The following is a 1,145,034-nucleotide window of genomic DNA, read 5'->3' on the forward strand; positions in this document are numbered from 1 at the left end:
ACGTGTGCCTGCGCCTGTGCGTGCAGGAGCACACGTGTGTGCCAGGAAAGGGAGGAGCTGGCAAAGAGCAGGAACCTGCCTCCACGGTGCCACCGTCACCTCCCAAAATCTTTCAACTTTCCCAGCTGGAGCCAAGATTCATCCTCTAGACCTTGAGAATGAAGGCCAGTTCCTTCTTCTTGCTACACGGTGGGGTGGTTAGAACTCTCCTCATTAACAGTGTTATATACATATAAATATATATATATCTATATCTTTATATATATTTTTCCCCAGCACTGTAGACATGAGCTGAACTTCTCTTTAATGAAACGAGAAAACGGCCGTTTTATTTTTTGCCATTGGTTTGTTTTTGGAACTAGCTCTGTGAAGGAAAATTTTAAAAGCGCAAGTGTGTGTGTAAAAGAACCGATCAAAAAAACAAAACAACCCTACAAATGAATGAACAAAACCCAGTGATGGAAAATAAAAAAGAAGCTTTTTATTTTTTCTTTTCTCAATGTATTTAACTTCTGTTATCTCGTTTCTGTTTCTTTACATGTATGAATGCTCTGCTCTTCTGTGATCTTAAAAAAATACAAAAAAATACAAAAATTAAATAAACGTGAAAAGGAGGTAATGTTTCTTCATTTCCCCTCCCTTCTTTGCACGCCTTGGCTTGTCTCCTCTCTGATCATGTCTAGTGATGACTTCCCAACCCACGCAGGGGACACGGGCCAGGCTGCTCCTTCCCTCGCCTTCCTTGGTGGGGCACGGTGGTGCAGGGCTGCAAGCAGGGCAGGGGCAAGTGGCTTGGGGCTGAGGGTGCCGGGCCACCCCTAGCACCCCTGGGGTGCAGTGCCTGAGGCTGAAGGGAGCAGGATGGCTGTAAATAGACGTGAATTGGGGCTGTCATGAGAAGAGGAGGGGCGTGGAGGCTGTCTGCAGCTGAGTGGTGTGGGAGAAACTGCAGTGCCCAGCCATGAAGCCAGTGCTTGCCTTCAGCTCTTGCAAAAAAAAAAGCTTTTTTTTTTTTAAATTAAATAGCATAATTGTGTTTGTGTGCAGTTATGGGGTGGTATCAGGGTTGCAGTCCCAGGAAGAGAAGAGCAAAGAAGCAGGTGGAAGGGATGGGCTGAGGCTGAGCGCACAGGCGAGCACAGGAGGGGAGCACCAAAAGGCAGAGGCACGATGGTGGAGATTGAGGAGGAGGCCAGTGGGGAGGGAGGCAGGAAATGCTGGCTGACAAAACAGAGCAGGACACAGCAGTGGAGAGGCCAGGTTTTATGTCGAGGAGGGAGACGGGAGACCAGGGAATGGAGAGGGCCTGGGGCTGGGAGTGAGGGCAGCCAGGACAAGTGGGAGAGGGGCAGGAGTCTTGTACCATGGGCACAAGCAGGCATGAAAATAACAGGTTAGAAGAAAGGCAGCAGCAGGGAGGGGGGCAGCAGAGTAGCCAGGGCAAATTTACAAGAAAACACAACCAAAGGGGCAAAGGGAGTCTGGTGAAAGGAGAAACCAACACCTGGGATATCTCAGCATGGCAAGTATGAGGGATGGAGAGCCCAGGACATCTACGGCCAAATCACTCCAATGGCAGGATCCATCCAGCAGGTAAGTGTCACCTGGATGTCACAGCCCTGTGACACCTTCCTTGTCCTGGTGGGAGAGCCCATATTTCCTGGTGTGCTTGGGGACACAACTGAATTAGGTGCTGCACAAGGACTGCAGCCCAGGGGGAACGGAGCAGCATGTGCCTGCTCCTGGGAAAAAGCAACCCCAATGCCGGAGCAGCAGCTCGAGGCTGCACATGGCCCGGCTCAGCTCACACCGTGGGAGAGCCTGGCTGCAGCTCTGAGAGCAAGGCGGTCTCATCCGCGCACACTGCTGGAGAGTGAAAAGCCAGGGCTTATTATTTCTGTCTGCTCTGCCCAGCATCTGTGTGGTGCCTCCACTGCCTCTATTTCAACTTCCACCTTCTCCTCTACTGCCTATTTACACATCACAGACCTACATACAAACCAGGTATATTCTATGAAAAGGTTTTATCTAATGTTGTTTCTGGAACATAATACATAGGACAATGAAAACCTGGTTTTCAGTAGAGTACAGACTTGTTTCTTAAATTGCACGAAATTAAATAAAACCTGCTGTGAGAAGCTCAGCACAAACAGCGTGCTAAGCAGAGATGCGTCAGTAAGCACTAGGTGTGCTGTGAATATGAACGTGGCTAGCGCTTACCGCACTTTTGCCATTCGAGACCAAGAAGCAGCAACGGATTATCAGCCCTCCTCCATCGCTGTCATTCTCTTCCATGGTGCTGGGAGAGCTGGGGGGTTGTGGGGCAGGGGGGCCACAGGCAGAACTGGCAGGGGGAGCCCCGGGCTGGGGTGTCAGTGTGCTGTACAGATGTGAAGGTCGGTACTGAGCTTTACTGGCCCATCGCTGGGGTGGAAACAAGCCACGCTTCTGGTGCCACACACGGATGTCACCAGTGCTACCAGTGCCCCACCTCAATGTCAGCTCTGAACACACCTGGAAAAGCTTCTCCGTGCCTTTTCACCTCCACCATCTTAAAGCTGAGACTAAAAAGAAGACAAGGAAAACCCTGACAAGCACGACCTCTCTTTTCATTAACATTTTAAATGGTTATTTTTAATGGTACATTTAACTAACACTAACTTATCCATGGGAAGAGAATTTGGCTGTTAACACTGGCATCTGCTTAACAAACTGAAGCTTTGCATTTGGTGAGGCGTGAGCATAACACCAATAGTATTACTTGCTAACAGCAGACTCATTAGCATTAATTGCTGCATTTACTGCCACAAAGAGCTTTCTGTGTCTGTAACAGCAGTTATTAGATGTACCCCATCCTCACTGGAAAAGGTACACAGGAAATTATTAGCAGTGATGGATACCTACCGGTAAATGAGGATCTAAATTCTTGGCACTTAGCATAACTCAAAACTTTCAGAAGAGTAAGAAAATTGATGAGATGTTCTGGGGACTGTGTTCTTCATCTTTCCTAACTGGAGAACTATGTTCAAAAACGGCTAAATTGCAATTAAAAATGAGTTTAAGGGTTATGGTGCTCAAAGGCCACAGGAAAATGTGTGTCCATAAAAATATCTTGCAATTCAGCCAAGAATGGCTTTTGCTATCCAAAGCAGGCATTGACAGAACAGGCAAAGAGCTGGGTTTAGAGAGATAACTTGTGATGGATAAAACACCCGATCAGATTTGCCACAACTGTGCACTGGTTGGCACTATTAAGATTGACAAAATTTGTCACTTGTGCCCATCAGCAGCTGGAATCCCAAGGCAACGTATTTGTCTTAGAGACACCATACTTTGATGCTTGGGATGTGAAATAGGGATTGGTTGGGGGTTTTTTTCACAAGACTTCTCAAAATGTGACACTTTGGGCTGGGCTATAAATCAGGATGCAAATGTCACAACTTATCACAAAATCCAGACCCAAGCATCCCAGAAGCATGGAGACATCTCTGAGTGGCTGTGACATGGGATACCTATGAGAGCTGGAAACTGCAGTGACCTGCTTCCAGAGCGATACCTGTGCGTAACACCTGGTCTGTCATATGGGTTACCAACTGTCCACACATGGCAGGTGTGGTGTCTGCAAAACTTGGGAACATGCTGGAGAGTATGAGCCTTACAGAATGCTTTCTGATGATTAATAATTTCATAGTATATGGTTTGTAGAATATTTACTATTTCCTCTTCAAAAGTGCTGCCTTTCCAGCCTAGCTTAAAAATGGTGCAATGACTAGGAAGCTAGAGGAATGAACGTTTGAACCATTTTTCACAGAGAGGAAGGTGCTAATTGAAATACAGAACAGAGTGGCCATACATTCCAATAACCTTGGTGATAAATCTGATTTTAGGTCTTTTAAAATATTACAACTAAAATGCAAAACACTGAGCAGGAATAATGCTACTCTGCCAGGTAAGAGCTGCTCCAAAATTGTTACAGGGCTGAAGGGCAGCAAGACAGACTTTAGGCTTGCTTTGGAAATCACACCTCTGAATTGGTCTGCTGTTGCCCCTTCCTTGGGTGCTGATTTTTTTCATCCTGCTCTGTGCCTGGGACTTGAGGGTTGCAGTCCCCTGACGCCTGTGGTGAGAGGCTGCAGTACTAGCAGTGGGAGAGTTTGTGGAAGTCATTGGTAGAAGTGGACGGTCCTACCTTCTTCTGCCAGCTCAACACACGGATCTGGGTTTTCCAACTCTTGGAGCCCAGCCTCCAGGACTGTTCCTTTAGCTTGAAACTCATTTTACAACATTGTTGTCCCAGGTGGAGAAAACACTCCAGGGCCTGATCCCCTCAAGGATGCTTGCCAAGAGGGTCAGAGGGGATGCGCACGGCACTTGACAGGAGTGCAGGAATCCAGCAGAGCTTCAGTCCCCCACAGTGCACCTGGTTTCCAGTCCTGGCCCTGCATTCAGCCCTACGTGATCACATGTAGCTCTAACAGTCATGCAGGCTTGTTTCCTGTAGATACCTGAACTGAGTCGGGTTTTATTTTTGCCTGTTGTTCTGTCAGGTTCCCCTCCCAGCACTGAAGCCATGCACTTTGTCTAGCATCAAAATTTTCATGGGTTGTTCTGGTTTTGGCTGGAGTGGAGTTAATTTTCTTCCTAGTAGCTGGTATAGTGCTGTGTTTTGGATTTAGTGTTAGAATAATGTTGATAACACGCTGATGTTTTAGTTGATGCTAAGCAGTGTTTACAATTAAGTCAAGGACTTTCCGGCTTCCCAGCCCCTGCCAGTGAGGAGGCATGAGCCTTCTGCAGGAGGTGCACAAGAAGCTGGGAGGGGGCACATGGCCAGGACAGCTGACCCAAACTGGCCAAAGGGATATTCCATACCATATGACGTCATCCTCAGTATATAAACTGGGGGTGGGGGGGGAGCTGGCCAGGGAGGGCCGCGGCTTGGGAAGTAGCTGGACATTGGTCAGCAGGTGGTGAGCAATTGTGCGTACATCATGTATTTTGTATATTCTGATATTATTATTATTACTACTATTATTATTACTATCCTCTTCCTATTCTGTCCTATTAAACTGTTTTTATCTCAACCCATGATTTTTACGTCTTTTCAATTCTCTCCCCCATCCCACTGAGAGGAGAGGAGCAAGCAAACAGCTGTGTAGTTGTTTTAGCTGCCTGCTGGGTTAAACCACAGCAACAGGGAATAATGGTCTAATCCCCACTGCAGGCAAGAGCACCTGTGAGCTGATGGTAAACTTGGGAAAAGGCTATGCATCCTCTTTGCAATGTGTTTTGGTAAGCCTGCTCAAATAAAGGCTGCTGTGCCTGCCTGTGGGTCCATCACCCATTTGTAGAGTGGCCTGAGAATGTCTCCAGCCATGGAGAACCTCTCCCAGGTCATCTCACTGGCTGCTGACTTTACTGGTTTGCTTAGGAGAGCCAAGACCAGCACCAGTGCTTGTGTGTTGGTTGTCGTCTTGTGAAGGAAGGGGTGTGCTCACCACACCTTTCCATGAATGTTATTTCACCTGGCCTGAGGTCTTCCTTCCACCACAGAGCCTGGTACACCTTCAGCACGGCCTCCTGCCACTGATCAAAGCTCTTCTCCATGACACAGAAACTAAGATGTCCAGAGGTTCATTGCTGAAGGCAGCTGCTAGCGATAGCCCCAGCTGTACCTCAGGTACCCCAACACGGCGTGCGGCCTCGCTCACTGCGGCTGAGGCAGAGCAGGGAGCAGTGCTGCTGTTTCCATCCACAGCACACGGTGGGGATGGACACGGTGCCGTGCTCTTGAAGCAAGTTTCTCTTGCTGGTAGTGGTGCATTGCTCTTCTGCAAGGTTTTTCCGGGGCAGTGGTTGGCACAGTAGAGCTGCTGACAGGCATTAGGGCAAGCCTCCCACACTGCAGGATGGGGTTCCAGCTGACACGGCCCTCGTACCCATCAGCATAAGCCGTACTGCGTGCTCTGTTAGTGGGACAGAAATGTCATCGTATGCCTGAGCCCAGTCGGGCCTTTTACTACCAAGTGTTCTGGCAGCAAGGGGCCTTGGGCTGCTGTCTCCTTGAGGATGATGTAGGGGGGCATCTCTCTAGGCAGCTGCACCTTTTGGTGTGCCTGGGGACCCGAGGGCTGCGGAGAAGACATGGGGATTTGTGCTGCTGGCTGCAGAGAAGGGTTTACTTCCAGGGGGCACAACTGAGCACTGCTTTCTAAGGATCTGGCAGCTGAGAGGCAGCTCCTGGCTCCAAGCAAACCTTGAATCAGCATGAGGGCAAGGACCACAAGCTGAGAGGACATGTGCAATGCTATCCAAAGCCTTCCTGCTCTGCTCTTGTTACCCCCATTAGCTAATTTAAATGGAAATAAGGAAAGAGACCAAATATCTCTGGGAAGGGGCTGTAACACTTGCAAATAAACTTTTGCAGCTACTCTAAAGCACCTCCCTGGCCCCCTGCCCCAGGCATCTACCCCAGGCAGCCATGTGTCCTCAGGCAGTGGAGGGATGTGGCATCCCGAGGCAGCCGGATCAGACTAACAGGAGCCCATTGCAACCGAGTCATAGCAGAGGTAACAAATTAAGCAGCACTAAGGGGAGTGACTGAAGAAAGGGAAAAAAAAGACAATGGAGGCATTTTGTGCCTCTAATGATGGCTGCGATGCAGCAAATGAGGGAAAATTAGCACCAGACAGACAAATGGAAACTCATTTCAAGAGGAACTGAATGAGACAAAATTGCAATGAGAAGCTCAGGAGAGTAACTTGGTAGCAATGAAACTTTATCCCCCAAGGAATCTAGTGCTCCTGCACACTCCCTTGCTCGCAGTCTGTACCCTCGGAGCTCTCCCTCCCTGCCCTTTAGTGATTCCCCTTGCTCTTATATAAATATTAGAGCTGAGAAAACATTTATTCAGAGCAGGAGGGTGAATTTACTTTGATGCTATCCTCCCTCTCACCTTTTTGAATTTGTATCTGCAACAAACAGTTTCTGTCTGCAGCAAAGGTGAACAGGAATAGGAAGTCATCACTACTCCGGTGCCCAAAAGCTGATGCTGTGCTCAGCTTCACGTGACAGTCTGAGAAACTGGGATGGCCTGATCACGGTTAGGGTCAGGGAGGCTTTGGCTCTGGGCACAAGGACAGCGGCTGTGTAAGATGGTTTTTGCTTGTATACCAGAGGGAATAGTCCCCTTCCCGGTTGGGCAATTTCACTTAATGAATTGCTGAACTCTGTCCCTGTCCATCTCCGAAACACTGTCAATGCCATTGCATTCTCTTGCTTTGTCTCTGCGACATGTGGTTGTTTTTTAGCCTTGTACCCTCTTGCCCTAAGAGACGTAAGCTTGTCAAGGGTGGGAAGAGGCACGTATCACGGGGAGGGAGCCTGTGCACCGCTCTGTGCATCCTTCTGCACCTGGTGCCCACGCCAGGGTCACCCGTGACAGAGGAACAAGGCTGGACAGCCAGGCCTGGGTCTGTGTGTTTAGCCAGCCAAAGTGATGCAGTAATTTAGGGAGCGGGAATCCTACAGCATGGGACTCTGCTGGGACTCTTGCTGTGGTAGCAGTTTCTGTCCAATGCCTACAAACAGTAGGGATTCATACCAGAGGTAGACTAATACCTGCCTAAAGTCTTTATTGACACCCCCTGAGCTAATTGTGCCAGACCTGGCTCATTGCACTGGCTTTAGCCTCGCGTCAAAAGGATGGCACCAGCTTGGTGTGAGGGGTTACTCGGTAGCGATCAGGCATGAGTGGATTTTGGTTTTTTCTGTGTATGCTCATTACGAATGCCTGTGGATAACCCCAAGAGAAACAGCACAATGGCACTGTTTGTGTTCACCCAGAGGCTCTGCCACCTGACAAGATTACTGCAATTACTGTGCAATTTTGGTTCTAGGCACAGACACCTCCTTTAAGGGTCAGATACCCACGTGGTGAAAATCAGCATTGATATACTGACACCAATGAGTCTGCTGTGCTGGCTAGTGAGCTCCTCTCCTACATCCAAGTTGCTATACATGGAACCTATCAAGCAGGAGGGATTCACCCATGTCATATAGTGATGGGACTCTGTGCTTGGCAGGTCCACAGAGGCAAAGGACAGGTATAATGTGTGGCATCTGCTCTGGAGTCTTGAAGTATCGCTGTGCCATAATGGCAATCTTGCCTTAGAAAGTCAATTCACTGGACAGCCTGTTCAGCTGAGCAGCGCTTTGCACAGGAGAGGCAGCCCTTGAGAAGGGCTGTCTGGGCTGTGATTGCTCTGTGCACACCCTCTGCCTGCAACGCTGGGATCACTGGTCCCTCTGATGCCGGTTGCACATCTACATCCCTCCAGTGCCAGCAAATGACCGTGGGCAAACGCGTCAGAGGCACGGGCAGCGGGACCTTGCCCAGCGGGGCAGAACGGCAGAGGCTGAGTCTCACCCAGGGGCTGGAGCATGCTGCAGGTACCAGCCTGCTCTAATGATTTCCTTGTAATGAGCAAATTAGCTAAAATGGAAGCCAGTCTCCAGACACTTTATGAACAGATAAAAGAAGTGTGGCTACATATGGAAGTGTTTGATGAGTGCTCAGCTCCCTTGTTTTATACTCTTTTTCTCTTGCTTCTCCATTATTCAAATCTCCTTTCCAGCTTTATTGGTGTTAGGTTGTTAATTTCCTTGCAGGGTGAGTGTTTGTCTCTTCCATTTCTGTTTCTAGTGCATGATTTTGTTGAGCAAGCACGAGCCATTTGGCCCACATTGATTATTTATGAAGGTGGGAACCTTTTATCTCAGCTGCTTAGTAACTTAACAGTGGCGTAGAAAGAGGCTGTCTTGAAGTAGTTGCACGTCTTGCAGGAGCTGAGAGACAAGAAAGGCGGTTGAGGTGCTGCAGTATCTGATAGGAAGGGAGTAGAGAAAGGAGACAAATCAGGCTGAACTCACTGTAAAGGGTGATTTATCTGTTATGCCACCAGAAAGCAGGGGTAAAATGATACCCTTGGGATTTGATAGCGCTTTGCATTCACCTTGCAGAAGTGCTAAGAAAATATCAGTAAAGAGTGAGGCCCATTATTATAATTTCCAGCAAGAAGGGACGAAATTTTCAGGAATGAGTGCCATGAGAACATTGCACCTCTGGCTGTGATGGGCTGGAAGCTCATCCCTCACCGTGCGCAGGCAGATGCTCCGCAGTTGCCAGGGTGCCGGCTGTACAGCCTGACTCTGCGAGTGCAGGCAGAGCCGAAGAGAACAAAGGGTTTGGAGTTCAAGCCAGGCTTAGTGGGAGAGGCGTTGCAATCCTCCGGTGAGACTGCATACCGTGATTTCTGCAAAACCAGGCAAGTCACGCACTTGTAATGGGTCACTGGGACCTAGTCAGGTGGAAACAGAAAATTAGTTTCTCTCCCCAGCCCCCGCCCTTTCCCAGCCCAGCCTTTTGTATTTTCTCTCTTTTTGTTGCCTATCTGCTCATATTGCCCTCTACTAGTCCAGAAGATGGGAAAAGAAACACAACTGACCAAGTGTTCACAAAGAGATTTTCAAAGGGACACCCATATGAAATAACACACTGTTGAGAGGACACATTCTCAGGATCCAACACACAAATACAAGGCTGGCAGCCTGGAAAGGTGTTGTCCCTTTCCTATACACGCAAGTATGCAGGAAGGCAAACTCATTGCATGTTGAAAACTGCTCTAGAGCAAAGCAAATAGATCAACACTAAAGGACAGGAGCTGAACGGTTTTATGAATGGAGATGCTATTAGGGTATACTGCAAACAGGATAATGGAATATCAGCTCAAATTTCACTTTGCTGTTACTACTAAATTGGAATCCTACACAGAGTTTAATATAGTTCTAAAAATTTCTTGTCGCTTCTGCTCTTCCCTTCATCCAGCAACAGCTGAACCTGTCAGATTCCAATCTGTCCTGCGGCTTATGAAAAAAATGTTTTATGGAAAAAATATTTTGTGGGAACATAAATTTAAATGCTTCTCCAGTATCAGTGCCTTTCTGACAGAAAATGTTACAGGAGTTGCCTTTGAGGTGACCAGCCTGAATACAGTAAGGTTAATGTGAGGAAAGGAGGAGGGTAGTCTGCCCACTTCTTTATCTGCATGTTGTTAGGATGTGCCATGACATCCTCTGGCGAGATGCAAACGGGACAAGGGCAGGGTGTATCTGGGAGGCATCCCCAGTCAGCCAAGGAAGTACACACATGCACCAGGAGTCTTGAGCCTGGTTTAGCAAGCGACAGATCCCAAGAATCTCCGTCATCATTGAAAAGTATGGCTTTCTCCACCACAAGCAGGGCAGCAGGGATAGCTGCCGAGGGAGGCAGATGTCTCACTGATGGGGATGCAGCACATCTACTCCAGCGTGAGCTATGAGAGCCAGCTGAGAGAGGAGAAGGTGCAACTCTCAGGGTCCCCTTCAACTGAGTCAATACCCAAGTGCATGCACCATGAACGGCTTCTGCTTTTCAACCAGCCGCTGAGCTGAGACTTTCTGTGAGGCTTGCTGAACAAAAGGCAAATCTAATTTTCCCCTCCAGCAGTCTCAACAGCAGCAGAAAGCATGGCTGATCTGTTCTGAGCAGCACAGGGATGCTTTGCTGTGGCTACCATGCAGGCTGCCCCATCTCTAAACCGTGTGGTGCTACCGGGGTCCTGCTGCCCCGACTTCCCTCTTCCCCGGCACAGCGCAAGGGGTGCACCACCAGTCACTGCTTTTTGCCTTCCTTGTGCCAAGGCCTCCTAAAACCCTCATTCTCTTTCGCTATGACACCAGCTACCACGTCACCACATGGCAAAGGCTGCCCAGTTCAGGTGGCCGTCGCTGTCCTGCCGGTTGAATGGCAGTGGCATTTAACCCTGGATACTAACAAAAGTGTAAGGGGGTGGCTGACTGTGCTTGTTTGCAAGCAGAGGCCAGTGCCCACGTGCAGCGCCAAGGCTCTGTGCACGGCTCGGCTGGTGCGGAATGGTTACTGATGAGCAGCCGAGTAAGCTTAAAAGGTGTTTCTAGTTTAAAATTTGATCTTATGAGCTTAACGAAGATGAACTAAAAGAAAGCCTTAGCGTACATGTGCAGGCTTTTCCGTGAGTACAGCAGGCTTATTCAGAGCTGCAAGGACGGGAAGCACTATTTGGGGAAAGACAGAGGTAGGCAGCGCACTGTGCGGGTACGTGCTCTCCTGAGGCATTTCACTTAGCAGAGCGTTCACCTACAGAGACAGTCCCGAGAAGCCTTTTCCCTGCTGGGTGTTTTGCTTACGGAGACATTCCCCAGAGATCATCCCTGGAGACGCTTTTACCCTTAGAAGACAGCTGTCTTCATGGCATGTATTTTTAACAAGGCTTAAATGTATGTTTTATTCCCATCCTCTTCCTTGCAGAATAAATACTCTGGAGCAGAGCAGTTATTGATCTGATCTGCACAAAACCCTGAGAGATGAGCTCAGTTGTGTGCTCTGCCACAGCCTCTCCCCACGCCCCTGGGCAAGCAGCAGAGCCCTGCTGCACGACTGGGAGGTAGGTATCGCGAAATGTCTTGAGGGTCTAAGACTTCACAACCCTGTGTTGTAATAATCATCCTTCGCATGGCGCTCCAGGGGTTGCAAGGATAACGTTGTTAGAGTACTGACAGCTCCCGGGTACAGCGTGATAGAAATACTGTGATGCTAAGGCTGACAGATTTCTGAGGTCTGGAGGCATCACCAGCGATGTGAGACAGTCCTTTTAGTCTTGGCATTGCTAACACCAAATTTGAATGGTTAGAGCTGGCCAGCCATTTGGGCACCCAGACGCTGCTGGAGCATCTTATTTACTTGTGATGGCAGCCAAGTGCCTGTGTGAGCAATGGCCTGTTCATACGAAGAGTCTTGAATAGCTAATAAAATTGGGATGTGGAAGATTTGGCAAAATGATTTCTGGCCATTTTAGAATTTTCCTCTATGAACAGAGAGGAAAAGTCACACCTCCTGTGTATAAACGTGCCTGGGTGGAGAAGTGAACCTGTGTTTGTGAGCTTCTCCCTTGCTTCAGATCAAAATGCTGGTTTGATCATCTCTCTGTTTCAGGGCACATCTGACACCAGGACTTGCATTTTAAATGCAGGGAGACTTCTTGCCATGTGATGGCAAGCACAGTAGAGCCAGAAAGGAGTTCCCTTGTTCTGGGCTCTGTGGTCACCAAGCTCCATAAGAAAGTAATAGAGAAGTGTGACCTTAATGGACTTAAATGCTTCCAGTCTGTGTAATATTGTGATAGGATCATCATGTGGGTTTTGCTAGTGCAATGCCACAGGGAGGGAAATGAAGACAGCTACAGATGTGTGAAGAGTCCAAACCTTGTCAGGCTAACAGAGGCAGATGGTAACTACAGATCGATGAGGGGGAGCCTGAATCTTTCTTCCACCCATGCTTAGTACCTCTCTGAAATCACCTGAGAAGTTATACAAGGGATTGGTTGCTGTGGGGCTGATAGGAAGTGCACTCATTGAAAGTGAAGGCATGATGACCATGATCTTTGCAGATGTCCACAGCCTCAGTCCAGAAGATCCTTCAGAAAAGTTCTGATGAGCTCGTGCTCTTTCTTACAGGAGATGCACTTTGCTACTTCAGAGACCGCTTTCTTTTCTTACCTCAGCAGTGTGTTTTCTGACTGCCTCAGCTAAACCAAGCAATTCTTGGGTTCTTTTGCAAGTGCCTATCTGTTGAGCACCTGTATGTGTCAGGGTGCAACCTGTGGAAAGCAAAACTTCATAGTTTCATAATTCTTGGTACTTAGATTCTTGGTTTGTGCCTTTTCTACAGAGAGAGTTAATTGTCAGGCTATGGACCTGGGATGTTTAAACTTCTGATCTGGCTTGTTTAAAACTGGGATCATTCATATCTCTGTCCTGCATGGAGAGAGTGCTGCAAAAAGGTATAGATAGCCAAGTCTCACCCTGAGATGCTCTCCGCGTCTGCTCGTGCACTGCTGCTGCTTTACAAACTTCTCTCTCCCTGCCTGGAAATAAATAAATAACCAGACAACCCAACAGCTCAGATGTAACGGCTGGAGTTCTTGATCATGAGCGAAGTTTGGCAGCGGAGGAAAAACATGCAGACTCATTCATAGAGATGCTGTGTGGAGCTGCCGTGGAAGAGCCTGTGGGTGTATGATGAATGCTTAGTAATTAAGCTGATTCTGGGCACGTTGATTATCATTTCAGGGAGACGTGGAACATCCTGCAAATACTTACATAAACATCTGACTCCCGGGGCGCACGCGCGCGTGCGTGTGTGTATGGGAGGAAAGGGGAAACAGCCTGGCAAGTGTTTTGAGAGTAAGAATAAATAGGTGCTGTTGCATCTGTGATTTTGTTCTGGTTTTTAATCCAGCAGGGAGGAACCACAGGAATTTGTACATTTATAATCCTGCTTTCTCTCTCTGTCAGCCAGAGTGAACAACTCATTAACATGAAGATTTTGTTCTTTTGATTCATCCAAGTACTAATGTAGAGAGCAGCCAAGTGGACTTGGGAGCCCCTTGCTGAGCCTCTCTTGTACTTTTTGCTGTGAAAGCACTGGTGCAGGAACAACCTGTTTTCTTAGGACACTATCCAGGTCCTACTGTAGTCCATGGAGTCCCTGATAAAAACTTGCTTAGTACCTTAAGCTGCAAGATTTAAGAGTGTGGCTGCTGTAAAAGAGGATTGAATCTGGAGCAGAGAGTTGCACCTCTCCCCACTCCCAAAATTTCAGAGATATTTGGTTCTGGGACTTTGATGGGGACGTATCAGTTGGACTATTAGAGCCGTGGTTTAGTACCCAACAGGTTTGGCCCTGATCTTTTGGGACATTTCTTACAGCAGAGTGCAATGGCACTATTTATTACACCCTTTCTCCGTACTTTCCAGCAGGCTCCTTGCTGTGACAGGTACTGCAGACAGGGCATCCAAAATCCGACACGTTTCTGCACTGTCTCACTGAAGCTCTGGACTTTCCCTGTATCCTAGCACAGTATTACTGCTGAGGCAAGGAGGAAACTAATTGCCTCCAGGAAATTTTTGTCAGCCTATGCGATTCTTACAGAGCTCCTGGCCTTGCAGATTATGAAGTCGGGCAGGGGGACAGACATGGGGTGCATGCATGTAACAGGAGTGGGGGGCAGCAACTCCAGATAGTGCTCTCTGCTTACTTGGCTTCCTTCCTTTCCCACTGTCTTAATCACCTCCCTGTGCATGCTGCCCAGGGCTCCTTTCAAGCCGTTTTGTGTGCCTGGTGAGAGGGACAGGGAGCAGCCCAGGAATGGATCACCTCCCAGCATTCTCTGGTCCAAGCCACAGGTCCCTTTATCTGCCTCCTGGCTCCGTGGCAGTTTACTTTCCACCCAGTCCCTCTTTGATGCTCTTTAATGGAGGAGGAGGTGAGCATGAAATGGACTGCTAAAACCTATGAATATTTCAGAGGAAAAAGTCAAGGGACTCCATTAAATCCTCTTCAGTCTCTGCAAATGGAGCTGGGGGGGCGGGTGCGCTGGTTAATGAGAAACTCCAGCGGCATTCAGGCAATGTCAGGAATGCACCTAGCAGCTTCCAGGCCTGTGTGACTGCATGATGCTTTCCAAAGCCTCCCTTTTGCACCGTCTCCATAAAGCCACCAAGCACTGCTGCCATCCTCTCCTTCCCCGGGCAAGCCCAAACAACTCTGCCATCAGCTGTGTCTTCTGCTGCCGCAGCCTGCCCCTACGTACCCACCCAATATTCACCACCCAGCTTACCCCAGTTGTCCCCAGAGACACCTCTTCCCACTATCGCACTCAGCATGCCAGACTCCCCCTGAGCTGCCCAGCAGCCCTTTGGCTGGCTCCTAACCCAATGTCCTCCCATAGCAGCCCATCACCTACGGTACGCTGTTTACCAGCAGCCCTCCCAGCTCACCTGCCATTTTCCCCCAGCCCCTTACCAAGACCCTGTCCTCATCACAGCCTCCTTGAGACGGCTTTTACCACCACCCCCAACCCCCGTCAGCAAACAGCTAGAGCCATGGCAGCTTTCAGAGCAACAGCCAGACAGAGCCTGACAGCCCCATATGTTTCAGCAGAGACAGTTCCTCCCTCTAATGGGCCCAGAGGAGCACAGCTTTCAAAGGATTCGGCGTGGAAGTGACAGGCTGGAAAGCCTTATTAATGGGCTCTCCGCCGGTGAGGGTCTGGGAGGCAGAGAGTGCCAACAGCCCGGCGGTGCGGCTGTCCCACCGCGGCGAGGCGGAACCAGCCCTCCCCAGACACCAGCATCCCGCTGCAGCCTGCGCACCGGTGCTCCATGGCAGTGAGCAAGCCTTCCTCACCTTCCCCTTGGACATGAAACAGGGCAGCGATGCCCCCGGGGTCTTTGGCTTTTTCCTAGGGACCAGTCAGCATGCGAGGTCTTCTAAGTGTATGCACCCTGCAGTGCACTCTGCTCTTCCAGCCCCAAGTCCCAAAGGTGCCCCACAGGGCACCGGGCACCGAGCTTGGCTTTCATGAGCGGAGAGGAGCCTGGGGCAACAACCCATGGCCGTAGGTTTCCTCCCCTTTTCTGGGTGCCAGCATTCAACCAGGAGTTGTCTTTTGGTCATTAAGTGGCTTCTAGAGAAGGTGACCTGTCATCACTCACAGGGCTGCTCCTCATGGATTTCTTCTCCATGGCTTCCAGGACCATTGGTCCTCCACATGCAAAGCCATCAGTGTCTCCCTCGTTAGACACCAGCACCCCGTTAGGCCACCATTAAATCTGGCAGTTTCTTAGCTTTGGCTGTATTGTTCGTAAATCACTCAGGTCTGCCTCAAAATGAAAGTGACCCAAGAAGGAAAGCCTCAGACCCAGGGCAAACACAAGGAAGAAGACTCTGCCCCACAGCACCCACAGTGAAATCGCCCCTGCACTTAAACATGAGCTGCTGACAAGAGTTGAATGAGGCTCATCAAAACTTAAACCACAGACTGACTGTGTAGATAAATGGCCAAGTATGGGCACACCCAGTGTAGAGGGGGAAAATTGAACCTTCTCCATTAGACCTCTTCTCCAGTGAGAGAAACTGTTTTCCCCTCTCTGGGTTAGGGTCCTGAGGATGGCCACAAAACCCTTCAGAAGACAACTGTCTCAAGACAAAAAAAAAACCAAAACCAAACATACTCATGGGCTCAGTAGAGACCTCCCCAGCAGTTTTCAGTTCACCCCAATTAACCCATCCTTGTTATCCAGCCAGTGATGACCTGTACCACCCTTCCTCTCTCCCACCGCAGATAATGAGTCTTAGCTCTCTCTTGGCTTAGCATCCACCCATTGCTCCTGAAGTGCTAATTACATTTTAGTTGTAACTTTCATAATCAACTACCATAATTAAATTAAGCACGAAACAGTGCCTTTCTAACCGTACCCAGCTTGTAGTTTAGATTGTAGGCTAGTGCATTTACAGAGACTGACGTACCCCAAGCCTGCCTGTTTCTGCAGCTACGGCAGTCCGTCTCATACAAGCTACCACCTCTCTGCAAACCCTGCCTCTCAGCTACAGAGTCAGCAGTGCTCCTCTGAGAGAAATGGCCTTTAACTTCCTGGCCTCTCTTATTGTTCACGTTCACCGTTCCATGCCAAGCTAAATGAAAATTATTTCCTCTTTAATAAACAAAACTGGCCCTACGTGGAGAAAAAATGATTTCATTTTGGATAAACAAAAGTGATCTTAGGTACAGAAGTGCGTAATTTCCTTTGTCTGTCTTTTTCTGCTCATCTTCAGAGTGCAGCAGCCCCTGTCAGTCTGGATGCCAGCCCCACATACAATGGTAAAACAGGGCAAAGCGTAACAGATTTGGAGACTGTAAATGTCTATTACAGGGTGCTTCATGCTGCCTGCTGGGTAAAGGACAGCAGACTTAGAAATTTGAGCAATAGTATGAGAAAGACTGGTCTTTTGCCGGTGAGCTCAGTGGAGCAATGAAGGTGGCAAGTCTGCCGTGAAGCTGCTGGTATTGTCAAAACCCAGGAAATTACTGACTGAAGTGTGCTGCAAGGCAGTGCCGTGGAGGCTACGAAGGGATGGAATGCTCTTGGCCACATGAGTTTCCAGGCAATGAGGACTCTTGGGAATCTGATGCTGGGCATACAAAGGCTTTCCCCAGTTAAATGAGGGTCATACATCACCATCACCATTTTCTCTCATGAGGTAGTAGCCAGCAGAAACTTAGAGGGCTGCGAGCAGGGAGAGGGGCAATGTTTACAAAGAGTAAGACATGGTGTTAGGGAATACTGTGCTCCTGGGAGCATGAGCTGTCTTTTGCCAGGGCTGGGTCCCTGATACACCTTCTGAAGCTTTCCCTGAGGAGAGGAGGTCTCCTCCTGCCCAGTGTGGGCTAAGTGAGGGGACTACCATAGGAATTGGAAACATATCCACTCACTCACGTGTCAGAGAAGCAAGGGAAAGTGCGTGCAAGCAGCAATCTGGAGGCAGTTCACCTGGGCAGGGAGGCAATGGACGGGCGAACACCCAAGGTGAGTCACCGGTCATTTTGTATGATTCAGGCAAAAAGTTTATTTCCAGCTCACAGCGGCAAGAGCACGACACTGGAAATCACGCACAACAAGCTTTGTGTGCCTGGTTAGAAAGTCTCTGGCAGAGATTTATGTTAGGCTGAGTGTTTGAGCTGACACATGTGCCATGGGACAGCTATTTGTCCTCCTGCCCCCCCCTCTGCTATGTGGAAGATAAAAGAGTGCAAGGCAGCCTTGCTACCCCAAGACAACCATTTACTCAGAGGGAGGTCCTTGGCTGTCCCTTTACAGGTGTTTTGCCCCACTGAAGCAAAGCCAATCTGCCAGGGTTGAGCCCTGCAATCTAGCGATGTGGCTAATTGAAACCACTTGATTTTGAATGCTAAATATTTGTTTGCACACAAGCTGGAGTCCACGCCTTTTTTGGAGAAGCCACGGGGCAACTGATGATTACATGCAAGAATACAGACATTTAATTGTGTCATTTTCATTTATAAATTGGCACTTTGTCCAAAACCCATGTGAGGTGCTGAGGTCTGCTGTATTTCCCAGGCAGCTCCTTGGAGCCTCATCAGGAATTTTCCTGGGCCCTTGTGAAGCCAGCTGCTGTATTTCAGAGATGAGTTGCAAGTGATTTCTAAATAGTGGTTGCAAAGCTTCCTGGGATGAATAGATGTGATAAAAATGCTTGATTTCAGCTCTGCTCTTGAGCTGCTGACAGATACAGCACAGCATTAAGTCAGCAGCCTAGCACAGCTTGGGCAGCAATTGCTGCTGTGCTCATATTTCATTGCACTTGGCACAAAGTTAATACTGAGGCAAAGAACTTAGTGGGACTTCTTAGGTGCTGAAATATATATTCCTATCTCAAAAACTGCCAGAGTTTCCCAGTGAACTACGGAAGCTTTAAATCCAATGAGGAATTTGATACCTTTAGATACACTTGCACGAGGTTGCCTACTTGTCTAAAAAAATTTATTCCATTTTGTACTCACTTTTCCTTAAATACCCTGAGTGCTTTCCTGAATGGTGACCCACATCACCAATCTACACCCAAGCAGATTCCCTTACTTGGAACATTCGAAGCCCATCATTTTGCCATGGACATTTTGCAGATCCGTGGTGCCGAAGCACAGCTTCCCCCGTCTCAGCCTGGTTTCAGGCAGTGTCTAGACAGCCACACGCTAGCCCTTCCTGGGTCGAGAGCGTCTGTGGCGATGTCTGTTTCTTATTGTACAAATACCTAATCTTTTGCATGGGGAGACCGCATCTTGCATCAGGCCTCTATCTTCTACCTCAATAGATATTTAACAACAGTAAAAACATACTAGGGCTTTTACTTCACCCTTTCATTTTAACATAGCTTTTTACCCAGAAAGAATAAGTAGGAAGTATTTCTTTCCAGAGCAACAGGGCTTGACTGAGAAGGTCAAGGGAGAATGGAAGAAATTTTTCATAAAAGCATTGAAATCCTACACAAGGGAGAAACTTCTATTCCAGGAGTAAATAATTGCACACAACTACACATATCTATAAGTGAGAGACTTTATTTGAACCAATTTTTCAAATACAGACATCTGTATTATTCTCACTTCTCGGGAATGTTTTCTGCTCATTTTTGAAGCTTGCAACCTTAGGACAATATTCAGGACATATGTGTACATTAGATCTCTGCAGATGGACACATTCATAATGCACAAGTACAATGAGTGAGAGACTCTTTCCAGATCCTCACACAAGAGCATCGGAAATGGGCCGCTCTAATCGTCAAGTTCTGCTCTTATTAGCTTCCAGACACGTCACAGTTCTTGATACTCTCTAGGCTGTAGCCTCCTTCTTCAGGCCCCAATTTACTACTGTGTTACTTCAGCTGTATGCCAGTGTAACTCCTCAAAATAGGGCTTAGGTGATGCATAGGGATGTGTTTCGTTCATTGGGAGCAGGCATGAGCAGAAAAACCAAGCTATTGGATGAACGGTTCACCTAGGATTTTCTTTTGCAAGAGTAGTCTAGGTCTCAGGCTGGGATTTGGGGTTTTTTTGTTGGGTGGTTTTTTTTTTGGAAGTGACCAGTGGTTCTGGATGTGTAATACATGAATCCTGATGTTCAGAGTATACAGGGGACCTGTGGATTGGGCCCCAGCAAGGTGTCTCTCAGGTTGGGCACTCCAGACGTGAACCACTGGGGTCACTAGCCTGTTCTGCAAATCTCGGCCTTCACCTCTTCTTCCAAGTATTGCTCAACAGAGGAATGTAGTAATAAAGCATTGTAGACAAGAATGCAGGCTCACACATGACCTGAGATCAACACCCTGAAAAATGGATAGAGGGTAGTGCTTTCAGGACCACCTAAATGACTCATGATCTTAAATTCTGTTTTGGAAAATGACTGAAGAATTTTAGGCCTGAGCCCCCAAATTCACTGCAGAGAGGAGTTGGGACATCCTTCAGCATCTGGGCCTTAGGAGCTTACATCTCTTTGCAAGGCAGTGAGATGCATGCTCTCAAGTGCCCACGTCACTTAGGTTATTCTGAAAACTGTACCCTATATACATGTGGGTAGATAAGGGGCAGACTTTCACAGGCACAAGTGGCAGTTAGACATGTAACTCCCATTGATTTTTGTTTCCCCCTCGGGGACCTGGAAAATCCCCCCCCGAGGAGTTGAATCCTCCTCTCGCATTATTTTCACACCAGATTAACACCACTGGTTCCAGTGGAGCGACTCCTGAGTTACCCCGGTGTGAGCGAGAGGAGAACCAGTCCTGAGGTGCTCTAAATATCCAGTGAAAGTGCTAATGTGGCAATGGGGAAAAGCAGGGAATCTGAGCACAGGCCTGGAAGAGGACACCCACCACCCCCCCCCACGTCGCTGAGCTGCAGGTGACCACCCAACGGACTTCTTAGCCAAGAGGGGCCACAAAAACATTCATTCAGATCCTTCCCTCCACCTCCACAAACCACAGCCGCTCTCTCTCCTTCCTAAGACACCTATCACAAACACCAGACCTTCAGCACAAAAAGCCTCACGTGCTAGTTTGCCATTCAGAGAGTGCAGGAAAAAAGAAATATCTCCTGTGGGGAGTTTGGTATGAACTCCCTCTTTCTTTTCTTCTTCTTTCCTTTCTTTCTAAACCCCTCTCCTCCGGTCATGGCCATTTCTTTCATTTAGAGTGACACGTTCCCCAACTGATGGTGTTTATGATGTCACCATAGGTGAATTCCTTCTAGCTAAGGCCTCTCACGGGGCTGCATTAGGGTTTGAGGTTGGAAAACATCATGTCTAAAGGGATCTCAGCAGGATGCCCTTCCTCTCCCTTTGGAATGTGGCTCACGGTGAAGCTGCTTGGCTGATGCAACTATTGCAAGGGTTGTGGGGTTTTATACGGCGTCAATGCAGACAGTCTGTGGCTGCCACAAGTGTTGCAAAGCAGACCAAATTCATGCGAATGATCTACTGCATTGACGGTGGGGGTTAGGTTGGGATCTTTTATACTTTTCCAAGGCTTAGTCTAGATGAGGTGAAATGTAAAGAGCTGGCCTACAGCTGGTACAAGCATTCAGTATAGATGTGGATCACCAGCATATCTTACTACAGAGCATGGAAAAAGCCCCTCTTGGACTCTGAATTTCCACAGCACTGTACATGAGGTCAGGCACCATATTCCCAGTGTGAGTCCTTCTGACATGCCCTTCCCTCTCCATACCTAAAGTAACAACGTCCAGGCAAAGCTATATCCTCTTCAGGGAGAGAGGATTAGATATATATACTCCCTGGGGAATTCATGTTGGTGGTTGCATCAGGAGTAGTGGAAAAGCTCCAACTACTCTGCTGGGTACTCTTTGCTCCACTCTTTACTTCTGGGACCTCCTGCCTCTTGTGCTGCTCTCAGCTCATTTGATATCCTGCTAGAAAAATCGTTCCTCAAATACCCCTGTTCTCCTTCCAGTTTCTGTCCCATGCTACATCCTTTATACTGTTTCCTTTCAGCCTTTTAAAATTTGGCTGAAGAGGCAACTCAAGGAAATCCAAATGCTTTTCTCTGCTCTCTTCCTGTACCCTGAAGACAGCCCAGCTTCCTATACAAATCTTGTGTATTACACATTAAACCACTGCCTGGTGAAGGCAGGGTTTGTCTGTGTGCTCTCTCTCACGCTGTCTTCGCCCTGACTCTCTGGCAGGATCAGGACACGATACAATAAGAAAGATAGGGGGGTGCTTGGTTACAGCTAGTAATTTTAAACTGGAACCAAGGGAGAGGAATTAGTATTTAAATTATTTAGGTTTGCAGTTGGTAACCACATACCCCATTCTCTTTGGGGGGGAAAAAAACCAAAACGCAAAACCCAACCCTTTGTTCTCTAAGCAACATGGCAAAGTATGCTCTTACAAATGTCAAAACACACATGATGCCCCAACCATCAGCCAAGGGGGAGGCAACATGCGAAATGCAAAGATAAAACATCCCCGGGGAGAGAAAATGTTTCTGTTTTTTGAGGAGGGAGGAAGGCCTATGTCCAGGAAGACATGAGAGGCAGTTTTCTTTTTCCTTATAAAGTTAAAAATTGTATAAAGTGGAGGCAAGGTGAAAAGTTTGGGGTCTGAAGTCAGAAGAGCAGGGACACCACTTTGCAGAAACAAGCAAGACAGTCCTTAAGAAAGCTCTTTTAAATGGTCATGACAGGAGATGAGGCTAAACAAAAACCGTGCTCTCTCCTTCCTGCCTCCTCCCAAACACCCCTCCCACAAATCCTGAGAGCTGAACCTCAGTTCTCTTGTCTTGGTGCTAGAGACACGGGGCATCTGCAACGTCCAAGTTGGAATGGGCCCCTCATGTGCTACGAACAGCAAACATACTCTACACCTCTCCTCTCTATGCCTCGGCCCCCCGTGTCCATCAGAGCGCTCTCCCTCCCCAAACACCATCCAGCCCCCTGCCACTTCCACGGCAAAAACGGGCAGGGTAGTGAGACCTGACATACAGTCCAAGCAATGCCTGACATCCGCGCTACATTTGCTGAATTGAGGTCAGGCTGGAAGGTGTCTCAGGGTTTACCACCCATCATGACATGGGAATATTAGCATATATATCGTTTATGAAGTATGACACAATACCTATCTGTCAGTCAGCCCATCTTTCTACCTATTTAGTCTGTCTAATCTACTTTAGCTAGCTACGTTTCACTATCTCTATCAATCATCTATTGCTCCATATTATCTAATTTCTTCCTGTCTCTCTCTCATCTTTTTCACTCTAATCTTTCTTACTCTAGCTATAGTCCCCTTTCTCTCCCTATCATCCATCTATCCACTCGAAAATCTTTCCCCCCCTTATCTCTCTAATCCCTGTTTTTAAAAATCTCTGTCCAATCTCTCTCCCACTCTCTCTTTCCCTCTCTTTTTTTTTTTTTTTTTTAAAATCCTCCCACTCTCTCTCTCTTATTTCTACACAATGCCAGGAAGCACGTGGAAATGAATCCTGACACGTTTTGATGGCACTTCCAGTGAGTGGTCTATGTTCAAACCGATCATCTCTGAGGAGACACTGTTCAACTTTTCTCCCTATTTCCAACAAAGAGATGGAGGAGAACAAAGGAGTAGGGCAGGGAGGGCCAGCCAGCCCTCTGAAGGCTGCAGGGCTGCCACTCCAAGCATCAGCCACCAAGGGATGTTGGGACTGTCAGCACACCCATCTTTTTGGTGTTACTGCTGTGAGGTCAATTTAATCGTGGCCCTGCAGCATCCTGCAGCGTACGCTGGCTGTCATTGCCAATGCATCCAGGAAACCATGCACAAGCTGGTGGGAAAGCACACGATAACAATCAGGGCAGTGAAAGAGCAATAACTGGGCTTTTACAAAAGCCCAGTTATTACTGAGTACATTTTAATTGTTCACTCTCACAGATCATAAACAGAGCAGCAGACCCCGACGGCTGTTCAACCTCAGGGCCAGGTGTCTGTCAGCCCTGCACCGGGACAGGCCGGGTCTAGCGGGCGCGCGGTTGGTGCACACCAGGGAACACCCCGCGCCCTGAGGAACGCAGTAGTGGATATTGCCGAGGTGGGGCTCTGCCCGCAGCGCCAAGCCTCCGCCACGCTTTTAGCTGGATGTGGGGGAAAGGCCATAAACAACAGCTAAAAGCTTTGGCCCTTGCTAGAGCTGGGCGAACCAACCTGGGTTTCGCCAGGGAGCAGGAATGAGGTATTTCTCAAAGTGCTCTCGACTGGCTCTTACACTACCAGGCCTTGTCCTGCCCATGTGCTTATTTACTCAATGCAAAGGCCCAATTTATTTTGCCAAACAGAACATTTTTGGAGGACCACGCCATGTTACTCAACAACTTCTCCAACCCCATCCCGGTGGGGCGAGCATCACCCTGCTGCCGGGGCGAGCTCAGGCCCCGGGGCCCTGTCCCCTCACGGCCCTCGGTGTGGTCCTTGGCAGGCATTGGACCTTCAGCATGGACCAAAGCTGGTCCTTCTGCTGGGACCCACAGGGTTGCCCGGGATCATCCCTCCAAGGTCACCATGCTTCTCCAAATCAGGGCCTAGAGGTCTCCTAGAGGGCCACTTATTTTGTTCTTTCCTAAAACTGACTTTGCTATTTTCATTATTTATGTTAGCAGGTGCTAATGCCTCACTCAAAATCCAAGCCTGCTTCCCTTAAAAATCCCCTCAGCATTGCCAGGGAGTGTGGTCGGTCACTGACCGGTGGTCAAGGAGCACAGCGGGGCCACGCAAGAAGTGGCCCATGAAAGACCGCAGGCCAGCAGGATGTACGGCAGCATAGAAATGCGACACGGTGGTATTAATGATCATTATTCTCATTTATTATAATTATTGTTCAGTTTGAAAAAGGAGCCTGGAGCCAAGCATTATGCTAATTGGCACATTGTTTTTTGTTCTTTTAGTTCTGAAAACAAACTGGGGTTTAATATGAATTTTCATTTGTTTGTTGTGTTTGGTCTTTTCTTTTTTTTCTTTCGTTCATTCCATCACATTGAAAAAGGAAGAAAAGGATTTTTTTTTTTTTTTCCTCTTTAGTTTTAACTCACTCGGTAAGTCTGGACTCCTCAGATGAACGTAACATTGCACACACACACACTTGGAGAAGAGAGAGGAGAGAGAGAGAGAGAGAGAGAGCGCGCTCGCGGTGGGCAGACAGACACACGCACGCGCCAGGTCAAAGAACTCTGATACAGTGCAAGAATTTTCCCAAAATGATTGGATCATCATTACCAAAAAACTCGCCATAACAACACCAAGAAACAAAGAAATGTTTAAGCCACACTGTTTGACTGGGATTTTTCCTGCTTTTTTTTTTTTTTCTTTAAATGTTTGCCACACAGAGAGAAAAAGGGTTTAAGTGGGAATGGGAGAGGGACGGACAGGCTCACAGATGTGAGCAGGAAGGGGGGAGATCGAGATTGGGGTGGGAAGGAAGGATAGAGGATAGGGGGAGGGAGGGAGGGGCAATGGGGAGTCATTTCTTAATGTTCAGGCATTTTCTTGGTCCGCCTTGCTCTCTTCTTCTTTCACCTCTTCCTGCTGGGCACTTTCAGTAGGTTTGGTTTCTTCTACAGCATCTAGTGGGGAAAGAGATGGTCCAGGGTTAGTCAGCCATGATCTAGAGCATTCTGCACGTGCACACAGCCATCACGTAGCGGACTGCATGGCTTCAGACTTCTCTCTCCCCAGAGTGACCCAGCTCTCAAAGTCCCTGGCACTTCTGCAGCATAGAAAGAACGTGCTGGGGTTCGGCCCAGCAGGCAAGTGTGTAGCTCTCGTGAAACACCTCCAGATCAATCAGAAAGCATATGCAACTGGAAGGCGCCCTCTAGCTTGCTCCTGATGTGGCAGGCAACTGACATTCATTTCATCAGGCACACTCATTGGCTTACCAGCTGTATCAGACACCTGCATTACCCTTTTACTGAACACACTGACTGTGTGAACCACTGTTGAATTGTTGCCCCCTAATTACCAATGTGGATCCTCCCAGTCAAGACTTAGAGATCATGAAGAGAAAACTCCACATGCAGTTGAAGCCTGCAAGACCTAGAAAGAAAAGTTTAATAACCTGTAACTCAGACTTCTCTTAATGCTGAACAGAGATCTAGAGAAATGTCTCTAAGACTTCACGAACGGGAGCCTTCATCTGGGAGGTCGTCACATCTCTCCAGTTTTCTGGGCTCTCCTTTTGAAGGCAGAGCTGCCCTGCGGGAAGCAATGACTGTAACTAGAGGCTGGGTCTGCCTGTCAATCAGACACCTTGTCCTTGGCATGCCGTTCACATGAGAAGTTAAAATGAACACTAGGAGCAATCCCACAACAATGAACTAGACAGATCAGAACCAAGAGGAGGGCAGAGGCAGCTGGGAGGGACAAGGTAAATGAAAGGAGTGGCCCTCAAGCTGGAGTGATCTTGCTGTTGGGTTCATTCAGCCCAAGACACCAGGCCCCTCTTACTGCAGCAGGATGGATTTAATTGTCTCTGAGTTCCTGCTGACCAGCTGTCATCGTTTTTAGATCAGGGTACACTAACATGTTCCTGGACCTCTTTCAGAAGCTCCGCTAAGGTCTATGCACCGCGTGGATTGCTTTTTACAGGTGAAGGTGACAGTTCACCCAGGGCTGCAGGGCTGTAAAGTAGTATAATGCACAAGGGTCTTAGTGCACTGTAGTGGATGGTTCGCTCCATCCCCATCTCTCCCCGTTCCTCACTGACTCCCCCTCCCACACATACACACAGACAATGGAGAGGCCAAGCAAGCAGCATCACTCCAGATTTAGGATAAAGAACAGGGAAAAGAAACAAGTGCTGAAGGGCTGGGTGGTGTGTGACAGGTCACAAGATTGGTATGTCACATACCTCAGCGCTGACACTTGACATACCTCCAAAGCATCACAGTATCTCTGGTGGTTATTCGGAGAGCACTGGGGGCGTCCCTGGACAGTTCCTGGCTTCTCTGATGTGCTATCAGATTATGTTATACCAGCAAATAAAATGGGCCAGGGACTGCTCTCTGGCCCTGAGGCCAGCTGGCACCACACAGGTCATGTCCATATGGCTACACTCTCTTACTCTCCAGAACATGGTGGCTGTGTCTGGGAGCTGTCTGGGGCAAAGCTAGCTGGCCTATTCAAAAATCACACTGTGGCCCACGCTGTCAGCTTAACGATACTGAAGTTCACATGCCAATGTTTAGTTTGTGAGGGTAGCATCCTCACACCCATGTTTAGCATTAGTGAGAATGCTAATTGGGATGTGAAACTTTCCTTACTGACACCGTTTATGCATTTTGGCCTGGTCCACTTGATGCCATCAGATGGCAGACTTGTATTTGCTTCCAGCACTGGCAGTAGGTGCTGCATTCCTGCTTCCCTCTCCCCCTCAGCTCTTTAGCTTTTAAATATGTTCCTAGGCACCACTTCCATATGGATCACCCTTAAGATGTGTGTAACTTCCTATCCTGAATCATCTTTATTAAAGGCTCTCCTTCTGGACCTTCAAATACTTTTTGTCTTAGTAAACTCTGACTGTTGATTTTCCAAAAGGAAAAAGTCTGTGGGAACATCCCCACGGCCCAGTACCACAGCCTGAGCCTCTGCACCTGCAAACCCCCATCAGCAAAAGCATCTGTGGACTTTCTTTCCCTTGGTGCTGAACAGCTAAACAGAGTGCTACTCAAGGATTCTTTCTATATATGATACAGCTACAACCGTTAACCAAAGACAAAATAGGCTACTGATTAAAATAGGATGTAAGTATCACTGGAACGCAAACCAGGCCAACTTGCCATAGTTTTGTTAATTTTCCTGAATGACTTGATCACACTCCACCGGGGAGGGAGGGGTGTCCTTTTAATCCTGCTCTTCTCCAAGGCATTCATAACAGGAGATACGTTGAATTATGGCGCTGAGTGTAGAACTCCAGTGCACAACCATCTACCCCTAAATTTGAGCCAAAAGACTATCATTAAGCAGCAGCAAAACATGCTTTGCTGTAAGGCTCTGATAGATCCTAGTAAGAGAGAATTTCTGGTTTTTTCTGCCTGTAAGTGCAAGATGAATGAAAGAGTAACAAAGGATACGCAATGCAGCTTCAGGAACAAAAGCCCCAGAGACTATATTTCATTATGTTTAAAACTTCTGTGTTCCTACTGAAGATTTTAGCACAGATTTTAGCCAGGAGACCCCACAGCCTCCTCAGGGCAGCACAACAGAAGGGTCCATAATGCAGCAAGCACAGGGATAGACACTGGGAGGTCCCACATACCTGCTGTGATAGTGAGTGCCTTGGCCAAGACATAGAAAACGCTAAGTCACACAGATGTCCCTGTTACATCAGCAGCTGAAAGTGAGGTCCAGCTTCTACAGTGGTAGGCACTTCACAATTGTCCTAGCAAGACGGGCAGGAAATCTGGTTGCACTCAAAGTGGGGGAGCTGGCAACCTCAGTGACATGGGGTAGGTCACAATGTTTCCCACGCCATTCTTGCTCTTATGATAAGCAGGCAGGTTGAAACACAATTTTCTGCAATGTTTTGTTCCCTGTTGGCTCACCACAGTGGCAAATCTAATTTCCAGGGAGTGCCTGTGGTGCCCAGAGATCCCTGGCTGGCAGAGGAATTGCGCAGGGGTGCCTCGCTGCTCTTCTCTGGGGAGCTGTTAGTGGTAGGCAGATGACTCTGCTGAAGCAGCCCAGAGGCTGCATTGATTTCTGCCATGGCTGAAATAGCCTGGACTGACTCTGAGGTCATGGAGCAGCAGAAAGGATTTAAAGTCACTTCACCGCATATTCAAGTCAACAGAGAGGAATCATACAAACCAAATGCCGGACACAGGGCAAACTAGTGCAAATTTTCATGACTGTGGATGTCCCAAGTATAAAGAAGAGGTCAACCTTTCTGAATGAGAATTGTCACAGAAAATTCAGCCAGCCACTCTCCCTCTTTTTTCTTGCGTGGTGTTGAAGTAATAAGGGTAAATACCCTACGCACTGCTGCACCCTGCTAAGCTATATCTTATTTCCTAGCAGCTTTAGCAGCATTTCATTGATCTTTGGGATGAGGGAAAAGAAGCAACCTGGTGTTATTATACAGTAATGAAGTTCAGCAAGAGGTAACATCACAAAGGATAAACAATTCAGCATATAAAATAAAGTTCAAGCTGTGGCACTGCTAAATCACAGCAGTGAAAAGAAGAGGATTCTGTCTGTGCAATGGGAGCAGCACAGCACAACCCTACTGACATCAGGGCCAGTTAACAGCAGTTTCTCATTCATGAGGAGAGGTGAGACAGTTTATCTGACTCACCTTTCACCAGTTTGTTTGATGCAGGCTATTTCTGCAGTATGTTCTCCCGGGTTTTCTCCAACCTAGTTTTCAACGTCCCAGCAAAGGAGTGCAAGGTATCCCTGCGGAGACTACTAGGTAGCTATCCTGGGAATTTCATCAGAGACGATATTTCTTACATTGTTTTTTACTCAATACTAGGCTTGATTTCCAACTTCCTTGAACCCTGGGCTGTCACACCTGTTGGTTTGTAGTGGACAGATACAGTTATATAGACAGAACTATACAGTCTTGGCATTTTACATTCGCTTTGCACTTTGTTGGACTAGGTGCAAAAGGTGACTAAAAAGCAGGTGAGAATTCAGGGCATTTAGACAAAATGTTCTGTCCCCTGCTTGAGGAACAAAAGCACATCATCCTGGGTGGCCAAATTTTCACCTGTCTAAAGCTGCATCCCTTCTGAATGTACCAGCACTGTGAGATCTGCTGCTGCAAGAACAGAGTTCCCTGTGCGCACTTGCAAGCGAGAGAATAAGCAGGAGGTAGTGAGTTATTTCTTAAGATGGACCTGGACTGGGGCAGCACCAAGGTGCATGTGAAGTGATTACAAAATGGGAAAGTAGAAGTGGGAGAGGATGGACATCTCACCTAACTCCAGGCATCTACAGAGATATCTCCAGCTGATCTTCTCACCCTCTGCTCCCTTTTTAATTAGTGGAAATAAACATGACATTTCTAGGACTCTATTAACATGACCTATTTAGACACCTACTTTAGGACTTTCAGCCTAGGAACACCTACATCTTTATCAAGCCAAGGTGGAGACATCCACATTTGTTCTAGAGCATTACAGCCACAGAGCAAAAAGAAGGGCCCAAACTAACAAAATGAGAACACAATGTGTTCATGCATGGAGGAAACAGAACAGGAGGGCAGGCTGAGCTGTGATATGAAGCAAAAGAAGCTTGAGGAGGCACCAAAAATAAAGTCTTTCCTGAAGGATAAAGTAAGAATGGCTAGGTCAAAAAAAAACCAACAACAAAACAAGACCAAGAACAAAAACCACCTAGTTTGTGCTTGCAATCATCACCCTCACAGTTGTTCTAATGCACATCAGTCATCACTTGCACTGTTCCTAGTTATTCCAGCACCGTGGTCCCCCCCAGACACAGCTTTGAAATTTTAGTTTGTTTTGCAGCTTTGCCTTTTGTTTCAGTCTTTCAAAACCTATGCTGCAGTCCAAATCATCCTATAGCATGGGATAATTTTGCCGCAGAGACAAGCATCTGTGAGCTGAGCTACCGCCAATCTCACTTCAATCTAGCACCCTGGACGGGGCAGCAAAGTTGAGAAATCTTTTGGGCAGCCTCAGACAAACCTTAAGCTGTGACTGCAGAATTGCCTAAGCGATAAAGCTGCGCGGTGGGAGAGGCTGAAGTACATCTGCTTCCCAGCTGAAGGGCCTGTGGCAGAGACATGCTTCATACCTACAGCTCCAACTGGTACCTCTAGGGAACTGCCTTGCCCATGGAAGAGAAACAATATGGAAGTAAACTACAGATTCTTGCTGAAATAGGGTCTTAGAGAGCTCCTGCCCCTCAGCATTCCATTTATTTCCTGGAAAGGGCGAGAGTCATGTCTGTGAGACCTGCTGGGGAGCAAACGCCTCGAACATATGCAGCTCTGGTTGCTGTAAAGCTGAAGCAGGCACGCAGGCAGCAGTTTTGCTGGATGGTGGTACTTCCAGCTGCCTTTGCCTACACTGTGCTCTAATGGCTGAGTGTGCAGGCTCCTCTCCAAGTCTCTCCACTGCCCTACATTAGTGAAATTAGGTTGAGTGGATTTCCGGGTAAAACACTGTCTCTTGGGACCTACCCAGCTCCCGTCCGACTTGCCAAGATTAATTAAATCAGAGCAGATATCAGCTTATGACCATAGTAGCAGCAACCTCTCTGCTGATCATTTCTTTTGTGGCTGGTGGCTAGGGTTTTGTTTTCCTTTTTGTCTCTGTTCCACTGCAGATCTTTAAATTACCACAGCCGATGCCAAGAGAAGAGGAATTGCACAAACACTCTGGGATTCTACTACAGATGCAGGGATTTTGCTTTTGCTGCTTTCCCACTGTTTGTATAATTATTGCTGATACTGATTGTGCAGCTAGAACTCTCCCATGCCTTCATGCTAAAGTATTGCCCAGATCTACTCAGTCGCTGCTCTTTCTCTAGCATTTGTCATGCTTACTCCTTTCTCCCTCTGTCCTCTGCCAACTACAGCTTGGTCAGAGATGGAACTGAAAACCTGTGCCTCTGGTCTCCTCTTTGCTCCCAAATATTAATCTGGGTTTTCCTGTCCTGTTATAAGCAGACCTCGTCTGCCCCAGAGATGACTCTGTTTAGGAGAGTAAGAAGCACTGGAAGGCTCCATTTAAAATCCCTGACTTGTGTCTCTCTTAGTTTTAATGACATTTGGATCCAGATTTGGATCCAGGCTTCACAGCTTGATTCATCTGTCCCGATCCATCTGTCCTTCTAGCCAGCCAGAAGCCTATTCCAGGCAAACGAAGGAAGGTCTTGGACCGCTGAAACAAAATGCACTTCAGGTTCAGAGCTGTTGCTTATACAGTTCTCTTGCTGATCCAAGTTAGCCCATTGCAGTCAGCCCTATGATGCGTCATATGCAGTGCTAAAATCCTACGTCCTCCCCACTCGCTGCTTCTGAAAACTGGCAGACTTATGCTGGCCCAGCAGAACACTGAGAAATGAAGGAATTGGGTATTTCAGGTGAGTGGTTGTGTCTGGTCCAGGGGACTGACTTGCATGATTTCTCCCAAACCCCTGGTGAATCCCCCACCCGCTACAGACAGACCCAGGGTACCACCTGGTTCCTGTGAGCCCTGGGGGTCCTGGTGGGCACATGGCACCTGGGAGATCTGCATACCCTTGGCAAACCCTGCAACAAGGTGGTAGGGCGGGATGTCCCCACTGCAATCAGCAGACAGGAGGTCTGGAAGTTGTCCAGTAACTACCGGAAAGAAGCAGGCAAAGAAGCCTGTTAAGGTTAAAACAAAAAGGTGAATACGGCCACAATACATGGTAGTTTGGGGCTCCTATTCCTGGACTGCCTCATCTTTGTTTCAGCGCCATGTATGCCAACCTCAGTTGCTCTAGCAGAGCGAAAAAAAACAATTTCTGCCAGTCCCATGGCTGATGACTTTGGTCCAAGCTTGGATGGCTGCCTCTTTTTCTGATCCTGCTAAATCCTCAGAGGACAGGCAGCCCCAGTTCTGTCACCCCAGCTGCCTTTGCGCTTTGTCAGGCTGGAAAGCCAGTGGCTTAGGGACTTCCTCTCCCTCTCCTCCCACCCTGCGCCTTCTTCCCCCAGCACCACCATGCAAATCCCACCCTGCATCGGCATCTGTGTGTGCAGTAGAAGGAAAGGGAGGGAGTGGTGGGAGATGCTCAGGGTATGCAGTGTTGGGGAGGGGGTGCCGAGGGGAATCAGGCTCACGGCTCCATTGCAAAGCATCTTTCACAGTGTCTAGACACCAGCTGCCGGGTTGCCATGGAAACTCCCCAACTTTGGCTGACGGGAGGGAGCAGTGAGGTCTCCAGAGAAATGGGAGTGGTGGAGGAAGAGGGTGGAGAGAGAAAAAGGAGGATGTTCCTTGTGAATGTGAGGTGTTAACCCTGTTACTGTTACATTTGCAAATATTTTTGCTTCCTGGAGAATGGGAAAGAAGCATCTCTCCTTTCTTCCACTGCTGTTTCCTTCCCATACTACAGGATACAGCCAGGCCTGAAGGCTGAGACAAATGACATGCCTACTGCTGGCTAGTTGTTTATTCCTGCCTATTACCAGCACTTTTGGCCCAAACTTCCTATGTACAGTACCTATAACTGGGAAATTGCAATCCAGCTAGGGTTGGAAGAAGCCTATCAGAGTGGTTAGGTTTTCAGACAGTGAGATCTCCTTTAATAATGCCTCTCTCTTAGCCATTGTCATTGCTACAAGTGGATGCAGCTCCAGGGAGGACAGGGTGCTCCCACCTGACAGCAGCGTGATCTGTCACGGTGCTTCTGTGGGGATGCTTTGTTGCACCAGAAAGTGATGGGCAAGTGGGAGGCTGTGTAGTACAGTGGCTGAAGGGGAGGTAAAAACGCCCTTGTGGGGTGAGGTTGCCTTGGAGGCAGATGTTTTGCACTGGTATTGAATGGCCTCCTGCCAAATAGCGTCAAAGGTTCTGACCTCAACAGACTCCTACCAAGGCTCCACGGTCTTTACAGCCAGGGAGCCTGAAGTGGAGAAATGGAAGTGCCTTGCGGAGGGTCTCCCCAGCCATCAGATTGGGTCAGAGCTGATCTGATTCCCAATCAGTTGCTCAGCTGCCCTGCTGGAGAAGAAAGGCTGCCTTCAGGAGAAGTTCCAAGATACCAGCTTCTCCTTCTCCCCAAAAAGGGTAACTCAGTCAAAGATGCCTCTGCAGACACTCAGACCGCAGTTCTTCATTATCCACTGCTTGACTTTCCAGCAAGGTAGTGTACTGATCTTTTTACATACAATATCTGGATTGTACCAGATATATAAGATAAAACAGAATATAATATCCAGATCATACATTTATCATGAACTCAGACCTTCGTGAACATGAAGAGCTGTCTCCATTGTGACCTTCCCAAATTGCTACAGATGGCCAGCAATATAAGTATTTATTTGGTCTTCGTCACCACAACAATGGCCTAACTCGCAATCATGGAGGTATTTTATCCTTGTGGCATTCCAGTGAAGAAAGCAAAGGCTTTTATCTGCATTTTAGAGTGAGCAAAGTATGAAGAACTGGGCTGTGGTCACACAAAAGCCTGTGGTGTACCCAAGAGGCTGAGTTGCCTTGGCTCTTCACTCCAGCATCTCAATCAGTTCCTCTGCACACAGCAGCACTTCCATAGGTGTGATGCCTTAGTTCTGTGATTTCTGAAATTCCACAAAGTCCTAATTTCAAGTGAACACTGGAGGTGCAGCAATCTCAGCAATACCCTCCCCCCTGACAACCATCACAGGAAGGCATTCATTATTTCACCTGACGAAAACCTAAGAAGAAATAACCCACAAGTTGTTCTTTACTTTTCTCCTCCTCTGCCCCTGTTGGCTTCATGTAGGTCCTGCAGACCAGAAAGGCTACCCTTTTTAATTCCTTAAATACCTTGTGATTTGAACAGCTTGAATATAGAGGTTTTTACTTGCTTCCAGCTGTGGAATGTAACAGTTGGCAGCTGGTCTTGGCACATGCATTGCAAAACAGGATGTCCCCCTCTCATGCAACAGTATTCTTTTGTATCACCCATCTTTTCCCCCTTGCTGGGCTAAGTTCTGGAGCATGGTTTAGAAACAGAGGGTATGTGAGGGGAAAGAAGAACAAGGTCTTGATAGGACATACCCATTTATTCTTTAGCCTCTCTAGGGTGATTGCCCTGTGAGATCATAAGGGAGAAATCAGAGGAGAGATAAGAAGAAATGGAAATACCCTGAGTAGATCATGGCCAAATGAGCAAAATTCAGCCTTCCTGAAGTGACTGATGGTGATTCCTGTACAGCCAGGACATTTCTAGCAAAGTAATTAATTCAGGGAGTGAAGCTTACAGCACTTTGGGGATGGAGGTTTGGGTTTGGAGAGGTCTGGCAGATGCACAGAGAATAGCACAGCAAGTGACAGAAGTTTGATAGACAGATCAGCTCCTCAGAGTTCTGCCCATCTTACAGCTCTGCTGATCAGCCTGGCAATTGTGGTAGGATCAGCAGGGTGATAAAAATGAACCCAAAACCACGGCAGAATGCTGGCATTCACACACTGCTGATCCTGAAATAAAGAGGGATAAGGAGAGGAACAAAATGTGCAGAGTGCTAGACCTTTGGGTTCTCCATCTACAGCTCCCATCTCATCACACAGGACCAGCTGCAAGGCTGCTCTCCTCCCCTGCCCTGGCACAATTGGCCAGGGAAAATAGGGCAGAGGAGGAAATTTTCCATAATTGCAGCAAAAAGGTCTAGAAATTCCTTCAGTGCATCCAGAATTAATGCACTGCTCCTCCCCTCGTACTCCTCCCCCTTCAGCTGTCAGTGGCAGGAAAACAAATTGCTGCAGCCCTTACTACAAACCATGCTCCCGCCTCCCTTCCCCCAGCCCAAAAGACATGTGCCATTCATAAGCTGCCTGACTGCTGGTCTCCATTATTAAAGCCTAGAAGGCTGATAAATTGGGGATTCATGGAGCCTGCAAGCCTCCAACAACCAGATTGCCATGGAAACCAGAGGCAGCCTCCATCTCCAGCAGAAATGATATTGATCTAGCTGAAGGCAGGGAATTACAATCAAGGAGAGGATATAAAATGTCTCTTTCTCTTCCCTTTGCCATCCTCCCATTTTGTGTTTAAATGAAGGAGAAATTTCATTTACAGATCATGAGTTTGTTTCTGTCCATCATCACCTCCAAGGCTCTGCAAATTGGATGCTAAAATGAATTAAGGGCCTGTTGTCAGGCCTTCCACAGCCATCTTGTTGATAACTGTCCCCAGCAGTTGCAACATCAACAACACTAGCTCTTTGCATCAAAAATATTACTAATATTTCCCATATGCACAGCTGCTGGGCACACCTGTGGGATCCCAATGTGTTTTGTGGAGAATGGGCACTGAAACACAGCCGCAGCTCTCTAGGCGGCAGTTCAGGATTAATGTTGGACCCAGTGAAGCTCCTGGGAGCATTTGCTTTTCATTTCAACAGCAGGAGGTCATCACATATCTTATGACAGCCTGGACATAGGAAGAGGCTTTATGAACTATGAGCACTTGTGGGAAAATCCCCACTTTGAGACAACACGGAGTGGCACTGCTGGTGCAGAACAACCCTCCACTGTGCCCCAAATCCTCTGTCTGGAACTGCTTAATCACAGCCCTCCGGGGATGGAAATATCAGGATTCACAGCATCCATCCTGCAAAACTGGGTGGGCAGCTGGACACTTTCCCCAGCTCATACTGCAAAGGCCAGATCCTCTTCAGTCTGTCACCTCATCCCTTGGGTGCCGGTGAAAAAGCCTAAGGGCTGGGAGGAGAAAAGCCACAGCTTGCCTTAAAGTGGGAGGTTGGCGACTGCACAGTTGCCTCTTCCACCCCAAGAAATCTCTGTGACCAGCGGTGTGGTGATGCTTGCCCTGTAAGTGCTGAGCCCTAGGGGAAAGGAGGGTGTAGGGCAGCCCTGTGCCTGGTGCTGGCTGTTTTCAGAGAGCTGAGCTGCACAGCAGGAAGGAAGAAAGGAGGGAGCTGCCTGGAAAACCTTTCATGAGTGCTCTCATTGCCAGAGGCAGTCTTGCCTGTGAAGATGGCGGCAGCTAGCAGCCAGCAGCTAGTAATTCTGATTTTAATTCAAATCTGGGACTTTTTTTCTGGGGGTTTTTGTGTTGTTTTTTGTTTGGTTTTTGTTTGTTTGTTTGTTTGTTTAAAAAAACAAACCCACCCATCCTTCTCCCAGTTCAGGAGGGACTTTCCAGCCTCTAAACTTTCTGAGCGCTGGGCCAAGTGAACCAGTGTGGCTGTTCCACAGTAGCATCTCAGTTTAATTGGCTTTTCACAGTAACAGTTCAATCAGATGGGTAATGAGTTTGGCCTTGACATGAGGGCACCCAGCAGGGCAGCGGCAAATGCTGGGAAGACCTCACAGGGGCACAGCGAGGCAGCCCCAAGCCCTGTGCACAGCTAGCCATGCCATGGCAGCACAAGGCCAGGTTGCATCACCTAACACCCTGGAGCTGCAGGTATGTCCAGGTTGTCAATGGCAAAGTCGAAGTTCCTCAGTACTGTCCACTGTGGTGGAAAAAAGTACCCTTATGGGGTGCTAAGACAGCCCTTTGCTGAGCTAGCCTACAATGACAAGGCTTCTCTCCCTCATCAAAGGACATTTCAGCACTGCAGTGGCTGTCCCCTTCCTAACACTGCCAGCCCAAGGTGGCCCTGCCTCGGCTGTGGGGCCAAGCAGTAGCCGCTCCTCCACTATTTCATGCATAGCCAAGGCCTGCTGCAAAGCCCAGCTCTGCACAGGTCCACAGAGACTGAGTTGCCACAGCTCCCACTTGCAGAGTTTCTAAGTTTTTGGCTAAGGTGGAGCAGCCCATACTTTTGGCTTGGGCACCATCATTTTGATAACGGTTGTCACAGAAGAGGTCCTTATCTGAGGCGTGAACCCACCAGGCCTGAGCTGCTCTGAAATTGCTCTGAAATTTCACTGAGGCATAGGAAGTGGCACCCCACCATTTCATGCTCATGTTGTCTCCCCTGGTCCTCCAGCTGATTTTATTTGCGCTAAAGGTCCTTGGCTCGGGTCTTGCCTGCTGGTAGCAGAGCAATGTCATGAGATATCCACGTGAATGAACATGTCTCTCCTACTCTTCGTCTCCTGCTGGAGCTGTTCCACTTCCATAAATCATTAAATATTCATTGGGCCACAGTAAAACATTGACTCTCTAGACCGGTGGTGAGGGCACTCATCTGGAATGGGGTGACCAAACTCCACATCCCGGCTCCAGCACATAAATAATTTATACAAAGTGGAACAGCTTTAACAAGAGGGATCAGGGGAAACTTTGTCCAATAGCTCACTGGATTGCAGCTTCCTAGGGTAAGGCATGGGCCCGTCTTGTCTTCTGTCCCATTCAGGAAGTACCTGACCCTCATGTGCTAGCTACTCTAAAAGCCAGCAAAGGTTTCTCTTAGTACTTTAATCTACAAATCCCATAATTCCTGGTACTGTACATTATGTTTGGTTTTGACAAATTAAAGGGTTCTTTAATGAAAAAAAGAGTATCACAGAAAAATTCCAGCCCAGCAGGACTCAGAAGCCCTGCATGGAGGTGGTCAGAACTGCAACTAAACTTGACTCCTCTGTTTGGTAGAAACACATGTATGTGTTTTGCTAGAAACAAGGACAAGAAGTAGTTGCATGCTACGTCAGTTAGGAATGGCTGGAATTTTCTCCTTGTTCCCCGATGTAAAAATCAGTGACTCCATCCATCTTTCTCACAGTCATTTGGCTTCAGCCATGAAGAAGGTTTCTAGCTTGAGGCACAAAGAAACATTTTCTTTCTCATTTTGTGTCTCTTTATTGAGTGCAGTGAACAGTGCTGGGTTAGTATCTCTTGAGACCGAAGCCTGCTGTTCACCCAGTGGTGCTGCTCAGCAGCAGTTCTGTGCATTTCTTCCCCCTGCCTTCCTGCTGGGCCTCATGTGTGTTTGGGTGAGGTTTTATCATGGACATGGTCAAGTTCATCCCCTGTGCCTGGCACCATGTTTGGCCACACTGATAAGTCTCCCAACAAAGGCTTGGCAGTAGTGCTGGGACAGGTTTGTGCAAAGAGTACCTTCATCCCCAAAGACAAGCTTAAAGGCGTGTACCAAAACTGTTTACACTGCTGAAGGATCTCTCAAACACCCACCAGTCCCGCTGACTTGCAAACCTGCAGCACCCTGAATGTCCATGCCAAACACTAGGAACTGTACTGTAGGATGGGTGCAGGACTGGGCAGGTGTGGTACAGGGTTAGGAGATCTAGGTGACAGTCATGCCTGCTCACTGGCAATAAAGAAGTTACTTCCTTTCACTGTGCTTTCACCATCTGGAGCCCTGGTGTGCCAGTTGAATAACAGACTGTGAATGCAAAGGGTCAGACAGAATTGGTGCTTGTATAAATTGCAGCAGCCCTACTGAAGATAACCTCAGAGCAGCCGTCTGATCAGACCCTGTGAACGCGGGGGATATCCATCCCTTCTGACCACAAGGGAAAGCAGAAGACCAATATTACGATATTGCACTGAGCCCCTCCCAAGGGAAGAAACATACAAACCATTTGTGAGCAGATCTAAGATTAAGACCACAGACTCCTTCAATTTGCACATCTTTCCCCGCGTGCAGCGGGGCATGCTCCAGCCCAGGGCTTGGTCTCCTGTGGCATATCCCTTGTTTCAGCACTGATGACTGAAGATTACTCTGAATTGCTTATGACATGGATGTTGAAATGATGGGTGAAATCCTACCCTTACATAAGTTAGTGAGGCTTAGATTTCAGCCCTGTAGCTGCAGCTACAGCTGGTGAGCGTTGCCTCCAAACGGGCTGTAAAAGGTGGGAGGAAGGATGGAGGAAGAAGGAGAGTTTGGAAGAGAAATTTTGGAATAGGTAACACAGGGTGTCTAAACTGGAATACATACTCTTTCATTTCTAAGCCCACACCCAGTGAGGGAATGGAGTCCTATACTCATCTAAAAACTAGGCAGTTATGGACTTAGTCCACATGAGCTCGCGTCCACACCTCCCTCCCAGAGGCTTGTGTGATTTCCAAATCAATGGGTGCCCAAAGCCTTTAAGAACAGCAAAGGGGTTTTTTAAAAGTACTTTCCACCACTCCAACTTTAAATTACTTTTACTTTATTCCATCTTTCATCTCTTCAAATGGTTATTCAGTAAGGTCTTTGAAACATTTTTCACAGCTGCTAAGACAGTTCTGCCAAAGTCAGCACCACTGGGGAATGCTCCTGCAGACTGGTCACAGCTCTCGCTCCTGCCCTCCCATCCCTTTCCCTATACGTGCAATGCATTGTCAGCTATGGTTCTGCAGCACTGCACCACTTCAGCATTGGGATTTGGATGCTCTTCTAAATGTCAGAAAGATTTTCTTGTTCATTAAGCCCTGTAGGTTACAGGTAATGTCCAGTTATCATTACTAGCATTCCCAATTACCGTGTCTTGCTGAAGAAAGATGGAGAGGTTGAATAGTGTCTTCCACCTTCTGCTTTCTTTCACAATGAAAAGAGGACTCACTTGCTATTGCTTCAAGGTACAGCTGGAAAGTGTGTGGTCCTTTGAGCACTGGATAGTTGGGACCTTATGACCTTTATCTAAGACTTATTTACATGAAGCCTTGTCTCACTTTTCCTGTCATTAAGAGAAGAGCATTTTCCTTTACATCTCTGGGCCCTGTCCAGGTTTCCATCATTCTTTTCTTGACTACTCTGCAGCCCTGCGAAGGGCAGGTGTCCAACATGGGGTCCTGGCTGCCAGAACCTCAGCTGAGATTTTCAGCTCTGTTCCAGTGTCCCATGCTGACAGCGATGTAGCTAAGGACACAGAAAGAAAAAAAGAAACATTTCCACAGATCACATTCACATTTGGAGTTGATAAAGCCAAGGCTCTTTATATGGTACAGGCCATTAGAGCTAAAGGATATGCAAAGGGAGCCTTTAGCAGGGAATACAGAACCAGGAAGAAAGTCACAGTTCTAGTAACCTGCCAAACCAGACCAGACTCCTCTGCAGAGAACAGCTAAGCACACAATAGCAGCACTCTCCATCATTCAGTTCTCCCACACACATTGTCATGAAGTGTCTCCTCTATTTTCTGCCTGAAAGGCATTCAGCATTAACAGAGAGGAAAGCTAGGGAATGAGGAAGCTCTCCTTTAAGTCAAGCTTGCAGCATGAATGTAGTCTTGAGAAATGTATTGCAGCTAAAGACCTGTTCAAATTGAGCTTGTGCAAGTTGGTCTTTCACAGGTCTATTGGAGGTCCAGAACTGGAGGTGGAACCTATCCCACAGAGCTGATGCCAGTGGCTTGACTTGTAAGCCTCCTGTCACTGCCTACGTTTTCTTTGGTTCTCTTGGCCGCTGCCCACTCTCACAATTATCTGGGTGAATAAAATATTTGTGCAGTGCCTTTACAAAGAGGAGAACTCCCAACTCCACAATGGACCTGGATGTCATTGCAGTCAACAGTGCTCATTGGGCAACTGTCTTCAAAAAGCAAAGATGTTGGTGTGCATAAGGACTACGATGAGGAGCAAAACAAGAAATGTTGCCTTTCTGGAAATACATGTATACAAGTACAGCCTTTTCTGGACTAATGTGTACAGTGTTTGTCACCCCATCTCATAAAGGACATTTGCAGATTTAAAGGGAGTGCAGAGAAAAGCAACAAAGGTGCTAAAAAGCATGGGAATAATTTCATATAAAAAGTGATTGAAAGCATTGTTTGTGGTTTCTTCCGGAAAGAGGTGAACAACAAGATCCTATGCTCTCTGTGCAATGCACATGCTGTATTATGCTATATATAATAAGCAATGGCATAAAGGAGGGCTATGAGAAGCTTTTGGTTTTTCTGTCACATAGCACAAGCACAGAAAGATATTTAAGGCAATGGTGACAATTCATTGGTGAACTTTCTGGCCATCGTACAGTTGGTTGGAGTTGGGGAAGCTGTTGACACTTAGTCAATCAGATATTGCGCTTTTATATATATGCCATATAAAGCCACAGTTATAATTGGTATCAAAAGAGATAACATATCACATTTTAACTGTGAAACCAAATCCTAGGCATCAGAGGACAGGGATGAGTCCTAGCTGTACAGAAGCAGTTAATCCCAAATCTGCCAATGGCAATATTTGGTGCTAGCCACTGCTACAGAAGTACAGTAAATGGATGTTAGGTCTGACCTGGCTTAGCAATTCCTATGTTCCTCTACAGTTATTTGCATGGACCATTAGGAGCACAACTTCACCTTGCCAGAGTCCAAGGAGCTGCTGCAGAGATTGGAAGTGATAACTGAACTGCCGCTGATAATCCAGTATTAATGCACTTACTATACAGTACTCAAGGAATGTCTAACTAATGTGATCATGCTGACCTGGTGAACTTTCCCAATCCCTTTCCTCCACATGTGGCAGTCATCTGTGCCACTGAGTCAGTAATGCTACCTTTAAAGTGCTGCTCCTTGGAGCTGTAAATCCCAGCTGATACTCTGCAAGCTTAAACCCATATGAAAAGTTCAGCCTACTTGATCCTAGTGTAAAGGCACTGGTGTGGTGCAGAGTACTGCTGGCAGCTACAGCAAACAGCTGCCACTTAGATTTCATCCTCCTTCTGTCTATTCTGTCCACTGGTCTGCTATTGGAACCCTTCTCAGAAGAAAATGTGGTTATCATTTATGGCAGAAAGCCTTCCTCCCATGTGAGGATTTCAGAGCATTTTCTAAAGTTGGTCTGAGTGCACTTGTAGTGGACCACTATGGAAAACATTCTAACAAGGAGACAGTGATTTTGAGCAAAATCTAGGTGGAGTTTAACCATCCGCCTTGTCTGTAGAGAGCCATGTGTTAGCGTGAGCAACCTCTATACAACATGAGCCCATACCGTGACATCAGTATGCACTGTCTTAAATAATACCACCTGTATGTACTGCTTGTAAGAGCCCCTTCCTATGGTGACTTGTAAGAGTGTAATTCTCTCAGCAAACCTTCGTATGTCATGTAGAAAGTTCAGTATTGCAAGGGTTCAAGACTGATAGCTTTGTTCAGTTGGAAGAATACTATAAAGGTGTGAAGAAGTGTGAGGCTGGCCAACTTTCCCATGAACAGGAACTCTGTGCAGCATGTCACGATCAACGAGGAGGGGCTCGGCCAATACTGCAACAGCTGTGGTTCCCAACATCAGAAAGGATGAAAGATTGCTGTCACCTTTCCAATAATCTCCATCCTTCACAAAATAAACCAGTTAACCAGCCTTGAGTGTTCATGCCTTTCTTATTGAGGTCCCAAAAGAACTGGTATCTCCTTGGTACAAAACAGTGGTTAACCTGCTCTCCCTTTCCAGAGTCAGCTCACACCTTGTCATCAGTAAATATGCTTAGTGCCACCTAAGATTTCATTAAAAGAGATCAGGTCCTGCTTCACCACTAGCTCACTAGCTGAGTTCCCACCTATATGGGGCAAGCTGCATCTCATTAGAAAATAGCAGACCTGAGGCACACATGGGATCAGAGACAATATTTCACTGCAACACAGGAGGAAATCCTGCACCTGTAGCAGGTAATATGTAGGTTTCCTGTTCTATGGAAAATTGTGACATTCCACTTTCCTCATCCTGCCCCTCACATAGCTATTTGCACCAAGGCAAAGCAGGCTGTGAAATACATATGCAATGCTTATACCTATGTAGACACAAGCAAAGAATAAAAATTTCAGAGCAATGGAGGACTAAGCACATACTTTGACACCTTTCAGCATGTTGCAGGTAACCAAAATTGCATTTATATTCTTACTTTGTTGCTGGAGTAGTACTATAGACAAGAAAATGCTGGCATGCTTGCTTAGAGTTGTTCCCTCTGGGGCGGTCATGGGAAGACTACTGCATTTGTATCACTTTCCTCAGCTGCAGGTGTAACAGCAGAGATAAGCTCCCATGAAACAGGAATGGCAGTGAGGGTGTTCTGCCTCATGCCAGCTACCCATGGGCCAAGACTAAAATTCCAGTTATACAACTGCTATCCCCTTGCGTAGTGCAGGCTGTACCTTCTAGCTGGTACATGACAATAGACAGTCCCTTTTTCCAAATCTTTACATAGCCAGTGCTCCCTAGGTGCAGCAAGTATTGTCCTTGCATCAATATGCTGACTGAACTGACAACAAAGAACTGATTCAACTCTAAACCATGAAAAAGGATCTGCAGGGACTTGCTCCCTCTGAGGAAGCGAAGATGGTGCCTCCCAGTGCTCCTTGCTTGCAGGATACAGGGCCCTGGGGGAACTGCTGGCCCGCTTACATATGAGGCAATTGTCATCTGGCTGATTTTTCATTTCAGCTGTGAAACTGCTCCATTGTAAAGCTATTTCATCAAGCTAGAGAAAGCATTCTTCATTTCCCAACAAAAGAAGATCCATTTGTTTCCTTAGGCACAATTTACTCTTTCACATTTCTGGGCTTTGTTGTATTCTTACCTGACAATCTGAGAGTGCTTTTGATGTGAGAGCTAGCCAGATTTGGAGGTGAGACTTGAAAACCTGGGAAAGTACAAAGAGAATCTAACGTTGTGTGACATTCACCTCCTCTCCTCCTCCTAAGGCACACAGTACCCCATCTTCTTCTATAGTCTGCTGTGCTGGGTGCTGGTCTTGCTTCAAAGCTGCACTAATGTAGACTCTTTCTAGTGACTTTGATGGAGACTCTCTGGATTTAAGCCAATGCAACCTAGATTAGAATAAGTCTCACTTCCTCATCTGTATGTAATGTATAAATTTCCTCCTACCACTTTTGAATTTTGTCCTGTTGAATAGGTTGGCATCTAAGGCAGCCTCTCTAAACACAATGCCAACACCAAAGAGGCAAAAACTGGATCATAACAAGAAAGCCTATAAACGTAGGTCTTGGCAAGGATGCTCAGATAAGAGAACACCTTCTTGGCTTGTAAGTCACCCCCAAAAGGAGTAAAGACAACTAAGAGATTGTCCTTCTTACACCAACCCCCCATTGCCACTGCACAAAGCCCACCGTCTCCTTTCATGGTTTACCCAGGGTGGAATCCATCTACTTTTTCCATATGCTTTCTCATACATTGAGGATTGCTTAGAAACTGCCCTACTGTACAACTGGGAACGTGTGGGGTACCAGATCAACTAATACTGGATACTGGACAGCTGTTTGAAGTCATTTCCTGAGCCACTACCAATAGACAGAGTATGTGGAACTGAATAACAAGAAGAGCTGAGGGCTGTCAGGGGAATTAGCGACTAGTATGAATAATCACCCTGCCTCTCCCCCACTTCAGAAACACTAAATATTAAGCAATAAATATTGTGCATTTCTCTTTATCTGGTTAGTAATTCCTTTCTCCTCTTCCTGTCTTTTTTGTCCTGCCCTTAGATGAAGGTGTCCTTGCCTTTTGCTTGTGTTTGCACCAGGGAAGATATCCACAGATAACACGATACAGCCGTTGTAGTAAAATTCAAGGCAGATGAACACCACCACACAAAAGTAGCACGGTCGGCACGCCTCACGGTAGTAGCAGCCAAGCACGCCATGGCAACCAGCCAACCGATGACACTGGCTAGGAGCCAATTCGATTTATTTTTGGCAGCCTGACACGGCATACTACAGTGCCAGTCTTCGATCACGGAAACGATAAGAGATGACCTTTGAAAGCCAAGGGGATGACTTCTGGGAGAAGAGGACTGATGAAGCTGAAAGAGGATCTGTCCCCAGGCTGGAGGAGTACTGGAGTGGCAGATGTTTGGTGGCCCTCCCTCTTTCATGAATGACCAAACCATCGCAGCCGTGCCAGCAACCACCAGTGCTGTGTTTGCTGGGGGATGACTGGGAGAAAGGTCAAGACATGGCAAATGTCTTTAAGTCTATGGAAAGAGCAAGTACCAAGAGAGAAACAGAGAGGTTTAAAGAGATGAGAGGGGGTCATAGGATGAAGATAGGAAAAAGAAAACATTGGCTTTCTGTCAGGAAATATTTCCTATCTGTGGGAACTTTTATACTGTGATGATACTCTTTTGTGGAATATTCTTTAAGCTTCTTACTATTCTGGACATTGTGTATGGAGCGTATTGCAGAACACAACCCAGCATACTCAGAGAGATGGACAAGAAGGCCTATTTAATCTTTTTTTTGCATTTCTTTCTTGGATGGCTCTGGGGGCACTTACCCAGCTGTTCGAGTTTGTGACTGGAAGGCGGACATAATACTGGAATAGGAATTTAGAAAAAAAATCTATATTCATTAACATTTTAAAGAGACTGTCAGTTTGACTGTGGCCACACACCTTCCATGTTTGCTTTCTGCAAATATTGGAAAGCTTGAGTATTACTGCATGCATATTGAATAAGTATAAATAAATGCACACACTGGCCTTGGACACTCAATCAATCACTGAAAACTCATTTTTAAATATAAATTGATTGTAGATTTTCCAACTTACTCTGTTGGGTAGATATTTACATAAGTTACAGTATCATGTGCAAATGCATATTAAATAATGCATTTAAATGGCCACTTCAAATGATGTTAAAGTCAGCAGGAACAAGGGGAAAATATCTCCAAATAATTTAAAATACTGCATAGAAATAAACCATTCTTTGATGACTGGTGACTCAAAACAGGTAAAATTAAGTAAATTAAATAGCCTGCTACTATGAATTCCCTACTTCTATCCATTACAGCAGATTAATCTGAAGAAAAATGGAATGTTAATTCAAGGCAGAATCATTATCCTGTTTAGGAATAAGGCACCCCAAGTCTTAGAGTTAATTAGCACTCATTATCCTGTGTACAGAGGACCCCAAAACACTGATTCACTCTGTCCTATTTTTGCCATTATACCTTTGCCCAAGTATAAAACCAACGCAAGTACAGCATGCAACATACCAAATTAGATTTTGGAAATCACATGGCATTTATTTTGCCAGTCAACTCATCACACAAAGTAAGAACAAAGGGCTAGAGACCTGGTCAACAAAAAGCCAACTTGGACAATGCAATTTCAAGGCTTATCTCTAGGAATGTTTAAATGAAAGGAGGTAAAGCCAGCAACCCTTTGTTGTTGTGTACATTCAGTTTATACTCATGCTCTTGAAGGCCGCTCCCCTTGTCCATATCTTAAATCATAAATGTTCTGCATGAGCATGCCTCCCAGTGCTTATCTGTCCTTTTGGATATCTGTTCTTTCCTATCTATACACTGTGTTGAGCAGGAACAGAGTTGTCTGAAGCCCTGAGTTAGCTATGAAGCTTGGAAGTCTAATTAGAGGGTGGGAATTGTCATGTGTGGAACAGAAGTAGTGGACCAAATGAAATGATGGAGAAACATAAGTAAGTTCAAGATCGGATGCTGAGGCTCTGTAACATTTACATCAGGCTGTTTATAAATATCAAGGTGATATGCCACATTTTTGCCCCAACAAGCTAATGAATGCAAAATGCCCTGTACAACTGAATGTCTCATGAATGTGGAGGCCAGTTATGCTTGGCACTGTCTCTTGATTGAGTTTCATGTCATGCCTTTCTCTGATGTTGCCTTTTTTTTATTTATGTTCTCTTTCTTTGATAACGTAAGGAAGGTAAAGATTAAGAGCAAAAGTATCGTCAGGTCTTTGATGCATTTTCTACCCAGCTCAGGATCACAGTTCAAAACCGGCTCTTCTTTATGGCTTGGAAACACTACACCTCTGTCAAAAATCCTACTTTTGCCTCTCAAAACTTTTCACCTCTTCCCAGGGGAACTAGTTAAGCAGAGTTGCACTCAGTCAAGAGCAAAGAATTGAAAACACCTCCCGGAGCGACTGTTTGCATTCAACCCTCTCTTCTGTCCTCACTCACTGAGCTGTCAGGGCCTTTAATCTTCCCTTTCCCTACCTGATCCTCTTACCATGTGGGTCTGACCCAGCTGACACATCTAAAAGCTTCATGCAAGTATGGCTGTCATGGGCTACCCCAAATACAGAAGCTGGAAGTATTGATGTGAATGAAACTGTAAGCAATGCTGATAACAAGATGTTCCTGACTAGGATGTGGTTGTACCAAGAATCTCATCAATTTACAAGCAGATGGAAAAAAGACCCTTTATGGCTCCTTCTTGACCATCTCACCAGCAAGGCTAAATGACCTCCTGCAGTATGAGAGTGCTTTTGCCTTGTGAGATTTTCAGCTCAACTTGGCAGCCTCCAGTAAGCTGGTATCAGCTCAGGCTGTTTATTTACCCCACTGGAGCTGCCTGTGCCAGTGTGACTGGGAATGTTCATCTCCCCCATTAGCATATGCAGAGCTTGGGGAGCTCTCCCAGGCTCCATCAAGCCTCCTAGCTGGCTGACACTCCCACCACCAGGGAAAAAAGGGCTGGATGGCACGAGGAACAGGAGCCTCAAGAGGAGGTGCAGTATTTCCAAAAGCTGCTGGGAAGCAGGGAAGAGGGTGTTAAGCAAGAACATGCAACTGCCCCCACCCCTAAAACCCAACAAGGGCATTCCCTTCTTAACTCTCAGTCTGAGCCTGCACCCCGTTGCTGGCCAACCTCAGATGCATCCCCAAGAGACAAAGGGAGTCATCCATTTCTGGAGAGGCCCATTCGCTAGCAAGTCATTCACTCACCTGTCTTCTCTTCGGTTTGGCTGCTCTCCACTGTCTCCATTTGGGGTTGCGCTGTTGCCTTGGCAGTAGCATCCTCTGCGGCAGGGGTGGTGGTGGCAGTGGTGTCAGCAGCAGGCACGTCGGCTTGTTTAGGCTCCTCTTTGTCTTGGGCTTCGTCAGCCTTCAAGGACGGCGAGTTATCAGTGGAAGCTTTAGTGGCACTTTCCGTTTCAGCGGCAGCAGCAGCAGCAGCAGCGGACTTTTCCTCCGAGGAGGCGGCAGGAGTGGCAGCCTGTGGGGCTGGCTGCTCTGAGCCTGTGTCAGCGGCTCCATCGCCTTTTTTCTCCTCCGCTGGCGCGCTGCTGTCCTTGCTGCCCTCCTCCAGCTGGGCACTGTCAGCGGCGGCCGCTTCTGTGGCAGTGGGAGCCTCGCTCTCCTTGTTCTCGGCCGCTCCGCCAGCAGGGCCTTCCTCCTTCTTGTCAGCAGCATCAGCCTCAGATGCCGGGGCATCTCCCTTCTTCTCCCCCTTGAGCTTTTTTCTTGTTATGTGTCCACGGAAGCTGGCCTGGATTTTGGTGGCTGCCTTATGAGCTTTATCTTCTGGTTTGATGCCATCTTGCTCAATCTTTTGGTCCCCGTCCTCATTTTTTTCAACCTTTGAAAAAGAACAAGGGAGGAGGGCAGAGGAGAAAACAGGGAGATAAGTTAAGATTTCTCCAGGTGCAGGCCAGGCTCTGGTTTGATTGGGAATGTCCCACCTTCCCCTCCTGCTAACCAGTGACAGGTTTCAAAGCAGCCTTTCCATTTGGTACAGGTTTGAAGCCAGGTGGCTCTAATTTCATCCTAGGGCTGGACAGACACGGGGGCGGGGGCGGGGGTTGTAAAAGGAATTTAAAGCACCTCATCATCTCCTTCAGCAATGCTGAGAGCACCTTGGCTGTGTGGAAAGGCTTGCACTAGCTGGGTTGTCTCTATTCCCATGATTTATTTTCCCATCCATTTTGAAATGCACCAATTTTTTTCCCCTACTCATTTTCAAAACACTCTCCTGAGGGAGATTTTCACAGTCCTTCCAAATTCACCTTTGCCTTCAAGTCTTTGTTTCTTTTTAATGACACCTTGTTTCACAGGTGTGTGACTCTAATGACACCAAGTGTTTTGTCCTTTATAGCTTTTTGGCTCAGGATTGCCAACAGGGAATAGTATTGCTGCCCGCCCCACCACAGATGCATGCTGTCAGACATACATGGATATTCACAGGATATACTCCTCACAAATGCCCTGACTGCAAGCACTCCAAGTGCTTTGCCTCTGCTCCCCACTCATGGTTTTAATGAAGGAATGGTAGGCAGATAGATATCAGTCCTTCCAATTTCAGCAGATTATTATTTCTCTGGCTACTGAGGGGGGAATTCAGGCTTGCAACAAAGAACATGCATTCCCCATGTTTTTTAGACATAAGCCATGCATTAGAGTCTTAAATGGGACCAAAACAGAGCCCATGCCTCATGCTGGCCTGCTGCAGACAGATAATACTCAGTTGGTAAACCCCCACTGAATCTACAGGACATGCTTCACCCCAATAATTCAGCAGCCCTTGGGCAAGTAACAGCTCAGCTGTGTATTGATGAAAGGACACTCTTCTATTAATATTCCCATTGGGAAGCCATTCAAAGGAGCTACTCGGAAGCAGAGCCGCTGGCCTCTTTGCTGTCTGCACCTGGTTTCCCACACTGGCTCAGGTCACAAAAGAAACAAAACGAGCTGGCTGAGAAAGATAGCAAGCGTTTATTCCTGGGTGGGAGGAGGAGACCACTCCTTAGGCCATCACAACTGAGAGGTGCCATCTGGGGAAAGGCCCAGGACCAGAAGAGCAGAGAGAGAGGACAGCCTAAAAATACATTCAGAAAGAGTGCAGCAGGAATAAGGGAGAAGAAGCCACTGCAGCATGCACACGTGGCACTGGAAACACCATGCCTGTGAAGAGGGGGAGACAGGACTGGCCACGCTGGCAGCGATCACTGGGAAACTGACTGGAAGTGATCATTTCCACAGGGTGAGACAGCGTCAAGCGCACACGTGTGAGTAAAGCCGTGCCAGTGAACCAAGCGCTTGGCCACTGGCATGCCAGAGGTGATACCCACTATCTCCTGCTGGGTCCCCAGTGAGCGCTGGATCCCCCACCCTAGCACTGGTGCCCACTTGGGATTGTTCCCCAGGTAAACAGGGGTAAGCTTGAGGCAGTATGGTGAGCTTGAGGGGGTATGGTGGCCAAGGAAGGAGCAGCCCCAAATCATCAAGGAAAAGAGCCACTCCACACAGCTGTGCAAGGGCAAGGATGGGTCTATATACAGCAGCAAGTCTGGGAGTGAGGCTAGGCCTCAGGATGCTTATGTAGAGGGTGAGTGAAAAAGCATGTGAATGAATATGCAACTGATATTAATACACAGAATTCAGCACAAGGAGTTTTCATGCTCCTGACCATGCCCAGGGACAAGATGGTTGTTGTACCTATCACAGGGGTGCAGCTGAGCAGTTACATCTACACTTCCCCAAGTGCATAAGTGACATGGTACACAAAGTGGGCTTTCATGTTCGTCTCAGCTTGTCAGAAAGCAGGTGATGGTTATGTGTAAAGACAATGCAGACGTTAGCATGCTGTAACCATCCATGCATGTCTTTTGCTTGCATAGCTAACTCTGCATTGTGTTACACAGCATCTGGGGTAACCTTTTCAGCCTATTTCAGCGCAAGGGGATGGAAACAAATCCAAAGTACCTTTAAACCAGCATGTTCACAGAACAGCTGTGATCGAGCCAGGGTAGTGCAGAGCTCTGCACAGGCTCATCCATCCTGCTCCTTGGGCAAGTTTTGCAGCTTGCAGTAAGTCCTGTGTTGCTGTGGCAACATCACTACTAATACCTGGACTAGCTGGTTTAAGGAGAGCTTGAGTATGCCCACATTACAGTGTAGCCACAGCAACATGGAGATAGACCAGGTACTCCTTTGTAGCACTGTGTAACACTCAGATGCCCTAGCTTTGACTCTCTCCCTCTAAGGACTGTGGCCAATTTCAAACAGCAGCAGGACTAGGAGACTGGAAAAACAATTTAGCCATAACTACAAGATCTTGAAGGTCCTGTCCCATATGCCTGATTCCTGCAAAACCACTCATGAATGTGAAAAAATTGTTAATCCCTGGACAAAAACGAAAACTATTGACTGAAGGGAGATCTCTCTTGCCACTGACCTTGCTGCTTTCACCTCCCACGTACCTCCCGCGCCAACCAGGACAGCTATTATGAAGTGTGGGCTGCTGCACACATGCCTCCCCGACTCCAGAGCAGTTACCCTGTTACCTCAGCTGTGCAGCCCTGCAAAGGCTTATCTCCTTCCCACTGCTAGCAGGAGGCCAGGGCGCAGCGTGCCGCGGGGTTGGCTCTCCTGCTGTTCTGACAGGTGAACCCATGGAGAGCTGTGACTGCCAGCCAGCCCTTTACCTTGCAGCGCATGGGAGAGCACTCATCTCCCCAGGGAGGTCAGACTGAAACCTCTCACCTGCACCTACTGCATTACAGAGCTAAATGCTTCCTCTGCTATTCCGATGACATCATTGTCTTCTTAGCCAAGTTGGGATGACATCATTTTGAGTCCTTGCCAGATCACAAGGTTTGCAACTGCAAGATATATTTCCAACAGGGTGCTTTTAGCATAATTTCAGATATAAAAGATAAGAAACATGAGGCTGGGGCAGAGGTGGAATTTAAGGTCATGGATGAAAGAAATGTACTAATAGTTTGTCTGTGCCAACTGTAGCCCTCAGGAATCCCATTTCTACACCGTCCTTCCCTACTGAAGCATCCCAGGCATTTGAAATTACTTATTTTCAGGCTACTGGCCTACAGCTACTTCTGGGGTAGGACATGGTATCCATATAGTATGTGTGTCATTTTGTATAACAATGGGTTGGGTGAGAAACAGATTGTTCAGAGGGAAACTTCTGTTCACACAAAAAAAGACAAGGGCTGTTCATCTGTGGATTACGCACACAGCAGATAAACCTTAATTAAGGAGGCTGCTTAAAAATAACCTGTATACAGTGAAGCTCCTGGAAAGCAATTTATCTTCCTTGGAAAGCTGAAGGGGTGAGTCAGCCCTGCCAGGATGTATTGAAAAACATCTCAGTGGAAAACAAGAAATCTGTCTGTCTTATCTATCTGCCGTGTGTGTATGACATCTTGTTTGTAGTATTGTGGCTGGAATAAAGTGACTATTATTACTAGTGTTTGCACAGAATCTAGAGCTCCCAGCCAGGAATCAGGTCTGGTAAGGATAGGTTTCATATATTAGTATTCCATCACACACTCCCTTCATTTACACGTTAATGTGTAATGTAACCTCATAATAGTACTTAATATTGACTTATTCATGACATTGTAAGTGTGCATGCAATGTACTGTCATTTTACACAGAGGAAATGTCCTCTGTTTCATTTACTGTGAAACAAATCATAGATCGTTCAAATGGCAGAAGGACTTGAAATCACTGAGGCTGGTGGACACATAGTTATAGGGATATATAAAAGGACATACATAGTCAAATGTGTCCATTTTCTTAGTTGGACCATCCCCATGTACCCGCTGAGGCCTGTGTGCAAAGCTTTGCCTTTATGAAACACACTGTTAAGCTTTTATGTCTCTATCTACACAGCCCACAGCATCTTTCCAATCCTAGAGGGATGATCCTCTCACCATCTCCATCTGCTTGTCTGCCACACCTCCAGGTTTCTAGGACATCCCTTCCCAGGCAGACTGTTCCTGTAAGTAAGACTTTCCTTGCTGTCACATAGCTGAGAGAGTAGGAGATAAGAAATTAATGTTTAAGACACAGGTAGGGCAGAGGTTAGTTCTTAGGGACCAGGAATGTGGAAATTGCATGGAGCCATGACCCCGAGGTTTCTAATCTCTGGCCACCTTTCCACCTTCCACCTCCAAACCCACAGCTTACAGAGGAGTCAAAATATGGCAAAGAATAAAGAGTTACTATAACCTCCAGGCCCTTCTAAATGTCCCACATGCTGGTATGTCAGGAAAGGAGAAATGGAGAAACTTGATGTTTTCCAGATGTTCCATGTGTTTGCAGCCACACATAGGCAAAGAGCAAGAAAGGAAGGGACTGAGTGCTTTGGTCCTTGCTTGTCATTTGTCCACTTGTCTCTCGTGGTGTACCTCATTGCCTGGCCTTGGAAAAATAATCACATAGTTTTGTATTTTGGATGCTGGGATGGAGAGATCAAGAGCGAGCTTACTGTTCCATTAAAAGGTCTTTCAATATTACACGGTCCCCTCTGTCCCTCTCTATAGCTCTCCCTTTCCTTGTGTTTGTCCACCAAAATATAGCGTGTGTCAACCTCCTTAATATTCATCCTAGGATCAGGCTGTCATACACTCAGTCATCACCCTGGTATACCGCTCCTTTCTGTCCTTAGATAGGAGCTCCTCTTTAAGATGACACCAAACTCCAGAGCCTTTCGATTCACATTGCCATCTCATGGTATTCTGAAATCTGTGTGACACGAGTCCAGACTTAGGACTTACACAGCTTTCACCAGAGAAGGCATCAATACTGGCCAGAGCCTGGACATCCATAGGACCAGTGACAGTTATCAATAATTTGCTTCACAACCCAAGGGAAATATAATACCCTATTATTAAGAAAAAAAAAAGAAAAAAAGACAACCCATGCTCTCCAGGCAAAGATATAGGGACCCCAAGTCGTTCCTTTCTCATGACACCTGTGCTAAGGTATTTGTGGAAATCTTTTCTTCATTTAACTAGGTGAAGTAGTGCTGAATCAACTAATTGCCTGTGGTAGTTGTGGACTTAAGGTGCATCTCAGCCCATGCTCTAATCTTGACTAGAGCACAATGTATGTTCCTACTGATATTATTCAAGGTTACTTGGGCCCAGACTCACAAAGAAATTTAGGCACCTGACGCCCATTGATTTCACAGGATTGAGTCACCTCCATGCTTTTGTGGGCCTGGCTCTACATGACCTGATTTGTCTCAGAGACGGCATTTAAGGAGCAGAATGCATTAAAAAAAAAGACCAGCTGTCTCCCCAGAAGGAGTGAAGCATGGACACATGAGAGAGAGAAAAGGCTTTCACGCCTTGTGAAGTGAGGAAGCAATTTAGCACAGAGAACAGCTTTTTTTAACCCAGTTAAATGGTGTGAAGACACCTGGCTAGAGGATGACACCTCTCAGCGCAACCTGTCTGCAAGGCAAGGAAACAAACAGAGTTCCTTTTTTTCCCAGGATGACTATAGTGATGGTGGATAAAACACCCTTGAGAGAGAAAAGGTTAATTCATCTCTCTGAAGGCTTACGCAGGACGGTTCCCCAGGGTATAACTAGCAGGGTTTCAGCTCTCCAGTTTCAAATTCTCTAACAATGGAGCTTCCATCCTTTCCTCTACAAGATCTTCTCACACGTAGGAAATTTCCCCTCTATTTTATGATGCCTGAAATAGAATAAGCTAATGATGGTCAGGCAGATGGATGTATGTTATGCACTTGTGTACAGTGACTGAGAGGTAGAAAATAATCTAAGCTAGACCTATTTAGATATTTTCAGTGTGCCTTCTCAATAAATCCATTATACTCTCCTCACCTGTTTTGTGACTCTCCCTTCTTTTTGTCATCCTGTTTCTGTTAAGCTAGTGGTCAACCATGGTGTCATCTACCACCTTGAAGCTCCTATAGCTCCAGTGGTTAAATACAGAAAGGCATTCAGTACTGCCTATGCTGCCTTTGCAGGCTAAATGAAAGACAGAAGAGCCTTGCCCCTGAAGCTGATGCAAAGTGGCTGATGTCCAGGACTCATGCTTTCTGGAGCAGAGTGGCTCGTGGATGTCATTGGGGAAAAGCACTTGCCTTGGGTCTAGTCTGGGCTCTGTGGAGCACTTCAGTGGTTGTAGGGCACAAGGTGCATTCACTGATCTTTCAATTCCAAGCACCCAAAGTCTCAGAGGCAGGACTGGGTTGCAGCTTGCCAAAGCAGTGCTTTTATAGTTAATGTCAAGGGCACGTATATATCCTGGGGTATGACCTAAGTGTGTGAGGGCACTTGATGACACAAGGTCTGTGTGGACTGTGTTGAAGGACTTGGGTGTTTGGCATGATCAACATCTATGCTCTTGCTTCAGGTTGGATCCTGGCACATACTGTGCTGTCAGTTGTGCCTAGTCTCCTTTTTAGAGGGAAATACTTGTGCTGCTCCAGAAGGAGGCAGCCAGCAGGTGTTCAGATCAAGGGACCAAAGCCTGGAAATGAAGCAGGAAGGTATCCAAGCTGACAGTGTAAATCCACTCCCAAAATAGACCATGCTGAAGAAATTCAGCAAAAGGACCAGGTGAAAAATTTCCCTTAAACTATGCTCTAATTAGAAAAGTCCATTCAAAGAATATGTGATTTCTGCTGCAGATGTGCATAGACAGAAATGCAAGCTTGGATGTCACCGGACTAGCAAAATTTTATCCAGGCTCAAACGATGTGGTTTGTGTGGTCCTGTTCGGGGCAGTTCAGGCCAGGATGGTTGCTGCTAAGGGAATTATTTTAAAGTAACACCTTCAGACTCTGAATCCCATGGTCTGCTGACCGTGAGCAGGTAATAAACCCTGAATTATTGATCTCTCTCCCTCCCCACCTTTTCCCTCTCACTTTTTTTTTCTTGCTTGCTTAATTTTAGACTCCACAAAAATTTTCAGGGAATTGTTATTAACCTCTGGTGGCTCAGAGTGCCTGCCCCCACGAGGACTGGACACATTTGCTTCTGCTCCAGCTGCAGACAATGGCCAGAGGCTAATTTACAGTTCAGACTTGCTTCCCTGAGATCTGGTGCAGGCAGCTGCTGAGCCTCCCCAGAGTCCAGGGTCATGCAAGGTCTCCAGAGCCATTTCCACAAGAAGCAGCAGCTTGTGTCCTGCAACTCCTACCCCATTCCTTCCATGGGAACACAGGGCTGCACCCAGTTCTGGTGATGGGAAGTATCCCTACTTCTCCCCAACCTGAGTAAACTGCAGGCAGGGATACTACAAGCCCTTCCACTGCTGGTTTCTGAGGTTACCTTGACCTTTCCTGGTTGCACTTAGAAATTATGAGGAATTTCATGCTGGGACCATCAGTCCCATGGGCAACTAGACTTGAGGCCCTGTCACTAGCTCAACACCTGCTTCTGCTCATTGCTGGTTTGCCCAGGGTTTTTGCAGCCAGAAGAATAACAATGAAAGGCTCAACTCCCAAGTCCATCCAGTCTCTGAACTTTCTTTTTAACCTGCCTGTTAACCTTGAATCTCCTCTGGTACCTCCTTTCGGCAGTGACTGCCAACACCACGAAATCTCTCAACCTAGTGTTAAGAGAGAGCTAAGTAGTTCCCTCCCTGCTTGAAGGTAAGCTCAGGGCTGTATTTGTTCTATTATTATTATTATTATTATTATTATTACTATTTTACTTTATGTCACTGGAAATGGGAGCAATTATCTTCTGAGAAAGCATTTGCAAGTTTATTAAAGCCAAACAAACATCCCCAGCAATTAGGGAAAGCAAGGCACAGACTAATTCCCAGTGGCTTGGGAAGCTGTTTAGAGGGTGGGCTCTGTTTCCCCCCACCCCGCAGAGCCCCAGACTTTGCCACTTGCAGGGGTGGGCAGGGAAGGGGAGGTGTTGGGCTGAAACTCAGGCTGGGTAGAAGGGGCACTGAGAGGACGAGGGAAAATGTGGGTCCCCTCCAGAACGAAACGGGTGACCTGGTTACCCAGGATATGGAGAAGGCTGAGGTACTCAACTACTTCTTTGCCTCAGTCTTCACTGGCAAATCCTTGAGCTACACTGCCCAGGTCACAGAAGGCAGGGACTGGGAGAATGCAGAACTGCCCACTGTAGGAGATCAGGTTCGAGAATATCTAAGGAACCTGAAGGTGCACAAGTCCATGGGACCTGATGAGTTGCATCCACGGGTCTTGAGGGAACTGGTGGATGAAGTGGCCAGGCCACTCACCATCATATTTGAGAAGTCCTGGCAGTCTGGTGAAGTTCCCGCCGACTGGAAGAGGGGGAACATAACCCCCATTTTTAAGAAGGGAAAAAAGTCAGACCCAGGGAAATACAGGCCGGTCAGTCTCACCTCCGTGCCTGGCAAGATTATGGAGCAGACCCTCCTGGAGACTATGCTCAGGCACATGGAAAATAAGGAGGTGATTGGTGACAGCCAACATGGCTTCACTAAGGGCAAATCATGCCTGACAAACTTGGTGACCTTCTATGATGGGGTTACAGCGTCAGTGGATAAGGGAAAGGCAACTGACATCATCTCTCTGGACTTGTGCAAGGCATTTGACACTGTCCCGCATGACATCCTTGTCTCTAAATTGCAGAGACATGGATTCGATGGATAGACCACTCGGTGGATAAGGAATTGGCTGGATGGTTGCACTCAAAGAGTTGCAGTCAACGGCTCAATGTCCAAGTGGAGAACTGTGACAAGTGGTGTTCCTCAGGGGTCGGTACTGGAACCGGCACTGTTCAACATCTTTGTCAGCGACATGGACAGTAGGATCGAGTGCACCCTCAGCAAGTTTGCCGACGACACCAAGCAGTGTGGTGTGGTCAACACGCTGGAGGGAAGGGATGCCATCCAGAGGGACCTTGACAGGCTGGAGAGGTGGGCCCGTGTGAACTGCATGAAGTTCAACAAGGCCAAGTGCAAGGTCCTGCACATGGGTCAGCGCAATCCCAAGCACAGCTACAGGCTGGGCGAGGAATGGGTTGAAAGCAGCCCCGAGGAGAAGGACTTGGGAGTATTGATTGATGGGAAGCTCAACATGAGCCGGCAGTGTGCACTTGCAGCCCAGAAAGCCAACCGTGTCCTGGGCTGCATCAAAAGAGGTGTGACCAGCAGGTCGAGGGAGGGGATCCTGCCCCTCTACTCCGCTCTGGTGAGACCCCACCTGGAGTACTGCGTCAAGCTCTGGGGGCCCCAGTACAGGAGAGACATGGAGCTGTTGGAGAGAGTCCAGAGGAGGCCACGAAGCTAATCAGAGGGCTGGAGCACCTCTCCTATGAGGACAGGCTGAGAGAGTTGGGGTTGTTCAGCCTGGAGAAGAGAAGGCTCCAGGGAGATCTCATTGCGGCTTACCAGTTTCTGAAGGGGCCTACAGGAAAGACGGTGAGGGACTGTTTATCAGGGAGTGTAGTGACAGGACAAGGGGGAATGGGTTTAAGCTGAAGGAGGGTCGATTTAGATTAGATGTTAGAAAGAAATTCTTTACTGTGAGGGTGGTGAGGCACTGGAACAGGTTGCCCAGAGAGGTTGTGGAGGCCCCATCCCTGGAAGTGTTTAAGGCCAGGTTGGATGGGGTTTTGGGCAACGTGGTCTAGTGGAGGGTGTCCCTGCCCATGGCAGGGGGGTTGGAACTAGATGATCTTTGAGGTCTCTTCCAACCCAAACCATTCTATGATTCTATGATGATTCTATGACCTGGTCTGGTAAGGCGGAAGGCTACGAAAGGGAGAAGACCAAGCTCAAGGCAGAGAAGGAAAGGAATGAGAGTAGAGGAGAGGAAAGAACAGAGGAACAAAATGGAGAGGAGAAAAGTAAAGGCGGGGAGAGAGGTAAAACCTGTCTAAAGCCAAGGCACTGAATGGAAGACAGGCAAATAATAAGAGGCACAATGACAGAGATAGGACACAGAGGAAGGGAGAGTGCAAGGGAGAGAGAAAAAAAATCACTGATCCACATCTGTAGGGCGTGACAGTGGGAAATATCAAGAAAAAACAGACAGCTAAATAGCCGAGCAGAGTCTCCTGGAATAGACCTGCATGACTGACTATGCCAGAGCTGAAAGAGGTGCTGGCAGTGCTCTCTCTGGCCCATGCCACCTCTCTGCACAACCCTGGCTGTCATTTCCATGAGCACTGGGCTAGCAGTGGTCCTGGGGACCCTGAGTCAGCCTCTTGGCAGTGCCGTGCTGAGGAGCTGGCCCTGTCAGTAAGCAGGCTGATTTGGATGCGGGTGAGTTAATGTGTGACAGCTCCGGGCTGAGTCTTTCCTGCTCCTTCCCTGGACAGTGGAGGAGGGAAGCAAGATGGAGCAGCTTCTCCAAGGCAGCAGGAAGATAAGAGAGAGGAAATGCAGGTGGGGAATGGAAGGTTGTTCAATCCTTCGCTTGTAGCTCTGTGTCACCCTGCTTGCAAAATGTAAAGGGTGATGCTTACTCTGCCCTTGAAGCCTGAAGTTTTGCTGTGGTGCTGCAGGGGAGGCAAGGTGCTTTCATGAATATCCTATTCAATTTTCACAGACTGTCCCATCAGCCATGCTTATGTCAGCTAAAGCTTCAATGAGGAAAATGCTTGGCTGTGCACCAGGCTTCTCTGTCTTCCCACACTGCTCTACAATGAACTTCTGCTCCACAGAGCATCTGGACAGTGATTTTTATACAGGACCTTTCACCCCCCCACTGCTTCACACCTAGCACCTGCACAAAGAAGAAAAGGCCTCCCTCCTCCTGAACTGCAGCTACTGCTGGGGTGAAACCCCGTAGCTGCTACCTCTGCCCACAGCCACACACAGCAGTTGAACTTCAGGGGGGTCAGGAGTCTGTATCCCACCTGAAATGACAGGATGACCTGAAGAAGGTAGCAACAAGGATTCTTGATCAGGATCTGGCAAGGACAGTAAAGTGAGTACTGCCTTTCTTGCTGTTCATTATCCTCCTGGTCAGACCTTTGTCTTTTGTTTTTCTAATCTCCTGCAAGAGAGTCTAACCCACAGCACCTCCTTTAGCCAACAGCTTTCCCATTCCCCAGGGAGCAGAGTACAATCTTTCAAATCACTAGAGCTGTCCCCAGCAAACCCCAGGTAACCAGATCTGCGGGCCTACGTAATTTGATAAACCGGCTCTAAAACAGCTCTGCCTAAGATACCCTCTCTCATAACCTCTTCAGCTTTTGTTCCAGATAGACCAATCCCACATCCCTCCTGCAGACCTGAACTCTGTGTGTACCAGATCTTGTATCCCCAAAGAGCAGAAATCCATAGCAAGAGCTTCTATCTATTGGTATAGACTCCATCTCCTCACTGGGGCAGCTGGCTTTTTCTCAGCTTCTGGTTCTGATGGGTTCAACGAGTCTCAGCGGCATGGCATCTCCTTACCAGCTGGGACTGGCTTTGCTGGCTCTGCTTCTTGTTCCATGGGATTGCCTGACCCTGCATTTTTGAATAGTATTTGTAGTGTTGCAAGAGCCTCAAATGTCTGGTGTTGTAGCAGGGTAAAGTACTGTGTAATATTTAAGCTGTGCTCTTATGTATTCCCTTCTATCAGTGAAGGATGAGAACATCCTGAAAGGAGGCGTAAGTGTCTGTCAGAACCTGAAAAGGTCTCCAGAGGGGACCTGTATGACACAGCTTCTTTCACCCAAGAACCTGGGCTTGACTGCCTGAGACCATGCCCAGTTTGTGCAACTTCAGTGCTTTCCCAGGTCCATAAAACTGATGAATCGGGCCTGTGATTGCAGCTGTCACTCCTGAGTGGCACAGCACCGAAGGCATGGTGTTGTGCCATACCCCCCTCCCATCTTTCAGGTAGGGTTGTCACCAGAGCACAGACATGGCTTTGATTGGAAAGATCCTTTGGGGCCACAGGCAGCTGAATGCGAGACCCAGTAGCCTCAGGGCTTAATCACTTATTCTAGACACTGGCACTGAGCTATGGGAAATGCACATGTGGCTTCAAGCCATTTTGTTTCCCACTTTGCTCCTCTACTGTATACAGCCCTACTGTAAAAGGGGGAGGGGGGAGGCAAGTCTGCAGCGCATGCTGCGATAGACCCTTTGTGGACACCGTTAAGTTAGTCCTATAAAGACCTCCAGCCAAAAGGAACATGTTGAATAGATGTGCCAGGGAAAAAAGCCACAAGTGTTTGGATTTGCCACTTATAAGGGCTAGAATATCACAGCCACATTTAAGTTAGTCACCCAGAGCTTCTCCTAAGCTTCCTGCTGTAGGAGAGCTGTTCTTTCTTTCCATTTTTTCACTCCCTGGGCTTCCCATCTTTAAGTTATTATTTAAAAAGGGCTTCAATAAGATTCAAACATCTTGGTCCTAAAGTCTTCTGGCTTTTTTCCACTCTTCAGTCAGGAAGCATGGCAGTAGCCTCAAAGCACTGTGCATTGTAATGTGTTTTCACCAGGCACACAGTTTAGATCACTCTGTATCTGGTGCATCTGTAGCACAACTATACTGTAGACCCAGGCACCACCAGAGCCCTCCCTGTGGAGGGCTTTACTCAGCGGCCCCCATGGCAGAGAAGTCAAAGGAAAAGGGACCCCTGGCGAGGACGAGGGGATGGCTGGGCAGGTAGGGTGCACAAAGCTCCTTCCACTTCTTTCTGCTCTGCTGCAGATGTGATACAGAAAGAAGAGTTTTCATCCTCAGAAGGACTTGTGAGTTTCTGGGATAGGAGCCTTCTTCCCTCAGGATCCCGTGCAACGACAGGCAGAATGCACTGGGAAGTATGCACAGACGATGTGGCACCAGAAAATGCGCCGTGTTTGCTCTTCTGTTGGTAAGGGCCAGCTCACGCTGCACAGCTTTGTCACACACTGAAGAGCAAATAATTAGAAATCTACAGGGTCCTCTATGCCCTCCCTGTGCACTGCAGTGGGGCTGATTTTCTTCATCTTTAACCCACCCTGCAAGAGCAGTGCTTTTTACCAGACTTTGCACATTTCACCAAAAGATGATTCTCTGGGTTTCTCTGGCAGTTTATTCCTTTGGTGAACTAAAGAGTTCCTCCCAGAGTTTCAGCCAGCCCCCTGTGTCTTGTCCATGTTAAGAATAGTTTATTTCTGCCTTCTTAGTAATGCTCCTTTGTATATCGATAGCTCTCACCTGTCAAACCATCCTTCTTTGCCAGATCACTCTTCCTAGCCCTATTAAGCCCTCCTCAGAGATCTTACTTTGGTTACTGAATTTACATTTGTTCCACTGAGAAATGACTAAAATGTCTTCCCAGCATTAATGAATAATGAAACACTATACTCACAAAAATAATAATTAGCAATATAGCTAAAAATAAATCAATGTGTGGATCAGACTCCCAAAGGCAGTAGGAAAAGCTGCAGCCATGAACATAGATGGTGCTGAAAATAGCTAAGCACTTGGGGAAAAGAAAAAGGAAAAAAAAAAAAAAAGCTTAGGGGAACTTATGAATGGCCAAGTGTCCCATAGATAGATAGCAATCCCCGCAGATTGTTAAACACAGTCCTGAGTCTGACTGCTCCATTTCCTGTCAGCCTCTCCAAAATGCTATTCAGCATACTTAGGAGTTTTCTGAGGATGTCAAGAAGTTGGGTAGCTGGAGCAGGCTAGAACAAGTAAGATGGAGTGGAAGGGTGTCAAACACTTTTCAGAGGTTCTCCAAGAGTTTCCATCTGGGCTCCTATTGTCCTAATGGTGAGCTTCCAGATGAAGGAAGATGTGCCCACTGTGAGAAGAGCCAAATGCATGAGGATCTATGATGATAACAACCATTATTATTTCTATGTCCTTGGGATATGTCTCCCTTGTGGTGCCAGGAAAGGAAGCAATGAAAGAAGCAACAGGAGTCAAGACGATGTGAGTGTGCTGAACACAAGAAAGGGCACAGGCAGCACACTGGTTTACAGAGGAAAAACAATTCAGATACTGTAGGAACCAGATTGCTTTCTCCTAGCACCATCTAAAATACAGAACCATTTATTGGTAGAAAGACGTAATTCCTGCTTTTTCAGGAAGTCACAGGACAAGGCTGGTTCTTGCTCATCCAGTTTATTGACCCATTAACAACAGCAATACTAAGTCCTTCATAAGACACAGCACTGGAGTTAAGCAAATTGTAGGTCTGCTCAAATGAAGCAAAGATTATGGTACGCAAATGTCTATGTTATGTGGTCAGGTTATGTCATTAGTTGTACTCTACTTTTCAGATGAACTGGTCCCTCAGCCATGAAAATAGACAGAAATCATGCAAATTCCATTATAGTGAATGATTATCTATCTAAAATTTTAGCCCAGCTGTGTGGCTTTTTTTCCCCTTTTTTCCTAGTACCTCGCTCTTTTTCCTCCTTCCCAGTCAGAGAGAGGAAATCATATTTTATAACTATCACAAACTGCACGTCACAAACACTCACACATATATATAAACATAGTGGAGTAAGTGAGTAATTTGCAAGAAATCCACTGCCTGAAGTCAGTTTGCATAACCAATTCACTAAATCCTGCTGAAATTAAATCAGAAATGAAGCCTAGATATAGAATAGTTTCAAGCAGACTAAATTCAACAGCAGTCATTTGATCCCTTCCAGAAAGAATGAGTTACAAATGCACAGACACTTTCTGTACTCTTTCAAATCAATCACTAACTCCAGGTTTTGCGATCTTCCTAATGCTTAGTAGTATCTGAGAGTACTCAGTGTAGAACTGGACCACCTATTAGGACTTTCAGGTAACTAGCATTTTGATCTCAGGGCAAAGCAGAGGGAAAAAGTTTCCACCTGTATTTTGCTTTGGTTGCAGAAGGAATTATATTGAAGCCTGTAGAAAATGTAACACATCCCCCCAAGATGCCTGCTTTCCAGATTGTACTCTCACAGCACTTTACAAACATTCATGAATTATGAAATTTTAGTATAAATTCCTATGCTTTAGTTCTAGTGGGTCAACATAAACTTGATTGAAAGAAGAATTAAAGGGCCAGGTTTTAAGGAACGAATGGTGGGATCTTGACAAATGCCTACTTGCCTTAATCCTATTGAACCCAGCGCGAATTAGGCACTAAGGCTCTTTGAAAATCCTGCTAGGCTCCTGCCTATATAAATCTTATTTGCTAGGACAGTTCTGTAAATTACCTGATACCATCCTGCCCCTGTTTGGAAATAGGCTTGTAAATATCTGCTGAAAGATTGCAAAGTAAAACAAAGAAGCTTAAAGAAGACTTAAAGCGTTAGTAGGAAATCTGGATATTTGAAGCTTAGGAAACTCAAGGGTATAAAAGGATTACACTAAAATCTTGGTCCTATTTTTTGCAGTTAGAAGTTGGAAAGTTAAAATGCAGAAGGCAGAGGCACGGCAAAGGAGAACAGGATCTCAGCATTAGGGCAGCAAACAGACGGCTGCCCCACAGCACTGCCGTACCATTGCTGCTGAATTCCTCTGTCACCCTGGCCCATACTTTTCATGGGGTGATTCCTAGTGGCATGTTCTGTATCTCTGAGTAGCTGGCTTCACACATCTGGAGTCTGATTTGGAGCAGAGCTGAGCACTCAGAGCTGCAGCTGACAGTAATGGGAGGTGTTTTCAGATAATGTGCAATTGAAAATAAGAACTACTAATAGAAGTCAGGTCCTCTGTTTCTCAAATTCAGCACGGAAAATTAGGGAGCCCTGCTGATCAAACTCTCTCTTTGTGCCTCAGATGTCCATTTGCAAAAATGGAGTAAAAATACTCAGTTATCCCACATGGGTGTTGCAAAGATTTACTAAGTAATATTAGGGATATGCTCAGAATCACAAGACAGCGCAGGAGAAAATTAGTATTTCTGATTTCAGAGCAGAGTTTGAGTAGTATTTATTGAGCAAAGCTGTGAGGTCACACGCTGACTTATTATGAGAGAACAAAAAATTGAATAACTGCTCATTAAGTGAGCATTGTCCATTCTGTGACCCGAGTGCAGTAGGAATCCCTGGAAAGAAAAATAAGATGTATTCCTGTTATTAGAAGTGTACTGAAACACATTCACAGGAGGAGACCATGCTGAGGCAACTGCATTTCCAATATTGGCTAATTTTTTAATACTTGAATTAGCAGCTTTAATAACTTTCTTCTAACATAGTTTCTCTGTGGTCTTTTTCACACATACACTAGCTCGTGTTGCAGCTGAAGCCTAAATCTGTTTCCACTCCTAGTAATGCACGATTATCCAACTTTTATCCTGATGTTACTTTCTAAAATGCAATTAACTAAATCATGGGAGCTCAAACCTCTTGGCCTCATGAGCACCTTAAAAAAAACCCACAACCTTCCAGTCTCCAAGAGATGTCAACCCCCTACTCAGTACCTTAGGTGAGGTGAGGGAGTTTTCAACAAGTAGCTCCCAGGCAGAAAACAGCAGTGGCTCCCTGGGGGTCCCAGCACCCAGTGTGAGATGGGGTGAGGCTGGGTGCCCAATTGAGTCCCAGAACTAGTAGGGAGCTGTTGGCCTCAGAAGCTCCTGAGAGCTTCCTCCCACATGGAGATACTGATAAAGAACTAGTCCTAACATCAGCAGTGTGCTGTCAGTAATATGATGTATCTCCATTGCGGGAGTCGTACTTCAATCGCTCAGTATCTGCCTGTGGCTTAAAAGCCACAGGTTGGCCATCCTTGAATTAGGTGAGGCAAGATAATCAGTTTTTCTTAGCAAAAAATATATTAATAGAAAGTAAGTCTTATCTGGCAATTTAATGAGTGCACAATTACTGCATCAGGGAAAAGGCCCCTAAAGATTTAATCATTTAATATGTACAAAAAGCTACTGAACAGAGAATTACTTTGTTCAAAGGATCAGTTATATCCTTGCCTAGTTTTCAGCAACTTGATGGCTACCCTGCAACATCAGAGCTGGAATAGCAGGGGTGCTGCAGGGCAGAAGCACAGGGCGTTGATAAAAGTGGAGCAAAGGAATGACAGAAATCCAGTTCAGCATTTTCCTCTGCTCTGTATAGCTGAGCGCTATTTCACTGCCACTGGCAGCAAACTGACCTCCTGTTTACACCACAGTACTTGAAATTTGTGTTTTTTAACAACTGTGCCCATCTCCAATTCCAATTAGCTTCTCCGGGCATTTCTGTGCTGCTCAGAGTTTTCACAAATTTCCAAACGGCTGAATCGCTCTGTATGGTACCCTCTCAGAGGTACTCAGCACACTCTGTTGTCTGCTGCGCCTGACAGCAGGAAAAGCTTAGAGGCAAGTACCCAAGAGAGAAGTTGAAAAATTACAGGTTGGAGATATCAGCATCGATGATACCATACTGTGTGAAGCTGAGATGCAACAAATCATACGTGAAAGATGGAGCTGAATGGGGCTGGACATTGGAGGCAGAACAACAAGAAGCATATTGTGCTCTCTGCAGGGACAGGTCAGAGCCACAGAAGAGAAAGAGAAGAAAGCAAGCCCTACCACTGGGGCCACTTACTGCACTTTGTGAGATGGGAAGCCTGACCTCAGCTTGGTAAGGCCCTTTTGGTTCTGGAGTGAGTGCTTACAAATTGCAGTATTTTCTGCTGTGGTCAGCAATTCTCCTTCTGTGGGGAGAAGAAGCCAGTGGAGCCATAAGATTGTGTATGCTTCCAACAATATTATCTCCTGACCTAGTCCAGTGCCTTTTCTGCCTCTGCCTTCATTTCTGTGCTGGAGCAGTGTATGCTTCTGTGACAACGCCAAAAGCAGGGGTTGCCCCAGGGGTAGGCTGAAACCCCATCTGATTTGGGAGCAGTAGGGACTACAAAATCGCCACCACCTCACAAATGCTAACACGAGACCTACATTTCCACCACCTTCTTGGCAAACATGCATGAGGTTTGGCCCAGAGACACAACCACAAGTTCACTTTGCAACAAGGTCTCTGTCTTCCCTACACTGACAGCCTCTCCACTGCCATTCTTAACTGGGAGGGGGGCAGTGTCCTTCCTCCAGACCTTCTCTTTTGGCCACCTACACTGCCTCTATGAAGTGTCTCTCCGGATCACTCCGCCTCAGCCATCCACTCTGCATCAGTCCTGACAGCCAGAGGTTTAACTCCAGAGGAGCAAGAGGAGGGTCTCTTAAGCTGCCATGAAGGGCAATCTCAGGAGAAGGTCCTCAAAATAGGAGACAGGGTATCCTCATAAGGCATAGGCTTCAAGTCATAGCCAGTGATTAGATTTGACAGGTTTACAGCGTCATGCCATGCTGGTATGCCTCAGGACAACAGACACAGGTGCAACTCTTCTTCCATGCTTACAGAGTGCCAATGAATTGCTTTTTTCCAAGACTTCTGAATTTCGGTGCTGGGATTTCTGCATTTCCATTTCAATCTCTCCTAAGAAAAACTCTCCCTTGAGCATGTTAGGCTGCTTTGTGCCCCCTGGGAGAAGTAAACTTTCTTGGGAGATAATTCATAGACACAAGAAGAAAATGTCACGGACACCAGTGAAAAGTGTAGTACTAGTTGCAGTGATAGCACATTTGGCCCATTTTTGCCCAATTATTTTGCAACCCATCATTCACAGGCACAAGTACAAAGTAGAGTGATTCATATATTACATAAAAAGCCTGTCTTACAGGCATCTTTCTGGGCACATGGTAAAGGCTGAAGCAGAAAATGTGAAATGGAGACTACCTCTGAAATTTCGCTTTGACTCCCTTATGCATATGCCTTATAATCGTCTTTATGATACCATTTTTTTCTTGCAAGTCTCCCTCACCCCAGCTACTACAAAGGATAGACAGAGCTCACTGAGTGGGTAGTGATTCAGTATTTTCCTGTTATCCAAATTTCAGGCATGGCAAAGTGCCTTATTTGCCACATATCATTCAAACCCATCACTGAATGTAAAATACTAATTTCTTCATGGTCTTTTTCTATGGTGCTATTTCACCATAATATCTCAGTGCTTCACGAGCCTTAATGGATGTTCTCCCAGGGAGGTAGGTGGGGATGCTATCTCTATTTTACAGAAAGTGAAATCAGACACAAAAAGGCTAAGGTCAAAATGGCCAGAGCACCCACTGATTTTGGGTTCCTAATTTCCAATGCCTTGGATTAGCATTTCCCCAGCTCTGTGCATGTTGAGAGCAGAACTCCATACAATACCGGCTCCGCACTTCTGCAAGTCAGACCCCAGGTGTCTCAGACTGAGAAACTGGAAAATGAGAACACACCAATTAGTGGCCACCCATGGAAAACCTCATTTATATGGCTTTTCCATATCACATAGGAACTTGTGGCAAGAGACAGGAAAAAGCCTAATTCTTCAGGGCACTATTCAATTGCCAAAACATGAGACCATTCTTCTGCTTTTGAACAGCCCCCTGCCCAATTCAATACATAACCTTCATCACTGGCAGTAAATGAAACAGGAGACCTATAGAAAACACCTTCGTTTATGGCAAAACTCATTCAGTCCCTAAGTATATTCAATTCTGTGCACTGAATGAGACAGGGATCCTATTGACCACATCATTATGCCTATACGTGAGAGAAGACAAATTAAAGATGGATAGGCAACCCTTTTAATTAATTCTCTATATTCTAAGTGTTTGACTTTGAAAACTCAATGTATGCTTAACAAAAGGGTTTAATCTCTTATTTTAAAAACGCAAACTAAAAAGGAAGAAAATAGGAAATTTCATCATTTGAAAACATAATGGCATTCTCTTTCCTTATATTATAAAGGCGCAACTGTTGCTTATTAAATGGTTGCAAAACACTTTACAGTTTCAAAGCTTTACTCCTCTAATCTCAACAGATACAGTCAAATAACAAATTAAAAAAACGCAGCATCCATTTGAAGAAAACCCCTACCGAGAAAATTCTTATCCAAACAGGGAAAGCTCAGCAAAATTTGATGTAGTTGAAAAGACTGTCTTAGACTATTACAATTTATCTCATCCCCCAAAAGTTGGGTAATCCTGACTATAGGCAGGGTGTCTTGTTCCCCCTCTTGTGTTGTGCAAAGGCTTTGGAATAACTGAAGAAAGGATATCTTCCTGAGGGTTTTATGGACTCAGCACGTGATAATGGAAGATACAACAGGTCAGCTTTAGTTCTTCTATATTCTCATGCAGCAGTAGCTCTTCTGCTGCATGAGAATATATCCAGTGAAGGTGAATATTATATCTCAGCATGTTTTATTCAGTATTCCCAGCAACCGCTGGGACACATCATAATGGGAGCAGAGGGGATTAAGCACTGAAGGTGAGTGCTAGTGGGGGTACAGCACTCCAGTTGGGAATTTCTGAGTGACTGCCATATAAATGCTTTGAGACAATTCATGTCAGGCAGGTAGAAGAAGCCACCAACTGATAAATCCCTTGTAATGATTCTCCCCTGAGGACGATGAAAAGGGAACCAGAAGATGTCCGTGTTCAGAAGACGGATGTTGGAGCTAAGTCTAGGAAGAAGGTGAGATACCTTGCAGAAACCAAAGTCTTAAGTCCACTAGAAAATATGGGGAGAACTAGGCACCTCAGTCTCACAATCTACCAAATATACCTTTTGAATCCGCCTACAGCGAATGCTGAAGACAGAGCGACATCTAAACTGTCTGGGTTTAGGCATCTTTGGTTATCAGGGAGGCACCTTCTGTTTTGGATTCCAAGCCCTGAACCCCTGCCCAGAAAGAGACAACAACTCTAGTCATCTCTGACAGCATGCAGTAGATCAGTATTTATCTAGTGTCTCAATGGAGAGACTAGCTTCCCTAAATTATGGGAGATGTTGGTTCAACTCTCTACTGTACCTGAAAAGATCTCAAGTCTTCCCTTCCTCCTACAGAAGACTGTTTAGAGTCAGATGCTCCTAGCTGTTCCTGCTTAAGCTCTTAGGCTTTTTTCATGGAAGAATTAAATAAGCATGAGGCCAGAGACAGAGAGAGCACAGAAGTAAATATAGATTTATAGCCTACTGGTTAAGCACTCTTCTGCAAGAGGACAGATTGGGTCCAGTTCCTGCTTCATTGAATATTTGATACTAATCATACAAAATAGTGTTGAGAGAGCACAAGAGACCATTTAGTCCATCTTCTGGACCAGAGGTACCTCCTACAGCCCTTCACTATGGAGTTGCCATAGTTTTCTCAGACAATCTATTCCAGTGCATCACAATCCTTTTGGACTCTTCCTAAAGTCTAGTCTGAATCACTCTGACAGCCCATTAAAGACCATTACTCCTTGTTTTATCCACCCTGGTCAGGAAGAACAGCTTATTCCCATTTTCTTGCACTTGCCAGACTAGCATCCTGACCCCTCTCAGCCTTACTCCTTTTAGCTTAAACAACCCTAATTATTTCAGTCTTTCCTCACAGATTGTATTTCCCTTGACCTCCAGCAATTCTCACCATCCCAGTCTGCCCTCTCTCTCACTGGACCACACTTTCTTAGAGTGCAGTACAAGACTAAGGCATGACATTTCAGCGAGACTTAATGTGCCTATCAGAGCTGAAGGCTTACTAGATGTATCTTACAGCCTATACTCCAATTTGCACAATCTGGTAAAATGATGCTTTTCCTTTTTGACTATAGAATGATGTTCTAGACTAACATTGAACTTGTGGTCCTCTAGAGACCCTGTCTCCCCTCCTGAAGGACAGCTAGCTGGCCTGTGGCTCCCATGGACAGCTGCCTGCAATTTATTAATCATTCCCATGGAGAGCACTTTACCTGTTCAGATTAGGTCTTTGGTTTGACAAGTTTGTCTTGAATTCCAGTAATTTCCACCAGCCGATACCTGGTTCATGCCATCTGCAAATTTCAAAAACCACTTCCTCTAGACAGTCATCCAGATTGTAATTAAAATATAACATACAATGTATTTAATGAAAACATGAAGCACTAACAGGCCACAGCTCAAGTTGTGGCAACATGCTCATCAGAGTCTTCTGTTTTGACAGGAAATCCATGAGAATTGCTCATTGAGTAGGATTATCTACACCAGTTCTGCATCCCTGCTGTAATGTTTTCCTTTGGACCATATTTCTTTGCTTCACTTATGATAAAAGCCTGTGAGATGATGTCAAAATCCTTACAGATGACAAGGTATGACAACTACTTCCCCTGTATCCACAAGGCTTGTTATAGAAGAAAGCTAAATTAGTTTGACATGATCTATTCTTGACAGATCTGTGCTGGCTCCTAATCATCTCCTTCATTTTATTATTTCCACCATTTTTTTCCCCAGGAATGAAGTTAAACTGAGTAGTCTGTAATTTCTTATCTTCTCCTTGTTCTTTTTCAGCCTCCTGACACCTCATCCGGCCCTCATGAGTCTTCAAAGCATTCAAAGCTCACGGTTCAGAGATTGGTTCTGTCAGCTTTGTAAATAAGCTAGGATGATTTGAAACAACAATCTTACAATAGTACATCCTGACTTCTGCCCTTTTCCTAGATCCCAACCCTCCTCCTTTGTGGCTGCTATTAATTGTTTTAGCCATCAACTTGCAGTTGACCGTGCTACTAGAGACATAAAAAATTGACAATGTATGATGTAAGGTGTTAAGCAAAGCTCTTCCCTCAGCTCCATGAGTATCATAAACACTAAGGTAGAGAGTCAGGACGACATTCTTTCACTGTCTTGCTCTGGCTCAATATTTTATTTGTCTGTGCAAAATAGATCAACTTCTCCAGGAAACACTAGTCTCAGTATATTCTATAGCGTAATAGCACATTATTCTGGGAGATGGGGGTACAGATCTACTCAGGCAGAGATAGTATATTCACCACATCTCTAAGTAATTTAATCCAAGTGTTTCTGGATAAAAGGAAGGTAGTGCATACTCTTCCTCTTGGATGCATTCTGGGTGGACACTTGACCTGTGTGCTCTGACAAACTTACCCATTTTGGCTGTGCAGGGAAAGCAACTGGAAGAATACTTGGTTTGTAGATCCCAGGGTTGCTTAGCTGTTAAGTAGGTATTGAGCTGATTATTGCTTATAAAACTAAGGATCATCTAGGCATGCCAGTAAGCAGCCTTTAAATGTTTAGGGGACTTTACAGGTGTAAGTGTAATTATCTTAGGACTTCAGGCAGCTCCACAGTTAGAAAGGAAAAAGCTCTAAAATTCTACAGCCTATGACAGACACTTCTAAGAAGGTAGTTCAACTTACAACAATGCCTTATTTCTCAGTTCAGAACAATGGTAAAATATCGTGATACATTTCAGACTCCTCTTGTCAGCCACACCCTAATTAAAAAGTAATGAAATTCTACAAGATAAGGCATTGTCTTACGGTATCTCTTCCTGAATTGTGGAATCATATGACTCAAAAGAAGAAAATAAAGAACATAGGGAAGAATTAACTGAACTTTAAAGAAAGATTTGCTAAAAGTTCCTATAAGCCATTAGGGCTCATTTTGCACTAATTTGTCAATTATTTTGTCTTCCACAGAGTCTTATACACCGGCATCAGAATGGAGGGTTCTTTTTACTGCATATCTAGTTTTACCGTATAAGAGGGAGATTCAGGTATTGATTCACATATTAACTTTGCTAACTATCCTCTGGAAGTTATCCAACTTCTATTTACTTCATGGAGGTTTCAGTTAGCTTCAGTTCTTCAGTTATTTTGGGGGGAGATCTTTTTTCCTTGCTCTATTTGTCCTTTCCTTAGGATTTAATCTCTTCTAGCTGGCATTCTGACTGGAATTTAGGATACAAGGGAAAGGGCTTTTGCCAGCTCCTACGCTTTATGTCGGACTGGTTGCATCCTTATCATGCTTTTGACTGCAATTTTGGCAGTCAACGTTAAACACCAATTTTCTGTTGCAAGTGTCTGTCCTTGAAATTCTGGGTCTTCCACTGGAAATGCGAACAGTAGGAAGAGTTAAAACCACTGTTTTTCATCTTTGATCAGGGAAAGTCTCCATTCTGACAGATCCCAACTCAGCCTGTGCAATCCAGGTCTTTGCAAGCTGCCAGCCTGACTACTCCAATATAACAAGCTAAGAATTAAAATCTCGACTCTAAGGTGCCCCCAGTTCTGAGGAACACAAGTGCCATTTCCGTGCAGGTCTCCAATCTACAATAAAGTGTCCCTGCTGAGGATAAACTTTTGGTCCAGCTTCTAAAAGCCCCTTTGCCTCAGTTCCCCATCGTTCCAGTTCCCCATTTTCCCACTACCACCTCCCAGCTGCACCACGCTTCTCAGGCACAGTCGAGCAGGTGATCCCCCCCTCGCATTTTCTTAGTAGGTGATTTCCAGCAGTGGACTTCACTCTTACGTGAAACAAAATGGCTACAAATTGTCAGCAAATCAGTAAGTGATACTTGTTTCTTCATGTCTAGCCTTCCAAACCTAGATGATTTTTTGTTAAATTATTTATAAAGCCACCACTGAATAACTTACTCCTAAAGCTGTGGGCAGACAGAAGAAGGAATGATACAAGGAGAACAATGGTCAGTTCAAAACCATTGTGGTTTACATCCTGCTGGTTTCAATTTGAACTAATATAAATGACTCGCATCTTCTGCAAAAGAGCAAAGCATGGTACCATGCTGCCCCAACCTGCGTACTCTTGAGTACTTAACACTGCAGATTTATAAGGTCATTGCATACTATTAATAAAATAAATGGACTAGACTCCATTCAATAGTCTGATGAACTGGATGCCAATTGATAATAGTCTTAACAATTATAAGAGCAATTGAAACTGTAAATTATTCTGGACATCACCAATCATCCCAATTCATAAAAAAACTGAAGTTCCTGAGACAACAGCTTCACTCCTAAGCAATTATGAGTGGAATAAAAGTAGCTTCAGAGCTAGTTTCAGATCCAAACACGCTCCCCTGCACCCCCAAATTTTAGGGGCATTCAAACCAAGTGAGTAGGATTCTTTTAGAGCCTATTAGCTTTACTAATTACCAGCCCTTACAGAAAGGTGTCTTGTAGAGAGAGAATGTTTAAATATTGTGAGATGTTCCAGCTTTCTATAAATAGACGTATACTGTGATTATAGCTGGAATTAATTCAAGAAACTTCAGAAGATGAGTAATGAATGGGACTGACATTTATTGGTTATAATTTAAAAGAATATAAGTACATCCTGGCTTCTCTTTCAAAGCATCAAAGCCAACCAACCCTGGTGGGAGGAAGGCAGGCTCAGGACATCCTCTTTTGGGCCAAGGCGGCAGCTGGAGCTCAGCCTGACACCCAACAGTGGCTTTAGTAGCCAAGGGACAAGCCCAGAAGAAGTATGAACCCTCAAGAAAGCAGGAATGGTGATACTGGTTTGTACTGCATGCTTTGCCCCTATGGCAGCCGTACCCCTCCCCAGCCACCTGCTGGGGGTGGGCAACCTTTTAGCTCTGCTAACAGCAATGCGATAGGTGAAGGTGCACCACTTTGCTGTCTCTGTCTACAGGTGCTCATTTGCAGTAGCTGCGACAGCTGCCCAAGTGGGGGAGAACTGGGGAAGCTGCAAAAGCAGCTGGAAGCACAAAGGAGGAACCCATGTCGTCTTCCCCCTAACCAGCTTCCCTACTGATACCAGTGCCAGGAAGGGTGAAGGGAAGAAGACCCTGGTGGTAGTGGCTGATGGTGCCAGCAGGAGTCCCCAAGAAGCACAGCCTAATGGAGGGCTGGTACCCAGCTGGAGGAGAGAAGCAGCAGCAGGAGGACTGCATGGTCAAGGGAGCAGGAGGAAGGCGAGGAGCAGAACAGATGGGGAAAGGAGACAAAATGAATAACAGGTGGAGACAGCAGGATCAGTGTAACTCCAAAAGCACAAATTCCTTTTGTTATATTAAAAACAAATAACTATTTTCATTACACTGTTCCTCCACCCCATACACATATTGTAGGTTGCTACACTGGTGAATAGCAGGGAGAAAACTAAGTTGTAGCCCTATTCTCAGGCTCTGGCCTATAGTAATAAAGCCTGGGTCTGGGAAGAAAATCAATGGTTTGTGTTAAAGGAACTCAAGTGGCTAATAAACATCCCAGCACTGCAGGAGTGACTGAGGATGGATAAAGCAATGCTTTGTCTGTCTAAAGCACCTCTCACCTGAGGGCATCTGAATCCTTTTTTTTTTTTTTTCCCCCCCACACTAATTATTTAGTTTCCAAATTAAGGAAGCATCTTGCAGTGATGGCCATGACAGGCAGAGAAACTGTGCTTAGATCAAGTCAGAAAGCAGGTTAATAGCACTGCTAGGAAGAGAAACCAGCTCTCCTGAAAACAGTTCCTATATACTAACTACTGGCCTGTGGTGCTTGCAACCATGAAAAGCCATGGAGTTTTACACACACACTCAGCAGGTGATACAGAGAGCCCTAAGGAAATATAAACACCTTCTCCACATGAGGCCATCAGAGCTCTGAGGTTACATGTCACCTCCCGGCCTGCTCAGGAGGATCTTGGAATTATAGATGAAATGAATGTGGATGGATTCTAGACTTTGACTTTGGACTTCCCACAGCAAGGTATTCTGTTATTTCGCCCAGCAAGGCATGCCCACCTTCCACTGGGCCTTTCTGAATGACTGACCTCCTCTTACCAGCCCAGCATTCCCCTGTGTAGAACTACTGGAATATGGTTGTGGCCTTACAGCTGGACACCAGACCTTCAAAACTCAGATGCAGCCAGGTATGAACTGCTGCCAAATCTATCCCTGAGACTCGTCAGACTCACAGCAGACAAGGGAGTTGCATAGTGACTTCCAAAGGGCATCAACACAGAGAGCTGCCATCAAAAGGTTTCCCATCCTCAGATGTCTTTAGCCTGGAACTGTCATCAGAGCTACCATTCATTCTCAATCCAAATAAAGCCCTCCCTTTGGGAGGAAGCCCAAAGCAACAGAAGAGATGCAAGTTATTTATGTGCAGGAAGAGGGGACAACAGGAGAGTTGTACAGAGGGAAGGATGCATGAGCCAGCAACGCATGGACTGAGCAAACAGTAGTCAGTAATGCACCACCAGCCTACTGGGACCATGCACAGGTCTCAGGTTATATGTACTTGGTGCTTTTGCTTCATACTATCTCGGCCAAAAGCAGTGGCAATCCTCAGGCTGTGCCTGCTGGTTTACCTGTTAACACATCGATTCCTCAGCATATACATGCCTGCTTGGTACAGACTAGGCAGAGCCCACTGACGCCCCATGTCCTCTGCACATGGAGCAGATGAGAGTCATTGAGGAGAGCACATGCCTCACACAGCATGAGGCCAGCAAACCCAAGCAGGTATACACCTCCGTGATTTACATCATGCAAGACTATCAGCCTACTTTCACCTTGCAATTGGCAACGGGCCCGGTTCACCTTTCCACTTGCACAAGAAGGCCTTGCAACTTGGCAGCTGCCAGCAGTGGGGAATTAATTCCTGTTCTCTGGGAAATGGGGAGCGGGAAATGTGATGTCTGTGCAGGGTGGCTACTAGATCCTGGGATGGCATCACAGAATCCATGACAGCTGGCCTGAAATGAGACTGGACTTGAGGTGAAACCTCTTTGCACTTTCTCAAAGCCACATGACTGGAGGAGGGGTCCCTCTCACCCTTCATCCCCAAGCGATGCCTGCCCTCTCAGCAAGGCGTGGGCAGAGTCTGGAGCTACAGCCCATTTTCTTATCCTGAGGCAGGAGCAGCTCTGAGATCATTCAGACACACTCAGCATTGGGCCAGGACAAGCCCTCAGACAATACATGCCGGTTCCTCGGGCTGCACACGTGTACCCAGCCTGGCACAGGCAGATACAAGGTTTAATGCAGCCCTCTCAGCAGGGATGTCTCTACGTACTGGTGGGTACTGCCTGACTGTTTTTTTGCTGGGACTCTCATTCAGGAGCAAGTGGCAATAGGCAATTTGGATCAACAGACTGGTTTCTTTCCTGCTAAGCATTACCACTGTCCTTCTCCCCCTGGAAACTCTGCCTGCAATTAGTTCGCTAGGAGGGGGCTGTCTGTGCCATTAAGAACAGTTACATTACGTGATCTAGGAGAAATCAATGTCTCTAATAGTCAGCAAAGGCAGCGGAGGAGGACAGGGTGATGGGAGGGGTGTTTCTCTGGAGACACCCTTCTCAGGAGAAATCCCAGGGGTATCACCCCAGGAAGAGAAATAGTGAAGACCTGGAGTAATTAAACTTCCATGCAGCAATTGTTTACTGGAAGAAGCACAGAAACCTCTCGGTGTCTCTCAGAAAGGCAGAGGCAGTGGCTAGACTCTCCCCAGGTGCAGATGAAGTGCCTCTGCCCTGAAGTCAATGCTCTGTGGTGATTTACACCATGCTGGCAAGTGGAGGGAGGAGGGGAGTGGATGGACACCTTTCCTTTAAAATACCCCTTTTCCTCTCTCCACGTTGGCGTTTAAAGGTAAGAGGCTGCCTTGCAATTTTGAAGCAACTGGATTGTGCGGCATAATTAAGTTATTCTAGATGAGGTCCGAGACATTTTAATATCCTGAGGCAAGAAAACCTTAACTCTGCGTGCATCTTCCTCTCTCTCTTTTTCTCCATTTCCTCCTTCCTGCACACCTCTGCAGTTCCTGGAATGACAAGACACCTCACCGACCGGCTGTAATTGCTAGAACAGTTCCCTAATGCTTTCTCCTTCTCCAATTGCATTAAACTGCATCTTTAGAGGTACAGCCCTGTTTATTCATGCTGCTCGTGTGGAAGGGGAAAGAAATGCAGACTGCCTCTTCCCCCCTCCCTCCTTTGATTTGATGGGTGTGGCAGGTTTAAACCTTTGCAGCCGCTGGCTCCCCAGCACTGGGGTGAGGAGGAGAGGACAGAATGGGAGGGAAGCCATCGGATATGGCTGGTGATGAATGAGACTCATCTCACCCACAAGTGGGAAACCTGCTCGCGGGTTATTGTTTAATCACTCATGCAATCCAATACCGAGCACATACCCCCATAACGTCCATCTGTTCTAGTATGCGGCGCATGCAACACTTGCATTTCTAGCCACCTATCTAACTATCCAGCTCTGCATATTACTGACTGCATCTCTTGCTGGCAGTAAAGGTTAAGTTGAATTTTGCAGAAATTGCTTGACCCAGCCTTTTGGTTATGCCACCTTTTAGCTGAATATTTTGTGGGCACAGATTCAGAGCTGCAATCAACTGTAGGCAGAAATGACACCACCAAGCTATCTACATCTCTCATGGGCGGGCACAGTCAGTCAGATACTTCGCTCTTCACATTGGCATCGCACCCACGAGAAAGAATAATCTGCAAGGTACAACTGTGTGAACATATTTGTCTTTGAGGGGTGGGAGGACAGACACATACAGGCACACCTAGACACGAATGTGAAGAGATTTCTTCCACGCCCAAGCCTGTAATTTCAACATTTTGCTCTTTAGCTGCCAGAAAGGCGGGACACCAGGGGCATCCCCTGAAGAATAATTTGAGGAGAGCTGTCTTTATTTTGGGAAGGAAACTCCTGCCTGTGCTGAAGAACCCATTCCACCTTTTTCTCACTGTGAAAGATCTGGGTGGGGATAGAGGGAGAGCACAAGCTGAAAACCAAGGTTTTTTTTCTTCTACAAATTAAAGCTTCCTCTGGTGCACCACCAGCTTTGCTGAGCAAACTGCTATATTACCAGTGTGGCAACTGTGGTGTGTATTCAGGTATAGGAGCAGGGCTTGGGCTCTGAGCCCAGGAAAATCCACCAAATATGCACAGGCAGGCACATTCAGGTTGTATGGCTGCATAAGGATCGCAAAGCATGTGTGAATGAGTGCGTGTGTGCTTGTGCATATATGTGTAGTACTGATGCGAGCGACCGGAGAGTGGAGATGTGTGCTGCACATGCACGCGCAAAGGGGTGTGTACCATGCGGTGGATTAATGTACAGAGTGGGAAGAGACGACTATGTGCAATCAAGATACCTGCATGCCATGTATTTCTAAATATGTCAGAATACAAAATGACAGGAGTAAATCCATAGAGTTGTAAAGAACAGATACATCGCAATATTATTCAGGAGCTTTAATGCCCAGCCTGTGGTGGTATGGGTAAAATTATCCCCCTCCCCCAATAGCTCTCTTCTGACTCCAAAGAATCCCAGAGCTACCTACTTAATTTTAAAATTTGCTGTGCACCTCCGCCCACCACTCTGTCACTCTGCCTCCCTGTCTGCCTTCCTTCTCCTCCTCTGCTCTTTTCATCCCGTATTTGCCAGCTGAACGTGCTCTGCTGTCTGGCTGCAACGTGTTCCCCCCGCAGCCATCACCACCTCCCTCCAGATTTTAGTGAACGTATCATTAATTGAAAGCGTTTGAAAAACCTGCATGGGGAAAAACACAGGATGACGCAGGGTCTCTTTCTATCCTGTTCACCTGCCTCTCCCCATTATTCTACAAAATTGCTCCTTCGTTTGATAACACACGTCTCCATTCAGAAACACACCTTAACCTGGATTTTCTTTCAACACTGTGCTGTTCTACAGTAACGGGAGTTACTCACATCAGTGTGTTAGGCTATTGCTCCGTAATACTGCAGTGCTACACTGCAAGAGATATATAAATGTACACATATATAAAGAAAGTAACCAGTATGGTGCTGTACCTAAGACTGAGTTGAATTTTGTGCTCAGAACAAGGACCAAAGCTCTTTGTCGCTACCTACAAATCCATAATTTGGGGAAGTTTCCAAAATGCCTTACAAAGATATCTGGGGCCAGTTCCTGCCTCAAAGTTCCAACGGCATAAATCCAGCATCCTCCCAAGGAAGTCCAAGAGGTTCAGCCAAAATAGGCTCCCTTAATCAGGAGCAGGCTTGGGCTTTCACGTGAAATAAAAGGGGGGGGGGGGGGGGGAGAGTGACTAAAGTAGGTTTTGTTTCAATTTCGTTATCATTTTGTACATAAAAAATTTGGCACTGCAAACTAGCCACCACCCAAACCTTCTTATCATCCCATTTCCCTGACAGAAAAAGCCAGGTGGTACCAGTAAGGAGAATGAACTGGTTTCCAACAGGTTCACACTGTGAGCTTCTCTTATCCCACCCGAGTTCGGAGCTAACAGAGGCGTGGTCCTCTGTCTCTTTACCAGCTGGTGCACAGTTGTCTAACTGGTTGTACTATGAAGGGTATTGCAAAGAGGGTGACTCTCCCCCTTCTCTGGCTAATGCTTTTGTTATTAATTAATTGCATTTTTCACCATAGCATAGGTTGGGGAAAAAAAAAAGCTTCAGGTTAATTCTTGCTCAGATTGTTGTAACACAAAAAAATGAATGCACCTGTCCTCCGAGTCGCCTCACAGCACATGCACATAAAACATCTCCCATTCATTGGAGCCAGGAGCAATAGAGAGCATTCTGACCAGGGATCAAGGCTCACTGGGCATCCTTTCTTTTTTGGCATAAGATGAAGAATTGCTGCCTTTATCTCCAAGGTAGAGCCAGATCTCATCACGTTTCTGCCAGCCGCACCGCCCCCCCCCTCCCCATCCACACCCTCAGAACCACAGACAGAAAATCCTAGGCATACATCTGCCCACTAATAAAAAATAAGAAGAATAGAGGGGAGCTTCTGGTAGCTCCCCAAATGTGGACGTAGGCCACCTCCCTTCCCCACATCACCAGCCCCAGAAAGGCAAAACAGTCATGTTGAAGGGTGTGAAAAGATCCTTCAGTCACAAGATGCTAAAGAATTGCAAAAGAGACGTCTGCTGAAAGCAGCTGAAATTTCCTCCCCCCTACCCCAGCCCCTGCCCCAGCCCCTCACACACTCAGGCAGACACACACCCCACGGACAGCCAGCAGCCTGGGAGATTTCTTAATGCAAAGAAATACAAAAATCTTCAGCTCTACCTGTTTTGTTCTTCTCATACAGCACAGCATGATCGTATTGTCCCCTTCCTTCCTTCTTCTTCCTTCCTTCTCCTCTCTCCTTTTCCTCTTCTCTCTCTTATCTCTCCCCCCCACCCTCTCCACTCCCTCCCTCCCTCCCTCTCTCTCTCTCCCTCTCGCTCTCTCACACACACACACGCGCGCACACACACACGCGCGCGCACACACGCACACACACAGACACACACACGCAGACACACGCACACACCAGGGCAGTTAGCAGCAACTGTAAGGTCCACAGCTATTGCTCATCACACATGCACACGCTGCCTCTCCCTGCCTCCCTCCCTACCCTTCCCAGAATTGTTCACCAGCTCTCCCTGACTCGTCACCTCCCCACCCCACCCCCACCCCGGCAGCCCCCCCCCCCCCCCCAAATCCCTTTGCCAGCCTCATGAATAATTAAAATCTCCAATCTGGACCCAATTACCCAACGAGTTTCCCACTGTACAGAGGCGACAGGGGAGAGGGGACACTGCAGACTGCGGAGGGGGTGGGAGGGGTGGGGTGTGTCTGGGAGGCACCGGGCAAGGAGGGGGCCCGGGCGGGTGGGGAGCCCCCAGCCCCGCTCCCACCCCTGCGGCCAAAGCCCCCAGCACCCGGCCACGGTCAGGAGTGGGATTTATGCGTGAAGAAAGCGTGGGGTGGGGTGGGCACGGAGGGGAGAAGAGGGAGCGGGGGTATTGCAGGCGGTATATGCCGTGCACAGGTGACGTACTGTAGGTGGGAGCTGCGAGCTAAATGGGAATCGGAAAATATGTTAAAATGGCTGTTAAAAGTCCCCCTCCCCCTCAGCAGCACACTCGCAAACATATATGTATGTGCTGCCTTCTTCATATGTGCAGGCATAAACCCTGCCTGGTGACGTCCTGCAGCACTGAACGGGACAACTTTCTCCCCTGTTCCCTCAGCCCATCCTATAGACCTTCCATAGGCACAGAAAATGGCACTCCTGAAACAGATTTTTTTTTTTTTCCCAAATAGCTTCAAAACCTACAGAAATCATCCCTCTCCCTTCTGTATAGATCTCAATTAATTTCAGCGCCTAAGTAATTTCTACGTTTATTTGTCTCTGCCTGCAAATTGCTGTAAACTATGATGAGGAAGATGTGCATGTTCACACACACGGCCACCCCCGTGCACGTGTGGGAACAAAAAATCTATGGGTTTGCATGCACAGAAGATCATGGCGATGCGTGAGCCTGAGTGAACATTAATGCGCGCACACAACCTCAAGCACATGTCTTGAAAGTTACAACACCGTGTTTTCTCAGAATGTATTTGAGCAGGATAGCTATATCTGTCGTTGTGAAAAAAATATTCCAGACAACAGTTAAACCAAAGTGTGACAATGTTGAGCATGTTAAAAATATAAAAAAGACTGGTTGATTTTTAGGATTTCATCTACCAAAATTCAAATTTAGCTTATTTTATTTGCAGTGTCTGGAAGGCAGAGTCAGATGCAGTTCTCTTTTTTAGCACTAATGTCACTACATCAACTTCTCTGCCACACCATGGAGTTACTTCTAATTTATTTTTAATGGAAAACTGCCCGCAAAAGAGAAAAAAAAGTCTTTGGCTATTATTAAGGCCTTTGTTCTTTAAATATATCTAAATACATTATTAACACAAATATTCACTCACACATGCATGCTTATACAAATAAACGCATACATATATAGATACGGTTTCTGGAATATCCCTCAGCGCAGACTCCTACATAATCATATTCAGTTGCTATGACATCATTGCAGTTCCCAGTACCTCATATTTTTTTAAGGCAAGTAAACAGCATTTCAAAGAGAAGCTAGCTAGCAACCTACATCTGTATGTAATTTAAGGGAAGTGCCTTTTAGGGTCAAGCAGGTATCAGTGTTAGTCTTGGTTTTACAGTCTAAAAAAGGGAAATTATGATATGATAATGACATTCAGAGAAGATACTAAACTGGGAAGAGTTGCAAACACCAGCTGACACAGAAGTAGACCAAAGGATTAAATAACGAAAATCAGATTCAGCTTCAGAAAATGCACACAGAGAAAAAGAAGGCAAACTATGCAATCATAAAAGAAGACAGGTAAGAAGTGGAGCAGCAGAAAGCAACGGGCATCAGGTTTGAGGAAGGGGTGTCTGTGACATGCACCACTGCTGGCAACACCATGCCAAGGCACTGAGGAGCAGTGCAATGCCATTTCGGAATACGCCCATGGGACTTAGGAGCCTCTGCCCTGGCCCCAGGGATTGCTGGGGGCTCATCTCCATGATGAAGATAGTGTGTCATGAGCTTGTGGGCACTTGCTAACCCACACGACTGCTCCCCATGTCCTTGGGAGATGGGACTCCTCCGGTCAAGCATGCACGTCCCCATCTGAGAGTGTCACCCTGGAGTCTCTCTGGTGACAATGAAGAGAAATGGGAACTTCGAGGGTGTGATTCAGATCATCCTAAAGCAGGAGCCTAAACTAGGTCAGACAAATCACGCTTCAGAAGTGTTTGAGAAGCTTGTTTTCTTCCCACTGCCAAGGCCTTTTTAGGGAACCTCCCTGCTGTGGGGAGCCCTGCCGAGGAAAGCCTTCCCAGCCCCCATCTTTCCCAGACACCCACCTGGAGGGGGAGCAGGCTGGCAGCAGAAGGGCTGCATTGGTGCAGCCAGTGTCAAGCCACCTTCCTGTGCACACCTGGGGCAGTTGCTCACCGCCCTAAGTCAGAGCCAAAGGCAGAGTCACCTCTCTTCATGCCCACCCCCATGGACACTCTACGCTCTAGCTTATTGCAAACCACTTTTGCCACACAGACAAAAACCTCTTAACAGGTTCCCCATGAGTGTAGAGTTAGTGTTGAGTGGCCATTCCACTGCAAGTCACATCTGAGTTTCCTCTGAATTAATCTTCTTATGTAGAAGAGCCATAAGCTGAGACCCAAATTTTCAGGGCATGTCAGTTCCTAACACCCTTTCTTTCAAATCAGGACCCTTTAAGTATATTTAAAAGTTGGACTTTAAATTCTTTAGCCAATTATATGGTTCTGAACATCATATCCCAGCATCTCTAGCCCTGTCATTTTGGCTATGTCATCACTTCAACCTGTAAGGTAAATTATGTGGTAACACAGAAGGGAAAAAGGACAAGTCCACAGCAATGAATAGGCCGAAGGGAATGAGAGGGAATTAAAGGCACAAACTTCAGCCAGGGTATTACTGAACACCAGAAGCAAAACTCAGGGGAAAAAGAGGAGGTGAATCTCCATTTCTTGATGTCACCAAGTCAAGATGGGATGCTTTCATCCAAATGACACTTCTGTCTCTCCACCGCACTGCCATCTCTGGCTCATTCAGCACTCCTTCAGAGTTTCTGCATAACGCTGCATCGTTCAGTGTAGACATGCTCTGAGAGGCCCCTTTGACCTTGGCTTTTGAATCTACACAAATAAAAGGAAGAGCAGCTCCAAAGAATAACATGAATGGGGGCTGGGGAAGGGGGCTGGAAGGAGGGGGTGAACAATGACCATAGATTTTAAAAGCTTCATCTGTGAGACTTGACTAAATGACAGCTAAGGAGGTGGAGAAGTGTGATACTTTCAAAAGTCATAAGCCTCAGGAAGGGAAAGGAATCATTTGGAGTGATACGTAACCTACTGTTTGGTGTATGCTGCATGTTCCTTCACTGTGAAGGAGGGTGTGGTTCATACAAAGCAGTTATTAAGATGACTCCTTTAATTCAAAACCATGTCTTTGATTTAAAAGGGTCCACATAATTTCAAAGTAACGAGACGTATTGGTGGTTGTTCCAACACAGGGTGGGTGGACTGAGAGACGCAAAGCGGTGTTTTTTCCCTGTTCAGTTCTGCTGCAAGGTTTAGCAGTACCTGCAGTTACCCCACCATCTCAAGGTCCATACTGGTTCAAGGAAAAAGCATCTTCAGTTTAGCTGCTAATTTAGGTTCAATAGTAACAGCTTAGATTCAGTTTTGGTTTGAAGAACCACCTAGTTTCAGCTTGCTTCCGGGACTGTAATCAGGCTGATTCCCTGGCCAGACAAAGTTAAATAAAAACAAGAAGAAGGAAGATGGTTTGCCTATAAGAGCTGTCCCAGTGGTAAGCATGCTAAACTGAAGAGGCGTCTCTTCAAGAGAAGTACTGTGAAAGTCCCGTTACTAGGGATATTTAAAGCTTCAGTAAAAACAGCACTGAAGTGAGCGACTTGCTTTCATTGGGAGATAGACTGGGTTTTCTCTTTATTCATATGTTCCACATATAGTGGTAGCCTCGCCTTTTGTTAGCCAACTCTCATGCTGAAGGGAAAAAAGCCAATTTTATAAAGATTTTTTAGGATTCTCATTTGAATAGGCATTCCTGAAAATCCCACTGTTGGCCCACTTGCATTTTTAGTCTCTTCAGTAGATTTGCAGCTCTGATCTCATTTGGCCTCTCTTTCAGTCATCCATGGCTTAACGACACAAAACAGTGCAGTGCAACACGACGACCAAACTCCTTTTCTAAATGATTTAGACATAGTCCTGAATCTCTTCCAGGAGTAGCCATTTTTCAGTATAAGATCACTTATGTCAATTTACCTTGGATTTCAGTTAATCCTGAATTATTCATAATAGAAAAGGAGAGCCTAGTTTATTTTGACCTAAGATTGTCCATATGCCACAGGCTGAAATAAGTGGCTTTAAAGCCGTGATTTTCAAAAGCCACAATGCCACTTACTCTTGTAGAAAAGGCTTCAGAAAATGCCAGTCCGGGAATGCTGTAATTCATTCAGTGCATTTAATGACTGCTCGGTTGCTCAGCCTCCACAACATTGAACACACATGACATTAGCACCTGTTGCCATCGTGCTAGTCAAAGAGATATGCAGAGGGGCTCTGCATGTATTGCCTGTGATTTCCATTTTTCTTCCCATGCCTGCACAGCTGGGCTCACAGCACTGAAGACACCTGACTTTACAATAGGAAACATAACAAGAAATGGCCTCAATAATTTCCTTGTTTTCAGCATTCTTAGAAAAAATGTGTTTTCTGTAAATTGTGTGGTGTATACAAACTGGAATATCTGGGTGAGAGCAAGGGTAGAAAGATTTTTAACATGCACAAAGAATGGTCTGTACAACCCCCAGGTCAATGATAATTATTATTGAGCTTCCGAATCATCAAAAATGCAAACACAACACTTAAATCCCAGCACAGCTTAGTGCTGAAGACCGTAACTCTTCAATAAAATGAAATCTCATCTGCTTGTCTGTCAAAAAGAAAAATGTCATCACAGAAAGCAGTCAGCCTATCAGCTATTATTCTCAGTGTAGTTATAGTCTGCCATGGGGGAATGTGACACTTTACAAACCAAACCAAGGAGGTTTGTAAAGTATGACAGGATGACCCAGGAAGTCCCTTCCTGCTTCTCCAGGGACCCTTCAATATGTGCTGTTGGGTATACACAGCAGTCCCTTCTGCTGTAGCACACAATCAGCAAAGCAAGCTTTGAACAAGAATCACTGGTAACCAGGAGCTCAGCAGGGGTCAATTTACCTTGCTTCTCAGGCTGGCTCCATCATTCACTCTGAGTTCTTACACCTTACGGTACCACATTTGGGACGTCTACGCTGCTCCATGCTGCAGGTGCGATGGGACTGGGACAGAGACAAATGCTAAGGTGTGAGTCCATCTCAGTGCTGTTTCACTCTCCTCATTGCTTCTTCAGTGACATACTGTCATTCCCCTAACACTGCAGTGCTGAATGTGGGAGCTGCCCAGTGATACCAGTACGATGACATGACAGTATTATGGTGTGAGTCACAATTTCCTGAGCCTGCTTTGGACCACCTGGCCCTGCTCCACACCTGCCCCCAAAGCCCCTCATTCAAGCCAGAGTAGGGATGATGATCTGGCTGCTCCAGCACTGGGAAGGTGGGTGGGAAGGGGCAGGTTCATCCTCCTTCCTTCCTGTCCCCTCAGCTGATCGGAGTCTCCCTTCTCTCCAGCAAAACAGCTGAGTTGAGCAGAACCAGTCTGCATGTGGAAAGGTGCATGCGATATCCTGAACCCAGGAAATGGATGAGAGGAAAGAAAAGCTGAAGAAGACCTTCCTATGCCCTTACTTGGCACTGCAGTGTCAGCTATGGGGTGAAGTTTCCAGGGATGAAGAGCACCCAACAGATCAGATCTGCCCTAGACCTCAGCTCTTCAGGAAAGGGCATTAAGAATTTCTAACTATGGCTGTGCTTCACTCACAGGCATATGGTGGTCAGGCCGCGCATTGATCAGGATCACAGCAGCAGACTCCACAAAACACAGAGACAGTTAAAGGATGCAGGAGGAGTATTTGTATTGGAGAAGTGTGAGGTGGTGGAGTGAGCTGATGGGACCCTTTCACTTATCCAGTGAATGCGGGAGTTAGAACAGCAAAGATCTACCAGGAATTAAATGCGCAGGAAAACTGTAAACATCCACCTGCCTTAAGGCTCCAAAAAGCGTCTCTCCTTGCCTTGGCTTCATTTAGATTAGCCACAAGATACACATTGACAGGAAAGCCCATATCCCTCAGTCTGTCAGGCATGGCATATGGAGAGGGCTGTTCCCTTGCAGTGGGATCCTCAAGACAAAACTCACTGCATCCAATTAAGGTGGAAGAGCTTCCCAATCCAAAATGCAGAGCACAGGGCTTGGGCAGACAACAGGTCTGTAGTTCAGTCTTACAGTTCCCTTTAAGTAGAATCCTGGAGAAGTGGGAGATGGACCCATAGCAATTTTGATGCAATCCAGTATCAAGCATATATATGAATTGCAGGCAGGGACTGAAACATTCTTACAAGCTAAGAAGTTCTCTATTTGGTCCATAAAATCATCAATACTGGAGAACGGAAATTCATAGTTAAGACTCCCATAGCTCTGATTATCATCACCTCACTCCAGCAGCAACAGAGCTGTGCTTTGGTGGGTTGTGTGCATTAGAAAAGAGTTCTCATACATTGGCAGAGCCACACCATGCCCAGCCTTCATAATAGTGCCCTGGTACAGCAATTATTATTTCTTTTCCAAGACCCCACTGTTAGCCAAAGGAATTCACCCCGGAGGGCAGGAAACACAGATGGAATTTTATTAAGAGTCCAGGACTGTACAGGCGGGAATCCAAACCTGCTGCCCCGTGCACGGCAATTGTAGAGTAGTGAAAGGCCCTGTTTTAGCTCAGCTCCACAGGATAGAGAGCTGTGTTTCTGGAGCCTGTTTTTCTGGAGGTTTAGAAGCTGCTCCAAGCATAACGGTGAATGTTCTTACTGTGTAAATCTAGGGGATTATCTCCTTCCCCAAGTGATTCCAGTGGCAAGGAGAAAGAGAAGCTTTCTGGAGAGGGGCAGCCTAATCTCTCCAGGCTGTTACACAGCCCCCCTCACTCCCAACAGAACTATATTATACAACACAAGTGGCGTATACCGTGCATGCCTGGCACCGCGACATGCTAGAGCAGCCAGTCCTGTCTCATGCCTGCTGCACGCCCTTCTTTGCCCTACAACCTGCACGCACAATTCACCCGTCTTGTCCCATCCTCCTGGTGTAGTTGCCAACCACAGCTGCCAGTCCCCTCTATCCAGTAGATGAGGCGCAACATGACACAAGCAGAGGCCAGAGAGAGTTTCGTGGCCTGAAGAAGGCAGTGGGAAGCAGCACGGGAGGTGACAAGGACCCGCAGCCAAGCGCACAGGGAGCTTTATGCCTGCTCAGGTACTGGCACGGGAGATGGAGTGCTCAGCGCAGGTGGAAAGGTCTCCTTCAGCTCGAGGGAGAAAGTAGGAAAAAGGCATTTGTTTACTGCCTACGTCAGAGAAGACAAGTATGCTGATCTTGGTGGTCTTCTCATATATGTTCATCTCCATGGGGTCAAGTTAAAATTTATTTTGATATTGTATCTATAAAATGTGAAGGGTAATTCTTCCTTGTTACCCTAATCTATTCAGCCAGAGAGGAGGAAAAAGAAGTTCATTCTCTGTTTGTTGTGAAAGCTAAGCTGAAGTATGAACAATGTTCCATAGTAAATGATGGAGAGTTTGACAATCTTATCTGTATTGTATGATCATATATTGAAAGGTTCTATTGTTAAGAATAGATACAACAGAATACAATTTCAGCTGCTTCAGGAACTGTAATTCTGAGCTTCCTCATTTTAGAGTTCTTTTGAAGTCAGGCATCTGTGTTTTCTCAGCATAGCTTTTTGCATGCTATTTCCTTGGGTACTTTCTAAAATGAAAATAAGTCTTTGTAATGTTAGAACAGCAAACTATATATGTCCAGCTTTCTCAAAGTTAGTCATAGTACAAAGATAAGACGGGCTTGGCCCTTCTTTTCAATAACAGTCCTGAGTTCTGCCTAAAACTTTAAACGTCATTAATTTCCTTCTTAAGGATAAAAGTTAAAAAAATTAAAAAGATCTGAGAAAAAAAACCACTGAGTCCTCGGGCCACACCAAGCAGAAAGAGGTAAGAACCCTACAGTGTCAGGTAACCTCCATATTACACACGATACATGCCAGACTGCTTAGCTGATAGCCACGAATGTTGAATAGAGAGCAGCGCAGTCATTTTCATTCTTGCATTAAGCTCAATAGTTACCAAGTCATGGCTTGAGGCACTGTGATGCCCTCAAGGTCTTCCAGCATTTCCTGCAACCACTGGGAATTAATAGGCTAAAACTGAGCCCAACAGGGAGAGGAAAGTTACTGAAACACATTGCTCATTTAGTATTGTTGCTTGGAAGCCAGTTAAGGTTATTAATTCTTAGATCTTTGGTGAATACTGCCTCCTTCGTATGTTTAGTCATCCAAGAAGTCAAAATGGTCTCCCAAGGGATATTGAGCTACTGTGTTTGACTTAATTTTGATCATACTGTGCCCACTGAAAATAGGACTTTGCTGCATCTGCCTTTTTACCATCTCGTCAAACTCCTGCAGTCTCTTATTAGGCCTTGTTCACATGCAGTCCAACCTCACTGGCCCAAAATTTGTCTCATTATTTCCCAGGACATCTATGAGTCCTTTCTGTGTAAGTACACTGGTCTCACATCCCAGGAAAATTAGAGGATGGTTTCGTACTTTGAAAAATTAAGTCATGCTCAGCATTAGAGTAGAGCTCTATTCCTCTGCACACAAAAAATTTAGGAAGCATATGTTTTACCTTCATTGATCTTAAAATTGATCTTAAATCCTATCTTTCCTGTCACTTCCTCCAACTTTCTATTGTACAAGCCTTTTTGTCTGTCTTGTAGCACTTAGATATCAAAGTTGTTTGTGCTAGGCATGTTATTTCACCTAATCCTGAGAATTTCACAACAGTTTTTACAAAGACATTATCAAAAGGCATAACAGATGCTAAATCTTTCTGCCCTCTCCTGCAATGTTATTAAGTGGAACAGAAATTCTACTCTGTAGTCACACTCAGCTTTTTGAACCACAAAAGCAAAATTGCCCTAGCTTAATAACTTTACTGAGAATTTAAAATTATTTCATTACATCCAGTGCAATCTTGCCTTTTTGTAAAATCTATCCAAGCATTCTAATAATAATCTCATATCTTTGTTTTGTTTTGTTTTGTTTTACTGGTAAATTATTGGATCTGCTGTGAATTCTGGCTTTCTAAGATCCTTATTTCTTCTTCCTAGAGCTTAAATCTGTAGAAGGATCAAAGATAGGATTCCTCAGACTGCCAAAAAGATGCCTTGATAAACATTAGTTTACAAATCTTTTTCACATTTGGATGCAGAACCGCTTCACTATGAGAGTGGTGAGGCACTGGAACAGGTTGCCCAGGGAGGCTGTGGATGCCCCATCCCTGGAAGTGTTCAAGGCCAGGTTGGCTGGGGCTTTGGGCAACCTGGTCTAGTGGAGGGTGTCCCTGCCCATGGCAGGGGGGTTGGAACTAGATGGTCTTTGAGGTCCCTTCCAACCCTAACCATTCTATGATTCTACTATGATTCCTCTCAGTTTTTCAGATTTCTTTGCAACATCCTATGGAACCCAATCCACTTATACTATGCTTGACTTTGAGCACATTTCTTCCTCTCCTCCTTCACCCAGTCAGGGACCTAACAGGATTTGCTGCTTTGTTCTGGGCCCAATGTTCCGTTGCTCTTAAGTAAAGCTTAAAGTAAAGCAACACCACCTCCTGAAACAAATAGACATTTTCATAGGCTTTAGGAAACTATTATTTAACAGGGAGATGTATAAAGCTGAGCAACAAAGAACTCTTTCTCAATGCGTATACTTTTATGCGCTGGCAATGGTATTATCTATTTTCCTAAAGCTCAGCCTAGGGTTCATATTATTTAAAAGCTATATACATTTGCTACAGTGTTTAGAAAACACTCGCTCCTTCCTTTTGTAATTTCAAATATTTCCATATCTGTTTTTCACTGCAGTGTGATACTTACTGCTCCTAACATGTTTTGGGACCTTGATAAATTTACTTCAGTTTCCCAATTACCACATTCCTAAAAAAGAATAAAAATCCTCACCCGTCTTTAAGTCCCTTTGAAATACATCCTAGTTCATGTTTATTATTAGTCACTGCTGAACATATCCATGGATAAGGTAATTAACATCACTATATGTGATGACACTTTTTGAAATGTCTCAAATCTGATCCTTTTGAAGTCACATGAGGCAAAACTATCTCTTATTCTGAAATGCCTTGGCACACAGTATCCCCTAATCCACCCCATGTTCTCAAAATTTCCTCTCTACTATACTTTCTGTAAACTCTCCCTGACACAGCCGTCTCCTTGAACCTACATGATCCCCTCATTTGACTCCTGTATCCCCTAATAACTTTTTCTGACCTAGTTATAAAGGAAGAATCAGAACTTCCCATGGCTCTTTCAGAGCTAAATATCTGTTTATTAGACACTCCCTATCTCAGAAAATATCAGAGTGGCAATCTGTTAGAGGTTGGAAGAGTGGCTGGGGGAAGCACCTTTGCTCTTTCTATTATTGCTGCTCTCTGTCCCTGGTTTTGGCTCCTGAATAAAGAGTGTGGACTAGATGATCTACCCAAGGGTGGCCATTCTCAGGCTACCACACAGTCTGACGAATGCCTGAGTTACCCTGCCTGTCCTTCACTAATTTGAATCCTTCTCTGTCCTCTACCCAGAGACGATATTCATGAAACTTCTGGAAATCGAACTATCTTTGTAGCTTCTGTCTCTTTGTCAAACATGGGTGGGATGAGATAGTGAGTTGAAGTCTCCTCATGACAGGGACAGACCGACGTTCTGAGCCAGTGAAACCACCAACATACTGGGTAGGTTTCTTTGCTAATATAGTGCACTTTTCATATAACTTGCTCCACAAGTAGGTTTCCAAATCAATGAATACAGCGTTTCAGACCCGTCAGAAGCTACTCCTATGGCAGCTGGCTGCAAACATATTTCTTCTGCAATTTCTGGACTTCCCAGCTGCTGTCGGGCAGCAATATTTAACCAAATGCTGTGGTGCAGAGCTCATTTAGCCGATGACGTGTGTGATGCCTGTGGTGCCAAAGAACTGCTTTGAGCTGCAGCAGTGTTAGGGCTAAGAACACTCTCCTAGGCTTTCCTACTCAGCAGGAAGCGGTCGCACAGCCATGCAAGTAAATTACAGGCTTATCATTCTTCATTCAAGCATCAGCACAGTCATTCAGCAGAATCCCCATGTCCCTACAGCAAGACCATAGAAAAGTAGTGGCTTGAACTGTACTGTGTATTTGTGCTTTACCTTATTTATTGCCCCTGCTCAATAACTTTGCTGCATGGTTATTCAACAGGTGCCCTTTGAATAAGGAGCACGTGGCACAGAGATGACTGGAAGACAAGGCAGTAGAAAAGAGCAGCCCAGGAAGTAGTTGTGCAAGGCTTATTATAAAGGGCAGCTAACTGATTCATCAGTGCTCTCCCCTGCAAACCATGCCATATAAATGCTATTTTGAAATTAGCCTTGTGGAATAAGAAGGATTAGTTGGCAACGGTGTGTATGCTTGAAGTGTGAATATGTAATGTCTTCTCTCCCTAAAGGAAGATAGGGTTGGGTTTTTTTCCCTCCAACTGCATGGTGCATGGTTTCGACTCAATTTATGTTGTGTGCCCCAAGGCCATTTTTGCAGCCAATTCTAATTTAAGAGAATTAGCAGGATTTTCATTCTCTAGCATTGGACTGGTATTCTGGCTCTGACTCTCACCCAACGGTGAAGGAAGAAGGCAAAAGGAATAACGTTGTAACCCAGCATAATAAGATACTGCAATAGGAAGAGATAGGATCCAGGATTGCCTCCTTTTGTAGGTCTTGCAAGGAAAAACAGCAAATCTGCCAGGCTACAGATTGCTGTGTTAGCATGCAGTGAGGTTGAAAGAGCATATGGCAGAAATGGCTGCCTGGCTGCAGTGCACCTATTGCCAGCCCTGTCATTCAGGGCTGTGGAGAAGAGATAAAGGTTTATTTTAGTGCCCTGACAGCTGACAGGAACTTGTCATATTGCAGAAGCTGCTGAATCTCAGTCAGGGGAAGGAGGGGAAAGGAAGAGAAATCAAAAGCAATCACATACTCGGTGCATGCTTGTCTAATCTCCTGGGGGCAAGAGATAGGGTGAGGTCTCTCATGTATTCTGTGCATACAGTACCTAGCACAAAGGGGTGCTAACAAATGCAAGAAGTAGACAGCAGAAGAAGGTGCCAGAAGAATGTGGACTGAACTTTATTTCATGTTGTACCCACTTTTCAAATGACATGGGGAAAGCTATTGCTGTTGGGTATGAGGAGAGCTGCTCTGGAATTTCCCTGTGACTACCCAAAATGGAGGAGAATCTGAGGTGGCAGGATCTTCCTTGCAGCAATCCTGATAAATGTAGGGTTCAGTCCCACAGCTCCAGAGACAGGAGATGGGGAAGAAGGGGAGGAAGAAGAGGGTTTTTTTCTTTAGGGAAAATTTTGACTCTTCCTGCAAAATCAGTAACAATTCTTGGGCTGGAGACAAAAACACTACAATGTTTTAATTAAAATTTTCTGCTGAGGTCAGATACTTTCTGTTAGTGCATATAGGGGGGAAAAAAATCCCATAGAATAGTTTTGCCTAAGTTTTTGAGCTGATCTTCCTCTCTGTTTAGTTTTAGTCACAATTTTAGACACATTTCCTCTACTGAGCCTTCCAACAGCTTCCCCTACCTTTACTGTTGATTCCAGGTAATTCATTGCATAATAGGTTTTAAGCCGGGGGCACTGCTGTGTCACTTCCACTCCCAGTAAACATGCAGGCTTTTTCCCCATCAAAGTTAGTAGAAGTGTCTCTTGAACAGTGTTCTGCATCTTATCAAATCACACTTGTGGGCTGCTAGTTCCTTGAGGCAGGAGACCTCCTTTAGACAACATTAGATACAACACTGAGTATACTGCTGGAGCTAGACAGATGTGTCAGCTTCTTTCATCTGTTAAATACAAGTGCAAATAAAAAGAAAAATCTGACCTGGATTTCAGTGGCAGTTGGGAATAAACTCTGGATTCAGATCGAACAAGCAAGGCATTTGAGTCAGATTTATGTGCCTGCCTTGGAACATAATGTCCCTAAAAACAGAACCTGGATTCACTCCTTCTCATTGACATAATGTGTCAATGACACATCTTCTTAATGTGCCTCTGATGCCTGATTGTTCCTCATGTTTCCTCTGGCTTCACACAATAAAACACCTTTTGAACAAGCACCTTGCCATCTTGGAAGCTGAATGAACTCAGTCTGTGCCTGAATTGCTGAAGAAGTGTAGGAAAGAAGGCAAAAGAAATCTGCCAGCATGGCTGGAAGAGAAGCTTATCTTGCCTTGGCTGGGTTCACTTTGGTTTCCCTCTCCAGCTTCTTTCCGTCAATCGCCGTACTAATGTATCCCCAAGGGTGCTGATCCCAGAACAATATGCTGCAAAGATGATTACAGTCTAAAAAAGAAAAGAAAACCCCGTCACCATGGATGTTATGGGTTTCAGCTTTTCACATTTAATCCTTTAATTGGTCTTTCTGGCAACAAGAATTCATCTTGGCTTTGTTGCTGCATGGATGAGCCCTATTGCAAATCCCATTGGGATGAAGTTACAGTTATTTGGCAGTAAGAAGATCCTTAGCAACCTCTCAAAAGCCTACCCAGAAGGTTCCTTGTTGACATCACAGGTTCTGTGTGATGTCATAAAGCCTCCTAGAAAGAAAAAAAAGCAGTAGGACCTCTGGATATTTGATGAGACTGTGGCTAGCCCTTACTCTGCTATTGTACGTATCAAGAGCTACGTCAAAGTTTGGGTCTTGGCTTGCAGCCAGCACAATAATTAATGCAAAATACAGAATAACAGGGCTGAAAAGGCTGTATGCACAACAAAATCAAATATTGTAACGATACTGAGTGTGCAGGACAAGAGGGAGAGAGAGCATTATACTGAGGTGTTTGGGGAGGTCAGATGGCTTCCCAACTTACTATTGCTTTGTGAACAGTTCTATGGGCTACCTGTGTGCTCCTGGGCAGACCTAAACAAGGGTTAAGCAATCTGAGCAACAGACTCTTTGGAGGAGACAGTTTTGTCTTATGGGAGTACACAATTAAGTTGCCTTGGAACATCCCCGCTAAACATCCCAATAAAATTTAATCTCCCATGCCCCAGGCCAAGAGCAATAGCAGCTTCTTTGCGTTCCAAATGAGCAGCCCTTGAGGTATGAAAGAGAGAAATTACTTCATTTAGAATAAAATGAAACATAGGAGCTCTGATTCACAGTCCTATTCATTAATGACTGGTAACTCTTTCTTCTCTAAGAGAAGGGGAAAGACTTAAGTCATTGCAATGGGTGCCTCTCCAAGATAGGAGTGTACTTTCTTCGAAGTTAAGAAGTTCCTTAATACAAACCTGAAGATTTGGCCCTAAAAGCCCTCCTCAAGTCAGTCAGATTGTGCTGATGTAACTAATGAGGCGTCTGGATCTTACGACTCATCGTCATGCTGTATGTGCAATGAAAAGAGAGAAGATTAACACCTATGAAGCTAAAAATAAAAGCGTCACCTCCGAGGTTGGGCCTATTGTGCTTATTGCAAGGGGTGGGGCAGGATTGGTAGAGCTGTGCGTCCATCGTGGATGTCACCATGGCACACCCACGCCAACATCTCCACGGAGACACAGCACATTTCTAGCTCCTGCATCACCAACTTGTTGCCAAGGAAACAAGAGGATGCAAAAAAAAAGAAGAAAAAAATCTCAATGACATTCAATTTTGAGACAGTCAAGAAACCCCTGAAAGGGATTTTAAAAGTGCCTGAGAAGGAAATGGAAATTTGGCTTCTAATTACAGATTCTCAACCAACTCCTTTTTATTCCCCGGTTATTCTGTCTGCTCACGTCACTGTCTTCCTGCCATTCTCTGTCTACAGAGGTACGAATGCCAGACATCAGTGAAAAGAGAATCAGAAAGAGCTTTCCTGGAGTGAAGGAGAGGAGGGAGGGCGGGAGAGTGGGGGAAAAGGTTACTCGATACAAGCAACAGTGGAGATTCCATAACTCAGAGAAAGGTGGTGGACAGAAGTTGCAGAAAGGGAAACGTGTGGAAGAAAGGCAGAGTGGGAGTGAAGGTTTCTGTGAGAAAGGGATATGTGCAGTTGGCAGGTGTGGGTGTACACATGCATATCTACACCCAAATGCATGTGTATTTTTATATATGCAGCTGAGAAGGCACATGTGTATACAAAGGTATATCTAAATCTACATTGGATAGTCAAAAACCTGAGTTGTGTACCACCCAAAAAGTCATTAAGTTGACTTAGAAATCAAGCAATTAAACAAGAAAAAGTTTGTCTTTTCATTTTGTTTCTTTTGATCCATTATAGCACTACATTTATAAGCTTTCTCCACAATCAGAAAAGCTACAAATTTGCATCCCTTTTTAAATGACAGCCAGCATTTTCATGCAACCACCTGACTCTAGGAGCTGTGGCTTTGCAGAAAAGTAGCAAATATAAGGAGAATCACAAGAATGTGCTGAGACTTCACAAGCCCAGCAATGCACATAAACGTGAGAGCACACAAGAGAACCAGCAGATGCACCTGCTACAAAGTGCGTGAGTGAGTACAAAGAGGAGGATTTGTTGGGTGTTTCTGTGCAGAAAGATATGGCCACCAAGACAAGCTGTACAGGCGTTGTCAAAGCATAGCAGAGCCAGATTCCACCAGCACTAAAACCAGCATGGTCCAGAATTAGACAAACTAGATATTTTGGGGAATGAGCACAGAGAAGATGAACTGAGTAAATGTCTGCATATCATCTTACTTGAGCATGGGAGACAGGGAAAGTTTTATCATACGATAGCACGAAGTGGCGCAGATGTTTAATGGCTATCCTGCACAGCTAGCGGTGTGGCTTGCATTTGGGTTAGCACTGAAAGAGATGAAAGAGCTGTCTTCACTTTCTTCTCTTCAGTATTCACAGAGTCTCACCCCTCTTCACGCCTTGAACCTGTCGTCAAGCTTGCAGCCAGAGGTGAGATGGCTGAAGGCCAAAAAGGCAAACTTATAGACAGGAGGTAACTGTTGCTGAATTGCAATGAGGGCCTTATAGAATGACACTGAGGGATCCTGATTAATACCAAAGGAGTTCATCCAGGCTGAATACCCACATTATTAATGATTTATGGTTGTTCATAGTAAAAGGCTGCCAGCAGTAAGGTTTGGACTCCATCCCAGGTAGAGAAGAACCAGTGCTGGGCCAAACATGAGTGTCCCTTTGTGCCCTCTACCACCTTCTCCCTGCCCCTTGCACAGGCCTCTGCAGGACTGAGAAGTCTCTACCCACTTTGAGGCAGATTTTCTTGCCCTTGCTAGAAGCAGGTGTGAAGGAGGATGCCAAGTGCTTCTCTCTAAACCAGTGTGGTGACAGTCCTGGCAGTCCAACAGCTTTTCCTAAGGTTGCCATGACATGGAAATGATGGGCATATGAATCACAGTTGTGGAGAACACCAGCCTACGTGCAGATGCTGTGTTCAGATTAGCAGAAGCAAGTCCTGACCATCCAGTTCTCCACTGCTTACTGCATGAGGTAATTTGGAATATCCGGTCACCTCAGGGACTGTAAGCAGGAGAGGACGGGGAGACCACCTCTCACACATACGCAGCAATATGAAACCACAGGAACACCAAGTAGCCTAAATCACCTAAATGATGAAGCCAAGGTCAGACTAAAACATTTTAAGCAGTTGTCAGTGGTCCACTTCAATTTTGTTCCTGAGTAAGGTGACAATAGCTAGAGTGACTAAACTGAAGGCCATGGAAAGTGGCCTCTGCTTTGTGTGTCCCAGTGCTAGGCTGCCTTGCAGACTCAGCCCTTGTCCACGGAAGCAGAACGCAGTGTGGGCACATCTGCAGGGGCCATCTCAGCCCAGTAGAGCTGTAAAGACAGGGGATGCCTGGTGCTGAGACCTAAATATGGGTAAGCCATAGGGAAGCAGAGGCATTGCTGTCAAGACGCAGGGGAGGTCTGAGTCAGGGAGAAGACAGTAGAAGTCTTTTTTCACTCTTCAGCAGATAAAACAGAGTATCTTCATTCTCCATCATACGGCTCAGTCATACTTTTTCTCTAGCATATCCAAAACGTTACCTTTTCTCAACACAGATAAAAACACCATTCAGGTGACTACTTTCTGAATAAAAAAGGAGTGCTTTTAGCAGGCAGTTTAGATTCACAAATTACTCATGAAAAAGGATATAATGTATTCTTTTTAAAAATGCATGTTTATATCACAACTTCCAGCTTCTGAATCACCAGTACACGTTCATATTTCCTGAAGGGAAAGATGGTTTTTTGGTAACACCGTTTTGAATGAATTTATCATGAAACACCCAACAAGTGTCACTAAAATTTGCTGTGGGCAAAGTACAAGTTCTGATAATTTTTTATTTTTCTGTTTGCTCCAAGTGCTGTTCATCAATGAAATGAACACTTATTCCAGTTGACTCTTTTTTTCAGGGGGAAATTTTATACATAATATTTCCCTAGATATAGTTTTGCCTCTTCAACAAATATTTTAATAGCAATTTTTAAAAGCCTAAGTGCTTTGAGTGAAAAAGTATAAAAAGCTCTAGGAAATTCCAGAATTTTGGAAAAATGTTTCTAAAACATTGATAATGCTTTCTTTTGTACATAAAATTGAAACAGAGTTTACAAATTATCTAAAATACATACAGGCACATGCATAAATATAAACATACATGCTGTGTTATACTTACTTTTTCATTTTGTGAAACAGACAGACATTGTGACTTTTTCTTTCTCCGAGGACACACAGTATGACCTTCTTCTCTTTAACATACACAGGGTAGGCTCTCTCGTTCATATGCATACATACTATAACACACTGCCTCCCTAAAATGCATATACACCATAATCTCACCCTCTAAACACAAACAAATCGTCTCTTTTGCATAAGCACAGCTACACACACACCTGCACAATGAAATCTTTCTAACACAGAGGCCCTGAAAACACAATTTTATCTCTCTCTAATACATACTGTCATTCCTTCTTCTAACACAATGTAATCTCTCTCTCGCTCACTTTCTTTCAGACACACAAACAGACACATACAGTGTAATCTTATCTCTCTCAGATTCAACTACAGTATCTACATTATTTTCAAACTTGCATAAACACTTTCTGCCTGACATTTTCATTTGTAGACTCCATCACTCACAACTACACAAATGCAGAGATGTGAGGATGTAAAGGGAAGTCCTCGATCACGCAAATGCCTGTGTGCGCAGGTAAAGAGGCCTTTTCTGGCAAGACTTTGTTTTACAAGGGAGAAGGCATTATAAGCAATGTTTTCACTTTAGATGCAGTATTAGTTACACAGTGCTTCTTGTTAGGATATTACACCACCAACAAATAGTAAGAGACTTAAACAGCTGGATAAAAAACGTCTTCTAGATCATGAAACCAGATTATTTCTGTATTGCTACCATTGTCAAACACTTCATTGATACGTTCCATGACACGTGCTGCAAGCAAATTACAATATGCAGTTACACTGATATTTCTTGTGACATATAATATGCTGTAGGCCCTGAGATTTCAAAAGAAAAAAAGAAAGATGTATAGAGGTGGTTCCACCTCCACTTAAGCTATTATTTCTACAACAAAAGTCTACACTTAAATCACTTATATTAGCAGGATTGTTCTAATGGGAATATTAGATGAATCTGCCTCTGCGAGCTTTTTTACACAATGGAGAGCAGTAACAGTAATAATTAGAGGATGCAACACAGAGCATTTCTCTTCTACATCATTGATTTGGAGCCAGGGTATTTAGCTGGCAGTTTTGGGGCGACCTCTGCAAAAGTGAGTTTCATATCCGCACTCTGACTTCCAGCCTCCAAATTACCTTGTAACAGAAACAAATAGTAAAATAAAAATGCAGTGAAGGACCTGGAGTTGATCAGTGATGTTACAGAGTAGCTAAAGGGGAATTTTTTGCAGGGCCACCTCAGGCTACAAGGATTTTTACTACCTCCATAGAGCAGGCTTTAAAGAAAAACTGCACAGGAAAAAGTTATTTTTAAAAAATCTCAGTAAACCAGCTTCAAAGGTATTGTCTTAGCTCTAAATAAGCAGCCTTTCACTAACAGGCAGTAATTTGTACAATCCCTGGGAAAAGGCTACCTTTAGGTCATAAGGGGGATTTTGCCTATGAATCTGGGCCAAAGCATCAATATGGCTTTAAGAGCACCTCCTTGGAGACACGGGAAAGGGAAAACCCTTGTGGAGCTCAAACTCACAAAAAAAATTTAATCCACTGAAGGACTGGAAAAGCAAAAGCTGCTGTCCTACTACCAGAAGGGACTAAAGGAGAAGTTTTCCTTTTACGGCCTATGATACTGTTCTGATTAACGCTACCTTGCTTTGAGAACACTGTATGGTTACCTGTATCAGCGCAGGGCCACACAGGTCCCAGCTGAAAGACTGCTGAGCCAGGACCAGCTGGGATCGCAGGCAACTGGGGCCAGGGGATGAAGGCAAAGATAGGACACACCGCATCCCATCTTAGGAGTGCGAAAGCCTGGAGCTTGAAGAACTGCTGTCAGAGGGTATGAGGGTGGAAGTGTGGTACCCCTGGCTATGACACCTGTAGATAGCACAGGTGAATTGTCAGCAGCACTGAAGGTCATGGGAAACTCCAATGCCCAGCAGTATTCTGGCCCTTGTTAGGCTACAATCCCATTGGAAATCTGAAGCAGTGGTTTCCTGACACTGCCAGCACAGCCTTCAGCTACCGGAAAAATACCTAAAGCCAAGCACATTACAAAACTAGACTACTTCTAACCACTTCTGACAAGACAAAAATTGACTCTAATCTACTGCAGGAAGCACATATCACCACAGACCTTGCAAAATCCATACGGTGAGTGTTAATGTCAGCCTCTTTCTATCCACAGAATTGATAGAGCGGGAGCAGATGCACTGCAAACTTCCCACACACACCACATACCCTCATGTGCCTCTTCCCCTCTTGCCCCCTGGAACAGATGCCAAGTGTCCACAATCCCATCTGTAAGGCCATTCACAGCACTTGCACGCTGTGTTGCATTAGAGCATAAGAGAGCGTTTCACAAGCAGGACCCTCTCACTCTACCTCTGAGGTAGGAAAGCATCACTAAGCCCCTTTCTACAGTGAGAAACCCAGTGCAGTTGTGTGTAGCAACCGCAAGCCTAACATAGCACATGGGCTTCCTGACCCCTTTCCTGAGGTTCTCCTGCTGATAGCCACCTGGTCATCTGCTGCATGGAAAATAGTCTCCAGAAAACAGACTGGGAGACTAGTTCGGCTGCCCTCAGCAGCTCCAGACTTTCTTCCTTCTCCTTGACAGCAAATACCCTGACATTAAGGATGCTGGTCATTTTGAATACTGTTTAGATGTCATTCCCATTTGAGAAAATCTGGTAGGCCTCACGCTGCCCTGCCCCATGAGGGCCGCTGATCTTAAGACCCTACTTGCTAGTTGTGGGACAGATTTATATCTTAGAATCACCTTTGGCACACTTCAGCAAGTCTCCAAGGACCTGTAGGGAAATGTCACCTGTGGGTTAGTCAGCTCATTTGGAAAATTGTCTGCTCAGCATCTGCTTGTTATGGTGTCTTGGCCACTGGTTTGTCACTAGGAACAAACCCGAGTTTTTTGTGCCCTGCTGAACAAATGGTTTTCCACAGGTTGCTTGGTCAGCTGGTGCTGCTGTCACTGCCATCTCCATCTCAGTTGCCTCCTGACCTTGCTGTTGTTCCTGCAAGCCTTAGCAGAGGCCCTGCTGTCAAACTTTCTAGGTAGAGCTCAGTGTGGACTCCTGCAGCTCTTCCATTTTTATCTCTAATGAGATTGACCCACAGAGGCCACTCCATTGAGGATTCAGGAGAAAGCCACTAATCAAGCTGACAGAGCCATGTGACAAAGCTTCTTTCTCTCTCTCTTCCACACTTTCCCTCGTCTTTTCTTACTGTCTAATCAACCTAGTTATCTATCTTTCTGTCACAATAGTAGTTAAGTAGCTCTTCAATATTTCAGAAATAGAAACAACCAACATCCTCCTTTCTTCTTTTCCTTCCCAGGCTGTAGGAGGAATTGTTCAATTAGTTTTTTAGGTGGCATGATTTGTTTTCTTGTTTATAGGCATACATGTGAGTGGGTGTTTTATAGATGTATGTGAAGAGCTCAGTGACGGAGGATTAGGCTGAAGAGCCAAGCTGTGTATTTATTACTGAGAGCAGAGAGATGCATGACCTTCCACAGCTGATGCGATATGGACCTCCGCAGCATAGCACAGCCCCTGTCAGCACTCTGTCTCCTCCTTTTAGCTCAGCTCCACCAGCAAATCTTGGCAATTGCCATGGAAGGAAGAGATTTAGTGGGAGAAGGAAGAAGAAAGAGCAGTAATTATTGTGGAGTTGGCTACTTTAAGATTGTCTGTCCTGGATAAACAAGATAGCCTCCACTACTGTCTGAACTTCCAAACACGAGGCAAATGTTTTAGAGAGGGTCAGTATCTTTTATTAGGCCAACTGCAATGGATGGAGAGGAAAAGATGCACACAAGCTTCTCTTTTGGCTGGAAACACTGTGCAGGTCTTTGCAGAAAAGTTGGCATTTTCAGTGCTCTGAGATATGACAGACGCAATTTCCTGGACAGTTTACTTTTCAAAAATATCATTTTTACAAAACTTCTCTAAAAAACATTTGTACCATAAAGTACAAATACCCTAAAATATTTTGCTCTCATCAATGACAGATATTCCACTGGCTTCTAACTGCCACATTTACTGGAACAGCTTTCATCCTTTTAACAGCTCTTCCTTTCTCCATGTACCATATGTTGTGTGCGGATCCTGTAAACAGAGAGAGCCGGAGGCAATAGTGAGGGTCTCCTGCCATTTTTGAAGCTAACTACTACTCAAGGGATAAAATAGTATCAAACATGATGTCAGGAGTTTTGCAGTGAAAGGACACGGCAGAAGAATGTATTTAAGTTGAGAGAAGATATTTCCAGCATTGGATTCACTGGAAGAGTGTTACCTCTATCCAGATTGCACGGCCATTTGGGGACTTCACATAGTGCTGGGATGACTGTTTTCAGATTTTAGAGTAAAGGAAAAAAAGGGGGGGAAAAAGTATCTTTGTTCATTCCAAGGCAGTCTCTAAGTTTGTCTAACTGAATACCAGTCTTTCAGCATTGATTTCCAACAGATTTGTCTGTTACATTGCTAGTAGTAGAGTAGTAGAGTAGTCATTGCTCTAAAGCCCTTCCTCAAACGTATGTGTACGTGGAAGCTGGGACAGAGGGGAGAGGTGAAGGTGAGGTGCTGGCTACTGGAAGAACCTGGCAGTCCTGCAATGCTCATTTTGCAAGAATCTGGAAAAAAAAACCCAAAACCAACAAACCAGGAGAATTGCTGACCCGTCCGGATTCACGTTCTAGGTGCCTATGAGACTAAAAGATTTCCTCTTCAAAAGCTAATTTAAGGAGCCCTGAACTTCAGAAAGCAGAAGGGAAGAAAATGGGCACTTCAGCTGCAGCACAGCTGCAATGAACCATCTTGAAAAGTCATTATAGTGTTTCAGCACTGGGATGTGAGTGGCAAGTCATTGCACCTCCATGTGAGAGTGGCTTAAAAATCATGCCATTCAGAAAAACCAAAGCATATAATATGGGTTCTTTTTATTTCCTCTCTGGGTTTTTAGTCTTCAGATTTCATCTGGTCTAATTTTTTAGTATTGTCTGCAACTGTGAGGGCTAAAAGCACATATTTGCAAAAATGAAATCTTTTATTATCATGTATTTTTAGGAGTCCAGTGTCTGGGGATTTTAAGAAACACCTGAAATATCACTCAATGCACAGTGGTGACACTGCCGTTCCCAGCAGAGGTCTGCTATGGTCTTTGTGTTAATGCATCAGGACACTTTCCCTTCCATATGCCATGACCTTTCCTTAAAGCTATGGATTTCTGGAACTGCTGAGCTACTGCTCTGCGATGTGTATGCAACATTAGATCGGAAAACATGTAAAAATTTCCTCCTACAAGGTAGACCAGAAGCGATAGAAAAGCAGCAGAAGTTGCACCCAGCATTTATTTAAAATATAAGCATTTATGCCAGAACTGGAAGGAATACATCCCAAATTACACATCCCAAATTACACCACAGGGTCTCTACTAGCCCTTTCCAAGGAGAGTAACACTCCCTTGGGGAGAAGGCTCCCTCTCTCACTTTCTTTTTCTCCCCATTTTGCTTCACCAAGAGAAAAGGCTGCATCTTTCACCAAGCAGAGTCAAGCCTGCAAATCCCTTGGCAGACAGATTTCTCTGTTTGCTGGCCCTTATGTGACCAATTCACATAGTACAAACAAATGATGATGCAGATGCTAAAGATGGCAAGATATTACAGTGTAAACAAAGGCTCTTATGGGATGCTGACAGCTCCACCACTTAGATCACTGTACACTGAAAGCAAGAGTGAGATCAAAATGTCTCTGTCCCCGCCCCACTTGGACTCCCAGGTAAGATGGTTCACATGTATGTGAGATCTGTATGGCACATCAAAGCCTTTCCTCTGAGTGCCCAGCACTGGCACAGAAACCAAAAAACTGGGAGAACTTAAGGCTCTGCAGTCCTGACAGCATCACCAATATTCACATGGAAATTTGAGCATCACTACCTGCAGTAAAAGCAAACAACATTAGACCATGAGGCAGTGGGTCTCTTGAAGAGCTCTGACCAGCTCCCTGCACATTCTCCAGGGCAGGCAGAAAATCAGATGATAAACAGCACAGTGGAGCAGTGCATGCATCCCCCACTCCTCTTCCCCAGGCGGCAAGGAAAGGAGGGTGAGTGCTAGGAAGAAGGCAGGCTGGCTCCCCGATGTGAGAGCCCTGCTCATAAAACTCAATTAAGTGGATTACATATGAGCTCATTCCCAGCGGTGGGTCACATTCCATTAGAGGCAGGCTTGATGCCAGGCGGACTCAGCGCTGCTCGGATGGCAGCACAGTCCGCCCCACCTCTTACCATCTCTGCCTCTGATCTCACCACACCTTGCAGGATTTCCTGCCCCATGCCTGCCACTGCATGGCAGGCTCATTGCTCATCCCTGCTTACTCTCCCGGTGAGATAATCAGGGCCAGCATTAGGTCATGGAGAGAGACAGGGATGGCCAAGCTCTCTGAAATGCTGTGGTCTTGGGCAGCAATGTGGGAAAGGAAAAACACAGGGAGAAAGAGTCAAGGGGAGCAAGGGGAAGATGAGCAGAAAGGAAGGTTCTGTGGAAAACAATGGCAGAGTTCAGGCTGAGGCAGGGAAGGACAGAAACAGCCAGCCCCATAAACTGGATCAGTGGTATTTTACGTGAAAGTGAGAGCAATCAGAGCTCTCAGCTCGCTAATCCCAAAGGCTTTTTCACAGTATAGGTATAAGATTACAGCATCGTCTGCTGTACGAATGTATATATACCACCTGCAGACACTGCACTCCAGCACTCATAAATGTGTGTGTGTTTGTATATGGCGAACAAAGAGTGTGTCTGAGGTAGATTTGTGTGTAGGAATGACTGTGTTTGGAAGAGAAAGTGGGGAGGGAGAAGAGGAGGTGAATGAACCTGTGAAGGGTGAGCGTGTGTGGGCGTGAGGGCAAGAGAAAGCTGGATGAATGAGTGTGTGGGTGTGTAATATATGAGCTAGAGTAAGTCAAACGTTAGAAGCACCTGCAGGCATTTTGTCAGATTTGAGACCTATTTTGACTTGCTTTGTGCATCTCACTTTGCTTTTCACTGTTTGCAAACGTTCCTGGCAGCTCAGGGTAATTCGTACAAATAGCAACCAACCGAGATCGAGCCAAATATGTTGTGAAATAGGTTGAGGAAGAAGCAGTTTTTTGTGCAGATCCGAACAGCAGGGGCTTTGTACCATCTGGAACTTGTGTACCAAGTCCCAGGCAAAGACCTACAAAGGAGATCAATCTAGTTACCTCCCCACCATTTGCCATCCCAAGTGAGGAACGAATACTTCAGACCAGTTGCAGAGTGAGACATGCTGTCTGGACAACAATCCTCATAGGGCACGGGACCCACACAGCGCAGGCATCTGCTGTCCTGGCACAGGAGACCTCAGTATCCACAACCTCAGAGAGCTTTTTGCTTTATCTCAGAAGGACTGAGAGGAAGACAGCAGCCTTATGCTTCATTCCCTTGTGCATGACAAGTGAACTCAGTTTGGCAGTGTGAGGCAGCAGGTTTCCTATTTGTTTTACCACCAGTTTACCAGGCAATTTTGCACAACTCCACTTGAGTTCTCCACATCTCTGTTTCCTAAGATACAAAAAACTAGCAGTAATGACACAGACATGAGATCTCTTGGTGAAAAGCAGTATGTAAGACTCAGCTGATATTCTCCTGCACTAGCTGTGGGTGATTTCCAAATCTTCTTTGCATTCATTGGCAGCAGTATCCAACCCTTAAGCTCCGAAGAAGTCCAAGCCTGAATTGCAGGAACTCCAGCTCTAGGCTCTCCAATCATGCTGGTCCCTTCAGCAGATCATGACCCAGGTTCCGTCTGTCTGTCTCAGGATCTCCAGCATAATAGATAGACCCCAATCTAGGTGGCAAGGGATCTCACAGTCCCTTTGGCATATCCCAGATTGTGCTTGCTACGCTGCCCTTGGCAATGTCACCTGGCTGCATGTTGAGTGTATTAGACTCCAGAATAGCTGGGATGCAGAAGTACTGTGGCCACACCCTTTCTCTCCCCACCATGGAGCCAGAAATACAGTAGCCAAAAAATCTGTTCCCTTGTCTTTTATTCTGCTTTTCCCTTCCTTTCTGACTGGCTTTTCTTTACCAGCATCACTCTTTCTGCTACCCTGACCCAAAGGTTTGCTCCAGCAAGTGCTGCGTGCACTGTGCTGAGCTGCCTCCCCCTGTCTTACTGTTGGTTCCTGTAATGGCTGACAGTACAGTGCTCTATCCTCTTGTCTGTATGCATGAATTAGCTAGCCCTTTCATTTCACCTTCAACAGAAACAGAGTGACCTGTCTATGCAAATAGCCCCCTCTCCCTTTAACTAGAGGGAAGACAATATATTGCCTCTCTGGGGAACTTGAGAGAAAGAGAAAAAACAGAGATGCTATCAGGGTGCCAAAGCACTATGTATAAACAGCCTTCTTCACCCTAATAGTATATCAGATGCTGCCCCAAGAGCTGTTATTCAACCACGGCCAGAAATGGTGTGGTTCTATCCAGTGAGTTTTTCTCCCACCCCCTCTCCTCCCCCCCACCCCGGCACTCTTCGCTTCACGAGTGTATTTCATTCAATGAAATGTTTTAAGGCACTGCCTGCAAGGAGGATCTTTTGTGAAATACCATGGCTCTGCCTTCTAAACCTTCCAGCTGAATGAGAATGGCTGCTGCAGTTGCCACGGCACAGGCTACACAAAAATGATGCTTATGTTTAATTACACTGAGTGGTTGAGGTCACTGCCTTACTTTGCTCTGGGATACGTTCTTCTGAAAAGCAGCCAGGTAATTCTGCCGCTGCTGCCATTCCTGCAGTGTCCTAGGAAGGGAGGAGGGGTGACAGGGAGGGGCGCCTTCTGCCAGGTTTAGCTATGGTGAACATATCTGAGCTGGGGGGTCTCAAAGGATGTGGCCACACCGAGCAGAAATCCCCCAATGCAGTGCCAGAGGTGGCTGGTGGACTTGCAGGAGTGTAGGTAAAATTCAGTTTTGATGTGGGAATTTCAGCTGGGCTATGCCTGTGCAAGAAGAGGAGAGAAAGAAAAAAGATTGGGAAAGAAGGCAGAAAGGAACTGGAACGGGGATCCCTTCAAGACTCCAGGAGGAAGAGAACAGAGGCAACAAGGATGCCAGTACGCTCAGCCATAACTGTTGTTTTACACAACTCAGCCTTTCTCTGAGCGATATTGCCAGCCTAGCTTTGGCAGAGCTGACAGCAGGGTTGGAGGTATTTCAGTACCCCTTGTAGCTACTTCCTACTTTGCCTGGAGTTGGTCTTGGGTAGTTCTGCCCCAAATAACTCTGGAGCTGGAAACAATATAGCCACACGTGCTTCCAGACCCAATGAATTCTGCTCAGAAATGGGGGAGATTAACCTCAATGTTATGCTATGCTAATATGGCTAATTTCCTTCCAGGGCTCATGTCTCTGCATGGATAAGCATCTGGTGCATGTTCAAGTACTCCCAGTACAGCACTGCCTTGCCCATCTGAACACACTTTGGGTAGCTCATTGATGAGTGTTCTTTTCATGTCCCTTATAGGCATTGTCCTTTGCGGTGCAAGCAGTTCTTGGTCTCAAAGCCCTTCTCATCTTCAACAAAATCCTCTCGAAATGCTTCAGGGATCTCCCATTACTTCCATCAGTCCAGTTTCATTCATAGTGACCCTAAGGAGACCTGGATAAGGGAGAATCCACTGAGTTTCTTTCTTTTGTTTTTCTTCCCCTTGTTTCAGAGCCTTTGAGTCCCCAGGTATGAGAACTAGTGAAGGATGAGTCTCTTAGGCCATGTTTAGAGCTACCCTCTTCTTAGCTAGACATGCAGTAATAGAGGAATTTGCCAGTGGATCAGGGAGGTTTGTTGTCACCTTTCTTGGAAGCCACCCATGATTAGGGTTTTTACAGTTTTTTTCCAGGGTTCTGGGGTGAATACTTAAGACATCCTGAAGAGGACCAAAGTTTGTGCAGAGCAGTAGTAACTTTTAACAGATTAAGGTATGCTGCTGGTAAAAAACAAACCAAACCAAAAAACCCACCAAAACAGCAGGAAAGCTGTTGGTACACCTGATGATGGAGAGATGCCCCTCCTGCCCTGCTGCACTCCCTGCTGTTGCCTTTGGTTTTGCAAGACTCTTTTTAGAAGACACTGCCTGCAACGGACACCACTGTGCACTCGTGGTGCCCTTCCTGTATATGTATAGCCATCGGGTGGGCACCAGGCTGATTCCAATCAATTCACTTCACGGGCATACATACAATTCCAACACAGATTGTGATCCCTGGCTTCAAAAGGTAAAGACAGCTGCATTTAACCCACTGGTCTCATGCCGCAGATCCCCGGGACTGGTGCTTTCCACTCCCAGGAAGATGCAGCATTGCTCGGTCACCATGGTGACAAGCACTTTTCTATACGATAACCACCATACTGAACTCTGCAACTCACTCCTGTGTGAAGACCAAGTCTGTGTATTTACACACGCAGTTTGTTTTGCCTGTGCAGCCCAGCTGTGGCTTTGCCGACTACCCCAACCTCCGCTCTTCACCAAGCACCTTCCCGCACCCTGTAACCCAGCACTGGAGCGTTTCTGAGATGACCACAGGCACCATCGGGGCTCCCACCAGAGGATGCGGCTGCGCTGACCTGCTAAATATTTTACGGGGAGAACGGCCAGTGCCTTTCCAGAGCCTGCTGCAAGATTGCTCCTCGGAGAATGCAGCCGCAGAGCTGTATTGAGCAGTCACCGGGCTAGACCTCCATAAAAGCGAGCGCCGCAATACCCTGCCACAGCGGCACCCCCACGCACTCTTCACCCTCCTCTTCCTCCCCTGCACACCCTGTCACTGTCCTGCATTGTGGGCGTGGACCAACTTCTCTGCCCCCCCTCAGCTGTGCCAGTCCGAGGGAGGCTGGGCGAGGGCTGCGGGCCAGGGCAGCCGCAGCAGCGGGGTGAGCCCCAGGCTCACCTCAGGGCAGGCGCCTCGCCTCGGGGCGGCAACCGCGCCACCCAAGGGGAGCAGAGGACCCGGAGCCACCCCAGCGAGCCCGGGCTCCCTCCCGCCGCCCCCCTGGGTCTGCGGGGAGGTCTCTTCCTCCCGAGCGAAGGGTTAATGCTACCGCCCCTGCGCCGCCTTCCCCTCCCGCTCCCTGCCGCCATCTCTCCCCGCCCCCACTCCCCCCTCGCGTCCCTGCAGACATCTCCCCTCCGCCTGGGCCTCCCCCTCCCACCGCCGGGATCACCATGGAAACCAGCCCCGAGCAGCTGCTGGCTGCGCCCCGGCCGCCGCGGCGTCGCCGGGGAAGGCGGTGGCAGGCAGCTACGCCCGCAACGGCGGCGCGACCTGCCCTCGGGAGGCCATTTTCTTCCCCGCCCGGGGATCCTGCGTGGCTGCGGGCGCCTGGTGGCCCGGTCTCCCCTCGGGAAAGAGAGGGCAGGCCTTCGCGTTCCGCCGCTGTAGTGGGGAGTGGTGGCTAGGGCAAGCTGGGCGCTTGGGCCCACCCTTACCTGCTGCTAAACGGGCCCAGCCCCCCTGTTCCTGCTCAGAAGCAAGCAGTGGAGTCGCCTTGGCAGGGCTGGGAGGGAGGGCTGCTCACCTTTCTGCATTTTCCACCCTTGTGCAGTTGTCCCGATGCAAGTGCCAAAAATAGAGGTTTAGGTGGGTGAGTGCACCTGAGGCAGGCTGTACGTCTGCTGCCCCTCAGGTGGGATGGGGAGCTGAGCTCAAGGCTTCCTTCTCTCTCTTCTCCTCCAAAAGTGAGACTTTCAGATGAAAAAGCTCGCCAGAAACATCACACGTTGCCACCAGTAGCCCCTCCAGCAAACACATGGCAGTAATCACCAACCCCTGTGGCTTCCTTACAGAGGTTTATGTTCTGGTGAGGGCTTCCCTTCCCCTGGGGAGATAAACCAGGATTTTCCTCAGGTGTGGCAACTGTCCTCCATCCACAGGAAGAAAAAACCCTGTCAGTCATTTTTTTTCTGCCATCGTGTAGATGGTACCAACCTGTACCATCAGGTTGACCTAACCTGAGATACAGACCAACACATGGCAGTTGCTTTCACTTGGGATTGTCACACACCCTCTTTGTAGCCAAAGTTGGCACTAGCCCACCCAAGCCCCTTTAGACCCCGGCGCACAGTTTCCCTGTGTGCTCGCACAGGCGAATTTGTTCACAGCTCCCTGGGGAGGAGTTGTGCTGTGCAGCACAAGTGGGAAATGGCTCCAGAAGCCCTCACAAAATGCACAGGTGACAGCAGATCCTGTGGGAACAGGTCAGGCTTTGCTTTCATCTGTGTGCCACCCTGGAGAATTAGCCTGGTGGTGGAAACATATGCCAAAGGATGTCCTGAAAGTAGGTTGAGACAAAATAGGAAACTCAGCTTTGCTGTCTTACTATCCATAGTGAATCATGGCTTTTTTACCACCCTTATCTCACATGCACCTTCCTGGCTAGCGAAACACCATCTCCAGTTTCAACTCTGAGAGACTCATTACACCTATCCTGCCTGTAAGGTCAAAGTAGGGCCCCAATTTTGGCCTTGACCGTAATTCTAATTTGTTGTAGCCTCTAACCTGTATTCTGTCCTCATCTTAAACTCTCCCAGATCTTACCCTGTTCTCATGTCCCTGATTATATGGCTGCTAAATCTTTGTGCCCAATTTCTCTGTGATATTTCACTGTGTCCCTAACCGGTAATTATACATCAGAGATCAAAAGGAGCATTTTTTTATACCCATAAGCTGCTTCTGAGACTAAGATTTTGCCTGTGTATATGAGGCTACCCTATTGTCTCTGCTCTTCTAAAGCAAACTGATGCCTGTTGGCCTCCAGCTTTCCCTCTAACAATGTCTGCCTCTCACCCATCTCCTCCATAAACTGAACGATTTGCAGCACAGGATCTCCTTCCTTGATATCATCCTCCCAAACCCTCATGCTGAGGGGTCACTCCCCAATATGATACCGCACAGACACTGCAGCTGCTGTTTGGCTTCACCCAGGGACTGTCTCTCCCCTGCTGCTGTTAGTTAATTATAAGATCTGATGTGGTCTAATAGGCATGGCTGTTAGATGCAAACCCCCTCAGCTGCAAAACGCTAGGTATGGTTGCTGCCAGTTCTCTATTTTCTGCTCCTCTCATATTTTCTTATTACACTGAGTAAATAAGACCCTTCCTTCTTCCTTACTAGAACAACCTATTTACCATTCAAATATATATGTAGTGAAGGCAATAGAAATGCAAAGTAATGGAGTACTGAGGCAGTAATTTAAATACACACAGAGCCTAGGCTATTCAATCCTTGTAATGTGACATTGGGCCAGTTCACTAGCTCCGTGATCCAGAGAAAAGGTATAGATCAGAGGGAGGTGAGTGCTAAGACTTACACTGGACTTCTCAAGTCTGCTGGGCATAAAGATTGCTACTGAGGTATAGATAACTATTATTTGATTTTGTCTAATCACATGACTGCACCTTTTTCTTTAGAACGAGCCCTTAGACAAGACATCTGTGCTTTTACGACTCTTGCAGCTGACCACAGTCATGAAATTGCTATGGCCAGAAGCAGCTCCAATTGGTGCAGCAGGCATCTAGAAGCCACCAAGCTGTGTAGCAGCTAGCTGTGTAACTAACTGCTTCAAGACATTAGACCTCAGTTTTCACTATCGCCAGAACCTACCATCAAACTTCATTACTCAGCTGATCAACGAGTAGAAGAAAGAAATACAACATGAAAAGAAAAATGAGGAATTAGATCGCTGGGGGGTGTGTGCGATAAATTAAGATTTCGTTTGCAGCTTAGAAACCATCATGATGAGGACGGTACAGGCAGAGAAAAATTCAACTGATGTTAGATCTAGAATAAGAAAGTGTAAATGAAAGAAGGTCTGTTCTCCATTTCAGCGTGCAGTTTTTGCAAGTGTGTATGCTAGGCCATCTCAGTTCCTGATAGACCTGATATGTAACATACACCATTTCTAAACTTGTACTTCCCAGGGCCTTCAGCTGGCTCTCTATTAATTGCAAATGCAGAGAAAACAGGGCTCAAAGGGATACCAATAGCTCTTGTTGTCTGCCTTCCCCACCACGAGCCAGGATCAGATTCCAAGAAATGGTCATACTGATAACTGGTGTTGTTTCCATCACTACAAATTTAGTGAAATAGTGGGATATTAATCAAGAAATCTGCCAGTCTGGGTAATGGGACAAAAACTTAAGAGATGTTTTGTACATGTAATGATGTACCTTCCTCAGGGACTTGGAGCCTTGCATGTTTCCAGGCTTAGTTTGCCTTCAACTTAATGTGGGGAAGGGAACTTAAAGGGAAGGTTTTAGCTCTCTGGATCCCCTTGAAAGAGCTTAGCTGTGTTAGCCCTGTCACTTATGAGTTAGGAGTCCTTCCTTTGTACCTGAAGATTAAATTTACCATAAAACAAAACCCTGTTTTTGCTTTGTACAGGCTACATCTGAAGAAGTAAGGTCCGGAAAAGCAATACCTGAATTAAGCTACCTACAATAATGTTTACCTGGCCCACAGGTATCCTTCATGGAGGAAAGTATGAAGGCTTCTTCCATTGCTATGCTTGGTGGGGTAAGCAGGGAGAACAGGACTGAGGTCTTCCAGAAGCATGAAGATGACTTTTTGGCATAGTTCAGAATCAGCAGGAAAAAAAGTTAGCTTAAACCATCTTTAATTAAAGCTGTGCTGAATCTTCTCTCTTTTCCAGCAAGAACAGTCTCAGCCATAAACAGCTTTACACTGCAAACATAACACAGAGAGCCCAGGAACAGAATATACTACAGAGACCAAGTCTCACTTTCAGTGGTGATTCACAGGGGCAAATGAGGACAAAATTAATATATGTAGGGGAGAAAAACTGACATTGCTGTGGAAACCATTTCACTTCATGACATTTTAAGTCTAAACTGTAAATTCCTGACAATGAATCAATGTAGTTTTGTGTTATTCTACTATTGCAGCCAGCCCAGAGTGGGCCATGATGACGAATACCTTCCAGGCTATCTCCATGCAGCAGAAGCCCCTACTGTTTCAGCCAAAATGCCCGTAGTGACAGTATATGCTTTATGTGGTTCAGCTAGGACTGGGAAACTTGATCTCATAAACTTCGTCAGCATGAGTTATGTTTTTATTATATTAAATCGTGCCCTGGCGTTTGCCCATACACCACATCACAGCCTGAGCAAAAACATAGTACAAGCCCCTCTGCCAGAGCATTCAGGCATGGGGGCAAAATTGTGGTTGTTGTGAGGCCTCCCATTTCTGAGCCTGTCCAATTTGGTCATGATTGACATCTCAGCTGTCATCTTTCATCTGTGTAAGTTCCCCCTCCCCCGCCTCGTTCTTCAGCTTTCAGAAGGTAGGTGCTTGGTCCCGTGTTTGTTCAGAGGAAGCACCATGACCTACACATCTGCCCCTGACCTTTAGCCTGATCAATAAAACTACAAATTGGTCTTTTCTTATCCTCGGCACTTTAGTCATAAAATCCCTATTGAGATGGAATGAAACACTGAACTTTATGTCTAGGCGTCATGAACATATTTCGAGGCGGGGGAGAGAGACTGGCAGTATTTCAGCCATCAAATATACAACCCTCTCTCGCTCACTCTCTGTGCAGCAATCCTGTGTGTTAGATTTGAAACCTGTAGAACATCCTTATTGGTTCTATATTCACATATTTTCCCAAATATTCCAGAACAGAGAAAACCTCGAGTGTCCCTTAACAATGCTTTTTCCCCTCTACACATCCTTCCCCCCTTTGGTGACTCTCCCTTTCTTACGTTGCTGTGTAGAGATGACTGGCTCCGGGTCCCTGAAAGCCAGTGGCCAGGTCCAGCTGCCTCCTGAATCAGAGGAAAAGCCACTGACCAAAACTCCTAGAAAAAGAATCTTTTACCTTTGCGCACCAGCAGCTGTGCATATGAGGTGCGGGAAGGATGCAAATATACTCACGACTGTGCTTCTGTTAAGAAGGAGTTGTTTTAATACTCAGTCTCGCCTAAGACAGGAGAAGATGCAGAAATTGCCCCATGCCCAATGAGTACAAGAGCTGGTTTTCATCCAACTTTGCTGAAGGAGCTTGAGACAATCTTTTGTGTGGCACAGACGGTGCCTTTAGGGAAGAAACAGCTCACATATTGTCATATTCTTTCTGTAACCTTACCCATAAGCCAGAGACAAGCCTTTCACCTGCTACATCCAGCTTTTGCTAGCAGCAGGCAATGCAGCAGACATTAAGCGCAGGTAGTGCTGCCCTTGTGCTGCTTCAGTGATTTGCGGGCAGTGGATGTGTTAGGGAGGCACTTGAGGGAGAGAAGAAGAAGAAGCCCATTCCCACAAGGAAAGAGGAGGACCCGAGACACAAGGAGTGAGGTGTAAGGAACAGCCCTTCCTATTGTAGGATGGTGGCACTCCAAGAGGCAGAGGGCAGAGGGAGAAGCAATAGGAACAACTCCACTGCATGGAGCAGTGTGTTCAGGAGGAAGAGGGGAAGAGGCGTTATTCTCTCAGAGAGGAACAGAGAGGTTTTGGGGAGAGGGCAAACAAAAACCAGTAAGAGTTTAGCACTGAATGGATGTGCTGCTGTTCCTAGTATTTCTGCTACCAGATGTTTTGTCACGGTCGCTGCAGAGCCCTGCCTGTAGTCGGGCAGCATGAGCAGACATGGGAGGGCACAACCTCCTCTCATTAAGCCTTGCAGCAGTGTCGGCAGACCTCAGCTTGTATTTGCACTTGTGCAATAAACAGTACTGAATCTCTGTGACTCAGGTCTGAAAAAGCATGTAAAGGGCTTTTATATATATCTCAATAGCCTTTATCAGAAAATCTGAAGGGCCTTAACATGGCTATAAACATGTTTAATGTGTTACTTTACACCCATCACAGAGCGATGCAGAGGGAGGAAGGAGGCTGTATCGCACAGTTTCGTGCACAGCTTGGAAGATCTATTCCATCCTCTTTACAGTGAAAAAGCCGGTGGAGCCACATGACTTCATGCTGGCAAGATAGTTGTGTATTTAGCATGCTCAGCTGCTAGTAAGGTTGGAAACCATACTTTTTACTCAGCTGCAGTGCCATGGAATGGCCCTGAATAACCTCCTGTGTCACTTCAGGGCTTTTAGCTGGTGAAGTGAAATGTGACTGTGAATCAGAGGAAGGAAGAAAATCATAGCAAACTCTCTTCAAATTCCTTTTTGATAGTCAAGCCACTCCTTATACCATCGTGTCCATCCATCCATTAGAAACAGAAAACCAGATCTAGTCAATAAGGTAGAAGACCAGGAGTCTTTTAGTTCTTGAAAGCTCATGAGGAGTGGTATGAAAGTAACACCATCTCCTATGTGTCTCTCTGATGCTGCTGTGTGCTACATAACACTGCTGAGTCTGCAGACATGATTTCCTACACCTCAGCTTGGAGGAGAGGCCAGAAATACTGTGTTGGAATCACAGCACAGCACATGTTCAAGGCAGGCAGGTGGCAGGTTCAAAGTGGAGCAAAGAAACAGCTCCTTTATATAATGCATGGTTAAGATCCGGAATACCTTTTCTTGGGATTTTATGGATGCTGGTAGTTCATATGAGTTTCAAAAGTAATCAGATACAGTCCTGGAAGAAAAAAACATCAGAAGCTACCTGATGCAGCTCCACTGCTGTATTATACAGGAAAATCTTAAGCCAAAACTTGCTGGAGGCTGGCAGAGTATACAGGGCAAGGGTTGCTATATGCTGGCCCTGCTCCATACTCTTATCAGAGCACCACTGTTGGCCACTGTCAGAGGCAGGACTCTAGACTACGCAGAATGGTTTCATCTGCTATAGCTGTTTTTATATATTCTTACATAACACAGGCTGAGACTAGAGTCTTCTGGATTTACACGCTTGGTAGGGAAATCCCACCTTTGGGCAACAGGCTTTTTCTAAAGAGACTTTTAGTGACATCAGCTTTTAGAGACACTGGATCTGTATATCTCATTGCAGAGATGCCACTTCCACCTTCGCCCATTTACCCTTTATTTCACTTGCTATATGATCTTCATGTCGTAACAGAGATCAGTTTATTATAACGTGCACTGCAGTACCCTGTAAGAAGAGAGAGGAGTCGTTCCTCAGAAGAACTATATGCCCAAAAAAGAAGATAAATAGAAGAAAAGACACAGCAGAACAGAGAAGGAACACAAGCTGGGGAGAAATTCATGTCTCATAACTCCCAAATGAAGCCCCACAAACCTGACATGCCATGCCACCTAGTCCGGTCCCAGGCTCATTTTAAGTCTGACCTCTGAACGCTATTTTTTGCTATTTGCTGTAGTGCTTCCTGATTTCATGGCTGAGTGCCCTTTCCTCTAGTGAAAAGTGCCACTCTCTGTTAATGGACAACAGCTCAGCTTTTGGTAGTGGTCATAGCTCTGTATCACTGTGTCCATCTTCTTCCCTTTTGTGATGCCATTAGAGACCAAAGGAGCTAACTAGGTAGAAGATAATACATCATTAGGGACCAGCGCTAGCTGCACTACACATTTCAAACACACCAGTGTCCACCCATGAGTTTCAACTGTAGTCCATACCCTGCGAAAGGATTCCAGCACTGATACGCCTGAGACAAACCCTATTGGAAGCAGTGGTGCAACTAGGCCATGAGTTTAGTAGAATCAGGCTTCCATACCCCAAGTTCCCAATATGTTGGCTGGTGTCATATTTGAGCATGTAACTTGAAGTACTCCGTATGACATAAAATACGCTGCATACCAACAGATTTGTGTTGGAATTGATCTAGTCATTCTGAGTTCTTTATTCATATGGTTGAGCTGTGCAAGGAATAAACATTTCTGGTACCAAATTTAGAAAGAGTATATTTTATTGTGGCAGTACTTGGGACTGATGGTGGTTTACAAAATGCAGAAACTGTGTGTGTGTCTGTTAATCTCTGATAGGCTTATCGCTCTACTAAACTGCTTCCATAAATCGTACGCCTAATGCTGCTTTCAGTTACACCAACGCACACCCAGTAACTCCTGTAGGATTTTAAGATATATAAATTACAGTAGAATTTGATCCCTTGTAGTGTCAGTATTTTTTAACGCTCATCATTTCAATAGATGTAACACATAAACCCTCCAGATTGGTACTTACTTGACTACATTCAATCTTTCTGGAATGCAACTGATGATACCCACTGAGTATAGCCAGGAGGGGCAGATTCCATAGACCCATTATGTGGGGTGATTTATGTGGCATTCATTGGGGTGGCATTCATTTTTACAGTATATTGCTGGTCAACTTATAATGTATGTTACACTCAGACCTCTGGATAAAATATCAAGTTCACAGAGGAAAAATAAGAACAGAATTTACCTTTCATTCATTTTTTGTTGTCTCTGCTGTTCTTACAGACTCGAATGTCAAAATGCATTTGTTGTATCCTAATCTACATTAAACTGTCCTGCAGGAACATTCATTATTCTTTTATTGTCAGCAAAACACATTGAAACAGGGGTATTAAACATCTGGCCAACATACGTTTATGTGGCCCAAATGGCATATTCAAGTTCGAAGTGTATAAGAATTCCTCTGAAAACAAAAGAAGTCTTGCCTCTGATCTGGGAGAGAACCTATCAAATAGGAGCTGATATAACTAGAGCAGTGGTCTGTGCCTGAGACGATGGATAGCTTCAAGCAGTGCCTGAGAAGTGCAAACTCCTGTACTCTACCATTAATCTCATTTTACGTCTAATGAGGGCACTTAGTCAGAATTAACTAGTTTGCTGCTAAGCCCCAGTGATTGACAAAGAGACAAGCTTAGGACCGGAGATAAGGCATAAACTGAGTATCACCAAAAAGAAGGAAATGCGTAAAGAGTGGAAGAAGCAGAGACGTACAGAAGAGCAAGGACCAGAAAAAAACAGAGGTTTTGAAAGGACACAAAAGACAAAAATGTGTGGCTGTAGGAAATGGGCATGTTTTCACCCCAGTAGAGAGGCCTTTCAGTTGGGGGTGGGGGCAGGACTGAAGAAGGAGATGCTATTTGCAGCTCACGGAGGTGTGAGAGCAGGCACAGCTCAGCTCCTGTGAGGCTGCCTGAGAGGTAAATTCCCGGGGGGGCGTCAGGTCACAGCCCTGGCAGCTCAAGAGTTTTCAGCTTCAGAGAATTTTCCTGCCACCAGCAGCACGTTTGGGGTAAGAAAAGTGAGTTCTGCAACAGTGCAAAAGGGCAAGGAATGTGGTTCCAAAGGCTGAAAAGAGGGGGAGCAGGAGAAGGATCAGTGGTGCTTTGGGTGGCATCAGTGTGATGGAAAGGGTAGTAGATTTCAGGAGGAGTGTGGGCAAGAGAAGATGGTGGTGGGATTTTCAGATTTATAAAAGACCACAGATAGGCGATGGGGTCTGTCACTTTTTCTCGCGACTTCTCCCCCCCGCCCAATGCCCTTTTTTTCCTTCCATACTCCCTGGACTACACAGGCTCCATTTCCAACTTGCCCCCTTCCCTAAACCCCACAATCCCTTCTCTCTACCTGAGCAGCCTTCTGCCCACACGTACTTCCTCCATCTCTCATCAGTCCTCATCCCATCCAGCTGTGCACAACAGCTCCTCTGGGCAGCAGAGACTGCTGTCATAGAGATGGAGGCACGGGGCAGAGCTAGCAAGATGGAAATGGTAGCGGAAGGAGAAGGGGATAGAAGTGCAAATGATGATTGTTGTTGATGTAGAGGACAGCAAAGGTAGGGTACAGATTGGGCTAGGGGAGTCAAGGCAGCTAGTTATCCTTTATGAGGCTTCACCCTATTACTACTCTACCTTACAGCATTTTGAAATCACTGTAGCATGTCAAGTTATGTGGGAATTGGCAGCGGAAGGTCTACTCCTACAGAAAACATGCATCCATGGGGCACGTGTGAGTGCGGGATCCCCTTAGAAGACACATACCCTGTAGCAGCTGGGCAGGGCTGCAGCCCCTCTCCTGTTGCGGGACCCCCGACCCTGGACACAGCTGGCTGGCAGACACGCAAGGTGCCAGAGAGGGACACTGCTAGGAGTGCTGAACCGGCAAGGTAGGAGATGCAGACGTGGTGGTAGGTGGCAGGAGGTGGGGTGAAACAGTGGGTAACTGATGTCTCTCATGCTTAAGGTACACCAGCTGGCTGGGCTGCCAAGCCCCTGTCTGTACAGGGATGAGCAAAGCACAGACAAAACAGCATTCTGGAAAGAGATAAGACTGAGAATGAGGTCAGATTCCCAACACATCCAGACATATAATTTCCACCGTGCAAGACAGTTCCGTACCTTTATTCAACATGATAGTTAAGAAGCTTGGAAATAAACAGGAGGAAAAAACCTGTGATCAAGGCACTATCACAGAATTCAAACATCAGCGGCTGCCCGATAAAAAACATTAGCCACTTGTTTTGTTGGATAACGGAGAAAACCGTGCCTGTTTTCTTCTTCTGTTTTAAACTGGAATAACTCTACTGTGGGGTCTTGTCAGATGCTTTGATCACTTGGCATTACAGGTTTATGTAAGTATGTGCCCACTTCACAAATTTAGCTAGTGTACTACTCTATTCTAGAGTAACTAAATTATTGCAGTGTGATGACTTGGGGTCCAATTTTCAAAAACTCTACCAAATGGCTTAAAAACTTGCTTCATATTTTCCAGGGTAACTTCAGCACTTACAACAGGAGATGTTTGTGGGTGGTGTGGGAATGGCTGCTATATAAAGTAACACAGGTTTGGTTTCTTTGGGGCAAATTAAAAGGGGAATATAATAACAAAAACAATAATAATAGTAACAACGACATCAGTAATAATGATAGGCTAGCATTCTTTTAGCTAAACTCTGGTAACTCGACTGCAGTGGTGCTGCTGCCCTCAGCTGCCCATCCTCCCCTCTGCCAAAGCGTCGCAGTCACAGAAGCAGAGTGGGTGGAAGGAGACGCGTGCCTGGGTCCTTGACTGTCCCTGCATGCAGCCCATGATGGCTCCGGCTAGCACGTGCAGCAGTTGAGCTGTGAGCACATGATTCCCAGATTTGCTCCAGAGATAACGGCCTGCAGCAGCAAGGTGGGCTGGACAGCAAGGGGGTCAGGACAGCATTCGACTCATAAAAATCAGAACTCTTATTTTTAAGCAGAGGAATGGGGACCCTTGTGCCATATCTGAATACCTATGTCCCTCCCATAGGATTGTCACTCTGATGGTGTCTGAGGGGCTTTTCTGTTGGGCAAAGCCCAGCATTTGGTCAGGGGAAATAAGCGTTTCCAATGAAGCGGAATGAGTAGCCTTTTGTTAACCAACAAGAAGAACAGGGGAAGCATAAAAGTTAGGTGCAGCCCCCCCCCCGCCCCGTCTCAGGTCATAACCAGAGATCGGTGCAGAAATTGTGCTGGAGCTGCGCTGTGTCCTGCTCAGCCCTGGGGTCAGCCATCGTCCGTGAGCCGAGGCCGAGCCCTGCCCACCGCTGTGCCTGCAAAATGTCCACGGCTCTTCCTCTCAGCTGAAAACAGCTGTTGCTAGGGAACTGCTTAAAGTCAAAAAGACAGCAAAGGATGAGAGGAGAGCAGCAGCTGAAGGATGGCAGGCCAGAGGCTGCCGGGTGGGAAGGAGAAGGGGGAAGGGAGGCAAGAGGGTCAGGAGAAAGGAAGGACCGAAGAGTGTGGCATGGGAATTGTTTCCCATCTTGCCACAGAGCAACAATTCCCTGTCCCTTTCAGGACGTCGTTTTCTTAAAATTGCTAAACGGCTTCCCTTGATATTTTTTTTTTTTTTTAACGTGGTTGAGGGGGGAGGTAGGATCTCACCCCTTTTAGTGTGCTGTCACATTATACTTTGTGCTTAATTACCACCCCTCCCTCCATCCCTCTCCTCTTGTAATAAAAAATACAACTTCCTTCACTCTTACGGACTGCTACTCTTTTCTGAAATGTGGATGCACATCATTTTATGAATTCAAATGAAACTCAAACAACAGACTTTTGGTCTTTTTGCTCAAAATTTTCCTTCTTCCTGGAGTTAATAGGGTGCTGACAGGTGATCTCCCTCTGGGAAACATCAGGGTTATACAGTTACTCACCATACAGTGCTACCTAAGCTCCGGTCATGATCTGCTTTGTTCACCTAAGGGCCTTTTTCAAAGCCAGCTGAACCTGGCAGCAGGTTGTCCTCACATGAAACTAACTTTGGATTAGGCCAAATCAATACAAAACACTATTAGCCCATAGATCATATGTAAGAAATGTGGCTTACGTTTACATCTGGTGGCATTTGCCTGCCCACCAAAGTGACTAGACACCTTTAGAGTTACTACAGTTCTTTGCATGGGTCCAAACTATGGTTCAAACTCTTACGTTAGGTTCTCTCAAAAGATTCTTCAATGTCTCTGCCACCAAACTGTCTATTGTGTGGGTTGGAGTGTGGTAAGTGATGGCGTTTGAATTAGAGTGAATTCTAATTGTGGGCAGTACTAATGCTGTCTGAATAGTGAACAAATGCATCTAAATAAAGAATAAGATTATATAGTCCATTGCTGAACAGAAATAGAAGGAAACAAAATATTCTTTGCAATTTAAAAAAATAATAACATCATGAGGATGAAAGGGTTGGTAACAAGATATATATATATAAAGTCATTAAAGAAAATAAAATAAGCTATGTGTGAAGTTTCCAAACTCAACTGTGGTTGCAATACCTTCCAAAGAAAGCCATGGCATATAATAAAAAGCTCTGTTTTATTGGTTTCAAATACTACAATGTATAATTGATTTATGGCAGGGACGGGTGGTGGGATAGGTAGTATTTCACTTCCAAGCATCTGGTCCAAAATCAGCCTTGGTTAGCAGTGATTGAATGTTATGAGTGTTTGATGGGTCTCTGGCGGAACCTATGAAATGCGTCGGAGGTTTCAGTGCACTTCCTAGTGGACAGGTGCCCATACCACTAAAACCACAGCTCTTTTGGAGCTAGTTGCACTCGCTCTCATTGGCAATCTCAGTGGAGAGGCTCACGGCTGAATGGAACGTGGAGCAATCTCCATACTGATATTTCTTCCTGCAGAGAAGCTCCACCAGTCCTGTGCTGAGGCACAGTAAGGAAGGTACAGGGCTCAGGGGCCTGCTGTTCCTATCTATTCTGAGGCCAGAGCAAGAAAGTATCTTTCAGCTTTTGGACCAAGGGGGATAAAGGAAGATTACTGAGCTTACAAAAGCCCATTTTTCCAGGAGAGAAACCAGGGAGTATTTAAGCCCTACATTAGTGCTTGGTCTCTTGTTCCCAAATTGTCAGGCTTTGGGAAGGGAAATTCTGTTTGTTGTGATCTTCAGCAATCTCCTCTGCAGGACCAAAGGAGTTGTTATCTTGACTGGGCTCTTCTGTAATGCTTGCAGTTCTCTGTGGCCAGGGATATGGTCATCAAGAGGCATGAGTCACCCTAAGGATGCAAAGAATAAAATGGCTGGGTAGGAACCATGTCATTTTCTGGACTTGGAAAGCTCACTCCATCCTCCCTACTCAGTGACAGGCAAGAGGACTAACCTCTGGAAATAAAGGCTCTTTGGCACATCAGGCTTGGTCTTTAGAGGCTATTCACAGAGCTCCATAGCTCATGTTTCTTACTGACATTTACGTTTTACATACTGCTTTCATCACATTGCCCTGCTCCTATCGCTTCTTGGCAGGCTAATAAATCCACCTGGGTTTTGATGGCTGTCTGTCAAGCTGCTTCCCCCAGCCATCTCCAGGCCGTGTTCATTTCCTTCAGTGAGCATGCACATCTTCTGCTTTGCTCCTATATTCATTTGCGCTTGGCCTTGCAGTATCTGCCAGGCAGTTCAACATCTGAATTTGTTGTTCTCCTAGACAGACTGTATGAGGTGGCCTTTTCATTAACCTCTTTGCTTCTGTAGGAGAAATGCACTGTCAAAAAGCCTTGCAAAGACAGAGGGTGAGGCATGGTCGGCAAGATTGGGAAGGAAGAATCACGCAGCAACTACTGTGTAAGAAGCTCAGGAATTCCCTTATTGCCGTGGAAATCCTTGGTAACTCATGCAGCAGATGCCAGACTAAAACCAAAAGACCCTACCCTTCTGATGCTCAATAGGATCTTTTAGTAAGAGAAGCATTTGTACAGAAAGCTAAGCTGCATGCCAGACCTGTGACTACAGACCGGCTTTCTTGGCGCATTCTCCAGCCTCTTCCTGCAACCCAAAGCAGCAAAATATGGCTTTGAATCACCCCTCTGAAGGACCCCTCCTGTTTCATTAATGATATAGGCCACATGGACAGGTGAGCTTCCTGACCTAGGCAGCATTCATCTCATCCTGAGAGGTGTCTCTAACAGATGGAAGCAACATCATTTGTAGCCACTTCTGTCTCCCCACTGGTTATAGAGAGAGCCTGAATCCATGCTTATTTACCCAGTTTTTAGATGGCTAAATCCAGCTGAAACAAGCCCCATGCTTAACAGTCTGAAGATGGCAACAGGGCGATTTAACTGGTGGAAGTGTAAGTCAGCTGAAGTTACAGTCGCCCCTCTACTCCGCTCTGTGTCCAGCTCTGGGGGCCCCAGTACAGGAGAGACATGGAGCTGTTGGAGCGAGTCCAGAGGAGGGCCACGAAGCTAATCAGAGGGCTGGAGCACCTCTCCTATGAGGACAGGCTGAGAGAGTTGGGGTTGTTCAGCCTGGAGAAGAGAAGGCTCCAGGGAGATCTAATTGCGGCTTACCAGTTTCTGAAGGGGCCTACAGGAAAGCTGGAGAGGGACTGTTTATCAGGGAGTGTAGTGACAGGACAAGGGGTAATGGGTTTAAGCTGAAGGAGGGTCCATTGAGATTAGATGCTAGAAGGAAATTCTTCCCTGTGAGGGTGGTGAGGCACTGGAACAGGTTGCCCAGAGAGGTTGTGGAGGCCCCATCCCTGGAAGTGTTGGATGAGGCTTTTGGCAACGTGGCCTAGAGGAGGGTGTCCCTGCCCCCAGCAGGGGGGTTGGAACTAGGTGGTCTTTAAGGTCCTCTCCAACCCAAACCATTCTATGATTCTATGATTGTTGCAGCTTCAGTATTTCCTGAAGGTAATGAATATATCTCAATATTATCCAGCAGGTCAAATTTGTCAAATAAGATGAAAGACAAATTAAACCAGAGCATGACTTTTTGTGTCCAGAAATGGTTCCCTGGGACCACAGAGTTTGAGTAAGCTTTGAACTGGAAATGAATTGAGTTGATATTAATTGACTAATTGCCTTTGGCCTGAGCAGATAGAAAAGTGCAGCTGTAGTTACTGTCGATAGGAGGCAACAGCATGGTCAGTGGGGTATAAAGCAGTAGATGACGAAAGGTTTAATAGTAGGCTGAACAACAAAAGGGTGACAGTTTGATGTGGCTGAGGGGAGAGCTGATGCATTGACAACAGCATAGACATAGCCAGAGCAAAGGGGACTGGAGAAGGAAGGGAACAGGCCTTGGAGAATGGCAGTCCTGACAAGGCAATATTTTGCAACAGGGAGGATCAGCGAGGCAGAGCCTCAGCATCGAAGTCAAAACAATTGAGTATGATTCACTGAGAGTAAAGTTGTCTTAGTTGCCTTTCATGTGCAGGGTGGATATCATATGAAGAACTAGATATATGAAGAAGTTGTAAGAAGGGCCTTAGAAATTCCAAACAGAAATGCCCCTTCTTGACACATGGGGAAGAGAAACTCTGTGTGTCTGCAGAGTCTTCTTCACACTACACCAGTTTTTTCTGTGTCTTTTGAAGAATTCCCCTTTCCCCACATCCAGATGTTTGCAGCTGTCATTTACTTTTCATGTTCTGTTGAGCCTTTCTTCCATTATCTGTTCCCCCTCACCTACCCCATCCAACATGGTCCCTTCTAGCAAGCAGTTTCACGTCATCTAAACTGCAGTTTCCCTCCTCTGATGAGGTTAAGGCAGCTTAACATAAGCGGCATCCGAAGCAGCAGTTTTAATTCCCTTATTTCCTTGGAGCAAGTTAGACTCCAGCTCTGTGGGCTCCTGTTTTTGGCAGTCTTCATGTTCTAGTATCAGTTGAAGCTCTTGGGGAGGAAAACCCTGGAATTACAGTCTGTGGGAATTTCAAACATCAGTATATTTATTTCAATCATAATTGTGAAAGGCATTTTTGTTTGGTTGGGTTTTTTAATACAGAATAAGTACAGGAAAATGCAGTTATGATGCAGTGGTGTCAAAAGCTGCGGTGGTGCTGTGGCTTGCCACATTAGCAAATGTTGCAGTGTAATAGGAATGGCGCTCTAAAGCAAAACAGCTGGTACTGAGGATCTGATGTCCGTATTTACGTGTTTTGGGAGATTTAAGTTGGTCTGGATGAAGTCTGACACCACGGGCTGAATGCCTGTTAGCAGGTATATTTCTGAAACATGCTTTCCCATTTAAATAGGAAAGTAAAATAAATAGGGACAACCATGAGATTTACTTCAGAAGTGCACCTTTGTGCCAATATAAAATGGTAATTTAGACATGATACATGGCCCTAAGTGTGCCTCCCCTTTTATGAAATAGAAGAAATTATGTTCATTTGCTCCAAGAAAAAGGGTGTTATTAGCCACAGTCCATTTATCTGCTCAAGTGCAATGCAGAAGCAATTGAGGATGGATACTGCACAAACATTAACACTTGGAAAGCATATAGGAATGCCCTAAAAAGAAACAGACCCTATGTTAACTATACTCTCTGTGCTTTAATGATCCACCCACGACCAAAATGTTGCCTCCCTCTTTTTTAATCCTTCTTTGGCCTTGTGCCATGTTGACTTGAAAAAAAGTAGCTTTTCCTTTGCATTACGTGTGGTTGAGAGTGCCTGGCTAAATGCTGAGAACCCTCAATGCCTGCTGACTCTGGTGAAAACTGATGGCACTGAACACTCTCTAAAAGAGCATGCAGTCTCCTGCCTGTTAGCAAAAGATGTGGAGGGCAAATGGCTGTGTGGGTGTGAGCACGTCTACAGGGAAAAGACGAAGCAGCTGTGTTTGAGAAAAAAAGAATGACCAAGGAAAAGAGTTGTGTGTATGTGATGGGGGAGACTAATACAGTTAAAATTGAAGTGATAAATCATACCTGAGATCCCTCTTGAGACCTATAAATAGGAAACTGAAAAGCATTTCCTTCTATTTATTTTATAAGTGCTATAAACTTTATCAGCTTTTAGTATTGGAGACTCGTGCAATATTTATGGGCTGTTTACTTTAGAAGTTATTCAGAGGTGAGCGTCAGGAGGCTAATGAAAAAGAAAATTGGGATGGGTAAAGGCAAGAGGGCTTTTCCTAAGGCCCCATAGTAACAAATGCATCACATCTGAGTTGCCTGGCCTTCTTCCCAATGTCCTTTGCTCCAGGGATGCCTGTATTTCTCTAGCAGGTACTTACCCTGAGCTCCACAGGGGATCACAAAGAGCATCTCTTATTGGTAAAAATGAAGACAAACTTGTTCAGGAATTACTATGAAGAGACTCACAGAGTGAAGAAGGACAATAGGACTTGCAAAGAGGAGGTGCCTTGGAGGGTGTTTCAAGGTTTGGACAGATGAAGGTAGGTAAATGTCCTCTAAATGGACCAGAATCCAAGATCAGACTCAAGTAGTTGCAATACAGAGGAAGGCTACTGCGGGAATGTGCTCTTACACTGGATAAGCCGATGGCAGTGGTTTTGGGCTGATGAGTAGGTCTGAACAAAGCAACAATGTCCTCACAGAACTTCACACCAAGCACAATCCAAATGTCTGATTTGTTTCTTAATGCCTGGAAACATTATTTCAACTTTCCACACTTAGGCAGTTTCATAGATGGCTTATCTATGCTCTTTTCTTTCAAATGGAGACAACAGCTGTTTTCAAAGGTTTTTTTCCAGAGAAAGATAAAATCTCTTCTAATTTATAGCTGGGTGAAAGAGCTTTCCAGAACCTGCTGCTACGTAGAATCCTTCTCTTGGAAAAAGTTGCAGATTGTTCACATAAGGAAATGTGAACGTACAGAGACTGCTGGGCTCAGTTATATGAAGGAATTCCCCCCAAAAAGCTGTGAATACAAGCCAAAATTAAACAATTCTAGAGAGCACATCTTAGGGGTAGGATGGGAGGCCCAGTCCTTGCTGGGCAAGGCACAGACACCAAAGATGGCATCAGCAAAGCACAGGGACTCAGTGCTGCCCAGCTCTTCTGTGCACAGCCATGGGGTGAAAAAATGGACTAAGAAGAGAACATGACATGAGGCAGCTCACACATCTCAAAGTCAGGGAGACTGCGGTGTCAATAGCTCAGCCTCTTCACCAAATCAAAGAGGAGACCAAGAGGTGTCTAATTTACTATTTGTAAATACCTTAAGAGAAGTGCCCAGTGCTTAAGGGGTCTTTAGAATGGCAGAGAAAAACAGGCCACCAACTCATAATGGGAAGCTAGACCAGACAAATTCAAACAAGAAAGGAGACCTGTTTTTTTAACAAATATAAGAACAAAGTACAAAAATATGCTGGCTTTGGCATGCTTTTAAAATCCTCAAATCAAGATCAGATGCCTTACTGGATGATACATTATTTTAACTACACACAAGTTATTGAACTCATTACTGAAACAGCTGGATAAATGTCTCTGGCATGTGTCAGATTAGATGATAGTGTATTAGTCCCTTCTGTCCCTAAAACTGTAAGTTTGTGAGCGAAGAAATTACTTACTCCTGTAGATGTAAAACACTGTCTTTATTTTTTAACTATAAATACCTTATTAAAAAAACTAACCCAAACCCAAACAACCCTTCTATGAAGTGATGTTGTAGGGAGTATGTTTTGTTGCCTAAGGCTTGCCTGTATATCCTGGGTAAAATTCTGGCCAATGGAAATTATACCTGGAGCTTCAGTAAGGATGAGGTTTAAAATATTGCCTCTGCCAGCAAGTGTCCATTACCTTCTGAGAAACTTCCAACTATTCTTCAAAGATATTCAGCAGTGCACTGCCTGCTGGTTACCTCATGGCACATGGACTAGCGGTAAGTTTTGTTCAAGTCCTTCAAAGAGCCCTGGAACAAACATTCAAGGATAGTGTTACAGTAACCTGGTTTAAGTGTACTATCTTAGAAGTTTCTGCTGATGTTGACCCTGCAGAAAACTCTGACTACATTACTTTTAGACCACCATTTTTAGGATTAATTTTGATTTACTTGTGTGGGATTTATCAAAAGAGCTGGAAGAAAAAAATCTTTAGAGTAAATAAACCGCAATACATGTCTCCTAGGATTTTATGTCTAGACCAGAAAGTTAGTTATGGAATAACAAAAGAGAGAAAGAAGAGGAAAAGAAGGTGGTGTCAAAAGGTATAGAGCCAGTGTTATACCTAGAAAAGGCTGAAAGAAAAATAATGATGACCCATGGTTCAGCTATTATAAGACAAAGGTTCAGACAGGGGAAAAGGCCTGAGTTACTGGAAAGAAAATGATTAAATGATTCTGGTCTTTACTGGCCTAAGGAAGATATAAGTGAATATGTTACTGTTGAAGCCAGATTCAGGATAGAGATGAGGAACAGTCCTTTCTGGCAGACAGTTTTAGCCACAACATAAATACTGATCTGCCAGAAGATTAAATCAATAAAAGGCTATGTTTTTGTAAGTGTAGTATATGCATGTTATTAACTGAAACAAGATGAAGCAACTCTCTTGCATATCATGCTTTTAAATTCATAGGAAACTTCTCACCTTCGGTGCAAGGAGTAATATGAAGGAGTAAAGATTTTTTTTTTTACTTCAGATCCCATGTGAAGTAGGGAGACCTGCGCACCTCCAGACTTAGGAGTTGTTCTTCCTGTTTGCTTTCATACTCAGAAATAAACCATCAGAAGAGAACATACAGGAGTTGTACTTATCCAGATGTAAACACAACACCAGAGAAGCCCAGCTGGCAACCTGAAGACCAGAACAAGCTTTCCTTCCAGCCCACCACATCTCCTCTGAGGAGGTGGGAAGCAGCTGCCTGGGCAGCGCGCTTGGACTAAGAATCAAACACCTTCCCCCATGGCTGTGAAAAAATTGACGGTTAGAGCTGCACACGCAGCAGGGGATGGTACTGGCATCAAGCCTTCTCCTTTGCTCATAGACTCCTACCAGCAACCTGGGAGTTCCTCTGAGAGACCATGAAAAATTTCTGTGATCTCACCCTCCCAGCTGTGGAAGTAGGCGCCCAGTTATGCTGAGGGGTTTAACAATTTTGAAGAAATCCTGGAAGAAAAAGTCAAAAATCTTCCCCTCTCCCCCCCTCAAAAAAACCTAAAACCCAAAACAAAACAAAAAGGAAAATGAAAGACATCAAAGACAACTGAGTGAAGACTAATTATTTACCTCTTCAATGACAGGTGGTATGGGTTGATTTTATCTTGAAATAAACCATGAGCGCATGTCTGACCAAGACACATTACAAATGAATGCGTAGCTGTTTGTCAATACATGCAGAGCAGCTACATACTTTCAGTGTAAAATAACTATTTGGAATAAAGCAAGTAGCTCCATAAACATCACTATTTTCGAAGCACAGTTTGCTACCCATCTGAATCCTGTAACTGAATCGAAACTGAGAAGCTTTTCCTGCATCTGGGATACCCTCAAGGGCTCTCTTTAGTGTAGAGTTTCTGATGGCTAATAAGGGTTGAGCTCACATTTCTGTTCTTCCCTTGTTGAGACATTGAGATGGTCTTTCTCATCTGCCTCGTCAGCATACAAAGCTTGTGTTTGAGACCTGCACTCCTGCACACAAAAACAGCCAATGGGATCAAGAGCTATCTGGAAGAAAAAGCAGGCGAAAGACAGTGGTAGAGAGAGTAAAAGTAAGTCACTAGAGAGCAGGGAGTGTTTGGATCCTTTACAACTGCAAAGGATGTAAGGGAACAAAATGGCCACTGCCCATAAAAACAAGGTCCTCAAGTGTCCCTAGAAGAGTGCAGGTGCAGTTCACAGAAAACAACACCGTATAGAGGTCCACTTTGCTGCTGTCTCAAGGTAATCTTTGCCAGCTCAAAGGGCAAGAAAATCCATCCAGAAAAGGTTTGTCCATTTAAAAAGAAGATGACAATGACTTTCAAGTGCTAGAATGGGACTGGCTTTGATGGGAGAAGTGGCAGTGTGGACGTGACGATGGCTTTCTCACCAGGTGACAAGACCATAAATGTCAAAGGGCATTTCATTAGAGGGAAAGAAGGAATGTACAGACTAATAAAAGGCATGATGCTGACAGCAGCTTCTCCTCAGCAAACATTTCCGGCCCACTCCTCTGTCATACAAGTAAAATTTATTGCCACTACACAATGCATTAACCCTTAATGTATTGGCTAGGGCCCAGGGGATAGCCATTTCTATGCAAGTTATGTCCAACGATAGAAAGACAAGATTTGGCTGCAGGGAGAAGGCTAGTCATATCCTGCCCATTCTGCCAGAGATCCCTCTTTGCCTGCGCACCCAGCACGATCCAGTTTCTCCTGTCCACACCTATGGTTGTTTCCTGCAAGCCTAGAACCAGTTCTGTCCCGAGAAATTGTGGTCCTAAACCTCACCATCAGTCTCTCATATGACAACTCCCCCACTCCCCAGCCCTATTTTCCACCTCAGCCTGATGCTGGCTCAGGGTGGCCCTCGAGCAATTTCTCGGGCACTGTACTGCAAATGAAGATGCCGAGTGAGGTAATGGGTACATAGCCCACAGCAGACCTCATAGCCTAAAGACAACCATGCTTTAAGCACACAATGATCCACAGACTTGGGAACTCTTGATATTTGGAACAAGAAAATCTTTGCCCACCAGCTTTTCTTTGCATTAATTGCAACCACTCCTGTTTTTTTCTCTATGCCCTTCCAGAAGATCTCCAGGTGCAGGGTATCCTTGGATGTAATAGGGATACCTCCTTTAGAAAACCTATTCCAGTTTGTGTTCTTTGCTCCTTGTATCCATCTTCCCCCTCCTCTCCAGGGGCTTCATGTCTCCCCCTCTCCCGCTGCTCTGGGAAAATGCTAAAGCTAGCTCCTAATTAAAGCGGTTGCAATTCCCCACTGGAGCAGTGGCGCCAGGGCCTGAAACCATCCTGTGTCTGTGTCCCCTCGAGACAACCCGGCCATGCTCAGACACCTTGCTGCTCACTCCTCCTGTCACAGACTTTCCCATATTGGCTCCAGCAGGTTTCTTCTGTGTTTTCTCATCTGTGCTAATCTGTCTCCAGTGCCGCAGGCAGGGGATGGGGAGGTCACTCGGCAAATGAAGTGAAGACCTGCCTGCCCTGAAAAAAAAGGAAAGGGAAAGAGCCATGGGGGAAGCGCAAAGGACTGAAGCAAAGATACAGCTCTGCCCTGTGCTGTGTTCACAGCGACAGCATTTCCATTTGACTTGCTATTGTCCTTTGCTGAGACCCAACGTACTGCACAATGCCTGCCACCCAGTTGACACCGAGCATGTAATCCTCTTACTGCCCAGATTAGTGCCTTGCAGGCGCCATGTCCACGCTCATGCTGTCAGCACGCACACAACGTATGGCCCACCCCACAAAGCAGCACTAATGAAAAGCTGGCCCATACCTCTCCCCGTGCACACTCTGCCCACCGTGTGCACACCGGTGGCCCCCCACCAGTGCAGCGCAGAAGTGTGAGGGCATCTGTTGTGCAGCACTGAAACACTGCCGCTGAACTGCCACATCACTTGTCGTGCATAAGCACCGCACCAAACAGGGCCTGTGTTGTGTAACTGCACACACCCCTACTGCGGCCACTGCCCACCGTGCAGGTGGCATGAGTAATAATACTCCAGCTAGAAATATCCGCCTCAAGTGTCTCCTGGAAGAAGGGGGCTCATATTCATCTGGAGAGGACTCTGTAGCTGCCTCATATACCAGCATCGCCTTTATTAGGTCCAGCCCAGGCAATGCGCCAGAGTTTAATCATAGTGGGCCCCTCTTCGCCTGGCATGTGATGCGTATATATACCCAGCATATCTGTTTTTAGCCTTCTACATAAACCTTCATCAGACATTATTAAATAAGCACAGAGTTGGTCAAAATCATGCTCATGCACAAATGCGAGTATGAAACATATATTCCTCCCATCGGTCACATACATACAAATGTACACATGGATCCAAGTGGGAGAAAAGTGCAGAGACGAACAAAAGTTCTCTGAAGGTAGCAAGGGCATGCCTCACAACCATTCAAATGACTTTAGTGTAGTTCAGAAAATCCAGCGGTAGGAGTACTCTCTCCGTAGTAATGTTTTCCAAAGAATATGAGTGACTGAAGAACCTAAGTCTCATTTGTAAAAATAAGGCAGACCTTACATGGCTGAACCTCCTGCAGAGCAAGCTGAAAACCCTTTCTTGGTGTAAATGAAGTTCAATTTTGCCACGTCATGGAGAAGCAACAAGGATGGGCGCTCACCACCTGGGGATGGCAAGCAGAGGGCAGAGCTGGAGCTGGGAGAGTTGCCATCCTCAGGGGTGCTCAATGATGCCAGGGCAGTGGGAGGAGGACGGGCAGCAATTACCGCTCCCAGGGAGACAATGCATGCCCGGGCATAGCCACTGGCTCGCGCACCTTGGCCCACAGGCTTGGCAATAGCAGGCAGCTCAGTCTCCATGGCTCTGACACAGAAAAGTAGGCAGAGGAACGGTGACTGTTTTGCTGCCACCAGCAGTCTGCTGCCCTAGGCAACTGCCTGCTTTAGCTGTGCTTAAAGCTGGCACTAATCACACTGGCCTTGAATAAAGCTTAGGCTCGGGGGACTTGGCTGCTTTGGAAATTGTTAGCCTGTATTTTTCTTTCAGCTGTGACAGACAAGGAGACAGTGGGGCAAGGGAGCGAGGAAAACCAATATAGCTGAAGTTGCCCAAAAGTTTTGCTTCAATATACAATAAATTGCTATGGGAAGGTAGAGATACCTGCTTAGAGATTCAGCCTAGCAACATCAGAAATTTGCTGTCAGGTGTTTTAATAGAAAATCTCAATGAAAAGAGAAAAATGGAAAAATAATTTAATCACAATTTTAAATTAAACAAGTTGAGTTTTCCGTATCGATTATTGCAAAGCAAACTATTTTATCCCAGAACCAAAATGGTCTAGTTGACAATAAAATAAAAATTTTGAGTTTGAAGTGCCATTATGGTGTCTTATGGGAATGACAGTATGAAATGTCTCGTGCTCCTATTTCACGTTGCCTCCCGGGGTCTTCAGGTAGACTGCCTGTCCCACGAGACGCACTGGTGTCAATCAGAGAGATTCCATCACCATTGCAGCAGCTGTGTGCTGCAGCCATCAGGAGCAATGATGTCTGGCAGGGGTGCTTGGCTCTGAAGGGAAATGAGACAGCCTCCTGCTTCCTCACAAAATGGAAAAGACAGGTGCAGAGATACATTGATAGCAGCAGGCATGTGAAGATCCTTCCACTTAAGATCTTTCAAGCTGGATGCTTACACACTGTTCCACTGAGGAGTGAGTTTGCATCCAAATACTGACCCCACTAAACTGGGACCATCAACAAGTCTGTGAAAATAGCATAGTGCTAACCAAAAGCCTAAACAATAGCTTATGGTTGAAGTCATTAAAGATAAATCAACGTGACTATCAACAAACGTTACAAGCCAGAGGTATTTAAGGAACAATTAGTTGTTGTTTCACCCAATAAAGAATCATCGGAACTGACGGGGTTTGATAGAAGTAGTTCTTTCACACGGTATTTAAATAAATCTGTATCTTCTTGTTATAAGAACTTGTTCAGGTCAGGAGTAGAAAAAGATTCAGAAAGGGAATAGACAGTTTCACCACTGGTGACAATGCAACATCATGGTCTGTCTGTGACTTCTGAATTTCTTTATCTGCTAATGGTGGGGAGTTGGGAAGGTGTGCTTAGAAAAGATTGCTCACCACTTGCTCTCTTCCTTGTACTTTTCCCTGAGTATTTACAACTGGCCATGCTGAAAACATAAAAATGAACAAGGCAGTCTTACTACCCGTGACAAGGTGTGAGTTTTTAGGTTATGTCCTACCACACAGCAGGACACCAGCACTCAACCGCATGTGTCCAGTGTCTTACACGGGAGTGAAAATGTCATCCAGCATCAGCTCAGCCAAATGCATCCAACTGCTGGAAAGAAATGCAGTGATATTCCAAATAATTCGTCTCAACTCTCATCAAGGAATAACTATAATCTCTCCCAAAATCAAAACATAATCTGCTCAACAGGGAGCTAATAAAAGAAAGCAAATTCTGAGGGGAAGAATGACAGGGAAATTTTTAGGCTCATAAATTATTAATATAAAAAAGATGTTGTTGTTCATAAATAGCCCAAGCTGCTAATACATAGTTTGGAGTTACTTTCTGGACAATAACCAAAGCAGCCTGTCTAGGAAAGGATTGTAAAACTCATACTTTTATTAAAGTCATGAGTAAGAAAGACTTATGCCAAAGACTGCAGCAGTCTTGTTAACGTCTTCTGTGTGAAGCTGTGCAGAAAAGAAATATCTACTTAAATATTGAATAAGTAGTCAAACTAGAACCAGATTTCTTCTCAAAAAATAGTTTTCTTCCTATGCAGAGAATCACTCATCTCAGCAACCTACAATCAGAAAAGAAGATGGATTACATCAGACATGCCAAAATATCTCCAAATAAGCAATTCCTACTGTTACTGCTCCTCAGAAAAACACACAGATGATTTGTTGCTGGCTGCCCATTATTGGAGCAACTTTGATTTGCAGATGTCCAAAGCAGAGACATGTCTAATGAAAACAGACTGACATTCCCAACCCGATGCTTCTGTCTCAAGTTTCCGTTTAGTCTCATACAAAAACCTACAAGCAGCAAGAGGATTACATTTCCAATCCCTATATCAAAGCATATGGGACCAAATAATCCCAAAACTCCTTTTCCCACATTCCCACGCTGAGAGTCATGACGAGCCTATAAAGAGAGGACAGAGGAGCTGCTACTACTCAAGGACTAGGTCTACCCTGCTCTGCTTATGAAAGAACAGCCCTCACCACTAAATTCACCACTGGTTTTTCCAACAATATTGACCAAGTCAGTCAGTGCTGCAGCATCTTTTGAATTTAAAGCCCTAACAAGCTGCAGAGTCAACTTATATTTCATAGCTAAGCAAAGGCACTCAGAAACCATGGTGCTATGCTCACAGACTGTAGTGGGCAGCAATGCCCCAGATGCCTTTGGAGCTTGCTGGGATCTGATTTGGCCCTAGACAGCCCATCTTAATCTATCATTATGGAAATCACCACATTCCTGGGCACAAGGCCACCTTTTCCTGGGACAGTCTGGGGTTTTTTTCCACCTCAACTAAAAGTGATTATTCCCACAACAAAAACAGTAATACTCTAAGTAGCAACATATAGACTGCAAACAGATACCTCTCTCCTGTATTTCAAAGAAGCCTTCTGAGATTTATTGGCCATTGTCAAGACAAAAAAAGAGTAGGCTTGCTGAGACGTTGATGCCTTGTAGGACTATTGACCTTACTATTTCTCACCAGATCTGAGACAAGAGGGATATTAAAGATGATAACTTCTAATAGTACGTAGAGGGAAATGTACAACAGGATAAGGAATGCCCTGTACAGTAATATGCTCCATAGCCATTTTGTCGGCAAGGCTGAGTTTGTCAACATAACAACTGCCTTGCTCACACAGAGATGTGCCATATGTTTTTTACAACCAATTATCTTCTCCACAGCTAGAGCATGTTCACCTGCTAAGACAAAACCTGCAACTCCTGGTCCCCATCAAAGTCTTTGAATTTGCAGCACTCTGACAATTTTGTCCCTCAGGGCCAGACATCTTTGCCCAAGGGACTGGCAAAACCCCAAACAGCACCTATGAAACCCACCAAATCAAACACACCTGAAAGGACGGAAGGGGAGAAAGAGCTACCATCTCTTCAGAAAGAAACACTAACAAGAAAAGCAAAGCAAGGCAGCGCATTCCCTTCTTGCAGCTTCTGGCCAAAACATGCCATGAGTGCCATGATAAGGGAGCAGCCACTCACATGGAGGAGTGGGCTCAGGGTCAAACTGCATTACCTGGAGCTCCCACACCATCAGGACATGCCAATCCCACTGAGCTACTGGTCAGCTGGAGACAAAAGCAGTCTCTCCCAAGAAATAGCCAGAAGGCTCCATTAGATTCTCTGTTTTGGAAACAAACCTAGTTTTAAAGACTCCAAATCTGCTGCAAAATTGAACTATTGCTTTCAAGACAACCACAATTAGGGCTGCAGGCATGGCACAGAAGTACCCAACATTGAAAGTATTCTGCCTTAGAGAGAGAAAAACCTTCCAAACATAAAAAATGCCCACAAACCAACCAACTCCTAACTTTGAAGCAGGATTGCAAGTTCATGTGCTATCACCACTGAAAGAAAGAAACATAGACACATGTATCCACACCAAGCTTGAGACGCAGAGTGAGGAAGTAAGCCCTTTTCTCTGTATTCTTCACACCTAGTCCCTGAGAGTCAGTAACAAGCACCCCTGGGACAGCAGTGACGGTGAAAGGTCATGGTCTCAAGTAACACTATAACCACAGTGCACTGAAGGGGGCATTGGTGGCTCGTATAAGATGAATGTAGGGTGCTGAGCAGACCACACAAGGGCTGACGTGCCACCCAGCACACCACAGAGGAGAGCTTTGTCTGAGCTACCCACTGTAATGACATGTTGCAATTGATTGCAAGTCTTGCATGGCTTAAAAAGGCTAAGAGGTTTGTCACTGCAGTCAACAGGAGTGGGAGCAGCTCCAGGGAGACACAGCAGTGAAATCCTGTTGTCACAGGGTCACCACGGAGGGATGTCAAGCATAAACTTTGTGAGTGTGGTTGCCATCTTCTGAACTGCTCTTCTGCAGGTGCTCAGAGGAAAGCGGTTTGCTCCAAAGGGTAAGCAAGGCTGGAGCTAAAAAAAGATAGATCCAATTGCTAATACAAACCAAGCTGAAAGGCCAAGGGTTTCTTTTTGATTTGTATTCTCTCCACTGATCTGTGACCCATTCTGACCTCTCCTTCTGACCCCTCACCTCTGGCAGTCAGGTGGAGAATTAGTCACTCTAAGTAAGGACACAGACCCTGGGGCTGTGGTCCGTGCTGGTTTCCTTAGGATCAGGGCACTGTAATTCCCTGCAGCATGTGCTGCAGGTCGTGGTGCTCCTCTCCTTGGTCATCCATCTTCCATGGTTCCTCAGCAGAAAGGCAATTTGCTGAAGGGTGCTCATGTCAGAAGTATTCTTGTCATACGGTAGGTAGGTTGTCCTAAATTGGCTGCCTGCTATTGCCTCATTTTTCCTAATGGGCAGCAGAGATGTCAAGTCAAGCCTTTCAAGTTTGCTTCTCCAGTAACACTGCTGAAAGGATGGGACACTGTCCATGAGTCACTTTCGCTCAGGGTGTGCAGAGCTCCAGAAATTTTGTTCTGTCGTATGACTGAGTCTTGGCCGGACCAAACACAGCTGGGACCGTATGACTGACTTCTTACTAAACGAGAAGTTAATCTCATCATAGGGCTCAATCAACAAATGCTGACTGCATTTCCTCAGGGTCTGCCCTGATCCCATGGGAGGGACAACAGGGACACAGAATTTAAATGGATGGCTTGCTCCCACTGTGGCCTCCCCAGATTTGCAATTCAATCCAATAAAAGATGGAGCAGGCTGCTGAGCTGCCTTTGAAAGGGTCAGGGGGTTCAGAAGCAGCAGGAGGGAAATGGAGGCAGGGCGCAAGCAGGAGAAGAGCCAACATTATTCTTCTTCATTCCAGAGTGAACACTCTGCTCCTGGGGCAGGAGAAAGAGCACCTCTCTGAGTGAATTACCAGCAGGATCAGAAGAATAAGCAAGCACTGGATGGCTGACACCCATACCATTTAGCACACATACACGGGACTCAAAACAGGGGGAGCAGTAGCTTACAATCAGAAAACCTTTGCCTGGGGTACTGAAAAGAACTTTTCTTCACTTATGTCCACATCTCTGTTCTACTACCTTCAAAGCACCCACAGCTTTCCATGTTACAGCCAGCATGTTGTACCAAATCATGAAAGAGACTTGAGTTTTTGTATGAGTTGCATAGACCTGCAGAGACTGCAGAGAGAAATACATACTGAAGTGTGCTAGAAGATGACTGTGACTTACCCCTTTGCCTCTAATTCCTCGAGAGGATGAGGTATTGCTGTAGGCAGCACTGCCTAATTGCTGAGTGGCTAGCATGAATTGCACCACTATGATGACGAGAACAATCTAGTCAGACAGAAGAGTACCTGAAAAACTTGTGGAGAAAACACCCTGATTTAACCACCAAAATGTACAAAATTATTTGTAAGCAAGCTGTCTTCATTAAAGTTTCAATTTGTCTTTCTTGCTGAAGTTCGGATAATGCTAGTCACAAGAAGTCACAGTTACCTAATACAGTGTGTTACATTAGCTTGCAGTACAGTCCTGCCCCATATCCGTGATGACAGAGCCAAAGCTGCAGGTTGTCAGCACCAAGCCTGTGTTAAACTACATGCTGAGGACTTTTAAAATTATATGCTTTTGTTCAACTACATATCTCTGGATCAGGCAGGGGGGTTGCTGGATGTGGCTCCACGTCTGCTGTTGGGAATGACATCAGGCAAGACGATACAGATGGATCTTTCCAGCCTTCAGACTTCAATCTTCCACAGGCCCATTTCTTTCTCACTTTTTTTTTTTTTTTTTTTTTTTTTTTTTTTTTTCCAGGCAGGACTTGCTAATGCCCAGTAGCTTTATGCTGTGAGCCTTCAGCCAGCATTGCATTCATCTCTTTCCCATGAATCTTTCTCAGGGCAAACTGATTATAACATGAAGCAGACCTATCAATGTTATTGCATCCCGGCTCCCATCTTCCAGTAGCAGCCCATTCCAGGAGAATACGTAGGATTTAAAGGGGGAGCTTCGCCCCGAACTTCAGCATAGGAGAGGGAGCTGCAGAATGCAATAACAAAGCTTCTGTGGTAAATACTTTGTGTTAGAGCTGGTATAAACACAAAACATTTTCAGAAAAAGAGAAAAGGAAACATAAGACTTGTCCTTCTCCAGCTGCTTGTGTTTATAATTCCCCCAAAAGGGAGCAGACTTGTCCCCAAACACATACCTGGTTTACCCACTCCCACTGGCAAGAATGGTGTACATTTTCTGCCTTTATCTGCAGAGCTTAGCAAGGCAATTTCTTGACTTCTTCACCACTCCATAGTGTGAGCCTAGAAGCTTCATATAGCAGACTGCAAACAGCGTTGCTTAGACTTTCACTGAGCTGACAAGTCCTGCGTAAACTAGTCATTCCATGGAGCTAGACCTCTCCTAGCCCTACCATACTTCTACTTAAAGGCCAAGCAGGCAAGACATTATTTCTCTTCTCCTATGCACTGATTTACCCATTTCTAGTGTATTTCATGGCAGTCTCTACCCAAATATTTAGTGGATAGGATTCATCTCTATTGCAAAACCAGTCAAGAAAGTCAACCATCTTTGCCAAAGATCAAGGCCAAAGCCTGGGCCTCCTCCATTCTTCTCTATTCATCAGGATTTAACTCTCATCTTTTCAGAGCATTCTGGCTCAGGCAGCTTCAGCAAAGTGCAAATTCCAGCTGCTCTGATCTCATGGATTCAAAACTCAACTATTTCCATTTTTGTGGCTACATGCTTCCTGTACTTTGAACTTGCTTTGAACTTTGGGTTTGAACAAACTTAGGAGCTTCCAGTCATAATCAGTGAGATTTCATCTAGGTGAAAAAAAAGGGAAAAAAAAAAAAGAAAGAAAAAAGATGTTCTCTATGGATCAGACATAAAATCAGCCTTGGGTTCAGTCAGAAAGGTCAGACGAACTTCCTAATGAGCCCTACCTGAGTTTTAAGCTTATACTGACAGCTGAAACAAGTCAAATTTCACTCCATTTCAGGTTTCATTTCACATTTTTCATGCACTTCTAGACCTCACCGTTTTCAACATATGCAATTTGGTTGTTACTCCTGATTTAAGGAGTAGATATAAATTGTATCAGAAGAGAAGGTGGCCAGGTTGTTAAATCTCTCCTCCGTTACTGAACTTTGACAAGGCCATTTTTTTCCATAGTGTGCTGACGTTATTTCAGTTGGATGTAAAGTAGAAGTCACAGATGTCCATACAATAAACCTGTCTCAGCTGGGCCTTGATCCTGAAGGCTGCCCCGAATGGAGGGCCCGTGGCTTGATGGAGATCGCTGTAGATGCCCACAGTTGCTGGGCTTGGCCACGGGGTGAGACCTCTGGCCTCACTGTCTTCTGCACCATGCAGCAGAACACAATGCTTTTTGGGCAGCAGCACATCCATCCCCTGAGAACCTGCACAGCTACAGAGCTCTGTCTCAATGCGTGATAACAAGAGTCTGACCTTATTTTCGTGTGCCCACCCAAATGGAAAACAGCCCAAGGGCTTGCACTCATGAGGTGAGAGGGCCATGGCTGTCTGATGCCAGCAGCATCCCAACCATCCACCCTTCCTGGGTGCTGCTGTTCTTCCTGGACCACAAAAAGCAGGAAAAGGCCCAAAGCTCATTTCCCTTGCTGTTTCTGCCTCACCTTATGTCACTTTCTAGTACAAGGGCAGGGTGTGAGGGCTCAGAGCCCATTACAGCCCATCTGACAGGTTCAAAGAGAGTATTTCTTCTCCTTTCTTTCTGAAGACTGTTGCACGGGATCATGTGAGCTGCATCTATTTAATTTAAACCCAACTGACACGCAGTGAAAAGAAACTGCTTCTCTGATTTGCTTCAAGCTGAGGGATGAAGAGGGCATCAGCACGACACAACAAAATAAGATGCCAAGGCTTAGCCCAATGCAGCTTCAGTCCTCCTGTCCAGACGGCATTTGCAAACCAAGCTGCCTTCTGCTTTGTCCCAGCAGATTGCTGTGGGTGCACGAGGAGAGGCGATGTAATCTCTGCCCACAGAGACGCTCACAGCTCGCCTGGATGGGGTCCTGAGCAACCTGGTCTGACCAGCCCTGCTTTGAGCAGGAGGTGGGACTAGAGACCTCCAGAGGTCCTTTCCCACCTCCTTTATTCTCCAACTCTGCCATCTTTCAAGTTGTTTCACCGACACATTTCCAGGCAAGAAAAGAAGTGGAATGCAAAGTGCTCATTATAAACATATAAATAGATTAAAAATAGATATATTCTCCCATATAACAAACTCTAATCCTTATTAGAGAAGAGAAATGTGAACTCTGTTTTAGCTGAAGCTGTTGCATCTCCTTTCCGCATATACAAATTAGGTAAAAATATTCAACAGTCTTTCATGTCTACCTTTTTTTCTTTCTAATAATTTTTAGCCAGCTCAAAACAACTCAGGTAGATATACCATGGTTCTAAAGTTCAGCTCCAACTCAGATATTATTAGGATCATCTACCACCTAAGAGTTGTGATACAGAAAAGGTGAAGGAATTGGAAAGAAGAAAATTCCAATTAAAAATAGGAAGTGTAGAGTACAAAGAGAGATTGTGAAATGATGACGAGCGAGTACAGGAAAGACAAGCAGAGACTGTCAAATAAGCAGCAGGAATGCACAGAGATGGAGATTTTAATAAAAAAATACATAATAACTAAAGCTAGTCAGAAACTATTATTTTTTTTTCTCTGGAAACATTTTTAGAAAATATGAATTGCTAGGGTTTGGTTTTTTTTTTCCCTAAAGACTCACTGTAAAAAAAAAAAAAAAAGAGCTTTCATCAAACACAAAAACCATTTCAGTACAAATAGGAAAAATACCTTTTTGAGATTTTTTTCTATTTCTTTTCTTTTCTTTTAAGAAAGTACAAAGGAAAAGATTAATTATATAATTATATTTACATCTCCCACTGAATCTTCAACTGAAAAAAGTTTCAGACACCTTATGGAGTAATATGCAAGGCAATGGCAGCCTGGGGCAGCTTGGCTGTTGTCAAACCATTATCTTTCCAGCACTGCTATTTCACATTTGATTGTAGGAATTTTACACATGCTTAATATTCCTTGAGGGAAAAAAAAAAAAAAACAACCCACACCACAAGCAGATTATTAAGGGGAAATAACTTCATATCTAAAAAGGTAATTGAAGAGATCTACAAAGCTACAAATATGAGATTAACCTCCTTCCTTCCGTGCTTTTCCCCCACCCCAACTAATTCTCAGCTTTCACTTGTGTTTTCTGCAGCCATTAATGAAATCTTTCTTCCTACGGTACTGCCAAATGAGCCTTTCTATACACAGCAGCAAGGACAAATAATCCATCACCTGGCCTCTCTGCAACTCATAAAATACTCAGCACCAGACAGTCTTAGAATATAAAACGCTGACTTTTTAATTTTTCCTAACTTAAGGCTGTAGATATAGATAAAGATATAAAGATGGAAAAAATTCCTGTGGAATATTTGCTAAAGAGCTATTCTGTGAGAGGGAAAATCTTGGGAAACCCCAGGTCCCAAAACACTGGTTTATCCAAAGCCCCAACTTGTAATGGTTACCGCTCCAGCAAACTGGTGTTATCTGGAGTAGGAGGGGATAGATGAAATCAGGATCTAGCTTCAGCCGGAGTTTCCTGCCTGCACTCCCTATTTTCTGCTCTTCTAGCATTGGCTTGCTTTAAGATTGCGCCATTAAGACACAGCAGCCTAAGGGAATGCCCGGAGCGAATATACAGATTCTTCATAGTTTTGCAGGATCATACACCAAAGATGTGCTTCCCATCTTTGCCTATAGGACCCTTTATGAAAATGGTTGCCAGGATTATGCCTGTGTTTTTTTCTGTGGGTTTGTTCTTCTCGTGCAGAGGAAGTCAGCTGGAGAAGACGGCGTCATGCGGTTCTCAAAATATTTGTGTTTCCAGAAGGGAGTGTGGCAGGGACTGCAAGCAACGACTCCGGGGACGAGGAGGGAGAAGAGTGGATTTGTTCGTACGCTTTGTTTCCACACACCTCAGCCTTACTCTCTTCAGCTGAAGTAGCATCGCTGTGCCATGCACACACAGGGTCTGCATAGCCAAAACTGTCCTATCGTGCAATCACACCCTCCCTTATCCAGTCATTTGGTACCCTGAGCCGGTGCATCTCATTTCCAGCAGGCCTGCGTTGAGAACTATTGTTGCTGTTTGACAGATGAATGTGAAAAAGACAAAACATTGTAGTAGTTCTGATCTGAGCCAAAATTCAAATGCTTAGGGGACTTTCCTTGCCAAATCAATGAACAAACAAACAAACGAACTCTATTTTTTTCCTTATTTTGGCTCAAAAAACCCATCTAATTCAATTCAAAAGGAAATGTTCCCTTTCCATTTTCAGTAAGTTTAACAGAAACAAACGATGGGAATAAAAGACTAGAGGCAGACATTGCTTTATTCAGCAGTGCAGTGTTAAAACACACAAAGCACAGAGGGGCAGCTTTCTCCATCTGACAGGCTGCGAAATATTCAGGTTTCCCTATTTTAGATCTACCTCCTCTGCCATAGGAGGTTCCTATGTAAGTTAAGGTCAATCTTCACATTGCCCGGCTTCATACCACACATGCAACGCATGCAGCCAACCTCTTTATAAACCCCCTACAAAAAGGATTTCAATATGTTATAGGAAGTGGAACAGCTCCAGCAGAAGGGAATAAAAGAGGTTTACCCCAGAAAATCTGGGGCAGAAATATAATTTCAAGCCGATGAGGCAGAGGCAGGGATAGAGTCAGTGTCTGCATTAGTGTGAGTGAATGCCTGGGCAGACGACTGGGTTAACGTGGGCCCTTCCTCGTCATCCTCCAGTTGAGGAATTCAGCTCCCTTCTCCTTTAAAAAAAACCCACAAACCAAACCAAAACCAAAACCAACCTCCTTTTTGGCTATTCAGCAGATTTAGTTGTAATTATTGCATGGCCATGACTGACTTCATGATTATCAAGAAATAGTTTATTTACCAAAAACATTTGGTTTAGCCTCATTCTGCATTACATGCTAAGCTCTTTGAATCAGCAGTGATGGCACTTTTGAGATCCAGTACAGTCACTGCACAGCGCTACACTAAAACCCTGAAGTTCATCAGGGCCTCTTGAAACTGCACTGACACACTGAACAGTGGAAAAGTTTTTAAAAAATAAAAGAAAAAACCTCAAACCAGATCACCCGGTTCCTAACAATGAGTCTATACCTGAGTTCTTCTCCATCTGTTTCTCCCAAGATTTTTCATTATGTCTAAAAGAGTTATTAGTCCAAATGATACTGACATTTGATAAATGTGGGTTAACTCATGTTCTAAAACTCCAGTTAAAATCTCAGCCTTAGGGAAAAGGAACAGAAAAGAAAAAAAAAAAATCACCTTGGGAGCCTTCAACAATATTAAGACTGGCATCCTGAGGCACTGAACATGGCTGGGGACCGAGCAGTGGGAGGAGCAGCATCTCAACCACAGCTCACCAGCACCAAGAGGCAAAAATTCAGAAAAAGTAAAGTAAACACTGCTCAGTGTAGGAAGACTGCTGGGAACTGCTTTGTGGGACCTCCAAGCCAGTCACCACAGACCGTGTTGAATCTAAACTTTCTGCATTTACCCTTCCTGTGCCAGGAAATAAGTTGGATGGGAGCCGTCTGGTAGTGCCAGCTATATCAAAGGCAACTTGGCAGCACCAGCAGCGCATTCCCCCCGCCTGGCACAGATCTTCCTCTGCCCCTGCACACCTAGAGCAGGTGGATGCTGTTTGCCCGTTCTTTGCATTAGGCTTCAAAAAGCAATGAAATCCATTTCAGTTTTGCTTATAACTGTTTCATTTCCACATTGTCACTGTTCCCTGGGAAGCTGGCTCTCCTCATGGCACTTTGTTCTTTAATGACTTTTTTCTGGATCTTAAAAATAGTAATAATTACAGAAAAGGGTCTGCTAGGCTATTGTGAATAAATGGAGCCCCTTTAAAAAGAACCATTGGCAAAAATGAAATAAAGGTATCATCTGCCATGTTGTCCACACCCCATGCTTTCCAAATGGGTTGCATCCGATCTGCAGTATGAACTTTCTATATAAGAGAGTTTAATGTGACCAAATCTGGGCATGTTACATTATGTAATTCTCAAGATCTGGTTTCTGCACTCTGCAGCTTTAGAGCTTCAGGAGTATGACAGGAAAGATGCACATGATGAACTGCGATGTAAACTTGAACATTCTTTTTTTTTTTTTTGGTTTTCCCATACAAGTTAAATTGAAAGTCATTAAGCATGGGTTTTGCATACACAGATATACAGCAAGATGCTAAACTGTATTGTAAGTGCGTACGCAACTGCTGTATGGGGAGTAATTGAATCGATGAAGCCTGTTTGCAGTGCCCAGCCAGCATATGCAAGGACACTGGCTGAATGTTGAGAATGAAAGGTGAATGACTGGGAATGCCAGTTCTGTGACCCACGCAGGTGGAGCAGCACGAGCTTCAAGCTGCGCAAGAATCAGTGCTTCCCAAATCTAATTTCAAGCAGAGAATTCCTTAGAAAGGAAAAGAGAATTTCATTTCGCAGGACTCAACTAGTCCCTGAGCTCCTTACTGATACTGGCAAGCAGGCTGAAATATTGCCAGTAGATTTTTAGCTTGGTTTCTAAGGAAACAAGGCCTTTGTAAGCGCACAGGAGCGTGTATGTCCATGTGTGTGTGCACGTTAGCCTCTCGGATGCCCTTCACCTCCAATAGCTTTTGAGCTTACTGGCAGATTTCAAACCAACTTTGCTGAAGGTATTGAAGGTACAGTAGTCTTACAAGTGTCGTGACGAGGCAATCACATAAAGGCTGCGCTGTTCATTCTGCCACTGACAGAAAGGCTAACAAACCCACTCTTTCCAGACTTTAAGGAATCCAGGATACTGGATGCTGTCCTTCATTGTTTCCACAGATCACGGATCTGGTTGTTTTACCTTGTTGAAGCATTGCCAAACCACCACTGGAATAAGCCCCATCAAAGGCTCCTTCTAACAGCCGCTCAACAACGACCAAAACTGATTCTGGCAAAGGGATTATAGGCATAAACTTGACAGAGCCCTGCATTGCCTAGCGTTCCGTGTCCTGCGAGGAGCGGGGGGGCTGAGCGTGCACTTGAATCTCAGCTGAGTGGGCTTCGGGCTGTTGGACTCCTTCACCTGGAAGCATGTGGCTTATTTGACCAAAGCCCCCAAAATTCCCTGACTTGGTTGCTTCTATTGTTGCTTTTCATCTCCATGCTGACTCTGCTCTCTAAATGTACCCAGAGTGTCTCTAGGAGGGAGGGAATCGAGGGCGCCAATGAAGCGGAGATGTGCTTAATGCAGACACCATTAATAAATCACTGATAGTTAAGATATAGATTGGGTGATGGGTGGCAGATGGGAAGGAGGAATGTCAAATTGCTTTTCTCATATAGATTATTGGATTAACAAGGAAGCAGCGGGCATGTGGCAAACCGGTGTAACAAATTACTATCATAAAAAAAAAAATGGAGCTCATAGCAGGCTGGTAATAATGCCATGTCGGCCATTAGCTCTCTGGAGAGGTACTTAGAGCGCAACATCCGTCTTCTGGAAAAGAGACGGCCATTGGAACACCAGAGTGAAGGAGGCCCCCATTTACTTCTTCTCCCCCCTCCTCCTGCCTCTGACTCCAGAGCTCATGCTGTTGAAGCAGGGTGGCCAACAGCAGCTGTAATGAATAATCGCCATAGCTTTTAATAAGCGCTGCTAATTATTCCCCCCCTGCCTCTGACCAGGTTTCTGCGCTCCCCTGCACCAGCACAGACAATATTGGCGTGAGATCAGTAGGCAAAAAACAAGCTGCCGGACTGACTCTGCTCTCGGGTCCCAATCCTGCTCTATCTGAAGTCACTGACTAAAATCCCGTTTGCCTTAAATGGAAAAAGATCAAGTCTACATTTTCCTGCTGTTCCAGCTGCCAAGCGCACGTGCTTACCTACATTGCAAGAGTTACGTACTACCGTTGTGCTGCAAATAATGCCCACTGATATGCACCGAGCGCATCAAAATAAACCTCGAGCTGGCTTTAGTCCCTTCCATCAGAGTCCGCACTGCCTCCTACCAGGAGCTAGGCATGCCTGCATGCAGGGAGTCAACAAGCAGTAGAACAGCAGACTACAGGTGTTATGCGGATAATGTGTATCTTCTAAAATGATTAAGTAATGGAGCAGCTGTGAAAATCCTATGCAGAGAAAAGAAAGTATGAACAGCATAGCAAGCATAGTGTAGCATAGCCCAGTCCATCTATTTTGGTCACTAGTTTGTTATTTATGGGTTCAGTCACTTGGTCCCACAAATACCCAATTCAGCTTAGGCTTGGTAAAATCATGTTTTTCTTCTATCCCCCAAGCATGTTTCCATGTTCTGTTTTTGGACACCCTGCCTTGACACCCCTCTCCCTTTAACCCCCCTGTCCCCAGCTGCTCCAGCCCAGCCAGCAGAGCTCCTGAGCCCCCGGCTGCTCACGCAGGCTCCCTCCAAAGAGTGCAGTCAGCATGTGTGAAGAAAAACCAGAAATCGATGTCCAAAGTTTGAGTATTTATCTTAGCCTTAAAACACTCTAGAGCTATAAAGCTGGCACAGTAACACCAGGAAGCCTTCCTCTCACTTGAGCGCCTTTCTCGTGCGAGCAGGGACTGTTGCTGCAGCAAAAGCCAGCCACTGACCCACGCTGAGTGCTTGCCGCCGGTGAGGCTCGAAGGCTTTTCTGAGAGAAGGCAGCTGCCTGGAGCACAGGCAGCAAGGTGTGCCTGGGCTGCTGCAAGGCGGAGCCCACCTTGTGCCTAAAATCATAGGTGAGCACGTCGTCGAACATGGTCTTTTAGCATGTACGTGCTACAAAGCCTAGTGAAGGTTGCCCGGGTAATATTGAACTCGGAGGCGCTTCTCTCTGAACCCTTTGCTCCCTTCTGATTCGCGCACGTGACAAACCAAGGTTTTAGAAGAGCAAGGGACAGATCCCCTCCTGCGGCATCCTTCTGATGCCTCAGCCCCCAGGCCCAGCTCCTGCATTAGCCCCTCTTCACCCCCATCCATGGGTCTCCATCTCTGCCTCCTTCCTGCTGATCTCATCGCGGCCTCCCCTTCCCTCCTCTCCCCTGCCCAGCTCCCAGCTCCCCACGAGGTCCCTGACCCTTGGTCTCCACCCCATTTGCTCCACTCCCCCTTTGAGCCAGGCGCTTTGCCCAGCCAGTTGTGCTCTCTAAAAGCCTTGTAATTTTGTTTAGCTGCTGACCCTTCAGCTGCAGGCTGATTTTGGCCAGAAGCCTTGGAGAGTAAGACATAGAAGGGCCAGAGAAAGAAACACCAGGAAGTATGAAGAGGGTGGTTTTCTAGTTTCAGTGGTCAGCCTCCACATCAGAAAAACCACTGGTGCTGTTGGTCCTCAAAGGTCATTTTCCTGAAGAGGCTGATGACAAACCGAGTTGTGGAGACTGGGACGTCACAGGCAGACTGGCAGGGGCACCAAGCGCCTTGCTGGTACCACCCAAATCCCATACCAGATCTGTGATCAATCAGCTTCTGCTCCCAGGGTTGTTATCTGGCACTTCCTGCATGCCAAAATTAAGACCCCCATTAAAGATGAAGTGTGTGTGTTCCTCTGTGTGCGCATTTGTGCGTGCACTAACGTCTCAGGACTGGTGGGACCGGGCGAGGCCTGTCATTACAGCCACGCCACAACCTACCACAGGCGCCAAGGGCTACAGCTCTCCATGGAAACTCTAATCCCTGTGAAATGGGATCTTAGTTTGTGTTTGTTTTTGTTTTTTAAGAAACCCCCAAAAAATAGCTGAGAGATCGCAAAGCTAGATAGACAGCTTTAAGAAGGCAAGAACGCCAACATCTTATTGCACAGACTGCGCCTAGCTCTACGCCCCAAATGTCAAGCTGGTTTTTAGGGTTTGTTTCTGGAGACGCGAGTTATGTTTTCCACCCACCTCTGTGTCAACACACACCTCGTCTGTTGTCTCTCCTTTGTCAGTTAAAAAAACCAAAAAAAAAACCCCCAAAAACCAAACAGATAAAAATGGAGGGCAATTTCATCACCTACACATCTTTTCCTATATAATTTATCCTGGACAGATGAATAGAAATGATGGAAGTGGTTTAAATGTACAGTGGAGAAACTGTTTGTCCATCATATGCTTAAGGGAAAAAATAGCACCACCACCCACTGATTATGCAGACAGTATTATAACTTTACATATACTACCGGGTGGAATGGATTCAGGAATGACAGTATCATGATATACCAATTGAATATTCATCTACTGGCTAATCTGTAGCTCGGATCATTACTCACTAGGCTTACAAAGCACAGCTCTGGCCTAGCTTTCTGACTGTGCTGTAACAGCAAAGTTAGAGAGTGCTAAATCTAACCAATTTCCACGCAGCATTTCAATGGCTTTATTGTGGTATTGGAGCCACAACTTTAGGGAGGACTGGAATAACAAACCCTTGATTTCCATTTTCCTGTCCAGTGCATCTGGGTAGAGCACACAGTCTGTCACATCCAGTCTGTTCAAGCAGCTGCACATCTGCAAAGCTTTTAGTTCCCTGTCCTAGGGGACAGACTTGCCCCCAGTGTGATGTTACATGCTGTTACCCAGTGCAGCAATGACATCACAGGGCTAGGCGCTCTCATCAACAAACATCACACCGTGGCACAAGCTGATCAAGTGCTGAAGAGCTAAACTAGACCTGATTTAAAGGGGAAAAAAAAAAAGAAACAAAACCCTACCAGACCCCGAATACACCCCAATTCTGTGCTCATAGGAAACATGGATATTTCAGCAGATGATTTCACCTCCTAACGTGCAAAGAGAGCACAGCACACAGTGTGCAAATGATAGGGGGAGAGAAAGGAACAAGAAGACAACAGGCATTTGTGTTTGCTATGAGATACTGCTCCTGTGCAGGGGGACATGTAGAACAAAGCTGATTAAATGAAAGTTTGGGGGTGGAGTGAGGTGGAGTTGACCCAGCCTTTTCTGCTTTTTTTTGAGAGAAAATGAAGTCTTTTGCTGCTGAAAATCCTCCCTCTGGTAAATTCCCATTTTCTGACTCAGGAAGGTTTTTATCAGAACTGTATGAGTATATTTACTCTAAGGTCACTTTGTCAGTGAGGAAATGCCCCTGTTTTGATGCCCTAAACCTTAAGACAAAGGTTGACTCTGTAGCATGTGGACTCCTGAGTTACAGACCAGTGCAACATGGCCCATTTATGACACAGAGCATCAGATATTACATAGGAAACAGCAAGGGCCACTACAAACATTTGATTTATGAGATTAAATAAAATGTGTCTTCAAGCCACTGAGGAGCATATAAAAATATAAAATCATGCCAAGTGTATAAGAAGTCTGTCTTTTAAAACACTGGTAGGGTTCAAATAAAGACTTCAACAGCAGTATCCAGAAAAAAAGAATCCCAAATTCTCTAAGCATCCTTTGAAATCTGTTTGTCCATCAGTGGACCATGGGCTGTCCGTGTCCTCTCAGGCCACTGGGGCAGGTGGCTGCAGACCACACGGTCTTTTCTAAATCTTCTCCATATCTATTAAAAGTGCCGGGTGCACCTGCAGGATTTAAAGCATATAGGTCTTTGTGCAGAAAGCTAATCTCTTGAATTTTATCCGTTAATTAACTAGATGCCAACTGGAGGGTACAGGTGTTTGGCAGTTTCATGAGACACACACCACAGAGTCAGCAGCTGCCGTTATATTACCTGAAACTGCCAAACATTCCTCACTTGTAGCCCAGCACAGAGGACTGTACTGGGGGTGACTCAAATGCTGTGACTGTCTGTGCTGTGACAAGATTTTGGGAAGCCTTAGCTGTGCAGGAGGCCGAAGTCTCAGACTGATGAGCACCAGCACATCTAACCATTGGGTTCAGGACGTCGCGGCCCCGGCTGTGTTTCTGCCTGAGGTCTGACACGACAGCAGGGATGCCCCGCGGCACTTGTGCCAGCGTCTGCTCCTGTGGTGCTGGTTAGTGCAGGGAAAAGCAGTCAGGAAAGCAGCCTGACTGGCAGTGTGTGGCAGCAGCAGAGGTCACCGTCCCCGGCTGCCCCTCTTCCAAAGTCCAGGGGTGCATCACATGGGTTATGGTATCCTGGGGGGAAGGAGGAGGATCATTCATCCTCCACGGACTAACGCAATGGTCTGCAAAATGACATATCATTCCCACACCTCATCCCCTGCCCTGCCAGGGCCATACGTTGAAAGCAGGTTTTGGCAGTCCATGAAAATGGGATGGATCTAAATGCCACAGCCCTAGTAGCTTCATGTCCAGAAACTGAGCAGCTAGGAGTGGCTCCGGGTAAAAAAAATATTCAAGTTTTAACAGAAGCAGCCTCTCTTCTCTGACTGCCCCTCTCCCTTTCCCACATCTGTCTCACCTGCCTTGGTTTTGTCTGTAGTGGGTGTTCTGGTCTGCAGGCAGGAGGTAGCTGCTGGGGACTGCAAACTAGATACAGTTCTGGACCCGTTTCCACTGCTATTTCCCAGGCCACCACTTCTCTCCTAGACACAACTTTAGGAGGAATGATCTTAAACTTGGTATAGCAGAGATTATTGGAGATGCCTATTGCCCTGCCATGAGCATAGGACAGCTGTGACCGCAGCTGAGGGGAGGCAGTGGTGAGACCCCGAGAGGATACTCATTGACCATCTAGGCTTGGTCTTTCAAGGGAGGCTTAAGAAAATAATGCATCCATAAAGCTCCTCTGAAAACCCATACCTCCTGCCAGGGATGAGATCTAGCACGCACCCACCGAGTTTGTCTGCAGGAGGCTACAGAATGCCTGATGGAGGCACCACGCTGACAGAGCAGCAGGGTTCCCTGGTGAGGCCACTGGAGTTGTGAACAGACAGCAAGGTCTCCTTCCCCCACAGCCTCCCAGCTGATTAGCATGCTCAAGAAAGGTTTTGCATGTGCAAGATATCTGTAAGGCCTGCTGCCAGCTTTTTGCCAAAGCACTGATTTTTTGTGATGTGGGTTATTGCTTTCTTCTAGTAATTATTGATAATGCTCTTGGATGAATTACAGACATTTAAAAATGAATTAGATTGTATGTGTGTCTGTCTCTCCCATTCCCCTTCTGTTTCTCCACCACAGGATCTATGGCTTTGAAATGTTGATACATATTCATTACAGCTTCTACAACTTGAAAGGCATAGCTAAAGGGAGAGCTCTGATCAACAAGAATGTGAAAGCAGCAGTGAAAGCAGGATATGTGGCTGCAAGCAGAGAGTAAGCAGCATTTGAGCAGTTAGCGCAGGGAATGAGGCATCAGGAGATCTGAGTCCTGGTCCTAGTTCTGCTACTATCTCTGATGGCTGTGAACAAGACTGTGCCTCAGCTCCCCCAGCCACAGGATAGAAGCAGCAATGCTTCCCAGTGCTCTGAAGCATTATGCTATGTAAATGCAATCTCAAACTGGTGGCAAATGACTCCAACTATCACCTTTCCTGTCATTTCCAGTTGTCAAAGCGATGAATCCAAGGAGAAGTTCTTTGGAGGGGAAAAAAAAAAAAAAGCACCCCAAAAGTCCTGAGCAGGTACCAAAACCACAGGACCACAGGTGAAAGCATCCTCTGCTCTTAGTATTCAGAGCAGAACCTCAGTGGCATGTGGTGCACATGTACTTTTGCACAGTCATGCAGGCACATGCACACAATTGCACACATGTTCTGTGCTTACACGGAGACAAGTTTTGTTCCGTCTTGTTTTGAAGAGTTCTCAACCCAAAAGTTAAAACAATGTGGAAAGAAACTTTGGAGGGATCTTCCATACCTGTTACTGTAGGCTGGGATGTGGTGAGAGAATGCAGCTGAAAGATGAGCTTGTGTTTCTTAGGGCCATTGCAACAGTGCAGGTGTGCAGAGAGAAGCAAACTGCCATCGACACTCTCATCTGGCTCTTCTCTCCTTTTCCACTGCAGCTCCTTGTGTGCATGTCTTTGACATGAAGTTGTGTCTAGCACCAGAAGGCATTTGGCTAGTGGCCTCCATTTATGGCAAGACAGAAAATCACATTGGGTAGGAATTCAATCATCAATCTGGAAAAATCCTTTCTAACCGAAGTTTAATTAGAACTACTGAGAAATTTTGGGTTTTGGCAAGCTGGCATTTGTTTGATAAAGTCAGTGCAGCTGAAAAATTCCGAGGCAGGCCTGGCTGTGACATCTGAGCAGTTCTGCCTCTCCCTGGCACGGCTTCAGAATGCAAAACTGTTGCATTTGGGACATCTTCAAACTCTTGTGTGAAAGCACATTCACCTGTTAAAACTCTGCCTAGACCACTAATTTAGCGCCTTTCCAGTTGAAACACCACCTGCAATTTTTCTCTTTCTTCCTGAGAAACTCTTTATGCCTGTGTTAAATATGAGGCTGGTGAAAAGTTTCAAATTAACAGCAACAAGCCTCAACACAGAGCAGGTTGAATACTATCAATGCTTGAGTAAGCTTTTTTTCTTACAGCTCCTGATGTTAATACGTCTCAGATGTTATCCCCAGAGATGAGAGAGTAGCTTGCAGCTTCTTCACTTTCTAGCCTCTCTGCCAGGCTCGCCTGTGAAAGAGGGAGAGTGTTTCCAGCAGTGTTGGTATTTCTGACGTTCACTGATGGAGCAGGAACTGGACTGGGACTAAGTTCATTTCCTATCGGCTGACAGCCAGTCAGCACATGATAGAAATTTGCAGTCCCTGCTGGTGTGGGCTGGATTCATATTGGCAAACTCCACATGAAAAGGCTGTCTAACCCATTACTAAACTGTTGATGCCAAGACATTTCCCCATCTCCTGTGAGGATTCATTTTGTAGTCTTTACGATGAATAGCCCTTGATATAAAATAGTTGGGGATAAAAAGGTACAAAAAATAAAAAAGCCTATACGGGAAGAAAGCATAGCTCTTTGTTTCTTGATGCACAAAGATCCATCTCTGAACTCTGGAAATATGCAGGCTGGATAATGGATGCCATTAGATTTACAAAGGAGACCTTCTTTTGTCACCTACACAAAGGTCACCTCTGGAACATAGGCTCTAACCATCACGTGCAAAGAGGGATGCAAAGCAGGTTTCCAGGAACCCTGACCAGCTGCAGTCCCCAGGGGTGCTCTGTGAAGATGAGTAGAGTTGGAACTTGTTTTAGTTGAAGGAGGACCCCCTCCTTCCCCTAGTCCACCCAGAAGGGAGGTCATGTAAGAAATGATTCTCAGACAAGCAAACGGTCTTACACAGGAGCGCCTGGGCTGAGCACTTTGTCAATCCATGGTAAAGCACAGGGTATGAAATAATACTCTGACTCACCTTATCAGAAGTACCCAGCAACCCTGAGGGAGGACAAAATGGGAAACAGTAAACCCATCACACAGCAGAAATCATGTGTCAACCCCCAGGTCTGTTTTCTTCTGGGTTTCTCCTGGGTTTTTTCCTCTGCCCTTGCCCTGCAGCTCCCTCTTCCCAGGGTAGAGGTTGCAAGATCCGCTTGCTAATGTGAATCAGGCAGAAGGCACAGGCCAGACACTTGGCAGCATAACCCAGCTTAGTACCGCGGGGCCAATGGCTCTGTCCCAGTTTTACACAGGAAGAGAGTGTGGCCCAAGTGTGGCATTAGGTGTGCTAAATTTGTTGCTTAATTTACACGTACTCGACACTGCAGTGAGCACTGAAGAGCTGCTCCTGAAGCTGTTCAAGAGGCAGCAGCTAGAGCGAAGGAACAGTGGTTTGGAGAGTCAACCCTGCTGCCTAACTGATGGGATGCCTCAGGGCAACACCACCTGGGCTTCCCCCACGCGAGGCACAGAACATGTACTCAGGCATCCTTTCCTGAAAGGGACTAACCATGCCCAAGTGTTATTACAGGCACTCCTTACTGAGGTCATGCCTGTGGCAGCTGACGCTCCTTCATAAAACATCGCAAGTAAATCAGTGGCTTTGACTTACAGTGGCAAGATAATTCTGTTTGATGACAGACTGCTTTAATGTGACTTTTATCAGCACCTTTCTCCCAAGATAAGGAGACTGTCAGAAAGATACCAACAGTGGTTTAAGGGGAGCTGGATGCTGCTGTTCTAAATTAATAGCAGGACAGTCTCTGTTCACATCTCCTGGTGTGAGGTGCCGGGGAAGGCTTAGCCACTAGGACTGTAGTACTCATGACGCCAGTGTATGTGCTCCTTATTATCAACCATACCACCTCCACCAAGTTCTTTTCTGAGGGCAGATTAGACTCCAAATGGGCTGCATATTCCCTTCCAATAACAGACTACCTGATCTCACACTGCCCGTGTCTGTTGTCATCTCCCAGGCCCAGAACACTCGGGAAAACAAACCACAACCTGGAGCATGGAGAGTAGAAGGGAATGTAATGCTGGAAGTTGTTTCAACCAGCTAGCCATGAAAGGACTGCAGTTTGAGAATAGCTGCATCTCTAAAAAAGACAAGAAGAGATTCCTTTGGATCCACACAGGAGATCACAGCTGAGTGCCATGCCAAGCACTGGAGCTGCAGTGGACCATCACTGTAGACCATGAGTTTCCAGGTCCTAACAGACCAGTGTGGTATAGACCAAGGCAGATACAGACTTCCACGGAGGGCAGTGCAGGGTACCAAAAAACTTAATACGGACTTAAAGCCACAATGTGGCTCCTTGCTGATATCAAGAGAAGTGGCAACATTAAGGATGGAGGAGTAAACTCCAGGCCATTAGGAACAGGGCTAGCAAATACAGGCTAGTGATTAAAGGAGCTAGTTGTTATGGGTGCTGTGATAATGTATTGCCGTGGGCAAAGAGAGGTGGCATGGGAAGCAGTGAAATAAATCTATCTGAAAGGAGTTCATTGCCCATGCTAGAGTGCATGCGTATGCCAGCACCTGGATCTGTGCTGCTGGCTGCCTTCCCAAACCAGTGCACAACAAGGTAAGAGGGAAATGACAAATCTATTTCCCTGAGATTCTGGCAAGGGGAGACAAAATGGGTGCCTATTTTTCCTCAGAGGGGAGAGTTCAGCATGTTTTTTTCTACCCATTCAATAAGCCACAGAACTAGAAAAGATAGCAGTCTTCTCCCCTGGACAGTATTGCTTCCTCCTCACACTGCCAATGCCTGTCTCCGGCAGGATGGTTTAAGAGACTCATAAACCTGAGCTGAGGGACAAAATCCTCCACTGCTTCTTCTTGATAGCACCTCGTTTCAGCTGTGCAAGAGGAGGACAGGAGGTATCTGAGCTTGAGCTGCCTTTGGCCAAAGAAGCTGAGTGGTGTCTCTCACTTTGTGGGTGCCCAGGTACACGGACGCGGTCACCACCCCTGGCCTCAGGCAACAACAAGTTTGTCCCCGCAGGCAAGGGCTGTACTCCCAAAGTGCTGAAAGATGACTCCAGAGCCTTCTGCAGGTCCCTCCTGCTGTTCCACCTCCAGCACAGGGAAAACTGCTTCGCGGGCCAGGAAGCACTCTGTAGGGATAGCTCTGGTCGCAGGCACTCTCCATCACTGATGTCCATGGTCGCTGTGATCGCAGCTTCCTGAGGGAAATGGGTCTTCCTGGCTGTGTCAGACTTCAGTGTGATGCATGAGGGAGCCTTTAAGCTATGCCCACAGCTCTCCTTCATAATCCAACATAGGTCTCCTTCCTTTTCTTCTCTGGGGAGGATCAGAAAGCTAAGCTGTTATCTCTGTCTTTAATTCATCCCTATATGTTCTTAATTCATCCATATATGTAACAGCTGTTTCTCTGAATTGCTAATACAAGATCAGGTCTCATTATACTGAAAAGAAAGCGTAGGGGTTCATTCCTGTTGTCACTTTTAAAATCAAACACAATGAATTCCTATATTGACTAGTTTTGGGTGAGAAAGAGGAAGAGGAGCATGACTGTCTGTCTGTCTGTCTATCTATCTATCTATCTATCTATCTATCTATGTCTCTAGAGAGTGTGCACATGCGTGTGTGCATAGATTGCCTCTGAAAAATAAAATCCTTCTGTATGCTAATTTTTTCTCTTTGAGTTTCCAAGACAACAGTGGTTTCACTCAGTGCTGTCCCCATATAACTCCCTGGTCCTCTCTCTTCAGAGACAGCTTCGTGGCTTGTAAGGGCACCATTTTTTTCTCCATTTCTGTAGCTTTTCCATAGGCTTCTAATCACCCACACTGAACAGTCCTACCTCAGGTATGTGCGAATACCAGCACACAGAGAAGTTAGCCCAGAACAAGCTATGTTGTGACCCCAAGGAGAGCACCAGCAACTCTGGCGTAATGGCCTCGTGTGTACATTCTTTCTCCATGTTGCATGTGGAGTCACTTATCTAATCTACTTTGTCAAATAAACTACCTCACTTGGCTGTGGGGTAAAATTATGTCTATGGGCAGGTACTGTGCTGTCACGCTGTAAAGATCACACCTTAACCTGGGATACCTTTTATCTGGGATAACTTGTTCTGCATCTGTATCCAAAGGCATTCAGAGGCATGAGGTCTCCCTCATTAAATTTGTACTCTGGGAGGCATCTCAATAACAGATAGTAGCGGTTGTGCCCACAACACATAATAGGATTTAGCAGCATTTTTCCTAGACTGGCACCATTGCTTAATAGATGCCATTTTTGCATAGGCAGGTACCAGCAGACATGTCAATTTATTTTGCCACTGTCACTGCTTATCCTCTGCAGTTTGGAGTACCTGGAAATAGAGCTATGCAAGGGAAGTTTGCAAAAACCATACAGCAGTGCCTATTTCCTTCCCCACTTTCCACTGGGTACAGGTCCTGCTAGTGTCTTAAGCGCTCACCTGATGTGAAACACAAACCCAAGGGCTTGTCCTGCTACCCCTTTCCTGGGAAGGTTGTTCTCCTGGGATCTCACCTGTGGGAACACTTTCTAATTTTCAAACTATACCCTTCGCAATTGTTCCCTTCATTTCCACTGGAAGCATCAGTCCAGCTCTTTTTTTCTTTTGCTGAAAACTCAGATGACTTACCAGTTGCACCACTGTCTCCTTTTCTGTCCCACAGCAAACATTGCCATAAAAAGTCTTGATCGGTAGGGTGCAGGAAACTGCAGCAGGATATTCCAGGAAATCAAGGACAAAACAAGATTTCTAAATACTGATAAGAGGTAGTGGCTCAGATTATGATTTGAAGGAGGCTTCTTCTTGACCTTTGCTAGTAGCTTTCATTCCTTATCAGTCCAGAAGATCAAACTCGCTCTTTACCTGATGGGACATGAGTGCTGGTGGGATATAAGGAAGTGCTAATGAAAGCAGCCTGGTTCCTGGGATGTTACAAGAAAGCACAAGAACGTAATTGAAAAGCTGTGTATTCTGCAAAGAAGCTGTGAATCATATGTTCCTGCTTATCTTTTTTCCAGGCTTTACCTTCCTGCTCTTTAAAAGAAAAAGCAGCAGAAAAACAGACCCCAGGTCCAGGCCTGGTTTAGAGCAGCTTAGATTTGGGGCATTCAGAAGCCTATCTAAGTTTGATAGGCGCATGTGCAGCTCTAAGAAATCCCCTTGGAAATGGAGTCTTTCCTCCAGAAATTTGGAGAAAATGCTCATACTTAGTGTTGAGGAAAAGTGAACAAAAATAGAGATGTTCCAAAACATTGTCTAAATGTTATGTATAGCTGTAGAGGTGGAAGAGTGATATGCAGCGTTGCTATATGTTGCCTTGCCCATAGAGCTGCTGTGGCCTGTACAGCAAAGTGTGTCTCAGTGCCCCCATCCATGAAATGTACATGACAAGTCACAGGAAACCTGGAAGATTTCATTCCTATTTGAAAACCCATTGAGATCTTCTGCAGAAATTGTTACAAATGGACAAAATAATTTTTTATCTTACTGTTTCAGAGGGGTAGAAATACTGAGAAGATGAAGAGAATGGATCTATTGATACGTCCGGATTTCAATCTGATCTTGAACTTGGTACACATACCTTTGATTTTTAAAGTAATTGATTTGTGAATTTGAGAACTATTTTGGGAACCTGTGTTGTCTTTAGGGTTCAGGGAGAACAAGGTTTTGGACCACAATACATACAGGCACACACAGATGCCCTTTGCAGTCAGCCATCTCAATTATGTCACAGAGAATTTTATGCATCCTTACCAAAAAACCCCTAAAGGTAGCTAGTATCACACCACAAACATGGGAACTATATTTGGTAATCAGATGTCCTTAGCCATATTGTGACATTGGCCACTACAGAAAATCACTCCGGAAACCAGAAAATCACTCTGGAAACCTCCATCACCCTGAGAGATCCTTGATCTTCTAGCACAATAAGAAGGTTATTACAGCTATCCACTGTTCCTACAGAACAGCAAACAATCAGATCAGCTAAGAAGCACGCGCATACTCTTTCAGATCCCAGAAGTGCTGTATGCAAGACTAACAGCAAAATGGCTTTGTCTACAGGAGCATGCCTCACGATCACACATCACAAATCTGTGCACTAACCTAACTTTGACTATATGTATTTATAAAGTACAGGAGATCAAATACAAAGAAAAAGATAAACGATAGCAAATAGAAACATGTCCTGGTTTCGGCTGGGATCGAGTTAATTTTCCAGCTGGTGTAGTGCTGTGTTTTGGATTAGGATGAGAATAATGTTGATAACACACTGATGTTTTTAGTTGTTGCCACGCAGTCAAGGACTTTTCAGCTTCTCATACTGCCCTGCCAACGAGGGGGTGGGGGTTGCACAAGAAGCTGGGAGGGGACAGAGCCAGGACAGCTGACCCAAACTGGCCAAAGGGATATTCCATACCATATGACGTCATGCTCAGTGTATAGATGGGGGAGTTGGCCAGGAGACAGTTTGGGTCGGGAACTAGCTGAGCATTGGCTCCAGGTGGTGAGCAATCGTGCTGTGCATCACTTGTTTTGTATATTATTATTATTATCCTCATCCTCATCCTCCTCCCTTTCTGTCCTATTAAACTGTCTTTATCTCAACCCACAAGTTTTACCTTTTTTATCTTTTTGATTCGCTCTTCCATCCCACTGGGGAGGGGGGGGGGAGAGTGAGCAAATGGCTGTGTGGTTGTTTTAGCTGCCTGCCAGGTTAAACCACAACAAAACAAAATAAATAATGAAAATTCTATGAGTAATAGAGAAAGAAAAGCCTCAATCTGCAGCATTATTGCATAGTATGGACCCAACTGATGCAAAACTGCTTTGTGGGAGCAGTTTAGCTCACCTCCTTTGCCAGCCTTGACTTGAAGAGGGATAGCTGAGGAGATCAGGAAGGGGACAGCTTGATTCTGATGAACAGCATGGCAACAGCTATTTACCTCAGATAACAAACCTGTATATGAAAACCCCCTTCCCAAAGAGGGCGAAGCCCAATCTGAAGAGACTCCTCCTGTGAAGACAAGTCCTGCCCATTTTCTACAGCCGCATAACTTTATGTGGAGCATCAGGATTTACAGAGCATTCGCTTTATGTGTTAACAAAGAGTCAGTTTTCAAGTGTCAGGCTCAAATTTTAAGAGCGCTGGAGATTTTTATATAGCGCTTTAAGGCACTTTTCAGAATTCAAGAGCAGATTAAACTGCCCTATAGATATGAACAATGATATATTTTGGCTGGATTTTGTCTGATCACACTTCAGAAGAGGGTCAGGCACAACCCAAGTCTTCTGTCAGTTCTGTTCACACCTGACTGTCACTAGCAAGTGCAAAGGTCTTTCACGACACTATCAGCCGAGGGAGGAAACAATGCACAGTGTAAAATGGCTCACAGCGAGTCACTTGCAGCTACCTGTACAACTGGCAGCCTCAAGAAGGAAGCATGTGCTTGTTGTGTGATCCTGAATTTACTACTATGGATTAGCATCTTTTTTCCCTACTCTTGCAGTAGCTTACTATGGGATTTACGATGTCATGCGAGCACCCCTTTTATAAACTGCTTCCTTGTAATAGCTGAAACAATGAAAATCACCAAAGACAAGCTGAGTTCTGGCTCAGATTTTTAATGCATTTTGCATGTGTGAGTTTATATTGGGAGTAGACTTTTACAGTCCCTGTTTAGAAATCGCAGTTGAAGCTTTCACCTAGTGTCAACTTTTATGCTAAGCATCAGATCGTGCCAGCATTTCTGATGTAATAATTACAGATCAAGTTGACATAAGAACTTAAGGTCAGCTATTCTGGGTTACATCAAAGATCTATCTAGCCAGGAGCCTTTGTCCAGCAGTGACTGGAATAAACTACTTGGAGATTGCTTGTTCTTAAGAGACCAAATATCAAACACATATCTGGAACACCCAGAAAACCTTGACAATACCCTCCAGCAGACTGCAGCTGGGATTTCCTGAGCCATTGATGACATCTTTATAACCCTCGGTAGGTTCCCCTTCCCTAAACTAGTCCAGACCTCTCTGAAGCCCATGTAAGCAAGCATATAACATCTACAACATCTGCAGCATAGATCTCCACACGTGAACCACATGTTCAACCATGTCCTTTTAATGGCTCTGTTTCAGCTGCTAGTTTAATTCAGTGCCCCCGGCTTCTCCCACCAGCGAGCAACCATTCTCCATGCCATTAGTGAGAAAACAGAAAGGGCCCTGGCTCACCCCTGGGCACAGCTCTCCCAGTAGGCACAGAAGGCCCCTAAACCGCCCACACTCATCCCAAAAACAGGAGCTCACTTGAGCTTTGAATCAAATCCAGGCCCAAGAGGTGTGGACATTATGAAAGGGTAGAGTCAGGATATCTGGGTCCTCATTGCTGGTCTAGCTCATTGCAATTCTTGACCATCCTTGTGGATTGACACTTGCTTCTTTAACCCCCTTTGGCACCCTACCTAACTCCTGCAGGGACCCAGGGTCCTGGGGCCCAAGCACATGCCCATTACCATGAGGGATCCATGTGCCAGCCACTCTCTGTGGAGTGCTTGAGGTTACAAATGAAAAGCACCTTCGACTCCATTGTATGCCTCAAAGTCAAAGGCCCAAAAGATATTTGCCTTTGTCCTGCGTCTCCTTTCAGCTCCAGCAGGCTCTTCGTTTGCGCTAAGGGATGTTCACTCAGAGCCAAGGAGGGAGGATGTACCAGGGAGCCATGTCACTGGGCTGGAAAACGTAGGGCAAGCAGGACACATCCCACAGCAGTACATAACGAGAAGGGTGGTGCAAATGCTTCGGTCAGCTCCCAGGCTGAGTAAGCTGAGCTGAGGCTGAGCAGTGAGCATCTCTCTCCATCTCCATTCACAGATCAGCCCAACAGATCCAGTACCGTTCTGGAATAATCTTAAGCCTAATTTCAAGTGCGGTGCAGGAAGGAGTTAGATCAGATGTGCTGAACAAGCGATACAAACCTTAGCCTGTGGAGCTCAGCTTATTCTCCCTTGTATCACTTCTGCCTCGCTAACCTAAGGTTAAAATAAAGTCAGCATAAGGTAATTATTTGTTGGAAAAGGGAAAAAAACCAACATTCTCTGGGTGTTGTCTGTCAGCTTCTCTCACACTCACACAAACAGCAGGAGCATCCACATGCACTCACAGACACACACACGCACAGAGCACCTACTTAACAGGAGGGAGCACTGTGGAAAGGTCAGCAAGCTGTACTCATTTTCTGCCCTCAGGACCATAGAAAATACAGTTGGTTGAGTCCATCCCCTGCCCTGGAGCAGGATCAGTGCTGGTATAAACTTTCCCTAATAGACAATCATCCTACCTGCTCTGAAAAACCTCTGGTGCTGGCAATTCCTGCAGTCTCCCTAGGCAATCTATTCCTGACCTCATGTCAGGAATTTCTTTAGCCTAAAAACTTGTCTTAGTGCTTAGCCTAAGTCTCCTTTACTGCAATTTAAGCTCAATATTCCTTTTCATACCCTCAGTGGAAAAGGTGACTATTTTATTCCCTTTCTCTTGGTAGCAATTTCCTGTATGTTTGAAGACTTACATTTTCCTACTGCTTCCCTCTAGACCCAGTCTTTTCTTCTTTAGCCCAAACAAGCACAAATCTTTCAGCCTTCCCTCACAGGTTGTGTTTTCTAGACCTCAGATCATTTTTATTCCTCTTCTCTGCTGTCCCCACCAAAGAACCCACATCTTTCTTTGCATTCGGCATGCAATGCTGGCTGCAGTGCTTCAGCAAGGCTCTACCACCACAGGGCAGACCACAGCCTCCTGTGCTACTTACTTACCTCTTTTTTTATAGCCTGATACGATATCTGATGTCTGCTCTTTTTTTTGTGGCAGTGTGGCATTTACAGAATATGCATAAATAGCTTCAAGTCTTACTAGACGGTACAAATATTTCATACTTCAAGAGGAAGTGGTGACAAAGTACGGAGACCAAGTAGGACAAAAGGCAGAGCTTGCGGGCTTATGTCTTGATCTAGGGAAATAATTATTTCCTTGTACAATTTTCTGGCCCAACTAGAACACTGTATTGTAGTTTGAACACTGCATTGTATTTTGGACGCTGAAAGCCAGGGAGAGATTGACAGCATTAAAGAGAAATTCATCGAAGGACAACAAAAATGATTAAGAAGTAAGAGAGAGAAAAATTTTTTTAAAAAAAGACATTCTCTATAATTTAATCAAGTGATAATTTCAGGAGAAGATTATAGGCTTAAACAATTCTCAAAGATGGAAACACAAACAATGCAATGGTTTAGAGTATTAAAGGACAGCAAGCAGATGGTCATAAGCAAACACGTTGACATGAAATTAATGAAAATACCATTTCAGCGTAACCTGGGAGAGAATGGGATTTATTAGACAGTGGAATAATGTCCACAAAAAAGTGACGGAAGCCCCACTGCTTGCAGCGCTTGAAGCCAGACTGGACACAAGAAATAGTCAGTGGACGTCAAGGGAAAGGTCACTGGAGCAATTAGGGCTGGAACATTTTCTCTAGGGCCTACCATTCCTATTTTCAAAGAAGAAAAATGTATAGATTATGTATATATCAACAGAAAGACCCCTCTACTATGTCTTCAGCCCAACTGATGGAAGGTTCATATGAGAGATTTTGAGGGCATCTTGATAGGCAAGGAGACTAATCTGTAGCCTAATGAGATGAGCAAGAATCCCTCTTCTGACTTTGGTGGAATTAGGGAAAACCTGAAGAAAATTACCTCAGGACTCCTAAGGCAGATGGCAGCTTTTGTGTTATGTCTAAACTTGTCACAGACAAGAAGAATTTGCTACTGATACATCAAGAGCTGAGTAAAGCACATGTGACAGCAGTGAGGCAGGTGAATTTTTTTTCTCTGTTTTTGCTGAATCATTCATTTCCTGTGAACCGCACTTTCCGGGATGCCAAAAGGATCAGCGAATTCAAGCTGAATTTGTCAAATAATTTCACATGAAATGAGACTAAGGCAGGGAAAGAGACTGCGTCAGTAGACAGACGAGTGATCTCTCTACTTCCAGTTTTTATTTGCAAGTTCATCTCATAAACAGGACAGGAAGGAAAGCCTGGATGCACCAAAGTGTCACGGCAGGAGCAGCCAGCCACCCTCCTTCCCCGGCACTGACAGCATCCTCTTGGCACAGACGTAGCATCAGCGCAGGAGGAGTGTGAACCCACGCTGTTTCCACTCCCAAAGAGAAGGGCTTAGTCGCTGGATCGAGATACTCTGAAGCAGGCTACTGCCGGCCTTTCTGGCTGCGGCTGTTCCACTTTGCACTGACACGCAGTGAAGAAGAAAAATAAACATTTTTGTCACTTGGCCCTCACATGACAAAGTCATCGGCAGCAATGAGAACATTACGTGTTCTTGCTTTCCCACAGTTTGCTCTTGCCCTTACGTCGTCACGTTGTGAACCAGAGCAGGGAATAGTGCCTTGGCTTAAAAATAGTCTGGCGAAATACAAGCTGTGCTTTTACAGCCCTGTAGATTCTTTGATGTGCTTCATAACGGAGCTGCCCAAAGACCTATGCTGTCACAAGCAGTAAAAAAGATGCCAGAAGATAAAGGTAAGGCTCTACCAAAGATGGGGGGAAGAGGTATTGCTATCTCACCGCTCAGGAAAAGATGTTTAACCATGGGGATGATAAGGAAAAGTCAGAGTAACCCAGAAAAGGTGATGACAGAAAACCATACAGTCTAGCAGCTAGGTCTGGAAGGAAAAGACCTCGTCCCCTTACACCACAAGCCCTGATGGTGCAGGATGATGCTGGAGGAGGGTGCTGTACATCACAAGGAATTAGGTATCAAACACTTTATACTCCTCCTACAGCCAGTTAAATGGTCCAGCTTTCCTCCAGCTTTTGCAGCCTACCACCAAAATCCAGTGTGACCCACCAGTCCAAGTAATTTCCTTGTCATAAGACTGACAAGGAAAATTTAGATTTCCTGAGGAAAACCCCAATCCCCACTACTTCATGCTGTATTTATATATATATGCAGGCTCACATGCATACCATTCATCTCCTGACCTGCAGTTAAGACTGAATTACACATCACAGGGTGTCAACCCTTCAGAGACAGGCCAAGCCAACACTGCATTAAACCAGAGCGCAGAGCACCCTGAGCCTGACCTGTCAAGAGATATCACACTCATCTTCCCAGAGAAAGGCAGGACTTCATAACTCACATCAGGTGGTGACTCTCAGGTCCTGGACATTTATGCCCTGAGCGAGTGAGCTAGTTTAGTTTTTGTCACAGGTGTTTTATTTTTTTGGCAAGAACTGCTGGAGTAAAATGCTGTTAGCACATCAGCAGGCTTGTCACTCCCTGCGTGTCACATCAATCAGAGAGTCTCCGTGGACCCAGGCTGCCTTGCCGTGTGTCTCGGCATGGGAGCAGAGAGTCCTTTCCCCTCGCATCGCTCGTCCCCATCGTGAATGAGCAGCTGGGTTGTTCTTCTACACGCTGCAGGAAGGCAGGGGACAGGAGCCACTGAGCCCCGCCATGCGGAGGGGAAGCCCGAGACGTTGCGGAACAAGGGGGTCAGTGGAGCCACATCCTTCGTTATGCCTGGATTTGTAATCAAGGCTGAATCCAGACAGTATAGTTAATCCATGCTCCCCGAATCTCAGCTGGAAGAAAATGGATTAGCTTTACTGACTTCACTGAAGCCGAAGCAATTTCCCCTGGCTGAGGATCTGATTCTTATCCTGGCCATCGGTTGCCGCATGTGTTTCAGCATACAGCACAAAAGCGTGATTTTTTCGAGCTGGTCAGGGGTCGAACATGGCTCTTTGGCTGCAGGGAAGCAGCAGAGCAGAATCCAGGCAGTACAATTTCAATGTGCTGTGAGAAACACAGTGCCGGGGGGGAATGAAAACCCCATGTTACCTCATGTGTCAAACACCCCCCGTCTCCCACCCCAACACCAGCAGCTGAGGCACCTTTCCTACCAGCACAGCTGGCGGCTCCCTCGGTGAGGGCGAGTCGGCACAGATCCTGGCCGCGGCGGAGAGATGATAAACGGTACTGCAGGGCACACTGCAGGGAACATGGGAGGTTGTAAATTAAGGTCTTCCTAATTAGAAAGCAGTCAGAAGCACACAAGCACGCACAGGTTCCTGGTCTGGGGTAAGCTGGTCTCCTACAGGTTAAGGTTGATGTGAAAAGGCAAACCGTCATGCAGGAGATGGCAAAGGGCACAGTGATGGATGAAGCAGCAGGTGTGTGTACGGCACTGCCAGCTGCAGCCAGCCATGAGTAAGGGCCAAGGAAGAGGCCAGAGTCAGAAAATAACGGGCATATAATGGCAAAGGCTCTTGAAACTACAGGGGCAATTCTGAACTGTAACCAAAGATGATTAGGAAGTGAGAGAAGCTGTCAGAATATGAGTAAAGTGTTAGCACGCTGTGCCTAGGAAGTCCACGTAGCTGTGACTGTAAAACAGAAACGTGCGATCGTCAGGACGGGAAATGTACACTGAAAGATCTCAGTGGGGTAAACCCCTGTAGCAAAGGACAAAGATGTGGAATTACGGAGATCCTACGGTTCCTAGCTGGAGGTGCAGTGCTAAACCAAACCAAACACCTTGGGGTAAGGGGGGCACACATCTTTGTGGGATTTAAAAAAAAAAAAAAAAAGGCAATTTCAGCTGTAAGGGCAAAGATTTTTTCTGGGATGTGCAGATACTAGAAGTTCTGGTGCAGAAAGAAGAGTGTCCTCTCCAAATAGCCCTTCTTGGGTATCCTGTGGCAAGGTATCCTGTGAGGGTATGATGCTGCGCCCTCTCCATGACACAGCTGGATCCAGCCTTCGTGCGGACACAGGCACAAAGAGGAGAGAGTAAAGGAAAATCTCTCAGGGAAAACAGGGGGGGATTCTGTGACATAAAACTGGCTTAGATAAAGTATTCAAAAGTGCTTGATAGGAAAAGACCAAATAGGACCTAATAATATTCCCTTAATGAGGCAATTTAACTGCCTGTAATTCCGTGTCCTGTGCATTGTGCTCTCCCAGCATAGGAGTTCAAAGGGTTGTCACAACAGGCCCTCAAAGGAAGGTTTTTTATAATGAGTGATATTTCTTAGGGACTCAGTATGGGGCATATATGCTGAGGAGAACAGGAAAAAGGAAAACGTAGGGTACACTGAAAAATTGGTCATCAAGCTAGTTAGCCACTGAGCCATATTGCTGCTTACTGTAAAGCAGCACTAAAATCAGTGGCGCTTTCCCATAGATCGTGGTCAGTTCTGGTTTAAGAGCGGCTGCGATTCAAATTTAGTTTGACATTTTTAGCAAAGGGACTTTGGAGGGTTTCATCTGCCCAGCTCCCCCGTGAGCAACTGTTTCCTCACCGCAAGAGGAAAATAAGGCTTTTCCAGCACAACTTGATGGGAAGGCCTGGATTCAATTAAATGGCAGAGAAAATGTTCGCTCTCGCTCTCTCTCGCTCTCCCTCCTCTTTCCTTAAGACAGTGACTGTCCTTATGCATGAAGGTCACCCACAGAATGTGAGTCAGGGGAAAGGTACGGAGCAGGGGAGGCTCACACTGCGGCAGCTGCCACATCAGTAAGCTCCGGAAACGCAAACATCAATTGTGCAGAGAACGGTAACTGTTTTAAATAGGTTAAAAAATAAAGCCTGGTTATTTAATTTAGCGTACATGCTAGGTGAGTCAATATCTATCACTCTCTCCCCATCCTTCTTCCCCACCCCTCAGGTCTCTAAGGGCAGAGGTTTAAGTCCCAGCTGAGGAAACAGGGCATGCTTCATTTAGTAGCACCGCAGCAGGGCTGCTGGGGATGTCATGCTTCTGATGAGACATTAAATCAAGGTAAACACTAATCTCATGGGCATCCCTGCTTAAGAAGCACAGGAAGAAAAAAATAACAAAACCTTCATGGCTCCTGTGCTTTGACCTCTCACTACAGGGTGACTCCTCAAAGTGAGGAAGCCCAAATGTATGTGGAACGGGAGATACCAAGTTTTCTGACTGCCTGCTTGTGCTTTTTTTCCACTTGCTCTAGGGGAGATTTATTGTGAATCAAGGGGTTCTGTTACACAAAATCTTCATCAACAAGAGCAAGCGGATATCGTCCCAAGACCCTATTTCGCATCCAAGCCACAACACCATCCTCTCTTCTTTAGACCCCTCACTCCATTCCTCCTTGCCCCGCAACCCCCCATCTTGCCTTCCGCTGCCCCAGCACACATGTGCCCCCTCACCCCCCATGTCCCGACCATCACAGACCATTTTTCCTAGCTGATGATTTCGAACCCTACTAGAAGGTCTGCAGCTCAGGTCAGGCTGAACCTGCGCAGCCATACAACAACTTATAGCCTTTATGGGTAAGAAACAAGGAAGACAGCTGCAGTATTTCAGCCTATTCCCTCTTTCCCAGTCAGCTCCCAAACCCACTCCCTGCACAGGCATGATTTTCTCTTTGAAATAATCTTGATGCACCTGGTAATTGCTAGAATTCCTGAGTGTAATAGTTCGACAATAATTATCTCTTTTTTTTCATGCTTTACACTAATTCTTGTTTAATAAAATTGCTGCTCTGTGCGAGAGATGGAGCTGTCCCAAAAACAAACAAGGAAGGAAAGTATTTATTGCCATCAAGGTCCTTACAGAGGCTTCCTTATTTTGTTTTGGTGTGAGCAAAGAGAGCAGAGGGTAGCAGGTTAGACCCTGTCTGGATAAATAAACAATAAATTAATTGGGTTGACCTCTCCAGTTCCCCTTGCTTTCTGTAAAAAACCCCCAATAATTCAGCCCTAATTTTATGTTTTATTACAGGTCTCAGGCAAGAAATCACATCCAGCAAGTAATAACTGATCATGCCAAAATGGATATGAAAATGTTACAATGTTTAGTCCTAGGTTTCATTTAGTCTTAGATCCAAGGGACTCCTCCAATAGCCTTTGCTGTCCCTGGTATGCTCCTCCTCTCACTTTGATGCCAGTGGGTGTCATAGTCAAAATATCCCACACAGACCACGATCATTTAGGAACCAGCACAGGTCACACAGGGAAGGAACAAGCTGTGATTTCACGGCAGGGTGAAGAACTCAAATCCAGACGCGGTTTGTTGCTTGGGGATGGTTGCGAGATGAAGGCAAGGGGTCCACCTTTGTGGACCACGCAGGGTCCCATCTCTGTAGCAGGTACTCGTGCAGTGACAGGGCACAGGTACCACTCTGCCCATCGTACGTGACAAAGGCCCACACGTGACGGCACGGGTCCAGTGCAGCCACAGCCGTAGCCTGTCGCAAGCACCGCCCCAATGATGGGCAGAGAGACGTTTCCTCTAAGGAGGCAGGCAGAAGGGCCAGGGGAAGGAAGAGAAAAAGATATAATTTTAATATTTTGGGTTATAATTCTTGATGGGTGAAAGAGATTTCGGAGACTCTTGATACCATCGCTTTATGAAAAACAAACAGTTCCCCTCATTCTGCCTCCGTCATGTGGAATTAACAGACGGAGCTAAAGCCAAAGCTACTGATTTCATTAGGCTTACACTAGGGATGCGTTTGTCTCTGCTTACCAAGGAAGTCAGTGTACATGTTTAAAAGTTTCCTTTGACTGAGCCTCTTCAATTACCTTCCCACCTCCCCACCTCGCTAAACTCCTCGGATAGGTGGTATTAAGCTCTGAAGAGCCTTAGACTCACTCCTGGAGTCCCTCCATCTGCTGTCATCACCTTTCAGCCTCACAAACTGCTCATCCAGAAACCCTGCACCGGCTCTTTCCAGAGTCCCGAGCTTCCCCTCCATGAAATCGTACTGCTACTGCAGGTTCATTCCCTTCCTGAAAGCCTCTCTCTCCTGGAGTCCTCACAGCTCATACCTTAACTCTGCCCTTTTTTTCCCTTTTAACTTAATTTGCAGGGGACCTTCATGTGAACACACGACCTCCCTTCAGGGACTCTGAAAGATCTTTCTCCATCCTGGACCTCTCCACAGTCTTCATTCTCATGTCTTTGTGCCCCAACACTTCTTTAAGGTTGGCTTATATTCATCAGGCTCCATGCCAAAATCTTCTCCACTACTTGTGTTATTTACCCTTGCTAATAAGTCTTCACATCATCTGAGACAAACACACAGGAGTCACCCTGGACCCTCTCCCATTGCAGAATGTGGCTGATTTCTGTAGCACCATCCTTTATTCTTTACATCTGCCACTTTTACATCCTTCCCAGCCCCACCAAGATGTTACAAGCAGTAAAATTATCTCCCACCTTGATGGTGACTTTGTTATTTTTTCCATCTTTCCAGTCATCCCAGTTTGTCTGAAGGTCTGCTCCAGGACATCCCACTGTGCCCTACCAGTGCAAGACAGTGGCTGGAAGAACCAGGATGTCAGGCAGGAGAGAGGCTGGTGTGATTCTCTGCCAAGCTGGAAAAACCATAGAGAAAGTTTATGAAACCCCTGGGAAGGCTGGGCAGCTTTAAGCATCTCTCCGGTGACTCCTCCTGCCTGGCTGAGCGGTTAGACATTTGACTTGGGAAGAGCACTGACCAGTTCCCTTGGGGACCATGCCTGGGTCTCTCAGGACACGGGGTTTGGCTAAGATGTAGGTCCAAGGGTACCCACGTGGAGAATTCACGTGCCCCCTCATTCCCACCCGTCTCTGCCTGAGAAGGATGTCATGAAATGATTTTGGCTGGATTCTTTAGTGCTGCGGAAGTCTTTGCTGCTGGGTTTGCAACAGCAAACTTAACGTACACCCTAAGCTTTTCCGCCTCATAGGGACACAAGTGCCTTTCAGGCATTACGTGTATCGGTGGCTGTCTTTCTACGAGCCAAAGATGACAGGAGAGCGGACTGAATGTGAGAGCGTATTCACGCAGATCTGCATGACGTGAACCTGTTCTCCCTGTGCCTGTGCACGCGCGCTCTTGCACACAAAAGCGCCCGCGCCCGCCGGGAAGCGTGCCCTCTCTCATTTTACACCAGGCACACCCACGCTCTGCTTTGCATCTCCTCTCCTGGCAGCTCCTCTCCCATTCACATTCGTAGCCATGCCCACGGACACACTCTCTGCACACAGATCCGCTCTTTTTCGCACGGGCACACCCACTCCCTCACATGCGCTCTCCCTTTGTCTCTCCTTTCACAGCCACAGACACTCTTCATCTTAAAACTACCCCCACACACACACCACCACCACAGCTGGATCTGGCCTTGGGCTCCTGAGATGAAAGGAGCTTGTTCCTACCTACGAAGAAATGTTACTGCTCCTTTTGAAAAAATGGGGGGTTTTTTTAATTTTCTGATGAGCCACTGAAAGGCAGAGGCAGGGATCACCTTACGGTGCAATGTGCCCGTGGTGAGAGCACTTTTACCCTGCAGAGTAACGCGTCCTTTGGTGAAGGATCAGGACCGTCGTTCATTAGGAGAATAATAAAATGGCCCAAAAGCTTCGTCACTGCACTGCAGCAAGGAGTGAGCAAAATGGGGCTTCGGAGCCCTTTTCCGCTACGAGAGAAAAATCGTGCCGGCACTGCCTCCCAAGGGCTGCGGATGCGGTTGCCATAGCAATGCTACATCTGAGTCAGAACTATTAAAGATCACCATGGCAACAAGTGTCTCACTTGCCATTTCCAGAGAGCTGACAGGGTTTGGACTGGAACCATCACACCTCGGGAAAGGGGCAGGGTGGGAACCATCGCCTGCTGGGCCCCGGATGCGGGTAACTGCCCGAGCCCTCCAGGACAAACTCTGGGGGCACTTCGGGGTACCCCCTCCCAGACCTCGTGCCCCCCGCCCCAGCACCCGCCAGGTTCGATGGAGCCACAGCGCTGGTGCAACAGCCTCTGCACTCCGATGCCAACACGCCGGGTGTCACACCCCACGCCAGTCCCCTGGATGAGGCTGAGCCAGGGTTCAGGGTGGTTGCGGTGAGCTGACTCTCACTGTAAAGCCTCTCAAATAAGCAGATTTTTTAACCCATAAACTCCAGACAAAGGAGGAGACAAAGCTCCCTGCTGTCTGCCAGCTCTCACCCTCCCCTTCCGCGCAGGAGCCTTCATGCTCCTGTGAATATTGAGCGGAGACAGAAGCCCGGAGGGATTTGCATTTCACACTCGCCAGCAAATGAGCAACAGGAAGATCACGCCGAGACCCCGGCACGGTGCTATTACCAATATGTGCACTAGACATACACTCACTGCAGAGTTTGAAATTGCTCCTTTCTCTCTCTTTCTCTGCGGAGAGGGACCAGGCGCTGTCTTTGTGGTCATGATGTCAGCACCATCTGAAGGCAGGTGCCCTGGGTCCTGCACTTAGAAGGACCGCCGAGACCACGCGTAGCAGGTTGACGGCACGGCAGACCGACCTCCTCCGTGCGTGCCACGCCATGCAGTCAGACACATGTGTACGTGCAGGGAATGGCTCTGCATTTTGCACGGTGAGGTGGGTGTCACTGATGCACAGACTGGCGGTTCAGGCTCGTGCAGGCAGCATACAGACGTACTCTGGAAATGCACACAGAGCTTTTAGCGCTACCATATTTCCCTGTGGGAAGTTAGGTGTGGGGAGCACAGACTCTGGCCTGCAGGGGAGGAAAGAAAGCATCCCCGAGATGTTCACATTGCAGTTCTCTTCCCTACCACATCCAAAGTGACTCTCACCACTTTCCTGCTGTAGGGACCATCTGAGATGCTGGCAACACAAGTCTGACAGAAAACATGTGGGAACCTCAAGTTTCTTAGCCCATGCAAGGCATTAAGCACCTCTAGGCACTGGGACTTTGCCTCACCTGCCTTTCTTTCTCAGCACTCACTTTCTGTCCTATTCTCCACACAAACTACCCACATGACAGCTTTACACCAGGGAGTGCTTGTTGGAAAGTGTGCTGATACTGGAATAGATCACTTACAGAGCAGAGGAGGCATAGGACAGGGGCTGCACGGGGTATCCTGCCAGCTCATTAGGTAGGAGTGCCTGTGCGTTCCCGCAGCCCTCCAGCCCTTGCTCAGGACAGGCGCCTATTGGCAAAGCCTGCTGGAGAACAACCGGCATCCTTCAGCCACTGCCACCTCCCTGGAAAGGAGAAACCATCTGATCTGGATGTGTCAGAAGGAGATGTGTTCGTGGGTCCTTTTGACAACTGGGACCGCGCCAGGTCATCTCTCACCCCGTCCTGAGCCAGGGGGACAAGCACAGCCCAGGATGTGCCGCCTAGCGGGAGGGATGCTGCTTTTTACAGGACCAGGTTCTGTGATCCTGGCACCTCTGGTGTAGGTTTTTTTCCCCATGACTCACATAAATCTGGCAGATTCAATGATCTTTCTCTTCTGTTACCAGAAAAGAGCAGCGATACTGTTCCCCCTTCCTCCTCCTCGCACCATCCTACCTCCCTGGGTTTTGGTGCACCACCCTGCCAGTGGCTATAGCATACCGTTGACCCCTAAGAGACCCGGACAAACCTGCTCCACTGGAAAGGTTCTTTTTTTTTTTTTTTTGGGGGGGGGATGGGGGGTGAAAACATTAGGTTTCAGGAAACATGAGGCAGAGTGAGGTGCTTGTTGCTCCCTGTTTGTCACTACTGAACCTGCCTTTACCTTTAAGCTCTTTCAAGCTGAGTTGTAACGCGGCTCCCTGCTGGCAGCCCTCTTGCCTGGAGCTATTGCAATTTGAGTGAGCTAGTCTTTTGAGATATTTTTATACTGCGGTAACTAAATTAACCGGGCAGTGACAAAGCCATAGCCGCTGTGGATCAGAGCGCTGGTTGGAAAGACCAGTAGCAAACACTCATCTGCAAGCAGGAAGATTCCCCTTCCACTTGGGACTTTGAAAATGGATGAGCAAGGAGCAGTTGCACTCGCAGCTGGTACCTAAAACGGATATGAAGCAGGTCTTTAAGGTCCTTGAAAGACGGCAGCCTGCTTTCCTCAAGACAAGCTTTAGGAAGAAGCAAGGTGGGGGTAGCAGCAGCCAGGGCACCAGGGGATTTCTATCTTCCACACCATTTCTCCCCCTGCTTCCTCAGTGCCATGGGCCAAGCCAAGCTGGGTGGAAATTGCCAACTGCTTTTGTCTGAAATAATGGGATATTTCGTATAAAAAAATTTGCCAAGGTAAAGCTAGCCCTGCTCTCCTGTCTCCAAAAAGAAAATGAGCGCCTGGCTTTTTGTATTTTTTGATTTTCCATGAACTTTTTTGTGTGACAATGATGTTTCTCTTATGAAAAAGGAAGAAGTAGAAAAGACTCCTGATGAAAAGATAATGTCCTCTTCTTGCCCCCAGCAGCAGTGCCATCCTGCTGCCAGAAAGTGAGCAGGGAACTGTGCCATCCCTTTTATTTCTGTAGTCATGCTGGCGGGGCTTGCCTTAGGCTTGGTATAGGAGTTTGCAGTCCTTCCCTGTCCTGCTTCTTCACATTAATTCATTCATTTTCTCATTAATAGATGGTATACACGCCACTGGCAGTAGAGCTGGTGCTTTCCAGATATGTGCAGATACCTGGTTTTAGTTCTGATTTAAACTGGCCCACGCCAAACTCTCTGCCTCAAAAAGCCAAGAAAAAAAAGCCTTATGATGAGATTTTTCTAAGTAAATAGGTAAGCAGATTTTAAAAATGGATCTGAGGCTTCTGAGTCACTTTGGAAAAAAGTGTTTCTTCACAAACCACCTTTCCTTCAGCAGGGCAGAGGTGGGAAACACTTTCTAGATAAGGAAGATTTTTTTCCCCGTTAAACAGTTAGGTGTGTTATCAGTAGTTCTCAGAGTGAACGCACCTATTAAGTTGATTCAAGGCCATTCACAGGCCACTCTTTCTCTGAGATTTCATTTCAGGTAATCTTTCTGCTGACAGCGCTGTGTCCAGCAGTAGCTCAAGAGGCTGTTCACATCATTCTTTAAAGATCAGCGCATACATGCGGCTGTAACACACCTATAAAACACTGTCTTCTTTCTTTTTAATAGAAGGAAGAAAAGGCCAAGCTCTACTCAAAGTCTCAAATCACTTCCTGACAGGTTTAAGGCCAAGCAGCGGGATTCACCCTCTTCCACTTTTCAGAGAGAAAGGGGAAATCGGGGCCAAGCAGCAGCTGGCTGTGGACCGTCTCCTGCTCCCCCGCTGCAGGCAGCTGCGGCCGCGCGCCCAGCCCAAAGCGCGTGACGGGGCAGTGAAGCTTTGTGCAGACGTGTGTAATACTGGTACAAATATGTGGCAAATTACCCTCCACTAATGACAGAATGAGGCTATTCTCACTTATGAGTCACCTGCGTGGTTTTTTTTTTTCATATATATTCCTCATGTGTTTATTTTCTTGTATTAGAGGAATAAGAGCATACCTGCTGGCCAGAAAGCTAAAAGTGCCTCAAAATAGCACCAAGATGGATCTGGCTTGCTCAGAGCCTGCTGCTCCTTCACTTGATCCCAGACCCTTTTGACAAGCTGGAAAACACTGGGTTGTGGCTAGGAGTAAAAAAAGACTTTGTCGCACACCAGGATAGGTATCTGGATCCAGACCGCCAGGGCATGGTGGGCTAGGGGCAGTGGGAACGGCACTTTATCTTTCCTGCTTTCGGCTGTTTCTTCCCATAAATGTTTGCCTCGCTCATCTCCTGACAAGAAACTGAAATACCACAGGGACCAGCTGGCATTCTCCCACTCCTCCACGGACACAGCCACCAGACAAGCGATTTCACGTGCCCACGCAGGGACTGACAGAGGCCGCACAGGGGGCTCCGTGCCACGGCTCGGCCATCTCCTCATCTCTGAAACTCATCTCACCTTCGACCCCTGCTCAGTCCCAGGACAACTTTACAGGGACACAGAACAACTGCGCGAGCCCAAGCTGGCCATGTAGACCTGACCCAGGTCTGTCCTCTTCTCTCTTCAGTCCCTGCTCAGCCCCATGGAAAACTCCTTCGACCGAGGGATGCGCCTGTCCCGTGTTCGGACTCCTGAGAGGCCTGTCGGCAGCTCCAGCGTTCCCATGTACAGGGATTCCCGCGCGCCAGTTTAGCTAACTGGGCCCTGGGACAGCGATGAATCATGACCCTTGTGTATCAGGTTTTTTTCTATGTGGGAAGAGAAAGAGAGCGGCAAGGAAAATGCCCTGACTGGTGGATATTTTTTGCTGCTGTGGCTGAGTCCGTGTTAAGTATTGACTAAGGCAAGCAAGCTGGAGGATTTTAAAAGGATTTTCCATTCAAATCGGTACACAAAAGCTTTATTACCAGTCCCAGTGCTGGAAAATCACGTCAGGCCCCATCAAAATCATGACAGTGGCTTAAATCATGAGTTTAAAAATAGATGTGTTAGCTTATTATTTGCTTTATGGTTTCTGAATCATTAGGTTAAACTGGCATCAAGTTCTTAGTGTTCCTCCATGCCAAAAGCTCTAAAAACTCACTCTAAAAATATTAATAAAACCCCTGAGATCCTCGACTAGTCACATTCCTCTAGAATATGAATCTTGATGAAAAAAACGCAACACACGCTGTCAGAAGATCCCTGCTAAAACCATGAGAACTGCCAACTTCTTTCTTCTCCTCAAGCGTTTCAAATATATGTTTTATCTGCTCATTTCTGCCAGCAACAAATACAAATCAGTGAATAAGCAGCACAAAGACCAGGTTTGCTTTTAGGAGAAAGTAACACTTCCAGTTATTTAGGCGTTGGCAGGGAGCCCAGAGACGCTGCCGATAACCCTGCTATCAGCAAACTTCCAAGCTGCCATATTGCCTGCACGCTGCTTAGGATCCCTCTTTTTAATAGACCCAGTAGATCGTGACCCAGAGGTCCCTGAACCGATACTGGATGAGCTGTCTCCAGCAGCAGCACAGCCCCTCATCGCTACATCCCTCACATTTTAGGGACCCGCACCGATGTGCCTGCGGGGCGGCGGCATTTTGCCCGGGGGACCCACCGGTGTCCCGGCACCAGCTTGGGGATTGCTCGCCCTTGGCCGTATCACGCTGCGCAAACACTCGGTGTTGCAGGGTGGAGGCTGCGCTATGTCGTATTCAAAGGATGATTAACGAGAATAATGTTGCTTTTGGGCAAGGGCCGGCCAGCCACAGCAACCGCAGGGATTTGTCAAGCGCCATCGGCAGCCTGTGCAGGATCTGCTGCTCCCAGATCCCTACCGAAGGGCAGCGATCCCTGTTGAGAGGCGAAGCAGCAAACTGCCTGGGGGTGGGAAGAGGCGAGGACCCAGGACGGCAGCCGGCTGCCTGCATCTGGTCAGAAGAGCAGGAGACCCAGTGCCTTCACTGACAAAGCCATGCCCAGGGATGCTGCCCAGCACCCTCCTTTGCGGCACTCCTAGCCAGAGCCGATACAGCAGCGCAGCACCCTCTAGCACCGTTTTAAGGCATCAGGTCAGTATTTAATCAGACCGAGGGGCACTTGTTTCTACTCTCCATCATTCCTTATGTCCTTGAGCCACTCATGCATGATTTTCTTACTCGCAGTCAGCCCTGGAAACCATCCTTTCCTGCAAGACTCAACAGAAGTCACATCCAGATACACCATAGCAGCAGGGAGGGGAGGGGGAAGAAAGGAGGCTGTGGATGAGAACAGAAGGGAGACACAGAGACACACGGATGGTGGACACCAAGCAGTGACACTGTTTCCTCCTTGTGCAGGTGAGTCTGCCTGCAGCATTTCTGGCTGTAAAGCCCAGAGGGTTGAATAAGACTCAGGCAAGCCTAAAGTGACCAGCTATGTCAGCAAAGCAAAAACCTGGTGCTGGCAGTGGCAGATACCTCAAAACAAAAGAGGGAAAGCAGACCTCAGCTTGCTGCCAGACATGCTCCAGTGCAGACATGGAGGTCTGTCTCTCATGTGGCCATGGACACACCTGCAGACATTGTAAACCCTGGATCCACGTGCCGACTGGCTGCTCTCTTGCATCTGGCCCGCTCCTGAGGGACTGGAGCCCTCCAGCATAAATTGGGATTTCAGCCCTTACTTCCCACCGGTCTGTAGTCAGGCCACCCTGTCCTTTGGCCACCTTGCCTCCTCGCAGGCTGGTTGAGTCCTGCACGGAGTCCCCTGGGCAGCAGCCTCCCTGCCACCACCCTTCTTGGCAGGGAATCTCTGAGGAAGGGTGGCCTGGGTTTGCTGTAGCAGTGGTGCAGTCCCCAGCAGATGTCAGGCTCACTCCTCAGTCTTGAGGGGAAATTTCAGGGCTGAGACTGAACAACCAAGGCTCATGGTTAACTCACACTCACCCAACTTTTCCGCAAAGTGTGGAAATATTAGTGCATCCAGATGTGCTAGGCACTCGGTGCTCCTTCGTACCACCCAACACTGGTGCTCAGGTGCTCATCTATTTTTAAGCTAGCCCTCTTAGCTATTTAAATTGGGAGACAGTCAGAGAGCAGGCTACCTTTCAAACGGAGGTCCCCTGATCCGGGCTAAACCATGAACCCTCTGCTGGCTACCTGGGACTTGCATAGGCAGAGATCAGAGACCTGCCACCGGGCTTGGTACACGCTGGTAGACCTGGCTGGTGCGGAGACTTCAACGGGTGCAGACAGCTGGTGCAGCTGAGGGAAGGACCCCGGGGAGCTTAGAGATACGAGAAGGGCTGAGACAAGCTGCTAGGGGATGCGAGCACTGGAAAATAAGAAATGCTGAGAGAGCCAGCTGGGGGAGGCTAATAAAGCCTGCCTGTCAGGGGAACTATCTGACAGGCAGACAGCCAGAGGAGGGGAAAAAACAGCTCACTCGAGTCCATGGACCCATAACTGGGTTATGGAGCTATGTAATCCACTTAAGCCCTAAAACTGTCCTGCCTCCCTCCCCCAACCTCTACTCTCCTCTCCTGTACCTCTAATATTCAGAAATGTTTCCTCGAAGCTTCGCAGGAAGTCTTGACAGCGGTTCAATTTGATTAGCCCTAGCTGCAGAGTTTTCCCAGAGGATCTCAGGAAACAGAGAGATACATACCCCCCAGAAACCTGCAGGGTATTGATGAGTTCATACAGTGTCTGCAGCACAGGAGAGACCTGCTCTGTAAGAGGGGCACGCACGCCAGCAGAGAGACAGGGGTGGGGTTTTTTTAACCTGCATTAGGAATTATATGTGGACGCTTAATGCAGTTTATTCAAAAACAGCTGTCTTTTCCATTATGTGTCATTTACCCTGAGAGAGACTGGAGAAGCGCAAGATGCAAAAGGCCTCTTAGATCATCTAGCCCATCACCCCACAAATGAAGAATTAATCCCATTAAGGGCCACCGTTGGCTTCGGTGGCTTCAAGATTTGGTCCTAATTGCACAAACACAAAGCCAGACTGCAGTCTGATGGAGGAGCTTTCTTTTTTATAGGGTATATAATTTCTTTAATTAAAGGGGCTTATCTGCATGCTAATAATTAGAAAAATATTGTCCACCTCTGTTCTCATTTCATTCTTACATCCTGGTGCGCTGGAAGCAGGAGGTGAGAATGTGCAAACATGCAAAGGTACTACGAGATCAACAATGCACAGGCATATCAAAAAGACAGGTCCTTGCCCATAAGGGGATTATAATCTAATTTATTGTGTGGATTGCAGCAGCACATTACAAGAAAAAAAAAATTAAAAAGTTCATTTTATAGGAAGGATCAGGAATGTAGCAGCAAACCCTGATCAAAAAGGGAGGGGTCCACACTGATTTTCACATGCTTTGGATCAGTAAGTCACAATAGCTGAACACATTGTTGGCTGTGTACACATTTTGTTTGCTCTCTAATTATTAATTTAGAAAGGACATTCAGTCAGGGAGGGGACTGGATGATTAATGTCCCTGAGAGCTGCCTGGAAAAAATGAACGAGAAGGGATTTATGGAACGAGAGGGGCAGAGTCCAGAAGGTTGTCTCCTGCAGACAGGCTACAGTGGGAGAAGGTAAGAGGGCAGTAGGAGGAAGAGGACAAGGCTGAATGCACTGACAGTGTCAAGGACACAACTGGTGATGGACCACAGGGTGGGAAAATGTGCAAAGCAGCCACTTAAGAGGAGGGCAAGAAGATCAATATGGAAGGAAAATGTAAAACCCAAAGAAAGAATGTATAGCTGGGAAATCAAGCTATCACCGCTGTTTCTTCCTCCTTCTGCATATTGCAGGTGACAACTAAGGGCTCAAAATCTTTGCCTATAAAATAATAGCAAGAAGAGCAACAAATTGCCAGATTAACCTTGCATTTGAAAATTTTCAGTCAGCTTTGGACTGACTGAATTTGCAATTTTTGGTTGATAAACGCTTTGGTCATCTCCCCCAGTAAAAATGTGTCCTGCCGTTGATCAATGCTAATGCCTTTCAATAAAGGCTAATTAAGTAATGCTGTAAGATTGGACAGAGCATAAGCCAAGTCCCAAGCATGCCCTAAAGCCAATCTGAGGGGAAGAGAGAAAGGGATCTTACCCTTATGAAGCTACGGGGGATTATTTCACCTACTGCAATCTGTAATAAGACTATCAATCAGCCAGGAGGGATGTTTATCCCTGTCTCCCAACATATCATACAGGGGCATGCATTCCCCAGACACGAGCAAATAATGAATTGTTCTTTGAACCAAGAGGAAGATGAGGCCCATCTAGTCACCACCTCAATCAAAATGGAAAGCACCAAGTCAGAAATATAACCCAAGGCAAGACAGGAGAGCAAAACAGATTAAATATATGTGTAAATGTTTGTACACATGTGTTGGGTTTGCGTGGCAAGGTTTTGGTAGCGGGGGGGCTACAGGGGTGGCTTCTGTGAGAAGCTGCTAGAAGCTCCCCCTGTGTCTGACAGAGCCAATGCCAGCCGGCTCTAAGACGGGCCCACCGCTGGCCAAGGCCAAGCCAGTCAGCGCCTCTGTGATAACATATTTAAGAAGAAGAAAAACACTTAGGGAGAGAGCTTTTGCAGCCGGAGAGAGGAGTGAGAAGATGTAAGAAACTCTGCAGACACCAAGGTCAGTGCAGATGGAGGGGGAGGAGGAGCTCCAGGCGCCGGAGCAGAGATCCCCCTGCAGCCCGTGGTGAAGACCAGGGTGAGGCAGGTTGTCCCCCTGCAGCCCATGGAGGAAGGATGAGGGGGTGTAGAGATTCCACCTGCAGCCCGTGGAGGACCCCACGCCGGAGCAGGTGGAGGCACCTGAAGGAGGCTGCGGCCCGTGGGAAGCCCATGCTGGAGCAAGTTCCAGGCCAGACCGGTGGACCCGTGAAGAGGGGAGCCCACGCCAGGGCAGGTTTGCTGGCAGGACTTGTGACCCCGTGGGGGACCCCACGCTGGAGCAGTTTGCTCCTGAAGGTCTGCACCCTGTGGGAGGGACTCCATGCTGGAGCAGGGGAACGATGAGAGGAGTCCTCCCCCTGAGGATGAAGAAGCAGAAACAACATGCGATGAACCGACCGTAACCCCCACTCCCCGTCCCCCTGTGCTGCTGAGCGGGGGGGAAGGTTGAAGCCGGGAGTGAAGTTGAGCCCGGGAAGATGGGAGGGGTGGGGGGAAGTGTTTTAAGAGTTGATTTTATTTTCTCATTCCTCTACTCTGTTTTGCCTAGTAATAAACTAGATGAATTCCCTCTCTAAGTTTGGTCTGTTTTGCTCGTGACGATAATTAGTGAGTGATCTCTCCCTGTCCTTATCTCGACCTATAAGCATTTCGTTATGCCTTTTCTCCCCTGTTTGGTGAATGAGGGGAGTGAGAGAGCGGCTCTGGTGGGCACCTGGCCCCCAGCCAGGCTCAACCCACCACAACACAATAAAAGGCGGGATTGGAACAAAAGAATAAACCTAAAGGATAATCTAAGAGATTTCTCAGAGTTGCTAATGGGACAGATATGTAAATTGTTACTGGCATCTTAACTTCTGCTGAACATCAGCATAATGAGTAAAGCTAGGAGTGGGAGTCAAGACCCCAAAAATCAGAGCTGTGTCTGCTGCCTCACACTACTTAAACTACTGAGAGATTAAAGGAGATCCTTGTCTTTCCTTAAAACAACAACAACAACAACAACAAAGTATCTGTCCTTCATGGTTGTACATAGAAACTTGGAAACCCGAAGCAATTGCACCCTAAAGGCAAGTGAAACGAACTCAAATCTTCTCATTTCAAAATACATGATTGGCTTAAACTCTCAGGACTGATCTCTGTGGGGACAGTCTCCTGTTTTGTGATTGCTTAGGACTGAGAGATGCTTAGAGGAGGGGAAAGGCAGGCTTCTTTCTGCACGCCACCTAGACCAGGTTAGAAGGAGAAAAGGAGAAGATAAGATGGAGGTGACAGACATAAGAAAGAGACATTTGCCATGTTAAACAAGGGTGACTCTCTGGTATTTGCAACATCCTTAATCTTTGTTCTGGCTCTTTTCTGTATTTTCTTGTCCCTTCTACACAGCATTCTACAACTCCTAATTGAGATCATACCCCCCAAAAGATCTGTAATAGCTTGTACCTATATGTGTGTGTGACATTGCACTTCGTATCACTCTTCAGAAGTTTCTATACACATTATATTCAATACCACACGAATTCTACAGCAACATTTGGAAAAATAATACCTTGACTTTGCTGACGGTGAAATCTTTGAAACTTTCATTCACAGAGCACCATATGAAGAAGCAAAGGATGATATTTTTTAAGCAAAAATGTCTTGGAATGGATTAAAAGTGATGCAGCTATTGAGCTTTCTATTGTAAACCCTCCTACTTCAGACTGCAGAGAACAGGTCCGTTAGTGGTGTATTCCATATTACACCAGGAAAACGTGCTTGAGACTCAGACTGAGTTATATTACTGCTGAGTTCATTTTTGTTACTGATGTGTACCTTTGAACCTTCATGTATAAAAGGCCAAATCAGTAGTTCTAATCCTGAAGTGTCAAGCCAGTATTTAAATCATCTTTACTCAAACGTTAACAAATCTTGTTTATTCCCATAACCTTATGAACTGTGGTAGAACTGGTGTGGCACATACATAGGTGTCAACGGAGGTGGGCACTTAGTAGGAATGCAGCTCTTGGTCCACACAAGCTTAACGTGGAGTCATTGCAATAATGGAAGAGATAGACATGACAGTCTAAGGAAATCAGCAAGACAAGCTGTTGGGAGAAGTAATATCTTTTGTGAGACCAGTTGATACGGTTAGAAAAAACGATAAAGCTTTCAGGCACACTAGCTCTTCTTCTTGTCCTCCCTGCTCTCCCCTCCCTGGTATATCAGCCAGTCTAATAAAAGTTATTGCAACTCCTTACAAACCTTGCTTCACTTACAGAGAGACGAACTTGTGATCAGGTGAGAAAATGGGGCAAGCAGGACTGGCCATGCGTGCAAACTGCATCCTGAATTATTGAAAGGCATCCATGTGGCTGCCACCCGAGCAAACAGAGGCGAACAGTAAGAGAGGAAGTCAGAGGAGCAGGGTCTGCGGCCATACGCCTTTCACCCCAAGCACCTATCATTTGTATCCGTGTTTATTAATGGCTGAGGAAAACAAAATGGATGATCAGTCAGATTTGGCCTGTGCTTCCACCCATGTCTCTGGGTTAGACCTCAGGATGATGTAAACTGATGGAGACCCACTGAACTCACATGTGTCTGCTGGCTTATGCCAATAAAGGATCCAACTTGTTTACTTATCAGCTGTTTATGTCTTACATGATGAATTGTTCCTGTACTGACAGTTAATAAAAGATGTATTTATGTAAATGAGAGAGAGAGAGTGAGCATGTTCTCCAATGTTATGCCAGACTGGAGTTCATTTAGAAAGGATTGTTTTCTCCACAAAAAATATCATTTGAAAGACAGACAGACAGATGTCATGTTTGTTTTGAAATACTGGGGCTTCAATTAAACAAAAAAATCACAAAGGCTTTTTTTTTTTTTTTTACAACAAATGCAAACTTGTTATAAAAACAAGTTTTTATGCTGGAAAGCATTCAGCCTGGAGAAGGTCTTGGATTCCCAAAGGCTTTTCTGTTGTGGGTTTTTTCCCTCCAAATGTGTCAGTTCATCTAATAGAAGAGATTTTCCAGCCTAAAAACCTTGCCTTACATACACCTTGGAACCTTCACACCACTTCTACAACAGCTTATATCAGCTATTCGCTAATGATGGTTTATTAGCAGCAAGTGGGGTGTAATATTCACCATCTTCAGATACATGAGAATTACATATGTATGTTGCAAATTCCTGAGAACATGCAAGACCAGCTTGTGTTCCTCCCCAAAAGGGAAACTATGAATCAGTCACAATATTCAGCTGCAACATAACAATAGCTATTGTCCTTTCATTTTCTTGTGACAACTGGAACACAGACGCTGAACAGCAGGACAATGGAGTTGTGTCAACATGCAGGAGGATTTCGGAGTGCTTACAGATAGGAGTCATCCCGGTCTGTTACTGAGCACTAAACCTTTGGCATTACGAGACTTTCTCAGTGGTTTGATTCTCTTTATTTTTGTCTTAATTACTTCACCTCATCACTTCAGATGGTGTGAAAGGAATGCATTCAATGCTTGCAGGAAAAAAAAAAAGGGGCGGGGGATCTCTCAGGGCCAGGGAGAATGGCCAAATTTCCACAGGCATTCTCATTTGACTTACTAATTCTTACTCCCTGCCATACATACACACAAACTCACACTTAAATATAAAATCTTCTACTAGCATTATGGATGAGAAAAATGTTGTCAAGATACAGCAGAAGAAAAAGCTTTGGGCTTTGTTATAGGTATATACAATAGCACAAGCATCTGCCCTGACTAATGCTTTCCAATGTGTTTAGAGTTTGACTACTTCTATATATTCATTAATACTCTCTGCTACTGGTTACCCTGTAGTGCCCCCTTCTTCCCTCTTAGGCACTTTTCCATTATTGTCTTTGACAGAACGTCTTGTGTCTCTCCTCATCATCAAAAGAAATATTCATCTCCCTTCCCTGGCCTTTTGGGACCTGAATGAGAAAGTGCCACCCTATGTCTTTTCCCCGTTACTACTCTCGGTGCACTGTCATCATCTCTAAATGCAGTTGAAGATCACTGATTCTGTGTTTGGTAACAATCTGGCAGAATCTGGCACACTACACAGGGGTGAGGTCATTTGGTAGAGCAGGGACTCTGTGGGGATCTGTGGCTGTCTTGTTTGTTATTAATCTGTTCCTCCCAGGAACTCTTCTGCTGTTGTAGCTTTTAATCTAACAAATACTTTGAGTACCATTCCTTTTCTGGAGAGATTATTCGCTCCATTGTCCTAAATACTGGTGCTACCGCCTCAGAATGGTTCGTAGGGCTGGCGAGCGGGACTGTGCTTTCATTTGGAAGCTATGTTTCATTGCCTGTTAGAGAGAGCACATCTACCTCTCTGTGGGCTTAACGGTGATGAGGAACGTTTGCAACACGAGTCGTTTTGCACCGGAGTGTCCTTTCCCCTGTGTTGATAACACATAGATTCTCCCTCCCACCCATTCACCTCGTATACTGCTCATCTGTCTTACCCAGCTAACAAACTCGGAGCACCTCCTGCCCTGATCATGACCTTCTATATTTAAGTCATTACAGCGAGGCACTTGGAACACACTGGGGATATGGTGAAAGCTGATCGTACAAGAAATACAGCAATCGTTCTGCAGCCAACTCTGTCTAGATCCCCATCCCACTTCTATTTGAGTCCCTGCCACAGGAGGTATTGAACTGGACTAATGCACAGCAGAAAGTAAATGCGTATTGAAGAACTGCTCAAGTTTTGTCTAGCCACATATTAAATGATCTTGAATTTGGGGCAGAGATGGGTAAGGGAAGAAAACAAAGCAGCAAATGATCTGTCCGACAGGGCTTTGGAATCAAGCCGTAACAGTCAAATCTCCATGCTTATGTATGCGTGTTGTGGAGGGAGAGGGGGATGCACAAAGGGAGGGGAAGCCAGGCAAGGGGAATATATCTGTATGAGATAATCTGTTTCTTGCTTTCCTCCTCCCCTCCCCATCTCCTTTTTTCTGCCTGTCTCTCCTGGGAGATGACTCACACCTGCTCTGCCCTGATACTACCATTTCCCATCAGAAGCACACAGTCACTCTGATGTCACCCAAGCTGTTCTGTGTTAGAACCCTGCATTGCTTACATCTGCTCTTCGGTGTGCAGGATTCAAATGCTGTGCTGGAGAGCGTGCCCATAACTAAGCACAGACTCATGAAATCCATCCACCTGCCTGTGACACAGTGGTGCCTTGATAGCATCATGGGCTTCTGAGTGCTTCAGCCTACTGGGAACACCATTTGAGAGCAGGTCATTGAATCTTCTCTTTGTCGGAGAGACCATCTTTATGAGAACCCCAGGCAAAACATCAGGTCCTCAGATAGGTAGACTAATGACTTTTCAATTGTAAAGGTCTGAGTCACTTCATCTGTATCTGACCTTATTCCACCTACACCTCCCGCCTTAGCTAAAACATACTTTCTCACCTGCGCATAAACAATCACAGGGGTATTCTCTAATGTTTTCCATGTAGGATCCCAAAGTACTTTTAAAACACTAATGGACGAAGAGTCAGCACCCCATCACCATGTGGGTAGCCATTATTTTAATTTACATTTTAGGAAACTAAAGGCATAGAGATAATCAGCATCTTCCCCAAGGCTATATAAAAAGATAGAGACAGAAAATTGGAAAAGAATGGGGCAACATGACTTCCAGCACTGTATTTGAGAGCCAACACCACTCTTCAATTCAGTCAAAAGGGTATGCAGGCGTTTTACATCCATTAATTCTGCAAAGTTTCACATCTCCGAATTTCTCTGTGGGTTTCAGGTTCAAGTGAGCCTTATACTTTAGGGACATTCAATGATAATAACTGAATTTGAGCACCTTATTGGCCTAAAGTAAGGCTACGGACTGAACAAAAGCTCAGAAAATCTCGGAGATTTCTGGGTCCTGATGCCCGCTGAAATATCACACAGGACACGCTGCATGTTACTCTGAATGTCACTAAGTAGGTATTGTTCACCCTTACTATCCTGTCATTTGTCATCTTTGACGGGTACACCTAAAATACCCATCACTGCAGTATCCAGAGCTCCTTATAGATATTATCAAAGACAGGAAAGATGGTTTGACTGTGAGCTGTCAGAAGCAAGCTCTCTATGTGCATAGATACTGTACTTATCCAGCGCACACCTCTACAGCAGACAGCTAGAATTATCTGAAGAATATGACAAATGAAGGCGTGACAGCTTTCCCTAACTAGGAAGATGTTTTCCTTCACATATGATCCCCGTACCATGCTCTGACAGTTGCAAGCTTAAAGTTGATCTCCAGCAGAAGCTGGATCTAAGATGTGAGCCTTTCGTGGTGGCAGCTAAAGCCCCTGGAAGAAGCTTCCTGGGAACGTGAGTGCCCTCTTCAGCCACAGCTGTCACTCCAGCTCTTAGTGGTGAGCAAGCTAGGTGCCCATCACAGCACGTATGACCTAATTTTTGAAAGTGCCGTGAACCTTTACTGACATGAACCCAGACTTGCAAACAATCAGGAGAAAAAGGAATTTCCTTTCTCCTTAACACGAGAGAGGCAGTCATCCTTTTACAATTAAAATAATGACGAGCATATGTCTGACTGCTTGCATAAGGCAGTAAAATTACATCCACAGTTATATTTCATTCTCATTTTCTTTGGGAAATGGGATACTGAAATAGTGCGTTGGCCTTTTCCAGTGATAATTTCCCTGTTCTATTATAGGAGGGATAGAACAACAAAAAGAGATCAGCACGGGTTTCCAAGAGGGCTTTTACATTTATACAGAGAGAAGGAGGCATACTCTTCTTTCTAGAGATTTTTACCTCTGCTTGGTTCAGCCATTCATTGTTCCAGATGTCACGGGAAGTCCTGATAAAAGGCCTACTTTATATATACTCCAGAGCTTTTCTGCAATTCACCAGTCCCTCACTGAACCCCTGGATTTATGCTCTGCCTCCCTGTTTGCCTCTCCTGGATATCTGTCTTCTTCCTATCACTTCATTCAAGCTATCATGTACCTATTTCCACAGCTTTCTGCCCCCTGCAATGTTGCTTTGATTCATCTGTTTCTGCTTCAGTTTCCACTCTGGCATCAGTCAGCTGAGGCATTTGGGAACTACAAAATCTGCCCAGTTCCTCCAGTTTGATCCTGATCACACTCACCGGTCAGTCTTACAGCCCCGTTCACCCAGCTGCCTCAAAACACTGTGGAGAAGCGGTCAGGCACCACCTCTCGGTGAGTAGTAGGGAATATGGCAGCAAGGAAAATGACACTTTATAGTCCTGGTTTCCAACCCTCTTCCAGACACTTCAGCTCTGGATCAGGTTTTATCACACTCCTGGGCTCTACAGGCTGTATCTCAGTGAAGAGAAAGGCAAAGCCATAAAGAACCGTTTCAGTTCAGTTTATGGCTTCAGTTCCATCCCAACACTACTCGCCCAGTGTTGGGATAGAAAGGCACTGGCCAAATCTATACTTAGCTGACCCTGTGAAACTCTGAGGGGCTCTCAAAAGCCCTCCCACACAGCCTGGGACCTCTTGTTCACACTTTGCTGATAAGCAGCACGGGCTTGAGCTGCCCTTGTGTCTGCCCTTGCAGTCCATGATAAACGGGGACCTGCTGGGGAGCATCCAATCTTTCTCTAACGCCGGTCACTTGATGTCACCTAAGGCCCCTGGGATAGATGGAGGCTACCAGTGCAAGTCTGGATGACTGCAGCTGACTCACTGTGTGCTGGCATGTTCTTCAAGGCACAGGGCACCACCTGCATGTCCCCCCACCCTAACACTGACCCTCCTGCCACCAGCCAAGTACAGACAGTCCAAGGCACCTTTCTGGTAAGCAGTGTGGAGGTACTCAGCACACAACCACAGAGCTCGAATGCACGGCTAGACACTGCTTCTTGGCTGTGTCCCATAGGGCTCTGGTGCCTCTGTTTTGCTTAAGTCTAGAGAGAACCATTTTGCTTTCCTGTAGGACTGAAGGTCCACTGTGCAGCAGCAAGACATTGCTGCTCAATCTGACGTTGCCAGATTTAACTACCCACCTGCTACACACACACACACTGACACACACACACTCCATTTAAACTTCTAATAAAATGTGATCGATTAACATTTAAACGCCAACACAAAACCCTCTATTGACCTGCACTTACACTGATCAATGTTTCCAAGAAACCTAAAGCTCCAGCTCACTGAAGATGGAGCCTGGCTTCTGACAAGTGATTTCTGATGCTGTACCATGTCTACTTTGGATCAACACCTTTGGATAGCATCCCTGTGGCTCAGGTGGATAGCGGGACTGCACCTGCTCCTTCTTCGAGGAACCAGGAATGAAAGAGCTTGTTCGGAGAGCATAGAGAGAAAAGTTGAATGCTCCTAGATTTGTCAGGGATGACATATTTCAGGACGGCTGAAAAAGAAGAGTTCTAATGGTGGTAGGAAAAAAATCTAAGTAAGTAAGTGGCAAGTTTAGTGCCTTCTACTGAGTAATTATCTTGCTTTGGTGGTATGGGGCTAACATAGGAAGGGGAGCTCTGATGCCTAGTTCATGGGATGTGTTGGCGTTGTCTGAAGACCCAATGCTTTCTGGCCACTGCTGCCAGGAGGCTTCCCCTATCAAATCCACAAATTTTTGGTATCTTCTTTTGTACCTGTTAACCTTTCTAAATCACCACTTTATCTCCCTTTGTAGGTTGCTACTCATGTCAGCTAGCAGCTGCACTCAAGGGATCCTTCCAGAAGGATTCATGTGACAAAAGTAAGTGAACAAACACATTGCATCAAATGTGTACACATGGCTCTTATCTTTCAAAATGGATTCATTAGTATGTTTCTTCCAGAAGTTCAAGTCCAGAGACTGGCAGCCTGAAGTGATTGAAAATGTTAGGACTTCCTAGGAGATGAACCAAGCAGAAAATGTAGACTATCTGCAGGCTATTGTATAAACCCACAGCTTATAGAGGCAGCTCTGGCCTCCTCATCTCAGGAGGGGACACAGCAGAGCTGGGCGAGGTTCAGAGAAAGATGAGGATGTATGGAAAAGCTTATCTACAAGGGATGACTATGTCATCTAGGATTCTTCAGCCTAGAAATGAGATATCTGATAGGACTGTAAAGTAGCAAGTGCCATAAAAATATTGGACACACACTGGCTGTTACCTGTCTTTTCTTAAGAACCTCGAGCACCAAATGTAGCTAGTAGGTTAAAAACAAAGGAGGTAGTTTCTCTCCCAACACACAGTTGAACTGGGGAACTCCTTGCCACAAGGCGTGCTATGAGCTTAGGTACATTCAGAGGGCAGTTGGACAAGCTGATGGATAAAAAAATTCAGATGCACAGGAATGAGTCCTCGTTCAGGATGTCACTGAGTTGGAAACAGAGATGGCAGTATACTTGGAGGAAGCATTATATATACTTTCTGTATTCTGACACACTTCTCTAGGCATCTGCTTTTGGCCAACAACAGAGACTGTTTACTGGGGCAGTTAAAACATTGCTGTAACCCAGTGCTGTTGCTCTTATATTCTTATGTCGTATATGGGCCTACTAAATGGAGACCAGCAGCTGCCACTCTCCCCCCACCACCTTTCACTGCATCAGGCAACATGTGAGAAAGAACCTGGCAGAGCTAAGAGCACAATTTTCAGAAGAGCAGTTCAAAGAGAAGGCAGTTAGGAGCACACCTCACATTTGCTTTCACAGAAACAAGAATGGAGGGGAATGGCTACATGATACAATGCAAGGTAGCATGGGGAAACCAAAGGTATGGTTTAAGATATGGCACGTATATAGGAAGAAACAAAACTGAGCAGGGCAGAGCAATCCTTTGCAGAGATCTCATTCCACCTCCATAAGCCTTTTTTTTTTTTTTTTTAATAAAAAAAAAAAAAAAAGCTTGTTTTTGCTGAGAGGAAGAGGATAAGCATCCATATCACAGAAAAGCACATGCTTTTAGTTGGAGCAACTTTAGTTACAGCTCCATGGGAGAAACCAAGACCTGGAAACATATGGAAAGAAATCGACAGCTCGATAGAAGAATCCCTGCAGTTAGGAAAGTCAGCCTGTGATAAAACCCTTGGGTGTCCCAAGTTTTGCTACTTCCAAGAGGCTGAAAGGAGACTGGATCAATAGCGCTTGCATCATATTTGCATTGTATTAATTTCATGCGTCTGTCTTCCTCTGGTGGCCTGTCTGCGCCAAATATAGGAATCCCACACACACTTTTGATACCTTAGTTGTCTGTAGGATGAGAGAAGAATTAATGCTACCTGTAACTCAGTGCAGGCAGGGCATGCTGGCATTGCTACTGGCACTGAATTTTCTGCTACCTGGCTGGTGTGTTTTCCACACATGCACTCAAGGTTAAACTGACCTCTGGATTCAGGAACAGCGGGTGTCTTCCATTGGTCAGACTGCTTAGATCCACTTGGTGTGGGGGGATTTGGTTTTCCCCCCTAAGTTTTCTTCTAGTGTTTTTGTTTTGGTTTATTGGTTGTTTGGTTTATCGAAAACAAATATCCTACTATATCAGTGACCTAGCATATTAATGGTGGTGACCTGTCTTCCCGTCATCTTCCATGGAACATTTTAGTAAGCTTTTGGTCTTACAATGGGTTGTAAGTTTGTAGTGAGGGTATAGGAATTTATATTATTGTTGTGAGCAGAGAAGATGTTCTGTAAAACCTCCTGAACTAGACCTCTAAGGCATGGTGGTCCTTTCCTAGGTGTGTTGGTGGGAGCACAGACATCCTTCTCACATCCAGAGACAGCCTCTTTGTGTCACTGTGGAGGCACAGTGATGGCATACGATGGAGAAGCTTGCTGTATGCTGCAGTAGCTATGTTTTCAGGACTCGTGGAATTATGCTGGCAGGGGAAAGATTAGGTTTTTGTGGGTGTCCCAAGCTTGCCCTTCAGAACAGGACAGAAAGGTTTTGGTTTGCATCCAGACTGACCACAGATTTCACACTCATTTCCTTTAGTGTGCTTGTTGTCCAATGTGGAAACTACCAGGCACCCACACTCCTCCATCTCTTCCAAAGGTCTCAGCATAACTCAGAACTCTCTTGCATTTACTTGCAAAATTGAGAATGGATAAATTAATCTGTGAAGCTAAGTGCTATCAAAGGCAAAGGTCTTTCCTTCCAGCTTTTGCCTCACAAACCCCTCACATCCTCAGTGTCTACAGAAGTCCTGCCTGCGTGTTGGAGGTCGGCCCTGACTTGACACAACTAGAACTGGAGACATCCTGACCTAAATGTGGCTGGAGTGGGCAGACTCTGTAGTGCGTGCCCAGGCTACGAGCATCACAGCTCTCACCATCTGCTGTCAGCAGTGAAGGCCACCCGGCACCCTTCCTCTCTTGTTTATGAGCAGCGCGTCAGTATAAAATGCTCTGCGTTCCCACATCCTCTCATTTGTGACTCAAGTCTTTTATGTTGACTAACGCGATTATAACCAGAAATGGAGAAAAGAGAGATCTTCTTAAAACTGTAAGGCCCAAGACCTCTCCCTTGTTCGCTGAGGAGACAAGGCAATGTACGCTAACTTTGTAATTTCTTCTAAACAGCCACAAATGCCATTCCCGGGACTGTGCTTGGCATCTACCTCACGCTCCTTTACAGCCACTAGACTTCCCTCCTTTTCCTTTGATTTTTCCATTATCTCCTGTGTATTCTGCCTTTTCTGGCCACTCCTTCAATTGAAGGCCGTGGCTTTGCTTCCCGAGGTTCAAAGAGGCTCCCATCTTTCATCAATAACAATTTCCCTTTTTCTCCCCTCCAGAAAAAAGTGCCTGTCTGGCAGACAAAGGAAAGCACCTCTCACATAAAAGTGGAGCAGAACTAATGTATTTACTGTATTTGCCTATTTTATTATTCCTTGGAGATGTATTAGTTTAACAGGTTTATTTATGGTACGTGAAAAGTTAAATATTCCTTTGTCCTTGGGATTTACGTAAACTGATGCAGTGTGAGGTTCTGGGGTTTTTAATGAGGTATTTGTCAAAATACTCTCCCCGGTAGATTTTTTTTTTTAAATACCTTTGAGACCGTAAAGGATCATTTTACTACAATACTCTGCTTCTGCGAGTGGTTTGTAATATCCTGTGGACGTATTCCCTCCAGACGCCTGACTTCCCTTGTGAAGCAATGACAGACAAGAGGAGCAGAGCCTGGAGGAGCCCGTGTGGACCCTCCCCTGAGCCAGGACGGAGCGGGGCAGCGGGAGCTTCGTGCATCCCGCCTGGCTCCCTGGGGATGGATCAGGGATGCTGCAGAGCCCACCCAACGCTCACGGGCCCCCATGCCTGGAGTTAAGACACACAACAGGGTTCACCCAAGCTGTTAGTGCAAAACCCTCCAAACCGAGGCGTCTCCTCCCCTGGCTCTCTTCCTTAGCAGAGCGGGGAGAAGCAGCTTAACGTCAAAAAAAGATCTGGAAGAAGATGGAGGTGCGTGGTGTCGCTCTGTGGAAAAAGCGTCCAGCGCGTGATGTCCTGGGCTCTCAGCATCCCTTGCCACTCACAAAGACATCCCAAAAGCCTGGGTACCACTCGGCCGTAGCCAGCAGCAGGTCCCAAGGGGAGGGTTAGCTGCCGCTGGGACGTTGCCGGGGATGGAGAAGCAAGAAGGAAGCTTGCTCCGGGTATTGCGGGTAGAGGGAGCACGCTCTGTCCTGAGACTCCAGTCAGAAGGGAGGGGAAAACTGGAGGAAAATGGGAGCAGGTTATGTAAGTGGTGCCGATCCCTCTATTTAAGGACACAGATGGAGATGGAGGGAAGGAGACAATTATGTAACAGCATTATTTACAGGTCTGACAAAATCCTTCACAACTTCTGCATGTCCTTTATTGTGCAAAGTAAGCCAGACCGGGAGTGAAAATTACAGCTAGTTAGGGATACCTTCATTAATTCATTTTTACTTCAGTATCTCTTTTGCAAATTAGAAATCACTGAAAGTTTCCTTTAAAAAAAAAAAAAAAAAAAAAAAAGCTGCACCAGAAAAGAAACTAATCCCTAATTATCAACTAAGTGGAGTGAATCAATATTTACCTCAAAACATGCTAACAATATATATAAACACATCCTCACTCTTTCTCAGCCTGTGTGGGTGTTGATCTCCAGCTATGGCTCACTAGGCACAACCTGGGTAGTACTTAACTCCTGTTGATCCCAGGAAGAGATAATGCAGGCTCAGCTTGCACCACAAGTCAGTCCTGAAGCAGAGCAAATCCCTGTGCGTTGGTGACTGGCGCAGAAGCATTAGGTACAGGTGAATTCCAGTATGAAGTGCAAGACCTAAAGACACACAAGACCTAAAGATCACATGAGCATGAAACATGTTCCTTTTCAGGTTTTTTTTCACACTGGCGTGCAGCAAAATAACCGTACAGGATGTTGACAGTGTCAGGGGCTGCGCTGAGGTCCTCTTTTTCAGCATGGTTTCTTTGTCATGTATCTATGGGTTCTTTTCTAGCAAACTGATCAAGAGCCCACTGAAGATGGTCAGTCTTTCCGTTGACTTTAATGGGCTTTCAGTCAAGACCCACAAGGTCAATTCTATAAAGTTTTAACTAATTTTGAGTACCCTCAATTCTCATTAAAATGCTAGTAGTCAGCATCTCCAGAGGTGCCTTATAGATTGGGGCTCTAGAGCCACTATGACATGCAATGAGTAATTTATTTGTGTTTTTCAGGTGACTTTTCCAAGGTCATCTGAATCATATGTGATTGGAAGGACAAGAGAGGCCATGTCTATGGACACAAATGCCTCCTTATCCTCACATTGGCAAGAGAGGCAGGATCGATCAGCAATGTCATACACAGTGATAGACAATCAAAAAAAAAAAAAAATTGGGCGCAATATTATAGAGTCAGGTTTCTATTTGCTGTAGAGCTGTTACAGCTCCTAAAATATTAATTTAATTTTTAATAGGTTATCTGTTAAGCTAAAAAAAAAAAAAGAGTGCATTTTTCTGAAACTAAATAAACACTCTTCTTGCTGAATGGAAGCTTTAAATTTCAGAGTACATAGCTAGCTTTAAAAGCTGAAGTGTACCCATTCATTATTTATAACCACTTATAAATTTTAAGTAATCTGCTAAGAGTTATTACCTAACACATGCTTTTCAGTGTCCAAAACATACTTGCTGCATGTACACAGTTACTGAGATTTTCAGTGAGGCAAAGGAATGAATCTGCCTTGTTGGTGGGCTGAGGTCTTCCAAGCATCAAGGCTCCTGCTGGCCATCTCTCTAACGGAGGTACGGTGTTTCTTACAGCACTCGCACCCCTCCCATCTGCAGGGGATGCAATCTGAAAGCAAGACAGATATGAGCTATTATAGGTCCCTGCTATGGTCAAGAGAGATGAATAAAGCATCTTTTGTGAGTAATTCACTCCATCCTAGGAGAAATGAGGTGAATTAGGCTGGTGGGCTCTCCCATCTCTTTATGTTGATTGTAGGGGAATCCTAGACAGCTCATTCATTTTACCCTCAGCTTTTTAGGAAAGATTTGCCTATTTATAGTCCAGTCTAAGTAATATTCTTGGCAAAGACAAATGCAAAAAGACTACAGTACACAGGGCTTCGAAAAATCTACGCGGTAGGGATGGGTTACTAGGATGGCATTTATCCACAGACACGGAAGCTCCCAGGCCTCCCTGCTCCGCCCTGGTCAACGTGCAGGCTGCACTGAGCGAGATGAAGGGCTGCAGCCCTGGACTTGGGCTTTTGCACATTCTTCCAGTCTTTTTCACATTTTTAAATGCTTTCTGTCAGTACTCATCCAATCCCGTGGACTGACATTTGGTCTCCAAGGGAGCGCAAATGCGAAGTCACTCGGACTCCCAGGGAGCCACGCTGCTTTCCTCGGCCGAAGGCCAGCGTTGACGTTCCCAGCTATGCCTCCTTTGCTCAAGGGGGAAGGCGGGAGCCATATCTTGTGCTAGGTGCAGTAAACAGATAGCTTAGGGAATTCAAAACAGATGTGGTGGGAAAAAGAAGTTATGATCACGCACATCTTCACATCTTCCCAGCGGCATTTCTGCACGTTGCCTGAAAGACTGAGAGACTTGACTGCGAGAGAGCAGAGTTGTGACCGTAGGAACAACCGTACTGGATTTGACAAAAGGTTTGGCTGTCAGGCATTTAGCGTGCAAGAAGGCAAAAGCAGTGCCTAGGAGTTAGCTACTTCCATCCATTATCCTCTTCGGTTGCCCATTTAATTCTCAGAAATATAAACAATGTTATCTCCAAAACTAAGTTTAAGAAATGAAGATAATCTCTCTCTCTCTCACTTGCGTGCTCCCTGCCATTTCTTTTTGCCTCGGTGAAAAATGTGAAAGCAAGCTTGAACTGCTGAGGAGAGAAGCAGCTGCACTGATGTCAGAGCTTCTCCGAGGACATTTCCCAACAGGCCTGGAAAAGGATTACACTGTAGCTGGTAGCAGTAGGGGATGTTGATTTTCAAATCCCTTTTATTCAGCATTTGTGTCAGCGTTTTCATGCGTGTTACCTCTGGGCTGAGCCAAACACAAATCTGTTCTTACCGGTCTCCTCATTAGCATGCATGAAGCAAACATTAGCAGAGTGGGCATCCACACTGAATGATAGCAATCCATTTATCCAGCTTTGGGAGGCAAACAGGAGGCAGGCAGCAGTGGAGTCTGACATACGGACCCGGTAAGGCTGCTGCCGAAAGCCTGTGCACGGTGCGGAGTGTCAGGCTGCTGCCTACGAGGTGAGGTGTGTGACTGCCAGCGTGTCAGGAGCAGGTATACGTACTGCAGTTTCAGCCCTGGAAACTGGGGACATCTGCTATCTGTTGGTGAGACAAACCATGCCAGGTTTGTCATCTGCTTCTACATCCAAAGCCAGAGAGGAAGTGACATGGTCTTTTCATTTTTCACTCACCGTCTCAAACCAGCCCCACAGGAAGAAGGTCCCAGATTTTTTCTTTTACCACTCTGATGGCAGCTGACTTCTGTTATTAAAATGTGTTGATGTCCTAGCTCCTCAAAAGCAGGAGGTATCCCCAGCAAAGCAGGGACTATGGAAGAACGTAAGTTTCTCTGCTGTACAAAATCCACTATGCTGAACAAACGTTGCTTCGTAATGTATCTTTACTGTGAAAGCTTAGGCATGTGTGAACGCAAGCTCTGCGTTAGGAGTCATGCTAAAGAACCAATGTTTTGTACGTGCATGTAACTGTGGTAGCTGGACTTTCTCTTTTCATGCAGCAAAGCTACTGCAAGCAAGGCATTGTACCAGACTCGGCAGCAGATTCCATATCGCTAATGACACTGGAAGACTGAGAAACTGGTGTCTATCAACAACATCCCTTGTGTTAAATTAATGACATGTGCCAGAAGCAATGCAGGATGATTGTTGTCTTAGTCCCATCTGGGTCCTGTGCTGGGGAAGCCGAAAATGATGGTGCTTTTCGGAGAGAAACATTTAGCTCTCCAGCCAACCTTTTTTTTAAAAAAAAAAACATGCCACAGCATCAAGCCCTGATTACTTTCTAATTCTTCTCCAGTCCTTCGGGTAATGCTCTGGTGACAAAGCAAAGTATACTGCCAAAAACATTGTCTTAACATGGAAAGGGCAGTGTTCTCGTCCACACCTGACTTGACCATATGGAAGTGGAAAGACCCTATCTCTACTCTTTAGCGAGTTAAGATTTTATATCGGGGTAAATGCTTGAGATCCAGCATCTCAATCCACAGATCTCCCTTGGCTTGTCTGGAAGACCAATGCAAAGCCTTCTACCTAAATCCCAATGACTTCATAACTCCAGGAAGCTTGAAAAGAGATGATAGGACAGGATGCTAGGGCATCCCTACAGATCTCTTCAATGAACTCCATTAAGCTGAGGGGCAGGACAAGCTATCAAACAGCTGGCAGCTTCTTCGCTCAACCGCCTGCGATGAACACTGAGCCCCTTGAGGTGTGATGACTGTCACTTTAAGTTTCATGCTCCTGATGCCAGTGTTTGAGATTTTCTCCAGAGTAGTGCCACCCCCATGTGCCCAATAGTAAATAAGTACCTCATAATTCAGACTGCATTTTTAAAAGCAACCAGGTGTAACGCTAGACACATCTCTCCCTTGGTGTTGCTGGCTGCAGAAACTGGCTCATCTTAACTTCATTGGCCCACTGAGCCGACAGATTCATATGTAACTTTTTTTAATTAGCTTTTTTATTAGTGGGGATGCAGCACAATCTTCCCACGACTTTTTTTTCAGCCACATCAGAGGAGTTTAGCTCCCCTCTGTCCACAAGTTGAGCACACAGCCCTACCCTTCAATACCTGAACAGATTCTCCATTACCTTACACTCAGAAAGATGAATCCTTCCAGCTCAGCTATTCCGTATTTTGTGGGGACAAGCTTGCCCTGTCACTCCCAAATGACATCTCTGGACAAACACAGGCCCTCAGGCCATATATGCAAGTTGGCCAGTGCCCCATCAGCTATTCCCAGAGAAGGACATTCTCTGTGCATAAAAACTTCCAAAAACACCTCTGTGTGGCTAATCCTCTTGTCCCACCACGTGTCCTCTTCCTGTCCTGTCGTTAAACATGAGTTAAACGCAGTTTGGGGTTCGTCCTCTTTAACATTCCCACCTCAGAGTCCCTGCGGTGAGAAGCAGTAAAAATTCCTACCCTAATGCTTAAGCCTGGCCCACCCTTGTTTCCATCCATCAGTCACTCTGGAGCAGGTGAGGCGGCCATTCCCGGGGAAGGGCGAACAAGAACTATCTTGCCCTGATGAAAGCCAAAACAGAAAAGAGGGGTACTGGATTTCCCCTAACTTCTGATTTTGCTTTTTCTAAATCGTGTGCAATGTTCCCGCTCTCCCCAGAGATTCAACAGAAGGCCAGGGAAGAAGGCGACCCTGGTGTGCAGGCAGTGGGATGGTCCCACTCGTCTCCCCTCAAAGTCTGTGGGTGGCACTGGGGGAAAACTCTGGGCACCGTGTGTTTTCCCCCTCCTGTTACCCTCTGGCTGAAAAAGCAAAACAGCACAACACCAACCTGCTGGGATGTGGTTTATGCCAGTTTTAGGATTTTTTTCCTGAATGACAGTAAAAGGGCCTCACAGTGTATTTCATGCCCTCCTGTGATATTGTAGTTACGGGATTTCTTACTCTGGGAAATTGCCTAACATCCAAAGCAAAGTTGCTTTACAGCAGAGTTGGGCGGGTCTGGATTTCAGCAGTTAGATGTAACTGCTGGTAGGAAACTTCAAACTCTCTTTCCTTTATTAAAAAATAAGCGACTCAGATGTACATCACATACCACAATCCTTATCATGCTTTTCTGGCTTCCTAACACTGAAGCATCATCAAACTGTTGAAACTGCCACCTTCCAGTAGCGTAATTGGTCAACAAGATCAGCTTGTATTTCTCTCACTTATGAATTATTCTCCTCCTTGCACAATAAATGCATTCACTCTTTAGGACTCATTTACGCTGAGACTTCAAGACCAATTTGTTTTAAAGAACTGAGCTAGATGCTGAGAGTGTTCAGAATCTCTGTGAGAAGATGCATTCAGACCCTGCACCAGACGCCCTTCAGAAAAGGCAACACAGCAATGCCGTAGCGCAGTAATTGGGTTTAGTTGCTCCGAAAGCAGGCTGCTGACAAAAACGGGCACCCTTAGCCATTTTTCCCCTGCTCCATCCCTTGTTCTGTAACAAGTGTTCACGGGGCACAAGGAAGCTGGATCATGGGGCTGACCCAGTTGAAAATCAACCCAACCGAACACAAAAGCTGAGTGCAGGGATGCTCGCGCTGGCGAAGGGCAGGGGAACGCGCTGCCAGGGTGGAGTGGAGGGAGGGCTTCCAGCCTCCGCTTCGGTCAGCTTTACCAATTAGGAAACCACAGCCTGATGGGAAACCACCCAAAGGAACTAATGGGAAATGCTGTGGGAAACCACCCAAAGGAACTAATAGGAAATGCTGTGATTAAAGGCCTTTTACTGGGCTTTAGCACCAAAGCTGAAGGAGGAGAAAAAAAAGGGGGGGGAGGGAACTTTTATTAAATGCTTAAATGCACCTCTCAGAGTGGCCTCTGCTCCCTTTCCTGGCTGAGAGAGGAATATAGCTCCCTTACACCTTAGTGAATATCCTAATTAACAGGTACATTTGCCTATCAGAGCAACAGCACCACCTTCTTCAGCTGTGCTGTGCTGTGTTAGCTCTGCGTGGTTTAGACACACCACCCACCACGTCAGAACCCACCAAGGGGGCAGCTCTTCCCCTTAATTATCTGCAATCCCAGTCAAGGGCCAAGGTTTAAAAGAGGCATTGAGCAGCTCAACATGTTTGAGTTTCTATACTGAGCAGGAGAGGTTTGGTGCTCTACTGGTAGCCTAAGCAACTAAGGTATGTGGAAGGTTAGCAAGAAACTTCTGTGGTATTATTTTTTATATATACTATTGTACATTACTGCCTCGAGTAGTAAGTTTGGGTATAGAAAGTCCACTTTGTGAATACTGCTTGCTCTGCTAAGATTTTTTTTTGAATTCTGAGATTTTAAAACTGGAGATGTTTGGCTACTCTCTGTAATATCTAGCAAGTGGAGATTCATCTCCTGCTTATAATGCTGGTCATGGCACACATGTAAGCATAGGGTTTTTTCAGCTGGGGAAAAAAATCAGTTCTTGATTAAATAAGAAACATATCTAGCTTGGTTGGCATTGGATTGCTGGGTTTCCTTTCCTAGCTGACTATATCTTCTGTTTCCTGTGTCCTAGTGAAATATCAATCTGCTTGCAATGGAATGTATGAGTCTTTCTTCAGTGAAAAATTATTAGCCTTCTGTTAATAAAAACAGAAACAAAAATACCTCTTCTAATATTAATGTTTGTAATCTACCTTTAAAAATACATCCATGCCCTCCCACATACACCTCCTCCAGGTTCTAAATTAATTGCTGGTGCTAACAGTGCCATCTCTTGCATGAAACCTAAAATGGAGTTTCTGACCATTTATAGTCATTGTGATTCCTGTAGCACTCTTATAAAGCACTTCAAAATCTGATGTCTAGCTATGCTTTCCCTTCCACTTCAACCGGATATGAAGTTATATGTCAGCTTTTATCTGAGGTCTTATAGTCTTAAGCATGGTTAATTAAGTATGTTCTGCTTTGGAAGTATCTGTGCTGTAAGTTGAGCAACATGGCTTCCTGTAGAACTTCATGCAGAATTTTAGGGAGTGGGAAGATGGCACTGCATAAACAACAATTATTTACTACAAATATCTTTTGAAGAATAGAAAGGGCATTGCTGCTTTCAACTGATGAACCTGCATAAAAACAGAGATCTTATTTTTATGTAAACTTGTGTAATTATAATGAAAGGAGAGTTGAAGTGAAAACAGTATGTACAGAAATGTTACTGAATAGGAGACTACATTGGGCCGATGTGTTAGGTGATGGGAGCACTGACTGAGAGAATAGCCTTCTCAAGTGCTAAGTGTGCTTAAGCAATAAGCCATCGATGTCCTTTTTGTCTGCAAGTATTAGATAATAACACAAGATGTCAATATTGGAATTGGCAGTAGAAACCAATGCCCAAGTCTGTGCTTTAGTCACCAGACCATGTGGCTCGCTGCTGTGCAGAGCGAGATCCTCTAAGAATGTGGGTATGTCCTGGTTTTGGCTGGGGCAGAGTTCACTTTCTTCCTAGCAGTGGGTACAGCGCTGTGTTTTGGATTTAGGATGAGAATTAGATGTTGATAACATATTGATGTTTTTGTTGTTGCTGGGCAATATTTACAGCAAGTCAAGGACTTCTCAGCTTCTCATATTACCCTGCCAGTGAGGAGGCTGGGGGTGCACAAGAAGCTGGGAGCGGACACAGCCAGGACAGCTGCCCCAAACTGGCCAAAGGGATATTCCATACCATATGACGTCATGCTCCATATACAACTGGGGGGAAGCTGGCCAGGGGTTTAGACTGCAGCTTGGGAACTAGCTGGGCATCAGTGGTCTGCAGGTAGTGAGCAATTGTGCTGTGCATCATTTGGTCTGTATATTCTATTATCATTATTATCTTCATTTTCTGTCATATTAAACTTTCTTTATCTCAACCCACAAGTTCTACCTTTTTTTTTTTCCCCCAATTCTCTCCTCTACCCCACTGAGGGAGGGGGAGGGGAGCAAGCAAATGGCTGTATGGTTGTTTTAGCTGCTGGATGGGTTAAAGCACTACAGGGTGCTGCAGTGCTAAGCTGTCATGGCCTGTAGAGCCCAGGCACTTGGCTGAGGTTCTCTGTGCAGTGACCGAGGGGAGATAAATGGCACAGAAAAAGATCCACAGAAACCAGCTCATTAAACAGGGGCACAGCCCAGGGTCAGCAGGCAACTGCCAAAACCTAAGCAATTGGGAACCTCTGGGGTGAGCAAGTCCTCACCCCTGCCTGCACAGTCATTACACATAGTGAGGCCCATCTGCTTAATGAGGATTCACTGGCCCAACAATGGGATTTGAGCGTGTGGGGATGACAGCAGGGATACCATGTTGTGGAGGCCCTTCCTTGGGCAGCTTGTTGCTGCCTCTATACTGAGCATGCAGCTTCTGCAGGTGTGTTGGCTTAAGGGCTGGGCTGGTTTATCTCAAGAAACAAAAAGACATCATGGGAGGGAGATACTTTAAAAGCAATGCAAACAATTCCCCCATGGCCCCACAGAAGACAGTCCCTCTATTGTTACGGAGGGACACATAAGTTGTGACAGAGGGCAGGACCCATCTTACATGCGCATTGCTGTCGGATCCTCTGCTGATCACAGGTGTGTGCTGCTGTGCCTGTTGATGGAGTAAGCAAGTAATCATTCTTCTCCTTTAATGCATCTGAAGGGGATTATCTCTAGAAGAATTAGCCCTGTGGTTACACTAGTCATGTATGACATGGGGGAATCCAGGCTTGAAGGCTATGTATGAAGAAGAAAACCTACTGCTTCAGCTCTGGGCAGGGTGAGGCAGGAGCTCAGCGCAGAGGTGCTCCCATCAGGCACACAGAGAAGCAAAGCTAAGGCTGGAAATCTGGGATGTGCAGGTTCAAGCGTCACCTATATAGGGACGCAGTTCTGTGGTGCTCTCATTCTTCAGCCCCTCTGTGGGATGGGCTTGTCTCTGGAGTTCATTTTGCCTACAGCTTTGTACAAGCAGCACTGTGAATATCCCAGTTTTGGGAAACTGGGCTAAAGGCACCTATGCACTTCTAGAGGGAAGTGATCTACATTCTCAGTGTTTGGGGGGTGGGAGTGTGATGGGAAAGGAGATTAGGGGTATCGAATTGCATTTTTAGACCTATACACTGCTGCCTAATTGCCACTATAGGTGCTCCAGCCTATTATTGGATCTGCCTAGTCCCAAGTCTCTGTATTTCAATCCTTCTGGCAAGTGTTTTACTGCTGTTCTGTGTTCTGCCAAAAGCTTATCGGATATTGTTGTGCCTTCCTGTGGCTTGAATGAACCAGGTCCCTTTAGCGCTTTTAAGAAATACAGGAAAACCACTGATCCCATTTGCTTTCAGCACACCGAACATCGTTGCTTCCCACTGAAATAAGTCTGAGCTGCAAATCTTCTTTGCATTTCTCTCAATGCTTCACAGGAGACAAGCTATCAGATGACCTCTGCCCTGACCATTGCCACAATCAGTACAAAAGTTAATTATTGGGTGTGGTGTGCCTCAGACATTTTTCTGCTAAAATTGGTCAGGATCAGGGCTTTAGGGAAAGACAGCTAGCTGAGCGTGGGGTCTTTCCTTCCCCAGGAACAGGGGGTACATAGAGCATCCTCTGAGACTCCAGCAGGTACAGGCTGCAGAAGCAGTGCTGTTCTGTTCATACTTGGTTTCTCATAAGATGAGCCTCTGAGTGCTTGAAACCAGCATCCAATGTCACAGTGATGCTGACAGCCAAGTCTGTTGTGTTAAATAAAAGTGGAAGCATAGCACGTGCTCCCATCCTAGTACTTGCTTACTGTTGGGAGTGCGAGTGTCTGGTTGTGGTGGAGATGTGAGAGTATGAGCTAGCAGATGGAGTACACACCAGTGCTTGGCCTTTGGGTATGCGGTCTAGTGGCTAGGACATTTCTGTTCATAATATTATATTTTCACTGCTCTTTGGACCCCTCTAGCTGTCTAGATTTTACTACCATGGGAATGGTGGTATAAGTTCTGCTAATCTTAAATTTATCAGCTAGACAGTGTCCCAAATAGTCTGATAAATGCCAATTTTGTTGGCTCTCACCTGTGTATTTTCAGGGTCTAAGTCCTTCCCTGTGGCTTATGGAAGGATTGGACTGAGTCAGAGAGATAACTTGGTGAACTGTGCGGGTTTTTGAGTATATCAGTGCACAGTGGCTCAGCTTGACTTTTCTTTGAAATTGTTCAAAAATGGTGAAAACACTTGCAGACTTAAATATAGCAGTACTTATAAATTGAAGGATATGAACCTCTAACAATGCTCAAATTTCTTCTGTCTGCCAAAATAATTAATCGTATGTAGCTCAAAAGGATCTCAAAGCATTATATAAAGGAGGTATTCCTATTTTTAAATAAAGCTGGCAGAAGGGCAGAGATGAAGTGGTGTGTGTCGGGTCAGCAAGACCTTCTTTTCTTGCACAGTGATGTAATGTTCTAAGCACTCGATCCAACCCACCCTCATCTACTGCTGTAGTTAAACTCATCTTCAGTGAGAAACTTGCATTTTTAAAGGTTTGCAACAGTATAAATAATGTGCTGTATTAGGGCTGTAAATCAAGTGCCGTTTGCTTGAAATTATTTCAAGTGAAAGCTTCTGCTTTTTTCCAGCATAATCTAAAAGAGCTTTATTGATGTCCTGTCTACCATCTGTTTTACATATGAACCTTGTGACTCCTAGTCTTTCAAGCTCGTTAATTAGGCCAATAAGAAACATACCACAGGAGCTCTGAAATGAAATGCTGGTGGCACATCTCTGCCAGTACAGGCTTGTTCTCTTTCCCCAAGTCTACAAGGGAGTGCAAGTTCCCTGGATGGGGAACCCTTCAGTGATCAGCCCCTTTCGTTGCTTTGGGGAGTGGTGCAGCAGTAGCTATGTGCATTTCCTCTTGCCTTCTCACCGTTGCAGGAGGAACCTGGGCAGGAAAAGGCTTTTGTGTATTTTCTCCCTTGCTGTGGCACAGGCTGGATTTTTTTTCCAGCTACACCACATCTCCATTGAGCTCATGAGGAGCTCAGGGCCTGAAGGCTGCCAGATACACAGACACTATGAGCACCAGCATGGGCTTCCATGGGCATCCACCTCAGTGGATTATGCAGATAGCTGTTTGGAAGAGACGCAGCTCTAGGAAACAGAGGCCCTCATTTGGTATGCAAGCCACTGCTAACTGCTGGAGTCTTCTATTTCCATTTATTGGCTGCTCTTTCTGAAGTCCAGTTTTGGTACTGCTTACGCATGGATATAAAACAGTAGCAAAAATGTAGAGCACCTGCCCACTTGTACTTCTCTTCTACCTCCCCTCCACCATGTTGTAGTGTAAAGCTATATACTCTGAAATAGGGATGCAGGTGCCTTTCCCACTGTGCCACCACCTGGGGAGGGATGCTGGTTACCAGGAGACTGCCACGCCTTCTTGCTGGGATAATGGCATGCATGGGCAGTGGGGCATGGCACACCAAAAAATGGCTTGGATTTTATTTATAGGTGTGTGATAAATTTTCCCCAGCAACTCCAAGGTGTAAATCAGTTGATACCTCTATAAACAGACACACAAAGTCTTAAAATGAATGTCTGTTCTAAAATGCCATCTGATAAAGCATGCCTTTTCCTAGAAAGAGATGTGTGGCCAAGCAGCTCCCTCCTCCTCTGCCTTCCCAGCTGAGGGAGAATGCTGCCCTCTCTTGGCTATGGAGCCAAGCAAGGTTGGCCACCAGAAACTACCCCACGGGGGCTAGTATTTCTGGCCACCAAAAGGACACTGTAGCATCCAGCCAAAGGGGATGGCGATTTGCAGGATGCCTGAGGTGTAGAATCAGGATGTAGTGATTGAGTGTTGTGGTCCTGAGTGTTGTGGTCTAGGTGGGTCATCCAGTGTGTTGTGTGGGGCTGCTGGCAGGGTATGGTACCCAACAAACCTTGGTGTGTTTGGATCCAAAGTTATCAGTGTAGATGCATTTAAACGGGAAATGCTATAATTTAGGTTGTTGGTTGGGGTTTTTTGTGTGTTTTTTGTTGTGGGTTTGGTTTTTTTTTTTTGGGGGGGGGGGAGGAGTCTCTATATCCTCCACTTATACAGAAATGCCTGGGCTGAAATCTGAGCCCACAGCCAGGGTAAAGGCTATACCAGCTCAGTTTTCTTCCTACAGGTGGGTGCTGGGGCTGGGACTTGGCTCAGGTTTACTGGAAATACTTGTGTTGGCTTTATAGACTGACTGTATAGCGTGAGGGCTGGGGTTATTTCCTATGTCTTCCTCCAGTGTCTGCAAGAATGGGCTGAGTGCAGGCACTACACCGAAGAGCAGATGTTGCTTGGCCATGTGTGCAAGTGCTGTGTAGGGGCTTCTCAGGGATTTATTACCAGGGAAGCAGTTCTACCTTCTGCTTTTCAGCAGAGTCTGTGGTGACAGGACTTCTGTCATTCAGCTATTTGGGATCTGTTTAACGCTACCATCAGTTTTCCCTCCTAAATGATTGCCTTCTGCAACTTTCCTGCCTTACGAGAAGTCAATCAAGACAGTTCGAGCACTGCTTTGCTCTTTCTGTCTCTTCTTCCTCTGAGCTGCTCTCAACCCTCATCACCCCTTCAACATCAGATGAGGAGTGCAGTTCCCTTTAGAGTTGCTTCCTCTCCTAAAAGCACAGTTGCTAAATGAGTTGAAGCCTTACTTTGGGGACAAAAGGGGGCAGACCTGCACAGTTGAGAGAGCTGCCTAATGTTAAATTTCTCACTAGATTTGAGCAATGCTAATGAATCTATCAGGAACTCCCTGTGAATGGATAGAGCAAGCTCAAATATGAGACAAGGCTATCAAAATTACTTCCCCCTCTTTCCCAACTTGTAGTTTGATAAAGTTTTGCCGCAGTAAAGTGTGCTGATTCTGAGCATTCCCAGCATCTCAGAGTAAAAATGTCCTTGGCTTCATAATGGAAAGCCATATCTGTTACTTTAAAGCTCCAAATTCATATTAATACATCAAGGAAGCACCTTCTTTTCCAAAGAATCCCAAAGAGCGATACAGACAACAGGTGAAAGCTTGTACTGGGGAAATTGCTGTAAAACTTCCTGTTAAGCTCAGTATGAATGAGCTGTAGGCCCTGTGCTGCAGAAACACAGCTAATCTTTGGATTTGGGACTAGCTCTGAGGGCTTAACAGCAAGAAGCAATAGTGGGCAACTGAACGTGAGGAAGGCTTTCCCAGAGGTCACGGTAGAAAGGACTCAAGGAAGCAGGATGCAGTTTCACCCCTCAAAGACACAAAGGTTGGAAACCCAAAATTTGGAAGAATACCCTGGGAACAACAATGTCAATGCTTGTTAGGGCCTTGCTTTCTGACTGTGGTGATCATGGTGGAGCAGTGGCTCAGCAAAGATTCAAAAGGAACACTGCCATCTAGTGCATTTCCAACAGAGCATTTTCATACTACTTTGAAAATAATGTGATCTGGGGTTGTGTGTGCAAAGGCTGAAGGCACAGCCAGATGGGAGAAGGCATTGCATTCTTATGTTGTGTAAAGAAACAGTGTTTTAACTTGCAGGTGATGCCTAAGTAGGGGGAGGAATGATCAAACCCCTTCTAACACTCCCAGTATGCATAGGAAATCCTGTTAGCTGGAATTGGTGTTTGATCTCCAAAATGGGTTTCCGCAAGCTCTCTGGATGCAAGCTTGTCTTACACATTGCCTTAGCGATGTCTGATTCCTTACCAGCAGTGGATAACCTGTCAGGATGGGGGCACACTCACCTATCTTGTCACACCCGGACTGTTCCGTGCCTGCAGACACTCTCTGCGTGCCAGCAAGACTGATGGTTGTAAGGAAAACTCTTGTCTTGGAAACTGAGATGGATTACACACTAGTTTTTTTAAAGACATGACCTGATGGGCTCTATTCAAGCCAATAACAGAGCAGAAAGTGTCCGCACCCCTCTCCCTGTTCAGGACTAACTTTCTTTTGTCCTAGCACAGAGCTTCCCACATGCTGAGGCGCAGGGTGGGAAATGCCTGCATGTGGCACCATATAGCAGCTGTCTGCCCAGCGGCAGCAGACAGAGCTCTGCACTGTGTAGCTGCTGGGGGTCAGTGATGGGGAATGATGCTTAGGGCTGGCAGAATAAATGGTCCTCAACCAGGAGTCACTCAAGTCCATTTTCAGACCTATTAGAAATCTTCCCCCATTTTATCAGTGCAAGTCAAAATGATCTGTACAGACATAATGGTTAATTCTACTGGTGCTAGGGGTTTTTGTCATGTGCCCTGCTCATCTGACTGTGAACAGTTCCTTCTTTCAGGGAAGGATAACCTAACAGTTTTCGGCTCTGCAGCCCCTTCCATGTAGGAAGAAGGGATACCTCCCTCTCCATCCTGCCTGTGAAGTAGATGAAAGTTCTTCCAAAGTGGATTGTGACCCTTGGGGGTTGTAGGAGGATTCAGAGGGAATTGCAAAGTGTTTGTTAGCCTCAGAATGGTTAATTAGTTTTAATTGTTGGCAGCAACCCAGAAATTACAGCTGGTTCTCATGTCTGTGCCCCGGAGCAGCAAAGCTGTTGCCTGCAGTTAAAGGTAGCGGTTGTTCCTGCCTAATGCATATGTCTTCAGCCAGTGGTTACACAGGCATGGAAAAGGGGGGTGACCAGTTTAGTGGGCTGACAGAAAGACATAAGGTCAAAACAGCTGCATTTGTGGAGGGGCAAGGGGAGAACCTAAAAAGACATGGGTCACATCATAGATTGCTTAGCTCACTGTTCCTCTTGGTTAGTGAAGTATTGCTGCAGAGCTGGTTTCCTCCATTGGTGAGCTCTCCCAAACTGGCCATTAGATTGTCTTTCTGACTTGGTCTTCTGATATAACTACTGCTGTCTGACATCAGTGTGAACTTTCAGATTTTTTTATGTTAAGAAATGCACCCAACTCATTCTGCGCCGTGCAGAATCAACAACATGTGAGCAGGTTGTGCAGACTGCTTGCGTCCTTACAAGGCTGACAGCTCTGCTCCTACAGTCACAGCAGAAGTATGTGCTTACTTAGCAACAAGCATCTGATGAATTAATCTGATCCCTCCACTAGATGGGATGGCAGCACCATAATTTCTAAGCACTTATGGTTAAAATGTGAAGTTCCAGCACAGCCTGCTCAATATGACTGGTTCCCATGCCAGATACTACTAGCCAGGGGCTATGAAAGGCAAAAGGGCTTAGTTCCAGTTCCTCTTCATCAGAAAGGGCACAAAAAAGGAAATGATTCAGTGCCCCAGAGACATGATATATACATGATTGGGGCTGACATCATCCAGCAATCAGGCAACATGGTGCCCCTGCAACCCTGTAGGTCATATCCTAATGTGAACAGAAACAAGAGAGCAAGCAGAGGCTGAGAGCTGTCACTTCTGCATTATCACTAAATGCAGCAAGTGCTGTTAGCTGTCCAGAGAAAGGCAAGACAAGCTTATTTTTGGAAGCAGTAAGAAAGTTAACATTTTTATAGATCTCTAACCTTAATACTCAGTACAATCTTACTCCATTATTGCTAGTACAGTAATGTCCACTATGCCTCTAACTGCACTTCTCATTCATTATCCTAGAGTTATGATGGCAGATAGCATGAGTAATAACTCTGCTCCCCTTGCTCTATGCTTTTAATTTTGTGGACAGAAGTTAAGAATATTGCTATTACTACTTTCTCTCTGAAGAAAAAGACACAAAGAATAAATAAGCTGCCCAAGTGTATAGCACAAACCAGCAGTACATGCATGTCCAGATTCCCAGCCTCTTGAACAATATTCTGCATTACCAGGGCCCTTCATCACCATGAACTTTACAGGAAGCTAGACACAGTCCCTTTAGAAGACCTTTTGGATTTTTATCTTGACAGTGCACATACTAGACATTGATTGTGTTGACTCTAATCTTAAAGGTACACTTTTACTGAAATTAAATGTGAAAATAAATACAACCTTGAGCACACTAGGTCATGTATGATACTTTTACATTGAGGTTTGTTTAATCTTTTTTACTTTCAGTTTTCAGAATGCCAAACATCTTTGTCCTGACACCACTCAGACAGGGTTCATGTACTGTCAATCCAAACTGGACAGTTGAGTAGAAGGCAAGAGGAGCTTATGGGATCTGGGAAGGTGTGAGGAATAAGTAAGGATTCTAGTATGAGCATGAGTTGATTAGCAGTGAAATGATTATATGCTTTGTAACTTAATGCCTAGCATTATGTTCCAGAGTTAATGTCCCCTGGAGAAGAATGGAACACTTGTAATTCCCCCCAAGCTAAAGCCTCAGAGGCCACAGAAGCAGTCAGGCAGTACTGCATCAGGTATGTTCAGCTAATGCTTTCACTGCTTCCTTAGTAACCCACAGGACTTGCATTCTGAAGCACAGTTTCATGGCAAAAGATGAATGCTATTCCCAGGGAGTACCCTGGGCCCCTCATGTCATATTTACTTTGAGCTAAGGGCCTCTCTCAACTCAAAGCTGCACCAGAATGAAGTTTCGTTTGTGCTTAATGGTGCACACTGCAACCACTCTAACTGTTGCCCTTTTGAACAACAGTAGCACCTGGGTATAAATATCTTGAGAGCGATGTCACATATCAGATACAGTGGGCAAGGCAAAATAGCCTTAAAGCAGCATTTTCTCATGTCATTACTTTATGCTATACTTGCTGTTGTCTCCCCACTGTCCTTCTCAGAATGTTCACAGGTCACCTTTGTGTGCTGCTATCCTAGTTATTGCTTCTTGTGATGCGTGTGTATTATTCATGCTTTTAGCAATTGTGGCTTTCATGTTTTGCTAGTGTTCGCACACTTCTAAGGGAACAGCTCTTTACTCCTGTTATAGGCTTCCCCTGGATCAGGCAATATCCGCTTTGCCCATGGTGGTGGACCAGTTAAGACAGATGCTGGCCACCTTGCCTGTTGGTATTATTTGTCGGGTAGTGATGTGCAGAAGCTGTATTCCACAATGAGGTTCTCATTTAACAGACAGTAACACACAGATAGTTCCCACCCACAGAGAGCTCACTGCCTAGGGATATGGAAAAATATATCAAGTGGAGGTCAAAGAATAGTAAAGGGCAATAATGCAACACTGGCCACCCTGCTTTCCATGGGCCCCTTGCCTCAGGGGTAACAGTCAACCTTGCCTGCATAGGACCAGCTGTCTCTTACTTAATACATACATACACACACACATGCACATACACGCAGGCTGTGCATAAATTAAACAGTCTTTAGAGTGCTAACAAATAGCAAATGCTAAATTCAAGCCAGATGTGACCTACTCCCTAGACACCAGCAAGCAGCTTCAGGCTGGAGTTCCATGCCGTTGGAGGTGACTTGGAAAGCAGGCCTGATGGGAAGACTCCAACGCTTAAAATCCAGTGGGGCTCTCTAAGGTCTCACCTTTCCTTGAGCTTAACAGGATTCCTGGACTTGGGCTACCATCCAACAGGGAGAGTGGCTGTTCTAATGTGCTTGAACCTTGCTTAAACACTGTACTTCTTGTAAGAAAGCAGGTGAGGGGAGTTTTATGCCCATGATGTGGGTGAGGATATGTTCTACTTAGATGTCTGGGAAACGAAGGTATGCAAACCTATAGAGCCTGACAGTCTAGAGGATCCTATTCCTATGCATCCATCCTATTCTGGGTAGGCATCTTTTGGGACCTCTGTAGAATCAAACTTTTTCTGCTGATGTTGAAACTGAGTCTCGTATTCAGTGTAGCACACAACCGAGTCAATGAAGGGCTGAGCAGCAGGAACTCCTGCATGGCTTGCAGGATACAGAAGAAAGCCTGCTGCAAAGTGTCCTGCTCCATGGCTACGAAATCAGTGGCGTTGGTGCTCAGAGTGAATGCCTGTGGGAAAAGAGCCGTCAGAATGGATTTGTGCATTAGGAAATCTTATATGAACAAATTCAAAGTTGCTCTTGAAATGATATTTCTTTAATTTCAAAAGATTGTTCCTTCTGAATTTTCCTTTTTGATTAACTAGGAATTGCATCAGCATCCCTATTATTATTACTAAATAAAACTCTGTTTGAGTTTCAGTCCATAAAGTTTGATCAAATGCATTTTACTATTGCTGTCTAAACATTTCATCTGGTTAATGTCTAACTTCAAGTATTTTTAATATTTGTACTTACTAAATTATTCGGAGAGAAGCTACTGATCATAGGCCAAATGCTGATGTCATTTACACCAACAATTAGCCCAACATTGCTCAACTCTTGTCAGGTGCTGCCAGGGTTTGAAGCTGTGGTGTCCTCCCTCATTTGTCCCAACAGATGGCAGCCTCTTGACTTCTTTTTTCCCTCTCGGATTTTAGGTAAAAGGCAGCAGGGAAAACACCCTTATTGTATTACTGCCTTGAACAAGGAAGATTTTTGTCCTTCTTGATTTAACATTTGCTTGTCAGATTAATGAGGGGGGGGAAGAAACCAATCCCCAAAGGCCAGAGAAAGAGAGGAGTGGATTTCATATTAATACATGAAATAACAGGGATGAGTTCACAGTCAATATGTCATGAAATAGTTGTCAGAAAGTCTGAGTCAAATGTAATGCAAAATGTTCACCCAAAAAGGAAGCAAGCCCAGCCGAACTCCTCCGCTATGGCATGTTTTGGGGCACAGCTGCCTCTTGCATACACTTTTTAGAGACTCAAAAAAGCTCTGTGACTGGCTAAAAATAAGCCTTGGCACCTTTCATGCAGACTTTGTGAAGCCCTGTTACAGATAGGAATTAAGGCTCCGCAGCCCTGCCAGGTAAGAACTAAAAGGCTTTTATAGATGGGGGGGAAAGTGAAGCACCAAAGGTGGTCTACACACAATTTAGTACTAAGTATAAGTATTTTGGTGAGAGCTGAGATCTCTTTAGCTTTTTGTAATAGCTGTACACTCCCCGCTGTGCCAGCAGTTGTAATGGTACAAAGGTACGTTATAGTGGTAAGATTATTCTCTTTGCCCAACATGAACGTATTATTCTGATAAAAGTACTTAAATACCAATATAGTTGTATTAATACTGGAGAGTTTGTACAGCTTTACTGAACTGGTACAGTTAGAGCAGTACAACCTTGGCATATAGATAAGGACTAAATATCTTATCCAAATATATGGAGCAAGTAAATGATCTGGGAATAGTACACAGCAGTCTTCCTTCCCAAACTGCTTTTCAGATTGCCCAAAACTATTCTGTTCATATTTCTTCTCACTAAAGGGTAACACAAAGCATCATTGTTTGTCAAAATGTCATGGTTTAAAAAGAGATGCCACCCTCTTGGTTTTATAAAACCAAGTTAAACAAAACATTCAAAAGTATTTGTCTCCTCTCTGTCTTCCTTCCAGTCCTACCTGGCATTTTTATGTGTGCTTCTAGAGGAGTGAGTTTTAGTAGTGCTTCAGTTGGGTCTGACAAAATACATATAGCTGTATGGAATTACTTGTGATAGTTTGGGGTTTTCTACGTATATTTACCAATGTTCATCCCAAGTGGATAGTTTAAAAAAACCCAACTTTACAGAAAGACCAGCATATCCAACTGTCGGGTAGAAGTATGACAGTGGCTTAACAGTGTACACTTAGCTACTTGTTATATGTAAAGTATTAAAAATGGCTCTGTCCCTGAGGGATTTCATGGAGCCTTGGATCTCAGGTTTTCTCTCCATGTAAATGTGGGACTCACCTCTCTGAGCTCTGCAATAGGGACAGTTTCCTAACGAGGAATGTGGTCCCTGAAGGGTCTAATGCAGGAGGAGACACTTAGCAGAGCTATGTGTGCAATATCATCCAACAGTATAATGAGATGTGCAGTAATACCAAATGAAAAGGCAGTGGGCCTTTATAGGGAAAGCAGCAGGGCAGGCCTGCAGCTGCACCTCATGTGAAGATTGTTTTAGTTGTGGTGTTCTCTGTTCAAGTTGCTTTATTTCTACAGCTCTGCATCCCTATTTGAGCCACCACATACCTCACAGTTGTAGCAGTTCAGATAACGCATGTTCCTATTATCCTCTTCAGATCAGTCTTTGCCAGTTGTCTTCCCCACACATTACACCAAAATGTCTTCCTTGCTCGCCATGGCAGAGCTTTATAGGCAACATGGGTGAGCCATGGAGTTGGTCCCTCCAAGGAGAATGACGGAGCAAGCCCGCAGAGCACTAGTGATGTAAGGATCAGTACAGGCAGCTAGGGTAGGCACAGACTGATCTTCAACTGAGCTAGACTGAGAAAATTCAAGACGGTCATCAAGCCCAAATTAAATATTTCTGAAGTTCAGAATATTTTTTCTCTTAAAACTTCCCTTCTTGTGAAAAACTCTAATTCAGTATTTTGGGACAAAAATTAATTTTGAATTATCTGGATTTCCCTTGGGAGGGAAATTCTGCTTTTCAATGAGCTGGAAGTGATGTATCTTAAAATTCCCAGGCAACAATCTTATATTGGTATTTTTAATTCTGAGGACCATTCCCATGAGCTTCTAGTATTTTTAAAGTAGGTCAAATTTTGAACATAAAAAACCTTAAGAGTTATGCCCCTTTCATCTTTTCTTAGGAGCAATAAGCCTTTTTGGTATTATTGCTGGCTTAAATATTAAACAGGAAGCAAATTACATTTCCAGTCATTAAAGTACAATAGAACAGCTCTATTGTGTGAATCAGTGCAATATTAGGTCAGATTGTCACAAAATGCTCAAAAATGAAGTCATATTGAAAGAATGCAATAAATTAGACTTTTTTATGCTTTTACTATGAGCTCTGCCTGAAGAAGGATTACTTCTTCATTCCTGCCAATTAAGGTAGGAAATTCAGGCCCAAAAACTTGAATTCAGTAAGCAACTATATGGAATTCGATATTCACATGCATAAAGTTACTACAAAAATGCAACGTATTTCAATGTTGCCGTTTACAAGATTCCAAGCTTACCAGTCCTTCTAGTTGCGTGACCAGACACCTTATTTTTAAGATCTGTTTTTGAAGTGACTCCACAAATACAGGCATTTGCTTGCAACTCTATTGGCTTGAAAGGAATTGTACTCCATAAGGTTTTAGCTCAAGCAGCACAGAAATGTGGAGCTACAAAGTGGAGCTCCACTCCACTAGTCAAACCCCTGCTCATAAAGATGTAATGCTAGAACAGACCTGAAAGATCTTGCAGGGACAAGTGTAGACAACACTTGACAGTATCTGACACCCTGCCTCCAAGCACTGGTGTCCTGACTATATTTGCAATCTCCGGTTTGATGTTAAGCCTGACAACAAAACTAAGCAGAAGCTGGAAACTGCTGCCGCTTAGAGAGGTGATATGCTACCATTGAGCTGACTGATGGTACTGTGTCTTCAGAAAAAGCAAGAGCTGTTGCTGAAAAAACTGGTGAGTTTTGGGTTGTTTCTCACAGATGGTTTGCTCCCAGTGTTGCAGTTCCCAGCCTGTCCCAGCAAGGCAGTCTGCCACTCAAGACCTTCCTGCTTTGCTGCCTTGGACAACTGTCCAGAGGGTGGTTGGGCCCAATCTGTTGTAATTTGAAAAGCATTCAGTACTGGGGATCCTATGGCCTCCAAGGACTCTATTAGCGTGCTGAACCTACAAAAGGTTTTCCCGATGCCTGAACTAAAACGCTGCTGTTAGCTTTTGTCTTGACCCGGTGGACTCGGAGAACAATTTATTTATCTTCCTCCACAGTAATTCTACTTAATGCAAGAACTTTTTACTGTTCCCTTTTTTCTTCCCTTTTCTAGAATAAACAAATCTAGTTCCCTTGCCCTCTTTTTGGAGGCCATGTTTTCTAAGACTCTTACCATTGCCACTTCAAACCTTTTAGTCTCTGATCTTCAGAACCTCTTCTAAATGCAGGGTCCAAAACCACAGTATACCAGCTGAGGCCTCCTTAGCACTGGGTACAGAAGAACTGTTTCTTCCTGAGCTTACTTTAAGTATGACTCTCCTGTTTGTACACCCTAGAATGAGATTTGCCCTCTTCACCTTTGCTTTGTATTTCACTTGTGATCTAGCCTGATCCTCCTCTGTAGTCTTTCAGCCTCCTTAGTTATTCCTCTTTGAGGAGGAAATTCCTTAACTCTTTCTATAGTTGATTTCTATACCATGCTTAACAATTTTATTAAATACCAGATTGTTGGTTGGATCGCTTTCTCAATTTAACGCAATTGGTTCATGTTCTCATCACGCTGTCTGAGAGGTTTGTAACATTTTTGAGCATGATTTCTAACCATAAATTTTAAAAGTGTGCTCTCTATCCCACATCTATTAATGATGAGATTAAATAGAAGCAGACCCACATCATCACTAGAAATACTTTTCCCTGTTGTGCCAGCAAATCACCAATAAGTTGCTGGACATCTCTGGTACAGCTGTCATTCTCACCAGAAACACAGCCTCACGTTCCGAGGTGGACAACAAAATGCTATTCAAGCAGAGGAATCTCTTCCCTTGCATCTCTTTAAAATCCCCTGTCCTTCTGCAGTATGCCTTTTAATCATTCGTTGTCATCTATTCCTTGCCACCTCTACCTGTTGTTACCTAGAGTTCCTAGCTGGGACATTTCTGCTCTCTAATGGTCACATAATTTCTCATTCAGTAAAATAACTCAGCTAGAGGAGCCTTCAGTTCATTCTTGATACTTAGTTACAGACTGTGAAAGATTTATGTATATGAAGTGTGCTCAGTTTTACTGTCATGCGCCATTGTTTTGACAGCCCAGATGAAGTTCCAGGTATGACATTATCAAACAGAATATGCCCTAGAGAAATTATTTTTCTGAGTGTTTTACTTCACACTCTGTCTCAGCTTAAAAATGCAGAACAGGCCACAAGAAAATGAAAAGAAAATTAAAGCTTTGATTCGGTGGAGAACCTCAGCATACACTTACGTTTAAGCAGCTCTGCAGTCAGATTACGCCAGTGCTTAAAATCCAAGTGCTTTGCTACAATGCTGAGCTGAGTCTGATGGGGGTCCTTACCTTCTTTTACTACCAGTTGTAATTTGCTTAGTAATTAGTCCCATCACATTAAAAAACAAAACCAAAAATTTTTGCAAAACAAAAAAGGGCTATGTAGACTTAAAAAAAAAAAAGGCTATGTTCTAATTTGGGGTAACTCACATGACTGGAATACAAATATAAAAGGTAATCCCTTATTCAGGGAGGATAATAAGGAACAGAAGAGAGATGGCCTTGTTTATTATACACTATTTCTGAAATCAAAGGTGCTAAAGGAGGGAGAGCTGCTAGAAGCCCCTGCGAATGATGAAAGGAGGAAAGAAGCTAGGCGCTCTCCCAGTAAGGGTCTGCTACAAAACCCAACTCAACAAGACAGAGGAGTTTTCTGTAGGCAGCTAGCAGAATTGCCCAAGCTGATGGCAATGGGAGACTGATGACAATGTGTGGTTGAAGCCCAGAAAGCCAACCATATCCAGGGCCACATCAAAAGAAGTGTGACCAGCAGGTCGAGGGAGGTGATCCTGCCCCTCTACTCTGCTCTGGTGAGACCCCACCTGGAGTACTGCGTCCAGCTCTGGGGGCCCCAGTACAAGAGAGACATGGAACTGTTGGAGGAGGGCCACAAAGATGATCAGAGGGCTGGAGCACCTCTCCTGTGAAGACAGGGTAGGAGAGTTGGGGTTGTTCAGCCTGGAGAAGGCTCCAGGGAGTACCTGAAAGTACTACAAGAAAGCTGGAGAGGGACTGTTTACAAGGGCATGTAGTGATAGGACAAGAGGTAATGGCCTTAAGCTGAAGGAGGGTAGATTTAGACTAGATATTAGGAAAAAATTCTTTACTATGAGGGTGGTGAGACACTGGAACAGGTTGCCCAGAGATGCTGTGGATGCCCCCTTGCTGGAAGTGTTCAAGGCCAGGTTAGATGGGGCTTTGGGCAACCTGGTCTAGTGGAGGGTGTCCCTGCCCATGGCAGGTGGGTTGGAACTAGATGGTCTTTAAGGTCCCTTCTAACCCAAACCATTCTATGGTTCTATGACTCAGTTGTACAGGAAGGGCCCCAACAAGGGGCATTTCCTGGAAAATGCTGGTGACAAACTGACATGGAAGAACCAACTGGAATGGGAGCTCTTCCTCATGTGGCTCCAACAGACAGATATAAACTACTTGTGATATGAATGTGAGAGAAAATATTTGGCTAGGATCATAACTTTAGATTGGTGATCCATGCAAAGGGAAGGACAGAGAATGGCAAACATAACTGACTGCTCGAATGAGGAAACTGGAGAATTATTATGTTGGATCACATAGGAGTAGTCCGTCAGAGAAAAAGGAGGTAGGAAGCTCAGGGTTTTTGAAAGGAACGGCAACCACCAAATCTAAGCTAACTTACTGTGCAGGAAAAAAAAGTAAGTATAGTAAGAGACAAATTTGTCTAAAGCATCAGTTTTATTTGACCTGAAACAAAAAGGAATCAAGCAGAAAGAGGAAGATAGGTCAGATAAATAGAGTTCTGAAAGAAGAGTGCAAGCATGCAGGATTATAAACACTGACAAAAGAAAAAAGCAGAAAAGGTGGTAAGGATTATAAAAACTTTGTAAATATATTCATGGTAAGGACACTAAGGAAGGTCTTGGCTTTCATTTTGATGAGGAGGGATGGAGACTGATACAGCCAACTGCCCTCAGGTCCCTTCCCGAGAACAAACGAAGCCTTGTGACAAAGGTGTCTCAAAAAGAGAATCCTCACGGTCAGCTCGCTTTGGACCTGGTTGCAAACCCAACACGTACAAATGATTCCTTTAACTGTGAAAATAACCTTCTTCTGAGGGGGGTCTGTGCCCCCACCCTAAAGACAGAGGTTCGCTAGAGCCCAGCACTGAGGCGAGGAGTCCCTAGTCCAGGGCAAAGACCAGGATGCTCTTGGGAAAATGACTTCACCCCGCTTCCCGGGCTGAAAAGCCGAGACCCGCCGCCTCAGAATGGCTACGTAACGAGGGCTGCTGGTGTTACGAAGCCAGGGCAAGCCCACAAAATCCGCGGCGGCCGCTGGAAAGCTTCCTTCGGGCGCACGAGGCCGAGGAAACGCCACAGAAAGCGTGGTACGAGTGGGATGAGCTCACCTCCCCCGGCCCCTGCGTGCCGCTCGCCTCGTTGTGAGGAAGGAAACGATTATGTGTCCCTTCCTCCCACACCCGGGCCGGGGTTGGGGCCGGGCCGGCCGGCCGGCGCCGCCGCTGCGTGAGGCGAGCGAGCAGCGCCCTGGCTGCCCTCCCTGCCCCCGGCCGGCCGTTCCCAGCCACCCCGCCGGGGCACCGCCACCCCCCGCGGCCGTTGGCCCGGCCCCGCGTCCGGGCAAGGATCCGCCACTTGCACCGGGCGGGGGCGGAGGGGACCGCTCGATTGGCCGGCGGCAAGCCAAGCGCGGCCTGTCTGCTGCGCTCCCGTTGGCCCGGGCGTTTGATAGCTCCGCCCCGCTCCGTCTTTTCCATTGGTCGCCTGGGCCCACCAGGCCCCGCCTTGCCCCCGCCCCTCCGGGGTCATTTAAGTTTATGGAGAAAATAAATAAATAAAGTGGGAAATAGAAATGCGTAGAAGGCGGGGGGGGGAGGAGGGCGCGCAACCTAACCTGCTGCTTGGGGGCGGAGGCGCTCGCGGCGGCCAATCGATACCTACCTGCCGGAGAGAGTGACACCTCTGTAGAACCAGTCAGAGCTCTAGACGGGCGAAGGCGGCCGTTATCGTTCTAAATGCAGGCCAATGACAGGCGTCATCCGTTTGACCAATACTCGCGCCTTCCAATAGGAGGGGCGCGTAGCGGGCCGGGGAGCGCGGCTTCACCAATAGAAAATTAGCAATGAGTCGCGAAGAAGGGGGCGGGCCTAGGCAGCGGCGGGGGGGGCGAGGCTCGCCCGGGAGTGGCGGCGCTGTGAGCCAATGGCGGCAAGGCGGCGGGGCGGGGGGGCCGGGGGCCAATGAGGGGGCCGGCGAGGCGGCGGCGGCTGCTTGTGAAAGTGTCGAGCTGCTGCGCGAAGGGAAGGGAGAAGATGAGAGAGGTACCGCGTTTCCGGGGTCAGCGGGGGGTTAGGGGCGGGGCCGCCGGGGGGCACCGCCTACCAGAGGGTGGGCCAGCGGGTCCGTACCGTGAGGCGGGCGGGCTGGCGGCGGGGGGGTGCGCGAGGCGGCTTTGTCGGGGCGCCAGGGCGCCCGGGGGCACGGGACCGGGCGCAGCGGTTTGCCCGGCGCGCGCGCGAGTCGTTGGGTCACAACTGTTGTCCTGAGGTGCTGGGCGCGCGCCAGGGGGCTGCCGCGCCTCGCTCCTCACGCGTCCTGCCGGGGTCCGGAGGGAGAGCCCGTACCCGCCGCCTCCCCGCACGCACACCTCCCGCCGCTCCGCGGAGCTTTTTCCTGTCCCGAAAAAGTTTCCGAGCTGGCCGGGCCACTCCGCAGCGCCGCTCCCTTGAGGGTGCGTGCGGCCGGAGGAAGAGTTGGCACCAACTTCCCCCCCCTCCCCCGCTCCTCCTTCTCTCTCCCCCCCGCGGAAGGGCCGCTGGCCGGGGCGCTGGGAAAAGTTGCCAGCGCCCTTTTGTGAACGGCGCGACGGCAAGGCGAGGGCCGCGTCTGCCGGGACAGGGGGCAGCTCGGTGGCAGCCCCCGAGAGGGAGGCGGGGGGGTTGGGGGATGCGCAAGGTGCTTGGCGCGGCCGCGGCGCTGGCTGCTGCGGGGCGGCGGGTACCGCGTCGTCCGTCGGCGGCGGGATGAGGGGGCGGGCGGGCGGTTGGGTGGCGGGGGAGAGCCGGGCTTGGGAGGAGTTGATCGCCGACACCGATGAGCTCAGCTGCTTTTTTATGCCGTCCTTTCGGGCTCATGGAGAAAATATGCACGTTGATCCTCGCAGAGGTTGGCAGCGCGTTTCTACCTGAGCGAGCCATCGGGATACTTTATATCACGGATCCAACAGTGGCTTTAAAAGCAATCAGTCGCTTGTCCTTCCAGTGCCAGACATCTGTTTATGCCAAGATGGCAGGGTCTCATACCCAGGTTTCTTTAGCCGTGTCAATAGGGAGTGTTCTCAAATTTATAAATCGGAGTACAGAGGTAAAGTGATTTTGCTGGTCGTTGCAGCAAGAGAACTAGAAAACGGGCTGCCTCACTGGCAGTCATGTTATCCAGACTTGGCTTCCTTTTGTAGCCGAGTAAGTATTTTTCAGGTTAAATGCTCTCTTGTCAGTTTTGTAGTTCTCTTTGCTGAACGGCAGACGAGAAATTGTAAGAAAGTAAGAGTCATGGTCTAGTAAAATGAATTAATATACAAAGCCTGAAGCTAGCTAGGTTCTTGGATCAAAGTAATTATTTAGGAGGAAAAAGTATCTCCATAAAATCTGTGATTATTTACAATTGTATAACAGTCCTGAAATCTGAACATCTTTTTGGGTCTTTCTGAATGCCTGGAATGCACTCTCATATAGAAATGATGTCTTTGAAATTATGGGGCTCATGTTATAGAAATGCAGTATCATATAGCATTGTGAATCTTAGGGTGCTTTGCAAGAAAGAGTAACTCAAGACAAAAATAAATCTATGGTAGGAATGTAGTGTCATCCTTCTCTTACATGAATAAATCCTCAGAGGCAAAAACTCTTCTAGGAGCTAGGCTGTCTTCAGTAGATGCTATGAGTACACAATATTAGAGCTGACTGGGAGGATTCTTCCCACCCCAGTGGAAAATGTGGTATTTGTGAAGTTGCAGTTTTCTGCAGGACAGTTCCAGTTTTACTGGAAAAAAAAGTTAGATTTTTCTGACCAGAAAATTAAAGTGATGGTTCATGGCTACCTGCCTTGAAGACTGCTGTCAATTCCACTTTCTGCTTATGGGGAGCAAGCACAGTTAACAAAACCTTCCCCTGAGAGACCTCCACTTTTTACCTTGGGGTTTTTTTTTCCCCCCCTTTAAAGGAACTGCTTGGATTTTTTTATTCCACAAAGGATGAGAGAGCTTTATTTCTTACCCTGAAACACAACTGAACATTTTTTCATAGGACGAAAATTCCAGTATTTGGCCAGCCCAAATCAAAACTTCTGGAAACTTGGGGCCAGATCTTTGGCTTGTACAAACTGGCTAGTTCCATTGTGTTTAGTCCACAGAGGATTTGGCCCTAGTTAATTAATGGTTCACCCGAGGTCATGCAGTGAGTTGATTTTTAAAGCTGGGGACCAAATCCAGAGCTGCTATTATTCAATCCTGTCATATATCTTGAAGTTTACTGCACAACATTGTATTTTTCTTAGACAAACTGGATTAATAAGAGCCAGAATCCATGAGGCTCTGATTGCAACTTTTCTTAAAAATCATGTTCTGAAAAATCTATTCAATTGTGATCTTACTGGAAAAGAGAGTAAATATGTTGTAATTAGCGCATAGGTGACACTGACTACTGAGGGAGAGAGAGGCCTGAAAAACTGCTTTTGTTATTTAAACCTTTCTTTCAAAGTACAAAAGCATTTGATTGGCACTTCACTGATTTAATAGTCCATTTGTAATGCAGGAAGAACATTACAGAAGATTTTAGCATTATTTTAAATCTCATCATTTAATCTGTAGGTGTTTAAAAAAAATCCTCATTTCTAGCAGAAGAAAACTTTCTGATAGCATGTAGAATCTGTGACTAGGTGGTTGAAGATATGGATGCCTTGCGTCTTCCAAAGTGAAATAATTTATAAGTCTTAAAACATAGCTTGTTTGTTGTGTTAGCACACAAAAAAGAAAATCCTTCTGGCCAAGGATTTCATGGTTGCTGTTACTACGTTGTAATGTTAGGAATGGAATCCTAAGCCCCCTGCTTTAAAATCAGGGTTGCTAGCATTCAGACTAAAGAGGGGAGCAGTTGAGATCCTGTGCAGCAGCGATGCCAGATGTACACAATACCAGCTAGCTCATTCAATAGTCTGAATTTACAGAGGTTGTCTTTCACCTGTACTTGCAAAAAGATGCTTTGTGAAGGTTGAATTTTCTTCTGGTTTACGCATGGGGAAGATACAAAGGCAACAAATCCAAACAGACCGGTGCGCACGCAGGCGCGCACCCCCCCCCCCCCCGTGTTTCTGATTTTGAGGGGAAAAGAAGATTTCATAAAGTTCATGAAGGCTTGTCTTTGCCTTCCAAATGTTTGGGGAGCTACTTCATTGCTAAACTATTATATGCTAGAAAGACCCTGAATTAAACAGCACTGAAATGACTTCCCAATGTCAAAGAGCAGTCAGTAACAGAGTTTGAACAGACCTTCTGCCTCCCCAGCCACAGCTGCACCTATTGGCTTCATTGTCCCATTGCTCCTACGCACATGCATGCCTGGCATTGTTTTGGAAATACAGCAGAAACTTGATAATTCAAACTGATGACTCGGAGAGCCACTTGTGGAATTAATTTATTGGGTAAATTAGTGACTAGATATGCAGGCAGATTAAAACAAAAAGATGCTATGTCATAGTGTATGATTTGTTCTCTTACCTCAAACTGTGGTTTAATTGTCACTGCACTAACTGAGCGTCCTGGAAAATATTTTGTTCAATATTTTAAAAGTAAAGTCTTAAAAGATCTCAGCATGGTTCTATCCTTGTTATTTAAATCTGTGAGGGGAATTGGGTTTTCAGCTCTTCAATGAGGAGTTATAATTTGGGATTAGAAATTAATCCGTAGCACCTATTTTATGGCACAGGATTTATAGCATGCCTCAGAGGTTAAACCACAGCCCTGGTATACTGATCTGTGCTGTAGGCTTATTTGATTTCAGCAGGACTGCCTGCCTAAGACAAATAGGATTTGATCCTTGCTGGGTAACCTTGGTCAAATTCCAGGTGGCCCTCAAGTCTTACTATTTCCATCTTGGTATTAGAAAATAAATGTGTTCTTTTTGTTTATTTTTCACAGGGCCTCAGTATTATTCAGTGTAGTTTGTCATGTGAGGCTGTAAATCCCTTCAAGCGAGGTGGGATTTTAGATTTGCAAACTGTTCCCAAATGATTGCATGTGTATCATGAAGGAAAAGGCTGTCTTGTAGCCAAGTATGGACAGAACTTACAAAATTTAGCTCATTAAGATTCCACAGTGACTGCAGATATTAATGTAGAAGATGATATGGGGGAAAAGAATTATTTTTAATTTGTTCCAAGTACCAAATTAACATTAAGTAAGCAGAATTCATCTGTAATTGCATACATAGTAGCCCAAGAAATCCTACCAGCAGTTTAAGCTCTCTGAAGAGGCCAGCTACTGCAGAAAGTGTGCACAAATCATTACGGTATTGAAAAGCAAAACAAAAACAATATAGCATCTCAAATTGGCAGCTTTTAGTAAACTTTGTTTACCCTTCCATAGTCATGCTGACCCTTGATCTTGTGTATCAGAGCCACACAAACAAAACAAAATTCAGTTCTTCAGTTTTCATGAGCAGTATACACTGAGATGAATCGCTGGGCATTTCTGAAGCAAAAGAAAATAGTTGCTACTGACAAGTTTTCACAACCAAAGGTGATTTTGGAAGGTCTGTATTGCTTTGTGAAGTCCCATACTTTGTGGCCTGAGCAGGGTGGGCAGAACAAAAAAAGATTTCAGGATGTAGATTATTTTGCACTTACCAATACCAGTGGATATCAGATTCTACTGGTTTTCCCAGGTATTCATGAAAGGTGCCTTCAGGAGCACCGAGATACAACACTTTGTAATCAGATTTTCTCATAATACCAGCAAAATTCTGAGTCTGATTCTTTTGCTATTTATTCAAAGAAATAATTATTCCTTCATCTTATTTTTTTCATCAGATATGGGGGGTCCAACCCAGTTATTGCTTCTTATATTTTCATGAAAGCATACTGATGACTGAGTACTTGTTTACTGGTTTTGGTTCCGGGCTTAAGACTTGGGACTCATGAAGCTCTGTGCTCTGCCATGAATAGCATATTTGTCTTTAGGGAAAATTGCTCAGTCTTTGTTTCCTATCTGTATAATGGGAATAATATCATGTGCTGTCATCACAAATATTTCCAAAGGTATGTACACGGAGAATTCCGAAATGCTGCTGTTATGGTTATGTATAATATCCCAAGTAATAATTTCAAATGGTAGGTGCCAGTTACTCCATTGGCTATTTGGTTTGACAATAAATGCCAATGTCAGTAGCTTTATAAACTTTGGTGTAGTTATTCTGGGTTTTCATCAGAAAACAGAACGTGGCTTAGACATGAATTTCCTCTCAAATAACTGAAGTGACATCAGTGGAATTATACAGGAATGATTTTGGCATTGATACTACTGAAAGACACAGTGCTGTGTGAGTCCTTTGGCCTCATACAAAGTGAGCTGTATTAGTACAGCAGTTCAAAGCTTCTTTGGAATTGTGGTATCTTCTTTACTGTTAAGTTTTCAAGTACCACGGCTAGCAAGTAGTGTTTCTGGAAGAACTTACAGGATTCAAAAATGTGTATGTCTCACACCCAATACTAATTATACACACAAATGACTTAGTTCCCCATATGACCTTTAGCACATCCATTTGACTAAAGCTTAAGAGCTTAGAACTTTTAAAGCATTTTTGTGACAAACTATGGTCAGAAATCTAGGCTGCTCTTCTTATATGTAACACTTTATATTTCCTGACACTGTAAACAGAAAATCTTTGTGTGGTGTTTACTCACATCACTTTATGGAATATGAAGAAAGCAGAAAATACCCACTATTTCAAAAACTGGTGATAACTTTTAACTGATTACATTTTTGCATGCATCTTTTGAGACCCTGAGGCTTTCTTTCCACCACCACCACTACTAGTTCTGTACATTTCCCTCTCGCGCTGATGCTAGTTGTAAGTTGCAGTCGTTAAGCAGAATACCTCAAGTTAGATGCTGAACACCCTCAAAACTTGTGTAGAAGTTACAGCTTTTCAGTATAGTGAAACGGGCAAAGTTCTTTGAAACAGATTGGGAGTGCCTGAAGTTTGGTGTTTGGGCCAATAGAAAAGTTGCCGTTCATCAGTATTTTTATGCGTAACAGAATAACATTAGGGATTGAAATAGCAGGTGCTGCTATTCTTCTCTAGAAGCAGCAATATCTGTTTTGTGAAGCAATTTCCTGTTTCATAGCTGTAAAGTAAATAAAATCTTTGTGCTATTTAGTTGGAATTTAAAGGTTGGGTCCAGTTTCTCTCCAAAACATTCGTAGGCCTTCTCCCCCATTGTAGCGTATGAATAACACCCACTGAACTCAATGCGAGGGTTTTTTTTTTATCATGTGGCTGAAAAGAAGAGTCCCTATTTATAGCATTCAGACATTGGCAGGTGCAAGACTGGTGAGAAACTTTAGTCTCACACATACAAACTAGTTGTTTAGGAGAGTCTTCTACGTGGTGGTAACTGCTCTTAGCTGGGCTGCTAGAATCAACAGTGTTGCTCAGTGGCTGTCTTCTTGTTGAGATCAATCAGTTTGTATTTCCAGGAGGGCGTGTAACGAAGAAGGGCCTGATGGTGCTGATTGCAATAATATACTTAGCTATGGCAGCTTTAGCTATTATTTATAGAAGTGCTAATTATATCAATAGAAATAGCAATATTAATACTGTTAAGTGTCAGAATCCACGCTTGACAGCATGAACTAAACGCAGCTACTGTGAAACAAAGCAGCCAGCCTGTCTCCCTTGTCAAACCACCAATATGCATTACAGGAAGAGTACACACCCACCTTAATTGCTTGGGGTCTCACCATTTTTGCTCATCTTGTTATATCACTATCATTTCGAGCTGAAAACGCAGAGACCGGCTGTTCCCATGAAATGTAGACTGTATCCAAAGTCAGTCTGGAAAATTCAAACTGTGACTAAAAGTGTAACAGTGGATTCCAGTTTAAAGCTGTCATCCTACAACGCTGGAAACTGAAAAGTGTCTTGAAGTTCAGAATCCAACCCAAACTTTTTTTTTTTACTCTGTATTCTACCACTTCTTGTTTACAAAATAGTTGGTGAAAACTCACATAGATTTCAATACTCAGAGTTACGTGCAGACTACGTTATAACCAGCCTTAATTGGCATCTTTTAAAGGGCAGAAATCATATTACCAAAAAATAAACAAAACTAAAAGAAAACAAGAGCATATTGAGACTCATTTTCTGGCTGCTTTTTTAACATTTAAAATGTGCTTGATTTCCTGTCACAGCTCTTGTTACTTCTGCCTACCTCTTGTGACAGTGTTTTAGACTGACTTCCCACAGGAGCTTCCAAATCAAGCAGGTTAATGTCTTCATTAAAACTGAATAACAGTTTACTTTGGGAAAAAACATATTAAATATTTCAGGATATTGAACACCAAACTACTATTAAGCTTTAACTAATGCATTTACTTGCTGACACTTGCTCTCCGATGGGACATGTAGCTCAAGTTAATGTCACTGGAAGTGGTGTTTAAGACTTCATGAGAAAGTGTTTCCAACCCCTTCTAGATGATTTTACTCTATTTCTATCACTCTGTACTTGAGAAAAAGTTTTAAATAAGTTATTTCAGCAACTTGCCATCCTTATTTTGGAAATGTACTGGGTATAAATGTCTCCTTTAGAGTTTTAAATAATCCTTTCTATGTCCTAGATATATGTGGTACACTGTGTAAAGAAAGTGACAGTCTGTTGGCCTCCGGACATATAAAGAATGTCCTTAGCATACTTTGCCTTTGGGAGGAAAATACAAGGGTTGTCTCAAACAGAAAAGGTTGGGGTTTTGTCACCCATGGTTGTGAACCTACCTTAAGTTGTGATTGATTTAGTGGATCAGTAGAATGGAAATGGAGACAGGTGGCCAGTAGGACAAGGTTTCTCCATTGGAAAATGGTGGTTGTCAGCCGGGGCTGCTGTTCCTACAGAACTCTGTGCTTGTGTCTTTCTCACTCTCTGTACAATCCCTTTGCAATGATGCCATGTGGGACACAGGGGCGTCCCATCAGTAATAGGAATGGTTTTTGTTTGGGTTTCTTTTGTTTGTGTTGCACTGCAAATTCTGTTGGTGTAATTTGCTTTATCAGCTTTTTTGTTTTTGTTGGGATTTTTTTTTTACCTCTTCATTTGGCAGTCCTATGGTTTACTTATCTATTATCAGAGCCATGTCAGACTGTGATGCGTCATTCTTTCTGGATCCAACTGCAGCAGCATCCCAGTACATGATGCAATCAAACAACATTCCTCCACTGGCAGATTTAGACCAATCCCTTTGAAGTTTGTTAGTTTATCCAAAATCAAAGCCAGTTTCAGTTCTATCCTGTAATAATACTGATATTTTTTTATAACCTTTCCCATTGTTAGTGTATAATAATCCTGGACCTCCTCTGACATCTCTAAACTCTGTGAACAGGTGATCAGTGAGTAAATCTCCCTGAGGAGTTACAAACTTTCTTGAATTATTTACATCTGCTGTAGGAATTCTGTCTTGTGTTGCATACTGGGCTGATTGCATAGATAATACAAACTGGATGATGCAGAAAGAAACAGAAGATATGCCTAGCACATAAAGATATGCGTTAGTCTTATGAATATATTATATCAAAAATAATTCCTACTGTAATGCTCCTGGCTTTAGCTGAGTTAACTTGAGGAAAAAATTTTGCCCACAGAACTTAGGATCTTGGTTATAGCTATAAAGAGATCGTTGAGAAAGATGAATGGCTTAGAGAATAATTTATGCAATAGGACAAAAGTAAAAAGCCTAGTTTAACTACTAGTGGGTATCTGAAAGACGTCATCACTTTGTGGTGGTGTTATGGAATATAATGAGCCTTATCCTCATTTGGCAAACTTGCTAATTCCTGGTAGGGTAGTAGGTAATTAATGAGTGCATGTGGAATATGAATTGGTTTTTATCTTCACTTCTGGTCACACCACATTTAAGTTCATTTGAGTAGAAAAAATAATTGCCAGTTTTATTTGAATAATTCTGTGGGGCACTCCACTTTTTGAATAAACAAATACAGATCAATATTTCCTTGAATTTACTTCTCATGCACATTTATTCACTATATTGTCATTCTAGCCCTTTAAGTAATTCCACATGTCATGTTTTTGAGAATTCTACATTTATGGTTTGAAAATAAAAAATGTCTTCCCTTGTCCTGACTTGCAAGATAAGTAAGACAGAACTATTTTAGTTACAAGGTTGGCCTAAAGTGAAGTTACCAGAAATCAGAGGTTGAGATGAAGAGGGTTAGTAATCCCCCTTTTCAATGAATGGGTCATCTTCCTGGTGCCATGTGGGAGACATTTACCCCATCCTGCTGTCCTGCACCTGTTCTGTGGATGCCATTCTCTTAGGCTAGTAATCTGGCACTTTCTACCAATGCAGTACTGCTCCTGCAAAGCATGATAACCTGAACTTTGGGAAAATGGTTTAAATTAATACTCTCCAGATTCCCAATTAGTATTAATGTTATTTGCATATATGTATTCTAACAGAGACTAGGAGTCCCAGATGAGATCAGTGCCCCATCCACTGGTGGTGGGGTATTTTACATACTGTAAAACAGAGGCACTGTCTCAGGAAGCTTATAGTTAAATAGGCAAGTCAGGCAAAAGGTGAGGGAACAAAATACTAGAATTACCACTATAGGGGTTGCAGACCAAGACACAGAAAGATTTAGTGACTTGATCGGGATAATCCAGGGCAAGGAAAGAGAGGTTTTCAGAGGCAACTAACTCCCACTAAAGCAAGCATGGGAGTGATGTGCCAACCTGCCATTTGTGCCTTTGAAAATTTCCCCAGGGAGTCTATTGTAGAGCCAAGCATTGAACTCTGATCTTCAGTCCTCCACCAGACAACCGTTCCTTTCTGCTTTAAGTGTTTTTAATTGAAAAATACCATCTGAACAGTGTCTGTAAAGAATTACTTTTCCTCAGAACCTCCAAAAGAAAAGCAAAATGATGTGCTGCAGCAATAAATTAACCAATGATCAAAATAAAAACCACAGTCTTGTTATGAAAACCAGAACTGGTGGGTAAATACTGTGAGTTTGACTCCACTGAAAAAAAATCTACTCTGGTAAATGTTAATACTTTTAGAACTAAAGATTTTTGGTTTAATTATTAAACTATTCAAATCTCTTCTAAACAGACTTTACATGCAAAAACTACAAATTGCTTAAAAAAATGAGCAGACGTTCACCCCTTGCTTTTCTGCAGGCACTATTTATACCTGTGTCGGTGCTTGTTTCAGAGAAGAGAATAAAACTGAAGCCCACATGACCCTATCTTACTCTCCCCAAATAGCAGTAACACTTTTCCTTTTTTTATAGAGTTGTAAGTGTATTAACTCACACGTTCTCATCGCTTCGTGAGGAGGTAGACTCTCTTCCCATTTTGCAGTTTGGGAAACAATGGCAGAACTCAAGGTTATACAAGTCCAGAGAAATTGTTAGAGTGAGATTACGCTGCTGGAGTGACCCATGTTCAGGCCACTCCAACATGTCCCCTAATAATATTTTACAAGCCTGAGCCATCTGTGTGTGATGAGATCAGAAGTAAGGAAGTCTGTAGTTGCCAAGAGAATTTTAGCTTGCAGAATTGTACAACTACAAAGAAATCCTACGGCATCAACAAAGGATGCTCAGAGAAATACTCACACTGAGCTCTTTTGGACTATTTTAATTGGAGACCGTTTGTTCTTGTAAAATTTTAAGGGTTCATTCTTCCTTTTCCACACCTAATTGTTACTGACAGTATTGTAAGCTTCACATACATTAGTAGTAGTCTCCAAAATGGCTAATCCCATATTTTGCAAAAGCAAGATACTCTTTCTGCTGCACCTCTCTCTGCACTTGTAGGGGTCACCAGCCTTTTTGACTTGGCTGCATCCCAATGGCTTACCTTCCTTCCCCTCACAAACATGCACATGCTCAGAAGTACCCCAAACAAGAACACACACACACACACCCCCGCAAGAATTCTCTGTCCACTGCTGACCCATGGAGTTCTTGCTATGTGTGGACCTCAGAGGTAGGATGGGCTCATTACTTACATCTTCCTGCTTTTATTTGTTTTAAGAAGTACTTCACAAAAGCAAATAAATACAAAGGATAGGCTTTTCAAAAGCTCTCAGCATCAGTCTAGCTCTTCTCCCTTTGAAGACAACTGGGACTTGACTTGACTGGAGATGGAATTAAGCCAACACTGAGCATTTTCAGCACTTCCAGTCATAGCTTCTCCCCTGAGAATTTATAATCTTACAAAAAGGATTAATTGATTAACACTGAAGTTGACCAATGGATATTAATCTTTAGCTCTCAAGAACAGCTCTGATTTTGGAACAGAAAAGTCTATTGAGTTTTTGTTTTGGTTACTATGGGTTAAGTTCTATTAGGGTTTCTCCCACTTTGTTTTATTAGAAAATGGTATTTATTTGACTGCGGTATGCTACCTAAAATTGTTATAATTTTGTTTCTTTATTTCCATAAACATTGCTATGTTTATTTTGGAAGGGTGGTTACTTAAGAAAAAAACAAAAAGTAAGCTTAAAAATATATTGGCTATCTCCCATATCTAATATTCTCTTGTAATCAGTGTATATAATTTTCCTATAGCGCCAATTTTTTAAAAAAAAGGAGAGAGAAGAGAGACATTAGAATCTATTTTCAGGATGGCATATCAGACCACACGCACTTATGGGGTAGAGTAGATTTGTTATTTTGGGCAGTACTGTGGAACTTATGAGAAGCTTTCTTTTTTTATACAAAGTTAGTTCAGAGTAGATTAAAGTTTATTTCAAACTCAGCATATTTGACCTCAAGCATCATAAGAGTCATGTAGAATTGGCTCGTGCTATTAAATTCCTACAGCGAACTCCATAATAATGATTAATTTCTTTCATAAACTCTCTTCATAATTAATACAGGTTTCATTGTGGGCACTGCTATTCTCATATTGATTATCTCTACAATTTAGATTGGACTCGTAAAATGATGTCTTTGTTTACTCTGATGACCAGACATTTATTTTATTTGGATAACTCTCATCATTTGCGAACTGAACTGGGGATATTGCTACCATAGAAATTACAAATATTTCAGAGCTGTTTCATGCAAGAGCAGGGATAATTTTTTGGCACCTGAGATTAATAATACTTTGGTGTTCTCTGATGCCTCTCATCTGAGAATCTGAGTTCTTTATGAACATCAATTAATTAAGCTTTAAAACACCCTCCTGAAATAGGAAAGCATTAGTAGCCTCTTGCACTGGTGGATAAACTCAGATTTAGAGATGTTGACTGACTTAGTCAAAGTCACTTGCCAAGGTATCATAAATATAGCCCAAATTTGTTGATTATCAATCTTCTCCTTCAGTTGTGAGGAGTTTCTTCTGGCATGATAATTTTTGATGTGGCATAGTTCCTTTTGGCAAAATACGCTTTTTAAAAAGTTATAATGGCCGGGGGTACTTTAGCTGCTTGAACAAGTATGAACCTTTCTTGTTGCTTGTTTCTTCTCAAAAATAATTTATTTCCAGGATTCTTTCATAAGCTGCAGTTAAATCAGTAAACTTTTAAGACTCTAATAATCTCTTTTGGAAAAAAAAGGAATTTTGACAGACTTTAGGAGAAGCAGCTTTAGTGAGAAAAGCAGAAAATAATGAATGATGAGACAGATTTGAGCGTATTGAAGGAAGAGAGCCACAGACCAGATTTTGTAACATGCTGTATGCTATATACAATGTTATTCAACAGGTGAACATTCCTCTCGGTCCGTCCTGTGTATTAACAATATAAATCCACCTTATTAAGATATTAAATAAAAAACAAATAACCTTCTCATATAGCTCGAGTCCTGAGAGATCTCGAGGATGGAGGCAGTATATTTTATTTAGTTCCCTTGCCCAGACTCTGAAGGGTCCTGAGTCCTGTGGGAGCTGCTGAGCTCTCCTTGTTTTGTTAACTTCAGAGGGTGCCGGGGGAAGTTGCAGTGACTGACAGAAGGCAATCTTTAGAAAGCCTTGGAGACAAACAGGAATTCCAGTTTTTGAGCTGAATCCAGCCATCCTGCTGTTGCCAAACCTACGAGCAGGGAGGGGGAGATGTGGATGTAACAGGCAGCACGTATATCCGTATTAATACTTGCAGTACAACATCCCCCATGCCTGAGGACAGTAAGTGCAACTGAGGACATAGTGGAGTTTACAAGAGTACCTCACATGTTGAGATGCTTTATAGTCCCCCCTGTGAATAGCCTAGCGAAAACCATATGTGAAATATAAATATACTGGGACTTAAAAATGGATCTGTATTCCAGCCTTTTAAGTTAATTTTGTAACATGCTGCATCTGAGGGCTTAATGTGTGTTGTATCCGATGCTAGCTGAATAGTGCAGGGCTTAATAAATGCAGTATGTACTGGAGACACTAGAGGGTCTGATGGCAGATGCAAAAGGAGAACAAGAAGATGGTGGAAATATCACATTTTAGTGAAAGAACAAATCCAGTTTGAACCAACTGGCTGCTTGCTTCTTTCGGTCTGAAGGCAACAATGAACTCCTGTTGTCATGCTGAGTCAGTTGGCAGTGACTCACTTTATCAGTCTCAAAATTGTCCGGCATTTCATCAGAACTGGATTACACAATGGGTTTTTCCTTTTCCCCCTTTTTTTTTTCCCAATACACTTGTAATATTAATAGGCACGTAAATCATCTGACGTTAACATGTTTCCTCATTAACTTTTACTTTTTTAATTATAAGATTAGTAATCATACAACTTCCCAAAGAGGGAAATACAGTAATCCCAAATCTGACTTGAGATTCTAAAGCACAAACTTTCTTAGTTATGCACTTCTCTCAGTTAAAAATAAGTTAAAGCCTTTTGTTACTTTCCACAGGATATTGGCATAGCTAACATATGCTCACAATTGTTCAGCTGAGGTATGTGTTCTCTATTGGGTGTGGAGAGAAAATTTGTATGTGGAAACAGCAGCCAGCATATCAGGGTTGAATTTTTCTCCCCAGCATGACTTTTTTGGTTATTCCTGCAAAAGCCTCTCAGACAAAACACTCAAATGTAGTATTTTATTCACTGAAACAGTGCATGTATATGATGCAATTTATTTTACAAGCATATATATTCCTTAAACACAAAAAGACCCATTATCTAAAATGTGAAGCGTGTGATTCTATAATGAAAACATAAGAATATCCTCATGGTCTCCATAGTCTGTGAAAAAAAGTTAGGTCTATGAGGATTTACATCTAACTCTGCATATCAGTGCACTTCACCAGATTCTTTGATTTTAGCACCTATGCTGTTACACAGTTCCAATCAAAACAATATGAATAAACTAAAAATGTGTAAAAAGTGATGCTGAGTTGGCTGGACAGCAATGCATCTGTTCTAAAATCCAGCATTTCTAAGTTCAGCTGCCTTGTCTGCCCTAATTTAACATCTGTATTTTCCACCTGCATGATTAAATTAATTGTGTTCAATCAAATCCGTTTTGTAATTACAGATTTAGGGCAAAAATATGTATCTTCAGTTTTTAATCTTAGAAGATTTGAGATATCTGGAATATGTTCTGTGCCTGTCCCAACTTCGAGATCCTATCCTGGGTTTAATCCCATCCGTCTGTGTTTGATATCAGTCCTGGTGGCTATGAAATGGAAAACTTCCAAGCGTCTTTGAATAATTTTTTAATTTTGTTCTTCAGTGGTTCTAGTTCTTTGTTGTTAATTAGATCAAACCACATTTCCACTGAGGCTGTAACGGTAGTGTCATCAGCCTGTAATCTGTCAAGTCCCTCTGAAACCTCCCTCGACTGCTTTTGTAAATTTAGTACCCCTCTGTAAAGTTCCTTGCAGAGTAAAATGTGTGCTATTTTTTGATCAAAGTCCTTCTTGTTCTCAGTGCAAATTTCAAGACACATGTTGATGGAAACGTAGAGGCACGTGTTCCTCAGAGCAACACTATGTGTCTCTGGGAACCAGGGACATTAGTCTTCCTCTTTCACTTGAGTTAGCCAGGCTGCTGGTGATAGTGGAGTCATTTTTGTCTTTAGGCTCTGCAGTACAGTTTTGGGAAAGTTTGCTTGCTACTTTTTCACTCAGTGTGGTTGAAATACAGCACTAAGCAGTCATATATCAGAAGTAGAAGAAATTGTTTTAAGCATTCTTGTTTCAATTTTGGTTTTGTTGTCTAACCAAATAGTAAACACATCTCTCTCATGTTTTTCTCTTTGTTCTTGGATGGTATCTTTGGTAACACTGCACCAATATTTGTGGTTTTCATTTTGGTACAGAATTAACAGCAGCATGCAAGGACACACATTTCATTGTATGTATGCTTGTGGCCATTAGGAGGTCATTTGTCATGTTCAGCTAGCCAACCTGCACTAATGTCACTGTTCAATGCTGTTACTTTTTCTTTTTCCCCATTTCTTTACTTGGAGATTCTTGTAGTGGACAGCTGAATTTACAAGTCTCTAACAGAAATGTTTCAATCATTGCTATCAATTGCTCCTTTTGTGTTCCATTGAAGACAATATCATTAAGATAAAATAAGGTTGCATCTGTCTCGTTAAGCAGAGCTTTTTTTATCGCATAATCAACTAGTAAGCTTATTTCTGGGTCTTCAAGACACAAAGGTGTCTAATGTTGAAGAGTATCTAGGAGGTTTGGAACACAGATTTAAATTGTCATTGCAGCTACTTTTAATAATGATAATGATAGCACTAAAAACATCTCACTTTCAGGATCATCAAACTCATCAGGGTTCTGCTTCAGTAGTTTCACTTAAAAGAACATCTCATCTTGAAGGGTCTGCAGAAATGAATTGCCTGCACTTTTTGAGATGGATGTGAGTTCATCGTAACTTCTTGAACAATTTTTGACAATGCCTGCACTATACTGTTACCTCACCTGAGTGAGATAGCTAGCTTTTGTTAGACCCTTGTTATAGAATACTCAGACTACTTAATGGCAGTTTTTAGATCCTATAAAATATTGTAAGCTCATGTTCAAAACTCGTTTCATTTATTACTTTCTTTTTAGTGTCTGATGGCAAATGATTCCATCAACTAGCAGCATCTCTCTTACCAGGCCCTGAAAGCATTGCTTATTCCTCATGTAAGTAGGTAGGCAAAAGTGTATGTTTTTTGCTGTCTTTTACAAGGGATAGAATTCATTATACTCATGTTGCTTCCCTATTAAGTTTTAGAATGTTTAAATTTTTCATTTTCAGATCGAAATTAGAGCCTAATTTTTCAAGCATCACATGTTCCCATTCTTTGTTATTTTCATGTAAACATTTCTAAGTGGCAGATCCTGAATAGTCAGCACTAACAGAAAAATGCCACTGGATTGTTTCTGCATCTGACATTGTAAATATAGGTATCGTGACTCATGGACTCTTGGCCAAACTCGATATAAGCAACAGCAGCAAAATGTAATAATAGCTCCCCTGGGACCATTGTGAGGGGCTGAGGAGAGTCCTACTGTAACTTGTGTTACAGTAGATGCAGGCCTGATGTCTTAGATCAAATGTATTTCTGCTTTTCAAGCCACCTATAGATTTATCTGTTGGGGCTCTATCGCATCAATCACATCCGGGTGAGTTTTGGTTTGGTGTTTGAAGGGGAGGGCATGAGGAGCACCTCTCTAAAAGCCAGCGTTCCTCAGATGCTTTCAGTTGCTGAAAAGAGAGAAATATGGTAACTTACCAGTACCATACAATTTGTGCTGCTTTTGTTCATATTCGTCATTGGCATATTTAGTGGTCTCTACAGCTTAACACTTTTTTTTTCCTGCCCTTTTTTTTCTTTTTTTTTTTCCCCAAATTCTCTCATGGCTGCAAAGTAGTATGTGTCTATGTGCCACTTTCTGTGTGGTCTTAGATGTAGTTCTGTTAAGTGAAAATCTAGCTACCGGTTTCACAAGTAACACTTCATTTAAATTGTTTATTAACATTTTCTCAAAGATGGGGGTATGCACACTGCTTTAAGAGTGAGAAGGACTTAACCAGGTACTGTGGGAAGTCCCAAGAAGCTTTCTGTGGGTTGAGAGCCTGGCCACAGCAGGAGAATGTGTGGGATGGTAACTGTGTAGGATGGTTTGCTCTTCATCCACTGAGTACTTCCTTGTCCCTACAGGGATGGTCTTAGGTCCAGACCTCCACTCAGAAATTTCCAGGGCTTGATCTAGTCTTGAGTGCTCTTGAGACAACCGAGCACTGAAAGGCTAAGTTAGCAGGAGGGAGTTGGAGTATGAAGGTACACGAAGAGGAATGGGGTTAAGGCTGCAAAGCAACCATGTTTTTTTACTGTAGGTTTTTTTTATTACATGCCAGAATCAACAACTCTTCCCAGACATATGCAGGTGTCTGTGATAAGTTTAAAGACTTCAGCTATAGGAAATTCTTTTTAGCCCAAGCAGTATTGGCTAGGAATATTTTTGGAGCTGAAAGGACTTCAGTTCAAACTTAAATCCATGAATTTGGGGGTGCTTATGGCTACTAAAACACTGGAGTGCTTCCTGTCCATTTAATTGTGACAATGGAGTGATTCAACTTTCAATGCTTTATTTGCAACTTTGTGGTCTGTCTTTGCCATAATTTTTAACATGCTTCCTAGTCTTTAATCTACTTTTCTAGCTGTTAGAAAACAAATTGGAAATACCTTCTTTTACTCTTGTAGGGAGATTTTTTTAATATTCCTTGAGGGGAATGAGATAACTTCATGCACTTTTCCCTTTTTTTTATTCCCTGTTTTGCCTGTCTGTTCCTTGATGGTTTTCATTCTTTGATCAATTCCATCAATTTTAATTGGAATTTTTTTTCCTGTCTTCTCTTGTGATAAAAAGATATTTTCATGTAATCTGTTTCTTTGGGCCCAATGGTAAAAGGGCTGTCTTTGGGAATTTGGACATCTATTTTCCATTAAAATGAATGGAATATAGTGTTAGTATCTTGCAGGGATTTGAACACCTTTGAGCTATTGTGAAGCAAATATTCTTGTTCCTCTGAAAGGGAGCTCTTGCTGTAGATAGGGATGGATAATCTTAAGCTTTGAGACTCGTGGATAGTGCTGAGAGCCTGTAAGTCAACTTTTTGGTTTCATTTGTCTTGTACATAACTTTTCTTTTCTCAGAGGAGTAGCCTGTAAAGTAATCCCAAAGAACTTCCAACATCATTAAGTACCTAACACTAAAAACTCATAGAAATTGTTATATTGTGGTTTCTCCAGAAAATTATATAATTTATGTGCTTCATATTTTGAGATGGAGATCTGACTGAGCTGACTTTTAGCAGTATGGTAAACTGGTACTTTTTTTTCCCTGGTAATTGGCTTCTTGTGCTCCAAAATTACAGCTTTAATTTAGGAGGTACAAAGCTTGTAGCCTGCTTGACTGTGAGGTTCTAATTAAATATTGCACTAGATGTGGCTGACACTTGGTTATTTGCAGTCAGCCTCCTAATATAAGAAGTCTCGGATGTTTGAAGCAGTGTTGACTCTGAAGACTACTGACAGTCTTTTAAATGTTAAAACTATTTACTGTTTTACTGTTGGGTTTTTGTTGTTGTTGTTGTTCAAGAAATAAGGCCGGAAAAGAAAAGAGATAATCCTGTTATGGAGACCTTGAGCATTGTTGTCACATTTTGATACCTCGAGCCCAGAGTAGTGTTTAGATTCAAACAGCGGTTTGGGAGAGTAATGCCCCATAAATTCTCTTTCATTATAACCCTGTGACTACCTTTCTCATACCTGTTTTTAAACTGTGAATGATTATCAGCACTAGATGCATGCATGAGCTCGATGTGGTACCTGAACAGCCAGTCCCAGCTCTCCTGACTGGGAATAGATGTGTTGTACCAGGTAGCCATTAACAGGGCACTCCCAATTACCGCCCATAAGCCCATATCTGATAATCCCCAGTGAACTTTTATAGCATGTTATAGCTTTACTATATTAATCCCTAGGAATTCTAGATTGAAACTCAGTTTTACTTATTCAGTTGGATGGATACATGATGTATAGCTTGATATTTATGTGGGATTTCTATCAGACATGATTTTAGTCTCTTGCTTGCTGCCTGGCCCACAAATGGTCTACTGAAGCTAGTTGAGACTTTCATTTAGCTGTAGTGATAGTACCTTTGTTTCTGAAATAGTAGCTTTAAGGTATACTGGCATTTATGATTCTAACATCTGTGATGTTATCACAGTGTGGTAAAAACAAATGTCGATTCATTCCAAGACCACAACAGAGAGTACTTAAAGTCATATTTGTATCCTGATTCTTACTGATATTTTGTTGGCTTCAGGACAGCTCAACAAATGGAACAGAGGGACAGCAAAGTACCAGTTAATATAAAGTTATCTTTATTCTAACTTCTGTTTATTTAGTTGTTTTTTGGTTTCACAATGTAACCTGTGATTTTGAAACAAAACAAATTAGATGTTAGTTAGAACTGATTAGTGCAATATTAGCACGGATTCTTTATTTACTAAAAAATCAGGAAATTAAAGTTCCCCTGACAAACTTAATTATGCCTAATTGCACAGATATTACAAAGGGAATCTCTCATTACATAATCATAGACCATCTTGGTAGCAATACCAAATATTAGAGTCCTAGCTAATAACTGCAAATAAAGTTATAGAAAAGGAGTCCTTTGACCATAAAATAATATCTAACTTGGGCTCATTACAAAACCTGACTGAAGAGTTGCATTCAAGTTGGTACACTTCGTTTCCATTGTATCATTTGAAAATATTATGTCACCTTGTTCTGTATGTTCTAGTTCTGAAATGAAAGACCCTTTTGTTCAAATACAGGCAAAATAAGAGAGTTTTTTGTCTATAGGATACCCAAGCTCATTTCTGTCAGGCTTACACCACCACTAACCTCATCAGATCTTCCAATTTTTGATAGGTCTGATTGAAAGAAAGGCTCTTATCTCTGTTCTTGTGTAAAATGAGACCTAAGGCTTAATTTTCCGTTAATACAACTTTTTGCTTTTAATTTCTTTGGCTTTAAGTAATAAAGTCTTTCATCTTTTCCTTACAAAATGAATTTCAATTAATATTTCAGGAAAAGAAATGCACCTCTAAATGTGTACTTTAAAACAGCTGAGCAAACCGTATTCAGATTATCCAAAAATATTCTCCTTTAGGCTAAAACTAAAGGACTAATTGGAACCAGTCTTGCCTAGTTTTTCTAAGAGAACTTGCCTTATATAAAGTAAAAAAAAAAATATTCAGACCAGGACATTCCTTTATTACATCTAGTTCATCTAGTTTTTTATTCTTCAAAAATATCTTTGACTAAGAGTTTCAAAGATGATGAATCCTGCCCACCTACATACAAAAGTAACCCCCCTGAGGTGGTCCTCAGATAATCAAGGTTTGTGAAAGTGAAACTTCTATACTTAATTTTGATAGTGCTAGCAAAATGGTGCACCCTTACTAGTGTTGCCTGTGCATTTGATACAGAGGTCAGCAGTTAAGTTTTTCCTTGGAGTGAGCTTCTCAGACTAACAAGGATAAACCTTTGTTTGATGTTTTACTAATTTCCATTTCTTTACTCCATGGTCTCTGTAATATTTAGTTTGCCCCAAAACAGAGTCAGGCACTTGTATATACTCACAGGTCAGAGATCAGTTGGCCTAAACACCCCAAGTCCCTGTGCCTGACATTTTCTGTTAGCTGGCTGTGGGATTTTAGGGGTGTATATCCAGAAACACTAAGTGTGGGGACTTAGCAGGAATTTTGGCCATCTGAATCTGGGTCCTAGGGTGAAATCTTGTGCTGAGCTGTTTCAAAGTGTGATACAAGCCACACAGCCCTGAGACAAAGTCCAGTCTCTTCAGTAACGTACATCTCCAGTCTGCCTGCTAAGTACATTGGTTTCCCCTTGCCTAGAATACATGGAGAAAAATCTTATATAGGAGCTTTCACACAGTGCCTATATTTGAGGAAAAGAATCCTACATCAGCCGAAGGGATTTTGTGGTGAAGTATTACATGAATAATGGCACTTAGTGTTGCTCCTTTCAAATATTACAACATTATTATATGTGCTGTGATTTTTTTTTTTGTCACATAGCCTTAGCTTTAAAAAATAAATAATTTTCTGGTTTTTATAATTGTATAGAAAAGCTTAAAAAGTACTTGGGAGCATAAGAGACATTTTTAAAAAAATAATTCTCTGGCTTTTAAGACAATTGCATAACTTTTAGAGCCTACTCAAGATTTTTTGGATGTTTGAAGTTTCAATATGGTTTGTCCCTTTTCTGTACAGTTCCCCCCCCCACTTCATGTGTAGTCAATCAAATGTTGAAGTATGGAATTTCTGTCTTTGTACACCTGATACACATAAATCACATTTTTGTTTCTATTTTTCCAGAAGTGGCTATTCATTTGGGGGTCAGTACTCTCAGATGTGATATTCTAAACTAGAAGATAATTACCTCTTGAAAGAGTAGCATCTTTGAAATTGCTGACATAAACATTTTCCAGGTAGAATTGATTCATGCTCATAAGGTTGTGAAAATACTCAGTTGCACCCAGAGGGTCAAATAACAGCTTCCAAAATATTGCTAGTGACGCCTCTCGCTTTTTTCCCATCTAGAGCAGATCTTCATTTATGATAAGCTTAGTGCATCTCAACTGATATGGCAATCACTAGAGGTGCAGAAGTTTGTTTTGGTTTGTTGGTTGGTTTTGGGTTTTTTTCCTTCTCTACTATTTAAAGAGGGTAAAAGTGATGGCCACCTAGAGCTTCAGCATTGTCACTGTGGCTCATGCCATAACCGTCTGCAATTATTATGACAGTCATCAAATCCTCCTGCGTGCTCCCTAACTTTCTGGGACAAAAATAGAAATCTTTGATAGTCATCCTGGTTATCTGGTAGAAGAATGTACATCCTGACTCGTTCGTTACTGTAGCTCCTTTCAGATGTAAAACTACTTTTTACAATTTGTTGCTCAGTTTGGGATGGATTCAGTATGGATTTCCATAAGTAAATCATCAAGTTTCTAGTCCTTAAATGTTGACTGAACTGCAACATGACTCTTTATAATCAAATTATAGGTAACCTTTGGGAACCATATAGTTATATAATAGAGGGTGCACCATATGATGCAGTAGGCTGTGTAACAAGATCCGATTCTATTGTAACTCCACAGCTTGGATGAGGGCCTTGCACGTTAGCTCAACAGCTAAATTGGTCACAAATGGCCTGCCGATGCAAATAAAGGTAATATCCCAGCACTCTGTAAGTGGAGAGGATGAACACATACATAGCTGAGGCCGCGTATGTAACTGCAGGTTGTTAGGTGTTAAATAATTACAACACAATCTACACATTGAAGACAGAAAGCTAACACCTGAACATCCCAACTGTGTGCATGTACGTGTAATGGGGAGATGGGGATAAAGCATGTGGGAGCCTGAGGACTTTTTGTGTGGTTTGGGTTGTTTGAATTGGAAAATGGTATGTTGGTATGATACTGGTCTTCCGGAGTTTGTTTTATGAGGGGTCTTAGTCCCTGTAGGTGGATTGATACACACCAGTGTTGATGGGTATAAAAGCAAGGGACTGGCTTTGTTGGGACAAAATTTCTTATGTTGCCTCGATCTCACTGTCACAATTTACTGATGTGGCAGCAATATTTACCCAACACAGTACTAGAGTAATGCAGTACTCTCTTATCTGACATGGGATTATTATGCAGTAGAAACACCATTTTGCAGCTTTGTGCAAAGTGGCCTAAGGGCTTTAAGGGAACGGTCATTGTGCAAAGTGTTCCTTTACCGAAGTACTGGTAGTGTCATCATAAAACAAAGTGGGCATTTATGGTACTTGGTATGTATTATTTGCAGACAGATTTTCACAAATCCATTGAAACTGTTCGAGATGTATCAGCTTTGCATCTGATCTATTATTCAGGACATTCTGGGATTAAAAAAACCAAAACCAAACAACATTAGAAAAACCAGTTCTGGTTCAGCAAGTGCACCCCAGTCTTGCCAATCAATTGGGCTGTCTGAGAGCCTGATCCATAGAGACAGCATAGCCTGAACTTCTGGTCAGGAAAGCCTGACATCCCAATCTCACTTCTATTCTAAACACAGTGATTAACTCTTTCTGTTCAGTTTTTACTATCTGTAAAATGGGAATGACAGTAGCATTCTGCCAAAGGAAGTTGTGAGATTTGATTTGTTAATGTGTATGTGCAATTGAACTACGGAATGATGGATCAAAGTTGCTAAATTAAAGGAAAGTATTACTTGTTTGGAGGTCTGGCAGTAAGTAATGACTGCTGAGATGGGAGAACAATTGAGATTCTTTGCATATTGAAAGACACCAGAAGTGCACTGTATTTGTCTCCTTCTGTCCTCAGCATCTTCACCAGTAAACCTGCAGGGATAAAGAGCTTTTGTGTGGTTCTTCTACGTTTTTGTTGACCCCTGCTGATGTAAATCAAACATACTGCCCTCCTGTTCTCTTCAGGTTTAGAAAACCTATTTTTAATCACTTCATACAGGTATCTAATTTGAATCAGCCTGCCACACTGCAGGACTCTTGTGCTTTTTTAATTGGCATCTTTCTCATTACGTTTGAACAAAGTTGCAGAGACACTGCAGGACACCAGTAGAGACATCTGAATCGCCAATCCTTTTGGGCTGGCAACATGATGGTGTGATACCAGGGGAGTCTAGGAGATCTGTGTATGTGGTGAAGGGGAATAAGTGGAATCAATCACGTTCAGATGTGTTGCTGTGAGTGTTTCTAGGTCCTGTCTATACCATCTGAAAGAGAATTGCAACAGAAACTTGCCTGGGAATTTTAACACCAGTATAGTGTTAAACCAGCCTGGTTTCTAAGAACAATTCCTGGGATTCTAGTAAAGCAGAACTCCCTGAAGGCATTGGTGGAACTGTCATAGTGCAGGTATGTGAAGTACATCAAAACCAATGTGCTAACCCACCACAAGGATGGGCAGGATACCCAACCAGTTAATGGAGTCAGCCCCATGTACATTTCCTTAGAATTTGAAAATCAGCCCTTAGATAACTGCTGAGAGGCCAATTTTTTTTTTTTTTTTTTCCAAAGGAAGTACCTCTTAGCCTCAGGCATCGTTATATGATGCTGTGACTCCTTTTCCAGTTGTGGTTGCATACAAGATATACCTAAGCTCAGCATGTTGGTGCACCTGGCAACATAAAAAGAGAGACCAGAGCAGTATAGAATATGTTATTTGGCACCGAAGCGCGCGCCTTCCCTCTCAGTCTGTCATCTAGAATCTTGTCATTTGCAACAAAGACTTTCACAGTTCTGGTGGACAGTTTGATTATTTTTTTTTCCTCTCTCCCCTGTGCTACTGAAGATCAGGGTGTTCTTAGGACTCTGCAGCTCCCTGGGAGAACTGTAGATGGGGCCTCTGCTGTGCCAAGCACCAGATTTTTCCATCTGCCTTAAGGCGCTAGTCATTTTTTCATTCTTTTGCTAGAAGGGTCGGGGCTCCTTTGCCTCCCTAATGACAGTTGCTAGATGCCTTCACCATCACATGGCAGGTGTGTCCAGTGCTGTGACAGAGCTGAAAGCCGTCAGCAGTTACACATCCTCTTTCCTGTTCTGCAAATGAACCCAGTACATAGGCATCAACCTGCTCCCGTAATGGAGAGGAGGAATTGCAGGCCCACAGGAACATGGTGTGACAGTGAGCAGGCTCTCATTGGGCATTCTGAATGAAGCAAACGGGCAAACATTTTTGTATTAGCAAAACATTATTAAATCAGGATTCTCCATTCAATTGCACCACTCAGGACTTTTTACACTCTTTTCGTATGGTTTAGGTAGACTGAATGATTTATAAGACAACAGAGAATGAGGCCATTGATAGTTTGGGTCCATTTAGAAAGACTCACAGGCAAGGAACCAGTTGTACAGATCACATCTTGTGGGGTTTATCAGTCAGGTTGGATTTTATAAAGATTATGGCTAATTGGATGCATTTCTGATTGAGGGTCAAAACTAGCTTAAGTTGGAATCTGCTTTCAAACAATCTCAAGGTTTGAAAATGTGTGGTTTTAGTTCTACAGTTCTGCATGTACCCAAACCACATTGCAACTTTGGGTTTGGGTTCCAGTTTAGGTCTGGTCTAAGTGTTGCCATAACTGGATGGAATTAGGCTCAGTTCTAGCGTTCTTACTGAGATTCAGGCTTCCTGAAAATATGAGGAAATTTGACCTGCAATCCATGTTCAGATACATACATGACATTTTTAAAAAGTTACAGAAAATAAGGATCTAGATACCTTCCAACTTACAGTTTTTGGATCTGGATCAAAGGCAAATCTGAACATAGTTTGAACTTAAGTGTTTCTGACTTAGTACTTGGATTTCAACCTGAATATCTGTTAAATTTGAAGGGTTCAAATCTGTATTTTATCCAAACTTCATACATTTCGGATCTCTCTCTTACACATATTTCTATGTATAAGATAGATAGGATTGAGGAATGAATGTCAGTTTCGGGTCAAATATTTCAGCGTACTAAGAACTTCTTACATCTGATATTCTCATTTTGGTGTAGATTGATTTTTTTTAATTTTTTATTTAATTTTAAATTCAGAGACTATTCATATCATTTGAACTGAAGTATATAAAATCTTATGATTTCCATCAGCCGGCTTTGATACAGGTCCCCTGGATAAAGTATTTATATTTTTCCCATAACATTCTCCATCATAAAACTCTGAGAGATGCCAGGCTGAGATAGGAAGATGAAGCACTTCATATATTTATGGTACCATCTGTTCGTGGAACTACAGTGAGTCCATATTACAGATGGAAAAACTGAGGCAGTGAGTAGTCAATTGGTACATACACAGACAGATCGAGTTACCACAGTTAGAAGTAAAGTCTCCAAATGCTCCTTCTGCTTTCCTGACCTTACATACCCTTCAGGTGATATGGTCATAAAGTCCAGAGAAGCAAATATATAACAGGGCTAAATTTTTGCAATATATATTTGGACTAACTTGTAGAGCTGCCTCTACATATGCCAGGTGTGTATGTAGCTAAATATTACAGAAGGAGTTGAACTAAGTCACCTAATAAAGCTTTTTACTCCTTATATTTTACCCTAAGGTAAGAAAGACTGTGTTTTGATGAAAACACTGATGAAAATTAACCTTTTTGAAAAAAAATTACTTAATCCTTCTGTATTTACTGTACATCTGGATGAAAACAGAATGTTTATAAGCAAAATACAAAAATGTGTAGCAGCTACCAGTGAACAAAACTAATCAAATTCACCAGTCACCAGGCTGGTTAATATTATAAAGACTCTGTGAATCATGAATATCCAGCCAGCCTGAGGGTACAAATCCATGAATCTAGGGAGTTTACCTGTCTCTTTTAGTCAGCAGGCTATCCTTTTTTGATCACTACAATTTAGGCACATATTGCCTAATAATAAATGCGATAATAAAAATGTATTTTGGGAAGTGGGATGTTGTAATAGAGCTTTAGATCAAAAGTGAGATTCATTTTACTTAATTTTAGCCAACTAGAAGCTAGCTGCCTAGCCTAATCTAGTTGTGTAGGCTCCCCTCTCAGTGGAGAGAGCAAGCCAAGGATGGGATGAATCGCTTTTGGGAGGTGCCTGTCTCCCCACTGACAATAGAGGGAGCCTACACAACTGGCTTAGATAGGACACTTGTAGGTGGGTGTGAGTTACTCCAAGCAAATTCTGTGTTAAGCGTAAGGAGATTTGGGTTCTCATCTGTTTTTCCATTGATTTACAGCATAACCTTGGGAGTATCACTTAACACCCCACCCGCACCCCCTGCTTTGCCCTGGACGCAGCTTCTCCATCTAAAAAATACCCTGTGGATAAAGTTCGTGGAGAACCTTTGTCCAAAGATGAAATACCAGTGCAAAATCTTGTTTTCCTGTTCTTGCTACTTTCACGCTCCTGCAGTTGTCATTAAAATCAACAGAATTTTTGTGACAGCATAAGTTTACATGTGATGAGAGGCAGGGCTGAATGAAAATTATTTTAGAAACAGCAGATATGACAGAACATTGTAAAAATAAAAATCTAGTAGCTAGTTATGTGTATTGATTTTCCCGTGTTTACTTTAGCCCCCCCCCCCCCGCCTCCCCCAGCAAAAAAATATAGGGAGTGGGGAGAACATTCTTCAAATTAGACCTATATTTTAAATAACCTTGGCCTGTTTGCAACTGGGAATTTTTTTTTTTTTTTTTTTTTTACTTGAGAGATTTATTTCTGTCCTTGTAACACCATGTACTATATGCATTGCACCTGTTCAGACATAAGCACAGCACATTATTATAGCTGTAGGGGTAGAAGCTTCCCAATATATATTTTTGAAGGGAGGGAATGCTGAGGAGAATAGCCCTCTCTTTTCAATTGTTTACTGAGCAGTCTCTTACGAAGACTTCTTCCTCATCGAGATCAATTTTCCCCGCTCCCCTATTGTCTGGGGAAACCTATCTTCAGGAGCGTCTTTCTTGAAAGATCTCATGACTTTAAAATCATCAGTGGGCTTTGTGTAGTCTGCCTGTCAAAAGAGATATGTTTACACCTTCCCCGCATGTGTTAAAGCTATAAGGTTACGGAGCAGAATGGCTGATACGTTTCGGCGCTTCACGCTAATATGCACAGAAAATGTATTTATGATAATTCTATGGATTGTCTGAAACAATGCATTCCAACATCCTGTAACATAAATAAGAAAGGTGGAGCCAGCCGGCGCTAAACAGTTTATTTGCCAGCGATCCTGCTCAGCCCCGTATACCTTTTTCTACGCTGCCTCAGCCTGGCAGTATTGAACCTGTTGCTGCATTAGCCGAGTTGTATTTTGCTAGATAGGGGAAGGAGGGTTGTCTGCTGTCTGGTAGGAGGGCTTTGTCTGTGTGCGCCTTTCTCTCTCCCTCTCTCTCTCCCTGTCTCTCGCACTCTCGCTCGCTCTCGCTCGCTCTCTCTCGCTCGCTCTCCCTTTCCCGTCTCTGTGGTTTGTAAGGTAGGTTGCAGTGTGTGTATATACACAACATCAAGAGCAGGAAAATGGACTCATTAGGGAGGCAGGCAGTCATTACCACTCACACTGTACTTCCAGGGAGACAGCGACTATGAGGAGACAAACTGAGGACTGGGGAACAAGGTAGGCCAGTCAACTTTTATAAAAAATAAAAGAATAAAGCCTCTGCTCTCCTTAAACCACCAGCACTTCTTTATTCTCCTCCTCCCTCCCCCCCCCCCCGATTTTTAATTTGGAGATGTAAGTTTGCCAGACCTATTTGCTAGCTTAAAATTCGGAACATCTATAGAAGGCCTTACCCTCTACAAATGTTTTTCCCCCTTCTACTTATTTAAGGGTGTGCCCCCTTATGATTCACTTTAATTACTTTTTTTTTTAATCACGAAGGAAACAAATACGTTTGTTTTCCAACACTAGTTCCAAGTAAATCAATATCTTTCACTCTTTTAAAACAGCCCTCTCCGTATGTTTGTGGGTCTCTCTGCTTTTTCTTTTCTGTTTATGCAGTTCCATCTGTCCGTCCATATATCATGTTCTCCTTATTTACTGCTAAATGGGGTTTTATTAGTATTTGCCAATGACTTTTAACTGTAATGCCGGTGACCAGGGTTAACGGTGACTCTCGTTCTTTGTTTTCTATATATATGCACACTGTAAGTTTAAAGTCCGTGCTTGACATACAGTAAATAAAAGCGAAAAAAAAAAAGAGAAAGCAGGTTCTATTCCTCCTGACAGGATTTCTATTCAGAGATTTTGCTGTTTGTCTGTTTTGATCTGGGGGGCGGAGGGGGTTAATTTTTGTTATTGTACATACACTTTTTCCTCCTGGATATTTTTAATGTCTATTTTTCATTATTAGTATTTTTCCAGTTTCCTTTACTAGGAAGAAAGGAGACGTATATTCCAACTTTTATGTTGCTGATCTAATGTAACGTTATGGAGGCATCACTGGGTTAATAAGAATTCAAACTTTCTAAGAGGGAGTTTGTATCCTTGGCTGCCCCCCACCCTCCCACTTTATGCATGGTTATGCTTGTGTTTCCGTGTGTACTGCCGGGGAAGGGAGGGGGGAAGGGAATAGATATTTTTTACAGTGGTGGCAAATTATGAAATCTATCGAGCCATTTTGTCCAGAAATAGTAACTATTTATTTACCATTTTTCATTCCACAAATATGCTGCTTATTTGTAATTTCAAACATTGAAGCTTTTCTCTGTATTAATCTTTTTTTCCTTTTTTTTTTCCTTTTTTTTTTTTCCTTTTTTTTCCCTTCTTTTTTTCTGGGGAGGGATTTGTGATGCATTTCATAGCCCATTTAGCATTGTCGAGTTTTTGGAGCCCAGATTTATCATGGGTTCTAAAGACTGCTTAAATTGATCCATTTAAAATGGTCTTTTTATCTGAGCTTGTCATTTTTCTGTTGGAGGGTAAAACTGCTACTCTGCTGGTAACAAAAAAAAAAAAAGAAAAAGAAAATAAAAGAGATAGTGGAAGTGAGTTACATAAAATGTTCTGGAGAATCCTAAGTAATTATATAAAATGGACGCTGATCAGTGGAGATGTCTCAACAATAACAATCACCTTTTTTAATAGAAAATTATTTATTTAATAGCAAGAGGCGGACTTCTTAAAAACATGCATTAGGCCTTCCTCTTAGCACAAAGAAGTCCATAATGCAATATTCCCAACCCACCTGGGACTGCCTAGGAGATTCTCCAAAACCTTCAAATCCTTTGAAATGTTTCTTAAAAATCCATTATTTTACAGCCAAAGAGATCTTTTGCTGCCAACAGGTTTTTTTGCTGTTGTTTGGGGCTTTTTTTTAGCTGTCCTTTAACTTACGACTCCCCAGTTTCAACAGAAGTGCCTCCTCGCTGAACAAACTAAGTTAATTGAAATCCATAGCAGCAGATCTATTCACTGGCACTACAACTACAGAAACTACTTGCTCCATTTTATTAGCAGCTTTATTTCCAGAACCTGAGCGAAACTTTTCAAGGTTTTATGTATCAGCGTGCCAAGAATCAGTGGCTTCTGTTAGCTGGGGAATGACATTCACTGCTTCCTTCCCCCCCCCCTTTTATTCAACTTCTAAATTAATATTTTGTTGATAGATTTTAAATGCGTTTGTTGCTTCAAACGACCTGTTGACTGTAACAAGGTATTTCCTCCCATCTTAAAGTTTGAATCTCAAGCTTTGAAACTCAGATTCGGGCGTAGAGGAGATGCTGAAGTTATGCCAAAAATGTAGGGGTCCTAAAGGTGGAGTAGCTGATGCCTTTGGGTGGTGGTCAGCCTGGAGCAACGGAGCTGGAGCGTTCGCAGACATCCCCCTCGTGGGGTGGGTGGGTATTCAGGCACCTGTCATTTTCCCCTGAACCACTGCAGGTGTACGTTCCTCAACAGCCCAGGTTTTTTTGTAGGAAGGTACATGGACCTGTCCTCAGGATTCTTACGCGTACGTTTAGCAGAAGCTCAGCCTTATCTTAACATTTTTGAAAAACTTTATAAATGACTACAGGATACCTCTTGATTTTATGAAAACCCCAGGCAAGAAGAATTCGAGCAGAGAAGGAGAATTGGAGTAGGAGAAACCTTTTTCATTACCCAGTAAGATCTCTTTTTTTTAATCTTAAAAACTTTTTCACTAGGAGGATTTAATTTTCTTTGAACCCCAAGTATATTCTGGGAAAAATAAAAAAATCTTAGCCCTTCTGATAGCACAAAGCCGGTTTGCAGTCTGGATAATACAGCAGAGGGTAAAGTATGCCTAAGTAAACTTAAATCCGGCATATGATGCTGTAGCTGGAACTCGGGGAGCGTCAAGCCTTTTGGCCAGGGGGCTAGGACCAAGTTTGGCGGGGCGGTGTGGGGTGCTCTGGGTTCCCATGCTTGCAGCCTGGGCAGCTGTGCGGAGCAGAACTCACGGTGTTGATTGGGTCACTGTGCGCTTTATTTTAGCGTTGGAGCAGACAGTTATCTAACACACCCACACGAGGAAGTGCTCTGGAGCAGTTATTTCATGCTTTGCCATGCCCTGTAGCTAGAGTAATTTTGGGCTGAATGGCATGTGTATATGGCTCTTTCACTCCTGTGAGACGAAAAGCAACGCTGTTGGGTTTTTTGTGTGTGTGTTTTTTGTGCTGTTTGTTTTTTTTTTTTTTTTCAACGGGACCAAAAACGGGATGTAAGACAATCAAATCCAAATACCAAACAAATACCAAGTCAAATTAATTTTAGTAGTAGAGGATTTTGCTTTTTTCTTAAAGGAGGAAAAAATATCAATCTTGTTTATTTTGATAAAGACAGTTGTAGCAATTTCCTGAGTTGGATATACCATTATTATAAATATTACTCACAGTTTTCCTATTTTCACATTTTCTTTATAGGCCCAGCTTATTCATAAGGGAAAACAGCTGCAGAAAATTAAAAAAATGTAATACTATTTATATAAAACTTTGATGTAAATAGGCAACAGTGTCCCCTGCTAGAGAATTCTGTGGGATGGCTTACAAATCCCATACAAGGGAGATTACAGTCTTAGATAAATTATTATTTAAATCATTTCAGGAAAACCCTGTTCATTTTTGCAGACCATATGAGGTTTTAAGCAGAATGATTTGAATAGGAGTTCTGTTTAGAAATTGATGGCATACTGTGGCCTTATAGATTTCAGTTGGTTTCACTCCTGTCTCTTTTTATAGGACTTTTTTACACTGTGATCTGTATGGTGAAGAGCTTCTACTGAAAGAAATACATTAATGTTAATAGAAAATTAAATGCTGAAATTTAACTTCAAGTTACTTAATTATTTTTTAAGCAAAACTTTTAGAAAATCCTTTATAAATACTGTTTTGTTTGTTTGTTTTTTTTTAAAAAAATGGAACAATGCACCAGAAATAGTTGGTTTTAAAGAATAACTTGTTCCCTCTGTAGGGTCTTCAGTTCAAACTGTGCTGCAGATGGAAAATCATGGCAAATTCAAGTGAAATGAACTTCACTGATTTTGTTAGCTTGTCCCAAGAAAATTCAGAAAGTAAACTATCAGCTGTGAAAAAGAAATTGGATTTTTAATTATCTGTGCCAATAATCCAGGTTTCTCTTGGTAAAGAGTAGTGTTTAACCATGTCCCAAATCTTACGATACTTTTGTAATATCTCTACAGCTTTAACTTGAGCAGATTTTCACAGATTTATCAAACTTGCAGTGAGGAGTGAATAAACGCAGAGGCTTTTTTCCAGGGTGGTTTTTGCTTTGACAATGTTACCCATATTCCTGGTTATTATTTATCTTAAAAGTTAATATTTAGTTCTAACGGCACTGATCCGGTTGTCCTCTAATAGGAAACTGGCATTTCAGAATGATTACTGCCTATGTCTTTCACGTTTTTGTACATTTTTGTACTTAATCGCGTACTGTGACGGCATTTTGACCGCCTGGTGCTGGCGGTAGTTCTGTTTGCAGACAGGTCTTGTAAAACGGTCACCGGAGGCATGGGGACGTGCACCACCTCCTCCTTCCATAGCCACTGGGGCAGCCAGAACTGCGGTGCCGCGGGGCAGGTTGTTACACGTCCCAGAGATTTGCAAGAAGAAAAAAAGTTCAGCTTTTATCACGTACAGTGAAGACTGTATATCTTGAAGTAGTTAAAAATATAGCAATGGGAAATCGGGCTAATGGGCTAAAGCTGTCTTTAAAAGAAATAAATAAATTGTTCCTCTGACAGCTGGCGTTTGATGAAATGAGTGCAGAGGGTCCCAGCCTGTTTGTTTCCGATGGGGCAGTTGTTCACCTTGCAGAAAAGCGAGCTGCTGACTAAGATGGCACTAGGTGGCACTATGGGAAGAAAGGTCATGGACTATGCGAGCGCAAAGGCTGAAATCCTTTCATGCCAAGAAGTGGTCTCTTCCCATCAGCAACAGCCTGTCCTGCCAGCCTCGTGGAGGGCGGATTTGTAGCCTGTGCTGTACTTGTTGTTTTCAGGTACTGCTCCTCAACGTCTTTCATGAAGGATAGGTATTCTAACAGAAACCAATCCTACGCCATTCAAACACTGGCAGTGTCTTTAGGAGTTTATTCTTCAATGCCTTGTGTCGTATGCCTTTCCTTGTGCTTTTCTAAAGTGGGTGGACGCAGACCCCGTGATAAGATTTTTATGTCCAGTTTGCACAAGTGTAAATGACAGTACCAATGGTGAACCAAAACCCATATGGTCTTCCTGAATGTTTGCACTAGTGTCAAATTGGTGGTTATACAAGTCTGTATTAAAAACAGTTGGTAACTGCAGTGAAGAGGAAGGAAAACCTGAACGGGCATTGCTTCCAACCCTCTGCAGAGCACCTATGGGAAATCCTTTACAGGACAGAAGTGGTGCCATTCTGCAAGTTAAACCTGTAGGTGACCTCTTAATGTTACGCTTCCATAGTAAATTTATCTTGGGATTGTGGTAGAGCTAAAAATGCAGGCAAGTATAGTGTGCCCTTTGATTTCGAGGTAAATACAGCATGGAAATTACTCTACTGGTGGTGTGGGTTTTTTTTTCCAACTAAAAGACAAGATTTCTAATATCTTGCTTCTAAAATCATCAATAGCTGGAAGTGCGATCAGCCCCTTGAGGATACAAAAGTAGGACTGGGAAGGTTGCCTTATGGACTTAAGAGTTGTCCTTTCAGCCGACTGAAAGTTAATTATTGATTTCTCTTTCCTCCCTAGAGATCCCTATGCCTTTCTTTCTGGCTAGAAAGTTAGTGGTCACAGTGCAGGAATTTGAGAGCAATCGTCGTGTGGCAACACAAGATTTCATGGGCAGGATGTCAGGAACGGGTAAGATGGAGGTTGATATGGGGAGGAATGAAAGACAACTAGGTAAAAGCCTATGTCCACTATCGTTTTATGTGGGGTGGACGTGGAGCCTGTTATTCTCCATGGCTTTGGCTCCTGAACTCCTAGCAATTTGATAGCTAAGTGAGTCACAGACATCAGTGACAGAGAGGAATGCTGAGAATAAAAACAAAACAGCAACAAAAAACCCAACCAAAAAATCTCATTGTTTAGGCACAAACACAAGAAAACCATGTTTAATTGCTAATGTGCTCCCTCTGCTGGTTCTCTAAAACTAACAAATGCTATTCCCAGGAGACCGGGCCACACCCTCGGGGACACTGCCTTGCAAAAATTGTGTTTAAATGAATGGCTTTGAGCTCTCTTGCAATGAGCGGTATTAACAGCAAAAGAAGTCTTCTGACGAAGTATGTTAAAGCCTTATATACTGAGCATGACTGCTGAGAAAGGTCATGAAATGTCCAATCCTGTAATTCAGCCTTTTTTGCTTTGTTTCCAGTCTGACTTATATTTGCTAGGCCTCTCTTTTTCTATCGTTTCCCAAAGTTTGTATTTTCTATTTTGCTGCTGCTTCTAGGATTTTTCCCATCTGAAGGAGTTTTAAAAAATGTTCTCATCGGTGCTTTTAGTTTCAATTTTAGCGCATGTAGTATCTGAAGAAGCCCTACTGTAGCTTAGGCTTTGGCAGCTTCCAATTCTTTCTGTCACTGTCAGTTAAATCTGCTTGTCAGCTTTATACTGTTGTGCCCACTTCATCCTGTCCTTTGGCTTGAATACCGGCTGTTTTTTCAGGATACTCTTGAACATCCTTCCTTGTTGTGATGAATCTGTATTTCTTTTCCAAACATAGACTGAATTGTTTAATATGCTCCCTACACAGCACATTTCCCCAGTAGATAAGTTTTTAAAATCCAGCATTTTGTACTTTCATGCTATGAAAAATGTCTAAGTCCTGGCTAAGACTGAGTATTGGAGAAAAAACTGAAGAAAGCTTTATTAATTCCCGTAGAATATTTGGAATGTGTGGAACATTTCTGACATGGTAATTATATAATGAAAAATTGTCCTGTATTTCCCGTATTTTCCACCTACATGGACTGTCATGATAAAGAGCCTCGTCTTGCAGCCGTTGACACATCAGTGGGAATCAGCTGTGCCGAGCTGTTGTAGGACTGGGCTCAAGTTTTCCATGTAGAGTAGTGAAAAGTTTCCTTTCTGCAAGTCTCATGCTTCCTATCTAGGTGACTGCTTATTAAATCTTTATCCAGTAGGGACAATAAACCAAACAGCCTGGTGGGTAGCTAATTGGCTGGAGTGACTCAAGCCACGTATAAATCTCATTTGTACTCAGTACATTGACTCTCTCTGGCCTCGTCTCTCACTCTAGTATTCGTTCATTTTGAGACGGCTTGAATATAATGCAAAGAAAATAATCCCTGTTTATTTCTCAAAGTGTCTCAAAGGATGTTTGTGGGATGATTCTCCATTATTTCCCTTTCATAGGCCCTGCAGTTTAGGAATCCATCCTCCTGAAACATAGCGCGCGGAACTGGCCCCCTGTGTGGGCAGTCACGGCAGAGCCATCAGAAAACCAGTGTAGCGCTGAAACCGCATCGCCCTCCTGTCACCGGGTCCCTGGATGTGAGGAATCGTAGCAGGGGTTGGTATCTCTAGGCTAGCTTGCTCTCCTGCTGTACCTACTTTGGGGATAAACAGAGAATTCAGCGCCTGGGGCTACCAATCTGGCACCTTTTGCTAGTGCTAAACTAATACAAGTGATTAGAAGCGACACGAGTTCCCGGCGAAGGCCCAGCCTGTCCTGGCTCATGGGCGGACTGTTTGAAGTCCAAGCCGTGTTTTGTAATTTCCAGCATTTCACAAAAATACGGCTATTTTTCTCCTCTCCAAGTCATGGCCAAGTTTTTAAAGCTTCAAAACTTGCTCCAATTGGATAGAAAAAGTGTGTTTTTAAGATAGTGACATTTCCCAAATGAGCTGGTTCCTTCTGCGCTATACCAACTTCAAATCGTTTATCCACTAAGTCAGTCAGGCTCAGCCTGAAACATTTCACTGCTGTGAAAGCAGCTGCTCCTGAATGAAGTTAAAAGCCAGTTGTGCTTTTGCAGTACATTTGGCTATGTTGTACTTTGTGCCGGACAAGAGAAAGCTCAGTATTTTTCCCTGGTGCTGGGCATTTCTGGATTCTGGAATTAACTTTCTGTTAATCTCTTGAGTCCCTTTTTACAGGGGACTGGATCCCATTCAAAGCCTTTCTTAATACTTTTTTTAGAGAACTTTTTTTTTTTTTGTTAATCTGTGTACAGACATCTTAAATATTTTTGTCAGCAGAAAGCTGTGGTGCACTGTCAGAAGTTGTCATCTGATTGCAGTGCAGTCACTACTGTGATGTATGCAAGTGCGTAGGTACCCGTGAGGATAACCCATTGATTAGGGAAGCAGGATTCGTAGTTTGTTTCTAGTTTTCTGTGTAACTTTCAACAAGTCACTTCATTTCTCAATGTCTCAGTTACTCATTTTCAAGATGGGGATAATGATGTTTATCAGTTTATCTGATGTTTATCAGTTGGGAGAGTGTTTGTTATAGTTATATTAGCTAATTTTATTGTTGTTGTTAGAATCTTTCCCTCTGAAATTTGTGCCTCGTTATCACCCTAAAAGTGCATTGCACCTCTTTCTTTACTCTAATGGGTTTGCTTTAGCCTACCAATGAAGTTTTTGAATACTTGTGGTCTTTTTCTGGTATGTCAGAATATAACTGACACCTGAGGTCTTGGTTTTGGGGTTTTTTTTGGTGGGTTGTGGGGGTTTTTGGTTTTTTTGGGGTTTTTTTTTTTTGTTTTTTTTGAGGAAGTTTTTATCTCAGGGAGATTAAGAGCTAGGATTTAGCTAGGTAGTTTAGATGGCAGTAACTGTTTGGCCCTGATCATGCAGGCTGTATTATGTTGGATCTCAGGTGAATTTTGCATATGTTTTGAGCCACATACTTTCACTGCTTTCAGCCCTAGGCTGTCTTGACCGAACTGCTATTAATAACTGAGCTAGCTCAGTTAAAGATGTCTCTATGATGGGGTGAGAGCTCTCTTGTCTAGATCACATCCCTATCCAGCCCTGTGAGAATTTAATCTGCCACCAAAATTAACTTAATTTTCATTCCACATCTTTTTCAGGTGAAAAAGTGCAAAACAAAAAGGAAGTGAGCTAAAAAGAACTTTTCTGGTTTCCTGGTTAAGACTGGTTGTGCAGGAACACAGTTTAGTTGACTGTAAGCTGTTTTAGAGAGTTATTAAAATCTGCTTGAGTAATGTTACTATGGAACATTGGCTTCAATGTGGTAGAAGGATACAAATGGAGCATTTAGGAGGGAGATTTGGGAAGAATGTGAGCAGCTAGAAGAAATAAAAGCTGAGACGCAGGCAGGGGGCAGAGCTGTTCAAAGAAAATGAGGACAAAAAGTCTGAACTTCATGCAAAAAGAGGGGCTAACTTGGTCCCGCTGACAGGAGAGGGAGAAAATTTTAGCAGCAGGATTCTGTATGAGTAGGACCAGAGTGGGGTGGGACGAGGCCACAGCCCTTTCCTTTTCCCTCATGAGCAGTGAGCTGGAATAATCATCATACAATAATCATCTTCAGAGGACTGTGCTCTTGGGATAAGAAGTTCCACGTGAAATTTCTGAATGTCTGTGTCTCTGCTAAAATGTTTATGGGTCATATTTTGCCCAAGTTACATTTGTATAAAAGTGGACCAATTCCATGAAATTTAAAAGAATCAACATTGAACCAAGAGCTGAATTTAGCTTTGTATTTCTAGCCTACTGGCTGCAGCTGGAATACATCTGAAGCTGTAAAGATGATGCATGGTACTCCAGAAGTGATTTGTGACCAGGAGACAGTTTTCTTTAGGACAGTGCTGCTGAATTTGACCTCATTTTTGCTGTGTTAGATACTGTCTCCCTTGTGGCAGCATACATCGATGTATTAATAAGATTCTTACCAGATCTCTCCTTGAAAGTTGATGAAAAGGCTTGCTTTTAGGAGGTGCTGGTGATTATTCTTGTAATGCCCAGGCAAAGCCTGCAAAGAATTTAACATCCAAAAAGGTACCTTTTTTGTTGTTGTTGCTCATCTGCAAAGGTTTAATCCTGAGACCTTGTATCGTTTTTTTCGTTTTGTTTTGCTTTGCTTTGTTCTCATTACCCCCAAAAAAAGAGCCGGTGCTGTCTAAGAGCCAGTGCCAGTTCTAAGTCTCTCCTAGGCTTTTTTATCTAAAGGAGTGACACACATACTTCACAACAGAGAGCAGTTATCAGCTGAGTTCAGCCAGAGAAGGGAATGCTCACAAAAGGTTCCAGGACAGTTTAGCCAGAGATAGCTGCTGATATGAATAAATAGCACTTTGAATTTCTGAAGAAACTTGTTCAAATACCTTACAGCACTTAATGAAAGTAGTTAATTTAGTTTTGCTTAACTCCAGTAGCTGAATCAACATTATTATTTCCATTTTTCAATCAGGAGCAATCGAGGCACAGAGAGAAAGAGGAAATGGTGCCTTTCTTTCTTCCTTCCTCAGTGTATTGTACATGCGGATGTACATGGGACTTGGAAAAGTACAGACTGTATGCCATGGATAAAGGAAGCTGAGATGATTCTTGGCCATATTAAAGACCATTAGACTTTTTTTACACCATTGTGGTGTTGTAAAACATATGCAACTTCTTTGCCATTAAAGTCTTATCCCATTCTGAAAGTAGAAATAAAAAGACCCTATAGTAAGGGAAAATTGAGGCCAAACACATTTAACATACCCACATGTCAACAAAGTCTTATTTTTAATAGCCGAGTTTTTAAAAAAATAAGATTCTTTTTGATATTTTGTTTGCTTATTTGTAATTACTCTTAACTCAGTTAATATAACTTCTAAGACTTGTAAGCAACAAATTTATTTTTTTTCCCCAATTGACGTTCCCACAACTGGATATGTCCCAATGAGCTCCAGTGTTAGCTTTGTCCAAGAAGTAGATGTTCGAAAACTGGACCAGTCTGTCACCTCTTTTTGTACAACTATAATCAGAGGGAAGGATTATACCTGGCTGAAATAAATAGTGGTGTTGCTTGCTCCACAAAATAGGCATCAAAGGAAGACTGAAGCTCCCTATCACAAATAAAGACAAAAGTACCTTCAAATAGTTACATTGTTCTAGACTTCTTGTATGTATAATTGCATGTATGTGCAACTACTGTTAACTTCTATGGGATCTGCAATATGTAAAGGAGAAAATAGCCCCTAAGGGTTCTTTGGACACAAGCATTTAAAGAGGATTGTTACTTGTCTGTTTAAGCTGTCAGTGGAGACAAAGCACATGCAAGTAATAATGGGAGCCTGCAAGTACTGGATTTGGGCAGAGCGCAGATATGTTGCTGCTGAGGCATCTGTCAGAGAATGAACAGTAGGAGAAACTGAATTGTTTGTACATTCAACCTGAAAACTGTACAATGAATACCTACATTTAACTTTTTGTTACTTGAGAATGAGATTCAGATCTCAGTTCTTGAAAACTTGCAAACAAGTTTTGCGTTTGTACTGCTTTCTAATATCTTTTCACTTCGCGAGAGCCAGTTTTAATGTCTGTTGATGCTTAGAAGACCAGATTGGAAGGATAGCAACAGAAAGTTTTATTAGCCAGCACAATTAATACTTTCTTCTTTGAGAGCCAAATTCATCTAGCGTAGTATGTTTACAAAAGAAAAGGCTGGAATGCACAATAAGGTTTTCCCTTTATCAGAGACATATGGACTCACCATCGCTGGATATATTTGTGAGACTCTATAACAAAGAACACTCCTCAGGCATGTCTCACATTTCAAGATTGAAGGGCAAACTGGATGAATGTCCCTTCTAGGAAATGGATGAAGCAGCTTTTTCATATGCAATCTCCAATTCCGGTAATCCCCAAGAAGCTTGTAAAAGCCAGGATGGAGTCAGTAAAACCCCGTCTTATTAACCTCCAAAAGGATACAAAGGAGTTTGGATCGCAAGGCTGGTGTGGATGCCAAGTGCACCTCTTAAGTACTCTCATACTGTGTCAGCCTGCTGTAACTTTTGGTAGATACAATGCAATAAGGTTCATGAAATAGATGAATACAGTAGATGAAGAGACCAGGTTTACTGGGAGAATTCCTACCTGAAAAAGGCAAGTCAAGTTTGTACAAGAAAGCCAGTAAATGTCTTTTCCCCCCTCTACCCCTTCTCACTAGAGATTTTTCCCCTGTTCCTCTTTCACAGATACATAATGACCTGTTCCATAGATTGGTCTCCATCTCTGCTGATAAGCATTGGTCCTGTGAGAGATTATCAAGTCAATTGTATTTGACTCCTCTTACTTTGCTAAACTCGGGCATAGGGAAGTTCTACAGAGGTTCTCTATTACATAGTTGCCTCTATATGCTATTGTGGTAATAAAAACTGGCAACTTTTTTTCCTCTCATTAAGCATCTCCACTGTTATGCTTTTACTTAAATGAGCTTCTGGGTTTATTTTTTAATTTACTGAGGTACAACTTTGTTATCTATAATTAGGACACATGGAGTCTTCAGAACTCCAAAGGAATGCTTTATATTCTTAACCGTTTTATGGAACTCACATCTTTGTGGCCTTTCCTTTGGTTTTGATGGGGATCACCAATGTATTTAAGGGGAAATTCTTCTTGGCCTTCCTGTTTTCCTAAGTTTCAAATGTGCCTAGAGATCAGTGAGGTGGAAGCACAGTGGAGAGTTTGGAATCTGGAAGAATGACTCGTCAGGGATTTCTCCGAGCTTTCTGGGAGGCCTGGGTAAATGAGCTGAATTTCTGGGTGAACTGCTGTTAACCAGAATTGGTGAGGCTCCTTGCCTTGTCAGAGAGAATCTTGCTTCCTTTCAGAGCACAGAAGAAAGGCCAGGCAGGAAGTAATTCTGCATGATTCAAGAGAGACTTGAAAGGTCTATACTCTATTTTTTAGGAAATACGCAGGCAAGAGCCTACTTTGTCATATGCATAAAACTGTAAAGCTTCAAATTTTTATTGCTCAGTGCTTATTTTATAAAGCTATTACTTTTCTGTATCTTTATTCTCAACACCTGTATATTTAGCCTTAACAAAAGCGTAGTGAACTGAGCAGGTGGAACGGTGTTCAATTTGCTTGCTTTATTTTTTGCCTGAGCAGGTCACGTACCCACTCCTTGTGGCAGAAGGGGCCATACACCATGGTTCCTTCTCTGCAGTGTGACCAGATCTGTTGTGTGTGCACAGTAAAACCGAGCTGGGCAGAACTCAGTCAAGGTGCACCAAGCTTACCTCTTGTGTGTGATACAACTGTAATAATGTCCGTGCCCAGGAGCTCCAAAGCTTCCTGTAATCACTGGATTTACTGTGAATGTGCCATAACTAGTTTGGATGTTTGAAGTATGTCCGACATGTCCCAAAATTGCTTGACTGCATTCATGGTAGTTCTCTCAGCAGCTGTGCTGAGCTTGCGTAGGAGTAGGTTCTTCTGGATAAGCATCATCAGGAGAAGGTCATGAGTGAGATAAACAAAAGTCAAGCATCGTAAGTACTGTCTTCAAACACTGAATTTTATTCTTTTGTAATTCAGGTATTGTTTATAATGGCCTTAGATAGGGCATGTGCAAGAAGAGAATATGTGAGAAATGTAAATAAGAGGATTTTTTGGGTCTGTTGCAGACCTTCTTACTGATCCAGGTTCTTCAGCTTCACCTCTCTGCTATTCTGTTCCCTAGCAGTAAAATGAAATAATGAGAGTAACTTCTGCATGCCTTGAAGCTTAATGACTGTTTTGTGAAGTGCTCAGAAATCTTTAGGTGAAAAAAGCTGGGGATAAAATAGTGATTATTGCCATGTTTACCTTCTCTTGATCTGAGAGGAGCAAGCAGAAAATGCAAACACTTGTGTTACCATGAGAAATGAAGATGTGATCATTTAAAAAATTTTCCCAATACAGTTGCCTTTCATGCCACCTGGAAATTTCTCCAGAAAACTGTATTCTGAAGCTTTAATCCCTTCCTTCCTTATAGTGTTTTGCCTGATCACATCATCAGTAGAAAAATACAGAAGCGAAACAAAGGGTAGTAGTTCTAAAAGGCAAATTTTGACGCTTCTAAACCTTGTATCCTGCTGATGTCAGTAGAAGATTTAATTCCAGTCGAGGGTTGCAGTTAGTTGCAGAGGATGAGCAGAGGTGGGTATTTGGGTAGAGAGGAAAGCAACCAGCAAGTGTCCACCTGGGTTCTGCAAAGGACTGAAAGACTTCCAGTTGGGAGGCTAACCCCCAGCGATGGAGAAGCGTGGCTTTGACATGATGAGGGATGCTGATGTGTTGCTTATATCTTAAACCCTGGCAGAGAGAAGTGTTCAGGAGGATGGGATTTAGAAGTAGAATAGAGGTGAATCTAAATTAGGTAGAAACAAAGGGTGAAGAAAAAGAGGAAGGTGCAGTTCGACAGCAGTAACTGTCTAGATGCCTGTGTTTGTTCTGGAGTTTGTGGAGCTGAGTCTCACCAGCAGCAGTGCTGTGTGTAGTGTGCTCAGTGTAAATAGAAACCATAAATAGTTTTGTAGAGAGTCAAGATTTTATGTTGCTTGTGAAGTCGGACGTATTGTGACTCTTGGCTCTGCCATTTCTTTCCTTTCCCTTATTGGTGGGATAAAGTTGATATTGCTTAGCCCAAATTCACATATATGAATACGCTTTCATCTCTTTCTCTGTTGCTTTGTTTATCTGTCTCCGTCTATCTCTCTGTGCGCCTGCTGCTTGTCTGCCTGCCAGTTTTTTCTTTGTCTCTATCACTTCATCATTGAACCCATCTGTGTAGAAAATGGGATATTTGGCTGTCTTGTATTTTTTTTTTTTTTATTATTTGTGTCATTTTGTTCCCTCAGACTTACGAGGATAAAACTCGCACTCCTGGGGGTGCCAGGCATTTCAGATCTTGCATTTAGGAGGAGCCGTGATGCTTTTTGCGTCTGTTTGTCTGTCCATCTGTCTGCTGGTCTATAATAAGCTGTGCAGCGAGACAGCAGCTTACTATCTGTGTGTGTGAAATTAGCTAATTGGTGTTAGCAGCAATATTTTCACATGTTTTATAAGCAAAGTGCAGCAAGGTATATAAATGTAGATATGATCCAGAGACACACACACATACACACACACGCGCGCGCACGCAAGCCTGTCGCTGCTCATGCATAGACGCTCAGAAGTAATTAATGTTAATAAGATTTTAATGTGCTTGTGAGATCATAATGAGGAGAAATGAATGCTCTGATTAGAAAAAGGTAACTGTGTGTGTGTTTTGGCTTAGAACAAGATTTCCCCTCTTTTTTATAAATCACAATTTCAGAACTTGTTTGTGATTGCATCAATCGGTTTTTATTTTCAAATTAGAGGTCTGTTTAGCCATTTGAATGATTAGCCAAATAAATGGGTAAAACCCTGATCATAAGGAATGGTGCAGATTATTATTTTTTTTCCTCTTAGAAAGCAATGCTACTACATGACAGGGCTGGGCAGCCTCATCCTTCTAGCATTACGTTTTTTTTTGATGCTGCTTTTAAAGCCTCATCAGAAATTGCTCTCGGAGACAGTACTCATTTTTTTACAAATAGAGATGTTTATCTATAGGTGTCTGCAATGCATAATCAACCACTGAAACTATCGTGCCAAGGCACATTCCTGTTCATCAGTAATGAAGACTCCTCAGAGTCCAGATGATCACATGATACCTTGATAATATTTTGAAATAATTAGTTTAAGAAAGCAGAACTGTATACATGTATTTTTTTTTCTTTTAATCAGTCGGTTTCCAAATAAGAGAGATGGGAAAGTGTTTGCAGGGAATATTTTACAAGCTAAGATGTTTTTTCATCCTGGATGCTGTGTAGTCACCAGACCCCAGGCTGGTTAAAATCCAGCTGGACACTAGGGGTCCTTCTCTCCAGCATATCAGTGAAAATATTGTCCAGAGGGCTTTACTTTCATTTGCGTATTTATTATTGTTATTATTTTGAGTAATAAAATATATCAAAATATTAAAAAGTTCTTGCTTGATAGTGCTATGCAAATCACTTTGGGATTGGGATAATTTTTTTTTTATTGACACTGAGAGGTTAAATATTCTGTTTTAAAAACATCTAGAATTAAAAATGCAAGTTTAAAAAGTCCATGCTCCAGTGCATCCCATGTTGCATACTATCCACTTATTTATTTTGGTGGCACCTGGCTTGAATAGTGTTTTAAAGTGTTAGATCTACATATGGATTCATGGAATATGGTTCATTCCCAGAAAGTGCTGAGGTACCACAACAGCGGTTGCAATGAGAAGTGATAGAACATGGTGATAAGATTGCAATTTCCAAACCGTGCTGAGTAAAAACCAGTGTCAGTAGATAACAGCTTTGACGTGATTCGAAGTCTCTGAAGATGATGATGTGACACTTCGTTTATAATGAATGAATTTATTTTGGGGAAAGGAAACATCAGGCATTATGTATATTTGTATATTCCTCTAAACACCCCTTTCAGCCAGCTGCTATACAGTACGGCCTCTAACTCTGTCATTCAGATAGCTCAATCAATGAACTTAATACAGGAATTTTAATTTTCTGAGATACCTAGGGATATCATCTGCATGTGTGTGTGCTTAAGTGTGTTTGTGTGAGTGCATCATTGAAACCTGAACATCCATGCAGTAAGGCCAAAACAAAGTATTGTCCAACTGCTGCCAGTATCCAGGTCAGTTTTAATGACCCTGGATGGAACAAGGACACCTTTGCTGCTCCTAAGTGCTGATAGTTTGAGAAGTGCTTTTGACCTTGATAAAATGGTAGTCTGAGCTCTCACTGTAAGGAAGCAACTAATTTGCTTTAAAAATCATTGATCCTTTCTATAGATAATTTTATTAGAATCTTTTGAGAAATACCAATGCCAGTTTAAGGATTAGTATTGAATTGAATTAGTATTGAATTCATGGAATGTGATTCATTTCCAGAAAGTGCTGAGGTACCACAACAGTGGTTGTGATGAGAAATGGTAAAGCATGGTGATATGATTGCCATTTCCAAATCATCATGAACAAAACCAGTGTCAGTAGATACAGTTTTGACATGATTTGAAGTCTCTAAAGAAGATGATGTGGCAGTTCAAATCCCACTTTGGGGTTAGTATCCTCTTGCATTTTTTTTTCATTGTCTGTTTTTGCATGTTTCCTGTATGTTAACATGCCAGTTTCCAAGACTGGAAGAGTGAGAGTAGGAGCAAAGTAATGGTAAACTCCAAAACCACTGAATTTCCACCTTGGAGGAGGAAGCAGCTAAGCAATGCGAGGACTTGCTCTTTAGTTTCTCGGTGTTCTAGATAGAAAACATTGAAGAAAACACTTAGTTTGATGTTCACAACATCAGAGATGAAGTAGCAAAGCTCCCTTCAGCTATAGACTGAAAACTCCTTGAGGCTTGGGGAACTCAGGAAGAGCTGAGGCAAATTGGCTAAATGCATGAAGTCAGTATGCAAAAATGAGTTGTGCTGAATCCTTGGGGGACTGCTTTAATTCAGCAGTAAATTAGTCTTAGACCAATGTAGCTTAACTGAATAAGGAGCTACAGGGAGCTTTGCTGTTGAATTAGAGCATCTACTCACAGCTTCAAGAGAATTAAATGTGTCCATATTGGTGTCAGACCTTTAGTTGATTTGCCTTAACTTTCTCAACGTCTCCATGCAGACTTGGCTTAAGAGATAGATAAACTGTCCCAAGCAATTCATTCTGTGCTGGGGATCCAGAACAAAACCAATTTCTATAGCTTCTTTGCTCTGAGCAACATACCATAACACCAACTATTGCACTGTTCTTGACAGAGTACTGGTTGCCCTGCCTCTCCTTGGACACCATTGTTTTCCTGTGCAGTTGTTGGAGGGGTCCACAGATACTCAAGATGGCTTTCTGTTACAGACAGTTTGTACGTACATAAGGTCCAATATTTAGGAATAAAACACACCAGAGGTAGAGATACCATGCATTGGCAGGGACTTCTAGAATTATTACAAGAAAAGCAAGTGTATTCATGAGTTCTGTTTCTGCTTGGCAACTAGCTGCTTTACTTACATTTGGCTACACTGGTGTAGGATTAGTTCAAAGATGACAAATAGGATTTTGGGGTGGTCATTTTTGGTTGTGATGGCAGAACAGAATATGGTGGGAGCGTAGTAATGACAAGCTACCTTGGGAGAAACTAATTTTCTCTTAAGCCTATGCACAGTGTGAGAGTAGGAGCTCGTAACTGTATGTTGAGATTGTGCCCTGAAGAATGTTTTACAGTATGTTTGCCAGCCTTACTCATATTACACTTGTTTAATTTGACTTTGTTCCTAAGTACACGTATAAGGTTAAAATGCTATTAATTCATAAAGTTCATAATTGACAGACTGATTGTGAGTTAGTTGATAAAATCTCTGTGCTAAACAATACTGGATTTGCACAGTGAAAATTCTCTGCATAAGTATGGATTTTAAAAATATCTGTAGGTTCTAGCTCTGTCAGGCCAGCAGAGAAAGTAAGTGATCAACTTGAAAGCTTCATTGGAGATGGTCCCCTGCTAGTCTCAAAGAGGGGATGTTTGTTCAAGTATGCTAACTGATCTCAGGGGTTTTTGTATGACCTGGAGACAGAAAACATACATCCTAAAACTATGAAAACTTAAGCTTTAAAATAACTGATTACCTCCTCTTACTTGCCCAATTCCATATTTATGTTTCTGAATAAGTAGCTACTTTTTCCAAAGTCCTTAATGCCCAGAAACACTTGCTGAAGCTGCTGGATGCAGAGAACTTCTAGTAGCATACGGATTAGAAGAGCAGTTTTAGATACTATTTTTGAAAATGTTGGCCAGAAGGCTCTTGGGTCTAAATGAGCTTAGAAATTCCAGGTAACTGGTGTGACATTTCTGGCAAAAATGTTATTTTAAAAAGTTGTATAATTGCAGTGTATGGTATTTACGTAAAAGTAAAAAATACGGATATGTAGGAAGACAGGAACTGTTGAAGAAATCAAGTAAGTTCACATAGTTCAGTCATCTCTGCTTCTGAAAGTGTCAAAAACTTGGAAGTAGGTAAGGAAAGCCTTGTCATGAACAAGTATGGAAAAACCTAGCCATGAAGGAAGTTCCTACCTTACTCTGTCATGGGATAATTGGCCAAGTATCTAAACAATGTAGGTGTAGGTTTTCTACTCAGTTACAGTTCTGTTTGATGTAGTAATGGATATTCACACTAGCCATGTGAAAGTTTGTTTTGTTTTGTTTTGTTTTGTTTTTAAATAAGCTCTTGGACCGTATTACTTTGCAGCAGATGTCATGCAGTCTACAGGTTGATTGACACATGAAAGGAAATGGCTCAATTTTTCTGAAGTTTTGTGTGTGGATATTGGGAAAAATGTTTGGATATTTGAGGCTTCAAGTAATGTAAAAGCACACAACACTGAGCAAGTAGACAGAGTTGGAAACATGAATCACTATGGCATGAATTTATTTCCTGGTATCTCAAGTTTTGTTATCTGGTGGACATGTGTATCCTGTCATTAGCAGAATTCCAGTGGCTTCAGGGTTAGCTGCAGTCATCATGGAAGTATACAAACTAGTTTATGTATGTGCTAACTCCTACACTTAGGCCTGTGTTTACAAGTAGTACATTTGGAAAGAGTCTGAATGTATAAGAAGTGTTTGAATAATGAGTTTGGGTAATGGTTCATTATTTTCAGAAAATGTTAAAGCTTACTCTTGTTCTCATTCCCCAAACAGTTCTGCCACTGGCATTAATAGGAGTAGGCCTTTTTACCTATGCCTGCTTTAGTGATTCAAGAAAAATTGCAAACTTCTGTGTTTCCTGAAGCAAGGTATTATGGCAATTACCTATTGCCTCAATTTACCTATCTTTAGATAGGATCGATATTTTCTACCTGTCAAACAGGTAGAAGTTAATTGATGGGAAGAGCGTTCTCATTCTTTTATGTGAAGACCTTTCAGATCTGCTAAGCACTGTGTGTTATCTTTGGGATCGGCTCATTCGTTTGGTCTCTGCATTACACTTTTCAGCCATGCTGTTTGCCATTCGCACGTCGGCAAATGCAGCATGGCAGCATCTCCTCTGTGCTCTGCTGAGCATCTCTCTTCCAGATGCATCAGACCACCCTCCTGGCCAGCTGCGTCTTTTGCATGTGGTCCTGGGAATCAGATAGAGATCATGGTGCGTAGCAGTATCTGCAGGGCTTTATGCCTCCAAGTGAGGTCCTGAGCTCAAGGAGATCGGCCAGCAGGCATTTTACCTGGAGGTACAGCCCAGGTAACATGAACTGCTGTGTGAAGTCTTATGCATTGGGCCAGCTGAGGTATCTGTCTTCTAGGGAGTCAAAAAGCTATGACATCTGATTTGGGAAATAATTCCTCTGCAGTCCTTTTTTTGCTATGCTTGCTACAGACCGGAGTAATCCATTGAGGTACTTGAGCCACTTGAATAACTCCAAGCTCCCAGTCCTGCCTATGTGGAGATTCCTATCTGACTACATGATAAACATCCTTCCTCAGACAATTGTTCCGATCATCTGAACGACGCTTAAGGCAAAAGGCAAGTCATGTGGCAGGTGGGGCAGGTGGTAACTTGTTTCTGTCAGCGCTGGTAACCCAGCCTGCTCCCTTCCCAGCAGCTGCTGCCGAAGAACCGCGTGCTGGGGAGGAGGCCCAAGGCAGCATGGGGCAGGGATCACGGGGAAGGTGAGCGGGCAGTAGGATGGAGGGGTGAGAGGATGGAGCTGGACCCTGGTTTTGTGGAGGTGAGGAAAGCAGGGAGGGAGTGAAGCGGGGACCGGTGCCAAGGGCGTGGATGGTGAATTGTGTAAATAGGTGGTTTAAGTAGAATCTGTGTTAGAAGTATGGGAAGGTCAGGATCTGTTTTGGAAGGAAAGAAGAAACAGCGCAGACATGCCTCCACCAGTGCACGTCTGGGGTTCATCACAGAACTGGGAGATGTCATTGCCGATGTGCTGGTACCATAAGAAACTTCTTTGCTTTTGGAAAAGCTTGTAAACATTAAAAATAAATATAGTTGAGGCCCACTCCTCGTTAGATTTTCTTCTCTCTTAATACAGTAGTCCAGTCTTAATAAATGTGTTTTTAACAAAATCATGCTTAAATACTGTGCCCTGGGTATGACTGATTTCCAGCACTCTACCTTTGCTGCTTCTTTCAAGTTGTTGCTTACCATTTATTCCTTTTTCTTTCCCTGATAGTGAGCAGATGACAAAAAATTGTTAAATTTGCTGCTGCCACTGTGCTGTGACTTGTTGCTGCTATCAGACCAGTTGAAAGGCCTAGCAGGTACTGGCTTCCATTTTAAAGACTCTCTGTTAGTCTCTGGTCTTGACGGATTTACTTGTAAGCATCTAATGCATACTGAAACCTAAAGGATTGACAGTCCTGGTGCAATCAGGCTATCTTGAAGGATTGTAAGAGACACTCTCACTTACTTCTGGCCTAGATTACTTGTATAAACACATATCTTGCACAAAGACGGTCCCTTTCTGGGCTGAAATTTTATATTCCTAAAATATATGATCCTTTTGCAGTGCTTCATAACTGTCTTTTTTTCTTTTGTGGGATTTTCCTTTGATGCTTGTCAGTGATTTTAACCATCCTAGAACCTTCAAAAAAGAAAAAGGCCTAAGGAACTTGGGTAGTCGTCTCCCCTGTCCAAAAGGGGATAAACTGTATTTTTTGTTATTCCTGACAAGTAATTGTCAGGAACAACAACTGTTAAGTTGTGAGTCCCACTTCAAGCGATCCATTCTAGCACCTCATTAATCTTGCCATTAAAAATATTTTTCCCTTTGCCTAACCTAAATCTTTATTGCCTCAGTTCACTTCCATTACTACTTTGGCAATTAATCCCATTCCCTTTGCAATAGCCTTTTACGTACTGGAAATCTGGATAATGCAGTAATTTTTGGCAGTTTTTCCACACTTTTTATGTTATCTGCATTTATGATCATTCATGCTTTTTTCTGGATATTCTTCAGCTGCATCGCATCTTCTTGGAAAGCACCGCCCATAATTTGACAGTTTACATCTTGAAACTTCCACAAATTGCATAGAGCTGAAAGATTACTTTCAGTGTCCTTGGGACTGCATGTCTGTTTTTACAAACCCCAGAATGATGATTGACTCCTTGCTTCACCAAGGTATTGCTACCTTATATCAAGCTTATAATTCCTGATAACCCTAGGTCCTTTTCTGAAAAACCACTACCTGCTCAGTTATCCCCATCTTATATTTGTGTGGTTAATTATTTCTGCCTAGGTATATTACTTTGCCCATGTTCCTGTTGAATCTTATCCAGTGCCTCTAGACAATTTCTTTTATTCGCCAAGGTAATTTTGAATTTTATTCAGTCATTCAGTGCCCTCCAAGGTTCATGTTGTCTGCAAGTTCAATAAACAGGTTTTCTATTCCATTATTATTAATGAAAAAGTCAAACAGAACAAAACTCAGGGCAGAAACCCAGTTGATGTAGTCTTGTAGTTTGATAATTACTGTGTGGATTCCCTTACTCCAATAGTTTTGCATCTGTGTGATTCCATGACTATGCTTGTTTTGTTCCTAGCTTGCTTATAAGAATATTATGTAAGATTGTCAAAGGCCAAAATAAAGTAAGGGTACATGACATTTGCTTTCTTATACTGTTGTAGAAGGGAATTAGGTTGTTTTGGCATGATGTAAATCAGTGTTGATTGCTACTCATCTTTTATATTTAAAAGATGCTTATAAGCTAGTTTGATTCATTGTTCAAGAGTTTTTCTGGGAACAAAGTCTAAATTGCTCTAGAATTCCCTTATTCTTCTTTCTTTTTTCTTTTTTCTGTCTTTTCATGGTAGGTACTAGATTTATTCTTCGCATCTTTTCTTCTCTTCTACAAAGTCTCAAAGCCTGTTTCAGACAGCTCTTTAAGGGTACCAGGATGAAATGACTTGAAAAATATCTAACTTAGCTAAGTACTCTCTAATCGGTTTGCTCCTTCTGGAGTAAGACCATACCGCTCCCTCTTCATGAGTAGTAAGTGAATTATCCATGTCTCTCCACTTGAAGTTTTGAATGAAAGGTGGTACAAAAAAAGGTGTTAAGCACTTCAGCCTACTCGCATCATGTCAGTTGATCTTCCTCTCCATTGTTTAACAGATCCACATTTGCCCTCATATACCTTAACATACTAATAGAATGATTTCTTGTTACTCTTGATATACCTTGTTAACGTTGTGCTTTGACCATTAAGATTTTGTCCCTACATGTTTGTGCAATTTTTATACTTATTCTCCAGTATTCTGATATCCTTCTGCTTTCTTCAGGCTTTTTTTCCTATCTTGGTAGCAGTGAAGAGGTTGGAATTAGATTACCTTTAAGGTCCCTTCCAACCCAAACCATTCTATGCTTCTATGATTCTTTCTTCCTTATTGGGATTGTGCTAATGATATTATTATAATTTCTTGGAAGAATGGTTATGCCTCTGTAACTTCTTTTCTCATGTAGACTCTCCCAGGGCTTTTTACCTTCTAATTCTCCAAGATCATTGACATCTACGTTCTAGAAGTCCATTGATTTTATTTTGCTATTCTCCCTCTTTCTTTTCCAAAGAATTGTGAACTGTCTGTCTTGCACTCTCACCCACTCAGTCTGTTCATCTATACAGGCTAGAGCCCAGTCTAGAAGAAATGTCCCTTTGGTCTTTACTTTCTGAATTTAAAACAAAAAAAAATCTCAGGTGCATTCCATGAAGATGCTGGAAATCTGTGACCTGCTGTATTCTTTTCTCAACAGAATATGTGTAGTTAATCCCCATCTTCACCAACTCTTTCCTGCAAACTCCTTGGTTTACTTCACTAAATGTGGGGTTTTTCCCATTATGGTGGAGCTGGTTTCTTCTTTAGTCCCTACCTGTAGTTGTTCAGTAGGTTTGACACTTGATACATTCTGGACCTCAGAGCATGCTTGTATAGTCTGTTTTGTAAGGCAACACTCCTTTTTTCCTCTTCCATATCCTTCTTACGGGGTTATATATAGCCTTTTATATTTCTATTGCAGTCATGTGAGTTAGCCTATCAGATTTGTCCTGCTAATTAAGTCACAATCTGATGATGTGTTCAGATTTCCAGTTTATTTTTCTATTCACCAAACTTCTTGTGTTATTCTTATCCAATAGACATTTTATCCTCCTTTTTTTCTTTCCCCCTTCTAGCAACCTATTTTCTGTCTTGCTCACCTCCTGTTTGGAGGTCCGGACGAAGTGACTGTTGTTTATACTTAGCTGCCCATTTTTGTCCTTGTTAAAAGACCTTCCAGTAGGTTAGCAAGTTGGTGCTCGGACATCTTCCTCATTTTGTATGAGGAGAATGTCCTCTTGTCCTTAATAGCATTTCCCATGGTCAAAGAAGTAAAATCTCCTTAGTCATGCCATCTGTATCCATGTGCGATGCAGTTATCTCTAGCATTTTTGGAACTGGAATGTCCAAGCGACTATCCTGGCCTCATTTAAAGGCCACTTAATTCCACTGTAATCTGAATTTACTGACTTAAAATTTGGTTTATAGTATCAACACACTGTATTTCTTTTCCTATACTTCTGGTTTCCATTTCTTTTTTCAGTTCCCCCCCCCCTTTCTTTTCTTCATTTTTACAATTATTTCTTCCTCTTAGCTTGCAAGTTCCTTGTGGCCAGGATTTGTGTTCTCTCATGTCACCTATATCTTAACAGACTTGCTGTTCTTCTCTCAGTTCTCCTCATGCATAGTTTTCTTTTCTTGGTAGCATTTTTGGAAGTTTCGCAGATCAGTGCCATTGCAACCATATGGTTCCCCATAATTGTCCTCTAAAATTAAAGTTTTTGACCGATTTCTGTCACAGCTTTGTGTAAGTCTTCTCTATTGACTAACTTTGTTCATGCTTATTTGCCGTTTCAGCCTATTGCGAACCAGATGAAGGTTGAATGCTCTTCCCTGAACCTTAGTTAATAGCCATTTCAGAGCATTGGAACCGTACATCTTAAGGCAATGACAGATTTCTGTCATACTGAACCTGTCATGTTGCCACCAATGTTTGCAGACTTGTTGGGAAGGAAATCCTCCACTCAAGCAGATATTCAGTTTTGGTTTACTACTTCAAAAGATGGGAGGACATCTGAATATGAACCTGTAGGTTTTTCCTTTTATTTGTTTTCTTTTTGGTTTTAATACCAAATTGGAAAATCCTAGAGAAGATAGTATTTAAAGTGCCTACACAATCTAATTGCTTACATTAATTCCTTTAGAGACCAGCATTTAAAAACAATGTTTGGATTCAGGTTACTTGCCTGCATTTTCCTTTAGGATGACTAAAGTTAAGGCAGCTATTTAGTCCCTTCTGTTACCAGTGGAGAGGAGGAGAAATACCTCTAGAGAGCTATTCATCCTAAATATATTACAGTTTTAGGATGGGATTAATGGCACTCTGGAGATGATTATGGTGGCTTCGGTTAGATACCTAACTTCTAGGAGGATAATAGTTAGATTATATGCATCTTAGTCCCATGCTTGGTCAGATTTATCTGAAGAATATTTCTACTGTCCAAATATACAACACAGAAAGCTACTGTGCTTTGTCTTATTTTGTAGAGATTTTGTATGTCAGAATTTTCCAGAGTTTAGAAGAGTTCTATTTATTTAAAAAAAAATAATTTCCTTTTTTAAATCTTGTTTTGACTCCTTACCTTTTTGATTTAACGGCTTCCTTAATTTGGTTTGTGGTGAAGAAACTGTTTGGATTCTTTGTTTTGGTGTGGCCTGTTTTTGATGGGTCCTGTCTTTTGAGGCTTCCCTTCAGCCATTTGCTCTCCAGCATTGCAGGTAAATATTGTTCCATGTTACCTTCCTCACAGGTGCCATGAAGATTAATTAAACACAGTTTTGAGTATATTAAACTCTTAAGTTGTTATTTTTAGGTGAATGTTTGTTCTTGTATTTCAGAGCATTTCATGATGCAGCCACTAAAAATAAGTGATCCTGGACAACAGATTAGACATATTTGTTGTTTTTTGGGGAAGAGCTTATGTCATTTTGGTGTTGCACAAGTTTCCCTCTTTATCTCTGTACAGCCGTAAGGTGTCCATGACACTATTATTCTGGCCACTCTGTTGCCAAAAAGTTGTCAAGAAATTAATGGAGAATTCAGAGAAGAGCAACAGAAGTTAAGAGGCTGAAGAGATTGAAATATGAGCAAAGATTACAAGATTTTAATATGTACAGTTTGGACTAAATGATGACTAAGACATATGATAACAATCTACAAGTATTTGAAGGGTGTAAAATATTAAGACAAAAAAAGAATTATTTTAAGATGTTCAAAGGGGTAAAACTCAGCAAGGAAAAATTTCAGTGTGAATCACAAAAACTTCCTGTGAATTGCATGTGCTGGAGTCATGAAGTGGATTCTGCAAGGCAGTGGTAAAAAGCCTAGAGTTTCACATAGCCCAGAGATCACACACATGCACGCACACAAAAGCACACCGGTCTCATGCCATCCATTTCTGAGCAGCTGCCTAGACGAAGGGGTGCTTCAGCAGAGGCCGTTGGGCTCTGTGCAGCCCAGCTGGACAGCCAGGCTGGCCTGCCTTTCAAATCAGGCTTTCCTGAGGGCTCCTGCAGAATGAGCTGCAGCATGGGGGGTTTGTTCTGGTGGCAGCAAACGGCCTTCAGCTGCTGTTTTTATGGAGAAGCCCTTTTCCATCATATGGCTGTACGTGCACCCATCCATTTGATAAGCGTAGGCAGAATCAAGCTGTCACCAGCAGAATATAGGCAGAAGACTCAAGGAAATGTAATGAAGAATTTTACAATATCCTGGCAAAGCATTGATATGACGTTAGGTGTTTTCTTTTTCCTCTAACCCTCTTCTTTCATCTCTGTAAGTTGGTGCAATCACATTAAAAACTGTTTTTCAGTAGACTTTCCCCCACAACTTAAGAGTCTTCAACACCTATTTGTTCATTCTGATAAAGGCTGCAGATTTACACTGTAGGTTTAGTTTAGTTAGGAGGTCTTTTATCATTCTAGTGAATTGTAGTGGTCTAATTTAAGTCTAAAAATATTTAACTTTCATGACCACTGTTTAATCGGGATAGTGTTTTACCTTATTAGGGACGTCTTTACTGTTTACAGCTGATTTTGCACTCGTAATACATACAGACAGAAGGAGTGCGGACTACAGTTCTTGCTTCCTCCTCTGCCCTCTGTTCCTCATTTTTATTTTCCAGTGTGCAAAACCATCATGCGTGCCAGCTTGGGAAGCTGGCATCCCTCCTGTTAAGACCAAACTTGGTCTCTGTTGCAGTATAAATAGTGCTTGCTTCCAACTTCAGAGCAGTATCCAGTGTTGCATGTATGCTGTAGCTCACTGGAAAGCAGTAGCTGTATTAAAAGGTTTTCCATGTATAGAAGGTTTTTGTATTTGTGGCTTTGAATTCACTGGACAACTCTGAGCACACATCTGGGGATAGGCCTTTAAGCATGTGTGATATTAGGTTGCTGGAATATTTCAGTTCTGGAGTGGCTCAGTTTAAGAAGGTCCTACTTCACTGGTACGTACAGGAGAAAGCAAACCAAATGCCATTCTTTATAGTACTCCAAATACAAAGCTGGGAGCACGCCCAACTTTGGTAATCCTACATTATCTGTAAACCGCTGGAAGCGGAGGGGGAAATTGCACCAGGTGAGCCAGATATGTTTTGAAATGTGATTTAGTTTGCTAGGCTGGGGCTTTTGATTTGATAAAAGTACTTTGTTCTGGCTGGGCAAAGCAAGAGACCATTTGGTCAGACAGAGGCCGCAGAGGAAGACTGTCAGGGGAAGGCTGAAGAGCTGCGCCATTTTTGATTATAGAAGAGATGACTTCAGCAAAGCCACTGAAGTCTTTGCTGACAGCACATGAAGTTTCACCATGACCTAATTAGTCTTTGTGCTCTTGAAAAGTGTCCTCTGAAAGTCAAATGATAGAAACCAGCCACAAGTCTTCCTTAGACTCACTAGAACTGTTGTCTTCCCAACTGAAAATGCTGGGCTGTCTGTCCCAGTCATACTGGGGAAGAGCCTTTCCCATCCTTGCCTCTCTGGCACATGTGGCCAGCTACAAGCTAAATCCTGAAGAATAAGAATTCTTTTATCCCTCTGTCTGTTGTGTTTCATTTTCTGAGTGTGGATGATCCGCTTCTGCACCATCAACCGTTGTTTAGCTTCAGTCTGGACGCACCAGAGCAAGTGTCGCGGAGAGAGATGCTGGGTTTTAGGGTTGTGCTGTGTTGCTACAGATCATGTCACCTCAGTGGGTAAACAGTCCAAAAATAAAACCAGCAAATGATACAAAAAGGAATCCAGTTATATTTTTATATCTCATTAAGTTTCGCTCCTCCTTCTGGTTTTACTGGCAGAGATATCAGGGGAGAAGAGGTGAAAAGACTTGCAATGGCTGGCTGGGTGGATGCTTTTTTTTGGGGGTGGTGTGGGGTTTTTTTTTTTTGCTATGGGAATTAAGCGGAAAGGAGTTTAGGATCTCCCACACCTGTCTCATTTGAGGAAATCATTATTTTATCATGCATAGAAAACAGCTACTGATTTAAGATTTGTTACTAGTATCCTGTCCAGGGTTCTTTATTTAGGTACTCAGCTCAAAGAGCTGCTGTCCCAAGCTGTCATTTAACAGAGAGGATTGCTTAATATTGCTGTGAGCCAAAAGTATAGGTGGGTGGACTGTCTTTTAAACCCTGAACTTTCCCTGTGTGGTAGTGACAGATGAGTAGAGGTGGAAAAAAGGCAAGATTCTGCCAAGCCAGGCTTTGGGGTCAACACTGGTCTGTCACCAGAGCTCTGCATGACCTTGATTTATGATTGCAGAATACTGGCTACAAGAGCCTGTCCTCTTCAATCCTCATGGTTCAATGTGAGATTAATAACTAATCAATACTGTTATCTTCTGTTATTTTGAGGGGTCCTTGACTGCCCATCTGTCCTTTCCAGGGGATAGCTAAGATGTGGCTGGGTGGTTGTGTTGGAACTTGGCCTGCATTCTCCATCCAAACACTTAGTGCAGCCCAAGTCAGGAAAAGCAGTGGGAAAGAATACTGCACACCTTTGGTTTTAGTACACCTAAGTCCACTGAGCAATTCCTTATCATGGGATTTTTTGTTGTTGGGTTTTGTTTTTTTTTTTTTCCTAGCTTTGTGCTGGGGTCCTCCAGTACGCTCAGCACCTATGTGGTTAATGGTTTTTCTGGAAGCAAATTATGGCTGCCAGGATTGCTAAGGCCCTATCCTGGATATGTTTCCACATCATGTTGGAGTTTATGCTCAGATTATGATCCAGTCAGCTTTTCTGGCTTTTAAGTTGGAATGGAGAACCTTTCTTTTAGGTTCATCTGTAGTGAATGTTTTATCCCTGTCAGATTTTGATCTTGAAAAAAGTTGTTTTTCAGACAGTAGCTATGGGTTTGATAGAATGGGAGTTATTATGACTCTTTTTATAGCCATAATCCTGTGCTGTAAGAATTCTATTTGTCTCATGTCCCCTACTTAGGATTTCTATGTAGTTATTTATACCATACTTCCTGGATCTGGGATGCATGTGGTAAGGGGCATGACTCCCCAGTGTGGATCTGAAGACATGATGATGCATGGAAAACTTCAGTTAGTATTTAATGAACTTCTTCATATATTCAATATGAAGACATTGCTGAGGATATGAGCCTTGGCAAGTAAAAGTATCAACTTTTTTTTTTTCCCTACATACTTAAAGCACTGAACTTAAGTACACTTGAACTCAGTAGCTAGAGAAAAACATGCAATTTTCCTAAAGGAATTTCTGTAAGCTGATATTGTAAGATACAGCTTGTCTCTTTGGCCTTGCAAAGGCCAAAGAATGAGGTATTCCCAGTGAAAGAGTTAAAAAAAAAAATCTTCATTACAGAAATCCTTTAGTATGTACAAGTTGTGACTATTCTTTCTCTGAAAACACCAGTGTTTCTGTCACTTCACTAAAGGTCTCTTTGTACAGTAGACAAAGACACATAAGGAAAACAAAACACATTGCATCTGGGAATTAAAAAAAGAGTATTTTCTTTGTTCCAAGTAACCTATACTGTTAATTCTAAAAATGAAATAGAATATTTTTCTAAAAACTTAGTATGCAGCTCATGCATTTCCATGGAATGTCCTTAACTATTCACTGACTCACTCCCTATTCATTTATAGCTAATATATGGCACTTTTATTGTGGTTTCTAAAGTATGGAGGTTATGTGAGTCAGATGCAATTTAGAATAGAGATTATCTTTAAATAATCAAAAACATACTTTGCCAAAAATACTAAAAAAAAGGAAAGAAAGCGTTCAGTGTTCTCAAAATATGAAGAGCTTTCTAAAAAGACTTTTTTTCTTCAATAAATAAGGGGGAAGAAATGTTATGTAAACCTAAGTGTTTAGCAGACATCCGTTTACTTCCTTCAAGGAGACAAGGGGTTTAAAGATTTTCAGAGCTCATGAGAAAGGCACATCCTTGAGTACTTTCACCAAGGACATGATGGAAGCATTTTTCCTTGAAAATTTTCAGCAAGAAGACTTAAGGTTAGAGGTGGCATGAATGATAACTTTCTTGAAGATTTTAATCAAGGACATTTTGGAGAATGTGGGCGTTTGGATCTCTCCTTCAAAAAGGGGAAAAAAAATCAAGCAAATACCGCCCTGCCTACCCTTTCTTTTTTTTTTTTTTTTTTTTTAATTCTTCCTTCTACTTCTTAAGCTGATTCTGCTTCTCATAAAGTTTTTCATTAATGATACAGTGTTAGTAAGGGCAATTGTTAGGTTTTTTGCTGTGACTTTGAAGTTCCTTTGTTGTGACAGCTGCTAGGCTGGCATTTCCTGGACATCAGTGGGATATGATGATAGCTTGCCTGCTTCCCTTCTTTCTGATGGATTTTCTCAGAAAGGATAGCAAACTGGCAGACTCAGATTCCTGTATTAAAAAAGCAAGAGGTGGATCATAGTGGGCTAGAGTTGAGAGAAATACAGAGATCCAAAGAATTACCAACTTTTTTGTAACATAGTCAGCAATGTCATCTACAGACAGAATCAAAAAGATCTCAAAGTTAGGAACATGTATTCATCCTTCTGCTTATCTCCAACCCCCCCCCCCCGCCCCGGCCCCCCTTACTTCCTGTTTTAAGAGTTTGGTGCAGCAACAAATGGTGCTGGCCTGTCAACCTGATACCAACTGAAGTAGAGGTCACATTATAATAACGGCATATTTTTGCTATCAAAAGATAACATACTGTTGGCTTAAAAAATCCCAAATAGCCTTGCATGGAAACGTTTTCAACAATATATTAAGCCTCATATTTTTCAATTACAACAGGGCTTTTTTTCCTCTGCTGATCTTTTTTTAATAACCAAAGGAACAAATATGTCTTGGTTTTGAGCTTTAATCTGGTGCTTTGTGTACTCTGATGACCTCCTAATCACACTCTCCATGACATGTCAATCTACTGCTATGGAAAGTGGGTGATTTGGGCTGTCATGAAAGTGTTGATATGTTCATATATCCTGTGCACTTAGGACAGAGGAGTTCAAAGAAATGCATTAACCAAAGGAATGAAATGTTATAGGAACCCATAATTCAGCTATTGAGTGTCCCTTTCCCAGTTCATGAGTGGTTCTTTATCTGTGTTGTGACTTTAAATGTGAGCACCAGGTGTGAAGATTTCTGTTTATTTTTGTTTAAGCAAAAACAAACACAAAAAATTTCAGAGCTGATGCAGATGATGAAATGTAAAGATGTGAGATGGGTTTAGTAAATAGTCAGAGTGCATATGTCTAAACAAGGAAGGAGATTGTAGAATGTGGTTTTAGTTTATAATGCTCTCCTTTCATTACTATATAACCATCTGCCTCTCTGGCATGTTCCTTAAAATCTGGTGATTTTACACTTCAGTCTGTAACCTTCACTGTTACACTGGTGTTTCCTCTGCTGAGCTAGTGGAATCATCTGTAAATGCTGTCAACATCCACAGTTTTATTTTTCATAAAAACTAAAAGATAGGACTGACCTTTATTATCAAATGTAGACCAATCTAGTATGCAATTCGAGAGGCATGATGTGAATGTGAGTCTGGGGGCAAGGATCTACTCCTCTTGGCACTGATAGGACTTCCTCTGTGGTCTTAGATGTGTTACCCAACTGTTCTGCCTGGAATTTCCCATCTGTAATGTGTAGATACTTGTCTCCTTGGTGAAGATTATGACAGTTAGTTAATGTTTGCAAAGTTCTGTGAAAATACAAAGTGTTGTAAAAAAAATAATAAAAATATATATCTCTATAAAATTATGTGTCACCCTTAAATTGAAGGCTGTCTAAGCGAACACTTTCACCTTCATAATCCAGCACCTTTTATGCTATTGTTCAGTGAGTCGGGCATAGATTTATGATATTGTGGAATTGTCCTTGTTTGAGGAAGGCATGGTCCAGCATCTTAAATACACTTTTCTGGTTTTCCCTGAGAAACAGCATCATCATTTAAAACTTTTTACCAAATCTTTCTTCTGAAAGTTTTTTCTAAGGTTTTTCTTTGGCTGCTCAGTTTCAGCAAATGATTAAGAGTTTTAGATTTCTGGGTCTGCATCTCAATCCACCCTTGACTTGCTAGAAATCCTGGAGCAAGTTAATTTGGCTGCCATACACTGAATCTTGACAGATCCCTTTGGATCTGCCCAGTGCTCTTGTCCACGGATACAGACTTGAGCAGAACTGCTGTTTTGCTTTTCTCATCTGTAAATTGGTTACAAGGATGAAAACAGATTCATGATCTGATATGTACTTGTAAAAGATGAAAAGGTACAATGTTTTAATTGTTGGCATGCCTCAGTGAATATATGGTGGTGGTTTTAAGAGTGGTGAACGTTTCTTTTTGATGCATGGTCTTGGATAAAGGATCAAAATACCAGGAAGGCCAAACGCAGGTTAGTGGTTGTCTTGGTTTGGTGGGGTTTTTTGTTGTAAATTTTAATTTTTCTTCTTTTTTTTTTTATTATGGATGCTTTTTGAAGAAAAGGAACTTGAAGCTCCTTGCCTAGGCTGTTCTTGAGTTGTGGTGTAGATGCTTTGAGGGTATAAACCACAGAGGAAGTTGGGATAAAATAGCTACTTAAAAAGAGATTAAGGGATTTACTTCAGTGCCTCTATGGGCTGTGATTTAAAGGGAGAAGAGCCTAATTTTTCATATTGCAGCTACTTTTATTAGCTACAGGTTTTAACTTCTTGGAAAGATTCTCACATCTTTCTATCAGCCAATTTTGGGAGTTAATCCAGACCAGTCAACAGAACTGTACGTTGCACTTGATTTCTTGGTAATTTTAAAAGCTTTTCAGTGTCTAATCTGTCCAGTGTAACTCCCTAGTCTTTTGCCACAGATGGTATTGATCAGCAAGAATGACAGATAACTATACTTAAACTCCATTTTCCAGAGATTAAAAAAAAAATAAAAATTGGGGTGTGGAGGGAAGAAGGCATTACATAAATCAGAATTGAATACAGAATGATGACTCCAGGTCAAAAGACTCTTGAAACCTCTCCTTGTGGTTAGTTAATACCTTTTTTCTTGTGGAGTTATATTTGGGACAACAGCTGAACTTTTTCTTCCAACTTACTTTGCCAGCAATGATCAGTGGGGACACAGCTTTGTCAATCTTTGAGTTTGCTGGCACCCTCAGAATTTTACAACCACAGTACTCAATAGACTATTTTTGTAGAAGTTCTTGGTGATCTTTACTGGAAACTGGTTTCTATGTGACAGATAAATTAAGGATGGCATGACATTGGGCGGTTGAGACGGAAAGCTCAGTATTGTTATCACTTTTAGTAATTTTTTCAGTAGTCCCAGAAGAACAAACTTATATGCCAGGTAGTATATGGTTGCATTTGAAAGGGTTTTCTCAGTTGGTTCTTAGTCACTTATATTTGCCTATCCTATATGAAAAGCACCTTGAACCTCCTTAAATTTTCTCTCAGAAAAGCTTGGCTCTAGAATTGTTCTCCATTGGTACACATTTATTTCATCTTTTTCAAATGTCAGCTCAGTATTTCAATAATAGATCTAATTGTTCCTGAAGTACTTAGAATCCATTTTCAGTAGTGGATCATCCAGTTAGGAGATAATGCCCTCTGCATTGTTTTGAGGCTTAATTTGTCTTAGGATCAGAAATACGCAAAGTCACTTTTGAAAATGAGTTGTGGATGCCAAAGTAACTTTAGTTAAAGTTTGGAAATTGTATATACTGTGGCTGATTTGTTTTTCTAAATGGAAGAGGACCAGGAGGTCAGTTTGAGCACCTGACTCCTGATCATCTATGCAGTTCATATGTTAGCTCTCTCTGTTGCTCCACTTTTTGTACTTTCTCAAGTAATTCTGTTCAAGACAAGTCTGCTGTAGAGACATTTAGCTCTGAGCAGTGTGGATGTAAGCTAGTCTCTACCACATAGTCTTAGGAGTTTAGATTGCTCTCTGGTTTAGAACTATTTTATGTTGCTGTAGACACATTGTGTGACCAGGAGACAATTGCCTGAGGCAAAAGAGGGAGACAGTCCCAGTGTCTTCAGTAGTTTCAGTTAAGAATAGGGTAGACTGGGTTGATGACACTAAAGATCCTCTTGAAATGAAAGAGTAGTTCTTTTCTCTGCCACATGTGAATTGAGAATTTGCTCTGTTGCACACTGTTTGTAGGTGTGTTCTTTCATCAGGAAGGCAGAACAGCAGCAAATCTCCTTGACTTGAAAGATGCCTGTGACCACATTCGCTTTGATGTTATTGAGGCACTCTGCTACCATTTGGGGATTCTCAGATGAAGTTAAATGAAGACTTGAGGACTTCTCTGATTGCTATAAAGGGCATACTGTGCTAGTGAGTTTGTGGGCAGATGGAAGCTTTCCACTTCCCTCTGTGAACTCTCTGCTTCCAACATTAGTCAGGACAAAGTAGATGGCCAGATAATCAGATGTTTGCTGTCAGCCTGCCTCCATTGTGTGTGATGATTTATGTTTGTTGAGAATCTGCCTGGTAAGGCTGAATCAAAATGTGAGGTTTCTATGCTGGCCCATACACATCTCTTCTGTTTATAAGCATTTGGGCAACTCTTTGTCTTGCCTGTGAAAGGGAAAAGAGAGTTTGGCTGATCCTGTGAACATAGTTGCTTTCTTTTCTCCTCAACCTATTTGTATTTCTTAGACTAGGTTGAACATTCTTTAGTGGGTTTCTGTGGAAGGCATTCAGTGGTAAAAATGTTTTCTTTCTTGGGAAATGTTTAATAAACATGAATAAAAATTCAACACAGTCCAACCCCCAGTGGTTTCTCTGATGTAACTTTTTCTTATTTCTTAAATTTCATTGTAGTTGCTTTTAACCAAAACCAGCCAGTTTTAAGTCTACATTAAGCCCACATTAAGGTCTAACTTCGTATTTTTGGTCTACAGTTTGGAAATGGGACTGTCTGGTGCCCAGAGAAATATATAATTTATTTTTTTTTTTCTGTGTAAATTAAACCCAACTTGATGGATTAGGTGGGGGTTTTTTTAAGGTATTATATATGGGATAGTAGTGGTGTTGGAAAACAAGTGAAAAGGACAAAAGCTTTGAATTCAGGCTGGTAGACTGTATTCCAGAGATCTTAAAGTACTATTTGAAACTTCTGGAAGGTTTAAGTTGACTATTAGGGCTCAAAAATGCAAGTAAGAAAATAAATTTAAAAATATTTCAGGTTAAATCTTTTCAATCTGGTTTTCTCCATGCTGCCTTCCAGCATCCTGTGTTTTCTCTTTGCATTCCATTCCCCAAAAGCCTTTTCTACTTTCAGAAACTCTTTAAATGCTTATTTTATGACTAGCATAATATTCAAAGTTCTCACAACTTTTGGGGCATTGAAACTAATGGTATGCCCTTCACTGCAGTTTCCTAAAAGTCTGGGAGAGAGGCACAGATGAGAAAAATAGCTTCTGTGCATGTATCTTGTAGCTTTTGTTCAATATGCCATAAGTTTCATCCAAAACCACCCTTGGCTTTCAGCACGGAAAGCCCTACCAGTTAGACTTAAAAAATAATTGTTCAGTCTTCAGTAACAGGGTATGATACCCCTCTTACCCTCATATTTACCAACAGAACTTTAACATGGTTAGTTGTGCAATGCTGATGGAGAGGCAGAGCTATTACTTTCATTTCTTAGGTGAGGAACTAGAGCATGGTGAGATTGCCACTTGCCGAAAGTGACAGCATATGTGTAGAGCCTCTGGGTGAACCTGATGCTCCACAGTCTATGGCTGGTGCCCTGGAGTATTGATCATTCTTCTTTTATGACAGACTATTAGTACATACAACATGTGCCAAGCTATTGTGGAGAGATCTATCACAGCCACTTAGAAAATCTTTTATACTGTTCTCTCACTCCTAGGGAAGAAAGAACAACATCTTAAGTCTTGTCTGCACTGAAGTGAAGTTTCTGTGTTTATACATTAAAACACAACCTGTTTGTATAGTGGAACTTCAGAAAAGATCTAATCTCTATAAAGATTCGAACTTCACAGGTCTATTTGGTACCTTTACAGAATCCCTTTCAACTATACACATTCTTGAGTAAAAATACACCATGAACTTACTGTAAAAGGGAACAGACCCAGATTGGGAACAGTAATTTCCTGCCCAGGTGACACCTGGAGGGCAATTTAGGGATGTGGTCAGGTACTGTTCTTGGAAGCACCTTTTGGCTGTGAAAGAAGAGAGGAAATGGGAAACTGAAACTTAGCTTCTTATTGTCTTTTATGAAACAAAAATACTGGAAATCAGAAAGACATCACCAACTGTGAGTGCAAAAGTCATGGCATGATGCAGATTACTGGAGGCCCCTAGTGTCCTCATACTCATTACCCAGGTGCCCACCAAGGTGTGAGACAAAATGGGAATGTAAAGCGTAAGCTCTCAATTTTCTACACCTTCCCTTTGCATCCCCAGGCTTTCATTTCCAAGATGCCGAAAAGGAATTGAGACTTTCACTGTATCATTTGAAGCTAAATCAGAGGACTTGATCTCTGATTTGCTCAACTATATCCCTCTGAAATGAGTACATGTGGGAGAAATTGGATCTGGTGGAAACCTACCTGCACAGCGTTGTCAGTCAGCGAAGGGTTGGCCTTGTCCCAGCTGTCACTGCAGAAGTGAGAACTTCTGAATTACCTTCAATATCATTGGGCCCAATGTAAACCTCTTTGATACTTCTGAGATGCCTAAAAGTTCTTGTGATGATTCATTACAGCAGCTGGTCCCCCCACCTCTCCTGTCATGTCCTCTCTGCTTAAATCTCAATGTGTTTACAGAGGTGCCAGAGAAAGCTGGGCCAAGCTGGGAGGCTCCTGGGCCACCTGAAGGTCTGTTTGGACCTCTCTCCTCCCTTTAGAGATCCTTTCTGTTTTAAAAATAAATATACTTGCCTTAAAATTTACTCAACTTCACAGTGAAGCTTTGTAGCCAGAAAAAGGACTTGCAAACAAGTGTGTGCAAATACACTTGCAGAGAAAGTGATTGCCTCAGAGAAACTGGTATTTAATCATTATATATGGTAATGTTGACATTAGTGGAGATTGCATTTGGTTTCAGTGTTTTTAAGGGGGTTTACCAGATCTTATTAATGATTTCCTGGGCTTTATAGCATTCCTTAAAAAAACCCCTGCTCAAAATGACAGAAAATTTGAGAATCCATTTAGAATGGTCAGTTGCCTTATGGTCGAGTCACTTTACCTGAGATGGGCAACAACCATGTTCAAGTCCTCTTTTTGAATAAGACAGCAAGGTCTTGTCCCTGAGCCTCACATGTCTCAGATGAAGACTTTTTTATCTTTTGTATTCTTTTCATGAAAGACTCAAGAAAACGTGGTTCTCTTCTGATCCAGAATGGGAAAAAATGATACTGTAAAGTCTCTTGGAACAGGGGGAGAATTCTGCTCTGGTCTAGAAGATGCTGAAGCAATGCCTTCAGTAATAAAGCAAAAAATGTTTTGTAAAATGATTGTATTTTAAAACAAGAAAGAGAATCCCAGCTTCTACTATACTGCTCATGAGGAGGATAGTCACAGTTCTTTAAAAAGCAAAATTGTAGTAATTAAGGACTTTTGTTTCCTCCAATACCAAGTTAGTAGGACGTGCTAAACGAGAGAGAAAATAACTAAGCCCTCAAGCTTACGGAAGTTTCTTGAGGGAAATCTCTGTAGAGAACTGCAGTGATTTCAGCTGAGTTGTGTGTGAGCACAAGGTGTGAGGAGACAGACCTGCTCACAGGATCAGGATCTGACTTCATGGGCAAGCAGTGAATCTTTTTATTGCACAAGCTGTGAAGTCAACGTGCACTGAAAATTGGATAATGGTTTCTCCCACTAATATCTTTCAATTCTGTTACTTTTAACTATACTAAGTACAAAAAACTGCAGACAAATGCAATTTTCTTTTTCAAGTGGACAACATTTCTTTATAAGAGGTTTTCATTGATGTTAATAACCTACTTCTTAAGTATCATTCTGCTTGCTAGCATTCCTTGGTCTGAGAAGGTGGCAGTGCAGTTCTCCGATAGGGAATTTTACCCACAAGTTTGGTTTCAATAGCTTACGACCACTGTCCGTCCTTCCTTCCCTGAAGTATGTGATAGGATTGTGCTTTTTGTTTGTTTGCAGTGGTGGTCTAAGAAGAAGGTCTGTCAAGTGAGATCCTGAGTGAGGTGGACAGGGAGGAAAGTATTACTGAATAATGATGAGACATTTACATACTTCAGACTCTTCTGACTCTTATTCCTTTTCTTTTCATAATGCCCATTTTGTAGTGTCTGCAAGCAAAGGCAGTTATGCTTCTTCAGTGACATTTATTTGATCCAAGTTAAGCAGGGATTTTAAGAATTTTCCTTGAAACCACTATCTGCACCAGAAGAACATGAATTTGGAAAGAGGAATAAAATAATACAAAAATATACCTTGATCTTAGCAAAGTAGTATATAACCCATCTCGGTGTTGTTTGTTGGTATGTTGTTTTCTTAAGGTGTGCTTATAATCCATTAAAAATTACAATTATGAAGTTATTAGAATTGCACAGTGTTGTATTTAGAATTTAGAGAGTGGAGAAGTCAAGACTTAACATTTTATTGCCAAGGGGAGACTGGCAGCTTAAAGTCATCACTTTTCTCTCTTACTGTTGTTAGCTGTGTGTAGTGCTTTTATAGCTGAATGCTGAAGAAAAAAATCTGTATGTTTTGTACATTTGGTAGACCTTCGGTAGAGGCAGTTTGCCTCCCTGTTATATGTGTTTTACATTGTACATAGATGTCTCACACAGCAATAGAGAAAGGAAAAAGCAATAAGAAAAGTGGCAAAATATAGATTGTGGAGGGAAAAAATAAAGACATGGTTGTAAAACTCTGAACATTCATAGAGCATCTCAGGAGAAACAGTAAAACCCAGATCTTTGCCTAACTAATTTTATAAAAAAGGACTAAATTTCACCTGGGTGGTACATCAAGTGGCTGGTATGGTGGATGTTGGAGGGGAGGATGCACGATATGTTGTAATGGTGGAGGAGACCATATTAGACCTCATATTTTCTGCATGTGCTAGTATTTTTTGTCATAGCTATTGAGTTTGTCCTGGCTGGCCCACGCTTTTTAAAAAATGATGTCTGTGTCTCTGAGTTTTCTCCCTTGGAAACAAAGTGGCGTTTTTTTATGAAAGTATATTGATCTCGTACCCAGCATTTTTTAGATTCAGAAAAAGGAAACCTTGAATTAAATATAAAATACATGTAAGTAGTCTACTGGTAAACTTTCAGAGCTGTGTTTTATCCTGTAACATGATTCAAAGGCTTTTGGGCCACTTTTTGAGGAGCTGTTACTCAGTTATACCTGGTTATTTATGTACTTTCTGCCATACACTTCAGTATCTCAACAGTCCACCAGGTATCCGTGGCAGGGGCAGAAAGCCCTGCAACGTCCACCTGTGTGGGCATGGAGCATCTTGTCAGGAAACCAGGACAGGGGGGTGACAGAAAAGAAAGGCTGGTGCGTGGTCGCTTCGGTTTGGAATTGAGACGCTGTGCCGAGCGTTTTGTTAGGAATTGTAATGAAGACCTGGGACCTGTGCCCCTTGTTCTAGCTCATATCTCTGTAGCCTGAGACATCCTGGCCTCCCCTTTCTAACACTAGCTTTTGAGAGTGAGCCAGCGGGAAGAAGAGCATTCAGCGATGAGCTCCTGAAGTGGCATCCAGCCTCCGAGAATAAGGTACTCGCCACCTTTGCGACGCATCTTCTAGTACATCATCTAACATTAAGAGAAGAACGCTAGTCATTGGTCCCATTCTGTCAAAGTCAATAACAGAATAGCTTTTGTCTTTGTTATAACCCAGGGCCCAGCCCTGAGCACGGCATCAAAGGGTCCTTTCTGGCGCTCAGTTCCCTTGCCCTGAGTGCCAGTGGGGGGAGATCCCGTCCGTACCTTGCCTCTGCAGTGCAGTCCTCCTGACAGCTTTCATCACTTATCTTCCACCTCATTCTGCTCACCTCAACACTACCCCAAAAGCAAAAACTTAATTTTGTTAGTATTATTGAGTTGGGTAGTTTTGATTATGTAGAATTTTTTTTTTTGTCTGAAGGCTTGTTATTCATTCTGGGTGGAGGTGTTTGGCTTCAGTCACGTTTATCTGTCCACGTTTCAAGGATTTCCATGGTATTGACATTTCCATTACAGGAATTTGAAGAATGTTCAATTATATACCGGCCATGAAACATATTTACTACTTTTTTTTTCTTTTCTTTTTTTTCTTTTTTATGTCTGCCAAATGTTCCCTGCCAAACTTTAAACTGGGCTGCTATGACTCTAAGATTTTTTTTATTATATGTTTTTTACATATCTGCTATATTGTAATATATACACATAGTGTACATGCAAATAAAAGCTCATACCGTAGCATTAGAAGACAGCACCAGATTTTATCCGGAGGATTATTGCAGGCCTGTTTCTAATTTATATGATGTTTTTGTTAATGGCAGTACCTCTTTAAAATGCCCAATAAAATAGTGTAGTATTAATTTAAATAGAAATTTCAGTCATTTTAGATATCCCTCCATTATAACAGGTCAGGCTTTTAACAGATGTCTCAATAACTTTGCTATTAGCAGGAATATTTTGTGAATTAAACTCAGGCCTCTTTGTCTCTGTCACTCATTGAAATGACCTACATATTTGGCAGATGGAGAGGACTTGCTTGTGCATTAGTGCTGATGGGGTAGGGTTTTTTCAGTTGTGTATTTCTGGACAAGAGAGAGATTTAACATAAGTTAGCATCGTTTATTTTTTATTAATACCATACTTCAGTTGCCCTTTACAGAAAAATCACGTTAGGCACATCTTGCCTTTTAAGCATAGAAAACATCTAGGACATTTCTCCTGGGCACCAGACTTCTGTCTTAATGTAAACCTCTCAGTGAAGCAGTGGACAACTTTTTTTTGCACGTGTATGGACTAATGGAGCTGGAGCAGAAGGTGCAATAACTCAGTTCTAGATGAAGTCTTCTCCAGAGGCTTGAGCGCTTCCAAGTGCTAGGGTGTTGATTTTTGTGCTTAAGTATTTTCTTTCCTCTTCCTGGCACAGCGAGAATTTTTCAGCATTATACTAAGGGTTTCACTTAAAACTGCTCGCTGACGTGTTGTTATGCCAGCACGTGTCTCTGTATTCTTTGAAGGATCAAAAAGGACCTCTCGAGTTGAAGATTTCGTTGACTCTCATGATGACAGCAGAGCCTGAAAACTGCTGTGAAGAGGCAAACTGTAGAGAGAGATTTAGTTGTAGATGTGGTCTGTTTATCTACTGCAAAATCACTCTCTGACGTCCTGTGCACTAGTGCAGGTAGAAATGATTGCTTATTATTTTAGTTGTAAGTTTGATTGGAATGTAACTAATCACACAAGCAAGTAGAAAAGCTCCACACATAAATGTGCTGCCCAGGCAAACAATAGATCCCACAGTCCTTAATCAAGACATAAAAAACACGGTGGGATTGAGTGATGTTACTTAAGGGATACATTTGACCCGCTATCCTTGTTTCTTTGTATATACTAAAGGCCTAAGTCAAGGAGAGATACTAAGGTTCTTCAATTTCCATTGACATCAGAGTGAGCTGCAAGTTCTTGACATTTTTTCAGATGAGACTGTTTGAAGATATCAGCAAAATTGGTAGTTACAGCCACTACAATGGTATTTTATTGCTGAAGATTCTCCTTGTTTGCAAGGAAATTTAACTTTTCCAACCCAGTGAAAACTGCCTACGGGTCAGTCGGCAGCCAGGACTGCTTTCCCCATCATCTCTTAAACCGTAAGGATGTTCCAGGGATTGAAAGGGCCAATCAGGAAAGGCCTTATGGTAAGATAAGCTTGTCCTTTCCAGAATTCCCTACTGTTCCCCTGGCCTACACTCGCTAGGACTCTGAGTGGGGGTACAGGTGAGGTGGTTATGTGATGATGATGATAATAATATATATATAATAATAATTATATATATAAAAAATTTCAAGTCTTAACTAAACTAGTTGCTTAGTACAATACAAATAAATGCATACAAGGGACTTGGTTTCCCTTTTTGGAGTTTTCAGTCTTTTTTTGCACTTAATTCAAGTAGAATCTGAAGTCTTTCTGGAGTGATGGCCTAGTTCATTTAAACTCTTAAGACTTAGTGTTTTAAAGAGCTTCCAGGGATAGAGGAACTGCCATCATTCCACTTGGCCTGCTCTGTTATGTGGTTTACAACCTGTGTGCTATCAGAGGAAAGTGACTGAAAAGAAAGCATACAGCTTTTCAAAGGAAAACAACAGTTGTTGAGGTAAAAGCATTAAATCATTGGGTTTGTCATCATCTTGATGGGTATCTGTGTTGTCTCTTAAATGGGAAAGGAGGTTTTTGATTTATTAGAGGTTTTCCTGTAACAGGGACTGGAAACATGGTCCTGTAGAATACCGCCGGACGTTTATTATTTATGTGTCTAAGTCAAAAATAGTAGTGATGCCCTTTTAGCATTATCTTTTAACTCTTTTTCTTGCAGAAAGAATGACTGTAAGGAGTGAGAAAGACACTTAAGCAGAGACAACAGGGGAAAGGATGTGGTACATCCTGCGCCCATTAACACTGTCAATTAGCACCATTTATCTTGAAATTTGTCCAGCTCGAAACACAAAGTATGTACGTCAGGGTTTGGGCCAGACAGAAACATAGAAAATGATGGTGTTTGTGGAGACACTAGCCAGCATGGGGGAGAGAGCAAAGGCGCGCTGTAATTCTAAAAAGAGCCACATTTTTTGTGTGTGAAAATTTGATTATAAGATGATTCTTTCAACATAAACACAATTCTCTAAGGACTTATTAATGCTTCAGTAGCATAGTGGAAAGACTCTAGTGCAGTCCGCTTTAATAGCTTTCTGGCTTGAACCCCAATACATAATGTTCTAGTAATAGTTTATGGGTGACTGCAATAAATTGGTAGCAAGTGTTTTCCATTTTTTGGCTCTTCTTATCAGATCTGCTGGTGGAACATTTTGTTCTGAGAATATTGCAAAGGCAATTGATCTGCTTTGGATATGTGCTCAAGGGTTTTGTGTCTTTTAAAATATATGTATATATGAGGTTTTTTACTGTGTTCTGAGATGTACAGTGTAATGCTGGGGGCCAGTAAAATGTTACGGGGGATCTGAGCAGTTGGTTAGACCCAGCAGGACTCCACCTACCCTAACTAATGCTCTGTGAGTACTGCCAAAAAGGCAGAGCTTTCCTCCCTCCTGCCACTTCCCTTCCCAATACTTTCATTGTTCTAGTCTTTTCATGCAGCAGTGGAAAATTTGTTCCTGTCCATGCAGGAATAAAGATCTTTCACGCAGGTTCATTTTAGACCCAAATGGCTTTTTGAAACAGAAAGAAGCACGAATATTTTGCACTTAGTGGTGAGGGAAAGAGCCACTTTTGATTAGAGATGGGCCTGATATGGTCACCTTTGATTTCTATTGGATTTGGAGCTGAACTTCACTGTAATTACAGAGTGAGATTCCATGGCCTCTATTATGCAGGAGCTGTCCTTCTTGGTCTCCAAATCAATTAATTCACAGCTCCAGATCGTCTCTATAGCCAGCCTAATTGAAACAGCCTGCTTTCATCTCCACTCCCACAACTAGAAGAAGAGTTTGGTAGCAGAACCCAGATCGGAAATGTCTAGCTGCTTTCTGTGTGTAAGAAGCCAAACAAAACCCACCAGCCTGATTGCCTCTGGATTTTAATTCTCTGGATATGATAGAGTCAAAGGCACAGAGTATTGGAGAGTAAGCAAACATATCCATTATCCAGTGGGCTGTGCCACTGAACATCCTGTGCTGGTTCCTGGCTCCATTTTGTTTCTTTAAACAGCTAGCATGCTGGCTTTTTGTACAATCATCCAACGTAGCTTGTAGATTAGATTCAAAATGAAAATGGGCGCATTTCTCCAAGATAACATTAAACACCTGTAAAATTAAAGGACAGCTGAGTACCTCCTTCATTCCTTTAATCTTGTGCATGTACTGAAACATTTGTTTTATATAAAGGTTATATTACAAAAATACTGGACTTGGGGCAAAAATCAAATCTTAAAGAATGTAAACTAAACTCTGGAAATCTCTAAAGCACAGAGGATAGATACTTGAGAGGTATTTGAAGTAACAGAATGTGGACTTTGCCCAGTTAATGTTAAAAGTATCCCAAATGACAGCAGGGGAGTCAGTTTGGTTGTCGTACAAAGCTGCAGAGAGAGCTGGAGATGAACAGAAAGTACGGCAAATCTGGCCCTGAGACAATAAATGGGAGTGCTAAGTGGATGAGAGTGAGAATTGACGAAGGAAGTTAGAAACAGAGAAGTGCAAAATAAGGGCTGTCATACCAGAACCACTTCTAATGGCATTTACACTGTCATAAGCCTAATAAATGTGGATATTTCTTCTCTGATGCATACTAGCTATGTTATAAAAGCACGTTATGGACTCATAGAAGGAGAAGAGCATCTGAATAAAAGTATGCAAGTTGGATTCTGACCACAGAGATTCTGCGACTGCTCTGTTTCCACTGCCTGTTGTGAACAGGGAATTTTTTTTCTTGTTTACTTATTTAACAAAGTTATTAAGATAATACTATCACCTACTTGGGAGCGCTGCCATAAACAGTTTGATTTTCTTATTTTATGAGAGGAAAAAAACCCAACCCATGTTCAGATACAGTTCTGGGAATCTCTGGCATGTTGCATTCATATAGGAGCTGCAGTTTTCCATCTTTCATCCTACGTAACAGTTTTCAAGTGCTGGTGCTAATGATGCACTAGGCTGGCTGTTTCTCTCCACAAACAGAAATCTGTCCCATTTCCTGCTAAGGGTTCTGGGCAGGGTTGTCCAATAGTAATTTCCTGTAGTAAACCTTACAATAATTAGTTATCATTCCAGAGCACTGAACTTCCAGTGTCTTTTATTACTGCTTTGCAGAAATCATACAAGAAGCAACTGCAGTCAGATGCAGCTATTGTTATTAATTTCAGTTGTGCTAAAGCAAACACACAATGTGAAAAATGCAGAAACTAGATGGTCCTGTATTTGTAACCATTTATATTATTAACATGCCCTTAAAATATATGTGCAAGAACAAGCAGGCAACTCAAGACCAAAGAGGGTACTCCAACAAGAATAGTTAAAACCCCATTTCAAAAAAACCAACCCCACTGCTTTCTTGTACTTCTCTTACTTATAAAGTAGTTTGTTTATTTTTATTAAAAAGCAGGTTTATAAGTATGTGTTTAAGAAACTATTCGCATAACAATCAGCAAGGTCTAGTGTAATAGATAATATTAAAAGGAGCATAGTATTTAAATTAGCAAAATTCAGAAACGTGGTGATGTTGAGAATGCACAGTAAAAAGACCTGCAAGAAGACTCGGTGAGAGTTGGTTGAATTATCTGCCCTGGCTTATAGAGGGCAATTTTTATTTTTTTTTTATTTATTTTATTTTTTGCATAGAGAGGTGAGAAGCAGAGAATTTGAGGGAGAATATTCTGTTTAAAATTAGTGAAAGTGGGAAGAGAAGTTCTTGAAGTGTGTTCCTTTTACATTTACTGTATTTCTTCACTGTATAAAACGGTCTACTTACAGTGCCATGATGTGTTTGGAATAAACAGCAGAGTGCTATATTTCACGGTAAGGTCTGTCTATAGAAAGTGCTGGCTCTCAGTTCAGCTGTTTACATTTTTTTGAAAAAGCTCCCATCTGTTACATCAAACTTGTTAATATAGGTCTACAGGATACAATAACATTAATGCTTTAAGTATCCAAATGAAATGTCAGAGTCCAGTTGCAGATACCGAATTCAAATGTGGCGGTGTCCTGAATCCACCTCTTCTACTAACAGGCCATTTAATAATCCGTGTAAGTATCTACGGATGTCTAAGTATTTGAAGCTCTGTGGGGGGCCAGATGTACAAATGCAGTTATAACATCAAATCCTCACAAAAGCTTTTCCACCACACTAGCATGACCACATAAAATTTGGCCTCATTTTTTTTGGCTCTGCAGCCACAGCACCGTCAAGACCTATTTAGAGTGAAAATAGGCTTGGTAAGGGAAGTCTCTCTGCTTCGTACTGTTCCCAGTGAAGTTAAAGGCAAAGTATTCACGTAAACAGCAATATACCTTACTTCCATGTATATTTTGCCCCTAGTTTGAAAAAAAAAAAAAAAACAACCAACTGACTTTATGGTTTGTTTTGTTTCTTTTTTGTTATGGTTTGCTTTGTTTCAATTTAAAACATAACTGAGTCCTTGATATTTTTATTTCTTGTATGAGCTACTACAATTTATTATTATAGTGGCCATCTGAGTAGAATGAAGATGTATGCCCCTGTTTTGATCCTTGTAATGATGGAGGGTGAAATGTAAGTTTGTTATATTACCTTTCTTGTTTCTACTCTTTTGTATCCATGGTTTTTTAATTTACAATGCATTGTGAATGAAAACCCTTATCTTCTGTTATGTTTTTTTCCTGCCACTCAAATTTTGCATCAACACAAAAGGTTTGTTCTTCAGTTCGTGTTCAGTATTTGGTCACGTTCATTATGAGGTGTATCTAGAATACACAGATCACGTATTATACATAAAATATCATTTCTCACTGCATTTTCCTTGATATCTTATTATTAAGGGCTATTTTTTAGTGGATAGAAACCCAGTCTATGCATAAAAATGCATTCAAATGAGCTTTGCACATCTAATCATACCTATTTTTATTCCCAAATGCTCAGTGATCAACAGTAATTTCAAGTACAATGGTTATAAATCATATTACTCGTAAACACAATGAAACTGGCTAAATAGGACCATGCAGAGGGTTAATAGTCCAATAATAATAAAAATAATCCTCTTCAATTCAGTAATAACTTTGGCCACCTGCCTTCATCCAACCCCCAACACCACCCTCAGTACTCCTTAAAAAATATTCACATTAGAGACAATCTTGTGTAACAGATTAACGTAACATATCTGGAACATTACTCAGATTTTTGGGCAATGGCAATCTGAACATGTTCGTAAGTTAAGCTTTTTTCTCGACAGCATCCTGCTGTTAACTCTTGACTTTTTTTAATTGGCAGGGCTCTACATAACTGGAAAGCGCTGCCTGTGGTATCACAGGGAGGGTTACGTAAGTGTATGCATTAGAGGGACTTTGCTGAACACAAATACGCAATGTTTTAAGGGGCTTACACAGATAAGCTCAATATTGTAAGAACTGAAAAATTTTACACTCACTTTCAGATTTGAATGACCATAATACCCATTTAATAATTATTTTAGTCATGATAGTGGATCACACAAATATGGATGCACAGGTGGATGTGCAAGAGAGATGTTAAAAATGCAGGACTTTTTTCTTTACAAGATGAGAAGATGTAATGTCACTGGGTCAGAAACAGTAACGTAATCATCTAAGCCCAAGACTGGAAATTAGGAAGCCTTTTATTTTCTTCTGTACTTCATCTCATCCTGACTTGTTTTTCTGATAGGTTTTTCTCGCTTGTAAAGTAGGAATCGTGCCAGTGAGAGCTGTGATGGCAAGTGTTTGGGGCACCAGTTATTATTGTTGAAGTATGATACAGTCTTCAATTTATCGTCCCTTTTTTTTTTGGGTGACCAGAGCTAGAAACAAAATAACTCTCTGCTATAAATGGGATTTAAAATATAAGTCCCATTTTTTGTAACAGATTTCATCTTGTCCTTTGGTAAAATAATTGGCCTCTGTAAAGAATCAGTAAGTAAACAGCCAAGCAATTCTTGCTAGTATGTATCGTAATTCCTGTTTTAAAAATTACCAAATAAAGATTGCCTTTTAAATAGAGCTATTTGGGTATATCAGGGGCATGTTGTACTAAACAAAAAGAGGGAAAAAAAATCCCTCTGTCATTTGAAAGAGATCATTTAGCCTCTGAACATATTTGCTCCGCACTAAATAATAGATGTTATTCTCAGATAAATAGAACATGGACTATATCCTTCTATTGGAAACTGTTTTGTTTTGTCTGAATACTTCACCCACTCCATCCACCAGCCCCCAAAACAACAAACACATTTGGCTAGTACGTATTGCAAGTAAATTTTAGGAGTGTCATATAAATTATTAATTTAATACAGTTAATATTTAAATAACTTTTTAATCATTAACAAAAGTGGAAAGTTCAGAGTTAAGATATTCTTTTTCCTCCCCATAAAAATAAACATTAACAAATCAGTCCAATTCCTATGCATAATGTTGGTTGGTCTGGTTTGGAAAGTTAACTTAATGGTGGATACGAAGATACTACTCTGGCAAAGTATTAAGATTACTTTCATGCCCTTAAAAAAATTATCCAAAAGCATTATTGACAGGTTAGTACCTGCAGTAGGAATTAGTGTTAGTATTATTAGCGTATAGATATACTCATCACTGAGGTGCTTTTCCAGTTGTTTTCTCATCCTCTTATCTGGAGAAAGGGTCGAGGCTACTGTGGGTTTTTTTAATAGATCTTCTTTGTTGGGCATAGCTCTTTTTGGCATGGGCAGGTCAAATAAATAAATTGTGCATCTATGGAAGAAGGTGGCAAGATCTGCAATGAGAATTTATTCCTAGGAAAGGCCATTCCACTGCTATTGCCTGGGAAGATCCTTCTGCTCTTTGATAAATGAGCTGGTAGGCTGCTCGCTGCTGACGTGCTTCCTGGTGGCAAGATCTGCCGCCAGGGTCCTGCTCTTTAGCGTCCCTCTCCCTTCTCTCCCCTCAGCCATGAAGCAGTGAGAGCTGGTCTTTAGCAACTGCATTAAGTATTGATTCTTCTCTGCTGATAACAGATAACCATTTATAACAGCAATACAAATACTGGTTGGGGAACTGTTAGCATATTACTTTCATTTTACACAGAGCGACTTGCTAAAACATTAAGAAGCACGAGCGCAGTAGCGGTGTTTCTAGCTGTTGCCTGTTGGCATGCTGGGCTTGTGATAAGCATGCACAATTCAGGCTCGTTCGCTACACAGCAGTGCTTCATTTTAAAGCAAGACTTTAGTGCTTTTACATGTACCTAATGGGTGCTTTTTGCCAGTAACTAAAGAAAGAGGAGAAGCTTGAGTTTGCGAAATCTGATTCTTGAGGTACTGCAGCTTTTTCATTCCCTTTAGGACTTGGAAAGTGATTGAGTGAGAGTGCTGGTAGTTTTTCATGGGACTCCATTGGTACCCTGTGATTTCTTTAGAGAACTCCTTCCCAGGTTTTATTGGGCAAAAACACTTAACTTGCTTAACATTACTTAACTTTCTATGCATAGAATGGAAACCGTTAGTCAAAGTCATTCTTTTGTGGGACGGACAAGACAACCTATATTTCATTCCCCTTGTCTGTTTTAGTGTTGGCATCACTTTAATTTTGTGTTAAGCAGTTTTCATTTTGGAAGAACTATTTGAAATACCACTTCATAGTTACTTCAGAGCTTCAAGATCCTATCATGTGGGATAGTGCCAGATTTTTCTGATGTGTGCAAATATGTATAGAGAGGTCAAACATTTTTGGACCCCCAGATCTGATCTCGGGGTTGACAGAGAAAACAATGTGTGTGTGTGTGTATATATATAAACTTCTGGTTTTTAAAAGTTATTTCAGTCACAGGCAGATTCATTTTCACTGGAATTCAGAGGTATTTCCTTTTTTGAATAGTAGGACTTGTGATCAAAGTCTGATAGCAGACTTTTATCACCTTTCTTGGAAAAAAAATCTCATTTTGATGTGAGTTTTATGTATAACCATTATTTATATTATGACAGCACCTTGAGTATTCCTGCTGGGTTTCCACTCTGAGCTAAAAGGAGCACAAATCTCAGCTAGACCTAGCAACTTACAGCCAGTCGTTTGGCTTGCCAGTAGCCCAGGAAGTGATGGTCAACTGTTAGACTACCCGGACACTAGGAAGAAATGAGTTGTGTTTATCCCATTTGCCAGTACACTAATAGGTCTAGCAGTGTGCACCTAACTTTCCGCCTGTGTGTGCTGACTCGTCAGCACATGCAGACCTTGGCCAATTGCCGTTTTGCCTCTTAGAAAAGATACTAAGGGACCACTGCAGAGAGATCTACTTTGTGATAGGATAGGGATATATAGCTTACTCATCTGAACTTGAGGCATTTAGGCTAGGTGGAAGGAATAGGCAGAAGAAAGGGAGAGCCTTCTCTAGTGATTGTCTTAGCCTGGCATCTGAGAAGAGAAGGAATCACCCTCTCAAGATGCTCACCTCATTCCAGTGGTGAAAGGAGCAGCTGAGGCAACAGTGTCTTTTAGATGGCCAAAGTTAGGTGAGATGACATTACCCTTAATGCCTCTATGTTTTTATTTTACTACTTGCAAAGTGAGGATAATCTAGTTCTATTTGGTTTTGCTTGACAGTGTTTTGAAATTCTTGATGCTAGTTACGCAAATGCAAAGTAGCATGATGTTTGGAATTGCTAAGTTAATGGGGCAGATGTAATACTGGGACTTTTGGAGTGGGCTTTATATTAATTAATAGAGAGGAAGGAAGGCTTTGTTGTTAAAGCAGTGGAGTGTAACCTGAGATAAAAGTTCAGCGCTGTACTCTATTGCAGATTTCCTGAGTAACTCCAATCTGTGTGTCCCAACTCATCTGAAAAAGTGGTTCCTGCTCTTTCACTCTTTGGCTGGCATGTCTGAAAAGTTTTTTCTAGTGACGACCGTCTCCCAGTCTGTGTCATGGCAGTACCTAATATGTTGATCTCTCTGCAATCTCTAAATTCTACTGCAATATAAATAATTTGTTACCTGAAAACATAGTTTTGTATTATACAATATATTTCAGAAACTTTGTTTAGTCTCATTTAACATAAGAAAGCAAAAACCTGGATAATTCATTGACCTGTATTAAATGGAAGAAAAGTGGAGGTAATTTGGGGGAAGTTTGAAAAAAAATATAGATAAGGTTATATACGTCAAATTAGAGTAATATCAAGTGGATCACATTTTTTTTGAGGGGTATCACCTCAAGAAATGGATTTTACTATGCAAAGTATTTGCACTAAAGCGTTCTTAATTTAAAAACTCTACTGTGTAATAAGCAGTGAGTTAAATTCATCCTTGAATCTAATTGATTTTGGTAAGACTACAGCAAAGGTTAGTTTGATCCACATCCCTTCACTTTTGCTGGTGAATTTTCAGCTGAAAATGTAGAGTCCCTTTTGGATTGTTTCCTTCAGATCTTAATCTGTACAAACTTTGTATTTTTTCAATAAAATATGAGGCATTCTTGAAATGGAGATATCTGCTAGCTTGCAGTATAGCTCCCAACATGGTTTTAATCCAAATACTATGTATTGATGTCTCTCAGCTAAGGTTTTTACTAAATGTTGATTAGGGACATGTCCTCATGTCCCTAATGCAGGATGAATGTTAGAACTAAAAATGTCCTACTGATCTGAATATCTTGGTCTTCATATTGATTAATATAATAGTTATTTTTGTAATAATATTAATTTTTAATTAGACCCATTCTTGTTACTTGGTTTCTATGTACTGATTTTTACATTTTAATCATTATAAAAAATAAATACAGTATCTGTAATGAATGATAGAAATTATAGAAAAAAATAAGGAGAAAAGTCATATCAGGATTGGAGCTGTATTGTGGGTGTCATATTTAGTACTGTTTCAAGTGTGTACTTTTCTTCTAGTTCCCCTTATATTTAGACTAGAGGAACCTATTGCAGCATGAAGGAACTGTTTCATGTCCAGAAGTCATTGCAAAGTGGCAAATACTGAATTTTTAATGTTCCCCACTGAATATAACTGGGGAAAGATACATTTTCTAAGAGGTTTTGTAGATTGTTTTGTTTTATGGGTTTTTACCTAGAGGAAATGTGAACTGAATTTCTCTATTGTGAGGCATTTTAGGGTATGCCATGTAAGCGTTGTACATGTATTGAAATAATTTTGAAAAATTCAGTAAAGTACAAGAATAAAAAAGAATGTGAAATAGGCTCAATTTTGTTTTATTTTTGTTTTTAAAAATAAAAGTGTTTTTGAATGTCACTTGACAAACATCAGCTGAAGATACTGAGAAGAGCTTTGGAACAGATATTTTGTCAGGGATTATAATAAACAGTAAGGGTCCTTTGTAATGATACTGAAAATACTTCACCAGCAGAAAAAAACCTGCTTTTGCCGTGATCATATACTTTTTTTGCAGAAAAGAAGTTTGGTATTTACTAAAATCTTGTCACCTGCCTTAGCTACCTCATTATGTAAGGATTTATAGATATATTGACAAATTACACAGCCGAAGGAATATAAAAAGCTAAAACATTGATTACAAACAAGTTTTCTTGCCTTTTGATGGACTTTTCCTTCTTAACTGGAGTATTGTGAGCTTCAGAGGCAACTGGAGACAACTTGTCCCGGGAGGTTATCATCCTTCCTTCACGCTGATATATTCACCTGTCGGATGATCCCAGAAGAACGTGTTTCTGATAAATGTGAATGATTCACTTGTTAGAGATCAAGAGCTAGAGTTAGGGTTAAGGTATAATAAGCCTTTTTTGCCCCCCAGGAAAAGTTACTATACCTATTTGTTTCAAGGGTGTGTGGTAAAAAGAGCCACCTGTATCTAAAGTGGCTGAAATAATTTGGAAGTTAAGAAGGATCTGGCTGAAGCAAATAAGCTAAATTCCTTTTTCTTCCCCTTCCAGGGTAGTAAGACTTGCACTAGGACTGCTTATGGGTCTTTTCATGTAGTCTTAATTCAGGTGAGACTGAAGGATTCTCCCTTATCTGGCCTTTACAAATGCCTTCTGGTAGCTTTGATTCAGTTTATGAATAGGAGGAGCATGAAAACCAGTATACTTTTCCTCATAACTAAGGGCTAAAGTTAAAATCTCCTTTCCAGTGGTAATTTCTGAACATCAGCACAACCAAAATGGCTATAGCTGTGGCTATATAATTGGAATCCCTGCTCAGAGCTGCTCTCCAGCTCTTCCAGGAAAACTTGGGTCTGATTTGGCTGAGTGATCCTCCTTTGGTACCACCTGCTGCTCATATGCACTGGGCATCCTTCCCTGGTGGCTTCCAGCTAGCATTGTGTAAGTACACACTAGAAAGGCTGCATAATTCATGAGGACATAGCTAACTTCCCTGCCTTGTGAAAAATGTCCTGAAAGCACTCCTAAACTCAAAGAAAGATCCTACTTTGTCTTTTGGGTCTGGTAAAATACAAAAGGGTTTGGGGGGATTTGCTGTATGCTTTGTTGCAGTTGTCTGCGCTGTGAGACTTCAGCAATTAAGGAAGTCGCCTTTTACTTCAGCTGGACCTCTGCTGAGGCTTCCAGAGGAGGATTTGGAATCAAAAGTTAAAGAAGGGATGGGCACTGCGCATATATCCCTAATTCTGTGTCTTTGGTCTTCCAAGGTGTTTATAAGCTAGCCTTTAACTCCATCATCAGATACATTTTAGTGTTTTCTCTACATATCTTCTGTTTATCCTTATTTTCTGCAGCGTTAGGCATACTTAGAAATACATATATTACTTATACACTGTTCTCTGTGTGTCAAACAGAATTTGTAAGTCATTTATGTGAGCAGTACACAGTAAACCATTTTCACACAGTGTACTAAATATTAAATATACAGCATAACGTGCTAATAAAATGTTGCTAACATAAGTAGGCCACCTAAATTAGAGGCTAAGCCAGCTCTGTGATTAACTGTCTCACCTCCTGAATTGCACCTTTGGAAGGCTTCGGTAGGCAAAAAAGTATTGTACATAAATATTGACAAAATTGCTAAGATGTAAAACCAGGAAAAAACCTCAAATTATGTTGGACCATTATAGCAGTTAAGAGTAGATTAATAAATATGTTATTAGATGTCCCATTTGTACATGCTTGTAGCAATGATGAGGGAATAAGTAGTATGTGAATACCTTGTTAAATATTATCATAACGATCTTGTGAAGACTTCCGCTTGCATGCAAAACTTTAGAATAGATTTTTAGTGGCATGTCTCATATGCGCAACTTCAGCATATATGCATATGTCTTTATTAATCCAGGGCTTCAAAAGCAATATTATAGAATCATTTCCAAAGAAAAGCTAGTTAAAAATTGTCTGAGTTCCACAACCATGTTTCTTCAGTGATGATGATGATGTTGATGTAACTTTTTTTTCTGGATGGTAATGAATGCATGATGGCCTGAGGTTACTGAGGAGGAGATGGCATTGCTTTACACTACTGAATGGTGGAGTCTTCAAAGGGTACGTGCTGACTTCAGCAGGTATAGAAATGTCGCTGTTGTGTCCAGCAAGGAACTTGGAACTTCCCTCATCTTATTGCCGGGCAAGGCTGTGTCAGATCAGCACTGGGTTAGGCAGAACTATGTGTCAGAAGGAGGGAGAACATAAAGGCGGACTCAGCTGGAGGTCAGGCCCTCCTCGATCATTAGGGACCAGTGGTGTTGACGTTTTTTGTTAATATTTGTGGCAGAGACAAGGTCTACTTCAGCAGGGTAGCTTTATTCAATAAAGAAAATGGGATTGTACCTGGGAGTATTTTATACTTCATTGTAGAATTTCTGTCTGGAGCCTTCACCAGGTTTTCCCTCTGAATCTAGTGTCTTCCTAGCAGATGTACAGAAACAGGAGAGGGTACATATACCCCACAGGAATCTTGTTTTCGCTCCGTTGCAAGTCAGAAACAGCCAGCTCATTCAGTAGCGGACACGTGAATACATGATCTTTATACTAAAACTTTTATTTCTGTATTTAAAATTCCACCAGGGTTCAGTGAGAGGGAGGTATTTTGGGGTTAATAAGAAATGTGTATTCTTCAAAATAACCCCACCTCCAAAAGAAAAAAGTCCACAGCCTTATAATATATCTGTTTCGTGTCCTAAAATAAAGCATGTATTTCATGCTCTAAAAGTCTGAGGTTTGTAGCTGAAAAAGATTAAGTAAATAATTCAGAATTTGTTGTGTTTACCTGTTAATAATTAAGCAGGTTAGTCTGTGTACTTTTTATAGACATTGAGCTTTATTTATTTATTTATATTTACTCGTCTCATGTTCTGATTTTTAAATTTGAGGAAGTTTCTGCCAAGGAAGAGATTCATGAGAGAAAAGGCATCAAGGAGTTAAGCGTTGCACAGGAAGCAAAATCTGTAGGGACGCATAGTCTCTGGAGAGAACGGAGAATTGTCATCTCATGCTTCCCTTCTCCCCCAGACTAGTCTCTAGTGCTTTGAGGGAATTAAATTTTAAAGGTGATAATGTTTTTATTCGGACAAAAGCAGCACCTTTGATTCCTACTTTGTGATGCCAGTGACCAGGGATAGAGGAGTCTGTCTTTGTTAGGAGGTGACATTTGATTCATCTCAATCAAAGGGAAGTTTCAACCTTATTCTGTTTCAGAAATAGAACAGAAATTTGAAGGAAAAAAATCAGGTAACAGACACATCGTGTATCTGTTTTCTTGTGTGAATGAGTTACAGTCTGGTGAATGGTTGTAAGGTGACGGCTGTAAAGTCTGAAATCCTCTTTGTCAGTTGAGGAGGTATTGAGAGGCCACAGCAGCGTGAGCTGCTCTCCCAGACATGCTTATACCCGTCCATTGCGAGATGGCATCTTGCGGCAGGTGATGGTTTAGTCCAAGTGGATCAGTCAGGGCATCTTTGCTTTTGGTGGTAATGAACAGGCCAATAGTTTCCCAGGTTCCCCTTGAATATCAGTATCTATCACTTGAGAAAAGAACGTGATGAGCAGCAAAATAATTCTGTGTTTTCCATCCAGTAATTTTCAGTTGCTGTTTACATAGTCTAGACCTGAGCATAGATTGAAACAGAGAATGAGAAGAGATTTCGGTTCAGGTTTGTTTTTTCCCCTCCCTTGCCAGGCAGCGATCCACCCCACTGCTAAGCACATTCCCTCCCTGCCTTAAGCAAAGTCATTGCCTAATTTTTTTGAACATTTGAACTGTTCCTTTGGTCTTGGCAGAGTAAGATATCATTTGATATTTTCACTCACCTTTTCCAAAGGGGAAAGAAAGCACAGGGTAGTGAGAAAAGTCAGTTGAAATGATTGGCATTAAAAGACAAAAGCTGCTGAAATGTGAGAGTGATCTTTGGACTGTATATTAAAAATCAAAGATTTAAAAAGACTGTTTATGTGAGAATTAATAGCCTGATTTTGTTGACAGTTGAAGTCTTCATCTGTTACCATGGCATGTTTTAATTCCCTGTCTGCATTGGTATTTCCTTCTGAAGAAATACACAGGCTAGTTGCTAGTACCTCTAATATTAAAAGTGCCATTTGCTTCTTATGTTCCAGCTGATGATTTCTGTTTAAGCAAAGTTATGGTGCATAAAGTTAAGAGGAGGTTAACCTGGTAGATAGTGTTCTCCATCGTGTGACTGTTGCATTCAGAAGTCATTTTGTCCTGGGCCTAGACAGTTATTCCAGGTCTTCCATGGAGATAAATATGGGCAGATAGTCCTTCTGAAATAGAATTTAGAAATGCACAGGGAACTTAAATTGTTTTCTGAAAGACTTTTTCATGTGTTAAGAATGGTACTGTAACACTGTTGTTTCTTTAAAATTTTTCTGTACATGTACAAAGCTTCCTTTCCTGCAAAAAACCCAATTCATATCCAGTGCATTATCTTATACTTGCAGGCCAGGTCAGTGGTCTGCTTTGGGCAGTTGTCTTCACAAATTCTCCATAATCTGTCTTTATCATGGAATTTAATGCTAGTCATTTGATTTATTCTTTTTTTTTTTTTCCCCACCAGACAGACAAGCTTGTCTTTTGAAACAAGATAAAGAGATCTCAACTGTAGTTCTCAGTGGACAGAAGTCCATATCACCAAAACCATTACTGCAGTCAATAGTAATTGGTCTGTTGTTAAGTCCAATGAGGGAGGTTGAACCAGCCACAAAACCTGACAACATGGTCCCTCAGTTCAAGGCTGAGGGGTAGTGGTGAGCCTGTGTGAGGCAGCCTGCTCTGTTGCTAGAAGTACTGTCCTGGAAATGAGAGGATTTCAGTTTTTAAGCCTGCCAGATTAGACTTTTCCAGAAGCATTAAGTTCACATGCAAGTCTTTTTATTTTAAGATAAGAGCATTGCTGTGATGCATTGTCCATTTTGCTAAGGACATACTTTACCCCATGTTTGTGCCAGGTTGACCGAATCTCAAAAGAGACCAAGAGATTTACTGGTAGTCTCATAGCGAATCATTGTCTGAAACCCTTTTGGCTCCTATATTCTTAGCATTAATCAACAGTGATTCCTTTCATCCACTTGCTACCAGAGTTTAGTTTGCATGTGTGATGACTGTGTTTGGAAGGAATTGGAGTGATGCTAATATAATTTATCTTATTCTTTGCATTTTATTCTTTGAATATAGAGTCTTAAAAAGAGAAGATACAGTTATCATTCTATAATATTTTCTTCCCCCTCTGCAAAAGCTCTGTAACCTTGAGAGAAAATGTAAATAAAATTGACACGTTCTTTACATATTCTTAAATGGAATGTATTTATCTCGAATTCACTTAATCTGATGATAGTTCACTGAATAGGATTTTTTTCATTAGTAGCAAATGTCGAAAGACCATGCACCTTTTAAGGCATTAACATAAGGAAATGAACAAGTATGTCTAGTTCTTTCTTGTTTGCATTTGAACAGCAGTACATTATGCTGTTGTTACTGTACAAGCAACTGGCATAGCAGAAGAGGCATTTTTAACTTAGAACTGTTTAAGTTTTCCATTTCTGTATTTCTTATTTTTGTGGTAGATCTTGTTCTGGTTAGATATTTTAAAAAGCAGAATTAATATGTGTACCTAATTTACTTCATCCTTGAAAGAAAATTTTTCTAGGAAATTACCATGATCTACCTCAAGTCTCTCTGAGCCTTGTGATATATTTTGTGACTTTGAGGTCAGTAAGCCCATTGTCAGCCTATGCAGTAAAGTACTCGCTTTTGCTTAGTGCATGGGATTTAACTTTCAAGTGGACCAAAAGCATTTTCCTGAGCTACATGCATAGTTTTTCACTTCATAGATGTCATATTGGTGCATCAGACTTTCAGGGTATTACTTGACACTATATCATAGGAATTACCAATAAGCTCTTGATCCAAGTGAAACAACTAAATGTAAACATGGAGGTTGGAGTTAAAAAGAAAATGTATTTTGGATATGGTACCGTGTAGTAGCTGTCTTGGTCCAACAAACGATGATCTGAAGTAAAAGACTTGGTTAAATCACATAGAAAAATATTTTTAAAAAACTATGTGGCAGAAATGTTGCCACTAATTAAACTCAGGCATTCACATGTTTGGAAAGGATCGATTAACGATTGTGAAAATAAAGTAATCATAACGATTAAACAGACTTTCATGTAGCACTTTCTGGCAAGAATCACAACAGACGTAACGATAGCTGTGTATATCATGAATAGTTGTACAAAATTTTTCAAATGCCAGTAGAGCAGAGAAGGGAAACTGAGACTTTTGACTTGGATTTAATCCTTTGCAGAGCTTGAGGAGATAATGTCTAAGTACCACCACGGGTCTGACTGATCTGTGGGTTTAAAATAGAAAATATTTTCTTTCACCTTGTGATCACTTTTTTTCCCATGCTTTTTCATGCTTTTTGTCTCTTCCAGGTTCCCCACCACCACCCTCACTCAGCAGAGCCATCTCTGGCTGCAGCACGTAGTGGTGTGCCAGCAAGTACAGAGTGGTTCAGTTGTTAGATCAGTTAGACGTTAGGCAAACAGCACAGTTTCATACCTAATAGTATCGCTTAAATCATATCCTCGTGCAATACATCTAACAGCATTTAAAGGTCAAAACCCTATCCTTATTACTCAATATTTTAGGCCTTCTGTTTTGCTTTATTCATTGTCTGTGCAGAACTGGCAGACTATTGCAGACCATGGTTGTGTAATGCTGGGAAGTGCTAACAGCTGCCATCCGGTGTGTCTATTCAGGCAACTGCAGACCTCATGAAAGTGGAAGCCGCCATCGAACAGAGGACGCTGTGTATGCTCAGGACTGACCCACATAGGCTGAGGGGATTGCTATAGGGAAGCTTCCACAAATGCTGAACCTGAGGCATTGTTGGATTGTGATGATCAGAGGTAGAAAGCACATGGAAAACAAGAGGAAGGCTGCAGATGTGAAAAGAAATTGCGAGCGTGTCTCTGAGACGGCAACAGAAACATCCCTGTAGTAGCCAGGAACTGGTGGGAAGTCAGGCTTGGAAACGCTGAGCCAGAAAGCCTACATCTTTATTTGACAAAGCAACACTTTGTGTCCTTTTTTAATAAATCAGCAAGGGTGTTCCACAGAGCAGTTATTTTCTCTTAACAGATTACTTTTAACAGGTAACAGATCACAGGTCCCTTAATAGATGAAAAATTAATCTGAGCTTTGAGGAGGCAGGACTGTAGCAAATAAGTGCGATTGAATCGGTTCTGCAGCATGATAAAGGGGTCAAAATCTCAGTGATTAAAATGTCTTTGTAGCTAGCTTTGAAAACTCCTCACCAGCAAAAGACTAAAGAATACCAGTAGGCTTAGTTAGCCCAGTCCTGCCATATTTGAGCTGGTATTAGCTTTGGACACAGGTTCTTAGGTGCAAGGGCATTCAATTCTTGAGGGAAATGAAGGGACCTACTGGTCCTGCAAGGAAGCAAGAAGCCTGGCTGGAGTGGATTTGGGCACTGTAATCTAAGAGAACCTCTTATAATGGGAATTGGAAATTATGCCAATCAGGTCCCTAAACCATATTTTGAATTAGTGGAAGGAGAGCACCCAAGTCTTATTTTCACGCTTCAAAATACTTACATTTTCTTCAGCCATTTGGCAGCCAGTTCTGAATATTTTGGTAATTAGTGGTATATGGTACTAAGTCTGCTTTTAGTTCTTCTTTCAACATGCAGCCTATAGAGGGGTTTTCTGAACATTTTAGTCATTAAAGCCATTTATGGTTGAAAGATGTGAAGACTATACACAATTTTTCATTCAAAAAAAATAAAAGAACCTCTTCAAACTCTTGACCTGTTAGAGTACTTACCTGCAACTTTTTCCACAAATGCATTTGAATGGCAAACGTGACAAAACTTTGGTTGTGACACCCATTTATTTTTATCTCTAACAGGAATGAAGCCACGCTTAATGGCAAAACTGAGATTTTTTTTTTTTTTCCAAGCATGGAGTCTTAGAAATCGCTCCCTATTAATCTGGTGTTCAGTTGTGTAACTTTTCTCTCTGAAGGATGTGTATAACGTGACATTTCAGATACTAGTACTTTTAGCTTATATATTCGGCACCTGTGTACTAAATGTGAATGTGTAGGACTTTGTTTTGTCTCCCTTCAGATAGCTATATGTTTATATATATACAGCATTCCACCCACTTCCCCCTCTGAACACCTAGCTATTTGACTGTTATGAAAACTCAAGGTGGTGTGCGCGCAAATCCCTAAACATAAGTATTTCTTTTTTTTACAGCAGCATAAGAAAGAAGTGTTGAGAGCTGCTCTTAACCCTTTTGGAGTCCGAAGACAAAAGGTAAAACCAAACGCTAGTTTTTGAGTTTCTGAAGGTGTTGATATCTTAATTGTTTGGAAATGCTATTTCCCTATCACATTTGAACTGAGATTTCCCACAGGAGAAAAGCAGGGATACGGTAAGAAGGCTCAAAACATTATTAGACCTCTTTAAGAGCACCAGCATATCTGGGCATAAATTATACAGGTAAGTTACAACTGGTAAACTGCAATTATCTATTTTACTTAATATGAAAACACTGGCGTTAAGAGTCAGTGGGACTTTCAGTGGGGTTTAATATTGCTAAGGATTTAATGATTTTTGTCTCACTATAACTTGATCGTTTTTATGATATATAAAGTTTTTTTCAAATTACAGTAAGACAAATCCTGTAGCTCTTTTCTGAGGCAAGAGACCCTCAATGGGAGTTTTGCCTGAGTGAGAACTGAATGAGGTCTAAATAATTAGCAATTAAAATATTCAGTTATTGTGCTACTGTATATAACAAAGCACTGGAGGTATTAAAAATTGCTAATCTCCTCCTTATTAAAATGTTAACTGCTAAACATAATACAGTTTTGCATTTTCTATCATTCATTTTTGCAGTTCATTAGTAGAGGTGAAATGTTTGTGACAAATAGTCATTTGAACTTTAAGGGATTGACTCTCTTTTCCTGGCATTTTAGTTAATATTTCTGACTGAGTTAATTTACAAGTGAAGTGTTTGCGGAAGCCGTGGATTTTAGTCAAAAACTAGATAATGTACAGAGAGTAAATTTTGATACAGCATTCATGAGTATTTGCAGATGAAACCGGATGGTAAGCTACTCATCAGAAGACAGAGCTAGGCAATTTAGGTATCCAGTTTGTATACGTTTTGGTCAGCAGCTACTCGTAACGAACTCCAGTAGTAGGTTAAGGATTGTCCATAGAGTTTACTGGGGAAATAATTTTCAGCAAGATACTAGCATGTGAACAGTTCAGCAACAGGTGAAGAAGCAAAGCTGGTGAAATTGTTCAGTTGCGCACTCAGCTCTGTTAATTAGCACGTGAGCTGTTTATTACTATGCTTGTCAATACAAGGGCCAGACTGTGCTCTCATCCTACTTCACCGCACAAAAGAATAAGGAGGAGTAAGATGCATCTCCTGTCTCCTTTGTCACATAGCAGCAGGATGTGTGGAGAGGGAGAATGGTATTTGATAAGTGAGAAAGGAGTGGTAAGTGAAGGTGATAACTGGTAAGAGGAAGAAGGCGAATTGCCGGAAGGGTTTGGTGGCAGGTGAGTTTCCCAAGGGAAGGCGACTCCCTCAATAATGTTTCTCCCATAGACACTCCCTAAAGTAGATTTTATTACTTATTAGGCCTAAAGTTTTTTTTCCTAATCTTTCTGCAGAGCCATTCTAGGCCTAGGCATTTAATTGTGCCATATAACGTTGTTGGCAATTCAGGCCATGACTCCACAAGGATTTACACATGTATTTCACTTACAGCATTATGAGTAATCCTGTTGAAGTAGATGAGATTAATTGCAGGACATAAAGTTAAGCATGTATATTAGTCTTTGTAGTAAAAGAGGTGTAGTGTGTAGTTTCATTTATTTATTTTCAGGTTGGGAAAATATTTTTAAACATACAGAAATACATGGGATTTTCCACCAATTTTGTGGCAATTAAAGAGGAGGTAGATGGTAACAAAATGAGCTTTTCTGCTTGTTCCCAAAATCCACACTTTTGTCAAGTTCTCAGCTGTAAAGTGAGAAAGAGAATAGGCTGCTATCATTTTCCTTTTTACATGCACAACCTCCAACTAGAATGAGATGATCATATAATTTATTATAGAGGAGTGAACAGGACAGAAATCAAACAGGAAGGCATGTGTGCTTGTGTGGACTCTTGTTTATAATTTCATCAGATTGGTGCACACCTCAGACATTTTATTTAGTGATAAGATATGCAAATTGCTCTGGAGCCAGCAGCAATACTTTCACCTGAATGTCAAAACTGACAGAGATTTTTAAATCAAACCTCAACAACAACTTGTATTTTAAAGCAACTGTTCCTAAGATATAACCACCAACTACAGATGAGTAAGTGCAGAATTGTCTTCCTACTTTCCTTCATAGTATTTTCCTTCCTTTCTCGTTTACCTCCGTGGAAGAACAGGGTTGCAGGCTTACCTGTAAGTACTGGGTGTAACTATGGGCAACAGTGCAGAGGAGCTATAAATTTATATGGAAGTATGCACAACACACAGGAATGCAAATTGAAAGTGGGGAGACTTATGAAATGAGATTTACCATTCTGGTTTTCCAGACGCCTACATCACACCTTCCATGTCTGTGAAGGAATGGGTAGCACAAACTCTTCATTTCAACTGGTTTCTCTCTCTTTGGTTTTAGTGTTATTGCATTTGTGTCCTTAAATCAGAATGTGGTAGTAGAAGCCTGTAGATACAGCAGGAGGTTTGGATGATAGTTTTTTCTTGAGATTGAGAACTGAAATTCCTCAAGGCTGTGGATTTGTAGCTGCTGGGGTTTTGGTTTTTAGTGTACATATAGTCCTGGGAGAAAGGGTGTCACTGAAAATACAGGTTGGGATTTAAATGTTATATGTGTTTATTTTTTGCAATCTTGTTCAAGTCAGTCCCCGCTGCCTATGAAGTGATAATCCTGTGTATTTTCCCCAGATTCGGTTCTTCCTCCTCTTTCTGTGAATGTGTGCACATAACTATGTCCAAACTCTTCCATCTGAAGTTTTCCTAGGGCTTTTTTGGCTTGTTTTTTCCTGTTGTTTTTAGTGTGTGTACCTATTAACCAGAAAGATATCTGGGCATTTAACAAAGGGTAACAACTTAACTATTCCTGTATCTGTGCATGAGTATATATGTGTGTGTGTGTGTGTGAGAGAGAGAGTTGTGATCAGAGAGGTAATGAAAGATTGCTATTTGGTTTTGATTACATGCCTAGTTGTGTATGTTGTTCTGGCACTCTGCGTTCTCTTGTATCACTTGGTCATTGTGTCCTAATAAATCCTCATGGATGACAGATTAAAATTTCTGGTCAGTTGCTTTAGTTGGTATGAGCCTCTTCCAGGTTGGAATTTGCTTTCCCCATTTAAATAAGAGCAACATTTGTGTTTTCCTACAAAATAAGAAAAAAACATTTATATATGTTCATGATTAGAAAGATATGACCTGTCCATACAATGCAAGTCCCATAATATATGCTCATGGACCTGGGTCCCATAGCTTTCAGGGTTCCCAGAAGTACTCTCTGTGGAAAAGGACTTCCAAAATACTCAAGGCTTACTACTTGTGCAGATTTAGGCCACTGCAGAACATTTTGTTTACAACAACTAATTCTAGGATCTGCTTTGCTGTTGTGGATACTTAACTCTTACCCACTCAAATGGAGGCACTTCAAAATAATTAAAATAAATGAATAATCCACACAGAGCAATGCCTTTCAGAGGGAAAGTGAGTTTATTGAAAGAAAGAATTTGCTTTTTTTTGCTAAATAGTTTCTTTCAAGGTCTTCTTAAATAAGCAGCAAATGCTTTTGTTGGAAAATAAAAAATAAAACTGAATCTTTGATTGTCATTTCTGGCATGGTTGATGAAGTTAAATCATTGAAAGCTAGAAAAAAATCAGATGGTATTTGTTTTTTCAAGGTGAAGTCCAGGCCATAGTGTATTGCCTCTCCACAAAATGCTGACTGCGATAGCACTGAGAGAAATACAGTGGGTGTTGCAGTATGTTCACCTTTAACGCACTATTTAAAAGAATTTGAAAGATTTGAAGGAATTTTGAAAGAATTTCTGGAGCTTGCTGAGAACTGCAGGGTAAAAGCACCCAAGAAGGGGGAACAGCCACAATAACTTTGATTTTTCCCTGATTGGCTATAGGGATACTCATGGTTTAGTCTTTCACCTAAATGGATGCTCTTCAACCACCTGCTCCAGTACTAACACCATGGCTGCAGCTATTAGCATCGAGACTTGCCGGTTGCCATTAGAGTTGTTTGCTTGCTGCTGTATAGGGAATAATTGCCTATAGCTGATACCAGTAACATTGTTAATCTTACCAAAACCTATGCATACATATTTGATAAATGGTGATATTGGAATCTGTCATATTCTTTCAACTTCAAGCTTAACAGAAAATCTCTCCTTCTGCACGTGTCTTCCTTACGTGCAGACTCCAAGAGGGGAAATGCAGCTTCTTTCTTATGCTGACATTTGCTGATTTTTCTGTGCTGAGTTTGATTCCAGGCATCCAGCAGCATTCCAGAGGGAGAGGCGACCAGCATCACAGCCTGCGTTGCTGCTGCTCTACTTGTCATGAATAATAGCCCACCGGGCTAGTTAATCATTACACTAACTTTTTCCTGTTCCTTCATAGCTGATTGCTGCCCAGGGGACATGGGTTACCACAGTCTGACTGCCAACACAAAGTTCAGTATTGCGTGTGCCTGTTTATGTTTACCTGCACGCATATGCGTTGAGTTGTTCAGCAGGTATTCTAGTACAACTAATAATGCATGCTTGTTTTTCTATATAAAAGGTAAAAGTGGGAGAGGTAATGTTTTACCCTCTCTCCTTTACCATTTTTGAAAATGAATATGAAAGCATTGGCTTCTTTAATCAATACACTGGCACAACAGCTTTCCTCATTCAGTGCTTCGAGTGGAGTTTCAGGATGCTAAACTTCTGTTTCTTAGAGCACATGTTTGAACGTGGCCAGTGATTTAATTTGCCAGGGCCGTGATCTGACACCTCCTCTGTGAAAAAGACAGCGTCTCTGTCCACTGGGAGTGAAAAAGTATGAGCAAGGAATAGATGTCAGTGAAGTCTTTTGAGATTCAGAAGGTATTTAACCACCGTGGTTCTGATTTTCTTCTTCGTCTTAAGTGCAGATCATCTTTTAATATGTGGAGGATGTGGCACAGGTGGCACTTGGCATTTTTGCCACATGGAACAAAACTTGGTATTAAATTCTTTCTTCTGTGCCAGTGAGTCAGCTTACCTTCATTGGAAAGAATAAATAGCAATTTTGCTGTCCAGATGTCAATATTCAGGTGGCCAGACAGATTAAATTACTCATCTTTAATATCTCTGGTGTTTGTTTTGGGAAGGTTAATTTTCTTCAATGGATAGCTCAGGGCAATGAATTTTTTTTGTTCCACCTCCTGGTCAGATTTCTTTTCTGTTGACTTTTTTAGAGCCAATAGGCACTTGGCTTCCATGGTTTTCCATAGAAGTAGAACATGGGTTGACAAAGGACTAATTGTTAAAGGGAGGGTTAAATCCTCCATCTGGTGGTACAAGATTTTAACTTCAAAACATTATTGTCCCCCACAAAGTTCAATAGCTATATCTGTCACTGAGTCGTACTTAAATCTTTTCCCCCTTCTCTCTCTCTCTCTCTCCCTCTCCTTCGTTCTTTCCATCCCTTTATTTCTCTCCTTCTTCCTCTCTCCCTGTCCCCTCTTTCTATAGATGGACATCTGTTTTTGTATTAGAGCTGAATCAGACATTTGTATGGCGACATTGTGGTGATGCCGCTGAACACTTTCCATATACCTTGTTCATTTTGTAAACCTTCCAGTCAAAACCAACCTTAAGTTATGCAATAGTATGATTAGCAGAGTAGCGTTACTGCATAACACAACGTTATCAGCAATGTGGGTCATTAAAAGACCAACCCCCTCTTCCTCCTGTACCAGAGGAAAAAAAGGAAAAAAAAGACAACAAAATGAGAGACAGCAAGAAGTCAGCAGCAGTGTGAGCTGGACCATTTGTATGGCAGCAGCACATTTTAGTGCCAGGTAGATGAGGTAGACCATTCTGACTCTGAAAAACAGCTTGGAGGCCATTTTAGCCTTTCCCTTTGGTTGTTTTGAATCAAACCTGTATCATTCTTACTGATATTAATAGGACTTCGGGGATTATGCAAGTCTCTTTGCCTTCACAAGGCATATCTTGAGGATGGCAGAGAGAATTCACAAAAGTAGGAAGAGGCTCTTCTGAGAGGCGAGCAGCTGAAAACTTGTATTTTTTCTGGCAAGAAATCAATATTGAAGAAAACAATAAAGAAGCAAGTAACATTGCTACTCAGTCACTCATACAGCATTTTAATTACATAAGGAATTTTCCTTTAATTTTTTAATAATCTGAATTATGGTCATTTGTAGAACTTTGATTAGAAACTTCTTTCTTCCCGTGATATCTTTACAATAATGTTTATAGGCACATTTAAATGTTCTTTATGAGATGAGATTACCCCAAGATCTCAGTATCCGTGTCTAAGAGTTTTCTCGTAAATTATGTTCTAACAGTTTGATTGGTATGTGACTAAAACACAATGTTCCAGTCCCACCTGCTTGGCTGGGCTATAAACGTGAAATGAGCCATTTCAATATAAGCTTTAAGCCTTCTTGAGATTCTGAAGGCCACCAGACTGTATGTCTCTCAGGTAATTTCCTCTACCAAGACTGGAGACTCTCATGATTACTTCAGAGGTCATCAAGGGAGAGTGTCTTTCTCTTTGCTGAGATGCCGCAGAGATGCAATTAGTTTAGGGATGACTGAACTTCCCTAGGTCTTGGAAAAACCCTGATTTTTACTGAATTAAACTCTGGACACTTGAGAAATAGCTTTTCTTTGGTTATTTTGCAATTAGTTTTAAAAATCTTTATCCTCCCAAGGTTCTTAGTTATAACCGGTGAATCTGAGCAGAGAGATGTGTGGAGGCAACACTGTAATGGGAAGAACCTAGTTTTTATTCAGAGTGGTCCAAGGAAGCAAGCTCACCTTCCTCCCAGGCTCTTGAGAAAAGTGTGGGGTTTTTTTTCCAACCAGGTGTCTGGGGAGGAGAGCTGCAAAGATTTTCATAGTATAGCCCAAATCCATCTTTCTCTCCATGGAGATCCACGTCCTGTGGCTTAGAGATCTGCCTGTGGATTTTTGAGGAGACAGTTACACATGTATGTACACTGAACATCAGCGGCCTGCAGGTAATCCTGTTGTCTAACTCTAGGGCTGTGCTTTAGTAAAATAGATTAGTGTTCAATTACCTAAGCTTTGTTCATGGCACCAACTGAAAGGCAGCAGCAGTTGAGAAATAACTTGAACGTGTCCTCTCCTGGTGTTGGCCAGTTGTATTAAGTGCTGTTTTCATTCCCCAGTTAGGTTTTCCATAATGTGTCCCTGAAATCATGAGTTGTTTAAATTTTCCAGATCCTCAGAGTCATTCTGTAGTATTTTAAGTTATTAAATTAAGCTAGCTGCTGGATTTTGTATTCAAGAAGTCAAGTGACCCCTCCTACTTCTGCTCCCTTCTTGGATACAAAACCTCACCAATTTTCTGAAGAATATGTGTGCATGTAAATAATTTTCATCTCATAACGGAGTCCATGTTTATCTGAATATTGATGTCTTAAATGGCAAAGGAAAGAATATACTGTCACTTTGAAAGCAGATATCTTTTCTCTCTTGTTGTGCAGCTATTAGTTTTACATAGTGGTTAAACTTGTATTTATGTGTTTAGATCCATTTTTGGGAACACAGTGCTGAGAGGGAAAGACATCAGTTACAAAATCTCACTTCTCTTTTAGAAGCCTTTTCCCTAACATCCAGCAATATGGGTGTTAGGGTTAGTTCGGCACATGTAGGAATAATACATAGAAGCTTTAACAAAGAGACTTGAGTTTAGAGTTTGAAACCTGTACAGTCAGAGCATGTCGATCTGGATATAGCTTCCAGAATTACAGAGTTTAGCCTTTAAATAAAACCTTACTTTAGTAACTGCTACTTTGACAATCAAATAATTGGGTGTTTTTATAAAACAAAAAGCATGATTTAGCTGAAGGTTTTCCCCCTTTTTTGAACAATTTTCTAACCAGAGGTTTTTTCTTGAAGTCTTGCCAATAGCAAAAATGAGGGAACATGTGGACTCATGCTGAGTGCTCACTAGGGCAAAAAAGAAAGTGAAAAAACTAAAACCCCTGAGCTATGTCTGAGCAAGCGTCACATTTCTCTGATATGAACGAAATGCAGTACTCACTTCTTACTGCTTTGGAAAAATGAAATGAACTTAACCTCTCCATTTACAGAACAATTTCTCTGTGTGTTCCACTTCCATTTCTTCGTGGAAATCAAACAGCTTTCTTTTTTGGCACTTCTCCTGCAAACTTAGTCCCTCGTGCACACACGCAGACCCCCCTAAATACATGCATCCTAGGGAATCAAAGATTTAGGAAGGTACATTTTTCATAGGTAGTTATAAATATGTATAAAAAATTTCCTGTCGCATGAATTTCCTAAGGGGATAATACATGAAATCACAAAGGAAAATGTTATGGCAAAAAGTAATGAAATAGACTCAAATCTAGATCTTCCTTTTAGGAGAATGCAGACTGAAGTAACAACATTGCACAGAGGCTAAAAAGCAGTTGAAGTAGAACTAGTTTTGGATCTGGGGTTTTGCTTTTGACTTTTTACTAATATAGAGTTATGAGACAACTTGGTGTCATCTTCAGTTGCCTCAAGAATCTTTTTAGTTGTGGAAGATACCTACTTATGAAATATGAGTAAGACAAGAAGTCTTCATTTTTTTGTTTAACTTCAGGGTATTAATTGTTAACACAGCTTTCGATGAACTAAAAGAACATAGTAACTCCTACAGGAAACATTCTTGGGGATGATCCTTGCAAACTGGGAACAACTGCTTTATTTTATTTTTAATATTTTTTAAGAGGAGGGGCTTGGGGAATGTCTGTTATTTTTTTTTTTTTCCTCTTTTCTCTAATGCACTGCATACATGAAACTACCAGACACTAAAACTTTCTCCTTACACAAAGCTGTCATTGTTTTAAGGCCATTCTGCTCCCTCTGAACCTGTGTTGAAACAGGTGCCTCACTTGCTTGGCTCTCCTGGAGCAGTTTTACGGATTAAAGCACCACACGTACCCTGCACAGTGGCACCATTAACAGTGCGGAATGAGGCTGGGAGAAAAACTCATATAGGAGCTACACACCTAGGTGCAGTTAGTAAACAGAGACAGTTACCCTCATTAAGCATAATTAAACCTAATATTGACTGTAAACTGTTACTTACCTGAAACTTCTCTGCAGACATTGTGGGAAAGGGATTAACTTAGCAGATAGGTACACTAATTACTACTGTCTTCACATTAAAGTTACCATCAGGAAGGCCTATATTCATAAATAAAACATAGTAGAGGATGAGAGACTGAGAAATATGTAAATTCATTTGCAGAAAAAAAGACCAAATTAAAAAAAGAAAGTTGAGTGATGCTACTGGAAGCAAAATGGCACTCTAGCTAATTACCATGAAAAGTATGATAAATCATGGACGTGTATCCTTGACTTCTGACTGATAGAGCCTGCAGAGTGCAATCTCTCATGCGTAGCTGCCTCTGACTGATTTAAACTCATACCACTATCGGGTTTGATGGGAAAGCACAAAAGTGTGTTATTTTATTTCCTTGGGTATTGTTGCTACCTCTTTCTCCTAGAAATGACTTGCAATTATTGTAAAAATACAGTCTGATTTCTTGTCAGCAGAAGAATTGTTGTTTGATGCAATTGACAAACAAAGGCTCCAAAGATGGTCTAGTTATGGTTTAATAGCTGTATTTTCAAATGCAATTGATCTGGTATATTGAGACAATTATAGAAATATAATAAAATGTCAAGGGAGGGGTTGCTTTGCCTTGGTACTTTTATTCTCGTGGAAGATATCTTGTGTCCCACAGACAAGATCAAAAGTCAGAAACAGTTTTATTTATCAATTTCTATTTGTTTTCTGTAGAATTTTAAGTGAGTCACATTGCTGCTGTGTGCTTCAGCTTTTTGATCTGTTTCCTCACAAATTTTCTAGTTTTCTGCACTTTACAATCCCTGCAAGGGACTGCACACACTTAGTTAGGATTATTCAGATGAGAGAGGCTTGCAGGATGAGGCCATACTATGTGTTACCATGTCAGTGCTGTTACTGCTTAATCCTGTAAACACTTTACATTTGAATACTTAATAATGATAGGATTGCTGTTTGTGGAGCATTTTCTGTTTTCCTTGTATATCTGTCCAGAATACTTTTTGGTTGAGTCATACCAGAATAAAAGTCTCTTCTGCTGAGCTGGCTCACACCAGAATAATGGGAGGACAGACTTATCCTGAGCTTCCTGAGCAAAGCATTGCTTAAGCCCCGGGAAGAGGAGAAGCTTCAGTAGGCTTGTATTTAACACCCAAGGTGGAAATTTACGATCACAGTGGTGTTCTTATTACGTGGATATTTTAACACAAAATTATTATTGGTTTCTACTGAGTATTATCCCTTAACTTTTTATGAACTTCCATCACTGGGCACACCAGAGAAGAAATCCAACATTTGTAATGCTCATAGTGTAGCATTTTGCTGAAAGGAGGAGTGGGAAAAGTGAAGTTGCTAGTTGAACATCTGCAGATACTACCTAGTAAGTACCTTTTTTTCTTTGTTTGTTTCATTTCTCTTTTTGGTTTCTCTTTTCTTCTAGAGAGATTGACCCCTGTAATATCGATGTGATGTACAGGTAGGAATGTGTAGTTTCCAGGTACAGGTATTATGCTTCAAGAAACAATGCTAAGTAATTAACAGTATTTTCCTGCTCTGGTAACCCTTATTCTTTCTCTGCAGCTTTTTGTGTACCCAGCTGCAGTGTTTATAGATGTTATCTTCATATCCTCTTCGCAGTTTCCCTGAGTTTTGACAGCATAGGATTTGAAGAAATATATCAGAATTGTTTCAGAGCTGCAAATTACTTTCAAGATTTACATGGCCAAATTCAACAGTGACATCCACATCATAACAGCTAGTTAGCAAAGCAAAGAGATGTCCTCTGAGCAACAGTCCAAAATTATTACTAGCTAGCAAAATTACAGGTTAAAGGAAGAATAATTTACTGGAGTAAATACAAACTTAGAGGCTAGGTTGTTCTAGCATAAAGAATATCTGCATCCCTTCTCTTGTTTAGGACCACAGAACTGCAGCAAGGAGCTTTCACCTGGGATTCACTTTTGAGGAGCCATTTGTTCTGTCTGCTTCTTCAGAGAGATTTAGAACAACTTTGTTACGGGCTTGTTGCTTTTTTCCTGGTTGCCTTCCACATCTTTTCAAAGGGAGGAAAGAAATGTCAATGGAGAGGAAACTGAGAAACAGACTCGAGACATGGAAGTTATGAGGCTGCATAGCCTGTATATTTCTGTTTATTATCAAGGTGCCTGGCCAGATTTCCCCAGACCTATCAGCTGGATGTCATGGGGAGTGTTAGTCACATTGCATCTGTAACAGTGGACAGTCTAAATCCCGGGCAAGCATTTCAGCATTTGGCCTATTAGTAACAGCTGCATGCTTTTTCTAATTATAAATTGAAATTGGGTATATCGGCTCCCTAGGGAAACATTGAAAAGAAGTATTTTTGATAATAAATATTAGGAAAGCTCCATTACATAAGAAATGGGAATATAAATGCCAGCCATGCTTTTGGGGAGGAAAGGGATTATTCTACTTTGTATGTTAGCATCCTAAGACTAAACTGGATTAATGCCCATCTTCAGCCCATCCAGCTGCTGTCCACTGGACACTTTATGTCCACTGGACACCATAATAATTGATCTCTTTGATCTCTTGTCAAACTCATTCCCTCCATTTCTTCTAAGAGCGCATTTGAGATTCAGCAAAACAATTGTCTAAGTAATACTTGAATCCTAGTCATCTCTGCAAAGCATGGACCAAATCCTGTGAATCCATGCTGAGGCAAAATTTCCACTGAAGTCAAAATTAGAAGCTTTGTCAATTGCAGGATTTCTGTCAGGCAGAAATTCCTGACTTACTTTCTTCCCCTGTGGTAAGGATGACTAAACACATTTATGGATTGTTATAAACTTTGGACGCAGTAAATCCGTTCTTAAATAAAAAAGGAAGGCAGATATTTTTATGAGTGTTTTTTTCTGAAGGGAGTATTTCATTTAAGCAATAATATTTCTTAAATAATAGTTAAATGAAGTATTTGAAGATTAAAATTTTCATTTTCATCAATATCGGAACAGCTGGATCCTAAGACTGACTTAAGACAAAATGACTGAATGTGGACATATTTCTGCCAAGGATAATATATAAAATTGGAGGCCAAGCTTTTAAAGATGGATGGTACTCTTCATGTGAATTTAAGACATATTCTTAATCAACTGGTTTAATTTTATTTGAGCTAGGCAGAATGTGTCTGTTTAAAACTCTCTTACATTTTCTGCCAGATATGTAATAGGTTTCAAACCTTTTTGCAGCGTGGATCTTATCTGTCACATTCAGATGCACTCAGCTCTGAGAGGAAGTCCATAATTTCTTTTCTTCATCCAAAGTTTTTCCTAGTGGAATGCTCTCTAGAATGACCGTAGTGGAGCTTCCATAATTTTCCTCCATTTGTAGTATTGGAACCTAAGAGCAAATGTGCAAGGCTGTGAAGACATTTCGTCCCAGTGCGATTTTTTGAAAAGAATCTGAGGACACTTCACCGGCACCCTGGCATCTTCCTGGTATATAAACAGACAGCGTTAAGGACATTTGGCTTTAACGTGACTCCTTACTTCTTGGTTGCAAATTTTGCTCATCAGTGGGTCAATTCAGCAGTCTTCTGATATAAATTCCTTGCTGAGCTGTGGCCTGAGAGAGAGAGGCAGGCTGTTGCTGCTTTTTCCATTAGTAGCAAGGGGAAAAAATGGTTCCTCCTCATCAGCAAACTTGTTTGCTGATGAGAGCTAGAGGGGGGGTCAAGCGATGAATACAGGTGGAGGAAGAGTGTGGGAGAAAGTTGGAGGCTGCCATTTTGGTATGGATGAAGAGAGGCACTTACAGAGAAACTCACCCAAAACAGGACGGCTTTTCCTGGTTAATATTAGTAGATTCGGTTACTTGTCTTTTGGCATGTTAAATACTACTGTGTATTGAGCAGAGAAACTTGCAGTCAATCCCATAAAAGCTTTATCAGATCAATGTGTCCATTGCTTCTCCTGTTTCCTATTCATCCCCTTACATTTTCCTGTTTACTCTTATCCTTCCCCTGTATGTCATCTTCTGCAATGTTTCCTTTTCTCTCTGTTTTCATTCTTTCTTTGTTTCCTGTTTCTCAGTAGCTCTGCTCTTTTGTGGCTAAAGCCCTGAATTTCGTGGTCTGTCCTTATGCAAGCAAAACCCTGTTGAAGTCACTCAAGCCAGGGTTTATCTTCCCATGTTTTGGCCTTTGCTTGTTATCAGGTAGTTACATTATAGCCATAGCAAACTTATCTGCATTTTGGGACATATGCTTCATCCAACATAAGGCCATTTATTTTACATTTACTTGTAGAATGAGTCTGCTTACTTCCAGTCCCCCATTTGGAAGCTTGTTAGGAGTGTGCATGCTGCTATAACATGCAAATTCTAATGAGTAGGTGGAGAATAAGTATGTTTTTTCTGATAGGTTAGTACTTTTATTTTTCCCATTTAAAGACAAAGATGGGAATCTGCTTGTTTAATGTTCAGTAAGATCTTAGTGTTGAGTGTCCAGGGGGTATGAAGTGCTTAAAATAAAATAACTTAGGAGCTGAGGAGGTAATTATATATGAGAGGAAATACTGGGAAGGGCAGGGAATGCAAACGAAAGCAGGCCAGGATGGATTCAGTGCCATAGAATAACTCCCCATTTACCCCTCCCTCAAACACACAGACAATAACCCTCAATAACCTACCTGACTTAATGAACATTTTGTTTCATCTAAAATGTTGATGCAAGTGATCGTTACTTGGGTACATTGGATGAGTGTCTGAGCCCACCCTTGTTCCTTGGAGTCCCATCCTACACTTTTTTGTGTTGGGTAGAAAGTAGGAAATGTTATTTCATTGGAGAGGAAAGGTTTTACTTGGATGTTAAGATTTTTCTATTAAGGTTATTTCCTTCTGCAGTGAAATGGAACTTAGGGGCTTTTTACACAAAGAGTATAAACTATGAGTGTCAGGTCATTGTGAGAAAGAGTCCAAACCAATGAGCAGTTGTCCATAATGAATCCTATGCTCCATTTCTCCCTTTGCTGAACCAAAAAATGACCACCTTCTCTATCAGAAAATCAGAAATTGGAGAATGTCTTTGTCTGAGTAAAGGTTCTCAGCGTGGTGTCAGAAATCCAAAGACCCTATTCCAACTGGCTATTGAAATACAGCTAGTTAGCTGTACAGGGCAGGGTGGCCTATCAGGAAAAACATCCTTCACAACAACAAAACCCAGGCAGAAAGCAGAAACATGAATACAGAAAGACTAAGATAACGTTCAGAGTTCTGTGACCACTGTCTCTCTGGACCTTGGAAAGATAACTGCCTTCCATTTTCTGATTCCTGTGCATCCTGCAGTGGACAATGATGCTACATGGTTATGACTGTAAAGCTCTTCCTAACAGTTAAGAATAAAAGCACGGATATATTTTGACTTGCAGCTATAACCTGCAGGATTTTTCAGTTTGCCTCTCTGATGTTCTGTTAGTCTGCAGCAGAATACTTACAGATGAAGGTGTACCCTTAGCTGGCAGAGGGACTTGGGCTTCCCAGTTAAACAAATTTTTGTCTGCCCCAGTTTGCCTGTTCTTCTGCATGTCAGATCCATTGCATTTTTGATGCAATAGCTTGTGGTGCTTTAAGGACGTAGCATAGCTACTACATGCCTTTGAGTTAACAAATTTTAAGTATTTAAATCACATAGGAAAATGAGATCCCTGTGTTTGGAATGAGTAGTAGCTTTACAGCCATCAAACTGAGCTTGGAATGCCAATTGACCCTTCCACTTTGTATGTTGACTGGTGACTATAAATGAGGAGTCTTTCCACCCCTGCCATGAGGTTATGAGACATGGCTATGTAGTAATTAATGCCACTGTATCATTTTTTAACTGCTACAGAAATATAATATCAGATGCTCAGATGGCATCAATTGGCTTAGCTCCACTGAAGGCAACAAAATGCGATGCCAACTTATACCAGCTGAGGATCTGGCCCACAGTTAAAAGGAAAAAAGGGACAGGCTGCCAATATGGCAGGGAACATATTGAGATTTATGGTAGTGACTTAATCAGTTAAAAAGTTCTGCTCAAAGTGGTTGTCTCTCTGCACATTCACATTAGTCACTTGAGCTGGAGACATTTGAAGCTCTTAACACGACCTGGCGCGGGCACATTCCTGCTCTTGCACTCTCTTCTACATTCTGAGGGCATCCCACCTCACTCCCCTTCTAGTTGTCAATCTCTCCTCACAGGTCTACCACAGATTCAGGGCCATACTGGGCTTTTTTAACATAGTTTTAATTTGGATGAACCTTATTTTTTTTTCCCCTTTTACTTGTATTTCTGCTGTTGCTTTCTTAATCATACCTAAAAATGGGGGGGTTGTGGAAATTTCACACATCGCTGTTGTAACTCTTATCTAGCTGTCCTATTTGCATTCAAGTATTATATTAATCTTGATAAGAATAAGAAAATTCAGTTTGCTGCCTTTGTATTCAAATATGTACATAATTTTTTACTTGGACATAAGGTCACAGTAGCTAATTTAGGGCTTGTAAATTTTTATCTGTTATAAATACAATTGAATAACTCGATGGATAGAAATTCTCTTCTCTGTATTACAAAGTTAGTGAATGAAGTACTTACTAAAGAGGAGATGGCTGTAGAATCTCCCCAACTTTTTTCTCCTTCAGTAATATAACTATTGTAGCATTTGGTTTGTAGTGAGTGCTGTCTACAAACTTGCAAGCCATCCCCAGTTCTGATATCTTGGTTTGATGTTAATAACGTCCAGAGAAAATAATCTTTTGGGCCTGGAAGTTTCCACACTTGGTCCCATCTGTAATGTTGATTATTTGAGAAACTCTGTGGTCCATTCTTTTAATATGAAGTTGAGGAAACAGCTCTCTTCTGCACTAAAATACCTGCCTTGAAAAACATAACTAACTGATTGATGATTTGGAATTTGACCTACAATATGTATGTCCAGCCACTTTTGGATTACAACCTGCAAGTAGATATTTAAGCAGGATAAACTTTCCAAAGTAGAATTATTTGAATATCTAAAGCCTGCAAAATATATTGAGTTTTAAACATGTAATGAATTTGCTCTTCTGTGCTCTAAAAGTACAGAAAAATAAACTAATCATTAAAACATCTCCACATGCAAAGCTCAGCTGCAGTTTTTAAGAAGTTTCAAAGGATGCTTTGAATGACACTCAGTCTCTTACCATGATATATTTTCCTGCACTTCAAAGTAAGAGTGAGTCTTCTGTGGCATCTGTATCATGTAGGTGCTGAAAAGAATGTCGGGGAGGCAGGACACAATGTTCATCTCTTTCTCTTTTAGTTTCCTAATTATTGTATGTTTCAAAGAATGCAGTGCTACCTCAGCTGGAGGACCGTTGCATGTCTTTGCAAAAAATACACGACCCATTCCGTCTCTAACTGAGGTCCATGAAAGATTCATGTTTAAACCAACAGTTGCAAGTTTAAACTTAAAGCATGTAGTATCTTCAAATCTGGTATGCTAGAGGTATGATAATTGTAGTTGATTCACTTAAACAGTACATATAAACACTTGAGAATATTGTAAAGTACTTATAAGAAAGGTATGCCTTGTATTAAAATATTGCAACAAACATTTAAAGCAATACTTACTCCTATATTCTCAATGGGTTTTTTTAGAAATTCCAGTGCACTTTACAAGTTTCCAAATGATAATACATTTGTTAAAGAACCTTAGAGTGGATTTACAAAGTATCGTTATCCCCATTTGATAGATGGAGAAGCTGAAACATAGAACAGTTAAGTAACTTTCTCAAGGTTATAGGGTAATTCACTGCTAAGGTAGGGATCAATTATTTCTTGGCATTGAACATTTCATGCACTATTCCACTGCTGCTCTCTGTTAAAGAATGCTACAGTGCCTTTATGATACAGTTTAAAGAAGAAACCCAACTACTGGTCTCATGTTTACATGTCTCTTGAAAAAACCCTTCTTTAGCTGAACATCTTCATTTGCTATCCTGATCTTTTATCAAAATTAAGTTTTTATACACTCATACCATGCCATAGAGAGGAAGACTGAATACCATCTTTGACTTCTCTGGGATTACAGTCAAAAACAGAGGGCAGAATCTGGCTAAGAAATATTGAGTTGAAATTCTTATAAATATACTTCAACCCTCCAAATACTGTTTCCTGTATATTGGACCAGAACAGAAGGTTAGTAGGAGATGGATGTCCCTAGTTATAAATAATTGTGACAACAACTAGCAGTACAGTGCACTTGAAAGAACAGTTACGTCTTGCTGCAAAATGCATCCTAACTACAAAAATGACAGCCTGCATGGTGCTGTGGATGGAGGGCAGCTTGTAGTGCTATTCAGAATAATAATATTTGCTTAGAATATCCCAGGGTTTTGTAAATAGCTCCTCGAAAGTAACCTGATGTTTCTTATTCTGTTATTATTTAGGAGTGTGATAAGACATAGTTTATAAGAAATCTGAAGTCAGGTTATAGCACTTCTGGGGCAGGATGTATAATTGATCTTCTTTTAAAATTACAATAGCTTTTACCTTACAGCAGGGTGTTGATGGTACACTATGTGGTCTGGCTGGCACCAATGATGACTATGGTTAATCCAGTTTCTTATTTTACAGAAGCCACTGCAGAAAAGGATACATTATTCTTTCAGGCTCCTCTAAGCTTTGCTGAGGTGCACACGCTTGATGGAATTTGAAGGAAAGTTTCAATTTACAGAGAGGATAACTTCATCCTAAGATTGTTGCCAAAATAGTGGGTCCTAGCCTGTTCCACAATGTCTAGGGCCCTTAAAGAGATTCTTTTGAATCACTGTTGTCATTAAACTCCATCGCACGTGGTGTACTTTCTGTTCTTGGGCAACGTAAGAAATGTCTTTGCCTGCCTCTTAGTCGCTGGCAACTGTGGAGACAAATCTGAGCTGTGTTTACCTTAGAGTCCTTCCTAAGTGTTCCCACCGTTCTTGTGCCGATGTTAGCCTTAAGGGTGACGTTCTGCAGAGAGAGGAAAGACACAGTCTCTCCTACCAATGGAGGCCGTATTATTACTTCTGGTGACAAGTAGCGTTATGTGTGTATATTGCTGGGGTTACTTATCACCTTTGGTCCTTTTAGCTGAACAGATCTATGTGGTGAGCAATGAAATGAATAGGCAGTGTCTTTTGAGATTTTAATTGTCTTTTAGATGGGATAAGTTTCTGTTGTCACCATCTCTTTACTGGAGGGTCATGTTTATCTGCCAAGTAACGGGATGCATTGGGTATTGCCAGTGTGATTCCTGTACTGTGTTGTCAATAGGCACTTCATACTTCCATGTGTGTAGAACTGGAGGTGCATTAAGGGGAATCAAAAGCTTGTCCCTGTCTGTCAGCTGCAGATGCCGTATCATCTCAGGCACAGAGAGGAAAGGATGTACCCTGTACTTAACATAGAGAAACTTGTGTTACTGTCTCCAAATCTTGGAACCAACTGCACGAATAAAACTGTGAAGCGGGAGCCAGTAAAATGGCTTCTTGGAGCTTCATCACTGTGTCTGCTTTCTGAAGTCTATGCAGAAAATAAAGGTAAGAAGCTTTACTGCTGTTGACATGTTTTGCTGAAAGAATTGGTCTATCAACTCAAGAAGAAAGTATCTTAAAAAAAGCTGGAAAATGAGCCTGTGTTGAACATTTCTATAGAATTTGTGGCCTTTTACTCTCCAGCCTCTTGCCTTTACTAGAATTGTCCATTGTTTATCTGATGGAAAGTAAACTCAAGTCCTAGTTCATGAACTGGTCTTCTAGTCGAGCACCTCATACTCTTACTGTTGAGGCACAGCTCTGAGAGTAGATAAACCAATACTTGACCATGTTGGCCTTTTTCAGCTGGGGGATTTTTAGCAGCAAAAAGGGATTATTTGGATTATTTAATGCCTTTTCTACTTCAGCTCTGACAACATGCAAGATACTGTAATTATTTGCTGGAGAAGCTCTGGTGTTTTGGGATGCTGCATCCTTCACTACTAGGAGATTCTGGGTCAAAAGATCTAATGGGTAACAGTGTAAGCTAAGATAGCGCATGGAAGTTTGTTAGAGCTGATGTTTCTGCCTTGTAGTTGTACAGGTGTCACTGGACCACCAAATGACAAAAGCATTCTGATGACTAATTCCAATTCAGATTTAGATGAGAATATCAAACCATTTTATGCTGGGTAAGATACCTCTAGACTTTACAGTAGTCAACTAGTGCCTAAGCCATGGCAATACTATCCACAATAACTACACGCCACCACCAGCTATCTCGAGGATTTGTTTAGGAAGAGAGAAGTTGCTTTTCCCAGGGAAATTTAGATTAGATGCAAAATTGGATTTTTCATAAGGCCTTGTTTTTACCTAGCTACGAATGTTTCCTTAGCACAAGTGAAAACTTTACACATTTTAGCTCAAACTGTACTCTACTAAGCCTCCCACATTTATACCCATCTTCTTGGCAGTCATCCCAAAATATGTTTGGGTTGAGGCATTACACATTACATTTGGTGAAGCTTTAGCATTCCCTGTTGCTCACATCAATCCTTATTTCTGTTTGCTCTTGTAATTTACAGTTAATGAAAATTCTAAGTTTACCTTTGTTTTTGTTGGCATCTGTACAAGAGAACCCTTTAGCCTTTTCAGCCTTCCATCCAAATGGAAAGCTGAATCCAGAAAGGAAGGTAAAACCTATCTGAGCAGTTTCATTTCAGACAGAAGCCCTTAGCATGCATGTCAGCAATGTAACATTTCTGAACGAATAGCAGAAAAGCCTTCCTCAAGGTTTGACCTATGCCTGCTCTTGCGAGTAGGCTGGTAAGTAGCAGGTAGACACCAGACTAGTAGTTGATCATAACGTCAGAGCACCAGATCTAAATAGCCATCTGGTTAATGGCCTTAACCAGCTCCTGCTCCCTTCCAATTCAGGCAAGATTCTGCCTGAAATTAACAGGAATTTGCCTGATTACCAACATGGGAATGTAGCTAATAACAAACTCATACTGATGACCTTAACACAGTGTAGGCAATATTGACAAAACAAACCATTCTGGAGTTAGTGCAGTCTTTTCTAACGAGCCTGTTAAAAATTGTCTCACAGATTTTCAGTTCAGGAAATAACTTCTTCTGTCTACCTACGGTATCACCTATGCACTGGGCTGTGTACGTACAAGATTAAAATGTTAAGCAATGGGCTATAAACAGATGGTACATGCATAATTTCTGGACATACACAAAATTAAATAATTGTGTGATTTATGTTATGCTTGCAAAGACACTTATTTGACAGATGTATTTGAGCATTAAAAATTCCTGTACAGCTACAGAATTATTTTAAAAGTAAGCTTTAAAATGCACCCTTTTCATTTATTTTTGGTGCTCATTACACGTTCTGAATCATTGCGTGTTCTGAAACATTACTTCTTACATTAACAAAATATTTTGCAGGTGAGAAATACTGACAAATTTAGAAAAGTGTGTAACCCAGAATTATAATACAGTTGCACATTTCTGAAAAGAGCAGGTCTTCACGAAGGCAAGCCTGACCAAGCCTTCCTGCATTTGCTTATAGTGCTACGTACAAGCTGTTTTTCTCATGTCATAAAAGTGTCGCTTTATCAGTAGGAACTCTGATCGCATTTTAAAACTTCATTTGCTGCTTTCTGGTTCCTCTTACATTTCCATTGCAGGGGCTGTGCAGTCTGACGTGCTGGAGGACAAGGCCTGGGAGAAAAGCACTGTTTGCACCTGTTTAAAATCTCCAGTGCTTTGTGTGGTTCCTGGGCAACAGGCAGGAATCGTGAAAAGCTAGGCTGCACTTGCTCAATTGTTGCTGGCAGCTGTGACTTTGAGAGAGCACATAGCAGCTCGTTAGCAGGTTGCTTGTGTTATGTGACATGCACTGAGCATGGCAAACTCTGAGCTGAGCTCTCTGCCTCTGCTGCCTGCAATTGAGGCTGGGTTGCCTGGGGTTGCAGACTTGGCCGAGGAAAGCATTATAGAGATGTAAGGTGAGTTCCTCATTGGCAAAAGGGGCAGGGAGGTGAGGCAAGTAGGTGAGAATCAGTGTTTTCTGGTTAGAAGAGGGGAACAGCAGCACAGGTTAGGTTGTCTGTGCCAATGGGTGCTGTTTTCCTCTAGCAATTGTGTTCTTTCCGAGTATATTTGCAATGGTGCAACATACAAATGCATGGGATAACACGGGTTTGAGTGTGAATGTGTGTGTATGTGCGCATGCACACATCATATGTGCATTGCAGTGCAGAAATACAAGATGACTTCATGGGATAATTTGAAATTTTATTATGAGCTTTGATTTCTGGGTCTTGTTTACTTTGAGGGATCAGAATCAAATCAATCTTTGCAACCTTGATCTTGGCCTATTTAGGCAGCATCCAAGCAGCAGATGCAGTCACGCTGCAAGTCTGACTGGCAAATTCAGACCATTTCACCTCATATCTACTCAGTTTGTGCCTCTGGGCTCAGAATAAGCATCTCTTTGCTCTTGTAAAAGGGAGTTAGTGTGTTATAAATCTATTTAAACAAACCGCAAAGCAACAGCATTGTTATGATCTGTTGAATTCTTCATCATGAGCCAGGAACAGATCTGCCATTGTCTTGAGATCTCTTTACAATCTACGCTGGTGTAGCCCAGGAGGAGTGATCTATAGACCAGTCTCTTCCTTATATTTGTATCAGAGATCTCTTTTCTGCAGCTCCAGAAAATCTTCTTTAGACACACGGTACAGATATTGACAGTAGAAGTCGTTAACCCAAGATGAAGAAAAAGCAGAAGGAAATCTGCCTACTGAGCAAATTAGATGATACACTTATAAAAGAAGAGTTCATCAAGGGCTGTTTAGCACAAACATCTGAATATAACCACTTGCTCAGAAAATCCCTATCCAGTGGTTTGCCAGCAACTGCAAAGATTTAATGGAGGTGACAAGACTTGTGATGTGCCCTGCTCGCAGATTCAGTAAGTAACTGCCCTGGCTAGCATCAGGGACATGCTCTTGAACCTGTCTGTATGGTCTGCAATGGGACGTGATGTAGACATGGTAGACTTTCAGTTGAACCATGCTCCATATACGTGCTATGGTGCTTACCTGTTGTTGTTGACTTCTTTAGCTAATAAGAGAAAGTGCTAGGTGTCAGGTACTGAGGATAAATGTGATAAAATGAATAGAAACCCGAGTATGACATAATTGTGTGTATTCAGCATGAGTCCCTTGATTTGTTTTGTGGTCTAGAGCAGAGCTTTTTGTTTCCTCATCTAGAAAATGGGGATAATTGGTGTTTGTATCTTATATTGCTATATAAAAGCAGTATATTGTAAACTTTGTTTTCATGGTCGTCCTGTGTTTATCTGTTGTCGCTTACTTTTCTGTCTTAAGCTTGCATTATACTCTATCACACCGTGGAGGGCATTCTGAATTCATCGTCTGACATTAATTTGGCTATCAAATAATAGAAAGGAATAAACTGAGATAGGTATGTAGGTCTGCGTGCTTTTTTACTGTCTTTTGTCATGCAGGCTGGAAAGTGAATCACACAACTTGCAAGTAATCATCACTTTAGTTAGGACTCTCAGTTTTTATTTGAGAACAATATACATAGGGTATTATTCTTTAGGAAGGTACTTGTGATCACTTTGGCCTTGTTTAGCACTGTTCTTGATACCATCTCCTCACTTCAGTGAGAGAATTTCAGGTTTCCTTGTCCTCAGAAGGTACAGGGAACACACAAATTTGGCAAATTCCTCTTAATCCTGCTCCAGTGTTTTTAAAATTCACAAAAATGAGATCTGTAGGACTTACTCTGTTAGTTTAGAACATGTTGTTAGCTGGTAGTAACAACTGTGCTGCACAGCAGACACAAGCCACAGGCTGGATGTTTACGAAACACATGAAAATAGGTGTTGCATTTTCTTTGGTATTGATTCATTTTATGTAGAGTGTATAACACCAAAAACACCCACTCACAAAGTGCAATACAAAAATGGCATTCAAATGTTAAGGGTATGACTTAAAACTCTTGCAACCAAGGACAATAAAGTTGAGAGACTCATTCTGTTTATAAATCGTACCGTTGTCTCAGGTATTCTAGCTCATGTAGTGGAAAGGACAGACCCCACTAAGAGGATTACGTGAGTTGCTACATGTAGGTACACTAAGACAGCTGAATACAGTAGCATCAAATTTTAGTGGAGATATGTTTGACAAGAGTCTCTCTTTAATTTCTAACTTGGGACCCCCATGGTTTAATTCATTCTGTAAATTACTTTCACGTCTTTAACATCTCCAGGTGCTGACAGTCTGCAAAATAAAATGTCTCCTATCTCAGAATGGCACACTTGCTTTGTTACTGTAGAGTATAGCTGCATTCATATGCCGAGCCAGATCTTTCACCATTTCCCCATGAATAGAATTGCAGAAGGAAGATGTGCTTCTGTGGGAGCCTTGTTATGCAAGAACAGCATGGATTATTCAGAAATACCAGCCAGTCTCCTTTCCCATAGGCTCCCTGGTCAGAATTCAGGGCCACCAGATACCCTTTGAGCAAGTCAGTGTGACAATAGACAACTCTGAAGTGGCTGCATTATCAGCTGAGGAACCTGAAGAATTTTAGTGACTTTAACTTGGGTCACATTCAAACACCATTTTGGAGGGAGGAAAGGAAAGAAAAATAAATCTGTCTCTAGGGACATGAGCATGGGCAGAGCCTGTCCTTTCACCCTGTAGCGTCCCATCTTGTCTTTTTTTTTTTTTTTTTTTTACATTCCACTAGACAGTGGCATGTAAAGACACTTCAGAGGCTACTGTTCCTTCTACTCTATAGTTCCACCATTGCAGCAGGTAGTGTGTGACACCTGTTGTCATACTTGCATCCTTAAGATTAGTCAGAGCCTAGTAAAAGTCCACCTTAGCACTTGGATACAACGCTAGCCATCTCTTTGACTTTTACCTTTTGGAATGGTTTGTTATAATGCATGTCAAATGGAGGAAGAGGAAAAGCAGAGAGGTCAAAGAAAAAGGTATGTAAAACTGTCTAATAAAGCTACCTTGATAGATGATATAAAAGTAAAAAATCAACTAGAAGCTGAACTTTCCTTCTGAACTGCACAGTCCTCCCTTCCCAGGCCTCCCAAGCACCCACTCTGTTTCACCACTGAACTTCCTTGTCAGCGTGCCATAGCACATGCAGCACTAGATAGCATCATTACTTCACTCTTCATTGTGTATAAGGTATAGGTTGTCTATTCTGCCCAGTTGTTTGGTGGGTCATGCCTTCGAAAGTCCATCAAACATGCCTAACTGCACTACCAGTGCTTTAAAAGAGAGCACAGTCCAAAGACACATCTGGACACTGAAATTTCTGTTAAAGAATGAGACAATGATAATGTCTGGGCTAAATTTACTGGCGTTTGCTGTGTTATTGTTCTGTTATTGATCTGCACAGAAGCTTCACAGTGAGAAGTTCTGCTGAGAAACCGGACCCTTAGAAGCAGATTCGCATGGGGTAATTTTCTTCTTCAATAATTGGGGATTACCTTGCCTGGTCTGCTTGTGGCTTCAGCTTGCTTTTTTAATCCAAATTAATTTTGGTGTCAACTAAATTGACAATTATCCCAGAGAGGGTTAGGCTAATTGTCCTAATTAATACAAGTGGGGCTAGTCAGAGCTTGAGACCAGTCAGGTCATATGGGCAAAAAGCCCTCCAACAGTTGAGAACTAGTACCATGATAGAGAAGGTGGTAGTATTGGAGATTGCGATGCTCTTGTGGTAGGTTTTCTTTCTTTAATTTCTGCTTGGATTGTTGTGTAATGTATGTTTGATGTAGGGTTTTTCATGTATTAGAGGTGGTGGTGTTACATTAAAGAAAAATCATTTTGTGGTTACTCCAGCCTTGTAGCTTTTGTTGATCCTGAAATAGTCAGTAGTGTGTTTCTTACTGTGCCAGGATGTACTGGATTCACCTAGCAGTTGGAGATGTATGGACTAGCCACCAAGTGAAGAAGTACTTACAAGGGAGAGTGCACAATCATGTTGTGTTTCTGCTGTGCTGTAGCTCTGAAATGAAAGCTATGAAAATACTAACAAAGTGTGTGAAGGAAAATCTTTTTTGAATGGGAATTTTTCATGGAAATGGTTAAAGCAAGCTTGGAAATCTTTGAAGGTGTAGTTTTTGTGTAAGGGATGGCAGAATGTTATGCTCTTCTAACAAGCATCTATCATTTCATCACTATTTACTTTGCTCCTTGATCATGCTTCTCCATTTCTCAGCTACCTTTATGTCGGTAGCTGTCACTGAAGACTTCCACTTGCTCCCTTGCATCTGACAAAGATTCTAAACAGGACAGATTCTGGTAGTTGACTTTGAGAGTAGATTTTAGCCCAATTTACATAGATAAGATTTGGCATGCTATTCTATCCCAAGTGTTGTTTCAGTGAAAAACATGCAGGTCTCTGTGCCTCCTACCATTTTGTTTGCCAGCAACCTGGCAAGCAAAACTCTTTTCGACTCCTGACCTGGCTGATGGCTATTTGATGGCATAGAAAAAGAGGAAATAAATAGCAGTTACAGTAGTCCAAAAAACATTAATTGGGTAAGGATTTAGACTAACATCCTGCAGTTCACTATCACCTTCAAGAAACCCATTGAACTGTACTTCTAACCATCATACCTTTTCTATACCTGTGGGGTAAAGGCTACAATCTTCATTTTTGTCTGTAGGGAAAAGGACTTTTCTGAGCCAGGCAATAAGACTGTTTAAAAGATATGGGAATAGGTCAGGCAGTGCCTGCAATGGTTCTGTAGCCACAAGACAATATATCTTTCCCTTCATAGCGATCTGGCTGCAATACTGTTGTGTGTAAACCATGCTGATGCTAAAAGCAGTATGAATTGTATACATCTTGCACATCAGTTTCACTGTCTTAAAAAATGAAGAGGTTTTTTTCTTTTTCCCCTTCCTTTGAAGTTTTAAAGCAGAATTTGCTGGTGACCCACTTTTGCTAACAGTTCTCTTAACTAACCCCTGTACTCGCTTATACTTTTTTTTTCCCTCTTCCACCCACTGTCTGTCTAGCCTGGTTTAAAATTTTTATATATGTACTTTTAAAAAATTGATTAGTTGGAGAGCTGCCCGTTCTTCTGCGCTGTATAATAAGGATTTAAAAACTGCACACTGAATTCTGTATAGTGTAATTAAAACTGACCCAGATTTGGACCTGAGAACACCAGGACTTAGCCAAACTTGCCATGAGCTGAGTTCTGATGGCAGATGGGAGCTAATGAGGACACACTACACTCCAGAATTTCCCAGCTGCTTGGCCCCTTTTTGTACAAACAAGGTTTGGAGTGAAGTCCCAATCCCAAGAGCATGTTCAAGCAAATGTACTGCACCCAGTGTTTTGGGAAACAAGGCAGTGCTGTCAGGCTGCTTCAGGAAATTTTTGAGGCGTTATTTCCAAAGGGCTTCTACTGTGTATCCCGGTGTCATGCATATGCTGTCTCCCAGCTTCCATCTTATCCGAGGCTGAATGTGGTCACATGTTTCAGGCTCTGTCTGAATATCCTCCCCCAATTTCAGTTGGGGGATTTCCACCTTAATTTAATGGAGTGTTAAAATCCCAAAGTACTGGATCTCCTTTCGACCTGTGATTCCCTTCAGTGGATTCCATATCCTGGGACTATTCAGGCAGATGTAATTGAATCAGTTTGAAGCAGCTGTAGCTGGCATGTGGTCTCTCAGATTGCTAGCACCTGCTTCGTTGGATTTTTTTTTTGTTTGTAACTCACTAGAGTGAAAATAGTGCCAAAACCAGCATTGGTCTTGGAGCTGATAAAGTGCTCCAGATCGTATATCCCTTTCCCCTTCTAGCCTAAGCCACCTCATTACTGGTGCCTGCGATAACGTTGTTGGTAGTGAGCAGAAACAGGTTTATGCTTCTCCTCCAACTGCCTCCCTCCCCTTCAAGCCAGTGCACTGCCAATACCGACTCTCTTCTTCATAAGCAGCAAGACTTAATCGTGCTCAGGTGTGCGGAGCGTCTGTGCCCTCCTTAGAAAATTGGGCAGCCCGTGGTTTGCTGTATCTGATGCATGCACCAAATTTATCTACTGCTCTAACAGTCCAGCTGCTGGCACGGCAAAGTTACTGTTTGCGTCTAACAAATGACCAAGCAATCCTGGGATGTTCCGTTCAGTACTTCTGATCCTTTCCTCTGGTGTCATGTACCTAGGCTTTGGTTACTGTATTGCTCCTGCAGTCAACATTTTAGTAGGGTAAGATTTCAGGAGGGACTGCGAGTTACTTGGTTGCCTGCCTGTATTGTGTGATTTATCGTAATCAAAGTTCAAATTAAACACAACAGTGCACTTGGCCAAATACAGTAACAACACACAGTGGTGTGGTTTTTTCAGTGTGATGTTACAAGATGGCATATTGAAACTCCTTTTTTTTTTTTTTAAATATATCCCTCTGCTGACTTCTCCTTACTCTGTGGATAAAGTTTGTGCCCTCCCTTTTTTCTCCCTCCCTGCCTGAGGCAAAGGCTGTATCTAGATTTTTAATTCCAGCTGTTTTCATCTTCAGTGTTTGCCCCACACCTCACCATTGCTCTCTTCTTTTGCTACTTTACTTTCTGTTTCATGGACAACAGTTTTCAAGTTTGCCTTGAAATATGCCACTCCACTGTAGGATCCTGATAGGGAGGAAGAGTGTATTTCCTGACACCAGAGTAATTATGATATCTTTTTTCCTTTGAATTTTCGGGTAGGCTTCTGTATTTAAGAAATTCTTGTATTAGCATATTCCAGTGTCTATCTTCCTTTTTTTTCTCTTTCCCCTCATTTGTTGGGTGTTACCACATGTTCCTAGGGCCGAGAGGGCCTTGTCCTTAGCTGATGTACAGGGACTTTAAAGCTTTTGCAGGAAGCAAATAAAACTGCTGTTGTAGGCAATTAAAAGTCAGTTCCACAAAATGTTCCAGGCAATTCTGAAGCTGTTTCTTTCTCTCCTTTTAACCTATATCTCTTATTTATATTGCATATAAAAAGATTATGTGATTGGCCTGTAGATATTTATGATGTAAGCAAAGTCTTTCCTTCTGTGGAATATTCCATCACTTCGCGAGCCAACGTGCCAGTCTGCAGCTCTCTGCGTTTTGTGGAGCTCAGGCATTTGAAGGGTGTTGTTGAAGGCAACTTCTCTAGGGTCCAAAATACACCTTGGATTCAGTGGAAGTGAAATACCAGTTGAAATGTATAGAATGAATTGTTTCTGCTTTTTCAAAGAGCTCAGTGTAGAGCAGATGCTTCCCTTTATTTGTTTTTGCGGTATGGAAGACTACTATTTTTACCTTTAAGTCGCATTAAGTGTGCTCAGATACAAGTAATACAAGGTAGTTTATCAGGATGTCTGTAAAAGTGATGCAGCTAAACATTTTTGTAGATGTCTAATGGGAAGTACAAAGGAAGATGAAATTTGGAATTCCAATCAAGCCAGAATTGTTTTTATTAATCCAGTAAGGTGATGTCACCACTTAATTTTTCTCTTGTCCTGTTGTGATTTGTAGTGTTTTGTTTGTTTGTGGGCTTGTTCTGTTTTCTTTCCATCCATGCTCCTGCTTTCCTACTCCTTTCTGGTTGGTGTCTCAAAATGTCTACCAATAAAAACATCCATTCGTAGTGATAGTGTTTGCAGCTCTTTGTAATCTGGAAGTGCTGCAGCTACAGATACCATCTACTGAATAAAATGTTAGCTACCAATTTTAAGAGGGGAAGTTAGCAAGGCTTAAATTAAGAAATGGCTGAGGATTGTGGCTCTCAAGTTTTAGGGATATTGTTGTAAAGGGTTTTTGCTATAAGCGGCAACGCTTGTTCTCAAATAATGGAGAATAAATATGGAATATTTATGTTTTCCAGAAGTTTTGAGTGCCCTGCATTCTTCTTGAGATCAGTAGGAATATGGAAGGGAAACTGTTCTTGAGACCACAGTGAATATAGCACCCATGGATATCTAAATAAAGAGCAATAGCAAATCAGAAAGTGTTGTTTGTATGCAAAAATACTTGTTATTGGGGGGGGGGGGGGAGAGCAAGCAAAGAGTAAGTATGCAAGTGTCTATCTTAGGATTTCTTGGTGCCATTTGTAGCCAGTCAGAACAAGAAAGCATCTGCCACTCTTACGGTTGTCTTGAAAATAAATATAGTTTTAGGTCAGCAGCAACTGCTAGCTGACATCTTTTATTCCTAGAATGCTTTTTTCTTGTGCTAAAGTTTACTTTAGAAACGTAGGCGCTAAATAATTGTGGATTCTACACTAAGTACAAGAGGTAGTAGAAAACCAATAAGATTTATGTTCTTAAGAAGTCTATGTGGCATAAGTGGAGAGAAAAATATATAGATATTCTTTTCAGTCTGATAACATCCTGGCTATCTGAGCTGTGAATTAAGTAGTGTTTATAGTGCTGAACCATCCTTTTTATACATTTAATTTTAAGGCATCAGTTTAGAGACTCTGTACATCTTTTACGTGGATGTAGTTAACTGATCAATTTTATGTGAAGTACGTTAGCTTTTTGTGCACATCAAGTAGAGCACTTTCCAAACTAAGATATATTAGTGACTAGCACAGGAGGGTGACAGAAAGGACAACAAAGGAAGTTAATAAATTGATAATGAAGTGGGATTATAGAGGATTGAGCATGGATATTAGAACCATTTCAGACATACTTTTTAATCACTATCACTCTGCTCTTATGCTGTCTAGTGGCTTTCTAGTGGCACCACCCTGAAATGTATTGTTGGGTATTTGGAAAAAGACCACTTGACTTGTCGCTTATTGGCAAGCATGTCCATGTCCTTGACAGAGGCCAAAAGGTTAAATGCTAGAGATGTGATTCTTCTGTTTGCCATGCAGTTGGTCTCTCTAGAAGAGCCTTTAAATAAGTTGACAAAAGTATTTGGAAAACTTGCAGTACTTTGTCTGATCTAGGAGCAAAACGTGTATTTACTGGGCTTTTTATTCCATCACTGAATTCCTAAACATACAAAATCAAGAAATCAGTGACCAATTTAACACTAAAGTGAATATAAAGGATACCATATTGTGCTTATAACTAACAAATAAAACTCTGTAAGGGAACCAAACTACTACAAAGTACAGAGGAGGAGATGCTAAGAAACAAAGGTAATCGACTCGTAATCCCAGAGCATTTTCAAGAAGAAATCCCAGCCCAGTTCTTTCCATTAGGTCAGCTAGGCAATTTCGTGAAAGGAGTGTAACTTGTCTCATGTGGTGCGCATAACTCCCAGCCACTTCCTGAAGCCTCAGTTTTCTCTTTTCCCAAACTTCCATGCTCGACAACTGGACAGAAGGCTACGCTGAATTAAATTTTATTGTTCTGGTGTTCTCCATCCATTTGCAATGCACATAATCAGGAATTCAGCTATGTCCCAAGAAACCTGTTTAACCTAATGAGAGCAAATGGCAATGGGTGTTCCTTACTCAGGACAGCAGTGCCAGCGTTTCTGCTTAACTGGGACTTATTTGGCTGGTTCCAGTGCTTCAAGTGGTTTTTAAACAGGTGTTTAATGGGTGTGGAATTCTGAACTCTGCCCTTTTGATACAGCAGTTGCCAAATAAAGATTAACAGAAATAAAAAGATCTAATGCAGAATAAATAATTTTTGTCTTTGTATATTTATTCAGCATAATTTTTACTTTAACTTTTAAGTCGCGGGCGGGTGGGGAGGTGTTTCTTCTCGTAATTGAGAAAGTCCATTAAATAGAACAACAGGATGTCTATCAGGGTGTCCTAATTAAAATTACCCTGTAATTTGAACAAAACACTCATTTGTATGTAGCTAAGGTTGACCTAAAACCCATCTAAATCAGGAAAAATTATTATACAGATTTTTTTCTGCTGAAAATGAAACTTAGCATTCTGCCAACAAACAGCATGATTCTGTTATTATACAGTATTTCAAGAGTAAGGACTTTCTCTTCAGTGTTAAAAAAATAATGTTTTGAAAAAATGTAAAATAGACTTCTACCTCCACCCTTTGATAGTATTCATTCACGGTCGCATCTCTGTGGTATTTTGAAAGCAGAGACAATTTTGTTCTGTGCGTACTGTAAGCCCATCTGAAGCCTTTGGTCGTGGCTTGTGTACTGGTGAACTAATAAGCAACTGAGATAGCAGCTGCTTAGCAGGACTGATTGGCTCGGGCTTGACTTTGCTATCTGCAACTACACAGTTTCTGACTGGCTTGGAGTGCAAGTCGGGTAATTTTGTTATCTCGGGGAGTGTGGGCCTGCATACATAATCTAGGCTGTATACACAACTGGATAGATTTTACTTTTGTGTGTAAAAATGACCTGCTCGTGCTCTAGCTGTTATGCTTTAAAATGCTGCTGAGGCAAATTGTATTTAATGTAATTTATCAAATCAAAGTGAATGTTTGAAAGAATTTACTAGCTTCAGAAATATTGTCTGTATTTAAAAGGGAATTCTCAGCATCTTTAACTTGACAGGGCTGCACAAGCTGCAACTTGTAGATGTTGCTTCCCAGACACAAGGTGGTGGAATTTTATTTGTTTCTGCCCGCTTTCTGGGCAGGTTGAGAAGGGAGAGGATTTTCAAAAGCACTCGAAGCTGGCCTGAATATGCTGCTGGTGGATTCAACTTGAACTACTTCACCGTGATGTGAGCAGATAGAGAATCACACCCTTGTTCCTTTGGATAATCCCACCCATAATGGCTAATATAAAATGTAAATCAGACAGCTATGTACAAAAAGTGACACTTCATAAATGCCAAAATTTAATTAGGTGCCAGAGGAGTTGTGTTGGGTTTGCGTGGCAGGGTTTTGGTAGTGGGGGGGCTACAGGGGTGGCTTCTGTGAGAAGCTGCTAGAAGCTCCCCCTGTGTCTGACAGAGCCAATGCCAGCCGGCTCCAAGATGGGCCCACCGCTGGCCAAGGCCAAGCCAATCAGCGCCTCTGTGATAACATATTTAAGAAGAAGAAAAACACTTAGAGGGAGAGCTTTTGCAGCCAGAGAGAGGAGTGAGAAGATGTAAGAAACTCTGCAGACACCAAGGTCAGTGCAGATGGAGGGGGAGGAGGAGCTCCAGGCGCCGGAGCAGAGATCCCCCTGCAGCCCGTGGTGAAGGCCATGGTGAAGCAGGCTGTCCCCCTGCAGCCCATGGAGGAAGGATGAGGGGGTGTAGCGATTCCACCTGCAGCCCGTGGAGGACCCCACGCCGGAGCAGGTGGAGGCACCTGAAGGAGGCTGCGGCCCGTGGGAAGCCCAGGCTGGAGCAAGTTCCTGGCAGGACCGGTGGACCCGTGAAGAGAGGAGCCCACGCCAGGGCAGGTTTGCTGGCAGGACTTGTGACCCCATGGGGGACCCACGCTGGAGCAGTTTGCTCCTGAAGGTCTGCACCCCGTGAGAGGGACTCCATGTTGGAGCAGGGGAACGATGAGAGGAGTCCTCCCCCTGAGGATGAAGAAGCAGCAGAAACACCGTGTGATGAACCGACCGTAACCCCCATTCCCCGTCCCCCTGTGCTACTGAGCGGGGGGGAAGGTTGAAGCCGGGAGTGAAGTTGAGCCCGGGAAGATGGGAGGGGTGGGGGGAAGTGTTTTAAGAGTTGATTTTATTTTCTCATTCCTCTACTCTGTTTTGCCTAGTAATAAATTAGATGAATTCCCTCTCTAAGTTTGGTCTGTTTTGCTCGTGACGATAATTAGTGAGTGATCTCTCCCTGTCCTTATCTCGACCTACAAGCATTTCGTTATGCCTTTTCTCCCCTGTTTAGTGAATGAGGGGAGTGAGAGAGTGGCTCTGGTGGGCACCTGGCCTCTAGCCAGGCTCAACCCACCACAGGAGTGACTTTCCGCTGAATTATTATTCTGCTTACACCAACTTTTACATCTTACAATATCTTTATCAATGATCTGGACAAGGGGATCAAGTACACCCTTGGTAAGTTCTCAGCTGACACCAAGTTGTATGGGAGTGTTGATCTGCCTGAGAGTAGGAAGGCTCTACAGAGGGGCCTGGGCAGGCTGGATTGATGGGCTGAGGCCAGCTGTATGAGGTTCAACAAGGCCAAGTGCTGGATCCTGCAGTTGGGTCACAGCAGCCCCATGCAGTGCTACAGACCAACAGCATCCTGGCTTGTATCAGAAAGAGTGTGGCCAGCAGGGCCACAGCAGGGAAGTGGTTGTCCCCCTGTACTCGGCTCTGGTGAGGCCCCACCTTGAATACTGTGTTCGGTTTTGGGCCCCTCAGTACAAGAAGGACATTGTTGCTTTTCTTTGGACACGCTCCAGCACCTCAAAGCTGGTGAAGGGTCTAGAGCACAAGTCCTGTGAGGAGCGGCTGAGGGAACTGGGGTTGTTTAGCCTGGAGAAAAGGAGGCTGAGGGGAGACCTTATTGCTCTCTACAACTACCTGAAAGGAGGCTATAGCCAGGTGGGTGTTGGTCTCTTCTCCCAAGTAACGAGCGACAGGACAGGATGAAATGGCTTCAAGTTGTGCCACAAGAGGTTTAGATTGGGTGTTAGGAAAAAATTCTTCACCAAAAAGGTAGTCAATCATTGGAACAGGCTGCCCAGGGAAGTGGTTGAGTCGCCAAAGTAGAGGTATTTAAAAGATGCGTAGATATGGTGCTTAGGGACATGGTTTAGTGGTGGACTTGGCAGTGCTAGGTTAACAGTTGGACTTCATGACCTTAAAGGTCTTTTCCAGACTAAATGATTCTATGATTCTAACTTCATATCTCAGGTTCAATGGAGTATATAACAGCAAAAAAAAAAAAAAAAAGGGAAAAGTCTAATGAACAATTTGCTTAACCTACTTTTAGCTCCAAGAATTGTTTGAACGAAGATAACACTTGAGACTGGTGTTGTGGTAATACACTTTTAAACAAATCAAGAACACTTAAATAGAAAGTATTCAAATATTGGCATAATTTAAAATTCTTAGATTCTCCTTATTGTTTTAAAGACCATCAAAACTGATGTAGGCACCTGTTGTAATTTGGAAGGAATAAAATTAATCACACGTGTGATATGAGCCAATGATACTGTCCTAATTAGCTTATTAATAATAGGTATTTGTCACAGTATTTTATATGTATATACATATGTTAGTGCATAGATGCGTATGTATGCATGCTTTCCAATGGACCCTTATTTTATGGAGAAGAGTATTCGGTGATGCTACAGCAAGAATATATGCATGAGTGGGTTGTACTGTTTTCAGGAAGCTCTATCTTAAAGGTGGTTGAAGGAAAACAGGAATCTTCTGTTGGGGAAACCAGAGGAGCTGTTATATAGGGGTCACATAGATTTGTGTGACAACCTGCGCAGCTGCCCATGATTGATAGAATAACTGTAGCCATCATTAGAGTGTATGTAAAACTGGAATGAAGACAATTATCTGATTGAATGTCATTGCTTCAGATTCATGTATGCTAGTATGTAATGCTATATATGAAGACATTATTTTTTTTATTGTTGAAGGGAAAAAGCCAGCAGTTGTTACATCTGATCTGGTATTCTGGCCTTGAGGCCTGGTTGTTAACTCAGATATAAAAGTTCTGCCTGTAGTACTGAAAAGGTAGATATTGGTTGTTGAGCTGATGAAAGTGGATGAAATCAGGTGTCCACACCAATTCTTTCAGTTTTCTCAGTTACTGTAATTTCCAAAGATGACGAATTATCTGTGAATGCTAATTGGCTAGTGAAGCTATTTCTTAGTGATTCCTTCTCCTGAAGAAATTCTAGATAATGGTGTTGGGTGATTCCTTACTGCCATAGGATCTCTTTCACATAGGGTTTAAAATGTTCCAATTTTTCTTATCCCTAGACAAGGCAAGCTAAAGGAAGAGATTTGGACTGCAGTGTCTTCCATATTCAGCTGAAATCCAGATACACATCCCACAACCTCCTGCGCAACTGTTTGGGCAGGGTGACTTTAGAAATGCTGATGGTTAAAAAGCTGAGTTTCCAGTCAGGATGGAATTAATGCTTGTACTCCAGAGAAGTAGAAAAAGGAATGCTTAGTACTGTAACTGCAGAGATGTAAAAGAAAATTCCTGCTGTTCATTTCCAAATATATTTTCTGAAGTCCTTGAAAGATTTTCCAGGAGCTTCTGGATGTCCTGGTAACAGTGGTTCTTAATCATGTGCTTTATCGTTTGCCTTTGGCAAGAAAGCTCAATTCTTTCCTTTTGAATGTGGGACCTTGCCTTATTGCCTCAGGGAAACATTACTTTAATGCATGTCACTTGAGGCTAATTCAGCCTGCCACTTGGAAATTGCCCCTGGTGCAGATTGTAGCAGTGCACCATTATCTCAAGCTATTTTTCATCAGAAGCAGACTGCATCTCTTCAGTATGATCTGCATAGCCCGCTAGTTTATTTTAGGTTAGCATGTGAGGCGGTGGCTTTTTTACCCATCAAGCTATAATTGGTTTGGTTTCCAGCAATGTGATAGGAGCCTTTCTTCCATGTCATATACCAAAGCAACCCTAGACATTTCAAGATGTAAGTCCAAAGCAGCTTAAACTGATCGGCATTGAGGCTGCTCTGTTGCTGTTCCTCCACTTAAGCACTTCTGCTGCCTCCTTAGCTCTAACCCCTGAGTTTTGTGCCTGGATATTGAGCTGTGACTGGAGGTTGATTTGGCTGAAAACATTGTAAAATAAATTTTCGTTCAGTTGATAGCTCCCCGAACCAGACAGTTATCCAGTCCTGGCTTAAGCATTGGCTCAGGGATGCGTGGCCAGGAGAGAAAAGAGGTGAGGGAAGGGTGGGATTGTGGCAGCTCCCATTAAAATTGGCTTAAATTGTAGTGCAGCCACACTTTTAAGGTTCTGGAAATAACAACCCAGTGGTTTCAGCGAGATGGAGCTATGAGCATAGGATATGATAGTTAAAGGAACTTTGGCTTTGGAATTTACTTTCTCTGCTGTTTGTTAAAACCTGTGTTTTGGTATGCATCAGAAACTCTGAAGATCACACACCTCAACCTTTCCATCCTTGAAAAGGGAACATGATATGAAGACTTGATTAATTTCTTTTATGAGGTTTGGTTGCTATATGTCATTAGAAGCAAATCAGGCGGGGGGGAAAAAAAACCCAAACCATTTTTGTAAGCAGTAGGGAATTTTCCCCTTTGAAAAAGAGCTAAAACTTCATTAACATTTCAGCCAGCTTTAGATTAAAATTTGTGTCTGAAAATAATCTATAATGTATTTTGAGCGCAAATGAGGCATATCAGGGCAGTATCAGCACAATTTTCTTCCATATACAGCTTGCGATGTGGCTCCTCCATCTTCTGTCCCAGTGCCACACCTGCTGGTGTGAGAATGCCCATCAAATTAACCCTTGGCCTGCTGCTGATCATACGAAGCCAGCATACCGCGTATCATGTGGCTGGCTGGGGCAAACTGAACGGAGCAGATGACTGCTGGATCCTAAGTACTACACCTGCTTTATACACAAGCTAACTTGGCCTAATGATTTTTTACCATGTATAGTCTTGTTCCATTAGGTTGCAATAGGTCTGCTTACGGGAGACATGGTTTCACTTTTTATGTTTCTGTAGGACAGGCCCTTATAACACGCCGCCGGAGTGTGTGGGGTTTTTTCCCCGTCCCTGTGCCGCTGAATGTTGGTACTGTACTTTTTCAAAAATAGGCATTACTTGGTCTGCCCCACTGAGCGCAAGTCATTGAGTATGATGCTGGGAAGGGGCGAGTTTGGAGGTGAAGCTAGAAGGTCTGCTATGCAGGCAGTAACAAACAGCAGGCTGTTCTGTTTTGCTGGGTTTCACACGTTTGAGGAGACATGGAGAGGTGCAGCGTGCAGCCTGAAATCGTGTGTGTGGTTTTTTTTTTCCCTGCAAGATATTTATGTCAAGTCCACATGGATTAGATTTGCGGGCATCCTCTGCAATTGGTACTCCCACTGCAAAGCCTTAGGAGAAAAACCCTTTGCTGATGTATCATGCTTTCAGTAGGGCCTATATTGGAGTTCCTGCCAACTGTTTCTAAAGGTTTTTGCTTCATGTGAGATCTTAAAGATCCTTTTCTCCTCTTCTTTTAGGGAACTAGAGGGCTTGACGCATCCTTTACATCCTGCATTTACTCTGACCACAGTCCCTCCCTGTTCTCACAAGCGGAGCTCAGCCCTGCTTCCCTTCCTGTTGATTCCCAGTCAGCTACATGGTAAGTTTTCATTATCTCTAGACTTGTTGCCACAAGGTAAAATTCTGGCAGACTCTCTCTAAAATCCATTAGCACTGGGCATTGAGGGCAGAGTACTTCATGCCCATCAAAGATCGTTCAGTTGTATTCCAGGCTGACTGCAAGGAAAGGAAGATAGTATTGAATTAGCATTGGAGCTGAACTTCAGTGTAGATTGTTATAGGAATAAAATATGAAGTAAAATATGTGACAGAATTAAATCCATCAGTTCTAATAAAGGAAACAGAAGAAAGCAAAGAAATCTTGGACCCTTAAATCCCATTAACCAGGCCAGAGAGAGAATGTGTTAAAAGGGAGCTGCACTGTATCTTTTTTCATTGTTTGATGAAATAATCTTTTTCACCCTTTAAGTGGTGTGTTTAAAAATCCTGGTATTTCTGAAACAAAGAGAATACACAGCCACCGAGCTAGCTGGTTTTTATACCTTCCTTTTCTGAGTATTGTCCTTCAGTACAATACAGAGCCATTTCTTTGTTCTCACAAGCTAGCAGTTAAATTGTATGTAAATGTATGCAAATTAGATGCTGTCTAATAAAGAGAGTCATTAGATGGAAGAAATATTTAGTTTAGGGGGAAAAAAAAGAAAAGAAAGCAGGTGTATTTTGCAATAGAAAAATATAAGATTGCAAAAACCCCTCAAACTTTGGGTGAGGGCTTTTTATAAAGCCATTAAAATATTTTCTAAAAGACTTGCCCTACTCTTGGTCCTTTTTTCTGCGCATTTTTTACGTGTATGTGTGTACACTTCTGTGATCTTAAAACTCACACTGGCTGTGCTGTATATACATACTCGAACAGACATGTAAATATTGTATTCATAAATATTTGATTTCTTTAAATCATATAGCTATGAATTTACACACATGTACCTCAATTAGGCTGTATTTTTTGCTTACTGAGTATATACAGGTGGGATCCATGTGGTAAATTTTATTTTCATGGATTGATTTATTCATCATGTGCTCTGACTGGGTACCTTCTGCTCACTAAATCATCTTCCTCCATTTTATCAACTCTCTCCTCAACAATTTTAAAGCTTTTTTTTTTTTTCTTCTCATTTTATTTATTCACTAAATCTCAGTGCCAGATACATTTCCATTCTTTCACTTGCATTTTTACCAAGTAATCCCTTTTGAGGTATGGACCTGATTCAAGCCTAAAACAGCAGTGACCTTTCTGAACACTATGAAGTCAGAGCTTTACTGTCAGGTGTCAGAGCGCTAAGATGCTAGGAATGTGAAGCTTTGTGTCATCCAAAGCTGGAGATTCCACACCTGTGGATGGAGCACTCAGCATCCATCTAGGCTCTGAAAGATTTAAAATTGATGAACCTTGTGTTCTTGCCACTTCTAAGGAGATAAAGTTTAAGACTTTAATCTCTCTACTTTAGAATCTGTAGTCCCGCTCTTTCAGCTCTTCTGTTTGGGTGGATTAGCATACATAGATGGCATGGCTCAATTATTTTGGAGTTATTGTTGTATTTTGTTTCTGACGGTCAGTTATCGTGGTTCAGGCAGGTGAGCCAATAGCTGTACATCGACTGGCATATTTTTTCTGTTGCAGTTTTGCAAGTCTGGAAGTCTAAAGACATATATGTATATGTGTATAAAATATATGTATATAAAAATAATGTTGCTTAAATATTTACATATAAAGCTAAGGGATTGGCTTCTTTCCCAGAATTACTGGAACTACCTTCCCCAGGAACATTTGGACTTGAAAAATCTCTACAACAACACTTTTCTTCTGAAACTAAACAACTTGTGAAATGAGTGACTAGCTCTGCACCCTTTGCTTTTCATATGGGTTGTTTACCTTGAGGTGATGGAGAGGCCTCTGTGCATGAGTAATATGTTTCCAGTTAATGATGATAAGATTCTCTTTTGTCGCTCTTTCCCCCCACAGTTTCTTATTGGATTACCTTATGGGAGAGCATTTATGAGAGAAACTCTAGCACAGTGGGAATATTTTTGTCATTGTTCTAGGGCAGGTATAATAGATGATGTAAGGTGAAGATTACTCTGTGGGGAATGCAAGGAAAATCTGGACTATAACATAAGGATGCTACAGAGTGCTGAGGTTAATAAAGTGAGGAGAAACACAGGGTATAATGGTGACTAGGAGGCCACATTAGTAAACAGAAAATTTTGGTGGTTTACCCATTCACTTGGGGCACTGCTCTTCTAGGCTGTCTGGCATTGAATGTCCGGGGAGAACTGAGTCACTAGTGACGCAAACATTTAACATTGATGTTTTCACGCAGTTTGTAATCTAGCTAGGTGTAGCTACACAGGTTCTTCAGTTTTGGGAGGTGGTTGTTAATCCTGATTGGGAGATTTAGACTGGAGGTGGGACAGGCTAGCAGTCAAAGAAAGTACCTTCTGACTCTCCCATTCTTGAGCAGGATGCAAAACATGCATACAGACAAGAATGATGCTCAAGTGAGGGAAGAGTGATGCAGGCTTGGGGGCAGAAATGTGATTAATTCCATGTTCCTCTCCAGACTTCCTGTGGTCTGGAGTAATTTGTTCAGGGCAGGAGAGAATTCAGTGCCTATGTACTTTTAAGGATATGCATCTTACTACCTTGCCCATCTTGACAATAACGGTAACAGCTTTTGTACCCTGGAAGTACATTGCAAGGATATATGCATTAAAGAGTGTGAGGCTTCTGTATCCTGTGATAATGAATCCAAAAGCAGCACTGTAGACAGATGTGGGAATCAGACCAGTGGTTCATCTGGTCAGGCATTGTCCTGTTAAATGTCTTCAGCTGCAGCAGAGGGAGGCACAACAAATCCAGAGCTGTAATAGTGGAACAACCAATATTTTCACTAGGGAACCTGAAAGTAAATGAGAATTTTTAACTTGTATTTCTCAGGAGCTTGTGCATCTTTTAAAAAGTTTTAAGAAATAAAATATGCTGCACTAAACTAATCCTAAAGCTAACGAACAGGCATTGGGACTAGCAGCTTTTGCTATTACCTACTGCTTATTATTGTTATTATTATTATTTCTTTTTAATTATGCAAAGTGCTAATCAGTTTGATTATGCACAGTGCTAATCAGGTTAATTATGCAAAGTGCTAATCAGTTGTTCTCTAAGCACACGAGGAGAGCAGAGGTGCTGGCAGTGAATGGTGGTTCTAGATGGGGGTAGTCACGGCAGTCATTCCTTATTAAAAGAAGAGTAGGTGAGATGACAGGGGTTTTTGCTTCCATTAAAAAGTAAATAAAAAAAGAAGAAAGCCATGAGGGTGATAGTTCTGGTGGGGTAATGCCTTCTTTCACAGCAAGGCAGACTTTTTTTCCAAACCAGCTCATGCTGTTGGATAATTTCTGTAGGAGTTTGAGTGCACTGATTTGGACAAATATATTGCAGGGGAGTCTTGTAATGGGTGGGGTACAAGTTGCCCCCACTTGGTAAGTGAGGATGCATAACTAGAAGATCACAAATTAAGGTAGTTTGTTCAATCTCATGTACAGTCACCTTTTAGGCACTGGTAAGTAGGATACTGATAATGTAACCTGAATGGCAGTTGATCGTATATTTGTATGGTTGAAGGTACTGCATGAGCATACAAAATGTGTTTCGTTCAGTGTAATGCCTTTACAAGCTGTAAGAATGTAGGGTGCCTTATCAGTGGAAGGTACGTTAGGCTGCGTTTCCTCTTCCTCTTTAGTGCTAAATTATAAACTAGAATTTTGTATTCCTGTGAAATAGGATCTGTTTTCAGTAAGCTATGTTCTTCTGAAAATTACTGAAGATTGAGTGTGTCTCTCGTAGTGTGCTTAGTGTCTACTATCTAACCAGTATTCCTTATTTGATTATGTTTCAGTGTTGGTGTGGGATACATAAGCATTTATTTTTTTTTCCCGTTAGTAATGGAGGTGACATTCCCAGAGCAGAGAGCTACTTGCTCGTAAAAGTCTTGGGTAGAGAATCTTAAGAGATTTTTTGAAGTCATTAAAACAAAAGACTGCTCCTGTATAAGGCCATCAGTGCTAGAAGGTTACTGCACCAATAACGCAAGAGAAATTTTCCTTGGAAAGTTAATCGTTGAAGGTGGTTACTTATGTGCAGTTGTGACAAACTTTCAAGTATATTTAAGGTAGAAAGTAAAGCAAAGCATGTGTAATTTGTGTAATGTGGCTTAAATAGTGTTGCCTTCTTGCTACAAGATGCTGACCCTCAAAACAAGTTTACTACTAGATGTGTAGTCACAAATACTCATCTGTTCTCATAAATTCATTCTGGTATTAGAAACCTAGATGTACCAGTGGTCTGGCATCAAGTCTGATGCCTTAGAACTGGAGGGAGGGGAGCATGTGATGCAAATTCTTCAAGTGAGAGGGAGATACACCAGGGCGCTGAGACTTCAGGTGCTTTCTCGTCCGATCAGAATCCTCTGAAGTTAATGCGCAGCTTCCCATGACTGGTGGTGAATCAGGTCACCACTGCCTCTAGATGCTGCTCCAGAAGAACTCTGTGTGTTTGCCTCAGATCTGAATTTGACTTGGAAGTAGTCCATTCCACAAGCAGATTATTTCCATAGATTTACTACTTTGCTTTCATTTATTCTCAGTGGCTCCAGTGCCTGTTTGCTCTTTCAGTGCGCTCCACTCTTCCGTCATCAGCTCTTTGATGACACACAGTAGGAGAATGCGTATGATCTACCAAAACAGGGGGAAAACCCTAACTTTTTCATGTGATCCCTTGGCATCATTCAACCTTGCAGGAAGCAGATACTTGCTTAGATTGCTGTACTGACAGAAAAGCAGCAGTCACACTTCTTCTGGATTATTTCTCTATCTTTTGGAGACTGGGCATATTATATCAGAAGGGAATTAGTTTTAGAGTTACTGTGATGCTTTAGGTATATTCTTTGCTGTCGTTGAAATCTTTTCAAACTGGAGTTTCATCCCTTGGAAAGAAAACTCCAAAGTCTTTGTGTTAGTATGAGTATTTCCCCTAGTCCCCTGTCCCCTGCCAGTGTAAAAGCTATTGGGTAGACCTTTGAAGGGCCAATAGCATAAACCACACAGCACAGTATTTGCACGTTACAAATGTAAATCTACCTGAAGCATAAGCATAACCTCTGTTGAATTTCACCATCTCAGATGGCTGGCCTTCTGATCAATCAGGGAGCTAGGAAGTCAGAAAACTCACATTTTGCTCCTGTTTCTTCTGCTTTCCTTGTAGCCCCGCTAAACTCCGTTATCTTGCTCTGCTTAATTTTTTTGACAGTTAAGTATGGATAATGATACAGACCTCACACGGCGGGGAGGAGAGGAAGGGGTGTAAGGCCAATGTATCGTTTGCAAAGTGCTTTGATACCTCTGGATTAAAGGGGTTATAGAAGTGCAATGTATTACAGGGAGTGATCTGTGATATTAAGGAGCATCAACAAATCTTATGATCTTGTGTAAATTGGCACAAGATAGCACTAAAATAGCTTGTGTATTCCTAAAAAGTGAAATAAGTGGATGGAGAAAACTCAGTTGCCTTGGCTGTAGGTTAATGGGTTAGCAACAGATGAAGAAACCCCAATAAAGAAAACTGCCTCCTGCACTCTAAGCAACAGGTCTTAAGTGAACTGAAAATTTATTTGCTTATATGGAAGAAAGTCATTGCTGTAAAGCTCCTTTTGCATCATCTTGAGGACCTGGTCTTCAGAGGTGCACGCTAACTGCTACTCAGCTCCGCAGAAGCTGAGCCTGCTCATTGGCATTCACAGAACTGGGAGCTGGTGGGGAATTAATAACAAAAAGATTTTAAACGTTCAGCCTGACCTTTTAAAGTTACTGACCTGCATTCAGGTTACAAATACGCAGCAATTTTCTCTTGAGCTGCAAAGACTCTAAATGTTAAATCAGTAACTCGATCAGACTAGCAGCCCTTCTCCCCTCTGTTTGCTTGTGCCCAGCTGCCATGACTGGAGTAAAGGAACAAGAAAACTATCTAAACACATCCATATCTTACTGTGACACAAGTACTTGGAAGAAGCCCCACTGACATAAACTAACACAAAGTGACACTTTGTTTAAAAAGTTGTTTTGAATGTCTTCTCCCATTGATCTTCTGCAAGGGAGATAAATAAACACTGTGTGTGGTGCAGCCAGACTGAGTATTTTTGCTCCTACGAGTGTTTATACATTCTCTGGTGGTTGTTTGTATTGCTGTTTGTTGACTGTAAATTCCAGACCTGTATGTTTGTAATGTATACATTTACAGGAGCAGTGCAGTTTTGGGAGTATGGTCAGGGTAGTGCTTTTTATGAACACAACCAGATGAATAGTGGGTGGGGTTTGGTTTTTTTTTCCCTCCTTCCAAAGTAGTGAATTAGTCTTTGTGCTCCCAGTGAAAGAGAGGGCTGCGGTGGTGGCAGGAGCTTTAGTTAAGCAGGACCTTCTGTGCTCAGATGAATGCAGGTAGGTGCGTGAGGAAATCCACGTAGGACTTGTCTGGTAGGAATCAAGTTTAGCTTTTTATCTAATTAAGAAACAGGTCTGTTGGGCTCTCAGTTTGTTTGGTGATGATGAGGATGATGCATGTTTTCTCTCGGGAGGAAGTGACTGAAGCTGTTACAGATGACAAAATTCCTGGTGGCAGAGACCCCTCCTTGCCCCTCTGTTCCTGTTTCACAGTTGTCGCCCTTATCTTTGAACAAAATCCTCATGTTTTCACTTACTGTTGTTACTAGCATCTTGATCCCTGGGACAGTGGGAGTATGTAGAAGATTTTGGGAACTGATGCAGGTGCTTCTTTGTCCACCAAACTGAATGGGTGTAGCTTCCTGAACATAATACGATTTGTAGGAAGAGTTCAGTTTAATCAGTCATCATTTCTCCTATTAGGTGAAATTTTCCTTGAACCTGTGCTTCTGTCATGTTTGTGCAAGTTAAAATTACATGTTTCTGATGTTCTGAATTGTTTAAAGTCTGCCTGGTGTTTTCCTTTTTGCTCTGTCTCGTGCACATTAGCTACATTTATTAGATGCAGGTTTCACTGTCTTGCAGTTACCACTACAACAACCTCTCTCATTTGCTTATAAGTTTTACTGAGTTTTAACCATTTGTAGTTAGTTTTATTTAAACACAATTTTTGAGGAGAGCTGCTTCTGCTGTGGGTGTGCTGTTTACAAATCTGATGCTAGAGGAAAATATTTGGTTTTGCCCATGCTAAAATATTCTGATAGCATCTTCTAAGAATTCTTTTGCCTTCATGGTTTGGAATGATGCTTTGAAAAAAATCAACTGAATGATCTTTGTGGCAGGGAGGTCTTTTTTTTTTCTTTTCTTGACACTTGTGTATCTCACCACCCTGACAATAGCTGTTCCATGAAAATAAGGAGAACCTGCTACTGTTATCAGCTGCTTATTTAACTCAAAAGGCAGAGGTCTGTCTTGTGGGCCTGAAGGGTCCCATACTGTTGATGACCACAAAGCACTGATATCTTGGTGTATAGCAGATTCTTCTTTTCACTTGGCTATTTGAAAATCCGGGGAATTAAATACACTAAAAAAGATGAAAGAATATGTCGCTTATCTAAAGTCAAATCTGTGAATACTAGAATTAAAGTTGACAGAGCAGCCTTAATTCAACTTCCCTGTGCTTCTCCAGTATTTAATTATGTGATCACATGCTGTTTTCTGTGGGAACCAGTCTTCTAGTACACCTAATGGACCTGGTCTGAGCTTGAATAGAGGTTCCTTAGTAAGAGGCTGGGTTTTTTTAAGATCAATTGCCTCACTTACTGCAAACACTGGAAAATATTTAATATATGAGGCAGGAGATAGCGGGGGAAAAAGAAAGGGTGCTCTTATTCTCAAGATTACGGTGAGAGCATGCACGTGCTTAAAGCAAAAGAATGTGCTTGAATTGAGTTGCTTGTAAAATCAGACATCTTTAGGTGGGTTACAAAGAATGCTAGTATTTCTGCTTTCTCTTACCAGTTCACTTACTCCTTTTAACCCTTCACTATTTCTACCTTTTAAAACATTCTGTTCATTTTCCTTTAAAGAAAAAAAGTAAAGTCAATACCAGTAATGACAGCCTACCCTGGTCTTGCCTTCTTTTTCATCACTTTGCTGGTATACAAAAGACTTTTTTTTTTTTTTCTCCACCCAATAAAAAGCAATTTCCAGGATTTTGACTTTCAGTTCGTAGGAAGTGTACTATGTTCCGCATTATTCACTGACAAAAGTGCACACAACTCTTCCTGACACTTTGACAGTTTGGTTGGAGATGCTGCTCTAAGTAGAATGTGTCTGTCTGTAGCCAGGTCCATTTTCTTAAGCGCTGGGAATTCAGCTGTTTTCTCGTGAATTCTTCTTTTCATATTTTATTACTACGAAGAGAACACAAAGAGTGCTTGTTTCTTTCTTTCTTTCTCTCTCTGTCTCTTTTTTTTTTCCCTCCAGTTGACACAATCAGTATTATTTGAAGGAAAAAATTACACACAGAATGGGAAATAGGGTGGGAAAATGTAATAGGATCTGCAAATCTTTTCTGTCTTGTCTGAGTAAATGAGAGCTGATGAGAGATGCAGCACAATGAGGGCTAGGGAATGCTAGCTGAACTGGTATATAAAGATTGTTTCATTTTGCTTCATTTCATTTTACTGTATTGAATTTGAAAGGAAAAATTGCAGCGGACATGAAAGTTTACTGTGGAAACACCTAGGGTTGCTGTACCCTTGGCGTGAACCTAGGCAAACCTGAAAGTGGTGTATGAATTGTGTAGATGTGCTTCTGAAGCTACTTTTTGAAGAATGCCCCTTCAGAAAGAGTGTCCCTGCCTCTAGGGTTATTCTGCTGCTTCTGGTTTTAATTGCTCTTACTGTCCACTTAAGTTACCAGTCTGGGAAAGGTGCTGTTGTGGGGGATTTTTCTGGGGTTTTTTTGGTGGTGTTAGTGTTCAGTGGGTTTATGTTTTTTAGTTTTTTGTTTAATTTTGAGTTGAAACCATACTGATTCAGGCATATGTTTTGCAGGATTATGTGGCAACATCATTTTTGTATGCAGACTTTCAAGAAGATTGGAAACAGATTATTTCTTCCCCACCCCAAAGATTCATCTCTCCTTTTCAAATGAGCATAATGCAGGCTAGGACAGAACTTAGGGGAACTTGGTCCTACTACAGCAATGCACTCATCAGTAGACAATTTTATGTTGTGTGTTACAAACTGTAGTGCTTTTATCCAACTGGAGTGGCTGCACATCACTTGCTGAAAGGAGGAACTGTAGTTAAAATCAGGTGTCAGTTTAATCTGAAAAGATGTTTTTTGCGAATTACTATGCTACCTTAGTCATGGATAATTCCCCAAAAATGGGGCAGATAGGATTGTCTTGGTTTTTTTCCTAAGTCAAAAACAGTCATGGAGGTCTGAAATAATGCAGCATGAACAGCAAATGTTGTTGCATAAAATCTCTGACAATGTAGTTTATAAGATTTGAGGCTCCTGTAGGAGCCACTGCTGTTGGGATATATCTTTGATGATAAAACATATAAAGATTAAACTTTTTTTCTAATCTAAATAAGAGAATTGTAATGTTCAGAAGTAAGATCCAACATCCTGACTTCAGACCAGCTGGTGTGATCCCAAGGCAGGTTTGTGTCATGGGAGTTAAGACTCTTCCCTTGGAAAAGTTTTTTTAACTTCTGGATTTTTGTGAGAGAGATTTTTGTAAGCGTTTACCTGATAAGCAGTTTGCTTTGCACACTCATTCCCTTATCAAAGTCCCCAAGGCTGAAGATACCAGGGTAGGGTTGGTGGGCATGGGAAGAGAAATGAAGGGGGATGGTTTTGCTTTTCTCCAAGCAAAAGAGTGGTTTAATGGTACTGTGTAATAGAGCTCTTCTGCCGTTCTGAGGACAAGGGAAAGATTGGGTAATTTTTTTATTCCCCCTCCCTGCCATTACTAGAGAACACCTCTCCCTTTCAACGGAGACCTGGCAAGTTCAAGGGTAATCATAGGGAAAGCAGCGTTTCTGGATGTCACTCATTCCAAGGGGCATTTCTTGAGCTTGGTATCGAAAATCGCTAAGTGCCATGGATTCACGTTCCTCCTTTAAGCGCAATCCTTTTTTTTTTTTTTTTTTTTTTTTTCTTTCTCCTGGCTGTGGTTTTGGAGGTGGAAGGATTTCTCACTTCTCCCGCACCCCCTTCCCCTCCCATTAAAGTCCATAGGCTCAGACAGGTAAATCTCAGATAAGAGAGGAAAAGTGAAGAAAACAAAAGTTCTTCCCCCTCTAGCAGTGGGTAGTGCATGGAAGAGGGTGGCAATGTTCCTGGTATGATGAGTAGATGTAATGGCTACACAGCACTAAGAACAGATCTGAGAATTGAAAAGGTGGTTGAAATCCAGAATGGGTTGGGGTAGGGAAGAATGCTGTATGGCAACCAATCTTTTCTGCAAATTATTTTAGTCTAAGTCTTTATGCTGTGTAGTCTGAACAGCTATCCTATCTTATATACAATAGTAATTCAAGGAATATTCTTTTTAGCAGAATAAACAAATTTTTGCTGCTTGACATGTGAAATGCTTGTAGTAGTAAATTCCACAGACAGCTTCTGCCCCCCCCAATATTGTTTTGTCTGATTATACAACCTTGAAAGTTTAAAATTGACTGGTTTACTGTAAGAAGCATTAAGTAAATGCGATCTCTCTATTTTTAATAACAGTAGCTCAAATTTCATGTGAGATCACACTAGTCTTCCAGTGTAATTAAGTTTATGGTTTTCTTATGCACTTCAAATGCCTGTGATGTGCAGTTAATAGTATTTTTCAGACAAGTATTAGGACACCTCGGCAGCGATGCCAATGTGGGCTGGTGTCTATCAGCAGTGCAGACACCACAAAGTAATGGAAATTGCAAGACACTGCTATAATTTGTCTAAAAATGTGCATGACAGCAAAGCTTTTTTACCTGAGTTTAGAAAGTGGTAAGGCTCTGAATTAGCGAAGCTTCATAAATGAAACCAGATTTTCAAGTTTGGTTCTAAGTCCAGTGTGTATTGAGTGTGAAGTATGGCTGAATATTGGAGATCTGCATCTTGGATTTTGTATCATTACTGTACCTTGGGTCTAGTTTCTGCTACATATATTTTAACTGTAAGCTGATATAAGGCTGCATAGGGAGTGTTAGAGAAAAGCTTTGGATGAACTTTTCATCTGTGTCCATATATATACATACACACACGATTATTTTTTGGTTGGTTTGTTTAAAGGAATCATGATTTTTTTTCTATACAAGATCATTCTTTTTTTATTTCTAAGGAAAGAAAATTATACTAAAGATGCCTAAGAATTCCAATCAAGTGTTGAAATGACCGGAAATTACTGAAACAAAATATTTCATTTAATTTAAACTGGTGAAGGCTTTTTTTTTGTTTATTTTAAAATGCTTTTATTTCAAATGTTTTGAAGATGAAGGCCAAAACTTTGAGTTCAGGAGGAGGAAGAATGTCTCTGGCTCAGCTCCATCCGACACACTTGTTGAACACTGTAAGTTACAATTGTACTTAGCTAGGTTTTGATGTAGAGCTGGATCTGCCCTTTGCAGTGTGTGTCGCAGCTTGTAAATCAGAACAAGAGCTGATCATTCCAGTATCTTGGAATGTCTGGGCCAAAGTCTGCAACATCAAGATTTTTGGGAGTCTTGAGGTTCAGCGTGGTTGTGTATACAAGTGTTGGAATTGAGCCTCTAATCCCTTTATGAAACAATACCCTCTGATATGATAGGATTACTAGAAGTATCAGCAGTAATGGTGAAGTTCTCACATGTCAAAAAACCTCTCGTCTATAAAGCTGAAGTACAGCTTGTTTTATGTAAGTATTTAGGGACACAGTAAAGAGTAGTATGTAATATGTGAGGCAGCTTCTCAGTGACCTTCTTTTAAGTTCATGAGCTAACTTCTGTGCAATGCTCTAGCTGTGTTGTGGGGAAAGCAGGTCTGGAAAATCTCTGGCAGGTAGCCATAAACTAGCCCTTCCCTTCCTTTCTTAAAACAGCACATGCAAATGCTAACTAACTGTTTATTTTGTTCATGCAAATTTTTGCCCATGCAAATTTAGGCTGCAGGTTTCCTTTGTTACACATAAAGAGGTTGGAATGTCCTTTTGAGTGGGAAATAATAACAAGGGTAATTTAGTAGCACCATCTTTATTCTGTTTTCTCCTTAATGAAATGACCATCACACAGGCTTCAGCGAGACCGCTGCATCAGTGAGGACTACAAGACTTGGCCCCACAGGTATTAACTCACATCGGTCCTACGGGGAGCTTTCTTTGCTGGCTTATCCGCCTTTTAGGGGGACCGACGGGGGCGGGAAGTGGAGCAGTTGGGACAGGCCAAGGGAGAACCTGCCGTGGCATCAACTGTCCATCGTCGGCTGGGAACTGCTAGTTGACATTTGAGAGAACATGCTTTATATGAGAAAGCGATGAGTGAATGGAAATTAAAACAAAAGGGTTGAAAATAGAGTTGTAATCAATCTAGCCCAGTATCTCAATAAACTAGGGACATTTTTTCATAGTGCATTTGGGGCAGATATCGCAGCAAGTGCCACAATAGTGGGGTCTTCCCCCCACTCCCTCCTCCCCTTCCATTAAATCTACATTTGGAAGGTGGATGGTGCTGACTCATAAATTAAATTGGAGTAATACATACAGTGTATATATATTTCTGTCACTTTGTCTCAAATTAAACACGAACCTTCTCCCCTGACAAGATGATAGAAAAGTTAATTGCTCGCCCTGGCTTTAAATTGGAATTTGAATTTGCAAAATGCTAAAGGTTTATGAGATCTAAATCATGAGGAGCTTAAATTACATTCCTGTGATAAAATATTAATAAATCAATTAAAACATAAGCCGAGTATAATATTACTTTTTTGTAGGAACCTTGAACACAATAATTCATTAGAGTGTGCAGTAACAATTATTGTATCTTTTTTAATTTTCTTTTTTATTAGGTTTTTTTTTTTTAAAACCAGGGAAAAGGCAACATCAGATGGGAACACACCACACAATGGTGGAATATTATCCTGGTACCAAATCTAGTCATCTCCTAGTAACGATGCACATACATACAAAAGCATGTGAGCACCCCTAACTGCACACATCGCATCATGGCTCCAGTATAACAGGATGCATTCCCTGAAAGCCAGGGCCTGTTTCCCCCCTTTCCACCATGGGAAAGAAAGGCAGTAGCACAGGAGGAAGGGAGGAAATCTTAACCGCTACTGTTTTTTGTCTTTTCCAGCCTCTTCCTATGCCATTTTATTCTTTTCTTATTCTCCTTCCATTCTCTTTTCCCTTTCTGAGTACAAGATTGGTATGATTTCAGTGTCAAAAGCATCAAAATTCACAGACCTTTCTGTAAAGTTGGCCTGAGTTTTGCATTGGGGAAACCTAGGCTAGCATTGGATTTTGTTACTAGATTTTCAGTTATGTTGTGAACAACTCACAGCTCTAATCTTTACATAACCCATTTCTGTGTACTATATAAAGACCACTTCAGGCACAGTATGAAACTTAGTTATTATTTTAGGAAGGAGGTGTTATGCTAGCTCAGCATGGATTTTTATATGCAAACATTAATACACAAGGAATGCAATTATTACATATACCTGCACACCTCTAATGCCTGTGAAGGTGTGGATTCCTTTGTCAAGTGCTTTTTACCTTCTGCGAAATGACTGGACTGCATGTCTGATACAGCTATGCTTGGTAAAGGGTCTAATTGCTATTATTACATTATTTGTGTTGAATTCCTGAAATGTTATGTAGTACAAATTACACGTTGGTGCCAAACTGGCAGCTCTGGGGACTGAAGTCTGCTGTATGTATCCATAGCGTAGGTACCGCGGCTGAGTATGCTCTGCTCACCCTCCACTGCACCCCGGAGTTGTGCACGGCCATCGCTTCTGCTAGCATTGAAGGATCTACTACGTACTCTTATTTTTGCTAGTTGCAGGCGAGGCCGCTGATTGTTGTGCTCTCCTGTCCTCCCACGGGTCATCTGTGTTACAGCCAAGGGATTTTTTTGACTCAACTAGGGAATTTAAATAGAAGCCTGGGTCAGGTCCCCCTCTTAGAGGATGAGTGGCCAGTAGAGGAGAGGACTGTGTGCGGTAGGCGGCAGGGAAGGGGTGCGCAGCTGCTGCTCCCCCCCTCTGCCTGCTAGCAGCCTGCAGCCATCTCGCTCGCAGCGGTACAGGGCAGCTGCCGTTGGCCAGCTGAAAGCAGTTAGGGCCAGAGTCAGCTGGGGAAAACAGTGAGAGGAGATCCAGGAGCAGGTGGTGGTTTGTGCTTCTAACCACCTGTCTGAGTAATGCTTTCCTTCGCTGCCCAGAAGCTATGGCAGGCTCCAGTTTTCCCTGGGTATGGCATCCCTCGTGATGCTCAGGGCCCTCCCAGTGGTGATACCATAAACAGGGGATTCAGGGATCTTGCTTTACTGCTCTCCTGGCTGCCCTAACTTGGGAGTGACTTCAACTTACAATTAAACTTTAGTTTCCACAGGCTTTTCCATTTGCTGTCCCTCTGCTGATGAGACCAGTCAGGGTCTGTTGTAGTGATGCAGAATATAATGAAACTTTGTGTTTCTCAGCACATATACTATGTCAGTACTGCTAAGCTCTTCATCAATATTAAAGAATCAGTTGTTAGTTTTTACATGCATTGCTTTTCATTATCCTCTTTTTAAGAAGGAGGATGTGGGAAAAGTCACTTCCCTCCAGCTCTGAGTCATGTAGCAAGCCAGTGGCAGAGATTAAAGTAGACTACATGTCTTCCAACAGCCCACCCTTGCACTGAACCTCACCAGAATTGGAGAAATGCCAAAGATGATGACTCCTAATCATTGGGAAGTAGGTGGTGATCATTGAGCTTGTTTTATGCAGACTAAGAAGCAGCTATCAGATGTGATTAGCTTCTTGTGGCTACCAAAATGAGCTAGCATTTAACCAACAAACTAAAACTCAAAGCTTCACATCACCAGGATGGTCTGATCTTCCTTTATTATGATTTTTATAGCAATAGATTATTGAGGGTTGACCCAGTGTGGTTTATTCATGGCACTTGATAATTACATTTACTCAATAGATTCCGTGCTCCACAAATTCTGTTTTAGAGTGTGACTGAATCTTTGTGAGCATTCCTGTAAATATATTTTAAAAATTGGATTAGTTGAAGTTTGTGTGTGTAAGGAGGTATTCCAGACGGTTTTTTTGTGTACAGGGATGACTTCCAGCAGAAGCTAAGAAAACTTTTAATGCCAAGTTCTTTCAGTGATATCTTTCCGTGAATCATAGGGGTTACATTGGGGATGTGCTTTCTGTATGGCGCACTGTCCTTACAGGGGAAGGAGGACTACTATATGCACAAGAGCATTGCTGCCGCCTGCCCCCACCCTCCCCAGAACTGGGAATTTATTTTAGCCCTGGGTGACATCAGGTGCTTGAGGTGGTGAATTGAGGCTGGTGTATTGGCTCATAAAAATGGAGAGGAGGACATGGACTGGCTGGTGCAGGTGGTACCCTACAGCTTTCAGGATCGTCCTGTCCAAAACCTTCCTTCTCTGTCCTGCACGGGGATCGCCATCCCATCTTTAGCCCTGCCCCAGGGAGGCAGCCTGCGGACGGATGGACAGACAGAAGCTGTGGGAAGGATTTCCATGCCTGTTGGGACCACTGAGGTTCTCGCCGACGATGGTAAACATGATTTGGCTCCTGTGCTCTCGTAATCAGGCTTACTCGCGCTGAAACAGAGATTGTCTATTGCAGTGCCAGGCCCCTAGCCATACCAACTGTTAAATAATAAACAGGCCCTGGTTGTTGGCAGCGGCTCCCCGGCCCCCCCGCCAACACGGAGTACCCATTTTCTGGGTTTACCTGCCCGCCTGTGCTCTAAAGCACAGACCAACGCCCGTGTTCGGTGGAGGTGGAAGCAGCACAGAGACATCAGTCTCTGTCTAATCTGCTTAGTTTATTATTCTCCAAGGACCTGGGGTGATATAGCAAACATGCAGTGCTTTGGCAGCACTAACAATGGCTGTGCTGTCGTTCTAGATAATATTACAGACTTTTGCCTAATGCATGGGATTTTTTTTTTGTCTGTTCATCTGCCCATTCTTTAAGGCCTTCTTTTCCTTTTTTCCCTTCCCCCCCCCCCTTTTTTTTTTTTTTGGAGGGATGGGGTAGCTGCTGGAAGGTACTAGTTCCTCCTTAATCAGCTCTGTTTTTTTTTCCTGCGAATTAAAAAATAAAGTAGCATGTTTAACTGGCTTGTTCTCCTGGTGGCAGAATGGTATTTATTGATTTATTGCATTAAGAAGTATTACCAAGCCTTTTTCCTGTAGATTATGGTTAGAATGGGCATTGGAATGAAGAGCAATTTTATTTTTTTTAAATTTTTTTTTTGTGTGAATGAAGGGACTCCCATTATGGAAGTCACTCCACCAGTGGGGAAAAAATACTGCAGCAAATAAGCCCCCGTTCTTATCTCCATTTTGGCCACTTCTGTAGTTTTCACTTGATTTCCTTATTGGTGTGTACACTGTAAACATGTGGAAAACAGTATGTCCTGTTTTATGCAGAAGTGAAGTTCAAGAGCTTGGAGATAAGGTAGGAAAAATATTGTGATATTGTGAAGAAGAACAGATTATACTGCAGAGTTAAAATGTAACTGCGTGAATAGACTGGAGTGTACATACGAATTTCCCTTTCGTTCTCTAAAACCTTGAGTGGAACACGAGCCAGAATTTTCACTTGGTGGGATAATGATTTTTATTTTTTTTAAAACCCATATATGAAATGAATTTTAAACAAAATTGTTTTTTCCATTCCATACAAATAAAAAGTCCTGTATTTGGGGTCAACTAAACTTTGCACAGTATAGACCGTTTTTGTTCATCTGTGAGGGAATTTCCTGAGCTGTAGGTTAACCGTGGCATGGATGCTAAGAACAATCTTAATGTTTTCAACAATATTGCACTATAAAAAGTGCGGTGTTTTCCAATGTTCTAGGGGGAATTCTATCATAAAATTGCCTATCGACTCTACTTGAGACTCCACCCTTTATCATAATTATGGCAAATGCAAATATAAGGAAGCAAATGAAATTAGTAATCAGACCTGGGAACACTGCCCTGTCACGAGCTTTTCATTTCCTCTATGCAGCTTTGCCGTTACAGGTCTGAGAACACTTTAAAGCCCTCGCGTAATTAGTGTGTAGTGTTAAAGCTATAAAACACAAAATGGTGAGGTCTGAGGCTGACCAGTACTGTGTTTCCTCTTAAAATAGATGCTGTGATATATGTATATCTATTTTCAATAAGTGAGTCAAGTTAAATACTCCAGAATAAGGTGGGAAAATTTGAGTTTGTCTCAATCCTCGGGCCAGATCTCATCATATGGGATTTTCAAAGCATCTAGATGATGTTAGGAGACTAGCACTCTTTGCTTCCCATGGCATTTGTTTTCCTAGCATACTTGAGCACTTCTGAAAATTCTTGTGTGTTTTTTTAATCATCCCTGAAGGCTTTGGCCTGAACAAGCATCTGGCATTTGACGCAATCTGTGTTGAGACTGCAGCAATGACTTCCTCCCCTGTTTGTCGTTTGCTTGAGTAGATCTCTATGGATGGTCTTTCAATTTATTATCAATGGGAACCAGTTGGAGTTCAGTGCTTCTGAAGGTCTTCAAAATATGGGAGAAGTATCAGACAACGAACTTTTTGGTTAATGTGTTCTTTCTGAAAGGTGTAGAATTTACATAGTTGAATACGTCTTTTTTTTTTAAATTTCGTAAGAATGTTGAAGCGATGCCAACAGATAATTTTCAGGAGGCTAGAACAGGGCAGCTACAGGTATGCAGGGAGAGGCAGTGCACTCAGGAGATTAATGAAGTGCCTTTGCAGCTGCTATTGTAGAAGCTGGAAACCTTGTTTCATTAAGCAGAAAAATAAACTACAGAAACAGAAGACTCCCTCTCCTTCTTTCTAAAAGTGTTTCCTTTCTTAAAATGCACATTTTTAATCCAGTGGGAAGAGTCTTTTCTTACTGCTGACATACTCCTTAAATCATATTGTTTTCAGGCAGTAGGTAGAGTGTGTAGATGAGTGACATTTGCTTGTAACTGTAACTAAAACATAGTTTTAGTGACATCAAAAAAATTATTGCATTTATAAGCTGCACCATTTACAGCAGGTAGAAGGAAAATTCAAAGCTCGAGTTAGCAATGGAAAGCATCTCTTCTCTCCTTCAGTGCCTGCAGCTATGCCATCTTGGGGTGTGATTTATTTAGCTAAGAGTTGTCTGGTCAGGACTTGGTCGAGAGAATCATCAGGAAGAACTGGAGGGAGCTGTGGGAGTGACTCAGTAGGTGGTGCTGTTCCCTTGAAGCCAGCTCTGATGCTGTGCCCAGCAGGATATTTAGGGGGGTATTTTACTTCTACAGCTCTAGCTTTCAGGTAGGACTTGATTTTTTTTATGGCAACAAATAGCTAGATTTTCTTGTCATGCTTTTTGTCAGCTGTAGCAGTATTCTTAGGTACATATTTGAACTTTTGGGAACATGGGAGTGGGAAATATAGTAGAGGATAAAACATAATGGTTTCAGAGTCATCTTATATCTACTTGAACCCAAAGCTTGAAGCAAATTTTGGAACGTGTGAATTCCAGGAGCCGTAACTAGGGAAGAAAAACCAACCCTGTGGCAAAAAACGGGCAGATTTTTCCTTGCTGTGTGGATACCACTCCCCCAGGTAGCACCAGACTTGGCTTCCAGCACAAGGTGAAGTTGAATCCAGAAGCAGACCCAGAGAGGACTGCAAACATTCCAGCACTGGGAGTTGCTTGAATGTGAGCTCTCCGCTGAGCTAAGCTCTGGTGCAATACAGTCACTTAACTAACAAACAAAGCAACAAATTTTTTCAGAGGATGTGAGCAGAGTCTTTCCAAGCTGTCTCCAGACTTCAGAATTCTTCTCAGAAATCTTCAAAAGCAGTGAAACCTGTTGCGCTGTGCTGAGCATACGTGCATCTTTTGTGGGAGGACTGCTTGTTACAGCCACTCGGAAGAATGTTCTATTTAATTCTGCAGGTTACATAAAATGCAACATCAAGCATTTCCTTTTGTATGGTTTGAGGTCAGAAAGAACTATTAGATCATCTAGTTTAACCTGTGTGTCACCAGCTATTAGATTTGTCCAGTCATCCCTGTTTTGAACCCAGATATGCACAGCTACTCCCAATCCTGTAACCATCAGGCAGTTAAATTTCCTCCCTTCCATTGACAGATTTTTTTTTTTCCAATGGTTCATTCCCTTCCTGTTTAAAAATGTGGGATTTGTTTCTGGTTTGATTTGACTTTTTCTTTCTTGGCTTCATGTTCCAGACTTTGGTTCTTGTTATGCCTTTCTTCACCCAGTTGAAGATCCCTTAGAAAACAACACAATAAAAATAAAAACGCCTTCCCGAGACTACCCGCTACCTCCTGCTTATGCCTCCAGGGATTGCGTTAGCCATCTTCGCAACATTGCATTGGGTGTTCATGTTCAGTTGTTTATTTGTTCAGAATCCTTTTCAGAATTGTTGTTTTCCGGGGTGTAGCACACCCCACATGCCCCTGTGCCCAATCCTGTAGATAAGGCATATGTTCCTTTTTCTTAAAGGTATGTCATATTGAAAAGTTTTATTTGAAAGAACAGAAGCTTGGGCAAATGCCTGATTCTCCCCATCTGTTGATACCTTGTTCTCCTGATCTTTCATCAGTCTTTGTGTCACCCTTTAGTTCTTATTGATAAATTCAGTCTTAGCATATATGGGTGCAACTTTACCGATGTCGGTAGATTTGTACATTTTCCTCACTTAGTGTTTTTAATGAGAATGTATTACTAACAAAAATAATAATACAGAATTAAACAAAAAATCAAGGATAAGGGTACAGCAACATGAGCAAGAGTAATATTTAGAGAGTTGGTCTGTAACTTCTCTGTGTGGCTGTGGATGGAATGCACTGTGAAGTCGCAGTGACTATAGGCAGAGCAGACAATGAGGAAGGTCTCTAACTGGAATTTTAATCCATCAAAACGCTTGTGGGACTTATTACAAAAGTTAATGTTGGATGTGAATTCTTTTATCTTACGTAAAGCGTATGTATATGCTCTGTGGGCATCGGCACAGTACTCCCACAATCTTCTGTTTGTACTAAAGCTCAAAGTAAAGCTTGTTTTTCCTCAGCTGGTCTCTTCTTCATTTTCTAAAGTTCACAGTAGGAATCTAGAGGGGAAATCCTCAAAGTACGGCAGAGTTGTAGGTGCTGATGAGATGGCTGTGAAGCAGCTGTGCTGCAGTGGAGGCAGGAGGTTGATGACTTCTGTAACGTCTTGGTGTTCCTTTCAGATAGCTGGAGACATGATTTTTCTTTCCTATCAGGTCTTGCGATGTTTTGCGTTTTAAACACCCTATTTTGTCTAGTAAGCCTGAAATATTTTCCATTTGCATTAGTCTCCAAATGAAAATTGCCAAAGGTCTCTGCAAGCAAGAATCATGGACTACTACCCCATTTGACTCTGTCTAGTACATAGAAGTTTGCAAGATGTGGATGACAGTTGTGTGTATAGAAATATTTTAATCGTGTATAAAATGTGTGGGTTTTATTTTGTCTCTAGGGCATGGAGACTTGGCCAAAACTGAGCTGGCACGGATGGCGAAAAAAAGAAAAAAAGAATTAGAGTACACAAGAATGACCTACTTAAAAAAATTAAATTGGAAAAAACAGTAATGGCTTGTAGCTATGGGATAATGGAATTTGGGACACTGGTGACTACACTTCATCCTAATCTTGCTTTTAATTGACAACAGACGTGTTTGTGCTTTATTACGGAAGGACTTTGTGATCAACATACCTTTGCTGCATGAAATACTCATCCTTTTTATGATACTGTTCAGAGCAAATACTCCAGGATTCCAATGTGTAGGTCCAGGATTTTCATTGGAATCCATCTGCACTGTATTCTGAGGGAAATTCACTCTCATAATTGAAAAACAAACAAAAAACCTCTACCTAGTCTCTTTCTCCATCAAAAATCCCCACTTCCTTTTGAAATGCTTAAACTTCTTCCTGGTCAAAGGATGACACAGGGAGGGCTAGTGTTTGCGATGAACGATGTGTGGCAGGCTAATACTATCCCTGTTCAAAATATTTGGGATAGGAACTCTTTCTTTCTACACAGTGCATAGGATTGTTGTTTCTGATTCAGGTCTCTGGGCATTACTGTGATACAAATGTTTTAATTACCATAAGGTATGGGTTGGAGAAGTTGAAACAGAATTTAAGTGATTTCAGTGTTGTAATGCCAGATAGAATTCATGAGTCTGAAACCCACTCTCTTAGCACAAGACTGTTACTTAGTAGCCATGTTTTGAAACTTAATGAAAGCATTCTGTTTTCAAGAGAAGATTCCTTTACAAGGAAGTTATTAGTGATAAACCATTTGAAATAGCATTTTTTTAAATTCCTGTAGGTTTTTTCACCCACAAATTTATTATCATCTTCTCATTCTTCTTGATGAAAATAGCATTTTATGTCTTAGCAGTTTATCTATATATTCAGTCCATAAGCCCTTCCACCTTAAAAGTTCATCGTAGATTTGGTGAGACACCATGTGCCTTGGGGAGCCTGAACAATTTATTAAAATCCCCACCCTTCATCCCCTTCCAAATACGACAGTCAGAATTCAAAGTGAGAATAATTACAGCTGTGCAGTTACAGCAGTTCTGAAAGACAGGGTAATATGAAGACTCCAGAGGAAATGTTAACAATTCTAATAGTTTTTCATAAAAGACAGAGAGACACTGTCAAACTAGAGGTTTAAACAAAGAATAGGTTAAAATAAAAAAAAGAAAGAGAGACTTAAAGGCCATCAAGGGCCAGTTGCACCATAGTACTGAGGATAAGCAACTAAAAACTTGTTGTCTAAAATATTGATATCTTGCTAGCCAAAAAAAAAAGACACATCTATTATCTGCCCCACTAGATAAGTCACAGGGGGACACAGAGGAATGAAATAAATCTCTTTCAGTACCCCTCTCTGAAATACTAAATTAAGGTTAGTGGATACATTTGACAAAGAAGAAGTGTTTCATCCGTGCTGCACATAGTGAACTATTAGTGCGTCTGCTGCATTTATACAAATTGAATGGCATACTATTGTCCGTTATCTTTTTCTTTTCCTTTTTTTATCCTTGTTTTGAATAATTCATGGGAAAAATGATCACTTCATAATGCCACAAACTCACAGCAGGCAAAACTAATTTTACATGATATGAAAACAGATTTTATTTATTTAAGAGTAATATTTAAAGAAAACAACAACTTTTTTGACACCAGCTGCTGGGAAATAAATAGAATATTTTATGACAGAAAAAAAAATCCAAATGTGTTAAAAGCTGTTCCTGAGAGATGGATTAAAAAATAAAGTATAGACGTTGGGCAGATAAATTTAAACTTGGTGGTCACTGATGTAATTCTATTCCTTAGGGGGAGTGAAGGATAGTTTTCTGGAGAAAAGGGAACTTCAGAGGAGTGGTAAGTTGTGCATGAGAAGTTCTCCGAGTAGCTGGTCTCTGTGTGCCAGTGACTGGGGACAACTTGGGTGACAGCTCCGTGAGACCTCTTACATCCTCTAGACCAGATGGTTTTTTTTCCCCTCAAGTGTCTGTTGCCTGAGAAGCAAGCTTCCTTTTTTGTCTAGTTTTTCCATATCTGACCTTGTCTCTTTGGTGGGAGGAAACACTGAAGAGCTAGGATGCAATATTAAGCTGTAGCTTTTTTTTTCTCTTTTTTTTTTCTTTAGGTGGCTTGAGTGCTGCAAGAGGCATTCTGGAGGGCAGGGGGGAATATAAAAATAAAGTAAGTCCGTTAATAGTGCTGTGTGCCGCTTTTCCTTTGCATTCTGCAGAAAGAGGACTGAGAGCCGCCCTGCAGCGTGGGGGTAACGGAGGCAGGCATCGCTCGGTGTGCCAGCTTCTCCCCTCGGTGCGATCTGGCAGCTGGCGTGGGGCTGGGCCGGGTGCCGCAGGCTGTCCTGGGCTTCGTCCTGGCTGCCCGAGAGCCCAAGGGAGAGTGGGTCGGTGCTGGGTTCCGGCAGCACGGGGCGGGGAGGAGGAGATGGAGAGCGGGAGGAAAGCTGCGCAGTATTTTAGTGCAAGAGCAGTCGGATCAAATGCCATCGGTAATACAAATGTTGTGTATTGCATTTTCATGTGAAATTGTTTAACTTAAAAACTCTTGGTGACAGAGGGAATGTAAATCTGAGGCTGAGAGCCTGAGTCACCAGCAGAAGTTTATTATTATCCCTGATAACAGCTGAATTCCAGCCTTTCTGCGTGCTATAAAATGGGGCGGTTTTGTCTATTATTGGCGCCGTGTGCACCGCTATAGTTAAGGGTTTGTCAGCAGTTCAACTGTAAGCCCCTATTTTCACGGCTTTATAACTCGACTGTTAAAAATTCACTCCAGGCTGAAACTTGGCACACAAGATGAAATCTCTGCAAGTTATGCTGAAACTTAGGCTGTCCTCAGGCCGCTTCCTGACAGTGTTAAAAGACACGAGGTGTGTGTATGGCTCCTTTCAAAAGACAAGAGAGAGCAAGGACCAGGGCCCAGCATTTTGTGCCTTTCATTAAAAATGACACTGCGGTTGGATTCTGGCTTGTTCAGAGCACTCCGATGCCTCTCGGTATTCTTGCACATGTCTTAAATTTGGAAAGACTTTTATTTAAATTTTACATAACTTATCTATACCCTTCCTTGTTAGTTTTACATGGAGAAAAACCCATCAAGCCCCTCGTATGTGTTTATTTAAATGAGAATCATATGCCCTGTTGTTTTGATATGCTTTAAGGTTTAAACACCATTTAACATTTCCATTTAAGTAGCTGCCATTAATTAGTTAATGTTTGTATAGAATTTGGGCAATATAATATGCTCTGTGTGAAGTATACTGTTATTTAATACTTCCAGTAATATTTTCCAAGAGATGGATTTTGAGGCCATAATGCAGTTGGAACTGCTGGGTAGTTATAATGATGCAACCTTTGCTCTGACCCAATGTCATCTGGTACAAGACATGCTATAATAATGTGAAAAGAGCATGGTTTGGTGTATTTGTACTCTCTAGTTCATCAAGGTATGAGGATCAACGCTTTTTTTGAAGGCGCATTCATTTTTCAAACCAGTTGGATGCTTTTATGGGGTTGTCATCTGAAAGTAATGCCATCAGGTTACTTTTGATTTTGTGGCTGGTCGTGGTGATCAGGGAGTACCTTTGGTGCTGCAGACTGGCAAGAATCCTTTAAAGGAAGTGAATAGTGGTAACTCTTCATGTGATTATACAGATTTATAAGTAGATAGGTCCAGCTGTGAAATCTGAAGTTGACCTGGAAAAATGAACTTTTCTGTACATCAGAATCAAAACCACGGGAAAAAAATTGCAAGAAAGAAGGTCTCTTTGTGGTGCATCAAGAGGCAAAGGGTAAAAAAAAAAAAATCAGTAGGTTAAAAATCAGCCTATGACATATATGGAAAGATGGTGCTTGTCTTGTTGTCATTAATAAATATAAAATATGTATTTGAAAACAATGTGTCCATACTCTTCACATATAACTTTGTTTAGATTGTTTTCTGCACTTGACCCATTAAGGATCTAATTCTTGGCTTATATCCGTTGATTAAAGAACACCGCTAGAAATCAAATTGGCCCAGTGAAACAAATTATCTTCTCTTCTGCAGTCATAAATCAGAAATAACCCTGGATTTTTGTACAGGTGTCAGTGTTCTGGATTTACACTAGCATATATCTAAAAATCAAAATTTGGCCAGCTATCTAAAATTTGGGAGTTTCAGTTTGTGTTGTGGGGTAGCAGTTGTTGGCATAGACCTCTTTTTGCTGAGGTCATCTAGTGTGTCCGCCAACATCCATGCCTGCAAAAAATTTCATTATTTTAATACCTGCCACTCTTGATGGATGACTTTCATACCTAACCTTGATTATCTCTGGAGAAAATAAATACAGTCATCTGGGATTTGCTACCAAATATTTAAAAATCCTATTGCACTGGAAATAGTAACTCCATGTAAACAGTTGTAACTAGCAATGAGGCTGAGTGCATCTTCTAGAACTAACTTTTTGCTAAACTTTATTCAAATTCAGGCACTGTTGGCAGAGCAGGTGAAAGGGCTTGAGGTCAAGGGAGTGCATAACTGATAGAGTTCTGTGTGATCAGTCTTTGAGGTCTCAGTTTAAAAAGCATCATTAACTCAGTGTTACCTTTCAGGGCCTTTCTAAAATCTTTCATTTTAGACGAGAGGCCTGCGTGCAGAATTTAAGAGGCTTATTCTCTTACACAGAAATAATGCTGCTAAGCTGCTAGAAATCTCAGCAGCTTAATATAAATGTTCAAATAAAAAAGTTAGTATTTTAACTGTATAACCTTCAAATATAATTAATAATGAAATCCTAAGCAGGAGCCTAGGGGAAGGCATTTGAATTCTTTCTATTTGTGGAATAGGTGCAGGTCTCTAGTGTGCAGTTGAAAATAGGGACTAAATATGAGCTGATGATTTGGAAATCGCTAATGTGTGCTGCTGAATACAGTCATAGTTGGGATATAAAGTAGAACACAGGAGAAAATGAAAGCAGAGGGACCTGGGCCACCAACTTCATGCTCAGATAAAATTCCAAACTTGCATACTAGGTGGAGGTATTCGGATGCAGAGTTTTTTCATTTGGCCTGAGGATTAAATTATGTTATCCTGCCAGTGCAGGAGGTAGTATCTTATTTTTCTTCTTCATTTCCTTACCAGTGCCACCCAAATTATTATTCTGGAGCATAATTACAGGAAACAAAAATAACAGTAAGCCACCTGTATGATGATTTCTGGCACAGCAAGGTGCTTTCCAGAAACACTACCTCCCAGAGAAAGAAGATGTTGTCAAGAGTTAATCCGAAGGTTTCATATTCTAACTCAGAAAAGGCAGAAAGAAACTGTCCAGGTAATCAAGGGCCTTCTCAAGAACGTCACATGTTCTCTAATGTTGCTCTTTCTGCCCTGAGTCTTTTCAGAGCCTGTGCACCACTTCCACGCTTGAAGGATGCATGGGAGGGCCACTAGTTTGCTCTTTGATGTAGTGCTTAAGCTCTCATAGCAGTATTAGCTGTCAACAGGAACTATGTGATTGTGTGCCAGAATTTTGGCCACAATAATGACATAAGCAGAGAGGAAAACTGCCTGCAGGTACTTCAAACGTAAGGGATGTCCACGCAGTACTCTTCCAGAGTGTAAATGGAAAAGGCAGAAGCCCTGAAAATGATTATTTCTTTTTATTTTCCAGCTCTTTAAGCAGCTTGCAGCACATGCTGTAGGTTAGATTAAGGTATAAATGAGGGTCAAGTTGGCGGTTACTACATTAAAATCCTTGGAATCACATGATTGGGAAGGGGAAAAAAAGAAAGATGGAAGTGGAAAATTAAGTGCGGTGTAGACAGTAGTCAGCATTTACACATCACTGTCACACTGTGTGACCTGAGGTATTGCAGTTATTTCCTATGTAGGTATCAGTTGCCATTTCACTGACAGCGTCTGGAAAAGTGATGGTATTGGCTAATGGAGCAGTCATACTACTTGTCAGAGAAGAAAAAATTATTTTTAGACTTGTCTTTTATAACAACACCCTGAAGTAGTTGATGATGCCTAAAAGGGACAACATAGAAGTCAAACTGTTACTTCACATAGCCTGTTTTTTCAAACAGGAAGAAGCAAAAATTTCATAAAATGTGGGAAGGACACTGCAGATTCGCTCTCAATCTGCTCTTCTAGACCCCCACTCCCAGCATGGCAGCTGCCAAGGCTGCATTTCAATCCTGGGGCCACCTCCTGTGTTGCAGGCCATGTGGTGTTGTAACCTTTCTGCTCTCTTATAGAGGTTGCATCATCCGTCCTCCACCTCTCAGCAGCAATAACTTTTCGCTGCAGGAGACGTAGCCTAGGGTTTTGTGACCACCTGTGGTGGTTGTAGGAGAATCTCTCTTCTATGCTGCTGCCTTCTTGGGAAAGACGATGAGCTGATGGAAATATTCACTTGTCCATATCCAGACCCTTGCTAACCAATCCATTAATGCTTTCAGATTATGCCAAATCTTTCTCCCACCTCAAGCAATTGAAGGATACTAATGAACGTCTAGCAACTTCAGATTGCTTATGCAGTCTTGAAGTCTTTTATGTAACCTTGCATAACCATATGTGATGGTCGTGTCTAAATGTGCTTTGCGCCGTTAACACAGTTAATTGTTTTCTGAAGTCAGAAACCGAAATAAAGTAGAAATCAACTTTTCCCCTTACTCTGAATTCAGAAGAATGTTCTGGACACATTAAGACATTCACAGATAAAGATACCAGATATCCAGAATATTAGTAGATTCTTCTGTTAACATATTTCAGAGTTTTGTTTGAGATCATCTTTTTCTTTAGCAATGTTTGTTAAACCTAATATCTCTGTAGGGCATACAAATTGTTCATCTTAGCCAAATTTGGATATTAAGTGCTTAATAGATCTGGAACGCCAGTCTAGTCGTCAGGCTTCTTTAACTGTCAGTTAAAGGCAGAAGACTTTTTTTTTTTTTTTTTGTCAAAATGGTGCATCTTGGTGATATGTAGTCTTTCTCTCACCTCAAGAAGTTAAAGAGAACATTTCTTGTCCTAGGGTTCATTTTTATCAGGACTACTGAAGGTAGTAAAGGAGAAGAATGTACTTGCAGTAATTTTCAATAAACAACTAATTCAGTGAGCAACGGAATTCATGAATCTAGATTTTCTGTGGATTAGTGTTATGATTGATTGACTTGCTGCCTAAGAAGGTGTGATCTCTCGCTGAAGTATTTTCTGGTTTTCGAGATGTTTATAAATGTAATTCTGTGTTGTTTAAGGTATGAACTTACACTGCTGGTCTGGTCTAGGGGGAATTAATAGTGTCTCTACCCTTGCCTTTTTAATGAAGCTTGTAGGAATCAGGGGTTTTTTTATTCAGGGTTATACGCCTCTAGCAAATTTGGTTGAAATTGGTAAATTAAAAGAGTATTAGGGAGGGGATGTGTCCAGACAACACAATTTTAGCCTTAAGGAGACCAGGAGAAAAAGGTGGTATCTGGAGATAGGATATCCTTAGTTATTCCAGGTTTAATGAATGATTTGCTCTATGACCTTTGGCAAACCACTTGTCTCTTTATGTAGTAAGAAAATATCGATTGATTGAATTGATCTCCACGTGGGATGAGGGCCATTTTCAGAATCGTGATTGAGGATCTCAGGGTTCTTTATTGCCAAATACCGAGAAGGTAGAAGGTAATGGTAAACAGACTGTCAGTATTTTCTTAAGATATGCTGACATATGTCTTGATAATGATTCATACTGAAAAGTTTGAGCAGGTTCTGCTGATTGAATAATGCAGGTGAAAATGTTCCTTGGAATTGAGGACAGTTTGGGTATGAACTGTGCAGCCTGAAGAAAGGAGACCTAAGAGCATTTCTGGGTTTGAGAAGCTTACCTGGATGTAGCTTATCATTAATAAAAAGATCTCCCAGAAATTAGGAGAGCTTTGTTTAACTCTTCATGTACTATCTATGATTTATTGCTAATTGAAATTTGCCATAAGAGAAACAGACTACATAAATTTACTTGCTTGGGTTGATTTTGGTCACACACTGGCAAATGGGTGAAAAGTCAAGCATACTCATGTCAGTGACCGATTGCAGAGTACTTATGTTTTGGGTTCAAGGCAAGCAAATACAAATTATATCCAGCCTAGCATACTTCTGCTTTAGGTGTGCAACAGCCACTGCTTTGGCTATGCCATGAGTTTTCCAAAAGAAGGAACTTTCTGCTTGGGTCAAGCTCTTTCACAGAGTTTGTTTGATTTCTCTATGCTAGTATGGAAATCTTCTATGATGCTCCTTAGGTTGGCAGGATAGTGAGAATAACAGGTACAGCTCTGCGTAGAAGATGATTTATTGTTCCTGGCCTTTAATTGGCTGTTGTGTGACCTCCAAGAGCCCAAAATGGTTCTGATTAACAGAGTTTGTTATCCCTGTGGTCCTTGAACTTTGATTACTTTGTGTGCACAGAGTTTGAGCTGTCTGTCAGGCATGAGGCTATTTGATGTCATAAATTTCACATTTCTTGATTGTGTAACGAAATGGTTGTTTTCAGAATTTGTTATAGCACTTCATAAAAGGGAGAGGCTGTTTTGTGTTGGGTTTTGTTTTTTGGATTTTGTTTTTTGTTCTGTGGTATGGAAAGTTGAGATGAAGCTATTTCCTCTACAGGGGTCTGTGACGCTACCAAATTTTCCATAGTTACTACTGTCACATATGGTTTTCTGTACTCTCTGATCTCTCTTTTCTTCTATTCTGTGGGGAGTCTTTAGTGAGTATCAGTCAGCAGGCATAATGCAAGAAATCTCAGGGGCCATCAGTCAGAACTTATATTTGACCATGCAAAATTTATATTTAATGCATTTTTTTTGACTCAGGACCTTGCTTTATTTTTACCAACAGTTATTAACAGAGGGCTAACTTGTCCCAGTTGTCAAAAGATGATGAAAAACTGTGTGTGACAAAGACCATGTTAGGATGCCTGTACAAATGAGGTGTGAAGTTTTGAGCTACGTAGCATGTATCTATAGTGGAGAAAAACAGAAGGCTGCTTCTGGGCATCTCTGTAGACAGGGCTGGGCATGGTAGTGATGCAACAGATGAGTTCCATCACTATGTGGTTCCTGTGGCATTGTTTACACACTGTCAGTGTAGCATGACACCTTTCTTAAATACAAATTGAAGTACTGACTATGAAGAGGTGGTTAAAAACTGCAGATGTTCTAGTTTGGAAGGGACGATCCTAGACCTTGTCTGGTGTCCATGCATATTTTGTTTAGGCCAAGCAGAAAGGACTGCTGTTTTAGTTCTCAATGTACAACCTAGTTGGCATGGCATGGTACGACATTATGAAGAACCATGCTACTTTGTTGCAAGGAGGGATCTGCAATGATGATTCACGTCATTTTATTGCTTTCCTTCACCCTTGACTCTAACCACACAGTTCTGGCTTTTAATTTTCCACTAATGGCATTGATGTTCTAAGTTGAGTGATGCTGACAGCATTACCTGTAGGAGTTTCCCTGGCAGTAGCACTTGTTTAATTCCTCTTGGATAGATACAAGCTCAGTTTTGGATCTTTGCACTTTAATCTCCTTTTGAGAGAGTTCAGTATGATTGGAAAAGAAAGAACAGATTATTGTTCTCCTCAAAATTGTTGTCCAGTCCGGCTTATCTGTCTCTTTCCTTCAAGTACTGATAATGACAGAAATTATTTTTCTTTCTAGAGAACTTCTTGAAATCCTTAGATGAGGTTATTCACAGTTTCGATTCTATATTGAAAGTTCTCTTGGTTCTTTTAGCAAGATAATGTATTTTCCAAGTATTGCTTAAGAACTTGCATTAAGAAACTTAACAAACAGTATTTTGAACACCTGGAAGAAAAAAAATAATTTTCTTGCTTAATGCCTCCAACTTTAGATATAATCATCCAATGTTCTGCACCTGCCAGCCCAGAAGTTGTCCACCATACCTTTCAAGAGAATAGCATTGTACCATTCAAAGTGCAAAGGGAAGGTACAACAGAAAAGAAAAAATAAAGAAGCCTTAAAAAAAAAGAAAAGTTTTTAGTAAAGGAAACTATGACAGCATTGTACTCACAAGCTGAAGTGTGTGAATTTTAAGTTGTCTTTTATAAGCCATATCTGATAAAATGAAAACATGAAATTTGCATAAAACGTGACAAAATTGGGGATTGGTACAATCATGTCCCTCAGAGATGCATACAAGGTTATGAAAAGAAAAGAACACCTGCATTTCTTTTGTATATGTGTATATCTATGCGTGTATAAACAAAAACCTTTCAAAGCAAAAGTGCAGAAGTTTCTTTTCACTCTCCTTCCTCCCCCATCCCTACTGTTCTTAGTCCTCTCAGCCTCTTTTTTGCAGAAAACTAAGAGGCACAGATTTCAATTTTTAGGGTTGCAAACTATCTTTAAAGATCCCTTCCTCTTTAATATTTCTGGCTTTCAAACAATTGCCGTTTTACCTAAAAGGGCAACGTGTTTACAGATTGTATGTGAAATCACTTTTGAGAGTAATGTGTTTCCTGAACATCTCTATTTTTAGCACAGTGATAGCTCAAAGGTAAGAACCCTTCCTAATTGGAATTGTAATTGTGGGAACTTAAAGATAGTGTTCTTAATTTTTTCCTGATATGGCCACATCTTAATGTGGGAGGCATCTTAGGAAATCTGAGACAATTCTCCTCTTATTCTTAGCTGTGAGGCTTCCCTCCCCTCCAGGTTGGAATTGTGTAGTTTTCTATTTGAGAACTAATTGTGGTTGCTTCCACTGTAAAGTTAAATGTTGAATGTATTTTTAGCTGTCCAGAGCAATTTGACTAATGAGTTTTCTGAAGCCATCAGGAAGAACCTCACCAGTGGTAGGTGGACCATCACGCTGCTTTCAGGGAAGTGGTGGTAGCGCGTGACTCTTCAGAAGTCCTACAAATAAACACGGGCCTGGAACGTTTCATAAGCAATTTAAGAACAAAAAGGGAATTCAGATTTGATAGGCTAATATGTCTAAGTGGCCTTGGTACCATCTCACTTAACACAGTGGGATTTTCTTCAGCCTGCAGAGGTAGGAAATAGTTCTGTACGCATTTACTGTGTAGGACTTCTTCCTTTTGGACTTAATGTGGCTTAAAACAAAGAAAAACAATTTTTCTGCTGTAATTCACTAGTGGAAGAAGCATTTTTAAATACATTAGAGAGATCTTTATTTGTGTCTCTGAACATCAGGGCCCTGCTGTACTGGTTATTTTTTATTAATGCAGACTTCCAGTCAATGAGGACAGAAGGGAGATTGCCGACTACATAAAATTTTGGGCTGGTGTGAGTTATTGCTCAGGAGATGGAAAGTTCCTCTTCTGCCCAAATAGGAAGTTCACTCACAGTTAGGAAATACAAAGCCATTAATGTCACAGGGCATTGTTAAAGAGTAAAAACTCAAGCTAAAAGAGAGAAATGCATGAGGGGAGAGTCTTGTGTCAGATGGTTACAGCAGAGGATGTGGTGGCTAGACTACAGAGTTCTGCTCCAGCATCTCCAGATCTGCTGGGGGAATAATGTAGCTGTAGTTGGCATCACTGTATCTCTTCATGGAAAAGAAAGTGTGTTTCTAAATAATTTTGACACTCAAGGAGGAAAGGCTGAATATTCTTGGGAATTTCTGCCCAGTTACTGTATGAACTGATTATAGGGACACTTTACTACATGTAATCGAAAGCAAACCTCCATTCAAATTATATTAAATAATATGGTATTTTATGTAATAGTCTCTGTTAGTGCCCACACAGGTGCATAATAAAAATTTATAGGTGTATGTAACTCCCAGAGTCTTGTACTACTTCTTGTAAACTATTGACCTAAAGTTTGGCTTCTTATCATATTTCTTTTTTCTGCTTGCATACATTAGAGTAAACAGGCAACAGTCTGAGGAAAGGTAGCCATAGAGTGGAATAGCAGTTGGTGTTTTGTTTCCTGGCAGGCTTAATGTACTTTGCAAGTACCTTTACTGTGGAAGATTGCAGGTTCAAATTTTGTTCCTTATGCATTGCTTAGTATTGGGGGGGGGGAAGACTGTGATGGTGCTGACCTGCATTATCTTGAGAAGAGTTCCTCAACGTATGAAAAGAAACTAAGCAGCTCCTCTGTGATATGCAAAGGAAGTGGGTCTAGTATTTGTAGAGAACATACTTCAAGAGTGCTGAGCTCTTCATGGGGGAGGTGCAGAGGAGGGAAGGAGAAGGCTTTTAGATCTTCCCTGCAAATTACAGGTGGGTTCATCTTTGGTAAATGTAGATGCATCTCCATTGTGATGACAAAACGTCTTGAAGAAGTTTAGTTGTATAATATGTAAATGATTTTTTTTTTTTAATTTGTGACTATTATTTTTACTGTCTTAGCAATTGGACCTGAAATATTTTTTCTGGGCTTTGTGGCAACACAAAGGCATTAGATCAAGAACATTCCAAGATTCAGATTGGCTGGTATTTGCTTATATCACCATGACTGAATGTTACCAGTTTTAAAATGCTTTTTTGTTGTTCAGGAAATTTTGAAACAGCTTTGATTTCAAACATGAAACTTGGCAAGTGACTGGTCCATAATGTGTTCTAATCACTTCTGGTATTTTGGAAAAGACTTGAAAAAGATTGAAGTTGTTATTTTATTAGAAATCTAGTTACCAATTGCATATCTGAACTTTTTTTCTTTACCATTAGCATATGGTCTTGTAGTCCTTTCCTCAGTATTAGTGTTAACATGATGGAACTTAATTTTGTATTTTGCTATACGCAGTTTTTTGTTAGAATTTTTTTTTTACTGAAAAAAAATTATCTACTAGTTTCAATTCTGTTGTTTGGTTGACCACCAGGGGGGTGCATTTGATCTCATCTGTTTTGTTTAAACATAGATTATGGAATAGGTTGAATACCCAACCTTACTTTTCTAATAATAAAATTTTATTGCCTTTTTAGGGGTGTTTTGTTTTTTGTAGTGCAAATGGAGCCAGAGTGAATTTTAATCTTGGTACTTAGAACAATTCAGTCATTGCAGAAGCCCTACTAGCCTGAGCTCATACCTAGCGTGTACTCTTCATCTTACGTATTTGAAGTGGAAATAAATATTGCATAGATTTAAGTGTGTACACACTATAGCTCAAGGTCCCTGGAATAACTACAAACATAATTTGTATTGGACAAGGCCGACAGGATGCTGAGGTCTCTGAATCCAGTCCTGCAACATATTTAGATATACTTTGCCTCCAGCAAAAGTAGCCATTCTTTTTAAAAATCCATTTTAAACTTATCTAGTAATTATGCTGTTGCTTTATTAGCTAGATTTTGCAGGATGTGGCTGGCAGTATAAAAACCTTTTTGTTATTTTTACTAATATTGAAAATAAATGGAAGATTTTTTCTCCTTTTTTTCCAAATATTGTTTCCTGTTCTGACACAGTGATCAGTTTGTCATTGCTGATATATTCTCCTTTTCTGTATTGCTTCCGGGGAAAAAAAAATACACTAGAGCTTTGCCAAGTCATAATGCAGGAACTGAACTTCCCTGAACTTTTGTATAGTTCCAGCTTCGTCTGAATTTCACTTCTTGTAGGATGATGTCTAATTAAACAAGAATTATATATATGGACTTTACTGGGAACTATTTGAGAGCTTACGTTGGTGTTACATTAAAAGTTTAAGCAGCAGATTTACAATACAGTCCAAAGGTCTCAAAGTCCTCTGGTATTAAATTTCCAAAGATTTCTGAGATGAATGAAATCGGGGGGGTTGGTAGCATTGTCCCTGTAATATTGAATCTCAATAGCCTGTACAATGAGATATTGTTCAGTATCCTCCTTGGGCCTTGAGCTTAATATGGTAGTTACATAAACTGAAATAATGTGAAACTTCTGGGCATGGTTTGTGCATGACATTGTGCAAGATGAAGCTGGTTTTGGACTTCAGGTTAATGGCCTACTGGCAAAAGAATAAATAATGTGCCTAAGTAAAAGCGTGCATTGATTTATGCTTCTGCACATGGTGGGATAAACTCAGTCTATGCATCATCAATCTGGAAGAGTCCTGATACCACCTGAGGTGCACCTGCTTATATGAAGTCCAAACTTAGCCTGTAGTCCTAACTTTACTTTCTATTAACTGTACTTTCTATTAAAAGGTAGCAAGTCCCTTCTTACATGTCAAAATCCCAAGTTCCTCCCAAGGTCCTTGGTAGGTCTGTAGAGGTAAGTTCCAAAGGAAGCGGCAGAAGGCCCTTTTAAAAACTACGTGGACAAAGCAGGCAGCTGCTTAGCATAGCAAAGTGGTGCACCTCCTGTCCACCTAATGTGCTTCACGGCCCCAGAAGCCATAGTCGCTGTTGCTGCTCTGGAAAGCTGCAGGGAGTATTGCCATCCCTCGTTCTTTCCACTCCCCTGGTATCAACTAGAACTATGAATTCGGGCTTCTGTGCTGATACCGCTTCCCTCCTTGTTTTTTTTCCTCCTGTGAGAGGAGTGTCACACCTTCATCCTAATTCCTTCCGTCTCTGCAGCAAAGGAAGCTCCGTGTGTGAACGAGGGAAGGCAAATTCTCACGGTGCAGGCAGGAAGGGAAGGAGGTGCTTGTCAGGGAGACAGAGTTGCTGCTGCGTGAGGGTAAAGGGAGTATTGTACATCCTGGGAGAAGATGCCCCGAAAACATAGGTGATGGATCTCAAAAAGGAGCTAAATTGCTAGGTACAATCTCCTGTAGTCAGATTGCGAGGCAATGCACCATTAACGAGAAGGCAAGAGTAAGAGTTGTGACCGCTTTCCAGAGTTTCTTACAGTGGAAGACCTGCAGCCTTTACTCAGTTGTTCAGTTTGCTTTTGCTGTCTGAAGAACGAGGACAATAAAAGCTAGTTTGTCCTTATTCCTAGAGCAGCACAAGTAAGCTGGGGCTGTGATGCTGGAGGGGGTGTTCTCCTTTCAAGGAAGGGGAAAGTCCCTGTGTTACAGAAAGGGGCAGGATGTAGTGAACTTCATTTTTTGCTGATATTGCTGAGTTTATCCTGAAAATATTCAACTGCCATGTTTAATTGCTCAACACTTAGTGGTATTTAGTATTCAAAATAAAGATTTATCACTTTGATCTTCTCTGCCATATGTCCTGTGAAATGTATGTGCATTGCCATGCAGTTTTTCATTTCACCTCAGTATATTGCCTTTCATCCAAGATCTTGCCCTTTCATAGATAAGGGTCGGATTGAACTTCTTTAGGGCAGGTCTGTGAAGGAAGGGCAGAAGGGGAGAGGGAGTAGCCATTGAACAGCCAGTATTATGTGCGCACAGTGTCTCCGCGGGGACAACTAAATGTCATCTCCTGTACCAGAAACTGGCAACGAAAAGCCTTTAGCTGTGCAGGGGGATGGAAATTCAGGACTGCAGCTGAAAGAGGACCCTGTTTCCCAAGAATTTAAGGACGCTATATATGATTACTTTAAACTTTAAAATTTTAATCATTAGAACTAACATCCTTACTTTAAGAAAAAAAGCCAGTTGATCTTCATGACCACAGTGGCTGCAATAATGATTTTATTTTGCTTTGCAAGGGAGCAAGTTTCACAACTACACAATACCGTTGCAGATTAACATGATGAAGTCATATGTTCACACAGTGAAAACCTTGTATTTCTGAATTAAAAACTTAACACTGTATCAGTATTCAATAATATTTTTCACCTTTTAAGATATATTAAATACCACATTGTTCTGGCTCATGCACATCTCCACTATTTGGATCTCAGAATTTTGATTCATTTTGCATTTGATATGTTTCTTATTTCTGAATCATCAGTTTTGGACACTGTCAACATTTACATTCTTCTTCTCATCCTTAATGAATCTGTTTAATGATAATAATCCTAGCACCTATTGCTCAGCATCGGAGTAGATTCTTCTTTCTGTTCTTTTCTAATACCATTGATTAATAACTCATTGCTTCCTATCTGTCAGACAGTTTTTATCCACCTTATTGTATTATTATCCAGACCATAATTCTCTAGTCTCTCTATGAGCTTCCTGTGTGGTACTATGTCAAAGGCCTTGCTAAAATCCAAACAAATTATATCTATCTATCTGCCACGTTGCCTTTATCCGCCCAGTTTGTCACCGCACTGAAATACCCATCACAATGAAACATTTATTGATGTAAGTTTCTGTGTTAAACCAGAATAAATGTGAAGGTTCTGCTGTGATTATATGATAGAGCCTGCTTCTTAACAGGTATTATCATTTTATGCACTGAAGATAATTTGAGCCATGGGAGATGATACGATTCAACAGGAGCGGTGAGGCTGTGAAGATCAAAGGATTATGAACCTTGAAAAGAAGTGGGAGAAGCTCGTGTGTACAATGACTTGTAAAGGACATAAGCAAAGTCCTCAAGCTGTATTCCAAGAGATGCTCAGAGAATATCAGCTTCAGAGCTGCTTCACAAAAAAAACTGTATCTTTAGAGAAAGAATTGTTTGGGCAAGGCCTCGTGAAAGCTGCATGCTGTCACTGTTCCTGTTCCTTGGGAACATAAACAGGATCTAGGGACAGCTTGTGCAAGAAAACAGTTGGAATAGGGAATATCATGGTTTTCAGCAGCCAACTTGATTACCATCATCGCCCCCACGTAGGAGGAAAGCTTCAAGAGGTATTTAGAAGGATGCTGGGTCCCACCTGGCTATAGCAGAACTACCAGTTCAACTGCACTTTAGGAGTCCAGGTCAGGTCTGAAGTGCAGTTATAAAGAGACTAACTCTTCAGCGGGTTGAGAAGTTCAGCTTCTAATGTGCTTTCACAGCTGGGCTTCTCGCATTCTTGTTGCTTACTCTGTTAGCAGTAGGAATAGATGAGCAGGGTGGACTGTGCTATTAAGGGATCCAACATGTTTAACAGGTATGAGGGCCCTCGTGGTGAAATTGCATCCAGTACCTGTTTTGGACTGACCTTTAGGGTGGATATTACATTGCAGCTTTTACTCAGTTGAATGTGTCTAACTTTCTGAAATCCGCATTTCAAGGAGTGTTAGTCTTTGCCCAAAGGCAGTATTTTTCATACTTGAACGAAAATAGTTCAAACACTATTGGGAGGTTATGGGGGGGTGTGAAAAGTAGCCAAAAATACACCTTTTTCCTGATTAAAATGCTTTTCTAGCTGAAATAGCCATGGTTTGGAAACTAAAATTTGTAATGGATACAGTCTTTGCTTGGAAAGTAAACTCAAAAGATGAATGCCATAAGGAAGACAAAATCTCTGTGGGCACCCAGCTTTGCTGTGAACTAATAACAGATGGAGATTTACCATTTTGACAAAGAAACCTTTAGTCTCCTGTTGTCCATTACTGCAGTGGCAGGAGCCCTGAATCCCAGCACAATGCTGTAGGTTGTTCTCTGCTCCTGTTCTTCCCCAGGGAAGCGGTCACAGCACCGAGCTTGACTGAGTTCAAGAAGCATCTGGATAACGCTCTCAGTCATATGCTCTGATTCGGCTGGTCCCGTGTGGAGCCAGGAGTTGGACTCGATGATCCTGATGGGTCCCTTCCAACTCAGGACATCCTGTGATTCTATGAAATCAAACCCTGGGTTGAGCCACAGTCCTAGGGTTAGGAAGAAGTCCCGTTCAGTGCTGTTCTACCATACAAATGATTGTGAGATCAAAGGTAGAACAGGAAATGACCAAAACTCCTGTATACTTTTGAAAGTGTACAAAAGACTCCCATTCAGGAAAACATTCCTTTTTGGGAGGATTCTTTAAGCACAGGCATTACTTTTTTCTTTTTTTTTCTTTTTTATTCTATCCCCTCAAGAGAATGGTGCACAAAATAAACCTGTTTATGGAGAACTAGGACCCACTAAAATGCATTCACCTTAAAAAAGCAGTAGTAGTGTTATGCTATATCTATGTTAATAAGATTTGTTCTTTTGCATTACTAATGAGCCTAGACAGAGCATTGTGTTGACGTGCCTATGCTGGTTCCAATTTCAAAGTTTGCTTATTTTTTGCTAGATGAGGAGCCTGCACAGCATTGACCTCCCTCTCCGATTTCTGTGACACAGTTAGTCCATGGCCCTGCTTATGTTTTCAAGCCTAAAATGCCAGAAAGTAATCTGGGCCATATCCTAAGTCATTATTTGGATTTTGAAGTTGGAATGAGGTTTCTTGGCCAGCTCCTGAGCTTATTTGAAAACTCTCTTGAAAGTAATGAGCTTGATTTTTTTTTTTTGTTGGTGGGTTGTTTGGGGTTTTTGGGGTTGTTTTTTTCCCCTTTCCCTGGTTGTTGAAGAGGGCTTTCTTAATACCATCAATGAGTTTTTTCCCAAGTAAGGGCATCAGTATTTTACTTTCTGTTAATAATTATTGGTGGCAGTGGCTTGATCATTGATTTGCAGTTCCAGAAGTGAGAGCAATGATATGAAGAAGCACTTTGAAAGAGATCAATTGACCAATGTTTTATATTCTGTGTAGAAAATTCAAAAGATACCAATAACTGTTGTGCTATATTCTCTCCTAACCTTCCCTCTCCCTATAACTAATGAGCTGTATATGATTCTCATTAACCTACTCCAGCTGACTTCAGATATTCAAGGAAAATCAAACCCTTATGGATATGGAACTTCCTTATTATTAAGAGGTTGCAGAAGCCTGACATCTTCTGAAATGTCTTCTGATAACAAATGATACTTTTTTTTTTTTCTCTTTAATTTTTAGATGGAATGAATGTGATTCTTATGAAAGTGGGGGACTGGACCACAAACATGAGTCAGGCACAGTGGAGTCAGGTGCCATGCAAGTTGTGGAATATTGCTAATGAACTTTGGTCATTGTACAGTCAGTAGTTTTGCTCTCACAGTTTTCAGGCTCTGCATAAAGTTTATGGCAAGCAAGAATGATGAGAAAGCAAAGTGAAACATATTTACCTTATGATATTTGTTTTTAAAGCCTTTGCGGAGAGCTAACGCTCTACTAACGTACCTCTTTCCTGACCTGCCATGCTCCTCATTCTTGCAATTCCAGCTCTTGGGCCTCTCTCAAGCAGACGTTCACCGGCTGTTCTTGAGCCACGTCCCTTGCTTCCCACAGGGGGATTAGGGAATCTGAACTCCTTTCAGACAACGCTCTCCTGCCCCGCGCTGTGAAGCATGCTCACCCCTGCACAGGAACACGGGCCTCCTGCTTGAGAAGCTGCCTCCATTTCTACCTCTTGCTTGTACATACCTGTTGAAATCATTTCATCTCCGGGTCACTGGTTTCTGAGTTTGTAAAACGAATGAGCTTATTAAAGTGGCAATGATCAGTATTCTGTGTTTCATGAGGTTTTGCTCTGGGTTTAACTCCAACCCGTAACTAAAATACCTCTCTAAGATGCTCTGGCTGTGCGTGTTGTATGTCAGGTGTTCTGTTAGCTATGGTTATTTAACTGAAGTTTTTCGAGATGGTGGTGAGCATGGCGAGCTGTTTCCGAGGCTCTGTTTCTTCTAATGGGCAGCTTGTAGCACGTGCTGGTTACGGCTGCCCTGAGCAGAGGGGCCGCTTTATCTGCAGGTGCTATGCCCCACTGCTTAACTCGCAGAGTAAGGCTAGATGTTGCACTTCCTCCTTTTCCTTCCCAATCGGAAGAATGTGCACAAAGTAAGAAGGACTTCAGGTTAGAACTAGTAGGAAAATACACTGCAGAGCAGTTGTCAGGATGGTGCCCAGCATGGGAAGGGGGTGCTTGTACCTCTCTGCTTTGATAGGAGAGGGCTAAATGCTTCCTTGCTCTCTACAAGAAAACGGGGGTTTTGGACAAAATTCACTGTGATGAAGTCCATGCACCGATTTATTCCTATTTAGGTCATCAGAATAGGGCTTCAGTGGTGCAGTCTGTATGCTGGCGCTCTATACAGGGATACATTTCACCCTCAGTGAATGCTCTTTGTTTTCTCAGTTGAGGTCAGTTTTTCATTGCATTCATTAAAAGAAATAGCTTTGGATTGCAAATACCACTGCCCCTCTCCTTCCCTGCCAACAAGCCGGCATTACGGTCCTGAAGATGCTAGAAAAGGGGTAAATTTGGAAGGGGAAGGAAGGGAAAGAAATGGAAGTTCAGAGGCTGAAGCTATTATCACTTATCTGACAGTTGTGCTGTTGCCTACTTCTAATGGACTTAAGACTTTTTGCCTGGATTTCTCCGCCATTCCTTTATCTTACTAGATGCCAAACCAGGAGAGAGAAGGATAGTTATTTGATGTAAAGATTGTCTAAAGGATGAGGAACGTGTTTCTGAAATGATTCCTTCAGGAAAAATTTCATCCAAGCCTATAAAGGTTATCCCGTGGCAGCATCGTCCAGCCTCTGTCTGGGGGCTCTTGTTCCTTCATCTGAATGCTCAAGAATTGGTTCTGCGTAAGATTTGATAATTCTTGCTGTGCTGTCCCCTTCTGTGCTCTCTGCTTTGCCTCCTGCTTTTTAATACATCTGATCTTGACAGAGCGGAAAAGTTAAACCTAAAAATAAGTTCCTGAGCTCGTTCCCGTTTGTGGTATACATGTATGTATGAACATGTTTGTGTGACAATATATCATCTGATACAGTGCATTTCTTTTTAAATGTCTGTGGGGACGGATTGGGAAGGCTCATATAACACTGAAGTCTGAAGAACTGGGCTTTTACTCGCAGGAGAACAAAGACAAAATTTCACTTAGGAATTGCCCCCAGCCTGTGGGACATTCAAAATGACTATTAGATTCACATCCAGGATTTATTTGCAGATCTCTGTCAGTGTGCTGCTGGTGAAGAGAATAGCTTTGACTTTGAGTGGGGTAAATTAGGCAAGTTCTGCTGTCACCTTTTAAAAATAAAATTTAATCAAGTTTTGATTTGTTCCTTTAGTGAGTCATTGGTACATTATATGTGTCTGTATATATTGCTGTATGGTTTGTTATTATGAGGCCGAATCCTGACAACTTATTGCAAAATTGTTTTAATTTATTATTAATATTTTTTGTTTTTCTCATTTCTCCTGGTTTTGGAGCCTTTATAATTAGATATAATTAAAACCACAGGTTTTAAACTCCAGTCTAACATTTAAACTCGTATTTATGGTGCAACCCCTGGAGTTTTATTGTCATTCCAACTGCATTTTGAAAAAAAAAATTTGTTTTTTGCATCTGTTCAAATGCTATGTCTACAGCTACCACTTCTTAATCATCTGGTTTGCACAGTAAAACGACATTTATTTTGCACGATAAGAAACCTTGCGGTTTTATAGCGTAGCTATTTCGTGTCCCTTAACAAAAGGGTACAAGGGACCTTTTGCCTTGTACACTTTAAAAACAGCTTTCCTCTTTTTGAACTTGTCTGGCTGTCTCTGCTCCTCTATGCAACAGTCTGAAAGTGCTACATGCTGTAGAACTAATTTAAAAAAAAAATGTTGTTGGCTGGCATTATGTAAAACCATATTTTCCCTTTTGGTGCGTATGTTCTGGTCCTAGCAATGTCCTTGTTTTGCTGAAATTAACATTTTTCCCCACACAGTCATTGGTATGTGATGGTGTTTTTCTGTCTTCTTTAATTGTGATGCCTTTTTTTTTTTTTTTTTAATTAGTATAAGGTTGATTGTTAAAATTAAGTGGCAGAAGGCTTCTTTCCAAGTTATTCAGAGATCTTTTGCTGAAGAAATATATTTTGCTACTCTCAATTGCCTTTTTCCCCTTCTTCTTTCATTGCAAACTACTCTGGGAAGAGCTTCTTTTAACAAAAAAAAAAAAAAAAGGCTACGCTTGACTGATAATGCATTGCTTTGGATGGTGAAACATTATGAAAGTTTAATTTTTAATTAAATCTGAAATACCAATTATAACTGAAAGAGATTTTAACCTGTTTCTTTTCAGACTGCCTGAAGTTACATTGTAGATGCTGAAATCACTGCACCTTAAAAACAAAAAGATTAAGCTGCACTGCATTCCTGTAAGTAAAAGCTTTTCCGGTACCTTTTGTCCGTATTTTTTCTCTCTATGCATCCAAAGTGTTAGCACAGTAGCTGGTCTTGGATAAAGGTCAGAGTCCCCTTGAATGGGATTTAGAAGTTCAAAAGGATGTTTTATTTAAAAATGAAAACTGAACTTACATCTTGCAGATCTTTAATTTCAGACCCCTGAATAGATCATTCTTTTCTGCTTTGTTTTGAATATTATTAGGAATAGTGTGCATCTCTGTGTCTGTTGACTTAGAGTTCCTGTCACTTTGTCAGTGAGGATTTCTGCACTTGGGTGCAGAGATAACAGAAAGTAGCAGAAGATTCCTTATAGCATAAAATATAGTTTATTCTCTTTTCATAATGTCATAACAGATTTTTCTCCTTCATACAAGAAAAAAACGGATGACTTTCTGATGACATCACAGGGGTCTTCAGCTGCTTTAGGGTGTAGACGAAGGCAGAAATGCCTAATTCATCTGTGCTGTGACACAATAAAACAGTCAAAATAATGTCTTGCGTCTCTCGGAAAGAAAGGAGTGTCTTTCTAGAGCATAGTTATTCCATAAATGCAAGTCAGATTGTACATCAGTCTGATCTAGCCTTATTTAGAATCTCTTTATTAAATGTATTTGAGACAATAATTAAGATTTGGAACTTCAGTGGCTGAACAACAGGCACGCAAAAGAGGATTGGAAAATATAGTAGACACAGATACTTTGAATTTAATGAAATAGTACATGAATAAAAATCCAGGAGCTTGTAGATAGTAGGGAAAAATTGATTTTAGTTGGACAGTACAAAGCTGTGGAATATTATAAAGCAAAGTCAGTATGTTTCCTTGTTTAAGATCAAAATGTGCAGCCTTTAATGAAATCCAGAGCCTTCTTCCAAAGTGGTACTTTCGTACTTCAGAGTTAAAATATTTTAACTATTACATGGGATTTTTCCTTCCTTTCTCCCTCCCCCCCCCCTTTTTTTTTTTTTAAATTGTATTTTAGTGATTTATTTTAAACTAGCTGAAGGGTACAGTACACTGTGGGCAGCTAATGCATGCCCCTTCCAGCGTGGAGCGCCAAGCATGACTCAGGCAGGCAGATTGTGCCATTCTGGCTCTACTCCATTGTGTTTTTACATTACTGGCAAGGGCCATGCCATTGTGTTGTTTAAATATTTTGTATTAACTGCAGGCTGTGGCCAGTGAATGGTATTTAACGTTTTCTGCTCATCGTTCCTGAATATGAGCAGCTTCCCTGGCCACCAGAGGTTAACCTTGCAATTACACTGGTGAGGCCAGTTGAAAACACTCGTGGATTTGCTGGGTCCAGCAGCAATTTAAAGGGAGGTGTTGAGGGAGAAAGTGGGGGAACGCTTCCGAATCTGTGAGTACAGAATTTCAAAGTTGTCTTGCAATTTTGTGTGAACAACCAGAAGAATTTTTGTTGGAAAGTAGAAGTAATTCTCTTTCCAAAATGCAGCAGCAGAGTGAGGAGTAAATTAAGGCAATTTCTTTGAAACCTTAGGATCCAGATGGTCATACATGGACAGCCCTAAGGCACAATACCAGGTAGCAATATGCGGCCCTGATGATTGGTGCTGGCTGGAATGGACTTTTTTACTTATATGAGACTCTAGGCTTTGGAGGGGAAATAAATACACAAGTGTAAAATGTGTGTTTAGGAAATATTTTTATTTTTTTTTATCAAGGGTGGCAAGCCTATCAAGGCGGAGATGTTGAGCGGCTTGCTCAAGGTCAGAGTAAATCAGTAGTCAAACTGGGAACGGAGTGTGGGATCACGACTCCCAGGTCCATTCTATTCTGCCCATTCCTTGAAGTAAAGGTCCAAGATTCTAACCTTTGAGTTTCTTGTGTCATTTGCTTTATCAAAAAAAAAAAAAAAAATACCCCACCTGTAAACTTCTAGCTGCTCCTAAGTTCTGTAGACTTGGCATGCACGTACAGCTTGTCTCTGGAATACAGAAGCACAAGGTGAGGGAACTTCTATGTGTGCACATGAATGCCGGAGGATGTGATTCTTGCTATAACTTGTGTCCGTGTAACTAGTAACTTGGCACAATAAAAGTGGGGACACCTTCTTTATAGAGGAAAGTGTGCTTTAAGGATTTCCTTTGTTTCCTATGTATGTTCAATGTAATCAGCTATCTCTAATTGTAAGATCTTTATTAAAGCAAACTTCCCAGTATGACTTCCCAGTATTAACCCGAAAACAGCAAGAAGAAAAGGGAAGCCATGCTCCGGTAGTTTTCTGGGATTTTTTTTTTTAACTCTATTTCTTTAACGGAAGGGTGGAAAACTTGCTTTAGGGTAGGGATGTCCCTAAAGCAACTGATTAATGTAAGATGGGCTAAATTATCGGCTGATAGGAAAATATGCTTGACTTGATACATGGCATTAGAAGAAAAGACAGATTGACAACATGTGAGCATCTGGCAGGCAGTTGCATAAACCCCAGCCTTCTAAATGTAGTGCAGGCATGCTCTTAATGGGGAAGGTCATGGCTGGATTCTTTCCGTGTTGGGTGCTCTGGCCATGTTTTGCTAGGTACTAAAGTTACGTGGATTGATAGGCAAGTAGATTCATTGAGGTCCATGAGACTACTCAAATACTTAATTTAAGGATGTGGTTAAGTACTTTGCTGTTTGCAACTAACTCCAAATAGGCTTAAGTCTAGTATGAGGAGCTACCTCTGCTCGCATTCAGCATCTATTTGATTCTAGGAGGAGACAGTGACAGCGCGTTGCATGTGAAAGAAAAAGATTCTGTACACACAACCTGAAAACCTGCACAAGAAGTGCACTGGATGTGCTTTCAAAGCAATGGTTTTAGTTATGTTGCCATCGGCTAAGGCCAATAAGGAGTATATGACACATTATTTTTGTTAAAAAGAGAGATTTGTCAAGATTTCAGCCTTAGGCAGCTTTGTGAACTGATTACTGACCAAAAGATCCAGTGCTCTAATCTTGACAGTTGCTGGCTCATTGAGTGGCATTGCACAAGTCATTTAACCTCACTGTGCAGATCACTTTTTCAATCTGGTTCAAACTGATGCAGCTCTGTGAACATGATTGAGTTTGTGTTTGCAAAGCTCTTAGAGGAGAAATAGTAACCATTGTTATTATTAATAAGTATATTGTGTAGACAAATCACGAGGGATGGAGATACAGCCACTCATGGGGGTGATCTTTCACAACTCACTTGTGCCTTTGTTTAATTCCATCACTCAAAGGTATCAAGGCCAACTCCAATTTACAGAAGTATTTCTCATGTCACTCTCCCCACTGTTGAGTATTTTATTGTTCATGTTCTCTCTCCGTCTGTTTCTCTGCTACTTTCCTCCATGCTGAATTAACCTTGCATACCAAACTTTATTCACCTTTTTTTGTATTATACAGCAGAGACATTTGTGTAGCCTCCAAATTACGGAGAGCAAATTCATTTTGTCTAGTGATTGTTTGCTGATGATGTATGAAACAGACAGAAGACAGTTTGAATTTTCATAAGTTCAATTGAGCTTGCACGCATAAGGAAAGGAACAGGCAGAACCCAAGCCAATGTGACACAGTAAGCTGGCATCCCAGAGTGCATGCTGCATGTGTAGCGTCAGGATGTCAGGGCTGAGAAGGGCTTCGTCCATCACAGAGGTGCTTTTAAACGAAGGAAGAGTTTTGAAGCAACAAACAAGCTACCCTACCGTGTTCTTTCCAGCGCAAAAATCCTTGCGGTTCTGGATGGATAGGGGATCTGTCCTTCCCTCCTGTAACGTGCTGTTTTAACTGGAATTTCATGTCTAAGATGGGCTTTGAGCCCTGCAAATTCCCAGTTCCTATTCCTCTGATAAAATGTAAACCCTCACTATTTTTTAAGCCTTTTTTTTTGATGCAGAGGTACTGGCTTGTAGAAGCTATACTGGAGAAGACGTGTACAAACGTGAGATGAGTATGGAAGCGTGCTTCCTTTGAACAAAGATCAATGTCTTGGGACTGACTGTCACTGAGGAATTGAGTTAGCGCTAACAAAGAGAATTAATTTTGCCTTTTCCCCTTCCTATACCAAGGCATTAATCCAGAAACTCATGGGGATAAATTCTGCCCTGATTTCCACCTGTGGAACCCCAGTGGAAATGTGGAGAGGTCATGAATGTTTGTCAAGGCAGAAATTGTCCTAGTGTTAAAATTGTTGAGAAAGCAGAAACTGGTTGATTGTTATCTGGCCCAGGGGCAAGAGGATATGTAGGAGCCCTACATGGCATTATGTGCTTCTGAAAGTGTTGCTTTTCTTATATGTTAAGGAGAATGTGAAAAAAATATTCTTGTGAGTGAAAAGTTATAATCAGGAGCAGAGTGATTAATTGTTCTTCATATCCACTGGGAGAAAGACCTAAAGAAATCAGTTCAACGAGCAGTGAAAATTACCAAGTTACATATTAAGAACCATGTTCTGACTGTATCAGATGTAAAGCGCCGGGACACACAATCTGTAGGCAGTGTGGAAGCAGGGGAGGTTCCTTTTTTAAGGAATGGGTTGGAAAACCATCTCTCGGGGCATGCTAGAACTCACCATAAGGCAGAAGACCAGCCTGGATGGGTTCTTTTGCTCCCTGGCGTTTCTCTGATTCAGCGTACCGTTTGGGAATGTTGGTATGTGGCTAATACATTCCTGATTAATAAAGCTTAATGTTCCCGAAAGATCCCCAGGGTTCTTATTTTTCCATCCTCTCATAACTGAAACCATACTGTCTCTTCAAAGATTTCATTGGGCTGCCAGCATTTTGCTTTGACCCTTCTTTTTTTAGAGGAGGACAAGGGAGGGAGTCATATAGACACCAAAGGACAGATTTTTCAGTGGCTCAGAGTCTGCATGGTTTCTTTCCAGTCAGTGCACAAATGCTGATTTGTTTCAGTTACCCGTTTTTAAAATTTGGATGAATGGAGACACTCCAAGTATTGCGTGATACAAAGGCCTCTGACACGCATCATGGAGACAGTTGAAAGGTGCAAATAGGGTTGATGATCAGAGCAAATATGTAATGGGGCTGGAGTAAAGCCTGCTACAAAAAGGTAAATGTCTCAAGAGATTGGGAGCTTTGTGATTGTCTGTTTTCTGAATTTTCATGTAAACATCCTTGAAAGATATTTTCACTTATTTGAAACTACAAATCTCAAAATGCAGTTCACCAGCCTGAAATTTTTGTTAGTGCTCAGGTTGGTTTTAATCAGTCCCGTTCACAACTTAGCAAGGAAAAAAAAAAAAAAAGAAAAAAAGAGTTGGGAATGATTGTTGATTAAGTCCCTTGTGCTTTTTTTTCTTTTCTTGCAAATGTTTAAGGTCTGGGGTTTTGGGGAGGTGGAGGAGTTGTGTGGGGCTTTGTTTGTTGTTATAGGTCTGTATGTTAAGGACATCAGTTGTAGCGTACAAATGGGTAGAATCCTGACTATTACAGGCAGCAGCTCTTATTTTTGCAGAATAGTGGCCACAGTAGATGAAGGTAGGAAAATGGCTCTCCAGTGTGCGGTTGCTTTAGTATATATGGGAGTATGGGTTGTGATTCACTCGTATTAAAAAGGCACGGGAATATTAGCATTGATTCCCTGAGTAGCACTACTTCAGTAAGTTGTAAAACACTTCAGCATTTCAGCACCCAAAGATGTTATGATGGAAGTGAAAAATCTTTCACTCCATTTATGAAAGCATTTGCTGGTCTACTTCAAGATAAAAGAAAGACTAAGAATTATTGAGCAAGGAAAAGTTATCTTAGACCAGAGATGTCATCAGATAAGCTACAAAAGGAAAAACGGCAACACAGACCTGGCCTTTTCCAAGCCTTGGTGCTCTTATTTTGTCCTGTCCAAAATGAAATTCTTCAGCTAAACCAGTGTATTATGGGAGGGACTCCACAGAAAGGCATTGTGGTTATTCTATATTTACATCAATGTCCCTGAGGACACTCTCACTGAATCATTTCAAATTCCAGAGTCTGGTGTAGGGCAGTCTGATGAATGTAAGTTACCCAAACTTGCCAGTCTGTTTTCTTCATTAGTGTAAGTGGTCTAGCTCTGAATTTTACTATAGAGGATCTGGTGGTTCTTATTGCCCTCTTTCCCATCATTGCCCCAGCATCTAGATAATAGATTAGAAGAGATTTTAATCTCAGTTGTGTCAAAATCAGTCTGTTGTTTTCTACAGTTTCCACTGGCACGAGAAAGATCAGAATATTTGTTTTATTTATTTATTTTTTAAAAATAAATCATCTTCAGAGCTCCACTACTGACATGTCCATGGCTTTGGTGCCAGTACACGCTCTGCAAGGCTTTCAGAAGTCTGACAGGGTGTGCTGTCCTTCAAATATGTATTTTTAACAGTACTGTATTTCCTCATGACAAAGTAATTCTTCCAGCATCTTTTATTCTACGAGTGCATCATCATCCTATAGCATTTTGGTTTAAAAGGACCTAGTTCTTGCTCCTTGCTTTCTTCTCTTATACCTCTCTCCTTTAGGAGCCTGCAGGAGCTGGCAGCAAGATAGCCGAATTGGAGATAGGGAGCACTTGGCATATTGGTCTGTGCTGTTAAAGGCCATTGGAAAAGTATTTGGCTTTGGAAGATGTTTTGGTGTCAGTAATAACTGAAGGCACCTCTGAGTCAGAACCTGAATTACCACATTTTTTGAACCCATTGCTTTCCCTTGCAGATTTCTTTTTTTTTCAGTTGTCCTCATAATGTTTTCATAGAATTTTCATTTTAGTTCACGTAATTTTGTCATGGAAATTTTAGAAAATGGAAGAGCATTATCTCATCTCTTTCAAGACTGGCAATAAGTAATCAAGAATCCTTAGCAGCAGAGCCTTTTCATGGAATTAGGTACGTAATTCCCAGCAGCAATGATAGCAGTTGTGTGCCAGATCACTGCATGTCCTCTCTGAATATGAACCGGTTAAGGTCATGGTCCTGCAGTCCCAGTTCATTTAGGTTGGGTACAGTGGCGTAGTTCCTGTGTATATAGTTTGCAAGATCAGACCATCAGTGGGAAAATCTGCCGAACATCAGAGACTGAGCCAGAGGCAGATGAATTCTCATCTCTTCCCAGTTTCTTTTTTCATTCATTAGGGTTTCGAATGAGGAGGGTAATCTGTTTTGTCATGTCTCTTGCCCTGTTTTAATACACAGCTAACCTTCTTATGTCTGAGCGGCTGTCACTTCTCCAGAACAAGTGATACTGGATTCCTGAAGCAAACTACTATAAAATGATCACCCTTTGGGGCAGGCTTAGTGTGTAAATGACAGCTTTTGCCTGGATGCAGTTAACAACTAGAGGGAAATTCCAGCGTTCGGGGCATCGCAGAAGCTTGAGGAATGCAGAGAGAGGGTGTTGAGGGACCAGTGACCAAGAGGGTATAGAATTACATTACTGTGTCAAACTGATGGGAAATCTAGCACTATTAGCAGTGAAAAATCCCTGAGTCAACAGGCAGTGTTGCTATAGGTACTGATGCTCATGGATGGCACCTGAATGTTAGAGATTTGATTCCTCATAATTGTTTCAATCCTGCAGGAAGGAAAGGATTATGCTTTTTATTTCTGCCAGGGCTTTGGTGCTATTGAATTTGTTCTGGTGCCTCTTGGCCATGTGAAAATCATCTCCCAAATGATACTATTTGCTGTTTGTTCCTGTGTCACAATTTGACATATTACTATTTCTCAGCTTCTTTGTGTGTGTGTGTGTGTGTGGTTTAGAAAATACTCTTCTTTACAGGTACATCTGCCCTTATTCTGATCACACTTGCCATTCAAGAAGACATTTGTTTGCCACAACAAACTGCCGTTCTCTTTACCAGTCTTTGTTATGCTGTGGTCTTCTCACACCTATGTGCTGACACACGTGGCTCTAGAACTGCACTGAAGAAAACATTCAGATATTAGCACAATCATAGATATCTAGCAAATATTTAGTTTCCTTAGGTTACTGGTCGTGGTTACCTCATTTACCTGCCCTGTCCAGGGAACTGTCCTTCGACAAGAGTTCAGGAGAATTCTTAATGCAGGAAGGTAATCACAACTAGTATGTATGATTATCTATAACAAATATAACATCTTTTACATTAATGTGTATGCTTTTGGAGTGGTACTGAACCAAAACTTTGCATTCAGGTAGTCCCTGAACTTCTGGAGTTCTCAAAACTTCATTCTTTTCTCCTCTGCGAAGTCTTAGACTGTTGCAGAGATATAGAAATTGATGATGAAAGGCCACTTCGCTACCAGGTCCAAATCTATTTTAGGGGCTTTAAAGCTAGATGCAGTAACATTTAGGTGCTTGACTCCGAGTGGAATTCAAACCTCAGAATTAGAGTCTTTATGCAGTACTTGGGATGTATTAAGGGCAAAGGGAAGAATCCTGTTGGGTGGAGTGCAACCTAGAGGCAGCCAAAGAGAAGCTCTACAGGCTAAAGGCCTGGTGATTCTTCCACGGACAAGAGTTTTTTACCAGTAAGAAACACAGAAAGAGTCTTTTCCTTACTGCAGCCATTAGTCTCCCAGACAATGCAAATGTGCCAGGTAAATTTTACTTTTTATGAAATTATCAGCTGTTAAAATACGTTTTCTGTGCCCCTATAGGATTTGCATTTCAGCATCATGAGATAGGCATAGATTTCCCGTGCCTTATGATGGTGGAAAACATTTCTGATGTCCCTGCATTGTCAAACTGTCAGGGGCACAGCTTTCTATGTGATTATCTTTATTATGATTTAATTACATTTAAAAGCATTTAATTTCTAAAAATCTCTCATACGGTCTCTGTCATAATGTTTAGAATGTATCTATACCATACAGCAGTTATTCTTTAAGCCTCCTTATACCTAGAAAACCTTGTAAAAGAAATATACCATACAGCAAAATAGATGTTCCTTATTTAATGCTGAACTAATTCTTAAAGCCTCATTGTGATTAATCATGGTTGTGCTGGTGGAAGTCTAGAAAGGGTAATAGACTTTTTGTCCTGCTTTTTCTCTGTTGAGATGGTAGGAAGGCCAATTATCCATATTGTGAAATACTGAATCTCACTTCTGCTGCTGCCAGTAGTTCATCCCACTGTCCAAACGGGATAGGACTTTGCCTGTAACTCTCCCTAGTGCTTCCTAGAGCTGGCAACTCAGGGCTACTGAACTCAGTGAAATTCAGGGCTGCAGGTAAGCAGTGTGACAAAGCAAGTTTTCTTTGTAGCGCCCGGAGAGGTTGTGCAAATGTAATATCACCTGCAATCCCTGCCAGAACTCTACATACCATTTCTGTACTGAGTGCAGCCATTTTCTGATCACTTCTTTTACAGATAAAGAGTGAAAACCTGGCCCAAATAAAGTCAGTGGGATTCTTTCGCATTCCTTTCAGTGGAGCCAGAATGTGTTGCAAATATGTGTGCTTGAGCTGCCCCTTTGCATAGGCTGGGTTACGGTACGCCTGATGCATTTACGCGTGTACATCTGTCCCCACCTCTCCAGCAGTGCTGCCCCTAGTGAGGGGCAGACACAGACTGCTCCGTCTGCTCCCCATCAGCCTTGAGGTACAGGAGGAGACGCAGGACTTTCCTTAGCTGATGTAGCGGAAAAGAATTTACAGGGAGAAAATAAATACATCATGTTTTCTTTAGAGAGTTTTTTTTTTTTTAAAACAACTAGATTTACTCTGTTTTAATACCAAAGTGACATAAAAGCCTATGCATGGGTTTGCCTAGTAGTGGTTGAATTAATGTTTATTTTGTTTTTAATCTCCTAATTTTAGGTGGTTTGGGGTTCTTTTGTGAAAGTTTATAAGACTATATTGGTTAGAAATCATTTCCCTCTTCCATTTTATCTAGCCCAGTTTTAATACTAGCTTACAAAACAGTTCTTTCTTCTGTGAAGCTGATGAGGAACTGGCAAATTTTATATGTGGTTCAGACAAATTGGTCCTCTGCTGGGCTGGGGTTGGGCGCTTGCTTGCGCTGAAACCAGGTGTAAAATTCCCAGTGTGTCTCAGTTTGGTTTTTCTACTCCTTTGCAGCACTCATCTGCAAATGGAAACTCCTGCACTGATCTTTTTCAGTATTGAGAGCTTTCAAACCAAGTCTGTATTTGGCCTCTATTTGCTTAAATTTTTAAAAAAATAACAGAGCTTGTTCTGCACACTTGAAATTCCAGTCTTCTCACTTAGAGCTAGCTCAAATATTCTGTGTATTTGCAAGTCTAGCACTAATTCATGTGGCTAAATTGACAGTAATGGATGAAAATTAAAGATGGATGGTACTGTTGCCCTTTAAGTAGGGCTTCCATTTACTTCAGTGGGATTTTCACCAGTTTCAATGCTTGGAGCATCAGGTTTTGTGTCTTTCACCATTTTGCTAATATAGCACTATGGTTAAAATTCTTCCCCAGTTCGTTCGTAATGTCCCCATCATTAGGACCTTTAGGTTATAGTAAGATTTTGATGGTGTGGAGGGTAAGAAATGGTAAGAAGAAAAGCAAAAAATCCTAATGCGAATCTTACCTAACACAAATGGCAGGAATTGATGTCGCATATAAAGGCATCCTCGATGTCTGCTGTGCTTACTCTGGCTGCTCAGTTTACTAGTCCAAACTAAAATGTGCTTTCCTCTGCCCAGTAGATGTAGGCCAGTAGAGATGAAAACAAATTGTGTCCCTTTGCTGCCCTGCTCTCCCCAGTTCATAACTACAATCCCAATTATCTTGTCAAAGAGAAGTTTTTATGGGAGAGAGGTAACATATCACCACAATAACTTCTGAACATAGCTCATGCCTCAGGACTTGATGTAGCACAGAAAGTCTTATTTTACCTCTAGGCCCTGTACAAATAGAAATGCCTTGAACAGTGAGCCAGCAAATTGTGAAATTAAATAGGGGCAAATGTACATTTATTTTATGTATCATCCCATTAATCAGACATAAAATTTTTCTTTGGAAATGACTGCTTCCACAAAAGCAAAATTATGGCGATTAAGAATGTAAGGAGGAAAAAACCAATACTCATTTTGTGTGGTTTTGGGGTTTTTTGCTTAATTTTGTGATACGTAAGTAGTAATGCATGTCTTACTGCACGTCAATCTGTTTGTTAGACTGCAAGAGGCCCTTAGGTTTAGGAAAGGTGAAGGTTCAGTAAGTACTAAGCTAATGCTTAGTGACTTTTTGCATTGCACAAAACTGCTAGTTTTTCTAGTCACATGCAATCATGGAAATATAGAAATACAAAAGAATGGAGGGGCTTACTTGGAAATTCTAACACACACAACTTTCCAAACAAATTTCTTTTTGGCTTTTTAATTATGCAGGAAGGTTCAATATCACTTCTTCTTGAATTCTGACTTTGAAAAGAAATGAGAAGTCAAAACTTCTGCCTTTACTTGTAGCTCTAGAATGCCACAAAAGGCCTGGTAGCTCACTAGCAAAAGTAATGGGTTGCCCTAAGTTTAAACCCCTTGAGGCACAAGAAGAAAGATCTGGGATCTCTTGCTTTTTGAAATTTTATAGGGATGAATTGTGTGCTCTTTGCAATGCTACCAGCTGCATCTCTCTCTTGAACTTCCTCTCTAATTTTCCACCATCATTCTTGTGTCTAGGTACATCTAATTTTTTGTCTTCTCTTGGGTCTCGAATAGAAGAATGAAGGTGACAACCTCCCTTTTTGCTGACGAAGGCTACTGTAATAGATAGTTGAGTATTTCTTGTGGGTGCCAGGAGGAGTGACTATTTTGTGGACAGATATTGTAGTAGACAGAAGTATTGATTGGTTTCATTGTAATAAACATTGCCAGATGTTATCTCAGTGTGTACTGTTTGCATTAGTAAATAAATAAATCCTCCAGAGCACAATTATTCCCTATCATGTGTCTTCAAAAGTTTACTATTGTCTCCTTTTATGTGCCAAAAGTGAACTTCCTTTGCTTTCTGTGCAGCTTTGATAAACTAACTGGGACATCTGAAGCTCATTGTAAAATGTAAATCGTGCTCGAGGTTCAGATACCATATCAAGGCCAAATCTGGCATGTGTGTGTGATGGCTTCTTCACTTTGGCTAATCTTTCTTCATCTGAGACTTTCTCCTGTAGGAAATACCTGAACAGGTTTTTTTTTCATCGCAGTGTTACTATCCACAGTAACCATCTGCGTTCTCTGACTCTTGGTAAAGACACTTAGCCTGTGGGTCACTCGGTACACAAAATGATGATCAGATTCCAGCGTACATGTAGTTACTGAAGAAGATGTTTAAATGCCAGTGCTTGTAACCCTAACATGTCAGTTATCACGTAAGTTAAGCCAGCTCTGAGTAAAGATCTAAACTTCCACAGAGACCAAGAATCATAAGAGTCCAGATTCACTGATCAAGCTGTAAAAATCGCATCGCATCAATGTGAAAAGCCCATCAGTGCGGGCCTGTCTGCAGCTCCTGCATCTGAGCTTGGCTAGTGCTACCTTTTTCCTCACAATAGGCAAGGCAGACTGAAGCATACTTAGGTTTTCAGTTCTCTCTGATCCCTGGTGTTATCAGCTCTCTCAAAAACACAGTGAGTTCTCAAGTGATTTTTTTGGAAGTGTAGTCAGTGTCCATAAAAATTCACGTTAAATGAGAGCTGAAATTGTCTACTGGGCATTCTAAAAATGATTTGTTTTTATTTTCAGAGAAGCCATACCTGTTTCACTGAAGTAGTGGTTCCTTGCTCTGCTGGACTAAACTATCTTGTAATTTATGATTTTGAGTCATGTGCTGAACACTGGCTTCCGCAGAGCTACAGGTTCCCTTGGCAAGTTGGCTCATTCTGGACCCTCCCTAAAACACATTTAATTTCGAAGGTTTAGAAAGGCGCAACGTGTATTTGAAGTCTCTGCCAGTGGGACTCCTAAATTAAATCATCATTCTCTGTGTTGGATCCTAAGTTTAAATTCATATAAAAGATGTGGTTTTTTCCAAATTCTTAATAGCTTACTGGCTATTGTTTGTCTGCTTCTTCCAGTTTATCAGCTGAGTTTGACTACTTATTCTATCTACTTAGCTACATTTAGAATTTTTTATACACTTCACTGGAACTGGCTGTGATAGAAGCATTTATGTGTGTATGTATTTACAGGTATCCTTTACAACTTGCAAGGCTACCCCTTCGTAAAATTTTTATGTTGGACAAAGACCATCAAAACCCATACTTGTTCATTTTTCATTTATTAGTGGCTTCTCTTTTCTTCTTGTTGGCAAAAAGGGAAAAGAAGAAGAAATTAATGAAGACCAAAGGAAGGGGAAAATGTCTGACCTTCCCGCCAACTTTTTCTTGTTGTATACATGTATGCTTTCAGTTGATGTCTCTGAAAGCTTTGAAGAGAACTACTTGCTTCCAAAAATCCCTGTGTAAAATTAGGAATACTTGGCTATTTAAAATGCAGCTCTATTTCTCATCTCACTACCCTTTGAATACTCAAGTGCACGCCCAAGCAACTGCCAATGAAGGGACAATTTCAAGTTGCATGCAAACGCAGCTCATCAGCTGTGCATTTTTTCCTGTTCCTAAGGAATAAAGATCACAAGTGTGAAAAGAAACATAACAGGGAGGCACCAGAGTGCAGATCTGAAGGTGGAATTTGCATTGGCTGCACTTCAGCACAGATGGTGGAAAAACTTAAGTCTGCTCTCGGGGCCTGAGACCTTTACCCCCCTCAGGTTAGCAAATATATCTAAGGGAGGAAGCTGGAGTAGCTAATTCCCAAGTGATTTTAATGATTCATGCTCCCTAAAAGGAGCCATTATGGGAAATATGCCTGAGCATCACTATTTTGTTGGATGCTATAGGATGTTTGTTTAGTCAAAAAGCTTTGCTAATAGCTTTGTTAATCAGTCGTGTTCCAAATAAAATAAAAAGTGCAACATAGCCCTCCTCAGGTTAGGTCGTCTGCAAAATTAAATGCCTCATTTGTTCCTCTTATCTAGGCAGGAAAAGTGGACCAAAGAATGACCAAAGCCTGCAGTTGCTCTGTGGCCCTTTTGACTTTAAGGGGCAAGGAGTGCACAGGCTTGCTGCTTCTTCCCCAGGAGTTATGATGGAAAACATTTGCTTTATTCTCCTCTCCTCCTGCCCTCCCTGTCTCTCAACTCTGAAGTGATACAGTGACACACTGTAAGACACCTTCTGGCTTTGGGGAAGGTTTGGACTGCAGAGGTCTTGGAGGAACAGTTCACATTTTGGGTAAACGTCACAGCACCTAGCTGGTGTGACTACAGGTGGATTGGTTTGTTTTCTGTTTGGTAGATAGATATATCCGTGTTTCCCTGTGCTCCACACTTGTGTGACCCAACCCTGTTTTTTAACAATCAGTTCCCAGGATAAGGTGGGAAGTCTGTCTCCAGGACCAGTTTGGTTTTTGGCATCTCCTCTGTTACTCTGTGCAGTGATGCCAGTTAATGCTTATTGAGGCAGTGGATTTGTGATTCTGGTTCTTGGCCTGAAGTGGATTGAGATTCATAAAAAATAATCTCAAATCACAAAGCCACCATGGGAGGCTTATAGCTTCTGTGACTATCTCACTTGGGCTAGATTTGAATCAGCAATCAGGAGGTGAATGGTTTTGTTCTTATCCCACTGCCAATTTCCTAAGCTAACATAATCTGAGTGTGTGTGTTACAAAACTTTATTTTCCAAGTGAATGCATCCATCCTTTAAAAACAGGTTAAAAAATAAGAGACAAAATGTAAAGGAAATTTAACATCCAAAAAATACAGAACAGTGCTCAGGACTTTAAAATATATGTAAACATCAGTTCCTGCCAAGTTAGTCATTACTAAGAGTTAACAACACGGGGGATTGATTGAGAGAATGATTGTTGCTGTAGAATGATGATTTAATAAGAGAAAATCTGATAGATTTGACATGCTACATAAAATGTGCAGAACGGTTATTCTTTGGCAAATTGCAACTTTCGTTTGTACCCCTTACAGCCGTGTTTGTTCTGTGCCTTGCCGCATTCCCCCTTTCTCCCCGTTATTCTCTTTCATTGCTAGAAATCATTAGTATTCACCATTGTTACACATGTCACCCAGAAAAACATATTCCCCCCCCCCCAATTTTCTTTCCCCTCCTTGCCTTCTCTCTCACACCTTCGCCCGGTCTGTTCTCCGGTGCTCACCTACCACCTGTGGTGTTCAGTAAAGGACTGCAAAGCATCCTGCCCCCTCTGTCTTGAAAGGATGGCTACCGAGAGCTCAGTTTTATTTGCTCTTTGCTAGCGCTTTCTCCATATGCACCCACTCCTCAGTGTTCTGGCTGATTATTATTTGTCTGTTACTTAGTCCTAACAACATGCTTGGTGCTTTATAAGCCAGAAAATGAAGGCTGTCTCAGCTCGAGGAAGTTGTTGTACAGGACAAACAGATGAAACAGCCCTTCTATTGTTCCCATCTTTACTGAGGAGCCCTACTCTGTTCTTCCATTTTTCAGCAATAATTTGAGAGGTGGAGTTTTGTTTTGGGGTTTTTTTTCCCCTAAACCTGAAATGCCCAGTGCCTCTGTGAAGATCCTATTGCAAGTGTTGTCAGCGTGTTTGGTTTTCTATAAAGCCTAGTGGTTCATGCAGGCTGTGCCCATGTAATAGTAATCACCTTGACCTAAGCTGCTGCCAGGCCCTTTTACTGCACATAGGGTATGCTGGTGTCAGAGGCTAGGCTACAAATGGTCTTCTGCTTGCCACAGAAGAATGTAGGGTAGCCTTGGTGCGTGTACTCTATGAATAATAATAATAATAAAAAACAATCTGAGAGTCTGATTATAACAAATAAATTCCATAACACCCTCTGCACTATATCTGTTGTTGTGCCAAAGAGCATAACATAAAATGACTGAGAACAGCAACAATTCAAAACAACAGCACACAATAGTGTAATTGGACCCTAAGCACATAAAAATAATGCTTTAAAAGAAAGAGAGGGAAAAAAAAGCGCAAAAATGGGACCATGGACTGGCATCAGGGACAGTGTCATGAAGCTGCAGTAAGATGCATGAGCCTAGTGGAAAGAAAAAGAGAAGGGGGTGGGGGGGTGAGTTACTTATGAATCAGTACAACTGTGCTTTGTTCTGCATGAGTGTTTTAATAGAGCAAGTGTAATATAAGGATCAGGTGGGCTCGTGGGAATGGAACAAAAGGTTTTGTAAAATTAAAGCAAAATAATTATAGCTCTAGGTGTAGAGTGAGCACACTCCAGCAGTTGATAGCAGGAACCTGCTCAGAATGGAGAAGGGAGGAGGGAGGAAGATACAGTGGGAAAGGTTTTTTTGGTTTGTTTGTTTAATATATACATATGCATGCACATGCACATATGTACATGTGCATATATAACAAACAGGTTTGCAATATGTACGTTAACAAAGACTTGAAATCAGTGACAGTTGTATGCAACTTCAGAAGTGACTAATATACCCACACACAAAAATGCATTAAAATGAAAATTTAAGGAATAGTCTCAAATGAATTAATTAACAACAAAAGAAATCACGGCAGAACGTTGTCTTTCTGATGGAATAAAGGACTAAAGTCTGAAACAGAGACCATCCTATGACATGGGATTGGAAGATGTTCTTGCTGTAAAAGCCCAATGAGGAATATATACAGAGTGCCCAGTACACTAATAAACCAAACTCAAAGTTCCCAAAGTGAATCTGATCATCTGAGGGTCACAAGAAAGCTGTCAGCAATGTATTGTGTTACAGAATCTCCTGCATTTGGGCAAAGCGTTCTGCTGTGCTCTCTTGCAGAAAAAGCTGTTTCCTGCCTGAATTTAAGAGTAGTTTTGCTAGCAAGATGAGAGCTTGGTTGATCACAAGGTGGCCTCCCTGTATCTAGTTGTGTGCCTTTTCTTTCCTTTACTGTCTGCATATATATGTACCAAACTGCACAAGGATGCTGTGTAAAAGTGAAAAATTAAACAAAAACCCCAAAATGGACTCCTGCCCCAACACACGTTTTCTCTCTAAGTTGCTGATCGTTCTCAAAGATGTAACTAAAGAGGAGATGCCCAGGATCCAGGAATGGAGAAAGACGGTACTCGGGTGTGCATCTTTCTCTTTCTAGGTACGTTGTGTTAGGTTCAAAATATTCAGAATCTGCTCCTATGTTGGGCAGTGACTTCCAAACAAATACGTTATTTTTTATTTGTAGATATATTGAAAGAGAAAGAGCTAGTGAATTTTGACGCTAGCCCCATTAACTCCCCACGGCACCTGTGGGTTAGGATGGGTTTCCTTCCACTTATGCGCTGCCATACGGGATGTTATAAGGAATACGAGCAACTACCTGTGATAAAATGGACCTAAAGCGAGAAACTGGTTTTGTTACAGGACTGAAATGACTTCCCTTCTGTGGTGGACGGTTTCTGATGGGCAGGACGATTGCCACCTCATGGCGGTGCACGATGCAGGCAGTCTGTGGAAAGGAGGTTCAGCGGAGCCCACAAACTGTAGTCGCAGGCACAGCTACTACAGATGGCTGGTGTGCGAGATAAGGCCTGGGCGAGGGAGGGGGGCGATTAGCCTGCCTCCCACCACATTTCCCCTTATTCTGTAGTCAGATTTCCCTTATTCAGAGTTTGTTCGGGGTAATTGTTCACAGACAATATATTTTTGTGCTCGCGGTGCAATCAGAGGCTGTTCTCACTTGAAGCAGAGCACATCTCTTAGGTAGTGCTTTCTGCCAGAATGTGGAGGCTGAGATCAGAGTGAAGCTTTATGAGCTCCATTTGGTGCTTTTTACTTCCGTCTTGTTTCTCTCTCTGCAGGGGATGTGAAACTAGATTTGTCCTGTTTCCACAGCAGGGTTTTGGTTTATTTTGTTTTTCCAAAGCATTTCATGCGGTGGCGCAAATCCAGAGGAGAGTGTGTTGCAGAGATGGATTTGAATGTCAGATAGAAAGAGATGTGTTTAATAAACTCTTTGTTGTAAATTATAGAGACTAGAGAGCAGGAGGCCCCTGTTTAATACAAACATTCTGTGGTTAAATTATCACTTTAAGTATTTACCCCTTTACATAAAGAGCAACGAGACAAGGTAGCTTTGCCAAAAGGGCTGCTTATGGGGCCTGAGGCTCAAGACTGAAATTCTTCAGTTCTGAGTACTCCTTTCAAACTTCTTCCACCTTCTGTCTTTTGTATCTCTGAAACTTAAATTGCTGGTCATATCATTCACCTGAAATTGAGTTCCTGTATACTCTTTTTGTTCCTATAAGAGGTTCTGTGGTGATTTGGAAGGTCCGGTGGTGGTTGAAATAATCCCAAATCCCACCACCTCCCTGGTGGGTTCAGTATTGCATCCCACTCATATACCTGCCTTTCTCTTTTGCCTTAGAGTTAGCTGCCTAATAGAACCAAGTGAAAGTATAGGACTAGTTAAAAACAAAAAACCCCACAAAAACCAACAACAACCAAACACAAAACCCGAACCCCCTAAAACCAAACAAAAAAACAATTTTATAGGCTTTTTTTTGGGGGGGAGGGAAAAGACACTTTAGTAATATGGTGAAGTACTTGAATGTGATAGCCCAACATGCAAACACTTGCACATGTAGCTCCCCTTATGTATGCTACTACTGCTTATCTCCTGTGCTCACCAGCTTTTGAAAACTCCTTTCTGTCTGTATCATAGCATGAGCTACGTATCTGTCTTGATCTCATTTTGAAGTGATTTGTCAACATGAGCCTATTATGAATTTAAAGGTCAGTAACGGGCCAGGCTTTTCACAGGGTAAGCACTGCATACTGGAAAGGGAGAGGTCAAGAGTAGCTAGTTACATCCCAAGTCGTCAGATGTGCCTCGTGAGCAGTGCGTTTTGCTGTTTAGGAACAGAGACACTGTAAAGCTTCAGAGTCGAGCTCTCATTCACAGCAAGACACAATATGCCAGTATCTGTCACATTCCAAGTCCTTGCAACACTATTGAAGTCAGAGAATTCAAGTCCCAGATTCTTGGCTTCTTTTGAGATCGACTCATTTTCTTCCTTGCCATTCGAGTAAATCCGGCATACATACGTGCACATGCATACTCGTATAGACATACTGACATTTTTCCAAAGCGTGAAATTCAAAAAAAGGAACAAAAGCATGTGTGTTTTTTCACATGTCCTTTCATTTTCTGACAAAAAGGAACTTAATAAGTAGTTTATATCCCAGCTTTATTTTCTTCCATTCACTCTTTGCTGGGAGCCAAGTCTAAAGGATTAAGACTAAAACCAGCACTGTATTGTATCTCTATATTCATTTATTTATATATATGTATTATATACAGTATTTATATAATAAAACCTGTTCTAAATTGTACAAAAAAAAAAAATATTATGTCAACTTCTGCTCAAAAAGAACCGATGCAACACTACTCTCATTTCTCTGCTTTCCCTCCATCTATTTTGGAATTTGATGAGCAATAATAGACAGGCATCCGTACAGACTGCTGTCCCTCCCTTTGCTCTTTTGTCTGATTCTCCTACTCCTAGTCTGTAGGAGACTGAATCTAGTCTGTCTAGAGAATTTGCACCCTGATTTTCTCATAAGGCAGATGAAGTTTTTTAGATAACAGTAGGGACAATTTCTGGTCTCATTGAAGTCATTGGCAGTTCTCCAGATAATTTGTTATGAGATTTGGCCTTGAGAAAAAGGATCAGTCACACTCATCTCCTTTTTATTCTGAAACTAGAATGACCCATATCACTACCCAGTGATGGCTGCCTAGGATACTAAGAGTGAATTTTTGGAAAATGATCAAAAGTTCAAATATATGCAAGAATGCATGAAACCCACTGTCTGAGAGACCAGAGAGAATGCAGTTGGCCACAGCACAATACATGATTAAATAGAACCAAATAAAACTGGAAGCTTGTTATGAAAGATCATCTATGTCCATTTTATTATTTTTCTATAAAATATCATGTTAGGATGAGGTCTGGAACAGTTCTCTCAAACCTAAACTTATGCATATGTCTTTCTGCATTCTCTAAAATCTTCTGATTGCAGAGTACTATAAATGGTGCAAAACAAAGTCTCTTTTCCAAGTTCCCTACAGTGAACAACTCAGGAGCATTTAGTTTTAGTTTGTATTAGAACTTCATGTCCTGAGAGAACAGATTCTGCCCCTTTGATCTCTAGATATAAAAATCACTGTTTCCCAGTGGCTACAGAAGATCACTGGGCCCCCAGAGAAGAGCCGGGCGGATGAGGGATGAGGACCTCGCAGCTCCAGTCCATTCCCACCGTTGCTGCTGACTTCTTGTCTCATTGGAAAAAAACTGTTAGTGATCACCAGTAATCCCTATTGCTGCAATGAAGTTAAGAGTACTTATCTGACTTAACAACATGCATTAAATAAGGAAAAAAATAACGTTGAAGAAATAGTTGTAACCTTTGCGTAACTTCTTTCCTGTTCTTACGCGTGCAGGTGGTCCGCAAAGTAAATTCACAGCTGTGTGATTTTATATGTCTTTCTCCCATGCAGTGCCTCTTCCTGTGGGAAAGGAGTTGATCAAAACCAATACTCAAACCCAAGTGTTTTCCCTGTCTTTTGGAGGGAAGGAAAGGTAGCAGGTCAAAGACAATATAAAGTTTCATTACAAAACAGTTGTGTATGCAGCTGAAAGCATTTCACTAACATGTTGCTATCTGGAATTTTTCCTTTCAACATTTCTTGTAGGAGGTGAATTTTCCAGTTGGTTTGACTTTGCTGTCAAAAAAGTCAAGCTGATTTTTTTTTTTCTTTCCTCTGATTAAGTGAATAAAATTGTTAACAGTAATTAAGCCAAGGAGAGTTTTAAATCTGGGGGGGGGTTGTTTGTTGGTTTTTTGTAGTTTTTTTTTCTTAATTCCTAACCTGGTAAACAAACTAATTGTATCCATCTTTACAGAGATATTTTAAAACCACTGTGCTGAAAGTATAGTGTAAAAACACCAGTTCTCACTTCAGAGACAAAAACACTTTGATGACCTTCAAATCTCGTGTGTTAAACTCACAAGTAAAAATCATGTTTTTCATTATTCTTGTTACCTCAAGGTTACTTCAGGGCTAAGGTTTCCTGTGAAGATCAAACAAGACTTTTTTTTTTTTTTCTGTTTTGCACATCCTCACTTATGCCCAGAAAATACTAAACCGCAAACTTTGTGGCCTTGAAGCTGGAGGGAGGATTGCTTGGTGGTTTCAAGGCTCTGATCAGCAGACCAAGAGAGATCTGGCTTTGCTTCTCCTCTCTGGCTTGGTAACCTTGGAAAAGTCAATAATATATTTGTGCCTGTGTACCCCAGCTGTAAAAGGAAGGGGATGCTATTTCCCTGCTGCACAGCTCCTTTGAAGATAAACCTGCTCTCTGAAATTGATAGTGAGCTCCGGAAAACGCGTGCCTGGTTCGGGTTCCCAGCCTGCTCCCGGAGCCGGGCGGTTTTTTCCTAGCACACGGTCCTGGAGATCCACCAGGAAATCTTGCACGCTTCAAGGCAGTCGCAGTGGGCCTCTCTGCTCCTTCCCAAGCACACCTTGTCAGCAGCTGCTTCAGGAAACCTCCTCGTCTCCCTCCTTGACAAGCAGGTTGACATAGAGGAGATTTCTGCCTGCTCCTCTGACCCTTGCAGGACGCAGTGAGTGAACTTGCCCAGCCTGGCTCAGTACTTTGGAGGTTTTGATCCCCTTTACAGAGTGAAAGTGGTTGGTTTAGAGCTGCAACGTAGTGATTCTTCTGTGATTTATTATCTGCAAATGCTAGTGTTGCTGATACACTTCTTTTTCAAACGTTTTGTTGAAGCCTTATTCGCATAGGCTGATCATATGTGCCCCAGATACAAACAGGAAGACAAAGTTTCCAGTTCCATCTGCTGCGGTCTAGAACAATTTTTATCCACCATTCACTGGGGGAAAGCAGTTCTGATTTAAATAGCACATAAGCTGGCTATTATTAGTCTGATAGGATAAAGTATTACATTTTTTTCCTGGTGGGTTTTTAAATCTGAGCTGGAAGTAAGTGCGCTGCGTGAACTGTAAGTCGAGGTATATAAAACAAACAAACAAAAAAACCCAAACTTGAGAAATATCAGAGGCTGGAACTGTACGTCAGTGATGTGTGCTTAGCACCTGAACTGTTTATTAAATTTCTTCTGAATGATTCTTCCACCAAAATACCTGGCCAGCTCTTCTCCAGCAACTTTTCAGCAGAGGTAGGCAGGAAACCCCATCGAAAAACAGCCAAGCAAATGCAACCCCCCCACACCCTTGTAGCCACCACTATTTGGAAATGAACAATTAACAAATGCAACCTCTTCACTGATGCCTCAAGTTCCTTTGTCACTTAGTAACAGCCTGTGCAAACTGCGCCTCCACGCCTGACCTAAGTTATATCGTATTTGTCATGTTGTGGAATAATCTATTGTTGAATGTGTACAGAAAATAAATTATAATATTTATTTAGTGAAAAAATCATTTTGGTGTAGAGAGCAAAATAAAAATTAAGTTCACGTGCCACGCTCAGACTGAGAGATGTCACTATGTACCTCCGTATCTTCCTAACACTGCTAATGGGAAGCAGCAATAGTGTTTATCGTCCTCCAAGAGCCCTATCTGCAGAAGTGCTCAGCTGCAGTGGACCTTGGTCCCTGCCCGGAGACAGCTTTCCGATGGAGAGCTTTCCATAGCAGGCTATTTCTTACTAACCACCTAGCCTGTCTTCCTTAAGGCATCGCTGCCTTGGGTCAGGCTTGGGGCACGGTCACACCACGCTGTTCTGTGTTAGCTGTCGTGATTTTAGTAGCTCAGGTTTGTATCAGTGTTACTGACCAGAAGCTGGTCTGTTGATGGCAGTAGGGATAAAGCCATAACATTGAGCAGCTGAATTTTACCTGTTCTGGACCAGTTGAATCCTTTATGTTACCTGGTTAGTGTACTTAAACGTGGGCTTAATTTTCTGGATTTTTTTCTTTTCCTCCAAATTAACATTTTCTTTAAGCTTATTGTTTGGAGTTCTACTTTCTTCATTTGTAAGTAGCTAAAGATGCTCAGCTGTAGCTAGCGTGTAGTGGCAGTAGATGTTACATAGATAATGCCCTGAGAGTTGATTCAGTGGGGTGATGGGATGGATGTGTTAGTACTGGGAGCCTTTGTGACACAGAAGAAAAGCACTGAGTTGTTGTGAGAGAAATTCTTCTCGCTAGAAAAACCACCGCAGAATGTCTGTCCAGCTTGGGAAAATACAAATACCTTTGAAAGTGAAAGCAAACAGGAGCTACAAGCAGTGAGAAAACAACAACCAAAAAACCCGACCCCAAACGTAGGTTAAAAAGTTAGCGACCACGTACCCGTTTTCCTGTCTATTGGATTTGGAAGGGCTTCTCACCGAAACACGCACATTAAGACACAGGGCCCCGTTCAGCCCTGCTGTGAAACATCACGCCGCGTGAGCGCTCGCTCCCCGGGCCGCGCAGAGAGGAGGGACTGCTGCGCTTGCCTGTCGTCCCTCGGGGGACGAACGTGAAGGAAGGAAGCGGATCACAGCGCATGAAGTCTGAGAAGTGACAGCGTTTTGCACTGAAGGCAGCTGCATGAGGTTACCTGAGGACAGTGTCTGGCTCTACTAGCTGATTGCTTAGAGCATTTTAAAAAAATCCAGTTAATGGGGGCACCTCCTAAGCAAACCAGATATCCCTTTTACCATGCAGTCCCTGTTGAGAAGAGTATAATTTTACATTAATTACACTGGATAAGTAAGAATTTGTTACGTTCTGACTTTATCCAGTAAATTCCCATTTAACCCAGTTGTCCCTATTAAGTGTGTCAGCTTTTCTTTCAAAAGCTCTGCTGTGCAAAGACAAATTAGTATATTAATGTGAAAATACGTAATTTAAGACAACAAAAATTAGGAAGACTTTATCTGTTTTTTCAGAAAGAATTATTTATTGCAGAATATTACAACAACCTCTGCTTGCTTACAGTCATTTATAAAAATTAAATTTGTTTTGTTCATACTGTTTTATTTTTCCCTGCTAAGCCTTAACAGCAGAATTAGACCTGTCACTTTCATTTTCTTTAATGTACTTTAATTTTGTTTAAAGTTGATTTAAAGTTTCATTTTCAGATGCTCATCTAAATATTGAAAATTTGACCTGAAAGTACCTCCTAAGACTGATCTACTCTCCTCTGCCCTCTTCTTAAATTATATATAACGTGTACTAGACAATAGTCAGATTTAATTCTGAATTGCTTTGTTTATGTCAGTTGAAGTCAACGTCTAAGGGAAAACAATTAGTTTATCTTACATACAACTAGTATGTAACTCTGTTCAACCAAAGCTGGCTGTATTTCCAAAGACTTTCCCTCAGAAATGGTCATTGGAGAGCAGGTCCACCGCTGTCTTCTTGAAACCAATGAAAACTGTGGGGTTTACATCAAAGGATACAGGATGGGCCCTAACGGGCCACTTGGAAATTCTCCTGTTTTGAAGACATTGGTATAGCTAGGTGTATTAGCCATCAGGTGTATTTTTTTTTTTCGGTTTTTTTGTGCCCTGTTCTTAGAACTCGCACAGGAAAATCAGCTCTAGGAAGAAGGGAGCAATGAACTCAAAATGGGGGTTTCACCTTTTGCATCCTGTTTGTTGTTTCCCTGTCCTATTTCACTTTTGAAGAGTGCTGTCTTGCGTGGAGGAGACGGTCGGTACCCTTACGAAGTTCACAGATCTCCTTCTGTTATGGTGCTGTTTGACAGGTGGGTTTTGGGAGGAAAGTTAAATAATTTCTAACTTGAACTAACAGTAAATTTGGGCTTATGGTAAGATATATGGGTACAAGAATCCCAAAGATATCTGGGTTGTTTAAGCACGTTTTTTACTTGTCTGCTTTTTAGCAGCTGATCTAAAAGGTATACATTCTGCTGTTAAGGCTTAGCAGGGAAAAATAAAACAGTATGAACAAAACAAACGCATTTTATTAGGGATGTTTGATGCCTCTGATGCTGCTTGTGCTCAGAACAAGGTCTTTTAGAATGCAGGTTTGTATGTGAGGAATTACTCTTACGTGTTATCACCACGTGGTTTGAATTTGTGGAAGTTCCATGGTTTTCTGCACTATCACTGTACCATATGAAATGCAGACAGTACTTCTAAATGCAGGAAAGTGGCCGTGATGTGATGCTAATATTCAATTTTGGGTCCACAAGCCAGACCCAAACTGGCTTTGACAGATGATCCATTTCTGTCCTAAAATGGATTAAAATGGATTCTTTATTGTACCATTCAGTCCCAGGTGGGTAGTTTTTTTTTTTTTTCTTCTGCTCTCTATAAGGGTGTTCCTGTTTTGTATTTCAGAACCTAGATTTTCATTTAGCAATTAATGTGGGTGATTCAAGTCACTCCTTCTGTATTTTATTAATTTTTGCCAAATATAGTATTTCTCTGCCTACTGTTGATTGAGCAGAATGGAACTTGCCTACACAAAATTTCTTAGGAAATACAATTTGCACATCCAGATTTCAAACTACACCCACTCTCCCCATTATTGCAAGGTGTTAATCTAGTTGTATGATGCTGCCTGCACAGATGCATACATACATACCCTCTTTTAGAATAGGTTATGTGCCTAAATCCTTACGAGTTTTTCTAGGTCTGTGTGCTCACTGAGTGTTTAGCCCTTGTGGTTACTACAACAGAGTTTTTGTGAAGGTTTTTCCACGTTTTTAGAAGGTGCTTTCAGTAAGTAGTTTAATCCTAAGTAACAACTGAGTTCTTTTGCAGCAAGAGCAGCTACTAGTTTTAAAAGTAATTTTAAATTTACACATAGCCATTTTAACAGTACTTTTGATTTGAGCAGTTCTTTTCCAGAAATCTACCCTGGAGAAAATGTTTTTAATCAGGTTAAAATGGAGGCAAGATAGCAAAAATGTTTGCTGTGGCTTGACTGCAGCAGTGCTAATGAGCTCTGCTCTAATACATGAAGGAACATATGGCCCCCATCTGAATACAAACTGGACACAAAGCAGTAATTCAGCCGAGATGTCCTGAATATTGTAAACTGGGTGAATGTGGTTGAAGGTGTTTATAAACGGTGGCTGAATCCCACACACTGACTCACTGCCTTCTAATGTCCGGGGCTCAAGGTGCTATTTATAAGAGTATAGAAAATGACCAGTAGAGGGAATTCTTAATTAATGCTAACAAAATAGCGAACTGAAGTGTTATGTTATGAAGAAAAGACTTCTTGTGCTCATGACGCAGCAAGAGACGGATTATGGAGAGGGCGAGTTAGGAGAAGAAAAATCACAGGACAAGCAAATTGAGTATTTACTGGCAAATAATTGCTCTCTTAAGCTGTGGCTCTCTTCCTAAATTCTTGGCATTCCTGAGCACTAGAACCATTTTCAAAAAATGCATCATTACAGAGTAGATGTAAAAAAAACTCTCAAAGGCTGATGGTACAGACTTGCGCAGGTAAGAATGTGTGTATTACTGCATATATTTCTTCTGAAGCTTTAGATTGTCCGTCGTTTACAGGGCTGCTACTTTTTCTGTTTCTGAGAGAAATGATGTTTTGGTTTCACAGCTATGCTTTGTCTAAAAGTTAGGGAAATGGACATAGTCTTCTAGGCTGTAATGTATGCTTTTCTGTCAGTGCAGAGGTATCCATGTACAAGAAAACAAACCAAGCTTGTGGGAGAAAGTATACAGCCCAGTTTTATTTAGTTTAAATGGGTTCCAGCTTTTATAGAGGTGCCTCTAGTTAAAAAGCTGCACATCAGCTTAATGTGGGGCAGGAACGTATTGCCCCTATGTGCCTGTGTTGCTAGGCAGTCCAGTTTCACTGGAGGAACGCTTGTGAGATGCTGCAGGGAAGGAACTTCTTCTAAGCAACTCTTAGCAGCTTTTCTAAGCAGCTCTGCCTGTATCCCTAGGGCTTCCCTAGGGGTGGCTCCCCAGGGAAATGAGATGTCTGGGAACCCACTCTGTTTGCTCCTGTATACGGTTTGCGTACCCGTCTCCTGTTCCTTCTCCTTTTTGAATTTGGTCACTTTCAGCCAAATTTCATGGGTGAAAGTCTCCAAGATACCTAAGCTTCCATGTGTTTTTTGGAAGTAGACAGTTGTTTAAAGGGAAGAAGCTTAGGGGGAGGCTGCCTCACAATTATACTCAAAATTACACGTCAGAGACCAAACGTGGACAGCAATCCAGAAGAAGGGAGGCTCTTTTGGATCTCCCTGAGCTGGCTCAAATTCATGGAGAATTTTATTTTTGTTTATTCCATGTGCGAACTTCATTTTCTAATAGTAAAAAAGTCTGTTAGGGCATGGAGATGTATAGGTGGTTAAGAATACTCTGCCTTAAAGTATGACTCTTATTCACATCTCAATCATCAAATAACAAAACAGTAACATTACCATTTTCTATCAAACCTATAAAACGTTCTTAATTTCTGCTCCCCATTTCATCATGTTCATTAAAAGGAATGGCCAAAATAATCTCACTTTTCACAAGTAATTGAAAATAGAGCAAACCTCTGAAAAGCAAAAATGTTCTTTTGATTTTATAGGGATTTGCTTTTGGTTGTACAGACCCTGTCAAGTGGAGTATCCAAGCTGAATATCGATTGATGGGCAGTTACGCATTGCAGACACCCCTCTAGAAAGCCACACAGTAAGCATCACAGAACTCAGTATCAAGGTCCTTCAGAAAAAATGCTAAGTTCCTGGTAAAGAGTTACGGTGATTTAACCTTTCCCATAGGGGTAGTTTCTCCTTAATAGGTATCAAATTGAAGTTGGCTTGTGTCTTTAAACATGGGCAGTTTTCAGTCCTCATACTTTATTGTACCATAATTGTGGATATTCTGTTTATTCAGTACTATGCTAATTATTTCTATAATTGTAATATATTTATCATTATTATAATGGTTTTTATTATTGTTATTATTATTATGGCAATAATTAGTCCTTTTTAAACTCATAAAATCTTGGCCCTTCTGATGTCTTGGGTACAGAGTACTGCAAGTTAATTATACAGTATGTGGATGAAAAATAATAATCCTTTTATTGGTTTTAATGTTCTGCCTTTTAGTTTTAATGACTGTCCCCTCTTTTCTTGGGAGGTCAGATTTATTTTCTCTGTGCAGTTACATTTATATCACTTCCACTATGTTCAGTCTTTTTTTGTTTTCTCTGTCAGTTTGAAGCTTTCTAAACTTTTCGCATATGGAAAGCTCTTGAGGGCTTTAATGAGTCTTTCTACTCTCTGAACCCTTTTTGTTTCTTTTCTGTCCTGTTTGAGACAGGGTGATCAGGGTTGACTGCAAAATCCGAAGTGATGGCATAACACCAACTTATGTAACGGCATTATCGTATTCTCGAACATATTTCCTTTGGACCCCCCCCCGTCCGTGTGAGGCTGTGAGCCACCCCACCAAATCCCTCGGTTTGCTTTTCCTGAGTTGGGTGCTGTGAACTTACCGTGCATTGAGAGATGGAAGCAGTGCAAATTATTTCTTTATTTCTGGTAATGGGAAAGCCTAATTACAGAATCCTATGGAAATTTTTTTTAAAGTCAAGAGAGAGATCTGTGGAGAAGGATCCCTGTACCTTGTGTGCAGCAGACTGGAAGGGTTCCATGAGATGGGGATGGCTGACATGGAAAGGAAGTACAGCTTGTTCTGTGGCTTCTAGACCATCTGCAAGTGACTTGCAAGAGATGAGAGGGTGCCAAACAAAAGCACAATTGTGATATAATGGAAGTATGAATCAGTCATTGGTCTACTCTTACTGGAAAAAACAGGCAAAGCCCTGGACTGTTCCTCGGGTGGCACTACGATACTTCATTCTTTTGAAAGATGTGTGTTTCAGGCACTAATTCAAGACCAGAAGTCACATTAAAATGTCTGGAACAAGCTTTTTTTCAGTTTAGATTGTCAAATTTTATCTTTTTATTTCTGCAGACATATAGAGGCATGTTATAGCAATATGTAATATGAAGTCCCTGGGTCCAAGTAGAGCATATCGAGTTGACTTTTGCTGGAAGCAAGTGAGTTTATTCCCATTCCTTTCCTATTGCTTCACCGCCCTTCTGCCTTCTTTTGCCTCCTCATCTTGCCCTTCCCTGCCTTCCGCCAGGAGTTTTCTTCCTTAGTAAAAATTCTGCCTGGACTGGTATATTTTACTACAGTGTAAATGATCACTTTCAGCATTAAGGTGATAAAACATACTTCATGCCTTCTCAGTTGCCCAAGAGATAACAAATAGATTTTGCAAAGCAGATGGTTGACTAGAGAGCCCTGAGGTATTGCAGAGCTAACAGGTGCAGCTCCCTATTCAGATTCTGCAATACAAAGAAATCCTGTTTCTCAGACAAACCAAAAAAAAAAAGAAGAAAAAAAAAAGAAACAGTGAAAAGGTGGACTGTAAGAGTCCAAATATATATATTTTTTAAAAATATTGTATTTATGGTACGTAAAGCAGGGTCAGCGTTTGTACACTGCAAGCAGCCATCCATTGCTAAGAACAAGGCAAGCTTCATGGCTAAAGCAGAGGGTGGGAAGGTAGAGACCTGCACTGAATTCTGTTATGGCCACTGAGTAGCTGAGTAATTTGCAAAACTTGTTTTATGTCTATTTCCCACACAAAAGCAGGACAGTAGCGAAGGAATGACTAGTGTATCCTACAGATCATTGTGAACCCTGTATGGGAAAAGCTAAGGAAGGAAAAGTGTGTTCCTGTTGAAACACTAGATACTGAGGTATCCCAAAACGTGTTTCTGAAATGTGCAGAGTAAATTGTTGAATACCTCAGGCAAAACAACATGTATACATGTAGGTCATTAGCAAAGAAAGAAAAATCATACCATTACCTGTCTCTAGTCGCGTCTGTCCTATCTTACAGGTTTAATATGGGGTAGTCAAAGTATGTAGCCAGCCTTCCGGTGGTTAAGGAGCTATGTCTGCATTTTTTCAGTTCTTCATGATTTGATAGAGCTTGGCTTCTGTGAGCTATTGATAACTTCAGATGCAATTTATTCAGGGTTTTGTTCACACTACCATAAATCCCAATTCAGAATGAAAATGGTTGAAGAGTATAAATGCTTCATTATTAATAAAGTCATTAAGCCCTAATTTTGTGGTCTTAAGCTTGAGCCGTCCAACTGAAATCCCTGGCACGTGCTTACTGAATCAGGGCCACAGCGCGGGGCTGGGAGCACTTCATTATCATAGGTGCTCTTAAGCACATTTGGTCTTCGCATATCAGAGAGCTATGAAGTGGTGTAAGCTTTCTCTAGAGATCAGAAGATTTATCTTTGCAGAAGCAAGTAATTTATACAAGGCAACAAAACTATTTTCTTGCATTGCTGGAGGAAAAAAAACAGAGACCCTAAATTGTAGCCTTCTAGTTTGAGTACTGGAGAACAGGCCCTTCTATTTCAGGGCAAAATAAAGGTAAAGGAAACCAAGAGGATAGCTAATCAGAATTTTAGCTAGTAGTGAGAAATTAGGAAAGGGCAAATGATGAACATGGCTCTTACTGCCCTAGCATTAAAGTCTTTAAATTCTACATTGCAAGGAAAGTGTTTCAGTGTGTTTATTCCTATTAGGAAACAAATTGATAATAACCATAATCACATTTTAAAATCGATGAGTACAGGAATAAGATGGTAATAGAGATCAATAATGTTACGCAAAAGTTTTTCTAGGAGCGATGGAATCTGGTACATCATAGTCTCTCAGATTTTCCATAAAAACATTTTTCCATTAGTCATCAGGTTGGAAAAAAGTTTATAAAAATTGGAAAACAAGTCATAAGAGCTATAAAACATTTTGAAAAGTTAAAATGAAAAAGATTAATAGAATGGAAAACTTCTTGAGCAGTTGGGAGAAAAGAAAGCAACGGGGAAATTTTTTTCTGCTTTTGTTGAAAAGATTGAGTCTTGATGGAGAGTTAAGCAGGAAGAATACTGTAGCCAACTGTGAATACATGATATCGTTAGAGGAAAGATTGCTCTCCTGTCCCTATTTTCAGGCAAATTGACTTAGTGGTCCACAAAATTATCAACTGACCTGAAGGAGATCTCCCTATAGCTGTGAGTAGTAATGAGGCTTTAGCATTTCTTTGCCCATTGCTACTAGAACATGATGCCTCTCACTAGAAGGCTCACCATTTCATTATGAAGCTGCTACTGCTTTCCTACATATTTAAAGCATCACTTAGGTTACTACACGATCTCTTCATGGTGAAGCAGTAGAAAATTTAAACCAACAGAAGTTCCACGGAGCTGCATTAACCTTGGATGTGAAAGGTGGTTAGTGATGGACGTTTCAGTATGCCAGGGTGGGGGCTTTGAAGAGGAGCAAAAGAATGGATACATTTAGTATTGTACTCAGAATATTGTATAAATGATACAAGAAACACAGAGAAATGCCACAAACACATCCTCATAGGGAGATGTCAGTAACAGAATGAGAGCTGCCGTCCAGCAGCCTTGTGTGATGACATCTGAAATGTAAATAGACATAAGGCAGTGGTAGTGTCCTTTTATGAAGACATTTATTCTTTCCATGATGATTTTCCCCCTCACACCAGTTCACATACTCTCTTGTGACACGGAATTGATGCAACTTCATGAAATTCCAAGAGTGGAAATCAGGCAAAATGGATGTTTCTACAAAAGCAAAATTACCCAGTCCTCTTAGAAGTAGAGGACATGGTGGTGTGAGTCAGTCCTCCAAAAATGATGCTTGAAGCGAGATGGGTAAAAGGTACTTGGGAACAGAAGCTCTAAGTGCTGCGAGGAGGAGGGGGTACTGCGTGGCAGAGTTACCTGGGATTTTTGTGCTGGCAGGAGGACAGGTTTGAGGGAAGGAAGACTTTTTATGATCAAGCAGTATAGCTCAAAGCCACACTGGTTTTATGTGTGTGAGTGATAGACAGTGGTGAAACGGAGTACAGCAGAATCCTTAGCCAAGCGATTGTGATTGGGCAAATTATAGGGGGGATTTATGCTCTCTGCAGTTATAGCTCAGATGATTTGGCTATGCCTTTTCTTTTTTTCACCCTTTTCCCAATTTATTTTGTATTATGTATCATACCTATAATTGTGTTCTCTGTTGTTTCTCTCCTGACATGTTTAATCCCACAACACAGTCTAGTCTTGATGTTTTCCTTCTCTTTCAAAGAGTCCCAAGAGAGAGAAGCAAGGAGGGTAGATGTATTTTACTTTGGAAAATGAGTTGATGCCAGTTGCAAAGGAAATAAAATATATCACAGGGGTCTGCTGTGGGGCAGGGAGTGAAAATATTGCTCGTTTGTGACAAAAGATTGCCTTGAAGACTGCTTCAGCTTGATCAGTCTGAAACCCATGTCTCACTGTTTCCATTACAAAGGCTTTTATGTTCCTGTTTCTTTTGGAAAAGGACTTGATCTATTTTGAAATAAATCCAAGGCTCCCCAAATGTACTGTTTGCTTTCAGGCCCAGCACGTGAGAGCTGTGCGTTGGGGTCACATTACAGAGGGGTTAGGAGAACATACATTGTTTAGATCATGAGCCAGGATAGCCAAGGAGTCCGTGTGTGACCAGCCCCACTGCGGCAGAGGAGCCCACAGTGTTAGGCTGATACAGCGTGTGTTACTTCTGCAAGGACTTTGAATGTGGGGACATGGGGGCAGTGCAGTCGTACTGCAGTCCTGGGCCACGGCTCTTCCCCAGCCCTAGGCAATGGGTGCAGTGTGCTTAGCGCACCAGGGGACAAGCTGTCAAGCCGTGCCTGGCACAAGGGACCACAGGATGGGGGAGGAGCTAAAGCACTCCCCCGGGCAGATGATGCCGTGCTGCGGTGGGTGACTGCAGGGCTGGAATCGGATGAGGGAATCTCAGCCTGAACAAGTGAAACCCAGCAGATCTTTATTTTGCATGGGGCTGATCTGCTTTGCATGTAGGAGGCAGGACTTCAGGGCCTGTATTATGCATGAAGGCAGAATCGTATTCATATGATGCCTTCTTGCTTTCAGGTCTGTAGCTCGGTGCTAATCATTCCTTCAGAGGATCTCAGTTTGGATATGTTCGTTGGGGTTGATCGTTACGGAGCCTTAGTACATTAATTCAAGTTCTCGGTGAAGAGTGGCTCAGTATCCTGCCCAAACTCCCCGTGGCTTCCTATCCTGAAGACATAGTTTTCCGATGTGTTTTTTCTTTCCCTGCTCCTGAAATATCCCTAATCTCTTCTGAGCATCAATCTCCATTTTTCAGCAGAGAACTTCTTCAGTCCATGCCTGTGGAGCTCATTCCTAAGCTATCATTTTGATATTACTAGTTTAACCTAGTGTTAAAATACTCCTATAGTCCTGATACGTAGAAAGAAAGAAAACAAATGCACCCTCTGGAAAGGGACAATACAGTCTTTAAATTAGTGGTGGCCATCCCTGGTGGTATCCCTGGTGATACGTTTTGAAGTTCAAGGCCTTTTATTCTTTTTTGTTTTTCTGTCTTTAGCATGCTTCTCTATTTGCATCAACTGCTGATGCTTTTACCTTAGATATTTTTTGTTTAGAATCTTAAAGGGCTTTTTTGAAATTTCTATTCCTCCAATTCAGCTTTTAAAATAAATTCTAAAAAAATAAAAATAGAAAAGAAGAAAGCAACTCTCACGTAAGATTAGCTTAAGTGAGCTGCTGCCACCTGGTAATTTCTTTATACTGTAATTGGGCCTTGTATTTCACATGGGCAAACCATTGTGGACTGCTTGACTCGGAATAACGGTCCACGAATCCAGAAAAATATGAGTAAAGGTGCCAGGGGTGTTCACACTGGTAAGTTACTGATATGAGAAAATGCCTCATTTCTAGGAGACCACTCTCCTCCTCTCCCATTAGCTTTAAACCATCTGGTTTTAAGCAAGCTTGGCAGAAGGTTAGGGGCTGCAAGGAGACTGAATTCCTACAGGGTTTTTGAAAACCAGAAATGAGACGGGGCAAAAATTACTCCTGTCCTGCGAGGGAGCCTGCAGCATGCACTCCAGAGACGCACACGAGGGTTGTCCTGCCCAGCTGGGCTAGTCAGCTCTCCCAGGCTGGTCTGGTGCTCAGCACCCGCGCTTCTTGCTCCTGAGCACGTCTGGGTGCCCGGCCACTCGGTGTGGAGGAGGGAGCTGGAGGTGCTGTGAGCCTTGGCCAGAAGGAAGAGCAAAAGAGCACGGGAGGAAGAAGTGGTAGAGTGGTAGAAGGCAATCGCATCTGGGAAGGCTGGGGATATCATGGCTGGGATGTCATAGAGCGGGAGAACCCAAATCCAAAGGAAGCCGAGCCTCACCAGTGCTGTCACTTGTGAAATGACTTGCTTAATTCAGATACCCTCTTGTCTGTCACCACATCCAGAGGTATTTTAACAAAGAAGCATCGGTTTGAGATGAAAGACTGGAACTGAAAGGAAAAAGACACAAGTTCTGGTCTTTAGATAATACATGTGAACTGGACAAACTGATTGTAACGTCTGACTTGAATTCTTTATCTCTGAGATAAGAATAAAAATCCATGTGTGCTTCAGAGGGGAGCGGAGATACTCCATCCATTTGGAAATTATTTTTCTCCTTTAGGAGACAGATGCTTTACCTTTTCCATGAGAAGTTGTAAATGTTTCAGAAACAATTAATGAAGCTTCTTGACATCCTCTTGGGTGAGGAAATATGATTGCTGTGGGAAAACTGAGGCAAAAATCTGTCATGTGAATATTTTATTTTAATAGTTAATGAACAGGGAAAAAGAAAGTATTACTGTAAAACACATGAGCAAGATTGTGGAAAACTTTGGCAGAGAAAGGTACTGAGATGAATTCCATCTTGATTGGTACTTCTTGAAGGTCAAAGTGTCTACCTAGTGTATAAGGCAGGATTAAATTTGACCCATGGTGTAAATATAATCAGAAGAATTGCCTCTTAGTATACTTAATTTCAAAATGCACATACTGCATAAGGCAGGCCTGTAGAGTAGAAGTAAATACTTTGGAAAGTGACTGCATAAAAAGATAAACTTCCTTTGATTTCACATCAGCAATAGTACCATTACTTTTTACATGAAAACCTCATTTTATTTTTTTTTTGGTAAACAATACCTAATCCCCAGATAGCACGCCTCTTCAGGCAATGGCAAAAGAACTTGATCAAAATACACCACACCATCTCAGGGTGTTGGTGTTCTGTACAATTAGCATTTCGTATTTAAGGATTTGGAAATGGAGACACAGAGAAATGAAGTAGGCCACACAGCAAATAAAGTGGCAATTGAGAAGGAAAACACAGATGCCCTGACCTTTTCCTCACTGTTTAAATCAGAAGATCCATAGTCCTTGGAAGCACGCACATGTCCTTACAGTTCAAGCTGATTTTTGTTCTTGCAGGCTGTGTGTTACCTCAGATGATCCCATTGTTGTGACCCTCTCATCCCAAGACCCAAGTCATCAAATCAGTAATCCCAGGTAATGTCACTTTTCCACTAGGGCAAGCCTCCCTTTTTTAAAAATCTCTAGTAGATTTTAAACTGTACACGTAACCACATAATATTTTGAACTGTATTTACATTATGTTACTGGCAGATTGTAATTATATGGATATGTATGTACCAGTATGCATTGAATAGGTAACTGTAATATCTGTGGCAATCACTTTCCCCCATTAGACTTCTGTACCTTTATATCAGTTCAATATGTAACTACATCTGTTAGTCAAAAATATTATACAAGAAGAAAAAAAGAGAAGCTTCAGCTGGTAGGAAATGAAAAATTTGTGTTGAGAAAAGACAGGACCACCTGTAAGCATCAGATATATAGTGACACTAAATGATTATTTTAGATTTCTGGACGTGTCTTTAGGGGAAGCTTCTCAAAAGTCAGCAAAGATTTTATTCTATGTCCACAGAAGTCAATGTGGGGTTTACCATACACTTGAGATGTAGACCATACTGCATATCGTGAAAATCTCACCCCTAAATAAAACCAGGTTTATATATATATAAAAAAAAACCCGACCAAAAAACCAACAAAACCAAAACCACCACCAACTGAATAACTCATATCCATCTTTGCTTTTGTGTTCCTGAATCAGATAAGGGAAGACAATGAACAGAAATGGGCATTATTTCATATCCAGGGAGAGTTGGTGCTTTCCAGCACACTAGCCTTATTTCAAAATTGCTTAGTTTTTTAATTGTCTTGCAGCCCAGCTTACCTGTGCATCCAGAGGGCTTTCTTCTGGCCTTTTTAAATTCATAGTTATTGAGTATACTAGACAAGAACCTTTTTCTCTTTCTACTTGCTTCTCCCATTCCAAACTGGTAACAGAAATACAAATAAAAAGCTAATCCTGTGAGGTTCTTCTGGGAGATGAAGGTAGGTGAGGAGAGCACTCTCTAGCCTTTTGAGATCAGAAATCCCAGTCTAATTCCCCAGCAGTGTCACAAGTTTTGGACTGTTCGGTTCCTCTCCCTGGGCAAGGGCAATGTTCTCCAATTCTGAAGTTATTTAGATGCCACATATGCCTGATCCCTAATTATGCGGTGGGGTTAGTTATGATACCGAAAAGCTATCCTGCTTTTACTGTATTTCTGTTGTTCAAAATATGTTAAATGGCTGGAGTTTCCTCTGGCACTCAAAATCTCAATGGTCCCTTATTTTGTAGACGAGACGAAATTCACTTATTAGTGGTGTTCATGATAGAAGTATGTGAACTGTCCACTTCTGTTATGGCCATATTGGAGCCTGGACTCTATAATAACTGTATCAAAAGCAGGCTTAAGATGGAGGCTATCTGGCTACCAACTGGTCTTTACTCGTAAGAAATAGACATTTGCATTCTTTGTATCCCTGAATTGTAACTCGGGAGGGACAATCCTCATTCTGAATGCCATACTTATTCTCAGCATGATGTGTGTGGTGAAGAAGGCATTGAAAGAAAGCATTAAGGCTAGGATAACATAAAAGAAAATACTTCCATTTTTATTCTCCCTTCCATGGTGGATTAATTAAAACATAACGAAACTTGAAAATAAAAGCAAATGTGTGTATGTAGACTATGACAGTTTATTCTAAAAATCAAAGTAAATTCTTCCTCAAACCACAGTTCTAATGACGTAATGCTCTAATGACGTAATCTTCTACCTTGCTTTCTTTGACGTACCTTCTCAAATTCCCTGGCCATCTCATAGTTGCTTTGAGATTTTTGATGTGCTGTGTCACTTGGTTGGGCTTTCAGAGCTACAACAGGTAACTATGCTGGACCTAATATCTGCTAATATTACGTTGTGCTTGGCGCAGGATGTGAAGGGATATTACTTTATTGCACCAACCTTCTCTCCAGGCTTTGGAATAAAAAGTTCAGACAGGGTCCCCACTGAGCGCTCAACATGGATAATGGCAATGACTGTAGGAAAATGGGAAGTAGGAGCTTTTCAGGCAGAAAGAGTCTAAGTAGAGAACCTCAGTCTATGCCTTCCTTTGAATTGGCAGTTGCATGGCACAGGATTCTTGTTATCAAAAAAAAGTGTCTAATAATTTTAATTTTTTTTCATAGCTTCGTGCTTTATAAATAATTTTACAATGACTACACTCTGTATGACAACATTCTGTCCAGCACGTAAACATTGCTGCTGAATACAGACCTAAGCTCCACCAAACCATTCCCACAGTCCAGGCAGGGCTGCCTCCTGCCACGGGACACACCAAGACAGTCACAACATTGAATTTTGTTCAGCTGGAACTATGAGATGCTTTTATTATTTGAAAAAAATAAATCCAGTGAGTAACTAAATGAGTTCTCAAGTAGCAGTCAAGGTAAACTATGTACGTGTAAAAGGGATGTAAGAGTGAAATCCCAAGGATGTGATGTGGAAGCCAATTGTAATCAACAGCTTGCTTTTCATGTGTTCAATGAGGAAACAATTAAATGTTTTCCCAGCTTTATGAGGCAAGGTGCCTCATCATGCATTTTTCCCATGCATTATGAGGCAAGGTGGGCTGCTGGTTGAAGCTGGTGGTGTGCTGCTGACTTCCTCTCTAGTCTCGGGCAAGTTAGTGATTCTGTTTGGGTTTTGTTAGCTGAAAAGAATGCTACGGGCTTCTGCCATAAACGGCTCGTGACAATTGTTGATATATTAGGGGACCAAGCACATTGATCTGAGTAATGCATTTGTCTGAATAAGTGTATCAGTCTTTGGTACATTGTTATTAACACCTTTATGCACTCCTTTTCTTTCTCAAAGACAATGTACATGCATACAAATAAATCTATAGTTTCAACTTTTATTTCAGTGCATGAGCTTGAGGACACAGAAGAGACATCCAGTTGTACAAATCTACTAAATAGGTCCTCCATTATTTGTGGCAAAATTAGTTTTTTGGTCCTTACTGATTAGAACAAGACACATAGTTATTACCGAGGATATCAGCTGTAGGAAAGAAATGCTCTCTCAGCTTTATACCACATATCCCATTCTTTTGTCAGCTTACATTATAAATAAATAACAAAGCAATTTGACACATGCCCATTGATTAAAAATAAAAGTTGTCAGAGTGAGAGGAGAAAGACAAAAATATGAATTATTAATAACAATATTAAGCAATGCAAAAAAGATGCTTAACATGCAGGAAAGTCCCTGAAAAGTCACTTAGTGAAGGGGAGAGAAAGGACAGCCATGAAGACCTTCCCTCCACTACTACTTTGTGGCCTTTTCTTCGCTACTTGGGCCCTTAAAGGTCGAGGTGACCATCTGAAAGAGAAGGGTGATTCTGTTAATTTATGTTTACCTTATTTATCTTGTTTACCTCATCTCTCGTATTGCGCCACCTGCAAACATGGAGACATCATGTAGGGAATGGAGTCAATTTAAAGCAATCACATTACGTCATGATTGGGATTGGCCATTTTATATTTTTGAGCCATCTTCCTGGCAGTGGGGTTTGAATGATCAATTGACAATGCTGACACATCACTTGGAGAAATTAAGCTGATTTATACTCTTTCTGAATTTCGTATACCACAGGTACCTGTGATTTAGGATGCAGATATTAAGGCATGCAAAAATGCTAGTAGTAGTGTTCTGTGTACTTTGTGATGCTCCAGTTGATAAAACCTAAACAGTACCCTAGTAGCTGGCATAATTATGCATTTCTTTTCCCACCTTCTGTCGCTTATTTTGGTTGCAACTATTTAAATGCTTTCATTTATCAGACCAATTTGAATGGCTGTTGGGTATATTGACCACCCTAGCAATACTTAATTTTCCATCTGTGAAGATCGGATTTCTTTTTTCACTGAAGAGGAAAGGAGGAAAAAGAATACTTGCAAAGAGCAAGAGAGGCAACTGCACAGCTTCCCCAAAAGCGATAGAAACCCCCTCAGTGACTGTCTTGCTTGCTGAGGAATGCTCTTGCTCTAAAGCAGGTACAGTGTGTGCTATCGCAACAGAAGAGCTAATCAGAAAGTTTTCCTGGTAGGGTAGCACCAAAGGTCTGATTGTAGTTAAAATGATGGCGTCTTTAGTGGAGCATCCTATATTAGACTTCCTCATGGCCAGCCTGAACATTCTATTAATTGTAGCTGGAAAGATGGCATCATCTTAAAAAAAAAAAAAAAAAAAGACTGCAGGAGCAATAAGGCTCCTACCCTGTGCTTATGATGTTAAGGTTTTGAATTAACAAACTGTTAATGAATTCACAACATGATCTCCCAATTATTGTGCTTTAATTCTGGAAAGCTCCTTTTTATGCATCTTTGGTTCAAGTAAGGGCTAAGCACTTGTAGCTTTTGTGGATTTCAAGTGCCAGAAATGCTCAGAGCTTCTGAAAACAGGGGTCAAAGGATCTTCTCGCCAGTGTTTAGTTGCATATGGTGCAGGTACCTCCATCCTCATTTGGACTCCCTTTGCGGTCAGTTGGAGAATATTAGGCACTTAGCGGTGTGATTCAGCCTGTCACAAGGAGAGGCATCTGAAATAGACCCTCATGTAAGGGCTCATGTCTGTTCATAGACTACAAAGGAGGTCTGGATGAAGACACTTAGAGTTGTCTGAGGTTCTTCTATGTACGGTGCCTCAAGCTGAAAAACTGAAATTAGAGAGTTATCCTAGAAATGTTAGTCTTTGCTCTTCTGTTTCTGTGTGTAAAATGGAAGCACTCTGCTGTTTTGCAGGTTATGAGTAGATGGACTTCTCTTACTTGGTGAATAATTATAATGATGAGACTTCTTACTAGCTCCTAAATGCTTTGCATTTACATTTTATGAGCTCTTTTTAGTTTCATATGTACTATGAGTAAACATTAGCACTGAGTGGATATGTCTTGTTAGTCTCAGCATAGGTACCTTATGCTATTGCTAAATTTGGCCGTATATGAAATTATTGGTCTCTCTTAAATATTAATTGATGTAGCCTGACTCCCCTTAGTACTTCTAATCTGCTACATCTGATCCTTAGGGGTTTGGTGAACATTAATTTGTGCATTAACAGACTGAATTTAAGATAGTTTCATTGGTTTGAAAAAGTTACACAAACCAATAGTTGCTTGACAGAGCCCAAGCACAGACCGAGTGAAATGGAATGGCTTCTGGGGCAGGACTGAGATGATGGGAGAGGGAGACAGCTGCCCTTTCTCACACATACCCAGAACTGAACTATAAGCTAAAGTCAGATAAAGACATGTAAAAAGATCCTAGCGTATGCCACTTTCTTTTGGGACTTGAAGGCAATCATTTAATAAATAGTTTTAGTCTACTGGCATCATATGTAACCTTATTCTAAAATCTGGTACAAATGTCTGCAAGGGAATCTTAGACATTTGAAGAATTTTGTCCTTTGAAAGAGAGATTCTTAAGAAAGTGCGTAGGCTTTAAAATTCATCACGGAGGGTTAAGCCAACCTTTGATAAGGAATTTTAAAAATCTGGGAGAAAGCACTTTAATAATACCGTTATAGTACTTTTCATCAGTCTTACTGCACCCATGTGCAGTATTTCAGCTCTGTAAACTGAAGCATATTTATGTTAAATGATTTGCCCAATATCTTATCATGGGTAAGTGGCAGGCTAGAAATGGAACCCAGGAGTCCTAATTTGATTTCTTGTTGAATTCAGAGACAGTATACTGCCTCTGAAAGAAAAACACTCAAGAATTCAACAGTAGCACTCTGCATGAAGAGTCTCCCATTTCAATAAATGTGTGGTTATAATATGTCTGTGCTCCACTGACCGAGGTCCCTGAGGTTGCTTTCAATCCAAACCCATGTCTCCTTTGTGGGTGCACATTGCACTACCAAATCTTTCAGTGCTCTAAACCAAAAGTCTTGTTCTTAATGGACATACTGGGGAAAATACAGCCATCGAAAAGTACCGCTGCTGCCAGTGAAAAAAGCAAGTATGGGTGAAATAAAAAGAAACTGTAGAGTCATAAGAATATAGGCTGCAGTTCGAATGCTTCTACCAGTGTTGGGCTTCTTTTATTAGAGAGTGAAGATGAGACAGCAAATGATACTATTTATCTTAAAACCCCTGTCTAATTGTATTTATCATCTCTATGAGATCGTGTATAAATATGGATAAGTCTCTACATTTTTAAATTCATATTTTGAAATTTGACAATGCACTGGGTAAGCTTTACAGGGAGGTATTTCTGGTTTTTGAGAGAAGTCTCTTCATGTCAGCTTGTCTTCCCAGTAGCTTTCGCAGTGTGTGAAGAAGGAAGGTGAGAACAAGAGCCAATAATACCGTCCTGCAGCATCTGGGCAAACATTTGAAATCAGTGGGTTAAGTGTGTTAACTGGTATAAGAGACTACTATAGACTCTGGATCTAGTCTGGAAAATCCAGTCTCATAATCTTGAAAAGAAAATGCAAGAGTCAGGGGAAGTGCAGTCCAACATGATTTGTTCAGTCAGGACTTTGTGAATTCCTGTCAGAACGGAGATCAGTGTATTTATAGAACGTAAGAGTGATGTTCTTTCTTAGAATTCCAAATTTTCCCTCAGTCGAAGGAAATTTTGTGTGTTACAGCCAGTTTAATTTGCAGAGATAGAGGATGAATTTCCTCAGCCAGGACATGGAGGACATAAAGTGGAGTTTTGTGAGCAGAGTTTTTCATTAATATCTTCTTTTGTGTTTGCCCAGAAAGAGAAAGAATTTGATTTTCTTATGTTTGTGCTGAGGATGAGAAGGTCTGAAAGCAACGAGTAGATGTAAAGGTACACATGCACTGTCTGTACAGTAAGAGCTCAAACACAGGTATTTGTTACTGTGTGAGATGCTGTAGGATACACCTCCTGGCCTTCAGCTGCTTCTCCCAAAAGACAGGTATCTCAGAAGTGGTAAGTCGTACCTGCTAGCCACATCCACATGTGCTTAAGCCCTAGGGCTTTTCTGATGGCACTTCAAAGCTATGTTTAGGCAAATGCCTTGAGACCTAAAAACCAAACTTTACATACTTGTAACAACATCTAGAGTATGATTTATTGACGTTAATCCTACCATACAGTACTTTAGGAGAAAACCTTTTGTAGCAGTTATTAGAGGTAATTTCTGACTTCGTTAAAATGTTGTATCATATAAAGAAGGGAGGTCAGACCTAGACCAGTTATTTCATTAATGCTGATTTGATTACATCAGCGATCTTCTGGCAATTTGGATGAGCCCATAGGTCAAGATTTTTACCTATAAATGCTCATTCTAACAGTAGCACATTCTGGGGGTGTGATGGGCTGTTAAGAGTAATTAGCGTACAGTTTAAGTGTTCATATACTTGACGCAATATAAAAGCCCCCCTCAGCACATGTGCTGAGTGGTGTGAATACGACTTGAGTTCCCGGGTTGCCATGTATTCATGCCTACTAATCGTAGAAAAAATTAACTAAAAGTTGAATTGTTGTATTTCACTTCTGTATTAATTGCAATGCATATCAAACAAAAGTGAAAAAACCAGAATTTATTTCCATGTTACTGAAATCTGTGCAGGATAAGAAAAGGAAGTATTGAATATCTGCTGTTTGTTAAATTCTGGAGTGCAAAGAAAAAATGTGTATCATCTGAAGTTCTCAAGGTGTATACCATGTATTTTAAACAGTTGGATGATACAGTGTGTAGCATGCATTGATCTTGTGCTATTTTACAGGTATCATTAATGACACTTCTTTCAAGCTGGTAACATAAGGTTATATATCATGTCAGGTATCAACTAATCGGACATGATCAGTCTGGTCCACCGAGTCCTTTTTTTTGAAGACATAATCCTTATTAGAAGCAACACTGTGAAGTCTGAACCTTTTTCTTCCATTTCATGCACTGATTTTCTTCTGCAGCTATTTTCTAGCATGAAAATAAGAATAATGTCTTTTACAAACTCTCTTCTCAGCCCTTACTCCAGCAAAGTTCCCATTGACTTCAGTAAGTATTTTACCTAAGTAGAAACCAAATCAAAAGTTAGCGAAGTATTTCAGAATTTTGTGCTCTATTTAGAGGGACTCGAAAGGATAGATTTCTTTGGTGGTGAAATCTGAGGAGCTTTTGAATATTGCCAGTCCTATTTAAACCTTTTCCAGAAAGCAATCTATGGGTAGTTTGAGCAGAAATGTGTATTTTGTTGATGATCACCACTGAAGGATTTAGTTTCATAAAACTTCACCTACAATCAAACTTGGAGAATAGAAAGTATCAAGATTGGTTTGTTTGTTTTATTCTCCATTTTGTTAATCTTCCACATTGGAAAGTCTCATTTGCTGCCTATAAGCATGGCACCAGAGAGAGAGACTGTAAACCTGCCTAATGATCGTGCGGTGGAATAAGATACTGTTACCCTGGCAAACTCGGTGTTAATTTAGGAAATTGTAAGTTGTGCTTTTTCTTTTGTTCATTTTTCATATTTCTGTTTTTCATATGCTCTACCTTGGTAAAGGAAACGTTTATGATCTCTGCATACTCTGACAAATTTCTTTGGATTGTGCTCAGTACTTGGTGAATTTGGGGAAGCCACTGTCATTCAGTTTTATTACTTGATGTTTTGTCTTCTGGTTAAGATTTGGGATAGGAGATAAGAAGAGTGAGGATCACATCTCTTATCGTCCAGGGTCATTGAGTGGACTCCAGCCAACTATTTCCAGTGGTGGTGGTAGCATTGATTAATTCATGATCACAAAGTGCTTTGGGCTCCTGGGATAAAAAGCAGGATAGAAGTGCAAGTATTATTAATGGAATGAATGCTTGACATACTTAGTATACAATGTTAAATATCATTTGAGGACAGGTACGTTACAAGAGTGTGAGCGACTCAACTGAAAGTAATTATGGTTATGTCTTTAATTGAGAAAAACAGATTCTTAAGCAGTACATCACAGTTTCAGCCCTCGTGATAACTTCCTGGTTAGGTTTATGGCTTGATTTAGTTCATCTGACTAACATATGGCCTAGGAACTGGATGCTGACAGCATCTTCTGAGTTTGGGGAACATAGGCAGTCACTTTTGGTATTGATGGCTGGGAATTTCTTTCTCTCTTAGCCGGACTTACCCAAGCTTTCAGCTGTGATTTAATTGCAAAAAGCAACATCATGCTGCGAGGCATCTATCTTCCACCTTTCCAGGAATTAGGGGAAGAAATTTGTAGCTCTTTAGGAACTCTGTAAACCATAACATTCATTCTGGTTGTATTTACACTGGGACAGATCTTGCCTCAGTTTATCTTCATGTCAAATTTGCCACTGTATCCCTGAAGCCAGGATTTGGCATTTTAGGGTTCGTTCTATGTAGTAGGAAGCACTTGTTGACTGACTGCTTTGTGAAATCATGGATGTGTTACGATATCCAGCTTTTCTCCAGAGCGACTCACAACTACAAGGCTCTTTTTGTGGAATTTCAGTGTTGACGCATGATGTGAAAACCAGAGGGATGTGCACACCTAGATTAATGTTTTACTTTGCTGGCAGTGGTTGCAGTTTTACTGAAAGTGTCATAATATCTGATGTTTTTCTTAAAGATTCTACTCTTGAAGTAAACAGATAATGTCAAGATCTTTGTTTTTTGTTTGTAAAATAAGTTTCTAGTCCTTGTGATTGGAGGGAAGACACTGAATTTATGATCAAAGCATAATACAAAGACTCAGAAATGAGGAAAAATACAAATATAAAGGCTGGTACTTACTAGATTGGTTAATAATATTTTAAAAACATGTTTGAAATTTCAGAGGAAAAATAGGGAAAATGGGGAAAGGCAGGAGGGAAACAGCATGAGATCAGGACCAGCAGTAGTTCATTTGCATTTTATTTTCAGTTTGGTCTGAGGAATAGTTTAGTGGTCTGAATACTAGCTTTGAAATCCCTATGCCGGTTGAACCTGTATCTACAGTATCAGCAGCAGGAGTAGGAATAAAATTCTCACCTTCACACCTCTACAAAGAACTAGTATAGCAGTGAGATTTTATTACCTATTTTGCTAGTCATTTAAACAAAGATTACTGAAACCGTTCTTTCTGGTATTTCTTATCTGTGTCTTTATTAACTGACCAAGAAATGCACTATTCATCATTGATCTGTATGACGTTTCTGTGCCTCTGCCTGTTTGCTTGGCTAGATTTCCTCTTCTCTCCCCATTTGTAAGTGTTTGGGCAGTGAAAGTACTTAGTAAAACAAATTTCCAAGGAATTTTGTGATATTCTGCTGGTTTAACTCCTTAAATTAAGACCATATGTGTTAGTAAAAGGTATGTGCCCATTCAGACACTGGTCATTAGAATTGCTATGGGAATTACTAGGTGGAATTGCAAGTTCTTTATTTTATGGGAATCAGACTGCAGGTTACTGAGGGTCTTCTATGGCTCTGAGAGCTGTGAAACAGCTTTCAAGACTTAAAATGAATGGTTATGAATAATTTGGGGTTTTTCTCTGTAAATTCCATTACAAAAATAACAATAAAACTGCAATTAAATAGTTTGTTTGCCTAGGGAATTGTTTAGTTTGTTGTTTGGATCGTAGTACTACCCAGTCCCAAACAGAATTAAGGTCTGTTTCTAGTAAATGTTTGAGTAGAAATTAAGAGATTGCCCCTGCTTTAGATCTTCATAATCTACATCAGCCTTTCATACAAATGAGAGGAGACATTGCTATAGGCAAAATGTCAGATGACATTTTGGGGATTATCCTGTTGTAGAGATGGGCCAAGCTATTCTAAATCACATCTGAATCGTGCAGAATGCAGTAGGCACAGGACTACAGGACTGTTGTGGATGAAACAAAACAGTGTAAATTGTGTCTTTTTTTTTTTTTTTTAGGCTAAAAATTTTAAATAAACTCTGTTGAAAACTGACTTCCAGAAAGAATACTTTTCAGCTGAGAGTTTTCCACAAAAATTCTTAACGTTTTCAGTAAAAGCACTTGTCTTGCAAAAACCCTATTTACCTTCAAATAAAATTTTTATTGATGTTTACACAAATACATCTCTTTTTTTATCAGCCTTTGTTGTGGAAAAGTTGGAACCTAGTAATAGTGGCCCGTGGCTCACTGGTTTTTGTGACTGACATGGCTTGAAAACCTGTTTAAAGGAACCTTAAAATAGATATGACTTCCTAAGGGAAATGCCAAGCCACGCTCCACAGACTTTTGGAAGCTGTTGGGATTCTTACTGGGGTATTCCCCCTAGGGTCTAACCAGAAACGGCATTGTCTGCAACAGATTTTAGGTAGAGAGTATCTCCAGAATTTGAAGTCAGATCCTAACTCTGTTTTGCTGATGGGAGGGAGAAGTGGCATTTTTCTTCCTCTTGCCTTGATTTTTCTGTTTCCTAAACATAATGACTAGTTGCAGAAGAAAGTAAAAAGACATATCCATTGCATTTGCCTCCCTTGCATCCACTTGTAGATAATCTCCTCTAGTGACTAAATCAGGGCAGGTGCCAGGAGTGCTGCTTCCCCAGCCAGCAGCATAAGGAAACTGTCTGGCTGTACAGAGCAAGTTTTCCCAGCTCTTTGTTTATTAAAGTTTTGAGGAGAGGCAGGAGCATTGAAAGCTTTCTGGAAACTTAACAAAAAAAAAAAAAAAGGCATCAGCTGGCATTTTGTGTTAGGGATTTTATACAAGGCTGACACAAAACCAAAATCTTAAGATTCTATTTTCATCCAGTAAATCTTAGGAGCTCCTTGAAAGCTTAAAACTTGATTTGCTAGACCACTTTAGAGCAGCTATAAGGCTATTGTCTTTTAAATTTGTATTGTTCTGTTTCCAAAGATCAGGTGGATTTTTTTGGAACCTGAAGAATAAAGGTAAAGCTACAGAGAAAATTGGGAGTCTGTCCTATAGATACAATGCAGTTTAGGATGGGGGCAGAGTTCTATGTTAACAGGTCTTAAACAGAAATCTTCGTATTGCCATAGAAAGACAAAGGACACTGCAATATTTAAATCAATCTGAGTTTCCTCCAGCTAAAAATAAAATAAAGGAAATGGTGCAACTTGGCAAATACATTTTGACCTCATGCTATTTTTGCAAGTCAGACAGATGTGCAGCCACCGATAAGCTGGTACCCAGGACGAGCTATCAAATCAGAAATCTGGGGACTCACTCTTCAAATCCCAGCACTAATCGCAATGATAAAGAGCTACCTTTCGATTAATCCTGCCCTGGACTTTAGACGAAAGATACTGCAGTTTAATTACTGAGTGAAATCCACTTTGTCTGATCTGCCAGTCTGCACTGTAATGTCATAATATAATCAGCTTCACCCCTGTCTGAAGCTCTAGGGCTGTGAAGTCCAAGGACTTGTTTGATTGGAAGAAATAAAACGATGTTCAAACAACCACCGGCCACAGTGCTGTAATTACCAAAATCTTGTTTGCATCTGTCTGTCATTTTCACCACTGTTGTTTTTTATGACACGAAGAGGCAAGGAGAGATCATGGTGGAGAAGACCAGCAACCTGAGAGGTGACAAATAAGATGTGGGAGGAAATAGAAAAAGGTAGAAAATCATCACTGTAAAATATTCAGGCTAATTAAACTGGGTCTCTTTCTTACATATTTCCCATCGGCTTCAGTGACACATGCCGGTTCAAGCAAAGCCAGCCATCGGTACTGTCATCTCATAATTAAAACCTGTAACTGATCTGGGAGTGTCTCCACCAGAGGTTCCAGTGCGGGGATAGAGACGTGGGAGTGTGAGAAATCATATTTCTACCCATGTGAGAGGGGCAGCGGGGCTGCCACCGTGTGAGATGTTCCTCCCACCCCCCTTAGGAGGTGTTAGCCACGATTTGGAGGGAGTATTTCTTCAGACAAAGGAAGAGGCCACGGCTTACTGATAACGTGTTATTTAACGTGTCTTGCACCGGTGTATGGCTCAGGTCCTGCAGCTGTGTGGGAACTCATTGCAGTGAGTCCTGCTGAAAACAAAGGGAGGATTTAGGATGCTCCTGATCTCTCAGTGTCAGGCCTTCTTTCTCCCCGACCTCCTTTATTAAAAGTGCAACCAGGGAGCATCGGCAGCAATTTCTTTTCAATGTACCATGGAGAGGTTTTTTTCTGGAGAAATTTGTTACCTTTTCCAGGCTTGTTTCACAGAGCTCACTGTATACCAGTGACTTCCTGTCACCTCTGACCTTGGCTGAACTGGATCATTAACAAGAGGTGAGAAGATCCAAAGTTTCTAATACTTGCTTTGTTTGGGTATTTTTCTGGCTGTGCCAGGGAGGCTGTAGTAGTGGTATGGAAGGAAGAATAGCTGACAGCCCTCAAAAATGGTTTGCTCTCAAGTTATTGCTAGACATAGATGCTAATGACCAGAAAAGGAAACACAGATTTTTATCTACCTGCAGCTTTTAGGGAGAGCACTCCAGCCTCTGCTGGTTAGCTGAAGTGTGGTTGAATTTCCTGGCATCTTTTGAATGCTTAGGCTTTCTTCCCCCAACCACCCTCAAAATCCTGATTTCTGTCATCTTACTTTCTCATCATTCTATGTTCTATGCTTTTCCCTTTGCATCCTTTATGTCTTTTGACTGTTGCCAGTCAGATCTTCCTTTTTCTTCTTCTCACGTGATGTGTTCTGTACAACCCGTATCATCTGATTCTCACTTTTGATCCTTCTCTATTCCACCCTTCTAGCGTGAGATCTTGTACCGTCACTCTTCTCCCAGCTCCACTCCCCTAAAAGCACTTGCAATCTCCATCTCTATCTGTCTGTTTTTTATAGAAATGAGCTGGTAGACGATCATAGTGAATCACAGCCACAGTTTGATGATGATCCGCTGTGCTGCTTCCTCCTCAAAGGATGGGCTTGTTCAGCACGTGTGACTAAAGAGGCCAAGCACAGGGTGAGATGAATACTCTCTAGGTATCCTGGAGTTATAGCCTCTGGGTAGATGGCTGTGCAAAGACCAGTTCTCCTCTGCGTTGCAAAATCAGAACAATGTCTTGGGGCAGAGACTGGGGATGAGGAAGAATATCAGACAGCAGTTGTGAGCAGTGTGCATCTGTGCCTTAAACTTGCGATACATTTACTTTCTTCCTCTTCCTTTTGTACCCTGTAGCTGACAGCGGTGCCTAGCATTGCCTGTCAGTAGGGATGGCATGCAGGGTGTTTTGCAATGGAAATCTGGCTTTAAACCTAACTGGGTTTGTCACTAGTGTTTTAACTTCTGAATGGTATTTAAACATTACAGTCTGCAGACTCAGTTCCAGCAGGATCTATCCAGAGGAGGCTGTCTAGAGAATCTCCTCTGAACCGGCTTTGACCAGCAGCAATGGCCCTAACGCTTTATTTGTACAGTACTTTTGCCCTCAGTCTAATCCTTTGCCTTAGAAACAGAAATGTCAGAAGGAAGATGTGCACAGCTTCTTTTAAATCCCAAGAGAGTATTTTTCAGCCTGAAGGAGTCCATCTAGTTACATGGCCTTGCTAATACCAGTCCGCTGCACTGATGATCTTGCTTCCCAGGGGAAAAATATCAGGGGAACCTGAACAATAGTTGTATGGCCAGTTACTACAGAAATGATTTCTTTTCCAAATGTGAGGATAATGGAGGGCATAGGGTAGTGTATAATAGCACTTGAAAAGAAAGGAAGAAATTAGTGTATATTGATTGGAATACATTGTGTTCCTTTGCAACAGGAAAAGGATACATGCAGGTGGAGTACAGGTTTAGTGTGAGAAAACCTTGTTACAATGTCCAGTGACATGAAGTTCCTACCTTTCTAAAGACCTCAGTTCATATTCTGGTGTTCAGTATGCTTACAAACATCAAGACAGGACATTCTTAATGTAAAGTCTGTCACGTACTTTGATGTGTGAAGTTTTGTGTCCACGATGCTATGCTGCAGCCCAGTTACAACTTTGAGGCTTTCTGCATAGACGTGGCATAGGATCTGGGGGTAGATTAAGACTACTGCCGCATTATTGGGACTGCCGTATGAACTTGTCAGGCGACCTGACTCAAAGTGTTCGTGACTGTATGCATTGTTTACCTGCTCTGGAGAAATGAGTTTCTCCTCTCTCTCTCTGAGTGATATTTGTAGGTCCCCATTGTCTTAGAATAGATGCCATGACATCTAAGAAACCATGCTGCTACTAGCTCTAGTACTGTCTGAGCTAATGATTTTTTGCTGTGCAAAATCAAAGCAGCAATGATGTGTAGTTAGAAGAAGTAGCACAGATAGGAGGAGAAAGAGGAAAGGCAAGCAGAGGAGTGATTTGAGGATAGGAGAGGAAAAGTGGTGGGCTCAAATCCCATCCTTCATAGCCCATGATGTTGTCTGTGCTGGTCCTTCAGTATTTATTCCTTAGCCCCCGTGCTGCTTGCTCACTCATAGTCTTGTACCCATGCTCAAATAAGCCCTACAGTTTAGACTGAACTCCACATGCACATGGCATGCATAAGGTCATGTTTACAAATACATTGGTTTCGCTTCCCAAATTAAAGTCCAGTTGCTGAGACATCTTTTACTAATTCAGGGGTAGTTTTTTCCTGGATTAATGAAAGCAGAATTTAACTTAGGAGGGTGACAAACTCAGAAGGAAAAAAAAAAAAGCAGCAATAAAATTAAATAATACAAAGTGTCATCAACATATTCCTAGGCCCCACAAGGCATAAACAAAATCTATCAGAAGTAGGGTGATACTTGTATACATCGAGAGCAGTTCTGCTCAGATGCACGAATCAAATCCAACTCATGGAGAATCAGGAGCAAGAGCTGAATCTCAAGTCTGTTCCTCAGATGTGCAAGTTCCTGGGAAGTAACACCTCTTCTAATTGAAAATTGCATTATGGTGCTGTTAATTTTAGAGTTGGTCAGATCACCATTGACAAGATGTCATTTCATCATAATATTCCCTTTACTCTTTATAACACAAAGACTTTGATGAAGAGAACTTTCTGGTCACTTCTGGTGACAGATTGAAAACTTCAGGTTTTTCGGTCTGAAGGCATTTGGCCAGCATATTATTTTCTTGAATGTTCAAAACCTGTTATTTCTGTCCCAGTGAAGGAAGCAAAATCCTCATCCACTGGCCAGCTCTAATTAAAATTACCCCCTCCCTAGCAACAACCCTGATGGTGGTTCGCTTACGTTTTTGTCTGATCACGTCACTTGGTGCACCAGGGCGAGGTGCTGTGCTGAGAATCCCGAGGAAGGAGAAGAGGAGCCAAGTCCTCTGCTCCACATAGAGAAGGTAGAGCATGCCCCGCAACCGCATGGGCTGACTCATCCATTCACTAACGAGCGCCCTGCTGATGTGCCGTGGCCATCAGCCAGGTCACCTTGGCATTCACTAGAAGGCAGGGCTACGTTTGTATTGCTTGTGGCCACGCATACCCCACTGTTTAAATAGAGGTTAAATTGAAGCCCCCAAGATTCTGCAAGAGCCAAGCGCCAGAAGAGAGTTAATGTTTTTGGTCTCTGGTCCTCCTGATGCTGCTAAGAATGTTCTGAGGGCAGAAGGCAACTGCTAATTGTGATGTAACTTGAATGATTTCATCGCCTTAATCCTCTCACCCGAATGGGTCATTCATCAACTCTTTCTGGTCACTGTTGACCTGGGATGCCAGCAATCTGGCAATCTTGAATAGTGACTTAGCCAACCTGGAGTTGATTTATCCACTCTGGTCCGTTTCTCTAGACGCTTTTCTTACCCAGTTATATGTAGAATATTCTCATGCTTGGAATTGTGTGGAGACTTCTGATTTTGTTGTGGTTTGTAATTGTTTTTTTCACACAGTTAAACTATATCATGTCAAGGGTGAGGAGAAACCTCATTTTAACATCTTGTTGCCTATCCCCTAAGCTACACATTTTTCCCTAAGCCTGCTGCTCTCATAAATCATGAAATATCCTTTTTGGACGAGTTATCAGTTGTAGAATCTTTCTCCCCTTTAGCATAAAGAGTAGTTGAGAAACGGGGTGGAGAGGGGCAGCTTACTTGACTGTCAGAGCCTCTATTGAATTCATCCACAGGTCTGAAGAGATCAAAATTGTTTGAATTGACCCTTTCTGTTGCTGCTGTGAAGAGAAATCCCTTAAGCTTTTTGCTTTCTTGTCATGTATGGTCTCCCTTTGTCAGTTCAGGTCCAAGGTCCCTGTTTTCATTTTTCTTAGGGATAGCAGGAGCTCTAGCAATATCTGTCGTTATAAAGCCTGCAGTGAGAGAGCAAAGAGACTGAGCAGGAGGGTGTGGGGAGAAGGGTAAAATATACTAGGGGAGTATCTGGCCCTTGAGTACCTTACACTGTCTCCAAGAACCGCAGCCTTATCAAGAATCACAGTTGTGGCTTCTGTGGCAAAGGATGACAACAAAAGCAACTTTGCCCACCGCAATTATTATTCAGATTTGAGGCCTGGGTTTTAAAACAAATGCATTTGGAGCAGAGATGTGGAAAGGAGGAGAAACACAAGTGTTGCTTATTGGGGGCCCTGCAGACAGAAAATTATTGTGTTTCTAACGCTATTGATTTTTTGCAGCAGCTGATATTTCAATCTGGGTGCAGCATGTCTGAGAGTCTACGCACACTGTCAAGAAGAAATATGATAGTGTCTTAAAAGATTAATAATATCGCTGGTCCTCAGGAGGCCTGTCTTAATTCACTGGCCTGTTCCTTGGCATGTACTGTAATTTATCTAGTCTGATTTGAATAGCAAATGGCAATCGGCTGCCATTAGGGAAATAGGCATCAGTCTTATTGATCCAGGATGGGCTGGATTTTATTTAAGGAGAGCTGCAAAATGTTATTAACTTCCGGATGAGAGGCTGGAGGTGAAGAATTTTTTGCAGTGTTCCAAGGGGGGTGAATTGCACTGAATCTTAAAAGTCCTGAAATAGATAGTAAGAGGGGGGACCTGGGGAGAGAGTGGGGGTCAACTGCACTTTGTTTCCAAAGACACCAGTTATTTCCAGTTATTTCTTTCCTGGTCTCTCTGTATGACTGTGTCAATGATGTACTCAGTTGTCTTTGGGTGAAGGCAAGGGTGCTTTACATTTGAGGAGAAGAAAATGTGGTGGTTGATCTTCCTATTGATTCAGATAAAGCTGGAGTTGACTCTTCACTGTGATGCATGAATTGTTAGTTTTCCAGTCCACCTCACCATGCTTAGCAGGAGCTATACAATTTAATCTCCAGGCGTCATGGGGAATATGTAGTCCTCTGCTTTATGTGCGTTTGGAATGGCCACCAGCGCTTCCTAAGGGGAGCAGCTGATGTGGCTAGAAGGGAGGTAATACTGCATTGCTTGTAAAGGTCCTGTCCTGGTTCCCTGTTCATACCAGTTCTCATCAGAAGTCACTGTGAAGAATAAAAGCAGTCTTCGGATAATTTTTAGGTGCTGCAAATCCTGCTTTTTTCAATGAACAATCTTGTTAAATATCATGCTGAACTATGGATGTGAGGAAGACTGGTGCAGTTCCAGTCTCTACTAACAGAGAAAAGAAATCTTCTGGCAGTATTTGGAGTCGGAAAACTAATGCCTGCTTAATAAAACTAAACATAAAGAAGTAGAATTACACTGAATACCTTGGGAAATTCCCAGTCTCATGACATACCACTGTGGAATAACCTCCCCAGGGAAGAGGTGAGAGCCCAGTTTCTTGGCACTCTTTAAAGTTAGACTAGTTAGAACATCAGAAAAAAATAGTGTAAGGAATACCCCAGCTCAGGTGGGAGGATGGAGTAAATGATTAAATACCATAGGTCTTTCCAGCTCTAATCACTGTAATTCTTTGATACATCAGACTCTCCCAGCAGGAATCACTAGAAAGAAAGATCCAGGAGTGCTGTCTATTAAAAAGCTTATAGAGACTTCCGTTCCAGCAGGAGATACTGTAAGGAACAGCGGAGGAGTTTTGTACGTAGGGGAGTTCAAAGCTACCCTCCAGTCCCACTCTGGCTGGGAAGCCTGCTCTTCAGGGAGCAGCACAGGAACGGCAGCTCTGGGGAATTCACAGGCTGTCCTGCGCCAGGCTCTCGGCCGGAGGCACTGGGAAGACCGGGCAGGAATTGCTCTTTCAGGAGGTGGGAAGCACGTAGTACAAAAAGGGATGGGGAAGGGAGGGTGCTTGCAGCCAGTCAGTGTTGGCTTTTTACCTTTGAGAAGCTTCTTTAGGCTTACAAGAGGATCTCACCTACCTCTTTTTCCAACTGCATTCACAATAAGGAGAAAAAGGTGTGGGAGCGTTACAGAGAAGTAGCTTCTTGTTTCTTGCATTCCTTTTCTTTTGCACCTAAAATGTGGGGATAGAGAATAAAGCGCTACAGGAAGTGGCCATGCACAAAAGCAATAAAATAAATTGAAACTGACTTTGGGGTTTTTTTGAGCAGCGGTAATTGCTATACATTGTGATGTTTGCATAAGAAATTAGTTAATGTGTAGGAGAATGACATGTGATACATTTTATTTGCCTGATGACTGTAGTCTCTGAGTGAATGACTTATTAAGGTTAATAAAAAAAAATTTGCTTGTGACTTGTAATAATCCAATTGCTAGAATTTAACGTCCCCTTATGCATAGTTGCCTAAAGGGGAGAAACTAAATTACACATACGTTCTAATGACCGACTGGCTATGCTTTTATTTATTTCTTAATAGCGGTTTGAGAACAAACAATGTGTTCTAAATTGTTGGTCTGTCTGTCTTTCTGCCTGCCTGGGCAGGAACGTTATGGCTTTCTTAATTCTCCTGTGTGATTTATCATCCCCAATTCATTGTTTTGCATAACTCTGCTCAAAATGAAGAAATGTCATTATTTTGCAGTGAAAAAGTTGTCATTTGCATAATGCCTGCCATTAATTATTGTGAGACTAATGCAGTTGTTGATATTTTTAGGGCACAGTGGTACATCCTGCACCTTGTATAATGTCATTCTGAAAACATGGGTAGTTAATAGGTGCCACAACACTGCACAAATGCAAGAAAGCAGGAGAAGAAGAAGAGGAAGGGCACATAATGGAACAAGCTGTGATCTTTATTTAGATTTTTCTTTTCCTGAAATACATGGTGAGAGACGACTATAAACAGAAGCAAAAGATAGGAAGCTGCGACACCCAAGAGAATGGGGGAATGAAGAAACAGAAACGTTCCCTTCTGCATATGCTAGTCAAGATGGACTTGACTAAAACTCTCTCATGCTGATGATCCCTGGAATTTGAGAAAACTCATGGCAGTAGTTAGTGACAGTTAGCCCATAGCTGGCACTTTTCTGCCTTGGAGAAGTAACTTGTTATTTCTTTTAGTGGCGTATTTATTTTTACAGTGGGGTTATTTTATGATTCTTTTTCAAATATATAAAGGGAAAATCCGTGCATATACATAAGGAATATTATTGTATAATGTCCTTTGCGTCTGTGAGAGAACATAAACAAACAGATCTGACCCCTATTAAGAATTTAATAACTGTAGTTACTAAAGAATAGTTCTTGATCTCATCTTTGCATCTGAAGTTGACCGCTGTTTGAAAGGGTCACTGGATTCAAGCTAGCAGTGATTGTGGAAAAATATCCTTGCCCAGCTAGGCTTGCACATTGCCAGAGAAAACATATTTTTCATTACATTTTTCATCCTAAAGGTAGTGAATTTGGCCTGCAGATATTGGAAGCAGGGAGAGACAAGTGCAGTCTACTATAATTCTATACATTCTATAAATTCTATACATTCTATAAATTCTATAAATTAAGAACGTGGGACAGGGCTTTTTCGGCTGCCTTTTCCAAGAACTTCAATCACTCCCTGAGTAATTAAGAGCTGCTGTTCTTGGAATAACATGTGCACATCTATAAACCATAATAGTTGAGTGAAACAAATATTTGGGTCTCAGGCTGGCAGATGCTTTCTTTCCTAAGTGTTTTGTGCAGCTAATGTTGCTACTGCAGCATAGCCTTCATGCGATAGCCTTTCTTCTACCCTATTTCTTTTTCAGACCTTAGTAAGAGGATGGTGGTGAGCAGTGTCAGAGCCTGTAGTCGTGATTGAATGCTAATGGGAAAAAATTAGTTCAGAAGGCCATAAAACATCAACAGATTCTAAGGCTTTTGGTATCTTTACCAGGAAATAAGAAGCTCTACATCCCTTTGTTGTTCTACGGAACTACTATGTCCTTTCTCTTTTTGCCGATGTATTTTAAAATGCCAGAAAGAGAAAACATGGCTGTTTACTCTTCAGATCCTGAGATTCACTGCCTTCAGAGGGATGTTGTTTCTTCTCCTGTTTTCTGCCATTAGAATTAAAACAACAAAGAAAATTAAACCACAAGAGTTCAAATAATGCTAAGAGTCTAACTGAAACCCACAAAGGGCAGGAAATTCATCTCCAAATGAGCCAGTCTGTCCTCAGCTCACCCTATTGTCACAGAGAACTGAAAGTTGTTCCTACAGTGGGTGATCTTACAGACCACAAATGCTGCAATACGTAGGCACAATAGGAAACACAAGAGAAGAACAGAGACTGAGCTTTACTCTCAGTTTCTTGGATTTGGTAGGTTTGAGACAGACCCTTAAGACAGCAGTACATCAGGGTAATTTTTTGTGCATTTTACGCACTTAGAGCACAAGTGCAGTGTATAGAGTGTTTCATAAAGCTGTAATTCATAGTTATGAATTACACCACAACTATAGATTGCAATCTTTAACATTACAGAAACAGTCCACATGTCAGTTGTTGATATCTTACACCCATACCACTGCCCCTGCTTGAGGCTTTTTAGGAAAAATATAACATAAAATAGCTCATGTTGGCAAGAATCCGAGACAATGCAAATCAGGCGGAGAAATTTCTGCAAAAGATTGGAACAACAAAATGTCATAACTTTGCCCTTCTTCGTACTGATGACCTGAGGATTTCCAAGGGCTTTGCAAGTCTTGCATCGATAAATCCCTAGAGCCGCTTTTCCCAATTGACGGGATTAGATGTACAGTGTGGTGGGAATGAGGTCCCTGTCCATGGTATCCCGCCCCCACTGGAGAAGTTTGTGCTGCAGATGAACTGCGAGTCTGTTGGAAGAGCACGAATCCTCGGAGTGCTCCTTCTGTAGGATGAGTTCAAGAGATGCTTTGGCACCCCTTAGAATGAACAGCTCTAAATTGTCTTCCTGTCTTTGATACAGACTTCCTGTGTGGCCATGAAAAAGTCACATCATTTCTCTTGTAATTTTCTTCAATGAGGAATTAAAATCATTCCAGACATCTGAGGGTACATTGTGAGGATTAATTCATGAAGATTGTTGAGATATTCAGATGCTATAGTGATGAGTACCACAGAAAAGCCAGAAACAAAAAAACATCTTATTTCATGCAAGACTTGGATGCCACTCAGTAAACAAGGCTTGGGGCCACACACTGAACAGAGAGGATAAAAAAAGAGTATTTGAATTAGTCTCATTCCCTGGATGCTATCCATTATACAGAACACAAAATATACAATCATAACATGGAAGATTGTATTGTAACACTACAGCTGTTGTGACAGACTTCATTTTGATATTTTCATACTTTAGCATGCTTTGCTTTGTGACCTTAATGTTTTTACTTAGTTTTTCAAAGGAATTTTTGAGTGTAACACGCACAATAGACTACTGCAGCTCTCACAGAAATCACTCTGTAGTGTGAATGTTGAACACCCATTAGAACCAAAGGGGATATCATCACTGGTAGCTACATAAGGTAGGTAGTTTTCATCTCAGGAATGAATATCGCCTATTGGAATCTCAGCCAGTTAAGAAAACCTGCTGTGTCTATATATCACAAGTCTCCTGAAAGAATACTTTGTTCTCCAAACATTTCTCTGTTTCACTCTTAACTCTTTGTCCTTAACGTACACTTTAACTATGGTTGTACCTGGGGAAGGATATTAATCAACATCCAGTAGGTTGACAGTGCAATAGTAAATTATCAGTTGCAGCCATAATCCATGTGCTCCATAAATTCATTTTAAAGCCAGAATCTCTGTGATCTATGTGTTAGCTATGTCGAAGCTTAGCTGCTGTCTGATACACATGTCAGATTGGTTCATTCTGCTCTTCAGAAATGTGCAGATGAGCCTTCCCATGTCTTGCTGTGGGGTAATGTTTTCTGGTTTTTGCATCATTGTGTTTAATAGCCCTGGTAGAAGGGGCTATTAAAGCCCAAGCTTTCTTTTCTGATTTTGTCCGATTGCTTTTTGAAACCATTTTTGCTTTTGGCATCGAAAACATCCTGTGCAAGTGAATTCCACAATTTAATTACACATTGTGTGAAAACGTACTTCCTTTTGTTTGCTTTAAACCTGGTGCTTGATAACTTCTTTGGATGCTTCCTAGAAATATGTAATGAGAAATAGGGAGCAATTATTAACAGTTCACCTTGTCCTTGTTTGTTATGATTTTATAAAACTCCTTTGTATTTTTCTCAATCATTTATTTACCAGGGCAAAGAACCCGACTTTTTAATCTCTCCTTGCACAGAAGTTGTTCCATGCTTTGAACATCTTTGTGCCCTTTTCTGCATCTTTTTAGGCTGCTTATATCCTCTTTTGCATGGAGGCTTCAAACCTACATATAGTATTCAGTCTCTGAGTCTACTATGGATTTATTAGAAGGATATAATTATGGTTTTAGTTTTATTTTCTAGTTTTTTCTTAATAATTCCCAACTTTTTTCCCCCTACACGATCAATGCTGAGTATTGAGCTGCTGCTTTCATAAGTATATCCACAAGGATTCCGCACTGTCTTTCCTGTGTAGTAATAGCTAAATTAAATCATATTGTGTTGTATGAATATTTAGTCCCTTTTCTCTTATGCCATGATAATGTTCTTTTAGAGTCTCTGGTAAGCATCTTTTTTTTTTTTTTCCTAGCACCTAGTACTGCTGGAATCTCTCACACATAGGCCCATTGACTCCTTCAGAAAACTCTGGTAGATTTGTGAATCAAAATTTCCCTCTGCAAAAAACTAATCTTGAATCTTCCCTGTTTTATCTACCCAAGTGTCTGTTATTATTTATTATATTTCCTACCAGTTTCTGTGGCATGGAATATAGACCAGCTGATCTATGTGGGTCTTCCTGAAGCCCTTTTTTTACTATTGTTATTAAATCACTTTCCATTATTTTGTTGCCCACCCTGATTATGTGCAAGAGTTATTAGTTAAGCTCTTTCATGTCTGAGTTTCTTAGATAGGAACCATTTATTCTTTCCGTTATACGTTTTCTTATACTTGACCTTCCAGAGAATGTGTTTCACTGGCAAACCTTTTTAAACTTCTCCATAGTGAACACAAGTACAAAGAATTAATTTTGGGGTTTTGTTCTTTGAACACTTTTTATACCTCATCTGTTGGCAGAAAGAGATTCTGTATAAGATGTTTCGAAAGGTTATTTACGGCTTTAAAAATTTGTTCCTCAACATTTTCATGGACCTGCCTTATTCTACAATAACTTTCATTAAAAAAAAAAATCATCAAAATATACACCTTTTTCTGCTTTCTGCAGTTAGGGATTACTTCCTCTTTTTGGATGGTGTCTTTTTACTTCTAGTAAATACCTTCACTTGGCTCACTTTTTAAAAATCCTATTATTTTCTTTTTTCACATGTGGTTATACCTTTGTGAGTTCTGAGTAATGAGTAGAAATGAATTACTGTAGGACAACTTTAAAGGTTCCTGCATCTAAAGGAACCATATCATGCTTTTCTCCTGGAGATTTTTGCCCTCTTGCAAAGGATTTTCATCTAAAGTGGCAACCAAATTATGACAGTTTACAACCTAGCATATTTAGGTAAATCAGAACTGTTTAGGGATTTCTTTAGTACCTCAGGCTGTAATTTGCTGTGTCTGCCAGACAAACTGCTGAGATGTTCCTCAAAATGATTGAGGCAGACAACTGGGGGTCAGGATTATTACAGCTATTCTAAGGTAAGGCTTTCCTGTAACTTGTAAAGACATGAATCTCTGATAACGTATCTTCTAAGAGTAGCATCTTAAAGCATTTTACCCTTAGCTGCTTCTTTTTAATTTCCTTTTCCTTTTTTTCTGAAATTACATATTGCTGTAGTGGATTTTGTTGTTATTTTTTCAGTCCTATAAAGAACTGAATTTACGTGCATTATGTTCATTATTACAAGGTGGTTCTTTAACACGCACATATTAAAGTAGGTTTAGAGATCTTAGCACTAAGGCAAAGTTGCTCCTTCTGCCATAGGTTTTCTGGCTAGCTGCTGCCTCTCAAGTCTTCCATTTTGCATTTCATAGGTATTGTCAGCATTTTGGTAGGATGTTGCATAGTATGATTCTAACGCCATTCTCTTTCTTTTGAGGCCTGGAATTAAAAAACATGGTGATTTTATGGTACTTTAAAATTTTCATTTATTCTTTTTATTTATACGTGCTTTAATTCACAGAAGCAGTCCATCACCTGTGCATTCTACTCTGTGATTATTATGAAACACACCCTAGTATTGCAACATACAACATCTTCTCCAGCTGCTGAAGTTGTATCTTATATAAGTCTTTTCTCTGAAAAATAGCATCGCACTTTTCTTAGTCCTTAGACTTCAGGTTTTGTATTGAAGTGCTTACACATTTGACCTGGCTATCTGTTTAGATGCTCTGCTCAAAGTGACGACAGACTTTGTCTGTTGAGGCAGCTCTTTGCTGAATTTGGTACCTGAATTTTATCAACTTAAGTCCTATTCTTTTTTACAAAGACACAGAGTTCTCATGGTTTCACCCACAGATGATGCATCATTCTGGCCTGCGTACAGTTCTGTACCTCTAGCCTTAAAATCTTTCTGATACTCTTTTTAAGTCTGGTCCATTTTGCTCTAGTTGGAACCATTTCTCCTTTGTAGGATCCCTTGCATCTAAAGGATTCTTCAGGTAAACTTCTCTTCCCTTGAATAGAGACCAGCCACAAAAAAGAGCAAATTTAACATAATGTCTGACTTGCTAGCATCCTATTCAGACAATCCGTCACTCATTCAAACTAATATACTGGTGGGATTAGAAATTGTCAGATTGTGCTCAAGAAGTAGTTTTGCTTTTGTTTTACGTATTGGCTGACACACTTTCCTGTCTCTTGGCTTGTCAAGAGTGCTGCCTCCCACAATCTTGGGGATGCCTCTGCCCCAGAGGACCTACAAGACCTGGAAGCTCTCCCAGTAATACATTGTAAAAAATGCTTTAAATGGTTTTCAGAGTACATCAGAATCTCAATTATCTGAAGAACATGGGAAGAACACTGAATAGAGCTTGATAATCGCGTTTACCAGTAACCAAAATGCCCTGCATGCCCATGGATCTGTGGAAATAATTAGTAATAGAAGCAATTTACCATTTAATTAATAAATGACAAGGGGCAAAACCTTGTCTGGGTTCACTGAATTTGGATAATTGAGGCTCCACTGTATTTTAAAATCTGAAATATTAACCATTATTCCATGTGCTTGAGATAATAATCATTTAAAAAATGTGCACATAACAGGATCTAAGCCTAGTTGTATTATTTCTACAAAACGAGGAAGAATTTCATAATGATGTCCTACATGCAAAGATTTGCTCTGCAAGAAAAGATCACTTTTTTTTTTTAAAGTGTCTGAAATCTGTGTCCTTAAATATATAGATCTGTGTCAGCTTTGAATCTATAACTATATTCAGGAGCCAGTGAGGAATTTCAGAGGGCAGTGAATAACATCTCACCAAGAAGAGTAAGAACCAGTGCTGCAGAACATCTTCAGACTGGTTCTTAATCTCAGCTGCCCACAAAGGAATTTGAGATTGATGGAGATATCTTACGTTTTATAATGAAATAAGAAACAGATTAGAATGGGTCCCTGCCATAAATAGCTATTCACAATATGCTGTAGCAAGTGGATTGTGGAAGGCTGGGATTGAAGACGGACGTTCTTGGCTTACAGTATATTCCAATGGGTTTAACTGCCATTAAGCACTGGTTTGCTGCCTCTTCAATTATAAGTCACTGAAAAAAAAGTTGCAGACTTCTGCCTTCCTCTGCTTTGCATGTGCATCATGCCATCTTACACGTTTAACAGCACTTACCTCCAAGGCATTGAAGCAGTATGATGGAAGAACATGGACTAAGCCCCTAAAAGGCAGCATCCTTAGCATCACTCTTAAGCTGTCAAAACCCAAGGTGATTCCCTTCTCTTTCCTCCCTCATGTTGTTTGTTGCATTCTCTCTTTTTGTCCCTCAAATCTCCATTCTGTCACGGTCCTAAGGGATACTGCAGAATAAAATGTGTGGTCATAAATGAGACTCTACATTTAAATCCGGAAGTGGGGAGAAGGGGATGAGTCTAATCTCCTTCAGAAGGGCCATCCACTGCTTGAAACCTGTTGCTGGAAACATTCTATTCCTGTACCCAAGAGACTTACTGTAAATTAGTTTAGTTTGTATTATCCTTTTCAAATATACTATAATCATCAGAGGATGGGCAGTCCTTGCAGAAGTTTAATTCCAGCCCCACCCAGATGTTTCATTCATAAAGAATTGGAGGAATGGACAATAAAACCATGCTATGAAGTTCTCTGTGTTCAGAGGGTTGCGTCTATTGCTTCTGAAGAGGGGAGTAAAAATAAAATCTGTCATTTCATTCAAGTTATTACTGTGCTCACATCAAAAGTATCACAGAATTTGGTGCATACAGTTGTTTCTGCTCAAGGGATCCATTACCGGAAAAGCAGGGAGGGTTGCGTCAGAAATGATGAGTTGGCACCATTCATGGTGGCAAGGGAAGCTTGGTTATGCAATGAGCCACATCCTGCCCTCCTAACTCTGTGAGTAGCTCTATTGAAGTCAATAGCAATTACATCTATTAAAATCAGTGGAACTACTTGCATCAATAAGATAAGTAGGATTTGGCCCAAAGGTTGGTTAATATCAATGTTTTTAATCTCTCATTTTCATAAATGCTATATTCATTCAGCAATATAAAGTGAGGTGAATAAAGAACATTCTGTGCTTTGAATAGTTTGGCATCATACATGGACGGGGCATGTGATTAATACCATATTGTTGGCTTTGTTCTTTGCTTTTCAGTTGTGGCTGGCAATGTCCTTTTCATAATTGCTGGTATCCCCCTGAGCCTATATAATCACTCCCTCCAGCTTTTCTACGATGCCTTTAGATTTTTCCTATACTCAATGTAATATGTTCCTGCATTCACTTACTCTCCCATCAGAACCATAACGTGTTTCTGATGTGCTACTCTGACGTGGTCAAAGCTGACATGGGGCAATGTATTCACCTGGCAATGTTTCCCAAAATGTATATGTTATCCATATTTTCCTGCGCATAACCATCACACTGCAGAATCGTACTTTGTAGTTGTGCTTCTGGGAAAACCTGTGGAACTCCAGCCCACTGGTTCAGTCAGTGGTGCTAGATAGGAAGTTGTGCTTGAGTTTCAGGCAGTATAGTTTACTTGGCTGCCTAAAGTAATAGAATTAGGGGCTAAATAATAAAACATGGACAATCCTGTTTTCGCCATAGATCTACAGACATAGACTTCTTGTTGGAGCATGATAATCTTGATATTTTCTACTTAAAACAGTAAATTATACTACTCTTAAAGCATAATTGTGGTTCATGCAGAAACGTGAACCAGGAATAGAGTCACTGAAGTTACACTCTAGTGTCAATGTTGGCGAAATTGCACAGTTAGAGGTTTAAGCCTCAGTCTTTATATTTTTCAATAGGTAGTATCTAGTGTGTTTGTTTCCCTCCAGTGAACTTCCTGACAGTATGGAATTTCTTGGATGGGCATTTGTTCTCACCAGGAAACTTCTTTTGAAAAAAAAGACAGTAAGGACTGGTAGTTGTCTGTGCTATTTAGTGTGTATCAATGAAGTGAAAGCCTCACTGCAATCAGAAAAGATTCATTAATGTGCCGTGAAATTCTGCCATGCCTTCTCACAAGAGATTTCCATTTTGTTCTGTTCTCTCTGACATGACATTCAGGACCAGATTCTGCTTTCAATGAAATGTGAGGCCATTTGACTGACATTAAAGTAATTTTTACTGATTTAACAGCAGAATGCATAATTTATGACTACGCCAGGGTAAAGGGAGAAATACTGTTGATATTACAATTGTTACATAGGTAAAACTTGCACACGTTCATAGCAGTAATCCATTCAGTGGTTAAGTTCCTTAAGGGGATTCACAAATTCCCCCTACATAGATACTTCCTGGTGTTCCTTAGGGATGGAATTTCCTACAAGGTTTTGAAAATCTGAAGCCATACAGCTCCCTACTGATGCTGTGGGAGTTGATGGTCCATATGTCACTGTGGGTGCAATTTGCTCAGTTTTCCCGGATGTTTGAGATATCTGTGGATACTATGCAGGAGGGGGAGATAAGATTTGGATCACCAGCTGAGGGACGAGAAGGATTAATCCTTGTGAAAACAGAAGACTATTACTCAAGTCTTTGCACAATGAAGTATTACGTGTGTTTACAGGTGCTGTAAATAGCCTCCCTGCAAGTTCCTTCCCACATTGTTTATCCAACTACGCTTATATTGATGACACACTTTATAAATATTAATAAAAGTTTATATATGATTTATCAATGCTCTAAGAACATTTTTGAAATGGATAATACCTATTACACATTTTGAAAGCACATCACAGATCTATCTATAGGTTATTATAAACATCAGTTGGCTTGTTCCACTGAGTCCTTTATAACAGCTAATAAGCATTTATTGAAGCCTTTATTAATCATTTTCTAAACCTTCAAAAGTAGCCTTCATAAAAGTATGAACTCCTGGCTATGTAAGACATTTAAAGGTTCTGAGCTGAGAGTAGAAGACGGACAGTCTAAATGCAAATTCTTCTTAAAATGGAATTGGAGAGTAACGATGAAAACTTTAAATTACACTGCTGCCCAAGCATTTCTTCTAATCAGTTGTGGTAGAGCGTATCATGTCTTTTACCAATCACATCTGAAAAGATTCTCGCTTGTAGATACTTACAGAAATCCCAAGAAAGTAAATTAATTTTAATTCTGAGCAGCTGAAAATTCAGTTGCACTGTGCTCTACTAAAAGCTTGCAAAGATTAATATGCCTGAGAACACCATCTTTTACAACTGGCATCTTTTAGATTGGTAGAAAAGCCAAAGGATTCTGACTCTGTTATTATATTTACCATTTAGTGCTTTTCCTCGTATTTCTGAGGAGATCAGAGGACCAGAGGTCATGAGTGAGAGAGGAAACTGGCCTTTGCTGTATTTCTCTCCATTGCTTTGGCATGTTTGACAGGTTTTAATTCTGAAGAATATAGGTATCTCTATATGCATTCAACTGGAGCTCTGTAGATTTAGTTTTTCTGGTTGGGGTGGTTAGTAGCTGCCTGTGTTTGTCTGGCTTTGAAACCTCAATGGAATGATTACTGCTTCATCTCTTTCTGTGCTCCACTTGCTGTGACTTTTCCTAGTTCCTATTTGTACCAAATAAAGAGAAATAATGGAAAGACTTTTAAGGCTTTTAGTAATTATATCACTATTTTATCTTGGCTTGTAAATAATCATACTTTTTGGAAATTTAATTTAGGGTAGGTAAGAGCTTGCAGATTAGCATTAATGACGTACATCAGTTGGGTGGGATCTGTTCGTTCACATGTTGGAATTTCAGAGGTGTCTGTTAGCCTAGAAAAATCTATCTGGTTGAACGTGTACAGAAGAACACGACTTCTTTCTTGGACATATTTACGTCAGATGGATATAAATATAGTCTTTAGGCTTTGTTGCGCTGCAGAATGAAGATTTGATTTCTGAAGCAAGGTGTCATGCAGAGATAGGGAGATCTGATACCGTATAGGTTATGGTGACCTTAGACTCTTACCATTCTCCAGCAGCTATCATAAACAAAGTGCATGATAAAGGATGTGCCTTTTGCTATTCCCAAAGGTGTTATAAAAGCATACCAATACTTCTACTGTCTTTTCTGTTAATCTTATACAGCCTGGAGTCAAGCTTTATATTTCTGAGCAGGACCAAGTCAAATAAAGCCATGCACAGGAAATTTCAATACGTTTCGGTGTAGCTCCTAAATTCATATCTGAAAAGAAAATTTCACAGAATCAGGTTGAAGGGGTCAATAAAGATTGTCTAGTCTAATCCTCCGGCTCAAAGCAGTGTCACCTAGAGCAGATTGCTCAGTGAGGTGTCAAGTTAGGTTCTGAGTATCTCAAAGGATGGAGACTCCTCAGTTTCTCTGAGCAATTATCTTGGTGTTTGAGTACCCTCACCATCAATGTTTTTTTCTCATGTTTAAATGGAATTTTCTGTATTTCCATTTGTGTCCGTTCTGTGTGGTCCTTTCATGGGATAACACAGAGAAGAGCCTGGCTTGGTCGTCTTTACTGCCCCACATCAGGGATTTACACACATTGTTTAGGTTCCCATGAGCCTTCAAGATAACTTCCTGAGATAATTATCTACAAATATCTTACTCACTATCTTTCCAGTGCTTACTGCAAGGAGGAGGATACTTTGCTTTCATTGTGTAAGGGCACAAGTGATTTGCAACAGTTCTCCAAGAAAGCTGTGACAATCAATTTAAGTTAACAGTGATAGGATTAAGATAGTCAGTTCCTTAAGTTTTTGCCAGCATTTCTTTTTTTTTTTTTTTTTTTTTTTGAGGTAATTCATTATTTTGGTCAAGATGATCTACAGAGTTAAACTATTATTTTAAGGTTTTTTCCTCTTTTTTTTCAAGAATGTCTTTCTGCTGGTTTCCAAGGAGGAATAACAGTGTTTTCTGTGTTCAGAGAATCACAGAATATTTGAGGGTTATAAAGAAGTGAGAGCTCCTGAAGAGATATATCAAACTCAGTGCTAAAGCCCTGGAGCATTGCTGTTTAGGAAGGTCCTTTATAATGTTTTAAAATTCATCTGTTGATATCTCAGTTTCAAGAGTGTGTCTTGTTCTTAAGTCATCTATACTAGTTGGGAGTGCTTTAAAAAAGAAAAGAAAGAAAAATATGCATTGTGCTAAGCTAAGGCATTCCTGCAGCATTTGAATCTTAGCAGAGCTTTATTGTTTCTGTTACTGACTCTTCTAAGTCAGACTTTTAGTCTTCTGTTACTGTTATGGGTAAAATAGTTGACAAAGTGTTGGAATGGCGTATTTCAGAAAGCATACTGCCTATCCTGTTTCCAAATTTTAAGTGTTGTTGGCCATATGAAAGCTTCTACCGTGTAGAGAGATGAAGATGGTGCCAAGTTGTACTTGTATATCTACAGCTTAAGTTTCTTGGGAAGCTGCAATGATCAGTTGCTGCTGATGAGATTTCAGTAGAGCTGAAGAGTTGCTAAACAGACTTGGTTGATTTACAATGTCCATGGCATTCTTTGAATTTGTCCCACTACACCCGACAAAAGAATTCTCTTTTATAGTTTATCATTGCTGTTTGTCTGTTGATAAATTGGACAAATATTTTCTTTCAATCTTTAAATGCTCATTGTTGGTCTCTGAAATGCTGATTCTACATGTTAGTGCATGGTCCACGTGGTTTACTTGCTTTAAGTCTGGTGCATTTGGGGCCGTTTCAGCTTGGTTGGGATTAATCAGGAATTGTGACCATTGGAATGGACAGCTAGTCTTTACCATTGTGTCGTAGGAGGTCTCAGGCATCTACTAAGGCCTAGTATGTGCATAGGGTTTCTACTAATATAATTGTTCTATTTGAAAGGATTGATGTTTTTACTGAAGTAATTATACTAGATCGACTTCATGCATGGATATAGTTATAGTGATATAAGATTGAGTTATGAACCCATACAGTTGCATCAGCATAAAATGACATGACTCTTTTGTTGAGGCAAGGATAGAGCTTAAGTTTTTATATTTTAATTTATTTGGAAGTAGAGGGTTACTTTATCTAATTTGAATTTTAACATATCATTAAATCTTCTCCAAGAAATAATATAGTATGTTTAAGATCATAGATATCAGTTAGCAAATCTAATAGAAGGATTCCTAAGGAGGGATAGATGTATGTCAGATATTAAGATATATTGGCAGACAATGTGCCAAGAATTGAGAGGTATTTATGTATTAACATAGCTGTTCTCCTTCAAGCAATATAAGATGTATTAGACGTTTGTCCCAGCATATATTTTTTCAGTGCATTGTATACAGAGAAAAGGATTCATTTCTTGAACTCCAGTAATATTCACTCTCTTTGTCATAAGAAAGGAGAGAGTTTGCATTGAACAGATTCCTTTTATGTTCTACCTACAGAATTTCAAAGAATGCCGAACAAATGAGGTAGGAGTTTGTACATTTGTGCATCAAAGAAATGTTTAAATAGTTTCTTATATATATAAAGGTACATTGTAGGGCACCCTCAAAGAGAAACCATATTCTGTAATCAATCTGTTGCCACCTGAATAATTAAATAATGTTTTTCAATTTAGAAATTCTCTTAAAACCACTAAAACTATAAGATACCCCACCGAGAAAAAAATGAACGGACTGGTTGCTAAATGGTCACTGCTAAAGAAAACATAAATGTAGAGCCACTATAGTTACCACAAAACTGTCATTTTTAGCAGTATGGTAGTATTTTCATTATAGACCCTCCCACATTGATGGTGCTCAGATAATGCAGAAGTAATCCAAAAATCCTTTCTCTTCCCTCTTTCAAATTGGTATTTTATTTCTAGATGGCAAAACTTTTCAAGTAGTGTGGAGCCTGTATTACTATGTAAGTTGTGCTGAGCAGTTAAGAAAACAATTAGTAAGTTAAGAGGATGGAATTATAATTTCAGATTTTTAAAATGGTTGTGTCAGGCATCAGGAGGTAAGGGGTAACTTTAACAGTGAGGAAAGTATGAACAGAGTTTTGTTCAATAGCTGCAGTTCAGTATAATGATCAAGAAATGGGAATATTCATACCAAAAAGAAATTAAATGAAAGTACGTAGAAGAGCTCTCTGCATGGAAAGTATATGCATTTTATATATGTGTGTGTGTATATATATGCCTTCTTGTCTGTAGATTTTCTGAAAACCCTATCAAATGGACCATCTAATACCAGATAAGCAGAAAATTACTACAGGAGCAGTTCAGTATGATCAACTGGATGAAAGAATTATCCAGAAGTTTTTGATTTAGGAAGTAGTGTTTCTGGTTTAGTTATCCAACACAATCTTGACATAAAAAGTGTTCTTAAAGTGTTGGGGTTTTTTTCCTGATTTTGAGTTACAGGATATTTTCAAACTTCTTTAGGGTTTTTAAATATACCCTAATCATGTGTTTGTCCATTAAGTTACTAGTTAATATATCTATTACTTGGGTTTCAGAGTAGCCTTTTTTTAGACTTGAATATAGCTTTTTACTCCTGTAAAATGCCAAGATAAGTTGTATGGCCATATTTGAAGTTCTGCAGGATATCAGAAAGGTTACAGGTACGGCTGTTTTAGCTGCCCTTGATACCCAGTGGGTTCTTTGTATCTTATTTCTTTAGCCTATGTATCCAGTAGGTTTTGGCTTAGGGATTCCTGCTCGTTTCAGAAGAGCCCAGAGGTCCTGTATTGAATCAGCAGTTCATTTTCACTGCCTTATGAGCAACTGGGAAGCCAAACTATAGCTTCTGCACCGAGGGACACAGAAAGAAATGCCCGGTGACTTTATTGCTTAGCTTTGCTCTTAGCTTGTGGAACCTCCTCTTCCAACACCCCTTTGAGATGGTAAGGTGTGCACGAATCAAGTACTGATTATTCATAAGGCCTAGGGAATGGTTGGTCTTAAAATCGCCAGATTGACCTGGATGTGGAGTCACACCTTGTTCTTTCCCTCTAGGGGGTGGTCTCCTGAACTGGCACAGGGTGGCTTAACTCCGGCCGTTTTAATGGCTAGCCTGAGGGAAACTGCCAGTGGTACCAACAGGCAGGGTGGCAGTGATTTCACAACTGTGCCAAGTAAGCTTACGCAGGCAAAACAACAGCGAAAATTGGTACTGCTTGCGAAGCTACTGCAGCAGAGTAATGTAAAGGAAACTAAATGTATACAATCCTCTTGACTAGGCAGCCTGCTGAATAATCAGCCTTCCTAAAGCCAGCAAGGCATATTCATGTAATTGTTTATGATTTTCTTTGTGCATGTGCCTTCATTTATATTGTGTATACTGCATATGTTTATATTTATACAAATCTTACTGTTGAACAGAAGCCTACTGTAAGTATGCATATTCTTGGGTATGCCCGTATGTGTGTTTATATATGTCTGTGTATTTGTGTGCACGCACGCGTGTGTACATATATATGTCTGTGTGTATGAGAAACAGATGCACTGTAGGCAGATAAAGCAGATAAATATAGATTCGAATAGAAGCATAAGCCTATAAATATAGACACTATATAGAGTGAAAGCAAGCAGATCAGCAGAGTTTCGTTATTACTTGCATTCTGTATAATAAAAGAGTAGCTGACGCTGAAATGACTGAAGGGATGACACTGTTGGCTCTCAGCAAACGTAAAAAGGTAAGAAAACTTTCCAATATGAGCAGCAATTATGACAGAAGATTTACTGTCTCTAATCATTGGCTTAATGCAAGTCATTGTGTAGTTTCTTCTGGGGTTGAAGTCAGAGGATGGAATCAAAGCCTAACATTTATAATATTACCTTAAAATAAGTAAATAAAAGAAAAATCCCGACCCACAGTGAAAAAGTGCAACCTCTAGTTTCTATTTTACAATAAGCCTCACACACTGTGTTTGTCAACGTTCTGATTCTGCTGTACAACAGATCTTCTTTGCTTCAGCTCCTACGGTCTCTCCAAATCAACTTGGGTGGCAGAGTATTGGGAAAACCATTTAAGTTCATGACAAAATTAACTTTCAGAAATAACATGAGTGTGTGTGTCTATGGGGATCTTAGCCTTCTGTTTGCAAAGCTCCGATGCCTGTTTTAACAGTCAGCCTTCTTGCTGTTGTAGCAATGTAGCTTTGGCTAATCCATAGCTGTAATATAGGTAGTTAAAGTCAAAAAGGTCTTAATCTTGCTAGATATAAAGAAAACATTGCAGCTATTCGGGGGGGGGGGGGGGCGGACGGGGCTGAAAAGTCAAATTTTTCTTATTCTGTAACATTTTGATGAGGATGTTCAGATAAATCGAGATTGCTGGAAAATGCCAGAAAATTGTCAGTAATATGCTTTATTTTTCTTTGTATAATACAGGTAGTATTGAGGTTTTTACAGCAAGAGGCTAGCAACTGAGAGTTTGGCATTCACTTTCCAGCTTGACCACACGCTTAGAGTGAGATCTTTCACAAAGCGTTTAAAGTCTCTGTACTTATTTCCTGATTTGTGAGTAGAACTGGTAATAATTATGTCACAGAGTTGGATAATTGAATAGTATCTTGTTTTGTAAATAGGTTGCATGATTTCATTGGAGCTACTCATGGAGCAAGGTGTTGAGTAAGAGTATATCTCTTTTTACAAAGTGCTCTGACAGTCCTGAGGAAAAACGAAGAAATAACAGTAGAAGATCCTCTTGCTGATGTTCTTTATTGTGTTACAAACAATTAATTTATTTTTAATTTATTTGTTTTCAAAATATGCCATTAGCTGCTGAGTATTGTCAAGTTTCTATATTCTGAGGAACTCACAGCAAAGCAGAAGAAAGGTAAACACCAGCATGTATATATTCATACTCAGACCAACAGTACTCGGTATGACAAAACGTAACCAAAGACAGAAAATTAACATGTCAACTGGTGGAAGCCCTGCTGTAGTATTCAAGTCATGTAACACTAGTTTTCTTAAAATACCTGGTCTAAGCTAATTTTCCTCTGCAGATAAAAAGCGAAAGGCAGCTCAGAACATCTGGGTTCTGCTCCTGAACTCATTACATGGTTTGGCACAAGCCATTTTTCACTTGGCTTTCTTATTTGGTACCTGAAAATAAGCTCTTCCAGGTATATTTTAACATGTTATTCAGGTTAGACCTCAATTTCAAATCACCTAGGTGCTTTCTAAAAATTTGGTCTTTGAGTCATGTGAATTACCCTGTGAAAGCGCTTGGTTTTTACTCTATTGAGATACCTGAATTAAACACGAAGAGGAGTCTGAAGTCGTATGCATATGAACAATAAAAAGCTGTGGGGAAGTCTCTAACTGCTATAGGAGGTGTGGGTGCTTTCGCTTGTCCTTGACCTAATGGAAAAGTTTTATAAAACAGGGACCTGCAGACTTTCACAGAATCACAGAACGGTAGAGGTGGGAAGGGACCTCTGGAGATCATCTAGTCCAACCTCCTTGCTAAAGCAGGATCACCTAGAGCAGGTTGCGCAGGATGGCGTCCAGGTGGGGTCCGAATATCTCCAGAGAAGGAGACTCCACATCCTCTCTGGGCAGCCTGTTCCAGCGCTCTGTCACCCTCAGAGTGAGGAAGCTTTTCCTCATGTTGACATGGAACATCCCATGTTCCAGCTTTTGCCCGTTGCCCCCTGTTCTATCGTTGGGCAGCACTGAGAAGAGTCTGGCCCCATCCTCTTGGCATCCGCCCTTTAGGTACAGATGTATAAGTATTGATGAGTATTGATCTTTCGTTTGGGTGCTGCTGCTCGCAGTGACTGCGGCAGCAGCAGCCGCTCTCGCCTCTGGGCTGGGGGATGTGCTCAGCTCTGGGCACAGCGCTCTCACGCCTCGCGGCAGAACCTTGCTCGACTACCTGTTGCCTGAATATCCCTCAGCTACTCGGACTGCCGCGGGATGAAACCTGTGTAGTGTAAAAGTGATATATGAGAGGTATAAGGTGAATGAGTATGATAAATTATGGTACTTCAAAAATTAACTGGCCTATCCAGTAAATTCTTCTGAATCTCTCCTAGTCTCTTCTGAGCCTACTGCATATTATAACAACCATGCAAGCTTAAAAAAAAATAAAAAAATTTGCTTTTGGGGACCAAGACAAATATTAAGGTTTGTTGGACAGAGATTGCACTGAGTCCCCAAATACTACAGAAATATGGTCTTTTCAAAGTCTCATAGGGAACAGCTGGAAGAGAAGTTATACTATCCCAGAAAGCATTCACTGTGATTTCCAAATTTTGTTTTCTGTTTCCCTGCTCCTTTCTCTCCCTAATTCTGATAAATTAATAAATCCTAACTGGATGAAATTATAACATCAGATTGTATTTGCAATAGAGGTAATACTTTTTTTTACAAAAAATTATTCTTGATCTAAAACCTTGCATGTGTTGATTTCAGTCTGGATCAGGTCTTTGCAGCTGAGTTATAGTCTTGAAAACTGAAGTTTATTATGGAAACACTGACATAACCTCAATTCTTTTGGTTCTGGCAGACATGGCAAAAATATCCAGGGACCTTTTTTTCTGACTCTGAGTTCTTTGCTAGTCTCCTCGGACCTTGCTTTCTGAGTCTTTGCCAATTTTGCTGCCATTCATTTTGACTAAAACCGTCTTAGAAATATGTCAGTCTGTAAGAACCATTAGGAAATGACACCATGACACATGTTTCATAGGTTGGTGGAGGGGTGGGGAAAGTTTAGTAACTTCTGCTGAGTCATGGTCATTCCAAAATGATGGAGTCCAAAAGGTTCATGTGAAAGAGAAGTCAGAGGAGAAAAATAAACATAAAGTGCCAAAAAAAGCATATTTGTTGTGACTTACTTTCACTGGAAGGAAAATCATTTTGCAGGAGGTCTGCAAAAGGTTTATTGATTCTTTAACTAGCAAGAAGAGTTGGCAAGCATCTCTAATGTATTTATTTTTTGTCTCTATCATGTTACTAATTTTTTATTATTCATTTTGCCATTAAAAGCCCATGGCAACCTAGCACTGTGCCTATCTCCTCCTACAGTCATTAAAAAGACAGAAACTGTATTGAGAAACATTAAGCTTACATGCAAAATCATGAAATCCTAGAGTAATAACGTGTGGTAATAACTTTAGTCTCTCCCTTATGATACAGTCTTTACTGACAAGTCACATTGTTTTTCTGCAAATACAGAGCTATAGAATCTTTGATACGTGCAAATGGCATCTACTATTAATGTGTTTCACTAATCAAAAAACAAAAAACCAACCAAAACCAGATGTCTAGCATAATGAAAAATAATGCTACTTTACAGGTATGTTGTCTTGTAGGGAGAACGTATATTGGAGAAGTTAAAGACTGTAATATACAGCTACATACAAAAAGAGCAGTTTGTTAGCATACACAAAGGTTCTTTTAGTATTTTTTGACCTAGGTATATATCCAAGATGCTCTTTGTAAAATATTTGGTAGGATTTCATAGTTGTGTGGACTTTTAAAAACTTAAGTATTTTCATCATAGTAGAAAACTTTTTCTTGAAACATGAATGTAGCCAGTATTGACTTTATAAACTATGAGTCTATTCATATTTTCAGTTGTTAATGCTTTTTACTGTAGATAGTTTAACCTCTCTCTTTTTCCCTCTTTCTCTTAAATCTCTGGATGTTCTTTTTATTCACATTCCCTATGTGCAAAACAGATGAACTTTTGTTTATTCAAGTTTTCATGAAATTTCAGCTTAGGTAAACATTAAGAATAGAAAATTTACAGAGTGAAGTTTCCAAAATTTTTGAGTGATTGAAAGCAAGTAGTTTATTATGGAAACATTTGTCAGGATCACTTGATAGCCCCCCCAAGTACAAAATATATTAGAACTGAACTCCCTAATCTGTCTCCCCATATTTTTAGGGTATTCAGATCTCTGAACGTGATATGTACAATCCACAGCCAGTTGCTTATAATTGAACATGCAAACAAGTTCTTAAACATATGTGTACTCTGGATGATGATAAAGCAAGTGTAGCAGCGTTGGAGCTGCTCTTTACTGACATCTGAGCTTGGTTTCCCGTAGCTGGTATTTCTCCAGTTTCTCTCTGTAAACATCCTGTAAGACTAATGCATTTGAAGCTTCTACACTGCATCCTATAAGATGAGGGCATACTAAACAACCAGACTAAGTGTGTAAATGGTGCTGAAAAGTGTGTTCCTCTTCACATGCAGTCTGTTCAGAAGAGTGCAGGTTTTTGTTGTTCGATAAGCTGGTTCTATGGTCCAGTCTTCCTGAGACAGTCAGCTTGCATGGCGTCACTCAAAAGTTCAATTGTGAAGCATCGTTTCTAGTGACTGCATGACGGTGACATAGTTTGTGTCTTCTGTGTCTCATTTCTTTCCCCTACTGTTCTCCTGGTCAACAAAGAAAACATGCCGGAGCACGTTTTGAGTTGGCCCAGTGTGTATCAATGAGTGTTTAATCCGGATTGCACGCCTAGGTCCCTCTTTAAGAACACCTTAATCTTTTCCTTTAAGGATCAGTTTCATTTTTAGACAAATCAGACTAGTTAGGCTTCACATAACTTTTTGTGTAAAACTTTTCCGGGGTAATTTCAATGCAGTTCCAGTTTTGTGCAAACAGAATGAATAAGCACGTGCAAGACAGTGAATTACTGTTTTCTTTTTCTAACATCCTGACAGAGATCCTGACTGCATGCCAGCTGGTAGTATCATAGTTAATGTTATTAGATGTGGATCTGAGGAAAAGAAAAAAAAATCAATAGAATAGTCAGAAACATTGCATATCTGTGGAGTTTCCTTAAAATAGGGTTTACCTTTCTTATAACTTCGGGGGTTTTGTTTGCTTGCTTTGCTAATTTAGGACATGTAAAAATACCTGATGCCAGACCTTTAAAGAAAAAGCATGTTGCCCATTACACAGAATTTGAAGAAAGCAACATAGAGAATGCATCTCTTCCAGTAAAGATGATGCAAAAGAAGCTTTAAGAACATTAATAGTTGATTATTTATTTTGTTTGTTATCAGCATAGTTTCATTTCTGATACTAGGCTAGGTGTCTGCTGTGGCTTGTAATAAAGCTCCTTTTAGCCTTCAGTCTTTCAGTGTGCTTTAGAAACTACGTTGGCATACTTTAGAATCACATTGACGTTGTTAGCAAAATCCCCAACCCGATATGAAGAAATAAGAGGATACCCAGCAGTCCAGCGTTGTGCCAGCCTGGTGGTGTTGCCTTGCTTTGTAGGACCTAGTGTCAAGTGGGAGCAGGCAGAATTTGGACACCCCTGTCTCACCTTGGAAGCAAAGGATTCAGCAATGTGGCGGGCATTCACCTGTGGGAACGAGTTTCACCGTACTGACTCAAAATGATTCCCATTACAGAGCTAGGGGCCTGCCTGTGTCCAAATGGAGGACTCCAGGTGTGTGCTTGTGTATGAGAGAGAACAATGGGGATATTTTGGCAGGCCTAATGAGTGAGCAAAATAGGTCAAGTGTTCTTTGTTTCCAGTCTCTAATTCCCATATTTCCATCTCAAAAAATGCAGGGCTTTGTATTACATACTGTGCATAGCGCCTATGATTTCAGTGCTCCTACAAGCCTGTGGGTCCTGAAGGAGTAAGTCAAAAGTTGATGTATAGTACTACTAAAGAAAGATTTCTCTTAGTAACCTTAATGACCCTCATGGCTGAATCTCATCGTCCTATGCATCTTTATACCTAGCACAAGAAGTGCAACAGGAGCATTAATATGGTTTTTTCTGTAGTTTCTAGTAGGATTTGGGCAGTGGATGTGTGAAGGAAACCTTGCTTTTGGACGGAGGGGTTTGTGAGTTTTGTTAAGCATCCGCTCTTCTAGCAAAGGGCACCAACATGAAAAGGTTGGCAAAAGCATGTTTGGTTCAGAAAGGCGTAATTCTGTTTCTAAACTCTTTGTTCCCCTCTTGCCATGGCGCCCTCCTCATGCATACCTTAAATCCGCATCTCACCCCTCTGCATTTCTTCGTCTGTGTCTCTCTCTTAGAGCTCTGAATTCATTATATGGAGTAGTGTAAATCAATAGTAAATGCTAACCGCCCACTCTGTACTCGGTTACGCAATATCACATACCGTGTACACAGAGACAAAAAGGGAAAAAGCACACAGGCTTTACATTCAAAAGCTCTTGCATAATTTTGCTTTTCTACAGCCAAAAGAAAAAAAAAAAAAGAAAAAAAAGGAAATAACAGATGGGGAGACTTGCAGTTTTTTTCCCTTTTCTCAGACTGTACAGAGGGGAGTTAGTTTAACATCCATGGTCATTTCTAATTGCCCTGTGCTGCAGATAAGCAAGCCAGACTTGCTTGTGCTTTAAAAATAAGACTTTCTTCCAGCTTCCATGATGTGGTGCACTTTTCAGGTAATATGAGAAAAACTATTATGAAGTGTTTAAGGCTGAATTGGTTATTTGTTTAGTCTTAATGGAAAAAGGAAAAGAAAAACCTCACTTTAACTACTCGATACATGTTACAAAGCGAAAGAGGGACGAGAAGTAAGGGAGGTTGGATTGAATTCTCTGGCGTGGTTTTGTGCTTTTTTTTTTTAATCTTTTTTCCTTTCTGAAAAGCAAAATATCTCTCAATGTAATATTTATGTAAAAAGCCAGTTATGTAACTCTCGCCTGCCTTTCGCTTTTGTTACCTCTCTGGACTGTACAGCTCTACTGTTTTTCCTCACGACAGATTGTATTAAAACCTGCAAATCCTGATGAAAGGAAGGAACGACCGGGTGCCCACAGCACAGACTTTAATTTCGAGCCTTTTTAAGGGCTTCAGGCTGGAAGACAATGGATCTATTTAAGATCTGGTTTTTTGGCTGGAGGAATTCTTATTGAGTATTTTCCTGTCACAGTGCGCTCTGGAACATCCCTGGCTTCTGCACAGTGTTTCTGTCTCTCTCCTCCTCTCTCTTCCCGCCTCTCCCGCCCCTCCAACTTTGGATGTATACAATGAAAGCTTTTTTTCCCCTTTCCTCTCCTGACCTTAATGCGAGTGTCAGGTCAGTCTCCGTATAACAGCAGCAAGTGCAGAAGCATGGTGAAATTTTAGGTTGCACTGAACTTTATTTATTAATTTTTCTTTCATTTAAGCGATTGATGTCCATTGAGTTCCAGAGATTCTTTTGATTAGGATTGGTCGGGATATTTTAATTTATTTCTGTCAAATGCAAGTGCAAAATGTGTAACCCTGCTAAAAGAATAGAAAATGAGGGATTTGAGGGGTTTAAAAAAGGGGAGAAAAGGGTCAATAAAAAGAAAACTTCATACTTTTTGATCACAGGAAGAAAATATTCCTGTACTTACTGCAACCAGTTCATTCCTAGTTGTATCCTCTGCGGATCTGACCTGTTTGTGGTTGCGAGCATTGTGTCAGGGTTTGTTTTCTATTGCCCTTTACAAACGGTTCCTGTCTGCCTGCAAATTCTTGGACAGATTCTTCCCTAGTGTAATGCTGCTAATTCTGTTGATATTATGTCAGGAGTCTATTAGGTCAATTATAAAGTTATAGGGCTCAATTCTTAGTTATTTTACAGTGGTTTTCTGGCATTGGAAAGGAGTCATAAAATGAGCCTGAGTGTGAATTATGCCTACTTCAGGCATAGTAGAAAAAAAATAGTTAAAGCTGACATCTTTCAACAGTGATCCCTGAGAGGAGCTTTAAATGAAATAGGGTTTTGTGAAAACAGGAAGTGGAATATTTTAAGATCTATGTTATAAGCTCTATAAGTGTATCTCTCCAAATTGCCGAGGAGTACATATATACTCAAAAGCATATCGGAACACCTGGACTCCCTGCCTGATTCTGAAACCAGCCCGTGCTTTGGCTCTGGGCAACAAAAACTTCTTCTGCCTCCATTTCTGTCTTGGTACACAATCTCTTAGGGATTATAGTAGTAGACACTTGGTTTATTGTGCCCTACAGAAATATTCTAAATCTATTTTATTAATGTTTATAAAGTGGATTTAAATGCACAGGGAGAAGGTGTTGAAATAATTTGGACAGGTTAAAAGAAATCATTGAAACTTCAGGCCGGTGTTGCCACAGAGACCAAATTGTGGTCACCAACCATATATAAATGTTAGCTGGAAGATGACCCTCGTCATCAGCGGATTAAATTCTGGAAGACTATCCTATGGGAATTATAGGGCTGAGAAACCTATGTAGTTGTAAGATGGGGCTGAATCAACGTATCTATAGCAGTTTGTGACATGGTTGCATGCAGTGGAGGAGAGTAATCTCCTTAAAATCCCTTATCCTGGTGTCCCTAATAGCTGTCAACACTTTATAAAATGCTTGGAAGATGTAGACTGTGTAGCTTTACAGAGAACATGATAAATAATGATTCCAGCGTTTAACTTAATCAAAAGAGTGGTCATATGTCTTTGAATGAAAATTACTTTCTGCCTGTCTTCTCAGAGTTTTAGTCTGTAAGTTTTTTGTCTGCACTAATTACAATGGAAGACTTATGTGGAATAGGTGTACAAAACCTGATAACTTCTAACAGTAGACAAGCAAATTTCCCTCTTAAAGGCATTTGCGTGCTTTTCAGTTATGGAGAAGTTTCTTTGCGTGTCACTAGGTTACCTCTAACTACCCGAGTCTTCAGTCTCCAGCTTTGCTTTGTATGCTTACCTGGAGTTGTAGCAAGGCACTAACCTTCCTTAATGGTCAAACACACATTTAATTATTTTCTGAGTACTTACAAATTAAACAACCTTGGAAATGCCTGCTGCTAAAAGTCTGCTTATATATACACAGATGAACAGCAACCAGAATGATGGAATTTTGTGTTTTCTGCAGAATGGAAACCTAATTTTAATTTATGGAGGGGAGGGTGATTTGACTTGACCAGATGCTAGACGTGCAACCTGTGAAACTTCTGTCTTCCTAAATTCATAGGCAAAATAGGCAAAAGTGATGGTCTGAACAGTTTCTGAAATGAGATGTTAATATTCAGTTTTAATGAATAAGATTTCATTTCACAACTTAGAAAAGGCTCTGGTGTTTTATTTTTAACCATAAGCTGTTTGAGTCCTGCCACTATGAAGATCTGTGCCTTAGTTTTCTTAAATTCGAGGTTTTTATTTTTGAAAAAAAATTAAGTATGATCCCCAAAGTTTTAAAAACAACAGCAAAAATGAAAAGACCTCTACATCAATTTTTATTTTTAAATTTCATTGTTTTTCTTTCTTGACACATGCTTGGGGTTGGGTATATTGGAAAAATAGCTAGCTAATATGATTTTGCTGTATCCAGCAATGTGCTGAATTAGCTACAGTAGTCTTTTTTTATCTAGTAATTATTCTGCAAGATTTCCTCCCTCCCTTCCTCAGAACAGTGTTTTTTGCAACTCTGACGCTTTGGTTGAAGTTTGTGACAATTTTGTGACCTTCACTATCAGTAATTCATTGCTAGTGCCTTCAGTAGTTTCACGGGTCTTTTTGACTTACAGAAGCCTGTAAGAAACAAAGCAAGAAGCAATATATTTAGAGTAGTTGTAACAAAAGTATCAGCCCTAGCCGCATGGAATGTCGCCACGCTCCTCCTTTTCAAAATTATTATCTTACACATTGACAGCCAACGAAGCCGAGGGTTCATTTCTCCCATCCAAGAATCTGTATGTTCTAGACTTTGCTGTTAAATCCGACATATGTGGGTGGGCCATGAAACCCACAGGGAAGGATCGCTGAAGTGCAGTGGTGTAGAGGAGTTGTCGGGATGGGCGCAGTGCTTGGAGCAGGGTGGACACCTGGACGTTCCTTGCTCGCTCTTCTGCACAGTGGTTAATGTTTTCCCGTTGTGGCTCTGTTTGGATGGAGTGCCTCCACCAGCGCGAGCCCCGGGAGAGGATGCACCACGCAGTCTGTCACGCCCGGTTTGGGGAAGGAGCACATCCTCGTTTTGCTCGTGGGTTTGTTTCCTGGACGTCCGGTCTCGTCGCTGCCGACTACTGAATGCTGGTGGCTAGGGCGGGAGGGATGGTTGATCTCTCTTTGCCTTGTTGATGCCAAGGCTTAAAAACAACTCCTTAGGACGTGACCTTCACACCTGTAGTAAAAGAGAGCGGGGAACTAGACTTGGTAATCTGGAAAGTGTGCTTCAGGGTAAGATCTTGTAAGAAAACTAACTGTAAACAGTTCAGTTTCTGTGGGGACTCAATTTGGGGTATTATTTCATAATTTCAACTGAAGAAACCTCCGACTTATTTGGCTTTTAGGACGCATGATGAAACATCCCTTTAGGGAAGCTCTTGCAGAGACAAGATAGAAAGAAAGCTCGCCAGTGTAAGCAGCGGAGAGGATTGTTCGCTTCCGAGTTTTTGCTGATTTATTTGTGACTGCTTGCAGTAGAATAGATGGACTGTGCTGCGAACAAGAGAAAAACGGGCTCAGTTGATAATGCTTTAAATCAAAACAAATAATAATGCTCTTCGTGGAGAGACTGTGGAAAGATATTAACAGAGAACAGTGCAGAAAACATCTGAAACCATCTTTGCCCATAGTTTTCACGACATATGGTTCTTAAACTATTTTTCTGCTTACAGTTTTTATTAAATATCCTGGTTGCCTTAGCCCCTTACACGACTGCAAAAAAAAAAAAAAGAAAAAAAAAGAGAAAGTTTCAATCTCGTCTTCTGGGATCCATCTAAATATACATTTCTGATTAAAAAGTGTCAGTCGCCGCTGAGGCTGGAAATGGTGCATTCTGCTGTGAGGAAGGGAGGTGCGGATCCATAATGGTCGTTCGGGCTGTCGTGTTTCTGAGAATCAGCTGTTTTTCCTTTATACTGCAAAGATTAAACAAAGAATGTTAAACATTTCCCAATTTAGCATTTATAATGGAAAGCGGCTGTAGGGCCACAGCTCGCTGCTGCAAGGGCAGGCGTTCATATTAGGAGTCGCTCAAAAAGGCTTTTATTTTCTTTGAAGGCCTATCCATTCCTCTCCCAGCCCGCTGCTGTGCTTTGCAGTCAGGTGGAGGCAGCTTTAAATTTTTACTTTCATTTAAGTAGGAGCTAATTTACTTTTGGAAATGAAAGTTAAAGCAGCTCAGCCATCTGCAAAGTGGAGGAGGAGGCAGTGGGTTTCTTTAACTTTTCTAATCTCTACGATTCTATTTTGCACCAACCAGCAAGCAAAAATTACCTTCCTGAGCTCCTATTAGTAATAATATGTAGTATTAATGATCTAATGTCTTAGCTTCAGCTCTTCATCTCGGCTTTCTAAAAGATACCTGTTGGCTGTGTTCGGTCGTCTTTATACTTGCATCCAGCTCAGGAGCTTTGAAGTAAAAAGTTGTAGTCTTGAGTGCAGCAGAACCACATTTTTTGACCTACTGACAGCACAGCTTTTTCCGTAGCATTTCACCAGTGGTTACGTGGAGCTCTGTGACTTTCTGTTCCTCATAGTAAAGGCAAAGTATGCTTAAGGGTGACTGGTAAATGAAGAAAAAAAAAGGGGGGGGGGGGTTGTCATGCCAGCATTTTGATATCCTGGTGTTATATATGCTTTTATTGTGGTTGTTTATCAACCTTTCTTATTTTTTTAGAGTCCATAGTGGAAAAAAATACATTGTTCAAGCTTTCTTAGTTGAAGCTGAGGAGAATTTTAGTTTTATGCAAATATATATTTTATTCCCTGTCAGAGTGAAATAAGTGTTAATACAGTTAGTTTTTTAACAGAGCAGCTAAAAATGTCCTTCGCCTGCCTCTCCATTGGCTAGTTTTCAGAAATTCGGTAGTTCTCTGTCATCACACGAGGACAAGATCTAAACATCTTACATAATTAAAACATTTTCAGAAAAAAAATATTTCTGGTTTCTTGTATAAATTGTAAGCACTATAAAGATATCAGATAGCCATTTTCTGCCTTCTCCAGCCTGCCTGCAAGTAGGTTTTGTCTAAACAAAGCAGCCTTGCAGTCAGAGCTCACAAACATTTGTGTATTACTTAGGTATATACGTGAGTAATTTTAATGGCCTCTTATAGCAGCTTAAATATGTTTGTAAATGTTTGCCCACCTTTTTTGTTTCTTAGGGAAGCTTTGCGTTTTACAATTTTTATTTTTTTTTAATAAGTCAAAGTTTGAGTTTAAAAAATATTTCAATCTTCTTGTGATTGCATTTCTTACAGAATGTTGGAATTTTTGGACTGTGCATCTGTTTAGGCACGTGGAGAAAGACAAGACTGAGATCATGTAAGTCGTGAAACTGAGGGTGAATAATCCATACTTTGTTCTCTCGCCATTTTTACAATTTATACCCAGATGCAAGTAATAAACCAAAAAGGAAAAAAAATAATCTAGTGAGCTTTTATTTTTAAAGTGATTAATGAAAAGCAAAGTTCAAATGAGGCCACAAATCCTGGTGGTGCACAATGGGTTGATTTATTTTGTAAATAGACCATGGATAATTAACCATAAAACAAAACTTTTTTTTTTTTTTTTTTTTTTTGGAAACTTGCATAATGACACTGGTTTCTTTTAGTTGTTGTGAGTTGCACAGAGGGATAACGACTTATTCACAACTGGTTGCAACTGGTTACAGCCAAGAAAGGAAAAATCCCAGAGCAGCTAGAGGAAAAAGACTGTCAAAACCCTGCTGCACTTGCAATTTTATAGTAAGGCATTTACTAATGGCTACAGAATGGGCAAAACTACCCTTGTACGATAACAGCAAAAGAGTAGATATGTACGTACTCTGATGATGCTTGCCGTGTTATCCTGTGCTTTGGCTTAAAGCCCATAAGCAGAAGACAGCCCCTGCAGCTGGACTTGTAGCCCGCAATTTTGTATTGACTTCTAAACAGCATTAGTTTATGCTTCATTACAAGCTTCCATGATGCCTGTATCTTACTACTCTGGCACTGGGGGAAGAGTCCTCTGGATAGTCAAAATAGTCTGACTTGCTGCCAAGTCCTCTTGTGAGCCAGAGAGTGATGGTAGTTTTGCAGATATGTGATATGAGAAAACTGCCTGCCCGACGTCCCCCAAATTTGTCTCTTCATATTCCACAGTCATCTGTGGAAGGGATCTCTGATGCCCAAGAAGGAGAAGGTCCAATTTGTTGTGAAAGTATATTCACTACTAATTAAAACTACCAGCTGGGATTACAGCCCTGAAGACTGTAAATAAACTAGAGCATGAGATGTTCAGATGACAATATGGCCACTTTTGTGGTGGTTTGTATCAGTTGCCTGTACTCAGATTTGCTCAACTCATGCCAGCCTATTAGAGTGAAGAGAAGGTTTAGGTAGGTAACAGTCAAGATGCAAGAGGCTGGATTTGCCACACAGACACTCTCTATATGGACACCTTAGATTGCTCTCACACGCCACAATATGCCTTAAAATACTTTTGTCCATATATATAAGGTCTGCAGTTCACCAGAGCCAAAATTCGATCACGCTGTGTTCATGTGAGAGTTGGCTATTGCGCTGTGCTTCACAGACAGTGACTCTAAGGTACTTGCAAAAGCCCCCCTCGTTCCCAGTGGCACCCTGGGTAGGCAGAGATAGTGGGTAAAAATGCTTAAAACTAGCCTAGTTTTACATGCATTTAATCAGTTTTATTGGAACAGTGTTACAGTTGATAAGGGTTCTCTGTGCTAAACTTGTTTGTACACATGCAGTTTCTGCTGCAAATTTGAAGTATTCATTTGTCAGCAATGTACTGCAGAGACTGAGGAGAGGAGAAGTAGATTGGTAACGTCAGACTGTCATCTGCTATCCGCATGAGCTTAATGTAGATAATGGGCTATAAGGATTGTGTGGTTTTAGTCTAGATCCCAGTTGCGAGACAGGGCCTTAGATCAATGCTTTAAACCCAGAACCAGAGAACTGCTGAGTTCCCACTGTGTTGCTGACACTAGTAACTACAACACATGGGCTGACACTTACAATCTTTTTTTAGGCCAAAGAGTCAAGTTAAAATAGCACTTAGTTTGAGCAAGAGGCTTCTGTTGTGGGTGGGAGTCATGCTGGGGGCAACATTAGCATTGTACTTCCAAACAACATTGCAGTGAAGACAAGACCCCAAAAGTAAGTTAACTCTCTCTCCAAGAGCTCAATACAGTCTTTGGCTTCTCGTCAGGTCCTGTTGGAAGTGAAACCAGCCAGGGTCCGCTGTGGCGTAGTGCTAACTGGATGTGTCTGTCCCATGGGGTCTCCCTTGAAACTGGTCTTTGTCAGGCTGTTGCTTCTGGGAAGTGTGGCAATGTATGGAATCTGCTACGTACTGTTTATAAGTTGGAAGTTGATTTTATTGACTCACTGAATCCTTGTATCTTGTGACAATCTTTTTCTGTGCTCTGCATCATGCCAAAGAGACAGGGGAGTGGTGTTGGCATATCTTTGTATGAATAGGTCTGTCATTAAATATTTGAAATAGAAACATCTGAAATAGATCTTGCCTGAGAAGAACAATGGGGCAACTAGAGAAAGCCAGTTTTCTCCAAATCTGCATTTGGTGGCTGGAGTTTTAAGCAAACAGAAAAAAGAACAAAGAAACCAGGTATTAGTCCAGGGGCTTAAAAACAACAAACCCTGGAAGGCATGAGAGGAAACACAAGGAAAGTTGAGAGAGGAGAGGGAAGGATGCTTAGCAGAAGAAAATTTTGTTTGTTTGTTTGTTTGTTTGTTTTAATAACTCAGACCAGCTAAGGGAGAGGGAAGCTGGTAGTAGAGGATTGTGAGCCCCTCATTTGGAAGAGGCATTGTGTTTAGGAAAGGGAAGCTTTTGTCCTCATGTGGACCTAAGCCAGGATCATTCGTTGCTAGTGCTGAAGATGCTGAGGCATGGAAGTGCATTTGGGTATTTTCTGGTTTTCTGATCTCTAAAGCTATATTTTTAGTTTGTGGAGGGTGAGGGAGTCAGTCATCTTTCTTGGGCAGTTAGGCTCTGAGATCTTACTGCTGGGAAGGGGTTACAGACAGCCGTAGCTGAGGGCACACGCAAGATGAAGGAGAGAGCGTTCAAGTCCTTTCAGGTTGTGGAAGGTGTCAGCACATGGGCCCAGTATGCAGAGCACAAATTCAACAGTCTGCTTGGCGTGCAGCAGGAACAGCTCTGTTAGAGGGAATTGTACTTCAGGCTTTTGAACAAGCCTTTTTATTTCTCTCATATGGTAATAACCTATTTCAAAGATATTCAATCTAAACTCCTTTTAATTTAGCCACCATATCTCTTCCCAAATACTTCTCCCCAAATCTCATACTTTAAAAAACCCCCAGGTGAAGTAATCCCAACAGTTCTCCCTAAGACTTTCCTTGTCTCTGCCTTGCGAAGCATGGCATCCAGCGTTGTAGTAGGTAGGTTCAAGTTCCAGTTAGAAAGTGCTTTTGTGGAGACAAAGCAGTCCAGTTGTTTGAATCCTTAGACTTCTACTCCGAGCACTGTGTTCAGAAATTCACTTTCTAAGAAACAAAAATCACTTGGTTCTTACTGAGATTCTGTCCGTATTACAAAAAACCCTTCACCAAATGGCATGGGAAAGAACCACTCCTCATAAGCATCTGAAGGCTTGAAATAGCCAGGGGATGCCAGTTGCTGGGAACCATGTGCTGTCATGGTTAAAGGCCTAGCTGTACTTCAGCTCTCCTTCTGGTCTTCCTAAGTGAATACTTTCATACGTTGACACTCTTGCTGCTACCTGATTTAGGTGAAATCCTTGAATTCTTCCCATTTTAGGCCAGGATTTGTCTCACAGCTTCAGCCAAGCTTCACATGGCTTCATGGTGTTTTGCATTTTATTCATTTGGAAATGGACGAGCCATGATCCAACGCCTTTTTAGCGTTTGGAGCAAATGGTTAAAGGAAAAGGAATTCTTAGATGTTAAACATCTTATTAATCTCAACTGCTCTTACATTTCTCTACCAGTGAAGTTTAAAGGTACAGGGACAGAGCAGAAACAACTAGCGTTCCCCTCACTTCTCCTCGCTCCAGATTCTTCTATAGGACTCTCTGTGACTTTCAGTCTGCTGCTTCACCCTGCTCGGAACTGGTTGTGGTACTTCCCCAAATGGCAATAGTAATTAAGGGTGCTTGACCCAACAAGACGTGTGTTAGTTGTTACATAAATGACTGTCTGAAAAAACCTTTCATATGTCGGTAAGCTCCACCGGTTCTTGGACAAGAACAACATACCAGCTAGATTATTAATAATAATTAGATTGCCAGTGATATATTGGTAGCATTGCACAGGTATTACAAGCTTCTAGGGCTCCCTAAAAGGTACTGAAGGTCAGGACTAGAAGCACTAAAAAAAAATACCGAGTGGTATTCTCTTCTTGTAGAAATAGTGGCTCATTTAAAAAAAATACTTCCAGGACTTTTATTTATTTTCATTATTCATATTTCCAGATAAAGCTTTGTGGCATTTGTGGAACAGAAATGCTTTTGTTTCAAAGTTTTCTTTCAAAAATGTATTCTATGTTCTAATATAAAATTTAAATCAAAACTGAAAGTAACAATCAAAACAAAATTATTTTGTCAAAACAAAACATTCAATTGATTGAAATGATTTTTTATTTTTGTTTCATGGGCAACTGTGCAATGCAGTGTTGAATTCAACTGTGAAAGAAAAGCAAATTTCAAAGTCTGTAGCTACCCTGTAAAGCAGGAACGTTGGGTTGGGTTTGGGCTCTTCTAGGTGGCGCTTAGGGGAGTACTTCATCAGAATTCTACTAGATCTGTTTAAAAAAAAAAATCTATTAAATCTGTCATATTCTATTAAATTAAAAATTTTAAAAAAATTAAATGTGTGAAGAGCCCCAGACTATGCTGAGGTCTTCTTGTATTGATGTTATAATGGGACTTGTCTATCTCTGTAACAGTTAATCAGAATCTGTCTCTGCAACTATATGTAGGTCTCCCCTGGAAATATATTCTGTGTTTCTGCTCAGCAAATTGGGAAGCCTTTGATACCATTTCAGCTCTCCTGGCTTCCTTCTCTGTGGGCTGGTCCTGGACCAAACCTTTCAAATTCTGGTGCAATTGCTTACAAAGTGAGCAAAGAGTTGAATGCAATGATGGTGTGAGTGTAAAGCCTATACAGTTAATATTAGTGTATTCACTTTCATTTGTTGCTTCTTAGGTTTGACTTAAAAGGGACCTTCCCTTAGTAGGACGCTTTCTGGTTATTGCTTTGAGTCTTTCCTTGTCCAGTATAACACCCAAAGGATTCTCTCTTTTTCCTCCTACTGTATTGGATGTTTTTTCCTCTCCGTTCTCATGTAGGATCCGTATACATAAATAGTAAAGTTCTTCTGGCAGCAGTCTTGTCCAGGGCCACGATATAGTATATGCCTTGGAGGCATATTACTTTAGACTATGGTTTTGGATAAGTTTAAATTCTTCAGGATGGGCCTGAATCTGTCTCAGTGGGAGCACCCTACAAAAGAAAAACATGAATTTAAGGGGGGTATTTTGGACAAGTAGGACAAGGGCGAAGATTAAAAGCAAAGAACATAATTAAGGATTGCTCTGTTGCTGAAAAATGTAAAGCACCTGACCTTGTCTCAACAGCGTGATGATCCTTATGTTTTTGAACAAGGACCGAGATACTAACCTGCTCACGTGATACCTTGGTTATTCGGATCTGGCTTCCTTAAATTTGGCTAGATACAACAACAGCATATTCTTTAAGAATATCAGCACTGCAACTTTCCTAAGTTAGGGATAGAGCAGTCAACATCTGATCACCCATTCGGGGGAAATTGCGGCTCTGCAAACTTTGGAGTTCTCACTCCGGTCAGTGGTAAACATAAGATGACAAAGTAATACGAATTAAAAACCATTTCCATGTATTAGACCACCTAACCTTTTGTTTCTTTTTTTCAAAGCTGGAAAGGGGTATTTTGTGATACAGAAAAGCTGCTTTTAAATAAATATGTATTTGGACAATAGTGTAGTTGGTTCAGTATTTCTCAGTTACAGGCCTGTGACAAGACAGGCAGGAAGATATGCTTTGTTCAACAGCTGTCTCCTGTATTCATCAGAATTTTTTTATGTGACTAAGCATGTAACCTGCTATATCAGTATAAATTGAATTTAGTCTTAAGAAGGCTGATTTAATCTGAAGAATATATTTTGCACTGGTCTTGAACATGAAGAGCTGGAATATTGATGTGTTTAGGCCTTAAAAAATGTAAAAAAAGTAAGGCTTTCCCACTTCAGAGCTCTATAAATAAATAAATAAATAACATAGTTTATGTTATGGACACGCTCACAATATTTCCTGCATGCTAGTGGAGCAGCACAGATCAAAAAGATAATAATATAAGCAGTAAAATATCCCAAGCAAACAGAAAGCATCTGTAGATCTTGCCTAGCTGGCTAATATTATTGGGATGGTTGTTTTTAGCTTACCATGCCATTAATGCTTTGCAAATGTATATATGCATGCTGAGGGTTGGCCAGGAGTTGAACTGTCTTTATAATGATTATATTCAATTGCTGCATTGTGCCTGAATGCCTACAGACATGTAAGAGGACAGGAAAGGTACTCAAGAAACTATTAGACCATGCAGGCTCTGGTCTGCCAGCTCTAGTCACAGGAGAATGTGACGTGCTACGAACAGGATGTAAAGAAACATTTATAAAGGTAGTTGGAGAAATCCTGGGATGTAGCTGAAGTGTTTGTTAGCTGGTGTCCCAGGATTGATAGCTTATGTCCCTTTTGTTGTGCTGCTGCCTTTAATAAATAGTACATCAAACTCAGAGATGCGATTTAACTGGAAAGATTTGTATCACTAAAAACTTGTAGCAAACGTAAAGAGAAATCTTTTCTGCCTCCCCTTCTCATTCAGTACCCTTTATTTCCCTCACTATGTGTAATAGTCAAATGCCGACACATCTCACTAAGCCTTCGCCTCTCCCTGACACTCACTTGCCAGTCTGTCTTCTGAAAGTCAAGGCCATTACTGCAGGGTATAGGAGTGAAGATTCAGGGGTGTAGACAGGAGGTGCGACTGTGTGGTTTTCGAATGAACTGTGTTTTGCTGTATATAGCGTTTCTCGTAGAAAAAAAGATGTTTCCTTGGAACGCGTATTGAGCCTGATCTAAATTCTCTCCTTGGCTTTAGCAGGCTGGGGATCAAATCCATATTGGAAATTCTCCACTCAAACTGCTGGATGCAGTCAGAACCCGTGACTGTCGTTCGAGCTATTGCAGCCTGTGCTACCCTCAACCCAGAATCAACACTGGCAGTACGGCTGCTCTGACTGCAAATACAGAAATCAGAAAATTTCTGGTGTTACCTTAAGTGTTACTTGAAGAAATCTCCTCTTGGAATATGAGTATTGGGAACCCTGAGATTTCCTGATCTGCTTTTTTTTATCTTTCTTTACTGTCTCTAGACATAAATGGGCCATTTTGCTGGAAAATTGAGATTGTAAGCATTAATCCAAAGGGGTTCCTAATAGGAAGATATTGGCAACATGGATAATAGAGCCTTATTAAGAAGGCAAGCCCCCTTTCAAGAGTCAAAGGTCTTCAGCTCAGGAAGTCAAAGAGACTTTACTAGAAGTTTTGCATCAGTACATTGTGGATTGTAGCACTTCCAAAAATATTATCTTTCACAGGCCTGGCGAGTCTGATGTCACTAGAGATCCCACTGCACATAGCATTGCTTCCAGAGGTGGTTCCTGGGCAAGAGGGGATGAGTTTATCCTGCCATGGCTCCCACAAAACCACAGCAGTACACCAGACATAGAATTGGCTCATCCTGTTTCTGCAGTGCGTTCAGGTTAATTATGGATCCCCTTTTCAGATTCAACTGTTTAATAGTGCTGCACTGTGAGCTTCAGAAATTGCTTATTTCTGTCTCCGGGATGGCAAATTTCACAGTATATTCTTCAGTTCCTACTTCTGTAGCAGCTCGTAAAGGATCTTCACTTACAGTTTTCTAATGTTCAGTGAGAAATCAATTTGAGAACGGAGTCCTTCAGTAAGGAGCCTGTTGCAGAAGTCCTTTGATCATTACATTGTACAAGAACTTAGGATTTTTATGATTGAAAGTTCTGATATAAGATTTCTGTGTTTATGGGAAAAGCTTGATATGATCATGCTGTTATGTGTGGCGTTTAAGAGATCCTGAAATATCTTCAAAGATGAAACAATGGGAAGCTGCTTACCTCATGACATAATAAGGCAAGATAAGGTCATGTAAAAAGTCATGGTTGCAACTCCAGCAACAGAGCTGGATGAGTTATTTGCAATTATAGCTTTTCGTGTCCCGTCAAATATCCACAAGTTGATCAGTCTCTTTGATTGAAGAATCACTGGAATTTATTTGATGACTACCTTCAAAACTTATATTCTATGTACTCTCTCTAAATGGAGGTGAAAGAGGTATAGCTGGGGTTTTAATACTCTTTTCAAAAGCCTATTCTGTAATTTTCCTCTCTGGCATCCACCTCGTGAACATGCATTACATGATGCCAGGCATTTAGGAGTCTAGTTTTGATGAAAGAGGGTAACAAGTTTAGTGTTCATACAACAAGAGTTAATGTTCATGCAACAAGAGTTAATGTTTAGCAGAGAGGAGGCTTCACACAGGTTCATGTCTCCTCACACATCCTTCACGTTACATTTATTTTATTAACCCTGTGACTGAAATGGTAAAACATGAGGAACCAAAAAAGGATAAAGGAGGTCTTGATGCCACATGGGTGAAGTAGGGAACGGGGTGTGATCATTTCATGAGTGCACAGATTCAGCAGATCACCGTGAAGCTAGATGCTTCTGTTCGCTGCACACAAGGGCAGAAACATGTCAGAAGTTGTTGCTGGCCATGCTGCATTCATAAAGGGACCATGGCATTCACTTTCCAGCCACCAGAGAGTGGAGGAAAGACGGAGAGCTGCAGACATCTGTTACTGTGTTTGCTTACCTACCCTTGTTCCTGGAGGTTTTGAAGTAGGATTTGAAAAGCGTCTATGACAGTCATTGTTTTTGACCATACTTTACAATGTCCTACAGACTTTAAAGAGCCAAAATTTGGACCTCTGTAATTTAACCAACGTTATACACAGGGCACTCTCAGTGAAAGGGCTGGGAATGAAACTTAGTTCCTGGTTTCCTGTCTATTATTTAGTACATATCTGATTTGAAATCTGTTTTCTGCATAGCCTTGCGTGCGTATTCCTTGGCACATGTGCTTCTTGCCATTATGGGGCAGATCCCATAGATTTTCTGCGTCATTAGTAGAGAGAGCCAGTCATTAAAAAAAAAAAAAAAAGCTTGTTTGCCTGAGCCATTAAGATTTTTTCTCACAGTTCTGCCTGTGGCGCCTGTCACTAGCAGTCAAATAAGGACAATTTTACCATTCTCTCCTGCTGCTCTAATTTTTTTTTTCAGTGCCAGTACATGTATTTGTTATTCTTTATAACTCCCTTTGAAGTTGGGAATCCAAGGGGAATCTAAAACCGACCAGATGTTTCTGCTGCTGGAGACACAGAAGACAGCAAGGATTAAGTTTAACTGAAACTTAGTTCTCTACAAAACCCATTACAGTGAGAATTCTTCCTCAGATAGTTTTATTTATTATTTATATTTGCACTTGCCATCCGGGGTAGGTGATACCTCAAGTCATCTTGCCCAGGAGGAAAATGGATGATTTATCCAAGTAAATAGTGTATCAGCAGCTGCCTGCATTAATTTCCCTTATGGGGTTTCAGTTCCATTACACCGCATATTTCCCACCCACACTCTTTATGCAGCATTTCATGTTGAGGAAAATCATTCCCATCTCCGTAACTTCAGAGGACAGATATGTGGAACCATCCAGAGGGAGGGCAGTGCAACTCATGCATGCGTGGGGAGGGGTGACGTACTTGAGAAGGTACTGGCCAGAAAGCAGTACAATGTTTTAACTCCTTCTCCGTCACGGGTGGAAGATGAGAGAAAGGAGTAGAAGCCAGCACAGGAGACTGGCTGTGGGAAGGGACGTGCTAACCTCCTGGAGGTGGAGACAGAAGTCTCTCAGGTGGGAAAGGACAGGAAAAAATGCTACTATTGACTTCTGAGTTCAAGTTAGATACTTTTGAAGATGCAAGACAAGGAAAAAAAAAACAACAAATCCCTTTTAAAATAGTCTATGATATGAAAAGCATTAGGAAGTCCTATGGGATGTCCATGTCCAAGTTGTTCCAAGGCAGATCTGGCTGGTCTGCATCTGCAGTCATGGCCACAAGAGAAAAGAGCGCATGGTCAGACCTCACAGAGGTCCGAATGGGAAGGCAGGAAACAGAACAAGGTCTTGGTCTCAGTCTACTTTAGGCATGGCTTAAGCTAAAGTTTGGATCCACTTCTAGATTTTGAACACCCCGGATTTCTGGAGTACTTCTGCCAAGTTATCTAAATTTATGGGATTGTCTGTCAGACCCATACGTTGAGCGTGCCGATAGCTGTCAGCCAAGTCGGAAAGAACTGAAAAGATAATTCATTTTTTACAAAATGGGTATCTAAGGAGAGGAGAAAACTCAAATTAGTGCCCCTGCTGAGGGAAAGACAAGCAGAACTTATCAGCTAAGCATGTTCGGCAGAGGACAGCTGGCCGGCCAGCACAGGCTTTGCTCCAGAAGAGCCACAGCACATGCTGTCTTTTGCTCACTGAGAATTTTATCTTTGTTGTGGGAGAGGAGACCTACGATAAGTGTACTCGTATTGTGTAGCTCTCGCAGGCTCTGATCGCAAATCTGTAGGAAAACAGACTTTTATCAGTCTTTGATTCATGTCTGAGCGGTTTTGTTTTCTTTAAAATCTCCCCCCCCCGCCCCCCCTTTCTGGTTGGTAAGTCAAGGTACATCTCTGGCTGGTAGCGTTTTCCTCTCTGCCGGGGGGGTTACAGCAGCTTTTCCCTGATTTTTCTGTTGTGTGGATTCACTTCATTGTTTCACACCAAGTCTCACTGCATCTCAACTCTCGATGTCACAGCCAGCATAATTGAGAAATAGTATCAGGCTCTGCTGAAGTTACTCTTTAATTGGCCAGATGGATCGCTAACACCTTCACTGAGCCACTGTCCTCCATCATTAGCTGTTGGAGTTGCCTCCTAATATTGCGAGGCCTTGCACACCACCCTAATTTGTTTTTAAACAGGAAAATCAAAACCTTGGTAATTATATAGAGCCTCCTAATAAACATTAGGTAAAAATGCATGCACTGTAACAAGCTCTTTTCAGAACAGCAAAAGGGAGCAGAGAAAATAATTTGCCAATGCCTAGACTGACTTAAAGCTGCTTTTCTGATTTTAAAATATAAAAAGAAATCAGATCCTGGGAACACTGGGTGATTCTGAATGTTCTGTGAGGTTTTGAGGAAAGATAAAAAGAGAAAAAAGAACCAGTCATGTGTTTCTCATTTTATATTTTTTGGACCTGAATATCCCATCTTTATGTTAAAGGGAAGCAGGTTAAAATCAGAGGGGTTTGGACCTACATATTTTCTTCTTCTCTTTATTTTTTTGTCAAGACATCGAGGCAGATGGTATGAAAAGCATTTATATTGGTCTCTCTGCTGACGGAGCTTAACCTAATAATCCAGGACTTGGAACTGGGTGCTTCGATAAAAACACTTACTGAGAGATTTTTCCATTCAAAACACCAGGAGAAGTTTTTTAATTGACAACATCAGAAATTAGTATCCTGCCAGGACTACATTTCTTTGCACCTTATTACTCAGAACAAAAGATTAATATATACTCATTCCGAGCATGAGAGTTTTCAATAATTCTTTCCTAAATTAAACCAAAGACAAAGTGAAATGGTTTACCACAGGATTGTGAGAGTGAAAACAGGGGGAAGGTCCCAGTTCCATGTCAGTTATTACTTTGTCCTAGTTTAAGCACTTGACTCTCTCTTCTGCTGATTGCTCCATTTTCTTGTTTTTTATAGTGTGCTAGATACTTTGAAATTTGCAGACTTAGCTCAGTCTTTGAAATGAAAAAATCTCAGCTCTGAAAATGCCAAATTAAACTGTGATTCTGAGTTCCCCTTAATTGTGAGCAACTTCACCTACAGAAAAAGCAGCACGCCGGTGTGGTTCCTCTTTGTTCAGCTCCGGTCTGAACTTCATCTCCTATTTTCTTCCCGCTGTAACGGGGCGAACTGAAAGACCAGAGCCAACATATAGAAAGATAACATGGTTCACATCTAAAATCTGGAGCTCAGGTCTGTGTGGACGCCACCTGCATTCTTAGATTTTTGTATGTGTGGTCTTGAGACATTGCGTTTGAAATATATACAGGAAACTAAGCCTAGCTGAGAAGATTATAACTTATAAACATTTTCCTGTGTATGTTTTGATAGAATGGCATGGGGGCGGGGGGCAGGGCTGTGGATTTAAAAAAATATTTTTATGCTTTCATGACACAATCCATAGTCCATTTTAGCCTTAGTTCTGATTAAACAAAGATATTAAAATGCGCAATAGAAGTTAGCAAATCATGAAGCAGGTTCCTTAGCTTTGTGACGCTTAACACACTCCAAAGCAGCCCAACCAAGTGGGACAGGATACGCCCTACTTTCTTGGGTCAGTTTGTGATTTGTTTTCCAGCTGCTATATAGTGGCTTTAAAGGTTATTTTTAGTGTCATTTATAGTTGTCTCCTTGCATATAGGAGCACTGCAGGGAAGAGTGCGCAGTGGAAAGGGCCGGTTCTGCAAACAGCAGGTGCAAGGACGTGGCTTACCATTGCCTGTAACATACTGTCTTATACAGTCAAACAGGAATCTCTCTTTTATCTCTTGCAGTCTTAGGTATTAGAGTATAGGCAATGAGTCCAAACCAACAGGGAGCCAGAGGGTAGATTGCACATCTGACTGCGAGAGTCATCGTCAGGCCAAGTACTCCATCAGGCCAGTTGGAAAAGCATCTTGTTACTCAGAGGTAGGGCTGGATTTATGTTCTGCTCAGCATGCTCATTTAGAGAGGGAGGATTAGATGGCCCATAATGTAGCTGTTGATATTCTGGAGCTCTGAGGGGTTACTCATCCTTTCTGCTGTGCTCAGGGCAGTGAGTGTGTGAATAGGGTGGAGACTTGGATGCAGCCCCTGTACCCCCAAACTGGCTGAGTTATTCCAACTAAGTGGCATAGACCACTGCGGAGCACATTCTCCACCAGTTCGCATGCATTTATGTTCTGTTGGTCTTGGAAAACATTATGCCTCCTGTGATCGCTTTCTCAAACAATGCTCCTGCTTCCCTCATGATTTAACAGCTGCGTTGCAGTTGCGGTTCTTAGATCTACCTTTCTTAGATCTCCAGTTTGCCCCATGGCCTCTTTCATCTTCCTTTCCCAGGGCCCGGGACAGATTCTGAGCTTCCTGCTAGCTTGCTGTTGCTTTGTATCTGCCCTCAGATTGCGGGTGCTGGTGTTCTGACAGTCTACCCAAATCCTTCGTTGCTCAGAGGAAATAATAACTCTCATTCAGCTGCTTTCTTAGCATTTATTGTGACATCCAAAGACAAATGCAAACTCATCTCTAAAATCATTATTCTCTTTGAAGAACAACGGATTGTCAGGGGAGACATTTTTTTGTGTGGATTCACTTAGAAGTTCTGTCCCCCAGTGTGGTTCTCCAGCTGCCCCTGTCATATCCTCCGTTGTTGTTTATCCAACTTTTAATAATTTCCTTTACATGCTAGAAAGGGCCACATAATTTTCTCTCTGTGTGTGCATGTATTTGTATCTCCTTCATGTTTTTTCATTTATTTCAATTCATAACATACAGAATATATAGTGAAGGCATCCATTGCACTAAATACATACATTATTTATGCAAGTTTTATATATGTTTTGGCCTAAATTTTATAAAATGCCTAGAGATTTTGTGCGCCTCCATATTAAGTGCTCAATTACAGTCTTTAAGGTATCTCTTAATCACCTCACATCATGACTGATTTTTGGAAGAAACATACGGATACATGAATAGCTAGGTTACACCTACTTCTGCGTGGAAACAAGTGGAGGGGAGACTTGTTGGGACTACTGAAAGAGAGGGAGACCATGGATATTGTTCTACTTCATCAAAAGAAGGAGTATCACTTAATGTATTACCAACAGGATTGCTTCCCACACCTAGGCATCAGCTATTTATTTACATTTTATGGCCCACCAAAGTTACTTTGAGGTACCAGTGTAAACCTTGAGTGGCTTTAGTTAAATGATTATGATTTTGACTAATCTCCATTTCAGATGGGAGATCAGGTCTGGCCTGGAACCAGCCAAGGTGACGTGAAATTCTGTAGCTTAATTTGCTCTATTAACATAAGCTTTCACCTAAAAGTGTTAAGATGAGATGAGCACAAGGCTTGCCATTACAGCAAATGCACAAATATGAGGGTGGAAAATTGCTCAGAGAAACTGTCATTGAAGTTCTCTGGGTAAAGTAGGAACGTTGTTTATTCTCCTCAGAATAATAATGGAACCTTTACCTGTAGCAAAAGAAATGGAAGGAAGCAGCAGAGAAAATGTCTTTCCAGTCATGACTTTGGGTTTGACAATGTCTGGTGAAATTAATATTTAAGTATTGGCTAGCATTCTAAAAAAAAAGACGACAATGACTTGCAAGTAAGCAGATACAACATCACTGGTTGGGGCAGGGGACAGGGAGAAGGGGAAGAAAATCAGCAGAGACCATTGGAAAGTGCTGCCAGTCCTTGTCCCACTGGAGTGAGCAGGATTTTCCTTGGCATCTTTTATTCAGTTCTGTGTCCCTAAAAAAAAAAGCCTCACGGCATGCATTTGAGAGAACAACTGGATGGCGAAGTTGTCACCTGAAACACAGAAGCCCTGGGCTGTTTCCCATGCTTTGCCACCACTCTCCCGGAGGACCCGGGGGAAGCAGCGCTCTCTGCTTCCCAGGAACCTGGGGTGTGGAGGCACTGGAGGTCAAGAGCAGCTCAGGCATGCCAGGAACAGTACCCTTCCAAGGAGGTTAGAACCAATGTTCGATGTGATGAATGGTGTTAACTGAGCTAAAGGTAGAAGGTGTGGATCTGTGATGAAAACACTTCTCGTACTGAGATCTGTTGCCTGTGCATCAGATGCGTTCCTGGCTGTGAGCTGCTGCACAGTTCTTTCTATGTTTCCTTTAAAATTTACACCAAAGTGTTTGTAGTGTAATAGTGATTTTACAGGCATGAAGGACATCCATCTGTGTTACATAAATATAAGTACCTTTTTGGTTTTCTTTTCCTTCTCTTCCCGTGTTTATGCTGCACAAAGAACTTACTAAAGCAGGTACAGTTACGGAGGTTTTAGCTTTAATCTGCACAGGATTTTTAAACCTTTCCTCACATCCTAACATATTTAAATGCTGCTTTAAAGGCAAAGAGGAATTCTGTGGGTGGGAGCAGAGGAATACGAAAGGTATGAAAGGTAGCCTTCCTGTGAGAGGAATATGGTGATATTCACTGGCAGAGGAACTATGAGGAACAATTATCCCAAGCGGTGTCTTTCAGACAATGCTGTCAGATTTTCCACTTCCATGAGCACAGCTGGGCATGTGGTGCCAGGGTGAGAAATTCCACAGTGGCTAGAGGCTGAGCGCATTGGGTGCCGGCCTGGCCAGCAGCGCTGGAAGTCAGGAGCTGAAACTGGAAAGAAAAGAAAGATGACTTTCTACAGCCTTGAGACTGTAGGAAAAAACAGTTTTGGAAAGTAAGGAAAGAGGCTTTGAAAGATGCCCCTTCTCAGACTGCTGCTTCTCAGAGACTGTTTGATCTTGGGGTTCAGGTTCTTAACATACCTGTACTGCCTTTACAAGACATTTGCTCCTCTATCTCCAGCTAAGGATTTGGTCTTGTGCAAATTTGCAGCTTACTTATATATCTGTTGAAAGCTGGGGTGTTTGTTTATTTATTGCATTTTCTCTACCACTTGTATTTTACCTAGGGGTTTTTGTGTCAGATTTGTTGTGGTGCGGTTTGGATATGTAGTATTTTGGGGTTTTGGGGCGTCGATGGGGGGTTTTGGTAATCAAAGTACTTGCCCAATGTTAGCTAACTGAATCTGGGAGCTCTGAAGGATAAGGAAGTGATGCAGGTCATCCTCTGGTGGGCACTGAAGTCTGAGGTCTGTTCAGATGCAGAGTTTCAGTCCCACCTGGCTTTTTGGGGTCAGCCAAGGATATGACTCCCTGAATTATATGTATAATAGTGTTTGTATTAGCTAGACTTCAGGCTGATAGAGTTGGTTGCATCCAGAGAAGCAAAGAGGTGAAGAGGTTCTGAACCAGCAAGAGGAGAGACAGTGAATTCCTCATTTGCTAGTGCTCCAAGTACTAGAGACTGCTTCTCTTGTATACATCAGGTTTTATGTGTTGTTTGAAATATAAAATGGTGTAGCCATATGTTACACCTTCTGTTTTGAGCACTACGTGCTTCATAACTTTTCAGCTTTCTAGTTGTGTAAGAATGGTTTACTGAACACTTGAGTTTGGTAATCTTTGGGACTCCATCTAAAAGATTACCTCCTTAAATTACCATATAGATTGCTTGTTACATCAGATTACTTTGACTTTTACCTACTGCTTTGTCTTAGTACTTGGAAGGAATGGTCTTTTTTTTCATTCTTTGTACGAGTTGTTTCATAGAGCTGTTCCCTGGCCTACCTTTTTAATGTTTTCTAATTTCGCCGTTGAAAACTTGGGAATTCTGGATAATTCCCTAGTCAGTCAGATAGCTCAAATAATGGACCCCAAAATGTAGGCTGTTAATTATTTTTCAGTGCAATGGCAATGTAATGTGTGACAACGGAGCTTTTTGGTAACAAGTGAAATCATTTTGGACATACTGAAGACTAGAGTGATTAGCACTTAAATAACACCACGCATCTGAGGATATCAAAACACTTCATAGCATTTAATGAAGGCGGCCTTCCTTACGTACCCGGAGGATGTACTTCAGTGCTGCTAGCTCTCTTTGTAGGGAAGAGAGGAAACTGGTTCAGGGAGATGTAAGGGACGAGGCAAAGTTATAATTAGTGGTTATTGTCTGATGAGGATCTCAGTCAAACACAGAGCAGAAGACTCTGTGGTTTAGTCCTTTGCGTGAACCTTAGAGGGGCCCGCGGTCAGCAGGGAATTCCTGCAGCAGCTTCTGCCTGACCAGGGCTCTCCACGAGCCGACAGGAGCGTGGCTCCGGGAGGAGAAAGCCCTGCCGGGGGCTCACGTGGCGGCTGAAGAGAGAAGGGGGAACATGAACGCCGGGTAAAACCACGGGTAGGTGGCTGGTTATGGACAGAGGGGCTGGAGGAATGCAAGCGTGAGGGAGAAAGTAAATGAGACCACGCGTGTTTGAGGGCCAGAATTAATGCACGTGTGGGCCCAAAAAATAATGGGCAAAGGAGAGAAAGATGTGGTGTACGATCGTATTTGCTTTCAGCTACTGGAACACAGAAACTCATTTCGTTTCCTGTGTCATCAGCACTGCGAAACTGAGCATTTTGTTGTTAATGCTCAGCTCTGAAAAACCAAGTTCTCTACCTGTGTTTTACAACACCTTTGAACTGGACACACATAATAAATATCACCATGCAGTTGGCTAACAGGATTATTTTAGGATAATAGTCAACTTGAATTTTTTAGCCTTTATGTGGCAAGGGATGAGGCCATTGGCTCGTGGTTGCTGTGGCTAATGTTTTAGCAATATAAGAGTACTATACCGTAAGCATCTTCCTTGTGTGCTCAGCCTATCCATGAGATAAGGATATCAGACCCCAGAGTCTTTCTTAAATTCCTTTGTAAATAGGTACAGCTGGTTTGCTATTATTTTGTCCTCAGTAATTACAGTAAAAATGTACTCTCAAGTTATATCAAGTCTTAATGTGATGTTAGTTATTTTTTTTCCTTTGGCTTCAGCAGTATTTTTAAATGTATGAACTAGGGATTTGTTTTTAAATTTTAAGAGAAAACCCCCTAGGCATAGAAATACAGGACTAAATTTGCTTTTCAGGCATTAACGTAGCCTTAAAGTGGGCAAAATGGGCATGGAGAGCGATAGCTGTGCATGACTCTCAGGACTGATTTTGCGGTATTAGACAAGCTACCTTTTAAATTCAGTATTCTGGTCTTAGGAATGGCCAGTGAGGAAGGCAGATATCTTCAGATATCTTCAGACTTACATGTGTGTGACACTTAAAAATTGTGTTACTCGAAAAATACTGTCACTGTTACAATTTATTCACTGCGGAAGCATACATACTGTTGAAAAAAGTTCTCTGCTGTTATGTCCTGGGCCCTGAATAGGTACAACATGAAAAGTCTGTAACTGAAAAATTTTATCCTGGCTTAGGGATCTATGTTTTGTAGCATCCTGGATACACTTTCCTGCTCTTTATGAAAACTATGGCTCTCACGCCGGCATATTTGACACTGACACAAGATGATGTTAAGGTGAAATAATGAAAGTTTTATCAGAGAATCGGAGGTGACCAGAGGTTATCAGAGGTTTGGCATTGAACAAACAAGTATACATTCAAGTCCCACTACTGCAGTCAGCCAGCAAAAGGGTACCTCTGAAAGCTCACACATTTATTAGGTAAAACACGTTTTCAGGCCCAATAACAATGTGTTTCTTTAATTCTTCCTGTGGTGGAAGGTGGTCCTTGGCCTGATTTCATGTTGTCTCTGTGCTGTAAAACTGATTAACTTGGACCATGTAGCATTTGCAGCTGAGTTTGAAGTCAATCTCATTTAATGCTGAAGAACACCAGTGTTTGTCATCTAAGGGATTCTTCTGCACAACAGTGTGGTGTTTGGCTTTGAATATCGGGCTGCACCACCATTCTTCAGAGTTGGCTTTAGCACACTTCCATGGCTCCTCACTGGCTCCTGAGAGGCCTTTTGGCTGTATGTGTTCTTATTTGTATTTATTATTTTCAGTCTTATTGCAGTTTTCTTTCTGAACAGTAGACAGAGCTGACTCACTGCTGTTGACTCCATGACCTGCTTCCCGTTTCAACCCCCACCTGCTTAAAAAGTTTAGTAGTTGGCAGTATGTCTGCTGGGACTGATGTCTGAGCAATGGACCGTTAAAAAGCAAAATGAAAGGTAGAACTCCTTTTGGCTTGTGCGGCGGGAGCTCTGGATCCGCAAGCGAACACCCGCTTTGCTGATCACTGCACCTAGGGACCGGAGGAAAGAGAAGGAATGTCTTTTTAAGCAACACGGCCTACTGGAAGTCAAAGCCCCATCTTCCTTGCTGTGTTAGCTACTAAGAGTACAAGTGAAAAATAGCTTTTTTTTGTTCTTCATATAAAATGCATTGAAGCGTCAGGAAGAAACTAAGTAGTTTAGTGAGGAGTGAGTGGTGCAGGCTATGGATTTTATTTTGGTTTTATTATCAACTCACTGTGTGACTTTGATCATGTGTCTTGGTTTTCCCCCGTATTAAGTGAAGGTTGGAAAAATACGTACTGTGGGTTTTGATGTTATACTTTATTTATATAGATTCCAATAGACCCCGCAGTGTGTTAGCTACTGTCCGCCTATTACAGACGTGCCGTGTAGACTTCAACAACTTACAGTTTAACTGAACTGTGACAGGCAGAAACTTCATTATGCTAACTTTCCCCAGAGCTAGCTTCTCCCATCAAAAGCAAACCTCTGCTTTAAGCCTCAGTGAAGTAACAGCGCATTTCTGGATATCTGAAAAGGCTCAAATATAGCTGAATGAATTTATTAATGATGCATTCCCTCACAGCAAACAGATTTGTGCTCTCCCATAATTAAGCATTACAGAAGTAATACTTGTCACCTTCCCTTTAGAGAAAGTGAAAATAACCACCATACAATGTTAGACCGGTTTTCTCCAAAATTAAAGTTTTATTTTTGTTGAATCCTTGCAAGTCTTATATTAACAAAAACATATGTTTTATTTTCTTACATGTTAATATAGTTTTTTGTTTGCATTTAAATGTTCTTGTGGGGTGTTTATACCACTCTGAAGTAAGAGCATTGTTCACACATGAAAATCTGTAAATGAAACCAACTCGCAACAAAAGTAAAGCTAGCACATCTGTTTTAATATCTCAGAAAGTAAACCAGCTGTGTGTATGTATAATATATACACGCTAGTAGTAGATGTTAAATTGGATTTTAAGAATTTGTTTCAGCATAATAGCCTAAAATGTTATTAGTAACATAGATAAGGAAATTACTTAATAAAAAATATATGATTTTTAACCTGACAATGTCCCTCTTAATTAAGTTATGAGATCCTTAGATGAATGATGTTATAAAAGTGCAGTGTGTAGCTTCTATTATTTATAAGAGAATGCCAAAGAGCTAGCTCAAACCGATTAAAGCAAGGAAAATCTCATTGAAACTTGCCATTCTGAGCAAGTGAATGGTGAATATTTCTAGAGAATTCATACAGCCTTAGCATTTCAAACATAGTACCTAGCTAGCTCTTTTTGATGCAGGAATTGCACATGTTGGGAAAATAATGAAAATAATATTAAATTAATAAAAACGATGATCTTGGCAGGTTCTGGAATGTGAAGAAAAATGTAAGTATTTCAGTTGTGGTAACTCTGAAATTTAAATTAGTCGTCTGGGTATCTTCACCTTCCTTACAAAGTAAGCCTTGCACTGCATTTTTTGTTTTTTGTAAGATCTTCCAAATATTCCTATTAGGCAGCTAATTGAGCCCCTCTATTAAAGACCCCTATGGGGCTTATTTCTGCTTGCCCTGAGCTGGCACATGTATACCTACCCTTCAGCACAGCGAGCAGTATAGACCCGCAGACCTTTAATCTGCAGCTCTCCTAACGGTGGTAGCAAAGAGATTTTGTTTTTTAGCTGTACTCAGGCATGAAAGCGCTTCGAGTTCAACCCATTTGCAGGGCTGAGGAGGGATGATGTATGTACGACGCGCAGCAGGGCTGCGCTGGCACAGGGCACTGCTGAATCATTTCCGTCCCTCGCTGGGGGGACCAGGGAGGCCGACATTAGCAACTCACCCAGCATCCCAGCTGCAAGCTCAGCTCAGCCCAGTTGTGCAGTAAAACAGCAGGGCTCGTGAGAGAGTTTGTGAGCTCCAGCCTGTGAACTGCTTTTGGAGGTCCCGTACCTCGTATCTTTCTTTGTCTGTGGAATGTGTCTCGTGGCTTTCAGCTCTATAGGGATTAGGTATGGTGCGTGGCTTTAAAGGCAGGAAGGCTAGTTGCTCTTGCCGTAAGAGAATTAAAAGGGTAAATATTGGTTTTGTTGGTGGTTAACTTATCGTTAGTGAGCTTTTACCTCTGCCCAGTCATTTTATCAATTAGGTACTTCAGTAATTAAATTATCTACAATTTAAGCAAATAAGAAAGCTGAAATCCCAGCTATATTGAAATCGGTGGTAAATGTTTTCTTTCTGGGTCCGTGATTTCATCCCAAATATCCAAATCATTGAGGTAGGGTTGATTAGTATTTCTTACTTTCTCTCTCCAGTGCCTACCACTCTCTTGAGGGCTATAAAAATCATAAATTATCTGGATTTTCAATCCAAATGTATGCAGCACAAGCAGGTTATAGAGAAGAACTTGTAAAATATTTGAAACTTTTTTCCTGCTCTGCCTTCAGAAAACTCCTGAGCAACACAAATAATGAAGTAGTTCATTTTAAAGGCTTGATTCTGGGAATATTGTTGAAGCACTTAAAAGACAGAATTGCTAAGCACATCTTTAAGAAAATATATGCAGTATCTTAACATGATTATAATTTTAAGCTAGTTTTCTATCGTAGTTCAAGCTATAACCCCCTAGAACTGATAGAATATAATCATGTCTTATGATGATCATGCTTGGCACGGAAAATGAACGTATGCAAGGCTTCGGCTTAGATTAGCCATGCGCCGCAGATGTGTTCAGTGAGCCCGTTTCCTGTTTTGCTTTATAAGCTCCCCCCAATCAAATCCTTTAGAGACAATTTTATCTGCTAATAAGCATAATTACAGTCATTCCTGCTGTCATTTATAAAATTATAAGACATTTATTTAGTCAGTTGTGGTGTTTAAGGCTGCTAAGTTTCCCTGACCAGAATCGAAGCTCTACGGGCAAATATTTCTTTAAGAATTCAGCAGCACACCTGGTCTTGCTGTTCCTTCTCTGATAGATCATTACATTAGCCTGTGATGAACCATTTACTGCATAGAGGTTTTCACCAGATATGCAAAAAGTTCTAGTTGTCACCTTTATCCACTTCATACCATTTACAGTTGCGTAGAGAGGACTCGATTTTCCTCTGAGTCTTGCAGATGTGAATCTAGACCCTGAAGGCTGGAGGGTTTCAGCGCTGTATGTCTCTGCGAGAGGAAATGCAGGTCCAAGGGGTTTAAAGCAGAGCAGCGGGGTGTGCGATGTGTTGCAAATTGGGCAAGACCCTTCCAGAGGAGTGGAAGCATGCTGAGGAAATTCTGCTGTAAACGGCACATCTTGAATGACCTCAAGGTAGAGGAGGCCGTCTTGCAGGCATTCTGCTGCTCAAGGTAACTTCAGTTGCCATTTCTCCTGTAATCCATTTGAAAACTCCTTTTTTTGCCTCCCCCAATGTTTTTGAGCTGCAAATAATCAATGCAATTTGATTAATACATCCAGAGACTGTAATTCCATTATATATTCTGATGTTACATACAAAGTGTCTGACACTCAGGCCAAGTTCCCTATTTGAAGAGTTGAGCATATGTTTTTAAATCAATAGGAATTTTGCCATTGACTTGAATTTAAATTATTGAAAGGACTCTTGTTTCAAGGGAAGATACCTTAAAGTTCCAGAATGAGCACATCTGTTAGCCAGACGTCGCTTCAAAATCCTGAGTTTAGTAGAAAGTTTTAAAGGCTTTGTGGGCAATAATGGACTGCTCTGGGGAACTGCAGAGTATTCAGACTAATCATCTAGACAGAAGTTTGTGAGTCTAGGGACTGTTCAGTATAGAAATGCTGGAATCACAAGCTAAATGTTATGGTAGGTCACTAGGTTCTACTAAAAAAGAAGATCATCCTTTTAACTTGTGAAATCCTACTGTCTAAAGGTGTGTCAGAGTAGAATAGTTCAGGCAGGGGCAGCACCAGTAAAAACTGTGACTGTTGCTAAATTCACCCTTACTGGTATTTGTTCCATGCAACTGCTGTTTCCTCTTCCTAATTCACATTATAGCTGAGGTTTTTTTGTTTATCCACATGAATAGACAAGCTCATGAAATGGTCTCAAGCAGCAAATGGCTTTGGAAGGCAGACAAAGTGAACTAATCTCCAGTTTATAAACGTATGGCGATGCTGAAAGAACAAATGCTTCAGCAAGCAACTTTAAAGATGAATTGGGGTGTGGAGTTTCTGAAGGAAAGGAGTTGGAGGTGACAGAGCACAATACGGCCTGAGCACAATGACACACTGAGTAGAGAAATTTGATTAAATAAAGAGGGATAATAGATGAATCGACTAGAAAAACAGACACCAGAGAGAGCAGGGAGAAAAGAAAAAGAAAAGAACCATTTGACCGTAGGAAAATAAAATGAAGAGAACTTAGGAGTTTCCTACTAGCCAGCCTTTGAAACTGAAGAGAGTATATGAAATTTTTAAAAACTCATTTGTTTCTTAGACTGCCAGGGAAAGGAGACTGCAAGGCAAGAAGTGACTCCACTATCATATGGCTCAAACTGCTTCAAAGATCTGCCCAGTGTGATAAATAGTGCAAAGCCCTTTGTGATCTCTGAATGAAAGTCACGATAGTAAGTCCAAAAAAATCGTTCAAAGGCCAAGTCCAGCAATCCTCAGCCCTGATTCAGGCAAAATTGCCATTGTTTCACACATGAGTGTCTGGAAAACAGAGGATACGGGGGCATTGAGCCAACTGCTCTTTTATTATTTTTTTCCCTTTTTTCCCTTTTATTTATTGTGAAAAAAAAGCTGAATGGCTTTTCAGGGTGGAGGAAATTGTGAGAAAGGGAGGGGGCCACCCACTTGTAATTCAAGGCTGCGTAGATCCTTCACTACTCTCTTTCCACCTGCCCCCAATTTGCCTTATACTTTGCATCATTCATTTGAGACCAGTCTTTCAGCCTGAAAGGAGAACTTTGCTGAAAGTTATGGGCAAACAGTCTGAATGGAAACTGTTCTGCAAATTTAGTTATAGCATTTGCAGTTAAATACAAACTGGTAGCAAAGCAGTAAGATTAGCTGGGTGTTCAGCAGAGAGAGGCCAGGTACAAATGCTTTGATAGATGTATCCGAATTCAAATTAAACACCTTTATAGCATCTTAAAAGAAAGTCTCGCCTCTGGTTCAGGATGTATCCTCCCCCCCTTCCCCTCCCCCCGCCCCTTGCCTGTGTGTACAATGAAATCATAGTCAAAGCAAAGCAAGCAACTATGTTTGGTTTTCCTTAGGGCTATATTGAAATCAATGAAGCATCTTCGTGATCTATTGTTCTTAAAAATGTACACGCTGAGTCACTCCCTCAGCATCTTCTTCTTGCATTTCAGGGTAGAATTTCACCTCGGGTTTCAGTGATTGTTTGGGAGGCTGGGGGAGGACTGTGGCCGCTTTCCTTTTCCTTGGGAGTAAGCTTTCCTAATGCTGGTAACCTTTGCAATTACTAAGAAAGGCAGTTATTTGGGTGCCATTCCTTTCAAGCGTTGAATCCACTGCGAGTTTGGAAGAGCTCAGCAGAATGCCTAACACATTGCAGAGGCAGGCATCACGCTGTGCTTCACAGGCAGTCTTAACTCAGGCAAACTCGCACCGAAGTCAGCTGAGGTTCTCCCCGAGTGAGAAATGAGTTAAAAACTGAGGCAAAATCCTGATCTTTTACCCAGGCACAACTCCAACAACTTTAGAAGAGTTGCTTTTGACTTACAGCATTGTAACAGAGATCAGAATCCGAGCTTCAATAAGGACTTCGGCATTTGGCCCCATTCCTGTGTAGGCTTTTATTCATTTTTATTTTTTTTTCAAATGGACAATTGCATTGACTTTAATAACCCTTACCTCAAAGTTCACTTGAAAGAAAACTAATAAGACTTTTTATTTAAAGGGAAGAAAAAAAAACCCCTAAAAATAAAAGTTTAGCTATGGTCAGCCAGGGTGGGAAATTCCATTGTGGCTGCAAGCCCATGGCAGGTAGAGTGGAATTTAATGAAGGAAACTGCTGTGTTTTTGTGTCTTTCTGTATGTTTTTCCTTTAAAACCAAGAGCTGGGCAGGCTTCCCATTTGACCTGATGTGACCCAAGCAAATTGCTTCTTATATAAAAACAACTGCAGACTTGGAGAATGTGAAAATGCACTGTATCCTTTTTCCAACTCAGGGAAAATGAAAGCCTGAGAAACAGGACGGCCCTGTCAATACTCGTTGAGCAAAACTATCACTCAAGCCCGATAAAGAGAGATTAGAACAGGCTTCCTTATGCCAGAGGGATTCATTATAAGTTAGATCTCTTTATGTTGGTTTTGTTTTGTTTTTTTTTTTTTTAAACAGACCCACTTACCGTCAGTAAGAGAAAAATCCATTTTTCAGATAATGTTTTTTTGTGAAGGGAGGAGAGAAGAAGTGCTTGTAAAGGCAGACAGAGAAAGAGAGAGCAAGAAAGGGGAAAGAAAAGGTTTTAACTAATGCACCCAAATGAAAAGAAATAAATTGATAATTGTTAAAATGTAGGCAAAAAGCCCAGTTTTTAGCTTTTGCTGTAACTTGGGAGAGCACAGGCGCAGGGATTCAGGGTGTGTCTGGTGATATTGTATTCAGATGTGTTGCCTTGGCATGTGTACTGACGGATTTATTTAAAAAACAAAGCAAAAAAAAAAAAAAGCATTGTGTGCTCGTGAAATGACTTCATAAAATCCTTCCCTTTATGAATTATTTTGATCACAGGGCTTGTTGTTTAAATTTCTAAAGTACTGTGCTTTTTTTTTTTAATTGCCTTCTTTTCAGAACTGTCTGTTCTCAAGTTGGCACCTTCCGCATAGCAGCATGCAGAGATTAAAGGAGAAGGGAGGGAGGGGAGGTGCGGAGACTTTCATCAGACCAGGGGGATGACACGGTGCATAACCAGACTCAAATCTTCTGCGGGTCACCCCTGAAACAAGTCTTAAGCTTCCAGCCACTCTTCTCCCCTATAGAAATGTCTAATCTGCAGCACCTACATCGAGGAGAGACAAGCAAACACTTCAACCGTCGCATGCTGCCATGTCTTGGGAGACAGAATAGACTTTTGTTTGCTGTGTCTTGCTTAAAATGGAGGTGAAGGGCTTCCTACTCAGGAAAACAAGATGCTGTAATACTTTCCAGGTTCGGTGAGGCCTACCTTTCCAAAGCATGGGTTTTGCTTGTCCTCCATGGGTTTTGTTTGTGCTCTGTGGGCTGCTGACTACTGGTTGAGTTTTCTTCCTGCTGTGGCTCCCGAGTACAGCTGATAGACACCATGAGCACTCCCGGCATTGCATGCTGAAGGGGCAAATGTACTGAAGGAGGCTCTTTCGACAGTTTTGCTCCAAACATTGTGTTAAGGACCTGCAAAGTCAGTATTAGTCACTTCCCCAAGATCAACATCCACCACCATCATCATACAGATACTGCATTCATCCAGAAGTTACGATGGTATTTTGAGACTAGGCATGAAAACTAGAATGTTTTACTGGATGAAAACACAGTCCTAGGAATCAGGAGAGCTGGGCTTCAGTTGCTGCTGCTTCTTTTCATTTGCTGGGGACCATTCACAAGGTCCGTATTTTATTTTTTGTTACTTGTTAGGGTCTGAAGTAAGGTGGTACTTGTGACAACCCTCCAAGGCTATTTCTGCTTGTGTAAAGGAGGAGGTCAGAATAGTACTGACCTGAAAAGGGCTGTGAGCTTTTTATTGTAAGGTCATTTTTGAAACATTAGGATTTCCAAAGAAAGGTTGGTATTTCTGTCAGGAATGCTTGTATTTTCAGAAGATGGTACATAGGTTCATGAGCCTGGCACTGATTTGAGGACAGGAATAATAGTTTTATGTTATGTGTATTGATTTATTTGGGTCTCTTCTCATTATCCTGTCTGCTGAGCAAACAGATGGCAACTGCACATATAAATGCATGTAAGGTGACTGCAAACAATGATTCAGGGTTCTAGATTATGGTGACTAGGATGCTGATTTTTATGGAAGCAAAGAGTCCTTGTTTGGCTGACCGGATGCAGTGTTAGAGCTTTGCCTCAGTCTTTAATGGTTAAGACCAGTTGTTCTTGGGGTACCCAGCCCCCTGAGCTGGAAGACAGGGAAGGAGAGCAGAATAAAGCCCCCATAATCCAAGGGGAAATCATTAGTGACCTGCTACGCCACTTAGACACACACAGGTCTATGGGGTTGGATGGGCTTCGCACAAGGGTACTGAGGGAGCTGGTGGAAGTGCTCACCAAGCCACTTTGCATCATTTATCAGCAGTGCTGGCTAACCGGGGAGGTCCCTGTTGACTGGAGGTTAGCCAATGTGACATCCATCTACAAGAAGGGCTGGGAGGAGGATCCGGGGAACTGCAGACCTATCAGCCTGACCTCGGTGCCAGGGAAGGTTATGGAGCAGATCATCTTGAGTGCCATCACGTGGCACATACACTACAACCAGGTGATAAGGGCCGGTCAGTATGGGTTTATGAAAGGCGGGTCCTGCTTGACTAACCTGATCTCCTTCTATGACAAGGTGACCCGCTCAGTGGACTAGGAAGAGGCTGTGGATGTTGTTTACCTGGACTTTAGTAAAGCCTTTGACACTGTTTCCCACCACATTTTCCTGGAGAAACTGGCTGCTCACAGCTTGGATGGGTATACTATTTACTGGGTAAAAAACTGGCTGGATGGCCGGGCCCAAAGAGTTGTTGTGAATGGAGTTAAATCCAGTTGGTGGCCAGTCACAAGTGGTGTTCCCCAGGGCTCAGTGCTGGGGCCAGTTCTCTTTAATATCTTTATCAATGATCTCGACAAGGGGATCAAGTGCACCCTCAGTAAGTTGTCAGACGATACCAACTTGGGTGGGAGTGTTGATCTGCTTGAGGGTAGGAAGGCTCTACAGTGGGACCTGGAGAGACTGGATCGATGGGCTGAGGCCAGCTGTATGAGGTTCAGCAAGGCCAAGTGCTGGGTCCTGCACTAGGGTCACAGCAACCCCATGCAGCGCTACAGGCTTGGGGAAGAGTGGCTGGAGAGCTGCTTGGTGGAAAAGGACCTGGGGGTGTTGGTTGACAGCCAGCTGAACATGAGCCAGCAGTGTGTCCAGGTGGCTGAGAAGGCCAACAGCATCCTGGCTTGTATCAGAAATAGTGTGGCCAGCAGGACTAGTGAGGTGATTGTCCCCCTGTACTCAACACTGGTGAGGCTGCACCTCGAGTACTGTGTTTGGTTTTGGGCCCCTCACTACCAGAAAGACATTGAGGTGCTGGAGCATGTCCAAAGGAGAGCAATGAAGCTGGTGAAGGGTCTAGAGCACAAGTCCTGTGAGGAGCAGCTGAGAGAACTGAGGTTGTTTAGCCTGGAGAAGAGGAGGCTGAGGGGAGACCTTATTGCTCTCTACAACTGCCTGAAAGGAGGTTGTAGCCAGGTGGGTGTTGGTCTCTTCTCCCAAGTAACAAGCACTAGGACAACAGAAAATGGCCTCAGGTTGCACCAGGGGAGGTTAGACTGGATTTTAGGAAAAAATTTCTTCACCAAAAAGGGTTGTCATCAAGCACTGGAACAGGCTGCTGAGGGAAGTGGTTGAGTTAAATACCTCCCTGGAGGTATTTAAAAGATGCGTAGATATGGTGCTTAGGGACATGGTTTAGCGGTGGACTTGGTACTGTTAGGTTAACTGTTGGACTCAGTGACCTTAAGGGTCTTTTCCAACCTAAATGATTCCATCATTTTTTTGCTGCATCGAGTTTTTCTACAGGTAGCATAGCTTCCAGGTCCTGGTAGACTTGCTTTTAACTGTGTACAGGAAAGCTCCAGAGAGACAAAAAGTGGAAACCCTGTTATCTTATTCTAGAGAATTTGCTTCACGGTTTAGAGACACTTTGTTCCAAGAAAGTCTTTTCCATATCTTAATAGATCTTCATTCTGATATAGAGAAATAAGATACTATGTAGAAATTTTCTGTTTACTTCAGGTCCTTTCCCTTTGCAGATTAGACATCACTCTAATCTTCAGAACTGCACTTTGGGTGACAAGCTTTCCTTGATGGCAACTCTTCTTGTCCCTTAGCAAGGAGGGTGTATTGTGTTTAACATTATGAAGTTTATGTAGAACTGTACTGATCTAAATGTGCTTTTTTACTTCCTGTGCATAAGTACTAGTACCACCCATGCTCCATCATGGGCTGGAGACCAAGCCATCTAACTTTTCGGTATCTATATTAATCCATTCATCCAGTAATAGCTGACTGTATACCTAGCATGAATTATTTGTGGTATACATGATTTTCTGTTGCTCGTTCAATTGGTTTCACTGGTCTGTTAACAGGTGTTAACTATCCATACAAATGTTTTTCAGCCTGGGCTGTTTCTGTGGCGTCCAATGAAAAATGCAATATGCACATCAACAAAATGTTGTGGCATTGTTGTGCAAACTTTGGGGATAATTCCTACTTTAAGAGTTTGTTGGGACATACAAGTATTTCTGTGAAATATACCTTTTCTTAAAGAAAATGAAATAAGTAAAGCTCTCCAGTTTTGGGTTAGTCTTACTGTTTCTTACGGATGTTTAGAAATATGTAATTTCAGCGGTAGAATGCAGTGCCTAGTCTGACAAATCAGTCCTTTTTTATCATTTTACAGGACAAAGCATTTGGCAGAGTGAGGAGAACAGTTTAGGGACACGGGTGTCTTTCTGAGATTTAAAAGTGAAGCGCTGTGAGGTGTCTGTATTTTTGGCAATGGACTTTACAACTGTTTTGAATTCCAGCAAAAGGCCTAAGGAAATCCCTAAAAAGAGGTCAAAGGGCATTTGGCAGGTCACGGAAAAAATCCTATTGCGTGTCAGTTCTCCCGGTTTGGGCAGACTGTCACAGGACCGTGTCATCATGTGTCATCCGTTATTTGAGTTAGATAAATTCTCAGCTGCTTTTTTTAGCCCATACTCTTTTATTGATGTCCGAGGGAGTTCTCCCCAAGAAAGAAGTGAATAGTGCTTCAGGATTCAACACTCGATTTTTATGTCCCTGGTCTTGACCACGTATGTGACCAGATTTCTGAGTGAAAGGCAGGACAAAATGAAGATGCCGTTCTGTGAAAAGCAGAGGAAGGAATTTCTGCTTTAGAAATCCAAATTAAGGTATCAGCAGGAGATTTGCAGTCTGTTTAGAATATTTCTAATTTGTACAAGCCCATGTGGACCTATTCCTTTCTCATTTAATGGCACACCCAGAACTTCCATTGGCTTCCGCGCAATTATTCTCACAGCTCCGGGAACTTTCCCAATAAGCCTGCGCCGAAGGCCATTTAGCTCTATGGGAATGCTTCCAGTAACATCCGTATGCCCTGGTCTGGGCTGTATGTGCAGGTACTTCTGAGCTGAGTACTATTGAAGATAGTCTATGCTCTTGTTTAAAGGATATAAACCAAATTAATTTCTCTGATCAATAGTACTTTTTTGATGTCAAAAGTAGTGACAGCAGGAAAAGCTAGCCATAAGAATTATAAAAATTATATGATGGACACTGCAATTTGCAACATGTAATGGCTCAGAAAGGAGATTTGTTTCTTCTGGAATTTGAGCACGTCACTGATTTTGGGACGTCTCGGTTCTACTGGGAACTGCATTTGTAAATATTGTAATATTTACATTACATATGCATTTTATGTTATATATTTATTGTATTTTCAGAGCAGTGACAGTAATATAAACACTGGTAGTAGTATTTTGAATTTTGGTAGGTTTCTTTAAGTTCCATTAGAATTTTTTAAGGTATAAACTTAGGTCTTGGTCTTGTGAATACTACTTACTATTTAAGTGTGTGACTAGTCCTGTAGGACTAAAAATTCAGGGGAATAGCTAACCAGATGTAAGCTGAGTATGTGAGTGCATGTTTTCATAATCAGGGTTTTAAAATTTTAAAGAAACTGCACAGGAATCTTATCATCTACTTCAAAAAAACAGGACCACTTTGGAATAAGAAACAAGAACATTATTCACTAACCTAAGGCAGAGAGGGAGAAAACTTAGACTGTTGAAACTGCAAAATGGACTGAAATGAGAAAATTGTATTTACCCAGTTTGGAATCTGGCAAGCACACTTGAAATACCTTTTTTTCTTTCTTTCTTATTCACGAAGACTTGCAGGATTTGAGTTAGGTCTAAAGTCAAAATAAATATGATACCTCACTCGAGAAGAACTTACCTCATTTATTTAAGAATTCATATAAAGCATTCAGCAGGGTTGAGTGGTATTTTATTTGGTTAAATCGGGGTTTGAGGTTTGTAAAGTTTAAACTTGGTCCCCTTTTGAGAGTGATTTAAGACAGGAATGCTATAATCATCTAGTTATATGAGGCTGGAGCAGGTGCAGGGTATGGAAAAATGTTCTTTTCTCCTCCATCTGTTCTCTGAAGAACTATTTAATTCTTCTTGCAGGAATCTGTTAAAAGCTTTTCCTAAGGTTTCCCTGTAGGCAGACAACTTGCTGGAGAACCCCACAGGCAGTGCCTTTGGATTCACTGGGAGTAACTCATGCACAGGCTCTTTCTGCTTCTCGAGGTGGAGTGAGAAAACCAGGAGAGCATGCTTAGGGATCCTCTCTGTACCTTTCTTCCGAGTACAGCAGAGATTGGACTGACTGAAGAGTAGCATCACGATCCATTTCTGCTAGTGGGAATAGCACTACTTCCTGTTGTATTTAAAACAATGAATGGAATTGGATTGCTTTCCCTCCTATGTGAGCATCTGTCAGTTATTCCGGTTTTGGTTTTTGAATATCCGAACAAATGATAAGCGAAAGTGAAACCACTTTGAAAAGGTTTAATTTGTAACAGTTTCTGCTTCTGAATCAGGGCAACTTGAGTTTATCGGGCTAGATGTCCTGTTGTTGGGAAAATAAGCTGTGCTACATTCCTGACTTCTTTCTTTGTTTTTGTGATGCGGTGGGGGTCCCCAGATGTCTGGCCTTTGAATTTTTTTTAAACTCAGGGTCATGTTCTCTTCCTAGTGCAGATTTCTTCACAACATTTCTGCTAATATTAATGGGATACATGCATAAATCCTTTTTGTAGATGTAGAGGAAGGGATCCCAAATGTTTTATTCTTCCCATCTGTATGTTGAGAATGCCATCAGATGAGAGGGAAGAAAAGAGTACCAGTTTACAGCAAAAAAAGTATTAGAAGAATTCCCCCAACGCACACACCCTCTGCAGCAAAACATAGGCATGTGTGTACAGGGGATGTCTGTAAAGTTTGGTGTGAGCTGGGCTTTAAAATTCCTCCAAGCTCTGAAGTGCTGGAATCCAGTATTTGGGTCCGATCCATTGCTACTTCGTGAGCTGACAGGGTCGAAGTCGCAGCTAAGGGTAAAAGTCCTTCCTGCTTAACCTTGGAAATCTGAAAGTCAGAATTTTAGATTTTTCTCTAAAATAGCTGAAGAGAAATGGGCTATTCCAGAGCGTGATTTACTCTCCTCCTTTGATAGACCTGTTATTATGGGACAAATTTCTCTTTACAGGTTCCTGCCTCTATCCACGGGTTAGCAAGGGTACCTGGCTAAATGCAGACTTTACAGATAGCTAAAATAAGTGAGTTGAATTCTACCCAATGTTGCCACACTTGGATGTGTTCAGAAAAATGATAGCAGGTGGTCTTCATTTCTAATTTTGAGCTTTGCTGTTGGGTTTTCCATGAGCTGACATTCATCGACTGAAATGGACCTTTAACTGAGACAGTGATCGGGCTGACAGATGGCACAGTTTTGAATGTAGGGAAATCCTCCATATTTCCAGAGTGTTTTAATTTTTTTTGTCACCCTTTATTCCCAAAAGCCTTTGTATCTCAGAAGATGTCTAAGCAAAAGGTGCCGTGCCGCAGTAATGCATATGCATGTTGCCATTAGACATTGCGTTACCAATCTGATCTTGCTGTTGGGAAAGTTAGTCCAGAAGAGATTAGAAAACTGGCACTACCTGCACAGTTCAGCACCGTGCAGAGGACCCAAGTTAGTGGAGAACAAACCACCTTGACAAAGGAGAAGCTGCATAGGTATGACAGCATGGCACTCTACCCTAGCTAATAAACACTGCCTCTTCAAAGTGGTTTTTTTGTTCAGGTGCACCATGTTCTGCTTTTCACATCTAGGTTTGATCGTGTATGTTGTGCTGTGCTCTGCTGGTCGGTTATACAAGCCTTTTCTGATTGACTTTGGGGCTAGCTGTGGAAACGAGAACTAGCATTGCCTCAAAGAAACAGTTCAGTTAGGTATTTGTAGTTCACAAAGCAGTTTTTCAGTATGACATTGCAATATATTTACAGTTGCTACCACTGTTTTGTTACTGCTTAGGTAACATGGTATTTTTTATGGTTTTGGTTACTAGCTTTACTGGTTGAATTTAACCCCACCTCAGGGTTTAATGAGCCTGTATAAACCCATCAACTAAAAAGCCCATCAACTCAGTCACTGAAGGGAAGGATAATATTCTGGGAAGGTATGACAAGAGGCTTGCTTTGGTTTTATACCTTTCCTTCTAGATGCATACTCTTGGCCTTCACTGGAGAGGGAGGACTGGGCTAAATGGAGCATCTGCCCCCAATATCCCCTTGTTATTCAGGAGACTTTATGTACGTACACAAATACACACACACCCCCCTCAAGTTTTTCAGTCTCCCAGATGCTGTGAGTAATTATTTTCATCCCCTTTCCAATAAATAGCTAAGCGGAAACACAGACTTGACCTATGACATAGGTAGCAAGTCCCAGGAACATATGGATTGAGAACACAGAGCCTCTTGGGTCCTAGTTCAGGTCCTGATTCAGTTCCCCTTACCTGCACACACATCCTTCCTGCTTGGACTCTTCGGTATACATCATAGGGGCAACTTGAACTGTCTAGCCAGGAAATGGAGAAGGATAGTTCTCTCTGGCTTTCTTTGGCCACTGTATAGCACTAGACCACTATATGGGACTGTTAGAACATTAACGCGAGAGCAGGGCATGTAACTGCTAGTCTTCCTGCCCAGTTGGCAGGAGTGCTACTTTCATGCTTTCCAGTTGTTCCTTGCAAGGAGCAGTAAACTTGAAAGAACTTTCTCCGGTAGAGAAAGAGTTGAGCCTGCTCATGGAGTAAGTCCTAAGTATGCAGTACTGCTACCATGCCAAATAATTATATGTTAGTCACTTGAGATTGTGCGTACATGCTCAAATATATATAGATGTAACATATGTATAGTTTATGTATAAATATATAAAAGTATCTTAAGTGTACCTACATGCACCCAAGGGAAGCACTGCATTTAGCAGCTTTGCTTGGAATGACCTGGGAGTTAAGGCTTGAAGGTAATTTGAATATCCATAGCAGTCCTTCCTTCTTCTCTGTAAAAGGACCATGCATGTTACATATCCGCCTTGCAAATTTGTTCTTTCCAGACACTTTGGAATAATGGGATCAGGACTGTATTTGTCTTAAAGAAGTGTGGGTGATCTGAGCAGTTATTTCTATGATAATGAAAGCATGTTTCTGATACATGAAAGAGTTCTGCTAATCCTGGTTTCTAATAGTGCTGTCTCTGACAATGTTTTCCTTTGGTGGCCTTGAGTAGGTCACATCACCCCTTTGCCACTGTTTTCCCATCTCAAAGAGCCATTGTGAGCCTTGACTAAGTAGCACTTGAAAGGATTTTTGCAAATGAAAGCTAGTTGTGAAAATGCACGGATAGAAAAGCAATCACTATGATCCTGGACTGGTGTTTTCCATGGTCATCCTGATGAACTTTACCTGAAACTTAGCTCTGTATCTGGGAGCTTTAAAAAGTCGAGACAATATCTGTAGTATTACATTTAGTTTTATTCATTAAAGAGATGCTTGAAATACATTAGTCTGTTCAGTCCAGCAAGCAGCCCCAAGTTAAGTGATGTGTTATGGGCTCCTTCGTGGGACGAAAGCACAACGGGAGAAAATATTCTATTTTCCTTTTCCAGGTTTTGTATTGTGACCTGACATTTATGTTTATTGCATAAAGCAAACTCTGAGCACTGCAGCTTCACTGACTTGGGAGCTGACAAAGATTTTTTTACTTGCTTTTTGTCATTTTCTGAGAAGTTAAACATACAGAAAGGCTTGGTCGTAGACTTTAGATGAGGCTGCACTATAACTGTTCATGTCCAGCTTTTCAATACAAGAATAATGTGTACCTGAGTTCAACCAAAATGGTTGTGTCTGCCTGATTATATCATCTATAGAAGCCAAATAATCTAAAGTATGCATGGTTTGATAGACTAGGCATCCAACAAAAGCTTCTTAAAATGAGTCATATCTTTGACTCAAGAGTCACATTAGTTGAAATGAATCAGTCTTCCTCTTGCTGGCATTGGGAAATTTAAGAAGAAAAGCAAAAGAATTGCTGCAGCATAACAATGCCATCCTTTGTAAGGCAGTGCCAGCCAGGGATACCAGGCAGCACCAGCCAGGCCAAATCAGCACTTATTTGTTAATTCCAGGAATGTCTCAAATATTTGAGGGCAGTTTCCAAACAGAGCAGTGATGGCGGAGGGTTCTGGCGTTACAGTTTGTCGAGGCGTGATGGATCTCGTGTTTGGAAGTGTTCACATTATGGCACTCATTTCATTACACATGAAGTAATTGTCCTTCACACTGTTCCAGCAGGAGTGTCAAAAAACTGTATGGACAAATAAAGCAAACAGCCCTTCTTTCAGAATCCCGTCTGGAGGCCAAGTTCATTTTTCCTTTCTCTCTTTTTGAAACTTAATTTTACATCGAGCAAGAGGTCAAAATTCAAGCGCGATAGTTCAGCTGTGCTCACCTAACAAGTATGTATTATAGTTACTATGTCCTTGGTCATTTTTAGGCATAAAGGGAATTTATCTTTATCTTTCCTTATTTCCTTGCTGTCCTAGTGCTGTCTTCTCTGTATTTGCATTACAGATTTATCAGGTCTTTTGCAAGTACCTCCACTCTGTGTACAGACAACTATTCCTTCAAGTGTTTCTCTCCCTTCATTCTATCTCCTTAACTGACAGTTATTCTCCCATGCCAGGTCAAGGTCTCATTTCCTTGATCTCTGACTTACCTAGTTTTTTTCCTTCTGTTCTCACAATTCAAGAAGTCTCTCACCTTATGGATTGAATGCAGAAATAACCAAGTGAAATTGTATGGCTCACATTACTTAGGAGGTAAAACTGTGCTACTTGGGCAGACTGTTTGAGCCATAAATCTATTAATTTATTAATTTTGATTCCATGGACAAATGTTTCCTTCTGACCTCTGTAGTTGCATCCAGACTTTTGCATAGGCAATATTTTAGATTTCTTTGTGCAAACAGGATGCATACACATCAGTCACTTCCAACCCTGGTAGCATAAATTCAAACAGGAAAAAAAAATCAATCTAAAGAACAGTAAAATGCAAAGAAAAAAACCCATGCCTGGAAAAAAAAAAATCCATTCTATTTTATAGATTATCATTCTGCAATCATAATATTTGAGCATGTCCCAAAAGTTCATTAAGTGATGCAGCTATATCTGACACGAATTTGCAGTCTTGTTTGGCTTTTGCGTTTCCTCATCCAGCCATATAATATGGTACCCAACTTATTCTCCGCATTTTTGTCAAAGTCACCACATCTTTTGTAATTCTGTACTCTGTTTCTGGTCTGTCCTGCTTACTCACTTCTCTCAGGTTCTTCCCTAATGCAGTGAATATAGGTCTAGCATGTTTCCTAGAGACGCGGATCTCAATTTCTTTTAAGCAAGCTCTCTGCTCTGGTATGACCAATATTCTCCATGTCCACTTTTTGTGTATTCAGGACAGATGTTAGGCCAGACCCGTTGTTCTTCAGAACTGAACGAGTGATGCTCATTGTAGCCCACACGACTGCTGAAAAAATTGCCTCCTGCTTAATTTTTCTTCAAAGGCTGATGGAATTTGTGGAGTTCCTGGTTTTGCACCCTGCTTCAAATGTTGGTCAAGGATGACTGTTTCGCACTTAACGCTAGCCTGGTCTTGTCTGCTGTACTTCTCCCTTTCAGCCATCCAGTGCAAAACAAGGTTAAGATGAACAGCTCACCCAACAGCAGTCTGCATCGCCAAGCAAGATAGCTGAGATGATAAACACAGGTTCCTTCAACTTCACAAACTACTTGAGATTGGGTTAATGCAAGGATCGCTGGGATCACTTTGGAGAGGGAAGGCAAATGCATGGCGGCTGTAGAGCTGGCCAAAAATGGTGATTGCAGGCTGACATGGAAAATAGTCCCAGGAAAAACAGTTAAAACTGAGAGCAGCTATAGCTTAATGTTTTGGGAGTGGTGGGGAAACAAGGGATATTCTTCAGTATTATACTGTTGGCTCTATAAAATGTAGGGATTCTTTCTGAATGTATACATAGGTCTCAGAATAGGCAGGCTTTCTTGTTCCCAGTTTTTTAATTTATTAACTGAGTTTATAAGAAATTAAAACGACAGAATGAGCAGCATTTGCTCTCTGCAGACTTGCAGTGCACCAGCTGTGAGAGGGTATGCGTTCCCGGGGAGATGCAGCATTTGTACTCTTTTCTGACTAGCACCATATAGTTGCATCTTCAGTCAATAAACGTATGTGGTTTTAATATATACACACACATGCACATATATATCATTTAAGTAAACAGCTGTGGAAAGGAGGAGAAATAGTTATAAAAATAAGCATTCTGAACAACAAACAAGCTTAGTGTACAACTAAAGGAAACTTTGAAGAAAGAGTCCTTCATGAAGGAATAACATTGTTGAAACCATATGTTTTCCATGTACCAGGAGACTGTTTTAATAGTTTACAAATGTATTAAACCACAGAAAGTCTAAAATTAGTCAGTGTTTTAAAGACCTAAGATTGACACAAGTCATTCCAGTCAGTAAAGGACTTCTTTTCATCCAGATCCAGTGAATAAACTTATGTGACTGAGCCGGAGGAGGTGTTTGGGGAGGCCAGTATGTCTGCGGCGGATGATTAGAGTTGTACAAAACTTTGCTGCTAACTCGCAGTATCCATTTCCTTCAGTTGTTGTGTCTGGTGGGAAGTATGGTGGCCTAGACCACAAGTAACCTGAGTTCTGTCTCTGCTCTGCCACTGGTATGCGAAATGATCTTGGAACAAGGCATTCCCCCTTGTTGTACTAGTTTTGCCCTTGTAAAATAGGAAATGCTGATGAAAGGTGCTGCCTAGGAGCTTTGCCAGTCTTTTCTCCCAAGGTTTCCTCGAGTTTAGTAGCCTCAAGCAAAACCCAGGTGAGTCTTTAGGGCCTCCAGGGTTTGTGCTCAAGTTGTACAAAAACTTGAATACAGCATGTTTTCATTTTAACAGCTCCAGGGTTAGTCCGAGCTGGGCCCCCCATCGTTAACAGGGCTTGTGAACCTCAGGAAATCCTTCATCATCTGATCTGAATTATGAATTGGCAATGCAATCAAGATCTTCTGTTGAGCAGCAAAGGTTTTACGAGTCTGTGCAACGCTGTCTCCGCAAAAGCTTAGTTCTCTTTCGGCAGCACTCAAACGCCAGCTCTGCTCTGCTGCACACCCTGTTCATTCTCCTGTTCATCCTTAGATGAACTTCATCCCAGATGGCCTCATCCTTAATTGATTCTGGACTGTGTATGACCACAACTGAGGCATGCATAATGATGTCACCCTGCTCTGTGATGTCACAGGCCTCTGCTGAACATGATCTGGGTTCCTGCATCCACGATAACCATGTTCTCAAATGCAACATAAGTCTGTCCTTTCAGTCCAACTAGAAATCTTCCTCATCACGACAGCTACTTTCATTGTGGTTTGAGCTACTCACAGAGAGAACTAAGTCGCAGAGCTACCTGACAGTGTCAGAGGCATTGAATAGTGTTTGAGCATGCTTTCCAGCTAGCTACGCAGTGACTCTCTTCGCTTGACAGATTTTCATCCCAGTGGCTCTTGTACTGGGTTTCTAGTCTGAAAGGAACTCATTTTTAGTCTATACAGCCCTTGGTGGGAACAGGCTTCAGAAAAGAAGATGTACCTAACAGAAGGGAGAAAGGTGGTTTTTGTCCTCAGTAGGTATGTCTGGTGCTTTCCCAGAAATCTGGATGGGATATCTCTCTTTTTTTTTTTTCCCCATGATGAAAATGCATTAACGCAAACAAACGTGCAAGCAGAAAAGTCTTACTAGACTTTCTGCATTACTAGAAATCTATTCAGGTCTTTTATTTAAAATGTGGCCAAAATGAACCTAAGAAAAGGAGCTGTATTAGCTCCTTCAATAAAGTATTCCTTTCAGTGTCTGTCAAAAATGGTCACATGGTAAACATTGAACAAAGATTTGAAATGTTAAAGGAATAAAACTCTTCAGGGAATAAATTATTTTTACAACTGGCCAATATAAAATAATACAGTACAAGTCTCTTAAAGTAGTAATTGATAAAGGAATAAAACTGCTAAAAGAGTATATTTTTCATTCGCTGGAGCTAACTATATAATAGCACTCAGCAGCATTTAATCTCTAGGGGCCTACGGAACAGGCACAAAAATGAACGTAACTTAAAATCGACATGAGTGATCTTTCATGAGATCTGTGCTACCTGCCGCCTACTGTCAACAGCCATGTTACTGCAGCAAGCCTACTCACTCAGCCCCACAGTACTTTGCCATTCTGAGCCTTTTTTTATCTGGATGTTAAGTAGGTAATTCCCAAGGCATCCCTGTTAAGTGAGAAAAGAATAACTCTTCCAGCCTGATTATCTGGGGAAACTGAGATACAGAGAAGATAAAGCCTTTGCCTGGTGTCAGACTGGTTTGTTCTACCATGTAACGTGGCTGTAATGGGCCTCAGTCCTTCCACAGAGCGCTGGATGAAAACACACTAGAATAAAAATTTTTAATTCTGGTTTCACTGGATACTGTGAAACAGGATTACAACTGTGTTGGAACCAGGTCCTTTGGCTTTCTACAGCAGGCACCTGAATCTCAGTATGGAAACCAAGTATCAATTTTATATCAGTGACTGGTTAATTAAAGAGCTCTCAATATATTGTGGAGCTCCGTGAGTGGGCTTCAAAGGCTGACCTCACATGGGCAAAAAGAGAGCATCCCAAGAGGGAGAAAATTCTCCCGCTGCGTGGCTGTAGCGGGAGTCTTGTTTGCCTTAGAAACGGGTCTGTCCCAGAAACTTTCATTGAGGAAAAGAAGATAAATTTTTCATTAGGTAGATACATTCAGAGAGATTCTTAGTTGAGGAGAGTGGAAAGAAGGTGGAGGCATGGAAGAATGCATACAAATGGCATTGCATTTATCCTCTCTATGTCTTGGTGGGTCTTTGAGAGGCCGAGTGATTTCTAGCTCGTGCAGGCTTCACCCAGTGACGTTCTCTCCCCACGGTCTATTCCTGTTTTTCCATCCACTGTTCAGACCGCCTGTCCCTGCAGAACTCGTTTGTTCTTCTTGAGATCAGTCGCACTGAAGCAATTGTACAGAATTAGGCTTTTTAACTGTGTCTGTCAACTGGTTTTGGGCTTGCTGGTGCTTCTCTGCCACTGCCTGTGAGCTCATTCTCCATGAATTTAATCAGAAGTAAAACCAAGAGCTTTTATCTGAATAGTCTTAAATTTGGGGTATATTTTAAAACTGAATCCATCTTTCTATTAAAGTTACAGAACTACCTTCTTTTCATAGCGCTTCCTTATAAAGCTATTGACTCAATTGTATTAAATTTTAAAGACATTTGAAATTTAGAAATGGATCTACATTTTACAGCATTTCTGGTTTTGATAGCTCCTAAAAAAAAAAAAGGAAATAACTGGCTTTTTTTTTTTTTTTTAACTTGCACTGTTTACTTTGTTTATTTCTAGAGCAGAAGGTGCAAGAAATTTTGATGAATGTGTAAAAATAGTAGAAGGTAAAGTTGCCTTTGTAAAGCTCTACCCCATGGATACCCTGATACCCTGTGCCCTTGCATCATGGAGTATAATCCCCATACCTGTTCATTGTAAACAGACTGCATTAATACAGGAATAGTAGCATGCTCTTATCAATAACAGAGATAGTTTCCCTTTATAATCCACAGTGTCGGTTACAATTTTCTCTCACTAATTATTTTAGGATAGAAACTGTTATACTTTGAGACCTGGGGGGATGAAATTTAACCAAAAAAAAAACCAACCTTCAGTCTTTTTAGTGGTGGTTTTAAACATATAGAAAGAAGTGAGGAAGGAGAGAATGAGAATAACTTGCAGTCTTCCTAACATACCCAATAATATATTTTGTCTCTGCCTCACTTCAAAATGACCCAAATGAATGTTGTTTAAACTTGGCTTATATTATAGATACCCTTGAGAGCCTTGTAATAAATCAAATGCCGAACAAGTTAGTTCAGTAGTTTCAAAGTGGTGTGTATACTTAACATATGTAGACTGACTATCACTCGTGCCTGAACCTCACTATTTTTCTCAGTTGAGGTCTGTTTCCATTCTCATGGAAACCAACCACTGATTGACAGTAATGCTGTGAACTTCCACTTATTAGCTAATGCGTTTTCACTGACTTTTCATGAAAATAGGAGCCGAGCAGAGCATTATGGAATATTCATGGAACAAAATTCCAGAGAGAGAGGTCTCAGGGTCAGGAGGAGGGAGGGAATGGGAGACAGATGCCAGATTGCCTGTAGAGAGTCCAAGCATGTGTTTTTGTTTGTAGCAATGATGCACATGCCTTTTGCGGGTGCAATTATTGCTTCTGCCTTTGAAAGTTTCACCATAAATCTGCTTCTCGATCTCCCTTCATTTTTGACCCAAATTAACCTCTACTCCATACAGTTCTGTTGCTTAACCTCAGTTTCTCTTGGGAATATCTGTGCACCACCATGTTATAGGTGTTCTCTCCTGAATTTTAGAGATCACTCTGAATTCAAATCAGTTTCTGGACAGATTTAATTCATTAAGTATTTCTGTCTTTTCATGATCTCCATGCACTGGATTTTATATTTCACTGAGTCATTGCAATGAACAACACCGCATGAGTGAAAAAAATCATTCGCCCTTTATTTTTGGTCTCTGCCTACCATCCAGCTTTAAGCAAAGACATACAATTTGTAAGTAGCTGAAAACTGAGACCTAAAGTATTTGAATATCCATTTAACATATCGTGACACTTTCCTTTTAATCTATCAAACGCTTAAAAATCTGATTTCTCTTGTTCTAGCAATAGCTTGTCTTATTTGAGTGACACCTCAGGTCTAATGAAGCTGACTGCAGGTGACTCACAGCTAACTGTGCAACAGATGTGGGGTGAAAGCTTTTAGCAGCCATGCACCTCCAAGTGGGAATTCCCAGCCTGTAGTATTTGTGACATTGATACTGTGCTATTTTCCCGTGTCAGACTCAGGCTTCATTGTGGACCTGACAGGTTCAAAGTCACATAAGCTACGTCTTGTCGTAGAGTGTTTCAGAGAAGAGGGATTTAAGTGTATTAGCGTTTATTAGTTTTATTTAGGAAATGGACAAAAAATTGCATCTCAGTATTCCTGTACTCTTCAGGAGCTTTGAACCTTCTGTGAATTTTCTAACTTGGGCCTAATCCTAGGCTGGGATGCTAGCAAACTTGCTTCAGCTTGCTAGGTGAACAGATTGCAGTTAAATTCAACTGCTAGTTGTGCAGTATCCAGCTGAGCAGAATATGCACTGGTTTTAAATGTAATCTAAGTTACCATGAGGAGCCAAGTATCAGAATACGGAGTCGTATCTTACTATGCACAAAGTGAGGAACTTTCTGTGCCCTCTCCTTCTGGAAAGAGAAGCTCTTTGACAGCTTTGGCACTTGTTTTGGGGAGAAATAGCTTGTTGCCTAGGCTTTTCCGTAGATGCTTGAGGTGCGTCTCCTGCGGTATGTCCTGCAATGCGCAGGACTGATGCTGGGAGAGTAAGAGCTGTGGAATAGCTGACAAATGTGAGCCTTGCGGTGCTGGGTAAGTCAGGGAGGGTCAGACGGGTTGGCAGAGTTTCATGGTTTCTGGTGTGCTGCCCACAGTGGTTTGAAGTAACTGCAGCCTGCATCAGTTCTGTCAAAGCCGAGCAGTAGGCTTCATCCCACGTGGGATGCAGCCGACTAAATAGGGTCGGTCACTTGGGATAGCTCTTGTGTATGGATGCCCGTTGTCCTAAAGGCACCGTGAGCTTAGCGGGTTCCAGCCAAGAGCTCTCCGCAATGCTATTTATCAAGAAAACCATTCTTTTGAGCTAGAGGTGTGTATCTGGGCCCTCAAAATAGAAGTAATTTAAATGCATATATATGTATTTTTATTTATTTTATTTTCTGTGGGGCGAAGTTGCCTGAAGCCTGTTTATTAGTTAATAACCCCCTCCAGGTTACCGTCTCTAATCTTGTAATGAAATTGAGTTAATAAATCCAAGACATTATTAAATAAAGTAAGTATTTAATATTACTTGTCCTCTTTGAATCCAAGTTGCAATACAACAGAATTTCATTTTATAAATAACACCTTTCGTGCTAGCACCACAGGGCATGATTCAAAAGAATCTAAATAGAACATGAATGCTGTAATCAAATGCAGACCCCAGGAAGGCAGATTAAAAAGGCATGTTGCTGGTTAGCACAGCAGACAGGGTAAGTATAGCGGGTCACAGCAGAAAAGCTAGTTACAGAAACAAGGGCACAATCAAATGAAAATTGTTTGCTTGCCCACTCCAAACCATGACTGACTGCTTCTGTGTCCGTGACCTATTTTTTTTAATAAAGGAAGATTTTGAGCGGTTGTTACATTTTAATTGCTTTGTACTAAACAAGAAAACAACAACAATCTCAACTCTATGTTTGCATCTGGAGGACGCTAGGAGAATCCCTATTTATAGATAGAGACGCTCCATCTAGAGAAGACTTTTCCACTAGGTTTATCTCATCTCTGCCTATCTCATCTGTTTGCTCCCACCGCCAAAGGCTGTGTATCTCCTCCTATGGAGAGGAACGTGCAGCAGAGGGGAAAGCTGCTGGGAAATGCTGTGAAGCTTCCCTTGCAGAGATCCTCCAAGTGTTCAGTGCTGAGGGCAGCACTGGCAGGAGCGAAGGAAACTCATCTCCAAATCGTGAGAAGCCCAGGATCCAGCGGTAGCCCTATCATGGTATGACTCCCCTTGTAGTGCTGCCTGGCCTGCTGCACGTGCCTGCCTCTCCTGCCCGCACCGTCTTGCTATCTGTCCTCCTCGAGGGTGACACGAAGGTGGAGCAGAGGTTAATGGAGCAAAAAGCAGAATTAACCTCCACGTGCCCATCTGCAGCTGCTCCCGAGGTCTGGTCACAGCGTGGCCTTTCTCTAAGCGCAGAGCCTTGGCTGCGCAGACGGATGCATGGAGGGGAGGAGAGAAAAGTCAGGGTGTCCACGCGCTCTCCTGCCTCTGCTGGCTTTTCTTCCCCCTTTCTTTGCTGAGATGGAGGAGAGCATCAGCCTTTTTGAGGGTTGTCCTCTCTAGACTGATACAAGGCAGACAGAGAAACCCTTAGGTCGTACTGTTGTTTTAAAAAGGATTCTGTTTGGCTCTGTATTTTGTGTGTGTGCATATGTAGAATTGCAGACAAACACAGTCTTCCAGTTCAAGGGCTAACAGCCAAGTCAGGAGACTTACACAGAGACTTACCTAGAGAAAGCATGTGTTTTAATTAGGTACCACTTCCGAGACTTCCAGTGAAGAAGGAACATCAGTACAGTTGCCTCACCAAGCTACGTAAACAATGAAAATATTTCTGTAGGCAGTCTATAGCTTTTACTTTAACAGGTAGGATTGAACTAGCCTAATGCAAATACTGAATCACAAAAACTAGTCTGTAAATGGTGTTACAGAAAGAAAAAAAACCAACAAAAAACCCTTTTCAGAGTGGTCTGCTGTACTCAAGGTAAATGAAATATTTAGTGGTGGCAGCAACAAAAAATGAAATACGAGATCTTGCATCCCAAGTTATTAGTGACCTGTGAAAAGACAGGCTGAAAAGTGCCTTTACCAAATTAAAACTTTGAAAAAGGGCACAAATGGGAAATGTCAAAATAAAAAATCGGAAGAAAATTATTGTCCTCCTGACTGTTATTATTTTGCAGTTCTCAGGCTGCGGCCACTGTTAACGGTAGTGAAACAAGAATGGCACAATTCAGAGTCTCCTGAAATCTGTAATGGAAATAGTCTGCGCTGACAGGCAGACAGTTGGAATTTGCTGAGATTTTGATCACGATTGCGTGATCTGTTCGCTGCGTGTGTTTTTTTGTTTAGTCTAATTTTCAGAAACTTCGTAGGCTTTTCTTTTTTTTAAATAGAAGATTTCATTTGATTCTCAGCTCCCTGTTTTTATAGTACAGCCATCCCTAATGCTTAACGATAATAATAATAAGAATGCCAGAGTGCTTAATTTAATGTCTGCTATTGATCTCTGGACTGTTTAGCAAATGACTTATTAAACACAGAGGGCCATATACCGCCCTCACTTCCATCTGTGTAAATCCCCTAAAGGCAGCTAAGGTATTGGGAACCTGAGGTCATTTGATCAGCCTGCTATTTGTGTTGCCTGCTTAGAAATGTTGAAGGTTTTCCTCGGCATGGTCAGGAATTATTTTTTTTTTCATATTCCGTTCCATTATCTTTTGCACACCACTCTGTTCTCTGAGCATTTGGGTCTCTGGACACCTCTCGGTAATAAGGTTTCACTTGAAAGAGCTCAAATTTGTCTCAATTTTCTTAAGTATTTCTGGCAATGCTAGTAAACATACAAGTAGTAAGAGGTGAATGACGAGTGGATCCATAAATGAGCAAAGCAATTCTTAGTGAGATCAGACCAGCGGATGGCTTCTCTGGGTTGCCCAAAGTCTTTCCAGGCTTAGGACCTCTTTGGTATCAGCGTGTATGAGCTAGATGGTCAGATGTACAATTTGCCAATTAGCCTGGTGAAATCGATCAGACTCCCCTTCTTCCCACAGCTCCCCGGTGCTGTACCGGTGATGTCACTTCTACTGCTCTGTCTTGAGAAAACAAGTCTCTTGAAAATGCTTCCTTTTATTTAATTAAGATCACCTTGGTATCGTAGATCTAGAAGTGCTTTAGCAATAGCTTCCCCAAAAGATCTGAGCCTGAAGGAGCTGTGATTTACTATAAATTTTGCATTAAAGACTCTTGGCTTTTATTTTCAACCATACTTCCATCTTAAGCTTGTCTCTGCCTTATCCACCTGCATTCGTAGACTGATTGTTACTAACAAGAGTCTATGACAGCATTGCTTTGCCAGCAAGAACAGACAGATGTAAAACTAATTAGTTTAAAAAACATGTTTTCATTTGTGTCTTGTGAATACGGTAGTCCTGAGGAATCCAACGGACTAGGCAATTTTTTTGAGATTGGGGAAGCTGAGTTTCGGGATGGGCACTATACACATTCAACATTGCAGCTGTGTCTCAAATGGAAGAGAAACAAAGTGCGGATTGAGACTGCCAAGACATTTTCAGTTACCTCATGATCTTTTAGTCTTTTGCCCCGCTTCTCTGAACTAGGTCCTCACCTGCAGTACTCTGCTTTCTTAGTCATGACCTAAAACACAGCATTGCAGCGCAACTTGGTTCTCATCAGCAATCTGTGATCTTCTAATGCGGTACACACAAGGCGGTTTAATAAGCTTCCTAATAATGACTTGTAGCATACTGGTTTCTCATAGACTCGGGCCATCCCCCATCTAGGTCTCCAAATGTGCTTGATAAATTATTTGAATTACTCTTTCAATTGCCATCTGTAGTTCCTCATAAAGAGACTGCTATTTGCCGTGCGTTGTGCCAAATCATGCAATAGGTTTTTGCAAAGCTAGGGGCTGTACTGAAATCACCAAACTCATGTCACTTGTGAGCTGCAGTACGATAACATGTTCACTTTAAGTAGACTACAGTTGCAGTCTTGTGAAATGAGAATGACAGCGTCGGAACTCCAGCCCATAAAATCTCAAAAATTACAGGGAGGTACGAGAGAAGTTCATGTACCTCAGGTTTTTAAATATATATATATATATATATATATAAAATGCTTATAAATATGCATCATAAAATGCAGAAAATGTTCATGTTGTGCATAAATATACACATATATGGATACAGACCTATACACATGCATATATATATATATACCGTGACCTTCTCCTCCTTCCCCTTGCCTTGAACTTCCTCCCTGAATGCATCCTAATGGCGGAGCGATGATCAGATCTAAAGAAATTCAGCACTGTATGAAACCTTGGAATAGTGACATCTGTTGAATTTGGACAGTTTTGTTTGTCTACTGGGAAATCGCGTGAACTTCCCAATATTTTTTATTTTTTTTAAAAGTTCGCGTTGCCCTCCTCCTCCCTTCCCCCCCCCCCCCCCCCCAAAAGGGAGGGTAGCTTCAGGAGACATGGCTGCTTTCTTGCTTTCTGGTGTGGTGTAAAGTTTTCCGTCGAGAGACAATAATGTACATTCCTCTGGCAGGACGGGATGGATTTTTTTGTTTCTCTTGCTGTTGTTTATTTATAAGACATTTCCTCTTGCTTAGTGGAAGTTTGATCGTAAGAGGCTCCAGTGATTTTCCTTCCCACCTCTCCCCTCCCTAATTTCTCTGCCTCGGCGCTCGCTCTGGAACAGAGCAAACTCAAAAAGCCCATCGGCGCAGGGCGCGCTTCGCAGCCAAGCCCTGCCACTCTCCAGAGACTGTGAGGTGATTCTCCTTCGTCACCGCTTGGACCAGGAACCACAGCCCTGGTGAGTGGTGAACTCCCAGAATTTGATGTGTCAAGGCTTCTATTCTCGGGGCCGCTGCGGCGAAGCAGGAAATAAAGGTTTTTTTGGTTGTGTTTTGCCTTTTTTTTTTTTTTAGCCTCTTTTTTTTTTTTTTTTTAAATATATATATATAAACAAAATCAGCAACAAGCACAGAGGAATAGGGAGCTTGGAGCAGAGACTGCCGAGCTGAGGGCAGGGGAAGCTCCGCGTCAGGCCGGGCGGGGGGGGCTGCGCCCGGCCTGGCGTCCCCGCCGCCACCAGTGGGGGTCAGGCGCGGCAGCCGCGCCCGAGCTGCCGGCGGCAGCGGACGGGGGGGGGGGGGGGGGTTAATGTTAATCCTTCGCTTGGAGTTTCTGTCTGGCAAGTTTTCATGCCTCTGTGTTCTGAGCATTTACATTATGCTCTGAATACCTGATTGCCCAGCCAAGCAGAAAAGAAACTCTACAGTAGATGCATAGTAAAAGAAAATGCTTCTGTGGAAGCCACCTCTGGGAATAGGAAGAACTAGTTGGTTTATAGGCTGCTGGTCCGTTTGAGGGGGAGGGAGGGATTGGATTTTTAAATATTTTTTATTTTATTTTATTTTTTTAACTCTCTCGCTTCCCTTCTGTTCTCTTTGTGTGTGTATGGGGAACTGGCAATCAGGAAAATAAATGTACTTTGGAGAAATTCATATACAAAATCTTGGCTGCTAAAGCAATGGGTGTCTCAGCCAACATCAAGGTTCTTATGCAGAGTTATTTCCAGCTGTTGGATAGGGAAGCCGAGGCATAGGAAACTGCAGTGATTTGCTCACGGCCGCATGGGAAAGCCAGTGAAAGAAAAAGGAGTAGGATGTGCATCTCTAGTTCCAGGCCCAGATTGCTCAGGGTCTCCTTTTGTCCTCTCCTGCCCTGCTGAATGTATCACTTCTCTTAATCTTTTACTGCTGTAGTGCTAAAGAAGGCCAGGGCAGTGCGTGGGCTGTTCCATTCATCATCCTTCATCATCTCCCATATTATCTGACTTGAAGAAATGAATCATTTCTTGACTAACATTTTCTACTCTTAACAAAGTAGGCATATAAGAAACACAGGGTAGCAGTCAAAATATTTGTATTTTGAGGTATTATCCCGTTCTTTGAAACATGTCCCTGGCAGAAGAACAAGATGTTTGATGGCACCAGTGTATCTCACGTGGGATATTAACCAGGAATCATTTTTCTCACCCATGTCTTGCTTTTGAGTTGGATTCATTCAGCAGGTGTATCAACAAGCATGTGTCTCTGACCCCCAGGGAGACAGCCCCTCTCCAAATGCTGCTGGTCACCTGTGACGTACAGTCACACTTTCCCTGGTTTCATGCCCAGTGTAAGTCGTGAGGACGGTACGTAAAGGCTGGCGCTGAATGGTCTTTCACTGAAGTTATCGGAGGCTTTGACATAGACTTCAGAACTGAGCTCAGTATCAAATCACATCCAACCCAAACTAAAGTGCTTGCTATTTCTTGTAACCAATAAGTAAAGTCATGCAAGATTTGGTGGTTTTACTGCTTGGCAAGTTTTGCAAATATTTTCGCTGGTTGCGATCCATGTGGGGTTCGCAGTCCCTCCCCTGCTGAAGTTTGACTAAGCCTGAAAACTTCAAGTGGAAGATAGACAAAACCTCTGAGCTTCATCTGGTTTTGTGTTAGAACCATAAAGAACTGTGAACTCCTCTTTTTTCATATACAAAACCGTAAGTTGACCGCAGACCTTTTTCAGCACTGAGCAGTGAGGGTTAGCTCTTTCTCTTCATTCCCTGGTGCTGTGGAACCTCTCTCTGAACCTAAACTAAATCACCAGCTCTTAACAAAACCCGCAATTAAGTTTGCTGTTCCCCTCAGTAAAGAATCTTACATACACATAGAAATAACCTTTACATGCATCAAAGCCCCAATCCGAATGGGCCCAGCTATTGACTAAATTGGTGTTAAGATCCCGACTTGGCCGTCGCATCACCTTTCTGCAGTGTACTCAAAGCAGCTGACAGATCAGAACATCCCCAACTTTCAGGCAGTTCACATCACAGATAGAAACATAATGGATTTTTTCTTTTCTCTAAATGGGCTATACTGAACGCCCACACACACTTTTGGGTCTGATCTTTGAAGCTTATCTCTGATTTACTTTCTCCCTCCAGGCAGTGTAAGTCTGAAAGACATAAGTACTTCTGAAATGGAAAGTTCTCAAAGCACAGTACTAAATGTCTGTAACTTCAAACTTCTGCCTGTATAACACTTGTTCTCTGAATATACTGAAGTCAAGGACTGTCACTCTGGCAACTTTCACCAAAAAGGCAAAACAATGTTTAATCTCTCTTTTTTAAGAGTCTCTGTGTTGCTCTAAACCTCTCAATGTTTAAATTATTTAATTAATGTATTTGTTCTGCAAGTCTCTGCGGTAGCAAGGGAACCTGTCTTCGCTGGTACTGATGTACAGCAATGTGGAGAAAATGGGCAGTCTTTCTTATTATGGTATAAGCTGCTTATCAACTGTAGTCCAGGGTTATAATGGTTTGTCTATGGTCTAAAATCATTAGGGTAAAAATCTGCAATTTCAAATCATATTTTAACCGTCTGTTTAAACACTCTGGAATGCTAAGATGATAAATTGTCTCATTAGTAGTAGCTTCTTTGTCTACTGTGTAATAGTTTACCATAGTTGCGTTAAAACCCGGAAATGAATACATATGGTCGTTCTTTTATAGAGGCACTGTTTGCTTCTAGCAGTAGCCATTTTAATTACAGCATCCCTTCCGACTAGTAATCTCAAAGTGCTTTACATGCACTGCCGAATTAAACCTCCCTATTTTACCTAGAAATAAAGTGGGAAAGGTATCATGTCTTCCCTGACACAAGCAAAGAGAAAATGGTACTCTTTCGCTCGTGTCGAAACCACCAGTTTATACTTTTTGGGAAGTGAATATATATTTATGTAGTAGAATCAAAACCACTGTTCTCTGCACAATTTTGTTTGATGTGATATGTTTGTTGTTTGGTGACTGTTAACTGCATCAGACAAGAACAAAGCACAGAAAAGGATGTAATGATAAAGGTACACAGATTCATAGGTACTGGGACACTTCAGAAGTACAAGAACTTAAGCTATATCCAGAGACAATTTTTGCAGTAAAAGTACATGAAAGCAACTGCCTCGTTTTGAGATTAATGCTCATTTTAAGGTATTGTAATTTTTTTTTTCTTACTTTGTATTCTAAGCCTGTCTTTTCCAGAAGTTGAAGAACAGCTTGTTGGGTCACAGCATTGAAACATCACTGATTTCCCTTCCTGTAAATCAGAAAAGAAAGTGAAACTTGATTTTGAATTAAGACATATGACAGGGAAAGTTAGGAAAGTAAAAGGGATCTGCGAGTTACTGAGGTAAAGCAGCCATTAACCACAGATCGTTAATTGTCAACTCCAGAATTGTGTTGTAACATGGAACATTTGAACAATTAAGTCACCTCCTCAGCTAAAGGACTATTTCTTTAAAATAGCAAGGTGCATGAATGGTAAAAGGAAGGTTTTTCTTCCTGTCCTGGGCTGGGGAGGGGAATGGTTGAATAGCGTAATGAGAATGAAGGGAAACAGAATAGCCTTTAAGACACCTGAATCTGTATCCTAGATCCATTGCTGTGTGATGTTTACCTCTATCTATGTCCCACTTACCCACCTGTAAAATGGAAATATTTTACTTGCCCTCACAGGGCTACAGGAGAGGAAAACTTGATCAGATTTAGCCAGGCTCAGGCATGCTTAAAAAAAAAAAAAGCTTGTGAATACAGCGCATAGATCCCCCCATTGATGCCTTGTTGTTTTTTCCTCTGTGCATGCTTTGAGTTCCTGGAACCGAGGCGAGTTCCAGAGCTAGCATGGGTCTGTGCTGCTGGCAAAACAAAGCAGGTGCAAATTACAGTGGAAATGAAATAGCTGGTGCTTTGAGGCAGTGGAGTGCCCAGTTCACCTCAGGGTATATGTCTGCGTTCACAAAACATGGCTATCACGCACACCCTGATTCATTAGATGTGTTATCCGGCAAACAAGAAGCCTAATCATATTTTAGCGGGAACATTCTTATGATAAACTCTGCTTTAGTGAAACTCCGCATATAGTGCAATTTCTCCCGGCCGCGTATATTACACGGTGAAGAAAAGCTACCCTGCTGCGTATCAGAAGGCTGTAATTTCATTTAGGGGTTCTATTGACATCGTAAACTGCAAGAGCAGAGCTCAAGTGGCTATTTAAGTCATAGGAACTTCAGACTGAAATTACTGCCTGGCAGTAACCGGCCCTCCCCCCACGGGCCCCCACGTACATACTTCATGTTTTCATCCCTCTGCCTATAAATAATAAATCTCTTCAGTGGCTTCGGAAGAGAACGGTTCCAGAATACCGGCGTTATCCGCCACCCTCGCCGTCGCTGGTGACAGGCAGGGGAAGGAGCGGGAGCCCTGAGCCAAGGTGGGACCGTGCCCAGAGATAGCCGGTGCTCCAGGGCCGCCGCTCCGCTCCGGCTCGGGAGGCATCTGCCAGCTGCGAGCAGCGAAAGGTGAATATGCCCGTGCTCGCTAGTGAGGCTGATTGTTGCCATCATAGCTGACATACCTGACCTTTCCTGCTCGTAAGCTGTAGATATCCACCCTGGCGCACGTGAAGATAAAAGCGCCGTGCCACCTGCGACCCAAAAGGCTACAGCGCATGTCCTGTTTAATCCCTCACCCTGCTGAAATCGCTCCCCGCAGCCCCGGGACTGCCCTGCGGCTGGGAGAGGGGACGGGTGTGGGGAGAGGACTCGCCGCTGCCCAAGGGAGAGTGGAGACGAACTTCCCCGTGGTGGGACCTGACAAACCTGAGTGAAAAAAATTCCCCCCTTTTTTCATTTTAACACTTAAGTAATGTACGGAGCAGCAGTCGCATGGACGGAAGTTCATATATTTCATCCATATGGGCTTGTTTCAAGAAAAGGGTGAAGTCAGGGAGCATTCGCTTTTTATCAGGAAAGTGAGGTTAACCAGTCATTAGAGCTTGTCAAGAAACCTCAAATTTAAGCCAGGCACAGGAAGAGACTTTCAGTAGGACAACGGACAAGAATCGTTAGTTTGTGTGCTGTAGATACCCAGCATAGGCATTTTAATTTGACTATCTGAAAACCAAAGCATCTCAAGTTCACGTAAATGTTAATCTTTGTTTCCCTTATCCTCATTTTTTTCCAGATAGTGAGAAAGAAGTATTTTTTGTACTCAGTGTTTCTGAGACCTTGGGGTGCAAGATAGGTGTTAAATTACCAGTGGGAATGGAATTAATACTTACTTATTTTCTCTGAGCCAGTTCGTCCCTTCTTACATTTCATTTAACAGAATGATGGTTCACCATGTTAAATTATAAAAAGTGCTCAGTTACATTATTAGTATTTCCATTCTTTATAAAGGAAACTTTATTTTGCTTTTGGAGCTAGCTTTTTTCCTGGAAAATCAATTAAATCATTGCCTCTTCCTCTTAAATGCCACCGTCCTGTGATTCCTGAGACCATGGTACGGCTTGAGTGAAACAGCAGCTTTGAAATTAAATAAACAAGGTTTATGTAGTTATTAGACATGGCAGTCTGCAGTAGCAGGGCAGACTTTTCTGGTCTGAAGGTAAGCTGTTCACGCTTGCATTTCATCTGGCTTTGGGCAATAAACTACACTTCTGAGTCTGGACAGGCAGTTATCCTGGAGAACAGGCATTCAATATTCTCCATGAATACGTGAGAGCAGCTTGCACACGTGCACACAGCGTAAATGGGAGAAGTGAATTTCAGTGTTGCTGACTGCGGGGGCCAGGGTTGCAGATACCAGTAGCGTCTCTGCTCTTTCTGCATCTGCTCTGAAAAGCTCAAGCCAGGTCGTTTTGTGCCATTCCTTACCCGCTTCCCTCCCTCTGCTTTATGGACTCCTGAACCTTGTTATGACTAAAGTTGCTGGCTGTGTGCATACTGCAAGTGAGAAAAAAAATTGGAAGTCCACAAACTGTGGATAACAGCAGATCCCACAATACAGTGAAATCAAAATAGGATGTTGTATGCCAAGACGCAGTTCTCATGGTCCTTATCTCTGTATGGAATAACTGGAAGCAGTTACAGTTTCCTTCATTTAGTATAACTGACTGTATCGAGGGCTGAGTATCTTGAGTGAGATATTGACTGCCTGATGGCATGCGTCCCAATTTCAGGACGTGATGTCCTGGCATGAAGATAGGGCAGCCTTTTGTCCCACTGAATCTTGAGTGCCTGAAATCTAAAGCTATGTTACTGTATTGGTGTCTGTCCAACAAAGATGTGTGTTCTACTTGTACCATGTGGAAAAATGAATAAAATATCTAAAGTTAAAAAACAATTCATAAACACCATATGCACATACATACTGCATGCACAACTTCTCTTTGAAAATATTACAATGGGACACCCTTCCAGATTCTGGTTGTAAAAGACTGTAACTTAATTTCTTCTACAGGTTTTTAGTCAAAAAATACTGCAACAGAGTCTGTTTTCTTTCAAATCGATAAAAGTATAGTAGAATAGAATAGAGAGTGTTCTTTAGAATGGAATATAGATCCGTCTGTCTAACATACAGTGCTTCTAAAGCTACCGGCCTCTTAACCTGTAGGCACCAGAAACTAATTCACACTTGGGGATACTGAGGCAGAAATTGGGGAGGTGACTAATCTGACACCGTGCCCTGATGGAGTCTGACTCCAAGTCCCCTGCCATAGCTGCTTGATTAGAGCCGGCGTAGCCTGTATGTGGATGAGGGAATGGAGGGCTCTGCAGGTCCCCGAGCCGTGTTGTGGGGATGAAGCTTTTGCTGCTTGGGAGCCAGGGGTGAGAAAAGGGGCTATTCCCAGCTGCGGAGCACCAAACGTCTTGTGGCACGTATCTTCTCGGGGAGGCATCATCGTTTCTGCCAAATGCCTGGCTCACCCAAAAAGCACAAGGAGAGGCTTGAGCGCTCTTTTGTTCCTGCAGCAGCACCATCGTTTGTTTTGCTGGCATCGCGCTCTAGTGTCTTTGTAAAACTGGAGAGAAGCTGTGGCGCTGGGTTAGAAATGAGATGGATGACATTGCTGCAGCAGGGAAAGAACAGAGAATATCTGACGCGCTCTTTTCTTCCCAACCCTGAGATCTGCATCTGGGTTTAATATTAGATAGGATCACTGAGGATAATTGTGGTTGGCAATTTTTACTTTTTAATGACTTAAATTGACCCGTGATGTATTAGGCTCAGCAGTGTCGCTCCATAGCATGACTTCATTGTGAGACTTCCTGCCTCCACTAGAATGAGGGGTGCCGACGGTACCGCTTCATCCATATTGCTGCTTTCAGAGTGCGGTAGCCTGCCGTGTAGGGAATGCTACAGCTGTTTGTACTTTAGAAATATTAGTAGTCTGTCTGATATTATATCAATGGGACTTGCTGCTCCATAAAATTGACTGCTCTGTAGAGCAAAGACACAAGTACAAGGGCAAACTGAGACGTTGGCTTTATTTGGATGTGTTTTCACATACTTTTGTGGGGAAGAGATGTATACTTGACAGGAGGAAGGCTAATTCTTCTCTGTCAGTCAGTGGAAGGCGGAAGGTTTAGTGAGAAGAGATCAGATGGGCTTGAATGAATTTTGTAATTCTGAACGTATCTAGGAAATAGAGCTGAATGATGTATAGAGAACTCCTCTGTCAGTGTGGAAAATTAGAGATTTGAACAAGATGAGTTTAATACTGAAATGAAACGAGAAGAACTTTATGATTAATAGGGTCTGGCAGAGACAGCATACTTATATATAATTTTGGAGGCTTTGGAAATGATCCATGGGTAGATGTGGGTCTGAGGTTTTAGGGGAGAGGGCTGGCCTCACAGGGAACCCCGGCTGGCTTGTCTTTTTTCTGTAGAGTTAAAGGAGAGTTAAACCTTCCATTTCAGAAATTCAGAGCACCTTTTCAAATGTTTTACAAGGTTGAAAAGATAAATTAGGAATCAAGTATTTGTTGAGCTGAAAGAGGCTTTTGGTTCATCTCATCTTTAGTCTTGCTTCTGAAGCACCTCCTAGCAGTTGTTTCAGGGCAAGGTGTTTTCCTTCTGGATACTGCGTCTACCCAACTGAGCAATACTGGACGCTAGACATGGAGGCCAGTTTTTCTGACCCCTGCGATGATCAACCTGCATCCTGAAACATCAGTTTGGTACATTAACTCATAAATGGCAAAATATGCAGATAGAGGAAATTTCCCTCGTCTTACATGGCTACAGATGCAGCTCATAATCATTAAAATTACTCATTGGCCTGTGAGGTAAACATAAAGAAAATTATTTTGTAGAAACTAACAGAAAAGGGTATGATTCACAGCTCACTTCTTGTTATCTTTATCCTAGGCAAATAATTAGCTGTTTTATTATATTCTCAGGAACTTTAGAAACTTGGCTTGTAGTCCCCCCTCAGGACATTGTGAAGTTCTGTATATTTTGCCTTGCACACTCCTATGTTGAAATTTTCCCTTAGAGCAAGAATTATTTCTCTGTTGAACACCTTTACATTTTTTTTTCCCTGTGTAAGAGAAAAGACATGTTTCCATGCCAATGTTTTCTGACTTACGATTATCTGTGTCAAGTCAGCAAACACAGAATAATTACTTCTAATGCAGAATTTGCAAGAAGCGAGTTTTATTCGAAATGGGGAAAGTGCAACTCTGGTCTTTGCCTGCCTCTCTCCAGAGTCCCATCCCAGTGCACTTTCCTTTAGGTGGCACTCCCACATTAACTTGTGTACCACCTGAACAGCTGTTTGTGATCTGTCATCTGTGTCTTGAAATATGATGGAGAGACTTAGGAATTATATTAATTCTGGTGTCCACATCCTCTCTTCATTAAAAGTTGAAAATTGCTGTTCAAATATTTCATAATCAAAAATTAATCCCAGACTACCTGTTCCAAATCATATATTATGCCCTCTGGGAATGAATCCCAAATCCCTGTTACAATTTGGATGTTCTCTCCTCTGGGTATTGATTACAAATTCTGGTTATTGTTCACATACTTTGTCATAGGGGGAATTAATCTCAAGTTCCCGTCTACTGTTCTGGGACTGAAAGCTATCTATAATTAAGATTTTTCTATTAAATGGATATTGACAATGAGCTTTTCTGTCTACATTTTTTGGGTTATCTTCTGGCGGGGAAACTCTGTCTCAGCTCATGGAGAGATTCTTCATGCTGAGCATTCTGACCACCAGTTTTTAGGCCACTGTGAGCGCAGGCGTTTTGCAGGAGCCAGTGGCATAGCTGGGGGGTTCTCTAATGTTGATGTTGGGTAAGAAGATGCGAACATTTTCACAAGGGCTCTGCAAAGTGGAGCAAATAGGATGGCTGAATAAAACCAGAAGCGTTGCATCAGAAATGTAGAGGAAGATGCGCGCGTGCAGTTTAGCAATCATGAAGCGCCCTACAATTGCAAACCAGTTGCCACACAAAATCGTAGCAATCTTAGTTATGTAGAAGGGAGGGATAATCTGTCCTCCTTTCTTGTGGTGGGTAGAATAAGAATGAAAATACTGTGTTGAGAGGTGGCAATATAAAAGCACCAGAGAGACCGTGTATTTTTGATGTGTGAATCTGTGTTCTGTCTGATTAGTTTCAGCAACTTTGACTACAAAAACAACTGCTATTTTTTCCACGTAGATACAGTCATTTTCCATATAACAATGCAAAGCACAGAGAATAAAAGTTTTCAGTTCCGTACCTGTGTCTATCCCTGTTTCTTCATGGGAGGAAAATCGGATCAGAAACAGCCCTGAATTTCGGAGAAACTAGAATCTGGACCTAGGTTTTCGTATTTCAGACCCACCGCTGCTGCTAATAGACATGGTGTTTCCAGTGGCAACAGTTGGCTCACGCATTCTTTCACACTTCAGAAGAGATCCCGGTTTCCTTTTTTTTTTCCCCTCTTCTTTAGCAGTGGGCAGCCCTGCAACCTTTTGATCATACCGACTTTGTACGTTACATGACTGAACTCAGCTATGCCAAACATCCTTTTAGAAAGTTTGACATTTGTGCCATTTGAAAAAAGAGAGGGAGAGAGAAGGAGAGAAGGGGAGGAATGAATCCTAGCGGCTTCCTCCTGCCCTTTTGATTAGGAGTGCAGTAAGTCAGCAGAAGAGGTGGGACTTCTAACAAGCAGGGGGGTGTGCAAGCCGGTTGTGATCTGTGATGTATGCACACGGAGGAAAAGAAAGAAAAAGATGGAAGGTAGACAACAGTAATCAGAAATGACTACAAGAAATTATTTAATTGATGGAAAGTATATGGAGACAATCAAAGAGACTAGATGAGACAAAGGAGGGTGGCCTTTGATACTGTACTAAACCAGGTGAAGGAGGTTGAACTCAGGAACTTCCAAGGTTCCTTTCAGACCTAATAATTTTAATTCTGTAACGCCTTTGTTCCTATTCATTCCCTTGCAATTGCTACTTTGTGTGTCCTGTCTTGTCCTATCCTGTTCTATTCTGTTCTGTTCTATGATAAATTTTGTCTAACAATAATTCCAGTTCTTTCAAATTTTTGCCCACCTCTGTTATCCCAGAGAGATGGTGCAGAACTTATGGAACTGAAATGACTGTTGTAACGTTGGCATGCAAAGAGAACAGGGACAAGACTTAGCGATTCTAGTATTTGCAAAAGAAGACAGGGAGAGAAGGCTATTGCATAACTTTGGACAAGTCATAAGACTTTGTTATGTCTTCTAACTCAGTCCCTTCATTTAGTTAAAATGCCAGAGGCTCATTGAAAAAAAAGAAGTGTCCTAACCCTGCAGTGAGTTAGAAAATTGCCCAGCTTTGCTCCCTTCCCAACATGCTCACTTGAAGTTTGGCTACGTTTTAGAAATTTTAGCTTCCTTTTTCTGTTTCTTCAGAAAAGAGACAAATCTCCCAAGAAAGTTTTGTTACTGGTTGCCGTGTGAGGTGGTCTTGGAGGAGATGGTTTTTGCATTGCCCAGCGATACACACCATGCTCCTGGGGAGAGATGGTGTCAGGTGGGCTCTGCGACAAACCTGCCGTGCCTTAGCGTGTACTCAGAACATGAAGTGACCCAAAGGGACATCATCATGTCGGTATTGCAGAGAGTCCAGATCATCAGTCCTCATGAAGGACAACTTCATAGCTTGGGCACATAGGTTTCTCTGCATGCTTCAGGGATCATCCCAGTCTTTAGACTGAAGCAGATCTATACTGAGGTATAGGAGAAGGCTTTTGTGGAAGGGGAAGAGGAAGGGATTCAGTACAACCAGTGCTGGCCTTTGCTGAAGACGTGCTGCTGGACTGAATGAATTGCTGGGTTAGTGTTTTGTGATAGCTCCTCAGTTACTATTTTTTAGAGAGAGAGAGAGAGGAAGAAAGGAGAAAGGAAAAGGGGCGTGTGAGAAGAAATAGCAGGCCAGAAAGGGCAGTAACCTTAGACAGACTCCTTAAAAGTCCTAAAGAAAAAGTACCGAGTGTTTTAAAGTAAGTTTGCAATGATGAGTAAAATAGTTCCCTCTGTGAAAATCTATATTGATTTTTTTTTCTTTGTTTGTATAGTGATTGTTCTCAGAATAGAAAGGCTTTGACATTTTGCCTTTTCATGTACTTAATCAGTCATTTGTGTCATCCACTCTTACACGCGTGTTTGCTCTGTCTTCTCTCTGGCTGTCGGCAGAGGATGGCTACTTGCTACTTCATCCAGATCATTTGTAGAGCTACGGGTAATGGATAATGGTGTTGGAGACCCTGCTGCAACTCTGGTGGTCATGGGATGTGTAGTAGTAGGGAAGACATGCTTTGGGTGGTGACGAGAGTGGATAACACAAATGGCTGACTGTCGTAGTCCAGGATACAGTTGATTGCCACATGTGCCAACCTAGAGAAGCGTGTTGGCTTTCAAAAACCAGACTTCTGTGTCATCAGGAGGTAGAGGTTACTGTCAGAGTCCTTGCACTTGTTTCCACTTGGCTTCACAGTCAGAAGGCAACTTTGTCTTTTGGAATTTTTTTTTTCCTTTGGCAATGGTAATCACAAATAACCTGACTGACAAGATGATGTGAAAACAAGCTCCTCTTAAACACTGCTCGTGCTAGTCCTCATACTTACAGTGAGATTTTATAGCTGCTGTGGTCAGCAAAGCCTCGTGTGGCCAGAGACAGGTAGGGGAACAGTTTTTAGTGAAGAATGTTGCCTTTTCTGCAGTGAAAATGTAAGTGGAGAACCACAGGGTCTTGCTGTGCCACTGACAGGGTCTTGCTGCTTGGCTTTTTGTACAGCACTCCCTTTGCATGGCAGGATGCTTTCAGCTTCTCCCGATTTTCCTGCAACATGCTTGGCCGTCATGGTGGCGGCGGCAGCTTCCCCTTCTCCGTCAGCGTTGTCAAACGGCTATGCTTTTGAGGGGGCAGGAGACAGCCAGCCAGGAGCTGGGCGTGTTGGCACTCACCCCGCTCGGTGTCACTGTGTTGAAGAGAAATCCTGTGGGACAGCCCGTGGGCGGTGGGGGTGGTTGAGCCTTGCAGGAATCAGTGCCTGTGCCTCTGGGAACAAGGGAGCAAATGGCTTGTGGAGCCCCGCTTCCAAGTGGCTGTGTGCACAGGAGCTTGCTGAAGCCGTATTTTTAACACAGTTGAGTATAAATGGCCCATTTTTACCTCTGCATACATCATCTACATCATCCCTTCACTTCCTTCCTCTTTAAGTGATGTCTTATGCATAGATTTGTCATTTACGCTCCAACTGCATTTTGCATTATTACATTTTAATGATATTTGAAGTTCTTTCATACATATTTGAGTTCACTGATATAAATGAAAAAAGAGAAATAATCAGCATACTTGGTTTATCTGATGGCATAAAAATGTTATATCATAACTAACTTTGGCAATTTCTTGGATAAGATCAAGCACAACATCAAATACTAAGAGAAGGTCCAAGTACAGCTGTCTATCTGAATGGCTCTGAAGTTAGGGTCGTTTAAAGTCAAGAGCTGAACTTTGCAGTTTGGCCCCATTTGTACCTCAGATAAAAACCATTTAACCAATTCTACCCCTTAGGCTTTGTAACTCGTGGGTTTGGTTAAAATGAAACTGAGACCCGAGTGGCCCTTGACCCTCATTGTTTTTGATAAAAATGAATATCTCACGTATTGGCTTTGTTTGAGGATGCTCTGCATGATCTAGAGGGTCTAACCTCCTCCACCCCGTATTTCCTGCTGACTTATGATTTGTTATAATCTATTAGGAATCTTGAGGCTTGAGGGCAGAATTTTGTGTAGGGATAAAAGATGCTTTCATGTTGGTGCTGTGGGATTTTTTTTTTTTTTAATTCTTTCTCTCATTCTCCGTTTCATGAAAATTCATTAATCTGTGACATTTAAAGACTCTGTCTGAGAGGTGTCTGGAGCAGCGGCCGGCTGCATACATCAATAGTTTCTCAGAGTCTGGCACTCTGTCAATATTTGGGGGCCTCAGTAACAGCACTTAAATGCACTGCCTGCCAGCCGTCACGCTCTTAGCATGTCTGTAAGAGTCTGAATGAGCGGATATTAGCACGTCAAGTCCTTTCACAACTGGCAACACTTTAGAGACAAACTGCTTGGTAGGTATCTCTCCTGTTCCCTCCCCTCCTGTTTTCTGGCATGTCTTCTTTGTTTATCTGATGTGATTTATGTATTTACACACAAATATGCATCCTGCGAGGAGGCATCATAAATCCTGAGGCTAGAGGTGGTATTATGGCATAATCTATATAACAATGGAAATGGGCTGAAGCTGGATTTGGATCCAGAACCAGATTAAGCTTGGGTTGACTCCTGGGCCAGTTGAGTCAGGAACAGAGTTTTGTTTGGATTTCACAGTGCCAAAATCTTTAGAGTTTAGTTCCAAATAATGAGAATCTTGGACAAAAATTTTACAGGAAGTGCTACTGTGGCAATATTTCAACCAGCTCCAAACCAGAAGTGGAAAACAAGCCATTTCAAGACTTGGGTTGTATTCAAATCAAAACTGTTAGAGCAGGTTCAGAATCCAGACCTTCTGTTCCTTTTTTAATCCTATCCCAGTGCATAAATTGGATTCACAGCTGAATATTACTCTAGATTACCCGTGAAACCTCCCTTTTTAGTGGGAAAAAAATCCAGGGAAGCAAAATACGACTTTTTCTTCTTTCCCCTGGTGGAATAGGAAGTACAGTAAAAGAAATTTGGATTCACAGACATTTATTGCTGTCCTTCCCCCCCGCCCCCAACCCCTTTTATTTGGTTGAAACGTTATGGCCAGAGAGCAATCAGTGTCTTTTATCATGCGGTCATGTTTATGTTGTCTTTACCGGTTGTGCTTCACTTCTTGCTTTTTATGTTGCTGGATCTATGGCTCTGAAACCAGGTTGTCCGGAGAAGTGAATGGCCACAGTGTTGGGAAGTTCGAATTGGCTTTTTAGAGCTGAATTGTAGGCAGAAGGCAGGCCATGAAACGCCGTCTGAATGTTTCCATTTCTAAGTCTCCTTAGAATATTCTTTTTTTCATCCTATTTCACGCCATACACACCAAAAGGAGATGCAGGGGTGGGTGCAGAGTGAGCCCTCCATTAGGAACATTTTCCTGACTGAATTTTGGGGACAAATTCTTAGAAGAATGAATCTGAGCTCAGAAGCTCTCTGAAACCACTTCCTTATCAATCCTACTTCACAAGTGCGGTAACACTAGCCAGTGCCCCTCAGGTGTGACCTCCAGCACATCCTTCAGTGCTAGTTTGAGTCAACAGCTTCTTAATCCTTTTCCAATAACATCCAGAAACATTTTTTTTTTTCAGTAAACTTCCAACCTTCCCCTGGTAACACCTGCAAAAATTTGGCATGATAAAATAGACAAAATTAGTCTGCTAGAGCTACCTTACAAGAGTAAGTCGGCAACAAAAATAACTAACTACCCCATCTCAATCATTTCTTTGCTCTTTTTAGCACTCTCTTGTCTGCTGCCTTTATCTTGATTTTTCCCTTACTCCAACTACAGCTGCATCTGATCTCCATTTTCCTGTTTGTGTCCCCAGAACACCTGCAGTTATACAGTATTTGTCACCTGTTGGAAAAAAAGGAAAACCCTGTGAAAGTTTGCAAATGTCTCTGTGGAGGCAGTGAGTAACAAGGAATGCATTTATCTCTGCTTCAGGCCAAGCAGCAAAGGGAAAATAAACAGGCTCAAGGCTTCTGTGAATATTGGAGGTGCGTCTGGCTAGATGGCAGCAATGGCCAATAAGTACAGACAATCAACAGGGAGGAAGATTTATTTTTAATTATAATAATTGTTCCTTTAGCGTGGTGTGGGGGTACTTGTATGCAGAGGGGAATGGACAACTGCAAATGATGCCCTTGGCAGCGGCGGGCACGGTCCGTACGCCTCTGGCAGTCCCCTCGCAGCCACGGGGGCTGTGATATGGCAGTGGGGTCTCCTAGAGCTCAGCAGCAGCTCCAAGGATGGAGAAAAATAGCATGGGGTTAAAGCTACGGTGGGGCTCCAGGATAGCCGAGCACCCGGGATCGGACCCGTACAGTAGGAATAATCACCCCGTATACTCTGCAGTTGCTCTTCCTCGGTCTGTACTTTGTGCTGCCTTTTATGGGCTCGGCAAAGGAACACACGAGCCTTCCGTAACCCACGCACCTTTTGTACCCAGGGAGTGCATCTCAAGGCATAATGGGGCACATTTGCAGCTCTGTCCCCAGTGTTTTAAAAAACGTGACTGACTTTATTGTCAGTGACAGCCATGTGTGCTCTGAAAAACCTCCCCACCCCCGGCCCCGAGTGCTGTGCCTCGAAGTTGAAGAGTTCGTAACGTCGCTTTCATTTCTATTTCTGCGCTGTTTGTTTTCTAAGGAGTCCTACAGTCATCTTTTGATTAAGCAAGTTGGCCTTGCGAGATGCAAGGGGTCTCCAAAACAGAGGCAGTCAGACCGCTTTCCTTCAGCCTCCCAGGCTGTTTCCACCTCTGTGCAGACGTTGTACTTGCATTTCCCGTTCCTACCCGAGACCCTTGGGTGCCTAAAGCCCTGCTCAGAGAATTTGAGGGTTGCCCATGAGCAGCTCTTTCAATCCAGCTACCCTTCCTTCCCTGGAGGGATGAGAGGATTTGTCCCCAAATACTGGGGGTACAAAAGTGCTGAGGGGATCTTGGGTTTCAGGCTTCATTCCGCACATGTCCCTGTTGGTTCCTGGTAGCTGTAAATGAGATGCTTTCTTTGAGCGCTGAAATTGATGAAGCAGGAAAAATCTAGACTTGTCGTCCGTTCATATTTTACCCCTATTAATAAGTAATTAATTAAAAAAGAAGCTGATGTTCCCATGATGGGCCACTAAATATATGCAAGTGAAACTATTGGCATTAAAAAGAGATTTGACTGCAGTTGAGCAGTTATTTATATTATAGTAAATCATACAGGCCCCAGTTGAGATCAGCCATCTATTGTGTTAGGGACTGTACAGACACGCTGTAGGAGGTGCATCTAACTCTGACGAGCTCAGAGGTGGCAGAGACAAAGTGTGGACAGAGAGACAACCATAAAGAAACGAGATAATAACTCACCTTGGACGCAAAGACAGGGGCTGAACCAAGAAGAGAATGCAGATCCCCCGCCTCCTGGCTCTTCCATTAAGGCAAGAGCTGGTCAACTCACAGTTCAGCCCTTAGATTTAGACCTGGGTGAAACTGTTGAATGTTTTATTTGCTGAAAACTGCCTGCCTCGGATACAGGTTATCCAAAGCTAAGGAAAAAAAATAAACTGAGAAGAAAAATTAAAAGAAATGTTTTGGAAAGCTGATAGGTTTTGCTTTGATATTTCTGAACAAGGTTTCTGTTTTTGTTTTGAAACAAGGTCTATTGGAATTGAAATGTATCAAACAGACACAAAAAACTAGCCCATTTAGTTAAACACCTAGGTGGTTTTTGGTTGGGTTTTTTTTCCTTTTCCATGTTCTCAGTTTGGTCAGCTAGCCAAATAAATCAGTTATTTGCACAACTGTAATTCTAATTAGAATGTAGAACCCTAGGGACTTGGGCTATATATTTCAATACAGTACATATTTATAATACCAAGTACCCTGCCTGGTACTCCATATATAATAATAGCAAGCAGTCCAGTCCACTGGGGAGATGAGGGCACTGGGGAAGACCCAGTGCCTTTTAGCTCTTAACATTTTTATTTTCAGTTGTAGTAGTATTTTGGAGAGTATTGCTTACAAGAAAAAATTTGCATTTATTTGAGCAACTCACAAATGGGATTCAATGCAAAGCTATCATTAAAGGCAAATAAAGCAGAAGAAGGAACAAAAGATACATTCCTAGCAAAGTCTGACATGTAGACGCTTTCAGAGATCCTTGTCGCCACAGGAAAAATGCCGTCTTCTCACTCCACCACCACCCCCCAAAATGCTGAAAACCAGGCTAATAAGCACAGAGGGCGTTCGTAAAGTGCTGAGATTCGAACGCTGTTCAACTCTAATGCTGGCCGTTTCCAGTGTTTCTGCCTTACAAACAATTTAGTCATTTCTAGGTGATCATTCCTATCTTGAAGCTGTTTCCTCTCGTTCCAGTTCAAAAGCACCACAGTGCCCACTGGTCTGTGAAGGACTTCCAAGGGCGAGGAGAGGGGGGTACTCTGGCATTGGATATTCCTGAAGTGCTTGTTGCATGTGTAGGTGTTGCCACTCTTTGTAGGTAGCTGGTAGGAACTGAAGGAGTAACTCAAAGCTTCTCTGTATGTCAATCTTCCTCTTCTTGTTTTAACTGATACTATTTAGTGTTTTCTTTGTTTATGTACATCCATGAGAAAGAAAATCATGATGGTTTTCAACCTTATAACCTTGCTAGAGAAGGACTTAGAGGACAAGGTGAGATGTTTTCTGCTCAGCATGGTCAGTCTGATACTCATTCTGCTCCTTTCTTGCAGAAGAGCCCCGTAGCCCGAGCTCTGATACCCAGAGCACTCTGCCACTCGCTCCGCAGTGCCGCAGCCTGCGGTGGGGCAGTCTACGTGCTCCCTCCAGGTGATGTCCTATGCAGCGTGCAGGGCCAATGCTGTTTTTGGCTCTGCTCCAGTCCCAGTTGAAAGGCTTGGGTGTACGTCCCGTATGATCTTTCTGTGATGAAACGGATTGAACCCAACTGGTTTGGTGAGATAGTGGTGGCAAAAGATGCCTGTAGGATTGCTAGGCCTTGACTGCGAAGTCCTTAAAGATTAGGACCAGGCTTTCTAGTGGAGAACTCTTCAGTGTTCACTTCCCTTGACTGAAGGATCATAACTGTCGAAAGCACTAATGCCAGTCTTGGTCCCATAGTCTAGCCACAGAATGACAACCAAATAGGGAGCCATGAATAAAATGTGAGACAGACTTGACCAAGCCCTCTCTGACTCCCCACAGGTACTCTTTGATGAGGTTAGCTTCGTGTACGTTTTTGGAAAGTTCTTTTGACATCTGTCAAGGTCTCAGATGGTATCACTTTGTCCTTACCTCCAGAAGTCTGGGGCATTGCTGGACAAAGTGAGGGTCTGCTCCGAGCTGTCAGATTTCTTTCTCTGTTCCATCACCTTACAGCTACCCCATTTTAAAACTATCTGATGGTAGGTATCATGGGATTCAAGATAAGTGGAAATTGTGATGAGAAAAAAGAGCAGATAAGACGGGTGGGACTGGAGACTTGACTAGGGGAGCTGCAAGTAGGCTATAGTATGTTGGAGGATGGGCAAACATTTTTACTGAGTACACATGCATGTAGGGAGTAGAGAGAGAGCTGCCTTCGTTAGTCTTCATTTGTTCAGGATTTCTGCTGTTACATTTCGGCAGTCCTAGTACTGAACCCTAATGCTGAGAATATTCCCACGAGATGACTTGGTGCCCCTGAGATGGGCAGCTCCAACAAGAGAGGTGCAGGAACACAGCTGCTCCTGCTGTTGCCACCAGTGCCCTGGTGTAGTAAATTTTGGAGAAGTTAAATTTTTGCTGCTGGTGGTTGCTGTTTTCTTTGTGCGCTGACTGGTACTGTACCAAGCAAAGGTTTGTCTAGACCAGAGCTCAGGGTTACTTATTATCCTCATAATTCATTTCCTTTTGCCAACAGCAGTGGCTTATGTGGGTAAGTCAGAAGGGAATGCTCACATCACGGGTAGCCTCTTTTCTATGATCTTCATTAAGCTTTGGACCATTAGCTCAAGATGCGTGATTATTTTGTTTGTTCGAACAGCAAGACAAGCAGAGTCTCCTCTGAGTGTTTCTTTCAAGCAAACCAGCATGACTGAAATCTGGGAGCTTGCCAGAAAATGTTACGTGAAATAGTAGTGGCAGGTTCGTCTAAGTGTGGGCGGAGAGAGAGCTGTACCCTCTATTTTACTACTTCAAACATGCAGTGTCCATATGCCATAGTTGAGCTGGTTTATGGATGGAGTACGAAGGCTACTACTTGATCTACTTCGTGCAAACACTCTGTGAGTGCTGTAGATATGTAGTCTTATGGATATGAGTATCAGCTGTTGTTGCAGTCCAAACACACAGCGTCAATATTCAGTATGCTATAGACAGTCCCATTTTTCTCCTTTATATTTAGTGTTAGTACACAGAGCCAAATACTAAAAGGGGGGGTGGGGTGTGTCACATGATTAAATTAATACCATTAATTATTTAGAAACAATCAAAGGAAATACAAGACATCTGGCTTTAAGCCCAAACAACTCATGGCACTGCTGTTGCCTTGTAACCTCATCAGCTCTTAGTCCAGTCATCTCTCTTCTTTCATTACGAACACAGGAGATGCCCCCCCACCCCCTGCTTCTTTCCTGCCTTATTTCTGGCAGCTTGGAACACAGATCACAAGACTGGACTATAGACTTGTCTGATTTCATGTGTATAAACTCTGATTAGTTCTACGATGAAAAGGCATCCCCCCCCACATCCCCATGGTATACAATAGTGTTTGATTAGCAGTGTGTTGCAGCCATAGGTTGTGTTTTTCTCTTCATCTCCGTATTGGGAACTAGCTGCTGTAAGAGGGGAAAATACTGTTGTTACTGCAGTGCTGAAAGTCTACACACGCGTGTTACAGTAGGCTGCATACAACATACAGTGAGAGACAGTCTCTGCCCTGAAGAGTTGACGGTCTACACAGGCAGAAAGGCTGGAGGAGTAACAGCATCGCGGAGAATGGAAGCAGTTTGCCTGTGATTGTGCAAGAGGGCTGTGGCAGACCCAGTCCGCTGACCTTGGCATTCCCCTCCCCCTGGCTGATGCCAGTGGTCCTATCCTTTGTAGCCGTGGCCAGGCGTTTTCCATTGGAAGGATTTTTCAGTGGAAACTCTTTTTCTTGAAATAATTTTTTTTCTTGGGAATAACTGTTTTACCCAAGAAAAGTCAAAACAAATAGTTCCCAACTGCTGGCTCTGGAAGGCTCTTTACTCCCCCCCCCCCCCCCCCGCCTTTTTCTAGCTAGTTGATGGGAAATTCTCATTTTGATTTTCTCATTTTTGTGGAAACACCTTCTCATGGGGAAAAAAGACCCATTTGGCTGGGTTTGTTTTAATTCCAACTCAGGAACAGAATATTTTGGGGCCCCTTTCCCCCCAAGTGATTATACCATCATGATACCATTTTCTGTTCAGCTCAATCTTTATTAGTATAGATGATTTAATACAATCTGATCATGCATTTCTCGTCTTCTGTAGGTAAATTAGTACATACGACTTCCTGGAACGATTTTACAGTTATTGGGGCAAAACAAAGTTTCTTGCTGATCATTAGAATTCCACTTTTCTGTGCACTGGTGAATGTGGACCCATTTTGATTACTAGCAGATGTATTGAAGTCATTCTCATTACGTCTACGTCTGTGGAGAGGCACTGACTTTCATTTTCTTACTTTAATCTGAAAAGCATAGTTTCACTGGCTGTTCTCTTAATGGTTGCTGAGAGTTGCTTTGAAGAACTCTTATTTTATGAGAAGGCGTTGAGAGTTCTGTCACAGTAAGGATCTCTAGACAGTCTTTACCTATTCTTGACTACTATTTTGAAGATACACATTCCCAATTATCTGTGAAAAAGTATCAAAATAGGCTTCCTTGGTTCTGAAAAGCTTGCTTTAGACTACTGCTCTCTATTACTTGTAGTATTCCATAGCTTACACTTGTCCTCAGAGAATGATGGCATCAGCTGAACATATTGGGTGTGATTTTTCAAAGTATGCAGTTATCCACATTTGGTTCCCACTGCATTCGATGTGTGTTAACACTACCTTCAACAAAGGCAGAGTTAGGCCCATGCAGAAGGCTTTAAAAACCAAAAAACGAAACCCACCTCTTGCACCCTGGGCTATTTGCAGGCAAGAACATATGTTGTAAGTGTTTCTGCTGCTTTGCAGGGTGTTTGTTGAAGGGGCTTAGGCTGCTCTCTGAGTAATGGTGTAGTTCATTTTGATGCTATGATAGGTTTGTTTCTTCAATGTTGTCCCTTCAAGTTTATCACTTGTTTTCAGAGTATTGTACCCCTTGGAACTAAATTTAAACAAAAATTCTCTGTATCTAATACAAACCTCTTAGAGTAAGCTGTTCCAAGGTTTTGTTTATTTGTTTCCTTATACTAAAGCCAGTACTTTTTATTTTATTGTCCTCAGATGTAGTCATTATGTACAGTTTGTTGTTTACGTAAAACTCACATTTCTTCTTTTCCTTTTTCTTCTCTCCCTTTACTTTGATTTGCTTTTTCCTGACATCTACATCGCGTGTTGATGGCAAGAGCAGCAGTGGTTGGCAGTTTTCCTCAACTTTGCAAGAGAGAGAGAGATTTGGTTGGAATGAAACCTTGCTCTCCATACAGCCTGCTTGAGATGCAGCATTGAAAGGTATCATCTCATTTTCTGTCTTGAAACCAAAGATGAAAACCACAAACAGGTAGAAATCTCGGTGCCAAACCACCTGTTGATTCACAGCCGAAAAGCCCTTGGCAAGACATGTCTCTCTGTATCCAGTTGGAATGGTTGTATGGCTCATACCCACAGTATCTGTCTGTACCTGCGAGTTTGGTAAAGAGGCTAATTCGTTTGAGAAGATTTGGATTGAAATTTAGGTAAAGTTAGCAGGGCAAAGAATTTTCTGCTCTTAGTCTTGCTTTTTGCCTAGACTAGCATACGTCACTCGTATAACGTGGTTCAGCATTGAAAATACCAATCCTGAAGTCACACGCTGTGCGTTATAGAGCAAAATGAGATTTGTTGAAACAGCTGTGTGTGGAGAGTCCAGATCTGCAACAGCATAATATTCTGGAGGTCAGAATTGAGGTGGATGGATGAAACTGTGAAGACAACAGTTGTGAAATACCCTGCTAGTAGCATCAATACATCATCTCTTGAGAGTATTACAATTCGGAAAATCACTTGAAGTCGAGTTAAAATGCTATCCTTGGACTGCTACACATATGCTTCCTGTGACATGTGCGTTACAGAAACAGCCACTGTGTGCTAATATGGCATTAAAATTTTGGACTCCACCCACAAAAATTAATAACATTCTTGAAAGAAGAGTGATGTAGGATGCTGACACATTTAAGTCCATATGTTCTTGGACATGTGTCCTCCAGTGCACGAGAGAACTAGAAATCCCAGATACTCTTCCTTATTTCCTGTAAAGCCGTGCTGGGAAAGGAGGAGAATGTAAGTGATGGCAGGCTGGCAGGCTTTGGCCCGTGGATAGCTGTACAGCAGAGCCATATTTTATATTTTTACATGCTCTTATCTGTTCTGTTCTGTTAGTGGTACTAGTTGACTTCAATGGATTTGCTTCAGCATAATTTAGAACAGATTTGGGCCACACTATTTATATTTGTGCTGATTGCTTCATGTTTGTGAAACAATTATTTCCTGTGGATCTGTAGCATTGTCCAGTGTTGTGCAATGCTTTCATATGTATATATGACTGGTTAAAACACAAAATGTGTTTTGAAACAACATGACAAGGAACAGTAAAAGCTGCAAAGTAACTGAGCTATACTTGGCTGTCCATATGATGACCAATTAATGTGGTTACTGTGCTCTGAAGCCTTTCCAAGGCTGAATAAGACATGCTGTGGCCTGGTGAAAGACACAATTTTTTCCCAAATTTTCTAAAGATTTCTGTTACTGGTGCTACAATGACATGAGGACACTGTAATCTGTATCTTTAGTAGCAGTAACAATGAAGGGTGTGAAGTATATCCCCAAAATCTGAAGGTGTGAATTCTAACCCATCAGTGAGCTGTGTGTGAGAATTCTATACAGTAAAACCTAATTCTGTGCTGAAGAGGAACACTGTGAACTCCCAGCATAAAATAAAAGATGTTCTGTTCTCTACTGCGCTATCTTGAGCCAAACTTGGGATCTAAAAGCCAAGCGAGGTTCTTTCATCACCAGTCATAAAGATGCTGTAAGTCAGATTGTCCCCTCGGGCTGTATTTTGACAATGTAGTAAATCGAGCTTTGGGAACTTTCTACCAGATCGAGAACTTTGTCACCTCAAAACGCAAAGCACGGATGCATTATAAATTCATTCTTCTGATGCAGTTTTTAAAATATATTTTGATGTGTTGACTTTTACCAGCAAGCTCCATGCTTTATCTGATATCTTTTGTTCCCCGCTGCTAACGTTAACGCATGTAAGGGCTGGCAGAAATGTGATCTCATGCACCCACATGATCCAAATGAAATTTGTACTGTGGAGTTACCCATTAGTGCAGTCTGTTAATGTTGTTAATGATCAAGCACCATCAACTCGGTTACTCCCCTGCATTTTGTTCTCTTCCCGTTCTGCCTTTATTACTCAGTTCTACACTGGAAGGTGGCACAAGCATCAGGAAGGGCAAGATTTGATCTGTGTTCTGAATGGGATCAGAAAACATGTTGGATTTTGTGCATGTGTATCAACGCTTCCAATTCAGTGAGCTGTGTTGAGAAGAGTGAAAAAAGCTAAGTCTTGTTTCGTGCACAAAATTAAGTCAGAGTGGTACAGGAAAAGCACATGGGCAAATTCCTTTTTGCCTAAACTCCAGGGAAGCTAATGAACAGGCAAAGCTTCAGAGTTTTGATTTGAGCATGAGTTTGGCCAGTATTAGAATGTGTCTAAAATTCTTATTGTTTTCTTCTGCCCTCCTCCCCTTTGCTTTTCTGTCTTGTGTGATGAATGTATCATGCCCAGATTTTGCAATTGTAGCTTTGTGCTTAAAAGCCACATTGACACAATGAATGTATTTACTAAATTGTATTTCAGAATTCTTCCAGGGAGTTTGTAGTTTGGAAAGACAGAGCTGCTTGCAAAATTTTCAATTTGAGAAATGTTGTGTACTTGAACCTTAATTTCTTTGATCTTGCTGGGCCAAGATGGTTCTCAATCTGATGGTCTCGGTCTCCTGGAAAGAGGAATAGAGGAAGAGGAGGGAAGAACTTTACAGTGAGATAGTTGATACTGCTATGTTTAAAACCCATCGTTTGCCAGAGTTTTGAGAAGTTTTTTTATTTGTTTTCCTTCTCTCTCTGACCTAATTAATTTTATGGGATATCCTCAGGGACGTAACTTATATGACAAATGAATTACATTAAAAGTTATTGTCATGGTATGAAACCCCTTGTTTATGGTAAATTTAATATGTTTCAGTATTTTTTCCCTCTGTAAATTGTGATCTAGTTTGTGATAGTTTGTTTTCGTTATTTTTCAGAAAATTTTGGGTGCATAGTGCCTTATTGTCAGTATTACAAATACTAAAAAATATAAATGAAGAAGGAGAAGCATTATTATAATTTGGCTGTGGTTAGCAAAAAGCTTCTGAAGTGGCACTAACTGAGAGGCAGGGCTCTTTCCTTTGACTTTTTCTTCTTTAAAAATACATTTATGTAGAAAAGAATCAAGTAATAACTAGTATACAAGTCTACTCACCAATTCTCAGCTTACCGTAAAATAAAAACATCAGCCCTCAAGAAGGGAGTTGTAGGAAGGAAAAGCACGTACCGTTTTCATTGCTGTGTTCAGGACTGTCCCATCCTCACGTTTGTATTAGTGAAGCTGTTTAACCTTTTGAAGCCCACGGATCTTTGTACCGTCTTTCCATGCAGCCTTTTTTTTTATATCCATGCAATCTACTGACTTCAGTAAGATAATACACACAGTGAAACATTTACCTTGGGCTTCCAAGGCTGCACACGCTTTTCTGAAGGATTAAAGAGACACGAGGGATAATTGCTGCTCCTGGTAAAAGCAGTGGGTGTGTTACTAACAACGAGAGCAGGAGCAAGTTTGCTGTAATTTTGGGCCAAAATACGAGTTTAGAATTTATTTGGATTCAAAAATTTTAGAATAGCATTGCAGCTTGATGTTTAGTCCTGAGGTTGGGTAGTGACAGAGTTTCCTTTTCGATAGAGTATGAAATGCAGAAAATAGCTTAAATGGGGATAAAACAAAGCACAGTGCATCTTTAACAATTTTTGTTTTGATTAGATGGAATAATCCAAGGAAGGGAACTTCTTCTGTAAAAACGTACTAAACGTAGCAAAACATCCCAGCATGAGTTCAGCAGAATATCCAAGCCGATCCTTAAAGTTAAGCTTGCTCTCCAGTGCTGCGCTGACGTGGAGCGTCTGTGCCCTGGCATGGGGTTTTTGACCGGACCGTGGCCAGGTCCCAGCAGCTCACCCACACCCGGAGCAGGATTTGGGGAGGATCTTTTGTTAACTGCGAGGAACTGCCGAGCTGGTAAATTTGCCTAAGGGGATGATAGCAGGGAAAGGGTGTTGTGCAGGGAAATTATTTTGAAACACTGGATGCACTTTTTTTAGTTTTCTATTTCGATCCTGTGTTCCCTGCTTTTCTAAAGGACTCCTAAGTAATTTCAAAATTAAATGACTTCACTAGCAGTTTTGTGGCTCTCATAAATATGATCAAGCCTGACTCTCTGTCTCACTTTTTCTTGTGGTGCTTAACAGTCTTATGGCATTTTAAAAATCTTCCTTCTACGTCAAGACAGCATATTTCTTTAGTTAAAGAAAAGGTTCAGAGGCAAATATAAAATAGTTATTTATGTTAGGTCTGTACTAACTCTGACTTTTTTTTTTTTTGGGAGATGATGAGTTATTTTCCTTCCTTTAGATGGCTTATAGAGAACGTGGTGCTGTCCCACAGTCCCCAGCTTCAATTTTAAAATGGATCAAGTTCAGGTTCTGACATACTTGGCAGACTACCATCGTTTTTCTAGCCCTCCCTCAATCTGGGCCATAATTGTGGATATCCTGTGGACTGCAGCCCAGAGGCTGCCAGTACTGGGAGCATACGGAAGGGAAGAGATGATGGCAATAGCTTTGTAGCTTGACCTGACATTTGCATTGTTTCTCAGTCGCTAAGTGTGATGAGGGGAGCAGAGGGTTTGGCATGAACTGTAAGAAACTGGTCATGATTTGGAGGAGCAACCTCCCTTACCTGACTCAGATGTTATTGCTAGGTGCTGTTTACACTTAGAAAAAAAAATACAAATAAGGAGTATTTTAAATAAAGGGAAGGAAAGCAAATAGATAGAGGAAGTCATGCTCTAGGTAATTCCACTGCTTACGGTGAAGTTGCACTGGGGATAGATATTAACCCCATAAAATCCCTGGGTCACAGGCAGCCTTATGCCAGACCCTGATAGCTTTGTGGAGACAGATTATGTCAAGCCCTCAAATTTGGAAACATAGCAATTCCTCTGTAGTAAGATTGCAAATGAACACCCATTCAGAGATTGCCAACATTATCACAGTTTGTCAGGGTGATCTCACAGCCCACAAAGCGCCGTAAGAGATTGCTTTACAAGTTCTGAAAGATTAGAGTGTTGAAGTATGTGACACCGGAATGATGCTTTGATGCCTGGCTTTGTCAGTCAGCCAGACAAATAAATAATATCTAGTGTTTTTATTAAAGCATAACAGGTAATGGAAATGTATAGAGAAACGCTTTCTTCTCGCAGCTACACAGAGCTCAGAAATGTAGGCTAAACAAAAATGGGATGTGTTAATGTCAAATCCTTCCAACAGGCGGTTGTATACCTGTGTGGGTCAGTAGCTGCAGTGCAGCGCTTATTGCTATTTCACCAGGTAGTAGTTTAAAGCATTAGCATTATTGCACGGCTAAATGAAACGGCAAAAATAATTTGGCAGTCTTGGGTTTTGGTCATCTAGTGAAGCATGAAAACATACATTCTAGTAAATTAAGGACAGAGTTTTGGCTAGCGAGGAGCAAAGGGCCTGCACTGCAGAAACCATGGGTTCCTCTCTTGGCTTGGGAGACTGAGCAACGCAGGTGTGCAGTTAGGAAGTGGCATGGAAGTAAACAGTAGAAGAGTATAAAATCCAGCAGGATTTCTTCCCTGGCAGGAATTGTGGAAAAGCTTTTAGGTAATATGGCACACTCAGAGTCTTGTTACGAGTTTCAGGTACTTAAAACTTGAGATCAATGTGAGAATAATGTACAAGCATGAAACTGGCATTTGGGACTTTCTGTAACGACGGAACTTTATAGGGTACCTTTTTCCAGATTCCTTCGACATTCAGCCCACATTTCCACAAAGCATGTGTGGTCTGAAAACCATTTGTGGAGCCTCGGGTGAGAGCCATTCACACTGGTAGAGAGTTCCAAACAAGACAAATTTGTCAGTTTTTGTGTTCTGATACAAAGTATTGTTATTTTTGGTGAATACCAGAGTTCCACCAAAGATTAGCCATGGATCTGATTTAGGTCAATTTTCAGTCTTTAAGCTTTGTGGAACAGAAGGCCTAAGATGCACGTTTGTTGCACTCCTGCATTCTTACAGAGCGATTAAGTTGTAGAAATGTAGGATCAGCTACAAACTTCTGCATCTCTGATCCGCCTGTAGTTGAAAAAACATCATCTGCAGTTCTCTCCTACCTTGACACCAAATCATAATTGTCCTTGACCTTGGAGAGCTTTTGCCCCTATTTATCCATCTTTATGAGCAACAGAATACTCACGGGTACCCAAGCATTAGTTAATGATTGCTTACACAAACCTGGAGAAGCTTGGATGAAAGACCCTGTGTAAGGGCATAGAATTAATATGACTATTATTAACTGAATGCCTAAACCTAGACAATGTATTTGCACATGTAAGTAATTATGATGCACTTCAAGGCATTCTGTTTGTAATGCTTTGTAATGCTTTGCTCTCCATTTCCTACAAATCAAATTACTGAGGGATAGATTTGATTTCCACATCATTTTGAAAATATTTTCTTTTTCTTTTTTTAATTTCCTTTGTATTAATTTTTTTCAAAGTTCAAAACACAACCAACTGTGACTAAATGCATAAAACCAAACAAAAACCCCTAAAGTATAACAAAATTAAAGACAGCCTAAGATGATATGCAGCAAACAATGTAAATCATACCTAACAAACATGGTTGTAATAATATACCTTATCCATGTCTGATCCACTAATAACAAATACTTATTCAGAGAACAAATAACTCATTCTTCTTCTTAGTGAGAGAGAGAGAGAGGCAAGCCCCAAATTCAAATTATATCTTACAGTCTAAACAAATATGAAAAACCTGCCAAATCTTCTTATAGAAATCCCAACAATCTTGTGTTTTCATTGTATCTTTTGGGAATAATGAGATTGGGAGGGGGGAGGAAAAGGCCAGTATTTACTGGGAACATGTGGCCTGATCCTGTAGCTTTTCCCTGAGAAGTCCTTGCTGCCTTCTCTTGAAAGGTTTCTGTTGCGGGTACTGGATTCAGACCAAAATCTGAAGGCACAGCCTGGGGTGGTTTTTAACAATTAGGGACTTTTTCCCCTCCCTTATGAGAAGTTTCTTCAGAAGCATAGGGTTGACAAGCAAATTACAAGTGATAGCTCTGGTCAGTTTATAAAGATTGCTGCAAGAATAAAGACTGTTACTAGAAATTAATGAATGCTTTTCTCTCTGTGTCATGTCAAAATAGGTTTTTGCCATCTTCCCGTTTCCTTTCTGGTTGCAGAAACGATTATTGTTTGCTTAAGGGAATGGCGTTGCCCTCCCTGTCCCGCACTGCGGGTGTATGCCCATCTTCCCCGGGCCCCTGCGCCCTCCCCGGGCTCTGTCCGGTTCAGTTTAGTTCCGGGCCATGGGTTGCCATCGGTGTGGTAATTGGCACGAGTACTTCCCAAAGGGGGAAAAAAGGCAGACATTCAGGTAACTTGCAAGCCGTGGTATACCTTATGTGCCACGCAGTGCTTTTTTGTCGTTCGCGACCAGGTCCCGATGCAGCTGGCTGCGATGCTAGCTTTGCCGCTTGCCCCTGCCAGTGCGAGAGCCATTCCGGCCTCATTGCCTGCTAGTGAGAACTCACGTCTAATGACCTTTAAAGAAAGAGTAAGAAATATTTGCCCTCTCTCACGTTAGAGACTGCGGGGTAGAAGACATCTGTCTGTCTCGTGCCTGCTCTGTCGCCCTTGTTGCGCCTCGTGCTCGTGGCCGCTCCCCTGTGGGTGGTGGTCATTGGGGTGAGAAGCATCTCAGTCCTCTGCCTGCCTACGCTGACCCCGCTGCCGTTGCAGGGGCTCCGTGCCAGGAGGTGTAGCAGGGTGCCTCTGCGCGCCCTTTGATTTTGCCTTGAGGTCTTTTGTCATTCGGCAGCCCCCTTGGCTGCTCCTTTACCGCTGCCCCTGCATGTCCCCTTAGCTGCTGTCCTACCCAAAATGCCCCCATGCCGCCCCTCGCCCGGGGTGGTCCTGCCATGGACCATGGCAGGAGGTGCCGAAGGGCACAGGTAGCGGCGCGGGTGGAGGAGACTGGTGTTGGCTGGAAAAAGACCACCGCTTCAGTGGTCACGTGAAGGAGAGCGGTGGTGTCCTCACACTGAGTCATACTGCTACTGCTGGCCATCGCCTCTGTGCCCTTTCCCAAAACTCACACCCTGTCCTTCACAGCGGCTTATGATATATGCTTCAAAAGGAAGAGCACGCAGCAATGATCAATGCCAGAATGACCCAAGTGGCTCATTTGCGTTGGAAACTTGAGGGGGTTTTCTCATATATTCTCAATATCTGTGTAAATACCTGAATCATTTTGGAATCCACTCTTCTCCTTGCGTAGTCTGAGGGGTTATGGTCATGAATTTAGCAATTTCCAGATGATACTTCTTGTCAGTATTATGACTTGAAATTTAAAAAGCACCATTAGCTGAGTCCAGGCTGCCTCTTGCAAAGACCCACAGTATAGTATATACAGGTGACATGTATGCGTAATGATGACGAACGGGAGATGAGTAGGATCACTAGAGTGATGTCAGGTAAGGAAGCATTTTTAGAACTTCTCATATTGTATTTTGCATCATGAACTTTAACTTTAGTTTAAATTCTATCGACAGCATTTTGCATTTAAAACCAAAGCCATAGGAATTTCTCAACATCATAGCTGAGAAACATGCCTTAAAAATGTGAACCAAGCATAGCTGGTACAAAACTGATCCCGATGTGTAAGATCCCAGATGACTGCCACTTACATTGTTTTGTTTTGTTTTATTGAGGAATACCTGATTCCACCCACACAATTTCCAATAAAGCTGGTTTTTCCAGGCTAAAAAATGAACCTCATTAGCTGGAATGTAAAGAGTAAGTACATGGCTGTACCGGCTGCAGAAAGAGATCCCAGCTTCAGATACAGACCAATCTCCTAGCAGTGGACAAACAGCCTTCACTCCCTTCTGAGTACCAGGGAGAAAAATCTTAATGCACTTTGTGTGTATTCTCTTTGAGATTCTTATTAAACGTCAGATACTAGGCCTTTTTCCCTATGCATCAGTATAAAATCCTGGCAGGGGAAAGAAGGGTTTGGGAAAAGGTAAGGATGTTTATAGCACGTGTTCTTAGGGGCTGTGGAGGGCAAATTGACTTCTGTGGTAGATGCACTTAGGAAGGAAATGGGGTAACAGGAGAAAAAAAGAGAAATTCATGTATAGCAGGACCTCAAAGGTCAGAAATAGATTAGAATTTATATATTCTTTCATAGCAAAATTATCTGCTTTATGGAACAATGTCCTAGGTATTTAACCTGTAGTGTTTTCATAAGAACGCATTTCCATTTCCAAAGAGACAAAGTGCCCAGAACATGGTTTAGGGAATGGAGATAATTTATATCAGTCACATCTGAGTTGTATTTTCTTTGTATTGAAATGAAAATGAAATTTATGATACTGGTGTCATTCTTTGATTAACAGACCTGAAGCTGTAGAATTAAGCTTATAGTGCCTGTCATTTAGTTGGGCTCTGCTTTAGTCAAGTTGGCCAAACCATCAGAGAAAACGAAGCTCCTGAATTTAACTTTTTAACCTCATTTTTAGCATTGCAGCACATCACTGCACTGCCCTGTAGCACAAGAACTGAGTATGCCTCTGAACTTGAACTGCTGGTGTGCTGGCCCAGAGCTGCACTGTGACACCTTCAGTTAATCTTTCCAGATCAGGACACTAATTTACATGTCTCTGTTGAGATCTAGCATCTTGAGTTGTGTTTGCATATCTCTCAGCTTGTTCATGGTTATAGTTGTTTAAATGGTCTTGGATTTTAACCTTGTTGGATCTTCCCTTTATAAGTTCCATTCATTTAGTCAGGGTGGAGATGGTGTCTCTGCTAGAGCCTCACCTCGTTTTTCATTTCTGTCTGCTTTTTGAACTCTTACAGGGAGGAGGTTGCATGCATGAGATTTGTTTAAGAAGGCTGCATTCATTTTCAGTAGGCCCGTCTCCCGTTGCACTGCGATAACGCGGACCAGTTAGGGTTGCATTTGTTCTGCAAGAGCTTAATTCTGTAACTCCTACAGGCAGGACGACAGAGGTACAGACCATGCTTACGTGTTGGAGGACTGAGGTGAGGCCTTAACGTACAAGACCTCCTCTACAGCACAGCCCAAATAGCGTATTGTCCCCAGAGGGTGGCAATAGCAGATGTTTGTGGATGGCAAGACCAAGCCTGCAGTATGATTGGGAAAATACTTCTCGGTGGAAAATTCACTTCATTGTGCTAAAGGGAAGTGAAGCACCATTTATTGACACGACTGAAGAGTTTTACACTCTGTTGTGTTGTGGATAGAGAAGACTAGTAAAACAGCTTCCACTTAGCATGTTATCAGTGCAGCCACCAATTACAGGGAATTCACTCGTGCACAATGCCTTCACGCCAGGGAAAGTAAACTTCTACAATACCTAGCATAGTCATCAAACTCTCTGCATGCACATCTAATCTGTGCAGCCGTTTCCTGGGTTATGGTTCTAGTATGAATACTAGAATATACATCACTGCTTCCCATAATCCTGCCAGTGGACGGCAAGAACAGACATGCAAAATCTTGGGAAGGCATGAAAACAAACATGCAGATGTTCTCCATCTCTCTCTCTCTGTGCAGTCACCATGTATCAAAAAATACAGATACGATGATACATCATATGTCAGGGGAAAGAAACAGACTACACCCCATGCAGCCATCACACCTTGAAAATAGACATAAAATGGTAAGTCAATATGAATACACAGCTCCTAACAGCCTAATAGAATAGATCACACCACAGCCAGGTACATCTGTTCTCAGCACTAACCATTATCATTAGCTTAAAACACTTAAAATCACTGAACTTCCTCAGGTCTGGGGACAGATTATACCAGGAAGAATCTGCTAAATAGATTTAGCAATGTAGCAAGCAGGGACTTTGACTACATTAAAACGATACATTTTGTGTCTCAAAGGCTGTAGGCTGTTTTCAGAGGAACAGTCTGAATGAAGAATGACACTAACACCAGATAGCAATTTCTTTATCACTGTTTAAATACGCAGCTTGAAACCCTTGGACAAACAATTGTGCCAAACTGGAAAACAATTTGTTTGTGAAAAATCAGGTTTGCCTTGCATGGCAAGCCATCCGCTATCCTATAGCATGTGTCCTTGTCAGACTTCTTCGTGAGATGCAGAGACCTAACAGTGACTGGACTTCAGACTGCGTGGCTGACAAAAAAGAATCATATCTCTCTTATGTAGGAAAAGAAACAGGGAAACAGAAGAAATAGCAAATTTTTCCGTGTCTCTCTTATCTTCCCAGTCTGGTATCTAACTGCTGTGAAATGCAGAGACCTTCAAGTCAGTCAAGTCATGAAAGCTTCAGAGAAGTTTTCAAAAGCAAACAAACAAAAAAGCAGTTTGATATACTTGCAGCAGTGACTCTAAGGTGGTACGCTGCTGCTTGTCTAAGACTTGCTCTAAAGGAGCTGATGAGGAAGGTATGTGACTGATTGACTGGGAATAGAACTGCCTGGCTCTTTGAAAGAAGTGGAAGTGGAGATAGGGCACAATGACCGTGATAGAAATAAATGTCTGAAATACTATTTTTGATGATGAAAAATGTCTGAAAGATGCAGATAAAACCACACATATGTTTTGCATGTTAGCTGAGAACAGGTACAAGGAAATAGGTAAAGGTTTAGTTTGTATTCTCACACTTCTTGTCAGGATACTAAAGGAAATTGCTTGAACATTTACGAATGACGATGAAGGACAAATACCTCTAGCAGAAACTCTAGTATGTGGTTCCATATGTCTTCACCCAGGCTCAGAGTTCTTCAAGAACAATCCAGCTCTTAAGAGAAAAAGCAATCGCAGGTACACATAGAAGGCTGTCCCATTTTTTAATCGAGCTCACTCTTTTTTGTATCTTCAACAGAGGGCTGAGATCCCATGCTTCCACAGCATTATCTTTTCCATATCTCCCCCCACCCTGTCTTGTGCCCTAGATTTAAGAGGGGTTAAGGCTGACCCAGTCATGAGGAACTCTGCATTTCCCCACAGCTGAGCAGGCTGGCTCAGCCTGGTGCCAGCCTGGGAGCCTACTTCACCGTTCCAATAGGGTGAAGTATCTTTGCTGTTTGCCAGCTTGACCTGCAGTTTTCCCATGTCTGAATAGCCACATCATAACCTTCCCTTGCAACATCCTGGGAATGATTCTTGATGAGGGAGCTTCTGCAGTAGAGACTTTGAAGGATGTTTTTTCAAGGAATCATCTTCTAACAGGAGGACTTGGAGGAGTCTTGAATTTTCAAGGCAATGTGAGCACTTTTGTGGAAAGATCACTTATGCAAATAGGCAAGATGTAACTAAACTCCTGTGCGTTCGCAGCAAGTTCAGCATTGTCCTTGTGCAGGACCCACCTCTAATGCTGGACAATGGCAGCAAAACAGAGCTTCTATATTCCTAGTTTTATCTTCCGGCTGCCAGTTCTCTGAAATTTTTGAATAGCATTTCTTCCACTTACTCCTCCCCAAATCCTGGAAGTCCACAGTGAAAATAAAAAGGAAAGTTGTGTCAAAGGCACTTCATCTGTAATTTAGACACCTTTGTGGAGGAAAAGATAAAGACTCACAAAGCCTCTTGGAGTACCATTTTCTAACCTCTCCTGTATTATCTATCTCATCCTAATGGACAGCGCTTTTACCTTTGAGTTTCATGCCTTTTCTGCTGGAGTACAATATAGTGAGGCTAGGCATGAAAATTTCAGGACTTAGAAAACTCTGCCTAGTGGAGAACACTGGATTGTGCGTACTTGGGAGCATGGATCACTGTAAAAACACTGGATGTCAATACCACTTTCCCATATATGTTAAATCAAATCCTTGCCTTCAGAATACCCACGTAACCAGCGCACAGTTTATGGAGGTCCCCAGAAAACTGCTGTCAACAACCATACTTCTCTGGCACAATCAGTTTCTCCGTGCTAAAGGACAATCCGTAATTTTCTTGGGAGGCAGTCTGAGCCTGTGCAGTTAATTCCCTGAGGAACTGGTGGTTAGCGTATACCTCACCACTCACTGCTTCCCATGGGAAGTGTATTTCTTTCATCATGTCTTCTTAAATATAAATACAGAGCATCAAGCACATAAAAAGGCCCTTACCAAAACAGGAAACCATATTGCACCTGCTTCCATCTCTGGAGAAAGGAAAGAATAATTCATGGTAGGTATGTCAGATGGCATACTCAAAGCAACATCTGGATGATGCTCTGGTAGCACAGCAGTGGTCAGGGAATCAGAACCTGAGTGGGATAAGTGAATACCATGGACCCTGGCAGGAGGAAAGGGCAGCTTGTGGCAAGAAATAACCCATGGCGTACGCCTGTTCGTTCAGCCCTAGGATGGGGATAGGTGGGATATAATCTTTGTAAGAAAAAACAACTAATAAAGTTGCCAAGAACAGATATTTTATAATCTGTGCTAAATCTCTGCTGGAAAACATGAACAGCAATGAAACTGAGAAGACACTAAAAGAAATTCGGGGCAAAGTGCCAGACGCCCAGACGGAAGCAGAATGTGGACCAAAAAGCTTGCGACAATTGGGTAATTATGGTTTATGAATTTCAGCTTTAATCTGTAGTTCAGTGAGTCCTGATTAAATATCTGTTAAACACAATTAAAGTTTGTTTTTGTATTTCACCGTCTTGATCAGAATAATTAGAGACTGCGTGTTTCATGTCAAAAGTAGCAAGAGGAATTTTAGTGAATGAACATCGTTTTTAAAAGCCATTTGTAGCACCAGCTGTTGGCATTATTTTATATTTTAGTGTTATCAGCATAAAGACGGGTCCTCTCAATGCTGAATGCTTTCCAGCAGGGCTAAGATGCTGGGAAAGGCGTGATACAGTCGGAACCGTGCCTGGCCACGGGGCTACGCAGAGAGCCCCGGCTGGGACTCTCGAGCTACAGCATCAGACTGTGCACTTAAGCGGTGGAGGGTGAGAAGTGCTGTGAACAGGTCACGTAGCACCCAGCCTGTGCTTCTCTGCCAAAGATGTTTTAGATAGCGAGTGCAATGAGTGATAGGAAGGATCGTTGGAAAGGGCACGTATCTGATGAGCTGAATTTGGATTCTCTCATGGCGGTGTTTTATCAGAAGCTCCGGGTGTCCCAAGGGTTAGGTGTTAGAGTGTTAGCCCAGAATGATAATTGTGGTAGCGTTACGAGTGCTCTTGGGAAGGAACCTTTAAACTGTGCTGGTGGTGCCGTCGCAAAGGCAACAGGCTGCAGTGATGGCTCTATGCAGATTCTGAAAAGGATGAGCATGCACATGCCAGTTGCTGCAAGGATTGCACATGTTCGTCTCCATAAGTAGCAGTTTCATTTAAGTGAGGAGAGGGAATAAGGTCTTCTAAGTTGTTGCTCTACAGAATAGGAAATAAACAGTGTCGTGGGGGAAAAGCGGGATAGTTTTAAAGAAAGGAACGACACACTGAGATACAGCTTCCCTAGGTGGAGCTTTATTTTTTTTTTCAAGAACCTGAAATGTACTTGAATGTCACCTGAACATAGTTAGATTGTATAAATAAATCCTGTGGGGGGTGTGCACGTATATGGCTGACCTGGTTTTAGCCTTCATCTGTCTCTTTATACCAGCAAAGATGAATCTTCAGTCACACTTAGTGGTGCCTGAGGAGGGGGAATAAATCTCAAATATCATAAGCTAAAAATTGAAAATACCTACTAAGGAGACTTGAAAGACAGTGCCAGTTTCTCCTCTTGAGTAAGTGTTTTACTGCTCTCTGTTTAGTTTACTTCAAGTAATGTAGTTCCTTTGGCCTTTTCAGTTTCTGCCTTTTTGCTGAGTGTCAAAAGAAGGGGGAATGCAAGTGTCCTCTGTGGGGGAGACTTAGTCTTCAAGCACAGGACTGAGACCACAGTCCTACTGAGGAGGCATCCATTAGTAGCAGCTCTCAGTCGCCAGTGGCCGTGTAGAAGGTCTGGCTCATTACCATCCTGCAGAACCACTTCATTTGCTGGCAGCTTAATGATTCAGATAGAGACTTGTGCAATAAGCACAACTCAAAACTCAAGAAAGGTATTAACTTACCTATAGTTTTTTTCTTCTCTTTTTTTCCAAACACTGGTCATTTTTTGTACTGTTTCACCTACCTTTCCAGCTAAGAGGAGAAAAATAGTGCCAGTGAAAGCAGAATTTCTAAATTAGCCTTCCAAGAAAACTATAGATCTATTAATTCCTAAGTGAAATCAAGGTTAATGGTGAAAGAGTTGAACAGAACTTAAAAATCAAAGATACTTTGGAAGACAACATCAAAGGCATATCAAAATATGGTGGTCTTTTTATAAGCTGCAAGCCCTGAAGAGATGGTGCCCCTAATAGAGCTGAGGGAGAAAGGATCAAAGCGATGATCACATGAGTCTTTAAAGTAGAAAGAATATCTGGAGCGAATCTATGAAGAGACAGGGTTTGGATGAAACTTTCATAACACTGGGATCGTTTATCAAGTCTTGAAGCCCGGGTACAGTACAAATGATCAGATTTCACCAGGGAAGGAGGGAAGGATATTTGATTCAGAATAGGAAAACTAAGACCAAGTATTGTCTATCTGTGGAATAACAATATCCATGTTTAAATGTGTGTATATTTGGATATATATATATGAACAAATGCATTTTTAAAATGCATATTTTATGAATTTTAGCCATACCGCCTTTCTTAAAGACAACTATATGCTGGTAAAACAAAAGATATTGGTGGTATTTGGTTGCATGTATGATTTTTTATTTTTGCTTCATAAACTTAGGAGGAGAGGAGAAATGGAGTTAGGGCTTTTCTGTTATCTTCTGTTGCGTTTCTGAATTACTGTGATTTTCCCTCGGAACCAGCTGCTTAAGTATATCTCATCAAATGGCTGAGCTTGTCCAAATCCACTACCCTTATGTTTGAGACAAATAAAATCAGGACAGTGTGTAGGTCTCTTAATACAAGTTCCTTTATATGGGGGTGGGGATGGAAATGGAAATACTGCCTTATAATTCAGCATGCGTCAGGCTTTCACAATGTGTACACTGTCCCAGTGAAAAAGAGGAGCTGTTTCTTCTTTTGGCAAAGGTGTACATAGTTCTTCCACAGAGTTTTATACTACGCCTGAGGGTCATTTCTCTTTTAAAGAAGCGCTGACAGCTGTGATGAATGACATTACCTGGGAAGAGGGAATATCTAGATGTTTAAACAGATCAAGTTTCTTCTTATAGAAGGGTAAACATTAGGTCACAAATCAGACTGTTCTACTTTCATGGACAATCAGGATCAATTCTACGCTACTTAAATGTGAACTGGAAAGGCTTAAGTATAGCTGCATGCTGACATTAACAGAGGAGAGGGTAGTTTATAACCTGTGTACATTGTCACAGCTATCCTTTTACATGAAGTCATGGATGAGCGCCATGTGCCCATGTTGAGTTGCCTTCTTGTCAGCAGGCAAGATTGCCCGTCCATCACTATTATCTACAACGAGGCTCATTACCTGCCAGCCAGTAAACATCTCACTCTCACCATCTGCAGTGAATTACAAAGTGACTGGAAAAGTCAGGATCGGTTTGCCTTGCAGAATGATTGTCAAGTTCATTTTCATCTTTGGAGGCCCTTTGGAAATGGAAAAGATGGTGACTGGGATGGGAAAAAGGATGATGTCCATTACCCTCAGGCATACAAGCTGACTGACGCTATTCTTACATGCCTTCTATTTTACCAAGTGCAGGTGCCTTGAAATTTTCACAGCATGCAGGTGAAATAATTTCTTTTATTCTTGACTGGCTGTATCATTTGTGATACACAGTAGTACCGTTTTCACATGAGTGGACAATGTGTCGTCTCATTCAGGAAGGATTTTTTTTTAATGAAAATATTAATTGTACTCAGTACAAAGGCATCTCCCATTGACAAAGTTGATGTCCAGCCCATCAGTGATCCATTTAGGAAGGAGGATAGTGTATTATAGTAATTTTTGCTGTTAGCATTTTGCCCGTCAGTGGGGTTTTTTTAAAAGCTACCAGGTAGCTTGACAGTGATTGTAAACCTTGACGTCACTGTGTGGGCATACAGTGAATTCTGAGCATCTGCTTTAGGGAAGACAAAATCCATTTTGCATGTCTCTTAAGGGAACACATAAAACAAGAGGGGCAAATCAGGAGTGTGTCAATGCATTCTTGGTAAAGGGGCTGTCGGTGATGTAGAGATAGATGAGATGTCCCGCTGTTAGTGGTAGGAAGGCGGGCAGGCAGAGGAGTGGGAGCGTTAGCAAAGGTCATTCTTACGGCTCTTCCCTTGGGCCTTGAGGACGCACCAGCGTAGTACAGAACCTGGCCCTGAGCTCGGGTGTCTGTCCTTTCTCTTTGGCCTCTCTCCCAGCAAAATGCAGAGTTAAAAATAAATAAATAAATAACAAACGGAGTGATATGTGTTTGGTATGTCAGCCAATGGCCACATGTGCAGTGTGGAAATTTTCTCTGAGAGCTCCCAAAGCTCATAATCATTGTGCAAGACATAATTATACTCTTTAGAAATCCAGATCGGTCCACAGTAAAGGGAGGATGGGAGGGAATGTTACAGACGGATTTTAACAAGTGTATGTGTCTCCTTTCTGCAACAATTTGGTCTTAAGTGCACTTGGCTAAATTCTCATTCTCCCCCGGGAGGGTTACTGGAGGGATTTCCAGGCTTTTCTGTCTGCCTGCAGCAGGCTCATGGGGAGCGAACACACTGACTACCATTCTTTGCACCTGCTTCAGAGAGGGGCAGCGTACACTCCCAGATGCTTGCCTCAGGGTGCCAGCAGGAACGGGGGAATAGGAGGAGGCTGGCATTGCTCTTCAACAGACAGTCATCCCTCTCAGGAGTCATGAGATGCCAGTGGGCACGCTGCACCGGGACTTTTGAGCCGAGCAAGTGCTAATAACAGTGTTTTACCTGATCCCGGTTAGATAAAGTGGTTCGGAGGAGAAAGCTCTCCCGAACCCCTTACTTCTCTCTCATAATGCTTCAGGAATAGCTGGTATTTAGCTCCCTGTAAGAGAAGAGCTTTGTGCCGGTACTTTAGAGAGCGAAATCAAATTAAAGTGGAGAGCAACTCTGATTTCTAACTGGTTTTTACCGTTTGCTTATCTGACCTAATGGTTGTTTTTAGGCTTTGTCTTTTAGTTTTGAAGTGGAGAACCTATTTAGATCCTTGGAGTTGTAAACATTATTTGCTAAAGGAAATGATTTTCCGAACAGTGATTTTTTACCATAAAACAGGGCTTCAAAATGGCCTGCCATCCCGATTGTTGGTGATACCCAGACATCTGACTGACTAGGCATGTTTCATAATTCTCAGATTTGCTATACTTTGAAACTGGAACAAGTGCTTTAATAAAGTAAATGAACAATACCCTCTGAACCCTTGAAGTGAATGCAAATTTTGCTTGGGGCAAGTAACGTCTGGAGCTTCACAGTCACCCTCGCTTCATGCGGAAACGGAAGAGATTGCAGTTATTTCAGCAGCATGCAGGGATGATCAGACGCCTGGAACCAGATAGTGGATTGCTGCATGGTAGACAGCGTAGCCTCTCCGGATTGTACCTCAATATTCAGAGTGAGAGCTGAATGTCAGCCTTATAGCAGGTTTTTGTATGTTGCATTTGGCTACACGTGCACACTGTCGTCACTTTTCCTGTTTACAGAGACTCTGCAGTGGAGGGATCTAATTGTTGGATGTCAGATTATCAAAAGCATTTAGGTGTTTAAAGATGTCACTGATTGCCTGAAGGTATTTTTGAGAGCACGTTAGCAGGTTAGGGTTGTTCCTTTGGCACTGGATGCCTTTTCAAATTCTGATCGCTGCCTGCTGTTACGTTTGATTATAACAGTTTCTCTAAAGATCTTTGTTGCCACCTCCAAGGCTTGCCAGCTCACCCACCAGAGGAGTTGGGAGTACCCTCTAGGCTTCTCCTGTATGAAGCGTGTGAGGGGGTGATACGGCCGCAGTCTGCGTCTTTCAAAGTGTTGAGAAGTACACAAGTATTGAGAAGAGGGCGTAAATAAGAGGGAACTAGGAAAATAGGAAATTTCCACTGACTTGGTAAAGGATAGAGAAAGCTTGTATGATGAGCATTGCGCTGAAAGCCGCAACACCACAAATGCGTGTTGTCATTGTGCCGTGTTTGCTGAGCAGGCAGGAGATGGCTTTGAAGGATGGCAGGCGTGGAGGGCTTCACGTTCACACTGAAATACTGAACAGACAAATCAGCTGCAATGTGAACTTCAGCCATTCAAAGTAAGCGTAGCTTGGCTTGATAAACAGCCTCTCAGAAGATACCTACGTCACCAGTCCAGGCATAGAGAAAAGCTCGCCTTTATATTATGTTTTGACTATTACGTGCTTCCAAATGGTACATTTAGTGACACTGATAGAGAAAAGATGGCTCTAAGTATACAGCAAGGAGGAAATGATAAAATACCAAGCTGTTGAAATAGCATATTGACTAGCCAAAAGAATGTCAGGCCACGTTTTCAGATGTTGTAAACTCGGTGCGATTATTTAGATCTTAGCTGAAACATGCTAAGTTATACTTGCAAAATATCCAGCCCTTTGTTTGCGATAATTCATTTAAGTAAGAGCTTTATTGCTATGTGTTGTTCAGTATTTCTGTGGAGGTCTTGATATTCTAAAATTTCAAACACAGATTTTTAAAGCAAATTAAATGGAAATGTCACTCCTAGTTACAGGTCTCATTCTTTGGTGTTTTTGAATTGTAAAACATCTGAAGAAAAACCTGAGACAAACCTGAATCTACAAATTGCAAAGCTATAGATACCCTTACTCTAGTGAATCAAGCAAAAAGTACAGAGATTTTCTAGCAAAATAGCTGTGCCAAATATCAATAGAACTACTTGCAGTTACACAAGGAGGAATTCAACACACTTGACATTTTGTAAGAATTTGGGAACTTTTATAACCTGGGAAGTGTTATGGAAGTGCTTTAGATAGCATGCTATAAGAAATAGCTAAAAGTTGAAATAACATATCATGATTTAATAAATATCATTTTTATTTAATGATATTTTCCAGAAAGACCACATAAAACCCCATTGGAGTTGTGGAGAAATTCCCACCAAATTCAGTGAGCCTTCAGTCAGATTAATGGCAATTCAGCACCCCTAAAAAGTAGCAAGAAAAAGGTTTGGGGAACCTTTTAATTGAAAAAGTGTGATGGCAACACCAGCATTGAATTACCTTTCTTACTAGACTTTGTTTGACAGCGTTCGTTAGTCCAGTTGTCTGGCAACTCCCAATAGAAGTTTTTCAGAGAGAGATGAAGGTGGCATTCTGTGCAAAGTGTGTGGTGCAGTGAATTACAAGAGGAGAAATTTGCGGGATTTCAGCTAGTAAAACACCTGCAAAAGGCTGCTTAGATGTAGGATTTGAGGAGGACCTTGGCTGAACTAAAGCCTTATTGGTTTAATGTTTAAATAACTGTGGTGCTGTTTGCAATTGCAATACTCGTTAAGGCGATTGTGGATTATTTTCTTATTTGCTTTCTTTCCTTTTTTGCAATGTGTGAAGTTCAGCAGAACTTGTATAAAGAAATGGTGGTCCAGTGTCCTTAATAGCATCTATGTTGTAAAGACTGAGGTGATACAAGGACTCCAGTGATGGGATCTTTCCATCTTTTCCCCATTCAAATCTTCCCTTGACTTCACTACCTGGAAAGCATGAATACCAGCTGTGAAATGGAGTTCTGATTACTTTTCACTTACAATATCGCAAGTGAAACGACTTGTTATAGTTTTGTCACAACTGGGAATTTGTTTGATTTTGTTAGTTTATTTTGGTGGAGAAGTTTATAACATCCAGGCAGTTGAGGAATAAACAACGTGCCTGTCAGTTGCCAAATCCTCCCCAAACGATGCCTTGGGATGTGGAGAATAACATTTTAATTGAAGTATCACGTTCCACAGCTGAACCAAAAAGGTCACGCTGAAGTATGGATATGGCTGGATTTCAAGGCGGAATCAGTGGTCGTTTTGAAGCTTTTCTTGTGATTTTCTGTCTACATATCTTGAACCAGAGTGATGTAAGATTAGGGTTTTTTTCCCCAAGATTTCTGCACTATATTTTTCAAGAAGGATCGTTAGAGGAATATTTTAGTGGTATCTAGATGGCACTAGAGAACACACACCTTCTGGTTATTTACAGTGGGAATTTGAATCCAATTTAAAATAATTCTACCCTTTTGTAAAGGATTTTTGAGACGGCATCTGCAGGCATATCAACAGTGACTTGTGACTGTGTCATAAGATGATAATGTTATTTGAAAGCAGTGCCTGTCTGAGTCTAGTGGAGATGGCTGGGCAGTCTTCATTATCCAGAAGTTCTTCTGAGCATCTTGCAGCAGAAGTATACCCTCCAAAAACTGTGTTCTTTTGTACCCAAACCAAGTAATTATAACCTTCCTTGTCTTTCTGTTTGCCATGTTATCAAACGTACATTTTGTTGTCTGTACAGTTCTAGAGCACAAAGACATGATGTGTACAGATAATGATACTGCAGATACGTAAATATATACCGAGGTGACTAAGACAGGAGTTAAGTTATAGGGTTGCCACACAAAGAGTTGCCGCTGGAAGAACAATATCTGGGTCTTTGACTGTGTAGATTGGTACTGTTTGAGCACGGGAGGTTGTGGAAGAGAAAGGTAAGGTCTTGTCAGCATTTCAGTTAGAGATTACTAGTGCAGGCAAATGTAATAATGTATAATCTTTGATGCGTCATTATTGCTTGCAGGCATTGGATAAAACTGCTGTTAATAAAGGAGAGGTTTTCCTGTGCTTCAGAATGTAGCTGTCCTGCTTTTGGGTCCTGAGGTCCTTCACTGAATCTTGCCGTGAGATGAATTCTTCAGAAGACAGGATAATCCTTCATTTGACATTTACTCACTCAATTACCTTCCTGCATTTTGTGCAGGCCACATCAGACTTTTCAAATTTTATTTGTTCTTGCCAGACCGCATTTATTCATTAGCTGTATTTATTGTAGTTATGGTTGAGACAGCACTTTTATTGCAAGCCCCCTATCTTTGGTGGTTTATAACTTTCTGAAACAATTACCTTTTTGGCTGAAATTTCTGAAGCTTGTTCTAAGCTCAGAGGTGAATAATGTTTCAGTAAGTTTGAAAAAAATCCATTAAGCCATTTATGAGGACTAGGTGTTCCAATAAACGTAGGCGCATTTATTTTTTGATGACCTACTTATTCCAATAAAGTACATTATTATTCTGTTTTCTCCTGTTTTAAATTATGTTGTCTTTTAAAAGAGAGTGAGGACATTTTATACCGGATTTTTAGATGGCCTTCAAGCGAGGTTTGTTCACATGCAATTTTGTGCAGGCAAGCACACTTGTTTGCTGCACTTAGCTCACAAACAGGAGTGTTTATGGGTGCAAAAGCTTTTGGGTTTCGGAATGTTGTTCTCTGCAGGAAAACAACAGCTCAATCCCTTGTGGTTGCAGTGGATAGTTGACAGAGTGCGTATGCAAGTCTGACTATGCAGTGCAAGGTTAGATAGACAAAATGAGGCCATCTTGTGCATATAGGTCCTTAGTTGTGCAATGATGCTAACTCGGTGTGAAGATTCAGATATTACTTGTGCAAAAGTACAACAAATATACTTCTGCTGTCTCGCAGGCATGGGATACAATTTCTCATTACGCAGTCCTTGACAATGTGAAATAATTTGACAAATTATAAAGTCTCGTGCAATTGAAAAGGCCGTGCTTTTTTTCTTTTTTTTTTTGGCATTGAAATTATGCATAGACTATGTAATTAAATTCAACTATGCTTTGCCTCGTGTCTACAATGTGCTCTTTAGTACACCTGTAGTGTTTTGTACAGCTTGTGTGTTGCATATATTGTGAGGAAGTTCTAGTGTTTATGCACACCAATGTAGCATGACGCTGAAGTAATTCTACTTAACAAAATAAAGGTGTTCTAAGTTTATGCCAGTGTAACTGATACCAGAATATGGCCCAGTGTGATGAAATGTACTGATGAACCTTGATGCTAAACTCCATGACCTTTGCACAATTAAAATCTCAACTTTAACATTGCATTAGCCTAGCTTTTCATTTAATTATACATATTTGGTTGAAAGCTCCAAACGTTAATATTTTAAGTCTCTTCTCCTGTTCGTAATTGAACTTTTTTGTGTGATTGTTTTCTGCAGTAATCAAGAGGACATTAGCATGGACAGGAAATGAATCTGGAACTCTAGAGATTAATATTAATCTGGTAATGTCCTGTCCTGATGTTCTCAGGAATTCTTTCTTCTCTAGCACATTATGGTACTTTAGTAATCAGCAATTAGGGTAAGGTTTTCTCATGCCTGAACTATGTCCTCGTATGTCTTTCATTTCTGATTGCTATGGGAATGCTGGTTCTTCCCTCCATGGAGTCAGAGCAAAACATAATGTTTCTTCTTCAAGAGCCATACTGCTTAGACAAATGCGGGGCTGGAGGCTTAGGGTATTATCAGGAAAGAGATTTGAGGGTTGGTTAGGGGAGTTTAACCTCAGGTTGTATTTCTGTATGGGATTTGCCATGCATCCATATTTTGAAAGCCTTCTCTTGATCCTTGTGCTATCCCTGCATAAATAGGCATCGGCTCAGCAGTGGTGCTTTGTGAAACACAGACCCATCGGGTCCTGATCCGCAGCAGCACTTCAGAGCCTGGGCCGTGCTGAAATCAATTTCAGGAGGGACGTTCTCGTCCTTTGATTGCGTAGTCCAGCCAAGGCTTTTTTTGCAGATCCAGTCTTGCAGCGGCAGGCTAGAAGTCAGAGGGAGTATGTAACCTCAGCCCGTTTATTCCCTTCTGCAAGGGACCTCATTGTCCCAGCCCACAGACGTGCTGATGCCGCAGCAGAAATTACTGTAGCCCTAGGACTCCAGTGGACTCCACTGATACCGTTAAGTCTATATGTGTAGGATTTAGCCTGGAGATCTGTATACACAGCTCACTAAGCCACGCTATTTCTTCCCTGTTATTTTCTCTTCTTGCCACTCCCCAGATGGTCCTGAAACATTGCATCTCGATGGCATTTAGGAAATGCAGACCTTCCTCCGTGTATTTCACTCTCATTTGCATAACAAAGCTGAACTGGTTTTTATTTCTTATAGGATGTGCGCAGAACTAAGAGAGCACTAGTTTTCAGGCTTTCAGAGAGCTGTAGGATTCTGTGGGTTGGTTTGGGGAGGGGGCTGTTGGTGTGTGTATTTTTTTCCTTTTCTGGCTTAAGTGCCCCTGGTTTTGCTCCAAAAAATTAATTGATAGTTCATTAAAAACTTACTACATTTGTTCTGACTTCTACTTTTATTTTTAATTTCTGTGGTGCAACTCCATCTGAATAAAAACCTTCTAGAAGGTGCAATATTGAAAGGCAATATTGACTTGATTGTAGCAGATCATTCAGTTTTTTCCTAAACAAAATTTCATTGAAATTGTTGTATTTTCAGTGTTTCACTTTTGATGAATCGGTATCGTCCAATGGCCATATGTTCAATTGGAAAAATCTCAAGTAGTCCTAGTTGTATTCACCCAGATGATACTCAGTTTCATTATATGTTCCATCATATGATATTTAGTACAAAAAGCAGAAAACAAGAAAGTGATAGTGGAAATGACACTGAGGCCTGTGCTTGCACTTCAGAAGAACCAAGCTTTCAGTTCGGCAATTTTTATTCTGGCTTAGGATGCAGAATAATTTCCATTTATCTCAGATTGAGTTGTGTCCCTTATAGCCTGATTGTTCCAATGAAATATGCCTACATTTTCGGAACCTTTGACTGGCCAAATACTTATTAGTGTTTTTGTATGATATTCAAGTAATTGATCTTCCACTGTTCTTAGCAGATGAAGTTGGTTTGATTTACTAGGAAATGAGAATCAAAATACAATTTTAGACCTCAGCCTTAGTTTTTCTGTGCCACCATTTCCCTCCCGTATGTGCATGTCTCTAATTTATAAAGGATACTTTAAAGATAATTGCGGCAGAAGTGGGGAAGTGCTTGGTGTGGACTGTACAAGTACCTAAAAAGGCAAAGAGAATGAGCCCAGAATCTGGGGGAGGTGGTGGGAGGGAAGCCCGGGTTTCTGTAGCTGTACAATTTCTGCTGTGGCACTGGGGCTCAAAGGGGAGAGATTCATTTCAGGTGAGCAGAACACCCAAGAATTTTGACTCATAAGTGCGGACAGCTTGCACTGGTGTGGCAAACAAAGTTACCTCCCCAAGCTGTCTGCTCTGTCCTAACTCTGCAAACATCTGAGCTTTTTCTGAAGCATCCCCTGAACCATGACAGTTTATTAGCAAACATTTTAAATAAAACCATCACCACTTCTGATTTGCTCTACAGCCTTGAACCGTGAGCCGCAGCATTTCAAAATCTGCTTCATGAGCATTTCAGGCAGCATCGTAGCCATGGCGGATAGAGAGCTGGGGTGGCAGCAACATTTGACATCCCAGTGCCTAGGACTGATTCTAAGTCATACCAATTCCTTGTGCTCTAGCTTTGAGGTCAAGCGCGTCCTCCATCTGTGCTCCATCTGCTAAGCAGGAATGCTGATTTGGTGTTCTGTACCTAATGCGGTTTATCTACCTTACTAGTAGATTTAAAAAAGACAAAAGGCTCTGAGGAGATCCATAATGTGTAAGTATTTTTAAAGGCTTGGCTGGAAACATTTAAACTTCATGCTTCAATGGTCAACAGGGGAGTTGCAGCAAGCAAGATTTCTTTAAACTCCCTTCAGAGCCCTTCTTTTCTATATTGATCTGGTTTTGCTTTTCCGAAGGATTCCTGGTTCTCAGAAGTAATGAGCAGAAGATACAAGAAAGCTCACTACAGGCACAGCATTTATGCTAATGCTCTTGGTATCTTGCTGAGATATTGACTGTCTTAGGCCTGGTGGAATTTCAGCATCTTCCCCCCTCTTTGAACTGTATTGTAGGGATCCAGCGCTGTTTTGGGGTTTGGTTTGGTTTGGTTTGGTTTTTTTGACAATGGCATATCATCATTTAAAAACAACAGTTCATTTTACATCTGAATTTATTCCCTGATGGCAAGGGGAAACTGAGGCAGAAAATGAGTAGATCTTACAAGGAAGTGAGTATCAAAGCAGAGAATGAAATCCCTGATTTAATGCTGGCTTCTTGAAATCAAAGACAGAGCTGACTTTGATGGGACCAACTTTTCTGAAGATAGCTCCAGACTCTTCATCTGTTTTCTGTCCATTTAGACTTTTGTCTGAGTACTTGTAGCTAAAGGACTAGGAAGATCAGTTTACATAAGTATCCAGAATGGTAGGAACTCCTTTGAACGTTTACTTTTTCAAAACTGGACTACAAGTTACTTAAGGGCTGTGTTGAACAGAGTATTTTGTCACTTGGTGTCATAGGCCTAGCAAAATGGATTGTATGTCTAAACAAAGGTTTTTTTCAAAAGTTCATTGTTATTATTTAGTAATAAAGAGCTCAATAATTCCATCAGCATTTTTAAAGTTCGAAGAAGATTCAGAGTCCAAATATGCAACACTTCCCAGAACAAAATGCCTGTTGCCTTTGTTGTTCATTCCCAAACTGGCATGGTTAAAGGATTAGTTACTCAGCAGCGTTCTGGGTAAAAGATCAGGCTGGTTTGCATTTTTTTGTAAGGCAGTTCACCCTTCCCTGTGGCAGAAAAGGACAGTTGTATTTATACTGACAAGAACTGTAAATCAGACTTGGAATAAATGTTGGCACTGGCTCTTAATTATTTCTGGGAGTTGGGATCAGGTACGGCTTACATTTATACCGCAGCTCTAAAAGGCCACAGAGTACTTTCCAAAACCTAAACAATGCACGCGTCCATTTTCTGTGGGTTTCAGCTATAGTAGGCTGCAGCCCACTGCTCAAACATCTGTTAAAGGAATGGGCCCATTGAAAGAACACAGCGTTGCTGTAGTGTGGTGATGAATGTTAATACTCTCCTACTGTACTTTTTCATGCTTTTTTAGCCCTGTGGAAAACCAAGCAACCAACCTGTTGGAAGTGTTCACATGAGCTTATTTGCCCTGGGGTTCACTGTGAGTCCCATTTTTTTCATTGCTGAGTTGCTGAATTCAGGTGGTGTTGTTTCTTAGCAGTTTGTTCTAAACAAGTCTTGCAAAATCTCAGTTTTCTCTAGGGGGCAGGGATATGGGGAGTTTGGTGTTTGGCAGTTGTTGATGGAGGGCTTAAAAGATTTTCACTCTTCTTACTGTTGTTCATCACTGAACTATCAGGCCAGTGGTACCAGATAGCCATGGCAGGATAACATCTCTGGAGTAGCCATTCACCTTGGGGCTGGTGGAATTTCATGATAATTTTGCAAAGACTCACTAGCCCCTAGACCATGCTTGCTTCTCTACTTGTGTTTAAAGAGGTGGTTGTAAGTAAAGTGCTTGCGCATTCTATTGCAAACCATCATGTTTTCACAAGCATTTACAGATTTGAGTCACAGCTTTCCTATATCTGGCAGCAAATACTGATTTGAGAATGGAAGAGATATCACTCCCTTGATCAAATTACAATTTTGTCTTTGTACATTGCTCCAGCTGGAAATTACTCATTTTCCCAGCACAGCCCTGCTTTTCTACCCAGAAAGACACTTCAACACATGCATAAGAGGTGAAGTGAAACTGGGCAAGTTACACTTTTGGTTTATTAAATTATTTATTAAACAGAAGTGTGGATGTCATTCTGTTTCTTACTGGTGAGGATACTTTGTGAAATTTAAAATCTAGAAGCTTAGAATATGTGTGACTCTTTCCACATCATTATGATAAGGTGCTGAGCACTACAACTTCCTTGGAAGCTGGTAGAAACCAAGAACCTTAGGACTTTCTAGAATCAGTCATCTAAGATCTTTTAAACCAAATTCTGCTTCTAGCTACACAACATCTAAGATTTCATACAATTGGAAATGTAAAGGAAGGCATATTTCAGCCTCTCTTGTCTTGCTGATATTATTGTTGTATAGTATAGCTTAAATGTCCCAGTCCTCTTTTGGTGTTGAACAAATCCCTTGAGTACTTACTCTCATGCACAGTGTTTATAGGTTATGGATGACTTAAGTAAATAACAATTTACCATAGCATGCGTTTCCTGCTGTGGGAAGACCCTGAGAAGGGGTTGATTTAGCGTGAGTGTTTTGTTTCATTGCCGCGTTCCCTAGGGATTCTCAATCTGTTTTAAAGATTTGGTCAGGATCAGTGGGCAGGCTCAGGCACAAGTAGTGGTTTTTTGTAGGTCTGGTACAACTCCTCCCTTTGGGGATAATGATAGCATATCGCTTGGTAATTCCGAGATTAAAGCTGCGGGCACAGAGCAATAGTTAAGCTCAGATAGGACCTTCCTGAGTCCGAGTCGATGGCTGCTTATAGTTGGGGCCTTCCAACAAACTGTTGATCCAACCTTTGGTTTCGGGGAAATGAGGCTGAAAACACTGAGCCCTTTGCGAGGCGGTGGTTCAGTGCCATTGGGAGAGACGGCTCTTTGGAACCCGGAGCTTCAGCTCCTCACGTGCAGGGACCTTAATCTAAACAAGAAGTATAAAGAATAGCACTGCATGTGCCTTTATAAAACAGTCTGCAAGTCCAATTGTAATGAGCCATTCTTGAGGTGATTTCTCAACTCCCTCATCCCAGGCAGGCAGATTCTCCCTAGGTTACGCCTGTGCTGCTTCACCGAAGGTGGTGGGGTAGAGCATGGATCACTGACGGTGTGTTTCGGAGGCCTCTTCTGCCCTTCGTTGCAGAAGTGTGACTGCAGGAAACATCTGCAGATGTCTGGGTTGTACAGGAGTTAACGAGGGAGTGATTTAGGCCACCAAACGTGGATAGTTTATTGTGGCCCTATTGTAACTTTTCTTATATCATGAGGGATTTTATATCTTCTACTGACTGCATAGTACTGGGACCTGCCTTCTGGCTGTGATTTATTTTTCCAGTTAGGTCATTGTTCTTCATTATGAACTGAGATTATTTTTCTGTGTAAATTTGACAGAGAAGCATTCTTGAACTTGCACACATTTTTAATTTTAAAACAGCAACAGAACCCTCTTTGCCCTCCTATAATTATGATACTAAGCAATTATAACTCTTTACCCTTTGGTCTTCACAGCATTCTTGTCAGATTAGTACAGGGAGAGGCTTAAATCAGGATGCTGCCCCTGAACCACCCCACCAGCTATGGGCTTTGAAGGGCTGTTATAACCTGGGTCCGGACACAATCTGGTCTGAACACCGGGAAGCACACACAGAAACGTGCCAGGGAAGCAGGGCCATGCAGTCACCAGATGCAGAAGTAATTTTGTTGTTACTGCTAACACCAGAATCCTAAAGGAATGAAACTTGATTGGAGAACCTGTTGAAGGGGAAAGAAAGAGGCCTGTTTGTTGAGTTTGGCAGATGTGAGGCGAAGGAACACGACTGACTCTTAGGAAGACTTGGAAGAGCACTTGGGCAATCCAAAAGAGGGTGAGCAGGCCTTCCTGACCACCCAAAATTTGGCATGAAGAGAGGAGCAGGTGCACCTGAGTAGGTCAGAGGATGTTCCACTTGGCCTTTGGAGAATTTCAAAGGGACAGGTACGAGGCAGGTTGCACATCCTGATTCTTCACAGAGGGAAGGTTATAGGAAGTCATGGGGTTGTGGTTGTGTGGGGTTAGAGTATCAGGATGCTTTTCGGGGGAAGACGACGTGTCCTGCTTTAAAAGGAGCAGGGAGTCCTTGCCTGGACGGGCTGAGACCTCCAGTTTTGCCTTTTCAGTTGCAACACAGCTGGCTAAGTAATCCTTGCTCTTGTATTTTCTTATACTTGCTTAGAGTGCAACGATAGTCTCCTAGCTAAAGCAAAGCCTGTCATTTCTTAAGTGGAAAAGAACTATCCAAAAGCTGGCTTAGATATACAAGTATTTAATTGTCTTTCACATTTTTTCTGTTCATGCTACTTAACAACGTTGTCCTAGTTTACAGTGTATATTTTTCTGCCAACCCCAAAAGCTCCCTAACCTTTGTTGCTTCTTGTTGGAGAGTCTTTGTGGATATATTTGTATCTCTCTTCTCACTCACCCACCTCCTTCCCTTTCCTTTCTCTTTGCTATCCACATGTAAGTTCATAATTGTTACTATGGGTAAGGAAGCCCAGTCGTATTTGTCTCAAATTTTGAGGTCTCCTGAAAGAGGGCAGGGGGGGAGACTAGATTGGGATGAGTCATCTTTCTTGGCTCCTTGAAAGTTGGAACCAACTTCAAAGGGAGTCTCAACTTGGGGGCAGTTGCACAGATGAATCCCAAACCTTTGTACGTCCTTCCCTTTCCTCCTCCTCTCTCCTCATGTAGTCCGAACAGATTTGGCAATTTCAGTTAAGCACGTCTGTGCAGTTTTTTAAAATCCATTACATAAGTTTGTTAGTTTAAGACTCTCTTTTTCGACATATGAGCCTAAAATGGCTTTGATTTAAAAATGGAACTTGGCAGGGAATTTGTTCATATGGTAAGATTTTTTTTTTAGTTTAGTTTCGTTTATAATATGTTTTAATCATTTTTGGTGTTTTCAAAACAAATGGTGAAATATGGGTTTTTTCCTTCTATTTTTGGCTACCCTTCTCTGAAAGGGCTTACTTCTCCCTTGTGTGTTTAATTTGGTTCTTTAAGAAGCCTTTTTAGAAACAGGGGCCTTATGCTGCAAAATTTAGGCTTAAACATCCTTGTGAAGAGGGAAAATTCAGCTACAGATCCTGCTGGCCAGGACTTTGCATCTCAGGGCTCTTCTCTGATAACAAGCAGAAGGGTCACTGACTGGGGCTCAGAGTATGTACGAATACAGAAAATAAATGGAAAACAAGGAGGAGAAAGGAGGGAAATACGGGGAGACAACACTGTTTCTATATTCATGATCAGTGCATCCCAATTATCTGAGCAATTATTATTTTAAGGATTTTTTTTGTCTACAGTCTGAGATGCAGCAAAGCAGGTTGCTGCCAAGCAAAATTCTTTCTTCTAGTCCCTCAACAGAGGGACTCTGCATTCCCTGATCGGCCCTGTTCCCCTGAATTTTCTTACAGAGGTTTTCCTTCATGATCTCTGTAGCACATAGAATAACTCACAGAAGAGATTTTTGCCCTTTAGCAATACCATGCATCCTGTTAAAATGTGTGCAGTGGAATTAGGTCCTAATTTTTAGAGTGATTTTCTTTTCACAAATGAAGGTCCCAACTTTGTGGGGAGTGGAAAAGCAGGATGACTTAACACCTACACTCCTTTCGAGGCAGCTGTCTTCAGGCTAAGACCTCAGAATAAATGCTTTTAGAAGAAATGCAAGGCTGATCACCTGGGCTGCCAGGTGCACCCAGCTACATAGGAGACCCCAGCTTGTGTTTATACCCACACTAGCTGAAACAAAATGCATGTTGCTTTTGCAAAGGATGACAGCAGAGAAGAGCATCATCAACCCAAAGAGCAACCCCTTTTTTGAAAAGGGATAGGCCCTGAAGAAAAAATAATCTTCTCTACTTGTCCTATGTGGGAAACCCAGTTGCCATGACTGACTTAATTCAGGATGAGAAAGAGGTAGACTCTGCATGACTAAAGTAAAGGAAGAGATGACCCACCATAGGAAAGTATGGTAGAGGGGGGAAAAGATTGAAAGTGCACTTCATCCCAGTTAAGACTGACATATGAGGTACAGGGAAGAATCTTTTAGGCTCGGAGATGGGCTTTAGAAGATCAGCCAGAAACAAGCACACGCAAAAATAAGAAAGCAGAAGGCGTGGGTGGTTATGGGGATTAGTACTGACATATGGAGCCTATCAGCTTGAAGTTACACGTTTATATCTGACCTAGGTCACTCATGCCCCAAAGTCATTACTGTCGAACAGCTGTTGGGTGGCCTCTGTGAAATGACTTAGGGGTCTGAGCCCAGTTTCTAGTGGCAGGTGTCCACATAACACAAAATCCATCTGTATTAATTGGCCCCCTATATCTGGCAATCCCAGCAAAAGGACCAAGTACTAACGGTTCACCACAGAGATTGAGCTATCCTATTTTATCTTGGGTGGCCCTTCAAGGAAGGGGCCAAAGAACTTTGGCAAAAGCATCCTAGGAGAAGACAGCGCAGCCCCTGGCCTGCCGGCTCTGTGGTTGAACTCCGGCCACCAGTTTTCAGATCTCTCGGACCAGCAGATTTCAGTAATACTGCATTTATTCTTGAAGTCAGCAGAATGAAAGTATTTCATAACTGACTGCTTGCGCGATGTTGAATATACATCCATTTGGTTTCTACTTTCAGATCATAATAATATAAACAGGAAAACTACATTTTGAATTCATTAAGTTCTTCCTCCGCTGTTTATAAAAGATAAAAACTTCTCTCTCTTTTTTTTTTTATAGGGATTGATTGGTGTCATGTACATATTCGTTCACTTCTGTTTATGCAAGATAATAAGAGTATTAACATGGAGGTGGAATAATGGTGTTTATAATTCCATCACCACTGTTTATATAAGATAAAAACAGTTTAAAAAAAAACAGAAAAAAGAAAAATAGTGAGAGAACATTTGCTGTTATGTACATATATTTTTTTTTCCACTTCTGTTTGTAAAGAATGTGAAAGAAAAAAAAGTGTAGCAAGTTGAAGAGGAGTTGATTCTGTTTATAATATTTCTGTGCTGCTTACCTAAGATAAATTAATTTAGAGTTGATGTAATGAGTGGCTTGGGAGAAGAGAATTGGGGTGAAAGAGGGACTGCTGGGGTTGTGCCTGATACTCTTAGGACCTTGTAATCCTTTCCTTTATTAAGAAATGTGAAAGATGTATACAGAATCTTTCTAGCGGGAATACGATTGCCCCGGTGAGGCAGGGGACACATGGTGCTGTCATCCCAGCTGGTACAGCGGACGCTGCCAGAGGGGTCTGAGGCTTCTCTGGGAAGAGGACTCTGAGAACAGAGAGGATACTACAACAGTCTGAAAAGGTCTCATGAACGTTAAACCCCTTGGTATCGTTGTCCATGGACTTAGTCCAGTAATTGTGTGCCTGTACGACTCTGTTTTGTTCTGCAGCTTTGAAGTCTAATCCTAATTCCTTCAGGGAGAAAGACTTGTAAAATGCCTGCATTTCAGAGAGACAGAGGAATGCTACCTTTGATGCAAGCTCTCTTGTCAGTCGTGCGCAGTCCTTTCTGATTCACCCCTGCCCCTACCCTGCGTGCGGGCATATTGACAGATGAGGAAGGCTGGCGGATCCGAATATTTCCTTGGGATGAGCACCAATGCACTGTTTCTCAGTGTCAACCCGAAAGGCCATTTATACCTAATAAAAGAACAACCGTGTGGACATTAACGCGCGCACACACAAAAAGTCCATGAGTATTCGCTTACTTTTACAAATGAGTTTGCTCCGGCTGCAGTCACACCCTTCGTGTATTTGCTTTGCGCAAACATTCAAGCAGGCAGGCTTTACCCTAGTGAAAGCAAATGGCCCACTTTAAAAATCACGTGCTCGTATGCTTTCAGGTAGCGAACTGTCGGCTTACCTGCAAGTGGTAAGTGCTGCGAGGGATGGCTTTGCGCACGTTTCTCACCTCCCTTGGGCAGTCGAAGGAGTCAGCCCAGGAGCTGGCCCAATCTTCTGCAAATGGCAATGGACATACATATGCAACATTTACATATATGTAAAAGCAGTGAGAAAAAAATCCAACTGCAGGCCTAACCAGGAAGCTATAGGGTATCAGTAAATCTAGTATTGCATCAAAAATGCTTTCTGTCTTCTAAAAGAAGTCACTGTCTTTTATAATTCCATAGTAACATTTCTCTCCTCTCTACTTCCAAATGAATCCAAATCCCAATGATGTCTTCATCCCTTCTTCCCAATTCTTACTTCAGCTCAATAAATTGTCTCTACAAAGCAAGGCATTTAAGCACATGGACAAGTCCATTTCTGTTAAATAGAACCTGAAGTAAAGGTTAAATTTTAATTACATGCTTGAGTCCCATTGCATTCACACATTTGAAGTTAAGCACAGGCTTGAGTACATGGTTTGAGGGCTCAAGGGTTTAACATTAATCCAGTCAGGAGGCAAAAACAATGCTGTACGTCTGTTGTGTGACGTGGTCTGTTGCATTGCTTGATCCCACCTATGCACCCCTGCTCCAAATGTCAAGTACTTGAAGCAGATTGTATATGCTTACTGAACAGCATTGCCCAAGGTAGATTAAAAAAATAGGCTGCATTGAAAAAAAATTGCAATCTGCTGGTGGACCTTCCAAAAGCAGACAAGGGCATGAATTAGCCAAGTAAATGATTCCTCGAAAATTTCTCTCGACTAATTGCCAGCCCCTACTTCCCTTAGTGCTGATGTGGAAGTGGATGCAAAGAGCAGGGATAGATCTGTCAGCAAGCTGGGAAGGAGTTTAAAGGAGCTTCAATCAGAAACTTTTGTTTTTTAGATGAATATAAATTGTCATGGGTACAAAATGTCATTTCCTGAAGCGAAGGCCACTCTCATCCCTATCTCGGAGCATTCCAACATACAATAATATGTGTCTTAATTATGGCATTTCAGCACAAAAGGCACAGAAATTTCACTTTTCAGAGTTGTATAATCAAGTTGCTCCACCTTGCTATTAGGCATGAATGGCAGTCAGTGCTCCAGGGAAGCCTGAAATTGAAAGAGCAGCGGGTGGGGAGCAGTGGGTCAGGATGGGTATGCATTTAGGAGAGCTGTGTGGGGAGTCCAGAACTAGAATAGCGGGAAGTGCTGTAAATTGGATTGAACACGTTGCTAGTGGACAGGGTGAAAGATTATACAGCATTTGTCTGTGTGACCGTAATGAGCTTTTTTCCCATAAAAGATTTGGGGAGAAAGTACTGCGTATGAATAGGGTCCCTTTAAGAAGCACTATTAAAAGAGCTCATTTTCGATTCCAATCATGTATATGCCTCAGCAAGACTGTAGCCAGATGCTTGTAGATCTGAAGAAAACAGCCCAACCCTTTTCTTATCATCTACCAAAGATGACAGACTTTAAAAACTCAATGGCACTTTCGATAACTTCTAACAAGAACTGGGACTTCCCTGGCTCCATTTGTCTGGTCAAGGCTGTATTTCTGCAATTTATCCCATGGAGAGTTTTAGCAGAACCTTACACTTAGTGTCTAAATTAATGATATTCCTTCCTTTTTGCCATGACAAAAACCTTTCTGCACTATATACGTTATGCTAAAGTTTTTGTCATGGACGTATTCTGTAAAAGCTTTTTCAGCTTCATCATTTTGACAAGCTGATTCCATTAAATCCTTCCCAGTGATCACTTTAGTATGGTGCAGAGGGGGAGGTTGTTTGCTTGTGTGGGTTTCCCTTCTTTGAAGCTAGAACACGGTGATCGTCTGCCAGGTTACGTGGTATATCTTACCACTGCCCTGTCCCCAGGAAAACGTATTTTGAGGAAATGCATGCATTTTCTTTATAGCTATCTTAGCAAATAGAATCTGCTTATTAGCCGTGTCCATTACTTTTCTTCAAGGCTGTTTTAGGATGAGGACACGAGCTTTGCTCATAAAGCAGGTAGGTTGGTCTGTTAATGTCCATGTGCATTTAAAAGCTCTGGATACGGAAGACATTTCTCTCCTCATTTTTTTTTCCACCATTTCACCTGCACCAAAATGGAAATTGTTGAGCGCTTGGAATAAGGAAATCCTCTAGTTGTTCTCAAATACATGGTTGTTGACTCAAAATCCTCCAGTGAAGGTTCACTGCAGTATGGTGATACCTTTGCCAGGTGCCTTGTGCTGTCGGAAGTACCAAAGGGGTCTGGGTGAGCACTGTCGGCTCTGATCCTGCCATACTGGCAAGTGCTAGATGCTGGTGATAAAAGCTAGAGCTGATAAATGATGGAGTTGATAATGAAAGAAAAGGATTCTTAATTTTTAAATACATCCCCTCACAACATACCTTCTGAGGAAGTGAGTTATTTTAATCTCAGTTTTATGGCATGAGGAAAGTAAGATTTTGTGACTAAAGCAGATAGGAGTCTGGGGCGGGGGGGAACCAGATCCCACAAAACCTGCCTTTGTCTTCAAGGAATGCTTTTTTCTGCTATTGCTACAAATGAACATGTTGCAGAGCCACCTCTTTGCTTCATTCTTAATGGAGCCAGTAGAGGTTTTCATGCCGACCTCAGTGTTGGGCATGGCCACTGGTCCTTTTGGGATAACTGTCAGTGCAGAATAGCATTGCATACAGCCTGCTTTTGCATAAAAAGAAAAACAAAATCTCTCTCAGTAGGCTACCAAGGGTATCGAAGCATCTCAGATTCCTTAATTTATTTATCCATGCCACAAACCAAAAGCAAATTTTAAAGTGCTTTTTTTTTTTTTTTTTGCCACCTGCTATTAACTTCACCATCCTTCCTTTTCCAGAGAATTTCCACAGATACTCATAGTTCTCAAGCTGACAGCTTTCTGATTCCCAAGACTGAATAGCTGGTTATCTCAGCTTCCCATCTTATGTGGAGTTTATCTCCCTCATTTAAAATAGCAAAAGCACTGTCTGCATGCACAGACCATTATCCTGGTTGGGTTGTTAAAGTTACTGTAATGCTGACTTTATTTTCTGTAACAGTTCTGAACAAAATGTTTCCTTTGAAAGGTCTCAGACCTCTATCCTCCCAACTCCTAATCACAGTAATAACCAACCTCAAGGAGTCATTAGTGAAGACTCAAACAATATCCTGTAACAAGTCTGCTATGAAGAAATTGGCATAGTTTATCTCTTTGATTCATGTTCTTATGAAAATAATGGGTTGCAAAATAAAGCTAACATTGCTGTCATGCTGTACAGTATCCCTTGGATCTAAGTCTTTCCTTCCCCACCCACTTGTCTCCCAAACTAACGTTGAATATAACTCTGCAATCACTTACGAGACAGGGTCCGTCTATAGAAGTGACATGTTCTTAGACTGTAATGCCAGTTTATCGTGCTGCTTCTTAAACTGACTCCCCTATAAACCTCTTTTTGATCGCCGTAACTTGTTGCATTTTTAGATGAGCTGGGAACATGGTATAATGATTATATTAAAATTCAACCTATAAAGAAGGGTTTACTTTTCTGAAGCAAATGGGTGCAGTGAACTATGCAAACTGGGTTTGGATAAGTTCTTGGAATTGTTTGCTTTTGGTTTTGTCTTTGTGAAATGGACACTTAACGCTTTGCAGGAAAGCTGATAAATAGCACAAACTATGGCTCACCACTAAGAGACTTTGTAAAATCTCTGTGTCTGCTGTTTGGTTTGGCTTCAGCAATCAAAGGGATCAGCTTTTCTTTACTGAAAGGAGCATGCAGGTGGCTTTTCAGGTTTCTTTAAGGATTTTTCTCCTCATTTGATGTGGTACAGGCTCTAAACTGGGCATCAAAAGATGTCAGTTCATTTTGCAGTTCTGGTTTAGTATTGATCAGCTTCGAGATCAGTTTAGCTTTCTCTTCTTTTTTTCATTCCATAAAATGGGAATAATGACAATTCCCCCTATAAAGCAAAAGGTAACCTTCAGCTCATCTGCGTTGGGTTTTTTGTAATAAATCAAACTCTTGAGACTGTGCATAATGAACTCCAGAGCTTCAAGGCACGTAAGTTTCTTTCTGCATGAGCTGTATTGGTATGGATGAACTATACAGTTTTTGGGAAAACCGGGAATTTTAGAAACCCAAGAAATAATTCAGACAGTCATGAGGCCCATCCCACCATTCATTTATCAATGTTATTTCCACTTGGCGACTGGGCCAGCAAATGAAAATTGCCAGGCTGACGTAGCCCGAGATGGTTTGGCTGTTCAGGAGAGGGAGTTCAGGACTGGAAGAGTGTCACGTCAGAGGGAGAATCCTACTAGAAAAGGTGCCAGGGACTTCTAGTGTGGTTTCTTTTATAATACGTCTGACTGGGGCATATACCTTTTCTCTTCAATTACATTTTTCAGTAATTTGATTCAGTTAACTACCTTGTGTTGTCCTCTATCTATATTGTGAAATGGATACTCCAGGTACGATTGAAGAGTTGGTGAAAAACGGCCATCTAAGCTACCCTGCTGTTACACAAACTCCCTGTAGCATCACGTTGGCGGTGAGGGTCACGGAGAGAGGTGTGTCAAAGTTAAACTGGTAAAACAAGGAATGAAGGGGGGAGGTGGTTTGGATATATTAGCATTACAACTTAGAATTAGGGACAGGATCCTATAAAACAGCATCAGATTTGGTGATAAGAGGGATCAGGGTCAGTGATGAGACTGCATTCTTGACTCTTCAGCCACCCATCCCCATCTAAAAGAGCAATGAAAAATTTAGCTCCCCTGAAACTCAGTTTTCAGGGCACGTGTCACAAAACTAAAACAGCATGCTATAGAGTACACTGTTCTCATACCGAATATAAAATGGACAGTATTGTTCCCAGAAGCCATTTTAGTGTATCTTTATAAAGTAGTTTTGATTTATTTTAATAGGCATAGAGTGAGAAGAAACAGGTGAAAAATAAATTCCAAAGTATTGATTATGGCCTTTTAGAAAAAAAAAAAAGTCGGTCCTCCTTCTGCAAAACCCAGAAAAAGCACATAGTTAACCTGTCTTTGCAGATGCTGAGGGCTTAACACTGCATACAGTGGTGCAGCTGCATAACCCTGGTGACTTCAGTGAGTCTGCAGGGGTTTAAAGGCGAGTGAAATACTTCTGTAATGCTTTTAGTCTCGTTCCAAGTGTTGCATACTGCCATAAGAACACAGTTCGTGTTCGAAGCAGTACAAATTCTAAAAAACAGAGCGCAAACCATATGGTATCTTACCTTTCAAGGATTTGCTGCTCTTGTGTACCGTATCTGTCAGGTTAGCATTTTCCTATAGGTCTTCATATAGTCATGTTGTGATTTCTTTACTGGATAGGCAGTCAGTAAGACATTCTGGCATTTTCTTTAAATGATTGTGACTATGGATTTGACATACTTACACTTTTCCATAATGATCTTGCTGCCACTTTGCTCCTGATTTAACAGACACCCTCATAGTCAAGTCCTAAACCACGCACCTCTCATGAAAGAGACCAAGGTGGTTTTTTGAAGTCCAATGCAACCCCAGCCTGGGGCTTGCCAGAGCTCTGTTCGTACCCCTTGCCCCGCAGCGCCTGTGGATGGTGCAGACCCCCACATCCCTGTGCAGCCCTCGCGTCCCCCTTGCAGCTCAGGCTTAGCAGTGCCCCCCACTCCAGCCCACCCTGTTCTCCAAGCCTCGTGGTACTCGCAAACTCAGCCAGTGCCCTTTAGTTCTGATCTGCAGTGCCTTCAGGGAAAAATGATGTATCGGAGTACTTATGTCCCAAATTGAATGTTAGTCAGATGTTAAAATGAAAGAAATATTATGGAGAGTCAGCATGTCTCACTTCGGAAATAAATTACGTAAAGTACACTGGAGTGTCATGGCTCTTGGGACCACAGATGATCCAAAGATACCATTTAAAGAAGTGATCACAACACTGCTAGATTTATCAGATCATTCTGGAGGAACATTAATACACAGAAAGAAAATAATAATTAGCAGTAGAAAGCTCCCAACCAATAACTTAAACACATTTTCCAGGGTCACTTCCTCACATCAGTAACATGTTTGTATGTATCACTAGATTTTATAGCAATTATCTCCTTATTAATAGTAGACAAACTTCACTAATTGCTATTATTAATACAGATGCATTTAGTTCCTAGTACCGTACTTTCTCAGCTTAACATTTCAGTTACTCAAGTTTAGTCTGCTTAAATAGTTCAGTATGATTTGATTGCACTTTCTCATGCTGTGTAGTCCGGTTTGGGGACTGCTGAATTCAGGACAGGTACTTGAGAGGGTGCAGGGAACGTGGACCGTGCACTGGAGCTGCAAACCTCCAAGCACGGAAGCAGAAGATACACTTCTCTGCTTATCCAGCTTGCAATAAGGAGAGCATGACTTGATGTGGCTATGGTGTAAGGCAACAGATCTAACTTGTGAGCTGCCAGTTCAACCACACTGCCTCAGAACAGAAAATTCACCTACAGGCATAAGCAGAGCTAAAACCAAATTTTGAGAGTATGATCCTGAAAGACAGCCAGAACCTTGAGGTATATATCCTTGTATATTTAGGTAGATATATTTTGTGTTTTCTTCTGTTTAAGGTTTCAAAGCTGAGTTCCAAGAGTAGCCACGCAAAATATTTTATGAAATGGAAATGCCCGAACTGTTTATGGACCACAAAGACAGTTCATCTGGTCAACAGTTGACTTCTTTTTTCCCTCCTTTCCACGTGGGAACAGGGAGCAGGCTGTAAGCTGGATGGGAACAACCCAGTCACATCGCAACCACCATCTTTTCCAGGGTCATCTTTGCCCCTTCACTGTCTCTTGACGGGAGCACGCACAGCCATGCAACGAGGGAAGGGCATCAGGGACGTTGGAAAGATGACAGGCAGGAGCAGGGAGCTGCAGCCACTGGAGCAGTGAACCTGGCCTTCAGCGTAGCCCCTTTGGGCAGTCAGAAGTAGGCGGTGTGAGTTATTTTGGCAGTGGTGGCCCCTTCCCAGGCATTCTGTTTCCCAGAATTAGTCAACCAGCTCCTGAGAAGCACTGGCCTTCTCGTCCATGCACCCCTCTGGGGCGGTGGTGGACAGCAGGGAAGGGGCAGTGCCATGGCACTGGAAGGGTGGTGGTAGGCAGCTTCCTTCTGCCAGTAGGCTGAGCTGTGTGAGGCTGCGGTGGCCAAGTATCTGCCAACAAAATGTCCTGGTTTGACATATTTTTACAAATTCCTCAAAGACATAGGCAGTGGTTAGAGTTACTGAAAGTATAAAGTAATAACATTTCAGGCCATCTTTAAGTCAAGATGTGTGCTCAAAATGCTACATTTAGATTATAAAATAAGAATGTATTTTAATTTTTTTTCACTTTTTGCTAGTTTTGCTCTCACCATGAGCCCCTTAAAGCAACTGCTGCTGAAGCTGCAATGTGCTGTTGCTTCCAGAGAGCTCTCCTGCTCTTCTTTTAAAGATGTTTTCCTCAGAGGTGCTTTGTATAGAGACTTTCTTGACTGAAGTTCTTAGGGAGTTGGAGACCTCCGATGGATGTTAATTAGAGTTCAGTTTGCAGATGTAAGAGATTCCTGTTCTTATTTCATCTATCTCATTGTTTTCACTGAGAACAGCTGGTAGGACTTATTTTGGGCTGAGTTACCTGTGGAATGAGTCAGCTCCTTGACTTGATGTCTTTTTGAATTAGCTTACATATACATGAAAGTCCAAATTTTGATTGGATTAATTTCTTTTGTCTTATGAAAACATAATTTTATCCAGCCTTCCCGGCAAGCAGAGTGTGCTGAAAAATCTATTCCATCAAGACTTTTCTTTCGTATTTTCCAGTTAAGTGTCCATGAAGTTTCTGGTTTATAAAAGTCTCCTTTTCCCAGTACATATTTCTTAATTCGAAAAAGACAATGCTAACATTTTGGCTATTCTTAATTACAAAAAATAAAAAGGCTCCTTTTACTACACTTTCTGGTCCAAATTTAACAATGATACTGAATAGTTACTTATATACTAATTAAAGAAAACATAAGCTATAGCTATATCACAAATCCTTTAGACTATGTGATAAAGTAAACCACAAGGTTTTCTGTCTTCAAGTTTGAGAAAGGAAAAAAGTCAGTTAGTTACCTTTTCTGTTATCTTCTGTGGACTGTAGCTTCTAAACAAATTCTGTCTTTGGAAAGTGAGTGATGGAAGTATTATCAACAATTTTTGATTCAAAATTGTTCTCAAGTCATTGTTGCATTCTCTACAGAACCACAATTTGGCTGTTTATTTCATTAAAAAGAGCATGCGCATCTGTAGTTGAGTAGATTTTTTTCAAATTCTTTAATGATACATAACCAAAATACATGTGTAAGTGCAGTCCAATGTATACAGACATACCTTAGTTCTAATGTACGTACAAAAACTCCCTGTCATTTTTCAAAGATCATTTTACTTTGATTCTCCGGTATCATAGACCAAGAGTTGACATATGGCCATGTAACTGTCCCTCAAGCTGAATTTGCAGTATGCTTTCCCGTTTGTGCTTTCTCCCTCACTGCAGTAAGCTGCCAGTTGTAAAACCGTCTCCTCAGTTCATCACTCTCCTAGAACCAACTCAACCGAGTGATGTTCCTTTCCTCTCTTACTAGACAGAGCAGCCAGCCCTTCTTTTCAGTCTTGCGTGGACGAATGAATCCACAGGGACCAGGGCCACGCTGGGGAGTTGTCCCTCTTCCAGTAGGCACACGGAGGTAAAGATGCAGAGGAAGAAGGGGAACAAGCCCCATTAACGCTTTGAGAAGACTTGGTTGATTTCAAAGGGAGCAGGATTTGGCCTCGGCAGAGGTCAGGATCCGCAGAAGCGCTATTGTGTGGTGGGCCTTTTGGACTGTTTCCGTGCTGCGACACAATTAGAGTAGGAGTTCTTATCGGTCCCCAAGCAGACACCATTGTGCAGTGAAGCCTGTTAATACAGGTGACACTGAAACTCCAGATATTTGGGCTGCTAAAGGAGGTGGTCACCTCAAGTGGTATGACCACAGGAAAAAAAAAAAAAAGGGGAAAAGGAGAACTTGAAGATCATTTTTTTCTATACATTGCCATGTCGCTTTTCCTGATGTGGCTCCTTACCTCATGTGTGACATCTGTGGCTAAGGCGTTGTCATATATCTGGTATGCTAACATCACATTTGACTGCCTTATTCTGCATTCTGGTAATTAACTCCTAATATTAAAGCAGTTTCCATTTCTGGATTCCTCAGCAAGTTGATTGAAAGGTGGTTTAATTGCACAGCATTGCCAAGAAACATGTTAGGTGATTGCTGGCTGTAGTAAGAGTTAATGTAAAGGTAATAGGAGATATCACAGGACCTAAGATTTTGCTGGCCATTAGCAGAGGGGACTTCAAAAAGCAAATGATAATTAGTATAGGTTTCACTGAACCAAGTTTCCATCTGCTGCTAGTCACTGGATTTTGAGCTGCTCTCCTATTAAAGATTTGCATGTATTTTCCTGGATTCTCGATGGAAAGGACACTTAGGGGAAAAGGGTATAAATCAACAAATAACAATGTAACCTGCAGAAATATAAATCTATGTAGATTAATCCATGTTTCCTAAATTGCATACTAGATTGTAATTCAATCAAAGGGTAGGGGTCTTGTGACGTTTATGAACATTTATGGATAGTATGAGCGCTCAGATTAAATGTCAAACCTGGTATTCAGTTTAGAATCACGTATTATTGTTGTTCATTAATATATAAAAACAACAATTATATCCACTAAAATCCTCAATTTAATTTTGCTGTAATCTGTCTCTGCTGTGTCAGAGACGCAGTGCAGTCTCTCTGCCCCCTCAGATCATTCACAGGGCTCCACTGAATTTCAGCTGTCTCTCCTCTTTCACCGCGTTCCCCCAGCATGGCACTGGCTCCGTTTGGCCCCCTCTGAAGGGAGGAATTCCCCAGTCCTCCCTGCTTAAAGCAGTTCATAATTTGCCTGCCTCTTGCCAGCCTAGGGGCCAAAGGCGTAACATTTCTCACCTTGGTAGCGCATTACATCAGAGAGATCCTAAATCACTTTGCAAAAATGGAGCAGAATTGCTGCCCCAATTTCCTGCTACGAAAAAGGTACTTGAAGCAGGTTAACTCAAGCCATTTAGTGAATAAATTGTAAGAAGCAACTGAAAGCCAATTGCAAAAATTACTTTGGCACCTAAGATGTTAATTTCATTGAAAGTAAGTGGTGCTTAAGCTAACAAAGGTAAGATATTCTCAACTCCCCAGGTGGTTTACAGCAAAAATTTCACTGACTTCTAATGGACTTTGACGTGAATGCCTAAGTCACTTTTGAAAATTCTAGTTAGCCTCATAAATCGATTACCTGCTTATATAATGTAACTCATATGACTGGATTTCACCATCTGAACTCCCCATAAATGGAAATTCTTCAGTGTTTAGGAACCTTATTCTCATTAAAGTCAAGGCGGGATAGATTCCTAAATATCCTTAACATTTAGGCCTTGCTTGTCTCTTAATCTTTGTGATTTAAATGGAATTTATTCAGGTAACAAAGATAGAGAAAGTGGGCAGAATCTGGCTGCAGCGAAGCAAGGGCAGGCTCCAGATTAGCCCCTGGCTATTCTGTCCAATGGCCGAAACAGCTTCCAAGTAATAATGGTTAATTAACACTAGGAATTCAGTACGAAAAAGGTCAGTGGATTCCCTTTGTCCACCCCACCAAATAGAGCCATACTGGGTTGAAAACAAATGACATAAATAAGTCTGCTTATAACACAGACACCTGGGGAAAACGGTCAGCTTTCTTAGACTTCATTTTTATTATGCTATTATATAAGAGTATATCTTGACGAAATCTTCTGTGTTAATCTAATGTAATTAGGTTAAGTATGTCTCTAGTGACAAACAGCGCCATATGATAAAAAGTTTCACCCCAGCATTTTAACAGTTCAGGTTCTGCTCATGGTTTCAATTAAGTCAGCATGATCGCACAGGGCAGTGAGAACAGGATTTGGCCCACTTCTCTCCCGCATACGTGTTCTGCAGTTATCTAACCTGGAATGAATCACAGTTTCCTCAAACACGTCTTGTTTTTCCAATACTTTACATGGAAAGTTTTGTTTTCATGTATTTTCTTTTGAACAAAACTGGTAATCAAGTGTGTCCAGACCAGTTGCGATCAGTTAAAAAATTTTGCGTTTCAGTTCTGGTGGTTTGCCAGATTCTAGTTTGCAGCTTCTACTATATTGTGCCTATCTAAAATTACCCTGCAGTTTTAATTTGGTACGACAGTCTTGTTCGCTTCTTACAGCAAATTTGACGGTAATGTTGGTGTAAGTCATTACTCAGCACATCCAGAGTCTCAGGCCATAATTTGTAGGATTCTTTGGCATCCCTGTCGTCAAAGTTGCTTGACGCTTTCCCTTAAGAGAACTTGTTTTATGTTGCTTATAGCAGAGCCAAACTCTAACCACTCGGCCTAAAATTTTCCATTCTGTGTTTTTTTTCCCATGCTGGATGCCTCCTGCTTTTTTTTTTTTTTTAAACTCTGGGGCTCCAAGGCACGTTCTTTGGTTTAGACCTCTTTGTCTCAGGTTCTTCCATGGTTCTTCCATCTGCCTAAAACCCTGAAATAAACACTACCAACTACCAGCCGCTAACAGTCTGTCACATATAATCTATCGCAGATGAATCTATGGGCTTCATGGTTAAATATTCAGGAACAATGTAAAAGAAAAATAAGGGATGCATGCTTAGCAAAGGAGTTTTTTCCACCAGGAGAACTTCCCTGTTGAAGTTCATCAGAGTAATGGATTCTTGAAAGTGAGATAAATAGTAGCTCCACAGCCTGATCTTGCCCTTCCTTTCATCCTACGGCACTTCAGCTTTTCAGTCTGGGCAGAATCCATCCTATCATCTGTCTCATGCAAATCTTCCTTACATGTGGGAGCAGTCAGCTTCTTTAAAGAGAAATTTGCTGTTAAACAGGGCCTCTCTGGGTGGCCTATCCAAAGGATGCTATAAGCATCTTATTTGCTGCCCTGCAGTTTTTATGATTCTCTCTGCCGTTTGCTGTATTTCTTCTACCTCCCTTGCTGGATGACCAATCACTAGATATGCACACATGCTTTCTCTCACACTCTCCTGTACCAGGCCCATAATTCCCACAAATAATAGCTACAACTCTGAACACATTTTCTACCTGCCTTCCTTCTTTCTCTCCGGTGACAGCTCCTCACTTTTCCTTCACTATCTCAACTTAGGTTTGTATTTCTCTGAATAGTTTTAATGGTTTCAAGGAATGATGGAGCTAATCTCTCCTTGTAACTGGACAGGAAACAGTAGGTGAGGGCCATGCCTTGACTTAAGTACTGGAGTACCCCCCATGGCTCCCATGGTCATTGTCCACCATGCTCCTGGTGCCCTGATAGCAATCCTTTGGAGAGTGCTGTCTGGTCTGACTACCTGAATTTCTTTCAGCTTGGTGAAGGGAAGCAGGGACAGGAGCGATATGTAGGTTTGAACATTTTGGGGGCATCTGACTTTGTTTTTCTGTGTCCAACAGAAGCATATCTTCTTGTTACAATTCAGAGCATCAGGCTTTGATTCATTTTGTCTACTAACTTCATCCCAGGTTAATATGTTTTGGAAAAGGTATTGGCGATAAAGCTTAGATACTCCGTAGTAGACTTTGGAAACTAGACCTGTAGTCTACCAAAAGTTTGCAATCCTTCAGCCATTCCACTTTGATGCGGCCATCATTTTTTTCTCAGGGGTCTCAGGGTAACAAATCTGTCAAGTCCAAAAGATACTGTGTTGACAGAAGGAACTAAGAAAACACAATTTTTTTTTTGTGCAGCTATCAACCGTAATGTAAGCATCCTGAGCCCTAATAATATGCCTAACCCCTCTTCTGTGAAGGTCAGGTTCAAGAAGACGAGTTCTGTTTCAGAGGCCTGTATCATCTGGCATGGCTGCTAAGAAGGATGCCATTCAAATCTGGCAGTGTTTTTGTGATAAGAGCATTTGTCCATAGGAGCCACAAGCCTATTTCACGGAGGCTGTTGAACAGCCACCGGAGGATATTTAGTCTCTGCTGGCTTGGAATTATCCCAGGACTAAAAGGCTCCTCAGCCATTACCAGTTTTCTCAGCTACGTAGTTTTGGGGTCAGGTAATTTCAAAACTTCCAAGATTTATACAGTCTGTGAATTTAAAACACTTTTTTTTTTCCCCACTCTTCTGTGGGAACTGCTACCATCTGTGAATTTCCTTGATCCTTGTTTTATATTGGTATCATTTAGTGTATTTATTGTCACTTAATTTCCTTTTTTCTTTCTCCCTTTTCTTACCAGATCACTGACGATCAGTTTGCGGCCTTCCTCTGAAGGAACCTTTCCTGTCTCTTGTGTAAGTATTTGTAACAAATGTTTTATACTTTTCATTGATATGAGTTGTGCATTTTGTTCAAGTTTCTTTTGAGTCAGCCCAGAGCCCTTGTGAACTTCTCTGTTGCTCCCTGTGGCTACAAGACTCAGTACTGAGTCTTAGTCTAATGCAGCAGTCCAGGATTTTAATTCAGTGTTGACTTACGGGATCAGACTTAGTTCAGTGACATTGTGTGATTGATGGATCCGGAATTTATATGTGCATTTCTGGATGACAATATGGAAGATTTCTGTTATATTTGGAGATACATGTGTTGCGATGGGTATTATGCTTCTGAGCTCTGATTCAGAATAAAACATGTAGTATTCCACGCTGTGCAAGCGTAAAACGAGTACAGGAAACAGTCAACTAGCATTTCAGCCTGTCCTTGCTGAAATCTGACCTTGTGGCATGGAACCCTTCCTCATCCAGTCCTGTGTGCTGTCCTACCTAATACCGACCTACTCTTCTTATCTGGGTAGATTGAGTATGCAGTATTCTCTTTGACATCTAACAGTATTGGGATTCAAACTCTGTTAGTCGTTTCTTTGGAAAATGTTACGTAGGGTTCTTTTCTTGCCTGGTCTCATTCACTTGAGTTTGGCTGTTGCTATGTAAGTCGTCAATTCAGTGACTTTTTTAATGGAAGAAAATACTGTATTAATCCGGATAATTGTGTTTTTAAGATCTAGAACAGGAAGAATTAAAATTTTCATGGTTTAAGTTTTGCTTTTTCCTTTTTGGGGGGATACGGATGGTACTTTTGGGAGAGTTTGTTTGTTTTCATTTGGTTTTTAATTTTGCCAGGTTCTGACACGTGATGGTTTTGTGTATTTGGAACAAAAGCTTGCATTTTGCTGGGATTCCTTCATACGTATTGGCAGTGAAATCCAGTGTTTTTAAAACAATGATGCTTCTTGTTGTAATATAAAGGGAAATACAGTGCTACCACTTCATAATATTTACTATACTTAAGTAAAGACAGACCAAAGTTTTCCAAATGTCCACCAGCATTTTAAGCCACTGTTTTCGGATGTCCAAGTGGAGCTACTTAGTGAATGCCAAAAATAATGAGGACTTTTAAATTTAGATTTAGAACTCCATGTCCAAATACGCCTAGACTTTGTGTTACTTTAGATCTCCATTTTGCAATTTAAATTCATGTCTCCTACCCGTTCAGAGAGGAAAGTAGATGGCTGTTAAAGTGCTGCCTGGAATTTAAAAAACAACAAAAAAAGGCATAGCATAGTGAGAAAAATAGCTCTTTCATATTTGGGAGTGGAATTAAATTTATGTTCAAGTTGCGTTTTGATTGTTGGAGTTTCTTCAAAGGAATGCTAAAGTGCAAACGGACATTCATAATTTTTTCAGGTGCATGCTGAAACAATCAAAGAGGTTTCTTTTACTGATATGAGACCTAAAATATCTGACTTTTAACATTTAAAGTTGATTCACTACTTGTGCGGTGCAGAAAGAAACAGCACACCTCCTTCTCCCCCGCCCTGTGGGCAGGAACGCGAGATACGCTGCAGTGGCTGCGGAAGGTGGTATGACAATGCCAGCTACCAAGGAGATGTATTTGAGCTGACCTATCATGCCTATGGTGTCCCCATATTTCTTTCCTTTCCCCTTTGCCTTTCATTATAAGGTGTCCCAAATCTGTAATTTACAACGTGCTGTTCCAGTTTTGCTCTGATATATTTGCTACAAATAAGTAGGAGTCTATGCGCGCGCATAGCTCCCCGTGGCGGTGTCAGGCCCGTGAGACGAGGGGAGCAGAGGCCCCCACAGAATGCAACATGGCTTACGTCTAATGTGACATTTATTTGACTCGGAAAGGCAATTGATTAAAGTCCCATCAGACCTTTGCCATCATGTATTATGTATTTATCCAGCAGGGGCGGTTCATAACGGCCCCTGACAAATCCTATTATTTTTGTTGCAGAACTTCATAATATCGATAAAAAGTGTTAATGATACTCAGGGACATGAAGCACACACCGCTTATGTTAACACTTCCTGCGGCAGCGGCAAAATCATTTATGTCTGTGGCAGGGACCGCGTGCCTTCCAACATTTGCACAAAGGCACCAATTTATCGTCGTTTTACCTCTGCAGCGCAAGGCAGCTTAGGTGGAAGCAACGAGCTGGCTTCATGGTAGGTAGGCATGTGGAAATCCAGAGCTGAAATCGCTCTCTGACAGTGCTTTGCTGTGTGACCATGCATAAGTCACTTCCCATCTGTCTGCCTTTGTTTCTTGTCCTGTAAAACTAGAGTCACACACTTTCTGGCTTCTTTAAGTCAGGGTTATTCCACAGCCAGGGGCTTCTTTGTGCTCCTCCGTTCCCAACTTAGCAAGCGCCGTAGGAGCCTCACTTTATTTCAGGTACGTGCATAAAGTTTGTGTTGTTTGTACTGGTTCTCTCCTTTGTCTCTGGAAGATAGGTCCTTCAGGCCACTGATACTCTGAATTCTTTTAGGTAACAGAAAAAGTAGAATTGGGACATTTTTACTTGAGAATCTTTTAATGGTACCTGTCAAGCATGTTTCTGATCTACAGATAATAACTGATTTGTTCTGCCCTCTGCCTCAGTACCCAGCACTGGGCTCTCTTCTCATATCCCTACCCACAACTTGCCGATGATTTGGAGTCGTCTTCCTGCTCCTCCCCCAGGTTACACATGTGTCTGTCTGACTGTATGGCATCAAGGTTTTGGAGGTGGATGGGTTTCATGGATCTCTCCCCAGAATGATATTCCAGCTGAAGACGAATACAATTAATCTCTGCTCCACTGGAATGTCCTCAGGAGTTTGAGAGAGGCAGGTGGATTCTTTGTCAAAAATCAGCCTTTTCGTGAAAGAAGAGTCTTCTAACCAGTCTTGGGCCTTTCTGTCACATTGTCAACAGCGTGTAGCAGTATCAACAATACTAAGGTGCTTCACAGTAAGATCGGTAGCTACAGTAGGATAAATAGCTACAGTAGGACGCTTCTTTTCCTTCCAGAGGGCTACCCATTCAGATGGAACACATATAATATTGAAGAGTTATCCACTGTTAGCTTTGGTAAGTGCAAATCAGAAATGCACCAAAGTGATCCTGAGGAAAGAAGTTGCAGGGCATATTAACCTAATTCCATGAACATCTGTCCATTTCCTTGAAATAGGCTTCTGATGTAACCGGGTTGTACTGAACTCCAGCATCATTCCTATTAGATTCAGCACTGATTCTAATCCTTGTTATTTGACATCCCGTTTAAAAAAAAAAAGAAGAAGAAGAAATAAAAAAAGTGCCATTTATTCCTCAGCTTCATGAAGACATATTCGGTCAAGTAACGATGACCTAAGGGAAGCTGAGCAGCATCTTACTGATCTCATCATAGTTATGAGAACCATCCATCATATGGTCAATGATTTGTATGTCAAAAGACACCCAGCAGTATTCCAGCCTGCCAGTTGCCAGCTTCTGAGAATAGCATTCACTTTATCAGACATGATGATGCTCAAATAGGCTTTGATATCTATGTATGTGTCCCTGCTGTTGGTACTTGTTCACCACCAAACTGTCATCTGTTAGCACTCTGAACCATCGGCGTGAAATAGCAACTAATTAGCACCGGCTGAATCCCTTTATTTGGTTAGTGTGCTTCGTATTGTTTCGCAGATGAGGAACAACAACGATTGCTACATCAGAAACAGGGAGGAGGCATCTTTTCTTTTCTCAGGTTTCTTAAGCAGCTCTCCATTACTTCAGAGGAGGATAATAACCTTCAGGTCAAGCTTATTCATGAATCAAAAATGAACATTTGCAAAATGCCAAAAAAGTCTAGATGTAATAAGCCTTATGTTTACAACAGCTTTCAAGAGTTAGCATTTTTCAAGAATTATCATAATTAATGTAATAAATAGACATGCAAATTATCCAGAAGAAACAGTTAATCTGCTTCTGCAAATAAGGAGTTCTTGGAAGGGAATGGTCACCTACTCAGCAATCTGAGACAGGAAAGGGGTATTTTCCCCCCAGCTTTTATCTGTCTCCTGAAGGAAGGGAAAGTTCCAAAAAAAAGAGAACCTGGTCAGAAGCCCTTTATTTGGCATTTGCAAATGAGAGAAATGGTGAAACAGGCTTGAAATAGCAGTGGAGCAGAAATTCTGCTCTGATGTGTTTATAGAAAACAAACAGTATAACGGGGAATGCACCTTGGGATGGATGTTCTTGAACAAGTGCCACAACTTTAAGCTTTATTCTTTGTCTGAAGACATAACTATCAGATGGACTTCAACAACAGATTTACATAACAAAAACCCCTTATTTAAAACAAATCTGACAAAGTTCATGGGTTTGTTCTAAAACATCTTTAGTAAAAATAGATTCAATATCCAGAAAACCAGAAGTGCAAAATTTGATACTAGTTTTTCATTCAAGCATTAGTTTTAAGTGTTAATGTTCAAAATATTTAACAAATAATAATGGCTGCCCATAGCTCTGAAGTTTATGCGTGGATTATGACAGAGGCATGTACGCAACCTGCTTTCTAATTGCAGTACCTACAAGATAACCATGAAGTTGGATGAGATTGAATTTAAGATTGGCCAGCATGACAGCTGAAAATGTCACACCTTTCTGCCATTATGCTTACTAGAGATCTTTTTGTTCTGGGTTATTTTTCATCTAATTAGCATTATATAATGTATTGAGTGTTAGCCTTTTTTTGAAATATAACAGATTACAGCAGGGAAAAGAAAAGGACTTTAAACTAGACAGTTCTAGGAGCATAACATTTTAGATTTAGCTAGAAAAAAGAAAGGGATGGAAAGAAAATGCAGTTGTTCAGTGCGCTTTTACCCCACACTGGCATAATTTAATGTATTTGGATGGAAAAGACCACCTTGCTGAATCAGTAGCAGCATTTCCTACAGCAGTTTGAACACCAACCATCAAAATATTAAGACAGTCCAGTTTGTTAGGTCTGAAATCACTGCGCAAAATGGCACAACTAGAGCGTAGGAGAGGTTTTCAGAATATTCCCTTTGCAGTTACGGTAAATGATCTTCCAGCTTTGGCAAGCATGTTGCTGTTCTACAGTTATATCACCAAATGTCTCTCTTTTCTGAAATATATTGTCAGTCCTTCTCCTTATGCAGAAATCCTCTGTGATGTACCCTGCTTTCACGTCATGTTGTATACCTGTCTCCAGAAAATGTACACACCAGATATAAGGTTAAAATGGCACCAAGAGCGAGGAGCGCTGGAGGAGAGGTTATTGTGAAACTGGATATCCAGAAATAGGTGGTTTCCCAAAAGTCACCACTTGATCAAATGATCATAGATTTGACTATTGAAACCGGCGTTTGAAATACGAGCGCTCACGGAGGTCTAAATGCCAGACCACGTCTCCGTATTCATGCTGAATCTCTTACGTGTAGGACACCATGATTGAAAATGAGCTTGTAAGAGTATCTCCTCCATCTCCTTTTTCTCTCTGCCTCTCCCACTTAAAAAAAGAAATGAAAGCCGTCTGCCATGTAGCTTAGCTGTGTGCCATGACAGAGGTGTACATGTCAAAACATAGGTGGTTAGTCTTCAGGCCATGCTTCGCAAAGGCTGTTTTACCTCGTGGTGGGAATGGCAACTCTTAGACATAAAAGATTCACAGTGTATTAAGAAATAATGTTTTCTTCCTCTGAAGTTCTTGTTCACTGCTGCTTCTTTCCATCATTTTGGATAATATTATGCTGAATATGGTTCACAAATTCAGCCCCCCAGGTAATATTTTCATTTCATATGTTTGCATGCCCAAAATATTAGATTTTTGCACACCACTGAAGGCATATGCTTTAGGATTTGAATAGATCTCACTCTTTCCCATTCTGTCATATTGAGTTTTAAGTTTAATAGAATAGCTGTATCAGTTTTCTGAATGCTGTTTTCTAATGTTTGAGCTTCTTAAGCATACGCTAAACAGCTTGATTTTTCAGAGACAAAATTGGAATCCCAGCTTCAAACAGCATACAATTTAAAGGTATTCATGCTTCACCCAATCACCAAAGTAAGGATCAGTTGCAACATTTAGATCTGGATGTCTGTTTAAATTTCATATTCATCTGTGTTCACTTATCCTGGATGTCTGTAAAAGGGATTAATTGAATTTCACTTTTTGCAGTAAATCCACTTTTACATAAAAGACAAAAATTAATGTGTTACATTCTGGATGCTCTGCAATACGCACTGAAGGTTGTGAAGGAAACCTACTACGTGTGATCAGCATATAACCAACCCTGAAGAATGATGTGTTTCAGAAACCGTTTTTCAATTTTTGCACTTAACAAATCCTTCAAGTTTTGATTGTTAGTGCAAATTTCTTGCGTGAATGTCTGTGCATGCTTAGCGTGGTCTAGTTACGACACTAAATAATTAAATTCTGCCACAGAAGACTAAAACAAAAATGCAGCTTTTCTTCCAGTGAACTTTAATGGAAAGGCAACAATTTTAGTCACTGAATTACCTGTAGACTCAGGCATGCCTCAGGGAAGATTGTCAAAAATCCTGGTTTTTTTCTTAACTTGTTGAAAATATGCTGGCAGATCATTTCTTTTGGAGCCTGCAAATTAATCTCACATCGATACCTTCTACTGTGACTTCTGTGGCACCATCTTCACCTTCCATCCTGGCATGGCTGTGTTTTGATGCACGTCATCTTGGTATATCCAGCGTGCCAGCGCAACGCCGTTGCCTTGCTAGCGGTCAGCCCAGTTTGTCGTATTGAAGAAATTCACAAAATGTCATAGCCTGAATAGATCAAGACAAGCACATAACATGTTCAGGGAGAAGCGACGCTTTTGTAAGTCTTTCTGTTCACCAAGTACTTCTCCTCCGTATCTTATTCCAGCCGCATTTTGTTGGGAGGCAGGGTCCAGCATTCGAACGAGATCTAAGGCATTCAGCAAGCAGATTGGGAGATGAATGGGCGTCCTGTTCTGGGAATAAGAATATTTTGAAAGCACAAAAGTGACCTAGATATTTAATTCACCTGTACAAGTAAACTGCTGAGAGAGTTGTAGCATCTTTGAACTACCCAAAGGACAGAACCGTAAAAATAACATGGAAACATTACAGGTGAATAAGGCCTAAGTATTGTTAATGAGCAATTTATTGAAGCTGATTGATCCTCTTATGGCTGTTAAGCATGCTCCCACTTTTTCCCACTCTACATCCCCTCCCTTTGAGTGGCCTCATAATAAGAAATGTTGCCCACTCCCCCCAAATCTTACTAGTTAGAAAATGCTATTTTGTTTAACTAAAAAATTGTGGAAATACAGCCTTCACCTCGCCCAGCAATTCTTTTTCCTCCACTTCTCCATCTCCCCTTCAGGTAAGCATTTGCTCACCTTACAAATCTTCATCTTAAGTCGTCATTTCCCTTGTGATACTGTATCAAATGCTGTACTGATAGATTAAATTTACTGCATTTCCTTTGTCTGGATAATCAGTTGTCTTATCAAAGAAAGTTATCAGGTTAGTCTACTACAATCTACCTTTGGCAAACTCATGTTGTGTTTTATCCCATTTTCCATTTACCTGCGTGTGTGTCTCATTATTTTCGCCTTCAACGTTTGCTGCACTCGTGCTATTGAAGCTCGTGATGTTACGTCAGTATCAAAGAGGTGTAAGTGAGATCAGAATCAGTTTCAATGTGCTGTAGCACAGCCTTGCAAAAGCCTATTCATTCTCATGCCTGCAAAGTGTTAAGTTCTCATCCGACAGACAAATAAAATATCGTTTATTATTTTTCATTGTCATTATAGCAAAGGGCAGGTGAGCTGATTTTGAGCCTTGGCTGGTGAATATTTGCGATGATTTGCAAAAAGGTTTCTAGAGATAGAATCAGAGACATCTACCTGCACATGAGAGTGCTTGGGCACTTGCATTAGCAAAACCTTAATGTATGTATCAGTAATGAAAATCTTAATTAAGAACGCTGCATCATTGTCCATGAACACTCTTTCTTTCTCTGTGTGTGAAGTCCTTTGTGTATTGCAGCATCTACCTGGTCCAGACAGACAGAGCCCTTGAAGAGTGTCTGGCAGATCTTCTCTTGATTATTAACAACTAGGAAATGGCAAACTCTTACTCTTCTTTTGTCTCGACACCGGTGCTCAGAATAGTAGAGCATACAGCAAAACTTACAGCTTGTTAGGATTTTCCTATTGCTTTTTCCACTTTGTTATTATATGGGTGGGATTCAAAATCCAGTTGCATTGATTAGAACTGAATTATGTAGCTTAGAGTTGCCAAAATGTGCACAGACACCTGTTTACCCAAAAGTATACCTTTTCCTTGAGAAACAATGCACTTACCTAGGCCATGTTCTGTATGCACAAAAAGCGTGCTAATGGGATGTGAAGACTGAGATTTTAATCTCCCTAAACTCAGGAAATTTAGAGTTAAGGTTCCCACAGCAACCTTACCTCTGCCCCCTTCTTACAGTAGGGTCTCTTACCGTATGATCCCTAGCTTGGGCTTACCAAGGCAGGACAGTACAGAGAGAAGACAGTGTGATGGGTAGGATCTGCAGCGTTTTTTCCCCTGTAGTTATATTCCGGTGACATTTTGTTTGTTGAGCACCACCTATATGTTTGATGTGGTTTGGAACACATTCAGAAAACCTCTCAAAGTATTGGACATACAAGTGAGTTATAGGAGTTATAGGCTGATAAAAGCGCAGACAGTGTACGGTGAGGAAGGGTGTATGCATGCACACACACATGCACACATGCATTTCTCTGTGTGAAAGCCCATTAGAGTGGTGTCTTTTGCTTTTAAGTGAGCCAGACTCGCTGTCACGTCACTGACATGGATAGTTTCTGTGGACTCACACCTGAATAGTAGGAGAATATGTCCCAGAAAAGGCAAGAGCAGGAGGTACTGCTGTTTACTTTGAATGAGAAACAGCTATGGAGTCTCTTCTGTCTGCAGAAATCAGCAGAGTTGAGCCTCTTACAGAAATCTACACATGCAGTGACTTTCCTTTTGCAGTACTGTTGCATCTTTAGAAAGAGTTCCTCCAGCCTGGCAGAGGAGTTCTTGCTGAGGCCAGTGGTTCATGCAAGGCATAAAAGCCACGTATGCCTTTACGTCATCATATAAAAAAATAGTTCTGAGAGTGAAACCCATGTAATCCAATAATCAATCAGACTGCAGCTCCTGTTTCAGCCACCACTAATGTTCTCAAACCCGACACTTACTCCACTAAGATGTTAAAACCTGAAATACTCCAGATTAAACAAAATGTTTACATTGAGCAAATGACTGATTCTTATCTGCTTGGTATCATATCAGTGCATTTCTCTCTAGGCACAATATAAGTGAGGAATCATCTCCAGTCTGATTTGATGCTATTCGATACCAAAACGCAATGATGCAATAAAACTATAGAAGTATGCAATGGTAAATTTAATTCAGAATCTTTATGGAAAGCTATTGCCATCACAACGGAGCGCCACGTGTTGCAGGCAGGGCAGAAGGATATGGTTGTCCTTGTCCCACCTTAAGTACCAGTTCAAAGTTTTTTTGAGAGTACATAATCATAGGTCTGTACTGGTAGTTGAAGCATGATCTTGAAAGCAGATCGTGCCACCTACGCGTTTTCTGACCTTATTGCCAGCGATTCCCCGCCAACTGTTAAAACTCAGGGTAAGTAGCCTGGGCTTGGAGAGAGCAGCCTTGAGCCACCCACCAGCAGACAGGACTGAGCAGCACGTGGGTCCAGCCATTGCCATTCTCTCCAAAGTGCACGAGGTGGAGCTGGCTCTTGTGAAAACACCAGGCCAGACCTTCAGCCATGCTCCTCAAGAGTGCATGTCTGTACGCAGGGTCTGAGCCCGCTCCCGGTGTAAACAGTATCCCCCAGTCCTCCCTGTTACAGCTCAGTCACAGATTGCAAGAAGAGTGTCTGGTTTTCTTTTTTTTTTCTTTTCTTACTGGTCATTTACACAACTGAGTGTCTACAGTTAGGAAACTGTAGCTCAGTGTCTGGGAGAATCTTTAAGAAAAGAAAGATATTTTAATATGGTAATAACCTTGTTATTTCCAAACCAAATGGTTTCAAACATGGCAGTGCTGCTACTTCTCTTTCAGGACTATGTACGTGTCAAGTTTGATGTTTTAAAACAAAGCTGTGTTATAATTATACAAGCGTGTTTAAGAAAAAAAGGCTTATGGAAAACTTAACAGCTGGAAACTGTTTTTTACATACTTGGATGACTCAAAAACAGCTGAATGGGTTTTTGCAAAGCTTTACCAAAAATGTCATTTCTGGATTGAGACAAGGCATGAGAAATATCTGCTGAAAAGGTAACAGTTTCAGAAAGGTATAAGCAACTATAGACAGAGATTATTTAATTCATCAACTTCCACTATACAGCCATTAATGTAATGCTATAAAAATAAAAGAATTCGTATTTACATAGTTTTTCAAAGATTTCAAAGATCTGTGCTAGACTTTAAGGAACTAGGCTTTGTAGCTGTGAGTTAATCAAATATTAATATTTATATTTCTTTGAAATATCACATATCCAAACAGGAAAACAAAGACACAGAGAAAGGTACAGGGCTTGCCAGAGTTTACACAGAAAGAGAAGATGACCACGTTTAGCACCCGTGCCTTCGGACGGCTCAGCCTGCGCAGGGCGGCTGCGCTCACGGGTACGCTCGGCATCGGGGAGCTCCCGGGTCGCCTCTCTCTCTCTGACTCCCGTTTCAGGCGCACCCAGCTGGCAGGTGAAGAGCCTCGGTCGAACCCATGCACTGGGCTCAGGTACCCAGCTCCCTTCTTTCTGTCTCCCACTTCATTTCCAAAGGCAAAATCTGCCAAACGCTGCCTGCTGTGATCGTGAAGCTTGACTACGTTGAAGTATCGCCCCCAGTTACAAGCGCGCGCACACTCCTCCTTCTCCCGAGGACTGTCGCCGTGAGAGAGCTGTCACCGGAGACCTATTCTGGGGTCTTATTCAGGGAATGGTCCAATCTATAAGTCGGTAACAATCATTTTACTGTTTGAAACCTCAGTCAGTGAATAAATATGATTTTACTGCTGCTTGGTTTGGATGTTGAGCTGTATTGGAGGAAACTGCTCTTCTTTCATACTGAATTTTGTTTCAGGGTGGTGTGTGTGAAAAATAACACAAATAGGAGTATTTTTGGATGATCATACTGAACAGTCAGCAAGAAGAAAAGTACAGTATGGTGAAGGGAAATCTGTTTGTAGTAAAAGCAATATGAGCTTGTGGTTTGCTAAAGGGGCCGGTACATGAGTTTTCACTTTAACCCTAACCGTAAAACTCCCTCCGATGCTGAGGAAATCACTTGATCTCCTGTCGTTGCACCTCAGTTTCTTCCTCTCTATATTAGTGGTAATCGTGACCTGGCTCACCAGAATACCGTTCCTCTGGAAGTTCAGTGATTATCAGAGGTTTTGTAGAGATGCTTTTCTAACCTAACAAGCCCACTCCTTGTCAACGTTCAGAGTGCCGTTGTCTTACTTTCCCGATTAAACGGGCTTTTATGGCTTTGACTCCTTTTAGCTCCGCAGAACCAGATTCTGGGAGGGAGAGCAAGACTTGGCGCTGCATTATGCCGGAGATTTTCAGTAGCAACCCGAGGTTAAGAATTCAGTGCTGGTATTTCAGTGGGACATAAATATCATTTTATTTTCTAAGCACAGCTGATCTGAGCTCCTTGAGAAATGGTAATCATGAGACAGACTTCAGCTTGCCGTTTTTGCAGGCACATTTGCAGTAGCCCCACATTTAGCTAGATTTAATCTGTGCACCTAAACTATGGATTCACATTAAGAAAAAACTTTAGAATTTAGCCAGCTAGGAACACCTAACTCCACAAATTCTCTCGACACAGCAGGGTGCCATCGATCTTTTCTCAGCTTTTCAAAAGCTCTGACTGTGTGCCCTACAATTGACCATCTTGCTCACGAAGGGCCCCAGTTTTGTTTTCCCTTTCTCATTTCCCCCTTTGAGTGTTGCCAGTCGTTCTCACAAGAAGCTGTCCTTGTACTCCTCCCGAACCCAAAACCACAGTTTACACCAGTCTTTAACTGGGCAATAGAAGGAAAGGGCGCTCTTTGCATTTTGCTAGCAGCTTCTCTTCCTCTGCATCGCAAATAATTTTCTGATCCAAAACTACTTCACTATTGCGTTTAAGTGTTTAGCGATTCTCATACCTAAACCAATTCAAATGCTGAGCCGTATTGTTATGCAGCTCTCTCCTCCCTGTACATATATATCCTACGCACTGGGAAGTGCCAGGTTCGTGGATCTTTTTATCAGAGCTCATCAGTTCTTGCTTTCCTGAGTCATCTTCTAGATTGTATGATTTTTAAATATTCGTTGACTAGAGGATGATATGTTGAGATGACTGGATAGAGAAAAGAGGAGAAGGGATAATAAAAGGCAGAAGTCAGTGAGTTGGCTAGTCTGTTGGAGATAAATCCTTCCCTGGAGAAAGAGTTACATCCTCTAAGGCCCAGGGCAGTTTGAGTATAACAAAGTTGCAGGCTGGCAAATTCTCTACTTTGCTGCTAACTATTATGAACAGAACTTTAAAAACCCACAACAGACCTTTAAATGAAATAGCATTTCAACTCTGACTGAAGTAGGAGAAACAAACTAAAACCTAGTAAGCAGTCTTAGAAAGAAAGTATTTCTCATTATAGTCCATACAAGAATTGGCATCATTTAAATAGCCCAAGTGCATATGGGAGGCATTTAGGAAGCAACAGAAACTTTGCAGCATCCTCTTTGCTCCCACTCCACTCCAGCAGGCTTTTGTTCTTCAGCGTAGCTGCCTTTGCCGGACTGCGTCTTGAGCTGCCGCCAGTTTTGGCTGAAGGTTTTCAGGCTTTGTCAGGAGCGACTGAAAAAAAGGTATGGGGAGAAAACAATGAAAATTTTCGTTTTCTTGCCTAATTGAAATGGCGACATCGGTTTGGCTGTTTGAGAGTGAGAGGCATGGCAGAAAGTACAGCCTCTTCATTTTAAACAACATAACTGTTTTACAACCCACTTTGCACAAATGGAGCCGTGGAGGTAGGCAGGACGGGTTGTGAGAGAAACAGGCTGCAAAGAGAAGCAATGCATTCTCGACGTTAACAGTATGACCCTTTGATACTATATATGCCCAAAGTTTTGTTCAGCTTGCACAGCAAGGTTATGCTGCCTGTGTATTTACGGCCCACCTGCATGTACGTGCTATTTGTGAACCTTTCCCTCAGCCCATTTACAGTTTGCCCAGGGATTTAGCAGAGTTTTGCAATCTCAGAGAAGTCTGGTTTGTCAGATGTAGCGTTAAATGAAATTGGTTTGTATTGCAACAGGATTGGTGGGAGGATCAAAGTCTTGGTATAAAATAAAAGGAGTTATTTGGCTTCTGTGTGCTGAAGTGTTTCTATTTCCCTCCATTTTTTCATTAGTATATTAATCTTAAGCTATTAAGTTCTCCAGCAGCAAGTAAAATATTGTTCCAGAATGGTTATTAAAGAGAGGATTGGCTCTTCAGTTACTGCGAGAAGGGGTGCATGGTACTTGTATGGAGGGTCTCGGAAACTGGGGGAGGGTTAAAGTTGATCAACATTTCATTTTAAAATCACAGAGGTGAGCACCTAGACAACACAATATATCTGATAATTCTAACTTACCCTGAAAAGCCTGTGGTCAGCTAGAAATTTGGCAGATTGTCTCTCAGGGCAGGAAGTAATTCTGGTTTACAAATTTCAAAGCCAAAATCTGTTTTAGTATTTCTTAAATGTCAAAACAACCCTCTGACCTTGAAAATTACTTTCTCTGTATACTTTTTGTGCTTTTAAGTAGAAAACAGGCCTTTTTTTTAATGAAATATTGCAGCCTGTTAGTCATCAAATCTGAGAATTTAGAGAAGGAAAAGTGACATTAACTCATCTTTTCTTTCCCTTTGCCAGTGCAAGAACGGGCGTCATTCATATCAATGGCAGCTGGAGGGAAAAAGACTTGCTAACCTTTAACTATGCTTCCAGTTTATTTCCATAATATGCACTACATCTTCTCGACTGCTCAGTCCTCCGTCTGCAGCGTTTCAGACCTAAAATAATAATAATAATAATAATAATAATAATAATAATAATAATAAGTGGGAGGACAAGTTTCTCTGCTGTGTATCAGAAGTGACCTCCCGTGTCTCGATTTTGGTCTGTCCCCATCTAAGCACTGCAGGAAGGTAAAGGCCATATGTTGCACAGTTCTGTAACCCAAACTGATCATTCCTGACCCTTAATATAATCGGTTTAACTTAAATATGACATTTGAGCAGCCCATTTATTTGACATATCTCCGATATTCTCCTTTTCTGTAAAGTTGTCATGCCACTTCTGAATGTTTGGTGGGTTTCCCTCCTCTGAAGATATGCCATGCCTTCATTCACCTGTTCCCAGGTGCTGCTGCTCTACACTAAAGCGACTTCAGATCCTTTTGGTTCCGATATTATGAACTTCAAAACTTCTTACGGAGTGAGCTCTGGGCCTCTTCTGCCTCAGTTATCCATAGTGTCTAATGTTACGGCATTCTCCAAGACTTTCTGCCTGAGGAGCTGCAATTACTATGTAATTGTTAATGACTTAACTTTCCCTTGATTTCTGTGACCGGGGAGGTGATATTTTCAGCACTTAGCTGCAGAGGAAACTGAGGCATGGGATGAATCACTTCTTGATTTAACAGAGCACCTGAGCACAAATTACTTTTAATTTAAGGGTCATTTTAAGAGATTTTTCTAAGAAATCATTTGAAATGTCTGCCTCAAATAGTCTGTTGAAAAGCATTTTAAAAAGAACTGCGTGGTCTTTATAGCAATTGATTAATTAGGTACCGTTGTTACGTAGAGATGGGGAAACCAAGGCATAGTATTTGCTTAAGGTCGTACAACTTGAGAGCTGATGCTCACAGAGTTCAGCAGCTTTCTCTTCATAGTCTTTTGTGGTTGCGTTCCTTCCTTTCTCCCTGTGGTTGATCATTTAAAAGATTGAACAAGGCTCTTTGGAGAAGAAATTAAATTTGGAGGTGTTGGCTGTAGTGTTCCAAGGTGATGGTTATTCAGCCAGTTTACAATGTAGCGTTATAAATTATTAAGTATATTAAAATGTTAAAAAGTAATACCTGCTCAGTGATCTGCCAACTTAATATAGAGCAAACACCTACTACTCATCTGTAGTTAAATTATTTAATCTAGAACTAATCTACCGTTCAAACCAGTTTCATAAATGAAATAGTTCTATCACTGAAAATAATTAATTGTTCAAACCCATAGGGCTAAATCCAGCAGTGACCTAAATGATAGGAGAGAATTACACGTCGGACCCAAGCGCGTGGGAAAATAAGCAACAAAATAGTATACGTTGCCCCGGTTCTCTCTTATCCCGGCCAGTATCGCGCACTTTTGTTGGTAGGGCTTTTTGCTGTGCTGGCTTTGCCCCCCGCTTCCTCCCTCCAGCATCTGAGTTCCAGCACTTTTATGACCATCTCACAGGGAAAGCTGGTAGAGGTTTGTATCCGTTTACACCCATTCTGCGACCTGGCACGGGGCTTGGGCCGTGGCTGGTCTGGCTGAAGCACTTGGCTCGGTAGGGCTGACCCCGCGTCCCGGCGGGGAGCTGCCTGCCAGAGCTCTCCCAGTGACCTCAGTTGAATTGCTACCGATTCACCCTGATGTAAATACGAGCAGATCGCAGGCCAGGAGACCTCTGTGGTGAAGTGCTTCCAGCATCCCATTTCAGGAAAAATAGCGAGCCCCTTTGAAGAAGAAAAAAAAAAAAATTTTTTTTTTTTTTTCTCTCTCCGAACACCTCCACAAAACAATATGGGGGAAAGGAGGAGAAGAGCAAATATTCAACAGGAAATTTTTTCTTCAACCTTCTTGGAGAAGAAAAATTCCCCCACAAATCAAAACAAGATGGAGCCCTGGAGCCCCACCTGCTGACTTGAGGAAGCCGAGAGAAGAAAGGGAAGATGCCTGGTCCCGTGCCAAGCATTCAGTGCTGGGCTTGTAGCGCTCTGATGTGGCACTTAAAGCTCATGGGCACCTGGAGCCAGCGTTACAAATGCAACAAAAACTCTCATGAAAACGAGCCTCTTAACAGCGTGTTGAGCTGGTCTGCCATGGCCTCAGGAAACCCCCCTGGCTAGACAGGGCCTTTTTATCCACTACATTGCTCTGACTCAAAGAGAAATCTCACGGTAACCTCCTTGACCAGAAACCGAGCGTGCGTATAGTCTGCAGCGTAGGGCTTTGCAGTTTCCTTATTTTCAGTTAATCGTTTCCCACCTCCTGCTCTGAAGATGCCTGCCCTACCTTTCTTTGCTGCCCCATTCCATGTGGGGCCCAACGCTGCAAGCACGTGGCACGTCCTCGGTCATCGGGCTTCCCGCCGTCCTTCCTTTGTGGTCAGATCCTTAGCTGATGTAAACTGGCCTAGGGCCACTGATTCGAGTAGGGATTTTCACTGGTTGAACATTTGGCCCTTTGATTCCCAGAGAACTACTCATTTTTAATAGCACTATGACTGACGCTACTTGCTTTCAGGCTCAGGACCATCTACAGGCGAATGCTTGCGTATTAATTACAACAAAGAGCAAATCTACTTGACATTTGATTTTGTTTTTCTTGTTTCCTTGCAAGCTTGAAAATGAGCTGCTTTTGCCAAAAAAAAAAAAAATATCGAAATGCATTTCACACCTCTTTTTTTTAAACTTGAAATAGGCCCCTTGAAAAAACTGACATGTTAAACACCAGCAAGAAAATGATTATTTGGACATATGGCTCCTCTTCCTGAACTTTGCAGAGAGGTTAGATAACGCTCTTTCACATCTTAAAAGACTAGACTCCTGCTACATTACTAACATATTCTTATGTAATAATCCGGCACTGATGATACTTTATCCAGTCCCAGTGATGTAAGACTCATTTATGGTTTGGTCAGTTATGAGGGATTTGTTTTTTCACAGATTATCTTCTAATTTGTTCTTTGTCATTACTCTGTCCTGAAGCAGAGTAGAGAATAGAGTAAAATCACACACAAAAATGTCTTGTGGCTCTGTCTTTCAGCAGGGTTTTGCACTGTATGGATTGTTTCTATGAAACATTGCATGTTTAATGCAAAAGTAAAAACAAATTTTAAAACCCCACTCTTAAGTGAAGACAAACTAATCTGAACCCATCCATTTAGTTTTCAGATGAGGCTGTTTCATAAAGCAAAAAATTTGTAAGAATTAAAATAAAGGTGTCAAACCGTCTGAAATATTGAAATTTCACAGAAAGATTGTCATTAGCTTTGTCACAGCTGATGTTAGCAGTCATGTAAGGTCTGCAGGTACTTGCAGAATGCGTAGTCATGTAGGAGAGCTGGCCAGGAAACAGGAGCGCCCCATGGTGAAGACATTTGAAATTTTGGAGTATGAGAATGAAACTTTATGAAACTTTTTCATAAAGAAACGAATTTTCAAAAGACCCACCTCAGCAGAGCTAATGGCTCAAGGGCCAGGACTCCTCGACTGGGTGAGGGAGCGTGGGAGTCTGTTCCCTTCCAGGTCTCCCTCATTACACCCCAATCACCAGGCTCCGAGATCAGCCTCTTTCTCTGGCTTTGAACTAGAGTTTCTATCCTGGACCCAAGAAACTCCCCTAATCATCTTTTCATGAAAAATTATGTTTACAACAAGTTGTTTCACATTCAGTGACAGAACTCTGCAATGGAAAACTATGGAATCTTGGAATAACAAAAATGAGAAATGACCTCTGTAAGTCTTCTGGGTCCAGCCCTCACCCCTGCTCAAAGCAGAGCCAGTGAGGATCAGGAGTCTTTTTTAACCAGCTCATTCATGTGTGCATCTATGTCCTTCTATGTACCTGTTTTATATGTACTTATATCCTGCTGCACATTTTTTCAATAACTGTGTTTCTGAAAGTTGAGATTTTTAGAACAATTTTAGAAGCTCTCATTGATAAGCAGAAACTCTTGATCAGAAGCTGTCCTGCACAGGAACGAACGTGCAGCTGTACAGCCACTGTACCAGATTCTTGCTGTGCCTGGTTCTTTTCCTTTAATTGCAAGACCACTTTGTTTAGTGACAATGGGTTGCAGGGGCTTAAATATGTCCCCTAATTCGTAAAATAATACTGTAACTGAGGACTGACATTGACTATGCGTAGACTGAACCCTGTTCCTGCACAGAGGGGGGGACCCTAATTCTGCTACCCTGCATGTATCGCTGCTCTCTGTTGCTCACAGGATGTTCAACTCGATGGAGCAGTGGTCTAATCTGATGTGGCAGCTCCTACATTTTTGTCTTTTAAGTGCTTCACTTACATGAATTAATTCTGAAAACACTCTTGTGACGTTAGTCATTGTTACAATTCCCATTTTAGAGGCCCTGTGTCTAATTCTTTAATTATACTAATTCTTCCTTATGCTGGTGAGGTTCCAGGTCTGTGAAAGCATCTCCCAACTCAGGGAGATGGATTGCAGAAATGTCAAGGGCAAAATGAGAGTTCATTGCCCTATGGCAATCCTCTGTTTCTCTAAGGTTGGAGAGAAATATTGGAAGATGAGTATAAAAGAGGCTCTTTTGATTTGTACTAGGGGCTACGCAGGAGTCGCATAGTTCAAGCCTGTAAGAGGTGTTGTATCGGCCAAAATCAAATTATTGAGATTTTTGACGCTTCTTTCAGTGTGGCCACAGTCTTGTCAAAAGAAAGTGAAAGCCACCTCTGCCACCCCTTCTTTTCCTTTTATCAGAATACATTATCAGAGAATTGACACCCTACCCCCCAAAAGAACCCCAACAAACCCAGAATGAGAGGCAGTGAACTTGAAGGAGGGAGGAAGAGACTGAGGCTTGCCCAAGAATGAATAGCAAGCCATTTTAAAAGTAGTCATTATGTGCCGAAACCAGAAGGATCTTCTGTCTTTCTGTATGATAAAACTACCAGTGAAATGTTTTGCGAAATAATTAGGAGCAAACAGGCAGGAAAAATGAGTGATGCGCTACTCTTCATTTCCTGAGCCGGTCTTGTTCCAGTCACCTCGCAAGCTGCAGCTGTGCCTGGGGAGAGAGCGGAGGTGGAGATCAACCCTGCCTGTGTCTTCTTTCCTCGCGGCTTCACCCAGCCCAAGGACAAGATGGACAATCAGATCTGCTGCAGAAAAGAGACAGAACTCTACACCCTCCTCTGGCCCTTTGGCTTCCCACTCTATTTATATACAAGTCTAAGAGAGGAAGTGGTATGTGCAGAGTAGGGGCCCTTGCAGCTATCCCTGAGACAAAACTAATGGTCGGACAGAGAAGCCAGCAGTCTTCAGTGGCGTGATTTTGGTGGGAATCTCACGGTTTTGGCATGCTGAGGCTGTACGACTCCCCAGGCTGCTAGCAATACTGTTGTTCTTACAAAGGTTTTGTCCTGAATAAGGAATATGAAAATAATTACAATTTTTTACTCAGCATTGAGCCTATGGAAAAGCCTGCAGAAACAAGACATCTTTAGATAAGAAAGACTGGAGGCAGAGGCACAATACCTGTCACTGCCAAATGCGGGAAATAAGATTGTGAATATGTGACAGGACCAAAGTTAGCAAGAGGGATATACAGCATGGTTCACGTCAGCATTTAGAACAGAAGTGGGGCAGGCGTCCGCTTTAAAGTTCTTCAAATCAAAATTGTAATTGTCTTCCCATGAAAGTGTGAGAGAAAATTAAGCCTCCTGACACCCTCAGATACTTACGCTTCTTTCAAAAATCATAGAATAAAATGTAACAGAACAGAGTAGAATAGGCTGAATATAACACACGATGCTGTTTAAGTAATTTTAATTTTGGAGCAGAGATGCAATCTGGTAACAACAGTATGGATTGTGATAGAGGGTAGGGAGTGAGGTAGTTAATGTTTTCAGTGTTTGAAAGTCTTCTGAGGCCTTTGCAATAAGCATCCATATAAACATACAGAAAACACGTCACCTGCAAAAGTCACATCCTCATTTATGTGCTTTTTAACCAGTGATCAGATGTCCTTATTTCGTTGTGAAAACGCACTTTCGAAGTGTTACTTTTCGACCCAGTGCAGCTGAAGGGGAAGAAAGGCAGGAGTCTTGCTCTTCTTGTGTCTTCTCAACCAGATGTTTTACAGAGTTCCCCTAGGTTGCACTGTTGCTTTTCCAGTGAAGGCAAGGGGACCGCACTGGTGCCTGTGAGGGCACGGCTCACTTATCGCCATCTTATTGCTGGTGGTAACATGCAAAAAAAAAAAAAAAAAGAACAAAAATGTCTCTCATAGCCCAATTTGCAATATTTTCATTTTTTTTAAAAAAGAGAAGCTCTTCCACAAAATAGGCCATTATCTTTGGGTTGTCTAAGAGAGAAAAAATGTGGAACCCCTCTGATGTTTCCATTTACATTTCCCTAGTGTCAGCAAATCTCTGAAAGGAATTGCCTTGGAACGGCACAGTGTCAGTAAAAGGTGCTTTAGGAGCTAGTCCTGGACGTTTGATGTAGTTTTACGTAGGGGGCTAGTTCTGGTAATCAGTGCAATAGGAAATAAGCTTGTTTGGTTTTGCCCCAGAAAATCAAATTGCATATATGACAGAAATGAACTAGGTTAGATGCAAGGCATGGTACCTTTCTCACCTCAGCATACAAAGGTATCTACCAAGCATAGTGGTGCAAGTTAGGAATGATTGCATGCCCAAAAGATAGGCAACGAGTAGATTTCTGTAATAGGTGGACTTTCCAGTCTTTTCCTCTAATTTCTTGTGTACTGAATGATAACCGTATATTCACCCTCTCCAACATGCTGTGCTGGTTTACATCTCTGAACAAAAAGCACAGACTCCACAGCTGTTTACGAAGACAAGCCAATAAATCTAGCAGAATATATTTATACAACTTACCCTGAGATTACATAGTTAAACGCCATTTTTTCAGGTAGACAGAGCTCCTCCATTGCAAAGGAACCAAATTCCTCTCCGTGCCACTCAGATCTGTTAATTTGCCATTAATGTCAGCTCATGTCAGCCATACTGAGCGTTACAAGTCGCGCTGCAGAATGCTTTATATACATTAAAGGAGCAAGTACTCGGCCATTTCCAGGTCCTTCCCAGTCTGCTGTTGTTTTGTGTCCTGCTTTTGGCTGGTGTTACATGATGCGTGCAGAAGTCAGAAAACGAGGAGCAGTTCTGGTGGCCTTTCCTTTCATACATCCTGCTGTTTGCCAGTGGTAAATCCAGGTACAGTTCTCCTAAAGATCTGTTCCAATTCTGTAGCCACGCTTTCTTTCTACGGAGTGGGTATTATACACGAGAGCTTGCAAGCTTGCTGCAGCACTGATTGCCTTTTCCATAGCAAACAGCAAACTTTATTCTACTGATCAGACTGAGCTTTCCATTCTCGCTTCTTGGGCTAAACCTCCCTGATACATGCAATGATTTATGTGAAAGAAAAGCAAGCAAGAGGGTGCGATGGAAAGAGAGAGATCATCGACATCATGTATCTAAATTGAAATCCGTGCTAAAATCTCGGAGCGGGGGGGGGGGGGGTGGGGGGGAGATGATGTACATTTTTTGGAGTTGCTCTTGGCCTTTTGCATTTAAACTCCAGGTCTGCTCTTGGTTGATATTCAGGTAGAAATCAGGAAGTCTTTAACTTGCGTAGCTTCTAGTAGAAGGGGACCCACTGAGAGCAGGACTTAACAGTAGCGCTTTCTACATCAAGCACTATAGGAGATTTGGGGATCACCATATCAGGAGCACATGCTAATAAAATATGTGCCACATAGTAAAAACTCACCTGGGTGAAATGCTGCTCCTTCTGATATCAATGGAAATTTCCTTTTGACCAGGGGTTGCTATGGCAGCAAGCACTGGAAATGAGAACAAGGACATTTTGATATGTCTACACTGTGGATTGCAAATTATGATACCCGAGTTAGTTTTAAACAGTCTTGCAAGAAGTGGTCTAGTTAAGGCAGCCTGGAACGCCACGTGGCCTAATTTACCATGCTAAGTGGCTTGCTTTCCTCTGTGCTCAGGGTCCGTCCGTGCCTGGGGTGGAGCGGAGGTGTAGAGGCGTTTGAGGGGATGCTCACTTTAGGGCAATGGCATGAGGAACAGACTGTGACGAGGAGTAGTGTAGGGAGGGAGAAAGAGCATGAGAGAGAGCAAGCTAGAAAACAGGAGGAACAGCAGCCCATGGAGTCAACTGAACAGGGGGGACGGAAGCAAAACCAACAGCAATAGAAGAGACGCAGGTTTGGGGGTTCAGGGACCAAAGGGTCTCTTCCCATGGCAGTGCTCTTTGCTCTGCTCCTTGGAAGTCAGCCTAGGGCTCCTGAATGTCAGCATTTCCATTGTCAGGAAGACAACATCAAACCCCTAAATGAAGTATCCTCACACTCTTCCAGTGGTTGTTGATTGCCTCGTAAGCACCCTTTTACTCGTGCTGCCGATGACACTGCCGGCTGAAGTGGTGAAGTTCTGTATGACAGCTCCACAGGTGCTAACCTGCCTCAGCATCAGCAGCAACGTGGAACGGCATTCGATTTTTAAGTTGGCTTTAAAAGAAAACCCTGAGAAATTATATTGAAAATGCATTACTGTAATGTTAATGTTACTAAGTCAAGCACTTAAAAGTTAGGAAATGCCACAGGTAATGTTGTCTCTGCAACCTCACTGAGGGCCCCTTGTACCATTACCATAGCCTGTAATTACATGACTGCACACTGTTTCTTCTGCTGGACCCTTGCATCAAGTGGTCAGGTCCTCCACATATTTCATTAGAAACATAGCCCAGAGCTGGTCTGCACTCTGCTGGATTATTAGTTTGGTACTGACCCAGGGAAGAGAAAACTACTTGTCTGTGTCACTGTGCTCTACAAAATCTCCTCACCTGGAAAAGACTTGAGGCCTTTGATGGCACTGTATTTCTCTGAAATCTCCTTTTCTGTTCTTTGGTAGCATCTTACCTCCCATAATCCCATAATATTTCAAATGGGAGCAATTCATATTTTGGGGAGGCTGTGGAGACGACTCATAAATAGCATTTAACAGACCTTATTAAGGCCAATGTCCCTTTTGCTTCTGCACTGCATCCCTCTCCTGTTGACCCTGGTTCGTTCTTCCTGTAGTCTGTGCTGAGTCAACGGGCCCCAACGGGCTGGTAGGTAGATGGGACACAGCCACCCAGCACGTGGCGTTTCAAAAGGTGGAAAAGGGCAAGAACCCACCTTTTCCCATAGCAGAAAGGAATGAATAATATTGATACCTCTCCATTAACAGCAAAACACATGAAAACTGGTGCTAGCTTTGCCTGGAGATGTATGTAGAAAAGATGATGAAAATAATATAGAGAAGTTGCTAGAACTGCTGCCTTTTATGTCTTCTTTCCTTAAGCATTTGTACCCAAAATGCAAAATAAGCGGGGAAGCCCAGCGCTCCCTCTCAAAGGCCAGCAGTCAGCCGAGTTGTGAATTCCTTCTCTACTTTTTTCCCGTGCTTTTGAGCGACGCTTGCAGGTTAGCTGTGCCCATTTAAAAGTTTATATACAGCAGATGTTCACGGAGCTGATCAGGAATTATGGATTTACTGCTGTAGCTGCAGCCCTATATGAAATACAGATAAGGTGTTTGAAACGCAGAGAATATACCTGCCTCGCACAATAAATTCACACACACCCCTGGCTGCCTTTCGCTTGGGAGGGTGCAACAGAGCCCATGTGCCCTGAAACCCAAAGCAGGTCCCCAGCGTCTGACAAGGGAAAGTTCTGGCGGGGTAGGAGGGATGCTGTCTGGGTGCTAAACATGCCGGCAGCTCCCTCTCGAAGCAGCGTGTTACCTGCTGCCTCCCCTCTCAGGGGGGAGAGGCCGCCTGCCCCACACCTTTTTAGAAGCAGACTTCGCAGAAGTGCCATCAATCTCTGCCTTGCCCGCCACGCAGCGCTGCTGCTGCGCTGGCAGTCACCAGGACTCATCCATTTGAACTGCACTTTGTTTTGCAGCCCAGGGTAGAAGGAATAGATTGTTTTGCCACCTATTTTAGGGCGTAACTTCTCCCCCTCCCCGGCGCCTGGGACTCGTCTATCCCAACACCCAGCATTGCCTTTTTACAGCATCTCCGTCTGTATCGGGCAGGTACTCGGTTTGTCTGTGTCTGTGCAGACATCCATGGCAAGGATGTGCTCTTGGAGCTCGTGTAGTTCCAGAATCATAACATTCCAGTAATCCATCAGGAAAATTCAACCGAAGGGCAGCACGGTCTCGCTTTAACCAAACCAAAGTAGCTGGCAAACCCGCACTCCCTTCCCCACCCCACAGGACAGGTAGCGTCTGAAGGCTGCGGGAAGGCGCGGATGTTTATTTCGGCAAGAGCTGCGGTGGTGTGTAAAAAAGAGAGGGAAGGGATCTCCCAGCTTTTTGGAGAGGGCCTCTGTATAATGCCATTTGAATCTGTACTTTTTGTTTGGTGGTAAGTTTTAATAGTTATCCTTTGAGGATTTTCCCGGCGAGCTTATCTGAATACACCAACAGTCTTTTTTGTAATATTCGCATTTCCCCTTTGGTTCAGCCGAGCCCACTGACAGATCATTCAAATTCAATTGTTTTATGTCTAAGCCGAACAGCTAATTAAAGTAGGGATGATTAACCTGACTGGCAGTGTCGCTCGCTCTCCCTCGCTCTCTCGCTCCCTCCCTCCCTCCCTCCTGTTCCAATCAGTCTTTTTCTCACACTCTCCCTCTCTCTCTCTGTCTTTTGCTCTACTGTGTGTGTGTGTGTGTGTTTTTTTTCGTTTTTTTTTTTTTTTTTTCTCCTCTCTCCTAAACGTGGTCTGCTTGCTGATGGCAGAATGGCACTCGGAGATTTGTGCATTGTGTCTGGTTTCCTACGGGCAGGCTGACCCAGTGCCTCTAGGGACTTATCAATAGACCACTCAGAAGAGACAGAGACAGGAGAAAGGAGGAGGGGTGGGGGGGTGGGGGGGAGAGAGAAAGAGAGAGGGAGAAAGAGAGAGAGAGAGAGAGAATCAATATCAAGAATAGAAGGAGCTCCGAAGCCATTTTTTTTTTTTTTTTTAAAGAAGTATCAGGACTTGGGAAGAGGGTGACAAAGAAGGTTTTTCAAAGAGGCAGTGGAGGAGGTTCTAATAAATTTGGAAGGAAACAGTTCCCTGTCTTGGGAAAAAAGGAGAACTCCTGGCTGATTAGCATTCACACCAGGTATGAGATGTTCCCTACCCCTTATCACTGTCGCAACCGAGATGGAAAAAAAAGCTTCCCCCCCCTTTTTTTTCTTTTTTTTTTTTTTCCTTCCCCAACCCTCTCCCCCCCCCAATCCCCCCCCCCCCCCCCGCTCTGTAAGGAGAGGGAGCGAGCGTTTATTTTGGTACGTGTGGTGGCGGTGGCAGGGGGAGCGGGAGCCGTGGGCATCGGTGTGCGGGGAGCAGGGAGAATGGCAGCAGGGCAGCGGGGAGGGGGCGGCTGGGAGAAGAGCCGGGAGTGTGTTACTGTGTCTCCTCTTTGTGCACCCCTGGGGGGGGTTACCCAAGTTCATTTCCAGCAGGTGGATTTAGACAGGGAGTTACTTAACGCTTGACCGCCAGTTTTGAAAAAAGGGAAGAAAAAAAAAAAAAGGAAAAAAAAAAAAGACCTGCTTCCTATGTCTATTAAAGGAAGCTCCAATTTTTTTCCCTCTCTCTCCTCTCTCTCTCTCTCTCTCTCCCCTCTCTTCCTAACCAGACAGCGGGAGGGTTTCTGGCTCCTCGCCAGCCCAAAAGCCTCTAAGTGTTTTGCACTTGTTTCAGGGAGCCCGGGGATTTTTTTTCAGCATTTTCACTAGAGAACAAAGAGTTCTTTACAAAGGAAGGGGGAGAGCGAGCTTAACGCCTGAGATATGTTTTTCTATTTTTATTAGGGATTTTTACCCCCCCACACACACACCCTGTCCTAAAAAGAAAGAGAGAGAAGCAAAGCACAGAATGTGTGGCAGCAACAAAATAGATTGAAAGGAAATGCAGTTCCCTTACCTCCAAATTATAATTTGGAATTAATAAGAACAGGAATGGAAGGGGGACGAGAGCAAGTGAGTTTGATATGTCGTTCTTTTCTCCCTTTTTTTAACTCTCTTTAAATCCAATTGCTGTTTTGCCAACTTACCTAGCCTCTCTTTTTTTTTTTTTTTGGCATAGAAGTTATACTGCGAACAGTTTCTGTTTACTTAAAAAATCAAACAACGAATTCTTACTGGGGGAAAAAAAAAAAGAGGGAAATGGGGTGGTTTTGGTGAAAAAGAAATAAATGAGTGGGAACAGAAATCTTTCACTTTCTGTCACTTAGAAAAAAAGTTGGTAATGGCTTGTTGAAGCTAGGATCTTAAAATACAGATGGGGCACTAACGTCTGTGTCCACGGACCCAGCTTTTCCCTGACCATCTGTCTAAAAGTCACCTCTCATTGGCAGCTCAAATGATTAGTCGGAGCTCAGGGATTTTTTTGTTTGTTTGTTTGTTTGCTTGTTCCTCCTGTTCGGTGGGACCCTCGCTCAAATGGCTCCATTTCACCTTCTGAGTTTAGTTCTCTAATCGAGCCCCAAATTGAGGATTTCAGGATAGACCTCCTCGCACTGTAGATTTTTTGTTCTTCTCAATGTATTTCTTACAGATACACTCTTTGTCTATTTGCATGTGGAAAAGGCACACGTAGTATAGAAGGGAATAACGCATCGCATTTCAGGAGATGTTTAGATTGGAATTTTATTGCATATAATGTGTAACATGCAGGGTATCTTCCGTACAGTGTCTCCTGTACAATGGTTAGGATATTTGAGAATATATACCATTGCAAATTCAGTAGCTTAAGGAAGTGTTTTCTTTAGCCAAATTCTGCCTGCCTTCCTTTATTGATTTGTATTTTCCTGGCTTTGACAAATTACCAATCTAAAAACTGCATCATATAGCAGTGGTACAGAAAACAAGAGAGGAAGCTGTGTATTATATCCCCCCTAAAAATGATAAGCGCACAACAGATAGAAGTAGATCAAATTATTACAGAGTTACAACGATTGTTTCTGGATGCAGGGCGTTATTACTACAATACCTTGATTTTTATATGCATGCTGCAGGCTTCCCTCAGAAGAGGTCGTCTGTTACAGCTACTACATAGGTATCGCATAGGTATCTGTGGCACTGTTTTTAAAGCAACATCTATGCATTGTGTAAGCGTACACTGAGAATTAGTCTGTTTGCATCTCCTCATATGATGAAGGAGGGAAAAGCCATCCTTGGGCTCTGCCTGCGCCGCTTTAGGAACACCGCTACCCTGCAGTGGCAAAACGTCCTGCAGGATACAGCCCGGCCCTTGCGAAAGTGAAGGGAAACCATCCACAACAAGTGAAACCGCCAGTTAAAACATAGTTTTGTTTTCGTACCAGTATCTAGGCTGAGGACTCGCACCCCTCCAGCTCCGTTAGCCAGGGCTCTTCCTTCTCCAAAGCTGTGGTGTGCACAGCTTCCCCAGCAGAAGTTGGGGAGGGGGACACGTTGTGGCCTCAGGTCCCCTGCTCTGAGTCCAGGTACCTTCACTGCACGTAACCCAGGCGCTCTGCATTTCCACGGGTAACAGCAATAGCGGTGTCGTGTCGAAAGTACTTTGCGGGCTCCCCAGTTTAACGTGATATGCTTGACAGAGAGGGATGGACCACCAAAAAGAGCTGGTCGTTCTGTTGGCAAACATAGCAAATAGAGGAACTTTTGGCAAATTACAAATGCTTTTCTTATATTTAAAATCCTCGCTTTCCTCGTTCCTGTGGAGAGCTTTCCCAACTCCTGATGTTTTTCGTGGTCTGAATGTTTTCTGTGACTTTTCTCTCTTGCTCTCTCACTCTCCAAAAAGGAAAAAAAAAAAAATCACAGGAAAAGTAAACAAAAGAGCACAGAAATGGGACTTGGCCTTTGAAGTTTTCCATAGGATAAGCAGTCTCATTTTTTTTCTGCCCAAATCTTTTTTCTCCCCCCCCCCCATTTTTTTTTAAGTCTAACATGCTTTTGTGAACATTTTGTATCTGCAACCGTGGAGATGGTGACATAAGAGGGAGGACATAACAGAGCTGAAACCTAGATTTAGCCCCCCTCAATCTCAACTAGAAGGCATCTTCCAGTGGCTGTCACTGCTTCCAGAAGTAGGGAGAAAGACGATAGCTGTCTTTTGGGGACTCCACGGACCTGACCTGAGAGTAGCACATTCACAGTACAGGAGAAAAGAGAGAGAGGGCAAAAAAAAAATTAAAAAAGGGGGAAAGAAAAGCTCTTTGAGCAGTAACACACTGGCTCTTTCTTCCTGCAGGCAATCCGCTCCAGCTCCTGGCGACGTGTCCTGCACTATCAGATATCATATGACTCTTTATTTGGACTCCCGTTAGCAGTATGGGCCTGTTAGGAGGCTGTTTGTTTTCTTTTCCTTTCATTTCCTTCTCCCCAGTTCCCCCCCTATTTTATGTGTGCTCGTGCGAGCGTATCCCTTTTATAATCTCTCTTTTTGTGCTGAAGCTTTATAGAAAAGAAAAAAAGAAAAAAAAAAAAACTTAATCATTTCCCAGGGCTGTTTTTAATCCTCTGCCAAAATTGAAGTTCATTGTCGAGTTGTAAAAATAAGTAACACCTTTCGGTTTTATTTCTGTCTTTCACCTCTTCCTTCGCCCTTTCTGGCACTTCTCGGTGTGTCCGTACACACTCGTGTACGTCCCTCCGTCTCTCCTGCCTGCGTGGGTGAAGTTGGGATACACCTGTGTCAGTCTGAGGAGGAGTACAGAGCTGCCTGCTGCCGCTCCCGCCACTCCGCGCCGTTCGTTTCACTTCCATAAACTTTCCCGTTTATTTATTTATTTATTTCAATTGGGCACCTTCTCCGCACCGAGTTTGAAAAGCCGTCAGGTAGCGATCCCTTTGCTGGGCTTTTCTGCATTTAAGCGAGCAAACAGGGGAAGTTAAGGCTGCAAGAAAATGAAATATTGTGCCAGAGGAATGGAGGATGAAGCGCGAGGTAGAAATTAGACGTGCTTTGTGTTTGCCACCCATAAGTTTCCTGTACCAGAATGCTGGTGCCTAATAATAGGATGGAGGGAGCCAGACAGCAGCTAGCAATCGGAGGTGTATAGCCAAGTAGCCTTATGGCAGCAATATTTCTGATACCGAGTCCCATTTTAGTTTAGGGAGATGACTTTTTTCCCTATTTGTACTGTCTTTAGCAATACATTATTTAGATAAACACCACTGCAAAACTTTTTGCCCGAAAATGCAAAGTCACGTCAACAGAAAAAATGAATTGCTATCAAATATATTAAATCCTTGCAAGAAAAAAGGTCTGTCTTTCCAACAGAGAGGTAATGTTTTGTTTTGATACTTTCCTATGCTATGTTTTCATTTCTGTTTTTGAGTTAAGGATTTATTTTGACAATTGTTAAGAATTGATTTCTAAAGGAAAGGGGGGGGGAAATCCTTGAAAACATTCCAAAATGAGAGGGTTTGAAGGGGAGAGATTTAGGTTGTTCGGGAAGAATTTAGAGTGTTTGGGGTTTTGTTTGTTTGCTTTAGTTTTGTGCAACCTGAATTGTAATATGCTTTGGCAAGCAAACCAGAAAATGAGCTTTTTACACAACTTTGCTCCCTCTGTGATTACTGCTGTATTTTTGTGGAACTCGGTGGGTTTTTTTCAGCTGAATTTGGTAAGATCATCAAAGCCGAAATCCTGTTTGCACTGTAGAGACACAAAGGAGTTACTGACACTTTCGGTCAGAGGTGGATGCTTTGGCCAGCCAGTCCATCCACCACCTTGCACCGTTCAGCCGCCGGCTGTGCACGGGCCGATTGCCACGCTCAAGGGGAAAGTACAGGCGTACTTTGTATACGTGATTTATATACGTTTTGTGCGCATATTCCTATTAGTGTAGCTGAAGATCTATAAGTTTTAGCATTTCTGCTCTGGTGTATACTTAGGCCAGCGTACAAAAGCACTCTTGTGAGCAAGGCAAATGCAGATTAGAGATTTTTTTTTTTTATGAATCCAGAAACAACTGTGTTTTGGCCATACCGTAGGTGTGTTGAACCACATCGAGGTCTCCCTCTTAGGTGGTGGTGTTTCTTATCTGAGACACCTTCCTGCTGAAGTCAGTGCAGGTTTTCCTGAGAAAGGGTTCATGAAAAACAGAGCTAGAACATCAGGATTTAGGGTGATCCCCTTGAATCAGTGTTGGAAACCAGACACCCCAAGATATGTCCTTGCGCAGCACGGCATCCCTCTGTAGCAGGGTGCGCTCGCTGTAGCGGAGATGCTAGAGCTGAGCTGGGCTGACTCCTGCAGTCTGAAACTTTATTTGTATATGCCTCCAGTTCCATCAGAAAATTACCTATATCTCTTCTTTGCTCTCAACAGCAGACCATTTCTTTTTATTTAGTTTTTGCCAGTCATCTCAATGAGAAGTTAGAGACTCTTTGACCAGAGACATTTTGAGGCTTCTTCCCTTTTCTCTCTTCCTCAGCAACTTGAAACCACCTCTGTTTTAACATTTTGTGCTTAGGCACATTCATGGTCCTGAGGAAGGAATTACAGACTTTGTTGGAAGAAATTTGGTTTTGAAGTAGGTGTTACGAACATTTTAAAATTGTGTGCTGTTCATGCACGGTACATGATGTTCCCTGTTACTCCACACATGCTTCGGTGCTCTGAGCAGCCCTAGCTGCGGGTATTTATTTTCAAGCTCGTTCTGGTAGCCACCCATGAATTTAGTTGACTTGAGAATGGGTAAACAGCTCAATGGTAAGGCTGAAGTTCAAGAGCTGTGTAAGTGCGAGGTAGAAGGCTTCTTTCAAGTTTTTGGCCGTTTCAGATGATTGTTGCTCAGCATCTTTATTGAAGAAAAAAATCGTTCTCCCCAAACTTCTTTGACTTCATCTCTGCAGAGCAGATTATTCTGTTTCAAAGTTATTATAAGCTCAAATAATGATAAAATACATATTTAGCTACCTCATTAAATAAATATAGTGAAGAGCTGCAGCAAGCTGAAAGCCAAGCACTGCAGCTAATGTCTGTAAGTGCGGCTCAGGGCTGGGCAGAGAAGGCCGGGCTCGTTGCTGCTGAAGTTTTGTTAGCATAACTTGGACTCAGTGGAATTGCACCAAAGTTGTGTTTTGACTTGGCTAAATTTCACTGCTTTCATCTGACTTTTTTTTTCTAAGCCAGCCCAATCCGGATCTATTCAGCGCTCGGGAGGGTGATAGCCAAGGGACAAAACAGCTTGTCTAACACATGTCTCTTTAGTGCACCAGTGTGTGGCTTGTGGGGCCTCAGACTGGATCACCACTGTCAAGAGAAATGCGTTTTCCTACAGCGTAATAAGTTGTCCTGCTGCTTTCAGATGTCAGAGATCCCCCGTTCAGCACTTGGTGAAAAGGTCTGCTCTCAGAAGAGGTTTCCCTTCCATTTAACATTTCATTAGTGCATGCGACTCATGTAAATGTGATGTGGCCAGTAGGAGGAAAATTCTGGGTTTTTTTGCCAGGATGCGTGTATTTATTCTATGTCTGTATTAATGTTATGGTGAGATGATATTTCAACCTGAACACCGATTTCAGTGGCTTACCGCTAAAAAATGAGCTGAGTTGAAATGTCAAGGAGTTGTTCCAAGCTCAGAGGTGAAGCTTATATTATTTTGGAAAGTATGAGGAAAGTCATGGTTACTTTCTTTTTTTTTTTTTTTCTTTTTTAATGTGCGTTGGGCAGTCACACTAAGACAGGAGCATTTTCTGATTAACTAATTACTGAAACCCATTAATTTTTCCATTCTCATTCTATTTTTAATTTTTCGTGTTTCTTCAATACAAAATGAAAATTATAAGGAGCTAATTTCCTTAAACTAATTAGACTTACAATTTTAATCTCACAAAACCCAGGAAATTCCAAGCGATGTTTTTTTGTAACTCTGCCATGTTGCACATGCCTCTCTCCTCTTTGAAACCCTTGTATTGGCCTTCAAAAAATCCTGGGAAAACACTCAACACTTGCCTGAGCCAGCCTTGTCGGTCCAAACTCTCCTGAACTTCTGGCACTGTTAGGCATCCAGATCCAGATTTTGTGATTTGAGCTCATCTCTTTTGAAAATAACAACATGGAATTTCCAGACATTTCTTTGTATGAACTTTTAAGATTTTTTTTAAAAAATAATAATTAATAAATCAGAGTGATTCTGTTTCCACTGAAGCCAGCAGAAGCAGGATCCACATCCTCTGGGTAAAATTTCTCATGGCATTTTCCAAAACTTGATTTTTGCTCAGATGGCCTTTTCAATTTTGACCATCTGGAAAGCAGTTAAATTAGTTACATAGAATATTCTTTAGGCAGTCCTTTGAATAGGACTCCTAAAACTCCTTAACCTGTTAGTCTCAACTACATATCCCATAAAGCCTACAGAGCTAGCGTGAGAAATATTTTTTGTTCACTCCTCCCAGAAAAAAAGAGCTTAGTGATGATTTCTTTGGCTGGAGAATCAGGAAATACCAGTAAAAACTCTGTGTGGGAAGATGCCAGAGTCTTCTTCAGTGAGATCAGCTGTTCTTTAAATATATATATATATATATCTCTAGTTTGTGACTTTTTTTTTTTGGCTTGTTGTAACGTATCCCCACAATCTTCAGAAGCCACAGAAAATCATCAGTGCCACAATAACCCTATAGAGCTAGAAAGAGCAAACCAGAGCTGATCTGAGGCAGCCTTCCACACTAATGAAACAAGCCAGCAAGTTGGCTTCAAGCTTTAGTTTGTGCCATTGCCTGTGCGTTGCTGAAGCACCAGGGTCTACCCTGCAAGGAATCTTCCTCTCTGTAACCAGCCATTTTTTCCCTCCTGGTCCAATTCTCTAACTTCTATTTTCATGAAATTCTCACCAAAGTCAGAGGGAAACCTGTGTCTGGAAAGCATGGCAAAAATGGACCCTCTCTGAGTGGAGTCTCTACTACTCATACAGTTAAAAATTCAATCCATCACTCAGACAAAAAAAAAAAAAGAAAAAAGAAAAAGTTGATATATTGCGGAAAGCAAAGCGGAACATTTATTTTGCAGCCTATTCATTTTGCATTATGCTCATGTCAGACAGCGTAAGACTGTTCTGGTGCTTGCTTTGGAGGACCTTTGTGAAACTCTGTAGAGCTGCACAAAGCAGAGTCAGCGAGTGAGAAGCAATCTTGTTTCTGATCAAAACGAAGTAATGTGCCAACTAATGATGACAGAAACCTGGAGAGCTGTAGGTGCTCCCTTTTGTTGGAGATATAAAATAGAGATTCAGACCGCTGTTAAAGATTGCATAATGTCCTGGCTAAATTTCAATGAAGGTAATTATATTTGGCCTCCTTGAATTCCCTCTGAAGTGTCAGTTGGGTAGGGGAATATTCACTGCCTGGCCTGAACCGTACCGTAAGAGTTTGGAACATGATGAAGCAGCTGCCACCTCTCACTCCAGGGATGGCTGTAGTCACCCAGTGTTGAGCGAAGTAACCGCTTTGCAATTTGATCAATGGCTGAATAATGGCAGCAGCATACACTGCTCTTCCATACCTTCATTTGTCTCAAAATGCTGATTATAAAAACTAATGCCTTGGGCCTCTTCCCCTTGGCGGTCTGGTGATATTTGTAAGAACAATCTCCATTTTGCAGATGAGGAAGCTGAGGCACGGAGGTTTTTGAGTGACTTTTCTAAGTTCACACAGCGAGTGAGTGGCAGAGCCAGGAGGATAACCTGGGAATCCTGGATCCCAGTCCCATGCTCTAACCGCTAGGAAACGCTACCCCTCTGAATGTAAGTTATTGTTATTAAGATGTGGTTTATCTTTCATGTGAGTCACCATCTGTTATATTGCCTACTTGCTATTAGTTACGAAAGCTATTCACATTTTAAGCTGTTCTGCATTCTCACAGCTACTTAAGCCCACAGTGGACTTTTTGACAACAGTAACAGCGCTTCTTATGTGAAAGAACTGGACAAATATTAACTGATGTTTTTTCAGTAAATTTTTGCGATGCCATAAACCCACAGTTTAGCATGAATTTAAACAGACCTTGAAAAGTCCTCAGATTTAATGCTGGGTGGTTCCGTATCTGTCAGTTGTACCATAGTTAAGACATGACTGTATATTCTCATAGATACAATTAAGAAGATAAATTTCAAAATGGTAATTTAAAGTAAATTGAGTCATTGATAACTTCATGTGTCTTGGGCCTAGGAGCTCTGTGGCTGCTAGCATCCTTCGAACAGGTAGTAGAAAAAAATGTATTAATCTTGAGCTCTTAGTGATGCTAAGGCTAACCTCAGTGAGCCAAGGCTAACTAGGTCAGTTTTATTGGAGGCAGTCTGGAAAAGCCCTGAGCAGAAGCTGGGGCAGGGACTGGGGTTGTAAAATGAGAAGAGGCCCTTGAAAAGTAAAAATTGCTCTGTTTTTCTCTCTGGGTACAGATGGGTGGTAGGGGAATGCATTTGTTTGGATCCTCACAATTGCCATTTTTAAGGCAGCCATGAAGCTCTGGCTTAGGGAAGGGTAACCCCTGCAAACAGGGAGAGAGATCCTTGTAGCTGAAGAGGGAAGGAGTTGTCCCAAACTATCCAACGTGTACTAGCAGCTGGGAGCAAGAGATGAGACTGGCAGGCAGAGACAGAGACAGATTGGACACTGGTGCCTTTTCATCTCTGAATACAGTCAAGCAGCAAGGGCCCTTCTCATAGTCCCATCTAGTTTCCTTCACGTGACAAAGCCTACTGAATTTCTTAAAGCTCTTATATTCTGGTGAGCTAGAACATATCTTTCAGAAAGACAGGTAATCTTAAAGTAAGGGAATGACCACATATTTAAGTCAATTATTCTGAAGGTTTTAAAGTCCATTTCACTTCTTTTGAATCTGAATTTGTCTAACATCAGCTATACCATTGTATGATGTATTAAGGAGCCCTCTACTGTCAGAAATCTTCTCCCCATGCTTGGTATTAAGAAACTTTGCTGATTGATAGTGAATTTTTGACACCCAGAGTACAGTTCGAAGGTATGGGAAGGTGAGTAGTGGAATTTGAAGTGAGATGTGAGGAATTACTGGTGGCAGAAGAAATGGGTTAATAGAGAAGCAGTATGCAAAGACAGTAGATTTCTTTTTCTTCCCGAGTAGATGAGACATAAATGAAGAAAAAAAAAATTGTGGGTAAAGGCAAAGATCCAGTTATAAAGAGGGGAAGAGATGGGAATGTAAGAGAAAAGGTCTTGAGAATAGACACAGAAATTAGTGTGAAAAGAGAAGCATCATAAAGCTATTAAAGGACAGAAAAGAGAAACAAGCGTAGTCTGCAGTGGTCCATAAGGTCAGGACAAATGGGGAAATATCAGATTATGTTAAGAATGTAACACAAAGAGTAGCAGTAATTCACCTGGGGTAGTATGGACTGTGGCTTCTCAAGCAGTGGGTAGTTTCCTATCTCACAGGAGGCCAGCGAGCTTAGCTCATTATGGCTTTGAAAATGTACTGCTTAATCTTCAGGTTAGAGAGGGGCTGGTACAGTTTTGAAAGGTCTGAACACATTCAGACTTTGTGAAAAAGACTGGCCAAATTTTCTGCCCAAGGCCCCTCTGTGCTCAGGATTAAAACTCCAGTGTTCAGGGCATAACGAAAGAGAGGCCTAATTAGGCAGGAGAAAACTCTTCTAACACACATAGCTATTTTTTTATTTTTTTTTTTTTCCCTACCGACAAAAGAACAAAGAAGAGGGTAAAACTTTCTTAGGGTAAGTGTACTGTTAGTTTTCTCAAGTTGTTTCTCTTCCAGCCCTCTCTGGAGCGGTACCTCTCTCTGCTCTGGTGGCTGGAACATCGTGATTTGAACATGTTCCTCACCCGCTGCCCGCTCACGGTGCAGCCTGGGGCTGGTCGCTTAACCCCCCGGCTTCAAATTATCCCAGACAACTCTGGTTGCTTCCACTCTGGCCAGTGATTTCCTGTCTCAGGGGCAGCTGAAAAGATGGGATCAACGTGGCCTGTAAAGCACTATGAAATCATGAGGCGCAAGTGGCAAGGCTGCCTTTATCTTTGGGTTTCACGCAGTTCAGTATGAAGAATTCTCACATCTTCACCTCAAATGCTGTGTCATTTCTCTTCTGTCTTCCTTTACCTGTGAAATAACTCTGATAATGCTTGTCATTGATGCTACAAGAGCACCGAGTGTGAGGGTAATGAGTTCTTCACACTTTCAAGGTATTAGTGTTTTCCTCTTAAATCTTGATAAAATCCTTTGGACGAGGTAAAATTCTGGTTGGTTTCTATTAAGGAAAAAAAAAAATTTTCTAAAGGACTTAGGTTTTCTTTTCAAAACACATACCTAGTCCTAACAGATCTGGGAAAATAGAGTGAGACAAAAGATAATTTCTGAGTTGCCATCAAAGGCCAAGCACGGAAATGGTGCAAGCCTGGACCAATCAGACTAACTTTTAGGAAGATACGTGCTTTTAAGAAGATTAAAAAAAAAAAAGAAAAAAGCCAGCCCTTCAAACTGGCTTTGTATGGCTGACTTGTCTCTGATTTGAATGAAGTGCATGGAAGTAAACTTCATGACGCTCACTGCTTACTAGAAACACATATTTGGGTATTCTTGTGGATTGATGGATCACCAAGTGTCATATTCCAACATCTTTTAAGCAAGGCTATCCCCTTGCATTTGTGCAAGCAAAGAGAGAAAAAAATAATTACTCGGAAGGAGAAAAAAAGCAAAAACTGTTGGAAACATGAAAGTAATTTCTAAAGCCATTTCTGCCTGTTGCTGGTATGAGAAGAATTTTCATTCTCTTTAAGGCTATTTGAAATATACTTTGAGGCTAAAATAACAGAGAAGACAATCCAATCCATTCTCAGTCCTGAAACCACAATGGGTAACAGATCCTGGTTGCCACATCCCATCCAGTGAGATAGCTTACTGGAAGAATTGGTCAAAAAAACCTCATTATTGATTGCAAAAAAAGAAAAGTAAAAGAAATGAAAATGTTCTCTTTTTCCTTCTTCTCATTCTTTTTTCAAGGCAGAAAAAAAGGAAAAAAAACCCTGGTTTTATTGTTTAATTAAAAATAACTCCCTGTTTTTCAGTGATTTTAATTTCTGTGAATTTTAATTCTCCTTTTTTACATGAGACGAAATACCAGAAAACTGTGAAAGCAGTTAAAATTTTCATTAATTTTTTTTTTTCATTTTTAATTCAGTATAGAAGATTATTCTCTCACTTTCTGCTGCCCTCCTGCCTCTCTTTTCCATATTCATACAGGCTCCTGGCTGACTCTGAATGGCACTTAACTGTTTCACTCATTAGAATGAGCAAGTGGCGGCTCTGTAACTTTGTTGATTTAAGGTGAGATCATGATAGGGACCACTCTGGATTCTGGAAATGACACAGCTTCTTGAAGATATTCTTTGCGAAGCAAGTAAGGAATATGATAGCATCACTTCTAATCAGGATGAATATCATTGCAGTCAGCAGTAGGTGTCACAAGCTATATGGGTACATTAGGGAATCTGACATGAGAACACTTGTGTTCATAATGTTTCTGTCACTTATTCAATGCACAACCTCTGACTTCTCTATTTTGGCTTGTTTTCCACATTAGGACAATTTGGCACAGGTAATATACCTAAATTTCTTTCATTTGTTTTTGTCATTACTTGAGGAGTTACCTATATGTATGGCAGATGTGTATGTATTTGGGGTTGTGGAGTTACCTATATGTATGGCATATGGCATATTTGGGGTTGTTCCTGTTGAAAGGCCAATGCTGCTGGCTTGGTCTGAGCTAACGTTTATCTCCATGTTGAAGGCATGCCTTTTTTTCAAAACATTAAATAATGGTGAAATGAGGATGCTCTGTGATGATGGAATTAAACCCCATAATTTTATAATAGATGTTTATACTGCGTTGCTGTCTACCTGTAGCACCTTTCGTATTGAGCCGAATGAAACGGCAGTAGCATTAAGGAGGAAAACTTAAGTGGGCATTATTGACCAGATGGGTGCAGCTGCTTTGTTAGATTCCCACCATTTTGCATTTGAGCTGTTTATTTTCACTCCCTGGCTGCCAGTCATCATATGAATTAGAATCAAAAGACTCTTTCCCTACTACAGGATCTATAGTCATGGCTCCCCCCAATCTCTCTGAGTGACTACGCTGCTTAGTTCTGTCTTCTGCAGTTTCTGTCCTCTCCAGGTAGGGTTCTGCAGATTGGCATCACAGTTTAGTCTACTTCCAAGAAATGCCAGACAAAAGAGAGGCAGAAATTTGTCCCAGTAGGATTAGAGGAAACCTTGAGTGATTTGACCCGGTCAACAACTGTCAGGAAGTATTGCTGCTTGAGGAAAAGTAAATGCTTCATTATTGGTGCTAGACAGATGCCCCTCCATAAAACACCTGGAAGTGGTCCACAGACCACAGACAGAACGTCACTGAGGTTGATTTTTTAAAAAATGCGGAGAGATAGCAGACCTCGTATTTTTAGACATAAATTGATCATCAGCTAGGGTGAGGAAGTAATCTATCGCATTTGAGTCTCGTGTAGAAACCAAGTATGTTATAAGGTGAGGTCCCTTTCATCAGATGTTGACCACTGTAGGGGGAAGGACATCAGACTGCCTGAACCATCACTTTGAAGAGACGAGCTCACAGGAGTGATATGTTACTTGTGGCGGGGCTGAAGGTGAATGAGGTAACCACAGAGTAAGCTGCTAAGGATGTGGATTGTGGGAAGCACTGCTAATAGGAGGCAGACGGTAGGATTGATTAGGGCAGCAGAGGGACTAGATGTTTTCTTTCACCATCCCGGGGTGAAGTTAAACCTGCTACTGGTCATAATGAAGAATAGCTAATACAGACCAGACTCTGCCAAAGTAACAGCATTGGCATCGAGAGCAGAAAGTTTTGCAGATTTCTGTGTGTGCACTTGCTACTGGTGTTCCTGGTGGGTGGCTGAATCATCCTGATGGCATTCAACAGGAACCAGCTGCTGAGAATATTAAAATGCAAGCATTTATTCCTCTAGAGAGACAGTAGCATCTGCAAAGTTTTCCTGTCTTGATAGTACAGATAATCCCAGGGAGTATTCTCTAGTAGTTTTTAACTCTCAATTCATTTATGCATTTTTTTAAAGCTGTATGTGCTTTGTGTCTGCACAGAAAGGTGAGCCTAGTCTTAGATCTGAGGCCACAACTGTCCTAGGCAGGTAGCTTGAAAGCCCTGTCCTCAGGCTGAGGTACCTGCCGTTGGGAAAAGGAAATAAGGCTTTGCCTCCTTCTCCCCCCACCACCATCTTTTTATTTTCACCCTGCTCCACTCAGGCAGAACTGCCACAGCGCAGGAGTCCTCTGCCGAGCCACGATTCTGTAACTTCCGGATCAGCATGAGCTTTGCCTTAAAAATTCATGTTGGCAGCAATTGTAAGAAACGGCAAAAATTGCAAGAAAGCAATTTAATTATCTCATAGAATAGGATGTTGAATTGTTTGTATTTGTTATTGTTTGTATTTGTTATTCCCAAAGAGGAACATGTCACTTCACAAGCCCGTAAGCAACACTCCCCAGCCCTAAACCGCTTATAGTCTAGGGGACAACTCTAGAAAGACAACTAAGTGCTGGCAGCTTTCATTAACCCGATGAGGAACAGGGAGCACTCAGCACCCACCAGAAGCTGGCTCCTGCTCCGACAACGCCGTAACACCAAACATCACGACCAACACAGCTGAGGGAGGGGGAAAAGCAGATCGTAGCAACAGCAGGGAAAAAATGATGGCAATTTCTTCTTTTAAGGCTTTTGCTCAGCTCTACGTACCTCTTCTGCTTTCCTTTGAACATGTGTTCTCATGCTAATAGCGTGTGAATTCACATAGTAAAGGTATTCGCAGGAAGGGAAAGGCAGAGATTCTCTCCATGACATATGATGTGAGAAAAGGTGCGGGATTGTTTGAGGGAGAAAGCGAAACAGAGTTCTTTTGCAGCGTGGCTGCAGTGTTGGCACAGAGAGGAGAACTGAGCTGTAGACAGCCAGAGCTGTGTGGCAAAAGAAAGGGTGAGGATTGTGATTTTATTTAAAAGGGAGCATAATTCAGTGCGCTCATCACAGTAGCATTTTATTAAGGTGTTTTAGCCTTATCTAAATAGCCTCGTGTAAAATGCCTGCCTAATACCTGCAAGGCTGCGAATAGTTTGGCTCCATTTTTCTAAGTTGGAATATTAGCACATTGCATTAAAAGAACAAACTCACCCAAGGCAGCAAACCTCCGTTCCTACTTCCACCTTTTGTCATCTCCAGTCATCCTCAGAGCCTGGCAGGGTGCGTCAACAAGTCAAGGTTTTGACAGGATCTTACAGACACAAGAGGGACCGCAAACACCACTCTACAAAGTTTATTGATAGCCTCTCTCGTGATGTGACAGGCCAAGGAAAGCTGTTGCAGGAGAGGTGACAGCAACAGCAGCACTTTATAGCCCTTCCTGATTTCAGCTTCTCCTTGGAAAGAGCTGCTGAAACCTCTTAGCGGTGTTAGACATATAGTTTAATCTCAGTGAGGCATCACGGTGATGATGCATACATCAAAGACTCTGTTGTGCTTTCCCCTTTTTGTGTGAGTTATGTTTGCTCATTTGTTTAAAAAAATAGCATAATGATTTCAATTTTAAGAGGCTTAAGCCCAAAGCTTTGGAAAGTCTTAACAAAGAATGATTTAATGAACTGGCTATTGTGTTTATTGTTGTGCTCAGCTACTTAAGTATGTCATAGGCTCTGCAATACAAACAATTAATGGTCAGGCTTCTGAGCTCAAGTGCTAAGGTCTTCTGCTTTCAGAAAAGGAGAAGTAGCATTTGAGGTCTGTTCCCACTTAAGCAGTAGTGCAATAAAACTCCAGTGGATTTAGACTAAATGCTTTGGGGTTGGATTTGTTGTTTGTTTGTTGGTACAACAAAATAAAGTAGAACTTAATCCTGAATAAGAGCAGCACTGGAAAATTTCAGGAAAATACTGAGTAATACTCAGACATTTTCACCCCAGCATTTCCTCTAAGGACACATCTCTTAGTTAAAACAGTCAGAGGGAAGAAAAGATTCTTGAGCTTTGCCTTGATAATGCTGAGGTGTGAGTGAGCTTTGCGCTGGGAAGGTGGTGCCCACCAAGCTTAGGGATGGGTTGATTCGCATTGTATACCCTGAGAACTCATGCTGTTAGACCACAGGGTGTCAGACGGCTCCTAATGCAGCTCAGCTGATAGCATGAGGTTGGTATCCATCTCGAAAGCTACGCAGTATGTACGCCACCAACTCCTGGGGACTTAGGTTCTCCAATGCAATGGAGGCTATGAATAATCTTTAAAAAGGATCAAATCACTTTCTGCTGAAAATACTTTTGCTTTTCAGTTTTATGATTTCTAGCGTGTCAGCTAACTTCAGCTCCAGGTAAAGAAGGCAGAAAGCGTCACTTTAATGCTTCTGTATTTCATCATGGGTACTTCATGTCTTCTATTTTCACTGCTTATCTGCACTTTGTATTTACCACTGCAAAATGATAATGAGGAGATGGGGGTTAAAGAAAAATAATGAATTTTTAGAGCTGTTTATTGTCCTCAAACAGCATGATCCTCTAGGGCAATACCCCCCACCTAGTCTAAGCAGCCAGCAAAGAGACATTTGGACACAAATTCAGCCACTAAGAATGAAGTCAGAGCTCAGAGCTATGATAATAAATTCCATCCTGAGAAGAAAGGAAAGACTGAGGCTGCCAGTGGAGCAACTGAGTATCTGCAGAGCTGTGACTTGGTTCTCCCTTTGCCATCCCATGGCCAAAATCAAACCACGTCTGTGAGTTACTTTAACTCTCTGGCCACAGGAAAAAGGCAAGCCTGAAAATCATATCAATGCTGTCCCTTTTTCAGCTCTGAATACTATGTCACACCTGAGTGGTAAACTACACTAACACTGTAAAAAATATGATAACAATGGTTACTGCTGCATTATATTTTGTTAGGAATGCTTTGTGCAACCGTTCTGGTCAAGCCCTCCACCTTTCTCCAGCCCAGTCCAGTCAATGGATGCTTCCCCTAACTGTTGCTAGTTCAGTCAGCCCTGTAATGTTGTAAATAAATGTGCCATCAGCATAACGTGTACTACCAAATTCCCTCTTCATTTCTAGTCTTTTACGTTCAGTGTAATTCTTCGACTCACGCCAGCTCACTCGCAATACTCTGTCCTCAGCCTTTTGTTCTTCAGCTTTCACTCTGTGGGTGAAAGGAATAAACAGCAGCTGCTGGAATCCAGCGGCCGAAATAGTTGAGAGTTCACGTTTTGTAAAGAACAGAATCTGTGAAGATTTTTGCTCCAATCTTTTTTTTTTTTTTTTCTCTTGAAGATTTGGAAGGAGTGCCACGCACGCGTGCTGTGGCGTGGCAACTCTTCTTCGCCACCTGAAACAGTAGTTGTTCATACTGCCGTTTCTGAGAGAAAACTTGAATTCAGCAAACATGTTAGAGCCACCAAAGAAGGGCTGCTATAGCCCACAGACTTTCCTGCAGCCTGACAACTCACTTGGCATTATCAAGATTTTCTTAAACTTCCTTTGTGCCATTACCTTTTCACAGGGAGATTTCCTTCTGTTCTGAAACATCGGAAGTTCCCCATTTCAGGTGATTATTATACTCTCTCTCTAGCTGGGAAAAGGAAGCATAAATCCACGGGGATACATGGCTGCATGAAAGTAGAAGCAAAGGGCAGGCGCATTCCCTGGGTGGGGATGCAAAGGCCCTTGGATCCTACAGAGAAGTGTGTTAGGACTTCATGCGCTCTTCCGGAAGAGAGCGGCAGGGTGATCTCCGTCACCTCAGGGCCACACTGAACAAATGCAGTAACAAAACTGGTAAAGTGTTAGTTCGGTGCTTTGCATGGGAAGGGAGTGATAGATTCAGCCCTGAGAAAAATAACCACATAGCACAGGCTTGCTAGCCTCTCTTCAAATAACGTTAATAAGGTATCCTATCCTTTTATTGTATTTTGTGGGAGAAAAAGACAAAGATGCGGATGGAAGAAGAGTATTACTCTCTAGTTTGTGGAGCAACATTTGTCTTTATGGCTTAGAAAAGATGGAACATTTTCTTGCATTCCAAGAGGGGAAGAAAAGGTTGTGAAGATAAACATTTTATACCCTTAAGCTCATATTTCAAAAATGGCTTCTAAAATTCCTGGTAGTATCTTCAGAATTGTGGGATTTTTGAGCAAGTGAAATTCTATTCTAGGCCCATAAGCAGTTTTATTTCAAATCCATCTCTTTATCTGAAACCTGGTTGTGAGCAGGTATCCGAAATTTGGCACATCAGGTTGAGACCCCTGTGAAAGTTTGGCAAGGCCCTACACAAGGCAGATGGGGGTGGGTACTGGAGACCAGGACAGAATATTGTGTTTGTCATTAGATGTTTTGGGGAAATCTGAGTGATCCTTCACAGAGATTTAGCAGAGGGCTAGAGGATCCGGGAGACATAAAACATATTTTGGCCTCTTGCAGCCTGTGATGTCCAAGTACAGAGAACATTGCGAAGAATAAAGGGCAAGTCAAAAAGGACATTTCTTCTTCCATATTTTCTCTGAAAATCTCAGACACCCTTACAGGGTAACCTCTCCATTAGTAGCTTTCAGTTCTAGCTACAAGCTGCAGAGATAGACATTCATTCAAAGATGATGAAGCCTTCATTATTTTTAGAAAGTTCATCACAGCACATTTACTTGTGCACTGTAAAGTATTTTAACAAATTAAACCTAAGCAGTTGTCAAAATAAATGAACAAAGTATGCTCTGTGATGCTTTATCCTTTATTTATTTATATTTTTTATTGTCTGTTCAACTGTTTGTTAATTTGAAAAATTCAGTTATTTGTGATAGGTCAGCATCCTAGCTGTTAGCTTGAATTAGCAAGATCGTATTATTTTTCTGACTAGATACACTCCTAATAGCAAACGTATTAGCTGAAACACAGTTACATTTGGGCTGGAAGAACCGTGGACGCTACAGATAATCCAAAGGATTATTCCGTGACAGATTATCCTAAATGAAGGTTTTCCCCAACTGCCTGCTCTCTCAAAGGTCACGTCGCTTCTGTGCTAGACTTGGTGTGCCAAGCCACATTGCGGTGTTTGCAGGAGGAGAGATTCCAAAAGGAAGGGATGGAGGTGGCAGAACCGGGTGCCATGTGGTAGGCATGTCAGCGAAGGGAACGGCATGCCACACACCTGCTTTGGGGCTCTGCCGTGCCACAAGTTAACATTTTGATGAGCAATTTCCATTCTGTTGTTTTCTCTCAACACACGGGGTTCAAAAAACAGTTAAAAGAAAACTGTACCCATTTGCTCATCCCAGAAGCCTGCAATTTCGGAAGAGCCTGCCAGATTAATTTTCGCATATACAGTACTTCATATTTGAAACACACAGAGGACTGCGGTTTATTGTTTGAAATTGTGGTGCGATGGCCAAAGAAAAATAGGTGTGCATTGATCTAACTTCATGGAATGGCGCTGACTGATGGTTTATAATTGTCCAAAAAAAAAATCTTTTGCTGTAATCAAAACCTTCAGAGGTTTCTCAAGTCTATATAATTATCATGAATACTAACATCTACAGGGGTTTTTTTGAATGGCTATATCGAAAATATTACAGAAATGCAACAATCTCTTTGCTGGCTGCACCTCTGTAAAGAACCTGCTGTCTATAATCACTGTACTTGAACTAGACTTCCTTTAAACCTGCACTAGGATTATACAATATAATCTAATGATCTCCTGCATTAAAAAATTTCATTTTTGTCCATACTAGCTCCGTAACACCCTTTTGGGAGGGGGACAGGATGGGAGAGGAGAGGAAGGAGGGGAAATGGCTGCAGAATTCCATTGGCATCGCTGCAGAAGGGCTGTGGGTCTCACGGAAACGCTGTTAGCCTGACTATGTGTTTTAGTCAGAATTAGGCTAGTCCTTTGCTAATTTAGCCTGAGATGTAACTGTCACGCGGTTGAGGAAAGAATTAGAGTTGTATTTCCTGGTTAAACCTCTAATCTGATATTCATATAGCCGATTTGGTCGTAAATTTTGGCTACTGAAAATTTTCTGGCTTGCAGTAGGCCTGTATCTGTGTAATTGGAAAACAGAAGAGATTCTCTCACTTTAATCTGACGCTTATCTCCATCCTCCTTAAGGCAGGAGAAAAGCCAAGGGATTTAGCATCTTCCTTCTTTTCTTGCAACCTACTGAGACTAACTATGGTTAGAAGCTCTTGTTGATGCATTTTATAGCAGGATGTCCATGCTGCTAGAAACCTTTTGTTGCTGAAGTCTGAAGCATTAAATCATTCAATAACCCCCTATTTTTGTCTTCCGGGAGAGTGTCAGCTTGTAAAAAGTGACATGATCAACACAAAAGTCAGCCTCTGACATGCCCTTTCACCCACAGATCATGTTCATGCACTCGCTCGTAGAGCAGTTTAAAGGTTTTCAGTAACCTTTTAATTGAGGTAATTTCACTGGTCCCTTTCAAGGGGTCCACTTGATTATATACCAGTAAAAGAGAGAAGGTATTTGAGAATGGTTGATATGCTCGCAATTTTTGTAAGCAAAGACCTTGACGAGTTCCTCCACAGTCAGTCTCCTTGGGCTAAAATTTCAACCTATTACATGGGGATTTAGCCACTCATTTCCCATAAACATCAATGGGAGTCATGTGGCTAAATCCCTGTGCAACACATTGAAAATGTATTCCCTTATGTTTAAACTCATTTTGATGCAGATGCTTTCTTCTGCAGGAAACAAGTGAAACGAAGAAGCCATTTATTTCTTTCATTTGTCTGCCCCAGATCACCAAACCCCCAAATTATCTTCTCTTCTGCCTAGGTACCAGAGTATCCCGCAGGATTTGCTGAATCTGTGTGTGACACTAAGTTAGAGGCCAAGCTTCAAGACATTAGGACAATGGATGCTAATTTGTATTTATTACCTACTCATGTGTGGGGAAAATTGGACAGATGACAGGCTGTCCCTTCACCCATGAGAACGAGATTTCTCATTTCTCTCAGTTCTCCATCACCTGCTGTATTACATATTAAAGGAGGGACCACATGCTGCTTTTAGTGGATTTAACTAGCGATCTTTGGCTACAAGTTACAGTGTAGGATCAATGCTTGGCTCTCGGTTGATGTGTGCTTTGTGATACTCTCCCACAAGGTTAATGGATCTGCTATGATCACAGTATGGCGATTCTACTTTGCTAACTTCCTTAGTGAGGAAGAGGGTCTTTTAGGCTAATTATTGGAGGGAGGGGAAATGAAAGGCTATCAGGATGTAGGCACAAATGTGAATATACTATTTCAAAATCATCGGGCATGATTTTCAATAATGGCATAGGTGTGTTAAGATGCAATTTTGTGCCTGGAAAGAATTGTGTTCATTATAAATGGCAGGTGCTTTTAAAGCGTTTAAATATTGCATTTTCTATTTCCACCTGCACACCAGGTACCTGGGTATTAATATGCTACTAGTTGAGCCCATGATTCATTGCAGGTGCAGTGCTTGGAAAATCAAGGATTGCATTGAGGTCCTGATGAAAATCATGCCCTCAGGCACATCTGAGCTCCATTTTGATCAACAAGCCAAAAATAAGACTTTTATTTCAATTACAGTTCGTCTGATTTTGAACTTAATGATGCAACTCGAAGTCTATTGGCTTAGCTCCTGAGACCCAGGAAGGAGGATGTCTGGGACCTTGTCTATTCAGTGGAATAGAGGTTCCCATTAAATTCACTCTGATCTCATTATATGTCTTTTATTTGGTCAGAAGCTCTATTTTTGCTCTTCCTGGCCTTATTGAATCTGTTGTTGATTCATTGTGCAGACTTGGTATTAATGAAAAAGACTGCCTCACTCAGGTCTCTCCGGAGGGTGAGATTTTCCATAGCCCTGTGTCTGTACCATGCGTTGGAAGCACAGACTCCGATGGGTTGCCTTGTGAAACTAGATTCGAGCAGAGCTTTATTAATAGGCTGATGAGATGTATCAGCTTGGCGAGGCTGCCTGCCTCCATAATGAGCGAGGGCTGTATTTTACTTCCCTTAACGAACAGAAAAATCCTCAGCCATGCCTTTCCTGTCCCCCTGCTATCCCCGCTCCACATTCCTCCTTCAAAGACCTCTTTAAAGGTCTCTATTATCCCAGCTGCCTTTAGGTGTCACTCGAAGCTTTGGGTTCCTCCTGTTCATCCAGCCCTTTGTGTGCCAAGCCCTGCCCTGCCATTCAGCTGCCCCAGCAGCTTGGGGGCCCACCGGTCACCCCCCAGCTACTGCCTCCCTCGCTTCTTGATTGCACCGGATGTCCGCGCTAGTTGCGCGTTGTCGCAGTTCGGCGTTTAAATAGCGTTTGAAGAAATGAAAGTAATTCATTTTGGTAGCTTTTCTCATTTGAAGCAAAGCTGGGTGACAAAGTCTGCACCTGCATTGCTGGATTGGAAACTCTGCCCCAAGAGAGCACAGTTGTCCTAAAATATGTCGTGGGCAGACGACCTGTATTTTTTAACTTGCGTAAGAGTGGAAGGGCTGACTTCCGTCCTGCTTCTGTCAGGCATTGTCAAGCTGTCCAAGCTCCTGTTGCTACTAGACTTCAGGAACTGTTAATCTGGCCTTTTCCGTTTCGAGATAGATCTGAACATATTCGAGTGGGCCAAGTACTTTCTTGGCCTTCTGACTAAGCTTAGGTCGCTCATATGGTAAATCATTAATTTGGAGACTATATTCTGCCTTTGCTGGGAGTTAAGAGTGGTGTTCTAATAGCTTCCTTCCATCTGGAACAGTCATAAACCAGATGGATAAAGGATTGGCACCACTTATTTTGAGTCTTTACCCAATTCACCCTGTGTAAAGGGACGTTGCAATATTTCCCAGACAATTGTTGCATGTATCCAGAATCAGAAGTGAAAAAAAAAAGGATCAGATGTGTGGGCTGCCACTTGGGGAAAGTTTTGGAGAGGTGAGCAATAAAAATTATACCTTACTTTAGCAATACTATATTGGAGTCCATGATTAGGAACCATGTGTAAGAATGTTTTATATCTAAGAATTATTTGAAAATGCAATCATCTAGTCTGAATTCCAAAGTTCTCAGTACCTTGGGTTAAGCCAGTTCAATGCAGAATTTATTTCTTAAATAGAATGGGAAGAGATAGGTTTTCAAGGATGTCACATATAAAGATCTTGGCATCTTGTCTTACTAGATCCATTGTCTTCCTCCCTGTTTTCATGAAAATAAATTCATCACACTGCATTTCAGTACATTCCTTTAATATGATTTAGTAAGAATGAGAATATTGCCAGAAACTAGAAGTTGCACCTATATTTATTTATTTTGGTAAATTAGAAATATTAATATTTTCATTAGGGAATGGCTAGAAGGAAGAAGTCAAGCAGTTCTGGTGTGTTGCAAATAGCATTTATTATAGAGAGCATTTTCATTTATAACATGTCTGCAAAGAACTGCTCTTTGGCCCAGGCCATACTGTAGTCTTTAGGAATTGCTTCGGAAACACTTGGGATGCTGCTGAATACCAGAAGAGATAAATAATGGTAGCCTATTTTATTTTGGCTTAAAGAAAAGAAAGGGAAGAAAGAAAAAAGAAAAAAAAAAAGATAATTCAAGGAAGACTGTAAAATTCTGGTGACAAAATTGAAAGGTTCACAAAGGCTTCTTAAACACACCAGAGAAGTCACAGAGACGTGGTATTGCGAAGCACAAGAGGGGAAGCAGGAAGGTGAGTGTGCCTAAATGGGCAAAGGTGTAAGAGGTTGTTCAAGCCAAACAAATACTTTTCACTAAGCACAAGTCCAGGCCAAGCAGAGCCATAAGAAAGGTTTATAAATCTCAGATAAAAATTACAGAAAAAAGGATGCAGCAGTGGTTGGAAAAGCAAAGAACAAACCCATAGAAAGACACATCTTCTGTACTTGAGCTTGAGAGTCCGAGGGGGGAATGGATAGGGCCACTATGAAAGAAGAAAGGAAACATGTAAGGATAGGAATACTGCAATGTTGTAAAGAATTTATTTTCATTTGTCATCATTGGATATATTGGAGGAGCCTTTTACGATTTTCAGCTGCGTAAGATCCTCGTTAGACCACTTTCACAGAGGGTATATGGAAAAAAAAAAAAACCATAGTCACGTATCATCTAGGATCATGTTGCATATGAATCCCGAAGCATTCAGGGAACTGAGAAGAAGGTGTTGATGCTCCTAGCCAAAACCAATGCAATCTGTTCTATAAAGCTAGCTGCAGAAACAAAGAGAATCAAAGGTTGCTCTATTACTTTGAAAGACCAAGTGGTCAACTTCTGAATGAATTTAGCAAACTTTGCTTCAGTAGTTTGTCAATTGTTTACCACTGTAGTTAAAACCATAAACCACATTTTGTAGGCTGATTAGCTCTTTCCACTTGCTTGGACGAATCTGTGCCTGAGTGCTTCAACGCCTAATGCCTCCTGTCCTGAACGGGCCGTCCCTCTGTTCCCAGGTGTCGTCCCTGCAGAAGGGCACCTTTTGAAGCACCGAATGCCAGGAGGTTCTGCCGCTTCCCGCTACCGGCTAGGTGCCGGTCTGTGAAGCAGTAATTGGCAGCTAGCATTGTGTAGTGCATCCAGGATCCATTTCCTAGGATATCCATGGGGATAGAAGAGATGGGGCAAATGTTATCACTACAGAAGTTAATAATTCAGTCCAGTCTGTCTTTGTGGTTTCGCGAAAAGGACTGTATTAGAAGAGCCAGTTCCTTTTAGCAGTTTCTCCCTGAAATGTGCTGGAATGTGAAGTGTTCAGATGAAATCTTTCATGCCAGCACCTCTCTGTCTTCATCTTCTGCCATTCCCAAATTGCAGATTTGTCTCAAGAAAGATGCTAAATTGAGGTATTGGGTCAAGAAATGTGTCCCTTAGAGTAACTCATTAGAAAACATTTAAAATACAGCTGTGCCTCTTGTTATAAAATCAAATTAAACTGAACTATAAAAAAATTATAAGAGAACAAAAGCACCAAAGTAATAAGCAGAAACATATTGGCATTCAACGTTGGTTCACCTGACCCTCGTAACAGGGAAATACACAATTTAATCAGTTATTTACAAACTGCAGAAGAGAATGCAGCCTGTTAACAGCAGTAGTGCGGTTTCCCTGTTGCCATATTCGTAGCACTGGTACACAGTCCAGAGAGTAAAATTTAGACTTGCACCTAGTGTTTCCTACTAACTCCTTAAACTGGTGCTGGATGAATGCCAAAAACTCTGTTCAAACAAGGGACGAACAGGAAATGAACAGCTTTTCTCTTTTAAAATACCAGAGCTATAGAAGCTGTGCACCCAGTACTGTGGCTCTCAACTTTCTGAAGGCACATGGGCTGTTTTTCATTCTTCATCCCAATCTTTCACGTCTTAGCGTTACATTAGTCTGGTGGCCAACTTGCCTTTTGCCATTTTGGTTCTGTACTTCTTCGGCCATCTCCTGCCATCTAGAAAAATCAGAAACAGAAGGCCTGATCCTGCTCAGAGGGATGGTGTCACTGATGTCCGTGAGACTACCAGAATAAGAAAGTCCTGTGAGGATGGGCTCGTGGTGTTCGTACCAACTGAAAAGAGATTGGGATCCCGTTCAAATTGTTATATGGTGGTGTCAGCTAGAGCTGCTTGATTTTGAAACCTGACATCTTCTGCTCTGCCTGTGTTAGAGGCACTTTTGCGGCCCCGTAGCAAGGCTTTCAAGGCCAGGATCTTGTTCCAGCACCAGATTATGATTAAAAAATAAGTCCCAGATTATGATTTTTTTTTTAAAAAAAAAAAAAAAGGTCAATTCTCTCTGTCCTCAAAGCAACAAAACAGTGCAGAAACAGAGTCTTGCAGAATGACCTCTGCCATTCAGAGGAACAAAAGGCCGACCTGGGAAGGTCATAATTTTGGCTTTTCTTGCTTGTGCTTGCCTGATTTCTAACCTTAGCATTAACGTAAAGCATAGCTACTTTTGTTATGTGTTTTCTGTGAGCATTGGTATTATCCGTAAAGAATTGTTAATGCCTGACAGAAGTGTTTTCATAGCTCACCCGAATGATCAGTATGTTGGAAATAGGGATCTTAAAATATGGATTACTGATGTGATCATTTGCCCCAGCTGCAACCTTTCTAGATAATCTCTAATGCAACAGGCATTAAAAAATACAGCATGTGATAACAGGGGCTGCTTAGTTACTCCCTAGCAGAGCTACGAAGCACTCCGTATTTTCACTTTGCAAACCTTGGCAAAGATATAATGCTGTATATGCCAAATCTTCAAAAATGATGGAATTTTGCTTTCATGCCCAGGAATAAAACAGCCTAAGGTACCAACCAATAGAAAATTTGATGGTGGGGGAAATACCTCAAGAGCTCCGGATGCTGTTTTTTGATAGACTCTAGACATTAGCAAATATTGTTTAACGACCACAGCAGGACAAAGACTTCTCTGGACTTGCTGCTCTGAGAACTACAAAAATAAGCATCTGACATTAAATAGAGCAATAAAAATATCTTCTCAAACTATATCCTGATTTGACAAATCTCAACTGACAGTAAATGAAACAGCTGAAATGCCAACACCTGACAAAAATGGAGGAGGGACGTTAGAATGAAAAAAATGTATCATCTAGGTTAATAATTGTGCTCTCTGTTATTAAAACTGAAAAGACAAGTTAGCTTACCCCAGATCATTCAGCTGCTAGCTCACTTAATAGACCAACGCAGAAGTTTTCCAAATTTCTCTCAATTTTACAAAACACCAGTTCATTGCTGCAACCTGGAGTGAAGCTGTTTACAGCTCTGTGCTAAGTAGAAAGTTCAAATCAATTATTGTCCATTAGAGTTAGGTATAACTGATGAAATATCCCCAGAGGAGTATTGTAAATGTATCAAGATGTCCTCCCCCATTACAGAAATGGGGAGGCATGGTGAATTACTTACCTTCTCTCTTACACTTAATGTCTCTGAAATGCTGCCAGGCAGAAAAGGCTTATCTTGTCTCACTGGGTTTAAGAGAGGTCTACGCTGCAGTCTGGGATACAGGGGAGGAAAAAAAGGTAGTAGTACTGAGGGCGAACCCACATTAAGCTTTATTCCCAGGCGGGACCAAAAACAAAAAAGAAAATGGAGAAAAGCTACTCAGTAACCAACAGTGGACTCAAAATACGTGCAGAAAAGATCCGATCTGAAAATCAGTGCTGGGGAGTTTTTTCTAATGTAACTGAAATTTTTGTGCAGTGAGCTATATAATAAATTCACTCATTAAAATGTACACTGAAATAGCGGTGGGGCAGAACATACAAACAATAGAAACCAAGAAATCCATGCTTAAGGATGTCTCCAAATGCCAAAGCACAGTGAGCATGGTATTGGAAATAGCTAGCACTCACTATTTGTCTCCATCAGAAAAAAAGCCTTCAGCCTACTTCTCACTTGCTATCAATTTGGCTCTAGGACTGTACTCGAAGTTGTAAAGAAATACGGAAAGACAAGGCTCTTGCACCAAGGGAGTATCATTTTGTATAAGGCCTTTGATAGGGATGTAATGAAGTTTGTGGCTGCCTGACGCACTTTACTTTTTATGACACCTGACTGAGATGTTCTCAGTCTACTGTTGCTGCAGGCACACAAGATTGCTCACTCACGGGGTTTTAGTGATCTCAGCTGCATGTGACAGTGTGTGTGTGCCACCGAGCACAAGGCGGTAGAGTTGAGGGGAAAATACACCACCTTGAGACCTCTTGAAGACTGACTGGAGGAGTAGAACATACTGGCAGAGAAAAGAGGAAAGGAGATATCGGACTGGGGAACAGCCCTGCTCCTAACTGATCTGTGAAAGTGAATCTTGATGTAGGCAAGGAGTTAAGGTTTATGAAAGAATAAATATCCCGTGCTTTCTGAGCATCCGGAATGGAAATCAGATATACACAATGTAGTAGGAAGAAGTGTGCATCTCTCCTTAACATCCCCAGAAAATGTTGCCATAACAAATTATAGCCTATGCTGCCCACAGAGAAACTGGACTCAAGCTTTGCATGGTGCATGGAATTTTAAGCAATTCAATGAAGCAAAGGGGGAATGTAGGGTCAAAAGTTTAAAAATCCTGCGTGGGGTTTTCCTGACTCTTGGGTCTTCTAGCACAGCAGCCTCTGCTGATCTCAGCTGCAACAAGTAGACACAGAAGGAAAAGTAGTTTCAGGTAGCTCAGTTCCAAAGCCATGTGCTGTGTATCATGAATTTCACCCCCAAAATATATGTGTATATTACAGAATATAAAGGGAAATTTACCTGAAATGCTAATTTCTTCACCCTTCTTTCGATTTCCAGAAGTTGAGAGGTTAGTACGCTTGGGTTTTTTTCCTCTAGAAGAGCACCTGAGCATCAAAAATTACTTCTCTGTGCATTATCAATCCTTCTGAGAATTGTAGCAGAGGAACACAGGAAGTTCCATCTGCATATGAGGAAAAACTTCTTCACTCTGAGGGTGACAGAGCGCTGGAACAGGCTGCCCAGAGAGATTGTGGAGTCTCCTTCTCTGGAGATATTCAAAACCCGCCTGGACATGATTCTGTGCAACCTGCTCTAGGTGATCCTGCTTTAGCAGGGGGGTTGGACTAGATCTCCAGAGGTCCCTTCCAACCACTACCAATCTGTGAATCTGTGAATCTGTGATATTAGAGGAGAACAAGGGGAAAATGAAAGCAAAGATTAAAAGGGCCAAGTAGGAAGGAGAAGGTCGAATTTGAGAACTTGATGGAAACTAAGAACTGGGAAAGAAAGTGAGGAGGGTAAGAGAAATGTGAAAAGTGGAGGTGGGGGGGAACAGGAATAGTGGAAGTAGCCGGAAGGCAAAAAAGTATTCAAAACAAAATATTTGGTCAGTAAAAGCACAGGGCAAAACCTAATGAGAAATTATGAAACTTCAAGGTCCAATTTAATGATGTGGGAGGGCTGGAGGAAAAGGGTCTTGAAGGTCTTTAATCCTAAAGTGGACAGCATGATTATTCCAGTAATTAAATCAATGACTTGGAATTCTCAAGTCTGATTTTCAGATGTCTGCTTACTGTTTTCTTCTGTGACCCTTAGGCAGGTAACTTAACATCTCCAAACCTTAGTTTCTAGCCCTGTAAAATAGGAATGCTAGCCCTTCAGTAATCTACAAGGATTTTATGAGACAAAATATTTTGTAAGCCGATGCTACAGCTGTATGATTCACATAAGTATCTAGAAAAGAAAGAAATGTTGGGAATTTGGATCTATGGAGACCTAATTTGAGAGCAGTGAAGTGTAGATTTGGTTGTACAAATATTCTTCCCTCATAAAAGGATGATGATAAGATGTATGGTGAGGTCCAGCTCTCCTCCCAATCTTAAGTATAATTTTCAAAGGCTTGTGCAAAGGAGTTAGTTTTGTGACTCATATCAGAATGCATTAATCACACAAGTGAGTGTTGGAATCTGATGGATATTGAGCTACATGCAAACTTCTGTTGATGTCAGTGGTTACAATCTCAGCACCTCGCATAATCAGAAGAAATGATTGTTGACAGTTTGGAGTTTATCTTGTAAATTTTTCTCCATTATTTTCCCTCCAAGCCACAGTGCCTAAGATAGCCACTGTCGAGAATGCCGGTCAACACGTTAGCAGGTGGAAGAAGACAGTCCAATCTCTCTGTACGTCTGAGCAGAAACAAGTTGAGGCGCGTGAGGGATCTGGTGGCGTTCCTCCAAGGGCCTTTCCCGACTGCTCTGTCCGTGGTACTGGGAGCCAGTACCAGCCGCCGCCACCGCCCTCCCGTCTTCCCCTGCTGAGTCGCGCTCCTCCTCGGGCAAAGGTCTTTGGGGAGAAGCGGCTGTTTGCCAGCCCTGTTCTTGAAATGCTGAGGGACTAGAGCACGACTGAGCCCTGAGGCTTCTTCTTATAAGGCCAAGGAATAATCATTTGAATTCCCTGCAGTCCAAGATGCGCTTCCCTGCTGCTGTGACCACCATATACTACTGTAGAAATCTTTTCCCTGGGAAGAGAGAGCTGTATGTTGCTGTCAACCAATAGTCAGGTTCATTACCTCCACTTCTCTCCCACTCCTCCTGGATGGAGAAGGCCCAAAGACCTGAAGTGGGATTGCCAGGAAACAACAAAATGCAGCCACAGGCTAAACTGAGTAATTAGTAGGAAGGTTTCTGTCCTCACTGCCGTGATGTGGCTAGAGAATGTTTGGCACCTGGTATAACATCTTTAAAATTTGGGAGGATCACTTTCCTAGAAAGTAAAAAAGTCTATAAGTTAGTAACGTGAATCTTCCCACATGAATGTCGTAAAGCCTTAATCCCACTCTAGATCGCTCTCTAATTCATGACATGTAATTCTTTGTAAAGTAAAACCATTTACAAAAATATTAGAGTTCCTTATTTCACCTATTTGTATCTTGAGTCTTTAATCTTAGGCCTGGCAAAACACCACAAAATGGTGCCTCTGTATATTTGTCCAAATTCTGTTTTATTCTGCCATATTTCTCTCCTAATGAACATTTCTGAAATGTTCAGGTGAAAACTTCTGTGGCAGTAAGTATTTAAGCATCATTTGGAATCTGTCCTCCTGCTTGAAAAGTTTGTCAGTCAGTTAAAAACAGGAAGCATATGACTTAGATGACCAGACACATGGTATAAATAACAAACAGTAAAAAAAAAATGAATCCTTCATATATTGCCAAAGGGATATGTGCCATTTATCCAGGCTCTTCAGCTCATGGAACTGAATAGCAACATCACTTGAAAAAATTAAGACTTGGGTGCCAAAAATAAAAAGGGGGTAAACTTTCCCATTCTGAATCAGTTGTTCAGTCAACTCTACCAATCCTTCATCACCAGCCTTAGAGATAGCTGTAAACATATTTTAGAATAACTTGAAAATTACGTATATGGCTTTTCTGTAAATAGTGTTGCTATAAATAGTGTTGCTGATCTCTCAGGACCTTACAGGCCGCCTCTAACCCTTTTGTGCATATCCTCTTTGAAAATGGAAGGCATTGTCATGCTTAGATACAGAATTCTCTTATTTCTTGTCATCATGAATTGCAAAATACACACCTTGTATTTGTCATTGCTTCAGGAATCAAAATTGCCATTCAAGAACTTTGGACCACTTTATGGTCAGATAGTCCACATTTAGGGAAAGCTAAACATCCATGCTATTGTTAAGATCTAAAAAGGGAAAGAAAGAAGAAAAAATAATTAGGGAGCAGGGGAAGAGGTTGTTTTCTTTGTGAGTGTTAAGAAGCTTGAGATACTAGAAATGGCACTGTGGAGGAGAAGCTTGTGAGCAAAGGCAGAAGAATGAGTATCTGCTGCAGCTCCTCATATGGAGAGTGCTGTGGTAGAAACAGCAGACGTATTCGTGATACGATACGGATAGTTTTACTGACATGAGTTTGGGACATTGGTAATCTCCATTGCCAAGTGGTGCTGCTCAGCCCAAATAAAAGAGGATGCTGGGAGAAGGTTTTGTGTTCTTTAATGATATATATATATATATTACAGAAAAATATTTTAGGTAAGCATTAGGCATAGTTGGTCTCTTTTCTGTAAGTACAGGGATAATTGACCTTATCCCTTCATCTTCAGCCAAATACTTCAGATATCACAAAAGAGACAGCACAAAGCTTAGGAAGCATTTAATGAGTGTAAAATGCTTACAAGTTACATATGTGAGTATATGTATGTATGTATGCGTAAGTATGTATAAAAACATGCCTGTAAATATATATCTATGTAAAAATAAAATTAAATAGTTGTTTACACTTATGCATGCATGAATATGTATAACTTGGAGTTTGGTATGCATGTGTCTGTGCAGACATATATGTTTATATTTATACATGAAATATGTGAAAAGTATTCATATAGTCACTAATTTCAGTCTAGTAACAGGGTCATAAATAAGCATGACATGTCTGATTAAGAAACCTGCTCTCTTTTCCAGAGCAGTGATGTTGCCCTTCTTCTAACGCAAAATAGAAATTGCACATGAATGTAAAGACAAAACTTTGGATAAAGACTAGACCTTAGGCTTCTGCAGTTCTAAGGAGGAATATTATGTCTGTAATAGAGGTGGAAAACCTGTTTCCTTGTCTGGGAAGAAGCAGTTGTTTGAAGGTGCACAGGTTGGAGAATTGTTAACCTAATTCTTTGGGGGAAGCATTAGCCAGCAGGAGATGCTAATGTCGGACACTTGAAATTACTCCTGTGAGAAATTAATTTAGAATGCACATGTATGATTCACGCCTGTCGCTTCTACATACATGACATACGGTGCTTTCTCAAACAGATATTATTAAGAGATTAAATTGCCTGACTGAGAAAGGTTGTGGCTTTATAGATTTCATTCTAGCAGTTTTGAGCATTGAAAGCCATTAAACAAAAATCCTGAAAGACGCAGATCATCTGTCTGCATCCCTCAGGACATTACCGTTTGCAAACAACTTATTTCTGGGGAAATTAGTGGATACTATAATCCTTAGGTATTCAACGACACCTGTCCTCATCTGTTGCACCTCCTATCATCTTGGGGCAGGTGGATTCTTGCTGTGATCATGACACTACAAATGTTCTTGCTGATGTATTTCATCAAAGCCTGCTCTAACCCGCTCTGCTCCCTGTTGCCCTTGGAGATCATCTTCTCTGGAAGGAGGAGCTGAGGGAGCTACAGTATTTGTGGCTTTGTGATGAGTGTGAAAAGCCCCTTTCTGGGTGTTTGGAGGGGTGACTTGGTGTATCCTTGGGGCATCTCTGCACCATTATAAAGAGGCTGCTGTAAACAAGAGGACAAATTACTCTGACTTGTTCCAGACAGACATACAGTACGTGCAGCTTAGCAGGCAGCTTTCTGAGTCACTGTATGCAAAATAAGCTTCCCGTGAGACTTTGCGATAAAAAAGAAGAAAGCAACTTGTTGTTATTTCAGTAATTGTGAGCCACTGAGCTAAGTAAACTAAGGCTGCCCATAGAACCACCCATAACCTGGGAGAAGGACTGTCCACGGCTCCTGCTTTCTCTCAGATCGTTAAAGGGACAAGGATTCCCGAGCGTTGCTGGGCCATCTTGATTTAGTCAACTTTTGTGTTTGGTTTGACTAGAAAATGACCTGTTAAAAGATGAGTCTGTCCTGTGCAGTCAAAGGAAAACTTAACCACTTTTGGGTCGGACTCACAGTCCAGACCAGCTGCTGCTGTGCGTACTGTCTGGATTGCTGAGCTGCCAAAGCCTACTCGCCGCCTAAATAGCCACTGAGAACAGTGCATGATGCCTTGCCTCTGAGCAAGGAGCAGTCAGAAGAGTCTGAACAGACTGATCAGCACCAATAAAGGGCTCCAATCTGATTGTGTAGATAAAGGAACAAGCTTTTTCTGTAAATCCAAGATACGGCCTTCCAGGATAGATGTGCCCATGGAGGGGACTAGGTACATGAAATTGCAGGAATCATTTGAGAAAATGTTTGCACAGACAAATGTAATGAATTTCCTTTTCTTTCTATTTGTCATCTTCCCCATCCATACAAAGCCACAGTTTATCTTTGTGTCCTCAGGAACAAGGAAGCTGCCAGGCACAAATCAAAGAGCCCACACTAGCACAGAATGGAGCAAGACATTCTCCATCATCCGTACAGATCTGACCAGCCTGTATTTAAGTTTTCTCTCTGTGCAGGCACAAATGCAATTAGGAAATCTGTGATTTCTCCTGAGCCTTGCCAGTCTGACAGCTTGGGAGAAGGAAGTGAGGAGAATGCAGGGAGTCACTGGGCTAACAGTGATCGGCAGCCACACTCAAAATGTCTGTTCAATCAAGGAGGGCGTACCGGGCACTGAGGTCTCACTTCACTCTACAAACTGTGGCATCTCGGCACTTGCAGGCACCATGTTCATTGTCAATCAGTCTCTGACAGCCAGTGCTGCCTCCGCAAGCACTTCATTCCCTCTCCTGCCTTTTCTGGAGTGGTAGGAACCGGAGACGATAGGAAATCAGAGTTAACAAAAGGTGAGGGTGTGAGACAGAGAGAGTTTATCGTAATAAATGCAAGGTAAAGGTAAACACATGACTTACAGCCCAGGTACTGTGGTGGCATGGGACATTGACGGTGCCGGGAGAGGTAAGTAGGAACAGCAGGAAAAAGATGTGTATTAGAAGGTATTACAAAGTATGTATCTGAAAGCAGAAAACAAGTGGCAGGCTAAGGGAATGACTAGAACTGAGTAAAGAGAGACCAAAACAAGCAGATAAAGGGACAGGCAGAAGGAAAAGGGAGGAACGCAATGGAACGGGGTAGGTATAATTTACACTGCATCCTTTCATGAGACTTTCTACCCAAAAGAGGTGGATAGGATCTTTGAAACCTTCAAAAGAGATTAAACACACAATTTAGATTGAAATAAAATGAGAGTTGTGAGTGTAGCACACTGAGCTGGTCTTAAAAATTCTCCTCTGTATTCATAGCAGCATACAGTAACATTAGCATGAGCTGCATGACTTAAAGCCCTACAAATCAAAGTTAGCATGGGCCCCAAACACTTCATTAAACACTAATGCATGTACTATACAATGTCAGTGTGTATCAAGAGTTGGGTATTTGTTCTCAAAAGCATGTATGTGCATATGTATGTGTTCCCTACATACTATAGATAACTTTACATAGATGAAGCTGCCTCAAATTGCCCATTGTAAGATTTTGAATCAGTTGCCGATTACTTCATGCCGTGGAAACTGTTCTGAACACATACATGCTGCATTCCTGTCTTGAATTTCACCACAGATTTGCTTTCAGAGTTGCATCTGTGCCATTCACGGAGCCATAAAACAGAAGTACTAATGCCTTCCCTGAAGAAATCGTGATATAAAAGTCTTTTTTTGGGGGAAGCAAGGGGCTGGATGTGAGTGAACAGGCCCATAACTTCCGCAAGTGAAATTCTTAGAAGAGAAGTGGCAAATGGAGCCAGCTCAGCTCCCACTTTGCAGAAAGGTTCATTAGAGCTGAAAAGTAGAGTCCGATCAGATGCTTCTCTAGAGCCCCCTAACCTGCCAACAGGAATAGGAGAATCTTTAAAGTGACAGCAGAGTTTTGCTCAGTGTATCGCACATGGCAAGTATCATAACCATGTAACAATGCTGAATTTCTACTGCTTTGCCTCTTGAGTATGAATCCCATGCCAGGTGGATCATTTGAGGCTTTAGGTAGTGAGATATTTCCCTTTATTTTTACACAGATATCAGTAATTACATATGTCAGTAAGCAGTGAAGGATGTGGGGTTTATTAATGTCCTAAAGACTGCAGTGGACCCTCAGGCTGAATCCTCTTGCTCCAAGTTTCAAAGGACAACGAAACGCAATGACAATTATACTCCTCTGAAATAGAAGGTTTATTGTGTACAGCCAGGGCAGATGCTCACTTCGCTGTAACTGAGCTGCTAAAACAAAAGCTGTGTTTACCTGCTGCTGCCCAGCAGATTTGAAGTCTAACAGATCTGGTAGCTGCAATGCGAGAGTAGCCGTGTGCATGCTTTAGGTTTAATGGCTCACCTCATGATGGGCCCTGAAATACTGCTTTGGGAGGTGAAGAGAAGGTGAAAATACACTCTGCTCAGTCAAAAAAAACCATCTCTGGACCATGAAATACACTTTGGATGGGAAAAGGTGCATCAGAAGAGTGTCGAAAGGAGAATTACAACAAGGGTCAATAAAGAACCGTGGACAAAATCTGCCAGATTTAACAGAACATTAATTCAACATACTAGGCTTTAAAACCAAGCTTTTCTTTAACTGATTTTGTGGGAATGTTAGTGAAGAAAGTAAATTGGAGCCGAACTGATGAGTTCGGGCATCTGTGATGTGATTAATTTTTGTAAATGTAAAAGGACTGCTCAGTGAAAGCTAACCTGTTACGTTCTGCTTTAAAATAGCCCTTTTTAGAACCAGTTGCTTTTCTAATATATAGCACATGGGTTTCCATTAGCATCATCAAGATGACTTCATGCATATCCTGGGGCAAGTTTTGGCCCCACATGCTCTGTAATTAAATTCTAGTGGCTCACAGGCAAGCTTGTGTTTTGGATAACTTACTAAGGCTGTTACCATTTAAATGGCCACAACTGGGGCCTTAACGTTAATGCCCCATTAATCCCTCCACTCTGGGAGTCAGGTTTTCCTGCTTTAACATCTGTTGCACCAGCAGTAGGTGCACCTTTGCCGACAGTATACAGAAGGTCAGATGCACAGGGGAGGGTGTGCAGATCTCTACTAAAGGGACCGTTCTAGCAGGACCGCAGTTTGCGTTGGGTGGAGCCACGCTCATTGCTTCTGCCTGAAAAAGCATCTTTGTGTATCATAGCCAGCCAGGCCTGATAATGACTAAAGAGTTTCTTGAAATGTCCTAGCCTCCCATTTGGATCCACCAGCATCTCTTACTTTAGCAGGAGCTGAATCAGACATAAATTAGAGATTAGGTATTCTAGTACCTAATGCTTTATGAGACAAAAAAAAATCCTAATGCACCCCTCGGATGTTAAGATACCTGTATTTGGAAATTAAGACCTACTTGCTTCTGACTGGCTTTTGTTGCTCTGGTCTCAGAAATCTTAGAAGACTTAGCAGAGATGTAGATGCTTTCTGAATATAGAAGCATGGTGTTGTTTACATCGGTATTTGGTGGGGAATTGTAACAAGATCTTTCTCGTTGTGGATCTTACTATGATTATCTCGGGGGGGACAGTATACATATACATATACAGAGCAAGTTCTTGCTTGCATAGGTTTTTTTCCACCATGGAATTTAATACATTAGCACTCTCTGGATGACAACAACTTCCAGGTCATTCTCAGGCATAAACTAGGAGATGCTTTTGGACCTTTAAGGGCTTTATGAGGTTTGGTCTCTTTCTTGACAGCTGAATTAGCTTAATCAGCTCAGCCATTGATTCTCTTGCATGCCTTGCCTCACTGGTTACCACATTCATGTATCCTTCCACAGAGGAAGTCAAAGATTGTTCTATTTTGAGCGTGAGCCCTATCTATTTTCCCAGGCTTTGGGGAAGAGGGAGAGTGGGAGAGTGAGCCGAGTGGGAGGCTGTGTAAAGTGAGGAAAGGAGGGCCAAGCTTCTTTCTGTGAGCTGAGAGACCTTTTTTAATGTTGGTATGAGGCAAAGTCAGGCTTTCTTTGTCTGTGATTTTAAACATCAATTTACATACACACATCAAACTTTGAGGTTGGTTCATTTTATAAATCTTAGCAAATTTTCAAAATCCCTTTATGCTTAAAAAGAGAGTTGTCATAAGTATTGTCAAAATGATAAAAATCGCACCATTATAGGCAGTTTGAGTCACTAGTGACTGCAATGCTCTGCTTGGTGTTTAGAAAAGCTATTGGCTGTCAGTCACATCCGCAGTATCCATAGGGTTAGGAGTGCTGGTTTGGACAGGCTGAAGTTAATTAAAACATCCTATCTATAAGGACTTACAGTATTAACTTTAAAATTAGCTTGTACTTGGGGGAGTGAGCAGCATTGTATTTCCTCCTCATATGTAAACATTATCCTAGCCAGCATGGCTGTCAGAAGCATTCTGTACGTCAGCTCCATGGAAGGTCCTCTGTGACATATATGGGGTTTTAGGATACGAGGCCTGTAGAAGCTGAGGTAAGCAATGAAATATTACACAGATCTTGTAAGTGTAGAGGTCAAGTTATCACTGTGCATCAGCTGGATAATAAACACACAGCCTCCACCCACCTTTGTCACAGGACTCCACAGCACCAGGCAGACACATGGTGGGTTTGTCTTCTGTCAGGCTCAGCAGGGATTCCTTTCTGTTCTTTTAAAAGAAGCTGTATTTGGCTCTGCAGATGGACAGGTACATACCATTAGTTAGCAGGGAACTGCAGAAAGCTAATGAGGTGCACAGGCGGTGCCGATACACGGGCTTCAGGGACCAAACCAGTTGAACAAATTTCCCTCTTTGGCTGCTCAGATTTGCCAACACATTGCACAACTCCCTCACTTGTGCCAGCACAGCTGTTTGGTGTGTTGGGCTGTGAATGTAGACAACCAATCTTTCTTTAAATCATGGATTTTTGCAGGGATCGGGGAGTAATTTTTTGCTATGGCCTGGGGAGTAATGAGACTACCTTATCTGATACTGCTTCTGAAATCACTGTTTCATTGGACCTTCAGCCTCGGAGCATGATTTGCAAAGTAATCAGTACTGCATTTATGTTTACCATTTTGTGCAGGAAGCACCATTGCAGGTACAAACAGCTCCACTTCTCCAAAGATGTATTTTAATGTTGAATTTGAAGTTGTGCTCCTGAAGGTACAGCAAAGGGAAAAGAGTCTTCGAGATGTCAAACTTGACCAATGAGGAAGGTTAGAAGAAGAATAACTCAGAAGCAAAGATGAACTTTGTATAATGTCACCAGAAACCTCCTGAGATGTTTCTCCTTCAGATCATGGAAGGATCCCACAGTCAGCAGAGCTGTGTTCATAAGACCTCAGGCTGAGCTAGCATTGTCAGGGAAGTGCTGCATTGTCAGAGCTACATGGCAGCACCAAATCTGAAGTAGCCCCTCCTATGTAAGGCCACAGGAGAGTTAAATTAGGTAATGTCTCTGGTCCAAAGAAGGTTGTCTTTTTTCCCCTTGGTTCCAAAAAATATAAAAGGAATAGCAGATGCCACTCAAAGGAATATACCACTAACCTATTTTTTCTCTTTGATAACACCACTGCTGTAAAGACAGAGTTTGTCCTTCTTGCTGAGAACTGTCAGTAAAAACAAGTTTATTCCTCTGTCTCTACCTTCCCCTTGCTTCTCGCCCATAAGCTCTTTACTTTCCAGTTAAAAAAGCTAAGGATTATTTCCAGTGCAGGCTGAAATCAGTCAGGATCTGGTTTGCTTTATGTAATAACTTTTATGTCTCAGGTTTAGCTGGTGGTTTTCCTGTCTGCACTCCTTGCTGCTGGGGGGTTATGGATGGGAAGTGACAGTAGCATTTCATCTCATCACGTCCAGACGCCTGCTCTCCCTCCACTGCCACCCCCTGCATGGCTCTGTGATACTTTTTGTCTGTGTGTGAAGCTTTTTGCAGTGTTTTAATACTCAAGTAAGGGGAGTATTATTTTTTTCTTCTATAAGCTTATATCCGTGGTTCAATAGTATAGAAGAGTGCAAAGCTCACTCTGTCATTGACTTTCTTAGGATGCTTTACAGAGACAGACTAGCTCTCTTTTTGCACAATCAGGTTTCTGGATTTGTGATGCAAGCATTTAAACCTTCCATAGACTAGCTGGCCAACTCATGGTTCAGGAGGTCACCTAACCTTTAAAGTAATTTCCCCAACTCCGTTGTCACATCTCGTTGTCTGATCCATGCATGCTACTCTCTTTTTATGCAATGGATTATCCACTCTGCTGTGTGGCTGTTCCTCATTGTACCATCTGATGCTAAAAGAGCCATTTCCTCAACCCACTAGGTTTTACTCCTTGCTGTTTTACTCCTTTCTTCGTGTACAACTCTGTCTAATTCACAGGATTATCCCATGAACATGAATTCAGTCGTCTTCTGGTTAATCATCATCTAACCTGCCAAAGTGTGTTTCATGGGTTTCCATATTTTTACAGATGGTTTTTAGGCCAGAAAAACACAGTGTACCTTGGAGTCATCAAAGTGGAAAAACAATCATGACCTGCTCAGCCCATCTCCCCAGGGCCACTGAAGGATGGTGTGTGCATCACATGTCTAGTGTTTTGTCTAGGGCAGTTCTAAATACACAGTCAACCTCTACTTCCTTCCCTAAGGAGACTACTCTTCAGGCTTACTCTATTTGCTCCCTGGAATTTCAACTTTATGTTACTGGTCTTGATTTCATCCGTACAGCTTTTTATTATTAGCTACCCTCTCTTCTTTCCCTTTTTTTTTCTTTTTTTTTTTTTTGGCATTTGCACCTTTCAATTATACGCAGCTTATTTTCATGCCTTTCCCTTCGTCTGCTAGTCATTGGCATGTAACTGGGCTGTGCAGATGTAGCTCTTCATTTCTTTTCCTAATAGCTCAGTCTTTCCACCACCCTGGTCATTTATGTGGCTCTTCTCTGAACTCTCTCCAGTCACTCTGATGAGGAGGTGCCCAGAAACAAATGTCACATTCCAGGTGATTTCACCTCAGAGCAGAGACAGAGAGACTATTGCTGTATCTCACTGTTATGTGATGTGATTACTTAGCTTTTAATGGTGCTGATTTGTCTTGACTTTTCTCTGTGTGTGTGTTCAGTCTAGACTGTGGCCATCATCTGTGGCTCTTAAAAGAGCCTCTTTAGCAGCCTCCAGGCCTGTTCCATTGATCTGAATTTATTCATTTTCCTTTCAGGCTCCTTCAGCCCCTTTGCTCCCTCTTTTTCCTAAACCGTAGTTGCCACAGAACTCAGTATAATCCTCTCATGGTACATGTGTTTTGGATAATGCAGTTAACAGTTCAGCTCCACTTGCTTTGGGAACGAGTCCTGTGGGCTGAGATTTTGAGGCTACTTGCTCCAATGTAGTAGCAAATACTGGCACTCATCTTTAGTTATCTAAGTCCATCCAAGGCTTCTTTGGAAACATTAGGGTAAGTGAATTGTATTGTCCTGTAGTGAGTCTTCATGAGACTGGGTTTTAAAGTAACATGCACCTGCAGCAAAATGCTCAGTCTGGGCACTTCTCCCCAGTCTTTGGGTGACTTGAACCCGGATGGTTCACCTTTTGATGTTTATCCATCCAACTATATAAGAAGAACCAAAAAGAAATGCCATGTTGAGATTCCTTGGAAATTTTGAAGGTGTTTATATTCCAGTACAAATTTTGCTCTAGCACTTACTGTCAACAGAACTGACGTCAGGTTAAAGTAAACAAATAATCTGAGGAGCTTCTTAAAATGCATGAAATGTAAAAGGCAAGACTTCATTTCTCTCCACCAGGTAAACCTATTTTGTCCATCTGGCAATTAGATATTTTGATCACTGTTATGCTTATGATCATTGTTTTCCTCATTCTCATGTTATCATGTTGTTTGTTCCTTAAATATTTACCCCTGGCATGCATATATACAGACATAAAAAAAAGCTTATACATTTCCATGTGCCCAGAATGCTTTGCGTTCATGCTTACCTCTAGTGTGGAAACCGCTGGGTAGCTGTGCTGCTGTGACCTTTGTGCTAATTGCAATGTCATGACCTCTGTGCTAATTGCAGCTTGGTATTGAAAAGACAGAATTGATGTCCTTGTTAGTGAAGCCCATTCAGGGTAGGCTAAGAAAAAGATACCTTTCCACTGTCTGCTAACTTTGATAGTGCAAGATAAGAAAAATATGGAGAATACAATGGAAGGCACCATATGCTGTAAACAAACTGCTATAAATATATTTGCGTTGAAATGTATATTGAGTTCTCTCCATCCTATAGATGAACATGGTTGTGGTAGTCCTTTTGAATTGGTAACATATCACTGCTTGGGTTTTTTGGTAGATCATGTTCTTAATCAGTAAGGTAACCCACGTTTGGGTAGTTCTATCCCTTGAGTTCTTTCTTTAGGATTAACTCCCACTAGAGACAAGAGCTGCGACAATGATGGATGCTACCAAAACAACACTGATGAACAGAGTTGATTCTGCAGGCCTGACTCGTGGCAGCTTGGTATCTTCTGTTTGTCATTCACATCGAAGTAAAATGGTTTGGAAAAGTTGTATCAAATCAGAATAGTTTTGGTTTGGTTTTATAATTATCTTAATTTTAGTGTTCTCATTTTATGTGTCTTTTTCTTTCTTCCTAACCTAGTTTATGGATTTAATCTATCAAGGGCTATTCCACCGTATCTATTATTACAATACTCAAAAAGTTTTAGAAAGCCAGGTCCCTTTTAAACACAAGCAAAGCAGGCTGATGTCTAGGGTTGTGGGCCGGTGGAACAGAGAAACCTAATGGCTGGTCCCCAAAGTCTTGTAGCAACAGTTGTGGCATCTTGCCTGAACTGCTGCTGACAAGAGGCTGTGCAAGTAGCCATCCATCCAAGTAGGCTTAACTTCTCATCTCTCTTCCCACCAGGCCAGCAGCATGATGTTATCTCACTGGGAATGGGCACATGCATACTGTGTTGCAACGCTGCAGTCCAGCGGGGCGGGAGGCTGAGCAAGCGCACAGCAAAGCCAGGGCTCCCCGTTACCACTTACTGATTCTTCAGCTATTTGCGGGGGCAACTTCTTTGCCCATTTAGCTGTGAAGCTTTAAGCTTCCTCTGGAAATAAAATCCAAAAAAGGAAGTGATTTGTTCTTTTCCTGTGATTTCCAGGAGACGGTCAAGTTGTGGAATCTCTTTTTTCAACAGTTTCCCAAATCTTTTTTGTCTTTCCTTCCATATAATAGTTTCTACATAAAGATCTGAAAGTATTTTCTCAGCACTCATGAATTAAGCTTTATAAAATGCCTGTGAAGTCAATCTGTTATTATCTCGATTGGCCTTACAGAGAAGCTGAAGCACAGAGCACTGAAATATCTTTCTCAAGGCCAAGCATAGATTCCCCAGAAGAGGTGTAAGTAGGACCCAGATTTCCTGATTCCTAGTGCTGTTCTTTAAAATAAATAAAATTCCCTTTTGACTTCTGAAGATGCTCTTTGATGGTGGTGACAGCAGTGTAGCAAGCCTTGTTTCATATTTGTAAAACTTTTCTTTTCCTTTTTGATCTCACATCCTTTAAACCTTATTATTATTATTATTTTTATTGATGCCAGCTCTAATCTATTTCTATTTTTATTTTGGCAGCCATGAGTTTTCCATCAAATTGGTGGAACTGTCTCTTACTAAACTTCTTCGTAGTATTAAAATTGATGAGATTGAGTCGAAGCTGCTTTTACTCTTTTTTTTTAACTTTTTTTTTCCTCTTTTAATAAAGGCAAATCAAACTGAGATGTTCCACATTTACACCTGTACCTTCTTTCACTCGACGTATTCTGATTGATGGCTCTGTTTCTTACTACTCCTTTTCTATTATCACACATACCCATTTGTAGTAAAATACCCACCTATCTTCACTGTTGCATTTTCATACTCCAGTCAAAAAGCTCATTGCCTCTCAGGCACCAATTGCAAACCCTTTTTTTTTCCATCCTTTCCAGGAGATTTGTGTGGCAGCTCAGTGCTGCTGCAGGGCTAAAACCTTTGCCTCTTTTTCCCTTACTCATGCCATGAAGTCATAGCTGTCTGTGATATCACAGCGGGCTGCTATGGGAAATCTTGCGATATCTGAAGGAGAGGATTCTAACTAGATTAACAAAGCCGTGGCAGGGCTGGAATGATAAAGGTGTTTATCATACCATAAAGCATCTTGGTAATTAGAAATTTAAGCACAGACGTTTCCTGTTTTTGAGAGCGAGCTGGAATTTTATCTGCTTTTCTCTCTTATGCTTCATCAAGGAAGTTCACATTTGCAAAGCAAGAAGAATTGAAGCTGCACTTTGTTTTTCGCACAGTAAGAGGGAAGGGAAAAATGTGCAGGCAGGCTAGGTCTATAACATTGATTTGTAACCAACAAAGGAAATGTCTACTTATGAGACACAAATCAATGTAACCAGACTGTGAAAGTGCAAACAGAGATGTGAGAAAATTATTTGATCGTTAGTCTTCCTTTGGAAAAGACAGAGGGCCAAATTCTGCTCTCGTTTATGAGGATGTAACTTCTACAAAAACCAGAGACTTACCAGTGTAATTACGAACAAAATTTCATACACTGTCCTTCTGATGGCTGGAGGTGTAAGGCATTAGAGTCAGGAAGGGGGCCAGGCAGCAAAGAGAGGCAGAAGAAGGATGCTGTAGCAAAGCAGATATGAAACGGGTTCTGCTATTAATGAATTGTAGGTACAGAAAACATATTGATGTTCCTTCCCATGCAGAGGTGACCTGTGTGAACTGTGCACCTGCTTAATTCAGATGAAATCTTAAAACAGTTTTCATTAACCTGAGACTTTGTTGCCACAGGCTGATATATTTTCTTGGAGATGGACTGGTCTCCTGAGAATAATCTAGTCCTGCAGATTCGAGACCACAGGCTCCATTATCTAGGAAAATCCCATATTAACAACAAAGCCACCATATTTTGAAGAAGAAAATTCAGTGGTCTAAGTCCTTTTGGCCTATGGGAAGTAATAGATGCTGATTTGGAAGTGAACCCCTTTATTGTTACAAGGACGATCTGCTTCTCAGGTGGGTGGGAGTTTGTCTCCCCTGGAGCTGTTTACACCCCCAGATTTACCCTGTAACTGATTGATAGAATTGCTTGCTTCCATGCAAAATCTCTGGGGCCAACAGTTTCTGAAACTGTGGTTTGATGGCACAGTGGATCTGGGTCATAATACCCTATCAAAAACACTGTAGCTATATAACATGAAGCGTTGATCTAGGATAAATTCACATACTGGTTTGAATGTTTTCAGAACAAATGGATTAACTTTATATGGCAGGCTTTATGCCAGATCAGATATCACCTGTCTGCGCCACTCTGACTTCAGGCTAGATTATATATCGTCTGTTCTCTTGCAGTGACACAAACTCTTGCTAATTTGATAGTAATGTGATCATGTGCCCATGCCCAAACCAGGTCAGATCCATACTGCTGAGTGATCCCGCGGTAACGGTTGTGGACTGATAGCCTGAGTCTGTTCATTAGTGGGGAAAATCATCTCAACTTCAGCATCAAAAATCCACCAAAGCAGAGGCAAGCTACCTTCCTTTACCTACACACTCTGCTTCGCTCTAGGCTTCAGTCCCCCTTCGCCTTCAGCAGTTCCCTGCTTTTGCGTGGGTACTGGGCTTTCCCCATATGTCTCCATTCAATTCCATTAGTGCAGTCACTGGAAAGAGGCCAACGTGTACACGTACATACAGTTTTAAATGCTTGGGACCCATTTGGAGAGGTAGATATTTTTCTTATGGTTAAACTATTCTAATTCCTGTGGATATTGTTTTATTTATGCCACAATATGAGATTAAATCAGGCCATGGCTTCCCAACAGGCAAACAAAGTGAGTCTAAACAAATGATATTTTTGAAAGCTTTCGGGATAAGAATAATTTTGAATCTAAAATGCGTTAAAGGGACATTAAATAATAACAAAAAGCTTACATTCATTACAAGTTAAACTCCCCTTTACAGGAGGAGATGGAACAAGTTCTGTCATTTCACTTTGTAAACCCCAAAAAGTCCTCTCTTTGATTTTTCTGTCTTCTGAACTGTACTTGGCCTTTCAAGATGGAGGCAAAACTCTCCTTGGCACTTGCCCCCAACCCTCACCTGCAGTGAATATTTCCCCTTGGGTGCTTTTTGTGTCGTGATATCTTAAAATAAGTGTCTTTCTGTCAGGCATTGCTCTTATATAATACATGTTGTCATCTGGAGTGAGGCACAGTTGTGCATATTTAGCTGGTTTGCTTTGTAATGCGTCATTACAAGTGACCAAAAACATGGTACAGGAAGTTGTTTGTGTGCTTTTTTTCATTGCTTATGCAACTCCCAAGCAGAAAATGTTCTTGAGAGCAGATGGTACAGAACAGTCAATTGCAAGCTCCATTTTCCAGATGCATAGATGTTTCATGTCTACTTGAAGCCAGTTCAGATGGCTTTATAAACTTGAGTCCAACTCTTGTTTAACCCTTTACCAGGCCACCAGTGGAAGTGTTTCCTGCACTAATAAAAATAACCTGAATGCAGAAGATCTGTTGTGTTCTTAGCCGGATGCTTAGCCGGAATCTGGGACATAGTGTTATGATCAGCAATTAAAATATTAATACTGTTTTTCTATCAGGAATGTTGCAAGTTCAGCAACTGATGCATGATCTATGGTTTCCATTCATTTCTCTCTTTCAACTTTCTACATAGTACGTTGTAACACTGAGGGGCCAATATCTGAATTTCTTACTGCTTGTCAAGGGGATTACTAGATAGTGAAGGCAAATTAATTTGACTTCCTACAGAAAAGGTAAGAACTTCTTACCCAAGGGCAGTAACACAGTCAGCTCATCATGACTGCATGATACTGATAAACTACAGTTTACAACTCAGCAGGTTTCTTGTTTGATTTGTTTTTTTCACTTGCTTGGGCATTTGGACTTTTCACAGTAGGCTTATTGCTGCTGAACCATAGGCTTTTATTTGATAACAAATAAAAGTACCAATCCAATTTTTTCCCTCTTGCACCCACAGAAATCTGTCTGAGATCATATGAGTATTATGGACTAACTTAGTCAGAGGGCATCCATGAAAGCCGGTCTGTAGTTGTTGGCCAGACCAGTCAGTTTGTGAGTTCAAACACAATTTAGGTTTAGTTCGGTTATGACTTTAAGGTGATTTGTGGATCCAGGGACTCATAATAAGTAAGATGCTTGATCCCATAATAACAATATCAAATTGTCAGTTATTGTCCATAGATCCTTAGAAACAGTCAAGTAACAATTCCTCCAAATTCCTGCCTGGTTATATGGTATGCCTTGGTCAGAAGTAGGCATAGAACCAGAGTCTGACATCTGATCCACTGAGCTTTATTGTTTTCAAATACTTCCAACAAACTTTCAAGAAAGATTATGTGAGCTGAGAAAGATAATAGATTTAGAAATAAAGGCTGAAGGAGAACATTGTTTAACTGTCATCAGTTAAGTTTTTAACTGTTTATTGCATTCCCACAATGTGAAGAGATGAACTTAAACTGTACTCTGAAAGCTGAACAAATTCAGAAGTCAAGTTGACTTTCCAAATCCCTGGCTCTAATCTGTCTCTTAAAACGAGAGAATATAGAAGTTTGGAATAGCTGAAGTCTGGCTTTTATGTTGGTAATACCATATAATCCAATCTTAGAAGCCCAGGTATGCTGATTGATGGTAAGAGAGGTCAGAAGAAACTGGTTTCTTTGGAAAACCTTGTGAAACAGTCTAGAACCACTCCATTTGCAAACAGGCTCCCCAAGGAAGTGGTCACAGCACCAAGCCTGTCGGAGTTCAAGGAGCATCTGGATGACACTCTAAGTCATATGATTTAGTTTTAGGTAGTCCTGTGAGGACCAGGGAGTTGGACTTGATGATCCTTGTGGGTCCCTTCCAAATTGAGATATTCTATGATTCTCTCCCTTTGAAGAGTTTTGTGTTCATTCTTAACCAGAATCAGGATACTAAAGCTGATGGACCCGATAGCCTGTTTCTCTACAGCAAAATTTTGTCCCATTCAGCAAGACGACAGGCAGTTCAGTGTCTCACAGAACAGCAGCGACATTACCGGTGATAATTTCTTCTTTGACCTCCTACTGAATGAAAGTTCAGAATTTTTGTGACACCATAGTAATCTTCAGAAACTCCTTCTTTCTGTGGACCACTCACATGTTACAATAAAATAATATTTTCAATTTATAAAGGAGTTTCATTTGAAGACATCATTATTGATTTGCAGTATTATCTATTAGCCTTGCAGTAATGAGGGAGTTGCATATTGTCCTTTGCTTTTCCAAGGGGGAAACTGAGGGGTGGAAAAAATAAGGGTTTGTCAGAACTATGAGAAGTATCAGCTTTATTGAAATGTGGGCCTCCTCTAAGAGACAGATGGAGAGTTTACACCTAGAGTCAAGCTTTCAGGTCAGGATCCAACCATGGCCTTTGCCATTCAATGCTCTCTCAAAACCAAGCAGTGCTATCGGGTTTTCTTTTTGCTCCCTCTTGCTGCTTGGGCTGAGAAGCAAATTGCATGTACCGAAGTTGCTTCACAAGGCAGTAAGTGAAAAACGGCATTTTAAAATCATAGTTGCCAGGTCCTGCAGCTCAGAACTGTCATATTGCATGTTAAAAGCTCACTCCTTCCCAGAAGTGAGGTGTAAAAAGTAATATGAATATGTGTGTGTGCGCGTGCATGTGTCTGGGTCTGGGACTCAGACAGATTCCCTACCTGGAAATGGCTTGCTATTATTAGACATGCAGTTACCAGGGGTTATGTAAGACAATTGAAGCTCTGTTTTTTAACAGAGACATGATTCATGCTACTTGTAGTAACAGTAACCACCTCCAAATGAGACAGAAAGCAGACACAGACAAAAGGCTGAAGAAATCAATGCTGGCTGAACATAGCCATCCTCCTGATACCTTTTGCCTCTCAAACAGCCGTCGTGTTATCAGCAGTGGAGGTTAATGCTAATTCCGAAGACTTCTGGAGTTACTGAGCCGGTGCATCTGTATCAGCGGCATTCGCAGGCAGCGGCTGAGGCTGCAGAAGCTGCGAGGGGGGACAGCACTGGGCACACTTTGCCATGTTTCCGGCAATGTCTCTGGTGTTCTGCAGGAGGCTGAGGGAGCTGTGAGCAGAACTAGCACTCCTACTCTATTTTCTCAGTTACTCCTGCTGGGAAAGGCTGGAACCAAAACAACTTTTGGCTCCTCTGCAGTTAACACTTCTACAGTCATTTTTATAGTAATGTGGAGGGAGAGTCGAGACCTGGAGTAGCTTTGAACTTCTGCCAGCACTCTTCATTAGAGCAAATTGTGAAATCTGATTGAACTAGAATAGCTCTGAGCTCCCCTACAGCTAAGATTCCTGATCCATCTCCTACGGTACTTCTTGCCGGTCATGGCAGGGATCAGAATATCTGCAAGCGCCTTCATAATTTTGTTCATCTGGGCCATTTTCTCATAACAATTTCTGTTGGGAGATAGCAGGAGTTAGGTAGCTGCCAGATAGTCTACAGTCAAAGATCTAATCTCCTCCTTGCAGAATTTCTTTCCTGATAGGAAAAAGGGTTATGTTCAGAATACCAAAGCGAACACCAGTGAGGTGCTTATTTACAGAGTGTCACTTTCCAGAAATAAAAGGTGGGGAAGTTGCTATTGGGTCCCCTCAAGACACTGCCATTCCCTACCATATCTCCTCTTGGAAGACTGTGGATCTCCTGTAAAATTTCATTTCAACATCATCTAAAACATTCTGCATAGTAACTTCTGCTGTCAAGGAAGAAGATGCTGAAGATTTGGAAATGGTCTTTTTAGCACTCAGGAGACAGCCCTCCTACGTTAGCAGAACTTATCCAACAACAGAGCCAACTGCCTTCAGTTTCATTCAAGAAAGTTTTGAAATGACCAGAGAAATAGCCTCTATGAGCCACAGAAGAGAGCTGAATACTGAATTCCAATAAATCCCAAGAGTTTATCATTTGCTAATACTGGAGTAAGAATAACAACGATTATTGCTATGTTATTTTCCTTAATGCATCATGCTGTATATACTGTACAGAGCAGAAATCACTTCAGCTACCATTAATGTTAGTAATCATTCTCCATCAGCCACACTGCATACAGTTTCAGGAGAAAAGTGAAAAAGAGTGCCTTAAAAATGGCATTGTAGTCATATCCTGACTCCATGCTTTCCTGGCACAGGGTATTTAAAACCCAGATCTCAGTAATGCAGCCAGCACTGACATCTCTACATTCAGGCACACTTAAGAAAAAGCCTGTTTTGATGCAGATGATACATAACTTTAAAAAGCAAATAATTACCACAAATGTACATCACATCTCAGGACACATTGCTGTCAGTGACTTGACATTTCAAATGATGAGTTTCATAAATGTGCATAACCATCAGATTTGATTGAACAATGTTTTAGAATAATTCACATGCTCATCTAGAACTTTTTTCATTGTGTTTTGGCACTGAAGCATGAAACAGGAAATCTACAGTGGGTTTCTCTTTGCTTGTGAGGAAGCAAACGCTTTGATCAGTTCTACATACTCCTAGGCTGTAGTCAGTTATTCCTCAATGGATAATGAAACCAAAGCCCAGAGTGACTCTGTTTCTCTGTGGATCCTGTGTGATATTTTATATATAGTTTTTGACATAAATCAAACAAGCTTTCATTTGTACAGTTTGAGGCCAGAGGCAGCAAGCACATGGGAAGAATGGTATGGGAAAACATGTTTGTGGTGCTTTTTACCTAGTCTTTTCACTATGTTGGTTACTGACTCTTTAATGATTGACTTGCAAGGGAAATCTTCAGACAGGAGACAGTCATCCAAAACAAAAAAACAAAAAAATGCAAAATCATCTGAGTGTTTTTCCTGACTGTCAGTAACATCATTGTTTAGCTCAATGTTTGGGCAGTGGTGTTATGAATCTTAAATCTTAAGGAAAAGATTCCTTGTCTCAGACCTTGCCCCTCAGAATGCATGCAAACATGATTTTTAATGTAAATCTTTATCTAGTAAAGGCAGGTAAAAATCCTGCAAGTTTCTTCCTCTCCTTTTAAAACAAATCGGATAATAAAAGCTCAGTGAGAGGGAAGAATTCCATCAAGATGATGCTAAGGTGTTTTTTTGGGGGAGGAGGAGGGTGTTCAATTTTTCTGTTTTTCTAGATAACCTGGCTCTTGGTGCTCAAGAAAACCAGATATGTGAATGAAGGTTTCATTTCCTAGTTTACCTTGAGGAGAGTGATTCTGTGATAAATGGATCAAATCCACTGAAATGTATAGCTGGTGGTATTTTATTGTCCTACATGGAATCATACTTTAAATGAATGTAAACAGTATCTCGTAGTTTCTGCAAGCAACAAGCCACAAAAAGCCCCAGGTTTTCATGAGTTGTTAGTTACCATTTTGTATCATCTTCCATGCTCATGACAGTGTATTTCAGACTCGTGGTTGAGATCAGCTTTCAGCATGAGAACTACAAATTTGGTGACCAGACATTGATGTATCAAGTGCTATACCATTGTGGCCAGGAGGGAGGGACATCTGGCAGAACCTGTGGCAATAGTGTAGATCTTCATTAAATTGTGTTATGTGTTGACATTATACAGTCCCTGCACCTAGATGAAAATATGTTACCAGTTTGCAAACCTGGTTGCTGAAACATGGAGATCTGTTCTTTGAGGACATTCAGTACTTTCTTCAATTCACTAACATCTGTAGACTAAGGGTTTCAGGGTTTTATGCCAAAGTACTGCAAGGACAGCATTCAGTGAAACCAAAGCAATGTGTAGGGGAGAAGAAAAAAAACTCAGCTCATTCTCTTCATATGCTTTCATTGTTTTTGTTCTTCCTGAAAAATAATGTCCTTTCAGATTTCGTTTGACATCTCCATGATGTTGAACAGATTCGGAGAAATCACCAATATTTTGACAGGGTTCCTTGGCAATGAAATGTTCATGAAGCTCATCTGTCATGAGCTAATCTGGCTCATCTAGCCAAAGCAGTAGCTTAGGCGGATATATTACTGTAACAATTTAATTTCTACACATTTTCTTCGTCTCTGGTGATTGCAGTGATGGCAACTCATATTTCAGTTGCAGAAACATTGGTAGTAATTGCGGCACAACTATACCTTTGATTTTGAGAACCTTGCTTAAGGTAGCAAGGCAGTGTCATGTTGTCCAAGTGCTGCCTTCTTGGTAACAAGGCAATACTCTGATTGTGCTGGCCGTCTTCAGTGTTCATGGCTTCAAAATCTTAACCTCTTACTTTGTTCCCCTCCTATGAACCTTTTGAGTTTCATACCATAATGCTGATGCCTTGTAACCTACAGCATCAGCACATGAATGCCTGAGGCTGTTTATACTCTCAAACTGCTTCTATTAATACTAAGTATCTGTAGAAAACTAGCACTCAAAACTCAACAACGCCAGCAGTATACAAGCACTACCCACAAATCAGTCTGTTCCCTGGGAAGCTTATGTAGGTGCAGTTCCACTGAGCACAGAAGATTTACCCCGTCTTTGACACCTGCATCATTAAAATCGTGACTTTATGTATTTGCCTCAGTCATTTCCTACTTCAATTAATTGCTTTGAAAAGTATGTGGTTTCGTTCAACATTCAGATATGATTGTGAAGGCTCCGTAGTAGGAATGGAGAGAATTCTGTGTTGTTATACCCAGCAATATTTTGCCAGAATAAGATAATTTTTAAATGATAGTGTATATAACTACACAGACATACATATATAGATGGTTACTATGTATGTGTGTATCTATCTATATGTACAATACTGTTTCTTCTCTTTACCACTTGTGAAAAGATGGCGTGACATGCTGTCAGGGTTCAGTCTGGCATCACAGATTTTTATATTCATTTGAATGTCTGGCTGAATGTTACATTAGGGCTTTTGGTGATCTGCTTCTGCTCTGATTAAGCCTACCAACTACTGGCACTAAGTTGCATCTTCCAAGTACCAGTTAACTTCACCATTTCCAATCAGGTGTTTAAAGTCCGAACAGATGCTTAACGTTGCCTAATATTGCTTTACCCTGCTCTGCCTGCAGCGAGGTGCAGCCAGGAGAGCAACCTACGCTCTGCTTGGGCACCGTCTAACCTGTTTCTCTGCAAGTGTGGAGTTTATACACCCAACACACTAAGCACGATGAGATCTTCATTAATGCAAAATAGGCAGCACTCCAATTTATATCTTAAATGAGAGAGAACTTTTCCAAAAGTTCAGGGTTGAGGCCCTGTACCTCTGCCCAGGGCAGGAGGGGCCATTTGGCATGGGGAGTGGAAAAGAAAATCAGTAGGAGAAGAGTTATCCTTTTGGACCATAGCTCTTAGGTATGGTTAGCTGTTGCATTGAGAATAGCACTTGCAAATAGAAAGAAGTATCAGAAGAATGAACAGAAGAAAGTGAGACCTAGAAAATGCCTATTCCAAGTGCCAAATTCAAACTTAAGAAAATAATTGTGGCTTAAGGGAAGTGAAATTCTATCGTATCAGATAAAAGGCAGTGAACGAAGGGAAAAAGAAATAGATACAGACAAGTAATAGAGTGTTCATGAGACAAAAAGTGGGAACATGATGTAGACTTTACTACAAACTACAGTGCTATTCCAGATTTCAGTAAGTATCCTTGGGACTTCGGGGAGAGATTTCTTCTCTAGTACTTTTGCAAAGATGTCCTTGTGGGAAATTGGCCTTTACCAGGCTAGAGCAGTCCAGCGTCTTTAAGCAGTCTTTGTGCAAATGTCTAATCCATTAACAAATTAATTTCTGAATTTCAGGCCCAATTACTGATAGTGGACATACAGTGTTCCCAGCAGAATACAGAAATGAGCAGTTTCCTCTCCTAGATGTAGTCCTGACTATTGTGAAAAATTCATGCTGTGGCCTTCTGATAGTGTGTCCTGTGCTGCTAAGTTGTTATGTTTTCTATGGCACAACTTCTGGCCTCTGTTGGAAAGGTGTTTTTTTATAACACAGCCTATCTTGATCTCTGTTTAAGACACTGTGATTGGATATCTACCTATAGGTAGCTAAAACAGCCTAACCTCGTTCATGTAACATAAATGCTGTGGTCTGCCCTAGTCAGAGGATGTACCTTCTTCTGAAAAAGAAACAGTAAAATACATCTGGAATCATCCACTTCATGGAGCAAGTTGACTCTTGAATCATGTTTGTTGATGGCTAACGCTGCTGTTCTCATCTTCTCCTTCTTGTTGCTGCTTTAAGAATCTCACCCAAAATACTCCTGGAGAGAAGTAGTGACCAAAAAAGAATTGCATTTAGCCTAGACAGCTCAATCTGAAAATATATCATGATTGTGAAAGCATCAATTAAAACTGACCCCACCTTACTCTAGAGACCTGTACAGTATGTGGATTAAGATCAGACATGGTAACTTCTGTGGCACAAGCAAGTTCTTATTTGCCATTGCCTCATGATAGACAGCACTGTGCCAGCACAGCAAATAAGAATAATCAGAAATAAGCTCACAAGAAGCTCATCTTTTAATTTTTTCATTACTAGGGATCACACAAAAGACAGAAGGAAGCAGACTTCTGAAGATATCAGGGAAAAGAGTATTGAGGGGATAAAATAAATAGCACTTAACCAAAAAAAATTGAGTCCCCTTGATCAGGACTCACTGAGAGAAAATAACAGAAGGCTGTGGTACCAGGTCTCAAGCAAAGAGAAAGAGTTATTCTGCTGATTGTCTCTTGCCAGTCAGACATATGAGTGCCCCTAACAAACAGGGAATACTGCAGGTGTTTGATGGTGTTTCTGAGCAGAAAGAAGTACAGCCAGGGGGAGAGATGGAAACGTCCTGCAGGGAACCAACCTAGAAAAAGCTAATTTCAGGACCAAGCACCAGCAGGAAATTGGTGTTTATAATATTTAAGTCATTTGTAAAGGAAATATTGTGATGGTGTGTTGTGTAAAGAGCAGAGTCAGGCCAATGCTTGCTTATGTGTGTTTTAAGTAGTATGATGTGACAGATCACATCAGATCAATGGTGCTGATTAATGAACAGCTCTGGAAAGGTAGCTAACAAGAGATGAAAGGGTCAAGACACAAATTTCAGGAGGGAGGAGAAGGAGGATCAGTGCCTTAGAATACGGAGTTATGGTCCAGGAGCCCATTAATCATCAGCATTATTATGTAAAGTACCACATTTTCTCCTGACTTTATGCCCACTGCAACTCCACCAAAGCCAGTATAGAATTGACCTAAAATGTACATCTTAAATCACAATCTGTAGTACATCACTGCTATCATAAAACAGACCTTCTTTAATAAAAACAGTAATACGATTAATGTTTCTTACTCCCTCTAAATTACCAGATACAGCTTGGAAAGAGCAAGGTGGAATAAAAGCGAGCTTACATAAAATGCCCAAGTTACTATCATTAGTGGAAATATTTAAGTAATAAGAGTCTGCATTTTTGGAATGCATTCATGCAGAAAACTTATCCTCCAAAATCTTAATTAAGATCACAGTACCTCATGGAGCAGAAATGTTAATGCTTTCATTTTCTGGATAGAGGGGCCCAGGTAGAGAGGGGAGAAGTGACTTAACCCAATGTCACATCTCATTCCTCTGTTGTCCTGCTTGTGTCTGGTTTTTCCCAATCTTCTCATGGTCAAAAATCCTTTTCCTCTTTTTTTTCCCTAGCTAGATTAAGACTTTTATACAAATTTGGGGATGTTTCCTTCTCTGTTGTGCTCCCCATGTCTTCTGAATCACCATCAGCTTTGTTGATTTTATGTACTTAAAATGTACCTACCAACTACTGATGATCTCAGTGCTTTATGCGCGTCACACTGGAGGAAAAGAGATGCATCTTCCCAGGCTATAGCAAAAATGATGGATAAAAATGAAGATATTTTAAGTGTTCCTTTTACGGAGATTTTAGTGCCCAGATTTTGCAGAAGACTTTGAACAGCCCATCTCTTAACAACTTGTCTGCCTGACCCTTGATGTGAAGCCAGATTGAGTGCTAGGCAGTGCTACATTAGAGAGCCACTTGGATTGGGATCCCAGAGATTGGAAAAGCAATAATAACACAAGAAGAGAGGTGACAAAATATGCAGGATTAGTACATGCAGTTCTTAGGCTTCTCTTGTGTGAAATTAGGAGAGAAGTGAGCAGGAGTTCTGCCGAAGACTAAAGACCTGATCCTGTGATTTTTCTGCTTCTAGTACAAGTTAAAAATGCATGTTAACTGAAGTACTGGGCACTTTTTAAGGCACACAGGATTTACGCCTTAAAAAGGTGAGCAATAGCCAGATAAAAGACAGATTGATGTGTGCAAAGTGGATATAAAAAGCAAGGTCAGCATTAACAGAACAGGTGGGGCGTAAATGGAAGGGGGAAGGAGAGCTTGAAAGTAAGCCATGCTGAGTGTTAGCAAGGACTTAAATCTACAGAATCCTTGGGCGTTATTGCACCTTTGAAATTCAACCCTTGGTAGTGGTCAAAGGTGTCACTGTTTTATGTAATTCTTTTGAGCAGATCTGATGCTGGCATATCGTTCTTCTCACAAGCCCTGGTGAAACTCAGAGGTTCAGGCTGAGTTGAGGATTATTTTTTCATGTTTAAATTTACTCAATCTGCAATCCAAAGCAGACTTCAAAAGCAGAGAACCCACAAAAACTGGAATCAACGAAAATGTTTGCTTGAGCCCCTGTGAAGTGAAGCGGCCAGGTTTCACGTAGCCTGTTGAAATCAATATGTAGCGTATATCCCAGTCACCAATAACCATCATCATTACAAAATGTATAAATTGAACATAAAGCAATGTATATTTTGTGAAGTACATTATTACAGTGTCATCTAAAATCCTTCATTGTGTCTACTGCACAAACAGTGGGTTTTTTTATTGTGTTGCATTTACAGACATAAATTCCAACTTGCACAGTGACATTAACTACCTGTGAAATAACAATTACATCTCTTATCATTTTTTGTTCACCTTCTTGATTTCTTTGATAAAACAAATATTTGCTTTTCTTGTCTGGTCAGAGCAGGCAAAATCATTTATTCATGGAAGCAGCACCATTGGCTTCACTGTGGGTAGGACTGATTATGCTGATGTCCCAGGTCTTCACATAAGTGAAGTGAGCAGGATTTAATTCTGTCCCTGGATGTTAATTTCAGACATACTTCCAACATCCACAATGAGCCACCCAAAGATCATAAGAAGTTAGCGAAGGAGGAGTTCTGTTAGTTTAGAGAGGGATTCAAGTCCCCCAAAAATGTAAATACTCCCAAAAACTTAGGTCTGGGTGGTGAAATCACCCTCTAATAAATATTGGAGCTGAGGTTTTTTCTTTGGATCCCTTTCTGTATTAGTCCATTGAGTCCAAGTCCCTCTTGAGCTCAGGAGACTTCTGACATAAAACTGCTGCCAAGCTGAATCTTTCCTGAAAGGCCGACAATAAGTTATTTCACTGGTCTCACCACAGTAGACCTGGGGGCTGATGGGAGGTAAGTGGGGTTTCTGCTTTGTGATATGAGCCATCATTTTTGTGATGTAAAGACAGCAAAAGAAGCAAAGGAGGATTTTTCCTTCCTTTTCCTGCCTTTCAGTCCTGAGGAAGTGTTTGTTGCTGCTCTGAACAGGACTAGCCTTGTTGTTCTGATGAGATGCACTTGAGTGCCAAGTTTGTGCTAGCTCTCCATCACTGCTCCGCGCTCATGCCATTACAGTGAGCAACTTCTCAGAATGAATCCTACTGATAGCGCTTTGCTGGCTAATTCTCCCTCTCCTCCTCACTTCACCAGAATAGGTTGCATGGGCTGACTGGGGTAACCGGGGACTGACTCTGTTGTCGTTTGCAGCCAGGGCCAGAGGGATTGAAGCGGGAAGAACTCGGCCCTGCCAGGCTGCAGCCAGCTGTACTGACAGCGAAGAATGCCAGTTAGCGTTGCAGCAAGTTTTCTTGCTCTCAGTAAATAATTATTAGTTCCCCCTGACCTTTCCTTTTGGTTCTTTCTGGTACAGACACAGCCTCTCTCTGTTCCCTGCCCCAATGAACGTCTGCACTAGGTCCAAGGCTTGGAGTAATTTACCTGAAGAGTGATACCATTTGGAAACCACTGTAAGTATATTTTATCTCTTATAAAAGACTTCTTGTTTCAGAAAAAAAAAAAGACATCTTTAAAAAACAAAAAACAAACTGCAGCACCTGTGAGCATTTCTGAGGAGGGTAAGCTAAGTTTTGCTTTTGAAATTTGCAAGGAAATATGTGGGCAAAAAATATGTCAATAAAAAACTGTTAAATATTTAAGTCATAGCCTCAGAGCATAGTTCAGCAACGGCTGGTTTGATCTACTTGTATCTTTTAGTTTGGCAGGTTCTCCCTGCTTATTGCTCTAGTTCGTGCTGTTCTAGTGGGTTCATCCATGTTTGTATTTGGAGTGTTTATCTTCTTTTTTATTCATATTACTTTTTAATGAGACACCTTTCCTCTCATTGGTGTTTCATGCAATGCAGGTTGAATTTACTGCAACTCCTTAAAGATCTACACTGGGCTGCTGTTTCTTAAGGCCATTACAATTTGGTAAATTTGGCTGGTTTACATAGGTAGAGTTGCCTGAGAGAATTTTGACTTTGTGTTGTGGTTTTATTATGCTCTGAAATTATCAATTCTATGTTATTTGCATTTTTTTTCCCTGTAGAGTTCATAGTTTTGATATGTTACGATCAATTCTCAGTGCTTGCCAGTATTGTAGCCAAGATGCTCTGAGGTTATGTCATGTCAGGCACGTTCTGTAGGCAGGGCCTAACTTTCATGAGGTTTAGATGGAAAAAATGAACAAATTTGGGGACATATAAGCTCCACTTCAGGTCTGAAAAAGACCCAGCAAATTTCAATCTTAGTTTAACTTAATTATGTTAATCAGTCTCCTGTAAGGGATTTTCAAGTTTATTTTACTTTTCTTTGTTGATTAAATTTTCCGGGCTTTTATTGCACTATAACACTGGGCCTCTCTTGTCAGTTCTCCTCCGTGCCTCCCATTCTTGCTCTGCAGTGTTCTGCTGGGATTTCTCTTTCGTATTACATTTTATGGCGATGTTTTCAGGAGTTTGTGTTTTCCATTGTATGACACAAACTTGCAATCAGAGATTTTAAACAAACTGCCAGTCATGTAGCTGTAACAGCATGAAGATCAATGTGGCTGCAAAATCATCAGAGAAGCTGTGTGAATATTCAGGCAGTCAGCCTGTGCAGGACTTTTAACTACTGAAGCAACACTACTGGCAGGAAAACTGGGATGGCTCAGGTGGTTTAAAGCAAGCTTGTCTCAGGAAGCTTCACCCTCAGCTCTGGTGTTCAGCGTGCCCTGAATTTTGAGGTGAGGTCTCTGGGCAGATTTCAGTGCTTTTCCCTGTTCTTTTGGGCGCTTTTTTTTTTATATTCAGTGATTATACTCCTCTCTCTCTCTCTTTCGCTTTGTCAGTTTCTAAATACGTATTGTCAATGTCATGTCTGGAAGAGACACAACACTGGCAGTGATAAGCACTGATATCAGGAGCTGTGTTAGTCGCACACAGGCAGAGGAAGAATGTGCAGCAGAACACTCAGGAAAAATATCGCTTAAAATCAACATGAACTATTTTCACACTCTTATATTTTTTAGGATCTGAAAAGCCAGTGGTTTTTTTTTTTTTAATTATATACAGTCTCTGTGAATTACTAAGGTTACAGATGAGCTATACACTAGTGAGTTGAGCGCAGTGCTCGGGCACTACAGGCATCTCTGACCTGAGGGCACTTACTAGAAGGTGATGCCATATCTGCAAGGAGAAGAAATAATGCCTGGAACATGGGTGGGCAAACTCAGCCAGCAGCAGCACTTGTAACAACATCAGCAACCCTGTGGCGTGTTCCCTCCGTGCTGTTTAGTATGCGATGAACAAAGGTCTGGTTGGTGACCCAGCCCTCCCTGTATTCAGAGGCTGAAAACTGCCTCATTATTGTTCATTATGTAGTATTATTCTCATACAGTCACATTATCATAGCTTCCCCTGAGAGCCAGGATGCTACTGTGGGTTCTGCGCAGCTATGCTGGTTCCTATACCTGAGCTAATTTGTTCATTGCTAACCGGGTGTCTCTGCAGGACAGAGAGCTGTTCCCTGTGTAAGGGAAGGTTCAAGCATTAGTTATAGCTGCTGTGTGAGAAGTACAACAACATACATTGCCTGTTTTTGACAGAGACCTGGTTTGGTGGCCCTGCTGTGAGATGTTAACTCATTGAGGGGAAATTCATTCCAAACTCAAGTAATGGTTGCAAGGGAGGTATACGCAGACAAATCGTGCGGAGAGCGAGTGGTGGGTTGGGGGAGAGAAGGCTGTGTGCGAGAGTGGCAGCAAGAAGGGGGAAGTGTAGCAGGGGTTTTAAAGGAATTCCAAAGCTCAGAGGTAGTAATTAGTTTCTGTATAGCTTTGAGGTTAAGATATCCAAAATATTACCCATTCTGCCTTCAAATTAAACAGAAAGGAGCCAGTTCTGTTTTGCAGCTAGTGCCCAGATCATTGCAGTCACTGCAGCATTGCAAGTTGTCCACCATTTGAGACCTCGTTGTATGATAGTGTAGTGTTAAGGTACATGGAAAGGAGGAAATTCCTCACTGCAATGAAGATACTGACAGAAAACAGAAATAAAAAGATGGCAGTGATTGTATGTCTTGCTTTACACATGAGCTGGAAAGTGCTGATACGCACAGTTCAGTTCAGGGATACCAGTTAGCCTGGTAGTAGGTACTGGAGAGCATACAATCGAGAAAAACAACAGTACATTTTAAGTGGTGCAAATGAACATAATGAAAAATACAACAATAAATGTAAGGGAATGCCAAAAGTGAATACCAACAAAAGAAAAGTACCTGGACATAGGATAGAAAATTTAAAGAGATGGAGTAGGTAGGGTGTTTAGAAATGAACTGGATAAATCTCTTATAAATTAGTAGCAAATATGAATTCTGCAGTTACCCTCGAGACTCAAATTAGCTTAGAAAGGTCAGCATCTTTTCTGTCCCCAACTTCTGGGAGTCTGTGCATATACAGAAGTGCCATCTCTTTGCTATACTGGCCTTCTGCTGTCCTTCACAAGAAGAAAAGATGATGATGGCCCTCTGATAGTTTTAAGAATGAGTGCAGGATTTAGGACTTGTAATGCACCACAGGTGTGTGTGGAGAAGGAGCTCAGACGTAACTGGAGATCAGACTGGAGCCCCTTGCTCCAAGGACACATTCCCAAGTCTTTTGCAAATAAGTTGCAACTTTTCTTGTCCTTACTAACAAGTAAATATCAAACTTCTTGTTTCCAGGATTAGTCTGTAGAGAACATAATCACATGAACTAAAGTAGCATGGTAGACTGACCCTTATTAAAGAAATAATCACACAGGAGTGCTAATCAATGAAGTCCAGAGATGGTACATAAATAGATATAATTTGGGAAGGTTCCACAAACAATATTTATTACTTGTATCATTGTCACTCCCACCCCTGTACTTTCAGGGGTTTTGACATAGCTATGACAAGTCGTACTCTTGCCCAGTTACTGTGCCATTTTACCTTCTGGAACATGGAGATATATTAGAGAGCTTGCTGATGGAAGTGCTCATAGAGGAGGTGTGCAATCAGAAAAAAAATTAGGTTGGAAGGGTCCTCTGGAGGTCTCTAGTCCAATTCCCTGCTCAGAGCAGGGCTGACTTCCAAGTTGGATTAGGTTACTCAGGGCCTTGTTCAATTAAGTTTTGAAAATCTCCAAGGATGGAGATGCCACAACCTGATCCAGCGCTTAACAACTCTCCCTGTGAAGACTATAGCAATAAGACAGCAATAGAAGTAGACAGTGTAACTGAATATAAGAATATTTAATTAGAATATATAGGTGAAGATCATAGCAATAGGACCTTACTATGTGAGCGATAACGTAGAACAAAAGGATAGCAACATACTTACAGCAATAGGAGGATTTTTGTGGCTTTGTCCGTTGTCCTTTGCTGGCAACAGCAGTCAGACATTGCAGACTGGAGAACAGTCTTGTTTGGGTTTCTTTGTAGGTAGTTTTGATCACTATGTCCCCAGGATTTTTCTTTTCTGAAAAGTTTTCTTTAGATCCTTAGCTGACTTTGCTCTTGCCCTTACTCGGCCTTCCTCACGTGGAAGGCTGCATTCCTTTCAGGTGGTACTGAGATGCAGGGTATGTCTAAACAGTCTAAGAGAAACAAACTGCTGTGGAGAGGTATCACCTGGAGTGCCAGTCAGCACCATTGCTTCTCTTCCTGTCCTGGTGAGCACAGGTCACTAAGCTGCAGGACTCTGATGTGGAAAATTGATGACACAAGAGTATCTTGATAACATAGTGTTAGCCTGAAGAGCGAAATAGAAAATAAACAGATTTGGAAAGGAAGAAGCAGAGAGTGCTGCACATAGCTTCATTCGTGTCATTACCTGTTGTCCCTCTAATGAGTTTTGAAGGCCTGGGAGGCACAGGCAGGATCAGCCACACGATGAAGCAACAGTCAGTGCTTGGTCTAACAACACAACTGTGGCTATGCTAGTAGCCAACAAGTCATGTTTGCTCAGACTGAGCCCCTACCCTGCAAATAACAACAGCATCCTGCCCAGGGGAGGCGGCTTTGTGTGTGGATAGAGCTGGAGTCAGAGGCTGTATTCCAGGCATGTCACTTGAGTTAACCCTGAGCTGAAAACAGACCTTAAAATACTGCAGTTCAGCTTCCAGGCGCAAGGGACTTCATTACTCCATGCATCCAAAGTCTAACCCTACACACGTCCTTTGCTGCCTGGACAAAAAGCCGTGCTAACTGAAAGCTTCTCGGGCAGCAATGCCGTAAAAAACCCACTGTTCCATATACAGATTCCCCTCAGCTCCCAGTACATGTTAGCTGCACGTGGGAAAGTCATGGGATCTGGAAATAAGGCATGTGAAGGTGTGCCAAAGTTCATACGCCAAGGATCGATGCAGACTGTTACGAACAAAACATATGCAGTCCATATACTTTAAAATATATCTGCTCACGTACAAGCTCTGCATCTCGTGCATCCTCATCTGCGTAGCAAGAGATGGATCCCGGTGCCAGCACGGGGAACAGACAGAAGGATGCCCAAGCTTGGAGTGACGAGATGCTCTGTTTACTCTTTGGGAAAAAAATATGCTTTTAAATGGTCCTATTTTCCTTCCATTTAAAATGGAGTAAATCAGTTCAACCCTTTGCTATACCTCTACAACTTTAAGTAAGGTCCATTTAGTCATCTCCTATTGATTTAGATCAGACTAGACTTTAGCCCAATATATTTTGAGCATATTGATTACATATGTGGAGGATACAGCAGCAGTACCATCTGCCCGTCCCGTGGTGTGGGGATTTTTAGCCCCTGTAATCCAAAACACATCAGAGCTGCCAGCAGCTGCGGGTTTATCAGCGTGACTCTCCGTTGGCAGTGGTTCACCTGCAGAGCTCAGCTCCCTGCAGCACCCCAAAACCCTGTCTGTCTGGGGCCGAGCGCCTTTTTCTGCATTTTGGCTAGCCCAGGGCATTCCTTCAGTGTTGGGTGGCCCAAGGCAGGTGACGGTGGTCAGCCGGGCCCAGCACCTCCTGGGGGGCCTTTGAGAAGGGGGGGAGGATTTGTTTCATTTCTTTTTGGCCCGTTTAACTTATTTTTTTTATTATGATTACATTTTATTCTTCCCTCCTCTCCCGTAGCTTTCACGTTCCGGCCGAGGAGGCACGTCGCCGGGGCGCGGCGGGCGGGCAGGGCCGCTGCCCGGGGTGGGTGGCCGGGCCCAGGCGGCTGCTGCCCCCCGACGGCGGCCGCCGGGAAATGGCGTCGGGTCCCGGCCCTGCCCCCGGCCGGGCGTGCCGCCCTTATATAATGCCTTTATGTAACCGGCCGCGGCCAGGGGCTCTCCTCCTCCTTGTCCCCCACACCCCCGCGGGAATGGGGCTTTTCTTGCTGTAAGATCGAGTTGCTTAAAAATTGAGAGGCCAGAGTAGTCCTCAAAAATAATGTTTTGGCATGTCAGCCTCACGCCGTCCTAGGTGGGATGCATGGGAGCAGGGCACGTGCAGGGAGGATGCTCCACGCTGCCGGGGGCTCCCACCTCGGCCCTTCAGGAGGAGAATCTGTCCCTGCTGAGAGGGGCCTTAGCCAGTGGCTGGGGAGCTGGGACCGCACACGTGGGGCCTGGGCGGATGCAGGGCAGGGCAGAGCCGCCTTGGCTCCAGCAGCACCCCCATGCCCTGGGGTGGCCCTCGTGCAGGCCAGACACTGCCCCAAAACCATGGGTGTCCAGTGCTGCGAGGTGCTGCCTCAACAAGTGCCTGCTTCCAGGGTGACCCGCCACTGCTCCCACCTCTGGAGCCAGCAGGAGATAACGGCATTTTATTTGGATGGCTTCCACCTCCCTGGCTCCCCCTGCTCTCTCGCTCACAAGCGTGGCCGTGGCTGCCCCAGCGCACAGCGGGAGCTGTCAGTTGTTTACCCGGCCACCACAGCCACATGCTAGGTCAGGGCAGCCATGTCCCCAGCTGGAGGCCTCGAAGAGCAGAGGAGGGAGCACCTTCACCTGTAAAATGGAGGGGAAACAGTGAGATGTGGGTGTTTGCTGCACAATTCAAAGCTCGCTAGTTCTCTTTGTGCCTCAGTTTCTCCATTTGTGAAACGAAGGTGGTGATTAACTATCTGCTTAATGTTCCTCTGAGGCTTAATTCCTTGTGTTTACAAAATGCTTGGAGGTCCTGTACGGAGGGAGGCGTTGAGAGCTTGTGTGCGCTGTGCTTGTAGACTGTTGTTTCAAGCTGCAAATCTTTACTTAGATGATCTCTGCATCTCAAAATTACTTCAGTGCTTTTCCCTACAAAATGAGTCTCTACACTGATTTGTTTTGAACTGGAAACTTGCATATTTGTTTGCTTTTCAGACAAATCTATTACATTTCTGTATAACTGTCTATTCAGAATGCTATAGCCTTGGTTAATATTTGTCAAATGGAGCTCTGACTGTCTAAACCACTGGGATGAGTTTTATTTTATATGTCATCAGTAGGGGCAGAATGCGGAGCTTCGTGCTTGGCCTATTTGCTGTAACACAGTCCCAGGGCCATTGCATCAGAGTCAAAACAAGGAGCAGCTTGTTTCCAAACAAGAAGCATGGAAGAAAGTCTTCTCTGCCTCCCTCCCTGTAAGGGAAAAGGCGGGGGGGGGGGGGGGAAGAAAGTTATCTTTAACAGATTCTAAAAATGCCTTTTCCCAAATATGCAGTCAGTCCCTTCAAAGGTCTCTTTGTTTATTTTCAGGAAGAAACCCAAGACAGCTGAAAACCAGAAGGCGTCTGAGGAGAATGAGATTACTCAGACGGGTGCATGCAGCGCCAAGCCAGGCCTTCCCTGCCTGAACCTTGAAGCTGTTCCGTCTCTGAGCCCGGCCCTCATCCACTCACCACGTTCACCAACAAACCTGCACGCACGCACAGGGTCATCTGATTGTGAGTACACCAACACACTGATGGGTTGCACCAGGGTTCTTGAAAACATGCTCCTTACTGCAGACCAGGTTTTCCACTTGGATGCTCTTTCCATAATGGCACAAGTAGGACTTCCTCAGGGCTTATTTTCCCCTTCTTTGGGAATTACCACTGAAACAGAGCATTTTGTGTTAAGGTCGTGATAATGCAATCAGCCAGAGAAAGCTGAGAGCATGGTGTTGGGTCAGGTTGCTGCTTCTGACGAATTAAAAGGGAAGACCCCTCAAGCGTGTCTCTTTCCAACTAGAGCTGTAGTTATTCCTCTCCAGGTAATCACATGCTTCTCATTATCCAAGCGTATCTACTGATGGAGATTTTCAGCCTGTGCTGTGTTGCAGTGGGAGAAAACAAGTGTCTGGCTCTGACACCCAGGATTGTAAAGGATTTCAACCAAGAAAGGGGAGAGTGTTTTGTGAAGAGGATCAGTCTGTGAGAGTCTGGAAAATCTTTGTAGACCTGTGTGGTTGTACCAGTTTAAGGCCCTTGTTTTGAGAGCATTCACTTTCAGATTACTCAGAATGGGTTAATTGGCCTTCTAAAAATGTTCTTTTCCATTTTGCCAAAAAATACAAAAATAAAGGAGGGGATGATTAAAACTTAGAAAAAAGTAAAGTTAGAAATTACCCTGTCACCTCTTCAAAATGTTGTCGTTTCAGAGTGGTCTCTGCCTGGAAGTCTCTTGGGCAAGAATGCGCAGGGTGATGCAAACGTCATCATTCACTAGTTTTAGAATATATAGTTTACCTCTTCTGCAGTGGTTTTAGGATGTTGTAAAATTTACGAGGGAGGAAAAAGGAGAAAGATGATGACACCAGGTTTCAAGAGCTCAGAAGCCAACCAGACTTTGCAAAGGCCTATAAAAAAAATCAGGGCATGACAATAAAGAAATCAGATTAAAAAGTATGTATATCCTTTTCTTTTTTTAATTTAAAAATCCTGCCTCAGGGCCAAGCTTGGAAGCAGCCGGGTTATAGGGATCATCACTATCAAAATCACTTTAGCTGCAATTCATTCCTGTTGGCTTCTGACTTTATTCATGGTTCTAGAGATCTTGATTTTAATAGAGCTGGTAAAAACATTGGGGAGAGCTTCCTAAATCTCACCTGGTGATTTGGGGAGAAGAAAGAGGTGTGAAACAATTGAGCAGCAGGCAGCACGCAATTTAGTATATACAAGAATTCTCTTTGAATTGGAGATGTCAGACTCTTTGTTAAAACTGGGGTACAGTTTTGTCTTGTAGTGTTTTCTGAAAACAAAAAGCTTGTGAAAAGATGCAAAAAATGAGCAGAACAACAAGAAAAAATAATCCTTATTTTCAAACAAAGAATCTCTTTATCCCATTCACAAAGATGAAAGAATTCATTAGTAAATGGGATTTGAAACCTCACACTGATGTTTTTTGACAGTACAAATGGAAGCCCATGAAAGCAACCTTAGGACAGAGGCCAGCAGGGATTGTAGGGAACTTGGAGAATGAATTCCTGCTTTTGCTTTCTGAGGTGGCCAAGTTCAGGGGTGAGGAATATTGGCAGAGGGCAGTAGGGGGAGATGGAGCCTGCAGCTCTTCATGCTCTACCTGTTCTGTGGACAAACAGAGTCTTTTAGACCCCAAAGTTTTTAACGTTCCCAAATCACCTTCCACTCATACTAAATTCACATTCCTACTAATTAAATATAAATAAACTGCAAACCCAGGTTAGATGTTCCTCTCACACTGAAGTTTTCTTTTTTTCAGAAAAGAAGTTTAATAGTATTTTCAGCATTAATATTATCCTACCTCAGGAACTGTTGAAATTTAGTTCCCAAAATACAGTTACAGTCCTGCAAAAATTCAAGAAATGGTAAGACGTCTTGTGGTGTTGATCTCTGTTAGTTGATTCCATGTGCTTTGAAACCAATGGAAAAACACCTGTCGTTTATGACTGGTTGTAACCTTTATCAGGCTGCATTTGTTTGGGGCGGTATGCATATAATTAGTGTTTGGCATGCCCTTGCAAAATAGCAATGCCAGTTTCTCACATGAACTAAAAATGAGGCATGATGAATATTTACTGCATATTTACTATAGCTATCTCCCATGTTATGTGTGTTAGTTTTTTTTTAAATTGCCTCAATCATTAGTGCTGGAATACATTCATTGACCCAAGTGATTAATATTTGTGGCTCCCAACGTTTAAAAATGGGCTTCCCTGTCGTTACAACTCCTTCACCTTACCTGTTGCCTCCCCTGCCCTTTGGACTGATTCTTTCCCCTCACCCTAGAATCCCTCCCTTTGTCCTTCTCTTTCCCTCCTCTCAGAGCTACATTGCCACATCTTTTTTCCTCTCAACTTTTGGACCTGTGGTGATACTTTACTTCCCTGGTCCAGCAGCACTTCCTGACCTTCTCTCTACCTTTTAGACACTACAGCATTGCTTCTCCTCCCTTGCCCAGGCCACCATACTGCCTCTACCCCCACAGCTGGGCAGATAATATTTCATTTTCAAAGGACATTCTTCATTCTGGTGAGGAGTTTTCTAGCGGATGGTAAATAATTTAAAAATACTTAAAAACTAGGATTAGACAGGAAGTTTGAGAGGAATTTTCATTGAAAACATCAGAAACACCCAGAAAGAGTCAGCATGGTAGAGTATATCAATTCTTGGAAAAATGCACTGATGTACAGATGGTTCCATAAACCCTCATTCACGTATCTGGAAAAAAGACTTGGATTTTATGGGCCACCTATTCAAATCAGTTTGAAATCTTCACTGACCATTTTGCATGCACAGTCACTAGTGCTTGGCAGAAAACACCACCACATATTTATTATGAGAAATATTCAGAAGCCAATCTACTTTAAAAAATCAGGGTGCTTTTGGAATGATTCAGATCAGAATACTTTTTCCAAGCATAGGAAATAAAAACTCTATGATAGCCATCTGCTCCTCAGCTGTAAAAGGCAGAGGTGAAGAAAGCCTAAGCAGTAGTCTGAATGCCAGTCTTACTGAAACGAGTACTTAGAAAAAAAATCTGAGTAGAGTCATATTTGATGCACAACTTAATTTAGGGATTAATTCTATAGTGTAGTACATTCTGCATGCTGTTTCTGGTGCCAGTTATTCCCAATGAAATTGCATTACTTCTGACCCTTGTAGGACTAGGTCCTAGATTTCTGGATTTGAACATTATGATATATTTCCAGTGCAGATGAATCCCTGAAGCAAAATCCAGAGCCCAGTATGCATTGTGTCCAGTTCCCACCTCTTTCAGTCTTGGGAAATGCTACCTCACGCAATGCGATTGGAGAAATAAGTTAGAGGAAGAGGTGCTTCCTGAGGTACCTGCTTTAATGTAGGGCTTGGCAGATAAAAAGCACCACTTTGAATTAATTTGGAATTAAGTCATAGAGTGAACTGATAAAACTCCAAATTAGTTATACCTCTGTCTACTCAGCTGTCACAAAAACATGTAGCTGCTTACCCAGAGGGAAGGTGTTTGTGCAAAAAGCTAGAAGGATGTGCATGAAGGCACAAGTTCAGGAAGGGTTACAGAGAAGCGAAGGAAAGCATATGAGATTGGTGCTATTTGCAGTTTTCCACATACTTTCTTGCTTAAGGATAGGGAATGCATAAAGTCGATAGGGTCCTAATTTGAAGGCTGAACTGCCTCAGGTAAAGCTTCTAAAGATTTTGCTGAGAGGGGAGGAAGTCATCAGGACTTGGCTGTTTTTAAACTGATTTGGTCTGTATAGGCCACTTCAAGAGCCCTTCAGAAAGCATCTATATCTATATATGTTTTGCAAGTGCCAAGAGATAAGATCATTTTGGCAGAAACTTTCACGAGTTCTCAGAGATACAATCAGACAAAAACTTCATTCAGGCTCTGATGTATGCATCTTAACAGATGTGTCCAAACTCAAAGGAATCCCACGAGAACAGTGCAACTGAATCTCTTTGTCTCTATTGATAGTTAAAAAAGTTATTCTTAGACATTGGATGGTCCATCTGTGAAGGAATTTGTTCCAGACAAGGGAAGGGCAACATCTTTGCAAAGAATTTCCATGGGACTGAGAGGCAAGTTGGACGATCATTGGAAAAATGCTGAAGCAGTTTCTATGATTTTAGAGAATACAGAATTCTTGCAAACACCTGAGATTCTGGTAGGGAATGAAAGTTGAGAAGGAAAGCGAGGCATGGATAATTTTTGAAGCATCCATGAAACAGTCGTTGGCAAGACGTTGAGATGGGGGAGGACTTCCTGAAGTTATGTTTTAGCAAGGGACTGGGGAGTTTTTATTCATTACATAGAATGCACTTTATAAACACTGTTGGCAGTGGACCACATCTGAACCCTTTGTCATGGCTGACTTCGTCCAATTCCAGCATTTTTTAGCTTTGTGTTGTGGTTTAACCTGGCAAGCAGCTGAAACAACCACACAGCCATTCCCTCACTCCTCGCCCTCAGTGGGATGGGGGAGAGAATCAAAAAAGAAGTAAAACTTGCGGGTTGAGATATAAACAGTTTAATAGGACACAAAAAGAAGAGAATAGTAGTAGTAGTAGTAATATAATAATAATAATAATAATGATGATGATGATGATGATATACAAAGCAAGCGATGCACAGCACAATTGCTCACCACCTGCTGACTGATGCTCAGCTAGTTCCCGAGCTGCTGCGCCCCCCCCCCAGCAAACTCCCCCCAGTTTATATAATGAGCATGACGTCATATGGTATGGAATATCCCTTTGGCCAGTTTGGGTCAGCTGTCCTGGCTGTGTCCCCTCCCACCTTCTTGTGCATCCCTCACCTCCTCGTTGGCAGGGCAGTATGAGAAGCTGAGAAGTCCTTGACTGCTTGGCCATAACTAAAACATCAGTGTGTTATCAACATTATTCTCATCCTAAATTCAAAACACAGCTTTAGACCAGCTAATAGGAAGAACATTAACTCTATGCCAGCCTAAACCAGAACAGTATCCACCCCTTACTCCATACCATCTATGTTATGCCAAGGTCCCACACTTTGCAATACATCCCAGTTAATGATCACCACCTTTCCTGTCTTTTGATATATACACACAGATATCATTCCCTTAGTAATCCCTACAAAATGTTCATTGAGTTCGTTTAGTCCATAACTTTGGGCTCCATCTGTCCATCTCCAACAGTCCCTCAGGGCAGCAGAGATGGTGTGAGGTGTTGGATTGTTGCATGCCAAAGCTAACTCTCATTCCACCATTGCTGAATTTTACTAGGTTTCCTTAAAGTTCATCCTTCATTAATCTGGGTGATTTGTTTAATGTAATACCATTGATATGGCATATAGCCACCATAGAAGTTATGATATACAGTATTATATAGCAATTAACATCATACAATTTAATTTATTGGCTATTCTCACCCAAAATCAAATCCCCTTGTGGTACATATTGGACTTCTGCATCCTTCTGCATCCCCCACCAAGTGCACCCAGGTCCTTGAGCAAAAGCAATCCCGTGGATGGGTTTGCCTTTGCCCAAGTCGGGAGTAACCCAGACTGGCTTCCCCAACACATGCTTCATGCGCACTGAGGGGACTTTATCCCCTTCTGCAGTACGTGGAAGTTTTGATAGGGCAGGGTCAGCTTGATTAGTAGACCTCCTAGTGTTAACTAACCAGGTGGCCTTTGCTAAATGTGTGTCCCAATGTTTGAGGGTCTCACCACCCCATGCTCTCAGTGTAGTCTTTAGCAGTCCATTGTACTGTTCAATTTTCCTGGAGGCTGGTGCATGACAGGGGATGTGATACACCCACTCCATGCCATGCTCTTTGGCCCAGGTGTCTGTGAGGTTGTTTCGGAAATGAGTCCCATTGTCTGACAACTTAATTTAGGGATTAATTCTATGGTGTAGTACATTCTGCATGCGGTTTCTGGTGCCAGTTATTCCCAATGAAATTGTCACCACAAGACTTGCTTTTCAAGACCCAGGATAGTGTTCCAGGCAGTGGCACGGGGCATGGGATTGTTTCCAGCCATCCAGTGGTTGCTTCCACCATTGTAAGCACCTGATGCTTGCCTTGGCGGGTTTGTGGAGTGTGATGTAATCAATCTGCCAGGCCTCCTCATATTGATATTTCAGCCATTGTCCTCCGTACCACAGAGGCTTTAACCGCTTGGCTTGCTTGATCATGGTGCATGTTTCACATTCATGGATAACCTGTGCTATAGTGTCCATGGTTAAGTCCACCCCTTGATCTTGAGCCCATCAACATGTTGCATCTCTTCCTTGATGGCCTGAAGGGCCCAGTGAGCTATAAATAATTCACCCTTACATTGCCAGTCCAAATCCACCTGAGCTACTTCAGTCTGAGCAGCCTGATCCCCCTGCTGGTTGTTTTGATGTTCCTCAGTAGCCTGACTCGGGTACATGGGCACATACATGATGTCCTTTTACAACCAGCTTCTCTAGCGGGGCAGCAGTATCTTGCCATTTTCACAAGATGAGAACTCCAAGGCAGTCTGTTTTCTTTTTCTCCTTCTAAGTTCTGATTTTGGTAGCTTGATAGTCTTCCAGCATAATGAGGAAGGGCAGAAAGGGAACATCACGAGGTTCCTGAACTCCACAGAGCATTGAAAGTGGATGTGGAAACTCTGGGTTTTCATTTTCTTGAGCAGCTAGAGGGACCCACCATTCCCTTCCCATGAATCAGCAAGTTTGATTTGCCTGGGTCTGATGTAGAGGCTAGATGGATCTTAAGATGGTTTGGCCTCATCTTTACGTTTTAGGTTTCCTGTGTTTCTCTTTGAGGTTCTGTGGCAGGAAGAGAACGGTTACATGCCCTTATGGTCTTCCCTCTGCCTCTGGAAATTTGTGGCTGTGATTCCCTAGGAACTGCTCTGGAGCTTTCAAATGATCTCCACTCTGAGAGGAGGAGAGGGGCCCTAATTCTACCAGCTTCCTTGTTTTCAGAGGCAGGCAGTATGTCAATAGTAATTTCATCTGTATTTTTGCTAATCTATGTATGGTATGTGTTAGCTAATGCTGAATATTTTTAGGTTGTTTTTGGTGACCTAAGAAATTAGGTATGTTTAGATATCTATTTTAAATGATATAATAATAATGATACAGGCCTTTTCTGTAGCAAGCTAAACTGATAGCAAAGACATCCCTAGTTTTTAGATACTGATGTCACGACACTTAATTATACTTTCGTCTCGCAGTACATTTGAAAGTGGTTTCTATGTCCTGTAGGTTTATATTTCTGTTTGTAAGATTATCGAAGAAATACCAGCCACGAATGACTTGTGTTTTCACACAAGCAGATATATGTTGCTTGAATTGTGTAGAGACAGAAGTAAGTACAAGTTACAGGTATTTGAAACTATAAGCTGAGCTCACCCTGCCTCTGTTGAAAAAGCCATCACAATACACCGAAGAATTGGCAGTGTAAAATGTTGTACTACTGATAGGAACTGGTCTCTGTATTCCTAATCAGTACACTAAGTGAGTTTTGTCAGGTTGGTCTCTTGGGCTTTTCTTCTCATGAGAAATGACTAATAGCATATGGTACTTCAGTTATGAAGTCAGTGAGTATGTTTTCAGAAGCAACTGTGTGACTTTGGAGCCTAAGTTTCACTGATGCATAAATCACTTAGATTTATAACACATAGATGTTTTTGGAAATTTGTCTAATTATCCTAAATGTTGCTTCTCTTATTTGATGACCCTGTAATACTGGCTTGATGCTAGGTTGTCAATTCTTGTGGTATTCAGTGCTTTTCTTACTGCTCTCCATTTAGAGAACTCTCAGTGATAACGTGCATAATTTCAGCTTTGGTTTAAAACAGCCGAGCAAGTTTCTATCTTTCATCATTTCAGGGGAGAACTTGAACATATGTCCTCAGTGTATCTATTCTTTCTAAGTACCAGAGAAAAGGATAGAAGGACTTCTTGCTGTTTACAATTCCATAGCTTCTGTTCTTAAGACTTTGAGGTGACTGAGTTGAGAATACTGTGATATTTCTATTTGTAAGTCCTGCTGCAGCCACTGAGACATACTGTAACTGTCCAGTAAGATATTTGCAGTCGGTTTCTGAGTTTACCTGTCTTCAGTCTGCCCCCCCTAGATTTTTATTACCATTCTTTAAGTTGTGAGTATTCTAATAAATCCTTCCTTTAAATATTGGATGAGTGTTTCAACTGCTTCACTCGTGAAATGAGGGATTGATTAATTTCTATCGCTGTTCAATGTATAAAGATGTTCTAGTACTCTTTTGTTGTTTGGGATTTGGTTGGTTGGTTTTGTGTATCTTTTTTTAATAATAGTCTCCAGAACAGTGCTTTCCTCTTCCCCTTGAGCAACAGTGCTTTCCTCTTCTCCCCCTTGAGCTAGCTTACCTTCTTCCATCATCCTCCATTCTGAAAATAAAAGCAATAACGTCAATTCCTCTGCAGAATTTCTGTAACCTGTTTGATTACCTTTACCACTTTCATAGATGCGTAGTCTAGCTAACCCACTGAGTCTACTATTTGCCTACTTAATCTATCAATCCACATGATCTACAGCACTTCTTAGGTACCAGTCATTGCCCTGTAAGCTTTCTCTGTCTGATGTGTTTAAATGATGTTTTATTACAGTATTTGTCTTTATACCTTTAGTGTTTCTTTCTTTAAATTTCCTCTTCACCCTACCTTATCTTTGTTTTACATCTAGCCTGCTACAGTCTATGCTCAGTTCTATTAGTGTCACTTGGGCATGATTTCCATGTTTGGAAGGATACATTTTCAGCTTTAACGAACTGTTATACCTTGTTATTTAACCATTGTAGTGTTTTCTGCTTCCTTATTTTTTTTGTTGTTGTCCTTGGATGTGCATATGTACTCTAATAAAGTATTATTAATACCACCTCCCTGCTGATCTTATGGATTTTACTTCCTTATCTTTTCCTTTCAGACTCTTTCTGACTAACTTCCTCATCTTTTTCCAATACTTGTTCCTCCTGAAGTTGCACATACCAAAACTGCCACTTTATATGATCTGCTTGAGGAATGTCAGACATAATCGTGCCAATCATTGTTATTTCATGTCTTAACCATGCATGCTACTGCTGTCATCTCCTCTGTCCTAATCGGGTGAGAAGATTAAACCAAACGTCCCACATTTCCCTAATATGGTCTGCAGAGGGACACTTCATGTAGCAGAGTCAAACATAAAAGATTTTCCAGTGTTTGACAGGTGACTTGAAGGAAACTAAAGCAGCTGCATCTACATCTCCTTTTGTCCTACTGTGTGTTGTTAAAACCCTGCATAACTCAATGCTTACATCTCTCTTGGTTAGTCCTTTGTGAGCTTGCTGTAGGGAGACACCTTCCATGCTTTGAGAAACATTGACTGGTGCATTAGTTGCCTGTTTGTTGCAACTGCGCAACGCCAAAGTTACAGATGTAACAATAAACTTGGTTACCTTCTGTTCTTTTGCACCACTGTGATTTGTCTAGCACTGGAGCTTTTTGCTCTTCTTATCTAAGCTTCCATAGTCACTTTCTCCTCTTTTCTCTTGTTTACCTATGGTAGAGTAGCCATGTAATGTTTGTGCTGTGATCCCACTCAGTAACTTTAGAACAAGGTACGGCCAGAGCAGTATTCGAATGAGAGAAACCCAAAACAATTCTTGTATTGTTCTCGGCTAAACAAGGAGAGCTCTCTCATTCAAAATATTTTTTAAGAGAAGCCTTAACATGGTACTGGGAGAGAACCTGAAACAGAAAACCAAGGTACTGTTTAATACTGCCTACTAATATTTATGAAGTGTGCTAAGGGATGTTGTGGGGGAAAATCACTGTATTTCCACAAGAAGTGTGGTGTCTGATCTACTCCACAGGTGAAAGTCAGTTGTAAGCCATGAGAGTGCCACTAAACGCCTTCATTTGCATCAGGGTATTTGCCTCACAGCCTGGTGCACAGCAGACCACAGCGATGTGTTCTCACTGGCGCTGTGCGTTTGGGTTCCCGAGGACACCAATTATCATTGTTTCTAGAGGGAATGCCATTGCGCCATCTTTTCATTTATGTTTTCTGTGACTGTTTTCATTGTCCGTGGAGTCATTTACAAGGCTAAAATAACATGAGATCTAGTCTTATGTATCTACCACTCAGGAACTGGAACACAAAGAGAATTCAAGATCTCTAGTTAATCTGTCAGCACAAATAGCTCCTTGAGGAATTAATTGTGCCTATGAAAAAAAGGATAAACAAATCCTAGAACCCAGCTTTGTTGTGTTAAATGCTGAAAGGATCTCTGCCCGGCTGGGATGCGCAATATATACTCTGTATCAATCTGTGACATGCGGTGAAATGCTTCTTCTTGAAAGCCCACAAGAGAGAAGTAGTATAAATTAAGAGTAATCTCACAACAGCTATTTTTGAGTTCTTAACCAGTGAAAATGTAAGTGTAGCAATATTGTGCATCTATTAAAAATCTTGAAAGGCTCTTTATAACTAGATGATAGGAGTGATAACGTGTAATTTATTGATGTTACGCAGATAGAGAAAAAACCACAAAGTAGCAATTTTTGTGTGAAAAGGGGTATGATAGAAGAAATAAAAACAGAGCAAGGGACTTCTCCCCACAGCTTCATGCCTGTGTGTGAAACCATGTCAACTTTAACAAAAATACCTTGTGCCTTGATCCTATGCAGTGTTTCAAAACAGGGCATATTCCCTGTATTCAAAAGTAAAACTCCCAGATGCTCTCTAATGTTTTTGGCTGAGTAGAGGGTAGAATGTGCCTGAAGGCAGACCTGAGAAATAACTCTCATGCACTGTATCAGTATGACCTGTTAGTATCTGTATGTTTGTGTATACATGTAATTCCAGGGCCTTTTCCCTGGGAGGGGAAAGAAAAAATAAAGGCGGCATTGGAACTGACAATGTACATTGAATGCTACAGATCCATCTGATCATATCAAGCCACCCATGAATGCTGTGTTCTTGTTTGTTGCCTTCATTTATTAGCTTAAAGCATTCTGCCATCCATTTCTCCTCCTATCAAAACTAAGTAGGTGATTTTGGAAATAAGTCTGCTCCCAGGGATTCCAGAGGTCTCACTGAGGACAGATATTTTCCCTGTGGCCTTCAGCGTTGTTGACGCGGGCATGTGCTGTTTCCCACTGATACTTAAATCTGAATTATAAGCGGGCCTGAACACCCATCCCATAAACTCAAAATAAAGAAGCCACAGTCCAAAACAGTATGAATATCTGTCTCACGATATTTCTAAATTGAAATATTCACCAAAGCACCCAGTTGTACTAGTTAACAATTACCCTTTCACTAGTAGATAAAAAAGATAAATGGAAAAAATAACCAAATAAAATCTAGCATTTTCATGTGATAGCTTTCCTCTACTCAGGGCTGAGACACAGCCACTGGAAGAGATGAAAGAATCCTTTTCCCAGCCCTGAGGACTGGCATTTACAGTTTTTTGTCCATTCCTTGTTTCTACCGTCAACCCGAACAAAATCTCCTAGACTGAAAGGCCTTTCTCTGGAAGCATGGAGGGTATAAGTAGTGCTCTTCCGCAGGTCTCAGCTCTCCCACCAGAGCCAACCGTTTCTGATGGCACCCTTTTCCTAACAGACTGCTACAAACACTCCCTGTAGAGGATTCTAGCTTGAATAGAAACCTTCTAAACAGGTAATTATCTTGAGAGGTTTTAATCTGTATTTTCCTTTTAACCAAAGCCCACAGGCTTTCAGGCTTACTGTATTTAACCACACTCAAACTGATAAGCTTTTCCTCCTTGTCTTTCTGCCTGGGGGGAAAAACCTAACAATACAGGGCAAATGTGAAAGAGTTCATGCAATAACAATTGTCTCTTTTCAAGACACGTTTTAATATATTTGCACCTATTATCCTTCTAATTCATTCCTGCTCCAGACTCTGCTTCCACCTCCAACCCCAGCCCCTTCTCCCCAAACAATGCTTCTGAGAGAGGATATAAGTGTATACAGTCCACCACAGCAAGATGACCAAAAGCAATCCCTCTTCACTTTCCTTATGGGTATTCAGTCTGAAATAGACTATGAGGATTTAAACAAAAGCCCTTAAAGCAGGTGAAGGTATTCTTAATGACTACAGTAAGCTTTTAATCCAGAGCACAGAATAGCAAAATAAATCACCTTGTTTGCCTACATTTTCCAAAAAGTTTATTCTTTTTTTTTTTCCCCAGAAGCGTCCCCCTAGTCTTTGAGTGGGGAGTGTTCCTGCCGTAACTTCACAAGCATTGCTGGCCCATCTCACCTCTTCCCTGTTCAGTGGCTCTCTTGCTCCAGGTCCGCTTGTGCAGAGTACAGGCACCTGGCACTGTGAAGGAAAACTAGCAGTAGATGCACCTAGATTTTTAAAGAGCCAAACTGCCTTAAACTTATAGCCAATTAAAACAGTTGGGCCATGCTGGGGCTTGGCAGGATCGTGCGGGAGCTCTCGGGGAACAAGCGAGCGTGGTTGAAACAGTTTTCGTGTAGAACTTGAAAATGTTCCCTACCGAAGAAGGGATGAGGACAGCCTCATTTCTCTTCCTAGGAAATGGTGCCATCATGTGGCCACATTGTTTTCTCTGGTTCCAATTAACAAGAGGGCAGTTGTACAGTTTTCTCCCTTTATATTTTAAAAAAGAGCATTAAAATACTATTTGGTGAGCCTGTCTTTTGCTAACATAAATTAGAAGTTACAGCTGGCCGGGGCACAGGGATTAACACCCTTGTAATGATATGGCAAGCCTGTTGAAATCCCCGTTAATGCACCTGCGACGACAGTTTCGGTGGTTCTTCTGTTAACGTAGTATGTATTGCTTGGTCGTGTTGTAGATACCTGCAGGAGAAGCATACCCCATCCCCCATCAATGTAGTCCATGTCTGTGCTAGGGGGATATGATGCCATGGCTGTAGCAGCAGAGGGTCTGCAGACAAGGGCTGAGAGAGGAGCCGAGAGAAACAGAGTGGGTGTATATGTGTACCAGTGTTTACAGTGGAGGTATATTGGACTGGACCCTAACTACGTGCCTGGGAATAAAAATGGCTTTTGAGTATGCCCTCTTTACTCTCAAGTATCTTTGGAATTCCTAAAATAGCAAGAATACAAACTGGAATGAAAGTGGGGAAAGTAAATACCCTGGCTAAAAATGGTGTATTTCTTTAACTTAAAAATAGCTGAATGTGCTGTAACAGTTTGAAACCCTTGGTCACCAGGCTGCTATGAATTGGAGCTAGTTTTTACCTGGTGTTTTACAGTCGTAAGTAGGATGCTCACCCTAAAGAGTTATAAAGGAATCAAGGCACTAGAGTAGCATGAGAGGAAAGCTTCATTTTTGTAAGCCTGGAGAAGAAAATTTGAAGAGACTTATGGAGTTAATTCTTGATCTTTCTGTAGTGTTCTTTAACCAAGGAATGCAAAACAATTTGTTAAGATTAATTAAGGCAGGCAGTCCTTCTGCAGAATTGGATGCGTGATGCTTTCCTTGTTTTACATGGGAAGCAAACTGAGGCACAGACATTGCTGCCTGCGGATTGTAGAGCAAACAGGATTAGCGCTGACGGACTCCTCCCGCAGTCTTTCAGGCGAAGCATAGGAAGGTGATTCACTGCCTGCTCCCCAAGCATGCAGGCTGAAATAGTGGCTTTTATGCTTGACGTTGGGGATTTATACCCACTGGACACAGAAGCAGTTTTATGTACAGAACACCTATGGTTTAGTCTTCAGTTTTATGTAAAATGGGTATCTCATCATTAGGTAGATGCTAAAAAGGACAGGGCAATTAACTGAATAAATCGTCCATAGGAAATTTGCTGAACATTCTCCAGTCTGCAGAAAAAGCCTGTCTCCTGAACAAAGTTGAAGCAAACTCTTTCTTATTACTTGTCGACTTGATATGTTTGCTCCTTGGAGGATAAGGTTGTGTTTGTGTGTGCATGCATTTCTGTCTTTCAAATAAACGTAGTTATTAGACTATGAAATTTAGAGAAGTTTGACAGCTTTCAGAACACAGTGATTCTTTCTTTCATAGAGTATATTACTGACACATTAATAGATGTTGTGCTGGTAAAAATACAGTACTTCCTGTTAAATGTAGACTGCTACATATTTTGATTTTAACAACAATCTGGTAGGGTTAGGGCAATTCATGTAGTGTCATCTGGTGTTTGTTTTGGATAGATATTATAGAAGGAGATACTGATTTTCAAGATGTTCAAGCAGATGATTGGGTGAAAACTCCAGCAAACCTTTAAAGCAACAGAAAGCAAGGGCTGCTCCTGGTCAGATCTCCTGCTGAGGATACAAATGTTCTGCTTTCCTGAAACTCCATACAAGCTTTTCCTCTTGCAGGCCTCTGCTCAGAATGAGGCCAAATATTCACGAGAATCAGTCCTAGCAGTGTTGGCTAAATTGGCCTCTCTAGCATCATTGAGATATACTGAGAAGTCAGCCACTACCAGGTTTTCAGGATTTGAATTCAAGTCACTTCCTCGAGTGGAAAAAATGTTGCTCCACTAAATTTGGTCCCAGAGAGTTGGAACCTGATGCAGGACTAATTTTGTGTATCGAAACACTAGATATGAATTTTTGCTCTGTTAATCCAGTTTTATTTTAGAGTAACTAACTTGAGAACAACAGAAAATAAAACTTCATCACTAGGGATAAGTCAGGTCATTGGAGCTGAAGGAAGCACCCATGGTTATAGTACTAAGTTTGGAACAGGAGACACTAATGTATGGGAATGAGAAAGCTTCCTATCGAAATTGTAGGGCTATATTAGCTTTCATATGTTGTGATGGAAATGCTCTATTTCCACTGAACTATCATGTTTATGCAAGAGTTGAGATTTTCATTCCAAATTAAGGATTCTTTACTAAGACATGCCATTCTTAAGGAAAATATGTCAAGTTTTGTTTTGATAACAGGGCTTTGTTTGGGTTTTTTTATTCTGCAAGGTCTTTAAACAGTATCATATATGAAGTGTCTCAGGCAACTGTTCCATTCACCTCACTCAGCTACAGTACTTTATCCACTTTAGGGCACTGCATTTTAAATGAAAGAAAGACAAACTGGATAGAAGACGGAAGAAGATAAGAGTGAGGAGAGTACATATAACCAGTGAGGAAGACTGGGAGATCTGAGTTTGTATTTTCTAGAAAAAATACACAAAGGAAAGTGAGGCACCTTCCAATATATGACAGTGCTATAAAGAGGAAAGTGGTCCATAGTTTTCTGACTGCTGGAGGAAAGGATGAGTAATTGGTTTCACAGTTAAATAGTAGGAAAACTTTCTTGCTATAAAGATAGTAGACTGTCTGGGGAGGGAGTGGAAATCCCCCACATTGTTGTTTTTTGCAAACATATTAGACAAATTTTGAAGAGATGGTGTAGGTAAATTGTTCCCACCATGAGGAAAAGGAGTAGACTAAATGACTGTCTGAAGAACCTAGTACATCCTTTTGATATAGCCAGGAGGCTGTGGTCATCCAGCTGTTGGTGTGGAGACCAAGGATTAAAGATTTCCAAAACTACACATGGTAGAGGAAGAGAGTAAGGAGTAGTTGATAATGCTTGTCACCAGCAGCAGCGGGTTACTTAGGTTTGTGGTGATTCCAGGAACTAGTGGCTGGATTACAGAGAGTGGCTGCACAGAGAAACAGCTCCAGAAGCAGGAAGAAAGCCCACCAATCCCAACTTCCACATCTTTGTCTTGGGCCAGGGTGTTCTCCCACCTAGGGAGGCACTTGTCATTTTGATGATAACAATATAAAGATACTATATTCTATACGAGATATAATGCCTCCAACTTTTCTACTGTCTCTCAAAGCAAGTATTCTTGTCAATGCAAGGCCTGAGAAGCTTGTCAGGAAGACAAACTAGGCAACAATATCAAGTTAGTTCTAGTTAATTTTCTCTAAGTATCAGTAAGATGGGTCGCCAAACAATTTTCTAAATGCTGCTGCAGCAAATTGAGGCAAAAACTCAATCTATATCTATCTCAGCAAGCCTACCAATTCTCAAGGATACAAGATGATTATTCTCTTTGCCCCATAAATATGAAAGCAAGACAGAGCCTTTGGGGTTCACTCTGCTAGTTATTCCTGTGAGAGACCGCCCAGTAAGTTTCCGAAAAGAGCTTGGATTCCAGCATCCTAGGCAGTTTTGCTTCAGGTGAAGACTATGCACTGAGCTACTGCTGAGTTACAGTAGCTCTGGTGGTTTCATCATCACTGTGTTTCTAGAAATGGTAGTCATTACAGTGCAATGAGGTTTGAGATACTGTGATTTTAAAGGACACTAGAGAAAATAAAATTCTGTGATATCTTTCAGTTATGAGCATTAAAACTGAAAGCATTGGCTTTGCAGAAAGGGACATCTAGTGGCTATACAAAAAAACCCGTACTAAATAAATTTTAAAATGTAACACGTAGCTAATTGTGTGTAGCCTGCAGTCTTCCGTATTCCATACACCTTTGTAGCTGTACTACATCATGTGTTTGCTGGGATCAATTTTCATGGGTTTGGCAAACAAAATAATCACCTGGGCAAGCCATACCTTTCTAGCTCTATGTAGATCTACGCATGGGGTAGCTTTGGTGAATAGAAACTTGCCTTCAAGCCATGCTTGAAATACCTCACTGCTGCACTTGCACATTTTCTATAGCATCTTCCAGGAGTCCACTGCCTGCTGTTTCCTTCTGCCATTGCCTTCCCTTTTGGTAGTGTACTTGGAGAGGTTGTGATTGTTATTATCATGGTAAAATCTACTTTCTTTTGAATGCCCATAGCATAAAAGTCAGCGGGAGGGGTGGGTGAGATTCAGGGAAACACTAATCTAAGCACTCAGTCATGTATTACACAACAAAAGTTTTTTCCTTTCCCATCCAAGTTGTGCTCCTTCTTACTAGTTGAGGATGAATTCCATGCGTGTTTCTGTGAATAGCCTGACAGTTTAATCGGTACATTTGCATATGGCCAAACGGAGCTTTTTTCAAAGTTGCACAGTAATATGTTTCACCTTTATGCCATGCCAGCTTCAAATTGCATCCCAGGAGGATTGCAAATGTGCATAATCTGTGCAGTTGTCTGGGCTTTTTTTCTTTTCTTTTTTTCTGCTTTTTTCTTCTTTTTTTTTTTTTTTTTGAACTGGCAAACGCCTATTCATTGCCCATCTGGGTAAGAATGGCCTTTGCATTTTCACACCCATTCTTTCCTATATGGTTTGTGAATACCCCTCCAATCAGAACTTGCTTCACAGAAAGGGGACAAAACCATTTTACAGGAGTTTCTCAGAATAAGTCCATTGGGATCTCTACATCATGTTTACTGGACAAAAAAAGGCAGGGGGGCACTTAACAAAGACCACTTGAATTTCACAGAAAGGTTCCCACTGTCTTGAGTTTAAAAGAGTGGCAGGCCTGAGAAGAGCCAGAGACAGCAGTCTTTTTCCTGAGCCAGGCATTCTGTGCAGTGACGAGTAGGTGAGTATGCACGTGTGTAGCTGCGTCTTGTGAAGAGCTGACACACTTGGACTTGTCCAAGGCTCTGGTAGTCTTTGTCAGAATATGGCATTTACTTTAGAATCAAACCTGCATTGGCAAGTCCACCTTTTATGGGGTGCATCACCTTTGGACTTTGAGTTTAGAACAGCATACAGTGAGGGACAACCACAAAACTTGGATCTGGATACAGTTTCCTGCAAAAAGGGAGAGTAGCTGCATGAGACAGCGGGTTTTGCTGCAGATCAATCTCTGGAATTTGTTAAAGCTGCTCTTTTATACTGCTGTGGTTTATGCAGTAGCATCTCTGACACTATTGCAAATTATTTGGTTGCCTGTTCTTTGGGTAGGTATGGGTTTCAGTGTTGAAAGTCAAGGAAGGTGGCCTAGAAGAACATCCTCAAAACCTGTATTAGCTTATTTACCATTTGTTACGTGTCTCTTCCACCTATCCGTTTTGTTTTATCCTTAAGGAGTGAATTTCAGTTGTTTCTCAGTTGAAGGAAGTGGTAGATGTTCCAATTTCATTTGAAGAAGTAAATGAGGAGAGGATTTTTTAAGGGAAAACTGTTGTACCAATAACAACCAAAACATACTCCATGACTTTTATGAAGTGACTTAATTGACTTTCAGACCAGTTCCTACACCTCAAAGCACCTAGATCAGTTCCTATAGGAGAGGTATTCACATCACACTCATAAATACATACAAACCTCTTTTTTAGTCTTAATTAACCCCAGCTGGCTGTTTTCATCAAGTTAGCTAATGACCAAATACATTGTGGCTACACAACTCTTGCTTCCCACAGCCAGGACCTGAGAAAGGCTGCTGAAACTTTCAGATGAACCTTGCTCTTCCTCCTTTTTCTACCTGATTTGTGGATACGTGGCAGAATTCACTTTCCTAAGAAGTCATCCAGTCTCGTGGTGCGTATCACACCTTTCTGGAGGTGTCCTGAGGATGCATTTTCCAGAGTTCCACTCACAAAATTCATTTTATCTGCCAAGGTGCATAGGAAAAAAGTAAATTTCTTTGCACCTGCTCCCATTAAGGGACTAGTCCATAGCATCTCTGGTATGTGTGGAATATTCCACCTTGTGCATGTGCAAGGCAGGATTTTTGGTTTATTGAGTTAGACTGCTGCATATTTCTTCTTACTATCAAGTTCCTCATTTGGCAAAGCAGAACATAAACTAGAGGTCATTCCCTTTTCCAGAAGCATGTATTAAAAGACACGTTGACACGAAAAGGGAGCCCTAGGGTCAAACCAGGTAGTGATCAATACTTATGGATGGAAAAATTTCTAGCGTACTGATAGGCAACCTCTCAAAGGGAGATGCAGATAAATAGGTAGCTATGCAATCACTTGCCATGGCCAACAGTAGGTCTTGAAAAGTTGTCGTCTATTTATAATTAATTTTCCACCCTTCTGTTTCTCCACCAGTACAAAGCTTTTACCAAGTTCTCTTCCTTTCAGAACAAGAATTCTGACTTTTTATGTAAATACATTTTGAATCCTTGTGCGATCTGACACGTTGGTAAGGGAAGCATCTGGAACTGCCCTGGAGGCCTCTGGAGAAGGACTCTTATCTGGAAGGAGGAGGGAATACATCTCTTCTGTACATTATTGCAGTACCCTTGAAGGAAAATCTCCCAGTTTCTAAGATATTTTTCCAGTTCTATGATGAGTCTCATCGGAGGAGGAAACTCAGGTTTCCCGGCAGAGCTTCTGAACAAGACAGATGTAATTCACAACCTCCATGATACTGTTAGTGGTTTCCTCCTTGTTTCTGCTGTGTGAGCATCCCCCCAAGTGCTCTGATCTCACATGGAAACCAGCACCCTTCTGATACTGGCTGGTTTACATCTGTTAACATCAGACTTCTTCAGACAGGTTGGCCCCATCAGGATTTCCAGTTCCTGACCTTTTTGCTTCCCTCTTATCATTCAGCTACTTCAGAGAATTAAAATAGCCACATGTGTCCAAGGTGGTTTCTCTTTGAACCGCCAGAATAGAGGGTGCTTGAGTTCTCAGGAGTGGATAAATGAGAAGGAAAAGGCAGAGCAGGGAGGACACCACATTTTCTTGCAAATTGCAGTAAGTAGTGTTCTACTGCCTCTGTATGAGATGTAAAGCACCCTTTAGGCTGGTGCAGAGCAACATTGTTGGGTTAAAAGGCATGTATATGAAACGGCTTTCAATGCCATTTATTTGCTCTATGTATTTCTGTAAAAACAAACAGTGACAATAAATTAGTTCATGCTTCTCTATCAAATTTCACTTTTGGATTCTCACACATTAACAAGTAATTGTGGCAAGAGGGGTTGTAGCTTTGGTAGGAATACTCAAGACAAAATGCCTGTAATACTAGTGGTAATTTTCCATTACTTTGTGTACTTTTCTGGGAACCAAGATGATGCATATACTACAAATGCTAAGAGAAAGAAATTATTAATAATATTTTATTTGTTTACCACTCAAAGGGCAGTTGGTTCTTCATAGTTAAAAGGTGAAACCATAGTTTCTGCCCATTGAAATCTAAATAGACAAAAAATGAGTAAAGAACAGGAAAGGAAATCAAAAAGCATTAAAAACAGAGCAAGCAAGATGGAGATAGGGAAAAGTGGATCGAGAGCTTAAGAAGTTACTTTTTAGTCACTTATAAAAGTTAACTTTGAAGGGTATGTTGGCTCTGTACCCAAATTGGTTAGGTGCTTTTCTAAACTGTTCTCTATTTAGATTATTCAGCCAAACTAAGACAAAGTCTTCCTTAGAGTAAATGTCTGTAATTTTCCAGTTTCTGTCAAGTAAATAACAGCAGGAGAACATTTGTTTTTATATGATGGCATTCTGGTGCCAGTCAGAACTTGGGATATGCTAAAAATGAAGGGGACAGCTCATGTTAACTTTTTGCTTTGCGTTCTTACAGAGGACTGTTTGTCACTATTGGGTAGCAAATGTTCTAAACCACAACCCCAGACAAAACTCTGCGTGGGATTTTAGGAACATTTACAGCCTAAATCTTGAACCAGATTTGGATTTTACAAAGTGACTGCCAGTTTTTTTGATGCAAGTAACGGTACTGTAAAACACAGGATCCAAATTCCTTAAAATACCAATCCAGATAGAAATCACATTTTCATATAGACTCTTTGTGTTAACAACTTGGTGTAAAGGGTCATTAAAGTAAGAATCTGATCTTTTCTGGCATGGGTCCACATCCAAATAGCCTAAAATCCAGCTTTAGTCCATGTGCTCAGTGTTTACAATTGGCTGGCTCTAGGCTTTTTAAAGCCAGATAAACTGATAGGAAGTCCAAGGCTCAAGAATGTGGTTGGAATTTAGGCCCAGCTACACCTGTTTGTCTGCTTTTGTCCAAAAATTCAGGACTTGAGCTTCTGCAAGTGAGTAGCAAAGTTTACTTCTAGCCTTACAGAGATCATGTCTTCTTATTGGTGCCTTTGTATGTGATATTTACAGTATAATCTTTTGTTTACCCAGTGGGCAGTCACCTTCACCAATGCCCTGACTGTGACTCTGCAGAGGACAAGACTCAATCTGTTCTCTTTTTTTTGTCACCTGCTTTGCTACAGGTAACATCAGTTGCAAGGGGATGACAGAGCGCATTCATAGCATCAACCTTCACAACTTCAGCAATTCTGTGCTCGAGACCCTCAACGAGCAGCGCAACCGTGGCCACTTCTGTGACGTGACGGTCCGCATCCACGGGAGCATGCTACGCGCCCACCGTTGTGTGCTGGCGGCTGGCAGCCCCTTCTTCCAGGACAAGCTGCTGCTGGGCTACAGCGACATCGAGATCCCCTCAGTGGTGTCAGTCCAGTCTGTGCAAAAGCTCATTGACTTCATGTACAGCGGGGTGCTGCGGGTCTCACAGTCGGAGGCCCTCCAAATCCTCACAGCTGCCAGCATCCTGCAGATCAAGACTGTGATTGATGAGTGCACAAGGATTGTCTCACAAAATGTGGGAGAGGTCTACCCGGTGATTCAGGATTCTGGCCAGGAGACACCCAGGGGGACACCCGAATCAGGCACCTCGGGGCAGAGCACTGACACAGAGTCTGGCTACCTGCAGAGCCATTCGCAGCACAGCGTGGACAGGATCTATTCGGCCCTCTATGCCTGTTCCATGCAAAATGGCAGTGGGGAGCGCTCCTTTTACAGTGGAGCTGTGGTCAGCCACCATGAAACAGCCCTGGGGCTCCCCAGAGACCATCACATGGAAGACCCCAGCTGGATTACCCGGATCCACGAACGGTCGCAACAGATGGAGCGGTACCTCTCCACCACTCCAGAGACCACACACTGCCGCAAGCAACCACGCCCTGTCCGAATTCAAACCCTGATGGGCAACATCCATATTAAGCAGGAGATGGAGGATGACTATGACTACTATGGCCAACAGAGGGTGCAGATCCTTGAGCGCAATGAGTCTGAGGAATGCACTGAGGACACTGACCAAGCAGAAGGCACTGAGAGTGAGCCCAAAGGGGAGAGTTTTGACTCGGGAGTCAGTTCCTCCATTGGTACTGAGCCCGATTCCATGGAGCAGCAGTTTATGGCTGGTCTGGGCCGGGATGGGCAGCAAGAACCTTCTCAAGCAGATCAAAATGATGTCCCTGCTGATGGCACTCAGCCGCAGCAGCAGCAGCAGCAGCAGCAGCAGCAGCATGTAGATGCCAACTCTTCCTCGCCAGAGAGAAGCAATGACGTTGAAATGGACAGCAAAGTGCTCACAGTCAATAATAGCACCGAAAAGGGGGCTTTGCAGCCTTCTGTCAACACAACTGTTGCCCAACCGTTGCCAACCACACAGATCTACTTACGCCAGACAGAAACCCTCACCAGCAATCTGAGGATGCCACTGACTCTGACCAGCAACACTCAGGTCATTGGCACAGCTGGCAACACCTACCTGCCTGCCCTTTTCACCACACAGTCTGCTGGCAGTGGCCCTAAGCCTTTTCTCTTCAGCCTGCCCCAGCCTTTAGCTGGCCAACAGACACAGTTTGTGACAGTGTCCCAGCCTGGCCTGTCAACCTTTACTGCCCAGCTGCCAGCCCCACAGCCCTTGGCCCCATCTGCGGGCCACAGCACAGCAGGTGGGCAAGGCGAAAAAAAGCCTTACGAGTGCACTCTCTGTAACAAGACTTTCACCGCCAAACAGAACTACGTCAAGCACATGTTTGTACACACAGGTAAGAGTACGTCCCTTTGGCTTATACATGAAGCCAGAGAAAGTCCTGGACAAACATGGACTTAGATTCCGTTTCCCAACCTGCCAGCCCCCAGCACAAACAAGAGGGAGAGGTTGTCCAGGGAGCTGCTATCACTCAACACTTTTCAAGCTCACTGCATTGAAGTTGAGCCCCTGCAGAAATGTATAGGTCCCTTATAGCAGCCTAACTGTGTATGGTGCAGAAACAAGCTCATTTTACTTGGAGTAGAATGTGTCCTGCACCCATCCAAGGAAATGGTAAGCATTTGTCGTCCCCTGCAGGCTGACCAGGCAACATTAAGTAGAAGTGGCATGACGAAATTGTAATAAGCCAGTAAAGAAAAACTGTATCTACTAAGAAAGGGCATCCCCCTGTAAATTTTACAGCTATGGGGGTTTGAGCTCAAGTGGTGATGATGATTGGTATGAGTTTAGGGCCAGTTCATTCCTGGTGGAGTTTCAGCAGTAGGTCCAGGCCTGGGTGTTACACACACTGCCACATATTTTCTAAATCTCACATACTTCTACAAGAAAGTAAATTTTGAGGTTTTTTTAGGAAGTTTTTCTGTACTTCACTGAGACTGATTGCTGTGATCCCCTGTCTCTTGGCAAGTCAGATGTTTTGCTAGCTGTGAGTACGGAAATATAGGGCTCAATGAGAAAAAATTAATATATGTAGAACGCAACATCAGAACCCTTTTTGTTTAAAAATGCAACTGCTTTAGTATATGGTCTTTTTGAGATGATATAAGTAACCATATTTACTGCTGAGCCAAAGCTGCCTTTTCTAGCTTTGTCAAGTTATGAAACTTCAAAGCAAGGAGATATATGTATCTTACATGGAGAAGCTGTCCTGGGTTCAGGACTAAATTTTGCTTGCTTTAGCCCTCAGCTCATTCTGATGTTGGAGAGGAATTCTAGTTTAGAGAAAGAGTAAATATTTCTCTCACCAAGCAGTGGTTTTGTTAACATCATATCTTAAAATAAATGCTGCATTTGTGATATATGGAGCAGAACATGGAGAAATTGCCCAAGGTATGGGGGGAGCATAAGTCATGCCTCCCCATTGTATCCAACAGAATTCACGTCCATGTGCATAGGTAAACTTTTAACTTCTGTTTACTTATAATTATCACTTAAATGAAAAATTCCTCTAGACATCTAAGCAGACATGTACATGTACATATACAAAAAGGTCAGCTTCTCAGGACTGGTACAAAATGGATCAAGAATCCTGAATCCCAAGATTACCCTTTGTGTCTGTTTATGTTCTCCATCTTTCTGTTGTGGATGAGTAGCTAAAGCACTATGTAGATAGTGTTGTGTTATTCAGAAAAATATCCCCTTCAGAACGCAGTCAAATATACGTGCCTGCATCCTTGTTCTAAAAGCTACAAAGGCTTTTTCACAAATAACTGCACTGAGATTAGGTGCTTTATTTCCCCCAGCCCCACTGTGCACTGCCTTTGGTGTTTGGAGTCGGATAAAAAATAATATCGGAAGACCTGACCTAAAATATTCCTAGCTCCTACACATAAAGTCAACCAAAAAAATTGATAGGCATCTCCAATCATGAATTAATATTTTATTTGTGTGGGTCTGAGAATGCCCAAAACAATGAACTATAGTGGCAAGGAGAGATTTGGGTAGATAAATGATTTCAGAGTTCATTTAGGAACAAACTGGCTCCTGGAGTGTCTGGGAGAATAATTGCACCTTAACCAACAGAGGGCAGGGCTTCAGAAAACCCTTCTGAAAATAACCTTTATGGGTACAGCCTCAGAGAAAGCATGTCTGCCACATTGTCTAGTGCTGGACAGAGTCATTATGAAAACTGAGAGGAGACAGCTATTCCCACTGTCAGGGTGACTTTCCTCAGCCCTGTTAAAAGAAGCCAGGTAAAGTGGCTCTGGAAAAGATCCACGAAAAAGAGAAAGATTTGGGAGATGCACATGTTTGAATTAGTCTTGCTGTTTGGAGGGCTCACAAGAGAAGCGATGGAGGATTCTAGTCATAAACCACAATTCAGCAATCTCCCTATCTCTGTATGTTTTTATGTTTCTGAAAAGTACACTCTGATGTAGATTTTCACACAATGGAAACCTGCCTCCTTTTCTTCTTTCACATGGACACAAACATACTAGAGAAGGATATTCTTCCATGTTCCCTGCAGACTGGCTTTAATGTATCCCACAATGTTCTCCAAGACATGCAACGTTGTGGAAACACAGTGCTAGAATGCATGCAGTGACAGCGAACCTTATAAGCCATCATTGCCTTCTCCTACGTATCACGCTGTGATTAATATTCAGTAACTGTCCCACATTGCTGTGTAAAACCAGCCAAATATGAAATAAAGAACCAAAAGGAGAAACATGCACATTTAATTCACTAAGCAAAGTTTTCTCGCACTTCAAGATGAAGAATCATGGGAATAAAGAATCTACAGTGCTCACTTAGGAACCACATCCATTTGCATACAAAAAAGAAAACCTGAAAAGTTTTGAGATTCTTAGGAGAGAAGAAATCCCAGGAAGGTTTTGAAACTAAAATTAGAAAGCCAGAACCCAGTGTATCTTAGAAACATGTGCAGGCAAAAATTAGGGTGTTTTTATAGCATAGTCTTAACAAGGTCTAGAGCAGAGGAGACTGACTTATTACAAACTCTGGGACATATATTGCCTAAGGCAAAATGAGCATTGTAAATATAATCAGTCTCTTGTAAGTTAATCAGACATTATTATAACTGACACACTATCATTCTCCACATAACACGTGTCAAGCATATTGGCCTGTCTACACTCAATGCACTATTCTGTTTGGCAAAGCCAGCAGGAAAGTAAGGACTTAAAGTGTTTTGACCAAGTGTCTTTCACCAAGTAGGGACAGACTCATCACTGGTGCAAGGAAGAGCAGCATGTGGATTTCATTCACAGATGTCACCATCATGTGTGCAAACTGTGAAATAAAAAGAAACGGAGACTCGGGGGAGATAAAAAAGTAGGTCCTTCCCATCCGATCCATATTAATTATCTCCTCTTAAAATTGAATATGAGTAGTGTATTGTAATCTCACTATACAAAGAGTAAATGATATATTACCACAGGAGTGTGCTGGTCCCTGAAGATTGGCTCTTCAGGATTTAAAACAGTGCCAGACAGATTGTAAAAAGGAGGAAGCAGGATGTCTGGGGGGGCAGAGGGGGGGAGGGATCTCTGCTAGAGGGGAAATTGCGGAATGACCAAAGGAAAATAATTTTTCAGTGAGTGAAACAGAGCATCATTTTGATTGTTACAGAGCTGTGGTACCATCTCTCTCCCTGACAGCTTTGGAGATGATGAATTACCACACCTGAAATATACCACAAGTGATTCAGAAAACAAATTAAAAAGCAGCTTTTGATGGGGCATGCAGCGTGTTGGGTATTGTCTACATTATCAGTACAGCCACGTATCATGAAAATGTTGCCTGATACCATGAAACATGAGGCCGAGGCATTGTCTCCCAGAAGAACTCTGAGCATGAGGAGGAATTAAGAGTAGTCTGGACAAACCAATTGTACATGCTCAGCTAAGCATTTTTTTCATTTCATCCCTGTAGTCACGGATTTGTTTGGCTATGATCAGAGTTCACTTATACGAGTTGCCAGAATCAGTTTTACAGCAGCCCTGGGCACGCAAGGCAATGTGGTAGATGACATAAGTATTTTATATCTCTGGTTTACCTGATAAGGTGTTTTATTTAATTGGCAGTCAAATCATTTAAATTTCATGTCTGTTACACTGGAAGTTTATCTGTTAGGTTGCCCTTTGCATGGTACTGGCTGGCCTAGGCAATTCTGTGTACTGAGGTTCCCTTTTCAGTTACTCTTATCCATGCTTCAGCTATGAGATTTGACCAGAAAAAGGGGCAACGAACGTAAACCTCTTACAAAGCGTTGGATTCCTTTGGCAGTCTCTAGCATTTCTCTTCTGAGAAATTTAAAGCGCTTTGACAAAAATGAATGTATCACAGGCCAGCTATCTAGTCATCACTAGCTTTGTCCATGCATACAGGTAGGGAGATGGAGGCACTGGAAGGTAAAGTAACTTGACTAAGACCTGTCTAGAAATGAGCGCGAGGAACAAGGCAGGAGCCTAGGCAGGAGAGGCCGTGCCATTGAAGCGAGGGGTAGAGGCCAGGACCTTTTAACTCTTGTCCTGTCTTTGACAGTGCCTACTAGGTGAACTTGAAGGAACAACCTGAGCTCCCCAGACAGGTGGTGGAGTCACCGTCCCTGGAGGTGTTCAAAAAGTGTGTAGGCATGGCACTTCGGGACATGGTCTAGTAGACATGGTGGTGTTGGGTTGATGGTTGGACTCTCCAAAGACCCATGTGAGACTTACTATTAGTTTATTGCAAAGAGTCGTACCGAGGTGGTTTAATTTTATTATCTTTTTTTTTGTCTGTTTTTCTTTCTTTCTTTCTTTCTCTCTCTCTCTCTCATTGGTAACGGGCAGGTGAGAAGCCCCACCAATGCAGCATCTGTTGGCGCTCCTTCTCTTTAAAGGATTACCTAATCAAACACATGGTGACGCACACTGGCGTGAGGGCGTACCAGTGCAGTATCTGCAACAAGCGCTTCACCCAGAAGAGCTCCCTTAATGTGCACATGCGCCTCCACCGTGGGGAGAAGTCCTACGAGTGCTACATCTGCAAGAAGAAGTTCTCCCACAAGACCCTGCTGGAGAGGCATGTGGCTCTGCACAGTGCCACCAACGGCACGCCTGGCGCCACTGGCACCGGCGCGAGGGCTGTCCCTGCCGGGGTGGTGGCCTGCACGGAGGGGACCACGTACGTCTGCTCTGTCTGTCCAGCTAAGTTTGACCAAATCGAGCATTTCAACGACCACATGAGGATGCATGTGTCAGACGGATAAGTAGAATCTCTCTCTCTCTCTTTGTTATGAACAAAAAAAATAGAAACAACAAACAAAGCTATGGCACTAGAATTTAAGAAATGATTTTTGTTTCATTTTTACCTTTATTTTCCTCCTTTTTTTGGGTTCATTTCGTTTTGCTGTTTTTGTACTACATGAAGAACTGTTTTTTGCCTGCTGGTACATTACATTTCCGGAGGCTGGGTGAATAATAATTTTCCCAGCCTCCCTCGGATGGTGGCCTTAAGGCCAGGTAGTGCTTCATGAGCTCCACTGGTTGGAACTCTAGCTACTGGCCTCTAAATACAACCCTTCTTTACTACAAAAAACAAACACAAAAAACCACAAAAAAAATCAAAAAACAGACAGAAAAAATAAAAAACAAAAAAAACCAATTTCTTTTTTCTCACTTGTGAAGAGCACTACAAAAAAAAAAGAAACAAAACAAAATATATTACAAATCTACAAGGCCTACTGTCGTTATAAGTACACCGCTCGCAGTGTTTCAATGGACATAATTCACAATGCTGACCGCTTTTGGACTTCACAGTATCCAGTTAGAACTGTGGAATATTTTGCTTCTGGTTGAGCAGCAACCAGAGGAAACAAGGCCCTGCTGGTTTCCACCACGTGTCTGCTTTCTCACATACACACGCATCCACAAACACACGAAAGGGCTGAGGGGAGTGCGAGGCAGTGTGGCTTGGATAGTGTGGAGTCCCTGCAGGGTGAGGAAAAAGAATCAGAGGTTCCTCACCTGGATTCTGCTCCATCCCACGCTCTCTGGCGCACCCTCCCCGCTGCTTTTCCCATACCACCACCACCACCTTACAGCAGAAACCAAGAAGATTCAGACAACGAGCAACGGTGGCTTTTTTGTAATTTATTCAGTGTCTTCGCTGAGCCCAGGGCCTCAGCACAATCAAGAGGGACTTTCACAGAAGGCAAAGAGAAACACAGAGGAAAATCAAAGATATCAGAGGTTGCAACCTATGGATCTAGGTACAAGAGAAGGGTTAGTTCCCACAATCTTTGCAAAAAAAAAAAAAAATTGCATCAGGATTTATTCTTGTGGAAGAAAGAGGAATAGAGGGTGGGTGGGGAGGGGAATAATAATTAAAAAAAAAGAGTTCTTGGGACTTTTTTAATTCAAAATTTTATAGAGGGGCAAAAGTGATGTTTACCAGATAGAATGCTGATTTTTTTAATATATTTACAACAGTATTTGTGTAAAAAAAAAACAAAAAAAGTGAGATTGTTAAAAGTAATTTTTCTTTGTTTTCTTTTTTGTTTTGCGTACACTGCCACTAATATCTTCTCTTTTATTATATATATGAATATATATAAAAATATATATTTTATTTTAAATTGAGACTGTTAAGGTTAGCTAACCTGCTTCCAGATAGAGGGGGGGAGGGGAGATGATCTTGATTTTTATTTTAAAAAAGAGGAAGGATGTTTCTTAATTTTCTTTTCTAGTATTATTCTCTCTCTCTTTTCTAATGGAATCAAGAATTACCTGGGTCGATAAGGGGCTCTGTGAAGTCATCTGTGAGATTATCTACTAGAGTTTGTGCATCCTGCAGTATCATTTGAACTGCTACTTTGTTTCTGAATTATGTGGTTCTCTTTTTGGCTCTTACCAAGGTTCTGTTGTTTCTTTTTCTTTGGTTCCATCTCAGAATTTATTTCTGCTGAAGGGCGGTTCCTTTTGAGAAAGATTTTTCTATCAATGTTCCTTTGGTTTGGGGGATGATAGAATCTGTAGTCTTTTCTCTCTTCTTATTTGAAAAAGTAATGAAAGTTTTGGAAGTGTGTAAGAACTAGGATTTCCCTTCTTTTTGGTCACTGGACAAGAATTAATCTGCTGTATTGTTCTGTCATCCCCGCCTTGCTCGCTAGAGAGCTTCTATATTTGTGCGGGGATCTGATCCTGCCCCTGGTAATTTGTGCTGATGCCAAAATAACTTAAAATGTTACCATTGCAAATAATCTTCCCTTCTTCATTTGCAAAAACGTCTAACTGAAGGGCCACATCCCACATTCTCTGCATATGGAAAGCTATGCAAGGAATGTAGGATCAGTGTGAAAGATTGATTCCTGATCTGCATATATATGTTGGTGTTTTGTATTTTGTTTTATTGTGTTTGGGCTGGTGTTCTCCCTAGTCGTCTTCTGTGTATCTGTGTGAGAATTTTTCCCCCAAAGCCAACTCCCAAAGTACATGGGTCCTTAGTTCAGTTGGATCAGTGTCTGACACTATCTTTGTCTTGCTTGAAATCCATAGCTAGGATTTGCACCAGCTGCACTCTGGACTTTATATTTTAGGCAGAGAAGAAGCACCTAACAAAAATATGCAAAAAGAAAAAAAAAGAAAAATTGCTAGTTTAGCTTTTACTCGTGTCTATATTTAAATTAAGCTTTCTTAAGTTTACAAAACTTTGCTTGTGAACACTGAGCATTTCACATGAGACATTCTTTTATGCTGGACAACTTTCTAACTATTGACTCGATAGATCTCCACATACAATTTTGCGTGTTCTTTACACCTGCAGCTTCTGTATCGGATGTCTGTGATTCAGCACAGGTAACCTCATTGCTATGTTCTACGCCTGTTATATTGCTGATTTGTTTTGAGGAAAAAGCCTGACAGGTGGTTCAGTCTCAGAATCTTTCTGTACCTTGCAAGGTATTGTTCAGCAGATGCTGAATGTTGAAGCCCTGATTCTCAGCTGCAGTAGGCAGCATAAAGAGACTTTGAGGCAAGTGCCAGAGCAAATGAGTCTCTTGTATGGTAACGTCTTTTTTTGTTACCAGTTTGTTTGGGTAGTTCAAGGGGGCTGGAGAAGGAGCACAAGTTAGTTAACAAATATTGTTCTCATAACTACACTGGTAAAAGCAATGCTGGCATGTAGACCGAGAAATTAAAAGACAAAGTCTGAGACACAGAGAGGCAGAACTGATATCTGCCATGTGAAGACACACTAAATCTGCACAGAAAATAAAGGTTTTAGAGACAAGGGTCTGGAAGAAAATGGGGAAGGCGAACCTATACAAAAGGGTTGAAGGTCTTTCTCTGAGGAAAGGGGTTTTTTCTGAGATCTTTAATATCAAAGAGTTTGGTGTTCTTCCACATGAGGAATTAGTGAAGAATTTTACCCAGCTTAAAAGTCTGTAGCCTCTCATTTGTCATCTGAGGTCTGGGGAAAAGCTGTTTAATTTGCCATTGTTAAATCTGGTGAACTATAGTCAAGATGTAGTGTATTCTGGAATATGGTTCTGACACCAGAAGAGATATGCCGGTACACAGGAAATAAGAATCAGGGTTTACATCCACCAAAATCCGAATGCTACGGTGTTTAGAGAGAAAAAAAAAATCTAAATTTTAATTCCTCAATTTGCAACTTTTCCTAAATCAAAGAACTTGCAGTCATCTACAGACTGCTGTTGACAGTGTTTGAGTGCATCCATCTCAGTATGCTTGAAAGGGTTCCTTCAAAACATCTGATAAAATGATACAGAAGAGAAAGAGCAGACTGTAGCGCACATCCCTCTGATGGAGCATGCAATATCCTGCATTCCTTGAGCCTGGTTCTCGCTTTCCCTAAAGCTCTCTTTATATTGCTTTGGCAATAGAAAAGGGCATTAAATAGGACATAAATTCAAGCATAGAAATCAAGGCCTTTCTGCAAGGCAAAAGTGCAACAAAAGAAGCCTTAGAGTAAATGAGAGGTAAGTGCCTTCTCTTACTGCTGCTGAGGCTGATGAAGTCAATTGAAAATGTAGGATTGACCAGAGCGGATCTGCCCTGTGGTCCACTTCACCCAGTATTCTCTCTCTGACACGTGGCCAGTTACAGATGGTTTGGATGAAAATGAAAGACCCATGTTGGATAATTACAAAGTAATAAGCCTAAGAGAGAAGATTTATTATAATCTTCATTAGCTATGTATCTGCTTATAACCTAAAGATGTAATAATTTTTGGCCTTAACTTTTTATCCCATATAAAAATTATATATTGTGGCAGATAATTCTCATCCTTTAAAGATCTAGCTTCTTAATTGCTAGGTGGCCTCAGTGCTATCCTGTGGAAGTGAGTTCCTCAGGTTAATTACCACCTTGTTGAAATTATTCCTTTTCAGGTTAATTTTGTTGCTGTTCATTGAATACATTCTTGTATTAAATGAAATCATAAATCAGAGAATCAAATTAACTTCTTTTGCCCATTCCGCTGAAGTCTGCCTCTCCCTTCGAAATCCAAATCCACAAGGAATGCAGGACGACAACGTCAGTGTCTGCTGGTCAGTAAGGAGAGAACAGCTACTGAGTGTGTGCGTGTGCGTGTCTGGGGTGCGTGCATTAGTGAGGTTCTCCTGCAGTGATCTCTTGCAGAGGACTAGCAAGTACAAGTCGTAAATAATGGGAACATACCAGTAGAGTACGCCAGTCTAGAAATTGTAATATGGTATTTCAGTCTGGTCCCTCCTCTCATATAACTCCTGTTAATAGTCTCTCATAAGGGAAATAGTTATAGATGTTTTGCAGGAGCTGCTCTGGGGACACTTTCTCGCAGCTGTCATGCTTCCACTGGACCCACTTCTGGCCCATCCCGTTAGTTACTTTCAAAACCAGCTCAAATTCACAGTAAACAGGGAATAGTGGCATTTAATTGACTTTCTAAGATCAAAGAGGCCAAGTGGTACCCATTTTTCTTCTTTTGATTTCTTTTTCATCCAAAGGAGAGTTGAGTAATAACCCACATACTATCAGCACCCTCGCTTCTTACCAACCCCAAACTGATTGATTTCAGTCGACTTTGAGCTACTTGATTAATACCGGATCATTCACATGGTGGAGGAACAAATCTCTTGCCTTTAGCAAGTATTATGCTAGCATGTCCTGCCTCTCTTAGTAATGAAAACAAATCCCATAGGGAGAAGGTATAAAACATACTATTTGCAGGAGCATTGAGTCCAATCCAAAATCAGAAGCACCCAAACCATTTCTAGCATAACAAGACCTTCAGTATGCCTAGGACTGTGGATCTGTGTCCTTTCTCAGAGTCTTATGTGAGGGAAATCCTCCATCTCTCACTGCTGAAGGTGTCTTGCCACTCAAAAAGAAATATAATATCAAATTAGCACCTAGTGGCTGTTCTGTCAAGGAAAACTAGACCTTGCTAATCCAACCCTTTCAATTCAGCATCGAGCTCCTCTGAGCTATTGAAATAAACCTGATAGAAATGAATCAGCAGGTAGCCTAGCTGAAGCAGCATCTGATCAGCCTAAAGCAAAATAGCTGCTTTTCACATTCCCTGATTTGTTTTTATGCTGGCTGTGAAAATTCATGAAAGAGGTGTAATGTGAGGAGAACTTGGCCCTGAAAGGTTCTGAGCCTCCTCTGCTCCCAGGAGGCTTGTCACTCAGGAGGATCTGGCCCCTAAGTGATCACAACTCTGCTGAGGAAAGGCTTATGAGAGAAACTACAGATAATACATTAAATCTGGAGTCTTGAGTTTGGAGTCTTGAGTTTGTAAATGCAATGAAAACCTTTCCCAGCGCCTGAGTGTCTCTCTGAGAGAAACCAAAATTGGGTAGGAAAGCCATGCAGCGGAGCAGATACTAGAAGTAGCAAGTTTGTGCAGCATGTCCAGTAGGATAGCCAAGTTAACCTTCTTCTTTGTCCTGCTGAAGTAATAAGGTCTCAGCTAACTTCCTTTAGAGCTACTCAGTGATCCAGTTCATTTCAGCAGGAGCAAAGAAGTCCCCAGATTTTGACAGATGACTAAGCTGGGAAATTTGAAGAGAATTTTGGGTATGTGCATATTCTTCAAACTAACTCAGACAAAAAGGGGAGGGTATGTTTTCTTTAGTGTAGAACAGAAGAGATTTGGTCCACAAGGGAAACACTGACAGAGAGACAACCTGTCTGAAAAATAAGAATGCTTTACTCTCTTAGACCTATTGTTGTGAAGCACGAGGGGGAATCTTTGTTTTGTTTTTCTAAGAAAATATGTAAATGAGAAACACGATGTGTTAGGTAATAATGTATATCCATCTAATTATTCCTAGTTCTGATAACTAATCAACTAGATTAGTGCCTCTAGGAACAGAGAAAATGTTATGCATTCAACGTTTTTTATTTGTGATCCCCCTCCGCTACAGATCAGGAGTAACTAAGATGAAAACAGTGGAGTTCTACAAATGCAAAATTTTGGTGAATGAAAGAATTGTTTCCCTGTGTATGTCTGCCAGTATGTGGACAAATACCCACTCTGAATTAACATTTATAATTACTAGAATACTGTTAGATAATTTTGGTTTAAAATTTATGGTTTTGGTGAAAAAAAATACAAAGTTAAATATTAATAGATATTTTTTCATGATATATTTAGCAATGGTGCTGGCTTCTTTTTGCATTTTAGCCTCTGCAGTAGTGCTCACTCCCCAGGCATTATGAGAGAGTCCAAGTGTAGGAGAAGCAGAGTTGACTGGCCTACTGTGAATAAGGTAAAAAAGTAAACTGGACCCATGATGTGCTTTAAATTATGATTCATGTTGCATTTGGTAACTCAAGAGTTTTTTGAGTTTATTTTAAAATACAAGGAGTCAAACATATTCTAAACATATTTCTAGCAAACATTAGGAGAAGATTGGTTTTTAAATGCCATTTTCCCCAAGAATTGTTCATTAAAAGCTTTAAAAATAGTAAGAAGCGAACTCGAGATATGCAGAACTCTGCTACTATAACATGATTCTTCATGTTATACATGATCACAGTTTCCACCACCAGAACTAAGTTGACTTCACTGACTTCCTTTCCCTGCAGTCAGTGAACTGAGATTTTTGTGCACAACCGCATATGCCCAGGGAGAAGTCTTAAGGTTTCCCCTAGGAAGAGGAGTGTAACATTGAGGTAAGCAGACCAAGAAGGTCTTCCAAACAGTCTTTTAACTGTATTTTAACCCCTCAATTTACACATTTGTCCTCAACTATTTTTCAAAAAGCAAAGAGCAGTAAGATACTTCTTTGGGAAGCAAATACACTACAGCCTTGAATACACTACAGCCTCACATGCAATTGCTGCCTTAATGCAGAAATGTGTCTGAGCAGTATAAAGTGTACTTAATGTTTTGCATTTGTAGCAAAGATTAATCTAAAACATACCCTTCATAAGAAATGCGTTATGTTGTGTTTTCCTGTTTGAGAGGGTAGGGGAAGAGGTAAAGAAGTATCAGTGAGGCATAGTGGTCTCTTCATATTGGATGGTGCTTCTCAGCAGTTTCTTACCTTCAGTTACAGCTCCAAGTTTGGTCCTCTTCCAAAGTGATCTCCTCCTTGTGATTGGGTTGATTGGCATCAGCTCCCTGTAAAACACTGGAGGGTAAATCCTCTTCCTAAACCAAATGAATAATTTGGGGGGTAAGGCTGTATGATTTGACTACTGACTCCAGCCTTGCCAGTGCCAGTGGAATGAGAGAGAAATCCAGTGAAAAGCTACTTCCCAGTGACAGATTCTCTTCTTAATTTCTATCAGTGCAACCTGTACTGGCACTTTTGGGATTGCATGCATGTCACTGGAGATAAATGTAGGCCCTTTGATTGGTTTAGCTGTGAGTTCTTTTAAGAAAAACATATTCTAACAATATCCTTTTGCTGCGGCAATGTCATTATACAAACAGAAGAACCGCCAATATCCCATCGTGTGTGAGAACTTCTATCCAGTTCAGCCCATGGGGACATTCTTGTTTCCGCTCTTCATGCAAACTTTATTAGCACTTGAGCCTTCTTTGTGCTGCAAAATTTCATGCACAGTCATGTAGCCACACCCCAAGCAACCCTTGTAAATGCTCTGTGTCAGATTGGGCTTAGGTATTGCAGTAGCCCCTGTGCTTTCATAAGGTCCCCTCTGGGACTTACCCTGCTGAAAAATCTGGTACCAGTGTAGCAAAGCATTTCTTGTTTTAGGTATTTTCCAGGCAGAACTGCAGAATTCTACAGTGTGCACACTTCATACAGTTGACTTGGTGATTTTTTTGCCAAGTTCATAGTCCTGTGACAGTTGAGGAAAGTGCAGACCTTGGTTAGATACTGTTGTGCTCAACTGTTCAATTCTGCAATGTCCTGTCCCTACAAAATGGACAGGTATCTTTCTGAGATCTATACATTTAATTAGGCACCTTTTCTATTTCACTTTGCTCCTTTTCTTTTTGCCACTTGGATATTGCCATGTTCTTTGTTGAACATTATAGAGCCCCCTAAAAGTTCAACCTCCATGTTGAATATATACTGTTTGACTAGAGAGGACCATTGCATTCAGAAAGCAGGATACATTCACCCAACTGCCCTGAAATACAGCACAACATTCTTCCTCTCACTTTTCCCATGAAGTCCTTTACTTTTATTTGTCACATAGTCTGTTGGTACCTATGGGATCTTTGAATAAAACCAAATTATATGGCCTGTGTGTGTGTGTGTATGCAAATGTATGTGTGAGTATGCATGTGGGTGTGTGCATGCATAGGTAGATCGCTATCTATCTCTTTCTGGCTTTACAGACTGGTTGCCAATTGAGCGTGTGGATATGCGTGGTTCAGGAAAGGGTTTAGATGAAACAACAGTTACAACATTAACTGTGGAGCATTGGCATGAATCAATATGAATCTAATGAAAAATAAGTATACTACTTATGCAGTATATATGCACACATATATTCAGAAAACACATTCTGTCGGCCAAAAGCTCTTAACTGGATGTTTGCCCAAGTAAGATGTTTTGCCCACATTCAAAATGTGACACCCAGATTTGGTCCAGTGTATTTTTGTGAGTACCCATTCTGAAGGGAAGGCTGAAGCATGCCTCTCAGAGCCTTGTGTGGTCTTTCAGCCACAAAATAAATAGAACAGTCGAGCTCAGCAGGCTACACTAGCAGAGATGGGCATCCATGGGGCTGACAGCTTTGGAATGATACTGTTGAGTTCAGTCACTCATTTCCATTGAATTTCAACATGTTCACCTGACAAAGGAATAAAATCCAAGCAAAATAATCTAACTTGCTTGTTTGCTCCCCTTGTAAAGAACAGTAAAAAATTATCAAGTCTTTAAACAGATAGCAATGCACTGAATTGATAGGCTCTAAAGTACTCCAGGTCTGGAGTCTTTAGTATCCAAAGCACCATATCAAACAGCTCTTTCCCCACCTCACGTACTCTGAAACATGTTGACTATCGATATCTTTACAAGTAATCTGAGTAATCCATTCCAAATGTGCAGTCACTAACAATTAACATTAACTTGCTCTTCCTTGGTCATTGCCAAAATCTTTTCAGGAACATGGTTAGTGTGTCCAGAAGACCAATAGATTGTCAGAAGGAGAAGAAATTGGTCAGTGAGAGTATTCAGTATGTAATTCATGAGAACTGCAGGATTTCTAGAACTCATTTTGCACCCATTTAGTTAGTGGGATGAATAAGTACATTTAGCTACAGCTGCCTATTTTGGTATCATGTTGGCCCTAAAAGTAGCATTTTATTCTTTTAACTCTTTTGCCCTGTTGGGGGATTCTCCTTGTCCCAGAAAGAGTAATTGGAGACTTGGGGGGGATTTTTTTTCTTTAATTTTCGCTCATACAAAGTTGAATAGATGTTAGTCCTCTTCTTAGATTGGTGGCATTTCCCTTCCCCTTTTGAATAAGATGATAAATGCAACAATTTTGGCTGGTTGATTTTAGGGTGAGTTTTTTGGTTTGGTTTGGGGTTTTTCTTTGGTTAAATGTACATTGTCTCTCTATAGTCAAAATGTCTGTGACTGTAACAGTATGTATTTCTTTTACTGGAGAAAATAGACTTTTTGGTTTTTGTTAACAGTACTAGTGACTTTGTGGAAAATGACAAGTTGCTATTTAGATCTGCTTAGTTAAGTACAGTACACTACAATACAGTATTTCTGAAATCTAGAACATACAGTACACAATATATATAGCAATTCTATATCAATATATATACATAGTATAATCATTTAACTTTTGCATCTGCCTATGATCATAGAAAAATTATTTTTCACATGTATCATTCACAACCCAATCAACTGCTGCAGCTATTTGAAGCATTTAACAATCATTATTACAGCTCTAGTGTGCTTTTTCATATTACTGGCTTCTTTATTGTCTTTACAAGTATTTTTTCAGGCTTTTTAAAATCTCTATGTAGCAAGATGTAGGAAAGTAATTTTTTTAAGAAAAGGTAAAACAGTGTTAGGCTCTACAAAAAGTTAGAGATTGTTCCCTGCTACCCTTTCATATCAGAACAACAATTAAGACAATTAAGGTTATCTATTAGCTCTCTTCTAAGATGTCCTGTTACTTCATTTGTAAAAGTGTATGTCGGACTTTCCTCTTCCATTCCTAGCCTTGGAGAAAGATGCTGCAAGCGGTCTTTCAGTCTTTCCAAGTTCCATTTCTTTAAAGTTTTAAGATTTCCTAAAATTACCCTCTGCACTAACATGGGGTAGAAGTAGTATTATTCTCTGTACAGTTATGCTGAATGTGGCCAGTGGATTTTGCTAGGAACTGGATAAAAAATACCTCCATCTACCACTAGTAATATATTCCAATTGCCTCTTTACTTATCCACTTGATCCTCCCCCCTTTTTCAAATGAAAACAACCTCTGCAAGTTTGAGTTTCAATTCAAAAGTTTTCCAAGGTGAGCATTGCCTTTATCATCTTCACACTACATTGCTGTTGGTTCCGAATTTTGGGTCAGCCCTACTAGATTTCAATTGTCACTACAGAGCTGCTGAAAAAAATGTCACTAGGGATACATCAACATCTAGATCCAAATAGCCCAGAGGAAGCTGATTGACACCCAAGTTTATGGCTTGGGGTGTCCTTTCTGTATTCTCATCTTGCAACAGGCGGCCCCAGCAGCAAATTTAGATGCAAACTTCATAAGGGTGCAAACTTACAAGAGCATGGGAATTTATGTTTGCTTTTCTAATTCAGGTACATCTCGGCTGACCTTCATTCCTTTGGTTGATAACATATATCACTGCTAAATGAAAATGTGCAAAATCAAGCAGATGGGGGTTGCGGAGGAGGTATTCATTGTATCTCATTTCTTCTAACTGTGAAGACTGGAAGAAATGTGATGGTCACATCAGTTGCAAACTGTGCTTTCACTGAGAATGAGGAAATCTATGTCACTGCAAATCAATAAACGTAAAAGTGATTTTGGAGTGGGAAGAGAGGGAAAGAGTTACCTATGCCACATCTTAGGGATAATAAAATGAGAACTTCAAGCATGTTCTGCTTGAATCATCAAGTGCTGGCATTCCTTACAGACTCCAGTCATTTGCCATTTGCACTTATGTGGAGGCCACTGCCACATCCTTTTCCTTTTTACTTGCAGTTTAAAAGTTATGGTCTTCCAGCAGTGATTTCTAAGTCTGGCTTTTCTTTATTCTGTGTATACCCATTCGTAAGGGAAGGAAGAGATTATCCTCTCAATACTAATTCCGCAGGTAACAAAACTATATTACCCTATTACATAAAGGATGGGCTTTGTCCCATTAAGCCAAACAGGTGCCATTTCCCAAATCAGTTCCAGTTAGCTGCTGCAACAGAGTGCTGATTCAGTGGTCCACATTTTCTGATCATGGTCTTTGCCTTTTCCTTTGACTGAATGCTGAATCATACATATTTTCGTAGAGAGCGTTCTTACTTCACTGAGAATGCCTGATCATTTAAATGGCTGCATACCCATTCCGTGCTTCCCCTGCTAATCCTTTGTAAGGTTCAGTAATTCATTTAGGATAATTACTAGTTTAATGTGTTTCTTGATTTAACTTCTTTGTTGCCTTTTATTTTTCCTAATGCTTTTTTAAACACCTCAGTTCATTTTGCATCTTATACAGTTTACAGTTTATATTTTTAGGCTAAGAAGTGGTTTTACAAACAGGATGGTACCAAACAGGTAGATTATCCACACTAGAGATTGTACTTTTAGAACGCAGTGTGTACAGATACAATTGCCTAAGGGAAAGTGAAACTAATAAAATAATCAGCTGGTGAACACTATTTTAACATATCTTTTACATACAAGACAGTCAGTCATTTGTGAATCCAGAAATCTTGCTTTTTTGAACATGTATCCTTTCTTTTTCATTCTCTGAAGAAATACTAATCTTGAGAATTGTGATGTTCTAAGAAACTCATTTCATGTGTGCGTATTTTCTGCTTTGCTAAGGAGAGAGAAAACAGAAGGTGATACTGGCTTTACAGTTTTATAGATTCTTGCATTGGAGACTTTCCTTGAATGATATAAACATCAAGGGAAGACTCTGTCCTAATATTAGCTTTATTCTAGTATATGGTTTTCATGATTACTTTTGTTTTCCATCTCCTCGTTGACCAAGTAGACCTCCAGGGCTAATGCAGGCCATGGTCTCACATTTCTGTGGTCGACAGCATTTATATTCAGCTCCTTTTTGCACTTCTTTTCTGTGTTATACAGCTTTTGAGGAACACAACAGTTGAAGTAGGTAACACTGTCACCACGAGAGGGAGAACCTTGTACTAAGAGAATGTTGCTCTATGCTACTGTGCAGGGACAGAAAGGGATTTTAAAGCTCTTCGCTGCAAGGTTGAATAAGAGGAGTCCCCCACCTTGGGGGTGCTTGCACCAAAGACTGGGGGGCCTCCCAGGAGAGAGGAATGCTTGAACTCCATACAAGGGACTTGCTCTTCACCCATGCCACTTAGAGTAAAAGACTGAATCTCCAGTATCTGCTGCTGCCCTTTTTTTAATGTATTAATTTAATCTTTTAAAAAAATTGTAGTCCCTATTGGTGGAAGAGATGTCACTCTTTCATTTATTGGAGTCAGAACTACTTGTTCACAAATATCTTCAACAAGTTTCATTGTCTTTTGGGGAGCACCGTTTCCTGCATTCACAATGCCAGGATGTAGCTTGGACCGCTGTGAAACTCATAGGGATCCTTTAAATCTGGAATTTATTCCTAGTTTTACATGTGCTGAGCATTCAGTCCCCTAGATCCTTGCTCCAAAGTTCAGATTCAAAGAAATTCTTAAAATGAAATGAAGCAGAAAATTGGTGGTTTCCCATAAACTCCACCCATAATGAGCTTTTGTTGTCAAACATAAGAGAAAAAGGCTGCTCAGTTCAGGCAGGATGTACTGCATGACCTTTCTTGTCAGCATCAGTGAGGTCTATACTTACTCCTGAAAATTGATTGGACCAATACTCTGCGGGCCAAGTTCTGCAGGCGGGACCCACGTGCTCTTCTGTTGACTTCAGTGCATTTTCTCTGACAGGGAGAGCCTATGTAGTCCTACGGAAAGCTCTAGTCCTAAAAACTAGTTTCATATATAGCCTTTAAGAAGTCACAGGACCATTCCCCATAATTTAACATGTTTCTGCCCAAATCTACTATTCTTCATAAAACTGACTCAAGATTTGATTTCACTCCACCAGGCAGATTTTGCCTGTGTTAAGGGCTCTGTGATTTCATAGTCTCTCCTTGCTGGGAGGCTTAATTCAAAAGCACTACACAGGGCAGGACAACTGCTTCCCTTGGAACAAGACATGGGACTTTTTTTTGTCCAGAGAATCATAAATAGCCTTGAGGCTTTCATTCCACAAGTATGTAGCCTCTTTGGGTTTGATTGGTGATGGCATGTTTATCTTAATTATTTAAGTAGTGAGCCACAACAGCTAGTGTAGATATACAATACACAGCAATCACTTTTCCCTGATTTGCACCCTTGCTGTGGCACTTTTCTATTGCCAGAACAATGTAAAAGCATTTGGGTATTCGGATATTTGGAGTTACTTGATTGTAGGTTTCTGACTGCTTTACCCAGAAACGCTCTGGCCATACCTTTTCTGCAACAGTGATCACATATTCGTGTGGATGAAATAAAGTTGTTTCTTTGTAATATCTGATTATATAACCCCAAATTCAGACTATACATCAAGCTTTTCTGTGGACTTCTAAAAAAAAAAAAAGTGCTACTGCATTGGCTATACAGGAGAATGGATGGGAACCCATGTAGTCTAGTGTGAACTTAGCATTTCAGCAAACAGGTAGGACACCCTCAAAGTAAACACAGCTGAAAAGCAAGAAAAATAATTGCTGCTTATTATACTGGCTAACTTGATGTTTAGAGACATTACAGAAGAGCTAGCAAGCATTACCCGTTTTGTGTCTCATGTATGCTCTGGCAGGGGACACGCCACTGTAGCTGTGTACCCAGAGAGACTGGGTTAGGTGCTGGCCCCTTGCCATGGCTAGTGATTCCATTGTGCTCTCTTTATTTTTCATGATAGGCTCATTGGTAAAGATAAACAGCAAAAGTCCTAACAGCCTGGCTTTTTTCTGTTTTGGAGCTGAATATTCAGGATCCCTGGACCCTTACTTAGATTCTTTCTCTTAGGTTCTTTCCTTATTTCTGTGCATGTGGAACGCTGTTAATCTTTTCTGCACTAGGATGAAAGAGAGTGTTATCTGCGTGCCTGGAGGCAAGGGCACAGTTCTTCCATCTTTGCAAGAGAAGGAAGAAGGAGGAACCTGCTTCTCGGTTATCGTTTGGTTTATTTGTTGGTGTTTGCTTTTGTTGCCATTATGGGGTGGGCTGCCATCTTCAACAAGGGACTGGGAGTGGGAGAAGAGGCAGAAGGCGTGAAGAAATGTGCCTAAGTGAAGCAGCATGCAATATTCCTCTATATACTGAGCAATTACAGTGAGATTAGTGTAGCAGCAGCAGTATTGCCCTAATTTGTTCCTTTTTCCGTACATTTTGCTTGCTTGCTCCTCCTTCCCTGTCATGGCCTCTTACACTGTTTTAGTGGTTCCCCACACTCCTTTCTAGTCGTTCTGAGGGTTAGATGGAGGCTCTTGTGGCTGTCCAAACTGAAATTAATCTCCAAACCAGTGAGTACCCCAAAGTTTTTGTTGTGTTTTCCCAAGTGGTAGCTTAATGAGGCAAGCCCTGGCAGATGTTTTATTTTGTTAAAAGAGATAGATAGGCTAAGGGAGGTATGTGCTGATTGGGATTCAGTAACCTGCTTGCCTTTGTTATTAGCAAGCTTTATTTTGTTTTTCTTATGTGTTTTCATTTTGAGGTACTTAAGAGCTTATATGCCTGTCATTAAAATTCCTGCTTTTCCCACCATAGCCCTAGAAGGGCTGTGAAAAAAATCCTTTATATATATACTTGTGTATTTGCAGGATGGGGGACAGATTTGTCCATGCACGTGCATCTCTGCGTGAGAGGGAGAAAACTAAAGTTAGTGTTCACCTGTCCATTTGTTTTAGGGTGGCCACAGAGAGCTGCCACTTTGAAGAGTAGATTGCACTACAGAACCTTAGCTTGGGCACTGTTGAAATAAGTAATGTATATTGGGAACAGGGAAGCTTTTTAGGTTTTTTTATCCACACTTACACGTGCCATTTGCAAGGTGTGCCCTTGCAAAGTTTGCATCTGACAACTTTGTGTAAAACCACTACTGACCTTTTTGCTGTATCCATTTAGTTCTCTCTTCTTTCTGCAGCCCCCAAACAATGGCTTGTCTCCTTTCCAATTTCTGCCATTCAACTTAGTATGTTTTTGATAAATGTCCTATCTGCTAATGAGATCTCTACATTGAGTGGGAGCAGAGAAAAATGAGGCATGTGAAAGTGTGGCTGGGAGACTGCAAATCCCCCTTGTTTTGGGGCATTCGTATACTTTTACTGGGAGCTGATTTCTTGGGAGCTGGGTGGGGTGGGGAGGGAGTTTGTGCTTTTTTGGTCTGGATAAGGCTTTTTATTTTTGCACTAAGTATGACTGCACTGCACTGCATTGCACTACTGAAATGTGGTGGGATTGGAAGGGGCCAATTAAGCAGGAAGGGAGAAGAGAAAGGGATAGGCACAGAAAACAGGATGTACCATAAACCTGACCAGGTTGCAAGAGAACGGGGGTTACCTTTAAGCAACTAGTCAGACACTGAGATAGCTGTATTGGATAGCTTCTGTATTTAAAAAAAAAAAAAAAAAAAAAAAAAAAGCACTATAGTAGAAACTGAAGAGGCATCACAGGTTTCAGGGTGCTACCAATCTTTTTCCCCCTATTCCTAGAGTGTTCTTTGAGGCTGTGAGAGAGCTAAGAGAACTGCTCAGCATAAAAACCAACGTAAGGCTTAAATGATACCGATTCCTAGTTCAGATGTCAAAACTTGCATTGTCAGATAGATAGGATCTCTTCAGAGAGGTTCGACTGTGATTAGCATCCCTTCAGTATAAGCATGATCTCTCAGCTCAAGAAGTGAAGCCACAAAGCAGGCTTACCAAAGGGGAAGGTCACTGAAGAAAAGCACTTCTTTCCGAGGCTGTTATGGGAACAGTGCAATAAACAATCATCCTGAACACTCAATGAAAGGTGTTCCAGTCAAGCTTTTGGGGCAGAGGGAGCAGGAGGGACATTTGGACAAGAAGGGTGATGTGGAATTCAGTACCATAAGGCATATTCCTGCTTAGGCAAAGATGATGTCTAGCGTTTTAAGATCTTCAGTCTGATTTCTCTCCTTAAACAGATAGTCAAGCATTATGAAGGCTTTTGGCTGGAACCAAATGGAATCCTAAGTTGGGAAGTATTTTTACAGTCAAGATGCATGTTGACCTATGCCTTGGTCATTAACTTTGTAACAAGCATAGCATGAGAAAAAGAAAACAATAGTAATATGCAGCAAGATCCATCTCTGCTGTAGCTCTTTGTGGTCTATCTCTTCAGTAAGACTGTAATTACGACTTCAGTCAGAAGGTAAAGCAGGATCATGAAAAATGCTCTGTATAGCAACTGCGAGAAGAATGTAAAACATGACTGCATCTGTTTTGGTCCTGTAGTGGAGGGACCACCTGTCTAATGTACACAGAGGTTTCATGGACAAAAAAGGGGAGGTAGTCATCCAATTGCTAAGGAGAGTCTACAGTAATTGGGTGGTGAGAAATCTATTCATGCCCTGAATTTCTCCTTAGACTCGAAGCTAAGGCATTTTGGCTTCATTAGTACCAAGGGATGGGTAGTACAGACCTTACGCAGACCTGCACAACACAAAGCAGACTGCTGCTCATTAATCTGTTGGGTTGCCTCATTGGAGAAAAGTATCAAGAACTAGAGGAGGAATAATATACAAGAGGCAGGTCCTGGGTGAGAAGGAACAAGTCTGTCTGGAACCAGGAGAGACTTTGGAGTTAAGGATGTGACTTTCTGGCAAGCTGAGATTTCCACTCTTAGATTTCATCCATCCTGGCTCGAAAGGACTGGAAGAGAAGAACTGGAGCTATCCCCTGATGTAGTGTTAGATGAACTACTGAATGATTCTTCCCTTGAAAGCAGGCAGGACAGTAGAGCGCATAGTCTCTTTCTGAGCCATCTGCAGGAATCCGCTAAGATGGAAACCATCTTCCAGTAATGAGGCAGTGGATGCCCAACAAAAGCACAGTTCATTTGAGAGCCAGCATAATACAGTGGCAGGAGAGCACCTTTAATTTGTAAAGTGGCATTTGCTTCTGTGAGAGCAGTGACAGCTGTAGAGTCATGGTATGGGAGGAAATGAAGTCTGTCTGCTGAAGTTAATTCAGGTTATGAGCCAATACTCCCCTTTTTTGTTTAGGTGAGTTTTTGTTTTGTTTTCTTGTTTAAGGCAGCTGCATATATTGCTACTGTCAGAGTGGATTTGCATTGTCAAAGAGGAGTAGTAGACTGCTCCAGAAAAAAAAGTGAAGCTGAGGGTTACTGAGCCTGCTGTCTCCAGAGTGCCTTTCCTGCTGTGGTAAAATAAAGAACTTCTGTAGTTTGAGCTGTTCTGGCTGACTGATTGCTGCATATTCCTCCCTTGTGGTGTGACCTGATGGCCACCATATTTGGACAAGGAGAGGAACACTGCATGCTTGCAATGCTGTGATAAGATGCCATTTGCACTAGTTTTTAAAAAGTACTGCAACCTGAAGAAGTGGGCTTTGAGCCATGCTCCAAACCCGGGTTTGAATTCAGCCTGTTTAAACCTGATTCCAGCTGACGTAGTTTCAACAAAACCGGTCTAGTCCATGTGAACAGGAACCAAACCATTTTTTAAAAGCCACATTCCAGCCTATGTTCCCACTCAGCTACAGTGCTCGACCAGATCAGTTCCTGGGCGTAAGTGTGATTGTATAGTTTTAATGGCTTTTAAACAAGTTGTTCCTTTTTACGTGGTCAGTTTGAAACTAGTTTAACTGGAACTGCGTTTAAATATAGCACAAACTCTTTTTTTTTTTCAGCATGGTACTAAAGCCCCATGTAGACAGTGCTTGACTGAGAAACCAAGGATAACTTGAGGTTTATTTTAAGAAGCCAAAACATATGTTGCTGACTAGAGATGCCGCATAACTTAATACCCTATTTTTTTCTCCAGATGGAGAAACACTAACTTCCATGATTCTCCTCCGTTTGTCATCCTGCTTCATTGTTGCACCTTTTCTCTTGAATGAAAATCACTTTGGCCAGTGGGCTAGATCCAAAACAGAACTTCCCCATACTGTTTGATCATGTTGTTTCTGTACGTTCCTTTCCTCGACATTGACGAGCACTACTGAGGATCAGCTTGAGTTTTTGCTGGGACTGTGTGGCGTAGTCATGGTTCAATAAGATGCTAGTGATATTTTCAACATTATGGTTATTTTAGAGCTTACCCTTGAGGAAAATGTTATGTTTCAGAAGTTCCATGGCAAAAAGAAAATGCCAGGAATCACGATGGAGCTTGAGTCACAGTGCTATAGACAAGTTTGTAGGGAGCGCATTTCTGGTGGCTGGTGATGCTGACATTTACAAAGGCAATTTGAAAGCAATAGAGAGCGTATGCTTTCTCATCCCTGCTGAACTAAGAGAACTTATACTAACGGAGTGATCCCAGACTAACCTGTCAGTGTTCCCTAATGGAGGAGGCTAAACAATCTGTCACATCACCTTAGACAGTCTGAATTTGCTTCAAGACTGCTCCCAAACGGCCTGCCAGCCAGGTGCCGTCCCTCATTGATCCTAGTGTCACACTGGCTTGTGATTTGTCACATCGGCTGAGCTGACCAGGAGATAGCCTTGGCCCCAACTCGGAGCCTTTTACCTTTCCTTTTCCTTTTGGTTTTCCATTGAACCAGGAGTGCAATTAGAGGTGATTAGATGTCAGGTGAGCTGTTGCTCCAGGTGACAAGAATGGCAAAGCCACATAGCAACTGAGCTACTGTTGTCCTCAAGGACACCGGGAAAGGTAAAAGACCAGGCTCTGGTTGCTGGTGTAGTTGTAAACCTACAGCTTCTGCTGCTTGCCCCTCCAAACTTGTTTTGGTCATCTATGCTGTTGCCCTCGAATATGCTTTGTGTGTGAAAAACTGAATGCAGTTGTTCTGTTGTCTGTCTTCTTTCTTCTGCATCACGGATGTGGCACCAACTTACTCTCACAACAAGCTTGAGTTTTGTTTTTGCTGTTGTTATTAACATGTAATTCTACTGTAGACCAAAAAATACGAAAAGGAAAAAAAATCAGTTTCAAGACATAAAAGACCAGTGAGTGAAAGGTGAAAAATTTAGGAAGCGAAGGTGTGAGAGAAGCAGTGGTTAACTGTGTTAAGTTAGAAATCTCAGAATAGCCTTACCTATTTCTTAACCAATGCTTACCAATCATCCGGTAGTGGGGTTAGATAGCTTTCTTGGCTCATTCGTACTTGTATCCTAATATATATATTTTATTTTTGTTTCTTTGGTAATGCTGTTGCACATCATGTTGTATTTTATAATGCCTGATTTTTATTGTATTGTACTTTATCAGTCTGTTTTGTTTTTGTTTTCCTTTTGAAGGCTGGGGAAAGTAATGTTTCCTTTTTGTTTTGAATTTTTGAGAAAAAAATGCACTGGAAGTAAACACAAACACATTTTGCCATTTGAAAAAAAGGAAAACACACAGCCACGCAGTGGAAAAGGCTAAGAAAAAGCTCCCCTCTTCTTCCTTATTATGGAAGCATCCTCTAAAACATATGCTAGAAAGGAAGTAAACAAACAATCTCGAACAAAAGAAGAGAGAAGCCTCTTTGATCCTGGCTCTGCAATCTGGAGTATTTTAGCACAGTGTTTTGCAGGGTCAGGCTCCTAAATGGCCAACAGTCATAAAATCCAGAACCACATGGGGCAAATTCATCCCTGGTGCAAGCAGATGCAATTGAAATGAAGTCAAAGGAGGTACACAAAGGATGGATTTAGCCACGTGCGCCCAAGATACAGCTGCCTTCCCCATAGTACCTAAGTCCCCACTGCTAGATTTTATTGCTGTTGAAATGGTTGGTCTTTTGGCTGTGTTAATTGCATAATACCCCTTGAACGTTGCTCAAGGTAGGCAAAACGCTTTCCCGCTGAATAGATCAGTTCTGGATGCACCTTGGTGTGACACTTTTTGCCTACCAGCTTTCAGTTGTTACCCACTCCCAGCCGTGAACTGATTTGATCTAACTCTGGTTGAAGAGCCTGCCTTTGCCAGAAAAACGGACTTGACTATTAAGCGTAGTAAAACTTTTGCGTATTTAACTACTATGATCCAGAAATGGCCCTTGCACTTTTAAGGCATATGGAAACATCCTCTCTGTCTTTCAAAATGGCAACAGTTCTTTCACAAGTAAAACACCACGTGCGCGCACGCAGGCACCCACCCACGTGCAGTCCCTGGGCTTCATCGCCCCAAATTCTTCCCGCATCTTTCTGTGCCCGGCAGCATCCTGTCTCCCTAGTGCCTGGTCATTTGAGTACAGCGGGGCAGAGACTCATGTTGAGATAAATGCAAAGAGCGTACATTTTAAAAGGCAGATGATTTTCCTGTTATGCCAGAATCTTTGAATCCCCATATCAGCTGATGGTTTTTCCTGGCCTGACGGCTTTCAATCAGTTGTTGAAACATTGGCTTTCTCTGTTTTGTTTTCTAAGGAGGGAATGTGGGGTGGGGAGAATAATGAGGTGTTGTTTGTAACTTCACAGTCCTGATAGTTGGTTTGTATCTTCCATATTTTATGCAAAAACAGACATTATAAGTCAATAAATAATTGTGCCCTAGGTTGAAAGTTAAGTGTTCAGGAAAGGAAAAAAATGGTTGGCATTTTTCTATGTTTTTGTGAAGACTCTTTTGGAAAGGAAGGGTACATATTTTTGTTGTGTAGTATTTTCTATTTTTGAATGCATTTTCTTGGTACAAGACTGTTTTGTGGAATTTTTTTTCTTTTTGCTGAACACATTATTTAAAAAAAAAAAGAAAAGAAAGAAAAAACTAATTGAAAAGTTTGCCCTTAAGGATATGCTGCAGTTTTGAGGTTTAAAATAAAAAAAAAAACCATTCAAGGCGCGTGTTAAAAGTTGGGGGATTGTATTGTTGGGAGTTTTTTTGTAATTGTTACAAGAAGTTTGTAGCCACTGCTGTTTATTTTGTTTCAGATGAGTAAGTAAAGGGATTGTTCTTGTGTTATTCTTTTTTTTAAAAAAAAAGTTATTTATGAAATGTCACAAACACTGGACTGTGAGTTTGTGTGGAAGCATTTTACCACCCTGTGTCTTCATAGAGCTGTTGGTGATCCTACTTCTCGTTACTCTGCCTTATGATTTCCTAAGCAAATTGAGGGGGGAAGGGGGGAGGAGAGAGAGAAACTAAATGCATTTTTGAGGCAGACACTCCGCGGAAAAATGCAAAACAGTGTTTTGGAATCCCAAAGCCGGGCCGTCAGCTCTACTTCTTCTCCCATCTACCACGGGAATGAGAAAGGCTTACAGTCACTGGCAGAGAAAGAAAACTCGTCGTACCTAGACGTGGCAATGCACGAGGGGTTAAGTGACTGAGACCCGCGATGCTCATAATGACCTCTGTAAATGACATCCCAGTTTCTCAGTCAACAGCTCCCCTTGTTTGCCCATCATCCGGCCAGTGGCTTTTGTGACCAACTCGCCAACCCAACTGAAACCACGAGGATGGTTTGCATTTTCAGTCGCTAATCAAGTTTTTGGCACCCCAGTGGTGGGTGTGACCAGCAGGGAGCACTACTCGGTTTGGTCACTGGTTCTGGATTTGAGGAGAAGTAGAGGCTGAGGGCAACCAAAGAGGTGCCCACATTCTCGATTTTTGAAGAACAGGCTTAAAAAGACTAAAGCAGTGCTCCAGGCACTCATGGGACCAGAGAAAAGGGAAGGAGGAAGACACCAACAGCCATAACAAAAACTGGAGATATGTAACTGGGCTACATTCGAGACCAACCAGACTCTTTTCCTTCCTGGACAATAATGCAGCCAAATCTTGAGACTGTCAAGCAGACAGAAAGCTGAATGTGGCCTTCATTTCTCCTGCCTTTCCTTTTTATTCTCCCTCTTCCTTTGCCCTGAGATTTCTTCTCAGTGAGCACCTGCTCCACTGAGCACTTTTTTTGCCCTCCACCTAAACTGCCCTTGCTTTCAAAACGTGGGTTCAGTCAGGACTGAGTAAAATCATGTGCCTTCTTTCTCCCCTTTTGTAATTATACCAACCCTCTCCCCTTCCCCAACTTAAACATGTGAGAGATGTAGGAGGAGGCTCTTTAGAAGTGCTACTTGTCTATAGGTGTCCAGCAAAACAGAAGGGTGGTGGCGAGGGAAAGGGGAGCGGAGAGATGCTATTAGCTCCTTTCCCTTTCCACACGTAGCAGGTCTTCCCGAGGAGACACCCTCCACCACCACCTCCTCAGATGCTCCTCTCTCCTGCAGAGCAGTCGTAGGGGGCATGGGGTGGCTCTTCTCTCCCATTCCTGTCCTAGCTGAGTGAAGCACCCACTCGATTTCAATTCATGCCATTTGCAAGCAGTTACATTGACAAGACAAATGCAGTTTGTGGCCTTATCAAGATGACTTTTAAACCACTGAAAGAAAAAAAGGCAACTCATTTCCCGCCCAAGGTTTGCGTCACTTCTAAAAACCCAGCCCCTAGCAGTTTAGACTCCTTTAATCTCAGTCCGTTTTAACGATGGTGGCTAAACTGACCAGCCTAGAGCTCAAATGCTAGACCCTCTGGTCTCATGTTTTCTTTGCTATAACCTCTACCGTCTGCTTGCTTTTCTTACTTTCTACTGTATTCTCTGCTTTACGAGGCAGCCCTACCCTTTGGTGAGGGGTGAGAGGAGCCAGTGGGATCCTGGCTCAGGGAAGGTAGCTGATGGATCGTTTTCAGCAGTTTAGCAGGAGAAGGATATACCAGCTGCCACAGCAAAGGCATGTTATGATGGGCTGACTGCAGTATTTTTAGGGCCAATAAACCCCACCCAGTTCCTGGCACACGGCTTGTTCCCAGGTCAAAACCACGGAAAGCAAAGAGCGCATTGGCACAACAGAAAAGCGGCTTGCAATCCACAGCTGCTCGTGGGCAAAGACAGGGACCCAACTGCCGCCCAGCTTCTCTGCAGACTTGCCCGCTGCACAGTCAGTGTCCCTGACTCCATGCAGGAGCCAGCTCTGCTGTAGAGGCTTTTCTGATTTTAAAAATTGGCGCAAAGCAGCCCCCGAGTAGTGTCCACCTGGCAGGCAGGCGCGAGGGTGGGCACCCACCCGTGCTGTTCCTCTGCACAGCAGGCTTTCCAGGAGCTTACCCTTTCAGAAATCCACCTGTAAAACTTGTAGCACCTGGGTGATGGGAATGAAAACAATCCCTTAATCACTTCCATAAATGATCCAGTAAATGAAAATGTTGTGGATGGTGGACTGGAAATTTAGGCTGGGCTCGAGCCAGGGAGGAGCAGCAGGGGAATGGTGTAGTTATTCCCTCCTCCCAATTAAGAGTCTGCATGTGCGCACGTATGTACAAGAGAAAGGCTCTATTCCTACCCATCTTTGGTGCTGATGGACTTAAGATACTTGTCCAAGGCCTACTTCTGACACACTTAGAGAACATAAGAATAAACTCTTATCACATGCAATATTTAAAAAAAAAAAAAAAAAGAGGAGGGAGGGGAAGGAGAGCAGTGCAGGCAGACAGGATTGTTAGGGTTGGATTATTTTGCATCTTTTGTAAAACTGTAATTTCAACAGTGCCTTATTCCTAATAGATGCTGGCACTTGGGACACACACAATGAAAGACAGAACTAGGGAGTGTCAGATGCGTACGTCTGTAAGACAGAGGTCATTAATCATCGTAAAGGAAGCTGTATTGGGAATGCATAGCTATGTCAGAATTGAAAACAGTTCAAATATTCAACCTCTAAAGCAATTTCCCTTCCACCACCTCCTGCCTTCCCTCCTTGCCAATGGTGCTGCCCAAGAATAGCTGCCTACACTGAGGCCTGTCACTGCCCCATTTGCTTTTGGCGTTGTCAAGTCTGGGGAGTTTAGCGTAGTCAAGCTTTCCACTGCTATCGTGTTTTCCATGGGGTATGTGAATGCCAGTTATTTTGCTTTAAATGCACTTTAAAAAAAAAAAATCAAATGAAAGCTCCAGACTGTTTCAAATACATAGGGGAAGATAGTGCATATGTGTTTGAACCCAGTTGACTTTATCTCCAGTTAAAATGTACTCCATGCAGTGTGTATGTATAGAACAATGTGTATGCATACAAACACACACGTCAACCTTAAATATCAGCAGACTAACCTTTCTCCTTAAGCTCATGAAACCAGATGCTACACAAACACAGCAGCAGCAGAGGAATTATGGTTGGGCTCTTGAAACAGATCACAAAAAATAAAAACAACTACTTGGTCCTTTCTGTACGTTCAATAATTACAGAAGGAATTGGGTTGTAACCAGAATAAAAAGGAACGGTGCTAACTGAATGAATGGGCAAAAAAAAAAAAAAAAAAAAGACAAAAACAAAAACTCAGCCCAATAACGCAGTTTGACTTTTATTCTAATTCTCACATTGGGTTGGTTTGTTACTTTTTTTTTGGTTTATATGAAAAAAATTTGCATCTATACTGATCCACCACCACAACATCAAAAAAAAAAAAAAGAAGCAAACAAACAAAAATGCATCCTGCCCTGAGGAAGCTCTTGTTTATGGAGGATGTCAGAAGTCTCAAAACTCTCGGCCTTGCTCTCACGTACCACATGCTCAATCAGTCCTTTATTTAAAATGTCTGAAACTGAAAAAAAGAAAAAGAAAAAAGAAAAAAAAAAAAAACCTTTTTGAAGCACCTTACGTGGCTTCCCATTCCAGGAGTGGGAGCCGCCTTTTTTTCTTTGAGCACCTTACTGATGTGTTAATGCTATCTGCTGTCTTTTTGTTACCCGTGGGCCGAGCGGCTGGCTGTTGCCATGGACAGGCGAGCGCGCGGGGGGCGAGGGTACGGCCGGGCGCGTGCTGCTGCGCTCCGCACGCGCGTGTGCGCCGGCCTTTCTGCAAAACGCTATACACGCACACCTGAGCGCGCAGCCCCGCAGCGGAGGGTTTTGGGGGGAGGAGGGGGGCGTCCATCCACGTTCCCGGTCCTCGCGGCACTGGCTTGAACCCAGACAGAAATTTCTTGGTCGGTCTTTGCTCTGTGGCCTGGGGGGGGAGGGTGGGGGAGCTAAGTGGTGGAGGGGAGAGCACGCACTCACGTGTGCGGATGTAAAAAAAAAAAACAAAACCACAAATAAATAAAAAATGGGACATTTTCTTCTTGGGACAAAAAAAATTCCCAACAGTCATTTGATGCTGAGTGAATGGGAAACTGCACCCAGGCCTAAATCCCGGGGTCTTTGTGCAGGCAACCGCCGACGGCAACCTCGGGGGCCGTCGTGCCGGCATAGAGACTTCAGGATTTGGCCCCAGAGTGGCGGAGATCCTCCGCAGGAGACAGGTCTCCACCCGTACCGATGCGCGTTGCCGTGGTCGGTTGTGTCGTTACACGCCCACCCATCCGCACACCCACGCGTGCGCTGCCGCCTGCACACACACACACACACGAGACCCCCACACCCCCACCACTGTACAGGCATCTCTCGAGAAACATGGTTTGTGACGACGTGAAGAGCAGGTCGAAAGTTTTGAGGGGTTAAGTTCCTTTTTTTTCTCTCATTATACTCTGTAAATGGTATGTCAGTTATCAAAAACAAGCAAATAGAAAATTGTTTAAAAAAAAATACCTTGCATACGCCTTTTCTATCAAGTGCTTTAAAATATAGAATAAATACACACATCCTGCCAGTTTTTTCTTACAGTGAGAGTATCCTTACCTGCCATTTAATATTAGCCTCGTATTTTTCTCACGTATATTTACCTGTGACTTGTATTTGTTATTTAAAACAGGAAAAAAAAATAAAAAAAGAAAATTAACTGTAGCGCTTCATTATACTATATTATTATTATTATTATTATTGTGACATTTTGGAATACTGTGAAGTTTTATCTCTTGCATATACTTTATACGGAAGTATTACGCCTTAAAAAAATACGGAAATAAATTTTACAAGGTTTCTGTTTTGTGTGGAAGAGTAATTGATGTTGCTAAGAATGATGTTTGTTTTTTGTTTTTTTTTTTAATGTTACCAGCACTTTTTTTGTAAGTTTCACTTTCTGAGGTATTGTACAAGTTCACACTGTTTGTGAAGTTTGAATATGAAGGAATAATTAAAAAAAAAAAAAAAAAAAGAACGTGGCAGGTGTCTTTGTGCGTTTCTTTTTCTCTGGAGGCCAGGGAGGGTGGATGCAGAGTGTGCTGTGGACCCCTCTTAGCCCTGATGTAGTGTGACACGAGTCCAGATCAGCCAAAAACTGTATCACGTTGGGACTATTGTCGGGTCTGAACATGAACAGTATTTGATGTCGGGGCCAGATGCCTGAAGTCGGGGATCCTAATGTCTGAGATACCGCTCAGAGATAAAATGAATGGCTTCCCATTCATCCCATTTTAAGCAACTCCGCACTAGGTCTATGAAAACAAGACGTTTCAGTTCCTCGGCCCTTGCCAGCCCTCTCCAAATATCAGAAATAGATTCTGCCTGTCGGTCCAGGCTCTAGAAAAGTGAGGTGCTCCGTGGGAGTAGTGGGATCTGCACTCACTCTGAAGGGTCTCGTTTCCCCTGCGTTTCCCCTTCTTGACAGTGACTAGTCCTCACTCCTCTAGTTTTAATTTTTTTTTCCCCTCGATCATTACAACAAGCACATTAAAAAGACAGCCCTAAAAGCTACTAATGACTGTGTTGAACAGTGGCAAGGAACACCAGCTGATGGTTCATATGGGTTCGTGCTGTTCACTGACAATTTTTCCTGCAGATCCGAAGTTGAAAGGGTCACAATCCCCCAGGCACTGCGTGCACCAGAGATGCTGCTGAATGGAACAGGCACGGTGCTATGCTTAGGCAAACTTTTAAAAGCAAACTTTTAAAATGGACCAAATTTCGTTAGCTATATTTTAGAAGTTACTAAAGCTGTAAGCAGTCCTACCCTTCAGCTTTGCCCTTTCAGCCCTGACCTTCTCAGAGTGGATGTCATTCTTAACTTTCCATACCTTCACTGCGCTTTTCCCTCCAGTACCAATTCACCACTGAGGTGCAATATCCTAAGTTTGATGACTTTTAATAAAAACTCTGAGCCCACCAAACTCACTCCCAGGTCACACTTGAACCAATGCCATAAAAATACAGAAAGGGTTCCTGCAAGTTCCAGCAGAAGTGGTGAAAAACCAGGGCACAGACATGGCCAGGCTCGGGCTGCTAAGGCTGAGAATCATTGTACAAACCAGAATCGGCCATGCAGACCTAAACTGAGCTCCTGCTGACCGCCCAAACACTGCTCCCACTTAACCAAAACCAGACTGGATCTGGAAAAGCCCCTAATTTTGTTTCCAGGTCACCTACTACAAACAGCTAGGTTTAATTTTGGATAACCAGATTTCTGCTTAGAGCAGACTGAGATCCCCAAGGTGAGACCAAAGTACCCTATCTTAACTTTTTCCATGTGGAAATTAGGACCATTTTGTTCTTTTCGGCCACATGCACTGTGTGCAAAACAATTATCTTCATTTTCCATAATGAGATGAAGGACAATTGTCCCCATAGTCCTCTGACCCATGAGCAGTAGAACAGAAGAGCTTCTCCCACCTGGGAGAAACCATGTTGGATGACCCTCTCCATGAGCAGCTCCAAGGGGTGTTTTAGCATGGAACTCAAATCCTATTTCCCAGCCACCGTCAGCAAAAATGCCAATCTGTCTCAGGTCTAACACCTCACACCTCCCTCTGAATCAGGAAGACAAACATGCAGGGATCAGCTCTGGACACTGAGGTTTGCTGAGCCACGGGTGGACCAAGCCAGAGCCTTCCCAGGCATGTCACCTCTGTGTCCCGGCAGCGGCCACCCTCAGGTGGGCTGAGAAGGTAAGAACCCGGGCTTGGTGATACCTGACCTCTTAGCTGAGAGGTCTCACTGCCACCATCATTCACGATGCACGACAGTCACTTGCCTGCTCACCGTCTCTGCAAGGAGGAGGTAGCCCTTCAGTGGGGGCCTCCACCGGTTTACCTTTCAGCCAGCCCTGCATGGTTTCATTCATTTCTGCCAAACAGCTCCTTCTCGTGCATCTGCCACAAGGCTCTCCCAACCTCTGGACCTGCTTTTACAGACCTGGGAGGAGTGGGGGAGCCCAAATACAACTGATGTCAGGAATGACAGGGTTGATCTCATGTCCACACGCTCTCCCCTCTCAGCCTTCCCCTCCTCCCTCTTCACCAAATCAGCCCATTTTTTATTGCAATGCTCACGCTGCTGATGTGGCTTTTGTAGCGTAAGACATTGAAATGCTCAGGTTCAGTGCACGTTGGTACTCCAGGCTGACACTGCCCCTTCCTCTGCCACGGTCCCTGTTCCCCTGGCATCCCTCAAAAGCACCCTCCGTGGTATGTATATATGGCAGCATGTGGATCATGGTGGGTTGTTTTTTTTTTTCTACAAGGCAAACCAAGTTGTTAGATTCCCTCTCAAACCAAATTGTTCCACCAGAGAAGACACCCCCCACACATCCCACACACACCCCCAGGACCACTGAAACCACTGAGTTTTCCCAGGCTGTAGGCAGGACTGGTACCGGGATTTCAGTGAGTTTGGGTGATGCGTTGGTATGACCCAACCAAGGGTCATACTGTCACATGAGGAGATTTTAGGTGGGAGCTCAGTGGAGAAGTAAGGAGGAGACAGGGATTAGAGGTGATTCGGGATGTGTACCTATACCAACCCCACAGGCTGGAGTGCTGCTTAGAGGTGTCACACACTCAGTCGGTGAGAGAGGAGACGCTCCTGCAGGAAACCTGTCCCCTGTCAAGGAGGAAATGAAGCCTCACGGGCTGTGCCCTCACCTTTGGTCTGTGAGGGAGGGAAGGTCCCCTGTGGCTTCTCTGTGCAGCAGGGGTGCTGGCACACTGAGACACACAAGATGATAAGTCTAAAATGAGGATCCTGACATCAGCCTCTCCTCAGAATTGCACCTGTAGTAGCTGGGAGTGGGAAAAATGGGAAATTGCCCAGAAATAGGCTTTTGGGAAGCTACAGCATGTCCTCAGTAAGCACCTGGAAGGACATGGGGCAATCTCATGCATACACACATGGGCATGCATGTGCAGATGTTCATTCCTACCACGCAGCCCAGAGAGGTCTCCTCACCCTGAGCCCCAGCTCAGCCCTCCTGGGCAGTTGGACCTCAGACCCCAAAAAGGATTGGAAGATGCAGTTGAACAAAAGCACAGAATTAGGGTGGGTTCAAGAACCTCCTTCAGATTTGCTAAGGAAGGAAACTTTTGGTCAGGAGATACTTGTTTTGGTTTGAAACGCTCAGCCAAAACTCTGCTGGCCAAGGAGACCCTCCAGCTGCCTGCCAAGAGCTGGGCTGCTGAGGTGCCACTGCAGGGAGAGCAGCCAGGACTTGGGTGCGTTCAGCCAGGGTCCAGGCTGGTTACCTTGACCTAACACGAGGCACTGGATGTGCACCGGTGACCGCCCCCCCCCAGTACGGTGAAAGCCATGTGGCTGCATGGTCCCCTCACCCCTCATTCATGGGTCCAGCTCTAGTCAGAGGCAGGTGGCAAATATCAAGTGAGCCCTGCCTTGTTGAGTTATTTCAAGATTATAATAACCACAGATGAGCTGGGCCATGTCCCAGGTTCTCCTTAACCTGCTGGGATCAAGTAGCAGCCTAAATCTACTAGTGGTGCACATACCCCCTCTCCAGACTGCAGGAATGGCAAAGGGAGCGCAGCGTTGGGTTCCTGAGCTGAACATGGTTCAAGAGTGCTCCGCTCCTTGCAGGCCTTTCCGCAGTCCTCAGGCTCCTTACAGCCATGAAACTGGGCAGCGGACGTTGTTTGCAGCCCATCACCAGCTCAGCCACCCGGTAGCCTGTGTCCTGAACACCTCTGTCCTCTCTTCTACCTGGGACCAGACATTGCTTGACCACACAAGCCACCTGCAGGCATCTCCAACCAGGCCTGTGTGCCCAGACGCACAACAAAACGGATATATGGCTGAGCGTATTGATTACGCAAGCAGTGTACATCAAACCATATGGTACGGCAGGAGCCACAACAGCAAGGAACGCCCTCCAGAGCCGCCACAAACAGCCAACAGCCCTTCCTAGCCCACCAGCAGGGAGGTGAAGCTTCATTGCTGGCTGGCAGACACAGCTGCAGCCCTGTCAAGGGCAGCCTTTTTTTTTTTTTTTTTTAATATCCTTCAGTGCAAGGGTCAACAGCTAAACTGCCCCCACAAGGGAAAAAAAAAAAAAAAATACTCTTAATGCACAGTTGTTTACAACATTAGCAAAGGAATGCAAGATCCGCAGCTGGAGATTTGTGGCCCAACGCTCAGATTACAGGGCAATGCCCAGATCAGGATTTTCAGAAATGCCTATTTAAAGCTTCACATTTGCATATTTTAGAGTATGGAAAATGGAACATAATTTGGAAAAAAAAAAAACGAGGAAGCTCAAAGTTTTTTCAGGCTGCTTTCTCATAGAGCTAGAAATGCCTCCTTGTGCCAAAACCAAGATGAATAATCCCCATTTCCAATGAACATGTGCAAAGTTCAAGTAACTTTCATCAAACTGTGACTTTTGGTAAGTGCTGATTAAAAATTAAATTATAATCAAATTTCATTAAAAATTAGCTTGCTTTTTTCAGAAGGGCTGCAGTCCTAATATTCCCAATGGATACCCATGGGATGCAGGACAGTTCTGAACAGTAGCTCAATGATTTCGGAGACCCGGACAGATTTCTGAAATGCTTTAAGGCCAGGTCCATGGGGACAGTTCTGTGTCTCTAACAGGGCCCCATTTCAAAGGAGGGGAAGTATTTATGCAAGTCCTCAGAGCTGAGCCCCAGTCCGTTTTGAAAGCAGGATGTAGCTGCTTTTGAAATGTTGCCTCGCTTGTCAAGAACCTCCTTTTCTGCAATTTTCCTTGGCCGATCTGTTCACTGGTGGGTCTGTGCACTGAAACCCAGGTCTGAAGCACAATAGGAGACTGAAATATCATTTCATCTAAGGGGGGGGGGGAGTTATTTCCTTCAGGAGACACAGGAGGATGCCCTTACACAGCTGTATGGAGGTGGACCAGCTGAACACTGCCATCGGTGTCCCCACTGTGCATCTTTTTGAGTATCAGAGATACTTCCCACGGCCCTGGAGAAATGGGGTCGGCTGCCACCAGGCACCTGACCTGCTTCCGCGACTCATCCTGTTCCTGGGCTGAAGTTCCCCGGCCCAAACCGGCAGTCTGGTGTTTTTGCTGGAAATCACACTTACACCATTAGGATCGCCATGCGCTCGCACTTGCCTTTTCATTTCTGGCTTCGTGTTTGCAAAGGTCTCAAAGCGGGACCAGCCAGGAAATGTAGCTCCCTAGTCCCCACGCTCACTTAACAAGAGAAAGCATCTGAAATGCTGCTGAATATGACAGCATGTCCCGGAGGGGTGCAGAGTGCAGTCAAGGTGCTTCAAGGCATTGGCATAGGTGCTTCCTTTAGTAATTGTCTCTGCGACAGTCATACAGGTGCTGTGCGATACATCTTGCAGACGAAGTCATTATATTTGGAGGGAGGGAAGGCATAAATACCATTAATCCAAGGAATTAAAAGTGTCTGTGGAAACTCAGCTGTGCAGGACAAAGCTCTCTGTGCCTACAAACCAGCAGACAACGGTCTCCTTGCCCACATTAGTCCCACTGATGGACTTCTAACCCAAACCTGGGTGAAGAAAAGATCTCAGCTCGCGTGTCCCCCTTGGTGGTAGTCCTCGTGCCACCAGCAAATTGTAGGCAACAACAATTCAGCACTTCTTTCGCCCAGGGACTGTCCTCGTAGCACAGCACTGATGAATCTCACACCAATACCATGGCCAAGACTTTACCCAGATTTAAATTCGCAGGTTGTGTGCCACAGGGATTTCATGCCCGACATTTCTGCCCAAAGCCAGAAGAAATGCATGGTAACAGCACCAACAGTATTACTGACCGCAATCCCATCGATCTCATCTCATCTCATTAAAATAAGCAGGCAAAGAAGGATCCAGCTATTCAGACAAGTTCTGTTTTCCACAAAGCCACACTGCCCATCATCAATTAGCCTCATGAATGGGACAGAGCCAGCTGTCTGGAAGAGACGAAAAACAAAGCAATCAAAGGAAAGAAAGAAAACAAACAAACAAACAAGCAAACAACAGGATCCCAACTTCCCCAGACAACACCACAACCCTCCTTTTTTTCCCTTGCATGATTTTGGAGGCCTGCAGCACCGAGGGAAGCACTGAGTGATAAAAGCCACTTGCCCCCACTGCAGATGAATGCCAGCATTTCAGACAAGTGCCATCCCTGGAAGTGTTCAAGGCCAGGTTGGATGAGGCTTTGGGCAATGTGGTCCAGTGGAGGGTGTCCCTGCCCGCAGCAGGGGGGTTGGAACTAGATGGGCTTTGAAGTCCCTTCCAACCCAAACCATTCTCTGAGCCTATGATTCTATGATTTCTCATTCCCTGCCTGAACCCCAGGAAAGCCATCATAACCCCGCACCCTCCTAGGGCTATACCTGGATCAGAAAGCACGAGGATGCTGGTCACGCACCAGCGCAGCCCCCTTGGCAGGAGCAGGTGGGCCATGCTGCCAACAAGCCGTGAAAGCCTTGGGTTGCTTGTTTGAGAAATAGGCAGGGCAGCAGAAACATAGCTTTGTAGAAAGCTCAAAGGGAGGGAGGGGAAAAGAAAACGAAAAGAGATTTGGAGGAGAGTCATGACATAGTCCAACCACAGAGGCTGTGGAAAGCAACAAACACCTTCCAGCAAACTCTGTATCCAAACTTCTCTCTAGCCCTGTCTGCCCACTGCTGGTACCCACTGCTGCTACCCACTGCTAGGTTTCCCAGGTAAAAGACATGAATGCGACTGAGAAGTCAGCAAAGCCAGCAGCTTTTAAAGCAAGCCAGGTTTGGGACTGTATCTGAAATGGGCAGGGTCAGCCACCAGGAAAGTGAAAGCAGCATCAAGTAGCACCCCACCAAACCCTCTGGCCTGCCAGGCTGTTGCGTCCGAATTGCAGCCAAACAGCAGGGGCAGGACGCTAGACCATACACAAGCATTGGTGGTTGGCTCCCTTTAGTAATACGAAAATGATGTTTACACGAATAGCAATACATGAGACCAAGATGATCAGTTCTGCATGCCCAATTCTGCAGCAAAGAACCTGTGTAGATAGTGGGGGTTATTGCAGAGTTGTAGACTCAGCCTAAACACGGTGCTGCCTGTGCTAGCGGTCATGGGCGGCATCCATAGGTTGCTGCCCAAGCCTGCACATCTCCTCCTCACTCAGCCTCTCAACCTAAGTCCCCTCTGATGCACCGCCCCCATCCCACATCCTGCCCCACAAGATGCAGGACAGGCAGGGTCAGTTTGGGGCATCCAGGCACAGCCACGACCTGGGGGCAGCGGGAGGCCCCTTGGCCCTGCCAGCACTCGCAGCCTGCTCGCTGCCTCCTCCCCCCAGCTAAACAGTGCACCAAAGTTTCACCTGCTCTTAATTTTTCTTCTCTTGCCCAAATGCCTTTTGAAGTCAAGCAGGCTGCCTCCAAGGGGATTTACTGTCCAGCGTAATGAGGTCAATAGCTTGACTTCACAGCCGCTCGTGGCTTTCAGGATGCTTTGTGGCCCCCGCAAGCGCAGCGGTGCGATGGCTCAGGGCTGTGGGTCGTGTAATTGCCCCTTGGCTCAGAACTGCATTAGCGACCTGAGCTGACCATAAAAACAAACTGCTGGGTTTAAGACCTCATGCACAAAAGGAACATCAAGGCATTTTAATCCTGTTTCCTTCCCCTAGGTTTTAGACGGCACTTACCTGACTCTATATATCTTCCCACCCACCTCTTTTCATCAGACCCTTCTTTGGTCCATTTGCAATCTGCTTACATGGCTTTTGGGAAGATATTTTAGTGGCTGTGTTTCATCATAGTGCCCAGGCTTATTTGGGTTTATGTCTTTGGACAGCCTCCAAAGGAATTTATCCAAGGGACTTAATTAGTCACCATTAATAAAGTGTATAAACAGCTGCTTAGGAGAAAAACAGATCATAAAACCAAGTATTTTAACAAGGCCACTAGCCTGCAATTATATGTGAGACAGAAAAATGTTACCAGACTGTCCTGCACCAGCCTCGGGTGACATTTAAAAAAAAATGCCAAAGAAATTTAGGTGCTGGCGTCTTTCTAAGTTCCCAGCAGCGATGCTGGCACTGCAGAGCAGCTGTGCTCCTCAGTGCCCTCTGCACCTTCCCTCTCCTGAGTGTCCAGGAGTTAGGATGTCCGCAGGGACCTGAGGGTGGCAAGCACACATATGTCCCACACGTACCAGGCTCATAAGCCACGGACCTTGTAGGGCCTGATCCCGAAACCATTTGTCCAAAAAAAATATGACTATCTGAACATGTTCATGAGCTGACTTGTTGGGAAAGGCCACCAGGAAACACATCACCTTTTGTGTCTACACTTGAAGTGTCCTCTAGCCAAAATATCCTTAGACCTATATGGCCAAACTTTAGCAGTGATATTTGTTTGATGTGCACATCGAACCCAGAGATTTGATTCCCCAGTTGCCCAGGTGATAGACGTGCTGGTTGGAGGTCTGGTGAGAGCCAGCACGTTTCTCTTCCAGAAAAAAAATGACAGGGCAGCAGCGAAGCGCCATGAGCTCCAGCCCAGGGGACACCCTCGACCTTGAGCTGACTGGTGTAGCAATTCCAGCCCCACATCCAGACCCATCTGGCATGGGACCAAAGCACCAGCACCTCTTCCCGACTGCAACAGGAACAGCTCAGCAGCTGTTGCGTGGTGGCTTAATCCTATCTTCCCTGTTTGGAGGAGCCTCTCCTGAACCTAGCACACAGATGTCCCCCTCTCCTTCCTGCAGCCAGACCCTGATGCAGTCCGGCTAGCCTGGTGTGTTTTAGGAGAAGGCTTGGTGACTGTGTCTTGCCACACCAGATGTACCAGGTGTCCCAGCTCTAAGTGCTGCCTGCAAAAGTGGGTATGACCCACCTTTGAATATGCACTTTGATGGACAGGTCAGATGGATGTTTCCACAGCCCCTTCCCTCCCATATTTGCCTCTTGTGACATCTCCTTTCTTCCTTTCCCCAAATTCTCCCTCCTTTCAACACTCAACCCCTCTCTCCCCCACGCATTTGTGTCTTCTTTTCCCTGCTGGAGGTCCCCTGCCTCCTCACAGTCCTCCCCAGCTCCCTCCTCTGGCCATGTCCCCCCCAGCCCTTGCTGTGCCCCTCGGGGCCACTGCCAGTCCCCCTGAGGAGCAGTCACCACAAGCACCTCAGGATGCCTGTCCCCCAACCGCTTCATCTACCCAGCTTTTCCACTTGTCCTGCTTGACTGGCACCTTTGAAGAGGCAAGCTCACAACCTACATCCTTCCCCACCTTCTCCTCTTGCCCCACCATCCAAACCATGTTTTCATTTATCCTTCCCCTCTGCTTTCTCCTCCTTCACCCCCCCATTCCCTCATGATACCCTGGCCCTTCACCCTGCCTTCATTTCAGAAAAGGAGTACAACAGTGAGAGGATTTCAAAATCCCCAGCCGTGTTTGTGCAAGTGGGAAGATCCACGCGGGTCTCAGCAGATCGTGGCCAAAGCCCGTGGCCGCTGACGCTGAAGCAGCAAGCGAGCGAAGCAGCAAAACACCTGTGCACCCATTTGACTTTGACTACATGAGTGATCCCAGCCAAAGGAGACACTGGCACTCTTAAATTTTTGCTCGAGTGCATTAGTAGCTCGGGACTGAAACCAGCATCACCTCGACCTCGCAGGTCGCAGGGAGATGGAAATCTCATCAAGGAAAGGCAGCCGGAGTGAGGTAACCTCCCCCCCGTCTGGTGACACCATCGAAGCCTGAGGAAGGACTCCAGACAAGCCTTTTCTGTCTCGCCGCCTACGCAACCACTGAAGAATCAGCGCTGTAACAGAAATTTGGTGCAAAAGCAGCATGGATGGGGATGTCCGCAGTCACCGGGAGGACGGTTACAAGGAATTTCTGAACTGGTAAGGAAGGACACCGTTCCCCACGGTCACACTGAGGCACGCCTTGGTCACGCCATGGCGAAAAGGCAGAGGGGTTTGTCCGTTACGTTCCCGAATTTAGCACTGGCAGTTTGTGTAACATTAAAATGCTCTTTCTGAAAACCACTCAAATGCCTCGCAGTTTTGAAGCTTTTGAACTAAAACGAAAATACAAATCCGCAAGCCTTAACTGGAAGGAACAAACTGCTAGCACACCTTACCTGGTATTGGTTTTTCAAAAGAGAATAATGTCATTAAAATGGCTTAGTACCTGCCTCCTTATCAATGGATACGAATGGATTACTATCTATCATTCTTATATTTGATAGCTTTATCAAATATAATATTATTATGTCTCCCCTTTCCTGCCATTACAAACCCACGTCAGCAAATGACTTGAGACCGTCCTTCACTCCTACGCACCAAAGCATTTATCTCCTTAACTGCAAATGTCCTTATTGTTTCAAGTGCTTGAAATAATTTAACTTTCCCTCTAATACACTGAAATACTTTCAGAATCCAGAGGGAAGCATACAGACAGCAAGAACTTTTATGGAAACACTTAGTACCCCAAGGAAGGCTGAGGCAAGGAATTAATTACCCAAATATTGTACCAAGGTTGGCCCCCACTGACGAGCACTGACACATTGAGGCAACAGCAACCAGCGAGCAAGTCGAGTAACAGCAGTTTAGCTCTCTCCAGTCCCTCCCAGAATGAGGGCAAGTCTTGCACAGTGCTGCAATAAGCTCTGGACACTTAGAAGTTTCATGGCTTTTTGTTTTACTGAAGGTCCTGCTCACATGCGGTTTCCATTGTGAAAAGAAAAAAAAGGGAAAAATGAAAAAAAAAAAAACAACCCCAAACATCCAAGGACTAAGGCACTGAGGATACAGCCAGCCTTTTACTGCGGCGCAGTGTAGGGACCCCCGGTTTAGCTCTGGTGAGACATCCCCAGCCTCTCAAGTCCAGCCGTGCCCCAGGTCTCGCACCTCGATAGCTCAGCAACAGAGCGCTGGTGCGAAAGCTGCGTCACCAGCGTGTGCCAGCACGCGCGACACCATGAGGTAGCTCTGACCCCTTCCCAGGAGGTATATTGGAACAAACTCACACACGCACACGTCTCAAAGGAGCGACTGAAAAGATTAATGCTCTGCGTTGAAAGAGAAAAGGCTAGAAATAACAACTAGCTCTCTTCTCTCACTGCATTTGGTGTCTTGTCTTAGTTTTTTGGAGATATTTCTAATTAATGAACGCAAAAGCTTATTTCTGCACACCTGAAAATTTCCTTCCTTTGACTAACACAGTCATCCTGTAAATGTGAAGCTCCCCAATGCAAATATGTTATAGCTAAGCCCATCTTAGTCGGAACAGTAACATATGCACTGGGCAAGGGGGGTGGCACTGATCCCGTGCGAGCAGCAGGAGTGACTTGGTGAGCTGAGCTGCTGATGGCCCGGGGTTTGCCCTGGACACACTAATAGCAGCAACATGATTTTCTGCCTTCTGATGTTGGCACTGTTACATCCACGTGTTAAACCAGAGAAAGAATGGACTCTCAAATTTTCCTACAGTTAGAGGCTGATTGCAGTTAATGTGAAGATTACTGTTCCAAAGCGAAAAAGCCACACTTTTTGCATTGGCAGAGGAAACCCTGAGGCAGGTGGCTCAGCTGACCAGAGGTAGCCCCTGGAGAAAGGGGATCCCCTGAGACCACACCACCTGCAAGTTGACGGCCCGCGCTGCATTGCAGAGAGCCAGCGAGTCCACGGGGGAGCGCGCTGTGGCTCTGGGGGGGCTGTCCCAGCAGGAGTCTGGGTCCACACTGGAGATTACCCAGAGTTACAGTGCAGAGACCTCGCCTGTTTTCTCAGACATCTCTATACAACCAAAAGCTTTCGCGGGGGAAAACTCGAGGCTAGAGCTTCAGTAGTTTAAAGTGAACCAGCAGCCACCAGCAGCAGCCACCTTCTTGCATGGGACGTGGGACACTGAGGGGACGGTCTCCTACCGATGCAAAGTGGAGGATTCAGGTGAACCGACTGAGCTAAGCTAAAAGCTGAAGGGCAGCTTGGAGCGTCCCTTCAAAAAGCTCGTGGTCAGGGAGGGCTGGCTGATCTGCAGACTGCTGGCAAAGGTGGGGAGGACAAGCTTGTGGCACGATCAGCTTGTGAGGTGCTCTCTGGGCACCTCATGTTACAGAGACGACTGGTTCTGCGGGCACCAAAAAAGCTAAAGTAACATATAGCAGGGCCTAAGCACAGTGAAAGTTTGTAAGTAACCAAACCAATGCAGGAATAAGCATTATGGCAGTGAAGACCCCACATTCTGTAATCCACTGATGATCGCTTAAGAGATGTGCATACAGAGCCCATTCCTGAGAAAGTGGCTGTTTAAGGATATTAGGTGCCATTAATCTTCCCTCTTAAGAAGATAGTTGGTGAAATTAAAAGAGAAAACACTCAGCACTGACAAAGATATTGTTTTTTAAAGACCATAATTATCCTGTGTGACTCACTGCCACACCATATCATTGCTACCAAGAGGTTAGACGATAGATTTTTTTTTGTTTGTTTGTTTGTTTTTAAAGCAGTGTTTATATGAGTCAGGAGACTGCATGCAGCTGTGTTAGCCCGGGAAACCAGTGCGGGAAACTTCTCTGTCCTTAGAGCGTTGGTCATGTTCACAGGTTTACTCTGTAATGCTGCATTTCCTCCAAGTTTGCCCCCATGAGCTGAGCCACCAGCGTGACCCTGCGGGGTGCTCGCCGTGTTCCCACCCAAAGGGCTGGATTTTTGGCTAACGGCTGCTGCCAGGGTGCTTTGGGGCCTTCAGCTGTTCCCGGGAGCGCAGCCCCCGCGTGGGGCCGGACCCGTCCGTGGGGGCGTGGGGCCGCGCTCGCTGAGGCCGGGGGTGCTCCGTCCCCCTCCGGGTCCCGGCTCAGAGCCACGGGGTGCAGTTTTGCTCACCGCCACCGGGTGTCCCAGCGGGACCGCGCAGAGGTGCCGCTCCGGGGGGAGGAGGGAAGCGGGCCGGGGCGGGGGGGCAGCTGCTGCGGGACACGGCCAGCCTCGTCACTCGCGGGGGGGATGGAGACAGGGGGATGTATCAAACACCACAGAGCACCTACTACGTGAAAAGTCGCTTTAAAAATACATTTCCAGAGCCGTTGTGCATCCGTTCTTCCTCCGGGCAGCAACACCTTGTCCACTCGTGTCCCACAGACGGGCCCGTGGGCTGTCGGCACAGCTCCCGGGCTCACGGCTGCTTCGCCACCGGCACCCCCGTGTGCCCTGTGGCACCCGCGTGTGCCCCCCACCTCCCTCCACAGCCCTTCCCCTGGCGGGAGTCCAGCCTCGGCGGCTCCGGTTGCGACCGTCCTGCGCTGCAGGTCTTTGCGTGCAGGGAGGCGGCTTCCTCTTACTGCAGGTATGCCCAGTGCCCTGCTCGGGGTGGTCTTTATCTCAGCCGGGCCTCCGAAATGCTGCAGTGATAAAAGCAATCAGTCCTGCTACTGCACAGCAGAGCCCCCGCGCCCTCGGAGCAGAGAGGCTGGTCAGAGCACTCAGCCCCCGAACCTGTTCACGAGATGTTACCTGTGTGTGCAACCTCAGCGCTGGGTTGGGGCACATCAGGCAAACCCCTGCATGAGCAGGAGAGGGCTCCTCCATAGCCCTGCAGCAATCCCCTGTCACATTTTGAGTCCGAGCTCTAAACCACAGGAGATTTCAATTTTAAGAGGTAGGGTTTCAACAAAGGCAAACCAGCATTTTTCTCCTCCTTTGTTCTAGTTCTAGCTGAACACTTTTGAAAATATTCAGCATGCATCAGGCCACTGGCACGAGTAGTTGCTATGTGTGGCACAGTTAAAAGAAGCAAAGGCGGCAGCCATATAGCAGGTAGCGTTGGGTGAAAGTTCTCAGTAAGCACTGCTGCAGGAGTACAGTGAAAGTATTACAGGCTTTCAGATGTTAAACAGAATATCTGCTGTTCATCAGATCTAGGAAGCCAAATGCTACAGGTTTTTGCCTTTCAGGCATTTTCCACAACAAGACATCCCCCAGCAAAAAACCACTTTGCTCCTTGTCACCAGCCACCGCTCACAATGAACCACTCCATGGCTTCATGGAGCTGTGGTGGCCCTGCTCCCACCACATTCACAGCCCTGGGCCCAGGGCACTCAGCGATTGAATCCTGGAGAAAACGGCCCTGAAGTGGAACACAAGTGCACACTGAAACTCCTGATTTCTGGCTCTCAGAGGCTTGATTTAATAGAAATAAATAAATTAGCCTGAAGCTCCATAATGCTTGTGTGACTGCAAGTGCCCCGCAGATGACTCTGATGAAGATGCTATTTGGTCCTTCAGGAAAAAGCACCTAGTGCGAGGTTTTATAACCTGAGCAGCATGCAAATGGCAGTGAGATAGGAAGATGTAGCTCTGAACGGCACCTTAACCCACTCCTTGTCTCCTAGTGCACTTCAGGGATACAGAGCAGAAAACCAGGGAGGCAGGAGCAGGTCTCACCATTTTCTGTCCCAGCAGACAGTCCAGAACAGAGGTTTACATTGAAAAGTTCACAAGAAACCATAGGTAAAGTTCACTGAGGCAGGTAGATGAGTGGGACTCAGGACAGGTATTTGAAGGGGCAAGGAAAGGGGAGGTCTACGAGGAGGTTTGACTTTGAGGCACACTGGAAGCAGAGGGAGATTTCAGTTCACAGTCAGGGAAATGCGTAAATGCTACATCCACCCCAGCAATTTTCACTTGAGATCATTTCATGGTGTGTCTGTATATAGCAGCTAAAGTACCTCTGAAAGCTGTAATGAAGAGTACCAGAACGCAGTCTAATTTCTTGACTCACTGTTCAGGTTATAATTTTGTCGGTCTTGCCTCAGCTCAGTGTTCTCGGTGCTTTTAACTAAAAAATGGTTCAGATGGTTTTAGTTTCATTGCTCTTTTAAGGAAACACGGCTTGTGCAATCATACCATCTCTTTGGCCCTTAGCAAAGATTTTGAGCCCAGTGACCCAAGTCTGACAGAGGGAGTAGCAGCAAACCTAAAGTGGATGACATGACTCCAAGCCCCACGCAAACAGCAGCACCGGGAGGAGAAAGGCAGCAGACCAGGCTCTGCTGCTGCCCGCACTCCCTGCTGTGCTGCTGTGCTTGCTTGGGACAACTCTCCTGCTCAGCCAGGGAGTAAGAGGAGCAGCTGGGGTTACAGCGGTGGAAGGCAGGCAGAGGTCTCAAACCCATGGGAGGGCAGGCTCTACTCTTCCCACTGCTCCCGGAACAACCCATTTCTGGGAAAAAAGTGAAAATGTTGTCTTTCTTAAAATAGAAACTAAAGCAGCATCCTCGCTCTACTCATGGGTCACCCTGGCTCAGGGCTAGAAAGTCAAAATTTGGCAGAGGCAACACTCCTGTGTGAGACTTAAGTGTTTGGTGTGTGTTGTGGGATACATGGGCATCTCGGCCAGAGGCTATTAGGACACTCCAAGTCCATGTAGGAGGCATGGTCTCTCCCTGCATCCTCCCCAGTGACTGCACGTCTACCAGTCAGTCACACCACGGTCTGGAAAGGAGACGTGGCCAGAGCCGCTGCCCGGTGAAAACACTGTGCCCGGCAGCACTGTGCCACCCCAAAGCAAGAGGTAACTTTAGGTGGACACTGGGACCAGAGATGAGTCAGTGAGAGGAGAGAGCCACAAACACCCCTTTCAGCTTGCCTGCATGCATCTGCGTGCACGCGCAGCCTCTTACCTCACACAGGAAAACAGGCGCTAGTTGTGAGACAAGTCTATCGCTGTCCCCAGCGGTGAGAGAAGCCAAGAGGTCAGAAAACCAGCACAAACACCCCACAGCCGTGGGTGCCCGGCAGCCGGGTTGGAGCAGGAATCCCAGGTGTAGGATAGAAAGCATCAGTACTGTTACTGATAATGCCTAGACCCCAAAAGCCCTTTCGGACGGAGGAGGTGCGAGGGAAGAAGAGGGTCACAGGCACCACAGAAAGAGCTGATGCTGCAGCAGACCTTCGCTAAGGAGGGATCCTGTTGGCTGAGGCGGAGAGGAGAAATGGGAGCAGGAAGGACGCTGACTTGAGAAGCGAATGTAGCTTTAATATTTGGGTTTGGCTCATAGAATCCCTCCCGCAGTTCAAATTGAGCAACTGTTCCCATAACCAGTCCTGTCTCCAGCGGGGCTTTGCTCCCTTCCAGCGATGGAGAGCCGTCTGGTGCAGCAGGAGCAGTCACACTGCCCGAGGAAAACCCACAGGCCCCTCCCTGCCCCCCGACACGGCTGCGACAGGGGCTTAGCAATAACCAGCCTGTCTGAGATTTCGAGCCTCTTCGATAAATGACTTCACAGCTACAGAAAGGCTGTGCCTCACGAGAGGGTATGGCGAGAGCCCCAGCAGCATAGTCCGTCACAGACCAGACAGGTTCATGTTCTGAGGCGGGAAGAAGGGACAGAAATAACGACAGCCCTGCAGCTCCACAGTTTCTTTGCATGAAAATGTGAACGGGTTTCCCTGGAGAGGAGAACGGTACTTTTAAACACTGATGCCCTTTCTCTTACTGGGCCTCCAGCATTTTTTCTTCCGTATCTCCTGGAACTGCTCCACCCACCCGAGCCCTTTGGGCTCCCTGCGCACAGTGCAGCATGGAGCTCGTGGGGAGACACCACAAGGTGAGGTACGGCAATGATGCCCCTCCACAGCCCTTCCGGGGTCAGGCGTCCCTGTAGAAGTCACCCTCTTCATTTTTAAAAGCCACATCTCCTCTCCTCATAAGCAGTACCTATTGCCCGAGACTGAACGCAGAAGAAAACTAACCACGGCAGGATCTGTCCTTTCACAGACACGCTGCAAAACATGTCTTCTAACATGACCAAAATTTAATGAAAGGAAAACAGGATCAAAAAGGTAATTTTAGAGAGGGGTTTGGCGGGATGCTGGCTTTATCTGATCAGCTTGCTTTATGGGATGCAAAGCCTGAAGTCCCGGTTCTGCCTAACAAAGAGCGGTCCTCTACCCCAGATTACGCCTTAGGTGAAGCAGATGAAGTACTTGGACTTGAAAGTCCCAGCCTAATACCTAACCACTGGATGAGAGAAGGTTGTTATGCTACCACCTACCCTTGTAGTAATATTATTTTGCTGTATGAATTCCACTGCGGATGCGATTTACATGACAAACATTTCCTGAGGGCTAAGCTCACATCGCTGTGTGCTGTGCAGGTTCAGGATGCGCCACGTCGTTCCAGACTGCCGGAAGAGGGAAGAGGGAAGGTAAAGGCTGAGCAGAAGGGAATCAAGCATCAGCAAGATCTGAATCTCTTGTGAATCTTATTTGGCGCGAGCTGTGGTAGCTTCCTCCCATTTCTCCAAAGAGTCTGTACTGGTTCTGCAAGCTGCTGTGCATACATTATCCTGAAGCTGCTTGAGTTCCTTTTTGGTCACCACTGCGAAAACAAGTGAGTTTTGTAAAAATTTTAAAGCTACCGAAGCTGAATAGGCATATCCTGCTTAGATGGTATGGGTACGAACTTAAGTTTCATCAAAAGCTTGCAGGTTTTGCCAGCCAGGAAAGCTCTGTTTACTTTACATCCAGTGGGCAAGGTTATTTTCATGGCAGCATAGGGTAATTGTCTAGTCCAGCATCCTGCTCCAAACAGAATCAACCATTAGGTCAAATTAGGGCTTTATCCAGTCAGGTCTTGAAAAGCTCCGCGGATGCAGAGTATTTCAACAATACTCATTGTCGGGGCGGGGCGGGGGGGGACATCCTGGCTGACAGGATGAGTGATGGAAGGTTTATTCCACCTGAGTGGCACTTATTAGACACTTTACCTCAAACACTGGCTGTAGTGACAGCAGTCGTGGTGTGAAAGCACAACAGATACCATTTTCAAACAATCCTGTAAGCCGCAGGAGTGCAGGGGACTAGCAACGCAGCCAGAGATGGCAAGGTGGAGAGCGAGGAGCTTGGGAAGGAGCAGTAGTGGGGAAGGACAAATTGGCTGTGTGAAGCTGCCAGAGGTTTGGGAACTGGACAGGATGCTGACACTGTGGCTAGAAACCGAGGCAAGAACCACGAGCATGGACTGGAGAGAGAGAGAGAGAGACACACACATAAGGGAGCAGGAGTGCACACTCACTGGACAGACTTAGCACAGGGGAATGTTGAGACTGATGGGCAAGGAGATGGGGGAAAATTAAGAGGGAACACTGAGATTTATCCAAGTTATTTGAAATCTTTACCAAAGAGCGTGGGGACACATAGGACTGAAAAGAAGAATTAGGGGAGTTGGTGGTGGAGGTGAGGGCAGAGAAACAGGCTGGAGGGGATCCTGAGGGAATGGCCTCTCTCAACTTTCTGCACACGGGAGCAGAAAGCCTCTGATGGAGCTGGAGATTCAGGAGTTTGAGCAGACCTTGCTGTTAGGATACACTTGTGAAACCTGCTGGCACATCCTCTCATTTTGAGGTTCCCACAACTCACTACTGACCTGTTTCTCTGCCATGCTGCAGCGATACCACCTTGTCACAGCCAAGGGCTGAAACTTATCCAATGTTTAACTGGGCCAATATATGCTACATACCTGATTTTGGGGGAGGAAGAAGAAGAGTTTATGAGAGAGGCATTGCACTAAGCACTATGTTAAAGGAGTTGTAATGTTAAAAAAAAAAAAAAAAACAAAACAACACTGCAAATATCACAATCAAGATTGCCTGTGCAATTTTAATTCAGCCCTATCTCTGTGCGTGGTACAATCTAATCTAAATTAAACGATCACATGGATTATTATCTTGCTCCACAAGACCTCTGCTGGAGAGCAAACACAAGAAAGTCATTAAGTCCCTACCCCAAAGAGCTTCCAGTCTCAGGAAAACCAGACAAGGGGGCGTGAAGGGAGCCAGCCCAGGAAGGAGGTGGGGAGGGAGCACTGGTGAGAACAAGCTTAAATAAAGCAGCAACATTTAACACTGGATTTTTTTTTCTTGACCTAGTGTAATATTAAGAAATGAAAATAATTAAAGCAAGAAACAAGTTCCACAAGCTCCTACTGTCCATCTGTCTCATTAATCTGAGCAGGCTGAGGAGGACAGGTTGCCACAGACCTCTCAGGACCCGGGGAGGGTAAAGGGCTGAGGCATTTGCAATGGGGGTCTCTGGAGTGAGGGGCAACATGGATTAAGGGGTGAGGAGGCTCCTGGGAGAGGCAGCACCAGGGGCTCCACTGACACACAAGCCAAGGCAATAGGGAAGGTTTCAACACTGGAAGATAAAGATATGAATCAGAACAACAGTGCTTTTGTGGGTAAAGCACTGGATTCCCCTTGTTGAATCCCCCCTATCTTGGGGGGGGGGGGGGGGTGGGGTGGGGGTGGGGGCAGGTGCAAGGTGATGTCTATTGATCTGTGGTTAGCTGTAACACTGAACAGATGACATCAGTAAAGCGTATTGCAGTAGTGCCTTGTGGTCCCAGCATCCTAGAGCTGATGTGAGCAGTTTGCTGGCCACAATCCTTTGGAAATCACCTACAAACAAACTGCATTTTAAAAATGCCAAAATGAAGCTAAAATGCCTCCAGCTCTTTGCAGCTCTCTAGCCCCACTGCAAGCAGCCATGCTCACCGGCCATTCACGCCCAGCCCGGAACTCCCACAGCCCTCGTTAGACAAAACAGGCATCATGGTGTGTGCTTTTCCCTCCGGTTTTAATCACACGAGTGTGGGTGTGTTGGACTCTTTCCAAGCTCACAGCTAAACAGCCTCTGCTGCGGATGGGTGAGAGGGCTTCCCCCCTTCCTTGACTGCTCCAGGCAGAGTTAGCAAAAGCATTTCCCTGAAGGTGAGCAGTATGGGACGGACAGCAGCAGAAGTTCAACTGTACACATGTAATATAAGCATGGTAAATGTAGTCCATGTCTCACCGTTTTGGAGCTCCCAAGGGGACAAGGGGTCTGTAGAGCCCTTCATGGGTCATTTGGTCTCTAGTCTGGCAGCTATATCCTCCACCAAGGACACCTGCAAATGTGTCACCTGTAGAGATTAGGCAGTGACTCATCACACTCATCCAGTACCATCCACCGACCTGCCTTGGGGTAGTCACGGCCTTGGTTAAAGGCGTTGGTGCTGATTAGTCCCCATCAAGTCCTGTGTGGGCGCTTCCACCATCCTCAGCCAGCCTAAAGCCGGTACTCTCACACCCCTCATACCGCAAGGGAAGCCACATCTCAGACAGTGGTTGTAGTCATGCTCTGGCCGTGGTAGATGTTGCGTGCTGCACCTGCAGGCAGTGGTCCCTGGGGAATGACGCTTCCTCAACATCACTCTCCTGCCCTGCTTGCCCAGCACTCTTTCATCTCAGGTTTAAGGTAGTTTATTTAAAGATTTTTAAAATCCTCTCCCTTTTAAAAATCATCTCTACTTTGATCATTTTTTTAAACAATTTTAAAGTGCGAACTTTCTATCCCAAGCCGCACACTCGCAGCGTCTCCCGAAGGGGATTGCCTCTTTGCCTTCCACTGCAGCACAGGCAGCTCCGGCCGAGGCGTCTCCCCCTGCTTCGGGGCCAAGCGCAGGGCCCGGATTTGGGGTTCCCAGCTCTCTACTTCCCCTCCCAGCAGAAAGAAGCAGGTCAGTCGCTCAGCGAAGCACACCCTCCCTGCGGCCCCTGGCTCCAAAATTAGCCAAGACCTCTCCGCCAGGTCCCTTTGGGAGACGGGCAACCTCTCGGGCACTTGAGGACGGGACGGGGAGCGCAGCCCCTGCCCCGCCTGCCCCCTCCCCGGGCACCGCGGGGTCCCGGCCCGCTGCCGCCGGCGGGGCAGGAGCGGGGGGCGGGCGGGAGGAGGTGGCCAGCCCGGCCCCGCCCCGCGGCTCCGCGCCGAGAGGGCGGCAGGAGGGAGCGGGTCGGGCCGGGAGGCGGCGGGACCGCGACCGGGATCGGGACCGAGCCCTGCTCGGCGGCGGCGGTGGTGGCGGTGCCACGGCCCGGCGGGCCGGGGTAAGTCCTGATTGCTGCCCTCCCCGCTCCCCTCCCGCCTGGTGCCGGCGGACCCCTTCCCCGCAGCCCCCTCTCCCGCCCCCCCTTAGCTTTCCCTAGCCTCCCTCGCCCCCCGCGGCATCGCCGGGGCACCCGGCAGCCCCGGGCCGTGGGCACGGCCGGGAGCCGCGGAGCTGCCGCTGCCCCTCGGGTCCGGGAGCGGCGGGCGCGGAGCAGCCCGACCCAAAGCCGCCGCCACGCCCGGACCCTGCGCTCGGACCCCGGACCCCTCCCCTGCACCCAGCACCCCACGCCTGAACCCGCGTCCGGACCTGCCATCCGGACTGGGACCTGCACGCGGACCCGTCCGAGGCTGAGACCTCCGGGAGGAGCATCCCTCCCTCCCTCCCTCCCTTTCCCTCCCGTCCGCTCGTCCCCACGGCAGCGACCCTTGTCCCTGCCGCAGCTCGCTGCCCAGGTGCCCGGGTGGTGGGTATCCCTGTACCCTGGTGCCCCGGTGGTCCGGTACCCTTGTGTCCCACCACCCCCGTATGCGGTATGCCGGTACCCAGGCACATCAGTACCCCAGTACCCTGGTACTCGCCCGGTTTGGCAGCACCCCAGCTGCGGGCAGAGCGAGCGGGGCCAAGAGGGTGTAGGGCAATCCAGCGCTGGGGGGTCTGGCAGGGCTGGGGGTCGAAGCTGGGAGGGATCCTGGTAGAGAAGACTGGCCTCTGGGTGAGAGTCAAAAATAGTGCTTTAGGATGTAAGGGACAGGAGACAGGGTGGGAAACCCGCAGACAAACTGTGTAATGCAGTGTCTTAAGCCCTTTGGTTATATTGTGCATGCTGTTTTGTTCATTCCCTGTCGTGGCTTTGCTTATCAGCTAGGCAGCTGCTTAATGTAGGGGTTTTTTCCCAGTGCTACAGAACCAGCCTTTCATGGCCCCAGACAATACAGGTTTCCCAAAGCGGGAGCTGTGTCAGTGCAAGCGACACTGCAAAATGAGTCCTGTCTTTGGGTGGCTGCAGCTGAACTGTTTTATGAAGAGTCCTGGACTCAGCAGTAGCGCTCACACTACAGGAAATCCTTCAGATCCAGTGGAAGGCTTAACTTCTTAGTCAAGGGCAGGCAGCAGAAAGATAGAGAGGGAGACAAGCACAGGCACTTTCCAACAAAACACAGGCCGTAAGAAATTGTTTCACCCCCATCCTGAGGGATCTGTGTTGATGGTACAGAGGGAAGTTCAGTTTCCATCTCGTTCAGCCCTTGTCCTCTCCCAACTACAAACCATCAGGAGCAAGTGACACCAGTTTTAAGGATACATGTATGCCAGGGGGCTGGATCAATCTATACCTATTGCACAGCTGCTCGTCCAGAAGTGTGTGCATCACAGATGCTGCTGTTCAAGGGGTGAGGTGGAACAAGGAATAATATTTACACCATTGGCATTGCAACGTTTTGTCCTTGCCTTTCGTACCTGTCACGCTGATGATCAGTTCAGTGATGGGAGCACTAGCAAAGAAAGAAGAGAATGGGATACAAGTGATTAAATGTCACAGAACAACCTTGGGACAGCAGGCTTCATATTCCTGGAAAAAATCATCCTCTTCTAAATCAAGGAAGGGTAGGTTCCTGAGCACAATCACGAATCCATTGTAAGAAAAAGAAATGCAGAGTACCCTGCAAGCATCCTTCCATTATTTCATCCCAAATGACAAGTTGATTTGCTCTTCAGCACAGGAAGCACATCTTCTGGCCAAGCATGGAAAGCACAGAGCACAGTATGGATGAAATGGGGGCAGCCCTGCCAGTCAAGCTTTGGCAAGGCAGGCAGGGCTGACGCGGAGCGTTATTCGAACACAAGGCCTGGGACAGAAACACGTTACAGGAAAAGAGTAATTCAGGAGGTGGTGCTTGCTGCCAGGCAGCCAGCGTTCCAGAGGGTACTTGAGCATTGCAGGCGTGGTCTCTCTGCCAGGCTGCCGAGCACTCGAGTGCGTGAAGTTATTGAAGACATTTTTTTGATGATGGAAGGGGAAGGGTACTTCCCAGAAGATACCAGGTCCAAGCTTCTGGCCAAACCCTAGTTTGGATAACTGCGTTTGGTCTTCCTCAGCACTACAAATTGCTGTCTTTCAGACTGCGCTCTTGCCCGGCTGACTTGTACTGCGGTGTGGCGTTGGTGCATCTTCAAAGCATTGCCGCTTTCCTCACAGCTGTGTTGATTGGTAAGATGCACCTTTCAGATGCCCACAGGAGGTGAAATCTTCCATTCTTCTCTTGACCTAGATTCAGTGAAAAACAAAACAGGCCAAGAAAGACATTAAGCAAAGCTCTTCCTACATATAAGCAGAAAAAAGACCTCTATAATTGGCTTGAAGTAGCATTCATGAAGTATGAAAATCATACCCCATCCACAAAAATGTACTGTTCTCCATAGTAACTGTAAAACTCTGATTTTCAGTCATCTCTTTCTTTTTGTTTGCAGTGGCGTCCCCATGGCCCTCTTCACAAGGACCAGCAGTCATCCTAACACCACCGACCCCATTCCCTGTGGAGCAGGCAACACTACAGAGCCTGACCTGCCACACTCACATGCCTACTATGCCCTCTGCTACTGCATCTTGATTTTGGCTATCATCTTTGGGAACGTGCTGGTCTGCTTAGCCGTGCTGAGGGAACGCACCTTGCAAACCACAACAAACTACCTTGTGGTGAGCCTGGCGGTGGCGGACTTGCTGGTGGCTACTTTGGTGATGCCATGGGTGGTGTACCTGGAGGTGAGTATGCCTTGGGAAAGATTAGCAGAATTTAACCATGGTATGAGTTTACCAGCATTAGTGCACGCTCTCAGGATAGGCCAGCTCTGGTACAGATGAAGGCCATTCACATTTTAACCCTCCAGCTAGCTCTGGGGCACTTGTGAGGTGGCAGCCCACAATGTCACACAGGTGGTCTTCGTAGGCTGGAGACATGCCGGACAAACGCACCACAGTCCCAGCCGTCAGCAGATACCCTGAGCCTTGTTCTTCCTGGCAGAGCACAGACTCTTTGAGCTGGAGCGTCGGCTGGGCTCAGCTAGTGGTAGAGATTGTGGGTTCTGATGTGCTAATACCACTTTCATCTGAGCATCCTTGAAGCCAACTCCATCAGCCAGAAGGGTTGCCAGTAAGCACCATGATGATTCAGGAATGGCGAGGGAGGCAATAGGGTGGAAATACCTTATAGGAACTCACTGTAGAGCACGGATCAGTCCCTACTCCTGCTGGCCAGAAAACAAGTGAGGGCAGTCAAATCCGCATCTCCTGCGGAGTTTAAGAGCCTTAACATCCATGATGTTAGGTCAGCTCCAAGCAACGTTCCCCAAGCAGGCTGACAAAGAGATGAAGCTGAAGAGCATGCTCCAAAATCTCTTTAAGTCATGTGAGCATATTCACAGTATCTTCAAAGGATTCATCAAGCCCTCGGGGTCTTATTCTCCATTTCCCTGATCTTTGCACATTGGCCAGTGTAAAAATGTACTGGCATGACCGTGCACAGTATGGACAACACCGTCAGATACAGGGCAGAAAAGACGGAAACCAAATCCCGCCCCCCACCGCGGCAAAATCCTGAATCACTGAAGCCACTCCTGGGGCAAATACTTTTACTAAATACATGAAGGTATGTTACAGCTGACATTTTTATCTGTTCTCTTCATCATCTTTACACTAATTCACAAAAATCGGTAGGTCTAAAAAAATTAGCGTGAACATCTATCAGCCGTAAGCTTTCAGCTGAGCCCTAGTACCCGGCTCTCATGCTAACAGAGACAGAATAAGCCTCTGAGCCATGATCTCACTGAAGCCTCATGCTCCTTCTGCAAGGGGCGAGCCGGGATCAGGCTGAAGGGTAGGGTGAATATTCTGTTGGCAGCTGCCCACCTTTGGCTGACCTCTTTTCCCGCAAAACGAAGCAGAAGCAGAGAGGGATTTTGACTCGTGCATATGGACTGCGCAGTGCGTGAACAGAAAGTAGGACGAGGCAGGACAACACCAGCAAATGTCAGACCTGCTGTGCGGGCACAAGGAGATTTGATCAAGTCACGGGGGACCGGCAGCGGCCTGCGGCCCTCCTCTGCCACCGGAGTACGTTGAATAGGCAACAGAGCTCTCAGCTTTGGCACCCAGCCTAGGCTTTTCCCTTGTTTTAATCCAAACCCCTCTCCCAAACTGTGCCCACTGCAGTCTCAGCAAGGCTACAATTAAGAGAAATTAAGGGTTTGCTCTGCGTATAAGCATTATTAATAAGGGCGTTGATGGTTAATTATTTATGTATATTATCGTGGTGGAGTGAAAGAACAAAGAGAGCAGCATGATACTGCATGTGTGATCATCTTCCTAATGAAGTCAGTAACAACATTTAGACTAATCTGTATGAGCGGTCCTGGAGCTGGCCTGCAGGATGCGTGCAGCTCAGTTGTGTTACATCGAATGATTAAAAAGCAAGAAATAAGGGGGGGGGGGGGGTGTAAGGCCATCCCAGCAAGATAGAATTAGATTCTGCAATTTGATTGCAACTGAAAAATATTATTAAAAGTCAAATTTTATTTCAGAGTGGAATAGTCAATCACGTCAAGCGTATTCCAGTCTTTAATGAAATCACAATATGCTTTGCATTAGAAAAGACTTAGCACTTGCTCTCACTGTGGACGGGGTGGGACTGAGGCACATCTGTGAAGCAGCTTCTGCCCCCGTGCAGTACTGCGGTCACGATTTGTGAGCACAACAGTAGGTCCATTCCCTAGTTGTGTTTGTAGACCCAGTCAAGGTTCATTTCCATCTGTGGAGCTTGGATAATCGAAGTAGCTGATCCAAGAGTCACCCAAACAACAGGGAGAAGAACCCCCGCACGTCCCAAACCCAATCTACCACTCCCAGCATTGCGCAGTATCTCCTAGAGAACTAGGCTGTAGGACTCCAGCGAGACCAAGATTTAAGATCAGTCCAAAAAGCCCCAAAGTCGTTTAGATATTTGCTGCTGTTTATGGATCAGCGATGCCACCAATGAAGCGGAAATGGCATCATGCTTCAGTACACTATGGGCCTGGAAATTGCCAAGAAATCATTCAGTCCCCAAAAATGTGTACAATACCTCTTGATCTACTGAATGTTTGCCAGACATCTGAGACCTGGCCGTTATTTATGGAGGAGCTAAAGGTGGATGAATACTTCAGATTTAAATGTCACTTGTGAACTTTGTACTTTACATTCAATTTTTAGAGCCATCTGTGGCCTGGACTTTCTCCCTGAAATTTTTCATTTTATCAGTCACGCAGACTAGAACTGTCTCTTTCTGAGAAGTCTTTTGGGAAGGCTGTGACAGAGCAACAATACGAACATTTTATAACCTCAAAATCCTCATCTCCACCTAATGATGTTTCTGGCACAAAAATGCTGTTCAGCGCTGTGTCTAGCAATCTTCTGGGATCAACGGGTAGGTCTATTACACCAGTACTGCTACCCCAGTTCATTAGTGACCTCTGATGCTGTGGCTGGTGTGACTACTGAAGCTCACCAAGATTTCTAAGACAGTGGCATTAGGGTGTCCTGCCCACTGGAGCCTGGTGGCTTTAAATACCATCATGCCTTATAGTCATCGTATAAATGGAGGAGGATATGTAGCAGCATGGCCTGGAGCATCTTTCCCAGTCTTGTCACAACATCCACTTCTACCTCCAAAGGGAAAAAAGCTTCAGAAGATGATTGCCACTGAGGTCGAGCCTGCAGCTCTGTTCAGAGTGTGTGAGAGTGACGCTGTCTCCTGTCTGTGGCTCTCGCATTGGAGCAGCGAGACCTGGAACTGCTCTTGGAGCTCAAGGAGCTCACCAGGCTACTGTGAAAGGCGGGACAGACAACTGCGTTACTGCAGCTCAGCAGTTTACCGCTTGTCAGCAGGCCTGACCACGTGCGTGCTCTTAGTTACTCCCGCCGCGCGAAAACATAAGCAGCCGTTTCACCGCTGCAGGGAGCTAACAGCACCCCCAAGAAGAACACTCTCTTAAACACAAAAGGCTTAAGTGAGCGTGCTTAGACGCACCGCTACTTACATGCCTGTCATCACCTGATGCAACTTCGTGTTCATACTTTCCCATCCATGTACTTCTCAATATGGCATCATCATACATATCTGATTTACAGAGATTCTTTTGTTTGTTTTTAAGGATCCAGGAGAGTGATGGATTTGCATAAGTTTATGAAAGCGCAATGATTTTTTTTTTTTTTTTTTAACTGGAGGACTTCCTATTGGGCTGGAAAGTTAAAAATAATAATACCACAATTTTGTGGATAAAGCAGACTGGTCATCAAGAAAGATGAGGTGAGAATCTGACCTGAATAGCGTATAGGGAGCTTTGTCTTTAACAGACCCAGGATTTCATCCTGGACTCTATTCCCACTTCTGCCGCACACGCGCTGAGTGGTAATGAGAGATTGTATCAGCTCATCTCTCTGTGGTTTGCTCTCATCAGCTGTAAGAGAATAATATTTGATCATCCACCTCACCCAGGCAGTTGTGAGGATTCATTCAATTAATACCTGTGATGTGCTTTGAGATTCCTGGACAAAAGGCACCAGAGGGATAAAGAACAGGTACCCTGCCAGCACAGGAAAACCAGAAATGCACACTAGCAAGTTCTAGCTGCTGTAGCAAAGATGAGCAGAACAGAGCAAGAAAAGGAAGAGCAGAAATAGAATTAAAAAATTATGAACGAGGCCTATAATAAAAAGGCTCCTCTTCATTGTTAAATTCTGGAATAAATTCTGGGCTCGCATACCCCACGAGTACATATTAACTACTTCACTGACTTCAGCAGAGCTACTCCCCATTTTAGAAGTTGTGGCTGGTGGAAGCGAAGATGGGGTTTAAGCCCAAATGTTTTGATCTGGCAAGCATCCTCTTAATGCAAGCTACAGCTTAGTATGCAGGTGGTGTGATCCGAATGCATCATCCTGAGAAGGTTCATTTCAGAGCCATTCCCACCACCATCTTCTTCAGTTCTAATGCTTCACATTCTTGGGCTTAGTGTTTAAATGTGTTCAGGATCTCAGAAACTCCCTCAGTTAAGTGCTTGCACATCTGCTGGGCTAGCAGCAGCTGGCTTTCATGCGAACACCTGGCACCAGCTCCCGGTGAAATATTCTTCAGACTCCACAGATCACACAGACACTGCATTGCATTTTGCCTCAGACTACAGAAACACCCCTTGCTGGGTCTCACTGCAAAGGCTTCCAGTATTTATAATTTTTTAATATATTTTGAGGTGCTCAAGCAGATCTCAAAATCTGCAACTAAAGCAAAAATGGTGTGGGGTTTCTTTGAAGACTGAACCGACCTACTAAGGTCCCTAATTTCAGAGGGACAGCCTTCAGTTTGCACGTCCTGTAGCCCTCCTAATTGTTCAGAAAAGCTCTAAGGGTTTGGGTTGTTGGTTTTGGTTTTTTTTTTATTTCGCTTGCTTTTTTTAGAAGAAAAGAAAGGAGCCCCACAAGTGTCAGAGAACTGAGGATGAAAACACATCCTAGTGCATTTTGCAAGCCAATTCCCATTTCTCTCCCCTGCATTCATTCAGAGCCAAGGGGTCTAAAGGAAGACTGCCTCGTTCAGTACCTGACTTCTGGCACGTAGCAGCTGGGTGCAGCAGAGAACACCCTACAGACACAGCTCACCTCAGCGAGCTTCTGTCCCCGTGTGCCGGAATGCTGGCACAATCAAAACCATTTCAGTTTCTCAGGATTATTTCTTAACTCTGAAAACAACTCGCACAGAGTGAATTCTGTATTTATACAAGTGCTTCTCTCTGCAGGAGCCGCATCCTTCCTAGGCATCGACACTTGGTGCAGGGTTGACCCACTGCCTTGGAAGCCCAGCTTACTTGTGGCACCCTCTCCAGCCTGATCTGGGATGGGTATTTTTGAGTGGGTCTTGAAAACCCTCAAGGATGGAGCCTGCACAGACTCACCAAGCAACCGGCTCCACTGCCTGACTGTCCTCAGAAAATTTACCTTCATAACCAGTTTGCATCCTTCTTCTTTCAACTCACGCCTGTTGCCTCTTGTCCTCCCACCGCGCACTGCTGTGAGAAACCTGGCTCCATCTTCTTAGTAACCTGGCTCCAACTTTCTTAATAACCTCCCCCTAGGCACTAGGGGACTGCTGTTAGCCCCCGGCCAAAGCCACCTCTTCTCCAGGCTGAACAAGCCCTGTTCCCTCAGCTGCTCCTCACAGGACAACTGCTCCAGCCCCCAGGGACTGTCTGGGTGCCCTTCCACTGAACTCGCTCCTGTTTATCAATGTTTTTCCCGTACTGGGGCCCCAAAACCAGATGCAGTACTCCAGACGTGGTCTAAATGTAAGGAGAGAGTCCAAGAACTAGTGTTAGTTCCTGACACCTTCCCAGGATCTAGCTGAACCAGCAGGATCTATGGGGTTGAAGGCTAAAATCCACGCTCTCTCCAAGCAAGGACTTTCCTCCCTCTTTCTCTCCTACCCCCCCCCCTTCTCCAACCCGCGCAGCATTAGATTTGTTTGGTGTACTCATCCAACGGGCTTATCTGTTGGAAGGCAGGCTGCCTCCTCGTTCATCTCCTGCGAGGAGCAGGTGCTGAGACAGACCACCTCGCTCGGAGTCAGGCCATCATCCCAGCCCCGAGGAGAGCGGTGCCACGCGGTGCTTGGAGCGCATTGTTGTCAGCCGAAAAGGTCATGTCAAGAACTTGATGGCTGGGCCAAGAAATGCATTTCTCCATCACAAAGGTTGGCTACAGCTAAGCTTTCACGATTACACACTTCAGATTAAAAATTCAAAACAACCAGAACAAAAGCTCGACATGGTAGCAAACCAAAACCCTTTATCTGAATAGCTTGTGAGATCTCACTCAGATCTAATAATCAAAATCTGTAACTGAGATAAGAATCCAAATAAGGGCTTAGAGAAGCCTTGGGTCCCGAGTCTCTGTTTCATACATAAATGCATAAATTTGCAGCACTTTTCCAGCCCACTGCCTGCAAGAGAACTCCAGCAGCTAAGCTCAGAAACACTTTCAGCCCTTAGATTTTCTCAGATAATCCTTAATCAAAGGATATATACAGTGATATCAAATTTAAATCAATTTATCATGCTAGGCCTTAAGGGAAGGGATAGCTGCTATCTCTTCACCTTGCCTCCCTCTGTAAGAGTAACCAAAGGATTGAAATCAAGGTGTGGCTCCTTCCCCATGACCTACCGCCGTGTTATCCTGCACACAACACAGGTGCCTCAGTTTCCCTCTGCACATCACAGCGGACATGAACTCACCTAGCTGTTGAGATTCTTGGAGGAGAAGCACCTCCTTATACTTACCAGGACTAAGTGCAGAACAAAGCTGACAGTTTTGTGGTTGCTGGTGCAGGTGACCGGAGGAGTCTGGACTTTCAGCCGCATCTGTTGTGATATCTTCGTCACCATGGATGTGATGATGTGCACAGCCAGCATTTTAAACCTCTGCGCTATCAGCATTGACAGGTGAGAGCCAACAGCATCCAGGGGGATAGTCTGGAGATGGGGGTCGGCCCCGTACCCCAGCATGGCAGGACAAGGAAGTGAGGTTTCGTTGGGCAGCATCGGTGTCTTCAGGAGCACAAACCTCCCCGCAAGTCTGTCCCTGCCACTACTGCTATTAATATGGCTCTGCCCACCATGTGCTAAAAGATGTCTGCACTTAAGGGCAGATAGGCACAAATAATGAAACATCACCAGTGGCTGGTCAACCACATGCTCATGCTTTTTGAAGGCAGGAACCAGAATTGGTCAGCTAATTCCCATTTAGTCTCAAAGAAAGTTTCTCCTTCTGAAGACCTCACTCATGAAGTTTTAATAAACAAAATCCTGCCATATACATAGGGAGGGGTGAAGATTATTGCTGTGTAATCTTCAGCCTTGCCCCATTTTTCTGCGTCTTAAAACCGAGCATATTCTAAGCAACGCTGAGGGCTGAGGGCCAAGACCTCGGCATACGTGGTGCTGTTAGGACCAAGAGTAGGGGAAGGAAAAAAACCCACTGCATGCTGTATCTTTGTAATATGTGGTTCAAGGGTAATCATATGAAGCAGCTCTCAACGCTGGGTCAGTCCGGTGTTCCTCCATGGGAATCTTTATCCTCGTCTCATTTTGGCTCTGTCTGCAAGGAGCAGCCCCAAGGCTATCCTAAGGACAAGACTCCTGTGCCTTCCAAATCCTAGCCTTGCCGAGCTGCATCCCCTGGGGCACCCCGGCAGCCGAAGGCCCTGGACGCCCACCCATGGGCAATTCTCTGGCTGTCAGCGAGGCCGACACCAGAGTGGGCAGCTGAGGCACAGACCGTAGCAGGCTGTGGTTGCTCCAGAGACTGCTCTTGCCCAGCAGTGCACATATAACCTCAGGGGCTTGAGGGATGGGGGTTTACAGGGGCTTCTAGATCCATCTGGTATCTCAAACCTTGTAGCTTCACAATGCCAGCAGTTCTGCAGAGTGTTTCTCTGCAGTGCTGCCAACTAACTCTGATTTCCTCTGTTCCTCCCCACAACACCCTGCTTACCATTTCTACAAATTGCTGACCACGTCATCTGATCTTCTCTCCTTTCCTCTTCCATTTCTTCACCATGTTCACCAACATGTTCCCTACATGGCTTTCGTTTCTCCATTTAAAACCTGGTCCTTTTCCTCCTTCCATTCTTACCTCTCCTCTTTCTGGAGCTGGTTTGGTCCACAGATACACCGCAGTGGTGAAACCAGTTCAGTACCAGTACAGCACTGGGCAGAGCTCCTGCAGGAGGGTGTCTCTCATGATCGTGATAGTCTGGATGCTGGCGTTCGCAGTGTCATGTCCTCTCCTCTTTGGCTTCAATACTACAGGTAGGTGACGTCCCAAACAATAGCACGCAGGGAGGGGTTGGAAATGGAGCTGCCCTGTGTATGGCCAGGTCATTTAACGTGGGTCCTGCAGACTTTCCAAGCTACAAAAAATTTTAGGGAACTGGAAAGCACACTATGAAGGGTGAGAAAAATCTCCAGTGCTGCAGAGCAGATGTGCTCCCATCTATAAATTTGCCACTTGCTCAGGCAAACACTGACTATTGCTTGGAGGACAGACCTGCCTGCTTTACTGCCAAATCAATGCCCATCAAAGTGTCCAGGTCTAGAAATGGCCCCAAACAATCACTCTGTGCACACAGAGCAAATCTCCAGACAAGCAGCACTTCCAGCACACTCACCAGACTTACTGCAGCTTGCCGATATCAACAGGTCCAGACACACAGTTTTAAATCTGAAACAAGACATTTCTAAACAGCAAGGCCTGCATATTGGCACTGCTTGTGAGAAACCCCCTTCCCATCCAACGAGATGTCTGCTTCCTCACCTAATCCCTGGAGGAGATCGAGCAATTTAGCCTCCTCCTTGGAAGCAGGTTGGTCTTTCTCCTTCCCCTCCCTTCCCTGGAGGCAGAAGGGCAGGAGATCCTTCTGTCCCGAGAGCCACAGGCAGAGGTCCTTTGCTCTCCATCCATCCTCTGTGCAGTGCTTGAGGCAAGAAGGGGACGGGGGGAGGGAAGTGCTGCTCTCCCCCACTGCCTGGTCCAGACGGATGGGGATGAAGGCACACCTCTGCATCTAGACAGCTCAGAGGCTGTCAGAAGAGTAGGAGAAAGGATGAAAGGAGAAAGGATCCTCTGAGAAAGGATGGGAATAGATGTGAGAGTGGAGGGCAGAGCTGTTGGCCAGAAAAGCAGGCAGATGCATGTTGGGTCATGTTAGATGGCCCTAGGCAGCGTCCATTTTAAGCATCAGTCAGGTGAGTTGGTAGGCCACAGTATAATTTTCAAAAAACAGAGGTGGGAGATACTTGCACTCCTTAGACTGCCTTTGTCCCCTGGCCACCTTTCGACTTGCTTTGCCAACACACCAGAGCCTCCTTGTACTAAACCGAAGCAGCTCAGCCGCTCCTCTCTCTCTCTCTCTCTTCTCCTCCCCAGGAGATCCCAGTGTCTGTTCCATATCCAACCCTATTTTCATCATCTACTCCTCTTTGGTGTCCTTCTACCTCCCCTTCATGGTGACCCTGCTGCTCTATGTCCGGATTTACCTCGTGCTAAGACAAAGACAAAAGAAGCGAACCCTCACCCGGCAGGGCAGCCACAGCGCCAGCACCAAACCGTGTTGTGCACACAAAGTAAGATCCACATGAATGCAGTAGGAGCTGTCAAAAAGGACAGGGCATGCATCATCTCTTCTCCTCAAAGGGTCAAAGCACAGAACGGAGAGCATAAAGAAGGGACATGGCATGTTTTCATCCCATCCCTCACTCATACACCATGATATTTGAGATGCAGAAGCTCCAATTAAATCCTTTTCAGCCCTCTAGAAAGAGGGTGTCCTTTTGTATCTCTGCTCTCTAGAACCAGGCAGCTAGAAAAGAGCACAGCCTACTTCAATATTTCTACAGAGCAGGGCTTTCTCAGCCGTGCAGAACTCTGGCTAATTTCTTCATTTATTGATTTTAATGTCTTAATTTATTGATTTTTTCTCTATGAAGCTTCATTCTCTGGGCTTCATAGGCTTTAACCTAGATTATTTAAAAAAAAAAAAAACAACACCACAAACCTCTTCATCTGACAGACTTAAGAGGTCAAAATGCTAATGGTGCATGGAGCATTTGTTCCACTGACCTTTCTAGATGAAATATCTGCAACCATGGGAACCAGCACAATGGTTTGAAAGGGATTGCCTGGTCACGCATATCCACTTGTTTTACCCATTTTTCTCACAGTGAAGCTACATTAAAAAAAGGGTGGGGATGTTGAGGGGAGCAGGGCCAACACAAAAATACAAGTGAAAGGTTAGCAGAGCAGGTGTTTCAGCTCTTTTTGTTCTCATGCTTCTCCTTGGTGGGGTGGAGGCAGAGAGTTGTCCAGTGCTGGTTCACCCCTCTGATAAGCCAAGGTCGGTCCAGAGGATATGGTGCAAACCTAATAAACAAGTGAGGCTAAGGATGACTCCTACAACTTTCTTCATCATCCTTTGACCCAATGAACCATTTGGATGGTTCCCAGTTCCTCTGTAGCATCCTCTTTTGCAGGAACACATGGAGAGAAAAGCTTTGCCAAACAGATGCCAAGGCACCTTTTCCCCCTGTCTCCCACTCAAATGCTCAGGCCAGGAGATGTCTACCAAAAGGAAGTTGCTGACTGTCTTCAGCCTGCAGCGGTACCGCAGCTTCTGCCACGAGGCATCCCTCACCAAGACACCAGGGACTACACAACACAGCAGGCTGGAAGAGAGGAGAAAGAGTACGAAGCCAGGACTGGTGGTACGGAGGCTCAGCAATGGCAAAACCATCAGCTCTTTGAAGCTAGCACACCAGCAACCCCGGCTGATCCAGCTTCGGGAGAGGAAGGCTACACAGATGCTAGCTATTGTCCTGGGTGAGTGAGAGCCTCTCTGTCTAGTGGGGTGCAAGGGGTGATGCTTTGGGACTTGCAAGAGCAAGGAATCTCGTAATACAGTATTGAGATTAAAAAAAATGCAAGCCAGGCCCAGACTTCAGCTGTCACTGCTCTACAAACTCAGGAGAGACAATGGTGGGCCATTTAGGGATCTAGGGTAATGCTCTCACATGCTGACAACCAAGTATGTCAGTGTTTTATCTGCTGTGTTTTGTTACTCTTGTTTTAAATGAGTGGCCAACAAGCCCTGCTAGGGAGAGCAACAGCCAACACCTTTGCTTTCCCTTTTCCTTTATTTTATTATTATTATTGTAAAGCTGGAACAATCCTAAGTTTCCATACATGCAGCAGCTCTTAGGTCCAATTACAGAAGGGGAAACTGAGGCAAGGAGCAGCAGAGGAACCAGCTCATAGAGCTGGATAGAGAAGCCAAGACACTGATGCCCCAGTCACCTGCCATGGTCACCAGCCACACTGCGTCCCCCCATTAACTCAGCAGTAGCAGGGAAATAATGCAGCCCTCGTCGTAACTGATTAAAGCAGCTAACCCAGCAGTCTTTCCCTCTAAGTTGTGGCCACTTGCTTTTGCCTGTCACCTGAAGCCCCATCCATCCATTCACAGGTCCCAAGGAGCCTGAGCTCTTGCCAGGTCCCTCTGTATCAGGAATAAATGTCACCTCCAGCGTTTACCAAATGCAGGCACGTGCATGGAAATAGTGAGCGGATGGAGGGAGAGGGCACAGGTGCAGGCTCCTTTCCAAGTAGTGGCTTTTCTAAAGTCATGGATTGTTTTCTCTGTCTCTCTAAACCCAGGGGCTTTCATAGTCTGCTGGCTGCCCTTCTTCTTGATTCACATCCTCAATGCCCACTGCCCGTCCTGCCACGTGCCCCCAGGGCTTTACAGCGCCAGCACCTGGCTTGGCTACGTGAACAGCGCCCTCAACCCCATCATCTACACAACCTTCAACACCGACTTCCGCAAAGCCTTCCTCAAGATCCTCTGCTGCTGACCGCGGGGCCAGCGCCGGACTGCACGGGCTGCGGTTTGCAGCAGACTGCTGGGCTAGGGACATGGCGCGGGGCCCTGCCCTCCCTCTGCTTTTCATGCTGTGAGGAGCGATGCGTTCCCCTCAGCGGTGAGCGGTGGTGGTCAACGTGATGTGGTCGTTGCCAACAGCCAGGCTCCCTCTGCACCAGAGGGAAGAGCAGGAACGCGCCCCACCTGCACGGCTCATTTCCCACACCCAGCCTCAAGGCTCTTGCTTAAGCGAGTATAGGTGCTTCCCACCTCTGGGGAGGGAGGGGAAGAAGACACAGAGGCAAACCGGTGAGTCCCTCAGCGCTGGGCACAGCGGCACTGGGATGCAGACCGGGGGGTGCAGTGGAAGATGAGCCACCGCAGCGTGACGCTCCTGGTTGCTGCCGGGCTCGCAGAGCACACGGGACCCAAGCGGACAGCATCTCCCATCTCCCCCGCCTACGTGCCGGGAACACGTGTGCCCTCCCACTGATGGAGCCTCAGCCTGCAGAAGGCACCCAGCTCACGTGCACTAGTCCTAATAAGAGGGCAGAACGTGACCTCTTTGATGAGGGTCCTGATCCCTTCAGTCAGGAGCCAAGAGCAAAAATTTGGCAAGGAAACTTAGAAACGGAGCACCGATGGAGAAATGACAATATCCCTGCTGTCTCCATCAAAAGGTTTGCCTGTAAAACTGGGTCAGTCTCAGTGCTTGAGAAAATTACCCCAGTTGCAAAAGAAACCTTCCCTTTTGCTATCAGCTGGTACTTTATTGCTGATTGCAAGGCAGAGAGGTGGCTGCCATCCCTCTGGTAGGTCAGATCGCATGAGTAGTGCAACACTATCACAGTGTCCCCTCTCTTCCTAACCAAAGGACCAGAGAGAGACTGGCCACTGCTTAACTACCACACACCCAGTGTGGTCACACCACACTGTGGCCGCTAAATAATGCACAAGGCCTGGGATAGCTCCAGTCATGCCTGCAATAGATCCAAACCGAGTTTTTTTCAGTTGGGGCAGGTTGCATGCACCCTGTCTCAAAACTTGCTCGTGGTCTCTTTGGAACCAATCTCCATTTGTGCTCCTCTCCTCGTCAGGAGCGCTGCTAGATTAAGGGTTTGTCCCGTCTGACTGCTGCCATAACTCCTGTTACAGCCCACGCCTGCGGGGGGGAGCTGTTTCAGTAACATCCCTCCCAGTGAGAAAGGACACGTGCCTCAGGATCAGAGCCAGGATGGATCGGTCCCTGGCTCCCCTCAACGATACACCCGTCAGCACACGGGGCATCCGCGCATCCCAGCTTTCCAGGCCAAATACAGCCCTGCCACGGTCTCCTTCCCCAGCAGTATTTTACAAAGCCATCTCCAGCAGTTCCTGGATGAAAACACCAGACGAGCCCTGCCGAACCATGTAAGCTGGTCTCGCGTCAGGGCATTCTAATGCTCTTCTCCTTGTATAGGCAAACCTGACCTGGGACAGCCTCAACACGTTTCTCTCATTTTGCCCCTCGCTGTAGCGGCTCAGAGGCTCCAGCTCTCGCTCCCACGCCCAGGCTTAGCTGTGCTGTTAGCTGCGCTTGCTCGACAGCCTCGGGCGTAACTCTGTGTGCTGCCTCTGACTGTGTCCCTGCCGCAGCTCCTCCGTCCGGGAAGGGCTTCCTCTCTTTCCTGATATAAAGCCAAACCCGTTGTCCTTCGCCTCTGGAGCACGTAGCAGAGCTCTAGCTTCTACTTTTGTTTGTCTGGGTTTGGGGAGGAGATGCTCGTGGACAGCATGTGTTGTTTGCCTGGGGATGTGCCCTCCATACTGCGTTGTAACTGCATTAATCCAATAAAACACAGATGTAATTGGAAGTTGCGGTCCCTTTGTGGTAAACGTAGCCCCTCCGTAAGCCTTTTCTCACCTGTCGCCCTCCTAACACTTGCCCAGTACAAAATGATCATCCGCCTGGACACCCACAAAAGGCCTTTATTATTACTTGTATTTTACTTGCAACTGGGAGAGAAATCAACGGCTGCTGTAAGCACTTCCAGCAGATGAATTCTGAAAATATGGTCAATTAGTTTCCCACCTACACCAGGCAGGCGTGCAGTAGTGTTGCTCCATCTGCTCAAAGGTGCTGGACAGCACGCGAGGTACTCGGCACACAGGATATTGGGGGTATCGACCGAGTGAATCGACCTGTGGACAGATTGCTGCTCAAGTAATTTTCATTAAGATGCTTCGTAACACAGATCACCAGAGACCAGTTTCGGTTGCTTTATATACGCAGTTGCCAGAAAGGTGGAAACAAGGAAAAAGACCTTTTAAAGGGGAACTAGGTCCATTTCAAGCCCTGGTCTAGCATCTCTCAGGTGCCATGTTCAGGCTGACCTTACTTGAATTTGAACCTGTTCTTCAAGCAGCGATCCCCAAGGCGATTCAGGGTAGAGGTGAGGAACAGGAGGTGTGGCAGACCACCAAGCAGTATTTTGGTACCCAAACAGCTCTGGGGGGTGGGGAAAGTTCTATATCTAAAAATGTGGTCCTTTATTTAATAATTAAGATTTGAACTATCAGATCACAGAACTGACAGCACCCTCTTGAACTACAACCTGCTATGGACAAAAAAAAAAAAAAAAGAAAAAAACACCACAAAATGCACCCACAATTACAAAAACTCAACTCCAAACTCAACTCTCCCTCCCTCAAGTACTGCTTGAGCTCCATGACTAGTTTTACTGTGGCAATATGAACATGGGTGGCCTCACAGGAAAGGCCAAGAAACAGAAACAATCAAAGGTGCACCCAGCTGATGACCCCTCTCCCTCCAGCAAGCCAGAGGCACAGCTGAGGAGCCCCCCAGGACCAGTCTTTCACAACCCCCCACGCTCATTATTTGCAGTAGAATAATCCACACTCCCTCATTTTTTAACTGAAATGCCTCCTCCTAACCTTAATTTTCTACAATGTTTTCATCTTTGCCGGTTTTTCCCCCCTGGCTCCAGGGCTGGCTGGAAGAGAGGTGAGCCATGACTCTGCGCTCTGTTGAAGAACCACAGGCGTTGCACGGGGTTTCATTTACATGCTGATATTCACATTAGAAGAGCCCTTGGAGAATGCAGAAAGCTCCTCTACCTCAGAGAGAAAGAGGGAGCTCAGAGACCGCCGCAGGCTGTAAATAATTCCTGGTGTCAGGAGACCTGTTCTGGCAGCGCGGCTGGGCAGATATGCATGCGCAGCAAGGGGTCCCGCAGTCTGCGCTCACCTTCACTCGTCTCCATGGGGCAGCAGGCACGGGATACCTAAGGTCCCCTATGCTGGATGCCATTTGTAAATGAGCCAGCAGACAGAATAGCCAGGAAGCATCTCTGCTGTAGCTGAGCAGAGTTAAGACCCTTTGGAGATGAAGGAGAGCTGGCAAAACCCAGTGGGAACCGCAGCCCCCCCGCAAGGTACAAGGCAGGCATCCAAGTACTGCCTGTCTAGACGCAATTACAGCACGCCTGAGAAATGGACTGAAAAACACCGATTATCCCCTGCCTCTACCGTTTCCCCAGGCAGACGCGTGTCCCAGCTCCCAGGGCCGTAGGCTCTGACTGAGCTGCAGGAGACCAGACGAATGAGCCGCTGGGCTGGCGTACCCCCACGGCTCGCTCAGCAGGCTCGCAGTGAGTTTTGGTCGCTCAGGTTAGCAGGCACATGCAGCTCGCTCATACCACCACACGCCAGCTCGGACAAAGCCACAGAGACCCTAATCTCCTGCACACGTACCTGGGGGTCCCCAGGGGTATGTCGGTGGTAGGTGTGCTGCATGTTGCATGCATCAAGTTTGCTGCCTCCGCATGTGATGCCGCTCTTTGCGGGGGTGGGGGGGGGGCTCCTAAACAGCATGACCCACCCTGGTGTGTGTGTGCACCTCCCAGTGTCCTCCCTGGAGGGACACGGGGGACCCTGATGATGGCTGCGGCTCTGAGGCACTTTTTTTTTTAGAGCATAAAACACATAAATAAAATGGATTATGAATCTGTAGTTCAGAATAAGAGTTTTTTCAGAATAAGCGGTAAAAGCCTGACTCTGGGTTGGAAAGAGCAGCTGGCCAGGCAGCAACCTACTCTCCACGGTGCCTCTCAATCTGCAGCCTCTCCTCAGGCTGCTGTGCAATAGCCATGGTGGTAGAGGGTATTTAAGGCAGGTACGGATCGTCTGAAAACAAGGCAAGGCAAAACAACCCGCCCCGAGCAGCTCTCAGTCACTCACTCCTACAAGCATGACAGGTAGAAGCAAGCAGAGAGCATCTCCATAGCTCACGGCCACCCCTTCATGGACCACCAACATTTCTACTTAGGCTGCTATATGGTGGTTATTGTAACTACTTCTGTGGCTTACTTGGGTGCAGGTGCAACAGGAGATGTCCATCGCAGATCAGAGCCCCACGTGTGCCCCATCGCTCTTGGCTGCGTTTTCAAGGGCCACAATTTAAACTTCAGGTCTAGCAGCAAAAACACGGATTACCCAAGTTACTAAAGCCTTGAATGGCACCAGGCACCAAACTGAAGCCATCCAGAGCTAAAATCAGCGGTTCTTATGTTGAGTTTTACATTGTAAAATGTGAACAGGGAAGAAACCATCAACCACTCTCCCCCATCGGAGGCGGCAGCAGGCACGACAGGCAACAGGTCACTCAGGAGACTTTAAGCAGGAGAGCACAAAGGTCCATGGGGCTGAAGGTAAAACAATCTTCCATGAGGGAAAGCTGCCTGCTGGGAAGGCAAGGAAATGATGGAGAAAGTGGGTTTCACCTACCGGGACAGCCCACTGCTCTGCCAGCGACACTGCTCAGCTAACATGCTCCAGCGCACCTTGCAGGAGCTGTTGGACACGTTGTCTTAACAATCCCAGCTGCAGCCAGACATTAAAACTCCACATTTGCCAGACTACAACAAGGACAAAGCAAAGTCTTGCAGAAAACCTCGCTTCCCCAGGGAATCCTCCCTAGACTCCTTAGGGGGTGGGCAGGTCAGCTACTCTGCTGTGCTCAGCTGGACCCCGCTGTGGGGCTAAGCACGAGCAGCTCCCCTTTGGCGGGGAGTACACCTGTGATATCAATCATTGAATTTAAAGTTAACCATGGCTCTGTAGTTAATCAAGTTTTATGGCTCCATAGTCAAGAATATTGTAGATAGTTGCTAAGTGGTTGCTAAGGAGAGGATCAAAGGGAATTGTTTGAAGGCACATCTGTAAACTAATTGTCCTGGGACACTAAGACCTTGAACGAACATCTAATCAAGATGTTTCCATACACACAGCCAGTTTGGCAGAGAAGAACAAAGTCCAGGCGTGCTTGACTGAACGGTCCTCATCACAATACTAAAACACACACCCACAGGTCAAGAAGACCCTTGCCCAGGTGAAGACCCTTCTTCTATGCAGGCACAGTGATTGAAGATAATGACACAGCAGATATTATAACTATATGTAAATTACTAGCCAATCATTGTAACTGGGAGTGTACTACCTTGCAACATTTGTGTATAAATATAACGAAGAAACTGGCATTGGGGGTGCTTGATTTGTAGAAATCCACCGAGCACCCAGGAATGAATAAAAAGCAGTGTCTCTCCTGTGCGTGTGAGAATTGGCTTATTGCACACCGGGTAACGAATCCACTTTTCCAGCAATACCTGGACTCTGCTATATTGCAGCCTCTCTGAGGGGGATTGGAGTGACCTGGGGACCTGCTTCCCCAGGCTGCTCCTCTGTCCACAGCTGGGGTCAGCACAACCTGCTCAGGCTAGCAGCTCCTCTGGAAGGGGCAGCCTTACACAAGACGGAGCTTGGCTAAAGCTTATTGCAAAGCAAAGCCCTGTCTCAGTCACTATTACTGACGTGATGGTTTTTGAAGAACGTCTAATCAATGCCAGCATTTCGAGGAAGGATCAACAGGCTGCAGGCTGCTGATATGGTGATGCTCAGAACACTACAAATAGGAATTGCGTACACCCAGAGGACGCTGGTACCAATGTGATTAGTTTCAGCCAAATGTGTGATGGTTTGCTCACAAAGTTATGACAGGCTCTGGCAGCCTTCCGCCTGCAAATGCTCCTGGCTGTGAGGTGTCTCATCTCCCAAAGAGAAGGGGCACATCGGTTCTTTCTCAGACCAATGCGAGTATCCCAAATCTGAATTAGCCTTTGAGTGAACCATTGTAGTGAACTTTTCCTTATCTGATGGTAATAATGCACTAACATAGTTGTCATCTCCTGGTGGTGTCTCACCACCTGACCTGCTGCCTTAGGAGCAAAGGCAGGCTCACAAGGCTGCAGGTAATTCAAGGTGCGAGGGATTCAAAACAGTACTTCTTCAAAGTCAGCATCAGCCACTACATATAGCTTGCTGAATGACACTGAACAGGAGGTAGAAGATTTATCCCAGACCAATCCTGCCTTTCAATCTCAAATGCCACTGATCCAGCTGTGCTCTGTTACTCTCCAAACTGTCAATCTCAACTCAAGACAGAGCGGTGACCTCTCTTGTTCTGCTTTCCTGGCACCACTCATGCCACCCTTCCTTGGAATCATACCGCCTCAAGCGCCAGAATGGGAGCCCATCAGCTCTGATGCCAACCACACCTTTCTCCAACAGGGATGCTCTTTCTCCCAGGCCCAGGTGAGGAATTCTCCTGAGCCTCCTTCGTGATTCTGGCCACACATGAGTGAAACTCCTCCTGCCAGACACTGGTCTCATCTTGTCCCTGAATGCCTCTGGAAATGTGAGTCAAAGAAAAAGAAAACCCCTAGAGCCAAAGAAGAAAACGAACATAATTAAAAATTAATTTCAGTATAACGATTTGAGCATCTCAGCGAGACAAGCACCAGGCTGCTGTATGTTTGGCCATGTGGGAAAGACCTTCCTGGTTCCCTGCCCTGGGGACTCTTGTCAGTTTTAATAAGTTTTACCCCGCAGCTGTGAGCACGGCGAACGGAACAGCACAAAAAAAAGGCTACTTTTCCCTGGGCAGAAGCACACTTACTACGGGACCTTACATTTCTTTCTGCCACCCTATGCCATGGCGGCAGGGCTGCGATGCAGGCGGACTGCTCACCTTGCTGTGCCTCAGCTGAGAGGCAGCAGCGTTTCTGTCCATCTGTGAGGGACGCGCAGAGGGAGATGGGCCGATCGTTAACGCTGTAGGACTCCCTTGAATATCTGCGATGGCACTGGCTGCGGGGAGCAGGGGAGCCAGGTATCAGGGGTGAGTCCAGCACTCAGTCCCTCCTCAGCCTCAGGTCTGAAGGCCACCAGCATTGCTCTGTAGCCTTTTGCCTTTGTGAGCAGGAGCGTAGCAGCCATTGCTAAACTTCCTCAACGACAACAGAATGCTTCTTCCTCCTCAAGACATGCGCGAAACAAGGGATGTAAAAAGCCACATGCCAGTGTCTTCTGCAGCTCGGTGTTGGCAATGCTACACGTGGACATACTGCACAGCTCCCACTCCTTTCTTTACTGGCCTTGCCAAATCCTAATCATCCTGTTTGCCTATGCTCCTTCCTCCCAGATGCTCCATCTCCTGCTCCCTTCCTTGAAGATGCTGCATCTCTTTGAAGGCTTCGGCTGCCTGCCAGTCTCTGTGTTCTCTCCCATCCCAGTTCACTCAGCTTCGTCTGAGGAAAGCATCTGGCTTTCCTAAGGGTTGGTTTCCTCAGCTGTTTTTCAGCATGCAGTAGCATTAAATTTAACATTACGTTGTAGACGGTTCCGTTCTGGTCTGAGGAGGGCAGTATAAAAAGTTCAGGACAGATTTGTAGCCTCTGCTGATTTTCTGCAAGATGTTGGCTACATCACTTCAATACCTCCCCTGATTACCTCATCAAAAGGCAAACCAGCCGTTCTCCTGTGGAAGGAGGGAGCAATGAGCACAAAGCATTGCGACAAAGCCACCTTCACATCATGCTTTGTAATACATGTCCAATACCTCAGAAAGGTAGTCAGCTCAAGAGCGGAAGGTATTACATACACGGCACTGGGATGGGTCCAGGACCAAGGACCTTGAAACCACTCCTGTCTTTTGTGAAAATCTGCGCTGGGCCATTACATCTAACGGCCGTAGGTTTTAGATCTTTGCTTGACCACCAACTGCAAATCAGCCTGCTCTGCAAGTACGGACAGGTGAGATATACCTTGACCTGTAGAGCCACAGGCCTTTCCCAGCGCACTGGCCATCTCCTTGACCAGAAAATGCTTTACACAGTACCAGGGGGATAGGGAAGACAGGAAGCTGGCTAATTCTGAGCTGTCTGGCAGATCCAGATGCCTCTAGTTATCATTTCTTCATATACGGCCCTGTCCCAACTACATAGCTTCTTAAATTTTTGGGCTGAAGTTTGAAACAACCCTGGTTAACCAGATAACCCCTTCTCATCCAAACCTGCTTCCCAAAGAGCTCTGTGAGATGTTCAGACACGCAAAGAGCTGCCAAACAGAGCAGGCTTTCTCTGAAGTTTTTGAAATGATGGGGAGTGAGCAAGGCCAGGAGCTGGAGAAGATACGTCAGAAGCGTGACAGAGCATCCCACTGTGTTGCACCTTCACCTGACCAGCCTAATTAAATCCTACAGACGACAGATGTAGAAGTAACCAGGCAGTTCATCATCACCTCACCGTGAGGCAGGGAAGGTATTGCCTTTCCCGGCCAATATGCTACCGGGGAGGAGGCTGTGCGCTCTGACAGACGCCATTCACACTGGCAACATCAACAGGGAAACAAGAACATTTTGCTGCAGGAAGATGTTAACCACTTTTGTGCCAGCACCAGCTTTGTCAATCTAGACCCAACTTCTCAAAGGGATTTAACTTCATTCTCTTTTTGTTTGAAAAGTCCTATCATGCCTACAGAATGTGCTTAAGGAAGGATGGCAACATGAGCTTGAACATCTTTAATAGTCTGAAGAAGTGAGTGCTGCATTACCAGAAAAGAGATGAGGTCCCTAGTGAATTATGTAGATCAGCCCAGAGTACTACAAATAAGGCCATTAAACCGGCCTGCACTATCATCTGTTCTGCGCATGCCTTCCGTATCACAGAGGAAACCTCTCTGAAATTACTGAGAGGAAGGTTTACACATTTTATTGGGGCCCTTTTCCTGCCAACTCAGGTTATGAATCAAAAATCAACAGGGTTCAGGAATAAAAAAAATAGCTACCCAATGCTTAAAAGCACCTCTGAAACATACCTGGAACCGATTTTTCTATGCATAAAACCCCCATGATCTGAAAGGCCTCTGGACCTAAGAGATGTAGAAATAAATTGAACACCCTGCTGGAACACTTCCAGCAGCTCCTGCAGTTCTGTAGAGGCACAGAAGAGCAGCCCTAGAAACTGCCAGACCAGGCTTGATGCAACCTCTCCTGGACACCGTGTCCTTGTAATTCAGAGGATGGATGGGGTGGGTGAATGTGTGGGGGAAGAAATTACATACCTGAAGGAAAAGAGAAAACATTTTTGTGATAAACCAATTTGATTTTTTTTTTCCTCTTAACACATTTTAAAGCATACCTTTGAAACTGCTAAAGAGTCTGCAATATTAAAATAGCTCTGAAAGGAGGAGGTTACTGAGCAGAATACTGATGAAGCGGCCAGAAAGGCACAGGACTTAGCATTTAACATGTGACCCTGCCAGTTATTCTCATTAGAAACAGAAGAGCATGAAAGATGTTTCTTCATCAAGGGGAAGGTTACACTAAAAGTTGCTAAGGGAAAGACATTCAAGGGTCTAATGTTTTGTACCACACCATCTCTTTTGTATTCTGCTCTGCACTTTTGCGTTCTGCCATTTGGGGATGGATGGCAGTCAAGGGTGTTTTTGCAGTCCTCGGTGCTAAGTAAAGCTAATTTAGCACAGAAATTTTTCCACTCCTTATTCATTTCAGTTTTCACTTCTCCATGAAAAGTTTAGTTTTCTTCATGTACTTTTCTTCCCCATATCAGGGCAAGAGTTCTGTTTTTGAAAGAAATTAGATCTCTGCTTGGAAATAAAAGAAAAAACTTTCTAAGCAAGCATGAAAAATATTGCTTAATTTTTACAATGTGAACTAGGAAGACTGACAGATTGAAGACTTGTGTAAATACAACACATTAGGGTTGCTTCAGGGTTAGTGCAGCTTGTTACTGTGTTTGTTAGATAATGACTAGATGTAGCTGTTCAAATTTTGAGCCGTAGGACATTGTTCACTATGTGCAGCTCTGGTACACATGTGCGCACACACACACAAGCTAAGCAGAGAACCGTAACAGGAAAACCTGATCGGTATGACTGGAGAACCAACAGGAACACAGCAGCATGGAAAGACTGGAAAGCCAGAAGGAAGAACAGAAGGGTTATTGAGAACGGCACATTATAGGTACTTAGCTTAGCAGGTCACTAAGATCCCAGCACAGCAACGTGCAGCTTCTCAGGACACCCAGGTTGGGAGACAAAAAGAAATGAATAAATCCTAATGATTCACAGAGGCGGGGCAGGATGGGGAGACTGATCACAGCTGGCTCCCAAAGGGTACAAAATGGCACTTCCAAAACCAGCGGTAACGCTACCAACCTAAGAAGAATGCAGGCAACACAAGGAGGACACCGTTGCTAGGATCCCTTATCCTCCATGTCTCCACAGAGCATCCCTGAGAGACCTCTTGGACACGAGCGTCTCGGTGCCTGAGTGCCAGGCTGAGTCAGGCATTTTGGTGATTGTATGTGGATATGAAAGTGTCAGCAAATGAGAAGTTTTAAACTAGTCACTGTCCCCTCCCATAAGGTTTTGCACTGACACTCACAGCACTTGTACAAACAGACACTGCAGAAAGCAGCACTGCAAGGTCACAACACTACCATCGTATCCTGCATTCCTCTGGAAAGAAGTATAAAACATTTTTGTTTCATTAGAATTCCCTGACCTTTAAGACAGGCAGACCCTCTACCTCACACTCTATATCCAGGACACCAACTCCAAGCTTCCCAGTGCTGCATCAACATTAACAATCATAAGGTACTTCCTGGAGTGAGGACGATAGTCCTGTATTTTATGCAGTTTCCGTGGCTGAATTATTCCCTGTAATCTCTGTTTAAAGACAACAGAAAAGCAGTCTTCACACCATTTATTTAAGATCTTGTGGCACAGAAATGTAGTTAGTGCAACGCGGTGTATAAGGCTGGAATGGTAGAAAGGACTCTGGCACCATTGTGGAGCTGCCCAAGGAGACAGACATGCTGTCCTGGTTTAAGCTGGGGCAGAGTTCATTTTCTTTCTAGCAGTGGGTACAGCGCTGTGTTTTGGATTTAGGATGAGAATTAGATGTTGATAACATACTGATGTTTTCGTTGTTGCTGGACAATGTTTACACCCAATCAAGGACTTTTCAGCTTCTCATATTACCCTGCCAGTGAGGAGGCTGGGGGTACACAAGAAGCTGGGAGCGGACACAGCCAAGACAGCTGCCCCAAACTGCCCAAAGGGATATTCCATACCATATGACATCATGCTCCATATATAACTGGGGGGAAGCTGGCCAGGGGTTTAGACTGCAGCTTGGGAACTAGCTGGGCATCAGTGGTCTGCAGGTAGTGAGCAATTGTGCTGTGCATCACTTGTTTTGTATATTCTTTTATCATTATTATAATTCTCTTCCTTTTTTGTCCTATTAAACTGTCTTTATCTCAACCCACAAATTTTACCTTTCCCCCCATGGGGTGGGGGGTGGGGGGGCGTGTGAGGGGAGTGAGTGAACGGCTGTGTGGTTGTTCTAGCTGACTGCCAGGTTAAACAAGATGCACAGGCAATGCTGACAGGGAAGTTATAAACTTCTTATACTCTGTGGTAAAGTCATTCTGATGTGAGATATTAAAATCTTAAAATATTAAAGAAATGGGGAAGAGCAGCAAACTGCAGATTAATCCTTAATTGCTTTAACGCCAGCAACTTTCACTGTAGTATTTTCTTAAGCTTAATTTAGGTAGTAGAGATCTTATGGGGAGAAGGACAGGCGGACATCTTTAACACTTCTAGGTCTATTAATTATTTGGACCCCTGCTCCGAGACAGGAACCTACTCCTAGATGAGTCACTGATCTCAATCAGGCTGCTAGGTCAAACTTCCACGAGACATCTTGAGCACTGCACTCAAGCTCTCTGGTACACCACCTCTGTCACACATTGAGGAGCCAGAGTAATTAATAATAGGTTTTTTTATTGTTGCTTTGTAACATAAAATGAGTAAATCCAGGATTCCAAAGTAAGTGGCATAAAAAAATACTGAATAAGAGGAACATGACATAACTAAATCATATTTTAAAACACAGAGCCACAAGAATCTTTTCTAAATGCCTTTTCCTGCGATACATCTCTTTCACAGCTCCATCTCACACTGACATTTGTGTGGCATATTTGACCAGCAGTAGGAGAGTTGGAAAGAACGGTACATTCATTATCATCCACATGCTAGTGCGGAACTGAAATCTTAGTCCACACAGGTGAAAGGGTACAGAGTCAAAAAAAAAAAAAAATCAAAACCCCTCTATAGCAGGACACGGATTAAACACTTTCTCTTCTTTCTGGCTCTAATGTCACAGAGACCGGGGTTTTCAAGGCCAGGCCGAGGTGGAGGGCCTCCTCCCATCCCAGAGAACATGCTGCACTGCAGGTGGCCTGAGAGAGAAGTAGACATCCAGTCCCTTGTGCCACTGAACACCGCAGCACTTCCAGTCAGTTCTTCTCAGGGACACAGATGCTGGCAATGGCTGCATGGAACACTGTGTTAGATTAAGGCAGGATCTCTCATCAAGGAGCTGCATGATGGGACAACCACACCACTAATTAACTGTAATATCCATTGGGTATGGAATGGGAGTCCCAAAGAGCTGCTGAGCCTCCAGGCAGCTAGATTAATTTTAAGTACATGCCCTGCTTCTTTTTCAATCACAAGTTCAATAATTCTGTCCTTCCACACAGAAAACCAACAGTAACTGAAAACAAAGCTACCCATGCTGGTCTTGTGAGCTGTTGAGGCTCTTCCATACCCCAGGAATGCACCAAGCCAATTAACCGAAAGGGATGTTTGAATACGATCTTCTTTCCCTGCCAGGAAGTGAGATCTTCTTGGAGGAAATTGAAGGAGACATTTGAAGAAGGAAGGCATTTTACTAACAGGTCCAGGTGACCCTGCTGGCGGTCCACCTTACACAGTCCTCCCAGATAAGGATGTAGCCTGCAACCTCCTCTATCCTCTCTGACCTCACTGGCCTGGCTTCGCATTTCCTGGGCCTTGAAGTGCCTGCCTGAAGACAAGGTTTTTCAGCTGATCCAGTTTATCGTCTCTTAAGGCATCCCGTATGGCACTGAAGAAACTGAAGTAGTGCTGGAAGTTGTGCATCATGAGCAGGACACCAGCCAACAGCTCATTAGTCACAAGGAGGTGATGGACGTAGGCGCGAGTATGCCTCTGACAACAGTAACAGGTGCATCCTTCCAGCAAAGGACCAAAATCATCTTGGTATCTAAGGAGGAAGCAATGTTGGATTACATCAAAGGTAAGAAGACCCATTCAAGCAATAAAGAGTATCCAGTTACTAGATGGCCTTTTGCACGGACCTGAGCCTTGAAGTTCTGAGGGCCTGAACCCAGCTGCTGTAAGACGCGTTGACATCTAAGACCAGCACTACTGGCATGAGGGACTTCAAGTATCATGCCAGAACTCACTACAGAGGCAAAAGGCCACACATCTAAGTCAGACGATAACTTTGACTACATTGCAGCTAACAGCAGAGAGAAGCCTTATCTGTGCCTTCCCTGCCAGAAAAGCTGCAGCGCAAGACAGGCCTCACTAGCTATCACCAGTCTACGAAGGAAGCTATCACAAACAAGGATTTACTGATTCCACTTTTCACAAAACAGTATCCTCCTCTACTGTGAGATGCACCATTCTCACACAGTGGAGAGAATTGAGCAAAGCAACACAGTTGTCTACTCAGACAGCTTAGCGGTAGCTGTGGAAAAGAGAAGGAAGGACAAGTGGTAACAACGGCCAAAGTTTGGGGGTTTTTTAGGGGGGTTTTGGGTTTTTTTGGTTGGTTGGTTTTTTTCTTTTTTTTTTGAAGTATCCAGAAAATGCAGAATTGCTCTGCAGCTGCCCATACTGTGTCAGAAAGTGGAGGCTCTCAATAGTTTAAATAAAATTTAGCATGTCAAGATGACCCAAGTTAAATGTGGAAGACCAAAATGATACCCAGACAACTTTTGTGAACCTACTGTCTTTCAGCTGGAACAGTTATGACCACAGTATGTCTGCTGGATAAATGATCAGAAAATCCCTGGCTTTAGGTCAGGCAAAAGACAGCGCTTTCAGCCATACACTGTTGCCTGATAACAAGCTACAACACACATCCAATGCTCTCCATTCAATGTCCAGAAGTACTGTCTTCAACACCTTCATGTTTTATGAAGTCTCCCATCCAGCTACTGACCACATCCAATCAAATACAGAGGACAAAAGTATCACATTTAGTGATACAGCTGCAGGTACCCTCCTCACAAACTCACGTACCTTTTGTCCTTCAGAAATATCTCAAATGGTGTAATTTCTGGGTCAGCTTTGGCGATTTCATCCTGGTCTTTTTCAGCACCATTCTTGTCCAGGTCCTGGGCCCCATTTTGTTTTAAAACTGTTTTAAAAAGACAACAGCCTTTTATGAACAGACAGCAAGGGCAGAGGAAGGGTAGCAACCTTACAGGAGGTATTTCTGTTACTCCCTTGCCAGATAAAAACTCCTGCCACAAGTTTCCACCTCTCTCCTATAGTAAGCAACTATTTTTCTTTAATTATCATAGGTTAGTTAACACAAATACAACTTTAGTTTTCACTTGTCTCTTGCTGTTTTAATCATCTAATCTACTAAACCTAATGAAGAGTTAGAGCTGAAACAGTGTAACTTTTTGCTGCTCTACTGAGTTGAATTCTTAATGAAATGTCAAAAATATTTCCAGTCTGAACTGCATGCTGAACAGAACGCAAGCACCTGAACAAATTGACTTTATTGAGATTTTGTTAGAGTAGACAGGCAACTCATCGGCATTCGATACTTTCCATGCTGTCATCAGGCTCAGAGATTTAGATGCCTTTTTTTTAAAACATTTGGAATCAAAAGAAGCCCATAGCACTAATGCAGAAGATTTAGATTCTACATCTGCCTTTTCAGCAGTCTATCTTAAAAATAAAAAATCACCCCAAATTTTGTAGGTTTGCATTTTTAAGTTTGTTCTTAAGCAGGAGATGTATCTGGAATCATCAGTATTACTGTTTGCATAATCCATGCCTACTTAGTGTTAAACAGACACAGCACAAAGAGATTGTCCTTACCCAGAATCTTATGATTTAAGAATAAGGTTAGACAAGGTAAAGAACAACAAAGAGAAGGGTTAAAAAAATTGCAGCAAGCACAAAGAAACAAGATGTTCTGTTCTATTCAGCTGGTTTTGAATTATCCAGGCATGAAAAGTCGCTAGGTTCTACCCAGGAGGAAAAATGTTTTTCTGTATTAAAAACATTTAATAAGCCAAAACAAAACGGCTGCTTGAAACACATTTGATAGATGCTTTAATGGATGATACATATGCTACCATCTCACAGCATAATGAGGTAATGAGTTATGAACATCTCCTTTTTGTTTTGATATGAACTGATGAATGCAAGGACAGAGAGAAAAACTGCCCAAAGAAATGGGAACCTTAACTTTTGTGAGCTAGAAGGAAGGAACTTAAGAAATATATTATTCAGACACATATGCAGTTAATTCTAGAGATCAAGTATCTTAGATCTCCACTTAACAGGTCCAGCCTTCACTGCTATTGGTAACAGAAAATTTGCCAATGGTGTGGAACAAAAACCCCTCTATTCAGTAAGTGCTTATGAAATACCTGAGCATATTTTGGCTAATCAGACATTCAGATCCTAGGTTGAGGCCTCAAGTTTGCCTCAACAGGTTTCACACCAAAATACCGCACCTTCAAAAGCAACACTTGACAGTGGAATCCCAGTTCTTCCAGTGGTTACTGCACCTATTTCGGGAACAAACCCCTCAAATATAGATTCCTCCAAAGCATTAATTATGCTTGCCACAATACTGGCTGATAAAATAAAAATTATAGTGACCATCAAGTAGCCTACCTGCTGCTTCAGGATCTGGATGGCAGTCATAACTGAAAACCAAGGCACAGCCTCGCTCTGTCACTTGGAAAGGAAAAAAGCTCTCAAAAATGTCCACTCCCCTTTCAATGCATTCAAGCACCTCATCTGGTTTGCCTACACCATGGATGATTCTGTAAGAGACACACAAGATGACCAATCTAGAATATTCTGAGTAGAAGCAAGCAGGTACCTCAAGGAAAAGACATATGCAGCACATGTGGTTTATCCCTGCAACTGCTAACCAGAAGGCAAGTGGGTACAACAGTCATCACTCAGAATCCTCTGTGCTTCCATTTCCCCGCCTCCAACCTATCTGGTACAGGACAGGCTTTTCTTTATCTGCTGTTTGGAAGGCAGCAATAATCCCTCATTTACTGAGGAAAAACCTCATTCTGTTCATTATGTTTGAAGTGATTTAATTTTTTTCACACATACATAAACACACTTAGATTCAAAATTCAACAACATCTATGCCATAGAACAGATATTTTCCTTAGTCATGTTTGTGCTCCACGGAACTACCAGTTTCCAGACACATGGACCCCTTTGCTTGGTAACTGTTTAGGAGACAGTCTAAAAGGACTTGATCAAGAGCAGCAGAGACAGCAGTAGAGGGCTGGTCAAAGGTACAAGTCCTTCAGGTGACAGACACATCATATAGCATTTGGAGAACTGCCTGGAGGAGAATGCACTAATGAGAAATGGCATTGGAAATTTGAGAAAAGTTCCTTGCTTTAATCTGCCCTTCTCTCTCCACTCTACCTGCTCAAATAATTTACCCAAAAACCTGGGCTGTAACATCTCCTGGGACATGGCATTAAGAGCCAGGGAGAGCCCAGCTGGATTGCCATCAATGGTAATAGAGATCCTGCTGTTAGCCAAATTTAGCTGGCAGCTTCCCTGAGGGTGGGTGAAGCAGAAGAGAATAGAGCAGTGCCTGCTCTCCTGCAGGTGCATGGCTGGGCTGACAGCAGTAGAAGCTAATGTAGGGCAATGATCTAAACAGATAATTAGGAAAATACACAGGGGCTGATAAATGAAGTCACAAGGTGCCATTTTTAGTCACTTTTCTAAGTACTGCAATTAAACTGATGAGCACAGAATGAGGACGGGAGAAATTTACAGCATGAGTGTCTTATGTTTCAGGCTCTCATGGCAGGGAGAAAATGATACTCAAGAGTTAAACAAGTAGCTCTGCATATACGATCAAAACCCTTGCTAAAACTTATCGTAGCACAGGTAAGGGCAAACATTTGTTCCTGCAAGGGTTCTGGTGCTATTGAAAAGGACAAATAAATTTTACCAAGAGATTTCAGCATCTTTAGGTACATGAAAGGACTCTGAAAGAGTACATTTGTAAGATCATTTCACCATCACACAAAAAGCAGTCGCTTCTTGGGTGAAGCACAGAAAGCGTTTGTCTTCTAGAGAATTTCATATTGGGGCAGAACACAGCTGCAAAACAACTTCTCCAGCCAGAATGGCAAGGGTGATTCAGGAAAGCAGGACTGTCTGAAATTCACTTGAGGTACTTACAAGGCCCCCTTGGGCTAACCAGCTTTCTTCCTACAAAGAGGTCAGAAACACTTGTCTTAACCAAACAAGCAAACTATTTGATAGATGAGGCAGATGCGCTGGTAGCCACTAAGGTTAGCTGAGCAGATTGGACTCTAATGCTCCCAGGGGATCTTTTTAAGTATCTCAACCAGACAGGATGGCAACAACACAGCAAGCCTTCTAATTGTCAGGAAAATTCAAACCCCGGGCACCACTAAGCATGAACAAGCTGCAACACCAGACACATGCTTTCTCATTTAATTTCTTTTTGAACACCGTTAGGTTAGAGCAATGCTCAGCTAGCAGAGGGCAGCACAGCTACAGAAAGACCCGTAATGGGACCTGAGTCACTCTCATCAGGAAACAATGAAAAAAGCACCCATACTACTTCTGTTGCAGCTGCTCCTGTAAGAGCGACCCATGCAAAAGCCAGCAAGCTCAACCCAATGTTAAGGAACCCCTCCAGTTCTGAACCACTAACAGATATTAGCATACATTTTCTGGAAGTCTTTAGTTACTGTTAGTCATTTACAAGAGTAAGAATGCTGCCACTCCTACCCAGTCTCTGGCATGGATCAGATGGGCATAGCCAACAACTCTGAAAACACGATGATCCCCACACTATGCCAATCCAAGCAGAGAATCAATAGTTTTGGGCCAGGCTGTCCCAGCTCTGGTAGTTCACAGGCTCAGTGCCTCAGGTACGAGGTCAGAGCTGGCTGCCATAAGATCATGTAAGCACTGGCTGGTTCTGTCAGCACCCCTCCCTGGTCTCCTCCAGTTCAGACTGCAGAGAACTGGAAACATGACAATTTGTCTGAGAAGAGGTCCCTGTAAAATAGGTTGATAATAACGTTCTTGTTCGAGCTGAACCTCAAGTAAACCACGGCCCCAGAGGCCAAATGCAAGCAGCCCAAATATATCCTACCTGTAATTCTTCCTAAAAAATGTAAAGACAACTTGAATTAAAATCTTGATTATTCTCCAAATGTGGGGAATACTCAAAGCCACAGTGTGAGCACAGCTTGGTGCGAGTTGCAGCTAAAAATGAAAACAAAGGTTGAAGACTGCAGCCTGACAATGGTAGAATCTATGCAGCTTGGCACACATATGTAGCTGTGCAATACAGCTATTATTTCCTACGCTGATATTGCATAGCAGCCCGTAGACACTCCTCATAATAAGACAGATGGACTTCTTGGGATGTTGCCCACACAACTTACCTTGGTTTATCCTCTGGCAGCTCTGCTGTGACAGAAGCTATCAATTTCAACTTGGTCTCCTTGGCCATGGCACATCCCTGGAAGCCATCTAGCAGAAAGCCACCCACAGGTCGCTTGGCAGTCTCCCTGGCTGATCTGAGCCTCTCTTCCAAGATATCTCCACCTTCGATTGCCCCAAACATTACACTTCCTTGTAGTTCCTGGGCCAGGAAAAAGCTACAAGAGTTAGAGCAAGCTCTGCCAAAGACACACAAGACATCTCACAGACTAGACTCCAGATGCCTGCTACTTAAGCCCCACATTCCCAGGAACTTGCCAGAGCCACAGTGTTACATCCCACATAAGATGAAACCCCAGACAACACTGTGAAGTCCAAATGTAAGGTAGAAATGGGATCAGAAGAGACATGGTTCTGCTCCTTACCCTGACACTAACTCACTGAGAATGTTGGTGCCATTCTTCCCACCTCCCTGTAGAAGGCAATAACCACAGATCATCTTTGTACACGGCTTTTTATAGATGGCTCCTCAGCACTACATGTGTCAGTGCAGAATACAAAGCAGGTGCCATTATCCTGGCTGTCAGACACCAGATCTCACAATGAATTGCCTTTCAGAGGATATCAGTATCAGCTCCTGCCACTCGTTCTCCTTTGTAGTACAGACTCAGATAATACATCTCCTTTCACCAAAAGGGAGGGAAATTTCAAACTTGCTGGAAGAAATAAAGAATAGCACTGGCAAATTCTAGCAAGTCCTCCCTCACCTGGAACTGAGGGGACTTCACAGCAAAGAGATGGGTTGTCTCAATCTGAATGAGAAGATCCTAATTTGCCCATGTATACAGCATCAAGGTAAGTGAAAGAAATGCACTACAGTCCGAAAGCAGAAAAAAATTTAAAAACATGGTTCTTCTCAACTAGTAGAGATCGGTACCCTGGAGCAGGAGGCAAGTGATTAAAAGAGAGTAGCAGAAGGAAAACCCACTGCGTTACTGGTTATACCTCATCCAGGACTGTGACCTGGACATTCTCTGATACATGTCTCACCTCCGTGCCTGGCAAGATTATGGAGCAGACCCTCCCGGAGACTATGCTCAGGCACATGGAAAATAAGAAGGTGATTGGTGACAGCCAACATGGCTTCACTAAGGGCAAATCATGCCTGACAAACTTGGTGGCCTTCTATGATGGGGTTACAGAGTTGGTGGACAAGGGAAGGGCAACTGACATCATCTACCTGGACTTGCGCAAGGCATTTGACACTGTCCCGCACGACATCCTGGTCTCTAAATTGGAGACACATGGATTCGATGGATGGACCATTCGGTGGATAAGGAATTGGCTGGATGGTCACACTCAAAGAGTTGTGGTCAAGGGCTCAATGTCCAAGTGGAGAACATTGACGAGTGGTGTTCCTCAGGGGTCGGTACTGGGACCGGCACTGTTCAACATCTTTGTTGGTGACATGGACAGTGGGATCGAGTGCGCCCTCAGCAAGTTTGCCGACGACACCAAGCTGTGTGGTCGACATGCTGGAGGGAAGGGATGCCATCCAGAGGGACCTTGACAGGCGGGCCCGTGCGAACTGCATGCAGTTCAACAAGGCCAAGTGCGAGGTCCTGCACAGGGGTCGGCGCAATCCCAAGCACGACTATAGGCTGGGCGAGGAATGGATTGAAAGCAGCCCCGAGGAGAAGGACTTGGGGTATTGATTGATGAGAAGCTCAACATGAGCCGGCAGTGTGCGCTTGCAGCCCAGAAAGCCAACCGTGTCCTGGGCTGCATCGAGAGAGGTGTGACCAGCAGGTCGAGGGAGGTGATCCTGCCCCTCTACTCCGCTCTGGTGAGACCCCACCTAGAGTACTGCGTCCAGCTCTGGGGGCCCCAGTACAGGAGAGACATGGAGCTGTTGGAGAGAGTCCAGAGGAGGCCATGAAGCTGATCAGAGGGCTGGAGCACCTCTCCTATGAGGACAGGCTGAGAGAGTTGGCGTTGTTCAGCCTGGAGAAGAGAAGGCTCTGGGGAGATCTAACTGCAGCCTTCCAGTACCTGAAGGGGCCTACAGGAAAGCTGGAGAGGGACTGTTTATGAGGGAGTGTAGTGACAGGACAAGGGGGAATGGGTTTAAGCTGAAGGAGGATCAATTTAGATTAGATGTTAGAAAGAAATTCTTTACTGTGAGGGTGGTGAGGCACTGGAACAGGTTGCCCAGAGAGGTTGTGGATGCCCCATCCCTGGAAGTGTTTAAGACCAGGTTGGATGAGGCTTTGGGCAACGTGGTCTAGTGGAGGGTGTCCCTGCCTGCAGCAGGGGGGTTGGAACTAGACAGGCTTTAAGGTCCCATCCAACCCAAACCATTCTATGGTTCTATATGTGTGACATGATTTCCTACTAAATCACATCCTGGGACTGGCCCAGGACACAGCACAGACCAAAAAGCAGCTGCAGTGCTATTGCCCCAATATTTCTGGGACCTTACCGGTGATTTCTCTAGCAGCTGAAGGCATACATCCAGGAAGGAAAGTGACCTATCCACAGACTTCTTGGCCCTTTTTCTACCAACTTCCCCAGAAATGGTGTCTCCATCAGAGATGCACTGGAACCAGTCTGGCTGGATGGCCCGCTGTATGTCCATGAACTTGGAAGCTGTCATTTCCATGCGCCCTGAGTTTCCCCACAGGGACACTGTCTGTCAAGGAAGAAAAGGGATGAGCGTTAGTTGCAAAGTTTACTGGATCTTAAGGGTCAAAGGAGAAAAGGAATTGGTCTGGTGAAACACCAGATCTGTGAAGTATAATTCCAGTATAAGTTCTCCACGAGCATGGCTCAGAGAATCAACTGTACTTGGCACAATGAGTGAAAGGAGATAAATGACTGAATTGGGATTTCTGGGATACACTTTGGTGAAGCACAGCGACTTCTCCACATGTTTGGAAGTCTCCGAGATAGAGCAGCTGGCCTATCATCACGCAGATTAGCAGCAGAATTAGAAAAAAAAATTAAAAAGAAAACATTTAATTCCCATCAAACTTACACTGTCATCTCATGAAAAGCAGCAAAGGCTGCAATGGGAAATACAGCTCACTAGTTTTCTGTACACAGTGCAAAACCCAAGAAACTATTTCCTCTTCTGAACAGTGAATTCATACCACCCATGTGAATATACATATATATAAAAATCACACAGACACACTGGGAAGAATATAAAAGGTTGTTAGGCAATTTAATCTTAGAAACCAATGTTATTTTAGGTCCCAAATCCAGCCACTTAAGAAGGTATTGAAATACCAAGCGCAAAAGAAACACACAGCTTTCAAACCAAGCCAACATAAGAAATGGCAGGTACTCATCAGGATTTCACACACAGTCTTCTCAGTCTCTTCACATGCTTTCCATTCTGTGTGTGCGCATGGGCCCCCATCTTCCATCATTACTCCATGCTACCCTCAAAAGATTTTAAAGCAAGACAAAAGCACCTGCACAGAGAGGTTATGCTACCTGAACACCTCTGGGCTAGCAGATGTCACCATTCAATTCACTAAACATTCAGCTTCACAAAATGTTACTGCAGCCACTGCAGCTATGTGCACTACCACATTTCATCCTGTTCTGCAGAATCTGTAATTAACCTGTGAGTGCAGCTTGGCAGTTGCTTTTGTTGTATTGTTGTTAGACTTGTGACACTGCTGCTCCAAAATTTTAAAGGGGTATTCAAGTAGGTTAAGTATTGAGCTCGAGCCCTTTAGAAGTTAGTTCTTTTCATCTGCAACTCCATTAGTGCTTTTTAAACAAGGATCAGTTTTCAGCTATTAGAAATAGCTTATACCTTAAAGTGTTATGGGGACTTTTTGGGGCTTGAGGGTTTAAACACATTCTCCTAGCCTATGCTAGACAGACAGATTAAGCAGTGCAGTTCTCATGCATACTAATTCACAAATTAAATTTGATCAACTGATGCAAATAATATGAGCAGAACATTTTCTTTTTGTCTGGCCTCCACAAAAACCAAAAGAATTACACAAATACACCTCATGCCTGTTGTCCGTCCATCCATCTCTCCTAATTACTTTTGGCCTCATCAGCCAATTTCATTAAATTTGAGTAAAAAAGAAACAGCCAGAAGTCTCCAAAGTAACATTTTTGTAAATTTCCCATTAAAAAAAACCCAAAACAACCAACTCCAAAGGAAGGAGATCCCAAATTAGTACCTGCAGAATAACTGGAACACAGCAGCTATATGTTGTTCTGCAGCAGCATGTTGGCCAGTTAGTACCTGCTGCCTCTTATGTGACAGCATCAAGGAACAGCTGGTGAAGGCAGGTGGAGGAAAGTCAGAACTGTTTGAGCCAAAGGGCGCAGAGTGTAATCAAGTCTAGTTATCTTCATTCTGCTCTCCAGAAGAAAAAAGCTGCTTTAATAAATATAATAGCTATGCTGCTTAGAGAACTGAGCATTACCCCATGATTATTTAAATCCAGCCTGTGCCAGGCTTTCCGGCACAGAATCCAGAGCTTTCTGTCCCATTGTTTTCAAAAAGCTTTCATAAGTATTTGTCAGCACAGATCTAGCTGCACGCGGCCTAGCAATAAGGTGACAAAAGTCTTCACCAGCTTAAAAAAAAAAAAAAAAAGCCAAATCAAACCTGCAACAGCCGGGCTTAGATTGCTGTTATCACCTCATAGCTACACAACGGTGAGACAAGCTTCAGGTAACTCCTTCCCTGCAGAGAGACAGGACTCAGCCTGGTTCCCAGCAGCAAAGAATACATACTGATAGCTGGATGGCAATGGTTATCCCCTGTCATTCAGTGACCTTTCACCAAATGTGATCGTACCTAAACAGGCCTTGGGACTGACCATATCTGAGGAGATGCCAAGAGTGGCCCCTCCAGGACAACAGCATGGGAGTCCAGAGCTGTCTTTTCTATCTGAATTGCCACTTAACTGTTCAGGAACTGTTCAGGGAATGCACTGCCAAGTAAGAAGATGTCCAGCTTTATTTAGCTGGAGGTATGAGCACACGTAAACGATGTTCCTCTTTGTGCAAAGATTTATTTTTCTATGAAGCATAAAAAAACACCCACACAGATGAGGGGAGGACTGGCAGCTTTCTTCTGGGAACTTTAAGTGGACCCTTTCAAGTCTTTACAGTTACTGTACCTTGTTAGTATTGTAGCCAGATGGACAGGGAGCGACTGGGTCATGAAGGGAGCAGTACAGTACCGCATCAGGCATACCTGGGAACAGAGCAACAGACACGGAGTAGAGTTTCAAGAACCAAAACAAAGCTAATGCAAAGATGTGGCTTGTAAGTTTGCAAAAGGGAACAGGGTATTCTCCCACACAGAAGTACATCCCTCCTGACAAAGAAAATAGTGTTCATTTGACCTCTCAGCACCAAAGCAAGAGCACTTTTCCCACGGCTTTACCAGCTGCAGGGAGAAAAGTGCAGCATCTGGACAAACCATCAAATAATACCCTTTGGTTCTGGAGCCTACATAGCTCCTTTGAGATTTATTTATGTTTCTTCTTGATTAATACTTCCACTACTAAAATTTGCCAGACCCAAGAGCTCACTCACTTGGCCACTCAGCTGATACACTGGAAACATTTGACACAATCTAAACCAAGCAACAACCTCAGGCCTAGAACTTTTATGGAAGGACGACATTTAGCAAGAGAACAGATCAGCTACACAAATGAGAAATTTATCATTCCTGTCAGATTGGAGGTTTCAAACATCAGAAAGCTAGACAGTATGTCTCAATGACACACAGTTTTCTCTTCACAGATAGTCACTGAAGTTGGTGAAGCCTCCAAAAAGTTCCAGATAAAGAGATTCTCAATTTATCTTGAAGGAATAATTTGTCCCAAAGCAGTCAAAGGTTATTGAATGTTGGGTGCAAATTTCCTTTGGAAATCCAAGTTGTAACTTTGCTTATGTAATGAAATGCATCTTCAAAATTCCAATGTGTTTTTTTTTAAAAAAACACACCACACAACACCTTGGTCCCTGTATATAGGGCAAAAATGCTCATACATTTTTAAAAATAATAATAATTTACATTATTTTATACATTCATAATGTATGTGCAACTGGCACATACAAAACATTCATAAAAACACCTCAGTTTTGATACAAGCATTAGCAGCTCAGAAGTTTTTTTTCTTGCAAAGTCCCTTAGATTCCATACGCAAAGAACTGTCTGTAAATTACGGAAGTTAAAGACATGCCATCGCTTTGACAGGATTTACCCTATAGCCAGTGTAGCCTGAGATATGCAGATAAACAAAGCATCCCAGAGAAGCTTGTTGACTTGGCTGATCATGCTTCAGTTCTCTGAACTACCTCCCCAGATATAAATACAGGCTATGATACAGGTATTCACACAAGATGCTAACTGCATTCACTGTGCATTCAGGTTCCTTCACCACATTAGCCTGAAAACAATGATCTTGGCTGCATAATGCACGAGGTCTTTACTGATCTGTTACAACAGCCAGAGGAAAAACCAGGAGAGTCACAAATGCAGGAACTGCTGCTTTACTCATTATTATCACCAAGGTGTGAAGATAAAGATTTCATTCAGGAACTGCTCCAAGAACGGAGTACAGGGACTGACGAAGATCACAAAGGCTTGGTGTAAAAGGTGAGGGCTATCGCAATGTTGACTGCTTTGCATTTGACTATCCGTAAGTAAAATTGAGTTTATGCCTAAAACCGACTCTTTAACATAGAAAAATTTAAGGAGAATACAGGGAGCAAGTACAGTTGGACTGCTAAACTGACAGGGTACAAAGAACAGGGCAAAAATGAGCTTCTCCACCTGCTGCTTTACTTCCTCAAAGCTCCCACAAATCCAACATGGGCCCCTCCCCTAACATCTTCTCAGAACAGGAATAGCTCAGAGGCAGAAGTATCCACCAGCTGAGACTGATTTGATGTGAGGTGCTTTGCCTGTTTATTCTTCATACTGGATAAAGGCTTTCTGTTGGAAATTTTTAGATAAAACCAACTGTTTTATGAGAATCAATAAAGCCAGCTTGAGCAGACAGGTACTCTCAGGAAATGTATTTGAACAGCTGTATGGGGAAGGCCATCATCATAAGAATTTCTAATTCTCCTTGTCAAAAGAATTCAGAAATTGCATCTGGCAAGGTTCATTTGCAACGGTGACCAGGGGCTACAGTAAAATCTCTCCCTGTTCTAGTCTCAACCTTTGGGTTAAGCCCATTCCAGTCAGCAATGAAGCCCCCAAGGAGAAGGCTGGGTGCAGAAAAGAGAAATAAAGCAAAACTACATATTTTTGTAGCCTGTTTCTGCCCATACTAATAGCAGCATACTACTTGAAGTCTTCCTTAGTGACACTCTGAGTAAGAAAAATGCCAAAGTGTGGAAAGCCTATGTCTACACCTTTCTACCTACTGTACTGCCTAAAAATGCACCAGTGGGATCCACCCACATTATCTCTCCAGACATACAAGCAAACATGCACACTTTACCTATAAATTTTGCAGCTCCTTCTTTATATTCTTCCAGGACCTCATGAAGTTCTGCCCTGCATCCAGATACAGAAACACATTAACTAAGCAAACAACTGTCAAGAAAGATCAACGGTTTCATAACTAAGGCTTCTGTTCCCATACTTATGCGTTGCCTGAACTTGGATTGGTTTAGGCACTGACAGTTGCCATCCAGCTATTGGGCAGCAAAGCAGGGACTGATGGAACTAAACACCAGAGACACAGAGCTCAATAATCTCAGCTTACAAACCAGGACACTCATAATTCTGTGGCAAAAGACAGACCTTTTACCCGCAGTGACCACTGACTTGCTGGAGAGCACGAAGTCACACTGTAACTTTCCGGGTAGCATTACTAACGTGCATCACTCAACAACTACACAAGCTAGGGAGGGGAGAGCTTCTAACAAGCCTCATGATGTTAGTATTTCCTTTCAGCTGCTATTTACCAAACTAGTTTTGAGAGTGGCTGCTTCTAAAGCTGGTTATTCTGCTAGGAAGATGACTATGAAGTTGCTAAGAGGGGTTTGGCCAAAACATGCTCAAAAATTATGCAGCTAAGCCCCTTACCTTTACCTGCTTCCTACTAAGTCACTGCACCTCCCTTCGACAGGGAAACAACAAAGAGACAACTGACTTCGACATTTTGACTTGCACCCGGGGAAGCCAACTGTACGCTGGGGTGCTTCAAGCACAGCATTGCTAGCTGGTCTAGGGAAGTGGTTGTCTCACTCTACACTGCGCTGGTGCGGCCTCACCTCGTGTACTGTGTGCAGTTTTGGGCGCCACAGTACAAAAAGGACATAAAACTATTGGAGAGTGTCCAAAGGACGGCAACAAAGATGGTGAAGGGTCTAGAGGGGAAGACATATGAGGAGAGGCTGAAGTCCCTTCGTTTGTTCAGCCTAGAGAAGAGGAGACTGAGGGGAGACCTCATCGCAGCTTACAGCTTCCTCACGAGGGGGAGCGAAGAAGCAGGCGCCGATCTCCTCCCTCCAGTGACCACTGATATAACCCGTGGGAACGGAACGAAGCTGCAACGGGGGAGGTTTAGGTTGGATATCAGGAAAAGGATCTTCACTGGAAGAGGTTCCCCAGGGAAATGGTCACAGCACCAAGCCTGACTGAGTTCAAGAAGCGTCTGCATAATGCTCTCAGTCATATGCTCTGATTTGGCGGGTCCTGTGTGGAGCCAGGAGTTGGACTCGATGATCCTGATGGGTCCCTTCCAACTCAGGACATCCTATGGTCCTATGAAGCGAGAAGCCCGCCTGCCCCCAGCAGCGTTGCGGGGGCTCGCTGCGCCCCGCAGACACACACACACACACACCCCCACACACACACCCACACACCCCCCCCCCCAGCCGCAGTACTCACACGGTGGGCAGGGTGAGCTGGGCCACGGCGGGGACGCCGCTGACCGCCTGCAGGGTGTCGCAGGTGAGGTGGGGGGCCGAGCCGGTCCGCGTGTAAAGCAGGCAGCCGGGCAGCGCCAGGGCAGCCGCCCCACTCCTACCTAGGCCCACCAGCGTCCCCAGCCGCCCGCCACCCACTCCGCACAACTTCACCTTCATCGCCGGCCCCAGAGCGACGTTACCGGCATGGCCTGAGTGGGCAAGAAGGAGCACGGGCCTCCCTGCTTCCCCTACCCGCCCCAATCACCTCACGCCGCATCATCAGCGTGCGCCGGGGGGGGGGGGAGACACCTCCCTTCCGCCCCCACCGAGGGGAGGCGGCGTTGCCATGGCGAGGCCGCTCCCGGCGCGATGCGCCGTGCGACATGCTGAGAGGGGCGGGCGGCTCGCGGGGGTGCCTGGCGTGGCCATGGCCTTCCCGGGGCACAGGCCCCAGCTGTACCGCTGGCGGCGCCTCACCGCCGGGGCCAGACCGGAGGTAACGGGGCCTGACGGGACGGCGGGTAGGCGGCGTGGAGAACGCTAGGGGGCGCCAATCAGGGCGCTGTCCAATCAGGGCGCTCCCTCTCGGGTGAGGGGCCGCGCGCTGCCGCCACGCCCCCAACGGCTTAAACGGCGGTGGGGGGAGGAGGTCGGCTGCTTCTAACCGAGGGTGCTGCGTGGGCTGTGCGCACGCGGGACGGGCCCGTGGGGTCCCGTCCGGTTTTAAGAGCGGGGTCAGGCTCAGAAAAGAGGTTTCCTAGGTCTGGGGGAGGGCTGCAGCAACAGCCGCTTGATTCGCCAGTGGATGGGAAGTCTGTGCTGCGCTCAAGTGAATTGCTCTACAGGTGGTTGCAATGCTATTATTTTTTTATCTTATTTCCAGCCAAGGTTTGACTCTGATAACTTGGAACACTGGATTAAGGTGAAGTAACTTGAACAGTAACTCACTCAAGAGTAAGGTACCTTGTTGCTATGCGTAAAACTGACAGGTCACACACACAACTTGCTGTTGGGCAGTACTGCAAGTTGTATGTATGGGCAAGTAACACAAGAGATTTACCCCAAAGCACCATCTCCTGCATCTACAGCCACCTGAGATAAAGGAAAATGATTTCTAGGGTGCACTTCCCTTTGTTTTATTTCCTTGGGCAGCCCTATGCTCTGCCTGCTGCTTATGGCAGATAGAAGTGAGCATCTGCCGCCTGCTGCAGCCCCCTAGGCCTCTGGCAGCAAGTTGCTCTGGTTGTCCTAGCATAAAGGGACAATTTTCTGCAGAAATGCAGGCTGTCTGGGGTACAGGTGTTACATGTGATGCTGCAGGACCATTTACACCTCAGATGAATATGGGATGGAAAAATCACTCCAACTATTTACACAGTGGCCAGCCTAGTTATGACAAAGTGCTGATACCAACTTTCATAGTTGGTGGTTGCTGGGGACTGACTTAGCAAGTCTCCATTCAGCCCCCATGTTGCATTCTCCCAACGTGTTCTCCAATCACTGTGATTGGCACTAATTGCCAAATGAATGCTTATTACTTAATCGTTTCTAAGTCTAATTTCTCCAGTCAATCAAGAACAGTCAGAGAAACGTGTTTCAAAAGCAATCTCTTTCTTATAACACCCATACTGTCTTGTGTTACATTCCCACTGATGTTTGCTCTCTCTGGAGGAGAAACCTGGATATAGGAAGTTTAAAAATTTATATCCAGCAATCCTTAGAAACGTTTTCCTTTCTTTAATTTAAAGAGAGTGGAGCAAACCTCTGAGTATGCTGTCTCTGAAGCTTTTTCCCTTCAAAAGTCAAGGTATTCACAGGGGCCTTGTGGTCCTGTGATGAGTGTGGAAACCGTGGAACAGCTGCAAGATCATGATGAGGCCTGTGAGGAAGGTGAGCTGAAATACTGCTTGCCACAAGCTGCTGAAAATTAACTCTTCTTCATCCAGTATTATGGTTCTGATCTGAACAGGCGCTTACAAAGTTTGAGAGCAGAAGAAACAGTTCATAGTAAGATGCCTTTTATCTAATGGAGAAAGGCATAAGAAGAATCAATTGCTGGAGTTCAAGGTAGATCTTAAGTAGCATACCTAAGGGAAAGATAAACTCTCTGTCTCCTGGAGATTTTAGGTCAGGGATGAATACTGCCCTTGAAGATGCACTGTATGGTCAAGTACAAGTTAGTGGACTCTAGGAAACCAGATGAAATTACTTGATATATTTTTGATAGCAGGCCAGATGTGAAAATGGAATTGCTCTGTGTAAGTTTCACGTGTACAAATAATTGTGTGGTTTTCCTTGATTCCCATGCAAAATTTTCCTCACTAGTTAGTTAACTAAATATTCCCTCTGTAATGCCTGCAGCCACAAGTGCTTACTGAAATTTGAAAATAAAACTGCAGTACATTAAAAATAAAAAGAGGGAAATTGTCTCCCATGAGTGCTAGATGTACATCTGCAGTGTAAAAAGCTGATAGGAAACAGGATTTTAAAACTCAAGTTAACCATTTTTTTTAAGACTCAAAAGTGAGCCTTAAAGAATGGAATGAAGACTTGTCTCAAGATCATCCACTTCAATGCAGGGAGTCAGCTTTTTCACCTGCAATCATCAAGGGTTCACCTAATAGCACAGAATACACCTATCTGCTTACAGTGCACTGTCTGAATGCATTATATAAGCATAGTGGCTCAAAAGGAGCTGTCTTTGCAATAGGTGGGAAAGTTGCTTGCTTTCCTTGTGTTTCTTTATTATTTTTGTTTGCCCTTCTCTGCCTGTGTTTTCTTTTTATAGCTACCAATCCCTCAGGATTGTTCCTAGCTCAGCAGAAAGCCTTTTATCTGGAATCCATTATTAGAATACTTAATGGTATTAACTACACATAGGCCACTTTGCAAAGAAAGGTATCAATAAGAGAAGTGCAAGGACTTTTTTTACTCTAGTTATGAGGACCTCACATTCCCAGTCAAAAAAGTAACCCTTCCCCAAGTGATAAGCTGTTTTTCTGTCTTCTTTCTGTTCTGAGATATATTTCCTTGTTCCTGAGCTGGCCTGAGAGATTATAAAAGAGAACAAAAGTGATTTGAAGGACAATAAACATTAGATTTATGTTTTCTTCAAAAACCCACCCCTTTTTAAGGAAGTTTTAAAAAGGCTTTATTGCCTTAGAAATACCAGGACTCAATGGGAGCATCTTCATTTTGTGTTAGAACTAGGGATCTGGAGCAGCTGCTTCCTCCTGCCTAGCGGCTGTGCGCCTTTACAGGGGATGACTTGCACTGCTGAGATCCCTGCTCTGTGCCCATCCTCACCTCATGGATGGCTCAGGACGGCTCAGCTTCTCATGGGGCTGCCCCGATGCCTTGCAGTTTACAGCCCTGCTAACAGCTTGGCCACCTGTGCAGCCAGCTTGGCAACAGCCACTTCAGCCATCTTTGCTTTTGAGTAGAAACTCTGAAAAAGGAATTTTTGCCTTTTTCCACAGAAGAGTGGAGATGCAAATAAAAGTCCACAGAAGGACTTTGTATCCAGTTGGTCATGAGGCATTTGAGCTCACTGAGGAGTACCAGATCCATGATGGGTGCATTCCTGTAGTTGCAGTCTTAATTCTGAGTACAGGTAGTCCCTGGTGAAGCTTGCCACCTGTCAGATTCGTAATCTAGACTCACTGGTTGTTCCAGGAGCTATGGTACTTGCAAAACTTAAGCTGTACACGTGAAGCTAACATTTATCCAAACAGTGGTTCTTTTTGTATTTAACATGTGACAATCTTGGCTGTACATGTGGAAAATACCTAGGTGTGTGCAAGCGCAGTGGTAAAACATACGAAAGCTATCTGAGTTATGAATTACCTCATGTGAATTCCATCTCCTTGATAAATGCTATAATAATCACACAAGTGATCTAAATGTCCAGAGAATCCTATAGGAAAAATGAGGTGGAGAAGAATTCATTTGTGACATATGTGACATGGAAAAAGTTTGCCACTTTCTCTTCCTGTTCTTTTATAGATCAAGAGGATGAGAATAGAACTATCAGCCTTATTCCATTTTCTGTTGCAGATCAGCTTTCAGTCATTTTAGACTGCCTTCCTAGCATGTGATATAACTATCCCAGAGACAGAGTCTTGCTAGTTTACACTTACCCATATATTTTTAAAGCAAGTGAAGTCATCAGTCTCTTTCCTCATGATAGCCCAAGAGCTGCTCAGTAACTGGATGAAGTCCGAACTACAACTGGAGCTGATGAGAGATGGAGAAGAGGAGGTTGACTCTGTCCTCCTGGAAAAGCCTTCTGCAGCCCCTCTGAAGTATGAGCGGTTTGATGGTGAGAGCACAACAAAGCAGTTCCTGGCTTCCTCTCTGAGGATATGCTGGGGAAGGGAGCGAGGTCTCCTGGCTTGTCAGACAGAGAGGTAAAAGTTGCTTTGAGGCCAGGACAGTGGGCTCAGTAGAAACAAGATTAGAGGTGATGATTTTTCTCCCCCAACTCTTACGGCAGCTTGCTGTAGGGCTGCACAAATGCACCTCATAAACATTCGATGTCTCCCTTTGTGAAAGAGAAATTTTATTTCTTTTGTGTATGGGTATTTGTGAGGCCTGTCAAATTTATACAGCCATTTGAAATGCTCAGAGGCAAGGCAGTAAAAAATGGATGAAATGTTGTTACTGCTCTAGCGTGTTCAATGGGAGACTGATTAAGACTCTTTGGGGATAAATGGAGTGCAGTCAGTGTGTCCGCTTTCATCAGAAATGCATTCACAGTCTGGGAAAGCGATCCCTTTAATTACGTTAGGCTTTGTGATCTGAGACAGAGGGGTTTATTCATTTCAGACTAGCCTGAGATAATCTGAATTCCTCATTTCAGACTTGTGCAGCTATCTGGAACATGAATTGGAAAGTTCTTCTGTCCAAGAATACCTGCAGCATCTTTTGCAGAGTGAAGTTGTGAACTGTGGGATAGTGGAAGACCTCAGACTTGAAGACATCAAGGAAAAACAAAAACTTGCAGATCCACGAATAATCATGGAGCTCAGACACAAACAGGTGAGCAGGCAAGGCAGGACAGTTAAAAGGAATAAGATAATTATAGGATTAGAGTAAATGCTCAGTGATACTTCCCCAGTATTCTCTCCCAACCCGCAGTAATCTCTGACTTGCAGGCAAATACCCGAGGTTTAGCTGAAACGTTACTGTGTTTCCACGTGCACGTTAGCTATTCACAGTAGCTTGCACAGTCAACTTTCACTACTTATGTTCAGGTTTTCCTCCTTTCTGAAGACTGACAGGAAAAGCCGCCATGGCAGTCAGTTCTGAGTTTGCTCCCATCGAGTAATACTGGTTTAACTTCACTGTCCGGAATGGAGTTTTTTGCTGGTCTGAGAGCAGAACCAGTCCAGTCAGTGCCAGCTACAGATCGGTTTGCTTGCTTCATGTGAAAGGTGGATTGTCACCCACTCTGTCAGCGTACAAACAACCTCAAATTCTTCGGCCTTTGGTTTCTGTTTTGACTTTTGCTCATTTCCTCCTTCACAGGTGAAAGAAAACCGAATGAGGCGTCAGAAAGCATTAGAGCTTCAGAGACAAGAAGAGGCCCTGAAGAAATCAGTTCTGTCTGAGGCCAAGCTCAAAGCACAGGAGGAGGACAGGAGGAAGGCTCTGAAGGCCCAGAAGGAGGAAGAGGAGATCCAGAGGGAAATGGTGAAGCTGCGAAAGGAAATGGCTGAGAAGAGGCACATCATGGCAGAAGCACGGAGAACGTAAGAGGCAGAGGGGTGCATGGAAAGAACCATATGAAGAATATTTCTCTTATCAGCTCCTTTTGCTAAATGTAAGAGGAGTGGCGGTCCCAAATGAAACATCTGCTTTTTCTCTGTCTCTGAACTCTCCCAAAACCTTTTATTCCTTTGTTAGCAACATTAATGACAGAGTTTATTTAGTGGGAAGATGGGCTGAAGATACTGTTAGCCTCCCCTCAGTGTACCAGTATGTACACTGAATCACAAAGCAGGAGTGTGTTTGCACCACCGTGCGTTTTCTCCATCAACTCTGTGGCCACATACAGCCTCGTTAGTGTCTAATGCAGCATGAAAGCCAGTATACCACACACACACACACACACAAAAACCCAATAGTCTGTGTTGAAAGTACAGCACTTACAATACTTCCTCTGCTATGAGAGAATAAAGCATTCTTGGCTGAGAATTTTGCAGAGACATTATTTTTGCTTCTGCTGAGCTTGGATTGTCAGAGATGTGACTTGTAGGGATGCCAGTTATTTACTTAGGCAGCCCTGAAATCCTAAATCTTCTCATGCAAGTGCTTTACTGAAATCTTACTGTTTTCTTCTGCCTGCTATATTTTGGAAATGCTCCAGACTGTTTAATCTCTGGGACCCCAAACCATGACAGAGGCTGTTTTCTAAGAAGGCTGAGTTAAATAATCAGAACTTTCTAAGCTGTAGAGGTGATTCTCTTAGGATTGGCCAAAAAGAAGGTGAAATCTGTGCTAGAGTACTTTCCTCATTGTATTGGATCTGTATGTTTGTTCACTTTCCAGGGAGGGGAAGAGACAAGAAAAAAGTCAGAAGCTGTCATTGCAGGAGGTACCTATTACTGCGTCACCACCCCCAGTCCTGAAGAAAGAAGAGCAAGGAGAGGAGAAACAGAGAAAGGCTCAAGAGCTGCTGTGCAGGATTCACACCAATAAGCAGAGAGTGAGCATCACCCCCTTCTTTATCTGAGACTCCGAGCTACCTGGCCTCAGCTACTATTTGCAAAACTGAAGTAAAAAGTTGTGGTTATCAGAATTTTTTACTTCCTCCAAGCCCTCCTGCCAATACCAGGAAAGTAGAAGAGCAGGGCAAAAAGTGTCTTGTAAGACTGGGAGCAAGAAATCCTGAGCCTCCATCGCCAGTGTGTCTGCACCTCAAGTGTACTCGGAAGTTTCACTTAGAATTGTGGAAAAGATGTGGCTCTCAGGACGGCTGTGAACATAAAGGCTTCTGCAATTGAGAAATAGGCAGATGTACAGAGGAGGCAGTGGAGCAAGATTTGTGTTACCTTGAGGAAGGAAGTAAAAGAGGGGAAGTGGCACAAAAGGGCCTGAGAAGCCCTTGTTGTATGTATAGAAAGGTATTTTAAAGATTGCCTTGCAGACCCTGGTGCAAGAGCAGGGAGAGAAAAGAGAAGTGCTGAGGCCTGGGATGAATTTTGAGCTGGGTCTCCAAGAGTTAAAGTGTGCCAGCACATCCACAGTTAATGGATTCCTTCAGGTATCCACTCCCACTGGGTGCAGTGAATATTCTGTGATGTTGCAACAGCTCTTCTGAGACAAGCATGCAGATTTTAATAATTCCTAGTAGGCATCTATTTCTTTTACTCTCATTATTCTGATACCACAGCCAGCTCTGGGTTAAACACCTGCTTGTAACAAATACTTGCAATTAAAGAGTGATCCTTTGGTACTGAATAATTTTATATGGGCAGTCTCAGCAAAGGGAATAAATTTCCCTGAGTGCAGGTCTGAATGCCATCCATCATGTAATGTTTTTAATTAATAGAGCAGTCATCATCATTAATGTCTACTTATCTACATCTAGAATTTTTTAATAGAAGAATCCCTTAGCTTTTATGGTGTTTTCTCCCCGTGGCTCACTTCTTCTGCCTGTCTGCTGGATTTGAGCTTGGCTACTATTTAGCAGTACACAACTTCTCTCCAGCACAATCTAAGCTTTGAAGATAAGCCTGAATGAAACCACAGAACAATTTAGGGCTGGCATAATGTGAGAAGCCACGGCTTAGCTGAGCTAAGCAATAGTGACACTTTGATTATTTTCCTACAGCAGAAAGAAATAGCTAATGCATTGACATTTTGTCCTTTTTGTAAGTCTGCATTTGGAGATTTCAGTGAGTGAGAGGAATGCAATTAAAACAAGGCATTATGACAAAAGGGGAACAGCTGAGTCCTGTGAGTTGACCCACTTGGAGGATCAAAATGAACAGTGTCTGCAGTGACAGGGCTAGAATTATGGGGTAGATTAGATAGCAAATTGCTGTTCTGTACAGTGTAAATCACTCCCAGATGCAGTAAGTCTACACAATAGGGGAAAGGTTTGGCTTCCTACTGGAACAAGGGTGATCTTAGGTTGTGTCATAAATTCACACTAGGAAGTGTATTGGGTTTTGTCTAATTTAAAAAAAAAAAAAAACAAGTGGTCCACAGAGATGTTTGTGAACTCTTCTCCACAGAAGTGTTCATACCTTATAGCATCTTAGACATTTTCTAGATTTTGAAATGTCTTCCCTGTCTCTAGAAATTCTGTGTTCCTCACCCATTTTCTTCCTTGGTGAATAAGCGTGTTTCACTTGGTGAACTAAGTGCGTTTCACTCAAAAGCATAGAGCCCTACACTGTTATCTTTATAGTACCTTTCTGCTTTTTGTAGAAGACCTGCACATGCTCTGCGTTATGTTTATTACCCTCAAGGTAATTGCTGAAAGTGGGGATTCTAAAAAGAATCTCAAAAAGGAAAGTCAGATAAGGGGAAGGGTGGAGAGGATCAGCATTTGTGTGACGGGCTCTATCTTGCTCATTGGTTTTCTGAAACTCTCCTATGCAGTGCATGCAACGACATTTCTCTGCTTGGCTGAAAGTCATTCTGGAGCACAGAATTAAAATGGGAAAAGCCAGAGTCCTTGCTGACTGGAAATGCCAACTGAAGGCCCTGCGAGCCTGGAGAAACTATACTTGGGCCCAGAAAGTAGAGCAGGAGGCACAACAATTGGAAGTTCATCTCCAAGATCAAAACAGGTAGCGACCCTACACTGTAGAATTCCTCCTGCTGCCACAGTACTGAGCAGTGCAGTGATCAGGGACTGTAAAAGGGGCTTGCCAGTTAGCCAGCAGGAGGTAAACAGTAGCTTTTTGAGAAAATTGCTACATTGCCTGCAGTCTGCCAGAGGCGTTGAGGGACGGAGATAAACAAGAGCTTTAGCACTTTCCAGCAAGCCTGTGTCTCACACTCTCTATATGTGTCTTTCCTGGAAATCTCACCCTGGCTTGCTCTGGACCCCAGAGAATATGAGGTACCATATTTATTCCTGATTAATATAGTTATTTCCTATTTCAGTAGTAGTATAGCAGAGAGCATTTTGCCCAGTGCCTTTCATTAAGGAGGCTGTTGGATGTATTCCCTATCAGCCAGAGAAAATTTTGTTTTTGCAGGTGTCTGGGAGGCTGTGTGGTGAGGCACTGCCACTTCCCCCCATGCAGCTGGCAAGGGAGCAGGATACCTCTTTTGCACTTATCCTACAGCCCAAGGATGACACAGGAAATTGCAAAACATCAACTAGGGAAACTTATTTCAAACTAATGGGCATCTTTTCTGCCCTGCCACTCCTCCTTGGAGAAACTCTATACAGCTTTGGAGGGTCTTCAGAGTTAAGCGACAAAAAGACTTGGGAAGTTACGGGGCTCATGCCATGGCCTGGACTGCTGTACTTGATGCAGTTGTTTCAGGCAGGCTTGGGCCGAAGCCTAACTCCTGTAACAACACAAATGCTTTCTCATTCAGGAAAACACAACTGTCTGTGGAGCATAACCAGCGACGGCTTTTGCGCTGCTGCTTTCTGGCATGGCAGCGCTGGAGCCAAGCGGAGACAGAAAAGCGGGAGCTGCAGATTAAGAGGGAGGAGACGAAGAGAAAGATGGCACAGCTGCTGGAGAGAATGTCACTGGGGAAGGATGGTCTGGACAGGCCACTGGAGGTTAACAAGCTTGGGACAGCAGAAGTAAACCATCATCAAGATTTGCAGCAAGACAAGGTAAATCCTTCCTATGTAGTTTTGTCTATTGGTATCTTGGTACTCTTACAAAGTACTTCTTTTGAGCAATCTGAAATAAAGAATATATTGTCCCAGAGGAAGGCTTCTTTCCCAGAGTGACCCCCAAATACCTGCCTGCAATTGTTCAGGAGAGAAGTCTTTAAAAATCAGAGGCAAATGTGAAGGACAATGGATGAGTTTTAAAAATAGTCTCTAACGCTGTCAGAGAACAACCCTTCATGTACGGTGAGTCGCAATGAGCGTCCCACCCCCAGATCACTTTTGCTGAGAGATTACTTACATCTTTGATGCCTGCTTAGACTTAAAAAGAATAACGCTTGACTGCATGACAAGAGATTTTGTCATGCCAGGGCAGCTCTCTGGCTTTTAAGCGTGGGGGAAAAAAGTTGTCACTGGCTGTTTCAGGATAATAAGCATCGCAAGGAAATAGGAGAGGAGAATCAGAGGTTGCTTCCTTAAATTGTCATTTGTCAGGTCAGAACCTGCCCTTCCTTTCTGTTTATAAAGCCTGTATCACAGCAGTATCCCGATCCCAGTATGAGAGCTCACACACACATATTATAGGTCAAGCTTTTTGTTTGCTTAAGTGTCAGCAAAAGTTGATTTCCTACAGTGCATATATCATCTCAGTAGGCCTGTATTTTTCTTCTGATGCACTGGTAAAATTTATGTTGAAAGGATGGGATGGAATCTGGGGTTTGACGTAGGAATCAGAAAGCAGACGTTACATCTGATGCCTCTTCAGAGAAAGACCATGTGTCAGAGAAGGCTCAGCCTCATTCCCCACTGTGCACCTGTTTCACAGTAATATTTATCAAAGCTGGAGAAGAGGCATGAGGAAGCAGCACCATGTAGACTTCTCTTCCATCTGAAAAGGGGCTGTCCAGTAGATCAGCTGTGTAGATCACTTCCAACAACTGGTTTTCCCTTTACTCTCCATCTGAGTGCTGAGCAGGGACAACACAGTCCAAAAGGGAGTACGCTAATCCCTGAGAGATGAGCTAACCCCTAAGAAATGAGCTGTCCTGAGCTGTGCTCCCTAACAAAATAGTCAGGTTATATTCCTGCCAGAGCTCTTACCTGATCAGGACTTTTTTCTCCCAGTGAAAGGGCACACAGCTCCTTAACAATTCTTTCCCACAGCCCCCCATTTTGTACATAACAGGGCTCCTCTGCCCTGGCTAGGAACTGGATAAAGATTGCATAGCTGAGATTACCCTACTTCTCAGGCATCTCACTAGATTTGCATTAAAGAAATACTTCCTATGTAGGTAGGACAGAAGAGTGCTTGGTTTGAATCAATGCCAAATTTTCCTAATTTCTTTTTTTTTTTTTTTCTTCCCTAGCCAATTGAAACTTGCCTCAGAAAGAAAGAACCTGACCAGACTAGACACCACTCTTGTTGGGATGCTGCTGACACATCTCATTCCTACAGGAAACCCAAATTTGCCTCAGAGATTACCCTAAAACACGCAGTCCCAAGTGCCCAGGACCAGGCTGTGTACAGGAATCAAATAGCCACTCTCCCCCAGCAGTTTCAGGCACCTGGTACAAAGACAGCTCCTGCTTATGGTAGCCATTTTGAGTACTGTCATGCCTTCCAGCAACATCTGATTGAGGAGCAGAGGCAGCAGCTTCAGAAACAGCAAGAGGTGATCCTTGAACTGCAAGAAAGTCAGAGGCTGAGCAGAGCTAAAGAAGAGGCAGCACAAGCCATGGCTGTAACCCAGCCACTTAACAACTCTGGTTCACAAACCAGGGAGGAAAAAACGAAGAGGGAAAAACAATACAGATGCAAGAATACAACCCATTTGAGGTATATGCTCTCGAAAAAGCAGGCTCAATTAGTCAGCATGTCTCATTCCTACTCAAGTTGAGCCAGAATTTGCCAGGCACGCTTCAGTCATGCTAGTGCTATGTGGTCTTCTTTTCACTTGTGACTTAGCCTCAAGACTAGTATCAGGCTGGCCACAGTTTTCCATCCTTCTCCCTTTTTGCAATGGTTCGACACAATGTGAGCCATACAGTACCCATTTAAAAACAGCAATACTAGAGGGTCACACATAGTAGCAGCAGGGATTTATTTAGTTAGGAAAAAAGTGTGTGTCATCCTCGGTACTGCAGAACATGCAGCAGCCCTGGGTACTCAGCTCCTTTGCAAGGATGCATCATTAATCCCATTTCAAGCAGAAGAAAGGTGTATCAGGAGCTCAGAATAAAATTGCAGCAGAATAGAGAATAGAAACTACAAAGTGTTTCTCAACCATAGGTGGTAGGTGTGAGATGTCATTTCACATTCATTGATGAATTTCTTTACTTTTTCTTTTTAAAGTCCTCCTGTTTCTCATGGGCCAGAAAACACAAGAGCAGTGATGCAAGGCAGAAGGCCCTCCAGCCAGCTGACCTCAGCTCATCCTATACTGAAAGGTATTGTTCTAGATAGCAAAGGCCATTCCAGACCACTTTTCTCAACAGCTTGTCTGGCAACTTCTCTCTTTCTTTGCCTCAGCCTTGCTGGTTGATGACAGTATGCAAGTAAAACTCAGCACTCTCTTTCCCAGCCTGACCAGTGCCATGAGAGGGTGAGCTGTTTTCATGCCCATCAGGCATCTGTAAAACCTGGGCCACTGCAAGCCCCTCCAGTCCATGCTTAGTACACTATGGCAGTAGTTACTCCTGACACTTGTGATTGTTTCTGGTGTGACAAGACTCAAGAGAGAGAAGTTCTACAGGCATTTTTGCTGTTAGTCTTATTCCCTTCATTGTGCATCCAAGTAAGACTTAAACTGACCAGTCATTTTCATCTAACTTTGACAGAGGTATTGAGATTTCAAAGGGAATTAAGTGCCTACCCAAGGGTTTGTGAGACAACAGTAGCTAGGCTGGGGAAGGAGCTCTGGATCCCTGCCTTCTGTGAGATCTCTCCCCTTCTCTGGCCACGCTGGAACAGCATATACACGCTAAACATGCAGCACAGCCTTTTCATGCAGTAAATTAAGTAAATTAAGATCAGGTTCTGTTATATCCCTAGGGCATGTTCTTCCATATCAACTAGGGGGTGGTCACAGTCTGCATGAAAAGTTGTTTGCAATATGATCATTGTGATGTTTTAACAGTTTTAGGATCACTAGAGCTTTTTGGCCATAATAGCTGGGCATTAATAGTTAGTTGTCTTTCATTGACTGTGTTCAGCTCCAATACTACCTAGTCCAAGCTATCACTCACTGATTTGCCTGAACTCTGTACATGTTAGAGGCAGTAAGTGTATTTTCAGAGCACTCAAGTGCATTTGTTTGAAGATCCCCCCAAAAAATCAGTTAACAAGTTATTACTGGATGATTTCCCCTTGGCAGAGAATCCTGGGACACCTGAGAGGAGAAAAGAATCTGAGGAAACCTGTTGTGGTCAGAACACTTAAATGCCCCCCCAATTGCTCCAACCTGTGCTTCATTTGTGACTTCAGAAGAAGCAAGCATGAGTTCTCACCTCCACTGCATGTTCTGTGTGGTCATATCAGCACTGATAGCACATCAGCACTGATAGCACATCAGCATCTTTGCTTATAGCTAGTAAGATCACTGCATTGCAATTTATCTCCCTAAAGAAGCATTAAGCAGTAGTTGCTCACTAGTGGGACCAAGTACCTGTGGGTCAATGTGGCAGGGATGCTTTCCATTGTGAAATCACTCTTTAAATAAGCAATTGGAGCTTACTGGAGACCTCATAGCAATTGCTGCTAAATCAGGTGCCCTGAGCCTCAGCACTCAATCAGGGATGACAGGGATAAAACTTCTGACCACAGCTCCTTTCATAACTGAGCCTCATGGCTGTGACTGTCAACCAAGGGGAGTGGAGTGAATCTAACTGGGGTAGTCCCAAGTCATCTCAAATGTTTATGGGTTCCTTATTCATGACGCTGCCAGCCATAAGAGGCAGCAGAAAGCAAGTCCCTTTGTGCTGGCATTGCCAGGTCAATGGGGGCCTGCAGTAGAGTGAAGCGGTCATCCTTGTTCACCAAACTTCTGCCATTATCCTGTAGCTCATTTCCACTAAGCCTTATGTCCTCTGTTTCTGTAGCTATGGAGGACAGAGCAACTCAGCGTGCAGAACAGAGGAGGAAACTAGAAGCAGCCAAACAACGAAGAGAAGAGGAAAAATTGGTAAGGGAAGTGGAAAATGAAATGAAGTCTCTTTCACACCATTCCAGTTACAAGAAATGCTCTTTTAACCCCAGAGTCAGGGACCAAGAAAAAGCCCTTTATCCAAAACAGTTTTATAGCTTGTGAGAAAGCAGATGTCTGGCACACATCAAAAGAAGTAGTTATTGCTGCATTTACATGCAGTGATGGCGCTAGCCCTGCCATATCACAGGCAGACACCTCATGTTGATGCAGTTGCAATTCTAGAAGCAGCCTCCCTTCCCACCCCCGCAACACTTCTTTCACACCTACCCCATGATGGTAACTTGTCCTTGCCGAGGATGGGAAGGGGAAGTGTGTGCAGAGATCCACCTGATTGGACCTGGCAGTGGTGGGTTTCCCCTCCCCTGCCTTTCCCATCTGGTCACATGCAGCTTGAGGACGTGCAGTCTCACCTAGTAAATACCCTGCATCTTTCTAGCAAATCTCTGCTGAAGAGAGAAGATATGGACAATGTCTGCATAATTAATACACAAATTCTGTGATATACATCCAACAAGAGGAGCCTTCTTAGCTTCAGGGCAATAAGCTGTTACTAAAAGCATTGATAATAAGTTGCATTAGGATTACAAAGCTCAGAACTGGGATCCTAAAACAATCAGCGTTTTTTCCTTCTCCAAGCAAGAGAGATGCATTCACATACACAGGAGGCTGAAACAAGCCTTAGAGAACACTTTAACCATAGAGCGGACAGACAAGTATCAAATTAGGTTTCCTCAGCTAGAGTTGCTGGGATTGTAAAGATCAGGAAGCACAGTCGTAGTAATCATGCATTATGGTTGGTGTGGGTTTTAGGCCTTTGATGCACACATCAAGAGCAAAAGCTTTGTCAAATCAAAGTGGAGTGGGGTTTGCAAGGGGAGTAGATAAACGTTCAGAGAAGGATATTTTGCCAACTATGACCAGGACTGAAGTAAATCAAGTTCTTTGATCTTCAGTGTTTGGGGAAAGAAATGTTTGGGTACCTATGACACTGCTTTGCATGTAGAAGTAAAACTTCAGAGCAAAGCCCAGGGATTCACAACTCACTTCAGTAATCAGGTTATCAATAAATAACTTGGTGTATGGTTTAATTTTTTTAGGGGAAGAGTGGGCAAATACTATAGCTTAGGGCAAAGAAATATATAGATAGATAGACAGTAGAAAGAATAGTCCCTCCTTCTTTTCCCTTCCACAGTTCATTGTCCAGCACAGATCATGTCTAGTGTGTGATAGTCTGCTTCCTTCTGAAGTTTCAGGTGCTGGTCAGTAGAGGAATACTGGGAAAGCTTAGAGGTCTGTGTTCTCTGAAAAGGTCACATGCCAAATTAAATTTTACCTTCCTCCATTTTCTCCATTTCAAGGCCCAGCTGAAGGCTGAAGAGGAAGAACAACAGAAGAAGGAGGCCGAGGAAAAGGAAAAACGACGGGAGGAGAGAAGGCAGCAGAAGCTGGTGACAAAGCACCTCACCTGTTCTCCCTTACCCCCCTTTAGCAGGGATAGGGAAGAAGAGCCATTGCCCACTAGCACTCAGCAGCCAGAGTAACATAAACCGAAGGTCTTCATTAGTAGAGCAGAGTTCCACAGCACTTGCTGTCTAGACTCACCACCTTCCCCCTTTTTGGCCACGTTACAGGAAGGGCTGTGGACCGAACACACTATGAAGTATATACTGTCTCTGTCTCATCAGCAGGACTAGAGGTCCCAGCTGGCAGGGCTGAGGTACAGCCACATAAGCCCCCACAGTGGCAGGATGTTCAGCCTACTTTCAGGCTGCTCCTTCCACTTGTATCCCCCTTCAGCATATACACAGCGATACCAGTCACAAACACACGACTTAGACGTAAACAAGCCCGACAGGTATATCAAGGGCAACTTTCCACCTGAAGAATAGAAGCATCCTCTCCTTGGAGCTAGCCTAGGAATAGCCCCACTTCATTATTGTTACTTGGAAATGAGCTGTCCTAATAACCCAAATAGCACATTTGAAATCTCACAGGAATTTGACCTACAACTAGTGTTCCACTTGGACTGAGTGTTTTAGGATGTTTGACCTTCATCCCCGAGTCTTAGTCAAAAGTAATATTGTGCAGTTATATAATACCCACATCCCTCCCCTACTATTTAGGTTAGATTAAGTGATAGGGTCCGTGCATAAACTCAGAATCATTTTTGGACATGTTTTCAATCTAGTTTTATAAACATAGAAAGCTGCCCTCCTCAAGCTCACCAAAGCACCCCTCCCCACATTGATAAAGGCCCATCAAAAGGAGGTTCCTGCTACATCAGTGCTGCTGGTAGCCATGGGTTATGTGTCTGCTACAGTAACACCAACTGCAGTGCTGAGGGAAGGCCATGTACTGATACCGTGGCCCAAGGAAATGTCCGGAAATACCATCATCTTCCATGAGAATTTTCAAGACAGTTTGCTTTCTACCACAGGTTCTAGTATGTGGGGTCATGTCTGGTCTGCACTGCTAAAGATGATGCAGATCCCTCTTTCCTGTCAGGTCAGGACCTCCAGCTCCAATATGACAATCTATTGTCACTGCTTAACATCCTCTTCACCCAGAGTGAATTAAAACTACTGCTGTTTTTATTGTAGAAAGAGCTGGAGAAGCAGAGGAGGCTGGAGAAAGAGCAGCAGCTCCAGAAAAAGGCCAGAGATCACTATGAGAAGGTCCTGCTCAGAAGGCTGGGAATGGTGCCATGGAAAAGGCTGAGGGAGCAAGCCAAGGAAAACCTGGTGGTAAGCGCTGAGGAGAAAGGAAAGGACTGATGCCATGGGAGGAAGGGAAAAAGAATGGATGCAGCACTTAGCAGAAACCTTAATAGGCTCTTAAGCCAGGTTGAGATGGAAAAAGCAAAAATTCTCCCTGCACACCCTGCCCTATATTAGTTCTTTAAATCAGCCCATCTGACAATAATCACGAAAGGCCATCAAAAACCCACAAGGGTGGCATCCTCATTTATAGCTGATTAAACAGGAACCAAAAGGACAGAGAAAGGAACAAATTTCAATCTAATGAGAAGTCACCTTTTGTAGCCTCCACTTGTCTGCAGTACTAACTGCCACATGATTTGATGCCAATAACATAGTGGGAGTTAGTTTAGTATGATACAGCCAAAAAAATAAATTGAAGTTATATGACACGAGCCTGTCAGTTCTCTTGCTCCACAGCAAAGCTAATCAGTAAAACACTGCCAAGCCACTGTAGTTACAGTAGTTAACCCCAGCCCATCACTAGGGCTTTCCCTCTCCTTGGAGTTGCTGCTGGTGCAGTGTTGGCCACTGCTAGAGGTAGGACACCACAGGTGATAATCCAGTGATCTGTTCTAGCCTGGCCATATCTTCAGTGCAGAACAGCAAGTGATAGCTTCTTGACACATAAATATTGCTAATGACACATTTACATACATGACTTAATTGGCATGCCTGATCGGGGTGGACTAATAAACCCTCAACTGTATCCTGAAGATTTAGCCAGAGCCCAGGGCTAGGTTGGCAAGCTTCCACTTAAATGACTGGAACTGCAGCTACTTACAGTACTCAACCAGATGCACACAAGCCTTCAGCTGGGAAGAAGTAGAGGGATAGCAGCTGCTCTGTAAGTCCACCCTGCTGGTCAGCATTACAGACAGGGTTAGACTAAACTGTTACAGGTCATGCCTCTGCTCCATTCGCGTAGCTTAAACTGAGCATCTAATTCAAAAGGATATTCTCTAGAAGTGATGCAACAGTAGCCTGATAGACTAGTCTTGTTCCTTAGGCTGACCGCTCTTTGTGAGAACCTATCCTGTAAGTTGTTCCAGCTGTCAGATATCTGCATTTTGGGGGCCCCAGAAAGCTGAGGTGATTTTCTGGTGTACCTAGTTTTCCGTAGCTTTATGTTTATGTAGTCACTAGTCCAAGTAACTAGCTGCCACCTGTGCTGTCTTTCCTGAGGTGGCACAAAGGCACCACTGCTTGGGCCTGCAGAGGAAATGCCTGATGACTTGGCTCCAGGACACCCAGGGCAGCCTCACGGAGAAGGTGTCTCGGGCTGAGGACTTCTATTCCCATACGCTGCTGAGGCGGGGCTTCAGGAACTGGCTAAAGGTTTGCCTGTGCCACAGTGGCGAAACAATACCAAGAGAGCTAGCTGCTGCCGCCTTTCCCCTGACCACAGTGCTACTGTACACACCTGTAGACCAACCTTTGTGGGGTTAATGCTGTCCCCATTCAGCACCATCATTCCCTTCTTCAGAGACCTTCTTTCAGCTCTCCACTCCATCATTCTCCTCCACCCAGGACACTGTTATGTACTGCTCCTCTACCTTTGCACTTTCTGACCCTGCTCCCTGCTGATTTTCCTCCACTCCTGTCTCCATTACCCTTCACTGCCACAGTCTCAGCACTGCTTTCTTTCTGCTTATTGGGCTGAGGGTTAGGAGAAAGAATCCATTCTCACCTCTTTCTCTGTCCTCCTTCCCTAGTACAACAATTATCTCTCCACTCTGGAGGAGAGAGCGAGTACCCTCCATGCAGCCTGCCTCATGAGGAAGTACTTCTGGGCATGGTTTGATCTGATTGTGGAGGAAAAGAATACTTTATGGGAGAAGCTGAAGATTGCTACTGAACACAGGCACAAGTAAGCATACTCCTTTGCTAGCAGTTCTTTTTAGTTAGGTTTAATATACCCTATAGATTATTTTAGAGACTACTTTTGACAGGTCAATTATCTGCTCCTCAGGAACATGTGAAACAGGTTCTTTACTGCTGGTATTTTGCTTCTGTGATATGCACAGACAACATCAGCAGAGGTTTATGGTAAGAATTTTCCATGCAGTCTGGAAAAGGAGATGTAGTTGTACCCTTCACAGGACTTTTTAATCTGCTGAAAGAGAATACAGTGAAAGCGGATAAGTAGCTGAAACTTTCTAAGCTGATTAGCAGATCTGGCCACGCAGCTTCTGCTAAAAGCTGCCTTAGGAAGGTCTTTAAGTATGATTATAGCAAGCCCAGTGATTGTGCAGGAATTACACTGTATTGTTTTGTCCACAGCAGATAATTTAGTTCATAAATCCAAAGTTGATCAACTAGAAACCCTACTTAAGAAAACTTTCAGTTTATGCCGTCGCCAGCCTGACTTGGCAGTGAGAACTACAGCACGCAGTTCTACCGATCACGACTGGAGCCAGACACGCCCAGTTCACTCATTGTCCCATAACTGCATTAGCTGTGTACTTTAACAGGAGGAAAAAACTATTGTCAAAGTTCAGCTGAAAACAGAAGCATATTTACCTGCCTCACCATGAAAGCATGTCAGCTGCATGCAGTCATGAATAGCCTGTACATAGCCCAAACAGGATCCACAGCACCTTGGAGGAGGAATTTAATTAAATTCACCTCTTATGTGGTAGAGTGAACCTATTCTAGCCTGCCATGTCAGTAAGATGAGAACAGTGCATGATTTAACCCAACAAGCCAGCAAACTGGAGGAACCAGGGAAAATTCAGACCTAGGAAGAGACTGGATTCATTCTAAGTATGACCTTGTATTAGGAGGATAATCACCAGTCATTCCACCTTACGTCTTCCCCCACTGACTGGCAAAAGGCAGTTCAGACCTTGACATAGCAAACTATTCTTTAAACAGGACTGTTGCTCCCTATTGTCCATATGGGAACCCAGGGCAAGGCACCTCTGCTGGGGTGATTAAAATCGGGTAAGAATTGGAGCCCAGCTACCCGCATTCCAATTGGTTGGCCTGGACCAAACAAGCCTGCATTTTTCCTGAAGAAACTGCTCTCAGAGACTCTATTAATTCTTCAAGAAACATCTTTCATCCTCAGAGTGCTAAGCAAACACCAGCTAATGAATCCTGTCAAAGGGAGGAGCAAAATTCTTGGGAGAGAGGAATAGAGAAGGGCACTGTGTTATTTTCTCCTGGGACAACTGACATATTAATGGTGTGGTCTGCACGTAGATGTTTAACATGTCACAGCCCTGACTAGCAGCAGAAAGGACAAATGTCACAGGTATTTTAGGAGAGTTTCCCCATCATATAGAAGTCATCTTCTGATTACCTGTTATGTTACACACACATTTGCATGTTGTCACTTTGTTCTTTGTGTCCCCCATTTCTTTAAGGAGACTCATGCTGAATGCATTCAAGGCATGGAGGCAGTACCCATTACTGGTGAAAAAGGAAAGAGAGAGAGAGGAAAGGAGAAATCAGCTACGCAGGAGAGTAGCTGAAATTCTCCCTGACTTCCAAACATGACAGAAGAGAGGCAAAGGAGACTGGAAAATGGGACAAGAAGACTGATTCTGTTCAGCGCTATCTTCCTACTGACTGAAACAAATCCAGGGGGAAGTCCTGTCCAGTGCAAAGGGCCTTACAGCCAAAGGAGACTCCCTGGGGCCACTGCTGTTGTGAACTAAGTGTATATGGAAATTTCTCTGACGGTTTCACTTTGCACTTAGGGGGGTTATTCCCCACAAGGTTCTCCTCGTGTGAAGTCTCTGTAGGGGTGTCTTGGCTGGTGGCAGCAAGGCCTAGGTAACCAAAGCCTAGCACAGGGGGTGTTTCAGGCCAAGACCGTTTCTACATGCAGAGCTGCAGCACTGACATGAATCCTCCTCCATCACAGGAAGCACAGAACTGAACTGCACCTATTTTTCCTTAAGCAGTAACCTGGTGCTTTTCTGTTGCCAGTACTCTGTAGAGTGACACAGCTTGATCACAGAGCAAACAGACCTGACTGTCAGCTGAGCCCTAACCACTACTGCAAATTTGGCCACCTAGAGAACAGTTTCTAGCTAACTGTGCCAGGAAAGTTTGGATGGGAGGAGGAGAGAGGAGAGCTATTTATGCAAATGGTATTTGCTAATGGTCCAGATCACAGCATCACATATGGACAATCTAAAACCTGGATTCCTTTTGAAGGGACTGCCTAGTTCGCAGCACTGGCCAGCTCACAAGCACAGTGCTTTGATTTTGGTGGCAAGCGGTGATTCCAGGTTTATGAGCCTCTATCTTCTTGTCATTTAAACATTTTCCGAGCTGGTTAGCTGTAGTATGTAGGGATGTATAGTGCAAGTCTGTCTGGGCCTTTTCACTTGATCCAGCACTTCAAAAAAAACAAAAATCCAAGAAAAAGGTGGACTGTATTTTTACATAAGCTAAAGCTGACATGATTAAAGTTTCTTATCACTGTTTAACAGCATTACCCTATCGGCACTATGCTGCAGGTTAAGGTACAGCATGTCTTGTCTTCGCAACAGCATAAGGCAGGGATCTGGAATTGCTTCCCCCTCACAACAGGATAGGCAAAGTTCTCTCCAAAAGCATTTGGCAGTACAGGGAACACTTAGGTAACACCAGGAAGACGACGGTTTACTGTTATCCCTTGTACTGGATAATTTTTAAATCCTGTATATGCATTGAAAGTTTCCAATAAACCCAAACCTGAAATGAGCACAACTGGGTTGTTGGTGCAAATGCATTAGAAGCCAACTGAACGGCACTAGACACAAGTCCAGGGTCAGGGACCTAGGCCAGCAGTAAGCACTGCAGATGAAGTGGAACAGGACAGGTCAGGTGCCCAGGCACAGCAGCAGGCTCCACAGCGTTAGCATCAGGAGTTTGTCCATGTGGAGAGCTCTCGGGGACATGGTCAGAGAGCCTCCCTGCCCACACAAGCCAGGCTGTCAAGCAGACTCGCAGCGCGGGTCTGAAGATGACTGTCACTCCCAGGTTACCTCCCACAGCCATCCTCTACAACACGTGAACATTTACCATCTCCCAAAGGCTGATTACAGACCTGACCACCAGCAGGTCAGATAAGCGCATTATCCAACTGCAGGGAGCTGAAGGTGCCTGCATGGAGAGTGGGCGAGTACAGACCATCTGGCTGCATTAAAAGGCAGATTGTGAGAGGAAGCGACAAGCTGAGAGGGCTGAATAACTCCTCTTGCAGGGAAGAACAGGCACTGCAGAAGGGTAGTGTCTTTCGTTCGCAGAAGACTGAGCCAAAGAGGCAGGGAAGAGCAGAGCTGGGGGCTGAGCTACCACATGCTAGTGCCCCAGTGCAGCCAGCAGCCACACTTAGTGTTAATAGCGGCAAGCTGTGGCAGCACAACAGCAGCAGCAATACCTTTCTTCTTAGTATGCTCTCTCCCCTTGGAAGCCTCTCTCATGTAGTGCCTGGAACACCTCCAAACCAGCCTTTATGCTCCCATGTTCCTGGTGGCCTTTTCCCAAACTGACTTCCTCCTTACCAGGGCTTGGCAATGAATGCAACAGGCAAAGTCTCCAAGCCCACCCTCCATCTGGATTCACAGCACAAGGAGGATAGTGAGCCAGAGGATGAAAGGCGAAGACGAGCTTTCTCAGCTAGAGAGAAGGCAGCATTACAGCCACCTGGAGACAGGACACACTGCAGCTGTAATGGCAGTAGCAGGAGTATGGAGCAGTAGAGTGGATGAGCCCACACGCGGCCTGGTCTTGACCCTAGCAACAGGCTGAGCAGGCATTGAATCTGCATCTCTCACAGCTAAAAAGGTGCCCCAAACCACTGGCTAGTCAGGGGTGCATCCAGTTTACTGAACAACAGATTCCTTCCCCAGCAAGGCCACGCTTGGATATTTTGAGGTCCACAGCTCCCACTCACCATCCACAAAAACAATGCTGCTTATGTGGAGCATTACTCTCCCCAAAGAACTTGAAATACAATCAACACTTACTTTTCAAACTGGTCTTTGTCTCCAATACTCTTACCTTCTAGGGTTTTCTTCTATTCTTAGTAGCTTTGAAACTGATTCTCCAGATAAGATGGTCTTTGTCTGGACAGTTCCAGCAGCAAGAAGCCAAAGGAAGATCCAGGAGGAGCTGTAGTTTGACATCCCTTTTGCCCTTGTGTACTGCTAATTCAGTGTTAGCACGGAGCAGAAGCCTCAGCTGGATCCAGCTGAGGGACAGGGATGATGTTCAGGGATCAGGCACAATCATACTGAACGTGGTCTGAATCAACGAGGAGATAAGAATCCCTTTGAGTTCCCCATTCAATCCACACCTGGCTGAAACAACTCGTACCTCCTTGGCAGAAGGAAGGCTGTGCCTGATGATGCTGTTGAGAGACTGCACGGGATACCCCTAAAATCCCTGGCATGATGTTAGTGTTTGGCAAATTAAAGCTCCAGCGAACATTCCCCAGCAGGAGGGTGACGAGAGCTTGTTAGACTGAGGAAACAGCTTCAGCCTTTAGCTGTGCCAGAGCATCCCTCCTGCTCCAGCGCTTGGTTAGACTCAGATGTCAATGCCTTAATGCTGGTCATCAGCCCACACTCTCACAGCTCAGGCACGTTCCTGCCTGTCAGCTCCTTGCTTTTCTTAGCAAGAGAGGGAGGTGGCTGCACAGCCAGGCTTTTCTTCTCCTGTGCAGGGAGAGGGGCAGGATTTTCACTTTGGTACAACAGCAAATGCAGAACCCTAAAGTGACTGCAAACTCCCCTTCTCCCCAACCCTATCCCCTGCTGACACCTGCCCTCCAGAGTTGTTTTTCCCCCAAAAAACCTTGACCACAGAAGTATCACCTTCTTGGTAAATCTGTACACCAGTCTCTTCAAAGTCCCCCAGGCCCAGCTCAAACTGGATTTGAAACAGTGCCTGAAGGATTAAACAATTTCCTCTGCTCCCCCCAAGAAAACAAGACTGTAGCTGGGGACAGTAGTAAGCCTGGGAAAGGTCCATGAACCACTGCAGTCTGATCCACAGCTTGCATCTTTGCAGACCTGTTACACATCATGGACATCAGCCACAGCAGCACACCTTGGCCTTCCCCAGCACATGAGCTGCCACTCCAGACATGCTCCTGCTCTGCAGGGGCAATATGGCAAGCCACAAGGGGGAAAAAAAATAAGCTGGGGAAGAGACAGTAGTCTCATGTGTCTCCGCCATCAGCACTGGCGTTAATGAAACTGGTGGCTGTTGGGATGTCAGAAGACTGACACCCTTCTGCACACACCACTCTCACCTAACTACAAACATAATTCACTGCTAGCGCAAGGTCCTTATTGTCAGTGAGTGCAAAATAATCTTCAAAGTAGCTGAACAGCAGACAGAAGTGCCACCCAGGCAAATCAAAGCAGAGCTCTAGGAACAAAGGCACCTGTGATTCTACTCATTAAAAGACATCTTGCCTTTCAGCAGATGTCCTGAGATACCAACAGGATCAAAGACTACATCTCTTCCCACTATCTGCATGGAGAATATCCATGTCATTTCCAAACATGGCTTAGAAGAGGGTTTAGAGGAAGAGACTGTTCTTTTTTGGGGTTCTGGATGTATTGTGTGGGCAGGTGTATGAAGGAAAGCAAGACAGTGGACAAAAAGGTGAGGAACGTGATCAGGTACAAACACTCAGTATCTGATAATGGATTGCTCATGGGATGCAAAATCCTGGTTTAAATCCCCACTGCAGGGGAATATCCTTAGTTTCCAAGGTGGTGAGAACTGCCAAGCAGGTCCATTTCATCCCAACACCAACAAACCCAAAGGTCAACTTTTGCAGAATTGGAAGAACACTTGTTTCCTTGCTTCTCCTTAGCCTGTTGTTCACTTACTCCCAAGTCCAGCTCACAGCTAAATAGCCATGAGATGATGGCAGCTTTTGGTCATTTGACCTGGCTGAGTGTGTTGGCATAAATCAACAGGCCACTCCACAGATCATTTCTAATCATTTATTTTGATTCATAATCGCATCCATTTGGAAACACTGAATATGATGCAGAATGGACACAAACTCACACACACCAGTCCTTTCAACAAAGCTCACAAATGTTTCAGGCAGTTTCTTCCTAAAGCTTAAGGTGGAAAACAAAAAAAAACAACCCCAAACCACCCCACTCTCCAAGGCAGACAGTTCTTCCAGAGCCCATCATTCTTCACATTAGAGGAGTTCCATAAAGACAAGATCTTGGGAGGCTGACTTCCTGCATTTCAGAAAGTGCCTACCTCACCTATCTGCAGAAAGATTTTCACTGTATAAACATCCTGATAGTGGAAGAAAATCCTAGGAAACTGTAGAGTTCTTCACTGAAAACAATACAGGGAAAACACATCCATAATCACACACGCTTCCTGCCCTAATGAGGCAATATAGATTCATATAGAAGGAAAAAACCAAGCATATTATTAAGACATTAGGCAGTGAGGCAGTATCCATTTTATCTTCAGAAGAAATTTTACAGCAAATGGTTTCATTAAGACACTTGAAAGCAACCTACTTTGAAGAAAAAAAGCACCATCATAGCATGAAGGCTGAAATGTGATTAGGAGTCACAAGCGGCACCAACTCCAGCTCACCAGTGACTTTAGTCATTTGAGGACAAGTTAAATGGAGAAACAGTCGATGTGTGGACCTGTGACTTGCCTACAGAAAAGCACGATGTAAGAAGACACAGTTAAAGAGTGCCAAGCTACCATTTACAGGGTGTATCTAATGGTGCACAGTTCGTAGTATAGTCACTGAACAGTAGGGTGCTGGCATTTGGACATGGAGGGTTTAACACTACAACAGCGGCAACATCAGAACCCTGGCGCCTTACGAGTTGCCCCGGTCTGCAGAAGTCCACAATACTTGTGAAACAACAAATGCCTCTTAAAAGGTCATACTTAAACTACGATAAACTCGTTGGCAAGTCTGGGTGGAGAAACATCAAGGCTAGATATTACCAAAATCCTTCCCTGCTTCTGACCAGCTCTGGGTCCTCTCTTCTTACACAGGGAAAACTTTTCAAGAGCCCAGCAGGGTACTGTTTTCTGTGCTGCCAGGTACATGCATACAGTTTTACAGGTGAGACACTGCTCCTCGCCTCAAGGCCACACACACAACATACAAGTCACCTGTCAAATGCAGCCTGCTCTGACACCCAGGCAGCATGGATTTAGGCAGCTACTAACACAGTGAGCCTGAGGACTGACTATGCCTAGGTTTTAATATTTTTCTACGAGCGTGGCCAATAACAAGCTCAACAAGAAAATACTCAGAAAATAAATTGTCCTTTAGTACACAAGAGATCACAACAGTTTGCCCTTGCTGTAAGTGCAAGAGGGAGCATTATCCTTCAAGGGCTTCTTGCTAATTCTCAGGGCTATTAAAAGGAGAGCTCCAAAGTATGCATCTGAAGCTCAACACTCTTCCGCCCTTTTAGATAGCAATATATCCTGTTACTTTATGCTTCCCATCTCCCAAAGCATTCACAAGGTAAATCCTCTCACGAAGAAGCCAGAATGGTAAACAAAAGCCTTAAAGAAAAAGTCACCATTGCTATGCAGATTACAGCCAGGTGAACTTCCTGTTCACTGGGGAATCAGCACTGCATTCTCCTCCCACAAAAACCCAGCCTTGCAACCATTTTAGTGTCCTGAATGGTTCCAGTTCCCTCTGGGGTAAGTGCAAAAATGAAATTTACTTTAGCACTTTACCTCTACTATATTGGGGTGGGCTTTAACCCCCACTATAATGGAGTGGTCTTGACCAAGGTATGGAATGGTTACATTAGTCCAAGGTCCTTTGTTCCTAATCTGCCCTCCAAAGTCCACGCTGCCTGGGAGAACACCACTGAGGGTCTCAGCATAAGCAGTTCAAATGAAATCTCCGCTGCCAGAGCTCACCAAGAGACAAGGGATAAGGCCACGCTGACAGACAGGCTGCCGAGCAGTAACCAGTCTCTGCTTGTGGGAGAAAGCAAAAGCAACAGGGTCAGGCACTGCCAGGGAAATGATCTGTGATCTGTGATCAATGGGCACATGATTGAATTCTACGCATGTAACTCACAGGGACAGAGAGGTTGGCTACCTCCACTGCAGGGGTTCATTTAGCCCAGGAGATCATTCTGCCTCAATCTTCCCAAGTGCCAGCAGGATGAGGTCTGAGAAGATCACAAACCTGCTAGCCCAGAGCATCCCCACCCCCCCGTCTCCAGGGTTGCCAAGCTCTGGTTCATCTCAGCAGGCACCACAAAATGCGTATGTGCCACAGAAATGTTTACAGACAACTCATGTGGAGGCAAGGTCTTTGTGTGAATTTAAACTGCTAGGGTCATGCTCCAAGCTCCAAACAGAAAGTCATAGAGGAACAGTTAGCACAGTCCAGCTGAGTGCCTTTTTCTTCACGTTAGGGCCAGAGAAGTGGTCAGAAGCAGGAAGCAAGAGAGGCGTACCCTTCACCTCCTTATAAGGATTGTTCACCGGATGAAAAGGGATAAGAGGCAATAAGGGACACTCAGTAAGTCAATACCTCTTTCTGCACAGACACATTCCAAGTGCAGCTGCTCCTCAATTATCTGCTGGTTATAGAAAGTGCCACTTGAGGAAACCAAACAGTGCAAAGAAGGACATGGTCTTCACCTTAAACTGGGGCACATAATCAGGAGCGTACACACCGAATGTGGCGTGGATCTCAGGGGACACCCCCAACCCTGCTACCATCCATCCATTCTTCAGAGATAATCCACAGTGAATTTGCGTCACTCGGCCAACATCCCCCAGCTGCCTGCCGTGTAACTGGAGTCAGGGGTAGGTATGATCTGTGCATGCTGCACACGCATCTAAAAACAGTAGCTAGGACAAGGCTTTTCCCTCTGCTTCTGCATCTTAGCCCAACCCGTAACCCCTGTGCCATGATCCCAGGCTCTTCCAGCCAGACCTTTCATATGATTACTGCAGGGGCAGCAACATACACAAAGGGTTTAAAACAAAAATCAACAAAAACCCCACCCACAAGAAAAGAGAAACCATCAACACCAAAACTTTGTGATTTCAGCTGAAACTCAAGTCCAGGCAATAATACAGTTGCCGGCTGCTGAGGAACACATGGTATTCCTCCAGAACACATTTAGCACGTTCATTCACCTGCCAGCACAGGTCATCTACCCCAAAAGCAGCCAGTAGAGACTGAAGTATTCCTTGGCTTCCTGGCTTGAGAAAACAGACCTAAGTCAGGCAGCTCCACAGTGATTGGGTTGAGAGGAGATGGGATCACTATGTTATTAGCAACACAACCAACCAAAATGCTACCTACCAAAAATGCGGCTAGCAGAATTGTCTACTCTCCCACAGACTCCCTTCTCCCATAGAGGGAGGGAGGAAGGTAGTTTCCATAAAGTAACAATAACATTGGACAACAATCTTGTTTTCCCCTCAAAGTCCACTATTACACGTTGCTTCAAAACATCTTACTTGGTACATTTACCTGCTGTCTCGTGTCACAATCCATAATCAGAGCAGAAACACTTTGAGGGAAGTAAGCCAAGCCTTCAAACCAACAGACCCAGGTTGCAGAAAGACTGATGAGATTGAAAATGACACTGTCTTCTTACCCAGTTGGACAGACAGGGATGGAATAACAACTTTAGGGGTCAAGAGATGAAGGGATCTTACAAAGCCCTACAGCAATGTTGCTCACAAAGGCACTTAATACAAGCATGTATACAGCTGGATGGCATAGAATATAGAAAAAAAAAAAATGCACCAGAGAGGAGGGAGCCGCTCAGTGAGTGCCTAGACAGCCTCTTTCAGCCAAAGGGTCTGGCTTCTGCTGTGGTCCATCTGTTATCTGAATTAAAAGTTCACCCTCCTGACTTCTCTGAAATGTTGCACGTAGGTACAAGCCAGGGATTCCTTAACCTTTGCAGGAACCAGTGCACACTCTGAAGTCCAGCAGTGGGTTCCTCTTGATGCCAGGGTTCACGGCTAATGAAAACTCAAGTTCTCAAAGCCTTGTGTTCTTCTTCCTGCTGAGCTGAGCTGCACAAAGTTTCCCACAGTGGAAAAAGGCAGCAGGCTCCTTCTCTCCAGGTTCGTGCATATGGCTTACTGCTTTCTGCATCTTATTGCTGGCTGGCAGCACGTGAAGAACCATTCTGCCTGGGAAAGCCTCTGATGTTGTCAGTGACGGTATAGGCAGCCCATGCACCGACCGCAAAGGAAGGGTGTGGGAGGAGGGAGTCCTAGTTTCGGGAAGGGGCCATTCCCCTGCTAAAGAAAGTCAGTCACGGTCATGTGCAGAAAGAGGGCTGTCACACGATATCTTCAGCAGAGCGCTGTGGAGGAGAAGACCCCAGGCTCAAGAAATGGCCCCAGTTGCATAGGAAACCCCTGTTATACTGGCCAGTGTCTATCACTAACCCACCCAGGAGCCTGCGCCCAGTGTTGTCCCGCAGCGCCAGCCGAGCTTCCCTCTCAGTCACGTTGTAGCTGATGTTCAACAGCTGGATAAGAAGGATGTATCCCATGCCAGCTGTTACAATGGCACAGTACCACACACAGGTGAACGACAGAGCAGAGCTGGCAGCAGGAAAAAGATGGGAAGGAAGCCATTTAGTTTTGGAGCAGCTGCTTTAGAGTGACTTTCCCTGGTAATCACTATCCTTTCAAATCCCTATCTACATCTGCCACAGTGATCTCACTTTGCAGCTTTCATCAGATAATCCTTAAAGGCTTTCTCAAAATTAAAGCTTCAGGGCTTACTTAATGAGAGCTTTTAGTGCTACCAGAACTACTCTTGCACATTGCTATCGCACTACCTAGCTCTTTACTCTTACCGTTGCAAAGGTACTCAGTCCTTATTGAAGGACACAACGATGCTCACTCTCAATCAATCATGAAATGGAGTACAGAAGGTAGAGTCACTTGTGCTAAAGCACTCTGCCCATTGGTGGTAGCGCCACTCTCTGAACTCATGTCCAATGCTTCTCACCACCCTCCCTGCCAGACAAGGCATGTTAACACTGTCTGTTCTAAGCAGATAACTTGGAGGGAGAGTCACTAGATAAACAGTGAGGGATGAGAGAGAGAGAGAACATGCATTCCAGACTGTCAGAGCATTACCTGCAACTAGGGGCAAACATATTTAAGGGTGTATCTATATAGAACACAATAAAGATTTCAAATCCAAGCTCTTCCAACAACTTTTTCCGAAGTAAATGGTGAGCTCTCTCCAAGTCTCGGGCTCCCCACCTCGGCAAAAGCAGCGATGCATCCCTGACTTCCTGAACTTTTCAGGGAGCACTTTTTGGTCAGGTTTGACAGCCAACAGCACTGGCCTGGAGCGCAGAATGAGGAACAGGAGCTAAGATGCCTAACCAAGCCCGCTCCCACCCCAGCTCTCTCCCAGACAGATGTCTCACCTGTAGTCAGAATAGGCCCCGGGGCAGTAGAACAACGCCACGAATGGAGTTCGGCCCCTACAGACGGTGTGCAGGGTCAATGTAATCCCATACACAGAGGTGAGCATGAAGAAGGAGAGTGCAAGGATGAATGCTTGATGGTTCTGCTCCCCTACACAGCTGTTAATCCTCCAAAAGGAAAGAAGAGATTACTTTGCTTAAAAAGAAAAGAAGCTGGCTTCCCTTGCCTCCTCCCTCCCCCAGCTGTCAGAGAACCCCATTTCCAAGGTGCTTTTATATAACACAGGCCAAGAACTTTGAAACATGTTCAAAAAAGCTTTATAGCTTTCTAGAGAAGTGTTATAGGCACAAGTCAATAGACCAGTAGGGTAATGGTGGTGGACTGTTGGCCTCAGACTTCTAGCAAGTGTAGCATCCTTCGCTGAGACACAAAAACCAGATGAAATCCAGTAGAGAACCAAAGGCAATTCTGAAGTATGCTGTAGAAGTTATGAGCTGTCAGGTCATCCCACTTATAATAATATTGTTTAAAGCATTCTTTAAAACAGTAAATTTGTCTTTAAAAATTTACTGTTTTAAAGAATATCACCAGGTGACAGCAACCCCATTTGACAGGGATGGTAAAAAAAAGATGTTAACTTAAAGGGGGGCAGGGGGGAAAGAGAGAGAGAGAACACATATGTAACCTCAGCAGTGCAAAACCTACCAGACACAGTGATGGTCCAGTCTCCTTACACACCTGCCACAAAGCCGGCAGTGCCCTGCTCGGGCTGGTCTGACCAGCTGGCATTTAGCGCACCAGTCCTTTTTCACACCTTCTGGCTCCCCAGCTGACATCCTGGAATAGCCTTTGGCCTCCCCATTCACAGCACGGCCGCTGGCAGCGCCTGACACGGTGACGCCATGGAGCCCGTTGGAGCTCCCTCTAACACTCTTGTTGGGCAAAACCTGGTGCGATGACTTCTCGTTGCTTGCTGGGATGGGAAGGTAGCCAGGGTCTTTCTTGGCTCGAGACAGAGCTGCAAGCATAAGAATTAACCCACACGTGAGAGCAACCACCTGGGAATAGCCCACGTAGCCTCGGGGAACCACCTCCTGGAGAAACACATAGTACATGTAGCCCAAGGAGAAGAGCCCTAGGCTCAAGAAGAAGAGAGTCCGTTCCTTCCTCCTGTGGGTGAGGTAGTAATACCACAGCACCACCACGGGCAGCGATGTCAAGACGACGAGCCCCAGCAGGAAGTGCAGAGCGGCAACGTGGAGGAAGACGGGCAGCAGAACCAGAGGCGGCACGAGGCTGACATTGATCTTCACGGCCCCTGCGAACCAAGGGACCCGCAGTCGGTCCGCCACGGTGTCGGCAATTCTTTCCAGAGCTCCCGGGGGCAGGGATCTGCACGTCAGCCACCTGTTGGGGGGAACACGGACAGCGGCTAGCAGACGGACAGCGGCTAGCAGACGGACAGCGGCTAGCAGACGGACAGCGGCTAGCAGACGGACAGCGGCTAGCAGACGGACAGCGGCTAGCAGACGGACAGCGGCGCACCCGAGGCCCTTCCCCTGCCTCGTCCCGCTCCCGCAGCCTGCCCCAAGGTGCGCACACCCCGGCCGCCAACCCGGGGCGGCCCCCGCCCGCCCTCTCTCCCGTCGAGTTTCCCCAGAAGCGGGGCGCAGCTCCCCTTCCCTTCCCCTCCCCTCCGGGCGCCAGCCTCCCGGGGGTACCGGCTGCCCGCGGGGCTTCCCGCGAGGCGAGGGACGCCCAGCGCCCCCGCTGGGAGGGGGGGTCTCGCAGCCGGGCGGCGCCCAGGGAGGCGGGGACCCGGCGGGGCGGGGGTCGCGGAGCCGTTACCTCTCGCAGCCCTCGTCCAGGTCCTCGCAGTCGCAGCAGCACGCCGCCAGGTGGTTCCTCTCGCCCCTCCGGTCCACGTACTCGCAGCAGCAGAGGGGCTCCTCCATCGCCGCCCGCCCCGCCGCGCCCTTCCCCGCGACCCTCCCGCCGCCGCCGGGCCGGGGACGCGGCTCACACGGCAGCGCCGCCGCGGCAGCCGCCCCGCCCCCCTCCCAGCCGCAGGTGCCTCGCACCCGCCACCGCCTCCTCCACAGCGGCCCCGCCCCCTTCGGCAGAGCCCGGTCGCCATTGGCCGCCCGCGCCCCAAGCGTCTCCCGAACGCGGAGGTGTGCGGGAGGAGGGGGGGGTATTGAGGCACCCTCCCGCCCCGGGCCCATCCACCTGACGGGGGAATGGCCCAATGCCTGCCCGGGTCGGGCGGGGCTGGCCGTGACGCGGTAGCACCTGGCTTAAAGGGCCAGCGCAACAGGTGGCGGCCGCAGGAGGCGGCGGCGGCACCGCGGGGTCCCGGCGGCACCAGCTCCCGCGGCCGGAAGAGACCTCGACTCCAGCTCCGCCTCCCCGGGGGAAACAAGACTCGAGGCGCCTTGCTGCTCCCCGGGGTTACACACGCACGGCTGGGAAAGTTTCCCACCCAGCACAATAGCCTACCTGTTTAAACCTACCCCGCAGAGGGTTTCACCCCAGGACCCTGAGTTTTGGGGCTCAAGCACCTCCACACACACCCCCTAACCTACTCTGGGCTGCAGGGTAAGGGGCTCAGCTGTTTGCACCACTGCATCGCACCAGTCTGAGCCTACAGGGACGGTACTGTTTCCCTTGCTTTTAATTTTTATTTTCATCTTCTCTCTCTCTCAGCCCGCTTAGAAAAAGCTTGAAGCCAGAAGAAAAGGTGTTTCATCATCAGTGGGCACGCTGTGCTAAAGAACTGAAGAGCAGCCCTTGATCAAGGGAAAATACTGAGGGCTGAAATTTCTCTGGGAGAGCTAGAAACATATGGCAGAAGGCAGACTGCCAAAGCTCACAGTATGCAAGAGATTTAGCAAAGAGGTATCAAGCATTTTGCTGTTTAGTTAATTAATCTTAAAAATATTCATCCTTAAAGATGGTGACTTGTTTTACATGTTCCCCATGGCTAAAAAAATCATACAAAGATCCTGTGGCTGTGAAACCACTACCTGTTTTCTCCAAAATGCTCTTCACTGATAGTCATTTTTTAAGTTGACATAAAAAGCTGTGATTTCATTAAAGATGAGCCCACCTCAACGTGTTCCTCCCTCCTCCAAAATTTGCAGATCCATTAACCAGCCGTAGAACTGCCCTTTCTCACTCACCATGGGATCTGAGAGCTCCGCTCTGTTGGTAAGCAAGACTCCCCAGGATGAGAGACAGATCACCAGGCTACGGGAATGCAGAACCCAACTTACTTCGTCCAGAAACCTTTATTCAGTGCAGCTTTTGAGCCAAATAGTAAAGAGTCCGAAGGTGACAGTTACAATCCCTACCCCACAAGTCCTCACACACACATCTGTTCTTCCGACATCTTGAACAGAAAGTTGATGTGGGTATTAACTCTCCGTCTTGCCGCTCTGTGTCCTGTTCAAGTGGTCAAAGCTTCTTTGGAGTATGGAAAGGGAGACCTTTAGCTGTGAACATACAACCATCATACCCCCCAATTACGTAAGTCAGTCTCCTACACGGGTGAGTGATATCAGGAAAACAATGTCTCCCTCCTCCTTTTCTTGTAAAGATTTCATGCAATTTCCTCCTCCCTCTTTCTAGAAAGAGTTGCCTTACTGTGCTCTCCTAACAGCTATACTCTGTACAGTTTATAATTACTAACAGTCCAGTATGATAAAGTCTTAACACCTTGCCAGGCAACAGTGCGGAAGATAAGCCACCCCACTCATTTTTAGTCACAGTTAATGTTCGTGGCAAATACTCTAAGGAACATGGCAGCAAAGCATGAATTTTCTTTTAATACCTAGCCCTCTCAGTGCATTTTGGCGCACAAAGTGTGTTTAGATTATTGACAATCCTCAGAAAACACTAAGGTAGCAGGCACTAAGACGTGTCATGACTTCCAGACAAAAGTGCTATTTGGGATGGAAAAGGTGGCTGAATTCTCACTTTTTTTTAAAAAAGGTTTGGTTTTTTTTTTTTTTTACACTGTTCAAAAAGCAGTTTAACGCTTCAGAATTAGGAGTTGTTTGGGAAGTAAGCAGAGAAAATGTAAAGGGCATGGAAACTAGGAAATTCATTTCTACAGTGAAACTTCTAGCACTCTGAAGCTTTTTCAAGCTGTGATCAAAATGGTTAAAAAATTAATAGCAATTTGGTGTGCAGAGACACCTCTGAACAAGGAGTATAAAAATGGCTTCTTTTTCTACCCTCCTTTAGTGCGTGGGAGAACACAGAGCAAACTGGTGATGGATAGAGGTACATGTGAACTCCCCCACATCTTTCCTAATCTAATAATTTCTTTGTCACATTTTAAGATTTAATAAAAGAACTTACAACCTATGAATGTACAGATTTTAAGTAAAAAAAATAAGTTGAAATTTCAACCCAGGGGTTTACTAGTCCTGGACTTCAGGATCAGACACACACAACAATATTCCACAACATTTTTTAGATAGTGTTTGCAAGTTTGTAAGGGCCTGGAAGTGTAAGTTACTGAGAAGGAGGATTAACTCCACAGCTATGTGGCCTCTCAGAAACATATGGCCTGCAGAACTTATTTTTCACTGGAGATTAGGTGGCCCATTGATACCAAGGCTAAGTGAAGCTCTCACCAAAATCTAGAATGGGGAGCAAAAGCCAGGATAAACCTGAATGAAGAAACCCCATAATGAGGTGGGCAAATACTTCACATTATGTTTTGCGTCTTCTTAGAAAATAGGATCTGTTTTCAATTACTCCAGTCTTTGCTTTGTCATGATTCAGAACAGCATTATCAATACAGGTGCTTAACAGGTTTAAGAAAATTGACGTGAATATTTAATCTTAGTCAAAAAACCCCACCCAAATCTTAGTCAAAACCAAACCAACCCAAACCATCAGATTCAAGCCTAGGACAAAAAAAAAACAGGTCAAGGAGTCAAAAACTTTAGTTAAAACCAGAAGACATCAAACAAAAGCTATGACGGCATAAGGGAGAGAACTTGAGTTGTTGAGAAACAAGAATATCACCAGGAATAACTGGCACACCTACCTGCTCAAGCATTTCAATTGAGTCCCTTAAAACTCCCTTCACATGTTTAACCTGTTCCTTATCATACTGAGGGATCTCCTCTTTTGATATCATTTCTGGGGATATGCTGAAAGAGATTGAGATTACATCAGAAACATGAAAGCAGCATCTCCATGCCTTTCTAAAAGCAACTGCTCTCTGCCACCATTGCTAAAGGCATCCTTTTCCAAGCATCACATAAAAAGCTGCCTGCAGTTGAATTTCAGTCCCTGTTGCCTTGAAGATACTGCCTCAGACCTTTGTAGACAACAGCCACCAAGAACAAATGTGCTTGCATTTTGTCTACAACGTAAGCTCTCACACTTCAGAGGGCAAGACCTTTCTTATGAAGAAAGTTACTCTCATCAGTTCTGAGATGATCACTATAGGAGGTCACCACACTGCTTCCGTACTCAAGATCAGGTTATGGGTTTTAACTTGTTTGCTGAGACCATATTCAAGAGAGGAAGCAACATCTGAGCCTCTTCCATATGTCTGAATACAAAAGGTACCTAACATGGAAGTTTGAGGGGGAGAGGAGATTTAGCAGGAGACTTGCAGAAAGAGGCTAAAAAACTAAATGGATCTTGAACACTACATTTGAGATCATGCTGGTTCACACAGGACGAAGTGAACACTTTGGTTCTGTGATCAGCACTATGATATTCACTGCAGATGAGTCACAGCAGGGTGATAAATGCAAGCTAAGGTTAACACTCCCCCAAAAAACAGCTTGTCAAAGGAGAAATTTATTACTGCAAGATGCAGTCAGACATGTCACTGGATACCAGCATAGACCACAGAAGAGCAAGCCCCAGCAGCTTTTGAGAACTTACCACCAAGTTTCATTGTTCAAAATTTACTTATTTAGATCAGATTCCCACATAAGCTGAGGAAGAAAGAAAGCAAAGACTGAATTCAACTTACTTTAAAGAGCTTTCTTCCTGAAGCTGGACATGATAGAGGGACTGAGCTGCATGCTCTATCTTTGACAGTTTGAGAAACAGCGTTATATTCAGCAAGACCAAGAGCAGCAAACTGTAGAAAGAACAAAAATCAAGTCCTGTAACAATTTTGCTTGCAATACTACAAAGACAAGATCTAGGCTAAAAACAGCTATGAAAAGAGAGAATCCTTCTGGGAGAAGAGAGGTGTGGGGCAGCCTTATACTGAAAATAAAGATCTATCCAAACAATTCTTAGCAGTTAACATTAAGCTGTGCAATAGCAACCAACAGGAGTGACAACAGTGTCTCCTCTTGGAACTTTTAAAGCTAGGAATGAGTAAGTTCCAGGCTTTAGGTTTTTTATAGGATCAGATCTAAGCAAACCTGCAAGGTAGACTGGTTTGGCAAGTCAGCCTTTTCAGCGTGCCACTTAAGTCAATCCATTCCCCTCCTATACTTGAGTGCTCCATTCAAATTAGGTTAGGATCTATCATGCTACATGCAATGTTAACATGCAAGCGAGGTACAGATAAAGACCAAGATGAGCTTGAGTCAAGCCACATTTTAATGCAAGTGAGTACTTACAAGACACTCATTACTACAATGATGGTGGTGGTCCTACTTACAGCATCTCTTTTCCTTCCTATAGGGCATGGAAGAGAAGGAGGTTAAAAAGTACTGAAGAACATTCCTAAAGGATGCCTGCAGATACATGTCAGTGCCCAGCATTTCACACAGAATAGCTCAACAGCTTCTAATAGAAAAAAAATAACATATGTGGGTGCACAGGATCATCACCATCATTCACCAAGGCATTTTTGCAGATATCCCAGACAAGTCAGCTAGACAGTCAGACTCTTTCTTCAGGAGCAGGATTCCCCCTTCCCCAGTATGCTTGGGAGAACACAGTACTGGAGCACATTCACATTAAACCTAGATAGCCTGAGAAGGCTACAGTCCATCCATTACTAACACTCATTCAACACACAGGCTGCTAGTCACACATGAGCAGAGATAGGCTGCAAAGCGTCTCTTCTGCTTGTTCCCCTGCCCACATCAGTCCTTCTGACAATCAGTGTCAAATCAAGTTCTCCTGTAACTTGTCCCATCCTTACTGGCTTAGTTTATGTATTAGCCTGAAGACAGCCTTTTGAAAGAGCATGTGCTAGTCCTCAGGCAACAGGGACCAGACTCTAGTGAGGGAGATGAAGTGTGCATGTCCTCTCCAAACTGAGCAGCAATCACCTACCACTGTGGGCAGGCTGATCTTTAAATACATTTATCTGTTCACCTAAAGCAGTTCCTTACATTCACATTTCCTGCCCTGGACAAAGGGCATACACGAAGGCTGTAGTGTATACAGAGAGACACACTCACCTGAATAGGTGGAGCAGCAGTAGCAAAATTATGTAATCAGGAAGCAATCTCAGTTAGGTAAAGAGTCCATTACACATGCTGTCAATGCAAGTGTTCTCTCAGTGCTATACTCAGTGTTCTCTCCCCCTTTAGGAAAGGGCACTTGCTCCTACTTCAGCGTTTACAATTCAACTTGCACCACAAAATCCACCATTCTCTGGTACACATTAGCACACAGATGTTCCTCATCTCTGTAGGTATAGCTAATATTGTATGTGCTAGTAGCCAAGTCTGCTGTGCCTAGGGGCACTGGAACTGCAAGAAATGCTTCAGTGACCCAGAAATTAGCGAAGCAGATGGGAAACAAGACTCCTTAACATAAAAAAATCCCAAAACTGAGATGACAGGGCCAAGAGGTGAGTGACAAAGTTTAATCAACTCATGACTTAGGTGTGCAGTTATTTGAAGAAATAAGGTAATTTTCAGCAACTTTGCAAAAGTCAGGTTTAAATTTCTTTCTGATGCCATCTCATTTTCAATCCTATGCAGGTACAGTGCAGCATTTTACATTCTGGTTGGGGTTTCTTTGTTTTTAAAACAGAGGGTGAGATTAGGTTTGATTTCATAAGGTACTCATCATAAAAGTGACTATGCATGCTCCAAATCTATTTTATGCAAGCTTGAACATACTAACACATTTGCTATCACACCAATTAAAGACAATGCAAGTGTTACTCTTGCACTATTTTTAAGAGTTAAGCTTTCTTGAACACATCTTTTGGAAAACACTTGGTATAAAAATTCCTACCTATTATGCTGCCCTGGGACTCTACTCCCATGTCACCAGAGGAGTGTTGGGAAGAGCGTTTGGGAAGTGATTCTGCCAGACTCCGGTGTAAAGTGCGTCGTCTTCGTCTGAGGGCAACTAATTTTCCAGAGTCTTCTACGGACTGATTAATTGCATATTCCTCCATTAGGAGATCTGATTCTGCAGTGGAAAAAATAAGGTTACTGAACCTTCAGAGGGAAAGCTGAAAAGCCTAGTACTGAAGACTTAAATTATGAAATATGGAGGGTAGCAGTGAAAGGAATAAGTGCACCTTCTAGTAAATGAACTTAAAGCAGGTAATTGACATAAATGACACCTTGACCTGTACTACCTGTCCTATTTGCTAGAGGGCACTTAATACACTTTTCAGATAGAGTGCACATTCAGCTTATGCAGGATTATTTAATGATATGTTAGACAGCAGTTGGAAGAGCACTCCAAGACACTGTTAGACTGAGACTAGGAATTGCGTTAGACTGCGAGCCTGCAGCTGTGGCCAGCCAGGCTGTTAACAGACACTGCCAGGGAGCCTGCCAAGTGCCACTGCTTCTCCTCATACCCACAATCAAGGAAATACTTAGAGACAGGCACATGCAGTTGAGAGCAGCAGCTTTTCTGCTGCTCCTCATGTTTCCTTCAGAAAGCAATTATGAAAAGGTATACAAGAGCTCCTTGTTAGCATTAAGCTACGAGGCTTTCTTTTACACCCTGGAATTGGCAGATATATTGATGACAAACTTCTGACTTTGAGATTCCTCTGGTGTTGCCTTCTTTTCAAACCATTCTTTAAGGAATCAAGTTTGACAGACATGAAAAGATACATAGGAAAGGTAGCCTCCTTACTCCAGCATAAAGAAGAAAATGCCTCACCAAGTTGTTTGAAGTTTTCCTGTATTCCTCCCCAGGTATTCTTCTCTATTACAGACTTGACAAGGCCCCAAGGCTGTTTTTTGTACTTCACTTCTGCAGAAACCCTAACAAACAGAATGCAATAGTGAAAGAGCACTCTTCTAGGCAGCGCAGTGATAGCAGAAATCTCTTATCAGAACTAGGCCTCTAGCTTACATCCATAATCTGAAATACCAACTGGAACTGCGTTGGCTTTCCACCTGGGCAGCACTTACACTCATGCAAGGCAAGAGACAGACAGAAGAAAATACAACATACCTAGCTAAAGCCTCAGGAAATCTGAATGTCTGAATTATGGGAAACATTTTAAAGTATTTTCCTTCAGACTAGCAGACAACTTCTCTCCTCTGAAGTGTTCTCATTTTAACATACCTTTAAAATAGGCTTCAGGCTTTCAGATCATAAAGTCCTACTTTTTACTCTGCATGTGTATACATGATGTATTACATGAGCACTGCAATGGCAGCAGGTGAAATTCATTATCACCACTCATGCACCAAGTGCTCAGATCCTACCCTGAGCAGACAGGAATTAAAATGCCTTTCTGTGCGCATGACAGAGGGGAAGTGACATTCCTGCCTTGCGCTCCCCAGGTCAAGCTAATCGATAATGCTTCCAAATAGAAATGGAATAGAGTCCTTCAGACGGCTACTGCTAACCACTGAATGAATCCCAAAGCTCTTCATAAAAGACAAAAGGATAGCCTGTAATTTTGATTTAAGTCAAGAACACTGACTGTCCTAGAACATACTTTTATCAACATTTTCAAATCATCATCCAAAATCAATGTAAGCCCACTGTATTTCCCATCTAACAAAACAGCATCTTTCAAATAGAGTTTTTGAGCCATTTTAAACACAGTATAGTAAAGCCAGCTGTAACACCACCATGTACCTTCTGTTCTACACATGCATACTCTGTGCATCATGTTGACACCTAGGTTTTTGCTCTTACCCTAGGGCTGCCAAGTGTCTCAGATAAAATACAGCCCTCAGAGGAAGAATGACTCACTCAATTTTCCAGAACAGATGTTCAAGGACCTTTCTTCTTCTCCTCCCATTAGAGAGGCAGTCTTCAGCACTTTTATAGCCTGAGATAAGCCAGCAAAAAATCCAGGCTTGCTTACCTTTCCTGGGTACTGATGAAGTTTAAGATAAAAGGTCTTACTAAACTACCAAGGATCACATAGTCAGAAAGTCACACAAATGCACTGAACATGGAACTTGATCACTTCAGGCATTTTCAACAAAATGCGAGAGGAAAGGCAAGTGCCTTTTAAGACTCCCCTATCTAGATAGAGTTTAATAATAAAGTCCAACTCACTTGAGCACCCTCCCTGCAAAAGTAGGTACGTTCCATCTTCCCTGCACCTTCCTGTGAAACCATCCTCATCTGCAGGCCCTTAGCAAGGAAATCTGGGAGATGTGGTAATAAAACATCTCAGGTAGTTCCAATTTATCCCACGCACACAACTGCACTCAAAAATGCAAGGCTGGTCAGAACCCAGTTCAGTCTTAGAGATGAGTTCTGTACCTTGTCAAGTCAACATAGTTCATTTCTCACTGAACTAGTGAGATCCAAATACAGCACACATGTCACAAGAGATAAACCAAGCTTATTTTTCAGAAGAGATCCCAACTTCAAGAGAAACGGACCTTTCTCTATGCTGTTGGCAGATCTTTTGATAAGCACACTTCATCAACCTGTAACATACATGCCTTGGCTTCTCCCCTCCCACTGTGCACCACTCAGGCTCACCGTAATCGACACTTGTGACTGGATGTGCGGCTGATGCAGTATCTGTTCACAGTGTAGAAGTAATCATGGTAGGGAACATCATGGGTCAGTACCTCAGCATCCACCTGATAAGACTGACCTTTCTGGCTCTGCTTATGCAGGATCTACCATAAAAGAAAACAGAAATAAGAAGTTGTATTCATAGTACCCATTTTCTTTTTTTTTTTTCTTTTGACCTGAATTCCTTAGGCTAGATCAACTAACTCCAAGCAAACTCCAAGTAGGGAGAAAGCCTCAACAACCATAATAAAAATCAGTTAAGAATGGTAAGCATAGATGGGGTGGGGAAAGAAGATGCCTTCTGCTACAGTCAATATAGACAGCAGCAGTACTTCCCCACTACCATTTCAAGTACCAGATGCAAGGCTGCCCACAGACTCATGACCACAGCTCTTCTTCGAGATTGACCTATAAGACCTTTCCCAAAGCAGAATTACAGAGTGGTTGAGATTGGAAGGCACTTCTGGTGGTCATATTGTCCAAGAACCCTGCTCAAGGAGGGCCATCCAGAGCTGGTTGCCCAGGACCAAGTCCAGATGGCTTTCCAGTACCTCCAAGGAAGGAGAAACCACAACCTCTACAGACAACCTGTTCCTGTGCTCCATCACCATCACAGTAAAAAAATGTTTTGTGATGTTCAGAGAGAACCACCTGTGTTTCAGTTTGTGCCCATCGCCTCTGGTCCTATCACTGGGCACCACTGAAAGGTGTGGCCTTTGGTGGTAAAGGCCTGGCTTGGTCTTCTTTGCACCCTCCCTTCAGATACTGAAAGATCCAGCCTGAGAAGAGAAGGCTCAGGGGGAACAGTCCCAGCTCTCAGTTGTTTCTCATATGAGATCCTCTAGTCTCTTAATCATGTTAGTGGCCCTTTGCTGGACTCTCCATCTCTCTCTCGTACCGGGAAGCCCAGAAGTGAACACTGAAAGCATTTCACTACATCTTTTCACCCCCCAATTTATAAGAGATGTTAACACTTTTCCCCACAGACTTTGTGGGAGAAGTTTACAGCCACCTGCAAGGGTAGAAAGCCTCTCTGATTTCATCATCATTTGCTCACTAATGGCAAGAGGGGCAGCAAGCTATCCTTAGAGATGCTATGTTTCAACTGCAGATCCACATTCAGCTCGCTGAACTCTAATCTGTGGTCAGATCTCTGACAGACCATAGAGTTGACCTCTCCCTTGCTTTAAAGGGCACCAGTGAGAGACACATGCACACAGTACCTGCTTTTCAGTTGCAGTTGTGAACTTCCCACAAAGTGGATTGTTAATCGTTACAGTGTATGTCAAAGTCCTCAACTGATTGCCACTGGAATCTCTATTCCAAGGGGTTGATACAGCGTCTAGACGAGAAATCACACAAAATCTCACATGCAGATTACCTAAAAGGCATTATCTCTGCCCTTTCATATCTTAACAGTTTAAGAACAGTGGTGGGGAGAGAGACAGAAAACTGATTCCAAATGGTTGGTTTTTTTGCAGGAAAAGGGAAGATTGTAGTTCACTGATGAAGATGAGACACTAAGTTGAACCTGAGTCTACTGAAAGACTTGAGGGTGGGGAGAAGAGTAAGCAATTAAGTGTAAATATGTCATTTCCCATATGCTTAAAGTTGAATAGATTCACTTAGCATTATCAAAATGCTTTTGCCACTTTGCCTTCCAAGCTGACACTGAATAATTATTACCCTTTTTGACTTAATTTTCTGTTCTTATTATCTCAATGAATAAAATTTACTCATCTGGAAAATTAAAGCCTGTGAGTATCGTTTAGGAGGATGCAGTGATTCTGCCTGTGTGCCAGCCGTACACATTTCACTATTTCTGGGACACAATGTAATCAGAAATACCCCACAGAATGCATCAAACAGCCTAACCAAAATTCAGGTATTAAGGTGCAGTTTTGTGGTACACTGAAATGAGGTTGTTACACTGAAATGTGACTGATCTACAGAAAGAACAGGCTAGCTTTAAATACTCTCTCATAGCAGAGCTTTAAAGCTTCAAAATTCAAGCAAGGAGAAACTTAAGATTCAACCTAGCCTTATTTGACATTTCTCAGAGGTTGAAATTTTCAGGATAGTTTGCAACACAGACAGAAGGGAGAAGAGTTTATTACCTACTATACTCCTGGAATTGAGGAACCTCTGCATGAAGTGAGAATTGGTGAAAAGGATTTCAAACATCTTGTCTGCAGTGATGTGGAAAACTCTGTTTATAAAAAGTCTCCCATAGAGATCACTCTCAGAGATGGTCTCCTTCACTGCTAAGGAAAGGCAGAGAGATAAGGTTACAAAAAGAGCAAAGACTTTGTAATATTCTAAGCTTTATGACAGCTCAAATTCTTCCTAAGCTTGCATCAGCATTTGTTTCTCACTCTCAGAAACCTCGTAATGATACCAGTACATGATTTGGTAGGTAGCTCATCTTCAGGAGCAAAATCCAGAGTTGATTTTCTAGGCTCCCCACCCCCCATTTCCCTGTATAAACAGAAATTGATAAATCAACATTACAAGGTCCCATCCCTTTAGTTTTGCCTTCAGTAGTCTACTAATCCTACAGGAAATATTGGGGCAAGACAAAAAGTTAGCATAATCTTCATTAATATGTGCATCTATTGTACAAAGGACACATGCATAGCAAGCAGGACAGTGAAACCATACTAGCTTTCTTTTTACTTGTGGCTAGTTTTCTGCTTTTAACATCTGTAATGCTGGTAGTGTCCATAGTCTAAGACAGGTACAGTCTCCCAAACAGTTCCTCAAACCGTTCCTCCCTCCATACCTATTTATAGGAGGTACACTGCTCTATTTTGCAGTCCTGAAAAGTGTACCAAGATCCTTAATCACTGTTCCCTATCTCAAAAACACCAACACCAGTGGTGTTCTGTGGCTGCAGCACTGATCTTTGCTATTTCTGCTTCTTGCTGGTTGCTAGCATGACTCAGCTTTGTGGTTGTCTCAGCCACTCTTGCAAGAGATAAGGGATAGAATTATAATCCTGGAGGGCAAGCAGTTTCCTATGTCAACCCCAACTCAATCTGCTTAGGATGGAGTTGTTTCTAAAGCATAAACTATATTTACAAAAAAACCCCACCCAAACAAAAAAGCCACCCCCACACATCACTAAAATGAAACAAAAAGCCTGAAAGCAAATCTTGTGGAAGCAAGACTGAAGTCAGGATGCCTAACCTTTCAACTGATACAAATGAACGCTCAGAGCTAGCAAAGGCCAGTGCCAGCCACCAAAGCAAAGGTAGCTTGAATATCAAGCTATAGTTCACAAGCTGCCTGTAGGCTAAGGTTACAGCACTTAAAAAATTACTGCTTGGTAGCAGTCAGTATTGATAAATGCAAATGCAGCAACTAAACACCACAACGATCCCGAACGAAATCCAATTCTAACTGAGCAGACTTCTGCTCTAGTGCTGCTTCTAGGCTGCTAAAAGCCTTTGTTATACATCTGCCTCCCCAAAAAATTCTCTTTGACCTAATCAGATTTCAATGTAAGACCCAAAAAGTGAAGTGAGTGCCATATTTTTGTGACGCACAAGAGATGGACTTCCTTCCTACATTGTGTTCTGCTTATGCAATTGTAAGTCTATACAATTGCGAGGTAGGACAGAAAGCAAGCATGCATTTTAAGAAGTTTATTTAACCAGCCAACATGCAGTCATTACATGCTAGAATACAAATTCCGCTGTGCTGAAACATTCTGTGGGAAGCCAGAAATTCAGCCTGGGTTTTCAGCTTACATTCACTGTATTTCCTCTCAGAGCTGAATCTAATTCCAGCAAAATGCAGTGTGTGTGAACTGTAAGTTTGGCCTCAGCTAACAAGACCTCAACATTACAGACCTCTCCTTTCAGAGTGCACTCCCCACTTCCTCTCTTTCACTCAGCAACAGGAAGCTTCAGATATTGATGCTGACATCCCCTTTGCCCACTGCACATCATGTATGGAGTCAGATACCAGGTAATTCAAACCTAGTTAATCTGGTTGAGTCTTACTCAGCTGGACCTTGACATGTCCAAGGAATCTGCTACCACTTAAAAAAAACCAAAAAGTGCAGACACATGATCAAGTCACCATGCATCAGATAAGCTTTGATAGCTATTTGTATATGTCTTTGCAAATACAAGATAATACAAGTTACTTTTGCCCCAGTGAGGCTTAGCTAAATGTCACAACTTTATGTTCACCTGAAACACCTGAGGACAGCTATGTTTCTGCTGATATGAGGTAATCTGGTAAGCCACAGCAACCAATGCATGGGCTTTAAGCATACCATGATTACCTTACGGTGCAGACCTTGCTACTGAGATTTTACTCTTCAAGCATGAAGCCTGTCCTCCTTGTACTGAGTCTTAAGCAAGAGCATCCATGGGTCTGCACAAAGTTTCCTGTAGTTGATTTGCCTACACTATCTAGCCATGTGTCTAATAAGGAATAGTCAATGAAGTGCCAAGTGCATGAGAGTATCTATTGAGAAATATGTTTTTACTTAAAATCCCTCTCAGCTCTTGGAATAAACAAACAAAAAAATTTAAAATGATGTTACTGCATAAAGCAGTATTTTCAGAAAATCCAAGCTGAAACTGGGTTGATGCATCAAGCCCATGAGGCACTTCAGATGCTAGGATTCAAACAGCTGTTTTCCAGAAACAGTCTTTCAGATGATAGGTCTGGAAGGTGCATATATGAATGCTGCTGTGAGTTCCACTTCTGTGGAAGCAAGTCACTGCATACACTGAGAGCTTGACAAGCTTCAAGTCACTTCCATCTGGGCTTCTCAAAGTTTATCTGTAGAAATCCTAGATGAAACAGCAAGCAGAAACAGTAGCATAGCAAGCAATACACACTTGCAATCTGAACAGAATAGAAAGCTTTAACCACTCATCTCTGCTAGAAATGAATATGCATGTTTCTCTACTGTTTTGTTTGTTTTAACTCACACAGGTAAACCTACCTGCCTTTTATCTCAATACTAGAGCAACATCAAGCATTTTACCTTGGATTGGCTTAGAAATACTGTTTATGGAAAAAATGTTTTGTGCAGGTATCTAGATGCCAATCTAACTTCTAAACTTTTAATGCTGTTCTAACTCCTCAACAGTGTGCAATTATCAACCACTAACTCTTAGCCTGAATACATTTATAGATGAATTGGAGCTACTGTCTGATAAGAGAACATGAGATTATGCTGACTTTAGGTTAGGATCCCTAGGGACCCTAAAATCCAGAAGCAAACATATTACCTAAAGTGACCTGGTTCAGCATGAAGACAGCAAGTCTGTTCCCTCCCCCACTATTGCCCTGCACTTCCATAAGGTCATTTTTATCACTGCAAGGCAAGCTATGAAATACTGTTTGAATATAATACCATTATGCACCAGTGATTGCAGAGGTTTGGAAACATCTGCAGTGCAAGACAAGAGACAGAAAACTGAAGGGGGGTAAAGGAGGCAGGAAAAAAGCGTTCTCAAAATTCCTGTTACACACACCACAAGCAAGTTAAGAAAGGTGAACCAATAAGAGCAGAGGCTATCAAACAAATAAGACAGCTGATTCTTCCACTCCACATAGTTGGGGGAGGATCAGGAGGAAAAAAGTATATATGCAAATCTTGACACTATTGAAGATTTCTGTGCCACTGGTGATGGGGAAAAATTGCACACTCCATGAAGAATATACAGGTAGGAGCCTTTAACCAGATACACCTGAAATCAAGTCAATAAAACAATTCCTCGAGTGAACATGTTCCAGACACAATCTATTTAAAGACTATATCAGTAATACTAACCACTGTCAAAGAGCTCTCCTATACTTTAAAAGAGCACTGGGTAAGTACTGTGACAAGACTAGCTTTTTCCAGTTCACAAGAAAAAAGCCCCAAACTTATGCCTTTTGCTTATAGCTAACTCAAACATATATCCTCCAAACCCCAAAGCAACAAATAATTGGTAGTTATATATTCAATAAAATAGATGCTTTCATTATTTTGATTAAAATGGCAACAAGATAACAGGGCTACTCTTCCTTATATACATTGTATATCCACAATTTCATATCTTGGTGGAAAAAACCAAAAACCAGGGCTAAACTAATTTCAGCCACCCTGTATTTCAAACATTTTCTGCCCCATATATCCCCATCTGCAAGACAAGACAAGCCACCACTGTACCCATCTCACAGCACTACAGTGCAAGCAGTTATGCTCTCCTGCAGACCACCCATTTAAAGGTGGTTGTTAATACAAATAGAAACAATACAGTCAGTGTCAAGTTATGCAAGGAGATCAGGAATTTATGATGTTCCCATATACAGTAAAGCTTTCTAACAGAAAAGACTGTTTTCCAATTTCCTGCTTCCCCCCTTCCTTCTTCGAAGTATTTTATGCTGCTGAACATTGTCATTGCACATAGAAACTCTACATACAAAAAGAGTCATTTGAGGAAATTCAGATCTCCTGGCTCTATTTTGGAAATAGATATTCTGTGCTTGAATTAGAATTTGTTTTCTGAAATTCAGAATCAAGACTGCAGATATTAATTTTTAGCTTAACCAAAAGTTTGTCACAGCTCAAGATTTATACTCCCATTTATGAAACTGAACAAAAGCACCAAGATGCAGGTCAATAGGCCAGTGGTGCACATTGAGAAGCATACCCCCATCCCCCAATAAGCAATGCGAGAATTTCTTGGGGCAAGGGAACTAGTGTTGCTAAGGCTCTGGCATTCCAGCTTTGGGTGTCAGGTGGACCTGGAGTTGGAGAACAACAGTCTCGAGCTTGCCCCTCACCTTATTTGCCAGTACACCTCCATGGGCAGCCTGAGTATGAGCCAGGGGACACAAGAGAGATTAACTGCATGGGTAAACCTTTGCCATGTGGGAAAGCTAGTTGCATTTGCATGAAGGAATTCACCTTGTAAGAGTGTGGGGTAACTGCAATAGAAAACAGACAGAAAAACAGAAGAAAAGAATTCTAAGCATGAAGAAGGGAATCAGAGAAAAGATTAATGTTGTGAGACTAGAAAATCCTGCTCTGAATAAAAAAACCGACTAGTCTTGGGGGAGGGAGGAGAAGTAAGAAAAGCAGCATGAAGTCAGTTCTCTTAAAGAGACATCTCCAGTTTAATACGCTCTGTTTACTCAACATCAGAAATGCAGGGATGACAGGGAGTATTTACTGCTGGTGTTTAGGCAAACAGCAACATGAAAGAACTATTTTCAATCAGTTTCACTGGAGATCTGTGGCATAAAAAAAATCCAGAAACAGAAGATACCAGACCCACAAGATATCTAAAACATCTGAAGGCCAAAACTTTCTGCTGCTCTAAGAGTTACACCTATGATGGAGTAAACAATTTGTGAAGCTTGTTAAGTGTGTAGAAGTATGGTATAAACAGCAGCCTGTTCAAGTAGGTATATTCACAAAAATGATACAACCTGACATGCATCAAGTTGAATCTGAACTAAAGCAAACACAGCAGCAGTGTGGGTGAGCAAAAGGAAAGTTAGTTGAATATAAAGCATATCCTTGGGCAACAATCACAACTTGCAGGTGGCCAATATCAATCCATGACTTTGAAAGCTTTCCCGGACACCTCAGTGATCCCACCACAGTGACACCTGCAAGCAGCTTCAGTTGCCAACTCTGAAAGGATGAGATGCAAAGTTTCTCAGCCAGATTAAGAACTGGACTCAGTTAACTAAACTGTTCTATTCCTGCCAACAGGTGATGAAATAAGTTATCGCTTTGCATGTGAAAAATATTCAGCTGCTACTGAGCACACTGCTACTGTTGAGCTTTTTTGTCCTTCATTTGCACACCATTATACAGCTTCAGAACCGATGGTTGTGCACACCTTGTTTTAAAGACATTTACACAGTCCAAGACTGGGATATTTTACAAACATCCACCACAACTTCAGTGAGCTGTCTGAACAGCCCTTTGGCACAGAAAAGTTCCCCATGGTAAGTGAAAAGCTCATGTTAGAGAGCAAGAACTTGTTCAGACGCTACTGTGGGACCACAGAACAAGCACCCACAGACCTCAGCACAAGTCTCACTGTCATCCAGCCTGGGTAGAAGGCAGACTCCATTCTTACTCTCTCCCCAGGATATAGCAAAAACACTCATACCAAAACCACAATGAGACATACAGCTATGCTTCTCTCTCCTACAGTGAGGAGAGGAAAGGAAGCATGTAACAGCCAGGTTACAATTTCTACACTACTGTGGTATCCAAGTTTCTCCTCATCTTATACTGGGTAATGAGGTATGAGTTATGAAGACAGTATATTAGGATCCATTAAGATACTAACTCTGTTGGCACACAAAGTATAAGCTGCTCCAAGATACATGTTAAGGTTTTTTCATCTTCAGATTCAGAATATGCACAATATAATTCTGAAAGCTGCGAAGTTGTCTTGCCTGGACTTTCAGTGAGGTTGTCAGTTTACTCCATCAATAACATTGAAGCCCATATGCTTTAAGAAAGTAGAAGTGTAAAGAAGGGGGGGTGGATAGGGTGGGGGAATCTTTCAGAAACTGGAGAACAGTCTGAAATGTTTCCCCTCAGTTCCCAAGAAGGGAAAACAAAGGAAAGAAAAGTATTTTAAATACCTGTGAGAACATGGAAAGTGAACAAACACCACCACACTGTCAAGAAATTTTTTTTTAAGTTTAAGCTGTTAGCAGCTCTTTACCCACTAAAGGAAAAAAGCAAAACCACAAATTTGTTTTCTTTCTAAACACCCCCAACTTTTTCTTTTTTTCTCCCCAGAAACTAAGCAAGATACAAAGATGGTTTTGCTGCAATTATGTGAAACAAACGAGCAAACAAAAGTTTCATAAGATCAGAAAGTTCTTTAACTTGCTCCACAAGAGAGATGAAACACCAGAGTCAGGTTGTCTTACAGATCCCAACTGTTAAGAGATTTACCTTCTTCACTATCTGAGGCACTGCTCTTCTCTGGAAGATTTTCATTCTCATTCAGGTCCAAGGACTTTTCTAAAGACCTGCTCCTGACTAGCTTAACAGATTTTCTTTCAGAAGATGGAAGAGGGCTCTTTATTTGCTTCTCACTTGGGGACTCCTCCACCTGAAACAATCAAGAGAAAAAATGCATCAGTAATCACAGACTAAGAAAAAAAAAGGAAAGTTACTTTCAAGGAAGAAAGCTATATAAAGGAAGCCACAAGTTCTATCTGCTCAATTACCACACAGTAAAGTGCTAGTTTCTCCCTTGTTCCTCTACCCCAGCCAACCTCCCTTCCTCTATTTCAAACTTTCACTTTACCCTGGTAACAAGGGACAGACTTAGTCACCTGTACTGTCATACCCAGAGCTGCCTCAAAAGGGACAGTTTACTCCCCAACCAGGCCCCTTGCACACACCTGCATGTTTTGGTCCCCTTCCCTGCATCAACACTAGCATTTATAAATTACCCTAACACAGATTTTTTTTTTTTTTTTTTTATAGATCAGGTTAGATTTTTCCTGCCAGTTGAGCAAGGGGTCCAACAATCCTAAGGGGAAGCACAATGAAATAGGCAGAGCCTCCCTTTTTCAGCAAGATTAGCTCATCCCAATTATATATTTAAAAGGTGTCCTTGTTTTATAGGGCTCCATTAACCTTTGACAAAAAAAAGTTGTTTTAAAATACTGTACAGAGCCATCCTACCTACAAAATGTTACTTCTCAGAAACAAAGCAGTGGATTATCATTTGCCATCTCCAATATATAAGCAGGACATCCCCCAAAATGTCAGTCACTGAATCAATAATGCAGCTCTTAACCCTAAACTATAGTAACTGGCTGCTAAGCTTACATTCCATTGAACACTTCAAGAAGTAATTTTTAGTGAGACCATATGCATAAGGTTTGTACATCTCAAAATGCCACCAAAAAAGCTTAGCTACTAGCTACGAATCGTAGCTTTCATTCTAAACCTGTCCTCAAAGCTCCCATTGCCTCCAGTGGAAGAGCTGGGATCAAAGGAAGTACAGCCCCCCCCACATGCAGTACAACACAGACCATAATAAATAAGATCAGGGCTCCTCAGTTGAGTAGTTCTGATTCATCTGCAATACCATCATCCCTAAAGATTATTCAGCACTGATTCAACAAAACAAGAGCATCCGCTCCTTGAATAGTCATTGTGTACTTCCTGTACTTCTTGGCTTTTTTAAAAATAAAAACCATCTACTTTTTTTGTGCAACTGAAGGCCATTAGCAGGAGGTGGGTGGCTGGAAAACAGAGACAGGCATGAATTTGCAGTATAAGCAGGCAAAAATACTCCGTCAAGGTCAAAGAAGGGAACACTGCATCAGAAAAGCAGATCAGTTAAATTCTCCTGTTGAAAGGAGCTACCATGCCTGAATTTATACTCAGTCACACAACAGGAACGAAGACAGAACCAACGTTTTCATGTCAAAATACCATACTAATACAAATGGAAGTCAGAAAGGAGCTTGTTGTGGTTAAACAGTCTAAAAATCGACACAGATCCAGCACAAATTTAAGGAACTCTCATAGCATTCTGATAAAGATTAGGGATCTGGTGAACAGGTGGAGCTCCCACCAGCAACACAGAGCAGCCCCCACTATGCCATGCACAGAGCAGGAAAGTCAGGCTCAAGTCAGAAGCCTAGAGCAACAGCTCCTACAAAAAAGCCTTTGGTGATGTCAGGGAAGAGATGCATGCCGAAGCTTTTGGAATAACTGATTAACTCCAACATGGTTTTCTTGTTTCTCCCTGCCAACCTCCCCCAAGAGTAATGCTTTTTCCCTAAAGAGTAATGTCAGCTGGAATTAAAGATATATAATTTCTTCCTTAGGTACATTTATCACTTGAGCTCTGTGCCAAGGCTTTTCAGACTTTTTTAACCATGAATAGCAGGCTCTGGGACTGAAAGGCTCTAAGGTCTCCCTACGAGTGCTGGAGGGAAGAAGATGGTTGATTCGGACAGGCAATAAGGTGGTTCCCACATTGTGATGAACGGCACTTAAGAGAAGCAGGCATACCATGAATGGTGTTGCATGCAGACTTTCTTTAATCAACTATGGACAACTATTGTCAGTATTTTTTCCAAGACACACCAAGTACTATATAGCCAGCACCTCCATCATTGCAGATGTCCCTCTGAAAAGAGCTCTGGGACTTACTTTGCCTATCAGAGCAGGAAAAAAGGGGTTAAATGTGTTTTGTGTCATCAGTGCCATAGTTTTTGATAAATACCTTTTAAGCACTACTGTCTCCTCCTATTGCCCCTGTGCTTCTACAACAGATGCTGTAATCCTGGGGTTGTGGAGAGTGTGTCGACATGCTTGAGAAGTGCCAAGTGACATGTTTAGCTAAACACAATCATTATGTATTTTAGTTACACTGAAACAGTAAGCTAAACAATTCAGCTACGCATTTATCAAGATTGCACTTTTGCACTATAATTAAAAGGACTTTTAAAAAGCAGTTTATTCAAGGGAGAATCCTAGCATTTTTTCTTCCATATAGACCAAATCCCTAGGCAGTGCTGCTTACCAACATGCCCCATTAGATTTAGCAGCTGCAAGAGACATCTTTGGGTGTGGCACCCAGTAGGCAAACAAAACACTTTTCCAGGCAGAGCAATTACTTTTAAATGGCTTGTTCTTGTGCAAATACGACTTACAAGTCCAAACCAAGGCTACCTGGGTAGTATCCTAAAAAGCCCATATTCCAGCAGCATCCACAGGCCTCCCTTACAGCTCTCCAAAAATCTTGTTTTATACTGCTAGTATTTCCATGAGGGATACCCATCATCTGATTAACTAAGTTTTTAACATCTGACAAACCAATATTGTTTGCTGGGTATGAGTCTCCAGCCATTAACTTGGATTTTGGCAAACCATTTAAGCCTGCTCAACCTCCTGATCAGTTTTAGGAAGTGACAAAAGCCAGAATATTTATATGGTAGTAAAAACTATTACAAGCATCTCCTTTCTTCCCTCAAATTTTCCAAAGCAGAAACAGCAATTAAGTACCCAACCCTAGTGAAGTTTATAAGAAATGCTTTACTGTTTTATTTGCTTTTCCAAGATCTTTCCCTTGGGGGTATCTATGAGCCGAGAGAAAATGTCTGTAACCTTTTAGGACTACAACTACACACAGGAGTCCCAGCAAATGCGTGAGACGCTGTGCATGCACCTCAGATACCACTAATAATGCGCTTGCCCTCCCAACCAAATACATTCACAAATTCATACATCATCATGAGTGAAGCACCCATGCTTGTTCAATTAATCCAAGGCATTAAGGGAAAACTCATCTTTATTACATCAAAGGTGCTTTCCCCCCCTTCCTTCTGAAACATTTCCCCAAACTTAAATAAAGTTTCATATATTCACAACAGCAGACTAACTGACCTTTGAAGGCAAGGATAACACAGCATAACTACCCTCTAATAAACCTCCTTTATAGGAGACACAGAAGTATAAGAGGAGATATTTTGTAAACAACAAATAGCACAAGCAAGAAAGCACTGAAAGCGAACAAAAGCATTACTTTAATAGAGCACTTGCATAAAAACACACATGGTCCCTAGGAAGGTGGATAAAATACAGTTAATTTTGTTTTTAAACAAAGCAAACAAGAAAGAGACCAGGACATAAGCCTCAGCATTCTAACCAGGTTATGCAGTGAATTAATGACAGAACATTGCTGCAACTCACACCACAAATATTCTCTTATACAGAAGTTTGCTCATTTCCAAATTCAATAAATATTCTTGAAACCTGAAGATATTCATATTAAATTTCTGATGTGAAAATCTCCTAGACTATTATGAATTTTCACAGGCTTCTTAGAAGTTACAATCCCCATGCATCCTATGCTCAGAGTATACAAGTTAAGCGTATACACTTATCAGTTATAAATAACAACAAAGGCAGTGTCAGCACTTACTCCTGGCAACGCATGTCTGTTGAGTGACTCTCCTTCTGTTTGAAGCGTGGGTTCCCGAACTAAACCAATCATTTTAGGTAGTTTTTCATCCCTTTCTCCAGAATCATCACAAATGCTAGATCTGTCCAAAGAAAAAAGGAAGATATCTTTGGAGATATAAGTGCTGAAAAATCTGAGAAAGCTTCTTGTACGTGATTTTTGCATTCCAACTGTGGCTGTTCAGCTAGTATGAAAAACTACCAACTCATTTTCCCTACATCCAGCTCATTAATCTCTCAGGCCATTTTTCTCACCCAGCCACCTTTCAAAAGGATTCAGCTTCTAACCATAAGGTTAGTAAAACCAAGCAATGGTGAATCAGAGATAAAGTCAGTGGTGTGGGAAAAGAGGAAACAGAGGTAGAACAGATTTGGAAAGAAAATGTTTCAAGAAAGCTTGGGACAAGAATTTTTTCCTGCATCCTTTACCCCAGAGTTGCATAGTAGTACATTTTTAACAGGAAAAAAAACCCCAAACCAGGAAATATTTAATGGGACATCTCTTGAAGCTTGCAGTGAACTTCAGATACTTTTTTCTAACAAGCATACTTGGATAACACAGGATTGAAGAGAGACATAAATCACATTGTTCAGTTTTGCAGAGCCATATTTATTTACATACAGATACAAAAATTAAAGCCCTGTTATTAGATTGACACTGGCAGCTCATAAGTTAGTTCACATTTGTTCCAAGAAATCAAGGCAACTGTTGAAAAAATCCACGTACAGTTAGATTATCCCAGCTTCCTAATTCAAACTGAGCACAACAAAAATAAGCTAAGACCTCAGACATCAGGATACAAAGCAAAGCAAGCGTTTCAGTCTCCATAGAGGAGAGGAAAAGTGTCTGAACATCATATATAGCTCCATTCCATTCAGCCCTTCCATATTGTTGAAGGGCATTCAGATCCTGACTAGATACCATCATGAGAAAAAGCTGCTATTTAAGCCATCCTGTTGATATCCCCAAGCAGATCCTGGGAGAACAAGGTCTTCCTGTCTCCCTCCTCTAAGGGGCCTCAGCTGTGCTCCTACTATTTTAGGCAATGAACACAATTATGTTTTTAATGCACGCTCTGCATCCTTTTACTATAGGCTTAACCCTTCTGGTAAGGCTATAGCAGCACTTTGGAAAAATAATTTCTAAGAAAGAGGACACTGCTTATCCCTGAGTATTTCAATAAACTTTATAGCCTCTCCTTACCGAGACTGCCCGTTGTCCTCAGACGATGAGTGGAAGCTCTCCATCTCCTCGCTGTTCAGGCCCAACTCAGAGCCATAGCTCTGGTGCACCAGCTGCCAGAATTCCTGCTTGGTCAGCCGCTGAAAGAAAGCAAGCTAGTCAAGAACCACAGTATGGGACAGTAAAGCACAGGAGGTAAAACAGTAAGAAGTTTGAATTACGCCACAGCCTTTAACCTCAATTCTGACAAGGACTGAAAGCATTTAGGTATTACATTTCAAGATTGGATTTCAGCATTTTGGGGAACTGTACTCCTGTCTACTACATATTCCCAACCCATCACTGTTCAATCAATAACATCAGACATGAGAAAAATTGTTCTTTCCAGAAAACACACACTTGTGGCCACTACTTGCTTCTAAACATGTCACCAATGTTTTCACAAACATCTTCAAGGTAGCTCCCTCCTGAATTTCACTCAATACAGCACAATACCACTAACTAGTAGACAGCCAGGGACTCCCTTTTTGATCTTGAACAAGCTGCTTAACAGATACATGCCTGTTTCCTCAGAATGCTCAGAGCACTTTACAAATGGTGAGAGGCTAGTGTTTCAGTTACTACAGATAGCACTGCCTAGGTCAGCCAACAGTCCACTTTGCCAAGGTGGGACAGGAGGTCCTCACTTTGGAATGACACCAGAGTCCCCTTTACATAAAATAGTTGCTTTTGCTGAGTAACAGTATTACCTTGACTCATCACTAGCTAATCTTCTCTTTCTCTATCATCTCCTTGCCCTGCTTCTCACAGCTACTGGGATATATTTAAGTTCTCTCAGATCATCAGGAAAGTCAGGAAGTAGTATGACAAACTCATGTCGGCAATGTAAGCAACTAGTTTCAAAGTCCACTTCAGCTGTAAAGGGCTAAAAAAAATAAAAGTAATAAGGTTCTGGGATTTAAGAGAGCTCAGAGAGCAATACTAGCAATCTTAAAGAAACACCACACTGGAAAATGTGTCTCAGCCACAATCCATATTGATCAAGGGAACAGAACTGTGCTAATGAGACAGTAACACAAGTACTGCTTACTATTTGCATGAAATGATCATGTTAAATACCCATGCATTATTTAAAGGGCTTTTAAATGATCCTCTCCACCTCCTTGCTCCACCTGTAGAGTGTTATACTACCCGCAGTTTTAGACAGACATAATAAAGCTGACCCACAAGCAGTAAGGTAAATACGCGCCCATACACACCTTCGGCGCTCCCTCCCGGTGCTGCCGGCACCCACCTACCCACCCGCTCCCCGGCCGCGCTCCGTCGTCCCGCACCGCGACAAACCTGGCGCTTCCCGCCGCACGACGCCCCGCCGGGCAGCGCCGCTCCCGCGACACCCCCGGCCTCGCCGGGTGCCGCTGCCCGGGCCGCCGCGCTCCCACTTCCTGCCGGGCGGCGGGGCCCGGCCGGGGCCGCTCCCCAACACGGGGCCGCTCCCCCGCCCGCCCGGCGGCGGCTCCCGTGAGCGGGGCCGGGTCACCGCCTTCCCCGGCGCGACGGGGAGGGAGCGGGGCAATCGCGGGCATCGCACAGCGCCTGTCACCGTCGCCAGGACGGCCCCGGGTGTCCCTCTGCACCGTCGATGCGGGACCCTCGCACTGCATCGTAAGAGTGCTTCCCCCCCCAGCCCCCCAAAACGGGGGGAGAGCGTGCGAGGGTCAGGGCAAAGTCAGCCCAGTTCGGGACATAGCTGTTCTCCACTGCTCTGGAAGAGGGGTTTTTCCCTTGGGTATTTTCCAACACAGAAAGGGTTCAGGCTTTCCAGAAAGCAGCTGGCATAAGCATCCTATTAGTAGAGATCAGTTTCAAGGTATTTAATCCTACCGAGGACAAAGTAAACATTAAAATACAAAACACACATATAAAGCAAGAGTCACAACAGCTTATACCGGCCTCCCTCTGCCACGGGGGTTTGTTCTACAAAGCAATGTAGTGCTAAAAACACATGCATCAATATACAGCTGCCTTACTTTCCCCAGGCATGCTGTCTTTTAGAGCAGTAAACTCATAACCACAAACAACTACCTACAGCTGTTTTAATTAAATGGCTAAAAACAGGAGTAGGCATTACATGGTTTCAAAATATGACTGAGGTGTATCTTTAGATAGCACACCTTTCAACCAGAAATTAAAAGACAAAGCCACTTTCACTTCTGCTACCCAATATTGCCAGTGCCTTTATTTCCAGTCATAAGAAAATAACTGGGAAATAGCTAATGCCGCTAATTAAATTCACTAGCACGTTCTGCACCAGTCTGGGCAAGTGAGACTGCCCTTGTATGGAGAGCTCAATAGTTTGAGGAAAACAGAGAAACTTTCAGCTATGCATTATAGGGATCTATAAAGCTGTTTCCTGAGGTTTTATGAAGTCAATGTTACCAACTTCTGCTGCTATAACAGGATTCTTGTACTCTGTTCAATTATTCTTAGCTCAGCTAGATATAGCAAGTTGTTAATGGTCACAGCCCAAGATCAAACCAGACTTGCTTTATTATATGAGAAAGGATTAGTTCTGAAGGCAAAGAAGGGCACAAATTTTCTGGGTCAGACTTCAGCTTCTGAGAGGACAGTCTGAAAAGCTCTGAAGCTTGAAAGGCCAAATCTGAACAGGAATTACTTTGCCCATTCTTCTGTGCCGGGTTTTTCCTCAGTTCTCTTTGTATGCAGAAACAAAGGCAACAAGAAGCAGCTTGGACACCTTTTTGTCTTTTTAACTGGGAGCATAAAACATCACTACTTTGTTTCACACTAGACAAACTGGTGGCACAGCACAAGCAATACTACGGAATACCACTGACATAAGTGAAGCCGCTGATTTTTACCCCCTACGGACAGATGCAGAAATAAGACACTCTATACTGGTTTACTCCAGAGACAACTCACTGCCACACACCACACCCCCACCAAGCAACTCTGATGTGGAATTTTGTCTGATTGCTTGTTCACAAGGGAAAACAGCTATCTCCCCCTGTAACTGCCCAAGCATGACGATCAGAATCAACCCAAGCTCTGTTCGATCTCTTAAACAACTCTTCGGCACACAAGGGTGCAAACTGACCCTTCCCTGAGAAGCTGTGGGGAAGACAGTACTGCTGTCCTAGTAGATGTTTGCCACAAGAAGCCCAGCTCATCAGAAATTCTGCTCCATTCTCACACCTCTAGACTTACCTGCTACAATGTCTCTGGAGACAGGTGCAAATCTCTACCCAGCAATGTATAAGAACAATAGGAAATTAAATCCAACTCTAAGGAAGAGGACTCACGGGAATTGAGACCGATTAAGTTAAGATCTTGTTCCATTAGAAATAAGGAGCACTGTGTTTGTTTGGGATTTGAATGACCTGCCTAATTAGATTTTAATTTGTTCCTTCTCCCTTAAACTGGAAGGATATTTGACACCCATAAGCTTTAAGAGAATAAAGCAAAAGTATAAATGGCATTGCTCTTACTGTCAATAGCAGCCATTATTAAACTTGTTTTACCAATCTGGAAAGCCTGTTGCAAAACAGGAATTCTGGCTGATTTTATAAACTGATGTATTATTAAAAGCCTCAGTGGATATGGAAGCAGCTATCTGTTTTATCAAGACCGGTGTCATGTCTCTTCCAGACCTACATTAATGACTCCTTATTTTCCATGATGCTTCCCCTTTGCCCAAGAACATTTAAAAAAACAATGGCAAGGTAAAAGCCTAAGAGACTCACTCTGAGCACATTTTGCAATAGAAATGGGGGGAAAAAGTGGAATTTTCCTTGAAAGGAAAAAGTCTTTACATGGACATTTAAAAAAATAGCTTAAGAAACTACCGTCTTAAGAAGGTATCCACTGATTCCCAGAGGAACCAAAGTTGGAGGGCACCAAATGCACAGTGTTGTACTCTGAGCAAAATCTGAAGGAGAAGCTATGAGTTAGAGAATTACAACTCAGCTGAGGGGATCAGGAGTCTTATCAGAACCTTGACACAAAGCTGGGGAGAACATCTTGATGGCCAAAGTAAGCTTAGGCATGGAATAGCATATAACCATTTACTGTTTTTCTTACACAATGCAAGTCATTCCAATAGAAAGGCAGACTTTACAGAAGACTACTTGTCCAACTATCCAGGACATGCGATACTTAAGATGTACAAGGCAGAATGGCCACAAGATGGAGATCTGGGAAAGGGCATGCTGACCCTACCAAGAAGTTCTGCAGGTGGTGAATGCTTCAGGTATATCAGGTAAAGCAGATAGGTCACTCTTCAGGGGTGAGACCTTGTAACATGAAATCTATGCCCAGGAAACACTGAAGAAGGCAGAGCCAGTGACTGAGAGTGACATCCGTACAAACATGATTTGAAGCAATTGCAATTCCACTCCTCTGGATCCAAATCCTGCAAATTGGGGATGATCCACCATCAGGTGGCGCAAACCAGCACTGACAGCTGCATTCAGAGTTACACTTCTGATGACACCAGAAGGACTTTATTTCATAATTTAACAGTTGGATATCATCTCCGGATCTAGCAGATGTACTCCAGATAGCTAAATATTTTAAAGCCTGTGGGTAATTTAGTTATTTCAAGAGAAAAATTATTAAAACCAGCTCCTTTTAGAACTGATTCCAGAGTGAGATTTGGGGGTTTTGTCACAAGCCTATCCAATTCTGATGGGATGCCTTTGATCACTGGAGCCCAGAAACACCAGGCTTCACATACTCAGGGTACTGCATACCATGCCAGAGCCCCAGACATACGAGATCTTTCAAATGTATGCTGTGCCTGCCATGGGTGGCAAGAAAGCAATAAAACTGCTTGGATGCAGTAAGGGCTTTCTTTTAAGAACAGGTCAGTGGACAGCTGTCATTGTAGTGGAGTCAGTGGATCCAGCTCTAGCAACTTCAGTTTCTACTTTCACCTCCTCAGTAGCCCTCTATAGCTTGATCTAGTTTGGTTAAGCAGTAAAGAATCAAAGCAGACCGATAGGTGACTCAAAACACATTCTAGCAGAGAAGCAGACGTCACTACTACATTGCAAAAGTAGGAGCTCAACCTGACAGAAATCCTGTTTCAAGAAGCAGCTCCAAATATACCACCATAAAAAACCTAACCTACATACACCTCATAGCAATGCTCCATTTTGCAACTGAGAACTCCAAGCAGAAATTCACATAACAGACTTTACAACATACTTCAGCAACAATGCAAGAAAGCCAATAGCAAGATTAGACAGAAAGAATGAGAGTTCCCAAGCTACTCAGATGCACTGGTCCCTAAAACCTGCTGGCTTAATTTCATCTTACGTGCAATCCACGGCTCCTACTTTCATATCTATCCTTTAGTTACTGCTCTGAAGTGAAAAATTGCTCCTAATGTGGCACTCATTTCAGTGGCAAAGAGTAGAAATGCACAGGAAAAGCTAATACTGAACAGCACAAAGCATGGTGCATCTGTTCCAGCCCCAAGGATAGGTTTGTATAACTGAATGCCCATACATTCACCCTCCAGCACCACGAACTAACCACCGAATAAGTTAATTACCATTCCTGACAAACTTTGCCTAACAAAAGAAAACAAGGTTAATTCCAGTCAAAAGATGACTTAGTACATTCTAGGTTTTGCAGTGCTACTGCTGGATTCATGGCAAGATGGTTATGATGTTACGGTTAACTAGTATTTGATATGAGGGATACGAGATTTGCAGAAAACATTAGTTTTGCATTAACTGGCACTTTATTTTCAGCAAGTGCCTTTGGTCTGCCTTAAAATTAATTTAACAAAAAACTTGTGTGCGCTACATATAAGTAGTACAACAGCTTTAAGCCTTTGGGGACCATTGTAGTGCAGAGTTATATGTGGATATTTCAGTGTTCAATTGCAACTGTGTTGAAATATTTAAACAATGAGAGCCACAAACAGGAAGGAATTGGTTTACAAGAATTGCATTACTTACAGTGATGTTCTGCAAAGGTGTTGGTACATTTTTAGAAATAAGATTAGCTTAAGTGTTCACAAATTACAATATAAATCAAACTAACTAGCAGAAGTTGCCAAAATACACTTCCATATCATATCATACAGCCTGCCTTTGTCGCATTTATTCAAGGTCAGGGGAGCTGTAATGAGTTGCTTGGCAAAGGTTCAGCTAACTTATCTGAGAAGGTGACTCGTGACTTTTGGCTTTTGCCTTAAAAGGAAAAAAGCTTTCACTGAAAAAGCATCTTGCCTTTTTGATCACAAGTTAGCCATAGAAAGTGTGAAGCAAATGCATGCCAATTTAGTGATATCTGCTTGAGCTGGTAGTGAAGAGAAGCATGCAACCTATCTTCAAAGACAAAAAGCTCCATCAACAGCAAAGTTGTAGATGACAGCATGAGAAGGAAAAGATGGGAAGTTTATCTGGGATCTAAAGTACAAGGAATCAAAGAAGAACATCAGATTAGATTTCTGTGTTAGAAAGAAAAAGCTAATTTCTTAAGGAAAGTTTCTTAGCCTCCAGAGACACATCTGCTTGCATTAGAAAAAGATTGTTTTGTTACTTAAGCACAGGGACCAGCACTTAGAAGCTTACCTTATCCAGCAACACATTCTGCCATAAGCGGAAGATACTGAGATAGCTTCTGTCTCTTGCACTGAATGATGTGAAAAAAAACTGCAGGAAAAACAAGGTGCAAAAAGCTCACTTGTAGGTATTTTCAAGAAATCCAGAATGCTCCCTTGTATCTTGAATATGCTAAGGTTTTCAGCAATGGCATGCTCCTCTCACACTGGGCTCATATTGCTCACACTCCACACTTTTTCACTTTTAATAAGTAAGAGTTATTTCCCCAAGATCCACATAGTATATAGAGACACTTGCTCTTCTGGGCATCCATTTGCAATCATTTGTACCTTTGGCATGAAGGAAGAGCTCCCCCTCAACTAACTACACAGTTAAATCTTTCCCATACTTCCAATAGGAGGTGGAACAAATCAGAGATGCACGTGTCTATTTCTTGCAGGCCGCAGCCCTTTCCATCCTTCTACCATATATTCCTTTTACTAATCTTTTTACATGAGAAGATGTGAAATTAAAATAGATCAAATTAGACGCATCATTTGCAGTATTAAAATCTTTTGCATTTGAAAGCTTGTTTAGCAAAGAGGTTTATCTTCCTTGATGATGAAACTTAATATTTAATAAATTGAGAGGGAACACCCAAATATGAGAAATCACAGTCCATTCACAGACAACAGCTCCAGATTCACCCTGAAAAACTATTCTCTGTATCCAACCAAGAATTATTATTTTCAAGGCATTGACAGAAGTAGTATCATGAAGCGTGTTGCACGTAAGAGCATTCTGAATCATGCTTTTCAGTTTTTCCAAATACACACCCAAAAACTACACTTCCCGGAATATAAGATTCCCTGTTCTACGGGTAGATTTCTCTGTGCCTTGAAACCCATATCATAGCCCCTTTGTTTTCAGCAATTTTCTTCCAGAGGCACTTTAAATCTAGTGAGATTGTAAAAATATCAAACTCAAGGACACATATTCTGAATTCATGCCCTGAGCTTTTAGTTTTCAAATGGCTTTCCTTTGAGAATCAGCAGGACAAAAAACTTCTCTACTTTCTGGTTACTGCATCAACACTAGTCTGCAATCAAACTAAAGCTGAATTATCAAGTCAATATGCACAGGGACCAAAACACTAAGTCTGTCTTCTAATCCTAACTACATTTAAAGATTTGACAGAGAAGTTACTTATGTACATTTAAAGCTACAAGTGCTCAGTGCTGGACATTATAATTAAAAAAACAACACAAAACCACAAACATATTTAAGTACAGGTTTTCACCTTCTCTCCTTTTGTTGCTATTTGTATAGCATTTGGAATGAGCCGAGCAGTCTTCTCCTTTGTCATGAAAGTAATATCCTTCAAGGCAATAGAAATCTAAGCAGAAACAGATTTAATGACATATTAAGAGTGACTCTTAAGACTAAAAGTTTACAAAGTCACAGAACATGGAAGACGAACTCTAACCCCAAACCCTGGGATGCAATTCAGTTGAGATCACAAAGATAACTACTGTCTCCACTTGCTAACCTTAACAGCAAGCATTCCAAAGTAGAAGCAAGTTAAGATGACAGAGTAATTTATTCTTCTTTCATACTAGGACTAAGGAAGCAAGTAATTCTTTCTTCTTTCCTTCCACTCCTTCAGCTACACTCAGAATCCCAACCACAGATCTGTAAGCCAATCCCAATCAGTACACTATACATAAGGCAGGACATAGATCAGATAAACTATCTTGTCTATGTCATATCACAGAAGTTTGCAACCTAGTCCAATTTCACAAAGGTTTATTTGCAGTCCAGACACTGCAATGAAATCTTCCTGCTTGAGTGTGTTTGCCTTGAGTATTAGTACATGAAGTGTTTCTGTTTAGAAAAGCATAGTCTGACTGGCTGCAACAAGCCATTTCCATTCAGCCTACCCCCTTCCCTCGAAGATAAAGCTGTGCTGCCATTCAGCTTAGAGAAAGGAAGAACGTACAGTTGGATTTTGGTTTTTTCCTGTGTGTGCAGGAGGTCCTCCACTTACTGTTTCTCTCTGCATCAACACAGCCTGCTAAGGAGGTCCCAAAGTTTGGCTCTAGCATTGTAGCTGATGAGCTCATATTGCCTTAAAATATCACTTAAGATCTCACTTTGCTAGCTAGGAACAGGTTACCAGGATGTATGCTGCTTTGGCTGAAAAAAAAAAAAATCAGTCTTTCAATAGTTTATATGTATTCAAGGGTGTAATTTCAAAGATAATTTAAAAAAATCTCGAGTCTATAATAAGAAACATTCAATCAGCAAATCCATCTGATGAAATTAAGCTTGGTTTTCAGTTAAGCATTTCTACACCCCCTCTTTGTCTTAAGTACATGAGCTATTTGTTGTCTGTCCTGCGTACTTCAGAGCACACATAATAGAATTTAAGTTAATCTCTTAAGGTATGATCAGTCTTACAGCAGCAGAACATTTTACTACATCTCCATCACCTATTAACTAGGTTACCTTCCCTTTCTCATTCACTGCCTCCTGCTATTTCTACAGCAGATGTAACACTTTGAAAAGTTTTAACTCAATCTAATTTGACAGAAATAGAGGGCCAACATATCACAAATATCTACTTTTGCTCATACTATTCAAAATCTACAGACCACAATATGAGAGCTTGCAGAGGTCATTTATAGGTTCTCTTCAGCTATTCTTAGATGCTCATATTTACATGCAAGATGAAACCAAGTTAAGGTTCAATGCTGGAGAGCTCTTAAACAAGGCAACACCATATATTGTATCACACTCCTGGTCTTACAGGAGAACATTACATGTTACATCCCTTTATAGAGCAACTCTCCTTGGTAAGGAGAGGCAAATCATTATCCAGAAGTGTAAAGGATCAGGTTTATCATAACTCCTTCCTATGCTGAATGACTGAGCAAGCTTACTTCAAAATTCAGATATCTCCAACACTACTCATTTTATAGAGCAACAGATCTGCATTTCTGCTCAGGGATGCAGGCTTTTTCTTTTCAACACAAAGTTACTAGCATAAGATTGACAGGATAAGATTTGTTGGAAGAACTTTTATATCCTGATAGTCCAGGACAAAGAAAAGGTGGGATTCAAGTGAGCCAAGAGATCTTACTGTAGTCTCCCATCGGAAAATGTTGCTGTGGAAACAGAGCCAGTTTTCAGAGAGATACAAGCGTCCTTGCAGCAGGATATCCTTCTGGAGTGCACAGGCGTAATCTATGTATAGAGAGCAAGAGCAAGTTTACTCACTTACTGCAGCTCAGTTGACCCAAACCTGTTAACTTAAAATAAGATAAGGGTATTACAAAACAAATAAAAAGCTATTTATTTCATGTCTGTGAAGACAGACTTGTACTGGGTTGCATCCAGACCAGTGTCCTGGGAACACCCCAGTGCCAGAGTTGACAGAGTATCTGTGTGAGGACAGCACTCCATGTATTCACCCCCTGTGTATTATCCTGTATTTTCAGAGAAGTAGTATCAGGCAAGATCAGGAGTACATGGGAGAAGTATTCATAAGTCAAACTTCAAAGTACCTAAACAACAGAATGCACAAACAGTTTATAGTATGACAGATTATACTGCCAACTCCTATGTAACAGTAGTTCATATGTTATCCAAACAGATCTATCACTAGCTAAAACTATCTGCAGTGAGACACTAAATGGCAGCTGGAAGCTATCCAGTTCTTCAAGCTGACTGTCATTTTTATTATGATACTGCCTCTGGCTGAAACATCCCTACTGAGAAACAGGTTTCATCTAGAATGCAATTACCCACTATTAGGTACCTGCTAATTAAGAACAAGAACAGAAGATTTGGTTGCACTTTTTAAAAACCTCTTTGAGAGAACTTTCATTCTTTCAGAGCCTGAATATTCAAACAAAAGGAGTTTTCAGAAGTACTACTGCTAGAAAGTTAAGACAGCTTTTAGAAGCTCCAACCTAAAAGTTACCTTATGTATAGAAAATACCCAGGATGCACCTATTCATGCAGGATGGTAATGATTTTAATTTTAGAGGTATCAAAGAGTTTTGTTATTTTGAAAAGCATTGTACCTGGTATTGTCCAAGCCAAAATTTTCATTTTAGTGTACAAGAAGATGAATACAGTTCTTGTTCAAGTACCAAGAGGTTCAGAAGTCCCTCACCATCCTAACTTCAAGGTAAGCCTGCATCTACAGAAGCTTTCTCTTGGGTTTTCCCCTCAAATAATCAAGCAGAAATAAAGTTTCTTGCAACAAGCATGAGGCATGTATACAAGCCCTTTGAGGTATAACTGCAAACAGAATTACACAAACTTAAAGAAATTCAAACCATTAAGTTATAAATGCATGTTTAAAGAGAAGTCAGATACCAAAATGCTAGGAGAGCAACAAAGGCAGGCTGCAGGAGTTCAAGGTTAAGGACTTGAGGAAAGCATTACCAAGAAATTCACATCTGACTTCTATGTTTGGGAGAAGGAAAGGGATTCAGACCTGTAAATACTGGAGCACTGGGCAAGTGATGAGCAACACTGTGACCTACCTACACAAAAGAGAATATCAAAACAGAGGGAGAGATTAGCATTTCTCCTTCTAAGTTTTCGGATCCGGTAACTTAAAATGCTGCTTGTAAACAACATTTTCAGACAAATTAAAGTTAGTGGCACTCCTTTAAACTCCCATTTTGAAAGCCTAAGTATTTTCTCTTTCATTATAAGAAAGAATTATATTTCATATAATTTTTACATACAGTGCTCATTACAGTGGAATAGTCACTTTTTTTTTAACAGCTAAGTTAAGAACGGGAGCAGTTACAGTTCTTTTGATCAACGGTAGCAAGTAATTGCTTCTTTGAGCACTGTAAAGCCTGTGATAAGTTTCTCTGCATCAAGCAAAGGAAGAGCTATTTGCCTGGAGGATGCAAAAAGTCCTTCCAAAGGAGCACTGGTTTTTATGAAGTAAAAACATTTGTACAAAGCAATGACTTCGCTTCTGGTGAAGCAGGTGCTACATTGTTGAGATCAAACCATTACTAAATCTTTCTCCAAGTCCTAGGCAGCCTGTTCATCGAAACTATGCTTCAGAGTTTGCTCCATGGCTTTCTACATCAATCCTGTGTAAGGAGAAACATCAAAACAATGCTTTGAAGTAATATCATTTTCTTCTGTTTTACTTCTGTACTGAACTCAAGTATTTTAAAAATGCAGAAGGCATTTCAGAGGATAACTGCCTCCTTCTGGGGCTGAAAAAGGACACAGGATTTTAACTGTTTCTTTGCAAGCGAAAGCTCTAATTTCTCTTCCATTAACCTGAAAAGAACTCAGCATGCTGCAAGCATATACTGACGTCCTTTCAATATTCACTTCCTTAAAGGTTGCATAAGATGAGATGAACGTTAAGCAGTCATGATGCCACTTTTATATTAAAACAACACCCAATTCTTGGACAGTGTATTTGTTACACAATGCTCAGGCAGTGTAGGCAGACTTACCTGCAAGGCAAGTGATAAAAGAGGGAATAAGGTGCATCACTGCATGCAAAGGGGTAGGGTTACATGCTTGCCTTCACTGGGTTTTGCAGTGGAGCAAAACAGGGAGTCAGAGATCAAAAGGAACGTTTCAGTGCCAAGAAGTTATGCACCATAGTTTGATATTTTCTGCCACCTGCTTCTATCCCCTTCCACCACCTCCACTCTTTCAGCTGAGCTGTACTTCTATGCCTGCACCCGTGTCATGAGCCTATGGATGAGCTAACCTGGTATACTGGGCTGTGAAAAGCCTCCGCTCAAGGCCTGAACCAACCCAGAGCTAACAGATTTGCATAGCACAGCACCAGATAGCGTACCTCATGCTCAGCACTGGTCCGGGCAGTAACTACAACTGCACAGACCAGCACGGAGCATAAACATTTGTATCCTCAATATATCATGTTGACAAATCCATCCAAGTGCACAGCATAAGTCAGGATAAAATGAAGGTTGGTTGGTGTTTTCCAATAATCTCTTATGATGGCTGATGGGAATTACACACTTAAATACTGAATTTTATGTCCTCATACCACATAGCTGGCATTTGTCTCTGAAGAGAGTCTTAAATTACAAGCACCCACTGTGTCACTCAGTCCCAGAAGTCACATGAATCAAGGAGCCTAGGGCAAGGGTCTAGGCTTAGTTCCAGGGAGCAAGGGAAAAGCTTCTACTAAGGATGATCTACCTACCTAACAGAATCACTGAAGCAACATCCCTCACCTTTGTATCCAAGCACCAAACCATTACAACTATGAAATCATTCCCTCCTCCCCAACATCTATGGCAACTCAGTCATAACTAGTTGACTCTAAGAGAGAGGACTCAGACACTCACAGGATAGAAGATAAATGGTAATGACGCTGCAAGAGGTACCAAGTTTGTTGCCTGTTCTGGAAAGAACATAAAACAAATTCAATGCTCTCAGCACTTTACCTCTTCTTCTCACACTTGAATCACACAAGCCTGTCAATGTACATATGTTGAGTTTATGTGCTCAGTGCTCACACTGACCCTGCACGGTGACCTTTCTTTCCAGCTTGTCAGCTAACAGCTGCCAGACATTCACATCTCCACTGCTGTCAGGAAGGGTTTTGTCTAAATACCCACTAAAAAGTGGCAGCAGCAAAAAACATTAAGAGGCTCCCATCTCGTAACTAGATGAACTGGAGGACTCTGTACCCTCTCCTTCACTTCTCAACCCTCAAAAGAATCTCTTTTTTCACAAAGCAGGCAGTACAGGAGGGGAGTATCGACTTGACTTTCCCTGAAGTTATTTGATGCTAGTTCAGAGACAGGTGAATATGAAGGTATCAGCTGTAGTTAGAATTTGCCATAAAAAACCCACATTGGCACTACTGCAATTTGGAGTTATCAGTCAGAAGACAAGCACTTTTGGTGTGATTATGTCTTACCTACTATGAGTCTCTCCGAGTCTGGCAGATGAGAAAACTGTCTCTTGAATTCCTCACTCCTATATTTGTAAGTGGAACTTGAGAGCTGCAACAAAGAATGGTAAAAGGTTAAACAAACAGATTTATTTTCAGCCATCAACTGTCTTCATACTGGATGTGTAATTTTATCTCAAAGAACAAATGAACATCAAAAGAGCAATAAAGAATAGGTGGTATCTAAGCGTGATCATCAGAGTAAGTTTATGCTTGCTTATGTAAAGTGTGTTTCCAGTATTTAGGATAGGCCAAACTGTTCCCTGAATTAGGCCAGATGCCAATTACAAGGCATTACAGCTGTATGACAGCAACCTGCTCCACTCATAACACCACAAGAGCCCCTTCCAGGGCTAAGTCTTCTAGCACAGACTAAGTGAAGAGGCAGCAAGGCCACAACACGGGATGTAACAGAGCAAATCAAGTCCTCATACAGGCCACTAGCTGGACACAAGGACACAACCTAGAACACTGGTTTCTAATTGGCGTACCATTTTGGGAATACTACAATGCAGTGGATTTTTTTCCAGTTGCTATAATTAGATCTGTAGGAATAAAGGCCAAAAAGTTTCCTCCAGTAAACACAAATAGCAGCACCACCATCACCTCTTGATTTCATGACCTGTTCTACATTTCATCCCATATTTAAAAGTATTGCTGTCTATGGTTCATTTAAGATTCAAATTAGGTAGTAAACTTACAGGAAAGAAGATTAATCTTGATGGACTTCAACTCCTTATTCTTATAAACGAATGCCCCTGCTCCCATTCAAATAAAGAGCTTCAGCATGTTCTCCAGAAACAATTCTGCTGTTAAAGCCCTATTTTTCATTTTACAGTAATAACAAGGTCATATTTTTTTCTTAACAGATGTTGGTCACTTATTTTAGGGGCCTAAGTAAATGCTGTATAAGGCAATGACTCATCTGGACTATAACTAAGGAAGAAGTCACTTTCACATGTTACCAAAACCAGGTATATTTATACTATAAAAGCCTCTTTTGCACTTTTTTTTTTTAAACCTTTCAAAGATCTTAAGCATATGGCTGCTATTTTCTCCCTGAGCACCTGTATTACTCCAAAACTTGGCATTCACCCTTAAACCCATCTCTACCATAAGATCAGTGCCTATTTATGTTTAGGGTGGGAGAAGAAAGAAGGCAAAGAACTACTTTTGACTGTATGACCTTGCAGCATGTTTACTAAGAAACCACACAGTTTTAGCACACTCCTGCAGCATGTTAGTTTATCACTACCCTTTCATTATATTTGTGCTTGTTGTCAAAACAATCCCCTAACAAAGACAGACTTTATCTTCAGCTTGAGGGTCTTTTAATAAACTAGTGCAAATAGTGCCCATACCTTATCAAGGTTCTCACATTTTGCTATTTTCCACAGAAAAGATTCCTGCTTCTCACAGTTCAAAAGTTCCCTGAACACTATCCTACACACACATCATATGATGGTCTGGCATCTACCTATACTTGAGAATTGAGCTCTTTGTCCACAAGAGCACATAAGTGCTACTTCAAGGTCAGGTGTTTAAGGGCATATGCACAAGACAAGGCAATGTTGCCCTGACTCAGTTCAGCTTTTAAAATAAAATGTTAATGTTACCTTTTATTACCATCAGTAAAAAAAGTCTTTATGCCCGACCTCTGGCAAGAACATGTTTGCTATTCATTAATATTCTGAGCATTGCAACACAAAAAGTGAGGAAGTGAGACAGAAAATATGTACACCCCTCTCCTTCTGAGAGGAGTAAGCATGAAAGCTTTAGGTGCAACTAACAGAGAAACACATTAGACATCCTCTAAGCTATATGCTTCCAGTTATATTTCAGCTATTTCTGAAATTATGAAAATAATATGCTTGGAGATGTCATCTACTAAAGTAGATAGGCTATAGTTTCTTGGCCTAGCCACATCGTGCCCTGAAATACATGTTTTTAACTGATCATCTGAAACAGGCATCCAATGACTGCACCACTTTGAAGAAATAGAGTTCTTTGCAATTACTCTGGAAAGCGACGTCATGGAAAAATGAAAAGTTACCTCAGATCTATAAAGTTTCAACCTATAGTTCCAGAGACCCTACAGTTTATACAGTCATACCTCAGTGGACTGAAGTCTGAGCTTGTGATGACAACGCTAACATACAAGGGGGAAAAAAGAACTGGTCTGCCATGAGAGCAAAAGAAAGTTCACAAACTTCAAGCCTGATTCATGAAACCATGATTTAAGAAGCCATGCTTTTAAGGAGAGAACTAGTTTCTCAAACACGCGGTATATGAGAGATAAGAGCTACAGTGAAGTTAAGCATTTTTGTGGCTAAAAGACAAAAGGAATCAGGAAGAGGAGAATAAGAACATTACAGTATCACAGACACATTTATATTACTGTCTGAATCAACCAGTTCAACAGCTCCAAGAATACAAACTCAAGATATCTTGAGTTTTACTTAGAAATGGAATTCTTCTAGGACATAAAACCTGCTATAGCTTGTCTGAGAAAGCCTTGCTGGCATTTAGAAGTGCTCTTTATCAGGAGCGGCAAACAGGCTATAAGAAATCCTCTTATTAATTGTAGATTTCTAGTGAGCTCTTAGGACATTTATGAAGAGCCTGCTCTGAATTCTTATCTATAAGCAGAAAAAAGTGAGCACATTGAAACTTTAACCTTATCTTTTCCTCACTTTGTATGAAAACTAGCTCACTTAAACCTGTAATTGTTATGTACTCAGTATGTGGCTTGGCAATTAAGAGGTTACTCAATGGACTTGGGAAACAACAGGAACAATTTTAACACTATTGGCATTACCAATTTCCTTAAAGTGAAGAAAATAAGACATTTCCATTTCTACGAACACAGCATCTCTCATAATCACTATTATAATATCTAAGATGTGGCAGCATTTGAGGCAGGTTGCCACCTCTGGGTTACAAAACTTACCATTGAATATTAAAAGAAGAAAGGCATAAATTAGGCTGTATTATGCATTTAAGAGATGAAAACAGAAACTCATTTTTAACACATGCACATTTCGAAGTTATAATTATAAGTCATCAGGCAAACATTTTGCCTGAGGATAATCTTAGCCATTTATGGTTATGCTATATTTAATCACTAAGGAAATTATTAAGTCCAGCCAACAACATATTAGCATTCTTTATCTGAAACCACAAAATATACCAGAAACCCATAAAATAGCATAAACAGAAAAACCTCTTCAGTGTCATCCAGAAAGTTTTACAGAAGACAGTTACGTAAGAACCAGATACTACTTGAAGACACATAACAAAGTGATTCTCATACCTTGTTTAGAAACAGACCAGAGCCCAACTATATAAAGTCATGTTCCAGAAAAAAATATGTTAACTTAAATAGGACAAAGACAAGTTATTTATGAGATAGAAGCCTGTTAAAAAAAAAAAAACAGCTTTCCTTCACATTTACATTTTCAAAGTGTGGACATTGCAAAGAAATTGAGCCATTTAGCAAACTGCAGAGGAAAATTAAGCTACACCTTCTCCAGGAATACAACAAAAATGCTAATCATTAGGAAATTATTTGATTGCACATATCACTAAGTATGCAAATAGTCAATCAACCTCAGCAGAACGGTATGCACATTTCTTAACATTTGCTAATGAGAGCAATAATTTTGCATTTGTTTTGTTAGGTTTTTTCTCCTTGTTTTGAGACACCACAAAAAACACATTACCTGACAATTTGCATTCTATAGTTTTGACATGCAGCTATGAATACAAACAGCTGTGAACACAGGTAAGTTGACCTTACCATCAGAGTAATACAAGTCTGATGTCACCTCATTTTAAGAGATGCACACATGCCTCCCTCTGAGCTTCAGTCTTGCTGTGTTACCAAGTGCTTGGGGTCCCAGGATCAAACAAGCCTATAAGCAAGCTGCCCAACCTACTCCCCTTTTACACTCTCAAGTCTCATTTAACTATCAAAATATGGCTAGTGAGATGCATGGCTTTGCTCCTCTGTCTAAAGCAAGTAAATCCATGCCCACTATCTCTAAGCCCCACTTAAAGACCACCTGATGTGCTGTTCCCCAAAGACAGAAGAGCTTGACCTGAACCTGCCTATGAAGTTTCTAGATGTGGTCAAAAACAAATTTGGAGATACTAGTATGGTTAGGATGAAAGTACTTTTTAATCCTACATTAGCACATTAAAATAAACATTAAATATCCTGGCAAAAATTGTTGCATTTCTACTGAAAAATGCATTGTTCCACACCCCCCCCTTCAAATTAATCTAAAATCCTGCTTAGCATCAGGAGGAAAAAAACCCAGCCATTTCTTCAGTCCATAAAAGTTCATTATGACTATTCAATCTAATCTATAATGCACAAGCTACAGCTACCTTGCTATTTAGCTCCTGCTTTAAAACCAGAGCTGCAATGACCAAGTTTCCCTTTGGGAAAGAAAAAAATATATATATTTTTTACCTTCTTAAATTAAAAAAGTCACCCCAATAGAAAAAAATCCACCTTCGTTATGGATAGTTCTGCTAGTGGTCTGTTGGCTAATCTTATCTTCAATTTGTGAATTATTTTTGGATTGTGAGCAAGTTACCCCATATCTTCTTTTGAGGTAGGGATTAAGCTTCGCAAGTCTATTAGCAAAAAGATTTTTTTCAGACTTATTCTCATTGCTCTTCTGAATCCCCTCCAATTTTGAATGTGCTTCTTGAGACCTAGATGTAGCATTGCAGGAGTCACTGCAAACACACAAATGCAACTCATGTTTGCTTTTAGGCACAGAATCACAGTGGAAGCTCATATCCATGTGACCACCAGTCTCCCTTATCTTTTCACAGTTCTAGGGCACAGTTTTCCATTTCTTCTGAAAACAAGCACAAGGATGTATTTTGAAAGTGTCAGACTTGTTCTCTGTTTAATCCTGCCACAAGCAAACAGTCCGGATCTACTCCGTTAGTGTTCTATTTTCACTAACCATTCCTGGACAGAATCACAGAAAAATTGTGGGTTAGAAATAACTTTCAATAATTGAGTACTCACAAGCTTTACTAGCAGTAACATGCTGTTCTTTTGTCTTGGAGCATAAAAACACTGAACTTGCACAGGGAAAGAACCACTCACAGGACCTGAAGAGCAACACTACCTTACTTAGGGTGACTTAGTGTGCTGTGTGCAGTACATTGTGCACTTTGGGACTGGATGTGTACAGTATCACTTTTTTTTTTAAATAAGGAGCTATTTGATCACACCTGATTATCCATATAGTTGTAGTTAATTCATAGGTCATACGAGGCACATCAAACAACAAAAAAATGAAAGAAAGAAAAACAAGCAACTGTTGCCAGGCTTGGCTCAGCCATTGTATTCCCTAGGAGCCTGCTTTCCAAAAGTTCCCATGCTCTCAAGGAAATGGAAACTAGCTCATAGCCACAGTGGGAGGGGGAAGAGTTTAAGAAGCCAGGACTATTTTACTTACATTCATTATATGCTTTTCTTCATTCACCCTTAGCTTCTCTGGAGAGGGGAGTCTCAAGCACAGAGCACTCTTCCACTGGGCCACTGGCAGGCACAGGGCTGTGCACTAGGGTCATTACATCCCCTTCTGTGGCCCTGCCCCCCTCTTATTTGCAGAGGCTGAAGGAGAAACAGATTTTAACATTTCTTAGTAACTGAGCAGAAAACAAACCAACAGCAGTTCTCCTTCACTGGCATCTGTGTACAGGCAAAGCAGGATCCAGTAGGAATTTTGGTGCAACTATGTCTGTCTTCTGTTGGAAATACAAGATGTAAAATTTCAAGGAAGGGATATTAAAATATATGTCATGAGCAAATACTCAAGCTACTGTATTTTCTAGTGTTTTGTTTGGTTGGGGTTTTGTGTTGGTTTTTTTTAGGTTGGGGTTTTTTTTGGTTTTGGGGTTTTGTTTGTTTGTTTTAAATCCTATGAGATCACATAAACAAGGCTAAAGACAGAGTCCCTAGTCCCCCCAAAATGAATGTTACTACTAACTAGTTCTCACAGATACATGGGCAGGCACACTGAAAATTTTAGACAGACTATTATTTACCACTAACACCAGTAGCTTTCTTCATGCAGGAAGAAACTCTCAGAATTCTTTCATTATGGAGAGCTTCTGAAATATTGGATGCCCACTTAAAGTATTTGACACCCAGTGTCATGAAACTGACTTAAGTAATTCCAAAAGGAAAGCTACTCCTATTTATTTTAAAGGCTGTCTAGTACATCAAAAGTGCTGTGTCCTACAGCACCTCAACAGTAGTCCAGCCCTTACCAGCTCCACTGTGGACATCAGTCTCATCAAGCCATCGTTGACCTGACACATAAGAGTCTGCTTTTCTGAAAAGCAGTTCTGGTTGACTACTGACCAGGGAGACCTGTATCACAACTGTTTACCCCACAGTGTGACATGAACTTGGCTGGAGTCCTGCTCATTCCCTGCACTTCATCAGCCACCTTGTCCTGAAAGCAGGAAAGAAGGTCTCATACTTGAATTTTGACTGTATAAGTACAAATATCAAATCATGTTGGAGCATGGATTGGAAAACAGCCTACAAAATCCACAATCAAAGTTGTCACAATTACAATCTTGACAGACAAGAAAATTTATCATCACAGGAAATACTGGGAACTACACTGCTAACATCAGGTTATATAATTAGAAATAGAACAAAAGTTCCATTTTTGTGAAGAATTTTTAAGTTTGGCTTCCTTCCCAAACAGAAAAAAATCCTCAGACTTAATGTTTAAAAGATGAAAGATGTAAAAGTTCTCCAAAGAAATACCTTAAGTTGCACAACCAGTTAAAGATTTTTTTTTAAATGTTCTTTAGAAAAAACAGTAGAAAAGATCTGGAAGAATTTTGTAACAAAGTTACATGTTTAGAACATGAGAGGACCTCTCCCAAGTTTCTCCTTCAAGATCCTATCAGAACTAGCTCAATTTCACAAGCCATTACATTTCAATGAAATAGGGTTCAGCTGAAGCTATTTCAACAAGGTCCTTGGGAAACAAGCTGATAACCTTATCAATGATAAGAAAGCTTCCTGTTATTAGTGGTATTATAGACTTTTCCCTGAAAAAAAAAAAAAGAGTTTGGATTGAGAATATCCCCTACTTATTCTGAAACAATTGCTTTGTACTATTCAGTACTTTCTGCAAATAAGCATTCTAAAGCATTTTTAAATAGTGAAGCCAGTGTACTTTTGTAACAACTCCGATTTGGATATAAAATCTCGACACACACAGTGAGGAGCAAAGCATATGTTCCATTTCAGAAATAAAACTAACTGAGGCATGAAGCTAATGCAAAGTCAAAAGACATACACCCCCTACACACATCTCCTCCTCTAGCTGCCTGTTCCAACCCATGCAAATAAATCCCTGGCCAACACTCAAGAAGCCTCTCAGCTCCCCCCCACTCTCACCCACTTGTTCAGAGCTGGTGCTGGACACCATCCAGCTAGCGTTCTGCCAGCCTCTGCTTGCATGCCAACTTGGAAAACAGGCTGAAACACACTAGCTTTGCAGAACACGCACACAAGTGTTGCGGTAAGTGGTCAAAGAAAACTTAAGAGGTGGGGGGCATAGAGCTGCCCAGCTCTAATCTAAAAATCACTATAATCCAAGTGGATTTTGGGAGGCAGACTGCAGTAGCATAGGTCATTTCAAGTTCACAAAAGTCCCAAAGGGGACAGCAGAGGACAGTACTATCACCAGGGAAACACCAGCTTGGAAAGGAGCACTCAATGCCCAGTACTGCTCCTCTCTGCATCACCAAAGGCTACAGCCCATGCACCAGTCTTGAAGACAGAGTACAATCTAAACCTGGTAACTCAGCATGGACTCAAATCTACTCTCAGACAAGACTTAGTGATTGTCCACTTAATAAGGGCTTGACTTACAAAGAGGCCTCCTCAGTCTGAGCTCCAAAGCAGCAGAGGATGAGATCAGGGCATGCTCTGTGCACACCCAAGCTCCCAAAACACGTATGCTGCCACCAACCCCTCCACCAGCTGCCCAGAGCACAGTTCTTCATAGGCACAGAGTAGATGCTTTGAGGCAAGGATTACAGAGCTTTGCATGCCCATCAGACCTCTCTGCCTGCTCTGAAAGGGGAACAGCAGGCATACATCTAATCTGCTTTCTTTGTGCTGTTTGTTCCTTTCCATCTGCCTTACCTAGGACCTGTCTGCTGCATTTCTACAAGTAACTACATGAAGTCAGGTTCTGACTGCCGTTTGTGTAGGGGGTTGTTCTGGAAGCGAGGAAGACTACAGAGGAAACAGCAGGCTTGCATAGGTGCTTCATCCTGTACAGATGCGGAGCCCCTCTTTGCTGCGTGGCACCACCCACCCATCCCCAGCTGCAAGACAGCATCCCCAGAAGCTATCACAACACACATACAGTTTCAGAGCTACAGGAGAAGAGGCAGGTATCTCTATGCTGCATCCACCTCACCCACTGAAGGCCCAGCCTCCTGCACGGGGATCCCCTTGGGCACTTGGCTGAACATAGAGCTAATGACTCACTCAACAGCAGGGAAGAGCGATCCCTCTCCTAGCACAGCCCTACTGAGGAAGCTAAGAGAAGAAACATTAAAATGCATTTTAATCACTCTTATAATCAGATTTAAATTGGAACACCTGAAAGGAGAATATAATTGAACACAATGGGGTCATATTTACAGTCATTTTGCCAGCCACTGCTGCTCACCAGGATTAAGCAGTTGTCTTTGTGCACCTAGCTGGGTGGTGGCGCTTCGGATCGCCTGCGGTTCTGTTGTCAAGATCAGCTACATAAGTAAATAGCAGGAACTGGTTTCACCAGAAAAACGAGGAGGCAACTCTTCTGCCTTCCTAAAGCAAAGCTAGGATCCATCACAGGCAATCTCTGTGTGCTGAAAGAGCAGCAAGATATTGGGAAGCAAATCTACATAGAAAAATATTCATTGGTGATTTCTTTCCATCAGAAAGACACTAAGAGGACTCAAAGTGATCTGAGAAAGGCCCTGACAGAGCCTGGGTACCAGTGTGACTCAGACCTCACAAGGAGCATGAGCATAAAGTGATTTAAGTGCATTTCCTGTTTACAAGATAACACAACCTTCAGCTGATTAAACATCTGAATCTGGAAGTTTGTAATTAGCAATAAGGCTAGGTTCAGGTTCAAATACAATTATTTATATAACTAGTACCAAGTACCTCAGTTTCTTTGAAACTCACATTAAAATTTAAATAAGAAAAGGAAGAAATTCAAGAGATTTGGACACTTCCATAGAAAAAACATCTTACCCAACTCTGAACCAGAAACTAAGGTGCTTTTAGCTCTTCCAGGAGGAAAGATTCTCCAATCTCAGATTTACTCAGCATCCTCATCAATACCGTCTGTAGCTGGCAATAACTTCCTTGGACTGGTAGTAAAATTATGCCTATAATGCCTCCACCACAGACCATGTTTCATACCGCCTCCCCAAGACACTAGTAGAAGCCAAGATCACAAGAGTCTTAAGTGCCTAGCTCCTTTTCATTTTAGGGGAAAATTGTGAATCTGTACCTACTTTCCTAACTTCTAAGATGCAACATTCAAACATTTAATTTTTTTTTAAATTTTACCACAAGGATTGGTGATAAAATTCCTAAAAGGATTTTAAAAAAAAAACCCTTTCTTTTTTTTAAGGATTTAAAGGATTAGGAAAAAAACAAAACCAGAAAATCCCATGAGATGTGAAGTTCTAAAACAAACAATACAAATAAACTTGAGTGTGTTTGTATAAACTCTGTAGTTACTATTTTAACATTGTTTAATTGAAATGAGTTTGTCACCCTCCCAACACCAACTTATCCTTTACCTCAGATAATTTTGTCTGCTCCTCAGTTTAATTTCAAGTCTTGTAACTACATAGTACACTTATGACTTGAAACCTGAACAAACTAATATGATGCAATGGCAATTAAAGGCTCAGTCAAGATGATTTCCTTTTGGATAAAAAAATACATTCCTCTCTGAACAGCAGTTTCATCTGACTCGTATTTCTTCCTACAGCATGCATGCTAAACAATTAGCCAATGCTATTTGTTAAGAACATCTGTTCCTTCACCTGATTTTTCCACTGCAGGCTGCCTAAGTAATCAAAAAAAATTCAAACTGCTTGTCTTTGGACTTAGTTGATTCACTTAAGGGGGAGGGGCAAAATCCAGATTGGAGGATACAGACACAGCCTCATAAAATAAAGTAACTAAAAGACATCTGAACTCTCATCTTCATTACCTGCAACAAAGTTCCACCAAGATTACTTAATACAAAAGTAGCTAAATACAGAAGCAAAAGAATGGCATGCCTCAGTCACACTTTTCCCTCCTTACTCTCCCAGAATTGGACTCGGATATCTCTGATCTGTATTTAAGTTTAGTAACAGTCCCCAAGTATCAGTTAGAAAAAAGGTCATGAAGTAAACAAACAATCCCCTTGGTAGTATGAGTGATAGCAAGGTATAATTTGGAAAAAATAGGACTTCTCAAAAGATCTGTTCTACTTTCACTTGGCACTTCAGATGTAATAACTGCTCTGTGCCATTTACTTTTCAGCAACTCTTAGGAAGATACATAAATATTTTGGATCAGGACTACATGAAAACCAGTAGGAGCCTATCAGACAAACTACAACAGTAGTTAAATAGTTAATACAGTAGTGACTGTAGCCAACTACATAACCAGTGTAATTTATACCAACACAGTTTATCTATCTCATTAAGCCTGCAAGTAGCCCAAGTGCATTTGGAATTGCACAGAAAATAGATCTCACCAAACAATTGCCCCAAAACTATTTTTCTTGTGAGATACCTAATTTGATCTCTTCCTTTTCTACCTTAGAAACCAAATGCAGATTTTACTCTTAGTCATTTCTATATTAAAAGCTGCCACCAGAACCATTTTCAGCAAAGACGGACCATACATAATTTTTCTTCAACTTATACAAAAACAGAATGCAAAGAGTCACCTACTGGGAGACGTGTATCAGTACAAACTGATCAGAGCTACATACACACCATATTCATGATCACATACCTCCGCTCATTCTGAACAAGGGGCGATACCTTGAGTCCTGGTGGATAGGAACAGAAGAAAACAGAAGAAGCTGAGAGGTCATATAAGCAGGCTGAGGTCCTGAATGACTTTATCCATCATTGCCCTAGGGGCTTTAGGGGGTTGCAGTAACAAATATACAATCTGAGCATAATACCAAAGTTAAAGCTTGTGTATGAATATCCCAAGTGTAGGCTTCACTGACTCTGTGAGCCACTTCAATAAAAAAGCACTACCTAAAAAAAAAAAAAAAAAAAAAAAAAATCACTCCATGTAATTTCTAAAATGCTGCCAATATCACGAACGAATCTTGACATAGCTTAATTACTGCATAGCCATCTGCTGCATAGGATGAGATAAAATATAACTTCCAGAGTAGTCATTAGCAGAAAAGCCATATACTCTTGTCTAGAATGCTTTTATGATTTTAGATAGGCAGGTATGAGTCCCAAATAATCTAAACCTCAACAAAAGATCTCAGATTTTGATTTTTCTCAAACATCTCCTGGAGAATTTTCTCCTCCTAATTACTGCTAATGACTTAGTTAAGTGTACCATTAAACAATCACATCCTGTAGATTTTTGTTCACCTGTCTTCTTTCCCTCCAAATAGATGCAAGTAGCTCACTTGTAGCAGACTTGAAAAAGACACTGTTACACCACTGCTTGTTTGTTGGACAAAGCTGTAACCAAACCAAAGACCAAAAAAGAGTTTAACTTCCATCTCCTAGATTTGCCTTGTAAAGCTTTCATTCCATAAGCTATGAACTCCCTCTCATTAAACAGATATTCAACCAGCTTCATGCTGATTTTCTGAACTATATTGCATTTCTGATGGTTTTGCTCCTAGTGACTTACAAAATAAGTAAATCACACAAATGTGAAGTATTTTCTTCCTCATCTATTAAACTTAACTTTCAGATTCAGGCCTAATTCTTTAGGTGTGTGTAAAAGTCATTCGTATTATATAGAACTTCCCACTGCTGCAGCTGGGGAAAGCTTATTTAGACAGGACACCAACTGGCAGTCTGTTCAGAACAGGCTGAAACTCAATGGCAGTCAGATCTACCCCAGTGCTCAGTTTGGAGCTGCATCAACAGCAATAAAGAGATTCCCAGGGTGAAAATAAGTGAGAAAAAACACTTTAGCCTGATCAGCCATATTCAAGCACTAGTCAGAACTAAGTTTATCTTTTCCTTCCATTTTAAAACACAGCTTCTGTATAATCAGTGCTATCACAGGGCTTTAAAAAAAGCACCTAGAGATTCTAGATAAACAAATAACGTACCAGTGCTACAAGTACAGCAAAAGCAATTAATACTGAAGTTACAATATTCCAGAAAAAAATAGTGTAAGCATGCTTAAGATTTTTATTCTCTTCAGAGTCCTACAGCATTTATCCAATTCTCATCCTCCTTAGCACACTGTTTCATATCAGCAAATAAAAAGGAGGCTAAAAATCATCCTCCAATGTCACAAGCTGTGACGTCTCTTCTCCACAACCCAAGCATTTGGAGGCACAGATGATAAAAGCTTTCTTCAGAAGTAACATACTAAGTATACAACACAAGAGATGAAGCAACTGTCAGAAGGCCTTAAATACCAGCCTGCCAAAACATAGTTAGTGACTCAACCAGCCCAGTAAACAGGGGTCTTCAGAGAAAGGTAGTAGGAGCATTCAAACAACTATAGATACAAGAAATATTTCATCTAACCCTTACTAGTCTTGTGCCTCAAAGTATGTCAACTTGTATCTGTGCTGCAATAAGTTATCTTCCAAATTGTAATGTATATCTGCATCCCTCCTGTGCGGGTTTGAGTCATATATGTTTATTGTATTCTTGGCATACATATTCTCACACGCTCCCACAGACTAGCTCTTTCTCATAGAAACCAAATCCATGTTTGTCAAAATTCAAAATCATTTTCTAAATCTTGTACAACCTCACTTGTTCTTGTGTTATGAAAAATAAAAAGGTTTACTTTCACTTTTCATTGTATCATTTGTTTGCTTCTGTTGTTGTACTCCTTCACAATGACCAACTCTTTAAAGCAAGATTACACTGCAATCAAATTGGCTTTTTAAAAGCTTCTTATTATTTTCTTTCCAACATCTTCTTGGCACCTCACACTTCCAAATTCTTAAACAAGCCTCTCAGAAAAAAGCAGTTTTCCAAGAGATGCTCATTTGATATCAACTCTTTCCACCTACCTTTTCATTGCAAGGAAATGACTTACTTTTTTGTTCTTTCTTTCCACAGGCATTCTTCTTATTGTAGACATATATAAACTTTCTTCACTGTTTATTAATAGAAACTAGAGTCTCCAGACAGAACACACTCACTTTTGATGCAGGGATTCTTTTCATTAGCTTCCTCATTCACCTTTACCTTCTTCATTACAGTAGAACACTTAATATTTTCATGGGTTTCTTCTTTCAAGGATATTAAATTTAAATATATTTCAGTATGAAGAGCATAAAAAGGATAAAATGCGAATTCACAATCTTGAGATAGGGCTTCCAGATGTAACTTAATTTCCAAGGCATCTTTGACTTTCATCATTTCTATTTGAAGTTGCCAAAACTAGAACCATTTAATCAAAAGTAGTTGCAAGCTTTCCAGGTTCCAGTAAAGAAGGAAACCCCAGAGATTAAGTTTGCAAGCAAGCTTTTTTCTTCCTCCAGTGAGGTTACAGAAGTCTAGCTTTGTCCACTGCCAGGGAATGGTCTTCAAAAAAAAAAACCCACAACAACCCCTAAAACAAAAAAAAAACCACCCACCTTAAAACCAGCAGTTAGTAGCACTACCAGTTTAAGAACTGCTGACAGTACTACAGAAAAAAAGAATTTTCTCAAAATTTTTCAATAAAGCTGTCCAAAGTATCTTCTTTTTTCTAAGAGATGGGGGAAAATTATGCATTATAGGATTTTCTTCTTTTCTTCCTTCCCTGCTACCCTTCCTTCTCCCCACTCACCATAGTCAGAAAAGATTATATCCCAGAGGCTCCCAGCCCTAGCTTGCTGCTAATTACACGTGCTCACAGCACCTACTGAGCATTCATGATACCTGGCCTGACTTCCAGAGGCATGGCACAACTGCCTACTCCCACTCAAATCCATGAAAAATTGAAGTCAAACCAGTCAGGCTCTAACATCCACATTTGGTTTCCATCATCAGAGAAGCAAGAGTACGTACTTAGAAGAAATGAGTCCTTGGAGCAAATCAAAGTTGTCAGAAACATGCAGCCCCTCAAACCTAATAACCCAGGCAACCAAAGCTGATCCCTGGATGCTACCGCAGGCTAGCTTTGCTGTTGTAGCAATTCCTTAGTTCTACTGACTTAAAAGTAGGAATGAGCATAACAAACCCACACCTGCCACAGGACACTAAGATCATCCTTTGTCAGATGTTCATGACACATGCTTTGCACACTGCAACAAGCTGCCTTCCGTGTTATCACCTACACATTTACTATGACTCAGTATTTAGGGAGTTTTAATGATTTGTTTATATACTCAGCAGCTGATCATCAGCTGTGGAAGCTGTTAAAACATTTTCTGTCTAGAAGAGCAGGGAAAGATGCCAATGACATAACATTTTAATTATAAGATCTTAATTTTTGCCTTCAATTTGTGACTTTCTGCCTCTTGGTACTTCTAAGTTCAGTCCCCATCAGCCAGAGAAAATGAGCACCACAGCCTCCTACAACCAGACTGATAGAGGTTTTTAAAACTACTCAGTGACATAATTAGCAGAGCTAGAACTTTACAAGCCACAGCTCTATCTTACAAGAGGCAAGTATTTACACATCACTTTGTTTTAACTGCAAGGTCATATTTGCAGATCCAGATAAACACTAACTTCAAACAAATACTGAGGTCTTGAAGTATAAATCATAGACAGAAGGCAACTATTTAACCATATCTGAGAACACCTCACACTCTTAGCAGCTGCCACTGCACTGAAGAATCCCATTCCCCTGAAGCTCCAGGCACGCATTACTACAGGAAGCAGAAAGTGGCACTGTGAGGATACACAATACCCTGCACTGTACATGCCTAAAACTCTGTTCAAAGAAACTTCTAACTTTTGGCATGTGTCTCAAACCTCAAAATGCAAAGCCATTAGCACAGTTATATCCTTCACATGTTATACTTTACTGACTTTATTTTAGATTGCCAAGCTTATCAAGGAAAGACTGAGTTGCTAACTGCAAGTCCAAGAAACTCACCTCAAGACCTAAACAGGTTTCTTCCTCACTGTGTTGGGTTTGCATGGCAAGGTTTTGGTAGTGGGGGGGGCTACAGGGGTGGCTTCTGTGAGAAGCTGCTAGAAGCTTCTCCTGTGTCTGATAGAGCCAATGCCAGCCGGCTCTAAGACGGGCCCGCCGCTGGCCAAGGCCAAGCCAATCAGTGCCTCTGTGATAACATATTTAAGAAGAAGAAAAACACTTAGGGAGAGTGAGCTTTTGCAGCCGGAGAGAGGAGTGAGAAAATGTAAGAAACTCTGCAGACACCAAGGTCAGTGCAGATGGAGGGGGAGGAGGTGCTCCAGGCGCCGGAGCAGAGATCCCCCTGCAGCCCGTGGTGAAGGCCATGGTGAAGCAGGCTGTCCCCCTGCAGCCCATGGAGGAAGGATGAGGGGGTGTAGAGATTCCACCTGCAGCCCGTGGAGGACCCCACGCCGGAGCAGGTGGAGGCACCTGAAGGAGGCTGCGGCCCGTGGGAAGCCCATGCTGGAGCAAGTTCCAGGCCGGACCGGTGGACCCGTGAAGAGGGGAGCCCACGCCAGGGCAGGTTTGCTGGCAGGACTTGTGACCCCGTGGGGGACCCCACGCTGGAGCAGTTTGCTCCTGAAGGTCTGAACCCCATGAGAGGGACTCCATGCTGGAGCAGGGGAACGATGAGAGGAGTCCTCCCCCTGAGGATGAAGAAGCAGCAGAAACACCGTGTGATGAACTGACCGTAACCCCCATTCCCCGTCCCCCTGTGCCGCTGAGGGGGGGAAGGTTGAAGCCGGGAGTGAAGTTGAGCCCGGGAAGATGGGAGGGGTGGGGGGAGGTGTTTTAAGAGTTGATTTTATTTTCTCATTCCTCTACTCTGTTTTGCCTAGTAATAAATTAGATGAATTCCCTCTCTAAGTTTGGTCTGTTCTGCTCAGGACGATAATTAGTGAGTGATCTCTCCCTGTCCTTATCTCGACCTGCAAGCATTTCGTTATGCCTTTTCTCCCCTGTTTAGTGAATGAGGGGAGTGAGAGAGCGGCTCTGGTGGGCACCTGGCCTCCAGCCAGGGTCAACCCACCACACTCACATAAACTACCAACTGCATTAATGGCTGTATAGAAACCATCAAGAGTTAGTTTACACAGTCTAATTTGCCATCTAATGGGAGCATAGTTGGCAGTTACAGTGTCTGTGCAGCATGATTTGCTATCGATTCAAGTACAGAGATACAGCTGGGCACAGGGAGAATGGCCTTGTATCATCTTTGTCGCTGTAGGAACAATGGAGAAAATACTGAACAATCCAAGCACTGACTCTCTAGCAACACAATTCTGTGACCTGCTGGGATTCATTTGGCTTGTCCCATTTCCACTGGCCTCAGACTACTGTTGCTCAGTTTAAAAGTACACATGCATTTGGGGGGAAGTTTATGGTAGGGCCCAAGATGTACAATTAATGTTCTGACCTTTAGGGCATCCGCTTACTTTGAACAGGAGGGATGAAAAGACATACAAGCTAGATTTATAAATAAGGAGTTGGGAAATCTGATCCCCTGGTTTTGCTTGCAGCTCTGTCACAGATTCCGTACAGCCTTTGCTAGTTACTTAATCTTTCACCTCCTGAGCACAATGAACACTCCAATGACCTCATCAGGACAAGGACACAGTAGTCCAGATGATGTTCCTATGCACAAGTTGAAGCATGCCCATTTACTGAGGCCACCTGATGCAGAATCTGAGCCAGACTGTCCAAGCTGTGAGGAGGGGAATCTGAGTCTCTCACGAGATCAGGTGTTACCCCACCTGTGGCTGTACACACAAGTGCTACCTAACAGCAGCAATCCATCTACCAAACTGACAGCAAAACATACGCTCTAAGTCCACACTCATAAGTCTACCTTCTCTCATGGCATTGAAGAAAAAAAGAAATCTGTCAAAAGCATGAAAAACAGCATTTATTATTACACCCTCCACTTTCAGTAAGGCATCTCCCTGGACAGGAGCAAAATTAAACCCCTCCTTTCCACCCTTCTTATTCACAAATCCCATTCTTTACACAGAACACGTGAAGCTTATTTACTCTTGTGGAAAACAAACATGTTTACTTGACAAAAACCAGACACGAGGAAAGCACATCAGAAGAACTACCCAACACTGAGAATGAAAATTTAGCCCTTACGGTTAAAAAGCATCAACAATGTCTTTCTAAAGGCATAAAGAGACATTGGATAATGAACCATGCAAGCAACTGGGAGACAAGACCAGGCACAGAAGCCAGAAGTCCTGTCAATAACTTGATAGGTGACATCAGGTAAGCAACTTCATCCCCTCTGAGTCTCAGCTTACGCTTTAGTAAGCTGATAATGATAAAATTACCTACCTCACTACATGGGTGGAGAACGCTTTACTAATTCATGACTACAAAGCAACCTGAGAACTGTGGATATAAAGCTAGTATATATACACACACATATAAATTAAAATATACATATATTCTTTTAAATAAAACACAAATTAGAAGAAATATAAACTACATTACCCAAAAGCTCCAGTCAGCACTCCAGCTATATTGAGCAGGACCTTGCATTTTCTCTGTGCACGAACTAAGAGTCTCCTCTGAATCAGCAAGTAGCTGGCTAATAAGACCATGATCCACTTCATGAACTTCCTGTGAAGAAAGAAGCAAGGTATGTAATTCAACAACAGGAGAAAGGTGAAATAAGATGGCTAATCCATTTAATAACTATATATTAAATGAAACTTGACATGCTAGCTTCACCAAGGTGAGTGGCATGGAAACACTTCCCACTAACAGCCTTTCCATTGATTTTAGCAGCCCCTCAACTTGCACATTGAAGCTGCACAGACATTTAGAGCTAGAATAACATCAACATGAGTCATCAGTGCATAACATGCAGCATATCCCTAGAATCTGTAGGGCCTTTCAAAACTTGAGAAAGGTCATGCAGGAGTATCATTTACCAGAGGAGTGACATATACTGTTATAATACAAATACATCAAATATTTATAGTTAGTTTTACACAACATATTGCATACTTTGTCATATACAAATATGAGTGCAACACTTCAGAGGCAAATAGTTATATCACTTATTACAAAGATAAGCACTCTTCTGTAGCACTTTCCCTTGATATCAATGTTCTTCACTTTGGAGGTCAGTTTTTATGAAAGGAAACTGAGCCACAGAAAGACACTTGTCCCAAGCCACCTAACAAACTGGGACAAAACTAGCCCAGGGCCCTAACAAATAACCAACAGCACCTGCACTACTGGATCCATCAATCAGAGATGAAGCTGGGTTTTGAGTCCAGAACGACTCAAAACCGAACCGATGGTGGCACAGACACTTGCCCTTGACTAGACAGGGGTGCGAACAGCCTGCCAGCGGACCAGTGCTCCTCCAAGGCTCCAGCCAAGCCCACGGCCCAGGCCGGCGGCGAGAGAAGACACCCGGGTGAGGCAGCAAGCAGAGACGCTCTCACCGCCCCGAGGAGACACCCCAGGCTACGTGGCGTGACAGAAGAGCTGCTCTCCGGAGGCTTTCCACGCAAACACACGGACTCGCTACAACTTCCACCAGCTGTTGCTCAGCACCCCGGTTTCCCGCACAGCGGACAGACCCGTTAGTGCCGCGGCAGAGACGCTCCCGACCCACCATATCGCTGGAGTTAGGCGGCTGTCACAGCAACCCCAAAGTCTCCTCCCCTCAGCGCGGCTAGGTCTCTCCCCAGGCGGCTCTCGGCTCCCTCCGGGGGCCGCAGCAACCCCGCAGGACGCTCGCCGCCCCTCCACACCGGGTGCCCACAGCGCAGGCGCTTCGCGGGCCCGAAGGGCCGCCGCCAGTCCCCGGCCGTGCCCGCCTCACCCCAGAAAACTTTCGGGGAGGGGGGCGATGGCAGCGGAGCGGACCGTAACGGCCCCGCACCCCCGGGCGGTGCTTCCTAACGCTGCCCGCGGGAGCCACCCCGCCGCCGGGCCTCCGGAGCAGCCCCGTGGCCTCGGTCCGCCCGTCCAGTCCCGTTCCGTTCCATCCCATCCCTCGGGAGAAGGAGCGGGGCTCCCGCCCCCCGCACCTACCTGCACAGCCCGCCGCCAGCGGCCGGCTCGCCCGGGAAGCGACGCGACAGCGAGCCGCACCGGGGCAACGGCCGGGGGCATGGAGCCCACCGGAGGGGCTGGCGGGGAGCGGGCAGACCGCGGCCGCGGCGCTTACCATAGAGGGGGGCGAGGGCGGCACAGTACCCGCCAACTGCCTCAGCGGGACGCACGGCGGGGCCGCGGCCGCCATTTAAAGGGGCAGGCGCCGGCCGGGCCGCGGGGCGCGGACCCGAGGCGGGAGGCGGTTGCCAAGGGCGAGCGGCGTCGCCGCTCCTGAGGAGAAGCCGTCAGGGGGGCGGAGAGGGCCGCGGCGCCTCTGATGCCCTCCTCGGCCAGTTGAGGAAACCCCCTCTGCGGCTTCCAGAAGGGTTAATTAGGAAGCCTCAGAGCCGGTGGAAAGTTTGGGAACTGTAGCAGGAAAAGCTCCTGGCTGCGGCGAGTCGGGGGCAGAGGGGGCGGCGTTAGCTGCCTCCCTCCTGAGGGAAAGCCCCGCACCCCCCGCCTTCCCCTTGCGCAGAGCCCCGGCAGCTGATTAAACAGCGTCCGGGCAGCAAAAGCGGTTCCTAAATCTGACAAGGGGGGTTTGGGTTTCAACGGAAAATACGGCGAAGAGGCCGCTCCAGGGGGACACCTAGGGGGAGAGAGGGGAAGGGAAGCCCGCCCTCAACTGCGCGCTCCTCAGGCGCCCCGGGCCCGGCCGCTCGCCAGCGCTGCCGCCGCGACGCTCTGCTGCGAGAAGGCGCGGTCTGAAGGGCCGGCCAGGGCCAGACACTGCGTCCCCACTCGCCATCGGCGTGTATGGACGGGGTTATGCCGCTCTGCCCCGCGGGTGTTTGCGGGGGAGCAGTGTGCCCCGCTGCGGTGCGGGCTGGCTGCAGGGCGAGCAGAGGATGGGGTGAAATAAAGGGGCCCGTGCAAACCGCATGAAATTCAACAAGGCCAAGTGCAAGGTCCTGCACAGGGGTCGGCGCAATCCCAAGCACGACTACAGGCTGGGTGAGGAATGGATTGAAAGCAGCCCCGAGGAGAAGAAAGACTTGGGGGTATTGATTGATGAGAAGCTCAACATGAGCCGGCAGTGTGCGCTTGCAGCCCAGAAAGCCAACCGTGTCCTGGGCTGCATCGAGAGAGGTGTGACCAGCAGGTCGAGGGAGGTGATCCTGCCCCTCTACTCCGCTCTGGTGAGACCCCACCTGGAGTACTGCATCCAGCTCTGGGGGCCCCAGTACAGGAGAGACATGGAGCTGTTGGAGCGAGTCCAGAGGAGGGCCACGAAGGTGATCAGAGGGCTGGAGCACCTCTCCTATGAGGACAGGCTGAGAGAGTTGGGGTTGTTCAGCCTGGAGAGAAGGCGGCTCTGGGGACATCTAACTGCAGCCTTCCAGTACCTGAAGGGGCCTACAGGAAAGCTGGAGAGGGACTGTTTATGAGGGAGTGTAGTGACAGGACAAGGGGGAATGGGTTCAAGCTGAAGGAGGGTCGATTTAGATTAGATGTTAGAAAGAAATTCTTTACTGTGAGGGTGGTGAGGCACTGGGACAGGTTGCCCAAAGAGGTTGTGGATGCCCCATCCCTGGAAGTGTTCAAGACCAGGTTGGATGAGGCTTTGGGCAATGTGGCCTAGAGGAGGGTGTCCCTGCCCGCAGCAGGGGGGTTGGAACTAGATGATCTTTAAGGTCCCTTCCAACCCAAACTATTCTATGATTCTATGATCCTATAAGTAGTGGGGGACTCAGGAAACCCAGGCTCTTGGTTTTAAAACTGCTGAGCAGCTCTAAGTGGTTTCAGCCCACGCTGTTAGCACCCAGTGGTTTGAAAAGCCAGGGTCCAACTTAGCACCAAACTGTGCCCCTTAAATCAGGGGACCCAACCGGAGCCAGATTTGTGCTTGCAGATTTGTGCCCTCAGATCACCTCACAGGAAAAAAAGAGTCCTGTCAGATGAAAAGAAACCACCTTGCTGGATGGCTGGCTGGTAGACGATGAAAAAGGATGGATGGGTGGATAGCCAAGGGAAGGAGGAGTGGACCAAGGAGCAGAGCAGCCTGGCGCAGCAGCGCTGTTTCTTCCTGCTGTCCCTTTTTTTCATCGCTTCCCCAGAAAGTGGGTTGAGGCTCCCCTGAAGGGACATCTTTGGGCCGTTATACCTGCCTGCTGATATGTTAGCAAAGATGCCAGAAGTCCCTGTGGCTAATGTCCCCTCACAGCCATCAGCCCAGACAGGACAGCTGTAACACCACCAACTGTAAATCTCCAACATTTACAAGAAAGTGTAAAAAGAATGCATATTTTATATAATTTTTGTTGGTTGCTTTCTTGGTTTGGACGTCCAAAACTCAAATTTTTCAGGCTTTTCTCAACAACACTCAGGACTGGTCTACTTTTCTTTTTGTCCAAAAGTTGAGATTCTCTCTGAATCATATTGGGTTATCCAAGTGGGAGAAGCTTCATGTTCAACTAATGGCTGCCAGCAACACTAAACCCTCTTTGTATTCCTTGGTTAAAAGCTGACTGACCTGACAGTTTTGCTCAGGCACATCCTGTTTAATGGAGGGTTCACAAGAGAATTGCTATTGAAGGATGAAATGAACATAAACAGCATTTGCAGGAACAATGGTAGTATGTCCATCACAACACACTTGAAGGTTTTTTTAGAAACACGCCAAATACTTGGATTTAAATCAGACACTGGTTGGAATGCCTTTGGTCCAGCTCCATCTTCCCACGCTGACTTCTCCGACACACAGTCCCAGCCAGCACTCTAAGCCAGTAACTCAGTCCCTGTTCCTCTTGATCTGCCAGGTGCCTTTGACTTTAAAGCTTATACCCTCCTCAAACTCTCAATTGTTTTTGACTCCTCTTGTTCCTTTCATAGCTATTTTGGTTTTACTCACTAACACTTTGGCAGCACTGCCTTCAGAAGACCCTCACAGTCTGCCTTCCAGCTTTCTACTGAAGTGATATGTTGCTCTGCACTTGATCCCAGTTCCCTTCTTAATATATAGTTTACTTCGGAGTGATTCCTGCCTGGTAATCCCAGGTCTTCCCAGTATCCCAGCCCATTTCAGAGAGGAAATATTTGCCTTTTAGGTTCCTTTAGCTGTACTCCCTCTAGCCTATCCTGCTTTCGCTGATACAGGTGTCACCACGTCAAAGCTAGAGCAACAAGTGGTCACTCAAGGGATGGGTTGTTCCTCTCAACCTTGTTTTGCAAGTCAGATGTGGAATTTCTCAAAGCAGTTATTGCAGAGCATCCACATGCAAAGATGCAGATCACAGAATTTATGAAAAGCGTATTCAAGAAAGCCATAGGACAGTAGCGTGATGACATATTTCCTTATGGTGAGGTGGGAGCTTTTTTGGGGTCCTTTTTGCTTTCGAATGCAAAGAAAAGCAGAAATACTCGTGCGTGTCTCAGCTGAACTGTGCTTTGTATGTGTTTTAACGGATATGGAATTGAGTCTTTACTGGATACTCGAGTACAATTCCATTATCTGAAGAGTCTTAAGAGATATGCAAAATTGTATGACAAGGGGTGCCATAATCCCTAATCCTGTAGCTGAGGGAAGAGGTGCCAGCCAGCTAGTGAGAGTGGCATGTACAGCAGTAGCATCGCTGGCAGGGCTGGATGCTACAGGTGGGGGTTTGGAGCTGCTGCAGCTCTTCCCACAAAGCAGTGCTGTGTGTGTACCTTTGTGTAAAACCAGCCTCCATTCCAGAGTGCACCTGCTAGTTTTGCAGATAAGCCACCCGCTTTAGCAGGTTTCCCCTCCACCCTGGTGGCATAGACGAGCTTTACTTAAATGGAGTTTAAGTAATCAACTTCTGGTGAAAAAGGATTTTTTCTGCACCTGAAAAAAACTTTGGGAAATACATTTGACCTATACACACCATGTGCATATAGCCACAAAAATACTGAATTCCTATAACTTCTTTCAAGGTGCGTTAGGATGATAGGAGTCCAGCCGCTCAGAAAGTGAAGCCAATGCTCTTTCTTTTCTCACCTGCTCTAGGGAGGGGTTCAGCAGAAAAGAGGTCTCCTTCTGAATATCTGGCTATTCTGTACTCAGCCCAAAGTTCAGGTTTATATAAGGCCGAAACAAAAAACAACAGATTATCTTCCCTCTGCTCGCAGAGTATTTTCGGCATCTTCTCTGGGAGAGATCAGAACAGCCCCCGGGAAGTCATTGTTGTCACTTCAAACGTGGCTGTTATCCAGGCAGCAGGCAGAGCACTGTGAGCTCGAAGCTGTGGTAACTTTAGTAAGTGTGACATTCACTGGGCAGAATGTGAGGTCCTGTTGCAATAACACACACATATTTTTTTTCCTGTACTACCGGAGGGAGAGACAGTCAGGCCATATACTTCAGCAACTATGAGCCAGCACATTGGGAAGCTTTGTAGATCTGCAGTGTCTTCATTCCTCCTCTTCTTGCTGGTGGGTGAGTACTAAACCACCTTCATTAATTAGAAGAAATACATTTTATTCCTAGACTTTGGCTTGAGAGGTTCTCTTCTTTTTTTTTTTTTTTTTTCCCCAAAAAGCCACTTTCCGCTGAGGGCTGCCTCAGGATGCAGTAAAACTATATCTAGTGTTGTGCACTGTATTATACTTTTCTTTATAGATAAATTCCTGTTTAGCTAATAGAAATGTTCAGAAAGAGTATGTTTGCCTGTCTTTTTCAAGAAGAAAGGCTGTGTATCATCATTGCTAGAAGCTTCATTTCTATTTTGGTTCTCTGATGTATTAGCAACCAATTATCGTCACAAGGTAGTTATTCATGTCCATTTGTGAAAGCCAACCTCAGTCCGGGACAAAAGTCATATAAATTAAGATGAGCAATGTACAGTAATTGACCACTTAACCATAGACAACTAGGAGCTGGATACAGCTTGTATAGCACCCTTATGGCACCAGCTGAGTGTGAAGCTGAGCTCTAAAACCAACAAAACCATCTGAATGAGTCATTCCAGCATGAGAGGATTTTTATGTAGGTTGGAAATCCAGCCCTATTTGTCCTCAACCTCTGCTCCATCTATTGAGTGTGAACAGAGGAGAGGAGGCTCAACTAGAAAGGTCGAATTTTGCACTGACCTCCACTCACCATTTTGGTTCCCTGATGCTGTTGGCAGCTGGCAGAAGAAGCTTGCAGGGCTGCTTGGTTTTACTCCAGGTACCAAAGAGTAAATCGGAGGCTCCGGGACCGGAAGAGAGCACACGTGTATTTTATTCCTTCCTTTTGTCACCCCACCTCCTCTAGCCTGACTTGTGTATTTCTCATTCACAGCCAACCAACTGGCCTTACATGGGAAAGTATCAACCTGCGGATTATGTAAAAGGGAGGCTGATGACTTAGTAGGTGCCCTATTAGTACTGGCAAATGTGGAGCACATTGTCGCATTACAGGGAGTCCCGGAGAGCTTTCTCCCCTCATGGTTGAAAACTGGCTGTGAACTACCGACTTCATATGACAATGACCTATTAGATCATCTAATCATTTTTCCAGGTCAAGACAAGATCGTTCATGCTGTATTTCTCTGTCCTCTGTCTAGCTCAAGTGCTTTCACCAAAAATACTTGCATTCCTCTCCATCAGGGATTGAGCCCTACAACCCACATGACAGGGGACCAACACATCACTCTGCCAATAAAGCGATTGACTTAAAAAGAGCTTTGAAGCAGAGTCAACAAGGCATTTGGCATGGTATGCTCCCAGATGCCAATATGATAAGGGCATTGTGTATTTGAATACCAGTGAACTAGTATGTTCCAGTTTTGCAACCTTACAAAAGAAAAAGAAAGAACGGAAGAAGGAAAAATAGAGGCTGTGCTGTGACCTTCTCAGTGAAACCCCCAAACAGAGCTGTGGCGAAACAATACAGCCTACTCCTCTTGTGTTTTGATTTTCCTAATTAGCTTTAAGTTATATGATTTGTATTGAATCAAAGATGTGGGATTACACAGATGACAAGGCCAGTTATTTCATGATAGGAGGTGCAAACAAAAGTTGTGATGAACAGAGGCAACATCAAAGCACGTTGTTCCTGCTCAGTTATGTTCTCTATGCCACTAAGTGGCTGTGTGAAAATGATACCATTAATAAATGATAAAATTTAAATTAAATAGTAAATTAGTAAAGAAAAGGATGCATTAGTAAAAGAAATAAAAATTGTAATTGTGTTGCAGGGGGTGCGTATGGTAAGGCTAGAATACTTAGAGTGGAGAGGAAATTCTGTGGCCGTTCCTTGAAAACAAGGTAGCAGTAGCACATACTGCTTTAGCTAAAGCAGCGGTATCCAGTAGAGATAATGGTTAATGAACAGAGATTTTAGAAACAAGTACTCATGACGAAACTGCTCAAATTCACTCTAACAAGTAACCAAATATATCACATCAGAATATTTGATGCACAAAGACTGTAATATATTGAGCTACCATGTCAAGTACAATATTTTGTCAAGTATTTCAACTATACTTTGTCCTTCGTCAAAGTACGTTGTCAAGATACTCCAACTTTTATGACTGCTGCATCGGTACACTGTTATCTAACTGGAGAGAGAAAATTTGGACCTCAGATTCCCCTAAGAAGATCCAGTGGGCTCATTGGTAAGATTATGTATGAACATGAGGATAATATCTCATGCAGTGTCTTTAATAAGGACTACTCATTTTGGGGGACTGGATCCAAAACTACAATAATATTTGGGTACCTAATTCTCAGGCATCCAATTTCCATGGATCGGTGTTCCAGTTATGAGGCCAAAATTTTCACTTTGAGGTAAAAGCACGGTGCACCAAACAGCTCTGAAGTTTTTTCACATGCTTTGTTGTTGCCTAGTTTCATAGCCAGCTTTTATTTTCTATATTTTTGCATCCGTGAGTTATCTCTGGTCTGATATTTAAACTGTAAGCTCTATACCCCATCCTTTTATAAAGCACCTAGAACAACAGGGCCCTGCTGTCTGACAGAAGTTGTCAGTGCTAATAATAACTATGAATACAACTGTGATTTTGTGCACAAGCATGCCTGGAGGAGCCATTCAAGTAACTCTCAAACCTATCATCAAGGGGTTTGGTTTTCCATTGCCTTGAGACATTTGTCCATGAGCACAGAGAGGCTATTGTCATTGTCAAGCTTTACCAGACGCAGACAATAGCATCTCACACCCTTTGGATGGCAATGAAAGACTCAAGACAATGGAAAATCAAGACCTTCACTGTGGAATGTCTGCAATCCTTGAGAGGGCACCAGACTAGTATGAAGGGGGACTATTTCACTTGAAGAAAATAAAACAACAGGAGAAACTTTTCAAAAAAATTGTCTGAACAGCGACAGCTGTTGGCTTGCTTATTTTTAAGAGTTTGTTTTTCCCTCTTTTTGAGACAGCAACTATTCTTCTCATCTTCTGAGCCCAGGCTTGTTTCCAGAAATGAAATCCGCTCTCACTGCTCTTAGCTGGAGGCTGTTTGATACTATGATTAGCAGCTGAGTGAGAGAAGGCAGGTTTAAATCTCTACTACAGGCATATTGTCCATATTTTTCTAACAAAGGGTGGCAGGACAGTGTGGTGCCTTCACAGAGAATAGATGTCAGCCTAAGTAACAATACCCCAGGTCGCTTATAGGATCTGCTGGGGGTTCAGTCTCTGGCAGTGGAGATTCTTCCCACAATTTCAAGATTTCCTATCCTGAAAATGGAAGTGCATGCCAAAACTTCAGAGAAGCTCATGCTATGTTTTGGGATGCAGGCAGTTGCATCAGGATGCATACATATTCACTTTACTTGTCAGAACATTGCTGCCTCTGCCTAAGTATACATGCATTTTTTGCTTTGCCTCAGAAGCAGTTGAGGCAGGAACATCAGGCCCCGAGACTTTTTGGGGTGGGAAGAAAGAGATTAGTGTTCCAGGTGGAAATGTGGCTGAATGGACTCTAAATTTCACCCAAAGCCATTGGATGATGACATTAATCTTCCTCTAGTATGGCAGTAAAAAGGAACTGAGGATTGGGAAAAGACCAGTCTGTACACATGAACATAAACTAAGCAGGAACTAGGAGAAAAATCACAATCCTCATACTAGTGACTCCCCTCAAGTCCTAATTCCAGGAGCTATTCTTTGTGCTGGTTAGAGGGCAGGAGCAGCTGGAAGGTTTTATCATCCTATCACCCTCAACCCCCCTCTCCTTACTCTTTCCTGGTACAGATGTTGGTGTTAGTGGTGGAAGTGCAAGCAAGGAGAATGCAGCTGTAACTCATGTAACAGCACAGCCTTCGTTGTTGACAACACCTGAGCCATGGCACCTTTTGGTGACTCAAACACCAGCCAAGGAAAAAGCCAAAGAGGGTGAAACTGTGGTCTTAAATTGCCACTTCAGCAGTCCACGACATCCCTCCCTGACTGACCTGATAGTGAAGTGGTACAAAGAAGATGAGAAGGGGCAGATAGACCTGCTAGAAAACAATGTGACCGTCTTGCCAAATAACTCCAGGGTTTTCATGAGTGGAGACATATCCCAAGGGGATGCTTCCCTGGTGATCCTCAATGTGACAACCAGTGACCACGGCATTTACTTCTGTGAGGTTACACTTCCGGATGGGACGGTGGTGACAGGAGATGGTACACAGCTCAGGATCAGGAGGGCTCTGGGTAATATTTGATGTTATTTGCTTCTTTTCTCCCTCTTTCTCCTCCAAAGCTAGTCTACACGCCTGCAAAAAGAGGGAAGTTGGCCTGTTTGGCCTCTAGCAGGTAGGGCCTGGTGTCATGGAGTGTAATTGCTCTATGGCATTTCTTGTTGTTTTCGTTAAGCCAGCTAATTTTGATTGGCTTGCCTTTATAAACAGTCACACAAGTATTATTATAAGGAGGGGCATTTACAACCAAAAAAAAAGGGAATAATTTTATCATTAAATCAAAGTCAGTGCCAAGAATGAAACAGTCCGACAAGTTCTCTTGTACTCACAGCTCTGTTTGGCACAAACCCCCATGAGTGACAGGTGTCAAGATACTGTCTCAGGAAACAGCTCCAAACTCCTTTTTTTTTTTGACATTCTTTTTCTCCAACCCACTAACTTGCAAATTCATTCCTTAACTCTGGATGACAACAGTAATCCCACAATAAACATGAGGATCACATTATATCATTTCTGTTTAACTTCATTCACATTAAAATCAAAGTAGCATTAAAAGTGCCGTGCTATGTTTTCTTAGCCTCACAAAGAGACACTAGGCATATTAAGTAAGGAGATAACTTGCTTTGCCTTTATCAGCTGGAAATGTCAAAGCAGCTTTCCTTTTTATGTAGGCTAAACACATTCCAATCCCAACAAATCAACACATCAGAAGGTTTATTATCTTATCTAATTAACAAAAAATAGCACCTTCTGTGTCAAGAGTAAATTATGCAAGTGCCATTTCCCCCTTATTCATTACCAAAGCTTCTGGCTCACTGAGATTCACTAAGCCTTTGCCTTTTTGAGCCTGAGTTCTTCTGTTACTAATTTTTATGAAACTACTCAGTTTAAACCGTAGCACTAACAAGGCAAGAAAACCGTGCCCTCCTGCAAGGGCTTGGTCATGCGTCTAATGAGGTCTCCCGTTGGCTTGATCTCATACTTCTCAATAGCAGAGGTTACTCTTGCAATGTCTGCACCCTGGCCAGTGTAATCGCCTTTCCTGAGAAGATGAAATACATCATTTCTGCACTGTGCCTGACTTAAAGAGACAAGAGAATATGAGAAACATAATTCATAAAGAAAAGTTATGTGCCACAAATCCAGACTGCCTAAAAACTTATCTAAAATTAAAAAGAGAAATTAGCTGACTCTGTTAACTTGTCCATTACAGGAAGCAAATGACACATATTTTGAAGGTAAGGTAAGGTAAGTAATGGTTCTATAGCACCTTCCTTGCACTCATGTTCCTGCTGAAATGAGCAGCTCCACAACTGGATTTAAACTACAGGATACCTCCCTGTATGCGGGAGAAGGGGGTGGGTTTTTTACCGACGAGCTACAGCTGGTTTACTGGATGTCCGTCCATTTGGCTATGGAGCACAGAGTAGTGGCTGCTCCTGTGAACAGGTGGCCCAATACTTGGAAATCTGTGTATGAATATGGTAGCAAAAACCATTCAAATTTTCTAGTGAAGCTTAATATAACTGCATAGGTAGATGTAGTGAATGCCTGATCCTACTGTAGATAAAACTTGAAGGCTTTTAATCATTCTTTTATTACCTTTCCTGGGTGAGTCACATGGCAAAATGACTACCGTGAGCATGAGGCAGTCACTTAAAATCTGATCAGGTGAGTTGTGTGCCATTGCCCAGCCAGTTTCCCCCTCACTGAAGAGACATTCCTACTCTGGCAGACTCTAAGCTACAGGGCAGATGCTCTCCATGCTGCATCCCATAAGTCTTGTAACAGCCCATCCTATTGTGCTCACCTGACCAAAGGCTCTTCTTGAATCATCCTTCAGTCCCAACAAATAATAAAGCCAGAATGCAGATGTGCTCTTATCTCGAAGAAAATGGGATCATGCCATCTCTGCCACACAACAGTCCCAAAGAGCCACAAATCAAAGACAGACTTCAGTGGAGCTCTGCCCGCCCTCTGGTGCTGTCTTCTCTGGAGGTAGACAGGGAGACTGATGACTTTCTCAAAATTATCAGAGTATTTTTTTCCATTTGAAAATAAAGCATACAGGCATGAGACATGAATTCAGGCAGCAGCATCTTTTGCCATCCCATAGCATCCAGCTGTTAAGGGAGATTGCTAGGGAGATGGGGCTGTCTTATCTCTAAATCCTCAGAAAGCATAGCAGCTTCCTACATAGGAACGAAAAAAATCAATAGCTCTGTAGTGCAATACACTCTCTCCCGTGTAGAAGCCCATGATTTCATGTCAGACAAGACATCGGCATAATCAATATCATAGTAAGTAGCTTCCTCTGCAGCCCCTGCAGAAAATGTGCTGGCTGCATTGCATATACTTGCCTGGATGACATGTCATGTTACTCTCTCTACCTTCCCTTCTCCCCCAGGCTTGTTTGGTATAGAAGAATCCATTGGTACAATCATTGGGGTTGTGGCAGCTGGTATCGGAGGTGTACTGGTTCTGATCATTGTTTTAACCCCGCAGCTGAGAAGGTGCGTCCTCTGCATGAGGCAGGGCTCTCGCCAAGGTAAAGAACACAACCCAAAACCCGTAATCCCTTGCTAGAAAGGTGAACCCAATTGCCTATTTCCAAAGGTGCCTTTTTTTTAACTTAAGGGGGAATTACCCATTTACTTACCTCTGGTCAGACACAGGATCTGGTCCAGGAAATAAGCACTGTGGATGAAACTCTAAGAGGGCTGGCTCTATATTCCGTCTCTTTTTCAAATAGTTCTTTGTTTATGTTGGGTAGAGCTTCATGCATGGGCCTAATGAGTTGCCTATAAACAAAACAATAGGATCTTCTTTAATTGCTGCTTTCGGCAAAGAGTTGTTCAGTGAGATGCTGCTGCTTCTTTTAATGAAGTCCTGGGTCTCCTTTGGTTCTTTTAGGTTTATGCTGAAGGCTGGTTCTTCCTCCCACCGACTACATGCTCACATCCGTATTCTTGTAATGCTTGTGTACAGAAAGCCTATGATGGCCTCAGTGTATGTTTGAGGTGTGGGTTGTAAAGCCCAGTATTATCTTTTATTAGATCAGCTGATCAGATCGGGAAAACTAGATGGTTTTGTCACACATGAGCCAAAGAAATGACCTGAGAAGAGGCTGATGTATCCAAAAGCTTACCTGTGTTTTCCAGCTCTGTCAGCTGGTCTAACTAGAGTAGACTGACACTGAAGGCTGGATTTTGAAACAAGCTTAGTTCCCATTTTGTGCAACCCAAGATGTGGTCTGTGTTTCAGACCGAGCTAAGCCGACTTACTGCTTTCAGAGGGGAGCCGTGTGATTTGCACCTCTTCTCCCGACACTCAAAAATCTTGCTCGCCCTCCTGGAAAAAAAAAAAAAAAAAAAAAATCCCCTCCCCGAAGGGATGAAGGAAGAGCTGCTCTTGCCATTCACTGGAGCGCTGCCGCCACCTGATGGCCAGCCTGGCGGGGACAGGGACACGGCCAGGAGCTCTGCCCCGCTTACCCGGGAGGGTCTTCCAGCCCTTGCTGAGAAGCCCACCCGCACTCCTAGGCTGATGCCGCCCAGGCAGCATCATCCCCTTGCAAATCCCCTGCATGAACAGAGTTCAGAACTGCTCTACTTGCCAGAAAGCCTTGGAAGAGTTTGTTGTGTTGTACTAACTCTGTATCGCTCACTTGCTCTCTCTCCTTTCCTTCTTGCTCAGTGTAGCTTGAGGTGCAGCATTACAGGAGTCACTGGAAGATGCAAAGCCTATGGATGGAACAACTTCTGATGTCCTGTAAGCCAAAAGTGGAGCTCTAGATGGAATAAAAGCTTTCGCCTCTGTACATGTTGTCTTTGGCATTTTTATTTTTGTTAGTCTGCTTCTTTATCCTGCAGCTGTGACAGGCACAGTGGCATATTCAGCATCCTCCTGCAGTGAGGAGCAAACCAGCCTTTTTTAAAGAAATTTATGTTATCATCTGCCAAAACCCCACTTAGTTTGGCCAGATATCTCTGACTCTAGACTCTGATGAGGTAACTTGGATCCTTCCCTGCCATTACTTCTTATTTTGAAGGTAGTACTCCAAGTTTGTCAGCTGTGCTTCAAGAAGAGATGGAAGGAGCCTGACCTACGCAGGCCTCCCAGCTCCCCAGCTGCTAACTCCTACCTGAGGAAATCAAATGTGTTGCTTCTGGGGGTGCAACCGTGGCTCCCGTCTGTCCATGCCTCTCCGTATAGAGGCTCTTGTCCTGTTGGCTTGCTCCAGCCTACAGGCTTGTAACGAAGGGGCAAAGAAAGCCTGCTTGAACATAGCTACCCCTGGCTGAGAGAACGGGATTTTGTTTTACTCTTGCCAGAAGGAAACATAGTGTTTCAGTATAAGTCTCTGACACCCTTAAAAAAAAAAAAAGAGATGAAAGATTTGCTTACATGACTAATGTTATCCACAGCCCCAGTTTCCTGACATGACAATACCCGATTCCCAGGTGGTCAGTGACCAGGGGGTTATGCCAATACCCAAGTAGGAGAGCAGCAGATCAGCTCTGAAGCATGTGTGGCAGGTAAGCAATATGTTCTTTTGCAAAGTATAGGTGTGCCAACTAGTAAAAGTCAGAAACCCTCGCTGGCCTTGCAGGGGCAATAGCCCGGTGTAACTCAGCTTACCTTTGAATGCACCTCAGAAGTGCATCTCCAGTGCTGTGAGGCAGGAACATGAGGGATAAGACTACGAGCTGGCTGTATAAGCTAAGAAACACACACATGTACACGCACCCCCTGCAAGCAAGGATGGAGCCCTCCCCTGGGCCTGACTCCACTTTTCCTTTTGGTAGGAAGCAGAACTCCTCCGAGCACAAATAAGGAATAAGGAGGCATCCTCCCTCTTTGATGTCCCCACTCCTCCTGCACGTCCGGGAAAATAAAGTGGGTCACTCTACTTGCAGACTGGCATGCTTTGGGTCTTTGAAGGCCAGTGTATCTTTTTACAGATGTAGATTATTTTTTTTTTTAATTTTATTTTTTTTACAAACGAGTCCAGTAGAAGTCCTTGCCTATTTTCTAGATCATGTGCAAATGTGTCAGAGCTGAAGGTCAGGCAATGTGAAAGGACAAAAAAAGCCATTTGGTCACGGGTAGTGTGTTCTCACTGCACTTGTAGACCAAACCCTTTCGGCAAAGGCAACGATCAGAGCAGGATGTTATCCTTACTTCAGCATATGTGTTACCCTATCTCTCCTCCCCATAAACCCTGGCCTGATGATAGAAATTCTCTCACACCGCTGTTAGCTCTGCTAAAAGAGGTAAAATTTTATTCCAGCACCTTCAGATTCAAAGGGTTAGAAGAAAGGTCCCAAAAAGGCTATTCTGCCCCTCTATATCTGAAATGGCAGGTGGGATGAGTGTGTCCACATAAAAAGTCTGGCCAGAGGATGAAGTGTGGGTTGTATGGGGCTGCTCTCCAACACTTGGCTGCTGCTTGGTCACACAGGCACACCATTTTTTCACATCGGTCTGTCAGGTTATCTGCAAAAGAAAATGTGAGCGGAAAATGAGAGATTCTGTATCAGACAAATGCAAGAAACAGTTATAGGAGGAATAATTCCCTAATAAAGCAATTCTTAGGGAACAGAGGCTGTGGGAGCAGGAAGAGAGAAGGACCAACATTTCGTGCTGTGTGTGGATCTGACCCTCCTCTGTCCTGTCTCTGTCAACAGGTCTGACCTTAACTGTGACCAAGAGCATCAGAAAGTAGCAGCTAAATGTAAATTGACAATACTTATAAAAATTTGCCCAGCACAGACTGCTCCCTGCTTCTAGAGCTGTGTGAACAATGGGGATTTAGTTCAGCGGCCAAAGCTAAAAATGAAAATTATTTTAGCTTAGCCTGAGACAAAAATATTCCATCTTCCCTCAGTCAGTCAACTTCCCTTTTAATTCCTCCATCTGCAAATCAGGCTGATTAAAAAAAAAGAAAAAAAAGAAAAAATACAAAAAGAGAGAAATGCTTCTTTGAAAGCAGGAGTCTCCCAGAGGGACATTTGGAAACCTGAGGGGATAGAAGCACCCACCAGGCATCCTTCACTCATGGTCCATGAATTGCTCTTACATCTCTCTGAGTACAGCAGAGGAGCCAAGGAATTCTGCAGCAGAGTCATGTACCTAATTTTTATGAGTCAGCAGCTAATGAAGCTGATCAACAAAGCCTTTTCTATATCCCAGATATTTATTGAATGGAATTTGCCTGCATGTAATGGAATATCTGAACTGAAAAATATGGTTTTGCCCATTTTTTTCATTCCAGAAGCAAAACTGCGTAACGGTGGCAAAAGTTGGGGAAGAGGAGAAGTCCCAGGTAAAATTAGTTTCTATTTAATTTCCCTGAAAAAATCTGTGTTTATGATTCAGTGTCAGGCAACAGGCATTTATTTCCTCTTTTGCACAGAAAGGACAGCACAAGCAGTTCTGCTTCCAATGTTGCAGGACATCACTACCCTCGGCCCAGCAAGCATGCCTGGAAATTTAATTCTTCACCCCTTTTGTTTGAATGGGATCAGACATTATACCTTCACACCTCAGTAAAACCTGCTGTGCTGTAGCCTGGGGTAGGAAATTTGCCTTCAAAACACATTTCTATTGTTCCTCCCCATGGGGGATGTCAAGGGAAGTGAAGCCTGCTGAGGGCTTGTGGAGAACAGGTGGTGGATGCGTCTCAGGCCTTGCCTGGACATCAGTTAAGGAATTAATGGCCTTTGTTTAACTAATACTCGTTAGCTAGGTTGGAGCAACTGCAGCCCAGCACACTCTTACAGGACATACTTTGCACAACCAGGATTGTTCCTTCACAGCAAAAACAAACAGGATTTTTTTTCTTTTTCCTATAAAAATAGCTAGCAGAAAATACCAGTCAGCTAGGGAAATGTGGGTAAGCGAGAGCCAGCACTCTGTATTTAATAGGGTTTTTGGACCTTGGAAAAGAGCAACTGCAGATGTGCTTTGCCACATCCCGTATCCGCTGGCGGATTTTCAGCTGCTGGAGAAGCTGAGGATTGCACCAGTTGAATATGGACTTCTGATGAGATAGAAATAGTCTTTTAATATTCAAGCAAGTAGCTCTGATGGTATGGAGACAAGTTTTATTCTCACATGTTTCTTTTCAAACTTTCAAAGTGTTCTACAATGGATTTTACCATCAGGGACTTTTTGGAGACTTAGAAATAGAAGTGACAAATTCTAAGACTCAAGTCATCTGGCGTATGTCAAAACAAACTGGTGCGAGGCACTGATGGGCTGTGACTGTGCAATTCAAGACCTTCTTGACTGGGTACCAGCTGTAGAGCTGAGCACAGCCTGCATTCGCTGTATGCCTGCGGCACTTGAGAACATTCAGCTCTGCAAGCTTCAAAATCCCCGCTGGAGCCCCACACGAGGGAGAGGTGCAGGCTGGCACCCTGTTTAACCTGCCTTACAGCCATGCGTAGTAGCGTGGCTCTTCTCTAGCAGTACCTAATGGTAAGTAGAGGAGTCAATGGTCCCGCTGAAGGGATGGCCGCAACAGCCATGGGAAGACCTCCCCTGCAGACCATTGCACGGCTGCGGGAAGGCGACGGTGAGGAGCAGGCAATGCAGGTGGGCAAAAAGCCTCCAGAGAGGCATCTGCATCCTTGCCAAACTGAGATGGCTTGTGGGCTCCATGGACCCCACCCCCAGTCTCCAGCCTGGGGAGGACTCAGGTTACCTGGAACCGGTGGTGCTGGGGCTCCAGCCTTCCTCCCAGCTCTGGCTGGGGACTCTTGGCAAGCCTAGTGATCCAGGCAAGCGATGGGAAGAGAGCTCAGAGGAGAACAGACGTCACCTAAAGTGGCTTTAAAACCATCTCAGCATACACAGACCTAACCCCGAGGCCTACAAAGCTCTTAGGTCACCCTATACACCTGTGGAGGAGGGAGCAAAATGAACCCAACGTGAGTGAGCATTTCCTTACCGCACCGCACGGCATTCCGCTCGCATGCCCACTCGTACCGCTGTGCCTTGGGGCTGCAGCCTTCCTTCTCTGCCTTGTCATAGCAGCAGTCATGCCTGTGGCAGCACCTGGGAAAGAATAAAAGACAGAGTTTGGGTTCAGGCGTCCTGCACGTTTTGCTCAGGGGTGTTTGCACATACTCCAGGAGTGCTCCCCTCATGCACCGCTTACACAGCGATGTTTGCCCCAGCCAGTCAGTAAATCACCTGTTGATGAACCAAGTGTCCTGGCATCTCTTTGAAAGCTCACATGGCTCGGGAGCTCATTAATGCCATATTTGCTTCCATGACCACTCTGCTTCTTCCTCTGAGCTTTTGCCCTCAGAAAGGCAGGTGTGGTCAGCATGTCGTAATCCCACTGACTGAAATGGAGCTGAAGCGTTACTATGAGGTGCGTGACAGTGGCTCACCACCTTAGGCTTAGACCCATCTCAGAATTTGGAGCTGGGATGTTTTTTGCCTTCCTCAGCATCACCAAGCAGCTTCATCTCTCCAGTTCACCTGGACCTGCCACGTGCTCTTTGGCCCATCCAGTTTCTAAGAGCTGGCTACAAGCTCATCGGCCTCAATGGTGGGATTCATATCAGTTAACTTCAGATCCCTAAATGTAAACATCTCTATCTAAGGCATTGATCTATACTGCCTTTCTGCATGCCTGGGACACAGTTCATTTTATCACGTCACAGAGAGCTACCATAGGTGAAAAACATTGCATTTGAAAGTGCAATTGCTTTTCATTGACCATAGAGGGGGCTGAGGGCTACTAGCTCAGCTGATGATATCTGTCCTACAAACTGGTTGGAGAGATAATTCCCACTACCAATTACTTCAGAATTCATAGAAAACTTTACCCCACCTGAATTTTATTCTGCTAGTTTACTGGCTGAAAATACACCAAGAAAAGATTCAGCACTCAGAGAGGTTCTCTGCCAGATAATGAAGGTTTTTTAAGCAAGGATGTGAGGTTGGAGCCAGAGAGGAGTGAGCTCCTGCATTTCCAGAAGCTGTCCCTGCAAGATCACTGGGACTCTGCAGAGAAACTACCCTACTAATTGGGAAGCACTGAGGCAGGCTGATCTTAGGGGTAAATGAAGAGCAGACAGCTTTTAGAGAATCTCTTGAGTCCTAGATGTGAATGTCTTCAAGACTTGGATGAGGCAGCCAAAAGGGAGCATGGCTGTGCTGGCTGCCTAAATCCAGTTGAACACCTTGATGGTTATCTTCAAGGCCTGAGGGCACTGTACATGAAAAGCCAATAGAAGTCTGCTACACACTCTGAGAACCACCATTAAATCCCTCTGTAAAAGTGGAAAAACCCTGCAAGAAGGATAAAAGTCCCTTGTGCGGGAAGTGGAGCTTCTCCAGAGACCTGCTGGGAGCTGCCAGTACCTTACCCGAGAGCTGAGGAACATCACAAACTTCATCACCCTCTGCTGCAGGAGGATTTTGCCCTTTTAGAAATTGGTTTATGGATATGAGGGCTGGTGGGCTGTGTGAGGTGATAAAGATCAGGGAAAAAAACCCAACGATTTCTGAAGTACAAAGAAGATCCACAACTGATGCAAATTCTAATAAAATAATCAGGTGAACCCTGCGAAAAAGGCAACAGGATCAGACCAGTTAGACCAAATTCAGCCTTCAAGTAACCCCTGTGATTACACACAGGCTGAATTTAGTCCAGTGTGCTTTCCCTACTGACTGAGCTCCCGTTTTAGTAGTTAAAGTAGCAATTTCATCCCACAGATGAGTCTGCAAATAAAATGTTGGGGTTTTTTTCTCAGCTTGCAAAGATGAAACCTGTGTGATGATTACAAATAGACTTCTCACTGCATTGTAAAACCTAGAAGTGTAAGTTAGCAGTAGTAGACTAGTATCTGCCTCCATGCCAGGTCCTCAAAGGACTTCAGAACGGGACTAAGCCCTATGTGATATATGTTTTTAGAAATTTTCCCATGAGGAGTTACAGCAATTTCTGTAACTTGAGAAGACCTTATTCAGCTCATGGAACTTGTTCTGTTGGACATGATGGCAGCAACAGGCTGTGGGGTCAGATCTTTGTTGGCCCAGTAACACCTCACTTCTGGGCTTGTCCTGAAGAGGTTAGAAGTGAAAGGCCAAAGGAGAGAAGAATTCACAGCCCTGTCGAAAGTGTGGAAGTCTGACCTTTCTCCAACGTATGAGTCCCTGTGCAATGTGCCATATGGTATGACTGGGGATGGATGACGGCACTGAGCAACAACTGGGGCACGTGTCATCTGGGGGAGATGCTGTAGCCCAGGTCACCCTGGCTAACATACCTGAAGCTGCAGTACAGCCTCATCCATCCTCACGGAGGCAGATGGCAGAGCAGGCACATCATGGGTGTCTCCTGTACGGGACACAGAGCACAAAGGGCCATGGTGGAGAGCCAGGAATCAGGCTGAGCTGAGGCGGAGTGCCAGCTGTAGAAATCATAGGGATTGTGAGGTCTGAAGAGTGAGTCGGTAGTCAAATCAGTAAAGTTGGTGTCAGTGATGGAGGACTGTGGGGACGAGGAACAACACAAAGGTAGATGCTCAAAGGGAGGAGTTAGGAACCTGTGGGCCAAGGCAATGAAATTGATCTTCATGGAAAAACAGAGGGAACGAACAGGAAAAGAGGTAGGTGAAAAGTGAGAAAATCTCCTGGAAGGTGCGAAAGATGGTCTGTGAATTAGGCAAGGACAACTGAAAGCACAATAGAGAGGTATGTTAGCTAGCTGTGAGAACTTCCTGCTCCTTAACTGGCTTGGCAAAATCGGAGGGATTGCATAAATTCTGCAGGACTACAGAATTTGAGGCACAATTCTACTTCCACTTACACCATCTCCTCCTGATGATACCCATAACTGCAGTGGGCTGACACGTAGCTTACACCAACACGAAGCAAGAAGACTTTGGCTCTAATTTTACAAACATCTTTTCCAGATGCTCTGAAAGAACTGCCAGGCAATGAAGAGTGAGGAAACCTACCATTGTCTTTTGCCACCTTTGATGGTCGTGTCCTGTCTGGAAATGTCTTTTCCTGCACCTGGGTCAGAGCGTGGCGTTAAGCTTTTAATAATCTGCTAACGCTTGGTTAGACCATCGCAGAGTCAGCCAGCGCTATGGCAGAGCACTGGTTAACAGGTATGGCAAACAAATACAACCATGTCATCTAGTTAGTAAGCAACCTATTCATCACGTCTGGGCTACGACACAGCCCTAATGGCTACAGACAGCTCCAGCTGGCCCACAGGGGTCATCTGGCCAGACCCCTGCCGTTGAGCAAATGCCATTAAGGTAAGAATTTGTCACGTGTTTGTCACATTTACAGCACAGCCACCACTGAGTGTCCTTTTGTTTTGCTTTAACTCAGCAAGTGAGGGAAAATCTTACTCCCTGCTATGAGTTTGCCAGGAGTTAGATGAGCCATATATGCCACCCTGCCTTTCATGGAATTTGGTGTTTTCAGGGAGATGCTGAGCACCTTCAGGTCCTGCTTTACAAAATGGGCGCTGCAGCAATCCGGGGGAACAGAAAGGGGAAGGAGAAACAAATCTACTAACTTTATGCGGAAGAGATGCCATTATGTCTTGAAGTGAGGGGACTGTGAGAGTGGAACAAAAGGGAAAAGGTAATTACTGACAATGCCACATCAAAGTCAGTGTGTGAAATAAACCTTATAAAAGGATTGCCCACTCCACAGCTTTTTTTCTCTTTTCCCATAAAAGAGAGGTGCTTAGAAGCACTCTAGCCCTGTCTAGACAGATTGGCTGAATTACTCACAAGAAAATTACTGCTTTTGTAGGGGTCTCAGTAACAAACCTGGAAGTGTCGAGGGGGCGAGTCATTTCAAACAGCATTTGTCACTCAAGGCCAGTAGTTCTGCCACTCCGCTTCTTTCTTTTTAAGAATGGCAAATATGGAAAATAATGTGATCACTTTGATGGGCATGGGGTACTCAACCCCTCTGATTTTTGCAGTAGTTCTCAGTAACAGATATCAGAAGATTCCTTTAGGAAACATAAAATTGAAAATTTCAGGGCTGAATCTAGTAGGGGCATTGCCAATTCTTCCTAGCTAAGAACCTAACTAAATGTTTCTGGGTGTGGTTTTTGGTTTTGGGTTTTTTTCAGCCAAGCATTGCAGCTAAGGAGTAATAACGAATGCACTTAAAGGATCAAGCTTCCTTTTTACAAACACTCTGGTATTTTCAGGCATTTCCAGTTGCAGAGTCTCATTTTCTGCTGTCAGGATAAAATCCACATCCCATGGAAATCAAACAGCAGCAGAAACACCAGCTGACAAACATGTGGCCATATTTTACTTTCTCTCTGACTGTTTTCCAGAGTGCTCACCACTCACTTCTCCCAGTCACCTAAACATGGGGGTCAGCCAATGCCTATGGAAAACAGCTTTTAGGTGACTCTGCTCAGCCCTTCGGGAAAAGAAGTACTCCAAGTTAGTCAGGTCATCTTTTACTTTAAAGACCTGATTATGAGAGCTGGTAAAGGGCCAACAAAAATAATAAACACATTTACAGACACTGCTGTACACGGCGATCAGCAGGTCAAGAGGTATTACTGAAAATTAAAAGAAATCCCTACGCCTGAAAGCTGTGGCACTTTGTAGGCATTTTCTCATTATTTGTAAGTCTTGTATTGACTGTTTCATAGATGAAATGTTTCATAGGTACAAACCAGGGTTGTGAAGAGGGGGCTTTGAGAGTGAAACATCTCGCTGCACTAATAAAGACATCTCCACTAGTTTCAGGGGACACTTGCTCTTTTATGCCTGCAAAGGAGTTGGCCTTTAACCTTGGCATCTTTTCCTCCTTTTTTCCTCTTTTTCTATCCTGCCAATTCAGCAAAAGTTTGGTTTTGTGGCAATGCAAAATGTCTCCAATGGCTGGATATTCTGGAAAGCTCTGTTTCATTCCCAGTGAGCTGCACGCTGCCTTCACTCCTGCTAAAACTTGCTTATCGGTAGCCCCTGGCCTGTTGACTGTAGATAAACAGGTAGACTTGTGTGCTCTGTCTTTGAGGTTTAAAACCAGACAAGTCTGCAAATAAAAGGCTCAGAGCATGCAAGAGTCCATCACACTCAAGATTTACATGTATGCTAATTGCAAAGTACAAGAAAGAAACCTTTGATTGCAAGCCCTCCTAGACTAATTGCTTTTAGCCTCAGGAATAACAAGCACAGCATCTCCCCTACTGACAAAGAAAAGGGGAAATAACACCATGCTCTTCCCTGTTGTTGTTCTTCCTTGATTCAGTGTGAACTAGCAGGCAATGACGGCAACAGGTCTGATTACTCCTTGCAATGATCTGGATTTCTTTCAGAGGATAAACGGTGATGTTCCCTTCACAGCCATTTTCAGGACCTGGGTGAAAGAACTCTCCAAATACCTTGGTCACTCCCCCCTTTTTTTTCAGGTAGGTCTTGCTCTCTATGAATAAATCTGCAGCTATTTCATGAAATCATACCCTGGTTCCTCCTTTGCCCTCCACCCCAACAGAGTACCAGGTGCCAAGAGCTCTGCTTTCACCCAGAAGGTGGTTAAACCCTCATTCAAACCTCAGTCGACACGTGGATCCTCACTCACAATTCCCCAGCTACTAAGTTCCCCCTCCACGAGGCAGTAACGAGTCCAAGGAGTCACAGGAGTACGACCAGGGAAGAGTGGGAAGATCTGCACCGCTTCTGGACACATTATTGAGGTTCTTCTTACCAGTCTGTTTTATCTTTAGGCCAGCCTTGTCCTCCCAGCCCACAGTAGCACCCGTAGCCAATGTATGCCAAGGGAGACCGTCCCGTGCCACACGATATAGCTCCTGCCAATTCGATGATTCCTCGGGTGTGCAGTGAGTGGGATTTTCCCAGAGCACCTTTCCAAACTGCAAAGACAGGACATGGCTTCACACAGGGTTTAAACACACCTGACAGTGATTTTCTTAAAGTCCTTAAAGGGGGGATTATTTTTTGTTTGTTTGTTTTGACTGGTTCATTAGGTGCAGCCTTGACAATCTAATTAAACATGACATTCACCCTGCAAAGGTGACTTTGCAGGGGCCTTACCTGAGGGCTGGGCTATCCAAGGAGGTGGATGCAGAAATACCCAAGCAGAGTAGTTCTGCAGAGGGAGATCAGTTCAAGCAAGACTTAGCGGCTCTGGTGCGCTGGTGTGTGACAGCAGCTATGTTACATCTGGGAGCAGCGTGCCCAAGGTTTTGCACATCACGGATCCCGAGCTGTTAAGCTTTGTAGGGCCTCTGCCAGCACCATGCAGAGCCAGCTGGGCTTCACTGCACCCCGGAGCTCCCAAACCTGGGAAAGCTTACTCGCTACACTCTGGTCCCAAGTAGGTGGGAAGTAGCAGAGGACAAGCAGACAACCAGACCTAACCTGGGCTCTATGGAAAAAATATGAAGTTTCTATGTTACCCAAAATGTCTAATACTATGCAAGTTTCCCTTGCTATTCAAGATATTTTAACCCATTCTTCAGATGGCAAAAAGCGAACAGTACTATTAATTTGCTTACAGGGATAGCTACAAGTGCCCGAGCCCATAAGGTGTACTTTGTCAAGGATAGAGTGCCTACGTCAGCCAAATCTACATATATCGGCTTTCTTTTGAGCGTTTGGAAGCGCTGGCAACACTTACATCCGCTTCTGTTATTATGTGCCATTTAAGTCACAACATCAGGTTGGCTGCATTAATTTGGAAAAATAGGAAGAGGAGCTCTGTGTCAGCTGAAGCGTGCCGTTGGCCACCCAAACTGGTCTGGAGGTTTTTTGAGTTGCAAGTCTTTCAAACAGTGTTGTGATTGCACATGTTCATTTGCAACTTCTTTAGAAACCACAGACTCTACCTTGCAGTAACTGTTACAGAAACCAAGAGTACGCTGCCCCTAATATTCAAACCACTGCGATGCTCGGCTGCAACCTTTGATGTTTATCATGTTAACGATAGCAACTGATGGGAGTATTTATGGCCTGGGTTTACTGTGAGGGGCCAAGCGTGCTTTGCAGAGCTCTGTGGCGGGTGGCAAAGCTACTCACCAGTGGCATCAAACCCCTCGGACTCACTGCCTAACCCGTTCGCTTGTCCCACCCGTGCACAGCCGCTCTGAGAAGAAAAACCTGCCCGAACAGGGGGGCTTTGCAGCAGGCTCAGATGCAGAGGGGACGTGGTGCCTGGGAGCTGGGCACCCACCACCAAAGTTGCTTTGCCACCTGCCCCTGGCTACTGCAGCACACTCGACCTCTTCAAACTACTATGCAAACGTGGACTAATTAATCCCCTAAACCACCCGAGGACTCAATACTATTATTAAAACAGTTGCTTTCCTTTTAAAACCTTGCCTCTAATCCCTTTGCTTGGGCCTCTCCCCGCACCTCCTGGGCTGGCTCACCCTCCCAGCCCGATCCAGACCCCCGTGGAGGACAAGGCAGGGTTTGACTCCCTCTCTGCAGCCCGAGCCCCGAGCGGGAGCAAGCGCTTCCCTCCACCATTTTCAGCCCTGCGATGGGCGTCTCGGGCAGACCCAGCGCGGGGTTTTGCACAGCCTCCTTACGCTTCCCGGGGCATTCCTTGAGGATTAAATGCACATTCCTGAAAAAATAACCGCGCCGCTCACCTAAACACTGCTTGAGTGTTCAGGCTGCGTGCTAAAAACACATTAGGAGGCTGTCATTCGAGACTAAAGAGGTGACCTATTTCCCTTGTCTAAACAGCGGGGGGTCCGGAGTTAGGAGCCGGCTCAGCTCTCAGGCACCCCAGGGGAAATCACGAGCAGTGAGCTGCTCTGGATTTTGGGTTAAAAAACCATGCTTTTTCAACCTGTTGCAGTTTGCAGACCCTGAAAATGTTCGAATGGAGACAAAAACTTCTCTGTAGGCATTCAGGCCTCCTGACGAGCAGCTTGCAGGTTTTTTTTTAGCTGTCTTTTGCTGACCTCTTAAGCCAGGTCCACTGGACTTGGTCTATTGGCTGCTGGCTGAAAACAGCCAAAGCTGGTGTAAGGTAACTGCACCTCACTCAGAAGAAGAAAGGCCATTTTTCTTTTGGGGATATCTCTGAGGATCAAGGAACTGTAATTGCAGTGCAGAGCTGCTCGTGAAAGCGGAGAGAAAGCCCCAAAGGGAATTGAGTCCAAAAGATGGTGCTTAGGGCTGCGTGCTCTGCAAGAGCTTGAAATAACGTGGGCATCCAGGCAGCCTCTGATGTTCCTGGTTTGTTCTTTGAAAGCTGGCTGGGTTTTGAGCTGGCGGCAGGTTGCTGCAGCTGAGAGGTCAGCCCCAGCAAAGTGCATTTCAATATTCAAGTGCACAGCTAATAACTTGACCAAGAACTGAAATTGCTTTTTCCATGCTGGGCAGCCAAGCCAACACAGCTGGGAAAGCCTTGAAAAAGTCCGAGTCTCCACAGCAGCCTGAATTTAGCCACATCTCCCATTAGGAGCACATCCAATCATTAGTTATACTACTAACAGGCACCTTAGCAGAGAAAATACCTGCAGGGAGGTGAGAGGAGGTGGATCTGACAACTTACACTTTCTATTTCCTGCTTAAACAGGCAGCCTTTGCTGTAGATTAAGGCAGGGGTTTGGGTTTTTTATTTTAAAACTACTGCAGGTATAACCTCAGACCTGCCAGTTTAGTGTCGTGTTGCCTCTGTGTGTAGGAGCTTTGTGTTAGCAGACATTTATGGCTTTTTTAAACAGGCTTTTTAGAAATTATTTTAAATTCAGATTAATTGAAAACCGCTTACTCCACGGTCACTGGTAGAAAAAGAGGGTATTTCTATGAAGAAACACAGACGCCAACAACTTTGTAGCAGAAAACTACCCAAGAAGAAAATGACCCATATTTATACAGCCCCAGCTACGTAAACAACCAGGGAAGTGAAGCGGGCAGGCGGCTCACTTAGGCAGCCCCTCGCTATAAAGTCGAAAAAAAGGCAAGCAGCGCTTCTTTTTTTCCTCAGTTGGCCAAACGACACCGAGGTCCCTGCTGTGGAGCAGGCAAAGCTGACGGCCGTCCCGGGACGGGGAGGAAGGCACGGGGAGGGAGAGGGACGCAGAGGTGGTACTCACCTGCCTGGAGCAGCATCAGCACCAGCAGCAGGCGGGAGCCCATGGGCAGATCGCTCCCGTACGCCGGGGTGCAGCCGCTGGGACTCCCGGCAGCGCCTCGCCGCGCTGCCAAGTGAGCCGAGGTGTGGGTGTGCTTAACAATCCTCCCGGGCCGCTGCTCCTGATTTTATATATACATGGCTCCGCGCCCGTCTGAAGTGAAACACCCTCTTTCTGCAATGTCCCTGAGCCCCAGCCCGGGTCCAGTCCGTCCCCGCAGCAGGCTCCTTGCTGCCCCGGGGAGAGGGCAAGGGCTGGCTCTGTTTGCCTGGCATCACCTTTGGAAGGGAGGGGCTGCTGGAAGGGCATTAGGCTGGCCATCCCCGGGACAGCCCCAGACACCCAGGCACTAAGCCGGGCTCCTTCTTTAAGCTGTTTGCTTACAGACCCTGGTTAACCTCTGAGTAGCTGTGGAAAAGGGAAGCCTGCAACCGGGCTTTCTGTGGCTTGGGCTCGCTGCTGTGGTGTCCCCCTGGCAAGGATTTTCTCTTTTTATAGATCACTCTTTCCAGGGTAATTTTTTTTTTTAAATTATTTTATTTTAAGACTGATTATTTTTCACGTTTAAAAAAGAAGAGACAAAACTATAAACATTCAACAGAAAGAATACTGTTAGGTGCAAGTATCTAATTATAAACTGACCAACAGAGCTAATTCTGCACCGGTCCCAAAGGGAAAAAAAAAAACCCAAACCCTCTCGGCCTGGTGCTGCACCTGACCGAGACCAATGGACTCCTTGAAGACTCGTCAGTATGTGGTCCCAGCCACGGCAACAGACCAGCAGGTTGGGGACAGTGCCCCAGGGCCAGCCGTGCTCTGGTCACACCGGGCAGCCGGTTCAGCAGGGTGGGCTCCCCGTCACGCAGCCTCCGGTCGTGCGGGGCAGCAGGCAACGCGAGTGGGAGGGACGGCCGTGGTTGTTTTGCCTTTGGGGTTGAAAACAGCTTCACCCAGCTCTCCGGGGTTTTAAAACTCCTGCCTCGCTTGGTACAGCAGCCATCCGCCTTGTCGGGGTGTAAGCATCTGCCCCTTCCCCAGCGTGGGCGTGATGGGCAGGGCTGGCTGCTCTGCTGGGAGAGGGAGAGGAGGGGATGAAGGCTGCTTGCCCCTTCCCCTGCACAGTCCGGGGCCTTAACAGCAGCACCCCTTGCCTGAGTTCCCCATGGTAAAGCTGTGCCTCCCTTCTTAATGGTGTGGTTTTAAATATTTGCTTGCTAAATATTGGTACTCGAATCAAAGGTCAGCAGCAAGCCATTTACGGGGCTGCCTTCTGCTGAGACCAGCCCCGCCACAGGAGCTGCCACTCTTCGCTGAGCAAGTTTGCAAGATGGAGTATGTATCATCCGGTGCCTTTGATACAGGGCAAACGAGACGGCAGAATTGGGTAAACCTCAAGACAACTGTGAGCCCGAAATTCCCTGCCTGCCACCGCCGCCGTGATGGGCCGTGTGCGAGGAGGAGGGTGATGCGGGCACACCGCTCACACGTGCTCCCGCCGGCCGCTCCATGCCCCGGCTCCTCCGCAACATCGGAGGGGCCCTGGAGGAGCTGCACGGCTTACACCTCCTCCCTCGGAAACCCCCTTCAGTAATTATACATTTACTCAAGTAATAACGCCAAATCTTATGTATGTGAGCTGTTGCTGGCTAATATTTAACCTTAAGAGTATAAATGACATAAGAATATAAGTTTGCGGAAGGAGGATGCCGGAGGATGGGTGTATTTGAAGGCTCTGCGAATGCAAGTCCTCAAAATGGGAAGTGCAAAGAAGGCGGCAGGCTTTCAGACACCACGTGGGGCTGAACAAGACACCCTGTTAAAGCAAGCTCCATCCCTGAGAGGTACCTGGCAGGGACCAAGGGGGAGTTGTGAGGAACCTCTGCAGATGCTTTACGGGATCCCCGGGGTCCCAGGGAAGTCCCTTCAAGTGCCCAGAGTGTCTACTCTATAACTTGGATTTATCAAAGTCATTTGGGTTTGAAAACCTACATTTAATCTTGTCCTTTCAAAGCCTTCCTGAATTAGAAACCTGATCAAAAAAGGCATTATAAATTGTCAGACCACAGTTTAATTCTATTCCTCCTGTTCTCACAGTCCCCTACACCCCAAATAATAGGTGAGGTTTCTGTCCCCAGTTCAGCAATAAATACAAAATAAATACAGGCTTTGACAGCCAAATGTATCTGCAATGTTGGAAGAAGACTTCTGCAGGGTATTAGGGAGGGATTCCTAAATTCAAACTTAAAATGGAAAGCAGAATTGACGTATTGTTTCCTTGTGATGTGTTCACACTGCTGACTGGTCAAGTTTGTTATTTATCTGTGCAATTACTGATTACTGTTGCCTAAGTTAATCAGCACATTTATTAAATAGTATTAAGTGCTAATCATGGTCTTACTGTGTTATAGCAAGTGCACCGGGATCACGAAGGCATTTTTATTACTGCTTAGGGAAACAGAATTAATTCCCCACTCTCACTCCTTCACGTGCGTTTTGCGTGTTACCTGCTTGGGCTCCGCTTCTCACAAGTAGTGAGAGGCAGCAGACGAGGGTGCTGGGTATCGTCTCAGCAAAATGAGCTATACAGACTACCCCCTCTCCAAAACCGCAGAGGGAATAAACTTACTTCGAGCCTCAGGTCACTTGCACAGGGCAATCAAGCCGTACTGTTGGAGGGCTGCTTCTTCAGATGAACTGGCTCTGTTGCTGAGTTCCTTTGGTTTGCACCACCAAAGCATCAGGGATGATACTACCTTGTGCTCTTGGGCTTCTTGTTATTGAAAGACACTATTAAGGAAAGTTCTTCAGCTGAAGGGGAGAAGAATTTATATGATCTACACAGTTTTTAATGGCTGGGATCAAGCAAGTTTGCCGACAACACCAAGCTGTGTGGTGGGGTCAACATGCTGGAGGGAAGGGATGCCATCCAGAGGGACCTTGACAGGCTGGAGAGGTGGGCCTGTGCGAACTGCATGAAATTCAACAAGGCCAAGTGCAAGGTCCTGCACGTGGGTCGGCGCAATCCCAAGCAAGACTGTAGGCTGGGCAAGGAATGGATTGAAAGCAGCCCCGAGGAGAAGGACTTGGGGGTATTGATTGATGAGAAGCTCAACATGAGCCGGCAGCGTGCGCTTGCAGCCCAGAAAGCCAACCGTGTCCTGGGCTGCATCAAAAGAGGTGTGACCAGCAGGTCAAGGGAGGTGATCCTGCCCCTCTACTCCACTCTGGTGAGACCCCACCTGGAGTACTGCGTCCAGCTCTGGGGGCCCCAGTACAGGAGAGACATGGAGCTGTTGGAGCGAGTCCAGAGGAGGGCCATGAAGCTGATCAGAGGGCTGGAGCACCTCTCCTGTGAGGACAGGCTGAGAGAGTTGGGGTTGTTCAGCCTGGAGAGAAGGCGGCTCTGGGGAGATTAACTGCAGCCTTCCAGTACCTGAAGGGGCCTACAGGAAAGCTGGTGAGGGACTGTTTATCAGGGAGTGTAGTGACAGGACAAGGGGGAATGGGTTTAAGCTGAAGGAGGGTCCATTGAGATTAGATGTTAGAAAGAAATTCTTTACTGTGAGGGTGGTGAGGCACTGGAACAGGTTGCCCAGAGAGGTTGTGGAGGCCCCATCCCTGGAAGTGTTCAAGGCCAGGTTGGATGAGGCTTTGGGCAATGTGGCCTAGAGGAGGGTGCCCCTGCCTGCAGCAGGGGGGTTGGAACTAGATGATCTTTAAGGTCCCTTCCAACCCAAACTATTCTGTGATTCTATGATTCTTTGGTGATGATACAGCCTAGTCAAACTTTGATGAGGAAAGACAAGATTATTATTATTTCCATTTTATAACTCAGCCCCAAAAGAAAAGGGTTTTTAAGTGGCTCCTGGTTTGAGGGTGTCCAGTATGTCTCTCCTTGAGCTTCACTGTTGCTGTGTTGCCTCATCTTGATGGTGGTATTTCTGAATAGTGAAACCAGATGGCTCCAGCCTGCAGTGCCCGTGCGCACGCACACACACTTATATCTCTCTCAGGTGATGAAGAAGTGAGGCCACCTCTCTCAGGCTTTTGCTGTGGCAGTTTTCTCCCAGCATGGTCTCAGAAGGTGGTGTCCTCCTGAGCTGACTGCGGGTGACCTTCCCCTCAGAAGTCATTGCTACATGAAATGTGCCCCTTTTGCACACTTGCTTGCACTCCTCCCATGAAGGAGTAGACCTCACGGTCCACATGTACAATGTGCTGGGATGCAGTCAGGCAGAGCTGACACGAGTCCTTTGCTTGGGACAAAGGAAATGATGGATAGTTGAAGCCGGGGGGTGATGTGAGATGCTCAGGGAGCAGTAGCTGCTTCTTTATCAGCATTGCTGGATGTTGGGCAAACATATTGCTGGCCACGTAATAGGGAAGACAAAGACCTACACCGCCCCAGCAGCCTCCTTTCCCTTCTCACAGCTGCCTCCAGCCCTTGTGAGGACCTGTTACCCCTCAAGCTCCGTTCACAACACACGAAGCCCAGAGCTGCACCCCTTCACATATCCTTGCCCCAAGGCATGGGGAGAGGAGACACAATCTGTGGAAGGGAGATGGGGTGCAGGTGTCCCCTCGTTGTCCTCCTGCTCTCGCATTAGGTGGAGAGAGGTGGTGAGGGAGTGCAGTCATGGCAGGGGGGGCTGGCCCGGCTGCCTCATTCCCTTGTCACTGGAAACATCAAGGCTTTTCTGACTTTAACAGTCTTATTATCCCAGGTGTTAGTGACACTATTTATTATGCTCTTCAGAAGTATCCATTTCCTAGTCTGGTCTGCCTGTAAGTCCTCTTTTGCTGCAGAGCCAGCAGTCGTTCTGTGGCCTGCAGGACAGGCTCCTGTGTCCTCCAGAAACCATCAGGCTTCGGTGGACATCACATAACCTAGTGCACCTGTCAGGGCAATGGGGCCGTGACCACAAAAAGGTTTTCAAGACTGCAATGTCCCTTGGCCACAGGTAGCCAGGACACGAGAAACGCAGTATGCCTTGGCAATGCGGAGCGTGCTGCCATCACCGTGGTGGGCGTTGCCATCGGTACAAACCAGGGAGAAGAGCATCAACTTGGAGCCACCTTGAGCACTGCCTGTAGTGATGCAAAGGGATGGGTGAAAACAGGCGTACCTTATCAGCTGAGCACCCTTAGACAGTTGGCTCTTGTTCTAAAGCCCTGGTGACATTTCCCACTTAAAAGAGAGGATATGTTACCAGAATTAAAGTACACCTAAACCAGGAACAGGCTGAATAAAGGAGTCTTATTTAAATACCAACACCACCTCAGGCTATTGAGTTTATGGGATCCACCAAGAGGTTGGGCTGCTTCATCTGATAGGAGGCCCAGGGAACACACACACGCGGAGGTGAAAGTATACTCTGATATCCAAGACAAGTTCCTGAAATGCCTCTGAGCTCTGTGAAAAGGAATGGCTAACAAACATAAATGTCTGTGTCCATTTAACAGGAACCCCTGTCAGAGACAAAGCTGGAAGACCCAAGGTAACAGTTCATACCAATGACACCAAGATTCGTGATACTCATCCAGACTCTGAAGCCCATTAAAATACTTGTTTTGACATGTCAGTGTTTTGAAGTCTGTTTTTTAAATTTATGGGCAGTCCTCAACAGAGCAAAATTAAATTTTTCTTTTCTGGTTGTAAAGATAATGTAAACAGAGGTGTGTTCGTAGCTCCTCCTGGGAGACAGAGGAAGGGATGGCCTGGGTGGGGAAGGCGTAATAGAGGTCAGGAGCACGTAAAATTCTTATTCCACTTTCGCAAGTACATTTCAACCCTGACAACTTGTGACCACCATCCTCACTCAGCTCTGCCAGTATATTCCAGTGCTGCCTATCTATGTAGTCTGCTGTGTGCTGTCATCTCCTCCAAATGCTGTCTGCTGTAGCTTCTCATTTCCCCGTTGTTCAGGCTTCATTTTCCTCTTTTTCCAATTGCTAAAAGTTTTTGCGCTTCTGAACTTGCCATCTCACACCTCTCCCACCTTTTGTCCCAACCTACCATTTTCACCTACAACATCATAAATAGCTTGAAGACCCACGCTGGTACTGTCTCAAGCCTCAGGTACTAACAGAGACAGAAAAGTGCTTTTTTATTGAAGGCCTCCATTCATAGCAGCAGTTGGTCCTGTTTAGTTCATGGAGCACTTGGGAGCTCTGATTCTTCCACTTTTAAGAGGATGGGCAATTAAAAACTTCCTGAAGAAAAGATGATATATGTTACACTACCTCTGCTCCATTATCCAGATTGCTTTATTAGGATGCATCCAGTGTACAGACTAGTGTCTTCTATGTTTGATATCTGAATATATAAAAAGAAAGTAAATAATGGGCTAAATTTTAGGTGATGTTGCTACTCCCACAGGAAATGTGAAATCAAGCATTCCCTGAAGGTACTACTATAATGATTCACAATCTGCTTTCCTGTAGACCTTCTGAAGGCTGGCCATGAGCTCAAGGTTACTGCTGTAGATTTATTAGGAGAGGCACTGGAGAACAAGAGTTTAGCTGCTTTCTTTTCTTGACATCAACCAGCACTGCCTATGGCAAGTTTTTAAGCTTTCCTGGAATCCCTCTGCTGTTAGTCAGGCCAGGGTTTTGTTAACCCCTCCACAGAGACATACGATTAAGCTTATATTTCTTACAGTAGTCTATTGGGAAACTCTTCTTTATTATTTCCCCAATCGCAATCTGAATTATCAAGCCCAAGTTCAAATACTGTAATTTACACAGCTGATAATCATTTCACAGGCCCTTCAAAAACCTCTTTCCTTCTATGCGTGCACACGCCCCTGCACCAACACTCATATTTGCCACCACTGTCTTGTTTTTGTTTCATGACACGTCACCACTGCTGTGGAAATTGTCGTTTTCTGGGGTTTGTATGTGGTATATAAAAAGGTTTAGAAAAAAAAGAAAAGGAAAAAACATCAGGACAGTGAAAAGAGCTCGACCTTTCAGGAGGAAGAGAGGGGACGGCTCTGCAATTTGCTCTGCTGCGAAGGCAACGCTCCGAGCTGGTCACTGTGGTCATCTAGTTGGTTTGTGTTTCTTTCCTGCCTGGCCAGCCCCCAGCCGAGGGCATGCTGCGTGTATTACATCTCGTCTTCGGGCTTCGTGCTTGTCCTGGGTAACTGACCACCTCTGCGGTCCCAGGGCCAGCCCTTCTCTCCCTTACACGGCGAGGATTTACCTGCTCAAAGCCTGCACACCTTTGCGCCCAAGGACAGGTGAGGTGAGCGCCGGGTGCTGCTGTGCTCCGAAGGTTGAAGAGCTTGGTGCCTCAGGCCACCAACAGCCCTCAAGCCGCAGCGAGGAACTGCCAACACGGGAAGCTCCCAGCCCCATAGAGATCTCACCACCTCCCAGTGAAACTGCCTCTTTTGTGTTGAGAAAATAATCCCGACGAGGCATTTTGGTTATGATTACATGTAGTCTTTTGCTTACAAATACAGGAAAATTTCAACCTTTACCTGGCTCTCCTGCTTGTTTCTCATACCAGTCTTAAGTACTTACAGTAAATTTAAGACCACACTGAAGGACACAGATAGCGTAATTATAATTTTAAGTGCTAATTTATTATTAGAATATTGTTGGTTGTGACATGGTGGAATAAGATAGCAGACTGTGCCTGCTGAAATGCCTTATCACTTCATGATTGCCAGTCACTGCTTGAGAGTTTGGGAGTTTACTCAGTTCCCAGCACAGCAAGAAACTGCCTGCAATAAGAATGCTTGTATAGTTAGCAGGAAAAAGATCTGCGATGATAAAGAAGTGGGTAACTTCATGTAGGCTGTCTGGCTTTCTAGGCTGGGTGGCAAAGAGTAGGTCAACTCTGTAGAGCCCTAGTTAAAATGGCTACATTCAATTTCAGTACAATTTCCCCACAGTTAAGCCACTCACCCTTCCCACTTTGCTCCATTGTACATTTGGAAATTGTGTATTTTCATTGTCTCTTTCTGCATCTTGTCCCCACATATGCCGCTGGACATCAAGTCCCTGATCTCTATCATCACAGTCGTATTTGCACAGTAAGCAGCATCCGCCTCTGCCCAGAGACACTCTTCTCACCCCCAACAGCTCTGATACGCGTTGCAATCCACTCCTGAACCCTCTGACACGAGATTTATTGAAGATTTCAGTGCCTTAATAAGCGATGCTGTATTGGACACTCGATCCACAGTGATATTTTGGGATGCATGAGAAGAAGATGAAGCTTCTCTTTTCTCCAGTCAGAAGAACAAGTGTGAACACTGGTAAAGCTCGTGCCACTTCTTTGCCTACTCAGAGTTTCTTCCCGGCTTCTGCCTGGAAATTGGCTCGCAGGTGGCTCGGTTGATATTTACTCCTACCTCTATTGGACTGAGGACATCATAGATTTGTTTTGTTCTCAAATTCTCCTGTTGGGCAGGCAGCATATTAGAACGTGACAAGAGCTACAGACATGCGGGCTTTTTGTGGTGACTTTTCCAGACTTGTGTCATAGACCCCGGTGATGAGCAGGTCTGCCATGTATGATGTTGCACTTATTCCTCAAACATTTTAGTTTTGCTTCGTTGGCTCCTTCTAGGAGACACAAGGATCATTCAACTGGTTGTCCTCATACAACTTTTCATCGTAGATGACATTCTAATGTAACAGCTGCTGTGCTCTGAGGGTTCATATATTCCCTAAATCAGGTCCCCAGGGGCACTCTCAACCCCTCTGACCCGTCACTAGTTTTCTTAACATGGTATGGGCACATTCTATCCAAATTGCTGATCCCCATTTCTGGCACCAAATTGTAAGAATATTGTGGCTTTTCCCTGAATCAGATCATGTTTCTTTCATCGCATGCATCTGACAATCAACTCTTTAGTGAGTTTTGTTTAAATTGTTTGGGCCTAGGCAAGCATGCATCTCGGCTGAGTTTCCTAGGGCTATCAGAGCTGGTCACTTGGCTGTATGTACTTCAGGACAAGGATTCTGTCTATTTGCTTAATTTCTTCCATTACTTCGGAAATACAGATTTTTTTTTTTTTTTTTTTTTTTTCTTCAATGAGTACTCCGTAAAGCTCTGCTGGAGTGAGCGACACAAGCAGTCTACTGCTTGGATTAACTTATCCAGATGATGTTACTTGTTTTCTTTCCAAAACATTAATTTTTTTCACAGCTCTGCTACAGAAAAGCCAAAATCCCAAGCATGCTCTTCCACTAGCACTTGTTTTGTTTGTAGGTCTACTGAGATCGTCACTGGTTCAGTAAGTTCAACTGTAAATAAATACATCTGTCAATCAAAACATAGTTCTCACGAATCTCTATTTCCTGATATTTTAACCTTTATACTTTTCCTTGGTATTGGAGTTTGGCTTTCCCTGGTGGAGTGATAGTTGGGCCACTGTCTAGTTTAAATTTGGTTTGGCACGTTTGCTACCCGCTCTTGCACAGCGCTGAGCACATTTTCACACATTCAAGAACCGCCAAACTGTGTGTTTCCTGTTTGTACAGGAAGCATTTTTGCTGAGGCTACTACTGAATTAATTTTTTGTTTATCTGCACTATATTAATGCCAGATATGATCAAAATCTTGTTTTCTGAGTCAGCACTTTCTTTTAAAAAAAGGTTTTTCATTTTCTTCTCTACATACCTTTTCTGGCTACAATTACTGTCCTTGGCTAGTACAAGAACATTTCTGAATTTGCATTTTTTAATTCCTACATGTGGGATTGGGGAGAGGGCATCGAGTCTGAGTTTTCGCGCATCGCTGTAGTTCTGTACTTCTGCGTTTATTTTTCCTTCTGCCTTCAGGGCTCCCTTGTGCTATTTGCTGAAGTATCTCTGTACCACCATACAGAGCGTTAACTGGAAGCCTGATATTCACGGGCTAAGGGCAGGGCGCACTGCGAAAAAGCAAGGGCTGGAAGTGTTCAACTGGCTGGCGCTTTCCCTTCACCAATAACTTTCATAAGTCTCCACAGGACAAAGCCTCACACAAGGTAGTTTGTCAACCTCAATGCGCTATGACAATGCACAAAGCAACGTAATCCTAAGAGATTAAATGTTTTTGCGTGGTGATCTCTGAGGAGACATTTCTCCTACTTAGAACCATGTACTAAGCTTTTCTTTGCCTCAAAACCAAACAAAAACTCAAAACAAAAACAAACCCCATAAGCTGAAAAACCACAACACAGTTTCAAAACAAATTCACTATACCACTGGCTCTAGGTAAGCAAAGTCCCAAAGTTTCTCCTTATTTTTCTATAAGACTGGGGGAAAGGTTTTGAAACAAAATTAACATGTAACACTAAAATCTTAAATTTATGTCTAAAGCTCGTCAATAGGTGATTCAGTCATACCCGAGCTGAACTCGCAGCATTTCCTTGTAGCTTCTGGATATGAGAGCTGCTACTTCAGCCTCGTGCACCCACAAAGCACATAAAAGCACCCACCACCGTTGCATTGAGGTGCTAGAAATTCTTTTCAAATTCTGTTTCTAGTTGTCTCTCCTCTCTCTGGGTTTAACTGCTCATGATTTGGATGTACTTACCTCTTCATTAACTTTCTCTTCTTCTTTGTTAAAATTTGTCACTATGAGAAGATTTGTGCAGTGCTCGATAATGTGAGCTGGAAAGAGCTCAAAGAACTCATCTGAGAGAAGCCAGTCGTAGGTGAGGAAGAACTTTACTTAAAAAAAAGACACAGAGAACAAAGGGGAGCTTAAGAAGAGAGCACCTCTGATAAGACACAATGAATTCAGATAGGGCAGAATCCATTATTAGAAGAACACTATGATGAGAAACAAATATTTCCCAGTTGAAAAAGAATGAATTCTGTCTTAGAAATCAGTAACGAGGAAGAAATCTGGCTTAACTAACCTCATTTTCAGAGGCAAATTTCAAAGAAGTTTTTGGGGAACCAGCTGACAAGTACTTCTGTGTGAACAAGCTCAAGAAGAACACTATTTCAGAACAGATATTATTGTATTACTACCATGAAACTAATTTATTTTCTGCAAGGTCAGTAGGAATGTCAGCTTTATTATTTGCTGTTCAGACTCATCTTCCAAATCTTGCTTTTGTCAAGTTCTCTGTCACGTCTTATTTCTGATGCTTTCCCCTGATCGCTTTCATCTCAGCCTGACTCAGCACAACAAACATCAAAAAGAAATCTCACTGCATATCAAACATCTGCTCTTATTCTCCTATTTATGACACTTTTTTAACATCACCCCATACGAATTAATTTATTAATGCCTAAAAGAGAGCAATTCTGAGCTACGAATAATAGGTACGTGTGGTCTCATTTCGCCCCTACAGGAAAGGCTGTAAATGGGACAGGAATCTAACGTGAGATGTATTGTGAAGAGTGAATCAGTGAGCGACCGACTTCCTTAAAATGTTGCACCAGGGTTCAAACCAGTTATATATCAGAGAGTGAATTTTACAGACCGGATGTGCGTGGCATTGCTCAAGTGTCCGCAGGATTTCAAGGCCAGTCTTTCGTTTGTTCTAAAACCAGGAGGAGCACATCCCAATGCACTTCATTCATCCCTTGCAAAATCACCTAAAGTCCCAATACATAATTACCCCTCATTCATTGTATAACAGTGATTGCTATCATTAAATAAAAAGATATGATAATGAACTGTAATCTAGACAAAGGACTATTCATAAGCACTCAGATGGCGATGCTTCCTTCAGTGGAGGCACTAAGTCCCCATCCTCTATGAGGCCCAGAAACTTGTAAGAATCAGTATTTCAGCAACTCTGGCTTGAACTGACCAATAGATTCTAAAGCTATAAAGCTGAAGGAAGGACAATAATCATAAATACAAAGACATCGTAGTTTCCTCAGGCTTGTCTCACTGAGAAACTAGACTAAATAAGCCCTAAACTAAATACACCTCCAAAATACAATAGATGAAAATTTTAGGGAAGTCTATGTAAGTGACTTTTTGGAACATATCCTGAGCCAGAGTCTCAGGTAAAATAAGTAACTGGGTCTCCACCAAATTTCACCACACTCATTTAAGGGTCCATGCTCAATTACTTTTTTTTTTTGTATTTGTATTTCATAAATAATTCTGAGACAGAATAAGCCAAAAAAGTCCCTAAGAAGTGGTGTCTCGTGGTAACACTCAGTAGGTGAGCCCTTCGATAGGGGAATTTTTTTCCTGAAGATGGCTTGGATGAGAAACATAAGTGTAGGGCTGAAGGGACAAATAATCATCTAGCTCGGGATCAAGCATGCCTAGACCAAGATTGTTTTTTTTTTCTGTCCATTGACTTAGTTCTCATTTACCACAAACGAAGCTGGTTACCTCTTGTCCTGTCACCAGTGGATGTGGAGAACTACTAGCGACTATCTGTATCAATTCCTTTTGTAAAAAACACCGCTTGCCCCATCCAAAGAGTCCGTCCTTCCACCGAACAGCTCCATTGCTCCCCTATCTTGTAGGTTACGGTTTCTAAACCTGCTAGAGGTGCTCTTCACTCCTCTCAGGATATCCCCAACTATCTACGACTTCAACGAGGATACACAACATCAGCTAAGGCTGAACATGGGCAAGTGAAGAAGAACAATTATTTCCTGCATCTTTTATGCATCTCGCAAGTTGCTACATCCCAGAACAGGAAACCAACAGAAAACATTACCTTTGCCTGAAATTCATCTTCTTGAATCTTCATTGTCGGTGACTGACTTTGTTCCATTTATTTCTCTCTGCTTCAAATAACCCTCAGGATTTTCCATCGGGTCAGGGAGCTCGAAATCAGTGACATCTTTGGTGAAAATCTGCCTTTTCAGTGAGAAGACAAAGGTGACTCCCATAATGTTTAGAAACCCCAGCAGTTAATCTAAAAATTACTGGCAATAAAGGAAAAACCTCAGCTGAATATATGATACAGCCCCTGAAAAATGGGGAAAAAAATTCCCTACGAACTGTCTTTACCTATAGACCAGAATCTTTGCATTGTGCATTATGGCACCACAGGGTTTTTCTTTACTGCTCAATCAGTCGATCCCTGTTTCCTTGCTGGCTTGTTGAACACGAACAATGCCCAGATATCAAGAAGCTGTCAGCTCCCTGCTGGCATCTCCTGGGGTGAAGATGACCCGGGGTAGGGAGCGTAACAGAAGCAGACGGCTGGCAGGAACAAGAGCTCCTTTAGCCCAGACTACCACATAAATCTTTTACTGCAAATTAAGGTCCGATTTCTCATTCCGTAAACACTGGATGCAGAGAATTTCGACAGAAGCTGAGCACCTGGCAGCGCACAGCCGAGAGCATCCAGGCCACGTTAAAAAGGGTACCAATGCTTTAAAGGCATTTGGGGCCGTAGCTGCATGCCCTAACAAATGTTCCGGTGCCTAGCATTTCCAATTAGCTGGCTTTAGGCTTCCAGGCGCACCCAGCTGGGTGCGTAACAGGGATGTGGACAGACTTAAGGTCCCCTGAGTACAGCCCAACACGACTCTGAAGCGAGCGGCTAGTTTCCTTTACCACAACAAACAAACAATGAAAGAGAGAGAACGAAGAGGGGAGGTGGGAGAAGGGAGCGAGGAGACACAGAAGGAGAATAACAAGTCTGGATGATGACACTCCTGTCCGCTCACAAAGGCGGCTGGAGGTAAAACACACCCGTCTGCTCCAGAACAGGTTTGACATCCTCTCCCCATAACGCTACACGCTTCCTTGTGCTCCCCGTAGAGGACAGCCCTGGCTGCCACAGCCCACGGCGTCCCTCACGCGGTCGGTACGGTTGTCTCAGTGCTGTTCCTGGACAGGCCTGCGGTGGCTCAAGCGGAACAGCGAAGCTGCTCCAGAACCTGCGACCCACTCTCAGGGACTGCTCATTTCCCACCGCAGCCCGTTCCCACTCACCAGTTCCTCCTGCCTCACCTCCCAGGTCAGCACTGGGAGGCAGGGGCGACTCCGCCAGCAGCACCCTGCTACTGACACCACTGGTGATGTCCTCATCATTTGTGGATGGTTAATCACTTTCCAGAACTGGAAGACCTTTAGAGAACCCAAGCAGCTCTAGCACTGGGCAGATGCTGCGGTTTTGTAACGCTGCTGCTGTTGTTTTGTGCGGAAGTAAACATCAAAATGCAAATCAAAACTAGCTAGTTAAATGGGTCGCTTGAGTGCAAGACAAAAGGGGTTTGTTTGCAAAAGAAACTACTGCAACAGCTCCGGAAAACGCTCAGAAAGCAGAGCTTATTTCTGGTGAAGACAAACCCCGCCCTTTTCTCAACCAAAGCAATTTAACAAGGCTTGAAGGGATCGCAAAATCACCCACACAAGTAGTTTGTTCAAATTAGGGAATCAGCAGCGCTAAGGGAGCACAGTACAGCGCAGGGCTGAGACCCAGGAAGGATTTGGAGAGGCTGTGGAACCAGTTCTCCAGCGTCTGCTATCAGTATCTCCAGGAGGCAGGAAGGCTCTGGCAGAGATGAGGCATCACAGAAAACGAGCACCCGCTCTGCACTGCCACTCCAGCACACTCCTGGTCTCATCCAGCCAGCACTCCAAATTAAGTTTGGTGATTAAATGGTGGATTCAATCAATGAGTAAATCAACATCAGTGTAAACATATCGGATGGTCAGCTTTGACGGTCTTTACATGTGTTTGTCACAGGTAAATCCTCTGATAGCAAGGGATGTTTTTACATAGAAACCATTTAATGTAAAAAGATATCACCATGGTCACTGAGCCACCAGAGTCAGCTGCCAGACTCTGGAGAGTAATCTCCCAAAGCACTGAATTCGCTAAAGGTACAAGCTGTACTTGGCCTCAGAGGAAGGAAAAAGCCCACCACTCAGCGCAGTACTGATTCGGTACCTTAGCCCAAGGGTATACTCATAGTGCATCACGGTTGGACGCTACTGAGAAAGGTGTCCTCATCATAAGGATGATAAAAGGTGAAGTTACAACGGGGAACGGTCCTCAACCCATGGCTCAAGCAAGTTAATGTGCGGCAAAACATACTTATGTGTTCAGCTGCGGAAGCTGAATGGGAAAAGGACTAATTGTAAAAGTCCAGACACGTGGTAGGTCATAACATGGGACAGAGGGAGTCCTTGCTAACGAAGCACTCTGGAAACACTCCCTCGTTATGTACTTTTTTTGAAAGGCTATTATAGATGTTTTGATCAACCTTATTTTTAATAGGTAATCCAAATTTTTAAAAAATGTGCACGTCTGATATTGAGAACTAGCCCAAATTACAGATGTAATAGGCAGGGCCATTAAGAAGTTACATATGTAAGGGTTTCCTCTTCTCAGATAGTGACACAAAATACAACAGTAGATTATCTTCTTTGCAAACATCAATCTAAAAAAGATAATATTCTAAAACCACGTCTGCATAAGAGACACTTTAAAAGAGGCCGATGAAAGACTTGAGAAAGCTGGAAAAAGAAAGAAGGCCATTAAAAAAATCACTAATTTTTTTTTAAAGGAGGGTTCAGATTAAGTAATAATTAATTTTCATTAAACAAAAGGTTCTAGTTTTCTTGAAAGTTTTCAGTCTTCAGCTCAGAAAACCCAAGGCTATATAGATGCTTGGATCCTCTGCAAAAATCCATTACCATCTCCTTCATCCTTTGTCTGTACACAGGAAACGGGGAACACAGAGACATCTGACACTCATTGCTTTAACCTGATCAATAAATAAAACTGTCCTTATGGTTATTTTTAAAAGTAGTAATTTTAGAAAGGAAGAGGAGAGAGAGGAGTGGAAGAATACATTATCGCTGTCGGATTTTTTTCAGTGGTCATCGGTTTGTATAAAGGTTGGGCATCAGTAGGCACAGAGGTGCTTTTTAAGTGCAATTTCGCATGTGGCTGTTATTGCCATATCCAGATACATACACAGTCTTCCAGTTACAGAGTATCCATTCTTCAACTGTCCTATATCTGAACCGTAACTTGAACAAAGGCTTCACTTTACACCCTGTAGTTTTGAAAGTTGTAGTTTAAAAATATAGGGCAGGAATAATATTCTACAGTAATAGAAAAGTTAGTAAACACGCAAACTTTTGATCCTTTCCTATTAGAAAACAGGTTATAAAGAAGCTCTACAGCACAAAACTCTAGCTCTGCCTGAGGGGCAGCAAAAAAAAAAAAAAAAAAGGCAGCAAAAAAAAAAAAGGCAGCAAAAAAAAAAAAGGCAGCTTCAAGATGTTACGTTCTCTCTGTTAAGATACACAATCTAGTCAAGCAGGAAATACACACAGATAGAGGTGGACAATCAGCCTGAGATACAATGATGATAAGCTGCTGACATTTCAGATTTTCTCTTTGAATAGCAGGTGCTGGCTGAGCACGCACAATGCTAGTGAGCAGAAAGGAGCTTTCCAGAAGTCATCGCCTTGAACCACAGAACTACGACAGCAGTGCAAAAAACAAGACTGCGAGCTGGTGCATAACGCGGTGCCAAGTGTTAAGTGGCAAAGAACAGGAAAAAACAACCCCAAAACCCAACCAAACAAAAAAACCCCAAACACCTTTCTCAAAACACATTTCAGAGCATTTTAGATGAGGGGAGAGGAGGCATTCATTATCACCAGAGCAAAAACACTGCAACAGACCTTCCATGAGGAAAGGACCGGCCGGCCAGCACACAATCCAGAAGGAAAACCAGACTACCACACGCAGTTTCTGGCATGACAACAGGTCAGAGGGGCCTCTTGGGTCATCCAAGGCTCCGCTACCACTCATACCCACAACATATTATTCCTTTTCTAAGTGGTGAACTATCCCCTTTACACAACAAGGCAATTTTGTGTGTCTGCTATATGCTGCTTTTTTATTAAATTAAGGAGATGGGATTGACTATTCTCCTGTTCTGAGCAATCTCTCCTCTCACACCAACGGGAGCTGTCTTTACAGCCACAATAATAAAACCCATCTTCGCAGCTTCATTGACCAGCCCCTTCACAGAGTTGTTTGGGGTGGGGGGAAGAGGACAGAGAAAGTGTCACTTCGAGGAAAAAAAACAAGCAGCAGCTGCTACCTAGACTAACCACTTTATTGCTCTGTGCAGCTTTCTGCCAGTCCTGCTTTCCTAGCCATTTCACAGTGTTGGCAGGAAAACAAGCCCAAGCCTGCGAAGGAGAAACTTTGTCACAGGGGCAGGTTTGAAGGACAAATGCAGTTTTGCCACCTCGGACTGGAGGGACAGAACCTTTATGGGCTTCTCGTAAGCACAGGAGGAGAGTTCATGCTGGAGTCCTGGGAGCTTGCTCCCACGCAGTGTCAAGCCCAGTCTGATGGGATTCCTCCTCTTTTGTTTCTCCTTTTCCTTTGATATGCCTTCTCTTCACTTTCACTGGCACGTACAAGTATTAGAGATGGGTGCCATTTCCCTCGTGCACACAGACACGCAAGGACATCCCTCCCCCCCCCCCATCTCTTTTGGGGGTGGGGTGGGGGGGGTATGTGTGTGTGTGTGTGTGTCTGCCTCATCCCTATCTCCTACACTGAACCAGTATCAGGAAACATCTCCCACGGTCAGACCACAAAATACAGAGGAACACAAATCAGCCTCTGATTTCACCACTTTCTTCCAGAGTTGGAACACTTCACTTTTTTGAGCAAGGGTGTCTGCATTTACATATACTTGCGACCACAAGCATACACGCGGGTCTCAAGCTCATCTTGAATGCAGCCAACCTCTGAACATGGCACGAGGAACCGCCGGTGTGAAGGGCCTGTACCACACACTCTGGGTCAAGACCTGTCTCATTATCTGTTAGCATGCTTAATCATCTCTCTTACAGAATTATTCCATTCTCGGTGTCTATTCTGTTTGTCTGTCCTCCAATGCCATTTAGTGAACCGAAGCCAGCAGTCCAAGAACTCTTCTTGTTCCCTTTACACCTTGAGTAAAGCACACAGAAAGCAAGACAGCTATATGCAGGTCCATCACCCCAGACAAGGGAGTGGGCTAGCCCTTTTTCTGTAGGAAGTCTGCCTCGCACCGAAATCCATTCTGACGGGGAAATCTTTACATAAGAGCAAAGAAAAAAAACCCCAAAACCCATAACCCTGAAAGGTGACCCTCATTTTAGTTAAATGGTGCAAATCAAGGACCAATTAAAGCCTGTTTTCTTCATTTCAGGCCAGAGAAAACCAGCAGCATTTATCTGAGACAAAAGCAGGCAATCTTGGTTTTGCTGGTACTTAAAATGATCAAGAAAGTACTGACAGCACCTCCAAAATTCCATTTTCTATCCATAACAATCCTTCTTCTGAAAGCAAGAACGTTAACATTTAAAAACTGAGATTTACGCTTCAGAAAAATAGGTGCTGATACAAGAGGAAAGAGCAAGTGCACAGGACTCCCAATACTCAGATTAAAATCACAAGATACGATTATTCTGCCAGCTCCTGAAGAAAAAAAACAAACACCCAAACTGTACTAGATAAAATAACCAGCAGTGTTTCCTCTCAAAGTGCAGAACAGCACCTTCTAGTCCTTTTGACCCAAGCTGAGGCTTCCATGCCCTAGTGTTTCTGACAAATGAGGAACCAGACAAGCTGAGCAGTTAGGCCTTATCTACCTAAATCAGAGATAACTAGTGACTGCGGAAAAGCACCACAGCAGCACATATCAGCAGCACGGATTTTCATTTACTCTCTGATACTGCACAAAAATACCACATCCCCTCTCACAGGGTTAGAGTCGGCCCAGACACTGTAGAGAGGGAAATAAACTGTTTTAGGAGGAAAGGTGAAAAATTACTCAACAGCAGCAGGAAGAGGATTATCTCGAACAGCCCACCACTGCTTTTCATCAGCATCCTTGCTTCATTTTGTAAATATTCCAATGATGATGTTAAAAGGAGAAGTAGGTTGATTCCTATCACACACATGATAAAAAAAATAAATGAGACTAGCAGATATCCCTGATTTTCAGGGAGTTCCTGTTTGCTGACCCAGCAAATACAGCCTGGGTAGAAGCACCTACTGGGGAAAAAAAAAGGCACAAAACAAAACACAGCCATTAGAAAAAAACACCTATTTCTCTGTCATTCTCAGCAACAGTATCGCACAGAATCCTTGCCATCACAGACTTATTAATTTTGTCAGGATTTATTTCTTCTAAGACATACTTATATTAACATGGTGGGTTGACCCTGGCTGGACACCAGGTGCCCACCAAAGCTGCTCCATCACTCCACTCCTCAGCTAGAAAGGGGAGAGAAAATATAACAAAAGGCTCATGAGTAGAGATAAGGACAGGGAGAGATCACTCACCAATTAACACCACGGGCAAAACAGACTCAACTCAGGAAAATTAATTTATTACCAATCAAATCAGAATAGGGTAATGAGAAAAAAACCCCTAATCTTAAAAACCCCATCCCCCCATCCCTCCCTTCTTCCTGGGCTTAACTTCACTCCTGAATTCTCTCCCCTCTCCCCACCAGCAGCACAGAGGGATGGGGAATGCGGGTTGCAGTCAGTTGATCACACGGTGTCTCTGCCACTGCTTCCTCCTCAGGGGGAGGACTCCTCACACTCTTCCCTTGCTCCAGCATGCGGTCCCTCCCACAGGAGACAGTCCTCCACCAACTTCTCCAATGTGAGTCCTTCCCACGGGCTGCAGTTCTTCACAAACTGCTCCAGCATGGGTCCCCCACGGAGTCACAAGTCCTTCTAGCAAACCTGCTCCAGTGTGGGCTCCTCTCTCCACAGGGCCACAGGTCCTGCAGGAGCTTGCTGCAGTGCAGGCTTCCCACAGGGTCACAGTCTCCCTTAGGCATCCACCTGCTCCACCATGGGGTTCTCCAGGGGCCGGAGCGGAATCTCTGCTCCTGCGCCTGAAGCACCTCCTCCTCCTCCTTCTTCACTGACCTTGGTGTCTGCACGGCTGTTCCTCTCACATATTCTCAACCCGCTCTCTGGCTGCAATTCCTCCTCGTGCTTCCCCCCCCATTAAATACATTATCCCAGAGGCGCTACCACCATGGCCGATGGGCTCAGCCTTAGTCAACAGTGGGTCCATCTTGGAGCTGGCTGGCATCGGCTCTGTTGGACATGGGGGAAACTTCTAGCAGCTTCTCACAGAAGCCACCCCTGTAGCCCCCCCGCTACCAAAAACCTTGCCACACAAACCCAACACAATTAAGCATGGAGTAAGGAAATGAGGACAGTTAAGGCCTCAGAATTAAACAATTTAGTCTTGGAACGTTGTTTTTTTGAGATCAGACATGCCATCCAGTCTGGGTAGAGTTGCAGTGATTTAGAAGAAATATGTGCAGAAGTTGTGAACTAATTAGAAATTATGGGGTGTTGCGCCCCCTCAGTGATGAGCAGGAGAAAATTTAAAGTTAGCAGGAGCACAAGAAGTTAATTAAAAAAAAAATCTAACCAAACATCTTTGTTTCTGGTGACATTTCCCTGAAAACAGAGAACAATCTAGACATTGGCTTTTCTTTCCCCAAGTAAAATTCACTTTGGACCATTCTCTCACCCTCCCATCAGATTCATGCAACGCTGAGAATTTCTGAGGTTTTTTTATTATTATTATTTCATTTAAACAATAGGTTTGGGGCAAGATGGGAAAAGAGCAGCACCTTTTAAAAAAACCCTGTTGTGTGCTATATAGGATAAATAGGTGAGCTTTAAAAAAAGTTAAGTACATATATGTACATATACACACATAACACTAAACCAAATTAAAACCAAAAAACTTGCGAAGGGTTGTTTTCAATGCAAGAGAGAGGAAAGCCTTATTTCACAGCAAGCAAAAAGCACCACAACTTAAGATTAGAGTGCACAATCAGACATAGTGCAGATACCAAACCTAGCCTGGGTTCTGGAAGCAGCGTAGCTAGAGCAGCACAAAGCTCCAAATGGGCCAACTTATCCCACTCCTCAGCAAAGGCGAGCGCAGAGTCTGCGTTCAGGCTGGTGTGCTGTACAGGTACTCCCACAGCCAGCTGCTCTGCCTGCATCAATGTTGGCAGAAGCCACAAAAAGTAGGAAACTAGTAAGAATAAGAGACCCAAAGCGAAGCTATGGGACTGATTTAGCTACAGTATTTCTGTAACAGAGGTTTCTGAGTTGCCCCACGTCTCTTGCATGCTCTCTGTAGGTACTGTCTGCTTGGGTCACACAGCAGACAGCTCCCAATTATTTATTATTTGTGCACTTAGGTTCCCATTCTTGCCTACCTGCATCTTTTCTTTTCCTATCCCTCTTCCACCCCACACCACCACTCCTATTTCCTCCAGGCTGACAGGGTAATAAAATTATGAAGGGGCATGTACACCTAACCAAGGGGATATTCAACAACCAAATGAAGCTTAAAAACCAATAATATTAAATTCTTAAAAAAAAAACAATTTAAAAACCTGTTCAAGTTCTGCGGACTTCTGGCAGAGTTTGGTCATTTAGCCCAGAGGTCTTTTGTCTTCAGGGTCTGCAGGCTAAATTGTCTCAACTGGCAAGAAGCATGCAGTATAAGGTAAAATTCTGACTAAAAGAAAAAGGTAGTAAGGGTTGGGAGGAGAAGAGGCTGTAACATGGAAACCCAATACTTCGGTAGCAGCACTTATGCTACACGGTACGCTTTCAAGAGAGTGAATTCCCTTCTGTTGGTGCGAGCCGCCCAGATGAAAAGAGCAGCTGCCATAAACTGCAAAGGTGCCGAGACACAGGCTAGGCAGAAGGACCAGCCGAAATCACCCCTCACGTCGTCAGGCAGGGGCAGCTTCTTATGGAGCAGCTCAATCCCAGCTACATAGCAGCCAACCAGGCCCAGCGTACAAAGCCCTGGGGAAGGGAGCAGTAAAGCACAACTGAGCTCGCTGTTGAAGTGCTCTGGCTGTCACTACCAGCTTCTGGAGGAGGGAGGGTAAGTGGTGGATGGCAGGAGACCTACCTGCTAGGAAATGGAGGACTCCAGTGGCAATGGCTGGGTAAAGGCTGCGACAGGCACAAGCACAGAGCCCAATCAGAGCCCCAAAGCACATGAGGCCCAGGCTGACAAAGGGCAGAAGAAACTGCAATCGCCACAGATCTGCACACAAAAGAAATACACAAGACAAGCTTGTTGAACATGTGCTAGAAATTGATCTTCTCCCACCATCTTACACTCCCCTCTACCCACGCTGCTTCCACTTCATCAGACATTCTACATTCATAGCTAAAAAGGACCAAAGACTCCAGTGAAGTAAGAAGACCCTCATTTGTTAACTCCCAAATTCCTCCCCTGCATTCATGGGCAAAACCTTTGCTAACACATTGAAGTTTTCCTTTAAACTTTGACCTACTGCCTGTGCTACTATAAAACACACCAATAAATGCAGAGCAAGATACAGATGTTTTCCTCACCAGTGACTGTATTTGAGAAATTTATTTTTTTTAAATCCTACTTGTTTACCTACCAGAACTGAAAGACACTTACAAGTCCGATTCAAATCCGTGCCACTATTGTGATTTCCAGGCTCTATGTACTTTTCCATAAACTGATCAGAGAGGGAAAAACTGATGCAGTTTGTAGTCATATCGGTTTCTGGGGAAAAAAAAAAGAAAACATTACCATTAGGTGTCTCCCTCCCACACCCCCTCCCCTTCAATTCCTCCTTTCCCAACCATTTAAGCTGGGAAGCTCCTCAGAGTTCCATTTTAGAGAAAAAATTACCTCTCAAACCAGATTTGTAGGATGCCTTATCATAATGTAGTTAGCATAACGTAGTAACTACAACGACGGACAGCATTCAAACGTGCAGAATCTTCAAGCTTACCTGTGATACCCACGCAGACTTGTGCCATGCTTAACAGATCGGGAAACAAATGTGGCATGTGATGCTCAACTATGTTGTTATATATTCTTGTACTCAGAGTCCCTTATCTAACCTGTGCTTATCTCCATGTGCTGAATGTAGTATCATACTAAACACTTCATTCAAAAATGGGATAAGAAAGGACTATTTAAAGAACAGAAAATATTTGCTTCTTTACACTAATTTCTCCCCTTTTACGGCTCAGATTTTGCTTTGAGAATACTATTGAGCAGAGCTGGTTTAAGTGTCTTCCAAAATAAGTATTTTCATTAGAGGGGGTAAAAAAAAAAAAATATTTCATGTACTGTTTTTTCTTCAGAAAAAGTGTTTGAAAGTACATTTTTTAAGAGGGTTCAAAATGAAGGGCTTCACACACACAATATGTATCCAAAATCTGCTTTGAAACAATTAAAATAATTGCTCACCACACTTTTTTAGCCCCGACAATTGTGAAGAAGAATACAAATATTTCATTCTATATCCAGCACTACAGTACAAGGAGTCCAAAATGTGCTGATGCAGCAGTGGGACATTTGTGACATGCAAGCAAAATGAATGACTAGCTAAGAGGAATGAGTGCCCCCTTGATAAAGTAATATCTTTATTCCACTGTGGACCCCAGGACCCCCCTAAAAAGACAGTAGCAGGCAGAGCAACTATAACTGTATCCCCAGTTGGACAGCAGATGCAAAAGAAAATCAAGTTATGCCAGAATAAATTTAGATCAAGTAATGTGTGTCAAATCCAGAGCCTTTAGCACTGACAGCCACAGACCATTTTGTCTTTTGCTTCTTTCAAAATTTAGACTTTCTTAAAAAAAAAAAACCTAACAAAACACCCCCCAACAACAACACATAAGCCAGAAATAAGCCTTCTGGAGGAAAAAAGCGGCATGACTATGTTGTGAGGAAGTTAGCATATACCACCCAGGCAAGCTAGGGAAGCGTTAATTGGTCTGGAGATACCTGGTGGGCTGTACCAGTGAGAGTTTTTGGGTACAGTGATACACCTCCGCCACAATCCAACCGTGCCGTTGCACCGGAAGAGCGCATCTGTGTAGGTCTTCTCATCTGCCTCTTCGCTGACAAATTCCTCCCAGATGCTCCTACCAGCTTCACTAACATTCTCAGCTGGGGACAGGGTGTGGTATTCGTACCAAAAGTCGGTGCCAATGGAAGCTGCCATATAGATGGTGGAGATGAGGCTGAGAACACAAGCAATTACTAGCGCTGTAGCAAAACGGTTATCCATCATTGCGCCCTTGCTGCTGTAAGGAAAAAGAGGGCCAAGTGAGTAACTCCTCTGACAGTAAATGCAAAGTTATCCTAGCAGTGTCAAACTCATGACATCATTCCTCTTACGCAATGCCCCCTCAGGATATGCATGTCTTCCTTCTCCAACATGCTGGAATCAAAGGAACAACTGAGCAAGTCTACAGTACTAGTCAGCATCCGCTGGATCTCCAAGTTCAAGGCACGGATATCGCCCTTCTCCCAGCCATGCTGCGCTAGCTCCTCTCTCTGAGACAGCAACTGACAGAGCAACAGCAACTTTGTCCCCAAAGCAGATGGCACAGCTCGCTGCCATTTGTGATCCTGATTATAGGGAACCGCAGAGAATCCATCCACAGCACCCAGGCAGAAGACTTATCTTTCCTTAAGAGATTACCAAGAGTAGAAGTTATTTTTAGCCTGCCATCCCATACAGCTTTCACAGCTTGTGTTTACAGCAAAGATAAGAACCACAAGCATGCCAAAAAATCTCCTCCAGACTGTTCGCAAAGGGTAGCCATGCCAAGATGCAGGAATGCCTTTAGGGAAGCACTAGAGACAGAACACGAAGGAAGTACTGAAAGACAAATTTGGAAATTATGGTAAATGCTGCAATAATGCCATAATACATACCGTGGTGCTTCTGATGAACTAAAACAATGGGGGGAGGGGGAGTGTACCCTGTTCCATGGGAACAAGATGACAGGAGCTCTCAAAACTGAAAGGCCTTCACATGCTGGCATGAGGACTTTGCTCTGGCTCCCTGTATTAGGGGTCACTTATGCCCTCCTTTGCAGCACTGTGCTCACAAACCATGTAAATTCAGGGTCAAAGGAGGCATGGGAAAATACAGATACCACACATGCTTACACTTATGACAATACTGTGACTTTAATGAGTAATTGATTGCTAATACATGGAATGTTTTGCAGATAGTGCAATACATCAGAACACTCTGTTGTACTCAGGTGTTTTGTGTGCTTGATTCAATTTATGGATTATGATGAATCAGGCTTAATGCGCTTGTCGAAAAATTAAAAAAAAAAAATCAGTTGAAGTTAACTCAGCAGCTAGAGCTAGTCTGGTTACATGAGCTACTATCTAATCAGCTCTTGTCTATTGCTTGTTCTGCCTCCCTTCTCCCACATACTTTAATCAAAATATTTTGGTCTAGCTTCTTTGCAACTGAATGAACCACAACTGGAAACAGCAAATGCCTTAAACCACAACATTCCCAAGGAAAAACATGAGCACTCAAGTCAGAACTGCCAATAATAAATTCTGAACTATGAAACAAGGTGCAAATTAAAGCAGGGAGTTTCAATGGCACTGGTATTTGCTGCTAACAATGCCATTCTTATTTCTTTTCCCTCCAGTCTGCTCCTCTGTTTGGTTGAAACTGGCTAACAGGGTTGGGGGGGGGGGGGAGATGATGTGTACCCATATCAACCCCTGTGCTTAATTTCCATATTCAAGGAAGGATATCACAGAGAGTGCGTCTCATTTAACTGCATCCTTAGCAACAAGTAAGAATAGAATTGATTTTTGGTGAACTGACAAGCAGCACCCATTTAAAATACTGCAAAGTTTGCATACTACAACTGTACTTAAATAATAATCCACGAGCTGTGAACTCTCACAAGCTAGGACAACTATTGAGAGGGAGAAGACATTTTATTTGGGCTTATTTATCTAGAAGACATAGAATCAAGTCTACACTTGAAAGCAAATACTCTGTGCAGTGTTTACTTCTTGGTTATGTACTTATACTCTCCTTTGATACCCTAGCATCTAGTTGAAGGTACACAGGACAGTGGATGAGCACAATAGGCAGAGAGTAAGTTGCCATATAGGGCTGACCTCACTGTTCATCCCCACAGAGTTTGCTGAGGGATCCCTTCCCCTTCACAAACTTCTCACAAAGCAAACAGGGCAAGCGGCATCTCCAAGGCCAAAGCTGCACTGCCCAGCTGAGCTCGGGGCTGAGCAGATCCTCTGGGAACTCACTCTCAGGGCAAGCAGCAGAACAGGCTGCTGAGCAGGCTGGTCTGGATTTTCCACTATATTGCAGTCACATTCACTGCAAGAGGAACCCTCTACAACAGACTCCTCTCTTTTGAAAGTGCTTTCTCCGGAAGGAGAAATTGCAAGAATCTACAAGCTCCATCCTCAGAGCAGTGTCTGGCCAAATAGAACATAAGCAGGACATTATTGGGCCACTGATTTGCTGCCACTGCCTTTTAATATAAACGCTTACAATAACAAAGTCCTAACAACTTTGTACCTAACATACAGAAAGAAAACAACTGGCTCAAAAAAAATAAAAATCTTACTTTCAGATACAACATCCCTGCTGCCAGGTACAGAACACTGGTGCTGGGAATTTTAAAACAAAACACACACTTCTGGCCAGCTTCTGAGCATTGGCATATAGTGGACTTGGCAGAGTTGATGTCAGCAGGCAATCAAGAGCAGTTCACAAGCAAAATGAAGGATTAAAAAAAAAAAAAAAAAAAAATCAAACCGTAAATTAAAGCACTGTCCAGTGTTCATCACCCACTTGGTAAAAAGAGCCATGGCTACCTACTGACATTCAACCCTTGGAACGCACAGCTTCAGGGATAGGCAGAAAGCAGCTGAGGTGGCTACAGTCCCCAAAATCTAGTGGGTGGCTTTGTATGGCATTTGTCCCAGAAAACACACGTGGATTTTCAATATGGACAAGACAGCGACAGGGCAAGAGCACACTCGCAATTCCTTATAACAAAGGTCCCCTCAATGCTTCTGCCTAACACTTCAACTACTTACAGAAGAGATGAAGAGCTCTACAACACTTCAGGCAAATTATGAACTAGAATTTCTTCCTGCCACAGTGTAGTTAACTACTCTGTCCATTCACTGTGTATATCCAGTGCATCTTCATTTACAGTAGACATACTCCTACTTAAACGAGGTGTCCTTTGCTCTGTTAAAGGGAGAACCATCCTTCCAGCCCCAGGCAGAGCTCAATGGGAGTAGTAAGCACAGACAGTAAGAAATAATTACCAGAAAAGACCATGAAGAACAACACCGCATGTTTATGAGATTATGCCATGCTCTGCAAAAGGTTCTATGCAGAACAACATGTAGGAGGTGCCTTAGAATAAGCCTACTTATAAAAAAATAACATTACTATTACCAATGATGACATTAATTATAAAGACATAGTGATTAATAATAAATGGAAATACTTTGCCTTTATACGCTGTCAGCAAGAATCTTCACTGTTTTTACAAAAGGTTTGTTCATAAGACAACACAAGGCAGTAGTAAACAGGCACTCAAGCAGAAGTTCTTCACAGGATATTATAATACTCATTTGAAATAAGTAAGACACGTAAAAATTTCAAAGCACCAGCTCATAAAAGAGAGGGCAAAGGCCAAACTAGCAGCAACGTTCAAAGGAATGACTAGATGCACACACTTCATGGAAGGGGCGGGGGGGAAAGGGCAAGTCAGTAGAGTTGAAAAAGCAAAACCACAGAACAGCACAAAAGCAAGCATTCTGGAAAAAAAAATCAACTTTAAGACTGGAGAACGGATAAGCATTTTCTCCTCCCCATGGCAGAGGGGAATACAAAAATATGCTTTTTTTTTATCCTGTTACAGCAATCACTCTTTTCAGCCAACAGCAAGCCGCCACATTTAAGCAACTCCTTTTACCCGACATCACAAAAGAGTAAGGCTGCATTTGCTGGCATTTTCTCAGAAAATACGCTTGCGATCTGACTGCTCTTTGGGAAAGCAGAATAGACAGAAGGCCTAAAAGAAGACGTGAATGTGGGGAGAGAGCTGGCAACACTACAGAGCAGGATCCTCCTCTTAATACTCAGGACAACAACAGAGGGTTAGGAAAGAATGCTACCAAACACTTTTTTACCTTCAGAGGTCCTCAGAGCCTCTCCAGACACACAACTCCAATGATTCCAGGTCACTTCAGAGACACAGTGTTGCTTGTGTCTTGTGGTAAGCAGAGAGCATGAAATGCAAACTTCCTATCTGCCCTAACTGTTCCATTCATTCAGTTTCTTCGTCACCACCAGCTCACAAAAAGTAATCTAGAAGTAGAAAGCAAAGCAAATCGTTAAGCTCATCATTTCACTTTGAAATTATTTCACGGAAATCTCCCAGCATCACTAATTAAGAAAAAAATATTAAAAAGTAAGGGACTTCAAAGGCCTTCAGGCCAACAGCACCGTGCCCCACCAGCATCAATCCCGCACAGGGGCACAGGCAGCGCCGGGGTAAGTGACCGTACGAAAAGCCCTCGCCCCGCTGCAAACGCGAAGCCCCACAGCCGGCCGGTTTAACCCGGGCCGCGCTCCGGCGCCGACACGCTTCACCCCCCGACCACCAGGCCGAGGCACGGTCCAGGCCGACCGCCCTCCGGCCTCTCAGGAGACAGCCCTGCGAGGGGGAGCAACCGCCCGGCGGGGCCGCCGAGGCACCGGGCGTCGCCGGCGGGGCCATCAGCAGGCAGCGAACCCGAAGAGAGAACCTTAACCCCCCCACCCCTTTGCTCCCTCCCACACTCAGCAACCGCCCCCTTCACCGGTTACAACCGCCCCGGCCCGTCCCCGCACCCGCCGCCCATTGCCGCCTCGCACCCCCTGCCCGGCCCCGCCGCGCCGCTTCCGCCCCGCGGTGCCCAGGGCAGCGCCCCGCCCCTCTCGGCCGCGCGGGGCGCCCTGGGAGATGTAGTCTTCCCGCCCTGTTCCGAAGCAGCCACGGCGCGCCGGCGCAGCGCGGCACCATGGGAGCTGTAGTTCTCAGCGTCACCCCGCCCCTGAGCCACCGCCGCGATGCCGGCTGGGAGTTGTAGTCTCCGGCCTCCGTGGCGGCCGACCCTCACTTTTCGACGCCCACCGGCTTCCTCAGTGCCCGCCGCCGGGAAACCGACCTCGCCTCCTCCCCTCAGCCACCGGTGGGTCCGCAGGGCGCCCGGTGCCTGTCACCCCGCCAACACTCGCAGGGCCCCGCCACTGACACAGGCCCGGCTCAGCTCAGACCTCAGCACTGCGCCTCGCACTGCCCTCCTCAGGCTTGAGGCGCAGGGGTGATTAATGCTGAAATTGCACGCCTGCAGGACACGGGCGCTTGGGAATCTGGGGTCCCGTGCCTGCTGTAACAGCCGTGAGTTTCTACAAGAACACAAACCCCCCCACCTTTACAAACTCTCGTTTCTGCAATTTCTATTACGTGGTCCCCCCCTGCGGCCATAAGGCTCACATTTCTTCCTTTTTTGCTTGACTGCTTGTAAAAATGGTGGCTCGATATCCTGATTGACTGACCTGGGGAAACACCAAATAAGGAAAAAAAAGATTTAGTAAAAACTGCAAAAATCACCAACACCGGCTCTACCCCCAAAATCGGACATTTCCCCCATCCCTGGTGCACATACCCATGCACATTACAAGAGGACTCTTAAAAGCAGTTAACAACCCCCCTGCTGAGACACCACCACACCCAGTTTTGATCTTACCAATCTCCAAGTCAGCAAACACTTAGAAAAACCAGAATCACGCCTGAGGTTTTCACATCTCTGAGGACTTCTGGGGAACAATCCCAGCCGGGAAGCATTTTTGCAGCGAGGTAACAAGCTAGGATGGCAAAGGTGAAGGCAGTCATATAAGAAACTTCTCTGACTTGGTGCGACAAAATAATTTTTTTATTTTAAAAAATGAGAAAGATTTTTTAATCAAGAAACCTCTGCCTATATGCCCCACCATTCCTGACCATGGAACCATCTCACCAGTACTTCATAATGTGACTCTCTTCAAGGACATATATTGGGGTCTGACTGGGATTTATGCTAGACTCTAAAATATTTAATGTCTTTATCAAAGGCCTGGAAGAAAGCAGAGTATCACCAATAAACTTCACAGATGACACGAGGCCTGAGGGAATGGTAAATAATGGAAAGGACACTGGTACAGGGTGACCTGATAATTTGGCAGCCGGGGGCAAGCAAATATGCATTTCAATAAGGTCACTGATGAGCTCATTCATTTAAGAGCAAAGAGTGGAGGCTATACTTACCTGACATAAGACTTTATCCTGGGCAGCACAAAATGAAAAGGACAAACGGGTCATGGTGGATTACCAACTGCCCAGATGGTGCTGTGGCCAAAAAAAACCCCAACTTTCCTGCAACCTCAGATGTATAAACAGAAAAATCACAAGGAGGAAAGAAGTTGTATCACATCTGGAGTTGCTGCTGGCTGCTGAAAGAGCGTGTCTAGTTTTGATATGTTGATAAAGTACAGAGAAACATGAAGGGACATGAAAATCACTGAGCAATTAGAAAACCTCTCTCAGTGAAATACATCACAGAAGGTCAGTCAATTTAATTTAGTGAAGAGAGAGCTAAGGAGTTGCAAGATCATAAAATACAAGTAGTGGCAATACGGAACAGAAAAAAAAAAGTAACATTTTTTTTAGTATACCTGGCAAAACTATCAGAAGTTGAAACTAGAAAATGTTAGAAGAAAAAACCCCACAACAAAAGCCCTCTGTATTCTAAGCCATGGGATAAGGAGACTTGGAACCGTTTACTGTAAATCATAGTGAATTACCTAACACTGGCAAGTCTATAGTGTTTTCTCCTAAAAGATCTAATCTCATAAAAATAAGAATCGATTCTGGAAAATTTTGCAGCCATTGCTACTTCCATTATTGAATTAGACTACAGTGGCCTCTTCTTCATAATCTGCCCTGATCAATATGATGTGTGCAGCTGCTCGAAAACAGCCAGAGGGAGGAGATGTGTTTTCATTTTATTTATTTAATTTCAAATACTCAACACATTTCACCTGGATTTTTTTTTTCCTGGAAAAATACCCCTCCATATAATAAGAGTAACCCAATAAAAATGTTACAAATGAATGCAGAGAGTCACTCATTGCCAACACCTATCTTTTTTCATGTTCTCTTCACACCTCCTCGGTGCGCCTCAACAGAACTGCTGGTTAATCAGTCTAGCTACAGAACAGGATCCTTTGCCAAGGTTTTCAAGGTAAAAGTTTGCTATAGAAACTTACGGAAGTGACATTTGTTAGATCGCAGACCTGGATCATGCACAAGTACCCCTAACTGAAGTTTTCAGGGAGCAACTGAGTTCAACAGCAGTGCTGCAAACAAAAAAACCCAAGCAAACAAAACCCTCCTATGTAGCAAAAGAAAATCTTCATCGAAAATTTGTGTCATTTTAGCTCTCGCACTCTAAGGAAATATGTAAACATTTGTAGGAAACATGTAAACATTTGTAGGAGATGGTACACTCTATATTAAATGAAGTTGATAGAGGATGAGAAATAAAAAAACCTTCATATATCACACTAGCTTCATGAGTTACTGATTCGTATCTGAAAAAGGTGCTCAAAAGTCTGCACGTTTCTTCCAACACTACTCACTAATTTACTACAAGATACTGCCTCTCCCAACAAATATTATTTCTGTAATAATAAAAAGCACAGTTTTAGTTTTTGTGTTTCAGACACCATCTATGAACATTTCACATAGTCAGAATGCAGCAGAAAACCCCACGGATTCCCTTCACATCTCTTTATACAGTCTCACTGGTTTTATTTCTGCCTCCTGTATTTTTTTATCTGTGGCACAGAACATGGTAGGCTAAGAAAACCCTACCATAACTGTAATTTTCACAGGGAGACAACCTTCTAGATGTGCTTCTTCCAAATATGATGAATAGCACAGGTTTGCTTTAATGATACCCACATACCCACTAAGTCAGTGGTCTCCAAACGTTTTTATCATGCACCCCATCAGTAAAAACTTTTTGAGCATGTACCCCTATTATAGGGTTTTAAAAAAAATATATACATCTACTACTGTACTAATGTACATTATAAAACATGCAAAAATATAAATTAAGAAAGGATGGGATAAATAGGACATAATAAAATAAATTTATTTAAAATAGTGTTTAAGTATACAAAAAGTATTTTCTTCCCACACCATGCTTTGTAGACCACTGCTCTTGGTATGAAAACTATTTCAACCTACCCCGATGCATTGTCTCAGTGCCCACAATTTTACCTGAATCAGTTCAACCCTCCCCTCTTTGTGGGGTGAAACTTCTGTTGGTTAGCATTCATCTGGTTACCTCTGAGCCTCCCTTCACCTAGGTTATAGCACAGTAGGGCTGTTTCAGCCAATTTGGTGGAGGGGTTTGGTTGTTTTTTTAATTAGGTCTGCAAATCTCTATTCCTTACAGAAGGTTTTTGAAGCATAATCATTTAGAAACTACTACACTTTCTTTTACAGCCAAATGAACCTCTGTTCCTTCTCAGAATTTATAATAATTAATAAATTATAGATACATAGCTTATTTTAGCTAGATGCTTGTGCTTATATAAAAGCACATGTACAAGTTGGAATAAAACCACGTTTAAACTATCAGTAAAATAGAGAATGTAAAAAATTTCAAAAAAAAACCCCAAACCCACCCCTTGCTACCAGAAATGCTTGAACTGCAGAAATTTGTAAGAGGAGTGTGTTTACGTGTGTGTGTAACAAACTAAATCAACAACCATGCATACTTCCTGTGCAGATAGTTCTGCTGTGCATCTCTCTCACTGATTTTGCCATCAAACTGGGCAGCTACCATAATACATGTATCAGAAGCATAACAGAACTGTGAACAAAGATGTGAAATCTTTTCCCCTGCTGCTGTTGGAAATACCTCAGCATTTCCTACAAGGAAGATTTAAGGAATGGTACAAACACCAACATGACAAACTTCACGAGTGCGTTTGAGAAAGGCAGGACCATCAGAGAAACACTCGTTCTAAAGCAGAACTGGCCAAATAGAGGGCCATGATTACGGTATCTGCGATGAGCATGTGGTTACAAAAGCTTTAGGTTCACTCTGAGGTTTAAAACTACTTAGCACCCAGTGGCTGCATCTTTTCAGAGCTGCGTCAAGGGCTGGACAACTTGGGTACCCCAAATGGAAGAACATACACCCAAGCCAAGCCAGTAGCTGTTGCTTCAGCAGAAAATTTTGTTCGGGTAAAGGGCTTACAAGTATCTGGCAAGCTCTGGGAGGGGGAAGGTGCTGCGGAAATCTAGGATGGGGGTGAGGAGAGAGTGGAGGGCTGTCCTCCTGGTGACAAAACATCTCATGATCTCTTGCATCTTAACACATCATGTGCTGAGCTTTCTGGAATATCTATGGAGAAGTGTTATGAGGGGAATTTCCTTATGCTGAGTATTTTTGAGAGCTTGGCTCTACCTCAGGGAAATGAGCTCTGGGAAGAGGAAGACCCTACATGTAGCTCTAAGTGAATCAATACGACATAAAAAACCCACAAGGCTTACGGACTACCAACAAATACGCCTGCTCCTCCTTCACTCAGGTAATTACAGATCACTTCATTATTCATGACAATGCTTCACATTATCTTTGCAAATCTTCTGTCCAGATAAGGAAGTGTCACATCTCTAATATGGCAACACACAGCAACATACACAAGTCTATTTATTTAGAGCACTCAAGAAATATGGAGAAAATTGAAGAGAACAGAGTTGATCCCTGTTGGAAAAGGTTTACTAATTTTTTATTTTAGTAAGTAAGGCTATTAAACCACAGGGAGACAACAAAGTGAGGAACTGCAAACACAAGAATATGTGGACATATGCTTATCTTTATGGTTCCATTAAGCTTTTTAAAAAGTTACTCACTTTTTTGTCTGCTCTGGGATGGGGAGAGGGAGGGAGTGAATTTCAAGGAGGAATATGCAGTAGTGTGAGATGGAGGGAAAGAAGTTTGTGCCTGATTTCTAAAGCTTGCAACTGCATGTAAGCTGTTAGGATCCAAGTGCAGAGTAAAGTAACATGTAGGTCCCTCTTTGCAAAAAAGGCAGAACTATTATAACACAGACCATAGGGTTCAGCTGATCTTCTACTCTAGTACTGATGGAAAGAGAATGCCTCTGTTTCCCAGTGCTTCTTGGAAGAAAAAAAAATGAAACACATTCCTTGAAGCAGAAATAAGCAAAGATGACACAAAACTCAACTCTGCACTGAATCCATCAAAAATCATTTCTGTAAACTGTAAGATACTTGGCATTTTTACACAACCCTTAGCTGAAAAGGAGGTATACCTTTTGCAATCTTCAGATAGTGAGAAGATGATTTTTAGCCTCTGCTTCCTTACAGGTTCACACTTACGTCTGTGGCATACAAATCAGTAATCTAGGCCAGGGCATTTTTATACACCCTGATTTTTTTTTCAGAGTTTGTGATGGCTGAATTACACTCACTGAGATAATTAAATCCTTATACATTCCATGAAAATTAGTCAGCTAGAGTCCACTAATACCCTACTGATAGGAAGGCAGCTGTATATAACTAGATCCTTATTAGACATCAGCATATCTACACAAGAGAGAGTGCCCACCTAAATATCCCTTGATCCAGCAGCCAGTTGTTTAATAACAGCTGGCTGCTTTTCCAGGTGCCTGGAAGTCTGCCAGGTACCTTCCACGCAGGAGCACAGAACCTGCACACTGGCAGAGTGAATCTGAGTGCATCCAGAGTGCACTGGAGGGACTAATTTGCTGTCCATGCAATTTGGAGTTGCTCTTTGCCCGTGGAGACATACATAGATGTCATCTATCTGCCCGGGACTCGAGCACGCTCTGGTAAGCAATTTGCTGAAAGCTTTGAGAATCCTGAAGATGCGCCTGGTCTGTGAACACGCAGGTGGAAGGGAGGGGAAGGAGAAAATGAATTTATCTATAGAAGAGAGGAAGGATGATGAAGACCAGTAGTAGAAGTTTCAAATTAGTATGCATTGACAAAGCTGTAATGAATTCAGTATTTTAAGAAGTGAGAATTTTTCATTCGATTTATGCCATGCTGAAAGGGCTTTCTGTAAGGTAAGCCACAGCTGGAGTGATTTTGATGCTGCGAATGAAAGCTGAAGGAAATCAGAGCTCTTCAAAAGAAGTGAGCACTGTGCATAACAACAGCTCAAGAGCCGTGCGGGCTGCACAGTCAGAAGAAGGAACAAACCACTGCTCTGGAGAGCAGGACTGTGGCCGATAAGGAAGCCCCCGTGGGGATGGGAACATCAAGTTTCAAATTGTGGAAGAATATATAACACACTGGAAAACTGTCCTCTAAGTTTCTAATACATTCATAAAGCTGGGTGTGGGGAGCCCAGGGCCAGGGGAACCGGAGGGGCTGCAGGGCAGAAGGGGGGCTCTGGCAGAGCAGTGGAGAGCCTGGGACTGATAGAGAACAACTAAGTACAGGGCAGAATGGAGATGGTAGTTTTAAATGTTTTTCCCTAAATACTTTTATACAAGAGAATTACTCTCAACAGAAAACAACAATCATAAACGGACAAAGAAATTAAAAACCTCCAAACCTCAGAAAAGTTGAACTTGCCCCAAAAAAGCAATTTATACAAAATGTTTTGAGCAAAAATAAAGAAGTGGGACCTGAATTCACAGGTCCCCTGAATTCTCTGACTTCTTCTGAGCTGGTAGATTCTCAAACCTCTGCAAAATAGCAATATCCTGTCCTAAAAAATAAAAAGTTCAGAATCTTGAAAACTACCTTCCCTCCCGCAAAAATAAAAGCAAACCCCAAACCTAGTTTGCTTATACAGGCAAATGCAAAATGAAGATAAAAATCAGTAAAACTAATCCTGATTTTAAAAAACGAAGCAAGCGTTTATTCTGAAGACAGGGTTTTGACTAATCAGAGACTCTCATTGCTTGTCTGTTGCCTGTGTGATTGGCTAAAAGTATATAAATTACCCCCCCAAAACCACCTTTCTTCTCCTCCCTCCTCCTGCTCCTCCTCCCTTACTTGCTAACATGTTTTTAAAGACGACCTCGAAGGGAAGGGCAGGGGGAGCTCAGAGCCTTCCTCAGAGTGGGGATGAGGATAGCTTGGCCAGAAATGGAACTCACGCAGCTTTCGCCTGTGACTACAGTCACTTTCAACTACGACTACTACTACGACGACAACTGCCAGTATCAGCACCTGCAACATATGTCTACTTTCCTGCCTATCCTGTACGCTGCCATGTTCCTGGTGGGCATTGTCGGCAACTCCATCCTGATAGTAGCCTTGGTCTTCAAGCGACGGGTCCAGAGGCTGATCGACGTCTTTATCATCAACCTCGCTGCATCTGACTTCATCTTCCTCATCACGCTGCCATTCTGGGTGGACAAGGAGGTGTCAGACGGGAGCTGGAGGGTAGGATCTTTCCTCTGTAAAGCTAGTTCCTATGTCATCTCAGTCAACATGTACTGCAGCATCCTCCTCCTCACTTGTATGAGTGCTGACCGGTACCTTGCTATCATGCATCCCTCTCTCGCTAGACGGGTCAGAACAAGATCCTATTCCAGTGGACTCTGCATCTGCGTCTGGTTATTATCCTGCTGCTTAGGGATGCCAACCCTTTTGTCCAGAGAACTGAAGAAGCAATATGGAAAGACTTACTGCACAGACAAAGTCGTGACAGAAACCAAACAGATCATGTCACTGATGCTTTTAATCCTGGCCTTCTTCTTCCCACTGTTGAGTATCTTAACCTTTTATTGCTCCATCACCAGGAGACTCTGTGTACATTATCAGAGAGCTGGGAAACATGATAAGAAAATGAGAAAATCCATCAAGATCGTCTTCATTGTAGTGGCGGCTTTTGTTATCTCCTGGGTTCCCTTCAATCTTTTCAAGCTTATGGCCATCCTTTTGGGACTTCTGAAGCAGTCCGACTGTTTTCCTGACATGGTTGCCCAGCTGGGCATGAAGGTGAGCAGCCCTTTTGCTTTTGCCAATAGCTGTGCCAACCCTTTCATTTACTACTGCTTTGACAACTACATCCGCAGAGCCATGCTCCGGTGCCTGTGTCCATGGGTGAAAATCAGCAGCAGCAGCAACAACTCTGATACTCTGGACACTCGCCTGAGCCACTCCTTATCCAATTTTGTTGTGGGAGAGTATGCCGCTAGGAAGAGGAAGCGCTCTGTGTCCCTCTGACTGGGAGCTGGGACTGCAGAGGAAGGAACTTTTCTCTCCAAAGATGGCAGGAAAAGAATAAAGTGAGAGAAACTGAAAAAAAAGAAACGAGCAACAGAGACAGAGGTGCAAGTGTAATGCAGCCAGCACTTCAGGCGGGAGGAACGCTGCTTCCATTTAAATGCAGATAGATGGAATAGGAAACCTTAACCACAGAATTACAGTTCACAATGATCGCTGTGTCACTGCATGGTAGAAGTCTGAAACCATCGTACGGAGAAATATCCACAGACGCTTACACTGGAACCCCCGTACAAGTGCTACAAACAACAGAAAAGAATCGTGTGATTCAGTCAAAGCCACTCGGAGGCAAGCTTTGAACTTAAATGTACATAGGTTTTTATTCTGCGCAGAGCAAGAAAAATAACACAACAGGAGTGTTTCTTCTCTTTGGTTCCTAGCTTACCCACAAACATGTCACAGTGTCCTCAAACCGACCTGATCAATTCTGGTATTCGGAGGTTTTCTGAGTTTAGAAATCCAATGTTTTAATGAATTTGTGTGTCACCAGTTCTCATAACTTGAGTCTTGTGCATTTTTCTTTAAGTCTCAGCTTCTTATTATGGCATTAAATCTTAGTTTTAACCACAATAACTAAAGTAAGTTTCTAGCCCGTGATTTCAGAAAAAAGATAACTTGAAGGCAGAGAAACCAGAAGACAAGCAAAAGAAATCCTGCCTTTAACCTTTTTCTTAAAGGAAAAAAACAACAAAAAACAGTTGTGCTTTTTAAAACTTTTCTGAGGCTCTGACACAATTTCTGACTGCTTGGGTTGTCGTATAATGGTATGACATTGTGTGCCATTCAAAGTCCAGGTCTGCTTTGTTTAGCTGCAACCGTTTTACGTAAAGACATATGCAGTAGGGTTTTCTCCCACTGCAGTCAAACTCAAATGCAAATGTGCCTGTGTTTCACAAACATTTGAGTGATTCTCCATGAGAAGCACGGAGAATCGTGGAGAATGCTGAGAAAATCTGGGTGCAGGGATGCTCACAGAAAAGGAATTCAAAAGGACCAAAAGGACTCTGTAAATAAAACAGCTCATTCCTATCCAGCAATCTTTGGGAAATGCACAGGTCTTGCATTTAATATGCTGTGGGGAATATATCACTTGCCCAACTGGTGTCAAGTCTGACAGCAAATGGCGTGGGGAAACAGAGAAAGCTCCGTATTTTTAACAGCTGTAGTACCTCCTAGATTTACAAGCTGAACAAATGTGGAGCAAGGAATTAAGCAGCTAATCAGAAAACTGGTCCTGGACTTTTATAAAGCTGACTACATCTACTTTATTAAATATTTAATATCTTTCTAAATGCCAATGATTGAAGTTTGCTTAAAACAAAGAAACCAGGGTACGATGTTTTAAAGTGCACAGTTAAAAAATTATTAAACTTCCAATACCTTCTGGGATACCCTGGCTGTGTTGCAATATCTCATATTCTGTTGTCTCTCTTGTTAAATGTTTAGCTTAATATAATACTGCTTGTCATAAATATAATAAATCAGTATTATAAAGCATCCAGGATGTGTGACTAAGTCAAAAGACTGTTACATATTTTCCTTTTATATTTCCTGATTTTTAAAGATTTTTGTCTCTCTTTTGCACTTAGCCTTTGAAGCTTTTGAACTAGCTTTCATGAAACCCACCAAGGTGTTGACTAGGGGCAGAAGTCATCTTAGCACTAAGTGGTAAAACAAAATACACGGAAACAAATCTTGAATTGCAATAAGTGAAAGATTTTTAATGGCACTTACAGCCCTGTAAGATAAAGCAAATTCAACTCTGCCAACAAAAGAGTCATCAAATATTTGAGTCTACTTTTTAAGAAGTAAAATAACCTGGTAACAACTTGCATGCAATCTATTACACAGCAAACCCAGTATCATTTTACTGGGCAGTAGTGTTTCAAGTTAAGTTCTAAGAGTTTGGTTCTGTGTTCCCTTCCCCCAGCTTGCCAGGGAAGGAATAAGCTGGCACACAAATCCATACTCTAACTGACCAGACAGACTCATAAACAAAAAGACTTGCAACAGTAGTCCTTGAATCACTTTGACCACCACAGAACACACTTTTACATTTCATTGAAGGCAAGAATTGTCTTCTAGGCAATCAGATGCAGGAGATTACTCCTAGAATAACAATGAGGCATTTTACAAACCTATGGAAAGTTACTTTTATTCTAATTAGGGAGTGGTCTAACTACAAAGAGTCACTGTCTACTTAAGAAGACACAGTGAGTTCTAGGGTGAAGGGTTACACTCATGCAGACCTGCTAAAAGGCTTCAAAGGGAAGACAGCTATACCAGCTAACATAGTTTGTGCACAACAGAGAGAAATGGTCAAAGCCTGAAGACCTGACTACTGTCTGGACAGCAGGGGAAAAAACCTGTAAACTGAATGATACAAGAATAACTGATGTAACTGCAGCAGGAGTACATTCACTATAGCTTTTCTTTTCACACCTTTGTATTTTCTAAACATCTATAAATGCGGATGACTATTTTCAGTGTTGCAAATAAATCCTGGTATTTGCATTTTTTCTTGAACCTTGTGGTTGTGCTGTTTAACGTAGGCAGAGAAACTAAAACATACCTCACCCAAGGGCAATGCAAACTTAGAAACCAAGGCATGGACATCTTGCCCAACTCCCCAGCCAGTTCCATACTGTACCCACAGGCTCAGAGAGCAAACCCTCATTGGAGCAGGTGGAGGCAAAAGTGTCTTTCAGCAATTGCTGGTGACACTGTGTGCTCTCTGGCACACAGAAAGATACTGGGATATGTGCCTGGGCTACAAAGGAGGCATCACAGAGACACACACTAGCTTTCTGCTCTCCCCTGCCTTCATTGCATGCTTTTTTTTTTCCTCACCCACTACCTCTTCTGAAAGATTTTTTATTTTCTTCCTCCACGTGACAGACTTTTCTCCCCACACCTAACAGCCAAACTCCTTTTTCAGGCTTGCAAATGCATGAAGAGCATCAACAGTGTTTTCAGACCTTCCAGCATTTGAAAATCAGAACAGTGTCACTTCAAATTTCAGTCTTATTTGCAGTGACCCTCTCAATAGTCTCTTCTCAATCTCTTATGCTCCCTCTACCTTTACTAGTACGTCACAAGACACTTATTTTTTTAATTAAAAAAAGAAGCCTTGGACTTGCATTTCAACTAACCTATGATTTTTATTACAGAAAAAATTCACATCTTAGTAAGTCAGACTCATTCATTATTTCCTCAATCCCCACCCAAAGCTGAACAGTATCTTTGGAATATCATTATCTACAAGACTTCAAATAATTTTAAGGTAGGGCTGCCAATTTCTTTTTATTTTTTAAATACTTCAAAATATCAAATCAAATTGTAACAATGACTAAGTAAATCAACGAAGATCTCCTTCCATTGCCTAAAGCTTTAGTACTGTCATCTGGAAAAAAACAAATAAATTTGCTAAATATTGCCAGGCTTGAAGAGAAAAATGTAAGTGCCATAGCAAATGCTCCACATGAGCAAAAAAACCAACAAACCAAAAACAAAAGAGGCAACTAATTCAACAAAGCAAAACTTTCTGGATTCTTTTAGGTTTTCATCCTAAAGACTGTACCCTATGAAGGTGCCTATTTTACTCTTGTAAACTGCAGATCTGTTTGACATTTTCATGACAGTGTAAACATTATTTTCAATTATTTCTTTCAAAGAAAAGGCAACCTATGCTTGAACAAACTTACTTCTGGAATTTTAACTATTCTATTTTGACTATTTGAGTAATGTAACAGGATGCCTATTTTATCCATGTTAAAAGAACTTAATGATTGTAAAGTGGTTTGCCATGTGAAACAGAAATGGTGCGATACTGATATGGTACCTGCCAAAGATCTTGGTAAGGAATTTGGACTGGGTTTTTTCCCCCACTTTATTTTAAAATAAATCTGATATGATTGCAGCTAAGAAATATGGTTTGGTTTTTTGTAATCTAACTTCTTTCATTGTCACGAAAACGTAGCAAAGCATTACTAGAGTATCTGTCAGCAGACCTGGATGGGAACAGTCATCTGCCCATCCCACAAACCTTTTAATGATTTCACAGATGATTTTGTACTGCCTTGGAACAAAACCAAGACCTTTTGAGGTTTTTCATGAAAACAACTACACCACCAGCACCACCCCCAACAATCTAGAGGTTGGTGCACTTTCCTGAGATGTGCACAATCAAGGTTGCAATGCCTCTGCTTCTTGATATGAGGACCTGGTTAGATGCATCTCTTGGTCTCCATTTTGGCTTCAATGAATCAGCATTTTTCATAAATAAAGTATTTGATCTCAACACAAAGAAAAATTGTATCCAGACCTGATGCCTACTTAAATGGGCAAAGTATTTTTGCAACCTTCATTTCAGCACCAGATGTGCTAACGCTGACAATGGTACTGCCACAAAATGGTACTTCGAGTTGCAGAGGACTGAGGAGAAAGTGAGGACTGAGGAGAAAGTCACACAGAGAGTAGCTTCAGATCCAAAATGAGCAGGGCCAACTTACTGCCCTCAGACAAGTAAGACAAGTGGTGTAGTCACCACACTGGACTGACCCTCCACAAGTACTGCAGTAAAGGCTGGCTCTTGGAAGCTAAGAGAAAAACTTCTACCGACTAAGGTGCATCAAGATTTCCTCTGCAGCTTCTTGTCCTGGCTCTGTCAGATGGGTGGGATGAAAAGCCCCTCGCAGCTGCCTGTGCCTCAGGGTTCGAAGAGGCTGACTTACAGTAAGAACATTTCCTGACTTCGAAAAAATCTTGCAACGATACATTTGCTGACTGCTGCACGGGAACAGTAAGGTCATGGACAAAAGAAGGGTTTTTTTCAGGTGCTCGTAAGGCATACAGTACAAAGAGATGTTAACTTGTGGGTGGGGACACTTATGTGCACTTTTAGCAGTTACACGCTACTGGAATACTAATTTGTTATCCCTGTGTGATCATTTATATTCATGAGGTCATCAGGGACTTGTGAGTAGATTTGCAAGCTGTGAGCACAAATCATTATGTGTCCCAAAATTTCTAACTGAAAAAGAGTTCCAGTTCTTCTCTTGCTTAAAAGGCTTCACCCAGTTAAGGAGCACATTTCATGGCAAGTGAAGAACAGGAAGCAGTGACCACAAATGGCCTAAAGACAATCCTGCAATGGGAGATCCATCCACTCTGGCTATTTATCAAATATGTCAGCGTTCTGCATATCATCAGAGAAAGGGAGATCAGTTCATGAATAGGAACAAAGAAAGAGTTACCTAAATTCATAACCGATGGAAACATGCATTGACGATGCATTAAATGGACTCAGAAGTAATTATGATGCTTCCGAGTGCCACACACAGAGGTGGCTGGGTAGCCCTAGAAAACCAGAAAAAGCCCGTATTATCTCATAACATTTTAGTACTATACCACAAAGCCTGCAATTAGTGCACTCTAGGTTTCAGTAACAAGCCAAGCACCTGCTCAGTTTGCAGATGCGGGTGTTCAGTATCCTGCTGGAGCCTTACTGCAAGCAACAGGAGGTTTTGGAGTAGTCCGCTCTCAATAAAAGCCAGATGGAGTTTGGCCCCAAACATCTAAGCAGCTAAGACCACAGTTCATAATAAAGTAAAAGAATGCAAAACATGGGAGATGAGAAAGCAAGTGGATTGGAAACCAACAGCCTTGAAGAAGAAAGGCAGCCTTCCACATGTGACTTGGTAAAAAAGCCCTGCCAAAGGCCAGGCTGCTTGGGTTGATACTTATTTTTAAATATGAATTGAATTGTAGGTTTCATTTTCCCAATTCACCTCTCCTATGTTTTCGTATCAGATTGCAGCAGCTTTGGAAGTAGAGACGTGTTATGGTTTGAGAGGATGCAACGTTATCAGTGTCAATCATCTAAATAATGCATTGTGACCAAAAGACATATTTTCAAACTTCAAAACAGTTTCCTTATTAGTAAGACAGCATATTCTTAGTCAGAAGCTCCCACTAAGTCTAGTCAGTGAACATAACTTCCTCTACTGTTTACTCTTCACATTTTCTAGAGCACATGGGATTTTACAAGAGATCTCAACAACAGATCTCAGAAAAGAAGAGACCAATATTTCTCTTGAAATTTGGACTGCATTTGGCTGCTTTGGAGACTAGAGTAGGGCACAGGGGAAGTAAGGTAAGAATCTGTGTTCAAAGAAAATGCTGCCCACAAAGTGATTACTAAATTCAGAGGCTTTCATTTGTAAATGCCTAGCTTCAGATCCTTTGCAAAGCACTGATTTCCAGAAAGGCCTGAGTACTCACTTTCTAAACAGCAAGTCCTTAAAAAATAAATGAAATAGATAGTATCTTGAAATAACTGGATACATCCAAAAGTCACTAGTCAGTTCTGCAAAAAAACACCTCTGTCTTTCACTGTGCAACTGAGATCCCAGAATCTGATGCCCTTTTTCTTTTTAAACTGATAAAACTAGTTAACATGAATATAAAAGAACAGCTGTTCCCCAAAGGATGCCCTTTTACCCTCAATTTGAGACAAAGAAAACAAGACTGCGAAACTGTGTGGCACTCTGCTCAGCTAGAGAACGAAACTTGGTCAGTGGTTTTTAAATCAATCCAAATTTTCAGTCTAGCTTTAAAACTGATACGCAAAAATGACCAGAAAGTCAGACTTAAAATGCAAAGAGCAGTTTTTCCACTGAGGAACACCATGTATAAATAAATACACAGCAAATATTTGCCCTATATAGTACCATGCACCTGACTTGACCGCTCACTTGACTTCCCTCTATGCACTGCCTAAACACCTGCATGACCACAACACCCATTTCCCCTCTCACCCACTCCTCACCCTCCCTCCTTTGGGAACCACAGAAACATCTACCCACACCTCACACACAGCAAAACATTCAAACCATTACAAAAAGATTAAAAAAAAAAAAAGAGAGAGAGGTGCATATTCGGTTTTGCATAGCTTTGAACCTGTGGGAGTTACCCGCCACGGGTACAATCATGCCACCTAAGGAAATGTTGCAGGTAAGAGTAGAAGCTTGATAGCTTGCAAGAAACACATACGTGTATTATATAAACTTCTGCTTTCCTCATAACCAACCAGGACATTACGGATGGAGGGGTGCTAAGCAGCAAAGAGAGTGCAGACACATGCACTGAAAAGTGCAATGGCACGCCCAAGATCTCATACCAGCTCAGCTGTAGATAGGGTGCCAGATATTCTGCTTTCTAAGAACATGGTACTTCAGACCACTTAGGAACACTCCAGTAATTGAAAAAAACCTTGTGGGTATCTCGCCAGGAGAGAGAAAAAGGCTCAGGGAAAAATCAAGGGAATAAAGGCAAGGAGAGGCCTGGAGAGCACCCCCTTTTTTTTTTTTTTAAGCAAGAGTAGAACAAAGAGTATATGTTGGATATGAGAAGTGCTAAAACAAGGTACCATGAGAAGCTAGGCTAGCACTTGAGAGAACATTTCAGAGCAGAGCTGCTGCACAGAAAAAGGACTAGATCTAGCTAGAGAAAAGGAGAGAATAAACCTTGAACAACCCTCATAATCCAATAGCTTCTAGGGCTAACCTTTTGGCAGCATGAATTGATGGTGCTGTGGCACGCTCACATTTGCATAGCCGCTTTAGAGGCTGCAACCATCCTTGGGCTATTAAAAATGTTTGGAATCCCTGCTGATTCATGAAAGATGTAACCCTCCTACCATTATTCTATTTTTTAATAACTTGTACAACTAGACAAATTATGCTTATAGGTCCTTACCTCTGCTGTCACCCAAATAAATACCAATTAAAGTCAGTGGGGAAACTGCTGTTTTCGGTGAGATCAAATGGAGTTTTTACGGTTAACTTCAAGAGAGTTGGGGTTTGGTTGAATGAGAAGACCGAAAGCCTAACCCACAGACTACCCACCCAGCAGTGAACCCAGCTGGATTAGTGTGCCCTCTTTCAGAGTTCAGGCTAATGATTCATCTCCAAAAGACATGAAGACCCACAAAACTCCTGTAATTATATGGCTTCACTCATCCATATAGAGAGGAGCCATCTGAATAGATGCTTCCAGTTGTGCTGCTGGACTGTTTCCTGATACTATTAGCTGCAACTTCCTTAAATTGCCTTTAAGCAACTGGGATAAAGGGTAGGGCAAGATCATGCCAATTTAAGCACCTGTGTTCTCTGCTAAGGCATGCATACTCTACTGTCAGGGAGCAACGCTGGGCACAGGACCTCCCCCAGGCAAGCACCATTTGTCCCTCTGCAGTTTGTGCCTGGTTTAGACTTCATTTGCACCACAGCTTATAGTAGTAACTGCAACACTGGAAGCTGTGAACCTGCTCACCCAAATGCAGCGACCACAGGCAAGGGCGGCAAAGATGCAGTGATGGGAATATCAAGACGGGATGAACAAGCCCCAGGGGACTGGGACTGTACGTTTGGGTTGCAAGCTGACACTGAAGTGCATGCTGGCATTTCTTCATTTACACCAAACCTGTGAACTAGTCAAATGAAAGCAGCTCAGGTATCCTAACCCATGTGGCTACCGTAGCTCTGGCTGCACTGCAGGCCAGCGCATTGCACAGCGAAATGTGAGAGGTTTGTGTGTTTGAAGGCTGAGTCCCCTCTCTGTTCTATAACAGGCAAAGCTAGCGCCTTCCTCCAGTGCCCAGCAGCTGGACAGAAAGCATCACTAGGGAACATCCCTAAAAGATCAGGAAAAAGCAAGCCTGCCACTCTCAAGCTTTGGGTTCAGGATGGGACAAAGTTTCTGCCACGGAAGCGGCCCCAGCTGGGAGGGTGCTGGAGGGAGCAAGCCCCGGGGAGGCAAGCTTCCCACTCCGCTGGCCGTAAGGCCATTCTTCCCCAGCAGCACTTCCGTCCCTGCACACCCAGCCCTCCCACAGCCATCAGCCACCAGCCTGGCTCTCCAGACCTCTGGCACAGGCAAAACAGGCAGCAGGGCTACAGCTAATGTGCTGCTCTACCCCTGGATGCCCCCCTAGGCCACGTACCCAGACAATGCCCGCTTCAGCCATACTTGAAAGTCAGAGGTGGAGAGTGAGGCTAAGTGGCTCAAAAAAAAAAAAAAAAAAAAAAAATCTGTATTTGCCTTAAGACCAGATAGGAAAGCATGTGCCCTAAATCAAGTCTTGTGAAAAGGTCCAGAGGAAGTGAAAAAGGAAGATTACAATAAAAACAGGATTTCCAAAACGCTGCACATAGTGAACAAGGACCAAAGTATACATTTTCAGTCTTATAATTAAACTAAAACAACAACAACGACCAAATTATCAGTTCATCTTATGCTGAATTCGGCTTTTGCATGGAAGTGTCCACATTTTTATCAGACAGAAAAACCAAGGGCTCCCGCCACAAAATGAGCATGATTCGATTAGTGTGCAAAACACACACAGAATGAAGGTGATGAACTGTAGTGTAAAAATACAAAGGCTGAGGTGTCTTCTAACAGCTGTATAACACTACTGGTTTTTGACATAGATTGTCTCATGTACACAGAAAGGACAAATAGTGACATGCAACCTTCTTCCTTTTTATTTTAAGAAAGCAAACTTGTATTCTGACTCATGCTTTAACACAACTGGCATTACCAGTACAGCACAGCTGGAGGAGACCTCACGCAATCATCTAGTTCAGTAAGAGCAAATACGCATAGATTATCCTTGATGTGTATCTGTCAAAAAACATATGGGTAGGCCATCATCTATCCTCAGAATTAACAGAATTCACTGAAAATCATGAAATACCATGCAAGTATATTGAGGATCCTTTTAATTGCTTTTGAACTTGTAGGTTTTCCCTTTAACTGTGTTTTCTTTGCAAAGAGGAGGGGAAACAAACCTTCATTTAAAAAAAAAAAAAGCTGACAGATTTTAAGGACATAACCAGCTATTAGCATCACTAAATTGTCAGTTCTTCACTCAGGGAATGGACATGCTCCCACATACCAGTTTAGATGCTTCCAAAACAGGTTTTTGATTTACTTAGTTCTGTAAGTCAAGTCTGTGATTTACTCAGTCAAGGGAGTCAATCGTAAACCCTGGTACGCTGTGGAGCAAGTGCTTATGGAGTACTGAAGAACTTTCTGCATTCATGCTCCATATTTTGATTTTATGTGTTATGACATAACATCTCTGCATTACCTGCCAGCCCTCTATGGTGGCTAGCTGCCAGTGAGTTGCCCAAAAGACTTGTAACAGTGCCCAGCATTCTTGTACTTTGCCTTTTACCACAAGCATTTTTCTCCAGGTTGACAGATGACAATTGCCTGCAGCGTATTTCTAGCGCTGCACATGAGCTGGCAACAATTTCTGACCTACACTGAGTCAATTCAATACAGAAATATTTCTTTTCCTCCCTCGTTCAGCCACCCAGTGCACTCTCCACAATAATATATGACGGAGTAAAAGGTGCTTACAATTGAAGTGGAAAACTTTTAAACCTAACTGCTAATAAGAAGTCCTCAGAAGAACAGTTTATATGGATAAAGGATGTTTTTACAAACACAGAAGTTATTCAGATGAATGACTATTTTGGATAAAGCATTGCTTCTCAATAAATATTAAACTATTATGTCATGTACATGCAAATTGATTTTATATAGTAGATCTTTATTTTTTCTGAGGTGTCAAACTACTATTTGGGAAAATGGATAACTCCAAATAAAATTAGCATTCTCTCCCTCCAGCAATATCTACCGGAGCTATTTTTACAAAATATGACTTCTATCGAGTCAACTTTATTATTAGAATACTAAAAGCTCCTTTTAAATCTAAAAATCACCACAAGCTTTTACCTGCAAAAAAAGACTTAATGAGTTACTTAAATTGGTAAAGTAGCTGTATAGGTATGTAACTCCAACAATTTTTGACACCCAAAAAGGAGAAATACAAGACTTCCCACTTTCATGCCAAGCAAAGAATCTCAGAAACATGGGGAACCTAAAATGATGAATTAGCTAACAGCTACAGTGGCAGTTTAACTGACAAAAGGCAGCATTAAACTAAGGATACAACAGCCTGTAACAATTAACAAGGTTTGATTTGTGTGGGGTTTTTTTCCTTTAAAAAAAAACCAAAAACCTTTGTGTTTTACTGACCACAACTGAAAACAAATTAGTCCTGCAGATCACACAGCCGTGCCCGCTGTTTTACAGTTCTGTGCTCTCCAAACACCACAGCCGACCTGAGCACACCATTTTGAAGACATCTCTGCAGGGAGGGTTACCTGGGAGGGTCGGTACATACCCCACTCCAAAGGGAGCGATCCTCCACTGGCAGGACTTTTAACATCATCACCCCAGAGAAAGGCAAGAGACAAAGGAGCCTTTGGAGAGAAAAGAAAATGTTACAATTAGGAGAAAAAAAATAACCTTGAAGTGGTTGTTCCAAGTAGTGAATTTAATCCACTTGTTTTCAAACACTGAGTTACACATTTTCTCTTGTACCTGCAGCTTTCATCTATTAAGTGGACTCTGAATAAAGCAGGCTCTAACCCAATATCTGAACTCATTTAACAAGGACGCTACTGTAAACCGGGAGATAGGAAGCCGTGAAAATAAAAGATCTATGCTCTTCACTGACATATATCACAGCTGTACTTGTAAATATTTATTCGTCTGTTAAGATCTTTACTAATGAGCGCAACTTGGGGTTGACGGCAACTTCTCTCATAAACCATTTCCAGAGATGCTCCCAGCGCGGCAGTGAGCAGGTTAGAGCATTCTCCCACAAGACATGGACGGTATGTGATGCTGTGGCACATGTTCGAATGCCACTGCATTTATGGCACTGGAAAACTTTAATAAAGCCGATTTTATCACAGCTACTGTCAAGACGGTTAGCTTGCACTCGTGCTGCAATTTTCTAGGGTTTTGAATAGCAAAACCAGAAATGTTTCTTAAAGCATTTTTTGAGAAATTACCTAGTTCCATATCACCCCCAAATCTAAGCATAAAGAGGAATTCTGTAATACGGGATAATTTGGTTTGGCACACCCTTCCTCTCCCCAAACAATGTAGGGTCTGCAAAACATGGCGTAGCCGTTACACACCCAAGCAACAGGAACTCCCACCTCACTTGTACACGTGCAGGTAAATGGGCAAACGTATGCAAAAAACCGTCTTTCTACATATTACGGAAACAAGATTCAAACCCTCCCCACCCAACGCTGTCCCAGCTGCAGCCTCTCAACCCCAACTCGGCCCATGCCAAAACACCCTTCCCCTTCCACGGGCTCGCTCTCACCCGCCTGGGAGGAAGCGATTAACCCGTCCCAGTCGCACCAAAAAGTGGGTTTATGGCTATAAAGCTGCTCCTCCCTCACCCCAGGTACCTCTGCCCGCCGCCCGCCTCCCGCCTCCCCGAGCAGCCCCGGGTCGGGGCTGGCGATCCCCCCGGCCTTCCCAGGCGAGGCTTGTGGCGCCCGGCTGCTGGGGACAAGGCCCGCAGCAGGGCTCCGGGGCTGGCCCAGCCCTGCGGCGGCTGCCCGAGCCTGGCGAGGGGACGGACACTTGGACTAGCGCAGCTTCCCAAAAACTAACAGGCCCCCCACCCGCCCAATATTGAAGTAAATACGTGTATGCGTGTCTGGGCGGGGGAGGAAGCGCCGTGGCAGCAGCATCCCTCTCCCCGCCGCTCCTCCTGCCCGAGCCTACCTGCGCGGCCGGGCCGCTCCCGCCCGTGCCGCCGCCCCGGACCCGAGCGGGGCGGGAATGCAGCGGTCGCGGCGGCGGCGGCGTGGCCGGGAGCGGGGCCGGGAGTGAGGCGGAGGTGTTGGGGCGGGCGGGAGTGGGGGGGGGGGAGGCTGGCGGCATCGCGTGCGAAGCTGGTCGCGGCGAGAGTGCCGCTCTGAGTCAGTACTCGCCGCGGCGGCGGGATGCTGCGGGCTGTGAGCGAAAGGCAGACAGACGCTGACTGATCTCTGCCGCCCGCCGGTGGGCCGCCTGGCACGCAAGGCTTTCTGTCACCCGCCCGCGCCTCGCCGCGACAGCGCTGCCCACCGGCCATTCCCGTTTAATCCCCTCATCCCGGGGCCTCCCAGCGGCCCCGCCAGAGGCGCTTCTGCTGCCCCCGCCGGGCACCTTCGCGGGCGGTGCCTGGTAGCCCCTTCCCTCGGCGCTGCTGGAGAGCGGCAGCCGGTTCCCGCGGGGCTGGCCGCGGCTGACAAACTCCTTCCTCCTTCGGCCGCCGCGGGGCCTCGCGTGGAGCCACCTGCTGTTTCTGCGTGCCAGTTTTCGTTATTGACATTACATACACGCACCCCCCGTTTGTGATTTTGGTGTTTACTTTTAAAATTTGAAAAAGCTTCTTCGCCAAAAGTCTGTGGAAAAGTGCAGAACCATCTGAAAGAAGGCTGCGCCAGCTCTGCGCCTCACCGGACGCCCACCATCTTTGTCCGCTCCCTCACAGTGGCGGCAGCACCTCTCTGTCCCTGCCTGCACAGCCGTGCCCTGCCATCACCAGAGGACAAAAAATACAGTATCTTTAGATGGAAATGTGTGTGTGTAAGGGAAGTCACCGCATGGCTCTTCAAGCGTGACTACCAGCCACAAATTTCAAATGTTTTACGTGACTTTTCTCAGTCTTCGTCGTCTTTCCTTGGAAGGAGAAAACATCTCACGTTGGGGTTTCTGCTACTGAAGGGCTTCGGCTGTTCGTCGATAAGGACAGCCGCCAGTGCTCACAGCAACGTAAGAGCTCAAGGTGTTTGTTACCATTAATTCGTGATTTTTCCAAGTGTTAAAGTAAGAGGTGAGGGGAACTAGGAAGTGTAAAAGCTGAACAGTTCTGTGCCATCAACACTCGGAACTACTGAAAATGGTGTAAAATATTCACCATAATAAATACTTTCCAAGAAAGGGTGTTTTTGCAGAAATCAGGGATGCATGAGGTGGTGTTATTTATCCATCCTGGAAACAAGAAAACTGACATTTCTTAAGATTTCATTTCAATGGACTCAGTTGAACCAGTTACACCACAAGCTTTCCCAAAGCTGCTAAGTGAATGATGATTACTCACAAAGAGAGTTTCTGTTACATGAATCTCACTGAAATGAACACTTCACTTATGAAACCTCTCCAAGAGTCTTGAAGCACTCAGTGAACTTTCACAGACAAAACTTGGGAAGTGATTTCCATCCCCATTTTACAAAGGAATTACAGATTAAGCTGTTTATTCCTACTCAAAAGTGGGAGTAGATGTGAAATATTTTAACTTTTGAGGGTAAAACATATGACCGTCTCATTACATGTCCCATGAATTTGCCCCAGGATCCCTTTTGGGATAAAATGCTTTTTGTTTTGTTTTTTCTCTACCTGATCCCAGACTGAATGCTGTCTCAGCTGCTAGTTTCTGCCTTTAAGGAACTCACCAAAAGGTGATGCTGGTAACGTGAGGGTCAGAAGTGGCAGTGGGAGGTTGTCTGCTTTGCTCTTAGTAGGTTGCACTACGTCGTAGATTGCACAGCAGATTAACCATCTGGAAGGTTTTCTGTTTACTTCTTTTAAGTACACAAATGCACAGATAACTACATGATCAGGAGATTCAGTACAAACAGAGATCTAAGGGCTGATTCAGTTTTGCCTGTATACTAAAATCGGTCAGATATCAAACAGCTAATCAGCATGTGGCTGGCTTGGATTTTCTGGAAGATGCATTGCAGAAGAACAAAAGGGTTATAATTAAGTGCATTTAACACAGTATCAAAACTTTGTTAAGTTTTAGTGTGGAATTCATACCAGGCACTGCTCTGCTCCAGCTGTGAAGTGATGCAATACAGAAGTGCCGCTGCGTTGCATTAATGAAGTCACACAACAGGCTCGAAACACAACATGAGCCCCCTATACTTTCCAAACTTTTCCCTACCCTTTTTGGCAGCACATATAAATGGATTGAAAAGGCTAAAGTGACGATTTCCAGGACACCAAACTCTTAAGGACACATTCAGGATCTTTCATATGACTCATGACTTTCACTCTTTCAGAGATAAATCCTTTCAGAGTGCCAAAAGAACAAGGTCTATCCTGAGAAAACTTAATGCTGAATTCTTCCCTGGGGCAGGAGGGGATTTAAGCTGCAGGGCTTCTCCTACAAGGGTTATATTTGGCAAGAAAGAAAGACTGAGCAGACACATGCAAAACAAGCAGGTAGGAAATCATGTCTGTAGCAGAAAGAGCTGAAGTTTCTTTTTCATGTGGTAAATGTTCTTATTAGCCCAAACTGTGCTTTTCTAAACCTTCTTCTAAATAGTGGTGCATTTACATAACACATATGCTGCACACGTTCATGTGTGACGAGGGAAGTGCAGACAGTCTAAGCAAAACAGGCAGCAATAAAGAAATCTGCAAAAGAACTCCGCAGAAGTGGTGAAGCAACTGTAGAGGGAAGAACTTGCTGCTCTGCATGGGGACACTGATTTCATTCCGCTTGCGCATGGTACCGGGCAGCTGCTGAGACATAGAAAATGCAAAATGAGATTATTTTTTTATTCCAGACAAATGGTTAAGTGTAAGTTTATATTGATAGCTCATCTGACTGATAGTAACAAAAAGAAAACAACAAAAAAAACCAACCCCAAAACACAGGGTACTCGTTTCTTCCACTATCAATAGCCTACCAAATTGCTCCAACAGGACAACAGCTACAACATATTCCAGTTTGTGCTGAAGCAAACTCTTCTCAGTAGCAAAGGTCTTGGGAGAGGAAATTCAGACTGGGGCAATGGAAGCTTTGGTGTATCAGGTACTGCTAGCAGTACCTTAATCATTGAGAAAGAAAGTGAACGTGAACATTTTCAGTATCCAGCACTTCAGGTTGAAGAAAGAGCCTTACTGTTAGTTTAGGACAGTCTTCACCCCAGTGCTCCCCAAGCAATAGAAGTATTGAAGCTTGACAATGGCAAAGCCTGGTCTCCTGAGATGGTCAAATACTTGTAAAATGTGGAGAACACGTTAAAATAAATGCCTGGAACTGTGTACATGAAGTCAGGGCAGTTCTCCCACCAGTGCTAGTGGGAGGTTGGCACAGAGAAGGAATATAGCTTTCATGTGTTAATTAGCCTTTTGTCAGCTATTTGAGTTAATTTCCATTAGTCAAACTCAGCAGTGGGAAGGGATAGCCTGGAGGAAATACATTCAGCTTTTAGAGCAATCACTGCTGCTCCTTTTTCTTCCTGCTTCTCCCTGTGACCCCTCAGCTCTCCTCTTGCTCTCTTGCACACTTCCATGGGAGCAAACACTGACATCTCCCAATTCCTCCTTGGGCTTCTCAGCTTTTCCTGCTTCCCCTACTCAATTGTTGATTCCCTGATAATCTAGAAATAGTGTCAGGGAGCAGCAAGAGCTGGGATGTTCCAAGAGGGAGGACAAGCCAGGAGCCAGCAGAGACCACAGCACAGGTAGCGACACCCCACAGCCAGGGCACAGTCGCACTGTACCCAAGCAGAGGCGAGGTAGTAACTGTGACAGTGTCCTTCAACAGCTCCAACAAGGTAAGGTAACAAGCTGTACCAGGCAGCCCACTCCAGAGGCAGAGCTGGAGGCAAGGCTACAGCTTAGCTCCAAGGTCCATCCAGGAAGCACAGCCAGAGATAGGACAAGGCTACTTACAACATAGGTCCAGCATCCATGCAAGGAAACCCACCAGTAAGCCAGAACAGCAGGGATCAGCCACACATCTGAGTGCCCGGAGCTTGAGCTTAGATGTGGCTCCTGGGTCCAAAGGTAGAGTGTGTGGATGAGGGTCTCAGGTGAGGGCCGTTGTTGGTGCTCTCAAGCCCTGACAGATAGTTACGAGGGGAATGCTGAAGCAGAACAAAGTTTTAGGTTTAAGATCCCAATGAGGGGAAAGTAAATGAAGATGTGCCTTAAAAGACAGTAGCATTGCTTTGCAGTTACTAGGCAAATCTCCTTTTGCCAGTTGTAGCAATGGTCTCCCCCTTAAGCCGTAGCTCTGCCCATGTGCATGTGACTCCTAGGTCTCAGGCTAGCAGGGTTTTGTTTTAGCCTCTGCTGCAATCTCCCAGTGTAATTTCAGACAAATTACCTACTTGTTTCTGCTTGCTAATAATGAAGTAGAGGGATTTCTTTATCCAATGTGGGCATCTGAGATGACGCAGTTACAGAGGGCTGACAGGGACCTGCCAGGTCTTCATAGACAGCCCTGGGCATAGGTGCCCCTCTCATAAACTGATCACCCTCCATCTTAATGATAGTGAGAAGTTTTCCTCTTCTTATTGAACAGCCTTTGGTTGGCTGATGAAACATACTTTCAAAGTCCTGCTCAGATTGATGGACTGTTCAGTTTACTAGAACTCATTTTCTGAAATGATCTGAAATCTTCAGACACTTGATACAGGTGCACCTACTTGCTCCTTACCTAACCAAGGAGCACAATCAGTAGGAGTCAACATTTCATGGTCTTTCCTGATGTGAGGTTACAGTTGCCATGTTGTGGCTACCCCGAATGATGTTCAGGTAGTGCCCCCACCCACCTGAGAAGAACCTGAGCTTAGTTAAATGTGCCTGAATGGTCAGGCTTTGTTAGCGTTGCCTGCAACAACTTCTTGTGAATCACAGCTACATTCTCAGCAGAATGGGATGCCAAGGTGAATGTGATTTTGTAACAGTTAATACAAACAGGAAACTTAAGGAAGTGTAACAACCAACATTTTTTTTAATTAGAGAGGCAATGGCCAAGCCATTCAGGAGGAATTAATTTTCAGGATTTGGCTACAGAAGAGCTCTACAATCTCATTGCCTTCCCCATGCCCAGCAGCGGGGTTTTTTTCAGGGGAGACTTCAGCAGATGCCTTCCATCCTTTGGTCTTTGAAGCTGGGTTCCCTCTAGTGGTATTAAGAGGAGCATCGATTCTGTCTTATTGACTGATCTTGGTCGGTAGTAGGGGCAGAGGGAAAGAGGACACTGTAGGGTGCTACCAACTCCCATCAGGAAACACTGACTTGTCTTCATCTGGCTAGTAGCCTAGGACTTTTGTATACCACAGGTTCTTTATTTTTTCCATCAGCTGTTCAGCCAGTATACTGAGTTTAGTTGTTTCTCTGATGAGGAAGTTCCTGCAGGAGATGACAGCGTATGTTGTAAGAGACACAAATACGTGAGGGTACTCTCTGTCAGCTGTAGTTATCACACTACCTGTCACTGAGAGTGCAAAGCTCCTCAGCAGGCCCTAGAGGGGCTTTCTGCAGAAGACAGAAATAGGCAGTATGTGTTTGCCATGAATTACATGAAACTATCTCTTGGGTCATCATGCTTTTCCTTTTGGGAGGAAACCCTTTCCTCTTCTTTGAGGAGTGTGTATTTACAGCTAGACCCAATTCTGTGATTTGTGTTGAGCGACAGCAGTGTTTCCTGGCACCTTCAGCACTCAGCCCCTCACAGACAGCACCACACTGCCTGCCCAGCCCCTTCCAGGGCAGCTGATCCCTGGACAGCCAGTGGCTCCCTCCCTCACTACCCACTTTATAAAGAGCAGTACCTGCTGTCCCACGAGCATTGTAATGCTCAATGTGCATCCCTGGGAAGAGGTTGCACTTCCACATGAAACCACATCATCCTGCCCCACCTTCCAGCACCTCGCTCCCATTGTAGTCACATCAGGCTTTGGTTGCTGATTCCTTTCCCATTGGGTCTCCCCTTACAGATACTTGATTAATCAGTTCTTTCTCCCACTCCTCCCTCTCACTTTCCACCCATGGGTATTGCAGCGCTAGTGCAGAAGATTTTTCCATACCTGGTCACAACAACTACTGGAGTCTGGGCAGCATCCACCAAGAACTGACCAACTTTAGGGGACATCTTGTTCACAGTTTCATAGATGTAAGCTGCAATTGCATCGGGGATGACCAACCAGTCACGACGATCTCTCTCAAAGATGGACTTTGAGTGCACTTCTGAGAAAAAGGAGGCAAAAACCCATGAGGCTCCTCCAGTCACTTGTGTCTCTGATATCTTCCCCCAGGCACAGTGGGAAGAGACTTGAAATTCTGAGATTCAAAGCCTCACCCAGAATTTGCTCTAGCAGCATCCAGCAGCACCTCATCACTCATTTTTGGGCATCTAGGTCATAGGCCTTACATGGCAGAGTATTTGCACCAGGTACGGACAATTTTCATGCCAGGCCCCTACTGACTTGTTTCATGCTGCCAAGCACCAGATATTCGTAGTCTTGAACTGTGTTATTGAGCTTCAGTCCTACTTTATGGATGGGTCGAACTTCTCTAAGGCAAGTGAGAACCCGTAGAGCTGAGCCTTGTCTCAGGCAGACAGAAAAGCTTTTCAGGCTTACCGGGGAGAGTGGTGCCAAGGAGCAGAATCAGAGCTATCACCAATGCCCTGGATTGCAGCATGGTTTGCAGTACTGGTTCCGCTCTCTACACCAAGACACCTGCTGGAGTCAGCATACAATGTTTTGTTTGTTTTCAGAGGAATAAAACATGTCAGTTAAACATCCAATTTTTGCAACAAACCTAACCAATACATGAAGAACAGAACAGGAAAGATCACGGTGCATTTCTTCTGAAGAAGTGAAGAAAAAATAGTATAAAAACGCAAGTGTAGTTTTATGTGTATATTCACAAATATCCACAATGTATGATAGCTTTTAGAGCTCCAAGAAATGCATGACAGTTAAAGTTACTTCTTTTATACAAGAGCTAAAATTCCTTTTTTTCAGCATAAGAGCAAACCACTAAAACTGGCAGAGGTCAGAATAGGTTTCCTCCACACATGGGTACAACAGAAAAATACATAATGATGTGGGATTTTTTTTGTTTGATTTTTTTTTTGGTAAATTGCTTTGAAGAACATTGTGCTAGTGAGTGCATCACATACAATGATCATCTCAGTGACCCAGTGGCCTGAGTATTTTGTCTTGCTCTAGTTGAGGAAAGACCCAACTAGGTTCTCTTGTCTTTTCCACACTAGGATTAACGAAGCAGATAGTAGCCCAGGCAGAACAAGTTCTCAAAAGCAAGTAAGTGCAAATTTAACCTCATCCAACCTCCTTTATTCTGTCTATTAAAAAAGCCAGACTTAGAGGAATTCTTGAAACAGTGGTACTTGGTACGTCGAAAAGATGACATTACATCTAAACAAGCTTTTCAAACATGCCACACTCAGAAAGACGTTTAGAAGTTAAACTTGATTTATGCCCTGGATTAGAGGGCTGCATCACTTCGAGTAACATGAAGAAAACATTGCAGTGCTAGGAATTGCAATGGCAAAAAAGGCTGCAAGTCTGTTACATGTGACTGCTTTTCTAAATCCTGTTCCAGGTAGTATTCCAGGTCAATGCTCCTTCTTATTCCACAGTAAAGGAAATTTCCATCCATGCTTATTTCCTTCTGTGCACAGATTACCTCCAAAAGCTACCACTCCATCTTCACTAGACATTTGCTGACCAGCAGCAGTTGCTCCGTTACCACCCTTCCTTGATTTTTGATCCTAGAGCCAGTTTCTCCCTCTGTAGACAAAAGGTATAAATTTTCTTCCCACAAGCATAAGGAGAGGATCTTACCTGCTTTAAAGCCTGTAGTCACTTTGGTGAAGGCAGCTGGGAAAGGGTTACGTATCTTCCATCACTGAATGTCTGCAATCCCTACCACGAGCTTGACCCTCTTATGAGTCTTATGGAGCATCCATCACTCAGCTTCAATCCAGGTCACCTCAAAGCCCTCCCACCCTCCTCCATTTCAGCAATATTCCTGGCTACGGAGCGTGAGAAGGACTCACACTTGGGCTTGCAATAAGAAATGGGGCAAAATAGAAGACCACCTCCACTCTATGTCCTAGATATACCAGTCACAAAGTCCATAACACCCAGAACAGAGAGTTCAGATCTTACCTGTCCTGCTTTCTCTCTTTCTCAGGCCAAAGGTGAGGTAGATGCTCATCTGAGACACCGGCATTTATGCAGACCTAATATAGTGATAGCAAGGGGTTAAAGGTCCTGCTTTGTTTCCCCATTTGCTCTTTTGCAAGCACATCCAGCTCAGTGGGACAGGCAAGAAGCTGTGGAGGACTCTGGACCTGTTATTGAGATTTGGTAATGGACGGTCAGTCCGACCTGAGCTTAAGAGACGTGGAAGGCAACTCCTGGGTCACTGAGTCCCCTACTCTTACAGGCAACCATGTCATAGAGGCCCCTTTCATAAGTTGACCAAATTCCACATTAACAGTAGCTAGAGCTGGGCTGAATTTTGCTCCCGCTGTTCCTGTGGGAAGGCCTGTGCCGTAACCTCACTGCTCTGACAGTTGGAAATTACTTGAGGCTATTATACCCATTGGTATTTTACCCTCCATTTCCAAGAAATGCATTAACCAAATGCTGCACAGGGGTAAGCACGAACCCCTCTCACATTTCTTTCCTCATGCCCAAGTCTTTTCGCACAGGCTGACAAGATGGGCGTACATCTGAGCCAGCAGTCAAAACTTACCCAGGGGAAACATCCAGCTTCGGGGCCCCCAGCCCAAGAAAGACATGGACCTGTTAAGAGTGGGTCCAGACAGCCACAAAAAATGGTCAGAGCGCTGGAACACCTCTCCTATGAAGAAAGGAAGGCTGAAAGAATTGGAGTTGTTCAGCCTGGAGAGGAGAAGGCTCCATGGAGACCTTATAGCATCCTTCCAGTACTTAAAGGGAGCTCATAAGAAAGACAAAGACTTTACCAAGGCATGTAGCGATAGGACAAGAGGAAAGGGTTTTAAACTGAAAGAGGGTAGATTTAGACTAGATATAAGGAAGAATTCGTTACTATGAGGGTGGTGAGACACAGGAACAGATTGCCCATAAAAGTTGCAGACACCCTATCGTTGGAAGCATTCAAGGTCAGGTTGGATGGGGCTTTGAGCAACCTGATCTAATGAAACATGTCCCCGCCCAAGGCAGAGGCAGGGTGGATGAGATGATCTTTAAAGGTCCCTTCCAACCCAAACCATTCTATGATAACTTCTCCCTTGGGGATCTGGTCCCAGTCAAAAAGTGGCAGGATTGCCACTGTAGGGCGTGTTTTCCCACAGCTCAAGTTCCAAGTGCTCGTCGGGTCTTTAGTCACGCCAACCATCTGTATTTTTCACATGCAACCACTGGGCAGTACGGGGGAGAGACAGAAAGGCTGCAGTGCTGAGCTACAAAGGGCATTAGCTAAGGGGAATGGGGAGGACATGAGGCATAAATTAAGCCTACTGTGTGAGACTCAACAGACCTCCATTCTTACGTCAGCCACTTATTTATTAGGTGACTGTCACATGTGGGAAGTGTGAAAACCTCAACCAGTATCTTCATTTAGTAACCAAACAAAATTTCTACAAGACTTTTCTTCTCACGGAGCTCAAAGTACTTTAGAATCAAACATTAAGTGTTCTCGTTTTACAGACATGGCAGCCAAGTCAGCGATTGCTACTGTGGGTCACATCATTAGAGGGCTGCCAATGGTTTCCCAGACATTTTTCCACTCTCTTGGTGAGTATTTATTCAAATTATATTCTTTCTTGGAAAAAGAAAGGAAAAAGTCTCCCAAAATAAGAACAACAAAGATAAAATCCCCCATAAAAGCAAACCATTTTGCATTTTTGTCCAAAAAATAACAACAGAAAATTCTTGCTAACATATAACAAGGTTAATACCAGAAGTAAGAGCAGAGAATTTTCAGTTCCATTTCTGGTGCAAACACTAAAAAGCAATTTATTGTCTAGGAAGAACACACAAGAGCAACTGGTTGAAAGTTCTCTTATATTTTAATTATACATTTGACAGTCATTGAAGAGAATCTACACATTTACCATCTGCTTTTACACCTGGAATAATATTCAGAAGACCACCACAAGGCATATTATAGACATTAAACTTAGAAGAAATAGCAACAAACAGTCATTACTTGTGGGGGTTAATTTAATATAACCTCAAGTGTCATCTGTCTCCTATGTCAGGTTGACAAATGGAAGGCTGTAACCATATTAAGTGGGTATTTTAAGCTGATGTGCTGCTGGAGGTAGTAACACAGAGGGGAGTTAGCTACCCTATGTAGTTATATGCATCACTGAAGAGCTTTGTATTGTGGTAACTTCCCCCCCCCTCGAAGTCAGCCTAACTTTAGCTAGTGCTATCATGAATACAATCCCAGAGATAGCAACTGGGCATTTCAGCACTTTCTACTGCCAAACAGGCACTTGCCAAGACCAGATCAATGATTGCACAAGAAGCAGCCCTTGCCCTCCATTCCTGGAATGGCATTTCGGGATGGCAGGGCACTCTGCAAACAAGCAAGAAAGCCAGATATTGCAAGTCCTTTCTTAATCAAAGAAAAATTACATGATTTTATCTCTCTTATGAATCTCTGGTCTGAGGTGGAAAGCAGCTGACAGGAGCAGCACAGACATCCTTATCTGCCCCATGTGGCATGGTCACTTACTCATTACATTATTATTTTAAATTAGGATAACTCCAGTGGCTATCAAGGCACTTTATCTGACACAGAAAATTCATTCTTGGGGGTAAGGTATATTCCTTCAACTGCATGACAGGAAGAACAAAAGTCTAGAATGGCAATAGCTCCCATATGTGAAACATATTCAAGTTTTTTCATCACAAATGGGCTGACATACGAACATGATCTCTTTGGAATGGCTGAAAAATTAAGCATGAATAAATTGCAACATAGAAAGAATGAGACTAGGCTATTTCCTACTGTTATTTCTTTCAGTGTGTAGCATTTGAGCTGCTCAATTCTCTCTCTCTTTTAAAAAGTCAAAGACCCCGTAATCTTATCGGAAAAAAAGAGTCCACATAGTATTGTGCAGTACTGTCACACAGCTTTCATTTATAGCCAATTAAAAATAGAAATAAGCATTGAAAGCAAAGCCTATTTCCTTCCTACTTTTCTGTCTGCTTGCATGCATATAAAGATTTCCTTTGTCATTATTTCATAGCCCACCAACTGGTGTTTTATGAATCACAGTGGTCCATGGACCAGTAAACCTGGTACCATTTCTGCTTCCCTGCTAGATAACCTAATCTACTTCTGTTGCAATTTAAGAAGTTACAGAATTAAGACTGAGATACAATCAATCTTCCCTGAAGAGTTTTGTTTAATGTTTCTATAAATATGAACAAAGTGACCGAAGAGGAGCTCAAGTACAATAAAGATAAAACTCTTCAGACTTCACACAGCACAAATTGTGTTCACACAATCTACAATGAGTCACCCTAGCTCAATTATAGGGTCTAGAGGAACAAATAAAGATGGAGGGCTCCTTCATAGGATTTAGACCAAAAAAAAGCACAACCTCTGCAGTTAGTGTGCTCGTACTACAGCAGCAAGCTTCAATAGCTACTACTGTTACACAGAGTCATCTGGGTTTTCTTGCTGTGTGAGGAGGTTCTTGCTCGTGGGAATGCTTTCTGGACACGTGTTGGCTTATACACACTTTCATGTGAAAGAAAGTGAACTCTTTCCCATGCTACCATATTGGTATCTCAACTGATGTCTCAATAGCCTCTACTCTTGATGGAGAAAAGGGCAGCGCTTCCCTGAAACCTGGACGTTTGGGCTGGGTTGAGATGACGGGAAGAAGTTGTCCTGCATGATGCATGGACCTGTTGGAAGCATAAGGAGAGAGTTGAATTTTATGCCACCAATTCAGCTTCCAAGAGTAGAATCTGCAGGGCCCTGGGTATCTGTTAAAAGTTACCAGGGGGCAACGCTAAAGTGAAAACAGGATGCTAGTTTTGGAAGAAGGAGCCCTGTATTATTTTCTGCCATTGCAGTCACCATAAACTCCTTTTAACTAATAAAAATACTAGCCCATCATGGAAGAGAGGGTGCATAAAATCCTCACCATGTCATTAAAGAATAAAAATGATTCACAGCCAGTGGCTGAGAACCAGATTCAAGAGTGATACTGGCTTTGCAAGTTCTGCGAACACACTGAATTCCCTATATTTCAGAGGTAACTCATGGGTCAGTTCACATTATTCACAGTTTGGGTCTAATGCAGACAAGGACTACACTTAATACAGCCTTCCTTTCTTGAATTCAAACTTTGGAGTTAGTGTTTTGGCTCTTTTGGCGCTTTTTTGTGCTAGCCATCAACTGCTGGTGAACAGTCCCTCTGTCTTCAAAGAATAGGCCTCTGGTCCTGAAACGAAGTCAACCAGAGAGGTGAGTGGGTCCTCCTGCTTTATCTCCATACACAGGAATTAGAAATAAACACTGTCAGCCAAGAAACTGTAGGAAAATGAGCACTGTCTGTAGTAGCCTTTGGTTGACCAGCAACTGCATCGAATATCCAGCTAGGAGTATTTGCTCCAAATGTGTTGCTTCCCCATCATTGTTCAAAGAAAAGAAGAAAAAAAAGGAGGTGGGTAAAGTGAAAGCCTCTCCAAGTCAGTCTTCCAAGGGAAAGCATAAGCACATCAGTAACTGGGATATTAAAGAACAAATAGTAGCAAGTGTCCCACGTAGCACTGGTTGGGAAATAAGCTAGGCAATACAGTCATTGATACTGGCCAATCTCTAGTGCCTCTGGGTTACAAAATAATTCAGAAGATGCTCCAAAAGCTCCTTGCCAGTCGTTGAGTCTCTTGAATCCAAGAAGTGCCTGTGGCAAGCCAGTTGCCCGTGGAAGCAGCCAGCACCCAGAGAACCAACCTCTCTTTTTCCAGCACATTTTAAATGAGAACAGTGAATGAATGGTATCAAGGAGAAATGGCAAGTTGTTCTCCTTTGCAACTGGTCTCAGAGCATACAGAAATTCTGTGTTCTAGTTGCAAGGTGATAGATGAGAAAATCCTGCAATCTAGCTGCAGATCAGATGCACCACATATGCAGAACTGGTAAAAGTGTCAGGGTAAAGATCAAGGACAATAGTAAAAACGGTGACTGTAAGACTTCTTCAGAGCCCTTTGTCCCACCCCATGTATATGATACATGGCACAGAGAGCAAAGGGAGAATATAAAATGCATGGAAAAGAGTACATGGCTTAGGAAAGATATATCCATCAAAGCCATGCTTCCTAGTGTTTGAAAGAAATTTGGGTCCACAGTGTGAGGTACAGTAGTCATACCTTGCTCAGTCCCTGTAGGGATGGCCAAACCTTAGTAAATTTAGCCCTTTAAGTTTACAAATAAATTCAAGTCTGGGTTAAAGGCTAGAACAAGTATCTTTTAAGGCACTAAGGTCTAAACTTAAAGTAGGGCAGGTTGTTTCAGTCAGTATAGGGCAGATAAGCTGGGAATTTGCAGATGTGCTAGCGAGCCCTTATTAGGGCAGCCAAACATCCTTCCAACACTGTGTTTCTTCTGTTTGGGAGAGGCTTACTGGGGACAAAAGGAAGCAACTGCCCCAACCACAATGAGCAACGAGGCAGAAGCAGCAAACATTACACATTCTGAAGCACAACAGAGGGCCTTAGAAAGGAGATGCTGTGCCTCCCTAAACCAAACTCCCAGGGGGACTGATCATTTGACCTCCAGAGGCCTCTTCCAATCTAAATTATTCTGCTGTCCTGTGACTTTACAGCTCTGTGATCATTGCAGCCATTCTCCAGTAACTGGCGTGCAAAGACCAGCATTCTATGGATTGGGGTCCTTGCAGTGCCAAGGCACCTAACAAAGACAACTAGTATCTCTCTTTAAAGATTGGGAATACACCATTTACTAAAAAAAAATCTGCTGTTTCCAATAGAATGTTTTCAACATACCACATCCCATTGCAAACCTAAGTTTCCAAATCACAGCAAGAATAAAAAGGGGTTATGTATTGCTTTCATAGGCACTAGACATAGATTCTTCAGAGTTGTAAGTCTAAGGGGTAGCTGCTTCATCTGGGTTTTTTTGCCAGTTGTCGTTCAATCAAAAGCAACCATCCCAACCTACATAGTAGAAAAGCTAAGAGGAGTCTGGTGGGAATCTTAGTTCTTTCAGTACTGGCATTAAATAACTATGCTTCTTGCACTGTGGGAACTTCCTCTGTCCTGCAAGAGAAAATAAAAGATTCAGGAACAAGGAAGGATGAATGGAAATCATATGTCTTCCTACATGCTCTGAGCACCATAACAAAACCATTCCTACATACACACATCCCAGCTGGTACTAGAAGGGCACTCAGTACTGCTGCCTACTCTGGAAGTGCTTTCTCCCCAGGCAGTGCCAGGAGAACAGCTATTCTAACCCCAACACGTAGAGCCCCAAATGGCTCTAGATGGGGACAGGAGTGAGAGGATATAACACGTCACCAGATGTGGGACACGACAGGGGACCTGCTTTATTTTCTCGCTTTGCCCCTGAACTGTAGCCATGCAACACATGTCTGAAGGCAGGGAACTCAGCAGCCTCTTCATAACGAAGTTGTGCAGGGCACCCAGTGCTCTTTGCCATCCGTTTGAAAGACAACAGGCTGCAGAAAGTAACAAACATTCACTCTCACTCCCCAAACCCCACCTCTTCCCTTAGATGGGAAAGCAAAAAGGCAGCTGACTCACCGAGCGTGGCCCTGCACTGTCTTTGTGCTTCTTGTCCTGACCTGGGATGACTTCTAATGAGCGATAACTAGGGGGTTTATCTTCTGGCCATTCCCGAGACCGCTGCCGCCGCCGCCTGCGGTTTGCCGCTGGGAGACGGACTTGCTCTTCTGAGGAGCTCCATGACCCCCGGCGAGAAGGGGGAGAGTAGCTGTGCCGCCGCTGACCTGAGTTATTGCTCCTCCTGGTGTGGTGCTGGTAGTCTTGCCTCCCTCTGGGCTCCTGTCTCCAGCCGCGATGGTGGCTGGAGCGCTCCTTGGCCTCCTCCGGATAGAAACTGCAGCTGCTGCTGCTGCTCTTGCCCCGTGGAGGTGACACATCCCGTCTGGAGTGCTGAGGCCTGTCACTGTAGCCGCCTGTCCTCTGCCTCTGAGGATGGTCCTCTCGCTGCCTGTCCCAGGGCTCCCGACTGTAGCTGGAATGAGAACCCCCACTGGAAGGCAAGTGCTGCCTCCAGTTTTCCCTCCTGTCCTCTGCTGCAGAGTCCCAGGGTCTGGGGGTGCGGGTAGCTCTCTGTGGCCGTGAGGAGTTGCTGCTCCCATGGATGGAGGAGATGTGATCAGTGAGAGGAGGTGGCATGATCTCGGAGCCAAGGGAGGACAGCAAGCTGGGCTGCACAGCCTGCCGCTGGTGGGAGGGTGGCCGGAGCTGTGACATGTTAAGGTTTTGGATTTCAGACTCCAGATAGTCCAAAACGCCCTTGTTAGGGGAAAGCTGAGCTTGTGGCTGCACCAGAGGAAGACTGTTCTGCAGAGACACATCTAAGGATGAAAGCACAGGAGAACGCAGCAAGTCAAGGGGAAAAAATAGAGGGCTCTTCTGCACTAATGATCCTGGCTGAGTCCCTCTTGAGCCTCTCTTCTCCTGCTCCTCCTCACTGCAAAAGCTGCGCGAGTCTCAAGCACCACAACCAGCACATCCAAACCATACAAGGTAATGTGCAAAGAATAGTAACTAGTAAGTTGTAGCATGATCTGTGTTTTGGGCAGCACAGAGGTAAGAAATCAAACTCATCCAGCACACCTGGAAATATAGTTTATGTCTTTAGAGAGAGGAACATTTTTTCCTACAGTATTGATAACAAATTTTATTTTTAAAAAAAAGTCAGAGAAAGTTCATAGTATTTCCCCTTATATCTCATCAAACTGGAAGAAATATGAACCAATACTGCAAAACAAAAAGAAATTTATATATATATGCACACATACACACACACACATGCATATATAGATATAAGTAGCAAATGGAGAAGTTTCTTCACTAGGAGACTGGTCCAGCTCTAGAACAGTTACCTAAAGAAGTCATGGAATCTCCATCCTTGCAGGTTTCCAAGAATCAGCTGGACAAAGCCATAGCTAATGTGACTGAGGTTGGTGACAGTCCTGCTTTGAGCAAGAGGTAAAAATGGTAACTGTAGAATTAACTAGTGGGCTAAAAAAGTATATACTCAAACATCTTGAATCTAGCATTTAAGATGTTTGCAAACTACTTCTTCAAACAACAGTTAAGACTGTTGATGTGATGAAAAGCTAATTTCAGATGAAAAATATGTTATATTTATTTGAGAAGTCATTATGTTGAATTCCCCTATTTTCCTTGGGTGATTAAATAATATTACTTGTAATAAGTTATCTTATTACTTATTTCTCTAGGACTTCAGAGACTCCATCTTCCCTCCTCCATTAAAGTTACAAATAAATACCACTAATACAAGCGATTTTGGGACAGAACAACTGGAAAATTCTTCCTGGTTCATTAAAGAGTCCTTCATTTTTTGCTGCATGCAGGCTAGATCTATTGCACAGAAGGCAGTTTGCCCTTAATCATTTGAAGACTAGACATTTGATAAGAACTCAAACAAATTGCACCTCACTTGTCATGTCAATTTTGGCTATAAGGAGTTGACCGTGACCAACACAGTAGAACAAAGAGACAGTACCCTCCTCTACCACATGAAGCGAGATAAGCTGGGTATATTTACCCTGCAGTCACTTGGGTGTAGCACAGACATACCTTAGTTAGCATTAAACTACTTCACCCAGTACTGAGCCTAGCAAGACACTTAACATGGATAGGCTGTATTTATCCACCCAGGCAAGTCTATAATATGCTGCAGATGTAGCAGAGCTGTCATGCTAGGACATGCAGTCATGCTAGGAACATCTTTCTCTCTTTTGTAGTAGAGAGGCTAAAGTTTCAGCCTTTGCTGAAGCTCCCTGAGAAGTTACCTGTTTCTCATCCCGATTTCCCTCTGAAATGATGCCTGTGGTCTCACCTTGTTGCAGTAGAGGGTTCAGCTGGTAAGAGGAAAGTTGCGAGTTCCTGTCGCCACCTCCGTAGAACATGTTGGGTGACATCCAAGGTGCGAGTGCCTGAGCCCGCTTCATGAACCGATGCCGTTCCAGTACTGTAAAAGAAGAGGAAAGCTTACAGCAGCTATCCAGAGAGCACAGCTTGTGGACCACATACCACTGTAGCCTTTGGATGTGATCAGATACAGGAAATTCACAGAATGAAAAGCTCTCTCCACCCTATGACAAAGGTAGAACAGAGCACAGGAAATTACAATATAAAGTTGTACAGCCTCAAAAAGATACCTAAAACAGAAGAAAAGCATTACTGCCTGACATTCAGGGTACAGTTCCAGCAACTGGGAACAAATGACACTATGCTTGAGTACACAGCACATAAACAAATGCAAGACTTCTACCTGCCCTGTCACGAGTACATTTGCAGAAAGATGGGAAATAATGTTTCATACAGCAAGACATACCACACTGTTTTCTTCCTCTTAAAACTCTTTCAGCTCATCATTGCTCCTTTTCCCTTTTGACTTTGAATTATAGCTAAACAAGACCTTTTTTTTTTTGCCATCTTCATGTAAACTCTGTCCAGATCATATTTTCCACACCATACTCCATTATTTCCTCTCTGTTCTACAAATAAGGCACTCAGAGATGCATTGTCAAGCTTCCTCCTTTCTAGTCTTTCAACCACTCTTGTTGCCTCTCTCTATAATTTACCTCAGCATGACTGCTAAAATTAAATCCCTTAGGACAGTGTGGTCAAACTGGTGAACAAACTAAATTTCCTGTTCTCAACAGCAACGTCCAGTGTGCCAAAAGAGCAAACCCAGTGGAAATTTCTCTCCCTCGCGGCTTTTCCACCACTGCTAACTCCAGGCCCCTACTCGTGAGGTCAGGCTGCAGTTCCACTTCACTTTTTTTCAGCACTTCCATCTTACCTCCTCTACACAGACAACCTCACCATTCCCATCTTCAAAACCATCACTCATTGCAGCTTCTTTTTTGGGAACACCTAAAAACATCTTAGAGAAACTTTCTTCTTCTACCACAGACAATCAAACCTCAAGTTTACAAGCAAAATTCAGCAAGCCCCAGGCCTTACAAAGCCTGGCTTTGCATAGTTTGTCTGTCATTACTGGGTGAAGCTTTTCTGCAACAAAGCCTTTGCAAAATTTCTCTTATATGGCTTCTCTGGAGTTTCAGAAGTGGCAGACTTTTACTGCAGCTTCTTCTCTGGTTAGGCATGAACAGTACGTTCCTGTCTATACAGTTCAGGAGCCAAGACAGGAATGTAATTGCTTTTGAGATTTTTACCCCTCTGATAAATCTGGCTGAAGTTGGCTGATGAAATTAAAAGCTATTGGAGGGAAAGAGAGGATAGACAGACAGGTTGACTGCATAAGCCTTGCTCCTTTAAGAAACCAGGCTACAGCTAAGCTCCAATTAATTCTGTCCCCTGGGTTCATCTGCAGCAGGCAGCATTTACACTACACGCTCTTTGGGACTGAGCTCTCCATTGCAGGTAGCACTCCAGTTATTAAACATGTCCTCCTTTAGCTGTTTCACTGAATTTAGCCAGAGCACCACTTGCAGCAAAACAGGGACTGACCATGCCCCTCAACACATCCTTCACTTTCCCTGCAGTTCATATAGCTCCACTTTGTTCTCCACTCCAAACTCCTTCCCCCTCCCCAGCCTGTCTTCAACGAGAGTGAACTACAAAGCTTGAAATTTCAGGGGTTTTAATCCTAATGCTCTGATTTTTCTTCAAAGCTGTGTGGCCTGAGGTAGCAGCTTTCAAGCATTTTATGTCAAGATTACTTCATTATTTTTTTTCCCCAAGGGATTTTCCTGCAGTTCAGCTTTCAAACTTGAAGAGAAAAAGAGGAAAGTGAAAAAGGATAAAAAGAAGGGAAAGGCCTTATATGTTCCTCTCCCGTTCCTCCAGTTATCACCTTCAGAATGTCCTAGAACCTGCTGAGAGCATGTCCTTTGGTTCTGACCACAGTCTTTGCCTGAGGAGTGAAAGGCCCAGCAGCTGTGGGCATACCTGCTTAGGATTCCCCTTCTCAGGGTATGAAGGCAGTCGCTAGGACCAAAGTCATCCTGTTCCTGTAATTCTCTGATCTCTCCCTACAGCTGAACAAATGCAGAACTACCCTTGGACTTCCTTCACTACCTTCATCCTCTCTTCCTTCCGCAGATACTTTGCCTTCCAGTTTGAACAGGATATCTATATAGAACACTGAACTCAGTACTCTGGTTCCCCATCTGCAAAATGGAAGGAAGGTTACAGATCTCTTTTTAAAGTGACCATATTTATCTGAGGAAGGTCAGATTCACCCTAGTTCCAAAACTCATACCTGCTATAAAACTTTGGCAGGATGTCATATTGGTCCTTCCACCTACTCCCTGCTGAGAAAGGTTGTTCTGCACCTTTGACAGACTTTACAGCTGCTAGGCCAATTATCCAATTATAAAAAAAAATATTTTCCAACCTAGCCAGACCCAAGTGCAAGTATATCCTATTTTGCACCAATTCATTAGTGGAAGATGTCCACAGTAGAAAAGGAACTAATAGGAACAGAAGGAGGTCATACCTATATTTACCCTGGTGGGCTTTTCACAGAGCTTTCCCTGGGAAATGTAATTGGCTTGCTCCTGAGGCATGTTTAATATTTCTGTACACCAATTCTGAATTACTCAAACAATGCGCTTCTTTTATTACTAGGTTCAAAATCATGTTAGTTAATGACCTGACTTTAAAACACCCAGAATTGCCTTGCCTCAGTGGTGTCTATGCCTGTTCAGCAAATCTAGGCTACCCTCTAGTGGCCAATAATTGGGAAGAAATCACCCGTGCTCAGCTCACACTGACTTAGTGGAGGATTTCTGACTTCTCTTGAGCTGTGTGGAACTGTTATTCCTAAGGACTGTTTTTTAAGATGCCTCCTGTATCTATCTTCTTGTGGTTTTTACGGCCTCCAGTTCATTTCTTGGAGTCCAAAAAGTAAGTCAGAGGCAGGATGAAGTGAAGAGAACGTGCACTAGCAGAGGGGAGCAGGCACAAGGATCCCTTGCAAAGTGGATAAAGAGGACAGGCAGCTGGAATGGAAATTACGGCCACAGAATCCAGCAGCCAGTCAAGGAGGCTGGACTCATCTGTACCTTCTCTCATGAGCAAGAAGAGGTTTTGGGAACCCCGCAAGAATCCCTCCTACCTATCCTCAACAGAAGGCAGGAAAGACAGCAGCAGCAGTCTGGAGCATGCTATCATCTCCTACAGCATAGAAGAAAACAAAAAAGAACTCACACATATTCTGAATCCCTTTTTTGATGAGAACTAGGAAGTCTGGAGGTGTGAGTCTTTCATCTCCATCACCTCTCTCTCCCTTCATGGGAACTAATTTTTCTGCCAAATTTCCATAGCCTACTCAACACCATGCATTTTACTTGACAGCTTGTAAAGCCCCCAGAAAGTGTTGTGTTTTGTTTTGCTTTTAGCAAGTGAGAGAGATGCTCTGTTCACTCTTTGCAAGGGCTAAGCAAATTAAGCTTAAATCTATTATGAGCAAGACTGGCAAACTGGTAACAACAGATGAGAAGTCTGAGGTACTCAACAACTTTTTTGTCTCAGTCTTCACTGGCAACCTTTCAAGTAGATGGACTACAAATCAGGGACTGGGGGAGCAAAGTCCCTCCCGCTGTAAGAGAAGATCAAGTTTGTGACCACCTGAGGAACCTGAACATACATAAGTCTATGGGACCTGATGAGATGCATCCCAGAGTCCTGAGGGAATTGGCTGATGTAGTTGCCAAGCCACACTCCATGATATTTGAAAAGTCACGGCAGTCAGGTGAAGTCCCTGGTGACTGGAAAAAGGGAAACATTGCACCCATTTTTAAACCACGACAAAAGGGTAGAAAGGAGAATCCTGGAAACTACTGACCTGCCAGCCTTACCTCTGTGCCTGGGAAGATCATGGAACAGATCCTCCTAGAAGCTATGCTAAGGCACGTGGAGGACAGGGAGGTGACTCAAGACAGCCAGCATAGCTTCACCAAGGGCAAGTCCTGCCTGACCAACCTAGTGGCCTTCTATGATGGAGTGGCTACATCAGTGGATGAGGGAAGAGCTGCGGATGTCATCTATCTGGACTTCTGTAAGGCCTTTGATATGATCCCCCACAACATCCTTCTTTTTAAATTGGAGAGATATGGATTTGATAGGTGGACTATGTGGTGGATGAGGAATTGGTTGGATGGTCACATCCAGAGGGTAGTGGTCTACAGCTCAGTGTCCAGATGAAGACTGGTGACAAGTGGTGTCCCTCAGGGGTCTGTATTGGGACCAATACTGTTTAATATCTTCATCAATGACATTGTGGAATTCAGCACACCCTCAGCAAGTTTGCAGATGACACCAAGCTGGGTGGTGCAGTTGACATGCCTGAGGGATGGGATGCCATCCAGAGGGACCTGGACAAACTCAAGAACTGTGCCCACATGAAGTTCATGAGGTTCTACAAGGCCAAGTGCAAGGTCCTGCACATGGGTCAGGGCAACCCCCAGTGTCAATACAGGCTGGGCGATGAAGGGATTGAGAGCAGCCCTGAGGAGAGGGACTTGAGGGTGCTGGTTGATGAGAAGCTCAACATGAGCCGGCAGCGTGCGCTTGCAGCCCAGAAAGCCAACCGTGTCCTGGGCTGCATCGAAAGAAGCGTGACCAGCAGGTCGAGGGAGGTGATTCTGCCCCTCTGCTCTCGTGAGACCCCACCTGTAGTACTGCATCCAGCTCTGGGGTCCCCAGTACAAGAAAGAGATGGAGCTGTTGAAGCAAGTCCAGAGGAGGGCCATAAAAATGATCAGAGGGCTGGAGCACCTCTCCTATGAGGAAACGCTGAGAGAGTTGTGGTTGTTCAGCCTGGAGAAAAGAAGACTCAGGGGAGACCTTACTGCAGCCTTTCAATACTTAGAGGGGGCCTACAAGAAAGATGGGGACAAACTTTTTAGCAGGGCCTGTTGCAATAGGACAAGGGGTAATGGCTTTAAACTAAAAGAGGGTAGATTTAGACTAGATGTAAGGAAGATATTTTTTACAATGAGGGTGTTGAGACACTGGAGCAGATTGCCCAGAGATGTGGTAGATGCCCCATCCCTGGAAACATTCAAGGTCAGGTTGGATGGGGCTCTGAGCAACCTGATCTCGTTGAAGATGTCACTGCTCACTGCAGGGGGGTTGGACTAGATTACCTTTAAAGGTCCCTTCCAACCCAAACTATTCTATGATTCTAAAATGCTTACAGTTTACTAACACCCAAGGTATACCAAATAGCTCTTTTGCAGGTAAAGGGAAACCAGAAACATAGCTCCTTATTCATAAATCTTCTCCGTGTAGCATCTGGGGAAGAATCTGGTGATTTCAGTGATAAATAAAGGTATTTGTTGCATTTTGTTCCTGTCAGATTGTGTAAGCTGCAGGGGGGCTATTCTACATTGTGTTGCTACTAAGTTTCAGTTACAGGAACACAGAGGTTGTAAGACCTGAGTAGCCAAAAATCAAACACTGGCCTTATTAAGATGACAGGGTCTGGCTGCAGAATCTTTATTACTGCTAAAAACTATGGACAACAAAGATTCTCTTGACCCTCAAAACCTCAGAATGCATTTACAGGGTTGGCCACCAAAATAAACCATTTTTCTTTCTCCTCACTTCCTTCTTCAAACAAAACCAAACAATACCTTTTTCTTGTGGAAGGAGCAGCTCTGAAAATAAGATGAAGATAGAACATTCCAAATTTTTACATAATTACCTGTCAGAGCAACACACTTGAAAGTTAGGCCAGTTTGGAGAGTAGTACCAAGCATTTGCTTGCCTTCCTCACATGCACGTGAACTACAAGATGGGGAAGAAAATTCCTGAGCTCCTCATACAAGGGAGCTGATCATGCCCTGGATAACACGAGGGAAGTTGGTATCAAGGTGTGAATGAGGAGGAACTTCTGCAAGTAGGACACAGAGGAGCAAGATGAGCTCCATGTATACTAGCTCCCCCCCTCTAAACTCAAATAAGCCTGTCACGGAGATCACATGACCAAAGAAATGTCTCAGTCTATATGGACATGGAACTGGAGGGCGAAAGTGGAGCTCAGCAAGCTCCCAGTCAAGCTTTTGTCTTGCCAGAAGCCATGAATGGATGCACATTTGCTTGAATCTCACCTTCCTGATTACAGCAGCACCGGGTTGGGCAGCAGACACAGGGAATGTGGCAGCAGCAATACTGGGGACAGCACTGGCACCAGCATACTCCAATCAGCAGAAGGAGGAGGAGGCCACCGAGAACAATGAGAAGTACTGTGAGCCAGTCTATGGGAAAATGGAGAGAGAAAGAGGATCCTGATGTACCTGGGCATAGTAAGTTACTGAGCACCTCTCCACCGCTGGAGGCATCTTGGGGAGGGGAGGAAGAGAACAGGAGGAGGTATCTGCCACCCAAGCAACAAACCACAGAAACTTACGGAGAACAATCAGCTTAACTTCTTTGTCCGCATCACCTGAGGTATCTCCTGGTGCTTCCACAGTGCAGTAGTACACGCCATGGTCCCACCACATGACCTCACTGATGACAAGGTCTGCCCCTGCGGGAGAGAGACTGAGAGGTCAGCGGGCTATTTGGGACTGACAGACACTATTTTCAGGGCCCCCCCCTAAGAGGGCCCTCTGCCTGCAGGTGACATAGTACTGCATCTCCTCTCTTCCCAAGCGTAGCCATCACCTTCAAACAATCCCATTTGTGTCCATTGAGAGCTCCTGTAAACAGCATCAACTGCCAGTCCCTTTTTTCTTTGTATTGCTGGAAGGCAATGCTACTTCGAAGCAGGACTAGTTCTGTGTGGAGTGAAATAACCAGCATGCTGCTGGGTGATGTATGTTAACAGATCCCCACTGCTGCCAACCCTACTGGTTTTGGAACACAGATCACTGTCCCTGTTAGGTCAGCCATCCCAATAACTCTTCTGGCAGTAGCAGCAACTATTGCTCCAGGGACAGCAGGAAGCCTGTAATGCACCTGGACAACTATGCAGTACTTAGAAGAACGAACTGTTTTCTAGCTTCTTGGGGTCCTCAGCTTACTTTTGCACTCTTCAGCAAAATGCTCAGGCATCCTAAGCTCAGCCCTAGCTTGTAGCGACTCCAACACCCTCAGGCCAGCTGGGGATAGGGTCCTTCACAACTCTTATCATTGTCACCTCACAGAATATGTAAGCTACACATGACATTAGCCATGTTTATGTTTCTCTTCACTTGGGAGGCCCAGATATTGGACAGTTACTGAGTTCACTCCCTGCCTGGGAGGTCAAGTCACTTACGGTTCTGAATGGTGATCTTTCGTTGCTGGTAGTCGATCCCCAGCACAGGCTCCTTCTGCCCGTATTTCTGGATGACAATGCGCACCTTTCGCTGGCTGTCATTGCAGTCATCAGATGGGTCCTGGCCAAGAGCTAAACCAGCCTGGTATGCTACAAACAGACATCATCAAATAAGATGCCAAAAGTTATTTCAAAGGACCAATTTCTATCCCCTTGTGAGCAGCAGAGACACTCTTGAATGCATGTGTGCATTTGCTTTGGTTTAGTAATACAAAACATGGCTTTAAACCAGCAAGGACAAGTTGCTTTGGAGTACTCAAAAGCAAACAGAGGTGGAGCCACAGGAATGGCAGAGATTTTGAGAATGCAGGAGCTGCAGAGGAGACTCCTCCTGTACTCACAACTGAAAGAATAACAGTGGAAAGAAGCTAAAGAAGTAGGCTGGAGGGCAGCTCCCAGCATGGAGATAAACTGCAAGGAAAAAAAGTCATGAAACTCCCAGGAGTACCGGAACTAAAACAAGTGTGTTTATTTACCAAACAAAATCTCCAGACATACATGAACTGATGTAGAGATTGTCTCCCTTTCCCTCCTGTATCCCATTAGATGTTGTGGAACTCATAAAGACAAAAGAATCCATCATCTGATTCCAGCTAAGGATTACGTGTAGAGACACCCACCAGGATTAATGGAGGGCTTAAGGCAATTTCTGTCCAATACTTTTATGACAGACTCACAATCTAAACTATTTTCCAGGTATTTGGGAGCTGAGATTTGGGGAGACAACTGACACACAGAGTCAGCATTGTCTGTAAAGGGCTTGCAATGAAGAGAGGCGAGGACAACGCTTGTCAAAGGCTCCTCCATTTCTCTATCTGCAATGGATCATGAAGAGCAGATCCAACTAAGCAAACACCATGACCTTCATGCTTTCCGGTCCTGTTGGGGGCTATTAGCTTAAGCCTGGGCTCAAAGCACTCACATTATGCTGGGATCAGCAGAGCCAGTGACCCACCTGTTTGTGGACTAGGCTCTAGAGCACTGGGTAACATGCCTACCCAACTCATCCAAACTGTACGAAGGAGAGTTTGGGCACCAAGACACCAAATAAGTCCAGGCTCCCCACTCTGGGCTCAGTCTTAAGAGTGCAGTTAAGCTAAGATTGTCCAGCTTAAACATACTGCAGGGTTTATAGAGAATAGAATAGGATAGGAATAGGAATAGTTCAGCTGGAAGGGACCTACAACAATCATCTAGTCCAACTGCCCAACCACTTCAGGGCTGTCCAAAAGTTAAAGCATGTTATTAAGGGCATGTTATTAAACACTGACAGGCTTGGGGCATCGACCACCTCTCTAGGAAGCGTGTTCCAGTGTCTGACTACCCTCTCAGTAAAGAAATGCTTCCTAATGTCAAGTCCGAACCTCCCCTGGCACAGTTTTGAATCATTCCCACGAGTTGTCAGAGGATCCTAGAGAGAAGATCTCAGCACCTCCCTCTCCACTTGCCCTCCTCAGGAAGCTGTAGAGACCCATGAGGTCGCCCCTCTGCCTCCTTTTCTCCAAACTGGACAAACCCAAAATCCTTAGCCGTTCTTCATAGGACATTCCTTCCAGCCCTGTCACCAGCTTTGTTGCCCTCCTCTGGATGCATTCAAGGACCTTCACATCCTTCTGAAATTGTGGGACCCAGAATTGCACACAGTACTCAAGGTGAGGCCACACCAATGCTAAACATAGCATGATAATCACCTGTTTTGACCAGCTGGTTATATTGTGTTTGAGGCACTCCAGGATGCAGTTTGCATATCATTTTAAGAACCATCTTAAACACTCCTGAATTAAGGCTGCATACACCAGAATGTCTGCACATGAAGTGCTGCCACCAGTACTAAATGTTATTACTTAGAAGTCTTTCTGCCCTCCAAAATGCATGTGTTTCTTCTGCTTCCTAAAATCAGTAACATCGGGTCACAGGTATCTAGCTCCAACCATGCAGTCCCCCCTGGAATCATCCAGTCCACCTGTTGCAGTGCCCTTGCTTTCAAACATGCTGAAGCATAAGATGGGGCTGCCAAGATTGACATGTCAAACATGGTTAAGCCTCTCTGCCTTCTGAGTTGATGACAAGGAGGACAAATGAGTTGCTTTGGCTGGGATTTCAACATCATATCATAAAGCCTTGATATTGCAAAGGAAATCACAGACATGACCTATTTTTTCTTGGGGGACAGGGAAATACCACCACTCGACCTGGTCTGTGGGCAGGAAGAGGTCAAATGCCTGTATTCCCCAGTAAGTCTACCTTCCCCTTCCTTTTCATTTGAAGAAGGATTCCTTGGAGGACAAGCCTGACTTACAGACTGAGTAGTAGTCAAAGATGGGGTCCTTGCAGAAGGATTTGAAGCGCCAGGTCACTACCACGTCTTGCAGCTGTGCTGAGGTGCTGTAGTCACACTTGAGGACAACAGTGGCAAATAAGGTGGTATAACGCTCAACATCCTGCACTGTCACCAGGAGGGAGAGACAACCTGCAAACGAGAACACAGAAGGCAGTCAGCCAGCAGGAACAGACCTCACATCACAACTTTCACTCTGCACCAGACCAACAACTGAAGTATATCTCCCTCGGCCCCATCCAGGACCTGCACCTATGGACCTCACCAGCCCCTCTGCTGAAGCCATCCAGAGTTACAAATTCTGGTTAGAACGTGAGTCCCATCTTTCCCTGACAGAAGGCAGCTTGAGCCAGCTGCATTGGCCTGCCTTACGGACTGAATTATTTTCTCCAAAGCAACTGTTAGCAGCCATTATCACTCTGTTCTCCTCCTGCATGGGAAAACTGTCCCTCCAAGCTGAGGGAGATAATTCACTGGGCCCAGAAGCATGCAGGATGGGATTGCCTTGGCTTGTCATCCTAACCAGGAAAGTTCTGCAGTGCCATCCGCTCGTATAAAGACCAAATGAATTTTATCAAGGTCTTGCTAAGACAGTCATCAGAATGTTATCTAGCAGTGACCAGGATTAAGACAATACAACTTTTCAGCTGTAGCATCATAGTTAAACTTAATCTGGTTATCGCTGCTTCGGAACAGCACACATCAATTACCCTATTTTTCCTTTTTAATGAAGCTATTGTTATGTATGTTTAGAACTCATCTGTAACAACCTCCATAGCGTTTTTGTATCCAAGCAGCTGCCCCCACTGAGGAAGATTTTACAATGTTTCTCATAAGCTATGCTTTATTTCAGCCACACTCCAGAAACATCTCTATCTTATTTAAACTTTGATAATACAGTAAGTTGTGCTTGTCATTAACAATAGTGAAGTTATCACCGGTTGCCTTTGATAAGGGAATACAAACAGTGCAGAGCAAGTGTGGGATGCCCTGTCTGAAATACACCCTGGAGAACAGGGCAGTGTTTGCAGTGCTATGCTAGTTGCTTCTTAACTGGGGAGCACAACAGCAGGAAAGGAGGGGAGCAGAGGGGGAGGCTTGGAAGGTACCAACTGAAAGGGTCACCATGAACCAGCACTCAATTTTTATTGCATATTCAAAGACCTTCCCTCTCCTCCCTGTTTTCAGGATGAGAGCAAGGGAACAAGGGACTATGTAGTAACATCTGGATCACAACTGCAAACACCATTCTTTCAGTGTCCTCTTAGGCTGCACCTCCGCAGTACGTGCCAGGCAAATACGAGCTCACCCAGTTTCCACCAGGTGGAAAACACACTGCAGAAGTGCAACGCTGCCTCAACAAGTAATTCTGCAATAGGATATTGTCAGTGCAGAACTTGCTTATTTTCTGGTTGGAAACGGACTCCTGGTCAACTAACTCAAAATATAGGCAGAGGAAACTCATTTGCCTTAAAAATACCACACAAACACAGAGGACCAGGGCACACTCTGAATCCAAGGCTTTTCTGAAAAATAAAATATACACACATGCACTTAAATGTAGAAATACCAGCAGCTGTGCAAACTGCTAGCAAAACCAAGGATCTCTAATTTTTACAATATTGTAGGCAAGGCAACGTCAACAGGTGACAGACAGTTACAGAGGGTCTTATTTAACTACATTGCAGTTCAACACATCTTGTTTCAGCTTTCATTGTGAAATAGCTGACCCACAGGATCTTACAGCAGGAAATCAAATGAACCCAATCCAAAATCCAAGCTCTCAAGACTGGCCAAAACCTTGATCTCATTGGCGATCAAATGAATTCCCATATGAACTCTGACCTGTTGAGGCTCATAGAAACAGAACAGATTTTCCAAGGGTTTCCTACAGCAGCATCTCTCAAGTGAGAATAAAATACTCAAAATCACTACATGCTTTTCACTTACAGAAACTAAAGCTCGTTATGAAAGGGATCCTTTCTTATTACCTCTGTTCTGCAAAAGAGTGAAGAGTTGAAAGATAATTCCTAGTTTTTTAAAGAGGTTAAAAACCTACTGTTCCTGCCGGAGGACAGTCCGATGTCTCTGTACATCTGATGTTTCATACTAACCTCCTCCAAGAAAACTGAAAAGTTGGGAAATTAAGGCTGGTTCCTAAACTTGGACTGCATTGCTCCACTGCATGCTGCTACCCTTCTTATCCTGCTTGGAAAGAACAAATCTGGCCACTACCAACCTAGTAAGTTACCGCTACCTCAGGCCTGTGGCTTTGCGCTGAAGACACCGTGAAGACACACAGGGCCAGAGAAGCCAAGTTTTAGCTAGAACATCATGCAGGAATGCGGCTGTCAAGCAAGGCAATCAACAAGCATATGTCCGTATTTTGTTGCTTCTTTATTAGTTCTCTGTGAAAAACTGAACTTTGGTATTTAAAGCTGAATCATCAGCAAAGTCCCAGGCATCCAAGCAGCAAAATGATCACTGTATTTCCTACAGGAGATAAGAAGCTGTCAGGAAACCCGCAAAACTTTGTAGAAAGGACTCTGCTTGCTGAAGGCCGCCTGTGGACGTGGAGGTGAGTTCCTGTTGTCCATATAAGCATGCGTCTAGCAGGTATGGAAGCACTGCAGCTACACCAGATCCCCAAAGAGGATGGAGCTGCTGAGCTAGCAGCAAAGGCTGGGATGGGCGCTTGTGACAAGCCAAAGGGGAACCCCTATGTGTTTGTACCCTGTGCTCAGGTCCAAACCAAGCTGGCGATACTGGATACCACACGAGCGATACTGGAGGCCGCCAGGAAGCAGGCGGCCACTTCCTCCTAGGAGGGCAGCTAGGCGCACCTTTGGGGTAACGAAACTCCACTCCGCATGGCTTTCGTGCCTAGCTCGGGAGAGCCCCGCTCTTCCGCCCGGCGGGGAGGGACACCAAGGGGGTAACAACGCTCGCCCGGGGGCAGGCCACCCCTTCCCCCCTCCGCACCACGTTAACCCGGGGCGAAACCCGAGGGCGCTCCCGGGTCCCGGCCCCCTGTGCCACACGGGTGTCCCGGGACGGGGAGGGGTCCCGGGAGGGGGCCGAGACCCCGCCGCCGCCCCGGTGCGGCCCAACTCACCGGCCAGCAGCCAGGCCAGCAGCAGCAGCGCCCACCAGCAGCGCCCGCGCGGGGCCATGGCGCTGCCTCCTCTGCGCGCCCGGGGACGTCGCGCCGGGCCACCCCGCCGCGCCCACAGGCCCTCCCCTTCCCGTGGCACCTGGCCCAGGGCCGGGCGCTGCCGCCGGCTTCAGTCCCCTCCCTCCGCGGCCCCTTGGCGCCCGCCCGCCCGGCAGCAGGTACGCCTCACTTCCTCCCTCCTCCGCACCTGCACCCTCCGCCCGAAAGCCAGAAAAAATACAAGCCGCCAGCTTCAGAAACTGCTTGGAAAAAAAATTGTATATAAAAAAAAATGCACACAGGTGTATGTGAAGATACGGACACAGATAGGCGGTTTCGCCCGAGCTCTGCCATTTGGGGAAATAGGCCGTAACTGACCGGCGCGCGGAAGCACTTGCTTCGTCTCGCGGGCAGAAAGTTTAGGGAATTCATTTCATTTTCCCGCTGGGTTTTGAAAAGACCGCAACGGTGGCCAAAAGAGATGTTACTTTAAAAAAAAACCCCAATCCCACAATTAACAAACTAACACCCACCGGCCCCTCTTAATTTATGGCGGAATGGGAACTGCACTGTGCTTCCCTCAGCCCCGGCCGTTACACCAGGTAACGGCCGCCAGCAGGTGCCAGCCCCCACCGCCGCCTGAGGGACGTCCCCGCCACGCCCCAGGAGTCGGCGCATGCGCACACCCCACCCCGCCGAACTACAGCTCCCGGGGCGCTTTGCGCGCCGCGAGAGCGGTTGCCTGGAAACCGGTAACGCCGCGATGGAGGAGGCCCCAGGTACGGGGTGGTGGGGAAGGTCAGGGCTCGCTCCGGCCCCACGTCGCCCCTCGGGGGACCCGCAGGCCCTCGTGTGTCCCCGCGTCCCGTGGACCTGCTCCCGGTAGTCACCCCGCTCCTCATGGACCCGCCGCTGCCCACTGCCGGGACATCTCCTCACTGCACCCCCCTGGGTCCCCTCTATGGCACCCTTCCCGTGGCCCCTCAGAGGCTTCCTCCCCTGCTCTCCCTGAGGAGCTCCAGGTGTCCCCTGCCTGCCCCTTTGCTATCCCCTGCAAAACAGCCTGTCGCGGGGCGCTTCTGCCTCGCCGTGGCCTTTTCCTGGTGTCCAGGTGGAAGGCGGCCTTGGAAGAGTTGTAAGGCTGAGGCAGTGCCAGGCCTGCACCTATATGTGAGGCTGGTGCCACCACCTCTGCATGGTGAAGTCTGGGGCCAATCTTCCTACACAGAGGTGGAAAAGAAAAGCCTTTTTCTTTTGGGAAACGAAAAGCCTTTATTCTCATGTAGATGCTTAGCTTTGGAAAAGTGAAACAGGAATGAATGCTCTGCAGCTGAGATAGACCGTCCTGTACTTCATTTGAAATGTGGGACTTGTTGGTTTTGCTTTACTGATTGTGAGGCAGTTATTACCTGTTGTATTTGTGGCACTGTTCTTGTGTTCACTTTTATGATTTTCCTTTATACTGCAAGTTAATAAGTAACTGGTGATGTCACCTGTTTCTGCTTAATAAAAACCTGGTAACCTTTATTCACAAGGCAGACTTTAAGAGACTTGAAACTTTTGCTTGCATGAGACAGAGCTAGGACATCTGGATCATAGAGAGGACTACTTTGGTTGTAAGGTTGGAAATTAGAGTTAGGTTTTATTTCTCCTGATTTTATAAGAAAATATTTTAAATGTGCACAATGTAGCAATAGTGAGGTTTTAAGTAGGGCTCCCCCCTGTCCACTTCTTTTCTGTCTCTGATGGGGGGAAAAAGAGACAATGGGGCTATGCTAAAGATGATGTGTCTAGATCCTGCTTTGTAGCTTTATCCTTGCTGTCTCATTCTCTGCCTAGTAAATATTTCATATACTTAACCTTAACTGCTGTGACAATTGATATCTTCTGTTATTGTCCTTGCTCTCAAGTCTTCTAGCTAGTGTAAGAGAGACAGCAATATTCTCTAGTACAAAAAATTTCTTCCCTGGGATTTTGGGTTGACTGCCTAAAACTGACTTTTATTACTAATTTTGTAGTAATGCTGACTGATAATGATATGCAGACAGCACTGGATAGCTATGCCTGATTTACACTTGGATATTTTTCTTTGTGTATATAGGCACTAAAAGACTTTAAATTTTCTTGAATGAAAGTAAGTTTTGCAAAACTCTACTGCTTGCACAGTGCAGAGAGGAATTTTTAATCTCTTGCTTATTACTGATACTAATAGCACTGCACTTATGTTCTGCAGTAATAGTTCCCTATTTCTACATATCCTGAATTAGTGGACAAAACTGATTATCACTCTTCTGTAGATGTAAAAGCTGAGGTGAGTTAGGTGACATCTCTAAGCACAGTCACACAGTTAATGGTGGGGCAGAGATATGCTGTTTCTAAAGTACAATTGTGGGCTGCATTTTGATCATTATTTAATTTGATGCATTTTATGCAGTTGAAGTGTCAGTCATGGGATTTATGAAGGCAAGCACTGCATTTATGAAGTTTACACATTTAAACACCTTTTTTTTCTGGAAAGAGGAAAAATGTAGGATGACAAAATACGAAGAAAGTGGTGTCATCTCAGTGAATTTGTTTATGTGTTACTAAATAAACACCCCTTTGATTTAATTATCCCATATCTTGAATAAATGAGACAATTGTCTGAGATGAGAAATCTCTTAATGTCCAAAATAACTGAGAATTTTTGAGAAGCTCCTATATATAAGGATTCTGTGTGGCAGCAAAATTGCCAAGAAACATCTTAGTTTTGAAATAACTGAAAGAATATACCCAAATGAACACATTTCTCCATTCTGAGGTGAGCTGTGGCTTTTGTGAATGTAGCTAAATGAAAGGCAATTTGAAAGAAAATGGAGCTTCACAGCTTATAGCACTGGCCACTGAAACAAAGTAAACCTGAATTCACTCCTGAGTGAGTTCTTAGAAAGCTAAATGGTGGAACTGATGTAGATCTGTATAGTGTTTCAGGTCAGCATCTTGAATTACTAGGACTGGGGCGGGGGGGGGGGGGGGGCGGGGTGCAGGAATAATACTGTCCTGGTGAGGCATAGTGTATAATTAGGGTTGGCAAAAATGTCTAGTTGCCAACTTGTTGCGGTTTTTTTTCCCCGCTTCACACCAGTTCTACTTGCCACTATCTCGGTTTTCAGTATCAAAAGCCTTAATTCTAGTTAAACTAGGAAAACTCTCTCAAAAAACCAAAACCAACTAAACAAACAAACAAAAAAACCCAAACAAAAAACCCCCCCAAAACCCCCAACCCAGGAAAAGAAAAACAGCATTCACAGAGAGATGCATATCTTTGTCACAGTGAATCTACTCGAAAGTTTTCTGCGTCAGTCAACCCATGAAACCCAGAATCTGCAACCAAAGTCGACATGTCCCCCGCCTTGAGCCTCCTCAGAGTCTTTAAATTCAAAATTTGTTTTGGCACAGTGCTTGAACACCATCACGGTAATATGCACAGTGAACACTGCAATAGCTTTCTTTAGAACCCAGATATTAACGCAGGCGGAAATGTTCATACCCTCTTTCAGCCTAAAGCATTTTCCAGATAGGAATTAATTTATAATGAAAACTATGATAGTCTTAATTTTTAGAAGATAAATGATGGCTAATTAGTTATAATAATTTAAAATTTTATATCACTTTTCTCTATGGATATCAAAACACTTTGCTAAGATGGGAAAGTATTATTATCTCATTTTTCACAAGAGGTAACTGAGACAGCCAGAGGTGATATGGCTGATACAAATTCTACACATCATTACTGGGTTTAGAATTAGAATTCAGGTCTCTGAACACTCTACTATATATTTATGCAACTAGTCTGTAACTATTTCTTCAACCTCAGTGATATCAGTTCTGTTACCCCATTAAAAACTCATGAATTTCATTTAAATATATTGAGATATATTGCAATTGTTTTCTTTTGATTTGTTTTCTGAATGTAAAACTTTCTGCATGTCTGTTTTCAAGTTTTTCTCAGCACTCCTGAGGGGTAAAAGTTCATTTTAATTTTTAAATGAAATTATGCAGGAAAGTCAAACTCTGGCAGAGACTCAGAACCTTTGGATGAAGATTGAGTAGGGCAGGTTGACTATATAATGACAAGAATATGTCTACAATATTCCTTTGCCCTCACTGTCCTTCTGGTGGGTGGAATTATATTTGAACACTTCGCCTTTCCTGAAATACCTGGAAAGTCTGAAATGCCTCAAAAGATCTTTTCCCAAATGGATTCTGACCCAAAGCCAGAAACAGGAAGTGCAATTTTATGGATTTTTCTTGGTATCAGTCAGCCATACACATAAAAAAAGATTTGTTTGCATCCTGCCAATATTTGTTATTCTGAATACTTAGGTTTCTTTACATTCAACTTCTGAATTTGTACAAAATTGCTCCAATGTTCATTTTAAGGTGTTTTATTTGGAAATAGATACCATATTTGAAATCAGAAGGCAGAACCAATTTAGAATAAAAGCAATGCTTGTGCTTTTTTGCTTCTTTCAGAGACATTTATATAAATAATCAATGTTTTTTATATGAAAAAATTTGGATCTTTACTACTCCAGAGGACAATGGTAACTCATGAAATTGTAGCACTCTGCAAATGATAGTCTGAAAGCTGAAAAATTGCTGGAAGGTATTAGTTAAGCTGTTTAAAGGTTTAAAATTGTGTTAATTTTATTCATTCACTTTGCATTAATATAGAATGTTTTGAAGAAAGTCCTTTTTTCTTAAAGAATAATCTCTCTGGTTTCTCCATTCGAGATATTAGATAATCTCAGAATATCTATCTCCCGATATTTTTGTGAAGTTCACCAGAAAGGTGGAGGAATAGCCTCGTTGTCTCAAAAACAAATTCCCCCCCCAGTATATTAAAGAGAAACCCAAAACATGTAAATCTCTCTTCAGCTTCCCGTGTTACACAATACTTAGTCTTTCTATAGCAATGTACCCAGAGCCCGGCGTCCTAAAACCTGAACCAATGAATTCAGCCTACAAATTAGGACATAGCTTTGGGCTATCCATATTTGTAGTGTACAGGCAGAACAAAAATATTATATTTGGGAATCTCAGAGCATTTGAGAGGAAATGAAAATGGTCTAAAAGGCAGATGAACGCAAAAATACTAAAAGTTCCTCTTCACTACCACCAGGTAAAGAGGATGTGCCATCTTTTCCACGAGAACAGGAGGGAACCGATGAGAAGCCAGTGGAAGGTGCACAGGCAGATCACAACGGTGTCCGTGAGTATTTCCCACTGTTATACAGTGATTTCAATATTGAACCTACAGTAGCTTCTGGTTTCTCCCACCACTCACCCCTTCCTTGCTAGTGTGTGTTTATCCTCAGTTGCAACTCTTGGTGTTTCCAAATTTCATTTTGACTCTGGTCAAGGATGTGAAATTCTGGGCTGACCACTGTGTCTGCAGTTCCCGCTGTCCTTCAGCCCACAAAGTCCCCTGAAAATTTTTGCTGCTTAGACCTGTATCTGTAGCTAGTACTGCTATCAATTTATTAACTCTGCCAGTCTCTTTCAGTTAGAAACCTGTATTTCTCTTTTTAACACCGTTTTCATCTTGAAATGCCTGTCCAGTGTCTATTTCAGATGTTCTGCATGTCATCTAACACACTAGATCTAGGTAGCATGGATAACAAAATCTACTAGTGAGTCTGCTGTGGAACTTTGGAAGGATTGATCTTCCTATTATACATTTTGCCTGTTATAGGATGTGTTTCTTTCCTTCCTCTAAGTTTTAAATTATGTTTTTTTGAAAGCAAACTTCTTGCTAAACAGCAGGAAATTCATTGCTGGGCAGAAGGGATTTTTTTACTACTACAGAACTATGTATTTATTTAACATGGCATGTATGAGCAAATTACTCAAAGGAATTCATACCTAAGAGAGTAATCCCAATTGTCTTTTGCAGAAGAAAACAAAACTAGTCTTCCAAAGGAATCGCCAATGGCAGAGGAACTGGAGGAGGAAGTGGAGCAAGTGGAATCAGACACTGAGAACATTGGTGAGCACTGCTTTCCACTGAGGAGATGTTGGCATGACCTAAAAATCCCAGTACTTTCTAGTTTTCATTTTTTCACTGTTATTATTATGAACAACATCTCAGACCACTGCCATCAAGTTACAGTTATTGAGTTTCTCTGCACCCTTTCAGTTGGCTTACCTTGTGTACTTCATTTTGCTCTTTCCCATGGCTCGTCCTGACCCCTTTGGTTGGTTTTCATAAACACCTTGGAGAGAAAAAATCAAGACAAGGTGAAAAGCTCATGAAATAGGTAATAGGGATTTGATCTGAGATATCAAACTGAAAAGTACTTTTAACAAGTGCTTATGACTAGTTGGAAATTGACAGTATTCTGCATTACAGTGCAGTGAAGAACTACACTGGGTAACGCATCAGCAGAATACCTTTTTGAGGACAATGGTGTCTTATGGTGGTCTGTTGTATGTGGTTTTACTAATTGTTTTGTATAATGATGTGCATTCAATAGCTACCGAAAAGAGACACTTTAAACTTTATTTGGTTTCTAAAGCCGAGGCCTAAACATCAGGGAAAGCTGAACTGAACTACTTCACTAAGTCTTGAGTTTTAAAATCAATGTTTTTAGAACTATTTCAAAATTTTTGTTCTTTCAATTCTTCAGTTTTGAATATTCACAGTAAAGTTTTTTTAAAGCCTGAGGGAGGACTTGTTACAGGTTGTTCCAGGACAAGTTGTTACTGACACATGGCACCTCTGTTTTGAGCTGTGGAGTGTCTATTACTCTGTTGACAGAGGCAAGGAATGTGTGAATCCTTCCCTTTTGCAATTAGGTGCAAATACCAGCAGGGAGCCTAAAATTTATGGTAAATATAAATTTCCTTTATGTTCCCACTTCTGAGATGCAGAAGGTGATTTGGAAGAGCAAGATAATAATGAAGTACCCTCGGAGGCACAAAAAAGGCCTGAAGAAGTAGAAAAGAAAATCTCGGACACTTTCTTCTATAACTATGAAGATATATATTCACGGCCATTTGTCACTGAAGACTCTGGGATACCAATTAACCTTCTTACTCTTAAGTATCCTTTCTGTTGAGGCTGTGCAAATTTAAAGCTAAGGATATTTAATATATATTCTTAAGATTGTACTTGTCTAATTTTGAGTAGCCTATGTAGCACTAGTGGGATACCTTTGGTTGAGAAACAGATAAGAATCCTGACCAGTTATGGTTCTGGGTGAATTTCATCTTAACTGTTGTCTTAAGCTCACAAACATTTCTTACTGGGCATAATTCTTACTGTTATAAGTATTCTTGTAGAACTTGATCATGGGCAAGTTAATGTGACCAGGTGGAAGACTAGCATAAGAATACCTACCGCAAAGCTCTCCCTTTCTGTGTAGCCACACTGGTGCTCCCCAAGAAGCTGAGGAGAGGGCAGGAGAAGAGCAGCTGTGTACCTCATACTTCCTCACGGAACTGCTAAGCGAGAAGCAGGGAAGAAACCAGGTAGATTTGTAGCCTGGTGCTCAGAAGATCTAAACTGGTAGAATGAAGGAAGTGATGCCCGTCAGTTAAGAGCTACAAAGAGTCCTTTGCTAGGTACGGTCACCTATGATATGTGACTTTCACAAGGGCTGGTGGTTTTCTCTGCAGACACAGTCAAGTTGCTGTTGAAGACTGGATTTTCCCTTCTCTACATCTGCCTGTAAACATTTAAGAAGTGACCTTGAGCACTTCCTTGGTTTGATCTTTTGTCTGTAGAACAGTTCCTAGTAATCTGATGCACATCTCTTACATTTTGTTTGGAAAGAGAACACGGATAGAGTATGAATTCCTTGCAGCCCCACAGGATCCAGCAAAGGCAAGAGGTGTTGCCCTGAAGTGGAGATGAAAGGATGGAATATGAATTTTAGAAGATCTTCACTTGTGCCTTCTCCTCAGTTATAGAGGCTTGGTATATTTTACCTTCACTGTATACCAAACAAAACTATATCCTACCATCAGGCTTTTAGTCACCAGATTCAATATTCCCATTTCAGTTTTGATTTAAGTGTTTCTATCCACTTAGTAATCTTTTCTAGAAGCCAGTGTCAAATCTTTTCCTTATTGAACTGTTCTCAGACATTCTTTTGGATATGACTGCACCAGAAGTGTAAACCTGCTGCTGATGGATAGCCAAACACTGATGTATATAGCAGGCAACCAAGTGGTGCTCCTGGATCTGAAAACTAAATCTCAAAATTATCTCCGGAGCAGCAGTGGTGGTGGAATTGGGTTTATCACGGTATGGCTTTTGTTTCGTGTTTTAGGATGTTAGTCACTTTCTAGAAGTGAAATGTTCACTTGGTTGCCTTATGGGAGATTTCTACAGCCGCACATGCGTATACATAAGAAAGTGTGGTATTGATTAGGGGGATGTATGGACCATGCAGCATGGGCTACTCAGCCTGTCAACATAACTGGCAGAGGACAAATATCTGCATACCTAAGTCCCAGGCTCAGGTACCTTAAAGGACTGACAGGTGCCAGCTGAGTTTAATTTTTAGAACTAGTACATTCTTATTTCAGCTCATATCAACTTTTTTCTTTTTGAACACTCATCTCTCCTAGTCACAGCTGATATTAGTATAGTGTTTTACTTGCAGTTAAAACTTAGAAAATCAAGTTCCTAGATAAATGAAGAGAAAAAGTATCTGGTTTCACTCTAGTAAGCTCCTACCAAGAGCTTGGACTCTCAAACGCTTCCTCTGGATTTGCAGCACCTTACCCTGTCAAAGGCTCTGCCATCTCTCAGTTGTACTCCACATGAGCAAGGATTTCAGAATACCAGCCTCAGACTGTTCTGCTCCTTTGTAAGCAGCCTTTTCTGGGGAATCATGGTACATCTTTATCTCTTCAGAACAATGTCATTCAGGATGGCTTTTCTGCTACTGAAGTAGATGGCGGTTGCTGACACAAATGCTACTCATGGGAAGATCAGCTAGTGGGTTGAGTGAGGTAGGAATAGTAAAAGAATTCATGATAAAGCAAATTATTTCACAGTTTGTCATGGTTCTGCATTATATGTGCAATATACCGTTTTGTGTGCGTAATGATTTTACCATTTTGCGTGCACAGTAGCTTCATTCTGATATTGAGCAATAGATTGGCAGTTGTTCAGAATAAACACACAGAAAAATCCAACCCAGTATTTATGGCAATATCTTTTGACTAATGAGTGAGTAAATACGATATGTCAGTAACTAACAGGATAGAGACAAAGGTGTCATTACAGCATGCAATGGGATTTTTGCTTTTTCAAGGTACACCCTACTAAGCAGTACTTTGCAGTAGGAGAAAAAGGAAAGAAGCCAAACCTCATAATCTACGATTATCCTTCACTGAGGCCCTACAGAATACTGCGAGGTAGTGTAAAAAGTTCTATTTTCATTTTACACAAATGGACCAGTGTTTATAGATTCCAGCAGATGGAATAGTGGGTCATTTTAGAAGTTTAGAAGAAAATACAATTTTTTGGTCCTTCAAAGCAAAATAAAACCCACCAGTTTCAAGCTTTTTCATTATTCCATGGGAGGAAATTTTTATTTAGTAGAAATAGTCAACTGAGAGCTATTACCTAGTGAAAAAAATAATTGCAGTGAAAGTTGAGCTCCTAAGTAGATTTCCTATTGTTTCTTCCTCTCTTCTGTGTGTCTGTGTATTGCGGCTTATATGTTTCCTCAGGTGGAACAGAGGAAGCCTATGTTTTTGGTGATTTCAACAATGCTGGCACTTTGCTGGCCAGTGTTGGGAGCAGCCCTGACTACATGCTGACTATCTGGGACTGGAAACAAGAAAAGATTGTGTTGAGGTCAAAAGCTTTTTCACAGGATGTTTACAAGGTCACATTTTCTGCTGATAATGAAGAGCAACTGACCACATCTGGAGCAGGACATATCAAGTAGGTTTACTGATTAGGATTAATACATATCACCTCTATAGTCGTAGTATGTAGAAGATGACTAACAGGAATGTATCATTAGCAAACATGGAGCAATGAGGAATGCTATTTTACTTGGCCATTACAATTACAAAAATGAGAAAGTTCAAGTCCTTCAGCCAGTCAGCCCAGTCTTTTAACATCTTTGTGCAAAAAGGATGATGCTTGATGTTGAATGGCAGTACCACTGGCTCCATTCTTGTAATTTCAACAAGCATTGGGGAGAATTAATAAAAAATATTTATATATACATATCTTCTAGCTGGTAACATAGCATGCATGCCTCCTGTGCCTCCTGGGCTTTCTACCTTTGATTTCTCAAACTCATCTGCTGTTTGGGCAGCCATTAGAACTGGTTGCCAAGTCATGGATCAGAAACCCTCTGATACCACCAAAAGCCTGCACGGAAGCCTTACAAAATATATGCTTCCATACACTCCCTTCTCTGGTAAGTTTGTGGATCCATTTGTATTAAAAAATAAACCATAACTTTAAGCTCTTTGGGACAGGGATTAGCTTTGTGTTCTGTATTTATCCAGTGTTCAATGTTAATACAGCAGAGACTTAAGATATGACTTATATGCTATTGTAATAGAAATTATACCTTTCAAATCATAACCCATCTGAAGTTTCTTTGCATTTTAACAGAGGAATCAGATCAAAATCTGAGATTTGCTCTATAGTTTGGTTGCAAGATGGGTCTGAAAAAGCAAATGACTACTTAGACTTAGAATGTATATGGTTTAGAATACATTATTTATGGAAATTGACTAAACAAAATCACTTATAAACTTTCTTTTTAGCTAAAATACTATGAATAAAATCTGACATAGCTTTTATAACATGATAAACATGACCTTTCATCCAGATGTGGTCTCAAATTCCACTTTCCAACACCTGTCTTAAATGTAATGTCTCCTGCGTGCACAGTGATCCATCCCTAATTGCAGTAGATGTTAATTTTTCTGTAATGCAGTAATTTAAAGTTATGTTTTATACTGTTAAAAATATAATAATCAAATAAGAATGAAGATCTAGGATAAAACCTTTGGCTCAGTGAGATTTTATAGTCAAGCTCAAGTCCATGGGGGTACTTGGATGAAATTCAGTAAAGACCTTAGTCCCTTGGATTTACAAAGTTGAGCATCATACACTGAAGACAGGAAGAGTAAAATAGGTATCCCTAACTATGAGTATTGGTTGTAGCTGGAAAGATGTAGCTATGCATTTTAAATAGCACTTTAATCTTCATTCTACCCATTCCAAATCCTTTTCCTAGCTTTTTCATAGGGGTAGTATAGGGAAATGTTTGTGTAGTTACAAAGCTTTATCTCATTTTAAAAAGAAAAACCCAAGGTCTCCTGTGACGAAGAATAAATGAACAGCCTTTACCTCAGAGGTGTCCCTGGTAAGATTATGACAATGTCTGAGAGAGACTGAAGAGTGTGTTTAGGAAATGGTGTGTCAGAGAGTGATGTTTTATCTATACTCAGGTTCTGGAAGATGGCTCTCACATTCACTGGTCTCAAGTTACAAGGAGCTTTGGGCAGGTTTGGAAAAACAGCAGTCACCGACATTATAGGTTATGTGGAGCTGCCTGATGGGAAGGTAAGTAAGAAAAAGTTTAACTGATTTTATGTTCCCTCTCAGGTTTTGATATAAAGTCTCCTGAGTAGGTTGGAGAGTTACTATTTGCTTCAAAGTGATTTGAATTAGACCCTCAATGCACTGCTCTGATAAGCTAATATTGACATTAATTTGCCCAAAACCTGGCTTGCTTTATAATAATTGAAAAGTCCAGTTAGTATTGTAATTCCCACACAAAAGATCTCTGTTGGCTTAGAGCTGAGGATCCTGTAAAGAAATGCAAAGACTGTTAGCTCTAGTCTTTAACCGTTTCAGTGCACATAAATTATGTCACATTGCTAAAAAGTTGAATCTTTTCACCCTTTACACTTTCTCTTGCAAATATCTGTACATTGCTATTGATTTAACGTTTTCATGGAAGGAAGCCACAAATGTTAACCAGATTCATGCCAATATTTCTGCATGGTGAACTGCAGGTGCTTATGTGCTTATCTTCATTTGCATTGAAGGTTATCTCAGGGACTGAGTGGGGCAACTTGCTGCTTTGGGAAGGGGGCCTCATTAAAGTAGAGCTCTGTCGAGCTGGACACAAGCCGTGTCACAGTGGCCCCATCAGCCAGTTAGTTCTGGATGAAGGAGAACTTGTCACTGTTGGAAAAGATGGCTTCATTCGGGTGAGTTTTTCTTCTGCTCTGCTTTTAGGTGTGCAAATTTGTGGTCAGCAGGTAAATGTTACATATTTTCTTTACCAGGGCTTATTTATGGAGGCAATTTTGCAGTGCATTTTCTTTCTGAAAGTGGATTTTTAGAACAAACAGTATCAGAGCACATCTCCACAGTGTATATGTTTGAATCGGATAGTGTTCACGCAACATCTCTATTTAATAGTGGTAAATAAATCACCTTTTATTCTAGTAAATCAAAATAATTTTCAGTGATTCTCTAACAGCTTTGTTCTTGCCTGCATTCTAACATTTTTTTTTTCCTGTGTAGTTTTGGTTAGTCTTTATAATTTCCAGACCGATTAATACATTTGGTGTTATTTCAAAGGATAAACTACAGCAATATTTGAAATTAATTTTCTGAGTATTTTAAAGCTTGCATTATTAATGTTAAAATGACATAGAAATTAACTAGCATCTCAGAGATACATATGTTGAAATAGAGGAACAATTAACAGAAAAAGCATCCTGAAGTTAACATATAATTCTATAAATTAAGGTCAAAAAGTTTTCCTCATCCATATCACCAGTTTCTGATCTCACCTGTCAATTACCAAGGATTTTGCAGTCTTGTTTGCCTGCTCTTTAAGGGAAGACATGATGTGTCTTCTGCTGATGTGTGAAAGACGCAGATAATCAATGGGAAGCTGACTGTTAAACACAGTGGTGGGTTTCGAACACCCTGGAGTGGTTTTTCTGTTGTTGTTTTTGTTGTGTTTTATAAATTGATATATCCCATTAGGAAAATTTACTTGGTTATAAGGGTGCCAACTGATGTCAGGTCGTTATCGCACAGAGTAGAACATGGATGTGTTAGATTTCCCGTTCTTTCTTTTGTGTTGCCTCAGTATGTGCAATGCTGAGAGCAGGCAGATATCACTTACTCTATATAGTTCTGAGGCTGACATGTATAGCTCTGCTAGTGTTCGGGCTGAATTTAGGCTACTGTTGTTTTGGAACTGGATGGAGAACTTTTACATATACTTTGCATTGTACCCAAATGTATCACATAGTAGTTGCTGATTGTCACTGTTCTAGGTTACATTCAAAGCAGTGAGGCAGATATGACAAGTTTCATACTCTGCGTGTAGAATCTACACTTTACTGGTTTCTTATAATTTTGAATTTCCATATTAATTGTGTATGAAAACATAACCTGGCCTTATAAAAAACTATTGTTTTTTATTTTAATGCTTCCAATGCCATGAAGGTGTGGAACTTCGAGACAATAGATGCTGCTGATTCTGTGGATGACACAGGGTTACTGGAGGTAGAGCCTATGAATGAACTTCATGTTGGCAGGAATGTCAGTCTGAGTTTCATGTCAAAAGTTCATGACTGTGGACAGCCTGTTTGGTACGCTCAGGTAAGATACACTCAGGTACATGCATCTCTTGGAGAAACACAAAATGAGGGAGGTGATGTTAAGTAACATCAGGAGTCCATTACAAATCAGTACATTTCTCTTTGGTAGAATTCAATCTTCTTCTGGTAATACATATAATCTTCTTTCAAACACTGGAACAGGCTTCCTAGAGAGTTGGTCGGTGCCCCAAGCCTGTCAGTGTTTAAGAGGCATTTGGACAATGCCCTTAACACGCTTTAACTTTTGGACAGCCCTGAAGTGGTCGGGCAGTCGGACTAAATGATCGTTGTAGGTCCCTTCCAGCTGTTCTATTCTATGCTGTTCTATTCTATGCTGTTCTACATTTTTCGTATATAGTAACATGTGAGAGACTGACTTTCAGAGCTAGAACTGCATAGGAATAGGAGAATGTCAAAAGGTATTGTCCAAGTTCTGTTATCCATAACTGATGGATAGGACTGATAGGACCAACATCACCACATTCAGTTATTTCAGTTTCACAATGATGATAATTAAGGAATTTTTAAGGAGTCACTGTGGGCAGTTTTATTTCCAAATGGAGTTTAAAAATATTCAAGTCACTTGTTTTTTTTTCTTCTTCAGGATACCAATGGAGCAATCTGGAAGCTGGATCTGACTTTTTCAAATATGGTAGGTTTGTTTTGTTTTTCTTTCTTCTGGTTTCTTCCTTTGCAATAACTATTCCTTTAACTATACTGGATACATCTCAATGAAATTTGTGTTTTATGAAGCTGCACAGTTGAAAATTTTAGCATTGAAACAGATTTTTTTTTTTCCTTAAAAATTTATTTTCATAATGTTATTGATTATAATAATTGTGCAGGATTATAAAAAATAATTTGATTTTTGATTTCTGAAATTTTGGCTGCTGAGTTCCAGTTACCTTAAAGAAATTTTACTGTCATATACTGGTAATAAAAGTTGTATGGATGCAGGAAATGAGTTCAAGGAGTATTGATATATCCTATCTTGATAAGTGTTTGAAACAATCCTTACTGTTGTCTCTAAATGACATAAAGAACTAAGAAAAACAAAGAGAAGATGAAATGCACTTCACAGGTTTTATTCTACTGGTTACTAGTGTTACTGCTGGAGATGTTTTTGATGGAGAAATAGATGACCCAGTTAAAATGGGGACATTTAATTTTTGCTCCCAAACATATTAAAGTAAATGGGAACAATCCCTTTGAGTGGAGTAAAGTTCTGTGGCAGAAGGTAAAATTATGTTCCAAGAATTTTATGGTAAACAAAAGATGTACAAAACACACTTTAAAAACTAATTTAAAAAATGTATAGCAAACCCTAGAATTCCTTGGATGATCAAATGATTTCCCAGGCAGCATAAGCCCTAGGCTTAAGAGCATTTTCTTTGCCTTCAGAGCACCAGCTCTTTGTTAAAAATACTAATTCCAAGCCTGAAACCACTTAATGAAAGGCATTCCCCTCTATTTTCACATAGAGAGTGTTGGAATTTTAAATGAACTTAATGTTCTTACGCTAATTTTGCTCATGATCTTATGAATATTTAGATAAAAAGAAAGGAAATTGCATATAGGTACCTCATGCATGCCAAATTTCGTTCACACAAACAACACCTGTCTAGATTTTTCACGTTCACTGTAGGTATGGCTGGTAATACCTTGTAAATGCAGCTACAGAATGTAGCAGAATTTCTGTTCTTCTGTTTTGCACTGCAGACCCATGATCCAGAATGCCTGTTTACCTTTCACTCTGGAAGGATTGAAGCCATGAGTGTCTCTCCTACTACATACCTTATGGCCACCACTGCTCTTGATCGTAAGTACACTATTCCTTTCTTTTCATACCACCGTAGTTGTTTTTGAAGAGCAATGATGCTTTGTTTCGAACTATTCTGTTTTGAACTTAGTTGTGTATTTCCTTTTGAAAAGTCAGTTTACAGACAATTGTTATTCCAGGGACAGTTTTAATAGTTAAGACAAATCATTAATGTTTTGAAATAATGCATTAAGACTGCTTCATCTTAAAAGCCTGGGATTTTAACGAGAGAAGTTTTTAATGGGAAACTTTGTAAATTCTGTTTGTTCTGAAGGAATGGCTGAAAAGATGAGATGTTTGGTTTGAATAACAGCACTTGTATTCAAGGCTCTCGATCAATAAGTGTTGGGATTTTTGTTCTGTAAGGAATCACATACATGTCTAGCATTGTGTAAGTTATTGTGAATATTAATATTTGTGGCTTTCTTAGAAAATGCAATAACTATTATGGTCTCAACAACAGCTAACATGTAATTACAGACATATTTATTTAACTTATATAAATATTGCAGTTTAGGCCTCTGAGTTAGCCATATCATGATTTGAAAGAAGAACCACTGGCCAGAACATTAACAATGTCATTGACACTTCTCAGAAAATGCTACAAGGTCTTTAACTCAATTCTTGTCAACAGTATCTTGCAATTTGTCTGTGTTATACAATGCACATGCTCTTCTAGCCTGAAGACAAACTCCTACCAGTTGAGCAAATGACACTTAGGATATATGCCAGCTGGAATGGAATTTTATGCAGATCAATATGTGTGTCTACAAATCTGTTAATTTCACCTCTGGTGAAACTGGCTTTTCTTTGGACAATCTCCAATTTTCATCCATTTAAATATTTTCTACCCTAGGCAATCCCAAGTAATAGCTTATCCTTCCTATGCTGTCAGTACAGACTTTCTTTATGATATGCTACAGTTGTGTGATTACTTGAAAATTACACATGGTGGTCAGCATGGGACTTCTTATTACAGCCCTCAGCCCCAACAACTCTAGGGAGCATGTAAGTTAGAGTGAAGAAAGCTTATGTTTTGTTCATGAGCACCATGCTAGCTGTAGTATTCTGTAACCATCAGTCATGTCTTTCCAGGTGGGCATTTGATACTCAAAGAGAAAAATTAATAACATTCTATCCAGCTTTTAATTCAAATAAATAGACATTTCTCCATAAATCTTAAAATGTAAGTGACATTGCAAGAAATAAATTCTTACTGTCTTCCTTTCCACACAGGGTCAGTGCGTATCTATGATTTCATCAGCAACAGTCAACTGATTGAAATTAAGTTTAAACAAGGAGGAACAGCACTGACGTGGGCACCTCGCGTTGTGAGTTATTGCATGTGTGTTAACAAAAATTCATAAGGGGTCTATAAGTCTGCCAGCATCAAGAAAGTTGCTCACTATACAAGACCTGAAAGAAGTCACTGTTAGGCCACAGTGGAATTTACTGTAGTAGTATGTATATATAAGTTTGTGGAATAGTGTGTGTGTGTGTATATATATAGGATGTGTACAGTTTGACTTTACTGTGGATTATCGAGTATCCTACTTTGCATCTTCCCGAGATTTTATAACCATATCTCAGTGTGCAGTCCCAGGAAGTAGTCTTAGTTTATAGACAACAGCTTCTATTTAACCCACGCAGAGTAATTATCAATTAACATGAACTAGTTAACACATTTTGAAATGACAGCCCAGACAATCCACAAACATTTGGAGATAAATCATAAAAACCTGTTGCCAGAACTGATCATTTGTGGAATGTGGAGTCTATCACTTTTAGACATATTTGCTAATTTTAATTAAAATAGTGTCTAGTTATGTTCTGAGGGAACATAATAAGCCTGGTGGGTTAATTATAAGCAAATTTATGGTGGAAAGTTCTTACTTGAATTTCCAAGCCAAGGGTTACACTGGGACAGTGCTCTTATAATTCTGGCCATGAAGACTTACAGGGATGCTGTTAGGTGATGACCTATACATTCAAGAGGTAAGCTGACTGCCACAATAAATTGTACAGCATTACAAAACTGACTCAGTTCAGTTTTACAAACGTTGGTACTAAACACAATTTGAAAAATCAAGGGTACTTAGTCTATCTAGCTGCATTTAAAATCCCATTAGATACACATAGATTCAGGTGCTCAAATGTATTTGAAAATCTGTGCTATTAATCTAAGAAAATTTTATCCAACATACTTTGAAGCATCTGTATACCATAATATCCTCATAGGCAAGCTAGCAACAAACAGTTTAGATAAATCAACAGTGACATGGATTTAAAACTGCCTAAATGGCTGGGCCCCCAGAGGGGGAGTGATCAGCAGCACAAAGCCCAGTTAGAGGCATGTCTCTAGCTGTGTACCCTAGGAGTCATTATGGGTGCCAATATTCTTCATGAGTTACCTGGACACTGGAACAGATGCACCCTCAGCAAATTCACAGATGATACAAAACTCAGAAGAGCGGCTTGTACTCTAGAGGGTTGTGCGGCCATTCAGGGGGATTTGGACAGGCTGGAGAATTGGGCTGAGGAGAATCTCATGAAATTCAACAAGGGAAAATGAAAAGTCCTGCATCTGGGTAGGAATAACCCCAGGCACCAGTACCGCATGGGGTCCCACCAGCTGGAAAGCAGCTCTGCAGAGGAAGGATTGTGGGATCCTAGGGGACACCAAGCTGACCATGAGCCAGCAATGCACCCAAGGAAGTCCAACAACATCCTGGGCTGCATTAGGAAGGGCAGGCGTTACCAGCTGGTTGAGGGAGGTGATCCTTCCTCCTTACTCAGCACTGGGGAGGCCATATCTGGAGTGCTGGATGACTAGTAGGGGAAAGATATGGAATTAATGGAGTCAAACACAGAGCCATAAATTTGAAGTCCATGAGTGACTCCACTTGGTCATTTACTGAGCAATGCTTTCGTACACCTACTTATTATAGAGGGGCTTTTTAAGATAAGACATCACGGGCTGATCTCCCCAGATAATGGGAAGACACCCCCAGTTCCCTTCTGAACAAGAAACCTTTTCATGCCTAAGAGCATACTTTTGCCAATTGCTCACAGAGCTTATCCATTCACTCTCATCTCTTCACACATTAATTCTCCTTCTGGTCCCATTTCTGATGTGCATTAATATTGATCTGTGCCATGTCTGGGACTGGCTCAGCTTGTAAATCACTTCAAGACACTACCATGTATGGCTAATACCAGCTAAATCTGCAAGCCCAGCTAGATCCAGTTAAAATACAGGCCTGTTTCTGCTAACTCTTCTCGCTCACAGTTCAAGCCTATCTACATTGTCAGCAATTGGCTTACCTACACGGCCTATGGTAAAGACCCCATAGCTTCCTCTTTCCATCTCAAGTAGCTGTCCCTGTTGACAACTGTACTTTACATGGAGTCAGGCAGACCCAAGTATGTGCCCTCACCTCTTCAAAAATCATACTCACATTTGATGCTCAATATTATATTCAGGGTAATAGAATAATTCCTTTTTTGAGTTTCAACTCTTCTCCTTAAGAAGCTACTGATATATTTGTGTATCAGTATGAATTACCTCTCCTTCAGACATTACAACCACATCCTCATTAACATTTCCAATCTCAATGGCATGTTATCAGTAAAAAAACCAGAACAATCCAAACCAAAAAATAACCCCTAGTCCTCCCACTCCCTTTATGGTAGTGTATTAGAATAAACAACATTTCCCGTGTCTGAAACATTCTTTGTGCTTTAGCAACACTTCCATGTTAAGATGAGTTACAGATTAACACCAGAGCATGTGCCATACAGATTCTTATTCTAAGCTCTCAGATATACACTGTTTGGTTTTTTTTTCTTCATTCTTCCACTCAAAAGGTAAATCCTAAAGGAGGTCTAATTGCTGCGGGGTTTGAAGATGGTGTTGTCCGCATAATTGAAGTTTATGATCCCAAAGGACTGCCCGTTCTTGCAGGACAGACCAATACAGAGAATGCAGAGATAAATCTGAAACAAGCTTTCAAGCCTCATGCTACTGCAGTTACAGCCTTGGCATATGAACGAAATGGAGATGTGCTTGCCACAGGGGTATGTATGATTATTTTTATTAAGCCACAAACACAGAGATTATTTAAAGAGATAATGTAAGGTTTGTTTGCTGACAACATAGTTCTACTTCTGTTACTGCTGTTGATTGCTTCTTGTAGTTCTCTGCAGTGCCTGGGGAAGGGAAGGATCTGTTTGCACTCATGTTTGTTTTCTGAAGGAAAGCAACTGTGCAATTCATACAATTCATTTTGTGAATTACTGGACTGTTTAGTGTGAATACTGTAATCCCCTTTGAAGATGGATTTGGTTCATTTTGGAATTAGTTTAGTAGTGTCTTGGAATTAGTAAAAGCAAGTCTGTTCATATGCCACCTTGGCAGCGCACCAGCTGCTACCCAGCAACTGCTTGGCTTTACAACAGGATTGGCCAGTTGGTTTGTCAGTGTGCCTTCTAGTCTTTGACATGATTTCCAGTCAATGTGGTCTCTCTTTTTAAAAGCTAGCCTTCAGCCATGATCAGTGCATTTGCAGTTATGTGTTCCTTGAGCTGAATCACCATGCATTTCACTTAATGCAGGATTTAAGCTGTTGTGCACCAGTTCTGGATTTTCTTGTTATCTGGGGAGCCTGTGCTGTCTCATCTGAAAAATCAGGCCTGAGCCTGAGCTTTAAAGGAGCTTCTGGTGCAATGGGCAGAAAGCTCATGGCTGGGGATGTCAGGTGAGGCCCATCAGGGCAATTAAGGGCTATGGGTGCACTCAGGGCCCCGGAGCAAAGAGAGCAGGATTTTTATTTCCTCCCTGTAATCATCATGGAAATCTAATTCTAAGTTCCAAAGCACTTGTAAGTCCCCCTGTTGAGCCACAAAACATTTGAAGTATGTGTTTATGTCATAAAGTGCTTTACAGTCTTTCAAATTTTTGGTCAGCTTTGATTTGGTCATCATCTTTGGGTTTTTTTCCCTCAGAGTAAAGACAAAACTGTTTTCTTTTTTGCTGTTGAAGATGAATACGAGCCAATTGGATTCATCTGTGTCCCTGGGCCTGTTCAGGCACTACAGTGGTCTCCACCTTCTCATGTGAGTAATGCATGTTTGTTTTCTTTCCTTCCCTACAGTGTTAAAATGTCATTTTGAAAAGAACTTCCAATGAAAATAAATGAAGATCCATGACCCTAGCCATGCTCTCTGTAGACAATGCAAAAGATGTTTTGCTGCTTTGTTCTTCATGCTGCTTCAGAATGACAGGTTCTGTGTGGCTGTATCTCTGGTTCAGTCACTTCAGACATATTTTGGAATTTGGATAATAAAGAGCAGAAACATATGCTAAGCACAAAATTTTGCTCAACTTTTGAGTTCCTGCCTTGAAGAAACAAGCCTATGCCTTTGCTTTTGGAAGGTCTTAGTCGTCTTTGATAAGAGTTATTTGAGCATTATTGCCTGTGCCTCTTGCCCATATTAAAACAGGCTTTTGCAAAGCTTTCAGACCACATTAAGAAAGCTTTTGGGTGCTTCTTGGAATTCATACTCTGTGTTTGAAGTGTGTCAGTGACATATTCAAATAGATTCTTGTTAATATTTTAAAAGTTTTATAAAGTTACAGTAAAATCTGAAATTTTGGTTGGTCCAAGCATTCTTATTTAGAAGGGATATTGTGCATTCTATTCAGACACTGACAAAGTGGCCAGTGTGATAATGTTATACTGGTGCACAGTGGGAAAATCTAGCTATTATTGCTTGTTCATGGGAACTGATAAAAACTGTGTTGACAGAAGAACTCTTGCTGGTATGAACTCTATCTTACCAGAGAAATGACAGATCTTGACCTCACAGTTACATTTTGAGTCCTTTCCTTGAGGACAAGGTACTCCTACTTACTAAAAAAGTACTTATCGTGTCTTTGATGTTAGGTTCCCTCTGAATAATTTTGTCTAGTGGTATCAGGTCTCCACTGCTAGATATGAATGCTTGCTAAACACAAGTATCTGAGTGTCACACTACTTTTTTTCTCTTTTAGAAAAAACATCTTGGTGATTAAATACTATACATGTAATGAATGCATTTGTAAGGCTGATATTTCATAGACATAAGAACCATATAATTTCTAGTTAAAGTTTCTGTAGCAACTCTAATATGTCCCCTTTGCACATTTTTAGTGATAGGTCAGATAAAATAAGCCTCTCTCTATTCTCTAGGTCACTTTAAAAAATGAAACTAAATACAGATTTGCCTTTTAAAATCTCAAAGCACTAAACAATTATTACCGTTAGCTTGCCTGTTCTTCCTAACTGCATTTTAAAGGACCTGGCAGGTACCAGCAAAGAACAAACAAACTCAAAGCTAGATAGCATTTGGCAAGATTCCGAGCCCAGTCTTAAAGTTATAAGGGATTTATTAGTATAGAAATGTATGAACTTTCAAGCAATTATCAAAAAACCCCCTCAGTTCCTAACTTTTGAGTCAGATCCATCCTTTAATTTAACCAAACTCCCAAAATATCATCATGCGGCTTCCAAGCTGGACAGTGTCAGAATGATAGCTGTTGTATATGGCAAGGACTTCTTCAATTCCTTAGCTTTGCCTAGGATACATAGTATAAAAGAAGCTCACTGATTTCTGATGTCCATTTAGAAGTGTCCAGTTAAATAAGAGCACAGTTAGAGTTACTGCCTCCTGGCTGGAGCTTGGCTTTGTGCCTATGCGTTGTCTGACTAACTTTTTCCCATTTCTCTCAATTTCATGTATACATTTGCCCTATACTTGTATTTTTTGGTTTTTTTTGTACAGGTGACGAGCACACTGCTCATCCTTTGTGAGAATGGCTTTGCTCTCCAGGTTCCTGCCCCTCTCCCTGGTGAACAGGATACAGTGTCCACCTATCAAATAAAAACCCTACCAACGCAGTACTTCCATTTTTATAGTATTAAATCCCGAATGAAGGTAAAGTCTCCTGTGGAGGAATTTAATGTTCTTCATGTGCCAGAGATTTCTGTCCCTATATTGCATCATAGGATTTTTGCTAAGCTTCCTGAAGGGGAAGGTCAGGTAGAGTCCATCTGTGGCTGAGTTACAACATTTGAAATGACAAGTTGTTTGTGTATTCAAATAGAACATACATCACACTGAAAGCATGATGTGCATTTTGATTAGAATTAAAAGATAACATTAGTAAAAGGGAAAGGTAGTAAAGCAAGTTCTTCATGTATTTTCATTTCAGTAATTTTCAGAAAAAGTATGTTTCTTGTGGTTGATGTTAGCCCTGTAGGAAATCCCTTTGAACAGTCATAAAACACCCATGCGGTCACTTTGAGGCAAACATGAAACTTTTTTTTTTTTTTTAGCAGTTATATATTACTGGGTTTTTTGTGGTTTTTTGGGTTTTTTTTTAATGTTGTAATAACTTTAAAGGTTTGGGTTTTATTTCTGAATGAGAACTAGCATTTTGGAAGATACATGGGGCCAAAGGAAAAGAGTTATACCAGCTCTCAGCTTTAGTTAATTTTGTGAAACTAAAAAAGCAAGCTGATGTTAGGCACCGAGCAGGCTCTCAGTCCCATATTCAATCCACCACAATACAACAGCCTCTCTGATTCTATTCTTAACCTCTGGTTTCCCTGCTTTCCCTATTAACTGCTCTTGTCTTCTGAGTGGTGCATTACTGAATGTCAGGCAAAGCCTCATTTCTTGTTAAAACTAGGAGGAAGTCAGTATTCAGGAGAAAGATTTGTTGTTGTTTTTCTCACAGGAAGAGCCACAAGAATGATCACAAAGCTAGCATGCTTTGTGAGGAAAGATTGAAAGAATGTGTGTGGAGTTTTATTGGTTTTGAGTTTGTTTGTTTGTTTTTTAGTCAAAAGAGAATAATATTGTTGGGAGACACTGTAAATCTTTAAAAATAAAAGAAGGTTTCTACAGAGAGAAAGAATATTAATTATTGATCTATTTCTAGAGAAAAAACAGAGCAATTAATAAGTTGCAACAAGGATATTTTAGATAAGATGTAAGGAAAGATTTCTAACAGTAAGGGTGGTGAAGCACTGGAATAGTTTGCATAGGCTGTAGAGTCCCCATAGCAGACTTTTTAAAGGGTAGGTCAGACAAACGTTGGCTGATAATATTAAAGGTTTACCTGATTCTGCTTTCAGGCAAAAGAATGCTCTTTTGAGATCCTTTCCAGACCTTTCTCTATAATTTGCTATCTAATATCTTCTTAGGAAGATCCTGTTTTAGAGAATGTTTGATATTTGTTTATGCTAAAGTAGGCTCGAATGGAAACGGGGTTTTACAGTGTTACAAATCCGCAAATATCTTCCCTTCATTGTTCAGAAGAAGTGAAGTCCATTACAGCTTCTCTTTTTACCTTACATCAATGTTGCATTAGAACTCGGGAATCTTAAGTTCAGCATTCCAGTATTTTCCTTTCTCCTGGGCAGGCAGTGGACAGGGCTTAGGAGTTCTGCACAAGTAGTATGCTAATAGTGGTTAATATGGGGAATAATCTCTGTGAGGAAATGCTGAAGTCTGCTTCTCATGCAGAATGGTTTCTGTTTCAAAGGACCATGAGTTAAAATACTTTGGAGGAGGGAAATGGAGGCATTTCCACTGGAGACTCCTATGAAGTCTGGTTGATGTCTGCTTAGTTGAAAGAAAAGAGGTTTTTCTAGATAGTAGAATCATAAAATGGTTTGGGTTGGAAGGGACCTCAAAGATCCTCTAGTTCCAACTCCCATGCCACAGGCAGGGACATGCTCCACTAGACCAGGTTGCCCAAAGCCCCATCCAACCTGGCCTTGAACGCTTCCAGGGAGGGGGCATCCACAACTTCTCTGGGCTTCCAGTGCCTCACCACCCTCATAGTAAAGAATTTTTTCCTAATATCTAGTGTAAATCTACCCTCCTTCCGCTTAAGGCCATTACCCCTTGTCCTATCACTACATGCCCTTGTAAACAGTCCCTCTCCAGCTTTCTTCTAGGCATCCTTTAGGTACTGGAAGGCTGCTATAAGGTCTCCCTGGAGCCTTCTCTTCTCCAGGCTGAACAGCCCCAATTCTCTCAGCCTGTCTTCATAGGAGAGGTGCTCCAGCCCTCTGATCATCTTTGTGGCCCTCCTCTGGACTCGCTCCAACAGCTTCATGTTCTTCTTATGTTGGGGGCCCCAGAGCTGGATGTAGTATTCTGGGTGGGGTCTCACAAGAGCAGAGTAGAGGGGCAGAATCACCTCCCTTGACCTGCTGGTCACACTGCTTTTGATGCAGCCCAGTATACAGTTGTCTATCTGGACTACAAGTGCACGTTGCTGGCTTATGTTGAGCTTCTCATCCACCAACACCCCCAAGTCTTTCTTCTCCTCAGGGCTGCTCTCAATCCATTCTCCACCCGGTCTTTATATACAGATCTTCTGTGTATATATAATGCCAGGACCGCCTTGGATTTCATTTATGAGACTCCTTCAGCCAGTAATGAATGGAGTGCCTTGGTTTCATGTCTCCATGTTTCTCTGCTTGTTGTAATAGCTGGAAGAGGAGATTGCACTGAGAGAGAAAAAAAAGCAAGAGAAGGAGAAAGCAAAGCTTGAATGGATAAAGCAGCAACAGGAGATGGGAAAGGAGTTAGAAGAAGAACCTGAGGAGGAACCCAAAGAAGAGCCATTGCCACCTCTCTACATACCAGAGGAGCCCAGTCCCATCCTCTGTGGGTTTTATTCAGCACCAGGAAAATTTTGGCTTTCCTTGGTAAATAAATTTTTATTTCATGTTGATTGATTTGCAAGATTTGGCAACCTTCCCTTCACATCTGGGAACCTTAGAAAACTGATTATTTGAAACCTGCTTTCTCTAGAACATGGAATCCCCTTCATACTTGATAGTTTCAGTGGTCTTTATGAAGTAAATCAGTAGTGTCACTCCAATTCAGATTGTTCAGTAAATTTCCAATAGGTACACTTCTTGGTGATGCCTGAATGGGCACAAAGACTAAGCTGTTCCCTCACAAGCAGAAGGTAGAATATTAACATACTGATAGGACAGCTTGTAATGCCAGTGATCATGATAGATTTTTCTCTGTGGGTGAATAGGATCTCTAGATGTTTGGAAGTAACATTTTTCTAACCTATAGTAGATCCTTAAGAAGAGGAAGAATTCTGAAAATTGCATTTACCTGGTCAGCTGCTTCAGTGTTCTTTAGTTACCATTTCTTTATGGTCCTTCTCCTCTTCAGGGTGGATATGACTCAGGGTTCCTCTATCATTGTGAATTCTCCTCAAATGATCACCAAGACGACCCTGAAAACAGGCAAGATGAACCCTTTGAAGTAATTCCTATTGAGGACACCGACAACAATCCCATCCACCAAATCTCCTTCTGGTAAAACACTGTAGTGTAACAGTTAGCTTCATGATAAAGCTTGATGCAATTGAACTTGGAAGAGAGGATGGTACATTGCTTTGTCCCTTTTTAACTGTGGGTCAACTGTAGTGTGAAGGAACTCTCTATGGTTTTCATGACACTAAGTTTCAGTTAAAATTCCTAATGGACACAGTTGAGCACTGTGACTGACAATAATTTTAAAAGCCCTTCAAAGATTAAAATATCTGATTTCTAATTAAGTACTGATTAGGGCTCAAACATCCTAGATTGTAGATCTCCAGGAGACCCATTAGAAGTCTCTGCAAATCGTCAGAACAGCAGTTCTTTTTGGTAGTTAGCAAAAACAGGGACACAGTTAGCCCTCAAGGAGAACATGGAGGGATCAGTCCATTCCTCTTGTGCAAAGAATACAGGCTTCTCAGAACATTCTGTGAACTGTATGAATGGAAAGGGTAAAATATTTTCATACTTCCAATATTAGATTCCCTGTGAGGTTAGCTATGATCTGCATCTAAGGAAGCAGGTTTAGGTCAGGCTTTAATTGTCAGCTGGCAGCATTCACCATCATCTCTACTAGATGGAGAGCAGGGAGGGGAAACTGTTTTTCTAGCTCTGAACTTGGTGTCTGCTATGCTGCACAACGCCGGGCTGAGACCAGTTCCATAATACCCAGCAAGTGCTGGAACATTTCTGAGCAGCCAGTTAGCTGGAAGAAAGTTTGTAGTAGTATCACACATACTTTAAATGGTCCAAATACTTTGCTCCCAGCCTACAAACTTGGGAAGGCTACATTTATTCAGATAGATTAGCTCTTCTAAAGAAGTATCACATTTTGAGCTGTGGCCTTACTCGTTACAAGTTGCCTGTTATTACTGTTTCTCATTGCTTATTTGACAGTACCAGCAGACTACTGATGTTCTGTGGGATGCAGAATGGTGCACTGCGTGTTTATCCTCTCCAGGATAAAGACCTCTCAGTGAATGCCCTTAAAGAATACTGGTCTTTCAATATACATGACAATGATTATGGCCAGATCCAGGGGATCTGTTCTAGTTATGATGATAGGTTTCTGATTACCTGTGGTGGAGATGGAAACATTTTTACTTTCGACATCTTGTCTCCAGAGGACGTTCACAAAGAGCTAAAAGCCAAAATCCCCTCTCCTAGGGTAAGTTGCCACCCTCTTTCACCGATTTAGGTCTATTTATAATGAAGCTACTGCAAGTGGGCAAAATCCAGTTCAATTATTTGGCATCATAGATCTTTCATAGCAACAGCCGAGGCTTCCCAAACAATTTGGAAGAAGAGCTCTTGTGAAATATTCCCTAATAAATAGGCACTATGACTGCATTGTTCCTTATGAATGTTTTTTTTGTTTTTCTCCAAACAAGCATAGTATGTGTTGTTCATATGTAATATTCTACTAGTCTTTTTCCACTCAAAGGTTTAATCATGCACATTCCTGGAATGAAAGAACCACAAGGATCTGTCATACTTAATACAAGTCTTGGGTTTAATTCCAGTAAAGTATGGTTCTGCTCTGGATGAGGATTCTAGAAATAATATTGGATAATACCAAATGTGTAGTTTCTCAGTGCATCTATATACCATTCATATACAATTCACAAGTTAGATTTTTTTAAATTTGCAGAATAGCACAGCATGATGCTGGTCCTATTGCTCTTTCACTCTTGGACAGCAATAGCAGTAATGATTTTCCAGGTGTTCTGTAATCACTATAGAGCTCATCACCTTTAGCATGTTTGAATAGATGACACCGGAAGTCGATAACAGTTCTGATAATACAGAATACACTAAAAATGTTCAGACTTCATTGAATTGTTCAAAATTATACATATTTTAAAAATCTCTTGAATGCCTGAATTAAACAAATATAACTTGAAAGAAGCAGTGAGACCTGTTGAGTAAAGAAGTGCTATCAAGCACAATGAATTTTGAAGTAGATATACATTCAGTACAGTTTAAAAATCTTAAAAGGGTCAACATAAAATATTCAACTTTTAAATATTTTTTAATATTAGTTGGTAACTACGTTTTGAAAGATGCTTGACAAGGGAGATGGAGAGGAAATTGTGATTGTGGTCATTTAGTTAAATTGTTCACAACTAGTTGGAATTTTTTGGTAATATCACAAGAATATATAGCACTAAGAATAGACTCAAAATTTTTTTCTTAAACTAAGTGAATGATTGGAACCTGTGATATCAGAGCTTTGCTAGCTCCAGTATTACAAGTAGTGATTATTATAAAATTATAAAGCATACACATACAGTTTTATTATTTTGAGTATGTAAGTAGGTCTATATAAAGATCTTCATGGTCAATTTCTATTGTTCAGGCTCGCATCATTGCTTAATGACCATCCTAATAGAGTTTTTCCCTTATCAAAGTATATCTTCATTAAGTATCTATTCTAGTTTTAAGTCATGTGTAAGATTTTAAAAATTCCATCTTCATTAAACTTAATGGGATTCTTAGACAATCAAATACAAATCCTCTGAAACTAATTGAGTTAAATTACAGATCATTTAGTATGACTGTATTCACCGTAAGGTGATAGACCTCCCTCTTTTTTTAGAGCACGACTGCCTAGGGAAATGAGGCTTGTGTGACTGCAGTGTCCATCCATCTGTCATTCTTCACAGCTAATAATTGTGAACCCATTATGCAGTCAGAAGAAGCAAACCAGATGAATTACACATCTAACTTGGAATTAGCTCAGGATATGTTGTCTCTTGTCAACCTGGCAGTGAGGGGGGAGACAAGAGAATTGGGTTTGAGGGGTAGAGAAACAAAGATGTTAGGGGACAGAGTGAAGTTAGGACAAGCAATGATGTAACGGTTAGTGTTGATGAGGACGATATAGGATTTGTGTTCTCTGTCCCTAAGAACTATGCTTTATTAGTTCTTTTACATGTAAACCAACTTAATTGCTTTATGTTCCTGAAATATTAAAACCTGATATTTAAGGCCTGTATATCAATATTGATCACGAAGGTTTCTTTTGGTTTTGTGAGAGGCAGTGAGAGCTCTGTCTTAGTGTTTGTAAAAGCTTTATTGTCTGTTGAAACTATTATTGCTTGTTTAAAGACAAGATAACATTTTTATTCCAGAGTGGTCTTGAGAAGGAGAGGGCTACTGAAGATATTGAGGATCCCAATGCCTACAAGTAAGAGATGCTTGGATAATGATGAAAGAGATTTTCAAGTGTTAGTAGCTCTTTCTTCAGACCACGTATTTCTTTTTGCCTCCTAAGAGGAGGGAGAAGTTGATCACCCTGGATTTGGGTTGTTTCCTTGTTACACACAAAGTTTTTTCAGCCTTTCTCTCTATTTCATCTACTTTTCTGTGGTAGTAATTCAAATACGGTACTCTGATATTTACTTAACTTCAGACTACAGAGACAACACAAGCTCAAGGTCAAAGCCCCATGATGTTAGGACTTTACAAATATACAGTAAGTTGATTCCTTTCTAAGTTACCTTCAGAGCCATTGAGTTCACTGGGAGTTTAAGGCTGTCAAGGAAATCTAGAAGGTTACATAACCTGTAATCTTTTCTCTCTTCCATTGCGATAACACCATTTCCTTTTTCATGTATTTTCAGCATTGAGGAAGTCAAGCAGAAAAAGGAGTATCAACGGATATTGAAGGAAGCTGAAGAAAAAAAACAGAAGAAACGAGAGGAGTTAATTGCATTGAGGCATGAGTTTCTTTTTCTTCTTCAAAAGAATCAGGAGTTGCCCAAGCACATGCAGCTGCACAGAGAGGTACGTCTGGTTTTCAAAAGGATCATTTACATTTAGAGGCACCTTCTTCTAAAATGTTGCTACCTGATGTGTTGGGGCCAAAGATGTCCAACTCTTCGGACTAAGGTAGTTCTATGAATATATAATTTGCTAGGACTTCTGAATCACAGCTAATGATTTGTGCCATTTAAGAAGCACGTGGGGAAAAAATACGGTTCTCTGTGGAGATCCGAATAGCTCCTGAAATAAAGGATTGTGTTGATATGCATAGAACTCTGGCACCCAGGCAAAAATATTTATTACCAAAATCTAGTAGCCAAGATAATGTGATGTTGGGTTTTCTGTCTTTCTGCAGCAGTATGAGATGGACCATAGGATCTTGGAGGAGCTGGATAGGCAGACAGCACAGAAAATCCAGTTAGTGCAAAAAGAGCTGGCTTGGGAGCATGAGGAACACTTGATTGGACTGCAGAAACTACAAAATCAGTAAGTACCACTTTTCTTCTCCTTCTGACCTTGCACGGGGCTTATAATTTACAAAGTTGTGCCTGCCACAAGGAAAAAGAATGTGATTTCTTTTTTTCCCCTCATATAATCAATATTTCTTCTGTTCTGTTATGATTCTGTTCTTATTTTACTTGGAACATACACAAGAGTATATATTGATATTGGGTGTACTTACTTTTGAATCTTTGGTAAAAATTCAGATATGCAAATCAAGGAAGTAGCTTCATTCTGATTCACTTCTATGTGAAGAACACTGGTCTGGGGGAGGCATTGAGACTAAGTTTGCCTGGGTTTTTGCCAGTAAGTTCAGTAAGAACCAAGAAGTCTTACTGGAACTTTAAAGAACAACCTATGACATGAACCCCTGTTTTTCAGGCATGTTACATGTCCGTTGGGTATTTCAGTGTAATTGCTAACACAATGTTCCCCATATAGTTTAGTTATGAAATTAACTTTCTCAAGAAGACAAGTTTAAGCGCAAGGTGCATTTTGGGTTGGTTTTCTTAAATCTAAGCATATAGCAAAAGATGAATTCCTAAAAATAAATACGCAATAGAAATAATAATAACAAAAGCACCTTAGGCACACAGAGTGTGTGGCTGGGAAAAAGACTTGAGTGAATGTGTTTTTAGTCAGTCCTTCATGGAAGATGAAAGATACTCTCATGAAGAACCTGGTGGAAGTTTCAGTATTGGGAGGGGTGTTAATATGTTTGTTCTTGAGCATGTCCACTCCTAGATTGGATAAAAGTCAATAAAGAGTGTCAGATGTCATCATGCTATTACTTACTGACTTCTGAATTTACATGTAATGATTGTATGTGCAATTAGTAAACTTTCTTTTTTCCTTGACCAAAAGGACAGGTTGTGCCTACTGACATCAGATGGTTTTGTCTAATTTGGCTTTTCAGGTTTCGGGACTCACTGGAATTTGATAGTGTTGTTGTTCATGCTATTCAAAGCAATCATCAGATTTCCACCTACAGACTTCTAGCAATGTCTGAGAAATACTACCAAGATAAGGAACGTCCATCATGGAAAAGGACAGTACTTAAACAGGCCTGGAAACAAGCAGAAAAAAGAGAGATCGTCAAAGAGACAAGGCGTACGCACAGGGTTAATGATGACCATTTAAACCTTATCAGTAATATGGTTTCTGTCTTTCATCTCAGTTTGTTTTCCTGAGTCCAAGCTAATGAAATTATAATTTCTTTAGGTACAGGTAAAGAAATAGAACTATGGTATGGTTTTTTTTAGTACCTACATACATAGTAACACACACACACACAGAGTTTTCCATGTTTAGGTCAATGTCAGTAATTGTCTGTCAACTCTGTGGGTAGAATGTGACTAAGAGTCAAGTCAAAGAAGCTGAATACGTTCAGAACATCCACTGCAGTGGAACTATACTGATTGACACCAGCTCTACAGGAGCCATCCCAGGGTGTTTCCAGTAGCTGAGACTGCACTGTGCTGCACGGTATCTACATCTTCACATGGTTATTTTTTGATCCAGGTACTCCAGTTTTCGAGGCTGAGGCTGAAAAGCTGAAGACATCAGCGGTCCGAAAGTCAGCCACACGTTATATAGAAAGCAAACATGAGCACATCAGAAGAGTTGTTGAGAAATATGACAAGGTGAAAGCTAAGATCATGAAGAGGAAGGCAGAGTGGGATGAATTGTGAGTCTTGAATTGGACTCTGTGCCCTTTTAGTTCTGCTTCTTGTCTGAGGTCAAGTAATGCTCTTTGGCTATCATATGGCACTATAATCTCTTTGCCTCATTTTTTATATTCCTAATGGTTGTAATTAAAATAGATGAGTTTTCATGTATCTCTGAGTCTCAAGAGAGCATTAAACTCTTTCATTTAGTTTCTGTGGTTCTTCTAAAATATTGGAAAACTTGAATTCAGCTAGGTAGCTGCATTTTCAGGTAGGGAGTAAAGAGGTGTCTAAATTGATCATAATTGAGGGACACCTAGACCATTACAGTGAACTCTCAGTTAACCCTGCCAGCACCATGTAGAGCAGATGCTGTAAGAGCTGGGTTAGGTCAGTTGTACTAACATCATGGCCATTATGTGAGTGTTTGTGATATGCCTTCATGCTGCATGCTGATCTTTATCTTGAGAGTCAAGAAAGGGGGACATCTTTGAATGCTCATGGTAGTACAGAAGTTCTTCATTAGGATATGAGTGACAGGGAATGAGACCAATGTAGAGTCCGAGTACGAGGCTTTTTAAGGTTATTAAATGTTTAACAATATAGAGTTGGATCACGTATTCTGTGCTGCAGGCTGGTGGAGTGTTGACACATGGCTCCCTGAGACTGAGCACAGCATGTGCTCACTAAACCCAGAACTCAGTCCAAGTGTAGGGCTTTAACCTGTCCCATGGCAGAACTATGTTATAAGAGGTTTTTGGGGATCAAAAAATAATCTGAGGTTTTTGTTCAAATGTTCAAGGATATTCTCCTCAAAGTAGCCACTGGTTTCTGAAAGAGGCGTGTGATTCTTGATCCCTAGGTTGCTCCCAAGCCTTGCTGTAGAAATCAGAAGGTATGAAATGACCTTGTTTGTTCATCTGTATGCTGTCTTAAAGTTCAGCTTTGTTTTGTCCCTACCAGATACAAGAGCAAACCAAGTGATGACTATGAGAATCCCAAGGATGCTGAGGACATCAGAGAAGCACAGGAAAATATGGGATGTTATAAGCTGAAGACTGCTGCTAACTACAGAGTCCCTGAACACAAGCGTATGAACACTGAGAAGAAGGTGATGCAGCTTACATCCCTGGAAGTGTTGGTATGTAAACTGATTCATCGATGCATATATTTCTCCCTTTTAGGGGGCAGGAGAATAGTGTATTAGTCACTGAAGACATTTTTTGAAAGGAAATTGCAGAGGATGTGGGAAGAGGCCTTGAAGGACAGACTCCGTTGAGTCAACGTTACTTGCAAATCAGCCTTTCTCTGTGAACTGTTAGTGCTTCACCAAACTCAAACCTCAGTCAATTCAGGATAACTCTCAGCTGACTCTTTTTAAATGAGAAAGAGAATTTACTTTTTCTAGTACTTCAGCAGGAACATCTGTCTCTTTGAATTCTTAAAAAAGTCTTATAATTTACTAACTGGTATGCTTTCCTTAAAACACGAGCTAAATACCCCCTGCCATGAAATACCTTTACAAAAGCAGGGATGTGAGCAAGGACAGGTGTTTCTAGTGTGGCTGCTCCATATTTGCACTTTGGCAATCACTGCTTCTGGGTACTAAGCAATGGAATCTTCCTGAGAAACCAGGCCTTTTGGAGCCACCTTTCTGTGATAGGACTCCTACAGCCACCACATGTCTTTTAACCACAATGACACAAGAAGCTCAAATGTTGTGCAGTATCTTTGTTGCTTTCCTTGTGACTTCTTTCCCCCCATCCTTCTTCTTATAGGAACTGTTTTTCATTTTATTGGGCTGGAGTACAAGAGAGTGACAAATTTCTTTAGTTGAAAGAACAATGAGGAAATATATCTATTGAACTTGGAACTCTCTAGTTCCTTTTTGGTAGGGAGGCTTATTTCTTGCCCTGCTTTCTGACAGAGGAGCCTCTTCACTGCATGGTTTATCTTTGTCTGGTGAAGTGTAATTTATATTCTCAGTGATCCTGAATCTTCTCCAGTCTTATCCTCATGCCTAATCTCAGGCACCCTCTAGGCTGGGTTGCTTTGATAGCGAGGTGTAAGCATTACAGAAGCAATGCTATAGTCTCAGGGGATCTGCTGGATCATTTTAATCTCATACGTGGGCTCCAGTACTTCATTGTGGTGGTGATGTTACTAGATACCCAGTGATTAACCTAACTTAGTAGGACAAGCCAATACAAACAAAGGGAATAGTTCTTGTTGTAAATTCCAGGTTATACAGATGAATTCCAGTTACTTCAGATGGCTGGTGTATAGGGTTGTTTTCTTTTATAAAGATCAGAGAAGTTTTTGCCAAGTATATTAATGTTAGAGCACATTTGATTATTATTTCATGTGAAAAGAGTAAATTAATACAGCATCTCCTTGTCATAGAATCACAGAATGATTGAAGTTGGAATGCACTTCTGATGGTAATCTAGTCCAAACCCTTTGCTCAAGCAGGGCCATCTAGAGCAGGTTGTCCAGGACCATGTCCAGGTGGCTTTTTAATATCTCCAAGGATGGAGACCCCACAACCTCACTTGGCAATCTGTGCCAGTGTTCAGTCACCTTCACAGTAAAAAAGCATTTCCTGATGTTCAGAGGGAACCTCCTGTGTTCACTTTGTGCCCATCTCCTCTTGCCAGTCACTGGGCACCACTGAAAAGAGCCTGGGTCCATCCTCTTTGCACCCTCCCTTCAGGTATTTATATACAGTGATGAGATCTTCCCCTGAGCCTTCTCTTCTCCAGGATGAACAGTCCCAGCTCTCTCAGCCTTTCCTCATATGAGAGATGCTCCAGTCCCCTAATCGTCTTAGCGGCCCTTCACTGCATTAGAGAGTGCCATCTCTCTCTCATACTAGAGAGCTCAGAACTGGATGCAGCACTACAGGCGTGACCTTGCTAGTGCTGAGGGGGGATCATCTCCCACGACCTGTGGTGGCACTCCCTAATGCAGCCCAGGATATTCTTAGCCCTCTTTGCCACAAGGGCACATCGCTGGCTTATGGGCCACTTAGCGTGCACCCCCAGGTTCTTTTCTGCAAAACTGCTTTCCAGCTGGTCAGCCCCCCAGCACATACTGGTGCATAGGGTTATTCCTCCCCAGATGCAGGACTTTGCACTTCCACTTGTTGAACTTCACGAGGTTGCTGTGAACCCATCTGTCCAGCCTGCCCCTCTGGACAGCAGCACAACCCTCTGGTGTATCAGCCACTCCTCCCAGTTTTCATTATCTGCACACTTGCTGAGGGTACACTTTGTCCTGTCATCCACATAATTAATGATGTTGAACAGAATTATTATTACTGAATTCTGTATATAGAATTATTACTGATGTCTGCCTACAGGCCAAGCAAGATGTAAAGTTGTTACAAATAGGTTTTGCTGCACTTGGCTGTTTAATTCCCACCTCTTGGAGCTGATACCTAAGTGTCACTTTACAGGTTAGTAGATCTTCATCTTGAGTTGGAGAAAAAATATTCAGCTGATGCCAGGGTTTTCTGAGTTGACCTTGGGACTCTGGATTGCTGGTAGGCCTGGAGAGAATTTGTTTTGGACATCCAGTGGCTTTTATGAAATCCAAAAGCATCTGAAAAAAATATTACTTTCTTGCTCTTAGTATCGCTATATACCATACTTTGAAAATTCAGAACTTTGTTCCACTGCTAACTACCTGCAGTAGTTGTGATTTCAGCTTCACTATCACGTATATAAAAGATAAGATCTCATCTGCCTTCCAAAACCTACATTTGTGGAGGACTGCTTCAGTAACTTTGAGGTTATAGGAGATAACAGCTTTGTTTCAATGACTAGGTGTGTTGGGTTTTGTGTGGCAAGGTTTTGGTAGCGGGAGGAGCCACAGGGGTGGCTTCTGTGAGAAGTTGCTAGAAGCTTCTCCTGTGTCTGAGAGAGCCAATGCCAGCCGGCTCCAAGATGGATCTGCCCCTGGCTAAGGCCAAGCCAATCAGCGCCTCTGTGATAACATATTTAAGAAGGCAAACAAAACAGTTGGGAGAAAAAAAAAAAGCTTTTGCAACCGGAGAGACGAGTGAGAAGATGTGAGAAACTCTGCAGACACTAAGGTCAGTGAGTAAGGAGGGGGAGGAGGCGCTCTAGACACCAGAGCAGAGATCCCCCTGCAGCCCGTGGTGAAGGCCATGGTGAAGCAGGCTGTCCCCCTGCAGCCCATGGAGGAAGGATGAGGGGGTGTAGAGATTCCACCTGCAGCCCGTGGAGGACCCCACGCTGGAGCAGGTGGAGGCACCTGGAGGAGGCTGTGGCCCGTGGGAAGCCCACGCTGGAGCAAGTCCGGGCCGGACCGGTAGACCCGTGAAGAGGGAAGCCCACGCCAGGGCAGGTTTGCTGGCAGGACTTGTGACCCTGTGGGGGACCCCACGCTGGAGCAGTTTGCTCCTGAAGGTCTGCACCCTGTGGGAGAGACCCCACGCTGGAGCAGTCTGCTCCTGAAGGTCTGCACCCTGTGGGAGAGACCCCACGCTGGAGCAGTTCGTGAAGGACTGTAGCCCGTGGGAGAGACTCCATGTTGGAGCAGGGGAATGTTGAGAGGAGTCCTCCCCCTGAGGACAAAGAAGCGGCAGAGACAATGTGTGCTGAACTGACCGCAACCCCCATTCCCTGCCCCCTTGTGCCGCTGAGGGGGGAGGAGGTTGAAGCCGGGAGTGAAGTTGAGCCCGAGAAGATGGGAGGGGTGGGGGGAAGTGTTTTAAGAGTTGATTTTATTTTCTTATTGCTCTACTCTGTTTTGCCTAGTAATAAATTAGATGAATCTCCTCTCTACGTTCAGTCTGTTTTGCTCGTGACGGTAATTAGCGAGTGATCTCTCCTTGTCCTTATCTCGACCCAAGCCTTTTGTTACTCTTCTCCTTCCCGTCCCGCTGGGGGAGGGGTGAGTGAGCGGCCGCGTGGCACCCAGCTACCGGCTGGGCCTAAACCACGACACTAGGTCAAAGAAGTCTAGATTCCTGCACAGCTGTGCATTTGGTAGTGTGTACAGTAAAGGTCCTCTCAGGTGATTTTCTTTTGTCTTACTTGCTTTACACAATACTGAGAGAGATCTAATTTTGTTAGTGTATTATTTGTATTATATGCCTGAAAAGAGGGCCATATATCAAAGCGGAAATACTCTCTGTATTTATGAGAGACAGCCCAAATGTCTAATCCTCTAAAAGCCACAGCTTATTTTCACAGCCTCTGTCTCCTTTCTGCACTGGTTCAACATCTTATGTGAAGAAACTCACAATCAAGTCAGGAACTGAGAGAATGGGGAATCCTCATTTCCCTTCTTACACTTTTGCTATTTGCTGCGAAGGAGAGGAAGAAAGGTGGTTCCAAAGATTTTAAAACCACATGCAGACTTAAAGACAGTTGTTTAAAAATGCTAATGCGTGGAGATGGTACAGAAAAGAAAACTAATAGGAAAAGAAGGAAAGTCAGTATGACAAGCCTCTTAATTACTTTTGTTGGGGAAGACTACGTACTATGTCAGTGTTCCTAGGGAATCCTACTAAAATTGTTTCTCCTTTGCAGATCCATAAGAGGAAGGTGAACATGAACAAAGAGATCATGTCTTTGCGGGATCTCAAGGTTTCTGTTATTGATGAAATCAAGTGTTTAGTGCAAGAATTGAAATCAATACAGGCAGCCTTGGATTTATCAGAACGTCTCCCTCTTCCCCTGATCCCTCAGTTACACCCAGATGAGGTTCCAGAAAAAAAATTTGAGTATGACAGTGACATCCTCCTGAAGTTCAAAGAGGAGCAGGAGGCCAAGGCAAAGCTCCAGGAACAATTGGAAGGGTCTCCCTCATCTCGTGCGTTTAGGTATAGGTTTCTCCGAGCTCCTTCCATTAAAGAGACTGACCCCATGGCACAGGCTGCAGGTGCACGCCTGGTGAAAACAGCATCATCTGTGGTCATAGAGCAGCGAAAGGTTTTTGAGATCAAGAAGGCAGAGCCAACAGAAATGGAACTGGAAATTTTTAAGAGGGAGAAGATAAAAAACTTATACTTGCAGGAGACCTTGATTAAAAAGGTAGGAAATCAAAAGGTTTTTTTTTTTTTCAGATTGAACAATCCCACTGCCTCAGAAATAAAACCAAAACCCCTTCCTTCTGTCTCAGGATTGCAGCTACTCTTGCCTTTCCAAAATTTAGGAAAATGCTATCTGGTGTAAATTTACAGTGTAAATTGGTATAAATCCATAACTGTGACCTGTGTGCTGACTATCACTTGAAAAACAGATCTTAGATTTCCTATTGATTGTTCTATGAAACCAGGAGCTTAGTGGCCAAAAAAGACAAGTAAAATGTTAGAAATTACTTGAAAAGTGACGAAGAGGAAAAGAAGGAGCATCACTACAACTTTGTAGATTCATGATGTTCTCAGCTTTTAAATAACCGTAGCCCTGACCCTTTGGTCTCAAAAATGATTTTCTAGAATTAGAAAAGTTACAAAGGAGAGTAACCAAAATGTTTCATCATGGAAAAGCTTCTTTAAAAAGTACATCTAAGTGGATAAAGCATCTTTGGCCTGGAAAAGGTGCAACTTAACAGGTTTGTAGCAGAGGTGATAACATTGTGAATAGCATAGAAAAGGAGAGTGGGACTCGCCTCTTAAAAGAAAGATATCAAATGAAATGTTCATGTAGAAAGCTTGAAACATGCAAATGGAAGTAGTTTTCCTATCCAACAATAATTAAGCTTTGGAATTCAGCATTAGGATGTGGAGGAAGCTACAATTTGATAAAGTCTGGAAGAAAAATACATTCAAAGCTGTTGAACAAACATACCACTCTTAGTTCAGGATGTCCCTACGTTAGGGGGGACAGAGAGGAGCGTGCCAGAGGTGTACCACTTTTTCACTTGTTTGCTCCGTTTCTTACCATCTTTCCTCTAACTTCTGCTACTGGCCATTGATTCTTTGGTCTACCCCAACACAGACACCTTTGTATTTGTGTGTGTGAAGGTTTTGAGAGAATAACCACATGCTGCTGTGACCATCACATATGTACAAGCTAATGTTGGCAGCTGCTAGTTAGTGTTGATTTAACTGTAAATGTCTAAGGGAAGAGCTGTCAGGTATTCTGAAAGAAGTCTGTCAAGGCAGAAGACCTGTATTTATTGCTACATCTGGGATTGTTGCATAATCTATTCAGGCTACTGTAAAACATTCTCTGAAGAGTAGAATACTTCTGGGGTGGAGTGGGATGCAGTCAGACATTCCCGTGAAGCCCTGGTGATTCTTTTACTATTGGGCTAAGAATGAACATACATTTAGGGTTAATTTTGTCTTTCTGAGTGCTTCAGTAACCCATAGAAAATAGCATGGCCAAGTTGTTGATTTGGCAGAGAGAATTTTTCCCTTCTCTGGTTTAGCTCCTTTCTCTAGTTTTACATGTTTAGCTCCACTCCTAATAATACTTTCCCTGTTTCTCACATGCTTCAGATCAACGCACTGGTGATAAACTTTGATGCTGAACTTCGTTTTCTCCGGCACAAGAAACTGAAGCTGGATGTGCAGATGAAAATTGCTGACCTGCGCCACATCACATGGTATGAAGAGCTGCTTATCCTGAAGAACCTCGAAAAACATGAAAACCTTTTCCAGGGACGTGTTAACACCCTCACCAGAGAGCAGGAGGCTATGCAAGTAAGCAGGCCGCGTGTCTCCGGATTTAACAGTACCTAATGCATGGCTTGAAAGAAAAGCGAGCCATAAAGTAAATGGTAGAATCTTCTTGTTTCATTTTTGCACTGATCCAGTATCTAATGCTAAATTTTGGAAAACAAGAAACTCTTGATGATCAACCCAGGATGGTTGCTTTTAACTTCTAATCATTAATCCTTTCATAGTCTTAACAGGTGTATTTTAATAGGCACTTAATGATGTGGAATTGGTGACAAATCATATACTTAAATTTAAGAACATAATTCTAGGTTTTGCTTGATTGAAGCACAGATTTTAAAGGGAGAAAGTCAAGTTTTGCATTTCCAGATTTTCACAGATATATCCTATATGCACACACATGTGGGTTGTACCTGTTCACTGAAGTAGGTTTTTTGTTTGTTTAGTCAAAACTGAACAGCTACCTTGCACAGATGGAGGATAGAAAGTGTGAGATAGTAAAGCTCCAGGAATGTGAGAAAGCTCTTTATGCCAACTTCCAAGCATCCCTTGGAGAAAACAATGAGTTTGCCCATTTTCTGACCAAGGTTCTGAAGAAGAAAATCAAGTGCGTGGAAAAAAAGGAAGTCGAAAGAGAAGCAGGTTGGAGATACTGTTGTTTTTGTTTTATGGATTTGTAATACACATACTTTCATGTGGTCAAGTAAATGGCTCTCAGTCTAGCTGGAGCCCTGGGTACATGCAGCTCTGAACTCAGTTCAAAAAACCATAGATCAGACTTAACCAGATTAGTTTATATACTGACCCATGTTCTGTGGCAGCCGTTTTGAATGATAACAATGGTGTAATTCAGTTTCTAACATGACTACATTTGGTCTGATGACAGCTCCTGCAACTTACTTCCTGTAAGTCAATACTGAGGACTAATAATTGGTATTAAGAAGGGGCAAAGCTTTAAATAGCTACTTCCCATGCTGTACTGATGGGAGCTATGGATAAGTGATTAGTCTGCCACATTCATGACATTCTCCTTTAGTCTGTCCATTGACTAATGAGAGATCATAGACCTAATCTGCAATCACCTATTAGTCACAAGACTAAACATATTATGAAAGGATTGCATTTATCTTAGTGACTCAGTTTTAAACTGGTAAGGCTAGGCAGTCTTACCGAGCTAAAACACTTGTGCTCTCTCTCTGACTTGGCTTTTGATTTCAAATGGGACATGATTAGCAAAAAGTGCAGGTGACAGTGATGCTTTTGTGACACTTTTGTGCCTCTGTACATTTTGCTTGGTTGATTAATCTCTGTAGTAGAATGGTAAACTGATAAGGTTTAAATTCCTAACCCATAGGAAAAGAAAAAAAGGAAACATTATTGAAGGAAGTCCCAAAAATGTGCCTGTGTCTGTGCATTTGGCACTACCAGGTGATCTCTCTCCCTCAGTGTTTTGTTTTGTGGTGTTTTTTTCTTTCTGTGAAATTATCAAATCAATGCAATAGGCACAAGGTGCCTGTATCCACATATTACCAGGGTGATCTTTCATGTATTAGTGGGATTGTGTTCACCAGCACATTGGCATAATGCACAGCTAGTGGGTCTGGGGGTGTTCTGCAAGCCAGCAGTACTGTCCTTTTCTTCCAGATGAAGAAGATGAGAATGAAGAGGAGAATAATGAAGAGTCCAGCTTAGGGACTGATGAAGAAAATTCTGGATCTGAAGATGAAGTCTTTGATGACTCTGTCTGCCCAAAGAGTACCTAAGCCATCATTTCCTTGAATCGACTACTTGTTTAGCTTTAGAGGCAATATTGTGTGTTTAAAAAGAAAACACAGGATTTTTCATTATTTACTGCATATTATTGGCATTAAGGGACAGAATGTGTGTACCCCTCTGGAGTGCAGCATTTCTCCCTGGAAATCTCAGTGAAGATAATGAAACCGTTGGTAGTATAGGGTACCCTAATTAAAAAGTTTGGAAAAATAATACTTAGCTAGGCACTAAGAATGAATTATTTTGCATAAAGAACCATTCACATTTCACGGCTGTTTTCTGGAGAGAAAAGGTTCCTTTCAGGAGTGGAGCTGGAGCAAGGCTGTAGCTGCTCTTTGGAAACCTGCTGCCTGGCCTAGCTGGATCCCTGTTGAAGGGAGTTCAGCGGGGACCCTACCATGATGTTAAATTAAGCTCTTTGTTACCACCTCGTGGATTTATGCAGTAACTGCCTGTTGCTAGGCTGCTCTCTTGTGGGTATCTGAAAATTTTGGAGTTTTACTTTGCAAAATCCTCTTCATTCATTCATTCAACAAAGGCAAGCAACTTTTCCCCCTTTCTCCCCAACTTTAGTATGAGTTTAACTAGTTTAGGGTGTTGGGTTTTTTTAAAAAAAAAAATCTTTGAGAGATATGTCAATGACCATATAACAACACTGCTTTATTTTCAGTTAGAACTTACCAACAAATTACCTTATCATTTTTTTTAAATTGGATTTTAACATCATTTTCACAAATTGAATTTTTTATTAGCTTCTCATTCATCTCCTTTTTCAATGAAATGTTAGGAAGATATGAAGAGGATTTTTACATTTTATTGAAAAGACCAAATTACTAATTTAATGGGGAAATTACATGTTGCATTAACCTCTTCATATTTGTCTCTTTATGTGTAATTTGCTTTGCCTTTATTGGACTTTTTTTTCTTATGCTCACTGATTTGGGTTACTAATGCTGATTTGATTAATATGACTGAAATCACTGTGTTAGAAATTCACAGATCTTCCTTGGCATGAAACAAATGAAACAGGTCCTATTGAACCACAGTTTCATTTACAAATAGAGCTATAAATGATCCCTACAGTAAGTTCATCATTTATAGTGAAGGGTGCTGTGGATAAGCAACTACATGTTCATGTAATTGAAGATTATACTGTAATATCTATTAATTACTGAGACTGTGTTACTTACAAAAGCTAACTCTTGAGCACTTGGCTTTAATATTATGAGCTTTGATGCATTTAGTCTTCTGGAAACAAACTGTCTTGATTGAATGTAAAGAAGAAAAAAATCCATCCAAGACATTCACCCATTCATGCAGGAACATGGCCCATGTGGTTTATGTTTGAGAGAGCTTTAGGGAACCAAGACCGTGGTCGTCCTATGAGGAATGCTGGGCAATCTGCACATTAGGAGAAGCTATTAGCTCAAGCCTGTAACTACAGTACAGTCATAATGAAACTAAGCTATTCTTTGACTCTTTTCTTCTCAGACTGCAATGAGACACTCTTCCAAAACACCATCCGGCTCCGGCAGAATCGGCTGGACATTGAGAAAGCTTTAACAGAGGAGAAGAAAGTTGCTGCTAACCTCAGAAAGAAATATAACGCCTTGGCCAAAAAGGTAGTGTTTTCTTCTCAGCAAGCATCAGCTCGTTCCGTTACAGTGAAAATGTTGTGCTAGTGACTTTTGGCTTGGATTTAAAAACAAAATCCTCACCCTTTGAGAGGCCTCAGTTTGGGTAGCGATATCTCTGGTAGCACAGAGGCAGGAGGCACCTCAGCACGGGTCACCTGTCCTCCTGAAAAAGGTAAATCAAGGTGGTCTGACCTTAGCTGCTATGGGGCTGGATCCAGGTTTTAGGTCCCATTCCTTCCCAGCTGTCTAACCATCATACAGCAGCAGAAACTGGATTTTGTGGTTCAGATGAAACACCTGGTGTAGCCTGGCCCATCATCTGTGCATATCCATGGGGATGGAGAGAATAACAAATCCTTATCCTAACGCAAACGCAGGTTAAAATAAATGTGTACAAATGCTATTCTTCCATCTATTTCTTTTGCTTTTAGTTATTTTCTCTTGCTTTTTTGCCATAGTAATCATTGAATAAACTCACTTGGTGCAAGTTTTCCTTTTAGTTTTTTGAGCTCCTGCATTCGTCAAGACATTTGATTTATATTAACTCAAAAATATCTTAATTTGAAGGGTTATCCGGGATAGAGAGAGAGTTCTGCCAAAATAACATTATGCAAGTCTTGCTTTTATTGTGTCTCAAAAATGTTCCATCAAATATGGTTAACTTACAACGTTTTTTGTTTAGTTTTTAAAGGCTGTCCTAAGTGCCAGCTGCCACATATTCACCCTGGGGTCTGACATTTGAGTTTGAATTGTTTCTTTCTCATGCAGAATCAATAAGCATTTCCAGGCATAACACAATAAAAAAAAAAGATCTTGCAAGCTCTGTAGATCTAGAAATGTTTTAGACACTAAACAAAGCAGCTGTCTCTCTTGATACACACAGGGCTTCTCTACTGAGGAAACATTTCTGAACATACATGTGTACAGAGGTATTCAGGGTAGAATCTTGCTTGAATATGTAGATGACCCTTGTGTTTGCCTATGAAATTCATCTATCATAGTATATTAAAAAAAAGAGCATTTTGTCTATACTTTTCCTTTGGATCAGGAACTCTAATATAAAACCTTGCTGCCTTCTGTATTTGAGTGTTACAGGATTTTTGTTTGTCCACAATTTGTCTTTCTGCAGGTAAAAGTAGTGGAAACCAGTCTGGACACCGCAGAGAGGGAACTGGAGACCTTTCAGCGGGAAAAGCAGCAGAGACTGAATGAGCTATATGTAGTTGTGCCTTTGAAACTCCATCAGGTAACTGAAGATGTTGTGCACCTGCAGGTGCAGAATGACCTATGTACATCTAAACAATGGTGTTACTGTTCTTTGGGGCCCTTAGTTCCTGATTCACCATAGTCTCCTGGGAGTGAAGTGCCATTAATGGCACTTCATGCTGCTATTTCCTCTAGATATTTTTTCCTTTTCTACTTTTATACTCACAGAAAAGAGGTAAGGACAAGCAGGTTGGTCCATTGCTGAAATTTGCATAGTCTTGAAGTGTTTTATAGGTTTGGCATGGGATTTTCCTTCAGGTCTATACCTACTGATACTCTTATGGAAAAAACCCACCCCAAAAAACCAAGCCAAAAAAGCCCCCAAACTATTGAAACTAATGGGAGTTTTGCCCAATTCAAGAATGTTTGATTGGATGCAATGCGCTCATCTACACAGCTGTTAGCACAGGGATGATAAGTAGAAAATGAAGAGGAAAACTCAAGATGATACTGTTATTTCCTCTGGGCTGCATCTTGTGCTCAGAGAGAGAAGATAAGCCTCTGCCTGTTCTAGCTTATATACCTCTGAGGCATGCTCAGCTCTCTCCATTTGTTCTGTCTCCCTTCATTAAAAGGTTGGTGATAAAGACAGAAGAATCTAAGGCTTGACTATACAATCCTGCAGCTCCCAGATCATTCAAAAGCAGAGACAGTTGAGAGGGAGTCCCTAACTCCCCCTTTGTTCCAGGTGCTATAGAAGAGTAGACAGCTTTATGTGCAGGGAGTCATCACAGCTTTAAGTAGTCTTTGAGCTTTGCTGAGTGGTAGTGATTCCCTGGCTCAAAACGTGAGAGTTGTGTCCATGCTGACTATTACCTCACTCACTAGTTCTCTAACGCTCACACATTTGTTAGCCAGAGATCACTAGCACCCTTAATAAGTAAGATCAGCCTTGCTTATGGCTGTTTCTCACAGGTGGAGTACTTGGTTAATGGGGAGATGCCCAGTGACTTCTCGCAGGCTTTGGTATTTACCAACCAGTCCTTAGAGCACCTGCAGAAGAGAATTGTGGACCTACATAATGAAAAGATAATGCAAAGAGAGATCTATAAGAAGGCCCAGGAGCAACATAAGCGGCTCGTCCAGGACAAAAAGGAAATGGAGATAAAGATTCTACGTGAGTAACAGAGACTCTGAACAACACAGCATACTAGTGCTTATTCTGTCCCCCTCACTAGGTGTGGGTAACTCACCTGATGTCTGTCTTTACACTCACCCAGATGTCACAGCTGGTTACTGCAGAAAATAAAACACAAAGAGCAGATCAAGTGGACTGTTTTGATGACATACTGGTAGTTCTCCAGCACTGTAGTCATTAGGCTGTGTGAAATAATTTGAGAACTTAGTATAAGGAGAGTTTACTGAGATGAGACACTGGAAGTCAGGACATGATTGCTATTTCTGGCTGTAAACCAGAACTGCTAGGAAAAAAGTACTTTACCCAAAGCCACATAACCTTTTTTGGCAATTTCCGTCTCTGTGTAACATAAGGAGGAGGACACAAGCCCTATTTGAAACACTTTCCCAAGGACCAAACCCAAAGATATGCCTGCAAAGGCCTTATATAATGTTTGATGTGGGAGTGCCTTACTAGGACTGGCTTAGACTGTGGCTTAGTGACAACACAGACATGGTCATGGGCAAAGACAAACAGCAATATTCAGTTGTGACCTCTGTGTGGTTTTGTGTGAATTATTTATTACTGAGCAAATACCAAAGAGCTCAGACAAAAAGCTGGGAGTAAGGCAGAAATCCTTATTAACCAATGAAAGACAGTTCTGCCATTTGCACCATGCCCTTTCTGTTAGGACTGGAAGAGAAGTGCAATCAGCTGATCGTGAAGAAGTTTGGCCGGTTGGTTGATTTTGAAGCAGTTCAAGCACACTCCGTTAACATACGCGTGGAAGAGTTGGAAGTGCAAATAATGGAGAAAGAATATGTGCACTCCCAGGAACTCAAAGAGTGGGAGGTAAGGAGCAGGAAAAGGAGGAGGGCATGTGTGTTACGATGATCTGATAAGGCTTCATTTGCCTGGGACTGAATAGCTACACTAAAATCTTCTGTGAATGTTCACATTTGGTTTTTTCACTTGTCATTAATAGACCATAATGTCTAACTCCCATTTCCCATCATTGTTCCTACCTCTGCTCCTATTGCTGCTGCACATCCTATTTTCTCATGGAGGTAGTTGACAACCTTTGTGTTTTACTTTCCTCAAATACATCCTTCTCCTTCAGTCCCTATCTGAAGTTCTTCCAGAGTGCTTTCCTTTGGTTTTCAGCTGACATTTGGTGATGAACTATTTGAGTACAGGGCAGCAGCCCTGGCTTATGCCTAGGATGCCAGCCTGTGCAGTCTGAAAAGTGCATGTCTCTATCTGGAAGGGGGCTAAGGCAAGTGCAAGCAGGCAATGCTCTTATTCTGCCCTTACTGAATGCTGTCATTGTCTGTCCTTTTAAAAATACGGAAAAAGAAAAATTAGAAAACGGGAGAAATCTAGTAAGAGGCAAGTATCATGCCTCTTGTTTTAAACTGACTTAAGATTTCTTTTTTCCCCCCGAGCAGTAAAACAGCAGCATCTTTATACATATATCCAATATGTTTTGTGATTTCGAGTTTTTTCTGTTCATGTCAGTTGGCAACACGTTCTGCTTAGGCTTGCTGGTGGGTATTCACTGCTCCTTGGGGAAGTGCTTCTTGTGTCCTTCAACACAGCACACACCTAGATCTGGTTCAAGACTTTTCTAACTGACATCAGCAAGGACACAGGTAGGTTTGTAATGAACTGTCCTGGCCACTCCTCACGTTTGTGCAGCATGACGCATTTCCAGGAAAGTAGTGTCCTAGCAGATTTGCAGTTCCTTGTTGTCCTGTGTTTGTAGCAAGGCAAAGAGCCCCTGTCCTCCCTCTGGATCTGGATATGAGAGCCAAATCTCAAAGTGGAAACTCATAGCCCCAGCCTTCTGTTCCTCTTCTATGCTAGCTTGCGGCTGGTCTAGGAGCCAGCTTAATATGTAGCACACATACAGCAGTACTATGTACCAAATGGTTTCTCTTTCTCACGCTTTTGCTGAACTGCTTTACCTAAATACTTGGGCATTTGCAATAATAAAACAAGAAAGAAAAACAGACGACGACAGATTATGCTAAAGGTACTGTGAGATCTGGTGGTGTATGCAGGATCAGCCTGTTGTTTGCTTCTCTTCTCTGACACGTTGTGCCTAGCACTTCTTCCCCACTTCACATGTTTTATCCTCTCCCATCACAGCTCAACCTCTTATATCTTTCTAGGGAAGAATCTTAGACCTGCAGCAGCAGCTAATGAAGCTGACAAAGGAAAACACTAGTAAGCTGCAGCAGCTGAACAGCTTCTGCCTTGAAAAGCAGCAACTTGAAACGAAGCTGGATTCATTAGAGAATGACCTGGTAAGCCTTTAACCACTGGGCTGCATGCAGGGTTGGGACTGTTCAGATATGGGTAAGGCTTCATCTGGCCCTCCTCACCGGCTCTCTGGCCTCACATCCTGTTCTGCAGTTCAGGCTAATAATGCCTTGTGGCACAGGCTGAACAGCTGCTCCAGGTCTTATAGAAAGGGAGATGAATGAGCTGATCCTCAAGGAGACCATACTTTAGCTTCTGTACTAATTTCTTACTTAGCTGCTTTCTAATTCTGAAAGGAACTAATTTCCAATTAGAAAATGTCTTGCAGCAGCTCAAAATTATTCCTTTGTTACATGGAAACAGCCACATGAATTCAAGTGTTTGCTCTGTATTGGGGAAAAAGGCAGCCATCTGTGACAGTCTGAATCTAAGTTAGTGGTCCCTCACTGACTTTCAAGTAGTTCTGACTGAGGAGTGGAGAAATCATGAAGCCATCCTGCTTCTTGGAAAGCCTCGCTTTCCCACTTGAAATAAATTTCCACCATTCATTCTCCCATGTTTTACAGGAGGTTTTTTTTTTTCCCCTCGCCTTACAGGGAGCAGAATTTCAGGGCATCCGAACTACTGACATCAAAGAGAAGGCCAAACTGGAGTCGCGGCTCAAGCACACAGCTCGTGACACAGCCCTCCTAAGAGAAGAAATCAATCTTCTAAGCAGAAGAGACAGGTGCTTAAGAGAACTTGCTTTCCTTAGCAGAAAAGATGGGTGCCTCTTTCTACAACCTTCATCACCACAGGACTCTCAGACACCAACTGAATCATTCCCTGTTATTAGATCAGAAAAGCTAAGTAACAGTCCAGCTCTTCCTTAAAAATGGACACGGTTAACTGTGGCAGTAGCAATAACTGGAAGTGTGAAATGAATTGCTTTGGCTATTCAGGGGTTTAGTTGTAAAGGGTTATATTTGTTTCCCCTATCAAAACATGATTATAGTGACAGATATGGAATAAAAAAGTGCAAATACACCCAGTAAATGCTGTTATCAGCCCATTGCAGAGATTTGCACTGCACAGATGCTCTGTGTCTGAGTGTGCACTCAAATGAGTGGCTTTTGAAAGCTGGATATGAGTGTTTCACATGGGCAAATCTAGCCCATTACTCAAAAATGGGAAAAGATGTCTGCCTTAAGGGTGTGTTGTTTTTTTTTTAACAAGCAATGGCAGTTCTCTGCTAACTGAGCTAGTTAGAGTCATGGTAAAAAGAGAAGGGAAGTGCTATGTGGAGAAAACAAAGGGACGTTTCTCCTCAGGGCCTACAGTGCTCAGATGGGCATGGAGCCAAAGACTTTTCCACTTGCCTTTGCTCTGTAGAAGTGGGAAAACTGCACTGCAGTGCAGGATGTGGTATTTACCTGGCAGGAGGAGGGCATAGCAAATGCAAAGCCATCCTGTAATTCCACTGGCTTGCACCTGCCTGATCAGAGAGAGCGAGCAAGCCAGACTCTGTTTTCAGGTCTTATTCTTTTTTCCTTCTGGCATTCGATATGGTGGCAGTGTGTGATCATTCACAGCACTCGCCCTGTCCTACTGTGAAAACCTCCTTCAACCCCAAAGTGGAGGGGTTGTGTTGCACTGTTCTTCCACTGCAAAGTAGCTGAGGGTGCTGGGGGAGGCTTGGGGGCTGTTGCTGCTTTTTAAATAGATTGATCATCCTGCAGCTGCTCTTGCTCTTCCTCCCCACTCCCTGCCTTTTGCCACTGGTCTTTGCTCCTCTGTCCGGTGTATGTTCAGCCAGGACCCAACCAGATCCCAGCCAGGCACAAGACCTGCCTCTGCTGTGCCCAGCACGACAGAATGAATGGCACTTGCGCCTTTTCAGTGGGTCCCTATGAAGGTACTGAGCATCCCGTTTCCATAGGGAAAACAAACCACCCCTGTCCACAGGCCTGGATGCTGAAAACATCTGAAGCTGGAAAAATCACAGGATGGGGGGTGGGGGATAAGAAAACAAAATTTGCAGAAGTTTGGATGTCCATCTGCCTCCCCTCCATCACCAAACTCATGCAGCTGTCCCTGGAGACAAATGAAAATTTCCTGCAACTGTGCTCCTCACTAGAAGTTTTATGTCATTTAACTGGCCCTGGTAGTGGCTGTCCCTCTTCTCCTGAGCTCAGCATTTAGAAGATTCACATGAGTGGCTATCTGAAAAACTGTAACTGCAGGAAAACGTAACCTTTCACTGGGTGTCCTGCTTGCTGTGTGTCTGCAAGGAAAAAAGAGTAGGTTCACTCCCTGGGTGGATTTAGCATACAGCCAGCCACAGAAAAGACTAAAGCCTTTATTTTAGATGTTAAAGCGTGGGTTTGACTTTACAGATATGCAGCTGCAGATGGCGTGTATGCGAAGGGTTGTTTAAGTTGATTAGGCAGAGTGCATAACTCCAGTCCATTCACAGGAGTGTGTTCCTGGAACATGCCTTCCTGTGGGGGAGAGGAAAAGACCTTTTTGACAGCATTATCTTTCGCAAAGCCCTCACTGCAAGAGGGTGCTACCTCTTGGTGGTGGCAGCTCTGTTTGGACCCATGTCCTGCGACGTTTCTCTTGCTGCTGATTCAATCTTGTGCTCTGATGAACAGCCCGGTGCCACAGATAGCTGCTGCCTTGTTTCCTGGGCCCTCCTCTGATGGATGCCTTCCATCTCCATAGCATTATAAAAGGCACATATACATCTATATACAAGTGCATAAATATATAAATAGGGGTGTTATACAAAAATAAATACCCATTCTCTCTTTCTCTTTAGAATAAGTCTTTTGCAAAAGGCAGCTTGGTCCCTAGCTGGTGGGAGAATGAGTCTCTAAGGGCCTCAGTGGCGGCGGGCTGCTGTTCAGGTGTCTTGGTAGGTCCTGACCCAAAGACGTGATCACTGGATTCTGGGGATGGATATCTCCTCGGGACTGGCAGCAATCTAGTCTTTCTACCTCTTCCACTGGCACCAGGCCTAGGCAGCAAGGGCTTCCTGAAAGGGAGAGAGAAATACAGAATACAAACAGAAATCAGAGATGCTGTGGTAGCTTTCTAGTCAACAGTCCACTTTGTGAGGATAGGTACTCTGACCAAAGAGGAAGAACTGCATTCTAAACGTCCTGGCTACATGGGAGTTTGATCCTATGCTTGCACACAGTGAGTTCGATCTGTGCTGCGGGAGGAGTGGATGAATGGATGAGGTCCTAGGGAGATGGATTCACATAATTTTTCAGGGACCTTGTTTTACTGGCAGCCTGGGAGATGCAAAATTAAGGACGACTAAAGGACAGCGTCTCTGCAACTGGAGGTAGGTATGTGTCCTTCCAGCAGCACACAGCTCAAGCTTTTGAGGAAATGAGAAATTTGTCAACTGAATTTGCAACTCAGTCCCCAACTTCTAGTATGGCCTTTCCATGCTGCTGTTCTATGCAGTGTTAAAACTGTCCTTGCACTGCAGAAGCGAGCATGAACATAGCCATCAGAAAGGCTCTACACTGAGATTTCCTTTCAAGATCAGCCTAAAATGAAGTTTTCCAGATCACTGACCTTGGTGGAACAGGGGATCCTGTCGAGCATCCAGGCTTGGGCCTCCCACTTTGCTGCCCATCACTGGATGATGGAGGCCAACAAAGTGCTCTTGAAGGTGAGGACAGTCATCTTGTGGCTGAAGAAGCTGGTGAGTGGAGTCATCTGGGAGACTGTAGAGGAAAGAGCTGTCTTCTGTTCTTGAGCTGGGCAATCTGGGGAGGCAGACAAAGAGGTTTAGCACTATTCACAGATCTTTCCTCCTTGAAAGACATAACCTATGTAACATCTCAGCCAACTGCATCAATGCCATGACACAGAATGTTCCTAAATTGGGGGAGAGCAGAAATTGGGATGTACTTGTGGGATGGGAATGAGGTGATGGGACCTGATATCCATGATTGAAAAATCTAGTGAGTGCCACGGGAGCTGGGAGGAGTAGTGCCTCCCAGGAAGCATGGGAATGATGACTTGAAGTCCAAACAGATACAAAGTACCTGCGATTGGACCCTGGCTAGCTTCTGGGGCTCCTGTTTATTATCAGCATCCAGTCATAGATGTTAGCTTCTCTCATCCTACTTTTCAGTCTCCCACTGAGGAGCGAGGGGAGGAAGTCCTTGGACATCTCTACAATTAAATTATCCCTCCCTCAAACCATAAAAGGAATGAGCTGTACAAAGAGAATTTAGACCAAGAAGGCCTAGTGCTGGAGCACAGATTTGTTTCCCAAGTGAATTGGGACAGATGGGAGCGTGCTGAGGGTGAGCTTTTGTGAGCATGTAGTCTTGTGAGCCCTATGGGATCGTTCCACCCTCCCTCCATAAGCCAGGACTAACCTGGAGGGCTGGTAGTCTTGCTGGGCGTTCCCATTCTGCAGCACTCTCGCCTGCAGCAAGGCATTCGTCTCCTCGTGTGACTGGAAGGAGAGAGAAGGAATCTCAGCAGAGCAATGCCACTGAGCAGCATTAAGAGGCAGGTGCTGACCCGGGAGCCGGAGCCGTGGGGCAGACTGGTGAAGTTCTTGCAGCAGAAGGCAGAGAAAGCTGAAACTGTTTCTTTTGCTACAGAGGACAGAGCAGAACTGAGCACGGAAAAACTCACTTCACGCTTACTGGTGAATGAATGGGGGATGATAACCCATTTATAGTCTCAGCTGTGGCGCTGCCTTGGCCTGTGTTACTACTTCCTGAGTCCTCAACACTGCCAGTCCCTGTGACCTTTGCTCAGGAGAAAGAGGAACCATTCCCATAAAAGTAGCCCTTGCTCACTGCCTCCTCCATACATGGAGCCACTGCCCCAAGAAACCACCGCGTCACCAGTGTTTTGGACACCTTCCTGTTCCTCCCATGTCTCAGACGCCACTGCAAAGGGGAAATCTCTTTTAAGAAGGAGCCAGTCTTGCCACTTCTACATGCTGCAAAGGGCAGCACCAGGCATGTCTGGAGAAGTCCTCTCACCACAACCATGGCCTCCAGCTCATGTCAAACCAACTGTTAGTTTCAGCAAACTCACCTGTGGCACTTCATCTGGACTGTAATCTCGGGGCTTGGTGCTTGCATAGCCCACTCCCGCAGAGGGACAGATGCCATTCAGATGTGCCCCGTTGGCATAGGGCTGCCCATTAACAAAGGGATGTCCATTGGCACGAGGAGCAGAGATGCCCCTCAGAGGCACCATGGTGTACTGGCAGGATGATACCAGCAGCCCAGCTCCTGGGAAGCCCATGTCGATGGTTTGCTCTGCAGATGGAAGAAAAAAGAAGTCTGAGGCCAAAAGCAGAGGCAAAGCTGAGGTTCTTGAAGTGAGCTGCCAGCAGGGATAGCAGTAGGCTGTCCTATCAGGCAGCTAGTTTGGCACCCAAAGCACCCTTGGAGACAAATGGTGGAAAGGGGCCCTATGTAAAGGCAAAGGGAGTGCCCCTTTCCTCCTGTTCTAGTCCCAGGGTTCCTTCCCAACAAGGTAAGCAGGACAAAGGACAAATGGTGGCCTTTGTCTTTCTGGGGTTCCACAGGACATTTAGGACTTACCCTCTGCCCACCCTCTCCCTGCTTTCAAGAATGTGCAGCCCTCACATTTTGGGTGTTTGACCCAACTACACTCAGGGTCAGATCTAACCCACAGGGCAGAGCAGATCTTGTAAATCAGCCCTCAGGAAAGAACCCTTACTCTGCTTGGACCAGGCTCTCCAAAGGCAAAAGGGGATGAAGGCCACGATGAGGAGTACAATAGAGCCCAGCACAACGCCTACTATCAAGTATGGCAAGTCGCTGGACCGGGCCACCATGGCTCCTGTCCCCAGGCCACTGTGCCCACCACTGAGTGGGGGATGCTGCTGGGGGGGCACTGTTGAGGGTGGAAGACGACCTGGCAGACCAAGAGACTTCCGAGCTGTGAAGGGAAAAGAGAGAGAGCGCGTTAGACACAGACACGGCAGATGGAAGAGCAGCATGCTCCAGGGATGTCAGCATTGCTGTGGAGTGGTGGCTTTAAAGAAGTGCTCCTGGATGCCAGAAGATGTCCTAGGCTGATGCATATTGCAGTACAGACCAGGTCTCTGTGCTTGGCTTACAGATCTGCCAGGCTCTTGGGCTGCTAAAGCAAAGGAAAAAGGAAAAATGGCTTCTCCAAAGCACTCACTTGGACTTAATGCTGTTCCTGTCATGATAGTGCAGCTGCTTGGAAGAAAGCATGGGACCTGCTTATGGCCAAACACAGAGTTTGGAACAGCAAGGGCATGTTAGCCCTTCTGGTTCCAGTCACCATCTATGTGATCCTTAGGAAAACAAAACGTAACTACTACTCTGAGGGAAACAGTGATGGACTCTGCACAAGGGGCCTGTGAGTACTGGTATGGGTATATACACGTACTGAGCAACAGCATCAACAAACCTACGCCTCTTCTCCCTAGTGCTGCCCCCATCTCCTTGCCTGAGCTTGCACGACGCACCGTCAGGCAGGTATGGTACCTGCCTTGCTGTGCTCCGACAGCTGCAGGCAGGGAAGGCAGCAGGCTGCACCCTGCAAAGCTGGTTACCTTTGGTTTCACAGATCATCACGTTGCTGAACTCGCTTTCACCACCCTCGTTGAAGCACTGCATCTTAATGTCATACGAAGTCTCTGGCTGCAGGTGGCTGATGGAGTGCCAGTACCGATCTCCTGAGGAGGGAACACACACAGTGCCGTTAGCTTCCTCGGGGAACATGCAGCTGGCTCATCTCTGCAGCAGTGCTAGGTAAAGCAGGCCTGCGCAGCAGCAGTAGCAGCTGCCTTTTGTGCTCAGGGGGCTCCTTCTGGCCAAGTACTTTTCCAGGAGGAACCAGCAGCTGGGACCAGTCTCCCAGTATCTCCTACCTTCCACCACATCCTTCTTGTAGTCGCTGTCATTGTCGCTGTCAGTGGGGCGGTAGTAGATGTAAAAACCATGGATGGGAGTATTGTTGTTGCTCGCTGGGATATACTGCAGAGAACAGGAGAGCAGAAATTAGCAGAGATGGCTGTGCTTCATATTGTACTAAGTGAGGAGCAGGGGGATCTTCCTTGCACTGCCACTGGTTTGCACAGTAAGGGCTTCCTTCCAAAAGCTCAGTGCTATTTTATACTCTCACATCTTGCTTCTCTCAGGTACCAGACAAGCCATGAATCTGGTCCTGTCAACTGAAGCATCCTGTTCTGTGCTCCCTCCCAGCAGCCACAGCCAATGCTGCAGCGAAAAAAATTCCTCAGCAACAGTGACTCAGCTGGGCAAGGACAAGCGCTCCTTTTAACCTTGACTCCGTTTTTGCCATGAACCAGTGACTGTAGGACTCTCGTGTTTCTGAAGACAGCTCTGTTCCTCCCCCACCCAGGGCAGTACTGTCCCAGCTCCATGTGTTCTTCCCATCTTTCACCCAGTATTTTATCAGCTACTGTTTGTTTTTAAATGAACCGCAGTGCCCATCCTGCTGTGCAGCAATTTCTGGATAGAAGCAGCCGAGAGAGAGAAGAGGGCGATGTATCCCTCTGAATAAGCTCTAAGCTGTTGGAAACACTCGGATCTGGGCTTGTGATCCAAAAGGTCTAGCCCCCTCCTAAAATCCTCTGGAGTGGACTGCTGTAAATGATTATCAGCACTTAGGACTGCCACCCAGCAAGTGAGAGTGAAGGACATTTCTGCTGGAAGCTACTGGGACAGACAGAAGTGCTAATGGATTCCAAGAATTTGGCCAGAAGAGCAAGCAGCCACCCCACGTGTTGTTGAACTGTGCTTGTGGAACAAAACGGTCAAGACCCTGAGGTTATCTGCTGAGATCCATCTGCGCTGGTGACGGGCTCCACTGCAGTAACCTGGAAGACGTGTAAGCTGGGCAAAGTAGCACCCACACACCTGCTTCCTGCACATTCAGAGATCTCCACCCCTACAAACCTTACCATCCACTTCAGCATGATGGTGGTCTCATTGATGGCATCTGTGAAGGTGATGTATGGCCCGGCCACAGGGCGCTCGTAGACTCGGTTGCTGTACCCAGACACCACATACGGCCGAGATGCTGCACTGGGCTCGCTCTCTCCCAGGATGTTCAGTGCCCGAACACGGAATTTATAGGACACGCCTAGGGAAAAAATGGGAAATAAAATAGTTGTAGAGATTGGAGTCTTCCAAGACTTCTACTGTCAGCACAGGCCTGAGCGTGGAGAGGGACTACATGTTCTCCAGAAGACAGAGAACCTACGCAGACATTTTGATCAAAGTACAAACACTGAATGGCCAGATTTCAGCCATGTACTAGATAGACCCTGCTTTTATTTGCCTTCCCCAATTCCTGTCTGGATAGTCTAGAGTGCATGTAGTAGTTCTGGAAGGTGTGTGGGTGGATTCATTGATGCCTGAAAGGACGTCCTGACCTGAAAGCAGGTATGGGAAGGTGTCCTTCCTCTACCACATAGAAATTAGGTACATAAATGTCAGTTAAAAGCTCAAAGTCTAAATAATTTTTACCCAAACATAGTTTCTCTGGTTTTTAAGCTGGAGTAGATATGTTGCCCTTTTAAACTGTCCAGCTCAGTGATGCCATCTTTTCTCATGTGAAGTGCAATGGGAACTGTGTGTCCACCTGTCTTGCCTGTGGCAAGAAAGTTCTGTCCTATCTAGTAAATGGCAAAACCAAATGACTCTTGTAACTATATCCTGTAATACAGAAAAGCATGTGCAAGCCTCCCTGAGGGAGGTCAAATCTATGTGGGTCTTTGCAGCTGGAGAAACTGGAGAAGCATCTGCAGCTTTTCCCCGTGCATCTAAGGCTGGAGCTGGGGAGGCTTTGTTTTGCTCGCACATGCCGGGGCTAAGCGTGACGTGACAGAAGGCTAAGCATCCTACAGGGACTGCACAGCTTTCCTACACGCCTTCAGGAGCAGGGAGGAGAACACCTGCCTACCTTTCTCCAGGCCTGGGATTTCCACAGAGAGGCGGGAGGGAGGAATGTCACTGGTGGCCAGGACCCAGTCTCCCAACTTCTTCAGTTTCTTATATTCCACGCGGAAAGACTGGATAGGGAACCCGCCATTCCCACGGGGGATCCAGGTCACGTACACAGATGTCTCTGATGCCATGGAGATGGTTGGACGGTCCGGTGCTTCTGGAGCTGCAAGGAGCACAGAAGGACAACAGCACGTGAAACACATTCCTCTCACCCTGTCTGAGGTGAGCTAGAGGATCCTCTAGCTCAGAGGTATGTGGGTGAAGGGCTACCTGCATTGCACCCACCCACATGCTCTCTAAGTCCTGAATACTCTCTTCTGTCTCTTCAGTGGAGTTGACACCCCCAAATCCTCACTCCTTTCAGTTTGTGCCCTGCCAACATCTTTTACTCCTGCTTGCATCTTGCTCCTTTTCCATTTCCAACTTAAGCAGGGTAAGACAAGGTTTGAGGAGTGTACACCCATCATGGGAGAGAGAGCAGTGAGAAGTATGGATGCAGGGCTGGAGACAGAGCAAAAGGCCTGGCTGATGTGGAAGTGGTGAGCAGAGGGAGATTGACACTGGAGACAGAGGAGTGTAAGATGAAAACCAGAGAGACTGAGGAGAACCAGCTGAGGAGAAAACAGAGAAAAGTTCTGAACAGTAAAAATGTAATTTGGTAGGAAAACAATCAAAAGATGGGAGGGAAAGAGATTAACTGAGCTGCAGAGATGGAAGAAAAGGCAACACATGAATGAGAGTGGGGGACTGAAGGAGGGGACTTCACAGAAAGGGTAAGGATTGAAGAAGAGAATTTCACAGAAAGGGTAACAGCACTGGTGAATAATAATAATGGCAGACACAGGGTGGGAAACAAGCAATTACATTAAGCAGGCAGGAACTGATGTTTCTCCAGTGTGGCAAAATACCCACATGGAGCACTCTCTGCCCCTAGAAAGGGCACTAACTGCCCCTTGTCAGGGCTTGGCTGAGAGAGGAGGATGCCAGTACCTGCAGGGACTTGGTTCCCCTTTCTCCCTCAGATTCCCCCAGCACCCACTGGTGCATGGGAGCTTGTTGGTCCTGCGCGGCAGGGCTTTCTGAACCCTCCATGTGACACTCAGCAAGAGACAGAGCATTTCTCACAAGTCCTGGCATTAATGGTGGGGACAGGCAGTAGGATCAGCCTGCTCTCCTAAGACAGACTTTCTGCCGAGTGCAGTCGCAGGGGTGTCCGAGAAGGACCTCTCCTCGTCAGGAGCTGGAGACCACCCATCCAGCGTTGCAGAGTCTTGCTTTACCCCGCAGAGACTTCAACCCCAGCACGGCCTGGCCACTGCCACCCACAAGAGATCCAGCACCCCTCGCCCTCCCTCCTTGCCCAGTTCAGGGAGGGTCTTACGGGACAGACGGCTGTTGTCGGACTGGTTACTGCTCTGAGTGCTCGTGCCTGGGTCATCCCTCTGGATTTGCTGCTCTTTGCTGGCAACAATCTCTGGTTTTGGGCGCCGGCCTGTGCAGATGGGACAGATGACATCAGTGACACAGAGACGCAGCTCGGAGTTAATTTTTGCTGTGATGAGCAAAGAAAATATTCCCAGCCCCAATGCCGAGGTAAGGACTCTCTGGACTCAAATGACCCTAGGGGTTCAAAGTGCTCAACCTGCAGGCAGGAACTAAAGCTAAAGAGGCAGGTTTGTTAAAATGTTAACAGGTCCCCCTCATACTTAATTTTCAAAAACTTTAATTGGTTTTCTTGAAAATGTTGCTAGATTACTGCCTGAGAAGGTAATAATTAGCACAAGAGAGGGGCCTGAGGGGAGATGTGAGCAAGCCCACCACCGTGGGGAGGGTTGCTACAAAGGGAATGCCATTCCCCACACCTGCCGAAGACATGAAAAGCAGCCAAGGGATGGGGGGACTTAGCGTAGACATTTGGAATGTCCTTTTAATGGCAAAGACAGCTCGGCACCAAGCAGACTGCATGGGAAGGCTTGGAGTTTCCTTTAGTGCAGGACAAGCTTTTAAGGACAGATTAGACAGACACCTGTCGGAACAACCCCCACAGGCTCATCCTGTCTCCAGGCAGAGGATGGATTAAACGACCTCTTGACATCCCTGCCAGACCTATTTTCCACGGTTCTGCAGGTGTCCAACTAAGACACCAAGGGAGGGACTTACTCCAACCCAGGCAGAGGGGAAAACCTGATTTTCTCCATCCTGTGTCAGTCCCACCCTCCACTTTCCCTTCTGACAGGGTCAATCTAAGCTGAGGGCAGATGGGTTTCCAGAGCAGAAACAGCCCCTTAAGGGTTGGTTTGTTTGTTTTTTTCCCATAAGGCTGGTGCCTGTGCCTCAGGGCTGTGGCAGGACATCTCAGAGGGGCCCTCCCCTGACTCAGAGCAAAACACCCAGGGAAAGGTTTGACCTTTACCAGTCCGGAAGGTCACCATGGCCGTCTGTCCCTCGCCAGCACAGTTGTGAGCGGCCATCTCCACCTCGTAGAGGCTCCCAGGGTCCAGCCTGGTGAGGGTCAGGCGGTGCTGTGAAGCTGGGACGTCCCTCACTGCCCAGCTGTCCGAGGTGTTGGTGACCTGCTGAGAGACCAATGCAGGCATTGCAAAGCTGGGGGCAGGCTGGGCTTCTCACCTGCACTGAGCTCAGTAACCTCCCTGTCAGGTTGTGTATCAGCCAGGCTACCTTCCCTGCCCGGAGGCCAGCTCCCTGACTGCAAAGGAGGGAGATGTTTCCAGCCTGATTTTGCAAAGCCGAAGGATTCAGGTATCAGCAGGACAAGTCACCAAGCACCAGGGTGTTTTCTTGACCCCAGAGGTTCATTCAGCCCCAGTCTGTCCGCGGGTCCCCTCTGATACCGCTGCCCCTCAACACAGGTAAAGCTCTGAGCAGGCATGCCCACAAAGGGCAGCATTAAGCAGAGGCTGGAGCTGCTTTAGGAGCCAAATCTCTCCTGCAGCCCAGCTGCTGAGCTGCTCATTTAGATGCTGGCCACTTACCCACATACCACTTTGGTCATCTATATCTAAATCATTTCACTAATGGATTTTTATCCAGTTTTATCCAGCCTCTTTGCTGGCACTTTCTGGCTGAAATGAGGAACCATAACGTTCGAGCACAGGTTTCTGCAGGGAAAAGACCGTGTATGGCCGTGGCCCCCAGAAAGGCTTGGAAACACAGTTCATTTTTTGGTGATGCCCCGATGCACCATGTGGAGGGGGAGGGAAGGCTGGGACCTTCTTCCTTCTCCTCAGCTGCAAGGATAATATTTTTGCAGGCAAACAGGCAGGACACTGAAGTGACCCGGTGCCAAAAGGAGCATTAGTAATGCAGGCAATGCAACAAAACGGAAATGCCAAGACTCTGTCGTATCATTCATCTTCTCCAAGTGTTTGACACTGACTGATTAATGCCTGCCTCGTTTTATTTTTATTCCTGAGCCCGCGGAGTTGTGAGGCCAGAGAGGGGAGCCCTAAAGACTGCTAATATCCAGGAAAGAAAAAGAGAAATTCTTAAGAAACAAAGGTACCGGCTGCGTGGCATCTGACTGCTTGCAGGCTGCTGAGATTTTAGGGGCAGTGTAAGAGCAGGGGGAAATTAAAAAAAAAAAGAGACATCCGCAGATATTTTCCAGAGGAGCAGGAGACCCTTGCACAGTACAAATGTAAGCCTCCTGTCAGTAGGTTTTACTTATAACCATATTTCACACAAAGAGCCTTTTCTTTTGTTGCTGAATTGATTCCTTCCCTCTCTGCACACATGCTTTTCCAGTCAGAGATGTCAAAACCAGATCATTATATAACTTGATCCTAAGGATCTCTGATAGAAAGAAACTCTTTCTAAACAAGTTTAAGGGTTATTGGGACTAATTCCTTTCCACGCAATCCTTAAGCATCCCAAGAAAGAGTCTCCAGCTGAGAATTTGGACTACACTGAAAACATATTACTGCAAACTGCGGTGACCCACGGTGACCTCCACTGCCCTACAGCCCCTTCCAGGTGAAGTGCTGAAAAACAAATAAAATATGGACAAACTCCAGCCTGCAAGTTAAGATTGCATGCAGAATTGGTAGTTACATGATACACCACTGGGGGACAAATCTCTTCTTGGCAGACAACGAGAGCCAATAATCTGGTGAGGCTTTTGGCATCTTTTGGTTTTTATTTAAGCCTGTCCTATTGTATTCTTGTGTTGGCATCTTCTGCCTTTGCTTTAAAGGGCTCTTTAAAGAGATGCTTAGCTGAAACCCTCAGCTTAAGTTTTTGTTTAGAAAGAAATCAGGGATGTGTAGGGATTATAACAGCCTCCTATTATACCATATTTTCACAAAATCAAACAATTCCAGGAAAATAGATACATACACTCACATACAATCAAAAACAGTGCCTTGCAGTGGCTGGGAATTCACAACATGCCAGATCTGGAATGTACTCAAACCTCAAAGCAAAACCTGCCTCTCTACTGCAACTCCTTGACTCCCCAAAGGAAATACAAGCAGCAAACAGATACATTCAAGCCCTTCTTTCCCCACTTATTCCCAGCAAAATGGGAAAATTTGCTCTACACCTCAAAAGCAGAATTTGTACCTCAACAGCGCTTCGCTATTTAGAGAAACCGCTGGGCTACAGCTCTGCCTGTGGTGCTGAGAAGCACCGCAGAGGGCAGGAGCCCTCGGGCTCAAGCAGGGCTCAGCAGCGCACCCTGCGCTCACGCTGTGCCACCAGCCAAAAGACATGCTCAATAGTGCATTGCCTTTCAGCTTCCAGAATAAAACTGGTGCCTGAGGGCCTTCCCAGAGGATTTAGCATGGCTATGCCGGCTCTCTGCCGGCTCCTCACAGTCACTGAGCGTGGGTGCTTCAGTGCGGCTGAGCAGGGCAGGTACATGCAGCAGAGACAGGCAGAGTGTCCCACAGCCCGAGGCTTTCAAGGCAGATGTGTCCCCGTGGCTTGTGCCAAGACAAAAGCGTTGCAGAGCAAGTCACTGTGCAATCTGCCCTCAGGACTTCCTACTTGTGTAAGCACACAACTGGGGACTGGAAGCTCTTCAGACTGGAAATACATGTGTGTGCATACACCCCCCTACGTACTTAGGCAGACAGGCACTGCTATGGGCTCTTCTTGGACAGCCTGACAAACCTCCTCTCACAGCCTGTAACGTGTGACACCTCAACAGGCTGAGGCTGCAGCTGAGGAGGTCCCACCAACCAGCACCACCAGTGATCGATGGGTGCCCCTGCCCCAACGCACCTGCTCATGAGGTGTGAAAACATGCACTGAGGTCACCAGCCCACCTGTTGAATGGGCAGAGGAAAGACAGGAGCAGGGTGAAACAGCAATACCTTGCGATGCTTCACCACATAGTAGAGGATGGGGGCTCTGCTGTCAGGCCGGGGTCTCCACACCAGATCGTAGCTGTCTGTCTTGGATGTCCGGGGAGAGCTGAGGATGATGGGGGCCTCGGCTGGAGACACCAGCTCCCTGTTGGCTGCACACTGTGGAGATGCTGCCAGCAGGGTCGTCCCAGGCTTTGGCAGTCCAGCTTTATCCAGGGGCAGCTTTAAGGCACTGTCCCTGGAAGGTGGTGTTGGAGGCTGAGCCGAGCCCAGCTGGGCATCTCGCCCAGGGTTGAGTGTAGCTCCTGAAAGACAAGGTGTTGAGGCAGGGTAAATGCCCATCCCATTCTACAGTGAAGGCAGAGCTGTGAGCCCCTTGAACCTCTCAGAAGACTGGCGCTATGCACCCATTGCAGCACAGGTACCTTAGAGGTATCAGGTCCCAGGCAGCGCTGCCTGCTGTGCCACTCAAAAAGGTGTTGGCAACAATCTCTCCTTCTCGCACTATAAACCTAACTCACTTCACCAGGGCCTCTCCAAGAACAAGCCTTGGCCACATGGGGCTTCCTCCCTCTCTGAAGCCCCTCTTACCATGGAAAAGTTCAGCAAGGTCCAAGGAATCAGGTGGTACTTCTACCCCAGGTGTATCCACCCACACCCGCGTTTATGCTTTTGCTCAGCGCAAGCTTGGAGGCAGAGCTGAGTAAGCCATAGGGCAAGGCGCTACACCCAGATGTCCTATGCCTCTCATGTAGAGATAGCTCAAGTATGCACACGCGGCACTGCACTTAGAAGCAAAACCGCTAACATCTGTTCCTACAGGGAGATACGGAGTCAAAAAAGCACTCGAAGTGCAGGGTAAAAGGGAGGGAAGAGCGAGGCAGCTCGAACACAAGCGGGAGGGTTACGCACCAACTTTCTTCTCCTGCTGCCCCTGCTCTTTCCCTGTGTGTTAGGCTCTGGGATTGAACGGTCACGAGCTTGGAGAGAGGGACTCACCTGGCCGGGCTGTCCTCAGTTGCACCATGGCTTGCGCACTGCCGACCTCGTTCTCTGCCATGCACTGGTATATGCCGTCATCCTCGGGCCCCACGCTGACCAGCCGCAGCGCTCTGCGGGAGAGCCGGAGCCGGTGGCTTGCAGAGAGGGGGACGGCGTTGCGCAGCCACATGACGGAGGGCTGGGGGTTCCCTCGCACCTCGCAGGTGAACTTGGCGCTCTGGCCCCAGGGAATGATCTGCTGGGACAGCTCCATGGTGACCTCTGGGGGCTCTGTGCGAGGAAAAGACACGGCTGCTGAGTGTCACTTGGCAGGGAGCATGGCAAGGTCACGGCTTTGCACCTTCCTCTCTGGCAGGGACGAGGGCAGAGTGATGGATCCTTACCCTACCCCCAAGTCCCACCCCCTTGTGGGGGCCTGCAGGGGTCTGCTTCATTGCGCCTCCCCTTCAGCATCCACAGGGACCTCAGGGAGAGCTGGCCCAAGGCCACCTGCCCCTCTCAGATAACAGCAGCCACCTACAAGACCCGTTTTTCTGAGCTGAAAGGCTGCTCTGCGAAGACCACGCTTGTGCCAAAGCAACACATTGGCACCTGGATGAAATGCAATCCAATAAGACATAGGCTTAGCTTCCCTAACGCTTGTGAGAAGGGGAAGGATGCATGGTAGAAATATCTAAGGTGTAGTATCCCTTACATTTCCCACCCCACAGAGATCTTCCCTACAGAACAGAGCAAACAGCAAGTCACTCTGATGTCTTTCCTATCCTAATGCTAAATATGTCTAAGCAGCAGCCAGTCCTCCAAGAGAGTGGAGAGTTAGAGCAAACCCAGTGCCACAAATGACAAGAGAAGAGCTTCTGCATGGGAATGGAGGATCCATCATCTCCAGCTCATGGTGGGAGCCAGGAAGGAGGAACTACCACCCTCAAGGAAGAATTCATCCCATCTCCTAGAAACTGGAACCACAAGCAGGGGTTTGCCTTACATTGTGGTCCATCCAGGGAGAGGAAGAGTACAGTAGCACTAGTATTTTCCCCTGAAAGCAGTTGAGAAACTCCAAGTCCCTCCTGAAACAAGGACTACAGCAGCACTCACCAAACACCTGCACATTGTAGAAGATGAATGCGGCTCCAGCCTCCCCAACCCCATTGTCAGCCGTGCAGCTGTAGGTGCCTGAGTCCTCCTCACTCGTGGGGTCAATCAGGAGGTTGCTGAGCAGGAAGCGCGTCTTGTTGTACGCGGAGACGCTAGAGCCGTCTTTGGCCCAGGTGACCCGTGGTGGGGGGATCCCGCTGGCCACACACTCCAGGATGAGGCTTTGGCCCTTGGTGACAATGATGGTCTGAGCTTCGGGGGGGTAGATTATCCGGGCTGCCTCTGCTGTGGAGCCTGGTGAGGAGGAAGGAGATGGGTGAGAAGGAAGGTGGCCGGTGGAAAAGCACTCTGTGCAGGGTGCAGGTAGGGGTTACGGTAGGGCTAGCGCTGCTCCCCTGCGCTGTGGGGATAAATGGCAAGGCAGGCCTAGAGGGAAATTCCTTAAGAGGTGCGTGCACACAGCAAGCAGTCTTGCCAAAGGGCTAGGGGCCTTTGTTCGCCCATCACCAAGAACAAATCCTGAGGAGGTACGGCAATCCCAGGGTTGGAGACACATACCCCAGGAGCAGCCCTTGGTGTCTTCTGCTGGAAAGGAGTTTTTCCGCACACAGAAAACCAGCTGCAATAGCAGTGATACGTGCTCCCAGGGCTAGAAACACTATGAAGAAGATGGGCAGTGAAGGGAGACAGGCTTACGTCTCACACGGAGCCTCTCACTGGAGACTGAGGTTTTCACCTCCTGCGTCACAGGGTTGTAGGCAGCGCATTTGTAAGTCCCCTCATCCTCTTGGCTGGCATTGACGATCTGAAGGTTCCCGGATGGCATGATAAGGTAATTGTCTGTAGAGAGAGAAGAGGAGGTGGCACATGGTCACAAGATATGCTCCTGCCCACCCTCCTGGAAGACATGCAGTGCCCTAAAGAAAAGGTGGACAGCTAGGAAGGGAAAAAACAATGCAGTAACACCGACTTCTTTTGGTTCAAATATCAGGGGGAGCAATGATGGAAGGAACAGAGCCTCAGGTGAAGCGAGCTTGTCCCAGGTACATGCAGCAGGTGGAGTGAAACTGCGAAACTCAGATCCAAATTTTAAAAATTTCTAAAATTCAAAGTTGCCTTTATCCAGGCTGGGCTACAAGAATGCTTCACAGACACATGGAGATGCCCAATGAAGAGCAATGTTGTGCATCACCTAATTCTGCTTCCTCTTGCCTTACTGCAAGCTGGTGTTACACAGGGCTCCCCAGTCCCAGGCAGCAGGGACATCAAGGAGATGTGGCAGAGACCCTAAACTAACCTGTGCTCAGACTGGCTGCAAAGTGACAATGAGGAGGCAGCAGGCAGAGAAAGCTACAGTTGCTAGGGAAGGGTAAAACTGAGGGCCCTGGGAGGGGACCAAGCGGGACAGACCCCCGTGGCACTCACCTCGGGAGGCCTCTAGCCACTCCTGCTTCACGCTGTAGCGGACCTGAGCCTTGGGGTGACTTTCGGGCAGGTCACAGGCAATCACGGCTGTGTTCCCTTCATCCACCTCGATCACGTGCTGGCCATCGAACTTGAAATCTTTGAGATCTGTAGAGAGAGCGAACGACGGGGCATCTCAGTGGCTGGCTCTGCACCTCAGTGTCAGCTCATCCTCTCCCTGTGAGCCCAGGGCTGTTCATTGCAGTGGTGGCAGAGGACCGCTCCATCCCCAGCAGCTAGGGAAACTGGCCTGGCTTCAGAGCTTTATTTTTTTTTTTTCTCCTCCTCCTTCCTACAAAATGGATAACTTAAAACACAGCTTCTGGAGAAACCGCCTGCTCCATGGCTGAGAAACAGGGTGAGAAAAATTCTGGCCTAAGAGTAAAAAATGAGCCAACTTAATGCAGCACTGAAGGGTGGCCAAAAACGGTCCCTCTGCCACCTGCTATTTCAAATACGGCTGCCATCCTGCTACCAAGAAGCTAACTTTGTAGTCGTAACTCAGGGAGCCCAGCCTGCTTCAAGGGTGTACAGACACAGTGGAAGAAGGTGTGTGGATGCTGGACGCTCCCAGAGCTGCCCTGAGCTCCTCCGGCACCTAAGCAACTGGCATCTCCGCTCCAGGCACTCTTGCTCCCATCAAATATCTCACAGTTGAAGGCCGGTTAACCATGACGCTTCATGTGTGCCCAAGCAGTGGCCACACCTCAGGGACTTGCAAGAACAACCAGCTCCTCATATACATGGCACAGCTGCCCCCTCCCTAAAACAGCCATGAAAACGCCCTGTCCCAGCACGTGTCCCCTACCAGGCTGTGACAGGGGTTGCTCCCCTGGCGGGGCCAATGCGGGCAGCAGGATTGGCAGCACAGGGGCAGGGGAAAAGGGACGCTTGACCTTTCATTTTCTTTTTCCTGTTTTTCAAAGCAGGAGCAGAGGACTGCAGTGAAACCCCGTGGATCTGGCAGGGCAAGGAGCACACCAGTCCAGCCCTGCCAAGCTTCCTGGAGATGATACTGGTCCTCTCCCTCCCTGGGCATGATGGCAAATCTTTCCGGGGCGGTGCAAGCCCAAAGCTTGCTTTGGTCAGCCTGTGCTAGGAGGGAGAGAGTTTTGCGCCAGGAAAAAAGTCCCGCACAGGCATTTTTACAGTGCCGTGCACCAGCCCAGGCGACCACTAGTGACAACTGTACATCCCACGGCTGGTCACAAGTCACGACGTTGCATCAAGGCTCAAGCTGGCCCATCTTCCCTGGGACCCAGTGCTAACACGTCTCCCAAGCGGCACGCCACTAAATCCAGACGAGATCGCACTCCCTTTTCAAAACCCCACGCTAAGGCAGCGCGTCGCATCCATCGCCACGGCACGGCGTGGCCACACACTGTCAGCAGCTCCCTCACTCCTCAAAACCCATCCTGGGACATGGTACCCGCGACCTCGGGCAGTTTGGAGAGCTGGGGAGAGGGGGGAGCAGGAGGGCTGGCGGCGGGCGGACGGCAGGCAGCCTCCCTTGGCAGCCCCAACCAGCAGAAAAATGTGTTTTTGTTCTCTGGGAAATGCAGCAGCTCTCCAAGAGCAAAAGACAACTCTGGCTCCAAGCTTCTCCCACCCACAGTCATGGAAAAGTGACATGAAATTTCTCAAGCAGACTTTCTGATTAAAGCAAGATCCTTTATGGAGTTTAAATAAAAACCAGCTCTCTTGGCAAGGCGGCGAGAAAGCCTCCCCAAGTGCGGCACAGAGGGGCTGCCGGGCGGCTGCCGGGGGAGCCAGCGTTCCCGGGCCCAGATCTGAGGGAAGGGGAGGAGGTTGAAAAGGGGAGGTTTTGCAATGTCATAAAAATGATTTGCAGCGAACATGCTTAATACTTCTGGAATTTCTTGGCATCATTCAATTAAAAAAATAATAATAAAAAGAAGGAATACGGGTGAACTTCAGAAATGTGATTAATCCTTTAAGACAAGCCGAGGAGGGGAGCCATGTTTCCACTGGGTATTAAAGCCAGATGAAGGTTAACTCTTAACTTGTGAAAAGCTGGCAGCGCCTCGCGCTCCTCCAACAACGAAAGTTACTGCTGGGGAGGGGAAGGGTGCGGGATATTTTCTCCTCTTTGCTTTTATATTTGATCAAGGAATAAAACAGTGAGAGCCACAGAAATGGAAAGAGGTGGAGAAGAGGCGAGAGCCCAGTGTCTGCCTGCCCACATCACGCATATTTCTCCGATCAACAAAATATAAACGAGCATCAGGAAAATTAATGTGCGCCTTGGTGGTCTGGATTCATCACAGCCAAATTAAGATTTTGGAGCCAAGGCATAGGCTCCAGCAATGCTGGCAGGGATCTGCACACACACACACGTGCGTGCACGCACGCAGACCCCAAAGAGGAGAAGGGGCCCAGGAGCCTGGAGGAATAGCAGACCCATGGCCCCAGTACAGCAGAGCCCAGCGGGGAGCACCATGCTCTCGGAGATGGAAAATGATGTCCTCGTGCCGGGAGACCCCCAGGACAACCTTGGGCTGGGCAGACGTGGAGGTCCCTCACGTGCAGCCCCCCAGACAGCAGCTCTGCCCCACAGTGTCACAGCTGCGAGTGCTGCAGCACCATGGGGGGAAGCGGGACCCCTGGCTCTTCCTGCTTTCCCCTCCCAGTCCCGGTCTTGGGGGACAAGGGACAAAGCTGTGGACAGAGGGGGCAAGGATGGAGGAAGGGGATCCTGGGGTGGCTGGGGGACCAAGAACTGGGCACCATCGGAGGAGTGGAGCGAAACGGGTAGGGGAGAGGGGAAAATCATCAGGTGGGCACCAGGACAAACTATTTTCCAATACGCAAGTGTCAAAGCTTCCTGCCAAACTACTCCCCTAAATTCCTGCTCCTCCACAGCAAACAAGACTGTTTTATTTGCCAGTGGGTTTTGACCATGGGCAGTCTCAACCGCCCTGCTCCCTGCTGGTACGGGCACATACAGCCATCCATTAACGCTGATGGGTCGGCTGGAGCTGGCAAGGGGTAGTTGGGGGCACCACCAGCCCCCGTGGTGGGGGCACCCTCTGTGCGTGGGACGAGTCCCCGCTTCACACACCCCTTTGCACTTGGCCCCACTGCGGCAAACCGAAGGCTGCCACGCTGGGCTAGGACACACAGTTTCGCCCTGGGGGCTTCAAATGAGCCCCCCGAGATGTGGGGAGCCATGCATGCCTCCCCACACCAGGCAGTGCAGAGAGGGGCGGAGGAGAGGGTCAGTGCCGGGGGTGTGCAGCGCTCACCCCTTCAGCTGCCCAGCCAGCGGCAGCTGTGCCCCACGTCTAACATGCAATTTGCACCCTGGGTCTAACTCCCGCTGCAGCTGGGAGAAACCACATCCCTCTCCACTGGCTGGGTTTTCCTTTTCATATGGCAGCACCTGACGTGCCAGCCCATGTCCTTGTCCTTAAAAGACACGCTTGATCACAGGGAAGCAGTAAGTCCTCATCCACCAGCCACCGGCCAGGAGGTGCTGTGGACAGACAGACAGAGCACTGCCAATCCCAGCCGTGCTGGGATAACAGGGCTTAATTTTTTTCCTTTTTTTTTTTCCTGCTTTTTCCTCCTTTTTTTGGTTTAGAAGGGAGCACAAGCAAAGGCCAGCACTTGTGTCCATCTGTGCCCCGCTCCGAGGCGCGACAGGGCGAGCCGGGGCACAGGGAGGGTCAGCCCTGCGGCCAGTTGTGCCGCTGTCATCCAGGAGGGAAACCAGCTGAATCCCAGGGCTGGGGGCCAAGCAATGAGGCAAGCGAGACAGACCAGATTAAATGAATGGGAGACCATAAATAACTTCAGAGAAGCAGCAGTAGTAAATAAAATGCCGGCCCTCAAGGTGAAAGTCTTCCCCGCTGTAGGGAAGGATGAGGGAGGGAAGAGGGACCCCGAAAGGCAATGGACAGGGACGAGGGTCCCCCAGCCCAGGGGCAGGCACCCTCCACTAATCCCCCCTCAGCTGCCAGAGCAGCTCAGGGTTATGGCTCTCACTCCCCATCTGGTCAGAGCCACAAGAGCCTGGGCACCACTGCTGTCCCCACCAGCCTCCTCCCGCCCCGAGGGGACAGGCACAGACCCCCGGCCTCCCGCCTGCTCATGCACCGCCAAGTGCATTCCCCCTGCTGTGCCCCACTCCCCTATGTTGTCCTGGGCCCGTTGCACAGCACTCATGCCACAGCTTCACCGTCTCAAGCAACACCACCTGTGTTTTCCTTCTCTCCCCTCCTCACGCCACCTCTGCCCCCGGGGCCAGAGCCCCCTGTGTCTGCTCAGCAAACGCTTTTCCATCACCAGTCTTCCCCTTCCTTCCCTCCCTCCCTCCCACCACTGCCTCCGGGGAGCCATCAGAGGAGAGGCCCAGGCAGAGGAAAATGAATGGGGCTGTCTTCAGAAAGCAGCTGCAAATTCCTGGGGGATGCCCAGCCCGACCCTGGCGCAGGGTCACTGCCCACGAGTGCCTCGCGCTGAGGCCCGGCTTCTCCCACGTGCTGCCGCAAAGCCGAGGGCCGCCCTCGCCGGCAGCACCAACAGAGGACCACGGGGCAACGAGCCTCCCTTGTCCCACAGTGTCCCCGGAACACAGGCATCCCGCACTCCTCTCATCCTTGGCTGCAGCAGATACACTGGAATGGGTGGAGTCCCCTTTGCTGCACCCCTCACCTATTTTTTTGTTTTATTTTTTAAATGTCACATCTATCCAGGTCAGACTTGCTGCTGTGCTCACTGCACTGATTTTCCAGGCACACAGCTGAATGCCGGGAGTTGCACGGCTTTTGCCACCTCTGCCCGCTGGCTTTGCTCCAGCCTCACGCTTCAGCTGCCCTGTGAGCTCCACCAAAGGCTCTTGACCTTCCGAGCCCTTTGCTGCTGCAGGACCAGCCCACAGCACCATGTTCGTGTCCCTGGTGGATTTATCTGGCCCCACCAGAGCCCTCTGCAGCCATACCTTTTTCATACAGCACCTCCAGTCAGGAGAGGGGCTGGAGTAGGGCTTCTGGCATGATGGCAAATTTGCCACCTGGAAGCAGGCAAAGAAAATACCTTTCTCTTCCTTGCAGCTCTCAGTCATATGAAGACTTAGGGCCTGGCTTGGAAAACCAGAAATACATCTGTCTCATCCATTCAAGCCGTCCCGGACTCCAGCCCATCACTGTTGGGCTGAAGGGCTGCCTCGGGGCCAGGCAGGGCTGATCTTGCGTAGCCTGGCCAGGCCAGCAGTGATCAGCAGGTATCTATCTGCGCCGATGTGCCACAGGCCGCCAAAGTTGAGCACGGGATCACAGAGCACCAGGTCAGCTCTAAGCGGACTCAAAAGCGCCCAAGTAATGCCTGAAGTGCTCCTCCTTTTGTTTCTTTAAAAAAAAAAACTTCCCCTTTCTGCAAATCCCTCCTCCCTCCACCCCTCGGCTATACAATAGCTATTTTATCTCCGCTGGAGAAATTAAATGCTAGTTTCAACCAGCCCTCTGAGACAGGGAGAGCAGAGACAGACTTGGCATCACTGTGACACAGACGTGAGAAGGGGGTATCGGTCCCAAGGCTATGCTGTGGCTGCCAGCACGGCAGCGATGGTTATCTGCTTGCTGACTGTCAGCAAAGCACAAGGATGCCCTAAGGAACTGCGCATGCACAGCCTGGGGCATTCAAGGGTGTCTCCTCCAAAGGAGGTGAAGGAGTGGAAATAGCCTAAAAGTTGGCCAGATGATGTTACCTACACCCCTTGAAACCTAGCAAGACACTTTTCCCAATGACTCCAGGTCCTATTCCAAAATAAACCTAAACCTTGAAAACCTTTCCACACACAACCCCCACCACTGCTTTCATTCACGTTCTAGTTTCTCCCTCCCCCTGCCTCCCCAAAATAATTTTTGGATGGGGCTAAGCCTTGCAAGAGGGCTTTCTTTCAGCCAAGCAGGTGATCTGGAAGACATATATCAACTGCAAAGCTGACCTGCCAGGGGCTTCCCTCTCCACCCCCAGGACCATGGTCCCCACTGAACCAGCTCAGAGAGGAAGTCTGGAGCAGGAGCGAGAGCCTGTGGCATATCTGCTACCATAGCTTTCAAACTCAGTCCCACCACAGATCGGTGCCCCCTGTTATTTCAGACCACTGCAAAGCCACTGTTGCAAGCAGCGTCCAGCTCATGAACATGAAACCGGTTATTTGAACCCCTCTCCCTTCTACACCTTCAGCCCTATGTCTTTCTTGGGCTGCCCTCTCTCTCTCTTCACTCATTGACTGCCAGGTCTTCCCCACCCGGGGGCCCTCCATCACCCAAGGCTGTCCGGGTGCGTGGGACACGGCCTCTGCCATACCCAGTTCCCCTCGAGGAGGTGACCCGTGCAGCGCAGCACAGGGGCACTCCATGATGGTTTAGTTGTTTGTTCAAGCAAGCTCTGGCTCCAGTTTTGTGAGCTCCACTGAATGGTGCTCCTGACCTCCCCGCGGCAGTAGTGCCTTTGCCATGGCATGGATCACCGCAATGGGCAAGTCCTCCTTTTTTGCACCCCATCTCCAGTTGCAATCTGCTGGCTGAAGGTGATTTGGCTCCTGGAGAGGGCTGAGGAACTACTCAGTTGTAGCTTTGATTTGTCCTGAGGGACACAGTGGGACCTTCTGGTGGTCTAGAACCTGTCTCCTGTCCACCAGTGATGCTAGACCAAAGCAGATCGATAGGTCAAACAGCCATGCTTTGTCCCAGGAGACAGAGCTGGTGGTGGTGGGTTGGGGTGAGGGGAAAAAAGAAAAGGGGATCAGCCTAAGAAGGAACCAGTCAGGCTGAGGAGCTGTGCACACCCTGCTCTCCTAAATGCAAACCATGCCCTTGGTAATCCCATCCACCTCTCCCCTCCTCTCCTTCCCTCTATCAGGCCACCAGCGCACACAGCCCCCTTTCTGCTCTGGAATGTGTTCTCCGAAACTTAATCTCAGCCCAGGGCTCAGGCCAAATCCCCTGACAGATTCAGCCTCGTGACAACCCCCTCCCACACCGCTTCAGAGCTCAGCAACTCTCCCCTTGCTTTCCCTCGCCTCCTCCTCCCACCCAGCCTGGCCTAAACATTTCACTCCTGATTAATGTATCAGTGACAAGCCAATAGCTCTTGGCTTTAAAGCAAAGCCAGCCCCCACTTTGCACAAACATCTTCACTTCTTCATTTTCTTAAGACTTAGCCCCAGACTCCCCCTTGCTGGGAAGATGAAGCCCTTTCCACACCTGGGGGCCGTCACTGCCAGGGGATGGCGGTCTCCTCTGCACGCACTTGCTCCACCAAAAACTGCATGGGTCTCGGAGAAGATCAGACTCTCCATTGCCTAAACAAGGGAGGTCCACAGAGACCCCCCATCTCCAAGCAGGCATGGACTGCCCTTTCTCAGATACATCCAAATCCAGCACTTTCTCACATTTGAGTGTAACATCTAGACCAAAACCAGGCACCTGTAAGAGAAGTTCCCTGCTGTAAGACATCCCCTCCCACGCACTCGTCTCCTTGGTCTGTCACCAGTGCCAGAGGGCAGCAGTGAGGAGCACTCTGAGCTCAGAGATAGGAGCAAAGTCCCTCGCTCAGAGCTGTGGCTCAGAGACAAAGTGGGTCCTCACTGCCATGCCACTGCAACCTTGTAGGAAGAGGACAAAGCTCTGGTGAAGGGAAGCATGCCCTCCCTGAACCATCAGCAGTGGTAATGAATACAGCCTCCTGCCCCCTAAAAACAGAAACCTCGTTACAACTGCTTTTAGATACTCCGCTCTCTGGTATCCACCTCCTGCCGACTTCCACACCTACCTTACCAAATGAGGACAGTGCAGCCTCTGCCTTCAACATCATGCAACTGTTCCCCAACGAGCCGCTCTCCCACCTTGTATTTTGGCAAGGCATCTTCCCAACGGCACACAGAGAGCCACCAGCCACTTAATGCAGGTGCTCGGGAGCGCCTCCTCATCACAACCGAACTTTCCTTACTGTGAGCGTGAGGGATGGTACTGTGGCTACGATGAATCCAGGGGTAACACAAAAATGTGCCGGTCCCATCACAGCACAAGCAGGGCAAGGGACTTGGCTTTCTGTGGGTCAGGAAGGCAGGAAAACCTAGCACACACTGACCGAGTGCTGGCAGTAGCCTTGCAGCAGCCCAGGCAGTGGCTTGGCCATCAGCACCAGCAGGTACTTTCTGGTAACCTCAATCAAGAACTCAGCAACCATATGAGGCAACATGACAGCCAGGGAACCAACCAGGCACACAAACCCCGTCACTCAGGTATTTCCTGCTCTTCATGGGAAAAACGGTCACTGCAGGACACGTCTGCAGCCTACCATGCAGGGCAACTGCTTGCGTCATGGTTGGGCTACAAGAGGACAGTCAGTCCATGATCAAAAATGCTACAAAGTGGCCTAAGCCAAATGAGCCCTCCCTTGATGTCTGCGTGAACAAGTGAGCGTGGATAAGCCTCTCAAGGATGCGTGTGTGATGGCCCGGGCAACGCAGGGGATGGCAGAGGACTAAAGCTACTCACTAGCTAACGTGACCACTGCGGGGACACTGGCAATGACTCCTTCAGGCACACGAGCAATGCACTGGTATCGCCCCACGGTGTGGTTGTTGAGAGCCGCGATGAGGAGTTTCCCTCGCTCAATGTGGATACCCAGCACCTCGTCCGATCCAGCCAGCTCCTTCCCATTCAGTCTCCAGGTGAGGTTCACTCTGGGGGGGTCCACTACACACCCCAGGCTAACTGGGCCCCCAAGCTTTTGGACAATAGAGGAAGGTTGCACAGTGACCTGCAGAGATTCACCTGCATAGAGGGAAAGAAATGGGAATAAGAAAGTTCTGTGAGACTCAGCAAAAGAAAAGACAGAGGAAAAAAAACTGTAATGCTGGTACATTTTGCGTTCCGCATTGCTTCAGCTTGTGCTGCACCTTCCCGTTAGCTACACACCCACCCTAGTAGTTGGAGATGCACCCTAGGCCCATTTCTTCTTGGCACCACTAGACAGAGATGTCCAACTCCAACTGTATCCCCTTCTCCTCTCAAGGAGTGTTTGAATCCAGACCTTTGGTCAAGGCTATCAAGGAAGCAGCAGAGAGAGAAAACCACTATGTACTTGAGACGGGGTTATGCTAATTAACCTCAAGGCAAAACATAAATGAAATAGAACAAATGGGTAAGAACAGAAACTCACTCAGTTTGGCAAAGCAGCTAGCGGCTGCGAGGATGAGGCAAGGGATGGGGGGCAGGGGTCTCTTCTTTCCACGTGTCATTGCCATCCCATGCGGTGTGTCCTGGGGCAGAGGTGCCCAGGGAAGGGTCCCATAAGCTGCCTCAGGGGATGCAGTGGAGGTGTGGCAGCAGATTCCTGTGGATGACAAGAGACACAATGGATGAAACCTTCAGACTTCCCACTGCTTTCCAGCCCTCCCTGGCTTCCCTAACAACATCCTTAAACTTCCAGGGACTCACAAAGCTGGTGGCCTGAGGAGGCTACAGACACTGATGCAAGCACTTCTCTCCTCCAGCCTCTCCCCCGAGCACAGTCATGAGTCTCCCAAGACATCCCATCCTCAGCCCTTGGTAAAAAACTACATGTATGCACACTGACACATGCTCAGTCCCCTTCCTTGTTTCAGATTTGGTGCAGTGAATGCCCGTACTGTGCCAGCAATGCACACCGGGCAATTTTCAGAAGCAAAACCCAAACATTCCCAACAAAGTGTCATTGGAGATATTTGCCAAGTGTTGCTGCCACTTCCTGGCCCTGCCTGGAATATATTCTAGCTTGAACACAAAAATAAATGAGTAGGTACAAATCCCGAGCTATATGAAAACAGAGGTGAGTCCACAGTTTCAGAGTCTCTTCCGGAGACACTGGCTGTGCTGCCACTGGGCAGACCTATATGTCAATCTAGATGGGACTCCTTAGGAGATGTAAAAGTTTCTCAGAGCATTTCTGCAAGGAAGTGGAGGGTACACTTTTTCAGAAGAAAAGAAATGGCCAGTTCTAAATTTGTTTAAATTCAGTGCAGTGAGCTGAGGGCAGATTCCGCTAATTTGGCATAATACACCTTTGTTCTAAACTAAGAGACACAATCTATGGAAAGATTTCAGATTAACTGTTCTGCCGGAAACACACTGCCTATTTTGAGTTGAACTACTCCATCTGGACAAACTGCCAGGTTCATATTCAAAAGCATCAACAATCTCCAAAAAACTTGAAGCCCACGGCCACCCGTCACAAGCCAGGATGCTGTGAAGGGCTGCACACCGCAGCAGCTGTTTTAGAGAGACTGTCATGAACGAACGCTAAAGCAGACAAATCAGGGGGATTAAAGATCTAAGTGGCTACACCAAGAGACACCTCAGATGTCAGACTGAACTGAGCTTCAGCCAAGGGCAAAGGGCTGAAGTCAAGAAGATACTTCCCTGTACGGACATTGTAATGCAGCTACAGGATTTTGAGCTCCCTCCAGCTGCAGCATGAAGATGACGACCTGTGAGTCTCAAAGGCATTTCAGAATTGCTCCTGTAGCATGTCCACATTGGCAGGGGAGAACCCCAAGACCAAACCAACCATAGCAGTCAGCCCAAACAGCAGTATATTGCCCGCTACCCCTGCAGATTCACAATTAACCACAACCACCATCCTCAAGAGCACCTGGACTCTGCAGAGCAGCATTTCCTACTTCCACCATGGTCACTGCTCAAGCCATCACCTGTTTGAACATGTCCTTTCCAAACTCAACTCAGTCAAAAAGAGGGGACAAGTCCCTTCAAGCATAACCTCCAAAATTAAACCTCCTAACTCCTGAACTAAGGACTGCCACAGACTCCCCATGAAAGGCTCGGTAAGTCATTCTAGGCGAGGCTGATGACTGCTAGCAAGAAACCACAGCATTTGGGGAAATCTCACCAAGCTCCTCTCAGATGGCTTTGCTTGGCCTCTGGTGACAGCAAAGGTGCAAAAGCACCTGTTACACATCCATGGTTAGTTTGGCCATGAGCCCAAGATAACAAAACCTGCTGATAGGTAGGGTAAATTAGGTCAAGCTTGGCACAGCCTTACGTGGCTTCTGGGTGGCTGGGAGCACGGACAGAGCTTGGCCGTTGGACGTCAGGCTAGGCATATCCTGAAGGCACCTAGAATGATCAGCTAGACTCATATTCTAGCTACTGCAGCCCACAGCCCCGTTAGACGTGGGAATCCTCTACGGATAAGCTCCAGTGCCAAAGTGACAACACAGCAACTTCCCTCCTACGTGCCTATCCTTCCCGGTATCACTCTCCTCCCCCAAAGAGGGAAGAGAGTCTCAACAATTTGTCTCTTAAGATTTTCCTCCATCAACCAGCACATACAGTTCTATGAGATCCTTTAGTTATTGACTTGGAGACCACCTGAGTTACTCAAGTTCATCTTTCATGTAAGGTAGCCACCAAAGCACCCTTCGTTATGCTACAGCCATCTTGGGCAAACCACCACTGACCATGGCTGTAGAAGTGCCCAAGGTCTGTCCACACTAGAACATGCACTGTTGACATCACTGATGTCCCACTAATTATGCTCATCTGGAAAAGACTTTGAGTTAGTTTAGGCTTAAAAACCAGCTTTAGTTTGTACCTGACACCATCAGGGTTGCTGGGGATAGAAAGCCTTCCACCAATACAGAAGAAACATTTTGGAGTAGGACTTAACATCTTGCTCCTCAGTGCTGGAAGCCTACAGAGCAAAGCTGACTCATTCTCCCTATCTGGATGGGTTTGGCAGCAGGATGGAAAAATGTTGGACGGAAAAAGAGTTGTTCCTTGGAGCCCATGCTGGGGGAGGGGGCAGGCAAAGACGTTCCCAACCAGACCTCCCTGCAGCTCTGCGTCGTGCGGAGCCTCTGGCCAGAAGGGCAAAGCCAAAGGCGCAGAAATGCGTAACGGACCCTTCGTGAGCTAGGACCACCCAGGCACATCGATCGGATGACTAAACTGGCTGCCCCCAGGTCTGTAAAAAGATGAAGGGCAATAGGTGGGGAGAAAAAAAGGGGAGATCAAAAAATTTGGCCACGGCACTGGGCAGATTGAACAGTATTGAGCAGAGACTGAGGAGAGAAGGTGTGCTGCAACAAGTGTACCTCCCCAAACCTCCAGGCAGAACATGAGCTCTAAATAGGGACATGTGGCCATTTCTTTCACAGCCGAGTGAAGTACAAAAAGTAAATGGCCGGCATAAAAATAATGAGGAAAATGAATGAAAACATCAATTCCAAAAGAACTATTAGGATCCAGGGCCAGATTTCGAAATTCTCAGCTTCCACAATTGAAGCCAGATTTTCAAAAGCATTCAGTTCTTGACATGCTGAGCTCTCCTGAATAGGCAACCAACTTATTTCGATGCCTAAATGGGAGCTGACCTCTTTTGAAAATGCTGCCCTTAAGCAGCCTGCAGTAGTGCAAAGTAAGGACCTTTATTAATCAGGCAGCTTTCGATTTGCCTGGTGTCCCTGCAAGCCATCGCCAGAGTGGGCTGCAATGGGAGAGGCAGTAGAGGTGGGGAGCGGAGGAGGCCCCAGGCGCTCCAGTTGCCTTCCCAGAGGCAGCGGTCCCAGGCAGGGGGCTGCACTGGGAGACACAGGGCTGCTGCATGACAGCATCCTCCTCTGCTGCCTCCTCTCCCAAAGGCAGGTACGCTAGGGGATACCCCTGGTTGCCAAGACTTCTGCAGCCACTGAAACCACCAGCCTCAACAGCTCCTGCTTAATTGCTATTTGGGAAAAGAAAGAGTTAAAGTCACTTAAAGAACTCCGAGGGGGGAGGGAAAACAAAAATTATTTGTTTATTTATTTTTAATTCTTTCCTGCCAGGTTAAAATAACAATTTCCTGTCGTGGAGCTGAGGCTCTAAGTCCCTTTCAGACAGCCCAGTAAATCAAAGGAGGGGCCATTAGGAAAACAAAATTAACGAGAGCTTCATCAGATACGGAGGGGTGGTGGGGGTGTAAAATCTGTCGGCTCGGCTTCCCGCCACACACCGTAGCCCACCGAGGCCCCCGCGCACAGCCTCAGCTGTGCCGTGGCGATGGAGGGCACTGCAAAGGGAGAGGAGCAAGAAAGAAAAACCAGAGGTGAAGATATAAAAGAGAAGAAAGGCGGGTGCATGTGTGGGGCAGGGGTGGTGGTGGTGATAAAGCTGGAAAGGAAAAAGGGATCCAAATTAAGCACAGGCAGCAGGAGAGGTGTTTGCTGATTAGAAACTGAAGGTTTTACTGAGGAAATGCTGCTCACAGCCCCAAGCCCCCTCCTGCTTAACAAGGGCTGGCCAAGCAGCCCTTGTTACTGCCACACTGTCTGTGATTTACAAGGCTCCCAAATAGGAACCAGCCTCTGTCCCGGCTCCGGGGCAGCATCCCCGCACCACACACCCCAGCTCCGCGGGCAGGCAGGGGGGAAACGCAGAAGCAGACTGGGTCAGGTCGGATGCGTCCACGCTGTTACCCACCGGCAAGACGCTACAGGACAGCAAGCGTGCCGGTGCACGTGACAGCGGTTTGGGGTTGTGGCAGGCAGCCGGGCCCCAAGCCCCTCTTTGTGCGGGGGAGGAACAGTGGGAAGGGGAAGGGGCTGCTCTGCACTAAGGCAAAGGCTGCAGCAACTCAGGTCCAGCTACCAGCTGGGGACACCCTGGGTGACTCTGGAGAATTCATTGCAGCTGGTCTCCGTTTCCAACGGGTCAAGTAGGGACAACGATACTCCCAGTTCTCTGTTTTATACATTGAGACTTAAGCTCTTCAGAAAAAGCAATGTCTTACACAGTACAGCATGCCAATTTTACTTGTAATCATTAGTTTTTAATACAAGACAGTATTTTTTTTTGTTGTTCCACAGATCTTAAAGCATTGAAAAAGCAAATGTAAGAGAGAAAAGAGCCATAGTACCCTTTAGCTTTACAAATGAGGGAACTTGAGAGCTAGAAGAGGAAGCCAACCTTGCCCAAGGTTATAAAATAAAGCAGTGGCAGAGCTGGAAACCAAAAGCTCTCTGACTGGGACCTCCATCCCATCAAGGAAGTTGTTATTGGATCCCAAATCTTTGACATCGCATCTGAAAAATCCATCACACAACTGTATAATCCTCTAGCTGAAAAATACTGTCAAGGTGACACACCTGAGCAGGTCAGCTGCAATGTCCCTGCATGATTCCTGGGCACGGATGGTAATCTGATCACCCCCCGAACCAGACTGCTTCTCCAAACCCATCAAACATACACAGGGCAAAACTAACCTCTACCAACACCCACCCCTACTCCAAGTATTAATTTTACACCATTACATTATATTCACTCTCTCCGAAAGGGTTTGGAAAAGGAGAGGTTTGCAGCAGGAGAGATGGTCCCTCTCCCATGTACCAGCACTGGCATCCGATGGGGATGGGGATGCAGATGCTGTAGGGAGAGGCAGGATCCCGAATGGGAAGTGGGTGGTGTCAGGAGGGGGCAGAGAGAGGCAGCATCCAACATTACACTGCCGTGTTTAAAGTCAAGGAGGTAGCACAATGTATGTGCAAACAGGGATAAAAGCTTGCCTGCTTCCCTCTGTAGCACTGAAAGCTCCTGACTTCAGAGTGCATTAGCTCTGTTAACATAGCCCTTGATTAACTGTGTGAAGAGTTCCCCCCCTTCCTTTTTTAAGTGATTAGGCAAAAAAGACTCTCTTACTGGCTACTTGTGAGCTCAGTGAGTCCATCAAGAAGCCACAACAGAGAAAGCCTGGGATAAATTCATGGTCATAGTTGGGAGAAGGAAAATCTCCAGAGCAAAACCTGGCATGGCACCACCACCACGCCAATAAGCAAGTTCGCCTGCAAACTACAAATCGCGCTTTGGCACTGGGCGACCGTAAAAAACAACCACAGATTTTCTCCAAGCAAGTCCTGAGCAATTCAGTGGAGACAGACACCTCTTAAAAAAACCCCCTAAACTAAACTTGCAGGTAAACCAGCTCTTTTTCCTTGAACGGAACTGCTCATGCAAACCAAACCAGCAATGAACCAAACAAAACATGCAGTGATCGTCATGACTTTTTTTTCCATCTTTCTCAAGACAAAGCTACTGCCCCGTGCAGCTCCTTTCCACAACAGTCTGCGGTATCACCAGGGAGGGGACTGGGCATGCTGGCTTCGAATTAGCAACAGGATGCAAAGCCTTCCCATCGCCCATCTGGCTTTTGCTCGCACCCCTGAAGACCCAATGCCTGTGTTTGCTGGCACCTCTCCATCTGACCATTCCTCTGAAATGAGCACCACTTTCCAGCGGGCATTGATCAGGCTGACTTTGCTGAGCACCAGCAAACTCCTTCACATTGGCATTTTGTCAGCCAGCAAGCGCGAGGACACTTGAAGAACAAAATGCCACCCTCGTGCCAGCCATGGGCTCCCCAGTGTCACCACGGTGGTGGCACCGTAGTGAGTGCAGCTTGCCTCGGACGATGCCTGCGGAACAGTGGTCCCAGGGTGGATGGACCTGCCAGCCTGAGATAGTCCTGCCACAGGCAGGCCAGGGATGAGAGCATGGCCTTGCGTCGTGGGATACACCTCCCTTTTTCCGCAGCTACCAGAAGAGAAGCCCTGTGCTAAAACAGAGTATGCACGCTGGCTTTTGCTGCCCTTTGGCGCGCCCTGAAAACAGCTTCAGCCCTTGAAAAGACAAGGCTAAAGCGTAAGAACGAAAGAAAGAAAACCCGCGTCCTTTCTTCAATATCGTGCTCCCCCCATGCCCTAGACACTTAATTTCCCTCCTTCCCCCCCAGCTTCCCCCTCCATTCTGAGTAAATTCAATTTGACAACCCTGCTAATTGGATAAACGCTGCTCCCTACGCTCCTTTAAGGCTGCCTGCTTTTCTCTCCTTGTTTTTGGAGGGCGATTGTGGCTGTTCTTTAACATGAATTCCATCTGCTTTATTTCTCCTCTGCCCATTCAAGACCCCTCCTGAATATGTATGAGGGGCTGCGCCCCCCCACCCCCTTTCTCCTCCATCCCACCTCCCTCCCTCATCACCCCCCCCCCCTCCCTGCCCTCTCCCATTGCCCGGGACAATAACCCCCCAAATGCCCCCTTCTCCCACCCCGGCCCTTTTTGCTTTAGATAAACACAGGCAGTGTCAAGTGTGAGAAGGGGGGGGGAAGGATGGGGTTCAACTGCCAGTCAAGCCTCGGGCCCTCAATGAAGCCTGGAGGCCTACCCTAATCTGCTGCATGCTTGCCATATGGGAGCTGTGTTGCCCTGGGAAACACTAACAGGCAGAACGGAGCTTAATAGAGTCCATATTCATTGTAATGCAGTGAAATGGCTCGAGGGACTATTGCCCCTTGGGTCTGTTTTCATTCTTCTGTTCCCCCTCTTTCTTTTCTCTCTCTCTTTTTTTTTTTTAATAAATTTTTTTCCTCCCCTCCTTCTCCCCCCTCCTTTTTTTTTTTCTTCCTTTTTTTTTTTTTTCTTTCTTCCTTTCAAAAGGACCAAGTCCCTGGAGAGCTCTAATCTGGAGAGGCTGGGGGCTCCCCTAAGGGCCGTCCATCCATCCATCCGTCCGTCCGGCAGGGCAGGAGCAGGAAGGGGGAAGGGAGAGAGTGGAGGTGGTTAGGGAGGCAAAGGAGAGGTGGAGGGCAAGAGGAAAGTAGCAACTAATAAGCATGCAGCCGGCCAGCTGTCAAGATGCTGACAATGCTGCTTCGGGTGCAAAGAGCCAGTGCTGGCACGGAGGCTGGCGCAGGGTCCTCCCGGGGAAGTGCTCGCCTCCCCTAAGTGCCTCCATCCTTGTCTGCCGAATGCGGCACAAGCAACAAAAAAAAAAACCAAAAAAAAAAAAAAACCCCCACAAAACAAACCCACCACCACCAAAAGAAAAAAAAAAGACAAGGGCGCAGATGGAGCGTGCTGCACAGCCTCTTCAGAAACAAAGTGCACCTAGGAAACAGATGTTGTTGCTGCAACAAGCTCGGAGCTGCTGGCTGCTCTCTGGCTCCTTATCCCAAGTGCGAAAGGGGGGAAAGCGGCCCCGTGGCAGTTGCTGGGGCTGCCCGTGAGGCCGGGACAGGATGCCTCTCCAGTCAAAACCTTTTAGTCCAACTTCAGTCCCAACCTGGGAGAGCTGCCATAGCTTTAGACAAACTTTTCCTCCGCATTCCCCATCCTTCTCATCCTTGATCCACCTGGAGACTCTGGAGTGTCCCAGCTAATGTCCTAATTTAAAGAGCTGAGGACTCCCAAAGGGAGTGTACATCTGCAGTGCTTACCAAGGGGTGCAGGTCGTGCATCCGGGGGGTTGAATGTCAAATATCAGAGAATCAGCAGAATTGCAGTTAGTGAGATCCTGTGAGACCATGACCTGTGTACACAGGGTTGCAGCTCAACCTACTCTCATGCCAAAGTTGGTGTCGGCAGAAAGGTTCAGGATCCCCTCGGAAACCCACATCAATGTAGCCACACACTTGTGGAGATCAGTTACCCACTCTGGAGTGTTTTCAGTTTGCCCTATGCCTACTACAAACGCAGCTAACTGCAGCAAGAAAGTCTGACTTATCTGAGGCTTCGCAATGGGAGAACATTGCATGGTCGTGGTGAGAAACACTGCAGAGGAGTCAGCAGGAAAAGGGTCACCCATTGACACAAGCGTGATGTGAAAACACACCTTCAGTCTCAGAAATGGGATTTACTGCACTACTTGTCTGAAGCATCCTATCTCTTGCCATATAAAAACAATACCCGCTTTTTCATTCACATCACAACTAAAGCCAGAGATCAGTGTCAATGCAGTCAGAGCTGCAGACAGATGCCACGCTAAACACAGAGTGAAAACCATCCCATGTCCGAGAGACTTCACACCACTGGCTAGAAGGGTTACCCACTTTAGGATGTTTGACACAAGCAGTAACAAGATTTATCTATCTATACCTTTTCCTATTTGGACAGAGGCGCAAAGCATGTAGTAAGGAGCTGGGAATGAGGGAGAGCATGCACCTGCGTGAGGAAGGCCCAGGGGATGGCTCCGCTGGCGGCTGATGCTGTGGGACCCATAGGAGCGGTGGTGAGCACTGGGTGATGCTGCTGGCTTTGGTCTGGGCTCCACTGCGCTGAATCCCACACCAATGCGAGCCGAGTGTCAGGTTGTTCCCCTTCCTGTCAGCAACTGCAGTGGAGGGGAGCGCCGGGAGGGATGGGCACTTTCCCACCAGGAGCCGTCATCACGCAGGCACAGATGTGCCTGTGGCTAGTTTACATTAGTCAGGGCACTGCTTTTGTTTTTCCTTTCTCATCCTTTCCAAACAAACAACAACAAAAAAAACCAACCCAAAACTTGAAGTCTGAGGTTGAGGCTCTAATTGCCTCTTGGGTTAGGGAGAGGTCAGAGAGAAAGCAGGCCCAGCAGACACAGGGAAAATGATGCTGGGCAAAAGCCCTGCAAGATACCAAAGGAAAGTGGGGAATAAAGGTGGCAGGAAGATAAAATTGAGATGAAGAGGTCAAAAAGAAGGAGAAATAGGGGAGTTGGAATTTTGGCCATTTTCTCCCCACTGCTCCAGGGGCTGGCAGGCAAGCAGTGGGCAACGTCACAGCTCGCCTGCCAGGTGTCAGCCCAGGCTCAAGCCCCTGCCCTGCCTTCCTCAGAGCAGAGACCACCACATCTCAAGCAAATCTCTCCCCAGCTGCCATTATTCCACTGTGTTTAAGTGTGGATTACTCATGATAGCAGGAAAACCACTCCTCATTAGAAACTCCATCCTGCTCCAAGACAAAAGTTAATCAACAGGTGTGCTTCCGTAGCATGCTCTAGTGTCAGTGAGACAGCATTTTTCCACAGGGAGAGCGGGATGCTCTCCTCCAAAGCTGCTTTCGCTCAGCTCTGCTTCGCGTTGGTTCTCCCAGCAGCTCTCAGGGATCACACACACACAGCCAACCCTCACCCCTCCCAACCGCAGGACGCCACCACGTTGACCAAAACAAGCATTTTGCCGTTGATGTGGCAGCAATGCTATAAATCCCACATCCTACGCTACCTAATGTCACCCTACGGCCTCTCTGCAGCTGGAGCAGCGGTCAGGAACAGGCCCCGGGGAAGGAGGAACACAAATCATGGCAAAGGTGTGACAGTGAGCTGCCCTGAAGAGACTGATCTCTGTTTTATTGTCTCCATCACGTGATGGGGTCAAGCTTGCAACAGGACAGACAATAAATATCACAGCATCCATTCATGCTGGTAACCGCCAGACGAAACGCTCCCTTCTCTGAAAGCGGCATCCATATAATACAAACCAAAGCACAGGGGAGCAGTATACCAGACAAACACCACTGGTCAGCATCTGCATGAAGTGCCACAGGAGCGCTTGGGGAGTGGGGAGCAGGGAGCATTTCGGTGTGTCTGTCAGCCACGGCCACCTCCAAATCAGGTCTTCTAAGTTCTCACTCTCAGAGCGGATCACAAGTCAGAGAGACAGTGGCTACAGATGCTTTTTGAGCACAGCCCACTTCTTTATATGCTTAAATGTGAACCTACATTTAAGTACTAAATTAAAAAAAAAAATCATCTTTGTCTAGGAACAATAGAAAAATCTTGTGTATATCCACTTAGGAACAATAATAGAGTGAAACAAATACACAAAGACCCAAACCAGAAAAGCCCATAGAAACTGCCAGTGACACTGTTAAGCCTTCCTTGGGGGAAGCCACAACGGGGAAATTTTCCTGTTGGAGCAAAGACTTGGGTAGCTTTCCTAGCTTTTGAGCCTTCTTCCAGTGTGTATTTGAGGAGCAGGGGCACCTACAGCAGTTGCAGTAAAAAACTGACCAAGCTTGTATTAAATGTAAGTCAGCAGCACAGCAGAAATACCTGCTAAAACAACGCATCCAGAAGATCGTAAAAGAGGACTTGATTCTGCCGCCTCCAAAATCAGCCTGATCTTTGCCATGACTTCAATGGGAGCAGGCCCAGAAACTGCATTAACAAGCGCAAGGCTAGCTTAACACAGTTGACATCAAAATCCAGAAGAGCATACAAAAGAGACAGCACAAAGTACTCGCCAGTAACGTCAATACAAAGTTTAATCCCCAGATGGCTGGCTTTAGCGACATCCCCATCACCACCATAAAGAGAAACTGCCTTCTACTTTGCACTCCTTTCAGCAATGACTTGTTGCTGGGATGCAAAAGAGCACAAGTCCATTTTTCTTGTCTTTTGAAGATGGTATTTAAAAGTTGGGTTTATTATTTCTTCTCTTTTATAAATCTGGGAATAAATGGGAGTTTTTACTCTCCATAGCTGTCGCTTAAATGCTTTTCACTAACAATAAATTTGGTTATGGGAGCAGATCAAAAGCCTCTAGGATTCTCTGCCGGGACAAATTTCCCCTGGAACACATGTCACTACTCCAAAAAACACAAGAGGAAGCTCGAGGTCAGCAAAACAAAGGGACAGAAATGACTGCCCACAGAAAATGCTCTGGCCGGTGCCAAACAACTAGGTGGGGAAGGGGCTCAGTGCCAACTGCCAGCATCCAGACGGGTTGAGCCACAGCCCTCATTTGTGGGGCCACATGAGGTGGCCCTAAGCAGCCACTGTGCTGCTCCAAAATCCCACGAGGCTCACCTGGGGGTGAAAAATGATGGGGGACACACTCACAGCAGGGTCTTGGGATGGGTGACGGACTTCTCCTGCCTCAGATGAAGAGGATACTGTCGCACCTCTGTTTTTTTTAAACATTGCGTCTACATGTCATTTGCCCCATTTATCATCCCAGCAATAAACATGCCTTTCCAAAAATGATGGCCCAGTTGAAGAGACCCCCAAACACGGGTAGGAGATGGAGCAAAACCTCGCATCACTGTGGAGATGGGCAGGGCTGGCATCCGGTTTCTCCCTCTCGGCAGCCAGATGCTCCATGACAAAAGGACGGCAAATGTGCTGCAGTGGCACCACGCTGCTGCCCCGGAGCCTGGAAAGGGAGGCTCACCTGCCTGCGCCCCGGCCCACTGTTAGGATACTCCGGTGAGAGCTGTGGCCAGCACCTGCACCGGTGTTTGACGCAACCGCGGTGCCAATGTCCGCCGGGCAGCAGTGCCCACACACCCACTGACAGGGCACAGAACAGACCCATCGCCAGCTCCCTGCTCTTCGCCCTTGCATGTTTACACTTGCACCCGCATTGGGAGAGCGAGTGTGAGCACAGAGCCAGAGGCACCTCCCCGGGCTCTTCACACAATAAGCACCAGCAGCAATTCCAGCTGCAAAGTTTGCTTTCCTTGACGCACAGTTTACTTTCTCCATTCCCCCGCACCCCGCCCCTGCCACTCACCCCTCACTCCAAAAAGGCACTCTCAAACAGGCTTAAGCTTTAAACAAATAAGGGCTTGGAAAGCAGCAGCCTGCTCCTGTTTCCCTCCCCACCACCCCTGCTCTCCCCCCGCTCCCGCCGCCTCCACCTCTGAGCCGAGGCGCAAGCGGAGCTGGTGAGCGCTGCGCAGGCATAGAAAACAAACACGTGGAGCAGCGCCAGCTGTGAAGTTGGATTTGGCATACGCTGTTTGCAAAAGGAATAAAAGCACATGGGAGAAGGGGGAAGGGGAGAAGGGGTGTAGGGCGGGGAGCCGGGGATGCTCAGACCTCAAGGGGAGAGCACGGCTCCGTTACAAAGTCCTGGCACATGCCCACGGGAGGGTTTGTACGTACGGATGCTGATCTTGTGCCCTGCATGGATGTGGAGGGAAAAAGACAGGCCTACAGCAACATTTCCCGAGCTATTTGGTATCATACTCCCTCACCCCTTTCCTAGCAAGCCAGACTGTTTTTGCACACGCTTGCCCTCCCTCCCAGGCAAAATTAGTGTGTAATGATGCAACACGTGAAAAATAAATACACTTTTACCTCCTGGAGCTTGCAATTCTCTCTCTCTCTCTTTCTAAGGGTTTCTTATCCCCCTTGCAGGTGATGCTCCAGGGCCCCTCAGTGCTGGGAACACTGACCAACTTCCCCATCACCTCAGCTGAGATTGCATACATTGAAGACATGCATTCACACTAATCTCCTCATCATCATTTTTTAAATTTTATTTATTCCCCCCCCCCCCCGCCTCAACTGTCCCTTTCTGGAAGGGTTTCACACAAAATATCGCTCCTCTTACACCCAAGATCCCAGGGGATGTCAGCTCAGGTATCATTCTGCCCTCACCTGTCTGGTCTAGCCATGGCAATGGTACTTGCATGCTTTAGGAACAGATCACCTATGGCCTTACATCAATGCTGGATCCAAGCAGGTTTTCCTCCATCTCCCTCCCCTCCCAGTCATCCTCAAGCGAAACGAAACAGAAGCCCATACACTTTGCCTGGTTTGGGGTAGAATCCAGCGATTTGATGTGGTTTGCTTGTGGTTTCCACTCAAAACCATAAACCGGCTCAGGTTAGCTTGGAAGGTCCTCAGCTGTGTTTGGAGGCAGTAAGAAAAGCAGCAGTGTCCTACCTGGTCTTAGACCTCATCCAAAACAGGCCAGCAGCCAGACAGATTAACAGTCCGGGCTGACCACCCAACCACCTGCAGACATGTTTTCACCAGTCTTGTTACCACCCCTGAAACACAGCAAGATCTTTCCCCTCTCCAGGCTCACCATTAACACTTGTCCCTCAGCATCACTTCAAACCACCAAACTGACAAGAAGAGACAGTATTTGGATACTGCCCTTCCCGTGAAGCACATTATGGATACCTGATTGCAGTAAGGAAGGTAACATCTTGGAGAAATCTTTCAATTGCCTTTTTACTCTTGGGTGGGTTTTACTGGGGTGCCAATAAAAAAAAAAACCACCAGCTGTGAATCGCTGCAAATAAAGTGTTGCTCAAAACCAACCAACCACTCTGATCTCTTTCCTTTTGGGGGCAAATTAGGTAGTACAAGACAAAGAGGGATAGAAACTCATAGTCATGGAGGTTATGATGCCACATTTCTGGAATCACTTCTTCATCTATTGGACAAAACACAGCCCCACCTTGTGTCTCAGCTTCCCAGGTTGCAAAAACAGGAATAGCAAACCCCAGCTGGTACAAGCAGTAACCAGATGAATATGAGTCAGACAATTTCAGATTCTCAGATGAAAGGTGCTAAACAGGTATGCAGTCTTATTATCTGTACTGCTTCCTGGTAACCCCAGGATTTCTGGATTAGTAAAATAGAGTTGTCAGCATCCTGGGATACAGCCTCAGTAACTGAACCAAGTGGGCCGGCTGATTACAAGAAGAGTGGAAAAAACCGAATTTGCACTACACACAAAATATTGTGGTTAAGAGAGACAGCAGCCAAGAGATTATTGACAACAGAGAACAGGATAATTCAGTGGGATTTGACAGACTAAACTTTCTGTAATCACAGACTCCAGGGAAAGTGTTTGTCAAGCAAACATTCAAACATGTAGCTGCCAAGAACTAAGTAAACAGAGAAGCAGCAGAGTCAATGTGGCACCATTTGCAAATGCCCCATAATCGGCTGTCACAGCCCAACTGAGCCCATCGGCAGGCACTAGCGAAGCCAAGGGGGTGAGCTATTACAGGAAGACCCTTCACCAGGCTAGATGAACAAGGAGCAATTCACACCTTCAAAATATTTTCATCCAGCACAGGATTTGCAGACCTAGGTAGGTGTGGGTACAGCAGTCTGTGTGTGTTCAATGGACACTTTCCTGCAGCACACGCAACCATTCGGACAAGTGAAATGAAGCCAAACTCCTGGCTGAAGGGAGTCCTCCAAGATAACAAGTGATATTCAACATCTATTGGTATCACACATTTATTTTCAGTCCTGCTATACCTAGAAGCCTGTGGTGATAGTTACCATGCTTACGGGGAGCCAGAGACCCAAGCCAAACACACCACAGATCTAAGGGCAGGTCGGCTGATCCCAGCCCTGAAACCAGGGGTGCTCAGTGCCACTAAGCAAGGCTGCACAAAGGCCACAGCCACTCTCCATGCTTTTTATTTAAGTTGGCTAAAGCCAATGGGCAGGAGGAAAGGGGACCTCCAAGAGGCAAAGGAAGTCTCTTTTAGTCACACAGAGTCAGCAGCAGAGCAAGGGAGGGAAACATTGGTCTTCTGCTTCCCACCCAAGTGCCTATCCATCAGTCTGTGCTTCCCACCCATGGTTCACAAGACTGCTGAAAAGGGTATGTGGATGACTTAAGGGGTCCCAGAAAAGGGATGAAAAATAGGCAAGTTCAGACATACCATGCAGCATGTTGTGCACATGAAATTTCCAGCCAGGTCTACTGACCTCCATGGGAACGTATTCAAGATTGCACATGTCAAAAAAAAAAAGCTGAAACCCATCACAGGTGATGATGCATACATATCTTCTATCTGCATACCCCTATCCTCCCCCACCTCATCCCAACAAGTGACACCAGACCAGTGTTATATTCATTTCCTACAGATCAAGCCTCTCTTGGCTGTCTAGAAAGAATTGTGAGAGAGGCATACCATGTTTCAGGGCCAGCATCGGATGCATCACTTCTCTATTAGTCACCGGCCACCAATGCACCCACAGTGGTGCTGCTATAACCACCCTTGGCATGCCTGGGGCCAGCTGCACTTTGTGCAAGTGACCAAAAATTAACACACTGCAACCAAAGCTTCTGGGAAGAGGAAGTTTGTGGTCTCCAGCCCAAAGTTACTGACATCTTCTTTGGAGTCGAAGATTGTGTTCACATTCAGGAGGCTCATGCAGAAATTAGGAAAGCTCTTATCTGCCTAGCTAGACAAAAGGGACTGTGAGAGGGGCAGAGAGACTGCTGGTCCTCATGAAGAAGGCGTTTGCAGGTTTAGTTGTGCCGATGACACCAAGCTGTGTGGTGGGGTCAACACGCTGGAGGGAAGGGATGCCATCCAGAGGGACCTTGACAGGCTGGAGAGGTGGGCCCGTGCAAACCGCATGAAGTTCAACAAGGCCAAGTGCACGACTATAGGCTGGGCGAGGAGTGGATTGAAAGCAGCCCCGAGGAGAAGGACTTGGGGTATTGATTGATGAGAAGCTCAACATGAGCGGGCAGTGTGCGCTTGCAGCCCAGAAAGCCAACCGTGTCCTGGGCTGCATCAAAAGAGGTGTGACCAGCAGGTCGAGGGAGGTGATCCTGCCCCTCTACTCCGCTCTGGTGAGACCCCACCTGGAGTACTGCGTCCAGCTCTGGGGGCCCCAGTACAGGAGAGACATGGAGCTGTTGGAGAGAGTCCAGAGGAGGGCCACGAAGGTGATCAGAGGGCTGGAGCACCTCTCCTATGAGGACAGGCTGAGGGAGTTGGGATTGTTCAGCCTGGAGAAAAGGCAGCTCCAGGGAGATCTAACTGCAGCCTTCCAGTACCTGAAGGGGCCTACAGGAAAGCTGGTGAGGGACTGTTTATCAGGGAGTGTAGTGACAGGACAAGGGGGAATGGGTTTAAGCTGAAGGAGGGTCCATTGAGATTAGATGTTAGAAAGAAATTCTTTACTGTGAGGGTGGTGAGGCACTGGAACAGGTTGCTCAGAGAGGTTGTGGAGGCCCCATCCCTGGAAGTGTTTAAGGCCAGGTTGGATGAGGCTTTGGGCAACGTGGTCTAGTGGAGGGTGTCCCTGCCTGCAGCGGGGGGGTTGGAACTAGATGATCTTTAAGGTCCCTTCCAACCCAAACCATTCTATGATTCTATGATTAAATAGTGACTCTGCCCAGGTTTACACAAAGGGACATTATGCATTTTATGCATACAGCATTGGTCTCCTCCAGCTCTGAGGGAAGAGAATGGTCTTCCCAAGAGAACCCCATCCAGATTGAAGAGGCTAGATGTCCATACCAACAAACAGCCCAGCACCACAGACCAAAATCCTTGCGTTTTTTTAATCAGGAGGCACATGACCTCCTCTGGAGTCCTGACAAATGCTCCAAGTATTTATGAACTAGAAAACATCTTAATGAAGAGATAGAGTTGCTTTAACTTTCCCTTCACTGCTTTCCTCCTGTATCCTCACATGCTCAGTCTGATACTGTGCAACAGCCCTGGGGCAATTAAATCAGCAGCCTACGCACCATGCAATATTTATGGCCCAAGGCCGTCACAAATATAGCGGCACATGCCTATGGAAGTTTTCCACCCCCCATACTCTCCAACAACGCAATTTTCTTGCACAGGAGACTGGCTCAAAACAGAGAGGAGGAACCACCACTGCGACCTCCCAGCAGTGCCCAGCACAATCACGAGCTACTTGGGCCCAGGGCTTGCTGCTGCCCCAGTCCCAGCAGCGCAGGGCTCCTTTGGCCAGAGGACAAGGTGTTTCCCAAGCATCTTGCACATCATGAGGCAAAAGTACTCCTTGCCCCCTGACGGGAACAGCTGAAGCAGAGTTCAGCAGCACCCCAAATCCCACCAAGTGCTTCTGGCAGGGCAGGAAACAGCACAGCAATGTCAACCCCCTGTGACGAAAATGCCGATTTTGTTTTTCAAACTGCAACCACGCTGGTTCTGGACCCTCACAGATAAACACGGGTTTCTCATGCGCTCTTTATGGTTTCCAGCAACAAGAACCTTGGACTGTCCTTAGCATTTAGTCACAACAGCACACTTTAGCTTGAGGTCACCTGGGCCATGCAACACACCACAGCCCTGTTTTAGCACCAGGACTTTGGGGTTTCCCTGCACAACAGAAATGGGACAACAAAGGGTTAAACCTGGTATAACCTCAAAAATAATCGCTCTTTCCTTTCCAAAGCAAGAACATCTTTGGCAGGGTCCCCATCTGGGAAATGACATCCCACCCCCTCCTCACTTCCCCCTCTTCTCCTGCTGAACTCAGAACAAAGCACTGCACTGCCCAACATGCTCCTCCACTGGTTTCATCTTGGTCCAAACACTTCTTGTGTTTCAACTCCTGCCAAAAAGAAATGCATTAAAAATATATATACATAAAAAAAAGCATGTGTGGGGCAGGGGGAGAGGAAGCAGAGAAAGAGTAGAGGGAAGTCATTAAAATTGAATCTTGATTAGCTACCAGTTGTGCAAAAAGGAAACAGTTAAGGAGAGGAGATTTTTCTCTTGTGATACATCAATCTGAAGCTGAAACCAGCAGCTCCACAGGAGACTTCTCCACACAGTCCTCCACCTAGGACCAAACCTAACTTGCTTTACCTTTCCAGTCAACCACATGCCACACCATGACATCCATTGTCAGAAGAGGCATCTTCTTCCTCAAAACAGTTTCCTGCCAATCATCACGTACATTTTTCACCACTCTCATAGCTGTAGCCCTCTCCATATTGCCCCACTCCACACTGAGCCTACGTTGGCAGGGGGCTGGAGGACACAGCACAGCTGGTAGGCCTTTGCTGGCCTTTCCACCTTCACTACCAAACAGGAAAGCTTGGCCACTGCAAAGCCATAGGGAATCCTAAAGGAAATGCAGCCTGGAGGAGATGGCTTGTGCATGCCCTGTAGATAAGCTGGACAGGCCAATTGAAGAGCCCCAGACTGGCTCCGTCTCCCAAAGAGACACCCTCCAGCCAAAAAAAAAAAATAATAATCAAAATCACATTGGCTAAAGAAGCATTTAAAAGCAAAAAAACCCCCCTAGACCAGTTTGGACAATCTGTAATAGCTGAACCCAGGGACACGCAGAGGATGTTTTTTGTTCCCTCAGTACAAAAGCCCTTGGTTTCCCCTCCTCCTCATTCCAGCATTTCCCCATTGGGGATGTCAGAGACAGTTCAAGGCTTCCCAACAGCGCAGACAAAATTGGGTCTTGCTGCCCCGAGGGCGACTGGTTAGGGGGCTGTGGGAACCAGGGAGATTTGGGGAGCCCTGAAGAGCTGGGCAGGCTGAACTTGCTGCCCCGGAGGATGGCCAAAGGGTCACCCCTCCAGCATCTCTGTGACCTGCTGCAGGCCGGTGCTTCCCTCCAGGGTTTGGCTTCCCAAGGTGTGACTTTGGCTCGCAGGCTGCAGGGCTATGCCATTTTGATTCCCCAGGGCTCGCCTGTGCTACAGCTGGTGCTCTGCAGCATGTCAAAGACAGGGAGAGATTAACTCCTTTTTTAAGTATCTCATTACTGTTATATTTTTAAACACAGCTGGTTGAAAATTTTTCAGCAAAGCCATAAGTAAATAAATACTTTAAGGAAATTTCCTGCGATTTGAAAACTTTACCTACTGGTCTAGCCTTTATCAGATGGTATTCTCTCTCCAGTTTGTATAAGCTCCACTTGCTTTTGCTTTCTCTCCCGTAAGGACCAAATCCACTTAACTATCACAAAAATGTCAAGATTTCACTGCCTGTACTGTTTGAGATTTTAACAACCACCCTCCTCACCAGTGCAGCAATCACATATTCATTTTTGTCCCACCTGATGACCTTTCATTTGCCTTATAAATGGTGATACCACCTCCCAAGACCCAAAGACCCATACACTGAAACATATCTCCCAACCCTGTCTGCAAAATACTTCTTTTTGTGCTCCTTGGGAGAGAGATGACAGAACACAGCCAACTGGTACTCTGATCGGTTTTCCTCTTTTGCAGATCATCCCATGTCTCATCAGCTCCAACGCCTCCATTCTAGTCAACTTGGTTTAGAAAGATATCAGGTTCTACAGCTGTGGACAACATTCAAAATTGCCATCTGTCATGACATCCCACATAAAATAAATAAGAAAGACAACACCACCCACCACCTTCTATTAGCAATCTGTTAAGGAAAGCAAACAGTCACCCACTTATGAAGAAGCCTGATATGGGAGGCAGCATTTCTATTCTAGCCCATCCCTGTCTGCCAGTGGCAGACAAAGCCTGTTTAGCAGCATCTGTGTAAGACTTTACTATTACGAAAAAAGCAAATAATGTCTTGGGGCCAGCTGAGAAAAAGGGCCCAAGCATGACACTCTGCACGTGGAGTAATGGAAGTGCTTGGCTCCAAAAGGCTGCCTTTCTACAGTACTTCTCATTTTACCAGGACGGTGCCCATTTAAACCCCCTTCAACCTCGGAAGAGATGGCTTGGAGCTCCCAGCCTCCTCACCCAAATGCTAACTCGCTCCTTGTAGCCAAAAAAGGAAACAAATTCATGACCAAATAGCTTCCAGTATTTTTTTTTTCCAGACTATTGTTATGTGACTGCAGTTGGAAGTAAGGGAAAAAAACAAACACATGACTGTGGTCACTGTCTGTCCTAGAATAGGGGAAGGTAAAAAAAAACCCCAACAAACAAAAAACCAACCCCAAAATCCAATCTTTGTTTTATATGTTTAGTTGTTTTTGGAGAAAACTGTATGCAGTAAGGAAACCGGGAAGAAACAGCGACACCAGCCCCTGGGCCTTGGGGGGTGACAACATGAGAAGCAGAACAGAAATGAATCTACTCTTTTTAATGCAAAAATCACCTTTGCTTGAGAAAAGGCATTTCACGGAAAAGATCAGATCATCCTCTCCTAAGACTCACCCAGCAGTGATCTGAGAGAAAACAGCAAACCTCTGACATTTGCTAACTTGCCTACCAGGAAAAAAAATTTAAAAATTTAAAACTCTTTGGATCTTCCAAAGATCCTTACATTACTGTCCAGTAAAGGAACATAAGGAGTCTCTTATTTTACAAAGACTCCTTTAAGACCTCAGTATTAGGTACTCTACAGAGCTACAATAAAAAGACATCCTCTGCCTCAAGGACATTTATCTCCAATTGCTTACAGAGACTGTCAACACTTTCTTTGAGAAGGCAAGTCTGTGACTGTCCCATAGCACCAAATATCCCTAGAAAAAACTTTCACTATTCAGTGCAAAGTCATCTGTAGACCAGCTCAGTCAGTATGTACCCTCCAAATTATGTTAAATACTGTCACTTGCTACAGACCACACATGCAATATTAGAAGTGGAAAGGAATAAGGACTTCCCTCCCTCCCTCCCTGCAGCAGCTGCGAAGACTCAGCTATATCAGGCAAATACAATCTCAGAATTACCAATAGGGAAATTATCAACCATTTCTTTATTTGGAAAATACCATACACTCTTCTAGGATGAAAGGCACTCAGTTTTGAGGAAATGCTGCTCCATGATTTTAAATCCAGTTGTGCAGCTGTCACACTCTGCCCTGGGATGGGTAAAGCAAGCTGTTCTCATATGGTCACATCCACAACATGCTGCAGGATTTAATAGTCCCTCATGGAAGAGATAAGCTATATAAACAGAAACTGTAACAATGGGACAAAAAGCAGCTTCCAGAATTCCCTCTGCAAGCCCAACAGGGAAACAACAATAATCTCCCCCTGTATTTCTCACCAGCTGAAGTTTGTCTGTTCCTCCGCTTTGCTTTGCCGATAACAAACAGCTGTCGGGAGCGTCCTTCCCTGTGCAAAAGGGGAACACATCCATTGCAGCCTCGGGGGTTTGTACCCCAGCAAAACCTCTGGACAGCCTCCACTGTAAAAGCCACAGAGAAACCTCTGCTGGTCTTACTAATTGACTACAAGAGAGTTGCATGGAAAATGAGTCTTTTTTTGCAGCCCCCAAGTAGTTAAGGAGACCTTCAGAAAAAACACACAAGGACCCTCTGGTGGAAGCGATCTCTTGAGGTCCACCCCAGATCTGCCTGAGGATCTTTATTTTAGGGTCTTCCTTCCCAACCCTTATCTACCACCAGCTTTTACTCATACATTTCTTCAGCAGAAAGCTCTAGAAGCCCAAGGAGGCAGGCTTCCAGATAAAGCTGTCGATCTGTGGCTCATTAACAGCTCACTGAGGCTTTCTGGCCTGATGCCCACATGCCCCTTGCAGATGCTGGCACCTCTGTGCATGCCATGTCCGCCGGCCCTGCTGCGCTGCTTCTCTGGCTGCCTGTAAGGAGACAGGTTAACACAAACCCCAACCCTCCCAGTTTGCAAAACACTGTGAGATCGGAAACGTTGGTGGAGACTTGAAAACATTGCCTTTGAACCCCTGAGCCCCAATCCACCAGCCGGGGGGCAAAGAAGGGCAGGAGAGACGTGGCTTTCCTTTCAAGGATGGTATTTCTCCAGAATAACCTCTGGGGAGACAGCAGCCCTGCCTGCAACTGCAGGCAGCCACCCTGCCCAGGCAAGGGCTCCCCGAACCCGCTCTGACACGCCAGCGCCCTGCACTCGCCCCGGGTCGGTGAGGGCTGGGAGCATCTCTCCGGCAGCAGGCTGGCGCAGCACCCCTTGTTGTTCCTTATCAGCCTTCCCCAAAACAAGTAAGGACAGGGGCATCTGGGATACGGCCCAACAAGCCTTTCTCAGCCCTGTGGCAACTGTTGTTGGCGGCACAGGGACCTCAGGCAAGAGGAGAGGAAATTTAAGACAGAAAATGGGGAGAAAGGGGGTGTGAGGGCTGGCGGTGGCCCCTGCATCCTTTGGGAGGCAGCAGACATGCAGGGAACAGGGGCACACCAGCAGCCGCAATCCCATTCTCCCTCCCCATTGCGGGACCTGAGGAAAGAAAAAACCTCCCTGACAAAACCGAGAGGGATGCGTGTGCCAGGAGAGAGGAAGAGATTATTTCCCCTAAGCACAAGAAGGGCAGCACAAACCCATTTTTTGACACCTTCTCCATCCCACACCCTGCCTAATTCAGCTGGACAGAAATGAAGGCAAAGGCTATACTGGTGCCTCCTTACAGTCTTTCATGCACAAGGAGTGACCTGGGACCAATGGAGATGAAAAAGCCATAACTGCAGCTGTCTGGCATCTCCCACCACTCCTCCACTCCCAAGGCACTGACAGAGCCAGGGAGAAACCATAAGGACCCCCAACACCTCATCCAAGATCTCTTCTGTAATTAAATTATTTATCTTGCAGAGGGCAGATCAAACCCACTTGAAAAATGGAGGAGAGTCCTGCTTCAGACAGGCTCCTCTCCCTGAAGCGCAGAGCAAGGAGTCATCTCTTCATCCAGCCACAAAGAGCCCTTGGCAACACTGTGTCATTAAAAACAAGATGTTTCAAAGCATTCCTCTAAGCAAAAAGCCTCCTACTGCAGTTCAGGCTGTCATTCAGACAGCAACAGGGCATGGCCACGAGCAGCCCCTCCAGGGGAGTTTGCCCACAGCTTTTTGCAAACAAACAGGTGCCAGAAGAGGATGCACATGTATCCCCACCAGCTCCCCAAAACAGTGCTGTAAGTCAGACAAGAAAGAAGGGGTGAAGGCACCTGTCCAGGTTTCACTGAAGCAATCCTATCCCCCTTGAGAGACAGTTCCCAGTAACCCCATCAAGCCAGGTTTTGCTGTTGTCCTGCCACTGGCGTCCACACAGCTGCTCCGTCCTGGGCTACCTGTACCTGCAGTGGTTGGGTTAGCATTTGGGTACCCCTGTGTGTCCCCAGCCATACACTCAACATGGCCTGCAGCTCTCAGGAAAAGCAGCTCTTTGTAACCCTGCTCCTCCTCATCCCTCTTCTTGCACCTCCCTACAGTGTAAGGTACCTCTGTGCTGACCATGGAGAGGTGAGCAATGTCTCCTCTTGCACCTGCGCCAAAGTGCAAGCAGCATCTGTTAGAGTTTACCCTTGACTTGTGCGCTGAAAGCCAGAGCCTCCAGAGCAGGAGGAGCACTGTTCCAGGCCCCCTGAGAAAGAAGGCATACAGTATTTACGTAATGAGATTGCTTTACTTGAGATTGCATGCTGCAAGCAAAACACTTTTATTACGCTGGCTCTCTGCTCTCCCAGCTATCTTTCAAAGCACAACGCCGCAACTGAAAGCTTGCTGACAGGAGAGAATTAAAGTCATACCTGGCTCCTTTCCTTCCCCTTCAGCCACATGCTCTTGCTTTCCACCTGCCACTCCCCCAGCACCCCAGCAGACCTCCTGCTCATTTGCCTTCTGAAGACAGGCAGGAGTTTCAGCTCCACGAGACCGGCTGCCTGCCCCAATACAAGGCATGCCACAGCGGCAAGATGCTACCAACAACACCTGCAGCACCAAGTGCCCCATTTGGGCAACCATTTACTAGAGTACATGAAGCCACATCCCTCTTTATTGACTGATGTGAGCTGAGGGCTAAGGAACATGAGACTCTGCTATGGACAACTCTCAGCTTCAAGGCAGGTAACTCTCAGTCAAGCCCTAGCGATGCTCGACTTTGACTTTTCCAAAGAGCAGGGCAAGGTGGAGGATGGAGCACAGGACTGGGCATCAGGCAACACAGGGTCTGTACTAAGCTCCAGTCCTGACCTGCTGAGTCGCTCCAAGGCACACGTGTCCTTTTTCATGCTCTGTTTTTACCTCCTGTTCTGCATTTGTCTTGCTGTTTTGAATGGGGATGTAGGAACCGTCTCCCATTACAAGTTAGCATGGTATCTAACATAGCTGGGTCCCAGGCTCGGTTAAAACTCGTAGACACAACTGTAATACAAATAATAATTTAGGTTTTGGAATACGGTGATGGGGGAAGATGGCGTGGCAGGCCTTTCGTAGGCCTTCATCCAGAAAGTCAATGTTAAGAAACCTCTACTTATCTTCAATGCTGGAGCTATGCAAAAACTGGGTTATGCTCACATTTTTGTGGCTGCTGAAATTTTTGCTTGTTTGCTTGGTCACTAGTTTGGGAAATTTTTTAAAAGGTGGTTCTTTGAAGTGGCTCAGAGGTTAGGGATGTCCGAAGCTATCCCAGGGGAGACAGATTACAGGGTAGAGTGCAGGTCAGGCATCAACAATAAACATGGCTTGCCACTTTGCTCTTGATGTTGTTCTCTTTGTGCTCCTTTTCCCTCCTCCCCAAATCTGCAGTGCAGACAGTTGTGAAGAAAACCGGACAACTGTACATTTAGCAAGTATGTTCCCTGCCCTAACTGTCTACATGATGTAAACAGTTGACCATTGCTGCCACAAAAGTCTACAGGCTTCATGATGCAATCAGCAGGATCCTACAGCTTGTATTGCATATTTGTGTACCAGGCAAGTACAGCTAGCTCTCGCTTGTAGACTGGTGCCTGTCCTAAGAGATACAGGGCTGGCTTGTCCTGCTGCAGCCATATAAACCATACTGCTCTTCCCCTAATGCTTCTCCAAACTGGCTACTCACCTCCCTGCCAAGAGGGGAGTAGGGTCAGCAAACACACACCCAGGCTCCAGCAGCTCCAGCTATAAGTTGGTACTGACCTCCCTTTCTCAGCATCCGTCATAGAGCTAATGGGCTGCATGGTCACCAAGCATAACTGACCACAATCCCAAGACCTTCTCCCTCTCTGCTGGCTGGGCAGCCACCTCTGGCAGGGCCTGGAGCTGGGATGCCAATATGCTAAACTACTCTTGCAACATTCACCCAGAGCAGCAAGGTCTTCAAAAGCAACTAGTCCTTGTGCTGCCTTGGACTCTTTCTCTACAACATTGTGGAAGCATTCAGGCACAAGTTGGCATGCAACCAGGAGCTCTGCTCCTCACCTGCTGGGAAGCGAAGACTTTTTCCCTTCAGGCCAGCCCCAGATGCCCCCAGAGCAACATCAGAGTGATGAAACAGTGATGACAGACACATCCAGAGCAGCTGGCATGCCTCTCTGAGGAGCCCTCCACGCTCCAGCTTCTCACAGCCCTGTCTCACCATACAAGCCTCCAGCTCCAGAGGTGGCTGATAGCTACAAGCCAGATACCCTGCTTGGCCAGCTGAGCGGCACGGAAGTCCCCACAGGGACTCAAAAGCTAATAGATGTCAAGCCCTCCTCCTCCCACATCTGCTGTGGTCTGGCTGGCCATGTTGCAAGGCCCCAGGAGAAGTCAGTGATGGGGTGCTCCTCATTGGATTCAGACCCCATTACGGCTGGATAATTGGGTCATCGTGCTCTCCTTCTGCCCAAATGGCTCTGGCTTAGAAGCTGCACTTCAACTGCTTTCAAGCCAAGATATGCCTGATAGCCACTTTTGAAATAGAGTCCACTTCCATGCAGGAGTAAGTGGTCAGGACTAATTTGGGCAGCTGCTACACTGGTAACAGTAGGACCGTCCCACAAACCCACCAAGTGTGACCTTGTACTTAAGAGGAGAGCTGTCTGGTCTCTCAATGCACAAGTCTCACTGACTCTCTACCACATCATTAAAGTCACCCCAGGTGTTTTTGAAAAATCCCACCCACCGTGTTTTTGAAAACATCTCTTGATGCTGGGACTCAAACCCACCCCTTCAATCTGACACTGCTTGGGTTTGTTAAACAAGCAGCTTTCTTTTGGGGAAAAAAAAACATAAAAATCACGTTCCCATCACCATTTGGGGGCCCAAAGGAATCTCTCACTGACAGCGTCAGGCTCTAAAGAAGTGGGGGCAGCTAGTCCTCTTTACCACCCACGGCCAAGGAACGTGCAAGCAAGCACCACCTTCCTGCCCCAGAGGGGACTGCCATCCAGCGGAGGGCTGGAGCGATGAGCACGCTCTCCACGTCAGCTACAGCTCAGGGAGCAACTTAGGACAGAAGGCACTAGATGAAGTAAATTATTATTCAGCATCCAGAATACTATTGGCTTCCAAATAATTGTCTATTTGTGTGCGTGCATGCACAAGAATCCTCGCTCCATGGTCTCTGCCAGCATATTCCCAGCGCTGCGACTCTCCGGGGACAAGGCCCATACTTGTATTCGATCTCAGCTTTGGATCTCAAACACTAAGGTTTCAGATTTTGTTTTAAAAAACATTTTCTCTGGCAACTGGGCTGTTAATGGATTTGATGTTTTTGCTCTCGCCTCCTCCCTACCTTTAAAAGCTTGGCACCAAAGGGCTTCTTTGAAGATAAGGCCAAATTTGCAATTTAAGGGGAGGAACTTCATAAAGCTAGACGTGAAGGGATGGAGAGGAGGAGGGGAAAAAAAAAAAAGAAAAAAAAAAAAACAACCCAGGAGCCACTTTGCCTGTTGAGATGTACACTGTACAGTACATAGGATTACAATGGCCTCTCTGTACCACCACTGGCTGGAGCCATAAATTCGCTGCAGCTGCAGTGCTACTACCTACGCTAGACTTCCCAAGGGTCATGCTCAGAGAAGGGCTTCTCTACAGCCACACACCCAGCCTACCCTCCAAACCAAAAGCATCACGCAGCCCTTACAGAGCCCACATCCACCCAGCACACAAGGGCGGACATCCCCAGAGGCAACCACAGGAGCCTCCCATTGGGCTGTCAATGCCGCAGGAGGCTCTCTGCTGAAACCAACTGTGGTCCTTATCCGAGAGGTTTTTCGAGGGCCAGCAAACCCATGGTCTCCCTCGATCTGCAGCCGACCTATCCTCAACACCACAAGGAGGCAGGGAAGTGCCACTTACAGGTTTTGCAGGTGGAGAGCTGAGGCGAAGAACAAGCAACCTGCACCTACCTAGGGGGAAAATCTGTGACGTAGAGGAGAACCAAACCTAGCTCTCCTCACATCCCAGGCTTGTGCCCTAAAACACTGGCATCACTAAGCAAGGTGGCTTAGTACATAAAAGTGCCAGGATAAATTACACTGACATTATGAGAGGAAGCTGCATTTTGCATATAAATGCTATATTCTAGGCCACTGTATTCACATTTGAGGTTTATTTCTCAAAAACTACCTCAGTAGGTTTATATCACCACAAGCTTTCTTAACCACACTCAGCTCAACACATTAATTCACAGGGCTTTGCCTAACCTGTCCTTTTGTTAGTTAGAAGAAAAATAAAAAGCCAGTTCATTTTGGTATTTGAAAGCTGACAACACAGTTCTGACAAAGATCTTTACACCCTTTTTCTCTCCACTTTTATGATTTAAAGAACAGCAGAAGGGCCTGATGCACAGTTTTAGACGCACAAAATTGTTCAGACTCACTGACATTGCAACTAGTGAACACATCATTGCATTTGGCATCACCCCAGGACTGTGGTTCTGCATGAGAGCTGGCTAATCTCTTTGCCAGAGTGGACTTTGTAGAGCCAAAACGGCATCACCGCCACAGGGCTCAGGGTGAAAGACTTACTGCCTACGCCAGGCATAGAAGTTAATAAAAAATGACCGGTTTCCAAAACACCGTCTAGCTTTCACAGGCATATATAGTGACACCACAGCCCAAAACCTCTGTGAACTCGACAAGAGTGGGTTTTCATAGGGGCAACACACTGTGGTGTGGTTTGGACTCTGCCCGGCAAGCCTCCAACCCGCTGCACGGGCACAAGGTGCAGTCACCATCCTCACGTCTAAGGGAAGAGCTCAGGGAAGGGTTTCGGCCACTGGGCAGCAGCTTCTCCAGAGCAGCTGAGCAGAAAGCAAGGGTAAAGTTTGGCTCTCACCTCTGTGCTGGCATGCTGCCCACGAGGAGGGCGAAGAAGCTCAAGCACGTCCCACACGCTCCCTGAAGCACATTTCCCTCCATCGATCCCACCAGAGCCAAAATAAATTGGCACTGCCTCTTACTGAAGGGCTCCTAGAGCACACAACGGCAGCCGCGAGAGCCCCTCTCAGGCACCCTGTCTGCATTGTGCCAGGTGCTCCACTAACAACCCCATCAAGCACAGCTGAGCCTCCCATCCCATTTGTCCCTTTACAGGGAAGGAGAGAGGCCATTTTAATAAAAGGAGCATGCAACATCCTCAGGGCAGGGATCTGTTGTTCCCTGTTTATGTAGAAAGCCCTGCACCGCCTGTGGCAGCTTTGGACTATGCAAGCATCAAGCATTTTTTTTTCCCTGCAAGAAATATCTTTCTGAGCTCTTCAGCCGACTTGTTTCCACTGCATCCATGCTCCTTTTGCTTAGCTTCCCACAGATGCTCATACAGCTGGAGCACATGCTCCTGTGGAGAGTAGATTTTAAAAAACTCTTATGTGCAAATATGCATACGAAGCAAATTTTGAAAGCTTCCTACCCTGCAAGCGTTCTCTCCGGAAAACCGGCTTCAAGCACTATGTTCAGCCAACGAAGCACCAGAAACAATGTCGTATGAGTCAGGGCCAAGACGAACTAAACCAAACACCAGGAAATAAAAAAAGATGCTTGCGATACCTTTTGTTGAACAATTACCCAAAGTACATTTAGAAAACTGGAAGATGATATTCACCCACGTTCTACCTAAGGACCTGCAATTCGTTTATTCATTATTCTCATTAAATTGTTTTTGTGGCCTAGGAACTGGAATATGTAACAACTTCTTAAACCAAGACTGACCACAGGAGCACCAAAATACACAGCAGCAGGTTTTTCCCTCAGGATATTTTCAGTCTAACCAGAAACAGGAAGTCTCCGAAGATTTTGCAAGAGAGCTTTTTCCTTGTGGGATATCCCATCCCAACCATAGACTTCCCACTGCAAAGTTTCTAGCCTAGGAGGTAACGGTTTAAACCAAGAGATTTGCAAGCCTTGGTCCGTAACATGCCAGCAGTAATACATCGAGCCATCTTTGCACATTAAAGAATTGCGCCTCATACCTCTGAGGCACTCAGCATCAGGCATTAAAAGAACCAATAGACCATTATTTACTGCCAAATAAACTTTTGTTAACTCAAGAGTTACACTGGGCTACTGCTGCTGTAACTTCTTGTGGGCTTAGCAACTCAGCTGAGACTAACAGAGCCCAAGGTCTTTAAAAACCTACCTGCAGGCCAACCTGGGCTAAAACAACCAACATTGTCCCCAACACACTCTTCCCTGCCACTGGTCCCCCAGTTCATATGGCACTCAAGAGGGGTTTTGAGGAGACAGCCCATCTTTGCCTGGGAAAAAGGAGTGATTTTGGAGGCATAGAGGTGCCTCTCCAGCCCTGCAGCAGTCCCAGAGAAGCTTGGCACAGCGAAACGGGTCCTGTCCTCCGTGGTGTGCCTGAGCTCTGCTCTGAGAGACACGGGGGTAGGCGCTGGTCAGCTGACAAGAGTCAACGTGGAGGGCAGTATCTGCCCCACCGGCACAGGGTTTAGCTCCACTTTCTGTGTGGGAAAACCAAGGCTGTGGAGAAAACTCTTTAAGCTCACACAGGGCATTTGCATCAGCTGAGGGCCCAGCCCAAACAGCTCCACATCCAAACCCATGCTTCCACCTGAAGAGTGTCTTTCCTGCCCTGTCACCCATCTGCCCTCCCACAGCCCAGGCAGAAGTAATAGTGTTGGGGGTTTTTTTCTGTGCATGGTACCAGACTGTGAGGTTTCTGTGCTCCTGAGGGCATCCAACTCAGGAAAAGGCCAGGAAGCACTGGCAGGTAGATTTATTGGTGTTTTAGTCAAGTATGGTCATTCAGTAACGCTGACAAGAAACTACAAAAATTCAGGTCTGCCCTAAATGGATTAGTTTTCTTAACTCAGGAAGTTTCCCCTCTGCATCACTGGAGAGGATGGGGACAAAGCAGGCTGCTTGCTTAATGGCCCCACCTGCAATGCTCCCTGCTTGGCAGGAGGCTCCAGCCAGCTCCCAAATGGCCAACTCTGCTGGCCCTGGGCAGGTGGAAGGAGCTGTACCAGCAGCCTGGAAACTGTGGAGCTGCAAGTTGGTGCTGAGGGCTTGGAGGGGTCTGTCTGCTGTTAGTTTTGAGGACAGAGCAGAACTTCAAGGAGTGAGGGACACTGGGCAATGATTCCCCTGTCCTTCAATGGAGCAAAACTCCAAGCTGGGAGTCTCACACCCAAAGGGCTGGAAAGAAATCTGCAAACACCAGCCACTGGGTTTCACTCTGCAATCTGTAAGAAACTCTCATTCTGTGCTTCTGTATCATGTCAGTAGAAGCTACAGAAATGCTGTATTGTCCAGACCATAGGGATACAGAGCACCCATAAGACTTACATGCCAGTTTGTAGCACACACATTCACCTGTAATACTACTTCTTTGCGCCAAGCAGAGAAGAGATGCGTGTGGATTCAGCTATTTGTACTGGGATATCTCTCAACGAAAGGTCCTGTGGGTGTACGCATGTATGAGAGAGGGAGAAAACTGAACTTGCCTTTCAAATCTGCACAGGACCCTTGTGCACCCTTCAGATGAACCTGCCTCATTTTCCCCAATGGGAACTACACCAGAAGGGAGGACTGCTCTGTATCTAACTTCAGCCCTTGCACAAAACACCTATTGGGACCTCGTCTGCGTTGTACCTGCAGGATGAGTCCCTGTAATTGTATCTAGAGGGGAGGGTTAAGAAAAGTACATGGAACGAAACTCCATTTATTTCTTGTCAGAGAATATCATGCACCCAGCAGGGAGCTCACAGCTCTCCCTAATTGTGCTATTTACTTCAGAAGATCCCAAGATGACTCCTATTAGCACAGGAAGTTATTTCACCTTCATTTCTTTAGGTCACTTAAATAAACAGAACAAATCTTCACTGCAAACCCATGATGTGTTTCTGCTGAAATCCCTTCTGGAGCCATAAACCTCAATATCGAACCCATTAAATAAAAGTGTGCGCATATATGCGTAAATATCTAAGAATCCTCCTCTAAACATATGCACACTGAGGCAGTTAGTTAGTTTCAAAAGAAAACTAAGATAAAATCCTACTTACAAAACGCCCACATTCTTCTAATATTTTCCACAGAACTTTTTTAGCCCATGGGAAAAGAAACTTTAATGGCAGATAGCAAATGAACGTATCAAAAAGACACCATGTTAGCGGTGTAGAAATTAAGAGAACTGGGCACCAAGAAAAACAAGCAATTTAAGACATGCCAGGAATTACGCGCGGGCGCACAGTGTGTGTGTGTATTCCTGTTATCCCACTCACATAATGCTACAGAGAGGTCAAGAGAGTTTCTTTAAAACAAACAACGACAAAAGCCCCCCTTTAATAGACCTGAACTGCCTTTCCCACAATGCCAGTGAAATAACACTTGGGGTACCAGAATTAGTTGGGGAAGCGCCCAAAAATACAAGATTTGTATTAAATACCTTTTGTCAGCCAGGAGTACTGGGAAAGGTTTGTTATTATTTTTCAATGGAATTATTAATATCTTTAGAATACTTTCAAAAGTCTCGTTTGGACACAGGTACAAATTCCACATCCCACTTTCTCCCCAAGACATTTTCTATTTCCAGTCACCATCCAGAGGATCTGCCAAAGTTACAGTCCAAGCTGCAAGGCACGCACGCACAAATCCTACAGCATCCCACCACCGAGCAGAAAATTACTTCCCCCGACCCAAATCGCTCCTCATCCTCGCACCAGGGTTAAAAACTCGACAGTCACACAAGAAGAGGACAAAAATTTTACTCGCAGATTACCCAGCCCTGCTTTCCTTCGCAGCAGCAACACCAGCCCCTTCACAGGGCACAGACCAAAATGCCTTCGCATCTGCAGGACCTGGGTCTCGCCTGCAAACTCCCGTCAGCTTTTGACAAGACTTGGAGCAACGGAGGATGAACCCGGGTGTTATTTTGCACAGCTTCTCCCTCTCTCCGACCGCGCACCGTCCCCTCCTCGACTAGCCGGCGGCGAGGACGGGGCGATGTCGGGGACCGAGTTTTTGGGGAAGTTTCAGGCAAGCGCCGGAGCACCGCGGTGTGTGTGTGCGTGGACCGGGCCCTCCATTAACGCCGCCCGAGCGAGGAGGAAGAGCTGGAGGGAAACGGCCGAGCCCCCCCCGCATCTCACCTGCCTGACTGAAAACAAGCCCCGTACTGGTGGGGACCTGCGGGTCTCCACTCCTCCCTTGTCACGTCTCCCGCGTCCCCCCTTCCCCTCATCCCCACACCAACTTCCCAAACTCTGACACAAAGATTGGCCGCCGCGGCCGGCTGAAGAAGGGGGGAAAGCCCTGCGCCCCGCCGCCCGCCACAGCCGTCCTCCCGGCCCCCTCGCCAGCGCCGCCGGGCCCGGGCCCCCTTCGCTTCACTCACCGCGGTCTCCGGTGGAGCAGGCGGGGGAAACACAAAAGATGCCCCAAACGAAGGGAAGCAACAAAGAGGCTTAACTCCAGGAGCTGGGAACTTCCAGGCCGGATCTGCGGGGAATTCAGCACACACACACACAGAAAAGAAAAAAAAATAAAAAAAAATAGAGAAAAAGAGAGGGGGAAAGCCTGGTTTTGGGAGGAAGGGGAAAGTGGGGGGCCCTTGGTTTGGGGGTGGTGGTTGTGTTTTTTCTGCGGGTTGCCGCTGGGGATGGGGGGCCGCGCAGAGCTCAGGCGCGGCGGGAGGAGGAGGAGGAGGAGGGAAGAGGCGCCGGGATGCGGGAAGCCAGACCCTCCATACGGGAGACAGCTTTTGGATGACTGAACTCCCAAACAATTCCCTGCTCTGGCTACTCCTGCCCCAGAGCCTCCCTCCTCCCCTCCCCCTGAGGAGGAGGGAAGAAGAGGAGGAGCCAGAGGAGGGAGAAAACGCAAAATAAACCCCCTTACCCAAAAGCCAGGCAGCGGCTGTGCCCCATCCCCTGTGTCGCGCCCCCCCCCCCCCCCCGAACACTAACCGGCATCATCTGGCCGGTGCCTACCCCCCAAAGGAGCCCGCCGGCACCCGCAGGGCCGCTCTTCGCCGCCCGCCACGCTCCCCCCGGCAGGCGGAAGCGGGAAAGTTGGGCCGAAAAGTTTGTCCCAGGCGGAGGGAGGCCGCTGCGCCGGCAGCGGGGTACGGGGTCGGTGGGGCCGCGGCGGAGGTCGGGTGGCGGCCGCCAGGCCTCGCTGACTGAAGTGGCCCGGCGGCTCACGGGGTCTCCTGGGTGCCCCCGCACCAGCGACTATCCCGCCTCGTCCTGGCTGTGAAAGTAGTGACGGGGCCTTGGGCAGTCATTAGTTGTAACAAAATGGGCTGCTGCTAAGTATCGCTTTGTGGCAGACCTGTTGGGAGACCTTCCCCTTTTCCTAGGAAGGACCAAGGCCAGAGAGTTGCGTAGAAACTGCTCCAACCACCTGTCGCGCTTTCCTGGGAACACCTTTTCTGTACGCCTGTCCCTACACTGCCAGGCACCTGCTGGAACGACGTTGGAGCGACCATATGCGAGCACTGCCATGGCTCTAGGCAAGCCCTCTCATCACGTACGTGCCTCAGTTTCCCCAGTTGTGCAGCTGAAGTTCAAGCATCTGCTTAGCTGCCCCAGAGGCACGACCGATTTTTGTGAGGGGACCTGAGGTGCTTTCCCTGCCTGGCATCACCCACAGCCTCCAGGAGAGGGTTCCCATCCTGTTTGCCCGGTCCTGGGACCCAGGACAGACCATCTGCATCAGGACATCAAGGCACCTGAAGCAAAAGTGAAGGCAGGGAAGGAGAGAAGGAGGAGAAGAAATGACTGTGTAAATGCAAAACATTGCATGCATCCAGGTTAAATAAGATGCGTCCAAATGTTTATTTCAAGTTGCAGTTTTCCCCCAAAGTGCCGGGGGAAATTCATTCTGCTAAATTCAATGAATTCATTTTGCTAAATGAAGACAGTCCTTTCCCATGGAGGTCAAACAGTCTATGCATGATTTTAGCCAGCTGGTTTCAAGAAAGGTGACTGACTCCTTCTCTTAACCCATAACGTGTGCAGCTTCTCTGGAGGAAAATCGAGACAAGAAGGAAAAGATCTTTTCTTCTAACTGTCCCTCCTGGCAGGCACTTGCTCTCAGAGAAAGCGTCTCAGGCACAAATTTTTAGAAAAAGCAATGACACCACTCCCTGGGATTAAACCAAACCAGCTCCTGCTCACTGCCTCCCCCCACACCAAAGGATGAATACGTGCCCCAAAACATAAATTTACCCAGAGGTGCAGGGAAATCCTCCGTCTTTCAAAGCCCTTCGGTAAAGACTAGGTTGAAACAAATCTGCTGTCATTGAAAGGTCAGGATAGGTTTCTCACATCTTTGCCATGCACAGAACATAGATCATAAACACCACCTGTAGTTTCTAAATCTGAAGTCCTTCAGGTAAAGAAGAAGGTGAAAGAGTTAAAGCTTATCCTCATGTCATTATTAGGTTTCAGAGTTATTCCTGCTTAGCAGTGCTGTAGGGGGGCCTGTGCTCCTGGATTACCCATTTCTCACGCATAAGGATGATTTGAAGGATTTGAGGTTTTTTATATTTGGGTTTGGGTTTCTTATTTCCTTGGTTTATGACAGGGGTACTGAAAATGTCAAAATCAATTTTTTCTGCAGGGTTTCTTGAGTTCCAAGGGAATACGTATTGATGGCTCTTCAACTTGCATTTGAATGGGGAGGCTTATCAGGTTGAACACAAACTTCCTTCCTCCACAATGTTAACTTTGCTGTCTAATTATCTTTTAAAGAACTGTTTCCCAGATTCTGAGTTTTTCTTTACGCTGCTCAGTAATGCAGTCCTCAGGTGCTAAATCCATATGTAGGCACCTCACTAAGTGGCCTAATTTTTACAAGTGCTGAGACCTCTAGCACCTGCCTCGTCTGAAAAACAGTGGTTTCCTAATTTAGAGCAGTCGTAAACTGTCCTAAATTAAAACAGGAATTGAATTAGCCCTGAATAGTTTTAGGCTTACAGAGGTGGGAAGAAAGAGGCAAGGGAGCAGAATTAGAGCTACCTTGTGCAAAGAAGTGCCCTGGGGCTTGTTTAACGCTAGGGAAAAAAGATTGCAGCCCTGCAGGATTACATTCCCGTTTTATCCCTGGAGAGGAGGAAACTCAAGGCACAGCAGCGCCCTTGGTACTCTGCTCTTCCCACCTGCCCCAGTTTTAATGCTGGAAGAAATGCCTTGGGAACAAAGCAGGATGCCGGTTCGTGCGGCCACGTCCCCTCGGCATCCCCGGACAAGCCAGCGGTAGCCCTGCTTGTAGTTGCCCTGTTACTATGCCGGGGATGCCGGCTCTAGGCTGGCACCCGTTTATTTCCAACTACCCACCAGAACTGACTTCTGGGTGCCACTGGCCTGGCTGAAGCTCAAAGTAGTGTGAAAGCCGGGGCAGTAACCAAGCAGAAGCTACAGTCTGAGGGGGTACCCGTCCCCCTCAGGAGGTGCCAGAGCCCCCTGATCTTCAGCTTGTCCGGATCGGCCCCGTCCCTCTCCGATCCCGGGTGAAATTCCCACTGCCGCTGCCGTCGGAGGCAAAGGCTCCTCCTCGGGGCCGCAGAAACTCCAGCTGTTTGATATTGTGCGGAGCAAGGCGGGGGGCACAGAGGGACTCCGCATGAAAGGGCGAGCTCAAAGGAAACCAGACCCTGGCATGTCGGCACGATGCTCAGTGGGTAACAGGCTCAGTTAAATTTGCTCATTCAGCCAGCTAAGAGGGAGAGTTTTCTCATCCGTCTTGCTATGTTTAATTCATCCACACATGCCTCCCAATTATGGCAGAAGTAATAAACAGAAAGGGATGTTGGGGCCAGGGGGAGAGCAGTCCAGGCCCCAGTCCTCAAACCTAAGAATCCCAAAAAAATGTGAGCTGCACACTGCCGGGGTCTGTCATCCTGGGAGGAGCTCATCAGCACACCTGGCTCCAAGTCCTTCTGAATTTTAGCCCAGATTCAGGCTTGGGTTTTGTTGTTTGGTTTATTTTTCTCCAGAAATACACACTGCAGGAGGTGCGTGCGCAGAGTGATGCTTTCAGGTGTCTATGCCTGGTGCCTGAGTTAGGCAAAACTCCCAACAAAAATCAGTGTGGCATCCCTACCTCCATGGAGGCTCCCAGGCTCACCCCCCAGTTTTAATAACTCTGAATCTTTGCAAAAGTGGCAAATTGATGCGGGGAATTGGGCTATGGAGCCAAAGACAAGATGGAGAAAAAGCTCCTTCACAGAGCGAGTTCCGAGCTGTCTGGCCATATTTTGGGTGTTTCATGGTGAGCTTGGTGAAGGGAAGAATGAAGAGGCCGTGACTAGCTCAGCCCCAGCAGTGGTTTGAGGGCAGCAGCCATGGTCCAAAGGGACCAAATAGTCGTCCCACATGCAGTGTGGAGGAGAGGGGAAAGACTCACATTATGTGAACGGGAAGCCCCTGGTTCAAAGGAGTTTCAGCATGAGTTTTGCTTTGTTTACCCTCTTGTAAAGCTATTTGTTACTTTGATAATCCATAGGAAATGGGATCATTTCTCTCTCGGCATGTCAAATTAAATAAACAAATAAAACCTTGTTTGGTTGGTGAGAAGCTTAGAAAGAAAAGTGTATTTGTACAGGGATTCAGGAACTAAGCATCTTTCAGGAGCAGAAGATTAGGAAAGAAATCAGAGAAACAAAGGGGGAAGTGATTCAGTCATCAAAACTCGGAGCGCCAAATGAAAGAGGAGGGGGTGGGACAGGAGGACAAGAGATAGGGCCTGTCTATATTAGGAAATCTGTGCTGGTGTAAACTAAACCAACTTGATGTCAGTTTAGTTTTACCACTAGGGTCCAAGCCAGGGACATAGACTCAGTTGTGACGAGCTCACCCTGATGTCAGACAGAAATGTCATACGTTCACTGAGATTTATTTCAGAATGTATACATGCGTTTGCACAGGAGGGGTAACGTGTATATTCTGAAATAAAATAAATCTCAGTGAACTGGTGCTAGCTCTGCTTTCTGTCGGAGAAGAGTTGGCAACAGGACGGTTTTACTGGTACAATTCCTATTTCAGACACGGTAAAAACAATATAAAAGAAACATATCTCTGCAAAGGTATCATTCTCCTTTTGCACAGTGATAGGTATATTGGTATAAAATGTGTTATATATGGGTACAGCTGTGCCTATGCTCCATACTATGTATCTATAGGGGATGTTGTAAAGAACTACCATTCTGTTTGTAGTGGGTTCATCGATAATGAATTATTTGGACAATCAGTGGGCTCCCAGGTCTGTGAAATGACGCAGTTTGCGTCCATGTATTTCCTTGTCTTAAAATGTTCAGGGATCGGTAGTCAGAGAGATCTCCTTGTGTTTGGGGAGTGTTTTACAATGTCAGACAACATTTTGGGCAGAAGACTGGGTCTTTAAGAAAGGGGTTTGTCCATTGGAAATTATCAAATGCAATGAGTAAAAATCTTTTGTTTTGAGTAAGGACCTCAGACAAATGCTCTAAATAAATAGCCTTTTTCCCCCTAGGATCCTGCTTTCTTCCTCAGAACTTAGCAACAACTCTTCTACAGTTTAAAACTTCTCATGCAGTGAAAGCCAATGCAACCACATTTGTGATCCTGACCACACACCTCACTGCCGGTGCTGGATGGGGGAAGTCCTGAGACTGGATACAAGAGCACCATGAACCTCCCATGTAAAGAAAGAGGTAGTTCTGGTAGAACGTGCCCTCCTGCCTTTGGGCTCATCACCAAAATCCATGTCAAAGTAATGGTAAGAAATGTTCCCGAGATGGATAGGGCATAAAAACAAGACCATGCGTGTCATCTTTTACTGTGACAGTGTTGCTATGTGCTATTAAATAGGTGGTGTGTTTTGCTCCAGAGAAGGTGACATTTCAGCAGCAGGCAAGCTTATTCAAGTCCTTGAATGGAAAATTATTTGGAAACTGTAGGACGTATGTGCAGTGGATAGACAGGATAGGATGCTATAAAGTAGTTCACCCTTCCAAGCGGAGATGGGAACTTAGGCAGTAGGTGCTTAAAATAGGGCTTTCACAGGTAAAAAGCAATAGATAGGATGGATAATTTCAAATTAACATTGTAAATCTCAAATTGGAGGAGATATATATAAATGTATATATGCAATACAGATGAAGTGTTAGCATATGGATTCACATTGTGTGTACGCACACACATCTGCAACATCCCCAGCTCATGGTAAATCAGCAACTTTTTTTGGTGCGTGCACACCTTCAGCTAGGAATCATAGCGGGGAGTGTGAGACATTTGTGCAGTATTGGGTTAGGTGGCTTTTATCAATCCGGTTCCCCTGCTATCTGTTTGCAGGCTTGCAGAGGTTTATTGGAAAAAGTAGTTAGTTTCTTCTCACGTTAGATGAACCACTTCTTTTCTCTGAGGAGACTCTGCGTGGAAACCTGGTGCTACAGTAGTCAATGGGACTCTTATTCCCGTCAGTACAGACTTCACTGGGTTTAGGATTTCACACTTTTCACTGCTTCCCTTAATCTGAAGTAAGTTATTGAGGGTTTACAGACATCAACAGTCAAGATAGGGAGGTATCTTAAAGGTGTTCCAGGTTAATGCTGAAGGCTGAAAAGATCCCTTTAGCTGCAGTGCAGTCCCTGAGTAATTACACCTATGTGAAATAGCTACCTGTCATGTCTATCAACAAGGGAGCTTACATTTTAAGGCAGGCAGATCTCCCTTTACATCACATTCTCTCTTTGTTGTAGTCCATTTATTCACCTATTATTTACCTATAATCTCTCCTCCTTCACCACTTTCCCACACACCTGTTGCCTTTCCTTCTTTCTTTTTCATTGCCTATGGCTTGTTCTACCCCATCCCCTGAAAAAGCCCTCAAACAAGTCCTTAACTTCAGCAAGTGAAAAGATTGGGGTTCCCCAGCCTTCTGGGCCCCCGCTAGCCCTGCATCTGTCCCCGTGCCCCCCCACTCTGCCCATCGCCCACATCCTGAGCATGAAAGCCGTCCGGATTAATCCGGCACAGAGCACATTGTGTGAGAGTCATGACAGGCTCACTAAGGCGTGCAGTGCTGATAAAAGGCAGCTCTGATGGGCTCTGTCAGGGATCCCGGAGAAACAGCGTGGAAAAAATCTGCTAACCAACATCCCAGCCTGGCGGCCGGGGCCTGGAGACAGCCGGGCACCGAGGGGAGCGCGGGGAAGCCCCCATGGCGATGGCAGGTCCGGCTCCAGGCTCAGCCCCTGGGGAAGCCCCCGGGCCAGGACATGAGCCGGTGCTTCCCGGTGCCCTGGGGTCAGGCGAGAGCTCATGGGGGCAAAGGAGGGCTGGTGCCAGCCGTCAGCTCCTGAGGATGCACCCTAGGAAAACCTCCCTCTCCCCAGAGGGACCACCTGGCCAGAGGACGTTCCTGACCTCCCAAGCAATGTCAGAAGTGTCACCCTCCCTAAATGTAACTTTTCCAGCTACAGCCCTGCGGCTAGCACAACTGGGGGAGCCTGCAGGAGGCACTGCCCCGAGACAGGGCTGCTCCTTGCCGCTCTCCTGTCTAACTCAGAGTTAGACACACACATCTCCCAAAACATCATTATGCTACCAACCTGCAGCTTCTCTTTTTTTGTTCATTATTCCTTGTGTGACCCTGTTATATCATCCCCAGCAATATCCTCAGTTCTCCAATGTTAACCCTTGCAGACACTGACTTCTCAACCGTCTTAAGTCCCTCTCCTTTGGGTCAGTCTGGCTATTCATTGCCTGTCTGCAGTATCCGTTTAATCCTCTCCTCTCTACTTTTACGTGATGTCTCCTCTGAATACTCTCACCCTACTGCAATCTGGAGACTGCAAAAGGCAGAAAGAGCTGCTCTTACAGCTCTGTGCCTCTGTGCGTATATGCCCTGTTTTGCCTTAGCATTAGGCTGTGCACACGTACGCTTCTCTCGCATTTTAAGAAACAGGATAGCAAAGCACCTGCCAGTCATTTCTTTGAAACTTTAGGAACCAGGTCTCCTTTTAGAAAAAAGAATCACAGCTGATACCAAGGCCATGGTGCTCAGGAATTTACAGTCTCTGAGAACAAGGGTTAGATGGACTTTAAAAAGTTATATATCTTGGTGTTTCTGATCCTTTTTTAATCCAAAGAAAAAACGTAACCTTTCAGGGAAGAAAATAGAAATCCAGAGATTCTTTCATGGAGTGATACCACGCAGCAGCCTGCAGTTATAGCCAAATAAAAATCAGGCTAAGCTTTGAAATTCTGCATTTTTCATTTCTACCAGCTGCTTTTATTTGTCGCCATTTCGTTTGACTGCATGTGTTAGATATTGCGTGAGGCGCGAGCGTATGGGCGGGAATTTGGAGAAGGATGCTGTAATCCACTTGCAGACCACCTTCTGAAGTCTTGCAAGCCGTCAGCGCTCAAAATACTCACAATCTAGCCTGCCTGCTGCGTGTCAGACCGTGCTAAACCCAAAACCCGTTTAATCCCCTTTCCTGCCTGATGTAAGCCATACCTAGAAGCTTCTTGTGGAAGGCAGAACAACGGCTTAGGGAACGGATGTCAGCTGCAATCTTTCCTCTACAACTTAAATTTTGCACTGACATAGTTCATCCCATTACTTCTGATTCTAATATTTTTGGACCACCCCTGCTTAGCATTTACAGGTCTTTGATCCTCTCTGTTGGTCAGACAGATACACTGGGTCTGGGCCCAATTCTTCCTCAGTTAGCTGGGCATAAACGCCGCTGAATTCACACCAGCATGGATGCAATGTAACATGAGAAGTGTGTGAGGCCCTTTATTCTTTCAGCCTCCCCTCGTAAATCAGCTCCCGCAGCAGCACCTGAAGTCATTTTCTCAAGACCAAAGCATGCATGGAGAAATTTTTGTCTAGAGTCTAGGGAGATCAAATGGTCTCAGAAGGTTTGCTGTGCCGTACCAGTGCTGCAGGCAGCTGGGCCGGGGTCACTGAGCGTGAGGACCATGCATAGCACAGCTCAGCGCCAGGAGGACTCACGGAGGGAGCACGTTAAGCCACCGGAGAAATTGTAGCTGCTTCTGCTTGTTGCGTTGAGAGAGCAGTGTGACCTCAGCTGAGGGATCAAGCGTAATCGTATTTCTGTTTCATCTCAGCAGAATACAGAGACAGTTTATCTGCCTAAGAAGTTTCAAGTTAACTAGCTTTCTGGTAGTGAAACTTTCCCATGAGACTGAACTGCTAAGCAGCTTTTTTTTGGTGGCCTTTTCTACAGTGCCTTTCACATGAACTGGAACAAGAGTGAATTCCCCTCCCACCAGTGACATGTGCAGCTCCTCATCTCTCTCTTGGTGGGAGAAACAAAGCCAGGAGATCCCCGGCAGCTCTTACAGTGTCTCTATGAGGGATGAGCCAAATTCTGGTCCCAGCGCGGTATTGTGACTCTAAACACACGATACCGAGTGGTACCAAAATTGCCGAGTGCAGTTGTGCTATGGTGCACACCACCCCGTCGCTCGCCTTCCTCTGCAGCTGCCTCCACCTCAGCCCCTCCTTGTCCAGCTCTCCTTTCCCATGCAGGGACAGGAGCAAGAGGAGGGACTGGAGGCAGGTCTCTTTGTGTGCCATCACTGAGGTAGTCCATCTGCAGGGTCATGGCACATCCCAAAAATGTGAAAAATGGGAGAGTAGAGCCTGATTAGGGGTACCCATACCCCAGGAAGATGGAGCAAACGGCAGCCCTGAGGTCCCCAGCATCACCTTATGCCACTGTTTCTTGGGGGCATGTTTCTTGTGGGGAACTTCACATTTTCTAATCTGGTGCCAAATTTTTCTTCCTAGAGCACCTCTAAAGATTTTTACCAACCAAAAGCCAGGCCCCAAACCCCTGCCTCCTGCTGAACGCCTGCTAACTGCTGCTTAGAGGACAACAAGCTTCCCGTGTGTGAGTGGCTGGGCTACCCACAGGGGAACCACGACGTCGGAATAAAACACAGCACAGCTTGGCCAGTTTAGTTCTTGCTACCACCATTACAAAAATAAACACGTCCCTACCCAAGAGATATTTGTGTCAAAGATGTTTTTTTCAATAATATATTTGGGGAAAAAAACAGAAGCTACCGTGCTTTCTGAAAGACAAATCTGACTGGTGTCCTGTGACCTGCCAGAGCTGTGATTTTCTAAGGACCCCAAAGGAGCTGAATTTCCTGACTGAACCTCAGTGGGATTTGGGGGTGGGGGGAGTGGTCCTCCCTCCCTTGAATATTCAGACAAATACTCCTCAGACGTCTCTCTTCTGCTTGTCACTCTTTGCCCTGTTTGTTTATTTTTTGCACTTCTCACAGCCCGGACAAGGCAAACAGGCTAGTCTATTGTTGGTGTGCATCTCTTTCACTGCAAGATTTGTTTATGTCTTAGCACAGTGATGCAATATTTGGGTTGAACGCTTCAAGGGGGAATGTTTATAGAACTAAAAAAATATTTCCATTTGATTTGTTTATAGGAAGTTTTTTCTTGTGGTCTTGGGTTTTGAAAAGGCCTTTGCATGTTTTCTTTTCCGCCTCCCCCACTCCTTCTCTGCAGATTTGAAGTTTGGAGCCAAATTCAGTCATGATAATGCCATGACTGACTCTTTAGGTATTTCTACCATGCTTAGCACTACACCACTGGAGTATCTTCATCCTGGCCTCCTAGCTCTTCTCAACGGTGTCACCCTTCCCATGCACCGAGGTTCCCAAAGCCCCTCTGCAGGGCTGGGGGGTTTCCAGCCCCAGAATCCAACAACTCCCCCTTGCTCCTGAATTGCCTCTGACCTGGGCCAGCCCTCAGGCAGGGCAAGCTACACTACTGGGGAGAGTTGGAAGAGTTAAATGGGAATGTCGCTTAGAAGGAAAAACAAAAGAGTAATAGGAAAGGCATCTTCGTGTGACCGAGGGCTTAACCAAAACCAGGCCTTCTCCCTCCACCCCAGCCGGGAAAACAAGGGAGTACGTGCAGGCAGCCACCAGCAGAGCGTGCGCGGGTGTCCTCCTCTGCCTCCGAGCGTGTAGGCAAGGCACAGCCACTCGCAACCAGAGGGAGGGCAGATGCTCGCTCCTGCGGCCCCCGGGGCACGCAGCCTCCCTCGTCTTGGCACGGGGTGCACTTCCCACTGGCCGCAGTGCTGGCACCCTTCGTTGCACACCCGCTCCCCCCTTTCTACCCCTCTCCCACCTATTTGGTGTTCCTCACCTGGAGGAGGCTCCTGGATGCTGTTTTGCACCCTTTGTCTCCAGGCGCTGAGTGCCCAACCGCTCACGTGTTTGGAAACATGGAGTACTGCAGGGGCACCTCCTTGTCACACTGAGCGGGTAAACAAGGATGCTGAAAGGATGCATGTCACAGTTTCTGCTCTCACAGAAAGTGTTTCGGTGGCTCTGGTTTTGGGGAATTTATGACGTCTCCTGCCACAGCTTGCTAGTGAAAGGCATGGACAGGGTGAGAGGAGGTGCAGGCTTTCTCTCGTGCCTTGCATTTCTGCCTCCTTATACCAAAAGCAGAGAGGGCAGCTGCACAGGGTCCCTCCAGCCCCTTCACTGTCCTGCTAAGCTATCCTAACATCATCTGTTGCCCGTCCCGTTTCTCTTGGCAGGATAAACTATCACCACCTTTGCCTTGATGTACATGTGTCTACCAGGAGGAAAACTCAGAGAGCACAGAATATAACGACACATCCCAAACTCTTTGAACCAACAAATATTATCGGCCCTCAGCATTTCTCCCAGGCACCCCCAAACCTATGTCACCACAGTTTCAGGGCTGAAAATCTTCAGAAGGCGGCTGGCCCCTGAGCCCAGGTGCAGGTCACTTTCCATGCGCTCACTAGCCAGCAGGGCTTCACAGACCATCGTCTGGCAACAGCCGGTATAGGAAAAATTACTCTTAAGAGATGTTTCCAGCTACTTCCAGCTGCTGCCTACACAGGAATAATATGAGATCACTGCCTCAGAGGAAGCCTTGGCTTCCCCAGCCCCTGGCCATCAGCAGGTGGTCCTGGGAAGTGGAACGGCCTGTGTGTGCTATGGTGAGGGGGATCTGGCATCCGGGTACTGGGATGAATAAATAAAAGCCGTCCCCTCTTGCTTTGCTGGCTAGTGGGCTCTCCCGCACAAGGAGACTGCGATCGGTGTTTGGTTTTTCCCTGAACGCTCCTAGCTCGACACGCGCCATTTCAGAGGCATGCCAGCCACCTGCTGCCAGCAGCCCCCCATAGCCCTCGGGGTCCCGCTTCCCAGCAGACTGCTCCATCACCACAGAGGGGCCCAGGACAGCCCCCGGCTCCCCCACTCCCACCCTGCCTTCTCCCCAAAGCTGAGATCTTGCAGAAAGGGAAAGCAGAAGAAATGAAGAGGCTGGCTCCAGCCCCTTTCATAAGGCAGGGAAAGGAGGATAAATTAAAGGACAATGCACAGCCTGTTTTTCCGCAGAGATGAGAGGGAACAAGTGTAGGGATTGCCAGCACAAGGATGCTTTCAAACTCACTCTGACAGTCACCTTCTCTGAGGGTCAGCAATGTCTTAATCCCTCAGAGACATGCTCTGTGACAGCGCCATTGTGCCCAAGAAAGAGCAGGACCTTTCTGGGAACACGAAGGCCACACTACGAGTATGTTTGCTCTGTCCCGTTAGCTTGGGACTGTGGAGCCTCCTTGTGCATCCACGCGCCCTGGCTGTAGGGCAAGCTGGCAAGGGAGCAGGGGATGCCTTGTGTCTCTGCTGAGAGTAATACCAGAGGTTTCCTCAAAGATATCTACAAATCTGGGCGAGGAAAACTAAGGAAAACATATTTTGTACAGAGTCCTGGGTTAATGGGAAGTATATTGTCTGGGGCTTGTGTCTACAACACACACGTGGGCCATCGTAACTAATACATGCTAGTCTATATCTTGGCTCTTCAGGTGTAAGACAGATACCACATCATCGTGTTATTAGGGATTTTAGTGCACTGGGAGCCAGATGGAGCAGAGCACCAAAGGAAGAGGAGGGCAAGCTAGACCAAAGTGCACTTACAGACACCATAACCACAAGCTTTGGTTTGTAAGGGAAAACCAGGAGGGACATTACTTGCAAGCTGTGGCTAACTGCACACCTTCATGACATCTCAGTACCTTCTTGGACCTGATAACCACATCCTCCCAGGAGGGAAGGTCTATGGGTCACATCAAATTAGTACAGTAACTATGTCCCCCGCAGATGGCTATTGCACATCTGTTTGCATGTTGCTGTCGGATGCTAGATGGTAGTTCCTAAGTGGTAGAAATATCTTATTTATTCTGTTTGGCATCTATATCCATTCCCTCTTATTTCTCTCTCCTCCTCCCAACCCATAACCCCCTCCCCCAAAAGCCAAGCTAATGCCTTCCAGATGAGGTGCTAGAAGCTGCTAATTGCACCCGGATCTGTCCTGATTTGTGCTTCAGTCAGCAAGGCACCTCGCTAATGGATCTGAGACTTGGCAGTGGGCCTGGGACCAGTGTCAAAGGAAATGGATGAGAGGGAAGGAGAGAGCAGAGGGTTAGAGGGAGAGCAGGGAGACCCAGAAAGGGAAACGATCCCTCCTCCTCACAGCAAGGGGCTGAATCCTGATAAGGGCTTGTGGTTGTCCCCCAAGGCGAGGTGGTCATGTGTGGGATGGCAGAGGCACGTTGCCTTCTGCCAGTGGAGACCCCATGCCTGCCCCAGGGGCTGCTCCCCACTCCTGGAGGGGAGGCTCGTGCGGTGGGACGGCAAGGCAGAGCTGTGGTACACCTGGGCTTTACGAGCTCCTGGACCGGCCGAGGCTTGGGCTTTCCTGATGCGGAGCTGGGAGAGCAGAGCTGGGAGCCAGAGCCCGAGTCTGAGCTGCTGCTCCTTGTTGATCCAGGGCATCTGTCACATATCCCTGGTGGCCTCCAGGAGAAGAGGAGCCAGCTGGGGTGATTGGATATGGATCAGAGGTGGAGAGGAGAGAAAATAAGAGGGAAGGGCATGGGGACATGAGAGCAGGTAGGATAAGAAAAGAAAGAGACTCAGAGAGGAATGAGAGAGAATAGGAGGTACTGTGAAGGGAAAAGGCAAGGGTCAGAAGGGGAAAGGCAAGGAGGAGAAGTGAAGGCTGGAGAATTAGGAGGTGAGGTACGGTATGTCAGTCTTGCTCCTGTGCAGCCTGCAACAGCCACAGTGCTGCCTGGGGGGGCTGCGCTAGCAGCCAGACGGGACTGCAGCCTCCCCACACTCCAGGAGCCCCAAGGGGGACTATGCATGCCGTCCTGCCGGGGAGCCCTGGGACCCCCCTGCAGAGCCACGGGGATGAAGAGCTTCCTATCAACATGCAAACCTCCACGGGCTCCTCTTCAATGGTGTGCTGGTTTTGGCTGGGATAGAGTTAGTTTCCTTCATAGTAGCTAGTATGGGGCTAGGTTTTGGATTTGGGCTGAAAACAGTGTTGATAACATGGGGATGTTTTTGTTCCTGCTGAGCAGTGCTTACACAGAGCCAAGGCCTTTTCTGCTTCTCACACCACCCCACCGGTGAGCAGGCTGGGGCTGCACAAGGGGTTGGGAGGCGACACAGCCGGGACGGCTGACCCCAAATGACCAAAGGGATATTCCATACTGTATGGCATCATACTCAGCAATAAAAGCTGGGGGAAGAAGGAAAGGGGTTAATGTTCGGAGTGATGGCGTTTGTCTTCCCAAGTAACCATTAGGTGTGATGGAGCTCTGCTTTCCTGGAGATGGCTGAACACCTGCCTGCCCATGGGAAGTGGTGAATGAATTCCTTGTTTTGCTTTGCTTGCGTGCAAGGTTTTTGCTTTACCTATGAAACTGTCTTTATCTCAGCCCACGAATTTTCTCACTTTTACTGTTCTGATGCTCTCCCCATCCTGCGGCGGGCGAGTGAGCAAGTGGCTGCATGGTGCTTAGTTGCTGGCTGGGGTTAAACCACGACAAATGGCATCCCAGGAATTGCTTGAGGCGCAGGTCTGTTTCTGGACCTGTGGACAACACCAACGCAAAGAGACCCGAGCAAAGTGCATAAGCAGCCAGGAGATTGATTGGGCCTCTTCTGTAAGGCCATGGTGACACTCCATAGCACATTCCTGGTGACCACAGAGAGGAAATGCTAAGGCTGACAGCAGTGGGGCTTTTCTCTCTCAGAAACTTTTCAAAATGATCTGCCAGCCCAGCTTGGTCTGGACTGAGAATCTGAAGCCCTCCAGTGCTACAGCACCCAGGACTTCTGCTCAGCATGGAGCTGAGGAAAAGATTGTTACTAATTCCTTGGGGGTTAGCTCGAAGGTGGCATGAAGCAACCTCCTTTCTGTGTGGTGGAGGGCCCCAGGAGACCACACAGTGGTTCCTCTCCGTCATGAGATACTCCTCCAGCACTAAATGCAGTGTCTTCCCCAAAGCATTTACGAAAGAGAGTTTACTATACTTGTTTTACTGGTGGAGACAACGAGGTTCAGAGAATAAAAGTAGCATTGCCTAGGGTTCCACAAAGAGTCTGGGCCCCATCTGGGAGAGGACTCATGGTTCTCAGTCAGAGGGTACCTGCTCTGCTAGACCATGTGCTGAAACCACCAGAGCCATTAAGTTGCCAGAGAGGGACATAAGGTTCTGTGCTGCGATGGGGGAGGTTTAGGTTGGATATCAGGAAAAGGTTCTTCACTGAGAGGGTGGTCGGGCACTGGAACAGGCTCCCCAGGGAAGTGGTCACAGCACCGAGCTTGACTGAGTTCAAGAAGCATCTGGATAATGCTCTCAGTCATATGCTCTGATTTGGCTGGTCCTGTGTGGAGCCAGGAGTTGGACTCGATGACCCTCATGGGTCCCTTCCAACTCAGGCTATTCTATGATTCTATGATTCTAAATTCCCAACTGGGAAGAGAGAAGATGTTTAATCCCACACTGGTGATCTGGATAGATGGACACTTGGCCTCAATGGGTCCTCTTTATTGAAAAAAAAAAAAAAAAAAGGCAAACAGGGAACACCTTGGTAGAAGGAAATGATCAAACAACCCGTGGCTGCCAGGAGGGCCCTGGAGCTGTGGTGCAGCATCTGGTAATCAACATGATAATCCTGGGAAAGACGCTCTAGGTGGAGGAGAGGTGCCAGGCTGAAAGCGGAAACAGGACAACCAGAAGCAACCAACTGCAATGGGAACCCAGTTGGTTGGAACCAGCAAGGAACTGTGCTAAACTCCCTTTGGCTGCGAGTCCCATTTTCATCAACTTTGCAATTCTTGGCAAAGATCAGAGGGAGTTTCCACTAGACTGTGATTCATTTAGTGAAATCTGATCGTGGCCAGCAGGGGAGGGAAGTAGACAGACAGACAGACTGACAGAGAGACGGTTCACTGTGAGCCGAGGCAAGACTTTCAGGCCCCTGCAGAAGGGGCAGAAAGAGACCTGTTCTGTCTGATAGGGATCTCGGTGGGCAATCTGCTGGGGGAAGAGGTAAGGAAGTAGAAGAGCAAACTAATTACAGACATTGTGTGTGCTTGTATGTGCCTACAGACTGATTAGCTCATGTCTCCAAAGCACTTGGAGATGGAAACCAGTTAATTATCCTTATTAATTTTTCCCCTTTTGTGGTCCTGGTTATTTTTGGAGACCATTTTAAACACAATGCACCACCCAGGTGTTGGCCGCCCCAAAGCCTGTTGGAATTCCCAATGTGTCTTTTCCTCCCCTTACAGAAAGGACAAAACAGTCCTAATGAGAGTGATTCCTTCTTCCTGAAATGAGGACAAACCAAAGGAGAAAAAAAAAGAAAAGAAAAATAACATATCCCATGCCGGCATGCCCAAATCACATGATGCTTGCCTGCTTCTGTGCCTCTCAGGGGCCAAAGGCAAGGTGGCTGCCAGTCTCTGCGCTCACCAGGGCGCTGGGATACTGGCAGATGGGTACCCGGCTGCACAGAAAACAACAGCATAATTGCTATTGCAGCTCGTTGCAGCACAGGTAAGACCTAGATTTAGCTTCTTTCCAGTCTTGTTGCTGTGGGTACCCACCAGAGGACACTGAGGGAAACCCTGAGGACCCTGAGGCCATTTCTGACAACAGCAGCATTTCAGGCTTCTGAAGTGCATTAGGACAAGTCATTTTCCAAGGCAAACCACAGAAAAACCTGGCTTTAAACTTCATCTGCCACCTACCTCCCTTGTTCCCAGATGGAGGGCATGGCCGCTGGGTGATGCGTGAGCTGTTTTCTTCCATCATCTGTGACCTTCTGGTTGCTTGGAGAACTAGGGAAGGAGCTGCGAAACGCTTGGATGTGAATGAGGATGCTTTGGGATTGAGGATTTTGGGACTAACCGTGCTCGTGCGCCTGTGGTCGGTGTGCAGGCAGAGTAGCAGCAGCCCTCGGCGGTGGTCTTCTGAACATCGCGTGCTGCAGTGCTGGGGCTTCCTGGGCAACTCGGTAAGGAGTCCCCACAAAAAAAAATCTGGGAAAGATCTGGTTGTGGAGAAACACCTGGCCCTTTCCTCCCCTCCTTCTAGTTTCTTGCTGCGTGGTGCCAGGGCATCCCCCCCTGGACAGCCAGGTGGGAAGCCACAGTCCCAGAACTGGAGAATGAACAGTTTTTCAGTGCTATGCCAAAGTGTTAAGTGCTGGGAGACCAGACCATGCGCACCATGTTAAAATAAAGGGATAGCTGAAGACTTCCAGACTATGACAGGTTTGATCTGGCTTGTTTATTTTTTGGCAGGAGGGACCGAGGGAGGCCGGGGCAGGGACCGAGCATGTGTTATATGTGCCAGAGAGAGCACGTCTCCTCCAAGTCAGCTGTGTTCTGTCTGCTTTCACACGTGGCCTGTCAGTCCCGTTATGGTGCTGCGCTTTGCCTGGTGGGCTGAATGCAGGAACATCTGTACCAGGTCCATTGCAATGTGATTTATGAATCCTCTCTGAGGTCCCATCTTTTCCTCCTCCTCCTCTTCCTTTTGGGGACTTGGGGATTTGGTTGTTTTGGGGGTTGTTAATTTTTTATTTTTTATTTTAATAATAAAGAGCACTTCACGTTCATTTAAGGCAGAACCCCTTGATTTACTGTGCTTTGGTTTCAGGAACAAAAGACTTCAGGGGGGAAAAGAAGCCATTTAGATTTTTGATTCTTGTTTCCTGTTATACCTCAGCATCCCTGTGTGGATAGAAAGCATGCCGTGGTACAACACCAGCACTTGCCTGGCACCGGGAAGTACCCAAATCAGTTTGGGCCACAGATGCTCTGTCAGAGACTCCCATTTTCTCAAGCAGGGAGTCAATCCATCAAGAGGCAGACCTCTGTGCTGCGCTGCTTCTATACAACGCGGTGTTTGCTGAGATCTTGGGACCCAGCAAAATCGGAACATACGATTTTGACCAAGATACAAGAAGTGATGTTACAGATGTACAAAGCAGAATTGAATGAAAGTGATGGACAGCTATCAGTAAGGAAAAATTTCTCTAATTTTGCAGGTGACAGAAAGGGTGCAGAAAGAAGGGTGCCTTTCAACACCTCTTTCCCAGTATCATACTCCATTATTTCTGAACCTCCAACAGCGTAATGATACATCTGCATAAGTTTGCAGACCTGGAGACATCTACCCAGAAAGGTCCACTGCAGGCCAAAATAAGATATGTCGGGGTAAAAAAAAAAAAAAAAAAAAAAAAAAAAAAGGATTTCTTTCTATCACCCTTGTAAAAGTGAGAAGAATAATGCAAGTCTGCAAAGCAAGAGCTGGTGAGAGGCATCCAGAGGAAGACTCTGCCCCCAAGGACTGCAGCCCATGTGTCTCTCCCTTTCAGCTAGTCACTTCTTCTAATGCCAGTTCCTAAAGTAATATTGCACCGTACGTCCACAGCTGCTTGCCTTTCCTAAATCTAAAGGGCATGGTACTAATAGAGTATACTGTGCAGAAAGGTAGAGTCACAGAGTTAAAAAAAAAATTAGGAGCGTGGCTGAATTCCTGCACTTTGAGGAGCCGAAACTAGCTTGTTTTTTCCTGAAGCCCAGGTTTAGCTTAACTGAAAAGTAGACCTATTTGTTTCTTTCTGTTGCAGCGTATTGTAGCCTAAAATATGTTATCTGCACACTGCACACCTTTCATAAGAGAAAAATTAAGTGTTGTAGACAAGGTAGAGGGTTAGATACATACTAAGTTATGTAAAAAGCACACCCACACTTATATAATTTCATTTGGGCCTCTCAATATCCTGTTGACAGGAATTCAGAGTGTCCAGGAAAGCATCACAGGAAAAATGTACGTGGATCTCTTGCTCTGTAAGAAAACCACCAGATAAACAAAACCTTCTGCTAAAGTTATCCAGTGATACATCTCAGGGTGCCTCACTACGCTGGGAAATCGGAGAGGCAACTTTGACAGCTAGTGCCACCAAATGAGTCAAAACCTCAAGAGTAACTTTATACCTATGGTTCTGCAAGCAAGTCTTGCATGTTTTACCAGCAGCCAAGCAACGATAGCTTCAGAGCAGAGCAGGGATGCTGGCTCCTCAGCGGTGTCGAGAAACTGCCCCAAGATGAGGCACTACTCTACCCAACTCTTAAGGGTCAAAACCAGAATCCCTGGAAAAAGCAGTTTGTGCCTATAAAAATCCCCACACTCAGACCTTCTCTGGCCACTGGGGCACCAGCAAAAATCCGAGGGCTGCTCGGGACCCTACTTGGAGCACAGGTGATGGAGAACGGTCTCCAGTTCTTGCCATCTGCACTGGAAAGAGAAGAATTGAAAAGAGAGAGGATGCAGGCAAAGGCTAGCAGGACGGTCAGGGGAAGAGAGTGCCTATCACAGGGCAGGAGACTGTTGATTTATTTTGCCCAGCAAAATGCAGGCTGAGAATGGATATGATTGTTCTTGGTAAACACATCAGAGGGATAAGCACCAGGGAGGGAGCAGAGCTATTTAAGCCTTGGAACAATGTTGGCGCAAGAACAAGTGGGCATGCTCCAGCCAGGAATAAATTGAGACTGGAAATAAGAAGAATGGTTTAAGCCTCAGAGCTGTCAAGTTCTGGAAGAGCCTACTAATTGGGGTAGTGGGAGAATCTTAAAACTTGTTAGGATTGTTTGGAGCTTCACATTTGTGCAAAAGATTGTGTGATGTGATTGCTGACAATAGCAAGGGACAAGACATGGTAAAATAGGGGATCCCTTCCAGCGCTAGATCCCTACTGCGAAGCACCCGGGATTGATTTCTTTCTCACTTGTCCATGTTAAGGCAGGAGAGCTGCAGGATCCTTTGCCATCCAGCCCTGCGGGGAAGCTGTTGGCAAGCCAGTTGCAGGCAAGGAGAGGAGGATGATACTTTCTCAGATGGCTGAAGATGATAAGATGGTTCCTACTAATGAGCTGTGAGGAGAAATGTGTCTCTTGTCCCAGGAGGAATATTGCAGGCATTGCACCAGGCCACAGCTAGGCAAGCAGGGCAGAAACGAATAGCAGAGGCAAAGAGTTGAAATTCCAGACAAGGAAATCAAGTGCAGGCATTTGCTCATTAGAGAGCAGGGGGCTTCATGTCGTCTTTGTCTTTTCGAAGGCAATAGAGGTTGAACAATTACCAGGGAAAATTTATATAACCCTTTCCATCATGGCAGCTCTGCAACAAGCCCTGGGATCCCCTAAGCCATTCAGGCCAGGAACCAGTCTTAGCAAAATGGTTGTTTGATGCAGTTATATACACCCTTCTCTTCTTAAAGAGAAGAACTCCCACCCTGGCTACTAGCCACCCAAAACCACGTGCCTCCTTGTTAGCGCCCACTGCTCATTTCATCATCTCCCAATGGAAAGAGTGCTGGCAATCTGTGGCAAATTTTGATGATCTCACCTGGTCCACCTTGGCTTATACGTGTTAAACTCAGTGTTAGAAGAGCCTCATAGCAAGGTATGGTCAGTCCCTGTCCCTCAGGAGAGCCAGCCAGCAGAGCTGGTGCAGCCTCTGCCAGGGCTCGTGAGGCACGAGGCAGGTTAGCACAGCTTGAGGGGGGTTATGCACAGCGCCCAACCCTTGGCGAGACCCTCGGGTTCAGCTTCCCCGGGCTCATGTCGCTGGAGGAGGTGATGCTGGGACTAGTCTCCTTCTGGATGGACTGACCTGTCTGTCCTCACTGGATTTGGGCAGAGCCCAGACACTGGTCTTACATATGTCGCCAGACAGTGGCCCTATGGTGTCGGTCCGGGAGAGAGGGTATCAATGAATGATCCAGCCAAATAATTCCTCTCATCCTCCAAAACCAGAATGCCACAGTTCTCAGCTGCTCCCATTTAGTCCTCTCAGCCTCCCACCATGGGTAACCCAACCCATTTTAAATCCTGGCCTCGCTTAGTTACAGCTAAGCAGATGATGGGGCTCATGCTCAGAGAAACAGCGGCCTTTCTCATCCTCAGAGGCTCTACCTGAGGCAGTAGGGGAATGAAAAGATGAGGAATAATTCAGTGGATGCTAAGAGGGAATAAATGTTAGAGCAGCTGGCTAACGCACAGCCTTCCACATGAGCACAATAAGATCGAGCTCTAAATTCCCTTTCTTTAGTTCACTGCACGCACACACACACGCACAAACTCCCTCCCTTCTCCTTAGGAAACTAAAAGAAAGGAAAAGCAATAATAAAATATTTCAGATGAGAGAGAAAGAATTCTCCATGATTGAGAACATTTAATGGGAACCAGCTGCTCGTGCAAGACCAAAGGCCGATCCTGCTGGGGTTTTGTTGATGGGGTCACTTTCCGCAGGTACCTGCTGAGGAAAAGGGAGGGATGCTCAGGAGACAGCGCAAAGGAGGAGGAGGGGGAGGAGGAGGAGAGGGAGGAGGAAGAAGGTAAAGGAATGCATTGCACGATGTTTTACCTCTGTGCAACCCCAGCTCCCCCTTTTCCTTTTTCAAGAAACTCTCCAAGCCCTTGGAGAAGAGCCATGACGGGACAAAACAAGAAATCAAGAGAAATCATGGGGCAAGCATGTGGGTGGCTCTATCTGAGCAAAAAGGGGTGGGTGGAAGAAAGGAAAGAGGAGCCTGAAAGTTCAGCGCATGAAACAAAAGCCAAGGCTGGCCCTTTGCTCCCCTTCCTGTTCTTCCTTGCGACCAGACAGCCGCAATTAAGATGTAAGTGATACACCGAGAGCTGCTCCCTCTGGCCGGCGCTCCCTCGCCTCCTCCTCGCCTGTCTGCCTGCCACCGGTGTGCTCACAGTGGTGGCAACCACCCAGGCGTGAACCCGCCCATGCAGAGCTGCCGCATGGCTACCAAACTGCGCCAGAGCTGCCAAATCCTGCCAGAGCAACCCACAGGATGGGAAGTTTCAGTGGCGTGAAATGGGGAGTGCTTTCAAGTCGCCTGTTCTCCTGTGGGTAATAACTGCACGGCTGCACGGGCCTGCCCAGGCTTCCACCTACATGTTCATGAGGCGGCGGGACCCGACCGATGCCCTGCTGCCTCTGTGGCCCCAACCCCTCCGGGAGGAGCCCTTGCTCCTGTGGGATCTGGTGTGCCGCTTGGTCCTGTGCTTGACCCGGCCCAGGGCCATGACCTTGGCCCAAGCCCATCGTTCAGGGTCCTGCTTTTCGAGGGATGCGCTTAGCCCTGTCCACTCCCACTTCAAAGCTTTGGGGATCAACATCAGGAAAGCTTGTCAGCTGCCTGCCCCTGAATAGCGAGGCTTGTGTGGATCAGTGCTTTGAGCATATAGAAGGCTGGAGGTACCGTTTTTACATTGAAAAACATGATAAAAGCTTTTCAAAATGCTCCAAAAGTTACTCTGAATTGGGTGATGTACTCTGGGGTAAATACTAGTATGGAAAAGTAGTGCTTCATTGCACTAGCTAGCAATTCAATAAGCTTTTCTTCTTCTCTTTCTTCTTCATGTGAAACTCATCTTTCAACTGAACAAGTAGCTCATATTGGCAGTGGTTTTGCACAGCTTTTCCTGGTCTTTGTACTCCATTTTCCCTGGTTTCTGTTCAGAGTCCTTAACAGAATTGTACCTCTAAACCGTTTCCTCAAAAGCCACGAGCCAGAATCCCCCATTGACCCGAATCAGGAGTTAAGCCATGATGCACCATGTCCCCCTCCCCCTATATATTTTAAACAAGTGGGATTATGGTGCCAACTTTTGAGCTCCGAGGATTTATACTTTCCCACCGCAGGAGAAAGTCCCAGTCCTGGAGATTTTACTGGTTCAAACAGGCAAGTGCAGACAGGGAAAATGCTGATGGAGGAGTCACTGGGAAGAGAGGCAGCATCTCTATGCATACCATGTCTTCTGCTCACTGAGGACCTGGGATGCCAGGGTTTAACTGGGCACTGCCCGCAGACCCCGCTCCCCTCCAGGAGGGCTCATTTCGTCAGTGCTAACGCGATGGTTGGGGATGTAATGCAAACCTCATCGTAGGCGATACTTCGATGTGGACGGTAAGATCTCAGCACAGCAGCAGCTGTAGCTGCAGGCTGGCGACAGCACTACCTGTCGCAGAGCTCTGGGGAGGAGACGTCTGAACAGACTGGGGCCGAGAAGAGGGAATGCACTGGCAAGCTGTGGCATGGATCCGATTTTCCATTCAATATCCCCATGGTAACTCAAGGAGATGGTAAATTGCAACTGAAACAGCTCACTAGCAGCCTAACATTTCCTCGTGGTGCTCCCGAGGTGTGGAAAGATCTCTGCAGAGTGAGGCCCACGAAGGGGGGAAGCGTGCAGCAAGAGTTTTGGAAAATTGCCCTGCAGCCTCCTTCACCATTACCCTTCCCCTTAGCAGCGTGTCACCCCCTTCTTTTCTGTTCAGCGCACTCATGGGGGGCAGGGGGGGTGACCCAGCCACAGAGGCAGGAGCTGCTCCCTCTTTACCTGTAACTTCATCTGCTGCTTTTATTTCCAAAGGAAGCTGCAAATAAACCCCAAGCTCCAGTGCAAGGACGGTTTCCAGGCTTGGCCGTCCCTCCCCTGGAGCAATCCAGCCTGAGCCCTGGGCTCTTGCCATGGAGCCCCTGCTGCTCCCTAAAACTGAGCAGGGCTGCTGCCGGTTTACATTAGCAGTCAAGTGACCATCTGTTACAAAGGCAAAATATGAGTATTATATTTAGGTGCACGCAGTCTTTGATGTGGTGCCCAAAGGTAGTCATAAAGTATTATTAAGGTTTTTCAATTATGTGGATTGTGACAATACTATGACAAGACTTTTGGAAACAGCCTTCAAAAATGAGGTGTGGGAGGCTAGCAACACCTTGCCACATGCTGCTTTTTAGTCCTAGTCCCACTGATGCTCGTAAAACTTCAGCTGGCGTAAAGGATATGTGCCCCAGCCACTGACGATGCGGGATTGAGGGCAGCCTCAGTAAGAGGATTTGGGCAGAATTCGGGAGACCAGGACTCTGCCCCCAGCGAGGCCACACCACTGCCCCGCAGGTCGGCCTTGAGCAAGTCCTTCCTCTCCCTCGCACCTCAGTTTCCCGCTCCCGAAGGCAGCCGTGGATCAGCTCCTCTCGCACGCCGCTGAGCATCCTCCCTCTCGTCGCTTCCTTCCTAACCTCCCTCCCTTTTTAATCGGGATTTGTACGTGGGTTTCCAGGCTTCCTGGCTGTCCCGTCTCCTCTTTCTCCTGCATTGCTTTGATGTTAATTGTCTCCAGGGCTGGAGCGCTCCTTGGCTGATTAAGTCCAAGAGTCCTCCCTGGTTTTGTTGACCCATGAATGGGGGCCTCTTCAGTGCTCACTGGAGTGCGGGCTCATTGCCCCTCCTCCTCCCCCCCATTCGGTTTGATGGATTAATCCCGCTGTGTAAAGCAAAGTGGGGTGGGAGGGGAAACTGAAGCAGCAGGAAAGGGGGGGAAGGAGGACGAGAGAAAAGGAGCGAGAAAGATAAGGACCTTCGGCAAATGCTCGACTGCCCTTGCTTAAAATAACACCGTTTATTTAAGCAGGTCAGGCACACAATGGCATGAGAGGGGCTGCTACTCAGATCATGGGACCCCGTGTATGCTGAGTAAGAGGCTGGAGAGGGTGTTAGCCAAACTCTGAAAGCTGTTCTGTTCTTCCCCGACATCTCCATCTCCCCCCAACGCGCGCGCGCACACACACACACACATGCTTGCACCTCCTCTTTTCCTCCTCCCTCCCCTTTGTACACTGGAGCCCTTCGCCTTTTCGGCAGCGGCACGGCTCAGAGCCAGGGATGGTGGGGCTCTGGAAGAAAAAGGGGCTCCATCCTGCTGCCCTGGACTCGCCGTCCTGACGTGCAGCTGGGAGAGGAGAGGCTGCCGGCCCAACGGCGTGGGCTTGCCACAAGAGTCTGTGCGGTGAAATGGATGCAAACAATTCGGAAAGACTTGCCCCTCGGTCCCAGCTACCTTGCTGGTGGCCCGAGTGCTCCCTGCTGTGGCATGGGGTATCGGCAATGCTTTGGTAGAAAGCTCCTGCTCCTTTTCTTTTAATAAAAGAATTGCTTTCATTCAAAGGTGAGATTCAAGTGGCTGGGTAAAAAAATAGCAACATCAGTGACAACTGGCTGAGCGGGCTGCGGGCTGCGTTAGACTTGCTCTTTGCTCCATTGCAGATAAAGATCTCCCCTGTCGTTATCCAGGTGCTGGGCTGCCCACAGCCCACGCTCCTTGCTCTCGGCCTGCAGGACCCTTTGGTATTGCAGTCCTTTGCCTGTTCATTTCTGACCCACTGAGGGATGCCTCGGTCCCTTCTCACCAGGGACGGCCAAACCAGGGGTCAGGAGGCCAGGGCAGCCCCACAAGCGTCCCAGTGCAGGCCAGCCACATTGCACTTGCAAGTTGCTCTGGTCCCCGAGCCCGGCCGATGGCAGCCGTCTCCCTCCCCTGAGCAAGTTCGACCAGGTCTCAAGCCCACGTATGAGAAATCCCGTACGGCCTGCTGCCTGCACCTCTCCCTTCCTCACCTCCCCCTGTTCCAGGCACCGTGCTGTCAAAGCTGTGGGGCGCTGCCCCCCTCCCCAGTTGCATCCATACCGAATGCAGAGACTCAGGCACAGGAAATGAAAAGGCTCTCCCCAAGGGGACCCGTGCAATATTCCAGCCTCTCCCTCTGCCGTTGCTTCCCCTTCTCCACTCCCCCCCCCCCCCCCCGCCCCGCCTCAGCCCCGGTTTTCCCTGGCTGGTGGCGGCGAGGGGCCGCTGGTGTTGGCAGGGCGCTGCCGGCTGCCTGGCAGGCTCTCCCGGTTGTCCTGCCAGGCTTTTCAGGGCTCACTCTCGCTTTCCAGAGGCTGGAAGTGCAGAGCAGGAGACAGGCTGCGTTGGCAGTCTCACTGTTTCCAAACATTGAAAAGCAGAGAGAGAAAAGTCTGCTTCTCCTGGCTCACCAAAGCCACCACCACCATGGACACTGGCCAAGCCCTCCTAAAAATAACCGCGGTGCTACCGGACACACGTGCTTCTCGGGGACAAAGGCGGACAATAAACCCCGGGGCATCAGGGATGGAGCGGGGCGGGGGGAAAACTTGGGGCTTTTTCCTCCATCTCCTCCCTCTCAACAAATAAAGTCGCCTGTGTTGTCCCAGCAGCGCTAGTCAATAGCAACCAGGGACGTCTCTCTCTGTTTTCACAAGTGGGATCCAACCAGTACAGCTCGCAATAGCTGCAAATTGCCTTTTCCCAGCTGGGAGCTCCTCGCTCCCCGTTGTGCTCCCGTGTGTGAAAGGGAGGGTGGCAGGCATCGTGGCGCAGTTGCCTGAAGCCAAGATCTCCCCTACCTCCACCTCCATGAGGTGTGAGCTCTGCCGGGCCGGGACCGCGTATCGCTCCGGCAGCTGTGATCCCAACGGGCCCGCTCAGACGTGACTGCAACACATAATTAACGAGCGGACTAAGGAGTAAATTAAAAGTGTGCGACTGGCACAGGAGCGATGGCGGCCGCGAGGGAACGTGTCTTGCTAGCTGTGCTGCCTGGCTTCAATGCAGCGTCCCAGAGTAGATGCAAATATATTGTGGTTTTAATCCACCAGCCCTGGGGCAACCACACCGATGCCTCCAGATCAGCATGGGGCACACCAGGTCCTTCCCACACTCCCGTGTCCACTCTCGGTATAGACAGCAAGCCCGACTTTGAAAGCAACTTCTGGGCTCCCCTCCAAGTGCAATGCAGATGCACTTGGTATAATGCAGATATACTGTGCTTGTAAAGGTACCTGCCATGTGTTTCTGCTTGAAACGGGAGAAGTGAGAGGAGATGTAAAACCAGATGTGTGATCCGGGGCAGTCTCTTCCTTCCTGCTGTGGCCAAGACATCTCCCGGCCCCAGCTGGAGGGTCAGCGCAGACAAAACATCCAAGTTCTCCTCTTGGCAGGAGGACGAGGGTAACAAACAGCAAAGCCGTATTTTACCAGCAGGAAAAGGCAAAGTCCTGAACACGCTGAATGTTTCCGTGGGCTGGAGGAGACTCTGCCAGCTCAAGCTGTCCATGAAGCTGTAATGCACCTTCTCTCCAGCCCGCGCCCTCGCTAAGTGCTTCTTGGTGGGAGAAAGCCGATCACAACCGAAAGCTGAACAACAACCTTTCCCAAGCCTGATGGATCTCCTGGGACGCCTTGCAGAAAAATGGCCAAGGTGTAAGCAAGAGGTTGAGCGTTTCTCATCCTTGCAGACAGGGCTTCTTTTTTTTTTTCAGTTAAAACAAATCAGCTAAATTGATGTGAATTTGCTAAATGTTTCAGGTGACCCAAATTTTGGGGGTTTGGCACAAAAAAAACTACCATGGGAAAACTATGTTTCAGCTGAAACAATTTGCCTTGCTCTAAATCTGGGGTTTTTTTCAGTGTTTTTGGGTTTGGGATTTTCTTGTGGGAGGAAGAGAGAGGATTTAAAGACGGTTTGGCACAGTGAAGCTCAGTCCCAGCAGATACATATTTGTTTGTCTATTTACAATCAGGACAATCTGAACCCGTTAGCAGATGTAACTGAGTTAAGGCATGAACATGAATTTAGAAAACAATATGACCCATCATTTGTAAGAAAGGCTTGGAGGCAAAATCCAAATAATTGATATCATAAATCCTTCAGGACATTGTTGCGGGACATTTGTCACCTCAGAAAAAATCAGGGTCACTTGCTTACATGCCTGCACCTACTTTTGAGGCATAACTTCGGACATTCGTGCTTGCAAATGTCAATGTATAAGTTAAGGCAGACACTATTTGGCATTTGTTCTGCTCCCGAGGTATTTCAAAGAGTATTTGCTAGATCTGTGAGAAACTGCTAAAAGTGCTGAAGCTCCAGTGAATGATGTTTTAATTTGGTCTGAGGGCTTGAAAGAACATCTTGAAAGACTTAGACAAGTCTTAAAGAGAGTATGAGAAAGAGACTTAAAACCAAACTATAAAAAAATATATCTGATGTAATAAGTTATTTAAATGAGGCACAAATTGAGCAAAGATGGTTTAATTGGTAATGCGGATAAAATGTTGAAATGTTTAGCTCTGCAAAACAGAGTGGATCTGTGACAATTTATGGAGATGATAAGCTGGTTTTGACAAAATTCATTCCAAATGCTCAAGGAGGGTCTGGTTTTGCAAGGTGGTGAGCATTTATTTTTTTTTCCCTCATCCAGAACAACACTTAAACACATGCTTGGTCGTGCTGACTTGGCACGCTTGCTTCTGGGGCAGGATGCTACACAATGTGACATTTAGAGAAAGCACGCCGGCCAGAGGAAAAATCATTGCTCGATCCTGTAACGCGGACCCAGAGGAGTCTGTCAGGGACCCCTCATTTCACTCACCCTCCACCTTCGCTCGATGGGTATAAAATAGGAATATGAGGGGTTTTTTTCTTTTTTGTTTTCAAAGCAGCTTTGTGAAATGAACATCTACTGGTGCGGAGGTTTGCTGGGATGCCGCGAGAGAGAGGATCACCAGCCAGGGCCACGCGGGATGCAGAATGGAGATGGCAAAGTTGCGCAGGGGCTGCCGCCGTGGCGGCGGGGAGGGCAGCGTGGCCGGGAGGCGGGCACCTGGCACGCTTGGGGCACCGCCGGGCTCGCCTGCCGGGCTCGCGTGCACGGTGTCGGCATCCGAGAGGAAAAGTGAATCCGGAAACCCAGGGTGAGACCAGGCTTACTGCTGCTGCCCTCCCCGAGGCGAGCCGTCGCAGCCTTCCCTGCGCTGATGAACGCTTAATATAGACCACATTAACACATTGCGCATCCCACTGCCGTCACCTCCTCCTCCCAAGTTCAGAGCTGGGATGGATCGTGTCTTGTCAGAGTCCCTTGTGCCTAAAAGTTACTGTTCACATAAAAATGCGTGCACGTACATACGATTGCTACAAAGAAAAACATCTTTCAGGAATGAGCCTGCAGAAAAAGGGAAAAAACCCAAATCCCCATTCCTTGTAGCGTTACTTCTAGTGCAGGCATGTACTGGGGCAAGACAGTGTTTGAGAGCAGACGAGGTCTCGCTAACAGGAGCAACTCCTCCCTCGACCCAGGTTTTTCTGAGCTTGTTTTCCTCCAAGCAGCACATCACAAAGCCATCTTCTCCCTCTCACCCCTCCTCCCCAGCCCAGGTTGTAAAATAACGAGTTTCTTGTTATTCTTGTTATTGCTGAATGGCAGAGGTCTGGAGCCCTGTGAAGAGAAGGGGGCAGCCTAATTAGGGAAACGAGAGCCATCCTTAATGAGCACTCCTGACTAGGTGGGGATTTAAAGAAAAAGGAGGGGGCAGGGGGGGAGAGAGGTCAATCCGTACAGCTTTCTCTTCCCTACCCCCACCTCCCACCCCCCCTCCTCCCCGTAAACCTACCGCAGTTTGGGGTCTGAGCGTGGGGGCTTCTCTACATCATTATTATTAAACTATGTTGTCCTGTTTTGCCTGACTTCATGGTGGAATAATTTCATTTCACCTCCTTCGCTAGTTTTATTCTGTGAGGGTATGTCAAGTGTTAGATGGTTCCTGTCCATGAACCCTACGATGTCCTTGTGGGTGCTCTGGAGTCTTTTCTGGGTGACATCTCATCAACAGAGTGGTACCTGAGCAGAAGCGACAGCCAGTCGTACCAAAACCTTTCAGCCACCCCGCAGAATGGTCTGGCGGGTGTACAAAACACTCTGTATCCATGCATTGAACTGCTCCACATTTGTGCTCCACAGATCACCAGTGTGGCTCTATATGTGGTTCCTCTGGGCGGTGTAGACAATATTGATGCTTGCACCTATCTAAGTGAAAACTGGGCTCTACTTGCATGGGTGGGATGTACGGACTCAGCAGATGCATCCTTGCAGCTAGGTCTGTCAGGTCCTGGACCTACCATGGTTGGACATCTTTGTCACTCGGAAGCACACCGCCAGGGCAGACAGCATGGCGCGACCATCAACATTTAAGATGCCCCAGATGTAGTTCTGGTACCCCCTAATTCAACATTAGCTGCTTGCTACAGTCTCCCTTAGTAGACATAAGCCTCTCTGAGTTTCCCCCAAGTTCATCCCGTCCTGTATGTACATTGGCAGGAGCTGAAAGCCCCATGTGTGGAAATTCAATTGCAGAAACTTTCTCATTCCCCACCCACCCTCTTGAATTTCTCTCCTGTTCTGCTTTCCCTTGCTCTGCCCGAGCTGTAACCAAACGCCCCCGCTCTTCGTGAGACTGCAGCTCTCGACCCCTCTCTCCGGTAGACCGGCCTCGCCTCTGTCTCCTCAAGGGAGAAGAGCAGAAAAAGTAGGTCGTGAGACGCACCCCAATCTCGGCGGACGGCGCGGGGTATCTCCCAAGAGCCTGATGCTCAGAGGTGCTCTGCGAGAGGCTGCGAGCGCACGGGGCTGGCTGGGTTTCTCTTTGCCAGCCTTGTCCTCCTGAACGTGCCCCGGGTCGGCATGAGGCAGTCACCTCCAGCAACTCCTGTGATGTTATTTGCAAAGATCTGTCAGAATCCGTGCCCAGTTAAATCAGCACATGCTGAAATGCTTAAACAGGCTTCCAAGGAGCGAGCTCGCAGCCAGAAGCGTGGGAGGAACGTAGTCTGACAGAAAGGAAATAAGCAGGGAACATTTTACCCATAAAAGCACTTTGCTTTCTCTTTGCTTCATAAATCAGCTTTCTCTGATCTCATCCAGAAAAAGGCAGTTAATTCCACGCTTCTGCCTGCCTAGGAGATGTATTCTTTTCTGTATTTGGATCTTGCCTCGGAGAAATTAAGAGACCTAATTGTTTCCACTGCTCCTTCCAAAATCAGGGAACAAAATAACATCAGAACGAAGGCCCTGGGCCACACCTCCCAAGGTGCCGAGCTCTTTCCTTCGGGAGGCAGCGGGAGCCCGGTGCTCTCCCTGCCTGCGAGAGCCAGGTCGCCCCCACGGGTCCCCGAACCCAGAGACCGCCCTGCCAGCACCCAGTGCTGAAACCTTCGGCCCGAGCATCATTGCCGAAGGCCAGGTAGAGCCAGACGAGGAACCAGCGCCCCACTCTTTTTGGGAAGAAGTCACTAATGGGGTATTCCCGCTGCCTTGTGGTGGATCGGGTCAGGTGGATAAATATGCACCAGCAGGAGTAAAAGATTTAATCAGCCTGCAGTGCATCGGCCCCAGAGTAAAGACCTGTCCCCAGCCACACCGATTCCCACTCCCATATACTAAGCACGTAGCGTTCCTCCAAGCCTACCAGAAATGTGGCTTTTTATCAGATCCATTTCTCCTCTCTTTATGGCTTGAGGATGCCAGGGCCCCTCTGGACTACAGTCTGAACTCATTTAGCATTTTTTGTGGGTGAATTTCTTGGATTACCAAGAAAGTCTTGACATAAGAGCCAGTTCCTTTCTATTCGTGCCCTGACATGTAGGCTCCCTGGTGCTCTCTCCTAGCAGAAATGACCACATGTCTCCAAAGCTGACAGCCTTGACTTTACAGCCACCTCTGATGACCAAACAAGAACAGGGCCTGAATAGTAAAAATAAATTTGACTTCCATTGCTGGGTCCAGAGGGTGCGCTCAACTTTCACTCCTGTTGTTCTCCTGATTCATGTTGTTCTCCTCCTTGACACGTGCACTGTACCCTATGCATTTCCTGGTTATTCTATAGGGAAGCAAAAAAAATTCAAAAATAATGTGGGAAGAAAGGTGACAGGGGCATTTCTGAAGCAGCGGTGTTTCGCAGTGAGGCTGTAAAAGCAGTGGCATTAGGTGAGCACTCTCAAACAGGTGAAAGGCTGAATTACAAGCCAAAAGAAATGTGTATCGGGCAGGTCTTGAAATAATGGCATCCCTCCCTTGAGCTGTTCCTCGACAGCTGTTTAACAGGGGATCTGGCTCTCTAAATCTCGTCCGTCTAAGTCAGAGGGACTCTACTGGTGCCAAATTATGGCAGGAGACAGCGTGCCCCTAGGCATCCAAAAACATTCAGGAGATCCCACAGAAGGCCTGACACTAACACTGTCATGGAGGGGATGCTCTCCTGGCATCCCCGTGACTCTGCCACGGTACTTGGATGTCGGGACGTGCTCCTGCAGCACAAGCCTACCTCCTCTGGCGACTTGCTGAGTCCTCCAGCACGGAGCTGTGGCTGCCATCGGTACGGAGAGTCCCATCAGCAATGCATTACCCAGGGCCTTTGTACAGTGTTTGTCCAACTGGAGAAAGTTTGCACAGCTTGTGGGGAGGGATTTTAATAGAAAATTAAACTACTGTTTCTTCTTCATCCCAATATACAGTTGCCAGGCCTCTCGCCCTTTGGTTCCCTACCCTTTCTGGGCTCTGGCAACACCTATAAAAGTCTAGAAAACCTCTGCTACAAGCCATGCTCTCTCTCCATTATAATGAGGGAGAAGTGCGTGGAATATAATGTTCGCTTTAAGGGATTTTTGTGATTGTGGCTGACCCTCCCTGAGAATAAGTTGGCATATTGTGCTTTAAAAACACAGTGATGGGCAGTGGAGGTTGGCAGTAGCTCTGGCCCTAGAGCCCCGGGTTTGCTGTGGCTCCGCGAGCAGGAGGCGTACCGCTGCGTGGGAACCCCTGGCAAACATTCCCCTCATCTGCAAACCGAGCAGATGCAGCGGTCAGAAATCAGCACATTGCAAGGAGAGAAATGCCACCACATTGATTTTGCCAGACTTAGGCGGAAGAACATAAAATGAGTCTTTTATACCCTGGTAGTGCTGTAACTCCTAGGGTAGTGGCCCTATGCATAGCCTCATAGGGCTATAAATGACCAGGCCATAATTGACCACTACGGTTGTCATTAAATCTGCGCCCCGCATTCACAGACCACCAGATCATAGAAACCGTTTCTTAAATGTGTGTCTGTGTTTCATTTTCTGGGGTGGAGCACTTGCTGGCTTCATTTTTCTGTTGGATTTTTTTTCCCCCCGTGAAAAAAAGAAACATCTTAAAGGCTCATTTTCTCCCCAGCATGGAATGAACTCAAACGGCCAAACCTCAGCATTTTTCACAAAGTGCAAGCCTTGTTTTGCAGCCAGCCGAAGAGGGAGTGGAGCTCGAGCTGGGTGTGTGGGTGGCTGCGGAGGCAGGTGAAGGTACGTGAAGAGTCTGCGTATGCACAGCAGGTGCACAGAAGTGTGAAGAGAGGGAAAGCATGGGTGTCGCATGGTTCAAGGCAAGACATGCTTGCACGTGTGTGTAGGGGTGCATGCGTACATGCACAAGCGCGCGTGCATATATAAGATATACGTTCATTTTGGTGAGTGCCTGCCTGAGAGGAGCCCGGGTGTGCAGGTCTATGCAGAATCAGGTGTGCAGAAGTGCTCCCTGGCTCCTCCGTCAGTTTAAAGACTTGGCAGGAGAATGGGGACAGTTGCTGAAAAGTCTCATTTTGTGTGCTGAGTTCGTCCTGGGGGACTGGGCTGCAAGCTGTTTCTGAGCCTCTCTCTTGTACCTGCTCACAGATACTGTTTTGCCTTATAACTTTCCTCACGTATGCTATTTCTTCCTTTCCCTCTCGCTGGCTCCTTTTCTGTTATTCCTTCTTCTCACGTTTCCTCCCTCTGCCACTTTCAAATGTTTCTTCTCCCTCCCTTTCGTTTCTCCCCTCTGTTCCTCCTCCCCGGGTCTCTCCTCTCATTCCTCCCATGCCGGCATCCTCTCCTTTCTCTGCCTCCCTCCTCTCGCCCGCCCTTGCTCTCCATCCTGCCTCTTTCCCTCGCTCCCCCGTCTCGCACGCCTTTGTTTTCCCTTCCCTCTCCCCCTCCGCTCGGCCTCTCTCCCCTCTTCTCTCCCTCCCGCTTCCTCGCTCCCTTCTCTCTCTGAAATAAACTTCCCTGTGTGAAGCCCCTGGTGAGATGAAGGGGTCCCTGGCATACGCTCAGCTCTGCGCTCCGTAGGGCATTGTAACCGCTGGTACCAAGGCTATAAAATCTTTAGTGTCTCTAGGAAAGATGACTGTAAATTCTTCAGAGGTCCCACCATGGGTGTAAAGATTCCCCCCCACCACCACCACCGCCACCTCTCCCCTCCTTCCCCGGGCCTCTGTGAAAGGGGCTATGTAGTAAAACAAGGGGCTCACTCCTCCCCTTCGCCAAAGCCCCGGCTCTGATCAGGATTTCAGTGGAGCATGGCTCTCCCCATTGACTTCAAGGGGAGATTTCAGTACCCTGCAGAGCGGAGGAGCAGTTCTCGCCGCTCTTTTGGTCACTTAGGTATTTGACTTTATAAACATGATTAAAAAATGCTAAGAAAGCGCTGAAGAGAGGGAGGCCTCCCCTCTAAATGTTGAGCAAACAGAAACACACGAAGCATTGTTGGGCTCTGAAAGATGAACCAGCCTCGGGCCAGCAAGGGAGTGTGGGGAAAGCAGGCGGTGCATTAAAAATAGGTTAATTCTCACAGATTACGGATCTGCTTGAAGAAGGGGCTTTGGGGGATTTTTTAAACTGGTTTCCAACCTGACAAATGCCCAGCAGAGCTTCTCAGGGGCGTTCAGCTGGGAGTTTTGCTGACGCTCTGCAGAGACAGCACAGATTCCAGCTTTTGGCCCCGGGGACGTGTGTTCAGCAAGAGTCAGACCTGGTTACTGTCAGGCTGGTGGGTACATGGGACTCGGACATGCACAAAGAGCAGAACAGGCCACAATGACACTTTTTTATCTAAGGCATAAATTTCCTGGTGCTTGGCACAGGAAGAGAGAGCGCACGTCTCCCACATGAAGAGCCATATGGCAAAAGCTTTTCGGTACCACCACAAGCCTCGCGAGCCTCCCACGCCACGCACAGAACGCACGACGGGCTCCCACGCCACGCTCCCAGCCACCGCCGGCCCCGGAGCAGGACATCCCGCTGGGGCTGCTATAAGGACCAGGAGCAGCAGAGACCCCACGCTGACCATGGAGAACCCACAAAGTGCAACAACCCCAGCAGAAGGGAGCCTGAAGTGTCTGTGTAATTCTCATTTTCAGTCTGAAAGACTTGACAGGCTTGCAAATACCAGGCCCATCCTTCCTAATGGGTTGTACTTTGGCGTGTGGCAGGGGTGGTAAATCCCCTGGGGTTTCCAAGTCGGTGCTGGAGCTAACAAACCCGCCTTTGCCTTGTCTAGGCTATGGCACAAGTTGATTTTGCAAGATACAGAATGAGGAATTTGGGGCATTCGCATTTGTCTTCTCATCAATTACCATCCATAGTGCTAGGCTGCCGCTGTTTAGCGTGAAGGGGAAGCACTGAGGGGAAATGGTGGGGGGCTGCATTGTTGGTCTGGCAGGACGGCACACGTAGGGGTGCGTGGGACTGCGGTGGAGGCAGAGGGAATGTGGGCTGCAGGAAGAGGCTTTGACAAAACTGCATCTGTGAAAACTAGCGGAGAATTTTGTAGATAAGGAGTGCTGTGTAGTTGGCAGAGCCTTGCAGAAGGCTGTCCAAAGCACCTGGCTCTTTGGTTATCGTTCGAATAGCAGATTTGCCCAAAATGGAGGAAAGCATTGAGTGGAAATTGCATGGCTTCTTTGTTCTGCTTCTCCCTTTCACTCCTCCTTGCCAAGACCTGCTCCCCACTCTTCCTGCTGAGGAACTGCAAAGCCGTGTCCCACCTCCGCGCTTAACTGCGAACAGTTACAGACAGCTCCTTTCATCTTCCTTTGCAGCCTTCTCCTCCCAGGGTTCTTTAAGCGTAGCCAAGCTTCCTCTCCAGTTACTGCCACCAACACAGCCTCTTCCAAGCTTTCAGCATTTCTGACCTGTTGTTTCCATGGGATCAGCTCCATCGGGTCAGCTCCGGCACTCCATTGATACGCCAGTTCCTCCAGCCCTGCCGAAACCTGATGTGCTCAGCCCATTGTACGGCAGCGGGCATGGACATGCCTCACGTGTTCAGCGCTCTGGTCTTCTGCTCCCTGGATCCTGGTGGGTACAATAATGGAGTGGAGATCATAGGAACTAGTTTTATTCCCAGCTATGCCACTTTTTAAAGAACGATGCTTTGGATTGAACCCCATCTTCATCTGTGCCTCCGTTTCCCCAGGCATAAATTAGGGTTACATACTCTGACTGCTTCTGGCAACTGATCTCATAGTTGGCTATCTCCTGATGCATATCTGATGGCCTCCTTCTCTAGATGACCTCCTGCAGTTCGAAGCTGAGATGTCCAGATCTGAAAAGCCCTAAGCGTGACAAGCCAAAACAAAGGGGGAAAGGCGTGTGCCTGGGTGTTAATACCAATTCCCGTCCTCTGTGGCTTAGCAAAGGAGGCTTGTGAGTCCTCTTTCCCACGGGGTTTCATGGAGTGGTGTCCCTCATCCACTCCACGCTGCCTTCCGCAGACGCTGCCAGCGTGACGTCTGTGAAGGGACAACACCAAACACAAACCTCCAGCGCAGGGTGGTTGGCGTGGGGGATGCACCAGCCAGTCTGAAGCCTTGGCTGGTTGGTGAGACCCTGCAGAAAGCCGGGACGACCGTCCCTCGGGTGGGGGCACTCGCAGCCGGGATCAGAGCATCAGCTAATCAGTGAGACAAAGGGAGACGGCCATGGAGGAAGGAAGGGGTCACAGGGCCAGGAGAGGAGTGGGGTGACAGCCCCGGGGTGCCACGTGGAGTGACAGCCTTCAGGCGGGGTGCAGCCCCACAGGGGGATTGAAGCGGGGGATGGTGGGGGGGAGCTGAGAGAGCCCCCTCTGTGGATCAGCACCAGCTCTGCCCCGCCGTTTAGCCCTGGACGTGTGCTGAGATGGGCAGTTTTAATGGGGGAGGAAAAGAGGGGCTGCAGGTTACACCCTTTTTCACCTTTGCAGCAAACGCATCCCTCAGGCTTTCTGCAAACAGTCCCCCCTCGCCAGATATTTTGGGCATGCTGCCCGTAGAGAGAAGGTGCAGGGGGTGGGGGGGGATTCAGGTGGCAGCATTTATTCTGCGTCGTCCTGGTGGCCCCGAAACCCTCCAAACCTCATTTTTCAATAGGCCACCAAAACAACCACTAGATGTTTAATGACTTTCGATCTCTCCTGCCCCAGACTGGCTTTGAAACAGTGACTCAGATGCCAAAGTCCCAGTAGCGAAGTGGCTTTTTAATGACACGACTCGAGCTCGAATTCCAGGCACAGGGGGAGGCTTTGACACTGCTGTTTGTTTTCTTATTGGAGAAGTTCAAGAGAAGCTCAAGGCTTAAAAGCAAACCCTTGAAAGCAAAGCATTCCTAATCACATAAAAGTGTCTGCGCAGGCCAGGGCTGAAGAGGGGGCTTGTGACTTTAATCTTTGCATATCCCTTTCTTTCTTCAAGCATCTCTCCCTCTCACAGACGGGGACACACACACACGCACACACGCACGCACACACAAAACTCTCCCCAGCGCCAATAGTATAATGCTCCAGGAGGGGAAAGCGGAGGAAGAGGAGGAGGAGGAAGCCGGCCCGCCTGCCTGCCCCCATGCTGAGCCCGAGCAGACTTTGTGAGAAAGCTTCTCTCCATCTGCAGCCCAGCCCGGTGGGAGTCAATTAATTCTGAATAACCTAAACCGACAGAGGTATTTGCATTCACAACCTGACTGATGACCGTATAAAATTGATTTATGAATTGAAGTACTTTCCCTCCCCTTATCCCCGATTCAAGCCATAATTGATTATACGTGCTGCAGCGAAATTAAAGAAAAGAAAATTAAAAAAAGAAAAGAAAAAAGGGAGGCCCCACAGACGCTGCTCTATATTCTCAAGGTTTCCCGGGATTAGCCGATCTATTCATCACTTATTTTTTTTTTTTTTATTTAAAAAGTTGCTTCCTTTCCCCTCTCCACCAACTTCCCCCCCACCTTCATCCCTACCCCTCACCACCACCTCTCAGCCCAGGCAGCAGCAGTGTGGGTCGTGCCTCGGGAGAGATGATGGGAGGGTACAGCACCCCCTCAGTAACATTCCCACAGCGTGACAGCGAGAGGACCTCAAATCTGACACCCTTTCTCCCAGGGCAGAACAGCCCCTTCCTAAAGGACAGGGAGCCTCAACTGGAAGTCCTCAACCCAACGCTGCCCGAAGCTCACACTTAACTTGCTGCCTTGTAACCGCCCCATTGTAGACCTTTATGGAGACTTCACTTGGCCCTTCCAACTGGTCATCTCTAATAAGAGATGCTTTCGCATCATATACAATGCTCATACAATGCTTCCTACTTACCCAGGGGGAAGTGCTGTGTGAAGGTAGGTACTGTTGGGCAAGACCCACTTGCACAATGTCAATAGGAAGTGCAAGAAGCAGTTGAATGATACAACTCCCCAGATTTCCTCCTGGCGCTTAATATATAAATATTGAGCTGAATCCTGAAACATGAGAACTGATGACCCTTTTAATCTTTTTTCCCTCATTATCCACCTCCTCATCCCTATCTGTAATCCCATTTTCCTTATCTACTCATTGTTTTTCTTCCCATTTTACATATGGGAACACAGAGGAGCAGAACAGTGGTGGGAATTGAACAAAACCATACAGCTAATCCATGGGACAATCTCGGGCAGAACACAGGTCATCTACTAGTCCCGCTCTCTTTTCTCTCTAAGCCCTTAAATTTTCTTTCTTTCTTTCTTTCTTTCTTTCTTTCTTTCTTTCTTTCTTTCTTTCTTTCTTTCTTTCTTTTAAAGAAAAGAGTATGTCCTCTTGTTTCCTTTCACTTGAGTGGGAAGAGGCAAACAAAAACTCAGAGGAAGCTCAGCTCACATATGATTTAATTAAAACCCATTTGCCTACAGTGCTCTGTAAGACTCACAGACCTCTTGAGCATGTAGGTCCAACTTCATATCATTTTGCACATTTGCAATGTTCATGGTTCCTTTTATGTTAAAGGAAACGATGGTACAGAAAAGTATTTAAACCAAATGTTTCAAGCAGCTGGACACAGGACGGCAATGTCATCTGCGTGCCACCTCCAGTGAAGCAAGAAAAGCTGTGATCTAAGTGAACCAAGGTGAGGATTTTTTAGCTTGCCCATTCCTGGTGCCTACAGGTCCAATGGGGAGAGCTCATTTATTTCAATCTCCACAAAGTTGTCTTGCTCAATTTGGATAATGCTGAGCAGAGCAAAAGGGCTCAATGAATAAGTGTCAAACAAGACCACTTCCCTTAACTGTTCAGAGAGGCTTTCAGCAAGCAGCTTCTCCAGGGACTTTTGCCTGGCAGTGGTGGTGCCAGCCGTGGGGTTCAAGAAGAAACTACTTTCCTTGCTGTAACAGGCCTTAAAATGATGAGGTAGGGGCAGGCAAGGAACCAGCTGTGCCCCCTTTGCCGCAGCTGCTTGCCTGCCCCTCACGTCCCCCCGCCTCACGCCTTTGTCCTGCACTGGGACAACTTCGCTAAAAGTTCAGTTTTGCAGGTGTCCGAACTCATTGTGCTGGGGATAAGTGGGAAGCTGGGGGAAGGGAGGCTGCGTCTGCGTAATTAAAGCCAAAAGCCCTACGTGGCGCAAGGAAGCTGAATGTTAGCTGGCAGCTCGCAGCCCTGGTGGAGGCTCTGGGCTGAGGCTTCAGAAGCTTCAGAAGGCTTCAGAGCAGGGCTCAGGAGATACTACCAAAAATCATAGTGACCCAGGAGGCAGAGCTCTGCATCCCAGGAGGCAGACCCTGTGCAGAATAAAACCCACTTCTGAGCAAATAACGCCTTCATGCTGTAGCCTGGGACATCATTTAGGAAAAAGCTGTGTATCTATCTCCTTCAAAAGTCCACAGGGCCCTGCTCCCGGAAAATGGTGCTGTGGCCGCCCTACCTGTGAGGTCTGGTCTGAGGTACACAACTGGGCTCGGCGATGGTCTTTGGCCCCCTCCCAGCTGCAAGGCTTGTCAGAGGTTTGCTGTGCAGGAAGACCTGTTTCACCCTGAGGTGACATTAGGAGAAAATGCATTGTCCTGACTCTGGAGGTGTCCTCCAAACTCTCCACCTTCCTGCTGAGATGAACAAGCCTCCCATTCCAAAGAGCAGTGGCTCCAGCGCTCAACGAAGGGCTCATACGCAAGCTTCTGCTCTCTCACCAAGAATGCCTGTCCAAATTAAGCTAACGAATAAAGACTGTCTATGGCTTGAGAAGGTGATAGCAGGCAGCCCATCGGCATCTCAGGAGCACGTGAGCCTGCAGACACCAGAAAGCGTAGGCCACATCTACACTCACATGCCACCTGGTAGCTGGAGACCAAAATCTGTGATTTTTTTTTTTCATCCCAGCCTGAGGCACTGAGCTTCGGGAAGGGGAGCTGGTGGCGCAGGGTGGAGGGGGGCAGCAGCCCTGGCAGTGGAGGGCACTGCCCGGTACCCCCATCTGCCTGGTTCCCTCCCACCTCCACCGCAAGGAGTCTCGCATATGTTAGCCCCGACAAAAGCATGCAAGCAGGAGGGATGTCAGCAACGATTTACATCCAAAGGTCGCCATGTCCTCAGTGGTAAACGGGTGGACAAAGAAGTTAATCAAGGAGTCAAAAAGGGCAACCTGAAGAGGAGAGGCAGCTGGGAGTGTGGAAGCAGAAATCAAGGCAATTAGCAGAAAAAAAGAGGGAGAGTTTTGCATGCCTTTCCAATTTTTCCACATGGAAAGAATAGCGCCATATTATCTGAAACTGAATTATTTTTACTGTCAGCTGAGAAAGACCAAACAGGGGGCTCGAGGCGATGCCTACACCAGCAATCACAGCCTGTATTTCTTCCCACACAAACCAGCGACCCCTCCATGGACAAAACGGCTGCCCGTGCAGCTCCCTGACATTACAGAGCTCGTAGGGTGAAAGTAGTGCCATCCCCACTTGCACCCACACAGACAGGCTCTGCTATTAAAGATCTGCTGGGGCAACGTGTAGGAGTGCCCATCAGAAAATTAATATTGATCCCACACGGGATGCACTACAAACACAGAGCTCAAAGACGGTCGGTGCTGCCTGGAGCTTGCAGCGCAACTATCACAAGCGGCAACAGGTCACTGCAGCCCACGGCCAGGCAGGCATTTCTGAACTATTGTTCAGGGTACAGACTAAGGTCATGTTCCCTTTTAAGCTGAGTCAATCTTTTTACTGAGTTCATTGGGAGCTCGGGCCAAAGCCGGCGGCTGCTAGATGGACCAAGCGTCATCTACTGTTTTAGCCCGTGGGTGTTTGGGGTGTGGAGAAAGCAACACTCACCGTCCATGTAACTAAAAACAAATGTTTCAAAAACAATGATAAACAAGTATCCTTTTTTATGTCTTTCTCTATTTCTTTTTAAAAAAACCTAAACCACAAGGAGCTGCTTTTTGAAGTGGCAGGATCTGCTAGATAAGGCATTCTCCTTTTTTAACAGCACAAACTGATCAGCTGCCTTCTAACAGCACTGACCCACACCAGCAGAGGCACTGGTCAGCTACCGGACGGCTACCAGAGGGGCTGGCTGCTCCGAGCTGTGCCCGCCAGTCCAACCACCCGCCCAGGGCTTGTCCTGCTCCCTGCATTTCACATGCCCACTCTGGCTTCGTGGAGAAACCTTAACAGCATCCAGATTGCCACAACGACCCATTGCCAAGCAAAAACCTGTTTATTGTCTCCGGGAAAGCTAGCTCCCCTTTTGCAGTAACGTGAAGCTCTCAGGCAATAGAAAGGATGAGGACTCACTGCTTCGCCCACGGCGTGAGCAGCGCTGGGGATGGGGGTGCTTCCAAGGGCCTCTGGACTTGAGCTGGGAGATAGCTTGGTACCTGTGTTAGCCTCGCGGGGCGATTAGCCTTGCTCAGCAAGCAAACCTGTGAGGATCTGGACTTCTGTCCTTTATCACTACACATAGGAGGTGGCAAAAATACAGCATCTACTTAAGTGAGGCAAATGCGGAATAAAAAATACATCTTGCCAAATGCCTGGGGCCTCTTGACTGGCTGAGCCCATCCTTTTTTTCATAGGGTCTACTTGAAATCCAGAGACAAAAGACTCTGACAAAAAAAAAAAAAAAGTGGCTACTGGGCAGATACAAGTCATTTAGCTCAATATAAGGGTAATTGGGTGTCATCCCAGGGTCTTTATAACACAAAAGATCAGGCTAGCTGGTCTAATGATCTCTTTTGGCCTTCAAACCTATGAACCAATGCCCTATCTTTGAAACGCTCATTTTTTCTCTCAAAAGCTGGGTGCAGATTAGGTCTAAAATATGTGTCCCGTGTTGCCAGTACTGTCGTGCTGGGCATGTTTGGTAGTCGTGCCCTTGCCCAACTGCCTTGGGAGCTGTTTTTTCTACACTTGTCCCCATTCGTTTGCTTCTGTTATTAAATTCCACAGTGACAGACCCTGGAGAAATGCAAGAGGGGTTTTTTATTTCTTTCCAGCTGTAAATGTGCGAATACTTTTATCACAGATTGTCTCTGCAAATGTCACAGACAATAAGGCATTTTTGTATGAGTCAAGCCAAAAGCACAAAAATGTCTCCCAGACAATATTTTGTCTGTGATGCTGGTACGCGTTTGTGCAACTGGTTTCGGGATAATGACAAAAATCCAGCCCTTCCTCCAGTGAGTATCTGAGCATCCTCAGGAAAGACTAAGGTGACCATAGGGACAAAGCTCCCAGGTTACACCTGGGAAGGGAGACTTTCTTTGCCCATTTCCCAGGCCCAGAAAAAAAACCACAGCAGGGGTTTTGTTTCTCGAAGCTGCAGCTCAGCAGCGGTGCTGGCAGGTCGTATTTTACAACTGGGGCCAGGGCAGGATGAAAAACAGAGAGCTAGTTTCTCAATGGCCCTGGCTTTACACCGAAATTCCCTCCTCGCAGTGCTGATGGCCTCCGAGCGCATGGAGACCTCTCTCCTCGTGCCGTTTACAGCTTCTTCTTCTTTTTTTTTTCCCCTCTCTCTTTTCTTTGGGAGAAACTTACTTCTCTGCGGCAGCTTCTCCCTCCATCTCTCCCCCCCCCCCCGCCCCCCCGCTCGGCATCCCCTCACCTCCGCCACAAAACCGCCACACACACGCACGCACGCACTCGCGGGCAGGCACAAAGGCTTTAAAAGCCGCCCTTTATGTCCCCCCACAGCTGCCCGCGCAGCCCCTGCTCCAGCGCTTGCCCGGCAAGGACGCGTATTCTTCGGCTCCCAAAGGCCCCCATTGCTGTCAATTAGTTACGGGACGCCACCGGGATTCAAGGCTGACAGCTCCGGCAAAGCAGGAGAAATGGGCTCAGTGGGGAGCGAGGGGGCCTGCCCTCTTTCTTCCCCCCCACGTCTTTCTCCCCACAAGAAATACCTTTCTCAGCGAGGCTTTTTAAGGGCACACCCCACCCCACCCCCCCCCGCCAAGCCCACCGCCCGCGCATGCACGCAGGGACATGCACGTACAGGGATGCACGGCGCCGAGAGATGCAAAACGTGCTACGAAAGGGGCGCCGGGGCGAGCCGACCTGCCGTGATAGGGGTCATCAATATCTCTGCACGTTTCTTTCTCCCCTGTCTCCATCCTGGTCTCTGGTTACAAATCCCTCTGTCTCTCAGCTCCCCAGGATGAGCGTAACGTCTTATTTCTCCCCGACTTTCCCACCCAGGCTGGCTTTTTGGAAGGGGAGGGATGGGGCAAGGTTAAAACACAACTCCGCAACAAGTGTGGATTTTGCACGATGGCGTTTTATCCGCCGCCGCCACCGCTGCCGGGTGTTCGCAGCTCATCTCTCTGCATGCAACCTGGGGGTGTAACACGGCAAGCTTGCAGGGCAGGGGGAGCAAAGCTGAGAGGGGGATGCTGACCCGGTGATTTCATGGCAAATGTCAGTGCTATAAGATTTAGGAAAGAAACAAAGGCTGTAATGGTTTGGGAGTGAGGGACCTCTTTAGCCAGACCGTGGAAATAAGATATACTTTGAGAGAAGGCATTCCCACGCTTTCAGCCCTGACATTGGGTATAGAAGAAACTCCAACCTGAGCGTTGGCTTTGGTGATCTGAAACGGGATGTGTTTCATGTGGACCCCAGCTTTGGCTCCTGTCATTAATGCCAGTTAGACATGGGGCTTACTCACCCCTAGCTTGATCCCCATATTTGTATCTTTCCTAGACATTCAGATAGTATGGAGGCTCTTACACCAGCTGTGGATTTGGCCCACACAAACTAGTCTCTGTGGATCAAAGAGGGATAACAAAACTGTATTTAGGGGTTGGGTTTTTTTTCCTTGTCTCTGCTATAGGCTGTTTGTGTGTCCCTTGTCAAGTCACTTCATCAAGCGCCCACCCGAGTCATGAATAGCTTCACTTACTGGCCCATGGCTTTGTCTCCCGCCTGGAGGCACAACTAAGTCAGGGTGACTGCGTTTCACACGCCTTCTTGGACTCAAACAGTCCTTTCATCTGAAACACTTGAAGATAAGAGCAGCTCAGATTCAATTTCTTGGACCAAAATCCTCCCCTGAAGTTTGGATCATGACTGGACCCAACCCAGAAAAAGAGCAGTCTTTTGGTTTCTCTGCATCTGAAGCCTCCAGCGACTGAGTCCTGCACAAACAGCTCATCTCGAGAGACTTCTGCTTCCTGGAGAGATGAAATCTTTCAGAAACAGTGTAAGAAGAGATTTCAAGTCCCTAGGAAAAAAAAATCCTCCGCTCCCACCCACAGCTTGGCATAGACATGGAATCATGGACCCCTGCCTAATTCAAAATCAGATTTAGACAACAAGCTCTGGCCTATTACACTAGGAATGAGAAACCTTCACTTGGAGTGGAAAAACCCATGGACATCCATGAGGGCTGGCAGAGGATGTTGGGGGAGTCATGCATGGCTTAAATTGGGTGTGCACTATTATTTTCACACTGTGGGTGTTGGGGAGCGAGTAAGGCAGCAAAAAGACTCAGTATTACGAAGGGCAGATGTGGTAAATAGTTCACAAGAGAGGCTGACAGCCTTCCCAGGCCAGCAGAGGAATAAGCTGTCCAAGGAATGGCTTCTAAATGAAACAGCCTCCATGCAGTTTCTGCATCTGGACAAAGGATAGGTTTATTTTGGAAGCGCTAGTAACACTGCTGTCTGTGAACTATAAGGTCATACAGCTAAGGCCTGGCTGATGTCTAGTGAGGGAGCATTCCTCTGGGCCTCCTCTCTCAGTGAGCAAATGCAGGCCTTGTAAAAAGGGGTAATATATTCGCCATTTCCCTACAGAGCAGTACTGCAATGAGTGAACTCACTGCAACAAGTTCAAACCTACTTGTCCTGCATGCTCTGGATCCTGAGCAAGGGATTGGTGATGGTCGAGGATCTGTCGGATGATGAGACATGCAAAATGCACTGATCAAGTCTCATATTATTTCCTAGTGCACAGCAAGGCAGAACAAACCTGTTATCACAATGGGCACCAGCTGCCTGCCTCATTAGTAGACCATAAAAAAA

At 43.6% G+C, this 1,145,034-nt stretch overlaps 15 protein-coding genes across 54 annotated transcripts; 6 read left to right on the plus strand and 9 right to left on the minus strand.

Annotated features, from left to right (window-relative positions):
• Positions 1–19,034: 19,034 nt before the first annotated feature.
• GAP43 (growth associated protein 43) lies at positions 19,035–80,644 on the minus strand. The gene is made up of 3 exons (XM_054813197.1): positions 80,327–80,644; positions 47,753–48,386; positions 19,035–25,091 (listed from the first exon to the last, which is right to left on the minus strand). Exons 1-3 carry the CDS (start codon positions 80,354–80,356, stop codon positions 25,003–25,005), a joined length of 753 nt encoding a protein of 250 aa, XP_054669172.1. The 5' UTR covers positions 80,357–80,644; the 3' UTR covers positions 19,035–25,002.
• A 140,482-nt stretch (positions 80,645–221,126) lies between these two features.
• On the plus strand, positions 221,127–709,549 carry ZBTB20 (zinc finger and BTB domain containing 20). 19 transcript variants are annotated; one of them, XM_054803872.1, is made up of 14 exons: positions 249,051–249,331; positions 254,921–255,031; positions 256,553–256,709; positions 310,366–310,425; positions 347,669–347,790; positions 390,458–390,533; positions 425,941–426,018; positions 473,978–474,041; positions 543,612–543,712; positions 590,700–590,754; positions 673,263–673,359; positions 680,591–680,778; positions 701,910–703,532; positions 708,052–709,549. In XM_054803872.1, the coding sequence occupies exons 13-14, from the start codon at positions 701,930–701,932 to the stop codon at positions 708,468–708,470; spliced, it is 2,022 nt and encodes a 673-aa protein (XP_054659847.1). In that variant the 5' UTR covers positions 249,051–249,331; positions 254,921–255,031; positions 256,553–256,709; positions 310,366–310,425; positions 347,669–347,790; positions 390,458–390,533; positions 425,941–426,018; positions 473,978–474,041; positions 543,612–543,712; positions 590,700–590,754; positions 673,263–673,359; positions 680,591–680,778; positions 701,910–701,929; the 3' UTR covers positions 708,471–709,549. The 19 variants fall into 19 exon arrangements, with proteins under 19 accessions (XP_054659804.1, XP_054659812.1, XP_054659847.1 ...); XM_054803855.1 differs by lacking the exon at positions 256,553–256,709; XM_054803846.1 differs by lacking the exons at positions 254,921–255,031; positions 256,553–256,709 and having other exon boundaries at positions 310,369–310,425.
• Positions 709,550–755,936: 46,387 nt separating this feature from the next.
• DRD3 (dopamine receptor D3) lies at positions 755,937–772,402 on the plus strand. The gene is made up of 7 exons (XM_054804897.1): positions 755,937–756,070; positions 758,542–758,833; positions 765,482–765,594; positions 766,820–766,962; positions 768,080–768,276; positions 769,183–769,528; positions 770,363–772,402. The coding sequence occupies exons 2-7, from the start codon at positions 758,552–758,554 to the stop codon at positions 770,557–770,559; spliced, it is 1,278 nt and encodes a 425-aa protein (XP_054660872.1). The 5' UTR covers positions 755,937–756,070; positions 758,542–758,551; the 3' UTR covers positions 770,560–772,402.
• Positions 772,403–782,763: 10,361 nt separating this feature from the next.
• On the minus strand, positions 782,764–798,714 carry QTRT2 (queuine tRNA-ribosyltransferase accessory subunit 2). Of its 4 annotated transcripts, none has more exons than XM_054804909.1 (8): positions 798,451–798,714; positions 797,054–797,109; positions 794,711–794,787; positions 792,031–792,240; positions 789,551–789,750; positions 786,750–786,901; positions 785,130–785,247; positions 782,764–784,083 (listed from the first exon to the last, which is right to left on the minus strand). In XM_054804909.1, exons 1-8 carry the CDS (start codon positions 798,645–798,647, stop codon positions 783,822–783,824), a joined length of 1,272 nt encoding a protein of 423 aa, XP_054660884.1. In that variant the 5' UTR covers positions 798,648–798,714; the 3' UTR covers positions 782,764–783,821. The 4 variants fall into 4 exon arrangements, with proteins under 4 accessions (XP_054660884.1, XP_054660892.1, XP_054660900.1 ...); XM_054804917.1 differs by having other exon boundaries at positions 798,642–798,713; XM_054804925.1 differs by lacking the exon at positions 798,451–798,714 and adding an exon at positions 793,760–793,938 and having other exon boundaries at positions 797,054–797,115.
• Positions 798,715–798,810: 96 nt separating this feature from the next.
• CCDC191 (coiled-coil domain containing 191) lies at positions 798,811–819,934 on the plus strand. Of its 3 annotated transcripts, none has more exons than XM_054813506.1 (17): positions 798,811–798,966; positions 799,354–799,392; positions 800,219–800,360; positions 802,660–802,791; positions 803,332–803,510; positions 804,000–804,223; positions 805,023–805,179; positions 807,084–807,274; positions 808,038–808,287; positions 809,655–810,124; positions 810,641–810,735; positions 812,386–812,468; positions 813,851–813,940; positions 815,093–815,236; positions 816,434–816,586; positions 816,964–817,118; positions 818,620–819,934. In XM_054813506.1, exons 1-17 carry the CDS (start codon positions 798,817–798,819, stop codon positions 818,750–818,752), a joined length of 2,787 nt encoding a protein of 928 aa, XP_054669481.1. In that variant the 5' UTR covers positions 798,811–798,816; the 3' UTR covers positions 818,753–819,934. The 3 variants fall into 3 exon arrangements, with proteins under 3 accessions (XP_054669481.1, XP_054669483.1, XP_054669484.1); XM_054813508.1 differs by having other exon boundaries at positions 800,273–800,360; XM_054813509.1 differs by lacking the exon at positions 800,219–800,360 and having other exon boundaries at positions 798,896–798,966.
• A 3,376-nt stretch (positions 819,935–823,310) lies between these two features.
• Positions 823,311–830,737, minus strand: ZDHHC23 (zinc finger DHHC-type palmitoyltransferase 23). Of its 2 annotated transcripts, none has more exons than XM_054813287.1 (4): positions 830,513–830,737; positions 829,370–830,071; positions 828,664–828,831; positions 823,311–827,577 (listed from the first exon to the last, which is right to left on the minus strand). In XM_054813287.1, the coding sequence occupies exons 1-4, from the start codon at positions 830,617–830,619 to the stop codon at positions 827,523–827,525; spliced, it is 1,032 nt and encodes a 343-aa protein (XP_054669262.1). In that variant the 5' UTR covers positions 830,620–830,737; the 3' UTR covers positions 823,311–827,522. The 2 variants fall into 2 exon arrangements, with proteins under 2 accessions (XP_054669262.1, XP_054669261.1); XM_054813286.1 differs by having other exon boundaries at positions 823,311–827,821.
• A 1,201-nt stretch (positions 830,738–831,938) lies between these two features.
• GRAMD1C (GRAM domain containing 1C) lies at positions 831,939–887,286 on the minus strand. Of its 7 annotated transcripts, none has more exons than XM_054812524.1 (18): positions 886,884–887,286; positions 885,188–885,316; positions 867,277–867,361; positions 863,467–863,570; positions 861,625–861,720; positions 860,355–860,435; positions 853,768–853,886; positions 852,526–852,646; positions 848,526–848,685; positions 841,699–841,845; positions 840,805–840,923; positions 839,543–839,685; positions 837,746–837,849; positions 836,855–837,034; positions 835,276–835,333; positions 834,672–834,782; positions 833,727–833,832; positions 831,939–832,158 (listed from the first exon to the last, which is right to left on the minus strand). In XM_054812524.1, the coding sequence occupies exons 1-18, from the start codon at positions 886,956–886,958 to the stop codon at positions 832,081–832,083; spliced, it is 2,016 nt and encodes a 671-aa protein (XP_054668499.1). In that variant the 5' UTR covers positions 886,959–887,286; the 3' UTR covers positions 831,939–832,080. The 7 variants fall into 7 exon arrangements, with proteins under 7 accessions (XP_054668499.1, XP_054668497.1, XP_054668498.1 ...); XM_054812522.1 differs by having other exon boundaries at positions 886,748–886,886; XM_054812523.1 differs by lacking the exon at positions 886,884–887,286 and adding an exon at positions 886,748–886,877 and having other exon boundaries at positions 841,699–841,842.
• Positions 887,287–891,091: 3,805 nt separating this feature from the next.
• LOC129197417 (uncharacterized) lies at positions 891,092–899,221 on the plus strand. Of its 3 annotated transcripts, none has more exons than XM_054805860.1 (5): positions 891,093–891,209; positions 893,260–893,373; positions 894,972–895,415; positions 897,810–897,950; positions 899,099–899,221. In XM_054805860.1, the coding sequence occupies exons 1-5, from the start codon at positions 891,143–891,145 to the stop codon at positions 899,101–899,103; spliced, it is 771 nt and encodes a 256-aa protein (XP_054661835.1). In that variant the 5' UTR covers positions 891,093–891,142; the 3' UTR covers positions 899,104–899,221. The 3 variants fall into 3 exon arrangements, with proteins under 3 accessions (XP_054661853.1, XP_054661835.1, XP_054661845.1); XM_054805870.1 differs by having other exon boundaries at positions 899,104–899,214; XM_054805878.1 differs by lacking the exon at positions 893,260–893,373 and having other exon boundaries at positions 891,092–891,209.
• Positions 899,222–900,675: 1,454 nt separating this feature from the next.
• LOC129196267 (phospholipase A2-like) lies at positions 900,676–912,624 on the minus strand. The gene is made up of 4 exons (XM_054803461.1): positions 912,498–912,624; positions 909,131–909,296; positions 903,360–903,466; positions 900,676–900,901 (listed from the first exon to the last, which is right to left on the minus strand). Exons 1-4 carry the CDS (start codon positions 912,538–912,540, stop codon positions 900,738–900,740), a joined length of 480 nt encoding a protein of 159 aa, XP_054659436.1. The 5' UTR covers positions 912,541–912,624; the 3' UTR covers positions 900,676–900,737.
• Positions 912,625–931,826: 19,202 nt separating this feature from the next.
• Positions 931,827–941,320, minus strand: CLDND1 (claudin domain containing 1). 4 transcript variants are annotated; one of them, XM_054827298.1, is made up of 6 exons: positions 941,248–941,320; positions 940,521–940,698; positions 936,297–936,598; positions 934,953–935,060; positions 934,428–934,565; positions 931,827–934,318 (listed from the first exon to the last, which is right to left on the minus strand). In XM_054827298.1, exons 3-6 carry the CDS (start codon positions 936,583–936,585, stop codon positions 934,098–934,100), a joined length of 756 nt encoding a protein of 251 aa, XP_054683273.1. In that variant the 5' UTR covers positions 936,586–936,598; positions 940,521–940,698; positions 941,248–941,320; the 3' UTR covers positions 931,827–934,097. The 4 variants fall into 4 exon arrangements, with proteins under 4 accessions (XP_054683273.1, XP_054683290.1, XP_054683280.1 ...); XM_054827315.1 differs by having other exon boundaries at positions 941,224–941,276; XM_054827305.1 differs by having other exon boundaries at positions 940,521–941,273.
• Positions 941,321–948,540: 7,220 nt separating this feature from the next.
• On the plus strand, positions 948,541–949,693 carry GPR15 (G protein-coupled receptor 15). The gene has a single exon (XM_054827285.1). The coding sequence runs from the start codon at positions 948,557–948,559 to the stop codon at positions 949,661–949,663; it is 1,107 nt and encodes a 368-aa protein (XP_054683260.1). The 5' UTR covers positions 948,541–948,556; the 3' UTR covers positions 949,664–949,693.
• Positions 949,694–967,382: 17,689 nt separating this feature from the next.
• LOC129207029 (apovitellenin-1) lies at positions 967,383–970,666 on the minus strand. 2 transcript variants are annotated; one of them, XM_054827333.1, is made up of 4 exons: positions 970,597–970,666; positions 969,040–969,141; positions 968,485–968,644; positions 967,383–967,807 (listed from the first exon to the last, which is right to left on the minus strand). In XM_054827333.1, exons 2-4 carry the CDS (start codon positions 969,098–969,100, stop codon positions 967,708–967,710), a joined length of 321 nt encoding a protein of 106 aa, XP_054683308.1. In that variant the 5' UTR covers positions 969,101–969,141; positions 970,597–970,666; the 3' UTR covers positions 967,383–967,707. The 2 variants fall into 2 exon arrangements, with proteins under 2 accessions (XP_054683308.1, XP_054683316.1); XM_054827341.1 differs by having other exon boundaries at positions 969,040–969,138; positions 970,597–970,638.
• Positions 970,667–972,480: 1,814 nt separating this feature from the next.
• ILDR1 (immunoglobulin like domain containing receptor 1) lies at positions 972,481–992,562 on the minus strand. The gene is made up of 8 exons (XM_054827274.1): positions 992,461–992,562; positions 989,307–989,477; positions 986,948–987,097; positions 986,096–986,215; positions 985,797–985,943; positions 979,547–979,678; positions 977,233–978,032; positions 972,481–976,725 (listed from the first exon to the last, which is right to left on the minus strand). The coding sequence occupies exons 1-8, from the start codon at positions 992,516–992,518 to the stop codon at positions 976,684–976,686; spliced, it is 1,620 nt and encodes a 539-aa protein (XP_054683249.1). The 5' UTR covers positions 992,519–992,562; the 3' UTR covers positions 972,481–976,683.
• Positions 992,563–998,469: 5,907 nt separating this feature from the next.
• CFAP44 (cilia and flagella associated protein 44) lies at positions 998,470–1,041,106 on the plus strand. Its single transcript, XM_054827260.1, has 32 exons — positions 998,470–998,530; positions 999,415–999,586; positions 1,000,630–1,000,792; positions 1,001,811–1,001,913; positions 1,002,232–1,002,448; positions 1,003,981–1,004,095; positions 1,004,584–1,004,748; positions 1,006,007–1,006,162; positions 1,006,766–1,006,813; positions 1,007,881–1,007,980; positions 1,009,217–1,009,311; positions 1,011,848–1,012,057; positions 1,012,985–1,013,095; positions 1,014,803–1,014,955; positions 1,017,529–1,017,747; positions 1,018,232–1,018,377; positions 1,019,278–1,019,548; positions 1,021,515–1,021,570; positions 1,022,007–1,022,169; positions 1,022,507–1,022,634; positions 1,023,539–1,023,759; positions 1,024,171–1,024,336; positions 1,025,280–1,025,457; positions 1,031,794–1,031,997; positions 1,032,420–1,032,615; positions 1,033,618–1,033,728; positions 1,035,238–1,035,368; positions 1,036,513–1,036,629; positions 1,037,565–1,037,766; positions 1,038,458–1,038,618; positions 1,039,941–1,040,075; positions 1,040,628–1,041,106. Exons 1-32 carry the CDS (start codon positions 998,473–998,475, stop codon positions 1,040,901–1,040,903), a joined length of 4,947 nt encoding a protein of 1,648 aa, XP_054683235.1. The 5' UTR covers positions 998,470–998,472; the 3' UTR covers positions 1,040,904–1,041,106.
• A 451-nt stretch (positions 1,041,107–1,041,557) lies between these two features.
• Positions 1,041,558–1,100,098, minus strand: BOC (BOC cell adhesion associated, oncogene regulated). 4 transcript variants are annotated; one of them, XM_054813092.1, is made up of 19 exons: positions 1,099,717–1,100,098; positions 1,067,126–1,067,299; positions 1,066,459–1,066,737; positions 1,057,892–1,058,038; positions 1,057,163–1,057,306; positions 1,056,467–1,056,760; positions 1,055,369–1,055,641; positions 1,054,376–1,054,674; positions 1,051,453–1,051,612; positions 1,050,421–1,050,531; positions 1,048,996–1,049,202; positions 1,047,992–1,048,173; positions 1,046,936–1,047,041; positions 1,046,618–1,046,740; positions 1,045,750–1,045,971; positions 1,045,096–1,045,322; positions 1,044,420–1,044,499; positions 1,043,605–1,043,798; positions 1,041,558–1,043,050 (listed from the first exon to the last, which is right to left on the minus strand). In XM_054813092.1, exons 2-19 carry the CDS (start codon positions 1,067,208–1,067,210, stop codon positions 1,042,866–1,042,868), a joined length of 3,318 nt encoding a protein of 1,105 aa, XP_054669067.1. In that variant the 5' UTR covers positions 1,067,211–1,067,299; positions 1,099,717–1,100,098; the 3' UTR covers positions 1,041,558–1,042,865. The 4 variants fall into 4 exon arrangements, with proteins under 4 accessions (XP_054669067.1, XP_054669065.1, XP_054669064.1 ...); XM_054813090.1 differs by having other exon boundaries at positions 1,051,447–1,051,612; XM_054813089.1 differs by having other exon boundaries at positions 1,051,447–1,051,615.
• Between the last annotated feature and the right edge of the window lie 44,936 nt (positions 1,100,099–1,145,034).

The sequence above is a fragment of the Grus americana genome, chromosome 1 (genome assembly GCF_028858705.1).
Source record: "Grus americana isolate bGruAme1 chromosome 1, bGruAme1.mat, whole genome shotgun sequence".
NCBI classification, from domain to species: Eukaryota; Metazoa; Chordata; class Aves; order Gruiformes; family Gruidae; genus Grus; species Grus americana.

Coding starts and splice junctions, on each gene's coding strand:
- GAP43 (XM_054813197.1), bottom strand. CDS start 80,356: ATGCTGTGCTGTATGAGAAGAACAAAACAG. Junction 48,387..80,326: donor GTATGAGAAGAACAAAACAG/GTAGAGCTGAAG, acceptor TCTTTTTCAAAG/GTTGAAAAAAATGAGGACGG. Junction 25,092..47,752: donor CCAAACCGAAGAGAAGACAG/GTGAGTGAATGA, acceptor TTTCCCCACTAG/ATGCTGTAGAAGAAACCAAA.
- DRD3 (XM_054804897.1), top strand. CDS start 758,552: ATGGCCCTCTTCACAAGGACCAGCAGTCATCCTAACACCACCGACCCC. Junction 765,595..766,819: donor TGCGCTATCAGCATTGACAG/GTGAGAGCCAAC, acceptor TTTGGTCCACAG/ATACACCGCAGTGGTGAAAC. Junction 766,963..768,079: donor CTTTGGCTTCAATACTACAG/GTAGGTGACGTC, acceptor TCTCCTCCCCAG/GAGATCCCAGTGTCTGTTCC.
- GPR15 (XM_054827285.1), top strand. CDS start 948,557: ATGAGGATAGCTTGGCCAGAAATGGAACTCACGCAGCTTTCGCCTGTG.
- CFAP44 (XM_054827260.1), top strand. CDS start 998,473: ATGGCAGAGGAACTGGAGGAGGAAGTGGAGCAAGTGGAATCAGACACT. Junction 1,004,749..1,006,006: donor GAAAAGATGGCTTCATTCGG/GTGAGTTTTTCT, acceptor AATGCCATGAAG/GTGTGGAACTTCGAGACAAT. Junction 1,019,549..1,021,514: donor CCAAAATCCCCTCTCCTAGG/GTAAGTTGCCAC, acceptor TTTTTATTCCAG/AGTGGTCTTGAGAAGGAGAG.
- LOC129207029 (XM_054827333.1), bottom strand. CDS start 969,100: ATGCTGCAATCCAGGGCATTGGTGATAGCTCTGATTCTGCTCCTTGGC. Junction 968,645..969,039: donor CCTTGGCACCACTCTCCCCG/GTAAGCCTGAAA, acceptor CCTTTTTCTCAG/AAGTGCACTCAAAGTCCATC. Junction 967,808..968,484: donor CCAGTAGTTGTTGTGACCAG/GTATGGAAAAAT, acceptor CATCTCCTGCAG/GAACTTCCTCATCAGAGAAA.
- QTRT2 (XM_054804909.1), bottom strand. CDS start 798,647: ATGAAGGTGAAGTTGTGCGGAGTGGGTGGCGGGCGGCTGGGGACGCTG. Junction 789,751..792,030: donor AGCTGCTAGAGAAATCACCG/GTAAGGTCCCAG, acceptor TTCCTGGCCCAG/GAACTACAAGGAAGTGTAAT. Junction 786,902..789,550: donor CTGCCAGAGGATAAACCAAG/GTAAGTTGTGTG, acceptor TGTCTCTTACAG/AATCATCCATGGTGTAGGCA.
- BOC (XM_054813089.1), bottom strand. CDS start 1,067,210: ATGGCAATGACACGTGGAAAGAAGAGACCCCTGCCCCCCATCCCTTGC. Junction 1,043,799..1,044,419: donor CAAGACTACCAGCCCTCCAG/GTTAGTCCTGGC, acceptor CTGCCTCCCCAG/ATTGCCCAGCTCAAGAACAG. Junction 1,043,051..1,043,604: donor GGATCCCCTGTTCCACCAAG/GTCAGTGATCTG, acceptor TCTCCCTTTCAG/GAAGCCCTTGCTGCCTAGGC.
- ILDR1 (XM_054827274.1), bottom strand. CDS start 992,518: ATGGCCCCGCGCGGGCGCTGCTGGTGGGCGCTGCTGCTGCTGGCCTGG. Junction 985,944..986,095: donor AGTTAAGCTGATTGTTCTCC/GTAAGTTTCTGT, acceptor ATTTTCCCATAG/ACTGGCTCACAGTACTTCTC. Junction 978,033..979,546: donor GAACCCTCTACTGCAACAAG/GTGAGACCACAG, acceptor TTTCATCCTTAG/ATGTGTCTCTGCAGAACAGT.
- ZBTB20 (XM_054803829.1), top strand. CDS start 701,930: ATGACAGAGCGCATTCATAGCATCAACCTTCACAACTTCAGCAATTCT. Junction 703,533..708,051: donor GCACATGTTTGTACACACAG/GTAAGAGTACGT, acceptor GGTAACGGGCAG/GTGAGAAGCCCCACCAATGC.
- CLDND1 (XM_054827298.1), bottom strand. CDS start 936,585: ATGATGGATAACCGTTTTGCTACAGCGCTAGTAATTGCTTGTGTTCTC. Junction 935,061..936,296: donor TCACTGGTACAGCCCACCAG/GTATCTCCAGAC, acceptor TTTTTTCCCCAG/AAACCGATATGACTACAAAC. Junction 934,566..934,952: donor CACGGATTTGAATCGGACTT/GTAAGTGTCTTT, acceptor TTTTGTGTGCAG/ATCTGTGGCGATTGCAGTTT.
- GRAMD1C (XM_054812522.1), bottom strand. CDS start 886,828: ATGCCCCCGGCCGTTGCCCCGGTGCGGCTCGCTGTCGCGTCGCTTCCC. Junction 885,317..886,747: donor GCTGGCGGCGGGCTGTGCAG/GTAGGTGCGGGG, acceptor CTTTCTTCACAG/GAAGTTCATGAAGTGGATCA. Junction 840,924..841,698: donor CAATTCCAGGAGTATAGTAG/GTAATAAACTCT, acceptor TTTCTCGTCTAG/ACGCTGTATCAACCCCTTGG.
- LOC129196267 (XM_054803461.1), bottom strand. CDS start 912,540: ATGGGCTCCCGCCTGCTGCTGGTGCTGATGCTGCTCCAGGCAG. Junction 909,297..912,497: donor GCTGATGCTGCTCCAGGCAG/GTGAGTACCACC, acceptor CTGTCTTTGCAG/TTTGGAAAGGTGCTCTGGGA. Junction 903,467..909,130: donor CCTAAAGATAAAACAGACTG/GTAAGAAGAACC, acceptor ATTCTTTCCCAG/GTGCTGCCACAGGCATGACT.
- LOC129197417 (XM_054805860.1), top strand. CDS start 891,143: ATGAGCCAGCACATTGGGAAGCTTTGTAGATCTGCAGTGTCTTCATTC. Junction 891,210..893,259: donor CCTCCTCTTCTTGCTGGTGG/GTGAGTACTAAA, acceptor CCTTCGTCAAAG/TACGTTGTCAAGATACTCCA. Junction 895,416..897,809: donor CAGGATCAGGAGGGCTCTGG/GTAATATTTGAT, acceptor CTTCTCCCCCAG/GCTTGTTTGGTATAGAAGAA.
- ZDHHC23 (XM_054813286.1), bottom strand. CDS start 830,619: ATGGAGGAGCCCCTCTGCTGCTGCGAGTACGTGGACCGGAGGGGCGAG. Junction 830,072..830,512: donor CTGGACGAGGGCTGCGAGAG/GTAACGGCTCCG, acceptor TCCCCCCAACAG/GTGGCTGACGTGCAGATCCC. Junction 828,832..829,369: donor CTGGACCATCACTGTGTCTG/GTAGGTTTTGCA, acceptor TTCCTTTTGGAG/GATTAACAGCTGTGTAGGGG.
- CCDC191 (XM_054813506.1), top strand. CDS start 798,817: ATGGCGAGGCCGCTCCCGGCGCGATGCGCCGTGCGACATGCTGAGAGG. Junction 807,275..808,037: donor CATCTCCAAGATCAAAACAG/GTAGCGACCCTA, acceptor TTTCTCATTCAG/GAAAACACAACTGTCTGTGG. Junction 817,119..818,619: donor GCTACTGAACACAGGCACAA/GTAAGCATACTC, acceptor CATTTCTTTAAG/GAGACTCATGCTGAATGCAT.